The following is a 1,153,433-nucleotide window of genomic DNA, read 5'->3' on the forward strand; positions in this document are numbered from 1 at the left end:
GTAAGCCATTCAATCCTGGAGTCATTTTCGTGAACTTCCTTTGAACCCTCTCCAATTTCAGCATGTCCTTTCTTTGATAGGGGTGGAAACTGCTCACAATACTCCAGGTGAGGCCTTACCAGTGCATTATAAAGTCTCAGCATTACATCCTTGATTTATACTCTAGTCCTCTTGAAATGAATGCTAACATTGCATTTATTATCTATGAGGTAGGTGATTTGGTGAGAGAAATAAGAGTAGTGGCTGTAGTTCCTGATGAAATGGTGGCAGAACTTGGAGAAGCCTAAGAAGAACTGTAGATGTTTGAACAAGCATGGTTGGAGCCATTCAATGAGAGTGCACACTTTCTCTGAGTCCATGGCTAAGCCTTGGGTGAAAGGATGTAACCCAGGAAGGAAATGACTGGGATGTTTAACTAGCATTTTACTAATTTGGAGTATAGTTGGTTTTTGAGAAAATGCTGAAGGACTGAATGAACGTGACAGTCATGGTCTTGTTGGTCATTGGAGAAGGTGAAGATGTCTTTGAGATAGATGATTACATAGCTGTGTAGCCTGTATCAAAGGATCTTGTTGATGAAGGTTTGGAAGATGGCTGGACTGTTGCAAGATCTGAAAGGCATCACCAAGTATTCATGTTGGCCAGTGGGCATTATGAATGCCACCTTCCACCTATCCCTCTAGTGGATGTGGATCAGGTTGTGTGCAGTCCATCGATCCAGTTTGGTGAAGATCTGAGCCTTGCACAGTATATCAAATGCACTATCCAACAAGGGATGAGGGGAGCAGTTCTTATTGATGATTTGGTGAGAGTTAATGGTGGTCAATGCAGGGATGAAGAACTTCATCTTTCTTCTTGACAAAGAAGAATCCTGCATCGGCTGTTGACCAGGCTGGTTAAATGAAACCTTGCTGTATCACTTAACTGATACAGTCCTTCATGACTTGAGTCTTCTGAGGGGAGGGGATGCTCATGAAGGGGTCAGTCACACAGTCATATGGTCTGTGAGGTGGCAGGGTGCTGGCTTCCCTTTTACTGAAGGCATTGGCTAAGTTATGGTATTCTCGTGGGAGTTTGGTGAGGTCAAGGATTTCCTCCATCTCTATGGATTTATGGGGTGAGGTCAAATGAGTTGGTCTGGGGGTTGGAACCCCAACTCAGCAGTACACCAGGTGAAGTGAGGGTCATGAGTGGAGAGACAGTGGTAACCCAGGATGAGAGGAGTGTCGAATGAGTCGATCAGAGGGGATTGGGTGGACTCGCAATGTTCTCCGATGCTCATGTGCACAGGCCACATGCATGCTTGGACCATTCCAGACCCCAAGTGTCAATGACTTTGATGCAGAAAGGGTGAGAGATAAGCTCAGTAGGGAGTCCAAGCTGTAGACACAGAGTCTGGTGCAGAAAGTTGCCTGCTGCACCAGAGCCTCCTGTGTGCATTGAGCTACTGGGCTGTGGAAGAGGACAGGGGAGAGTCGGGCTACGCTGCTGGAATGAGGGGCCAGGGGAACTTACCAGATAGAAGGCCCCTCATCTCTACTTAGTGGTACAAGAATTTTTTGGTGACATACCAAATCACCTCAAGCTCCTAATAACTAGTACTCCTGGTGTACTGTCTTCGATTGCACCAATGTGTTGGGACCAAGATAGGCCCTCTGAGATGTTAATGCCCAGGAACTTAAAGCTGCTCATCCTTTCCACTGCTGGCCCTTTACTAAGGACTAGTGTGTGTTCACCTGACCTCCCCTTTCTGAAGTCCACTATCAATTCCTTGGTCTTTGCAACAACAATATTGCACAACACCACTTGACCAGCTGATCTTTCTCACTCAAATATGCCTCCTCATTGCCATCTGAGATTCTGCCAGCAACAGTGTGTTATTGGTGAGTTTATAGATGGCTGGCATCTCAATCGGTACACTGCATCAGTTCTTCCAGCAGTTTGATTTTCTCCAGCAATATGAATTGTGAAAAGCCTCTGAAGTGTGACTCAAAGCCATTGCATTGTAACTGTGAAACAAGAGTATCACAAATTCAGTCATGCTTCATTAGATCTGAAGAAAGGTAGGAAATAAAACCTTAGAATTCCCTAATAGATCTATAGTAATTATTCTTATACCTAAACATCATTCTGATCTCTCCTTATATTTGAGCAGTTCCATTGTCATAGTATTAAACTTATGATTGAAGTATTATTTTGTATGACCTACTGAAAGATTCAGGCATTATTTTGTGAACTCCTTTGTTTACCCCAATGTAACAAGGTGCTCTGAGGCTGACAAAGGCATCAGCTTGTTAAGAATGACAAATGCATGCTCCGAATGGTCTCTAATTAGCAATTAGATTGGTTCTTAATGCTACCAATGTATGGCTGACCACTGTTGTTTTGCACTGCAATTAACAGTTCTCAATGCCAAAAAATTGAACAGGGGCAAAAGAAGTTTCGGCTACTCTTTAATATTCATCAGCTCATTTGGATAAACTTCATTTTCTGCAATATCAGGGACTTCAGTTGAGTATTCAAAAATTTTCCAGGATAATTTATCAAGAATGTATGCTGGGGGGGGGAAAAATCTCTTGAAACACTGGCATCAGCATGTCTAGAAACTCACTGTTTATGGCAACCAGACTTGCAACGATGAAGAATTGTTGGACTGCTAGAACTGCCAGACTGCCACAAGGGATACCAGTCACTTACGACACCTAACTGTACCTTTTCTGATATAAGGGGTATTGCTGTATCTCTATGTCAGTTTGAATAACTGCCGAACATTTCCAATGGTCAAAGGCAAGATGGACAGTCTTCCTTAAGCTATCTCAATACATATATATCAAGGACTAATGAAGATTTGTTAACTAGACTGAGCACTTAACAACTAAAATATGTGTGTGTAGCTCCTGCAAGCTTGTACTCTAGACTGACTCAACAGGAGTGAATCTGCAGATGCTGGAAATAAATAAAAACACAAAATGCTGGCAGAACTCAGCAGGCCAGACAGCATCTATGGGAGGAGGTAGTGACGGTGTTTCGGGCCGAAACCCTTCATCAGGAGTGGTGGTGACAACGTTTCGGGCTGAAACCCTTCATCAGGACTCTAGACTGACTCGTTCATTTACTGTTATAGTTGCATATATCATATAACCTTACCTAAAATCCATTTCTGTGCACGAATACAAATCTACCACATTGCCATTTTAAAAAGAATATTATTGCCGATAATTTGCAGGCACAAAATATATCTAATAATTTTGTTCCTGCCCCTGTAAAATTTGGTTGATGCAAAAATGTCTTTTCATTCCCTACTGTGTATTTCCCAGACCCTTACCCACCCTGTTATGTTAATTTGCAGTTCTTTATTTTAGGGGGAAATTTACCAAATGTCATTTCATGTTAAAAGAAGAAAATTCATGTATTACAGGCTTCTTAATGACAGCAAACAAATCTACTAACTTCTCTATTGATCACACTTTATCTGGACAATCTGGACTTCAGTCAATAGCTCGTAACTTCTCTTTTGGAATTGAGCACTTGAACCACCAAGATCATAAGACATAGGAGCAGAATTAGGCTATTTGGCCCATCAAGTCCTCTCCCATTCAATCATGGCTGAGACCTTCTTTCCTCCTCCTCAGCCCCACTCCCTGACCTTCTCCCCATAACCTATAATGACTATCACCTGGTAGCACTCACATCTACAGTGACGGAATGCTTTGAGAGGTTGGTCATGACCAGACTGAATTCCTGCCTCAGCAAAGACCTGGACAAATTGCAATTTGCCTATCACCACAATAGGTCAATGGCAGATGCAATCTCAATGGCTTTCCACATGGCTTTAGACCACCTAGACAACACAAACACCTATGTCAGGATGCTGTTCATCAACTATAGCTCAGCATTTAATACCATTATTCCCACAATCCTGATTGAGAAGTTGCATAACCTGGACCTCTGTACCTCCCTCTGCAATTGGATCTTCGACTTCCTAACTGGAAGACCACAATCTGTGCAGATTGGTGATAACATCTCCTCCTTGCTGACGATCAACACTGGTGTACCTCAACCTTTTTGGACAAATTTAAGAGTTTTACTGGAACAAATTATTGGAATACAACTTCCACATAATCCAACATTATTTTTACTAGGTGATATTGAAGGGATAAAATCGAAATCCAAATTGAATAAATATCAGAAAGAATTCATAAAAATTGCATTGGCAGTAGCCAAAAAGGCTATTGCAGTTACTTGGAAATCAGATTCATACTTAAGTATAGATCATTGGAAGAATGAAATTTTTAGCTGCATTCCACTTGAAAAAATTACTTATAATTTAAGAGATAAATATGAAATATTTCTGAAAATTTGTCGGCCTTATTTACAAAAAGGTAGGATTAAATATATAGGTGCTCTGAAGATAAAATTATTGGTTATCTGGGGAAAGAATTAAATATACATATTAAAGCTATTATGAACTCCATGGATCATGTGGGGATCTTCCGATATCCAGGCATTCTTTCTTTCTTTCTTTTTTCTTCTCTTTTTTTTCTATAGGGATATGTTTGGGGGGAGGGGTTAAGGGGAGGGGAGAAGGGTTGACAATTTTTTTTCTTTCTGTAACGTATTTGAAAATTCAATTAAAGAAACGTTTTAAAAAACACTGGTGTACCTCAGGGGTGTGTGCTTAGCCCGCTGCTCTACTCTCTATATATCCATGACAGTGTGGCTAGGTATAGCTCAAATACCATCTATAGATTTGCTGATGATACAATCATTGTTGGTAGAATCTCAGGTGGTGACAAGAGGGCGTACAGGAGTGAGATATGCCAACTGGTGGAGTGGTGTTGCAATAACAACCTGACACTCAATGTCAGTATGATGAAAGAGCTGATTGTGGACTTCCAGAAGGGTAAGATGCAGGAAAACATACAATCCTCACAGAGGGATCAGAAGTGGAGAGGGTGAGCAGCTTCAAGTTCCTGGGTGTCAAGATCTCTGAGGATCTAACCTGGTCCCGACATATCAATATAGATATAAAGAAAGCAAGACAGCAGCTTTTTTTGGAGTTTGAAGAGATTTGGCATGTCAACAAATACACTCAAAAACTTCTATAGCTGTACCATGGACAGAATTCTGACAGGCTGCATCACTGTCTGGTATGGGGAGGTGACTGCACAGGACTGAAAGAAGCTGCAGAGAGTTGTAAATCTAGTCAGCTCCATCTTGGATACTAGCCTACAAAGTACCCAGGACATCTTCAGGCAGCGGTGTCTCAGAAAGGCAGCGTCCATTATTAAGGATTTCCAGCACCCAAGGCATCCATTATTAAGGAACTCCAACACCCATCAGGTAACAGTGCAGAAAAGAAGCCTGAAGAAGTACAGAAGCCTGAAGGTACACACTCAATGATTCAGGAACAGCTTCTTCCCCTCTGCCATCCGATCCTAAATGGACATTGAATCTTTGGACGCTACCTCACTTTTTTAATATATAGTATTTCTGTTTTTGCATAATTTTTAAATCTATTTAATATACGTAATTGATTTACTTGTTTTTTTTTCTCTGCTAGATTTTGTATTACATTGAACTGCTGCTGGTAAATTAACAAATTTCACGTCACATGCTGGTGATAATAAACCTGATTCTGATTCTGATCTTTGATGCTGTGTCCAGTCAAGAACCCATCAAGCTTTGCTTTAAATACACCCAATGACCTGCCCTCCACAGCTCTGTGGTAATAAATCCCACAAATTCACCACCCTCTGGGTAAAGAAATTTCTCTGCATCTCTGTTTTAAAGGATGCCCCTTTATCCTGAGGCTGTGCCCTCTTGTCCTAGACTTCCATACCATGAGAAATGTCCTTTCCACATCTACTCTGTCTAGGCCTATCAGCATTCAAAGGATTCATTGAGATTCCTCCCCCCATCCTTCTAAATTCCACTGAGTACAGACACAGAGCTATCAAACGTTCCTCATATGATAATCCTTTCATTCACAGAATCATACTTGTGAACCTCCTCCGAACCGTCTCCAATGCTAGCACATCTTTTCTTAGATGGGCCCAAAACTGTTCACAATACTCGAGATGAGGCCTCACCAGTGCCTTATAAAACCTCAGCATCACATCCTTGCTCTTGCATTCTAGACTTCTTGAAATGAATACCAACATTGCATTTGCCTCCCTCACCACCGATTCTACCTGCAGCTTAACCTTTATGCACTTTTTGTTCTTCTGCTTGATTATTTCAGCTGCTCAAATTTCAAAGTACATTTATTATCATATACAATGTATATGTACATATACATTTTTACAACTTTGTGATTCAGGCAGTCACAAACAAAGAAACCCCAAAATAACGCATTAAAAAATACCGTCAAGCACCCAATGAACAGAGAAAGAAAAAAAGATTGTACAAATAAAAGAAAGCGAACAGCATCCAGAACTGAAGTTTTAAGTAAGACACAAAGCCAAACATCACTGTAACTGGAGTAGGCCGCAATCTCAGTTCATTGTAGCACTGAGCAAATGTTGCAAAGCAGCAAACAGAACCAGGTAGAACTGGCCTATTCGTCGCCTCTGGTCCTGACACCCTGACTTTTTCAATCTGACCCTGTGTTTAAATTGTCCAAACATCGAGTTGTTCCTCAATCTCGGACAGCTCTGGGGCCTGGATCCTGCCGCCACGATTCGGCCTGTACCCAACCTTTCCAATTCACCCAGCACTTAAGTTGATCAGACATCCGTACTTTCCTCACTCCCACCTCCGCTTGCCTCCACCATGCCTTGCCTTTACCTTCATCTGCTCTCGCCCCGACATCCGTTTGTCTAGCCTTACCTGTGCATGCTTCTCCTTTATTAGCAGTGATCAATATTAATTAGGTGTTTATTATTAATAAGGTATTTTATGTTTTGCCGCCAATAAGCAGTTGCTGGGCATCACCAGCATCATCTTAAGTAAGAAGCTCTGTTGAATCCTGAAAAGAAGGGAAAGTGTATATTTATTGCCATTCCTTACTACAATGTGGTTAAACTGCCACATGATTAACTGTGATTCATTATCAGACACTGATTTCTTCTATAGATCATGATAAACAAACAAAAATTAGGTATGTTGTATTCTGGCAGAAGTTTTTATGACTTTATATTCCAGTGATTTAGCATGACTCATAATGAGAGGATTCACAACAATCAATATCCTCTCCTTAAAAGGATTCAGCAGGCACACCTGCTTTTGTAACTATGCTTTCAAGGATGCTGATATGCAGCACAGACAGTTCTTCATTAACTAATTAGGACAAATAGCTGCAAGAGTAAACTATATGGCCAATGCAAATTCTCTGTCATTCAATTAAAATCATGGCAGATTTTGTCCTCGGGGTGTGGTAATCCAGGAGTGGTCACATCACTACAAAATACAACAACAGAACTTTCCTACTCACAAAAGCAATTATTCCTTTTGTCTTGCTAATTGATTCCTGCACCAGTGTGATAACTTACTGTGTTCATGTACAGAGCGCACAGACTCCACTATACTGAGTCTATTAAAAAAATCTGATCCTTTTATTCTTATCAAGCTGAATTATCTCATGATTCAACACTTTGTTCTATCTGTCAAATATCTATTCACTCTTTCAATCTATCAGTTTTCCCTTCTGGGCACTTGGTGTCCTCCTTAGAAGTTTCCTTCCTACCTCTATCATCAGCAAATCTGGCTGTGATAGCTGCTTCATCTACAGTAAGTCTTCGAATCGATCCCATTTATCCTAACTCTGCTTTCAGTGATATAGCTGATCCTCCATCCATGCTAATGTATTACCTCCCAAGGTGTGAATTTTTTAAAGTGCCCTCTTGTGTGGTTTATATTTGTCAAGTGGACAAAGACACTGCTTTGCATTCCAACCCTGCAGATCATTTCATCACGTCAGTACATTGAAGTAGTACAAGGGAGTTGCAAGAAAAGAATGCTGAATAAAGTGTTACAGTCACAGAGAAAGTGCAGACAGTGAGGTGTAGCGGCATGATTAGATAGATGCGTGGTCAAGAGCCCATTTTATTGTACAAGAGAAACATTACAACAACAGGATAGAAGCCATCCTCGAGCCTGCTGGTATGTACTTTCAGGCTTTTGTATCTTCTGCCTGATGGGAAGGGAGAGGTTTTTTGGTAATGTTGGCTGCTTTATCAAGGCAGCAAGAAATGTAGACAGAGCCCATGGACGGGCAGCTACTTTCAATGATATGCTGAGCTGTGTCAAAAACATTCTGTCTTTCTTGTGGTCCAAGGCAGAGCAGTTGCCATACTAAGTTGTGATGAATCCAGATAAGATGCTTTCTATGATGTGTCTATAATTTGGTGTGGGTCAACGGGGACATGCCAAGTTTCTTAAGCCTCCTGAGCAAGTAGAAGCACCGGTGGGCTTTTTTGTCTTTGGTATTTGCATGCTTGGACAAGAACAATCCATTGGTGTTACTTAGGAACTAGGAACTAATGCCGACATTAAGAGAAAGGTTGTTGTAATCACACCATGCCAGCAGGATTTTTATCTCCTTCCTGTACTTTGACTCATCATTACTTGAGATTTGGCCTATTACCATGGTGGTATCTGCAAACCTGTAGATAGATTTAGGGCAGAATATGACCACATAATCGTCAGTGTTTAGGGAGTAAAGTTGAGGAAGAAACCTTGTGGAGCACCAGTGGTGAGGATAATTAAGACAGAGGTGTAGCTCCCCACACTTTCCTCTGGGACTTTTCCAGAAATTGGCGAATTTGGAATAAGTGCAGCCAATATATTGGCTACCTCTGCATGACTTATTTTAAAAACATAGGTTTTTTTTCTAATTGCGATGAACGTTTTAAATTCCTATAGACCTTCTGCCCCAGATTTTCAACAAATATTAGAGGGTACTGTTCATATCATCCACAAAGAGAGATAAAAAGTATTCACCATAAATCTTTTACATTTCCCTTTGTTAATTCCCGATCTCATTCTCTGTGGGGCTGACATTTACCTAAGCTTCTCTTTTGCAAGTACATATTGAAGCTCTCACTGCCATTGTTTTTACTATGATACTTTAAAGTTCTTGCCAGCTTGTTCTCTTATCAATGTTCTCCTTTTTTCATATTCTCAGTCCTCTTTTGTTGCTTTCCAAAAAATTCCAACTTTTTTGTCTAGTCTTGATCTTTGCTACATCACATACTTGCTCTTTCAAGCTGATGCTATCATTGACTTCTTCAGTTATCCACTAATGGATCTTCCTCACGCGGAGTGGTTATTTCTCAATGAAATATATTTTTGTTGAGATTCAGCAACTGATTATCTCCCATCTTATCTAATACTTCCCATCCCTCTTGAATCAACTCTGCCTTTATGCCTTTTGCAGTTGCTTTTATTTCACACACTAGTTTTCAACCTGATTTTTTTTTACTCTTAAATTGAATGGGAAATATTAACATAGAACAGCAGAGCACAGGGACAGGCCTTTCAACCCACGATGCCAAATTAAACTCGACTGATCTGCCTGTACATCATCTGTATCACTTCATTCTTTCTCTGTTCATGTGCTTGCCTAAATGCTTCTCAAATGTTCCTATTGTAGCTGCTTCTATCACCAAATTGGTCAGCACGGGTTAGTTGGGCCAAAGGGCCCATTTTCATGCTGTATAACGCTGTCTCTATGAATGTTTCCTGGAAGAATATTCCAGGCATCTACCACTCTCTGTGTAAAATGACTTGCCTCATAAATATGCATTAAACTTTCCTTCTCTCATTTTAGAGAAAAATACTCTGACCATTAAGCCTTTCTTGATGGGATCAAATCTTCAGAATCAGAATCAGGTTTATTATCACCGGCATGTGATGTGAAATTTGTTCACTTAGCAGCAGAATTACTACTTCCGGGATGCCTAGTAGCAGCGGTACTGTCAATAGATACGATGAGATATTCCCATTTCAGCCTGTTACAGCTAAAAAGCAAAACTGCTTCCAAGGTCAGTACAGTCAACAAAGATGTCTTAGTGCATTTAAATGAACTATCGCTGCTTAAAACTGACGTAAACAACACAGTCTGTGGTTGGAAGGTCCCACGGAGAAAACCTTGGAGAAAGCGTGGGCAAAGATCAGGATTACAAGTGCGTTTAAAGAAACGGAGTTTTAAACTCCCTATACCGACGATCTTGCTGGCGAACGTGTCATCTCTGGTGAATAAAATTGATTAAATCTTATCACATCAGATTCAGGTTTAGATTTAGTTATCACATGTACATTGAAACATACTGTGAAATGGGTCATTTGCATTAACAAACAACACACCTGAGGATATGTTGGGGGCAATTGTTGCCACACATTCCAGTGCCAAAGTAGCATGCTTACAAAACTCGGCAGAACAACACCAAGCACAGCAAAACAGAACACAACAAACAACAAAACAACAATGGCAAAACGAGCCCCTTTCCTCCTTCTGACCGCTCACACAGACCACTCTTCAACTCTAGGACAGTCCAGTGGGCCTCCAGTCTCCAGGTTTTGGGCATCTGGCTTTGACCTCCAGACTTCTGATCAACCTTCAGGCTTTGATCTTCAGTATTGACCCCGGGACCCCAGACTCCAGGCTCAAACTCCAAGCTTGCCAACTGACTAGCAATTGGCCCAGCCCTGGAACCCCTCAACCTGGATCCAGGATCCAGCAAACTGGGTCAGCCTGACATCCACAGATGTCCTTCGTCACCTACCCACATCTCCGAACTTCAAATACAAGTTTGTCATCTGACTGTACGTACATAGAACCAAACAAAACAATGTTCCTCCAGACCACAGTGGACCCACTCAACATGCATGTCACACAAAGCACAGAAATCAAAATATTATACTAATAACTTCATAAAATGTCATTCAAAGTGCATATAGTGAAGCACCACGCAGGTGAACAGTAACCAGCAAACAGCTCTCTGTCCTAGTGACGAGACGCTGGTGGTGACAGGGTATTCACTAGTCTCACAGCATGAGGGAAGAAGCTCTTTCCCATTTTGGCAGTCCTAATCCAGATGCTTCTGTACCTCCTTTCTGATAGTAGTGGGTCAAAGAGATTGTGGGATTAGTGGTAGGGATCCTCAACAATGCTTTGGGCAGTTTGTCTGCAACACTCCCAGCAAATGTCACAAATAGGGGCCGGGGTGGGGAGACCCTGACAATTCTCCCAGTGGATTTTACTGTCCTGTTTAAGGTCCTTGCAGCTTCTATACCAGATGACAATGCAGCCAGACAGGACACTCTCGACGATGCTCCAGTGGATAGTTGTTAGAATAGGGGCGGGGAGCCGAGCACACCTCAGTCTGCTCAGAAAGTGTAGACACTGCTGTGCCTTCTTGACCAGTGAGGAGGTCTGAGAGACCAGGTTAGACTGTCCGTTATGTAAACATTGTGTTCTTCACTCTCTACAGAACAGAGCCATTGACGTGCAATGGAGAGCGGTTGACCTTTGCCTTCCTAAAGTGCACAGTCATCTCTCTTGTCTTGTCCAAATAGAGACTCAGGTTGTTGTTCTCAGGCATGTGGTTTGAGCTGGATCTGGCAGTGCAGTCGTGAGTCGGTAATATGAACAGCAGTGAACTAAGCACACAGTCCTAGGAGGTATCAGTGCTCAGCATGATGGAGCTTGAGATGTTGCTGACAGCTCAGACTAACTGGAGTCTTTCTGTCACGAAGTCCAAGATCCAGTGTTGAGTCCCAGCAAACTCAGCTTAGCCACCTGCCTCCGAGGGATGATCATGTTAAACGCCGAGCTGAAATCGAGGAACAAATTCCTGGAGGCATCATTTTCTAGGTGAGAGAGGATGGAGCAGAGAGCCAGAACGGTGGCACCATCGGTGGACTGGTTTAAGCTGTTGACAAACGGAAACAGGACCAAAGTAGCCAGAAGGTAAGATATTATATGATCCATTAAACACAAAGCACTGCATGATTGTTGATGTTAATGCCACTGGGTGGTGATCATTTAGGACATCTTGTGCATCAGAATAATGGTGGCTGCCTTGAAGCCTGCAGGGACGGTGGACTGTTTCAAAGAGATATTAATGATCTCTGTTAGCTGGGCTGCCCAGTCCCTCGCACTTGACCAGTCATGCAGCTTTGCAAGGGTCCTCCTCATCTTGCTGCAACCAGACAGGGTCAAATCAAGTCAAATTTAAATTTGTTTTAATTATCATTCAACCATACGTAAATACAGACAAATGCAACAACACTGTCACGCAAAAAAAAACATATATATTGTATATATGTGCCTGTTCCTCAGGAAGAGAGGGGACTTTCCTTAATGTCACATTATTCAAGTACATAGAAATCATTGAGCCTATCAGGAAGGAAGGTGTTGCTGTTGTTGTTGGGCAGGGTGGACTTGTAATCTGTTTTAGCTCGTATACCTTGCCATGTGCATTGTGTGTCCCTGGTGACACAAAGGTGCCTGTGGATTTTCTGTGCCGACTCATGCTTTGCCTTCCTGACCTCTTGCTGACCTTAGAGTTGTACTGTCCCCCGATCTAAAGGCAGCAACCCAATCTCTAAGCGGTGCTTAAACCTCTGCAGTCAGCCATGGTTTCTGGTTTGACCTGGCAGTGTAGTGTTTAATCACAGTAACGTTCTTAATGCAGTTTTCTATGCAAGCCAGTCACCAATGCCGCATGTTCACGAATATCGACGTGATGATCGTAGGTAGCCGTCTCCCTGAATATACTCCAGTCCGTGCTTTCGAAGCAGTCCTGCATGGCTGAGGTGGTGCCTTCTAGCCAGCTCCTGATCTCCCTGTGAACTGGTTTGACTCATTTAACCAGTGGTCTGTAGCAGGGATTAGCAAAATGGATGTGTGGTCTGAGTATCTGAGGTGAGGGTCAACGAACACTGCTATAAACCAGGTTTTATATACTCTCTCCTCAGGTTGCAAAGTTGACACACTGGTAGAATTTTGGCAGGTCTGTTTTTAAGTTGGCATGAATAAAGTAACCAGCAACAATGAATACTCCATCGGAGTGAGTAGCTTCGGGGCTGCAGATCACACTGTAGAGCTGCTCCCATCCTTCCCCAGCAATGGCACGGGGGAATGTAAACAAAATAATCACAATGGCAGTGAACTCCCTCAGCAAGTAGAAGAGCCTGTACTTCATCATTAAAAACTTTATCTGCAGTGAGCAGTGGATCATTACTAATGAGGCGTTCACACACCAGTTCTTATTCATGTAGACACACGGATCTCCTTCACAGGTCTTGTCAGAGGTGACAGCATTTCTGTCCTCCAAGAAGAAGATGAGGCCTTCTAGCTGGATGGGCAAATCTGGAATGTGGTCTTGAAGCCACCTGTCTGTCAGGACCAGAGTGCAACGAGACAAGTTGTTGATTGGAGTACTGCGCAGACGAAGTAGAAGTGTTCCCAAAAATGTCCGGCTAATTAACTTAAAAAGCAGGAAGTCTTTTTGGTGGGAGTCATTGATTGATAGATAGATAGATAGATACTTTATTCATCCCCTTGGGGAAATTCAACATTTTTTCCAATGTCCCATACACTTGTTGTAGCAAAACTAATTACATACAATACTTAACTCAGTAAAAATATGATATGCATCTAAATCACTCTCTCAAAAAGCATTAATAATAGCTTTTAAAAAGTTCTTAAGTAGTTTACTTAAATACATTAAATACAATCAACCCCGGCACTTTAACATATCTTACTCCTGGCGGTTGAATTGTAAAGCCTAATGGCATTGGGGAGTATTGACCTCTTCATCCTGTCTGAGGAGCATTACATTGATAGCAACCTGTCGCTGAAACTGCTTCTCTGTCTCTGGATGGTGCTATGTAGAGGATGTTCAGGGTTTTCCATAATCTACCGATGTTATACTCTCCAGTACTTTTCAGACAGGAGTGCTGTTCAGACACAGTAGAAACATTCCTGCGCAAGTCCAGCAAAGTGCTTTAAAAACCCAGTCTCCATAAGAGAGGTGTACTATCTAGCAGAATGGTCATCTTGGGAGTGGTCTGAGTCAGAGTAGTAAGGCTTTGGCTCAACAGGGCTTCGGGGAGAACAGGCGGAGGCAACATAAGCAGGTAACTTCATTCCTTATTTCTTATTTATTTTTTCCTATTTAACTCTTGAGGGAATAGAGGCTATATCTACAGAGCCAGTGTTCTGTTCTGAGTGTCAGATGTGGAATTTCCAGCAGACTACCAGCCTCCCCAATGGCCACACCTGCACCGTGTGTATTGAGATATAGCTCCTCAGAGACTGTGTGAAGGAACTGGAGCTGCAGCTCGATGACCTTCAGCTTGTTAGGAAAATTGAAGAGGTGATAGGCAGGAGCTACAGGGAGGCAGTCACCCCAAGGCTACAGGAGACAGATAAAAAGGTGATGGTCAGGAGAGGGAAGGTAGTGGAGAGCACCCCTGTGGCAGTCCCCCTCAACAATAAGTACTCCATTTTGAGTACTGTTGGGAGGGACAACCTACCTGGGGGAAGCAACAGCAGCTATGCCTCTGGCCTTGTGGCTCAGAAGGGAAAGGAACTGAAGAGGGGACTCTATTGTTCAGGGGACAGATAGGCGATTCCATGAATGTGAAAAAGAAATATGGATGGTAGTTTGCCTCTCAGGTGCCAGGGTCCACAATGTTTCTGAACACATCCACGATATCCTGAAAAAGTGGGGTGAGCAGCCAGAAGTCATGGTACATATTGGAACCAATGACATAGGTAGAAAAAGTGAGGAGGTCCTAAAACCAGAATACTGGGGATTAGGAAAGAAGCTGAGAGGCAGGACCTCAAGGGTAATATCTCAGGATTGCTGCCTGTACCATGTGACAGTGAGGATAGGACTAGAAAGAGATGGCAGATAAATGCATGGCTGAAGACTTGGAGCAGGGGGCAGGGACCTCTTCTGAGCCAGGAGTAACTTGTTCAAAAGGGGTGGATTGCATTTGAATCCGAGGAGGATCAATATTCTTGTGGGTAGGTTTACTAGAGATGTTCAGAGTGGTTTAAACTAATGTGGAGGGGGATGGGAACCACTATGACAGAGCTGAGGATGAGCCAACAGGTTTGCAAGTAGATGATAGCTATAACATGAATGTAAGGAAGAACAAGCCAGTGATTGGATACAAATGCAGACAGAGCAAAGAGTTAAATTTCACCACAGAGACAAAGTTCAAAAGGGCAAAGAATGCAGGACTGAAGGTGCTGTATTTGAATGCGCATAGGATTCAGAATAAGGTGTGTGAACTTGCGGTGTAATTAGAGATTGGTTGGTATGATGTTGTGGGCATCACTGAGTTGGGGCTGAAAGGATGCCATAGTTGGGAGCTAAATATCAAAGGACATACCTTGTATAGAAAGAACAGGCAGGAAGGCATAGGGGGTGGTGTGGCTCTACTGGTAAGAGATGGAATTATAGAAAGAGGTGACATAGTATCAGAGAATGTTGAATCTTTGTGGGTGGAGTTAAGAAACAGCAAGGGTTTTCAGTAGCCAAGATATGGGGTTGGGATTGCAAAGGGAGCTGGAAAGGGCATGTAATAAGGGGAATAACACAAATATAATGGGGGACTTTGATATGTAAGGGGATTGGGAAAATCAGGTTGGTGTCAGATCTCAAGAGAGTGAATTTGTTGAATACCTACGAGATGATTTTTAGAGCAGCTTGTGATTGAGCCTACTCAGGGAAAGGCTATCTTAGATTGGGTGTTGTGATCTTATTAGGTAGCTTAATGTAAAGGAATCCTTAGGAGACAGTGATCATCATATGATTCAATTCATACTGCAATTTGAGAGGGAGAAGCATAAGTCACATATATCAGTATCACAATGGAATAAAGGGAATTACAGAGGCATGAGAGCAGAGCTTGCCCAGGTGGATTGGAGGGAGATATTGTCAGGGATGATGGCAGAGCAGAGTTGGCTGAAGTTTCTGGGCATAGTTCACAAAGTGCAGGGTAGATTTGGCCCACAGAAGAAAAAGTTCTCAAATGCCAGCGGTAGGAAACCGTGACTGACAAGGGAAGTTAAGGACTGCATAAAAGCCAAGGAAAGGGCATGCAAGGTAGCAAAAGTGAGTGGGAAGTTGGATGATTGGGAAGCTTTTAAAATCCTACAAAAGGCAACTAAGAAAGCTATAAGAAGGGAAAAGATGAAATATGAGGGCCAACTAGCCAATAATATAAAGAAAGATACTACATTTTTTTCAGTTATATAAAGAATATAAGAAGGTGAGAGTTAATAATGAGTTGAGTGAGAGTTGAAATAATGCTGGTGAGGTAGTAATGGGGGGACAAAGAGATGTCAGATGAACTTAATGGGTACTTTGCATCAGTTTTCACTGGGGAAGACTCTAGCAATCTGCCAGAGGTCCATGAGTGTCAGGGAGCAGGAGTGAGTGCCATTGCTATTACAAAGGGAAAAGACCAAATGAACTAAATTGCAGTCATGAGAGAGGTTTCTAAAGAGATAACAGATGCATAGCTCATGATCTTTCAAGAATCACTTATTTCTGGTATGTTTTCCAGAGGACTGGAAAATTGCAAATGTCACTCCACTATTTATGAAGGGAGGAAGGCAAAAGAAAGGAAATTACAGGTCCATTAGCCTAACATCACTGGTTAGGAAACTGTTGGAGTCTATTATTAAGGATGAGGTTTTGAGGTGCTTGGAGACTAATAATGAAATAAGTCAAAGTTAGATAGATAGATAGATAGATACTTTATTCATCCCCATGGGGAAATTCCAACTTTTTTCCAATGTCCCATACACTTGTTGTAGCAAAACTAATTACATACAATACTTAACTCAGTAAAAAAAAAAATGATATGCATCTAAATCACTATCTCAAAAGCATTAATAATAGCTTTTAAAAAGTTCTTAAGTCCTGGCGGTAGAATTGTAAAGCCTAATGGCATTGGGGAGTATTGACCTCTTCATCCTGTCTGAGGAGCATCGCATCGATAGTAACCTGTCGCTGAAACTGCTTCTCTGTCTCTGGATGGTGCTATGTAGAGGATGTTCAGAATTATCCATAATTGACCGTAGCCTACTCAGCGCCCTTCGCTCAGCTACCGATGTTAAACTCTCCAGTACTTTGCCCACGACAGAGCCCGCCTTCCTTACCAGCTTATTAAGACGTGAGGCGTCCCTCTTCTTAATGCTTCCTCCCCAACACGCCACCACAAAGAAGAGGGCGCTCTCCACAACTGACCTATAGAACATCTTCAGCATCTCACTACAGACATTGAATGACGCCAACCTTCTTAGGAAGTACAGTCGCCTCTGTGCCTTCCTGCACAAGGCATCTGTGTTGGCAGTCCAGTCTAGCTTCTCGTCTAACTGTACTCCCAGATACTTGTAGGTCTTAACCTGCTCCACACATTCTCCATTAATGATCACTGGCTCCATATGAGGCCTAGATCTCCTAAAGTCCACCACCATCTCCTTGGTCTTGGTGATATTGAGACGCAGGTAGTTTGAGTTGCACCATATCACAAAGTCCTGTATCAGTTTCCTATACTCCTCCTCCTGTCCATTCCTGACATACCCCACTATGGCCGTGTCATCAGCGAACTTCTGCACATGGCAGGACTCCGAGTTATATTGGAAGTTGGCATAGTTTCTCAAAAGGGAAATCTTGCCTGACAAATCCGTTCGAGTTCTTCAAGGAAGTAACTAGCAGGGAGGACAAAGGAGCGGCAGTGGAAGTCATTTACATAGATTTTCAGAAGGCATTTGATAACTGAGTTGAATTGAATTGATTTTATTTCTTATATCCTTCACATCCACGAGGAGTAAAAATCTTTATGTTATGTCTCCATCTAAACGTGTGATGTGCAATCATAGTAATTTATAATAATTTATAATAAATAGAACAGTCATTGTAATATAGAAATTCTCAAATCAGCATGAGTTAATCAGTCTGATTGCTTGGTGGAAGAAGTTTTCCCGGAGCCTGTTGGTCCTTGCTTTTATGCTGCGGGATGGTTTCCCAGATGGTAACAGCTGGAATAGATTGTGGTTGGGGTTACTTGGGACCCCAATGATCTTTTGGGCCCTTTTCTCACACCTGTCTTTGTAAATATCCTGAATCATGGGAAGTTCATAACTGCAGATGTGTTGGGCTGTCCACACCACTCTCTGCAGAATCCTGCGATTAAGGGAGGTACAGTTCCCATACCAGGCCACCTCGTTATTGTTTGAGATTAGGCCAATCAATGTAGTGTCATCAGCAAATTTAATTAGCAGATTAGAGCTGTGGGTGGCATGACGCAGTCATGAGTTTACAGGGAATAAAGGAGGGGACTTAGTACACAGCTCAGTGGGGTGGTGCTGAGGGAGCCCACTCTTACCACCAGCCAGCAATCTGACAGGAATTCCAGGATCCAGCTGCATAAGGCAGGGTCAAGGCTGAGGTTTCTGAGCTTCCTGTCAAGCCTGGATGAAATTATGGTGTTGAATGCTGAACTGTAGTCAAGAACAGCGTTCTCACATAAGCATGCTTCTTCTCCAGATATGTAAGGATGGTATGTAGAGCAGTGGCTATTGTGTTGTCTGTCGATCGGTTGTGTCAGTAGGTGAATTGTAGGGAGTCCAGTTTGGGTGGTAGCAAGCTGCAGATATAGTCCTTGAACAGCCTCTCAAAGCATTTGCTTATTATTGAGGTGAGTGTGACAGGACACCAGTCATTCAGGCATGTTACCTTGGTCTTATTCGGTATAGGGACAGTGGTGGATAATTTGAAGCAGGAGGGCACTCTGCACTGGGAGAGGGAGAGATTAAAAATGTCTGTATACACACCTGCCAGGTGCCACACATGAGGCTGCCTCCCGTGATAGGATCCACAAGATAACATCCAATGACGCTTCATGAAATATACTGGTATGGATAGAAGGATGGCTAACAGGCAGGAGGCAGTGATTGGGAATAAAGGAAACCTTTACTGGATGGCTGCCAGTGATGAGTGGTGTTCCACAGGGGTTAGTATTGTGGCAAAGTTTGTGGGTGATATAAAGATAGGTAGAGCGGTAGGTAGTGCTGAGGAAGCAATGCAATTGCTGCAGGACTTAGACAAATTGGAAGAATGGGCAAAAAAAGTGATAGATAGCATAGAGTCTTGAGAAGTGTGTGATAATGCATTTTGGTAAAAGGAACAATAGTGCAGACTATTATCTAAATGGCGAGAAGTCTCAAACATCAGAGGTGCAGGGGGACTTAGGTGTCCTTGTGCAAGACTCCCAGAAGGTTAATTTACAGGTTGAGCCTGTGGTAAAGAAGTCAAGTGCAACATTGGCGAGGGTTTCAAGGGGAATAGAATATAAAAGCAAGGAGGTAATGCTAGAAAGACACTAGCCAGGCCACACTTGGAGTATCGAAATAACTTTGGGCCCCATATCTCGGAAAGGATGTAGTGTTATTGGAAAGAGTCCAGAGTTGGTTCATGAGGATGATTCCCGGAATGAAGGCGTTAACATATGAGGAGCATTCAGCAGCTTTGGGCTTGTACTCACTGACATTTAGAAGAATGTGGGGAACTCATTGAAACCGACCAAATGTTGAATGGTCCAGATAGGGTGGAGAGGACGTTTCCTATGCTGGGGTTATCCAGAACTAGAGGACACAGCCTCAAATTTGAAGGGCAACCTTTTAGAACAGAAGTAAGAAGGATTTTTTCTTTTAGCCAGAGAGTAGTGAATCTATGGAATGCTCTGCCACAGATTTCAGTGGAGGTCAAGGCAGAAGCTGATAGTTTCCTGATCAGTCAGGACATCAAAGGACATGGCGAGAAGGCAGGTGTATGTGGTTGAGTGGGGATCCAAGATCAGCCATGATAGAGTGGCAGAGCAGACTTGATGGGCTGAATGGCCTAATTCTGTTCATACGTCTTATGGTCTTATGGTCCCTCATCTCCCACTGGTTCAGGCGCAGACACAGGTAATCCAATTTAGCTAGTAGAGTCAATGGCAGCGTGGGCCTGCACATATCGGCTTTAGGTCTCACTTTAATAATGGCACATTTACCGCATTTCTGCATTCGAGTGTACTCCTTCTGACAGCCACCTCCCGAGTAGGTGTTCCCATTGTTAATCTGTACCGCTGCAGCACCTGTGTTATTCCGCTCCCTAGCGAGGTAGACTTGCAGATTTTAGTATTATTAATGCTCAGCAGTGTTTTTCAGTCATAGAACAGAGGAACAAGACATGAAGTTTCACTGTTGGTGGGAGCCAGTGTGGCCGCTGTGTCTATGCTGCATGCCGCAACCTTGGAATTTGCAAAGAGAATAAGCATGGATCCTGGAGCGGAGGCCAGTCCTCTAACTTCTCCACATCCCTGTTGCAAACCCCTAATCTGACCTCTAACTGCCCCATATCCTTGTTGCTCACTCCTAATCTGACCTCCACTGCCCCACATCCCTGTTGCTAACCCCTAATCTGGCCTCTGACTGCCCCACCTCATTGTCCCTCAACCCTAATCTGAGCCCTTTCTGTTATCAAAACCATAAATATGAACTTAAAAAACAATTAAGTCTGAGCCACGATCTCAACGAAGACTGCAGCTCAGCGCCATCTTGACCAGAGATCAGGAGATCTGCCCTCCACAACCTCCAAGTTAATACTATCAATCCCACATTGCCCGCCCTAGGTCTATCTCTGCCTTTCTCTTATGCAAGATCCACAACCAGGACTGACCTTGTAAATGCATCACCTCTGCCTGACCTTACCTAGAAAACTTACCTCTTCATACCTTAATTCTATTCTGTCTCTCTTTGTGCAGTCCATTCCCATCTACAAACAGGACATCTCTTGTACTCTCCACATTTTGACAATTTTCATTTCTCTGGCCTCATTTGCCTCATCTTCACCATAGATTTCCAGTCTTTAGACTCCTCTATCCCTTCTCAGGAAGGTCTTATGAGTCCTCTGCTTTTTCCTGGAACAGAGACCCAACCAGTTTCCTCTGCTAACACTCTCAACAACCTGGCAGGACTTAACTGTACCCACAACAACTTCTCTTCTGATTCCTCACACATTCTATACAGCTATATAGGACCCTGGTCAGACCCCACTTGGAGCTCAGTTCTGGTCACCTCACTACAGGAAGGATGTGGAAACCATAGAAAGGGTACAGAGGAGATTTACAAGGATGTTGCCTGGATAGGGGAGCATGTCTTATGAGAATAAGTTGAGTGAGCTCGGCCTTTTCTCCTTGGAGTGACAGAGGATGAGAGGTGACCTGATAGAGGTGTACAAGTTAATGAGAGGCATTGATCATGTGGATAGTCCAAGGCTTTTTCCCAGGGCTGAAATGGCTAGCATGAGAGGGCACAGTTTTAAGGGGCTTGGAAGTAGGTACAGAGGAGATGTCAGCGGTAAGTTTTTTACGCAGAGTGTGGTGAGTGCATGGAATGGGCTACTGGTGATGGTGGTGGAGGCGGAAATGATAGGGTCTTTTAGGAGACTCCTGGATGGCTACATGGAGCTTAGAAAAATAGAGGGCTATGGGTAAAGTCTAGGTAGTTCTAAGGTAGGGACATATTCGGCACAGCTTTGTGGGCTGAAGGGCCTGTATTGTGCTGTAGGTTTTCTATGTTTCTATGTTTCTATTCTACAGATCAAAGGTGTAGACATGAGCATTTCTATTGTCCTAGATATAGCTGTCTTTCTGTTGGCTATGTGCAACAGTGCTTGTTGCAATCTACTCCAGAACCACCCATCTACTGTTTCTCTTCTGTGCTATGACTGCATTGGTGCTGCTTCCAGTACTTGTGCAGATCTCAATACCCTTGCCATCAACTTCCACCCTGCTATCAAATTTACTTGGACCATCCCTAAAACTCCTCTCCCTTTTCTGGATCTCATTGTCTCCATTTCAGGAGACAAGCTACTTACTGAGATCTACTGTAACAAGGACTTAAAAAGCTACAGAAAAACAGAAGGACATGAGGATTAGGAGAATTGACAAAGAAGTGGCAGATGGAATATAGTGTTGGGAAGTGTATGATCATGCACTTTGGTAGAAGAAATGAATGAGTTGACTGTTTTTTAAATGGAGAGAAAATACAGAAGTCTGATGCCCCTCCTTTACTCCCTATGCACCCATGACTGTATTGCCACCCACAGCTCCAATCTGCTAATTAAATTTTCCATGACACTACATTGATTGGCCTTATCTGACACGATAATAAGGTGGCCTACAGGGAAGAAGTCATCTCTCTGACACAGTGGTGTCAAGAAAACAACCTCTCCCTCAATGCCACAAAAACAAAGGAGCTGGTTGTGGATTACAGGAGGAATGGAGACAGGCTAACCCATATTGACATCAATGAATCTGGGGATGAGAGGGTGAACAGCTTTAAGTTCCTCGGCATCCACATCACCGAGGACCTCACGTGGTCTGTACACACCCGATGTCTGGTGAAAAAGGCACAACAGCACCTCTTTCACCTCAGAAGGTTGAGGAAGTTTTGTATGGGCCGCCAGATCCTAAGAACTTTCTACAGGGGCACAATTGAGAGCATTCAGACTGGCTGAATTACTGCCTGGTATGGGAACTGTACCTCCCTTAATCGCAGGACTCTGCAGAGAATGGTGCAGACAGCCCAGTGCATCTGTAGTTGTGAACTTCCCATGATTCAGGATATTTGCAAGGACAGGTGTGTAAAAAGGGCCTGTAGGATCATTGAGGACCCAAGCCATCCCAACCACAATCTATTCCAGCTGCTACCATCCGGGCAGTGGTACCGCAGCATAAAAGCCAAGACCAACAGGCTCCAGGTCAGCTTCTTCCACCAGGCCATCAGACTGATGAACTCACGCTGATTTGAGCTTATTCCATATTACACTGACTGTTCTATTTATTATAAATGACTATGATTGCACATTACACATTTAGATGGAACGTAAAGATTTTTACTCCTCATGTATGTGAAGGATGTAAGAAACCAAGTCAATTCAATCAAAGGGAGTCCTTGTGCAGGATTCTCTAAAGGTTAATTTACAGGTTGAGTCAGTGAGGAAGGCAAATGCGATGTTAGCATTCAGTTCGAGGACTAGAATATAAAAGCAAGGATGTAATGTTGAGACTTTATAAAGCACTGGTGAGACCACACTTGGAGTATTGTGAGCAGTTTTGGACCCCTTAACTTAGAAAGGATGTGCTGAAACTTGAGATAGTTCAAAAGAAGTTCATGAAAATGATTCTAGGATTGAAAGGCTTATCATATGAAGAGCATTTGATGGCTCTGTGCCTGTACTCACTGGTATTCAGAAGAATGAGGGGGGCTTTCACTGAGTCTTATCAAATGTTGAAAAATCTTGATAGAGTGGATATGGAGAGGATGTTTCCTAAGGGGGCAGATTCTAAGATCAGAGGACACAGCCTCAGAATAGAGGGATGTCCATTTGGAACAGAGATTATGACGAATTTCTTTAGCCAGAGAATGGCGAATTTGTTGCTACAGGCAGCTGTGGAGGCCAGGTCTTTATGCATATTTAAGGCAGAGGTTGATAGATTCTTGAAAGGTCAGGGCATGAGAAGGCAGGGGACTGGGGCTAAGACAAAAAATAGATCAGCATGATTAATTGGTGGAACAGACTTGATGGGCCAAATGGCCTAATTCTGCTCCTACATCTTATGGTCTTATAAAACAACTTCCCAGGAATGAGAGGGTTACCATATGAGGAACGTCTGGCAGATCTTGGGCTGTATTCCCTGGAGTTCAAGAGAATGCGGAGAGATCTCATTGAAACAATCTGAATATTAAAAGGCCTGAACAGATTAGATATGGCAAAGTTATTCCCTGTCATAGGGGATTCTAGGACAAGAGGGCATGACTTCAGGATTGAAGGACATCCATTTAGAACTGAGATGTGGAGAAATTACTTTAATCAAACGGTGGTAAATCTGTGGAACTTGTTGCCACGAGCAGCAGTGGAGGCTGTTATTGGGTGTATTTAAGGCAGAAATAGATAGGTTCTTGATTAGCCAGGGCATCAGAGGGCATGGGGTGAAGGCAGGGAAGTGGGGATGACTGGAAGAATTGGATCAGCCCATTCCTGCTCCTTTATGGTCTAACTTACTCCCATTTGTATTTTAACTGCACCCCTCCTCCACCTTACCTCCTATAAGGATGACATCCTTTTCCTTCAGTTTCCCATCTCAGCTGCATCTATTCTCAAGGTTAAACTTTATATTCCAGCACCTCTGAAATGTTATCCTTTTTAGGAAATGTGTTTTACCTTCTGCAATACTTAATGGAGCCATTACTTACATTTCTTATATTTCCGAGCCATCTGCTCCCACCTCTCTTCCCAGAATGAGCAGAGATAGAGTTCTCTTGGCCCTCAACTTTCACCCTTTTACCATCCAGTACATCATTGCCAGCAGCAAAGGGATCCTACCATCAGTCATATCTACTCTCCTTCCCCAGTCTTCAGCTTTCCACAGGGACCACCTTCTCAGTGACTCCCTGGTCCACTCATCCCTCCCTACTCTCATCCCAGAAAATTACATCACTTCCTGATTTTCACAGCTAATAATTCTTAATTTTGCATTTTTTATGGAAGGATTTCCAGCCTCCCCATTTAACAGACAAACACTGTCATGAAAGGTCACTGGAACTTCTATGTCAATCACATGGCAGAAAGCAAGAGTCTGAGAGAATGTTAAGATTTTTGAAAATAAATTTTATTTGATTTTGGAGCCAATTCATGCCTTCTTTCAGTTGTGTGCTTGAACTGTCTCTGTCTTTCTGACTGATGTATTAGGCAATAGTCAGCAAATTTACTTTCCCCTACATCTTGAGCCTGGGAAATTTTATTTATCTGGAGGCTTTGTTGTCCAGAGAATTCTCATTGGATCTGTATTGCTGAATGGGAAAGTCAGTTCACTGATGTCAGGAGATTCCATCAGCCACTGGTGCAATGAGATGTCCTCATCAGTGAACAGATGTTCGGAAGTGCCAGTTCATTGATTGGCAGGCTAGTCTGGTGATCCAGCCACCTTCCAAACAGAAACGAAGGTAAATGCCAGCAGATAATAAAGTAACTGCTAGTCCATGTGTCAGAAGATCCAACCCCTTTTGTATGCTTACAAACAAAAGAAAATCTGCAGATGCTGAAAATCCAAGCAACACACACAAACAAACGCTGGAGGAACTCAGCAGGCTAGGCAGCATCTATGGAAAAAAGTACAGTCGACATTTCAGGCCGAGACCCTTTGGCAGAACTGGCAGTATACTCTATTGTTCTAATTGTTATTATCCCAGATGTCTTAGCTGAATACAGATGGAACATCTTTCATATTGATTTTTTTACTTCTCAATGGAATGTTCATTTAATATCAGAGAATGTAGACAGTAGACAATGTGAAATTCTTACTCTTCCCAGGCATCCATGAAACAGAAGAAAACACCAAAGAATGAATGACAGAAAAATGTTAGAACACCAAAACCCTCCCACACACAAACCGCAGCAAAGCATCAAACCTCCCCACCTCTCTCTCTCTTTCTCCACCTTTTGTTCCACCAGGAAGCATCAGCGCCCACCACACATGAAGTAAGCAACAGCAAAGCCCTCAAAGAGCCCAAGATTTGCAGTCCAACAAGAACTACAGCCCACAACCCAGCATTTTGACAAGCCACAGCCTCTCTCCCTCACTAACAAGGGTCAGACAGGTGTCTCCCCTCCTACAGCGGGAGGGAGAACAACAGGTTTTCCACTGTAAATGTCCAAGTGATAGGATAAATAGTTGGGCTTTGTGTGTGTGAAAGGGATTATATCCCTACACATACCCTGGAGATTAGTGCAGCAAAATGGTCTTGTGGTAGAGAATCAGCCATGAGCTTATTAGATGGCAGAGTAGGCAAACGGTGCAAAATAAACAACTCCTACGTCTTTCTCTTCTATTTTTATTTTATTCCACTGAACATGTCCTCAAGGCTAGCTTTGCCAATTTGATTTTCCAGTCCATAAAATTTATAGAATGCTACTACACAGGAACAGGCCCTTCAGCCCACTACATCTGTGATAATCTAAAGAAATCCCATCTGTCTGCATATGGTTCATATCCCTTTATACTCTACATCCATCTATCTAAATGACTGTTAAACATTTTTATTGTAACTGCTTCTAATACTTCTCCTGGCAGGTGTTCCAGACATCTGCCATTCTGTGTAAAAACAAAATTGCCTTGCAAATCTCCTTTAAATTTTCATCTTCTCGTGTCAAACCTATGCACTCTAGTATTTGAAACTTCCATCCTGGGAAAAAGACTCACGGTCCCTCAGCCTTCAACATACAGTATATCAAGATACTCTACGTTTTGATTCAAGCCTGGTCAAAATATTAAACTGGATACAATTGCTTCATTCCTCTACAGTATGTTTCATATGAAACTCAAATACTTTCTTTAATTCTCCATTTTTAAGGACCTTGATCCCATGGCAATTCTATTCAACAGTCTTCGGTCAATGCGCTTTTCCCACATGTGTTCATTAGCACAAACTACAGTCGGGTCTTTTAATTGTAACTGTCCTCGGGACACAGCCTGAAGCATCTTACACTATTTCTTTTTTTTATCACTAATTTTTATTGCAACACCAACAAATTACATTCAATACAACCAGTTGCCGATTACATTTTGACTGTTTAAACCAGCCACCCCCCAACCCTCATCCCCATCCCCCTCTCCACCCCTCTCTTCCCCCCCACCAACTGAATAGTAGTGCATACACAGACAGAGCATTCTTATTTTAACAGAAGATCTTTTAAGTTAGATATTAAATTTGTCCACATTAAGATTGTGTGTGATCGTGCATCATTTACTCTTGCTGATGATAATTCCAGGTAAGAAATATCCAAAAAACTCCGAAAACAGTGAGTACTTGAAATATCATGAGGAGGTTTCCAATGCTGGACTACAATCTTCTTAGCTGCAGTCAGGCCTGCCAGCCAGATTTTGCATGTTTTTTCCGTAAGGGAAAGGTGGGAGTCATCATTTAGAAGATGTACAGTAGGGTCCATTGGTAATTGTATCCCCATTAGTTCTGTAAGAGTACTGATAACCTTCCCCCACAAACCAAAAACCCCTGGACATTCCCATACAACATGTATAAAAGAGCCAATGGTTCTGTGGGGGCAAAATGACCAATATGGGTCAGGAACCAGTCCCATTTGATGTCTAATTCTCGGTGTTAGATATGCTCTATGACAAAATTTCAAGTGTATGTACTGATGATATACGTTTTTCAAAGCACCGGCAGCATTATCCCAAATTGCATCCCAGTCTAAGTCTTGTCCCAATTCAGATATGCCCCTATCCCAGGCTTTCATTCCTGATGTGGGCATATATTTCTGGGAGTTTAATATATCATATATATATGACACGATCTGTCTTGGAGCACTTTGTATCCAACTTAAAATGGGATGGTCCTTTAAATCTGACCTCCAGGGAACCTCGTAGGCTTTACAAGCTGATCTTACTCTAAAGTAGAAGAAACGAGAGTGTTTATCAATTTTATATGGAGACACCAGTTCTTGAAAGCTAAGGATAGTACTTCCCCCATTAATATCTTGAAGAGCAGTAATACCTTTATCCTCCCAAGTTCTGTTAGTGAATTATTTCCTCCCAGTCGGAAAATGATTATTGTTCCATAATGGAGATGATTTGCACCATATGCTTTTAAATTTTAAGAATTTTTCTGCTGCTCTAAACACTTGTAGCATATGGGTTAAAATTGGACCGTAATACAAATCACGTTTTTTGGTAGACATACCTATAAGGAGAAAGTCCTTCAACCTTATTGGTGCTATTAGCTCTTGTTCTATATTTCTCCATGACAAAACTTTATCCTCCTCCATCCAATAGCTAAGACGTTTTAATACAAATGCCCAGTGATACAGTTTAAAATTTGGACATGCCAATCCCCCATCCAACTTTTTGAATTGTAGAGCTGACATCTTATACTATTTCTAACTCAGGTACAGTGTCTAGTCATGGTTTTCACTAAATAGATTTTACTTCTTGTTTATTATAAATGTGTACATTATAGCCTTTAATATTACCATCAAACGTCTTCATACCTATTCAATATGTTAGCCAGATATGACTTATCATTTCCAAACTGAATAGATTCATAATACTCTGGTTAGACCGCAACTTGATTATTGCATTCAATTCTAATTGTCCCATTATAGAAGGATCATGGATGCATCGGGGAGGATGCAAAAGAGGTTTACCAGGATGCTTCCTGGGTTAGAGGACACGTAACTCTAAGCAGACTAGGGTTGTTTTTTTTCTGGGGCTGAGGGAAGATCTGATAGAAGTTTATACAATTATTAAGGGCATTGATCTGGGTCTTTTTCTCGGGAATGAATGGATAATACAAGAGGACATGGATTTGTTAGAGGAGGAAAGTTCAAGGAGATCTGGAGGGCAAACTTTTAACACAGAGATAAGTGCCTGGAATGCAGTGTCAGAGGAGGTGGTGGAGGTAAATATGATAAAGGGGTTTAAGAAATCTTAGACAAGCACATGAATATACAGAGAATGGAGTGATAGGGACCATGTATAGGAAGAAGGAATTAGTTTAATTAGTATCATTAACTTAATTAGTTAGGCACAACATCATAGGCCAAAGGACCTGTTCCTGTGCTATACTACCCTTTGTTCTCAATTCAGCGTTAATTGTCATAGGCAAACCTATCCCATTAAGGTAGGCTTATTTCAATTGGTCATTATATCTCATCAAGCATTCCATTTGTCTTGAGAATCTTCTCCTAAATTCATTCATAATTGGACCATTCTTTTCCTTTGAGGAATACTGTAGCTCTGTGAATAAGTAGTATAGTTTATAATAAAGCAGTCCGTAACAACACAATTTTTAATGTTGAATTGCTTGTTGTTGATCAAAATGTGTGTTCTGAAATCTTGATACACTTTTTCTTTTTGTCCATTTACAGCAGGCTAACCATTTTTACCATTTCATCATTGCAGTCATCAAGTTCCATGCACTGGAGTTTGATGTGGACATCTGACCACACATCCAATTTTAGCTATGACCTGCAATCTCCTGCACTGTGACCCTGATATGGGCAGCTATAACAAAAGCTGTTCTGAGCTTGCATCTCTGTTCGGGGTGACTGCCATTGTATCTTCCACAAGCTGATCACTATGCATACTCTTTGCTCTGGCACTGGTTAGACCCAATAGTTTGCGCTATAAAGCAGTCTATTTTCAGACTGAGCAACTTGGTTGAACAAAGTTTTCTTTAATATTTAACGTCACCATTTCCATTGAAGTTTCCACCTGACAGGCTTTCTGAAAAGTGAGCTCAGTCACTCTCTATAACTAGCATCAATAAATGGAGAGAACAAATATATCTCAGAGTTCTGTTAAGAAACTCACCAAAGTTGCAATGTAATAAAAGATTCTTCATTGCCACAATGTGACTGTTGATGATTTCCTGTAGTTCTGATTTTAATTTTTGAACTTGAGCTTTCAGTTATGTCTAAAGATATTGGGTTCTAATGTTCCTCCATTTCTGTACATATCTCTGCTCCTTGAGGTGTGAGTAAATTGATCAGGTTGTTGTATATCTCTGGTCTAATTTTAGTTGGGCTTATTGCTTGCTTCTTCATTTAAATTTCTTTCTGTAGTATCTAAGCATTAATGCATTTTCATCAAATTTCTAGATAGCATTTCCACTAAGAAATACCTTTAAGAGATTGATTGATTAGGTAAGCAAGAATCATATAATAGATTGTAAAAGGCATAAAAGCTGACTGTAAAAACTTCTACAAATATGCAAAAGGATATAAAAAAAGATTTATGAAGGCAAATGTCAGTATCTTACAGTCAGTAACTGGAAGATTTACAATGGGGTACAGTTAATAAACACTTTTGTTCCATGAAGGAAAGGTACACAAATAATTTCCCAGAAACAACAGTTCAATAAAAGGGAGTAATTAAAAGAATTTAGTATTAGTTAAAACAAAGTGCTGGTTAAATTAATGGAAATGAAATGCTGATAAAGCACCAGGGTTGAATAATATACATCTCAGTGGACTAAAAGAGGTAACCATGGAAACAGTTAAAATTTCTAAAATTCTGTAGACTATGGATGCTATAGATTGAAGGATGGCAAATGTAACCATATTATTTAAATAAAAGAAGAGAACAGCAAACTCAGATTGGTTAGCCCAGCATCAATAATAGGAAAGATGCTGGAGTCTATAGTAGAGCAGCAGAGTTAGAAAATATCAAGAGGATTAGATAAAGTCAACGTGGATTTATGGAAGGGAAATTATGTTTGACAAACCTCGCGGAGGTTTTTGAGGATGTAACTACTAGAACAGATAAGCCTGAACAAGTATATGTGGCATGTTTGGATTACTAGAACATCTACTATAAAGTCTCAAATAAGATGTTAATATTCAAAATTAAAACATGTCAGTTTAAACATAATATCCTGGAATTGACTGAAAATTGGTTGACAGACAGGAAACAGAAGTCTCATTTTCAGGGTGACAAGTGGTGACCAGTGGGAAACCACAAGCAGTTGTGTTTGGACACCAGCTATTTATAATACACATTTTTGATCTGGGCAAGGGAGGAGGCAGCATATGTAGTTCTTTAATTTGCTAATGACACAAAACCAGGTGAAATAGAACATAAAAGGTAAAGCGGTACAGATCAGTACAGACTCTTTAGCCCATGACATTGTGCTGAACTTTTAACCTACTCCAAGGTCAATATAGGTCTTACATAGACCTCCATTTTTCTTTCATCCATATGCCTACTTAAGTGTCTCTTAAATGTATCTAGTATATTTGCCTCTATCACTACCCCTGGTACTGTGTTGTACACACTTACCACTCTCTGTAAGAAACATAAAGTTATGCCCTCTTGCATTAGCCACTTTTGTCCAGGTGAAAGAAAAGGGGGCTTACTTTCCTTTCTATCTGTGATCCTTATCCTCTTATACATCTCTATCAAGTAACCTCTCACTCACTTTCATTCCATAGAGAAAAGACCTAGCTCACTCAGCTTTTTCTCATAACACATGTTCTGTAATCCAGGCAGTACAGGTAAATCTCCATGTACCCTCTCCAAAACTTCCACAACCAGAAGTAACCAGAGTTTGTAAGTTATGAGGAGAATGCAGAGGAGTTTCGACAAGTTGAGTGAATGGACAAATACAGAACAAGTGTGGCATAACATGGATCAGTGTCAAGTCATTCACTTTGCTAGGAATAACAGAGAAGCAGTTTGTTATTTAAATTGTGGTAAATTGGGTTATTAAAATGGTGGCAAAGTTAGCAATGATGACATGTAAAGGGATCTGGGTGTTCTTTTACACCATTTACTAAGAACAAACATGCAGGTGCAGCAAACGGTTAAGGCAAATGCTTTGTTGGCCTTTATTGCAAGAGATCTTTGAGTATAGCAGAAAAGATGTTTTACTACAATTATACAGGCCCTTGATGAGACCACACCAGAAGTAAGCCTTTAAAACCTTTTCCTTCTCTCATGTAGCTTCATCTGATATCACCAGTTTATGATCTTTTCTTAATGTGCTGATAACACATACAAGTAGATACAATGGAAATCAGAAAATAATAATATCTTACTAACAAGGATGAACATTTAAACACTAAGCTGTATATTGGAATTGGAAAGCCTGAAAACACATACCACCAGACTTCAGGACAGTTTCTATCGCACTGCAATTAGACTATTTGAACAGTTCCCTGATACAATAAGATGGACTCTTGACCTCGTAATCTACTTCGTCATGATCTTCATGTTATTATCTACCTGTACTGTACTTTCTCTGATTTATAGTACTTTATTCTGTGTTCTGTTATTGTTTTCCCTCAATGCCCTGTTGTAATTGAATGATTAGTGTGAAAGGCATGCAAACCAAGTTTTGGTACTAGTAAGGTAAGATCTTTAAGATAAGGAAAGTCACAGTGGTTGGGTGTCTGGCACTGACCCTGAGTCTGTGACTCAGAAGGGAAGGAGGAAGAAGAGGCACGCTGTGGTAACAGGGGATTCGTTAGTTAGGGGAATTGTCAGGAGGTTCTGTGGGCGATAACGAGATTCCCAGATGGTATTTTGCCTCCTGGGTACCAGGGTCCAGGATATCTCAGATCGAGTCCTCAGCATTTTTAAGACGGAGGATGAACAGACAGAAGTCATGGTGCATGAAGGTACCAATGACATGGGTAGGACGAGTGATGAAGTTCTGCAGGGGGAGTTCTGGAAATGATATAATAAGTTAAAGGGCAGGACTTCCAGGGTTGTGATCTCAGGATTGCTACCCATGCCACATGCTGGTAAGGCCAACACTAGGAAGATTATACAGTTTAATATGTGGCTAAGGAGTTGGTGTAGGAGGGAGGGCATAAGATTTTTGGATCATTGGACTCTCTTCCAGGGAAAGTGAGACCTGTACAGAAGGGACAGTTTGCACGTGAACTGGAGGGGACTAATATCCTCGCAGGAAGGTTTGTTAATGCTGCACGGTGGGATTTAATCTAGAGTTACAGGGGGATGGGAACCAGAGTGCTGGAACAGTTAGTGGAGAAGTTGTGGAGGCAGATGTTGGTAAGACCTCAGACAAAGTTAGGAATCGAAAGGATAAGCATGGTGGGACTAGTGTTCCGAGCTGCCTATACTTCAATGCAAGAAGTATCATAGGAAAGGCGGACAACAGTGCTGCAGATAAGGTGGCTGGTTTATAAGAAGTGCAATGTGCAGTTAGACTCCTAGGAAGAAGAGGCTGATGATAGAGCAAAATTACTGTCAACAAAATGAGTTGTAACATAAAAGCCAGACAAAATCAAAAAGTGTAAATGCATGACTGAAGATGTTACATTTTAATGTGTGCAGTAATGGAATAAGGTAGTTGAACTTGCAGCACAGTTGGAGATTGCCAGATATGATGTTGTAAGCATCAGTGAATCATGGCTGAAAGATTGTAGCTGGGAGCTTAATGTCCAAGGATACACATTGGATCGAAACTTCAGGCAGGAAAGCAGAGGAGGATAGCATGGAGTTAGTAAAAAATGAAATCAAATCATTAGAAAGAGGTGGCATAGGGTCAGAAGGTGTTGAATCATTGTGGATAGAGCTAAGGAACAGCAAGGGTAAAAAGACTTTGATGGAAGTTGTCTACGGACACCAACCCCCCACTGCCCCACAAACAGTAGTAAGGAAGTGGCCCCACAAATTAAAATGGGAGATAGAAAATGCATGCCAAGAGGGCAATGTTACAATGATCATGGGGGATTTCAATATGCAGGTAGATTTTGAAAATCAGATCGGTGCCAGTTTCCAAGAGGGGGAATTTCTAGGATGCCTATGGGATGTCTTTTTAGAGCAGCTCACGGCAGAGCAGCAGTGGCTGGAATTTCTGGAAGCAATTCAGAAGGCATGGGATACAGTATATACATCCCAAAGAGGATTGTGAGCAGCTTTGGGCCCCTCATCTTAGAAAGGATGTGCAGGATTGAATGGCTTGTCATATGAAGAGTGTATGATTGCTCTGGGTCTGTCTTCACTTGAATTAAGAAGAATGAGGGTAGATCTCATTGAAACCTATCAAATGGTGAAAGGCCTTGACAGAGTGGATGGGGAGAGAATATTTCTTTTGGAGGGAGAGTCTAAGATCAGAGGACACAGTCTCAGAATAGAGGGGAGATGAGAAAGAATTTCTTTAGCCAGAGAGTGGTAGATCTGTGGAATTCTTTACAGCAGACAGCTGTGGAGGCCAAGTCTTTATGTATATTTAAGGCAAAGGTTGATAGACTCTTGATTTGTCATGGCACAGGGAGAAAGCTGGAGATTAGGGCTGAGAGGCAAATTGGATTCACCATGAAAAGAAATAGGAGCAGGAGTAGGCCATCTGGCCTGTTGAGTCTGCTCTGCTATTCAATAAGATCATGGCTGATCTGGTCATGGACTCATCTCCACCTACCTGCCTTTTCCCCATAACCTTTAATTCCCCTACTATGCAAAAATCTATCCAACCTTGTCTTAAGTTTATTTGCTGAGGTAGCCTCCACTGCTTCACTGGGCAGAGAATTCCACAGATTCACCACTGTCTGGGAAAAGTAGTTCTTCCTCATCTCCATCCTAATTCTACTCCCCTGAATCTTGAGGCTATGCCCCCTAATTCTAGTCTCATTTACCAGAGGAAACAACTTCCCTGCCTCTATCTTACCCATCCCTTTTAATAATTTTATATGTTTCTATAAGATCTCCTCTCATTCTTCTGACCAGGAGTATAGTCCCAGGAGACTTAATCTCTCCTCATAGTCAAACCCTTTCTTCTCTGGAATCAACCTGGTGAACCTCCTCTGCACCGCCTCCAAAGCCAGTATAACTATAACTTCTGCCATTTTTTCCAGTTCCCTGGGATGTATTTCATCAGGATCAGTGGACTTGTCTATCTTCAGGCCCACAAGTATGCTGTGCACTACCTCTTTAGTGACAGCTATTGAATCCAGGTCCTCACCTCCCATCGCATCCATAACATCTCTCTTCGGCATGATGAAATGGCAGAGCAGACTCAGTTGGGCCAAATGGCCAAATTCTGCTGCTATATCTTCTGGTCTTATGATCTTATTAGATTTAATTGTCACATGTACATCAAAACATATATTATGAAATGTGTCCTTTGCATCAAATCAAATCAGCAAGGGTTGTGCTAGGCAGTTTGCAAATGTCACCACATTTCTAGTGACAATAGCGCATGTCACAACTTACTAACCCTAACTGGAGGTCTTTGGAATGTGGAAGGAAACTAGAGTGTCACGAGCAAACCCACATGCGGAAAATGTACAAACACTTTACAGATAGCAGAGGGAATCGAACCACGATCTTACAACTGGCATTATAAAACAAGGTGCTGTAACACCTCTATGCGGCACCCAATAATAAAAAACTTACCAGCCATTCCCACTGATCTACTGGAGGTCAAGTAACTGATTATCTGAGACACCACATAAACTACTTTCAATTGAGCAACCCCAGAGCCACTAGGGAGCTGCCAGTGCTTGCCATGAATACATTTTTCCATTCCATCAAAGGTATTGGTAGTGCAGAGGAAGTTGTTTGTACTGTCATAGCAGAGCCATTTTATTCCATTGAAGCTGTTGTATTTCCAATTGGAGCAGCTAGCAAGTCATTTTCTCTGCATGATGTTAGAAATAAAAACAAAAAAGTTCTGCAGATATGCTGCATATCCTGCAGCATCTCTGCAGAGTGAAACAATTATTATTTCTGTTCAGTGACCTTTCAGCAGAACGGATCTGAGAAACAGTGAGCACTCTCCCACAGTCCCTGAGGCATCATGACAAAGCCCCCAGTTTCCCAATAATTTTACACCTTCAATGGAAGTACATGAGTTGAAATTGTCCATACCAATTCCAGAAAATTGTTATATTTGCTCTCGGACATTAAGACTACAGAACTCACTTGTGACTCTGTATTTATGTCATAGTATTCCTCAATATTTAATCAGGCAGACTTTATTAGCACTTCACCCATTTAGCCCCGTTCTATCCTCTCAACAGGTTTATAGTGTAAGTCTACAAACTCAGTTGTTGTTTGCAGTATAATATATTGCTACAGCTGCATGTTCTACACCACTTCCAAAACTTGGTTCCATTACCTTACTGAGGAGACAGAGTAGAACATATAAGCACTGGTATAGGGCATATTAATTCTACCAACCAAGGTTGCATTTTGTGGATTTCAGTGTGTTTGACTTGATATTGGAAGTAGTGTTTACTTGATTCAAGATAAAAAAAAGATAAATATTCAAACTGCAAAAAATAAAGTTAGATTCTTAAACCCCTACTGGAAAAGTATCAAGTTTTGGACAGAAAAATTATTGCTTTGCAATGTACTTTGTCTTGTACATTAATGTTAGTTAATTATTCTGTTGCAAGAGAGAAAATCCAGTATACAAGCCATCAAAGTCTGTGCCCAAGTTGTCCAGCCAAAACTAGGACTGGGGCTGATGAGCTGCAACAATAGGAAGCCTTCCCGTTAAAATCCAAGGATATCACTTCCCCTACTCATAAGGAATATCTGACCATCTGTGCCAGTTTTTTTATATCTGAGAGTAGTCAATTAGGTTTTTCCACTGGGGTGGAATGGACTGGAAAGGCAGATTAGTACAGGCAGGAACCTGATATACTTTGTTCAAGCACTGTTAATTTTCCTCTGAGCATCTGAAATTCAGTTAGAAAATGTTCAAGTATAGCAATAATTAGAAATGGGAGAAATTGTTGCAATCCCAGTAACAATTTGATTGAATGTACAGTAGGTATATGTATAATTATAAGACATATGAATTGGGACACCTCCACTTCATTCACAAAAAGCAGAATTTCCTAGAGGCCAACCATTTTAATTCCTATCCTCATTCCCACTCCGATATGTCAGTCCATGGTCTCTTCTGCACTTCCTATTTATTTATTTATTTATTTATTTATTTATTAGTTTGTTGAAATGCAGTGTTTGAAAAGCCCTTCAGGCCTTTCGAGCCGCGCTACCCAGCAACCATTGATTTAACCCTAGCCTAAAAACAGGACAATTTACAATGACCAATTAATCTACTAACCGGTATGTTTTTGGACTGTGGGAGGAAACTGTAGCACCTGGAGAAAGCCCACATGGTTGCAGGGAGAACTTACAAGCTCCTTACAGACAGCAATGGGAACTAAACCCAGGTTGCCTGTACTGTAAAGCATTGTGCTAACCACTATGCTACCATGCTGCCCCTTCTAGGTTAGCTCCAACCTGATGGCATGAACATCAATTTTTCAACTTCCAGTAACTTAGTCCACTTCCATATCCCTATTTTCCTATTCCTCACTCTTCTCCACACCTGCCTATCACCTCCCCTTGGTTCCCTTCCTCCTTCCCTTTCTCCCATTGTCCACGTTCCTCTCCTACCAGATTCTTTCTTCTCCAGCCCTTTACCTTTTCCACCAATCACCTCTCAGCTTCTTTCTTCATCCTCCTCTGCCATCTATCTGACTTTACCTCTTACTTTCTTGCTTGTCCTCCATCCCCTCTCCCACCATCTTCTTCTGGCATCTTCACCTTTTATTTCTAGTCACGGTGAAGGACCTCGGCCTGAAACACTGATTGTTTTGTTTATTTCCATAGATGCTGTCTGACCCGCTGAGTTCCTCCAGCCTTCGGAGAGTTTTGCTCTGGATTTCCAGCATCTGCAGAATTTCTTGTGTTTATGAATTGGGAATTCAATGTTTCTGACCGTAATTGGCTTGTTCTGTTTGATGTTCTAAATATTTTTGCTACACGTGATTATTTATAAACCATTAGTTTTCAACATTTTGGAATTCTAGATATATATTTACCAGTTTGATTGTGTTGAAAGCTTTCTGATTTCTGCATTTGCAGATTATGAAGTACTTTCAATGTACGGAGATCTATGTGGTATTTGAAAAGCTAGTGCTAGGAAGCTGAAAATTGGATGACGCACAGTTCAAGCAGTGCAGAAAGGCACTTGATGCACCTGATTTTGTTTTCATCTAACAATGAAACAGTTGGATTTCTAGAGCAGGCATTCTGTTGTAGCTTTACAGCCTCAGAAATCTTCATTAATGTGCTACCGGCACAGTTTGCAAAACAATCTTCATATGCAAAAATTATGAAAGATTGCATTTTGCTTAAGCAAATTAAAAAGATGCATATATTGATATGCTCAGCAGGTGGAAAATGAAATGCAATTAATACTCAGGTCAAAGGCTTTGCACAATAGGATAAATAAATATTATGCTGTTGATATTCCCAGTGTTGTTCTCCTACATCCAATGGAAAGGCCAGCAAAACCTCAGAAAAACAGCATCAAAAACATTTATGCCATTTATTTGGGATCTCTTCTTATGAATTAATTCACGTGGCAAGTTAGGCCTAACATGGATATGGGTCTTTGCTAACAATTTTTGAATACACATAATTAACTTGTAGAATTTGAACAACAGAACATCAATCAGTCTTTTCTTAACAAATTAATTTATTAACTTTAAGTGGGTAATAAAGTTGATAATTTATTTCACTGATCATATCAGTAAAATATGCCTCATATGAAGAGAATATCATCAATAGAAGTACCGGAACAGAAGATGTTGGAAAGTTACAGACATCATCAGAGAGCTTTGATGCTTAAAAGAATGCAATTAAATCAGCCATGATTATTTTGTATGTGGTATGAATATAAATATTTGTCTTTCTTTCATTCATACAATATGTGAAATGTTCCATGTCGTAGATTGAGAGTGTACAATCAGCAAATGTTTACTAGAAGTTAGATAGATTATAGGGCCACTCTGCTCTTCTCATTCAACAGGCATAACGGTTTGATCTCGTGGGTCAATATAAACTTGTATTGGAATTATATCACCGTAGTCATTCATTCATAACGCAATGCCCTTACCTTTTGGAGATATATTTTTCCATTAGTCTCGTAGACTCCCAGTTGCTTCTTGAACAATTTTCACAATAAGATCATCAAAATTTATTTTATTTTATTGAAAGCAGACCTTGCAATCCTTCAGCACATTTTGTTCTCTTCCATATATGAAATATAGCAAAGAATATACAATTGACTTTGTATGATGATCTGCAGTCTTCCATGCTATTTACGAAATTACTGCAAAAACTGGTTTTGTTAACTCAAAGTCAGTAAGAATGAAAAAGTTAGGAAGTTGGTAAGTAAGTGAAAGTAGTTGTCTGTTTTGATTTCTTAATTGAATGTCATTGATGGATATGAGAAAGAATGCTGTATTAAAATTAAGGATCACACTGCTACAGAGATTAATTGGGACAGAATATATTTATTAATTAACTACAATATTTTCATCATTAAAGTTAGAGCTGGATGTGGAAGTTTTGGAAAGGGTACAGAGGAGATTTACCAGGATGCTGCCTGGTTTAGAGAGTATGCATTATAATCAGAGATTAAGGGAGCTAGGGCTTTACTCTTTGGAGAGGAGGAGGATGATAGAGGTATACAAGATATTAAGAGGAATAGATAGAGTGGACAGCCAGCATCTCTTCCCCAGGGCACCACTGCTCAATACAAGAGGACATGGCTTTAAGGTAAAGGGTGGGAAGTTTAAAGGAGATATTAGAGGAAGGTTTTTTACTCAGAGAGTGGTTGGTGCGTGGAATGCACTGCCTGAGTCAGTGGTGGAGGTAGATACACTAGTGAAGTTTAAGAGACTACTAGACAGGTATATGGAGGAATTTAAGGTGGGGGGTTATATGGGAGGCGGGGTTTAAGTGTCGGCACAACATTGTGGACTGAAGGGCCTGTACTGTACTGTGCTGTACTGTTCTATGAAATCCCTCTTGGTTAATAGTTACATACAAAGTGAAGCAATGGCCAGTCTTACACTCCATTTGATTTTCTTAGTCATTGAAGGATGCTATGTAACAAGTCATGAAATACGATAAGCAAAACATTAAGAAATGAACTTCAATATACGTAAATCCGAAATGTATCCCATGATGCTCTGGGGCACATCATCAGTGATGTAACCTGGGGTCATTAGGTGTCTTGGGTCTTTCAACATCAGGCACCCTCGCTCAGGTGACCCAGTCAGGGTTGATCAGGCCCCGGGCTTGTGTTCCAGCAGCTTTGATCCATAGTTCGCACCTCTTGATCCATAGCCATCTGTAGGCACACTCAGTAGCCTCTGTGACAATCCTGATGGGTCTTCTGTTTGTAGACCCTATAATACTAAGGAGAGAATAGGTTATGGAGAGTGAACAGTCAGTAAAGCCTCTACACCCCACCCCTATAGGCTAACAACATGTTCTCTACCTCTGTCTCTGGCACTGCTCTACCAACTCATTGTGTTTGGCCTTCTTATACTCAAACACCTCCTCAATCTTGTCTTCCCAAGGCATAATCAGTTCTACCATGACCACTGTTTTTAGGTATCTGGCAGAATGACCTTGCAGGGTCACAGTGATGATGATACAATGAAGTCAGGGAACTTTAATTACTTGCCAAGATTGACTTTCAGTTGCCAGTCATAAGCCATGGTAAATAAGCCTGCTGGTGATCTGGGCTGAAGCTGTAGTTGGTCTTTAGCTTTGACAAAGGCTATGGGGTTTCTGGATTGGCAGAGGTGCTTACTGATGTTAGTGGCCAAAGAGATATTTTCTGCCACTCTCTATGGCATCAGTGGTAGCGGCCTTCTCCTTGGGCTGTTGTGCAGCTGCTGAAGATATATTCCTGAGTCCCATTGCTAAACAAAAATATTCACTGGACTAGGCAGGATGTCTTACACAGCCTGGATCATAAACTTGATGAGCTGGTGTTCTCTCTACCAGTAGCTCTTTCACTTCAGGGCACCCTCTCACCTTGCTCCCTGCTGCTTCATTCCTACCATCCTCTACAGCTCTTCCTCGACAGCTGCTCACAACTCTTCCATTTTGAGTCTGCTGCTGCCCTGGGCCCTGTCAAAGCACGTAGTTGGAAAGATGCCTGGCCCTGCCTGAGCAGACGCCACTATCCCTACCAGATCCCTGTACCTCAGCCATCTCCACTGCATCCTTGGTCTTGCATTTCCTGCCTGTTTGGACCTCGGTAGCTGCTGTTAGGAGTTTAGAGTTGTTGGAATCTGTATACAACAGCAATTCTCTTGCATGGGAAACCATAAACTCTTCATTTAGGCTACTGAAGGGAAGTCGAAGTCTCTTCTTCTTCCCATACAGAACAATGCTGCTCTGGCAATGTGGGAGGCCTAGCCATCTTCAATGGTAGTCATTGATCTTTCTTTCAAGAGCATCAACAGTTGACATGGTTACCTCATACACCACTATTGGCCAGAGGATTTGGGGAAGATGCCATGCTGGTAGATCCAGGCCTTGAACTTGCCTGCTAGGTCTGTCTTGTCCACACTGGTCTGCCAGACTTCTAGCTCCTTGGTGGTGTTCTGGAAGGCAGTCGCATCTCTAAAGTTGCAGTCAAAAACCTTCGTCAAGCTCTTAACTGGTTTCGCAGAGATGGGTGGGATAATAATACCAACCAAAGAGTAATGGAACCTGTTCTCAGTATGCCTTTCTTTAACACCAGAGAAATGGATATCTCTGGCTTAAAGCCCATCCTTGCCCATACAATGATCTTCTCTAGCCTCAGGAGGATCTATCTACTGCCTGGGACTGATGTGGTTGTCACCATGAGGTCATCCATAAAAGGTTCTGATTGGGGGCTGATGCATACCTGTCTCAGTCAAAGAGCCTCTACACTCCACTTCAACCTCTTTAATCAGCATGTTTATGATCAGGGAGTAGAAGATCACTGAGACTGCACATCTGGTTATAATACCCTTCTCAAGTTGATGCCAGCTGATGTGGTTGTTCCTGAGGACACCCTCAATCTGAAGTTCCCATAGTAGTCCAGGATGAGGTCCTTTATCTTCCTTGCAACATGATGTCAATTCAGTGCAATCTCCACCATCTTATGTGGTACTGACACATAATTGTTGGCAAGCTCTAGCCACAGTATGTCTAGGTCTCTCTGTTCTTCACACACTTCCCTGCTCAGCTGGGAAAACATAGCTGTGTGTTCCAAACACCTTGGCACTCTGGGAATCCCTCCTTTCTGTACAGATGTATCAATGTAGTTATTTTTGAGGAAAATCTCTGTCAAGCAACAGGGAAAGATACTAAAAACATCTTTCCTTCCACAGGAGCAGTGAGGTGGATCTAAGCTGCTCAGTGTCCTTCGAGTTCACTGCTTTGGGATCCAGATTCCCTCTGCACACCTCCACTGGTTTACAACCTTTCCCCTATGCCAGACAACCCTAAGGAACTTCCAAAGTAGCTGGAGGAGCTTAGGACTGTGCTTGTGCATTTTGTAGGGTACTCCGCAGGGACCAGGGGCAGAATTGGCTCCAACTGTTCTGACTACTTTCTGGATCTCCTTCCAACTGGGCTTCCTGCCATTGAACTCAACCACAGGTGGAGGAGAACTTACTAAGGTGCTATGGTGTCCTAGCTTCTGCTCGCTCTCATTGTCATGGAGGGATTTTTGAAGGTATAGATTCTTCTCTTGTTTGGAGCATGCAAAACACCCACTCTGCTTCTGTCCTAGCAGCTGCTTGGTGAATCCATAGGGGTTGACAATAAAGGCAGTTTGTTTCTTGGCTCTCTCCCTTCCCTGTCTTCTATGCCTTTCTGCCCTGCACAGTATCATAAGCTTACGCTGAGGATGTTATGGAGCTCAGCAAGTGATGGTTTCTCTTCTTCACTTGCCTCCTAACACTGTTAAGTCAGAGATTGGAGCTTGACACAGCTAGTGTATTTTGGCCACCAAGTAGGAGGCTTTGCTGGTTTTCTTCTGCGCTGGGCCGAATCTCTCAGTAGCAAAGCTGACAAAGATAGCTGACATCGTCTGGAGTTATCCATCGACATCTCCCTTAGTTATTGGCTCAAAGATATGGACTACATCCTTCTCAAGCTGCAACCACTTCCTCTATTGGCTTTCTGGAGGCCACTTAACCCACAGGTGATCTGCTACTCTGCATGGAGTGGGGGTTTCTGGCATTTGAAGGTTCTGGGTACGTGGGGTGACTCCAGGCCAGACATGTCCTGCATCTCACCAGGAGTGAATCCTAGGCAGTGCATTGCTCTCTCCTGCTCCAGGCATTTCATCTTGCCTAATGTATTTTAGATCACGTAGGTTCTTGCATACATTGCCTCCAATGGATCTCTAGTTTGTAATCGCAAATCTGTTTACATAGGGTTGACGTTCTGGTGAGAGTTCCTTTCTGGCGGGATGCTCATCATCCCCTACCTCTCAGGCTCCCCTTGGGGGTACATCTCTGTAGGTCTGTCCATAGCTTGTTGGGATTTTTCCTGTTGGGAGATGCAGGTTGGGTTGCTAAACATCCCTGTTCCTTTAGCCATCTTTCTGAGCCATGAACTGTCTCTCCAGTTATTACCAACCTGCTCTTGGTTGTCACCCAGACTATTCATGGGCTGAGCCAGATCTTGTGATGCTGAGGTACATCCTAGAATGCGCTGGGACATAGTATCAGTGATGTAACCTGGAATCAAGGCTAAAATTAACATTAATTCTCAGATGAAACAATGGTTGGCAGTTCATAATCCAGTGCTGGAAATTGAAAGGGTTTTATATATGATTTGAATACCTATACGATTTATCAAAATACCTCATAATTTTGTAATTTATCTGGTGATTGAAGCAATGTGAGTAGCATTCATTTCTAAACATGGGGCAAATTAAACTGTTAAGGCTCACTGCACAACAGCACGCATTTGGCAGTTGCGAGGCACTGCTCATGATTCCCTTGACACTAATTTTATTGGTGGACAATACACATCCAAAATGCCTTGCTAATTGGCATTCTTCCCATGAGCTCCAAAAAATATAATTGCACTCTTAAGATTAGGAATAAAGTTAAATTTATAATATGGTGAATTTAAAGCAGGTTGGAAATTGGATTACATACTACCATGCCTTTGTTCACTGGAGATTTCCACTTCAACGTAAAATATAAAGGAGTGTAAAGGAAATTTAGAGACTTAGTACAATTTACATGAAATCCATAATCTTCTTTCAGTTAATCTGAAAGGACCTCTTCAAACACCTTGATAAATAGCTTGTAAGCACATCCTCTACACTGCCCTTGTCAACAGTTCTTCAAAAATAGTTCTTCCGTAGTTCTTCAAAAATTCAAATTTATGAAATATGAAATCCTAACCTAGCAAATATTGATAGATCCTATCCCAACTTTTTGCAACTTTTCTGCATCTGATGTCAGACTCACCAGCCTGTAAGCCCCTAAGTTATTTTTACAACCCTTTTTAATGAAGGGCACAATATTTGCCAAACTAGTCTACTAATACGTCACCTCTGGCTAAAGGTGATACAAATATGTATCTCTGTCAGGGCCCTGGCAATTTCTTCCATAACTCCTTACTAGGATAAATTTAAGACGATAAGCCCAGGTGAAATAGGAGCATGATTAACCCTTTTTCCCCACCACGTCTGCCCCACCATTTGATTATGGTTGACTTATTTTCCTTCTCAACACCATTCTCCTGCCTTGTCTCCATGACCCTTAACACCCTTAACAATCAAGAACCTATTTTAATACTCTGCTTTTAATATGTCCAATGCTGGCCTCCACCACAGTCATCTGTGGCAATGAGATTCAACACCCTCTGGTGAAGTCCATTATGAAGTATCAAGGTACCTGGAAGCATATGATACAATAGGCCAAAGTTAGCATGGTTTCCTTAAGGGCAAGTCTTGTTTAACAAACATGTTGGAATTCCTTGAGGAAATTACAAGCAGGATAGATAAAAGAGAGTTAGTGGATATTGTTTATTTGGAATTTCAGAAAACCTTTGACAATGTGCCACAAATGAGGCTGCTAAACAAGATAAGAGCCAATGGTATTAAAAGAAAGATACTAGCATGAATAGGAGATTGGCTGACTGGCAGGAAGGAAAGACTAGGAATGAACAGGTATTTTCCGTTTCACTGCCAGTGACTAGTAGGGTTCAGCAGGGGTCTATGCTGGGAAAAATTCTTTTCAAATTGTATGTCAATAATCTGGAAGACAGAATTGATGGCTTAGTGGCCAGGTTTATGGACAATACAAAGGTAGGTGGAGGAGCAGGTAGTGTTGAGGAAGTAGGGAGCCTGCAGAAGGATTTGGACAGATTAGAAGATTGAGCGAAGAAGTGACAGATAGTCTACACTGTAGAGAAGTGTATTGCCATGCACTTTGGTAGTGTTATGAACCCCGTAACTGGGTGTCTTACCAGCAAAGATAGCAGTGTCTGTTGGAGTCTGGTGATACTATTTTCAACAATATTTATTAGTAAAAATACACAAAAATAATATCAATGCAAATATACAGATAATATACGTCATCAATACTAAACCTAAAAGTGCGGGTATAATAATAATCAATAAGAAATAAGCTCTATCGTTGTCTAGGGGATAATGAATTGTCAGATGGAAATATAAAGTTCAGTTCAGTTCATGCAGGCTGCAGTAGTTGTTGGTCGCTGTGTTGCAATTGTTGGAGACAGAGCGAGAGAGAGAGAAAGAGAGAGTGAGAGAGAGAGAGAAGAGTAACAGCTATTGACTTGCCAATTTTCCTTTACGATCTTGATCCGTCGATGCATTGTTGTTGTGGCCATTCATGTATGACCCCTCCGTCCTTTAGCTAGACCGTTCTTCCATGGTGGACTCATCACCCAGGCAAGGGTGGACACACACACAAGCCCCCACCAGTCTCGTAGCGTCTCTCCTGGTGCATCTGAGGGGTGTTCCCCAGACCTTACTTTTATCCCCACTCACGGGGTCTCAGGTGTCAATCAGATTGAGATGATGTAACCCATCAAACCAGCCCACTCTGGTTGCCCCCTGAGGGGTTTCAATGAATAGAACAGTACCAAGTACACAATCCTTCTCCAAAAGACAATAGCAGTAATCAATGGTTCCGTCCCTTGTTTGTTAGGAGGAGACATTCCACCTTAGCTGTGCCTCTCTCTCATTAATTTTCATGAGCTATTATCAATAACAACTGCCCTGTGTCTCTCTCACTTCCTTGATAACAGCATCGGAATAGTAGCGATTTGCGATTCTCCAAAAAGGGGGGGGGGCATTGGCGATTCTGTACCCTTCTGCCCATCAGAGTTATTCATCATTCGTAACAGTAGAAGGAAGAAAGGTATAGACTATTTTCTAAATTGTAGCAAATCAGAGGTGCAGAAGGACTTGGGAGTCCAAGTGTAGGATTCCCTAAAGGTTTACTTGCAGTTTGAGTCAGTAGTAAAGAAGGCAAATGTAATGTTAGCATTCATTTTGAGAATATAAAAACAAAGGTGTATATCTGAGGGTTATCAGATGTTTCCTTAAGTGGGGAAGCCTAGGACCAAAGGGTACAGCCTCATAATGCAAGAATATAGTATTAGAGGAGAGATGAGGAGGAATAATAAATTAGCCATGATAGACTGGTGGAACTGACTTAATGGGCTGAATGGTCTAATTTTGTTCCTGCGTCTTGGGGCTAATGGTCTCATGGTCTTTGGATAAAGAAACTCCTCCTCATCAAGTTTTAAAGGGATATCGTTGTATTCTGAGGTTGTGCCCTCTGGTCCTGGACTTCTCACTACAGGAAACATCTTCTCCACATTCCCTCTGTCTAGGCTTTTCAATATATGATAGGTTTCAATTAGAGCTGTTCCACCCACCCCACCACCCCATCACAAACACTCACCCAACGTTCTTCTAAACTGTATTGACTCCAGGCCGAGCCATCAAACACTGCTTATACATTAACCCTTTCATTCCTGGGATCAATCTTGCAATACTTCTCCAGACTCCTCCCAATGCCAGCATATCCTTTCCCATGAGGAGTCCAAATCTGCTCAGAGTGCTTTGTAAATTTTCAGCATAATGTCCTTGCTTTTATGTTATAGTCCTCTCAAAATGAGTGCTAACATTACCTTTGCCTTCCTTACTACTGATTCAACCTGCAAGTTAACCATTAGGGAATGCTGCACCTGGACTACAAAGTCCATTTACACCTCTGAGCAAATGCAAGCCTCATGAGCTTGGAGCTCCCTAAGCACCAAGACCTACAGTAGGCACCAGTGCCTTCTTGTGCAACTGGATCCTTCTTTTTCCCACTTGCAAATCTCAGTCAGTACAGATTGGCGATGGCATCTCCTCCACAATCACCATCTACACAGGTGCGTAGGCCCCTGTTCTACCTTATACCTATGGCTCTGAGGCTAAATTATAGCTCCAATGCCATATTTAAGTTTGCTGATGACACCGAAGGTGGTGACAAATTGGTACATAGGATGGAAACAGAAAATCTGGTTGAATTGTGCCTCGACAACAGCATATCACTGACTTCATGAGGAAAAAAACAGCCAGGTCTCATTGGGGGATAGGAGGTGGAGAGGGTCAGGAGCTTGAAATTCCTTTGCATTAACATATCAAAAGAGGTGTCCTGCAACCAGCGCATAAGTACCATTACAAAGAAGACATGGCAGCACCTCGACTTTCTTAGAAATATAAACAAATACAGCATGTCATCTAAAACTCACTACTCACTACTTTTTTATTTCTGATTTTTTGCACTACTTATGTTAATACATATATATATATATAGATATATATACACTTAGTTTAAGTTTTTTTCTGTATATCTATAGCATTGTACTGCAGCAATAAAATCAACACATTTGGTGACATATGCTGGTGATATTAAACCTGATTCTCAATCTGATTCTGAAAACTCTGAGAAACTTCAATAGATGCACGATGGAGAGCATCCTGACTGGTTACGTTGTGGATGGTATGGAAACATCAATGCCCAAAGATGAAAAAACCTGCAGGAAATGGTAAATACAGCCCATTCCATCACAGGAAAAGCCCTTCCCTCCATTGAACACATCTACAAGGAGCTACAGGGAGTTAGTCACCCCGAAGCTGCAGGAGTTAGTCAGGTGGGTGACTGTCAGGGAAGGACAGGAAGATCTCAGATAGTAGAGAGCACCCCTGTGGGCCCCCCCCCCCCTCAGTAATCGTTATCTCGTTTTGGGTGCTGTTGGGGGCAGGGTGACCTGACAGAGGATGACTATGGTGATCGGGTCTCTGGCACTGAGCCTGGTTCCATGGTGTGGAAAGGAAAGAGGAAGATGAGGAATGTGGTAGTCAAAGGGGATTCCACAGTGAGGGAAACAGAAAGGAGGTTCTGTCAGCCTGATAGAGATATCTGCATGGTGAGTTGCCTCCCAGAAGCCAGGGTACAAGATGTCTCGGATCGGGTCCAGAGTATTCTGAAGGGAGAGAGTGAACAGCCAGAAGTCTTGGTACACGTTGGTACCAATGGCATAGGTAGAGAAAGGGAGGAGGTCCTGAAGAGAGAATTCAGGGAGTTAGGTAGGAAGCTGAAAAACAGGACCTTCAGGGTAGTAATCTCAGGATTTCTGCTTGTACCACATGCTAACGTGTGCAAGAACAGCATGATCAGGTATATTAATGCATGGTTGAGAGGCTGGTTTAGGGGACAGGGCTTCAGACTCCTGGATCACTGGGGCCTCTTCTCGGGGAGGTACGACCTGTACAAAAAGGACGAGTTACACCTAAATCCAAAGGGACCCAATATCCTAGCAGGCCGGTTTAATAGAGTTGTTAGGGAGGGTTTAAACCAATTTGGCAGGGGGATGGGAACCAGAGTAATAGGGCTGAGGAAGGGGAAAACAGAAATAAATCAAAGATAGCGTGCAACAGAGATGATAGAAAGGACAAGCAGGAGATGAGACATAATCACAGCGAGTGGAATGAGTTACAGGGTATAGAGGCATGGTGCGGTTAAAACAGAAAGCAACAAATACAGGACAAAGTATTTTCTTTGAATGCACGTAGCATAAGAAATAAAATGGATAATCTTGAAATTCAGCTACAGATTAACAAATATGATACTGTGGCCATCTCTGAAATTTGGCTAAAGGATGGCTGCCATTGGGAGCTGAATGTCCAAGGATTTACGGTGTATCAGAAAGATAGGTTAGAAGGCAGAGGGGGTGGTGCGGCCCGGTATAAAAGAAATAATATTAAATCATTAGAAAGGGATGACATAGGGATCAGAAGATGTAAAGTTTCTATGGGTTGAGTTAAGAAATGGCAACGGTACAAGGACCCTAATGGCAGTTGTATACAAGCCTCCAAACTGCAGCCAGGATGTGGATTACGAATTACAGCAGGAGATAGAAAAGACGTGTCAGAAGGGCAATGTCATGATATTCGTTGGGGATTTTAACATGAAGGTGGATTGGGAAAACAAGGCCGGTACTGGACCTCAAGTGAGAGAGTTTGTAGAATATCTAAGGGATGGCTTTTTAGAACAACTTGTTGCTGAGCCCACTAGGTGATAAGAGAGCTTACAATTAAGGAACCCTTAGGGAACAGTGATCGCAATATGATCAAGTTCATTTTGAAATTTGAGCTGGAGAAGCTAAATTCCAATGTGTTGGTATTTCAGTGGAATAAAGAGAATTACAATGGCATGAGAGGGAAACTGGCCAAGGTTGACTGGAAAGGGACACTAGCATGAAGGACAGCAGAGCAGCAATGGCTGGAGTTTCTGAAGAGAGTTGAGGGTAGATATAGGACAATAGAAAATGATGCTGAAGATATTGTAATGAGAGACACAGAGAAGGCAGAGGAACTGAATGTGTATTTTGCATCAGTCTTTACAGTGGAAGACGTGCAGTATATCAGACATTCAAGAGCGTTAGGAAGTGAAGTATGTGCAGTGAAAATTATGACTGAGAAGGTGTTCAGGAAACTTAATGGTCTGAGGGTGGATAAATCTCCTGGACCTGGTGGAATGCGCCTTCGGGTTCCAAAGAAAGTAGCTGGGGAGAATGCAATGGCATTAACAATGATCTTTCAAGATTCGATAGATTCTGGCATTGTACCAGATGACTGGAAAATTGCAAATGTTACTCTACTATTTAAGAAGAGTGGGAGGCAGCAGAAAGGAAACTTGTTAGCCTGACATCAGTGATTGGGAAGTTGTTGGAATCAATTGTTAGGGATGAGATTACGGAATACCTGGAGGCACATGACATGATATGCCAAAGCCAGCATGCTTTCCTGAAAGGAAAATCCTGCTTGACAAACCTACTGCAATTCTTTGAGGAAATTACAAGCAGGGTAGACAAAGGAGATGTAGTAGATGTGGTGTACTTAGATTTTCATTAGGCCTTTGACAAGGTGCCGCACATGAAGCTGCTCAGCAAGATAAGAGCCCATGGAATTACAGGAAAGTTACTAGCATGGGTGGAGCATTGGCTGATTGGCAGAAAACAGAGAGTGGGAATAAAGGGATCCTATTATGGCTGGCTACCGGTTACCAGCGGAGTTCCGCAGGGGCTGATGTCAGGACCACTGCTTTTTACGATGTATGTCAATGATTTGGACTATGGTATTAATGGATTTGTGGCTACATTTGCTGATGCTACAAAAATAGGTGGAGGAATGGGTAGTGTTGAGGAAACAGAGAGCCTGCAGAATGACTTAGGTAGTTTAGGGGAATGGGAGAAGTGGCAAATAAAATATAATATTGGAGAGTGTATGATCATGCACTTTGGTGGAAGAAATAAACAGGCAGACTATTATTTAGATGGGGAGGGAATTCAAAATGCAGAGATGGAAAGGAACTTGGGAGTTCTTGTGCAAGATACCCTAAAGGTTAACCTCCAGGCTGAGTCCATGGTGAAGAAGGCGAATGCAATGTTGGCATTCATTTCTAGAGGTATAGAATATAAGAAAAGGGATGTGATGTTGAGGCTCTGTAAGGCATTCATGAGACCACACTTGAAGTATTGTGTGCAGTTTTGGGCTCCTTATTTTAGAAAGGATATACTGGCATTGAAGAGTGTTCAGAGAAGATTCACGAGAGTGATTCCAGGAATGAAAGGGCTACCGAATAAGGAATGTCTGGCAGCTCTTGGGCTGTATTCTCTGGAGTTCAGGAGAATGAGGGGGGATCTCATAGAAACATTTTGAATGTTGAAAGGCCTGAATAGGTTAGATAAGGCAAAGTTATTTCCCATGGTAGGGGAGTCTAGGACAAGAGGACACAACTTCAGGATTGAAGGATGTCCATTTAGAACAGAGATGCGGGGAAATTACTTTAGTCAGAGGGTGGTAAATCTGTGGGATTTGTTGCCACGAACAGCTGTGGTGGCCAAGTCACTGGGTGCATTTAAGGCAGAGATAGATAGGTTCTTGATTAGCCAGGGCATCAAAGGGTATTGGAGAGAAGGCAGGGGAGTGGAGATGACTGGAAGAATTGGATCAGCCCATGATGAATGGTGGAGCAGACTCAATGGGCTGAATGGCCTACTTCTGGTCCTATATCTCATGGTTTTATGGCTACCATCATCCATCATCAAGGACACCAACCATCTAGACCATGCTCTTTTCTCACTTCTGGAGAAGTGAGGAAGGAAGTTTAGGAGGTACCTATTCCAACTGCCTCTCAATTGCTTTGGATCAGTGTTTTAAACACAATGGGACATCACTTCACATGTTGGCCTTGAGTCATCAACAGAAGTGTTGCAGCATTGTAAGGTGACACTTCTTAAAGGCCATTAGAGATAAATCATAGCCTTTAAGAATTTAAGAATGATGATCCTGAAAATGAATAATAAAAGAGGCCATTCATGCTGAAGTAAGCTTTCACTTTGCCTTTGAGGACTGCCTCAACATGACTTAAAGAGCATCTTTTTCTAACTTCCAATATCTAACATTTCAGAAAGGGATGTCTATTGTTGAAACCTTTCTTTCTTCTTCATTACCTATTGCCCATCATCCTCCATACTACCTTTGCTCTAAGGGTGTGGAAGACCCAGCCCAGCATTTAGAAGAATGATAGAAATAGATGAGCAGATGCTCAATATATTGGACTGTGTCCTAGTTAATACCCATACTCTGTCTATGTTAATGGTATCTTGAGTCGAATTTCTCAATATTGCGTGTATGTAATTTCAGTGATACTCTCCACCTGACAGAAGCCTGTGATCTCGGTAAAGGTTTGAGGCTAACTTTTTCTATACTAAGCAGCTTTCTCAGGAAAATCCAGGCTCTCCTATATTTCAACAATCAACTCGGTTCAAGGAGATGTATTTTCTGATTGCAGCTATTGGCTCGCCATACTCCAGCAACCACTGGCAGTTTGACAAAATCAGTCCTTTTATTCCTTCTATTTAAGCCAGAAAACAAGAAGGAAACAAATTAATGTATTTGTTTGCAGCTACATTTGGCTTTGGCATGTTCATGTAAGTCCTATATTCCTTAGCCAAGGAACTCTCCGTCTTAGGAAGTCCCTTTCTGTGACTGTTAATCAATTCTCTTGCTTTCAAAGTTGGAGGAGGAGAGAAGATCTTTATTTACAGTAAATTGTGGATTTAGTTTAAGAGAATATTTACTCATTCCAAGAAGAGATTGCCAAACATCAAGGACAAAGACAAGCGAGAGAACTGCAAGGACAAGCCAGAGAGCTACTGGCCAATGAGTGGTGGGAAAATTACTGGAGGAAATTCTGAATTTGAAAAGGCAAGAAATGATTGGTGTAGTCAACATGGCTTTGTGCTAGGGAAGACATACTTCACAAATTTGACTAAGAGGTAACAAAGAAAACTGATGTTTAATATGGTAGCCAATGTCAACATGAACTTTTGCAATGTGTTGACAAGGTAGGCTAGTCTGGAAAACTAGATCACATGAGATCTAGAGTGAGCAAGCCAATTGCACACAGAAATAACTTGCTGGAGGGCCCTTGGCCAGTGGTGTGCCAGTGGGATTGGTGCTGGATCTGTTCTTCATTTAATATTCCAGTAATATTTGAGCAGTAATGTAAATATATTGTTTGATTAAGCATTCCTGTTTGTCTAAATAATTCATTACAGGTTATATATAAAAGTACGTGAATGGCATACGTTATCACATCACCACATGACATGCACGTGCCTCACTTAAGGTAAAACTAAAAACGTACTCAAGTTACCCCCCCAGCTCCATGTTTTTCTTTTAATTAGTTTTTTGTATTGAATTACAAAAGATAACAGTGGCAATGAGGAAATTTTTGAATGAACCTGTTCCTGCACAGTGAGACATTCAACATTAGAAAAGTGCAGCAGGAAACGATTGAGTTATAAAAAAGTGCAACACAATTTTTTCCTTCAGAACAGCACATTTTCTTCACAAAATCATGTTTTAAAAACAGACAGAAAATAGAAGAATTCATGAGTTCATAAGCAATGAGTACTGGGTGATAATAAATCATGAAGAAAGAGCAGAAATGTCGGATTATACCAGAGATAACTGAATATTGTATGTATATGGAACAAATTGAGCAGCAGTTTAAAGCAAATGGAATAGCCAATGAGAAGTGAGTGCCAATTTTACTGAATGCATTGGATTTAAAGGGATACAGTTTGCTTAACATTTTAACTATTTCAACCAAACCAATTGAAATGTGCTTTGATGTTATTGTGAAAGTAACGCAGGTAGATTTAGAACCAAAACCATTGTTGATTACAGAATGCTCTAGGTTTCATAGGAGGAATCAAAAAGAAGGGGAGTATAGTTCAGTACATGTGGCTGATTTGAAGAAGTTTTCTGAACGTCGTCAGTTAGTAATGAGCTTAGTGATGCACTGAAAGATGGTTTAGTTTGTGGAATCTTACAAGAAAGCATTCAAAAACAGCTCCTAACTGAAACAGCATTTAAAAGAGCTGTTGAAATAACTGTATGAATGGAAACAGCAGACAGAGATGCAATTGAGTTGCATTCAGACATGAAAGTGAGCATGAACAAAATTACAATATCTAAACAGAGATCAATCTGACTGAACAAATTGTGTTACCATTGTGGCAGGAGGTCACATACACCAGACCAATGCAGATTTAAAGGCAAAACTTGCAGAAAATTCTACAAGTGAGGACACATACAAAGAGCATATTGGGCAGATGAAAGTAAACGGACTGCACGGGGAAGATAAAAAGATAAAAATTCAAGTTGTAGCTTCAAAAAGAGCACTAGTCTGCAAGCTGTTGATGAAAAATCTGTTGATGAGAGTGACATTGGACTGGGTAGCCTTGAGATTTATAACGTGAAACTTAACAATAGACAAACAATATAGCGAACACCAAAATTGAATGGTAAGTTAATTAAAATGGAATTGGACACTGGTTTGGCTGTTTCAGTCATTCCACCAAATGAGTTTGAATGGCATTTCAAAGATACTGAATGAAGCCTGCAAATATCCAACTAATATCTTATATTGGAGAAATTATAACTCCTGTATGAATGACATTTATAACAGCGAAATACCACAATCAGAATCAGATTTACTATCACCAGAATATGATCCACATCGTCCAGTGAAGCTTGTCCTACGCTGTTCAGGATGCCAACAAGTCCAGAAGAAAGATATCCAGAACTGTCAGAACCACCTCCTGCAGTCCCAGAGTCAAATCCCTCAACCACCACGGAGGAGACCCCAGAACCTGAGATTGTTTCACAGCCACAAGGCTCAGTTGCCAAGCAGAGTGACCACCCCTTTGTCAGGGAGAACATTATCCTACAAGAGTAAGAAAGCCGCCACGGTGACTAAACCTTTAAGCTTGAATGGGACAATTTAAAATTTACTATGCTGTGGATGTGTTGTATAGTATACTGTGATGACAGGAGAGCAATATGTTGCATATTTGAGTTGAGTTGCATTCTATATTGAGTTGGAATTTATAGCTGAGCAGGGAGGAGTGTTGTGCATTTAATATTTCAGTAATATTTGATAATATTGTAACTATGTTGTTTGATTAAATCTTGTTTGTTTAAATAATTCACTACAGGTTATATGTAAAAATACATGAATGACATACGTCGTCACACCATTATGTCATGTGCACAAATCTCACTTAAAGTAAAACTAAGAATGCTCAGAAGTATCTCCCAGCTCTGTGTTTTTCTTTTAATTTGTTTTTATGTTTTGGAGTCACAAAACCTAACAGGATGCACTGTTATTTGGCATCTAAATTAACAAGTTAGATGACAGTGTTGCTGACATGGTTTGTGTATTAGATGACACCAAAGTTGGTGGTTTAGTGGACAGAGAAGATGGATGAATTGTGGATGTGGCCAAGGGATGTCAGATGACATTTTATAAAGCCAAGGGTAACCTATAATAACTATAGCTTTGAAAAGACAGTTGGACAGATGCATGGATTGGAAAGGTTATGAACCAAATACTGGCAAATGGGAGTTGTTTGAATGGGGCTTCTTGGTCGTGTACAGGTTTAGCTGAATGATCTATTTCTGTGCAGGGCCCAAGGAGTGCTATGCACCAGAGATCCAGAGGTATAGATACCTAGCCCCCTGAAATCTGCAACAGAGGCAGATAATGTGGTGCAGAAGGTACTTAACACACCTGCCTTTTTTGGTCAAGGCAGTTGAGATGTAATGTCGCAACTGTACAAGTTGTGCACTACAGGTAGAATATTTAGCTGCAAATAGTCCAGGAAAGATTCATGAGGATGTAACTGAAACTGGAGGGCTTGTGAAATAAGGAAAGATTGGCAAAGCTGGGACATTTTCCTGTAGCATAGAAGGCTGAGGGGTGGCCATTTCTAAGGCCTTCTGTTGGTTGGGGTTGACTATGGATGTTGTGTCCTAGCCAGGGCAGTATGCTATGCAGAGCAAGCTATTGCCCATGCAGTACGCACCCCATCTCCATGCAGCAGATGAATCCAAAGGAACGGCAGACACTGAAACAGTTTGGCACCAACAGTGTTGCAGGAGCTGCCAGGACGCTAGCTCTGGATTTTTCCCTCAGAGTTTACTCCTGAAGCCTTTCCTATGAGTGGGTACAGCTGCAAAAGAGGTTTGAAATCAGAGCTCTTCTCCTCAATGAGCTGCCAGCTATAGCTAATGAGCACCATCTGTCCAAAGCAACTTGTTTTAAGGTTAGTAACCACCTTTGCCCTTTCTCCTACAGTAGAACAGGTTTTGCCAGGCTTAGTAGCTAAGTCACACATGAAAGCCAGGAGTTGGATTTGGTTAACTGAGGCTATTTGAGACACAAGCCATTGGGAGCATTTAGTAGGTAGTGGGAGCTACCATTCCTGGTTAGAACAACCTTAAGGAATTGGGCTGGTTATATAGATGCATACTAAATCATAAGAGGTGTAGATAAGATGGATGGTCACAGCCATTTTCTCAGGATAGGGGTGTCTAAACCTAGAGATCTTTAGTTTTAGGTGAGGGGGCAAAGATTTAAAAGGGACCTGAGAGACAATCTTTTCCCACAGAGGGCAGTGAGTATATGAGATGCAAGAGGAAGCTGTAGTGGCAAGTACAATTGCACTGTTTGGACATAGTTTAGAGGTCTATTGGCCACATCTAGGCAACTGCAACCAGATCATATAGATAATATTGGTTGGCATAAATGAGTTGGGCTGAGTGGCCTGTGAATCTAATTTATAACTCTATGATTTTGCAGCCTCCATTTTTTTTTCTGGTACTTAATGGAAAAATTTGTGGTTGGGCAAGGGACCACATACTGAAACAGATGGAAATGTTCCAAGTATATCGTCAGACTCTGGGTAATCTGGGTAACTCTGGGAAATTTGGAATCAGAATACAATGCACATATCAAAATTATAAATCTGCAGTTTCTAGAAATCTCAAATATAAACAGAAAATGCTGGAAGCATTCAGAAGCTCCTGTGCAATATGGTTAATCTTTCAGTTCAAAGCATTTTCTTCAGCACTAGGGAAGAGAGAAAACAAATTAGTTTTATGTTGCAGAAAGGGCACGGTTAGGACAAAGAAAATATCTTCATAGGGTGATACTAGGATTGGTGTGAGGATATGTTTCAGAGGTCATCCAGGTTAACAGGAGACATTACTCAGTGGTTAAAAAAAAGGAGCAAAAGCTATGAGATAAGATCAATTAGAAAGTGAAAATAGAAACAACGATACAAAAAAAGATTTAAAATTTGGGGCTCCATCACACCTAGGTCAGACTATGCTAATGGAAGGATGAAAACTGAGCCCATATCACATACAGAATTGTAAAAAAGTACACACAGAATCAGGTCCTTCAGCACACCTAGTACATGTCGAAACATTTAACCTGCCTACTCCCACTGACCTGCATCGGGACCATAGCTCTCAGTAGTCCTGCAATCTATATATTTATTCATACTTTGTTTAAATGTTGAAATTAAGCTTGCATGAACTATTTGTGCTGTCAGCTCATTCCACACTCTCACGATCCTCTGAGTGAAGAAGTTTCCTCTCATGTTACCCTTAAATTCTCACCTTTCACCCTTAAGCCATGAACAGTTGTACTCCCAGCCTGCTTGCACTTACCCTCTTGATACACCTGATAACTTTGTATAACTCTATCAAATATCCTCTCAATCTTCTAAATTCTAAGGAATAAAGCTCTAACCGATCCATCTTTCCTTATCACTCAGGTTCTCCAGACCTGACAACATCCTTGGACATTTTGTCTCTACCCTTTCAACCTTATTTATATCTTTCGTGTAGGTAGGTAAACAAAACTTCACATAATACTCCAAATTAGGCCTGACCAATGTCTTATACAACTTCAACATAACAACCCATCTCCTGTACTCAATATATTGATTAATGAAGGACAATGTGCCAAAAGCTTTCTTTAGAACTTTATCTACCTGTGATGTCGCTTTCAACGGATTATGGACCTGCATTCTAGATCCCTTTGTTCTATCACTGTCCTCAGAGCCCTACAGTTCACTTTCTTAGACCTACACTTGATGGTCCTACTGAACTGCAAAACCTCACACTTTTGTCTACATTCAATTCCATCTGCCATTCCTCTGCTCACTTATTCAACTGGTCCAGAGCCCACTGCAATCCATGATAGCCTTCCTCGCTGTCTATTACAACCCCAGTCTTGGTGTCATCCACAAATTTACTGATCCAACTAAGCACATTATCATCCAGATTGTTGACACAGATGACAAATATCAACAGACCTAGCACCGATCCCTGCAGCACTCCACCAGTCACAGTCCTCCAGTCGGAGAGGCAATAATCTACTATCACTCTCTGGCTTCTCCCACAAACCCAATGTCTAATCCAATTTACTACCTCATCTTGAATGTTGACCAATTGAACCTTCTTGACCAACCTCCCATGCAACCTTGTCAAATGCTTTACTAAAGTCCACGTAGATAACATCCACTGCCTTGCCTTCATCAACTGTCCTGGTAACTTCCTTGAAAATCTCTATATGATTGGTTAGACATGACCTAATATGCATGAAGCCATGCTGATTATCCTAAATCAGTCTGTCTATTCAGATAGTTATAAATCCGGTCCCATTAGAATACCTTGCAATAACTTTCCCACTACTGATGTCAGGCTCACTGGCCTATAATTTCCTGGTTTACTTTTAGTCTTTCTTGATCAGCAGAACAACATTGTCTATCCTCTAATTCTCTGGTAGATCACCTATCACAAAAGATTATTTAAATACCTCTGCCTGGGCCCTGGCAATTTCTGCACTCGCCTCCCACAGGATCTGAGGGAACACCTTGTCAGGCCTTAGGAATTTATCCACCCTAATTTGCCTCAGGACAGTAACCATCTTCTCCTCCATAATTAGTACAGGGTCCATCAAGTTGTGCCAATTGGTTGATAAGGACAGAAGAAATAACCATGGAATTGCAAAGGGATATTCCCTTTGAAAGGACAGGGGAGTGGATGATGTATTTTGTGGTGGAATTTTGTTGAAGCCTGTAAGTGATGATGTTGAGGAGGAAGATAAGAGCCAAGGAATTCTGTCCTTGGCAACACACACAAAATGATGGAGGAACTCAGCAGGTCAGGCAGCACCTACGGGAAAGAGTAAAGAGTTGACATTTTGGGCCGAGACCCCTACACAGGACTATCGCTCTATTGAGAAGCAGACAGGGTGAGAGAGGAGCTGCAGCAAAAAATAAGGTGCAGTGAAAGGCTCTGATAAAGAGAAAGCCACAGTACAGGAAGGCACTTAACATCTGCAGCAGACCTGGCATTGGAGTAAATACAAGAAATAGAGGAGCTAGAAGAACGGAGTGCAATGTGTTTATGCCACTTTTTTCCTAACATAGCAAATACATATGAATGAATCTTTGCTTCCACATTTCAATTTCCCACTGTCTTTCTCTACTCAAAGCAATAGTACATCATCTTAGAATTATGCCCTCACATACAAATGTCAAAAGCAGACTCCAATATTGTTGGTATATGAGGAATAAGCAAACTTTTAATAGTGTCATGAAAAAGGGTGATCAGATAGTTAAGGGGAAAACAGTTATCTGAACAGGATAACTGGGGCAGTAGTGATAATGGGGCTGTTACATATATGATATTTCTTTAAAAAGGCAGTAAAAGTAGAGGTCATATCCTCAACTGATATGTGATGCAGTCTTTTGAATAATTAACGTGTAAAGTACCAAGGATGTAAGAGAGAGCCCTGGCTAACTGTACACTTATCCAATTGTGAGTCTTCACCATTTGTTTAATAAGAGTGATCAGTCAACATGGGGATGTTTTACAAATTATCATGCATAATTCATTGTGAGACATGATGTATTAAAGTTATCTTACCGAGAACTGTTTATATTGCAGCATGATTTTATCAAAATGTATAAAATCTGCTTCTCCTCTGGATTCAGTACTAAGAATGATGACTCTGCTTCCCAATTACATTAATATTCCCTCTAATGAAATCTACCTTTCTTAGAACATAGAACATCATAAGACAGGTCCATGATCAACTCTAACCTTTCCCTCTCACACAGCCCTCTGTTTTCCTATCATCCATGTGCTTAAGTCTCTAAGAATCAAAAAGTCTGTTAAATGTTCCCAATGTATCTGCCTCCATCAACACCACTGACAGTGCATTCCACACACCTACCACTTTCTGTTTAAAAAAAGTTACCTTGAACATCCCCCTTATACTTTCCTCCAGTCACCTTAAAGTATTTAATTATTGTCTGTAGCATTTTATTCATAGTGCAGTTAGAGGTAAACTCCCTGACTTATCATTCTTCAGTGATCTGCTGGCCTCTGCACCTGCGTGGAATTTATGGTTTCTCATCTGGGCACACACTCAAGACCTGGTGGCAAAGGAAAGGGGTAGGTGGTGTAGAAGATGCAATAGTGCAGTGCAGAGAGAGCCAGAGTGAGTTTAGACTCAGTTCCACCTCTCTTCTCTTCACTGTTTTTGTCTAACCATAATTTGAAATATTTTTCTCTTCCTAGGATAAGAGGGAAGCCCAAAGGTATTGCTATAATTTGAAGAATGGAACTAGATTTGTACTCACAATGAAAAAGTCATCAGGAGCCAAAGCAGTGGTTGCTTCTCACACTGCGATATGCTTAATTAATCAAGTCATGGTTCTGATAAAGTAGAATATGTGCAGCACACACTCACATCTTCCTGCTGTGTTATAAATGTAGTCGACTTTACATTACATCTGTTGCTGCAGCCATCTCCTTCTGTACTTGTAGAAAGTCATGAGGTCATAAGAACTTCTAAGTATTTCTCTTTCCCAATTCTGAAAGCTATTTGAAGATTAGACTGAATGCAGCACATTAAACAGAAAGGTACTATCGATGGACAGATTTATCACTGGTGTATTTTGGAAGGGGTGGTGGAAACACAACATAAACAACTACAGTGGATGAGAATTGATTTCTTAAGTGGCCAACACTGAAAAGAATTAATAATTTGTCCTATTTGGCGTTGATTTTCTTAAAGAGTTCCAACTCTTTTCCTTCAAGTTTATAATTCCATCACTTTGCCAGATCTTTAAAAAAATGTAAGGAATTTGTTTTCTTTGCTGGAATTGTACTTCTAATTTTGAACTAATATCACATTCTTTCTACAATTATTATATTTATTCCCTATTTTTGTTTGATTCTTTATAAAGGATTTCTTCCCTTTCAAGGGTCCAGTTTAGTATCCTTCTTCCAGGCAAGAGATGTACATATCCAAACTGTGTGAATCTGTGGTAGGGTTCAGCGCAGGAAACTACTTCTAGGGGTACAATTATCATTAACAATAGTCTATACACCTCCTACAGTGAATAGTGTGAGTCTGTGCAACACACACAAAATGCTGGAGGAACTCAGCAGCTATGGAAAGAATACAGTCGACGTTTCGGGCTGAGACCCTTTAGCAGGACTTCAGCTCGAGACGACTGGGGTCTGAATGGTCTCAGTTGAAACATCAACTGTACTCTTTTCCATAGATGCTGCCTGACCTGCTAAGCTCCTCCAGCATTTTGTGTGTGTTGCTTGGATTTCCAGCAACTGCAGATTTTCTCTTGATTGTGAGTCCGCAGTAGGGTTAGATGCTGGAAACTACTTCTGAGAACCAGGCTCACTGATATAGTTTATGTTACCTTCAAGAATTAACCTTGCTGGACAAAATGTTGGCAAAGAACCACATTGCTATCACAGAATTCTACCTTTGATGTTGCAGCAGCCCAAAACTTTTATATGCACAGTAATTTGGCCTTTTGATGAGGAACCAACCAGCCACTTCAACACTTCCCTGAGATCAGATCTCATCCCAGTACTGATCTAGGTTCTATAGTACCCCCAGCAGTTTGATCCCCATGATGTAGCTATCATGTCACCATGAGTAATCATAAACACAATGCAAAGCTGGTTAAAAATATAATTAAATCAATTTCTCAAGCATTAATTGGGAATTACTTAAAAGTTCAGAGTAAGTGATGGAACCTATCTTTAAAACTAAACAACATTTTATTATCTATACCTTATTCATCCTAGTTGACTTGATGATAAATACAAAAATTCAGGACAAATAACAACCCAGCAGTAATTTGCCAGCCATAGCCAAAAGGAATAATATCCAGACAGGTCGAGACAAACAAGGATGTCTGGTCATCCTAATCATGGTTACATTATTTTCATTTCCCAGATTAGTGTGACTTTCAATAAATGGTATGAGTTCAGGAGGTAGACAAGGCACAAGTGAAATACGATCCACTTAATGATACCACATGTCAAACCATAGGCTTCATGCACAGCGTTGATTTGACACCCAGCACTGGATCAATTGTTTATTCTGGGACACTGAAACATACCAACTGACAAATCTATGTAGAAATATGCAAATGAAGTCACATAGAACAACCTTGTGCACCTACGTCTCAGAATAAGACATGCTTTTTTGACAGTTCTATATCATTACTACGGAAATAGGAGAATCAAGCTAATGTCAATTTCCAGATGTCTTCCAGCTTTGCAATTTCCCCATTTTTATGAGTTTAATTACTAGTGCCTACGTTCTGTCTAAATTTCAGAAAGGTAATAAATATACTGCATACTCTTCCATGGAGTTGTTTTGTTTTCATTGGCCACTTAGAACAGGGAAAATGAAATTCCAATAGTAAAGGATCTGTTCAATATTATATTTGCAGAAGTCAACGTTTCAGGCCGAGACCGTTCGCCAGTCCTGACTCTCGGCCCAAAACGTTGACTGCTCATTTCTACGGATGCTGCCCGACCTGCTGAGTTCATCCAGCTTGTTTGTACGTCTTCATTTGCGCACAGCATCTGCAGTGTATTTTGTGTTTATATTTGCAGAGTTTGGTACTGGTTTTCTCCATAGCAATAGTTATATGGGACATTCAATTTTCTGCAGCAAATTCTGATTTTGCAAAATAAAACAAGTTTTTTTGTATTTTTTTATTTTATGGTAAACACCTTCTGTAAAGTCCTTTGGGCTTATAATTACATTTTCTAATATTTACCATAGTACCATGCCACCATTTGTTCACAGACTCTTTAAGGATATTTAACTTACTAACAAGGCTGTAAATGGAAGTTTGATGACAGGTGGTGGTGGATAAGTCAACAGATGGAATGAGCTTGTGGAGCAGTTTTAATTCAAGCTGCTCTAATCCAACATTTCTCTGAGGTTTTATGAAACTTTTGACAAGGAAAACCACTGTTACAAACCCAGACCCATCAACTATGGTGCATCATTTAAAAGGATTTTAGAAGCAGGAGATATAATGAAATCTGTAGTTAATTTTACCCCCAATAAGGAGAGCAATCTGGATGACAGATGCAGCAAAGGTGTCCAGAGATTTGTTGAGGCATGGTTGATATCATGTTGGGATTTTCCCAGGTCACAAGGGCATCCTCTTCACTAACGATAGGTGAAGAAACCTGCAGCTACACCGACAGTACACACCGTTCCAGCTCTCGCCCTCAATACCAAATTACCATGCAAATGTAGTTTTCTTTCTCACAAAGTTGTAGAGTCATAGCATTATACAGGATAGAAATTGGTCCTTTGGCCAACCCATCCAAGTACTTTCCTGAACTTGGGCCAAATATACACAAATGGGACTATATCCCTCTAAATCCTTCCTATCCTTGTACCTGTTCACAGGGATTGAACTTGAAATTAGTCTTTTATTTAAATATCTTGTTCCTCATTGCAATGATAGTGAAAAGGTGTAGTTATCAAGCATTTGATAATTGCATTATCTATTAAATTACTTTTTGCTGATTAAAGTAGTTAATTACTTCCAGTCTCTCAAGGTCCGTGTTTATATTATAACAGTACATCAGTATTTTATTAGCTGTGAAGTGTCATGATATCACAAAACATACAATATAGATCCAATTTTCTTAAGCTAATAATGTATGTACATTATATTGCAATAATTCAAGCAAAAAGTGTTATCGGAGTGTAGCTATTACTGACAACTAGAAAATGAACAATCCAAAAGAAAGCAGGAGATCTTGACAACTTGACATCTTAACAAAAATTTCTTAATCTTCCTCAAAGTGAAGGAAAAACAATCATCAGTGTCTTCAGACATCAGACATGCATCTTAGATTCTAACAGAACGTCTCTTCTCTGGACTCTGCCATAGTCACAAGGGCTAAATGCCTGAGGAAAGGTGAAAAATTGCTACCATCACATTAAGGCAGAATTCCCTTAGTTTGGCACTAACAAGCCTGAATGGAACTGAGACAACTGGAATTCAAAGCAGAAAGCTTCCAGGGGCTAAAATTATTCCTGTGATACAGGAAGATGGCCAAGGGTTGTCAAAGTTTAATCATTAGAGCCCCGGAATATTGCAGCAAGAATTGGTCAGGACAGTTCCTTTGTAAAAGAAGAGGTATACAACACTGTAGAAGCTGAAATCCAGAGCAAAAATTAAGGTCTTCAAGGAACTTAACGGGTCAGGCAATATCTATGAAGGGAAATGGACAGTCAATGAGATATATTTCATCAGTCCAAATGAAGGGTCATATCCCGAAAACTGAATATCCATTTCCCTCCATAAGTACTGCCTGACCTGTTAAATCCCTCTTGCATTTTCTTTTCGCTCTTTGAAAATGAAATTCAGTCTTCATTCAGTGCTGCTGACTTGCTGTGAACACAACTTGTGCTACTATCAAAGATCATTAATTTTCTTATTTATTCAAAGTTGGGCACCACCTATAAACCAAACAACTTTTGCCAAATTCTTTTTAACATCAAAAATGTGATGATAAGCCACATTCATCAATTGTTGTTCTTCTCTTGTTGACAGCTCTTCCAAACGAACATCCAGAATGTTGCCACTGGAATTTGAAAGAAAACAAATATATCCCCAAATTAGGATGGCATGTGAACAAGAGAAAATCTGCAGATGCTGGAAATCTGAGCAACACACACAAAATGCTGGAGGAACTCATCAGGCCAGGCAGCACCTATGGTAAAAAGTACAGTCAACATTTCGGCCAAAACCCTTTGGCAAGACTGTAGAAAAAAAGCTGAGGAGTAGATTTGAGGTGGGGAGAGGGGAGAGAGAAATGCCAGGTGACAGGTGAAACTTGGAGGGAGAGGGATGAAGTAAAGAGCTGGGAAGTTGATTGGTGAAAGAGATACAGGGCTGGAGAAGAAGGGGGAGTCCAAGTTTCACCTATCATCTGGTGTTTCTCTCTCCCCTCAAACCCCACCTTTTAAATCTACTCTTCAGCTTTTTTTCCTCCAGTCCTGCCAAAGGGTTTCAGCCTGAAACATCGACTGTACTTTTTCCCGTTGATGCTGCCTAGCCTGCTGAGTTCCTCCAGCATTTTGTGTAGGAAGGTATGTGATTTGAAATAGAACAAAGAGGTAATGATTTAACCATATATCTATTTCTGTCTTTCTGGGTGGTAGACATTTTGGAATCAGAAGGTGTAGAAGGACTTCAGCCTCTTAAATGAATGCCACAGTGCTACTGCAGATAGTGTAGCTACCTCACAGCCCTGTTCAAATAGGACCTGCATTGTTCATATGTTGTCCCCCTGAACACATGGGTTTCCCCAGGTGCTCTGCTCCTATTCCACATCTCAAAGATATACTGGCTGTTAGTTTAATTAGCTTCTGAACTTGATGCACCATCAATAACTCTCGGAGACGGGAGGCAAACAATAGGCTTTTATTAGCAGCAAAACAGAGCACAGCATCTCGGAGACTGAGGGGGGAGCAGTGCCTCCAATCGCCTTTATACAGGAGTCTGTGGGAGAAGCCACAGGAGCAGTCAGCAGAGGGGTGTGTCCAGACAGGTATACATAGTACCACAGTACCCCACCACTGTTACAAGTAGCAGGTGGGAGAATCAAGTGGGCATCAATATGTAAGTGTGAGAAAATAGGTCATAGGCAATAAATTGGAGAACTTAGTTAACAGAATTGCTTTAAGAACCAGCATATACTAGATCAGGGGTTCCCTGTCTGCAGTTCACAGTCTCCTTGCATAATCGTATTGGTCCATGGCATTAAAAAGGTTGGGAACCCCAGTATTAGATAACCCAAGTGGCCTCCTTCTACTACATGCAGTAAAGAAAATAAAAATAAGAAAATACTCAGCAAGACACCTTAGACATTTGGAACCACAGCTCCATCAAGCAGAATTTAGTGAAATAAGAGGTATTTGAATGCTCCATCATTCCACTCCAATAGTTTTCAATCAAGAAAATATTTGCAGTTCTTCTCTATGGAAGCCAAAATGAATTTACAACATGTCTGAAATGAAGTAGTTTCACTTCATTCCTTTATTGTTTGTTCAGCAAATGCAACCTAAATCCAATGTGTAGTAGCTGAAATAACACTGGAGCAAAACAGAATGAACCTTCCAAGGTAAAGGAGTTTTATGCAGTCAATACCAGCTTTCACATGCAATTTACACCCCCAAACGTGTCGAATCCACCAGAGCAGCTTCACATGAGCACTAATGCCATTGCTGTAACTTAGAATGAATTTGGAATATGCAAACTAAAGGAAACTTGATATTTCCTTCTGACATAATATAGATGATTGCTATCAGAATTTACTTAAAATGGTATCAATGGGTCTATTGGATCCAATTGATCTAACAAAAGATCTGAATATACTTATATTTTTATTACATTCTGACTGTTAACTCCACCCCTTCCCCTCCATCAAGAACATCTTCAAGAGGCAGTGCTTCAAGAAGGTAGCATCCATCATTAAAAACCCTTACCATCGAAGACATGCTGTCTTCACCTTATTATCATCAGGGAGGATGCAGAGGAGCCTGAAAACCTGCACTCAACATTTGAAGAACAACTTCTTCCCTTCTGCCGTCACATTTCTGAACGGTCCATGAACACATAAGCACTACCTCATTTTCTTGGCTTTTGCTCTACTTATTTTGTGACTTATAGTAAATTTTACGTATTACGCTGTAGTGCTGCCGCTAAGCAACAAATTTCATGACATATGTCTGTGATATTAAACCTGAATCTCATTCTGATAACAGATCAGAGGTATTTCCTTTTTTTCAGTATTAATAGTAGATGTTTTACAAAAAACTTCTGTTCAGAAAAAAATATATTTTGGTTATATCTCAATTATTTCATGAAGCCAATTTTCATGTGAGAAATGAGATATTCATCCCTTAGTACCTATAATTCAATTTGCATGAATGATCTAGTTGTTAACTTTTTTTTATTGACTACTGTGCTGTAGATAATGCCATCTTGTTTATTCACTATTTAATCTGTCTTTCTTGCCTTTTATGGACAATAAATTCATCATAAAATCCACAAAGCTAGGGTCATTTGTAAATTTTATGTTCCATTTCTGCTGTTAGGATTTTTAAATATTAAAAGCTTGCAACAATAGGTATCACAATTGCATAATCATGTGCACTTAATGCAAAGCTCCATCTCGTCTTGTAAACACAAACACTGGTGTTCCAAGCATTACAGGCAACTTTGATGCCACAGTAGCCTCATCAACATGGTATAATCAGAAATGTATAAATATTATTGATAAATTATCACTTCCTAATATTAACCTTCCATAAGATCAGAGCAAGGGAAGAATAGGACTGCAGCCAACCAACAACTGCCTTGGACATTGAGAAAATATTAACATTGAACAGGGATTGACGGAATTCTTGCTCACTTTATTTGTCATATCAGGTTTGAAATGGTCTCCCAAATAATTCCTGTTGCATTTTATTAATATTCACTCTTTTCATGGTCACTAAGATTCCACTTATCATATTCATTTAAGTTCAGCTTCTCTTGCCAATTTCCCTTGAAAGACCCAATTGCCTCTCTCATTTCTCCATGTGGCACCCTGCAGTCTTTTTAAATAACATTCTCTAAGAATCAAAATGAAAAGGAAACTGCTCAAAGAAATACTCGTAAGAGGTAACTTTAAAATAAAGGCAGTGAAAGGTAAAGAATAATAAAAGAGATTTTAGAGCTGTCCTTGTTATATTTGTACAGCACAGAAATAGGCCCTTGGGCCCTCTACATCCATGCTGACATTCTGCATTTCTCACTAATTCCATATGCACATATTGGCACATATCTTTCTGTGCCTTGCCTCTCCAAATACCTGTAAAAATTCCCCTTATAGTAACTGTATAAAATTCCACAGCCTCCTCTGGCAGATATTAATCACTCTCTGTATAAAAAATATAATCCCTCAGATTCGCTTTAAAACAGAAGATAGAATATTGACTGACTGGCAGGCAGCAATGAGAGGGAATCAAGGGGGCCATTTCTGTTTCCTTGCTGGTAACTAGTGGTGTTCCACAGGGGTTGGTGCTGGGACTGTTTCTTTTCACTTTATATGTCAATGATTTGGATAATGGAATTGATAGCTTTGTGGACAAGTCTGCAGACAATACAAAGATAGGTGAAGAGACAGGCAGTTTTAAGGAAGCAGTGAGTCTGCAGAAGGACTTAGACATTTTGGGAGATTGGATAAAGAAATGGAAGATGGAATAGAGTGTATGGCAATGTATGGTCATGCACTTTGGTGGAAGAAATAAAGGTGTAGACTATTTTCTAAATGGGGAGAAAATTCAATAATCAAAGGTGCAAAGGGATTTGGGTGTCAAGATACCCATAGAACCACAGAACCATAGAACATTTCAGCACAGAAACAGGCCCTTCAGCCCTTCTTGGATATGCCGAACTATTTTTCTGCCTAGTCCCACTGACTTGCACCTGGATCATATCCCTCCATACCCCTCTCATCCATGTACCTGTCAAAGTTTTTCTTAAATGTTAAAAGTGAGCCTGCATTTACCACTTCATCTGGCAGCTCATTCCACACTCCCACCACTCTCTGTGTGAAGAAGCCCCCCCACCAATGTTCCCTTTAAACTTTTCCCCCTTCACCCTTAACCCATGACCTCTGGTTTTTTCCTCCCCTAGCCTCAGTGGAAAAAGCCTGCTTGCATTCACTCTATCTATACCCTTCATAATTTTATATATCTCTATCAAATCTCCCCTCATTCTTCTACGCTCCAGGGAATAAAGTCCTAACCTATTCAACCTTTCTCTATAACTCAGTTTCTCAAGTCCCAGCAATATCCTTGTAAACCTTCTCTGCACTCTTTCAACCTTATTAATATCCTTCCTGTAATTAGGTGACCAAAACTGCTCACAATACTCCAAATTCGGTCTCACCAATGTCTTATCCAACCTCACCATAACTCTTATACTCAATACTTTGATTTATAAAGGCCAATGTACCAAAAGCTCTCTTTATGACCCTATCTACCTGTGACACCAATTTAAGGGAATAATATATCTGCATTCCCAGATCCCTCTGCTCTACTGCACTCCTCAGTGTCCTACCATTTACCTTGTATGTAACACCTTGGTTTGTCCTTCCAAAGTGCAATACCTCACATTTGTCTGCATTAAACTCCATCTGCCATTTGTCAGCCCATTTTTCCAGCTGGTCCAAATCCCTCTACAAGCTTTGAAAACCTTCCTCACTGTCCACTACACCTCCAATCTTAGTATCATCAGCAAATTTGCTGATCCAATTTACCACATTATCATCCAGATCATTGATATACGTTTGTAGATGACAAATAACAATGGACCCAGCACTGATCCCTGTGGCACACCACTAGTCACAGGCCTCCACTCAGAGAAGCAATCCTCCACTACCATTCTCTGGCTTCTCCCATTGAGCCAATGTCTAATCCAATTTACTACCTCACCATGTATACCTAGCGACTGAATCTTCCTAAATAACCTCCCATGGGGACCTGGTCAAAGGCCTTACTGAAGTCCATGTAGACAACATCCACTGCCTTCCCTTCATCCACTTTCCTGGTAACCTCCTCGAAAAATTCTAATAGATTGGTTAAACATGACCTACCATGCACAAAGCCATGTTGACTCTCCCTATTAAGTCCCTGCCTGCCCAAATACTTGTAGATCCTAACTCATAGTATTCCTTCCAATAATTTACCTACTACTGATGTCAAACTTACCAGCCTATAATTTCCCAGATTACTTTTAGAGCCTTTTTTAAACAATGGAACAATATGAGCTATCCTCCAATCCTCCGGCACCTCACCCGTAGATACCAACAGTTTAAATATATCTGCCAGGGCCTCTGCAATTTCAACACTAGTCTCCTTCAAGGTCCAAGGGAATACCCTGTCAGGTCCTGGGGATTTATCTACTCTGATCTGCCTCAAGACAGCAAGCACTTCCTCCTCTTCAATCTGTATAGGTTCCATGACCTCACTACTTGTTTGCCTTATTTCCATAGACTCCATCCCAGTTTCCTTAGTAAATACAGATGCAAAAAACCCATTTAAGATCTCCCCCATTTCTTTTGGTTCCATACATAGCCAACCACTCTGATCTTCAAGGGGACCAATTTTATCCCTTACTATCCTTTTGCTCTTAATATACCTGTAGAAGCTCTTTGGATTATCCTTCACATTGACTGCCAGAGCAACCTCATGTCTTCTTTTAGCCCTCCTGATTTCTTTCTTAAGTATTTTTTGCACTTTTTATACTCCTCAAGCATACTCTCTGTTGCCTATACATGTCATACATCTCTCTCTTCTTCTTTATCAGAGTTCAAATATCCCTCGAGAACTAAGGTTTCTTATTCTTATTCACTTTGCCTTTAATCCTGATAGGAACACACAAACTCTGCACTCTCAAAATCTCTCCTTTGAAGGGCTCCCACTTACCAACGACATCCTTGCCAGAGAACAACCTGTCCCAATCCATGCTTTTTAGATCCTTTCTCGTTTCTTCAAATTTGGCATTTTTCCAGTTTAGAACCTCAACCCGAGGACCAGATCTATTTTTATCCATGATCAAGTTGAAACTAATGGTGTTATGATCACTGGAACCAAAGTGTTCCCCTACACACACTTCCGTCACTTGTCCTAGCTCGTTTCCTATTAGGAGATCTAATATTGCATCCACTCTAGTTGGTACATCTATATATTGATTTAGAAAACTTTCCTAAACACATTTTATAAACTCTAACCCCTCTAGACCTTTAACAGTATGGGAGACCCAATCAATACGTGGAAAATTAAAATCCCCTTCTATCACAACTTTGTTTCCTGCAGTTGTCTGCTATTTCTCTGCAGATTTGCTCCTCCAATTCTCGCTGACTACTGGATGGTCTATAATACAACCCCATTAATGTGGCCATACCTTTCCTGTTTCTCAGCTCCACCTATACAGCCTCAGTAGACAGGCCCTCTAATCTGTCCTACCTGAGCACTGCTGTAACATCTTCCCTGACTAGAAATGCCAGGCCCCCACCCTTCATCCCTCCTCCCCTATCGTGTCTGAAACATCGGAATCCTGGAACATTAAGCTGCCAGTCCTGCCCCTCCTGTAGCCAAGTTTCACTAATGGCTATAATGTCATAATTCCATGTGTCAATCCATGCCCTCAGCTCATCCGCCTTCCCCACAATACTCCTCGCATTGAAATAGACACACCTCAGAAGATTATTACCACCACACACAAACCTTCTATTTGTGACTTTGCATGAACTTTTAACATCATTTATTTTCACCCCCACTCCACGATCTGCAAATCCCCATCCCCCTGCAAATCTAGTTTAAACACTCCCCAATAGCACTAACAAACCTCCCTGCAAGGATATTAGTCCCCCTGTAGTTCAGGTGTAACCCGTCTCTCTTGTACAGGTCCCACCTGCCCCAGAGGAGGTCCCAATGATCCTGAAATCTGAAACCTTGTTCCCTACACCAGTTCCTCAGCCACGTGTTCATCCTCTAGATGTCCTACTCTTACCCTCAGTGGCACGTGGCACAGGAAGCCACCCTTTAGAGATTACCACCCTTGAGGTCCTGCTTTTTAACTTCTTACCAAGCTCTCTATACTCACCCTTCAGGACCTCCTCACTCATTCTTCCTACATCATTGGTACCGATGTGTACCATGACATCTGGCTGCTCACCATCCCACTTCAAAATGCTGTGCACACGATCAGAGAAATCCTTGACTCTGGCACCTGGGAGGCAACAAACCATCCGGGAGTCTCTGTCACGACCACAGAACCTCCTGTCTGTACCTCTAACTATCAATCCTATCCCTACCCCCTATCACTGCTGCTCTCCTCTTCTTCCAACCTCCCTTCTGCACTCTAGAACCAGACTCAGTGCCAGAGATCCGGCTGCCACAGCTTGTCCCAGGTAAGTCATCCCCCGCAACAGTATCCAAATCGGTTTACTTGTTGTTGAGGGGAATGGCCACAGGGGAGCCCTACTCTGCCTGCCCTTTCCCCTTCCCTCACCTGACAGTAACCCAGTTTATCTGTGCCCTGTGCTACTATCTATAAACTCCTCATTCTCCCAAATGATCCGGAGGTCATCCAGCTGCTGCTCCAGTTCCCTAACGCGGTCTGTTAGGAGCTGCAGCTGGATGCATTTCTTGCAGATGTCATTGTCAGGGAGACCTCCAGTCTCCCTGACCTCCCACATCCTGCAAGAGGAGCATTCTGACAGTCTGCCCAGCATTCTCTCTACTCTAAACGAACAAAACAAAACTTACCCGAACCTACCCTCGCCTCTGCCTGTTCACGCTGAAGCCTGTTGAGCTAAAGCCATCCCACTCTGCTCCCTCTCACTCCGCTGCCCGCTGTATATCGCGGTCACCTTTTTAAACTTTTGCACTCTACTGGCTGAAGTCATGCGCCTGCGCAGTCCAGCCTCTTTCCCCGAGCAGTGAAAACAAAAGGCTTCTCTCCGAGATTCCTTACTCCTTCACTCTAGCTCTGATTTAGAAAAGACTGTTGAAAAATTCCTCTCCTTTTTAAACCTTTGGCACCCTATTGGCTGACGCCACGTGCCTGCACAGTCTAGCCTCCTTTCCCTGAGCAATGCAAAAACTGACTTCTCTGCGAGATTCCTTATTCCTTCACTCTCAGCCTCTAGCTCCGATTTAGAGAATTTACATTTACCCTAAATGTTAACTTGCAGGTTCAACTGGTGGTAAGGAAAGCAAATGCAATATTAGTATTCATTACAAGAGGACTGGAATATAAAAGCAAGGATATAATGCTGAGGCTTTATAAGGCATTGGTCAGACCACAGTTGGAGTATTGCGAGCAGTTTTAGGCATCTACTCAGAGAAAAGATGAGATGGCATTGGAAAGGGTCCAGAGGAGGTACACAAGAATAGTTCTGGGAATGAAAGGGTTAATGTATGAGGAATGTTTGGTGGCTCTGGACCTGTACTCACTGGAGTTTAGAAGAATGAGGTGGGGGGGGGGGGAGGGATCTCAATGAAACCTATTGAATATTGAAAAAGTGAATGGGGAGAGGATGTTTCCTATAGTGGAGGAGTCTAAAACCAGAGGGCCTCAGAACAAAGGGACATCCATTTAGAACAAAGACAAGGAGAATTTTTTTAGCCAGAGGGTAGTGACTCTGTGGTATTTATTACCACAGGCAGCTATGGAGGCCAAGTCATTGGGTACATTTAAAGTGGAGGGTTTTTTTTTATATTTTTAAATATTTTTTCTTAGCTTATCGCACCAGACAGTCAGCCATTCTTGTCTGGCACGTGGTGTCAGGATTGGTCTCCTTTCGGATTAACCAGGTCACGATATGAATGTTCCTGACTCGACCCTTGTATTTTTTACAAGGCCAAGTGGCTAGCTTGACGCACAACCCAACATGTATTGAAAGTGTGCTCAGGGGTGGCCTGACTTGGATTCGAACTCAGGAGCCTTCTCTCCCGAGTCCAGTGCTGATGCCAATACACCACCAGCCAGCTAAAGTGAAGTTTGATAGTTCTTGATTTGTAAGGGCATAGAATGTTTCAAGAAGGCAGGAGAACAGAGTTGAGAGGGGAAAAATAAACAGTCATGATGGAATGGCAGAGCAAACTGTCCAGTTCTGCTCCTAAGTCTTATGATCTTAACACTCTCAAATGAATCCCAGGTCCCCTTGTTTTTGATACCCCTACTACAGGGAAAATATTTGCTTACCTCTTTCTGTGTCTTCATTAGACCACCATCTGATTCTGTTGGATCTTCTGATTTTATAGGTAGTATCTCATTGACCACTGTGTATTTTCTCATAACTCTCTGAAAAGAGTATATTAGGTGTTATATGTGTTCTAGTTGATCTTGGTTTCAATGCTTCAAGGCAAGCAAGAGCTGCTGTCTGGAGCAGATAAGATTTCTTCCACCTTTGTATCAGTAGAGCTTTCACCTGACTCATGAGCTAGTCTGGTTTTCTGTCCATGAAATAATGGCACTTGTCAAAGTTAAGTCAAGCCACAAAATCTACTGAACCAGCTGGTTAACTTTTGAAGACCGCAATGATGTGTTCAATGTTTCAAATTGATCATTTGCTGGTCAACTGCTGGTGCTGAGTACAATTAACTAACAAAGAGCCATTTATTAAAGGACAGACACATGAAAAGGCAGGCAACAGAAGGATTCAGACCATGTTCAAGCAGACAATAAAGAAATGTAGACCACGTTCAGTCAAATGGTTTAGAGTGATATCATGGTGGTGGCAGGCATGTTGGGCAAAAGTGCCCAATCCTATGTCGTAGTGTTCTACATTCTAAGAAATAACTCTTGTCTGCAAACACCCAACCCCTTGCCGTGCACACTTGAAGAACAGGAGAATTGAAGTTTAGTAGCAGATAAAAAAATTACAAGCTGTTGTCAAATTAGCAAAAACATTCTTGCAAAATGCTCTCTATCATTGAATTCCTTATTAAAGAGCAAAATTGGAAAATTTGCTGTTGGGCAGATAATCACATCGGATTGCAAACATATTTGCACAAATGTCCTTAATTTCTGCACAGTAACAGAGACTTGTCCAGAATCTTAGTGGAAATAGTACGTCAAATTCATCAAACAACTTTTGTCCAATGGGAGAAAAACTTGTGATTATGTAGATTTTGGGTCCACATTTAAAGAATTCCAAACTGAGGTCTCAGGAATGAACATACCCTCTTCAGCAAAGATTGGTGGGATTTCGATATGCCTTCCTCTGAGTATACAGACTGAAACATTGATACAGGTCTTGCCTGTACCAGGCACATCATGAGACCCAAGAAGTTCATATAACAGTGTAAGAGTAAAAACAGAAACAAAAGGTATGTTAAATATACCAAGAATCCAGGAAAATCTGAATCATTTATAAAATGTTTGGAAGTGGCTCTGTCAGAGGAGGATCAATAAGTGAAAGGCACTTCTGGGAACTTCTCCAAACAGTAACAGATTTACCTGTACACCTGCTCGTTAATGCAAATACCTAATCAGCCAATCATGTCACTGCAACTCAATGCATAAAAGCATGCAGATTTGGTCAGAGTTCACTTATTGTTTAGACCAAGCATCAAAATGGGGAAGAAATGTGATCTAAGTGACTCTGGCCATGTTTGCTGCAAGATGGGTGGCTTGAGAATCTCAGAAACTGCTGACCTGAGACTTGCATACACAACAGTCTCTAGAGTTTACAGAGAATGATGTGAAAACCAAAAGCAAAAGAAAAATCCGGCGAGCAGCAGTTCTGTGGGTGAAAACATCTTGTTAACGAGAGAGGTGAGAGGAGAATGACCAGACTGGTTCAAGCTGCCAGGACTGCATTGCAACTCAAACAACCATGTGTTACAGTAGTGGTGTGTAGAAGAGCAACTCTGAATACATAACACATTAAAACTTGGAGTGAATGGCCCACAACAGCGGAAGACCACAAACATACACTCAGTGGCCACTTTATTAGGTACAGCAGGTACCTAAAAAAAGTGAGCACTGAGTATATGTCATTGACTGTTTGACCGTTATTACTTAAACTACAGTCTATTGGGACCAGCAGGATATTTAATGGATTCTGACTCATGTTTTCAATTCATTAGTGTTTTCACTAGGTCTGTTTTTACCAGTATTCCAATAGGAAAGCTCTAAAAACAACATTCTGTTCAGTCCCTTCATAGATAGAAATGCGAATAAACACAGGCTCCTAAGAAACTAATTCCAGAGTTAAGGTATTTCATAGTTCTATTGCATTATTTAACAGTTTCTTTTGAGATGATCTTTGTCCTAGAAGATGCAATATTTAGTAATCATTCACACACCCAGAGAGCTTAAGTGATACTTTGAAGCAAAAAAAGGCTAACATCTCGTGAAAAGTTGAAAAAGTATAGGTAAGTGTGTTTATTCTTATGTATTTTTAATGAGTTAAATACTAAAACCTTTTTGAGATGCTCAAATAGACATCTTTACTGTTGCTGGTTCTGATCCCAATGTATCATCTTCAATTCTCAGATGTTCACCACAACACATTCAGCTTCTGCCTCCCTCATATTAGGGAGACCTCAGTCTGTACTCTTTGGAGTCCTAAATTTGTAGAGGATGCAGGATGCTATTAAAAATTTCAACATGATATCAGGAGCATGGTGTAACACCCTCTTGATCTTTCCCGGAGACTGACCTTTCCTTTAAGAAGACTTAGAGCGTTCAGATATGTAATGCAATATTAATTTCATTCGTAAGAATTGACGACCATAAGACCAAAGCAACCGTCAGAAAAATTAATACTGTCTATCTTCATCTCTATAATATTATCCTATTTCTATCTGATCTGTGCAAAATCCATCATCGATGCTCTCATTATGTCTACAATTTAGCTATTCTGATATACTCCCAACTGATGTCATTCAATCTAAATGAGTTCAGAACAGTCACCTATATCCAAACGCACACCATTTTATCTCTTCACTTTCAACATCAAGCTCAAGCACTGTCTCAGTTTCACCCTTATTTCCAACTCATCCTTGGTCTTTCCCCTCCCTGGCTCTACAATATATCGTTTCAATATAACTCTAATTAGAGCTGCTTGGTTATCACCAAATTTAACTATATGCCTTAGTAGATTAATCTTGCTTAGTTTGCCAGCACTTGGCCTCCTAAAATGGGAACCTTGGAACAGGCTAAAGAATTGACTGTAAATTAATAAATGCTTCTGAACCATAAAGGTTCAACAGATACATCTAATGTCAGAGAAATGTATACAATATACATCCTGAAATTCTTTTCTCCGCAAACATCTATGAAAACAAGGAGTGCCCCAAACAATGAATGATAGTTAAATGTTAGAACCCCAAAGCCACCCCCAAGCTTGCCCCTCCCATGCACAGTAAGACAACTGTATTGAGGGTCAGAGGGGCAGAGGTGAGGGAGCCCACTCTTACCACCTGCCGGCGATCTGACAGGAAGTCAACAATCCAGCTACACAAGGCAGGGTGAAGGCTGAGGTCTTTGAGCTTCTTGGCAAGCCTGGAAGGTATTATGGTGTTGAATGCTGAACTGTAGTCCAAGAACAGCATTCTCACATCCCTCTTCTCCAGATGTGTAAGGACGATGTGTAGAGCTGTGGCTTTTGCGTCGTCTGTCGATCAGTTGTGTCGGTAGGTGAATTGTAGGGGGTCCAGTGTGGGTGGCAGCACGCTGCAGATGTAGTCCTTGACCAGCCTCTCAAAGCATTTGTATATTATTGAGGTGAGTGTGACAGGACTCCAGTCATTCAGACATAGTACTTTGGTCTTTTTAGGCACAGGAACAATGGTGGATGTTTGAAGCAGTCTACACTGGAAAAGGGAGAGATTAAAAATGTCTATAAACACGCCTGCTAGTTGTGCCACACACATCCTGTGTACTCACCCTGGGATACCATCCACTCCCATGGCCTTGCGACTGTCCATCCATTGGAAACACCTGCATACTTTGGCCTCAGAGATGACCAAGCTGCTGGTCGCATCATCTGCAGGTCTCCTCAGGAACACAGTATTAGCAACATCGAATCGAGCGTAAAAAAGATTTAGCTCATCTGGGAGAGAAGCATCAATGTTGGAAACTCCACTGCATTTAGCTTTGAAGTCTGTGATGGCGTGCAGACCTTGCCATAAACGTACCTTTTAATGGCAATTATATAGATATGATTCCTCTTGGTAATGAGTAATAATTAGTCAGAATAGTCAGGGTTAGTCAAATGACCTTGGCCAATACTAATGAAATGAGATGGTTTGGTTAGAATCAATAAATTACTCAACTGAGAACAAGATATATTGTCAAATCAATACTAGAAGAAACAATTATTGTATAAAATAGACACTTCTGCCATCTGAATTGGGCCATAGATGAGGTCTCACCTTACAAATTCATGGCACCTCTAATTCCCTCTGCCACTTTGACAGTTTTCAGTTTTCTGGCCTGTACCAGCTCATCAGCAGAGACATTTAATCCCTCCTCCACACTTCCATCTGGATCAAGGATAGCCTAAGTGTTTCTCACCTCCTCTTTGAAAAAAAGATCCAGCCAATCCCTTTCCACCAACACTCTTCTTCTCATAATCAACTTGTTCTTACATTGAACAATCTGTCCTTCAACTACATTCATTTCTCCAAGTCAAGGGTGTGTCTATGGGAGCTCATAAGAGTCCAAGTGTTACGTAAACCCCGTAACCAGGTAACTTACCAGCAAAGATAGATGGGTCAGCTGAGTCGGATGCTACTATTTTCAAACGTTTTATTCAAAAAGGGGCACAAACGTATGGTTAATACAAAACATTCAGATCATATACATTGTCAAAACTCAATCTAAACACCGGTGTAATAATCATTCAAAACACAAGCTCGATCGTCGTCTAGGGGTAATGTAGATTTTATATCGTTCGCTGGATCTTTTAGATCACGGCAGTTTCACTTAGTTGCCGGCGGAAGTGTCGCGTTGGTGCACTTTTGTTAGAAAGACAGAGAACATGAAGCATTTACCCGACAGGTTTTCCAACCTGTAGGAGGTAGTCGGAAGTCTCGTTGGGGGAATGGACTCTCATCTGTGGCTTCCCCTGTAGCTAGGCCGTCTTCCGTGGTGAAGTCGCCAATCCCAGGCAAGGGAAGGACGCACACGAACCCCACCACCGGCTGTAGCTATTAAAACGCTGTCGCAGGATTTCTAGCGTTTCTCCTTCGTGTGTTTCCTTGGTGCATCTGAGGGTCCTCCCCTCAGACCCGCCTTTATACTTCTTCACGGGATCGCAGGTGTCAATCAAGTTGCAGGTAATGCGATCTCTCTCTCAACCAGCCCACTTTGCCCGAGGGCTTTTCACGTGGTCTCCATGAGACAATAGTCAAAGTCACCTGTATTCTGCTTCTTGGGAGAACGTGGTCTTTCGCACGTCTCTCTCTCTTGGGTCAGTTGACCCCCCTTAACTAGAGTTCTTGCGATTTTCACAAAGGAGGGGGCCAACGGCATAACACCTCCCCCCATAATGGGTTTTTAACCAGCGGTTAAAAACAGGTTGACACGGGAATTTTTTTTTTTGAATCTACATACTACACAAGCTTTTCTCTTCACAGAGTACTACTGTTATACATTCAAGTCAGTATCTAAACAGGTAACAAGTACAGTGCCCCTTTTCTTTAATACCTTAACCTCATGTGCCATACTAACGCCTGGTAGCATCAAACTTCAGCTCAATAACCACCTTATTTATTTGCTTTCTTCAGCAACATAACTAAGGAGGTGTGATCTTAGCTTACATACATCTACAAAGGTTCATGCAAAAGACAAATTTTTATGTTACTTTCAAACTTAACAGTCAAGCTTCCATGGGTGTTGTCTTTATTATTCACATACTTTGTCAAAATCCCTTAAAACCGGCTTCTGCTATTTTAAAAATCGCGTCCCCATTAACCCTCGCCTCTTTTCCGGTTAATTCCCTCGTGGCGATCTTGGGCACCCTGGCGAAATAGGCTTTCGCCCGTTCCTTTCATAGGAGTTATTTTATCAGCGTGTTCCAAACTTAGACCACCCAATTCCTTAATTTTAGGCAATTTGTCGTTTTTCTCTTCAGGACCCGTCATGCTATTAGTTTCCAATTTAAGATCCGCAAGCGATCCCGCTTTGTTCAGACAGCATTTCAAATTCTGCCTTTTCACACCACACTCTGGAATAACAATAGCGTGTGGGGCCCCTTTACCTTCCAACACAACCTGTAATTGATTCACAGGTTTTGTGGTACCAAGCCATTGTCTCTGTAGCCTGGTTGTTGCTTTTGATATCAGTCCAGCCTTTAAATTTTCTTCATTCAATTTGGGAACTACACATTCCCATTTCCCTTGAGTTCCGTGACTAGGTTCAGCACCATGTGCATCCCCATCTTGGACACACTCAAACGGGACATTGGCCTCTTCCAGGCTTTCAACACCCGTACCTTTTCCAAATTCTAACGTCCCCCCCTCCTTCCAGTTACTCTCCAGGCAGCCCCCTGTTGGGGAAGGCACAACCCTGCGAGCTGAAACAACCTCCTCGGCCATGTCAGCTGACTTCTCCACAGCAAGGATACCCTTCTCCTCTAAGACTGCCCTCATTTCACTCTCGGGACCATCGAGAACATCTTTAGAACTCTCAACTTCTCCAAACAATTCTGCCAAACCAGACAGATCAACCACGTCCAACTCTGGACGTTTTAACAGCTTTATCCGTTTCTCATCTTTATTTCCTACCTCTAGGACCTTTCTCTTCACTAAGGGGGGAGCTATCTCCTCGCCCTTACCCCCTTTTACTTTACTACCTTCCGTTTTACCACCCTCTGAACCCTCGTGGTGTAGGGTCGGTAAAAACGTCTGGGCCAATTTCAAACTGCGCGCTGTCCCAGCCGCTGCTCTCGACAGGCTGCGAGTGACCGCGCATGCGCGATAGCTCGGGGACTCCATGGGCGGGGCCTCAACTATCAGGGCGGTTCCGATCTTCCCACCCGCGAGGTCATTACCCAACAGGAGGTCCACGCCCTCCCCCGGTAATTCCGGCAGGACTCCTAGCTCCACAGGTCCCGACACCAACTCGCAATCGAGAAAGACCCTATGCAAAGGCATGACCGCGGTCTGGTTCCCGATTCCTTTCAGGGCAACCTCCCCCGTCCGAGGGCCGAAATTTAACACATTACGGCTAATTAACGATAGTTCCGCCCCCGTGTCTCTCCAAATTCGTACGGGGATGGGGGGGTCCCCTTCCCTCAAAGACACGGTTCCTTTGGACCTAAATGTCTCCCGCCCCTCCGGTACTCCATCTACCTGGGGCCCTCTTGTCAATTTCCTGATTACCACTGCACGCCCGATAGGGGTCGCTGCTCTCTCCCTCTCTGGCTCCTTTCTCGGAGCAAAGCAGTTTGATGCGATATGACCCACCTTCCCACAATTAAAACAGGTTAAACCAGGAGATCTCCAGGTCTCCTGTCTGTTATCCTCACTTTTTCTGCTAGCTCCCGGCGGGATCTCCGCCTCAGCCGGCGGACTTTCCCTACCACTCCGACGGTCTCTCGGGTAACTTTTTGGCGAGGAAAACTTTGTCTTGTGGGTTAGGGCATATTCATCTGCGACCCTAGCCATCTCTGAGATGGACTGATTCGTCCTCTCATTTAAATACATTCGGATCTCTTCCGGAACGCAACCTTTAAATTCCTCAATCAAAATTAACTCCCTCAGACGCTCATAGTTCTCGGCCACCTTTTCAGCTGTGCTCCAACGGTCCAAGAGCACACCCTTCTCATGGGCTAGCTCGGTATATGTTTGATTCCACCCTCTTCTTAAATTTCGGAACCTTTGTCTATACGCCTCAGGTACCAACTCGTAACCTCGGAGAATGGCCTCCTTTACTTGAGCATAATTTCCGTCCCTTTCTGGGGGCAGCGCGGCATATACCCGCTGTGCCTTCCCTCGTAACACACTTTGTAACAACGCCACCCACTGCTCTCTGGGCCACTTTTGATTCCTTGCCACCTTCTCAAAAATCAAGAAATAACTATCAACATCCGTCTCCTCGAACGGGGGGACCAACCTCAACGCCCGACTAATATCAAACCCCTCCTCTCTCTCTTCCCCTTGAGTTCTTCGCTCTTGCTTTCGCCTGTCCAGCTCCAATTCATGGCTCCTTTGTTTCTCTTTCTCTTCTGCTTCTAGCTGCTTTAGTTTGAACACATGCTCTCTTTCCACAGCCCTTTCCTTTGCGGCTCTCTCGGCTTCTTTTTCGCTCTCAGCTCTCTCGGCTTCTTTTTCAGCTGCTTCTACGTCTAGCTGCTTTACTTTAAGCTCATAGTCCAGCCTTGCTTTCTCCAACTCTACCTGATCTGTCCCACTCGCTAATCTCTTTTCGGGGATATTTTCCAAATCCTCAGCGGCAAACACCTTTTTCCCAACGTAATGCTGGTGTATGACCCTTCGCACTTCCTGCTTTTTCATTGCTGGCTTCACCGCTGTGAGGTCTAACGCCTGCGCCAAATTTACCAAGTCTGATTTTGTAGCCTTCCCTAGCGCCTCTACCGTCGGGTCTCTCATAAATTCACCCACATCCATCTTTGCTGGTTTCCCGTCTGGCTACCTGCGTAACCAGATTTAAGTTTGGACTTACAGCCCGATTCACTGACCCTCCCGTTTGGTTTCAAATCCCGGACGAGCCCCCACTTGTTACGTAAACCCCGTAACCAGGTAACTTACCAGCAAAGATAGATGGGTCAGCTGAGTCGGATGCTACTATTTTCAAACGTTTTATTCAAAAAGGGGCACAAACATATGGTTAATACAAAACATTCAGATCATATACATCGTCAAAACTCAATCTAAACACCGGTGTAATAATCATTCAAAACACAAGCTCGATCGTCGTCTAGGGGTAATGTAGATTTTATATCGTTCGCTGGATATCTAAAAGTCTTTTAGATCACGGCAGTTTCACTTAGTTGCCGGCGGAAGTGTCGCGTTGGTACACTTTTGTTAGAAAGACAGAGAACATGAAGCATTTACCCGACAGGTTTTCCAACCTGTAGGAGGTAGTCGGAAGTCTCGTTGGGGGAATGGACTCTCATCTGTGGCTTCCCCTGTAGCTAGGCCGTCTTCCGTGGTGAAGTCGCCAATCCCAGGCAAGGGAAGGACGCACACGAACCCCACCACCGGCTGTAGCTATTAAAACGCTGTCGCAGGATTTCTAGCGTTTCTCCTTCGTGTGTTTCCTTGGTGCATCTGAGGGTCCTCCCCTCAGACCCGCCTTTATACTTCTTCACGGGATCGCAGGTGTCAATCAAGTTGCAGGTAATGAGATCTCTCTCTCAACCAGCCCACTTTGCCCGAGGGCTTTTCACGTGGTCTCCATGAGACAATAGTCAAAGTCACCTGTATTCTGCTTCTTGGGAGAACGTGGTCTTTCGTACGTCTCTCTCTCTTGGGTCAGTTGACCCCTCTTAACTAGAGTTCTTGCGATTTTCACAAAGGAGGGGGCCAACGGCATAACACAAGCTACAATTGTCTTCTTTGATATGTGCAATAGTCCTTATTTCATTGGGGGCACAACAGTCTATAGATGCTGGAACCTGGAGCAAATGCAATTTGCCATATGAACCTGAAACATCAACTGTCACAGATACTGTATGACCCACTGAGTTCCTCCAGCAGTTTGCGTTTTTCAGTCCTATTTCAATCCTTTTCAGGCCTCAACTCATTTTCAACTCTTCTGTCACATTGTTGGCTGTGTTGTGATGCCATTTCTTGCACTTGTACAGAACTCAATAATTTCATAAACACTGTTGCCAGTTTCCACTCTATTCTCACTTTCACATGGTCTATTTCTGATATCCTTCCCTACCTTGCCTATTGTTTCTCTCTTAATCTCTGAGAATATGTTAATGACCACACTACATTATAAGCCCTCTGTCAATTTACTTCTCCATCTGCTCCCATTATGATCTCCTTGATTTCCTTTATTGCCCAAACAATGGCATCACCATAAAAAGAACTGCTCCTATTTTTCCAATTAGTCTTGTTGCATTTCAGGTGAGGACACAGGGCACCCTATGACTGTTATGGTGGTGGATGTGTGGAAAACAGAGTTGATGTGGGTGAGGGCAGCACTGATGGTAGTGGAAGGGATGCCCCATGTTTTGAAGAAGAAAGATATCTCAGGTTTTCTAAAATGGAAAGCCTCATCCTGAGAACAGGCGGAGCAGAGTCGGAAGAACTGAAAAAAGGGAATACTATTTTTACAAGTGACAGAATAGGAGGAAGTGGTATGGTGAGCAGTTTCAAGTCCCTGGATGTCAACATCTGTGAAGATCTATCATGGTCCCAACATTTTGATGCAAGATAGTGGTTATATTTCATTAGGAGTTTGAGAAGAAATGATACATCACCAAAGATACTTCTAACACTTCAAAGACTCCTCAAAGACACTTCAAAGAGAACATTCTAACTGGTTGCATCAACATCTGGTACGGAGGGACCACTGCATAGGATCAGAAAAACTTGTATCAAATTGTGCACTCAACCATCTCCTTCATAGGCATAGCATCCTCTGCATCCAAGATACCTTCAAAAGGCAATGCCTCAAAAAGGCAACATCCATCGTTAAGATATCCATCACCCAGGACATGCCCTTTTCTCATTACTACCATCAAGGAGGAGGTACAGGAACCTGAAAACACACACTCAACATTTCAGGAACAGCTTCACCCCTCTGCAATCATATTTTTGAATGGACAGTATAAATATGAACACTACCTCGGTATTTTTCCCTGTCTTTTACTTAGTTAATTTTTAAAATTTCTGCATTTCTAGATTTTATTGCAATTTTTTACTTCCATAAAACAGCAAGTCCCATGATATATGCCAGTGATATTAAACCTGATTTTGATTTTGATTCTGAGTAGTCAAGATTACTATGAGAGTCGGTAGGTTTATAAAAGATATCAGGAGATAGTTTGTCTTCAGAGCTGGACACAGAGAGATTGAGAAAGTGGGGAGAGATGACAGAGATGGACTCAGTAATTGGAAGGTAGTTGGAGACAAAGTTGATGAAATTGATGACCTCAGCATTTGTGCATGAAGCAGCACTAATGCAGTCATTGATGTTGTGTAGAAAGAGTTGGGGAGAGTTACCAGTGACAGCTTAGAGTATGGACAGTTCCACATAACCAAAAAAACAGGCAAGCATACTTGGGGCTCATACAAGTTCCAATGGCTACACATTGGGTTTAGAGAAATGAAGAGGAAAGGAGGCAATGGCTACACATTGGGTTTAGAGAAATGAAGAGGAAAGGAGGGAGTGCACTTGCCTTCTCACTTTTCTATTTCTGATTAATGGTCCTCAACCTGAAAACTCATTTCTGTTTCACTGATGCTGCCTGAGCTGTTAAGTACCTCCAGCAAGATCTATATTTTCTTTATATAAATGGAAGTCATTGAAATACATGTTTTTCTCCCCCTCCCCACTTTCCACACTCATATGACTATATTTCTGATCATTGTTGTGACATCCTCTTCTCCTTCATCATTTTATTACTCAAAAGACTCCATAAGAAAAGTAAGTCAGTTTTGTTCAGGGCAAAAAAGCTTTTGACAAGATTGGCAAGAAGCTAACCTCGTCTAAAATGGAAGAAAATACATCTTTTGAAGATTATGCCTTCCAGAGCTGACAACAGTGCTGAGAGAAGGAAACAAAAGAATCACAAAAAAGAAAGGAAACAACTAACCAATGGTCTCCACATCACAAATTGACAGTGTAAACTTGATTGATGAGTGATTGCTAGAGAAAAGCATAAAGGAAAAGCCAATAAGTGCAAAAAGACTGTCATGAATAATAAATCACATGGAGAATGCAGCAGAAGATTAGGCATTTTGGGTAGAAAGTCTGGTGAGAGGTATCATTAATGACTGATAATGGTACAGTTTAATAGCTTGTCAGCTTTGATAAGAAAGCCAAAGTTTACAATCCTTCAGTGCAACTATAGGCGAATAATATTGCACATTGTTAATTGCAAGTCTCAGGTTACTCTTGTAATGATTGTTTCAAATCAAGCATTGCAATCTCACAAAGTTGAGAAGTTGATCCTTAAATAGTACAGAACTACAACGGAATGCATTTTCAACCTTTAAAAAGGACACATGGGATAAATTTCATAATGATATTGAAATATTTGTAAGGAAACATTTACAAATAAAGCTGTAAAGTAAATAATGCTATTGCTTCAGAGCACAGTTGCCCAGGTTTGAAGCTGAGCTCCAGCGTTTCCTGTATGGAACTTGTAGGTTCTTCATGTGTCTGCATTGATTTCCCCCATGAACTCTGTTTTCCTTTTACATTCCAGCAGCAAACTGGTTGATAAGTTAACTGATGATTGTAAATCAGTAATCAGTGACTGGAGTATCAGGTTGGAATATATATGCATATGAATATATAAGGCTCTGAAAACCTGTGCCAACCAACTGACGAGGGTACTCAAGGACATCTTCAACCTCTCACTGCTATGGGTGGAACTTCCCATTTGTTTCAAAAAGGTAACAATTATACCAGTGTCTAAGAAGAATAATGCTGCCTTAATGAATATCGTCTGGTAGCACTCACATCGACAGTGATGAAATGCTTTGAGAGGTTGGTCATGACTAGACTGAACTCCTGCCTCAGCAAGGACCTGGACCCACTGCAATTTGCCTACCGCCACAATAGGTCAATGGCAGACGCAATCTCAATGGCTCTCCACACGGCTTTAGACCACCTAGACGACACAAATACCTATGTCAAGATGTTGTTCATCGACTATAGGTCAGTATTTAATACCATTATTCCCACAATCCTGATTGAGAAGTTACAGAACCTGTGCCTCTGTACCTCCCTCTGCAATTGGATCCTCGAATTCCTAACTGGAAGACCACAGTCTGTGCGGATTGGTGATAACACATCCTCCTCACTGACGATCAATACTGGTGCACCTCAGGGGTGTGTGCTTAGCCCACTGCTCTATGCTCTCTATACCTATGACTGTGTGGCCAGGCATAGCTCAAATATCATCTATAAATTTGCTGACGATATAACCATTGTTGGTAGAATCTCAGGTGGTGACGAGAGTGTGTACAGATACGAGATATGCAAACTAGTGGAATAGTGCCACAGCAACAACCTGGCACTTAATCAGTAAGATGAAAGAGCTGATTGTGGACTTCAGGAAGGGTAAGGCGAAGGAGCACATACCAATCCTCATAGAGGGGTCAGAAGTGGAGAAAGTGAGCAGCTTCAAGTTCCTGGGTGTCAAGATCTCTGAGGATCTAACCTGGTCCCAACATATCGATGCAGTTATATAGAAGGCAAGACAGCAACTATACTTCATCGGGAGTTTGAAGAGATTTGGTATGTCAACAAATACATTCAAAAACTTATATAGATGTACTGTGGAGAGCATTCTGACAGGCTGCATCACTGTCCGGTATGGAGGGGCTACTGCACAAGACCAACAGAAGCTGCAGAGGGTTATAAATTTAGTCGGCTCCATCTTGGATACTAGCCTACAAAGTACCCAGGAGATCTTCAAGGAGCGGTGTCTCAGAAAGGCAGCGTCCATTATTAAGGACCTCCAGCACCCAGGGCATGCCCTTTTCTCACTGTTACCATCAGGTAGGAGGTACAGAAGCCTGAAGGCACACACTCAGAGATTCAGGAACAGCTTCTTCCCCTCTGCCATCCGATTCGTAAATGGACACTGAATCCTTGAACGCTACCTCATTTTTTAATATATATTATTTCTGTTTTTGCATGATTTTTAATCCATTCAATATACGTATTCTGTAATTGATTTACTTACTTAGTTTTTTCTTCTATATTATGTATTGCATTGAACTGCTGCTGCTAAGTTAACACATTTCACAACACATGCCAGTGATAATAAACCTGATTCTGAGAAATAAAGGTTATACTGAAAGAACTGACTGAATGTGACTGGTAGGTTTGCTCTGAGAAACAGCTCTGAGAATTCGATGAATTGAAGGACAGCATATTCTGTGAATAGTAGTTACTATTGCACTCATTTCAAAGCATATCTCAGCTGTAACCTACCACCCTTAAGTACTTAACAAGAACATCCAACATTTCAGAAACAGTCATAGAGAAGTACAGCACATAAGCAGACCCTTCAGCCTATCTAGTCCATGCTGAAACCATTTAAGCTGCCTACTCCCAATGATCTGCTCCGGAACCATAGCCCTCCATATTCCTACTATCCATGTACCTATCCAAACTTCTCTTAAACACTGAAATCAAGCTCCACATGTGCTGGCAGCTTGTTCCACATTCTCACAACCTCTGAGTGAGGAAATTTCCCCTCATGTTCCCCTTAAACTTCTCACCTTTCACCCATAAGTTATGACCTCTGGTTGTAGTTCTACTCAACCTTAATGGAAAAAGCCTGCTTGCATTTACCCTATCAATATCCTTCATAATTTTTGTATACCTCTATCAAATCTCCTGTCATCTTGTACATTCCAAGGAATAAAGTCCCAACCTATTCGATCTTTCTTATAATACAGGTTCTCCAGACCCAGTAACATCCTTGTAAATTTCCTCTGCACTCTTTCAACCTTGTTTAGATCTTTCCTGTAGGTAGGTGACCAAAACTGAACACAATACTCCAAATTAGGTCACACTAATGTTTTAAACAACTTCAACATAGCATCCCATCTTCTGTAATCAACACATTGATTTATGAAGGTCACTGTGCCAAAAGCTTTCTTTATGACCCTATCTACCTGTGACACCACTTTCAATGAATTATGGACCTGTTTTCCCAGATGCTTTTGTTCTACCGCCCTCCTCAGTGCCCTATGTTCACTGTGTAAGACCTACCCTGGTTGGTCCTACCGAAGTGCAAAACCTCACGTTTGATTGCATTCAATTCTATCTGCAATTTTTCAGCCCATTTTTCCATCTGATACAGATCCGTCTGCAAGCACTGATAGCCTTCCTCACTATCCACTGCACCCCCAATCCTGGTGTCATCTCAACCTCTAGCTTCTTCCACAAAGCCAATGTCTAATCCAATTTATTATCTCATTCTGAATACTGAGTGATTGGACCTTCTTGACCAGCCTCCCAAGTGACATTGTCAAATGCTTTGCCAAATTCCATGTAGACAATATCCAATGCCTTGCCTTCATCCACTTCCCTGGTAACTTCCTCAAAAAACTCTATAAGATTGGTTAGACAGCACATTGCCATGGTGACTATCTTTAATCAGTCCATATCTGTTCAAATACTTATGTATCAGGTCCGTTAGAATACCTTCCGATAACTTGCCAACAACTGATATCAGACTCGCCAACCTATAATTACCTGATTTCCGTTCAGAGCCTATCCTCTATCATACGCCATACACCTTCAAATACACCATACGCCTTCTTAACCACAGAGTCAACCCGCGCAGCTGCTTTGAGCATCCTATGGACTCGGACCCCAAGATCCCTCTGATCCTCCCCACTGCCAAGAGTCTTAACATTAATACTATATTCTGCCATCATAATTTACCTACCAAAATGAACCACTTCACATTTGTCTGGGCTGAACTCCATCTGCCACTTCCCAGCCCAGTTTTGCATCCTATCAATGTCCCGCTGTAACTTCTGACAGCTCTCCACACTATCCACAACACCCCCAACCTTTGTGTCATTAGCAAACTTACTAACCCATCCCTCCACTTCCTCATCCAGGTCATTTATAAAAATCACGGGAAGTAAGGGTCCCAGCACAGATCCCTGAGGCACTCCACTGGTGACCAATCTCCATGCAGAATATGACCCATCTACAACCACACTTTGCCTTCTGTGGGAAAGCCAGTTCTGGATCCACAAAGCAATGTCCCCTTAGATTCCCATGCCTCCTTACTTTCTCAGTAAGCCTTGCATGGGATACCTTATCAAATGCCTTGCTGAAATCCATATACACTACATCTACTGCTCTTCAAGTCAAGTCAAGTCACTTTTATTGTCATTTCGACCATAACTGCATAGCAAAAATGAGACAACATATTTTCAGGACCATGGTGTTACATGACACAGTACAAAAACTAAACTGAATTACATAAAAAACAACACAGGAAAAACTACACTAGACTACAGACCTACCCAGGACTGCATAAAGTGCACAAAACAGTGCAGGCATTACAATAAATAATAAACAGGACAATAGGGCAATAAGGTGTCAAGTCCAGGCTCTGGGTATTGAGGAGTCTGATAGCTTGGCGGAAGAAACTGTTACATAGCCTGGTTGTGAGAGCCCGAATGCTTCGGTGCCTTTTCCCAGAAGGCAGGAGGGAGAAGAGTTTGTATGAGGGGTGCATGGGGTCCTTCATAATGCTGTTTGCTTTGTAAGATGCAGCGTGTAGTGTGAATGTCCGTAATGGCGGGAAGAGAGACACTGATGATCTCAGCTGACCTCACTATCTGCTGCAGGGTCTTGCGTTCCAAGATGGTGCAATTTCTGAACCAGGCAGTGATGCAGCTGCTCAGGATACTCTCAATACAACCCCTGTAGAATGTGATGAGGATGGGGGGTGGGAGATGGACTTTCCTCAGCCTGCTGGGCTTTCTTTGCTATGGAAGCTGGTGTTGAGGGACCAGCTGAGATTCTCTGCCAGGTGAACACCAAAAAATTTGGTGCTCTTATCGTTCTCTACTGAGGAGCCGTCGATGTTTGGCGGGGAGTGGTCGCTCCATGCCCTCCTGAAGTCAACAACCATCTCTTTTGTTTTGTTCACATTAAGAGACAGGTTGTTGGCTCTGCACCAGTCCATTAGCCACTGCACCTCCTCTCTGTAAGCTGACTCATCGTTCTTGCTGATGAGACCCACCACGGTTGTGTCATCGGTGAACTTGATGATGTGGTTCGAGCTGCGTGTTGCAGCACAGTCATGGGTCAGCAGAGTGAACAGCAGTGGACTGAGGCGCACAACCCTGGGGAACCCCCGTGCTCAGAGTGATGGTGTTGGAGATGCTGCTCCCAATCCAGACTGACTGAGGTCTCCCAGTCAGGAAGTCTAGGATCCAGTTGCGGAGGGAGGTGTTCAGGCCCAATAGGCTCAGCTTTCTAATCAGTTTCTGAGGGTTGATTGTGCTGAATGCTGAACTGAGGTCTATGAACAGCATTCAAAAGTATGTGTCTTTTTTGTCCAGGAGTGTTAGGGCCAGGCGGAGGGTGAAGGCAAAGGCGTCATCTGTTGAACGGTTGGGACGGCACGCAAACTGCAGGGGATCCAGTAAGAGGAGCAGCAGGGTCTTGATGTGCCTCATGACAAGCCTCGCGAAACACTTCATGATGATGGATGTGAGTGCAATGGGACGGTAGTCATTTAGACAGGACACTGAAGACTTCTTCAGCATGGGGACGATGGTGGTGGCCTTGAAGCACATTGGAACAGCGGCGCTGCTCAGGGAGATGTTGAAGATGTCAGTGAGAACATCTGCTAGCTGGTCTGCACATCCTCTGAGCACTCTACCAGGAGTGTTGTCTGGTCCAACAGCCTTCCGTGGGTTGACCCTGCACAGGGTTGTTCTCACATCGGCCACGGTGAGATACAGCACCTGGTGGTCATTTGTAGGAGGAGTGGACTTCCTCACCGCCACGTCATTTTCTGCCTCCGCCTCTTCCTTCATCAATATGTTTAGTCACATTCTCAAAAAATTCAACCAGGCTCGTAAGGCATGACCTGCCCTTGACAATGCCACGCTGACTATTCCTAATCATATTATACCTCTCCAAATATAGATAAATCTTGCCTCTCAGGATGTTCTCCATCAACTTACCAACCACTGAGGTAAGACTCACTGGTCTATAATTTCCTGGGCTACCCCTTCTCCCGTTCTTGAATAAAGGAACGACATTCGCAACCCTCCAATCCTCCGGAACCTCTCCCGTCCACATTGATGATGCAATGATCATTGCCAGAGGCTCAGTAATCTCCTCCCTCGCCTCCCACAGTAGCCTGGGGTATATTTTGTCCAGTCTAAAATCCTTTTCCATAGTGAATACTGAAGTAAAGTATTTATTAAGTACCTCTGCTATTTCCTCCGGTTCCATACATACTTTCCCACTGTCACACTTGAGCCAGAGCCAGACTCAGTGCCAGAGACCCAACAACTGTGGTAGATCAACCCCCTCCAACAGTATCCAAATTGATATACACATGTACCTACTGTTGAAGGGGATGGCCGCAGGGATACTCTGCAGTGGCTCCTTAATTCCTTTCCCCTTCCTGTCACCCAACTTCCTCTGTCCTGCACCTTGGGTGTAACTACCTCTCTATATGCCCTATTTATCACCCCTTCAGTCTCCCAAATGATCTGGAGTTCATCCAGTTCCAGCTCTAATGTGGATTGTTAGAAGCTGCAGCTGGATGCACTTCTCGCAGTTGTAGTCATCAGGGACTCTAGAGAGAAAACAAAAACAACCTAGAGTTTTTCTTTTCTTTGCTTTCCCTGAATGAAGCCCCCCTTTGCTGACGTCTCAAAGAGCTAAAGCTTTGAGATCACCACTCTGACTTTGTCCACTCAGACAACGGTCACTGCACTTGCCCTGCCTTCCTCTAATTTGCTCTTGCCAATCAATCTCAAATGCGGATCAAAGCTCTATCATGCTGTTGTGACCCACTGTTGTTTTTTTCTACTTGGGAAGTGAATTTGAGTGAAATCTCCTCCTTTCAAACTTCCAATATTGAATTTGGTAACTGGTCAAAGCTCTAGTACACTGCTATGACCTGCTGCTCCTTTTTCTACTTGGGCATTGGACCTCAGTGAAATCCCCTCCTCTCAAACTTCTGATGTCTAGATTGGTCACTGGTCAAAGTTCTATGTGTATCTAATAGGCAAGATAGAATTGGTTGCTACTTTCCACCTTGGCTAATTCCATAATTTCACTCTATGATTAAACTCATCTCATTCCATATGGCTCAATCTGTTTGAAATTTATATGGTTCTTTGCAATACATTGAGACTTGTGGTTAGTAGAAATGCATCATGGGAATACTGTGAACTAGTGGGAACTAGATCAAGGCTTTTGCTTGTAACCATTCATGTGTAAAATGGGTGTTGGTTTAGCTGAAGTCTTCAATTTATACTATTTCAGCAATATGGATTGAATATTTTACTCAATTACATCCAATTGTTAGGATCAAGCTCATTTGAAGTGTTAATTAGCTATTCAAAAGAAAAATTACTATGTGCCATTTCAAGCATGGTATTTGACTGTCATATCACTCTTTATATTTGAGGATCTAGGTATCATTATGTTCCATTTATCTGAAATTACACATATAGCATATTTGAGTAATCCAGTCCCAGAAATCTAATAGAAAATCCATTCTATATTTGGCAATAACAGATGACTTAGGCTAGCTGATAGAAGGGGTGCTCTTGCTAACATATTAGCATACAGTTGTAGTGCAATCTCTCATGATGGGGTTGTCTATTGATGGTTCCTCGGGTGGTTGTAGAGGTTGATCCAGGATCCACATACAGTATTCTGATGGCAGTCTGTGCAAGAATAAGTGGTGGCTCTGGTTAGTGGTTGAGTCCTTTGCTTTTTCAGTCTCTCCTTTCACAGCTGCTATTCGTTCTGAGCGGCACAGCGGAGGTCACTCTCATGTAGTCCCCTTGAGCAGATTTCCTCCAGGTGTATCTATTGAGTGCAATGTCTTCCCAGTTGTTAGATGTAATGTTGAAATTCTTCAGGTTGTCTTTGATGTTTGATACATTTCCTTTGCCCACCAGGAGCATGCTGACGTTCCTACAGCTGGTAGTTAAGGATCTGTTTGGGCAGACATGAGTTAAGCATCTGGATGTCAAGACCTATCCATTACAGTTGGTATTGCTTTATAGTGGTAGAGATGCTGTTCATGTTTCCTCCTGCAGTGCTTTAGTGTTAGTTTGTCTGTCTTTCCAGCTGATCAACAACATTTTTCATAAGTGTCTTTGATGGGATTGTTCCAGGGCTATCAGTGACTACTGTAGGTAGTCCATGATTCAGCTCCATACAGTAATGTTAGGAAGGACAACTGCTCTATAGACCAAAATTTATTCTGTAGGTCACGGTCTACAGGCAGTCTTTTCCTTAATCTTGCATAGGCTCCCCTAACACTACTCACGTGGTGGTTGGTCTCTGAGTCAATGCTTGCTTTTGAGGAGAGAATACTGCCAAAATAGTGAAAGTGGTCTACATTTACAGTGCACTGGATAAATGGTTGGTTTGGCGGTTACTGATATAAGTTCTCTGATACAGGACCCATAGCTCTATATGCCTTGGCAAAGGCAGTCAGGATACATTGGAAATCTTTTTCAGAGTCTACTGCGATGGCATTGTCATCCACATACTGAGCTCCATGATAGTGGTGGTGCTGATCTTGTTCTTGGCCATGATCCAGTTGAGTTTGAAAAGTCTTTTGTCCATTCAATACACAATCATGTGTATAGAGTTGACCAATGTATAATTATTCCTTAAACAGTATTAACATTAGTTGGGAAATGTTGACCCCCATGTTGCAGGTTTTAATTGCTTTTCCTCACTCAGATACTGAAAAATATTTTCCAAGAACAGTAGTAAGAAACCTTCTGTGCATCTATAGTAGTTCAGCATGAGAATATTCCCTCGAGATGTTCATATTTATATATTTATTATCCTTTTATAATTCTCTATTACTGAAGAGAGTAGGAAAGTGCATCTTTCAAAAGCAAAAACGTACAAAGATTTAACACAATTAAGTGAGTAAATGACTAAAACTTCTATTAATCTTGGAAAAACTTTTTTATTTGTCTTCTATACATAGGAAATTCATGTGTAGGTATACTTGGTTACCAGTATGCATTAGTTGTCATGATTGCTGAGCCTTTACCATTGAGTTTGATGTTTGGAAAAAAAAACAAGGTGCTCTGACACCTAAACATTAGCTCAATGGGAGAAGCCAGAGAGTGGAAGTGGAGGATTGCTACTCTGATTGGAGGCCTGTGACTAGTGGTGTGCCACAGGGATCAGTGCTGGGTCCATGGTTATTTGACATCTATATCAATGATCTGGATGATAATGTGGCAAATTGGATCAGCAAATTTGCTGATGATACAAAGATTGGAGGTGTAGTGGACAGTGAGGAAGGTTTTCAAAGCTTGCAGAGGGATTTGGACCAATTGGAGGAATGGGCTGAAAAATGGCAGATGGAGTTTAATGCGGACAAGTGTGAGGTATTGCACTTCGGAAGGTCAAACCAAGGTAGAACATACAAGGTAAATGGTAGGACACTGAGGAGTGCAGTAGAACAGAGGGATCTGGGAGTACAGATACATAATTCCCTAAAAGTGGCGTCACAAGTAGATAGGGTCGTAAAGAGAGCTTTTGGTACATTGGGCTTCATAAATCAAAGTATTGAGTATACGAGTTGGAATGTAATGGTGAGGTTGTATAAGACATTGGTGAGACCGAATTTGGAGTATTGTGTGCAATTTTGGTCACCTAATTACAGGAAGGATATTAATAAGGTTGAAAGAAGGCAGAGAAGGTTTACAAGGATGTTGCCTGGACTTGAGAAACTGAGTTACAGAGAAAGGTTGAATAGGTTAGGACTTTATTTCCTGGAGCGTAGAAGAATGGGGGGAGATTTGATAGAGGTATATAAAATTATGATGGGTATAGATAGAGTGAGTGAATGCAAGCAGGCTTTTTCCACTGAGGCTAGGGGAGAAAAAAACCAGAGGTCATGAGTTAAGGGTGAAGGGGGAAAAGTTTAAAGGGAACATTGGGGGGGGAGCTTCTTCATGCAGAGAGTGGTGGGAGTGTGGAATGAGCTGCCAGATGAAATGGTGAATGTGGGCTCACTTTTGACATTTAAGAAAAACTTGGACAGGTACAAGGATGAGAGTGGTTTGGAGGGATATGGTCCAGGTGCAGGTCAGTGGGACTAGGCAAAAAAAATGGTTTGGCACAGCCAAGAAGGGCCAAAAGACCTGTTCCTGTGCTGTAATGTTCTATGGTTCTATAATAAAAAAAAACTAGATCTCCATCTACTAATAAGCTGGATGTGGGGAGGAGAAGGTGTACTGGTGACTCTGAGCCTTTAGAGTACGTAAACCATAAAAATAAATTGAGGGATTAAATAAAAATCACTAATATTAAGCCTTGGTGGAATCTAAACCAAAATAAACAGGTTTGCTATGTAGTTATATATACTTATATCATTTTGATGATGGTTCATCATTTGAGCAATACAATTTTTAAAAATAGCTGAGATCAGATGTAACATAAGCTACAGCTTCCAGCTTCCAGTAGAAGTGGTAGAGGCAGGTTTGATTTTGTCATTTAAAAAAAAATGGATAGGTATATGGACAGGAAAGGAATGGAGGGTTATGGGCTGAGTGCAGGTCGGTGGGACTAGGTGAGAGTAAGCGTTCGGCACGGACTAGAAGGGCCGAGATGTCCTGTTCCCATGCTGTCATTGTTATATGGTTATATGGTTCTGAAGCCATTTCTGATTAACATTTTAATCTATTGTGTCATCTTTTCATTCTTATATTATTAATTAGTTCTTTTGAAATTGTTATTGGATAGGTTGGGGAAAAAAGGGTAACATAAACAATAATAAAGCGTACTGTATATTCAGTACACCAAAAAATATTGCTAGTACAAAAAAGAATACTACTGATGAATATGTGAACAGTGAGATTTTAAAGACAATGATTCTCAATTAAATGTTAACTAATTATGGCAGCATTTTCATCGATTATTCTATGGGAAGCAAGAAAAATAAGTCTGGATGTAAGCTTTTGCATTGGTGTCTGATTTACAGGTATAAATCACTACAACGCAGTTGAATTTCTCGGTGATCCAAAGTCACCCATTACTAATTTTATTAATCTCACTCATGTTGGTCATGTCTCATATTGTCCCTTCTGAAGAATTCTATTCAATTTGTAATTATATGAATCAACCTAATGTACTCATAACATATGGTAATATCCATAAAATAAAATAATACTAATAATTTCAATATCAGATGTAAGCATCAAAGTTCTCGAAATGAATGCTAATATTGCATTTGCCTTACTTACCACTGACTCAACCTGCAAGTTAACCTTTAGGGAATCCTGCACAAGGACACACAAGTCCCTTTGCATCTCTGACTTTTGAATGTTTTCCCCATTTAGAAAATAGTCTACACCTTTATTCCTTCTAACAAAATGCATGACTATACATTTCCCTGCACTATATTCCATCTGTCACTTCATTGTCATTCTCCCAATCTGTCTAGGCTCTTCTGCTTCCTCAACACTACCTGCTCTTCCACTTAACTTTGTATCATCTACAAACATGGCCATAAAACCATCAATTCAGTCATCCAAATCACTGATTTGAATTGAATTGACTTTATTTCTTAGATCTTTCACATACATGCGGAGTAAAAATCTTTACATTACGTCTCCATCTAAATGTGCAATGTGCAATCATAGTAATTTATAATAATTTATAAGAAATAGAACAGTCAATGTAACATAGAAATACACTCAAATCAGCGTGAGTCTGTTGGCCTGATAAGGACGGTATGTAGAGCAGTGGCTACCACATTGTCTGTCAATGGGTTGTGTCGGTAGGTGAATTGTAAGGGGTCTAGTGTGGGTGGTAGCAAGCTGCAGATGAAATCCTTGACCAGCCTCTCAAAGCATTTTCTTATTATTGAGGTGAGTGCGACAGGATGCCAGTCATTCAGGCATGTTACCTTGGTCTTTTTTGGTAGATAATTTGAAGCAGGAGAGTACTCTACACTGGGAGAAGGAGAGATTAAAAATGTCTGTAAACACACCTGCCAGTTGTGCTGCACACATCCTGAGCACTCACCCTGGGATGCTGTCCATTCCAGCAGCCTTGTGACTGTCCACACATTGGAAGCATATGTGTACCTCAGCCTCAGAGATGATCAGGTTGCAGGTTGTAGTGGTGGCTTTCCTCGGAGGCTCAGAGTTAACGACATCAAACCGAGGGTAAATGTGATTGAGCTCATCTGGGAGAGTGGGCACGATGTTAGCGGCACCACTATGTTTGGCTTTGAAGTCTGCGATGGTATGCAACCCTCACCACAAGTCACGTGTGCTATTCGTTGTGAATCTTGACTCAGTCTTGTCCCATAGCCCTGATAGCTTTGCGCAGATTGTCGCTGCTTTTCTTGAGCTCCTGCTGACTGCCGGCAATGTAAGCTCTATGTCATGCGGTAGGTGCTGCTAGCACGGAACTATTGATCCAGGGTTTTTGACATAAAACGTGATCCCAATACTGGCCCCTGCAGAACACTACCAGTCCCTGGCAGCCAACCAGAAAAAGCTCCCTTTATTCCCACTCACTGTCTCCTGCCTGTCAGCCAATCTTCTATCCATACTAATATCTTTCCTGTAATACCATGGGCTCTTATCCTGTCAAGGAGCCTTATGTGCGGCACCTTTTCAAAGTCCTTCTGAAAATTCAAGTAAACAACATCCACTGGCTCTCCTTTGTCCATCCTGTTACTTCCTCAAAGGATTCCAACAGATTTGTCAGGCAAGATGGCCCCTTAAGGAAAGCATGGTGACTTTGGGCTTCTTATGTACTTCCATTCTAACACTTGGGATCTCTCACTTACAAATGTGCCCATAGGTTTCATGTGTTTATTGCATTGCGAGATTCTCATGTACAAAGGTAGACATAATTCTGCATGAGAATGAATACATTAAAACAATTCACTTGAGTCAAGAGAGTCAGGCTCACTTTCTGGCAGTATCGCCCACCTCTGCTGCTAGAAGAGGAATACAGGCGGAACCGCAGATCACAAAGGTATGGCAGGGACATTGACAGAGAGGTGTTGGCTGAATGGTGAGAGTTGGGGGCAGAATAACTGTGGGTTAATAACATTAAGCGAACTGGAAATGTGTGTGTGTTTGGGGGGGAAGTGAGCTGGGGGTGGTAATTGCCAGAAGCATCTTACTGGAGGCACTAACATTTGCAGTGTCAGGAAAAAGTATGATGGTTGACAAATGGAATATTTGTGGTCAGACATTAGTGATCAACAATCACTAATCAGACGTGGGAGGTGGTGGTCAGACACAATAATAAGTGGTGTGGATGTCAATCTGGAGTCTGCTGGGAGGACTCAGAAAAGACTGATATGCTGTAAAACTCCTCGGCTTTTTCTGTAAGTGGTGTCACATACAGAGAAAACCAGCAACAAATTTGGAGAAGTGTACTGAGATGATCTAGATCCAACACACTTTGCAATGAGGTTTCAGATAAAACTCAGTCAAATAACATGTAATTGTATGGCACAAAAGAATATCTAGCCCTACGTCTTTAATTTGCTGACAATTTAAGAGTGGGAGGAAAGTTCCGCATCTACACCACATCAGTTTTCTAATATGCATAAGGAATGGCTTTGGAATCCATGTCATATAAATCTCTCACTCGAGTCTTGTCAAATCTAGCACAGTCAATTGTACATGCCCACAGCTGGCGTGACAGTAGGTTAAATGCCTTGCATTACTGACCCCTGCTTTTTTTGTGATTTCCTCTTAAACTACAATTTCAAATTATCTTTCATTATTAATACCAGTTCTTGGAAACCAGTCCTTCTATAACATTTTAAATCTACACCTACATACATTGGAATCAAGTCAGAAGTGAAGAGAATCACTCATTTTACAGTATCATAGCCAACATTTTGCAACAGACCTACTTAAAGAAATACTGTGAGTAATTTATCATTAGGTGACAGCACCAGACTTTCCGTCCACACTTTTTCATTAAAGTTTGCCAACAATGTAAACATTGTTGAAAACACTCCCAAAATATTCTCTTAAGATTTGGATTGAGAATATTGTGCACAGAGTTCTGGGCTCAATTAAATGGACTATTTCATTCATTTGACTCATTATAAGCCTTTTTCTTTTGTTTCAAGTAAACATTAGTACAATTTCTCCTCACAATTTTCTACATGGCTCCTCGTATTGACTCTGCTATTCTTCTTTACACAGGTGGATGCAAAAGATTCCACGAGAGTTTTTCAAAAATGAAGAGGAAGGTAACTATGGCATTTTGGGTCAATCAACATCAACCAGTTAAATCATCATAACTTATTTTATAATCAGACGTCTACTCGCAAAGGAATCTGCCATATGCAGCACACACAAAATGCTGGAGGAATTCAGCAGGCCAGGCAGCATCTATGGAAAAGAGTAAACAGTCACCATTTCAGGATGAGACCTTTCATCCAGAACGTAGGGGTAGAGGAGGAAGAGTGATAGGTGAAACCGAGTGAGGTGGAGGGGTGAAGTCAAGAGCTTGGAGGATGATTGGTGAAAGAGATAAAGGGCTGAAGGATCTGATAGAAGTGGGCAGAAAGTTATCGAAGAAAGGGAAGGAGGAGGAGCTCACGAGGAGGGTGATGGGCAGGTAAGGAGATAAAGTGAGAGAGGGAAATTGGAATGTGGAGTGGTGAAGGAGAGGGGAGGCAATTACCAGAAGTTCGAGATATCGATATTCAGCAGGTTGAAGGCTACCAATGTAGAATATAAGGTGTTCTCCTCCAACCAGAGCGTGGCCTCATCACAGTAGTAGAGGAGGCCATGGCCTGACATGCTGGAATGGGAAGGGGAAGTAGAATTGAAATGGGCGGCCATTAGGAAATCCTGCTTTTTCTGGTGGGTGGAGGGTAGGTGCTCAGTGAAGCAGTCTCCCAATCTACGTCAGGTCTCACCAATATACAGGCGGCCACACTGGGAACACCAGACACAGCACATGACCCCAACAGACTCACAGGTGAAGTGTCGCCTCTCCTGGAAGGACTGTTTTGGGCCCTGACTGGTAGAGAAGGTTCTACATCCTCTCCGCATCCACCCTATCTAGTCCTTTCAACATTTGGTAGGTTTCAATGAGATCCCCATGCATTCTTCTAAATTCCAGTGAGAACAGACCCAAAGCTGCCAAACGCTCCTCATATGTTAACCGCTTCATTCCCAGAATCATCCTCGTGAACCTCCCCTGGACTCTCTCCAATGACAATGCATCCTTTCTGAGATATGGTGCCCAGAACTGTTGACAATACCCCAAGTGAGGCCTGACTAGTGTCTTATAAAGCCTCAGCATTATCTCCTTGCTTTTATATTCTGTTCCCCTTGAAACAACTGCCAATATTGCACTTGACTTCTTTACTTTCTGGGAGTCTTACACAAGGAGACCTAAGTTCTTCTGCACCTCTGGTGTTTGAACCTTCTCCCCATTTAGATAATTGTCTGCACTGTTGTTCCTTTTCCCAAAATGCATTATCGTATACTTCCCAACACTGTATTTCATCTGCTATTCTTTTGCCCATTCTTCCAATTTGTCTAAGTCCTGCTGCAATCGCATTGTTTCCTCAGCACTACCTACCCCTCCACCCATCTGTACTTCATCCACAAACTTTGCCACAAAACCTCATCCGGAGAGCAGATGTGGTGAAGGCAGAGGAGTTGAGAGAAGTGGGTGGCATTTTTGCAAGTAACAGGGTGGAAGAGGTATACTTAGCTGCCCATCAACTCGCGCGGATGTTCTTTTCCCTTCCCTTTCTTTCATAGCTTTCTGTCAGTTTCTCCCTTCTACGGTCATTTAGCTCTTTCACCAATCAATTTCTCAGCTCTTTACTTCACTTCTCTCCTCTCCCAGATTCACCTATCACCTATAACCTTGAACTTCTTCCTTCCCTTCCCCCCCTCATCTTCTTACCCTGACTTCTCATCTTTTTTCTCCAGTTCTGATGAAGGGTCTCGCCTGAAATGTCACCTGTTCACACTTTTCCATAGATGCTGTCTGGCCTGCTGAACACCTCCAGCATTTTGCATGTGTTGCTCGGATTTCCAGCATCGGCATATTTTCTTTTGTTTCTGCCGTATGCAATCTGTTTGCTGCTTTCCCTGTGTGAAAGTATTTACAGTACTGGTATTCATTGGATACATCATAGAGTCATAGGCTCTTTGGTCTATCTAGTCCAAGCTGAACCATTTAAATTGCATACTCCCATTGCCTTCCATACCCCTACTATCCACATACCTATCCAAACTTCTCTTAGACATTGAAATCAAGCTTGTGTGCACCATTTGTACTGGCAGCCTGTGCAACAATCTCACAACTCCCTGAGTGAAGGAATTTCCCCTCATGTTCCCCATTAAACTTTCCACCTTTCATCCTTAACCCATGACTTCTGGTTGCAGTCCCACCCAACCTCAGTGGAAAAAGCCTGCTTGCATTTACCCCCAGTAAACCCCCCATAATTTTGTATACCTCTATCAAATCTCCTGTCATCTTCTACATTCCAAGGAATAAAGTCCTAACCTAAGCACTGATAGCCTTGCTCTCTGTCTACTACACCCCCAATGTTGGTGTCATCCACAAATTTACTAATACAGTTAACCACATTATCAACCAGATCATTGACATAGATGAGAAACAAACAATGGACTAAGTGAAGGTTTCCAGTCTACTCCAGAGGCAACCATCTACTACCACTCTCTGGCTTCTCCCACAAACCCAATGCCTAATCCAATTTACTACCTCATCTTGAATGGCAAGCGACTGAAGCTTCTTGACCACCCTCCCATGCAGGATCTTGTCAAATGCCTTACTAAAGTTCATGAAGACAACATCCACTGTCTTGCCTTCAACAATGTTTCTGGTAAATAACCTAAAAAACTTTTTAAGATTGATTAGACCTGAACTACCATGCACAAAGCCATACTGGCTATCCTTAATCAGTCCATGCCTATGCAAATAGTTGTATATCCGGTCTCCCAGAATACTTACAATAGCTTTCTGGTGATGTCAGGCTCACCGGCCTACAATTTCCCGGTTTAGCTTTTGAGCCATTCTAGAATAGCAGTGCAACTTTGGCTATCCTTCAATCCTCTGATATCTCACTTGCCGCTAAGGATGATTTAAATACCTCTGCTGGGGCCCTGTCGATTTCTGCATTTCCCTTTGAGGGAACACTGTGTTAGGCCCTGGGGATTAGTATACATATAAAGATTCCCCCCTATCTGTTTTGGGGGAATTGGTCCTCTGGAAGATAGTGTTCTGATTTTCCAGAGGACCAGTTTTGTCCCTTGCAATCCTTTTGCTCTTTACATACCTGTAGAATCCCTTGGGATTCTCCTTCACCTTGTCTGCTCGAGCAAACTCATGCCTTCTTTTAGCCCTCCTGATTTCTTTCTTAAGTGTTCTCTTGAATTTAATATACTCCATAAGCACCTCATTTGTTCCTTCCTGTCTAAAACTGCAGGCCCTTCCTTTTTTTCTTAACTAGGTTATTAATATCTCTTAAAAATCAAGGTACTCTACACCCATTATCCTTACTTTTTATTCTAACAAGCAGATACAAGTTTTGTATTCTCAAAAATTTACTTTTGAAGGTCTCCCACTTACTAAGTACATTTTTGCCAGAAAACAGTCTGCCCCAATCCACACCAGCCAGATCCTTTCTCATATGATCAAAATTAGCATTTCACCAAATTAGAATCTCAACCCATGGACCAGACCAATCTTTTTTCATACTTTTTTTTGAGAGGAATGGCATTGTGATCACTAGGTGCAAATTGTTCCTTGCCCGCTCCCTCTTTCCCTAATAGCAGATCCAGTATCACACATTCTCTAATTGGGACATCTATTTTCTGATTACAGAAGCTTTCCTGAAAACATTTCACAAACTCGATTCCATCTAGTCATTTTACAATATGGGAGTCCCAGTCAAGGGACAGTTTAAACTAATTTGGCAGGGCAATGGGAACCAGAGTGAAGGGACTCAGGATAGGACAGATGGTAAAAGAGCAAAAATAGCATGCAGTCGGACTGTCTGGAAGGACAGGCAGATGATAGGACATAATTGCAGAAAGTAGGGTGAGTATCAGTGCATTAGGGATGCAGAATCAAAACGGGTAGCAAACACAGTACTCAAAGTGTTATATCTCAATGCACAGAGTATTAGAATTAAGGTGGATGATCCTGTTGTACAATTACAGATTGTCAGGTATGATGTTGTGGCCATTACTGAATCATGGCTGAAGGATGGTTGTAGTTGGGAGCGAAATCTCCAAGGTTACACATTGTATCCGAGGGATGGAAAGGTAGGCAGAGGGGGTGGTGTGGCTCTGCTGGTAAAGAATGGCATCAAATCAGTAGAAAGATGTGACATGGGATGAGAAGATGTTGAATCCTTGTGGCTTGAGTTAAGAAACTGCAAGGGTAAAAGGACCCTGATGGCAGTTACATACAGGCTTAACAGTCACTGGAATGTGGACACACAGATCACAACAAGAAATAGAAAAGGCATGTTAAAAGGGTAATGTTATGATAATTATGGGAAATTTCAACATGCGGGTTAATTTGGAAGATCAGGTTGGAAATGGATCTCAAGAGAGTGAGTTTGTTGAATGCCAAGGAGATGGCAGTTTGGAGCAGTTTGTTGTTGAACCTACCAAGGGATCATCTATACTGGACTGGGTGCTATGTAATGAACCAGAGGTGATTAGGAAGCTTAAGATAAAAGGACCACTAGGAGGCAGTGATCATACTTTAATTGAGTTCAACTTGAAATTTGATGGGGGAAAGTAAAGTCTGACATAGCAGTAATTCAGTGGAGTAAAGGAAATTACAGTGATACGAGAGAGGAGTTGGCCGAAGTAAATTGGAAGGGGATGCTGGCAGGGATGACAACAGAGCTACAATGGCATGACTTTCTGGGAAAAATGAGGAAGATGCATTCCTAAAATGAAGAAATACTCAAATGGCAAAATAGTACAACCGTGGTTGACATAGAAGTCAAAGTTAATGTAAAAACAAAAGACAGGACATACAACAAAGCAAAAATTAGTGGGAAGACAGAGGATCGGAAAGCTTTTAAAACCCTACAGAGAGCAATTAAGAGAGTCATTAGGAAAAGATGAAATATGAAAGCAAGCTAGCAAAGTGAATAGTAAAAGCTTTTTCAAGTATGTAAAAAATAAAAAGAGAGATGAGAGTGGATGTAGGGCCACTAGAAAATGAGGCCAGAGAAACAATAACGGGGGCCAAGGAGATGGCCGATGAACTAAATGAGTATTTTGCATTACTGTGAAAGACATTAGTAGCGTGCCAGATGTTGAGGAGTGTGAGGGAAGAGAAGAGAGTGCAGTTACTATTATAAGGAAGAAGATGATCGGAAAGCTGTAAGACTCAAGAGTACGTAAGTCACCCGGACAGATGAACTGCACCCTCGGGTTCTGAAAGAGACGGCAATAGAGATTGTGGAGGCATTAATAATGATCTTCCAAAAATCACTGGACTCTGGCATGGACAACCTAAAGGTTAACTTGCAACTTGCAGGTAGAGTCAGTGCTGTTTAAAGGAGAGTTTTGCAGGCATTCAGGCTAATTCCAATGGCCCAATCAGCGGCAGGAGCAGGCCAGAGGGACAAGGTTTTTTGCAGGCTGGTGCTTGTTTAAAAGTACAAAAGGTACAAAAGGGAGTAAGCCAGTGGTAAGATTAGAAGTGTTAGGCTCTGGCTCACTGTCTGACTGCATGCTATTTTTTCTGTTTTACCACCCGTACCTGAACGCGAGGGGACTCAACATTCTTGCAAGCAGGTTTGTTAGAGCTGTTGGAAAGGGTTTAAACTAACTTGGCAGGGGGTTGGGAACCAGAATGAAGTGACGGAAAGAACGGATGGTAGAACAAAAAAAATAGCATGCAGTCAGACAGTCATTAAGGGCAGACAGATGATAGGACAAAATTGCAACCAGTAGTGTGAATATCAGTGCACTAAGGATGCAGAATAAAAATAGGTAGCAAATACAGTACTCAAAGTATTATATCTCAATGCACAGAGTATCAGAAATAAGGTGGATGATCTTGTTGCACTATTACAGATTGTCAGGTATGATGTTGTGGCCATCACTGAATCACGGCTTAAGATGGTTGTAGTTGGGAGCTGAATGTTCAAGGTTACACATTGTATCGGAGGGATAGGGAGGTAGGTAGAGGGGGTGGCGGGTCTCTGCTGGCAAAGAATGGCATCAAATCAGTAAAAACACATGATATCTTTCATAGGAATGGACATAGGATCGGAAGACGTTGAATCCTTGTGAGTTGAGTTAAGAAACCACAGGGGTAAAAGGACCCTGACGGCAGTTACCCAACAGTAGCTGGGATGTGGCCCACAGATTACAACAGGAAATAGAAAAGGCATATCAAAAGAGCAAAGTTATGATAGTCATGGGGGATTTCAACATGCAGGTCGATTGAGAAAATTAGGTTGGAAATAGTTCTCAAGAGAGTTTGTTGAATGCCTGTGAGATGGCTTTTTAGAGCAGTTTGTTGTTGAGCCTACTCGGGGATCAGTTATACTGGATTGGTTGTTATGTAATGAAGCAGAGGTGATTAGATAATTTAAAACCCTACAGAGAGCAACTGAAAGAATCCTTAGGAGGGAAAAGATGAAATGTGAAAGCAAGCTAGCAAGCAATATCAAAGTGGATAGTAAAAGTTTCTTCAAGTATGTAAAATATAAAAGGAAGATGAGAGTGTATATAGGATTGCTAGAAAATGAGGCCAGGAAATAATAATGGGGCCAAGGAGATGGCAGATGAACTAAATGAGTATTTTGCATCAGCCTTCACTGTGGAAGACACTAGCAATATGCCTGGTGTTGTAGCATGTGAAGGAAGAGAAGTGGGTGCAGTTACTATTACAAGGGAGAAGGTGCTTAAAAAGCTGAAAAACCCAAGGGTACATAAATCACTCAGACCAGATCAACTGCGTGCTGGGGTTCTGAAAGAGGTAGTGTTATAGATTATGGAGGCATTAGTAATATAAATATTTGGTGCCAAAGGACTGGAAAACTGCAAATGTCACTCCACTCTTTCAGAAAGGAGGAAGGCAGCAAAAAGGAAACTATAGACCAGTTAGCCTGACCTCAGCAATTGGGAAGACGTTGGAATCAATTGTTAGGAATGAGGTGATGGAGTACTTGGTGACTCAGGACAAGAGAGGACAAAGTAAGCATGGTTTCCTTAAGGGAAAATATTGCCTGATGAACCTATTAGAATTATTTGAGGAAATTACAAGTAGGATAGATAAAGGGGATGCAGTGAATGTCGTATATTTGGACTCTCAGAAGGGCTTTGACAAGGTGCCACACATGAGGGAACTTACCAAATTAAGAGCCCATGGTATTACAGGAAAGTTACTGGCATGGTTAGAGCATTGGCTGATTGGTAGGAGGCAGCGAGTTGGAATAAAAGGATCCTTTTCTGGTTGGCTGCCAGTGACGAGTGGTGTTCCGCCATGGTTGCTGTTAGGACTGCTTCTTTTTATACTATATATCAATGATTTACATGATGCTGCCAAGTTTGCAGATGATATGAAGATTGATGGAGGGGCAGGTAGAGTTGAGGAAACAAGTAGGATGCAGAAGGACTCAGACAGATTAGCAGAACAGGCAAGAGAGTGGCAAACAAAATACAAAGTTGGAAAATGCACGGTCATGCATTTTGTTAGTAGAAATAAATGTGCAGACTATTTTTTAAACTGGGAGAAAATCCAAAAATCTGAGATGCAAAAGGACTTGCAAGTCCCTGTGGAAAAAAACCTAAATGTTAACTTGCAGGTAGAGTTGGTGGTGAGGAAGGCAAATGCAATGTTAGCATTCATTTCAAGAGGTCTAGAATACAAGAGCAGGGATGTGATGCTGGGGCTTTATAAGGCACTGGTGAGGGCTCACCTTGAGTATTGTGAACAGTTTTGTGCTCTTCATCCAAGAAAACATGTGCTGGCATTGGAGAGGGTTCACAAGTATGAATCCAGAAATGAAAAGATTATCATACTCTGATTATAATAGAGTAGATGTGGAAAGGGTTTTTCCCATGGTGGGGGAGTTTAGGTCAAGAGGGTGCAGCTTTAGGATGGAGGAGCATCCATTTAAAACAGAGATGGTGAATTTGTGGAACTTATTACCACAGGCAGCAGCGCAGGCCAGGCCATTGGGTGTACTTAATGAAGAACTTGATAGGTTCTTGATTACACATGGCTTCAAAGGTTACCGGGAGTGGAGGTGATAAGGGGAAAAAAATGGATCAGCTATGATTGAATGGTGGGGCAGACTAGATGGGCATATGCCTTATGGTCTTATGGTCTTTAACTTGTTCTTGCCAATCAATCTTAAATGCTAATTGGGCCGTCGCTCAAAACAGTAAACTGGCATAAAATGCTACTCAGTGGCAAATGTGAGTGAGCTACGTCTTCTCAGCACTTCTCATCTCCAATTTGCTGCTGGTCAAAGCATTTTCCACTGCTCATCGTAGTATATAAATGCCTGGAGTTTTATTGTAGGGACTCATTTTTCACAGCTGCGTGATTCAGAATCAGCTTTTACCCAATGTGATTAAATCATTACTTCCAGGTGAATTCATAAACTGTTCTCTTCCAGCCAATCCAAGTGCCTGGACAATATCAAATCTGCATGCAACCTTGTTCCATCGTCAATACCACAACTTAAATCTGCCCAAATCCAACTTAAATGTGACCTGCCAAGAGAATGACTGCCATTTGATAGTCACGGAGAAATTAAGAGAACAATGCTTCCCCTGTTAAATGCAAATTAAATGTTTACTGTTTCAATCAGTGTTTTGATTATGACAGAGTATCATGTACAAAATGCTGGAGGAACTCAGCAGGTCATCACGTTGGACAGACTCATACTCCAAACGCCAAATCAGCTTCTGGTATTACTTCCATTTTTTTTTTGCCCGTCTGTCTGTTACCACCAGCACATTTCTCCCACTTCCCAGCCCTCATCCAAATCCTCCTATTGCTTGCTAGCCCTTCCCTCTAACTTTTTATGCTGGATATCTCTCTTATCTTTCAGTGCAGATGAAATGTCTCAGTCCTGTACTTATTCATCTACAGTTGCTGCCTAATCATTGAGTTCCTCTCTCTTTTGTTCCGAGTACCAGCATCTGCAGTTCTGTCGCTGTTTTAAAAATTATTTTACCTTGCTCTCTCACAGTTTGCAGCCGTTACTATTTTATGCATCTTGGCAATATTGTGCTGCAATCTTTGCCGCACTTCACTTCGTCCCACATTTCACAATGGCATTGGGTCACAGCTGCCTCACTGATCATAGTGAAGGTGATTGCACCTCTCCATGTGACAGCCTTTTAGTAGCTGATCTATGGCTACTGAACAGAGGGGTGCATTGAGGCCTGATGACCTTCCCTGGGATCAGTCAGCCAGTTGCTAGCTTTGCATGAAGCTTCCATCAGTAAATGCACAGCTTGAGACTTAAAATTGTTTTAACAGAAACTACAATACCCCACTTTCAAAAATATTGCTGGTACTGTGAGACGCAGAACACAGCAGCACACAATAAATCTGAAATACAAGAGAATAGTGGAAGTAGTCTGCAGCTCAGGAAGAATCTGTGGAGAGAAAAAAAAATCAACTTAGCTAATGTTACAGATTATGATTATACAGTATATCACAACTGGCCTGTTTTGACACAATGAAAGGAGAAACTTTTAATTATTATGTTTTATTTTCTGGTAATTCTTTCAGATTTCTACTCTAACATTCCACTGTGCTTTCCCTTGTTAGCTTCCATTGATTGGAAACTGCTCTGGATTTGATTGACCTAGATGTTAAGTTTTATAACTCCAAAATATTAAATTAATTGAAAGCAAAAATATGGAGGCGGCAATAACGTATCTTAGTTTCATTTTTACTTTAAGCTAGGAGTGTACATTTGGCATGGCAGCAACATGATATCCTATATAATGTTCACTTACTTTTACATGTAACTATAATGTGCTATTTAAATGAACAAGAATGCTTAATCAAAGAATATATTTACAATATTATTCAAATATTATTGGTATTAAATATACAACATTCCTCCCTACTTAGCTATAAACACCAACTCAATAGAGAATGCATCAACTATATACACAGTATACTATATAATACAACTACTATATACAGACATTGGACAGCATAGTAAATTTTAAATTATCCCATTCAGGCCTAAAGATTTAATTGCTGTGGAGGCTTTCTTACTCTTGTAGGATAATGTCTTTCCTGACAAGGTGGGTCACCCTGCTTGGCAGGAGAGACTTGTGGCTGTAAAGCAATCTCAGGTTCTGGGACTTCCTCCTTTGTGGTTGTAGGAGTTGACTCTGGGACTGCAGAAAGTGTGTTTGACAGCTCTGGACATGGTGCTTCTGGATGTGTTGGCAAGTTTTACTGGACAATGTGGATCATAATGTGTGAGTACAGTGTCTGACATCAATTCCTTTACCTTTTGGAAAGGCCCACCCCATACTGCTTTGTCCATTGCCATTTCTTCCCAATCTATAGAGTTTAAGAGGTAGAGCACAGTAATCAGGTTTGGCAGGAACCCATTATACTAATTGACCAATCCTAAAAAGGACCGCAACAGTGCTTTGGCATTGGGGCATCCACCACTTCTTGTATTTTCTCAGCAATATTTTGCAGCTGCTCTGATAAACACCCTTGACCCAAACACCCAGGAGGCAGCACACCATCTTGATGTCTCTTTTGCAGCCACTGAATCTCCTTTCTGTCCAACTAACTATCCACTTCCCCATAACTACCACAGTGTCTGACTCTACCCTTCTCTAAGGAATAGAATCCTCTATTCTGGGCAGAGGGTATTGATCTAATTTCAATACTGGATTGATGGTGACCTTAAAATCACAACTAATACTGACAGACCAATACTTCTTGGCTAATAAGACCACAGGTGTTGTCCAGGGGCTCCACACAACTTTGGAAAGAATTTCTTCAGACTCTGTGATATCTATAGTGTTATTAGAAAGTTTGTGAACCTTGTAGAATTTTCTCTATTTCTGCATAAATATGACCTAAAATATGATCATATCTTTACATGTCCTAAAACTAGCTAAGGAGAACCCAATTAAATAAATAACACAAAAACATTATACTTTCTCGTTTATTTATTGAGAAAAATGATCCAATATTACATGCATTTGTTGGAAAAAGTATGCGAACCTTTGCTTTCAGTAACTGGTGTGACCCCCTTGTACAGCAATAACATCAACTAAACATTTCCAGTAACTGTTGATCAGTCCTGCACATCGGCTTGGAGAAATTTTAGGCCATTCCTCCTTACAAAACTGCTGCAACTTTGGGATGATGGTGGGCTTCCTTGCATGAACTGCTTCTGCTTGCTTCAAGTCCTTCCACAATATTTCTATATGATTAAGGTTAGGATTTTGACAGCCATTCCAAAACATTCATTTTCTTCTTCTGAAACCATTCTTTTGGATCATTGTCTTGTTGCATTATCCAACTTCTATTAAGCTCAGGTGATGGACTGCTACCTGGACAATCTCCTGTAAAATGTCATGATCCAATTTTGAATTCATTGTTCCCTCAAGATTGCAAGCTGCCCAGACCCTGAGATAGCAAGGCAGCCAAAACCATAATGCTCCACAGCATGTTCCACCAGGCTTCACAGTTGGGATGAGGTTTTGGTGCTGATGTGCAGAGCCCTTTTCCCTCCAAACAGCAATGTGCATTTCTGACAAAAAATCCAACTTAGTCTCCCCAGTCCACAGGATGTTGTCCAAGAAGCATTGTAGAACATCCAGGTAGTCTTTTGCAAACTTGAGACGTGCAGCAATGTTTTTCTTGGAGAGCAATGGATTCCTGCATAGTGTCCTTCCATGAACATCATCCTTGTTCAGTGTTTTTCTTATAGTGGACACATGAACAGTGACTTTAGCATGCTCTACAGGTTTCTGCAGGTATTTTGTTGTTACCCTTGAGTTCTTCTTCACCTCCTTCGGCATTTCACATTGTGCTCTTGGTATGATCTTTGCAGGATGCCCATTCCTAGGGAGACTAGCAATAGTACTGAGTTTCATCCATTTGTAGACAATTTCTCTTACTGTGGACTGATGAACAATCAAGTCTTTAGAAATGCTTTTGTAGCCTTTTCCAGCTTCATGCATATCTACAATTCTTCTTCTAAGGTCCTCTGAAAGTCGTTTTTTTCAAGGCATGGTGCACATAAACAGATTTTTTTGAGAAGAACAGGACCTGTCAGTAACCTGACATTGTGTGTCTTTTTTATAGGGCGGGGCACCTCTACAACCCATACCTCCAATCTCATCTCATTGATTGGCACAGTTGGAGATCTTTCTTAGCCAGAAAAGATGGAGGATCTTCCAAAGGTTCATGATGTGGAATGATGACTTTTTGGCAAGGTCACTCTCTGTCATGCATCAGCATTTTGATGAGTATAGCTTCATCTTGGTGTGGACAACGTATCTGGTTGATGCCCATAAGTTGCTCATTTATCTGAAGATGCTTTTAGCTTTGCTGATTCTGCACTGAATGCCATCCTTGGTCTCACCATCCTGCTAAGTGATGATGCTAATTTCATTCCTGACTGCAATTCAGTTGCATCTCTGGCCACTGTTTCTATTTCAATGGCTCTTTCAAATATAAGTTGTGCTTTGGTTAGGAAGCATTTTTGAATGTTTTTTGTAAGATTCCACTAACTAAAAGATCTCTCAGTGCATCATTAAGCCTATAACCAAACTGAAAATGCTCAAACTATCTTTTAAATTCAACCATGTACACTGAAATGAATTCCCCTTCCTTTTGATTCCACTTATGAAACCCAAAGCATTCTGCAATCAAGAATGGTTTTGGTTCTAAATATTCCTGCATTACTTTCAGCAAAGCTCATCTTGGTTGGTTTGGTTGGAGTAGTCAAACTTCTAAGCAAATTGTATGCCTTAAAATCCAATGTGGTAAGTAAAATTAGCACTTGCTTCTCTGTGGCTGTTCCATTTGCTTCAAAATGCTGTTCAATTCATTCTGTAAACAGTTATCTGTTGTGCAATCATGTGTGTCAATCTTTCCAATATAGCCAGCCATTTCTGCTCTTTTTAAAATTGTAATCACTAGTCACTGAATGTTATGAGCCCAGGAATTCTTCGGTTTTCTGCCTTTCTTTTTCACTTGGCCATCCATCCTTTTGCAAAGAAAATGTGTGTGTTTTTAAAACTCAAACATTTCTCGCTGTGCTTTTTTTAAAAACTTGACATCTCACTGTGCTTCAACAGGTTGGTAGTCATCTCAGGTTTGTTTTAAAAATACATCATCACCACTATTATGTTTTGTAACTCCAACACATTAAAATAATTAAACACAAAAACATGGAGCTGGGAATAATGTATCTTAGTTCTGTTTTCACTTTAAGTAAGGCACGCACGTATGATGTGGTAGTGTCATGACATATATTTTTAATTATAACCCATAATGAAATGTTTAAACAAACATAAATGCTTAACCAAACAATATATTTACAGTCACAAGCAAAAGAAAATATGCAGATGCTAGAAATCCAAGCAGCACACACAAAATGCTGGAGGAACTCAGCAGACCCTTCATGAATCCTAATGAAGGGTCTCGGACCAAAACGCCAACTATACTCTTTTCCATAGATGCTGCCTGGCTGCTGAGTTCCCTAGTGTGTGTTGAATATATTTACAATATTGCTCAAATAATACAGAAATATTAAATACACAGCACAAGGAGTGCCCAACTCTACACTCTATTAGGAAAATATGATCCAAGTTCACCTGCAGAGTCTCAGAAAAAAATGCTAAATGGGAAATGACATCATCCTGTGCCTTCCTGAAATGAGAATGTGGAGGCCCCAAAGATGAATCATTGCCCAGAAGCACCTGATCAGATTTCCACGATGATGCAAAACAACATGAAAATGGACGTTACTATATTTAATCTGCAGGTAAAATGGATTTTCAATTGTGTAATAAAGCAGAGCTATGTAATTGATTTTCTAGGAAGGTTTGTCTTACCTGATTAGTTACTAGAGCAATCATTTCTTTTATTCCAATCCAATTCAGGTCCAAGTGTGTTTTGGTAAACTCAGACAGTTTTGACCTTACATGTAACTACTACAAAAAATCTATGGCCCTTAATATTTGAAATCAAATAACTAATGAGCCATATAATTATATAATAATGAATATGGAACTGCACTTCTGTTACAAGCAGTGGTTCAAGAACCATATCCCAAAAAGTCGAAGGAGTTAAAGAAGGAAAGAAATATCGGTATAGAAGATAAGTGAAACAAGGAAAGCAAAATTCTAGTAACCTGATCCAGTTTCAAAGCATAATTTAATTTCTACACCAGTATCGCATTTACAAACATTTTCCAGATTTCTACTTCAGGTGCTGCATTAACATAATATAGCAATAATGATTATGGTACACATATTAGATAAACCAGTGATGTCTGAAAATATAATTTGTGTTGCTTCATTAAAATTTAGTCACATTTTACATTGCTATTATGTCAGACATTAAAATAATTAATTAAATCTATTATTTACTTAAGATTGTCCATGTTAATAAAATCTGCTTAGAACGTCTCTAATGAGCTTGCAGTATTATGTAGATCCACTTTCTAGTTATCTAAATTGATGGTTTTATGCTGCCATATGCCCAAGTTCTGGCAAGTAGTTGAAACATTAATAATCCTCACAGCCCAAAATATTAAACCAGGTTTTCTCTTCTTGAAGTTACTCCCCTCAAACAAATGTTCAAGAGATTAAACCAAGCATAACAAGAATTATGAAAATGAATTAAACATTCCCAACTTTCCAAATGTAAACTAGTCACATTCTAAGATGCAAAACAATCTGGATAGGCATATACATTTATAAAATCCAGCTCAAGATATGAAGAGCATTCCTATTTAGTTTTCTAAAGCTTTCTTTGACAAATTACTTTAAATATATCAGGGATCATGGATTTAATATTGCACAATCTTCAATTTTTATTTTCATTTTGCAAAATGTCAAATGCTTTATATCTGTCAAGTTGGTGTTGGCTGCTCCTATGGAATTTGATTACATAAAGAGAAACACACTTTGAAGTGCTACGTCATCAATTTCAGATAAGCACACTCATCCCTCTCCCACTCACTGCAGCTAACAGCCGCAAATAATTCCCTAAGGTACATGAGTATTTAGCTCTCCATTTGTTATTTATGCACCCTGATATAATTTCTTTTTTATGGAGACATAGGAAACTGTAGATGCTGTAATGTGCAGCAAATAAAAACTGCTGGAGGACACAGTGGGTCAAACAACATCTACACAGGGCAAGGAAATGTTAATGTTCAGGTTTAAGATCCGGCACCAGAATGGAGTGTGGAGAGGGAAGATAGCCCATTTAAAGAGGAGAGGGATAGGAGATAGACAGGAGCTGGTCGGTAATACAATGGACCAAGCAAGGGTGATGAGTGATGGACAGGGAGAAGTCAGAGAGTGGTAATGGATGGTTGCCTCTCTGACAGGTTGCCTGTGACTAGTGGAGTGCCATGGGGGGTGGTGCTGGGTCCATTGTTGTTTGTCATCTATATCGATGATTTAGATGATGATTTAAATCATTTAAATGATTAGATGATTAAATCATCTAAATGATCAGCAAATTTGCAGCTGATACCAAGATTGTGCATAGTGGACAGCGATGAAGACTATCAAAGCTTGAAGTAAGATCTGGATCAGTTAGAAAATTGGGCTGAAAAATGGCAGATGGAAGTTAATGCAGACAAGTATGAGGTGTTAAATTTTGGGATGACAAACCAGAGAAAGACTTACACAGTGAGTGATAGGGCACTGAGGAGTGTGATAGAACAGAGGGATCTGGGGAAACAGATCTATAACTCCTTAAAAGTTGTGTCAAAGGTAGACAGGGTCATAAAGAAAGGACATTGGCTTTCAGAATCAAAGTATTGAATATAGGAGTTGGGATGTTATGTTAAAGTTGCCAAAGACATTGGTGACATTTCCACTGAGTTTGAGTGAGACTAGAATGTTACGTACCCCGTAACTGGGTGTCTGACCAGCAGAGAAAGAAGAATCCGTTGGAGTCTGGTGGTATTACATTTAAAGGTGTTTATTAATAAAAATAAGCAAAACCATATCAATAATGCAAATATACATATAACACAAGGTAGCAGTAATAAACCTAAAAGTGTGGGAATAATAATAATAATCAATAATAAACAAGCTCTATCGATGTCTAGGGGTAAATGAATTGTCATAGAATATAAAGTTCAGTTAAGTTCATGAGTGCTGAGGTAGTTATGCTTGTTGAGTGGTAATCATTGGAGAGAGAGAGCGAGAGATTAAGCAGTTGCAGTCAGCAAACCTTCCTGTTGCCTTTTGATTCCGTTGCACCGTTGTTGTGGTTGTCATTCAGCTATGACCCCTCCATCCTTCTGCTAGACCGTTCTTCTGTGGTGGACTCATCACTTGGGCATGAGTGGACACCCACACAAGTCCCCACCGGCCCTGCTGTAACACTGTGAGTTTTACTGACCAATCTCCTGGTTCAGTCTCCGAAGCCCCCACCTTTCTTGTGGGTTCCAGCACTCAATCAGTGTCCACTGGCGTGTCTGGAGGGTGTCTCTCCAGACCTGTCTTTTTATCCCTACTCACGGGGTCTCAGCTATCCATCAACTCTGAATGACTGTGTCTATCAAATCATGCCACTCCTACAGTCCACTGAGGAATGTTAACGAGCAAACTATTGTCCTTGCAGCAAAATAGTAAATAATTCAAAAGGAGTCACAATACAGTTAATCAGCAATCTCCCTCTCTCTCTTATCTGTCGCAGATGTTCTTGCCTGTTTTTCGTCTCTCTTTCTCATGGTCAGCATAGCAACAGTAATAGTTTGTGGTTCTCGGGGGGGGGGGATGGTTAACTCTTTACCCCATTGTCCATCAGGTCTGTTCATCACTCATAACAAGAACTAGAGGTCATCTGTTAAGGGTGAAAAGTGAAATGTTTAAGGAGAACATGAGGGGGAACTTCTTCACTCAAAGGGTGGTGAGTGTGTGGAACAAACTACCTGGAACAGTTGTGGATGAAGGTTTGATTTTAACTTTTAAGAGAAATTTGGATAAGTACATGGTTGGGGGGGGGGATATGGAGGCTATAGTCTGGGTGCTGGTCAATGAGACAAAGCAGATTAATAGTTCAGCATGGACTAGAAGGGCGAAGGGCCTATTACTATGATGTAGTGTTCTATGACTCTATAAATAGAGTTGATTCCTGATACCAAACTTAATTTATCAAATAAGGCTTTTCAAAAGTAAACTGAATAGGAACTTTTTTCATAATTTGGATTGGATTTTATAATGGATTTTATCTCAGGCTCCATCACACTGAGCTCTGGTGCTTCCCCTGCACCTTCACCCCCCTCCCCCCGCAGGGCTGTGTGCTTCCCCTGCACCTTCACCCCCCTCCCCCCGCAGGGCTGTGTGCTTCCCCTGCACCTTCACCCCCCTCCCCTCGCAGGGCTGTGTGCTTCCCCTGCACCTTCACCCCCCTCCCCCCGCAGGGCTGTGTGCTTCCCCTGCACCTTCACCCCCCCTCCCCCCGCAGGGCTGTGTGCTTCCCCTGCACCTTCACCCCCCTCCCCCCGCAGGGCTGTGTGCTTCCCCTGCACCTTCACCCCTCTCCCCCCGCAGGGCTGTGTGCTTCCCCTGCACCTTCACCCCCCTCCCCCCGCAGGGCTGTGTGCTTCCCCTGCACCTTCACCCCCCTCCCCCCGCAGGGCTGTGTGCTTCCCCTGCACCTTCACCCCCCTCCCCCCGCAGGGCTGTGTGCTTCCCCTGCACCTTCACCCCCCTCCCCCCGCAGGGCTGTGTGCTTCCCCTGCACCTTCACCCCCCTCCCCCCGCAGGGCTGTGTGCTTCCCCTGCACCTTCACCCCCCTCCCCCCGCAGGGCTGTGTGCTTCCCCTGCACCTTCACCCCCCTCCCCCCGCAGGGCTGTGTGCTTCCCCTGCACCTTCACCCCCCTCCCCCCGCAGGGCTGTGTGCTGACCCTGCTGCTGTTCACGCTGTTGACTCGCAACTGCACAGCCAGGTTCAGCTCAAATTGCATCATCATGAGTTTAAGAGTTTAACTCAGTTTAAACTGAGTTTAAGAGGCTTGTCAAATGGGCAACCTGAGTCTCAACATGGGCAAGACAAAAGAGATGATTGTGGACTTCGGGAAGGCACGGGTCAACCACTCTCCATTGCACGTCAATGGCTCTGTTACAGAGAGAGTGAAGAGCACAAAATTCCTTGCTGTGCACATAATGTACAATCTAACCTCCTCCCCAGTATAGAAGGCACAGCAGCATCTACACTTTCCACCCATCCCACAATCTCTTTGATCCACTACCATCAGGAAGGAGGTACAGAAGCACCAGACTAGGACAGCCAGACTGGGTGACAGTTTCTTCCCTTGGGCTGTGAGACTAATGAATACCCTGCCACCACTGAGGTCTCATTACTAGGTCAGTGTGCTGTTTACTGTTTACCTACACTTGCATGCATTTTGAATTATATATTATTAACTTATTCATAGTAATATTTTGGTTTATGTGCTGTGTGTGTTATATGTTTGGTGAGTGCACCATTGCCTGGAAGAACGTTATTTTGTTTGGTTGATTGTTTACAGTCAGGTGACAATAAACTTGAACTTGATAAATCTTGGGTGCTCCTTTAGCCATTTGTGGATGATCTGTGCATGCTCGCCTAGTCAGGACGCAAGGCACTATGTGTGTCGTGGATACATCTTTTTCATTTTGAGTGGCAACAGAACAAGTATTCCCATGCCACATAGATTTTACTATTTTTCATTGGGACTTGGAGAAGATATTTAAAGTATCTTCTGTGTTCCTCTTATTTCTTGTCCTGTTAAGTTCAAAGTAAGGTGAATATTTCAAGAACATGAATTAAGGAATCTTTGCAAAGATAGCAACAATGCCTGCCCCAGTCTGCACTAAAATTGATCTGTGTTGGACCTATTCTTTGTGATCTTGATTCTTGGGGTCCAATGTTGTGTGATGAGTAAAGTTGGTAAAGGATCTTTTCCTACCAGTTAAGTAGTTTAAGGGCCATCCTCTTGTATGTTTTGAAGGTATTAGCAGTAATTTGGAGCTTGTCCTCATTTTCACTTGTGCAAGCAGTGTCTACATGCTGTTATTCAACAAAATGTACGAGAGGACATGACTTGAGGATTGCAGGGCGCCCATTCAGAACAGAGATGCGAAAATATGTTTTTTAGCCAGAGGGTGGTGAATCTATGGAATTTGTTGCCACAGGCGGCAGTGGAGGCCAAGTCATTGGGTGTATTTAAGGCAGAGATTGATAGGTATCTGAGTAGTCAGGGCATCAAAGGTTATGGTGAGAAGGGGAGATTGGATCAGCCCATGATGAAATGGCAGAATAGCCAACTTCTGCTCTTTAGTCTTATGGTCTTATGGTCTAAAATAGAGCATATCTTTTGGAGTGAAGATGACAAAGCTTGGATAAGTTTCCATCCATCCTGTAGATTAAATCTACTCTAATGGGAAGCTTGTTGAAGAAGAGGTAGCCAGGAATATTAGGAAGAAGAACTGTGCAAAAACACAGATTTGCTTGCCCCAGTTTTCACAAGGACTGGAATGATGCTGGATTTGTTCTTTATGATTTTGGTTCCCATACTTTGCAGATAATTGTTAACAAATTTCTGAGAACAGTCAAGTTTAAGAAGGATTCTCTATAATTCCTTCTTGGCTGATGTAATTGAAGGCAATTGTGTGGACAATAAAGGCCATGTACAGAGCTTGGTGCTACCTTCTACAGTCTTCATGGATTTATTGCTCAAAGCTCTGGTCCAGCATGTATCATGATGGAAGAAATGATTATTCTTCCTCTCAGATTGGTTCTTTGGAAATTAGGAGGAAGGAACTGAAGATGATCCATGTACTGATCTTTCCAGAGGCAGACATCAGGAAAAGTCTTCTAAAATTACTGTAATCAGGCTTGTCACATTTATTGAAGATAGTCATGCGAAACTCCTTTGAGATCTTTTGTCATGTTCACCGTTTCCAAATAAGGGAGATGATTGTTTGTCCTGTATGCCTATTTCACGATTACAAAACACTATTGGTTATCAAGAACATCAAGTTCTGCAGGTCTGTCCCACTAGTGAGTTGCTCAGTAGCAGTGGAGCTGGACTTGTACACCATGTTGCAGCCTGTTTCAGGCATGCGGGGAAAAGGGTGCCGGAGTCAGTGCACAGAGGCAGTGTGTGATCCAATGGATAATTGGATAATTGCCTGGGATGCTTTCATTAGACCACAAGACCTTGTTGGAGATTGGTAATGTGAATACTGGGAATCAGATTCACTGGTTCATTGGTGAGATCGATAGTAACAGAGTTGTGTGGCCTCCAACTAGGCCCTCATGTCTCAGGGTGGCTTGCTGCAGCTGCCGGGGAAGGAGACACCAAAGCAGGATGTGAGGCACTGGATTTCATAGCATGTGGGGTCTGTCTCCTCCCATCAATGCTGCTCTCCATTGTTCACTCAGTGGAAGACAAATTTGAGTGCATTTCTCTGTAGCTGCACATGCGAGATATAAGGAATGCTGTGGGCTTATTCTTGTGGAAAGATGGCTCCAGGACATCTATGCACCAGCAGTCTACAGACCATGACACTCAAGGGATTGGACTATTTTTTTAAATATATTTTTGTAACTATATGTTTTCTCTGCTATCATAAATATATGTGCTATGTACTGTGTTTTGCACCATGGCCCCAGAGGAACTCTATTTCATTTGGCTGTATTCATGTGCATGTTGAATGACAATTAAACTTGAACTCGAAATTGATGAGGTCATGAATTCATGACTGAAGTACCGTGTCCAGCATTTCAAATGGAAGTGTGTCTGCTCCAAAGAGCTTTTTTTTACAATGATAGAATGACCTTGACAGCCTCTTGCTGAGGTGAGATCAACCAGAGATTGAACAGGTGTTACTCAGTTGGACACAAACAAAGAAATTAGTATAAAAAGCTGTCTTTGGTGAAGAGCTATTTGAAATGGCCTTCCACTGTGTGCTAGCTATCTGCCTCTCTGTCAATGAAAAGCTCTTCACTGTTCTTAGCTCTCAGACTCTTAAGAACAGATTGGTTTTTGAGCTGTGAATGATCTTTTGATAGTACCAAAGAATCCAGATATATAATAGCTGTTGATTATTTGCTGGAAAACACATCCCTAAGACACAGGACAAGAAACTCAGCGATACCAGCAGTAATAGATCAGTATTGGACAACTATGTGCCTATCACAAAAGCAGCGACAGAAGTCAGTACTGTTGAGTAATGAAACAGACATCATAAAAAGACTTTGTCCAGAGATCATTGAAGAAGATACCTACATACCACTCATCTCTAACAACCTCTGACGTAGTATCTACCTCTTTTTCAGTCTCTTCCCTTTCAGAAAAAAAGCAAATTCCCAGTTAACCGGGAATTAAAATAGCTATTGAGCAACAAGACAATAACAGAGATAACCCCTGAATAATCAGTCTGAGTATCATGGATATCAATTCAGAAACCGGACCTCACTTTTAAAAGGAATGAATGGCTTGAAGCTAAAGCTAGGGTAATGATAGGTCACGTGTCCATTCTGTGAAGGATGTGATCGCACACATGCCTTCACCAAAGGAAACAGAAGAGAGCTTTGATGTGACAGATAGGCATTCTCAATGAGATTCCTGTATATTGACAGCCCTACCCCACAACCTGAGTGAAATGTGAAAGAGAAAGAAAAGACCAGATTCTTCCTGTCACAACACCTGAGCCTGAAGGCAACCATTTCAGTATAAAAATGCCAGCTAGCTTCATTACAAAAGTAATGAGTTCAAACATCAGCTACAGGCTGCTGCTTTCAAGGTCTGGTTATGGATGTTCAAAGGGCTTTTGAAGGTATTATTGCAGTCCGGCTCGGACGGATTACTTGGAATTCTGAAGCAATAGCCCAGATGAGCCACTGTGTTTCAATAGAGCATAAAACAGTTTTTTTTTTCCCCAAGGAGAGAATTTTTGTGATTTCACTACTGCAATAAATCTGTTTGTTTACCCATGAGCATACACTACAGTACTAATGGTGACTAGATGGAAAGCACACCCCAAAGACACAGTGCAAGAAACTCAGCAAAACAGCTAATTATCTTATGCAGGGAAGTTCATCAGTACCAGCTGTAATAGATCAGCATTGGGCAACTATGTGCCTATCTGAAAAGCAGCAACAGAAGGACATGCCATTTTGGCACAGTAACAACATCCAAGACTACCTATTGCCTCTATAGTACAAGTGAGCTGTCTTTCTTCAAATTTGCCCAGTCACTGAGGATGTTGTGGTTGGTGCACAGCATGGGTAAAGGTACGTGTGACAATTGGCACTTGAGGTATTCAGAAAGAGTGGCTACTGAAGTAACAATCTCCAACTTCAGTTCCACAGTAATTATAGTAGTTCTAGCTTAATTTCTAGTTAATATTTAATTTTAAGATGTTGATAGAATTCAGCATTCAATTCCAGAAGGAAGTGATTGTACTCTCTCACATTGGGTGTGTAGTGCCTAGTAATGGTGTGGATGTTAAATATCATTTATCAGCCTATTGCTAAATATTTCCTAGTTCTTGTGCTGTATGGGCATACCTCCAACAACCATTAATTCTATTGAAATTTCTCCAATCACAATGCATACTCTTGACCCAAATCATCAACCTAGTTTATTTTTGCTCCAGATTCTAGCATTTGCAGACTCTCATGTCTCCAAATCTCTTGGGTTGACACTTCCCTTCTCTTTTCTATTTCCTACTGTAGCTGTTGGCTAGTGCTGAATGCACATTATCACCAGGACTGGAAGGTGATACATCTGCTCTGTTTTTTTATGCTAAGCATTTTCCAATGCTAGTCCATTTAACAAAATTGTTACCTGAGGCCAACAAACAAAATATACCCTCTCTTCAATTGATGACTTATCTTGTACACAGAACCCAGAGGGATATGAAGAGCAGCAGTTGACTTGGTATACAGCTGTCCCTGGTTACAAATGCCCAATTTATGGACATCCATGCATATAAATGAAATCTAAAATCTTTATTAAATTCATAAGTTTGATGTACACTCTTACATTCATGTCCTGTAAACGACTAAAGTATTTTGTTTGCAAAATTTGAGATGAGGAGATATACAGGAGTGAGATAGATCAGCTGAAAGAACAGCCACCAAAATCCCAAATTCTCAAAGATGTACAGTAGGTTCAACTGAAATCCAATCTTATGCTTCCATCTTACCTGCTAAATCTTCAACAATCTCCTGCAGTAAAAACAAGTGTGCAGAACTAATTCCCCATCAACTCAATCACCGACAAATTTGCTAATTCCTTTAATTACCACATATGGGTAGGTAAGAATTCCTGAACTCACTGCTAGATTTCTCATTCAAGATTTAACACCTGGCATTACCTATGTGACTAATTTGCCAGATCTGCAGTGTTGGTCAAAGATTGACATCAACTAGTACCTAGTCTATAAGGGTGGCACTTGTCACTGCACCATCCAATCTGCTGGCTGTGCAACCGAGTTTAAAATTGCATGCTAAAGGAAAATCATTAGATCAAAATGGCCCAACGTAAGACCAATTTGGCAATCAAACAGATTTCACTAGTTATAGAGTTATAAGGTTGTAGGATCACACAACACAGACATAGACCCCTTGGCCCAACTTGTCCACATATACTGTGCCGTCCACTCAGCTAGTCCCACCTGTCCCTATTTGGCTCATGGCCCCCAAAATCTATCCTATCAATGTTATGTTGTGAATGTACCCACCACAACCACTTTTTCTGGCAGCTCATTCCAAATACGCACTATCCTTTGCATAAAGAAGCTGTCCCTGATAAGAAAAACTTACTAACTTCCCATCTCTCATCTTAAACTTACACCCTCTTGTTTTTACCACCCCTTCTCAGAGAAAATGACTGTGTGCTTTCTCCCTGTCTATGCCCCTCGTGATCTCATATAACACTCTCAGGTCACTCCTCCGTCTCCTTTATTTCAGAGGATAAAGTCCTATTTGATTTCCCTCTTGGTCCACATCTTCTCCCCATTTCCATTAATGCCCTGACTAATCAAGAATCTATCAATCTCTGTCTTAAATATATCCGATGACTTGCCTTCCACAACTGCCTGTGGCAACAAATTCCACAGATTCAATACAATCCGGCTAAAGAAATTCCTCCTTTTCTCTGTTCGAAATCGATGTACACACTATTCTCAACCTGTGCTTTCTGGTCCTAGACTCCCCCACCATGGGAAACATCCTCTCCACATCCACTCTATCATAGTCTTTCTACATTCAATAGGTTTCAATGATTCCCAACCCCCACCCCTGCACCATTCTTCTGAATTCTAGTGAGTACAGGCTCAAAGCCATCAAACGGTCATCAGCAATGCTCTCATTCCCAGAATCATTCCCCTGAACCTCCTCTGAATTTTCTCCAATATCAGCACATCCTTTCTTCGATATGGGGCCCAAAACTCCTCTCAGTACTTACCAGTGCCTTATAAAGCCTCAAAATTATATCATTGCTTTTATATTCTAGACCTCACAAAATGAATGTTAACATTGCATTTGCCTTCCTCACCATCGACTCAAGCTACAAATTAACTTTTAAGGAATCCTACATGAGGACTCCCAAGTCCCTTTGCACTTTGGCTTTTTTAATTTTTTTCAGTTAGAAAATAGTCTATGTTTTTATTTCTTCTACCAAAGTGCATCACCATACACTTCCCAACACCATATTCCATGTGCCATATGTTGCTCATTATCCTAATCTGTCTGAGGCCTTCTGCAGCCTCTGTACTTCCTCAACACTACCTTCACCTCCAGCTATCTTTGTATTGTCCGCAAACTTGACACAAAGCTGTAGGGTAACATAATTGGGAGAAAAATACAAACCTCACAAGCACCGACATTGAGTCAGGGTTTCACTTTAAGGGACTGGTCTGATATGATGATGTTTATTTTCAAGAACCTACATTGATGACCCTGATGCTCTAGGATGATTCCAGAGTTATTGAACGTATCAGCCAATGCAGCCACTTTGAAACTGCTGGAGCTTTGGGAGAAAATTTTGTCATTTGGTATGTTAACGTTGAGAAAGTTTTTGCTCACTGAGAAATCACCGTCGATGACACCAAATTCCATGACGTGGTAGGTCACTCAGCAATTCCATGGCTGCAAGAGTGGTGAGTCTACTTGAATACCCACCAGAACATGATCAATTCTGATCACTGAAATCTCAAATTTTACAGACTTTTGACGTTCGAAGTCTGAACACAGCAAACAGTCGCCCTCCTTACCCAATGGTGATACTAAGCCATTGGAGCTGTGGACCACATTATGTATCTCCTAGGAAATCACCATCCTTGCTTTATCTTTAAAAGCGGTTTCACTGCTCCATAAAGGCTGTTATGAGAGCTTCCCTGACTGATGAATGATCGTCTCCTATGGGTCCTGCTGAGGCTCTTTTATCATAGAAAAGAGAGGGAAACTTGAATGTATTTCGGTAGATCACCTTAAACCGGCACACCAAAACTTAGAGTATTCTGCTGCTATGGCCCATCACAACATGACCATGAGTTTGTCAATGCATCTCTGGATGATGCAGAGGCACCTGCTGTTCCTCCACCCATGGAACGCAGGACACGAGCTGGGTGGCTCATTTGAGCACCAGACAGGTTCACAATGTTGGTTTTAGTGAATTCTTGGGTGGATTATGGAGGATAACACAATTGGAAAAAATGCAAATAATTCACAACCACAGACATTGAGTTGGGGTTTCACTTTAAGAGGCCGGTCTGACGTGATGATTATTATGTAAAGGTTTTTAGCACACTTTTGGAGTTCACTAAAATCTGTTTTGAGTTTCACTTTGGTTTATTTGTGAAAAACTAGAAAGCCATCAATTCCATCATCCAAAGCATTGATAAATAAAAATTGATGTTTATTCTGCTTTTATTTCTTCAAAGAGTTCCAACAGATTTGTCACGCAAGGTTTCCCTTAAGGAAACCGTGCTGACTCTGGCCTATTTTATCATGTGCCTCCAAGTACTCCAAAACCACATCCTTAGCAATCGATTCCAACATCCTCCTAACCGCAGAGGTCAGACTAACTGGCCTAAAATTTCCTCTCTTCCTCCTCTTCCCTTCTTGAAGAGTGGTGTGACATTCCCAATTTTCCAGTCCTCTGGAATCATGTCCAATGCCTTCACAATCTCTTCAGCCACTGCTTTCAGAACCCTGAGGTGTCAACCTTCTACTCCAGGTGGGGCAATTTTGCAAGTGCCTATGAGATGGCTTTTTTGAGCAGCTTGTGGTTGAGCCCACTAGGGGATCAGCTATTCGGGATTGGATGTTAGTCAATGAACCAGAATTGATTAAAGAGCTTAAGATAATAGAACCCTGGGGGGAAGTGAACATGATGATCAAATTCACCTTGAAATTTGAGAGAGGGAAGCTAAAGTCATATGTATTGGTATTACAGTGGAGTAAAGAGGATTACAGAGGCATGAGCGAGGAGTTGGAAAAGAAAACTGGCAGAGATGACTGTAGGGTACTAATGGCTGGAATTTCTGGAAGTATTTGGAAGTCACAGGATATATACATTCCAAAGAGGAAGAAGTATTTTAAAGGAAAGATGACACACCGTGGCTAACAAGAGAAGTCAAAGCTAACATAAAGCAAGGAGAGGACATATAATAGAGCAAAACCTAGTGGGAAGTTAAAGGATTTGAAAGCTTTTAAAAACCAACAAAAGGAAAATAAAAAGGTCATTAAGAAGTTAAAGATGGAATATGAAATTAAACTAGCCAATAATATTAAAGAGGAGACCAAAAGTTTCTTCAGATACATATAATATAAAAGAGAGGAAAGAGTGGATATCAGACCACTGAAAAATAATGCTGGAGAGGTAATAATGGGATCAACAAAATGGCGGATGAACTGAATACGCATTTTGCATCAGTCTTCATTGTGGAATACACTAGCAGTATGGTGTAAGTTCCAAGAGTTAGGGGGCATGAAGTGTGTGAAGTTACCATAACTAGACAGAAGGTTCTTGGGGAATTAATAGGTCTGAAGGTAGATAAGTCACCTGGGCCAGATGGTGTACACCCAGAATTCTAAAAAAGGTGGCTGAAAAGATCATGGAGGCAATAGTAATGATCTTTCAAGAATCACTAGATTCTGGGATGGTTCCAGAGACTGGAAATTTGCAAAAGTCCCTCACTCTTCAAGAAGTGAAAGAGGTAGAAGAAAGGAAACTATAGGCCAGTTAGTCTGACCTCAGTGGTTGGGAAGATTTCAGTGTCGATTATTAAGGATGAGTTTTGGGTACTTGGAGGTACATGATAAACTAAGCCATAGTTGGCATGGTTTCCTCAAGGGAAAACCTTGCCTGACAAATCTGTTGGAATTCTTTGAAGAAATGAAAAGCAGGATAGACAAAGGAGAATCAATTGATGTTGTGTACTTGGATTTTCAGAACACTTTTGACACAGTGCTACAGATGAGGCTGATTAACAAACTATGAGCCCATGGTATTACAGGAAAGACTCTAGCATGGATAAAGCAGTGGCTGATTGGCAGGAGGCAAGGAGTGGAATTAAAGGGTATCTTTTCTGGTTGGCTGCTGGTGACTAGTGGTGTTTCACAGGGGTCTGGGTTTACATTATATGTCAATGATTTAGATGATGGAATTGATGGTACTGTTGCAAAATTTGCTGATGATATGAAGATAGTGGAGGGGCAAGTAGTTTTGAGAAAGTAGAAGCACTTAAACAGTGAGCAAAGAAATAGCATATGGATGCTGTGTTAGGAATGTATGGCCATGCACTTTGGTAGAAGAAATGAAAGGGTTGACTATGTTCTCAATGGAGAGCAAATACTAAAAATCTGAAGCGCAAAGGATCTTGGAAGTCCTTATGCAGGATTCCCTAAAGGTTAATTTGCAGGTTGAGTCTGTGGTGAGGAAGGCAAATGCAATGTTAGTATTCATTTCAAGAGGACTAGAATATAAAAGCAAGGATGCGATATTGAGACTTTATAAAGCACTGATGAGGCTTCACTTGGATTATTGTGAGCAGTTTTGGGCTCCTTGTCTTAGAAAGGAAATGCTGACATTTGAGAGGGGTTAAAGGAGGTTCAGACAAATGGTTCCAGGATTGAATAGCTTGTCTTATGAAGAGCCTTTGTTGGCTCTGGGCCTGTATTAACTAGAACTCAGAAGAATGAGGGGTGACTTCATGAAAGCCTATTGAATGGTGAAAGGCCTTGATAGAGTGGATGTGAAGAAGATGTTCCCTATGGTCGGAGAGTCTAAGTCCAGAGGACAGCCTCAGAATGGAGGGGTGTCCTTTTAGAATGGAGATGAGGATGAATTTCTTTAGTTAGAGAGTGGTGAATCTGTGGAATTCTTTTCCTCAGGCAGCTGTGGAAGCCAAGTCTTTAAGTATATTTAAGGCAGAGGTTGATAGATTCATGATTGGTCATAGTATGAAGGGATATATGGAGAAAGCAGGTGACTGGGGCTGAAAGGGAAATGGATCAGCCATGATGAGATGGTGGAGCAGACTCAATGGGCCAAATATCCTAATCCTGCTCCTGTATCTTAAGGACTTATGGTCCTGTTTATCTACCTTCAGACCTTTCAATTTCCCAAGCACCTTCTCCTTTCACTTACTTCAACCCCTTGACTTTCACAGACATCTGGCATACTGTAAGCTTCTTCCATTGTGAAGACTGATGCAAAATATTCATTCATTTCATCCACCATTTCCTTGTCCCCCCATTACACCCTCTCCAATGTCATATTCCAGTGGTCTCATATCTCCTCTTGCCTCTGTTTTACTCTTTATATATCTGAAGATAACATTTGATATCCTCTTTCATAGTTTTAGCTAGCTTACCTCTGTATTCCATTTTTTCCAGCTTTATAGCTTTACCAGCTCCCTTCTGTTATTTTCTCAAAGCTTCCCAATCCTCTAGCTTCCCCTGAATCTCCCAATTTTTGCTGTATTATATGCCATTTCTTCGGCTTTGACTTCCCTGGTCAACCATTGTTGCATCATCTTGCCTTTAGAGTACCACTTCCTCTTTGTGATATATCTATCCTGTGCCTTCTGAATTGCTCCCTGAAATTCCAGTCATTGTTGCTCTGCTGTCATCCTGCTGGTGTCCCCTTTCAATCAACTTTGGCCAGCTCTGTATATGTTCCACTTAACCTTTTACCTTTCACCCTTAACTCATAACCTCTGGTTGTAGTCCCAACCAACCTCAGTGGAAAAAGTTTGCATGCATTTACCCTATCTAAAACCTTCAAAATTTTGTATACTTCTATCAAATCTCCTCTCAATCTTCTACATTCTAAGGAATAAAGTCTAAACCTTTTCAATCTTTCCTTATAATTCAGGTCCTCCAGACCTGGCAATATCCTTGTAAATTTTCTCTGCACTATTTCAATCCCCCTCAAATTGCAGGTTGAATTCTATCATATTATGATCAAAGTCCTCCAAAGGGTCCCTTTACCTTATGCTCTCTAATCAATTCCAGTTCATTGCCCAACACCCAGTTCAGAAAAGCTTACACCCTTAATTGGCTCAACTCTGAGCTGTTATAAAAAGCTATCTTGTAGGCATTCTACAAACTTGCCCTCTTGGGATCCAGCTCCAACCTGAATTTCTAATCGTCCTGCAATTTGAAATCCCCCATGACTATTTTAACATTGCTCTTTTGGCATGTGTTTTCTAACTCCTGTTCTAATTTGTAGCCCATGTCTTTGCTGCTGTTCAGAAGCTTTGCCATAACTCCCATCAGGGTCTTTTTTTAAACCTTGCAGTTACTCAGCTCTACCCATAGGGATTCTACACCTTGTGATCCTATGTCACTTCTTTCTAAAGATTTGATTTCGTTTTTTACCAACAGCTCTACACCACCTGCCTGCCTTCCTGCGTGTCGTTTCGGCACAATGTATATCCTTGGAAGTTAAGCTCCCAGCTATAATTTCCTTTCAGTCACGACTCAGTGATGCCCACATTATACCTGCAAATCTGTAAATGTGGTACAAGTTCATCTATCTTATTCCACATACTGCGTGCATAAAAATATAATACCTTCAATCCGATATTCATCACCCTTTTTGGCTTGGACTCCTTTTACACTGAAACTCTTCCCACTGACTGCAATTTTGCCCTATCATCAACTTCTCTTTGCTATCAGTCTCACTACACACTGCTTCGGTTTGAATATCAACTAATACATCCTCAGCCCAATCACTCAGTTTGCCATTCCCTTGCAAAATTAGCTTATGCCCTCCCAAATAGTTGCAGCAAATCTGCCCATGGGATATTGGTCCTGCTCAGGTTTGGTTGTAACCAACCCTTTCATATAGGTCATAGCTCCCCACGAAGAGATACCAACAATCCAGAAAACTGAGCCCCTGCCCCTGCACCAGTTTCTCAGCCATGCATTCATCTGCCAAATCCTCCTATTCTTCCCTTCACTGGCATATGTTACAGGCAGCATTCTGGAGGTTATTACCCTATTGGTCCTGATTTTCAGCTTTCTAGCTAGTTCTACCTAGTTAATATGTAAAATTAGTCTACTCCATCTTGGGTACTAGCCTCTGTAATATCCAACACATCTTCAAGGAACAGTGTCTCAAAAAGGTGGTGTCCGTCATTAAGGACCTCCATCACCCAGGACATGCCCTCTTCTCATCGTTACCATCAGGAAGGAAGCACAGAAGCCTGAAGGCACACGCTCAGCGATTCGGGGACAGCTTCTTCCCCTCTGCCATCTGATTTCTAAATTGACATCGATCCCACGAACACTAAATCACTTTTATTATTTCTATTTTGTACTATATTTAATTTAACTATTACACACACACACACACACACACACACACACACACACACACACACACACACACACACACACACACACACACACACACACACACACACACACACACACACACACACACACACACACACATACACACAGTAATTGATTTACTTTTTTCCCTCTCTTCAGGGCCTTTTTGCCTTTCCTACCTATGCCATTGGTGTCAATATGTACCAAGACTTCTGGCTACGCACCCTTTCCCTTTAGAATGCTGTGAACCTAATCCAAGATATCCCTGACACTGAGGAGGGAGGAGTTGTTCAAACTCCAGAAACTGCCATGAAGTACTGTTATTTTACTCTTCAATCACAGACCTGTGTGAAGTTGCCTCTTCTTCTCACATTCTCATTTACTAATTTGCCACACTTCAAACTCCTCTTATTTCCCCATTTCCTCCCATTTTCTTTAGCTTCTATCATTTTCTGCACAGTAAATCTGAAGATTTAATTAATTAAAAATCTCACCTATTTTGTTTCTTTCCACACACAGATGGCCATGCTGATCTTTAAGGGGACCTATTCGCAGACTTCATCTATTTTTGTTCCTCCTTCTGCCTATAATGAGCAAAGAGCTATTTTCACTACCATTATTTATTAAGGGGAGCATTTATAAAATGAATGTTTAGGGTCTGGAATGCACTGCTAAATATTGTGGCAGAGGAGAGATTCAATTAACACACACAAAATGCTGGAGGAACGCAGCAGGCCAGGAGCATCTATAAGGAGAAGCACTGTCAATGTTTCGGGCCGAGACCCTTCGTCAGGACTAACTGAAAGGATAGATACTAAGAGATTTGAAAGTAGTGGGGGGAGGGGGAAATGCAAAATGATAGGAGAAGACCAGAGGGGATGGGATGAAGCTAGGAACTGGAAAGGTGATTGGCGAAAGTGGTACAGAGCTGGAGAAGGGAAAGGATCATGGGACGGGAGGCCTCGGGAGAAAGGAAGGGGGAGGGGAGCACCAGAAGGAGATGGAAAACAGGCAGAGTGATGGGCAGCGAGAGAGAGAAAAACTAAACAACTAAATATGTCAGGGATGGGTAAGAAGAGGAGGAGGGGCATTAACGGAAGTTAGAGAAGTCAATGTTCATGCCATCAGGTTGGAGGCTACCCAGCCGGTATATAAAGTGTTGTTCTTCCAACCTGAGATTCAATTGTAGCCTTCAAAGGGAAAGTGAAAGGAAACCATGACAGGGTATTTGGACAAGCCGATTTTCTTGCATAGAGCTAGTTAATACCTCACAAGCCCAATGGCTTCCTTCTGTGTTTAAACTGTGATTGTGTGACCTTTGAGCACAGAACACCACTACACCAGCTTCCTCCCCAAGAAGTGCTTTGTTAAACACAAGAACAGTGACTACTCATTCTCCTACACAAAATCAATTTACTCTGGCTGAGAAACATCAGTACAAGTGCCATTTTCACAACAATAGGCACTTGTCAACAATACATTCCGATCATGTATACAGAGCACAATTTTTTTATCGCCTTGCAGCAGGAATCACTGTTAAAACCTTTGAAAAATATTTTACCAGTGTCTCACAAAGCAAGTGGGCACTATTTGTCCGTTGATTTCTGAGATTGGCAAGTTGAATGTGACTTAATTTTACCAAATTGTATATTAATCTTGTTTTCGATCTATTTATTATCAAAGTAATCAAATAATGATGCACTGAATATGCATAGAATTACCTATATACACCCAGTGGCCACTTTATTAGGTATCTCCTCTACCTAATAAAGCCTATAAGTGCGGTCATGGTCTCCTGCTACTATAACCCATTCACCTCAAGGTTTGACATGTTGTACATTTAGAGATGCTCTTCTGCACACCACTTTAAACTATTGTCACCTTTCTGTCAGCTTGAATCAATCTGGCCAGTCTCTTCTGAGCTCTCTCATTAACAAAGCGTTTTCACCCACAGAACTGCTGCTCACTGGATGTTTTTATTTTTGCTTTTCACATCATTATCTGTAAATTCTAGAGACTGTTGTGCGCAAAAATCCCAGGAGATCAGTAGTTTCTTAGGTATCCAAACCACCCCATTTGGCACCACCAGTCACTCCACGGTCACTCATTTAGATCACATTTCTTCCCCATTCTGATGTTTAGTCTGAACAACTGAACACCTTGACCATGTCTGCATGCTTTTGTGCATGGAATTGCTGCTACATGATTGGCTGATTAGATATTTGCATTAACAAGCAGCTGTATATGTGTACCTAATAAAGTGGCCACTGATCATATATCTGCTGCAGTTGTTTGAGCCAGAAGGTTATGGTTTTAAGACCTGTTGTAGAGATTTGAGCATAAAATTCTTGTTTGGCATTTCTGAGCAGCCCTGTTAGACATGTAACCTTTCAGAAGGACAGAAACATTCAAACTGAGTTCAAAACTTTTGAACAACAACACACACAAAATGCTGGTGGAACACAGCAGGGCAGGCAGCATCGCGCTTCATCCCTATAGATGCTGCCTGGCCTGCTGTGTTCCACCAGCATTTTGTGTGTGTTGTTGTTTGAATTTCCAGCATCTGCAGATTTCCTCATGTTTGCTCAAAACTTTTGAATATGGTTATTGTTTTCACCATCCCATCAGGAAATGTGTTTCAAATACTAATCACATCGCATAAAGCAGGTGATCCTCATGTCATCTCAAGTTTCGAGGAAGCCTCAACCACTTCACTTGACTCAATTCACCAAACAGTTTAGCCTGGCAAACTGCAACTTTCTGCTCAGCCCATCCTGGACTTCCATGCACACAGAATCCAGGGTGGAGGTCTGAAGCCAGAGGTGTAGAAGGTCCGGTACCAGAATATCACCACAGAGTCCAGCATTGGAACAATAACATGGTGTAAGGAAGCATCAGAGTCATCCACCCTACCCAGGGTAAGAGTAGTGACCCCATTCAATTGAGTAGATGCCATGGACAAAAACTTATTACGTCATTTATTTTTATATACTTATTTTATGTTTTTAACAGTTTGCTTTCACATTATGCTATTTTAATATGTTTCTTTCTTACTTTTTATAGATTCTTATTTTTTCTATTTTCTATTTATATGATTTATAAATGTATCTGACACTTAGAGACATTAAAAAGCCATTACAAACACCTTTAATAGCAATGAGAAAAAGAGATCATAAGCCTGAAATCTATTCATAGTACAAGTTCAGAAGACAGCTTGGCCACCCTTCCACATCTTGACAAAGTAAGATGATCTGAAGTCATTGAGTTTATTCTCCAGTCAAGTTTATTGAGGGTGAGCTTAAAGGAGATGGATGGGGCAAGTTCTTTTTACAGAGAGTTTTGAATGTCCAGAATTCATCACCTGGGTAGGTGGTGGAGGCAAATATGACCAAGGTGTTCAAGAGGCTTTTAGACAAGCACACGAATGTGCAGAAAATGGGGAAATTTGGACATCATATGGCAAAAGGGATTAGTTTTATTGGGCATTTGATTATTAATTCAATCAGAAAATAGAACATAGAACAGTACAGGCCCTTCAGCCCATGATATTGTTCCAGCTTTTTAAGTTATTCCAAAACCAATCTATTTGTTCCCTCCCACATAGCCCTTTTTTTTCATCCATTTGTCTACCTAAAAGTCTACTAAATGTCTCTAATGTATACCTGCCTCTACTCTTGCCAGTATGTTCCACACACCCACCACTCTGAGTAAAAATCAAACCTTTGACATCACCCACAAAATGCTGGAGGAACTCAGCAGGTCAGGTAGCATCTATGGAAAAGAGTGCAGTCAACGTTTTTGGCTGAAACCCTCTAGCAGGACTGGACTAGCCGGAAACGTCGAATATACCCTTTTCCATAGGTGCTGCCTGGCCTGCTGTGTTCCTCCAGCATTTTGTGTGTGTTGCTTGGAATTCCTCTTGTCTCTGACATCACCCTGTGCTTTCCTTCAATTACTTTAAAGTTAGGTCCTCCCTTAATAATCATTTCTGCCCTGAGAAAAAGGTGTTGGCTATTCATTCTAACAATGCCCCTTATCATCTTATATCACCTCTCATCCTCCTTTGCTCCAAACAGTAAAGCCTTACCTCACTCAACCTTCCCTCATAAGACATTCTCACTAGTCCAGTTAGCACACTGGTAAAACTCCTCTGCATCCTCTCTAAAGCATCCACATACTTCTTAAAATGAGGTGACCAGAACTAAACACAATAATCCAGGTGTAGTCTAACCACAGTTTTATAGAGCTGCAACATTATCTTGTGGTTCTTGAACTTAGTCCCCCAACTAATGAAGGCCAACACATCAAACCCTTCTGTGCTTCTCCAAATGCCTATAAAACTATTACTTTAATTTTTCACCAGTACTTTTCCCGGCACTGATGTAACTCTCACTGTTTTATAATTCCCAGCTTGATCCCTACTCCCTTTCTTGAACAAGGGATTAGCATTTGTCAACATCCAGTCTTCTAGTCCTACTTCTGTGGCCAGAAGGATGTAAAAGTCATCACCAAAGGGGCAGTAATCTCTTCTCTCACTTCCCGCAGTAATGTGGTGCATATCCCATGCAGCTGTGGGGACTTACCTATCCTAATATTTTCTCAAAAGTTCCGGAACATCCTCTTTCTTAACATTAGCATGTTTCAACATATCAGCCTATTTTATTCTGTCCTCACATTCATCAAGATCTCTCTCACTAGTGAATACTGAAGCAAAAAATTCATTAAGGTCCTCCCCTATGTTCCCTAACTTCAAGCATGTTTCCTATTTTATCCCTGGTCAGTCCTACTTTCATTCTACTCATCCTCCTGTTCTTCATGGATGTGTAGAACACCTTGCAGAGGATTTAAACTAGGTTGTCAGGGAGACGGGAACCCATTTGATAGGTCAGAGGGTGGAGCAGTTGGTGTGAAGTTAGATTCAAGGCGTAGATAGACTATGAAGAAAGATAGGCAGGGGATTCATCCATAAAACTACTGAATTAGCTCAGTACAATATTATGGACTGAAAAGTTTGTTCCTATGCTGTACTGTTTTATGATCTATGCACAAGTACGATGAGGTAACGATAAAATGAAAATCTTGCCTATTGACATATACCAGTTTCTTTGAAAGCATTGGGATCCAAAAGAACCACATCTCCAAAAGATGCCAAATCCATTATCTCCATCTAAGTGAAAGAAGTGCAGGAGCCTTTGTTTTATTTCACAAAACAATAATAAATCACAATTTAACAGTGGAGATAACATAAAATCAGTCAGAATATCAAGAATATAAAGCTTGTAGAAATACATTAATGTTATTACCTTTGATGTTTATAGTTAGAATTCAGATGTAAATATATTTTGTGAAATTTTGTGTATGTCACACTTTGTAATGTTAGCATTGTCCTAAATTTAGTTGAGCTTGGAAGATAAAGATCCTCTACCAACTTTTCTAATCACATAACTACTCTCTCATCCACAATCAGATCAAAATCCCAGCAAATATAGATGACTTTCCATATCCCAGATACCAACTCTCATTGAAGACAGACATTAGAGCAACATTTGCAATTGCTTCAGGCCCCCAGCAGAGCTAAAGTAAAGTAAAAGACTGACTAAAGTAAAAGATATTCAGATTTCAAATCCAGGACCCTTTCTCGATCTCTCTTGAGACGGTCATAGACTGATACCAACATAGAAAATTAACACAGAAATCTACAGCAATTACAGGCCCTTCAGCCCACAACATTGTGCTGACCATGTAACCTACTCTAGAAACTGCCTAGAATTACCCTACCACATAGCCCTCTATTTTTCTCAGTTCCATGTACCCATCTAAGAGTCTCTTAAAAGACCCTACTGTAATCGCCTCCACCACCATCACTGGCAGTGCATTCTACACACCCACCACTCTCTGTGAGAAAAACTTACTCCAGACATCCCCTTTGTACCTACTTCCAAGCACCTTAAAACTATGCCTCTTCGTGTTAGCCATTTCAGCCTTGGGAAAAAGCCTCTGGCTATTCACATGATCAATGCCTCTCATCACCTTATAACTCTCTATCAAGTCACCTCTCAATTTCTGTCACTCCAAGGAGAAAAAACCAAGTTCACTCAACCTGTTCCATAAAGGCATGCTCTCCAATCTAGGCAATATCTTTGTAATTCTCCTCTGCACTCTCTCTATGGTATCCACATCCTTCCTGTAATGAGGTGACCAGAACTGAACACATGGGGTCTGACCAAGGTCTTATATAGCTGTAACCTCATAGCTCTTGAACTCAATCCCATGATTGATGAATGCCAAAACACCATATGCCTTAACACACTGTCAACCCGTGCAGCAGCTTTGAGTGTCCTGTGGACACAGACCCCAAGATCTCTCTGATCCTCCACACTGCCAAGAGTCTTACCATTAATACTATATTCAGTCTTCAAATTTGACCTACAAAAATGATCAACTTCACGCTTATCTGGGTTGAACGCCATCTGCCACTTCTCAGCCCAGTTCTGCATCCTAGCGATGTCGCGCTGTAACCTCTGACAACCCTCCAGACTATCCACAACATAACCAATTTTTGTATCATCAGCAAACTTATTAATCCACCCTTCTACTTCCTCATCTAGGTCATTTTATAAAAATCACAAAGAGGAGGGGTCCCAGAACATCGATGAAGAGAGAGCAGTGTATGTAGTGTAAATGGATTTCAGTAAGGAATCTGATAAGGTTCATTCAGAAAATAATGAGGCATAGGATCCAAGGAGACCTTGCTTTGTGGATCCAGAATTAGTTCAACCACAGAAGGCAAAGAGTGATTGTGGATGGTTCTTTTTCTTCATAGAGGACAGTAACTAGTGGTGTTCCACAGGGATCTGTTCTGGGACCCTTCCTCTTTGTGATTTTTATAAAGATAGGAGGACAAAGGGTTCTCAGCCCGAAATGTTGACTGTACTCTTTTCCATAGATTCTGCCTGCTCTCTGAGTTCCTCCAGCATTTTGTGTGTGTTGCTTAAATGTTTTGCCAAATTGTCTGCTCCGATCCCTGTCCAGTGCTATGGTAAAGGTGATAGAATTGTGATCACTACCTCCAAAATACTCTCCCACCAAGAGCTCTGATACCTGATCAGATTCATTTCCTAATTCCAGATCAAGTACAGCCTCTCCTCCAGTTGGCTTATCCACATATTGCATCAGGAAAAGCTTCCTGAACATACCTAACAAACTCCACCCCATCCAAACTCCTTGCGCTAAAGAGATCCCAGTCAATATTAGGAAAGTTAAAATCACCCATCACAACAATCCTATTATTATTGCACCAGTTAGAATCTGCCACCCTATCAATGTCTCTGTAACTATTAGGGTGTCTATAAAAAACACCCAGTAGAGTTATCGCCCATTCCTGTTTCTAACAACTTCCACCCACAGTGACTCAGAACACAATCTCTCCATGTCTTCCTCCTTTTCACAGCTGTGCCATCACCTGCCTATCCTTCCTCACACGCTCCCTACAAACTGTCTCTACTTGAGCACCAACTGCTCCAACCTCTGCCTCTTCCCTTCAGTTCCCACCCTCCTACAAATCTAGTTTAAACCCTCCCCAATACATTAACAAACCTCCCTCCCAGGATATCGGTTCCCTTCCAGTTCAGCTGCAACCGTCCCACCCAACCCACTTCCCCAGAAAAGGTTCCAAAGATCCAACAACTTGAAACCCTTCCCCCCTGCACCATCTCCTCTGCCACTCATTCGTCTGCCCTATCTCCCTGTTCTGACTTTCCCTACCTCATTGCACCAGGAGTAATCCGGAGATTACCACCTTGGAGGTCCTGCTTTTCAGCCCCCTTCCTAACTCCCTAAACTTACTGTGCAGGACTTCTACCCCTCTCCTGCCTATGTCATTGGTACCAATATGTACCACGACCTCTAGCTGCTCACCCTCCCCTTCAAGATATTCTGCAACTGCTCAGAAACATCCTGGACGCTAGCACCCGGGAGGCAACACACTATCCTGGGGTCTCTTTCGTTGCCACAGAATTACCTATCTGTCTCCCTAAGTACCGAGTCCCCTATCAATATTGCTCCGCCTGATTTCACCTTACCCTCTGAGGCTTAGAGCCAACCACAGTGTTATTGGGCTGGCTGCTGCTGCCTTGCCCAGGTGGGTCATCCCCCTCACCAGTATCCAAAGGGGTATATCTGTTGCTGAGGGGAATGGTCACAGGGGGCCCCTGTACTGATTTGTTTCTCCCTTTACCTCTCTCAGTGTTCACCCATCTATTCCCTGAATTCTGCACTCGGGGTGTAACTACCTGCTCAAAAGTCAATTGCTCTGTCTCCCAGATGATCCTTAGTTCATCCAACTCCAGCTCCAGCAGGATTCCCATATCCTACAGGAGGAACATTCCACTGCCATATCTGCCATCCTGCCTGTTCTGTATTATGGGCAACCAAGACCAAACCAGCAATAGCGAAAGGAAAAACCTACCCTTCTTACCTGTTTCTTTGGCCTCAACCTCTTCTCCTCGAAGCCTCCTGAGTCAAAGCCTCCAAGTTCCCACTCTGACTTTAGCCCCCACATAGGTGGTGCTCTGCCTGCCTTCCACTGCCACCAATGCCTCTGATGCTTCCCGCTAGCTTACTAACTCTCACACCTATCTGGACTATACCCCATCACTTGTAAGAATGCCATCCCCTTCTCTCAGTTCCTTCATCTCCACCGCATCTGCTCTCGGTATGAGGCTTTTCATTCCAGAACAAGTGAGACGTCCTCCCTCTTCAAACAAAGGGGCTTCCCTTCGTCCACCATGAATGCATCTCTTCCATTTTATGTGTACCCCATCCTCCCGCCACCACACCATGGATAGGGTTTTTCATATCCTCCCCTACCATCCAACCAGACTCGACGGCCAGCACATAATTCTCTGCAACTTCCTCCATCTCCAATGGAATCCCACCACATCTTTCCCTACACCCTTTCCATTGTCCATAAGGATCGCTCCCTAGTGACTTCTTTATCCACTCACCCCTTTCCACAGATCTTCCTTCTGGAATTTATCCTTGCAAACGGAACAACTAACACACTTGCCCAAATGCCTCCTCACTCTCTAACATTCAGGGTCCCAAACAATCCTTCCAGATGAGGTGACACTTCACTGTGTTGGGGTCTCCCGGTGCGGTCTCCTGTGACACGGCACAGATTCGGAGCCTGCTTTGCCAAGTACCTTTGCTCTATCCACCACATAAGCAAGATCTCTCAGTAGCCACCAATTTCAATTCTACTTCCCATTCCCATTCCGACATGTCAGTCCATGGCCTCCTCCACTGCCACAATGAGACCACACTCAGGTTGGAGGAGCAACACCTTATATTCTGTCTGGGTAGCCTCCAACCTGATGGCATGAACATTGATTTCTCAAACTTCCAGTAATTGCCCCCCTTCTCCTTTACCATTCCCAATTCCCTTTTCCCTCTCTCACCTTAACTCCTTACTTCCCCTATCATCTCCCTCTGGTGCTCCTCCTTTCCTTTTTTCCAGTATCAGATACCCCCTTCTCCAGTCCTGGATCTCTTTCACCAATCAACTTCCCAGCTCTTTACTTCACCCCCCTTTCCCGTTTTCAACCATCACCTGCCACTTTGTACTTCTTCCTCCCCTCCCCCCACCTTCTTACTCTGACTTCTCCCCTTCTTTTCCAGTCCTGATGAAGGGTTTCAGCCTGAAACGTCAACTGCACTCTTTTCCATAGATGCTGCCTGGCCTTCTGAGTTCCTCAGCATTTTATGTGTGTTGCACAGGACCAATCTTATTATCTTACTGAGCAGCAGTATTCCCACATTAGAGATATGGATAACCTATAGGTGACATCTCACGCACTTGAGATTTACCATCAATCTTGTCTCTGTCTTCGAATCCTAAGGTTGGTTAACCTCTTGTTACTCGGTACACCAGACATTCCAAGGCATCTTTCATGCCACAATGGTCAAGATAATACATGACATAGATATGTATGTGCAATCAACATGAGTACTGATAGTCACAAACAGCAAAGAAGAATTTTTTTTTGACATTGGAAGTTTTCAGATGACTGCATGCACATATAGAGTAACTCTCAAAGGAAGCAAGTATGCAGACATGCAGAGAGAGTCATTTATCTTTGTCTAAAATTAGATGCAAATTGAATTCAACCAATCAAGGAAAGCTAGAAGCAGATATTAAGGAAAAGAAATCTGAAAGCATCGCATAACACAAATGACACAAGCATATGCTACATCTTTGCCAGATATTATTGATCGCATTACATCAGTTTCCAAAGAAAGTCAAGAAATGAATTGGGGGCAAAAAAACAGCATAATACTTTTATAAAAAGAGTCTACAAGGAGGATGTTCACTCGTTCACCATGGCACAACACATACATTCAAGTTTATCTGCAGCTTCAAATTATGGTCAGGAAGAGTAATCAGTCAAGTTTATTGTCATTCAACCATGTACATGTAAACTACCAAATGAAATAACATTCCTCTGGACCAAGGTGCACAATGCAAAGTAATGTTACCACAAATAAATTAACAAGTAATTGAATATATTCAATAAGTTTGACATTTAGTGTAGGGTGCATTTATGTCACAAGCCAAAAAGTAAACTGTATAATGCTACTGACACCTCATAAATGATGAGACCTGCATTTGTAATACATCCACTGTCAAAGAGGGAGAAAGATGAGAGATTTGTTTTGGTGTAAAAATTATTTATCCAGTTCCTAAAGGGAAGACTTTTTTATCTTGGTTACAGGCCATAAGCCTTGATTAACAACAGCTGTCTGAAGTTAACAATACAAATAATAGTTGTGTCTAGAATGCAACAGTATGCATTCTCTTATCTCGATACGATTAAACAATTGAATGTAGAAGATTGAAACTTTGCAAACCTGTTGTCAAGGTTACCATGGGAAGATTCTTATTTTGGAAATCAAAGCATGATCTTCACTATCAAGACAGAAAAAGTTCATTTTTTTAATTTTAGTTGCAGAGATATCTGAGAAGAGCACAATAGCTAACTTCTCAGACAAGAATATAAAAAGCTTTAAAAGGATAGATAATCAGACAAGTGTTTAAATGGTGACATGAGGTGGAACAAGGTTGACCAATCACAAACAAGAGAAAATCTGCAGATGCTGGGAATCCAAGTAATATACACAAAATGCTGGAGGAACTGAGAAGGCCAGGCAGCAAGGATGGAAAAGAGTACGGTTGATGTTTCGTGCTGAGACCCTTCAGCAGGACTGGGCCTCAGCCCGAAATGTTGACTGCACTTTTTTCCATCACTTTTGGCCTGCTGTGTTCCTCCAGCACTTTGTGGAACAAGTTTGCATTGACCTGGAGGATATGGGTTGTTATACTAAGTTCTCAGCTTGAAATCTTTGGCCAGAATTGGATAAAGAACTTGAAAAAGTTGCAGGGAAAGATTCTATCACAATGAAAAGGCCATTCTTCTAATACGACTTTAAAGAGCTGGGGATAGCTGACAAGACATTTCTGAAGAGTGCAAGTTAATTATTGTAAGGTAGGTATTGATTACACCTCGGAAATCATATTCACTCAAAATGGCCCAGGTGAAACATGCTGGATTCAGTACAGCAAAAGAGAAGCCATTAGAGAATTGAGATCCACTTTATGCCATGCCTTACCATAAACTAACCTAAGATAATAACCACTGGTTTTCATTCATTTCTATTTGATTTCTTCATAAAATAAACACAGAACAAACAATTGGCAGGCACCAACTGGGGAGTCAAAGGGTCGGTTCAATGTTTTGGCAGAGTTTCTCCAGCAGTTTTTTTTTATGCAGATTACAGCATCTGCATTCTCTTACATCTGCTCTGTATTATTTAACCACATCATCTACTATTACATGGAGCTGCTGAGAGATCAGTGAAAATTATTGAAGAAGCACAATAAAACAAATGTTGCAACCTGCTCAAGTCTAACCATGGGTTCAGCAATCAAATTTTAAAATAAAACCATTTTTCACAACATTTCATATCCCTGCTAATTAAGTAGTGCATGGACATTGTGGGTTCTCAACTATTACTGCAAAGTAGCTTCGTTCAGCCACATCTTGAAGGTGGTAGACAGATAGTTGAGAAGGAACTGAAGTTATGATGCAGCCATGGAGAAAAGTGATTCAAATAATGTGATGGAACTTGTGCATCAAAACTAGTTACCAGATCTGAGGGATGTCAGAGTGAAAAAGTACAGAATACAAAGAGCCGTCTTGTGGAAATAGGGGATATGATCAGAAGTGTATGCATAAAGCATTTAATTCCAGCAGGAGATGTAAGAGAATATTAGGGAATTATAAATGCGAGCCTATTCCAGATTCAGTGAAGTCTGTGAAATAAACATCTCGAGATTCTCCCAAACTGCGGCAAGAAGTGACAGCTTCAACAAGCCAAGAAATGGGAAAGCTAATTAAGGATGCAAGTTATCTTTGAGAAAAGCAATGGGATTTGGAAAATCTGTGAATGCTTTAACTCTGTAATTAATGTGCATATGTGAATCATCCTTTCGTTTCAAGCAGGAGGAAGCACGTAACATTTGCCCACAAGTGTGGTGTAGTACTTGAATAACCAGTTATATATACATACAATAGCAGTTCTTCATTGTTCTTTGTGTTTATATACTCTCCATTAATTGGGTTTGAAGGTAGGAACCTGTTAAGAAAAATAGAGGAGTATATTTTTACAATGCATGCAAGTGCAAAACATTCCCACTCTCCATTTACAGGTCACCCAAATTTCTGAAAATTAAAGCGAGCTATTTAGGATGAGAAATAGTGCACTTCGCTTCAGAAAAGAGGCTATAGGAAAGTGTTATCAGTACTGCTCTACAGATGAACATTTGCCAGACTATTTCAGCTAATTATTGTACAAATTCAAGTCCAAGTTTAATTGTCATTCATAGACATGTATACAGCACCAGAACTGTTAAAATTTAGCTCACCAACTCTTCAGTATGTTGAGAATTCATTTAGTTCAATAACATGACAGTATTGTGTTATCTTCAATCAATTTGTGTGGTTTTTCAATAATTAGGATACAACGAATGGCACTCACGTAGCGATGCAAGTTAAATAGAAAATCCCAATTGTTCAACAAAATGTAAAGTTGTCTTTCTATCACTGAAATTAATCTAATGAGGATCCAAGGTGCACTGACCAATGTTTGTATTTCTGCAAACAATTCCAATAGGACTTTACACAAATAAGAGAAAATCTGCAGATGCTGGAAATTCAAGCGACACTCACAAAATCACCAATCAAATTCCCAGCTATGTATTTATCCCTCCCCCCACCTTCCAAGTCTGACTCCTCATCTTTATTTCTTGAGACCAGATAAAGGATCTCAGCCCGAAATGTTGACTATACTCTTTTCCATAGATCCTGCTTGGCCTGCTAAGTTCCTCCAGCATTTTGTGGGTGTTGCCAAAAAGACTTTTGTTGGCCTTCTGCGGTTTATGAGCTACCCATAATATTTGTCAAACATAATGTATTTTTTAAAAAGCCACTCGGGTGATGGATCAGCCATGATAAATGATGAAGCAGAGAGCAACAATAGAGCAATTTCATGCCTTCTTTTAGCCTTCCTGATTTCTTTCTTAGGTGGTCTCTTGCATTTCTTATAATCCATACACAACTCATTTGTTCCTACTTGCCTGAACCTGCTATGCACCTTCTTTTTTCTCTTAACCAGGGCCTCTGTGTCTCTTGAAAATCAAGGTTCCCTATACTTGTTGTCTTTACCTTTTATTCCAACAGCCACATACAATTCTTGTACTCTAAAAATTCTGTCTTTGAAGTCCTCCCACTTTTCAAGTACACCTTTGCCAGAAAACAGCCTGTCCCAATCCACACTTGCCAAATCATTTCTGATACCATCAAAATTGGCCTTTCTTCAATTTAGAACCTCAACCTGTGGACCAGACCTATCTCTTTGTATATTTACTTTGAAAGTAATGGCATTGTGGTCACTGGATGCAAAGTGTTACCCCACACAATCTTTTGTCACCTGCCCTGTCTCATTCACTAAAAGCAGGTCTAGTGTCACACGCTCTCTCATTTTGACTTCTACATACTGAATAAGGAAATTTTCCTAAATATACTTAATAAAGTCTATCCCATGCAGACTTTTGCAGGATGGGGTTCCCAGTCCATATGTGGAAAGTTATAAAAACCTACAATAACAGTCTTATTTTTCTTGCAGCAGTCAGCGATTTCTTTACAAATTTGTTTCTCTGAATCCAGCAGACTAATAATAATAAGCATCCTTGAAAATGAGTCCATAGGTTGTGGGAATATTTCAATGATGGGGCAAGTGAAGTACAGTAAAGCTATCCCCTTTGGTTCAAGAGCCTGACGGTGATGAGTAATAACTGTTCCTGACCCTGGTAGAGTGAATTCTGAGGCTTCTGTACCTTCTTCCTGATGGAAGCAGTGAGAAGAAAGCAACTCCTGGGTACTGGGGGTCCCTAGTAATGGGTGCTGCTTTCCTGCAACAGTGTTCCATGTGGTTGTGCTCATGATGGGAAGGGCTTTCCCCATGAGGGACTGTAACATACCCACTACTTCTTGTAGGATTTATCCATTCATGGGCATTGGTGTTTCCATAGCAGGCTGCAATGAAGCCATTCAGTATACTCTCCACTACACATCTACAGAAGTTTGTCACACCTTCAGATGTTATATCAAATTTTCGCAAACTCTTAAGAAAGCTGAGGAGCTGTCATGTTTCTTCATAATAGAAGTTACTTGCTGGGGCCAGGACAGCTCCTCCAAAATAATAATAATACCAAGAAATTTAAAGTTGCTGACCCTGTCCACCACTAATTCTCTGATGAGGACTGGCACCTGAACCTCTGGTTTCCTTCTACTGAAGTTAATAATCATCTCCTTGGTCTTGCTGACATTGAGTAAGAGGTTGTTGTTATGGCATCATTCAGTCATGACAGTGGTGTCATCAGTAAATTTGAATATGGCATTGGAGCTGTGCGTAGCCACACAGTCATAAGAGTAAAGCAAGTAGAGCAAAGGGTGAAGCACACAGCCATGTGGTGCACCTGTGTTGACGGAGATCGTGGAGGAGATGCCTTTGCCAAGCGAAAAAATCCAGGATCACATTGCACAAAGAAGGTATTGAGGCCAAGGCCTTGGGGTTTATTGAATAGTTTTGAGAGGACAATGGTATTGAATGTTCTGTTGCCTTAGATTAAGCAGGTTATATTTGCAAGGAAGAGAACGTGCCTACTGATAAAATAGTAATGCTATGAGATTCATTTCTTCAGACTCCATTGCTTCTCCAAGACATCATATTCTTTGGATGGTGAATCCCCACCCCATCAATAATATATCACACTCATCCCGTGCAGTAGTAGATTATTAAAGGAATGTCAAGTGTGAAGTGAAGGCTTTAATTGCATGTATTCTCTATAGTCCTCTCATTCAAAAGTATCATATCTGATCCTCTACCTCAAACCATTCCATACTCTTTTTACATACTACTTTGTTCATTAGTATTGAGAAAAACATCAATTTCTGTTTTGAACCTAATCACAAAACTCACCTTTACAATCTTCCAGGGTGAAGAATTTCATAGATTAATTATTCTTTAGGAAAGAACCTTCTCCTCATCTTAGTTCTAAATGTTTTACCACCTATTCTAAGAGCACCTATTCTTGCATTCCTAGCCAGGGAAAATGTCCCCTCTCCTATTCCACCTACCAACCCTTCTAAGAATCTTGTACATATTAATTAGGTCACCTGTCATTTTCCTAGTCTACCCAATCTCTCTTCATACCTGCCCTCTTAGAGACAAGTTTCGTGGTTCTTTGCTGCTGTTCTTGCAGAGCCTTTTTAGATAGTTATGTTCTGTTCAAGAACATATCTGATGACCTGAATGACTACACAAGGGTCATTACAGACTTTATGAAAACAGCTATGGTTGAGTATATACCCACAAAATCATTCAGGGTTTTCCCCAATCAGAAGCCCTGAATGAACAATAAAATCCAGAATTCACTGAGAGCCAGATCAAATGCATTCAAGTCTGGAGATCAAGAATGCTACTAGAGGTGCAAGTATGACCTCCGGAAAGCCATCTCTTGGGTGAAGTGGAAATTCCAGACTAGACTGGAATCAACGAGGGATGCTCAACAGCTGTGGCCGGGTTTAAATGCCATAACCTCCTACAAAGTTAAATCTTGCGACATTGGGGATGGCAGAGATTTGCTTCAGGTGAGCTCAATGACTTCTATGCTTACCTTGACCGCCAGAACAGGGAGAAACCATCCGGCATCCCTAAGACCCCTGATGGTCCTTTGGTCACAGTATCTGAAGTTGACGTGTGGGCTGCCTTCAAGAGAGTGAATCCATTCGGTCCAGATGGAGTTCCCAGCTGAGTGCTGAAGACCTGTGCTGACCAACTGGCTGATGTACTTACAGACATCTTCAGCTTCTTGCTCTGGTAGTGTGTGGTCCCCACCTGCTTCAAGTAGGCTTCAATTGTACCGGTGCCCAAGAAGAGCATGGTAACCTGTCTAAATGACTACTTCCAATGGCACTTACATCCACGGTGATGAAGAGTTTTGAGAAGCTGGTGTTGAAGCATATCAGCTCCTGTCTGAATGGTGACTTGGACCCGTTCCAATTCACCTACTGAAGCAACAGGTCCACAGCAGATGCTGTCTCTTTGGCTCTTCACACAACCCTGGAACATATGGACAGCAAAGATGCATACATCAGGATGCTTTTTATCAATTACAGCTCAGCATCTAACACTATCATCTCCTCAAAACTCCAAGACCTGGATCTCAATCCACCCTTCTGCAATTGGTTCCTGGTTTCCTCATTTGTAGACCCCAGACAGTTTGGATTGGCAAAAGACATCTCCTCCACAATCTCCATCAGCCCAGGAGCAATGCAGGGATGTGTACTTAGACCCCTGCTCTCTTTGTTTTACACCTATGTACAGTGTGGCTAAGTACAGCTCCAACACCAAGATTACTGATGACACCACTGTTGTGGGCTGTGTCAAAGGTGATGATGAATCAGCACACAGAAGGGAGATTGAAAATATGGCTGAGTGTTGTAATAACAACAACTTCTCACTCAATGTCAATGAGACCAAGAACTGATTGTAGACTTCAGAAGATGGACAACAGAGGACCATGAGCCAGTAATCATTGGAGGATCAGTTGTAGAGAGGGTCAGTAGCCTGTGTGGGACCCATCATACCCATCATAACTGCAAAAAAAGCGTATCAGCACTTCTGTTTCCTCAGGAGTTTGCGGAGATTCACCATATCATCAAAAACCTTGGCAAACTTTTATAGATGTGTGATGGAAAGTGGGCTGACTGGCAGGATTATGGCCTGGTATGGGATCACCAATGCCATTGATTGGAAAATCACACAAAATGTAGTGGATTTGGCCCAGTACATCACTGGTAAAACCTTCTCAACCAATGACCACATATACTTGAAACCTTGCTGTAGAAAAGCAGCATCCATCATCAAAGATCCTCACTACCTAGGCCATGCTCTTTTCTCGCTGCTACCATTAGGTGGAAGGTACAAGTGCCTCAGGACTCACACTCCCAGGCTCAAGAACAGCTACTACCCCTCAACCATCAGGCTCTGGAATAAAAGGGGATAACTACACTCACTTAAGGACTCTTTATCTTGTTATTTCATGCTCAGTATTTATTGCTATTTATTTATATCTGCATTTGCACAGTTTGTTGTCTATTGATCCTATTTACAGTTACTGTTGTATTGATTTGGCAAGTGTGCCCGCAGAAAAAGAATATGATAAAATGTATGTACTCTGATAATAAATCTTACTTTGAATTTTGAACTTTGACTTTGAGGTAAGTGGACCAAAATTGTACATTTCCCTAGAAGTAAATAGCATTTTGAAAAGCTGAGATATCTACCTATATATTTATCATATTTGTGAAAATTGGAATACTTTGCATCCTTTTTGATGATTAAAAAATGCATTCTTTTAACGTTTCCCTTCATCTCTAACATTATTAACAAAAGCAAACCTACTGTGATTTGCAAGCTCATCAGACTAGAGCCCCACCCAGTGCTGCAGTCATGCAATCAGACAGCCCCATTAAACCCATCTTTCCATGAGCCGGTTGCTATTCATGAAATATAACAACTAAATTAAGATAAAATGAACAATTGGAAGTGAAGGTCACTTTAAATAAAAGCTTCTTTCATTTAAATTAATGGAACCCATTCACAAGTGATGTCTGTTGAACTAACCCAGAACTGCCATAAAGATATTTATAAGTTCCTTTTTGAAATTCAGAACACATTGCTCTAAAAACCCAGATTTAAAAATAGCAAGCTCTTACTTAAAATAGCCAAGATATTGAACGCAGTCACTGTATTACAGCTGTGATGGATGGCGGTCTGCTTCACTTGATTACTTATCAGGTCTGCCTAGTACTAGAAATACACTTGGGCAATGAGCTAGCTGTCATTACACATTGCTTTTGCTGTAACAGCATCACTTGCGAGGGTAATTAAATCTTAAAATTACCAAAATTAATGCCATACTTCCAGTAAATGTGACCTTGTGAGATAGACATCTCTTTTTCTGGATAGTCGACCACTTGAAAATGATTACAGTTTTGCTTCGTGCTCTGCAATAAAAATATCTCTGTATAATATCTGTAAAATTGTATTAGCATCCTATGGTTACTGTTGGACTCGTTCCAGTAATCCACTGGTTTGGGGCTACTGCAATACAACTATAAAATTAATTTGATCCTTCTTTACAATGCCAGGTTTTACATAGTAATTTCATAGATGCAGAATGTCATTTGTAACAAATACAGATCCCATTTAGAGCTTTGCAACATTTGGTTGGCCAATGTAATTGGGTGTCACAAAATTTGGCATGGAACAAACCATATGTCAGTTTGCGCACCCAATTTATAGTGCACCAAACTATGAGAACAGCGAAGTCCATACTGAAAATCGGATGCAGTCGTGCAAGCAGAAAATGTTCTCACATTGAATAATTATTCAAACAAGGTCACACACTGAATTTCATAATTTTCACCAAGAGTCTGATCCTCCACTATCTAGCCTGTCGAGAAAGGACACATCGAGGGTTTTGATCCTGACCTGGTTTCATTCAATTACTGTACTTAAATAAGGTTGCTATTGTTCAAAGTGCTACAGGAGCTTATAGTTGTGAATATTTATTTACTCTATCCAAGATTCTAGATTTATTCAAGTGTAAAGAGAACAAAATAATTGTTACTCTGAATCTGATGCAGCGCATTAAAAACACAATAATGAAAAAAGCACAATAAATATGAATACATAAGCTAGGATACGTACATAGATTGATTATATGTACTTTACACCAAATGGAGAGTTTCTTCAGCCTGTATGTGTAACTTCATGAAAACCATGAAGCAGATAAAATTAAATTTCCAAAGAGCTGTCAGTAACTGTTTATTTTCTGGCACCTTTTCAGTCATTTGAGGATCCTCAGTGAGACAACATTGGTAGATCCCAGATTAAAGTTCCTGAATCTGTTCGGTCTAGGAAATGATCAACATGCTAAACAGAACAATTTCCAAAGACAAGTCTCTCAATTTGGTTAACTTATTTTTCAAATTCATCAAATCAAGCATCAACAAACTTACTTCAATGCAGAGAAAATTAATCTATGCCTTGAAGAGACTAAGTTGCTCAATGTTTTCAATGGCTGTGAAAATAATAATTGATCCTTTGTCCTCAGCACTTGGTAATCACTTTGTGATTAATATGAGAAATTCAGTGAACTACATTCTCCATTAGCAGCTATATACTCCTTACAAAGTATGTTAAGCGTGGAATCACAGAAAGGTTACAGCACAGAAGGAGGGTGTTCAGCTCATTCAATCTTTGTCAGCACCACTTTGGTGTAATCCTACTACTCCCACTCTTCTGCCTTCCGCCCATAGAACCATAAACTTTATCTTTTCAAGTGCTTGATAAGTTCAGTTCTGCTATTTCACCCTTAATGAATCTGCCTCCACTATTCCCAGGCAATTAATTACAAATCCAACCACTCATTGTGTGATAATCATTCGTTTTGAAAATTTTAATAAAATATTTTTGATTGAACCACCAAATTGAAAGTTTCTCTCACTGTATTTTTTTGAAGATTTTTCATGATTTTAATTTAATTTATTAAATTGCCTTTCAACCTCCTCTATTCTAGGAGATACTCACCTTCTTCAGTTTATCCACATAACAAATTCTCTCATCTTTTCTACACTCTCTTTAAGATTTGCGTATCATTCCAAAAATGCAATTGCCAAAAGTGAAGACAACACTCCAATTGTAGTCAAATATTACATTATAAAGGCTCATCACAATTTCTTCATGCATCCTAAAATAATTATTTGCTTTAAACCACTTTCAATAATTCATGAGGACATATAACCATATTTTTGTAAATCCTTTCAGTATTGTATCCTCTAGCACTGGACAACAAAGATTTTGCTTCCTGAATACTTTTGGGTGTATCTCATGGATTTTTGGCTGCTGATCATGAAATTCACTGTGAAATTTCCTTGACACACACCATTCATTTGGTACCACCTTTATTTGTTATTTCAATTCATCAATTATGTTACCCATAATGTAAGCTGAAAAGTCTTCTATCATGTCAGGGCATGCTTTGGGTTGCCAACATGATCCACAACAATGGCGTCTTTTTACTGATCCTTCAGTGTTAAGCCTTTAAGCTGTAATACTACACAACATTAATGCCCACCCTGCAATACCAATTGGCTATGCAGTACACATGAAAGGAAACTACTGAGATTTGAAGTCTTGTTGAAACACATACAGTACAGCAAATGGAAATACAGTACAACTGGGTCATTGGTGGGATCTGAAAGTAGTACTACTAGCACAAAGAAGGAAGCTCAGATACACCAAATACTGTTGTTTCATTTACAAATGGGATAGCTGTGCTAAGGAATCTCATTACATTAAAAAAGGACTGGCCACTCTATAAGCTGTTGGTTGCAGGGCAGAAAAGCGTGGCACTTGTAGATGCAACAAAGATATTTTTGCCTTCTCTTCATACAAGATTGGGGCTTATGAAACTTCTAGTGGGACTGGAGAAAATCACATGGAAGATATTCAAGAATGTTGTTGAAAATTTCCTTGGTAACTCCAGAGCACCAAACTACGTACTGTTGGCTGACTATATGCTTCAAACATACAAACTATGAAGTGTAACATGTCACTAAAGATTAATTTTCTGCATTCCCATTTAGACTTCTTCCCTGCAAATGTTGGCGCTGTCAGTGATGAGCATAGTGAAAGGTTTCACTGTGACATTGCAGTCATGGAGAAACCATATCAGGACAAGTGGAATCCATCAATGCTGACTGATTATTGTTGGACACTTAAACACGAAGCCTCAGGCAATGAGTATAAATGAAAATAATCAACAAAATATTTTAACTTAGTTGAATAATTGCAATTAAACACATTATATTCAATAAAAGTTAATCTCTTCTTCTCCAATTCCTACATGATACAGGTACTCTGAAATTATATTTGTGTTCAGTTACAAATGGTCTATTGTAACCACAAAAAATTCCTGAGGATGCAATACCTTCGAAAAAATTTACTGTCTATTGTAGCAACACACACAAAATGCTGAAGGAACGCAGCAGGCCAGGCAGCATCTATAGGGAGAAGCACTGCCGACGTTTCGGGCCAAGACCCTTTTCTACCTCCTGACGAAGGGTTTCGGCTCAAAACATCGACAGTGCATCTCCCTATAGATGCTGCCTGGCCTGCTGCGTTCCACCAGCATTTTGTGTGTGTTGCTTTAATTTCCAGCATCTGCAGATTTCCTCATGTTTACTGTCTATTGTAATTTATTTTGAACATAAGTAACAGGAGCAGAGTAGGCCATCTGGCCTGTCAACCCCGCTCTGCCATTCAATGTTAATGGCTGATCTAATGGCATAGATTCAGCTCCACCTACATGACTTTTCCCCAACAGCCCAGGACAATCCAGATGGAACCAGTGGAACTCTTCGATAACCAATATATCCAAGATGAAACTGGACTGTCCCCAAGGCCTCTCCTCCCAGCCATACCCTTCCCATTTGACCAGGAACTGCACACCCTATTCACAACAATGTGAATCCATCAACCAGCAAACCTTATAAACTGGTCTACCTTCCACCATCCTTGGTTCTGGAGGTACAGGCTCATGTGGGTTAAGTGGTCCATAGACAATGTGCTTGAGGCTATACACTTGGATGGTGGCAATTGGAGATGGCAAGTGACTGTGTTAATGTGATAGGTAATTTTAAAGGGACTAATGAACTGTGGTAAGACCTTACAGGGCTTGGTGCACAGGGACAGATCTTGAGTGGATATCTAGACATGGTCCCCGGGTCAGAGTAGGTTGGTGGGGTGGTTAGTCTGGCAGCAAAAGTCAAGGTTAGCAGCTAGGATGGCCCTCTGTGCCCTTTTCCAAGCATTTTGCATTGACAAATTAGGGCACTGAAGGATGGGCCCTGCACCGTTAGCTCCTCCATGGGAACAATGGGGGTTGGCAGCCATGAAGCACTTCAAAGGGTGACATACTGTATGAGCCATAGAGGAGATGTATACAGTTTGAGGGACAACTTGGCCCAGAGCAGATACTTCTTCCATATGGAAGGGTTAGAGGCGTGAAGCATTACAGAAAGTTCTCCATTTTCTGATTAGCTTAATCTGATTGACCATTTGTCAACAGATGATAGCCAGAGGACAAAGTCACTGAGGTATGGAGGAGGGATAAGAAGACTCACCTGAAATGGGAGATGAATTGTGAGTCCCAGTCCGACGCAAAGTCCTGAGGGAAACCATAGTGGTGATCTACATATTGGAGTCATCTTAGCAGTGATAGATGTTTAGAGAGGGCAATGAAGTCTTGGAGAATTGGTCCACTATAGTCATGATCACCATTGCCTCATTGGAAAGTTAAACACATGATGAAGTTCCTGGCGATGTGGGACCACAGGTGTTGGGGGACCAGTAGGAGCTGCAGGAGCCTATGGGGCTACTGGTATGAGGAATTGAACTGAACACACTAAGCGCAGGCAGCAATGAACAGATGGACCTCTGCAATCATAGCCAGGGGGGGGGGGGGGGGGTGAGGAGTGGGCCTACTGGAGTGCCCAGAGCACACGGCTGTGGACACATACATGCAGTTGATAGGTCCATCAGCCAGAGCAGGCTAGTGCTGCAGGCCTGGTGGATCCGGTTCTCAAAATTGCAAATGATCAAGGTGAAAATCTGTGAGGACTGAGAGTCGATCTCTGTTTCAGCTGGGTTGAACTATTGTGGCAGGGTGTCCACCTTAGTGTTCTTAGAGTCGGGTTGGTAGAAGATGGTGAAGTTGAATTGCTCAAAGAAGAGGGTCCAGGGAACATAATGTGGGTTGCATTGGGGGTTCTGTTCTATGGATCTGAGGCTCTGATGGGCAGTCCAGATCGTGCTGTAATTGTTATATGGTTATATGTTGTTGAGGTAGATGAACACATGCCAGTGTAGCATGTCTCAGAGGATATTGTAGATGAAGGCTTGGAAAATGGCTGGGGCTAGACTGTTGGAAAGTCTGAAAGGCATAACCAAGTACTCACAGTGGCCAGAGAACACTGCCATTCAGTCATTCGGTACCGAAGAAACCACAACCAAAGGAGTTGAATGACTTCAGACCTGTTGCCTTGACGTCGCACGTGATGAAGACCATGGAGCGACTGATAATACAGAATCTGAGGCAGCTGAGCGAAGGGCGCTGAGTAGGCTACGGTCAATTATGGATAACTCTGAACATCCTCTACATAGCACCATCCAGAGACAGAGAAGCAGTTTCAGCGACAGGTTACTATCGATGCAATGCTCCTCAGACAGGATGAAGAGGTCAATACTCCCCAATGCCATTAGGCTTTACAATTCTACCGCCAGGACTTAAGAACTTTTTAAAAGCTATTATTAATGCTTTTTGAGATAGTGATTTAGATGCTATCATATTTTTTACTGAGTTAAGTATTGTATGTAATTAGTTTTGCTACAAGAAGTGTATGGGACATTGGAAAAAAGTTGTATTTCCCCATGGGGATGAATAAAGTATCTATCTATCTATCTATCTATCTCCCTGGCAGATGCAGATCAGGTTGTACGCGCTCTGTAGATCCAGTTTGCTGAAAAGCTGGGTCCTGCAGAGTGTTTTGAATGTGCAGTTATCATGGGAAGAAGGAGGCATTTCTTATTGGTGATTTTGTTGAGTCCATGGTACTCAATGCAGGGATAAAGGCCCCCATCTTTCTTTTTGACAAAGAACACAGCACTGGCTGTGGACTGCAATGGTCAAATGAAGCTGTGTTGTAGGGATTCTGCGATGCAGTCGTTCACTGCTTGTGACTCAGCAGGGAAGAGGGAGACTAGTTATATAACATAGGAATTTGTAGATACAAGAAATTAACTTTTATTGAATATAATATGTTTTATTCCATAACAGTGTTGACACTTTGCAAAGGTCCAACCAAGCTAAAATGTTTTGTTGATGATTTCAATTCGTACTCAGTGTTCGAGGCTTCTCACTTAAGAGTCCAACAATAATCAGCCAGAATTGATGGATTCCAATTACCCTGATACCATTTCTCCATAACTGCAATATCCTGGTGAAACCTTTCACCATGCTCATCACTGATAGCACAAAGATTTGCAAGGAAGAAGTCTAAAATGGAATGCAAAAAATTAATCTTTAGTGACCTGTTGCACTTTGTGGTTTTGTATGCTTGAAGTATGTTGTCAAACAGCTGTACTTAGTTTGGTGCTCAGTAGTTGCTGAAAAAATTATCAAAAATGTCCTTGAATGCCTTCCATGTGATTTTCTCTGGTCCCACTAGAAGTTCTTCAAATTGCCTGTCATTGGTAACCTATTTGATTTGTAGACCAGCAAAAATACCTTTCTGAATCTTGGCATCAGTTATTCTGGGAGACATCTGTCTTAAGTATCAATATGCTTCACAGAAATTGTTGTACCTGGAGACAGTAGATTTTTGTCGTTGAAGTTTTGAACCGAGTAATTCAGTTTTTGTCTTTGACAAACCTGAGTCTCAGACCAGGTCATTTAACTCAGATTGAGTTATCAGATGAGGCTCACTCAACATAAAGGGTTCAAAATCTGTGTCAGTATCAGGGTGATTTTCCATGCGTGGCTTGTGCATTAAGGCATCTTCGTCTGACTCCTCTAGACTCCAAGTCTCTGGTGGAGATAAGACTGTCGTCATGTGGCACAGGTCTCACAGCTGAAAGAAGATTGAGGTATTCAATGGATTTCTTAGCAGAGAAACCAGACACACTGGTCAGACAGAAGTAGCTGTCGGTTATATGATCCATCTGCTCTCGCTACATCATCAGGACAGTGAGCAGCAATGACTTCCGAGTACTTCTGAGCTAAGCTCTAAGATCGACAGTGCATGTCACACAACAAATGTGAGGAGCCCAGGTTCTGTCTTGGTCGCCAATTTTACACCCAAAGTAGAGCTCATAGACTTTCTTAATAAAAGGAGTCATGCTCCGTCTTTGAGATTTAAGCTTATACACGCCACAACAGAGTATTGGCTGTTGCAACATTGGTAAAACATGTGGCTATCACAAATTCTCCTGCAAATACAATTACTTGATTATAATGAGTACACATAATATACTGTACATGTAGAACATACGCATCAACGTGATTGCAAACCGATATACATGTAAATGCTTTGTTAAAGTGGCACTAGACGACGACTCCTTTGCTTGCATCTTCAGAAACAGCTCTATTTCCATCTTCAATTTCTCTATTTTTCCTTTTCAAGGTTCTTTTGAAGACCCTGACCTGGAGTTACACGCTGACTTCAGTTCATTGCGGGAATGGGACCCTCTCTCGGGGTTTCACATCTGGCCATTATCCGACATTCCAAGGGCGCAGCCTAAGAGTTCGGCTCGCCGAGTTTGGCCTAGGATCTCGGGGCTCTGGAGACAGGTGGATTGAAGGTCGGTGTCCCGACAGACCGGTGTGTCGTGGGAACCAGGAGATCTTTGGGCACAGATCTCAGAAAAAGCAGCGCAATGGACTTTTAACTTCATAAACCAGCGAGGTGTCTGTTATGTCTCCCCTCTCACTGTGAAATGGAGGCATTTCCTTCTCCCTTATTAGAGACAGAGAGAGCCTGTGGTATGTCGAATACCGGGTGAATGAGTAGTCTTTGGAACACTGCAAGTCTGTGTTTTTGCTGTTGCTTTTGGTGCGCGCTTGAGTGCTCGGTGGTGGGTGTCGATGTTTTTTTTTGCCGGGGAGGGAGGTGGAAAGGTTGCTTGCTGCCGCTTTTGCACAGCAGGGAGGGGAGCTGGGGGTGGTGGGGACTTAGGGGTTCTGATATTTAACAACTATCATTCATTCTTTGGGGCACTCCCCTGTTTTCATGGATGGTTGTGAAGAAAAAGCATTTCAGGATGTATATTGTATACATTTCTCTGACATAAGGTGTACCTTTGAAACCTTTGAAATACAATGCATTGAACAGTGTGTGCACGGTGCTTTTATAGCCTTTCTAAAACCAGCCCTGCCATGTAGCATCTGCCCATCCTAAGCATGCCCAGGTATGCCCGGACAAGATAGAAAACTTTGCAGCTTACATTGTGGACGACATTTTAAATGACTTGAATTATGAATTGAATCAGAATCAGAATCAAGTTTATTATCACTGGCATGTGACGTGAAATTTGTTAACTTAGCAGCAGCAATTCAATGCAGTACATAATATAGAATAATAATAATAATAATAATAATAATAATAGTAATAAATAATTAAGTAATTCAATTACAGTATCCATATGGTGGTGGCATCCGTTGGTCTCGAGAGACCATGGATCTGCGCCTGGAGTTTCCAGGGCGCAGGCCTGGGCAGGGTTGTATGGGAGACTGGCAGTTGCCCAAGCTGCAGGCCTTGCCCTCTCCACGCCACCGATGTTGTCCAAGAGAAGGGCACTAGGACCCATGCAGCTTGGCACCGGTGACGTCGCAGAGCAATGTGTTGTTAAGTGCCTTGCTCAAGGACACAAACACACTGCCTCAGCTGAGGCTCGAACCAGTGACCTTCAGGTTACTAGTCTGATGCCTTGCCCACTAGGCCACGTGCCAACACATATCCATATATTGAATAGATTAAAAATTGTGCAAGAAACAGAAACAATATATATTCAAAAGTGAGGTAGTGTTCACAGGTTCAAAGTCCATTTAGGAATCGTACGGCAAAGGGAAAGAAGCTGTTCCTGAATCACTAAGAGTGTGCCTTCTGTACCTCCCACCTGATGGTAACAGTGAGAAAAGGGCATCCTCTGTGTGCTGGAGGTCCTTAATAATGGACGCTGCCTTTCTGAGACACCGCTCTTTGAAGATGTCGTGGGTACTTTGTAGACTAGTACCCAAGATGGAGCTGACTAAATTTACAACCTTCGCAGCTTTTTTCAGTTTTGTGCAGTAGCCCCATCCCCCCCCCCACCATACCAGACAGTGATGCAGCCTGTCAGAATGCTCTCCACTGTACATCTATAGAAGTTTTTGAGTGTATTTGTTGATATACCAAATCTCTTCAAACTCCTAATAAAGTACAGCCGCTGTCTTGCCTTCTTTATAACTGCACTGTTATGGTGGAACTAGGTTAGGTCCTCAGAGATCTTAAGGATCTCTAAGTGAATCTTACACTTCGAGGTCCTGCCATCTCTATATTCTACACACCACGCCACGATTGCCTTCGACATCTCGCTGCTGACTGGGTGAGCTCTGACCTGGGCTGCCACTAATTTGGACAATAAAACCACCATTGCCAAGTAATATGATGGAATCACCACTGAGATGCACTGGGTTTTTGACCATCTGGAAAGTGGATAGGGGACAGTGGATCAGATACTTCGCCTGCAACACAAATATAGGTGATTTCAAAGAAAAGCTGCGTGATAGGGAAATTTCATGATGAAGTTCACAACCAGAAGGCCAGACTCCATAAAATACACCCAAGTGTATTCATGAAGCAAAAGTTGAGCTGTCATGATCTGGAATGTTGTTCCATAAGACAAGCATCAATTCCAGGGGCCAGAGTGATGAGGCTTTTGAGGTCCATGGCCATCTCCTGGGGAGACAGCTCATCTATCAAGCTCTCCGAGAGGCCGTGATGGTAATGGGGCAACAGCATTTCCACATTCCAGCCACACTCTACTGCAAGGATCCTGAATTCCACAGTGTAATCTGTTATGATACGGCAACAATGAATATAGAATTGAGACAGGTTTTTTTATAAACAAATAAAACATTTATTAAACTGCTCAATAAAAAACCAGAGGTAAACAAACGACTAACTTAACCGGAAGTTAACGGCTATATGGCAACTCGAACAGTTCTTAAAGCGATAAATGCGAGCACAGTTCTTAAAAGTGGTAAATGCAAAAGCTAGATTATTTACACAGTCAATTAGGAGAGACTTTCCTGAAGTAACAAGTTCCTCGACAACGTGACGTTACTGCTGATTCTAGCCGAAATATGCCTTGCCCGAAGGATTTACGATGATGGAAATTAAAAACAGCTTAAAGACACTGACCTTCTCCTTGGCGAATAACCCTGCAGGGGCTATCTCAGATGCAGGTTACTATCTCTTTGAACGAGAATTCAGTAAGGTTGCTCCTGTAGTAAACCGCCGACAACACACTCTCCGACTGGACTAAACTGGTAGCGTCATGCGTGACTGCTGGCAATAACCTTTGAGACTTAAGATAGAAAGTAAAACTCCACTTTAAAACAAAACTGTGTCATTAGATGAACATGCAGCATAATGAAGTAACTGACGAATTAAACATGAACTGACCTGCGTCACAGCAAGGCTTTCCCCTTTTATACCTGTTGAAACAGGCCATCACATGACCTCTCACTGGTGGGAAAATTACATAACTCTATCATCACGACCATTACATCATGCCCAGGAGAGACTCAATTACATCATGGTCATGTGACAGTCACAAGATACCCACGGGGCATGTAACAAATTCAGCTTCAAGCATGTTGCAGGCGAAGAATCGGATCCACTGCCCATATGGCGATCATTGCTAGGTACATAGAATATAGAGATGGCGGGACCTTGAAGTGTATGATTTACTGAGGCAAGATGCTGCTGCATCAGCATGGGGATCTATCAAAATGTTCGGGCACTGAATTCTGAGGCTCCAGCGGAGGAGGTTGACTGGCGCAGGTATGCTGTATCAAGGTGGAGTGTGGGTTGAGAATGGCAAGCAGATGGTCAATTGTTTCCTGCTTCTTTGGGATTGTGTACTCCTGTCCATGGATGACTTCCTTTAAGTGAGTGAACTCTGCTGAGCCAATCGCCGTTTCACTCATCCTGCCAAGAAATGTAGAAGAGGCTTGACCTAATAGCAGAGCAGTGGTAACGATTTAACAGTAAGTGATATTTTACTAATAAACTGCAAAATTATAAGCCATGAGAGGCCACAACACAAGAGAGACCAGATACTTAGAGAACAAGGTACAAGGTCACTGAAGGCAAGGAGCAGCTGAGTGGGGTTGGTTGGTTCAACAGGTGAACAAAAGCCTGTGGATGAGAGCTGGTCAAGTGTTAGCTGTCTCAGTGGAACCTCCAAATAGCTGTGTCATCAATTAACTGGACTCTAAAACTCATTCATTCCTCAATCACGCTTAATTTTACTTTGTCACTACACTGTTCTGAATTCTGAGCAGAGAAATGCCAGTTTATGCAGAATTGGCAAGCAGTTATGGATATTGAGCATTGGATAAACTATGTTTGAACTCCTTACTTGCAAGAACAATCACCATTGACAATATGGTGTTAAAAGTCAATAGAAACTACAAGCTGATAACCGATGATATTTTGAAGTTAGTCAAGCAATTGACCCTCAGTTCACCTGTGTGCCTTGGATCAATTATCTCGACTCCAGACCCCTAGTGTACAAAGGGAAACCATATTCTTCAAATAACTTTCTAGTCTGGGCTGTCTGCAATCTATCTGCAATCCATCTTTGCCAGGATGTTATGTTAACCATAACTTCCACACCAGCAGTACTCCAGAAATGGGAGAGTGTTAGGGGGCAGAAGTCAGTGTACTTGCTATTACTAACAAGAAGGTGCTTCAGAAGCTGAAAGGTCTAAAGGTAGATAAGTCACCTAGACCAGCTGGACTACAGCCCAGAAGAGGTAGCTGAAGTGATTGTCGAGGCATTAGTAATGATCTTTTAAGAATCATTAAATTCTGAAATAGTTCTTGAGGACTGGAAAATTGCAAATGTCACTCTGCACTTTAAGAAGGGAGAAAGGCAAAAGACAAGAAATTATAGGGCAGTTACCTGGACTTCAGTAGATGTCAAAATGTTAGAGTCCACCATCAAGAATAAGGTTTTGTTGTACTTGGAAACACCTGATAAAATAGGCCAGTCATCATGCTTCCCTTAAGGGCAAATCTGTTGGGAATTCTTTGAAGAAAGTGAATGTTTTTTACCTGGATTTTCAAAAGCCTTTTGATAAGGTGCTATACATGATACTGCTTAACAAGGTAAGTGCTAATGTTATCACAGGAAAGATACGTGCATGCATAAAGATTTGGCTGACTGACAGGTGGCAAGGAGTGGGAATAAATGGAGCTTTTTCTCTAATGGTGTTTCACAGGGGTCACTTCTTTTCAGGTTATATGCAAATGATTTGGATGATGGAATTGATGGCTTTGTGGTTCAAGGAGGTAAGTGGAGAGGCAAGCAGTATTGAGGAAGCAGAGAATCTGCAGGAGGATTTAAACAGATTAGGAGAATGGACAAAGAAGTGGTCAATGGAATATAGTGTCAGAAAGTGTATAGTCATGCACTTCAGTAGAAAGAATAAAGGCACAGACTATTTTCTAAACAGAGAAAATTCAAAAGTCAGAGCTGAAAAGGGACTTGGGAATCCTCTTGAGGGATTCACTTGCAGGTTGAGTTGGTGGTAAGGAAGGCAAAAGTATTTCAAAAGGACTAGAATATAAAAGTAAGGATGTAATACCGCATCTTCGTAAGATATTGGTCAGACTGCATTTGGAGTATTGTGAGTAACTTTGGGCCCCTTATCTAAGAAGAGATGTGCCAGCATTGGAGAGGGTTCAGAGGAGGTTCACAAGAATGATTCCAGGAATGAAAAAGTTAACATATAAGGAATGATTGATAGCTCTGGGCCAGTATTCGCTGGATCTTAGAAGAAATGAGGATCTCATTGAAACCAATCAAATATTAAAAGGCCTTGATAGAGTGGATATGGAGAAGATGTTTCCCATAGCGGGGTTGGGGAGTCGAGGATGAGAGGGACATCCCTTTAGGCCAGAGATGAAGAGGAATTTCTTTAGCAGAGAGTGATGAATCTGTGGAATCCATTGGCACTCGATGCTGTGGAGCTCAAGTCATTGGGTATATTTAAAGGGGAGGTTAATACGTTCTTGATTACTACGGGTGTGAGAGGTGATGGGGAGAAGACAGGAGAATAGGGTTGAGAAAGATAATAAATCAGCTAGCTGATGGAATGGTGGAGGAGACTTGATTGGCTAAATGGCTTGAATCTGCTCATATATTTTATGGTCTTAAAACCATAGAAAAGGCCAGGGTCATCTTATTAATACCATAGAGAAGGCCAGGGTCATTTTATTAATACCATAGAGAAGGTCAGGGTCATTTTATTAATACCATAGAGAAGGCCAGGGTCATTTTATTAATGCTATAGAGAAGGCCAGAGTCATTTTATATGTTCACAATAAATTGGATGCATATGTCTTAATATGGCTTTTTAAGGCATCGCACTTTATTCTATTCAGCTCCTATTCAAATCTACAGATGTGGTTGGTAACAGATCATTTAACTTACAGTTTTTGTAGATTCATTGGTATAAACAGTCATTTGTGCCATAATGAAAAGATCCAATTAATGCCTTCACTAGATGTAATTTTCATAACTCTTACTTTGATCAGATAGAACTGAATTATGAAGTATTTATTTTTGATGCAAACACGGAAGGATTATGAGGCTAAATATTTAGTCCCTGAAAACATGCAAGGAAATCATAATTTATGATTGACAGTCAAGGCATTTTCCCAAGTTGTGGAATCTGTTTAAAGTAATGATCCCTGTGGGTGTTCAACTAACCACACTAGATACATCAGTTAAGAGCCCAATATTGCAATTTGGTAGCCTTACATAAAGCTAGCTTGCACTGCTTAAATCTAGTCTGCACTTCTTAAAGAGAAATGCATTTTAAATGCCGAAGGCACTGTGATAATTAGGAATATCACTAGACCTCAATAAATAATGGCTAATGATAGAAGAGATCAGGCTCTGAGGTTTTTATAAATTCAATTGGAAGTTTTGGGAAAAGAGAAGGAAAGACAGAGTTTTCTCAAATGTGTGATAATGACTCAAAAATTCTTCCCCATTTCTTGCAAAAGGGTGTGGTGCATAGTCAAGTGAATTAATTGGAAGGGGAAAGGAGTATCAGCAAAGTCCAATAGCCATGAAGGAGACTGTTGGAGATGACTATTGCTGAACTTTTGGCTGTGAATGAAATTGAATCAGTTAAATTGACAGTATCCTCATATCAAATTATTCTTCTACAACCTATTTTCCACTCATCCACAGTTCCTTCTGTTTTACTGATACATAAGCATGCAATTTTTTCTTTTTTCCCTAGCTGTATGACAATGTTTTCCTTGTCCCTTTTTCAACTTTGATACCCAAGAAATGAACAAGCAATGAAGGACATTGATATGATTACTATCACTTGATTTGACGCTTACACCTACAAACAAAGTACAAAGTAAATTTATTATCAAGTACATATACATCACCATTTACAAACCTGAGATTCGTTTTCTTGTGGGCATACACAGTTAATCAAAGAGGCAACAAAAGAATCAATGAAAGATTGTAAGCAACAGGCGAAGGGTCTCAGCAGGAAACATCGACTGTTTACTCATTCCCGTAGATGCTGTCTGGCCTGCTGAGTTCCTTCAGCATTTTGTGTGTGTTGGTTTGAATTTACAGCATCTGCAGATTTTCTTGTATTTGAAATAACCAATGTGCAAAAAACAAGAAACTGTGCAATACAAAAGAAAGTAAGTAAATAAATAAATAAGGAACAATAATAAATAAATAAATAGATAGATAGATAGATAGATAAATAAATAGATGGATAGATAGATACATAAAGAAATAAGCAATAAATATTGAGAACATGAGATGAAGAGTCCCTGAACGTGAGTCCATAGGTTGTTGAAACAGTTCAATGATGGGGCATGTGAAGTTGAGTGAAGTTATCCTGTCTGGTTCAGGAACCTAATGGTTGGGTGGTAATAACTGTTCTGAACCTAGTGGTGTGAGTCCTGAGGCTCCTGTAACTTCTTCCTGATAGCAACAGAGAAAAGAGAGCATGACCTAGATCATGAGGGGTCCCTGATTATGGATGCTGCCTTCATGAGACAAAACTCCATTACTTTTTGTAGGATTTTCCATTCAGGGGCATTAGTATTTCTGTACCAGTCTGTGAACCATGCTTTCTTCATAATTACACTTAACTGAAATGAAAACACTGAGGAATTTAAAGATGCTGACCATCTCTACCTCTGATGAGAACTGGCTCATTGACTTCCAGTTTACTCCTCCTGAAGTCAATAATCAGCTGTTTGGTCTTGCTAACATTGAGTGAGAGGTTGTTGTTGTGGCACGACTCAGCCAGAATTTCAGTCTCTCTCATGTGTGCTGATTCATCACTACTATTGATTCGAACTACAACAATGGTGTCATCAGCAAACTTAAATATGGCATTGGAGCTGTGCTTAGCCACACAGTCAGAAGTGTAAAGTGAGTAGAGCAGGGGGCTAAGCACTCAGCCTGTGGTACACCTGTGCTAATGGAGTTTGTGGAGATGTTGTCACCAATCCAACTGACTGGAGTCTACAGGTGAGGAAATCAAGGATCCAATTGCAAGGAGGATCCAAACTCAGAAGATGAAATTGCATGATTCATAGAGTATGAAATATTCTTGGAATTTGATGGGATCTGCACTTGGTAATCACCAGGCATGAATGTACTGCAGCCATGGCAAGTTTGAAGAAGAGCAGATGCCTGCACATGAAGTCATAAATGTGTGTTTGCTACAGAGAACTCAGATTAGGCCTGAAGTCTTCCACAGAAATAAATTAATAAACTTCCTAAAGGATGTAATCCGCCCTGCAACTTTATTGAATGTTTAGATGAAACATAATGTTCCCATTATTGTTCAGTAGCTGGCAGTATTGCAGACTGTAAGAAATTTGTTGAAAACTTGGAGCAATAATTATCATATGAAATATAGAAAGGAACCTCAAGGGATAGAGGTGGCATCTTGTACTGAGGAACTTTCAATGTTAGTGTGTAATTTACAGGAGACCAGACTCAATGATGTACTTAATGATTCTGAACACATGAGGAAATTAAACTTTTGCAGCATTGCAACAGCATCGACAGGGCTTCCTCTACATGCTTTCCTCAATTACTGAGTCTACTCTTCCCTAATTAAGGGGGCTCCTGGTGGGACCCTTGGCTCTGTTGGATATAGGTACTCCTTTCTTTCTGCCTTGTCCTTTAAGTCCTTCAAAACTGTGCTGGGAAGCCCAGATATTCAGCATTACCAATGTCTGGCCATATCTTCCTGTAAACTGCAAAAGCTGTGGATTAAAATACTCAATAAATGCAACCATGCAATAGCCCTTTCCTTTAAATGATGTTGCATTGTTTTGGTAATCAATGGCTACTCACTTATGAAGTTAGGACTTTTGATAATGGGCAAAGACAATAAATAGGGCAGTTGGCATCACTGATCATTGACATCATGTTAATGAGATTGTGGAAAGGATTTTGTGCATATCCTTTGATCGAGTTTACCAGTCATAAATTAATCAACAATTATGCACCAATTATCTCTCTGTACAGCACTTTGATATCATCCCTGAGATCAAATTTCCACTCATTAAAAATTAAAACCTTGTGTTGGAAATAGCATCTTATTTTTTTTCCTTCAACTAACCGTTAAAATGAATCGCGAGACTTGGGAATTTATTGCTATGGACAAGGCATTTCTAGTTTGTCAATATTTTCAAAGCAATGAATCTTGCATATTTCATTCCTGATATTTAAGTTAATGAAGCATAACAATGACCTGATATTTACTGGCAGCATACGTACACATGGAAGCTTCCTTCAGGAGCCAAGAAACATGGAAGTACAGAAAGTACATTAAATTTGACAGGACCATATTTATTTTTTTATTTTTGATTCCCCATCTGCCAACCAGCCAGATTGATAGGTTTAATCCTGACAATAGATTCTATTACTTTACATAGAATGGAAGTGAGCTGTTATCTATAGTTCCTTATGCCAGTTTTGCCATTTGCTGTAAGTAATGGCGTTATATTTGTCTGTTTCTACCTTCCCAAGCATCCAATGACATTATGATGATTCCAGTATTACTACTATAAACTTTATTATCACTTTTTTCCAACAAACTATATTTAAGATAGTTCAGAAATGAATTGCATCCAGCTGAAAGTTTTTCTTTGTTATTCCCTATGACTGTCTGAATAAAATTGAGAAGTTTTCTTTCTCAAATAGATCAATGCTTTGCAATAGTATAACACTGAGCCCAAAGATAGGGAATGTTACAATTTTAATTTGCAGTACATTGATTTTATTGACCCCAGCCAGAGCACCAGTAACCATTGACAGGGAATGCCAAGAAATTAGACAGATTCCTGCTCTTGAATGCAATATGGCAGCAGCTGCTTTAAAGATCACTTGACTGCCAGATGAAGAAAGGATCTGTTTGCATAATTTAAATGGCTTCTCTCATTCGCTCTTTAACCTAACCTAGGGATTTTCATCATTGGTATGGGATATGAGGCAACTAACAGCATCTGTAGAAAAATACACCATATATTTACAAAAATGGTTAGAGAAAGCTTTTTTCAGCAAAAATGAATATTGTAAGTAAATGATAAAATACCAAGTCAGTCATATAGTCATTCTCCTCATTAAGTCAATGTCTGCCAGCAAGCATATATTTACATTAATTGAGTGCAGGAGCCAGATAGTCATAGAAAAGTACAACACAGAAGCAGGCCCTTTGGCCCTTCTAGTCCATGCCTCTCAGAGACCTTTTAAATTGCCTCTCATAGCAACCTTCACCAGGACCACAGCCCTCCATAATGCTGCCATCGATGTACCTATCCAAACTTGGCTTAAACATTAAAATCGACCTTGCGGGTCGTTCGTTCCACACTCACACGACCTTCCAAGTGTATAATTTTTCCACTCATGTTCTCACTGAACTTTTCATCTTTCACCCTTAATCCATGACCTCTGGTTGTAATCCCACCCAACCTCAGTGGAAAATTTTACACTATCTATACCTTTCTTAATTTGGTGTACCTCCGTCAAAGCTCCCCTCAAGCTTCTATGTTCCAAGGAATAAAGTATCAGACTTACTCCATCTTTTCTTATAACTCAGGTCGTCCAGGCCTAGCAATATCCTTGTAAATTTTCTCTGTACTCTTTCAACCTTATTTACATCTTTCCTGTAGGTAGATGACCAAAACTGCTCACAATATGTCAAATTAGGCCTCACCAATGTCTTATACAAGTTCAGCATAACACCCCATCTCCTGTACTCAGTACTTCGACCTATGAAGGCCAACATGCCAGAAGGTTTCTTTATGACCCTAAATTGCAGTGGGTTGAATTTGTCTGGATGTAGTAAACCATGTATATAGGTTGTAACTGGGTTATCTGTCTGGACACGCCCCCCTGCTGACTGCTCCTGTGGCTCCTCCCACAGACCCCTGGATAAAGGCGATTGTGTCACTGCTCGTCCCACAGTCCGGGACAGACATACAGCATGGACGTGGATCCATTTTACTGCTAATAAAAGCCTTTCAGTATTTACTCTACTTCCAGTCTTTTGGAGTAATTGATAGTGCATCACTGGAAGACTGGAGCTAGAGTGTGCCATGACCAACCTCTCAAAGCACTTCTTGATAGAGGATGTCTGGATATAGTCATTAAGGCACATTACTTTGTTTTTCTTACATACTGTGGTGAACTAGATATACCTGTCTGACTGCTCCTGTGGCTCCTCCCACAGACCCTGCTGACTGCTCCTGTGGCTCCTCCCACAGACCCCTGTATAAAGGCGACTGTGGGCTGCTGCTCTCCCTCATTTTCCCCAGGATGTAGTGCTGTTTATTCTTCCAGTCAATAAAAGCCGATAACTCGCTTCCTAAGTCTCAGCGTGAGTTATTGATGGTGCATCACATACCAGGATGATACCGGTCTTCTTAAGGAAGTTGGGAACATCACATTGAAGAAGAGAGAGGTTAAAAATGTCTGAAAATAGCCCTGCCAGCTGATCTGCATAGGAACTAACCACATGGCCTGGGACACTATCTGCACCAAATGCTCTCCACGGGTTCACCTCCAGAAGACTGATCTTATGTTCACAACAGTGGCAATAGGTTCAGGTGTAATGTAGGCTGTTGGGATGGGTGGTAACATGCCAGTACCCTTCTTTTCAAACCATAGAAAGAACATATTAGGAAGGGATGTGCTGTTATTGGCAATGCTACTTGGCCTCATCTTGTAGCTAGTTAGCTCGTAAGTCTTCCCACAACTGACAGCTGGTCTGGGCCTCAATTTTAAACAGGTATTGTCTTTTGGCATCTCTGATGGCAGAGAGGTCATATCCCAAATTCTTGTAAAGCTCAAAATCACCTGATTTAAACACTGTAATCCTAGACTTCAATAAGCACTGGATCCCCAGTTCATCCATAGCTTCCAGTTTGAGAGCACCCTGATTTCCCTTTGATACACAGTCCACAAAATTTGCTGATAACATTTGTGACAGTGATGACATAGTCATCTAGTTGGGCTGTGGATCTTTGAACATGAACTATGCTACTGACTCAAAACAGTCACGTCAAAGCTCATTTACTTCCTCAGACTAGCACTGTCTGATTTTCCCTACTGGATCCTTCTATTCCAGCATCTGTTTGGATGCAACATGTAAGACCAGAGCCTGATGGTCTGATTTATCGAGATGTTGATAGGGAATGACTCAGTAGACATTTTCAATGCTTATATAGGAATAATAAAGGCCCTTGGTTGGACAGGTGATGCTGTGGTAAATACTTCGCTAATACTCTCTTGAAGTTGACCTGGTAGAAGTCACAGGCAATGATGACAGGGACGTCATGTTTTTCTCTTTCAGTCCTCCACATCTGAAGACAGGTTGTCACAGCTTGAAGAAAGCACTTCCGCGGTGTACCTTGTGCTGGACGTCTTCACAGATGGTAGCCCAATGTGGGAGGTAGTCGCCAAAACAGGGAAATTGTTCCACATGCTTCTCACTTGTAGGGTTGTCATGCTAACCTGCCATTGCAACAGCAGCAAATCCAGGGCTGTCAACCTACACCACATTCACATTCTTGAGGGTTTCCACTTGCAGTGCTTGAAATAAATCCTGCAGATTATTTGGGAGGGCCAAAGGAACCAATGGCTAATAGGTATCATCCTCAATTCCAAAGGTACTTGAAACAAATAATTTGCCTCAAAAATAAAAGTTTTTAATAAATTACAGTTTGATGCCAGCAATTGCTTCAGCTACAGTTGCCCAGTGATTCCAAATCCCATTTCACAAAGGAGCATGAAACAGCTAATTAATCTTGAATCATTCATAGAATTGATTTAATACCCATTCTACATGTCTGTAGTAGACACTTCATAGCACCTCCCCATGTTGGTGCTATTATTTTTAAAACATTGAATGTTGATTTATAAATGTAGACAAGCTTTATGATGCAGAATGAGAGTCAATTTTTACCCAAACAGATATTCAAACATTGAGTAAATAAAATGCATTGTACACTTCATAATTCCATCAAGAAAATAATAGGAAGGACAGTTACACAAGATCAATTTACCAGATATAGCATTTGTACTTTGTATTCAATATACAAAAAATTACATAAAATACTTCCTGCTTTTTCTTCAACTGCCTAAATTTAATGTTTTGGAGAAAGATATTCTCTCTTCTCCTGCCTTAATGATACAGTGAAATAAAAGAACTCTGCTAATTGCCAAGTTCCACTGGAAATTGAATTTAAGTTTTCCTTTAAGGGAATAAACAGAATGCTGCCTTTTACAGTAAACAATTTTGAGTTATCAAGCTATCAACTGATGATAACTGAAAAGAATATGAGCATGATTTATAGAAACCATTTTAAGTAGATCAAAATATTGTAATATTATGTATTTTATTAATATTTAAGATGAAAGATTCATATTAGTTCTATGTAGGTACCAAGCATAATGTATTTAGAACTGCTCTCTTTGGGACACATGTAGAGAAATTGGTCCAACTGTACATTTTTTAAATTATATTTTATATTGTTTTTATTCATAGTTCCTTATGGCATAGGAGGCCCATCGAGACCATGCCAACTCTCAGAGCTATCCATTTCTCTGTAGCTTATTTTCTTTCACATGCTATTAAAACTAACCCACTCCAAATGCCAAGATATCTTGTTGGAGCTCTCAGGTAACAGCATTATCTAGAGTGCTAATCTACCACGCAAAAGCCGAAATGAAGAAAATGCACATGGAAGGCAATTTTCTACACATGCTCATGATCATTTCTAGGATTCTTATGCCTGAAGGAAGCTTGCCCAAGCTGCACCATGCCCAGTAAATAATTGCCCTCAGTCATTTGCACGACTAATCCAGTTCTATGTCACCACAACAGGCATTTCCTCCACTATTAACGGTGCTTTCAGGAAATCTCAATGGCACATAATTTTGGGAATTTAAAAGATGTCATACTTAGTAATTGGCAGAAAATGACACTTTAGGTAGAAATCCACAACCTTCGCTGTTCAAATGGAAAATAATTAGGAGCACATCATGCTGGGTATTGGAATGAGATGTCAATTAAGGGGTTTGCACAGCCACAGAGATGCCTTGCACACAGTATTTTTCAGCTTTCTACCAATAACATGATGGAGAGCCAAGTTTTCATTGACTGGACTAGTTCATTCCTAATCAGCATTTTGTTTGGTAAACACTTAATTATTTATTATAACACAGAAGATGTATATTCAGTGCGTTGAGTCCATGCTGTCTCCTAGTAGAATAATTCCAATATTCCCATTCCTCTCCAGCTCTGTAACTTATTCTCTCTCATATCACCACCAGCTCTCCTTTAATCTAATCAATAAATCTACCAATATGTTTTGGGGTTTTGGAAGGAAACCAAAGCATTCATTTAGAACATTCACAGTCAGAAAGATAATGAGCAAACTTGAAATGGACAACACACAAATTCAGGATCAAAGTCAAATCCCTGGTGCTGTAGGGGAGCGGCACTGAGTGCTGTAACACCACAGCACTCTGCCCACCCTGCCACATCCTGAACTGAATAGTCATCCAGGTGAGGATGCTGTCAGATATAGGCCAGAATGACAAAAGACTTCCTTCCCCGAAGACATCAGTAAACCAGTTGAGTTTTGTGATAATTCAGAAACTATCTAATTGCCATCATTAGTTTTTTTTTACTCCAAGTTCATGCAGTCATTTGAACATAAATTCTCCAGTTGATGTGGTGGAATTCTAATTTGGTTGGTGAGATTTGCTGACTTCAAGATCTGTCTATAATTCAGTCATTAGCAGAAATGATAGATGAAAGATGAAATAGAAAGGTAAGCCAGCCAATAATATGAAAGAGGATACCAACAGTTTTTTTTTCAGATATATAAAGAGTAAAAGAGAGATGAGAGTGGATGTTGGACTGACAGAAAACTACGATAGGGAGATTGTAATGGGGACAAAAATGGTGGACTAACTTAATAAGTATTTTGCATCAGTCTTCAATGTGGAAGAAACAGGTAGGATGTCAGAAATTTGAGAATGTCAGTGGGCAGAAGTGCATGCAGCTGCTATTACTAAAGAGAAGATGTTTGGGAAGCTGAAAGGTCTGAAAGCAGATAAGTCACTTGGACCAGATGGACTGCATGCAAGGCTTCTGAAAGAGATAGCTGAAGAGAATATAGGAACATAGAAACATAGAAATCTACAACACATTACAAGTTCTTCAGCCCATAATGTTGTGCTGACCATGCAACCTACTCTAGAAACTGCCTAGAATTTCCCTACCGCTTAGCCCTCTATTTTTCTGAGCTCCATATACCTGTCTAAGAGTCTCTTAAAAGACCCTATTGTATCCTCCATGCACCCACCACTCTCTGTGTGAAAAACTTACCCCTGACATCCCCTTGTACCTACTTGCAAGCACCTTAAAACTATGCCCCCTCATGTTAGATATTTCATCCCTTTATGGATGACGTAATAGTGAATTATCTAATATCAATAAATTTTGGAATGGCTCTGACTAGGAAATTACAAATGTCACTCCACTTTTTAAGAAGGGAGGGAGGCATAGATAGGAACTTAAAGGCCAGATAGCCTGACTTCAGTAGCTGGAAAATGTTGGAGTGCATCATAAGAATGACATTTCAGTGCACTTGGAGATGCATGATAAAATAGGCCAAAGTCAGCATGGTTTTCTCAAGGGGAAATCTTGTTGGACAAATCTGTTTGAATTCTTTGAGGAAATAACAGGCGGAATAGTGAAAGGAAAGTCAGCGGATGTTATTTACTTGGATTTCTTAATGCCTTTGACAAGATGCTGCACATGAGGCTGCTAAACTTGATGAAAGCCCATGGAAAGATATTAGCATGGTATAAGATTGGCTGACTGGAGGAGGCAAAGAGTGGGAATAGAGGGGACCTTTCCTAGTTGGCTGCCAGTGACTGGTAGTGTTCCACATGGGTCAGCTTTCACACAGCTTCATTTTACATTGTATGTAACTGATTTGGATATGGAATTGATGGCTTTGTGGCCAAGTTTGTGGACAATACAAAGATAGGTGGAGGGGCAGGTAGGGTTAAGGAAGCAAGGAATCTGCAGAAGGAATTAGACAGATTGGGAGAATGGGCAAAGAAGTAGCAGATGAAATATAGTGTAGGAAAGTGTTTGGCCATGAACTTTAGAAGAAGGAATAAAGGCATAAACTAGTTTCTATATGAGGAGAAAATTCATAAATCAGAGATGTAAAGAGACATTGGAGTCCTCATGCAGGATTCCCTAAAAACCACGTCAGCTCCTCTGAATGCACAACACATCAAAACTTGAAGTGGTTGAGCTACAGCAGCAGAAGACCATTCACGTATGTCCTGTCCTCACTAAGATGACCGATGGGTGTATATTTTTGAAATTATATGAGGGTTTGTGAGAATTTGATAGCTGTAAGTACATGTAGTGCTATTAGTCCCATGTAATGACATTTATGGAGGACCACAGAAAAGCAAAACTGAATTTCCTAATCCTCTACTTATCACCACTGATGCAGCAGAACAATAATCCGACCTCCATATCTGCAGTTATCGGAGCCAGCTAATCCTGCAATTCTAGGAGTGATCACTCTCTGATTGTCTTTACTTCAGCGAGGCACATTGTTGCCAGACTTTGTCAGCAGACAAAGCTTTGCAGCCACTTAAAATAGTTGATTTCCATTTTCTGCATTCTGATAACCACAGTGATGTATGAGTCAGCTCCCGGAAAAGTGAAAGCCAGCTGGTAGAAATCTTGGAGATGTTTACCTTAGTCCTAATGAAGACAGTTCAGCTGCTAACAAACCATAAATAATGATGTTTTCACAGTTGATAGACAAGATTTACTTTTGTCTAAGTTGTACTCCTTTTGTTGTATGAGGTTCATTTTCACTATCAATTCTGCCTCCTTTTAATCCACCCCACATTCTCTATCAGAAAAATGTTGCCTTTGATGCTCACTATATAATCATTCAAAAATATTACTTGACATTGTAAAAATGAAATCCCTTTCATGAATCTGGATTCTGAAATCCTGTTGTTTTGCAGAAGGCACAACACCAAAGCAGAAGCCAGTTGCTGTTGTTATATACACGGAGCAGAAAAATGTTTACATTGAATTTTTATCTATTTCACAATATTCCTCAAAACTGCTGTAAGGCGGCAAACAATCTTGTATTAATTACTTAATAAATTATCCCTCATAAGATGTCTTTATGTTATATTTCGCTCTGACCTAAGCACTTGATATTCAAGGGCCACATCCTGGACCAAGAAAGGCAAAGTGACCTGGATTTTGCAGGCAGAGAGCATTGTCACATTTCTACTGATAACAATCGGGTATTTATAATTCACCTTGGATCCAAGATTGCCAACATTAAACAAAGCATCCTACTGAATAGATATGACTCCTTTAAAGGGGAATCTGTGAAGAGAAAAATAAAGTTAACATTTCTGGTTAATGACAGTCCATCTGAACTAGAAAAAGTTCAAAACAGGCATGAAGAAGAAGAGTTGAGAGAACAAAGAGAGTATTTGTAATAGGGACGAGACAAAGAGAAAATGAATGAATGGATTGATGTTGATTGAGAGAAGATGATGAAGCCAGTGATGATGGAGGAGGTGAGAAACAGAAGACAGCAACAGCTGGAAATCTGAAATGAAAGACAATGCTGGAAAAGTCCAGGAGGCCAGGCAACATCTGGAGAGAAATAAAACTGCATTAGCATTAGAGGTTAAATGACTTTACATCAACAAATGCCTGTTCTGGCACAATACAGACCATGAGACTCAAAAAGTAAGTTAATCGTATTAATATAACTTGCCTTTCAGTTCTTATTAGAATTATCCATTTGTGTAAGTTCATTAAGTAGTAGCACTATCTTGGTTCCATTTTCATAGAACTTAGAATTCTACAGCACATTACAGGCCCTTTGGCCCACAATGTTATGCTGACTATGTAACCTTCTCTGGAATCACCTAGAAATACTCTACTGCATAGCCCTCTAATTTGTTTCCAGGTACAGTGGAAGAAATTTAGTGCTGCCTCAACATATCTTCGAGTTAGTTCCTGACCTCAGGAGTAGTTTATGTGGAGTATGCACATTCTTCCTATAGTTTCCTACAATAACCCAAAGATGTGCTGGTAGGTTGCTTCACAACAATAAACTACCTCTGGGGTTGGTGGATGCAGGAGAATCCATGGGGAATTGATGGACATGTAGAGAATGTATGTTAGAGAAATAAATGGGGGAATATAACTGCTGAAAATATTCTGAAATTCAAACATACACAAGACATAGACACTTCCTATGTCATATGTGTAAATATTTAGCATGGATATTCTCAACACCTGAGCCTCTTCTGCCACGTTGGTAGGAATTCCAAAATTCCAAAACATAGAACATAGAACAGTGTGGCACAGGAACACACCCTTCAACCCATTATGTTGTGCCGAAACGACTAAGTTAGTAGTCAATGGACAACTAACTAAATCCTTCTGCCTACACAATGTCCACGTCCTTCCATTTCCCTCACATTCATGTGCCTATCTGAATGTCTCTTATGTCTCTAATCTATCTGCGTCTGCCACCACCTCAGGCATCCACCCCTCTCTATGTCTAAAAGAAATGCTCTTCGCATCTCCTTTGAACTTATCCCCTCACAACTTAAATGCATGCCCTCTGGTATTAGACATTTCATTATCCTCTGAATGAAGAAATTGCTCTGCCTAAAATAGCTGACCCTTATTTTGAGAATGTGACCTCCAGTTCAATGAACTTATGGAGGAAATATTAATGTGCATTTACCTGGTCAAGTCCTTTGAAGATTTTACATAATACAATAAAATTTCACCTCATTCCTCTGAACTTGAAGCATGACCTAAGTAAATTCCTTTCTTATGACAAACGCAAAGTAATCTGGTTAAACTTTACAGTTCTCACTGTGGTGCTAGTATAACCTTCCTAACACAATATTCCAGATGGATTCTCACCAGAATTAAAAACGATGAGGTAAAACAAGGTTTATGCAGCATATATTTGTAATTTAGAATACATTGCCTGCAGAATTGATGGAAGAAGGCTCCAGTGTGGCCTGCCAAAGGAAATTGGATACTTTTATTAAAAAATTGCAAGGCTTTGGTGAAAGGGAGAGGGAGTGGAGCGAGTGATATGACCTACTGGAGAGCTGGCAGAATTGGAGTCCTTTTATCATTGCTGCCAACGTAGAGCCTATAAGCTTCTATTGTATTGCTGATAAGTAAGGCAAGTAACAGGATAAGCTATCAACATAATTTTAATTATTTACTTAGGGACACAGCATGAAATAAGTCCTTCTGGCCTTTCAAGCTGTGCTGCTGAGCAACCCCTGATTTAATCCTAGCCTAATTAAAGGACAAAATACAATGACCAATTAACCTACTAACCAGCAAGTCTTTGGACTTTGGAAGAAAAAAGAATGTTGACCAATGACCAATCCAGGCATCAGAAGTTTTGAGATGAGGGGATTTCACTCAGGTCCACTGCCTGAGTAGAAAAGGGAGAAGCTGGTCACTACAGCGAAAAGGAGCTTTGACCAGCAACCAATCCGCATTAGGGATTCATTAGCAAGAACAGGGCAAGCACAGTGGCCATCGTTGCAGTGGCTGTCGTCGGAGTGGACAGAGTCAGAGTGGTGACCTTGAGGCTGTAGCTCTTTGAGGCTTCAGCGAAGAGAGGCTTGCTTCAGTCAGAGAAAGCAAAAGGAAAGAAAAGCTTGAAGTTAAGTATTTTCCTTCCCTTCTTTATACCTGCTCAGCTAGGACAGTAGAGATGCCGGGCAGGGCAGTTCAATGCTCCTCTTGTGGGATGTGGGAAAGCAGGGAGACATCCAGTGTTCCTGACAACTACAACTGCGAGAAGTGCATCCAGCTTCAGCTTCTAACAATCTGCATCAAGGAGTTGGAGCTGGAACTAGATGCACTCTGGATCATTCCGGAGGCTGGAGGGGTGATAGATAGGACATACAGAGAGGTAGTTACACAGAAGGTGCAGGACGCAGGAAACTGGGTTACAACCAGGAAGGAAGGGGAAAGGGGTTAAGGAGCCAGTGCAGAGTATCCCTGTGGCTAACCCGCTCCACAACAGGTATCACTTTGGATATCACTTTGGATACTGTGGGGAGGGTTGACATAACAGAGGAAAGTCACAGTGGTCAGGTCTGTGGCACTGAGTCTGGCTCTGTGACTCAAAAGGGAAGAGGGGAGAAGAGGCATGCGGTGGTGACAGGGGATTTGTTAGTTAGAGAGAAAAACAAGAGGTTCTCTGGGCAAGAACAAGATTCCTGGATGGTATGTTGTCTCCCACGTGCCAGGTTCTAGGATATTCAGATCAAATCCTCAGCATTCTTAAGTGGAAGAGTGAACAGCCAGAAGTCGTGGTCCATGTAGGTACCAATGCCATGGGTAGGACAAGTGATGAGGATCTGAATAGGGAGGTAGGTGCTAAATTAATGGGCAGGAGCTCTGGGGTTGTGATCTCAGAATTGCTACCCCTGCCATGTGCTAGTAAGGCCATAAGACAAAAAGACATAGGAACAGAATTAGGCCATTCAGCCCATTGAGTCTGCTCCACCATTCCATCATGACTGATCCCAGATCCCATTCAACCCCCATACACCAGCCTTCTCGTCATATCCTTTGATGCCCTGATTAATCAAGAAACAATCAACTTCCACCTTAAATATACCGATGGACTTGGCCTCCACCACAGTCTGTGGCGGAGCTTTCCACAGACTTACTACTCTTTGGCTAAAAAAATCCTCCTTACCTCTGTTCTTAAGCTGTGTCCTCCAGTTCTGGATACCCCCACCAGAGGAAACATCCTCTCCACATCCACCCTAGCTAGTCCTTCCAACAATTGGTAGATTTCAATGAGATCCCCTGCATGTTTCTAAATTCCAGTGAGTACAGGCCCAAAGCTGCCAGATCAAGGAAGATTATACAGTTTAATATGTGGCTAAGGAGTTGCTGTAGGAGGGCGGGCCTAAGATTTTGGATCATTGGGCTCTCTTCCAGGGAAAGTGGGACCTCTACAGAAGCAATGGGTTGCACCTGAACTGGAGGGGTCTAATATCCTAGCAGAAAGGTTTGTTAATGCTGCATGGTTGGGTTTAAGCTAGAGATGATAGGGCAAAATTACAGTTAATGGGATGAGTTGCAACTTAAAAGGTGGACAAAATTAAAAAGGGTGAATACAGAATTGAAGGTGTTATATTTGAATGCACACATTGTATGGAATAAGGTTGATGAACTTCTAGCACAGTTACAGATAGGCATGTATGGTGTTGTAGGCATCACTGAATCATGGCTGAAAGAAGGCTATAACTGGGAACAAATTGTATCAAAAGGACAGGCAGAAGGGCAGAGGGGGTGTCATTACTCTGTTGGTAAAAATGAAATCAAATCAATAGAAAGAGGAGACATAGGGCTGGAAGGTGTTGAATCATTGTGGATAGAGCTAACGAACTGCAAGGGTAAAAAGATCTTGATGGGAGTTGTATACAGACCCCCCCCCCACAAAACAGTAATAAGGATGTGGTCTACAAACTACATAGGAGATAGAAAGTGCATGCCAAAAGGGCAATGTTACTGTAGACATGGGGGATTTCAGTATGCAGGTAGATTTGGCATTATCAGGTTGGTGCTGGAGTCCAGGAGGGGGAATTACTAGAGTGCCTGCAAGATGGTTTTTTTGAGCAGCCCACTAGGGGATCAGCTATTCTGTAGTGGGTGTCGTGCAATGAACCAGATCTCATTAGAGAGCTTAAGGTAAAAGAACCCTTTGGGACAAGTGATCATAATATGATTGAGTTATCCCTGCAGTTTGAGGAGTAGAAGCTCAAGTCAAATGTATCAGAATTACAGTGGAATGAAAGGAATTACAGAGGTTTAAGAAAGGATTGGGGTGGAATTGATTGGAAAAGAACACTGGCAGGGATGATGGCATAACGGCAAAGGCTGGAATATCTGGAAGCAATTCAGAAGGCACAGGATATATACATCCCAAAGAGGAAAAAGTGTTAGAAAGGTAAGATGACACAACCGTGGCTAACAAGAAAAGGCAAAACCAACATAAAAGCTGAAGAGAGGTTACATAATAGATCAAAAATTAGTGGGAAGTTAGAGGATTGGGATGATTTAGAAACCAACAGAAGGCAACTACAAAAGCCATTAAGAAGGTGAAGATGAATTATGAAAGTAAGCTGTCCAATAATATTAAAGAGGATACCAAAGGTTTCTATAGATACATAAAGTGTGAAAGAGAGGAGAGAGTGGATATCGGACTGCTGGAAAACAATGCTGGAGAGGAAGTAATGGGGGACAAAAATTGGCTGATGAACAGTATACGTATTTTGCATCAGTCGTCACTGGAGAAAGCACCTACAGTATGGTGGAAGTTCCAAGTGTTAGAAGTCATGAAGTATGTGAAGTTACCACTGCTGGAGGAAAGGTTCTTAGGAAACTGAAAGGTCAGAGGATAGATAAGTCATGTGGACCAGTGAGTGTACATCCAAAGGTTCTGAAAGAGGTGGCTGAAAAGATTGTGGAGGCATTAGTAATGATATTTCAAGAATCATTAGATTTTGGATGACTCTGGAAGACTGGAAAATTGCAAATGTCACTCCGAGAACGGAGAGAGGCTGAAGAAAGGAAACTATACGCCAGTTAGTCTGACCTCAGTGACTGGAAAGATGTTGGAGTCGATTATTAAGGATGAGGTCTCAGGGTACTTTGAGGGACATAATAAAATAGGCCAAAGTCAGCATGCTTTCCTCAAGGAAAAATCTTGCCTGACAAATCTGTTGGAATTCTTTGAAGAAATAACAAGCAAGATAGACAAAGGAGAACCATTTGATATTGTGTACCTGGATTTTCAGAAGGTCTTTGACAAGGTGCCACACATGAGGCTGCTTAACGAGTTAAGAAGCCATGATACTACAGGAAAGATACTAACATGAATAAAACAGCGGCTGATTGGCAGGAGGCAAAGACTGGGAATTAAGGAAGCCTTTTCTGGTTGGCTGCCAGGGTCTAGAGGTGTTCCACGGGAGTCTGTGTTGGAACCAATTTTTTCGTTATATGTCAATAATTTGGGTGATGGAATTGATGGCTTTGTTGCAATGTTTGCAGATGATATGAAGATAGGTGGGGGTGGGCAGGTGGTTTTGAGGAAGTAAAGAGGCAAATGTATGGGAAATGTGTGGTTATACACTTTGGTAGAAGAAATGAAAGAGCTCACTATTTTCTAAATAGAGATAAAATACAAAAAACGGAGGTAGAAAGGATTTGGGAGTCCTTGTGCAGGATTCCCTAAAGATTGATTTGCAAGCTTATTCAGTGGTGAAGAAGGAAAATGCAAAGTTAGTTTTAATTTCAAGAGGTCTAGAATATAAAAGCAAGGATGTAATGTTGAGACTTTATAAAACACTGGTAAGGACTCACTGGAGTATTGTGAGCAGTTTGGGGCCCCTAATCTTTGAAAGGATGTGTTCAAACTGGAGAGTATTCAATGGAGATTCAGGAAAATGATTCCAGGTTTGAATGACCTGTCATATGAAGAGTGTTTGATGGCTCTGGGCTTATATTCAGTGGAATTCAGAATAATGAGAAGTGACCTGTTTGAAAGCTATCAAATGGTAAAAGGTCTTGATAGAGTGGATGTGGAGAGAATGGTTTCCATGGTGGGAGAGTCTAAAACCAGAGGACACAGTCTCAAAATAGAGAGGTTTCCTTGTAGAACAGAGAGGATGAGGAATTTCTTAGGCCAGAGAGTGGTGAATCTGTGGAATTCTTTGTCACAGGCGTTTGTGAAGACCAAGTCTTTATGTATATTTAAAGCAGAAGTTGATAGATCCTTGACTGGTCAGGGCATGAAGTGATATGGGGAGAAGGCAGGAGATTGGGGCTGAGAGGAAAATTAGATCAGCCATGATGAAACGGTGGAGCAGACACGATAGATTAAATAGCCTAATTCTGTTCCTATATCTTAAGGTCTTATAGTCGAGGAAACCTGAGAAACCCATGTATTCCATGAGGAGGATGTCTAAATTTCGTACTGAGGATACCAGAACTGAACTCCAAATTCCAGCAGCTGAGTTGAAATAGCATTGCGCTACACACTAACCACTACACTAGAGTGGCACCACTATTGAGCAATCAGCTCTTAACTAACAGCAGTAATTGTTCCAAAAATGTTTCAGAAATTGTACCTCATGGTTAACACTTTTCTTAAAGATGCTCTTTGCAATCAAATACAGGTATCACAATATCATATGTGAATTCTTTTCTTCTATTGGTTAATAAGGAAATAATGTGTATCTTTTTACCCAGATTATTGATAGGAAAAACATTCTAATTACCTTAAGTGTAGTTTGTTCTGATGGTGCCATTAACACTTTGCACAGACCATTTACAATGGTTCTGTCATGTTTTGTGATTCCAAAACATTAAACCAATTGAAAGAAATCAGGTCAATATGCCTGATCCGTTTTGCACATTCTTTGTGCAGGAGGAGGGATTTGGGAATTGATGTGCCTGTTCCATTTTTGTTTGTTTTTTTGCGGGGAGGTGGGATTTGGGAGTTGATGATTGTGCTGCCTTTTAAACTTTGAACCTTTGAAAAACACAGCGCCAGGAGATGCATGTCTTTACTTCAATTTTTACTCTAGTGATGCATGTATTTATGATGTTTTGGCATGATGACTGTTGGGGTTAATTTGTGTCGGGGTTAATTAGTGTTGGGGTTAATTCGAGACTGCCATTACAGGTCAGGAGTGGCTCACGTAACACACATAATGTTAGGAGGCCGGAATGCGAGGGAGGGGGAGCGAAACTGGGGACCCCGCTACACCGATACTATTAGTGTCACGCGATTCAGTAAACAAAAGAAACAGGTAACTCGTGAGCATATGGCTGCGGGCCAATAAGATGGACACAAGTGCCCGATATTACCTAATATGTAGCGGGGTTGTGCTGGGGGGAAAAGGGGTATAAATAAGAGCAGATTGTAAGGGGAAAACAGAACGCCTTCTCCAGCGACTCCGTGGAATCGCTGTGCCAGTTACGAATTCTGCAATAAAGCCACGTTTTGCTATATTCCGGTGTTAGTTGTCTCTCTTCCTAAAAGAACACAGGGCAGAATTTCAAGCCCAACATTTGGTGACCCCGACGTGGGGAGGGAGAGACAACACAGGCTGGCGGGTCCGACAGCAGACAACTTGCGGCCGCAAGCTCGACTAAGGTCAGGAAGTGCCTGTTATATCAAAGACTTCCACTAGATAGTTAAATCACTGAGTTAGATCTTGTCTGCTGACGGATCCTCACCAACCCCAAATTACCCTGGGAGAGATCATTCCCGGTGCAGAATCGTGACTGGTAAGTACTAACTCTTAATCTGTTTTTAGGAAGATTCTCCGCCCGTGGAAAAAGTCTTCTGAGTGAGGGTACCCGCCGCCCACGATGGGCATAAAAGTCTCAGGAGTGAGGAGAATTAAGTTGCGGACACCGTAGTACACAGGGATAATGACGGCGCCTACCTTAGACTGGTTGTTAAGAGGAGAAATCTCCCACGCGAAGGTCAGGTTTTGAAAGGCGACCGTCCCACATTTGATCCTCTCTGTGTACTAGGGAGCCATGGAGCACTTCAATTTCGAGTTACCAAAACTCAGACATTGGTGTGTTGAGTAACAGAGTATATGAGAGTTTTTAGAAATATGGTAAAATTGATAACTGTGCGAGTTCAATAAACTAACAGTGAGCAGCCGCAGGGGTCGGACACCATCAAGGTAGGAGTGGAAGTGTTCCTCCGAGGCCCGGGGAAGCTCACCTGGAACGGAAAACGGTGGCATGGTCCATACCCTGTCGCCGAGGTCTCCAACAGGGCATTAAAAGGTAAGAAGTGAGGAGGAGAAAGTGTTCCGTGGTACACCTTAGTGCACGGGGATTTTGACTGCGCCTACCTTAGACCGGTTGTTAAGAGGAGAAATCTCCCACGCGAAGGTCAGGTTTTGAAAGGCGACTGTCCCACATTTTGATCCTCTCTGTGCACTGGGGAGCCATGGAACACTTCAACTTTAAGTGACCAAAACTCAGACACCTGCGTGTTGAACAACCTGGTGTCCCGTGGTGGCGACTGAGCCTAAACCACGGCACTAATCTTACATCGCAGCTATTGTTAGATAATGCCATTATGGACCCCAACAATGTACTTAAGGTACTAGACCAGGCACCCCACCAGAAAGACCACCTTCTAAGTGAGGTTCGACGCACCCTTGTAGACCCCGTTCACATGGCTAAAATTTTGGATAACCTGGCAGCGAATCCCCAAACATCTGCCAGAACAGTGATAAAATTAGGTAATCCGCCCCCTGCCTGGGAGGGAATAAAGCAGGCCCCGCCACACAAATGGAAGACGGAGCTCACAATGAGTCTGACCCCAAAGTGGGAGTCTCGGGATTGGCCTGAGAAGGGATCAATGCAATCAAACTTTCCGCGTGGCATTGGACCTTTAACAACCGTGCCCCTATCGGGCACCGCCCATCCGGCAAGTACAACCGCGGAACTGGGGTTTGTGGCAGTCCATCTCACGTATCCCCCTGATTCAGACTTCACCCAAAAGGAGTCCGCGACTGTGGCCCCCGCCACTGTCGCTGCAAATAGACCACGCACTGGAGAGGTGCTCCAGAGCGTCAGACACTCGATCTCCCATAACAATACAGTAAAGGAAGGTGAAAAGAAATTACACATGTTAGAAAAAAGCCTTCAGGCGTGGAGAGACAAAGGATGGTTCCCAGCTGATGACCAACCATTTCTGATCCTCTCCTTACTGGCTGAATTTCAACTTCGTGTCCTCAATGATATGGAAAACAGACGAGGGGAGGCAAAACGAAAGTTTTTTGGGAAATCCAAGTCCGTAGCCAAATTAGAGGATGAGGATGTGTATCTCAAGGAATTCCTGTCCCGGTTCCAGGCGCATGCGGACAAACCGCCGGGGAACTCCGTGCTCCCGCGCCCCACACCAACGGAGTCAGCCACGTGTCCAGACCCCGAGACTGACCCCGCAGACCCAGAGTGGATCATAGACCACCAGCCTCTTTACCCACCATTTCCCTCCGGATGGTCTAACGCCGCTCATGCCCCGCATCACAATATCCCAGTAACGGCCCCTCCACCATATGCAGAGCCCCCCAGCCACCCAAAGCAGATCTAGCACCATCAGTCCCGTCAGCCCCACAGGAGAATGTCCAAGCTCCTATGATGGAAATAAAAGGTGGTATTATTGACGTAGAGGACCCCATCCGAGAACATATGCTCACCCTGCTAACGCAGCACAGCCAGCAACTAAAAGAACTCACTGCCCTGACAGAGGAGGAGGCGAGGACTCTCAAGGCCCATGTCGCCCTCCCGAAGGTAGGGGAGGACTGGCCGGACTGGTGCCTGCCCTCCGAACCTCCCCACTCAGTCATTCCAGCATGCCGCCCTCACGATTCTAGGTGGCAAGAGAGACCCTGAGCTGAGGCGACAGACCGAGCCTCCTGAGGAGGACTCGGTAGTAATCACAGGGTCTGGACTGCGAGCCACACTGGTAAAAGGCAGCCCGTCCATAGGTCAGGCTAACGAACCCGACCCCTTGGAGGACGGGGATAGCACGCCGGGGGATGGTGTCTCCTGGCGGGGTCTACAGGGTCCCCTATTGGCCACACAGGGAGGGGGGGGTGAAGTATGTCCCCTGGGCCCGTACTGATCTGGACACGTTAATAAAAAAGCTGCCGCCACTAGCATTTGGTGACCGAGATCCCACAACCAGCCTCAGCCCAGCTGGCCGAGGTCTACGGCCTCCTGCGCGCCTTAGAGCTTAGTGAGGGTTTGCGAGTCAATATTTACACCGACTCTAACTACGCGTGGGGGGCTGTGCATATAGAGGGAGCAGCTTGGATCCGGTGGGGTTTCAGGACCGCGGCTGGTACCCCGGTGAAGCATGAGAGACCTCTCCGCAGGTTGTTAAGGGCAGTCCGCTTGCCGACTCAGGTCGCAGTGATAAAGGTGGCAGGCCACAGCTCCTCAAACACCCCCGAGGCTAGAGGTAATGATGCAGCCGACAGGGCGGCGAAAGCCGCAATTCAAATGCCCACCCTGAGGTCAGGGAGGGACACCTCAGACTGTGAACCTCCTGGCTCACCCCGCCCGCTGGCCCAGCCGGAATCCCAAGGTTTACAGGTCGCTCCGTTGCTCCAAGCGGATGCTCTGCTCCACCTTGCTGAGTTACAGGGGGCAGCATCGGAAGCAGAGCGTCAGGGGTGGATTAACAAGGGAGCTGCTCGACAACACTTCACTATGGGAGATACGGACCACCATATATGGCGGTCCGAGGGAGGGGAGATAGTAGCACCCAGGGCATTACTACCGTCACTATTTAAGGAGATCCATGGGCCCACCCACATAGGGATAGCCAAGGTAATAAAACTTATAAAGAATCACTGGTGGGCTCCAAAATTGAAGGAGCACATGGAAAATTTGAGAGCTGAATGTAAAATCTGTAATGAACACAATGCCCGGAAACCACTGCCTCATCCGATGCTCAAATTCCCCAACCCCACGGGACCATGGCAGGAAATTTGTATGGATTTCACGGACATGGGAGCAAGATTAAGGACCCCCAAGAACGACCGATACCTGTTAGTTGTAGTGGACCGATTCTCGAGATGGGTAGAAGCTTTCCCCACGAGGGCGGAGGATGGTGAGACGGTGGTCAACATCCTTACCCAGGAACTGATTCCCCGATACGGTGTCCCCACTAAAGTCTGTACAGACAATGGCACCCACTTTAAAAACGAACACTTGGCCAGAGTAGAGGGTGTTCTAGGGATAACCCATCGGTTCGGCAGTGTCTACCACCCAGAAAGCCAGGGCCTAGTGGAAAGAGCAAATCGAACCATAAAAGACAAAATTGCAAAGGTAATGGCAGGCACCCAGCTCACTTGGGTGGAGTCTCTCCCCCTGGCTCTGATGTCCATGCGGCAAGAAAAGAATGGGGAAACCTTTCTAACACCACACGAGATACTGACAGGGCGCTCCATGCCCGGACCGCGCACATCACCACGGTGGGAGGAAAACTGGGAGACAATGAATCAGGACATGACCCAATACATGAGAGTCCTGGGCCAGATGGTGAGGTTCATAGCTAAGCAAGTCAGGAATGCCCACCCTGAGGACGCACCCCCCGAGCTGCCGCTAAAAATAGGAGATGAGGTCTACCTGCGGCAGCCAGGGCGCTCCTCCTGGAGCGAGCAGCGATGGCATGGCCCGTACCCTGTTACAGAAATTTCAAACAATACACTCAAGGTAGGAAGGGAGGGGGACAATAACTGGCACCATTTCTCGCACTGCTCTAGGACAAAGAAAGGAAGACCGATTGATCCCGATTCCGACATAGAGGAGGAGGAAGCCGAGGAAGATGACGCCATGGAAAACCCTGATATGGGTAGGAGTAATGCTCCTAGGTAAGGCGCCGATGGCCGAAGCGGGAAGGGGAGGAGATGCGTGCGGAGCGAATATCATCCTTAATGCGGACCCTCATACAGGTAGGACATTCCAGTTCGACCTGTGCGATGTGATCAACTGTTGGGGCGACAAGAAAGCCTGGACTGGGTATAATGTCTACATGTGTCCATTCACCTTGGGATACCCGAACCCATGGGTAAAGGAGTGTAGCGCATGGATAAATGTATGGTGGTGGACAGGCCCAGACCAGTCCTGGCTGGATAATAGGCCAAACAATCGAGGGTCCTCCAAACCCTACTATGAGTTTAAGAGGAAGGTGAGCCTTTACAGGGGCTCTGTTTGGGGAAGAAAGCAGGGAGTGAACCCGTTAATCCTGACACTCAAGGAAGAAATACACAACCCTTTTAGTATGAAGGGATGGTCGTCACAGACCTGCTCCACTCGTCGCGGGTCAGAGGTCAGGGAGCATGGGGCGGGGGGCGTGCTCTATCTGATCATAAGGGCGGACGTGACAGGCCGAGACCCATGGGGAATTATCCGGATCAATCTGGGAACCCACACAGACCCAGGATTGGGTCCCACAGCCAGCCCTGTTCTGGTAAAGAGTTCGGACACGAATAAGATAACTCCCCGGGAGTATATTGCAATTGAGACAGGGTACGTGGAAGCAAACGCCTGGGTTGACCGAGTGGTCCAATACACCACCCAGGCAGCGATAGGGGACTGCTGGGTATGTGCTACGGGGAAACCCACACTCCTCATGAGTCCCAGCCCCTTCGAGGAAGGAAATGACACCTTCCGTTGCGCCCTCGAACTCATGTCACTAACCAACCCCTCTGCCGGGTGTAAGTCCTGGGAAACCTATTTCCCCATGGCCCCGGCCAATGTGACCCCACCAGCCTTTAGGGTGGACCCGATCAGGAACATCACTCGTTACTAACCTGTCCCCGTCGGATCAGCCCTACAGAGTGGGCAACCTACCTGACAGTGCGTGTTCTACCTGGATCAGTCTTACTGGCACCGAAAACGCCACCATGCTGACTGTCAGCAGAGCGGACCTCTGGTGGTACTGTGGGAAACGGGTCCTATATAATTGGCTACCTGTAAACTGGGAGGGGACCTGCACCCTGATCACTCTAAATGTACCTCTTTTCATTGCGGCAAAGAATCCAGGGGACTACACCCTCAACCCAATCCCTGATGAAATCGGGAGGTGGTATAGGAACAAGAGGGCGCTCACTGAAAGGGGGGAAAGGAACCCCGATGGGATATGGATCGATGCTATCGGTCAGGCTAGAAACATCCCGGACGAATATAAACTGGCAGACGAGGTAGCTGCAGGCTTTGAGAGCTTTCCACTTTTTTCAGCCATATTCCCAATCACGACCAATAAAAATGTCAACCGGATCAACCTGATACACTATAACGTTCAGAGGCTGGCTAATCTAACCAGGGACTTCGCGGAAGCTGTCCACGAGCAGCTATCACAGACGTCCCTAATGACCCTGCAGAACAGAATTGCCATAGATATGATCTTAGCAGAGAAGGGCGGAGTGTGCGCCCTGTTTGGTGACATGTGCTGTATGACCATAGCGAACAATACAGGCCCGGACGGATCACTAACCAAGGGCTTGACTAAATTGCGATCCCTGGCCAATGAGCTAAAGCAACAATCAGGAGTCAATAACCCAGTGCTGAATTGGTTGAAACGTACGTTTGGGGAATGGGGGGTCCTACTGGGACAGTCGGCTCTAGGACTGTCTATTTAAATTGCTATCTTTATCACGTGTGGTTGTTGTTGCATACCCTGTATTAGGACCCTAGTCATCCGGACTATAGATCGAGCCTTGACTGGAAAGAATGGACCTCCACCGGCGTACCAGGCACCCTTGTTCCCGGTGGAAGGGGAGGACACGGCCCTCCCGGAAAGCGGACGCGCTATGGGAGGACACCGACTGAAATGGACCATGGCAAGGGGGGGATTGTGAATTTGTTATTGAATAAGTTTTCTGAAATGTTGCATGCTACTTGTAAAAATTGCGGATGTTTAGGGAACCCCTACCCATATTTTGTGACCCTAGGTCGGACAAATCAGGATAAGCAAATAGGGAGGACACGCCAAAGAGTGCCGGGGGACGCTCACCTCTCTGCCTGATCCCGGCAGCCGCGGAAAAGATTGTAAGGGATGTGGGGATGTGGCCTCTGGGAGGCCAAGGGAGGGAGTGTTGGGGTTAATTTGTGTCGGGGTTAATTAGTGTTGGGGTTAATTCGAGACTGCCATTACAGGTCAGGAGTGGCTCACGTAACACACATAATGTTAGGAGGCCGGAATGCGAGGGAGGGGGAGCGAAACTGGGGACCCCGCTACACCGATACTATTAGTGTCACGCGATTCAGTAAACAAAAGAAACAGGTAACTCGTGAGCATATGGCTGCGGGCCAATAAGATGGACACAAGTGCCCGATATTACCTAATATGTAGCGGGGTTGTGCTGGGGGGAAAAGGGGTATAAATAAGAGCAGATTGTAAGGGGAAAACAGAACGCCTTCTCCAGCGACTCCGTGGAATCGCTGTGCCAGTTACGAATTCTGCAATAAAGCCACGTTTTGCTATATTCCGGTGTTAGTTGTCTCTCTTCCTAAAAGAACACAGGGCAGAATTTCAAGCCCAACATGACAAATGCCATTCACATACTTTTACATAAAAACCACAATGCATTACATAAAAACAAAGTACGCTTAATCAAACAATACATTTACTAATTGCTCAAATGCTACTGAAATATTAAATGCACAATACACCTTCCTGCTGAGCTATAAAGTTCAACTCAATATATAATACAACTCACATTATATATGATCAAGTGCAGGGCCTCCTCTGTGGTGGTTGTTGGAGTTGATTCTGAGATTCAGGAAGTGCTTCTGACAGATCTGGAAACCTTTCTTCTCTAACAACTGACTCTGCTCTCCTCACGTGATTGATGTGTCATCTCCATTTATATCAGATACAATCTCCACTGTTTAGACAAGTGGTCCAGTTATGTTCTTAATCATTCCAGCTAGTTTTGACCACCTCTACCTCATGAAGATTGCTTGTCTAGGAGTGAAATATTAAACTTCCTTGCTTTGAGGAGCCATCAATTTGTCTCAGCTATTTGTCCTGCAAACTCCTGAGACTGCATTTCAGGAGGTATAAGCATGAGGGCAAGGTCCGACCTAGGAACAGCATAGCTGGTGAGCTGTTGATTGTGGGATGTGCTGCATTTCATATTGCAAGGAAGAAATTGGTGAGCTTCTGATTCAGTGTTAGTGTAGTATGTTCTGCTGACATTACTTGCCATGAGTTCTTTAGACTCTAGACAAACTTCTCCACCAAGCCACTTGTAGCTGGGTGGTACAGTACAGACGTAATATGTCTTATTCCATTCAACTCTCAATCCCCACAAAAAGGCAACTTTTGTTAAGGGCAAGTTCATAACATGAACAAGGACTGGTGGAAACTGGCGTTTCTGCTGCACTTTCCAGCCTTTTTTGGGTGGAAATGTAGGCCTGAGGCAGTATGGAGTCTTTCCTGGATCATTTTTTATCCTGATACCTGATCTTTTTTGGTCATCTCTGTCATAATAGGGAGATTTTCAATTTGCATTGTGGAAAATCTTTTGTAAATATTTCAGATATTTCCTTTTCCAAGGGTAAACGTTACACATGCTCCATCAGCACTTCCACAACCAGTGGTCCTCTTGCATCCTTGTAATTGTGGTCTCCAAACAACAGAGCCCATCTCTGCATTCATGGTGCTGCTGTTAGTGGAACATCCTTCTGTGGATTGAAAATGGACTAATGGTTAATGATCAGTAATGAGGGTAAACTCTCTCCCATACAGTACTGGTTGAAAAGCTTTACATCCCAAACCAGACCCAAGGCCTCCCAGTCAATCGGTGTGCAATTTTTCTCTGCAGTAGTAAGGGAATATGATGCAAATATGGGGCATTCACTTCCATCACCTTTGACTCCACATATTCCATAAGGCGCGGAGTCACAAGCAAGTTTCATGGGATGAATACAGAGTCTGATTTCACCATTCCCCTTGTCTTTTTGAAATCCACCTCAGTCTGCTTTGTCCATTACAATTTCTTCCAGGTCTGTAGTAATGAGTTCAAGGGGTGGAGCACAGTAGCCTGTTTTGGCAGGTACCTCTAATAGTAATTGACAAATCCTGGAAATGACCACAACTGGGACATTTCCCTTAGCCTTGGGGCATGCAGCACTGCTTGAATTTTCTCAGCACTCATGTGTAATATTTGTACATCAATGGTGTGACCACAGTAAGTGATGCTTGGTTTAAAGAATTCACATTTGTTGCACCATATTCTGAGTGCACAGTCTTCTAATCATTTTAACACTGTCTTGAGATTTTGGAAGTGTCCCTTGTCATCCTTACTGGTAATAATGATGTCATCCAGAAATATTAAGCTCCTGGGCAGCCTTGCAGCACCTCGTCCATAGCTTTCTGCCAGATGCTACTCCAAAAATAAGTCTATTATAGTGGTAAAACTCTTTGTGAATGTTGATGGTGAGAAACACACTGGATCTGCTTTCATCTCCATTTGTAGGTAAGCCTCATTCAAGTCCATTTTTCTGAAGTGCTTCCCTCCAGAAGCATTTTCAACAATGTTTGCTATCCGAGCCAAAGAGTACTGATCTACTTTCAGTGCTGGGTTGATGGTGACCTTAAAAACAACACAGCACATTCTTCTTTGCTACATTGACCTTAGGACCATGAGCTCCACTCAAACTTGAAAAGAATTCTTCAGCCTCCATGCCATCTAGCTCACTGGCTATTTTACCATGGATGGTATAATGAACCAGATGAGCTTTGTAAAACTTAGGTGCAGCACTTTCATTAAATATTGCTTTGCCCTTGATATGTTTGAGTTTTCTAATGCTATTCTTGAACACTGTTGTGGCATCATACAGTATCTTCCTTAATTTGTTTTCAGTTGACTCCAAAGCATAAAATTAATTGAAACAAAAGCATGGAGCCTGGAGGTGCTTGTTTTGTCTTATGTTGTTAGTTGGGTTTTTTTGTTTAGTTTTTTCTTTAGTGAGGTGGGTCCTTACGACTTGGTGACATGATAACGTATGCCATTCATGTAATTTTACATATAACCTGCAATTCATTATGTAAACAACAAAGAATGCTTAATCAACAATATGTTTACAATATTACTCAAATATTACTGAGGCATTAAATACACAACATCTCAACTATTCCTTTCCTCCTACAGATGCCATTTAACTTATTAATTTCCTCCAGCAGATTTTTGTTGCTCCAGGTAACTTCCTGATGCAAATCAAGTTTCTAAGAAATTTAAAGGCCATTAAGATACTTCAGTGATTTAAAATCATGGGTCAATCTTATTATTCAATTCATTTGTAATTAGTCAAATAGATAGGATTACCCAATGGTGCAGGACACATCCATCATCTCAGTGATTGCATCTCAACAAAACAAGGCACGCTTGAGGAAACTCAGCCTTTTCCCAACTTGAGAATACTTCCTCTCTTCCTAGCAACATGGATGGGCTCCAAATGATACAAGCACATTTGGTTCTGATTCACCTTCAAGAATAGAAGGAGCATCACATAAATAAACTAACTTACATATTTAAAATATCTCAAAAAGACATTCACAATATAAATTCAATTAAAATTTCACAAAAGACAAATAATTAAATACTCCAATTTAAATATATCCTGTTGCATGCTGAATTAAACATAAAAGTAATACAGTGGAGCTCAAAATTGATAGAATGTAAATTAGCCAATAATTCTCCGTGATTTTAAATGCCGTCAAGTGAACTGCAAAGGTGGAGAGGAGTGGAAAACTGTAGAGTCAGGAGACAACAAATGAGAATTGAGTGTCTCAGCTCAAGTCTCTCTCACATACTTTTCTATGTGATTTTGCAAACACCTGGGAACAAACCATCTGCTCCTACTTTGTGCCATTCAAGAATGGTGCATGGCCCAGGGAGACATTCATAGAGTAAAGAATCTTATGAATGTCAAAGGCACTGTGCTCTAAGTTGTCAGAACTTAAAAATTAAATTTGCTCAATTACATACAGTATAATATGCACATTTCAAGCAATCCATTTATCATAAAGATCTGTAATGCATAATGCATAACATGAATTAAATTCTCAGCTATTAGTTTTGCCCTCTGAAAATTTCTAGGAATTTCTTCCACTGGTGCCCTCCACATTTTGCAATAAAATTAAAATCAGTATCCAATTCTTCAAAGCTTCATTTATTTTCATCCATTATTGCAGACTTCTATGGTTCCCTCTGGTTTCTATTATGCAATTTTATATGTGAAAAAGCTCTGTCAATATTTTTTCCACTTTTTCTGGTACCTTAATAACGTAAGTAAATTTTCTAGTGAGGAAACACACACAGGTGTCATTTTGCCATTTGTTAATCTTTTAATGATCTTTTTTGACTTTCTTTGTGTTTCTAAAGCTATTCATTAATCCATCTATTAATAACTGATTCTATGAGCTGCACATAAGCTTCAGACAACCAGGAACAGTTTGATGAGCATTCTTGCACACAGCAGCTGTTGGATCATTTATTCAAGATAGGAGTTCTTGGCAAAGAAAAGCCTAAATTTTTAAAGAGTTCTGAAGATAGAAAGTTATTATTATGAGTTTTTTTGCATTAACAATCCTTTCCTATACTTTTTGTGCACCTCCCCATCATTTCTCCAACTCCAGTGTCACTGAAGGCCCAGATCATTCTGGAGGGAGGTATGGCATCACTATCGGCATAAATTATTGTGGAAAGTTGTTGGCTCACAATGCCACATAGATGAGTCAAACAATTATGTGAGCTTTGATGCATTGCAGTAGGCTTCTGGAAAAGTGTCATTGCTAGGTAAGTGAACTCCAAGGTTGCTCCAGGTAATTGGTCCCAGCTCTCATACTCTTTTTGTGTGGCACAGTGAACAAACGAGAATAGGAGAGCATTGCTATTTTGAAATTGAGAATGGATGATGGATTATTGGCATGTAATGCTTCCCATGCCCGTGGATGGTGGAGCAACTGTGCATCTGCTCATTTCATAATCTGGAGATACACGGTACAACTGACTAGTTCCTACATTTCTTTTAATGACCAGTTTTCCATGGGTATTGGGTATCAATTTTTCAAGGAATGGAATAGACAAGTATTGATTAAAGTAAAAATGTCAGGATTACAGGAAGTATCATAGGAAAAATGTGTTAAGAGATTCAAGGGGTAAGAGTTTTAAAGCAAAGGAAATATTTCAGGTTTGTCCAAGGCCGTTATGTTCTACAAGGAGAGTTATGTAGCTATAGTTCAGTACAGTAAGTTGAAGATGTCTTAACCAGAAATACAAGGGATAATTTCAACAACTGAGATGGGTTTATCGGAGGGTGATTGCTCTATGACAGGATCCCTATCCTGGACAAGGTCTCAGGTGTAAAACGTATCCAAAACCTAAAGACAAAGTGCGCTAAAAATGTACCAACATCATCACATCAAGCACAACCCCAACTCAATGCCGGTGACTGTGAATTATGCACATTTCTCCCAATTACATTACCCTAACAAGCCCCCCATGGATTTGCTAAAACCGGCATTGTGAGCCTGTCAAGAACTCAGAGGAGCTGCCTGGCTCGGGTCCTGTGTTCTATGGGTGGAGGAACAGCAGGTGGCTTTAGCTTGTCTAGAGGCAAGCCGACATGCTCATGGTTACATTGTGTTGCCAGGGATGTGGCAGCAGAATATTCCAAATCTTAAGGCGATTTACCAAAATGCGTTCATGCTTACCCCTCTTATCTGAGAGGTTGTATTGAGAGCATCCTGAGCAGCTGCATCACTGCCTGGTTCAGAAATTGTACCATCTTGGATCGCAAGACCCTGCAGCGGATAGTGAGGTCAGTTGAGAAGATCTTGGGGTCTCTCTTCCTGCAATTACAGACATTTACACCACACGCTGCATCTGCAAGGCAAACAGCATTATGAAGGACCCCACGCACCCATCATACAATCTCTTCTCCCTCCTGCCATCTCAGAAAAGGCACCAAAGTATTCAGGCTCTCACGACCAGACTTTTTAACAGTTTCTTCCCGCAAGCTATTAGACTCCACAATACCCAGAGTCTGGACTGACACCAACTTACTGCCCTCTACTGTGCCTATTGTCTTGCTTATTATTTATTGTAATGCCTGCACTGTTTTGTGTACTTTATGCAGTCCTGAGTAGGTCTTTAGTCTAGTGCAGGCATGGGCAAACTACGGCCCGGGGGCCATATGCGGCCCGTTAAGCTGTTTAATCCGGCCCGCAGAACTTGATGAAATTATATTAATAAACCTTGTTAACGTTTTTTCCCCGCAATTCTGGCGTTTTCCCAATAGATGACGCACTCTATATACATTGACCTTTGTTGAGGTGCAGCGTATTATTCCACATTTGCGCTTTACTCTTTGACCTCTCACCCCTTCTGTAAAGATGAGTGGAGCTAAGAAAAGAAAAGTGGATAGAGAATGTCGGGTGTTTAATAAGGAGTGGACAACTAAATATCTTTTTACCGAACACCGATCAACTGCTGTATGCCTGATATGCCAAGAGACTGTGGCGGTTTTTAAAGAATATAATATCAGCCGTCACTTTGCCACAAAACATGCCAACTATGCTAGCAACCAGTCAACGAAAGAACGGGAAGCTAATGCTCAGAGGTTGGCAGCTAATTTACAGGCTCAACAAAAAATTTTTCACCGTCAAACTGCCATTCATGAGTCAAGTACCAAGGCGAGTTTTATGCTGTCATTCAAATTAGCAAAGGCCAGCAAGCCTCTGTCTGAAGGCAAGTTTTTAAAAGAATGTATGGTGGAGACAGCAGGTGTATTGTGTCCGGAGAGCAAAGACAAATTTGAAAAAATCAGTTTATCACGCAGGACAGTGACTCGCCGTGTGGAATTGATAGATGAAGATATAACCAGCGACTTAAATAAAAAGGCAGAGTCATTCACGTTATATTCATTAGCACTGGATGAAAGCAACGATGTAAAAGACACTGCTCAGCTCCTCATTTTTATCCAAGGAATTAACAATACTTTTGAAATAACGGAGGAGTTTTTGACAATGGAGTCTCTGAAAGGAAAAACACGGGGAGAGGACTTGTATGACCGGGTGTCTGCTGTCATCGAAAATATGAAGCTCCCTTGGAGTAAACTTATCAACGTCACCACAGATGGATCTCCTAATTTGACAGGGAAAAATGTCGGCCTGCTGAGGAGAATACAGAATAAAGTGAAAGATGAAAATCCTGACCAGGATGCTATTTTCCTTCATGGCATCATCCACCAGGAATCTCTATGTAAATCGGTATTACAGCTGAATCATGTTGTGAATCCTGTCGTAAAACTTGTCAACTTTATACGTGCAAGGGGACTTCAGCACCGTCAGTTCATCACGTTCCTGGAGGAAACTGATGCGGATCACCAGGACCTACTTTATCACTCCCATGTCCGCTGGTTAAGTTTGGGCAAAGTGTTTCAACGAGTATGGGAGCTCAAAGAGGAGATGGGTGCATTTTTGGAGTTACTGAGGAAGGCCGGCGAATTTCCTGAGCTGAGCAACAAGAGCTGGCTTTGTGACTTTGCGTTTGCTGTGGATATATTTTCACACATGAATGAACTGAACGTGAAGCTACAGGGGAAGGATCAGTTTATGCATGACATGTACACAAACGTGAAAGCCTTTAAATCCAAGCTGGCTTTTTTCTCCAGGCAAATTTTGAATAAGTTATTCACTCATTTTCCCACACTAGCCACGCTGGAAGAGGCTGGCGCAAATGTGAAAAAATACAGCGAGTCTCTGGATGCGCTGCACAGAGAATTCTGCCGTCGCTTTTCTGATTTTGAAAAAATTGACAAGTCACTTCAGTTGGTGGCCTGTCCCCTGTCACAAGATCCTGAAACAGCACCAAAGGAGCTACAGCTGGAACTGATCGACCTTCAGTCTGACCCCGTCTTAAAAGAGAAGTTCAACTCTCTTAAACTGAATGACTTTTATGCTTCACTTGGTAAAGAAGTGTTTCCAAATCTCCGGAGGATGGCACAGAAGATGCTGGCGTTGTTCGGCTCGACCTATTTGTGTGAACAGGCGTTCAGCGTCATGAACATCAACAAAGCCAGCCACAGATCCAAGTTAACTGACCAACACCTCAGATCCATCCTGAGAATTGCCACAACAAAACTAAATCCAGACTTTGATGCGCTGGCTAAAAAGGGAGACCAACAACACTGTTCCCACTGAAATTAAAAATAAGTTTCTTCGTTGTGTTATGTAAAAAATGCATTTGAAAATATTTTTTTCAATAAGCCTTACATGTTACATGTCATTTCTGTTAAGTGATGGACATGAGTAGTGCGCAGGTGCACGTACGTTCTCAAAATAAAAAATGCACTCCAGATCAAATAACGCGCTCCGCATACTGGCGCGCTGTCACTGTTCTGTCCTTGTGCTGGTCGTTGTTGAGTTTTGGCACAGGGGACAATTGAATAAGAAGGAGCAGGACAAGTAGACCTGCATCTCCTACCGTTTTTGAAATAAAGACAGTCAGGAGGAGAGTGATGATGATAATATCTTGAAGGATAACAGAATTTTCAGTGCTTTAAAATAATAACTGTTACTATTAAAAAAAAAAGCTGTATTTTATTCATTTAATTTTCAGTGTTTTAAAAGTCATTTCAATAAATAGCTAAATACCATGGGACTTCAAAGGCAGATATTTTATTGTAATGCATTTGTTCATTTTCAATTGAAATTAAAGCACATGTTTTCTACATATCCCATGATATTTTATTTTCTCTTATGAGGTGTATTACCAAAACACTCCGTCCATCTGCTCCTGGTTCGGCCCCCCTGTCAAATTTTAGAACCCTTTGTGGCCCACAAGTCAAAAAGTTTGCCCACCCCTGGTCAAGTGTAATTTTTTGTGTTTTACGTAGTTCAGTGTAATTTTTGTACTGTTTCATGTAGCACCATGGTCCTGAAAAGCATTGTCTCATTTTTACTGTGTATTGTACCAGCAGTTATAGTCAAAATGGCAGTAAAAAGTGACTCGACTTGACTTGACTTGAATAAAAGTCTTTTCTCCCATTCCAAAATACGTGCCATCGTAAGGGGGTCTAAAGTGATATTGGTCTGTATCATAGCGGACAAAAACAAATGAGGTGGAATGTAGGTCAACAGGTGCTGTATGCCATGGTGGGAGACAGGAATAAGTGAAAAGGAATTGAATTTACTGAGGATGGTGGAACACTGTTGAGAGAAACCAGGTAGTAATGGCATCAGGGATGAAATCACCTGGAACTCATAACGGCTGCCCGTGTACCAACTCAGCCACAGACGACTACAGGTCCTCTTTTGGAGCTGTTCTGAGCCCCAGCAGGACCCACGGGAGACGATCCTGCCAACACTCTTTGGTCAGGGAAGCCCTCAGAGCAGACTTTAAGGAGCAGTGAAACCACCTGCATAGGCCATTGGACTGCAGGTGATACGCTGTGGAGCAATGTAGCCTAACACCAAGGTTCTGAGCCATAGCAGCCCAGAGGTCAGAAATGAATTGGACACCACGGTCAGAGGAAATATCAGATGGGGTGCCAAACCGAGCAAGCCAGGTGATGATGAACACCCAAGCCACGTGTGGCCATCATTGATAGCCATCTGGTGGTACAATCCACCATGGTAAGAAGGTGCGTGAAACTGTGGATGGGCCAAAAGGACCAGTAAGGTCCACATTGACATGGTCAAGCCGTTGCTCAAGGACCTCTAAATGTGCCAATGCCGCCTGAACGTGATGGTTAACTTTTGCTCCCTGGCGTTTCACACAGGCTGCAGTCCAGTCTGAGGAGGAAGTGCCAAGGAAACTTTAATGCAACCAGTTTCTGAGCATGTCAATAGTTGACAACCCCAACTGGCATTTAGCTGGGTTAATAATGAACCTGTGTTGGCTTAAGTACTCAAAAGGTGTATGGAAATGAGATTGTGTTCATTTTTGGATGCACTGGCATCCAGGTAAACAAAAAGAAAATGTAAGTCTTTTGATGGAGAGCCCATCAGCCACTGGAAAGTCTGTGCTGCATTTTTCAGTCCAAATGGCCTGCGCAGAAAATCAAAAGGGCCAAGTGGGTTATCACAGCTGTTTCGGAAATGTCCTCTGAGCACACAGGCACCTGATGGTAACCCTCAACAAGATCGACTTTGGAAAAAATTAACTTCCTGGCTAAATGAGCTGAGGTCTTAGATGCATAGGACCGGGTAACAATCGGGGGGGGGGGGGGTGGCCTCGTTAAGATGTCAGCAATCTCCATATGGATTGCAACAACCAGCACACTTAGGGACAATATGGAGGGATGAAGCCCAGGAGCTATTCGACTGGCAAACAATGCCAAGCCTTTCCACGTTGGCAGACTCAGCCTTTGCGATCTCCGGCTGTTGTAGGTCCGGTCTTTGTGTGTGGGCATGGAGTGGTGAGTCAGTGTGGAAATGTGATGCTCAACCACATGTTTTGTGACCGTCATAGAGAATGTGGACTTGGTGAGGCTTGGAAATTCGCTCATCAGTCAAGTAAATTCACTGCCTGGTTCGGTAATTGCACCATCTCGGATCGCAAGACCCTGCAGCGGATAGTGAGGTCAGCTGAGAAGATCATCGGGGTCTCTCTTCCCGCCATCATGGACATTTACACTACACGCTGCATCCACAAAGCAAACAGCATTATGAAGGACCCCACTCACCCCCATACAATCTCTTCTCCCTCCTGCCATCTGGTAAAAGGCACCGAAGCATTCGGGCTCTATCGACCAGACTATGTAACAGTTTCTTCCTCCAAGCTATCAGACTCCTCAATACCCGAAGCCTGGACTGACACCTTGCCCTATTGTCCTGTTTATTATTTATTGTAATACCTGCACTGTTTTGTGCACTTTATGCAGTCCTGGGTAGGTCTGTAGTCTAGTGTAGTTGTTGTGTGTTTTTTTCTCTCTGTGTTGTTTTTTACATAGTTCAGTCTAGTTTTTGTACTGTGACATGTAACACCATGGTCCTGAAAAATGTTGTCTCATTTTTACTATGTACTGTACCTGCAGTTATGGTCAAAATGACAATAAAAGTGACTTGACTTGTATGCGCTTGACAGCGTCGTTGTGGGGAGCTTACTGGGGGGAGGGGTTGTGGGAAGTCCTTGAATCCACAAGCTGGCAGTTCTTGAGATCGGCCAGCAGTCCTTGGCCACGCAGGAAATCTGCACCGAGCAGAGGTCCAGCAACTTCAGCCAGGACGAAGCCCCATGTGTAACATTGCCCACTGAAGCAGAGTGTCACCCGTTGTGTCCCGTAAGTGTGGATCTTGCTGCTCCAGCAAGGTTTTGTCGCTCTATGCCTTCTCATCAGTAGGCAATGCTGGCAGCACACTTACTTGAGCACCCATGTCACACAAGAAGCATCACCCTGAAAGGGTGTCTATAATGTACAGAAGGCAACCTTGGCAGCTGGAACTCACAATGTTCACAGACCTTTGATGCTCCAACATGCTGCAAGGCAGTCGGCACTTCCTAATGGACCTACTGAAGCACAGACCCAGCACCATATGTTTCATAGCCGCAAGCATTCTCATATTGGGGGCCTTGCTGACTGGGCTTCCTGAGGTAAAGAAAGGAGGAGGAGTGATGCACCACTCAATGCCTAGCTGAATGTAGATCATCAGCCATTTTAGCAAGCTCCCTATAGTCCTTCTCGGGTGCATTAGTGAGGGCCATGCGAACAACATCAGGCATTTGCTGCATGAAGAGTTCTTTAAAAATAAAACAAAAAATAAAACTTCTCCAGAGGGAGAAGTAGAACAGGCAGAGTGATGGGCAGAGAGAGAGAAAAAAAAGGAGGGGGAAAAAAACTGAGTATATCAGGGATGGGGGAAGAAGGGGAGGAGGGGCATTAACGGAAGTTAGAGAAGTCAATGTTCATGCCGTCAGGTTGGAGGCTACCCAGCCGGTATATAAGGTGTTGTTCCTCCAACCTGAGTGTGGCTTCATCTTGACTGTAGAGGAGGCCATGGATAGACATATCAGAATGGGAATGGGACGTGGAATTAAAATGTGTGGCCACTGGAAGATCCTGCTTTCTCTGGCGGACAGAGCGTAGGTGTTCAGCGAAACGGTCTCCCAGTCTGCGTCGGGTCTCACCAATATATAAAAGGCCACACCGGGAGCACCGGACGCAGTATACCACACCAGCCGACTCACAGGTGTAGTGTCGCCTCACCTGGAAGCACTGTCTGGGGCCCTGAATGGTGGTGAGGGAGGAAGTGTAAGGGCAGGTGTAGCACTTGTTCCACTTACAAGGATAAGTGCCAGGAGGGAGATCGGTGGGAAGGGATGAGGGGGACGAATGGATGAAGGAGTCACGTAGGGAGTGATCCCTGTGGAAAGCAGAAAGGGGGGGAGGGAAAGATGTGCTTGGTAGTGGGATCCCATTGGAGGAGGCGGAAGTTACGGAGAATTATACGTTGGACCCGAAGGCTGGTGGGGTGGTAGGTGAGGACAAGGGGAACCCTATCCCGAGTGCGGTGGTGGGCAGAGGGGGTGAGGGCAGATGTGCGGGAAATGGGAGAGATGCGTTTGAGAGCAGAGTTGATGGTGGAGGAAGGGAAGCCCCTTTGTTTAAAAAAGGAAGACATCTCCTTCATCCTGGAATGAAAAGCCTCATCCTGAGAGCAAATGCGGTGGAGGCAGAAGAATTGTGAGAAGGGGATGGCATTTTTGCAAGAGACAGGGTGGGAAGAGGAATAGTCCAGGTAGCTGTGAGAGTCTGTAGGCTTATAGTAGATATCAGTAGATAAGCCATCTCCAGAGATGGAGACAAAAAGATCAAGAAAGGGGAGGGAGGTGTCAGAAATGGACCAGGTAAATTTGAGGGCAGGGTGAAAGTTGGAGACAAAGTTATTGAAGTCAATGAGCTCAGCATGCGTGCAGGAGGCAGCACCAATGCAATTGTTTGGCATGCTCAGACTCCAATAGTCCAAGCGTCTGTAAAAGGTGAGTTTTCAGCATCAGTATTTATCGTGTTCAGGCAGGTGTTCAAGCAGACTCACCACTCTCAAAGCCATGGAATTGCTGAGCGACGTTACCACATGATAGAATTTGGTGTCTTTGGCGGAGATTTCTTGCAGAGTAAACTGGGCCTCAGCATGTACAAACCAAGCGATAGCATTTTGCTCCCAAAACCCCAGCAATTTCAAAGCAACTGCACTGGCCGACATATTCAATAACTCTGAGGTTGTCCTAGAGCATCAGGGTCACCAATGTAGGTTTGCACAAATAAAACGAAGTGAGGCGTTTTACGTTTAATGAAACCCGTAACACATATTATTGAACTTCAAAACCTAAACACAAAAGCGTGCTAAAAATCCTTTCATAACAACATCATCATGTCAGACCAGCCTCTTAAAACGAAACCCAAACACAATGTTGGTGGCTGTGAATCATGTATATTTCTCCCAGTTATGTTAATCTACAACATTATTTTAAGGAGATAAGAGGAAAAAGTATTGGGGTGATGTCAGAGGTAAGCTTTTTTTAAACAAAGTGAGGTGGGCGCGTACAATGTCTTGCCAGGACTGGTGCTAGAGGCAGATACACAAGGGACATTTAAGCAACTTGTAGATAGGCACATGGATGGTAGAAAAATAGAGGGCAATCTAAGGTTACATTGATCTTAGAATAGGTTACAAGGTCGTGCTGTAGCATTCTATCTTCTGTTCTAAACCACTATTGTCAACTTCGCGATGGGGGGGGGGGGGGGGGGAATGGTTTGCCAGGGACTTGTTCAGAATTTTTCAGGAAGCAGTACATAAATACAAGTCAATGTTGAATTGCTTGATAAGCTGACAATGTGAACTTTGTCCACAATGACAGGTCAAAATAAAAGGATATTTGCATCTCTGAGTTGCTTCTTTCAGGTGTAGGTTGTTAACAAATTTATGCATGTGATCATTTGTATATAAATAGCAGTATTCATGATGTAAAACAAACAGCAAGACTTTGTAATTGAGTAGGTATGCTTACCCTTCCTGGTATGACTCTTAAAATACATCCAAAGCTATTTTCCCATGTAGAGTCCAATATCCTTTTGTTGATCTCATGAGCTACTTATAGTCAAACCTCACCATGGTGATAACAGTTTCCTTCTTCCCATCGTGTTTCTGTAGGGAACATCTCTGTTCGAGTCCAAAACTAAGGAAACATAGTTAAAGCAAGGCTTAGACTTTGACAGTCCTGAATCTACCATCAATGATTTTACTTTCTGATTACAACTCCCAAAAGCTCCAAGTTTTATTTTTGAATTGGCCTCTAGAGAACTGTGATCATTTGGGTCCTTACCTCATGTACTTCCACATCATCAATGGCAGAACCGACAATAAAATGAAAAGCCTGCATTAAAATATCACATGCAGCTGTACCACATGTTCTCATGTGATTTCATGCTGTATTTGATACCACTTCTCTCAAACCATTTCAGAGTTAATTTGGAGGCCATTTTTAAAGGTTACATACTTTGGCTTAAGATAGTGAACAAGAAGGGAAGCAGGGGCCTTTTCAGTATGTTGTCATATTTATGATTAAATGAAATATCAAGTGGGAATATTCTGCAGTTCTGGAGCTAGTAAATCTTTTAGTCACCCCCAATCCTAGTTTCATCCAGGTAATCTGTGCAGCAGGGTCTTGGCATCCATATCCTATCTTTTTCATTCATCTTCCAATGTCTCCAAGTAAAATGTTGTTCATTTATTCATCTCTTGCTTGATGCGAAGCGTTGCCACTCACTGGCAGCAGAAAGTGCTTGAATATTCATAATTCCATCCAAATGGCTTAAAAAATTGGTTGGAAAAGAAATGAAGAGAAATTTTTTAAAAAGACAACCACTTTCCCTGGTTTATTATGGCTAAGGGTTGGTGCACTAGTACAAAAATTAAATAAAAAATCTAATAGAATGTTGACATTTAGCTGAAGGAGATTGGAATACAAAGCTGAGGAAATGATAAAGCAGCAGTATGCATCTTTGGCCAGTTACCAGTTGGAACACATTGTTTTGTTTTGGGTTCCAAAGCCTCAGTAAAGCATTTGCTTTGGAATAGATTCACCAGAATTAAGTCAGGCTCAGCGGGTTAAATTATAAAGACAGCAGCATATACAGTATGAGGCATATAGTTTTGGTTTAATTGGTGGTTTTAATTCCACTCATTTTTAGGTGTCCTTTCGCCTTCTTCTCCATGATTTTTCATTCAAATTTATGTACATATCACTGAATGCAAGATAAGCCATGAATTAACACAATTGGGTGGCATTTTAAATGCATTTTCTAATTGCTTTATTAATATACTTTGATCTACTTGGAAATGGTATCTTGATAAAGTTGATTAATACAGTTAGAAATGGATTTATATGTATATATAAGACAGCCCAGTATTGAGTCGTGTAAATTAAAATTACTGAAGTACAAAACTGCTTTCTCAATACATTGGAGTAGGAGTATGGTAGTTTAGTACTTAGTATTCTCTTAATAAACATGCAAAAATTTTCCAAATTTATCAAGTCATGTCATTGTGCTTAAAAGGAATATTTTAGTTTTTGGAATTTCCTCAAGCCCAATAAAGATATAATTATTGTGAAGTCCCAATGAGTTTAATAATGCAAGGAATATGGGAAATTTTGTAGTAGCAATCTACTTTCTAAGTGATGTTTGTAAAACCAGGACCATCTTCTCAAAAGCCAATTTGAACTTAAATGTAACTTGCACCCAAAACTTTGAGGCCATTTGCATTAGTATTAACGGAGGAGTCATACTGAAAGATAAATCTATATTAAGTGAAAATTCCAGGCCAGATTGTTTAAAATGATAAAAGGACTCATTTGGTGTGGCAGCATAGTAGTTACATTATTGAACAAGAAACCTGGCCTACTTATTGGGAAGCTACAGTAGATGCCAAGTCTAAAATTGTTTAATTAAATAAAATTCTACAATAAAAGATGAAAACAGTAATTGTGACTGTGAAACTACCAGTTGAATGCAAAAATCCATCTGTTTCACTCGTGTACTTTTCCCAAAGCAAATCTGCCATTGAGATCAGTATTTTATTTGTTAGCAATAAATTTGAACCCCACCTTATGATTTTGGCCGGACCTCTCCACACTATCCCCTTGTACCCACCAATCTCTCAATCCCATTAACTGCCCAACCATCAACTGAAAATCTTGCTAGTCACCTCATCTACTGATTGCCCTCCTGAAATAGAAATCCTAATCCTGCCATTGATCAAAGCAATCCCATCAGTTAAATCTAACCATCACCTCCTACCCCATTATCATTTCTACAGACCCTGCTTAGCAAGGCTACTCACAGTCTACTATTCATGGCCCTCTCATCTACTAGAGATGAGACCCAATCGATTATGAAGGTTAGTCTCCAGCAGTGAATTTCAACTAACGTCACCCATAACTAATGATCCCAAGCTCCCATCTACCAAGTCAACCACTCCCAACAGATATTTCTACAGTCACAATTAACCAAGGTTACCTATTAGCCCAATATGCTATACCTGCATTCATGCAACTGAAAACCCTAGCCTTTTACTGATGAACACACACAAAATGCCAGAGGAACTCAGCAGGCCAGGTAGCATCCTTGGAAAAAAGCACAATCAGCATTTCTGGCCTAAACCCTTTGGCAGGACTGGAGACAAGGAGTAGATTTGAAAGGTAACGGAGGGGAGAGAGAAACACCAGGCGACAGGTGAAACTCGGAGGGGGTTTGCTGATTCCATAGATGTAGAATATGTTTTTCTGTCTGCTTTATTCCATAGATGCTGCCCGGCCTGATGAGTTCCTCCGGCATTTTGTGTGCGTCGCTCGGATTTTCCAGCATCTGCAGATTTTCTCTTGTTTGTCCTTTTACTGATGATCTGCTTTCCAACCCCTCCCCACATTATTCCTCAGGCAGCTGCTCCTTGGCTCTACTTCGACCAACAGTTGGTTGGTCTAAGTCCTCACACCCAACTCCAGCTCACTATTCTCAACAAATACTTCTACACTGACCAGTGAGCATCCATCCACAATAATCCCATGACCTTGCACTTCACTTAAACCCTTCCAAGCCAAAGTGATTCAAGTGCTCATCTAGAGACCCTGCTTCCCCATTCTCTTGCATAGTGCACTCTAGATACTTAGACTGCCTGGGTGGAAAAGACCCCTCTTATATCCCTTCTAAATCTCTTTCCTCTTATTCTAAATATGCACCCTCTTGACCATGTCTGATAAAAGGTAAAGGTTTCCTGTGGTTTACCCTTCATAATTTTATGAAACTTAATCATGTCCCCTATTAACAGCCCCAGCTCCAGGGAGAGTAGAGCTATCTTCTTTACTCCATCTTCATAACTGAAACACTCAGATCTCATGCAAAACCCTAGTGAATCTCCTCCACACCCTCTCCGGTGCTATCACATCCTCCTGTGGTGCAATACCCATAAATGCATGTGGTACTCCAGTTGAGGCCTAACCAAAGTTTTAAGAAGTTGGGGAATAACCTTTCTTCAGTCAAGGCCAGTGCCACATGTACTTTCCTAACTATGTATCTATTTGCAGTGCTACCTTCCAGAATGTCTGGTTGGGGTACGAAGTTGCTCTGTCCAGCAGCGGTCCCCAAGACCCTACATGGTTCATGTCCTAGCCTCATTAGTACTTTCAAAATGCATCACCTCACTTTTACTTGGATTGAAATCCATCTGCTATTTATCAGTGCATTTCATTAACACATTCGTATCACTGAGCCCAAATACTCTCCAGACAACATACAACTCTGCTGATCTTTGTGTCATCTGTGAACTTACAAAGCATGCATTTTACATCCAAATTATTCACATATGTATACTGTAAACAATGAAGTCCCAACAATGATCCCTGAGGAACACCACTAGTTGCAAACATGCAATCACTAATATACCTTCTACTGACACCCCCTCTCTTGTTGCTGAGACACTTTTAGATCCAGTTTGTCAAGTTACTCTGCATCCCAGGACCTTAACCTTTTGGACCAGTTTCCTATTTCTTTCTTTCTTTCTTGAGATACAGCACAGAACAAGCTCTCAGGTTTCGAGCTGCGCTGGTCAGCAATCCCCCAATTTAACCCTAGCCTAATCAAGGGACAACTTACAATGACCAATTAACCTACCAATCAGTACACCTTTGGACATTGGGAGGAAGTCGGAGCACCCAGAGGAAACCTACATGGTCATGGGAAGAAAACTCCTTACGGTCAGCAGCGGGAATTGAATCTATGGCCTGTACTGTAAAGTGTTGTGCTAACCACTATGCTACCACGCTGCCCCTAACCTTGTCGAAAGCTTCACTGAAAGCACATCTACTACTCAGCCCTCATTGATACACTTGGTTACTTCTTCAAAATATTCAATAAGATGGTCAGATAGGATCTGCCCTCGAAAAAGCCATGTTGATTAGACATTGTCAATTCAATTATTACCAATTCTGTCCCTCAGAATTTTCGTAAATCATTTTCCTCAGATATGATAATAGATACTCTATTGATCCCAAATGAAATTGCAGTGTCACAGTAGCATTACAAGTGCACAGACATAAATATTAGAAGAGAAGTAGAAGGAATAAAAAATAAGTTACCACAAACAGTCACTTCCCCAGCTATGGGTTGACTCATTTTAGAGTCAAATAGCCGAGGGATGCTACTCTGATTTACTGGATATATTTTGTGTGTAATCTTGAGCTAATAAGAAGATAGCTAGACTAATAATCCAGAGATATCAGTCTAAATCCCACATGGCAGTTGGGATTTTAAATCAGTCAATTACATAAGCCGAGACAGAGACCAACTCTGGTTGAAAGAAGTGTGGAAAAGCCGGCTGCTGTTTACAGCCGGTGCGTGTAAAATAAATGTAAATCTGACATGTATTACAGGTGTGCTGAACTCCAAAAGCAAATGTTCAGGGTAAAGTATCACACAATCAACAGATCAGATCAAAGACTTGTAGCATTGCATCACACAGTCATGAATGCAGGTGATTGATTAACAGGCAAAGGAAGTTCCAGGAACCTACAGGGTGCTCATTTGTTATAGCATTCATAGTCCTCCAGTCCAAGTCCTCACAGGTACGCATTTCCTTGTGCATTAAGAAAGACATCCACTCGGGTGCACAGCGCACATTGTTGCGGCATGAAGCTGCTACAAAGCCTCGCCATTGCTGTTGCTATGGAAAAGGATTACTCATGGCTCAGCACGGCAGCTGCCTTTGAGAGACTGGTGCTGGAGGGGCTGCCGAAAGCAAAGCACCGAGGTGTTGACAGGCTGATGAGATGAGCCATAGTCATACAGCCACTGAGACATGCAACATCTGCTGCCAGACCTCAGCAATGGCCCAGACTGTGAATGAGAGTTTCTTACCCAATTTCCAGTACACCTGTTAATATATATATGGTGAAGATCTACATGTCATCACATAACGAACAGTTTTTGTGCTTACACTATAACACTCTCATTTCCACTTAAGTGCCTTGAGTGCTAACTGAGGTGCCAGTGTCCAAGGCAGGAATCTACTCATGGATATAAAAAGTAGAACAGGTATGGATAGTCCACACACACACACACAAAAACAATCCATTCATTCACTGTCCCAACAGTCCATTCTCACTTGAGATTCAAGTGACATTAACAGTGCTCTGAAGGGTACTTACTTAATAATAATCTATGTTGTAATGATATCAGTTTGTTTTCTGCCAGCAGCCCTCCGCTCCAGGCATCATCATGGCTTTTTTACCCAAGTAAAGAACAAAATTCCAGAGATGAGCTGAAAGTGCCTGTCTCTGAGATCATGTCAATGATCGACTGTGTCAAGGAATCTGTTAAAACTCAAGTCAAAGAAAATCATAGGGTGGAGCATTCAACTGGCCAAAGTCACATTTCACACAAAAGACAGATGTGGTTGTGGGAATTCAAGTCATCCCAACCCAGGATATCACTACAAGAATTCCTTGGGACTGTGTCCTTGGTACTGTCACTTTCATCTTCCTTAGCAGTGACCGGCACCTCATCAGAAGGTTAGATTGAATAATACCCAATTCAAAGAAAAACTTGAAATTTTGAGCCCTTGCTGTCCTGATCTAGAATCTTGGCTCAAAGCGTCAACTGTTCATTCTCTCCATAGATGCTGCCTCACCTCCTAAGTTCCTCCAGCACTGTGTGTGCTTGCTTGTTTATTCATTTATTTATTGAAATATGGCATGGAATAGGCCCTTCAAGACACCCCACCCAATAAATTAACCTTCTAGTACATCTTTGGATTGTGGGAGGAAACCAGAGCATCTGGAGGAAGTCCATGTGCTCACAGGAAGAGGGTACAAAATCCTTACAGGCAGTGGTGAGAAATCATGGTTGCCTGCATTATAAAGCATTGCTAGTCAGTTGCTCAAGATTTCTAGCATCAGCAGAATATCTTGTGTCTCCAGAAAATGAAGCAAGCTTCAGGATAGTTTAACGAGTGTAACATATGTTTAACATGTACTAATTTGTAACTAGATCCAATAAGAGAGTTTAAAAACTCATCCCTAATTTTTAAGAAAAGTATGATTGCTGAGCTCACAGTATCCATCCTGTCCTACACCCTGAACATTCACAGTCTACTAGTGGTGCCTATGGCTGTGGTGAGTACATCTATAACATACACTGCAAATACTCCACCTAGACTACTCTAACAGCACCTTGCAAATCTGCAGACATGACATCAAGGCAGCCAAAGGTAGCAAGTGTATAAGAGCACCATCACATGCAGGGCTCCCTGCAAGTCACACACCATCCTTGGAAACCTATCACCTACCTTTGTTGTAACTATGTCATGACAACAGAAGTGTCTTCAAAGGTGTTCTATAGTCATTCATAAAAGTGACTCACTACCAACTTCAAGGGTTACCGGGACTGGATAAATCCATGCATTGAAACACGTATCCTGTAAATGATTAACAAGAAAAAAATGGAGGAGCACAGGGAGGAAAGACCATTAATCCTTCATGACACCTGCCAGAACACAAGCATTGAGCAATAGGACTAACTACCATTAATTACATATATGTACAGAGGAGTGGAATTTCCTTCAGTTGATGCTGCCTGACCCATCAAATTCCTCCAGTGCTTTTGTGTGCTGCTCCCGATTACAGCACAAGTACCTTGCATCTCCCTTTCTTCTCTTCTTCTTTATTCTCCATAGTGGTTTGTACAGAAACCTTGAAGTCAGGGCAAAATTCTTCAACTCTAGACTCTATCAATGTTTAAAAAGTCTAGAAATCATTAACCACTTGCTAGTTGTGACAAATTAGATTTAATTAATCATTTCACCTGAAGGTAAATGACATTCCTTTCAATGGCACAAGTAATGGCCATCTATGTTGCAAAATATATGTTTAATTGCAAGGTTAAAAGCCACCATTAATTGGACCACTGTTCTTCATAATGACACACCATTGGTTTCCATATCTCAATGCTACGGAAACTAGTGCCCATGATGGAGCTGGCTAAGTTTGCAAATTTCTGCAGCTTTTTCCAATCCTGTGCAGCAGCTCCTCCATTCAAGATGGTGATACAACCAGTCTGAATGCTCCCCACGGTACATTTGTAGAAATTAGTGAGTACCTTTGGTGACATCATGAAATATAGCCACTACCATGTCTAATTTGAAATTGCATCAATATGTTGGCCCAGGATAAATTTTCAGTGATGTTGACACTCGGGAACATGGAACAGCTCATGTTTTTCACTGCTGATCCCTTAATGACATCCGGTGTACATTCCCAAAACTTTCTCTTCCTGAAGTCCACAATCAAACAATAATCTGCAGTTAAACTTTCCAGAATTGTATTTACAATCTTTTTTTAAACCTAATTACCTTTACTCTGCATGCAACACAAGTCCATCAGACATTGGAGCAGAAGTAGATTATTTGGCCCAGCAGGTCTGATCCATCATTCAATGATGGCTGATTTATTTTCCTTCTCAGCCTCATTCTCCCACCTTCTCCGCTTAATCTTTGATACCCTGACTAATCAAGAACCTATCAACCTCTCTTTTAAATATATCCAATGAACTATCTACACTCATTTGTAGCAATGAATTCCACAGATTCACCACTCACTGGCTAAAGAAATTCTTCTTCACCTCTGTTCTAAAGGCAATGCCTTGTATTCTGAGGCTTTGCCCTTTGGTCCTACATTCCCTACTATTAGATACATCCTCTCAACCTCCACTCTATCTAAGCCTTTTCAATATTTGGTATATTTCAGTGTAATATCTCTCCCTCCACCCCTCTTTCTTCTAAACTCTAGTAGGTACAGCCCAGAGCCATCAAATGTTTCTCATACATTAACCTTTCATTCCTGGGATCATTCTCACTAATCTCCTCTTGACCTTCTCCAACATCAGCATATCTTTTAACCATATAACAATTACAGCATGGAAACAGGCCATCTCGGCCCTTCTAGTCCATGCAGAACGCTTACTCTCACCTAGTCCCACTGAACCGCACTCGGCCCATAACCCTCCATTCCTTTCCTGTCCATATACCTATCCAATTTTACTTTAAATGACAATACCGAACCTGCCTTTACCGTTTCAGCTGGAAGCTCGTTCCACACAGCTACCACTCTCTGAGTAAAGAAATTCCCCCTCGCGTTACCCTTAAACTTTTGCCCCCTAACTCTCAACTCATGTCCTCTTGTTTGAATCTTCCCTACTCTCAATGGAAAAAGCCTATCCACGTCAACTCTATCTATCCCCCTCATTATTTTAAATACCTCTATCAAGACCCCCCCTCAACCTTCTACGCTCCAAAGAATAAAGACCTTAGACATGAGGCCCGAAATTGCTCACAATACTCCAAATGTGGTCTGACCAATGCCTGATAAAGCCTCAGCTCACTCAACATCCCCAAATTACAGATGTCATTCAACTAGCCAATATTCAAGTACACCAAGTAGCCATTTTAATGGTGTATTGAAATCCTATGTATTATAATGACAGCTTCATGACTCTTTCAAAAGTAGCCAGAAATTCTATGTAACACCTGCCAGTTTCTTCAGCAGCCTAACTAACAGTGTCTTTGGAGGCTTTTAGCAGGAAGATGTTTTTTTTTCTTTAAACTTGAAGTTAGCTTATTCTAGAAACAGCAGAAAAAATGCCCTTTGGCTCCAGTGCACAACTGTGAGCAACTCAGTCCCATAGTCTTATTAGGCCTAAACTACTCTACAGTCTGCTTTCACTTTTGTCAGTGGATATAATGGCTTCTCAGCTCCCTACACAAGTTGTATAACATGCTGTAAACTTTACACAGAATGACAAAATATTTATCAAAAAAGTGCATGCTTAGTTAAGCATGTTCAATAAATAAATAATAGTCTCTATTAACATGAATTTAATGTAATTCAGCTGCACCTTCACTTTTTAATCTAAGTAGCCGTAATGAGAAATGAGAAACCGGATAAATGTAGAAAATGTTGAATAGCTAGTGATCTGGCTGGTAGCTAAGGTGAAGCTTCTGCCTTCAGACTATAACCATTCCTTGCATTTTTCACTGCCACTTCTGTCAAGATTACAATCTCGCAAGTCAGACCAAGCATAAGACGCTGTGTGTTGGACAATGTGGATTGTATCATTTAAACCATGAACAAATCTAATCTGCAGTAAATAGTTTTAAGGATTTCCTAAAGTAACAATGACTTGCCAAATTTTTAATGCAAGTATTTTTTTTATGATTATTTCTATTCTTTGAATCTGTGCCCCAATGTCAGGGCTATTTACAAGTCCTGTGGATTGAAATAATCTTCCTTTTTCTGCACTTCTAAATCTGTGAATGGAATATCTCTGGATTTTGCAAGGACTGACAGATTAATAAGCATGTAATAAGACTGAACCAATGTCAATTATAAAATGGCCTTCAAGTGCTTTCTTATAGCTACAGTATGTTCAGTTGCTGCACATTTTGAATCTGATCCCCCATTTTAATAATATTGTTAATCTTAAGGAACATTTCCATCCTTTCTATAATGGCAATGGAAGATTTGAAAATTAAATTGTGCATGTCTATATGGCTCACAGGCACTCTCAAAGCTTCTCCATTATATGCTCACTCTTGTGTGTTGAATTTTTCTGTTATTAGTAATTCCTCCTATGTTACTGGCTTTGCACTCTGTTTAAATTGCCACTTCCCGCACAAGTTTATGGACTCTCTGTGTGACCATGTAAACTTCAGTGCCTGCAATATGGAGTCTAACGTTCTGTGGTTACTGTCCCTGATCAGCAGTATCTACAGTTGCTTCAAATAGGTTGTTCAAATTATGGGTTTTATCTGAGCCAGTTACTCTAAATAATGCTGTCAATATTTGTTATGTATTTGAAGGCAGGCAGTTAGTTAGATTTGTTGTGGTATTTCTACTAATCTCTAGAGTATGCCAGAACATCGTAAGGCTGCAATGGAGGCTATAGGTAACGATTAAGTGTGTGCCTACTCTATATTTACAATGACAGTCACTTTCACAAACTTCTCATTTGCAGATACAAATATACCATATTGATGTATTATGATGCACCACATGAACTAAATCTGATGAGGCTGTACTCTTTCTTTCCGTGTGTTCCCAGACATAAAATTAGTAAATTGTCTTATTATTGTCACATGTACTGAGGTACGGTGACAAGCTTGTTTTGCATTCCATCCATACAGATTATTTCATTACAATGGTGCACTGAGGTAGTACAGGAGGAAACAATAACAGAATGCATAATGAGGTGTCACAGTTACAGAGTAAGAGACAATAATGAGTTGGATTGTGAGGTCAGGAGTCCATTTTCTGTGAGGTGCTGAGCTGTGTCCACACCTCACTGCTCTTCCTTTCAGTCACAGGTAAAGGAGACGTCATACTGAGCAAGGTGCATCCAGATAGGACATTTTCTATAGTGCATCAATAAAAAACTGAAATTGAAATTATTGGAACAAGTTTATTATCGCTCCATACAGCAAGGTACAGTGAAAAGCACGTGTTGCATACTGTTCATATAGGTCAGTGCATTGAAGCAGTACAGGGTAAAACAATAACAGAATGTAGCATGAGTTGTAACAGCTACAGAAAAGTTTCAGTGCAGGTAGACAATAAGGTGCAAAGTCATAAAGAAATAGATTGCGAGGCCAGGAGTTCAATTTGCTGTATTAGGGTACCATTCAATAGTCTTTTAACAATGGCGTAGAAGTTATCCTTCAGCCTAGTGCCGTGTGCTTTCAAAAGTTTGTATCTTCTAACTGAAGGAAGAGTGGAGAAGAGAAATTGTACAAGGAGATAAGTCAAAGGAAACATTTAAAAAATGCTTTGGCCTCTTGAAGAAATAAAGGCATTGGTGAGCTTCATTGTTCATGGCATCTACATAGTGAGACCAGGACAAGCTTTTGGTGATGTTCCCTTCTAGGAACTTGTACCTCTCAACCCTCTTGACCTCAGCATCATCAATGTAAAGAGGGGCATGTGTTCTGCCCCCTTCACAAAGTTAATGATCAGCTCTTTGTTTTAGTGATATTGAGGGAAAGGTTGTTGCTATAGCATCATGTCATTAGGCTCTCTATTTCCTTCCTGTACTCCAGAATGTAAGAGACAGGTGGCTGACCATGGGAAGGAGTGCAGGGGTAAGAGATGCACGCTGTATGGGGGCATCAACCCCAGAGTTGCAAGTGTTCAACCATTTTGAACATGTAGCGATGCTCAGCGATAACCATGAAACCTCTGAGGTGGTTGGCAGGACAGAGGAGCCCCACTGGATCCTCTCTAATCCTGAACTTAAACCCCATAAATAGGAAGTAGTGATCATAGGGGACTCAATTATCAGCAGGGTTGAGAATCAGGTGTGTATTGTCAAGGTGTCTCATACAGTATGTGTTACCTACCCAGAGCACAAGTAGGAGATCTCCCTGGTCAAGTAGATAAGCTCCTGACCAGAGCTGGGGTGGGTCCAGTACTCACTGTCCACATTGAAGCAAATGACATAAGTAAGGGCAGGCTGTCGGTTCTGGAAGACAGAGTTAGCTGGGAAGCTTAGAGACAGAACTAGCATGGTGGTCTTCCCAGAAGTTCTGCCTCTGCCACATGCCAGTCCAGGAAAGATGGAGGAGCTTAGAAGATTTAACTCATGGTCCAAATCATGGTGTAGAGGAATAGGTTCATGGTTAGAGAGGAATAGGGGCACGGGACGTAGGCATGTCTTTTGGGGCAGATAGAATGTGTTGAACCAGAAGGACACTAACGTATTTGGCAGGCATATGATTCAGATAGATGAGGATTATTTAAAATAAGGAATAGGGGAGTGTGGGGCAGGGAACTTAGTACAGGCCAGGCTCAACTGTTTAAACACCTTAGTGGAGAATAACATATTCGGACATAAAGTATAGCTTCAAAAATATAAAAATGCGTTGGAATAGGATGGAGAACACTAAAGATGGCCTGTATAAATGCAGGAAGTATTAAGAATAAAATAAATGAGCTGGAATTATACTTAAGTGCATACAAGTATGATATAATAGCAATAACTGAAACCTGGCTGACAAAAGATGGTGATGAACATAGCATTAAAGAAAATACCTTATTTAGGAAAGACAGGCAAGATCGTAAAGGTGAAGCAGTAGCTGTATACATAAGAGAGAATTTAAACATGAGGCTGCCTATTATAGGAGATGAATCGAGATTTCACTGGTATCTGGGTGAGAATTGGAAAGCTATAACAATAAAGGAATATCATTGGCTGCATGTTATAGACCTCCACCAGCCCGTAACACTGATAGTGATTTTAATAAACAACTCTATCAGAATATTAAAGAAGTAAGTTCTGAGGATGATATTAAAGTTATGGGAGACTTTAATTTCCCAAATATTGAGAGGAAGTACCCAGTGAGTAATAGAAAGTGAATTCATTGAGTTATTGAATGATTGTTCTTTGGCCCAGTATGTTAATGCACCAACAAGAGGGGAGGCCTGTCCAGATTTGATATTCTGTAACAATCAGGATAGAATTTTGAGGACTGAAGTTGATGAGCCTTAGGAACGAGTGATCATTAGTCTCAAAGTTTTTTGGGAAATTATATCAGTAAACACCAAAGTCATTAAATTGAATTTCAGAAAAACAAAGTTTGTGCAGATGCAGCAAAGACTTCCTGAAGGTGAACTGGAAGCAACTGCTTAATGTTGAGTCAGTCGAGTAACAATGGGGTCGATTTAAAGAAGTAATACATGCATTGCAGGAAATGTTCATACCCAAGGTCAGGAAAAACAATAGATCAACTACATGGATGAATAAAGATATACATAAAAATTATTGAAGAAAAGACAGTTAAATAATGTATCCCAGGCTACTGTGGGAGGCGAGGGAGGAGATTGCTGAGCCTCTGCCAACAATCTTTGCATCATCAATGGGGACAGGAAAGGTTCCAGAGGATTGGAGGGTTGCAGATGATGTTCCTTTATTCAAGAAAGGGAGTAAAGATAGCCCAGGAAATTATAGACCAGTGAGTCTTACTTCAGTGGTTGACAAGTTGATAGAAAAGATCTGAGAGGCAGGATTTATGAACATTAGGAAAGGCATAATATGATTAAGAATACTCAGCATGGCTTTGTCAAAGGCAAGTCATGCCTTGCGAGCCAGATTGAATTTTTTGTGGTTATGACTAAATACGTTGGTGAAGGTAGAGCAGTAGGTGTAGTGTATATGGATTTCAGCAAGGCATTTGATAAGGTATCCCAGGCAAGGTTTATTGAGAAAGTAAGGAGGCATGGGATCCAAAGGGACCTTGCTTTGTGGATCCAGAATTGGCATGCCGACAGGAGGCAAAGAGTGGTTGTAGACAGGTCATATTCTGCATGGAGGTCGGTGACCAGTGATGTGCCACAGGAATTTGTTCTGGGACCCCTACTCTTCAAGACATTTATAACTGACCTGGATGAAGAAGTGGAGGAATGGGTTAGTAAATTTGTCAATGGCACAAAGGTTGGGGGTGTTGTGAATAGTGCGGAGGGCTGTCAGAGGTTACAGCGGGACATTGATAGGATGCAAAACTGGGCTGAGAAGTGGCAGATGGAGCTCAACCCAGATAAGTGTGAGGTGGTTCATTTTGGTAGGTCAAATATGGTGGCAGAATATAGCATTAATGGTAAGACACTTGACAGCATGGAGGATCAGAGGGACCATGGGGTCCAAGTCCAAAGGACACTCAAAGCTGCTATGCAGGTTGACTCTGTGGTTAAGAAGGCATATGGTGCATTGGCCTTCATCAATTGTGGAATTGAACTTAGGAGCTGAGAGGTAATGTTGCAGCTATATAGGACCCTGGTCAGACCCCACTTGGAGTACTATGCTCAGTTCTGGTCGCCTCACTACAGGAAGGATGTGGAAACTATAGAAAGTGTGCAGAGGAGAATTACAAGGATGTTGCCTTCGATTGGGGAACATGCCTTATGAGAATAGGTTGAGTGAACTCAGCCTTTTCTCCTTAGAGCGGTGGAGGATGAGAGGTGACCCGATAGAGGTGTATAAGATGTTGAGAGGTGTTGATCATGTGGATAGTCAGAGGCTTTTTCCCAGGGCTGAAATGGCTAACATGAGAGGGCACAGTTTTAAGGTGCTTGGGAGGCAGGTACGGAGGAGATGTCAGGGGCAAGTTTTTTTTAAAACACAGAGAGCGGTCATTGCATGGAATGGGCTGCTGATGATGGTGGTGGAGGCAGATATGATAGGGTCTCTTAAGAGACTCCTGGATAGGTACATGGAGCTTAGAAAAATAGAGAGCTATGGGTACCCTAGGTAATTTCTGAAGTAAGTACATGTTCGGCACAGCATTGTGGGCCGAAGGGCCTGTATTGTGCTGTAGGTTTTCTATGTTTCTAAAAGGAATACTGAACAAATTATAATGATGTTAACTGTAGGGCATATGAAAATATGAGAGCTATAGTCAAGAAGGAAATTCGGATTGCCAAAAGGCAGGCTGAGAAGGATATTGCTTATAATGCTAAGACTGATCCCAAGAGATTTTTTCAATACTTTAGTAGTTAAAGAAAAATCAAGGAGGAAGTTATGTGTATTAGGAATAATAATGGAGTGATATATTATGCAGAGAAGGACATAATAGATACTCTTAATTCGTATTTTGCTGAAGTATTCACCTACAAAGATGTTAGCAATATGCCAGTATGTATAGAGAAAAATAAGGTTTTTTTTTAAGTGACTTAGAGATCTTAGAAAGTGAGATCCTGATTCAGCTGAAAAGGCTGAAAGTTAATATATCTCCAGGGACAGACAACATATATCCAAGGGTACTTAAAGGGGTCTGTGATTATATATACAAACCCCTAACATGTATTTTCAAAAGTCAGTGAAGACTGATGAAATCCCCAAGGACTGGAAATGGACTAACAAGAAGGGTGAACACACTGACCCTGGTAACTATAGACCAGTAAGCTTAATGTGTATCATAGGAAAGGTAATGGAAACATTAATAAAGAATGAGCTGGAAAAGCAGCTGATAAGAACAGGCAAGTTAGCAGAAAGCCAGCATATGTTCAGAGAAGTGAAATCATGTCTTACTGATATGCTGGAGTTCTATGAAGAGGCAACTAAAATTTATGATAGCGATAGAGTGATTGATATCATTTACTTGGACTTTCAGAGGGCTTTTGACAAGGTACCCCACAAGAATTTATAATCAAATTACTGGAGGTAGGGATTCAGGGGAAGGTGTGTGAATGGGTGCAGAGCTGGCTGAAAAAACAGAAACATCAAGTTATGGTGAGAGGAGTTGTGCAGGAATCAGTTTTGGGGCTGCTGTTTTTTATTAATAATTTGGATAAGCACATAACTAATATGCACATAATTAATATTAAATTAATATGGCAGGGAGCTGGGAACCAGTGTGATAGAGCTGAAGATGAGCCAACAAGTTTACAAGTAGATGATGGGTGTAACATGAATGTAAGGAAGGACAAGCCAGTGATTGGGTACAAATGCAGACAGAGCAAAAAGATAAATTGTACCACAGAGGCAAAATTCAAAAGGTCAAAGAATGCAGGGTGCTGCATTTAAGTGCACATAGCATTTGGAATAAGAAGGACAAACTCACGACACAATTAGTAATTGGTCGGTATGACATTGTGGGCTGAGTCATAGCTGAAAGAAACTCATAGTTGTGAGATTAACATCAAAGGATATACTTTGTATCGAAAGGACAGGCAGAAAGGCATAGGCGCTGGTGTGGCTCTGTTAGTAAGAGGTGGAATTACATCTTTAGAAAGAGGTGACATAGGCTCAGAGAATGTCAGATCTTTGTGGGTGGAGTTAAGAAACTGCAAGGGTAAAAAAACTATTGTAGGAATCATATATAGGCCTCCAAATAGTAGCCAAGATATGGGTTTGAGATTGCAAAGGGAGCTGGAAAAGGCATGTAATAAGGGTAATGACACAATTGTAATGAGGGCTTCAATATGCATGGGGATTGGGAAAATCGGGTTGGAGTTAGATCGCAAGAGAGGGAATTTGTTGAATGCCTACAAGCTGGCTTTTTAGAACAGCTCATGCTTGAGCCTACAAAGGGAAAGGCTATCTTAGATTAGAAGTTGTGTAATGACCCAGGTCTTTTTAGGGACCTTAATGTAAAGGAACCCTTAGGAGACAGTGATCATATTATGATTGAAGTCATACTGCACTTCGAGATGGAGAAGCACAAGTCACATGTATCTGTACAGCAATGGAATAAAAGAAATTACAGAGGCATGAGAGAGGAGCTTGGAAGCAGATACTGGCAGAGATGAGCAGAGCAGAGGTGGCTGAAGTTTCTGGGAATAGATCACAAGGCGCAGGGTAGATATGTCTCACAGAAGAAGTAGTTCTCAAAGGGCAGGGGTATGCAACCGTGGCAGATAACGGAAGTTAAAGATTGCAAGGAAAGAGCATATAATGTAGCAAAAGTGGGTGGGAAGTAGGATGATTGGGAAGCTTTTCAAATCCAACTAAAGGCAACTAAAAAAGCTATAAGAAGGGAAAAGATGAAATATGAGGGCAAACTAGCTGATAATATAAGGCAGGATACTAAAAGGTTTTTCAGTTGTACCAAGAGAAAAAGGGAGGTGAGAACTGAAATTGGACTACTGGAAAATGATGCTGGTGAAGTGGTAATAGGGGACAAAGAAATGACAGATGAATTTCATAAGTACTTTCCATTTATCTTCACTGTGGAAGACACTAGCAGTGTGCCAGAGGTCCTTGAGTGTCAGGGAGCAAGAGTGAGTGCCATTGCTATTATAAAGGAAAAAGTGCTAGGCAAACTGATAGGTCTTAAAGTGGATATGTCACCAGGATCAGATAAATGACATCCCAGATTCCTGAGAGAGGTTACTGAAGAGAATACAGATGCATTGGTTGTGACCTTTAAAGAATCACTTGATTCTGGCATGCTCCCAGAGGACTGCAAAATTGCAAATATCACTCTACTCTTTAAGAAATTACAGGCTAGTGAAGCTAACCTCAGTGGTTGGGAAAGTGTTGGAGTCTATTACGAAGGATGAGGTTTCAGGGTACTTGGAGACTAATGATAAAATAAGTCAAAGTCAACATGGTTTCTGTAAAGGGAATTCTTGTCTGACAAATCTGTTAGAGTTCTTCGAGGAAGTAATATGCAGGGTGGACAAAGGAGAGGCAGTGAATGTCATTTATTTAGATTTTGAGAAGGCATTTGATAAGGTATCACAGGTGAGGCTGCATAACAGGATAAAATCCTATGGTGTTACAGGAAAGATACTGGCATGAATAGAGGAATGGCTGGCAGGCAGGAGGCAGCGAGTGGGAATAAAAGGGGCCTTTTCTGGTTGCAGCCAGTAACTAGTAGTGTTCCTCAGGGATCAATAATGGGACCGCTACTTTTCACATTATTTGCCAATGATTTGGATAATGGAATTGAAAACTTTGTAGCAAAGTTTGTGGTTGATGCAAAGTTAGGTGGAGGGGTAGGTAGTGCTGAGGAAGCAATGTGATTGCAGACAAATTTGAAGAATGGGCGAAGAAGTGGCAGATGGAATACAGTGTTGGGAAATGAATGTCAATGTATTTTTGTAAAAGGGACAATAATGCAGGCTATTATCTAAATGGGGAGAAAATTCACATAGGTGCATCCCTTCACACATCATTGTCCAGAGGTAATTGAATTTCTATTTGCAAGCCACAGTTGTCCTCATCTGGTCAGGGCAAGAAATTCCCAGTGCAGACCATGATGTCCCCATGTGTGCCCTAGCAGTAGAAGATTACTGGCTTCACCTCCAAATCACCAATAAATGAACCAGAAATCCTTGCTGTAGAGGAGGAACGAAGCGTGTACAAGACTATGAGTAGCCTTCTGGCTTGCCTCAAGAATCTTGTTCAAAGCCAAAGCAAATGTTCTAAAGGGTTGCTAGAACCCTACATTAAAGAAAGCACTACAACACAGGTTAGTGCAGCCAGAAATGACATTAGCAGGACACATGGAGAAAACAAAGGTAACAAGTTTGTTGAAATCCCAGCATCAGAGTATAAGCAATATGTTATTGGCATCTAGCAAATAGGAAGGCTAAGCCATCAGTTCAAGTGCCCACTTAAGAAGGATATCATGCTGCTGAGTAGACAAATAGGTAGTGCCACTGGTTATCAGTTTAACAGGTGGCTCAGCTTTGGAGGATCCAGTCTAATATCTGAAGATGAGATGACATCTTCATGAGAGGCATTGATCATGTGGTTAGTCAGAGGCTTTTTCCCAGGGCTGAAATGGTTGCCACAAGAAGACACAGGTTTAAGGTGCTGGGGAGTAGGTACAGAGGAGATGTCAGGGGTAAGTTTTTTTACTGAGAGAGTGGTGAGTGTGTGGAATGTGCTCCTGGCAATGGTGGTGGAGGTGGATATGATAGGGTCTTTTAAGAGACTTTTAGATAGGTACATGGAGCTTAGAAAAATAGAGGGCTATAGGTAAGCCTAGTAATTTCTAAGGTAGGGACATGTTCGGCACAACTTTGTGGGCTGAATGGCCTGTATTGTGCTCTAAGTTTTCTATGTTTCTATGACATCATTATTTCAAATTTATACTGATACCAGAAACTTTCATTGTATTATTACCACACTGAAAAATACTCATGTAAATTAGTTAGCAAACAGGCAGCCTTCAAATGTAGTTATTTTTGTATATGCAGTAACAAGTAAAACTTGCAACATTCAAGCTCATGAACTAGAATTCATGCTAATGACAAGCCAGAGTATGTATTTATATATAATAAATTTAAGTAAAATACATCAAACATTCCTCTAGGTATTAATTTTGAGTCTGATATTTCACCAATAAGGTATTTGGATAAGGAATGAATTAGAAGAACAGTTTTCTTTTTTCTGTGTTGAATATATCTTTTCATGTTTTCTCTTAAAGGACAATAAAAAATACTCACTGCTGTTTATCTTTATATTGAGTATTATCGTGAGACTTCTTCCCACACACTGAATGTCTGATAAGACATCATTCAAGTGGTTTAATAGTGCAAGAGAGGTTTGAATGGCAATGTGCTTCAGCACTGAAAGCTTTTATGTGCTTTACTGAGCAGATCATACCCATGTAATAAAAGAAGCAAGGAAGTGAATACATTGAAAAAAGTTTTCTTTAACATTGAGATTTATACTAACGCACCTATAGCATGTCTTTATTTGCTCTGCTAAACACATACTGACTTCTATTATTACTGCAGTAATCAACTCAGGTTTAGTTGAAACCTTATATTCTGAGCACTCGTTGTTGCTCCTGGAAATAAAGATTACAATTAACACAACCTGAAAAATATTAAAAGGAATTAGATCTCTTTCTAAGATCATGACTTTCCCTTTCAAACTTACAATTAGCTTAATTGAACACTTGAGAACACCTTAATCACCAACTCATATAGTGATAAGAATTAAGACAAATATTTCTGATGTTCATCACTCAAAACCAATAACCTTCCTTTAATAATATGATCAGAAACAAAGGTGGCTATAGAAAGTGATGCTGTGCTTGTCTGCGGGAATTCAGCCCATCAAGTCAATGCCAACTCCAAACAGAACAATCCCGTTCTCTATGTTACTGCCTGGTAACATATTCTCCACTAGGGATAATTAACAATAGCTGATTAACTATCAACCCTCATATCTAGATGAATGATTGGAAACAACAAGCACTTATCAAAACAGTTGTGTCCAAATGGAAGCTTTTTATAAAAGGTGCACTAGAGAAATTTTGACTGAATTACATCTGTCTCAAATCTCTGTCTTGGGATCATTATAGTTTCAAATATATAATACATAAATAATATTGTTTCAGCAACTCAATACAATATAGTCAAATCTTCATTGCTGTCATTAGGCATATAGTTCAACCATTCAATATTTTCCACAGGTTGTTGATACTAAACTATCATTGTCTGCTGTACAGCACATGGAAAAATGTTCTACGGTTATCTTAGCCATGTTATGATCCTGCTTTTTCATGAGAAAGTTGCATCTATCAAATCCCACAGCTGGTCCATACAAACTTTGCCAAACCTACCATCTGTAATTTGAAAAGGCAGATGCTGTACCTCATTGGACTAGAGATGGACTGTAACTAATCACTGGACAAGAGGATGAGAAGAGAGCTACCTTTTCAATCCAGTTCACACTCAAGATTGAAAAGGCAGAATTTTGCTGCAGTTTTTCCAGAGTTGGACTGCAACCGATCACTGAACAGGATTCATTAAAAAGGGAGAATAAAAGTAAGGTGAGTGGCCATTGTTCTGAGTGGTCTGGTGTGTGGAGAGGTTTAAGGGAGTTGCTTTTTCTTCTTAGGTTGCATTGCTCAACTGTTAAGGGATAGTAGTGCAGTGAGAATGGCTCCAGGGTCACTGTTTTGTTCGGTGTGTGAGATATAGGAATTCTGGGAGACCTCCAGCCTCTCAGATAACCACATCTACACCGGGTGTGTTGAGCAGCTGCTCCTCAAAGAACTGGAGATGCAGCTCAGTGACCTTCGGTTCATTCAGGAGAATAAGGAGATGACAGATGGGAGGTTGCCACCCTCAGCTGCAGGAGGCGGGTAACTGGGTGACTGTCAAGACAAGAAAGGAAAATGGGCGGCCAGTGCAGAATACCTCTGCGGCCATTCCCCCCAATACTAAGAAAACTATGTTGGGTAAAGTTGAGGGAGATGACCTATCTGAAGGGAGCTACTGTGACTGTGTCTCTGGCACTGAGTCTGGTGCTGTGGCTCAGAAGAGTAGAGGGCTGAAGAGGATTGTGGTGATGATAGGAGATTCCATAGTCAGAGGAACAGAGATGAGATCTGTGGGCATGGTAGAGACACCTGATGGTATATATTACCACCCAGGTGTCAGGGTCAGGGGTTTCCTGAATCTGGTCCGCAGAGGAAGGGTGAGCATGCAGATACCTTGGTATGTATTGGTATCAAAGACATAGGTGAAGAAGTCCTGAAGAGAGTTTTAAGAAGTGAGGTAGATAGCTGAAAAACAGGACTCCCAGGGTAGTAATCTTTGGATTGATGGCCATACCACGTGCCAGTGAGGGTAAGAATAAGATAATTTTGCAGATGAACGTGTGGCTGAGGAATTGCTGTATGGGGCAGGGGGTTAGATTTATGGATCATAGGGATCTCTTCTAGGGAAAATGCAGCCTGTACAAAAAGGATAGGTTCACCTGAACTCAAAGGGGACAACTATACTTGCGAGCAGATATGCTAGATCTGTCCAGAAGGGTTTAAAATAATTTGGTGAGGGGATGGGAACTAGAGTGATAGTGCTGAGGATGAGCCAGTTGGTTTACAAACAGAGGCCGTGCATAGTGGGACAGCCAAAAATGAAAGGCTAAAGATGGGGCAAAATTGCAGTCAACAGGCTAAGTTGCAATGTAAAAGGTGGACAAATTTGAAAAGTGTGAATGCAGAACTGAAAGTGTTATATTTCAATGCACACAGTGTACAGAATCAGATAAAGGTACAGCTATAGATTGGCATGTATAACGTTGTAAGCATTACTGAATGAAGACTGAAAGAAGATTATAGCTGGGAGCTTAACGTCCAAGGATAATCATTGTATCAAAAGAACAGGCAGGTAGGCAGAGGGGGTGGTGTGGCTCTTGGTAAAAAATAAAATTTAAATCATTAGAAAGATGTGACATAGGGTCGGAGGGTGTTGAATAATTGTAGGTAGAGCTAAGGAACTGCAAGGGTATAAGGACCCTGATAGGAGTTGTATACAGACCCCCAAACAATAATTATGATCCCAAACAATAATTTACAAATTACATCGGGAGATAGAAAATGCATGCCAGAAGTGCAAAGTTACAATAGTCATATGGAGGTAGCTTGACAAGCTAGTTAGTGCTGGATCCCAAGAAGGGGAGTCAGTACAATGCCTACAAGATGGCTTTTTAGAGCATCTGTTGGTTGAGCCCATGGGGGGATCAACTATTCTGGACTGGGTATTGTGCAATGAACCGGAATTGATTAGCGAGCTTAAGGTAAAGGAACCCTTACAGGCCACTGATCATAATATGATAGAATTCACTCTGTATTTTTAGAAGAAGCAGATAAAGTCAGATATATCAGTATTACAGTGGAGTAAAGGGAATTACAGAGGCATGAGAGAGGAGCTGGCCAAAATTGATTGGAAAAACAACACTGACAGGATGATGGCAGAGCAGCAATGACTGGAATTTATGGGAGCAATGGAGAATATAAAGTATACATCCCAAAGAGGAAGAAATATTCTAAAAACAGACTGACACAGCCATGGCTATCAAGAAAAGTCAAAGCCATCATAAAAGCCAGAGAGGGCATATAATAGAACAAAAATTAGTGGGAAGTTAGAGGAATGGAAAGTTTTTAAAAACTAACAAAAGCCAACTAAAAGAAGTCTTAAAGAAGAAAAGGATGGAATACAAAGGTAAGCTATCCAATAATATTAAAGAGGATACCAAAATATTCTTCAGATACATAAAGTGTAAAAGAGAGTGAGTAGATATCAGGCCAGTACAAAATGATGCTAGAGAGGTAGTGATGGTAATAAAGGAAATGGCAGATGAACTGAATAAGTATTTTGCATCATTTTTCACTGTGGAAGCCACTAGCAGTATGATGGAAGTTCAAGAGTGTCAGGGGACAGAATTGTGTGAAGTTGTCATTGCTAGGGAGAAGGTGCTTGGGGAACTGAAAGATACAGTATGTTACCTGGTCCAGGTGGTATACACTGCAGGGTTCTAAAAGAAATGGCTGAAGAGATTGTGGAGGCAATAGTAATGATCTATCAAAAATCAATTGATTCTGGCATGGTTCCAGAGGAATGGAAAATTGCAAGTGTCACTTCACTCTTCAACAAGGGAGAAAGCCAGAGGAAAAGAAATTATAGGCTAGTTAATCTGACCTCAGTGGTTGGGAAGATGTTTGAGTCAATTTTTAAGGATGTGGTTTCTGGGTACTTGAAGGCGCATGATAAAATAGGCCATAGTCAACATGGCTTCCTCAAGGGAAAATCTTGCCTGCTGAAACCCCACTGGTTTCCTTGGCTGTGTAAGTCTAGGGAAGACACACTCCAGTCCCACCTATCACGTGTCCATCAACAATGAATATATAATTGAGTTAAGTTTTATAAACAAACATAAACGTTTATTAAACTCTGCTCAACAATAGCAAAAAGTATTCAAACGACTAACTTAACCAGAAGTTAACTGCTATACAGTTACTCTGGAACAGACTTAAAGTGGTAAATGTGAACACAGTCTTAAAGGGGTACATTTGAAAGTCCAAGTGATTTACACAGTCAATTAGGAGAGACTTTCCTGAAGTAAAGAATTCCTCGATGACGTGACGTTACTGCTGATCCTAGCCGAAATATGCCTTGTCTGAAGAATTCATGGCGAAGGAAATAAAACGGTTTAAAGGAACTGACTTTTTTATTCTGGAGGATAGACACTGCACCAAACCTTCCTGCTCTTGCAGAGGTTATCTCAGATGCAGGCCACTATTCCTGAACAAAGATCCAATAAGGTCGATCCTTTATAAAACCACCGAACGACACCAACTTTCCCCGCTTCTTTCTTCACTCTCCAATCCTGGACTGTAAAGGTAAATCAAAGATACCCCAAACAAAACTGGCAGTGACTGGTGAAACTGCCAGCACAACGATTTTACCTTACAATAGAAAGTAAAACTCCACTTTAAAATGAAACGGCGTCATGAGACGAATACACAGTAAAACTAAAAACTTACAAAGTAACTGACGAAACAACCAACATAAAACTCCTGTATCACAGCAGGGCTTTCCCATTTTATACCTGTTGGAACAGGCCATCACATGACCTCACACCGGCGGGAAAATTACATCACCCCATCATCACAAGACAATTACATCATGCTCACAAGATATTCAATTACATCATGGTCATAAGACAGTCACAAGATACCCATGGGGTATGTAACACACCAAGCTCCTGAGAATGAGATGGCTCTCCCACCCCAAACCCCGGTTTGTGTGGATGGTGTGTGGTCTGCTACCCTGTTACAACTCAGTGCCAAAAAACAACAGACAGCACACTGCATCAATTAAATGAATTATATTTATGAATCTTAACTTAACTAAAGGGTTAATGAAGAAAAGAAATTAAAAAAAAACAAGGAACCCATTGTAATCAAACAGTCAAATGTGCACCGGTTGGAGCCCAATTCACCGATCCTCAGCCTAACTCAGTGCCTTGCTCCATCAAATCATGATCTCCCCACCAGGTCGAATCCTATGACAGGTTCTCTCCAGCGTCTTCTCTCCATCTCCCTCTGAACAAAGAAAAACAACCTTCCTAATTGGACGACACACATTCCTCTGCATCCATTATCTTCAACAATAATCCAAATAGGCTGAAAGCAGAACGGACTGCTCTTACAGAACTGTTAAAATGAAATACCTACAGCATAGCAACAAAAATGTGAACCAGGGTGCTACACTATCAAATCTGTTGGAATTCTTAGAAGAAATAATAAGCAGGTTAGATGAAGGAGTATGTGGATTCTCATAAGGCCTTTAACAAGGTTCCACACAGGAGGCAGCATAACGAGATAAGAGGTCATGGTATTACAGGAAAGATTCTGGCATGAATAAAGCTGTGGCTGTTGGCAGGAAGCAAAGAGTAGGAATAAAAGGAACCCTTTTCTAGTTGACTGCTGGTGACTAGTGATGTTCCACAGGGGTCTCTGTTGGGACCACTTTTTACTTCACATGTCAATGACTTCAATGATGAAATTGAAGGCTTTGTGGCCATATTTGTCAGTGATATGAAGATACATGGAGCTGCATGTAGTTTTGATGAAGTAGAGAGGCTAGCGAAGGACTTAGACAGCTTAGAGGAATGGGCAAAGAAGAGGCAGATGGAATACAGTTTCAGGAAGTGCATGGTCATGAACTTTGGTAGAAGGAATAAAAGGGTACATTATTTTCTAATTGGAGAGAAAATTCAAAAATCTGAGGTGCAAAGGGACTTGAGAGTCCTTGTGCAGAATTCACAAAAAATTAATTTGCAGATTGCATTTGCCTTCCTCACCACCAAATCATTCATTTCAAGAGGACTAGAATATAAAAGCAAGGATGTAATGTTGAGACTTTATAAAGCACTGGAGAGGCCTCACTTGGAGAATTATGAGCAGTATTGGGCCCCTTGTCTTAGAAAAAATGTATTGACATTAGAGAGCATTCAAAGGAGTTTCAGGAAAATTATTCTGGGATTGAAAGGCTTGTCATATGAGAAGTGTTTGATGGCTCCAGGCCTCTACTAATTGGAGTTCTGAAGAATAAGGAGTGACTTCACTGAAACCTATTGAATGTTGAAAGGCCTTTATAGAGTGGATGTGGACAGGATGCTTCCTGTGCTGGGAGTGTCTAAGACCAGAGGACACTGGCTCAGAATAGAGGGGTGTCCTTTTAGAACACAGATGAGGAGGAATTTCTTTAGCCAATGAATCTGTGGAATTCATTGTCCAACACGGCTGTGGAAGCTAAGTCAATGGGTATATTTAAAGCAGTGTAATGGGAGATCTAGGTGAGGATGGTTGGATTCGACATGCTGGAATCGAGACACGGTGCGAGTCAGAAATGAGAACAGAATACTAAACCAGACACTAGATGATAATCTAAACAGAATTGCTGATTAAGCTCTGAAACTCTATTCGTGTGCTCCTTCAATATTGAATTCTGGCACCAAAACATGGCTGCCAATTAGAGAAATGATCCTGAATCCTTTAAGGAGCCATGCCAGCTATCCATAGTCCAGAGAATTCAAGTGTCTAAACCCCAGAAGCTGCGCACTTGGGATATCATAACAGGACCCCCCTCTCCTACAGCAGACTCCTGATGGCCTTGGCTGCTTGGCGAGATAATGTTAGTCATGGATGAGAGCCAGATCCAAGATGTCCTTTTCAGTCCATGAGGTATTGCCAAGCACCCCAAATAGTTTGAGTCCAAATTTCTTCTCGTTGTAAAGACCTGCTCCCTGTTGATAAACCTGAGTGGCAGCAGGGCTGATAGTGTTGGAGCTAAGGGGCTAGTGCTGACAGCTTTTAAGTTAGAAGTGTGGAAAGTGGGATTGATCTGCAGGGTCTTAGGAAATTGTAGGGTGTAAATCACTGGGTTGACTTTCCTGAGAACTTTGAAGGGCCCAGTGAACTTGGGTACCAACTTGCTAGATTCCATGTGAAGAGGCAAAACCTGAGAGGAGAGCCAGACCTGTTACCCAGGCGGCAAAGCTGGTCCATGTCTTTTCCTATGGTTATCCTTGGTTTCTAACTTCCAGGTGGAGGTCAGCAGAATCTCTCTTGCCCTAGTCTATTTCTGCTTGCAATGTTGGACACGATCTTCAGCCGCAGGATCCCCAACCTCGGCCTCCCATTTTGGAAAGAGTGGCGGAATATATCCAAACTGGCACTCGAACAGTGATATCCCGTGCACCAAATGCCATAACCGAGAGTGTCGATTCCCCAACTAATTGGTGCTACCATGTTGGCTTCGGGCAAAATGGTAGTAGGCCTCTCCTCTCATTTGGGTTCATCAAACTGATAGGAAAAGGCACCTGGTTTCTGTTTATTTTGGCCCCGGTCGATAGGTCAGGATGAAATTAAAGCAGTTAAAGAAAACACCTAGCCTGCCCGGAATTCAGTTTCTTGGTCTCCTGAAGCCAGGTTCTTGTGGTCTGTCCAAATAATAAAAGGGTTCTTGGGCCTCTCAAGCCAGCGATGCCATTCTTCCAAAGCCTGCTTGATCATAAGCAGCTCTCTACTCTGTCTTAGTTCACCTCTGTTGAGGACAGCCACCTGGAGAAGAATGTACATGGTTGCAGTTTACTGTCCAAAGGTGTCCATTGAGATAATACTGCGCCAACTCTGACATCCAAGGCATCCACCTGCAAGATGAAGGGAAGGTCCAGATTAGGTGAAACCAGAATTGGAGCTTCATGAACTGTTGTATGAGCTCTGCAAAAGCAGTCTCCACTTCAGTAGTCCAAACAAAATGGGCCATGAACTTCTTAGTTAGAGCGGTCAGTGCAGCTTCCACTGAGCTGAAGTTCTTGATGAACTTCTGTTAAAAGTTGGCAAATCCCAGGAATTGTTGGACTTGTTTCATATTAGATAGTGGTGACCAATCTCAGATTGCCTGGGTTTTAGAGGGGTCCATCTTGAGATTGCTATTAGAGATTATAGAACCCAAAAATGAATTGGTGGTCACTGAAGTTTGGACTTCTCCAGCTTGACATAAAGTCCATGATCTAGAAACCTCTTTAAAATCTCCTTGGCATAAGCGATGTGCTCCTCCATAGACTTTGAGAAGATTAGGATATCATCCAAGTACATGAAGGTATGTTTATGGAGAGCATCCAGGAGCATGTTATTTATAAAGGCCTGGAGAACTGCTGGACAGTTCGTGTGGCCAAAAAGCATGACCAGGTACTTGTACTGCCCATCAATATGTTAAATTTTGTTTTCCACTCATCAACCTTTCTTTTGCAAACTAGATTGTACGTCACAAATCTAGCTTTGAAAATATTCTTGCCTCTTGGAGAATCCCAAAGGCAGTGTTCACGAACAAAGAGGTAATGATTCTTGGCTGTTAGCGATTCAACCCTCTGTTATCAATACGTGGCTGCAGCCTCTTGTTCTTTTTCAATGCCAAAAACAAACCCACACCAGTTGGTGAGGTGGAGGGCCAAATTAATCCCATGGCAAGAGACTCTTTTATCTACACTTTCATAACACTAATCTCCGGGCCTGAATGCAGGTACAATTGACCCCACAGAGGATGAGTATCAGGCAGTACGTCTACAGCACAGTTGTAGGGCTGGTGCAGTGGAAGAGTCCTTCCCTTGCTGTAGACATTTTCCAAGTCCTTGTAGATGGAAGGGATTTTGACCAGCTTGTGCGTTCAACTACCTCCAAGCTTTTCTTTGAGGTTTAGATAGAGTGAATGCAAGCAGGCTTTTTCCACTGAGGCTAGGGGAGAAAAAAACCCAGAAGACATGGGTTAAGGGTGAAGGGGGAAAAGTTTAAAGGGAACATTGGGGGGGAGAGCTTCTTCACACAGAGAGTGGTGGGAGTGTGGAATGAGCTGCCAAATGAAGTGGTAAATGCCGGCTCACTTTTAACACTTAAGAAAAACTTGGACAGGTACATGGATGAGAGGTGTATGGAGGGATAGGGTCCAGGTGCAGGTCAGTGGGACTAGGCAGAAAAATGGTTCGGCACAGCCAAGAAGGGCCAAAAGGCCTGTTTCTGTGCTGTAATGTTTTGTGGTTCTATGGTTTAATGGCACATCCTGAGGCTCCTTAGGTGGCAGGGGCAATTCAGCAACTCCTCGTCCATATTCTCAGACGAATGAGGCATTACAAATGGCCCTTGCATCCTCCCCCTCCAGGACTAGGCAGCAAGAGTCTACATCTAGGAGACTTTCCCTTAGTCAGGACCATATGGCTAGATCCCTGAGGCTTAACTGCTCGAGTTCCAGACAGCTTGGTTTGCTCCTTAACGAGAGATCCTCTCTCTATAGTTTCCATTTGCCCCTGACCAGACAGGGTTGGGACTCACACAGTCCTGTTGGTCGGAGCTGTCTTGTCTGTCCTTGAGAGCAGGACTGGGTCTCCAAAAAGTTTCAGGTTACTCAGAACTGAAGTCTGCCTCCTCCCCAATCCTTGGTCTCAGGCAAGTCTAGGAGTCAGAACACCATACCCAAAACATACGTTCTTGCAATGACTGATCCAGTTCACAGGAGGGTATTGCTGGGACAGCCAGGGGTGCCTGAGGATCAGGAGAATGAGAGGCGAGTCAATGATAGAGACACTAATGTCCTCCATGTGGACCTCAATCCTCATCCGCAAACCCAATGTCTGCTGCTGGATCTGCACGGAACCTAGCCGATGGCCATCCAGGAAAATTGCAGACATGGACTGACTCAACGCTTGCATATATATGTTGAGCCAACGGGTGGTCCCCAGGTCCAGGAAATTACCAGCTGCCCCAGAGTCCATAAAAGCATTCACTTCTCTTAAGTTGTTACCCCAGAAGATCTCCGCCTTCAGTGTGATCCCAGAGCCTGCAGGATACTAGCTGATACCATCACTGTCTTTCCAACACTGGACAGTTTTAGCAGTTGGCTGAAGCCTCAAACATTTCGGCCTGCAGGTGACCTACTTCCCCACAGTAACAGAGACAACCTTGACTACAACGTCAGGACCTCTCATTGCTGAAGAGTCTTGAGTAGCCGATTTGCATGAACTCGACAGGATCCTGAGCAGCAGACAAACTGGTCATGGTCTGAGGTCAGAGAGTGCAACTGCAAAGCACTGAGGCCAGACTTGAGCCCTCCATGACCGCTTTCACTCTTGTCAAACAATTATAGAGATAGGTAGACTAGTCAAACAGATCCTCTAAGTCCTCTGCTGGCTCTTCCAAAGCGAGGGCATCATTTAGTTCACCTTAGTCTGTCGCGGTATAGGGTAGCCAAGGCCTTCCCATTCCAGCCACTCTCTTGGGCTGGACAAAGTCTGAATATCAATAGCGTAGCTAGCCACTGACCGTCTGCCCTATCGCAACTTCATCAGATAGTCCAAGGCTCGGCAAGGAACACTCTCCTCATATATGCCATAAATTTGTCCAGATCCAACCAAACCTCTGACCTTCATTGCCAATGCATGGTTGTCTAGTCCAGGGTTCTCCCAGTCAGGAGAGAGAAAGGAAAGCCATCCTTCCGTGCTCCGAAGGGAACTGGGATGGCTGGAGTTTGAACATTGAGTCAGGAAGTTGTGGCAAGAATGCAGGTCACAGTTGATTCACTCTGGGGTCGGAAGACGAACTGGCTCACCTGAGGGACTCTGGCTTCCTCCTTGAGAAAGTTGACACAGCGACCTGGAGGTCATGTATCTCCAGCCTCTCTCTCGAAATCCTCTTGCTATGGCTGACCACAGCGGTCAAAAGACTCTGATATCCCACTGGATCCATGTTGGCACAACCATACTGTGACGAGAGACCTAGACTAGGATGGTTGGACCCAAGTGCTGGAGTACCCAAGGCTGGAATCGATACACAATGTGAGACTGAAATGAGAACAGTAATAAACTAGACACTAGACGATAATCCAAGTGGAAATGATGATTGAGGAGTGCTCCTTAAATGTTGAATCCTGGTGCCAAAACGTGACTGTCAATTAGCGAAATGGTCCTGAATCCTTAAAGGCACTGTGCCATCTATCCATATTCCAGAAAGTTAGAGCCTCTAAACTCTGGAAGCTGGTGCAGTTGGGTGTGTATTGTAACAGGCAGAGGTTGATAGATTCTTGCTTATTTGGGGCATGAAGGGATTAGGGTAGAAGGCACAGAATGGGACAGAGAGAGAAACACATCAGCCATGATGAAATGGCAGCACAGACTCAATGGGCCAAATGGACTAATTATGCTTCTATATCTTACGGTCTCATCAGTGTAATTTATTGTCACCCAGTTTTCCCAATTTTTTTTGAGATAATATTTGGGCTTTTTCCAGTGATGTGATCATTACTTCAGTACAAAACGGATGGAAGCTATTTGATTCTTTTACATGCAAAGACATTGGGTGAAGATGTTTAATTCTGGCAGATGAACATTAGAGATCAAAAATTAGGAAAATTCGAGCATAAGAGAGGGGATCTGAATAAGCAGGTTTGAAAAGCTTTGTTTTTTCCACATTTTTTTTCTCCTTAAGTTATTAAGGATAACCTTAATAACTCCCTGTCCCAACCACAGACTGTGCCTCAGAGCCTGGATGCCCTCACTGGCAGGCGGCTGAACAGGGTCAGCAATCACGCTCATGAGTATGCATGTTCCAGCCAATTAGTGTTTCATTGTGGTTGCATTTAACTCCCTTCCTTTCGTTTCAGTCTTGTTGATACTTGACCAAAGCACAGTAATGACTATGCTCCCTACATACCTTGGGCCTCATTCCAGTTAAGAAGACTACAGCTTAGATTGATGCTGTAAAGGAGCAGAATTAATTTTGTATAAATTACTGCTTCCAAACCACAGTGTTGGTGTTAGCTTTAGTTTGAGAGTTTTAGGTAATGGCTCTATTGGCTTAGCATTTATCATATTTCCTTTGTTCTGCACAGTTCTTATTAAAATTCAGTGAACTGTTCATCTATTTCCAGTGTCTCTCCCTGTGCACTTGGGCCATCACACAGACTTGCACTCCCATCTTAATCACTCAATTATTGGTGCCTGTCAGGTTTTAGGTCTGAAGTATGCTCCCTGAACTTGTCCATTTCTGTAGCTCTCTTTCTTTCCTTAAAACCTAAATATATGACCATATTTTGACATCTGCCCTAATATCTTCCACCCCCTCTAGTGACAAAAGTTTACATTTAGAAATCTCAAAAACTGAGATGGAAGTCTGAACAGGATTTTTGAAATAGCTTGGAAAAATCTTAAGGCACTTTGACAAGATTTCACTGAAACTTTCTCCATATATTCCAGCATAACCATTGCAGTTCTCAATTGCATTAGAGCTATTGCAATGGCAATCAGTAAAATCAGTTTGCTTGGATATCAGATCATTGTTAGGGCTCCCCCTTGATCTAAAGGAGAAATGGAGGAGAAAATGACACCATTAGATCTTAAAGGAGAGATGAAGAATGAATACGAGTCAAAGAGCAAGGTGGACCTTTTATCCATTTTGTCAACTCTTCAGCACCTCCCTACTGCAGTAACTCTGACCATATCTGAGAATCTTAATGCCACATCTGAGAAGCTTACATCTACTACTTCAGTCCACGGCTAACTTCACACCTATTGCAGCATTTAAATAGAGCTTGAGTGCTGAATTTACACGCAAGCAGCTTTAGTATCCCCAGCTCAACTCAAATTACCTTAATCAGCAATCAGCATCAGAATTGATTATTCAAACCTGAATTTCATACAGGAATGACTAATTCTTTCAGCATACATTATTTCATATTTTCACCCTTTTACCAGAATAATCCCTTGGACTCCGGACTTCAGAAAGGAAAATTGTTTCATGGAGATGTATGTAAAATGCTTAAGGTAACAGAATAGATTACCTCATATTGCACTGGAAGAATGAAATCCAAGAGGCAAAAACCAAGCTAATGAAAATTAAATAAGGGGTTTATTAAGTTTCACACAGAGGAATTAGCATTTGAGGTAGACTTTCTTTCAGGTAAAGTAATACAGACATGGGCATTGGGTTATTATAGAAGCAACTAGGTGTTTCAGTGGGAGGAAGGTAGAATCTCTCCAAAAGGAAGACCTAAGGTCAGCGTCAACAATAATTACCTTCAGAACTTGTGAGTAAGCTGTTAAAATGTAATTATTAAAGTCTTACAGGGGCATCTGCAAATCTATTTCATTTTCTGCCAAACTATTTGCTCCTTCGGCTATTTGAATAACAAGGTGAAGTTCGTGTGTTTGCATTTACAGACTTCATTGAGAGTTGTATTACCTTGCTGGTAGATTTGCCAGAGTTGGAAATGAAAAGCAAAGAAAAGTGGAGAAGATCTTCACCTCACTATACAAATTTTAATGGGATTCTCACATGTTGTATTTCATTACTGTGCATATTGTGATCTATGATGTGAATTGCTGGCTTGATTTCATAGGAATTACAGCACATTTAATTTTTTTTTACATCTGGTTTCAAAAATATGATTGAGGCCCCTAAAATAATCAGAGAAGCTCCATCCAAACCAAAATGTTTGCATTGATCAACGGCAATATGAAGGATAGTATTATTAATCAATAATAATAATGAATATCAAACCTGCCAAACAAGGGGAAATCCTTCAGATACATTCTGTTTTATTGACTACTGAGGTTGGGAAGTCCTTGGAGCTGGAGAGTTGTTATTACATGTTCCTAATAGTTTCCCATTATTCTGAACATTAGCTTCATTCCTGCAGGATGTTTGTTGGAGATGAAATGCAACATTGTGTCTACTGCAATGGAAGAATAACATAGCCTTTCTTTGTCACAGAATTTCACCGAGATTGTCTCTGTTATAGACCTGTTGTAAAGGTGTCACCATGGAGTAACATTAAAATTGAAAAGAATTTCTCTGTGCAATTGAATTTGCAGGGCTGTTCCATAGTCATTCACAATTGATGAAGTCAAAGACTTCATTAAGGTCAATAAAGGCCATATATAGTGGCTGCTGGTATTTTCTGAATTCTCTTGGAGTTGGAGAGGTAATTTTCATTGTGATTCTAGATGATAGAATCCTAACAGTGATTCAGAGAGCAGCTCTTCAGCTACTGAGAGGAGATGATTGAGAAAGCACATGGTGATGACTTACCTTGTGGTAGACATCAGGGAGAACTCATTGTATTTACTAAATGAGACATCTCCTTCTTAAAAGTAGTCATGATTATAGAGTTTATTTTGCTAGAGCTGAAAATATTCTTTTTCTATATGTGGACAATGAGACTGTAGATTAGTGACAAGTCCTTTACTACTGAATGTTAGACTCTCAGCAGAATTATGTATGCTCCAAAGATCTTGTTATCCTTAATTGAGACCTGACCTTTTAACTAATTTTGTTGGTAGCAAGGCCAGTGCAAGAGAATGGTGAAAGATAGTGCCAAGAGAACTCACATCAAGAATAGACATGCTGATTTTTGGTTATTTTCCTCTGTCCTTGATGTGTTCACCACTGCTCATGACTATAAATGGGGTAAAGCCATGGGTGCTCAGGCAATAGATGGCCTTGATAGAATTGAAGAATTCATGTATATCATAGCTGTCAGAAAATTGCTGGATCTCCTGCACTCACTCTATTTGTCATTTATTCAGTAGATGAAGGTTTCTCTGCTGGCTTTCAGGTGCTTAGCGGTGCCTTGACGAATGCTGGACTGTCAATCCAGGAGTGTCTTGGAGGTTATATGCCAAATCTTGTGATAAGTAAAGCATTTCTCAGCTATAAACCAAAAGAATAGCTTGAGTGATTCCAGGGCAATGGTAGAAAATTCTTCCTCTTTATGTGACCAAGCCTTATTGATAGAACTCAAGCTATCTTTCCTGCCAGTAGTTTGTAAACTGCTATAACTGTAATGTGCCGTGCAGTGCTGGATCCTTTGCATTTTTAAGGCACTTACTTGAGTTCCTTAAGATCTGGTATTGTGTACATATATTAGGATGTTGGGTCTTGCATATTTAGTAACTTCATTGGGTATGTTCATCCACAGATTTGTCAGCGATTTTTACCTCTGAACTCACTCAAGAAGCAAAGGCTCACCAAAATTCTGAATGCCATGACAGGCTTCTAGAACAACTATACAGTTATTGCCGACCCCTGACTGTGGATCTTATAATCAGACAACTTTATATTAGCACAATTTCTGACTGTGCTGCATTGAAGTGATTTTGCAACTTTGCCAGTTTGTTAAATGAAACATTGATTGTAAGCAGGCTTTCCAGTGTCACTTAAGTAACTGGTTCTGTTTCCCTTAACAAGTTTGCCTTTTTGCACTCATGTGCAACCTCCTTATGAGCACCTTTATCCTGGCCCTCTAGTTCAATATCATAACTTGTCTTTTAAAAAAAGAGTTCTCTTGTGTCCATAAATACCATGGCCTCCAAGATTTCCAATAAAGCCAACACAGAACTTGGTCTGTCAATTTCTGCCTAACTTCATTCTAATAGTTACTCTTTTTACTTCCTATCAGTTTTGTGTGGACAACTTGTTCTCTCATGCTGGACTCAGCACCTTCACATCCACAACCTATTGTGACTACGGAGACAGATGACCTTATCTCTTTCAATGACCATGATTCTTTGCCATTCCATCCTTGACACCAGTGTGAGATATGTATTCTTTGGGTGCTAATTTGCAAATATATGAAACACAAAGAGTTCAGAACAAGTTGTATCTTCTTCATACAAGCTAACTCTCTGGAACTCACTAAAAATATTGTTCAAGCTCATTTTAGTTTTTAAATAAAGGTAACATTTTCTATGGGAGCAGATCCCTTGGATATCCCTTGAAAGGCAGAACCTATTTTGCATCCTTACTATTGAATACTTTCCTTGAGGTTTCATCTCCAGTCTGTATGAAGGGTACAACATTCTATTGTTAAAGGTTAAGACCTTCCTTTAATTGCCAGTTTTTGGGAACAATGCCAGCATTTTTTGAGAATACTGGTATGCCTTTGCAAGGTTTCTGAGTTGGCATAAATGATATCAAATAAAGAATGTCATCAAGAAATAAATTGATTAAACATTTATTGGAGTTAATGAACCATACCCTTGTGAAATAGGGTTTAGAGTAAATTAATAATTACGGTAGGACTCTAAAGGGACCATTTAAAAATAAAGTCTGTTAGTCAAACATAGCCTTATATAGGTTTCAGTCCCTTTATTTTTAACCTTGAAGCTTTATGATGCTCAGTTCAATTATTTCCAGATTAAGTTCAGCACACTGTTGTGCCTCTATTCAACCTTAAGAAGAAAATCACTGACAGTTTGATTTTTATTCCTATTTCCCACACACACAGGGCTAAGTGATATTTCCAAATTAGTGCCAAATTGAAGACAATCTTACTTGAACCTATATTAAGTCTGCCCAAAGCCTTTTTGTAGGACTCTTACCATAAGTGGAACAGTAAATATTTTTGTCCCAATTCCATGAGGTCAATGTGATCACATTCTATAGAAAACTTCAGTCAAACCCTATGGCATTGCCAAATCTACCTAGAGAATTAAGCCAGAAGTGGTATTCCTGAATAGTATGTTTACAGGGTGACTCGTCAGTATTGGTAAAGATGAGGTTTAATGGTTTTGAAGGGTGATGGATGGGGTAGGGAAAGACTGGATAGTAAATCTTGCTTATAAAGTGAACCAGAATCAGGTTTAATAATGCTACCATATTTCATGAAATCTGTTGTTTTCAGTACGTTGCAATACCTAATAAAAACTACAAATAACAACAAGTATATATAAAAAAGTTCAAAGTACATTTATTCAAGAAGTACGTATGTCACCATATACAATGCTGAAATTCATTTTCTTGTGGGCATACTCAATAAATGTATAATGGAATAATAACAATAATAGAATCAATGAAAGACTGCATCAACTTAGGTGTTTAACCAGTGTACAAAATACAATAAACTAAACAAATACAAAAATTAATAATAATAAATAAATAAGCAATAAATGTTGAAAACATGAGATGAAGACTCCTAGAAAGTGGATCCATGGATAGGTTGTGGGAACATTCCAATGACGGAGCAAATACAGTTGAGTGGAGTTACCTCTTTGATACAAGGGCCTGATGGTTGAGGGGTAATAACTGTTACTGAATCTGGCGGTGTGAGTCCTGAGGCTCCTGTACCACCTTCCTGATGGAAGCAGTGAGAAGAGAACATGACCTGGGTAGCGGGTGTCCCTGATGATAGATGCAGCTTTCCTGCAAAGATGCTTTGTGTAGATATGCTCATTGGTGGGGAGGGCTTTACCTGTGATGTACTGGGCCGCATCCACAACTTTTTGTATGATTTCCATTCAAGGGCATTGGTGTTTTCATACCAGGCTATGATGCAGCCAGTCAATATACTCTCCACTAAACATCTTTAGAAGTTTGTTAAAGTTTTAGATGGCATACTAAATCTTTGCAAACTCCTAAGGAAGTATAGGCACTGCCATGCTTTCTTCATAATTGTACTTATGTGCTGGGCCCTGGACAGGTCCTCTGAAATAATAATCACCAAGGAATTTAATGTTGCTGGCTCTCTCCATCTCCGATGCTCCGATAAGGATTGGGTCATGGACTTCTGGTTTCCTCCTCCTAAATTCAACAATCAGCTCCTTGGTCTTGCTGACATTGAGTAAGAGGATGTTGTTATGGCATCACTCAGCCAGATTTTTAATCTCCCTCCTATATGCTGATTTGTCACCACCTGTGATTCAGTCTATGACAGTGATTTCATCAGCAAATTTGAATATGGCATTAGAGCTGTGATTAGCCACATAGTCATAAGCGTAAGGTGAGGAGAGTAAGAGCTAAACACACAGCCTAGTCATGTACCTGTGTTGATGAGATCATGGAGGAGATGTTGTTGTCAATCTGAACTGAACGTGGTCTGCAAATGAGGAAATCAAGTATCCAATTGCACAGTGAGGTATTGAGGCCAAGGTCTTGAAGCTTATTGGTTAATTTTGAGGAGATTATGGTATTGAATGCCAGGCTGTAATCAATAAAAAGCATCCTGATATATGCACTTGTGCTGTCCAGATGTTTTAGGCTTGAGTGAAGAACCAATGAGATGGCATCTGCTGTGGACCTGTTGATCCAGTAGGTAAATTGGAATGGATCCAAGTCACTTCTCGGGCAGGAGTTGATATGTTTCCTCACCAACCTTTGAAAACACTTTATTACAATGGATTTAAGTGTTACTGGACATTAGTCATTGAGGCAGGTTATCACGTTCTTCTTAAGTACTGCTATAATGGAAACCTGCTTGAAGCAGATGGGTACCTCAGACTGCTGAAGTGAGAGATTAAAGATTTCAGTAGACACCACAGCACAGTTCCTTAGTACTTGGCCAGATGTCCAATCTGGGCCAGATGTTTTTTGTGTGTTCACCCTCCTGAAGGCTGATTGTACATCAGCAAAAGAGACTGAAATCACAGAATCATCTAGCACTGTGGAAGTTTGTGATGGTTCCTCTATGTTTTGATGTTCAAATTAAGCATAGAAGGCATAGAGCTCAGCTGGAAGCGAAGCTCTGTTGCCACCTATGTCATTTGATTTAACTTTATATGAGGTGACAGTATTCAGGTCCTGCCACAGCTGTTGAGCATCCTTCTTTGATTCGTTTAGTCCATACTTGCCACTTTACCTGTGAGATAGCTTTCCAGAGATCGTACCTGGATCTCCTCTAACTTCCTTGGTCACCAGGCTTGAATGCCTCTGATCTGGCCCTCAGCATTAAATAGGTAGTGTGAAAAGAGAGGAAAAAATACTGAGGAAGTGTTCATGGGTTCATTGTGTATTCATAAATCTGATGGTTGAGGGGAAGAAGCAATTCCTAAACATCGAATGTGTGTCTTCAGGCTCCTGTACTTCCTCCTTGATGGTAGCAATGAGGAGAGGACATACCCTGGGTAATGGGGGTCCTTACTGATGGATGCTGCTTTTCTCAGGCATCTCCTTTCGAAGGTGTCCTTGATGCTGGGGAGGCTAGTGTCCATGATGGAAACACAAAAATACAACTGCAGATGCTGTGGATCAAAGAATACGTACACAATGCTGGAAGAACTCAGCAGGTCAGGCAGCATCCGTGAGAAAAGAGTAGCCAACGTTTCGGGCTGAGACCCTTCATCAGGAATGGGGGGGGGGGTGGGGAAGAGAGGGCCGAAGCCCAGTAACAGAGATAGGGGAGGGGGAAGGGCTAGAGGTGCCAGGTGGGGAACCAATCAGAGGAAGGATAAAGGGGGGAGGGGATAAGCATGAAAGAACTGTAGAGGTAAAGGAGCAGAAAGTTGAAAGGGGAGAGAGGCAGAGAGGGACCTGGGATATGGGAAGGGGGAGGGGGAGGGAATTACCGGAAATTGGAGAATTCAATGTTCATACCACCAGGCTGGAGGCTACCCAGACGGTCGATGAGGTGTTGCTCCTCCAACCTGAGTTTGGCCTCATCATGGCAGTAGAGGAGGCCATGTATGGACATATCTAGATGGGAATGAGAGGCAGAGTTGAAGTGGGTGGCAACCGGGAGGTCCTGTCTATTGAGCGGAGGTGCTCAACGAAGCGGTTCCCCGATCTGCGTCGGGTCTCACCGATGTAGAGGAGGACGCACCGAGAGCACCGGATGCAATAGACAACTCCAGCAGACTCGCAGGTGAAGTGTTGCCTCACCTGGAAGGACTGTCTGGGGCCCGGAATGGTGGTAAGGGGGGAGGTGTGGGGACAGGTGTAGCATTTGCGCTTACAGGGATAAGTGCCGGGTGGGAGTTCTGTGGGGAGGGACGTGTGGACCAGGTAGTCTTGGAGGGAACGATCCCTGCGAAAAGCTGAGAGGGGTAGGGAGGGAAAGATGTGCTTGGTGGTGGGGTCCTGTTGAAGGTGGCGGAAGTTGCGGAGGATAATGTGTTGGATCCGGAGGCTGGTGGGGTGGTAGGTGAGGACAAGGGGAACCCTGTCCCTGTTGTGGTGACGGGAGGATGGGTTAAGGGCTGAAGTGCGGGAAGTGGAGGAGATGCAGGTGAGGGCATCTTTGATGACGCCAGAAGGGAAACCATGATCCAGAAAGAAAGAGGACATTTGAGAAGTCCTGGAATGGAAAGCCTCATCCTGGGAGCAGATGCGGCGGAGACGGAGGAACTGGGAATAGGGAATGGCATTTTTGCATTGGGCCGGGTGGGAAGAGGTATAGTCAAGATAGTTATGGGAGTCAGTGGGTTTGTAGAAGATGTCAGTGGATAGTCTGTCTCCGGAGATGGAGACCGAGAGATCGAGAAAGGGGAGAGAAGTGTCCGAGATGGACCAAGTGAATTTAAGGGCTGGGTGAAAGTTAGAGGCAAAGTTGATGAAATTGACGAGCTCAGCATGGGTGCAGGAAGCAGCACTAATGTAGTCGTCGATGTAGCAGAGGAAAAGTTGGGGAGTGGTGCCAGTATAGATTTGGAGCATAGACTGTTCCACATAACCCACAAAGAGGCGGGCATAGCTGGGGCCCATGCGAGTGCCCATGGCTACACGCTTGATCTGGAGAAAGTGGGAAGAACCAAAGGAGAAGTTATTGAGAGTTAGAACAAGCTCTGCCAACCTGAGAAGTGTGGTGGTGCTGGGGAACTGATGGGGTCTGTTATCCAAAAAGTAGCGGAGGGCTTTGAGGCCTTCTTGATGTGGGATGGAGGTGTATAAGGATTGAACATCCATGGTAAAAATGAAGCGGTCGGGGCCAGGGAATTGGAAGTTATTGAAGAGGTGAAGGGCATGGGATGTATTCTGGATGTAGGTGGGGAGAGTCTGAACTATGGGGGATAACTTGGACTCTCCCCACCTAACTTTCACCCAGCCCTTAAATTCACTTGGTCCATCTCGGACACTTCTCTCCCCTTCTTGATCTCTCAGTCTCCATCTCCAGAGACAGACTATCCACTGACATCTTCTACAAACTCACTGACTCCCATAACTATCTTGACTATACCTCTTCCCACCCTGCCTAATGAAAAAATGCCATTCCCTATTCCCAGTTCCTCTGTCTCCACCGCATCTGCTCCCAGGATGAGGCTTTCCGTTCCAGGACTTCTCAAATGTCCTCTTTCTTTCAGGATCGTGGTTTCCCTTCTGGCATCGTCAAAGATGTCCTCACCCGCATCTCCTCCACCACCCGCACTTCTGCCCTTAACCCATCCTCCCGTCACCACAACAGGGACAGGGTTCCCCTTGTCCTCACCTACCACCCCACCAGCCTCCGGATCCAACACATTATCCTCCGCAACTTCCGCCACCTTCAACAGGACCCCACAACCCAGCACATCTTTCCCTCCCTGCCCCTCTCAGCTTTTCGCAGGGATTGTTTCCTCCAAGACTACCTGGTCCACACGTCCCTCCCCACAGAACTCCCACCCGGCACTTATCCCTGTAAGCGCAAATGCTACACCTGTCCCCACACCTCCCCCCTTACCACCATTCTGGGCCCCAGACAGTCCTTCCAGGTGAGGCAACACTTCACCTGTGAGTCTGCTGGAGTCGTCTATTGCATCCGGTGCTCCCGGTGCGGCCTCCTCTACATCGGCGAGACCTGACGCAGATTGGGGGACCACTTTGTCGAGCACCTCCACTCCGTCCGCCACAATAGACAGGACCTCCCAGTTGCCACTCACTTCAACTCTGCCTCTCATTCCCATCTAGATATGTCCATACATGGCCTCCTCTACTGCCATGATGAGGCCAAACTCAGGTTGGAGGAGCAACACCTCATCTACCGTCCGGTTAGCCTCCAGCCTGGTGGTATGAACATTGAATTCTCCAATTTCCGGTAATTCCCTCCCCCTCCCCCTTCCCCTATCCCAGGTCCCTCTCTGCCTCTCTCCTCTTTCAACTTTCTGCTTCTTTATCTCTACAGTTCTTTCATGCTTATCCCCTCCCCCCTTTATCCTTCCTCTGATTGGTTCTCCACCTGGCACCTCTAGCCCTTCCCCCTCCCCTATCTCTGTTACTGGGCTTCAGCCCTCTCTTCCCCCCCCCCCCCCCCATTCCTGATGAAGGGTCTCGGCCCAAAATGTTGGCTACTCTTTTCTCACAGATGCTGCCTGACCTGTCCATGATGGAGCTCGCTGAGTTTTCAATGTTGGCTGCTTTTTCCTATCCTGTGCAACAGCCCCTCCATACCAGATGATGGTGCAACCAGTTAGAATGCTCCCCACAGTACATCCGTAGAAATGTGTAGGGATCCAATTCTCCGCAAACTCCTGATGAAATATAGCCGCTGTCATGCCTTCTTTGTAACTGTACTGATGAATTGGGCGCAAGATAGATCCTCAAGGCTATTGACACTCAGGAACATGAAACTGCTCACCCTTTCCATTTCTGATCCCTCAATTTAGACTAGTGTGTGTTCCCTCAACTTCCCCTCCCTGAAGTCCACAATTAATTCCTTGGTCTTACTAACTATGAGTGTAAGATAGTTGCTGCCACACTGCTCAGTCAGCTGATCAATCTTGCTCCTGTATGCCTCCTCATCACCATCTGAAACTCTGTCAACAATAGTTCTGTCATCAGCCAATTTGTAGTGAATCCTGAATACCTGAGAGATATTTTACATTTTGAGGCAGTACTAAGTGTGCATGCTTGTGTTCAAGCTGATTAGCCCCTTCAAAATCTCATACTTTATTTCAAGCCTCAGAATATCAATAATTTCTTTGCAGTGGAGCACTTCATTGGTTGGCTACATGCAGACTAGTTCTCACAGTCAGTTTAAACCCAACAGGTTCTGAGAAGGTAGGTGCTGATATGATAGGAAATTTAAGGGCAAAGTTACCTCAGACTTGGAGCGTTTTGACATCTGAGACTCATTTGAATGATGTTGACCTTGCATCCAATCTGCAGAAGAGAAGTGTTTATCGGAGTTCATGACTTACACAAATTAGCTCACCAGTGACCCGGATGTGGTTTTGTTATAAACTTTTGGGAAGGTGGGACAGGGAATAATGTGAAGGAATTTAATCATATGTTTCACAGCAGATCCCCAGAGGAGAAATTTCTTCACTTACCCGGAATACCCTTTTGATTTTCTAGTCAGGTCCCAACCTACCACAATCAGGTTTTTGAGTATTTGTGATTTTAGAGGTATTTTAGAAATAAAGACAGCAGCAGACAGCAAAGTGTCCATTGCTTATGATACAAAATAAAATTCTTAAACATGTAGTCTAATCTCTTCTGGTCTCCAAGCGCCAGTGTAATATTGAGTTGTAGAAAGACTCTGTTGCCATCTCTGCTCGTCACTGACTTTCACAATGTAACTCTGCAGATTGTCAGTTAATCAAATCCAATACACAAGAGGGAAGCTCATCATTTTGACATCTACTGTATCTTGATTTTTCTTGAAATCATGGTGGGAACACTGAATAGTAGAAATGATAGTATGTAAGACCAATGCTATTGGGATTTCTCAAATTTTGCCAGATTTTTCATGATTATGTATATGTTATTCATTTTAACCAGTTGCAAAAGGAAACATTTCATAATGTAGATACAAACATCAATTCACATAATACAGGCCAGGCAGCATCTATAGGAAGAAGCAATGTTAACATTTTGGGCCGAGACTGTGGTGAACTACATATACCTGTCTGGACTGCTCCTGTGGCTCCTCCCACAGACCCCTGTATAAAGGCGATTGAGGCCTGAGCCCGGCCTCATTCTCCAGGATGTAGTGTTGTTCATTCTTCCAGTCAATAAAAGCCGATATCTCGCTTCTTACGTCTCAGAGTGAGTTATTGATGGTGCATCAATTTTATTGACTGGAAGTTAAAACATGGAAACCGTTTTACGTCCGGAAAAATTGGATTTGGACCCCCAAGACCCTGAAGCAGCTCTTGCCTTTGAACTCTGGCTTGCATGCTTCCAATCATACTTGGAGGAGGTTCGTGCAACTGATCCCGCTGTTCGGCACAGAATTCTCCTCTCGAGAGTCGCCCCAAAAGTTTATTCATTCATCAGGGACCTCTCGACCTACGAAGGGGCGCTTGACGCCCTGAAAAGACGGTACCTGCGGCTGGTGAATGCCGTCTACACCAGACATCACTTGGCCACGCGCAGACAGCGCCCTGCGGATTCGTCCGCTGAATTTCTCCGAGCTCTACAGGCACTCGTGCGGACTTGTGACTGCAAAACGCTCACGGCGGAACAGCATGCGGAACTCTTGGTACGAGATGCCTTTGTGACCGGAATTAGGTCAGTGTATGTGCGCCAGCGGCTGCTGGAAAATGCTGATCTTACCTTACGCTCGGCAATCGAGACGGCCGACACGCTGGAGGCTGCTCTGCACAAAGCTGACGCTGTCCAGCCGTGCGATTCCCCGCCGGTTCCGTGGACACCTCCGACTCCGCCGCCACCGGTTCCCGCGAGCGAATTCACCAACGCCGCTGCCAATCGCGGTTCCACGCACTCCCCGAACTCGACCAAGCGAAAGCTGTGTTATTTCTGCAGGCTTGATAAACATCCTCGAAACCGTTGCCCAGCTCGAGAAGCAACCTGCTCCAGCTGCGGAAAACCGGGCCATTTCGCCAGAGCCTGTAAGTCTAAACCGCGCGCGGGGTCGGGCAGCGCTGCATTTGAGACATGGGGGCCGCCATCTTGCATGCCCAGATGTGGGCGGCCATCTTTGCCGGCGTCTCCATGCCCTGCCCCCGACTCGCCGGTGTTTACCGGGCACCAAGACGGCATTTCAACTCTGGCCACCGTAACCATTGACCAAAGCGCTCCGCACCAGCTCGCAAGGTCAATGATGGACATCCTGGTGGAGGGACACAGGACTAGCTGCCTGTTTGACACAGGCAGCACTGAGAGTTTTATTGACCCGGACACAGTGCGACACTGTGGACTCGTGACACGGCCAGTAAGTCACAGGATCGCCTTGGCTTCTGGGTCGCATTCCACAGACATCCGGGGGGGTTGTGTAGCGACATTGGTGGTGCAGGGCACAGAATATCGGAACTTTGCGCTACTGGTCATGCCTCGACTGTGCGCGCCTGTGCTATTGGGGCTGGACTTCCAGAGCCATCTCGAAAGTGTGACTATGGCATATGATGGGCCCCTCCCATTGCTCACTGTCAGGAATCCTCAGTTTGGTGGGACTTCGCCATATACCCCGTTACCGCACACACATACACACCGAACCACACGTCCCGCCCAGCACCATGCCGATAGCTGCGCTACTGACACCACTTGCAGCCTCTCCACCCTCAAGATCCCTCCCCCATCACTGTTCACAAACCTGACCCCCGACTGTAAACCGGTGGCAACTAAAAGCAGGAGGTACAGTGCAGGGGACAGGGCCTTCATTCAGTCAGAGGTGCAGCGGCTGCTCGGGGAGGGGATCATCGAGCCAAGCACAAGCCCTTGGCGGTGCCAGGTGGTTGTTGTTCAGACTGGGCAGAAAAATAGGATGGTTGTGGACTATAGTCAGACCATCAATAGGTTCATGCAGCTTGACGTGTACCCCCTACCCCGCATTGCGGATATGGTCAACCAGATAGCTCAGTACAAGGTGTACTCGACAATAGATCTGAAATCCGCTTATCATCAGCTCCCCATCCGCGCAGAGGACCGCCCCTACACCGCCTTCGAGGCGGGCGGCAGGCTCTATCACTTCCTGCGCGTCCCCTTCGGTGTCACAAATGGTGTCTCAGTCTTCCAGAGGGAAATGGACTGGATGGTGGACCAGTACAACCTGAAGGCCACATCTCCCTATCTAGATAACATCACCATCTGTGGTCGCGACTGGTCGGATCACGACGCCAACCTCCAATGATTTTTCCAAGTGGCCGAAGCTTTGAACCTTATTTATAACAGGGACAAGTGTGTGTTCAGAACCACCCGACTCACTATCCTTGGGTATCTCGTGGAAAACGGGGTCATTGGCCCTGACCCCGACCGTATGCTACGTAGATTGCAGCAACAGATTCGACCACCTGATAGACTTAACCTGTAAATATACTTGTAAGAAACTTCGCCACCTGGGGACTCTTTTTAAAACAAAGGGGGGGTGAATGTGGTGAACTACATATACCTGTCTGGACTGCTCCTGTGGCTCCTCCCACAGACCCCTGCTGACTGCTCCTGTGGCTCCTCCCACAGACCCCTGTATAAAGGCGATTGAGGCCTGAGCCCAGCCTCATTCTCCAGGATGTAGTGTTGTTCATTCTTCCAGTCAATAAAAGCCGATATCTCGCTTCTTACGTCTCAGAGTGAGTTATTGATGGTGCATCAGAGACCCTTCGTCAGGACTAACTGAAAGGAAAGAAAGTAAGAGATTTGAAAGTAGGAGGGGGAGTGGGAAATGCAAAATGATAGGAGAAGACCAGAGGGGGTGGGATGAAGCTAAGAACTGGAAAGTTGATTGGCAAAGGGATACAGAGCTGGAGAAGGGAAAGGATCATGGGACGGGAGGCCTAGGGAGAAAGAAAGGGGGACGGGAGCACCATAGAGAGATAGAGAACAGGCAGAGTGATGGGCAGAGAGAGAAAAAAGGGGGGAGGTGGAAAAACTAAATAAATCAGGGATGGGGTAAGAAGGGGAGGAGGGGAGCGTTTTCCCCCCTCTTTTTTTTCTCTCATTCCTCCTCCCCCTTTTTTCTCTCTTTCTGTTAATGCCCCTCCTCCCCTTCTTACCCCAACCCTGATTTATTTAGTTGTTTCCCCTCCCCCTTTTTTCCCTCTTAGTTTTCCCCCCCCTCCCTCTTTATTTCTCCCTAGCCCTCCCATCCCATAATCCTTTCCCTTCTCCAGCTCTGTATCCCTTTTGCCGATCACCTTTCCAGCTCTTAGCTTCACCCCACCCCCTCCAGTCTTCTCCTATCATTTTGCATTTCCCCCTCCCCCTCCTACTTTCAAATCTCTTACCATCTTTCCTTTCAGTTAGTCCTGACAAAGGGTCTCGGCCCGAAACGTCGACAGTGCTTCTCCCTATAGAAGCTGCCTGACCTGCTGCTTTCCACCAGCATTTTGTGTGTGTTGCTTGAATTTCCAGCATCTACAGATTTCCTCGCATTCACATAATACAGGTTGAGCATGTCTTATCTGAAATGCTCGGGGCTGGAAATGTTTATGATTTCAGATTTTTTTGGAGTTTAGAATATTTGCATCTACAAAATAAGATACCCTGGGGTGGAACCCAAGTCTAAACACAAAATCTGTTTACATTACATATACAGCTTTTGTACAGCTGGTGTGAGCAGTCAGCAGTTGAAGCATAGTTTGATGTGATGGAGCTGGGTCCTACACAGAGTTGGATGACCACCCCCAACTGTGTTCATTACCAGGTTCCAGTACTGCAATTGGCTTCATATCAGCCATTGATTTGGAACTGACACCCATTCCACAGCAAGTACCATGCAGGGGGTTATAGTTTTATTTTATATTTATAATAATTTTGTGCATGAAACAATTACCTTTAATTTTCAATTTGTTGTGATAGATCTTTGCTTATTTCAAGATCAGCATACTATTAAGCAACAGATGTTCACTCCAACACTGACAAATTCACTTTTCAATACACGATCGAGATCTTCATTTTCCGCTTCATGCAATGGTTTTCCGTTTTTCGTTAACTTCTGTTGATTATATATGTGAGGTCACTTTTCACAACTGTCTGTGGTGCACAGAGAACTGTGCATCACCTGGGAACCTTTTCATAGCCTTGTGGAAGCTTCCATTTGCAACATGTTAACCCTCAAAAAATATTTAGATTTTCAAAGCTTTCGGATTTTGGAATTTTGGATAAGGTATATTCAACCCGTACATACGAAACGTCGTTGTGAGGGAGTTTTTCAATTTCAATTGTATGCTACCATTTCAGATGAGCCGATAACTTTTCCAATATGTACAGATCTCTCTTCAAGGAGATCTTATTCTCCTCTCACTCTCCCCCACAAACTATCTGACAACTTAATCACGAAATTCCACTCTCCAAGCAATTTGCTGCCATGTTTTGGGTTCCCCGGGACAGGGCTTGGGATGATGAATTCAACTGAGCTGAGACTGGAGCTGCTGACATGTTTAAAATGCTCGCTGATCAACGGACAACAATTCCAGTCTCTATGTATAATGAGTTCTTCAGCCCTGGGCATTGGGCTGTGAGATTTTTTGAGCACTTGAATTGGTTAATTGTTGTTTAATGACAGTCATTAATCATTTAGAGTACCTTGTGTTTTTATCAAGCAACTCATCCTTTGTAATGCTGTCTCCTGGGGTCTTCAGTTTAAGCTTGTTAAGTTTATGTTGATAGGCTCAGGGAATGCGTGTTACCTGTATTATTTAAGTGGATACCTGATGAGCACTAATCAGGAGGTCTAGCTTGGAGAATGTTATTTCTCATGGTGTCACTTGATCAAGCACCGATGTTCATTTAGGATTAATATAAATAAACTCTCATTGCTGTCACTACATCAGAGTCTATCATTCCTCTGCATTTGGGTTCCGATATTGTCGGCACACCCCGTGACAAAAGGGCCCTGCCAAGTAATAGACCCAGCAGCATTTTGACAACAGTGGCTGGAGCAAAGGGTGCCTTCTATTCCCAATGCATGTCCCGAGTCTACATTCTGAGTGTACTTTCCAATTTTCTATAGTCTACGTTCTGAGCTTCTCCAATTGTGTTCCAAGTGCCCCGCGTATACGTTTCGAGTATCCCGTGTCTACATTCCGAATGTACATTCCAAGCTTCTCTAGTCTATATTCTGAGTATCTCCTGTCTCCATTCAGAGCTTTGCAAGTCGCAAGTCCCCAGGTTCCCAGCTTCAGTACTCCGGTCTGCATAACTATTGAGCACTTCAAACAAGCTTATTGATAAAGTTTATTTGATTCAACAAAGCAGCATTCAAGTCAGTAGTGTAAATGTTGAAAGAGCCCTGCTCCAAAAGCTGATCCCTGGCTGGACTGTGTAAACACACAGGAAAAGTAAACAAACTAAGAGTGAGCTACCTTGCATTTAACTTCTTGATGAAAGTCAAGGTACAGGCTGCGAAAATTGAACTTTCATGTAACAAATGAAACAGATCTACAAAGAGGCAGCCAACCCAGCAATAAGAAGATCCTGCCAAAGCTGTCTCAATTTGTAAAACTGAGAGTAAGACCTTCTGTATCATAATTGCCTCTGGAAAAATAGTGAAGGATGAAATACTGTGAGCAAGATCCTTCCAGGTTCGTTCCCTAGGTTTTGAGTTTCATGTTTTCAAGTACTCAAGTTTCCAGGTCTAATCATCCCAGCCTAAGTGTTGAAGGTTCTTGAAATTCTCAAGGCTACCCATGGCCTTCTAGGTTTCCCAAAACTTCCTTTTTTAAACAAGGGGCCTTCCCTTCTTCCACCATCAACTCTGCTCTCAAACGCATCTCTCCCATTTCCCGCACATCTGCCCTCACCCCATCCGCCCACCACCCCACTCGGGATAGGGTTCCCCTTGTCCTCACCTACCACCCCACCAGCCTCCGGGTCCAACATATAATTCTCCATAACTTCTGCCACCTCCAACGGGATCCCACTACCAAGCACATCTTTCCCTCCTCCCCTCTTTCTGCTTTCTGCAGGGATCGCTCCCTACGCGACTTCTGTCCATTCGTCCCCCCCATCCCTTCCCACCGATCTCCCTCTTGGCACTTACCCTTGCAAGTGGAACAAGTGCTCGCTTGCCCTTACACTTCCTCCCTCACCACCATTCAGGGCCCCAGACAGTCCTTCCAGGTGAGGCGACACTTCACCTGTGAGTCGGCTGGTGTGGTATACTGTGTCCGGTGCTCCCGGTGTGGTCTTTTATATATTGGTGAGACCCAACGCAGACTGGGAGACCGTTTCGGTGAACACCTACGTTCGGTCTGCCAGAAAAAGCAGTATCTCCCAGTGGCCACACATTTTAATTCCACATCCCATTCGCATTCTGATATGTCTATCCATGGCCTCCTGTACTGTCAAGATGAAGCCACACTCAGGTTGGAGGAACAACACCTTACATACCGGCTGGGTAGCCTCCAACCTGATGGCATGAACATTGACTTGTCTAACTTCCGTTAATGCCCCTCCTCCTCTTCTTACCCCATCCCTGATATATTTAGCTTTTTTCCCCCTCCTCCTGTTTTTTCTGTCTTTCTGCCCATCACTCTGCCTGTTCTCCATCTCCCTCTGGTGCTCCCCTCCCCCTTTCTTTCTCCCTAGGCCTCCCGTCCAATGATCCTTTCCCTTCTCTAGGTCTGTATCCCTTTTGCCAATCACCTTTCTGGCTCTCAGCTTCACCCCTCCCCCTCCGGTCTTCTCCTCTCATTTCGCATTTTCCCCTCCCCTCCTACTTTCAAATCTCTTACTATCTTTCCTTTCAGTTAGTCCTGACGAAGGGTCTCGGCCTGAAACGTCGGCAGTGCTTCTCCCTACAGATGCTGCCCAGCCTGCTGCATTCCACCAGCATTTTGTGTGTGTTGCTTGAATTTCCAGCATCTGCAGATTTCCTCGTGTTTGCCTTCCCAAAACTTCTCTCAGTTTCTCCAAGGACCTTTCTCAATGTTTCCAAGGACTTTCCTAAATGTTTCCAAGGTTTTTTTTCCAATGTTTCCGAAGTTTTTCAATGTTCTCCCAACTTGAAGCCTCCCAGGCCTCCCTCTCAGTTCCCAGGTTCCCTGATCTCGCTCAAGGTTCTCTTCAAGGTTTCATGGTCCCAGAGTCACTCAGGGTCTCCAAGTCTTCTTGCTTCTTGAGGACCCTCTCAAGTTCCCCATGCATCACTCTTGAGTTCCCCAGGTCTATCAAGTCGTCACTGGATATTAACTATTCAGATCACCCTGGGCCATTAGATATGAGCCATAGGAGGAGGGTCCTGTAATGAGTTCTTCACAGCTGTCTGTGGCAGAGCTCTGGCTGCACACCTTCCCACTTACCAACACTGAAGCCTCAATCCAAGATGACCTGGATGCCACCCAGGAAACTTGTTCTCATCCACAGAATCTCCTTTCTGTTCTCGTATCTAATGAGTCCCCTATCACCATAATTCACTTCTTCACCCCACTTCCCTTCTGAGTCACGGACCCAGACTCATTGCTAGAGAGCTGACCGCTGTGACTTTCTGCCAGGTCACCCCACCCCCAACAATATCGGAAGTGGTATACCTGCTTTTGAAGGGAATGGCCACAGTGGTATTCTACACTGGCTGCTTAACTCCTTTCCCTTTCCTGACTGTCTCCCAATCTCCTGTGTCCTGCACCTTGGGTGTATCTACCTCTCTATATGTCCTATCTTTCATCCTCTCAGCCTCCTGCATGATCCAGAATTCATCCAGTTCCAGCTCCAGCTGCTAATTGCTGACTGCTAGAAGCTGGGGCTGGATGCCCTTCTTGTAGGTGTAGTTGTCAGGCACACCGGAGGTCTCGCATCCTGCAATTGAAGCATTCAAATATCCTGCCTGGCAACCCTACTGTTCTAACTGATAAACATGTAAAGAAAGAAAACAATAAATAAACTGGGTGAAAAACAAAAATTTGCCTGCAGCTTTTTGTTTTCTCTCACTCAAGCCTTTCCTCGCTGAAGCCTCGAAGAGCCAAAGCCTCAAATAATCACTCTAACACTATCCAATCCTACAACAGCCACTCCAACAATAGCCTCTCCGCTTCCCCGCTTTATTTTAATTTATTCTTGCCAATCAATCCCAATCACTGACTGACTGCTGCTCAAATCTACCACAAATTGATGCCTTGTGTACTCAATCAGCGAATCTGAGTGAGCTACCTCTTCTCACTCTTCTGATCACTGATTGACTACTACTCAAAACACCTCAAAAATAGAGGAACCCAGATGTCAGTGTGGGAGTAATGGCTACATAACTCATAATGGCTCATTAACAATTTCTTTCTAGGTATTATAGGGTCACTGGAAGATGTGGATGAAACAACACCATTTAATTCATAATACTCTTAGTTAGAGATGTCCTCTCGTTATCCCTTCTTTCTTATTCTCTGATTATCTGTAAAAATATTTTTATTTCAGTGTTAATCTACTCTCTTTGTAATGTTAGTATTGAATTTGCATCCAATTTTATTTCAGACAGTATTTTTTAGTTCAGAACAGATTGCTCTATAAAAATATCTCTCCTCATGTTACCTCATATATTTGGCCAACCATTTTAAAATGGTACAAATTATTCCTAATTTGCCTTATTAATTCTCCTTGTAATTTGTCCAATAGAGAACATTTTCAAGACAAAAAACATTCTGCAGATGCTGGAAATATTGAGCAACATAGACAAATTGCTGGAAGAACTCAGCAGGTCTGGCAGCATCTATGGAGGGAAATGAACAGTCAACATTTTGGACCAAGACCCCTTCATCAGAACTGGAAAGGAAGAGGACATAAGCCAGAATAAAAAGGTAGCCAAAATAAGAAGTCCCGATGAAGGGTCTTGGCCTGAAAAATCAACAGTTTGCTTTTTTCAATAGATGCTGCCTGACCAGCTGAGTTCCTCCAGCACTTTGTGTGTGTTGCTTGGATTTCCAGCATTTGCAGAGTTTCTCTTGTTTATGATAAAAAAGGTAGATGCAGGAGTGGGAACACAAGTTAGGAGATAATTGTTGAGTCTAGGTGAAGGGAGGAAGGTAGGTGGGTAAGGGAGGGGGATGTGAGAGCTAGGAAGTGATAGATGGAAGAGGCAAAGGGCTGAAGAAAAAATGATGTGATAGAAGAATACAGTAGACAGGGGAATAAAGGAAAGGAGTTGGCCAACCAAAGGAAGGTGATGAGCAAAGAAAATTGAATAGTGTACTAGTTTTATATTCTATTCTTCCAAATATAAAACCAAGATTCCCATATATTTTAGGGCCTCTTTAGAAACTGAGATTATTAATGTATATTCATCTCCAGATGACTCCAGATTATATTAAAATTTTATCATCTAGTTTATATTAGCTATCCTCACTCATCATTCAAACAGGTTTCACTTTGTGCCATCCATTCCTTGGCAGTCATCATGATGAGGACATTCTTGGCACAAACGCAAAGTAGCTATTCCAAGATGGGATGTAAAAGAGTTGATGTTGAAACCAAAAGAAGTGGAAATGTAAGAATAGATCCCAGACAAGCAAAGTTGGATTGCATAAAAACTGCACTGTCTTGACAGGTTAGAGTAGTTGATGAGAAAATGGAGAAAGATCTCCAGCAAAGGCAAGGAGAAATATGCTACTGACACTAGAATGGCATAACTGGAGGTAGACCAGAGGGATAACATCAGGAGGCATTTTCAAAATCAGTACAGACAGAGCATCAATGACCTAACAAGGTCAGGGGAGATGATTAAGGTTTGCTTTGTTGGGAGTCATTATTCTGCATTGCTCTTTGCACCTTGTGTTTCCTAGCACTGTGGCTTATGTCACCTTGCAGATCTATAGAGGCTAGGGAGTTTGGGCCACTGCAGTATAAAGGTTTCTAAGAATCTAGGACACACCTACAGAACTGTTATAGTACTTTGTGGCTGGTTGCATAAGCAAAGATGCAAAAGCGATCTATTCAGGGCTATGGCTGTGGATAGGGCTTTGGGGGAGGGGGGGTTCAACAGCTTAGAAAGGTATGGATAAAGTGAAAGGGAAGGAAAGAGAAGGAAAGGTTAAAGAAGTCTCCAGATTTAAAAAAAAAGACAAAGGTTTTAGAAAGGCGTAAGAATTTAACTTCTGGTAAAATTGATACAAAATTGAAAAGGGTGGTGAATAGCGGACTAAAGGTATTATATTTGAATACACACGGTATACGGAATAAGTTAGATGATCTTAGAATGCAGATCAACATTGGCAAGTATTTCCAATTTCTGAGCCGTGACTGAAAGAAGATCACAGCTAAAAGCTTAATATCCAAAAGAATACACGTCGTATCAAAAGTACCAGCAGCTGGACAGAGGGGGCTGGGGTGACTTTGTGGGTAAAAAACGAAATCAAATGACAGGATGCAGAGTTGAACTGAGAAGTGCCAGATGGAGTTCAACCCAGAAAAGGGTGGAGTGATTCAATTTGGAAAAATTGAATTTGAAGGCAGAATACAGGGTTACTGATATGATCCCTATCTGTGTAGATGAACAGAAGCATCTTGGGGACCACGGCTATAGATCCCTCAAAGTTGCCATGCTAGTTGTTAGGCTTGTTAAGAATGTGTATGGTGTGTTGGCCTTCATTAGTTGAGAGACTAAGTTCAAGAGCCACAAGGTGATATTGCAGCTGGTTAGACCACACTTGAATATTGTGTTCAGTTCTGGTCACCTCATTACGGTAAGGATGTGGAAGCTTTACAGAGAGTGCACAGGAGATCTACCAGCATGCAGCTTGGATTAGAGAGAATATCTTGGGAGAGGCTGTGCAAGCTAGTGGTTTTCTCTCTGAAGCAAAGCAGAATTGGAGTTGACGATAGAGGTGTACAAGATGATGACAGGCAAAGATTAAGTGGATAGCCTGAGATGTTTTCCAAGGTAGAATTTGCTAATACAAGGAAACATAACTTCAAGTTGATTGGAGAAAAGTATAGGGGAGAACGTCAGAGGTAAGCTCTTTTCACAGTGAGTAGTGTGTGCATGGAGTGCACCGCCAGGGGTGGTGGTAGATGAAGGTAATAGGGGCATTTAAGAAACACTTAAATAGGTACATGGATGATAGAAAAATTGAGGGATATGTAAGAAGGGAAGGTTTAGACTGATCTTAGAGTAGGTTTAAAGGTCAGCACAACATCATGGGCTGAAGGGCCTGTACTGTGCTCTGATGTTCTATGTTCCACATTCTATGTTCAGATCCTTTAGAAATTTCACAGGACCAGAAGATGTATAAACTATGTGGAAAGAGTTAAGAAACTCCAAGGATAAAAATACCCTGATGTTATGCACGTATTATGTACACGTCTCTGAACTATATCCAGGATGTGGGGTACAAGTTAAAAATTGAGACAGAAAAGGCATGTTAAAAGGGCAATGTTATGATGGTCATGGGGGATTTCAATATGCAGGTAGATTGGGAAAATTAGATTGGTGATGGATCCCAAGAGAAGGAATTTGTAGAATGCCTACAATATGTCCTTTTAGAGCAGCTTGTGGTTGAGCCCATGAAGGTATTAGCTATTCTGGATTGGGTGTTGTGTAATGAAACAGATTTGATTAGGGAGCTTAAGGTAAAGGAATCCTGAGGAGACAGTGATCATAATATGACAATGATCATCATATGATAGAATTCATCCTGCAGCTCAAGAAAGAGAAGTTAAAGTTAGATGTATCAGTAAAGGGAACTACAGAGGCATGAGAGAAGAGCTGGCCAAAGATGATTGGAAGGGTGCACTAGCTGGCACCTGAAAAAAAAAGCAATAAGGAGTGAAAAGATGAAATATGAAGTCAAGCTATCCAAGGATACAAATTTTTTTGCAGTTATACTGTAAAAAGAGTAAAAGAAATGCAAGGGTGGATATCGAACAGCTGGAAAATGATGCTGGAGAGGTAGTAATGGGGAACAAGGAAATGTCAGATGATCTTAATAAGTATTTTGCACCAGTCTTCTTTGTGGAAGACCTGTGTAACATGCCAGATGTTCTGGTAAGATGGCAGTATGTATGGTCACAGCAGCCTCTCTGGATCCAGCTAAAGATGTAACTGTTCATCCTTTACCCCCTTTTTGATTGCAAGATACTGCTGGATATTAAGAGCACCAAGTACTACAGTCTACTCCATCAGCAACTTGCTAGATAGCGACGGAGCTGGAGTTGTGTACTGCAGGTTGTAACCTGGCCTTGTTGTATACCGTTGTTGTGTGGAAGCAATGCATGGTCCAACAAGTGTTGCAAGCGACTGTCTTGGACATTTTTATCGTTACCACAAGACCCTGTTGGACATTGGTGATGTAGAATACCGCCTGTCTGGTTCACTGATTCATCAGCAAAGACTGATTGTGGAGGCACTGCGCTGCACAGACCAGGTCCTCATGCCACGAATTCATATGCTGCAACTGCCCAGATGGGGAGAAGCAGGAGGCAGTGTGGAAGAGAGGCCTCTGCTGGAATATGGACTGGTTTGGCGACGACAGTAACCCCCCCCCCCCACCCCCCAACCCTCACCGTCAGTCCTGCTCTTCAGTGTTCACTTGGTGGAAGACAGCTGGACCAGGACAACATCCCATGCACCATAAACCTCAAGGCCACGACTCAGGAACATTGCCTACATTTGCTCTGTGACAGCATGTTATCATAACTATATGTGCTGTGTGCTGTTCGTTCCGTGTCCTGGTAGAACACTGTTTCATTTGCTTGTATTCATGTGAATTGCTGAGTGGCATTTAAGCTTGAACTTGATAAGTTCGAGTGTCAGGAGCAGAGGTGAGCGTAGTTGCTCTTACTAAGGAGAAAATGCTTGGGAAGCTGAAAGATCTAAAGGTACAGTAGAGAAGTCACCTGGACCAGATGGACTCACCTCAGGGTTCTGAAAGGGGTAGCTAGAGTTTGTGAAGGCTTTGGTAGTGATGATTCAAGAATCATTAGATTTTGAAATGGTTCCACAGGACTAATCACTCGACTCTTTAAGAAGGGAGGGAAGTGAGACAGGAAATTACAGGCCAGTTTCCCTGATGTAAGTAGCTGGCAAAATATTAGAGTCCATTATTCAGGATAAGGTTTTGAGTCACTTGGAGGTTCCGTACACTATCAAAATAGACCAAATTCCGCAAGGTTTCACTAATAGGAAATGTTGCCTGACAAATTGGTTGAAATTTATTGAGCAAGTAACAGGCAAGATAGACAAAGGAGAGTCAGTGAATGTTGTTTACTTGGAAGTTTCAGAAGGTCTTTTAAAAAGTACTGTACATGAGGTTGCTAAACATGATAAAAGTCAATAACATCACAGGAAAGATACTAGCATGGACAGAGATTTGGCTGACTGGTAGGAGGTAAGGAGTGGGAATGAAAGGGGCCTTTTCTGGTTAGCTGCCAGTACCTAGTGGTGATTGTAGGGCTCTGTGTTGGGTCCATTACTTTTCACTTTATATGTTTATGATCTGGATGATGAAATTAATAGCTTTGTCGTGAAGTTTGTGGATAATACAAAGATAGGTGAAGGGACAGGCAGTATTGAGGAAGCAGTAAGTCTGCAGATGGACGGAGTAGGGGAATTGATGAAGAAGTGGCAGGTAGAATACAGTGCAGGGAAGTATATGGTCATGCACTTTTGCGGGTGGCACAAAGGTGCAGTCTATTTTCTAAAAGGAGACGAAATTCAGAAATACCAAGTGCAAAGAGACTTTGGAATCCTAGTGCTAGATTTCCTAAAGGTTAACTTGCAGGTTGAGTTCATAGAAAGGAATTCATATTGAAAGGACTAAACTATAAAAACAAGCATGTAATGCTGATACTTTATAAGGCATTATAGGGAAATGAGGCATTGAGAGGGAAAGGAAATCCACCATGATCAAATGGTGGAGCAGATTCAATGGGCCAATTGGGCTAATTCTACTCCAAAGTCTTGTGGTCTGCAGCCTTTCGTGGTTGCTCCGTTACTCAGTAAGAACATGTCTGATCTTTTACACCAATGCCAACTGTTACGAAGGATGAACAGCTCTGATGGGCAGAAGGGTACAGAGTTGCCCGTGTCCCCCTCCCCTGGGAGAATTACAAACCGTTACTGTTGCCATGCTGCTAATGAGAGAGAAAGAGATGGAACAAAAACATACTGGGACTGGAACATTTGCTTCAGATAAGGGAGAGATAACACAGGGAGAAAGAGACTTGTTGTTCCACCATATTGTGACTCCTGTAAGACTTATGGCTCCAGAGAGGGCTGTTTACTTGGTACCATTCTGTTCATTAAAATTCCTCAGTGGACAGCCAGAGTGGACTGGTTTGATGGGCTAAGCCATTCAAAACTGATTGACACCTGAGACCCCGTGAGTAGGGATAAAAGTGAGGTCTGGGGAGACACCCCTCAGACACACCAGGAGACACACTAGTGAGCACTGCTTGAGTGTTGGAACCCACGAGAAGGTGTGGGGGTATCGGAGACCGAACGAAGGATCGGTCAATTTTAACTCACAGTGTTTATAGCCAGGCTGGTGGGGGCTTGTGTGTGTGTCCACCCTTGCCTGGGTGACGAGTCCACCATAGAAGAACGGTCTAGCTAAAGGCAAGAGGGGTCATACCTGAATGGCCACAGCAACACATCGATGGATCAAGAACGTAAAGGAATGTTTGACCCTGTTTGCTTGCCCTCTCTCTCTCTCTCTCCCTCCAACGGTTACAACAAAAGAACCAACAACTACCTCAGCCTACATGAACTGAACTGAACTTTATACTTTCTCATGATAATTCATTATCCCCTAGACATCGATAGAGCTTGTTTATTATTGATTATTATTATACCCACACTTTTAGGTTTAGTATTGCTAATGTGTATTATCTGTATATTTGCATTGTTGATATTGATTTGTATATTTTACTAATAAACACTGTTTTGAAAATAGTACCAGACTCCAACGGATACTTCAATCTTTGCTGGTAAGACACCCAGTTACGGGGTACGTAACACAACTTCCTGCACTCCTCTTCCCTTTGATGCCCTCAATTTCTACAATCTATCGTTCACCATTGCAGAGCTCTTCTATTAGATAATTTCTAATATTGCCTATCCTCTAAATGTAGAAATTTCTTCTCATCTCTATTCTGAATGACCAATAAAAACTTTGTAACTTTCATTCTTCTAAACCCAAGTGTTTACCAGCCAGTCTGAGGACATGAAATGCCTTTGTGATTCACAAATTTTCCCAGTTGATTTAGAGTCACTAATGACTGCCTGGACCACAGCCCTCAAGTCCAGCATATAGTAGCTATTCTCCTAGGGAGCTGCGGATATCTACCTTCACTTTAAAGGTTGCTATTCAGATAAAATGAGGCAATTCTAATTTTCAATACACTCTGTATTGAAGATGCTGCTTCCCATGATCTGCATCACTTCACACTCCCAGGTCCTCCCCAAATGATATATTGTTCAGTTACCACAGAGCAAGAGAGTAGCATAATGCTGTTGGAACACGAGCTACAAGATCAGGGTTCAAATCCCACCACAGTCTGTAAGGAGTTTGTATGTTCTCCCCGTGACCACGTGGGTTTCCTCCGGGTGTAGTAATCCACATCTCTTGAAGCAATAACTTCCCGAATGATTCATTCACATTTTTGCAAATTTTATTCCCTTATCAATGAGCTCATCGACATTAAAATTGTTCCCACTGTCTCAGATAACAAGATTTGTCTCATTATTTAATTCAGATTGTAATTAAATTACTTTCTTAATTGATAATTAGGAGTTCATAAATTGAAACTGAATAATGATAGTGGGATTTGATGTCTATAAAGTGCAAATTATTTTTATACATTTGTTTTCAAACCTTATCCGAAAAATGTAAAATGATCATTTGCATGACAGCTCTCATATGCTTGCTTTGATGTATCATCACATTATGAAGAATATTAAAATGTTTCTTATTTTTACAAAAGGGGAAAACAAAACTACCAAAAACAAGAATTAAATCAAACTTAAACAATCGCTAGACATTCATTTTGACTTTCAGATATTTCTGTATACCTAAATGAAAATATCAAAAGATTTTCAATGTGGTAACCAATCAAAGTAGTTTATTGATTCAGCAGTGATCTAATCACTACCTGTCACTAAGCCATTAGTCACAGCTGTTACTGCTGCAGTTGGGGTGGTAGCTATATAAGATGAAGGAAATAATGGCCTTGCACCATGCTGATTTTACATTTCAAGATCTGTTTCTGAAAGATTATTTTGTGAAAATTGACTTGTTGACTTGGTGTTACAAATTCCAATTCTTTATCTTCTTTGTATGCCAGTCCAAGGTGGGGTGGAGGCTCAAGTTTATGTTTTATCCTTGAACAAAAAAAAGTTTGATAACCAAGCAACCACATGCTTGAGAATAAATTTGAAAATGTTGAAAATAGGCAGTTAACTTGCTAATTACCCATTCAATATTTATCACTGGACAAAATCATTATCTTTTTGCTACAGTTCTTATTTTTATCTCAAACTAATTTTTCCAATTAGAACAGATGATTAAGTTTACTACCCAAAAATTATTTCCACAAAGCTGTGCATCAAGGAATCCACCCTGATATCATTGCCATTGTTGACTGCAGTTTGCAGGTTCTCCTTCAAGAAACTGGTCAATTCAAAGATACGTTATTAATTTATAAATATCAAACACTGGACCAGATAATGGTCTCTGGAGTAGATAATTTCCAACCCCACTCTATTTCAAATAAAACCCAAATCTTGGACAATTTTCCATTTATAGAGAACAAAGAACACAATGGTTATCAAGCAGCATTTGTGGAGGCAAGAGGTTTAAGTCGATGTTTCAGACTGAGGTCCTGTATCAAAATTTCTTGCACTTTCTTGCCTATTGAATCCTTCAAATGTTATTTTTCTTTTGTTCTAGGCTCTAGTATTTGGAGTTTATTTTCTCTTCCTTTTTAGTAGGATTGGTTTTGCTATCAGACTTCATTCTAATTCTTTATTCATCCACACTAAAACAGTTCGCTTCACGTATTAATCTCTAATGGTTCAGTAATCCCTGAGTTCAACATCTCTGTGGAAAAGCTAAGACAAAGTTTCCTCTCAGGCTGTCAGGCTGTCATCCCTCATGCTCCATTGTGGGCTTTATCTCCTTCATCTGTACCAATTCTTGTTCCATACTCTTGCTGCCTGCTAATGTCCCAAAGGAAAGAACAAACATGCAAAGATGTAGTGTTTTTAACTTTCTTGGGAGATCTCAACTACTTTCAGAGCAAATAAATTATTATTAGAGGCTTAAACACTGTTATCTTATAGGCATCTTGTCCACAGCAGTAAATTGAATGATAGCCTGGACACACTAAATGTCAAAAATATTGTGCTTGTTGTTCACCAATTCATCAGCTGCAACATTATCAAAGGCTATTCAATTTAGACATATTCAAATCCACTGTGTAATCTTGAGTTAACCATAACCATAAGACATAGGAGCAGAATTAAGCTATTTGGCACATTGAGTCTGCTTCGCCATTCAATCATAGCAGATCCTTTACTCCTCCCCCCCACTCCCCGACTTACTCCCTGACTTTCTCCCCGTAACCTTTGATGTCATGTCCTATCAAGCTCTGCCTTAGATACACCAACAACCTGGCCTCCACCGCTGCCTGTGGTACCAAATTCCACAAATTCACCACCTTCTGGCTAAAGAAATTCCTCCGCATCTGTTTTAAAAGGAGTCCCTCTATCCTGAGGCTGTGCCCTCTTGTCCTAGACTCCCCCAACAGGGGAAACTTTCTTTCCACATCTACTCTGTCTAGGCCTTTCAACATTTGAAAGATTTCAATGAGATCCCCCCTCCCACCCCCATTTATGTTCTTTCTGTCACCTGCATGACTGTAAAACCAATCAGACTGAAGATTCCTCACTGGGATACATGTATTGGTGTAGCTTCATTCCTAATGACAGTTTAACACCCCTCCATTCCTGCAAGTTCATGTTCCTGTCTAACTGCTTCTTAAATGCCACTATCAATTCTGCTTCCCCCTCCCTGACAGCACATTGCAGTTACCTGCCACTCTCTGTGTAAAATACTTGCCTTGTAAATCTCCATTAAGTTTAACCCCTCTCATCTTTAACTTGCGCCCTCTCGTATTTGGCACTTACACACCTGGAAAAAAGCCCTGATGATCTTCCCTATCTATGCCTTTCATGGTTGTACATAGTTCTATCAGGTCACTCCTGAGCCTCCACAACTCAGAAAAAAGATCCAAGTTCGTCCAAATTCTCCATATAACTAATGCATGTCAACTCAGGTAACATCCTTGTGAAATTCTGCTGCACCGTCTCCAATGTCTCCACATGAAGAATGTATAAATCATACGCCTTGAACTTCATCTACTTACAGACAGTCCCAAAGAAAGGAACTTGAATAACCCTGTGTTTGAAATAACCAAAAACCACTGTGCAGAGAAAGAGAGAAAAAACAAACACATTGTGCAAACAATACAAGCAAGACTGAATCCTAGATCTGCTCGCTAAGCAGCCAGAGTAAGGCTTGGAACCCTGGATCCCCTTGTACATCAATGCTCCTCAGGGTCCTTACATCTACTGTATACTTTCCCCTTACATTTGATCTCCCAAAGTGTAATATCTCACACTTGACTGGATTAACTTCTTTCTTCAATTTCTCAACCCACTTTTCAAATGATATATATCCTGCTGTATCCTTTAGCAATCTTCTTCACTATCCACAACTCCACCAATTCCTATGTTGTCTGCAGACTTACAAATCAGCCCACCTGATGGTCCCAGCACAGATCACAACAGAACACCACCAGTCACAGACCTCCAATCAGGATAGCACCATTAGTCTCCAGCCAAGCCGCATTTGAATCTAATCCAAAAGGTCACAATAGATCCAAAATTCCTTAATTTTCTAGATCAGCCTATCATAAAGGACCTTGTTGAATGCTTTACTAAGACCCATGCAAACAACATTCACTGTCCTACTCTAATATATCATCATTATCACCTCTCACAAAGCTCAACCAAGTGCATAAAATATGAGCTCCCCCTCACAAGGCCACGCTGGCTATCCTGAATAAGTATGCTTATCTAATGTGAGTAAATCTTATTCCAAAGAGTCTTCTCCATAATTCCCTACCACTAAACTAATGCTCACCATCTGAATGTGCTTATTAAACAATGGAATAACATCAGTTATTCTCCAGTCCTCTGGGATCATGCCTGTGGATAAGAAAGATACAAAGATATCTTTCAAGGTTGCAGCATTCTCCTTTCACATCTCTCTGAACAACCTGGGATAGATCCAATCAGACTCCAGAGACTTATCTATCCTAATGTTTTCCAAAAGGCCTGACACTTCCTCCTTCTTGACATTGGCATGTCATTGAAGTTCAGCCTACTCATCTAATTGAAGTAATGCACAGAAAATGGAGGAACTCAGCAGGACAGGCAGCATCTATGGAAAAGAGTAAACAATCAACGTTTCAGGCCGACACCCCTTCAGCAGGACTGCTGAATGGTCTTGGCTCAAAACTTCAACTGCACACTTTTCCATAGATGCTGCCTGGCCTGCTGAGTTCCTCCAGCATTTTGTGTGTGTTGCTTGGATTTCCAGCATCTGCAGATTTTCTCTTGTTTGTGATTGGTCATCTTTTTAAAGTTGGTGTACGACTTAAGGAGAGAACATGCAGATAGTGGTATTCTTGTGCACTTGCTGATTTACATTTCCTTTCCTTGGGTTATAAAGTATTGTCAGAGTAGTTCAGGGGATTAACTGCATTGCATTCTGTAGACGGTACACACTGCAATCACAGTGCTCCAGTGATGTTGGGAATTAATTTTCAGAGTATAAGAGTGGGTTGATTTCTTAAGCTGAAATCATCCAAACAAATGAGGACTATTCAATTCAACTTGTAGCTGATGGAAATGCTTTTTTTTTGGATGTTGAGAGGTGAATACCAATCTATAACCTGCCCTCATTGTCGCAGTATTTATGTTATCTAGATGAGGTTCTGGTCAATGGTACCTTCCAGGACATTGATTCTGGAGGTTTGACACACTACTGCCATTCAATTTCAAGGATGGATGATTAAGTTCTCTTGTTGGAGACAGATATTGTCTGGCCTTCATGCAGTAGAAATAACACTTGCCACTTCAGTCCATGCTTAAGTGTTGTTTATACCTTGCTGCGAATAAATATGGGTTGTAAGTGGAATTGAAAATGAAGACACGAGAAAATCTGCAGATGCTGGAAATTCAAGCAACACACACAAAATGCTGGTGGAACACAGCAGGCCAGGCAGCATCTATAGGAAGAAGTACAGTTGACATTTCCGGTCGAGAACCTTCGTCAGGACTAAGTGAAAGAAGAGATAGTAAGAGATTTGAAATTGGGAGGGGGAGGGGGAGATCTGAAATGATAGGAGAAGACAGGAGGGGGAGGGTTAAAGCTAAGAGCTGGGAAGTTGGTTGGCAAAAGGGATGCAAGGCTGGAGAAGGGGGAGTATCATTGGACAGAAGGCCTTGGAAGAAAGAAAGGGGGAGGGGAGCACCAGAAGAAGATGGAGAACAGGCAAGGAGATATAAAAATTAGAAACATTGAAAACCTACAGCACCATACAGGCCCTTCAGCCCACAAAGCTGTGCTGGACAGGTCCTTACTGCAGAAGTTACCTAGGGTTACCCATCGCACTCTATTTTCCTAAGCTCCATGTATCTATCTTAAAAGACCCTATTGTATCCGCTTCCACCACCATCACCAGCAGCCCATTCCACACACTCACCACTCTCTGTGTAAAAAAACTTACCCCTGACATCTCCTCTGTACCTACTTCCAAGCGCCTTAAAACCGTGTCCGTTTGTGTTAGCCATTTCAGCCCTGGGAAAAAGCCTCTGACTATCCATACGATCAATGCCTCTCATCATTTTGTACACCTCTATCAGGTCACCTCTCATCTTCTGTCACTCCAAGGAGAAAAGGCCGAGTTCACTCAACCTATTCTCATAAGACATGTTCCCCAATCAGGCAACATCCTTGTAAATCTCCTCTGCACCCTTTCTATGGTTTCCACATCCTTCCTGTAATGAGGTGACCAGAACTGAGCACAGTACTCCAAGTGGGGTCTGACCAGGGTCCCATACAGCTGCAACATTACCTCTCGACTCCTAAACTCAATCCCACGATTGATGAAGGCCAATGCACCGTGTGCCTTTTAACCACAGAGTCATCCTGCGCAGCAGCTTTGAATGTGCTATGGACTCGGACCCCTAGATCCCTCTGATCCTCCATACTGCCAAGAGTCTTACCGTTAATACTATATTCTGCCATCTCTTTCCTTTTGATCCCGCTTATGAAACTGAAAACATTCTACAATCAACAATGGATTCCATTCTAAATGTTCCTACATTATTTTTCCTGATATTTTCCCATTTTGGCTGGGTTGGTTGGAGCAGTCAAACTTCTAAGCAAATGGTATGCTTTTCCACCCCATACGCTCAGCAAAACTGGCACTTGCTTTTCATTGGCTATTTCATTTGCTTCAATATACTGCTCAGTTTGTTCAGTATACAATATCCAGTTATCCCTTCTGCTATCAAACAGATCTACCTTTCCACTGTAGCCAGCTATTTCTACTGTTTTAAAAATTTATGATTATATCACCAGGCACTCACAGTTTATGAATCTATGAATTTGACCATTTTCTGCCTTTATTTTTACTTGACCTTGTCTGTCCCTTCCCAAAGAAGCACTTATTGCACTTTTTGTTACTCAGCCATTTCCCGCTGGACTTTTTCTTAACTTGAATGTCTCACTGTGCTTTATTTAACTCAAACATCTCCCTGCACTTCAATAAGTAAGTTCATTTAGTTTATTTAAAACTTCCTCATCACCACTGTTAAGCTTTGTAACTCTGAAACATAAAACTAATTGAAAGAAAAACAAGTGAGTCTGGAATGTGTGTACATTTAGCAAGGCATACACGTAAATTATATATTTAAAATATTACTCAACTATTACTGAAATATTAAATGCACAACTCCAACATGTCAGAACGGGAATGAAAATTGGAATGAAAATAATTTGCCACTGGAAAATCCTGTTTGATGTAGATGGAGCAAAGGTTCTTAAAAAGCCATCCAGCAATCTACATTGAGTGTCTACCATTGATCAAGTCAAGTCGTCAAGTTACCCCTGGTAGCAGCAGAGATACCGAGGAGCAAATTTGGAAAGGTGCAAAAATAACAGGGTTGTTATCATGGGTGACTTTAACTTCCCTAATATTGATTGGCACTTGTTTAGTTCCAAGGGTTTAGATGGGGCAGAGTTTGTTCAGTGTGTCCAGGATGGATTCCTGTCACAGTATGTTGACAGGCCGACTAGGGGGAATGCCATACTAGATCTAGTATTAGGTAACGGACCGGGTCAGGTCACAGATCTGTCAGTGGGTGAGCATCTGGGGGACAGTGATCACCACTCCCTGACCTTTAGCATTATCATGGAGAAGGATAGAATCAGAGAGGACAGGAAAATTTTTAATTGGGGAAGAGCAAATTATGAGGCTATTAGGCTAGAACTTGCGGGTGTGAATTGGGATGATGTTTTCGCAGGGAAATGTACTATGGAGATGTGGTCAATGTTTAGGGATCTCTTGCAGGATGTTAGGGATAAATTTGTCCCAGTGAAGAAGATAAAGAATGGTAGGATGAAGGAACCATGGGTGACAAGTGAAGTGGAAAATCTAGTCAGATGGAAGAAGGCAGCATACATGAGGTTTAGGAAGCAAGGATCAGATGGGTCTATTGAGGAATATAAGGTAGCAAGAAAAGAGCTTAAGAAGGGGCTGAGAAGAGCAAGAAGGAGGCATGAGAAAGCCTTGGCGAGTAAGGTAAAGTAAAACCCCAAGGCATTCTTCAATTATGTGAAGAACAAAAGGATGGCAGGAGTATAGGTAGGACCAATTAGAGATAAAAGTGGGAAGATGTGCCTGGAGGCTGTGGAAGTGAGCAAGGTCCTCAATGAATACTTCTCTTCGGTATTCACCGAGGAGAGGGAACTTGATGATGGTGAGGACAATATAAGTGAGGTTGATGTTCTGGAGCATGTTGATATTAAGGGAGAGGAGGTGTTGGAGTTGTTAAAATACATTAGGACGGATAAGTCCCCGGGGCCTGATGGAATATTCCCCAGGCTGCTCCATGAGGCGAGGGAAGAGATTGCTGAGCCTCTGGCTAGGATCTTTATGTCTTCGTTGTCCACAGGAATGGTACCGGAGGATTGGAGGGAGGTGAATGGTGTCCCCTAGTTCAAAAAAGGTAGTAGGGATAGTCCGGGTAATTATAGACCAGTGAGCCTTATGTCTGTGGTGGGAAAGCAGTTGGAAAATATTCTTAGAGATAGGATCTATGGGCATTTAGAGAATCATGGTCTGATCAGGGACAGTCAGCATGGCTTTGGGAAGGGCAGATCATGCCTAACAAGCCTGATAGAGTTCTTTGAGGAGGTGACCAGGCATATAGATGAGAGTAGTGCAGTGGATGTGATCTACATGGATTTTAATAAGGCATTTGACAAGGTTCCACATGGTAGGCTTATTCAGAAAGTCAGAAGGCATGGGATCCAGGGAAGTTTGGCCAGGTGGATTCAGAATTGGCTTGCCTGCAGAAGGCAGAGGGTTGTGGTGGAGGGAGTACATTCAGATTGGAGGGTTGTGACTAGTGGTGTCCCACAAGGATCTGTTCTGGGACCTCTACTTTTTGTGATTTTTATTAACGACCTGGATGTGGGGTTAGAAGGGTAGGTTGGCAAGTTTGCAGACGACACAAAGGTTGGTGGTGTTGTAGATAGTGTAGAGGATTGTCGAAGATTGCAGAGAGACATTGATAGGATGCAGAAGTGGGCTGAGCAGTGGCAGATGGAGTTCAACCCGGAGAAGTGTGAGGTGGTACACTTTGGAAGGACAAACTCCAAGGCAGAGTACAAAGTAAATGGCAGGATACTTGGTAGTGTGGAGGAGCAGAGGTATCTAGGGGTACATGTCCACAGATCCCTGAAAGTTGCCTCACAGGTAGATAGGGTAGTTAAGAAAGCTTATGGGGTGTTAGCTTTCATAAATCGAGGGATAGAGTTTAAGAGACGCGATGTAATGATGCAGCTCTATAAAACTCTAGTTAGGCCACACTTGGAGTACTGTGTCCAGTTCTGGTCGCCTCACTATAGGAAGGATGTGGAAGCATAGGAAAGGGTACAGAGGAGATTTACCAGGATGCTGCCTGGTTTAGAGAGTATGGATAATGATCAGAGATTAAGGGAGCTAGGGCTTTACTCTTTGGGGAGAAGGAGGATGAGAGGAGACATGATAGAGGTGTACAAGATATTAAGAGGAATAGACAGAGTGGACAGCCAGCGCCTCTTCCCCAGGGCACCACTTCTCAGTACAAGAGGACATGGCTTTAAGTTAAGGGGAGGGAAGTTCAAGGGGGATATTAGAGGAAGGTTTTTCACTCAGTGGTTGGTGCATGGAATGCACTGCCTGAGTCAGTGGTGGAGGCAGACACACTAGTGAAATTTAAGAGACTACTAGACAGGTATATGGAGGAATTTAAGGTGGGGGGTTATATGTGAGTGTGGTGAACTATATATACCTGTCTAGACACGTCCCCTGCTGACTGCTCCTGTGGCTCCTCCCACAGACCCCTGTATAAAGGTGATTGAGGTCTGAGCCCGGCCTCTCTGTCTCCAGGATGTAGTATGGTGGTCAATCACTGCTTGTTCCTTCTTCCAGTCAATAAAAGCCAATACCTCGCCTTTACGTCTCAGAGTCAGTTATTGATGGTGCATCAGTGAGGCAAGGTTTAAGGGTCAGCACAACATTGTGGGCCAAAGGGCCTGTAATGTGCTGTACTATTCTACGTTCTATATGTTCTATTTACTGTCATTTCAACCATAAACTGCTGGTACATTACACAGCAATGCTGGTACATTACTCCAGGACCCTGGTGCTACATGAAACAACACAAAACTACACTAGACTATGTGAGACAGCACAAGGCTACACGAGACTACGTAAAACTGCATAAAAACTGCACTAGACTACTGACCTGCACGGGACTACATAAAGTGCACAAAACACCGCAGGCCAGTACAATAATTAATAAACAAGACAATAAGCACAGTAGAGAACAAATAGCAATATAATAATAAATGATGAAGATATCAGTCTAGACTCTGGGGATTGAGGAGTCCGATAGCTTGGGGGAAGAAACTGTTGCACAGTCTGGTCGTGAGAGCCCGAATGCTTCGGTACCTTTTGCCAGATGGCAGGAGGGAGAAGAGTTTGTTTGAGGGGTGCGTGGGGCCCTTCACAATACTGTTAGCTTTGCGGGTGCAGCATGTGGTATGGAGACACTGGGTACAGTAGATTACCCCAACAGGTGGTGCCTCACCTGGGAGTACTGTTAGAGGTCTCAGGCTGAAACGTTGGCTGTTTCCACAGATGTTGCCTGACCTGCTGAATTACTCCAGCACTTTATACGTGTTGCTCTTCATTTCCAGCATCTGCAGAAATTTCTGTGTTTAAAAAAAATTTACAGCAACTCAACAAAGATATATTAGGACTTGTAGCCAAAAAATTGTTCAAAGAGGTAACATTTAAAGACTATCATAAAGTAAAAGGATAGATGGAGTAACTTTGAGAGAGAATGACAGACACTAACACTGAAACATAAAATTCTTGAATATACACATTAATCACTTGCCTTCAGACAGGTACAGCTAACGTACAGAGGTTTTGCTTCAAGCAATTATTGCCTGCTTTCTTTTGTGATGGGAAGAACTACCAAGGAAAGATTTATGAAACTTATGGACATCCATTACAATAGGCAGAGGCATGTACTGGAAGCACAAAGCAGTGTCTCAAGCTGTGGAGGCCAAATCATAAGGGAAAAGATGGTAGATTCTTAACTAGTCAGGGCATCAAAGCTTACGGGGAGAAGGCAGGAGGAGGGGGTTGAGAGGGATAATAAATTAGCCATGATGGAATGACATAGCAGATGAGCTGAGTGTTTTAATTCTGTTTGTACATCCCATGGTCTTATGGATCTTGTTTCAGAGGCTAATGAGGGCCAACATATAGTCTTGCACAGGTGTCTGGGTGGCATTTGAAAGCATTAAACCCACAGCATTACATCATTGGAATCTTTGATACTTATGTAGAAAATGAATATTAAATAATGTCATGGATGTAGACAGTCATCTGAATATTATGTTTCTGGCTACTTCACTATGTAGATGTACTATGTCAGTTTTATCAACTAAAGATACATTTAAGACTTTTCTCTTCTTCAGCTGTGCCACAGGATTAAAAATGACTAACTTTCATTCATGCACATTGGGTTCTGAGGTGGCTGATGAAGCCAATATGGAACCTGCAAACTCATCTCCAGCTGAGGTGGATGGGTGGTTTCATTTGCCCACCTGGTGATTTCTTGTCACAATGATGTTTGGAGGGAACTGCATGTTTTCAGACTCTAGCATAAAGTACAGTATGTGAGCAATGTGGCCTACCTGTCAAATTAAGAAACTTGGAAAGGCGACACAAAGAACCATCAGACCAAAGACTTGTTATTAAAATGGGGTTTAATAAGAGATGGTTACCACAGTACCTCTGCCTCTACTTTGATGAGATGCAGGTACTTCATTTCATCTTCATACTCATGTAGCTTTGTCTTTAATGATGATCCACTTAAGTTCTGCTCCTTTTTGAACTTAAGAAGAAGACGTAGTAAAAATGGTACAGTTAGAAAAGCAATCTTGTTTAATGAATTTCCTGCCTTTTAATCAAGTTCAAATTCAAGTTCATTGTCATTCAACTGTATACATGTATACCACTAAATGAAACAACATGATAGGGGTAATCCAGAACCAAATAAGTTTCCTCAGTAACAGAAAGATTAAAGAGCTAATCTATTTTCCTCATCATAAATGGCAGAAGAAATCTGAACCAGTGTGCTCTAAATGCATGTCATAGAACATAAATATCTACAGCACATTACAGGCCCTTCAGCCCACAATGTTGTGCCAACCATGTAACCAACTCTAGAAACTGCCAAAGTTTACCGACCGCATAGCCCTCTGATTTTCTGAGCTCCATGTCATTGGATTGAAGAACTGGATGTTCTACACTGACACTTCGAACTTTCCTTAAACAATTCATCATAAAGTTCCAGAGAATTGGAGAGTAACCAAAATTGTTCTTTTGTTTTTGAAAAGACTGTAAGGATATTCCAGAAAATTATAGAGAGGTGAACGTCATATTAATAGGTTTCAATAGGCACATTTAATGTCAGCGAAATGTATACAATATACACCATGACATTATTTTTCTTCGCAAACATCCAGAAAAACAGAGGATTGGCCTAAAGAATAAATGACAGTTAAATGTTAGAACTGCAAAGCTCCCCCCAGCTCACCCCTCCCATGCATAATCAGCAGCAAAGCAATGACCCTCCCACCAGCAAAAAAGCATTGGCACCCCCAACCAAGCACTCAAGCATACAGCAAAGCATTCATAAAGATGCAAACTTGCAGTACCCCGAAGACTACTCATTCACCCGGTATTCGACATACCACAGGCTCTTTCTCTCCCAAATAAGGGAAAAAAGAGGTGTCCCCATTTCACAGCGAGAGGGGAGACATAACAAAACAACTCACTGATTTATGCTGTTAAAGTCTGTTGCGTCACTTTGTCCGAGCTCTGTGCCCAAAGAACTCGGGTCCCTGGGCACACAGCCAGCAGCCAGCTCGCTGCTTACGATCTTCCGTGTACTCCCACGATGCATCAGGCAGCGGCACCAGCCTTGAGTCCGCCCGTCTCCAGAGCCACGAAAATCCGGTACCCTGAAGGTACACCGATCTTCCAGGCCACATCCTTGGCATAGCAAAAAGCGGCCGGTCGTGAGGCCCTGAGAGCGGGACCCATTTCTGCAAAGAACCAAAGTCAGTGTGTAACTCCAGGTCAGGGTCGTCAAAAGAACTTTGAAAAGGAAAATAAAGAGATATCAAAGTACAAATAGAGCTGTTTCCAAAGATGCAAGCAAAGGAGTTTCTGTTAGGCGCCATCATCCTCCTTAGCTCAGTGGTAGGGAGGTTACTGAAGAGGATTTTTAGAGATAGGATTTACTTGCATTTGGAACAGCACGGCCTTATTAGGGATAGACAGTGTGGTTTTTAAAAGGAGAAGGACATATCTTATAAATTTGATTGAGATTTTGAGGGGGTAATGATAATGATTGATGTGATAAAGGCAGTGGATTTTTTGTACATGGACCTCAGGCAATGAGTTGACAACATCCCTCATGGTAGGCTGATCCAGAAGATTAAGATGCATGCAATCTATAGTGATTTAGTAGATTAGATTCAAAGTTGTTATGGCCATAGAAGACAGAGTGTTCTGGTAGAGGTATGCTCTGTAGGGATCAATGCTGGGACCTCATATGACTTAGAGAATAATGTAAGTGGGCTGATTAGTAAATTTGCAAATTACGCTTGTCAAAGGATAGAGAACAGTATAGATCATTTGCAGAAATGAGTGAAAAAATGGCAGATGAAGCTTAATCCAGGTAAATCTGAGGTGATGCACTTTGGGAAATAAAACATACAGGGAAAGTATACAATAAGTGGTGAGACCTGTAAGAGTACTGATGCATAGAGAGATCCTGGAGTCGAAGTCTCAATGAAACTGGCAACATAAGTAGATAGGGTGGTAAAGAAAGCTTATGACATATTTGCTTTCATCAGGTGATGTATTTGGAATAAGAGCCAGGAAGTCATATTGCAGCTGTATACAACTTTGATTAGTGTGCATTTGGAGTATTATGATCCATTCTAGATGTTGCATTGTAGAAAGGGTATGGATGCTTTGGAGAGGGTGTAGAATAGGTTCGCTAGAATATGGCCTCAATATTGCTCTAAGGAGAGGTTGGTTAAACTTGAATTGTATTCATTGGGGTTTCAGAGACTGAATGGAAAGTTAAAAGAGATTTATAAATTTATGACAGACTGATAGGGTAAATTTTCCAAATCTTTTCTTCCAATGAGGAGATAGCAGATACTAGGGATATGGCTTTAGCCTGAGTGGGGGAAATTTAAAGATCTTAAGATCATAAAATATAGGAGCAGAATTTGGCCATTTGGCCCATCTAGTCTGCTCTGCCATTCCATCATGGATGATTTATTATCCTTCTCAATCCTACTCTCCAGTCTGTAACCTTTGATGTCATTATTAATCAAGAGCCATCAATCTCTGCTTTCAATATACCCAATGACTAGGCTTGCACAGTCATCTCTGGCAATGAACTCTGAGATTCACCACCCTCTGGCTGAAGAAATCCCTCAATGTCTCTGTTCTGAAAGGATGTCTCTCTATCCTAAGGCTGGGCCCTCTGGTCCTAGATTCCCCCACTATAACAAACACCTTCTCCATATCCACTCTATAATATTAATTAGGTTTCAGTGATTCCCCCCCACCCCACCCACCCATTCTTCTAAACTCAAACAAGTACAGGCCCAGAGCCATCAAACACTCTTTATACATTAACCCTTTCGTTCCCAGAGTCATTCTTGTGAACCTCCTCTCAAAATGAATGTTAACATTGCATTTGCCTTTCTTACCACTAACTCAACCTGCAAGTTAACATTTAGGGAATGTTTGGGGTAAGTTTTTGACACAGAGAGTGGAACATGCTTCCGGGGGCAGTGGTGGAAGGAGGCACGGTAATGGCATTTAAAAGCCATTTTGACAGGCATGTGAACACTCAGGGACTGGAGAGAAAAACACTGTGTGCAGACAGATAGGTTTAGTTTAATTTGATATCATAGTCATCACAGCTATCATGGACTGAATGGTCTGTTCTTGTCCTGTGCTGCGCTATGTTCTATGTTCCGTTATCTGAAACAATTAAAAAACAGACTTAAAACAATTAGTTTTATTTACTTTGGAGGATAATTGCATTATTAATACATGCAAATATATTGAAAGACCATAAGACACAGGAGCAGAATTAGGCCATTCAGCCCATTGAGTCTGCTCTGCTATTTCATCATGGTTGATCTATTTCCCTCTCAACCCCATTCTTCTGCCTTCTCTCTGTAACCATTCACACCTTGACTGATCAAAAACATCAATTTCTGCCTTAAATGCACCCAGTGATCTGGCCTCCACAACTACCTGTGGCACTGAATTCCACAGATTCACTACCCTCTGGGTTATAGAAATTCCTCCTCATCACTATTCTAAGTGGATATCACTTTATTTTGAGGCTATATCCTATGGTCCTAGACTCCCCCACTCCTCTTCACATCAACACTATTTAGGCCTTGCAAAATTCGATTGGCTTCAATTAGATCCCCCTCATTCTTCTAAATTCCAACAAGTAGTGACCCAGAGCCTTCAATCTCTGCTCATATGATAACCCTTTCGTTCCCAGAATAATTTTTGTGAATCTCCTCTGAACCCTCTCCAATATCAATACATCCTTTCTTAAATAAGGTGCCCAAATCAATACTCAACAGTGCCATAGTTGGCTCAACCACAAGCTGCTCCAAAAAGCCATCTGGAAGGCACTCCACAAAATCTCTGTCATCAGATCCACCATCAATATAATTTTCCCAATCTATCTGCATATTGAAATCCCTCATGACTAACATAATATTGCCTTTTTAACATGATTTTTCTATCTCCCTCTGTAATTTGTAGACAACATCCTGGCTACTGTTTGAAGGCCTGTAAATAACCCTATCAGGGTTTTCTTACCCTTGCAGTTTCTTAATTTTCCCGACAAGGATTCTACACCTTCTGATCTTATGTCATTGCTTTCTAAAGACTTGATTTCACTCTTTTTTGTACCAGCAGAGCCACTCCTCCTCCACTGCCTACCTGCCTACCCTTTCAATAGATTGTGTATCTTTGGATATTAAGCTCCAGCTTACAATCATCTTTCAGCCATGTCTCCATGACACTCACATCATACCTATCAATCTTTAACTGCACTACAAGATTATCTACCTTATACTGTGTGAATTCAAATATAACACATTCAGTCTTCTATTTGTCACCCTATTCAGTTTTGTCCCCCTTTTACACTTCAACCCATCCTACTGACTGCAAAGTTTCACTGTTCTCTGTCTGTCCTTCCTGACAGTCTCACTATACACTATCCGCATCCCCAGCCCTATCACTCTGGTACTCATCCCCTTGCCAAATCAGGTAATCCGCCCGCCCCCTCCCCAACAGCTTTAGAAAACCTGCCCGCAAGGGTCTCGGTCCCTCTCAGTTTCAGGTATAACCCATCCCTTTTGTACAGGTCATATCTTCCCCAGAAGAAACCTGAAAGCTCCCTTGTACCAGTTCCTCAGCCATGCATTCACCTGTCAGATCATTCTCTTCTTGCCCTCAGTGGTGCATGGCTCAGGCAGCAATCCAGAGATTATTACCCGGAGGTCCTGCTTTTCAGCTTTCTACCCAGCTCTTTTTCTCTTTTTAGGACCTTTGGTACCGATACGCACCAAGAAATCTGGCTGCTCACCCTCTCCCTTTAGACTGTCGTGGAAACGATCCGAGGTGCTTGGTTTAGTTTGTATCTCCCATGCAAATATAATAATTTCAAGATGGTTATTAATGAGGCAGTCTTAGAAACTATTATGCAGTGTAGCAATCCCAAAAGCAAACAACTTCTGGATGTTTCTTTTCATTTCTAGATCTGCTCCTTGCCTATGTTTGCTGCAGAGTTTGGAAGTACATACGCATAAGCTCCATTGGCTTCATCTATATATTGATTGTAAAATGTTGTCTGCACTTTCAAGCCAATGACTTGTTTGTGGATAATATATGTAGAAGTGTCTTTGAAGGTAAACTGTTTTAATTGTGAAATGCTTTGTTATTCTAGCATAATTACAGTAAAAATATAATAAAGATAGGGAAGCAAATAGGTGTATAGCACTTTTAAAGTCATTAAGGAATTAATAAAAACTTTCTGAGAATCTTATCAACAGAAATCATTTGGATATCAGTTTTGAACAATTAGAGCTTGTTTTATCTGCTATATCATTTGAAAAATATTTTCAGTTAAACATAATGACAGTATTGTCGCTTTTAATTTGGCACGTACGTAGCTGGTGCTGAGTCATGGCTGAGCTTAGAGCTGAATCTGTATTAAGGCTAATTTAGCTTCCTTGCAATTACAGTCAATAGCTCCTTCAAGCCAATAGTGGTGATATCATTAACATCATTGCTCAAAAGAAACAAGTTATAGAAAAACTGACAGAAAGAGACAAAACTATTACATGTGAAAATTAATAAGAATCTGTCGAGATTATTTGACTTTCTTGAAGAAATTCAAATGTTGTGATTCTCAATGTAATTATTCTTTACCAAATTTTATTCAATCAAACATAAGGGCATTAATTAGCTAATTATTCTTGGATTCATATAAATATACTTAGTATTGTAAATCTCCCCAGTCGCCTAATACATCTAGTCTCTATGGACCTATAATTTATTACTTATAGTGCTGGAACATAAAAGTCACTAATAGAGTTTGACTGAGTAAAATAATCACCTAAATTATGCATTGAAGCTGATGGTCCCATTACTGACTTATATAGACTCGGCATTGGTAATACCTAAGTTATAGAAAGCTCATACAATATTCTGTAAGAACATATTTGTATTCATGTTGATGCAGTGGAATTGGGAATACCCATAAATTAAAGCAATGACAAAACCTATAAGGATATTTTTATAATTTAAGTAATAGCTTTATTGAAATAAACATGTTTTTGTTTTATTTTTGCTATAATTGTACTCTTTCTTGTAAAATTTCTGTATAAATTGCTTTTATTTACTTGAGTTGCTTATCTGATGCTATATCCCTGTGATGCTGCCGCGAGTAAGATTTTCATTACACCTGTACACACAGGTACCCTTGTGTATGACAATCAACTCAACTTTGACTGATGTGTAAAATATGATATTTGAAAGTGAGTGAAACATATACAAACATAGGAATGGCTCTTATATTCATTTATTACATGTTTATTTAATTAAATCAGTATTGATCTGTATTGCAATACTATCTATCAAAGGATTAATTGAACTCTTCAATATTGCTGAAACTAGTTTGCAAAACCTAGACAATAAGGGTCCATGAACTTAAATAAAGTATCTTGTTGATATTTATCAAAAATATTCCTTTTATCTGTATGAAATGTTTGGTAGGTTCGATTTTCTTATAAACCCCTCCTCCCCTCCACCAACAAAATATGGTGCACCTGCTCCGTCTTGTCTGTGGTTTTCAACATGGCTTTATCTTCAGCATTAGTACAGAAAAGTAGGTCACAATGAGCTGGAGGGCAAAAGCCAGAAATCTGATAATTATCCCAGGGATGTGAAATAAATAAGACTCCAACTTATTCGCTCAGGCTGTTCTAATGACACTCCACAAATCTGCTGACCCATGCATGATACATCCAAACACAATAAGAAATAGGAGCAGGATTAGGCCATCTGGCCCATCCATCCTGCCCCGCCATTCCGTAAGATCATGGCTGATCTGGCTGTGGACTCAGCTTCACCTATTTGTCTTTTCCCCATAAATCTTAATTCCCCTGCTATCCAAAAAATTAATCTAGTTGTGACATAAATAGATTTAATGAGGTAGCCTCTTCTGCTGCCAGAGCAGAGAATTCCACAGATTAACTACTCTCTGAGAAGACCAGTTTCTTCTCATCTCCATCCTAAATCATGGTGGCTCTGTAGTGTAGTGGTTAGCACAATGTTTTACAGTACCAGCGGCCCAGGTTTAATACTCGTCACTGCCTGTAAGGAGTTTGCATGTTTTCCCTGTGACGATGTGGGTTTCCTCCAGGTGCTCTGGTTTCCTCCCACAGTCCAAATGCATTGTAAATTGTCCCATAATTAGGCTAGGGTTAAAACTGGGGGACTGCTGGGCAGGGCAGCTCGAAGGGCAAGAGGGTGTATTCTGCACCGTATCTCAATTAATAAAAGAATACATAAATAAATAACTATTGACTGCCAACCAGAGGAAGATCAATTTACCTTAACTCTGTCTTCTATTGGTTAACAAATCTTCTGTCCATTAGCCCCAACTCCATGTGTCCTTATCTTATGGATAAGTCTTTTATATAGCATGTTAATGAATGTGTTCTAGAGATCCAAGCATACAATATCCACCTGCTCCTCTATATTCACTCCGCTCATTATATCCTTAAAGAACTCCAGTGTTTGTCAAGCAGAACCTACCCTTCCTGAACCCATATCTCTGCCTGGTAGAAACACTTTTATCTATACAGTGTGTCCTGCTATTTCTTCCTTAATTTTATCTTCAAAGCAGTTTTCTTACTGCAGACATTAAGTTAAATAACAGCAGACACTATGTTAAATAATATAGTAAATAAGCAGGCCTATGGTTACCTGCCTTTTGCCAACATCCTTTTTTTAAACAATGGTGTGACATTTTCTATATTCTAGTCCACTGGGACCTGCCCAGGGTCTAGAGGATTTTGGTAAATTATCATAAATGTGTCTACTACAACTTCCACCATTTTTTTAGTACCCTAGGATGTATCCCATCAGAACTAGGGGCTTGTCTACCCTTAGGCCCACTAGTTTGCTCATTACAAACAGTGACAATGATTACATTAAGGTCCTTACTTACCACCATATCCATAACATCTCTCTTTAGCATGTTAGATGTGTCCTCCAACTTAAAGAACAACACAAAATAATCATTCAATACTGGCTATTTCCATATTATCCTATATTAATTCCCCTTTCTCATCTTCCAAGGGACCTATATTCACTTTAGCCACCCTTTTCCTATCCTATTATAAAACTTTTTACTATCTGCTTCTATATATTGTGCCAGTTTGCTTTCCTGGTCTATCTTCACTTTCCTCATAGCTTGCTTAGTGGTTCTTTGTTGCTTTTTAAATTTTCCCCATCGTCCAGTGCCCCATTACTCTAGCTGACTCTGAATGCATGAGCTTTTAGTTTGATGATTAATATAGATAAAATGCCGAAAGAACTCAGCAGGTCAAGCAGCATCTATGGAAAGGAATAAAGAGTCAACGCTGCAGGACAAGGCAGTTTATTTTGATGCCTTCTTTTATTTCCTTATATATCCAAAGCAGTCTCTCCCCATCAGTAATGTCCTTGCTTTTTACTGGAATATACTTTTGTTTAGCACCAAAAAAAGTCTAATCAAACACCTTCCATTATTTTTCAACTGTCTCACCATATAGCCTGCTAGTTTATGCTAGCCAGTTCTTTTCTCATCCCATTGTAATCTCCCTTATTTAGGTGTAATACACTGGCTTTAGATCAAAATATTAAATCTTCTATTTGTAGGAGCAATTCAAACATATACAGTCCCTGCTTTCTTCAGGCTTCCCTGATATGACACCCAATGAGATGATATCAGCCAAGTGATGGTTTGCTCCTCCTAACTTACTTGCATCTTTGAAATAGCCTCTGCCTCACATCAGGTGCAAGATCAACTCTCTCTTGGAAATTGCAGAGTTAAAAAGCAATCAAATTAAAAGGGGAAAGGACTTGATAGCTCCTTATGTCTTTCTCTTAAATTTCCTTTCATTCATGGGCAAGTTACGATACAGGCTTATTTTTCTCCATTAGACATAAACACCCTGTTCTGCAGTGTAAAAAATTGTCTCAGGCTCTACATTTATCCTCAGGCAACACGAGTGGATCTGCAGATGCTGGAAATAAATAAAAAACACAAAACGCTGGCAGAACTCAGCAGGCCAGACAGCATCTATGGGAGGAGGTAATAACGACGTTTCGGGCCGAAACCCTTCATCAGGATACCTCCTCCCATAGATGCTGTCTGGCCTGCTGAGTTCTGCCAGCATTTTGTGTTTTCTACATTTATCCTTCTATCTTTGTAGATTACCTTGTTGTGAAATTGGAACATTTCTTTCCCTCTATTATCCACCTGAGAGTAGGAAAAGACATAAAATGGAATTATGCCTGTGTTAATGGTACTAAGGAAACTTTCTTAGAATTATAGACTGGTTTAACTGAAGATTTATTTTCACACTGTATGCCCGTAGCAAAAGCCATATCTAAATGACCATGATGCTGACTACTGACGCACTCTAACAACTAGAAGGTAAATCATTTTCAAGTATTGACTGAATGAGACATGTTAGTAGCTTTGCATCAGTGTCTCATTGTTATGCCTTGCAGAGATTCGAAGAATGATGCTTTAGATTAGTTTGCCTTCATAGAATTATAGAATAAAAATATGTCATTTTGCTTAACTCATCCATGCTGACCTGAAGACCCCATTACATATTAATCTCATCACCCATCACATGGTTCAGAGCCATCTCTGCCCAGGCAATTCAAGTGCTCATCCAGACACTTTTTAAATGCTGTCCAAAGTTCAAAGTAAATTTATTATCTGCAACATACTGCACATAGATATGTCACCATATACAACCATGAGATTCGATTTCTTGAGGGCCATATTAGAATCACTGAAAGACCTAATCGAACAGGGTGGATAGACAACTAACGTGCAAAAGACAACAAACTGTGAAAACAAAAAAGAGAATTGATGAATTAATAAGCAATAAATATTGAGAACATGAGGTGAAGTGTCCTTGAAAGTGAGTCCATAGATTGTGGGAACATTTCAGTGATGGAGCAAGCGGTTGAATGAATTTATCCCTGCTGGTTCAAGAACCTGATGATTGGGGGGTAATAACTGTTTCTGAAGCTGGTGGTGTGAGTGCTGAGTCTCCTGTATCTTCTTCCTGATGGCAACTGTGAGAAGAAAGCATGACCTGGGCAGCGAGGGTCCTTGATGATTGATGCTACTTTCCTGCAACAATGTTTTGTGTAAATGTGCTCAGTGGAGGGGGGGGGGGGGGACTTTATCCATGATTGATGACTTTTTGTAGGATTTTCTATTCAAGGGTATTGGTGTTTCCATACCAGACTGTGACAGAACCAGTCAATATACTCTCCACCACACATCTACGAGGGGTGATTGATAAGTTTGTGGCCTAAGTTAGGAGATGAGTTATTAACTTCAAACTTTCTGCATAATCACTCGAAGAATTGACCTGAATGTGCATGTAATGAGAGCTGTATAACTCATCTCCTTCTAGGCCATGAACTTATCAATCACCCAACTGTGGACACTTTCTGGAGGTCCAAGATCCGTATGGTCCACGACCACTGGACTAAGTCTGCAAATGTAGGAGGGGACCATGTTAAAAAATAAATGTGCTAGGTTTTCTAAAATTGACTCCTTCTACCTTAGACCACGAACTTATCAATCACCCCTCGTATAAAAGTTTGTCAAAGTACTAGATGTCAAAACAAATCTTCGCAAACTCCTAAGGAAGTAGAGGTGATGCTGTACTTACTTTGCACTGCACTTTGGTGCTGGGGCCAGGATAGGTCCTCTGAATTGATAACACCAAGGAATTTAAAGTTGCTGACCCTCTCCACCTTTGATTCCCCAATGAGGACTGGCTCATGGACCTCCAGTTTCCTCTTCCTGATGTCAATAACCAACCTCTTGGTCTTGCTGACATTGAGTGAGTGGTTATTGTGGCACCACTCAGCCCGATTACCAATCTTCCTCCTATATGCTGATTCATCACCACCTTTGATTCGGCCAACAATAGTAGTGACATCAGCAAATTGAAATATGGCATTGGAGCTGTGCTTAGCAACATGGTCATATGTGTAAAGCAAGTAGAGCAGGGGGCTAAGCACGTGGTCTTTTGTTACCTGGGAGATGTTGTCTGGCTGAATCTGCTTCAACCATTCTCTCAGACAGTGCTTTCCACGTGCTTACTCTTGGTAAAACGTATCACTCATTCCCCTTTGCCTAAATCCATGCCCTCTAATTTTATCCATCTTTGCTAAAGGGAAAATTTTCTCCGTTCTGTGCTGTCCATACCTCTCATAATTTTATATACCTCAGTTATGTCTTTTCTTAAACTCGTCCTCTCAAGAGAGAACAGACCTAGCTTCTCCAGTTTTTTCTTATAATTGAATTGTTCCCACCAGGCAACATCCACTAAAATCCCTCTGCATCTTCACTAGCACACTCATATCCTTCCTGTAGCATGTAGCTGAGCTCTGACCAAGAATTTATAAAATTGAAGTGTAAACTCACCACTTCTGTATTTAATACTCCATGTAATGAAGACAATTATCCATATGTCTCCCGAAGCACATTTAACCATAAGACATAGGAGCAGAATTAGAACACTCAGTCCATCGAGTCTACTCTGCCATTCCATCATGGCTGATTTAATACCCCTCTCAACCCCATTCTCCTGCTTTCTCCCTGTAACCTTTGACTAACCAAGAAACTAACAACCTCGGCATTAAATATGCTCATTGACTTGGCCTCCACAGCCATCCATAGCAATGAATCCCACAGATTCACCAACCTCTGGATAATGAAATTCCTTCTCATCTCTGTTCTAAATGGATGTCTGTCTATCCTGAGGCTGTGCCTTTTGATCCTAGACTCACCCACTATAGCAAACATCCTCTCTGTTTAACCTTTCAATATTCAATAGGTTTCAATGAGATCCTCCTCCCCCCCACCCCCATTCTTCTAAAACCCAGTGAGTACAAGTCCAGAGCTATCAAATACTCCTCATTCTCAGAATCATTCTTGCGAACATTCTCTGGACCTTCTCCAATGCCAGCACATTTTTTTCTTAGATAAGGGGCCCAACACTGCTTACAATACTCCAAGTGTGGTCTGACAAATGCCTTATAAAGCCTCAGCACCAATCCTTGCTCTTAGATTCTAGTCTTCTCAAAGTGAATGCTAACATTACATTTGCTTTCCTTACCAACCACTCAACCTACAAGTTAACTATTAAGGAATCCTGCACAGGGACTTCGGATTTGAATTTGAATTTGACTTTTCTCCACATTCAGATAATAGTTGATGTCTTTATCCCTTCTGCCAAAGTGCATGACCATACTACTCCCTATACTATATTCCATCTGTCACTGTTTTGACCACTCTTCCAATCTGTCTAAGTTCCTCTGCAGACTTCCTGCTTCCTTCCTCAACACTATCTGCCCCTCCACTAGTCACTGTATTGTCTGCAAACTTGGTCACAAAGCCATCAATTCTATTATCCAAATTGTTGACCTATAATGTGAAAAGAAGTGGTTTTGATACTGAATCCTGGTGACATCACTTGTCACCAGCAGCCAACTAGAATAGGTTCCCTTTATTCCCAGTCTTTTCCTCCTGCCAGGCAGCCACTACTCTAACCATGCTTGTGTCTTTCCTGTAATACCATGGGCTCTTATCTTGTTAAGCAGCCTCATGTGTGGTACCTTCTAAAAATCCAAATAAGCAAAATCCACTGACTCCCTTTTGTCTATCCTGCCTGATATTTCCTCAAAGAATTCCAACAGATTTGTCAGGTAAAATTTCCCCTTAAGGAAACCATGCTGACTTTAACCTGTCTTATCACGTGCCTCCAAGAACCCAAAATTTCGCCCTTAATAACGGACTCCAACATCATCCCAACAACTGATATCAAGCTAACTGACCAATCATTTCCTTTCTTCTGCCTCCTTCCCTTCTTAAACAGTGGAGTAACATTTCAAATTTTCCATTCCTCAAGAACCATTCCAGAATCGTGTGATTCTTGAAAGATCATTACTAATGCCTCCACAATCTTTTCAGCTAGCTTTTCGAGAACCCTGGGGTGTAGACCATCTAGTCCAGACCTTCCATCTTCTCAAGTATCTTCTCCTTAGCAATAGCAACTACACTCATTTCTGCCCCCGACACTCTGAAAGTTCTGGTATACTCTACCTGTTGGACCACCTTCAAGGTTTTATGGAATTGTACTCCACGATCCTTATGTTCCTCAGTCCTTCTAAAGACCCTGCCATTCATTATATATATCCTAGCCTTATTAGTGCTCCCAAAATGAACTATAATTAGAATTTTATTTCTTACATCCATCTCACAACATGAGTAAAAATCTTTATGTTGCGTCTCCACCACTATGTACAAACAATAAGAAAGGGAAATGTGGGAGGATGTTGCCCAAACACTAAGACTATATACATAATTGTTTTGTATGTACAGTCAAATATGCAATCGGAACAATGTATTGATAAATCCAATGGCCTGGTGAAAGAAGCAGTCCCAGAACCTGCTGGTCCTGGCCTTAAGGCTGCAGTACTGTTCGCCAGACGGAAGCAGCTGAAACAGTTTGTGGTTGGGATGGCTGGAGTCTCTGATGATCCTCTGGGGCCTTTTGTGCTTCTGCTGTTGTAAATGTCTGGAATAGAGGAAAGCTCACATCCACAGATGTGCTGGGCTGTCTGCCCCACTCATGCAGTGCCCTGCGATTGAGGGTAGTACAGTTCCTGTACCAGGCAGTGACGCAACCAATCAGGATTATCTCGATGTAGAAAGTCCTGAGGATCTGGAGGCTCATGCCAAACTTCTGCAGCCGTCTGAGGTGAAAGGGGCGCTGTTGTGTGTTTGTCCCCACATAGATGCTATATACATTTCAGGTGAGATCCTTAGTGATGCGTACTGGTCACACTCTCAGCTTCAGTCCCATTGACGTCAATAGGGGCTAGCCTGTCTCTGTTCATATCACATTTGTCTATATTCATGAATTAATGAATTTGTATTCTCATTGTATTTTTACTAAAACTTTGAAACATTTACGCCTTCCCTTTAAGACAGGAATCCTAAAAAAAGCTCTCAACTCCAGAGAACCTTCAAAATACATTCAAGTTAATCACAGACAGCTAAACAGTTCTGAGTTGTCTTACTGCTTATTTCTTGCCAACTATCAGTGACAAAAATCACTGCTTTTTGAGCAGAACCACATTTATGCCACTGATGCTATTTAAAAACTGTTTGCTCTAAGCACGGTATAGCGTCTATTGGCCACACAAGTGCGCACAACTGACACTATTTAAAACCTGTTTGGCAACAGTCTCTGGACCCAATTAAGCAGCACAGTGTCCCAAATAAACATAGGGAATTATGCCAATTTTTTATTAGTTTTTGTTCTCTAAGCATTTTCCAAAATAAAGAGGACGGCCCCATTAATCAATAGCCCAATTAACGGGAATGCACTGTATTACCCACTTGAGTTGTAAGTTGGTACTATTGACTGTTAAAGGTATATAAATCGTATGATGACATGGGATCAGCTGGCATGTCAGGCCTCCACAGACAAGCATCTCCCAGTCTCTGTCCAACTAATAGGAGGCACCTGCCACTCATTCTCAATTCACCACCTGCAGCCTATTTCAACCTTGCTCTCATCCACAATCCTCATTCACTCATCAGATGAGTCCCTTGTTGTGTTAAGTATCCGTTCTCCCTTGCTTTGTGGACCCCCCCGTGCTTGTTATTTTCCAGTCTATTATTAAAGTTGTTGCTCACTGCTTAATCATCTCTGCTCATCTGCACTAGGGTCAAACTTGCTCTACAATTCCTGACAGGATGAGCAAACCAACAATTGACCCAGCAGAGTTAGCTCACCTAAAGGAAGTCATCCGTCGACATGGGCACACATTCCAGAAGCAGCAGGAAACCATTGATCATCTACTTGCCATTCTCCACCAACTCTCCATCTCCATATAGCAACCCCATGCCAAACCGCCTCCTCTTGGAGCCTCAGATTCCGGTGCCTGAAAACTGCGACGATTCACTCTCCTGTCCCAGAGTTCCTTTCACTTCGAGCTCCAGCCATCTCTGTAATCTACTGACCGAGCCAAGATTGCCTTCGTCATCCCTCTATTGACTGGGAAAGCTCTGATCTGAGCTGTCACAAACTGGGACAATAAAACCACTGTTTGCAATAAATAGGAGGATACGCTGGGTTTTCGACGTTCCTGGAAGTGGAAGGGGGACAGCAAATCAGATTCTTCACCTGCGTCAAGGCTCACGCTCAGCACTGTAGAATTCAGGACCCTCACAGTGAGTACAGCTGGAATGTGAAAGTGCTGCTGACCCATTGACATCATGGTCTCTCAGAGCATTTGAAAGTCAAGCAGTCTGCCCAAGAGATGCCCACCGACCTCAAAAGCCTATTCACACTGGTCCTCTGTATTGACAAGCATCTTATGGAGCAAACCCCCCCAATCATCAGCCAGAGCCCTAATTCCATTCCCAGCACCACTTCAGGCTGCTGGACCCTCATCATCAATGCCTCCAGAACTCATGCAGTGATGGAGAGCTCCCTTAGCCCCTCAAGAGTGTGAGCATCGGCAGAGAAACAACTTGTGTGCATACTGCAGAGCAGTCGATCAGCCATACGTCCAATGCTCACAACATCCAGGAAAATGGCACCATCAGGTAGAGACAAGGGGCCTTCTATCTGGCAAGTTCCCTCAGACCTTCATTTCAGCACCATAGCCTGAGTCACTCTCTCTGTCCTCCTCAACACCCCAATAACTACATGCACAGGAGGCTATGGTGGATTCTGGTGCAGCAGGCAACTTTCTGGATTGGGCCCTGTGTTTGAAGCTTTGACTCCCTACCAAGCCTATATCTCACCCCTTCTGCATAACAGACCTTCTCAGACATCCCTTGGGGGTCTGGGATGGTCAAAGCATACAGCCAGCCTGTGCACGTGAGCATCAAACAGCACAGCAATTACATTCAATTCCTCCTTATTGACTCACCAACCACTCCACTCATCTTAGCTTATCTGTGAATCTCCACCCACGACCCTCACTCTACCTGGTCATCCGGTTCACTGCTGAGTTGAGGTCCCACCTACTGGACTACCTGCCTACAACCTCACTTGACCTCACCCTGTAAATCTGTGGAGATGGAGGAAATTCTCAATCTAACTAGACTCCCACGGGAATAGCACGACTTAGCCATCACCTTCAGTGAAAGAGAAGCCAGCAGCCTGCCACCTCACAGATCATATGACTGCACTTTAGAGCACTACCCATCCCTGATGTTGTCTATTCTCCCTCTCCCATTCTGAGACCCTAGCCAAAAATGACTACTTTACTGAAGGACTACGCCATCCCTGTCTTCAGCCAGTGTAGGATACATCTTTGCCAAGAAGAATGATGGGGTCTCCATCCCTCATCAACTACCGTGGACTCAACAAAACCACCATTAAGGACCACTACCTTCTCTCCTGATGGGTAGTTCATTCACAACACTCCACGGAACCTCTACAATCTGATCCACATCTCAGCAGGCTACACGGCATCTATGGAAGGAATAAACAGCCATCATGAAGGGCCTTGGCCTAAATTATCGACTGTTTATTCCTTTCCATAGATGCTGTGTGGCCTGCTGAGTTATGTGTGTTACCTTGGATTTCCAGAATCTGCAGATTTTCTCATGTTTCTGATCCACATCTGTCAGCAGGATGAGAAGAAGACAGCAAAATAACATCCACTGACCACCATGAGTACATGGTAATTCCTTTCGGACTTTCCTGCAGTCCAAGCTTTCACTAATGAGATCCTCTGAGATATCCTCCACAGGTATGTGCTCATCTACTTGATAACATGTTCATTTTCTCAAAGAATCCGCAAGGCCACATCTGTCACATCCATTCAATCCTTCAGTGTCTCCTCAAAAACCAACAGTACTGCAAGTTAGAGAAATGCCAGTTCCACACCTCAGTCATTTCCTTCCTGGGTATTGTCCTTTCACTCAAGGCTTAACCATGGACCCAGGGAAAGTGCACACTGACTCGCACAGGCTCTCACCCTGGTTCATGGTCCCTTTAACATTACCCAGAGCATCATCCCAGTCACTTACCATCTCCAGCTGCCACTGTCCCTGAGGATCACACCTACCTTCCATGTGTCCGGCCTCAAGCCTGTTGTCCATGGACCCCTCAAGCCATAGAGCCTACACCTCCTTAACCAAGGATGGTGGAAGGTGGTCCCATGTACACAGTTCGCTGGTTGATGGATCCATGTTGTTGTGGACAGGGTGTGCATTACCTGATCGACTGCGAAGGATACGGCCCAGAGGAGAGGACCTGGGTGCCGTCTAGTTTCATCTTGGATCCATCACTCATCGAGGAGTTCCACCAGACCCATCTGGATCCTCCTGGGCTGGTGGGTTCAGGCCATAGGAGGTAGGTCCTCTCAGCTCTGCTCAGGCAGGCAACTCCCAGTCCCCGTCCAGCTAACAGCTATCACCTAGTACTTGTTTCCAACTCATCACTTGCAGCCAATTTAAACCAAGTCCTTTTCATTCATAGTATCCATTCTCTCCTGTTTTGTGGCCCATGGTGGCTTGTTATTTTGCAGTTTATTATTAAAGTTATTGCTTATCACTTTGTCGACTCCACTGCTCTGCATTTAGGCCAAACCTCTTCTACATTTTCTGACACACCAAGAGTTGAGTGGTAGTGTGGTGAACTACATTTACCTGTCTGGACACGCCCCCCCCGCTGACTGCTCCTGTGGCTCCTCCCACTGACCCCGGTATAAAGGCGATTGGAGCCTGAGCCCTGGTCTCAGTCTCCAGGATGTAGTATGGTGGTCAATTGCTGCTTGTTCTTTCTTCCAGCCAATAAAAGCCTATATCTCGCCTCACGTCTCGGAGAGTTATTGATGGTGCATCAGGTAGTGATTCAGTCTGGGAACTCAAGATGCTTTTATCCTCCTTTGTTAGAAGGCCAATTGTTGATCCTTCCTTTCCAATTTATGGTCCTATCATAGTTGCTGAGCACACCAGTCAATGAGACCCATGCAAATACCGTGAGAGGGTGGATCATCATAGAAAATGCAGTTTGCCTTTTGAATAAGAGATTCTAGAGCTTGTGTAAATCAGAGGGCTTCTTGCAATGTATATGCCCAAATGGTGTGGAGACCACATCACCGTGTGCTCACCTTGTGATTCTTAGCAGCCTGTGCCAGAGAGAGAAAGCAGCATGCAGACACAGAGCTTGAGGCTTGTGAAGCACAGGCTGGAGAACAGCAGGGCCCAGAAGAGCGGGAGGGAAAAGAAGGCTAACAAGAGAAGTCCCAGCAGAGTATCATGAGTCTCACCTTGCTGTATCACATGGCTATTACATGATTCCCTGATAGGGAGACATTGTTCTTAAGGAGCCTGTTAACTTCCAGCTGATGTTCTCTGCATTCCAAGTTTTACTGCCAACTTGATTAGCCAGTAGCCAGTCGAGAGAACCCAGATCACATGTAATAATCCCTCACATGCTCCTTTGCTGATTCACCAGCATTACTCAGCATTTAACTACTTTATCTTATTCGCTTAACTGGCTTCTTTAACTTTTTACAATGATGACTGAGACTGACACAGCTTATGAAGGCTGTGAGATCTGTTTCTCAGTAGTTAAGTAGGTGCTGATTCTCACATCTGGAGGAGATAGCTGGAGCCACCTCCTTCCAACTCTCTCTGCGGTGTCTCTTGCAGGTATTCCAGCCCAAAAGCACACAATCCCTACTTCTGGACATTTATTTAATTTACAAAAATGCAGCTTAAGCCAAGTCTCCCTTCCTTTTTGCTGCAGCCATAATGTGTGAAGCTGCTGTGATGAGTGTAAGTTCAAGGACTATTGTTCTCCTCAGAAAGCTATGTAGCAAATTGTCATAAAGTATTTTCAATTGATTTTTGTCAATTTAGGAAGTGCGAACTCATGTTATAACCACACTAACTCAGTTCTTAAGATATTTTTAGTCTTTTTATTGTTTTGTTTTGCTGGTGATCTAATTGGGCATGAGCACTACATTCAACACTGGTTCACCCACCAAAAGGGGATGAAATCTAATTTTTAGGTAATTATAAGTTTCTATAAAGGAAACTGACAGTGTAAATTTGTCACATTTTAATTACAACCCTCCACTAGAGGCGTTACTGTAGAGCGTCAGCCTTATGTCAGTTTCTACCCAAAACTCCAACCAGCCCTGGATTTCCGCTACACAAACTGTGATAAGTTTTCTAACATACCTGTACTAAACCAAAGATCAGTTTCTGCTGTATAGCTCCAACTTCCCTCAAACTTTCTGCTGCTGTATTGTTGTGACTTCACTAGAAACTCTGCATCAATAACTGCACTTCTAAGGAAGTTAAGGCAGCGGCCAAACATCTGAAGGAAATCATGTATAATCAGCTTTATAAACAATCTTATATCAGCCTTTCATCTGACCCACCTATCCCCATCAAATCACCAATTCCACCCTACCACCACCCTCAACCCTGACTCCTTCACCATGACAATTCCTAGTTGAACTAGTAATGCTTAGCATTCATGCACCAAAAGTCACAAATCTTGCAAGTATGACAAGTTTTAATTCGCAAAGTAAAAAATAATGATAAATTTTAAATATTTTACTCATTAACAATAATTTGTATAAATAAGAGTGGCACATTTAGAAAGAACTGGCTAATTATTTGGAAGTTGGTGACTGGTACACGTGATGAATTTGAGTATCTTATTTTCCAAACAGTCAGTATGGCCTGATGAATCATAATGTTATCTAATTGTCCAGATCTGCAAAAGGTTCCGCTGCACATCAGTCCGTCAATGGACCAATAATAATAATATTCTGGTACTATCTCAAAGATGGTCACTTTGTGTCATTGCATTACAAGAAAGATTTGTTTCTTACTGTGAATGAAAGTACTGAAAAGAGAGATTTGAAATATGCATGTCATTTCTGTGTCTGTTTGTTGTACTTGCATTCACTCGTGCAGGGAATTGTGGTCCACAATCTGATTTTGATCCACTCCGCATTGTGGCAAATGCAACATAAGCTCAGTTGGCTTTATCATATGACATCAGTCAGATTAGAATAAGACTCCAGATTTTAAAAGATGCGATCATAACAAACAATTCCAAAACAATTCAACCTAAAGAATCAGTAGGCTCATTTAAAATAACACTTTCTATATTGGTTATACTTGTTGAACCTTGTGTTACTAATGTGTCATCTAAAGGATATGATGTCAATCAGGTTGGCATTGCTCACATATCCAATTTTATTGAAATTGACAAGCATTCAAGAACTAAAAGACTGATTGAAGAAAAATTTTCAATGCCATTTTGCACACAGTACTTGTCAAAAATGTACCTTTTATTGCATGCAAAATATTGCCATTTATAACATCTCTTTATACTTAAATCCAGCAGTTAAATTTTCTCTGTACATTTTCATTCAAATTTTAAATATATATTATATATTGATAAAACTCTATAGATGGCTGTTTTTGTACAAAATACACCACTGAAGTTAGTTCCTGTGGTGCAAATTTACAGTATTTTCCTTAACCATGTACATTTGTTATAAAAGCAACAATGTACATTTTGAAACGTGCCATATTTTAATGAAAAAAATAGAAAAGTGCATTATTTTACAAGACTGCAGTAATTGTAAAGACAATGTAAAATATATACATATTAGTGCATTCATTACAAAAAGATGCAATCTCAATAATTACATTTTATACATGAGTCTGAGATCTAGCTTGAGTTGTAAACATGTTGTTACAGCTTCCTATCATTTAAACTATTTCATAGTACAGCAAAAATTTAATCAGCTTTGGGAATAACAGTTAAATCATTTAAAACTGTTAGACCTTCTGGAGAGGAATCTTTTGTTGTTGTTGTTCTTTTTCTATTCTTACTGTCTTAATCCAGGCATTCAAAAACTAATTCCAGGTCATGCAAGTCTTAGCTGAACTAAAGAACTAAATGCAACTCTAGCCATTCATTTCTACTCCCTTCACTTAAGGCCAGAAATAGCAAATGGCCAGAATTGCTGAAAAAGCATAAATACTCATCATAAATCAATAAATATTAATTGCATTATTAATTTCATTACTAGTTAAGTTGTCTTTTCAGTTATAATGCATACCAGTTTTACAAAGCGCATGCATTTTAACTGGCATGCTAAAATGATCTTTCTGCACTTCACAATCCAGTGTTAAAGAGCCAGCTGTTGAAAGTACAATGGTATATCCGGTATACTGACTGCTTCATGTGTTAACAGGCATGCTATTTCAGCAACACAATTTGGGTTCTTATGATCTGATAGTTAATTCTGAAATGTGGTATTTAAACTGTTTTACAAAATTAATACCTAATGCATTGTTTCCTCATTTTCATCCAGAATACGCTTTCATTTTAACAATTTAATGTTCCTCTCAAGCACATTAATACCAATCAAAATGTCCATTTGCAAGTAGATTTGATGGATACCCAGTGTGTTGCTTGTCCCTAAAACTCCAGCTGCCACCTGTAAGGCATATTGTCGCTGCTGTGGAGCTGTTACTAACCATGCTTCATGCTTGGTTTCTGAGTCTCAGAGAAAGGCTTTTTTTTTTGCTGCTTCTTCTCCAGCACGTTCAATAATAAATCAAAATGAAAAGAGTTTCAAATGGACTTCCTCCTTCTCATGAGCCTGTGGTTTTCATTGAAGCTGTGTAAACCGGGTGACACAGAGCTCACAGGGGATGGGAACAGACTGTTTTTCAGTGTACTCGGCGAAATTTCTTCTATCTTGTAAGATACTGAGTGAAAGTAATGAGGGTTTAATTGCGAACTGAAGGAATTCTGGTGTGATACCACCTGATTGGTATACTCGTGGGACCTGTAGCACATGCAGGAGCAAACAGACTGCAGGTCTGTGACTTCAGTTTTGTACCTCTGTCGGCCCTGTTGGGCATCCTCCTGGATATGGATGATCATGCTGTTCCTATTCCCTGCCAAAGAAGCTCGCTCTTCGGCATCCCGCCGCTCATCTTCACTGTTCATGGTCAAAAACCTGAGAACCACCAAGTTGAGAAAAGCTCCAATAACCGTTAAACCAACTAAAATATACATAAAGCTAAAAGCCACGTAGAGCGGCCTTTTTTGCAGGGCCTTATCTTTCTGGAGGGCCACAAAGTCCCCAAACCCTATTGTAGTCAATGTAATAAAGCAATAGTAATATGCATGAAAGAAGTTCCAGTCTTCATAATGTGCGAAGGCAGCTGCTCCAATGCATAGGGTCCCCATGCAGGAGAAGAAACCCACAGTCACCATGTTCTCCATTGACACATCTGTGCTTTTCATGCCGAGGCATTTCTTTATCCGTTTCAAAAGGTACTTGACAAATGTGTTCATCCGTTCTCCCAGACTCTGGAACATGACTAGGGTCAGTGGTATTCCCAGCACAGCATAAAACATGCAAAAAGCTTTACCTGCATCTGTGTCTGGAGCAGCATGGCCATATCCTGCAAACCATAAAAGGAAAATCATTAATCAAATTGCACTCAAGAACTCTCAGGCATTTGTGTACTTCATTCTGAAATCAGAAAATACTTCAAACCTTAAGTGGCTTTCTCCCCTTTTGGAAAGTGTTCCGTTTTTGACATGGTATCATTACTCAGCAACTTTAGACAGTTGTGTTCCTTTCACAATGCAAAGCATTGCACTAAAATATTTCGAATGTGCACATAGCCATTGCATAGAAAGCTAGGCTTAAAAAAATTATCGAATATGTTGTTTTCATTAAAGGATGAAATATCAACAAAAGATTAATTATAAGCATGTTAAGATCATTTGAATGACGACATTAGCCAACAATGGTCATGAATAATCCAAAGGCACTATAAATTCAAGCAAGCCCGGGAATTAAACCACTGCAAAATGAACCCAAGGTCTCACAATTCTTAAATGAAACTCCTTGAAAAGAGAAAATTTGAGAATTATTATTTTACCGATGATTCAAGTTCATTTGAAGATTAGAGACTGGGCCTTGATCAACCTAATTCATTTAATATGTGGATGGCATTGGTAAAGGCAATATTCATTACACTATTGGAATGCACCTGGACCCATGCTTTCAGAGGTTTTATTTTAGAGTACAACTCAGCTTTTAATTACATACCCTTTGATTCCAACAAATACATATGTTGACTGACAAGATTTGAACCAGGACTTACAAATACAGGACAAAACTAGGACCTAGTACTTTGTCATCCTTTGATTTAGATCTGTTCATGGCATAATATAATAAATAACCTGGCTTCAAAAGAGTTCTGAATTAAATAGTGATCAAGCTAGTAAATAATTTATTTCCCTACTATGTCTGGTTTAGAATTACAAACAAAGGAAAGAAGAGTATTTTTTTAACATTACATTTGTATCTTTTGTAATGATTATAGCCATTATGAGGTTCCGCACACGAGTCAGCAGATGAGTCTGTCCCACTTTTCTGGTTGGGAATAAACGTGTCCTTAAGGCAAAGGGGAGAAGAAAAGAAAGTTTACTGTATCAGGCACTTTATTGAATGAATGCATAGGTATATATTTGATTCTTTTTATTTAATTTCATTACATCTACACCCAACTATTTTGTCAACAACTGCCAAGAAAACATTTTTGGCTTAGAATATCCAAGAAAGTTTTGCATAGTTGCACTTTGCATAGTGGAGCTATGGCATAGGAGTGAAATTCCATGGTGCTTACTTTACAAATGTTCACAAAATGCATTCATTTAAATGACTATGTACAAATTTCCTTGTTCAATTGATCCTCTTCTGACTTGTACCTGACAAAGTCTTACTCATGTCGTTAATATACAGCACATCATTTAAAAAGTCACAATGATTAGATTTCCTATATCGTCACATATTCAGAGTACATATTCAAAATTCAATGTAAATTTATTATCAAAGTACATATATGTCACCATGTATAACCCTGAGATTCATTTTCTTGTGGGGATACTCAATAAATCTATAGAATAATAGCCATAACAGAATCAATGAAATACCACTCAACTAGGGTATTCAATCAGAGCGTCAAAGACAACCAACTGTGCAAATGCAAAAAGAAAAAAACATAATAGTAATAAATAAAAAAGCAATAAATGTTGAGAACATGAGTTGAAGAAACCTTGAAAATGAGTTCATTGGTCGTGGGAACAATTCAGAGATGGGGCAAGTGAAGAAAAGTGATGTTATCCCCTTAGCTTCAAAAAGCCTGATGGTTGGGGGTAGTAACTGTTCCTGAATCTGGTGGTGTGAATTCTGAGGCTCTTCTCCCTTCTTTCTGATGGCAGCAGTGAGAGAAGAGTGAGTCCTGTGTGGCAGGGCTCCCAGGTGAATGATGCTACTTTCCTATGAAAGCATTTCTTGTAGATGTGTTCAATAATTGGGAGGGCTTTACCTGTGATGGACGGGGCCAGTTCCACTACTTTTTCTAGGATTTCTGTTCAAGGGCATTGGTGCTTCCATATCAGGCTGTGATAGAAACAGTCAACATCCTCTACATAGCACCATCCAGAGACAGAGAAGCAGTTTCAGCGACAGGTTACTATCGATACAATGCTCCTCAGACAGGATGAAGAGGTCAATACTCCCCAATGCCATTAGGCTTTACAATTCTACCGCCAGGACTTAAGAACTTTTTAAAAGCTATTATTAATGCTTTTTGAGATAGTGATTTAGATGCATATCATATTTTTTTTTACTGAGTTAAGTATTGTATGTAATTAGTTTTGCTACAACAAGTGTATGGGACATTGGAAAAAAAAGTTGAATTTCCCCATGGGGATGAATAAAGTATCTATCTATCTATCTATCTATCTATCTATCTATCTATCTATCTATCTATCTATCTATACCCCCCACTACATATCTATAGAAGTTTGTCAAGGTTTTAGATATCATGCCAAATCTCCACAAACTCCTAAGAACGTAGATATGCTTTCACGCTTCCTTTATAATTACACTTCTGTGCTAGGCCCAGGACAGGTCCTCTGGAATAATAACACCATGAAATTTACAGTTGCTAACCCACTCCATCTCCGATCCTTCAATTAACACTGGCTCATGGACCTCTAGTTTCCTTCTCCTGAGTCATAACCAGCTCCTTGGTCTTGTTAACATTAAGAGGTAGTTGTTAAACTATTACTCAGCCAGATTTTCAATTTCCTTCCTATTATAGCTGATTCATCACCACCTTTGATTCGGCCTACAACCATGGTGTCCAACCAAAGTTGAATGTGGCATTGGAGCTGTGCTTGACCACACAGTCATAAGTATAAAGTGAGTAGAGCAGGGGACTAAGCACACAGCCTTGTGGTGTACCTGTGGAGATTGTGGAGGAGATGTTTTTGCCAATCCAAACTGACTTGGGTCTGCAAGTAAGGAAATCCAGGATCCAATTGCACACAGCGGTATTGATGCTAAGGTCTTGGAGCTCATTAATTAGTTTTGAGGGGATGATGGTATTAAGTGCTGAGCTGATAAAGAATCAGTTGATGTTGTGTATGGAATTTTAGAAGGCCTTTGACAAGGTGCTACACATGAGACTGCTTAGCAAGCTATGAGCCTATGGTACTACAAGAAAGATCCTAGCATGGATAAAGCAGTGGCTGATAGGCAGGAGACAAAGAGTGGGAATAATGGGAGTCTTTTCTGGTTGGCTGCCAGTGTCAAATGATGGTCCACAGGGGTCTGTGTTGGGATCAATTCTTTTTACATTATGTCTCAATGATTTGGATGATGAACTTGATGGCTTTATTACAAGGTTTGCAAATGATATGAAGATAAGCAGAAGGACAGGTAGTTTTGAGAAAAAACTGAGCCTTAGACAGATTAGGTGAGTGGGCAAAGAAATGGCAGATGGAATAAAATGTCAGGAGGTGTATGGTCATGCACTCTGGTAGAAGAAATTAAAAGAAATTTAGAAAAATTACTATTCTCTAAATGGAGAGAAAATACAAAAACTGGAGGTGCAAAGGGCCTTGAGAGTCTTTGTGCAATATTCCCTAAAGGTTAATTTATAGGTTGAGTGTGGTGAGGAAGGCAAATGCAATGTTAGCATTCATTTCAGGAGGACTAGAATATAAAAACAAAGCTATAACACTGAGATTTTATAAAGCAATGGTGAGACCTCACCTGGAGTATTGTGAGCAGATTTGGGTCCCTTATCTTAGGAAGGATGTGCTGAAACTGGAAAGGGTTCAAATAAGGTTCACAAAAATGATTCCAGGATTGAATGGCTTGCTATATAAAGAGCATTTAGTGGCTCCCGGCCTGTATTCACTAGAATTCAGAAGAATGAGGGGTGACCTCATTGAAACCTATTGAATGGTGAAAGGTTTTGATAGAATGTGGAGAGGATACTCCCTATAGTGGGAGAGTCTAAGACCAGAAGACACAGCCTCAGAATAGAGGGGTGTACTTTTAGAATGGAGATGAGGAGGTATTTCTTTAGTCTAAGAGTGGTGAATCTGTAGAATTCTTTGTCACAGCAGCTGTGGAGGCCAAGTCTTTATGTATATTTAAGGCAGTGGTTGATAGATTCTTGATTGCTCAGGACATGTGGAGAAGGCAGGAGATTGGGGCTGAGAGGAAAATTCAGTCAGCCACGATGAATTTGTGTGCTGAGCCCTCTTCTGTACTCCCTTTTCACCTATGACTGTGTTCCTGTACATGGTTCTAACTCCATAATCAAGTTCGCAGACGACACCACGGTGGTCGGCCTGATCAGAGGGGATGACGAGATGGCCTACAGGGACAAGGTCCAGCACCTGGCCTCGTGGTGTGCCAACAGTAACCTGGCCCTAACACCCAAAAGGCCAAGGAGATCATTGTGGACGTCAGGCATGCTAGGAGCCACACTCATGTCCCCATCAACATCAATGGAGCTGTAGTGGAGCGTGTATCAAGCTTCAAATTCCTTGGTGTCCACATTTCTGAGGATCTCACCTGGTCCCTGAACTCCTCCATCCTGATCAAAAAAGGTGCAATAGCGCCTTTATTTCCTGTGGAGCATCAAGCAAACTCATCCCTGTCCCAGGATACTGACAGACTTTTACCGCTGTACCATTGAGAGGAAACTCACCAACCTCATCTCAGTGTGGTATGGCAATTGTCCCATATCAGACCGTAAAGCACTCCAGCATGTGGTGAAAACTGCCCAGCGGATTATCGGCACCCAATTGCCCACCATTGAGAACATCTACCCTAAATGCTGCCTGGGCAGGGCAAAAAGCATTATCAAGGATGCATCTCACCCTAACCATGGACTTTTTACTCTCCTCCCATCCGGTAGGCACTACAGGAGCCTCCGCTCCCGCACCAGCAGGCACAGGAAGAGCTTCTTCCCTGAGGCTGTGACCCTGCTGAAACTCACATCACAGCGCTAAGCAGTATTGCACCCATATTGTACTGTCTCAGTACTTTTATATTTGTGTGCTGTAGCACTTACTTTTTATTCGCAGTTATTTTGTAAAGAACACTATTCTTTGCATTTCTGGTTAGATGCTAATTGCATTTCATTTGGCTTTGGATCAGTTGAATCTAATCTAATCTAATGAAATGGCATAGCAGACTCGATGGGACAAGTTGCCTAATTCTGCTCCTATATCATATGGTCTTCTGGTCTAAAGTGCATCCTGATTTACGCATCTTTTTGCTGCCTGGAATTTCCAGAGTAGAGTAAATTGTCAATAAGGTGGCATCTGCCATGGACTTGTTGTGCTAAAAGGCAAATTGGAGCAGATCTCACTCACTTCTCGGGCAGGAGTTGATTTGCTTCATCACCAGCCTCTCAAAACACTTCATCACTGTGGATACAAGTGCTACTGAGTGATAGTCATTGAGGCAAGTCACCGTGCTCTTCTTCAGCACCTGCTTGGAATAGCTGGGTACCACCCACTGCTGAAACGAGAAGTTAAAGATCTTAGTGAACATACCAGACAACTGAATAGCACAGGTCCTTAGTACCTGGCCTAGTACCCCATCTGACCAGATGCTTTTTGTGTGATCATCCTCCTGAAGGTTGGTCGCACATGGGCTTCAGAGTCTGAAATCAGGGGGTGTGGGAGTTTATGGTGGATCTTCCATATTTTGACAGTCAAAGCAAGCATAGGTGTTGAGCTCACGTGGAAGCGAAGCCCTACTCTCTCCCATGTTGCTTGATTTAACTTTACAAGAGGTGGCAGTACTCAAGCCCTGCTGCAACTGTTCATTGATTCCAGTTTGCTCTGGAGTTGCCACCTTGCTTGCAAGATGGTTTTCTGGGGATCGTAACTGGACCTCTTATGATGTTCATGGTCACCAGACTTGGAGGGCTCTGATCTGGCTCTCAGCAAATTTCAGATTTCAAGGTTCATCCAGGTTTTCTGGCTAGGGAAGAACCTGAGTGATTTCAATGAGACACACTCGTCTACAGCTGTTTTAATAAAGTCCATTACAGCCATGGTGTCTTTATTCAGATCCGTAGATGAGTTCTTGAACATGGGCTGGTCTACTGACTCAAACCAATCCCACACCCACTCCTCTACCTCCTGCAAACACCTCTTTGTGGTCCTAATCTCTGGAGCTTTACTCTTTAGCCTCTGCCAGTGCGCAAGTAGGTCAGCCAAGTGATCAGATTTCAATATATAGTATCCAAGGCTATAATTTCTGGTGTTACGTAATGTTTAATTTTTCATCACACTGAAGTTGTATTACATTTTACTATAGTCTTTTATGACATCAACATTTGTAAAATACGGAAGAGCTAGCTTCCGTAATTGATTTGCTTAAACATGCACTGATTAATGTGCATCAGCTATCCACACTGATTTCTCCGTTCATCAGTTAGCTACAATGGCATTTAAAGAAGGAAGAGAACTTACAGTTCATTGGGGATTTTCACTGCACACCAGTTGTTTACATTGCTTGCTGCTTGTTTTAAACCAGTTTTTCAAAAATTTGACATATGTTGCCATCATTGTTCAGTGTAATTTTGGCATGAGTCAGATCAAGGAGAATCTGCCCCATTAATTATTTTGTCATATCATTTGTATTTGTGGGATATTCTTCTGTGCAAAATGGCTGCTTTATTTGCTTACATAACAATTAAATACCTCAGGATACTTTTTCTATTAATAGCTCTTTATAAATACAAATAATTGTTGTCATCATTTGTGCTTCAAAGGAATTTACTGTGTATGAAATATTTAGGTATTTCAGGAAAGAGTAAATAAATACAATCTATTCTTTATTCTATGAAATACTGTAAGTTCATAATGTCCGCCATACATCTATTAACACAATCAGAGTTAGGGATGCTATCGGTTACATTTTAGCAAAGATGATTTTATTCCGTTGCAATTTCAAACAGAGATGGTTGAATCATTTGTATCGCTCCAGGCTTATTATTTTCTACATTATTCATGAAAAGTCCATATTTTATTTTCAATTTATTGCTGATTGATGACATTGACACTAGAAGGACTGAACTGTACACTCTGTATTAAGCTGAAGATATTTATTTAAGATATGGGCACATGAAAACTCTTATATCTTCGAACAAATATTGAACTGTCAAACTGTGAGAGCATAATAATACCGAGGAAAGGGTCAGTAATATAAACAATGAAAAAATGGAATTGGTTTCATTATGTATATAGAACTGTGTCCTAGATTAGTCTGAGTTTACCTAAAAACAGTAAGTGCAAATGTGAATCAAATTCCAAGAAATTAAGTTGAATAAATAGGGATTATAAAATGAAACAAAAACAAAAGCTAAAAATACAACAGACCAGCCAACATCAACAGGATAAAATGATAAACTACTCAAATACATTAGAAATAATTACTGACTGATAAAACAGTGGGAAATAAAATACAAGTAGCCCTCAGATAGATGCTCATGGTATGTACCAAACATATTTGCACAGGAAGTAAAAGCTGTGAAGCCAAAATAGCAAGTATTGAATGAACAGACAACTTAAAAATGGTAATCAAAATAGAGCTCTGAAAATAACTTAAATGAATTAAGAAAGATTAGAATAGTGGATGACATAAAGTTAGACCCAATTCCTTTACTTAAGTCATTCTCCATTATAGTCAAAAGGCAATGATCATTACATATTTATAATCATGTCTGTTCTCATGACTGTTAGTTATAATGTTTAAGTTCTGCACTAATTTGGAAAAAAACGGCAGTATTTACTGATTCATATAATAAGATAAAATCTACAAAAACCTATCCTACTTTCAAACATAATAAATTCAAGTTCTAGAGCCTTTTTGATGAAACATAGAAACATAGAAAATAGGTGCAGGAGTAGGCCATTCGGCCCTTCAAGCCTGCACCGCCATTCAGTATGATTATGGCTGATCATCCAACTCAGAACCCTGTACCTGCTTTCTCTCCATACCCCCTGATCCCTTTAGCCACAATGGCCATATCCAACTTCCTCTTAAATATAGCCAATGAACCGGCCTCAACTGTTTCCTGTGGCAGAGAATTCCACAGATTCACCACTCTCTGTGTGAAGAGGTTTTTCCTCATCTCGGTCCTAAAAGGCTTCTCCTTTATCCTTAAACTGTGACCCCTCATTCTGGACTTCCCCAACATTGGAAACAATCGGAAACAAAGGTCACACATTCATTATAAGACCTAAGAGATTGTCTTGAGCATCATAAAACTTTGCATTTAATGATTTTTATGTTAGAAAGAAGTTTGCCTCAGCCTCCCTTCCATGGAAAAATATTGTTATTGCAAGAGCCAAATTAAAGGGACAAAAGTTGCTCCCAGCGTTGCTTAACGGTAAGCATGCTTTGGATCATAGAGATTCACAGACAGGGCAAATTTGATTCTTGTTTGCCCTCCAATAAATCTCACTGCAGCCAATGTTCACAAGTGGTCTTCTACCCAATGGCTAAACAGACCTTTTTTTTCCCAGGAAGCCTTGACTTCAGATTCAGATAGTCTGAAAATGCTTGGCAGTTAACAAGAGAGAGATTTTAATTAATGTACAAATATTTGGGTTAGGGTCACTCATCAGAAAGTTCAAACAACATTTTAGTCAATCTCCTATAAACATTGGCAGTGTAATGAGGGATTATATTGCATTTAAAAAATTAAAAGAAAGGTTAAAGAAAGAATAATGATGATCTGATATTGGGAAGGTGGGGGGGGGGGGTGTATCCTAGAGCAAGGGTTCCCAACCTACCATCCATAATGTTTATTAGTATTGGTTGGGAACCATAAAACCATAAAAAATGTTGGGAAACCCTGTATTAGAGGATGAAGAACAGACTGAGGTGCTATTAATAGTAGGATTACATGAATATGAGAATGACGGTTCTGAGAAACAATTTTTCTCAACTTATTAAAACTGAATTCATACTTGAGGATTGCTGCTAACCAATACACCAGGAATGAAAGTGTTATCATACAAGGAACATTTGATGGCTCTGGGTCAGTACTCGCTAGATTTCAGAAGGATGGGGGGGAATCTCATTGAAACCTTTCAAATGTTGAAAGACCTAGACAGAGTAGATGTGGAAAGGATGTTTCCCAAGGTGGGAGAGTCTAGAACAAGAGGGCACAGCCTGACGATAGAGGGGCACCCTTTCAAAAGATTCTCTGAGATGCAGAGAAATTTCTTTAGCCAAAGGGTGGTGAGTTTGTGGAATTTGTTGCCATGTGCAGCTGTGGAGGCCGGGTCTTTGGGAGTTTTTTAGGCAGAGATTGATAGGTTCTTGATTGGACAGGGCATCAAATGTTACGGGAGAAGGCTGTGAACTAGAGTTGAGGAGGAGATAGGAAAAAGGATCAGCCATGATTGAATGGCAGAGCAGATTTGATGGGCCAGATGGCCTAATTCTGCTCCTGTGACTTACGGTCTTTTACCGTTGCTATTTGAGAAAGAGACAAATTAAAATAATGTAGCTATATGGGGACACATTCGATAGGCTTTAATGCAAATAACAATAAATACATCAAAGTAAATGATGAGTTTATTATGGAAGGCCAACAGAGATAGCAACTGTTCCAGCAAATTTCCATAGACACCACAAAGAGCGCTCTAACTGGCTGCATCATCATCTGGTATGGAGGGGTCACTGCATGGGATTGGAGAAAGCTGTATTATGAGCACTAGCCTCCCCAGCATCAAGGACATCTTCAAAAGGTGATTTCATCATCATGTGCTTCTGCCCCTCCGCCATCAGATTTCTGAATGTTCCTCACTATTTTTGCTCTCTCTTTGCATTACATATCTATCTATTTATTTCTTACTTTGAACCCTGCTGCTGCTGCAAAACAACAAATTTTACGATATATGTCTGAAATAATAAGCCCGATTCAGATTTTGATTCAATAACGATTACTGTAGCTCACACATAAAGAGTGAAGAATATATGGAGGAATGTGTAAGAAAGCTCTTGCTAACATCTCAGTGGGGAAATGAATCATGGCAATGTAGGCATGCAGTCTCTACCCACCCAGTCGCACCCCCTTGAAACCCAAGTCAGCACATCCCATCAAGTGCCCATTTACACTAACTCTACACGAATCCCATATTATTTTCCCACAGCTCACCACGTCTGCCCCAAAATTTTACCACCTACCTATATCATGGAAAGCATAAAGTGGCTACTTGACCTACCAAAAGCTGACAAATTTATGAAAATCAAATTTATCACCCTTACCATGATCATTATTGACAAATACACAGCTTTTAAGTGAAGAAGAATCAGTAAAATTTTATTTTTTTCTGGACAAAATACCAAGCTTTTTTTTATGTTTTACTATGAAGGTGTATTGTCCTAATCACATACACCAACTACCATCAAATTTACCATCTTCCCTGCCTCCCTGTCTTCATCCTGGCTCACGTCCAATGCTGCAACTGGTAAAAGGTGACTTAATTAAAATAAGTTAATAGCAAACTAAAATCACATGGATTTGATATTATTGAACAGGACTGCAGATAATCAAAAAAATATGACAAGGTCCACAATCAAGTGATGTTTCTTTGATATATGAAAATAAATATTTTTCACTTGTGTTGTTATAAATATTGTGTTGTTTCTTCTGTAATTGCTCTGACTGCTGACATAAACACTGAACATTAAGGTTTTTACTCAGTGAAACTCAGGTTCAGCATATCTGCAGACTGCTCAGATTCAGCGCCTGGTTTATATAAAGAGGCTAGCCACTTTGCCTCTGGTTGTTAAATCACCCAGATGCAAGTATCAGCAGAATTGTCATAAAGTGAAGGTTTTCAATTTGGAATTGTAATCATAATAGAGTACTTCTCCTTACGATTTGATATTTATTGTCAATTGTTTACTGTAGCATCAACACTCTAAGGCTACAACATCCTTTGAATCTTTTTACCTTTTATGACCAGCAAATTAAGAAGTGCAAGGTCTTGACTAATCTGATGAAGCTGAAAATTAAGGAAGAGTGAAAGTAAAGTGAAATAGCAAGTCTAAGCTCATTAACTTTAATATCTACGGGCCATATAAGTGTGTAACAGTGATAAGACAACTGCTTTTAAAAAAACTGGCTGAAGTGGAAAGTAAAGGGAAGGCGATAAGGAAAATGCTCACGATAATTTTATGGTCCGCAAAGTAATGGTCCATAGGATACAAGGTTACTTGGCAAATTTAATCTAAAATTAGCTTGATATCAAGAAGCAGAGGATCTGGATAGTAAGTTCATGGATGGCATAAATATTGGTGGTGTTGTTGAGAGTAAGTAGGATAACAGTAGGCTACAAGTCAATACTAATCTGTTGGTAAAATGGGCTGAGTAATGGCAAATGTAATTTAATTTGGATAGGTACAAGATGTTGCATTTAGAGGTGACTAATAAGGGTAGGGTATACATAATGAATGGTAGAGGCATAGTCAGTACTGGGGGAACAGAGACCTTGGTGTGGAAGTTCAAGGTTTCTAAAGGCAGGTGGATAAGGTGCTGAGAAAAGCAGTAGAATATTTGTTTTCATTAAGTGGAACACAGAATACGAGAGCTGGGAGGTCGCAGTACAACTTCATAAAATGCTGGTTAGGCTGCTGTTGCAGTCCTGTGTACACTTCTCATTACTTTAGAGGACGTAGGATGCAAAGATTCACTAGAATGTTGTCCGAGATGGAGTGTTGCAGTTATGAAGAGAAACTAAATGGACTGTGTATGTTTTCCTAAGAGCATATAAGGCTATGAAAAGATGGAAGGGGAGGACCTGATAGACAGGTACAAAACATGGGCCTGGAGAGGTAGGAAAATTTACTCTTAAAAGAGGTAGCATAACAAGAGGGTAGATATTTAGACAGAGAGCTGAAAGCTTCAGAGGAGGTTTGAGAAATAAGTTCTTCACCCAGAAGGTGGTTGAAACCTAACTGGAGGGGCAGGCTGATTCTCACACAACATTTATAAAATATTTAGACAAGTACTTAAATCACTGAGGTTGCAACCAATCGCAGGAAACTGGGATTTGATAGTTGGCATGGACACAATGAATCAAATGATCTGTATCTGTGGTGTACAAACCTATGACATTCAGCTGCATGAATAATATCTACATCTCCTCTGCCGAATAATAAAAAAATCTCATTACATTAAAAAGCTCATCACATTTGCTTAGGATTTGGCAACCACAGTTAAGAATTGCTAGCTAATGCAGAAAATTTGCCTTACAAATGCAGTCTGTAAATTGGAAATAATTCAAACATTTAATGTTCTCTTCTCATTTGGATTTGTGTGCACCATGAGCCAAAACAAAGGACAAAAATCACCTGTTCAGCAGAATTGACAAACTATCGAAGATTAAAAGTGGACTTAAATCTGAACAGCACACAAGATATCTATTTAATAAAATCTGAAGGCTAGATTGAATTTTACCATGCTATTTTATGTGAAGTAAAGATCTTTAAGGCAGTCTTCAGATTTTAGTTGACATTTTTATTTTTTAATATATTATTTTTAAAAGCAGAAAAAAATGTAGAATATTAAAGCTCAGTTAAAGGGTTTATAGATGTATGCAGTTCATGTTGTGCCAAAGAAAAGGTGCATGCTGAAGAAATGCTTCATTATAAATTTTGACCTTCAAGTATAATTCTTTCCACTTTGTAAATCCTCTAGACCTTTTTTCAATAGACTGCTCAACCTAATTGATCTATGCAGGTGTTACTGCTCCACACAAGTGCCCTGCTACCTCATCATTTTCAATAAGTATCACCTTCCAATCCTCTCTTCCTTATGCATTTATCTAAATTTCTCTTAAAAGTGTTATGCAACCTAATCACTTCACATTAAAGAGCATACAATATTGTCACCAAACTGTGTATAATTTGTTCTGAATTCTTTATTATAGTGTATTATTTATATTCCAATTATAAAATGTTGAGATAACATTAATTTGTTATCTTAATGAAAGACTATCTCATAGGTCTATATTATAACCATCTTTTGATGTGTGCATTTTTATAGAGGCAATTAAGCTGTATTCTCATGAACCCCAACTATCTGATCTTTTAAGTCAAATTTCTATAATATCCTCGATCCCCACAACACCTGTTCTATGCATGGATCAATTCCATCTCACCTCATCCTCTTAAGGTTCAGCAGCAGAGAAATCATTTGGTTCAATGCAGTACGAACTTGCTCATTACATGTAGATTTTAATGAAGCCAGACAATCTATTACTAATTCAACATTATGCTCATATTATAAGTACAGCCAGGTGGTTCTCAGTGAATTTAGGATATTAATCTATTTGAATGTGTTAGATGACAAGTAAACTGAAGATATTTTTCATTATAATGGCTTGTCTTGTTTGGCATTTGTCTTGTTGTTTATTGAAGGGTGATTAGTATCCTCTAACCATTTTTAACATAATGATTCTTTATATTGATTGAACTGCTGATTGAGAAACTGTTACTGAAACTGACCTTCCAAAATCAACAGATGATCATTACTTAATAACAGTTGTGGATTACGTGTTACAGATGTAACAGGACACTCCTGTAAATGGCACCAGAACCATTGAAGTAAATCTCTTTTTAAATATCAATAACAGCAAACTCATGTTAAAGGAACCATATCTTCAACCTGGACAAAGCAATAAATTATAAAATGAATAACGAATGACAGTGGAAGTCCGAAAAGAAAACTGTACTTTTAAAAGTATGGTTTGAGTTTTACTCTCTGACATGAACCACAATCTACAAGAGGCTGAATAATTCAGGAATGGCAGCACAAAGAGTTACTCTGGTTCCAATTAAACAAACCTTGATTTTAAAATCCCCATCTTTTAAGTGCTTCCATTGTGGTACATTTTTCTATCAATGTAGTTTCCTCAAGTCCTTTAATCCTTTAAGATATATGGTATGTTAGTTATCTCCAAGCTCAACTGCTCGAACATTGCTGGATCTTGAATTCCATTCCTGCAGCATTCTACCTCTCTACACTCCTCCTTTACTTTAAAATGCATCTTAAAACTTATCATGTTGTGCAAAATTTTATTATTTTGCTCTAATATCCCTTCCTGAGGCATGGTATTACTTTTTGTTAAATGATGCTCCTTTGAAAAGCTTTAGGATGTTTTGTTTCATTAAAATAGCACTTTCAACTAATTGCCATTAACAGTTGCAATTAAAGTAAATGTAAATTAATCTACTCCAAATTAGTGTTTTCTTTAACCACATTGATTACCCACCAAGGCAAAAGAAAAAGACATATTCTCTACATATTTCCCTCTATTTTTGCAAAGGTTGATCATATTTTTAACAGAGATTTGTCATAAAATGGTGTTGAATGGGGGAGACTGCTTATGGGTTAATATTGATGCATGTGGAGTTTTGAGATGTGCATCTTCACCGAGCCTCAATTCAACATTAGCCATTCTTTCATGCCGAGGGAGAAGGCCAATAAAACAAATCATTAAACTCCACTGTAGAGCAGTGAGTGCCTCACTTTAGACAATGGGGCAGACTAGGTCTGGAACGAACAGAAGCATCCCAGCAGTGGCAGGAAGAAGCACGAGTGAAGCTCCGGAAGTGGGATAGTACCTATTGCGTCATCAGCCTTCTGATGAGATGATTACAGTGTCATGTATCCCATGACTGGGTTAAAGAACCAGCAGAAATGGGAAACACATTGGAGTCTGGTATTGCTATAAACTAATAATGTTTATTAGTAACTAAGCAATACAGTAATATAAATGCAAATATGATAAACAGGTTAGCAATGATATATATGAATATATGTGTGGAAATAGGAACAAAACTAGGCTCTTTCAATCCTAGGGGTAAATGGGTACAGTCTCACAATGTGGTGAAGAAAGTTCAGTTCAGTTCGAGTTAGTTAGTTGAGAAACGTTGGAGAGGGAGAGAGATAGGTCAGAGGTGATGCTGTCGATCTTCCCGTTGTCTTCCGAAGTCCTGTTGTGGTCACCGACTATGACCATGATATGTACGACCATTCTTCAGTGGTGGAATTATCACCCAGGCAAGGGTAGACACACAAATAATTCCCCACCGGTCGCACCTTTTCACACTGTGAGCCACTGATCGATTTCCCCGAATCGATCCTCCAAAACCCCCACCTTCCTGTGGGTGCAACAAAGCTCGTTCAGTGTCCGAACTGTGTGTCTCGTGGTGTGTCTGTCTATGTAACAGCGGACCTGGCTTTTATCTCTCCATGTTGGACACCAGCTGTCCATCAACCTGCTCCACCCTGCTCTCTCTGCAGGAATTTCAACAAGCAGGCAAGTGACCTCGGGGGAAAAGGTAAACAAGCTGGCAGAGAAACCATAACATCAATCTTTTGAGCAGTTTCTGACTCTCTCTCTCACTGCGCTGGATGCCTCCCTCTCTCTCTCTTAATAGCAGCACAGTTCATAAGGTCTATTCTGGACCCCATTTCAAACTAGGTTTTCCCATGACAACAGAAACAAGAAAAGGATCTAAACAGCAGGTCTGGTGACCGCTATTTGACTCAAAAGGCACCCAGTTTATTCACTGGCAATATTTAGCGAGTCCCCTCGTAACCAAGTTGTTTATAATGTGGCCTCACTTCCATGGTACTAACCAACTCGTCCCTCTCTCAGATTTAACTTTGTCTGAAATTACATCACAAAGCTTGTGACAACTTTATTCGTCCTGGCTCATGTGCAATAATATTATTTTGTGCATTATCACAATCATGCTCTCCCAACAGGGTATATTTATACAAATATCCATTGCTTTGTAGTATCTCATCAAATAAAAAATACATCCCAAATGTGCAATCTCAGCACTTAGTAAAATCAAGCAATTTGGTAATATTCATATGAAGGCCACTGGTGGAGTGAAGGACACAAGGAGATGAACAAGAGGCTGGAATTGGGGAAAACAAGGTTAAATCTATTGCAGTCAAGACAATTGAAGTTTATTGATGTGTAACTATTTACATGAGTATAACTTATATAATCATTTAATGGATATAAACAAGACAACGCTTCTCTAAAACAGGGTGTAAAGCACAGTAGTACACATAATACACAATGTCTTATGAAGTTAAGGAAAAATCTACAATTCGGATCACACATAAATAACAAACAAAAGTGCATTAATATCAAATATTGTCGGGTGCAGAACAGATTAACCAGTGACACTTCAAATACAATGCGGCCTGGGGGAAGATACTATTTCTCAACCTGACCGTTCTTGTTTTTATGCACCATAGTCTCCTGCCTAGTGGTAGAAAGTCAAAGAGGATGCTGGATGGATGGGTGCAATCCTTAATAATACTAAGGACCCTGCGTACGCAGCGCTCCTGATAAGTGTCCCCGATGGATGGTAGGGAGACCCCTCTGATCCTCTCAGCTGTTTTCACAGTCCTTTGAAGGGATTTCTGGTCTGATGCTCGACTGCTCCCATACCAGATGGAGAGGCTGGACCCTCTCAATAATGAGAGGGTCAATAATAAAATGCAATTAAAATGGGGGAGCGAGCCTTGCTTACCTCAATCTTCTTAGGAAGTGGTGGCGCTGTTGTGCCTTCTTGTTCAGGGAGATGACATTAAGGGACCGCGTGAGGTCATCCGTGATGTAAACTCCCCGGAACTTGGTGCACTTAACTCTCTCGATGGAGGAGCCATGCATTTGCAGAGGGCTAGTGAAGGTTACAGACATTGGGAGAAGTAAGCCCAAGGAGTGACATGAACACCCAAGATCATTGAAAGTAATAAAAACAAGATGTCTTACATTCTATTGTTTAACATATTAGTATTCTATTATCACAATTATGATTATTGTTTTTAATTGTTTAATGCCTCAGTCCCTAAGAAGTGGAAATTTAGTCAATTACCAGGCAATATTTCCATTTTTCAGCATTATCTCATCCAAAACCAGAAGGAATAGGAAGGTACCACACACAAAATGCTGGTGGAACGCAGCAGGTCAGGCAGCATCTATAGGGAGAAGCGCTGTCGACATTTCGGGCCGAGACCCTTCATCAGGACTTCATCTAGTCCTGACAAAGGGTCTCGGCCCAAAACGTCGACAGTGCTTCTCCCTATAGATGCTGCCTGACCTGCTGTGTTCCACCAGCATTTTGTGTGTTTTGCTTGAATTTCCAGCATCTGCAGATTTCCTCGTGTTTGCCTGAGGAATAGGAAGGTGACTTATTATCAGGCATGAGAAGTTATGTGCTGAAGATGAAAGGAATGGTTTATAGTATTAGAGGAGTATTCATGGAAATATCAGGAGATGACTGGTCGGAGGGAAAAACCAAACATTCTAGATAACTTCTAACTTATCTTATTGCTAGCAAAGTTTTTTTTAATTCATTACTAAGACATGGCTGCCAGCACTAATTGTATATTCTGAATTTCTCTTGAGAAGGCACTATGAGGTATGTTAGAACATTTAAAACTCAACCATTGCTCTGGGTCTGGAGTAAGTACAAATTTCTATTCCAAATGGTAGCATTCAGCTAGCTAGTTATTTATGATCATCCAATAATTTCACTGTTTTTACTGATAAATTTAATTAACAGGTTAAACTTACTTGCAGCCAGTGGTAGGTATTGAAATCTATTCAGGATCATTAGTCTAGATCTCTGTATTACAAGAGTCCAGTAAAAGATTGACAATGCTACTGCAGTGTTTAGGAGCAAAATAATGGAGGCCTGGAGTTAGTATGTACATCAGTACCACCTAGTCTTAAGCAAGGACCCGACCAATTTCAACTGAGAGGCCCTTATGATTTAAAATTTACATTACACTTAACAGAATCTGTTGAAGCTAAGACTAATGCTCGAATTTTATCCCAACTGTACAGAAACTAAGCAAAGAGGAGGTGTTAAAATTTGCTCCCCACAACTTATTATTTTACATTTAACTTCTACTACCATGCATTGAGAATGACACAGACATTACCATACACTTAAAGTGAAATTACCCTTTTTATTCTACACTTAAAATGCCATAACACGTATTGCTATAAACACAAAGTACTTGCATTACCAAAAGCAAGTTATATTAAAAATAGCATACAGGACAAGGTTTGGCTTTAAAACAAGCACAACCATACAATTAAATGGAGTAGATTGTAAATGAGATGCTCTCTGCTGAAGTGTACAATTAGTAGTTATTTTCCCATCAGTCCGTTGGATGTTAATGTGACCAGGGTGTCAAAAGATAATAAACTCAGTAGCCAATTAGAACTCATTTTAAATAGTGTACTATTAATAAACTAGATGGCTATTTTCAAAAAAATAGATTAATCTAATTATATTTTGAAAGCTTTTATAAAAATAAACAAACTTGAGAGCATCCATATACAGTACTTATAAATGCTTCTAAATGATAGTTCTTGATATTTTAATTATTACAGGTGAAATTTGTTGATCTGATATTTGATACAAATATGCTCTGACCCTATTAGCATATTTAACTTACTTTAGCTATTGTTTCTAAATAAACACTGTCTATGTTTGTCTAGCATGATTATGGATTAAGGGGAATGATGCTGCTGACAAGAAAACACCGAGTATCTATTTCACTCTATTTCTGAAAGTATTTTGTGGTCCATAATGTTTTCAATGACTTATATTGGCTCTGTATCACATTACATATAATGGTTGAGAAACCTACTTCAAGTCAACCTATAGCAACTTCAAAAGATATCGTTGCTAGGTAACAATGGATTAGAATCTATGTGGTATCAGTTTTTTTAACATTAACAACAAAAACTGATTTGAGTAAAATGGCAGGCTTTTGATGCCTGAGACTAGTAGCAAGAGCAACAAGCCATGAAGATCAGCACATAAAGGATCCCGTACAAGCACGACGCCATTTAAAACATGATTTTTGTGCTGATAGCAATAACAGATAATTTAATGGGTATATGCACTGCATTAAGTTACACCAAAGCATGCTACTTAGAAAGTCAAACACAAAAGAGCCTGCAGAATCTGAAACCTGGCACAAAAAAGACAGAATGCTGGAAGATCTCAGTGGATTAAGCAGCAACTGTGGAAGCCCAAGAGAGTGCAGCAGAATTCTCTTGGTTGTTGCCTATCGCCCCACCAGCCTGCTCATTCAACACATCATCCTCCACCAACATGATCCCACTATCAGTCATATTCTTCCCTCATCTAACCCTTCCATTTTCCTCGGGGACACTTGCTCCATGACTTCCTGGTCCATTCATTTCTCCCCACCATCTCATCCATGTCTCCTGGCACATACCTTGCACCACAGGAGGTGTAACACTTTTTCCAGCACCTCCTCTCTTCAGTTTCTCTTTGCCATGGTCTCCATCAGCACAGGTGCACCACAAGGTTGTGTCCTTAGCCGCCCTGCTTCTCTCGCTTTACACTTAGGACTGTGTGGCTAAGTGCAGCTCCAATACCGTATTTAGTTTGCTGATGACACCACTGTCAATGGCCAAACCAAAGGTGGTGATGAATCAGCATATAGAAGGAGAAGTGAATGGTGCATTAACAACATTCAATCTCTCTCTCTTTCTCTCTATCTCTCAATCTCTCTATCTCTTTCTCTCTATCTCTCTCTCTCTCTCTCTCTATCTCTCTATCTCTCTCAATGTCAGAAAGACCAAGGAACTGATTATAGACTTCAGGAGAGGGAAACCAAAGGTCCATGACCCAACCCTCATTGGAGTGTTACTATTTCAGAAGACCTGTCCTGAACCCAGCATGTAAGTGCAATTGCAAAGAAAGCATGGCAGCGCCTCTACTTCCTCAAGAGTTTGCCAAGATTCAGCATGACATACAAATATTTGACAAACTTCGATAGGTGTGTAGTGAAGAGTATATTGACTGGCAGCATCACAGCCAGATATGGAAACACCAATGCCTTTGAATGGAAAATCCTACAAAAAGTATTGGAATCAGCCCAGCACATCACGGGTAAAGCCCTCCCAATCATTAAAAACATCTACATGAAATGCTGTTGTAGGAAAGCAGCATCCGTCATCAGAGATCCTAACCACCCAGGTTAGGATCTCTTCTCACCAACCATGCTCTCTTCTCACTGCTGCCATCAGATTGAACATACAAGAGCCTCAGGACTCATATCACCAGGATGACACTTTCAGAATCACAATCAGGTTTATGTCATGAAATGTGTTGTAATACAGTGCAATGACTTTAAAAAATTACAATAAATTACCAAAAAAAGTGCAAAAGAGGGAAAACAAACATATTGTTAATGGGTTCATGGACTATTCCAAAATCTGGTGGCAAAAGGAAAGAAACTGTTCTTAAAGGGTTGAGTGTGGGTCTTCATGCTCCTGTACCTCCTAGTCACCTCAAGTTTCCATCTCCTTTCTACTCCCACAGGTAATATCTGTCCTCTACCTTCACCATTGCTACAGAGTGGCCAATGCAAACCAGAACAACAACACTCATTTTCTGTTCAGGTACCTTATAACCCAGTGGTTCTAAACATTGAGTATTCTATTTTCAGATATCGTACACCTGCAGTGTTCTCCCACATACATTCATGTGTCTACATTTTCTTCTCCCTTTGTTCAGCTGCCCCACCACCTCCCTCCACCTCCTTCCATCTGCCTATCATTCCCTCCCTCTCTGGTTCCACCAACCAGCCTCTATCCTACCTCTTCCTACAATATACTGTAAACGTTTGCTTCCACAGATGCTGCTAAACCCATTAGGTACTTCCAGCATTCTGCTTTCTGTTTAGAAAGTCACCAGCTGTGATGTGGAGTCTGTGACAGGTTTGCTCATCTCAGCTTGGAAGTTTAATGTGACTCTATAAATGCCCATAACCTGTCTGGACAGGTAAGTCCTCTCCTGATCAATCAGCAGTAATCAGGGCTAAAATTTTATTCTTTACCAGTTCTGATTAAAGGGGCCCACAATGAAAACATAATTTTGTTAAGATGGAAAACTCTATCTTTATTGAATGTTAGCCTCCTACCACTCTTACATCATGCTCTAATATGGCTATGAAATCAGATGAAGTCATCATCTATAAAACCATACCCCTAGCAGGAGAAAACTCAGATCGATCCAGAACTCAGATAATTCAGCTTATTTTATCACATCTTTTCAAATGTCTTTATTGCGGCCTCTATTGGTTCCTTATATTAAAATCATTGCCATGACCTCAACCTACTAATCCCCTTTTGATAGATTCTTCATCAGAACTGGAAGAGAATACAAATGTGTTTTAAATTACAGAGAGGTGGAGGGCTGGAGAGAACAAAGGAATCTATGCTATAAAGTGGAGACTTATGTTGCCAAGGTAACAGTTGCTTAAAAAAAACAACAGATGGAGATGGAAAAAAACAAATTGAAAAGGAAAGGTACAGCGAGACAAAAAAAACTGCTAGTTACCTTAAATTTTAAATTCTGTATTAAATCCAAAAAGCTGCCACATGCCCAGGCTGAAGATGAAGTGCTGTTCCTTGAGCTTATGTTGGACATTTTGGAGCAGTGTAGGAAGCCAAGGCTGAGAGGTGAGAGTTGGAAAGTGGCAGATAATTAAAGTGGCAGGCAACTAGAGGTCCAAGACTAAGTGGAGATGGTCTATAAAGCTCCACTCAAATCAGGCAATTGCTTTGCAAGTCCCTCTATTTAGTCCTTTCTTTCTTTTTCAATCTTTTTATTATTATTATTAATATCAACATGATAAGATTAATACATAGATAGTGGGATTACAAACTTACAAATTTAAACTGAACATGAAAGGATACACAAGCAATAGTTACAATATAGTTAAGTCTTCCCAAATCATAAATGATACAAATATCATATAAACAAAGCAAAACTAGGTATATCATATTATTTGTAAAAAAAAACAGAAAAGAGAAAAAGAAAAAAAAAATTTAACCCTAAGAAAAACTAATCTAACAACCTAATAACTAATAAAGAGAAAAAGAAGGAAGAAAAAATTTTTTTTTTAAAAAAACCTCTATTTAGTCCTGACTGTACCTCCATTTAATTCTTCACCCTCCTCCCACTTTAACTTCTCTGATTTCAATCTCCTGCATTGCTTTGATGCCTAACGGAAGCTTGCAGAACAGTATTTTTCTTCTATCTGTACCGAATCCAACAATTTCACAGCCTTCTTATTCCTCAGTATTTCAGTTTTAATTTAGTCTTTTGTTACTTTTCTGTCACTAGCTGAGGGTATTTATAGAAGTTGGTTACCTTGACAACTTCGCTCTGCATCCTATCATAAACATTCCCCCATGCTTTCCATCCTTCTCCTTCCCACAACTTAAAGCATGTTTCTATTCTCATGTTCCAGTTCTCATGACCCAAAATATCCACAGTTTCTTTCCCCATTTGTGCCCCTTGATTTGCTGATCATTTCCAGCAATTATTCACTTGGTACTTGTGCTGGGTATCAGACAGTCAGGAAAATACAAAACGAGATATGAATGGCATTTATATTCCTTTCAATTCCTAGATGGACATTGCATCTTTGGGCACTACCTCACTTTTTTTAATATACAGTATTTCTGCTTTTGCATTTTTAAGTCTATTCTATATGTGTAATTAATCTACTAGTTTATTTATCATTATTTTTAAAATTTTATTCATTACTATTATATTTTTTCTCTCTGCTAGATTATGTATTGCATTGAACTGCTGCTGCTAAGTTAACAAATTTCACGTCACATGCCGATGATAATAAACCTGATTCTGATTCTGATTCCACACCTCCACCTAACTCAGATCCTCAGCCATTTCTTAGTCACCTGGAACAAAACATTGTGGTGTTCATCATGCCGCTTTTGGTATGGCCTAGTTCTAGATATGTGAAGGACTTCATCTGCGGGACTGACTACATACAGCTCCACCTTCCTCTTCAGCCAAGCCTGCCTTTTCTGTTATTTAGTTGGCCAGGTATCACTGTGTGAAGTTGAATTGCGTGCTTGCAACAACGTTAATGACCTTTCCATTATGGGAACAGACAGCTTTAGAGTGCAGTAAATATAGAACAGCCATTGCCTGGTAAAAAAAAAATACAACTGTTCCGTATTTTCTATGTCCCAATTATTAAAATCGAGAAGCTGTTCGATAAATTATGCTTTATCTACCTTAACTTGGATATTCAGCAATAATATATTTGTTCCTCCAGTAGTTCTGTTTCTGTGAATAATTCAGAATCTTTGCAACATGTTTGTACTCATATTGCAGGTCATTGCTCCTGAAAAAAATTACTTCTCTAGGTTAAATTGTACTTTCCACCCACCTATTTGTCCTACTAACTTAGTTATGTCTGCCTAATCTCTCCACTGTTGAAGTCATTTACGCATTTCAAGATTTTTCATCCCATTTTAAAGGGTAAATCTTAAGAAGAGTGCACTCGGGGGACACGGTAGTATAGCGGTTAGCGCCATGTTATTACAGTGCCAGCAACACGGCTTCAGCTCCACTTCACTGCTGTAAGGATCTTGTGTATTCTCCCCATGTTCATGTGAGTTTCCTCCAAGTGCTCCAGCTTCCTTCCACAGTCCAAAGACATACAGGTTAGTAGGTTAATTGGTCACATGAGTGTGATTGGTGGTGCAGACTCATTGAGTCAGAAGGAACTGTTACTATGCTGTCTCTAAATGTATAAATACACTGAGACCCAAAATGGGCCAAGTTTGGCCCTCAGAATATACAATTTCCAATGCATCTCTAATCCATGGGATTGGGATTCAGATCATTTATTGATGCACTTGATTGAAATTGAAGTTCTGTCAACGAAGTTTTTTAAGGTTTAAAAACAAATGGGAGAGGAAATTAAAACATTTAAAATATCTTCTAGTAACTGAATTGAAAATACATACTTCAATCCATTTGTACTCTCCTCCCCACCTTTCATCCCAATTATACATTTTGATGCTTGGTACGAAAGGAGGGTTTGCAATATTTATTTACTTTTACCTTTTTGGATCAAATTTCCTATTTAATGTGATTTGAAATGTGGGTTGAATGTAAAGCTGGATTCATGAGCTGGCATTTGCTTTCTAGAGACCCAACTTTTTAACGTTCAACTACACTCCTGCAGAATTCCTTCTCAAAGCTATTATTAACGCTCATCTTTTTACCAGATGGATTGCATTAAAACCTACTGTTATTTTGAAGAGTGTACTCAATATAAGACAAGGTGCCAGGAGATGCGATCAAATGCTAAAATCTACCTGTTGCAATTCATGAATCTTTTCTATTATTTATATCTTTATTCTATAGTTAGTCTTGATAGTTCTAAGTATTGCTTCATAACCATTATCTCAAAGGTGCAGGAAACCAACAAGGATATACTATAACATAATTGAGCATGCAAGAATTGAAATGCAAACAATAAACTTTGGAATAAATTATTTATATGCCTATGAGCAATTAAGATTATATTCCTTGTACAGTCAAGTCCTGATCTTCCTTAAATAATATGTATTGACGATGGGGTGATAAATAAAAATGGTGAAAAACTAAATTCAAGAGATTATTTTCTTTTCTCACATCAAATGAAAACAAATCTGGATTCTTCCTCCCACCACCCTTGCATTCCAGGTGAATATTTTATGTCTCATCCAATTCTGCCTTTATCCCCCCATTCTTTATATGAAGTATTGGTAATTCAGTGATTTACAGTACCATTGTAAGACCAGAAGACCATAAGGCAGAAGCAGAATTAGGCCATTCAGCCCATTGAGTCTGCTTCATCATTCCATCATGGCTGATTTATTATCTCTCTCAATCCCATTCTCCTGCCTTCCCCCATAACCTTTGATGGCCCAAATATTCAACAAACTATCAACCTCCATGTTAATTATACCCAATGACATGGAGTCCACAACTGTCCGTGGCAATGAATTCCACAGATTCACTATGATCTCGGTAAAGAAATTCCTGCTCATCTCTGTTCTAAGTCTAGATGCCTCTGTTCTGAGGCTGTGTGTGCCCTTTGGTCTGAGAGTCACCAAATAAAGGAAACATCCTCACCACAGCCACTCAGAATCAGGTTTATCATCACCGGCATATTTGATAACTTAGCAGCAGCAGTTCAATGCAATACATAATATAGAAAAAGAAGACATAATAATAATAAATAAATCAATTAGAGTATATGTATATTGAATAGATTAAAATCATGTAAAAAAAACTGAAATAATATATATTAAAAAAGTGAGGCAGTGTTCATGGGTTCAATGTCCATTTAGGAATCGGATGGCAGAGGAGAAGAAGCTGTTCCTGAATCACTGAGTGTGTGCCTTCAGGCTTCTGTACCTCCTACCTGATGGTAACAGTGAGAAAAGGGCATGCCCTGGGTGCTGGAGGTCCTTAATAATGGACACTGCCTTTCTGAGACACCGCTCCTTGAACACGTCCTGGGTACTTTGTAGGCTAGTACCCAAGATGGAGCTGACTAGATTTACAATCCTCTGCAGCTTCTTTCTGTCCTTGCAGTAGCCATCCCCACCACCCCCACCACCCCCACCACGCCCACATACCAGACAGTGATGCAGCTTGTCAGAATGCTCTCTACGGTACATCTATAGAAGCTTTTTAGTGTATTTGTTGACATACCAAATCTCTTCAAGCTCCTAATGAAGTATATCTAGGCCTTTCAAAAGGTTTCAAAGATGCCCTCTCATTCTTCTAAACTCCAGCAACTTACGGGCCCAGAGCCATCAAACGCTCTTCAGATGTCAACCCTTTCTTTCACCGAATAATTATCTGGGCCCACTCCAATGTCAGCACATCTTTTTTTAGATAAGGAGACCAAAAATGCTCATAATACTCCAATTGCACTACAACCAATGCCTTGTAAAGCTTCGGCATTATATCCTTGTTTTTATATTCCAGTCCTCTCAAAACAAATGCTAACATTGCACTTACATTCCTTACCACCGACTTAACCTGCAAATTAAACTTGGGGTAATCCTGCACAAGGACTCTCAAGTCCCTTTGTACCTCGGATTTTGAATTGCCTTCCTGTTTCAAAAATAGTCTGCGCTTTTATTCCTTCTACTAAAGTGCATGACCTTACACTCCCAACACTATATTCCATCTGCCACTTCTTTGCCCATTTTCCTAATCTGTCTAAATCCTTCCACAGCTTTCCTGCTTTTTCAACACTATCTGCCCCCTATCTGTCTTTGTATTGTCTGCAAACATAGCTACAAAGCCATCAATTCCATTATCCTAGTCAGTGACATATAACATGAAAAGCAGTCCCAATACTGACCCCTGCAGAAAACCATTAGTCACTGGCATCCATCCAGAAAAAGCCTCATTGATTCCCACACTTTGCTTCTTGCCAGTCAGCCAATCTTCTATCCATGCCAGTATCTTTCCAGTAATAAAGTAGGCTCTTGTCCTTTTAAGTAGCCTTATGTGCAGCACCTTGTCAAAGGTCTTTGAGAAATCCAAATAAAAAACATCCACCATCTCTCTTATATAAATCCTACTTATTATTTTAGCAAAGAATTCCAAAAATTGGTCAGGCAAGATTTCCACTCATAGAAACGATGCTGACTTTATCCTATTTTTATGATGTGCCTCCAAGTACTCCAAAACCTCATCCTTAATAATGGACTCCCAGCATCTCAGCAACCACTGAGCTTTCCTCATATTTGCCACATTATCATTGATTAAAATGCTTCTTCAGAAATGAGTGGAGAGTGTTTATTGGCTGGGATATAGTACACCAATATTAACAACTGCACATTTACCATATTCTTTAGTGATCAAGCAAACTTGTTCCTGTATTTAATGCAGGAGAAAGTTATGAAAGTTGATCTATAAATAAATACTTTAATTTTTATATACAAAGTACAAACTTTTCCAAGAAAAGGAAGGGAAACAATTAGGAATGCACATTTGTTGTCTGATGGGAACAAACGTAGTTGACTGCCAGTGTGTGAAATCTATTCACTTGTTCTAAGTGGCATCACGTGCACCTAAGACATTAAAAATGGCCATGTTTATGTGGAAGAAATACTTTCAGGGATCATAACTTAGGGAACAGTAGATTTACAGATTTACAGAACAAGATTAGTCACAGATGTGAGCACAGATCCCCTCTGGAAAATGTGGATGGACAATTCATCCATCAGGTTTTCTCCTACAGATGCTTCAAGAATTTGATACATGAATCTCATTCTGGAGAGTGATCTTTTTGTTCTATGGAGTGAGCATGATTGGTATTAATAACTGTGAAATGCCATTTCACCTTATTCAGCTCAACTATTCTTTTGCTTTCAATATGCCTTCTGTGTATAGTTCCATAAGATTGGGAAAATGAGGTTGGAAATGGATCTCAAGAGAATGAATGTGTTGAATGCCGATTAGATGGCTTTTTAAAGCAGTTTGTCATTCAGCCAACTAGGGGGTCAGCTATACTGCATTGGGTGTTATGTAATGAACCAGAGGTGATTAAGTAACCTTAGGAGGCAATATGATAGTGTCCAAATTGAAATTTGATAGGGAGAAAGTAAAGTCTGGTGTAGCAGTATTTCATTGGAATAAAGGAAATTACTGTGGCATGAGAAAGGAGTTGGCTGAAGTAAATTGGAAGGAGATGCTGGCAGAGAGGACAGCAGATCAGCAATGGCTTGAGTTTCTGGGAAAAATGAGGAAGGTACAGGATAGATGTATTCCAAAAACAAAGAAGTACACAAATGGCAAAATAGTAGAACCGTGGCAGACAAGGGAAATCAAAGCCAAAGTAAAAACATACAACAACAGAGAGCAACATAAAAGAATCATTCGGAGGGAAAAGATGAAATATGAAAGCAAGCTAGCAAACAATATCAAAGTGGGTAGTAAAACTTTTTTGTATGCAAAAAATAAAAGAGAGATGAGAGTGGATATAGAACCACTAGAAAATGAGGCCCAAGAAATAATAATGGGGGCTAAGAAGATGGCAAATGAACTAGATGAGTATTTTGCATCAGTCTTCACTTTGGACCAGACGAACTGCACTCTAAGGTTCTGAAAGTAGTAGTGTTAGAGATTGAGGTGGTATTAGAAATGATCTTTCCAAAAAATCATTGGACTCTGGCATGGTGCCAGTGGACCAGAAAATTGCAAATGTCACTCCACTCTAAGAAAGGTAGAAGGCAGCAAAAGGAAATTATAGACCAGTTAGCCTGACCTCAGTGGTTGGGAAGATGTTGGAGTCAATTGTTAAGGATGAAGTTATGGAGTACTTGGAGACACAAGACAAGATAGGACAAAGTCAGCATGATTTCCTTAAAGGAAAATCTTGCCTGATGAACATATTGGAATGTGTAGGATACATAAAGGATACTGTCCATCTGGATTTTCAGAAGGCCTTTGACAAGGCTGCTTACTAAATCAAGAGTCCATAGAATTACAGGAAAATTACTGGCATGGTGAGAGCATTGGTTGATTGGTAGGAGGCAGCAAGTGGGAATAAAAGAATCCTTATCTGGGCGGCTGCCAGTGACTAGTGGTGTTCCACAGGGGTCAGTGTTGGGACTTCTTTTTATGTTGTATATCAATGATTTAGATGATGGAATAAGTGGCTTCATTGCCAAGTTTGCAGATGATATGAAGGTTGGTGGAGGGGCAGGTAGTGGTGAGGAAACAGGTATTATGCAGAAGGTCTTAGACACATTAGGAGAATGGGCAAGAGAGTGGCAAATTAAATACAATGTTGGAAAATGCATGGTCATGTACTTTGGTACTAGAAATAAATGTGCTGACTATTTTCTAAATGGGGAAAAAATCCAAAAATCAGTTCAATTCTTTTGCAGTTTTTTCCACGAGTGGAATTAGATTTTTTTTTTGATAAAAATACTACATTATTGCAAGTGTGTTGCCCTTAAGGCATTTATTTAGCTTTATTACATTTTTGCTTTAGTAATTTGTTTGTAATTATTTTCTAGTTAAAGTTAAGGTTGATAACTACGTTGCAGTTGTTGAAGGTAAATTCATTATCTGTGATGTTTCGCGGCATGCAATGACGTCACACTGGTTTCACCACGTCTTGTGGGTAAATACTGGTTTGGAGAAACGGGAAGGTGGGGGCTTGTGTGTGCAGGATCAGCGCGAGAAAAGTTCCATTTCTACCCACTAAGAAACATCATAGAAGCAACGCCGTAAGTTCATATGACAGTCGATATGTTGAAGTAAAAACGTTAACACTGATTCTGTTAAAAGAAATTCTTGTGCAATTGAAAGCATTTGTGTTGAAGTCTAGTTAAAGCTGTTGATGGCGTAGGTAGATTCTGACTGTATGTTGTACTTTAATGAGACTTTAATGTAATATGATTTGTTGTGGTTTTACTTATTCAAGTATTTATGATGTAAATGTGATGCCAAGAAGGAAACAAATACTGTATATATTTTGTATTGTTTTATCAACAGTTTTCACCATACATTAATGTGGAAGAGTGAACAGCAAAGGGTTAATCTTACTGCGATCCTGTCCTCATTGGCTACAGTTTAACTTGCCGTTTAGTTCCGAGTTTCTACACTCTGCACAAGAACACTGCAGCAAGTTTTCATTAATTGACTAACGGTCTGGCCCAACTACTAGAGCCAATTTCAATATTTATTGGAAATTCAAATTTTTAAAAATGCAGATGCTGGAAGTCTAAAGTAAAAACAGAAAATGCTAGAAACACTCAGCAGTTCAAGTCATATCTGTGGGAAGAGAAATAGGCTTAATATTTCAAATCACAGCATTTTGCTTCACTTCCCACAAATGCAACCTGACAAACTGCTTGCTTCCAGTATTCTTTTGTGTTTATGTTATTGGAAGTTCCGGCTACTTGAAGGATCTACTCTTGGACATACTGCCTTAAAAATTCATTTAATTCTAAACAAGAAAGTTACAGCTGCATTGTGCTTTAACCTGGTGTTATATTTAAAAGTTGCCATAGAATTGATCTTCATTTGTGATTCAACTGCATCAAAGATGTTCTTCACATTTCAGTCTTGTTTGGAAAATGGGATTTCCCACCAGAGGAAGCTAGTATAATTACACTTAGCCACACAAACAATGATATCAGGAGTCCAGTTCTTAAAATGATCAGCATCTTGTTGCTGCTACAACTTGGCATGACATCTAAAACTTTGGCAAACTTCTATAAATGTGTGGTGGAGAGTATATTGACTGGCTGTATCACAGCCTGGTATGGAAACACCAATGTCCTTGAACGGAGAATCTTACAAAGTAGTAGATACTGCTCAGTCCATCATGGTTAAAGCTCTCCCCACCATGAGCAAATCTCCACAAACCACTGTCACAAGAAAGCAGCATCCATCATCAAGGACCCTACTGCCCAGGATATGTTCTCTTCACTGCTGCCATCAGGAAGAAGGTACCATTTTCAGGACTTACACCACCAGGTTTTCAACCATCAGGCTTTTGAAACAAAGGGGATAACTTCAGTCAACTTTACTTGCCCCATCATTGAAATGTTCCCACAACTTGTAGACTCACTTTCAAGAACTCTTCACCTCATGTACTCGATATTTATTGCTTACTTATTATTATTATTTCTTTCTTTTTGTATTTGCCAGTTTGTTGACTTCTGCATGTTGGTTGAATGCTCAAGTTGGTGTGGCCTTTCATTGATTCTGTTATTGCTATTATTCTGTGGATTTATTGAGTATGCCCATAAGACAATGAATCTCAGGGTTGTAAATGGTGACATATACAGTAGGTACTTTGATAATAAATTTACTTTAAACTTTGAATAATTCACCAAAAAAGGAAGGAGAAGGAAGAGAAAAAGCCCCCAGATCAATATACAGAGACCTGGAAATTTTAGACAAGAAGATCAGCAAGGTTACAGAAATCCACTGCATGGTCAGGTGAGAATTACAATGACATTGCTGGGTTTGAAAAGCCCTATCCTCCTTAAGGGTAATTTCTCTCACCATAGATTCTCAGCCAATCCCCTCAGAAATCTTTCCTGAACTGTAGTCAGAAGCCATCTTTTATCATCTTCAAGAGGCCTAATGCGGAAAGGGAGAAGCCTTGTAGCAGCACAGCAGCTACCACAGTGGAGTACTGAGGTGTATTGTAATACTGTGAAACTGATATTACACACTGGCAAATCACCAAAGATTACACTGCAACACCGCAATGTTTCATTTATCTACTATATATTAACAAACACCGCCTTAATGAAAGGCCTTATTGTTCAGACATTAGTACATTCATTTTGGTTTTTTATACTAGGCAATAACAGATTTTTACGAAGAGAAAGCAAACTGCAGGTGCTAGAGCCTGGAATAACTAGTAAATTCAATGTTTGTCCTGATTCAGGGTCTCGATCAACCATTCGTCCCCCTCCACAGATACTGTCTGACTTACTGAGTTCTTCCAGCAGTCTATTGTTCTATTTTCCAGCATCTGTGGTCTCTTGTGTCTCTAGTCTTCTTTTCACATATTTTAAATAATATTTTGAGTAAGTAAAATTTTATACTACGTTTTTATTACTATTGAAACCTATTTGATTTGTTTTTAAATATCTAATTACTGGAGATTGACAGCCTCATAGAGCAGGTGTAGCAGTTTGCCTAGACCTGGAGTTGAGCCAACAGAAGGCGCAGGTTTTGTTAAGCACAATCAGTATACAGTGCAGAATGCAGCGCGGACATATACAATGGAGGGGCTAATCCGAGTGTGTTGCATTTTAATGCAATCCAACACACCAGGATCAGTAGCTACAAAGCAATCCAAAATGACAAATCATTGAAATGCAGATGATAAGATGTTTGTTTTCAGATTAATATGAGGGAAGTTCATGTCTTAGTGTTGAAGGCAGCACCGTGCCAATTCTCTGATGGGAGAAGAGCACAGATCTCTTCCTGTTCCAAGAGGATACAGGAGGCAATGCCCACCTTTCTTCATCTGCAGTGGGCTGTGACCCCTGTCTTTGAGAAGAGCCTGTCAGGAATGGTCCTTCACAGACTACACTTTCATAATTCAATTCCTTCATGTTAAATATAGCTCACGCCTTATTAAATAAATTCAAATTACTTGAATTTCATTACTGCTATGTAATTCAAAGATATAATCTATACAATGTCTATTTACAGAGACCTTTTCTACTAAACAATATGTTTATACAGGTTAAACCCTCAGGATTAATGAGTGGAATTAGATAATTAAAAATAAAAATACTATGTCATTGTATGGTTTCATTAACTGACTAACATTCTGGCCCAACTACTAGAGCCAATTTCAATATTTATGACCTCACACCCAAAGCTGTTCCCGCTGAAGGGCTTCAACCCGAAAAATCGACTGCACACTTTTCCATAGATGCTGCCTGGCCTGCTGAGTTCCTCCAGCATTTTGTGTGTGTCGCTCGGATTTCCAGCATTTGCAGATTTTCTCTTGTTTGCTGCTGTTAGAACCTTCACATTAAGTAATCATCCAGCACTCAGCCATCACCGTGAGCACTGCGCCCATAACAGTGTTCTTGTTAAGAGATCATCTTTAAGTGCAGCCTTAATGTGCTGCAGGTTTAGCTTTCGTTTACTTGACCTCACTTTCTTTTGCTTGTCAGATGCAAGCAAGGCAAATTACAGTTCTAGAAATGAGGTCAATGATTCAACAGGGCTGATCTTGCCAGCCACGTTGCTTCTTCCACATACTCAAATAATCAATGCCACTATATCAATGTGTAAATCAAATCTTTGTAAATTATTGAATTACTTAAATGTAGAACCCTTTTAAGTACTATAATGTATTGAGAGCTGTAAAGATTTTGAAAGAAATTGTCTATTGCCATGAGGCTACTAGCTATCCAAACAATGATATCAATTCACCTGTGTGATGCGCCTGGGCTGTTACGGGTATAGCCTAACTTTCAGCAATTTCAAATGGAAACGTATGGATTGACATTATACTTGAGACAAATAAACCTTTCCACTAATTTTGTAAGATAATGTAATTGGTGGAAATGTACATAATTCTCAACTGGCAACATTGAATTGTACTTTTACTGCACTTTGTGTTCAATGTTTTGATCACAAGAGAGGAGTTGGTATGATTTTCTTAAACATAAAATGACTCACGCCATTTTATTTATGAAAATTAATATCGGTAACCCCGATGATCGAGGACGATTCCAGAGTTGTTGGACATGTCAGCCAACACAGTCACTTTGAAACTACTGAAGTTTTGGGAGCAAAATTCCATTGCTTAATTTGCATGAGCTACAAGAAATCACTGCTGACAACACCAAATTTTACAATGTTGTAGCAACGCTTGGCAATTCCACAGCTGTGAGAGTGGTGATACTACAAGAAAACCTGCCTGAACACGATAAATACCAATTGCTAAGAACTCATCTTTTACAGATATTTGAACTATTGGAAACTGAGCACGCCAAACAGTTGCTCTCCTTGCCTGGCCTCAGTGATGTTAAGCCATCAGAGCTAATGGACTACATGATATTTCTCCTGGGAAATCGCCATCTTTGTTTTATTTTTAAAGAACTCTTCATGTAGCAAATGCTTGATCAAGTTCACATAGCCCTCTCTAATGGGCCTGTGAAGGATTATATAGTCTTTCTTAAACATAAAACACCTCACGCCATTTTATTTGTGAAAACATACAATTTGTGCACAATCTATCACTCCAGGCCTGGCTTAGTGAGTTCAGGTCAGTTGCAGAGGTTAAACAAAATGGAAAATACAGAATAAGCCTTATCATTGTACAATGACCATTTTTGGAGTTTTAAACATATGTTTCTGTAGCCTGTGCTTATCTGATCCACTGGTAGAAATGAAAGGAGTTTAGCAATCCTTTCAGATATAGCCAAAGACACCTATCAAAAAATATGAAGTAGCTTTTATTGGTGACAGATGTCTCCGGGAGGGCAGAAAATAATGATAGGGCTCCCTGTCTGCACTACTTGACACTTAGATCTTCTACTGGTATATACTGATATACTGTTTGTGTTCTTGATGATGGCTAAGGAACCTGCTCTCTTTTCCTTCCTCTTCATTCTCCTCCCTCATCTTCCTCCTCTTGTTCCCTTCTTCTCATCTGCCTGCTGCCAGCAAGGACTCTGCTCATCTGTTTGCTAGCAGTGGAGTAAGCGGCAGATATTGACAGTATAAGAGACATTTTCTAGTAAGGAAGTATAGCATCCACAATGCAGATCCTGCTGCAAAAGGCCAAGTGAATTCTGCTAAGTTTCTCCTGCTGCCATGGCTTCCTTTACAATAGAGTTCAAAAGCTAGTAAGGATAGAAAGCCTCTAGGTCCTCTCTCATGTTTTCATTTAAGCACCCTAGCTTGTCCCTCTAACACATGTGCAGGGTTTCCAAGTCTTCAAGCATACTAGCAGAACCACACTAGTGTCCAACTGTAACTAGTTTCTGAATTCTGGCCTTAGCATTGAAGATCAGTAGAAGTCTTAGTAGTGATGGGGATTAGATTTTGGACTGAGCACACTACAGAAGCTGTTAATGAGAAAGTGTGTGTTCCTTTAAATCGCACATATTCAGAGCAAGCAGGATTATGAAAACCTCGTTGGTTTTTAGGTGACCAATAAAGGTGCGCTCTGGAAAAGTGTCACCAAATTTCCATCTGCTGACTCTAAAAGGTGGTGTAAGTGAGTCTGACTGCTTTACGTGGACACTCAGCACCAAAAACTCATTATGCACAACTGTGATTTACCTCAGTAAGTGCCTGCTCAAATTCTCAGTGAAGTGAAATGTCCCAGAAATGGTTGCACCACATTTCATCTTGAAGAAAGTTAATTTTCAATTGCAAGTCAGTGAAAAAATAGCTTTAGGAAAATTGAATGTCTAAGCCACTATGTGCTTCCTGAAATGATTTGATATATCATCAAGAATGGTTGGTTTTGTGCATTTGCTTATAGAATAATGTATGATTTTCAATTGAGATGAATATATTCATGACAAAATTGTCCCTCATTTTAGAACCAAGATGGAATATTTAATAAAGGTTTTCAATGACTAACCAGATACTTAATAATTGAAGTGCATCGCTGGAACTCTGGCAACATGATGGAGTAGAAGTTTATAGACTTACAGAATATTTACAAAATTAATTTTTGTAAAAGTAAAGGAAAGCAAAGGATAAGACTATTGGAAATTGTAGGGTGGGATAGTGTTTGTTAGAAAAAAGAAAAAATGTATATTTAATAAATATCTTTCAGAACATGTCTCTTTATGTATTTCTATATCATAATTTCATGAGATCTCTCATTTCTGCCAGCATTTATCATGTGATGAGTTTGAGGAATGGGAAACTTTATTTAGTAAAATAATTAAGCACAAGAGATGCAAGTTAACTAATTGGACTCATTGAAAAATAATGCATTTTCAATTTGTAATCTTCCTGCATAATCGATGAAAATAATGCTGAGTTATAAATAGAGCCCAGTATAATTTTTATGAACAACAGTCATATATTCAGCATAAATTAGATTTTAACCAAATAACAGCAATTACTGAGTTTTAAACATATAAATATTTGAAATTTACTTAGCCTATTAACTTCACACAGAGGGGAAAGAGTCCACTCAGAATTATTCAAACACATTTTGTTTGTTTTCCTCTGGATATCCAGGATCTGCAGATCCTCTTGTATTCAGAAACAGATCATGTGAATTGCAACTTGAGGTTAAAGATAACTGAATTAGATAAGTAGATAGAAATTTGAAATGCTTAATATGCTCAAGTTATTTTTATTTCTGCATCATTTAATCTTATTTTAAGAAACTTTATAATCTGCTTAATGTCTTTCTTCATACTGCTGTGACTTTATTATAATTTATTGCTATATAATTAAAGAGTCCTAGAATATGGTTGATTTGATTCTTTTTTGTTAAAATGTTTTTCTAAAGTCCAACCCAAACTCCAGACAGATGTGCAAACACAAATTAACTAATCACTCCTTAGCGTAGGAAAGAGCCCTGCTTCTTTTCTCACAGATGCAGCCTGACCTTGAGTATTTACAGCATTTACTGGTTTTGTTTTAGATTTCCAGCATCTGCAGGCTGCTTTTCAGATTTTAAATCATTAAAGTGAGTATCATTTAGCCCAGATTTTCTGATCAATATCCAAGGTACAGGAGCTGAGATCCCTGTGAGCAATTAAAATGAACAGCAAGGCTCCTCAGACTCTAACCGCTGAAGGCCAGTTCGAGATTGATAGATATGAAGTTGAGGGCATCATTGAGTTATGGCTGAAAGAAAGGTCATCGTTGGGAGCTTAACATCCAAGGATACACATTTTATCAAAAGTACAGGTAGGTAGGCAGAGGTGGTGGGATAGCTCTGTTGGTAAAAAATGGAAGAGGTGACATAGGATTGGAAGATGTGGAAACCCTGCGGGTAGAGTTAAGAAACTGCAAGGGTAAAAGGACCCTGAAGGTAGGCCTCTGAACAATAGGCAGGATGCAGGATATAAATTACAGTGGGAGACAGAAAACACAGGTAAAAAGGGGAATATTACAATAGTCACAGGGCTTACATGTCACTGATTTGCATAATAGAATTGATGGTTTTATGGCCAAGTTTGCGGACAATATGAAGATCAGTGGAGGGGCTGATAGTGTTGAGGAAACAAGAAGGCTGAAAAAGGACTTAGACAGATTGAGAGAATGGGCAAACAGGTGGCAGATGGAATACACTGTCGGGAAGTGTATGGTCATGTGCTTTGGTAGAAGGGATAAAGGCATAAAATATTTTCTAAATGGGGATAAAATTCAAGACTTAGGGGTGCAAAGTGACTTAGACGTTCTTGTGCAGGATTTCTTGACAGTTAACTTGCTGGTTGTCTCAGTGTTAAGGAAGGCAAATGCGATGTTAGCATTCAAGAGGACAAGAAAATAAGAGCAAGGATATAATGGAGAGGCTTTATAAGGCATTGATCAGACCACATTTGGAGTTTGTGGGCAGTAATGGGCCATTATCATGAGAATTATTCCGGGAAAGAAAGGGTTAATGTACGAGGCATGTTTGATGGTTCTGGGCCTGTATTCACTGGAGTTTAGAAGAATGGAGAGGGGGATTATGGGGAGAAGTCTGGAGAATGGAGTTGCAAGAGGTAATAAGTCAGCTATGATGGAATGGCAAACCAGACTCAATAGGCAAAATGGCCTAAAGTCTTCTCCTATCTCTCATGGTTTATGGTCTTCAGACTGAGACTTGAAGGGTCAAATTCCTAAGTATAAATTAGATACAATTAATATGCAGAAGGTAAAACAAAGAGAGGGAAGTAAAGTGGCAATTGAGAGATAGAAAAGAAAAAGACAGGAAAAGAGAAACCAAAGTTAAGTCTGCATTGCTAATTTAATTCTGCAGGCATAAGGATACATCCTAGAAATTTAAATACTCAGTGCCTGGAAGAATGGTAGTAATTAAGAATTTTCATTATCGCGGCTTACACTTGCACCTGAAGGGGATCAATAGTGTTGCGGGCAAGTCTACTAGAGCTGTTTGGGAGGGTTTAAGCTAATTCGACAGGGGAGTGGGAACCAGAGTGCTAGGGCTGAGGATGAACCAGTTGCTTTCCAGCACAAACAGAGGCAGAGTCTCATGAGACAGGTAGATTGCAGTCAACAGGATGAATTGCAATGTAAAAGGGGGACAAAATTTAAAAAGGTGATGAATACAGTACTGAAGGTGTTATATTTAAATGTACACAATATACGGAATAAGGTAGGTGAATTTGTAACACCATTAGAGATTGGCACGTATGACATTGAATCATGTATGAAAGAAGATTAGATCTAGGAGCTTAATATCCAAGGATACACATCAAATCGAAAGGACAGGCAGAGGAGAGTGGGGGGTGGGGAGCCTCTGTTGGTAAAAAATGAAATCAAATCCTGAAGAAAAGGTGACATAGGATCATAAGGTGAAGAATCACGACGGGTAGAGCCAAAAAACTGCAAGGGTAAAAAGACCCTGATGGAAGTTACAAACCTCCAAACAGAAGTAAAGATGTGGACTACAAATTACAATGGGACATAGAAAATTCATGACAAAAGGGCAAAGTTAATATAGTCATGGGAGAGTTCAATATGCAGGAAGATTGGGAAAATCAGGTTGGTGCTGAATCCAAAGAGGGGGAAATTGTAGAATGCCTACCAGATGGCTTTTTAGAGCAGCTCATGGTTGAGCCCACTGATCAGCTATTCTGGATTGAACGTTGTGTAATAAATCAGAATTGATTTGAGAGCTTAAGGTAAAGGAACCCTTAAGAGTAATTGATCATAATATGATAGAATTCACCCTACAATTTGAGAGGGTGAGCTAAAATCAGACCTATCAGTATTACAGTGGAGTACAGGAAATGAGAGAGGAGCTGGCCAAAACTGTTTGGAAAGGGACACTAGCAGGAATGACAACAGAATAGCATTGACTGGAGTTTCTAGGCGAAATTTGGAAGGCGCAGGATAGATACATCCCAAAGAAAAATAAGTATTCTAAAGGCAGCGACACAACTATGGCTCAAGGAAAGTCAAAGCTAACATAAAAGCTAAAGAGATGGCATATAATAAAACAAAAATTAGTGGGAAGTTAAAGGAAAGGCAAGCTTTTAAAAACCAAAAAGAAGGCAAGTAAAAAGTCAAAAAAAGGGAAAGATGGAATATGAAATCAAGCTACCCAATAACATCAAAGTGAACACCAAAAGTTTCATCAGTTCTATAAAGAGTAAATGAGAGGTGAGAGTAGATCTTAGATCACTGGAAAATGATGCTGCAGAGGTAGTAATAGGGGATAAGTATTTTGCATCAGTCTTCACTGTGGAAGACACTAGTAATATGCTGGAAGTTCAAGAGTGTCAGAAGACAGAAATGAGTGAAGTTTTCATTACTAGGGAGTAGGTGCTTGGGGAACTGAAAGATCTGAAGGTAATATATCACCTATAGCAGATGGTCTACACCCCAGGATTCTGAAAGAGGTGGTGGAAGAGATTGTGTAGGCATTAGTAATGATTCTTCAAAAATCACTAGATTCTGGCATGGTTCCGAAGAAATGGAGAATTGCTAATATCACTCTATTCCAGAAGACACAGAGGCAATCAAAAGGAAATTATAGGCCAGTTAGTGGAGTGAGTCAATTGTTAAGGATGTGACTTCAGGGTACTTGGAGACACATGGTAAAATAATCCGAAGTCAGCATGGTTTCCTTAAGGAAAAATGTTGCCTGACAAATACGTTGGAATTCTTTGAAGACATAACAAACAGGATAAACAAAGGACATAATATTTTCAGAAGGCCTTTGACAAGGTGCCACACATGAGGCTGATTAACAAGTTAAGAACCATGGTATTATAAGAAAGATACTGGCATGGATAGAGCATTGGCTGATAGGCAGGAGGCAAAGAGTGGGAATATAGGGGGCCTTTTCTGATTGGCTGCCATTGACTAGTGTAGTTCCATGGGGTTCTGTGTTGGAATTGCTTCCTTTTTCGTCATATGTCAAAGATTTAGATGACAGAATTGATGATTTTGTGGCCATGTTTGTAGACAATACGAAGGTAGATGGAGATGCAAGTAGTTTTGAAGAAGCAGAGATGCTGCAAAAGGATTTACCCAGATTAAGAGAATGGGAAAATAGATGGCAGATGGAATACAGTGTGGGGAAGTATATGGTTATGCACTTTGGTAGAAAGAATAAAAGCACAGACTATTTTCTAATTGGAGACAAAAATTCGAAAATCTAAGATGCTAAGGGATATGGAAGTCCTTGTGTTGGATTCCCTAATAGTTAATTTGCAGTTTGAATCAGTGATCAGGTAGATAAATACAATGTTCACATTCATTTCAAGATGAAATGATACAAAACAATACAAAAAGGATGAAAGGCTGAGGCTGCATAAGACCATAGACATAAGAGCAGAATTAGGCCATTTGGCCTATCAAGTCTGCTCTGCCATTCAGTCATAACTGATCCTTTTCTCCTCTCCTCAACCCCAGTTCCCGGCCTTCTCCCTGTAACCTTTGATGCTATGCCCAATCAAGAACCCAACAACCTGGCCTCCACAGCAGCCAGTGGTAACAAATTCACCATCCTTTGGCTAAAGAAATTTCTCTGCATCTCTGTTTTAAATGGACGCCTCTCTATCCTGCAGTTGCGTTGTCTTGTCCTAGACTCCCCCAACATGGGAAACATCCTTTCCACATCTACTCTGTCTAGACCTTTCAACATTTGAAAGATTTCAATGAGATCCCCCCTCATTCTTCTAATTCCAGCGAGTCAAGGCCCGGAGCCATTAAGCCTACCTCGTATGATGGCCTTATCATTCCCAGAATTATCCTTGTGAAACTCTTCTGAACCCTCTCCAATGCCAGCACGTATTTTCTTCAATAAGGAGCCCAGAACAGTTCAAAATACTCTAGGTGAGGCCTCACAAGTGCCTTAAAGCACTGTTGAAGCCTCATCTGGAGTATTAAGAACAATTGTGGGCCTCATCCACGAAAGGATGTGCTGACATTGCAGAAGGTTCAAGGTAGGTTTGCAAAAATGATTCTGAGATTGAAAGGCTTATCATTTGAGGAGCATTTAATGGCCCTGAATTCAGAAGAATGGGGGGATCTCATTGAAGCCTATTGGATGTTGAAAGGCTCTGATCGAGTGGAGCTGGAGGGGATGTTTCCTATGGTGCAGGAATCTTCGACCAGAGGCAGCCGTGGAGCCAAGTCACTGGGTATATTTAAGGCAGAGGTTGATAGATTCCTGATTAGTCAGGGCATGAAGGGGGACTGGGAGAAGGCAGTAGACTGGGGCTGAGAGGGAAATGGATCAGCCATGGTGAAATAGTGGAACTGACTCGATGGGCCAAATGGCCTAATTCTGCCTCTATATCAGGTGCAAGTCTATCCATGTAACAATAAATGAACACAGCACAAAAATTAAACTACTGAAGGAATTCTGTGGATTGAGCAACATTTGTGGAGGAAAAGGATTGTTGACCGATGCAGGGTCTTGACTTGTAACACTAACTCGCCCTTTGCCTCTGCAGATATTGCTCAACCTGCTGATTTCCTCCAGTAGTTTGCATTTTGCACTAAACCACACCATCTGTAGACTCCTGAATATCCAATAAATTAACCTATATGTTTTAACAGTGACTGTGTTTGTATGTTCGTGATGATGCACACGTGTTATAAATGATGATTCTGCTTCGTGCCTGAATGTGTTTCTCAAAGTCTGAGATTGCACGTTGCATGTCCACAAGCATGCTCATGTCAATAACCCTGAATGCACTAGTATGTCCACCACTAAATCTGTCAAAATGCCTTTCAAATACCATCATTGTACCTGCCTCCACCACTTCATCTGGCAGCTCATTCCATGTAGCTACCACACTCTGCATGAAAACCTGACCTCCCAGATCCCCTTTAGATCTTTCCCTTCTTGCCTAAAACCTATGACCTCTACTTTGAGAACCCCACTCTAAGAAAAAAAGCTGCAACTCTCCAGCTTGTCTATGTCCCTAATTATTTTACCATCCTCTATATGGTCACCCCTCAGAATCGTTTGCTCCTCTGAAAACCCCCAACCTAACTAATCTCTCATAACTCAAGCCCTTCAATCCTGATGACATATTTGTGAATATTTTCTTCACCTTCTCTCGCCTAATTGCATCCTTCATGTGGTATGGTGACCAGAACAGCGGACAATTCTCCAAGTGTGACCTCACCATCTTCTTATATGGTTGTTTAACCAGGTGTTTAGCTGTTTATCTCTCTGTGTCACTATATGAATGTTAGTGAAGACTTAAATAAATTCAAATGTGTGCCTGTGTGTATTAGCAATACTGAATATATATGTGTGCCTGTGAGTGTGTTGAAATCAGGGAAAATAAATAAAATATGTTTGTCTGTTTATGCGTATTTTGCAAATAACTCTGAATGTGTTTAAACACCTATACATGTATCTCAGTAAATGAATATGTTTGTGTGTCAGTAATTTTGTGTCTATGTATAAATTAGTGAATACAAAACTGTGCCGTACCCACTCTACATACAGTGCCTATAAGAAGTCTTCAACCCCTTGGAAGTTTTACATGTTTTACTATTTTATAACATTGAATTACGGTGGATTCAATTTGCCTTTTTTGACACTGATCAACAGAAAAAAAGACTCTTTCATGTCAAAGTGATCAAAATTAATTACAAATATAAAACACAAAATAATTGATTGCATAAGTATTCACCCCCTCCGTTTAATATGATACACCAAATCATCACTGCTGCAGCCAATTGGTTTCGGAAGTCACATAATCAGTTGAATGGAGATCTGTTTTTGGAGGCCTGTGTGCAGTCAAGGTGTTTCAGCTGATTGTAGTAAAAATATACCTGTATCTGGAAGGTCCAACTGCTGGTGAGTCAGTATCCTGGCAAAAACCACACCACAAAGACAAATAGCACTCCAAACAGCTCCACGAAAAGGTTATTGAAAAACACAAGTCAAGAGGTGGATACAAGAAAGTTTCCAAGTCACCGAATATCCCTTGGAGTACAGTTAAGTCAATCATTAAGAAATGGCAAGAATATGACACAGCTATAAATCTTCTTAGAGCAGGCTGTTCTCAAAAACTGAGTGGCCGTGCAAGAAGGGGACTAGTGAGGGAGGTCACCAAGACACGTATGACAACTCTGGAGGAATTACAAGCTTTAGTGGCTGAGATAGGAGAAACTGGGCATACAACAACTGTTACCCAGGTGCTTCACCAGTTGCAGCTCTATGGGAAAGTGGCAAAGAGAAAGCCACTGTTGAAAAAACTCACATGAAATCTCAGCTACAGTTTGCAGGAAGGAGACTCTAAAGTCAGCTGGAAGAAGGTTCCATGGTCTGATGAAACCAAAATTGAGCTTTTTTGGCCATCAGACTAAACGCTATGTTTGATGTAAGCCAAACACTGCACATCATCAAAACCACCATCCCTCCAATGAAGCATGGTGGTGGCTGCATCATGCTGTAGGGATGCTTCACTGCAGCAGGCCCTGGAAGGCTTGTGAAGGTAGAGGGTAAAATGAATGCAGCAAAATGCAGGGAAATCCTGGAGGAAAATCTGATGCAGTCTGCAAGAGAACTGAAACTTGGGAGAAGATTTGTTTTCCAGCAAGACAATGACCCTAAGCATAAAGCTAAAACTGCAGAGAATGGCTTAAAGACAACAAAGTTAATGCCCTGGAGTAGCTAAGTCAGAGTCCAGACCTCAATCCAATTGAGAATTTGTGACTGGGCTTGAAAAGGGCTGTTCACTCACAATCCCCATGAATTTCTGACAGAGCTTGAGCAGTTTTGTAAAAAAGAATGGGGAAAATTGCTGAATCCAGATATGCAAATCTGATAGAGACTTATCCACACAGGCTCAAGGCTGTAATTGCTGCCAAAGGTGCATCTACTAAATACTGACTGGAAGGGTGTGAATACTAAAGCAATCAATTATTCTGTGTTTTATATTTGTAATTAATTTAGATCACGCTGTAGAGATCTGTTTTCACTTTGACATGAAAGAGACATTTTCTGTTGATTAGTGTTAAAAAAAGCAAAATTAAATCCGCTGTGATTCAATGTTGACACTGTAATGTACAGTGTCAACAATAAAACATGAAAACTTCCAAGGGCATGAATACTTTTTATAGGCACTGTACATCAACAACTAATATACATATTTTTGTGATTATGCACACATATCAGTAAATATGAATGTATTTAACTGTACAATTGTGCATGTATGTTTAGAATCATTGAATAACTTGGTGTGCCTTGAGAATGTAATTATGTTCATGAATGAAATTATGCATGTGGGTTATTCACCTCTTTTTGAAAAAGACGGAAGTACATCCATTCTGAATAGACAGAATATAAATTTTAACCACTTTGTACAAATACCTTATTGCTTTGAGGTGAGGAATACAATAGATACTCTTGGTCAGTCTACAACATCGTAATTTATTATGTTGATTTTCTTATCCAGATAAGAATTTCATACAACCTGGGGTCATTTTGGCTATATTAATGCACTGCAAATAGATACAGCCTTCCAGTCTGACACAATTAAACTCAGCTTATTTTTACTATACATTTTTTTGTGTGCAAGGTTCTATATTTTGTGATTCATATTTTTTTTTATTTAGGAAATTGAGTAATACAGAAATACAACTTCCCAAATTAGCACATGCTAAACTTGAAAAATAAAATTTTAATACTACATTAGTTCCCTTAGAGGTTTGGTATTTTAATATTAGTATCCTAATTGAATTGTTTTAAGTTGCATAAATTGCCTGAGTTCATTTTACCCATCATGTATTTTTATAAAAGATCAAAGTACATTTTAATTATAATAGCTATTTAATTTATACACAATTACAGTTTTCTTATTCAAACTTGCTGGCATTAACTGCTAGAGCAGAACAAGATTGAATCTTTTGCTTCAGAGAATATTTTCAGTTTGTTTGGTGCACTGAGAGGGAGGCAGTCATGATGACTGATATACAGATGGGTATAGACTCAAATTGCTATTTTGGCTGGTATAAAAACAAATCTGGGCTTACAGACTATATTTCCCAGGTACTTTTAGAGTGAGATAGCATAAACTAGTGGCCTAGAGTTCCAACCAGTCCATCAACACTCAGCTTACACTAACAAAATGTTGGAGGAACTCAGCAGACCAGGCAGCATCTAGGAAAAGATTACAGTCGACATTTCAGGCTGAAACCCTTCAGCAGGACTGGAGAAAAAAAGATGCAGAGTAGATTTAAAAAGTGGGGAATGTCTATTTCCCAGCTTTTTTTCTCCAGTCCTGTCAAAGGGTTTTGGCCCAAAGCTTCAATTATACTCTTCTCCTAGATGCTGCCTGGCCTGCTGCGTTCCTCCAGCATTTTGTGTGTGTTGCTCAGATTTCCAGCATCTGCAGGTTTTCTCTTGTTTAAGCTTACACTAATTCTATTCTATCCTCCCCACATTTCCATTAACTCCTCCTGGAGAGAATAAATCTGAATTGGAAAATGTCTTGGCTCAATGTGAAAGATGTCAATAATAAGATGCAATTATATAGAAATTTGTATCCAAAGATGCATAATTTCTACAGCACATTGTGCAAGCTTTTAACTTGTAAATTGTTTATCATTGTCACATGTACTAGGTACAGTGAAACCTTTGTTTTACATACCATCCCTTTAGATCATTTCATCACATCAGTACATCAAGACAGTACTAGAAAACAGTAATATGAGAATGTATAGTGTTACAGTTTCAAAGCACAGTTTCAGAAGACAATAAGATGTAAGGCTATGATGGGGTAGATTTGAGGTCAAGAGTCTATATTTGTACAAGAGTCCATTCAATAGTCTTATAGCAATGATTATAAGAAAAGCAATGAGCATAGCATAGAAGCATATCTATACTATAGAATCATGTGTGTTATAACAGCTAGTTCTTTGAAAAAAAGAGTCAATAGTGTAATTTCTAATGTAATAGTGTAACAGTTTAATAGGACCAGATATTACTGTACAAACATCAGACTCCTAAACTGGCATGGATAACTTCAGTCACTACTACTCTGATCTTATTCAACAACCTACAGACTAACCTTCAAAGACACTTTACAATTCAGACTCCTGGTATTATTTTTATTTGCACATTTTGTCTTCTTTTGCATATTGATTGTTTGTCAATCTTTGTTGTTTATGTAAAGTTTTTTGTAATATTCTGTTGCATTTCTTTTTTCTGTAAATGCCTGCAAGAAAATTAATTTCAAGGTAGTATATGGTAACATATTTGTACTTTGATAATATACTTACTTTGAACTTCGAACTTTTCCCACATTTCCATTTAGCCCTGTGATATATCTTTGCCATTCAAGTATTTATGCAATTTCTTTTTTATAAAGTCTTTGAAGCTAACTTACAATGTGACACCAACTTGTATTGTATGAGTAACATTGTAAAAACTATGAACAATCTATCATCGAAATACATTAAAAGTATTCTAGCGAGGGCGTAATAATTTTGGAAAGAATGTATCCATTTGTAACTTGTCTCATCTATTCCTTTCCACAGAAACCACTGAGAGACAATCTGTAACATTACTTTTCATGAGACTAGTTTTATTGAACCCCAAGCAGACATCACGTACCAAACAATCTTATTGTTCATTAATGTCATCCAAGGGACAATAACGATCAGAATGATCGTATGAAATAAGGTTATTAATGGGTCTTTTATGAATTTTGTATATTTGATTAATTTTGTAATAAATATCTTCTTTAGCATTATTAGTCAAGTTTTTATTTCATTGACTCACTAAATGGTGTATTGTTTTATTTAATTTTTCTAAGTAATCATGAGTCTAACAATAATTTATCTTTTCTGCCAGGATGAAATGGTCCTGCAATACTATGGAGTACTTTCAGAAATTGAAAAATAAATGACTTAATGGAATCGCATATAAGAGCAAAGAAGAGCAAAAATATTAATTTATGTGGAGACCATGAGTAGATCGTAATGTGAAGAAGAATATAAGTATATTTAAGAATATAATTTGCTCTTAATATCAACAAAGTTATTTAATAATTTCATAGGTTGTATTACTCACAAATATCAGTTGCACCCATTATTATTTATCATGTATGTCTCCAATAAATTATTTAAATTAGCCAGAAACTGGATCTTAGTACATAAAGTATTTTAATATGAGGTCTTTATCCAGCCAAACATACTGAATGTTTAGCAGCTGGCATATTTTCTGAGATCTAGTCTCCCCTCAACTACCACATTTTTCTGACTGACTCTTTTCTGGATAAGAATCCACACTCAGCAGATTGGGCAATCATTAGAGATAGTCTCTGACAATTATTTAAGGCAATACAAAGTCAATAATATTTAAGATAGCGGAGTTGCATTTTTGAAAGATTTATTAATATTGGATTTGTAACCATGACTATTTACAGTCATGGTTTTGCCTTTCAATTTTTTGTTGTTTGTGATGAACCTATCACAACCGCATTGGTCAGTTATTACCATATAACCATATAATAATTACAGCATGGAAACAGGCCATCTCGGCCCTTCTAGTCCATGCTGACGCTTACAATCACCTAGTCCCACTGGCCTGCACTCAGCCCATAACCCTCCATTCCTTTCATATCCATATACCTATCCAATTTTACTTTAAATGACAATACCGAACCTCCCTCTACCACTTCTACTGGAAGCTCATTCCACACCGGTACCACTCTCTGAGTAAAGAAACTCCCCCTCGTGTTACCCTTAACCTTTTGCCTCCTAACTCTCAAATCATGTCCTCTTGTTTGAATCTCCCCTACTCTCAATGGAAAAAGCCTATCCACATCAACTCAATCTATCCCCCTCATTATTTTAAATACCTCTATCAAGTCCCCCCTCAACCTTCTACGCTCCAAAGAATAAAGACCTAACTTGTTCAATCTTTCCCTGTAACTTAGGTGCTGAAACCCAGGTAACATTCTAGTAAATCTTCTCTGTACTCTCTCTATTTTGTTGATATTTTTCCTATAATTTGGTGACCAGAACTGTACGCAATAATCCAAATTCAGCCTTACCAATGCCTTGTACAATTTTAACATTACATCCCAACTCCTATACTCAATGCTCTGATTTATAAAGGCCAGCATACCAAAAGCTTTCATCACCACCCTATCCACATGAGATTCCACCTTCAGGGAACTATGCACCGTTATTCCTAGATCACTCTGTTCTACTGCATTCTTCAATGCCCTACCATTTACCATGCATGTCCTATTTGGATTATTTCTACCAAAATGTAGCACCTCACACTTATCAGCATTAAACTCCATCTGCCATCTTTCAGCCCACTCTTCTAACTGGCCTAAATCTCTCTGCAAGCCTTGAAAATCTACTTCATTATCAACAACGCCTCCTACCTTAGTACTCCTCCTTATTCCTCCTCCTACTCCTCCTACCTTATTACACTTTAAACAAAAACCTAAGTCTTTTTCCAAAGCACTTCTTTAACTTTCTTCTAACGTGAATGTAAATATTAGGTGCAGAATCCAAATATACCTGGGAATGGGGACAGATGAGGAAAAGGACAAGAGTTCCGGGCATTATCAAATGTCTAAAGCAGAACTGGATTTTGGAACACATATGAAATCCAGAAGTAGTAGTTTAAGTAATAAAGATCAAGGTGAAATTGGTAGTAGGTAGAAAAATTAAATATGGTTCCTATGAAACGGCTTACATTACATGAACCAACTTTTAATACACATGATTTGAATAAGGATCTTAGAAAAGCATCAATTTTACACAAATTGCAAGATCCAATCAGAATCAGGTTTATTATCAGCGGCGTGTGTCATGAAATATATTAACTTGGCAGCAGCAGTTCAATGCAATATATAATATAGAAGAAGAAAAATAAATAAATAAGTTGATTCCAGTGTGTGTGTATATATATATTAAATAGATTAAAAATTGTGCAAAAAACAAATAATATATGTTAAAAAAGTGAGGCAGTGTTCAAGGGTTCAATGTTCTTTTAGGAATCGGATGGCAGAAGGAAAGAAGCTGTTCCTGAATAACTGAGTGTGTGCCTTCAGGCTTCTGTACCTCCAACCTGATGGTAACAATGAGAAAAGGGCATGCCCTGGGTGCTGGAGGTCCTTAATAATGGACGCTGCCTTTCTGAGACACCATTCCTTGAAGATGTTTGGGTATTTTGGAGGCTAGTACCCAAGATGGAGCTGACTAAATTTACAATCCTCTGCAGCGTCTTTCAATCCTGTGCAGTACCTTCCCCCCCCCCCATACCAGACAGTGATGCAGCCTGTCAGAATGCTCTCCACGGTACATCTATAGAAGTTTTTGAGTGTATTTGTTGACATACCAAATTGCTTCAGATTCCTAATGAAGTACAGTCGCTGTCTTGCCTTCTTCATAACTGCATTGATATGTTGAGATCAGGTTAGGTTCTCAGAGATCTTGACACCCAGGAACTTGAAGCTGCTCACTCTCTCCACTTCTGATCCCTCTATGAGGATTGCTATGTGTTCCTTCGTCTTACCCTTCCTGAAGTCACAATCCGCTCTTTCATCTTACTGATGTTGAGTGCCAGGTTATTGTTGCGACATCACTCCACTAGTTGACATATCTCGCTCCTGTACACCCTCTTGTCACCATCTGAGATTTTACCAAAAATGGTTGTATCATCAGCAAATTTATAGATGGTATTTGAGCTATGCCCAGCCACACAGTCATGGGTATAGAGAGAGTAGAGCAGTGGGCTAAGCACACACCCCTGAAGTGCACCAGTATTGATTGTCAATGAGGAAGAGATGTTAGCACCAATCCCCACAGAATGTAGTCTTCCGGTTAGGAAGTTGAGGATCCAATTGCAGAGGGAGATACGGAGGCCCAGGTTCTGCAACTTCTCAATCAGGATTGTGGGAATGATGGTATTGAATGCTGAGCTATAGTCGACGAACAGCATCCCGACATAATTGTTTGGGTTGTCCAGGTGGTCCAGGTGGTCAAAAGCCGTGTGAAGAGCCATTGAGGTTGTCATTGACCTATTGTAGTGATAGACAAACTTCAATGGGTCCAGGTCCTTGCTGAGGCAGGAGATCAGTCTAGTCATGATCAACCTCAAAGCATTTCATCACTGTAGATGTGAGTGCTACTGGGCAATAGTCATTAAGGTAGCACACATTATTCTTCTCAGGCACTGGTATAACTGATGCCTTTTTGAAACAAGTGGGAGCTACTGCCCGTAGCAATGAGAGGTTGAAAATGTCCTTGAATACTCCTGCTAGTTGGTTGGCACAGGTTTTCAGAGCCTTACCAGGTACTCCATCGGGACCTTCCACCTTGTGAGGATTCACCCTCTTTAAAGACAGTCTAACATCAGCCTCCGAGACAGAGATCACATCTTCCTGTCTGACAAATTCTCCAGACTGACAAATAAAATTTGATCTGTGGCCCAATCTGAACCTCAAGAAATGACAAGTACATTACTGTGGGCTTAGTTACACAACAGTCCTACCATAAGCATTAAATCCACCTGAAATGAACGAACCGCCTTTAGCCAAGCTCTAGCTCTAGCCAACCTTATTACTTGCAGTGAATAACAGATCAGTGCAAGTTGTCTGCTTACTCTAGATCAGGGGTGTCAAACTCATTTTAGGTCACGGGCCGGATTGAGCAAAATGCAGCTTCATGCGGGCCGGATCAGTCGGACGCGTGCGAACGCAGCTTTCGTTGCCTCCGTTTTCTCAGCCTGCTCTCATGTGTCTCAGTCTCTGCTATAACTACAAAGTGTTTCACTTTACAAATTCCGTTTCTTATGAAGAAGACTGCCGAGCAAGACTGCCGAATAAACACTAAAAACCCTGAAAACCTGGTACCTGAATAAACTCAGCATTAGCCATATCATACGCCATAGGCGCTTCGATTACTGGGGCCAGCTTTAATAGTAATTAGATATTATCTCGCGGGCCAAAGATAATTCCACCGCAGGCCGGATTTGGCCCGCGGGCCTTGAGTTTGACATATATGCTCTAGATCATTTGAAATTCTTGGGATATTTCTGTTTTGCACCAGCTGCTAAGTGATTTGCACATTACTACCATTAGCAATCATTTGGACTTTGTTTTTTAAGAAATTCTGAGTCATTATTTAAACAGGTAAGACGATGAGGTGGGCTGTTTGCACAGATAACTCCACGAAAGCCAACATCCACAGAACCATATTCTAAACTGAATGATGATTGGGAAAACATCAGACAAATTAAAGAAAATACGTAACCAACTACACTTGCACTGGTCACAAGATGCTGGAAATCTCAAACTACACACACAAAATGCTGGAGGAACAAATGAGGTCAGGCAGCATCTTTAGAAATGACAAAAACGATACCTTATATTCCATCTGGGTAGCCTGCAGCCTGATGTAATGAAATCATTTTCTCAAACTTTAGGCAATTGTCCCCCCACCACCTTCACCATTCCCATTCCCATTTCCCTCTCTCACCTCATATCCTTACCTGCCCATCTCCTCCCTCTGGTGCTCCTCCCCCTTCTCTTTCTTCCATGATCTTCTACCTTTTCCTATCAGATTCCCCCCTTCTCAGGCCTTTATCTCTTTCTCCTATCAACTTCCCAGCTATTTACTTCACTCCTTCTCCTCTCCCGTTTCAACTGATCATCTACCACCTTGTACTTGTTCCTCCCCTCCCCTCACTTTCTTGCTCTAACCTCATCTTTTTTTTCCAGTCCTGAAGAAGGGTCTTGGCCCGAAACATTGACTGTTTAGGCTGTTCCATAGATGCTGCCTTGTCTGCTGAGTTCTTTCAGCATTTTATGTGTATTGCTTGGATCAGCTGAAACCCTTTATCAAATTGGTGTCTACTTGTAATGGGACCTGCTGGAAAATATTAGCAATTCTGTATCAAAATTTCTCCAAGTAGTACTGATCTTGAGTTCAGGAATCAGTGTGAACACAGGTATCCGAGGCTTGCTGACACCCCATGTTGGCAGTTTCCATAAGACATAACAGCAGAATTAGGCCAATTAGCCCATTAAATCTGCTCTCCATTTGATCATAGCTGATTTATTTACCCTCTCAACCCCATTCTCCCGGCTTCTACCCCATACCTATGAAGTTCTTACTAAGGACCTTATTCATCTCTGCTTTAAATATACTCAACAACATACCTCACCCCCCCCCCCCCCACCCCCACACACACACACACAAAGCTGTCTGCACCAATGAATTCCAAAGATTCACCACCCTCTAACTGAACAAATTCCTCCTCATCTCTGTTATAATGGAACGTTGATCTATCCTGGGCAATGCCTCTGGTCCTGGACTCTCCCACTATTGGGTACATCCTCTGAATGTTCACTTTATATAAGCCTTTCAATATTTGGTAGGTTTCAATGAGATCCCTTTCATTCTTCTAAACACCAGCGAGTAAAGGCCCAGAGCCATCAAACTCTCCTCAAACATTACCCCTTTCATTCACGGAAACATTCCCATGTATCTCCTCTGGACCCTCTTTAATGCCAGGACATCCTTTCTTAGATATGGGGCCAAATACTTCTCAAAGGTGGCCTGGCCAATGCCTTATAAAGTCTCAGAATTACATCCTTGTTCCTATATTCTAGCCCTCTGGAAATGAATGCTGACATTACATTTGCCCACCCCACTACTGACTCAACCTGCAAGTTAATCTTTAGGGAATCCTGCACAAGGACTCCCATGTTCCTTTGTGCCTCCGATTTCTGTATTCACTCCCCATAGAGAGTGCCTTTATTAAATATGCCTTTATTCCTTCTACCAAAGCGCATGACCAGAGACTTCTCTACACAAAGTTGGCCTCAAAGCATCAATTCCGTCATCCAAATCATTAACATATAATATGAAAAGTAGAAGACCCAACACTGACCCCTGCAGAACACCACTAGTCACCAGCAGCCTACCAGATAAGGCCCCCTTTTATTCCCACTCTTTGTCTTCTGCCAGTCAACCAATCTTCTGTCCATGCTAGTATCTTTCCAGTAATACCATGGACGCTTATTTGTTTAGTAGCCACAGATGTGGTGCCTTGATAAAGGTCTTCTGAAAATCCAAGTCAAAAACATCCACTGACTCTCCTTTGTCTATCCTGCCTATTGTTTTCTCAAAGAAGTCCAATCCATTTGTCAGGCATGTTATCCCCTTAAGTTAACCATACTGACTTCAGTCTACTTTACTGTGTGCCTCTACATACCCCAAAACTTCATCCTTAATAAGGGACTTTAACATCTCCTGATCACTGAACTCTTGCTAACTAGTTTATAATTTCCTGTCTTTTGCCTCCCTCCCTTCTTAAAGAGTAGAACGACATTTGCAATTTTCCAGTCCTCTGGAGCCATTCCAGAATTATCAACTATCTCTTTCAGAACCCTGGGGTGCAGTCCATCTGGTTCAGGTGACATATCTACCTTCAGACCTTTCAGCTTCCCAAACATTTCCCCAGCGAGTATTCATTTAGATTTATTGCAAAGCCCAGAGATACAGCAGAAGAATTATAATTCTATAGGTTACATAGAATAAACAACACAAAGGCAGTCCATTTGGCGACATTAGTCATTGTAGGTTTTTCTGCTTTACTGAAGTCTCCTTGGATCTAGCCTTGTATAAATCTTTCAGCGTGCAACCCAATATTCTCTTCCCCTCTTTGTGATTGTTAGCTCTCCCCTTAAATACACCAATTCTATTTGCTTCAACCACTCCTTGTGATATAGTATTTCAGTTTTTCACCATTCTTTGGGTAAAGAACTTCCTTTTCTGAATTATCTGTTGCATTTCTTGTATATCCAGTTAAGTGCTCTTCCCAGAATGGAAACATTTTCTCTGCTCTCACTCTTTGTCAAAACATTATAATTATACAGCTTCCCAAACATTTTTCCAATCTGTATTAACTTAGATTTATTGTAAGCTCCAGAAATACAGCAAGGAGTTATAATTCTACGTATTACATAGAATGAGAAGGGTCTCAGCCCGAAACATCGACTGTTTGTCCATTTCTGTGGATTCTGCCTAACCTGATGAGTTCCTCCAGCATTTTGTGTGTATTGCTTTGGATTTCCAGTGTCTGCAGACTTTCTCAGGTTTATAATTATACAGACTTTGGTTAGAACACTTCTAAGTCTTCTTATCCTGCCCTCTCCTTATGTCCCTCTATCCTACTAACTAGGCAACGAGAGTTGTATATAGTGCTGTTAGTGTAGTCTAACAAAGAATTGATACAGATTAACTGTATCTTTCTTGCTTTTCTATTCTGTACCTTGATTTGATTTTTTTCTTTTTCTTTACAGCTTTCTAAACTGTGATGCAACTTTCCGTTTTTGATGAAGTTCTGCTCCAAGGTCCCTCTACCTCACAGAGCCATCCCATCCAAAAAAGAAGTGACCTTGCTTCTACTCCTACCAAAATGTACTATTCAATATCTATCTATTTTGAACTTTATTATACATGTTTATTAACATCTTTCTGTAACTTGCTGCAACCCTCTTCAGTTCTGGATATTTCCCACACCTCACTCCCATTCCTGAATCTACAAATATACATATTTCACCTTTGATTCCAGAGTCTGAATCGTCAATGTAAGTAGTGAATACCAGTGATCCTAGCACAGATCCTTGTGAAGCACAACTGCCCACCTGCTTCCATTGTGAGTGGCTACCCTTTACTCACTTTCTCCATTTTTTGTCGTGAATCGAGTGGCAATTTACTCTGCTTATGTTCCCAAGTCTGCATTCTTTGAACGCATTCATTATTCTAGTTTACCATAAAAAAAGGTCTTTTAAAGTTTTAAATAAATGATAGCAACAGTATTACATAACCTACTTAATTCCAGCATTAAGTTGGTCATCCATGATTTTCTCTTCTGATGTCCACATTGACTGCTCATTACTGCACTTTTCATCTCTGGGTGCTTCTCTATTCTGATTTCGATTCAGATTTATTTATTTATCACAAGTATATTGAAACACACAGTGAAATGTGTCGTTTGGATAAGAACCAACACAACCTAAGGATGTGCCTGGGTAGCAGTCTCCAAGTATCATTTTATATTCTGGCACTAACATAGCATGCCCACAATATTCAGTAAAACAAGCCTCTTCCATTCATCCTACCCGTGCGCGTATACACACACACACACACACACACACACACACACACACACACACACACACACACACATACACACACACACACACACACACACACACACACACACACACACACACCTCCCCCCCCCCACCCCCCGCCTCAACATCTGGACTTCTGATTGAACTTCAGGCTTTGAACTTCAGTATTAACCCCAGAACTCACCAATGACACGACTCCAATCTCCAGGCTCACTCTCCAGGCATGCCAACTGATTGGCCCTTCTGCCTCCATCACTGTCCATGCCACCAGATTTATTATAAACACTTTCAATTTTCAGTTCCCTAACCCGATCGCCTCCTTCCTCACCCCCACCTTTTTATTCTGGTTTCTTCCACTTTCCTTCCCGGTCCTGAATGGGATGCTGCCTGACCCATTGAGTTTCTCCAGCATTTTGTGTGTGTTTTGCTAGATTTATTAACCTGACAGCCAGTATATCTCAAAGTTCATATCAAAATGCATATATATTACTATATTAAACAGTGATTCCCAATGGCGACAGTTACTTGTCCTAAGGGGGTGTTAGGGGAAATAAAAGTAATCAGGGAGTGTTCAAGATTCTAGGGGAGGACAGTAAGTGGTACCCTAACTTGAGGCATGAGACCTGACTGACCATTCGTAGAGCAGGAACTTCCATTATAAAGGAAGAGCCACAGCTCTGCAGGCAGTGAGCACTTGTCGTCACAACACACCTGAAACTCATCCGATCTTACCAACCAAACCGACATTATTGGTGATGCATAAATTAGCAACCAGAGCACCCAACAGCTCCCCTTAACTTGTGGCACGGAACGAGTTCATGCAATTTAACAGTTGACAAGTCAAGCACACCCTCTCAACTTGCTCTACAGATCTACGGAAAACAGGTCACTCACACTGACTGGAACGGAACGGTGAAGTAGAGCCAATCAGTGAACATGCTGACCCCAAGGATTCCTCTTGTGGTTTCCAAAGCGACCTTAGATTCTTATGTGTGATCAAGAACCATTTTTGGGGATTATGAGACCTTACGTGATTGCGCTAACTGGAATATTAGAAAGGCAGCTTGCTGAACACCAGCTCTATCCCAACCTTGGCTGTTTGGATAAAAAATTGGCTTAAAGGAAGAAAGCAGAGTGTAGTTGTGGAAGGAAAGTATTCTGCCCGGAGGTCAGTGACTAGTGGAGCGCCGCAGGGACCTGTCCTAGGACCCCCACTATTTGTGATTTTTATAAATGACCTGGATGTAGAAGTGGAAGGATGGGTGAGTAAGTTTACGGATGACACGAAAATTGGAGGAGCTGTGGATGGAGCTGTAGGTTGTCGAAGGTTACAAGAGGATATAGACAGGCGGCACAGTTGAGCAGAAAAATGGCAGATGGAGTTCAATCCGGACAAGTGTGAGGTGATGCATTTTGGAAGGACAAACCAGAAGACTGAGTACAGGATTAATGGTCAGTTACTTAAGAGTGTGGATGAACAAAGGGACCTTGGGGTTCAAATCCATACATCCCTCAAGGTCGCTGCATAGGTTGATATGGTAGTTAAGAAGGCCTATGGGATGCTAGGCTTCATTAACAGGGGGATTTAGTTCAAGAATAGAGAGGTCATGTTGCAACTCTACAAATCTCTGGTGAGACCGCACTTAGAGTATTGTGTTCAATTCTGGTCACCTCATTATAGGAAGGATGTGGAAGCTATGGAGAAGGTGCAGAGGAGATTTACCAGGATGTTGCCTGGTTTGGAGAACAAGTCATATGAAGCAAGGTTGGCAGAGCTGGGACTTTTCTCTTTGGAGCGTAGAAGAATGAGAGGGGACTTGATAGAAGTCTACAAGATTATGAGAGGCATAGATAGGGTGGATAGTCAGTACCTGTTTCCCAGGGCACCAATAGCAAGCACCAGAGGGCATATGTACAAAATTAAGGGAAGGAAGTTTAGGGGAGACATCAGGGGTAAGGTTTTTTACACAGAGGGTTGTGAGTGCCTGGAATGACTTGCCAGGGATGGTGGTGGAGGCTAAAACATTAGGGGTATTTAAGAGTCTCTTGGACAGGCACATGGATGAAAGAAAAATGGAGGGTTATGGGGTAGTGTGGGTTTAGTACTTTTTTTTAAGGATTATACAGGCTGAAGGGCCTGTACTGTGCTGTAGTGTTCTATGGTTCTATGGCTCTAACTAACATTCAGATTCCAATATGAATCCATAGCAATGTAACTTTCACTGTTGTGATTGTCTTCATCTTTGCCTTGTCATTTCTTTGCATGCCATTACCGTTGTCCATCCATGTCAACCCGTTGCCATCATCAACATGCGATAGGCATTCCCATTTTGTGTCTCACCATTATAGAGGAAGCCACATTGGGAGTACTGGATGCACTCTGATATATAGACACACTGAAAAGGCGACTTATGGTATTACTCAGTTCCAGAAGATGAAAGAAGCATTTGAAAAGTGTTGCACACTCAAGTCATCTGTCAAGAAAGCTAAAAATGACTTTAATAGCGGTCTTAATGCTTCTTATAACGTTTCGTAAATAATAGCAAAGTGTGCAAAATCTCATACAATTGGTGAAAGAAAATAATAACTGCTGTATCAGAAGTGCTCACCACTGTTTTCAAAATGGATACCAGTATTTTAAAATCAATTCCTCTGATAGTAACTCTGTAGCTGGTTGTATTGAAGAAATGAGTGAAGACATTGAGTATCAACTATGCACAGAGCTACAAAAACAGAATTTGGGATGAGTCAACTGTGAACACTAAAAACATAAGAACATAAGAAATAAGAGCAGGAGTAGGCCATTTGGCCCATTGAACTTGCTCTGCCATTCAATAAAACTATGGCTGATCTGTGCATAAACTCATCTCCACCTACCTGCCTTTTCCCCATAACCCTTAATTGCCCTATTATGCAAAAATCTATCCAACCTTGTCTTAAGTAAATTTACTGAGGTAGCCTCCATTGATTAATTGGACAGAGAATTCCACAGATGCACTACTCTCTGGGAAAAGCAGTTCCTCCTCATCGCCATCCTAAATCTATTCCCCCAACCCTTGAGGCTATGTCCCCTAGTTCTAGTCTCACCTATCAGTGGAAACATCTTTCCTGTCCCTTTCATAATTTTATATGTCTCAATAAGACCTCCTATCATTCTTCTGCAGTCCAATGAGTATAGTCCCAGATGATTCAATCTCTCCTCATAGTCTAACCCCATCATCTTTGGAATCAACCTGGTGAACCTTCTCTGCACCATCTCCAAAGCCAGTATACCCTTCCTCAAGTAAGGAGACCATGACTCCATGCAGTACTCCAGGTGCAGCCTCACCAGTACCCTGTACAGTTGCAGCATAACCTCCCTGCTCGTAAATTCAATCCCTCTGGCAATAAAGGCCAACATCCAATTGTCTTCTTGATAGCCCACTTCACCTGCAAACCAACCTTTTATGATTCATGCACAAGCACTCCCAGGTCCCTCTGCACAGCAGCATGCTGCATTTTTTATCATTTAAATAATAATCTGCTCTTCCATTTTTCCTTCCAAAGAGACCGGCCTTGCATTTACCAACATTGTTCTCCATCTGCCAGACCCTTGCCCACTCACTTAATCTATCTAGATTTATCTGCAGAATCTCTGTATCTTCTGCACAACTTTGTTTTTCCACTTAATTTAGTATCATCAGCAAACATAGACACATTACACTCAGTCCCCTCTTCCAGATAGTTAATGTATATTGTGAACAGTTGCGGGCCCAGCAACGACCCCTGCAGCACACTACTCACCACTGATTGCCAGCCAGAGTAACACCCATGTATCACAACTCTCTGTTTTATACTAGTTAACCAATCCTCTATCCATGCTAACACATCATGCCCAACTCTATGCATCCTTATCTTATGGATAAGTCTTTTATGTGGCACCTTTTCGAACACCTTCTGGAAATCCAAGTAAATAATGTCCATCTGTTCCCCTCTATCTACTGTGCTCATTATAATCTTCAAAGACAATAAAGCACTGACTAATGGCATATACACAGTTTGTCAAAAATGGAAAATTTTACGAAGATATTCTCTTTTGTAAAAAGTTAAAAACAAATATCAACAAAGAATCAATCTACAATGAATGCAAGATGTATATTGAGGATAAAAGTATTCTGATGAGGAACATGATTCCTTGTGCAACAGATGGAGCACCATATATGACAGGTCACCATGCTGGGTTAGTGGCATTTGTGAAAAAAGAAATTCCAAGTCTGTTTGCATCCATTGCCAAAAACCTTAGCCAATGACTTTTTTTCAAGCATGACTCTTGTAATATCTGCTATCAACAAATTTAAAGCTCATCCATTAAAATGTTAAATACTTCACCAGTATTTCCAAGATACTGATGAAGAGTTTGAATGCTTGCTTCTTCTCACTGAAGTGCGTTATTTGTCAAAAGACTGCAGCCTAAAATGTTTCTTTGATCTTTTTGACTGCATAGTTAAATTTTTGCTGAAAGTCAACAAGAGCTTGGGAAACAAGATTGAACTTTTATGTGGAGATATGGCATACCTAAGTGATCTGTATGACAAAATGAACATCCTAAATATGAAAATGCAGGATGAGAATTTCAATTTAATCTAGGCAAAATGTGCAGTGTCCACTGTTATTGAAAAATTGGAAATGTATAAGCAAAACATTGGGAGAAACAGGTTTTCACAGCTTCCCTGCATGAAAATATGGCACTCTCTTTCACAGATTGTGATTTGCAAGAGTACTGCTTACACCTGCAGACACTTTTCAGAATTTCCAGCATCAATTCAAAGAGTTAAATAATTTGGAGATTCCAGACTGGGTAATTAACCCATTTTTTTGCAAGGTGGGAGAACAGGAAGCGAGTTTGCAAGAAGAAATTATCAAAATTCAAAATGATGTAGAACATATATGTCAAACTCAAGGCCCGCGGGCCAAATCCGGCCCGCGGTTGAATTATCTTTGGCCCGCGAGATAATATCTAATTACTATTAAAGCTGGCCCCAGTAATCGAAGCGCCTATGGCATATGATATGGCTAATGCTGAGTTTATTCAGGTACCAAGTTTTCAGGGTTTTTAGTGTTTATTCGGCAGTCTTGTTCGGCAGTCTTCTTCATAAGAAACGGAATTTGTAAAGTGAAACACTTTGTAGTTATAGCAGAGACTGAGACACATGAGAGCAGGCTGAAAAAACGGAGGCAACGAAAGCTGCGTTCGCACGCATTCGACTGATCTGGCCCGTGTGAAGCTGCATTTTGCTCAATCCGGCCCGTGACCTAAAATGAGTTTGACACCCCTGATGTAGAAGCAAAAATCCTTTTCAAAAATGTTAGCTTTTGTAGTATGTGGCTACACTGTCACATGAAGTTTCCTAGTCTTTGCAGAAGAGCTAAACTGTTCTTCATTGCATTTCCATCCTCCTACCTTATTGAAAGAGACTTCAGTGCAGTGAACCACATACTCACAAAAACAGAAACTGTTTGGACACTGTTACACATGAAGATTTAAGGCTTTTGCTGTCACAACTTGAACCAGATATTTCAATTCTTGCTACAAACCATCAAGCTGAATGATTACATTGATACCAAAGCTGCTGTACAGTACACAGGTACTGTGTAAGCTAGATTTAAAGATAAATAAAAATTTAAGGCAGAATCATTTTTCTCATGTTAACATATGGTAGACGTGTTTTACACTATGGGAGTACCAGGAAGTATATTGTGCCTAAGAGGGACGTTGGCAAGTATGAAGGTGCTTTGGGTGGCGGGATCAGCAAGTATAAAAGTGCTTTGGGGAGAGTGTCAGGCTAAATAAGATTGGGAACGCTCATATAAAACCTTGTAATTTATATTTTAGTTACAGGGAAATTTAAAAAACTATACAATTAAAATAAAAATAATACTGAGAACATGAGTTGTAACGAATCATTGAAACTGCGTCTGCCAGCAGTAGAATCAATTCAGAGTTGTGGTGAGTGGTTATCCATGGCAGTTTGCGAGCCTAATTGCTGTAGGGTAAAAAAATTTCTTGAACCTGGTGGTGTGGGATCGAAGACTGCTGTGCCTCCTACACTATGGTAGCAGTGAGATAAGAGCATGTCCTAGGTGGTAGGAGTCACTGATGACGGATGCTGTTTTCTTGTGGCAATGTTTGACGAGGCTGCATCAATCAGTTTCTGTAGACTTTTCTGTTCTATTTTTGGGGCTGGAAGAAAACTAATGCAGTTGGAGAAAGCCACATAGTCATAGGATGAACTTCTGGGTGGTAAGTGTTTTAGCTTTAGGTTTCATAGGGCATTCCTGCATTGGCTCTATCACTTAGAGAGTTTGTAGGTAGCAGGTTGCCACCTGCTGATCCAGAAAAGGTAAAATACTGCCTAAATACTGACCCATTCTGCTGTTTCCTTCTATGCTCCAGATGCATGAGTGTATTTCATGATGATATTTCAATGTTCTAAATTCAAAAGGAATGCACCAAAACCAAAATCACCTGGTAGCTTTGTAGTCATTTCTATCTGTTTGTGTATGCTATTTTTGTACAACTAAACTGTATTTACAGAATTGTTCAAATTCAACATAATATGTAAAATATTAAAATGGAAAACAAAATTATGTTTGCTCATCCACTGTTAGTTTATGAAAAAAGTTCTATTTTCTAAATGTATTCTATTTCAAATATACATTAAAATTAAAATACACCTTTGCAGTATACATTACGTTCTCATTTAAACGCAAAGAGTTAAATGTTATAAATCACTATTGATCATCAATTTTCTTCACTAAGTCTGTTATCTGTAAAGCAGTTTGCATATTTTGTTTTAAATACTGTTTCTTTTACTATGTGCATTTCAGTATAATGGCAATGAAGGAAGTGGAATCACTTTCCCCAGTGAAAGTAGGAGCTCTGCTAAGCAGATTTTACCGTTATTATTTTCTGTTCATTCTTAAGATATACATCTATTTCAAATCAAAATGTCACTTTGTCCCATTTAATGAGACTTAATTTAGTTTTAATATGTTTTATCTTGATAATCATGATACATTTATATTTTAATACCCTATTCTAATGAATGTATGAGGATGGAAAGAGTCACAGTTAGCAGGAGAACACTTGGCAGTGAATGATTCTGCGGCAAGTTAATCTTGGTTTAACTGCAATGCCAAAAGAATCTCCTCAATGCTCTTTTCAAGGAAGATATGATTTTGTATCAAAACACAACACAGCTTTTTTTTAATACTACTACTCCACTGACAAGGATAGAACTTCCCAGCCAACTCTAAAAGCCCAAGAGAAATTGGTCATGAGTTCCCTTCCCGAAATGTTACAGTCCTTCTGTTGAAGGCAATTCTATAGTGCGATTCTGTGGGGAGTCCCAGTAGACGCAGTAATGATAAAGCAATGGCAGCATATTCGTAAAACTAAATAGTGGATGAATTTGAAGGGCAATTTGCGGATGAAGGCATTTCCAAGCACTTTCAACCAATGCGCATTTAAGGAGTAGCAGCTGCAGTGTTGTGATTTTACGACGCATTTAGTAAAAAGCCTCACTGCATTTTCAGTGCACTGGTAAAATAGGTGTAAATGAGTTGTTCAGACACGCTGCTGAATTTTGAGCTGTGGGTAGGAACACAGCTAGTGACTTGTTGGAGTGACATTGAATAACCTCTGAGGTTTTCCATCTATAAACCATCACTGTGTTAAATCACACTGAATAATATTGAAACATAATCTGCATTTTTAGCAAATATGTTCATATACTAGTTGTCTTTATTTTAAGCCGTATCACACAGAATATAAAATCTAATGATCATGTAACAATGAATTGGCATTATTTACAGAAAAAAACTCATTTTGCATTGCTTTCTCTAGCACAGAATCTCAAATATTCTTTAAATAGATTGTTTCACTATTCATATTTTATATGTGTGAAAGGACGTATTACAAAGTGTCGACACCTAAGGTCTACCCAAGTACTTTCATCAAACAATTGCACATAAATATCATTTCATTAATTCCATATATTAAAAATTAGCAGTAAACAGAATAGCTTTAAACTAATACTGACTCATATTAAGCAAAGAAACTATCACTACACGACGTTACAACCACAACCTGATATCAAAAGAGTTATATAATGGGCACCAGTCCTTCAAACAAACAGAGGAAAAGGCCTTTAAAAATAAATATTGATGCTCCACACTGTTGTGAAAGTATGAGCATATAAATGCATAATACCTCCATGGGTACTGCAGTAAGCAACTTTGTTTTGAAATGTTTTTAAAAATCGATTGATCCTTGAAATTAGCAGATCCCAGATGTCAGAGTCAGGTCACGAGTGTAATTCCCCTTTTAGAAAATGGAAGGTGTGCTGGGCTACAGGTACAATTGAAACGCAGTGGCCTTAGAGTGGGCCCCCACACCTGCTATCCTGCTGTGGAATGTACAGTCTCCAAAGACCTCAGAGCAAGATTGCAGGACCAGAGGCGCATCAGGGACTGCTGTGTACTTTTCTTTGTGGAAATATAGCGCATCCGCACCATTTTGGATGCAGCGCTGCAGCCCGATGGCTTCACTATTCACCAAAAAGACTGGGCATCTGAGTCTTCTAAAGGTAGACGGGGCAGAGTATGCTTTATGATTAACTCATTGTGGTACACAAACATGGCGGTTCTTGTTCAGTCCTGCTCACCTGATCTGGACTATCTAGTGGTCAAATGTCACGCATTTTATCTGCCAAGGGAGTTTTCTGCTGTTACCCTGGTAGCGGTGTACATTCCACCTCAGGCCAAAGTCAAGCAGGCACTGGAGGAGCTGAGCACCATGATCAGCAATCACTCTGATGCCTTCTGGTGCCTCCCTATCATTGCAGTGCATTTCAACCAGGCCCCCTTGAAGAAATCTCGGAATAACTACCACCAGTTTATCTCCTAAGGAACCAGAGGAGCCAACACAGCTGACCACTGTTATATCACCATCGAGAACATTTACTCTGCCATCCACAGCCACACTTGGAAAGTCCGTTCACACCTGGCTATACTTCTACAGCTGGTGAATAGGTAGAGAATAAAGATTGTAGCACCAGTGGTGAGGACCAAGACATGGTCAAGGGAGGCAGAGAAACACTTACAGGACTGCTTTGAGTCAATGGATTGGACAATATTCAGGCATTTATCTTTGAATCTGAATGGATACTTCACCATTGCCACTGACTTCATCAAGAACTGTGTGGATGAGTGTTTGCCTTCAAGAACATACCAGACATACCCAAACCAAAAGCCATGGGTGAACCAGGAGGTTCATAATCTACTGAGGGCTAGGTCTGTGGCATTCAAGACCAGTGATCCAAAACTACACAGGAAGTCCAGATACGACCTGCAGAAGCCTATTTTAAGAGCAAGAGAAAAACAATTCTGATTGAATTTAGAGAACTAGATGTACATCAGCTCTGGCAGGGTTTGCAGGCCATTACTTCCTACAAGGTGAAACCTAACATCATGAACGTCTGTGATGCTTCACTCCCAGATGAGCTCGATGTCTTTGATGCACACTTTGAAAGGGAGAATAAAACCACACCTATGCGAATTCCTGCAACATCTAACGACCCTGTGATCTCTGTCTCAGAACCCTCGCAAGTCATCAGGCCCTGCCTGTTAGCGTAGTTGGCAGGGCACTGAAAACCTGTGCCAACCAACTGGCAGGAGTGTCCAAGGACATCTTCAATCTCTCACTGCTGCAGTCAGAGTACCCACCTGCTTCAAAATGGTGGTAATTATACCAGTGCCCAAGAAGAGCAGGGTCAGCTGCCTCAGTGACTATAGCCCTGTTGCACTTAAATCTACTCTAATGGGGTGCTTTGACAGGCTGGTCAGATTTAACTCCTGATTAACCAAAGCTGTAGACCCACTGCAATTGGCCTATTGCCACAGTAGTTCTATGGTGGGTACAATCTCACTAGCTCTCCACTTGGCCTCAGATCTTCTGAACAATAGCAATCCCTATGTCAGGCTGCTGTTTGCTGATTACAAATCATTGTTCAACACCATCATACCCACAGTACTATCAACAAGCTCCAAAACCTGGGCCTCTGTACCTCTTCCTGCAACTGGATCCAGGGACTCTGTAGTTCATGTTCTGTGCATTATTTGTTTACTTTTTTATTGATTACATGATTATTTCCTTTTTTGGCACGTAGGATGTTAGATGGTCTTTGTCTGTGTTTTTTTAATGTGTTCTATTGTGTTTGTTTTGTGACTGCCTGCATGAAGATGAATCTCAAGGTTGTATACAGTATACATACTTTGATAAAGTACTTTGAACTTTGACTTCCTCATGGGGAGACCAGAGTCAATGTGGATTGGAAATAACATCTCCTCCTTGCTGACAATCAACACTGGTGCACCTCAAGGATGCATGAGCCCACTGCTCTACTCTCTCTACACCTATGACTGTGTGGCTAAGCACAGCTGAAATACGATCTATAAATATACTGATGACACAACTATTGGTGACAGAATTTCAGGTGGTGACAAGTTGGCATACAGGAATGAGACAGATCAGCTCATTGAGTACTGTCCCAACAAAAACCTTGCACCCAGCATCAGTAAGACCAAGAAATTGATTGTGGACTTCAGGAAGGAGAAGTCAAAAGAACACACACCAGTCCTCATCAAGGGTCAGCAGTGGAAAAATGAGCAGATTGAAGTTCTTGGGTGTCAACACCTCTGAAGATTTATCCTGTCCCAACATACTGACGCAATTACAAAAAAGAAATGACGGTGGCTATATTTAATTAGGAGTTTGTAATGACTTGGCATGACACAAAAGACTCTCGCAAATGTCTACAGATGTACCATGGAAAGCATTCTCACTGATTGCATCACTGTTTAGTATAGAGGGGCTACTGCACAGGATTGTAAAAGCTGCAGAACGCTGTGAAGTCAGCCAGCTCCATTATGGGCACTGGCCTCTCCAGCATCAAGGACACCATTAAGAACGCCCATCACCCAGGACACGTCCACTACTCATTGCTGCCATCAAGGCAGAAGTACAGGAGCCTGAAGATACATACTTAATGTTTTCGAAACAGCTTCTTCTCCCGTACTTCAGATTTCTGAAGGGACAACGAACCCATGTACGCCACCTCAATATTATTTTTCCTTTCTTCTTTCTCTCTCTTTTTGCACTGGTTATTTAATTTATTTCTTTAAATATACTTCTTATTGTAATTTATAGACTTATTCTTATGTATTGCAATGTAGTGCTGCTACGAAACAACAAATTTCATGACAAACACTATTGAAATTAAATCTGATTATAATTCTAATGCATTCATGTCTGGGTAGTGAGGCAACTGATTAGCAAAAGTCAAAATGGCTTTGAACATGGTAGGTCATGTCTAAGCAACCTTACAGAGTTTTTCAAGGAACTTACCAGGAAACTTGATGATGGAAAGGCGGCGGATGTTAACTTGGCATTCAGGATGAGAGAGTAAATTGGATTAGATATTGGCTTCACAGGAGAAGCCAGGGAGTGGTAATAGATTTGCTTCTCTGACTGGAGGCCTGTGATGAGTGGTGACAGGGATCAGTACTGGGTCCTTTGTTGTTGGTCGTCAATAACAACAATCTAGATGATAATATGGTAAAATAGATCAGCAAATCTGCAGATGGCACCAAGATTGGGTGTGTAGTGAACAGCAAAGAAGACTATCAATGCTTATAGTGGGATCTGGTCAAGCTAGAATATTGACTTAAAAAAAGGCACATGGAATTTAATGGATTTAATGAGGTGCTGCACTTTGAGAGGATAAACCAGGGTAGGACTTTCATGCTGAGTGGTAGGGCACTGAGGAATATGGTAGAACATAGGGATATGGGAATATAGATCCATAGGGTCATGAAGAAAGCTTTTGGCACATTGGCCTTCATAAGTCAAAGTACTGAGTACGGGAGATAGCATGTTATGTTGAAGTTGTACAAGATGTTGGTGCGGCCTAATTTGGAGTACACTTGGCAACATGTTGCAGGAAGTTTACAAAACTTCTAAATCTACTTCTTCTGAACTACTCTCACTGCAATCTTCAGCCTGCAATTTCCTCTAAGTTAAGTACTTTTAAATCATCTTTATGAACTAGCAATTTCATGATCATCTGGAGGATTCAGCAGACTTAATTCTCAAACATGGAGGTATGGCATCTTTAAGTAGATGAAGGTACATCACCATGGCTGGAAGAGAGAGAGAGGAAGGGAAAACTCCGAACCAGGCTAAAATGCCAGATATGAAAGTTTCTCTACTCAGCATTTTGTATTCAAATGTATAGTTGCTGGAGGACAAGATTGAGGACCTAAGAGTAAAATTGCAGTATTGATTGAAAATAAGGAAATGCTGTATTCTCTGTTTGACAGAAACATGGCTCATTCTTGACGTGCCAGACACATTGGTAAGACCTGTGGGCTTCTTGATACACAGGATGCACCGACCTGCTGATTTGGAGAAGTCAAAAAGTGGAGGTCTGTGTTTCATGATAAACTCCCTGTGGTGCTCAGACATGTGGTCTTGTCACGCTCGTTTCCCTGACTTGGAATATCTAAAGATTAAGAGCAAAGCTGTAGAGATAAGGACAACAGAGAGGTGGTTGCGGGAGGGTACGGGATTACTTTGAGTTGGTGGACTAAACCGTGTTCAAAGACTCATCAGAGGATCTAAATGAATATACCATAGTTGTCACAGACTTTATGAAAATAGCCTGTCCTCACAAAATCATTGTCTTTCCCTTCCAGAAGCCCTCGATGAACCAAGAGATCTGCAATCTGCTGAAGGCCAGGTCAGAGGTCTTCAAGTTCGGAAATCTGGTAACGTACAAGAAGTTCCTGTGTGAAGAGTCCACCTCACATGTGAAGTGGCAATTGCAGACCAAACTTGAATCACTGACGGATGCTTGACAACTGTGGCTGGGCTTTAATACACATCTGACAAAGGGAATGGCTTTTTACCGGTGGTCCAATTGAATTGGGAGCAAAAGAGAAGGGAACTCACAGGTCTGTGAGAGAGATTTTAAGAAGCATTTACGGCCTTTGCCATTTTTCCAGTGGCCCAGTTGAATCAGGAGTGAGAGAGGAGACACTCACAGGTCCATGAGTGAGCATGTGGGCTTTTGGTGTTTTACTGGTGGCCCAGTTGAATCAGGAGTGAGAGAGGAGGCAATTAACAGGCCCATTAGTGAGATTCAAAAAAAGGAGCATTTGCAGGCTTTCGCTGTTTTTCTGGTGGCCAAATCGAATCGGGAGCGAAAGAGGAGGCAACTCACAGGACTTGAATGGCATTTTAAAAAGAAGCATTCGCAGGCTTTTGGCATTTTCATGCAGACCAATCAAATAACGATTTGTTAGCAAGGGCGAACAAAAATAAGGTAGGGACAAATAGAACAGCCATTGTTGGAGCAGACATGTGTTAGAGTATGGAGGTTTTGGCTCAACACCCTTGGGCGAGGTAAGAATCTGGTAAGTTTCATCTTCTTCATTGTTATTCTTTGGCTGTGAGTACATAGGACAGTGAGATGGCTCCAGCAGTTGAGAAGCTGTGCCCTGTTTTTTGAATGAGATGTGGGAATTCTGGGAGACATCCAACCTCTCGGATAACCACAACGACACCAGGTGTAGGTGTCAAGTGTAGTTTGATGAGCTTCGGCTCATACAAGGAGCTACAAGGAGATAGTCACCCCTAAGTTGCTGGTGGAGGGCATCAGGAGAGGGAAAAGAAATGGGCAGCCAGTACAGAGTAGGTTGGTGGCAGTTCCAGTCAATAATAAGTATATCACTTTGCATACTGGTGGGGGGAATGAACTTACCGGAGGAACTGCAGCAACCAAGCCTCAGGTACTATGTCTAGTGCTGTGGCTCAGAAGGGAAGGGGGGAGAAGAGGACTGAAGCAGTGATGGGGACCCATAGTTATAAAAGTAGACACTAGATTCTGTGGAGATGATGGAGACACCAGGATTCCAAGCGCCAGGGTCAGGGACATGTCAGATATTTTCCACAGCATTCTGAAGGGGGAAGGTGAGCAGCCAATAATCTTGGTACATATTGGCACCAATGACCAAGGGAGGAGGTCCTGAAGGGAGAATTTAGGGAGCTAGGTAGAAAGCCAAAGAACATTACCACCAAAATGGTAATCTCTGGATTACTGTCTGTGCCACACGCCAGTGAGAGTAAGAATAGGATAATTTGGCAGGATAAATGCTTGGCTGAGGAACTTGTGCAGAAGGCAGGGTTTCAGATTTCTGGATCACTGGGATCTCTTCTGGGAAAGGTATAACCTGTACAAAAGCAACAGCAGACATCTGAACCCAAGGGGGACCAATATCCTTGAGGCCAGGTTTGCTAGAACCGTTGGGGAGGGGTGGCAGGGCTGAAGTTGGTGCAATTGGTATACAAGCAGAGACCATGTGAAGCCAGACATAGAAAAGACAGGCAGATATTAGAGCAAAATTGTAGTCATTGGGATGAGCTGCAGTGTAACAGGGTGACAAAATCGAAAAGGGTGACAAATTCAGAAACGAAGGTGTTACATTTGAATGCATGCAGCATATGGAATAAGGTAAATGATCTTGTAGCACAGTTAGAGATTGCCAAATATAATGTTGTGGCTTAAAGAAGATTCCAAGAAGGATACACAGTGTATCAAAAGGACAGGCAGGTAGGCAGAGGGGGTGGTGTGACTAATGATCGGTAGATATAGAATCGTTATGTGTAGAATTAAGGAACTGCAAACATTAAAATAGCCTGATGGGTCATATACAAGCCTCCGAACAGTTGCCAGGATCCAGTCTTCAACTTACAATGAGATATAGAAAATGCATGTCAAAATGGCAATACCACAATATGCAGGTGGTTTGGGAAAATCAGGTTGGCGTTGATTTTGGATACCAAAAGAGAGAGGTTGTAGAAAGCCTACAAGGTAGCTTTAAGTTGAGCCCCCTAGGGGGATCAGCTATTCTGAATTGGGTGTTGTGCAATGAACTGGACTTGACTAGGGAGCTTAAGGGACAGGAACTCTTTGGAGACAGCATTCCTAATAAAATAGAATTTGAGAGGGAGAAGCTAAAGTCAGATGAATCATTATTATAGTGGAATTATTATTACAGAGAGGAGCTGGCCAAACTTAATTGGAAAGGAACACCAGCAGGTTGACAGCTGAGCAGCAACGGCTGAAGCTTCTGCAAGCAATTCAGAAGGCACAGAAAAGATACATCCCAAAAAAGAAGAAATATTCTAAAAGGAGGATGAGGTATTAAGGGAAGACAAAGTCAACGTAAAACCAAAAGAGAGGGCATATAATAGGGCAAAATTAGTGGAGAAGTAGAGGATTGGGAAGCTTTTCAAAACCAACAGAAGGCAATTTAAAAGAAACCATAAGGAGGGAAAAGATGAAATATGAAGGGGCGCTCGAGGCAACTCAAGTAACAGCAGTATGGATACAATTAAGTTAACACATGTCACATCACATGCCGGTGATAATAAACCTGACTCTGATTCTGAATCTGAAATAGCCAATAATATGAAAGAGGGTACCAAAAGTTTTTTAAACCTATAAAGAGTAAAAAAGGAGTAGATATCGGACCACTGGAAAATGACGCTGGAAAAGTAGTAATGGAGAACAAGGAAATGGCAGACAAACTGAATAAATATTTTGCATCAGTCTTCACTGTGGATGACACGAGCAGTATACCGGAGGTTTGAGAGGGTCAGGGGGCAGTGGTGAGTGTAGTTGCTATTACCAGAGAGATTGTGCTTGGCAAGTTGAAATCTCTGAAGTTAGATAAGTCACCTGGAGTTAATTGTTAAGGATGAGGTTTCAGAGTACTTGGAGGTACATAGTAAAATAGGCCAAAGAGAGCATGGTTTCTGTGAGGGGAAATTTTACCTGACAAATCTGTTGGAATGCTCTGAGGAAATAACAAGCAGGATAGACAAAGGAGAATCAGAGGATGTTGTTTACTTGGAATTTCAGAAGGCCTTTGACAAGATGCTTCACATGAGGCTGTTTAGCAAGATAAGAGCCCATGGTATTACAGGAAGGATCTTAGCATGGTTAGAGCATTAGCTGATTGCCGGGAGGCAAAGAGTGGGAATAAATGGAGCCTTTTCTACTGACTGTCGGTGATGAATCATGTTCTGCAGGAGTCAGCACTCGGACCGCATTTTTTTACATTGTATGTCAATGATGTCGATGACAAAATTGATGGTGTGTGACCATGTTTGCAGACAATAAGAAGATAGATGGTGAGGCAGGTGATGTTGAGGAAGCAGGGAAACTGCAGAAAGACTTGGACAAATTAGAAGAATGGGGAAAGATGTGACAGTTGGAATACAGTGTCAGGAATTGTATAGTCATGCATTTTGCTAGAAGGAATAAAAGTTTTTTATTTTCTTTTATTTTTTTTATTTTTTTATTTTATTTTCTAAATGGGAGGCAATTCAAAAATCTGAGGTGCAAAAGGACTTGGGAGTCCTCATGCAGGGATCCCTCAAAGTTAACTTGCAGGTTGCATTGGTGGTGAGGAAGGCAAATGCAATGTTAGCATTAATCTTGAGAGGACTAGAATATACGAACAAGGATATAATGTTGAGGCTTTATAAGACACTACTGAGGCCTAGCTTGGAGTATTGTGAGCAGTTCTGGGTCCCCTATCTAAGAAAGGATGTACTGACATTGGAGAGGGTTCAGAGGAGATTCATGAAAATGATTCTGGGAAGGAAAGGCTTGTCATATGAAGAACGTTTGTTGGCTCTGGGCCTCTACTCACTGGAATTCAGAAGAATGAGAGGAGATTTCATTGAAACCTATCAAATGTTCCAAGGCCTAGATAAAGTGGATGTGGAGAGGATGTTTCCTATTGCGAGGGATTCTAGGACTAGAGGGGACATCCTCAGAATAGAGGGATGTCCATTTAAAACGGAAATTAAGAGGAATTTCTTTAGCCAGGGAGTGGTGAATCTATGGAATTCGTTGCCACAGGTGGCTGTGCAGGGCTGATCATTGGGTGGATTTAAGGCAGAGGTTGATAGATTCACAATAAGTCAGGGCATGAAAGGTTACAGGAAGAAGGCAGGAGGATGGGGTTGAGAGGAAAATGGATCAGCCATGACCAAATAGTGGAGCAGCCACAACATGCCAAATGGCCTCATTCTACTCGTATGTCTTATGGTGTTATGATGTCATAGGTTATGCCCACAGATGAGCTCAATGCCTTTATGCTCGCTTTGACCATCAAAATGTAGAGGCATCTTCATGAATTCCTACAGCCATTAATAACCCTGTGATTTCAATCTCTGAGGCCAATGTGAGAGCAAGCTTCAAAAGGCTGATCCCATGGAAAGCATCAGGCCCAGACAGGGTACCTGGCCGAGTACCAAAGACCTGTACTGATCAGGTGACCAATATCAAATGCCATCTATACATTTGCTGATGATAAGACCATTGTTGGTAGAATCTCAGATGAAGATGAAAGGGCATAAAAGAACAAGATATATCAGCTTGTGTCGCAGCACAACCTTGCACTCAATGTCAGTAAGACAGAAGAGCTGATTGTGGACTTCAGGAATGGTAAGACAAAGGAACACGGACCAATGCTCATAGAGGGATCAGAAGTGGAGAGAGTGAGCAGTTTCAAGTTCCTGGGTGTCAAGATGTCTGAGGATCTAACCTGGTTCTAACATATCAATGCAGCTATCAAAAGACAAGATGTCAGCTATATTTCATTAGGAGTTTTAAGAGATTTGATTTGTCACCTAAATTCGTCGAAAACTTCTACAGGTGTACTATGGAAAGCATTCTGACAGGCTGCATCATTGTCTGGTTCGGGGGTGACTGCACTGGCCCGAAAGAAGCTACAGAACATTGTAAAGTTAGTCTGCTGCATCTTCAGTACTGGCCTCCATAGTATCCAAGACATCATCGAGAATTGATGCCTCAGTAAGGCAGTGTCCATCATTAAGGACACCGATCAGCCAGGGCATGCCCCCTTCTCATTGTAATCATCAGGAAGGGGACACAGAAGACTGAAGGCACACACTCAGTGATTCAGGAACAGTTTCTTCCCCTCTGCTATACAATTCCTAAATGGACATTGAACCCATGGACATTACCTCATTGCTTTTTCTTTTCTTTCTATATTATCATGTATTCCATTGAACTGCTGCTACTAAGTTACCAAGTTTCACGACTCATCCCAGTGATAATAAACCTGATTCTGATTCTGATTCTAATCTTTAACCTTTCGTTTCAGCAGTCTGAGGTACCCACTTGCTTCAAGCAGGTTTCAATTCTACCAGTGCCTAAAAATAATGTGGTAAATCTGCCTTAATGACTATCATCCAATAGCACTTACATCCACCGTGATAAGGTGCTTTGAAAGATTGGTGATGAAATATATCATCTCCTGCCAAGAAGCAACTTGGATCTGCTCTAATTTGCCTACCAACACAACAGGTCAACAGCAGATGCCATTTCATTAGCTTTTCACTCAACCATGGAACATATGGACAGCGAAGATGCATACACCAGGATGCTCTTCATTGACTACAGCTTGGCATCCCCTCAGAACTAGTCAATAAGCTTCAAGACCTTGGCCTCAATACATCTTTGAGCAGTTGGATCCTTGATTTCCTCACTTACAGACCCTAGTCATTTCATATTGACAACAACATTGCCTCCACAATCTCCATCAGCACTGGTGCATGACAACGCTGTGTGCTTAGCCCCCTGCTCTACTCACTTTATACTTATGATTGTGAGGCTAAGTACAGCTCCAATGCCATACTTAACTTGGCCAAATGAAAGGTGGTGATGAAACAGCATTTAGGAGGGAGTTTGAAGATCGGGCTGAGTGGTGCCACAACAACAACCCTTACTCAATATCAGTAAGACAAGGAAGTTGATTATTGAATTCCAGAGGAGGAAATTGGAGGTCCATGTTTGAGGAGGATATTAAGGAGTAGGAAATTGGAGGTCCATGTGCAAGTTCTCATCAGAGCATCAGAGGTGGAGAGAGTCAACAACTTTAAATTCCTTGGTGTTATTAACTTGGAGGACCTGTCTTGGGCCAAGCACGGAAGTGCAATTATGAAGAAAGCACACAGCACCTCTGCTTTCTTAGAAGTTTGTGTAGATTCAACATGTCATCTAAAACTTTAGGAAGCTTCTTCATGTAGATGCTCAGTGGACAGTATACTGACTGGTTGCCTCATGATCTGGTATGGAAACACCAGTACTCTTGAACAAAGAAGCCTAGAGAAAGTAATGGATACAGCCCAGTTCATCGTGGGTAAAGACCTCCCCACCATTGAGCACATCTACAGGGAGCACTGTCCCAAGAAATCAGCATCCATCATCAAGGACCCCACCATCCAGGCCATGCTCTCTACTCAGTGCTGCCTTCAGGAAGATACAGGAGCCTCAGGACCCACACCACTGGGTTCAGGTCAGTTATTAGCCCTCAACCATCAGGCTCTTAAACCAGAGGGGATGATGTCACTCAACTTCACTCATCCCATCACTAAACTGTTCTCACCACCAATGAACTCACTTCCAAGGACTCTTCACCTCATATTCGCAATACTAATTGCTTATTTATTACTATTATTATTATTACTTATACTACTACTAATATTAATATTTCTTTTTTTCATTCCTTTTGTATTTGCACGGTTTGTTGTCTTTGGCACTCTGGTTATTTGTCCTCCTTGTTATATGTGGTCTTTCATTGATTCTATACTGCTTCCTGTATTTACTGTGAATGCCTGCAAGAAAATGAATCTCAGGATTGTGTATGGTGACATTAATGTACTTTGATAATAAATTTACTTGGAACTTTAAGTATTATGTGCATTTCTGGTAACCTACCTACAGGAAAGATGTCAATAAGATTGAAAGAGTGCAGAGAAAATTTACAAGGACATTGCCAGAATTTGAGGACCTGAGTTATTGGGAAAACTGAATAGATTAGGACATTATTCCCTGGATTATAGAAGAAAGAGAGGAGATTTGATACAGATATACAAGATTATAAAGGGTATAGATGGGGTAAATTCAAGCATACATGTTTCCACTGAGTTTGGATGAGACTGGAACTAGAGGTCAAGGGTTAAGGGTGAAAGGTGAAATATTTAAAGGGAACATGAGGGGGATCTTCTTCACTCAAAGGGTAGTGAGAATGTGGAAGAAGCTGCCAGCAGAAGTGGTAAATGGGGATTCAATTTTAATACTGGAAAAACAATTGCATAGGTACATGAATGGGAAGGGTATTCAAGAACTATGGCCCGGGTGCAGGTCAATGGGACTAAGCAGCATGATAGATTGGCATTGACTAGATGGGCCAAAGGGCCTCTTTCGATGTTGTAGTGTTCTATGATTATGATTCTAATGTGTGCTGTCACTAATTTGTAGTAAGTTACTGAATTCATTCATTATTAAGTTCAGCCTCAAGATCGTAGGGAAGACACATCCTAATGTTTCTTCCAATTTCACAGAAATATAGAACCCTACGCCGTCTCTTAACTTATCTTAAGAATGTAGAACAGAAGTGCACAAGCATTGGCTTTTCAGCCCAGTTGTGTAGGTCATAGTATAATTCTCCCTGCAGCTGCATCAGGAGAAGAAACATTCAATGTGGTCTTGCTGAACTACGCTATGCAGTAACATGCTCGTACAATGAGACAAATATATTACCAGCTATCTCCCTCTTGGAAGAAACTGAAGTGATATATCCTTTTCTCTAACTTCCACAATACGTAAAGAGGTCAGAACATTGTATTGAATAGAGGATAAAAGTATGCTCGATCACCAAACTGAATATATGCTTACCTTCTCACAACTGCCAAGCTAACTAAAGATTTATTTTAAAGACACATGAAACAGCAGATGTTGGAATCTGGAGCCACAAACACTCTGCTGGAGGAACTCAGCAAATCCAACAGCAGCTGTGGGGGGAAGAAGAGCTGTCGGCTTTGGTCCTGATGCAGGGTGTCAACCTGAAACATCAACAATTCCTTTTCCCCAACAGATGCTGCTCATAGATATGGCTCAAGGTGCTAGGTTTCTCCAGCAGATCGGTTGTTGTTTAAAAAAATAATTTTCATATTTTTGCAGGGATCAAGTTCAACTGTTTAACAATTTAAAAAATTTGCTAGATTGATGTGTGCCTGCACAATGTTTTATCAATGATTTTTCAGCTGTCTGGGATTTTAGTGTATTGATTGATCAGTGTGTCCTGAGAAATTATCAGGACTTTCCAGGATGATGAGTAGATAGGGTCAGCATTTCCAAAATCAATCACATATCTAAAGTCACCTTAATTCAAAGCAGGAATATTAGAAAATGTTATCAGCATGTTATCAGTAATTTTTTAAGAACATATATTTAGGAAACTGCTGCATTAAGACAATAAAAAAAGTCTGAGAAAAGAGATCATGTATATTTCTTCAAATTCCATCCATTTCTGAACAGAAACGATCATTTGTTCTAATCTTGCAAATGGGTGATTCAACAATCAGAATCATCGCCAGTCTCCTGATCTTTGAAAGAACCACCATTGCTTTTCTCAGTAGTGCTTGAATGTAAAACATGAAGGATACAGATAGATAGAATGCTTAATGATTAAACCTAAGCATTCTCAATGAACTCATTACAATTGAAAGTTGCTCTAACAATTACATTTAATACATTAAAGCCACTGAACTGCTAGTCAGAAGCTAAGATTATTTACCTAATGAATTTGAGTTTGAAACCCCAAAGAGGATAAATTCAAATATTAAATAACTTGGAATGAAAAGTCAATTTCAGTGATGCTATCCATTAAGCAGCCAAAATGTAGTTTAAAAAGAAAACTGGCTAACTGATAAGATTCCCAGAAGGAAATATATCATTCTTCCCCTGTCAGGGTAACGCATGACCCCAGACCCAACTAAGTATTTGACTCCTAACTGTCGTCTGGAATTACTCAGTAAATAGGGCAATCGGTCACCAAAAATAAATCTTTGCAGTTACGTCTACTTTCTTAGATCTAAAAAAAGCTTTTCTTATATAGGTGTTTTAAAATGTTTCAGATGAATTCAGGAAAATTCGGCAACTAACTGCACAATTAAATACCAAATTGAAGAATAATGGGGATTAGCAGAGGTGAATCTGTCCAAATTATGTGCATGGAGGTCATGGGGGAGTGGGGCAGTGACAAGAGGTGGAAGGGTGTTGTGTGAATTTAGGGAGTTAGGAGATAAACTAAACAGTAGGACCACAAAGGTAATCATCTCTGGATTACTACCAGTGCCACGTGCTAGTCAGAGTAGAAATAGGAGGATATTTTAGATGAATACGTGGCTTGAAAAATGGTGCAAGGGGGAGGGATTCAAATTTCTGGGGCATTGGAACCAGTTCTGGGGCAGGTGGGACCGATATAAACAGGACGGTCTGCACCTGGGCTGGACTGGAACCAATGTCCTTGGGGGAGCATTTGCTACTGCCGTTCAGGAGGATTTAAACTAATGTGGCAGGGGGATGGGAACAAGTGCAGAGAGACAGAGGGGTGTAAATTGAGGGTAGAAACAAAAAGTCGTAAGGTGAAAAGTAACAGTGGCAGGCAGGCAAATCCAGGGCAAAAAGCAAAAAGAGCCACTTTTCAACATAATTGTATAAGGGCTAAGAGTGTTGTAAAAACAAGCCTGAAGGTTTTGTGTGTCAATGCGAGGAGCATTCATAACAAGGTGGATGAATTGAATGTGCAGATAGTTATTAATGAATATGATATAGTTGGGATCACAGAGACATGGCTCCAGGGTGACCAAGGATGGGAGTTCAACATCCAGGGATATTCAATATTCAGGAGGGATAGACAGGAAAGAAAAGGAGGTGGGGTAGCATTGCTGGTTAGAGAGGAGATTAACGCAATAGAAAGGAAGGACATTAGCCTGGAGGATGAGGAATCAATATGGGTAGAGCTGCATAACACTAAGGGGCAGAAAACGCTGGTGGGAGTTGTGTACAGGCCACCTAACAGTAGTAATGAGGTTGGGGATGACATTAAACAGGAAATTAGAAATAAGTGCAACAAAGGAACAGTAGTTATAATGGGTGACTTCAATCTACATATAGATTGGGTGAACCAAATTGGTAAGGGTGCTGAGGAAGAGGATTTCTTGGAATGTATGCGGGATGGTTTTCTGAACCAACATGTCGAGGAACCAAGTAGAGAGCAGGCCATTCTAGATTGGGTATTGAGCAATGAGGAAGGGTTAGTTAGCAATCTTGTCGTGCGAGGCCCCTTGGGTAAGAGTGACCATAATATGGTTGAATTCTTCATTAAGATGGAGAGTGACATAGTTAATTCAGAAACAACGGTTCTGAACTTAAAGAAGGGTAACTTTGAAGGTATGAGACGTGAATTAGCTAAGATAGACTGGCAAATGATACTTAAAGGGATGACGGTGGATATGCAATGGCAAGCATTTAAAGATCGCATGGATGAACTACAACAATTGTTCATCCCAGTTTGGCAAAAGAATAAACCAGGGAAGGTAGTGCATCCGTGGCTGACAAGGGAAATTAGGGATAGTATCAAGTCCAAAGAAGAAACATATAAATTAGCAAAAAAAAAGCGGCACACCTGAGGACTGGGAGAAACTCAGAGACCAGCAGAGGAGGACAAAGGGCTTAATTAGGAAAGGGAAAAAAGATTGAGAGAAAGCTGGCAGGGAACATAAAAACTGACTGTAAAAGCTTTTATAGATATGTGAAAAGAAAAAGATTTGTCAAGACAAATGTAGGTCCTTTACAGTCAGAAACAGGTGAATTGATCATAGGGAACAAAGACATGGCAGACCAATTGAATAACTACTTTGGTTCTGTCTTCACTAAGGAGGACATAAATAATATTCCGGAAATAGTAAGGGGCTGAGGGTCTAGTGAGATGGTGAACTGAGGGAAATACGTGTTAGTAGGGAAGTGGTGTTAGGTAAATTGAAGGGATTAAAGGCAGATAAATCCCCAGGGCCAGATGGTCTGCATCCCAGAGTGCTTAAGGAAGTAGTCCAAGAAATAGTGGATGCATTAGTGATAATTTTTCAAAACTCCTTATTCTGGATTAGTTCCTGAGGATTGGAGGGTGGCAAATGTAACCCCACTTTTTAAAAAAGGAGGGAGAGAGAAACCGGGGAATTATAGACCGGTTAGTCTGACATCGGTGGTGGGGAAAATGCTAGAGTCAGTTATCAAAGATGTGATAACAGCACATTTGGAAAGAGGTGAAATCATCAGACAAAGTCAGCATGGATTTATGAAAGGAAAATCATGTCTGACGAACCTTATAGAATTTTTTGAAGATGTAACTAGTAGAGTGGATAGGGGAGAGCCAGTGGATGTGGTATATTTAGATTTTCAAAAGGCTTTTGACAAGGTCCCACACAGGAGATTACTGTGCAAACTTAAAGCACACAGTATTGGGGGTATGGTATTGATGTGGATAGAGAGTTGGTTGGCAGACAGGAAGCAAAGAGAGGGAGTAAACGGGACCTTTTCAGAATGGCAGGCAGTGACTAGTGGGGTACCGCAAGGCTCAGTGCTGGGACCCCAGTTGTTTACAATATATATTAATGATTTAGATGAGGGAATTAAATGCAGTATCTCCAAGTTTGCGGATGACACGAAGCTGGGCGGCGGTGTTAGCTGTGAGGAGGATGCTAAGAGGATGCAGGGTGACTTGGATAGGTTAGGCGAGTGGGCAAATTCATGGCAGATGCAATTTAATGTGGATAAATGTGAGGTTATCCACTTTGGTTGCAAGAACAGGAAAACAGATTATTATCTGAACGGTGGCCGATTAGGAAAAGGGGAGATGCAACGAGACCAGGGTGTCATTGTACACCAGTCATTGAAGGTGGGCATGCAGGTACAGCAGGCGGTGAAAAAGGCAAATGGTATGTTGACATTCATAGCAAAAGGATTTGAGTACAGGAGCAGGGAGGTTCTACTGCAGTTGTACAAGGCCTTGGTGAGACCGCACCTAGAATATTGTGTGCAGTTTTGGTCCCCTAATTTGAGGAAAGACATTCTTGCCATAGAGCAGGGGTGTCAAACTCATTTTAGGTCACGGGCTGGATTGAGCAAAATGCAGCTTCATGCAGGCCGGATCAGTCGGACGCATGCAAATGCAGCTTTCGTTGCCTCCGTTTTTTCAGCCTGCTCTCATGTGTCTCAGTCTCTGCTATAACTACAAAGTGTTTCACTTTACAAATTCCGTTTCTTATGAAGAAGACTGCCGAGCAAGACTGCCGAATAAACACTAAAAACCCTGAAAACCTGGTACCTGAATAAACTCAGCATTAGCCATATCATACGCCATAGGCGCTTCGATTACTGGGGCCAGCTTTAATAGTAATTAGATATTATCTCGCGGACCAAAGATAATTTCACTGCGGGCCGGATTTGGCCCGCGGGCCTTGAGTTTGACATATATGCCATAGAGGGAGTACAGAGAAGGTTCACCAGATTGATTCCTGGGATGGCAGGACTTCCATATGAAGAAAGACTGGATCGACTGGCCTTGTACTCACTGGAATTTAGAAGATTGAGGGGGGATCTTATTGAAATGTATAAAATTCTAAAGGGATTGGACAGGCTAGATGCAGGAAGATTTTTTCCGATGTTGGGGAAGTTCAGAACGAGGGGTCACAGTTTAAGGATAAAGGGGAAGCCTTTTAGGACCGAGATGAGGAAAAACTTCTTCACACAGAGAGTGGTGAATCTGTGGAATTCTCTGCCACAGGAAGCAGTTGAGGCCGGTTCATTGGCTATATTTAAGAGGAAGTTAGATATGGCCCTTGTGGCTAAAGGGATCAGGGGGTATGGAGAGAAAGCAGGTACAGGGTTCTGAGTTGGATGATCAGCCATGACCATACTGAATGGCGGTGCAGGCTCGAAGGGCCGAATGGCCTACTCCTGCACCTATTTTCTATGTTTCTATGTGTGCACGTGTGCATGAAATCCAGTGCAGTTGTGTTTATGACTCAAGAACAGCTGTGTATTGGTGTGTGTAAAATGTGACACAGCTGTGTGTGTTTATGCATGTATTTGCAGTTCCCAATTTGTAAAAGTAAATAAATTAAGACTAAGCTTTCCAAGTGAACATTTGGCCGTATCCTGCTTTGAACTGTGCGGTAGGGTAAGTAAAAACTGCGGCGCAAAGGATGTTTTCCCTTGTTAATATTTAAACTGAAATGAACCGCTGAGGGTAATCACGGGAAGGGCAGAAGGTTTTTTCAGACCACAATGACAGAAAACTTCCGAGTTTAAACGGAAATCTGAGCGATTGGGGATGTTTTGCGGAGACGGCTTCCTCTGGGGCTGGTGATGAGAGATTTCCACCTTTGTGATCATACAAAGTCTTTATTATCTAAACGGCAATAACAGTGAAGTTAGACAGAACAGAGGGCAGAGGTGGATGTAAGAAGCTAGGATTTGGGGAATGTTGCTCAGAAGCAAATGAAATAAATCTGAATTTGAAGCAAATTGCTGCTAAATTGTACCTAAGTCATTTCGTCGCTTTTTTTCTTATTCCCTAATTTTGCTCTTAGAATTGCGATTACATGCTTGAGTACGTTTTCAAAGAAGTTTAGATTATTATTTCTCCCTTGAAATAGAAACAAAAAAAAACGATGAGAGCAGGGAAACAAATTTTGAGTGGCAAAGGAATCACCAAATTAATGCCAAGTGAAGGAGAGGGAGTCAGGCTGCTGGGAAGAGGAGGGAGGGTGAGTGGTTTCTGAGGAGTATATACATTTCAGAAAAAGATTTTAACTGAAAGTAAAGGGTGGAACTGAACGCGAAAGATTTGCGGATAAACTGAGAGAAAAACAAAGGGTTACAAGATGCTGCAAAAAGACGAAAAAATGCAAAAGCTGGGATCAGAAGCCAAGAGAAAAACATAAAATACTGTAAATACTATCACCTGCCACTTGTATTCCTTCCCTTCCCCTACCACCTTATTCTGTCTTCTCCACCCTTTCCTTTCGAGTTCTGATGAAGGGTCTCGACCCGACACTTCGACTCTTTATTCCCTTCTATAGATGCTGCCCGACTTAATGAGTTCCTCCAGCATTGTGCGTGTGGCTCTGTGTGACGGGCTGCATGTTCCAACATCTAATTTGTTTGTTGCAAGCTTTTTTCGCCATATAGGCTGAGGGGAAATCATTTGTCGAGTGATGCTCGAGGAATAGCCAGAATAGGAGTCGCAAGGGTCAAACCAACCCACCGCTGTCCACCACAAGGAAACAGAGATCCGAGACAAGGTCTTGTGAGTTGTCCGAGCAAAACAATTGTTCGGCTTTAATGAGCAAGCCGAGTTATCCGATTTGGCTTTTAAACGTCGGAATAGGAATCGACTGAAAGCTTATTTCACACCCCTATACCTGGGTGTTTTAGTCAACTTACGGAGAAGTCTAGTTGTCTTTAAAAGTACAGTATTAACTGCTACTACATTTGGTCATTTCAGTAAATGTTGGCATATCTGTAAGTTATCTGCACAAAGACAACAGAGGGATTACAAATTTGGAAATAAACCAAGGCCCCTGTTCATTTTTTAAATCAACCTGTTTGGCTGGGAAGATGTAAAAAGGTGCGGGATACGGCGCGGGACAAGAAAGAATTTGTTTTGTTAAGGTATATTGACAATTAAGGAGCGATTGGTAGTTTTGCAGGATCTGGTCGAGCCAAGTGCAGCAGACAAGCTGGTTAAAGACCAGAATTTCAAACGTTAAAGACTGCCGTAAGAAGGATCTAATCTGTCTCTTCCTTATACCAAAATGAACAAGAATCTGGTTTTCATGGTGGATTGGCCACACTTTTCCTGTATTCATCGAGATTCACATTCTCATCATTTTCAAGTTCCGACCTTTTCGCCACCATGGAGAATTTCAGTAAACCTTTGTTAATTGACACCCACAAACATCTCAAACCACTACCTTGTAAGGTATGCATTGCAAAGTTAGTATGAAATCCTTCTATAATTTCCAAATTAATCAGAATAACCTTCAGATTAAGAGCTCTAACTACTTCACATTAACCTTGAAATATAGTCTAACATGGTCTTTGTTTTGAAAGTACAGTCAGGAAGCATAATGTTCACCATAACCCATAATTGCTTTGTACATCCTTGTTACCTCAATTCCCTTTTGAGTAGATATTTATCTGCTTCGACAAGAAAACTGCCAACAGATGTAGCATCAAATGTTTATACTGGAAACCATATTGTTACTTGCTAATTATACCCATATTTTTCATTAGTTGTAACTGGAATAGTGAATGGGAAAACAACATAAAAAGGACAGACTAGCTGAAAATACCAGTTCTTATCAAAATTCGCATTTCCTTACCCTGTCCCTTCCCAGAGTGATTTTTCTACAAAACATATTCAGCCTTATTGTCATGGCATATATGCCTAGGGTATAAATGCCATGAGAAATTGCTTTCTGCAGCATCAGTTGCACTCTGTTTTGCAAGCATCCAAGAAGGTACTAGAGTAAAAGCAGAGGTAGTCAGCAGAACAGGAAGCAGCTGAGTCATAGAGAGATAGGGCACAGAAACAGCCGCGGCAGCTCATCTAGTCTAACTGAGCATCCACGACTAATCCCTCATTAATCCCATTAGTTTCACCATATTCTCATCAACTCGCCCAGATTCTACCACTCACCCATGTAGTGCGATCACACAAGTTGAGTAAGATGATTTCCTAAGTACTTGTCTATCGGTGGGTCCTCAGGTAGCTGTAAAGGCCGATTTGGGATCCAGATATTCTGGTGCAGTGTGGCCATGAGCAAGTGGTGGCTGCCCATTCTCTCCTTCTGTAGCTGCTGCTTGTTCTCTGCGGCACAGCAGAGGCTGCTATCATGTAGCGCAGCTCCCTTTTGAACAGATTTCTTCCAGGTCCATTGAATGAGTGGAATGTCTTCCCAGATTTTTGATGTAATATGGATTTTCTTCAGGCTGATTTTGATGTTACCTTTCAAACATTTCACTTGCCCACCAGAGGCTTGCTGACCCTCCTTCAACAGGGAGTGAAGGATCTGTCTGGGGAGACGAGAGTTAGGTATCCAGGTGAAATGACCTATCCATCAAAGTTGGAGTTCCTTTATCATGGTGGAAATGTTGTTCACATTGGCCTCTTCCAGTATGCTGGTATTAGTTCATGTGTCCATCCAGATGATCCTCAATATCTTTCATAAAGTTCTTTGGTGGTCTGGTTCTAGGACTTTCAGGTGTCTCCTATAGAAGGTTCATGACTCAGCTCCATAGAATAATGTAGGAAGGACTACTGCTCTATAGATGAAAACTTTTGTTTGGACCTGCAGGTCATGGTCTTCGAAGACTCTTTCCCCTAATCTTGCATAGGTTCCACTAACATTACTCAGACACTACTCAGTGGTTGATCTGAGTCCATGCTTGTTTTTGAGGAGAGAATGCTGCCAAGGTAGGGAAAGTGGTCTACATTTTCAAGGGTGAAATCATCAGCTTTTATGAAGGGATGGATAAATAGCAGGTTGGGTGGTGTCTGATATAGGATATATGTGTTTATATATTCAAAACAAGACCCAGGGTTCTACATACATTTGCAAAGGCATTCATGATACAGTGGGGGTCTTTGTCAGAGCATGCTGTGTATGCAAGTTTACCCACATACTGAATCTCTATGATGGTGGCGGCACTGATCTTGCTCTTGGCCATGAACTTGTTGAGGTTGAAGAGCCTGTTGTCCATTCTATACACTTACCCACCAGTCACCCACGTACTAGGGACAATTTATAGTGGCCAATTTTCCAAAACAGAAAGTGCTGGAAATACACAACAGGAAAGGCTGCACATGGAAAGAGAAACAGAATTAACTGAGAAATAAAATCTTAGAAAAAAATGCATTGAACTTGGAATATAGAGATCAAATTAAATATCTGTGATGAGATGGAGACCAGGAAAAACAGAACGATTGAGTTCTCTTTTGAAGAGGTGACCAAAAGGATTGACAAGAGCAGGGTTATAGATGTTCCCTACATAGATTTTATTAAGGATTTTGACAAGATCCTTCAAGATAAGCTTTTCTGGAAGATTAGTTCACATGTATCCACAATGAGCTAGCCCATTGGATTAAAAAGTGGATTGAGGGAGAGAGACAGCGTGTAGTATTACAAACACAAGAGATTCTACAGATGCTGGAAATCCAGAGCAACGCACACAAAATGCTAGAGGAACTCAACAGGTCAGGCAGCATCTATGGAAATCAATAAACAGTCAACATTTCAGGCTGAGACCCTTCATCAGCATATATTGTTTATTCATTTCCGTAGATGCTGTCTGACCTGCTGAGTTCCTCCAGCATTTTGTGGGCAGTATTGAAAGGCTGCTTTTCAGATTTGAAGCCTATGAACAGTGGATGTCTCAGCAATTGATCCACTGTTGTTATATGTATTAAAACTTGGAAAGGCGTGTAGGCAGGATGATTTTTGCAGGATGCACATTTTTGCTAGCATGGGGGACTAAAGAAGGTTGTCCACAAAAGAACATTGGGGTCTAGGTCAACTTGGATTGTGAGCCATGAAAGGTATGGAAACAAGTTTGAATCTGCATTTTGAGAAGCTAAACCAAGGGAGGACATACAAAGTGAATGGCAATACTCCCGAGAGTGGTATAAAACAGAGAATGAGAGACACAAGTGCTATATATAGTTCACTGAAAGCCCAGTATAGGTGGACAAAATGGCGCTTGGCACACTTGCAGGAGATTGAATACAAGAATGGGGACAATCAGTCATTGATGGTACCACCAGATACAAAATACTGCAGATGCTGGGAACTGAAATTCAATTGAAAATGTGGCCTGCTTATCGGGCCACTTCTGGAGAGGTGAATAATGCTACAACTGATAATCTTTCATTAGGAGTTGCCAATGCTAATATAATCAGGAAAGTCTGTTTATCTGAATTTACTAAATTCTGTGTGTCCTGAGAAAGATATGCATGTTAAGAGAAGACATTTTCTTCCTCGAGATTGGGGCTTCGCTACACCAATGTAAGATGCAATATAACAGCTAGCGAGGTCCGAGTTAGAGCAGGGTATTTAACTTAAGTGACAGGTTCAGAAGATTGCATTCACTGTGAATGAGGTGCATTAAATTGGAGGAAACACAATTACATTTCTACAAAATGCAGCTGCCCCTATTTTTTTTTATCAACAGCCATTTCCTCTATAAATTATACTCGACATTTACTTCGAGGCACAATAGTTCGCCAATGCTGGAATATGGAACCAAAAAAAAACAAACTGCTGGAGATACTCAGCGGGACAGACAGTCTCTATGGAAGCAAACGAATTGTCGATGTTTCTGGGCGAGTCGCTGCATCAGGACTGAGAACGTGGTGTGGGGGTGGGGGGGGATGCTGACTATAAAGAAGTGAATGGCAAAAGTGAGACAGGAGCTAGCAAGTGATAGGTGGATCTGGATGAGGAAGGTTTGGTGGGCAAATAGAGCCAGGAGACGTGTGCATTCTCTATCTACTCAACGTGCAACACCACTATAAATGTGTTTTTTCGGATGCATCGTTTACTCGTCTTGCAAGAAATAGAACCACGTTATTTCTATCCCGGCCATGTAGCTTTCAATGCTAATATATTATGTAAAGCATAAACTGTATTGAATTAGCTGTGGATCTAACATTATAGATGAATAACAAATCCCCGTCTTGCAAGTTTTTTAAAGAAAGCCGGTCACTTATAACAAATTTGAAGTTTCCTTAGCTTTAGTTAAGTTCTAATTTAAATTATCGCCTTTAAATTAAAAAGAGCAGCTGGGGGGGGGGGTGGGGGTAGTGGGGTGGGGGAGGGTTGGTAGGAATGTGATATTCTAAACGTTCCTAAAGGGGGCGCTCCAGTTCCCTACCATTAACCTTCATACCAAAAGACTTTCCTGTAATTCTTCACAGAACCGTCTGCGTTAACATCCCTAAGGCATCGCAGTCTGGGTGGTTTCACTTTTTAATGTCCCAGTGTCTTTGTCTTTAGATGGGACTTTTAAAACGTAGTAGTTTCTAACTTGTAAAACTGACTCATTTTAACATGGCCAGTCTTGGAGTATTCGTGGTGCCTCGCCACTATTGACAAAATGCGTAGAACAATTTCAAGGAATATCGTATGCATTGTATTTTTTTTTGCTATGAAAACAGGGGAGACTATAGAATAGACAGACGCGCATCTGCCCCTAATTCTGGATGTGCTTCCCGGCTCTTTTGATTGGGACGTACAAGAAGGATGCAAGGAGCCTCTCGTCTCATAATCTCCACTTAAATGTACGTGGGTGTCCCGCGGCGAGTTCTGACACTGTTGTGATTCTAACTTAAATGCATTTCTGATTCTCCACTTGTTGTCGGTAATTAAATAAGCAGCGTTGGTGGAAACATTTAAAGCGATTAATCAGGAAAAGTGCATTGGATCGAATGATGGGAAGGCGGGTGGAAATGTCAACTCCGACAGTTAGAAATGAGCAAAGCAGGGCTGTCAGAGTATACAAATTACAGCGGGCGTTGCTTTAAACAGATTACAGCAGGGACTTTGTCACCTGGAAATCACATCGTGGAAACTGTGATTTCACCTTTAAATACTCCCTAAGAAAATCGTAGAAGTGATAAATATTTAAAACAACAACTTGTAGCTGGCTGGCGCTTTTGGCATACAAAGCATTTCAGTGCCTTCAGTGCTCGTGTCTGAAAGATATGTTAAACAAAAGACAGAGGTATTCAAGGTGGCCAGTGGCAGCGTAAGTAGTGACTGCTGTTGGCACGTGGTCAAGTTAACTCCAACCTCAGGCGAAGAGGGAGAACTCACGGTTAGACATTACAACCTACAGCCAGAAGTTAGCATCCCCTTCGTGTTCAGCATGAAAACATGGATGATATACAAACCACCTCTCCCCTCCCACTCTTGCGTGTTTTAATAAGGTTGCACCATGGTTCTCTTCATTTCAAAGGGAAATGGGTTGTTGGTGAACCTCGGCGGCTGGGTGTCACTGACTGCAGTGCCTTGATTCAAAACACAGGTCTACTGCTTTTGGTGCAGTGGGCGACTGGTTTCCCCGTCGCAGGACAGCTTATTGCTAAACATCGTTTATTAACAGCGATGTTCTTTTAATATCCCAAAACATCTGATTAATGTAAAACAAACATTCAGTGTTTAATATGGCATACTTATCAACCGCTGATGGAAGTTTAACTCTCGGTGGTTTGCGACAAACTGCTACATTTGAATCAGTTGAAAACTATGTTGCGCACCTCTCTGAATATCCTCCCATTTGTATGTTTACTCCCCCCCCCCACATCCCCACCCCCCCCCCCCCACCCCTTTACACAGCACGTCATCTTTTGCGTTTGCTGCACTGCACTCACGCGGGAAGCGGTTTTATTTTATTGCATCGGTTTTGCTCACATTGCGGGTTTTCGAAGGTATTTCGATTCTACTCATTTCAGACATTTTGAGACAACGCATCCCAAAGTGAGGGGTTGGGGGACAGACTTAAAAGACGGCCCCTTGCTTCTACATTACCCTCGTTCTGTGTCTTCTCTCCCCTTGCACTTCACAGACACTTTGGAGATCTCTTTTATTTACATCCTCCAACGCTCCTGTTGCTTTCAATGTTACACGCAACAGGGTATAAAAGTTCAGCGACAGACTGAACACACTCGTCTGCAGTTGCGTTTTCAACAAATTCCTTGGGCATTTCACGGAACACTCATTCAGTGTCACAGAGGTGTGATCCAAGTGCGCTTAGCATTTTAATGATACAAATTTGACATTAACTCGTTTCAAGGCGTCCAAGTACAGAAACCGAAAGTCAGAGCGCCTCGCTGGATAAATGGAGTGAGTAGTCTGAATTGGCGTCTTTCTGTGAGACAGTTTTCACGGCAGCAAGTTACTAACAGAAAAACGAACGTGAGTGAAGGGTTCTCTTTCTTTTATAACTGCGATTCACATCAGGGAGGTGGTTAATAAATTGGGTCGGAGTTTAGATTTGGATTGAGACTGAGTTCGTAAACTTCCACTAGCCAGTCAGACTTCTTTCATTCTCTACATTTTTCCCTGCTACCAAGCAGAATTAAACAAGCACCTTGCCTCTTGGTAAAAGACCCCTCTTGTTACCCTAAAAGGGGTTAACCCAACTAATCAACTACGGTTTGAAGGCTCTGTTTCTCCGTTTGTCGCTATCCTTCAGCACCAAGTCGCCACAGAAATAGCCCATCTATGTGTGCGCGTGTGGCATGTGTGTTTAAAGTGGAGTCAGTGAGCACTTCCTTACCTATAGTTGTGATCACTGTAATAGCAAAATAAAAGGATCCAGCGAATTTCCACTGAACCCCAGCTCTATGGGGCTCCGCTTGCATGATGATCACCTCCAGCTGCTTGTAGTCTTCATCGCTGATGTTGTACTTGCCCTTGAGCCCGATCTGCTGCTCCTTCAGCTTGCCGCCCTGCTCCATTTCGAACTCGGACTCGAGGGCATCGAAGACAGCAGCTCCCACCAGCAGGTAAGTGAACGTGCAGATGATCAAGGATAGAGTTCGCACGTTCTGCCGCTTCATGGCCTCCAAAAAACGGCGTGTGAGCGGCTCATGTCCGCTCTCCCTTCTATTCTCCAAACGCCTGAGGTCCACCGAGAAAGCCCGGGTACAGCAGCCAGGATCCCGGCAGCGGCTGTTCAAGTTATCCGACACGTACTGGTCCTCTTCAATGGTTTTCTCGGAGGCGGACAGACAGAGCAAGCTGCTCGATCGCCGGGACCAGGATCCCTGCAACCTAACTCTGCGCAAGACCTGACCAAACCAAGTCGTCCCAGTGCGCAGGGCCATCAAAACAGCACGTTCTGGGTGGGGGGAAATGCTGTTCGCTCAGCGATCTGTTCTCAAAGAATACGGTCGGGGATCCGAGGCGCTGTGGTCTGCGTCAAAGCCGGCTGGTGACAGTGAAGAGACGCTTACAGGGCGTGGGATGGAGCTAGTGGGCTTGGCGGATCGCTGATGGATCTGACAGGGGTACCCACCACGTTGGATTAGATCTGATTGTTGGAGTGCGTTACCTCCCTCCCTCCGAGTCTCCTTCCTCTCTAACCACACCTAGTGGGATCTCAGCCATCGACACTTTATCTAGTTATCTATTTTAGAGGCAGGTATTTTCAGGATTTTTTTTTTTGTTAAGAAGGTTGATTTAAGACGACTGTCTGATGTCATCTCCTTATTTGTACCCTGATGCACGAAAGGCGGGAATGAAACAACCTGCCAGTGAGAAGATTAAAGCGTATGAGGACTGAAGAAAGAGGTGGGGATAAGGCCACCACCTACGGAGGCTTGCTTAAATACATGTCATATCTTGTTGTGACAAACTTCCATAACCTCTCCGACCCACTTTCAGTCTGTCCGGCACACCCTCCTCTCCACCACACTTCCCGATCTCACGCAGACTCCGGCACAGACAGCCCGGTTTCGCTTTCCTTCAGGCAAAATTAACCCGGCAACGTCTTCATTTTAGTCCTGGATAGAAATGTTTTGTTCTTTACGTTTCGCTTTCACTAATCTGCGCTTTTGAGTTTTCGCTGACAACGCAGAGACCTTCCTTAATAACCAGCCAACTACTACAGACAGTTCGCTGTCACACTGAGCACTAAGAACAATCTGCTAAAGCTTTTCGCACAAGTCTCGCGCTGTTAGATCAGTCTGAATACAACTTCATGGGAGCCAATATGATTCTTCCTAAGCTTCATCAAACTAACATCTAATGTGATTCCCATTTCTAATTCTGAAAACTGAACGGAAGGAAAGGTATAACGGAGCCCTTAGACGACTCATTATAGACCAGGGGTTCTCAGTATTTTATATGCCATAGAGCCTTATCATTAACTGAGGGGTCCGTGGACCCCAGGTTGATGACCCCTATCTAGTTATCATTTTAAATAAATGATTGTAAGTTAATACAATCAAAAGTTGTATCACGAGTAAACACCCGCCCAAATAATCTGGTAAAATCAGTATTCAGAAAGCAAATTGAACCCACAGAATACACCAACAGAACACCCCCAGGTTCTAGGAATGGCCTCTGAGATATTATTGAGCATAACTGAACTTCAGATGCCAAAAATACACTGCCTGTATGCGCCACGTTGTTTTACATATAAGCTTAAACGTGACGGTAATCAACGTGATATTTTGAAAGTATGAGTAAAATGCTATTCCTTTTACATAACAGACAAATGAGGATTTGCAATGTAACCATATTGTCTACCGTGCAGAGAAATTCGCGTTAAGTAACATCCTGGTAGTTACAAATGATTCCTTTGCAATTTAATTATGCAGTTATTAGGAATTAAATACAATATACTCGAGAATTTGAGAAAAAATCAGGTGTAACTAGAGATATATTTTTACATTTGATTGTGCATTAAATCAGTCATGAAACATACAATGTGGTACAAAATGGCGTGGGTTATGTGATAGCACAACTGTGAAAAGATGGCTTGATAATTAGCTTTGGTTTAATAATATTCTACGACACTATCTTATGAAAAGCAGCCACGTTTTCTTCTTGTTGTTCCTGAGCTGTCCGTGGTCCTTAGCAGCAGGGCAGGCACAAGCTCCGGGGCGGGGTTTTCTTTCTCGCGTCATTGGCAAAAGAGGCAATTGACATTGTAGATAAGTTGCGTGGAAATCAAAAGACACAGGAGGAATGGCGTGTGGCACTCGGTCCGTGCCAGCCTCCTTACTGCTGAGTCAGCCGATGTCCAAACTTGAAAACCCGGTATTCTCAACCTGAATTACCCAGCCTCTTTGGGATTGGCTGTAGATTAAAACAGAGCCGTTTCCTCCGAGCAAAACATACAACTAAAACCATTTATCAATCCGACAAAGCAGCAGAACTCCACTGAATATTAAACGTGCAATATAATTTGAAAGAATTTGTAAAAACTTGAGGATAATGGCTTCCCCTTCCTCCTCCGCCCCCAGCCCCGCACACAGACATACCGCAGCCCCAGCCCTCGACCCCTGGCCGCGGGTGTGTGTGATGTGATTCTGCAGCCGGACCGTGCCCTCTCATTAACGCCAGGCAAACAAAAGTCAACATTTGATTTCCACAAACTCCAGTGGAAGATTAACAGGTGTGATCACCAGCCTTACAGGAAAAATAATAAAACTAGCGATGAACTGTGTTCAGGAATACTCAGCCTCGAAGGATTAAATATATTTGATTGTTTTAATTGCGTGCAGTTATCAAACTTCTCTTCGAATGCGTTCGAAAGATAATATTTTGTCTTGACAAGCCCACAACTAACTCAAATTGTCAGTTTAGACCAAGCTACAAATCCACGCTACTTCAGTTATGCCAGGAAATCGCAAAACTAATCACTTTTACTTAAAGGAAATCGCATATTCTTTGCATCATAATGGTTAGGTATCCCAGAAACCGACCAGAGTTTGAAACACGCCTAACTGTTGCCCCAACAACGTCTGATTTACTGGGGGGGGGGGGGGGTTGCAATAGCAGCGTCACGTTTCTGATCATCATTGAGAAACGGACGGTGAAGCATGGTTTACGTTCTCTTGAGTTTTCACATGGCAATGGAGAAAAAACGGACTGCAGTACGTTTACTGGCATTATATTTTGTGTTAAACTTCATCAGGGAATACTAACCACGATAAAATGGATGGAAAATTTACGCGTCACTGAACAGTCACTGTGCAAACAACTGGCCCCGCATCGTGGAGCCAGCCGATGGATCTGCAAAGTAAAAAGACGCACGTGCAGGAAATAATGCTGGAAATGTTGACAGTCCAATTTCCAGTATCTGGATAATTGCAAACAAGAAGTATTCAGTGGGTGCCCGGGAGGACGTGAAATGTGCGAGAGAGTAACTGAGGCTCAAACACTTTCCCCATTTTGTTGTCATTGAAAGTAAGTGCCCCATTTACAAAGTTTCTTGAATTCTAAATGATATAATGAAATTGACGGGGGTGGGGAGGGGGCGAGTCGCGAACAAATACACTTCACCCACTTACGAGTTTTAAGGAAGACTTCCCTAGGAAAAAAATATTTCTCGGCTAAGGTCGAACGCATCACGGCAGGACACGAGTAATTTTTAAAAAAATCTTGTCAAAATGATGAGTACACATTGACAGGATTTATGAGATTATCATAAACATGACCGACAAATTCTTCTCAAATACGGACAGATTGCGTGGAAACCAATGCGCGGCATTTTCATCTTGAGCTCTACTGTGTCTAATTTCCAAGTACAAAGGCTGATTATTTACTTTATTAGATTTCCTTGGTACAGAGCTCAGCGACTGAAGTGCTAATGTTATTGTGATCACCAGTAATTATTTGTGAGTTGTGCAATTATCAGTGGTTCATTTGACGTGATGCTTCTAGAAATACGTATATCCTGAGCACCTGTTACCCCACTTGCCTTCAGAAATGAATCATACTAGTTTGGGGGAAAAGAGTCGTGGGGAGGGGGAGTAGATCTGTACCTGATCACATCACTCCATTCCCATAAATTCCCTCGTTCAGACCTCAAATGCGGTTGCAGGGACAATTGACCATGAAAACTACGTAAATCATTAAGTTTGGCTCCATTCCACTCTCTGTCGACGAGCAGCGGTGCCCTCATACCGATCTCACTCGTGGTTGTGACCAAAATCACTAGGAGAGTTACACTTGACTGAACACGCTTTTATCCCGATCCTCTTAAAGGTTTGTAAACCTTGCCAGGAGTTTGGTTAGGACAGTGTACCAAGCAAACCTTCAAACTAAACCAAACTAACGCTCCATGACAGGCACAACCTTCCTTCCTACTACTGTGGGAGTGAGGAGTCAGCCTACATATGGTGCAGAGAGCAGCACGCACAAAATGCTGGCGGAACTCATCAGGCCGGGCGGCATCAAAGGAAAAGAGCACAGTCGACGTTTCGGACAGAGAGGCTTCGACAAGGAGAGGCGGAAGCTATAGGTAGATACTGCGTTTTTCTTTCTTTCTCATTGCACAGTTAGAGCAGTGGGGGTGCCACGCAGGATAGTGGCATGTTCCTCTTGCGGAATGTGGGAAGAAAGGGAGACCCCCCCACCCCCAGAGTTCCTGACGGCTCCACCGACAGAAAGTCATCCAGCTGCAGCTTCTTACAGACCGTGTTAAGCGATTGGATCTGGATCTGGATGAATTCCGCATCATTTGGGAGGCTGAGAGGTTGATTGACGGGACATCCAGGGAGGTAGTTACACAGGTAACCATCAGGAGGGAGAAAGGAGAGAGGAAGGCAGTGCAATGTACTCCTGTGGTCATTCCCCCCCCCCCCCCCCCCCCATATCAGGCATACTATTTTGGATACTGTTGAGGGGGCAGATGACCTAGCGAAGGAAAGCCACAGTGGTCAGGTCTCCGGCACTGTCTGCCTCTGTGGCTCAGAAGGGAAGGTGGGGTGGCGTGGGGGGGTGGGGGGGGAAGAGTGATAGCGGGTTCAATGATCAGGGGAACAGACAGGAGGCTCTGCAGACAAGTACAAGATTCCCTGGTGGGAGATGCCAGGATCAGGAATACCTTGGACTGACTTCAAGCTTTCTTAAGTGAGAGGGTGGGCTCTGTGTTGGTAACAATGACATGGGTAGGAGAGGTAACCAGGTCCTGCAAAGTGAGTTCACGGAGTTGGGTACTAAATTAAAGGACTTGACCTCCAGAGTTATGATTTCAGGATTACTACATATGCGCCCTGTGCTAGTGAGGCCACAAATAGGAAGATCATACAGTTTACAGTTGGCTAATGAGATGATGCAAGAGGGAGGGTTTCAGATTTTAGGATCATTGGGCTCTCTTCCAGAAAATGTGGGACCTGTACATGTGGGATGGCTTGCACCTGAACTGGAGGGGAACTAATATCCTTGCAGGGAGGTCTGTTAGTTCTACATGGGGGAGGAGGGTGTTAAACTAGACATGTACTGGGATGGGAGTCAGAGTGCCAGAGCAGATAGTGGATTGGTTTAGGGGAAAGATGTTGTTAAGCCTACATTCAAATTCAGGAATTGAAAGGTTGAGCATGGTGGACTATTATTCTGAGATGGAAATATTTCAATGCAAGGAGTATTGGAGGAAAGGTGGATGAGCTTAGCGCATGGATCAGCACGTGGAATTATGACAGTATAGCCATTAGTAAGACTTGGTTGCAGGAGTGGCAGGACTGAGAGCTCAATGTTCCAGGGGTTTGTTGTTTTAGACTTGACAGAGTGTGAGGGATTAAAGGGGAGCTGTGAAATTACTAGACAGGAAAAATGTCACAGCAGTGCTCAGACAGGACAGACTGAAGACCTCATATACTGAGGGTGTATGGTTAGAACTGGGGAATAAGAAAGAGGCAACCATGTTAATGAGATTATACTATAGACCATCCAATAGTCTGGATTTAGAGGAGCAAATTTGTAGCGAGAGTGTAGGCTATTACTAGAAACATAAGATTGTGATAGTAGGTGATTTTAACTTTCCACATATTGATTGGATCTCCCAGACTGTAAAAAAGGCTGGATGGGATCAATTTTGTCAAATGTGTTCAGGAAAACTTCCTTAAAAAATACATAGCGGTCCTAACTAGGAATGGGATTCTAGTTCTCCTATTAGGGAATGAGATATTGTGGGTGACATAAGTTTGTATGGTAGAACACTATACAACAAATAATCATAATGCCATCAGTTTCAATATAATTATGGAGAAGGATAGGTCTGGTTGAGATTCTAAAGTGGAGAAAGTCCAATTTTGATGGTATCAGGATCTGGCAAGTGTGGATTTGAACAGGTTATTTTCAGGGTAAATGGGGGGCCTTTAGAAGTTCAAATTCTGACAGTACAGACTTTGTATGTTCCTTTGGAATAAAAGACAAGGATACCAGGTTTAGGGGATCTTGGTTTTTGAGAGATTTTGAGACCCTGGTTAAGAAGAAAAAGGAGTTACATAGTAGGAAGAGGCAGGTAAGGAACAAATGAGGTACTTGAGTATAAGAAATGCAAGAGGACACTTAAGAAGGAAATCAGCAGGGCCAGAAGAAGATATGAGGTTGTTCTAGCAGACAAGGTGAAGAAGAACCCTAACAGTTTATACAGATACATTAAGAAAAAAAAGGATTGCAGGGGGACCTCTTGAAGATCAGAGTGGTCATCTATGCATAGAACTGAAAAGAGATGGGGGAGATCTTAAATGGATTTTTGAATCTGTATTTACTTGGGAGATTGACAGAGTTAATAGAAGTGAAGCAAAGCAGTAGGTGGGGCAAGGACCATATACAGGTTACAGGAGTCAGTGTTTGCTGTCTTGAGAAAAATTAGGTGGATAATTCCCCAGGCCCTGTCAAGGTGTTCCCTCAGACCTTGTGTGAGGTTAGTTCAGAAAGTGCAGAGGCCATGGAAGAGATACTTAAAACATCATTAGTAATGGGTGAAATGCCAGAGGATTGGAGGATAGCTAATATTGTTCTGTTGTTTAAGAAATGGCCAAAAAAAAAAGCCATGAAATTATATGCCAGTGTGTCTGATGTCAGTAGTGATTAAGTTTTTGGAAGGTTTGGAAGGTATTCTAAGGGAATGGATATATAAGTATTTGGATAGGGAGGGACTGATTGGGGAGAGTCAACATGGTTTTGGGCGTGTTAGGTTGTATCTAACCAATCTTACAGAGTTTTTCAAAGAAGGTATCAGAAAAGTTGATGAGGGCAAGGAAGTGAATGTTGTCTCCATGGACTTTAGCAAGACCTTTGATAAGGTCCCACATGGGAAGTTGGCCAAGGAGGTTCAGTCACTTGGCATTTGGGAAGAAGTAGTAAATAGGATGAGATATTGGCTTCGTGGAAGAAGCCAAAGAGAGGTGGTAGATAGTTTCCTCTCTAACTGGAAGCCTGCAACAAGTGGTGTGCCACAGGGATTAGTGCCGGGTCCACAGTTACTTGTCATCTGGATGATAACATGGTTAAATGAATCAGCAAATTTGTTGATGGCATGAAGATTGGGGAAGTAGTGGACAGTGAAGTAGGCTATCATAGCTTGCAGCAGGATCTGTACCAGCTGGAAAAATGGGCTGGAAGATGGCGGATGGAATTTAATGCAGACAATTGTGAGGTATTACACGATAGGAGGACAAACCAGCATAGGACTTCCAGCAGTAGGGCACTGAGGCATGCTGCACAACAGAGGGATCTGGGAATACAGATTCATAATTCCATAAAAGTGGCATCACAAGTAGACAGGGTCATGAAGAGAGCTTTTGGCACATTGGCCTTCTGACTCAGAATCAGGTTTAATATCACTGGCATTTGTCATGAAAGTTGTTAGCTTTGCAGTGGCAGTACAATGCAATACATAATCAATATAGAAAAGAAACTGAATTACAATAATGATATATGTATAATAAATAGGTAATTTAAAATAAGTAGTGCACAAACAGAACTAAAAAATAGTATTGAGGAAATGTTCATGGGTTCAATTTCTACTTAGAAATCATATAGCAGAGGGGAAGAAACAGTTCCTGAATCACTCCATGTGTGCCTTCAGGGTCCTGTACCTCCTTCTGATGGTAAGAATGAGAAAATGGCATGTCCTGGGTGATGGGGGTCCTTAATGATGGATGCCACCTCTCTGAAACACCACTTCTTGAAGATGTCTTTGTTACTACGATGACCAGTATCCATGATGGAACTGACTAATTTTACAACTTTCTGCAACCTACTTCCATCCTGTGTGGTAATGCCCCCTGCTCCCCACAAAACAGTGATGCAGCAAGTCAGAATATTTCCCGTGGTACATCTGTAGAGGCTTTTGAGCATTTTAGGTGACAAACCAAATATCCTCAGACTCATAATGAAATATAGCCACTGTCTTGCCTTCTTTATAGCTGCATTGATATGTTGGGACCATGTTAGAACCTCAGAGATCTTGACACCCAGGAACTGGAAATTGCTCAATCTCTCCACTTCTGATCCCTCTATGAGGATTGGTTTGTGTTCCCTCATTTTAACCTTCCCGAGGTCCACAATCAGTTCTTTCATCTTACTGACAATGAGTGCGAGATTGTTGTTGCAACACCACTCAACTACCTGGCATATCTCACGCCAATATGCCCTCTTGTCTCCATCTGAGATTCTGCCAACAATGGTTGTATCATCAGCAAATTTATAGATGGTATTTGAGCTACGCCTAGCCATACAGTCATGGGTATATAGAGAGAGTAGAACAATGGGCTAAGCACATATCCCTGTGGTGTACCAGTGTTGATTGTCAGCATAAAACTAAATAGTGAGCTTGGGAGGTGGGATGTTATGGAGAAGTTGTATAAGACATTGGTGGGGCCTAATTTGGAGTACTGTATGCAGTACTGGTCTCCTACCTACAGGGCAAGATACCAATAATTTTGAAAGAGTGCAGAGAAAATTTTCAAGGATGTTGTCAGGAATCGTAGGGGAATGTTGAATAGGTTAGGAATTTATTCCCTAGAGCATAGGAGAATAAGGGAGGATTTGAAAGAGGTATACAAAATTATGAGGGGTATAATATGGTAAATGCAAGAAGGCTTTTTTCACTGAGGTTGGCTGAGACTCCAACTAGAGTTCATAGGCTAAATGTCAAAGGTGAAATGTTTAATAAGAGCATGGGGGAAAGCTCTTCACTCAGAGTGTGATGAGAGTATGCAACGAGCTGCCAGTGGAAGTGGTAGATTTGTGTTTGATTTCAAAACTTAAAAGGTATCTAGATAGACACATGGATGGGAGAAGTATGGAAGGCTAGTATGGAAGGGTGCCATTTAATAGGAATTGGCATGGACTAGATGGGCTGAAAGGCCTGTTTCTATGCTGTAGTGTTCTATGGCTCTATCATTGAGGATATTTTTAAGAGATAGTGCCCCAAGAAGGCGGCATCAATCATTACAAAACTTCACCATCTGGGACATGTCCTCTACTACCATCAGGGATGAGGTACAAGAGCCTGTACTCAATGCTTCAGGAACAATGTCTCCCGGTCCGCCATCTGATTTCGGAATAGTCCATGAACTAATGAACACCACCTTGTTATTCCTTTTTTTTGGCACTATTTTTTTAACTTATAGATTTTTATAGTTTTGGATTGTACTGCTGCCTCAAAACAACAAATTCTGGTTTTAATAGATCTGATTCTGATTCAGAAACCACTGCTACAAACATGTTAGATTAGCAGAGGGAATAAACTCTTTTAAGAGAAGCAATATGTATTAGAAATACGGTTTCCCTTTCACCTTTATGGATAAAAGTTTATTTTCCTAGCCTGTGATCTGTTATCTGCAGAGGTACAGTTTAAAAAAAAAATTCTGTGTTGTTACATCTACACGCATTTTAGACAAAATATACCGTATGTCCATATATGGTGTTGAACTGCAAATAGGAAAAGAACAAAATAATTATTAGTGTATATTGTGACTCTACAGGTCACAGATTTCCTAATATTTTAAAGGTTTCCCTTCTTACCTATTTACTCTGTGTTATGGTTTGTAACAGGGCTTTGGGAAAAGTTATGATCCAAATTATGGAAGTGAACATTTATAAGAAAATATTTTTCTTTTAACATCCCTTGTCCCAGATGATATTGTACACAAAAAAAGACAGCCTCTCAGCACTTTGGTTCATAGAACAGTATGGCAATTGACAAACAATTTGCTCAAGATGTGCCAGCCTTGATGCTAATTTAGACTAAATATCCTCCTCACATGTGTCATCCATATCCCCCCATTCCTTTCATATTTTCATGTGTTTGAACAGTGACCAATCAGAGATTGTGAGTGAGAGAAGAGGTGATTCACACAGGTCAGCGAGTGTGCATTAAAAAGTAGTGCTTCACAGGAGTTTTGGAATTTGAACAGCAACCAATCAGAGATTGGGAGCACGAGAAGAGATGACTCACACAGGTTGGCAAGTGTTCATTAAAAAGCAGTGCTTTGTGGGAGTTTCGGTGTTTGAACAGCAGCCAGTCAGGGATCAGGATTCATTAGCAAGAGCAAATAGAAATAAGGCAGGGCCAAGCGGAGCAGCCATTGTTGGAGTGGACAGTGTTAGAGTGGGGATTTGGGGCTTCAGAGTTCAGGCTTCAGCAAGAAGAGGCTTGGGTGAGAAAAGGCAAGAAGCTGTAAGTAGAGTTTATATTCAGTTTATTTATTGTGCCCTTCTTTACAATTGCACGGTTAAAGCAATAGGGATAGCCCTCTACATTAAGGCAGCATTTGGCATCAAGGTGCCCTAGCTAAAATGGAGTCAATGGGAATTAGGGGGAAAACCCTCCACTGGTTGGAATCATACCTGACGCAAAGGAAGATGGTTGTGGTGGTTGGAGGTCAATCACCTCATCCTCAGGACATCACTGCAGGAGTTCCTCAGGGAAGTGTCCTAGGAACAACCATCTTCAGCTGTTTCATCAATGACCTTCTTTCCGTCATAAGGTCAGAAGTGGGGATGTTCACAGATGACCGCACAATGTTCTGTACCATTCGTGATTCCTCAGATAGTGAAGCAGTTCATACCCAAATGCAGCAGGACCTGGACAATATCCAGGCTTGGGCTGACAAGTGGCAAGCAACATTCAAGCCATGCAAGTGCCAGGCAATGGCCATCTCCAACAAGAGAGGCTCTAACCATCATCCCCTGACATTCAGTGGCATCACCATCACTGAATCCCCTATTATCAACATCCTGAGGGTTATCATTGACAGGAAATTGAACTGATCTAGCCATATAAACACCATGGCTATCAGAGCAGGTCAAAGGCTAGGAATCCTGTGACGTGTAACTCACCTCCTGGCTCCCCAAAGCCCGTCCACCACCTACAAGGCTCAGGTCAGGAGTGTAATGGAATACTCCCCACTCACTTGGATGAGTACAGCTCCATCAACACTCAAGAAGCTTGACACCATTGAGTACAAGGCAGCCCACTTGATTGGAACCCCTTCTACAAGCATCCAGTCCCTCCACCATCAACGAACAGTTGCAGCTGTGTGTACTATCTACAAGATGCACCGCAACAAACCCACAACCACTACCACCTAGAAGGACGAGAACAGCAGATACCTGGGAACACAACCACTTGTAAACCCCCCTCCAAGTCATCATCCTAACTTGGAAGCATATCACCATTCCTTCATTGCCATCAAAATCATGGAATTCCCTCCCTAACAGCACTATGGGTGTACCTACACCTCAGGGACCGCAATGGTACAAGAAGGTATCTCATCACCACTGTCTCAAGGGCAACTAGGGATGGGCAATAAATGCTGACTTAGCTGGCGACACCCATATCCCATAAATGAATAAATTAAAATTGGATGGCTCTCTGCAGGAAAGATGTTAATAAACTTGAAAGAGTACAGAGAACATTTACAAGTATGTTGTCGGAACTGGAGGACTTGAGTTATAAGGAAAGTTTGAATAGGTTAGAACTATATCCCCAGAATGTAGAAGTCTGAAGGGAGATTTGATAGAGGTATTTAAAATTATGATGGGTATAGGTAGGGTAAATGTAAGCAGACTTTTCCATTGATGTTGGCTGAAACTACAAATGGAGGTCATGGTTAAGGGTGAGAGGTGAAATGTTTGAGGGGGAACATGATGGAAAACTTCTTCATTTAGAGGGCACTGAGAATGTGGATTGAACTGCCAGTGCAAGTGGTAGATGCGATTTCAATTTCAATGTTTAAGAGAAGTCTGGATAGGTACATGAATGGAGGACTATGGTCAGGGTGGAGGTCGATGGGAGTAGGCAGTTTAATTGGTTCAGCAAAGACGCGATGAGCCAAAGGGCCTGTTTTTGTGCTGTAGTTTTCTACAATTCTGTAACTATATTATTGTTCCTATCTAAAATAGTGGTCACTATTTTCAAGATATTCACACACTACCAGGTCTATCACATGCCCTGGCAGATGCAGTGAAAGCGGTCATCATTGGAGTGGGCCGAGTCAGAGTGGTCAGGCTTTGGCTCAGCAGGTTTTGGCAAGAACAGGTAGAGACAAGGTAAGCAGGTAGGGTTCTTTTTCTATTTATTTTTCTTGTTTAACTCTTCAAAGAATAGGGGGTATATCTGCAAGGCCAGTTTACTGTTCTGGGTGTCTGATGTGTGATTTCCAGACTTCCAGCCTCTCCGATGGCCATAATCTGCACCAGGTGCATCAAAATACAGCTCCTGGAGACCATGTTAGAGAACTGGAGCTGCAACTCGATGACCTTCAGCTTGCACAGGCACAGGTTCTACCTGGGAAAGCAACAGCAGACATGTCTGTGGCACTGAGTCTGGCCCTGTGGCTCAAAGGGGTAGGGAACCGAAGAGGATGCCAGCAGTAATAGGGGACTCTATAGTTAGGGGGACAGACAGGCAATTCTGTAGATGCAAAAAATAAACAGATGGTAATTTGAATCTCAGGTGCCTATGTTCGTGATGTTTCTGAACATGTCCATCATATCCTGAAAAGAGAGAATAAGCAGCTAGAAGTCATGGTACAAATTGGTACTAACGGCATATGTAGAGGAAGGGAGGAGGTCCTGAAAACAGAATACAGGGAGTTAGGAAGGAAATTGAGAAGCAGGACCTCAAGAGTAGTAATCTCAGGATTGCTGCCTGTGCCACGCGACAGTGAGGTTAGGAATAGAATGAAGTGGTAGATAAATGCGTGGCTGAAGAATTGGAACGGGGGCAGGGATTTCTGGATAATTGGGACCTCTTTTGCGAAATGTGGGACCTGTGCAAAAGGATGGGTTGCACTTGAATCTGAGGGGGACCGCTATTCTTTCAAGCAGATTTACTACAGCTGTTGAGATTGGTTTAAACTAATATGACAGGGGATGGGAACCAAGATGATAGAGCTGAGGATGAGCCAACAGGTTTGCAAGTAGATGATGGGTGTAACATGAATGTAAGGAAGGATAAGCCAATGATTGGGTACAATGCAGACAGTGCAAAGAATTAAATTGTACCACAGAGGCAAAATTCAAAAGGGTGAAGAATACAGGACTGTAGCTGTTGTATTTAAATGCACATAGTATTTGGAATAAGGTGGTGCAATTAGAGATTGATCGGTATGACATTGTGGGCATCACTGGCTCGTGGCTGAAGTAGGTCATAGTTGGGAGCTTAATATCAAAGGATATACTTCTTTTCGAAAAAAGCAGACAGGAAGGCAAAGGCAGTGGGGTAGCTCTGTTGGTAAGAGATGGGATTACATCTTTAGAAAGAAGTGACATAAGGTCAGAGAATGTTGAATCTTTGTGGGTGGAGTTAAGAAACTGCAAGGGTGAAAAAAACATTATGAGAATCATATATAGGTTCCAAATAATAGTCAAGATGTAGGATTGAGATTGCAAATGGAGCTAGAAAGGGCATGTAATAAGGGTAATGTCAAAATTATAATGGGGGATGTCAATATGCAAGGGGATTGGAAAATCAGGTTGGTGTCAGATCACAAAAGAGGGAATTTGTTAAATGTCTACAAGATGCCTTTTTAGAGCAGCTTGTGCTTGAGCCTACTTGGGTAAAGATGATCTTAGATTGGGTGTTGTGCAATAATCCTAATTTTATTAGGGAGTTTAAGGTAAAGGAACTCTTAGGAGACAGTGATCGTATTATTGAATTCATACTAAATTTGAGAGGGAGAAGCATGTCAGATATATCAGTATTGTAATTGAACATAGGGAATTACAGAAGCATGAGAGAGGAGCTTGCCCAGGTGGATTGGAGGTGGTTACTGGCAGGTATGACAACAGAGAGAGATGGCTGAAGTTTCTCAGAATAATACATAAGGCACAGGATAGATATGTCCCACAGAAGTTGTTGTTTTCAAAAGGCAGAGGTAGGAAACTGTGACTGACAAGGGAAGTTAAGGACTGCATAAAAGCCAAGGAAAGGCATATAATGTAGCAAAAGTGAGTGAGAAATTGGATGATGCAGAAGTTTTTAAAATCCAACAAAAGGTAACTAAAAAACAGCTATAAGAAGGGAACAAATGAAATATGATGGCAAACTAGCCAATAATATAAAGCAGGATACTGAAAGTATTTTCAGTTATATTGTTACGGATTCGGCAACAATAAATATATAACTGAGGCAGGTTTTTTATAACAAATAAAACATTTATTAAACACTGAAAAACAAACCAAAAGTAAACAAAACTAACGTAACCGGAAGTCAGCTGCTCTGCGGCAGCTTAAAGCAATAATGTGGAAAGAGTTCTTAGAAGTAGAAATGCAAAAGTCCAAAGTTTTACCAAGTCTGTTAACAAAAGTCTTTCCTTTATAACTTAAGTTCTCTTTCATGGCGTTAATGTTGATTCCCATCGAAGGATGTTTTTTTTCCCCGGAGAATTTAAGAAGCGAACAATGAAACAGCTTAAAGGCACTGACCTTTCCTTGGCAAACTTTACCCGACCCTCTATTCTTCTGGCAGAACAGGAGTCATCAGGGCAAATGAATTTCTTCCGAATGAAGATTAAACAAGGTCGAGTCTGCTTTACTCGTTGAAATCGACTTTCCCCAATTCTTCTGGGTCTCCGAATGTCGGTGAATTTTACTCTCCACGGCTGAACTGGCAGTATTAATGGCAAAACTGCCGACAATAACCTTTTAAAACTTAAGGCAGAAAATAAAACTCCATTTTTAAACGAAACAACGTCATAATATCAGAATACGCAGCAGCATGGCGTCACCAGTGAAGTCAACCACCAACTGCCCCGCATCACAGGGAGGGGTCCTCCTTTTATACCCTGTTGGAAAAAACCTATCACATGACCTCTCACTGGCTGGAAAATGATGTCACTTCACCATCACAAGACCATTACCTCATCTCCAGCAGCTCAACACCACAGTCACGTGACAAGTACATGATACCCATGAGTACGTAACAATATAAATAGTAAAAGGGAGGTGAAAGTTGATATTGGACCACTGGAAAATAATACTGGTGAGATAGTAATGGGGGACAAACTGTGGAAGACACTAGCAGTGTGCCAGAGGTCCATGAGTGTCAGAGAGCAGAAGCGATGGCCATTGCTATTACAAAAGAAAAAGTGCTAGGCAAACTGAAAGCTTTTAAGTTGGATAAGTCACCTGGACCAGATGGTCTACATCCCGGAGTTCTGAGAGAGTTTGCTGAAGAAATAACAGATGTATTGGTCGTGATTTTTCAAGAATCTCTTGATTCTGGCATGGTTTCGGAGGACTGGAAAATTGCAGAGCAGACTTAATCGGCTGGATGGCCTAATTCAGCTCCTATGTCTTACAGTCTTATTTCCAAAGTACACCCAGTATGTTCTCGCTATATATTATTTCAAGAACCCTTCTTAGGTGCACTGAAAAAACCCTCCCATCTAAGCTTTTTGCATTAAGGTGGTCCTAGTCAATACTGAGGAAGCCAAATGCCCCATTATAACAACTCTGTTGCTTCAACACCTTTCCATAACCTGTCTACATAGCTCCTCCTCTGCTTCTTGGAGGCTATAATGTATTATTCTAATTTCATCCTCCTTATCTATAATACACCTGGTGTTGAAATAAACACAATTCAACACATCAATCCCAATATGTTTGTCCACCATGCTTACCCTTGTTCCTTTCCTTTCTGTCTTGTCATACGATATTTCTGGAATCTCAAATATTGCCTATCGCCCTGCTACGGTGATTCACACCTACCACCCCCCTTGTCACTCTAGTATAAATCTTCTGAGTAGCACTCATAAACCTTCTGGCAAGGATATTGGTTTCCCTCCAGTTCAGGTGCAGATAGTCTTATTTGTACAGGTCCCACCTGCTCTGGGAGAGAGCCCAATGTTCCATAAATCGGAAGCCCTCCCTCCTGCACCTGCTCCTTAGCCACATGCTCAACTACTTCTCACTAGAACTTGACATGGTTAGTAGTCCTGACATGACAACCCTGGAATTCCTCTGTTTTAGCAGGTGAACAATGATAAACCAAATATAACCACTTTCATCAATAATTTGCTGTTTGAACATATCTGCAGGGACAAATGAACATATATGTTCGGTTGAACATATCTGCAGGGACAAATGAATTGCTGATTTTTTGGTCAATACCCCTCAACAGGACAATTCCTTTCCTCCTACAGATACTGCTCAACCTTCTGAGATCCTTTACCAAATTATTTGTTGCTCCTGATTCAAACATCTCCAGTGTCATGTCTCTACCCTTTCTCATTCGTTTTTATACTATATCTCCATCTACACCAGCACCCCTATCCCCCCTCTCTCTCCCTCTTTTTGATAGAGGTAATCTTCCCTTTTTGTTGCCTTTCCCATTGGTTGTGTAGATAGTGTATCTCACAGAGTCTAGCCCACTTCCTCCTTCCTCCATTTTAGCTGGGCAGCTCCAAGCTTTTATCAGTTTCCCTGATTTTCCTGACTCTACTTTTCTTCTAAAACTTCCCCTTCTTTAATCACACTCACTTCTTTTGACTTCATATTTTATTCTCCCACTACCCTCTGCTTTTTTCCCTTCTCTTTCTATTCTTAAGCTTAACTTACACAAAAAAAAACTCAGCTGTTATAATAGTCTGTGACAATATCTTCAATAAATTATGGAATCACATGTTAAGAAATGTGTTGAAGCAAAGATACAGTATTTAAAAGTTAATGTTCTCAAAAATAAATGTTCTCAAAAAAATTGACTTACAGCAATTTATTTTAGGATTGAATATATGTGCCCCAAAACTGGGCACAAATTTAAAATTAATAAATTTCCTTCACATATAGGAATCATTGTAGGATCTTTCAGTTTTTTAATGTTTGGGAATTATTTGTAGTTTAATATAAAATTTGTAGCTGGATGTTCATTTAAACTAGATGAACAATGGTTTTTGCCACTAGTTTTTTTCATTTCTGAAGGAGTCTGCATGAGGAGTCTTTGGGCATGACCATGCATGATCTTGGATGAAAGAGTAGTTTGGTCATGGAAATCACTGGAGAAACAGTGATCACTGGAAAAAATCCTGTTCATCCTCAGCCAACAGGGTCACTGGATTGGAATCTGGAGCAGGAACCCGGACAAGAGCACACACAAACAAGTTTAAATCTGTTTTTTTAAATCACAACAGTTCACCAGCAGGCCATTGGGGGAGGCTCTACAGAATATTTTCAACACGATTGTACATGATTTCCTTTTGAAGATATGCTTACATACAGTAGAATATATTTCTGTTGTACCTTCCAAGATATGAAACGCTCTATCTGATGAGGTTTCACTTTTTAGTGATCATCAAGCAACGGAAAGGCAAAGGCAGGTGACACTAAACAGAAGAAGAATATCAACCTCCCATGTTCCATCTGGCATAATGGAAGCAATCCTTTGCTTTTAATTGTATGTAGTTTTGGACTTAAGTTCTTTTGATGTGATCAAGAGCTCTAATTCCATCTCATGAAATGAACAAAAGTGCTTTTGAATTTCATCTGAAGATTCATGTGATGGTATATGGAATAAATCTGAAGGTGAATATGCAGCTTGAGAAAATTTATTTTCAAACAAAAGTTGCAATTAATTAGGTGAAGGTTTAGGTAGTTGTTAAATTTTCATCAGACCAATTGCTATAGTTTAACAGCCATTTAAAGGGAAATGGTTACAAACTGGATTTCAAACTGAAAGTAAGAGTTCTGCAGAGAATTTATTTTGGTGGATAAGATAGACTCACAACCAATTTTAAAGGCAATGGAAATATGCAGAATAAAAGATTTGTTGAAAAAGCTTAGCTTAGCAACAGTAGTTCTCAAATGTAGGATTTTTATTCTTGCATAAACCACAGAAAATTGAATGAAGAAAATTCTCTGACCTTATAAGCTTGGTAAGACACACCATATTCCATAATTCCCATTCAAACTTAGACCATAAGATATAGGAGCAGAAATAGCCATTTGGCCCATCGAGTCTGCTCCACCATTCAATCATGGGCTGATCCAATTCTTCCAGTCATCCCCACTCCCCTGCCTTCTCCCAATAGATAGATAGATAGATAGATAGATACTTTATTCATCCCCATGGGGAAATTCAACATTTTTTTTCCAATGTCCCATACACTTGTTGTAGCAAAAACTCATTACATACAATACTTAACTCAGTAATAATATGATATGCATCTAAATCACTAACTCAAAAAGCATTAATAATAGCTTTAAAAAAGTTCTTAAGTCCTGGCAGTTGCATTGTAAAGCCTAATGGCATTGGGGAGTATTGACCTCTTCATCCTGTCTGAGGAGCATTGCATCGACAGTAACCTGTCGCTGAAACTGCTTCTCTGTCTCTGGATGGTGCTATGTAGAGGATGTTCAGGGTTTTCCATAATTGACCGTAGCCTACTCAGCGCCCTTCGCTCAGCTACCGATGTTAAACTCTCCAGTACTTTGCCCACGACAGAGCCCGCCTTCCTTACCAGCTTATTAAGACGTGAGGCGTCCTTCTTCTTAATGCTTCCTCCCCAACACGCCACCACAAAGAAGAGGGCGCTCTCAACAACTGACCTATAGAACATCTTCAGCATCTCACTGCAGACATTGAATGACGCCAACCTTCTAAGGAAGTACAGTCGACTCTGTGCCTTCCTGCACAAGGCATCTGTGTTGGCAGTCCAGTCTAGCTTCTCGTCTAACTGTACTCCCAGATACTTGTAGGTCTTAACCTGCTCCACACATTCTCCATTAATGATCACTGGCTCCATATGAGGCCTAGATCTCCTAAAGTCCACCACCATCTCCTTGGTCTTGGTGACATTGAGACGCAGGTAGTTTGAGTTGCACCATATCACAAAGTCCTGTATCAGTTTCCTATACTCCTCCTCCTGTCCATTCCTGACACACCCCACTATGGCCATGGCTAATCAAGAACCTATCTATCTCTGCCTTAAATACACCCAATGACTTGGCCTCCACAGCCGCTCGTGGCAAAAATTCCACAGATTTAACACCCTCTGACTAAAGTAATTTCTCCACATCTCAGTTCTAAAACGACATCCTTCAATCCTGAAGTCATGCCCTCTTGTCCTAGACTCCCCTACCATGGAAAATAATGTTGCCATATCTATTCTGTTCAGGCCTTTTAACATTTGGAATGTTTCTATGAGCTACCCCTTGATTCCCCTGAATTCCAGGGAATACAGCCCAAGAGCTGCCAGACGTTTCTCATACGGTAACCTTTTCATTCCTGGAATCATTCTCGTGAATCTTCTCTGAACCCTCTCCAATGTAAGTATAACCTTTCTAAAATAAGGAGCCCTAAACTGCACGCAATACTCCAAGTGTGGTCTCACGAGTGCCTTATAGAGCCTCAACATCACATCCCTGCTCTTTTATTCTATACCTCCAGAAATGAATGCCAACATTTGCATTTGCCTTCTTCACAACTGACTCAACCTGGAGGTTAACCTTTAGGGTATACTACACAAGGACTCCCAAGTCCCTTTGCATCTCTGCATTTTGAATTCTCTCCCCATCTAAATGAAAGTCTGCCCATTCATTTCTTCCACCAAGGTGAATGACCATACACTTTTCACCATTGTTATTTCACTTGCCACTTCTTTGCCCATTCCCCTAAACTATCTAAGTCTCTCTGCAGGCTCTCTGTTTCGTCAACACTATGCGCTCCTCCACTTATCTTTGTATCATTGACAAGTTTAGCAACAAATCCATTAATACCAAAGTCCAAATAATTGACATACATCATAAAAAGCAGCAGTCCCAACACTGACCCCTGTGGAACTCCACTGGTAACCGGCAGCCAGCCAGAATAGGATCCCTTTATTCCCACTCTCTGTTTTCTGCCAACCAGCCAATGCTCCACCCATGCTAGTAACTCCCCTGTAATTCCATGGGCACTTATCTTGCTAAGGTGCCTCATGTGTGGCACCTTGTGAAAGGCCTAATGAAAATCCAAGTACACCACATCTACTGCATCTCCTTTGTCTACCCTGCTTGTAATTTCCTCAAAGAATTGCAGTTGGTTTGCCAAGCAGGATTTTCCTTTCAGGAAACCATGCTGGCTTTGGCCTATCTTGTCATGTGCCTCCAGGTACTCAGTAACCTCAACCCTAACAATCGATTCCAACAACTTCCCAATCACTAATGTCAGGCTAACAGGTCTATAGTTTACTTTCTGCTGCCTTGCTTGCTTTTCATTTTACTGTGAACAATGTGTTTATTATGTTTATTCTACTTACTTATTTCCTCCAGAAGGATCTTACCTGGAGCTCAGTCGCTCAGAGATGATCAAGAACAGTAAATCCATCTCTAATCAGAATAATTTCCCACACTGATGTTGTTAAACATTTTTTACAGTTCCATCAATTCCTGTGCTCATGAAGTTCATTTTCTTTTATTATTCTTTAAACTTTCCTATTTAAAGCTGCCAGCCCTTGACCTACTTTTTCAGTTTAATATAGTAACTTTCCAGAATTACATTTTCACGTTACTTTTTAACTGCTTACCTCTGAGGTCATCTCACAAACATTTTCTTCAAGGCTCAAGAAGCTAACAATTTCTTTACAACCCATATTCCTAAGCAGGGGTATGCACGAGGAGGGTGGCAAGGAAGGGCACAGTGCCAACCATGCTTGGTTGCAATAATTTCAGTCTAATGTATAAAAAAATGATACTTAAATTCTTACCTATAGCCTTGGCTTGTTCTATTTTTAAGGAGTCATACAGCACAGATACAGGCTCTTCAGCACAAATCTTCCACGCCGACCAAAATACATATCTAAACTAGTCCCATTTGCTTCTGCTTGGCCCACATCCCTTTAAGCATTTCCTATCTATGCACTGACTGAGTTTTAATATTCATCTACCTCATCTACTTCTGCAGTCAGCACATTCCATATATAAACCATTCTCTGGGTTAAAAAGTTGCCCCTTTTCAGTCCTGAAGAAGGGTCTCGACCTGAAACATCAACTGTTTATTAATTTCTATAGATGCTGCCTGACCAGTTAAGCTCCTCCAGCATTTTCTGTGTGTTGTTTTGGACTTCCAGCACCTGCAGACTTTCTCATGTTTGATTAGCTTTTTATGTTACGAGTAAATCTCTTCCCCCTTACCTTAAACCTATGCCCCCTACTTCTTGATTCCCCAACCTCGGATAAAAGTTCATATGTATTCACCCTATCTGTGCCTCCCAAAATGTATATAGCTTTGTAAGGTCATCCCCTCGTTCTCCTACACCCCAATAAGTAAACTCCAAGCCTGCTCAGCATCTCTACCAATTCCCAGCATCTCTACCAATTGTTCATCTTTCCTTGCTTCTTTTCCACCACTTTTACAGTCTTCTGACTAATGCGCTTCGGTATCCAGAAATGAACAGAATGCTTATTGTGCAGTCTGACTAAATTACTGTACAATATGTACACAGACTTCTGTTTTCAATTATAACAGCTATTTCATTATTCCATTGGATATGCTGGTGCAGTGAGCATTGATAAAATGTTTTGACTGTTGAACTTACTAATTCTATTTTTTAATATTAATAGTCATATATTTTTCTAACACTGCTTATATAAGCACGTGTATAAGTCTTCAATATGTTTGTGTCCACGCTCTCAAACAATTTATTACTCTGTGTTTGAAATAGCTTCAATGTTCCAAGCTTGGCTCCTGATCTTTCGCAATTTTTAAATCCCAGTACTTTGAAATATGACATTCAGTATATTTAATAATAATTCACTGACCCGTGAAACAATTTTGTGTAACACCCTGGGAAAGGTTTCACTACTAACATAATGGTCTTTCTGTAGAAGCAGTGTTTGGGTTATGGTTAGAGATAACGGGTGCTTTGCAATGTGAGCCGTCCAATGAAGGGAGTGTGTTTTGGTGTTGTGGGCCGGGTCCTTTGTTCGGCGGGAGATGAAGAGAGAAGACGCCGGAGAGAAGAGATTGTAGGACTCGACCCGGAGCGGGGCCGTGTTCTGACGAAGCCCGGGGAGATCGAAGGAGGATCGATGAAGGGGAAACCGTGAGCTCCAGTTTGTGCACGTTAGACTGTTTCATTAAAATGGGCCTTCTTTTTGTTTTTTTTTTACTAACCCTTTAGTCAAATTAAGAATTATAAAACTAAGACATTTAATTGCACGTGGTGTACTGTCTGTTATTTCATGGTACTGATTTGTAACAGGGTAACAAATCACACAGCATCCTCACAAACGGGGGTTTGCAGTGGGCTTGAGCTTCAGTCTCACACGTTTGGCGGGCCAGTGATTATCTTCCCTAGATCTACGCGGTTGACGGAACCAGAGTGTTTCAATTGTAGGGGTATCGTCCAGGATCAATTTCGTTGGACGCTGTGTGATTGCCCGGAGCGGTTGTGTGTTTAAGTCTGTGCTAAACTGTTGTCCGGCAAAGTGATTACGCTACGTGGTTATCGATGCTGCAGGGGTTGAGCGGTGGTGCAAATCCACAGGGTTACTGATAACGAATGCGTGGAGTGGACATTTGTATCCCTGATGAATTGTTAATTCGAATTTTAAAGCTGGGGGTAAAATTAATATTGATTTTGTTTTAAGATTGGGCTAAGATTTTGTTTGAGTTCAGACTAACGCTGACGTAACGACAGTGGACTGCCTGGTACTACTGGGGTCCCAGTTGAGGGGCCTGTGGGCTGTCCGTACTTCCCGGGAGGAGGAGAGTGTAGAGGAGCGGGCCAAATCGCGTCGAGCCCTCCGTAGCTGGGGGTGGGGGACTTCAAAGACAGGGTGCTCTCGTTTCTGCGGGGTGAGGAAGAGGAGGAGTGGTCTGATTTGGAATGTCTAATGAGTCGCCCTGCGAGGAGTAAGAATTCTTAGTTGGTAGCAGCCCTTACCTCCCTGGCGAATACATGGAAAAATGCCCAGATTCAAAGTCCCAGCTATCATAGGCTCTGCCTGTTCTCAAGACAAAGCCCAACCCTAAAGGGGAGGAGGAGTATGAGACTTGGGCGGAGCAGACCTCTCAGTTGTTAGATGAGTGACAGTGCTCTGATGATGTAAGACAACAGCGATTGGTTGAAAGTTAGAGAGGGCGGGCTGCTGACATAGTAAGAGCCGTAAAGACACAGAACCCCTTTGCAACTTCTGTGGCTTACCTGCAAGCACTAAAAAAGGTGTTTGGGGCGACGGGAAACCCAATGGAGCTCATGACAGAACATGTGTCAGGAGGAGGAGGGGGGAGAAGCTTTCTGCCTACATTTTTCGGCAGCTAAATTGCTTTCAATGGAGAGGGACCATTCAGGCGGCTGAGGTGGATCAGTTAAGAATGGACCAAATAGCGAAAGGTGCCCAATCCCAGAACCCGATCGCTTGGAGTCTCGTAAAACGCGCCCCTCCCTCTTCTGTTGAGCTAATCAGAGAAGTACGGGAAGAGGATTACGCGTCAGAGGGGCGGGAGACCTCCGTCAGAAGGGTACAGTCCTCGGTACTGGTCCCCTGTGTTGAAGTGACCACAGACAGCCCGCCCCAGGGAGTGGTAGAGATCATGGCAGAGTTAAGAACTGAGATGTCCCAGTTTTGTCAGCGGGTGGACATATGGGGGACATTTGTCAGCGCCCCCCATATGATGGAGCTGATGGAAGGGGGTGGACCCTCTAAGTTGACTGACTACACAGAGGGCTGCTAGCAGCCGAGGTCCCGCAAGAAGGAGAGCGGCCGATATTGTCTGTGTGAACGATGGGAACTCCTCGGAGAATGAGCCCCTGGGTACCTAAGCAGAGGGAGACATTGGGAAAACTTACAAGAGTGAGGGGACGGCCTTGTGTCTCAGGGGAACACATTCCCAGCAATATATCAAAGAACACCCTAAAGCAAAAAACCCTATTCCTGAAGGGTTAGTGGGGCCAAGCTCCAGTGTATCGCTATGAATAGAGGGTATTTATGCTCGAGTCAAGTCATACTTGATACGGGGTGGCTGAGGTCCTTGATACATTAGCGCTGGTTTGTCTGGACCCTGTTGAGAGGGGCGGCATTTCAATCCTTGTGGAGACAAATACTCCTACTGTGAGGAGACTAATGTGAGCTTGCAAGGGGAGGGCTGGAGAGAGCTTTCTGAAGACATTGTGCGTTCACCCGATGTTTTGGGTTGCTTTCGAGAAAGTGCGTGGTCGCACTGGGCTGGATAATGAGCTTAGACGAGGGACTGTGCTGTTCACCCAGTCAGAGCCAATCATGTTATGGCCTGGGGAATTAGCAAAGTGATGGGAACCCCCAAATTTCCCGGACTGCCTGAGGCCGAGGCCCTCTTGGTGACCATGAAGAGGAGTCGGACGTGCCTGCTGGGGTACTGGCAAGGCCCAAACTGCAGAAACCTTTAGTTGTACAGGTGAACAGGATGGCAGTGATCGTCGGGAACACTACGAAGATGGAGGTCACCGAGGCCCGAAGCCCCTACGCGTCCCCGATAGTAGTGGCCAGGAAGAAGAATGGGAAGGTACGGATGTGTGTGGACTAAAGGACTCTGAACAGGCGCACCATCCCTGACCAGTATACTGTCCCGAAGATTGAAGACACGCTGGCCTGTCTGAGTGGTGTAAAGTGGTTCAGTGTGCTGGACTTGAGGAGTGGATATCAACAGATCCCCATGAGTGAGGGTGACAAAGAGAAGATAGCATTTATATGTCCACTGGGATTCTTCCGGTTCAAAAGGATGCCCCGGTGCATATCGGGAGCCTCTGCCACCTTCCAACGGGTCATGGAGAAAATGGTGGGGGATATGAACTTGCTTGTTTGGATCCACCCTGGAAGAACATGAAGCGAGGCTACTGAAGGTGCTGGGCTGCCTGAAAGCTGAAGGGTTAGAACTTCCCCTGGACAAGTGCCAGTTCTGCAATATGTCTGTCAGCTATGTCGGGCACATATTCTAATGGCATGGAAACTACATGGCCAAGGCCCCAGACTGTGAGTGCTTTGTGCTCGTTTCTTGGGTTCTGTGGGTACTATCAGAGGTTTGTGAAGGGCTAAGCAAAAATGAGTCACCCTTTAAATCAGTTTCCGTGTGGTTACCCTCCCTTGGGAAAGAAAGGGAGGAGGACAAAAGGAGAGGGGGTAAGGAGTATCTTAGCCCTTTGGAGCCTTTTGGACCGAGGTAGGATGCAAAATGTGAAGAGGCTTTTCGGTCGCTGAAGTAGCTGCTGACACAGGTGATTGTGCTGGCTTTTGCAGACCCCTGATTGCCATATGTACTCCATACGAATGCCAGGAGAGAGAGCTTGTATCTCGTACAAGTCTTGTGTCTTGTATCAGGATCAAGGCACCGAGTTGAGACCTGTTGCGGTTGTCAGCCGGACTCTTGTTATTCTCTGAGAAAAACTAACCCACACACAAGTTGGAGTTTCTGGCGTTGAGGTGGGCTGTGGTGGATAAGCTTATATCCTAACCACGGTGAAATTGGGTGCCACAGGCAGTTGGCGGCATTGTCTGCCTATGATTTCAGCCTGAAGTACCAGCCGGGAAGTAGGATGCTGATGCTTTGTTCAGACGTGCACCTGTAGGGGCTGGACAGGGACGAAGAGTGGGAGAGCATTCCTGCCCCAGGAGTGAAAGCCATGTGCCAGTTTTCCATCATGGTGAAGGCAAAGGGAAGGCAAGGGCAGGAAATTAATTGGGAGCTTCTGATGATGCCATTTCACAAGCTTACTGTATCCTGACTGCTCTGAAGACAAACTGGTTACTGGAATTGAGTCCTGGGGAAGTGGCAGCTGCTCAGTGAGATGACCTGGGTATCAGTACCATTTGGTCAGTGGTCAAAAAGGGAGACCTGGCCCAAGCGGAGAAGGCAAATCACATTGCAGTGCCTCCATTACTGAGAAAATGGCTGAGATTGGAGTTGAGGAATCAGATCCTACGCTGGGTCACGTTGCCTATGGACTGACCTTGGTGTACTCAGCTGGTTCTGCCGGAGAACTATCAGAGGATTGTGTTGAAGTCACTTCATGATGATTCTGGATGTTTGGGGGTTGAAAAGACCAATGGATTGCTCAGAGATCGGTTCTACTGGCCCTGAATGAAGCCAGAGGTCGAAGAGTACTACAGGTTTTTCATTCGATGCCTACTGACGAAGACGCTGCCTACGAGGGCCGCTGTGTTATCCCACTTGCAGGGTGCAAGGCCTGCTTGACCTGGTGTGTATGGATTTCCTGTCAGTAGAGCCAGATGCCAGCAACATGATGGATATCTTAGTCAAAACGGATCACTACACCAGATATGCGCAAGCTTTCCCTACCAAGGATCAGAGGATGTCCACGGTGGCCAAAGTGTTACGGGAGAAGTATTTAATTTATTATGGCCTCCCCAGGTGAATACACAGTGATCGGGGACCAGGATTTTGAGAGTAGGCTCATACATGAGTTACTGAGCATGTTCAGAGTCGAGAAGTTGAGGACTACTCCTTATGACCCGCAGGGTGATCCACATCCTGAGAGGTTTAATCGGACCTTGGTAGACAGGCTTGAAACCTTGGAAATAAGCAAGAACAAGAAATGGAGTCGACATATTGCACATCTGGTCCACTGCTACAACTGTACATGAAATGAAATCACCGGGTACTCGCCATATTATCTGATGTTCGGGCGTGAGGCGAGGTTGCCCAACGACCTTTGTGTTGCGACTGGTGAGGAAAACCTACCACCAAAGACTTATCAGAAGAATGTGCTTGATATGAGAGCTGAAAAAGGCATAGGAATTAGCTGAGGTTGCAGCTGCCAAGCAGAATCAAGGAGGTATGATCAAAAGGTGAGGTTCTCCCAACTCCTGCCGGAATTTGGGCTACCTGGGAAACATAAGCTGGCTGACTGCTGGACGGCCATGCAGTATGTAGTGCAGATGCCAAATGTACCAGTTTTCCGGGTGAAAACAGAGGATGGGAATGGGCCTGTCAAGATTCTCCATCGGAACCACCTTCTGCCTTAGGGACAAGAGGTGCAGCTTGACCCAGAGCCCAACCTGGAGCCTACACCTAGTAAGAGGACTCTGCGGAGATGTGGAGCAACTGAAGGAATAACAGCAGGAGAGTTTAGATTGGCCCCCACCCCTGAATGGGATATGGACTTGGAGGATGAGGAAATGGGGGTATAGTATATGCTGTCTTTTACTAACTCCCCACTGCTCAAGGAAGAGATTTCCCACCCTTCTCAAGCTGATTTAGGAGACATTGGGGGGACTATCTGTAGACAGACTGGGTTTCAGCAGGACCATGAAAGGGATGAAGCAGGGCTCAGCTGAATGGCAGAGGGGTCCAAGTTGCAGGAACGCTCGAGTGATAGACTGGGGGAGGCCTCGCCATGTAGACCGGAAGTAGCTCAAGGAGTGTCTGAACCTGAAGAAGTAGATGACGGGCTAAGGGAGTCTCAAAGAATCAGGAGACCACCAGCTAGGCTGGCCTATATAGCACCGAGGGAACAGAGTGTGGCACCTACCGTCTTGGTGAGCTATGTCACTGCCATTTACACCTGGGTTGTACTTTGTGCTTAGTATGAAGGGGTGGCAAATATCTCAATGTCATGAGGGCATAACTAATTTTGGTGGGGGAAGGGTGTAACAGCCTGGGAAAGACTTCACACCTTGACAAATTTGGCATTCACCCTATTAAATTCCTTCAGGTCTCTGCTCTTTCCCTCTCTGCTAATTAAAACACATTTATTTTCTCACTTTTCTAGTGTTTTTTTTAAATGCCCTTGACCTGAAATGCTCTCTTAGTTTCTCTCCTTATGAATATTCTCTGACTTGCTGAGCGTTTCCTCCACTTTTAGTTACTTTCTGGCTAATTCCAACTATCCTGAGCAGTTTGTAATTCTGAATAATGAACTCATTAATATGCTCTGAAATTGGTGAGGTGCCCATTATTTTTGTATTTCTATTATGTTCCCAAACACCATAGTGACCTCCAGGACCTGTTTTCTACATTTCACTTGATGTGGGCTCAGGCCATCAGGCTTCTGTCCATTCTCTTCAACCTATCTTTTATTTTTTCCTTGATTCAACCATCCCAGGTAAATCAACTCACTAAGCTATTAACAGTGGATGGGAAACATTTTTCAAAGTTCCTCTCTGTCCACCACCTAACTCCACTGCAAATGCCAGGTAAACTGAATCACTTTTCTAAAAATCCATGCAGAGATATTCCTTTTTTTTTTAAATGTATGGAGACCTCCTGTTTCTTCATTTTCCCCTTGCCACCATTTCTAGTTGCTCTATACCCTTTTTGCAATTTCGTTTCTCCTGCAATCTATTCACCTACCTTTCTGTTGTCTTCACACTTTCAACCATTCCCTGCAACTAAAAACTTTTAACCATTCTGAAGATAGGTGGTCAGTGACCTGAAACCTGAATTTTATAGATAGATAGATAGATAGATACTTTATTCATCCCCATGGGGAAATTCAACATTTTTTTTCCAATGTCCCATACACTTGTTGTAGCAAAAACTCATTACATACAATACTTAACTCAGTAATAATATGATATGCATCTAAATCACTAACTCAAAAAGCATTAATAATAGCTTTAAAAAAAGTTCTTAAGTCCTGGCAGTTGAATTGTAAAGCCTAATGGCATTGGGGAGTATTGACCTCTTCATCCTGTCTGAGGAGCATTGCATCGACAGTAACCTGTCGCTGAAACTGCTTCTCTGTCTCTGGATGGTGCTATGTAGAGGATGTTCTTCACAAATTACTTCTTCACAAATGCTGCTGACCTGCTGAGTATGTTAAAGGTTTCTGTTTTTATTTCTAGTATCGTAAATGAACCAATTTAAAATCTTGCTTGATTTTGCTTCCTAACCAGAAGACCAGTCTATCCTGAGGCTATGCCTTCTTGTCCTAGACCTCCCACCAAGGGAAACATCCTTTCCACATCTACTCTTTCTAAGACTTTAAACATTCAAAAAGTTTCAATGAGATCCCCCCCCTCATCCTTGTGAATTCCAGCGAGTACAGACCCAGAGCCATCAAACGTTCCTCATATGATAACCCTTTCATTCCTGGAATCATCCTTGTGAACCTCCTCTGGACCCTCTCCAATGCCAGAACATCTTTTCTGTGATGAGAAGCCCAAAACTGTTCACAATACTAAAGGTGAGGCCTCACCAGTGCCTTATAAAGCCTCAGCACCACATCCTTGCTCTTGTATATGGGAATCTTTGCATGAAAATGAGCACTGTCTAGGTTAAATCTTTTCTGTACAGTGTACTCACAAAAAAGAAACAGCATGTTTATATATAATTTAATCTAATTCAACAAACATCTTCAGTTAAAGAGAATTGGCTTAGAATTATGTATCACAATTCTTGATAAGTGCACAACATTTTAGAATTTTATTGGGAAACCAATTGTGTAGCTACTATGTCAATTTTTAAGTTTACTAACCTTCTATGTCATTCATCCATATGATGGGCTCACAGAACATCCGGACATGTACAGTGCCATCCAACAGTCTGAATGCTACCTCTGCAGAACTCACTTATGCATGTAGCCCATAACGTCACAGGTCAATCACAAAGGAGCAGATGTTAGCTTAAACTGTGAGGTTGCTTTGATGAAAGCTAACCGTGAGTGCAGTCAGGCTCTTCAACCACCCTGAATGTAAGTGCCCATTTGTTAAAAGCATATTTGAGGTTTTCATTTGCAAGTTGCCCACTTGTCTGATTACAATTCCAACAACCCCAACCATTTCAGCTGTAAGTCAATTCCTCATATGACTTTAATGTAAATGCCCATTAATCAAAAGGAATGGCCATATCGATCTCACGAATGTGATCCTCCTCATATCCATTAGGAACCTCCAGTGCAGTACCCCCAAAGCAGTCAAAACTTATCTGTTTCGCTCAACAGGCTTGCAATAGCTAAGCAAGAGGAGGAATAGACTTTGAATCTCACCTTGAGCTTTATGCACAGTAAACCTTTGCAGCTGTAGAGTCTTGTGAAACAAAAAAAGAGTTGCTTTCTGCATATCCCACATTGGTTACTCTGATTATTTAGACAAAAGAGTGATGAAAATATAATAATTTCCCTGTGGAACTTACTGATTTCTCTAAAATATTTGGGATTGGAAAAGATATTTGGGCCAGTACTCAACAAGTTTATGAAGATTTGAGTACAATTGCATTCAATTGCATTTTTGCTTATAACTTTGAGTTCATGATGTAATCTAATATCACTATCTGTATGTAGATACTGTATCCACCATATGGGTACCCTGTGTGTGATGACAATTTGCCCAACAGTATATAGTTGAAAATATTCTGCTCTATATAATGGAGCACTATTGTTCATTTCCTGAGTGAATATTCCAGTATGTCAAAACAAGTGCAATGTCTGGGCCAGAACATATGATAAATTATACCTGGTGACAAAAGAATTTGGCTGTTGCTTATATGAAGCTACTAACTGCAATCATATGGTCTCTTGTGATGATCACCATGCTTCAGCAGATCACAGAATCATCTATCCTAATGCCCTATTATTTCTCAGAATCTGTTATGATAGAGGAGGCCATTTAGCCCATTCAATTTGTGTTAGATCTCAGAGCCCATTCCATCAGTCCCATTCTTCCCTTATCTCCTATAAACTATTCTCTCTCATAAACCTATTAACTGCTCATTGTCACCAACCTAAACTAGACAAAATTTACAACAGCCAGCCAACCTTAGATCATGTCTTTGAGAATGAGAGCTACAGAAACAGATGGGAAGGGAAAAGCAGCCATTTTGCAACATGTGGAAACAGCACTGAAAAACAAATCACTGGGACTAAGTATTTTGAACAGGTTAAACTATTTACAGTGAAACAGTCAAAATTAACATGAATTCTGTATTGTTTTGGGAGAAACGGTAACAAAATGGCAGCAGAAGTGCTAGAGTCATTTACAGTGTACATTGAGTGCAGTGGAATAGTCCTCACCACAAATTGTAGAAGATGAAGAAACAATAGGAAACCCTCGGGCATTAAACTGAGTGGTTCAGGAAGAGGAAAAAGCCATTCTACTCCCTGAAGTGAGCCAAGATATATTGTGCAACTCTCACTGAACCTGCAAGAAGCATAAAATGTTCATTTTAATGGAAAAAAAACTTCAGAATAACCAACCTTTTCAAAAGCGCCAAAATTACAAACTTGGTGAAAAGGAACTGAAGATGTGTGAAACTTTTTATTTGTGTATTTATTTATTTATTTATTTAGAGATACAGGGCAGAAACAAACCCTTCCAGCCTAATGAGCTACACAACCTAGTAGCCCACTTACTTAACACTAGATTATTCATGGAGCAATTTACAATGAACAATTAACCTACTAACTTTATGTATTTGGACTGTAGGGAGGAAACTGGAGCTGCCAAAGGAAACCCATGAAGTCATGGAGAGAAAGTACAAACTCCTTACAGATGGTGTTGGAATTGAATGCCGAATTCTGGAATGCGTCAAGTTGAAATAGCGTTGCAATGACCACTACACTACTGTGACTACCAGGGTATTGTAGAAAATTGGATTTACTGTTAAGTAGTTAGGCTTATGGATTAGTTTGTTACTTCATGAAATCTTTCTGTAACCACCACGTTGTTAACAAAATCTAGTTTGACTATCTCTGTGTAATCCCAGCAATTGAAAATGTAAAATCTGTACCGAACTCTCACTTAGGTAGATCATCTTTGACTGGTCTCCCGGGGCACACCAGCTTTAATAAATTGTCCATTATTTCAAACATTAATCCTGCTTTTCAGTTTGCTCCCACAAATTGTCAATGACTATTTTATGATTTATCTTTTAAGTCCCACTTCAGAGAATTTTTTAATAGAGCATTTAGAGATAGACTTATAATGTGCAGCACAATGACTAAATTCATTCAGACACTGGTGGGCACAAAGGTTTCATTTTTGAGAAGGCATTTAAAATTGCCATCTTAGTGGAATTTGCCAAAGGAAAAAACAAAATAATAACTTTAGCGTAGTTTGAGCAGATTGTTCATTATTAACAAAAATTAGATATCACATTAGGGGAGGAACTATGATACACCGATGCTGAAAATAAAACTTTAAGTTCACTGCTCTTCTGTCTGCATTTTATCATATCAGAGAGGAAACAAATGTGAGGAACTGATAGAAAAGACACATCTAAAATGCAGCACAAAGTGGCACAGCTAATAGGTCTGCTTTTTCACAGCTCTGGTGACCTGGGTCCATCCTGAACTTTGGTAAGTAAAAGTAGGTGCTTGATTGACACAGACTTGGTGGTTATGCATTCTGTTTCTGTGCTGCTGACTATGGCTTTTTAAAAAAAAATCATTTGTATTCCATCATCTGGAACATCCTCTTCACAATTTGAATGTGCTATTTTTTTCCGAAGCATGGACAACAGGTGGAGAAATTCATAAAAATAGTCTACAGGAAAATTTGCTCCAGTCATTCCACAATGATATTAGCCTTTGCACTGGCAAATAATACATATTGTGCCTACATACCCTGATAATCCTTGTTTCATCCACCTATTCTTGAATGTTAAAACAGACACCTGTTAGACTTGATGGTGGTGGTCAACTAATTGTTTACTTAAAAATATACAGTAACTAGCTCAGAAAAGACTATTTTTCATTACAGTTGAACATGCAAGCCAAATTTATTTCCATTTTGCAGGTACAGGAAAGAAAAGTATCATTAGAACATCAGTTTGGTTGTGTAGTGATGCTTGTTACAGTAGTTCCTGAATTTTGTTTGAAACAAAAAGTCATACATTAGCCTTGTTCACACTGCAGCTGAAGAGTGGTACAATCCTAAGAATATTTATCATTCTATTTAGTTCATAATCATTACAGAAATTCAACTGCAAATTAATCACAAGGTTGAATTATTCATATGGTTCAGGTAAACCTAACCACAGCAAATTTTAATTGTAAAAAAACCCTGAGTTTGTAACTGGTTTTCCAGTTTATTTTCTGAATTCTTTATTGGTAACAGCTTGGGGACAAACTAATGATTAACCTCTTCAAAAGATTGTAGCCACATCAATGCAGTGTGAATGAGGCATACTTAAACTACTCTCACAAACAAAAGCAGATACCTTACAGCTATAATACAGAGCAAGATTACACTGTGTCCCATAGTATGTTTTGAAAACTATGAAAAAGAATTTAAAAGGGGAATATAATGCATTAACTGAACATTAAGACTGATTTTTACAGCATTGTCATATCCGACTTGTAATTAATACATGCCTTCATTATCACAACACTGATATCATTTGTCAACCTGTTCTTCATTATTTTGTACAGACAGAATTTGAAAGATTTTTAACATCTAATCTATATTGCGCATCTGAGTTCACATAACCATATGAAGAAATATACATTCACCTTTTAGATTTTAACTACATTGCAATTAGAGATCAAAGATCACACCAAGCTACTGATCAAGTGCCTTTCATTTCGTCCATAGCTATGAGCTCCTTGGTTATTTAAAAATTTGGCCTTAAAGCTTTACAGAAAAATCCAGTGACATTTTATTCTTGGGATGGTGGCTTTGTTGTCCTGAACCAGAATATTAAAGGAGATCCTGTTGGCAAGTATCTCTAGTTAGTCACTATTTACAAAGATCTAACTCATTACATCTTACAGTCCCTAATGTGTAAAACAACTTTAAAGCATCGTGTGCTGAGTTGGATCCATGGCACGCACATGAACACTTGGCAAACAAAACCAAGAAAGTGGCAACTCCCTACTAGAGTTGTCATCATGAAACTTTATATTCAAGTAATAATCACCAGCATAAAGGAATAGCAGAGATCCACTGCAAACAAAATCTTCACTGGATTTCACCTGTAAAACGAAAAAATAAAATAAGCAGGAACCTACATAGGACAACCAGAAATTGTCTATTACTACATAAGCATACATCAATATGGTTTAGAGCTTATAGAGAACTGTAAGTTGAAAAATTACCTTTTTTACAATTCCAAACTATACACAATGGGATGAGGCGTGTGGTTTACCACAAGGGCACAAAAATTAATGATCAACATTGATTTCTTGATTCCTACCAGTGCTGTATTGCACAGAAATATTTTTAAAAATCACATGATATAAAATAGATTTACATTTTAGTAGATGTGAGATGAGAATTAATCCATAGTTTACATGTCAGTGATTGGGTGTATTCAGAAGGGCTCTATCCATGATTTCTGATGGAGCCAATAAATTTTCAAAAGCCCTGTTGTGATATTACTACATTTTTACTTTATTTATAATAAAAACAAAATGAACCGCAATATGGTACAGGAATGTACATTGGACATATGTTTTTAACTGAGATGATGTTTTTAAATGTACTTCATGGTCAGTTGCTATTTTCATATGAAATATTTTGTCCAGAAAAGAAGGGTGCTCACTTTCATGCTAAATGTTAAAAGATGAGGGGCAGAGTAATAGAGCCAAATAGATGCAGAGAGCTAGTTTGAACTTTGAGACATCTGGCCTCCTTTTTTGTTATAATCTTACAGATTCTGAAACTAAATTGCTTTAGAGTATTTACTCACATACTATCTTAACTTTTTTGTCATGAAGGCCAAGTAAAACACTACATCCACTCACTGTAGTGTTAAAATTCAAAGTACATTTACTATGGAAGTATGTATAAAGAATACAACTCTGAGATTTTTTCTCCCACAGGCAGCAACAAAACAAAGAAACACCACAAAACCCACTCAAACATCAAACACCCAAAGTGTGAAAGAAACAAATTGCGCAAATGGCAAATTATTGGTCAAGAGCATAATTTGCATCATTATAATGTCAAGTGCATAATTTTCATCCATTATCACAGATCTATTTGCAGACTGCATACTGAAATACTGTATATTATTCTATTTAACTTAAAATTATTGTACATTTACACATACTTAGAATCAATGCGGCATTAGTGTAATTAAATCTACATAAGAATATAATATTTCTTTTAGCTGCTGGGAGCAGAAATTAGTACCAAACTATTTTATTTTCATTTTAATTTCTCCTATTTCTCCATAAATTCATATTTTTTTCTTCTTTTCTATGTGTTTGGTAACATTGTTCCTTGAGAAATCAGACTGAAATTGAGAAATTGGACTGAAGTTGAGAAATCCAATTGAACTGAACAAATTCTCCTCTCTGTGCTGACTTTTCTTATATATCTCAAGACTGTATCACAATTGTTTTGAATGAGACAGAAATTAGTTTAAAATCAATCATTACATTACACACATGCAGTGTATTTGATATAAAAGCAAAGCTAAATACTTGTTTAATTCCTTTCTAAAACAATAATTTACTTTTCTTAAAAAGACATTAGTGGTATGTTGCTGTGTGAGGTGTGGGAACTTCAGGAGACCTCAAGTGCCCTTGATAATGACATATGCATCAAGTACAACATGCTGCAGCTCCTTAGAGACCACGCTAAGCAACTGGAGCTGCAGCTTGATGACCTTTGGCTAATACGGCAGAATGAGCAGATGACAGAGAAGAGCTACAGGGAAGTAGTCACTCCTAAGTTGCAGGAGGCAGGAATCTGGGTGATTGTCAGGAGAGGAAAAGGGAACCTCATTCACCATAGGTAGATAGGGTCATAAACAAAGCTTTTGGCACATTGGCCTTCATTAATCTAAGTACTGAGTACAGACAATGGGATGTTATGTTGAAGTTGTATAGGACGTTAGTTAGGTCTACTTTGGAGTATTGTGTGCAGTTTTGGTCACCTACCTGCAGGAAAGGTGCAAATTAGTTTGAAAGAGTACAAAGAAGATTTACAAGGATGTTGTGAGACTAGAGGACCTCAGTTATGAGCAAAGATTGAATAGATTAGGACTTTATTCCTTCAAACATAGAAGATTGAGGGGAGATTTGAAAGAAGTATACAAAATTATGAGGGGTATAAATAGTTGGGCTGCCACCAATCAATGAGGGGGAGTGCATAAATAGAGCTACATGTTCAATCAGGTCCAAAATCAAGATCTAAAAGGCTGAGCTTCATGGCAGCTTCTTGGAATTGGGCTGCAACCAATCAACAACAGGGATTCATTAGGAAGGGCAAATAAAAGTAACACAAGTATAAGTAGAGCATCCATTCTTTGAGCGTGCCAGTGTTTAGAGTGGCTTTCATGCAATCATGCCTGGGTGAGGTAAAGAATCTGGTAAGTTTCTCTTCTTTTTGATCTCGTCGTTCATTCCTCATCTGTTAGGGCAGAGTAGTGTAGTGAGAATAGCACCACGGGCAGTGTTTTGTATTGTGTGTGGAATGTGGGAAGTCTGGGAGACTTCCCGTCTCCCAGATAAACACATCTGCACCAGGTTCACCAAGTTGCAGCTCCTGAGAGAACGTATTAAGGAACTAGAGCTGCAGCTCGATGACCTTTAACTCACGTGGGACAACAAGAAGGTAATAGATAGGTGCTACAGGGAGGTAGTCACCCCTAGGTTGCAGGAAACATGTGTAACATGCTGTAAGGTTTCACTGCTAATGTAATGGCCGCTCTAATGTTCCACTGCTTAGGTAATGGTTTCCTCTGTAGCCACAATGTTTGGGTTATGACGGGGCCTTTGGAATGTATATTAGCCAATGAGGGGATGTTGTTCTTTCCTGTGGGTCTGGGAGAAAAGATTTTGCGGTCTTTTGTTGAGGATAGATGAAGAGTGAGGAGGCGAATGGAAAGAGTTGGTAGACCGCCGGATGGAGTGGACCGAGGGGTGAGGGTCTGAGGGTCGGCTACACTTGGAGGAGGTTGACGGGAACAAATGGAGAAACCGTGAGCTCCAACATTTGCGCATTAGACTGTCATGAGAATGGGGCCTTTTCCTTTTCTTGTTTCTTTACTAACCTATAGTCAAATTAAGAATTATAAAGCTCAAACACTTAATCGCATATTGTGTGCTGTTCGCTATTTCGTGGTACTAATTTGTAACAGGGACACATCACACAGTATCCACCCAAACAAGATTTCTTAAGTTTGGCCGGGCTGAGGCCTGTTTCCCCTAGATTAAACCGCTAGCTGAACCGAGGGTTACACAGGTAACAGGCTGCCTATCAGGAGTGGGAAAGGCAGTGCAGAGTACAGAATCAGAATCAGTTTTATTATCACTGACATATGGCCATTCACCTCAATAATAAGTATACAACTTTAGATATTGTTGAGTGGGCAACCTATCAGGGGAGAGACACAGTGACTGGGTCTCTGGCACTGAGTCTGGTGCCATGGCTCAGAAGAGCAGAGAGGTGAAGAAGACTGCAGTGTTGATAGGAGATTCCATAGTTAGAGGAACAGAGACGAGACTGTGGGTGCGATAGAGACACCTGGATGGTATATTGCCTCCCAGGAACCAAGGTCAGGGACATCTTGGACCTGGTCCACGGCATTCTAAAGGGGGAGGGGGAGCAGCCAGAAGTCTTAGTACATACTGGCACCAATGACATAGGTAGACCAGGTGAGGAGGTCCTGAAGAGAAATTTTAGAGAGCTACTAGGTAGAAAGCTGAAAAACAGGACCTCCAGGGTAGTAATCTCTGGATTGCTGCCTGTGCCGTGTGCCAGTGAAGGGTGATAGGATGATTTGGCAGGTGACCAATATCTTTGTGGGCAGGTTTTGCTGGAGTTATTCGGAAGGTTTAAGCTAATTTTGCAGGGGATGGAAACCGGACTGATAGTGCTGAGGATAAGGTAGTTGGTTTAAAAAAAAGGGCAGCATATAGTGAGACTCCCAGCAAGAAGAGGCTGACAATAGGGCAAAGTTGCTGCTAATGGGATGAGTTGCAACATAAAAGGCGGACAACAAAAAAGGTGAATACAGGACTAAAGGTATTATATTTGAATGTGCATAGTACATAGAATAAGGTAGATGAAAATTGCAGAACCATTACAGATTGGCATCTATTATGTTGTAGGCACTTCTGAATCATGGCTGAAAGATTATATCTGGGAGGTGAACATCCAAGGATACACATTGTACCAAAAGGTAGGCAAAGGGAGTAGTGTGGCTCTGTTGGTAAAATATGAAATCAAATCATTAGAAAGAGGTGACATGCGGTTGAATTGTTGTGAGTAGAGCTAAGGAACTGCAAGGATAAAAAAAGTCCTGATGGGAATTACACAGACCCCCAAACAGAAGTAAGGATGTGGTCTACAAATTACAAGTGATAGAAAATATATGCCAGAGACAATGTTACAATAATCATGGAGGATTTCAATATGCAGGTAGATTGTGAAAATCAGATTGGTGCTGGATCCCAAGAAGGGGAGTTTCTAGAGTACCTACGAGATGGCTTTTTAGAACAGCTTGCTGTTGAACCACTAAGGGATCAGCTATTCCAGATTGGGTATTGTGCAATAATCCAGAATTGATGAGACAGCTTAAGGTAAAATAACCCATTGGAGCAAGTGATCATAATACAATCAAATTCACCATGAAATTCGAGAAAGAGAAGCTAAAGTCATAAGACTCTTGGCAGTGTGGAGGATCAGAGGGATCTTGGGATCCGAGTCCATAGGACACTCAAAGGTGCTGCGCAGGCTGACTGTGTGGTTAAGAAGGCATAAAATGTACTGGCCTTCATCAACCGTGGGATTGAGTTCAAGAGCCGAGAGGTAATGTTACAGCTATATTGGACCCTGGTCAGACTCCACTTGGAGTACTGTGCTCAGTTGTGGTCACCTCACTACAGGAAGGATGTGGGAATTATAGAAAGGTGCAGAGGAGATTTACAAGGATGTTGCCTGGATTGGGGAGCATGCCTTACGAGAATAAGTTGAGTGAACTTGGCCTTTTCTCCTTGGAGCAACAGAGGGTGAGAGGTGTATAAGGTGTGGATCGTGTGGCTTTTTCCCAGGGCTGAAATGTCTAGCATGAGAGGGCACAGTTTTAAAGTGCTTGGAAGTAGGTACAGGGAGATATTAGGGGTAAGATTTTTACACAGAGAGTGGTGAGTGTATGGAATGGGCTGCTGGCAACGTTGGTGGAGGCAGATAGAATAGGGTCTTTTAAGAGACTTTTGAATAGGTTCATGGCACTTAGAAAAATAGAGGGCTATAGGTAACCCTAGGTCATTTCTAAAGTCAGCACAAGCTCGGCACAGCATTGTGTGCCGAAGGGTCTGTATGGTGCTGTAAGTTTTCTATGTTTCTATGTTACATGAAGGGATACGGGGAGAAGGGAGGAGATTAGGGCAGAGTGGTAAAATGAATCAGCCATGATCAAATGGTAGAGCAGACTCAATGGACCAAATGCCCTAATTCTGCTCCTTTATCTAATGGTCTAAGGGTAAATGCAAACAGGCTTTTTCAACTGTGGTTAGGTGCAACTATAATTAGAGGTCATGGGTTATAGGTAAAAGGTGCAATGTTCTAAGAAATGTGTTTTTGAAAGTTAATCATAGAAGATACAACTAGAGAGAGTGTGATTCTAGATCTCCTATTTGGGAATGAGTCAAGGTAGATGACAGAAGATTTTGTAGGGGAACACTTTCATAATGCCATTAGTCTTGAGGTTATTATGGAAAAGGATAGGTCTGGTCCTCAGGTTGAGATTCTAAATAGGAGAAAGGGCAATTTTTGGTATGAGAATTGTATAAAAGCAAAGGGACAAAATTAGTGATCTGGAAGATCAGAGTGATATTCTATGCATGGATCCAAAAGAGATGGGGAAGATCTTAAATGGATTATTTCCATTTGCATTTACTTGAGAGGCAGACACTGAGTCTATAGATGTGAAGAAATGCAGCAGTGAGGTCATGGCCCCTATACAAATTACAGAGAAGGAAGTGTTTGCTGTCTTGAGGCAAATTTGGTTGGATAAATCCTCAGAGCCTGACAATGTGTTCCCTCAGATCCTCTGGGAGGTGAATCCAGAATCGCAGGGGCCTTAACAGAGATGTTTAAAACAGCCTTAACCGTGGGTGAAGTGCCGAAGAATTGGAGGATAACTCACGTCATTCAGTTGTTTAAGAAAGGTTCTAAGACTAAGCCATGAAATTATATGCTAGTGAGCCCGACATCTGTAGTGGGAAAGTTATTTGAAGGTACTTTCAGGGACCAGATATATGAGTAGTTGGACAGTAAGGGACTGATAAGAAATAGTCAGCATGGCTTTGTGCTTGGTAAGTCGTATCTAACTAATCTCAAGAGTTTTTTGAGGAAGTTACCAGGAAAGTTGATGAAGGCAAGGCAGTTAATGATGCCTAAATGGACTTTAGCAAAACCTTTGACAAGATTTGACATGGGAGGTTGGTTAAGAAGGTTCAGTCACCTGGTATTCAAGCTGAAGTAATAAATTGGATTTGATATTAGCTTCAAGGAAGAAGCCAGAGAGTGTTAGTAGACGGTTGGCTCTTTGACTGGAGGCCTGTGACCTGTGGTCTGCCACAGGAATTGGTGCTGGGTCTGCTGTTTATCATCTCTATCAACAATATGTCTGATAGTGGTGAACTAGATCAACAAATGAGCAGATAACACCAGGATTGAGGATGTAGTGGACAGTGAGGAAGATTATCAAAGATTGCAGTGGGATCTCAATCAGCTGGAAAAATGAGCTGAAAAATGGCAGATAGAATTTAATGCAGACAATGTGAGATGTTACACTTTGGGAGGGCAGACAGGGTAGGTGTTACATGGTGAGCAGTAGGGCATTGACGAGTTGGTAGAACTGAAGCACCTGGGAATACAGATCTGTAATTCCCCTTAAAAGTGGCATCATAGGAAAATAAGTTCATAAAGAAAGCTTTTTGCACGTTGGCCATCATAAAACAATGTATTGAGTACAGGAGTTAGGATGTTATGTAGAAATTGTATAAGATATCGGTGAGTCTTATTTTGGAGTATTGTGTTCAGTTTTAGTCCCCTACCTACAGGAAAGATGTAAATAAGATTGATAGAATGCAGAGAAAATTTACAAGGATATTGCTGGAACTTGAGGACCTGAGTAGGTCTTTATTAAGACCACTTTATTCCCCAGAGCATGGAAGAATGAGGGAAGATTTGATAGAGTTATTCAAAATTATGAGGGGTATAGATAGGGTAAATGCAAGCAGGCTTTTTTCACTGAGGTTGGGTGAGATTACAATTGGAGGTCATGGTTTAATGTGAAAGGAGAAATGTTTAAGGGGGACGTAAGGGGGACCTTCTTCACTCAGAGGGTGGTGAGAGTGTGGAATGAGTTGACAGCGCAAATGGTGGATGCAGGTTTGATTTCAACATTTAAGATAAATTTAGATGGGTATATGGATGAGAGGGGCAAGGAGGTCTATGGTCTGGGTGCAGGTCGGTGGGATCAAGCAGACTTATGAAGGCCAAAGGGCCTATTTCTGTGCTGTAGTGTTCTATGACTCTATGTGATCCCAACAGATCATCTTAACAGAGAGATGCCAAAGTTCTTTTGCACTACAAAGTTACTGTCTAAATACTTTAATACATTAAGTATAGTCAATATATAGCTAATTTGTTCTTCCAGTTAATAACTGGTTCAAAAAACTGGTAGATCGAACAACAAAACAGCAGTAAAAGATACTTAAATATGCAAACAATTTAAATAAATATATTCTGATAAGCTACAAGTTTTGTGGATAAACTGAGATAATACAGTGACAATCTTTATTTATCGAGATACAGCGTGCAATAGGTCCCTTTGACCTCTCTGCCACCCAGCAATCTCCGCTATAAACAAGTGAAAACCTGCAGATGCCGGAAATTCGAGCAACACACATAAAATGCTTGAAGAACTCAGCAGCCAGGCAGCATCTATGGAAAAAAAATACAGTTGATGTTTCGGCTTGAAATATCAACTGTATTTATTTCATAGATACTGGCTGGCCTGCTGAGTCCCTCCAGCATTTTGTGTGTGATAAGACTATAAGACATAGGAGCAGAATTAGGCCATCTAGCCCATCGAGTCTGCTCCGCCATTCAATTGTGGCTGATCCTTTTTTTCTCCCTCTCAACCCCGACCTTCTCCCCGTACCTTTAATGCCATGACCAATCAAGAACATCAATCTCTGCCTTCAATACACCCAACGACCTGGCCTCCACAGCTGCATGTGGCAACAAATTCCACAAATTCATCACCTTCTGGTTAAAAAAATTTCTCTGCATCTCTGTTTTGAAAGGGTGCCCAGCTATCCTGAGGCTGTACCCTCTTTTCCTAGACTCTCCCACCATCTACTCTTCTAGGCCTTTCAACATTTGAAAGGTTTCAATGAGACCCTCTTTCATCCTTCTTAATTCCAGTGAGTACAGACCCAGAGCCATCAAATGTTCCTCGTATGATAACCCTTTCATTATTGGAATCATCCTTGTGAACCTCCTCTGGACCCTCTCCAATACCAGCACATCTTTTCTAAGATGAGGGGCCCAAAACTATTCACCTCTTGAAATGAAGCATTTGCCTTTCTCACCACCAACTCAACTTGCAAGTTAACCGTTACAGTGTTCTGCACAAGGACTCCCAAGTCCCTTTGCATCTCAGATTTTTGGATTTTCTGTCTGTCTAGAAAATAGTCCGCACATTTATTTCTACTACTAAAGTGCATGACGATTCATTTTCCAACACTGTATTTCATTTGCCACTTTCTTGCCCATTCTCCAAATCTGTCTAAGTCCTTCTGCATCCTACCTGTCTCCTCAACACTACCAGCCCCTCCACCAATCTTCATATCATCTGCAAACTTGGGAACAAAGCCATCTATTCCATCATCTAAATCATTTATATACAGTGTAAAAAGAAGTGGTCCCAATACCACTAAGCACTGGCAGCCAACCAGAAAAGGATCCTTTTATTCCCATTCGCCGCCTCCTACCAATCATCCAATGCTTTAACCATGTTAGTAACTTTTCTGTAATACCATGCATTCTGTAAGTCCAAATATACAACATCTACTACATTTCCTTTATCTATCCTACATATAATCTCCTCAAAGAATTCCAACAGGTTTGTCAGGCAGGATTTCCCTGAAAGAAAACATGCTGACTTTGTACTAACTTGTCCTGTGTCACCGTGTACTGCATCACCTCATCTTTAACTGACCCTTTCCAACCACTGAGGTCAGGCTAACTGGTTATAATTTCCTTTCTGCTGCCTTCCTCCTTAAAGAGTGGAGTGACATTTGCAATTTTCCAGTCCTCTGGCACCATGCCAGAGTCCAATGATATTTGGAAGATTATGTCTAATGCACCACAATCTCCAACGCTACCTCTTTCAGAACCCTAGGGTACAGTTCATCTGGTCCAGGTGATCCCCGATATAAACCTAGCCTAATCACAGGACAATTTACAATGACCAATTAACCTACCAACTTTGGGCCTTGGGAGAAAATAGAGCCCCCAGAGGAAACCCACACAGACAGAGAGAACATACAAACTCCTTACAGACTGCAGCGGGAATTGAACCTGAATGCTGGTTCTGTAAAGCTTTATGCTAACCACTACTCTACTGTGCCACCACAAATATAAATGTACAAAAACAGGCATAAGATCGTGTGGTAGTGAAATGTAGTTGGAAAATTGAAAGATGGTTAGAAAAGGAGCAAGAGTAATTATGAATGTAAATAAAGCATGAAAGAGCACTGTTCTCAAAATAAAGAAGATAACTAAGGTACACAAACTTACTCCAAGCTGAGACAGAACAATTACAAAATGATGACAATGATGCTGAAGAAGGATGTGGTCTATATATACAAAAGATACATGTTTTTAAAGTGTAATAGGGAATAGAAATAACTATCTAAAAATGCAACGACAGAATCACAATTGTGAAGACACTACAGTGGAAACAGTTTTTAAAATGTCAGCAAGATGTAAAGATGAAATTATTACAAACCTAGAATTTTGCACCAACAGTGATAAAGATGGAAAAGAAGAAATGGTAGAACTAATCCGTTTATTTTTAAAAATAATCAAAAATAGAAATTCTGCCAAAACGAGAAAGGTGATAAATATTATATTAATTTTCATCGAATTTTGAAAAAAAGTCATAAAATATAACAATGAAGGGAATGCAGTGTTACAAGGACTATCCCTTAGTAATAATGATCAGTTAGGCCCAGAGAGTATCTGCATTTACTGACAGGTACCTTTATTGTCTGAACTAACAAGCACGTGAATTTATACAACTGAATACCTTTGTGCACATCTATTAAGTTCTCCAGATCATCCATGAACAGTCAAAGAAGAGAAAAGATAATACCCAGGAAAAGGAGTCTAAACTGGCCAGGCATTCTTCGTGGTCCCGATCTAATCTCCACATGTCTGACATGGCATCCTCCACATCCGCGATAGCTGTCTGTGCCTGTGCTCCTAAAATCCTCTGTTTTTATACCTTTCCTCATCAGGTGAATCTATGATGTTTAAATTTTGTTGGCTCGAGGTCATCTGACTGACCTGTGTCAGATTTCCATTGGCTGTAGCTCAGGGCTACAAAGTTATGACCGTTGCTTTCTGTGCCTCAGGTGATTTCTATTCAACTCTGACTGGTTCGAGAACCAGACAGTAGGCCCAGATGATGAGAATACTGCGACAAACAAGCCGTTTAACACAATAAACAGCTTCTTGTCTGAGAATGGTCTGAGATTTAGCACATCATTAGCAGAAACTCCTTGTGTCTATATTCAATTGCTCTGAGCAATTGTCCCACAACAGGAATCAGTTCATCTAACAGTTCACAAAATGGCAGCTGTAAGGACAGGCTGACAAAATCATTGCCTCCATTTCTGTTCACTGATTGTAGTTCTTTCTGGCCAACAACAATGATGCAGAAAATATGAATTCACAGCAATTCTGTCAGGTGGGACAGAAGAGGCCAAATATGTAAATGTATGGCATATGGTGCTAGAGAGAACATAGCCACTTGAAGAAGAGGCTGCTGATGAAGAGCATGTTATTGAAATGCTTTCCAACAAATTTTTGATAAGAAAGAAACTAAATATCACTAGAAATGATATGGATGAGTATTTGAAAAGGATATTAGAAAAGGGCATAGGACTAGAATTTCTGCCAAAAAAGCCTGAAAACCTGCTTCCAGTTTAGAAATAAAAAGCCAAATGGCAACCTTCCATGTTCTAATTGCAATGACTTAATATTTTGATTTCCTATGACTGCAAAGGATTTTAAACTAAATAACTGACTGAAAAAAATGACTAGATGATAATAGAATGATACACTGGAAGGCAGCCATTTAACATGCTGTATTGAAAAGTTCTTGTTACTCACTCTATCAAAAGTATTAATACTTTTTTGGTATGTTACATTTCCTCATAACTTTTGCTGTTATTAAAAATCCACTCCTATCCCTTCACACTGAATACCCCTGCTCTACTCTCTTTACACTTATGACTGTGAGGCTAAGCATAACTCCAATGTCATTATTAAATTTGCTGATGACACTGTTGTTTGCAATTCAAAGGAGATTGAAAATCTGGCTGAGTGGTGCCACAACCTCAAACTCAATATCAGCAAGACCACGGAGTTGATTATTGACTTCAGGAGGAGTAAGCCAGAATTCCAAGAGCCAGATCTCCTCAGGGGATCAGAGGCGCAAGAGTCAGCAACATTAAATTCCTCAGTGTTATAGTTTCAGGGGATCTATCCTGGGTCCAGCACAAAAGTGACATTACGAAGAAAGTATGGCAGTCCCTCTACTTTCTTAGAAGTTTGCAAGGTTCTGGCATATCATCTAAAACTTTGCCAAACTTCTATAGATGTGTTTTGGAGAGTCTGTGACTGGTTTCATCACAAATTTCACATCACATGCCAATGATAATAAACCTGATTCTGAATCTGATTCTGACAACCTGGTATGGAAACACCAATGCCCTTGAATGGAAAAGCCTACAAAAAGTAAAGAATACAGCCCAGTCAATCACAGATAAAGCCCTCCCCATCACCTAGCACATCCATATGGAGCACTGTCACAGGAAAGCAGCATCTATCATCAAAGACCCATTCCGTCTAGGCCATGCTCTCTTCTCAGAAATGCCATCAGGAAGGTGGTACAGGATCCTCACAACACACACCACCAGTTTCAGGATCTTAAACCAGAGGGGATAACTTCCCTAAACTTCACTTGGACCATCACTGAACTGTTCCCACAACCTATGAACTCACTTTCAAATACTCTTCATCTCATGTTCTCTATATTTATTTCTTTTATTTTGTAGTTGCACAGTTTGTCATCTTTTAAACATTGATTGATTGTTTGTCCAGCTGGGTACGGTCTTTCATTGATTCAATTGTTTATGGTATTGACTGTGAATGCCCAAAAGAAAATGAATTCCAGGGATTTATATGGTAATATATATGTACTTTGAAATTTTGAACTTTGAACGTTGTCAACCCTGCTATTATTCATAATAAATCATCTTTGCACCATTTTAAATCATTCCCCCATATCAAGAGATTAGTTTGTAATAGGGTTCAGGCTTTGTTATATTTTTATCTTAACTAGTTCTTAACTATTTATTTCATCTTTCTAATGTTATGGTTTGTTATATTCTAGTAGTCCAAAATGAAGATTTTAAATTATTTTTTAAAATTTTACTTAATTTTAAGTTTTCTTTTTCAACATCTTCAAGTGATCACTATGTTCAATTCTGTTATGATTTGGAGAAGGAAAGTAATTATTTTAAACTAATACTTTTAATCAGAAAAGTCCAGGTGTGAAATTCAACACTAGCCCAGTGCACCAAACTTCAATCCTATTGTCATCATTTGAAAAAGAAAATCAAGCACGTGGCACATAAATATTCTGCAAGAACATGGGACAAATTTCACATCTGCTAATGGTTAGGTTGATGATAAAATCTTTGCCTACACTTTGTAGACAAGTCTTGAACAACAAAGCTATTATTTTTTAAAATATTGTTTTGAGAATGATAATTAAAATTTACCGATCATATTTTGAGATGTGAATATTCTTCACAGCTATTGAATTCAAAATACTTTGTGTGTTATGCACAGAGTACATAATGTGTCCTACTTACTGCATCAATGTAGAATGTATTGGATCCAATTGAAGTAACAGCATGTCCAAGATCATTGTTGTGTACACCATTTTGATAGTCCTGGTATGGGATGACAGTGAGGGCAAAAGGGCCAACAGTACGCTTGCTCTGATTCGTAAGCTTCACTTCCAGAGAAGTTGGCTCTCCAGCCTGGCATTCTACTGCAACGTCACAATCACAGGGTTTCCCAGCTACCAGTACATCTGTGGGGGAAAATAAAGGAAAGGTCAAGATGTATAACTTCCAAACTAGTCTCTATTACATAACTCTGCCTCTTTTTGCCCTGATTCTGAAGGCACACTTTGTAAGCAGTTTCACTAGTTCCCTGGGGTAAACTAGTAGCTCACTCAAAATATCCAAATAATGTCACTGTTTTTGTAATATCAATTAACTCATCACGAACTAGGAATATACCCCACAAATCATTCCCACATGGTTTTTAGCTCAAAGGTAATTTTAATTTGCCTGTACAGATGGGGTGAATCACCAATGATCTATGCATTTCGCAGGATAAATATTTAATGTTAAATGAAAATAAACTGAATATATAAACACACCTACAGTCCTTCTGTCAACAAACTGACTCCTAATTTATGGATCATTTGCCTTGAAATAATCAAACTGAAACCATATAACTAGAATAAAATTACTATGAGTCCCATCAGATTAATCACTATTCATGATCAAATTATGTTGCCAGAATGTTGTAAATCTAAATGATTAGGATTTGGAGGTTAAAAGAAATGCTTTATCATAAATTAGAGGAAAAATAATAAAGGGTACTGCTTAGGTTATGGATTGGGCTGGGCTATTGTGGAGAAATGATGTGTTAGCAGACTTGGTGCTTGATGTAGTTTGTGAAGAAAATACAGAATTTTTCCTCAATAAATCTTATGCCTCAGACAGCTTGCAGTCAACAGTTGCAAGATACTCATGTTTAAAGTTACCTGGTGATATAAGTAACAAATAACACATAATATTTATAAAGAAACAGTAATATTCTGAAAATGAATATGGCAATCTTCCATAATTACAGATGTAGGTAACAAAATTGTACAGATGGATCTCCAGCACCTGCGTCTGAATCAAGCTAGGAGTAAAATAATTGAATTACCTGCAGATGTGCACCCCGTGGGAAGTAAGTTTCAATTGACTCAATATGGCTATATGCTGAGTTGACATAATACACTAAAAATTGACATTTCACACAGTTCATCAAGTAAGCTGACAGAAGCAATGTCAACTACGTAACAGGCACTAAGTGTTTGAGAGAAGCAACACAACTCGTCCCTGTTGTAATACTCATCTTTACACTGGGTGAGATAGCGCACTCAAACAGTGGCCACTCCAGGTCAATTAAAGATGAGTATTTGTTTATCTTGTACAACTTTTTTATGATTACAAATCACTGCTGGATACCAAGGACATCAAGTACTGCAAAATTATCCCATTGGTGAGTTGTTAAATAGTGATGGAGATGGACTTATTGAGAAACCATTGTTGCATTGCCACCTGGACTTGTTGCCTCATTGCCTCCCGTTGGTTCTGCTTTTCAGTGCTTGCTCAGTGGAAGAACAAGCTGGACACTCAGGGATTTGGGCTATTTTTTTCTTTGTGATTATATATTTTCCTGAAATCATAAATATATGTTCAGTGTGCTGTGTTCTGTTGGCAATGTGCTCTTAACCTTGGTCCTGTAGGAATGTAATTTCATTTTGCTATATTCATATATGGTTGAATGATAATTAAACTTTAAATTGAATTTGAAAACATTTTTATCTCTGGCATAATGTCCTTCGATAGAGATAACTCCATAGAAAGCAAAATGAAATACAGTGGATTTCAGTTAATTGGGCCATTAGTTAATCAGGACAGATGCTTATACAGGACAACTCTTAAAGAACAAAGAACTAATCAAGAACATTGATGGGATTCTTTTTGCTTATGGACTTGTCTGAACAGGTTCTGACTAGCGTCAGTCGCACACACTTGTGTGGCCATTCGATGCTACACCAAGCATCAGCTGCATGTGTTTGTGGTCAAAATATAGTGATCTTTGTCACTGATGGTTGTACACTGCTTCAACAAATGGGCTAAACCAGGTGAGGGTAGCCTGGTGGGGTTCATATGCCAGTGAGATAGGGACATGCTTGTCCTAGCATGCAAAGTCAGCTCTGGTGAACAGGGTGGATGAGATCTACAGTAAGAACCAATGGCCATGAAGGACATTCTGTAATGCTTATTGGAGAGCGAAGGACGTGACAAGACACAAAAGGAGTCAAGGTCCTCAACTGCACCTAACAAAGAACCCAGTTCTGATATCTATTTGTACCAGTGGACCCAGACTTCTGAGGTCAAAAGAGTGGAATTGCTCCCGTGCAACAGCTTTTCCACTTTAAAGTCTCTCCCACACAGGTTTCCTGTAATCTTTGGCAATGATAGACAAGTACCAGTAGCATAGGTAGTGTTCTAATTTCAAAGTTCAAAGATCAAAGTAAATTTATTATCGAAGTCCAAAGTCCATATATGTTACCATATATAACCCTGAGATTAATTTTCTTGTGGGCATACTCAGTAAATTCAAAAACCATAATGGAATCAAGATAAGACCACAACCATGAGGATGGACAAACAACCAATGTGCAAAAGACAACAAACTTTGCAAAAACAAAATAATAATACACAAATAAGCAATAAATATTGAGAACATGATATGAAGAGCCCTTGAAAGTGTGTCCATAGGTTGTGGGAATAGTTCAGTGATGGGGTGAGTGAAGTTATCCCCTCTGGTTCAAGAGCCTGATGGCAGCAACAAGAACAGATCATGACCTGGGTGGTGAGGGTCCTAGATAATGGATGCTACTTTCCTGCAACATTGCTCCTTGTACATGTGCTCAATGGAGGGGATGGTTTTACCCATGATGGATTGACCATATCCACTACTTTTTGTAAGATTTTCTGTTAAAGAGCATTGGTGTTTCCGTAGCAGGCCGTGATGCAGCCAGTCAATATACTATCCACTGTGCATCTATAGAAGTTTGTCAAAGTTTTAGTTGTCATGCCAAATTTCTAAGGAGGTAGAGGCACTGCCTTTCTTTCATCTGATCCTCCGATGATGAATGGCTCATGGATGTCCGATTCCCTCCTCCTGAAGTCAATAATCAACTCCTTGGTCTTGCTGGCATTAAGAGAAAAATTGTTGCTGTGGCACCACTCAGCCAGCTTCTCAATCTCCATCTTATATGTCGATTTGTCAGCTTTCATTTGGCTAACAACAGCAAACTTAAATATGACATTAGAGCTGTGCTTAGCCTCATAGTCATAAGTATAAAGTGAGTAGACTATGTGGATGGAGATTGCAGAGGAGATGTTGTTGCTGGTCTGAACTGACTGGGGTCTGCGAGTGAGGAAATTGAAGATCTAATTGTACAAGGAGGTATAGAGGCCAATGTCTAGAAGTTTTCAGGGGATGAATGCTGTGCTTTAGTTGATAAAGAGCATCTGAAATATGCATCTTTCTGTCCAGATATTCCAGGGTCGAGTGAAAAGCCAATGAAATGGCATCGACTGTGGACCTGTTGTGCTGGTAGGCAAACTGGAGTGGATCTAAATACCAGAGCTGAGGTGAGAGTGATAGGCCTCAAGAACAAGGCAGCATTTGACTGAGTATGCCATCAAGGTGCCCTAACTAAAATGCAGTCAATGGGAATTAGGGGGAAAACCCTCCACTGGTTGGAACCATACCTGACACAAAGGAAGATGGTTGTGGTGGTTGGGGGTCAATCATCTCATCCTCAGGATATCACTGCAGGAGTTCCTCAGGGAATTGTCCTAGGAACAACCATCTTTAGCTGCTTCATCAATGACCTTCCTTCCTTCATAAGGTCAGAAGTGGAAATATTCGCAGATAACTGCACAATGTTCTGTACCATTCGTGACTCCTCAGATAGTGAAGCAGTTCATACCCAAATGAAGCAGGAGCTGGACAATATCCAGGCTTGGGCTGACAAGTGGCAAGTAACATTCGAGCCACGCAAGTGCCAGGCAATGACTACGTCCAACAAGAGAGGATCTAACCATCATTCTTTGCTATTCAGTGGCATCACTATCACTGAATCCCCTACTATCAACATCCTGGAGGTTACCATTGACAGGAAACTGAACTGGTCTATCCATATGAACACAGTGGCTATCAAGAAGGTCAACAGCTAGGAAACCTGCAGTGTGTAACTCACCTCCTGAATCCCCAAAGCCTGTCCACCATCTACAAGGCTCAGGTCAGGAGTGAAATGGAATACTTGCCACTCGCCTGGATGAGTGCAGCTCCATCAACACTGAAGAAGCTTGACAACATCGAGTATAAGGCAACCCTCTTGATTAGTACCCCTTCGACAAGCAACCAGTCCCTCCACCATCAACGAACAGTTGCAGCAGTGTGTACTATCTACAAGATGCACCACAACAACTCACCAAAGTTCCTAAAGCAGCACCTTCCAGACCCACGACCACTACCATCTGGAAGGAAGAGAACAGCAGATACCTGGGAACACCACCACTTGGAAATCCCCCTCCACATCACTCACCATCCTGACTTGGAAACATATCGCCATTTCTTCATTGTCATGGGGTCAAAATCATGGAATTGCCTCCATTACAGTACTGTGGGTGTACCTACACCTTGGGGACTGCAGCAGCTCAAGAAGGAAGCTCATCACCACCTTCTCAAGGGCAACTAGGGATGGCCAATAAATGCTGGCTTAGCTGGTGACACCCACATCCCGTAAATTAATTTTAACAATCCAGGTTATTTCTCAGGCAAGAGTTGATATGTTTCATCACCAACCTCTCAAAATACTTCATTACAGTGGATGCAAATGCTACTGGATGATAGTCACTGAGGGAGTTACCATGCTCTTCTTAGGCATGGAATGACTTAAGCCTGCTTGAAGCAGATGGGTACCTCAGATTGCAAAGCAAGAGGTTAAAGGTATCAGTGAACATTCTAGCACAGGCTGGATGCTTTCCATGGGTTCACTCTCCTGAAGGATGCTCTCACAGACGTGAACGTCACCGATCTGGCCGTCAGCATATTGTGATCTCATGGTTCATCCAGGGCTTCTAGTTGGGGAAGACTCAGAATGGTTTTCTGGGGACACACTCATCCATGACTGTTTTTATAAAGTTTGTGACAACTGTGTTGTATTCATCCAGATCCTCTGATGAGTATTCGAACACAGCCCAGTCCACCAACTCAAAGCAATCCCATAGCCGCTTCTCTGCCTCCCACAAAGATCTCTTTGTTGTCATTTCTTTGAAATTATGTGTTTTTGCTTCTATCTGTATGCAGGTAGAAGTACAGATAAGAGATAAGATTTCCCGAAATGCAGTCTGTGCATGGAACAGTAGGCATTCCTTATCATAGTATAGCAGTGGTCTAATGTGTTAGGACCTCTGGTGCTAGGGTTATATGCTGATGGTAAATGGGCAGAGATTTCTTCAAGCAAGCCTGATTGAAGTCCCTGACTATGGTTTAAAATACATCGGGGTGGACTTTTTCTTGCATGGTGATGTAGTAACTCCATCTCCATGTAGCATGTAGAATCTCGAGTGATTGATGACACTCATTTGTTGGTGGTATGTAGACTGTGGTCAAAATCACAGAGGAGAACTCACATGGTGAGTAGAGGAGTCAGCACTTAATCGTTAGATGTTCCAGGTCAGGGAAACCAAAGTACAACAAAACTGCCACATCGAAGCACCACAGAGAGTTTATTATGAAGCACACATTCCCACCTTTTGCCTTCTCCAAATCAGCAGTTCAATCCATCCTGTGTATCGAGAAGCCTTTATGTCCTACTGACAGATTGGGAGTGTCTAGAGTGAGCCGTCTTCGTGAAACACAGAATGCAGCAATTCCTCATTTCCCTCTGATACAACCATCTTGTCCTCAATCTTGTTCTCTAGCAACTGCAAATTTGCTAAAAAGATGGTGTCTCATTTGTTCTGTATTTCATTTAAATGCATAATTTATTACTTACTTAAATTGCATCTTGTCTTTTTAAATGCTTTTTTTAAAAAACTATTTCCATGAAACTTAAGCTAATTTGGGCAGCTGTTTAGTTGGCCAAAATGTACTAACGCTGATGTGTCCAGCTAACTTGAATCCACTGTACACACAAAATGCTGGTGGAACACAGCAGGCCAGGCAGCATCTATAGGAAGAAACACTGTCGACTTTTCTGGCCGAGACCCTATAGATGCTGCCTGGCCTGCTGTGTTCCACCAGCATTTTGTGTGTGTTGTTTGAATTTCCAGCATCTGCAGATTTCCTCATGTTTGAATCCACTGTAATCTATTTACATAATAAATTAATGATTAGAGGCAAAATCTTGCAGGTTACACTTCAGGATTGATAACATACTTCCAATAAAATATGTTGGAAAGACTCAGCTGATCAAGTAACCAGTGACAAATCTAATTGACCTAGACTCAGCAGATCTGGCAATCAGTGCAACATTTCCATCATCTGCAATATTTTCCTTTCATACACTGTATTCCTTTACTTTAGTGGTACAAGGCCATTTCATAAATTCTGAATACAAAGTTACCAAGATCAAGTAAAAGTAGCAATCAATCCTCTACCGCATATGGAGCAGTTTAGTACAATCCGTGTTTTACAGTACTCAGAAGAGACTGCTTCAAAATACTGTGCTGTTTAATCAAAATTTCCACAGTTGCCATAAATGCACTATTAACCATCAACTTGTTAGAATCTCAAAGTTATAAATAAACTCTTTTATTAATAATGGTAGTTTGTTCCTGACACCGTGAGCTCTTCTAATCAATGTTTTGCCTACGAAAGCAAAATTGGTCTGTAGCTTTAATGTCCAAGTGGATAATGTTTCCAGTAGGAATGAAAATAAGTTCAGAGTTTAAGCAAAATTCAGCTTTAAGGCAGTTCATCTGCAAAGGATGCTGTAAAAATTTTAGTCAAGGCAGCTTAATCATTTTGATATTTTTTGAATACATTGAAGTATTTGAATGGGTTATTAATATGAACATTTTTGATGCTTTTCCTCAAAGATTTAAAATTACTATTTATGTTAAAATTAATATCATATTAAATAGTGTCCATCCAAACCCAATATTTGAGGAGAAAGAAACACCAGGAGATAATTACAAGGCAACAATGCAAAGATCATGGTAAAACAATGGCATAAACTATGAAACAACGTTGCCATCCCTTAACTAACTATATAGGCAACCATTAATATTATGGGCTATTTTATTTAATTCAGGATTTTTATTTGTGTTGTTAATCTTATGATATCACTACATTAGTGTAAAAGATTAACATGGCTAGGTACAGCTCCAACACCATATACAAGTTTGTTGATGCAGGCCGTATCAAAGGTGGTGATGATTCAGCATACAGGAGGGAGATTGAAAATTGGCTGAGTGGTGTAATAACACCACCCTCTCACTCAATGTCATCAAGACCAAGGAACTGCTTGTAGACTTCAGGAGAGGGAAACCAGAGGTCCATGAGCCAGAACTTATCAGAGGATCAGAGGTGGAGAGGGTCAGGAACTCTAATTCCTGGGAGTCACTATCTCAGAGGACTTGTCCTGGACCCATTACATAAATATAATCGCAAAGAAATCACAACAGTGCCTTTACTTTGCGGATATTCAGCACGTCATAAAAAAACCTTGACAAACTTCATGTGGTGGAAAGTGTACTGACTAGTTGCATTATGGCCTGGTATGGGAACACCATTGCTTTTGAGCAGAAAATCCAACAAAAAGTAGTGGATTTGGCCCAGTATATCACAGGTAAAAACCTCCCAACAATGAAGCACATCTGCATGAAGCGTTGCCATAGAAAAGCAGCATCCATCATCGAAGATCCTCACCACTTAGGCCATGCTCTTTTCTCACTGCTGCCATCAGGTGGATGGTGCAGGTGCCTCAGGACTTTCATCACCAAATTCAAGAACAGTTACTACCCCTCAACCATGAGGCTCTTGAATAAATAGGGATAATTACACTCATTCCATTTTTGCTGTTCCCACAACAGATGGTCTCACTTTAAGGACTTTTTATCTTGTTATTTCATGCTCTTATTATTTATTGCTAATTATTTATATTTGCATTTGCAGAGTTTGTTGTTCATTGATCTTGTTTACAGTTAGTGCTCTATAGATTTGCTAAATGTGCTCACAGAAAAAGAATTTCAGAGTTGTATATGTATGTACTCTGATAATATATTTTACTTTGAACTTTGATTAACAGTTGTGCCAATATTATTTTGACCCTTTGTGATTAAAAGAAAATTGCAGTTGTCTATCAAAATGTTTTCTTTTTAACATATACTGTATATCATATTTCTTCATTGAAACTAGAAAATATATACTTTGATTTTCAATTATTGCCTTGGAAATGTGTTCAAGTAAATTATATTGGGAATAAAAGGGTGATATTAGTAAAGGTAATCATGAAATAACCAACTTGTTTTAAAAAACCCATTTGATGCACTAATGCCCTTCAGAGATATATATTTCCGACCCTTACATAGGCTAATCTGTACTTGCATCCAGACTCACCAATATGGTTGATTTTTAACTGTTCAGTTTAGGGACTATTAGAAAATGGCAATCAGTATTAACCTTCCTATTTCTATTCACATCCCAGGATCAAATAAATCATTTCTGCAGCATTTTCCATTGTTATTGGAGATTTTAAGATTTGTCTTAAGGGAAGCTAAAGTGGTACAGACAGACAGATCTGGGGAGGGAATTCTTGAAAGTGCCGAGATGTCTGACGACATCTGCACTATTCGGGTACAAAGAAATTCAGAGATATACAGCAAATCCATATTTGAGGAATGCATAGATCCTAGATCATTGTGATCTGCAAGGAATTGGATACTGAAAAAGAAAGGAAATGAACTGCAGGGATCTAAACACAAAGGAAAACATCCAGAACTAAGGCATTGATAGATTGGGAGCCATAGCAGAATGCAGCAGAACCTGTCAGAACATATAAAATGGTTTTGGAGATCAATTACATGAAGGAACTCAAAATTCAAAACTAACATTCAGGCTATAGATAGCTATGACTAGTCACATGATGTAGCATGTAACTCTTGAATGGGTCTAAAATGGGCAGACAGTGGAAAAAAGCAAGGCAAGAAGGTTAGCATTTGGATAGATCAATGATAAGATTACAAATTTTGTTTGTGAATTTCATTTCAAATTATTAAAAAGTTACATTGAACATTTACTGCAAAAACTTTTAATCAGTATTATGTAAAGTGTGTACCCATACCCTGCTTAGTGTTTCAAAAGTTCCTTATTTGGAAAATGTAAAATTAAAGCAGACTGTGGATCAAATCTCTGGATAAAATTTGCTAATGTTTAAGAACTACTCGATGATTTTGCTTCTCTCTTCTTTGATTTAATGGCAATCTGCACTTCAGACTGTAGCCCTCACCTTGGCATCTCAAGTTCTTGGATATTACACTATATTCCCATTAAAATATTTTAAATTATTTTCTGTCTGCCTCCTCACCTTCTATTCTGAGTGACTACTTGTTAAAAATACCAAAGATGCTGATAGGTTTTAAAATATTAAATCTTTGTGAACTTCTACAAAAATAAAATTGAGTGAGATGATGGCAAATTCTGTTATTTGGGGTAAAACTTAAATTCAAGGTAAATTATAAGTGCATTAATCCCTTTGATTCACAACACTTCTGATGACTTTCTAAAGCTACTGCCTGATCGTCACCTTTTCCTGTGAACAGCTTTGATTTTTATTTGACTAATTGTTAAACAGATGTGCTACTGTGCTGCAGTGTACTTCTTGTGTAAACAGTATGAAAACCATAGACAAACTATTCAGGATAGATATTCAATGAACTAGAATTAATAAAAAGGCATTAAGGACTTGATTTCAGGTCAGAATATTACATCTCAGCAATTTAGAAAAATATGAGGGATATTTTTCCAGACAGATGTCAAAAAATAGGTTTGCAATTTCCTTAAGATACACTGTTTCCATATCCAATTGTAGTTCAAAAGTAAGTCTGAAAACTGAATTTGAAACAAACATACTTAATCAAATAGAAGAGAAAGAGAGAGATTTTTAAAATAATTATTATCTGTGCCATGTTTTGTTTTTTTATTCAGAAATTCTGATCAAGGAGTCACCTGCTTTAAGTAAACAAGACATTTATTTGGTGTCCTTATTTGACAAATATTCAGCCACTAACAGCACAGCTGCTCCTGCAAGTTACTTTTCTTATTAAAATGTGTAAAGAAACTTACAAACATTGATTCCCTTCCTGGTTCGCCAAGTATTAACTATAATTTTTATTAAAAATTTCTCAACTGAAAGTCTACAAATTCTATATTGAAGAAATTCAACAAATATATCTAGATAAAAATCACCATCAGACGTTCTTTGCCTTCTGTTCTCTAAGTTGGAAATTCCACAGTCCTACCTCCTGTCACTGCATAACATTAGAAACAGCAAACAGAATCATAAAACGAGATTTCTCCAGTAAAATCTTAATGAGCATTTTCAAGTATATTCAGCATTTGGAACCAAATCAACATTAGCAGTTATAGTCATGTATTTTGCAGAGTGGGGAGCCCCAAGACCTGTCACTCAAGGATGAAATTGCGACTCAAGTCAGGGCCTTGCACAATGTAAACAGGTCACAATAGTAAGACCAAAATCGAACCACCCACAAATTACTGATGAAAATCCTTGCTAGGCAGCCTAGACACACCTTTGTGAAGCTTCTGGATATGACATTTAGAAATGTTCAAAAACAATTACAAATTAAATAATTACAAGCAAACATACAAAATCACTTAAAATACTTTACCTGAATGTTAACCTTTACAGAATCGTTTACCTTGATTCCCAAGTCTCTTTGCAGCTCTGATTTCTCAATCTATTTACCGTAAAGAAAATAGTTCATGCCTTTATTCCTTAAAAAAGGTGCATGACCATAAACTTCCCAACACTGCATTTCATCTGACACTTCTCCGCTCATTCTCCTCACCTGTCCAAGTTCTTCAACACTATCTCTGTTTCCTCAACACTATCTACCCCGCCACCTATCTTTATAGGATCCAATGCAGCACAAAAAAAGCACAACAAAAATCACAATAAATGCAAGTTCATAAGTTAGCTTATATACATAAGATTGACTGCATGTCTATAAAGTAACCTAGGCATGGGAGAGTCAATACGTAAGGTGACTCAGGCAGGAAAATGATGATGTAGTCATGGTGGAGACTGGGAAGGGGTGAATTAGTGGGTGGAGGTGCTGATCAGTCTTACTGCTAAAGGAAATTAACAGTTTTTGAATCTGGTGGTGTTGGTGTGAAATGCTTCTTAGCCTCCTCACTGATGGTAGTGGGACAAACAGACCATGAGAAGGGTGGGCGGGACCTTCATTATGTTGCTACTTTCTGTATATAGGTCCTTGATGGCAGGTAGGCTGTGAAAAATGTATTGAGAAATTTTGACAACTGTTGTAGAGTCTTCCAGTCCACCACAATGCAGTTTCCATACCATGCAACGATGGAGCATGTTAGGATGTTTTCTACTGTGCATCTGCAGAAGCCCATGACTATAGATGTGCATAGTCCAGCTCCCTTCAGCCTGTTCAAAAAGTAGAAGCATTGATAAGCTTTCCTGTTGTGTTGGATGTATTCTGGAACCATACATCTAAGGGAAATGATGGTGAGAATTTCCTTTTGTTTTATAATGAGGCAGTATTTCATTTTCACAATTCTAAAATGCAATGCTCTGCATATTTAATTTATAATGTTATGATCAACATGATACTTCTTCATGAGAGAGACTAATTCTATGGCACAGAAGACGCATGAATGAAGGTAATCTGCTTAACTGTGATGTTGATCAAGAGCCTACAATCTGTAAACGAAACACAGAAACATAGAAGACCTACAGCACAATACAGGCCCTTCGGCCCACAATGCTGTGCCAAATATGTACATACGTAGAAATTACCTAAGGTTACCCATAGTCCTCTATTTTTCTAAACTCCATGTACCTGTCCAGGAGTCTCTTAAAAGACCCTATCGTATCCACCTCCACCACCGTCACCAGCAACCCATTCCACGGACTCACCACTCTGTATAAAAAATTTACCCCTGACATCTCCTCTGTACCTACTTCCAAGCACCTTAAAATTGTGCCCTCTCATGTTAGCCAATTCAGCCCTGGGAAAAAGCCTCTATCTACACGATCAATGCCTCTCATCATCTTATACGCCTCTGTCAGGTCACCTCTCATCCTCCGTCGCTCCAAGGAAAAAAGGCTAAGTTCACTCAACCTGTTCTCAGAGGGCATGCTCCCCAATCCAGGCAACATCCTTGTAAATCTCCTCTGCACCCTTTCTATGGTTTCCACATCCTTCCTGTAGTGAGGAGACCAGAACTGAGCACAGTACTTCAAGTGGGGTCTGACCAGGGTCCTATATAGCTGTAACATTACCTCTCACCTCTTAAACTCAATCTTACGGTTGATGAAGGCCAATGCACTGTATGCCTTCTTAACCACAGAGTTAACCTGCACAGCAGCTTTGAGTGTCCTATGGACTTGGCCCCAAAGATCCCTCTGATTCTCCACACTGCCAAGAGACCTACCATTAATACTATATTCTGCCATCACATTTGACCTACCAAAATGAACCACCTCACACTTATCTGTGTTGAACTCCATCTGCCACTTCTCAGCCCAGTTTTGCATTCTATCAATGTCCTACTGTAACCTCTGACAGCTCTCCACACAATTCACAACACCCCCAACCTTTGTGTCACCGGCAAATTTACTAACCCATCCCTCCACCTCCTCATCCAGGTCATTTATAAAAATCACGAAGAGAAGGGGTCCCAGAACAGATCCCCGAGGCACACCACTGGTCACCAGCCTCCATGCAGAATATGACCTGTCCACAACCATTCTTTGCCTTCTGTGGGCAAGCCAGTTCTGGATCCACAAAGCAATGTCCCCTTGGATCCCATGCCTCTTTACTTTCTCATTAAGCCTTGCATGGGATACATTATCAAATGCCTTGCTGAAATCCATATACACTATATCTACTGCTCTACCTTCATCAACGTATTTAGTCACATTCTCAAAGAATTCAATCAGGCTCGTAAGACACGACCTGCATTTGACGAAGACATGCTGACTATTCCTAATCATATTATACCTCTCCAAATGTTCATAAATCCTGTCTCTCAGGATCTTCTCCATCAACTTACCAACCACTGAAATAAGACTCACTGGTCTATAACTTCCTGGGTTATCTCTACTCCCTTTCTTGAATAAGGGAACGACATCTGCAACACTCCAATCCTCCGGAACCTCTCCTGTCCCCACTAATGATGCAAAGAGGCTCAGCAATCTCCTTCTTCGCCTCCCACAGTAGTTTGGGGTACATCACATCTAGTCCTGGAGACTTATCCAACTTGATGCTTTCCAAACGCTCCAGCACATCCTCATTCTTAATGTCTATATGCTCAATCTTTTCAGTCTGCTGTAAGTCAGCCCTACAACTGCAGAGATCCTTTTCCATAGTGAATACTGAAACAAAGTTTTCATTAAGTATCTCTGCTATCTCAGAGATACTACCTCACTTTTTTTAATATAGTTTTTCTGTTTTTAAACTATTCAATATACACATACTGTAATTGATTTACTTGTTCATTTATCATTATTATTTTTATTTTCTCTCTCTCTGCTAGATTATGTATTGCATTGAACTGCTGCTGCTATGTTAACAAATTTCACATCACATGCCGGTGATAATGAACCTGATTCTGATTCTGATCTCGTCCGGTCCTGGTAACTTATCGAACTTGATGCTTCCCAAAAGCTCCAGCACATCCTTTCTTAATGTCTATATGCTCAAGCTTTTCAGTCTGCTCCAAGTCATCCCTACAATTAGCAAGATCCACAAAAAAAACAGTTGTGCTGGGCAGGCTCCTAAGCAATTGATTTTTAAAAAAGCTTTCAGTTGGCTACTGGTAATTTTAAATCAGTTCAGACCTCTGAGTCAGTAACTGCTAGGTATAAAATGCACTTCAATGTCTAAACACAAAATCCACATTGACCTCCAATACAGTACTGAGGAAGTTTTAAATTGCCAATGATACTATATTTTCAATGAGATTATTAAGTCTGCAACTCTTTCAAGTAATAGACCTAATGCTGCTTTCTGAAGAGGAGCAGTGAATTTCTCTACTGGACTGTATTTGTATATGTGTATCTGAACTCTAATCATAAACCATACTATCTGGTCATTACTATTCACTGTTTGGGGAACCATGCTGTGTAGAGTATGCTGCTGCTTTTGCTATGTTTTTACAGTGACTATATTTCAGAAGAATGTCATTGACTATTGAAGGGTTCTAAGAATTTTTTGATTTTGGAAGTTGCTGTGCTTAGTTTTGGTGAAAATGGAGCATTAAGCTATAAATCACATGTCTATTTATTTCACATGAAGTAGAGAATATGTTTGTGCCAAAGACTAGTTTGATGATCTTTGCTTACTTTTGTTGCCCTAGCAACATCCAGTGATGAGCAATTTAAAATAGCCTTCAAAGAGGGCATTCTTTTAATACATGTGGAGATAGGCAAATTTAAATATGCCAGAAAAGACTGGAAAATGTCTATTAGTTGACACATCTGAAGCAGTGATTGTTCAGCAATGATGAATGATTTGGACAACATAATACCATGCTTTCCTACTAAAGTTCCAGTAAAAATTTTGCATGTTTCTAGAATATGCTCTTTTATTTCAGAATTATTTTTTAAAACCATAATATGGCTTAATGTCATGTGCACTGATTTCAAAATTGGGAGAAGTGAGTACAATTATAGTTGCTTCCAGAATCTGATCTAAATAGAACTGGCCTGGGTGGAGTCCCTGTTCTCCAAATTACTATTCTGCTGCCTTTGCTAAATGCAAATTGAATGCCAAGCATTGAAAGCTTTTTAAAACCCATAACAACTCTCACAAATGAAGAATATCCATTTAGTTTCAGAAGTATTCACAGCCATGGTTCGTCAGAATTCACAAAAGTATGATTCATCTTGGCTTTGTCCCACAATCCCCAGCATCATAGTGACCAGCCTTCAGCCAATTTGATTCATTCCACATGACACCAAGAAACAACGAAGAGCTCTGAATGCAACAAAAGATATCAGACCAAACAACCAGGAATAGTATTAAAGTCATGTTGTTCAAGGCCATCTGCACCTTAAGCCAAACTATTTTAGCACAATTCCAGCTGTAGCATCTAACCAACAATGTGGAAAATTGTTCAAGTAAGTCTTGTTCTTAAGTAGGGCAAGTTCAACCTGGCTAATGACTGCCCAATCAGCATAGTGACAACTCATCTGCACAATGTAGTCAATAATGCTATCAATAAGCACTTACCAATAATCAACTTACCAATTTGAGTTTCACCAGATCTCTTTACAGCCTTGGTCCAAAGATGAACCAAAAACTGAATTCCAGTTATAAGGTGAGAATGACCATCACAGACATCAACGCGGCAATGTCAAAATGGGGTCAATGAAATCTTGATTAAATGGATCAATGGGCATCATGAGAAATTAAGAGCTCGATAATCGATAATATACATTGACATTTAGAACACAAGATATAAGAGCAGAATGAGGCCTTTTGGCCAACTGAGTCTGCTCTGCTATTTCAGCATGGCTGATCTCATTTTCCTCTCAGCTCCAATCCCCTGTCTTCTTCCCATATCTTTTCATGCCATGACCAATCAAGAATCTATCAACTTTATTGACTTGGCCTCCACAGCTGCCTGTGGCAAACAATTTCAGATTCACTACTCTTTGGCTAAATAAATTTCTCCTTATCTCCATTGTAAAAGAATGCCCCTCTATTCTGAGGCCGTGTCCTCTGACCTTAGACTCTCCCACCATAAGAAGCACCCTCTCCACCTCCACTCTATCAAGGTCTTTCACCATTCAATATCTTCCAATGATGTCACCCCTCATTCTTCTAAATTCCAGTGAATACAGGCCCAAAGCCATCAAATGCTCTTCATATGACAAACCATTCAATCCTGGAATTATTTTTGTGAACCTCCTTTGAACCCTCTCCAGTTTCAGCACATCCTTTCTAAGATAAGGAGCCCCAAACTGCTCATAATACTCCAAGTGAGGCCTCACCGGTGCTTTATAAAGTCTTAAAATTACATCCTTGCTTTTATAGTCTAGTTCTCTTGAAATGAGCACAAACATTGCATTTGACTTCTTCACCACAGATTCAATCTGCAAATTAACCTTTTGGGAATCCTGCACAAGCAGTTTCAAGTCCCGTTGCACCTCATTTTTTGTATTTTCTGTCCATTTAGAAAATGGTCAATTCATTTCTTCTACCAAAGTTCATGACCATACACTTCTCAACACTGTATTCCATCTGTCATTTCTTTCCCCATTCTCCTAATTTGTGCAAGTCCTTCTGTAGCCTACTTCCTCAAAACTACCTGCCCCTCCACCTATCTTCATATCATCTGCAAACTTTGCAACAAAGCCATCAATTCCATCATCCAAATCATTGACACATACTGGAAAAAGAATCAGTTCCAAAACAGATCCCTGTGAAACTCCACGTAACTGGCAGGCAACCAGAAAAGGCTCCCTTTATTCCTACTTTTTGTCTCCCACTAATCAACCACTGCTTTATCCATGCTAGAATCTTTCCTGTAATACCATGGGCTCATAACTTGTTAAACAACCTCACGTGTGATACCTTGTCACAGCCTTCTGAAAATCCAAGCACACATCAACCAATTCTCCTTTGTCTATCCGCTTGTTATTGCTTCAAAGAACTCCAACTGATTTGTCAGGTAAGATTTTCCCTCAAGGAAATCATGCTAATTATGCTTTCTTTTATCATGTGCCTCCAAGTTCCTCGAGGCCTCATCCTTAATTATCAACTCCAACATTTTTCAAGCTACTGAGGTCAGACTAACTGGCCTATATTTTCCTTTCTTCGGCCTCTCTCTCTTCTTGAAGAGTGGAGTGACATTTATAATTTTCTATTCTTCTGGAACCATTCCAGAATCTAGTGATTCTTGAAAGATCATTACTAATGTCTCCACAATCTCATCAGCCATCTTTTTCAGAATTCTGGGGTGTACAACGTCTGGTCCAGATGACTTAACTACCTTCAGACCTTTCAGTTTCCCAAGAACCTTCTCTCTAGTTATGGTAACTTCAATTGTTGGAGTCTAACCAACAAAGATAACACTAAGGTAACACAGCAGCAGTTTCATAGGGCAGAGTAATTATGGTAGTCCAATCATCTTCAGGCTTTTTTTTAAAAAAGTGACCTTTCAACCATCTTAATTTGAGAAGTGAGGATGCTGGCAGATGTTCACATGATATTCAAGTCCATTCTATATCTTGAAAAAATGAAGCAGCCCATCCCACATAAAATTTTGGAGGATCTCATAAGGCAGCATGCTGCCTTACTTGCTGAGTTCCTCCAGCATTTTGTCTATGTTCCTCAAGATTTCCAGCATCTGCAGAATCTCTTTTGTTTATGAAGAGCCCAAGCCTGAATGCAGTGAAACACAGATTATATTTCAAGCTTACTGTAAGCTAATAAATAGAAAGTAACATTCATGCCACAAGGTACATTTTAGATATGAGTCTATCCACAGACTTGATAGTTAATGACATTATTGTTACAAAATTTCTTGTTATCTGCATCCTAGTTGTCACATTGCCCAGAACAGGTAAAATACTGTGTCTTCAAAAGAGGTTAAAGATCAAGTGTTTTGCAGTGAATGACTTACCTCTTGCAGCCCCAAAGCCTTTACAACATGCACAAGGTACAATTCAGAATTATAATGACTCCTGGATGAGTGTAGCTCAAGAAACTTATCAACATAGAAAACAAAGCAAATCACTTCACTCTAAATTTCCCTACATGAACATTGGCTGCAATGTGAATGACAGCATCTTACCTGGCTACTCTGATACCACTTCCCAAACCAGTGACTTTAGGCACATGAAAACATCATCACTTGCAGACTGCCCCCCCAATTCACACATCATCCTGACTTGTAAATATATTACTCTTTCATTGTCATTGATCTCAATCTTGGAATACCCTGCTCAACTGCACTGAGGGAGAACCTTCACCATAAATTCTAGTGTTCCAAAAGGATGCTAGCTTACTATCACCTTCTCCAAGGTACTTAGGGATTGATCATAAATTTGCAAGCAATGTCCAGAATCATAAAAAGTAGTGAATGCACCACAGCTTGAGAAACAGCTTCAATTGTGTTTTGCTTAGGTTAAAATATTTTTTATTTAAGAAATAATGCAAGCTATTTTAATGAGGTATATAAAAATGCACTGCAGTAGCCACTATTTTTTTAAAACTCTGTGTATCTGTACATAGATGTAAGAGAACTGATGGGTATATTCAGAACAGGAATTCGAAATAGACTACAGAATTTTAAAAATCCTACCATTTGCATTCATTTTCTGTAAGTTTAATATACAAAAGGATCTATGAAACCTGAATGTCTCTTTGGCTTAGGTATAACTTTGATGAAGGGTTGGTTTAAAGTAGCAAAAATGTCCCATTTGGGTACGCTTTGTTCATGGCTTGAGAATCCAAACCCGCATTATAATCCAGTGCTAGAAGAACTACCTCAAAATATATAGGCAGATCAAAAACATAGCTAAGTTTCCATTTAATGTCATTATATCTCTTTATTATATGTGGTGTCTTAAAGATTGATGGATCCAAAGAAAACATTCCTATTTGGTGGTTTTGGGATGGTAATTTTTCTTGCTGATTAATAGAGCAGCTGTGGATTTATTCTCTAATCTATTCATTCTCCAAAAGTTAATCAAGCTTAGCAAATGACAGCTATGTCTCTGAACCAATCATCTCAAGCATATATCAAAGTAAATCAAGTTCTTTTTATACTAAACACCTCAATTATGCTTCATACAAAATGCTAGAGGAACTCAGTAGGTCAGGCAGCATCTATAAAAATGAATAAACAGTCAACTTTTCAGCTGAGACCCTTCTTCAGGACTGGAAGGTGGGGAGTGGACGCTAGAATAAGAAGGTGGGGGGGGAAGGAAGACAAGCTAGAAGATAATAGGTGAAGACAGTTGGGTGGGAAAGGAAAAGGACTGGAGAAGAAGGAACCTGATAGGAGAGGAGAGTGGACCATGGGAGAAAGGGAAGGAGGAAGGACATTGGGAGATACAATTGGCAGGTGAGGAGAAAAGGTAAGAAAAGGGAAGGAGGAGGTAAACTTTTACTGGAAGGAGAAATAGATGTTCATGCCATCAGATTGGAAGCTACCCAAACAGAATATGAGGTGTTGCTCCTCCTTCCTGAGAGTGGCCTCATCATAACGATAGTGGAGGCCATGGACTGACATATTGGCATGGGCATGGGGATTGAACTTAAAATGGTTAACCGCCAGGAAATTCTACTGCTGGCGGATGGAACAGGGGTGCTTAAAAAAAGCGATCCTCCAATTGGGGTTGGGAATACCGGATACAGATGACCCCAACAGATTCACAGGTGAAGTGCTGTCTCAACTGGAAGGACTGTTTGGGGCTATGAATGGAGGTAAAGGAGGAGGTAAATGGGCAGGTGTAGCATTTTGGTTGCTTGCACGGGTATGTGCCTGAAGGGAAATTAGTGTGGATGGACAAATGGACAATGGAATCACTGAGGGCATGATCATTGCAGAAAGCAGAGGGTGGGGAGGAGGTTAAGATCTGTTTGGTCTTAGGATCCTGGTGAAGATGGCAGAAATTGTGGAGAATGATGTGTCGGACGCGGAGGTTCATTTAGTGGTAGGTAAGCATAAGAGGAACTCTATACCAGTTAAGGTGGTGGGAAGATGGGTTCTGGGAAATAGAGGAGATGTGGATGAGGGCAGCATCAATGGTGGAGGAAGGGAAACCCCATTCTCTGAAGAAAAGGACATTTCTGATGTCCTGGAAAGGAAAGCCTCATCCTGGGATAGAAACATAGAAAATAGGTGCAGGAGTAGGCCATTCGGTCCTAAAAGGCTTCCCCTTTATCCATGGTGGAGATATGGATATGGCAGAGATGAAGGAACTGAGAAATACCTGTGTTTGATACCTGTGGCCATCAAACTTTACAACTCCTCCCTCGAAGTGTCAGACACCCTGAGCTAATAGGCTGGTCCTGGACTTATTTCCACTTGGCATGATTAACTTATTATTATTTAATTATTTGTGGTTTTATATTGCTATATTTCTTCACTATTCTTCGTTGGTGCGGCTGTAACGAAACCCAATTTTCCCTCAGGATCAATAAAGTATGTCTGTCTGTCAAAAGGGAATAGCATTTTTACAAGAGACAAGGTGGGAAGAGGTGTAGTCAAGATAGCCATGGGAATTGGTAGTTTTATAAAAAAGTGGACAGTTTGTCTCAAGAGATGGAGATAGAGAGATCGAGAAATGGATGTGTTAGAAATGGATCAAGTGAATTTAAGGGCAAGGTGGAAGTTGGAGGCGTTGATGAAATTGTCGAGCTCAGCATGGGTGCATGAAACAGCACCAATGCTGTCATCAGTGTAGCGCAGGAAGAGTTGGGGAGCATTACCATGGAAGGCTTGGTACGTGGACTGTTCTACGTAGTCAGCAAAAAGTAAGGCATAGCTGGAGTCCACACGGGTGCCCATGCTACCCGTTGAGTCTGATGAAAGGACAACAAGCCAAAGGAGAAACGGGTGAGAGTGAAGACCAATTCTGCCAGATGGAGGAGGGTGGTGGTGGAGAAGAACTGGCTGGGTCTTTTGTTGAGAAAGAAGTGGACAGCTTTAAGGCCTTTTTGATGGTGGAATAGAAATGTGCACAGGGACTGGACATTAATTGTGAAATTGAGTTGGTCAGGGACAAGGAATTGATTGGTGTTGAGGACATCACAGTCTATTATCGTAACATGTGATCCTGGTTGTTATATTTCACCTATTCAAGTGAGTGCTAATGTTATTTTCTACTGTGAATATTTATTTCCAGAATCATTTTTCTGAGCATGCAACAGAAGTTTTTAGCATTCTGTCAAAACCTTCACACATTCTGTGGATTGCTTATAAAGCACATCTGAGTTGTAGAAGTGCCTTCGCCTGTTGTATAATTAGCACCAGCTCTTCAACATTTATATATTTCTTACGGCTAACATATTTAGAAATTATATTAACATTTGCAGTTTGTATGAAATTATGCAAGTTCCTTTGTCTGCCTAGCTTTGGAAGTGGGAAGTTACAAGAACAGGATAGTTACATCTATCCTAGTGAAGTGGACACTAAATTAATATTTGTAATAGAGATAGCAAATATGAAAGGGAATGCTTGGGAAAGAGACACTTTTTGTTAATAATAATACACAAAGCATTATGAGGATTGAATTGAAATTTGAAGTATATGCAGCTATTAAGAATACTGATAAAATCAGCTTATTGGGTACATGTTTCATGGCAATAGATGACAAAAACTGAAAGATTTGCAATAGTATAAATTTTTTCACAGAGACAGGCCTCTATGGCAAACATGTCTTATCTTTGAAAAATAATACAGTACAGCAATTATAGGATGAATGGATAAGCTTGAAACAGAACTAGGTAATAAACTTTCAAGGATTACTGATTAGCTGCACATGGCAGATGGAGAGCTATTTGGGCTGATAAGGAGGGCTGGGGATCTTGTAACACACCGAGTAAAAAGAATTTTTGACATCTTGAGAGGAGGTATGATTTGGTCAGGCAAAACCTTAATGGAGGCCTGAGAAAAGTGAAGAATTTACTCATGTCAGGAACTCTCTTTCACAAATGCAAACCAAGGAACAGGTTAAGTTGAAAGGATAGAATAAGATACAGATCAGTCAAAGAGGAGTGCCATGTATTTGACTGTATTTTGAATTTCAGTTTATTTTAGGCCAGATAATTTGAATTGTTCTATACTAGAAACAGTTATTTTCTGTTGCTCATGTAAGCCAATTTGAGCTGGTAATGATCATAAAACTAATATGATTAGCAATTTTTGAACCAAGGGTGATACTGGGCAGTTATATTTTCTTTTTGTAAATTAAGTACTTAGTGCAATGTTTACACAAGGGTTCATAGTTGTCTTTCTATGTGATGGAAATAATACAGAAGAACACTTGGAAATATTCTTTAGCAATAACGTAAAAAATAGTTGGGTCATTTTGACAGTCATAGTCATAAACAATACAGCATAGAAACAGGCCCTATGGCCCATCTAGACCATGCCAAACCATTATCCTGCTCAGTCCCAGCGATGTGCACCCGACCATAGTCCTCCCATTTGAATGTTGAAATAGAACTCACATCCACCACTTCTGCTGGCAGCTCATGCCACACTCTCACCACTGTGTGAGTGCAGAAGCTCCCCCTCATGCTCTCCTTAAACATTTCACCTTTCTTCCTTAACCTATGACCTCTAGTTCCAGTCTCACCCAACCTCTGTGGAAAAAACCTGCTTGCATTTACCTTATCTATACCCTTCATAATTTCATATACCTCTATCAAATCTCCTCTCATTAAAGTCCTAACCTATTCAACCATTCCCAAAAATCAAGTCCTCATGTCCTGCCAACATTCTTGTAAATTTCCTTTGCACTCTTTCAATCTTACTGACATTTTTTTTTGTCAGTAAGTGAACAAAACTGCATGCAATACTCTAAATTATGTCTCAACAACATCGTATATAACTTCAACATAACCTCCCAACTCCTATACTCAATACTTTGATTTATGAAGGCCAATGTACCAAAAGTTTTCTTTACAACCCTATCTACCTACATCGCCACTTTCAAGGAATTATGGGTCTGTATTCCCAGACCCTCTGTTCTACCTTATATTATAACATTAAAGCATGTGTTGTTTAGCAAGTCATTACTAATAATTCAGATCAATTAAAACCCCCATGTTTTTCCTGTTAACGAAGAATTGAGAAATTCTAACTATGAAAATTATTTTTACCTATAACATGCATGTTATTACAGCTGTTGTAGATAACCAATTCTTCTTCCCCTTCATGATCATAGTGTGGCAATGAAAATATTTCTTTTCTTTCTTACAGGACTGTTATTTCATGTCTCTTTAAAACATATCTAACAGCTCTATAGTGACATCATCAGTGTCCTCAACTTCAGTATCCACATGACTAAAACAGCCTTCAAGAATGTTGCAGCCAATTCTTCATGGAAAGGCCTCTTCCCACTTTTACAAGCTGCCCTATTATGTTCCAAAAACAGGAGAGGTTTATCAAAAATTTGTGATGCAATATTACACAAAGACACAAGAAGAAAAAAATATAATTATTTCCCCCCTCTCTAATCCCCAATCTCTTTATATTGCATTAATTCTCTCTAATTAATCAATATTGCTGTGGGCATATAGAGTCATAGAAAAGTACAGCACAGAAACAGGAGCTTCAGCCCATCTAGTACATGCCAAGCCATTTAAACTGTCACTCCCATCAACCTGAACCTGGACCATAGCCCTCCATACCCTGCCACCTATGTACCTAGCTAAACTTCTCTTACATGTTGAAATCCAGTTCACATGCAACTCTTGCGCTGGTAGCTCATTCCAGAATTTCATGACCCTCTGAATGAAGAAGTTTCCCCTCATGTTTCCCTTAAACTTTTCACCTTTCACCCTTAACCTATGTCCTCAAGTTGTAGTACCAACCAAACTCATTGAAATAAAGCCTGCTTGCTTTACTCTATCTGTAACTCACACAGTTTTGTATACCTCTGTCAAATCTCCCCTCCATCTTCTATGTTCCAAGGAATAAAAAGTCCTAACCATTTAAAATGTTCCTTATAACTCAGGTCCTCCAGTCTTGCCAACATCCTTGTAAATTTTCTTTGTACTCTTTCAACATTATTTACATCTTTCCTGTAGGTAGGTGACCAAAGCTGCACACAATACTCCAAGTTAGGGCTCACTAATGTCTTATACAACTTCAACATAACATCCCATCTCCTGTACTCAATACTTTGGTTTATGAAGGCCAATGTGCCAAAAGCTTTCATTACAACCCTATCTACCTGAGCCACCATTTTCAGTGAATGATGGAACTGGATCCTCAGATCCCCTTTTTCTCCTCAGTGCCCTACCGTTCATTGTATAAGACCTATCCTGATTTGTCTTACTGTACTAAAGTGCAATGGCTCGCACTTATCTGCATTAAATTCCATCTACCATTTTTCAGCTCATTTATTAGCTGGTTCAGATGCCCCTGCAAGTTCTGATAGTTGTCATTGCTGTCCACTACACCCCCAATCTTGGTGTCATCCAGAAATTTGCTGATCCAGTTAACCACACTATCATCAAGATCGTTGATACAGATGATAAACAACAGATCCAGCACCAATAGCTGCAGCACTCCACTAGTCACAGGCCTCCAGTCAGAGAGCCGACCATCTACTACCACTCCCTGCTTCTCCCATAAAACCAACGTCTAATCCAATTTACTTCCTCGTCTTGAATGCCAAGAGACTGAGCCTTCTTGACCAACCTCCCATGCAGGACCTTGTCAAACACCTTACTAAAGTCTATGTAGGCAATATCAAGTGCCTTGCCTTCATCAACTTTCCTGGTAACTTCCTCAGAAAACTCTATAATATTGGTCAGAGACAATTTACCACACACAAAACCATGCTGACCACCCCCAACCTGTCACTGTCTATCCAAATACTCATCTCTTTCCCATTACTAATGACAGGCTAACCAGCTTATAATTCCCTGTTTTATTTTTATAGCTCTTCTTAAACAATGGAACAACATTGGGTATCCTCCAATCCTCTGGTACCTCATCTTTTGCTATGGATGACTTAAATATCTTTGCTAGAGCCCTGAGAATTTCTGCACTTGCCTCCCACAGGGTCTGAAGGAACAGCTCATCAGACCCTGAGGATTTATCCACTCTAATTTGTCTCAAGACAGCAAACATCTCCTCCGCTGTAATCTTTATATGGCCCATGAGCTCACTGCTATAGATTCTGTTTCCATCTCCCGAGTAAACAAAGATGCAAAAACTCCATTTAAGATCTCCCCCATCTCTTTTGGCTCTATGCATGGATTACCATTCTTATCTCCCAGAGGACCAATTTTGTCCCTTGCAATCCTTTTGTTCTTAACTTATCTACAAAATCCCTTCAGATTCTCCTTCACCTTATCTGCTTGGGCAACCTCTTGCCCTTTTTCCTCTGCTGATTTCTTTCTTAAGTGTTCTCTTGCATTTCTCATACTCCATAAGTACCTCATTTGTTCCTGCTTGCCTATACTTGCCATGCACCTCCTTTTACCTATACCTCTTAAAAAGCAAGGGTCCCTAAACCTGTTAACTTTACTTTTTACTCTGACAGGTACATACATGCCTTAGGCTCTCAAAATTTCAAGGACTCCAACTTACCAAGTACACCTTTACCAGAAAATAGCCTGTCCCAATCCACATTTGCTAGCTCCTTTCTGATACCAGCAAAATTGGCCTTTCCCCAATTCAGAATCTCAGCCTAAGGACCAGATGTATCCTTCTCTATAAGTACCTTGAAACTAATGGCATTATGATCATGAGATGCAAAGTGTTCCCCTACAAAAACCTGTCACCTGCCCTGTTTCATTCCCTAATGAAAGATCAAATACCACACACTTACTTGTTAGAACTTCTATGTATTGAATAAGGAAACTTTCCTGAATACATTTGACAAACTCTATCCAAACTAGTCCTTTACAGTATGGGAGGTCCAGTCAATATCTGGAAAGTTGAAATCACCTGCTGCAGCAACCTTGTATTTCTTGCAACAGTCTGCAATCTCTCTACAAATTTGTTCCTCTGAATCCCAAGGACTGTTGGGAGGTCTATAATATATCCCCATTAGAGTGATCTACCTTTCTTATTCCTCAGTTCCACCCATAAAGCCTCACTAGATGAGTTCTCTAGTCTGTCCTGTCTGAGTAATGCCATGACTAGTAATGTCACCTTTCCCCTTTTAATCCCTCCTGCTCTGTCACATTTTTAACAACTGAACTCCAGAATATTGAACTGCCAGCCCTGCTCCTCCCATAACCAAGTTTCACTAATGACTACAATATCATAATTCCATTTGTTGATCCATGCCCTGAGCTCATCTGCCTTTCCTGCAATCTTCTTGCATTGGAACATACATAGCTCAGAATATTAGTTGCACCATGCTGAACCTACTGATGTCCAACTTTGTCTGTGGTCTTAACAACATCCAACTCCACAACTTCTTCACAGACCATTCCGGCACTCTGGTTCCAATCCCCCTGCAACTTGAGTTTAAACCCCACCTCTGTGCAGCACTGGCAAACATTCCCATTAGGATATTTAGTCCCCCTAAATAAAGCCAGAAAGAAATGGAATTTGCAGCATGTTGGGAAACATAATCAGAACAAAAAAAAAATCAGATGCTGGAAATCTGGAACAAAAATAGAAAATACCAGAAACAGTTTACAAATCAGACAGCAGCAATGAAGAAAGAAGCCACTGATATTTTGGAGCATCTTTTCCTTGAAATGGAAATGTCAGAAACAAACATGTTTAAGTTTGGTGGCGGGGGAGGAGGGGTATAGGAAAAGTCTCTGGTAGGTTCAGAGAACAACAAAAGGCTGCCTATTGCATACACATCCATCTCATTCCCATTAATCCCATTTTGACTTTGATACTACCTGATTTACTAGACCTAACAATGTTCAATTTTTTCAAATTCCAGATCTCCACCAACTGTATTGTTCTGCATTTCATGGTCCCAACATGTTTTTGTCTTTCTTCTCTCTAACTGCTGGCACCAAATATAATTTTATCTTGGAAACCTTGGCTCTAACTTATCACAAACATTATTTTTCTCTTCACCTCTTCCCCTCCAGACAAATTAAATCATCCACCTTTTTCAATTTTCCTTTTGAAGAAAAGTCATTAAATTGAAATATTGACTCTGGTTCTCTCTCCATTGATGCTGGCAGACTGGCTGAACAGGTCAGGCACTTAATTTTGGGTGCTTTGATGTCAGGTGACATCTCTGAAGCGGGGAAGGTAGGATTCACTAAGGATGACCTTCACCTAGAAACTGTTTAATATGCTGAAAGATTTCAGATTTTAGGTTAAAAAGTACTTAGTCACTTTCAATGGTATGTTATATATTAATTTCTCAATTTTTATAATTAGCATTATAAACCATGACCTGAAGTTACAAGGAGGAAAGGTCATATTTTGTGTCCTTGGAATACAAACTCATCTAATTGAGCTAAATTTTACAAACAAAAGGATCTAGTTACATTTCTTTTCAAATTTAATATCGCAGATACATTGACTACAGTAACTCCGATGTGGATACTCATTCCACTCAATCAACTCCTGTATCACAATATTCTCTGAGACTGAACACTACTAACGTTTGCCACCTACTGAAAACTCACAGAAATTGCAGTGTTGGGTAAATTTTTGTCTGGTATAAAACTCTGACAGTGGAAGAGTAGTTCTTTATTCCAGCTACTAATTCATCCATAGTCACATAAACCCATTATCAGTGTCTACAAAGCTGAGCTAACAGATTAGATAGATAAACTGAAAGAAACAAAAGACAGCCTTTGCTGCTTGGTTATGCTATACCTGTAGCTTCTTTTTACATTTTTCCAAACTTCCTTCCTGTGCACCTGGATGGATTGGCATATAGCAGTATCTGATTATACTTTGGCTTTACAATCAAGGGAAGATTCTGGAGCTGAATCACTGCTTCTTCCCATAGACGATGAATATGTTACACCTAGAAATGGTGACAACAACTTCTGTGCACAGAACTACATAATGAGCCCTCAAATTTGCAAGTCCACTGAGACTCAACTCAGGTCAAGATTACACAACATTTTTAAACTCTAAATTTTTAAATTTCTGATTTTAGCTTTGTTTGTTGGCATGTTTGTGGTTTGTCAGCACGACTCGGTACGTGGCCAATCAGAAGCATCAACAGAGCTCTACCAAGAGGGATTTCTCACAGGTCTGTGGCAGTTATTTAAAAATGGAGTTTCAAGAGCATTTGTCCATTGTATGTGGCCTAACAATGGCATCAACAGAGCTCTACCAAGAGGGATTTCTCACAGGTCTGCGGCGGTTATTTAAAATGGAGATTCAAGAGCGTTTGTCCATTGTATGTGGCCTAACAGCAGTGTCAACAGAGCTCTACCAAGAGAGATTTCTCACAGGTTGATGGCAGTTACTTAAAAAGGGAGCTTCGAGAGCGCTTGTCCATTGTACGTGGCCTATCAGCAGCGTCAACAGAGCTCTATGAACTAAATAAGAGTACAGAAGGGATAAGCAGAGTGGTCATTGTTGGGGAGGCCACTGGTGGGAGTAGGCCAGTGACGAGCGTAGAAGCAACATGCTTTGGCTCAAAGGAGGCTTCGGCTTGGAAGAGACACTGGCTCTGTGTAAAGCATCTGTTAAGGTTTTCTTTTGTTTTTTCCCCTCTCTTACTGTACCATTTAAATGGCTGTGGTGTGCTCTTTGTGCCTGATGTTGGAGTCTTGGGAGACCCAGAGTCTCCTGGGGAACTACATCTGCATGAAGTGCATCCAGCTGGAGTTCCCTGAAGACCGTGTTAGGGATCTGGAACATCATCTGAATGACATTCAGCTTGATCAAAATTACAGGGAAGTAGTCACCCCTAAGTTGCAGGAGGCAAGTAGCTGGGTGACCATCAGGAGAAATTGAAATAAGCAGTTAGAGCAGAGCACCCCTGTGGCCATTCCCCTCAAAATCAAGCATACCGCTTTGGATACTTCCGTGGGGTATGACCTCCAGGGAGAATGCCACAGCAACTGGGTAACAGGCACTGACCATGGGTCTGTGGCGCAGAAGGGAAAGAGAGAGAAGATGGGAGCAGTAGCGATAGGGCTCAATAGTGAGGGAAACAGACAGGAGATTCTGTGGACGTGAACGGGACACACAGATGGTATGTTGCTTCCCAGGTACCAGGGTAGGGTATGTCTCAGATCGTGTCCACAACATTTTAGAGAGGGAGGGGGAGCAGCCAGATGTTTTGGTACATCTTTTTCCAATGACATAGGAAGGAAGAGCAATGAGATCCTGAAAAGAGAATTTAGAGATTTGAGAAGCAGGACCTCCCACTGGATTGCTGCCTGTGCCATACACCAGTGAGGGTAGAAACAGGATGATTTGGTAGAAAGATGCATGACTGAGAGGCTGGTGCTGGGGGCAATTGGCAAAAGGATAATTAGGATCTCTTCTGGGGGAGGTGTGACCTGTTCAAAAGTGATTGGTTGCACCTGAACCCGAGGGGGACCAATATTCTTATAGGCATGTTTGTTAGAGCTGTTCGAGAGGGATTAAACTAACTTGGGGGGGAGTGGGAACCGGAGTGAGGTGACTCAGGAAAGGACAGATGGTATAAATGTAAAATAACATGCAGCAAGATTATCAGGAAGGTGATGGGTTTTAGTTGCAACCAACAGGCTAAGTATCAAACATTAGGGATGCAGAATCAGAAAGGATAGCAAATACAATACTCAAGGTGTTGTATCTAAATGCAGGTAGTATAAGAAATAAGGTGGATGACTTTTGCAATATTACCGATTGCCAGTTATGATGTTGTGACCATCACTGAATTGTGGCTGAAGGATGGTTGTTGGGAGCTGAATGTTCAAGGTTACACATTATATTGGAGGGATAGGAAGATAGGAGAGGGGGTGGTGTGGCTCTACTGGTAAAGAATAGCATCAAATCAGAAGAAAGATGTGACATGGGATCAGAAGATGTTGAATCCTTATGGGATGAGTTAAGAAACTGCAAGGGTAAAAGGACGTTGATGGCAGTTATATACAAGCCTCCCAACAGTGGCTGGGAGGCAGAACGCAGGTTACAACAGGAAGTAGAAAGGTGAGTCAAAAGGGCAATGTTATGTTAGTCATGGGAGATTTTAACATGCAGATTGATTGGGAAAATCAGGTTGGAAATGGATTTCAAGAGAGTGAGCTTGTTGAATGCCTATGAATTGGCTTTTTACAGCAGTTTGTCATTGAGCCTACTAGGGGATCAGCTATACTGGATTGGGTGTTATGTAATGAACCAGAGGCGATTAGGGAGCTTAAGGTAAAAGAACCCTTAGGAACTAGTGATCACAATATGATTGTGTTCAACTTGAAATTTGAATTAGTGTGGTATGAGAGAGGAGTTGGCCAAAGTACATTGGAAGGAGCTGCTGACAGGGATGTCAGCAGAGTAGCAATGGCATGTATTTCTGGGGGAAATGAGGAAGGTGCAGGACATGTGTATTCCAAAATTGAAGAAATACTCAAATGGCAAAATAGTACAACAGTGGCTGACAAGTCAAAACTATTGTAAAAGCAAAACAAAGGGCAAACAACAAAGTAAAAGTTAGTGGGAAGACAGAGGATTGGGAAGTTTTTAAAAACCTACAGAGAGCAATTAAAAAAATCAATAAAAGGGAAAAGATGAAATATGAAAGCAAGCTAGAAGATAATATCAAAGTGGATAGTAGAAGCTTTTTCAAGTATGTAAAAAATAAAAGAGAAATTGAAAGCATGAATTGGGAACAGATGTTCTCAGAGAAATGTACGAAAGAAATGTGGCAAATGTTCAGGGGATATTTGCATGGAGTTCTGCATAGGTATGTTCCAATGAGACAGGGAAAGGATGGTTGGGAACAGGAACCGTGGTGTACAAAGGCTGTTGTAAATCTAGTCAAGAAGGAGAGCTTATGGAAGGTTCAAAACAACTAGGTAACGACAGAGATCTAGAAAATTATAAGGCTAGCAGGAAGGAGCTTAAGAAAGAAATTAAGAGAGCCACAAGGGACAATGAGAAGGCCTTGGTGGACAGGATTAAGGAAAACCCCCAAGGCAAATATGTGAAGAGCAAGAGGATAAGATGTGAGAGTATAGAACCAATCAAGTGTGACAGTGGAAAAGTGTGTATAGAACCAGAGGAGATAGCAGAGGTACTGACTGGGTACTTTGCTTCAGTATTCACTACGGAAAAAGATCTTGACGATTGTAGGGAAGACACAGCGGATTTAAAAGCTCAAGCATGTAGATATTAAGAAAAAGGATATGCTAGGACTTTTGGAAAGCATTAAGTTGGATAAGTCACCGGGACCAGACGAGATGTACACCAGACTACTGTGGGAGGCAAGGGAGGAGATTGCTGAGCCTCTGGCGATGATCTATGCATCATCAATGGGGGCGGGAGAGGTTCCAGAGGATTGGAGGGTTGCAGATATTGTTCTCTTATTCAAGAAAGGGAGTAGAGATAGCCCAGGAAATTATAGACCAGAGAGTCTTAACTTCAGTGGTCGGTAAGTTGATGGAGAAGATCCTGAGAGGCAGGATTTATGAACATTTTGAGAGTCATTATATGATTAGGAATAGTCAGCATGGCTTTGTCAAATGCAGGTTGTGCTTTACGAGCCTGATTGAATTATTTGAGGATGTGACTAAACACATTGATGAAGGTAGAACAGTAGATGCAGTGTATATGGATTTCAACAAGCCATTTGATAAGGTACCCCATGCAAGGCTTATTGAGAAAGTAAAGAGGCATAGGATCCAAGGAGACATTGCTTTGTGGATCCAGAACTGGCTTTCCCACAGAAGGCAAAGAATGGTCGTGGATGGGTCATATTGTGCATGGAGGCTGGTGACCAATGGTGTGCCTCAGGGATCTGTTCTGGGACCCCCTTTTCTTTGTTATTTTTATAATGATCTGGATGAGGAAGTGAAGGGATAGGTTAGTAGGTTTGCTGATGACACAAAGGTTGGGGCTGTTGTGGATAGTGTGGTGGGCTGTCAGAGGTTACAGTGGGACATTGATAGGATGCAAAACTGGACTGAGAAGTGGCAGATGGAGGTGGTTCATTCTGGTAGGTCAAATATGAAAGGAGAATTAATATGAAATAAGTATTAATGGTAAGACTCTTGGCAGTGTGGAGGATCAGAGGGATCTTGGGGTCCGAGTCCACAGGACACTCAAAGCTACTGTGCAGGTTGACTCTGTGGTTAAGAAAGCATACGGTGCATTGGCCTTCATCAATCATGGGAATGAGTTTAGGAGTTGAGAGGTAATGTTGCAGCTACAGTATATAGGACCCTGGTCAGACCCCACTTGGAGTACTGTGCTCAGTTCTGGTCACCTCACTACAGGAAGGATGTGGAAACCATAGAAAGGGTGCAGAGGAGATTTACAAGGATGTTGCCTGGATATGGGAGCATGCTTAATGAGAATAGGTTGAGTGAACTCAGCCTTTTCTCCTTGGAGCGACGGAGGATGAGAGGTGACCTGATAGAGATGATGAGGCATTGATCGTGTGGATAGTCAGAGGCTTTTTCCCAGGGCTGAAATGGCTAGCATCAGAGGGCACAGTTTTAAGGTGCTTGGAAGTAGGTACAGAGGAGATGTCAGGGGTAAGTTTTTGATGCAGAGAGTAGCGAGTACATGGAAGGGGCTGCCGGCGATGGTGGTGGAGGCGGATACAATGGGGTCTCTTAAGAGACTTCTGGACAGGTACATGGAGCTCAGAAAAATAGAGGGCTATGGGTAACACTAGGTAATATCTAAGGTAAGGACATGTTTAGCACAGCATTGTGGGCCGAAGGGCCAGTATTGTGCCGTAGGTTTTCTATGTTTCTAAATGAAAGTGGATATAGGACTGCTAGAAAATGAGGCAGGAGAAATAATAATGCAGGACACAGAGATGGCTGCTGACCTAAATGAGTATTTCGTGTTGGTCTTCACTTTGGAAGTAACTAGCAGTATGCCTGATATTGCAGTGTGTGAAGAAAGAGAAGTGGGCACAGATACTGTTACAAGACAGAAGGTGCTCAAAAAGCTGAAAGACCTAAAGGTACATAAGTCATTCAGACCAGAGGAACTGCACCCAGGGTTCTGAAAGAGGTAGTACTAGATATTGTGGTGGCAATAGAAATGATCTTTCAAAAATCATTGGACTCTGGCATTGTGCCAGAGGACTGTAAAATTGCTAATATTACTCCACTCTTTAAGAAAGGAGGAAGGCAGCAGAAACGAAATTATAGACCAGTTAGCCTGACCTCAGTGGTTGGGAAGATGTTAGATTCAATTGTTAAGTATGAGGTGATGGAGTATTTGGTGACACAGGACAAGACAGGACAAAGTCAGCATGGTTTCCTTCAGGGAATATCCTGCCTGATGAACCTGTTGGAATTCTTTGAGGAGATTACAAGTAGGATAGATAAAGGGGATGCAGTGGATGTTGTATATTTGGACTTTCAGAAGGTCTTTGACAAGGTGCCACCCATGAGGCTGCTTACCAAGTTAAGAGCCCATGGTATTACAGGAAAGTTACTAACATGGTTAGAGCATTGGCTGATTGGTAGGAGGCAGTGAGTGGGAATAAAAATATCCTTTTCTGGTTGGCTGCCAGTGACTAGTTCTGCAGGGGTTGGTGTTAGGACTATTTCTTTTTATGCTGTATATAAATGATTTAGATGATTGAATAGATGGCTTTGTTGTCAAGTTTGCAGATAATACGAAAATTGGTGGATGGGCAGGTAGTGTTGAGGAAACAGGTAGGATGCAGAAGGACCTAAACAGATTTGGTTAATGGGCAAGGAAGTGGCAAATGAAATACAATGCTGGAAAATGCATAGTCATGCACTTTGGTAGCAGAAATAATTGTACATACTATTTTCTAAATGGGGAGAAAATCCAAGAATCTGAGATACAGAGGGACTTGGGAGTCCTTGTGCAGACCACCCTGAAGGTTAACTTGCAGGTTGAGTCGGTGGTGAGGAAGGCAAAAGCCATGTTAGTATTCGTTACAAGAGGTCTGGAATACAAGAGCAAGGACGTGATGCTGAGGCTTTATAAGGTACTGGTGAGGTCTCATCTTGTTTTGGGCCCATCATCTTAGAAAAGGTGTGCTGGCATTGGAGGGAGTCCAGAGGAGGTTCACAAGGATGATTCCAGGAATGAAATAATCTTGGTCTATATTCGCTGGAATTTTGAAGGATGATGGGTGAGCTCATTAAAACCTTTTGAATGTTGAAAAGCCTAGACAGAGTAGATGTGAAAAGGATGTTTCCCATGGTGGGGGGAGTCCAAGAGGACACATCCTCAGGATAGAGGTGCACCTTTTCAAAACAGAGATGCAGAGAAATTTCTTCAACCAAAGGGTGGTGAATTTGTTGCCACATGTAGCTGTGGAGGCCGGGTTGTTGGGTGTATTTAAGGCAGAGATTGATAGATTCCTGATTGGATATGGCATCAAAGATTACGGGCAGAATGCCGGGAACTGGAGACGAGGAAGAGGAGGAGATAGAAAAAAAAGGATCAACCATGACTGAATGGCAGAGCAGACTCGATGGGCCAGATGGCCAAATTCTGCTCCTGTGTCTTATGTTCTTCTGGACTCCACTACAGATCTCTTCACAATCCAAATCCATATGTGGATTTACCTGTAAGTAAACTCCAAAGGCAAGGGAAGAAATTCTGCCCTTCACAGCAAGCTGGCATTTGATAAAAATGTGTTGTTAAAAGGCTGTGGTAAACTGAACACAACATAAAGGGAAAATAATCTAATGATTGGAGACATATGTCAAATAAAAGAAAATGGTTGTAGTTGATGGAGGTCAATGCTTTCACAGATGTTGCTTAATCTGAATAAATTTGTTTCTGAATTCCACCAGCTGCTTAAGATCTGCTTCTCTTAGTCCTCTCTGCAGTAAAAAAAATTCTTTCCTTACCTTTTTTCCTGTTCTGGTGAAGAGAGATTGACAAAACATTGACTCTGCCTTTCTCTCCACAGATACTACAAAGACTACTGAATGCTTGCTACATTCTATTTGCAAGATAATTTGAACACCATCTATCAACCTAAATATTCTCTCAATTCATCAATGAGGTACAGTGGCACTGGATTCAAAACTTTGGTTACTCTGATAGCCACACTGGATACAATCTGCAGGAAGCCCCTCTTGCCCCATCCCAATGCACACCACTTTGCTTTGAAAATATATTGCCATTATTGCTGGTCTAAATGCCGGAATTCCTTACTGACAAAGCTCTAGAAATACCTTCACAAGAAGTACTTCAGCAGTTCAGGAAGCAACTTATCACCACTTCATCAAAAGCAATTAGGAACAGGCAATAAATTTTCACCTTACTGATGATATCCTGATTGTAAAAAAAAATAACAGAAGACACTAAATTGGAGATTAACCTTCTTCCCATAAGAGGATGGAAAATAACATAAATCAGCTGGATTTGTTTCAATCCCATTGGTACCCACTTCAATCATGCTTTAGAAAAGTTTCAGGAAGCAGATATTATATCCATTCTGAAATAAAACAGGAAACTTCAGGAAATACTTAGCTTTGGTGGATAGACCAACAGAATTAATTTTTCAGGTAACAAACCTTTCCAGAGAATTGGAACTATTCTGGTCAATTAGACCTGGAAGTTTAATTCTGATTTTCATTTCACAGGTGAATGGTGAATCTATTGAATGTTTCCAGCATTTTCATTTATTTCAGATTTCCAGCATCTGCAATTCTTTAATTTTCAACTGCAGCTATTCTGTTGGGTACCAAGGAAACTGAACATTAAGAAAGTTGGAAGATAAATATACTTAAGACAACAAGCAGTAAGTTTCTTGGAGGAAGTAGGATGAGAGCTGTAAAACTAATTGACAATCTGTTATAGAGCCTTGTGTTAATCTAACTTTTGGATGTTAAAAAATTCACAGATTTGAGCACACTCCTTAGCCTTTGCAGGATTTTGGTTTATCTCATTTTCTGTTTTCAGCAGGCTAATGCATTACAAATTTGATACAGGTTTAAAAATATCATAGTTTGTTATGCTTTATTTGCATGAATGTTTCCCTATCTGGCAGTTTCTGAGACTGTCATCCAGACAAGGTAAAATGGCCTTTATAGTTCAAACAATCACAGGAATACAAGTTATTGCTTAAAACATCAAGACCATACTGCTTATCACACATCACATAAATTAATGTAAATAATCATTCAGCACATTATTTTCATGTCTTTATTTCACATTAATTTAAGAAAGGCATCAGTTACCTCTCCTTTGTTAGCATTCACACCTCTGAGTCATGAGGTTATGTCAAGTCCCACTCTCAGGACCTGAGTACCAAAATCAATACTCACATTGAGAGAGTGATGTGAGTCTGTAGAATGCTCTACCACAGACTACGGGGCAGACTAAATCTATGGGATTATTTAAAGCAGAAGTTGATAGTTCCCTGATTGGTCAGGGTATCTAAGGATATGGTGAGAAGACAGATGTATGAGGTTGAGTGGGATCCAGGATCAGCCATGATGGAATGGTAGAGCAGACTCGATGGGCTGAATGGCCTAATTTTGCTGCTATGTCTTATGGTGTTATCTCTTCGATGGGATGTTAAATCTGTTTTCTTAATTAGATATTGAAATTTTTATGCCACAATTTCAGAATGTGATGGAAGGAAGGCATTCCCAGCATCCTGGCTAATATTTATTCTTCAATCAATATTACTAAATAAAAACTAGATCATTTTCACAATTTTATATGCTACGTACAAAAATCTGCTCCATTTCTCACAATACAACTTCAACAGCACTTCCAATCGTAGTAATGTACGGTACTTTGGAATATTCTAACAAGGGTGTTAAGGGCATTATATAAATGCAAGTTCTTTATTCATTCTGAAAAAGGAATTGTAATTAAATTTGGCTTCACTAATTTATAATTCCTACATCAAATAAGGTGTCAGGTCTTTTGTAATACTGCTTGGAGACATGATTTTTAATGCATATTCCTTGATACTTGGGCTTTCAGGGTTTTGGCTAATCTCATCGTCTGTTTTCAGTAGACTTTTGACTTAGAGGTGGTCTTGGCTGAATGAAATGTGCTTGCAGCTGGGCTGGGATTCATTTTTCTGGTTTCCAGGGAAAGTCAGTGCTGCTGTGAACCATGTAGGGTCTAATTAAATTAGTGAATTGCAGCTGCAAGCTTCAGATAGAAAAGTGGAAAATAAATCTTTATGTACCAAGTGCTCAGAAAGACAAATAATTACAGCAAAAAAAAGATCATTTGAACAACAGTTTCATCCTTTTTCCAGCATTCAAGGCTTTGTGGTTTACATTTGTAGAGAAAATCATGAAAATATTGAGAGAATAAACAACTACTCAACTATTTTTCTAGATTTCTATGAGAAGATTTTGTTTATTTACAAATCTAATCGTCTTGAAGTGCAGTCAAATTAAAACCAAATAACCAGGTCTGATTTTCCTTCTGAGATACAATGAGTGTAACCCATTTGGATGCATGCAGTCAAATCACTGCATCAGACATCATGCACAAATTATGTCGGGCAAAACATGTGTGTCTAGAGACCATTGTTCTTGTTAAATAAGTATTACATTTGAAGCTTGCCTTGTCCACTGGACGGGCAACTGTTGGTAACAAGTTAACAAAAGAAAATCTGCAAATGCTGGAAAGCCAAGCAACACACACTAAATACTGGAGGAACTCAGCAGGCCAGGCAGCATCTATGGAAACAAGTAAGCAGTTGATGTTTCAGGCCAAGATCCTTCAAGTTTCATCTTTTTCAATTAACATCTTTTCAGTTTTCTATTCCCGATGAGTGTTTGCGGGTCATTAAGATGCCACATGAAAATTGTTGCTTCATTTTGCAACAACCCTAACAGACTGCTTCTGGAAGCTCCTGATTTTTTAAAATGATGCAAAACTTAGGCATTGTCATCAAAATAGTTAGCAATTGGTTCTGCAGAGAATTTTTTCAACTTAAAATCCAGTTATTCACTTATAATGGACCTGTTAAATACATTTCAGATATACAAAGAATATTTTCAACCTCCATATTCAAACACACCAAGTTATCATTCTTAAATTTATTAATAAATATTTCTGAAAAGAAGAATTTATATATTAAAAATTTACATTTAAAAACACTGATTTGTGGCAGATTTTTAATTTACTGATACTAAAATACACTTGAGGAAAAATAATTTGCAAAAGTCACAATTTTATCTGCAATTACCCCTGGATTAGCAATTGTGCCCATTTGTGGAAATTCCACACCATATCTTAATGTTGCAAAATGATGTAAATGTTTATGGCTGGTGGTGCAGTTAAATGTTTAAGAAGTAATTAGAGGAATTTGTTCACATTTTAAAAGACTGCACTTTACCTATGAGAATCTCATATTTATTGGTAGAAAAATGTACTTTATTTTATCAACCAAAACTGTTTATGCATTGGGACAAGTGATTTTTTAAATAGATATTTTAACACAAGTCAAAGATTTCTACATTAGAGTTATGTCTAGTAATTTAACATTTCTTCACCATATTGCAAAAATTTAGTTTCTAAATGAGTCACTATCTGGCTAATGACTACTCAAAATTCATCTGGCAATATTTTAAGTTATTGCACTGTAGCTTCATAGTATTTCCTCTTGCTGTGGACAAGTGAAATACACAGAGAATGTCGATATACCTTTTGGCATTTCATATGGTGGAGAGGGTCAGCAACTTTAAATTCCCTGATGTGATCATTTCTGAGGACCTGTCACGAAGAAAGCACGGCAGTGCCTCTACTTCCTTAGGAGTTCGTGAAAATTCGGCTTGACATCTAAAACTTTGACAACTTCTACAAATACATAGTGGAGATATATTGTTTGGCTGTATCACAACCTAGTATGGAAACATCAATGCCCTTGAATGGAAAATCCTGCAAAACATAATAGATAAGTCCCAGTACATCACGAGTAAAGCCATTCCCACCACTGAGCACAGAGTGTTGTTGCAGGAAAGCAGCATCCATCATCAGGACCTCCACCACGCAGGCCATGCTCTCTTCACACTGCTGCCATCAGGAGGAAGGTACAGGAGCCTCAGAACTCACACCACCAGGTTCAGTAACAGTTCTTACCCCGCAACCATCAGGCTCTTGCACCAAAGCAGTTAAGTCCCACTATGGACTCACTTTCAAGGACTCTTCATCTCATGTCCTCGATATTTATTGTTATTTATTATTATTTCCTTCTTTTTGTATTTGCACAGTTGTCATTTGCAGACTGAATGAATGCCCAAGTTGGTGCAGTCTTTCATTGATTCTATTATAGTTATTATTCTATTATGGTTATTATCCTATAATGGATTTATTGAGTATGCCTGCAAGAAAATGAATCTCAGGGTTGTATATGGTGACAAATATGTACTTTGATAATAAATTTACTTTGAACTTTGGTTGCTATCCAGTCATATCATCAAAGGGCACACACACAAGTAAAACCAAAAATCCAGTTAGTTATCCATTATTTTCAAGAAACCAAGCTATAATTAATAAAAAATACATCTGACAAAAGTCTTAAGTACAGGGCTACTCTTCATAAAACAATCTAAATGTGTCACACAAATTAAATCAGTTCTCTTCTTAGTGTATCTATAGAAGCAGCAGAATGCAAATTGATTTTTAAAAATAAATTTAGTACTGGCTTATAAAAAAAAGCAAAGCTTAATTTTGGATATTTTTATAAAATGATTTTGTCCTCCTTCATCTGTGTGGGGAATTCTGCTGTTTAGTGATTGTCGTGCCCATGGCCTTCATTATTTTACTTACAACAGTCTACCGGTTCTGCAGCGCCTTGTCTTGAGGGATTTTGCACAGGCTGGTATTGATTCTGTCATAAGAACATGCTAAAAATAGACTCCTCGGTACACATGCTTCACTTCAAATGTCAGAAATGCACATAACCGTTTATGATTTTACAGCTACTAAATATTTAAGTGGGCAATGTCTTGAGGGAAAGATGGTTTGAAATCGTCCTTTTTTTATTTGCAACCACACAATGCAGCAAAACAAATCAAGTTAAAATATATTATTCTTACACTTGTTCATATTATCTGATAAGAATAATGAAGGTCTTGTCCTGTTGTTCGGCATATTCAGAATTATAATATCATAACTCTGGTACTGAAAACATCAACTCTAAACTTAGTTTGAAAAACACATTATTCAAATAAAAAGTTTAAATTGTATTGATTATAGCAGCTAGTTAAATACAATGGGACGCTAGGTAGATAACTACACCACAGAAACACATCCTGCAAATTTGTGAACCACAGTATACTATTCTGTTACATAACAGGTTACTGTAATCCTTTTGTATCATTATCTCAAATGAAAATTCATCAATACAGTTACTTAGCTACACATTTTTAAAGTAGCACATTCATATCCTATTTACCCCATAAAACATTGTTGTACCAGTTATTTAGTGTTAGCTTCCTGCATGTTAAGAGGGCAGCTGCTTTTGATAATTTGATTCACAATAATGATATACAGGCAGCCCCCATGTCGGTTTGGTGGGGGAGGGGGGGATGACATTATGCTGCATTCCAAGCAAATTGTTTCAAGATTTTCTATAGAGCAAAGCTGCATCATCTGCACATGCATCCGGAAATGCAAGCTAAAAGAAAAATTGTGTTTATTTCTTTATTTTATATAAATATAAAATAAATTTTATATAAATTCTGTGAATTCATTTTATTCTTAATCAAGTGATGTGCAAATTCTGGAAGGATAAACTGCCAATACCGAATCATAAGGGATCACGTATATATTTCTTCTTGTTAATCGCATGCATTCTCTAAATAATAGGTTTTTTTCCCATAAGTTGAAATACTCTTTTCTCAAGCCTAGGATGCTGATTTCTGAAATATTCTAAGAAACTCACTAAAAGCAATGTATCCTTCCAAAGGTTAGCATATTCGATCTGATTTCAACATCTTGGGAACACTTACATGCACTACATAGAAAAGTAATAATACGAACATAATCTGCTGTTTTCTTTTTATCCATCTTCAAGTACTTTGTTAATACGAAATCAGGAAAATAAAAAATTAGTACATGAAAATAATACTGTAATGCATACAGGAACTTGGGCAAAATTAAACATACTAAGTTTTTCCTTTCCTTAGACAGGCTCTTAGGATTGAGAAAGAATGCTTCCAATTGAGTGTGTGGGCCTGTAGTGAGAATTACAGACATTTTCACAGATGGGGCAGGAGGGTGGTAATGGGGCTTCTGTATATTCCTGATGCATAGTATTGAGGTTGTCAACGCCAATCCAAATGCCCTTCTTTGCTTTGAGCAATCAGAAATCAGAAATTCCCAGCAGTCATTGGGGATGTTGCTCTGAGCACATTCATGAATCTTGCTCTCTGTTCACCTTGTAATCTTTTCCCATGACAGAGATTGGGAATCTAGTGTCAGATATGCGAGTGAAAGTGAAACACAGCCTAATAAGAGTAATTCAAGCTTCAAAGTTGAGGATGTTGAATTAGGAGAGAGAGTACACTGATGTTAGCTTGCTTATCTCTAGCAAATTACCTCTACCTCTAGCAAATTCTGAGGATTTAGTAGAGACAGTATTGACAGCATTCTTTTACTGCAAAAGATGCAAAGTTCAAAGTAAATTTATTGTCAAAGTACATAGATGTCACCATATACAACCTGAGATTCCTTTTCTTGCGGACAGTTCAATGTATATACAAGAAACACAATTGAATCAAAGAAAAATCACATCCAATGTGACAATAAAAAGGAACTTTTAGGAAAGGAACATCAGATGTTATTAGCCGCTTTGTTTCCTTGGGTCCTGAAGGTTCTGTACTTTCTTCTAGATGGCAGTAGATTGGTAGAGAGCATGGCCTAGATAGTAGAGGTTTGTGATGATGGACACTGCTTTCCTGCAACAGCACTCCATGTAGATGCGCTCATTGGTGGGGAGAGCATTACCCATGATGGACCGGGCAGTATCCACTACTTATTGTAGACTTCTCTGTACAAGGTCTTTTCATACCAGGCTGTGATACAACTAGTCAATATACTCTCCACCACACATCTACAGATGTTTGTCAAGGTTTGAGATGATATGCCGAAACTACGCAAACTAATAAGAAAGTAGAGGTGCTTTGTAATAGCATTTGCATGCTGGACCCAGGACAGATCCTCAGAAATTATAACACAGAGGAAATTAAATTTGTTGACCTTCTCCACCTCTGATCTCCCAATGAGGACTGGCACATGGATCTCCAGTTCCCTCCTCCTCAAGTCAATAATCGTCTCCTTAGTCTTGTTAACACTGATTGAGAAGTTGTTGTTGTGGCATTACTTAGCCAGATTTTCAATCTCCCTCCACTCTTGATTCAACCAACAACAGTGGCGTCATTAGTAAACAGTTTCAATAACTATTTCATACAACAGTGATCAAAATTAAAAACTGCTGATAACCAAAAGTAATCTCAAGACTATGATTTCAAATTTTGAAGCAACTCAGGAAGCAAATTCAGAAATTGAATGTGCAAAGGGATGTGGGATCCCAGAGGAAGATTCCCTAAAGGTTATCTTGGAAGTTCAGTCAGTAGGAAGGATGGTAAATGCAATGTTAGCATTTATTTCCAGAGATCTAGAATACCTAAACAAGGATGTAATACTGAGACCTTATAAGGCATTGGTCAGATCACATCTGGAGTATTGTGAGCAGTTTTGAGCCTCATATCTAAGAAATGATGTGCTGGCATTGGAGGGGTCCAGAGGGGATTTACAAGAATTATCCCAGGAATAAAAGGGTTAACGTATGTTTAGTGGCTGCTGGTCTGTGCTCAGTTGAGAATTCTAAGTCAAAGTAAACTTATTATCAAAATATGTACATGTCACCATATACAACCTTAAGATCCATTTTCTTCCAGGCATCTAAAGAAAAATTAAAAATACGATAGAATTTATGAAAAACTATATATAAACAATGACTGACAAACAACTAATGTGCAAAAGAAGGCATTCTTGATTGCAGTGTAGCAGTGGTCAAATATGGACTTACTGGAGTTTAGAACACTCAGAGGGGATCTCTTTGATATCGAATATATAGAATATTCAAAGCCCTAGAAAGAGTGAATGAAGAGAGGGTGCTTTCAATAGTGGGAGAGTCTAGGACCAGAGGGCATGCCCTCAGAATAGAAGGATATAGATCAGAGATGAGGATGACGTTTAACCAGAGGATGGTGAATCTGTGGAATTCATTGCCACAGATGACTGTGAACACCAACTCATTCGGTATACTTACAAAAGAGATTTAAATATGTTCTTGAATAATAAGGGCATCAAAGGTTATGGGGAGAAGGCAGCAGAATAGGGTGAGGGGTCATCAATGACGAAGGAGAAGATCAAATGTTATGAAACATCATCTTTATCACAATGAAATTCAAATTTTAATCCATCAATAAACTTCACCTCACAACCACAAAGTAACAAAGCAAATATTTTCATTTTCTTGTTGTTCTTTGCGAAATTCACACAAAGGATACTGTTATGTCTGTACACAACTACATATATACAAAAGTGTGTATGTGGGAGAGGGCTTTAACTGGTTTATTCATATTCCAACAAGAGACAGAGAACAATGCACATGCGCAGACAACAGATCAACACGCAGTACTGGAGGTTGGGGGGGGGAGGGTCATTGCTCTAAAAGAAATAGATCTATACTTTACACTTCCTATTCCTTTAGACTAATGCAACAAAAACTGCATATGTACAAAACATTTAATTTCCCTTTCATAAACCCATATTCCAAATGAACATGCTTTCACAGTCCATAACTAACTTCACAGTACTAAAGGTTCAGTCTTTTGGGTGGCACTCTGTTTCCTTCAGAATAGTGCCTTGGGACCTATCGAGTGATGTCAGGTTTGGCAGGTGTCTTGCCAATGATAACATTCTCTTAGCGCCTCTGGACCTGTGGAGTGGCATCAGATTTGGTGGGTGCCTTGCCCAAGACAACATTCTTGGTTTCCGGTAACACGTTGCTGTCATTGAGAGGTAAGTCCGGTGACTGTAATGTGTCTGTCTTGTTTGATGCAGTGGACTCAGGGGTGTTCTTTGGTTGAACATCCAGTATCAGGTGCACATGACATCTCCATGTCTGATCTCCAATATCTACTCTGCACATCTTGTTCTTGTAGGTATCCTACCGCGTGTCCACGTCTTCTTGGTAATCACGTGCTAGGACTTCCTATCCAATCTTGAAGCTCCTTGCTGCTTTCCTTTGTAAATAGTTGAACTTTTTAACCTGCACTTCCCTCCTTAGTTCTGGTTTCAGGAGGTCTATGCAAGATCTCAGATTCCTGTTCATGAACAGCATTACAAGTTTTTGATTTTTTTTGTCATCATATGAACGGAGTTCCAATACACAAAAAGGAAGTTGTCCACCTTTTGTTATAGAGAAATGTCCTCTTTATCCATTACTTTAATGGATTTCTTGAAGGTTTGGATAAACCTTTCAGCTAATCCATTCGTTGCTGGGTGGTGAGGAGCTGACTTGAAATGTCTGATGCCATTTTTCTTCATGGACAGTCAGAATGCTTCTGACATGTATTGTGGTCTGTTGTCACTCACAAATTGTTCTGGTAAGCCACTGCTGGCAAAGATAATCTCAAAAAGGAGACGATCTTTGCTGAGGTAGTTAACTTTATTAGTATAACCTCTAGCCACTTCAAATGAGCATCCACATCAACTAGAATCATGGAGTCCATGAATGGCCCAGCATAGTCAATAAGTACTCTTGAAATGGTGACGACAGCCACTCGCTGGGTGTATTGGTGTATGTGGGGATGCATTTTGAACTTTTAGGCATCCCGAACAGTTTTTGGCCAAGTCTTCAATCTGTTTATCTATTCCCAGCCACCACACATAGCTCCAGGCGAGACTCTTCATCTCGACTGTACCTAGGTGTCCTTCACGCAGATTCCCTAACACTCTGGTGCGCAGTTTGGAAGGAATCACAACACAAGATTTACACATCAGTATTCTTTGACATAACGACAGTTGGATTTGTCTCACTGAGAACTCTGGAAACGTCAGGTTACCATGAGCTGGCCATCCTTGCATGACGGTTTCATAGACTTTTGACAATGTTGGGTCGTCCTTTGTTTCCCTTTGTATTTCAGAATTTGTTACCAGCAACTGGTTCACCAGTGCAGTGTGGAACACTTCTGCTGGGTCACAGTATGAAGACTTTTCTTCTTCAGATACCAATAGTGGGAGACGTGACAATCCATCAGCGTTGTGGTGTTGTTTGGTATCCTTGAACTCTATATTATAAGAGTGGTCTCCTAGGAACAGTGCCCAATGTTGTAACCCTGTAGCAGTCATCACCAGAATTCCCTTCCAATCACTAGAGATTGGAAATGGACACAAGGGGCTGGTAATCTGTTACTAGCATAAACTTTGTTCATAGAGGTAATGGTAGAACTTCTTTATTCCCCATACTAGACCAAATCCTCTTGGTCGATCTGTGTATAGTTGTGTTCTGCTCTCATCAGCAATCTTGAAGCAAATGCAATCAGGTGTTTAGATCTACCTTTCATATCACGTGGCAAAGTGGCCCCAGTGCCATAAGGGGATGCAGTGCACACCAGTCTGATGGGCAGGGATGGGTCATGATGGGTGAGCAGTTCATCGGATGTTATTAGTCTCTTTGTTTCCTTGAATTCTTTTTCACACCTTTCTAACCATTCCCACTCTGCTCCTGTCTGTAATAGTACATTCAATGGATGCAAAATCGTAGCTATGTTTGGGAGAAACCAAAGGTAATAGTTTACAAGGCCCAAGTATGACCTGAGTTGAGACACATTTTCTGGTTTGGGTGCCTGTAGCACTGCTTCAATCATCTCTTGTGACAAGCCATGCTTGTCAATCACACGTCCACAATATGAGATTTCTTTCTTGAAAAACTCACATTTCTCTCTCTTTGCAGGCAGACCATACTCACTCAGCCTGGTATACACTTTACCAAGGTTCTGGAGGTGCTCTTCATCATTTTTGCCAGTCATGATGATGTCATCAAGGTAACATTGTGGTCCTGGGATACCTTAGAGCACTTGGTCCATTGCTCTTTTGCCAAATTGCAGGAGCTGATGTGACGTCAAAGATGAGACGATTATACTGGAACAGTCCCTTATGAGTAACATTTTACTTGACTCCTCAATCTCCATCTGCAGCTAAGTTTGTGACAAGTTAATCTTTGAAAACCTCTCCCTGCATGTCTAAGATGCAAAAACAGACAATACTGCACAGTAGGCAGCAATGGGTTAATGCTCACCTTGAAATCCCCACGTACACAAATGGCTCCAGCCTTCCCTTTCTTGATCACCAGGACAATGGACATGGTCCAATCACTCCACTCAACCTTGGAGAGAATTCCAGATGCCACTAAGCTCTGGAGTTCACCATCCACTTTAGGATGTAGTGCGCAAGGTACTGGACACGCTTTATGGAATCCTGACGTTGCTGCTTCATCCAGTTCAATTCTGGCCTTCATGCCTTTGAGTTTATCAATCCCCTTTTCAAACACTTCTCATTAGCGTTAAGCAGCTGTGCCAGTCTCTGCTTAGTGCTACCATTTGGGCTGCCATTGCCTGTTGATGTTACACTGAGAGCTTTGATTCTGAGTGCCAGTCTAGTTGGATTTTTCTCAACTACTCGTGTCCAAAAAGAGCTGGCCCTCCACTTTTCAATACATAAAGCTCCAAATGCTATGTTTGGTCTCCATATGTCATCTTCACTTTCAGTTTGCCTTTGGAGGGGCACTTTTTCACCTATGTAGGTCATTCCATCACTGAGGTCTTCTGTAAAAGTATCTTAGAAAACAGTCTGTTGTAGTCCGCCTCTGGAATTATCCGAGAAAGCTGACCCTGTATCCGGCTCCATTTTCAGTTTTACACCAGATGATTTATTATGATACAAATTACTTTGTGATCTTCTTCAGTTATACTATGCATTTCTAGGCATGACAGCTCTTTGTCAGATTCTCTGTTGTCTAATTCTGTTTTAACATTTGGTAACATTATGCATTTGCTTAGTTTTGTGTTTGACTTTCACTCGGTTGAGCTTTTTGTCTCTATGTGACCTTGTCCGTGACATTTTCTGCAGACTTTTCTTTGAACCTACAGTCATTTACATCATGGGAGGATTTGCTACATCTATCACATCTTTTGATTTTTGCCTCATTCAGGGACACTTTGTGCATTTTACATTCTAACCTCCTTTTCTGTTGTTCTGCTGCATTCTAGGCTGCAGTCTCTAATGCTATTCTAATGGTCAATGCCCATTCTAAGGGTTGATCTCTTTCTACCAGTAACCTCATTTGAGTGCTTTGACTATACATGCCACATACAAGCCTGTCCCTAAATTAGATTAGATTCAACTCTATTGTCATTGTGCCAAGTACAGATGCAAAGCCAAATGAAATGCAGTTAGCATCTAACCAGAAATGCAAAGAATAGTGTTATTTACAAAATAGCTGCAAATAAAAAGTGCTACAGCACACAAATATAAAAGTACTGAGACAGTACAATATGGGTGCAATACTGCTTAGTGCTGTGATATGACGTTCAGCAGGGTCACAGCCTCAGGGAAGAAGCTCTTCCTGTGCCTGCTGGTGTGGGAGCGGAGGCTACTGTAGCACCTACCGGATGGGAGGAGAGTAAAAAGTCCATGGTTAGGGTGAGATGCATCATTGATAATGCTTTTCGCCCTGCCCAGGAAGCGTTTATGGTAGATGTTCTCATTGGTAGGCAATTGGGTGCCAATAATCTGCTGGGCATTTTTCACCACATGCTGGAGTGCTTTGTGGACCGATACGGGACAATTGCCATACCACACTGAGATGAAGTTGGTGACTATGCTCTCAATGGTACAGTGGTAAAAGTCCGTCAGTATCCTGAGACAGAGGTGAGCTTTCTTGATGCTCTGCAGGAAATAAAGGCGCTGTTGTGTCTTTTCAATCAGGATGGAGGAGTTCAGGGACCAGATGAGATCCTTGGAAATGTGGACACCAAGGAATTTGAAGCTTGATACACACTCCTCTACAGCTCCACTGATGTAGATGGGGACGTGAGTGTAGCTCCTAGTATGTCTGAAGTCCACAATGATCTCTTTGTTCTTCTGGGTGTTAAGGGCCAGGTTACTGTTGGCACACCACGCGGCCAGCTGCTGGACCTTGTCCCTGTAGGCCATCTCGTCATCCCCTCTGATCAGGGCAACCACCATGGTGTCGTCTGCAAACTCCATTATGGAGTTAGAACTATGTACAGGAACACAGTCATAGGTGAAAAGGGAGTACAGAAGAGAGCTCAGCACACAGCCTTGAGGCACACCAGTGTTCAGGGTGAGAGTGGAAGAGGAGAGGTTGTCTAACTTAACAGATTGGGTCTGTTAGTCAGGAAGTCCAAGGTCCAATTGCAGAGGGATGAGCTGATACCAAGCTGGCGACGTTTGGCGATCAGCTTAGAGGGGGTCACAGTATTGAATGCCGAACTAAAGTCAATGAACAGCATTCTGATGTAAGAGTTGGGGCTGTCCAGGTGGGTCAGAGCAGTGTGAAGTGCCGTGGAGATGACATCCTCTGTTGATTTGTTGGTGTGATAGGCAAATTGATGGAGGTCCAGGGTAGTGGGCAGACAGGATTTCAGATGTGACAGAACCAGTCTCTCAAAGCACTTTGCAATAATGGGGGTGAGTGCAACTGGGCAGAAGTCATTCAGGTCCATGGCAGTGGAATACTTCGGCACTGGTACGATGGTGGCGATCTTGAAGCTTGTGGGGACAACTGCCTGGGCCAGGGACAGATTGAAAATGTCCGTGAAGACCCCGGCCAACTGCCCTGCACAGACTCTGAGCACACGACCAGGTATTCCATCCGGACCAGCTGCCCTCCGTACATTCACCCTGCTCAGGGTGGTGCAAACATCGGAGGTGGGAAGTGAGAGAGGCAGTTCACCAGGTGGGAGATCCGCTTTGTGGGAGACCTCCTTGCCCTCTTGGTCAAAGCGAGCATAGAAATAATTGAGTTCATCAGGGAGGGAAGCAGAGCTGGAAGGGGCACAGTACTAGTTGGCTTGAAGTCTGTAATAATCTGTATGCCATACCACATGCACCGGGGGGTCTGAGGAGTTGAAATGCTCTTCTGTTTGTATGTATGTTTAGCCTGAGAGATTCCCCTCCTCGGGTTGGCCCTGGCTGAGCTGTAAACCTCCTGGTCTCCAGACCTGAAGGCTGAATCTCTGGCTTTGAGCAGGAGGAGAACCTCTGTTCATCCATGGTTTCTGGTTGGGGAAAACTTTCATTTGTTTTTGTGATGTCACTCTATCTACACATTTGTTGATGTGCTCAAGGACGGAGTTGGTATGTAAGTCAATGACAATCTGAGAGTCTGTGGTGGCATGGGCAGCAAACGCAGTCCAGTCTGTGTGCTGGGATTGGTGCTGAAGAACAGAGTCAGCACGCTCCAGCCAGATCTTAATAGTCTTCATTGTGGGTTTCACACGTTTAATGACAGGGCTAACTTGGGAAGCAGAAACAATGAAAGATGTTCGGACTGTCCCAGGTGGGGGAGGGTAGAGGCTTTGTAAGCATCAGCCACATTTGCGTAGACATGATCTAAGGTTTTATTTCCCCTTGTGGTGTATGATACATTTTGGTAAAATCTTGGAAGCACGGTACGTAGTTTGCAGTGATTAAAGTCCCCAGCGACAATAAAGACTCCGTCTGGATGCAATGCCTGCAGCTTGCTAATAGCGGCACTGAGGCTTTCATGGCTACTTTAGCATTAGCATCAGTGGTACATAAGCTGCAACAGCAATGATGTATGTAAACTCTCGCAGTTGATAAAAAGGTCTGCACTTAATAATCTGGTATTCCAGACCAGCAGAGCACTAAGTGTTAGCAATGGTAGAGTTAGTTCATCATGATCGATTCACGTAGATGCAGAAACCACCTCCCCTACTTTTACCTGTCGCTGTTGCAGCTCTATCAGCCCTGAAGACCATGCGCCCTTCCAGTTCCATCACGTTGTTTGGGACATCACTGTTTAGCCATGTCTCCATAAAAAACATGATGTTGGAATCCATAAGCCTTCTTTGTGTGAGGGTCCAAGTCCTTAGTTCGTCCAGCTTGTTCGTCAGAGACCGGACATTGGCGAGGAAGATGCTAGGTAGCGCTGGCCGGAGTGGATTTAGCATTAGCCTAGCACGCAGACCTCCACGCTTCCCCGTCTTTGCTTACGGTCTCGACACCAGCGTCGGGCCATTCTGGTCAGAGCAAGGAGAATGCAGGTTCGTGGTGTCCTTACTAACTCCGGAAGTAGTTGGTTGAATTTGAATGGATAGTCCAAAACTGTATTGGTGCATCGATAGTTAATGTCCAAAAGAGACTGTTTGCTGTAAGTGTAGTTCGCACAGTCGAATCGAGCGAACACACAGGAAACAAGCAGATAAATTAACACTGTTTTTCGAAATGTGGTAAGACACTGAGCCTCGCGATACACACACGCCGCCGCCATCTTGTATTCATCATCTTAAATGCATCAGAAAGACCATCTCTAAAGTTACGGTACTGGGAAAGTTTGCGCAGTTTTGTAATATATTGAGAAAGGCTTTCATCTTTTGACTAGTTCATTTTGTAAAATCCAAGTTAAGGGCTCTAGTGATTTTGTAAAATTGTAACAATTTTATTTAAAGTTCATCCTTGCACCCATTAAACTAAGAAGTGCAGGGGCTTTCTTTTGGTCCTCCACGTTGTTCGTATTAGCATACAGTTCAACCCTCTAAATATATGACTCCCAGCCTTCATTAGCACTATCAAATTTGTCAACTTTCCCAACTGAAGCTATTGCCACGTTATTTTTACTTTAAATTCAGTGCGTCTTTAACTGTTACTCACATGCTTATTAGTGTCCACAATGGTTTTCTCTGTACTGTTTAACTCTCGCTGTTTCGTCCCATAATCATCAGTGCCGTTCATGATTTTTCTGACATTCAGGTTCGTACTCACCAATTTGTTGTGTTTAGGTACAACTACATGTATATTAAATAAAAGCACACATGCGGGAGATTGTTTTAAGTGGTGTCTTCATGTTGTAATGAGAGATAAAGAGAGAAAACAATGCACATGCACAGCAAACAGATCAATACGTGGTGTTGGAGGTGTGTTATTGATCTAAAAGAAATAGATCCATACATTATAGATACTAAAACATGCATTGGGAAACTACACTTCTATGACTATTTTGTGCAAATTCAGACATGGAGATGTAACGAGGTTAAAGCTCCAGCATCAGCAACAAATCATCTCTGCTACAATTCATCCTAAAAAGCTCATTCTGTGGCATTAAATGTAAATTCTTAGAATGCCTGACAGAAATAATTCTCAAATTGTAAAAATTAAAAATTAGCTTTGTCTGTCACTTGTACAAGGAAGCATACAATGAATTGTGTTGTTTGCGTCAAATCAAATCAGCCAGCACTGTGCTGGGCAGTCTGCAAGTGTCATCATTCTTCTGGCACCAATATTGAATGTCCACAACCCACCAACCCTTACAGTACATCTTTGGAATATGGGAGGAAACTGGAGGACCTGAAGGTGATCCCAGAGAGAACGTACAAACTCCCTACAGGTAGCAGCAGGAATTAAACCCCGATCAGTCATCGCTGTCACCTAAAGTGATGCGCTAAATAATACACTATCATGCCATTCTACTTCAGATTGATAATCAAATTATTAAATTAAAACTACTATAGGCTGAAACAAATGAAAACATTTTTGTCCCAATTCACAGGAGATTGTCTTGATTCACCAATTAATTGTGAACATGAAAGTCCTCAAGAAAGTAAATCAAACAGAAAAAAAAGGTATATGCTACTTAAAGAGACAACAGTGAACTATTATATGTGGCAAATAACAAAAGTAAACTTTATACTTAATATCATCTCACAAATAAATAGTCTTGTGAAATGTCTTAAGAACTAATTGATAGGATGGCAGCTTTTATAAAGTAATTTTTATTGCAATCTACTTGGTTGATAAAATTATTACATTATCAACATGTCTTATTACTACAACTTGCTCTGGTATCATAAAAAAATTAATCTTCATTAATGTAATTAATCTGTTAACTTACCACAATAATATTAAATTATAAAACTAATAACAAGTTTCATTTTCAAGTGGATTCTGAAAAAGATTTGTAAAATCCATGTATAATGTACACTTTCAATACTGAAAATGACACAATAAAAATTCCCAGAAAGCCTATTTTTTTTAACCATATTTAGATATTGAAAGGACAAAGAAAGACATCAAATTGACAATGGAATAAATACAGATCAAACAGAACTTGAATACACTGTCAAATAAAATTCTAACCTGATTATTATTGACTACATCTTTAAACAACTGAATTCTACAAATAATTCTGCTTCTTTTAAAATCTTAACATTGTCTGAATTAATAGGATTGATATCCTTCAATCCCATTTAATGTCTTTTCAGCCTTTTCTAATATATTGCGCAAAACAAAATTCAACTATACTTTCAAATGGCACTGGAGATTATACAAACATTAGAATTTGATGATATTGGTAGAAACTGGACATAGAGCATTTTATTTCCTTTTCCAAATCACTTAATTTTGTTCTCACCTTGGAAATTGTACTCACTTACAGCTATTTTAATCATAGCAATTTGCTAAAAAAGATCCAAGCTTATATATAAAGGTTATCTTTATTTGTCACATGTACATCAAAACATAAAGTGAAATGTGTCATACGTGTCAATGACCAACATAGTCTGAGGATTGTACTGGGGCAGCCCACAAGTGTTGCCATACTTCCGGTGCCAACATAGCATGCCCACAACTCACTAATGCTAATTGTATGTCTTTGTAATGTGGGAAGAAACCAGAGCACTCCTGGTCATGGAGAGAATGTACAAATTCCTTACAGGCAGTGGCAATAATTGAATCCCGATCGGTGATTGCCGGTGCTGTAAAGCATTTTGCTAACCACTACGCTATAGTTTGGCACTGACAATATCTTGCTCTGTTCCTCAGCCATTCTGTGAGGAAATATTTTTGTGACACTACATATTCTTATTCCAGTTAGAACATGAGATTTTAGAGCAATATTGCTAAATAATTATGCTATTCTGTTTAACCTCAAAAATCAAGAACAAATTTTTGAATGAAAGAACTTGCTGGGCTGCTGAAATGGATTTCCTTACCTGTTTGTTTTACTTAGACATGGAAAAGACATGTTTGTGCTTAATCAGTACTGCAATCTCATGGAAATGACTTGGTTTAAGATCCATATCTCTTCGATATGAACCATCTAAGTAAAACACACTCTCCTGCCCCCACCATACTAACAAGTGGAAGGAATTCAGAACTTGTGAAAAAGAACTGGGTGTCAGCATGCACATTGAAATTGACACTATATTTCTAGTGTTGTCAAGGGTACAAGTATGGATAATGAGGAATAGGGAGCCAAAGATAATTCCTTGGAGGACACCAAAGGTAACAGTCCAAATGCAGGAAGAAAATCATGTCAGGTGATCCTACTGACACCACTGAATAAATAACAAATCGGCTCTGTACAGTCTCTTCCAGATGGAAGGTAATGGTAAACACAAGAAATTCTGCAGATGCTGGAAATCCAAAGCAACATACACAAAATGCTAGAGCAACTCAGCAGGTCAGGCAGCATCTACAGAAATAAATAAGCAGTCAACATTTCAGGCTGAGACCTTTCTTCAGGACTGTAAAGGAAGGGGAAAATGCCAGAATAAAAAGGTAGGGGGAGGGAAGGGGGATAGCTAGAAAGTGACAGGAAAAGCCATGTGGGTAGGAAAAGTAAAGGGCCAGAGAGGAAGGAATCTGGTAGGACAGAAGAGTTGACCATAGGAGAAAGGGAAGGAGGAGGGACACCTAGGGAAGTGATAGGCAGGTGAGAAGAGATAAGAGGCCAGAGGAGGGAGGGAAACCAAATTTCTTTTCAACCAGAAGGAGAAATCAATATTAATGCCATCAGGTTGAAAGACACCTATAGGAATATAAAATGTTGCTCCTCCATCCTGAGAGTGAAGTAATCGTAGCACAAGCAGAGGTCATGGACCAGCATGTCAGAACATGAATGGGAATCAGGATTAAAATGTTTGGCCACCAGGAAATTCTGCTGTGGGTAGATGGAGCAGAGTGCTCCACACAGCGGACCCCAAATTACAACAGGTTTCAGCAATATAGAGGAGGCTGCATCAGGAACACTGGTCATAATAGATGAATCCGAAAGATTCATAGCTGAAGGGTTGCCTCACCTGGAAGGACTGTTTGTGGTCCTGAATGAAGGTAACAAAGGAGGTGAATGGGCAGGTGTAGCCCTTTGGCCGCTTGCAGGGAAACATGCAGGAAGGGACAAATAGACAAGGAAATCACAGACGTTGCGATCCCCATGGAAAGTGAAAAGAGGTAGAGAGGTAAAAATGTGCTTGATGGTAGGATCCCCTTGGAGATGGCGATAGTTGCAAACAATGACGTGTTGGATGCAGAGGCTCTTGAGGTGGTAGGTAAAGACAAGAGGAACTCTACCACAGTTAAGGTGGTGGGAAGATGGGTTGAGTGTGGATGTTCAGGAAATTAAGCAGATGCTGGTGAGGGCAGAATCAATAACAGGGGAAGGGAAACCTCGTTCTTTGAAGGAGAACATCTCTGATGTCCTGGAAAGGAAGCCTCATCCTGGGAACAGATGTAATAGAGATGAAGGTAATGAGAAAAGGGAATAGCATTTTTACAGGAGACAGGGTGGGAAGAAGTAAAGATAGCCACAGGAATCGGCAGATTTATAACAGATGTCAGTCGACAGTTGTCACCAGAGATGGAGACAGAGAGATCAAGAAAGGGGAAGGAGGTGTCAGAAATGGACCTAGTGAATTTAAGGGCAGGGTGGAAGTTGGAGACAAAGTTGATGAAATTGATTAACTCAGTATGGATGCATGAAGCAGCACCAATGGAGCCTTCGATATTGTGGAAGAAGAGTTGGGAGCATTACCATGGAAGGCTTGGAACATAGAGTGTCTACTTAGCCAATGAAAAGGCTGGGGTCATGTGAGTGCCCAAGGATATCCTCTGAGTCTGAAGAAGGTGGGAGGAGCCAAAGGAGAAATTCTTGAGGGTTCTGCTAGACTGAGGTGGTTGGTGTTGGAGAGGAACTGGTTGATTCTTTTATTGAGAAATAAATGGAGAACTTTAAGGACTTCTTGATGGGGAATAGACATGTATAGGGACATCCATAGTGAAAATGAGGTGGTTAGACCCAGGTAATTGAAAGTCAGTGATGAGATCACGAGCATGAGAAGTGGCATGAATGTAGGTGGGTAAGCACTGTATCAAGGGGGATAGTATGGAGTTGAGGTATGAAAACATGAGTCCAGTTGGGCAAAAGCAGGCAGAGACCATGGGCCTACCTGGGCAGTCAGCTTTATGGATCTTGGGTAGCAGGTAGAAGCAAGCAGTGTGGGGAAAGGAAACTATCAGTTTGGTGGCAGTGGATGGGAGTCCTCCAGTGTTGTTGAGGTTAGTGATGGTGTTGGAGTCAGTTTTCTGAAGGTCCAGAGTGGGGTCCTCGTTAAGAGGTAGGTAAAAGGAGGTGTCTGAAAGTTGCCTTTGGCCTCAGCAAGTTTGAAGTCACACTGCAACAAGCCCCCCTTGTGAGTTTGATGGCAAGGTTGGGATTGGTGCAGGCAAAGTGGAGGGCAGTGCCTTCAGAGGGGGTAAGGTTCAAGGAGGAGCGAGGAGTGCTGAAGTTGAACTAGCTGATGTCAGCAATTAGAGATAATGAGGTAATGGCATTTGATTTGAAATTATTGCAGTATTATGGGAAGGTGAAAATTCATTTGAAGGACATTAAAAATGTATCACTTAGAAAAGTGAATAAGAAAAAAGTTTGAAGCAGCAAGAAGCATTGTAAATTGGACAATGGAAAATTGGACATTGATTTGCAAGGGCATAAGGATTATAGCATGCATTGAGCTGTACAATGGTGATTGTCAAAGATGATGCCAGGAGCAGCATCACGTGAACCTAAAAATGGCATGGCAGTTTGGTTAAATTACAGTGCAGATGCTCCATTTCACAACGGAGTCTTGAATTCCTTACGTTTATTAGGAAGGTGGGGGCAGAAAAGTGTATTAGCTCAGTTGATCATATTGAAAGATTACGTGTATTTTTTGAGTCTTGAGTCAACTTATTTTGATTCATGCTAAATGATATAGAAGCTTCATGCTATGAAAGGGATCAAACTAAAATTCTGCAGCACACAAAATGCTGGAGGAACTCAGCAGGCCAGACAGCATCTAGGGAAAAGAGTCAATGTTTCAGGCCGAGACCCTTCACCAGGCCAGGTCAGGGAGAAGTAGTCCTGCCAAAGGGTCTCTGTCCGAAACATCAACTGTACTCTCTTCCACAGATGCTGCCTGACCTGCTGAGTTCCTCCATCATTTTGTGTGTGTTGCTTGGATTTCGAGAATCGGCAGATTTTCTCTTGTTTTAAAATTCTGCAGTCCTGACAAATCCAATTGTTAAAGATCTACAATTGTTTCTTCAAAAGAGATACAGTAAATGGTCAGAGGTTTTATCCCCAGGTGGAAATGTCAAATACAAAGCAAGTTTTTTTTCACACATTGATGCCTGGCCTACGCATCTGCCTAGAACCTGCCAAGGCTAATGGTAGTAGCAGATAGGACAGCACCATTTAAGAAGATTTTAGACAAACATTTAAGAAGGCAGGGAATAGGGGGGCATGGACCTTTGCAGCTTAAATGAATTAAATTGGCATTGTATTGTGGATAAAGGACCTGTTCCTGTGCTGCACCGTATCATGTTATAATGATTGAATATAAGACTATCTAATAAAAGGCAACACCAACATGTTTGAAACCATCTTTGGTAGAGGGAAAATGGATAATTCATCTCACCAATCTTCACCTAGTACTTTTTTCTCCCTGTGTGATAACTAATCATACTGGATAGGTCAAAACCTTTGAATTTACAATGTCCCAGTTGCAGACTTGTGCTCAAGGACTAGTCCGACCCATTCCCAAAATGTTGTAGTTTATCTCTAGTACTTACACATCTAACTATAAAAATGCATGTATATTCCATCCACAAAATGCAAAAGAGAAATTAATTCCAGCCAGCAAACAAGTGTGAACTATCAGCCAAGTGACAAATGAAAGCTCAATTAAGTGCATGTTGATTAGTTTGGCTTCTTCTGGGACCTAATACAAAAAGTGTTTCATTCAATAGCATGCAATTCCTCAGATAACTGAGCAGTCTGTGCCCTTCTGTAAAATTTGGACAACATTTAGGCTTGAGCTTTACATGGCAACATTCACACCAATCAAGTCCAAGGCAATTCACATCTATAAAAAGAAAAGGTATGCGCTTCCCCTTGACAGAATTATTCATTAATTTCACTAACAGAATTCATTAATTTAACAGGACCAGCCTCAAAAATATTGATTACAAGAACAGACTGGAGCTGGGTGCTCAGCAGAGAGTGACTCTCTGGCCTTCCAAAGACTTTTCTTTATCTACAAGGCACAGTAGGAGTTGAAATATTTTTCTCTCACCAAAATTAGCTTTGAAAAAAGAACAAATACTATTCAAAGCAAAGAAGTTCATTTAAAAGGCATTCTTACACCACCTTAATTATTTACTTGCCCTAACAGTGCACTGAAGCTTTGGAGTATACCATTGCAGAATACATCACAACCATATATCAAGGCTCCTTTGACAGAGCCTCAAAAGCTCATTATCTGTACTATATGAAAGATATGGGCAGACTAGAACATACTACTGCATGCAAGTTTTCCTCCAAGTCACAAACCATTTTATCTTGCTATATATTGCCACTCTTATTTGCTGGGTGAAAATCTGTTAAACTCCCTTTTTAACTTTATTATGTGAGCACTTTGGTACAAAAGAACTCTCTTTCCCTTTCTGAAAAGTTGCCAAGGATGGCTAATAAATGCTGCTTTTGCCAATGGGGTGCACTTTTCCTCAGTGAAAAATTAAAATTAATAATAATCCCTTTCAGATGGATTTAAATCTTAACTGTAGGGGATCAAATGCGGTGTTTAAACACACACTATCACCTGCAGGCAAAGGTTCTGTGAAAAACATTTTGGTCCTATTTGTAGTAATGTAAAAACCATCTGTTGGAAGGATTAGTAGTTTTGCTGGTAGAGGTCTGAATGGCCATCATTCATCCACAGTCATATCACATAAACCAATCACCAACATCATTGTATTATATCAACACTAACTTTTGAATTTGTGTTATCATCCATTTTTTGTTCTATTAATCACTAGGTAGTAAATTTGAAGGAAATCAGTGAAAATTATTTAAGTGTAAAAAAAAACGGGATAATTAATTGAAGTTATTTTCTTGCATTTGCTGTAATGAAAATTCAGTTACCTGTGAATAAACATGCAGGTGCAAACATTAAAAACGAAGGTGGTGAGTTTGTAATGCAAAAACTGAGTTGTGACTGTTCTCCAGAGTTTAACAGAATGAAGGAGGTCTTACTAAAATACAGAAAATTCTTTAAAGGCTTGGCAGGGTAAATGCAGGGAAGGTGTTTAGAGGATTTGTTTCAGATATGGGGCAGACCATCTAAAACTAAGATCAGTGGAATATCTTTTGAAAAAGTGACCCACTCAGAATTCTCTACCTGAGAGGACTATGAAGGCTGAGTTTCTGTTTTCATTGCAAATACATTTCTGTGCACTAAGGAAGTGAAGTGATGTAGCAATAGTCCTGGGACATGAGGTACAAGAAAAGCCATGATTTCAACAAACAGCACAAACTGAAAAGGATTCAATGGCCCCTCCCTTGCTTGTATTTCATATGTTCTTCTGTTTTTCTGGTACATTTTTTGGAGACTCTTCGGAGAATATTTTATATAAGCATCTTTTGAAACCTCAGACAATTGCTCCTACGCAAGCTGGGAATGTTATTGTTTGATTGGAAGCCTCTATAATGTCAAAATGGTACAATAGGATCAAAGACAAGGCAGGAAGCAAGAAATTAACTAAACATAACTTCAAAAGACATAATGTCAATAATAGCTGTGAAACATAGCAATGAAGACTAACATGATAGTGGGTACATAAGATATTAAAGCCCTTCAAAACTGTTCCACCAAACAATTAGTTCATGATCAATCCAATCTTAGCCTCAGCACCACTTCTCCTTCCTCTCTCTACCCCTCACTTCCTTGTAGCTCAGTCAATGTCCATCTTAAATACACCTGAGACTTTGCCACGACAGTTCTTCAGGATAGAGAATGTCACATGAAATGTATCCCACTGAGAGAGGAAATCTCTCTCATCTCAGTCTTAAGTGACAATCTTTTGTCTTAAAACTGTATCCCCAGCTTTACAGTACTCTCAATAGTGAAAAATAATCTCACAGCAATCCTTCTCATAATCTTAAATGTGTCCTTAAGATTATATCTCATTATTCAGGACTCCAATGAGGTTACAGCCAACTTGTTCAACTTACCATCATATGTCAACATCTTTACCCCAGGAATCTAGCCAATGAACTTATTATGCACATTCTCCAGTGCAAGTACAGTATATCATCGTAAATGAGAAATGCTAACACATAGAACATAATAAACAGCAGCCTGTCAACCAATTAATGTTCAGGGTTGTGAAACATATTGGACAGCTTGCTGTTCTCATGTTGACCTGAGTGCACAGCACATTTGGCGATTAAATGTGATTCTGTTTCCCACTGTTGTCTTCATCTTTGAACATGAAGGTTTGCCAACACAGTCACAATCAGGCAAGGAGTTGAAGTGGGATTAAAATTTAAAATCTCTGTATCATAGCCATTTATCTTAGTCACTTATATATTAATTTAGTGCAATATATGCTCTGCAGAATTGTCTCAAGGTATTACATATTGCATTTATATTAGTCAGCCTGCTCACTGAATACTTTTCAATTCATCACAAAACTCACAGTATAACATATACACACATCTGAATCTTACATTTCTTACATCTTTAAAGGTACTCAGATTGAAAGAAACCTACAATAGTAAAATCATAAAACATAACCTGAGAATTCATTGCAATACATTACCAGATCTGCTGACAAGAGTGGTGCTGTTTTGGTATGGCAATCTGACCTCATTCTTGCAGAGGACATGCATCAGCTCCAAGACACATCCTTATATACCTGTAAAGGAGGGTAGTCGGAGAGAAACACTGACTCTGTTTCTCTTCCTAAAGATGTGGCCTGACCTGCTGAGTATTTCCAACATCATTACTACTCCGTCTGGATAATGACTCATGCAGTACTTCACCCGTTCTCTCCCAGACAGACAGGTAACCTTCCCTCCATAGCCATAATGCCCACGTCCGCAGAGCTCACGTTACCTCCTGCTCAAGACCAGAAACAGAATGTCCCTACATTAATCCATTGCTTTAACCTGTTTTTGCCTGACAAAATAATTTTCCCCACCTCAACTACATCCTTTCACCCATAGTCCTGACCCTTCCCACACATATGAGAAACTTCCAACCGCTTGCCATGAACAGACATTTCTGAAGCCCTTTGCCATTTTGACAGTTATCTGGTTTATGCTAACTCCATTTCCAATTCACTCATTTACCGCTACTCCTTTATGCCAAATTGGGAGAGTCTAAAGGCCAGTGTCCTCCACCAATGCACTCAGTCATCCGGCTGAACTCATCTTTACATTTGAGCAACTTAATCTTAAACCATTCACTTTCTCCAGATCAAAGCTGCAGATATGGGAACTAGGATTAGCCCAGGCTACATCTATCTTTTTGAGGGATATGTAGAACAACCTCTGTTTCAGAACTGCACAGCCTTTCCTTCCTCCGTGACTTAAATGTTGCTGTACACATGTACAGCTCAAAAATTTCATGACTTAGTCATGGTCACAGAGAAGTTCAGCACAGAAACAGGCCCTTTGGCCAATCTAGTCCATGCCAAACCCATTTAAACTGCTATTCCTATCACTTGCACCGAGATCATAGCACTCCATATCTTTATACCTATCCAAACTTCACTTAAACACAGAAATCAAGCTCACATGCAACACTTGGGCTGGCAGCTTATTCCATACTCTCACAACCCTCTGAGTGAAGAAGTTTCACCTCATGTTCCCCTTACGCCATGACTTCTGATCGTAGTCCCACCCAACCTCAGTGGAAAAAGCCTGCTTGCATTTACCCCATCTGTATCCTTCAAAATTTTATATACCTCTATCAAATCTCCTCTCAAACTTCTACATTCTAAGGAATAAAATTCTAACTTATTCAATTTTACCTTATAACTTAGGTCCTACAGACCTGGCAACATTTTGTAAATTTTCTCTGTACTTTGTCAACCTTATTTACATCTTTCCTATAGGCAGGTGACCAAAACTGTACACAATACTCCATATTAGACCTCACTAATTTTATACAACTCCAACATAACATCCCAGCTCCTGTACTCGATACATTGATTTATGAACAGCAATATGCCAAAAGCTTCCTTTACGACCTCATATACCTGTGACTCCACTTTCAATGAATTATGGACTTGTATTCCCAGATCCCTTTGGTCTATCACACTCCTCAGTACCCTACCGTTCACTGTATAAGACATGGTCTTACCAAAGTGCAACATCTCACATTTGTCTGCATTAAATTGCATCTTCCAATTTTCAGCCCATTTTTCCAGCTGATGGAGATCCCTCTGCAAGCCATGATAGCTTTCCTTGTGACACACAACACCCCAGATCTTGGTGTCATCTGCAAATTTGCTGATCCAGGTAACCAGTTCATTGATAAAGGTGTCAAACAACAACGGACCCAACACCAATTCCTGCTGCACAACACCAGCCACAGGCCTTCATTCAGAGAGCCAATCATCTACCGCCACTCACAAAATGCTGGTGGAGCACAGCAGGCCAGGCAGCATCGATAGGGAGAAGTGCTGCCGACGTTTCGGGCCGAGACCCTTCGTCAGGACTGCTACCGCCACTCTCTGGTTCTCCCACAAAGCCAATACCTAATCCAATTTACTACCCCATTTTGAATGTCAAGCGACTGAACCTTCTTGACCAACCTCCCATGTGGGACCTTGTCAACTGCCTTGCTAAAGTCCATGTTGACAACATCCATTGCCTTGCCCTCATCCACTTTCCTGGTAACTTTCTCAAAAAACTCAATAAAATGAGTTAGAAATGACCTACCAAGCCTGAAGTCATGCTGACTATTCTTAATTAGTCCATGTCTATCCAAATGCTTATATATCTGGTCCCTTAGAACACATTCCAATAACTTTCCTACAAAAGATGTGGGACTCACTGGCCTATAATTTCCTGGTTTAAATTTAGAGCCTTTCTTAAATAGCAGAACAACATTAGCTCTTCTCTGGTACCTCTCGTCACTAAGTACGATTTAAATATCTCTGCTAGGGCCTCTGCAATTTCTGTACTTGCCTCCCATAGGGTCCAAGTGAACACCTTGTCAGACCCTGGGGATATATCCCCCCTCATTTGCCTCAGGATAGTAAACACCTCCTCCTCTGTAATTAGTACTGGGTCCATGGATGCCACTTTGCCTCACTCCTCTAGACTCTGTGTTCATCTCCCGAGTAAATACAGATGTATAAAAGTTATTTAAGATCTCCTCCAGTTGTCTTGAGGAGTTGATTACTATTCTGATATTCCAGAAGATAAATTTTGCCTTTTGCACTCCTTTTGCTCTTAACAAAAGCTCCTCAGCTCCATAAGACTGCCACTAGTCACTGCTTTTAATAGTTGATCAGCAAACCTGAGTGTATTCCATCCTCTCAGGCTCTTGATTTCTCTGATTGGTTTTGGTCAAAGCTCCAAAAAACTGCCATGAGTCACTACCTTCAATACTTGGTCAGTGAACCTGAGTAAATTCCGTCCTCCCAAGCTTCTAATCTCACCGATTGGGCACTGGTCAAAGCTCCCAGCGTTGACTTGCACTGACAATTTCCTTCAGGCCTCCGCCTTCCACATTCACATGGTGGCTCTTCCATTTTTGGATTTCTCTGTCTCCAACCCATAGCATAGACTGTCCACAAACATTAAGAGCCTGAAATTTCCCACAGTCATATTGACTCCAACCATCCAAGCTGACAACATCCTTGTGAAAAACACTGATCATTCCCTATATCTTGGCAGCCTTCTTTCTACAAGAGCCAACATTGACCTTGGAATAAATCGCAGAATAGGCTATGCCAGTGGAGCTTTTGCCAGGCTGAGAAAGAGGGTTTTTGAAAATTGAGATATCAAGACTCCTCCTTGCTATATGAAGTGGAGTCATGGACAACAATTGGCAGGCACATAAAATGTCTAGAAATTTACCATCAAAGATGCCCCTGAAAGATTCTGAGGGTTAACTGGAAGAACAGGCATACTAATACCTGCATTCTGTAGGAAGCTAACATTAACTCCATAGCCACAATCATGACTCAATTGTGATGGGTTGGCCACATCATTCGTATCCCTGATTCCCACCTCCCCAAACAATTTCTGTTCAGCCAACTCAAGCATACAAAGTGCACTCTTGGAAGGCAGAAAAAGTGGTTCAAGGACAATATCAAGATGTACCTGATGAAGTGCCACATCAACCTGAGTGGATGGGAGAAATTAGCATAGGACAGGAAAAACTGGAGAAGGACTATCTGTGAGGGGTCTGTACAACTTGAAGAATACTTCCACCATGCCGCTGAGACTAAGCAGCTTCAACATAAGGAGAGACTGGGAAAGGCTCAACCAGCTACATCCACCACCACTTCAATGACCTCCACCTGCCAACACTGCAACAGGACATGTGGATCATGGATCAGCCTCTTTAGTCATCTCAAGACCCACAAGTGATCAGATCAACCACCAAGAGAAGAATCATACTCGACTACAAGTGATCGCTGATAATGGTAACTTTCTCGCAATTTGCCTCTTGTTGGTGCTCCGTTCCATTCTATAAGTTCCTCCCTCTCCGTTGTATTTGTCCCAATGATGAGACTTTACATACAGGAGTGTCTGAATTGTTTTTCTTCTTCCTAAACCTTGACATCCCCTGCAGCAGGATGGATAGTTCTCCTAGTAGCATCTCAAGAAAAGTCTCAAGTTAAGTTTATTTTCAGTTGGACAAGTTCAAGTATGCATAGGTTCAAGGAAAAACCTACAAGTAGCTGAATCACAGGTATATAGCATTAAAGAACAACATTTCAAGAAAAATACAAATTAAACATAAATTATACAATATACAAGAAAATACACAATTAGAACAAAAAATGCTCACTGAAGTCCAAAGTGCTCACAGTACTGTTATATTGAGGTAGTGATTAGGGTTATGTGGACTAGTTCAAGAACTGTATGATTGAAGGGAATTAGCTGTTCTTGAACATGGTGTGAGACTGCAGGCTTCTGTACCTCCTGCCCAATGGTAGCTACAAGAAGATAGCATGGCTCAGATAATGGGGATGCTGTCTTCTTGAGGTAGTGCCTCATGTAGATGCTTTCAATAGTGGGGAGAACTGTGCCCATGATATACTAGGCTGAGTATTGCAGTTTCTTTTGTTTTTTTAGTTTCTCCTCTATTTCTTATGCCCCTACTCTCACCCTCTCTTCTGGATATAATTCCTCTGATTGTCACCATCCACCCCACTAAATAATACATTCATAGGATCATCCATCACAATTTCTGCCAGCTCCAAAAAGATACCAGCACTGGACAAATATATCTTTCATTTTCAACATTTCTTTCATCTGTTATTCCATACCCAACAATCACTCTGTTTTATGGCACTTATGTGCAACCAGAGAAAATGCAACATTCGTCCTTCACCTCTTTTTTTCCAACAGTCCAGGGGCAGTCTTTCCAGGTAGGGAAGTGATTCACTTACAACTGCTTCCAATCTAATGTACTGCATTCATAAGGTCTCCACTCCTCTATAAGGAGTAAATAAATACAAATTGGTAACCACTTCATGGAACATCCTGATTAAATCTAATCCCGAGTCCACTAAACAGACTGCAGGTCCTCCCAAATTATGTAAGGGTTCCGTTCTTGAGAACTGTTCATAATCTGAGATTCTTTTAAAAATTTGCTGCAGATGAGGTTTTAAACTATTGATGTATTTAAAAAGAGACAATGTGTCTCTAGATAGCATTTGCAAAATGGACGTCAATTAGAATGTATTCTTTTTGTGAATGATGTGACAAAATTCCAGTTTGTTTATTTAATTATTTTAGAGATAAAGGCCCTGCCAGCCCAACAATCCTGTGCTGCCCAATTACACCCACTTGAACAATTAAAATACTAACTTGCCCATTTTTGGAATGTGGGAGGTAACTGGAGCACCGAAGGAAACCCATGTAGTTACATGAAAAAAGTACAAACTCCTTTCAGACAGCTGTGGAAATGAGCCGAGATCACTAGCAGTGTAATAGTATTACACCAATAGTTGCTCAACATTGCCACCCTTGTGTCTAGAAAGGTTGCCTGCAGCACTGCAGCAGATGGTAAATCTATCTCGCTGGTTCCCATATGGCAGAAGATGCCTATAAAAAGCTAGCAATGATAATCTTTTAAAAGATTTTACTGCAGACAACGTTTTAAATGCTATTGATGGTTTTAAAAAGGACAGCATGTCTCTTAATAGGATTTGCAAAATGGACATTGACTAGAATGTATTTTTCCTGGGCCTGATATGGCAAAATTCCAGCTTGTGTCTAGAACAGTAGCTTGCAGCCTTGCAGCAGATGGTAAATCTATCGCACTGCTTTCCCAAATGCTTGCTCGTATGTATGGGCTGTGCAAAAGTTGTATTTTCATAAGCTGGGGATGATTAGATTTATAGTTGTTCATAATCAGGTTTATTATCACTGAAATATATGTTGTATTGCTTAATTGACAATAGACAGAAAGAACAGCAAGGTAGTGTTCATGGACCATTCAAAATTTGATGGCGGAGGGGAATAAGCTGTTCTTAAAACATTGACTGTGAATCATCAGGTTCTTATTCCCTGATGGTAATAATGAGAAATGGGCATCTCCAGGATGGCAAGAGTCCATAATGATAGGCACTACCACACACACAAAATGCTAGAAGAACACAGCAGGCCAGGCAGCATCTATGGAAAAGAGTAAACAGTTAACATTTTGGGCTGAGACCGTACAACAGGACTGGAAAGGAAGGAGAGAAGTCAGATTATGAAGGTGGGGGAGGGTGGGAAGAAGTACAAGGCAGCGGGTGATAGGTGAAACAGGGAGAGAGAAAGGGGATGAAGAGAAGAGCTGGGAAGTTGATTGGCGAAAGACAAAGGGCTGGAGAAGGGGGAATCTGATAGGGGTGAGGACAGCGTTGATGGTGGAGGAAGGGAAGTCCCTTTCTTTGAAGCAGGAAGTCATCTCAGTTGCTCCAGAATGAAAAGCTTCTTGATGCACTTTCTTTAAAAAATGTCCTCAATGGTGAAGGGGGTCACGCCCATAATGGAGCTGAGTCTACAATACCAGAATATCTTTTGATCTTGCACACTGGCGCCTCTTTACCAGGTAAAGAGCACTCTACACCATATACCTGTAGAAATTTGCTTAGAGTCTTTGGTGACATACTATACCACCTCAATCACCTAATGAAGTAGAGCCACTGGCATGCTTTCTTCATGACTGCATCAATGTATTGGGTCCAAGATAGATCCTCTGAAGTCCAGAAACTTGAAGCTGTTGACCCTTTCTACCGCTGAACCCTCAATGAGCACTGGTGTGTGTTTTCCTGACTTCCCCCTCTGTCTACAATCAATTCCTTGGTCTTTCGCTTGGTCTCAACCAGCCAAACTATCTCACTGCTATATGTATCCTTGCTGTCGTCTGAGATTCTGCTAACAATAGTGGTGTTATCGACAAATTTATAGATGGCACTCGAGCTGTACCTAGCCACACGTTAATGAATGTAGAGAGAGTGGAGCAGTGGGCTAAGCACAGTTCCTTGATCAGCGCCTGCATTAACTGTAGACAATGAGAATTACTACAGATCCACACTAAATATGGTATCCCAATGAGTAAGTCAAGGATCCAACTGCACAGGGAGGTACAGCGGGCCAGGATTTGAATCTTGGTTAGTACTGAAGGGATGGTGGAGTTGAATGCAAAGCTGTAATCAATAAACAGCAGCCTGGCATATGTATTACTGTTGCCCATGTGTTCCAGGTCAGAGTAGAGAACCAGTGAGATTGTCTCCACTGTAGATCTGTTGTGGCATTAGGCAAACTGTAGCAAGTCCTCGTCCTTTCTCAGTCAGTTAATTGTAGCCATGACCAACCTCTCAAAGCATTTAATCAAAGTACCGGTAGATGTGACCAGTGATTGTGGCAATTCACTTTGCTCTTTATCTATCTATCTATCTATTTATTTATTTAGATACAGTGTAGAATAGGCCCTTCTGGCCATGGCGCACAGCATCCACCGATTTAATGCTAGTCTAATCACAGGACAATTTACAATGACTAATTAACCCAGTAACCGGGTAGATCTTTGGATTGTGCAGAAAACCAAAGTATTCCACGGCGAGATGTACAGACTCCTTATTGATGACGTCGGAAATGAACTCTAAATTCTGATGTCTCAAGCTATAATAGCACCATGCTAACCACTACACTACTGTATGATTGATGCCCTTTTGAAACAGGAGGAATCTCTGACAGCAGCAGTGATGAGGTTAAAAATAACTTTGAAGACTCCAACTAGTTGTTTGGCACAGGTTTTTAGTATCCTACCAGGTACAACATCAGGGCATAACGACTTTTGAGGGTTCATCCACTTGAGGCAAAGATTTAAATTAAACAATTTACTAATACCAAACAGAATTAATAGGGATCATGTGCAGTCAGATGGAATTAACTTTGACTGGAATCATGGTTGGTGCAGATATGGTAAGCAGTAGAGCATGTTCCTATGCTGTATGTTCTAAGAAAGACAACAGTTGAAGACAAATAATAATACTGTAAACAATCTAACCGCTCAGGGTTACAGGTAAAAGCTTCAGACTTCTATTTATCATATTTAAAGTATGGCACTTCCAAAGTTGTTGTACCGAGAAATGACAAACCATTGTACTAGTACGAGTTTATACATCAATTTCACTTCAAAACTAAATCTATACCAGACTCCTTTTGGAAATAGATTGCTATGCCAGAAGAGATACAAGTACTTTTCATATTCTCCTGAATGAATTCAGATATTAGATAACATAGAAGAAAATGAACATCTTTAAAAATAATATTTATGCACTAGAACACAGAATTGCTTGATTCCCAAGGCACTCAAGATCAAATCAAAAACCAACATCAACTGGCAGTAAAACTCAAATGGCTGCAGTTGTGGTTTTAATGTTAATACACAGATGCATTGAAAGGGTGTGGGTTCATTAAGCACATAAGGTAATGCAGATATAGTCCATTCAAACATTCATACTGATCTGCCATTCAATAAGGTCATGGTTTATTTTTAACCACAGTGCCACTTCCCTGCTGTCACACTGTAATAGCAAAAAGCTCTGATCTACACCTTGCATATGCCTAGCACTTGAGCCTCTGCAGTACTGTTGGGTGCAGAACTCTAAAGATTCATCCCCTGGATGAAGAAATTTTGGCTCTTACTCCAGAACAGCCAATACCATATTTTAAAATTGTATCTCTTGATTATAGCCACCTCAATCAGGGTAAATATTGATTTTTATCTATTACGTAACACTTCTTGACAATTTTGCACATCTCTAAAGGAAAGCTTTTTATTTTTTTAATGCAAAATAATGCAAGTGTTTTTGTTTAATCCCTCCACACATGACAAACCTACCATCATAGGAATCATTCTGGTGAATCTTTCAAAGTTTTCCTCTATTGGAAATAGATTGTTCCTTAGGTAGGAAGATCAGGCCTGTACACAAAACTCCTGTCAAATCTTCTTGCATTCAAAGCAATCTTTTTAATTACTTACTTCACCTGCATATTATCTTTCAATGATACATATACTAAAGAATTAAGACCCTTGAAAGATGAACTCCTTTTAATCTAACCATTTAAATTTTCTACCAATGTGATTTAACTAATACGTCCTGAGGTGTAGTTGATAAAGAGCATCCTTATGTATGCATCTTTGCTCTCCAGATATTCTAGGGTTGAGTGAACAGCCAATATTTGGAAAAATCTGTGGACCTGTTGCTCCAGTAGGCAAATTGGAATGGATCCAAGTCACTTTTTACACTTGCAGTTTCTTAACTCTATCCACAAGGATTCTACATCTTTCAAATATATGTCAGTTCTTTCTAAAGATTGATTTTCTTTTTTTTTCTTACCAACAAAGGCACCCCAACTCCTCTGCCTACCTGTCTGTCCTCTCTATACAATGTGAATCCTTGGATGTTAAGCTCCCAAAAACGATCTTCTTTCAGCCACTACTCAGTGATGCATACAACATCATACTTGCCAATCTTGCACTTCAAGATCATCTACCTTATTTTGTATACTGCATTCAAATTTAAATTTTTGAAAAGGACTCCCACAATGATGTTGTTGTTATCAAAATTCACGATGACTTCCAGTTGCTCATTCTCCCTATTTAGAACGCTGTGGACCTGATCTGAAACATCACTGCCCCTGACAGCTGGGAGGCAACATACCATCTGGGTGTCTCTTTCCTGTCCAGAGGATCTACTGTCTGCTTCTCGAACTGTGAAATCCTCTATTATTACTGCATTCCTCATTGCTTCCTCTTTCCTTCTGAGCTACAGATCCAGACTCAGTTCAGAGATCTGGTTCCTGTGGCTTCCCTCTGGTAAGCTGTCCCTCCACCCACCTAACAGTATCCAAAGCTGTATACCTATTACTGAGGAGAACAGCCACAGGGGTACTCTGCACTGGCTGCACACTCTCTTTTCCTCTCCTGACAGTCATCCAGTATCTGCCCTCTGCAACTTATGGGCGACAACCTCCCTGGAGCTCTTAAGTATCAACTCTTCATTCTCCCATATGAACCAAACATCACTGAGTTGCAGCTCCAGTTCCCTAACACTGTCTCTAAGGAGCTGCAGCTTGATGCACTTCATGCAGATGAAGTTATCAGGGAAACTTGATATGTCCCAGTGTTCTCACATCTCACATAAAGAATGAGAAAAACAAAATTACTGGAAACTTATTGAGAGCCTCCGCCTGTTCTTGCCTAAGCATGTTCTCGCCAAAGCCTGCTGAGCCAAAGTGTGATCACTTTGCCCAGTCCAACAACAGCCACTCCTCTTACACCTCGCTTCTTTTGATTGGCCTTTCCCGAGTGCCTGAGATTGTTATGATTGCAGCTTGCTGAAAGTCGGAAAAACCCTGATGTCTTTTTAAACCTTGCATCAAACAAAAGGCTGCTCATAATGATCGATTTGCGGCTGAAAACAAGTTTTCATTGTACCTGTATTTGACCATATTTGTGCATACGGCAATAAACTCAACTTGATACTTGTCCAAGGTTCTCTGGAAGTCCAAATATAATACTTTAACTGATTTACTTTCTTCTGTTCTGCCAGTTACAATAAAAAAACTTTCTTTTTTTGAATGCATGTGGGAAATCCAGTGATTTTTGTAGTCACACAAGTTATTTAATTGACAGTTTGATTTCTGTATTTCCTATCTATTTAGTGTTAACAAGTGCGATGATGATTACTTGATGCAATCTCAAAAATGCTTCTAGGTCACTCCAAGCATGCCAGAAGAACCAATTTGAGAAACCACTGGTGGGAAGAATTGTTGGGATGGAGTGAAAATGGAAAAGGATCCAGCATCACTAACTATTCTCTGGAAATACTGTTGGGGAAAACTTGGCCCCCTAGCAGCACATGAAAGGAACTTTCACTGAGACATGGTGTGGTTGGATAGTGCCAAGGAGATTGGCAGCAGGCATAAGCTGTCCAGTTCCCAACTCCAAAGTGCTAAGCTCTTCAATGACCAAAAGCCGGGTGGAAAAGGTGAAACCCACATCCTAATGACATTGAGTCATAGAAAAGTTCAGCACAGAAACAGTCCCTTTGGCCCATCTGGTCTATGCTAAAACCACTAAAACTGCCTACTCCCAACAACCTGCACATGGACCATAGCCCTCGATATCCCTACTATCCATGTACCTATCCAAACTTCACTTGAATGTTGAAATCAATCTCACATGGACCATTTGTGCATACAGCTCATTCCACACTCTCATGACCCTCTGAGTGAAGAAGTTTCCACTCATGTTTCCGTTAAATTTTTCACTTTTCACCCTTAAGTCATGGCCTCTGATTGTAGTCCCACCCAACCTCAGTGGAAAAAGCCTGCTTGCATTTACCTTAAGTATACCCCTTGTATAGGTGGTGATCTCTTTAAACTCACCCGGCAGAAGGCAAAGGCAAACCACTGCTGTAACCTGCCACGAACTTGATTTCCCAATGTGTCAGAGCGGCGTGGAGGGAAATTGTCCGCCAACTGGAAACTCTAAATGTAGCCTAACGACGATGATACCCTTCGTGATTTTGTGTATCACTATCAAATCTCCTCTCAATCGTCTAAGTTCTGAAGAGTACACTCATAACTTATTTAATCTGTCCTTATAACTCAGGTCCTCCAGACCCGGTAACATCCTTGTATATTTTCTCTGCACACTTCCAACATTGTTTACATCTTTCTTGTAAGTAGGTGACCAAAACTGCACACAATACTCCAAATTAGGCCTCACCAACGTCTTATACAACCTCAACATAACGTCCTATCTTCTGTACTCAATACATTTATTTATGATGGCCAATGTGCCAAGAGCCTTCTTTATAACCCTATCTACCTGTGATTTCACTTTCAACAAATTACGATCCTGTACTCCAAGATCCCTTTGCTTTACCACACTCCTCAGTATTCTATCATTCACTGTGTAAGACCTGCCCTGGTTGGTCCTATTGAAGTCCAAAACCTCGCACTTGTTTGCATTAAATTCCATCTGCCATTTTTCAACCCATTTTTCCAGCTGATGCAGAACCCTCTGCAAGTCATGATAGCCTTTCTCACTGTCTACTACATCCCCAATCTTGGTGTTAACCGGTTAAACACATTATCATCCAAATGACTGATATAGATGACAAACAACAAAGGACACAGCATCGATCCCTGCGGCACACCACCGATCACAGGCCTCCAGTCAGAGAGGCAGCACTCTGCTACCACACTCTGGCTTCTCCCATAAAGCCAATGTCTAATCCAATTTACTACATCATCATGAATGCCAAGCATCTGAACCTTCTTGACCAGCCTCCTATGTAGGACCTTGTCAAAAACCTCACTGAAGTCTACGTACACAACATCCACTGCCTTGTGTTCATCCACTTTCCCAGTATTATAACCTTAAAAGTAGTTGCACTGCACACAATCCTTCTAACTGCCCAAACTACTTTCTCCTACCCACTCCTGCATTTTATTTTCAACACACCTAATTAGCTGACAAGACACTGCTTTATATCCCCATCCATCCATCAATTACATTTTCTTTTAACCTTTTCTATGCTACACACATCCCAAATAGTCACAACAAATCCCACTCATCAGGTCAATATGGGCATTACTCCTCTCGATTAGACGTCATGCAAGAGAACCAGAGACAGTGCTCTTATGATTTGCTGTTTACAATTACTGGAGATGGGGGAACTTAAATTCACCTGAATAAAATACTGGATAGCTGTATGTACAATAATTGGCTTGATAGTATCATTGAGTGAAATATTGTCAGTTGCAATTTGAATATTATCATTATTATTTCTATCTGTGCCTATGTTTCCCAGAAAGCCTTCACCTACCTATCAGAACAGAATTCAGATGATCACTTGGCTGATTCTTGTACTTAATGTCTTACACAAATGTTAAAATCTACGTCCACATAACCAAAGCAATAATTTTGATTATCAGCAGAAACAGCATGGAAACATGGAACCCCAGTGTACAGGAACCCAAGAGGCTACAGGGAATGGTGGACTCAACCAGTTCTATCACGGGCTCAGCTCTCCCCACCAACTAGGACATCCACAAGAGGCGATGTCTCGAAAAGGCAATATCCATCATTAAAGATCCCCACTACATGGACCATACCTTCTTTTCCTTTTTGTGCCATCAGTAAGGAGGTATAGGAGTCTGAAGAATACATCTTGAAGTCTAACAACAGTCTCTTCCCTACTGTCATCAGGTTCTTGAACTTATTTTAAGAGCCCTAATGCCACCTTTTATAATTTTTTCTCTTTTTCAATTTGTACTTCTGTTGTTCTACTTATTTTGTCATATACGTATATGTTATTTATTTTAATTTATATTTATCATGTTTGTAGTTTACTTTTGTTATGTCTATGCTTTTGCTGTAAAAAATAAGTTAATTTCCCTGGTATATGTTTGTAGTCTCTGCTGCTGTGGCCAATCCACTTCAAGGTTCAACAAATGCATTCAGAGATGTCCTTCTTCACACTGTTCTAATGCATGATTATTTGAATTACTGTCACCTTCCTATCAAGCCTGGACTAGTCTGGCCATTCTCTTCTGACCTCTCTCAGTACCAAGGCACTTTCGTACACAGAACTGCTGCTGACTGGATGGCTTTTGACTTTTTACACCATTCTCTGAAAACTCTAGAGACAATTGTGCATTAATATCCCAGGAGATCAGCAATTTCTGAGATACTCAAACCACTCCACATGACAGCAATCATTCCATGGTCAAAGACACTTAGATCACATTTCTTACCCATCTTGATGTTTGGTCTGAACAACAACTGAGCATGTCTACACTCTTGTATGTATTGAATTGCTGATTTGTATAAATGGTCAGGTGTATAGGTGTACTTAAAAAAGTAGCCACTGAGTATCCTGGTTATGTATGCACATGGCAACAAATTTGAATGGACACCTAAAGTATTAGCAACCCAATAATTAAAGTATCACTGAATAAAATTTCCCAGCTGTAATAAGTTAAATAAATCCATTTTTCTTGTACATCATTATTGTGTTACTTGATTCATAGTTATATATTTGTTTAGCCAAATCAATAACTCACATTGAACCAGAGTAATTGGCTTTTCTGTCACGTAGACTTTAACAATTTACAAATTCCAGATGACTTCATGCTACCTAGTAGATTTATGGATGATAAACGTTGCTTTAATCTCCCAAGAGAAACATTAAACCAATGTGGTATCAAATTATATCTGCGTGTGTAAATGCAACATACTAAATGCAGTATACAGTGGTATAGAAGGAAACCTACTAACTTTATGCCAGTGTAGAACACGAGGATAAAATTCATCTACATGTTAGATAAGAAAGGTGGGGTCCAGCAGATAAAATAAAAAAAAAATTATATTTAACAATTATAGTAGTGTGTCTTTTACCTCAGTACCATTCGATATACTTGGAATTGAATTGACTTTATTTCTTACATCCTTCACATACCTGAGTAAAAATCTTTACGTTACGTCTCCTTCTAAATGCACAATCATAATAATTTATAATAAATAGAACAGTCAATGTAATATAGAAATACACTCAACTCAACATGAGTTAATCAGTCTGATGGCTTGGTGGAAAAAGCTGTCCTGGAACCTGTTGGTCCTGGCTTTTAATGCTGCGGTACTGTTTTCCCAGATGGCAGCAGCTGGAATAGATTGTGGTTAGGGTGACTTGGGTCCTCAATGATCCTTCGGACCCTTTTCTCACACCTGTCTTTGTAATTGTCCTGAATCATGGGAAGTTCACATCTACAGATGTGCTGGGCTACCTGCACCACTCTGCGATTAAGGGAAGTACAGTTCCCATACCAGGCGATGATGCAGCCAGTCAGGATGCTCTCAGTTGTGCCCCTGTCGAAAGTTCTTAGGATCTGGGGGGCTCATACCAAACTTCCTCAACCGTCTGAGGTGAAAGAGGCAATGTTGTGCCTTTTTCACCACACGGCTGGGATGTACAGACCACATGAGGTCCTCGGTGATGTGGATGCCGAGGAACTTAAAGTGGTTTACCCTTTCGACTCCAGATCCATTGATGTCAATAGGGGTTAGGCTGTCTCCATTCCTCCTGTAATTCACAACCAGCTCCTTTGGTTTTGCGACCTTGAGGGAGAAGTTGCTTTCTTGAATTGAACAGATTCAATCACTGTTCAGCATCTAACACAAACTACATCAAGACAAACTTTAATATTTTCCCAAGAACAAATATAAAATCTATAAGATCAGTACTTGATGTCCCTAAGAAGCAGGTCAATTGGCCTATTTGTATATGGTTGACCTCACACAGTTTTGTGCCTGCATTTTCAGCAATGAAATTGCAGTATCAGCAGGCAGAGGACAAAAATACAACTAAATTACAAAAAAATGACAAAGTATTTTATGCTTTGCATCTAATAATGTAGCAAACAATTGTTTTTCAGTTATTAGATCGATTCTCACAGATTTCTCCAGTTGGTCCATGTCAGTTCACTTCAAGCATATTCAACAAAGATAACAGTTTCTAGCTCCAAAATAGGAAAACAAAAGCAAAGGAGGGGTAATTCAATGATCTCTAAAATGGGATTCAAACAAGACACGCCGAAGGAGAAACCAATGCATATCCAAAGTAAAACAATCAAGAAAATTAACATGATGCCCACCAATTGAAGAGAAATTTGGAGCAAAATTCATAATTAAAACTTATTTTACTTATGCAGTGAATATTCCCAGAATGGAAGTTTTACATCAACATTCTAATCAAAATTCTCTTTCTTTTCAGCAATACTTATTTCAGGATCTTTTAAAGGAAAATAGTATAAAATCTCTGCTAGTCGCTTTCAATAACTTGGGGTATATATCCCATCAGGCCTTATGCAACTATCTACCTTGACGCTTTTCAAAAGATCCAAAGCTACTTCCTTCTTGATCACAAAATCCATAGCACATCAGCTCCACACTAACCTCACTATCATCTGTATTCTTTACCTTATGAATACCAAAACAATGTATTCATTTAATATCTCAAACAATAGAAAATCTGCAAATGCTGGAAATTCAAGCAGCACACACAAAATGTTAGAGGAACTCAGCAGGCCAGGGCAGGAAGAAGTAGTCCTGCTGACACATCAACTGTACTCTTTTCCATAGACGTTGCCTGGCCTGCTGAGTTTCTCCAGCATTTTGTGTGTGTTGTTTTCATTTATTATATCACCCACATCTGCTAACTGCAAATATACAGTAAGTTTCCCTCTTTATTGTTGAGCAGTCCTACACTCCTCAGTTATCTTGCTGTTGCTAATGTAAGTATAAAATGCCTTGGGATTATCTTTAATCCTGCTTGTGAAAGACTGTTCATGACCCTCTTTGTTTGACCTGTCCTGTCTTTATATCCATCAAAATCTCTGTCTGATTTTATCTTCCTAAACCTTATAAACCCACCCATCTACTTTTCTTTATTTTACTAAATTCATAACCTCTTTCAACATCCAATGTTCCCCTCCTGTTAATTCCCCTGTTAATCCTCCTTACTAAAATATGCCAGTCCTGGGCTCTGATTAGCTGGTCTTTAAACAACTCCTACATATCACATGTGGACTTGCTTGAGAAAGCTGCTCTCAATGAACCCAACCTAGTTCTTTTCTATTAAGGTCACAATTTGCCCTTCACAAAGTTAGTTTTTTAAACTTGAGCATAACTTTGTGCTGTGTTAACTTGAGCTTTGTGCACATAAGAATGTCACAACAATTATTTCTGAGCCGATTCATAAACATTAAGAAATGGGCCAAGCATAATTCAGCTCTGATCATAGGTCTGTAGATCAGCACCCAGCTCACCACAGCAGGTTAGAAAATCACACTACAGGGCAAGAGTCAGACACAAGCAAGAATGTCATGACCCATCACTTCAAAATTTTCCTTATGTCTTTACCATGTAGTGTTTTGAGTTCTTTAGGACCCGACACTTCTGGCTGACCAGGGTCACAGTATTAATCTCTTTCCTCCCAATTTACAGTGCAAGAAATCCCAATGAAATGAGTGGAATCTCTGATCTACATGCTAGTTGTACTAGCATATGCTTTGTTATAACACACGGAATCATAACATGGGCCATGCGGAGTAAAATGTTGATAGAGAGTAACTCTATGTCTCAAAACTACAGACGGTCTGAGGTTATCCAGGATTTACATGTACCTGAATGAACATATACCAGACACACTCCTTATATCCATATCAGACATATACCAGACAAAATCCTTGAGAACAGTCAGCTCAATTAAATCTGTTTATGCATCACGTTCAGAATGTCACAGAAGCCAAATAAAACTTGATAGCAGTGACCAGTTATGCTGCTCACTAGATAAATTTACCTTGAACTTCAATATAAAATAACAAATATTTTGTAAATTAGGGTTGTATTTAACAACATATTGAATAAAGTCTTCTATTAATATTCAATTTAGTGTTTCCTAAAGTTATTTCTAGTTTCCCAAGCTAAATCACTGCAATATAACAAATATCAATGGGTTTATAATAATTTGAGAAAACTTGACTTTGTTTTGCATTTAGCCTCCAAGGAGACTTTTTGGTTGCTTCATTCAATTTGACTTCATGGTTGCCTGCAAACTTCTTTATATTTACATGAGCATTTATTGCATTACTGCAGTTTTCCCCCATGATTTTGCTTGCCTTGATTTAATTCTTCCTAATCTACATTATTACTTGGCTTCTCTACTTTGCCTTCTCTTCTTTATTGGCTGCCTCCAACTATTCATCTTGAAATACTGCTTTGTGTCCACCAGCAATTAACCAAACATGTATTTTTCAGAGCTATCTCTTAAAAAATGCACCATTCTTTCACCTGAAGCTGTGCTCTTCCTTCACCGAAAGAGGGCACAAGTAGTAAAAATCATTCGGGGATAGGTGTAGTGAGTGAGTGAAAATCTAAACAAACTATTATGAAAATTACTGGCTTAGTGCAAGAGACTGAAGCAACCTTAGTCGACTTTCTATTTTCTAGATATAATTATTAACACCCTTTTGTAACATAGGTACCACCAATTTGGATGAAGTCAGTGAATTCCCTCTATTCAACAGTCTGTGCATGGAACATTTTCATTTGATATGGTTCAATTCCACTCTGACTGGTATAGTCCCAATTATACTACAGGAAAAATATTTGCTGATTCAAATGTTTTGCAAGCTTCAAATAATGCTTCAATTTTACATTATCATTTTCTGTAGTTCTGTCACAGGTATTCTACATTTCATTATTTATGGCCGAATTGATATTAAATGTATGGACATGTGACTAGTGGCAAGGGCTAAACCTAATTGGGAGTTGGAGATGCAGGAAAAACTGTCTGGATTGTCAGTGAATACTAGCACAATAGCATGCAGCTTTCTTTTAAAAGTCCCCATAGATTTGAGCAAGCTGTGTGATCTCCAGATTTCTGCTGAAAGAAGGACAAATTTATCAAAAGTACACTGAAAATACAATCCACCTTTAAAGTTCTGTTGGACTTGTTCATGCTCAGTCTGACACAGACCTGCTCTTCTTCCCTTAGCTCTACTGCTGCACGCAGTCACAAACCATCCTGAAACCTCAAGTCTGTACTCATCCCATACAGCAAATGTTATCCAGGCTCCTGGCATTTTATCTCAAGGCCCAACTCTTTGCATGTCTCTTCATCTTTGATAGATTATGCTGTTTTAAATGTCTCTGATAATTCTTGAAATAAAGATACAGGAAAATAATAATAAATAATCAACAAAAAAGAGCACAGAAGTTAAGAACTCAAAAACACAACATAAAAGTTAGCACTCTATGGAACTAATGATTTCACCATTGTTATTCTCTAGTTATATATTGGACCTGGTTTTGACAAGCTTTAACACATTAAAAAAAATCATTCCTCTGAAATCCAAAGGTTGACAATACATTGCCAAACAAAATGGAGAATTCCTTCAGTTCCTACCTAGTCAGTACTAGATCAATATTATTCAACACATAAATGCACTTGAATGTGTAAAACCTGAATGAACCTAGATGCATGGATAGTAAAATACTTCAATTTGCTTTAAGCTATTAAACTGTTCATTCATGTAATAAATCAAATTTCCTTTAATTGCAAAAATCTCTAATTATATCAATGCCAAGAGCGTTAATGGTTAATATTAACTTAAATCATTACAACAAATTTAAAAAGCAATGTTAGCATATGAAAGCTGCATAAATGAAGCATTTTACTTAAGACCTTGAAAAGGTGAGTGGCAAAAAAAGCCAGCAAAAATATTGTAATACATTCATAAACTGTCCACCAGCCAACTCTACTAAAATGTAGAGTTTAACACAAATGGACATCAGTTCAATTCACACACATCTTACTTCAAAACATGAACTTTACGCTTTCCACTATCAGTCTAAAAATATGGTGTATATGTAGAACATGGTTGAAGCATGTCCAGTCAGCAACTAGAAACAAGAATTGGTGGGGACCCAGACTATTGTTGAAAAATGCCACTAAGGGCTTGACTTGACCCACGTTAGACAGCTAGCTAAGTGTTTTCTAACAGTGAAGGGACAGTCACAGGGAAATGTAACCATGTACACCTCAGCTATTAAAGTACTGGGATCATGTAAAAGTTGTCAATTAAGCGACAACACTTTATTATCCTTGAAAAATCTGCAGTATTTTCCACAGAATGCATGAAACAAAATATGCACCTGGAAAAGCACAAAGGAAGGTGAAATAGATATGGAAGCACAAAATACCTCTTGGCTAACATTTGAAATGTGACAGAACAATTGACATATCAAGTAAAGCTAGAAATCTAAAGGATACACATACAAAATGCTGGAGGAACTCTAAAGGATGTGTGAAGTGAATTGTCTTGTTAAGCTCTCCAAAGCATGAGTTTCAAAGGAAACCACAGAAAAATAGGAGTAATTGTTGGTGGACAGGACAACTGCAGCATACAACACTTGAATAATCTGGAAAAGAATCCAAACAATATCTGCACCTTAATAAAATGCCATGGTATAGTCACTAAAATCCATTATACAGCTGCTGAATAATTCTATGCACCACTTCTGTCGGAGGCCACATTTTGCTGGCTAGCTGTACTGTTTGCCCTTCTGATTAACAACCTCTAGTGGAAACTATTAAATCCGCAACAGTTGCACTATTGCTTATCATGGGCTAAAAAGTAATTAACAATTGCCACGTGAGTAGATTTGGAGGCCAGACATCAGCAGATCTGATCTCTCACTGGTCTGCTAGATGCAATAATATGCTCAGGGAACTCAGTTCTGCTGTGCTGAGAAGCTGAATGCTATTTCCATCAAGGCTCTCAGCTTTATGGCAGCCATATGCAGCCTCAAACATCTGATACTGTAACTAAACTGGATTGAAAAATAAGTGCAGAAAAATATTTTGATGTTTTCCCACTTCTTTCCCGTCCTGCCACCAGCACAATCCTCCGGCTACTTTGGACATTGACACAAAACAATGCATTTAGAGACACAGAGCATAACAGCAAAGTCTGGGCAAAATTGTTATTCTGCCTCACCCTATTAACCTGCACCTGCATCACAACCCTCCATACATCTCCATGAACTAACTTAATCAAACTTCTCTTAAAATATTGAAATCACTTCCTAATATTCCACACTTCCTCTGACACCTTGTTCCACATTCGCATCGTCCTGAGTGAAGAAGCTCCCTTTAAATATTTTTACCTTTCACTCTTACCCTATGACCTTTTGTTCTAGTTTCACCCAACTTCAGTAAAAAAGACTGCTTGCATTTAACCTGTCTATACCTCTTATATTTTTGTACACCTCTATTAAATCTCTCCTCATTCTCCTACACTCCAAAGAATAATGGCCGTTGTGTGTTCATCATGCTGAATGCTGGAGTCCTGGGAGACCCAAAGTTTCCCAGGGAACTACATCTGGGTGAAATGCATCCAACTGCAGCTCCTTGAAGACCATGTTAGGGATCTGGAGCAGCAGCTGGATGACCTTCGGCTTATATGGGAGAGAAAGGAGATAATCGATCAGAGTTACAGGGAGTAGTCACCCTGCAGTTGTAGGAGGTGTAGCTGGGAAATGTGAATAAGCAGCTGGTGTGGAGTATCCCTGTGGCCATTCTGCTCAAAAATAAGTAGACCGTTTTGGATACTTTAGCGGAGTATGACTTCCCAGGAGAATGCTAAAGAGACCAGGTTACTGGCACTGAGCATAGGTCCATGGTGCAGAAGGTAAAGAGGGAGAAGAGGGGAGCAGTCATGATAGGGGACTCAATAGTCAAAGGAACAGACAGGAGATTCAGTGGACATGAATGGGACACCTGGCTGGTACGTTGCCTCCCAGGTGCCAAGGTCAGGGACAACCTGGATTGTATCTATAGCATTTTAGAGAGGGAGAGAGCAGCCAGATGTTTCAGCACCTATTGGTACCAATGACTTAGGAAAGGAAAGCAAAGAGGTCCTAAAAGAGAATTTAGAGAGCTAGGTAGAAAGCCAAGAAGCAGGACCTCCAGGATAGTAATGTCCGGATTGCTGTCTGTGCCAAGTACTAGTGAGGGTTGAAACAGGATGATTTGACAGAATAATGTGTGGTTGAGAAGCTGGTGTATGGGCAGGGCTTCAGGTTCTTGGATCACTGGGAGCTCTTCTGGGTGAGGTATGACCTGTACAAAAAGGATGGATTCTTGTGGGCAGATTTGTTACAGCTGTTGGGAAGAGTTGGGCAGAGGTGTGGGACCCGGAATGAAGGAACTCAGGATAGGATGGAAGGTTAAAAAAAAAGCAAGGATAGGGTGCAGTCAGACTGTCAGGAAGGGCAGGCAGATGATAGTACAAAATTGCAGCCAGTAGGGTGAGTATCAGCGCATTAGGGATCAAAAAAGTTGCAAATATAGCACTCAAAGTGATATATCTCAACGCACAGAGTATAAGAATTAAGGTGGAAGATGAAGGATGGTCGTAGTTGGGAGCTGAATGTTCAAGGTTACGTATTGGAGGGATAGGATGGTACACAGAGGGGGTAGCGTGGCTCTGCTGGTAAAGAATGGCATCAAATCAGTAGGAAGATGTGACATAGGATTGGAAAATGTTGAATCCTTGTTGGTTGAGTTAAGAAACTGCAAGGGTAAAAGGAAGTTGATGGCAGTTACATACAGGCCTTCAAACAGTGGCTGAGAGGTGGACCACAGATTACAACAGGAAATAGAAAAGGCGCGTCAAAAGGGCAATGTTATGGTAGTCATCAGACATTTTAGCATGCAGGTCAATTGGGAAAATCACGTTGGTAATGTATCGCAAGATTGTGAGTTTGTTGAATGCCTAAGAGATGGCTTTTTAGAGCAGTTTGTTGCTGAGCCTACTAGGGGATCAGCTATACTGGATTGGATGTTATGTAATGAACCGGAGGTGATTAGGGAGCTTAAGGTAAAAGAACCCTTAGGAGCCAGTGATCACAATATGATTGTGTTCAACTTGAAATCTAATAGGGAGAAAGTAAAGTCTAACATAGCAGTCTTTCAGTGGAGTGAAGCAAATCACGGTGGTATGAGAGAGGAGACAGCCAAAGTGAATTGAAAGGAGCTGCTGGCAAGAATGACAGCAGAGTAGCAATGGCGTAAGTTTCTGGGGAAAATGAGGAAGATGCTGGGCAGATGTATTCCAAACATCTCAAACAGCAAAATCCACAACCATGGGCGACAAAGGAAGTCAGAGCTAATGTAAAAACAAACGAGAGGGCATACAACAAAGCAAAAATTAGTGGGAAGATAGAGGGTTGGGAAGCTTTTAAACACCTACAGTGAGCAGCTAAAAGGATCGAAACGAAAAGGATCTAAATCGAAAAGGATAGAAACGAAAAGATGAAATATGAAAGCAAGTGAGCAAATGATATCAAAGTGGCAGTAAAAGCATTTTCAAGTAGGTAAAAAAATAAAAGAAAGATGAGAATGGATATAGGACTGCTAGAAAATGAGGCAGGAGAAACAATGACAGGAGACAAGAAAATGGCAGATGAACTAAATGAGTATTTTGCATTTAGTCTTCACTGTGGAAGACACGAACAGTTTGTTAGATATTATTGTGCGTGAAGGAAGAGAAGTGAGTGCAGTTTCTATTGCAAGGAAGAAGGTGACACAAAGAGCTGAAAGACCTAAGGGTATATAAGTCACTGGACCAGATGAACTGCACCCTAGGGTTCTGAAAGAGGTAGTGTCAGAGATTGTGGAGTCATTAGGATGATCTTTCAAAAATCATTAGACTCAAATAGAGCAAATGTTAATCAGAATCCTTGTTGTGTATATTGTACATATATTAAACAGTATGTGGAGATAGACCCTTTCCAATAAGAAAATGGAGGCCTGTCAAGAATAACGGGTCTGCTTTTATGACATGAAATCTTTTCTATAACATGAAATACAATGGAACAATCAAAAATGTTAAGTGTAAGAAGTTAAATAAACATCATATTTGCAGAGTACATCTGGACCCAAATTGTAAATTTCATAAGGGCAATCTTCCAGAAACAAGTAGTACGGCTTTCTTGCAAGAAGATCCATTTTAAGAACACTATTTCCTAAATATTGAAAGAAACTTCCAAAGACACACTAAAATCAAGGCAGTCCAAGGCTGCAAAGCCCTCCTCCATTCTGCACAGCAATTGACTAGTTTTGTGTTCACTGTCAATTAAATACCATTCAATACTTCAACCTTCTTTACTCTTTCAAAGTAGCCCACATTATGCATTGTCAACGACACCCTGTATTTTTTTGATGTGTCTTCATAGTATAGCCTTACATGACTTTTAAATAGTGGATGCAGCAACTGTTTCATAAATATTCACTCCATTGGTTTAACAATGTTTTTCTCTTATAATGTTAGCATGATAGGATCAACGCAATCAAGTAGCATGAAAGAAATAAATCATGGACTCATCCTACCATTACAGGGGGAAATAACAGCACTTTATTTAAAATGGGCATTCTAGGTGGGCATCCAGTAAACAGTAAATGCAACCATCACACCACAGGTAAACCAATATCAGTTCAAACACGTTCTTTTCTGAAGTGAGCTTGCATTTGAGAGAAATGCCACTTTAATATGCTGTTCTGTTTAATTCATGTTTGTGATACAAACAATACTGCAATAGCATATCATTTACACTGTCTGTACTTTGTTAATTTCTCTCTGCCAGTGATTACACTGGCCACATGCCAGCCATGCAATTGCTAATGCTCACTTCATATGCTGAAATACATTCTCATAATGTTAATAATCTAGGGGGAAGGTATCCAGCTACAGAATCATTATACTTAATGGGAAGATTATGAACTTCAAATTAAGCAATATAATTTGTAACTGGTTAATTTTTTTCACTTGTCAAAAATTACCTCTGCAGCAATCACCTCAATGCCATCCCTCGCTTGGATGGCAGCTAGTCACCATCACCTGATTACCTTATCTTCCAGCTAAGACAAAGACAGCATAGGCATATAACTGCAAATTATAAAAACAATAAGAATAGAACATGTAAAACTCTAAATTAATTATGGTAGTGTGACCGAATCCCACACTGACTCCATTTACAAGTTGGAAGATGACACCATGGTGGTGGGCTGGATTTTAAACAATAATAAGATAGAGTGCATGATGGAGAGACTCCAGGGGTATGGAATTAAGACAACAACCATTCCCTCAATGTCAGCATAACAAAGGAGCTGATTATTGAGTTCAGGACTAGGAATTAAAGTTACAAAACTATTTTCACACTGAGTGCAGTAAAGTTTAAAATCACTTCCTTTTAAGGCTGGTCATGGTGGTCAAGACTAAAAAGGATGATTCCCCACTCCCCCTTCTGTGTGTCAATAGATAATGAAGTGTGGTGAGTAAATGGGCTTCAGTAACCTTTCATCCGCTTACATGCAGAAAAACGCAGATTCTTTGGACTGAATGGCCTTCTCCAGTTCTAGACTTCCTAATAACCTGTGCATGCTTCTATGTTGTCAAGTAGTGGAGTGTAAGACAGCTTTACTCAACAGCATTTCCCTATGCATAGTACATACTCTGCTTAGCATGAAAGAGAGGAAAAATCAAAATTGGAGTTAAAAGCACCAGAAAGTGAAGTCAGATAACAAAGATGAAGAAACAACCACAGAAAGGCAGTAATTTAAACCATAAAACATGTCTAGGTAGACAAAATGAAGATCAGCTCATTAAATATAAAAGGCATGCAAAATTAAATGCTATATATTATTGTAAGTGTATTTTTGTGAGTTAAGGATAAACATGCTACATGAGTTACATAACCACATTGCAACAATTTGCTGTCAAGTATAAATATTCTATTTAAACACATTGTTCAGCAGCTTTAAGTGGCAAATTCTAACTCAAATAACTGAGCCTATTAAAACCTTTTGAAAGTAAGCAATACAAGGACTGCATCACTGATGAGCACCTACCTTCTTATTTCCATATTTAGCATCTCACACATTGTACACTAGTGTCTTTCAGCAGTGACTGAGCAATTCATTGAAGCTACACCTGTTTAAAAACAATTTACCAAATAAGGCTTTTAAGAGTGATAACTGTGGGTTGAACAAGAAAGCCAAACTAGGAGAAACACGTTGTGCCATATAAAATGCGCAAATAGAAAGAATCCTTCAGGGCTGAATTGGCACCAATTGCATTGCTGTGGTGTGCAGCAGAGACCAGTCTCAGCAACAACTGTCTGAGATAACGTTATAAATAGAAAATTGATTTGCCCCTTTGTATGGAAAATAGAGAATGATTTCAGATGACAGCTCGTGACTGAAAGCTACTCAAGGAACACAATTGTTCAAATTAGCAAAGAGGAGAAAGAAAAGATCAGTAATCCATATTAGACTCAGGAAAGGAGGAAAAAAATTCGTATGTGCATAATATTTCTGTGATTTAGATGAAAATTACTACATTTTATTCAGAAGAATAAATTTCCATTCTCTGATATAAATATCATGAAACAAACCGGCAGCAATTCAGCACATTGAAGTTATTAATATATTATGAATTAATAGCATGCTGAATCAATCTCTTTTCATTTTGCAAACAAAGGGGAAAAAAATCACAGACACCTGAAAGCCAGAACAGATTGCCAACTAATTTCCTGTTTGTGAAATCTTCCACTGCTGGGTCCGTTAATCTGAAGGGTAAACTTTAATTTCTGACATGGCAGTTTCTTTGAACATTATTTTTTTCTCCAGCCTTTGCTTTGGAACTACTTTGCCCATTGTCAAAAAGTCATTATTCGCCTCCTCAAATACTACCCTTGACCTATTCATTTTTCAATATCTGTATTTCAGATAGTTTCAATCAATAGATTGGAACAAGTCATTGCTTCTGTTCTTGTGATCCTTCCCAAAACTACTTGTATTAGTCATAACAGTCCTCGGCTCGCATCTAAACTAATCCCATTTTTCCTTTCACATTCCCACTAAATAACTTCATTTCCCCCATCCCCTTCCATACACTGATATGAGGAACAATTTACAATAGCCAGTTAGAGAGAAAGAGGAGAGGGATGCAGGAGGGGAAAGAGTGGAGGGAAAAGAGAGGAGGGAGGCTGGAGGGAAAAGGAGGAGGGAAGAAGAAGTGGAAAGAGGGGGAAAGGAGGCAGGAGGGGAAAGGGGAGGGAGCAAGAGTGGAAAGAAAGGGATGGAGGCAGCAGAAGAACAGGAAAGGGAGGCTGGAGGGGAAAGAGTGAGGGGGCAGGAGGAGAAAAGTGGGGGAGGCAGGAGTGGAAAGAAGGTGAAGGGAGGGAGTAAGGGAAAGAAAGAGAAGGGAGAAAAATTGCAGGGAAGCAGGAGGGTAAAGAGGGGATGGAGGCAGGAGGGGAAGAGCAAAGGGAGGTTAGAAGGGAAGAGGGTAGGGAGGCAAGAGGGGAAGAGGGTAGAGAGGCAGGATGGGAAAGAAGAGCAGGCAGGTGTGGAAAGTGTGGGGATAGGTCAGGAGGGGAAAGAGGGGAAGAAGGCAGGAGGGGAAAGAATGAAGACAGTCGGGGGGGGGGGAATAGACAGGCAGGTAGGGAAAGAAGTGACAGAAGCAGAGGTGAGGTTAATAAGACCCCCTCAGTAACAGAAAAACCTAAAAAGAAAGTAACATGAATACTTCAGGTCATTGTCTGGTTTATCTTGGACAAGTCATGAAATAATTGCAATGAATGTGCAAGTGCTTACTCAGCAGGAGACCATTTCAGTGACCACTTGAAAGCTGAGGCAGAGAACCTAAACACAAGCTCACCTCTACTTTTCTGACACTTTCTTTTTCATCACATCAAATAATCAATGAACTATCATTACATCCAGCAACTTCAGAGGCATTTTGACTCGAACCATTTAATGCAGTTTACACTGGCAACAGCATTACCAAAAAACAGCTGTCAGACTCAGATTTCATGAACAAACACTGCACAATAAAAACTGCTGGCCGTTTTCCTCTTGCTTGATGAATATAATTGTATACTTCTCTTCTCTATTTCATGACTACTGACAGGACTGATACATTCCTCCTAAGAACACTTCCCCCCCACTGTTCATATGCTGCTACTCATAGTTCACTGAAAGCCAAAATTATGCTGGGATTTGCAAAAGGGTGTCTGGGCTTCCTAATTTTTGAGTCAACTGAAGTGTCTCCTAAAAACCATCTTTAAAATCCTGGAAACACTAGAATGCAGATGCTGCAGTTGGAGCAACAAACGATCTGATGGAGGAACTCAGAGGGTCAAGCAACATCTGTGGAGGGGGTCAGCAGTTTGTCAAAGTTCTGGTTTGAAACACTGCATTAAGGCAACATGCTAGACTAATGCAGGATTTCAATGCAAAACATAAACAATTTCACGCCACAACACCACCCCTGCCACAAGTGCTGCTCATCTCATCAAGTTCTTCAGCAGAATGTCTGTTGCTCTATCTTTAAAACCTTTCTCAAAATCATTCCAACCAGTCTTTGGTCATCCTTTCTAAATCTCCCTACCTAATTTCATGTCCATTCTTCAAATGGTGTATTTTATTTGTTTTGCGCTCTACATTTAACCCTAGGAATTGAGTTTAGTATAGTTATGTTTCAACTTCAATGTGCAGCAGGGTTATTTTAATTTCCTTGTACTGACTCATCTATTTTTGAACAGCTTATACGGCTAATGGCAGTTGTGTAGAAGTAATAGACGTACTCAATAGACGTACTTCCCTTCCCCTACCTCATTATTCTGGCTGCTTTGCCCTTTGCAGTCCTGATGAAGGGTTTCGTCCCAAAAACACATTGACTGCTTGTTCCTCTCCATGAAGGCTACCTGACATGCTGAGTTCTTTCAGCATTTTGTGTATGTTGATCAGAAAACAAAATTTAGCTTCGGGTTTGCAAATTACACACTGTATTATGCTTTTACATTCCATCAGCAGAAAGGCAGCTTCAGTTTCGCTCTTCTGAATTGTAATTATGCCAAACATTTTATACAATTCATCATTCTGAGATATGGGAATACTTTTATTGCTTGGAGAGAGTTTTGCTGTTTCTGTCGTTTGCATTAATAACTAACACAACTTAAGGATGTGCTGGGAGCAAGCCGCCAGTGTTGCCACACATTCCGGTGCCAACATAGCATGGCTACAATGTTCAGCAGAACAACACAAGCTACACCAGCAGCAAAACAAGCTCCTTTCCACCCACCCACCCACTCACACATACAGACATAGCTCCACATTCAGGCCAGCCCACCTCTGCTTCTCCAACCTTCAGTCAACTGACTCTGAGGCTTTGACCATCAAACATCAACTTCTAGACTTACTAACTTCAGTCTTTACCCTTTGGTATTGACCCCAGGACTCATCAATAAATGGAGTTTGAAATCGTTGGATTAATCTATTATCTTGCTCAGATCTCCAATCCTAGAATTTGCTGATATGGGGGCACTCACCGATCTAGAAGGGCAACCAGGCCTTGTCTATAGGACCTGCTGACTTTGGTCATCCTCAGCGTCTACTGACCTAACACCCCTCCATGGAGATCGATGTCCTTCCACAGCAGAGTGCTCTGACCTGATTCCTACCATCAGCTCCTGCCCGTGGCTTCTAACAGCCCTCGTACCTGTCCTTAAATCCTAACTTGTCCCCTAACTCCCAGATTTGCCTCCAAGTCCCACAAACAAAAATACAACAAAGTCTGAGCCACAACCTTAACAGACATCGCAGCTCAGCATCATCTTGACCAGAACTTAATAAGAACAGCTTGAGAGAAATTTCTAAGAATACTGAGATAACATATTGGAGTTTGTAAAAGCTAATAGATTTTCAATCACAAACACGAGAAAACCTGCAAATGCTAGAAATCCAACAAAATACACAAAATGCTGGAGGAACTCAGCAGGCTAGGCAGCATTTATGGAAAGAGACGGAAGGAGAACAACATGGTAGGTGATAGGTGAAACTGGGAGAGCGGAAAGGGGTGAAATAAAAAGCTGGGAAGTTGATTTGTAAAGAAAGAAAGGGCTCAAGGGGGAATCCAATAGGACAGGGTAAAAGACTACAGAAGGAAGAGGAAGAGCACCAGACAGGGGAAGGTTGATGGGCAGGTAAGGAAAAAGGTGAGAGAGAGAAACAGGATTGGAGAATGGTGAAGGACAGAGGAGGCAATTACCGGAAGTTCGAAAAATCAATGTTCATGCCATCAGGTTGGAGGCTACCCAGAAGCAATATAAGGTGTTGTTCTGCCAACCTGAGTGTTGCCTCCTCAGAGCAGTAGAAAAGGCCATGGACTGACATACTGGAATGGGACTGGGACAGAGCATAGGTGCTTGGCGAAGTGGTCTCTCAATCTATGCCAAGTCTCACTGATATACAGGAGGCCATACCAAAAGCACCAGATACAGTAGATGACCCCAAAAAACTCAAGTGAAATGTCGCTTCACCTGAAAGGACAGTCTGGGGCTCTGAAATGTAGTGAGGGAGGAGATGTGGCACTTTTTCCACTTGTAATGGTAAGTACCAGGAGGGAGATCAGTGGGGAGGGAAGAGTGAACAAGAGAGTTGTGTAGGGAGCGATCCCTGTGGAAAGTGGAAAGTGGGAGAGAGTAAAAATGTTTGCTTATTGGATCCCATTGGAGCTGATGGAAGTTATGGAGAATTATGTGCTGGATGAGGAGGCTAATGGGGTGGTAGCGGAGGACAAGAGGAACCCCATCCCTGATACTGTGGTGGGAGGATGGGGTGAACTTTTCAATCAAATGAATTTTGACTTTGTCTAAGTAGCTGAGCAATACTTCTGGTAAAGAAATTGCTAAATATACATGAGTCTATGTGAATAAACATAAATCCAAATTAATTTGTTGAGATAAGTATCATCTTCCTGAAATATTTTTGTAACAATGCACAATGATATTACAAGAACTAGAGCATTTTAATCTCCATATTCAGTAAGTTTGAAAAAAATAGTTTGCAAGGTCAATGCAGGCAGTTGAGGCTGAACTTTAAACCCAGAGCTGTGCCATCAGTGGTTAATGCTTTAGCTACCTCTTTAAATTTTTTACACACTTTAGTCTGATGAATTCTGAAGCAAAGCAGCATATTAATTCTGTCATAAAGGTTTTTAAATAAAAGTACAGCATTTATATTGTTTTCTTAATTCTACCAATTAAATAATCTGTGCTGAATACAGAATTCTGAGAATACTTAAAGCTGTAAATTGATCACTGAAAGGAAGAAGTGTTGAATTAGTTTATAAAGTGTTTATTTTGAAGTATGTTTATCTGCTTCATTATACAACAAAAATATGTTACGTTACCTGGGAATATATTCACTGCCCCATTACTTCAAACGTAATTTGTTATATGATATAAACAATTAATCAACCAAACTAAAATATTAATGGTTATTAAAAACACAATTACATTAATGTGTGGAGATGACTGTCCCTATAGAAGCTAATGAGATAGAACTGAATCAGCTCAATAACCTTCGGTTCATGTGACAGAATGAAATAATAGATAGGCAGAACAGAGAAGTAGTCATCCCTGAGATGAAGAAGAGGAAGAGGGAATAGGAAGCCAGTGCAGCATACTTCTTACACTGTTCCCCTCAGCAACAGGTATGGCGCTTTGCATAATGTTGGGAGGAATGAACTAACACAGTAAAGCCACAGCAATCAGGACTCTGGCAATGAATGTGGCTCTGTGGTTCAGAAGGGAAGCAGGGATAACAGGCAAGCTGTACTGATAGGGGACTTGTTGGTTAGGGGAACAGAATGGAGGTTCTGTGAACAAACTCCCAGATTGTTTGTTGCCTCCTGGGTGGCAGGGTCAGGGCCATCATAAGTCCACAACATTCTTAAATGAGAGGGTAAGCAGCCAGAGGTTGTGATCCACCAATGACATGGGTAGGGTGGGTGATGAGGTCCTGCAAAATGAGTTCAGAGAATGAGGTGCTAAGTTAAAGGATAGGAACTCCAGAGTTGTGATCTTAGGATTCCTACTCATGCCACGTGTTAATGAGGCTAGAAATAGGAAGACCATACAGTTTAACACATAATAAGGAATTGGTGCAGGAGGAAGGGCATCAGATTTTTGAATCATTGGGCTCTCTACCAGGGAAGGTGGGACCTGTACAGAAAAGGTGGTTTGCATCTGAACTGGAAGGAGACTAATACCCTAGTGGAAAGCTTTGCTAGTGCTGACAGAGGAGGAGGGTTTAAAATTGGAGATGCAGGTGGATGGGAACCAGAGTGCCAGGCAGATAGTGTGGAGGTTGTGGAGAGAATGTTGTTAAGTCTACATACAAAGTCAGGAATCAAAAGGTCAAGCATGGTGGAACAAATGAGCTGTGTATATTTCAGTGCAAAGGGTTTTGTAGGAAAGACAAATGAACTTAGAACATGGATTAGCATGTGAAATTATGACATTGTAGCCATCAGTAATACTTGGTTGCAGGAGGGTCAGAATTGGCAGCTCAATGTTTTGGGATTCCGTTGTTTCAGACATGATAGAGCAGAAGGTATTAAAGGAGAAGGGGTAAAAAATTTCTAGGCTGGGAAAATGTCATGGCAGTGCTCAGTCAGGGCAGACTGGAGAGCTTGTCTAGTGAAGCTTTATGAGTAGAACTGAGGAGTAAGAAAGGTATGACCACATTAATAGGATAATATTATAGACCAACCAACATTCTTCAGGATTTGGAGATGCAAATTTCTACAGAGATTGCAGAGTGGTGCAAGAAACATAAGGTTGTGATAGTAAGTGATTTTCAATTTCCACATATTATCTGGGACTCCCATACTGCAAAATGGCTGGATGGGGCAAGAGTTTGTCAAATGTGCTCAGGAAAGTTTCCTTTATCAGCACATAGAAGTCCCAGCTAGGGAGACAGCAATACCAGATCTCAAGTTAGGGATAGAAACAGGGCAGGTGACAGAAGTTTTTTGTAAGGGAATATTTTGCATCTCATGATCATAATGCCATTAATTTCAAGATAATTATGGAGAAGGATAGGTCTGGTCCTCGGGTTGAGATCCTAGATTGGAGAAAGGCTAATTTTTTGATGATAGCAAAAAGGTGCTGGCAACTGACAGGTTGTTTTCTGGCAATGGTGTACTTGGTAAGTGGGAGGCCTTCAAAAGGGAAATAAGTACAGAGTTCATATTTTCCTGTCAGAATAAAAGGCAAGAGTAACAGGTTTAGGGAACCATGGTTTTTTGAGAGATATTGAGGGCCTCATTAAGAAAAAGGAAGAGGAACATAGCAGGTATAGGGAGGAAGGAACAAATGAGGTATTCCAGGAGTATATGAAATTTCAGGAGAACTCTTAAGAATGAAATCAGGAAGGCTAAAAGGTTGTTCTTGAGACATGGTGAAGGGCTTCTACAGATATATTAAGAGCAAAAGGATAGCAAGGAGAAAAATTGGTCCTCTGGAAGTTTAGAGTGGTAATCTATGCACAGAGCTGAAAGAAATGGGGAGACCTTAAATAATATTTTTTGCATCTGGATTTACTCAGGAGATGGACACAGAGTCCATTGATATGAGGCACTGCAACAGCAAGGTCATGGTCCCTATTAAGACTACAGAGGAGAAGATGCTTGCTGTCTTGAGGCAAATTAGGGTGAATAAATCCCCAGGGCCTAATAATGTGTTCCCTCTGGCCTGTGAGAGGCTAGTACAGAGATATTTAAAACATCCTTAGCCATGCGTGGGGTGCCAAAGGACTGGAGGATAGATAATGTTGTTCGGTTGTTTAAGAAAGGCACAATGCTAGAAAATTATAGACCACTGAGCCTTATATCAGCAGTGAGAAAGTTATTGGAAGGTATTCTAAAGGACCAGGTATACAAATACTTAAATAGACAGGGACTGATTATGGTTAGTCAGCATGGTTTTGTGTGTGGTAGGTCATTTCTAACCGATTTTGTAGAGGTTTTTGAGGAAGTTACCAGTAAAGTTCATAAAGGCAAAGCAATGGATATTGTCTTACAAGGCCTTTGACAAGGTGCCACATGGGAGGTTGGTGAAGGTTTAGTTGCTTAGCATTCAAGATGAAGTAGTAAATTGGATTAGACATTGGCTTCTTGGAAGAAGGTGGAGAATGCTTGTAGATGGTTACCTGTTTGACTGGAGGCCTGTGACTAGTGGAGTACTCCAGGAATCAGAGCTGGAAACATTGTTGTTTGTCATCTTTATCAATGATCAGAATAAAAGTATGGTAAATTGGATCAGCAAATTTGTGGATGACATCAAGATTGGGGATGTAGTGATTTTGGAAATATAGAGCCATAATTCCTGGAAAGTAGTGGCACAGGTAGATAGAGTCATAAAGAAAACGTTTGGCACTCTGGCCTTCATAAATCAATGAATACGATTTGGCATGTTATGCTGAAACTGTGAGACCTAATTTGGAGGAATATATACAGTTTTGGTCATCTACATACAGGAAACATGCAAGTAAGATGAAAGAGTACAGAGAAAATTTACAAGGATGTTGCTGGCTCTTGACAAACAGAGTTATAGGGAAAAGTTGAATATGCTAGGATTTTATTCCCTGAAATGTAGAAATGAGGGGCATAGATGCAATAAATTCAAGCAGGCCTTTCCCCACTGAGGTCAGATGAGACTAGAACTAAAGGATATGGGTCAAGGGTGAAAGGTGAAATGTTTAAAGGGAAGATGAGGGGGTACTTCTTCACTCAGAGGGTAATAAGAGTGTGAAACGAGTTGCCAACACAAGTAGTGAATGCAGGGTCAATTTCAACATTTAAGGGAAATTTGTATATGTACTTGGACGGGTGAGGCATTCTCTCTCCAGTACTTTATTATTTCACTACTGTTGATCTGTGCCACATCACAATTCATTGTTCACAGCAACAGCAAAGAAGGAATCTAAAATCGTGCCTCACAAAGAATCTCCATCAATGCTTTCTTCAGGCTTTTGAAGAAAGCAAAATGGGTGTGCACATCTGGTTGTATTGTGGGCTTCCCAACACTACAGACATTCAGCAACGTATATGGTCTTTACTCATATCTGCCTGACAAATGCTGCCAGGAATGTTCAGCTACAGCCCTAGACCATACCCTGGCCTCCTTGGCATAAAGAATGTGCCTCCTGTCTGCAGTTGGTCCAGGGCCCTCTGATATATAAAACACTCACCAATCCTCTCATTATTGTCCCACCCATTCATGCATTGGAAACACTACTCTGGAGCTAGAACTGTATTGTTTTTACTATTCTATATCTCTTAAATAGCTGACTACAACCAACACATTAGCTGTGTTAAATTCCAATAATGGCAAAAACTTGCAATACCTCAGAAAGGGAACACAAGGAACCAACACTGTCAGTTTGAGTGTGGAGTTGCACAGGGAAACACATCAATGCTATTATATGAATCTTGAATTTGGAGTTCTCACTCATTACACAACTTTACTAAATAATGATAGGATGATTCACACCACTGTTCTAATACCAAACAAAAATTGGACAGAATAATTTTTAGACAACAGGCTGACTAACTTTAAGACTTTGTAAGGAAAAAACTAGGAATAGAAAATAGCTTGAGGAGCCAGTCACCTACTGAATCACAACTAAGATTAGAATAGAATTTTGTATCCAATGAAACCTGCATGACTGTGACTTAAATAAGTACATTGAATTGATATACTGCGAGTTACTTATAAATGGAACACAATGCTAATTCACTAACAATTTCAAAAACAGATATTTTGCAATATTGCTTGTAGAAGAACTATGGCAAGATCACATTTACACCATGGATAAGGACAGAAGTTTTTTTTAATTTAATTTTTTTTTGTTCAGCATAACAAAACTTTCAATTTCCAGATACACTTACATTTATATTTCTCCCCCTCACAGATATCAGGTATCAGAACACTTCCATCAAAATATAGACATCATCCTATACAAACATCCTTATTAATATAGCAGACAGGTTTACATCTATATACTGCAGAAAAGGTTGCCATGTTTTATGAAAACTATTTGCTTTTGAGTGTACCATACATGTCAAAAAGTCCAAAGGAATGTATTCCATGATTAATTTACACCAACCAAAAAGTCCAGGGGCCTTATCGGATATCCAACAAAGTAAAATGTTCTTCCTTGCACAACAAGTCAGGATGTTAAAAAGTTTTTTCTGATGTGCATTAATAAACGACTGCTGGGTAAGCCTAAGAGAAAAGACACTGGGTCCAGTTCAAGCTCCATCTTCAGAATCTTCTCCATTTCACCCAAAATATCATTCCAGCATGTCTGAAGTTTGGGACAAGTCCGAAAACAGTGGGTGAAAGTTCCAGTATTTACTTTACATTTAGAACACATTGGAGAAACCCGTCTTAAATTTCAAGAGACAATCTGGAGTCAGATGGGCTCTATGCAGAATTTTGAATTGCAATGCTTTAGTTCTATTACAAACAGATATCTTCTTTGCATTATCACAGATGTCTTCCCATGTTTCAGCTGTAATTTCTACTACCAGCTTTTCCTCCCAGACCCTTCCTAGCTGCTCAGCCTCTCCACAAGAACATTCCCTCAGGATGCTGTAAAAAGTACTAATGGAGACCTCACCCTTAGAACAAAACACCCTCTTTTCTATGTCAGAACTATAGAAATCAGTTAATAATGATATTTTTTTCTGTATATAATCTCTTATCTGAAAGAAATTAAAAAGATCCTTGTTGGGTATGTTAAATTTCTGTACTATTTGACTAAAAGACATCATTGTTCCTTCATCAAACAAATCTCCTAGATGGAAAATACCCTTAGAAATCCAAAATTTAAATCTAATATCCATTATGCCAGGCTGAAAATCTGGACTGCCGGTTGTTGGAGTGAAGGGTGATATTTTCATTGCATTGTCCACAATTTGTCGCACCGCCCTCCAAGCCCTGACTGTATTAATTGTTATTGGATTGCGACAATATTCCTTAACCAGTTTCATCTTATTGAGGAAAAGCAAATTAATAAGAGGGCATTTTGCTTGTGAAGCTTCAACATCTAGCCAAATTGAGGAGGGGTCCCTGCAAACCCAGTCAACCACATAAGATGAAAAGGAACTTAATTGATATTTTTTGATGTCTGGAAAATCCAGACCCCCCCCCCCCCCCCAGACTACTGCGAAGCTGTAACTTAGACATTTTAATACAGGGTCTTTTTTTGTTCCAGATGAAAGAAACAAACCAGCCATTTATTATTTTGAAGTATTTGTTGGGTAAAAATGACTGGAATCATTCGTATTGGGTAGAGCAGATGAGTAAGAATGTTCATTTTGAGCAAGGATATTCGGCCAAGCGAAGAAATGGGAAGAGTGCTCCATTGCTCAAGATCCTGTTTGATTTTGTCAAATAACTGTGTAAAGTTAGCTGTGAACAATCGATCAAATGTAGGTGTGATAAATATACCTAAGTAAACAAAACCTGTCTGCGACCATTTAAAGGGGAAAACACCCTGAGTGTCAGGTACTTGCTGCAGATTCTCCAGAGGCATAGCCTCTGATTTAGTAAAGTTGATTTTATAACCTGAAAAGGCGCTAAATGAATTGATTGCATTCTATAAGATGGTGGACTGATATAGCAGGGTTTGATAAGAAAATTAGAACATCATCCGCATACAATGTAATTTTATGTGACTTTAGTCTTATGTCCGGAAAAGATATTTTGGGGTCTCGCCGAATAGCCTCAGCCAATGGCTCGATCACTAGTGTGAAAAGTAGTGGTGATAAAGGGCAGCCCTGCCGGCTGCCCCTCAGAATACTAAAATTATCCGACCTAATACCATTAGTGAGAATCGCAGCCAAAGAGTCATTATAAAAGGAACCTTCACCCACTTAATAAAATTATTGCCCAAACCACATTGTTCTAAAGTGAAAAAAAGATACGGCCATTTGACACGATCAAAGGCCTTTTCTGCATCTAAGAAAACCACCAAGCTGTCCACTGCCTGTTGCTGACATGCCTGAATCACATTAAGTAATCTTCTGATATTGTTAGATGATCTATGGCCTTTTACAAAACCCATTTGATCCTCTTTTATGATAAAAGGTAACATAGTTTCTAATCGCAACACTAAGGTTTTAGATAGGATTTTAAAGTCAACACTTAACAATGAAATAGGCCTGTAGGAAGCACAATCTTCAGGGCTCTTTCCTTTCTTAAGAATTAGGGAGATATTAACTTCTCTCAATGATGGTGGGAGGAGACCACAATTAAATGCACGATTGAACATGTTTAGCATAGGCTCTGATAATAACCCTGTGAACTCTTTATAGAATTCACTACTGAGTCCATCAGGACCAAGGGCCTTACCACTTTGGAGCTGTCTCACAGCTTCCTGTATCTCATGTATAGATAACAGCGCATTGAGGAGGGACTCTTGTTCAGAAGAAATGCCTAAGGAGATCTAAATTCCTGAAAAAGGACCCCATCCTAGATTGTCCATCATTACATTGCTCAGATTGATACAGTTTAGAATAAAAATTCTTAAACACAACATTAATCATTTTAGAATTACTAGTGAGGGCTCCTGTCCCATCCCTAATTGAAGCAATCGTCTGAGAGGCATTTTTCTATCTGGCTAGATAAGCCAAATACCTACCTGGTTTTTCATCATGTTCAAACATGTCTAGCAATATCAATTTTCTTTTGGCTGCTTGTGTAAGTAAAGAGTTTAGTGTACAGCATAGGGCTGTGATCTTCTGTAACCTGGCCGCAGAAGGCTTATTAATATAATCCTTTTCAGCAGCTGCAAGCCTTGCTTCCACTAGGCACTGCTGTTCCACAGCTTGTTGCTTCTTACTAACAGAGTAGGAGATAATTAATCCTCTTGCATAGGCCTTAGCCTTTCCCAGAGCATCGATGGACTACTAGCTGATTTGTAATTAATCGATAGGAAAGTTTTGAATTCGGAAGTAAAGAAGTCTATAAATTTATTATCTTTTAGAATAAAATGATTCAGCCTCCAATGTCTAGATCATGCTGAATTATCTTTGGGCTTAATATTTAAATATACTGCTGCATGGTCAGAAATAGTGATATTTCCAATTGTGCAGGATACAACTAAAACTAGGAGCATTTTGGGGGTTAGAAAAAAGTCTATTCTGGTATAACACTTGTGTGGATTCGAAAAAAATGTGAAGTCTTTATCTGAGGGATGTAACAACCTCCAGACATCCACAAGTGCTACTTCTCCACTTAAGCTCATGATTTGTTTGGACTGTGAGGAGAGCAATGGGGGACCACTAGGCACTCTGTCCATCAATGGGTCCATGAGACAATTAAAATCCCACCTACAATAATGTTTTGTATTGAAAAGCTTGTAAATTTGGAAAGAGCATCTATTAGGAATTTGAGAGGATGAGCTGGGGGGCAGTAAACATTGAGAATACCATATTCCTCTCCATATATTGAAGCCTTAACAATCACAAATCTCCCATACTTAACCTTAATGCAGTTTAATAACTTAAAAGGTAAGTTCTTCCTAATTAAAATGGCCACCCCCCTACTCCTGGTATCAAAAGATGAAAAGTAGACTTGATCAAATCCACTCTGTTGCAGTTTTAGATGTTCTTTATCATTTAAATGTCTCTCCTGCAAAAAGGCTATATCCACCCTTTCCTTTTTCAGGTTTACTAGGATTTTCTTTCTCTTGATTGGTGAACGACTCCCTTTAATGTTCCAAGTGCACCATATTAATATATTACTGGTCATAACTCTTTATAACAATCATGTGACTCCAGAGGAGAAGAAACCCAACTAAAGATCAGCTGAGCAGCAATAAGTAAATAAAAACACACACAAAAAAAACAAAGCGCCAACAGCGCTGAACAAGAGGACTTACCCTACACTTAAAGGGGATATCTGTTCTAGCACCCCATATTCTGCCCCACTGCCAATATGGTATTTAACATAGTCAAAAATGAAAACAGGGCATAATTTATCAATCCACTGATTTGTTACCGTCATGTTTAAATTTCTTCAGGCTGGAGCAGCACTGCTAATTTAAATGAATAATGAAGCTGTATTAATCAAAACAAACATGTTACCCATTCTATAAGATATCTTGCCATCGAGTAATGAAAAGGTAAAATAAAGTGACCATCGAGCATGCTATCGTCCATAACCAGGGCTACACAATATACTGTATACATTCTTTAGCCAATGTGTCCACAGAAGTTTTAGCCTTGCCAGGAGAATCAAATATCTTGGTGGTCCCGTTGTTGGTGATTTTCAGCGCCACTGGGTATAGCATAAAGTACTGGATTCTGGATTCTCTCAGCCACTTCTTTACCTGGTCGAATTCCTTGCGCTTCCAAATAACAGCTGCCGAAAAATCTTGAAAAAACATAAGCCTGGATCCCTCGTATATTAAAGCCTGGGCATCAGTCCCGCAGTGCCTGGAAGCCTCTATCACTCTTTGCTTATCACAGAAATTATGGAACCGCACGATGACGGGTCAAGGACATTGGTCTGGGCCCAGTTTTAGCACCAGCGTATGGTGAGCTCTTTCCACTTTAATGCGTCCAGCCTTGGTTTCCAAATCAAGGAAATTAGGCAGCCAGCCTTCAAAAAACTTCGCTGGTTGGCTTCCTACTGTACCTTCAGGTGGACCGATGATTCATATGTTCTTTCTCCTACCTCTGTTCTCAAGATCATCGATATAGTCAGACAGGCTTTGAACTTGTTTTTCCAGCACCTGGATGTGGCTTTGGGCTTGATCAGCTACAGTCTCTACCACGGAGACTTGGCCCTCAGCCTCGGTCATTCTTGTATCAAGATTTTTAAGCTCCAATGTGTGGTTTTGGAATGCTAGAGAGAGTGGAGCCAGCTTCTCATCCATCATTTTGTATATGTTCTCCGTAACTTCCTGAATTACTTGAGGAAAAGCAAGGTCGAATAGGTTAGCATAGCTAGCAGCAGCTGGCTCCTCAGCCCCAGGCGAGCCCTCTGTGCAGCCCATCTCGGTCGCCTTTTTAGTACCTTTCGATGGCATGGTGTTGAAGCAGCTCAAAAAAAAATACTCATCAATGTTCATGTCATTAAATCTGACACTTTGAACATTTTTTTAAAAGTTGAAACGATAGGTTTATATGCAAAATTATCAGTGTCGTGGTGCTGAGCTCAGCACTGTGCCTCCATCTTGAAACCCAAGGACAGAAGTTTGAAAGTTATAGATAATATTAGAGTTTATTAATGTTCCCTTATCTCCACATTAGAAAGAAAAGCAGAACAGTTTTCAGAAAATAACAGGGATCTACACTGAGTAGCCACTTTAAAAGATTTACATGCACACCTACTCGTTAATGCATATTTTTAATCAGCCAATCCTATGGTAGCAACTCAATGCATAGAAGCATGTAGATGTGGTCAACAGGTTCAGTTCATGGTCAAGAGTCACTACATAGAACTGCTCCATGCACCCATCATCAGCTTTGCCTTGAACTTCCACCATACCCTTAAATTCACTTGGTCCATGTCTGACACCTTTCTCAATTCCTGTCTCTCTCTGGAGACAAACTGTCTAATGTTATCTCCTATAAACCTGCTGAATTCTTATCTTGACTATAACTTATTTTCACCATGTCTCCCATAAAAATGTCTTTCCTTTTTCTTAGTTTCTTCATCTCTGCCATGTGTTCCCAGGATGAGGCTTTCCTTTCAAGGGCCCTATCACCAAACACACTTTTACCTAGAAACCCTCCACCCACTCACTGCTTTCCACAGGCATTGCTTCCTTTGTGATTCCCTTGTCCATTTGTCCCTCCCCACTAATCTCCCTCCTGGCATTTACCCCTGCAAGCAGGAGTGTTACACCTGCCCATTCATCTCCTCCCTCATCTCCATTTAGGGCCCAAATAGTCCTTCCAGGTGAGGCAATACTTCACCTCTGAATCTGTTGGGGTCCTCTACTGTATCCAGTGCTCCTGATGCAGCCTCCTCTACATTGGTGAGAACTGACATCAATTGGGGAAACACACTGTCGAGTAAATCTGCTCCTCTGCAAAAAGCAGAATTTCCTGGAGGCCAACCATTTTAATTCCTAACCCCATTCAGAATATCAGTTCATGGTCTCTTCTTCTGCAACGATGAGGCCACTCTTAGGTTGGAGAAGCAATACTTCATATTCCGCTTAGGAAGTCTCCGATCAGATGGCATAAATATTGATTTCTCCAACTTCCAGTATTTTCCTCCCTCTCCATTCAATTCCCCACTCTGGCCTATTACCTCCTCCCCCCTTCACATGCCCATCATCTCCCCCCCCCCAGTGCCCCTCCTCCTTCCCTTTCCCTCATAGTCCACTCTCCTATCCTATCAGATTCTTACTTCTCCAATCCTTTACTTTTTCAACCTATCACCTCCCAGCTTCTTACTTCATCCCTCAGCCCCCACACACCTGGCTTCATCTGTCATCTTCTAGCTTGCCCCCTTTTTCTTATTCCGGCATTTTCTCCTTTTGTTTCCAGTTCTGATGAAGGGTCTCAGCCCAAAACATCGAATGTTTATTTATTTCCACAGATGCTCCCAGACCTGCTGAGGCCCTCCAGCATTTGTGTGTGTTGCAAGAAGTTTAGTGCTGTTCAGACCAGACATTAGAATGGAAAAGTAATGAGATCTAAGTGACGTTGACTGTGGAATGGTTATTGGTGCCAGATGAGGTGGTTTGAGTATCTCAGAAACTGCCGATCTCCTGGGATTTTCATGCACAACAATCTCTAACATTTCCAGAGAATGGTGTGAAAAACAAAAAACATCTAGTGAATGGCAGTTCTATGGGCGAGAGCACCTTGTTAATGAGAGAGGTCAGAGGAGAATATTCGGACAGGTTCAAGCTGACAGAAAAGTAACAGTAACACAAATAATCATGCGTTACAACAGTGATATGCATCTCTGAATGCACAACACGTTCAAACTTTTCCTAATAAAGTGACCACTGAGTTTATACTTTTAAGGATATGATGACAATGAAAACAACATCCAAAATTAATTGAACCTGCAGGGTTGCAATGAATAAATCTCTAGAGAAAGGGGAGGAGCAAATATACCTAACATAGCCAATGTTCCCTCTAATTTTTAGTAGTGTGCGCAGAAGTCTTATGTTGTGCAAATTTTTTTTCCTGTGACAAAAGTATGTGTGCACTGAATGCACACATGGCACAGTTTATGTAGGTTTATAAACTATTTGACATAAAACTGCACAGAATAACAACAAAATAACATACATATTTAAGTCACTCAGTTATTTTTTCTCTCTCCTGTCTTTGGCATTTACCCATTCTTTGTAATCTCTACCTAGACTAATGGAACTCTACCAATTGATAGCTTTTGATTCTCATTAACATATCCAAATGACATTCACTTAAACAGTTTCTCAGCTTGTTTTTGAATTGATTCATTAGGCTAAAACCTCGCTGACAGTCTGCACTAGACGCAAGAAAAGTTCCCCCAACGTCCATCAACTGTGCAAGGTCACAAAACTGTTCATTTTGAAGTACAAGTACCGCCATTTGAGCAAAATTTGAAATCGGTTTGGTTTTAATTTTTTCTTGCATGGAAAATTTGAAATCATTAAACTGTCTAACTATTACAGTATTTTCAGCTAGAAAATCATGATAGTTTAGACATAAGGCATTAACTTGTTTATCGCCAAATGTGAAGTCACAATCTGCAATTGCAGAGTAATCAAAAGCTGACCATTCTTGTATCTCATCTTCAGCAAACCTTTCTTCTAAATGAACACAAAGACTACTTATAAAAGCCAACAGCAAACTTATATCTACTGTGACGTTTCCTTCACATTGTTGGTTTAGCAAAACTTTAAACAAATCTGCAGTTCTTTTGCACTTCACGCCCTTTGCTTCTTTTGAATTTGACTTAGTGAATCAATATTTTTTTCAATTAAAAACTTGGTAAGATATATACAGGATTTGAAACAGATCTTTGTAAACTTTACGATATGAACACTTTCTACCAAAGATGGCTGCCGCTGTTATGCAGCTGTACAAACCGGAACAGGAAAGGTGAAGTGACGTTAATTAGTGACATGCATTGTGGTATTTGAAAAACTAACTAACTAGTTAACAGCAACATTTAGCTAAAAGATTATTTTCAATAAGTATAATTATTAATTACTACATTACTTTAGGTAACTAACCTTTTGTGCGCACATTAATTTCCTTTGTGCGCTGGTTGAAAAATGTGTGTGCGCGCACACACGCACAGCTTAGAGGGAACATAGAACATAGCTCTCAAGAAGATAGCTATTTTTGTGTAGCTGCATCAAGTTGTGAATGGACACAGGGTGTCAGCACAAAGGTACAGTGATCAGCACAAAACTCAGTGGTTGCCAATGTGCTACGAGACATTGCAAAATAATTATGCAGATACATGACAGGTTGCTGCTGAAAATACTAAAGCCAGATGCAGTAGTCACAAAGGGACATACCATAGTTGTGTCCTGCTGCCACTGGACATTGAGGCACTAGGTCCAACATTATAAACAATATAATGATATGATTTTGAAAGAAAATTATCAAGTTTATGCCAAGGCTTATTGATATTTATTCCTTACCATGAACATAATCATATAAAATAACTTCTGAACTTACTGGAAAAATATCCATAGTATTCATTAAAGATATACTATTTAACAAAAAATCATTAGCCCAACTAAGATTTAACTTACATTTTGCAGCATCTTATTTATCTAGTATTTCATCTTATGGAAGTGATGTTAAGTACATAATAGCATTTTATTTACCAAATTTGCAATAATTGTGCACGATGTTGTGTGAGAGTTGAGGGGGAATTTTACTAATATCTTGTATGTGTTATATGTGCATTATACTGTGTATGACTTGGTACTGTAAAGCTTCTGCTGGCTCTATTCATGGGTATTCATGTATGGATAAATGATAATTAAACTTGTACTTTAAGAACATTAGATGGTTCATGGGTGAATAGACAAGACAGAAGAGAAGGCTCTTTTATCTGCAGCAGATTCATTAAAATATTCTTTATTACATTTAAAGTTGCCAAATAGATTTATATTTCCAAGTATGTACCTATTGCAACCTTGATTGAACTAGCCTCTCCAGATATATTGTTCCTCACTGGTCACATATATTGAAAAATTTGTCCAGTTATCACCACATTGCCTTGAGCACAAAACCTCAAGACTGTAGCTCAGGCTGATTTCTCATAATGACTATGTTACTGTTGTCACCTCTAAAAGGCATGACCAATTTGTTTAAATCCAGTATTTCTATTGTTATTATAGAGAATACAACTAAGTGGATGATATCTAGTATTTGTGCAGAGCCTAAACATTGCCACCAACCAAATGATCTTTCTCTCTGCTATAAATTTTTAAATAATACATTTCACAAAAAATACATTCCAGCTGTTCCTTGCTTTGATTTGATTGAACATAAAATGAAAACACCATTTATCAATGTGCATGAAATTAAGCTGCTTGCCTGAATTTCTAGGACTGAAATAAGACTGCATGTTTGTACTTTACAGTAACAAATGCATTTGAGCACATTGCTACTCTGTGCCTTTTCCAGAGAAATCAAAAGGATTTAATGTAATTCAGCAGCTAGTTTTTTTTTAAATTAATGTACTCTTCATTTTAATGCACTTGGGATAAGCAGCATTGATGCAATTAATCTTTATTAAAATTTCAAAAAGTTCAAACGTGCTACAGTTACAATACACAGGAAGTTCACTTAAAAGTACTTAAGATCAATGCAAATGTATTTTGCTAGTATAAACAGCTGCAAGGATATCATTACTCTAAATAATACAAGGCAGCAGCAATGTACACTGCCATAACTAGTAATTTAATGACATGCCTTACATCACCCTCCACAATTACAATCAAATTAGGGGATTAATCTCATTTCAATCAGTAGAGTAGGACAGTGTGGAAACAGTAACTGACTACCCTAAAAATGATGTGCCAACATAATCAAGCTATAACCCTGGACTTCATACTTGCCCCAATATCAATCCAAATTTGACCAAGTCTAGCATCAGGAAGTCCAGATATAATATCCCAATAGCTGGAGTAAATATCAGTGCTCTAATTATGCTGGAACATTTCAGTCAGTAAGATCTTCAAAATTTGTATTCCTATTTGATGCATTAGAGGAGAAAACCAACATAAGTAACATATTGCCTGCACATGCTGTAAGTGTGGATTTGTTTTAAAGATGCAAAGAAGACTTGATAAGTGCAGTCAGGTGCACTTATCCTATTTACAGTTAGGTGTAAATTGTGTATTGAGGACCTACATCTTCATCATTTTAAACTCCTGGATCATGAAAACTAATTTTGAAGGTTGGGGAGGAATGAAGAGAAGTCTTTTTGCTAATTGCCAATCTTTTTGACTTCATCAAGTGTCTTGTTGTGAAGGATGGCAGTGGAATGAGTGGGTGGGAGAAGAGAGGAGACAGAGTTTATTGGAGGGAAAATGTGCAATTGTTAATCTTCAGAGAAAAAATAAGGGAATTTATTATTTAAACAGTACAGTGCTTTGACATGCATTGGGATCTGGGTGTATGATTCTGAAACATTTTTGCAAAGATTATGAATCTTTGAAACATACTACCTCAAAGGGTGATGACAAGCTCTGAATATTTTCAAAGGCTGATGTAGATACATGCTTGATAAGTAATGGGGTCAAGGGTTACTGTGGGTAGATGGAATGTGGAGTGGAGGTTAAACATACATCGACCATGATCTTCTTAAGTGTGGTAGCAGGCGTGAACAGCAAATTGGCTCCTAATTCAGATTTATTTACTTTATTTCACATAAATTTCATATCAGCATATTTATATTCTGTATTACAGGTTTTTTGGCAGTGAATTGTGGATTCCGTGAGGACAAAGTTCCTTATCCTTTTGCCACTATGTGGGGAGCTACCTGTATTTATTTTTCATGATGTACTTGTCATGGACAAGACCATGTTTATTGTCCAATCCTCATTGCTATGGTGGTGATGACGGTGAAACACCTTAACCAGAGGCAGCCTTTCTAGTAAAGATACTTCCTGAGTATCACTCAATAAGGATTTCCAATGAAGAAAGAAGGGTGATAATTTTTTGTATCAGAATTATGCCCAACTCAGAAGGGAACACTAAACATGGTGGTATTTTCATACATCAGCTACCATTGTCCTTTTTTGTGACAGAAGTTATACTCAATGGCTCAGTTTGCTAGTAGCTGTTTGAGTTGTAAAGACAAAAACTGTGCAGTCTATTTTGCAAGTGATAAAGACTGTAGCCACAAAGCATTGATAATGAGAAGTATGAATATTCAGAGCAGTTGATAGGGTGCCAGTCAACCAAGTTCCTTTGGCTTGGATTATGTTACGCTTCTCTGTTGTGTACTTGTAACACTACTCATTACAAGTACACAAGAGGACTTGCATTGAAAATTTTATCATGGTCTACATGAAAAAAGTGATTATAAGCTCATGAGGAAAAAACAAAATAATAAATGGCTTTATTTTTCAATTTCAATATCTTGAGTGCAACTGTTAATGCAAACAGTACCACCAGAGCACTGCATCATTGGGAACACAGGAGCCACGTGCACCAAACCCATTTCTGAATTTTTCCTGGCCATACTGTATACAGACAATGCATGACTGAAGAGCTCTGAAGATTCCAGAATTAAAACTGAAAAGACAAGTGAATTGTTAATGCTATTTGCTCTTCATAAATTGACATAATACAGACAAACACAGTACATGGTTGCAACAGAACTTGGGCTTTAAAAGGGATACAAATGAAACTGAAAATGTATTCATACTAAGCTACTTAGTTTACTATGGACTGGACAGTAGGTGTTTCTAATAAATTGCACAAATGGATGCATCACTGCACACCCCATTTCTTACTATGTATAATTTCCTTGCAGTTTAATAAAGCACCACTCATTGGCTTGACTGGCTTTACTTACAAAGTCACTCTCTTCTTGAAACAGAGAGTGTGACTATCAGCAACTACTAACAACACAACCAGCATAATGAATTAATATAAAACTAGTATCTTAGAGCTGGTTACAACAATATGTCTAACTAATGTATTACTGATTAAGTTTTTCTTTTGTGTCCATCTTAACATTTTAATCATGACACAAGAGAAAACACAGAATGCAAGTTAGTTTTCATAACCTCAAAAATGTATTTAATCTCTTTGAAGATAATCAAATAATACTTCTAAATATCTATTTAACCACGGTTATTCAACCCTGGCTGACTGTCCACTACAAAAGATACTGTCAATTAGACATATTCATTTCTGGCATTTAAGCTGACATGGAGGTCGAAAATGAATGCCAATGTTAAAGGTGGAAGAGTTTGACATTTTAATTATATATACATTTAATGATACTAACTTGTAATATTTGTATCATGACATTTTCAATTCTACTTATAAATAACAACATTTGGAACTAAAAGTGTTGACGGCACCTTGCAAATCAAAGAGGGTGATTTTATATGGATTTACAGCACAAAGAATCACTGCAATTCCAAATATATCAGCTCACCTGAAAGGACGAGAAATAAATGAACTGGAATGAACTGGAAATTCAAATAAGCCTGTTAATGTTTGACTAAAATTATAGGAGTTTGGCAACATAAAGTCCTGCACTAATTGGGGAAAATTCTAAATACATCCATAAAACACTGGAATACAGATTAATTAACAGTTGAATTAATCTAAAATGTTCATTTAAAGAAGAAATAAAGGATAACATTTAATCCACATAATATTGGATAGGGGAACACCCATGAAGTAGGAACAGACTGCTTGCAGAAAAGTAGATATAAATGCTACTTAAATACAGCATATATACCTCAAATCATTTTAGCTCATCCACTTAATGATTTGTGAAAAAGAGGTATGCTGAAGCCAGGAAAAGGAGACATGAATGTGGTAATACATATTCATCAAATACTTTTCCGTAATCATCCCTAAAATAAGAGGTGCAATATTTAATTAATTGGGAATCATTAATTGCTTTGGATTTTTATGAACAGCCTTTGTTGGCTTGTGATCAACCTCGAAAGCTTAAACTTCTAGATGTTAGTATTTATCGATCACAGAAAGTGATCTGAAATCATTAATAGTAGTTCTTTTCTTTCAGATTTAAAGTTAAATTTGGGAGAGTGACAAAAGGTGAGTTTGACCAAAGTATGTTGAATCATCAAAAGTAATAATTGTACCTCCCTACTTTACCCCAACTTCTAATGATTTTAGGAATGTAAATATGATATTATATAAATTAAATCTATGCTTCATTAAACCATACATAAATAATTAAACTGGTCATAATTGGAATCAGAATATTAACACATGCACTGAGGTACAGTGAAAAACTTGTCTCGCGTTGCATTCATTACACAGCACATTGAGGTAGGAAAAGGTAAAACAATAGCAATGCAAAATAATTATAGCAGCTGCAGGGAAAATGCAGTGCAGGTAGACAATAAAATGCAAGATCCCCTTGAATATTCCTCTTGCAGGATATGGGACTTCCAGTGTTCCTGATGTTTACAACTGCGAGAAGTGCATTGAGCTGCAGCTTCTAACACTCAGAGATGGAGCCAGAAATAGATGAATTCCAGATCATTTGGGACCCTGGCAGTGATAAATATGCAGTTACACCCCAGACGCAGGACACAGGAGACAGTGGTCAGGTCTTTGGCACAGAATCTGGCTTTGTAACTCAGAAGGGAAGGGGAGAAAAGAGGCCACCTGTGGTGATAGGGGATTTGTAAGTTAGAACAACATAAAGGAGGTTCTGTGGATGAGAACGAGATTCCTGGATGGTATGTAGCCTCTTGGGTGCCAGGGTTTGAGACATCTCAGATCGAGTGCTCAGCATTCTTAAGTGGGAGGGTGAGTAGCTAGAGGATGTGGTCTATGTAAGAGATGAGGTTCTACAAAGTGAGTTCAGGGAGTTAGGTGCTAAGTTAAAAGGCAGGATCTCTAGGATTGAGATCTCAGGATTACTACCCATGGTATGTTCTAGTGGGGCCAGAAATAGGAAAATAATACAGTTTAACTCATGGGTAAGGATTTGGTGCAGGAGGGAGGGCATCTGATTTTTGTATCATTGGGCTCTCTTCCAGGGTTGTGGAGATGGATGTTGTTGAGACCTCAAACAAAGTCAGGAATTAAAAGGTTAAGTATGATGCAACTAACGTCCTGAACTGTGTATATTTCAATGCAAGAAGTATCGTAGGAAAGGCAGATGAGCTCAGAGTATGGATCAACACCTGGAATTATAATATTGTAGCGATTACTGAAAATTGGTTTCAGTAAGGGCAGGACTGACAGCTCAATATTCCAGGATTCAGGTGTTTTAGATGTGACAGAGCAGGAGGAATTAAAGGGGGAGGCATGGCATTACTAGTCAGGGAAAATGTCATACAGTGCTCACTCAGGACAGTCTGAGGAACTTGTCCAGTGAAGCCTTACAGGTGGAACTCAGGAATAAGAAAGTTATGACCATATTAATAAGGCTAGAATACAGATCAATCAACAGGAATTTAAAGGAACAAATTTGTGGAGAGATCACAGACTATCGCAAGAAACACAAGGTTGTCATTTATAGGTGATTTTAACTTTCCACATATTGAGTGGGAATCTCATACTGTAAAAGGACTAGATGGGATAGAGTTGTCAAATGTGTTCAGGAAAGTTTCCTTAAACAGTATGTAGAAGTCCGAATGAGAGAGTGTGTGATGCTTGATCTGCTGTTAGGGAATGCGAAAAGGCAGATGACAGATGTTTTGCACAGGAACACTTCGCATCTTGTGATCACAATGTCATTAGTTTCAAAGTAAATATGGAAAAAGATATATATCATGGGTTGAGATTCTAAATTGGAGAAAGGCCAAATTTGATGGTATCAGAAAGGTTCAGGCAAGTGTGGATTGGGACAGGTTATTTTCTGGCAAAGGTGCAGATGGAGGCCTTCAAAAGAAAAATTTTGAGAGTCCAAAGCTTGTTTGTGCCTGTCAGAATAAAAGGTAAAGATAACAGGTTTAGGGAAATTTGGTTTTCAAGAGGGATTGAGGCTTTGATTAAGAGAAAAAAAAGGAGGTGCATAGCAGAAATAGGCAGGTAAGGACAAAGGAGGTACTTACAGAGTACAAGAAATGTAAGAGAACGCTTAAGAAAGAAATCAGGATGGCTAAAAGAAAGCATGAGTTTGCCCTTGCAGACAAGGTGAAGGAGAATCCTAAGGGTTTCTTCAGATAAGCAAAGAGCAAAGGAATTACAAGGGACAAAATTCATCCTCTGGAAGACTAGAATGGTAATCCATGCGTGGAGTCAAAAGAGAAGGGGAGACCTTAACTGAATTCTTTGCATCTGTATTTACTCAGGAAACAGATATAGCGTCTATAGAAGTGATGCAAAGGTTGTTTGTTTGGCATCTATTTCAATGATCTGGATGAAATGTGGTTAACTGGATCACCAAGTTTGCAGATGATCCCAAGATTGTAGTACACAGCGAGGAAAACTATCAGAGCTTGCAGGGGGATCTGGAATAGCTGGAACATTGGGCTGAAAAATGGCAGATGGAACTTAATGCAGACAAGGCGAGGTGTTGCACTTCAGTAGGGTCAACCAGGGTAGGTCTTACACAGTGAACGGTAGGGCACTAAGGAGTGCAGTAGAACAAAGGGATCTGGGAATACACATCCATAATTCACTGAAAGTGACAGCACAGGTTGATAGAGTCATGAAGAAAGCTTTTACCACTTTGGCCTTAATAAGTCAAAGTATTGAGTACAGAAGATAGGATGTTATGTTGAAGTTGTACAAGAGACCAAATTCAGAGTATTGTGTGCAGTTTTGGTCACCTACCTACAGGAAAGATGTAAACAAGTTTGAAAGAGTACAGAGAAAATTTACCAGGATATTGCTGGGACTAGTGGACCTGAGTTATAAGGAAAGATGGAATAGGTTAGGACATTACTCCTTGAAACATAGAAGACTGAGCAGAGGTTTTTTAGAGGAATACAAAATTATGAGGGACATATTTAGGATAAATACAAGCAGGATTTCCCACTTAGGTTAGGTCTGACTAGAACTAGAAGTCATAGGTTAGGGTGAAAGGCAAAATATTTAAGGGGAACCTGAGGGGGAAATTCTTCATTCAGAGGGTGGTGCAAGTGTAGAAAGAGCTGCCAGCAAAAGTGGTGGATGCGAGTTCACCATTTGGATAAGTACATGGAAGAGAGAGGGATGGTCAAGTACGAGTTCAGTTTATTGTCATTCAACTGAACACATGTATACAGTCTAGACCAAGATTCACAACAGAGTGCATATAAATCACACTCATAAAGTAATACCACAAATAAGTTAACAAATAGTAAATTAGAAATATCCTGTACAATACCAGCTAATAAAAAACAGTATAATGCTACTGGCACTTCATACGTGATGAGAACTGGGTGGTAGCCTAGGGGAAGAAGCTCACCTCAATCTCCTCAGGAACTGGAGACACTGCTGTGCTTTCCTGACCAAAGAGGGAGTGTTGAGGGACCAAGTCAGATCATCAGTTATGTGCAATCCCAGAAACTTGGTGCTCCTAACTCTCTCTATGGAGAAGCTGTGCATGTGCAGTGAGGAGTGGTCGGTTTGCACCTTCCTAAAGTCCACAATCATCTCTTTGGTCTTGTACATGTTGAGACTCAGCATAAGAAAGAACATAAAAAATAGGAACAGGAATAGGCCATCTGGCCTGTCGAGCCTGCTCCACCATTCAATAAGAATGGTGCTTTCTATTGTGGTTTAATAAAAATTAGTAAATGTTAACAAGGACAAAATTCTTTAGCCTTTAGGAAGTAAAGACAGTTGTGAGCCTTCCTGGTCGTGGCATCTACATAGTTGAATCAGGTCAGGCTATTACTGATGTTCACTCCTGGGAATTGAAGTTCTCAACTCTCTAAACATCAGTATTGCTGATGTAGATAGAAGAAAGTGAAAAATAAAATGTACAATGTATAAGACAACTACCAGTTGCCCAATGTTTATCTCAACTCAAAAAATGCCAATGAATATGCCTCAGTTAATTAACAGCCCATACCATATAACCATTCATCTAAAACTTTGACAAACTTCTATAGATGCACAGTGGAGAATATGTGAACTGGTTGCACCACTACCTAATATGGGAACACCAATGCCCTTGAATGCAAAAAATACTACAAAAAGTAGTGGATACAGCCCAGCCCATCACAAGAAAGCCCTCTCCACCATTGATCACATTTACAAGGAGCACTATCGCGCAAAAGAGCATCCATCATCCAGGACCCTCACCATCCAAGCTATGTTCTCTTTTCATAGCTGCCATCAGGAAGAAGGTACATGATGTACTTCGCTTAATTTCCAAAAAGGTACACAAAATAATGCACAGGATTAATAATTGTACGAGTTTCAGTCCAGCCATTCTAAAGTAACAGATAGAAAAGACACAGATTTTCTGAATTTTCTTGGCCCATTTGTCCATTGCTTGTATTTCATAATTAAGGTTGTGCTATCAAAAATGAATCCTACTAATCAAATCAAAATGACAGAAATAAACTGGTATTTTGTTATATCTATTAATTATGTACTGATCATCTTGCTGTTCTCACCAATTTCTAAATGCCATGAAACACAGTTTGATTCTTTTCTAGAGTCTTTCAGGAAAAAAGACAAGTATCCCGAATTCTCACCCTGGAGCTTTATATGCCAGGCTGAAAAACACAAAATCAAACTTGTTCACTATCCCTGACCCATTTAATTTATCTGTTTTATTAATAAACAGTGCAGAGTAGTCTCTTTGAGCTCTTCAAGCTACATTGCCTCATGGTTGTGTATTAAAAATCTTAAATATATTCAGAAAAACTAATAAACAATCCCTTTAATTAATTCAACTAAGGCTGTGATTTCAGATTCCACTATAGCATGAAAAACCATTCACTCCAAAGTTCTTTTTTGTATTGGATAAGTTCTCCTTCCTTGCACATTTTACTTGGGACAAAAATGTGCAATAAAATATAACAGAAGATGTTTATTTCATGCCTTTTCTGAATATCAATTCTGCTTCAGTTGAGTTTCTGAAAGTCAGAAAAGCACATTATAGTATTCTTCTACAGAACCAGGCTTTTTAAAGTTAGATAATACCATTTAATGTACATATAGTTAATGTGAAGAGGATGTTTCCTATAGTGGGTGGAACCTAGGACCAAAGGGCACAGCCTCAGAATGAAAGTATGTCCTTTTAGAAAAGAGATGAGGAGGAATTCTTTAGCTAGGCGGTGGTGAATCTGTGGCATTCATTGCCATGGATAACTATGAAGGTCAAGTCATTTGGCATATTTAAAGCGGATGTTGTTAAGTCCTTGATTAATAAGGGTGTCAAAGATTACAGGGAGAAGGCAAAAGTATGTGGTTAAGAGAGATAATAAATCAGCTATGATGGAATGGTGGAGCAAACTTGAAGGACTGAATGGCCTAATTCTGCTCCTATGTCTTATGACCTTATATTAAATATCTAGAAATGTTGATTAACTGTACCAATCTACATGTGGTCTATCACTTTGATCAAGAGCACAGCTAGTGACAACTTGCATTCTCTTGAAATACTCACCTACACCGTACCTTCCTTCTCTATGTCTTTAGGCTAGATTTTAGCCTGCAGTCTAGACCTGAATAGGTGTAATGTAGGTAGGTATGGTGAGGTCAGGAAAACCATACGACAGATTTACTGCATGTTCCACATAAAGTATATACATCAATGCAGGGTTCCTCTCTACTGACAGACCAATTTACATAGCAGTGGCCTATTAGATGGAAAGCCTGCTTCAGGAGGTAAGAGTCCATGTGAACAGCTACGTGGGACTGAGTGAAATCTCAGTGGGGATACTCAGGTTTGAAACCCCAGGTGTTGCATCAGGTAGATAGTAGGGTAGCCACCAAAATATTTCAGAAATAAGGGCTGATTTCGTATTGCTGCTCCATCCTCTGCCTGCCCCACTCTCCTCTTTTCCTCAGTAGCTGCAATTAAATGACTGTATTTATAGCAACAACCAACTGGTTTTTGGTTTACTGATTAAGCTTTTTGTGAGTGGGGTTCATGGGCAGCTAGCTTGTCAAGAAGAATTTCTTTCAGCAGTTCTTGCTGAATATAATAGTATATTAAATAGCTGATTAAAAGAACGCTTAAAATGTTTGAATGAAATAAACATATAGTAAAAATATAAGCTGGTTCAGGGTTCTAGCAAGAAAGTGGTGAAACTGTGGAATTCCTTACCATAGGCAGCTGTGGAGACCAAGTTTTTAAGTATATTTAAGGCAGAGTTTGATAGATTCTTGATTGGTCAGTGCATGAAGAGATATGGGGAGAGGGCAGGAGATTGGAGTTGAGAGGAAAATTGGATTGGCCATGATGAAATGGTGGAACAGACTTGATGGGCCATATGGCCTAATTCTAATGCTATATCTTATGGTCTCATGGTTCTCATCTGTTCAAAGAAAGAGGGAGACATACAGTAGTGCCATAGTAATCTATTATTCCTTGTGCTGAACTATGGTAAAGAGCATAGTTATAAAACAGTGCATCAAACCATGAGTAAGAATATAAAATGCCAGAATGTGACAGCAAGGACTGATTTGGCTCTGTAATAGCAAAGGTAAATACAGTACAAGAACATATGGCATCAGCACTGGATTCTGGAGTAAGGGCTCCCGAGTTCAAATCCAAGTCGGGCCACCCCTGAGCACGCTTTCCATCCGTGCTGGGTTGAGCGTCGAGCTAGCCTCTCGGCCTCGTAAAAAATACAAGGGTCGAGTCAGGAACGTTCATATCGTGACCCAGTTAATCCAAAAAGAGGACCAATCCTGACACCACACGTCAGACAAGAATGACTGACTGTCTGGTGTGACATGCTTAAAAAAATAAATTTACATCAAAATTAGAAAAGTACTGAAGTGTACTGTGTTTGAGGTACTAATTAAAGCAGTTCAAGGGATTCAGGAAATGATTACCTGCTCCTAAAAATATTTAGTAGTAACTAACCAAATTTCATTCAATAGTTTCTAGTACAACAGTATTTAAATAGGAAATAAACATGAAAAATATTAACAGCTTCTGTCTTCAATGTTTGGCCTGCATGGGCACAAATGAAATACACAGCATTCACCAAATGGAAAAATAACAAAAATGTATCTAAAAGCTTGACAATGAGGACAACTAGGGCATTCAACCAGAGTATAGAAAACAAACTGTGCAAATAGAAAAAGAAATAACAACAATAAACAATAAATATTGAGAACATGAGATGAAGAGCCCCTGAAAGTGAGTCCACTGGTTGTAGGAACATTTCTATAAGGGACAAGTGCAGTTGAGTGAAGTTATCCCCTTTGATTCAAGACCCTGATGGTTGTTCCTGAACTTGGTGGTGTGAACCCTGAGGCTCCTGTACCTTCTTCCTGATGGTGGCAACAAGAAGACAGTATGTTCTGGGTAGTGAGGATTCCCTCATGATGTATGCTGCTTTCCTGCAATAGCATTCATTTCATGTAGATGTGCTTAATGGTTGAGGGGGCGGGCTTTACCTGTGATGGAATGGGCCATATCCATTACTTTTTGTAGGATACTCCATTTCCATACTTGACAAAGTCAATATACTCTCCCCTACATATCTACAGAAGTTTGTCAAAGTTTTAGATGTCATACTGAATCTTCGCAAACTCCAAAGGAAGATTCTGTGCATTCCTCATAATTGCACTTAGGGCAGGTCCTCCAAAATAATAACATTGAGGAATGTAAAGTTGCTGACCCTCTCCACCTCTGATGAGGACTAGCTTGTGGACCTCTGGTTTCCTTCTCCTGAAGTCGATAATCAGCTCCCAGTTTTTGCTGACATTGAGTAAAAGGTTATTGTTATGGCACCACTTAACCAGATTTTCAATCTCCCTCCTATATGCAGATTCATCACCATCTTTGATTTAGCCTACCACATGGGTGTCATCATCAAACTTGAATACGGCATTGGAGCTGTTCTTAGCCACACAGTCATAAGAGTAAAGCAAGCAGAGCAAGGGACAAAGCACACAACCTTCTGGTGCATTTGTGTTGATGAAGATCCTGGAGGAGATGGTGTTGCCAATCTGAGCCAATTGAGTTCTGCACATAAGGAAATCAAGGATCCAATAAATCAATGTATTGAGTACAGAAGATGGGATGTTGTGTTGAAGTTGTATAAGATATTGGGGAGGCCTAATTGGGAGTATAGTGTGCAGGTTTGGTAACCTACCTATAGGAACGATATAAACAAGGTAGAAACTTACAAGGATGTTGCTGGGTCTGTATGACCTGACTTGTACAGAAAGATTGAATAAGTTAGGACTGAAGTGTTTCAAACATAGAAGATTGAGAGGAGATTAGATAGAGTTACACAAAATTATAGGGTATAGATAGGGTAAATGCAAGCAGGCTTTTTCCATTGAGGTTGGGTGGGACTACAACCAGAGGTCATGCTAGAGGGTGAAAAGTTTAAGGAGAACATGAGGGGAACCTTTTCTATTCAGAGGGTCATGAAAGGGTAGAATAAGCTACCAGTTCAAGTGGTCCATGCGAGCTCAATTTCAATATTTAAGAGAAGTTTGGATAGATACATGGATGGGAGGGGTATGGAGGGCTATGGTCATTGTACATATCATTGGGAGGTTTAACATTTAACAGGTCATTGGGAGTAGGCAGTTTAAATAGTTTTGACATGGACTAGATGAGCTGAAGGGCCTGTTTCTGTGGCATATTTCTGTATGACTAACTGCATAAGGAAGTATTGAGGCCAAGGTCTTGGAGCTTACACTCTTTTTGTTCTGTTTCCAAAACTACTATGTCCTTTTTATTGTTTGTTGACTAGCATTGTGTGTTTTTGCTCAAACTATGCTCTCATCAGTGTACTGTACATTGCCATTTCTATAACTTCCAATAGCAGCAGTGTTCTCTTTTTCAACCTGAAATATTAATTCTGAATCTCTTTCTCCACAAATGTAGGCCAGCCTGCAGTGTGCTCCTAGAACTTTTTGTTCTTTCCAACGTATTTGTTTTTCTTTTGTAGGCACGTGTTCTGGATGATTCATCTTCGACTGAGCAACATTATCATTTTAATCTTCTGCTATTCTTTTTATTTTGACATTTATAATTATTTTCAGGAATTTCAATATAACTTTCCAATGACAACTTAAGAGAAAAGTCAGTACAAGTATTGCTTCATGTTCAAAGACATTTCTTTGCACTTTCTTCTATAGTGAACATTGAACTGAACAACCACTGGCTTTCAGCTTAAATGTTTCAACTGTATTTAGAATGATTAGATTCAATGCACCAACTGAAATTCACAGACCCCATGATGAATACCTAAAATTTAATCTCATGTCATTCTTACAAGTTTAAAATGAAAGCAAATTGTGCAATTCAATAATAAATTGTTGGTAAATCACATGAAATTTCAAGTGAGCTTCAGATATTGAACTCTAAAAGATATCTTCTTAAAATTATAGTTCTGCCATGTTGAGGAAAATACTAAGTGCACAAGAAATGATTAAGAACAATTGCTTTGTGCAAAAAAGAGTGTTAATTAAAATTAATCTAATGCCCTGAAGTCACATCCAGAGCCTTATTTGTATGGTTTCAAAATGGTATAATTGGGTAAATAGATTATAGCCAGTTAAGTGTCAATATAATAATCTCTAAACAATTAGGCATATTATAATATAAACTCTCCACTAAACTCCAGTTAGTATTACCAGCACAAGAAACTGTCATGGAATCATATGAGAGTGTTTTTATTAATATGTAATAATAATTAATATGTTATAGGATGTTTAGATATTGTGCCATTTATTCAAAAACTTCACAACAAAATGTTTTAATTATATGTTTGTTGAAAAATTACTATTGTTCTAATCAGTAATTTTTGTAAGGATTGCCTATATTTTTTTTAAACTTGCCTTTTAGGACTACTCTGTGCCCCTAATATTAAAACATCTCACTGCCAGCCACTAACCTCCCAAAGTCCAATTCATAGCGGAAACACATTATTTTGTAAACTATCAATGCTGAACGATGGAGCTAAATCAAAGAGTCATACAACACCAAAACTGGCCCATCAACCCAAGAGAACATGCCTGCCATTTATAGATTCCCATCAACTCTTTCCCCCAATATTCTACCATTGTTATACACACCTGGGAATTTACAGTTAATAAATGTCCTTAAGACATTGGAAAAAAACTGGAATTCTGGGGGGGGGGAAGGGTGGAGGCCAAGCAGTCACAGGGAGATAAGCAAGCTTCATACATATATTGGAGAGGGTTCAGGATAGAACCTGAATTGCTGGAGCCTTAAAGCAGCAGGCCTACAGGCTTCTCAGTTGTGTTGTCTTGCTTCATAGTATGGGCACTCACTTCTAAAAATAACCAAGCTATAATAAATTAGGTCATATACAAAAAAATGAATCATTGCAATTAAAATCATATACAAATTAAATGTTCAAATTAAGTCTTATGTGGCAGCAAAGAATTGCCATGTTGCAGGGAAAAGCAATTAATAAGAGAAGACAGGGAATACACAAAAAAGTTTATTCAACAGCTAAGAGATAAGCATATCCCAGTGGGAATAAATAACACCAAAAGTGGAATGTAGCTATCTAACCCAAGCCTGATGGAACCTAATTATATGCAGCAGGTTTGACTCAACATTCAAAGTACATTTATTAGCAAAATATGTATACTATATACAATCTTGAAGAGCAGCTTCATGTTCCTGGGTATCAACAACTCTGAATATTTATCCTTGGCCTAACATAATGATGTAATTAAGAAGAAGGCATGCCACTGGCTATATTTCATGAGGAGTTTGAGGAGATTTGGTATGTCACAAAAGACACTCGCAAATTTCTACAGACACACCATGGAGCCACCAATATACAGAACTGGAAAAAGCTGTAGACAGTTGTAAACTCAGCCAGCTCCATCATGGGGACTGGCCTCTGCACCACTGAGGACACCTTCTATAGAGAATGCCTCACAAAGGCTGCACTCATCATTACGGACAATCATCATCTAGGACATGTCCTCTTCTCATTACTACCATCAGGAAGGAGGTACAGGAGGCTGAAGACCTCACACTCACCATCTTAGGAACAACTTCTTCCCTTCTGCCATCAGATTCTAAATGGGCCATTATCCCACTCATCGCTCTCCTTTTGTAGTACCTTCTTTATAGTTCTAACTATAACTTATACTAATGTTCTTATGTATTATACTGCACTGTCAGCTCAAAACATCACATTTCTTAACATATGTCAGTGATAATAAATCTGATTCGCATTCTTTCTACTGACATGGTGGGAAATTGTGGAGGCAAAGATAATTGAAAGGTTTATGTTTCAGTATGTGGACAAAGCTAACAGCCTTCCATTCTAATATACATGACTCTTTTGATGTCATGTACCTTAGAATACAAGTTCAGACACTTGCTCTAACTAACACAGCAACACATTTTTTCTGTTTTCCAAATATCCTTAAAATTTTCCTAATCTTTTCAACTGCTTTCTCCTTCTCCAAAACTATTGTAACCTCCAGCTCACAAATTATCTAACAAGTGACTTTTTAATTCTTCAAAATTAAAATTACTGAAAAGATTGTGCTATAATGTACTTGATTTCAAACTGTAATTCAATGATACTTCCTTTGAACTGGTGGAATTTAATTGAACATATTGAATTACTCCACAGGGATTAGCTCAAATATTGTCCAATAGGTCTTCTCGGGATTAATTCGAACATTTCATAATCAGCCCTTGAAACAGAGTTAAAGTTTAAAGCTGACTTGGAGGAAAGGCTAGTACCTTTACTCACTACCTTGCAAGAAATAATTAGCATGGAAAAGATGTGGAAAGTGTATTTAATTAATATACTATGGATGAGGTGTGATAAAATGTCAATAATAGAAAAAGGCAGAGAATGCTTACAAATATGGACAACAACACACACAAAATGCTGGTAGAACACAGCAGGCTAGGCAGCATCTATAGGGAGAAGCGATGTCGACGTTTCGGGCCGAGACCCGAATAAACAAATAAAGCAGACTGGTGTAGAGCTGTATGGTATTCCTCAATTAATAGTTTAGTTATTGGATACTATATTAAAAAAAGAAAAAGAAAATTGAAATCGAAGATGCAGTTTAAGCCATAGATTTATCCAATCACATTAAGCAAACAGATGATAGATGAAGCAAAATGCAGAATTATAGCTTTGTAAGGGGAAAACTGCAAAAATTCAATAGATGTACATTGACAAGAAAAGATCTTAAGCAGCAAAGCAAAAGAAATGGATGAGGCAGCAAAAAATGAAATGCAAATGAATTCAGTGGGAAGAAAAATGTGAATAGCAATATCTTAGAATTCACTAAGATACACAATAGTAAAAAAATGTGTGTTTGCTGCTAGGGTATGTAAAATAATGGCACATAGGAGCATAGCATCTGTTCCCTAGGCTTAGTTCATTACATTATGGATGCATTTGTGTAACCCTCCCAAAATGACAATACATTGACATGTCCATGTCAGGTGAGGGATGACAGACGTTTGTCATGGTGATAGATTTTGTTTCAGAACTGATAAAACAGGACATAAATACAATCAGTATTACTGTAAGTCTCTCATCAACTGAATTTGCAAAACCTCTTCATTCACTACAGGGTACATGACAGAAGCATGCTGGAACGATCTCTTCCTTTGTTAGTGAATCTTAAGATTAACTAAGAGAAAGCAATCATTTTAATTAGCACCTCATCCATTTGGCGAAGCATCCATACTTTACACTCTGGTGTAGAGGAAAGACCTTAGCTCTCAGTTGCATACTCTCCTTACCTGGATACATAAATCCATTTCTTCATCTTTGCACTTACAACTTCTCAGCATTCAGTAAGCTTTCTCATTGCAATTAGTGACCATAAGACACAGGAGCAGAATAAGGCCACGTTACCCATCATCCAGGCCTTCCAATATTCAGTACATTGCAATGAGATCCCTCATTTTTCTAAACTCCATTAATTGCAGGATCAGAGTCATCAAATGCTTCTCATACATTAACTCTTTAATTCCTGGGACCATTCTCATAAACTTTCTCTGGAGCACATCCTTTCTTAGATATGGGACCAAAAACAGCTTGCAACACTTCAAAAACAGTCTGAACAATGCCTTATAAAGCCTCAGTATTGCAAGTCTATTCCTGTGGAAATAATCGCTGACAGCCAAACAGAAAAGGTCTCTATAATCCCCCCACAACACACACAAAATGCTGGTGGAACACAGCAGGCCAGGCAGCATCTATGGGAGAAGCACTGTCGATGTTTCGGGCCGAGACCCTTCGTCAAGACTAACTGAAAGGAGAGATACTAAGAGATTTGAAAGTAGTGGGGGGAGGGGGAAATACGAAATGATAGGAGAAGACCATGGGGAGGGGTGGGATGAAGCTAAGAGCTGGAAAGGTGATTGGCGAAAGTGATATAGAGCTGGAGAAGGGAAAGGATCATGGGACGGGAGGCCTCCGGAGAAAGAAAGGGGGGGGGGGGGAGCACCAGAGGGAGATGGAGAACAGGCAGGGTGATGGGCAGAGAGAGAGGAAAAAACAAACAACTAAATATGTCAGGGATGGGGTGGGAAGGGGAGATGGGGCATTAACGGAAGTTAGAGAAGTCAATGTTCATGCCATCAGGTTGGAGGCTACCCAGCCAGTATATAAGGTGTTGTTCCTCCAACCTGAGTGTGGATTCATCTTGACTTCAATTAGTGACCATAAGACACAGGAGCAGAATAAGGCCACGTTACCCATCATCCAGGCCTTCCAGGTATCCAGGTCTACCTGGCCATCCAGGTACAGGAGGCCATGGATAGACATAGCAGAATGGGAATGGGACGTGGAATTAAAACGTGTGGCCACTGGGAGATCCTGCTTTCTCTGGCAGACCAAGCGTAGGTGTTCAGCGAAACGGTCTCCCAGTCTGCGTCGGGTCTCACCAATATATAAAAGGCCACACCGGGAGCACTGGACGCAGTATACCACACCAGCCGACTCACAGGTGAAGTATCGCCTCACCTGGAAGGACTGTCTGGGGCCCTGAATGGTGGTGAGGGAGGAAGTGTAAGGGCAGGTGTAGCACTTGTTCCGCTTACAAAGTTAAGTGCCAGGAGGGAGATCGGTGGGAAGGGATGGGGGGGGGGGGCCGAGTGGACAAGGAAGTCGCGTAGGGAGCAATCCCTGTGGAAAGCAGAAAGCTGGTGGAGGGAAAGATGTGCTTGGTAGCGGAAGTTACGGAGAATTATACGTTGGACCTGGAGGCTGGTGGGGTGGTAGGTGAGGACAAGGGGAACCCTATCCCCCCCTTTGCCTTAGTGCAACTCTCCCTCAATGTTGCAAAAACAAAGGAGCTGGTTGTGGACTACAGGAGGAATGGAGACAGGCTAACCCATATTGACATCAATGAATCTGGGGCTCAGAGGGTGAACAGTTTTAAGTTCCTCGGCATACACACCACAGAGGATCTCACATGGTCTGTACATACTGGCTTGTGGTGAAAAAAGCACAACAGGACCTCTTTCACCTCAAGACAGTTGAAGGAAGTTTGGCATGAGTCTCCAAATGCTAAGGACTTTCTACAGTAGCACAATTTTGAGCATCTTGACTGGCTGCATCACTGCCCAGTGTGGGAACTGTACTTCCATCAATCGCAGGAACTTGCAGAGTGGTGTGGACAGCCCATTGCATCTGTAGATGTGAACTTCTCACTATTCAGGACATTTACAGAAACAGGTGCTTAAAAAGGGCACTAAGGATCATTGGAGTCACCCAACCACAAACTTTTCCAGTTACTACCATCCGGTAAATGATACCACAGCATTAAAGCCAGGACTAACAGGTTCCGGGACAGCTTCTTCCACCAGGCCATCAGACTAATTAATTCATACTGATCCAATTGTATTTCTATGCTCTATTGACTGCCCTGTTGTACATACTATTTATTACAAATTACTATAAATTGAACATTACACATTTACATGGAGATGTAACATTAAGATTTTTACTCCTCATGTATGTGAAGGACGTAAGAAATAAAGTCAATTCAATTCGCAGATGCTGGAAATCCAAGCAACACACAAAAATGTTGGAGGGACTCAGCAAGCCAGGTAGCATCTATAGAAAAGAGTACAGGCGATGTTTTGGGCTGAGACCTTTCCTGATGAAGAGCCTAGGCCCAAAACGTCGACTGTACTCTTTTCCATAGATAATGCCTGGCCTGCTGAGTTCCACCAGCATTTTGTGTGTGTATCATCTGTACTTTTTTCTGGATCTATTTGTTCCTGCACTGAAAGTTGATGCCAATTGCTATATCATGCAGTACAGTGATATGATAAATCCTCCTCATTAGAAAGGATCTAACAATTCAGGACATGGCATATTAATAAAAAGTGTTAATGTGCCCATTAGTCTTAATGTTATCTGCATAACAACAAGAGACAAAAGGCTTGAGAAAGATTTTAGACATCTTTGAAGCTTCTTTTCCAGTCCTAAGCTTGCTCATCACACTACTTTTCTCAAAAGTTTTCCCTCCTTTATTTAAAATTCTATTCAATTATTAACAAACTTGTAACATAATAAAAGCATTGAAAGAAACTGAAAAGACAGTGCAGGTCATAGTGCACTCCTTTATTTCAAGAAAAAAAAAGCTGAAGAACTCTTTGAGCAAGCCTTATTGAAAAAGAATTTCATGACAAATGATCAGTAACATTTTGGCAAATCAATAAGCATTTCTAAAAAAGGAAGAACATTTAGATGTGATGAATTTAGACCAGTAGCCATTATTCCCAAATAGTGCTTTTTTGGCTTACTTTCAGTTGTGCACCATCCTGGGAACATATATATGCATGAGATTTCAAATTTTCCAGTGTACCTTTGGTGTACTGAGATACTGTGGCTTTTCACTGAGCATTCGGCTGGTGAGCTCATGCTCACAATAGCCTTCTAATGGTTATTTTCAAGATTTCATGTACCATTTAAATTCAAAATCTTGGTTTACTGACTTCCAGTCTTAACTTGGTTCAAAAATATTGCCTGTATCTGAATTGAGTTAGCATTAGTCTGTACACTAAACTGTTAACACCCTACATACATACACACACTATTCATGTAGATGATCTGTCAGCTTCGCAAACTTATTTAATAATAGATATTGGTTCTAGAAATAGCACGTTTCATTTCAGTAGTTCCAAAGGTGCTATTTTAGGAAATTTTCAAATTATGTTTTATGCAATGCTTTTTAAAAGCATAAAGATGATAAGGGCTCTATTTTCAATAGTCTTCATAGATCAATTTCTTTAAAAAGAGTAAAATCTTCAAAAACAGGGAAGCCTTAGTTTACAATTCATGAATCATTCTTCAAGCAAGAAAAATCAAGAGATTAAGACATGCAATTAGAATTGTTTTGAATAGTTCCAAGGTTGATAATCAGGTTTATGATTTGGGATAGAACCAAGGATGTGGATTAGCAAAATGTTTTGAAGCACAGAAACATTCATCACAAAAGGTGGCTGGATTAATAAAAAAAGGACTTGAGGCTAATCTCATTTTTCAACACTTGTTTCAGAGTCCCAATGGTTCTGAGTCTTCGGGTACCCATCCAGATCATTTTTAAAGGTACCACCAGTGTCAGACTCCACTTGAGGATCAAGGATGACCTACATCCTTTTAAACTCTGTAGATCAGGGGTGTCAAGCTCATTTTAGGTCACGGGCCGGATTGAGCAAAATGCAGCTTCATGCGGGCCAGATCAGTCGGACGCGTGCGAACGCAGCTTTCGTTGCCTCCGTTTTTTCAGCCTGCTCTCATGTGTCTCAGTCTCTGCTATAACTACAAAGTGTTTCACTTTACAAATTCCGTTTCTTATGAAGAAGACTGCCGAGCAAGACTGCTGAATAAACACTAAAAACCCTGAAAACCTGGTACCTGAATAAACTCAGCATTAGCCATATCATACGCCATAGGCGCTTCGATTACTGGGGCCAGCTTTAATAGTAATTAGATATTATCTCGCGGGCCAAAGATAATTCCACCGCAGGCCGGATTTGGCCCGCGAGCCTTGAGTTTGACATATATGCGTGAGCTCAGTGATGAGCTTATGTAACTTTGGCAAATTCTATCAAGGGTAGGGTAGATTGGGCTAAATTCAGGTGGTGTGTGGTTTGTATTTTATGTGCCCTTTATACAGGTTTGCACTTAAAGTTCATATGAAAAATGAAAATACTTGGGGTCATCCTGAGTTCTCCACCACTTTCAATAGTATTGTGTCTAGAATACTCAAAGTCACTAACAGGGTGTGTTTATTCATGGAGTGTTCAAGGACTTAAGACCATAAGGCATAAGAGCAAAATTAGGCCATTCAACCCATTATGTCTGCTCTGCCGTTCCATCCTGGAATATTTATTATCTCTTTCAACCCTATTCTCCTGCCTTTTCCCCATAACCTTTGATGCCCTGACTAATCAAGAATCCATCAACTTCGACTGTAAATACACCCAATGCTTTGGCCTCTACAGTGTTTTGTGGCAATGAATTCCACAGATTCACTACCTTCTGGCTAAAGAAATTCCTCCTCTAAATGGACATCCCTCTATTATGAGGCTGTGCCCTCAGGTCCTAGACTCCCCTACAATAGGAAACATCCTCTCCATATCCTCTCTACCTTTCAACCTTCAATAGGTTTCAATGAGATCCCCTCAAACTTCTATACTCTATACACCCACTAACATCTCCTCAATGTTAACCTTTCCATTCTCCAAATCATTCTCATGAACGTCCTCTGGACCCACTCCAATGCCAGCAAATTTTTTTCTTAGGTAAGGGCCTCATAACTGCTCACAATACTCCAAGTGCAGTCTGAACAATGTCTTATAAAGACCCAGCATTACACACTTGCTTTTATACTCTCTCAAAATGAATGCTAAAATAGAATTTGCCTTCATTACTGCTGGCTTAATCAGCAAGTTGACCTTTAATTAATCCTGCATGAGAACTCCCAAGTCTCTTTGTACCTCTGATTTTTGAATTTTCTCCCCATTGCATGACCAGACCTTCCCTACACTGTATTCCATCAGCCACTTCTTTGCCTATTCTCCCAATCTGTCTAAGTCATTCTGCAGATTCCCACTTCCCCAGCTATCTTTGCATCACCCACAAACCTGGCCATAAAGCCATCAATTCCATCATCCAAATCATTAACATGTAATGTAAAAAGAAGTAGTCCCGAGACCAACATCCTCGGTGGTTTTTCCTGACCTCTGAGGAATCACTTTCCATTGCAATGTGCAGTACTTATTACAGGATCTGGCATGTGGAACAATATGTACTGCTCATCAGAAATGGCTAAATATAGTTGAAACCCTGATATTAGACTGAGAGAGAGCACTGATATTGAATCTGGAGAATTCTGTAGGAGTATTGATGATATTTCTCCAGTGTTTTTGAATGGCTCCTGTAAGTTCCCTAATCCTTGAAGCCTATAGATTTAATGCTGCTGAGTAAACTATGAGCTTTTACTAGTCTTAGATCTTGAAAATATTCTTCCTTGGGTTGTCAAAGACTGTAAGAGAGCTCACAAGAAACTGGATGCAGGCCACGTTGATGACGTCAAGCAGCCTGTTTGGCAGAGACAGACAGATGAATGGTCTTGCCTTCTGCATATTTGGCTTTATGGCCATCCTCTTGCAGATTTCAATGAACAAATTAACCAAATTCACATATATAAACATGTGGGTATAAATACCATGCAAGTCAGTTTTATGGAGTAGCAACATTATAACATAAATCAACAGAGACATAAATTAACCTAAGTTATACCTAATTTATGTGACAGAATAAACTAAAATGAATATAACAACATTAGTGCAAGCTGAGAGAAAACAAAAGAAATATAGTCTGAGGAAGTATTAGGGCTTTTTTTTCTGAATAATTCTAGAACCTGATGGCTTAAAGTCTATTTTCCAGACTAAGTAGTCTGCATACTGCAAATCAATTGGAGTGATCTGGTTCTGAAAGGGTGGCAACAAAAACTGAATGACTTCTTCCTCATACTATACAGTTATGCCACACCCAGCGTTGATGGAGATGACACAGAGCAGTGCAGAGAGGAAGATTGAGCAGATTGATTGTACAATGACACAGCATGGCTTCACCCATTTGTACTGAGAATAAGTCTATGGTGGATCCATTGATGAGGTTCACAGCCTGTATGTCATTGTGATGCAGATAAAGGAATGTAAAGATTTCTTTTGAGGAAAACCAAATCTCAGGATCCTCCATAATCCATTTACATTAATGGAGTTAAATACTTCTGTACAGATGCATGTAAATTCATCTCACATCATATATTTTTTATGGATTTCTCTTCATGCAGCCCTGCTAATTGTTCACAGCTGAGAGGCAATAGTTAGAGAGGATTCTTGCCTTAACTTTCCCTGTGGCCAACAGCAGGGAAGTGTATCTATTATTATCACAACCCTATGAATCTTTGAAAAACTCATAGGTTTAACATCTAAGATCTGCTGCCTTTCTCTCTTCTTTCTGAATGTTGGTGGCTTTTTCAAATTCTTAGCAGGCTGGAGTAGCACTGACAACAAGTAAAACATACTGACTGATTGGACGATGAATATATTTTTAATATATCATTTTTTGCAAACTGGATAAATACAGAAGGGAGAAGAAATGCAGGTATATGACAACCTGAAGAATAGACACTTGGTTGTTCTTCAAAAGAAATAAGGAAAGGTCACCAGTGCCTCCAATTCCTCAGAAATTTGGCATGAACCTGTTGACCCTCACCAAGTTTTGTTAGAGGCACCACAGAAAGCATACACATTGTGGTATAGCAATTATTCTCCTCAAGACTACAAGAAATTGCAGAAAGTTGTGCACACAACTCTATCCATCATATAAACTAGTCTCCCTTCACCGACTTTATGTACAGTACCTGCTGCCCTGGGACAGCAGCCAACATAAGCAGTCAAACACAAATTCCAACCTATTCATTCTCTCTGCTCACATTCCATCGGGCCAAAGATATAAAAGTTTGAAACGTATACCACCAGGCTCAAAGACAGGTTTTACTGCACTGTTATAAGAATCTTGAACAGAACTCTTTTATGATAAAGCTGAGCTCTTGATCTCTCAATCTACCTTGTCATAACCCTTTCAACTTAATCAGGATCTTTCTCAGAATCAGGTTTAATATAAGAAAAATAAATTTTAAATAGTGAGGCAATGTTCATGGGTTCAATGTCCATTTAGAAATTGGATGGCAAAGGGGAAGAAGCTGTTCTTGAATTGCTGAGTGTGTGTCTTCTGGCTTCTGTACCTCCTTCTTGATGGTAACAATGAGAAGAGAGTGGTGAGTACGTGGAATGGGCTGCCGGCAACAGTGGTGGAAGCGGATGCGATAGTGTCTTTTAAGAGACTTTTGGATAGGTACATGGAGCTTAGAAAAATAGAGGACTATGGGTAACCCTAGCAATTTCTAAGGTAGGGACATGTTCAGCACAACTTTGTACTTATTTACTTGCACTGCACTTTCTCTGTGCCTGTAAGACTATACTGTGCATTTTATTATTGCTTTCTCCTATATACTACTTTGATGTACATATGCTTTGGAATGACCTGTATGTAAGACATACAAAACCAAATTTTTCATTATAACTTAGTATTTCTGACAATAAAAAAATTACCAATGATGCAATATTATGATGCTCAGATTTTGACAGTTTAGTTCTTTTTTGATTTCTAATTTGGGGTTTCTTTTGGATTTTTTTCTATCATGTTAAATACATCATGAGTTTGGAAGGCTTAGTCCATCTGTGTTATCTTTAGCTTATACTTGTATATACTGTTTATTAACTATGTATTCCCAATCTCTCTGTATTACTATTGTTATTATGCCTATGTTTGAAAATTAATAAAAAGATTTAAAAAGGATAAGATTTTGACAGTTTTGGAGCTAAAGTGACAGAACAAGTTCTTTGATCTCAGTGTATAAAAACATCCTGTTGTATTATAATTCAGTAAAATAATCAGTAAATGTATTACCATGCATTGTAATATTAAAGAAGGTTAATCAGCATTTCTAGCAGAATGTACTGAATTTTAACTACAAGAACATACTAATGAGATTGCAGATATAAATATATACTAATGAGACTGGACTCAATAAATTAGATGCTATTTTTGGAGAAAAAATCTGCAAAATGGCTTTTCAACAAATTTATCTTCTTTCCTTTTGTAACTGTGAATCTATCAAGTTCTTGTTTCCAGAAATCCTTTCAGTGAGCGTTCTCACACTGAGGTGTAGAAAGCTAATTATATTAAAAGCCAAGATTTTCAAAGAGAAAATCTGTGTACGAAAAATCATAATTAAAATTGACTATCAAGTAAAGTTTTCACATGCAACTTAGGTTTTGGGTTACACCAAAGTAATATTGGAAAAGTAAATAGCAGACTTGCACTCTTAAATACAGAACCAACAAATAACCATTATTGCTTGGAAAGGCAACATTTTTGTTAATATATAATAATTGAACTAAACAAAATATTAGGCTAGATGTTTTGAACACTACCTGCTGCACATGAATTCCCCAAACAATAAATAATAACATTTTGTTAGCTTTTCTGATAACTTGCAAGACCTGCATAATTTGTCTTTTGTAAAACATACACGACGACACTCTGGTCTTTTTATACTGCAGAGTTCTGCATCATTTCACCATTCAAGTTATATATATTTTTTAACTTTTCTTGCCAAGTAGTCAATTCTACATTTTCCCACATCTCTGTTTGCCAGATCTCTGCACACCAACTTAATCTGTACAAGCTTTTCACTGTGTCTTGGTAGATGTGACAATAATAAACAAATATACCATTTGGCAAGCTGGAATCCCTGCCCTGGTTGCAGAAAACCCATGTGAGGCCTTGCCATTAGGCAGTCCAATCAGATACTCACAGTATTGTTTGAGATAATACTTAAAACATATAAATTAAGTGTGTCTCCATTACCTTGTCTCTGTGGTCTTCTACACCAGTTTTTGAGATGGTTACATTCTTCAAAGAATCTCCTTCAAAGGTCGAAGTAAAATTTATTATCGAAGTAAATGTATGTTACCATATACTACCTTGACATCAATGTTCTCTTTAATTTCTAATGAACAGTGAGTGTAAAACTCCTGTGCTGTGTAATTTTTTGCCCAGTGACAACAATATGTGCACACTGAATAATTTCTTCAATTGAAAACTGTATTAATAAGCCAGTTCTAAAACCTGCAGATAAATCATCGCAAACTCCACATTGTCAACACTATACGCACCAGAAAATGAAAAAGGAGCTGTGATTGTGTACAATCGTGAAATAAACTTAACACGCCAATGAGGTAGAGGCTGACAACGTTTTGTGTGCAGTTTAAATTCCTTTGTGCACTTGTAACAAAAGATGCGTGCATGCACATACCTCTGCGGGAACATTGCTTGACATTCATTTTCTTGCAAGCATTTACAGGAACATAAACAAATACAAAAGAATTTATGAAAAACTATAAATACAGTCTGATAAACAACAAATGTGCAAAGGAAGACAAACTATTTAAATAAGAAAAAATTACTGAGAACATGAGTTGTAAAAAGTCGTTTAAAATAAGTCTGAAGGTTGTGGAATCAGTTGAGTTGAAGTGAAATATGTTATCCACAGAGGTTCAGGAACCAGATGGTTCTAACTGCTCTTGAACCACCCAGTGTGGGAACCAAGGCTTCTGTATCTTCTACCTAATGAAGGGAATAGGAAGAAGGTACACTGCAGCAAGAAGAGAACATGCCCTGGATGGTGGGGATATCTGATGATCGACGCTGCTTCTTTTGTGGCAATGCTCCATGTAAATGAGCTCAATGTTGGGGAGCACATTTCCTGTGATGAACTAGGCTGCATTCACCACGTGCTATAGTCTTTGCCATTCCTGGGCATTGGTGTTTTCATACCAGGCCATGATGCATCCAGTAAGGATACTCTCCACTGTGAATCTATAGAAGTAGTCCCTCTTTTGACTTCAAAGTAATAGGTTAAATTGGAGTATGGTATGATATCCACTTGTCTGCTTTTTGTACTCCCATTTCATGCAAAAGATCCACTCTTAAAGAAACTACTGAATGGACACCTTGTATCATAAGGTGGACTCTGGACCTCAAAATCTACCTGTCAAGACCTTGCATCTTATTGTTTGCCTGCACTGCACCTTCTCCAAAACTGCAACATTATATTATTTATCACAAACTCTCCTCCATCTGGTAGAACTAGCCCTCCCTCTCAATAATTTCTCCTTTGGCTCCTCCCACTTCCTTCAAACCAAAGGTGTAGCCATGGGCACTCACATGGGTCCCAGCTATGCCTGCCTTTTTGTCGGCTACGTCGAACAGTCAATGTTCAAAGCCTACACTGATATCGTTCCCCAACTCTTCCTACGCTGATGACACCATTGTCGCAGGGAGAATCAAAGGTGGGGATGAATCAACATATAGCAGGAAGACTGAAAATCTGGCTGAGTGGTGCCACAACAGCAACCACTTACTCAATTTCAGCAAGACCAAGGAGCTGATTATTCAGTTCAGGAGGACAAAACCAGAGGTCTATGAGTCAGTCATCATTAGGAGAACACAGGTGGAGAGGATCAGCAACTTTAAATTCCTCAGTGTTATCATCCTAGGCTCAGTATGTAAGTACAATTACGAAGAAAGCATGGCAGCGCATCTACTTCCTCGGGAGTTTGCGAAGATTCGGCATGACACCTAAAACTTTGATAAATTTCTATAGCTGTCTGGTGAGAAGTATATTGAAACACCAATACCCTCGAACAGAAAATCCTTCAAAAAGTAATGGATAGTCCATCACGAATAAACCATTGAGCAGATCTACACAGAGAATTGTTGTAGAAAAACAGCCTCCATCATCAGGGACACCCATCCTGACTCTCTTCTCGCTGATGCCATCAGGAATGTGGGATAAGAGCCTCAGGACACAAGAAGTTATTACCCCTCAACCATCAGGCTCTTGAACCAAACTTCACTCAACTTCATTGTCACATCACTGAAATGCTCCATAACCTACGGACTCACTTTTAAGGGCTCTTCATCTTATGTTTTTGATATTTACTGCTTATTTATTTACTATCATTATTTTTTCCATTTTTTCTTACTTGTTGTATTTGCATAGTTTTTTGTCTTTTGCACACTGGTTGTCCACTCTGTTGATGCGGTCTTCCATTGATTCTATTATGATTATTAGATTTATTCAGTATGCCCACAAGAAAATTAATTTCAGGGTTATAGATAGTGACATATATGTACGTTGGTAATAAATATACTTTGAATTTTGAAAAAGGAGGATTTGCAAGAAAACATATTATAAGACCATAAGCCACAGGATCAGAATTAGGTCATTCATCCCACCAAGTCTGCTCCTCCACTCACAACTGATTTATTTTCCCTCTCAACTTAATTCTCTTGCCTTATCACTGTAACCTTTAACACCCTTACTAATCAAGAGCCTTTCAACCTTTACATTAAATATACCCAATGACTTGGCCTCCACAGCCTATTCACAGATTCACCACCCTCTGGCTAAACAAATTCCTCCCTTCATCTCTGCACTAAAGGGAAGTCTTTGTATATAGAAGCTGTGCCCTCTGATCTGAGAAACCTCCAGTGTTAGAAATATCTTTTCCAAGTTCATTCCATCTGGGCCTTTCAAATTTGGTTAAGTACATTGAGATTTCCTCCACATTCTCCTAAACTCCAGCACGTACAGGCCAAGAGCCATCAAATGCTCCTCATACATTTATTCCTGGATCTTACTCATAAGAGTCCTCTGGACCCCTCTCCCCACAATGCCAGCACAGCACTTCTTAGAGATGGGGCCCAAAACCATTCTCAGCATTCCAACTGCGGTCTAATGCCTTGTAAAGCCTCAGCATTACATCCTTACTTTTATATTCTACTCCTGTCAAAATGAATACTGACATTGTATTTGCTTTCCTTATTACTGACTCAACCTGCAAGTTATCCTTCAGGCAATCCTGCACAAGAATTCTCAAGTCTCTTTGCACCTCCAATCTCTGAATTCACTCCCCAGCTAGAAAATAGTCTATGCTGCTATTCTTTCTAGCATAGCGCATTATTATACACTTCCCTACACTCTATACCATCTACCACTTCTTTGCCCATTCCCCTAATCGGTCCAAGTCCTCCTGCAGCCTCCCTGCTTTCTCAACACTACTTACCACTTCATCTACCTTTAAATCATCCATAAAACTTGGCCACAAAGCTATCAATTCCGTCAACCAGATCTTCAACCTTTAATGTGTGAAATAGAAAACCTAACACCAACCCTGTGGAATACCACTAATCACCGGAGCCAAGAAGAAAAGGTCCCTTTTATTCCCACTTCTTTACCTCCTGCCAGTAAGCTAGTCTTCTGTCCATTCTAGTATCTTTCCTGTAATACCATGGGCTCTTATCTTGTTATGTAGCCTCATGTGTGGCGCCTTTTTAAAAAACCTTCTGAAAATCCAAGAAAATGAAATCCACTGACTATCCTTCTCTGTTCTAGCTATTAATTCCCCAAAGAAATCCAACAGATTTGTCAGGCAGGATTTCACCTTATGGAAACCATGCTGACATTTCCTGTCTTTTGTCCCTTATCCGCGGGGTTCTGAGACCCCCCCCCCCCCCCGTGGATACCAAAAATCGCGGATGCTCAAGTCCCTTATTTAACCACAGTGTGGTGATCTTTAGGACCCAGTGGAACCCTGGACTTTATTTAACATGCACAGTGCGGTGGACATTAGGACTTGGCGGTGCAGCTCTGAATCCGCAGTGTTTCTGTTCACGAAAATAATCACAATCATGATTGAAAATAAGGTGGAAGTAATAAAGTGATCGGAAAGAGGTGAAACACCATCAGTCATTGGAAAAGCATTAGGCTACAGTCAGTCAATGATCAGAACAATTTTAATGGAGTATGTGAAAGGCCCTGCCTCGATGAAAGCTACAATTATTACTAAGCAACGCAGTGGTTTAATTATTGAAATACGTATGCTTCTTAAGTGCTTTATATGCATAGAAAGGTAAAATATGTACTATGTACTAAGAAAAACATTTGACTAACTGACGCTAAATAACACCGGATGTACCTGTTCCGATTACAAATCTGACTAAAAGACAGTCTCAGGAATGGAACTCGTTCATAACCCGGGGACTGCATGTACTTTTAAGTCATTTCTAGATTACTTACAATAACTAATACAACATAAATGCTATGTAAATAGTTGTTATACTGTTTTGTTTAGGGAATAATGACAAGAAAAAAAAATTTGTACGTGCTCAAATAATGAGTGCTGGAGAGAGAACTTCCGGGTTTTCCCGATCCGCAGTTGGTTGAATCCGCGCATGCGGAATCCACGGATAAGGAGGGCCGACTGTACTTACTTCTGCCCCCGACACTCATGAATTTCTGGCATAAAATAATTATTGAGTTCACCCTCCTCCCTATTTCTTTATTCTCCATTAGTACCTCGAAGTCCACACTTGTCTCTCTTTTACTCTTCATATGCAATTTCAAAACATTAAACTAATTCAAAGGAAGGCACAGGAGTCTGGGAGTGCAGGTCTAAGTTCCTGTTTACTTTAAGCGAGGTTTAACATATCACTTGGTGGCGTGATGATGTATGCAATTCAAGTATTTATACATATAATTTGTAATGAATTATTTAAACAAACAAGAATGCTTGATCAACCAATATTCTGTATATGCATTCAAGATTACTGGAATATTACTTAAATATTAAATGCACAACGTTACCTGAAAATAAAAACTTTGGGTATCCTCTTTTTATATTACTAATTAGCTTACCTTTATATTTCATATTTTCCGTCCTTATTGCTCTTTTAGTTGCCTTCTGATGGTTTTTAAAAGCTTCCCAGTCCCTTGCTTCCCATCATTTTTTGCTATATTGTATACCCTCTTTTGCTTTTTAAGCTCAACAGTTGCCTCATCCTCCCTTGAGAATGTTTTTTCATCTTTGGGATGAACCAATACTGAGCTTATCAAATTACTCCCAGAAGCTCCTCATCCCTGCTAGTGTCCCCTTCCAAGCCACTTTGGTCAGCTTCTCTGCAATGCGTTACATTGATACTGCTGCTACTGTGTCTCTAGCACTCACTCGTGTAACCCAATGGACCTGCTGCATTACTGCATCAAGAGTGCAGACTAAAATTTATGCAACAATCAGTTATGTTAACTTATTCAAGGCACAAGATTATTTCAGTTCCATTCATCTGAGACAAACTTTCCCCTCCTTGTGGCTTTTGTTGCCTCACTTCAGCTTGTGACCAATTAGGGCAGAATCCCACAATGATCACTCAGCATACAAATAGGGTTTCTTATCATTAGGAGCCACATTCAGTCAATTGGCCCCTAGAACATGCTCCACCATTTGACTTCATTAACTTAACAGCTCTGTATTCCCTGCTACCTGCAGGTCTTAAACAGTCAATATTGCAGACTATTTAAATACAGAGGTGTTACTATCTAATCTCATGTTGTTCCTCTGCAAGGATGTGTATATAATCAGCATTAAGAATCTTCAAAAAAATTGCTTCTTACCCCATATTGAAAGTATAGACTGCTCACAACAAACACCCTAATGAGATACTGCTGTGATACACGTTTTGGTTTTCTGGGCAAGCCAGATCTAAACCTGAGAACGTGCATTAAATCAACAAACCCAGCCGAAACTGCTGACATGTTTCAATAAATAATTATATAACCTCCAAAATGTCATCCTGTCTGAATATTGAATGAATCAAGGGATGAGGATAGTGGAAGAAAATGGTATGGAATCAAAAGATCAACCATGATCTCAATGAATAGCAGAGAAATTTCAAAGCATCAGATGGCCTACTCCTAATCTATTTCCATCTTATGTTATGTTTCATGTAGATATATTATAACCATACACAAAATGAATAATAATCCCAAAGGTAATTATTGTACCTGTTGTGGAAATGTATATTAATTAGTTTTAATGATTTTATAAATGCAACTTTCTGATTTCAACAAAATGCTGACCAATGTTTCTTTTGTTACTTGCACTATAGATGATCAGCAAACAGATATTTAGCTTTCAAAAAATAAATTATAATTTTTAACATTGGGATTACTCAGTAAAGGTTCCTCTTTAGAAACATACAAATTATCAACTGACATTTTGAAATAGAAGTGTTCCATTTAACATCTGAAATAAAATACACAATAGACAATAGGTGTAGGAGTAGGCCATTTGGCCCTTTGAGCCAGCACCGCCATTCATTGTGATCATGGCTGATCATCCACAATCAGTACCCCATTCCTGCCTTCTCCCCATATCCCTTGACTCTGCTATCTTTAAGAGCTCTAGCTAATCTTTCTTGAAAGCATCCAGAGAATTGGCCTACACTGCCTTCTGAGGCAGAGCATTCCACAGATCCACAACTCTCTGGGTGAAAAAGTTTTTCCTCAACTCCATTCTAAATAGCCTACCCCTTATTCTTAAACTGTGGCCTCTGGTTCTGGACTCCCCCAACATCGGGAATATGTTTCCTGCCTCTAGCGTGTCCAATCCCTTAATAATCTTATATGATTTAATCAGATTCCCTCTCATCCTTCTAAATTCCAGTATATACATGCCCAGTCGCTCCAATCTTTCAACATATGACAGTCCCGCCATCCAGGGAATCAACCTATGCTGCACTCCCTCAATAGCAAGAATGTCCTTCCTTAAATTTGGATACCAAAACTGATCACAATACTCCAGGTGTGGTCTCACAGGGCCCTGTACAACTGCAGAAGGACCTCTTTGCTCCTAATCTCTACTCCCCTTGTTATGAAGGCCAACATGCCATTAGCTTTCTTCACTGCCTGATGTACCTGCATGCTTACTTTCAGTGACAGCATATTTTAATGAAGTACCTCAATCACAGGACATGAACAAGGTCTGGAAATACCTGACAGGTCAGATGAGAAACTGCCCAATCCCCTGAGCATTTCCAGCATTCTAACTTCTTATTTCAGAGTGCAAACACCTGTAGACTTTTGCTTTTCAAATATCTCAACTATGGGGTTTCACTGTGAGGTTGACATTGAATATTAGGACATCAATACAATGTACATTATTTTTCATGCGGGTAAATTTATTATGCATCAGTAACTATTGTAAAAAGTTTCAGGTTAAAGGGGCAGTTGACTGTAAATATGTACAATGAAAAGATCAATATTTAACTGAGGAAAGTATAATTCTAGGGGCCTGAGACTATTTAACGTACTTTGAAAATTCTATCAAAAAGCTAACTCCTATTATAAATCCTGGAAGAATTATGGAATGATTTGCAAACACTAGCGTATCGGAATATGGACAATTAAAACAAAAAATGGGAGCAAATGTGAGATCAACTATTCAATAAGATCAGGCCTGATTCTGACATCAAGTCCACTTTCTCATTCCATTTCCATAGACACTCTGAGTGTCCTAAATTATATTCTTAAGTAGTAAAGTTGAAATAAATCTAAATCAAGAATGAAAAAGAGTTTAACAAATTCTGAGTAATGATGACAGATAAAATTTGTGCTCAATTATAATAACTGAATAATGTATCCATCCAAATACTTAGTGCTATCTTCAGTAATGGGATTGTGCTGTCAGTACATATAAATAAAAGTTTGAGCTCATGACTTTTTTGATGAATGTGCAAGAACATGTTGAACAGTCCTTTCTTGAGTGTTTTATATCCTAAATTTGGCTGAGGTTGGCAAATATAACTACACATATACTTTGGCAGGATCATTATTTATAAAGTTCCTGCTTTTGAGAAGCACCTGGATTGGTGTCAATGGTGCCTGTGACCTTTGTAGTCTGGAAATTATCTTTACAATTAAACATCTACTTCCCGGAGACTGCCATCTGGACACAGTAATGATAAACTGATGTGAATCAGAGACTAAAACCTCATGCATGCTCGGCAAGGGCCAAAAACAAGCAACTGCAACCATGAGAAAACAAAATATATTTTTCATTGAATGCAAGCCTCTGTGTACCTTGTTTGTAACTTGGAAAAAATACATACAAGGGGTGATTGATAAGTTTGTGGCCTAAGGTAGAAGGAGTCAATTTTAGAAAACCTAGCACATTTATTTTTCCTACATTTACATATTTAGTCCAGCAGACGTGGAGCATGGACTTCTTTGTAGAAGTCGGCATCTTGGACCTCCAGAAGTGGTTCACAGCAGGGGTGAATGATAAATTCATGGCCTAAGGTAAAAGGAGATTATTAACTTCAAACTTTCTGCATTTTCACTCAAAGAGTTGAACTCCACGTGCATGTAATGAGAGCTGTATAACTCATCTCCTTCTACCTTAGGCCACTAACTTATCAATCACCCCTGCTGTGGATCACCTGGAGGTCCAAGACGCTCTCATTACATGCATGTGCAGTTCAACTCTTTGAGTGATCATGCAGAAAATTTGAAGTTAATAACTCATCTCTTTCTACCTTAGGCTACAAACTTATCAATTACCCCTGCTGTGGACCACTTCTACAAAGAAGGGATTTGTATGCTCCGTGACCGCTGGACTGTGTGTACATGTAGGAGGGGACTATGTTGAAAAATAAATGTGCTAGGCTTTCTAAAATTGACTCCTTCTACTTTAGGCCACGAACTTATCAATCACCCATCATATATTGCAACACACACAAAGTGCTGGAGGTTCTCAGGAAGTCAGGTAACATCTATGGAAGTGAATACATAGTCAACATTTTAGGCTGACACCCTTCTTCAGGACTGAGAAGGGGGAAGCTGTCAAATTAAAAAGCTGGGGGGAGGGGAAGGAGTCAAGATGGGAGGTGATAAGTGAAGACAAGTGGCTAGGCAAGGTCAAGGGCTGGAGAAAAAGAAATCTGATAGGAGAGGAGAGTGCACCATAGGAGAAAGGGAAGATCACTGGGAATTCCCATTTGTGATGGATAATGCAGGGGTGCTCATTGAAGCAATCCCCCAATTTATGATGGATCTCACCCATGTAGAGGAGGATGCATCAGGAGCACTGGACACAATAGATGACCCCAGCATATTCACGGGTGAAGTTTTGCCTCACACAGAAGGGCTGCCTAGGGCCTTGAATGGAGGGGTGAGGGAGGTGGTATATGGGCAAGTGTAGCACTTAGGCCACCTGCAGGGATAAGTGCCAGAGAGACAAAGGAAACACGGAGGGCGCGATCCCTGTGGAAAACCCAGGGGAGGGGAGGTAAAGATATGTTTATCGATAGGATTGCTTTGGAGATGGTGAAAGGTGCAGAGGCTGATGAGGTGGTTGATCAGGACAAGGGGAACTCTATCAGTATTAAGGTGGATGTGGATGTATGGGAAATGGAGGAGATAAGGGCAAGGGCAGTATCAATAGTAGAGGAAGGGAACCCCCATTCTTCAAAGGAGGAGGTAATATATTGCACCCGAGGAAAGCTAGCACATTAATTACAAAGAGGATGAATACCTTTTCAGCCTCACAATTTTGTTTTTTAATTTTTAGTAAATTGTTAACAGGTTTTGGAATTTTTCTTTTGATTTGATATGATGCACAATGTTTTGTAGATTAACTCAAATATTCTACTTCAATATATTTTTAATTTAGAGAATGAGAGAATAAAATGTGAAAATAGTTGTGGGGACTGAATACTTTTTCAAGACACTATAGTAATAATTCTTATTTCAGTACTACTCATTACCCAGCCTCATGTATAAATAATAATTGGAGAGAAAGCGGAGCCACTCATGGAAGTTATTCATGAATGTCTCTGCTGAAGGCAATAATGATAAAGAGAAAATTGGAGAAAAGTGTATTTTAAGAAATTAGCTTAATTTAAGTGAATTAATATAAACTGTAAGATTAGCAGGTGTTAATGCACGGTCAATTGCGAGGCTAGGCTACCATTCACTGCACTTTATTGCCACTAACTAAATAGTTAGTGATTGCTCTACAGTAGCATAGGAGGAAAGATGAAAAACAATGTTAGTTATTTAATGCCACTGCTATCAATTGAATGGAAATTTAACCCGTCAAGCCCTTTAAGAAATGAAGTTTTAGACCCATTATTGAATATTCAGATGTCAAATCACAATGCATAATCCAAACTTTATTCTGACAGCAAAACAACAGAAAATACTTCAACTGCATATCCTACACTTAGTGGCCACTTTTTTAGGTACACCTGCTCATTAATGCAAATATCTAATCAGCTAAAAATGTGGCAGCAACTCAATACATAAAAGCATGCAGACATGATCAAGAGACTCAACTATGATTCAGACCAAACATCAGAATGGGAAACATGATCTAAGTGACTTTGACTGTGGAATGATTGTTGGTGCCAGACAGTGTGGTTTGAGTATCTCAGAAACCAGTGACCTCCTGGGATTTTCATGCACAACTGTCTCTAGAATTTACAGAGAATGGTGCAAAAAGCAACAAACATCCAGTGTGTAGGAACCACATATCTATTTTCTGTCTGTCTGTATTGTCCTCTGTGTTGCACATTTATTAAGGGTTATGGTAATTTGTCACAGTGGTCTGGACGTGGCAGAAGTAAATGAGTATAGTCACGTATTTATGCTTTGTCCTTGTTAGTTTTAGTTTAGTTTAGCTTTAATTTTCTCAGCACATTTGCATGATATTTGTGCATCAATGGTGCGACCACAGTAAGTGATGCTAGGTTTAAAGACTTCAGACTTGTTGCATCATGCTCAGGATAATAATCTTTTTAACATTGTCTTGAGATGTTGGAGGTGGTCCATGTCATCCTTATCAGTAACAATGATGTCATCTAGGTAACATTCAGTGCCAGGGCAGCCTTGCAGCACCTAGTCCATAACTTTCTGCCAGAGTGCAGGTACTGATGCTACTCCAAAAATAAGCCTATTTTAGCGGTAAAGCCCTTGGTGAGAAACATCTTGGACTCTTCTTCCATCTCCATCTATAGGTTTGCAAAGATAACCTCTATCCTGGGCAAAGGAAATTGATTTATTTGCAGTACTTGGATAATGGTAACCTTAAAATCAACACAAATCCTCGCAGACCCATTCTCCTTGGCTACTGGAACCACTAGTTTTGTCCATGGCCTCTACTCAAACGTGGAATGAATTCCTTCAGCCTCCATGTAATCCAACTCACAGGCTATGTTATCATGGATGGTATAAAGAACTGGACAGGCTTTGTAAAACTTGGTGTGGCATTTTCATTTAGCACAATTTTACCCTTCACGTTTGAGTTTTTCAGTGCCATCCTTGAACAATGCTGTGGCATTATCCAATACCTTTCTTAATTTACTTTCAGTTGACTCTATTTTAGGGGACGTGGCAAGCAAATGGTCAATGAATGCCTCAGTGAGTGCCTCAGCACTCACAATCCCATCGAGCCTGCTCTACCATTCAATAAGATTTGACCATGGACTCATCTCCATCTACCTGCCTTTTCCCCATAAACCTTAATTCCCCTACAATGCAAAAATCTATCCAAACTTGTCTTAAATATATTTACTGAGGTAGCCTCCACAGCTTCATTGGGCAGAGAATTTCACAAATTCACCACCCTCTGGGAAAAGCAGTTCCTCGTCATCTTGAGGCCATGTCCTCTAGTTCTACTCTTAACTACCAGAGGAAACAACTTTTCTGCCTCTATCTATCCCTTTAATAACTTTATGTTTCTATAAGATTTTCTCTCATCCTTGTGAATTCCAGCGAGTACATTCCCAGGTGACTCAATCTCTCCTCATTGTCTAACCCCCTCATCTCTGGAATCAACCTGGTGAACCTCCTCTGCACCGCCTCCAAAGCCAGTATATCCTTCTTCAAGTAAAGAGACCAGAACTCCATGCAGTACTCCAGATGTGGCCCCTCCAGTACCCTATACAGTTGCAGCATAACCTCCCTGCACTTAAATTAAATCCCTCTAGCTATGAAGGCTAACATTCTATTTGCTTTCTTGATAGCCTGCTGCGATTCATGCGCAAGCTCTGTCAAGCCCCTCTAAACAGCAGCATGCTGCAATCTTTGAACATCTAAGTCAGAGGTGTCAAACTCATTTTAGGTCACGGGCTGGATTGAGCAAAATGCAGCTTCATGTGGGCCAGATCAGTCGGACGCGTGCGAACGCAGCTTCCGTTGCCTCCGTTTTTTCAACCTGCTCTCATGTGTCTCAGTCTCTGCTATAACTACAAAGTGTTTCACTTTACAAATTCCGTTTCTTATGAAGAAGACTGCCGAGCAAGACTGCCAAATAAACACTAAAAACCCTGAAAACCTGGTACCTGAATAAACTCAGCATTAGCCATATGATACGCCATAGGCGCTTCGATTACTGGGGCCAGCTTTAATAGTAATTAGATATTATCTCGCGGGCCAAAGATAATTCCACCGCGGGCCAGATTTGGCCCGCAGGCCTTGAGTTTGACATATATGATCTAAATAATCTGATCTTTCAGGTTTCCTTCCAAAGAGGATGACCTCTCATTTATCGACATCGTACTCCATATGCCAGACCCTTACCCACTCACTTAATCTATCTATATCTTTCTGCAGACTCTCTGTATCCTCTGTACAATTTGCTTTTTCACTGAATTTAGTGTTATCAGCAAACTTAGATACACTACACTCGGTCCCCTCTTCCAGATCATTAACATATATCGTGAACAGTTGCTAGCCCAGCACTGACCCCTGTAGCACACTGATTGCCAATCAGAGAAACACCCATGTATCCCAACTCTCTGCTTTCTGTTGGTTAACCAATTCTCTATCCATACTAATACATCACCCTCAACTCTAAGTATCCTTATCTAATGTACAAGTCTTTTATGTGGCACCTTTTCAAATGTCCTGTAGAAATCCAAGTAAATAACGTCCATCTGTTCCCCTCTATCCACTGCACTTGTTATATCCTCAAAGAACTCCAATAAGTTTGCCAAACAGGACCTGCCTTTGCTGAATCCATTCTGCATCTGCCTGATGTATCGATTTCTTTCCAGAAGCCTCGCTATTTCTTCTTTAATGATGGCTTCAAGCTTTTTCCCAACTACAGATGTTAAACTAACTCACCTACAGTTGCCTTCTTTTTTGCTTACATCCTTTTTAGAACAATGATGTGATATTCGCCTTCTTCCAATCTGCCAGGACCCACCCAGAATTCAAAGAATTTTGCTAAATTATCACCAAAGCCTCAACTATAACTTCTGCCATTTCTTTCAGTATCCTGGGATGTATTCCATCAAGACCTCTGCCATTTGTCTATCTTTAGGCCCAAAAGTTTGCTCAGCACTACCTCTTCAGATATAGCTACTGTATCAAGGTCCTCATCTCCCATCGCACCCATATCACCTCTCTTCTGGACATTAGGGATGTCCTCCACTGTGAAAACAGACACAAAATAGTCAAACCTCCAGCCGTTTCCTCAATACCCAATATCAGTTCCCCTTCTCATCCTCCAAGGGACCTACGTTCACTTTGGCCACCCTTTTCCACTTCATATAATTATTAAAAAATTTACTATTCATTTTTGAATTTTGTGCTAGTTTATTTTCATAATCTATCTTCCCTTTCTTTATTACTCACTTAGTGGTTCTTAGTTGCTTTTTAAAGTTTTCCCAGTCTTCCAGTTTCCCACTACTCTTTGCAACTTTGTACACATGAGCTTTCAGTTTGATGCTTTGCTTTATTTCCTTAGTTATCCATGGCTGGCTCTCCCTACCCTTACTGTCCTTGCTTTTAACTGGAATATATTTTTGCTGAGCACTGTGAAAAAAATCTTTGAAATTCTTCCACTGTTCCTTAACTGTCCCACCACATAGACTGTGTTCCCAGTCTACACTGGCCAATCCTCCCTTACACCATTGTAGTCTCCATTGTTTAGGCATAAGTTGCCTAAATTTCCCATAATTTGGCATCAGTGCCAGACTTCAGAGCGAAGGCTCCCGAGTTCGAATCCAGCCGCCAGCCGGTTCCAAAAACCTGGAGAGGGATGGGCTCTGCCAGGTTTCAGATGCCCAAGACACATCGTATGATGAGCAATCCACCAAAAAGATCAGTGCAAAAAGCTTGTCATGATGATGCCCCGACGACTTCACCAGGAGTTAAGGGTGCGCGCATGTGTACACGTGTACACACACACACACACACACACACCACCCCCACCCCCCCACAGGACCAGATCATAGCTCATTTCTCAAGAAAGCTATCATGTATGCATTCCGTGAAGTCCTCCTTAAGACGGCCTCGACCAACATGATTCATCCAATCTATGTGCAAGTTAAAGTCCACCATGATACCGGGTGTTCCATTCTTACATGCCTCTGATATTTCTCACTGTAATGTGGCATATAGACAACTCCCACCAGTGATTATTTTTCCATTTACTATTCCTAATCTCTACCCAGATGTATTCAACATTCTACTTCTTAGATCTTATATTGTCTCTCACTATCACACTGATCTCATCCTTAATTAAGAGCGCTACCCCACCTCCCTTACCTCTTTCTCTTTCCTGTGCAGTCCATTATTTTGGTCTGCACAACATGCTCTTTGTATGTGTCCTACTTTGTTGCATTTTCTGCAAGTTTCACCTTTAAACCTGCACTGGTCTGGTGTATGTGAACCCCTGCCACAACAGTAACATAATTTGTTCTGTCTGGATGTTGCTATTTTGTTCACACTCACTTTCATTCTTGACTGTAACTCAATTACACCCCTGACTGTGATTTCCACAGATGCAGCGATTTCAACTGATCTTTTAAATGTGAGTTGTTCTTCAGTTAGGAGCCATTTCTGAATGCTTTCTTCTAAAGATTCCCCCAATTAAATGATCTCTCAGTGCATCTTTAAGCACATCACTAAACTGGTAATGCTCAGGCAATATCTTCAATTCAGCCACATGCATTGAAATAGACTCCCCTTCCTTTTGATTCTGGTTATGGATCTGCAATCAGTAATGACTTTGGTTGTGAATGTTCCTGCATTAATTTCACAATATCAACAAAGCTCATTTCTGCTGGTTAGATGGAGCAATTAACTTTCTAAACAAACTGTATGCTTTTCCACATATTACTCTCAGTAAAACTGGCACTTGTTTCTCATTCACTATTTCATTTACTTCCAAATACTGCTCAATTCATTCAGTATACATCAGCCAATTATCTCTTTTACAATCGATCATATCCATCTTTCCGATGCACCCAGCAATTTCTGTTATTTTTAAAAATTTATTATTATTATTACCCAGTACTCACTGTTTATGAACCCACAAATTCATCATTTTCTGATTTTTTAACTCAACTGTCTTCTCTTCTTAAAAAGAATATGAGCTTGTCTGAAGAAAAAGAAATGTACTGCACTTTTTTTTAAACTTCAACGTCTTGCTAAGCATTTTTTTCAAAACTCAAAATGTCTTGCCATACTTCAACAGCTAGGTAGTCATCTCAGGTTTGTCTTAAAACTACCTTGTCACCATTGTTATGCTTTGTAACTCCAAAAGATAAAACTAATCTAAGGAAAAACACAGGATGTTTCAATGCCATTAGATAGATAGATAGATAGATAGATAGATACTTTATTCATCCCCATGGGGAAATTCAACATTTTTTCCAATGTCCCATACACTTATTGTAGCAAAACTAATTACATACAATATTTAACTCAGTAAAAATATGATATGCATCTAAAATCACCCTCTCAAAAAGCATTAATAACAGCTTTTAAAAAGTTCTCTATGGTTCAATTTCATCTTCTATTTTATTAGATTGGTAGAACATATCTAGTTTGTTCTTTATTTTTAAGTGAGGTGCACACTTATGACATGGTGGCATGATGACATAAGCCATTCACGTACTTTTACCTATAACCCACAATACATTAGGTAAACAACAAAAATGATTATTCAAACAATATACTTACAATTTTACTCAAATATTACTGAAATATTAAATACACAACAAGACAACCCATGAGTGCATTACTTCTATCAAGAATTGCTATGGACCAGTTTTTGTTCAACTCCCTGCACATTTTTTCAAGTTAAGCAATAATTTTTTTAAAGAGTCAAAAGATGTTTGCATACGTTCCCTCACCAATATTTAATGGTAAGGTTAAAACAATAAATAAAATAAATCCTGATGAAGGATCTTGGCTCAAAACAACAATTCTGCTCCACAGATCCTGCCTGACCTGCTTAATTCCTCCGGAACTTGTGTGCTGCTTAAAATTTTCATCATTTGCAGAAACACTTGTATTTTAAATAAGTATTTTGTACTTTACCATGACACTACTGAGGTCAGAAACAGAGAGTTTCAATTGTTATTGTACAAGTAGCTAAATACTTACGATAAATAGTTAAAAGTGGGATAGAAGGCAGTATTTTGTTGGCTGAACCAGAAAACTGGCTCAATTACTCCAACACAGTGACCATGAGACATTTGGTGTATTTAATACAGTCAGAAGTGCAACTTCACCTTAGTTTCTTTTTAAGTATCCATATTTAACTAAAGATCCCAAATCTGTGGGTAAATGTTATTGCTGTTCAGCTATCCCAAGTTCAGAGCAAAATTGCTGAATTTTCATATGTTCTCAAAGTACAGAAACATTGTCCCAAAGATTTTTCATCAATCTCCTTATAATCTGCAACACTGATGCTACATCCATAGAACATAGAACAGTACAGCACATCACAGGCCCTTCGGCCCACAATGTTGTGCTGACCCTCAAACCCTGCCTCCCATATAACCCCCCACCTTAAATTCCTACATATACCTGTCTAGTAGTCTCTTAAACTTCACTAGTGTAACTGCCTCCACCACTGACTCAGGCAGTGCAATCCACACACCAACCACTCTCTGAGTGAAAAACCTTCCTCTAATATCCGCCTTGAACTTCCCTCCCCTTACCTTAAAGCCATGTCCTCTTGAACCTTTTTCCTTTTGGTTACTCCTGACGAAGGGTCTCGGCCCGAAACGTTGACATCGCTTCTCCCTATAGATGCTGCCTAGCCTGCTGTGTTCTACCAGCATTTTGTGTGTGTTGTTGGTTGAATTTCCAGCATCTGCAGATTTCCTCGTGTTTGCTAAGTATGAGGTGGTTCATTTTGGTAGGTCAAAAATGATGGCAGAATATAATATTAATGGCAAGACTCTTGGCAGTGTGGAGGATCAGCGGGATCTTGGGTTTTGTATCCATAGGACACTCAAAGCTGCTGCGCAGATTGACAGTCCGGTTAAGAAGACAGACAGTATACTTGGCCTTCATCAACCGTGGGATTGAGTTCAAGACCCGAGACGTAATGTTACAGCTATATACAATTCTGGTCAGACCCCACTTGGAATACTGTGCTCATTTCTGGTCACCTCACTACAGGAAGGTCGTGGAAACTATACAAATGGTGCAGAGGAGATTTATAAGGATGTTGCCTGGATTGGGAAGCATGCCTTATGAGAATAGGTTGAGTAAACTTGGCCTGTTCTCCTTAGAGTGAAGTAAGATGAGAGATGACTTGATAGAGGTATATAAGATGATGAGAGAGACTGTTCGTGTGGATAGTCAGAGTCTTTTTCCCAGGGTTGAAAAGGCTAACACGAGAAGGCATAGTTTTAAGGTGCTTGGAAGTAGGTACAGAGGAGATGTCAGGGTTAAGTTTTTTTTGCTGAGAGTGGTGAGTGCGTGCAATGGGCTGCTGGCAACAGTGGTAGAGGCGGATACAATAGGGTCTTTTAAGAGACTCATGGATAGGTACATGGAGCTTAGAAAAATAGAAGGCTATGGGTAACCCTAGGTAATTTCTAAAGTAAGTACATGTTCGGCACAGCATTGTGGGCTGAAGTGCCTGAATTGTGCTGTAGGTTTTCTACGTTTCTATGTTTCTAAGCCTGGATAAATGATTCTGCATTGGATAGGCTAAGGTAGGGCCTGGATTAGGCAATGCAAATGAGCTTTGGAGGTGTATAAGTGGATAACCTTCATAATCGAGAAAACATTTGGGTTAAATAAGTCCATTATCAGGAAGTAAGTATATCCATTTCATGAGAACAGCATTTGTAGCAGGAAACTAATGACAACACCATCAATTTTACCAATGATTAACTGGAAAGAATTTCTGCATATTAAGTCCCTAGAGATTAAAATGTTTAAAATATCAGATTCAGTGCAAAACTTGAGAAAGGGGCTCCAAAGCAAAATTGGAGATTTTCCTTAGAGGCAGATAATGAATTGGCTCTCAAATATTGCTGCTGTGGGCAGCAGGTAAATGAGAAACACTCATTCAGAATCCTAACACCAACAGTGTAGAATACAAAGGGAAGTTATTGTAAATGGTTCTCAGGATAGATAAAGTAAACAGCTGAATATCAGAGAAAATAGAGGATGGTATTGGAGCCAGTTGGGTCAGAGACTGCAGCAGTAGAACATGATGTGGATATTCTATCAGGTTGCACAGAATATCATTTGGGGCTGATACAGAGCGGTGCTCATTGTAAATCTGATTGGATGGAGTTGAACAGATTTGTGGGATTTGTTGAATAGGTTTTAACAGATAGGTGTTGATTTGATTAGATAAAATAGAGTTTTGATGGGAACTGGAGGTTGAAGATGGGGTGGTAATTCCCAAGAGGTCAAAGCTGGACTTTCGATGGATGTGAAGGCAAATACGGAAAACCATACTTGTGAGAGTATGGTTGCTATATTGTTAGAAGGGCATGAGGTACCTGAAAGTCTGAAGAGAAATTTAACAGGATAATAACATGGATGAGAGCCTTGTGTCATGTGTAGAGACTGGACAAGTTTAAGAGGACATATAATAGATGAGTTAGGGTGTGGCAAATTAGGAAAAATGTTCCTTTTACCATATCAATTGGTTAGATAACAGAAGTTTTAGATATAAAATAATTATGAAAAGAACAGAAAGGGTTTTAAGATAAGGTACACACTACTTGAAAGTCTGTTGGAAGTATTTCCATAGCAACAAGTAGTAGTACCTGGATTATGATGGAAATTAATTTGAAATGCTACAGGGAAAAATGCTGAAGTTTGAAGCTACACGGAAAAGACTCAAAGAGCTAGAATAAGTATAATTACCAGATTGCTGCATCCTATCTTGAAACATTTAATGGCCCAAAAATTATGGCCGTAAACACAGAATGCTGCAGAAGCGGAAGTCCAACAGCTACTTGCACAATAGACACATTCACAGGGACCTTCAAACATGAATTCTAAAAGCAGCTTTCAGTAAATTTCTACATTTCCACATTTTATATGTTTGTCCCACTCCCATCAGGGAGGAGGCTACAAAGCATCCACACCACGACTGCAAGACTCAAAATGGTTACTTTCCTTAAGCAGTAAGGCTGATCAAAATCTCCATCCACTAACCCACCCTTCCACATCCTCACCCACCACTACTTTATCATTTCCTGTTAGTTATATAAGATACTCCAATGCTTAGCATCACTTTTTGGACAAACAATCAATGTATATAAGCTATCTTACATATTGATATTTATTGTGCTTTTTTTATCATGATTGTGTTTGTTATCTTATTGTGTTGTTTATTTGCACTGCATCAGATCCAGAGGAACAAATATTTCATTCTCCTTTATACTTGTGCATTAAAAAAGATATTAAATAATCTTGAATCTTTACAGCTTTCTCTAACATTATCTGGAGAATTTAATGAACTATATAACAAACTATTGCTAGTATAATAAAACTCAGAAAAAGGGTTTTGCTGCATGAAGTGTAAATATTTAATGGAATATCCAACCACAATCACTTTTCAGTAACATGTTGGTCTGAAAAATTGCTTTTATTTTTCATTATTCCACTGCCTAAATGGTCCAACGTTAATTCCATCCAAAGCTATAAAATATTTTTTAAATTGTGGTATTTCAGCTATAATAATTTTATAACTTTTCTGGCCTTTCTTTACTTTACAGTGAACCCGTTCAAAAATACCAGAAAATTTAGGCTATATACTTTTAATTTATGTTAAACACATTTGATGATATCACCATCTACTTAACTTTGCAGGCCCTGAAGAGATAGCAAATGATAGCAGGTGCAAACCACATCCTGGCAATAAGGAGATCTTTGAAGGCTGTTTTCATCAAGAGCACCAATACACTACTAACTGCAAAATCTGTCTTTAAAACTGTATTATATATATGACCGTAAATTAGGAGGTGTGACATTTATATGAAAAAGGCACTGTATCACAGATACAAATTAATGCTAAGGTACAACTAGCAGATTGTTTCAATTATTTCAATTTCAGTTAATGGTCACTTCCATGAAAGTCGCCTGAGGTCAACCCAGTTCCTCTCTCTGCTGTGATTTGGGAATCGATGGCTCCAGGTCTTTGTTGTCATCTCCATCCACATACACCAGGTGGGAAAAGGCGTAGTGATAGCTGAGTCCGGGCAGTTCTTGTAGCACTTTCCACCGATGTCACAGGCATCTGGTTTCTCAAGTTTATGAGCAAATGTACTGCCTCTATTTTTGGGAAATTTATCTTTCTTGTCATAGTTACATGAAAAATCCTGCACTAAGGGTGGGAAGCTTCCAAATATTCTTTATAAACATGTTACCCTAGATTGTGTTAAGATATAGCCATTTTGGCAAATTTGAGGACATTTTAGGTACTGAACAATCATTACATTCCATAAAGAAGCAATGTTCTCCCACACATCTGCACTTCTTTTCTCTCATCTATTGAACAATAGTTATTTTTTCCTCAGTAAACACAGAGGAGAAATATCTGTTAAAGGAAGGTAACCCATCTCCTGCAGCTCAAGACCTAAGTGGTGTTGTTGATCTCCAAGAGAACCTACCCACTCCCAAGCTACTCTTTATGCTCAATAGAGCTATAGAACCTCTTGGAATTTTATTTAGTTTTAACTGCCAAATCTATCTCATACCCCCTTTGTGTTCCTAACTTCCCTCTTAAGAGTATTCTTAATCTTCTTATAGTCATCAAAGTATTTGCTCGCCCAAAATCTCCCAATGTATGCTTTCTTCTTTTTCTAAACCAGAGCCTCAGTCTACTTTTGCTAAATTTGATAAGTTACCCTTCATCCTAACAGGAATATGCTGCTCCTGGATTCTTGATATCACACTCTTAAAAGTCTCCCACTTGCTATTCATTCCTTTTCTTTCAGAGAGGCTCACCCAATTGATTTCTGCTAGATATGCCTGATTCCGCCAAAATCTGCCCTACTGCAGTTTAGAATTATGGTAAGTAAAGCCCAAGTATTCCCTGACTGCCACTTCAGTTACCTGCCCTACCTCCTTACCTAAGATAAGACAGACAGACATACTTTATTGATCCCGAGGGAAATTGGGTTTCGTTACAGCCGCACCAACCAAGAATGGTGAAGAAATATAGCAATATAAAACCATAAATTATTAAATAATAAGTTAATCATGCCAAGTGCAAATAAGTCCAGGACCAGCCTATTGGCTCAGGGTGTCTGACACTCCGAGGGAGGAGTTGTCACAAGTTTGATGGCCACAGGCAGGAATGACTTCCTATGACGCTCAGTGTTGCATTTCGGTGGAATGAGTCTCTGGCTGAATGTACTCCTGTGCCCTAACCAGTACGTTATGGAGTGGATGGGAGTCATTGTCCAAGATGGCATGCAACTTGGACAGCATCCTCTTTTCAGACACCACCGTCAGAGAGTCCAGTTCCACCCCCACAACATCACTGGCCTTACGAATGAGTTTGTTGATTCTGTTGGTGTCTGCTACCCTCAGCCTGCAGCCCCAGCACACAACAGCAAACATGATAGCACTGGCCAACACAGCCTCGTAGAACATCCTCAGCATCGTCTGGCAGATGTTAAAGGACCTCAGTCTCCTTAGGAAATAGAGATGGCTCTGACCCTTCTTGTAGACAGCCTCAGTGTTCTTTGACCAGTCCAGTTTATTGTCTATTCGTATCCCCAGGTATCTGTAATCCTCCACTATGTCCACACTGACCCCTTGGATGGAAACAGGGGTCACCGGTATTATACATAGATACATAGAATAGTGCAGCACATTACAGACCCTTCGACCCACAATGTTGTGCTGACCCTCAAACCCCGCCTCACATATAACCCCCCACCTTAAATTCCTCTATATACTTGTCTAGTAGTCTCTTAAACTTCACTAGTGTGTCTGCCTCCACCACTGACTCAGGCAGTGCATTCTACGCACCAACCACTCTCTGAGTGAAAAACGTTCCTCTAATATCCCCCTTGAACTTCCCTCCCCTTACCTTAAAGCCATGTACCCTTGTACTGAGCAGTGGTGCCCTGGGGAAGAGGCGCTGGCTGTCCACTCTGTCTATTCCTCTTAATATCTTGTACACCTCTATCATGTCTCCTCTCATCCTCCTTCTCTCCAAAGAGTAAAGCCCTAGCTCCCTAGCACCCTAACGTCCAGTACTGCACCCTAAATATGGATTTGGGAAACATTTCTGAACACATTTCACAAATTCCATTCCATCCAGGCCATTAACACTCTAGGTAGTCCAGTCAAATCTTTCATTAATACAACCCTATTAATCTTAAGACTATAAGCAATTTCTCTACACAACTGCTCAAATTTCTGCTGAATACTAGGGGTCTATAATACAACATCACAGGAGTGACTCTCACCTTCTCGATGTTTTCTGGGTGCCAGGGACAAGGATGTCACCAAGCAGCTGCAGAAAATTCTCAAGGAGGGCAAACAGACAGTACATGTTGGTACAAATGATATTGGTAGAACAAAAGATAGGGTTTCACAAGATGACTTAGGTAAGAAATTAAGAGGCAGGACCTTGAGAGAGTGAAACCTGGATTAATCACAGTACCATGTGCTAGGGATATCAAAAAATAGTAAGATAGGCCAGTTGAATTTGTGTCTGAATAGCTGGTCATAGATTCATAGAACACTATAGCATAGAAAGAGACCCTCCAACCCATCTACTCCATGACAAACTATTCATCTGCCAAGTCTCACACCCCTCCCATCAATGCACCAATCCAAATTTCTCTTATTTGATTAAATTGACCCCACATTCACCACTGCATTCGCAGCTCATGCCACACTCTCACCACAATCTGAGTGAATGTTTCCCCTCATGGTCCCCTTAAACATTTCACCTTTCACCCTTACCCAAGACCTTCATTTGTAGTCTCACCCAACATTAATAGGAAAAGCCTGCTTGAATTTATCTTATCTATACCCCTCATAATTTTGGAAACCTCTATCAAATCTCCCCTCAATCTTCTATATACTGGGAAATAAAATCAGAGCACATTCAACCTTTCACCTTAACTCAGGTTCTCAAGTCCCTGTAACATCCTTGTAAATTTTCTGTGCACTCTCAGTCTTATTTCATCCTTCCTTCACTTTCAAGGACTCCATCTCATGTTCTGTGTAGTTATTGCTTATTTATTTATTATTATTTCTTTCTTTTTGTATTTGCAGTTTGGTGTCCCTTGCACTCTGGTTCAATGTCCAAGTTGGTACAGTTTCTCATTGATTCTATTGTGGTTATTATTATATTATTGATTTGTTGAGTATGCCTGCAGAAAATGAATCTTGGGTTGCATATGGTAACATGTATGTACTTCGATAATAAATTTTCTTTGAACTTTGAATACATTTGTAGAAGCCTTAGGATTCTCCTTCAGCTTGTATGCTACAGAAACCTCATGCCTTCTTTTACCCCTTATGTATTCCTTCTTACATGTTTTTGCAATTTTATACTCTTCTAGTACCTCATTTGATCCTACCTACCTATTCCTGCTGTGTACCACCTTCTTTTTCTGAACCATGGCCTTAATGTCTCTCAAAATACAAAGTTCCCTAAACCTGTTATATTTGCCTTTTATTCTAACAGAAACGTACAAACTCTTCACGCTCAAAATTTCACTTTTGTAGGCTTTCCACTTACCAAGTACACCATTGCCAGGAAACAATTTGTCCCAATCCATTCTTGCCAGATGCTTTCTGATACCATCAAAATTGGCTTTTCTCCAATTTAGAATCTTAACCCGAGGACCAGAGCTATCCTTTTCCATAATTACCTTGAAACTAATGGTGTTTTGTTCACTAAATGCAAGGTTTTCCCCTACACAGACTTCTGTCATTTGGCCTGTCTCATTTCCTAGTAGATGCGCTCACCAACCTGTCCTGACTGAGCAATGCCGTGACATTTTCCTGACTAGTAATGCTACTCCTCCCCCTTTAATCTCTCCTGCTCTATCACATCAAAAACAACAGAATCCCTGAACATTGAGCTGCCAGTCCAGTCCCTCCTGCAACCAAGTCTCACTAATGGCTATGATGTCATAGCTCCACATGCAGATACATGCCCTAAACTCATTCGCCTTCCCTACAATACTCCTGCATTGAAATATACACAGCCCAGAACATTAGTCCCACCATGCTCAACCTTTTGATTCCTGATTTTGTATGTAGGCTGAACTATATTTCTCCACAACTGCTCCACTATCTGTTCTGGTGCTCTGGCTCCCATCTTCCTGTAACTCTCATTTAAAACCCCTGTGCAGCAATAATAAACCTTCCTGCTAGTCTCTTCTGCGGTCATAGAATAGATCTTCTATTGTTATCAGAAAGGAATTGCTAATGTAAACTTTCCTTCTTATATTATTTGTAGATCACATGATTTTATTTACAGATTGCCTTTCTGACAGGATGCAAAGAGGCATTATTTCATATGAAATCCATAGATAATGGAACTCAATTAAAGTGTTTAAATTCTGTAAATAAACTCTTGATCCTATGCTCATTTTCACATTCAGAATCTAGTTTTTAAAACCAATATCTAGAATTTTCATGAACTCAGTCAACTAAATTTAATAAATTGAAGCAAGAAATACGATATGTTTAAATATATGAGAAGTATTTAAAATTACAATTGGTTTCCTGCAAAATCAAATGAAAATGAGTTAAATTTCTTAATGTTCAGATTGTTAAAACATTTTTTAAAATACATATGGAGATAACTGTGAATGATGTGCTCTGGATTCCTTCATGTAAGAAATGCTAGCAAAGTTAAGCTTCATCCTGCCAGCCAGAAGTAAAACAAATAATATCAAACTGCTAAGTACAGGGTGATAATGGTGGCAGGCAATGCAGCTAATGCCTTCTGGCATTAATACTGCACTGTCTTCCTCTTTCCAGATGGATTAATTTTTAATGACAATTTGGTTTTCCTTTTCCAACAAAGAGAAGGGAGGGGGAGGGTGGAATAAGGAACGTTTTCTAAAAATAGCCAAGCTCGTCAGTACCATAATCTGTCACCCAGCCTAACATCAAAGAAATTTTCATCAAGGTGGACAGTTATTTAGCAAGAATAAGAATTACCTTGTGTCTATTAAGCAGTGGTGTAAAATTAGAGAGGGAATAAATTTATGAAGCAAAATATGTTGAAAATTGCCACTTACATTGAACAACAATTAGAATGATTATATAGCTGAAAATAAAGACAATTTATTCTTCTAATCATTTGGAAACAATTTTTTGGAGTTAATTCTAAAGGCTTATTTTTAAATCAAAACACAATAGTTATCTCATAAATGAGCCATTTTGGCTCGTCAAGGCAGGAAAAATGTTAAGGTGCAAATAACAGCAAACACTTTGCCATGTTCTTCAACTATTCATGAATATGTTAAAAGCACTGAGCTAATTTTAGACTCTGTTATAAAACCAGCCTTTCTTAACCCTTTCAGTTCTACTATTCTCAATAAATTTATTACCATTTCACAATATTTAAAAATATAGAAGTGACATACTGACAACTCTAAAATTGACATAACAAATTAAAGAGAATTTTTTGTACATAGGTTTTCAGATATCATTGATGGAAACACCTGTAAAATGTACAATTTTCATATTTAAGGGTTTAATTGGAAACTACTTATTTGGAGGAGGAGGAATTGTGATGCTATTAGGCAGGAACAAGGAATAAATTGGGAATCAGTGTACTCAGGGAAATTCACAATTGAGAGCATCCTGATTGGCTGCATCACTGCCTGGTATGGAAACTGTACTTCCCTCAATCGCAAGACTCTGCAGAGAGTGGTGCGGACAGCCCAACGCATCTTTAGATGTGAACTTCCCACTATTCAGGATATTTACAAAAACAGGTGCATAAAAAAGGCCTGAAGGATCACTGGGGATCCAAGTCACTCCAATCACAAACTGTTCCAGCTGCTACCATCCAGGAAACAGTAGTGCAGCATAAAAGCCAGGACCAACAGTCTCTGGGACAGGATCTTCCACCAGGCCATCAGACTGATTAATTCTTGCTGATACAATTGTATTTTTATGTTATATTGATTGTCCTGTTGTACATACTATTTATTATAAATTATTTTAAATTACACATTGCACATTTATATGGAGACATAACAAAGATTTTTACTCCTCATGTATGTGAAGGATGCAAGTAATAAAATCAATTCAGTTGAAACATAGACATTGTTTAAGGATTCTGGATAGGTTTGTCCCATTGAGGTAGGGAAAGGATGGCAGAGTGAAGAAACAATGGTAGACAAGCAATGTGGAACATCTAGTCAAGAGAAAGAAAGAAGCTTACTAACTGCAGATTCTACAAATGTAGCCTAACATGCCACATCACTGCATGGTATGGAAACTGCACTGTGGCAGACAGGAAGGATCTACACTGGGTAATCAAAACTACCAAATGCATTACCAGCACCAGCCTACCAGTGTCAAGGACATATAGATAGAAAGGCATTGGGAAAAGAGCAGCAGAATCATGAAGGATCGCACCCACCCTGCCTATGGACTGTTTGTTCCATTCCCAGAGAGGAAGCTACTTAGCATCCACGTCAGCAGGATCACCAGACATAAAAAGTTACTTTCCCCAAGGAGTAAGGCCAATCAACACCTCCACCCACTAACCCACCCTCCTACACCCTCAACCACCACTAATTTATCATTTCCTGTCAGTCACCTTATGTAAAGACACTACAGTACCATATGTCACTTTATGTACTTACAATGAACCTATGTAATTAAGCTATCTTACGTATTTATATTTTTTCTGTTTTTATTGTGTTATCTCATTAATTTTTCTGTTCTGCATTGGATCTGGAATAACCCTTATTTTGTTCTCCTTTCCACTTGTGCACTGGATATGACATTAAACAATCCTGAATCTTAAAGTTTAAGAAGCAAGGATCAGACAAGGTTCCAGGGTTACAAGGTAGCCAGGAAGGAGCTTACGAATGGACTTAGGATTGCAAGAAGAGGGCATGAGAAGGCTTTGGTGAGTAGGACTAAGGGAAGTCCCAAGATGCTCTACACACATGTATGTAATAAAAACAGGAGGATGACTAGGGTGAGGGTAGAATCTATCAGTGATAGAAGATAAAATGTATGTCTAGAATCAGAGGAGGTAAGGGAGATCCTTAATGAATAATTTGCTTCTGTATTCACTAATGACAGGGACCCTGACAGTCATGAGGATAGCATAAAACAGGCTGATATCTTTGAACATATCGACATTAAGAAAGACTTTTTGAAAAACATTAGAATAAATTAGTCCCCAAGGCCAGATGGGATATACCCCAAGTTTAGGTAGGAAGCAAGGGAAGAGATTGACAATGGCCTTAGTGTCCTCACTGGCTATAGGTTCAGTACCAGATGATTGGAAGGTGGGAAATATTATTTCTTTGTTCAAGAAATGGAGTAGGGATAACCCTGGGGATTATAAACCAATGAGTGCTACATCAGTAGTGAGCAAATTATTGAAGATTTATGATAACTTGGAGAAGCATAATCTGACTAGGGATCGTTACCATAGCTTTGTAAGGGGCAGGTCATGCCTCACAAGCCTGACTTAATTCATTGAGGATGTGTCAAAGCACACTGATGAAGGTAAAGCAGTGGATGTGGCGCATATGGATTGTAGTAAGGTGTTTGATTAGGTTCCCCATGGTAGGCTGAAAATCAGGAGTCATAGGATCTGGGAAAACCTGGCTGTCTGGATACAGAGTTGGCTGGCCCATAGAAGACATGGCGGCTGAAGATGGAATAAAGTCTGCCTGGAATACGGTGACTAGTTCTACAGTGATCTAATCTGGGACTAGTACTCTTGGTGATTTTGATAAATGACTTAGATGAGGAAGTGGAATGGTGGGTTAGACATACCACAGATGGCACCAAGATTGGTGGTGTTATGGATAGTGTACAAGGCTATTGACATTGACAGGATGCAGATCTGGGCTGAGAAACAACAGATGGAGATCAACCTGGAAAGGTGTGAAGTGATTCACTTCGGATGGTTGAATCTGAAGGCAGAACACAAGGTTAATGGCAGGTTCTTAGAGTGTGGAGAAAGAGAAGGATCTTGGGGTTCATGGCCATGTCAGAAGATTGAGTTCAAGAGCCACAAGGTAATGTTGCAGCTGTATAAAGCCCTGGTTAGGCCACAGTTGGAATATTGAGTTCCATTCTGGTTGCCTCATTATAGGAAGCATGTGGATGCTCTAGAGAGGGTGCAAAGGAGATTTACCAGTATGCTGCCTGGATTAGAGAGCATGTCTTATTAGGATAGCTTGAGAGAGCTAGGGCTTTTCTCTCTGGAGTGAAAGAGAATGAGACGTGACTTGATAGAGGTGCACAAGATGTTAAGAGACATAGATCGAGTGGATAGCTGGGAACTATATACCAGGGTGGAAATGGCTAATATGAGCTGACAAAATTTTATAGTGAAAAGTATGGGGGGGGGGGGGGCACGTCAGAGATAAGTTCTTACACAGAATGGTGGGTGTATGAAACACTTTCTCAGGGGTAATTGTAGAGACATTATTATTTCATTCCCATTCATTAAATGGAAATGAAGAAATAGCTTTTTTTATTTAGTGTAATTAAATTTTGGATTTTACAATTTTCTTTTAGACTTACTCAACTTAACACACATTTAGTGTAATGGCAGTCCTTGAGAGTTCTCTATGTAGAAGGTGTAAAGAAGCCAAGTCCATTACAAAAGAAACAATACTACTCTCACCATCTGTTGGAAAATATTTTACCTTTAGTAACAGATTGATAGATGGTGTGTATACTCCCACTGCTAACCTCCCTCTTTGCCTCTGATTTTCTGGCAATCATGAAACATACCCAGCAGATGCTAGGGATGGCGGAGATAGGGTGGCAAGTACATTAGCACATTGTTGTAATTTACTATAGATATATGCTGTTCCTCAAATGTACAGTAGAAAAAATAACTTCATCATTCCTCAATTTTGCACTGGAAGTAACCTATACAAGTTCAGACTGAATTCCAGTACAGAAAGCACTGTAGGATTAATAATTGAATAAAATATTTTACACTATACTTGCTCTCTCTGAGCAGCAACAAACAGAGAATGAAATAACAGATTTTTCCATCAACCAATTTTGGCTCCTTGAATGAGTAATCAAAGCATTCCTGCAAATCTTCCCTCAGTATGCATATGTTCAATTAATTACTTGTCCTGTTAACCTTCTATTATTCAACCAAATATTTTGTTTCATTTAGCACTTTGAGATCTAAATGAGCAATTTTAATACCAAAAGCCTTAACAAATTTTCCTGCCCATTGTTATTTCTCTGATAAGCAAATATTCTTAAAATCTTTTATCCTTGACTGTTCTTACCTGTATGCTGTGTGAAGGTATTCGGTAAAGCACCTACAGAATAATATAATTTTGCCACAGAATTAACAATAAAGACAAATAGCCATTTATTCATATATTTTGTGACTGATCCTTCTGCAAAAAATTTAAAACGATCAAGCTTTCCCTCCAAGTAAATCAAAGACGTACAACATGATAAAGGACCTCAAAAATTCAAAACAGGTGATATCAAAAATTCACAAAAATGTAGTAAAGGTATGATGACTAGTTAATCATTGGATAATGTTTCCAATTCAAATTGCAAATAATTCCAGGAAATACTATTGTCTGAAATACATCTTATGGAAATGTTTGTTTGATGAACTTCAATAAAAAAATAAATTACAAAAAAGATAAATAAAACAAAATTTAGGAATGAAAAGATATTTTGAGTATCTTCCCACCTATGTTCGTGACACTTCTCATGCTTTGAATTTTTTCAATGATTTTAAGTTCCCTGGGATGTCCAGTCCCTATATACCTCCATCCCCCACCGAGATGGTCTCGAAGCTCTTCGGTTTTTTTTGGATTCCAGACCTAACCAATTCCCCTCTACCACCACTCTCCTCCGTCTAGCGGAATTAGTTTTTACTCTCAATAATTTCTCCTTTGACTCCTCCCACTTCCTCCAAATCAAGGGTGTAGCCATGGGCACCCGTATGGGTCCCAGTTATGCCTGCCTTTTTGTTGGCTTTGTGGAACAGTCCATGTTCCAAATCTATACGGGTATCCATCCCCCTCTTTTCCTTCGCTACATCAACGACTGCATTGGCACTGCCTCCTGCACACATGCTGAGCTCGTTGACTTCATTAACTTTGCCTCCAACTTTCACCCTGCCCTCAAATTTACCTGGTCCATTTCCAACACCTCCTTCCCCTTTCTTGATCTTTCTGTCTCCATCTCTGTAGACGGCCTATCTACTGATATCTACTATAAGCCTACAGACTCTCACAGCTACCTGGACTATTCATCTTCCCACCCTGTCTCTTGCAAAAATGCTATCCCCCTTTTCACAATTCCTCCGTCTCCGCCGCATCTGCTCTCAGGATGAGGCTTTTCATTCCAGGACGAAGGAGATGTCTTCCTTTTTTAAACAAAGGGGCTTCCCTTCGTCCACCATCAACTCTGCTCTCAAAAGCATCTCTCCCATTTCCCGCACATCTGCCCTCACCCCATCCACCCGCCACCCCACTCAGGATAGGGTTCCCCTTGTCCTTACCTACCACCCCACCAGCCTCTAGGTCCAACGTATAATTCTCTGTAACTTTCGCCACCTCCAACGGGATCCCACTACCAAGCACATCTTCCCCCCCCCCCCTTCTGCTTTTCGCAGGGATCGCTCCCTACGCGACTCCCTTGTCCACTCGTCCCCCCCATCCCTTCCCACCGATCTCCCTCCTGGCACTTATCCTTGTAAGCGGAACAAGTGCTACACCTGCCCTTGCACTTCCTCCCTCACCACCATTCAGGGTCCCAGACAGTCCTTCCAGGTGAGGCGACACTTCACCTGTGAGTCAGCTGGTGTGGTATACTGCGTCCAGTGCTCCCGGTGTGGCCTTTTATATATTGGTGAAACCCGACGCAGACTAGGAGACCGTTTCGCTGAACACCTACGCTCGGTCCGCCAGAAAAAGCAGGATCTCCCAGTGGCCACACATTTTAATTCCACATCCCATTCCCATTCTGATATGTCTATCCATGGCCTCCTCTACTGTCAAAATGAATCCAAACTCAGGTTGGAGGAACAACACCTTATATACTGGCTGGGTAGCCTCCAACCTGATGGCATGAACATTGACTTCTCTAACTTCCTCCCCTTTTTACCCCATCCCTGACATATTTAGTTGTTTGCCTGTTCTCCATCTCCCTCTGGTGCTTCTCCCCACCTTTCTTTCTCCCGAGGCCTCCCGTCCCATGACCCTTTCCCTTCTCCAGCTCTGTATCACTTTTGCCAATCACCTTTCCAGATCTTAGCTTCATCCCAACCCCTCCGGTCTTCTCCTATCATTTCGCATTTCCCCCTCCCCCCACTACTTTCAAATCTCTTAGTATCTTTCCTTTCAGTTAGTCCTGACGAAGGGTCTCGGCCTGAAACATCAACAGTGCTTCTCCTTATAGATGCTGCCTGGCCTGCTGTGTTCCACCAGCATTTTGTGTGTGTTGTTGTTTGAATTTCCAGCATCTGCAGATTTCCTCGTGCTTGCTCTAGATATTTTTTGAGTATCTCTTTTCCATTGGCTGATCACATCCAGATCCACAAAAGAAAAGTGATAGAAGCTTTGCCAAAAATCTCACTGATTCAAAAGATAGACATGGTCAAAGAAATGTTCTGTTGATACCACATCCCTTAAACACAAATCAGTACTTCTCTTTGCTGAACATCACTTGGAAGCACTTTTGAAGGAAGAAAATAGAGAAAGTAGACCAGAATAACTTCAATGTCTCCCTATATGAGTGCTAATGATGGCATTGATCAAATTCTGAAGATTATTGTTGCCTTTCTAGGAGAAGGTCAGCTCCTGATGGAATAAACTTGAAAAGTACTCCTAACTACAAACCAAACGATGCAGACGAAATGTGTCAATGACGACATGATTTCTCAGAAAATAAATTCACAACCCAGGATGAAAGCAGCGGCTTCTTGTAATTGAACTCTTCCACAATGCTCAAAACCAGATTATCCTTAAATTAATATACAGTCCACAAGATGTAATTGCATGTCTCAAGCACATCTTTCACTGATCAATCAGCAACAAGAGACCAACCCATGCCCATGCGCAGAAAATAGAGAATACATGTAACAAAAATTGGTACACTTAAGAATAATATATAAAACTAGCTAAAGTATAACTTGGGTGCTTACACTTACATGTCACATTTTAACACAAAGGGAAATGGATTGTCCCCTGTGGCTGACATTAATAGATCAATGAAAAAACTTCAGTGAGACCACTTTCGATACAGAAGAATTGTGCACAACTAGGCAAATGCCATGAAGTCATCATCCACTTCTATGGTAGAATGCAACATCTGAAGAAACCATTGGAATTATCAAATGGATAACTACAAGGAATGTAGGAGGTGCGCATTTTAATTAATGAAGTTGTTCAGGAATAGCCAACTACAATAAAGGCAATAAGCAAGCTAAAGTGATTTGGAAATGTTCTCTATAAAACTATAAATGATTTGGATGTACGTGTGCAAGGCGTAGCCAGTAAGTTTGTGGATGATATTAAAATAGGTGGTATCACAGATGCTGAAGAAGGTAGTCAAAAATTACAGAGAGAATCTTGACCAGCTAAGTAACTGGGCTGAGAATTGCTAAATGGCTTTCAAAAGTGAGGTACTGCATTTTGGGAAGTCAAACCAGTTTAGGTCTTAGACAGTCAATGGTCAGACCATGTGGAGTACTGTGGAACAGAAGGACCTAGTCGAAATCAGATCAGGTTTATTACCACTGGCATAGGTCGTGAAATTTGTTAACTTAGCAGCAGCAGTTCAATGCAGTACATAATATAGAAGAAAAAAGTAAAAATAAGTAAGTAAATCAATTACAGGATATGTATATTGAATAATTAAAAATCATGCTAAACAGAAATAATATATAAACAAGTGAGATCGATAGTGTTCATGGGTTCAAATGTCCATTTAGGAATCGGATCCTAAACATTCACTAAATGTTGTATCACAGGTAGATAAGGTGGTAAAGAAGGCATTTGACATGCTGTCCTTAATCAGCCACAGAAACTGGAACTTTACATCGCAGTTTGCGCAAGATGTTGATGATGAAGTATTACGTACAGTTTTTGTCGCCATGTTATAGGAAAGGTATCATTAAGCTGGAAAGAATCCAATGAAAATTTACGAGGATGCTGCCAGGACTCATGAGGCTCACAGTTAAGCTGACTAGGATTTATTCCTTGGAGCATAGGAGATAACCCTACAGAGGTGTTTAAAATCATGACAGGCATAGAGAGCGTGAACACACTTCTGCCCCAAGGAAGTGTAACTAAAAACTACAGGATTGATGTAAGGGAGATATATTTAAAAGGGAATTGAGAGGCAACTTCTTCATGCTCCTCCATGGAAGGAACTACCAGAGAAAAAGGTTGAGGCAGGAACAATAGCAACATTCAAAAGACATTTGGGAAAGTACATGGATAGAAGGGGCTTAGAGGGATATGGGCAAAATGTGGACAAATGAGTCTAGCTTGGTAGTTATGGTCAAATTGGCTGAAGGGTCTGTTTTCCATGCTGTTTTATTCTATGAATAAGTTCTCCTTATCAAGCTGTTCCAGACCAATTATGGGAACCACATCAACTACACAATGTAGAATTTTCCCAGATAGGTTCTGTTCAAAAAAAACTTATGAATCTACTTGGACACCTTCTTAGCCTCCTACCAATTATCAATGTATTTGGGTGGAAATCAAAAAAATGATTGTGACATTGTCTGATTTATTCACCAATTAAGTGTGTACAAGAATTCATCTTTGCCAGAATCAGTTGGTTTCAGATATGAATTCACCAACTGAATGATTAAAAAGGTAGAATTGGCACCCTCAGCAAAAAAGCTGCATTTAACAAAGTAAGCGACAAGGAGTGAAAAGGATATGCTTCAGTAATAAAGACTAGAATCATACTTCTGACACTTCAAAAAATAATAATTGCTATGATTGTTAGGGGCTAAATTTTGTAGGCCCAGAAGTGCCTCAGCCTCAAAAGCTGTTCATTGTTATTTCCCAAAGCAGTCTGTTCCACTTTGTTGTTTAAGATACTTACCCAGCTCATTTCTGACTAGTATAATCAAAACTCCTTATACTATTACTCCAGCATTGCATTCAGGAAGCTAATTGCCCACTGCCAAAAAAGAGATTTTTATCACATAACTTACTTTTTCTCTTTTGCTAATCACTTTCACCCAAATTCATCTAGTTCTCATCAGGATAGTTTTGCACTATACCTGGTCTATAACTTTTAGTATTTGAAACACCTCCACCAACATTTCTCCAAAACTGTTTTGTTTCAGGAACCACACGAACATCTCCAATAAATGAAATTTTAAAAAATTAAAAGAAATCTGAAAAATGAGCGATCAGGATAATCCTAGAAAATGCTGTTGTGACTGGCTTTGGTAAAGGGGTTTCCCTTGGAAGCATGAACTCTCTTTCTCTTTCAATGGACGATGCTTGATCTGCAGGGTGTTTCTAATATTTTCTATTTGTCCTACCATCTCCAGACTCTACATGTATGAAAATTCCCAATCCTCAGAATAACTTTAGTATTTGTTTCTGAAATCTACAGTCCCTTGTAAAAGTACTCAGCACCCAACCCTTTGTTCACATAAATGAGTATATCATCAGAGATTTTGATCACTAACTTAATTTTTTTTATTTGTGGATTACATACCCTGTTTTTCACAGTACAGCCTGTTATGATCCCAGCCCCCTCATTCCTGAGAATCGCAAGATTGCTATTAATTCGGGTCTGGGAGCCAGGAAATGAGAGAGAATCCTCAGAAATACAAAACAACGGATTTTGACCATTGTTACTTGGAGACACCTTTGTGGATTGCGACTCTATGCTACGTGCCCGCTATCATGGCTACATGGACACCCTCAGGCAATGTGGGGTGGGGATTGTATCACCCCACCTTGATTGACATCTACAACTCTGCAAGTCAAGATAAAAAGGGGACTGCAGGAGGCAGTACCTTAGCGACGCACCAGAAGGAGACACCATCGCTCATTGCTCCTGTGATAGCGGGAAGCTATTCGGAAGCCACGTGTGGTTCGTTTCCCCTTTGCCTGGGGAACGGGTGGCTGATAACACCGAAAAGGACTTCGAACTGACAACGGGGAACCCACGTTCCCGATTCAACGGTTTGCACCCAAAAGACTGGCAAGTTTTTCTCACCAAAAATCTCTCTCTCTCCAACAAGTGAAACCCAGCAGTCCCCAAATGGCTAAAACCTGCATGAACTGGCGAGACTTTTATATTTCCATCGGACAATATTTTTACCCCTAGACAAAACAATAGAGCCACTTCTCATTGATGATTATTACTATACCCGCGCTTTAGATTGAGTATTGACGACGTAGATTATCTGAATGTTTGTCTTAACCTTACTTTTGTGCCCCTTTATAAATAAAAACATTTAAAAATAGTACCATCAGACTTCAGCAGACCTCTCTATCTTTGCTGGTAAGTGACCCAGTTACGGGGTACGTAACAAGCCCAAAAAACAGGTAATATTTTAAAGCATGAAAAGCTAAAAATTCAAAAGCTGAAATGTCAGCAGTTCAAAAGTATTCTTTCCTCTTTGCTCAGAACTTAGTTGAATCACCTCTCAAAGCTACTACAGTCAGTAGTCTTTTTAGATAAGTCTCAAATAGCTTTTCACAACTTGATGGAGCAAGATTTGCCTCTTTGCAAAATTGCTCAAGCTGTACCAGGATAGTTGGGGAACGGTGGTGTCAGCAATCATCAGGTCTTGCCAGAGATGCTAGATTTGGTTAAGGTCAAGACTCTGACTGTGCTACTCAAAGATATCAATTTTCTTCACTTGAAGCTATTTCATGGTTGCTCTGGCAATGTGCTTTGGGTCATTGACCTGCTGAAAGATGAACTTCCTCTCCAGTTTAAGCTTTCTAGCAGAGGCTAGCAGGTTTTAATCCAGGGCCTCTCTGTATTTAGCAGCATTATTCTTCCCATCAATCCTAACCAGATTTCCAGTCCCTGCTGCTGAAAAGCATCGCCATAGCATGATGCAACCTCTACCATACTTTACAGTAGAGATGGTGTTACCTGGCTGATGGTGCAATTTTGGATTCACACCATAGGTACCACTTAGCCTTGAGGCCAAAAAGTTCCACTTTAGTCTCAATGGACCAAAAAAAACTTCCTCCACATCTTTACAGTATCTTCTAATTGACACTTTGCAAAGTCTTTACAGGCAAACATATGTTTTTTTTCTGCCAAGGCTTCTTCCTTGCCACTCTTCCATTAGTACTTTTGTGAAGTTGTTATAGCCACAGACTTCTGCAGCTCACTTAGTGTGACTGTTGATGCCACAGTGGCCTCTCCTATAAGTCTCAATTAGCTTTTCACAACTTGATGGAACAAGATTTGCCTCCTTGCAAAATTGCTCAAGCTGTACCAGGATAGTTGAGGAACGGTGCTGTCAGCAATCATCAGGTCTTGCCAGAGATGCTAGATTCGGTTAAGGTCAAGACTCTGACTGTGTTGCTGAAGGATATCAATTTTCTTCATTTGAAGCTATTTCATGGTTGCTCTGGCAACGTGCTTTGGGTCATTGTCCTGCTTGGGTTATTGTCCTACTTATAAGTGCCATTTTTTTCTGACAACTAAGTTTAGAGGGGCAGCCTGACATAGGCAGTGTGCCTGTGGTTTCATATTTTTTCCACTTTTTTACAATGGACTGCACTGAGCTCTGAGGTATGCTCAGTGCCTTTGAGATAGTCTTGTACCCTTCCCCAGATTTGTTCTTCATTATTATAATTTCCCTGACTTTTTCTTGAAAATCTACCATACTGCTGGATCTTACAAAGAGAGGAGATATTTATTGTTCATTATTCATTGAAAACAGGTAATCTACATAAACAAATTGTGTGAGTTGGTATGATAATGCTGTATATTGCACCTGAGGAAAGTTAGTGTCATAATTACTAAGGGGGTGAATACTTCTTCAGCCTCACAATTTTGGTTTTTAAATTTTAGTAAATTATTTTCAGGTTTTGGAAATTTTCTTTTGATTTGACATGATGCACAATGTTTTGCAGATTAGCTCAAAAAATCCTACTTCAATATATTTAAGATATAGAAAATGAGAAAGCAATATGTGAAAATAGCTGTGGGTGCTGAATCTAAAAACTGTATCTAAAACCTCTACTGTTTCATGCACATGTGAACCAGACACAATATACCACAACTTGGAAAAATAATGAAGTGATTACTTATCCTGAAATATAAATTTAAATTAAAGATTATTGTTTTAATCACTCTCACATAGCATGAAAATCAGTTCTCCAAACTCAAGATGTAGCCATGAGCACCTGCATGGGTCACGTCACAGCTATGCCTGGCTGCTTCATTGTTGGCGACATGGAGCAGTCCATGTTCTTACCGTATACTCGCTGGTGTTGAGAAGAATGAGAGGGGATCGCATTGAAACATGTCAAATATTGAAAGGCCCAATACTGGGGAAGTCTAGGACCAGAGGGCACAGCCTCAGAATACAGGGATGTCCATTTAGAACAGAGATGAGGAGGAATTTCTTTAGCCAGAGGGTGGTGAATATGTGGAACATATTGCCACGGACAGATGAGGAGGCCAAGTTGTTGAGTATATTTAAATCGGAGGGTGATAGCCAGGGCATCAAAAGTAACAAGGAAAAGGCAGGAGAATGGGGCTAAGAGAGATAATAAGTCAGCCATGATGGAATGGCAGAGCAGACTTTTCATACTCAGGGATTCATCTTCGAGTCTGAATGAATATGCCACAGTTGTCACTGACTTCATAGAAACCTGTATGGATGAGTGTTTGCCTCTGAGAACATATCAGACATACCTAAATCAAAAGCAGTGGATGAACCAGGAGATTTGTCATCTGCTGAGGACTAGATCTGTGGCGTTCAAGACCGATAATCCAGAACGATACAAGAAGTACAGGTACAACCTAAGGAAGGCTAAGGAAGCATAAAAACAATTCCATTTGAGGTAAGAGACACAATTACATCAGCTCTGGCTGGGTTTGCAGGCCATTACTTCTTACAAAGCAAAACCTAACATCATGAATGGCAGTCATGCCTTACTCCCAGATGAGCTCAATGCTTTTTATGCACGCTTTGAAAGGGAGAATAAAACTACATCTATGCAAATCGCTCTAGCATCTGGTAACCACGAGACCTTTGCCTTGGAGGACAATATCAGAACATCTTTAAAGAGGATGAACCCTCACAAGGCATCTAGCCCTGACTGTGTACCTGGTGCGTCTCTGAAAACCTGTGCCAAGTAATTGTTGGAAATGTTCAAGGACATATTAAATCTTTTACTGCTGCAGTTGGAGGTTCAGACCTGTTTCAAAAGGATGGCAATCATACCAGTGCCCAAGAAGAGCAGGGTGAGCTGCCTCAATGACTATAGCCCAGTAGCACTCAAATCTACTAAGATGAAGTGCTTTGAGATGTTGGTCATGGCTAGAATCAGCTCCTGCCTAAGCAAGGACCTGGATCTGCTGTAATTTGCCTATCACCACAATAGGTCTACAGCAGGTACAATCTCTCTGGCCATTCACTAGGCCTTAAATCATCTGGACAATAGCAATACTTATGTCAGGCCACTGTTTATTCAACTCAGTGTTCAACACAATCGTACCCTCAGTCCTCAGTTCCAATCAAAAGTTTCCAGAACCTGGGCCTCTGTATCTTCCTCTGCAACTTGACTTCCTTACCAGGAGACAATTGTCTGTGTAAAAGGGAAATAACATATCTTCTTCACTGACAGTCAACAGTAGTGCTCCTCAAGGATGCGTGCTTCGCCCGCTGCTTTACTCTCTCTACACCCACGACTGTGTGGCTAGGCATGGCTAAAATGTCATCTATAAATTTGCTGATGACAAAATATAGTTAGCAGAATTTCATATGGTGATGAGGAGGCATACAAGAGCGAGATAGATTTACTACAAACGTACTTGATTGGTGTCACAGCAACAGCCTTGCACTCAACGTCAGTAATACCAATGAATTGATGGTGGACTTCAAGAAGGGTACATCAAGGGAACACATACCAGTCCACATCAAGGGATTAGAAGTGGAAACAGATATTAAACCTGATTCCCAATGGACTGAATGGCCTAATTCTGCTCCAATGTCTTTTGGTCTCATGGCCTTATGTTTCAAGTCTTCCCTGGTAATGCTCCCCAACTCTTTCTGTACTACATTGACAAATGCATTAGTGCTGCTTCATACACCCATGCTGAGCTTGTCAATTTCATCAACTTTGCCTCCAACTACCACTCTACCCTAAAATTCAGAGTCTATTTCAGACACTTCTCTCCCCTTTCTCAATCTCTGCCTCTATCTCTGGGGACAAATTGTCTTTAGATATCTTTTAACTATATCTTTTCTCACCGTCTCCTGTAAAAATGACATTCCCTTTGTTCAGTTCCTTCATCTGCACTGCATCTGTTCTCAGGGTGAGGCTTTCCATTCCAAAACATCAGTGATGCTCTCCTTCTTCAAAGAATGCAGTTTCACTCACTCCATCATTGATGCTGCCCCCACTCGTATCTCCTTCATTTCCCTGACATCTGCACTCAAACCATCTTCCCCCTGCCTTAACAGGGAATTAGTTACTCTTGTCCTGATGAACATCCACATCCTACACGTTACTCTCCACAGCTTCCATCATCTTCAATGGAACCTTACCATCAACTCTCCACTTCCTGCAGGGATCGTTCCCTCCGTGATTTCCTTATCCATTCATCCTTTCCCAATAATCTTATCCCTGCAAGAAGAAGAAGAAGTGCCACAACCTGCCCATTCATAGCTCAAATGCCGTCTATAAATTTGCCGATGATAGAACCATTGTTGATGGAATCTTAGGTGGTGACGAGAGGGCATACAGGAGTGAGATATGCCAACTAGTGGAGTGGTGCCGCAGCAACAACCTGGCACTCAATGTCAGTAAGACAAAAGAGCTGATTGTGGACTTCAGGAAGGATAAGATGAAGGAGCACATACAAATCCCCATAGAGGGATCAGAAGTGCAGAGAGTGAGCAGCTTCAAGTTCCTGGATGTCCAGATCTCTGAGGATCTAACCTGGTCCCAACATATCGATGCAGTTATATAGAAGGCAAGTGGCTATACTTTATTAGGAGTTTGAAGAGATTTGGAATGTCAACAAATACACTCAAAAACTTCTGTAGTTGTACCGTGGAGAGCATTCTGACAGGCTGCATCACTGTCTGATATGGAGGGGCTACTACACAGGACTGAAAGAAGCTACAGGAGGTTGTAAATCTTGTCAGCTCCATCTTGGGCTCTAGCCTACAAAGTACCCTGGACAAATTCAGGGAGCGGTGTCTCAGAGAGGCAGCGTCCATTATTGAGGACCTCCAGCACCCAGGGCATGCCCTTTTCTCACTGTTACCATCAGGTAGGAGATACAGAAGCCTGAAGGCACACACTCAGTGATTCAGGAACAGCTTCTTCCCCTCTGCCATCCAATTCCTAAATGGACATTGAATCTTTGGACACTACCTCACTTTTAAATATACAGTATTTCTGTTTTTGCACATTTTTAAAATCTATTCAATATATGTAATTGATTTACTTGTTTATTATTATTTTTTATTTTATGTATTATTATTAATTTCTCTTTTAGATTATGTATTGCATTGAACTGTTGCTGCTAAGTTAACAAATTTCACATGCTTGCGATAATAAACCTGATTCTGATTTTGAAGTCCCTTCAGGGCCCCAAACAGTCCTTCCAGGTGAGAGAACACTTCACCTGCCAATCTGTTAGGGTCATTTACTATATTTCTGTACTACCTCCTCTTCACTGATGAGAGGCAACATAAATTGGGGACCACTTTGTTGATCATCTCCACTCCAACCAAAAAATCAAAACAGGATTTCCCAGTGGCCAATGATTTTAATCCCAATCTCCCTTTCCATTCCAACACATCACTTTTTGCCATGGTTGGAGGAGCAACACATCATATTCTGTTTAGGTAGCCTCCAAGTTGATGGCATGAACATCAATTTCTCCAACTTAAGGTAATTGTTGTCCCTCCCCCTTCCTTCTTCTTCAATTACCCACGCTGGCTTCTTACTTCTTCTCCTCACCTGCCTATCACCTAGCCCTGGTGTCCCTCCTTCCCTTTCTCCAATGGTCCACTCTTCATTCCCACCTAGGTTCACCTATCACTTTCTAGTTCCCTTGCTCCCCACCATCTTATTCTAGGATCATCCTCCCTTCCTTTCCAGTCCTGAAGAATGTTTATTCACTTCCTTAGATGCTGCCTGATCTGCCAAGTTCCTTCAGAATTTAGTGTGTGAGGAACCAGTTATTGTCAACTTATTATTAGTTCTCTCAGTATGGTGATTAACGTGATGATTAACATGACTGTTTTTTGCTTGTTATATTTAATGATGCATGTAAAGTAGTTTTAGATAAACTGAATATTTTGAATACTGCATCAATGATCTGTTGAAATGTAAAAGAAAATCACAGGGAATCTGCTGTAGTGAACAAATAATGAATAATGTAAAAGCACAGCATCCAAATTTAGTAAAAGCATTTCTGAAAAAATTAACTCATTTAAATGAGAAACTGCAAAACCAAAACAATAATATCTTTGGACCTTTGTTAACAGTTTGCAAGTCCTGGGGCATTTTGTATTACTTATCACAAAACAAACATAAACTCTTTTTTTGTTTTCACTCATTGTGAATTATAATTCTAGACATGTCTGTGCCATTTTCTGATGTAATTCACTATTTCTATCATATTTTTCCATTGTGTTTATTGTAGCAGAAAGTAAGTTCAAGATGATGAGTATGCACAAAAAGAACATGGGGTACATATCATGAATGCAAAAGATTAACCTGTCAGAAGCAACAGAAATTTAAATTATACTTCTAAAAAACAACTCTGAATGGCAACACCAAGGACAATAGCTAATCTCTTCTCACTGCAAATTAGAGAACATTCTTCTGTTGTGCCACTTCCCTCCACCTCCAGTATTTTTGTCGCTTCTGCTTTTGTGCATATCTTCATCCTTCAACTCCCTTTGCTTCACTTTCTCCTCCCTCTTCTAATCAGTCTAATTTTTTTTTCAGTGGAAGGTGGTGGATAACGTAGCAGAATATACCAGAGGATAAACCAATGGGTACAATCAGCATTTCTCAGCATAAATGAGGCACCTTTGCAACCTTTCCCTAATAAATCAAACTTGTTCACATTTTCTATTGTATTACACAGGCTAATATGCTGGAGCATGTCAAGGTTAATAAAGAGGCAGTTTGGAGCTGCTGAAAAACATTAGGATAGGTAGTCTTTGGGGCTGGATGGGATGTACCTCAAGTTAGCAAAGGAAGAAAAAGAGGAGATTTCTGGGGCACTGATGATGATAGGTACATCCTCCCTGGCCGCAAGAGTGGCACCGGAGGATTGAAGAATAGCAAACGTCGTTCAATTGTTCACTAAAGACATCTAATCTGGCACCACTGTTCTTTGTGACTTTTAAAAATGACTTGGATGAGAAAATGGAGGGGTGGGTTAATAAGTTGCAGATGGCACAAAGGTTGGCTGCATTGTAGATATGACAATAGGATATAGACAGCATGCAGAGCTGCACAAAGATGTGGCAGATGGACTTCAATCTGGCAAAATGGGAAATGATACACTTTGGAAGATGAAACTTGAGGACTGAGTGCAAGATTAATGGCAGAATTCATGGCAGTGTAGAACAGGGTTCCCAACCTGAGACCACTTTCTTAATTGTATTGGCCCAGGGTATAAAAATGCTAGTAACCCTAACCATAGGAACAAGTCGATAGATTCTTCAAAGTTGCCACTCAGGATTGTATATGGTAACATACTGTATATGTATTTTGATAATAAATTTACTTTGAACAAGTTGATAGGAAGGTAAAGACGGTGTGCAGTGTGCCAACCTTCATTAGTAGGGGACACACATGCTGAAGGAACTCAGCAGGTCAGGCAGCAACTATGGAGAGGAATATAGAGTCAACGTTTCAGGCTGAGACCCTTCATCAGGACTGACGTTTCCATTCCCTAGATGTTGTCTGACATGCTGAGTTCCTCAGCATTTTGTGTGTATTACTCTAGATTTCCAGAATCTGCAGAATCTCTTGTGTTCATTAGTGGGAAACTGAGTTCAAGAACTGCAAGATAATGCTGCAGCACCAGTTATTTCTGGTTAAACCACACTGGATTGTGGTGAGTTCTGGTTGCATCATTATACAAAGAATATGGAAGGTTTAGAAAAGGTGCTAAGGAGATTTACCAGGATGCTGCATGGATTAAAGAACATGCCTAATGCAGAAAGGTTGAGTGAGCTAGGGGTCTTCTCTTTGGACTGAATGAGGAGAAGAAGCAACTTGATAGAAGTGTGATAAGATTATGAGAGGTATTGATAGAGTGGACAACCACACCTTTTTCCCAGGGCAGCTTTGGCCAGTACCACAGCACATCTGCATAAGGTGAGTAGAGGAAAGCTTAGGGGAATTGTCAGAGGTAGTTTTCTTTTTTTTCTCTACACTGAGAGTGGCAGATACCTGGAGCACACGCAAGGGACATTTAAAAGATTCCCTCTCAAATCTCCTTTAAACTTTCTCCCTCTCACCTTAAATCTGTAGCCTCTAGAACTTACAATCTGCACTTTGGGAAAAAGGCTATCTATATTATCTACAAACATAGAACAAGAACAGGCCCTTTGGCACAATGTTGTGGTAAACCAATTAAATTAATGATCAAATGGCCAACTAATCTAGTCTCTTCCACTGACATAATGTCCATATACTTTCATTTTCCTGATGTATATAAATGACCTGGATGAAAATGTAGATGAGTGGATTGATAAGTTTGCGGATGATACCAAGATTTGTGGAATTGCGGACAGCGCAGAAGACTGACAAAGAATACAACACATTATAGATCAGTTGTAGATATGAGCTGAGAAATGGCAGATGAAGTTTAACCCAGATAAATATGAGGTGTTGAACCTCGGTAGGGAAAATGTAATGAGACAGTTCACTGTTAAGGGTAAGATCCCAAACAGCGTTGCTCAGCAGAGAGATAATAGGATCCAAGTTTACAGCTCCTTGAAAATGGCAACACAGGTCCATCAGGTGGTTTAGAAAGCTTATGGAATGCTTGCTTTTATTAGTTGAGGCATTGAGTTCAAAAGTCAGGAGGATATGTTGCAGTTTATAAAACTCTCTTTAGGCCACATCTGGAGTATTGTGTACAGCTCTAATCACCCCAATATAGGAAGGATGTTGAGGCTTAGGAGAGGGTGCAGAAGAGGTTTACCAGCATGCTGCCTGGTTTAAAGAGCACGTGCTATCATGAAAACTGAATAAACTTGGGTTGTTTTTACTGGTGCACCGGAAGCTGAGGGGGATCTGGTAAAGGTTTACAAGATTATGAGAAACAAAGATAGAGTGGACAGAGAGCACCTGTTTCTCAGGGTTTAAATGTCCAATACAAGAAGGCATATATATTGAAGGTGAGAGGGGTAGGTTCAAGGAGGATCTGAGGGGTAAGTTGTTTACCCAGAGACTCATGAACGCCTGGAATGTGCAATCTGGTATGGTGGCAGAGGCAAATACATTAGAGGCTTTTAAGAGACATTTGGATAGGTACATGGTTATACGGAAGATGGAGGGATATGGACATGGTTTAGGTAGGAAGGATTAGTGTTCGGCTGTTTCTCATTTGCTTTTTAGCTGGTTTGGCACAACATTGTGGACTGAATGGCCTGCCCTTCTGTTGTACTGTTCTATAGTTCTAAATTTGCCCCTTATATCTCCTTTGAACTTACCCCCTCGCCTTACATGCATGCCCCCTGGTATCAGACATTTCAAAGCTGGGAGAAAGATACTACCTACTCTATCTGTCTCTCATAACCTTATAAACCTTTATCAGATCTCCCCTCAGCCTCTGCCACTCCAGAGAAAACAATTCAAATTCGTCCAACCACTCATTATAGCATATGCCCTCTAATCCAGGCAGCATCCCGGAAAAATTCTTCTGCACCCTCTCCAAAGCCTTGACATCTTTTCTATAAAGAGGTGACCAGAATTGGATGCAGCCCAAGAAACCTAACTAGTGTTATAAAGTTGCAACATAATTTCCTTTCAGAGAGCTTTAAACTTCAAGGTTCAAAGTAAAAGTAAATAAACAAAATAGTAGAAATGCAACTATGTCTCTGCCTATTTTATTTTCGATTCTTGTCTGGGTTTCTTCTATTTATATCCATTTGTTTGCATGTGTCTGTTTTTCTCTACTTTATAAATATTCCATTATTATCTCCACTTGACAAATATACTGTCACTATCTTTACATCTCATTCTATTTATTTCCTTACTTGTTCTGTTCCTTTTTTGAGAAGTCCCTCAGTCCAAGCATTTCTTTACAGGGATGTGATATGGAGGTAGTGGAACTCATTATAGCATTGGAATCACTAACATCAATGCAGTTGTAACACAAGAAATAACTTCAGATGAGAATAGTGGATATGCAATATTGAATCTCACAGCTACGAAGAATATTAATATTAAAGCCAGCCATACAAAGAATATAACATTTTAAATAGTGGAATAACAGCATCACAAAATAAGATTTAATGTTTAAGTTTCTTATTGGTATAAATTTGTCATTTAGTTGCAATATTTTTAACAAGTATGTTGTGAAGTAAAAGACAGAATGAAAAGCTGTTCAGCTGCTCACCATCTTTACTTGTCACATAAATTAGATGACATTCAGCCATAAAAATTGATCGGAATTTGCTCAGGATCTCACCAACATCAACTCCCTAATCTGTGCATGGGATTGAAGGGTGGGGTATTAAAGTTGTGCACATCAAGCCAAACACAAATCCTTGTTCATCAAGTCATTCACTTCATATTTACTTTCAAGTTCAATTTATTGTAATTCAACCATACTTACGTATGCAGCTAAACAAAACAGCATTCCTCTGGACCAAGGTGCAACACAGTACATACGACTCACACACACAACATAAAGCAATATTACCACAAATGAATTAACAAATAATAAGGTGCATTTACGAAACAATTTAGAAGTAAACAATATAACTCTATCAGTGCTTCATGCGCGATGAGACCTGGGTGGTCGTAGGGAGTTCTGTAGTCTGGGGGTAGAAGTAACGACCATTTCTACTGACAGGAGAAGGGGCAAAGGCAGGTTACTGGCACCCTAAAACCAGACACTTTGGGCAGATGGAGTTTGGTTTGTCAGCTGTGGTTGGCAGCTCATCCAGGAGAAGGAAAACTCTGATCTCAAACCTCTGCAGCCTTGTGGCTATACCCACTCATGGGGAAGGCCCAAGGAAAAATCCAGGGCTGGGATTCCTCAGCCAGTACTATGTAGAGTTCAGCGCTGATTGGCATCACCTGCAATGTTGCTGGTGCCAAACTGTATCGGTCTCTGCCGTTTCTTTGGATTCATCAGCTGTGTAGAGAGGGGGAGCCTGCCACACAGGCACAGCTTGCTCTCCATTTTGTTATGGCTTCCACATCACATAAATGCCTGGACGAAACATCCATGGTCAACCTTGACCAACGGAGAGTCTCAATAATTATTCAATCCTGATAATCTTTCAATATATTAAAAGTTGTGATTCTGGCCCAACTGGGTTGCAAATTAAAAGGATCAGGAAAAAAAATCTAAGATACAAGTTTAGCAGAGTAAGCAAATATTATAAAATGAGTAAAAAGCTTAGCAGTTGATGTAAAGATTTATTACTTTCTTCATTCAATTGCAGCAGGTAGAAGTATAGACATAAATACAAATAGATTTTACCTGACAGATAAACTCATTTGAAAATTGGAACATTCAAACTTCAAAACCCAGTTCACAATGCCCTCTCCTGGTCAGACCTTATGATAAGTGACATGGGAAAACTGAATGCCAAATATTAACAAACCAATTTACAATGAAAGAACAGGTTTGTATTTCATTTCTTTTTATTCATCTACCTGCACTTGTCTTTTATTCACTGCTAAACTTTAGATTATGTACATGTCACTTATTCAAATTGTAATTATGTCAAAGTGCAGTAGATACTTCTTATTCACATTATAAGTCTTAATTATTGAGATTTTTGTAAATGCTTGGACCACCTGCATTCTAATTACATCACTATTATCTGTTGGATCAGGGTGTAGAATTGTTACTTTTCTTGTAGTTTAACTTTCTTATGCTGACTTGTATTTTTATTTAAATCACCTGTATATTCAATACTTATACCAGTAATTGTACTACAGCTGCTTTTGTAGTTTTCTAGAGATTCTTAGTTTTTTTGTGCAGCAGGGCTCATTGGAGACTTTGCAGTCAGAGCTAGTTGTTGTAGATGATGACCATGACTTCTTTGTTCTTAACTCTTCTTAGTAGGTCCTTCGTTCTTGTTCCATTTAATAAAATGGCTGTAAGCAACAAATTCTATGCCTCATTCTCAACTTCCTAACCTCTGGATTACAAAAAAGCACCAAGATTCAACATTTCTGAGAGGAGCAATGTCCAGGATGAAACATTTTGGGGAAGGAAAAAAGTGACAGTGTGCTGGAAACAGGATATAACAAAGTCAAAAAAGAACATGCCTTATATTGCTTTCCTTCTGATGTGCATTTACTTCAATGCAAACTCAGAATAACAGATTAAAATTGAAAATACTGAATGTAAGTACGGCAGAAATGGACAGTTATGAACAAATCCCTATTAAAGAATTATTCAGTTTTATTTTGCTTGGTCTACTTCAGCCACATACATCTTTAGAATCTAAATCTAGCTTCAAGTCCAAGAGAAAGAAGCAACACATGCAGAAACAAGTTTTGCAGAGGTTACATCATAACACAATAAATATAAAATACTGAGAAAAAATGCTAAATGATTTGAGCAATCTAACCAATTAAACAATCGCGGCTTCAAAATCTGAGTCAATTCATTGCATGCTTGTTACTTCCTGGCTTATGATGACAGTTTTGGAAAAACTATGCAGCATGATAATGACTAATTGTTGAATTGTGGGTTTTTAATGCCTGTCTCATTAAGGGAGTTACTTTAACTAGTTCAAGTCAAGGTTCAAGGAAAGGTAATTTAACAGATAACAAGGAATTGACCCAATCAAGTTTTTAGAGATGTCTATTTACTTAATACAATATACCACTGTATATGAACTGAATTATCATTCAGAGCAGCAAGTGTTGACCATGCTAGGAATGTACGCATTCCACAAAAATACTAAAAACAAACAAGTGATATAGGACATAGTAGTGTAAGAGGAGATGTCCTGTGACAAATTATTATTCGTAGCATTTGCTTTGGGTTTTACCTCTTCCTCAAGTATATTTGTCCCTTCAGAGCCTTAGAAGTTTCACCTTTAAACATATCTTTGATTGCAAGACAACATCCAGCCAATGGAAATCAAATGTGGAACTACATTACTGCTACAGACACTGGTACTTCTTTATGAGACAAGTATTAGTCCTGTTTTTTAACCCTTGAGGAAAAAGTCAACCCAAAATGAGAGTGTCAAATTTAATAACTGAACATAAAGTTCATACGGACTTAATTTTGCAGATCATGTAAATTAGTTTATTCTTCACTCCCTTTATTACATTCGTCAAAACCAATCTCTTCTCCTCCATACTTTCAAGTAACATAGCTACGCTTCATCTGAGGTTAAATGGAACAAGATTAAACATACCAATAACCAAAGAGGCAAAATGGATTGTCTCATGTCTATAATATCAATTTGGTCCTAGACAGACACCAGCATTTTTTCCTCAACATGACTTCCAACCAAGAAAGCTGCTTTTGAACAAAATGTCTTTAAAAAAAACCTCACTTTGTAATATTGGCATTATGAGAGTTTCAGACAACAAATGTATTAATATGCAATGACTCAGATACAGTAAAATAATTCAGTGCAGTTAGAACATTAATTTGTGGTTAAATCTTAAAAATTCCATCAAGTTTCCTAAACAAGTGATGTTGGATTTAATCTACAGTGGTGACCCACTCCATGTAAAACCCAACTGTGCTGGTCCAATGCCTCTGCTGTAATTGCTGTCCCAGTGCCTTCAACACTTCCACTTTGGTTAGAAGCAAATAACATATTTTGCAATATCTCTAGATACCAAAGTTAGCAGCATAGTCCAGTCAGCAACAGGATATTGGATGGTATAGTCAAGGGACACTTTCCCAAAATATCATCAATGGCTGACAGAGTTGGGGACAGGCTTTGCTAACTGTTAAAAATATAGTTTATCTAACACCAAATAAAACTTAATTTTTTTACACTTCGAAAAATATATACAAAGTTAAATAAATACACTTTAAACATTTTGTAAAGCAAAGCAAAACAATACATCTGTTTTCCCTTTTAAATCTTGCTCTACATTTGAAGAAAATGGGCTCAGATCCTGCATCAAGTCCAATCTGCACTGAACTGTTAAATCTAGCCTTCTAATCCTGCCAATAAACCCAAGACTTTTGAGATTCACACCGCATGCACAGAATTCTGGGAGTAACTGTAAATAATGGCTTTCTGTCTGTCTTCACAGAAGACACACAAATGAAAAACTAGGATCGCAAACTGATAAATAGCGGGAAAATGTTGATCTACATTCTAGAATTTTAAAGGAGTTCGCTTTAGAACAGATGCTGCAATTGTCACCTTCCCGAGTTCTATGGATTCTGGAAATATTCCTATGGATTAGAAAGCAGCAAAAGTGACAACATTTAAGAGGGAGAAAGAAAACAGGAAATCACTGATTAGTTAGCGTCATGCCATTGGTCAGACAAATGCTGAAATCTACTGTGAAATATAGAAGAACACCTTGAAAAAAAGAGAATTGACAAGAGTAGGAATGGGTTTGTGAAATGTAAATAACATATTGGAGCACTGATGATATGTCTGGTAAAGGGACCAGTGGATGTGATATACCGCATGCAACTTAATAGAAACTATATGTCTATCCTTCATGGCTTCACTATTTAAAGAAAACAGATTTTTAAAGATTTAAAGAAATTTTTAATGATTAAGCTTATCTGTCGCACGTACATCAAAACAAACTGTAAAATCCATTGTCTGATTAACAAACACATTTGAGTGTTTGCTAGGGGCAGCTCATAAATGAAACATGCTTCTGGTACCAACATAGCATGCCCAAAATGTACTTACCCTAACCTGTACATTTTTGGAATGTGGGAGAAAATACATGTGGTCACAGAGAGAACCATTCCCAAAAACATTACACTAACCACTACACAACCTTGTCGCCAGATGAGTTGGCAGGCGTAAGTAAATGTTTTTTGACAGTGAAGTAAGGACGATTAAAAAGCAATGCCTCTAAACCTCAAATACTACCAAACTGGAATCAACACACAAGATCAGTTTGCAAATTTAAAAAAAGCTGCATACATTGAAGAGGTCAGGAAAGACTTGTAGCTGAGTTACATAACAGGTAAATGACCTTTAATACCGTAGATTCCGGATTTTAAGCCGCTACTATTTTCCCACATTTTGAACAGCTTTGAACTCTGCGGCCTTTAATACAGAGCGGCTAATACATGTTTTTTTTTCATGCCGCCAAAAACATTTTGCCTCGTAACAGTAGACCAATAAAATTGATGAGTAGTTCACAGAGGTCCAATGAAATTGTACGATAAATCAAGCGCACTTTCGCAATTAAATTATTGTAAATCAGTCATTTGTACTCACCCTCATCAACATGGAAAACACTCGAAGAAAAGCATTGTGCTGCCTTTATGGCAGTTATTTAGTTTATAATATTTTCGCTTAGTAATTCATTTTCTAGTTAAAGTTAGAAGAGTTTTAACTATATTTGTTTTCTGTACTACATCGCGGGATGCTATGACGTCACACCCGGTTTCGCCGCATCTTGTGGGATACCGGTTTGCGATAAACGGGATGGCGGGGGGGAGCGGCGGAGCGAAAACGCTGCTTTTAAGTTAAAGGCGATCAATAACTTTTCTTGGTAGGCTGCAGTATATATATTTTTTACCAGTCGTTAGGAGATATTGGAATGTTGTTCAGTAAAGAAGTATACGCAACGTATATTTAAAAGTAGCCGCGTTACGGGCACGGTTCGAAAAAAAGCATTTGCAATATGTATTTGTTTTTGTTACCATATGGATTTAATTAAAAGTTAAAAAATCCTCACGTGTAATATCTTTCTGTGTAAATATCTCATATTACAACGTGGGACACCTGCGGCCGAAAATCCGGTGCGGCCTAAAATCCGGTGCGGCCTTTACAAGTAAAAAATTGATTTTATTTCTAAAATTAGAGCCAGCGGCTTTTAATCAGGTGCGCTCTGTAGTCCGGAATCTACGGTAGTTACAACCGGTATGCTTTGTAAATCAGCCACATTGAGATAACTTCATACATCCTTTGAGAAGGAAATTAACATTAAATCAATTGTTAGTTTAGTGCAGCTTATTTCTAACATTTTCATTGGAGGAAGTGGTCATTTGGCCACATCAACTCTTAAAAGAGTCCCATTAGTACCATTCCCCAACTTAATTGCCTAAAAAACTTATTCTTTCTTACATGCTCATCATCTCCCTGAATACTCCAGCTATCCATCTATACCATTGGGAATTTACTGACAAGAAAATCTTTTAAGATACGAGAGGAATAGGGGCACCCAGGGGAATCTTATTTGGCATGAAAATCTACATAGGATTGAGATCAGAACTGAACATATGTTGCTGGAGTAATGCAGCAGCAAGGCAAATATTAACATACAGTGGATTCCAGTTAATTGGGACACATCAGAACTAGTACATGTTGGCCTAATTAAGTAACTGCCCCATTATTGTTTCATGGAAATAGTTATAAATGCTAAAAAAAAGGCAAACTACCATTTAACTGATTAACAGATTATGTATTTAAATAAAATACCAAACAAATAAGAGCACTATCAATATAACTATAGTATTTATCAATGGAAGAATTTTTTTGTGCTGACCTTGTTCTTTTGACTGACAGTAAATGAACAAAATCAGCGCAGACACCTCGTGCAGATAATGGACTGCTTTCATACAACCCTGTCGACAACTGCATCCTCCAAATCTTCTTTTTTGTTGTAAAATTTAAGATGATTGTCAATACCTTCAAATTCTTTGTAGTTGCTAACTTGTTGAAATAGTGAAATCATTTCATTTTCACTCCCGGCTGTTTCTGGCATCTCCAACTCTAAGTGCTTGAAACCACAATGAGCAAAACAGTTCTGAATTGTCTTACTACTTATTTCTCACCAACTGTCAGTGACCAAAATCACAGTTTTTTTAAAAAAAAACATAAATTCACGCAACTGATGCAATTTAAAAACTGATTGCGCTAAGCATGGTGTAGTGCCTAAAGGCCACACAAATGCATGCAACTAATGCTAGTGAGAATCTGTTCAGCCAAAGTCTCCTGTGCTCATTAAGTGGTATAGAGTTCCAAATAAACAAAAGGAATTGCGGCTATTTTCCTCAATTAGTTTTTGTTCTTGAAAGAGTTGGCCAAATAAGTGACTGCCCGATTAACTGATGGAAAACATCCAAAAGGAAAATATGAATATGATTTTCTAAAAACTATTTAAATTAATGAATTCACAGGTGCCCAAGTGCAGAAGAACGGTGCAATGCCTTTTCTTTCTTATATTCATAGACAATGCATTAAGTAGTGTTCTATTACATTTCTTAAAACAGCATTAATGCCACTCATGTGGCCCTCTACCCATGCTGCCCCACTGAGCCCCTGTGTGGCTGCACCAAGCTTCAATGCATCCCTCAGTGCATACCCCTGCAGCTAGTGGCAGCATTCCTCTATGGACATCCCATGCAGTTAAGATTGATTGCATACATTGACTGATTTGTGGTACACGGTCTACTGCTCAAGCTATCATTATTGGTCTGGTATATTCACACTAAACCTAGAATGAATGCAAAGGGCCAATCATACCATCTCTCTGCACATTCAGTATACAGCAGAAGTTCCATTCCCAAACATCTTGATCAAAAGCAACACTGTCAAAATTCTAGGTATTTTAAATATCACTTGCATTGAGGAACATTTGAAAAGCATATAAAGTGAAACAAATGATCAAAAAGTATATTCATGAAAAACCCAATAATTCTTGAAAATAATTTTAAATAAACAATTAATAAATCACTTGCCTTTTGGTTTGATTTAAATTTCACAGTACCATACTGTATTGAAATTGATATGATCTTCAATTTTACAGCATGTTAGATTGGAGAAATGATTCCCCAGCATAACGTCGATGAATCCCAACAAAACTGATATTTGTGACTAAACTCTATTGATCTATGACTAAGTAGAGCTCAGATTTACAGATACAGCAGCATGTGTGTAAAAGCCCAATACATTTATGCTCTTCTAATTTTCACACCATATCCCATTCCCATAACATTCTTCCTCACTCCAAGAAAAGTCAGTCTGTTTGATTGACGGCTACATTCCAATATGTAATCAATCTGAATTTTCACCAAGTCCATCTCACACTTTAAGTGATGTATGGCATTCTTTATCTGGATACCAGTAATTAATTTAGCAGACATCTGATATATATTCCAATTTGTATTCCAGCTTCACGATGTATGAGAACCCAAGAAGATCCAACCATTTTTCATTAAATTCATATTAACTTAAGATATTAATTCAGATGTTGGCATTCAGCATTTAAACAAAAACCTGAAAAGTTTCTTCAGATTGATATATTTAACACTTCCGTGATTCTAAAGGAACTAAAAGCAAATGGCAGAATCTTCAGACCTATTTTCTGTTATCCTGCTGCACAGTTAGAAATATAAACTCCACTCTATTTACTGGAGTCAAGTGATAACCAAACTTACCTCCATAAAGATTGCAGTATAAGAAAACATCCCATCCATTCCTTTGGGCAGAATTCTGCAGAAAAACCCCAGAAAAGTACAACTATGATGGATCATAATGCAGGCCAACTGGCACAAAGCAGGGAAGGAAGAGATGCTGAAGATCTCATTAATGCAATTCACTGTTCAAGTTCCATTAACTCTCCTATTCTTGCTAATTAGTGTTAGCATTATTAGATTGGACAATGAGCAACTGCTGGGTGAACAATGTAGCAACAATGAAAATGGTCCACGAAAATAAAAACCTAGGTAAAAGAATAATGACCTGTGTTTCCTATACAAACAAATGAAGGAGTATTTTAAACTACTGGGCTTTATTATTCACAAAATGCAATTGTAGCAACCAGCAGTACAAAAACAAGTTGTGGAGAGATGGTAGGAGGGGCATTACGAGAGAGGGAGGAGAGTGGGGGGAAGGGGAGAGGGGGAAGGGGGGAGGGAGGGGAGGGGGAGGGGGAGGGGGAGGGGGAGGGGGAAAGGGGAGAAGGGGAGAGGGGGGAAGGGGAGAGGGGGAACGGGAGAGGGGGGAAGGGGAGAGGGGGGAAGGGGAGAGGGGAGGGGAGAGGGGGAAGGGGAGAGGGGGAAGGGGAGGGGAAGGGGGGAGGGAGGGGAGGGGAAGGGGGGAGGGAGGGGAGGGGAAGGGGGAGGGAGGGGAGGGGGAGGGGGAGGGGGAAAGGGGAGAAGGGGAGAGGGGGGAAGGGGAGAGGGGGAAGGGGAGGGGGAGGGGGAAAGGGGGGAAGGGAGGGGGGAGGGGGGAGGGAGGGGAGGGAGAAATGCTGGGGGTGGAGGTGTTGGCAAGGGAAGGGAAGTGGGAGAAGAGTTGAACTGGAGATTGGGTTACCTGAATTTGATGTTCATACATTGGATTATAGTCCACACAGGTGGAATATGAGGTGTTATGTCTCTACTTTGAGTTGGGCCTTACCCTGACTAAAGATGAACAGGTCATTGCAGACACGATGCTGATGGACTGCCAATTGGTCACCCTGCCTGTCTTTGGTTTTGGTGCTGTAATGAAGGCCATATTAGAATGCAGTAAATGAAGTAGTTGGAAGGGGAGGGGTGTACATGAATCTTTGCCTCATCTGCAAGTACCATCTCTTGATGGTGCTGAGATAGGAGATTTAAGAACAAATATTGTATCTCTGTGGTTACAGGGGAAAGTGCTAGGGATGAGCAAACCAGAGAGTCACAGATATTGCCGTCCCTGTGGAAGGCAGAGCACAGGAGAAAGATTTGTTATTAGTGACATCTATTTGTTGGTGGAATTAACAAAGGATGATATGCAGAACAAGGAGCTGAGAGAGGAAAGATGGTAAGCTGTTAAGGTAAAGACCATCCTTGACTCTCTGGCTTGTTTATCCCTCCTCACCCTTTCCTTCTTGGCCCCAAGCTCTTTACCCTAAGAACTTGCCTACTACATTCAGTACTCCTGATGTGGTCCCCTCCATATTCGTGAGACCAAGCACAGACTAGGCAACTGATGAACAGTACACATGCACTCCGTCCACTCTGACCTCCCAGTTGGATGCCATTTCAAATTCCCCTCCCATTCCTATGCTGACCTGTTGATTGCCGGCTGCCTACGCTGCAAAGAAGGTGAATTTGTAGAATACATTGCCACAGATAGCTGAGGAGGCTCAGTCACTGGGTTTACTTAAACCAGAGAATGGTAGGTTCTTGATTAGTAAGGATGTCAACGGTTACGGGGAAAAGACAAGAGAATGGAGTTGAAAGGAATAATAAATCACCCATGATTGAATAGCAGACTCAGTGGGTTGAATGGACTAATTCTGCTCTTATATATCATGTCTTCAGGCAAGGTTCAACACAAACTAGAGGAACAACGCTTCATATTCCACCCGGGAGGTCTACAGCCCAATGGACAAACACTGAATTTCCAATTCCAGGGAACTCTTATCTCCAGATCTCGACCAAATCCCTTTCCCTTTTGATCCTCCATCTGCAGAGTTAAGTATTTTGTTTGACTGCAGTAACCACAATAAAGTTTTGAATAAACTATATTTGGGAATTAATAATATTAATTAAGAAATTAAATTTAAACTAACCTAATAAATTAGTTTATTTCAGATTAATCATATTGACAATTATTTAAATCTCCCTATATTTCATGAAACACTAACCATTTAATTTCAGCCTTCAATAGCTTGCAATTTTTTCCTAATTCAAGGTTTGATAAAATAATATTTGAGGATTAATAAAACTAATACATGGAAGAAGAATGACCACCCAATATTCTTGGGATCATCTCTAAGGCAATATTTTTACTGCTGTCTTTTTTGTTGGTATGCCAGGTTCCTGAAAGCAGAAGCTGGTTTCCTTATATGACATTTCACTGTATAAATACCACTGAATCTACTGCTGTTAACCCACCTGCTGTTCCTAATTAATGTTAGTGTGATTAGATTGGACAATTAGCAATTGCTGTGTGAATAATGCACCAGTTACAAAACTGTGGTATTAAAAAGAACAAGGAAAACTCATCCAAATTAATTAGAATTCTCCAACCACACAATTTCTTTTATTCACCAACATAGAAAATAATTCTGCTAAGTTGAGGCACAATTAATGTTAGTAAATACAAATGCCCAATCTACTGCTTCATTCTATAAACAACTGTACAAGAGACAACATTTCAAATTTATCATTATTTACATTAAGCCATTTTGTTGGATTTTATGCAAGTTCACGGAGCAGATTTTCTTTTGTCTATTGAAATACATAAAATGCACAACAGAAGAAAACAGACATTGGACACTTTCTAAATTTTGGTTTTACATATACACACATCTGCATTAGATACTCTGAGATGGAAAAATCACATTTTTGTAACATTTTACAGAGATAGCAGGAATAGTGGGTACAGAAACTATATATACTTGAGGCCTTCTGTTGGTCAGGGTTGACCATAGATACTGCATTACACGCTGTCTACATGATATGCAAGTCAGTACACAAGCTAGGACAGTACAATATGGAAGGCAAACTGTTGCCCATATAGCAGGCTCCCCCTTGCTATGCAGCTGATAAATCCAAAGGTACAGCAGGGAACAATACAGTTTGGTTCCAGCTGTGTCACAGGAGTTGCCAATCAGAGTTGAACTCAATTTAGGACCGCCTTAGGGGCTACAACTCCGGATTTGTCCTTAGGTTTACACCCAAAGCCTTCCCCATGAGTGAGTATAGCCACAAGGCATCAGAGGTCTGAGATCAGAATTTTCTTTCTCCTAGATGAGCTGGCAACCACAGCTGACGAGCTCCATCTGCCTGAAATGACTGGTTTTAAGGCTCCAGTGACCTGCCGTTGCCCCTTCTCCTATCAGAAGAAACTGTTCTGATGGGCTTAGTAGTTAAGCCACACATGAATAAATACTAATTTAAAGATATACTTTAACTTGATAAATGTTTGTATCTGTGCTACAGCAGATAAGCTTACACTGTAAAGGTGGAAATTTATTGCAGATGAAATAAATAGGGTAATACATTGTATAAATCTGAATTTGGGACACTTCATTAAGATGGGAGACAAAGGAAAGACAAGTAAAAATGTAGGCTTTCTTTGCATCAAATTTTTCAAAATAATAAATTTATTAAAATAAATTAATAAATGTTAAAACATTAACAAAATCAGCATTCTTTACATTATACCACATTTTCAGTGATCAAGCAATGTGAATATCTTCCTCTGTCTTCAAGTAATTATGCAACTCTAGCATAAAGAGAACACTGATTCATGTAAAACTGGAAAAGAATGGGTTAAAAAGATATCCTGAAAAATATGATGCAAATGTGAAAAAATGAAAATAGATGATAAAACATAACAGAAAAGACATCACAAATGTTTGTTTCATCATTGTCAAGACTTTCTATTAACAAGAAGTTTCAATAAGTCTTACAAGATTAATTAAATTACAAAATAAGCAAGTGCTAAATGGAAGAATAAAAAATAGCCTCAACAAATTTGTGCAAAATCCAACCAAACAACTTGATAGTTTGAAATTGAATGAAAATTCTAAAATATTGTCTGTCGTACAATTGTTGAAAAATTGTAACAGTAGATTGGGCATTTCAATTTATTAACATTATTATGCATCAATTTAGCAGAATTACAACCTGTGGTCACTTTATCAGGTACTTCCTATACCTAATAAACTGGCCACTGAGTGTATTTCTGTGGTCTTCTGCTGCTGTTACCCATCCACTTCAAGTTTTCATGTGTTGTGCATTTAGAGATGCTCCTCTGCACACCATGTTGTAATGCATGGTTACTTGACTTATTGCTGTCTTCCTATCAGCTGGCCATCTGATCTCTCTCATTAACAAGGCATTTTCACTCACAGAACTGCCACTTACTGGATGTCTTTTGTTTTTTTTTGCACCGTTCTCTGTAAATTCTTGAGAATGTTGTATGTGAAAATCCCAGAAGATCAGTCGTTTCTGAGATACTCAAACTACCTTGTCTGGCACCAACAATCATTCCATGGTTAAGGTCATTTAGGCTATATTTCCTCTCAATTCTAAATGTTTGGTTTCAACAACAGCTGAATCTCTTGGCCATGTCTGCATGCTTTTATGCATTGAGTTGCTACCACATGATTGGCTGATGATATATTTACATTAAATAGCAGGTGTATAGGCATACCTAAAGTGGCTACTGAGTATATGTTCTCTGTGAATAAACTTCTACAGATGCACAATGGAGAGTATTTTAACTGATTGCAACAAGACCCAGGAATGAGGAACACAACGGAAAGAGAAGAATGCAGCCCAGACCATTACAGGGAAAGCCCTCCACACCAAAGTTCAAAGTACACCATTGAGCACATTCAAATTGAGCACTGCCACAAGCAAGGAACATTCATTGTCAAAGAACCCACCAGGCTATGTGCTCTTCTTGCTACTAATATCAGAAATGAGGTACAGAAACCTTGGGTCCCACACCACTAGATTCAGGAACAGTTATTACACTACAGTTAGTTACCATAACCATCAGGCTCTTGTGTGGATAACTTCACTCACAACAACTCTTTATAACTCATGTTCCCTGTTTATTTGAACCATTTGTCTTTGCATATTGGTTGTTTATTAGTCTTGGCTTATGAATATTTTTAAATAAATTCTATTGTATTTCTTTATTTTCCTGTAAATGTCTGTAAGGAAATGAATCTCAAGGTAGTACAAGTCAACATACTGCATATGTACTTCGATAATACATTTCACTTTGAACTTTAAAAGAAATTGTGTGATTTGAGATTTGTAATTAATTTGAATGAGTTGGCATTATTCTCCTTGCTCTTTTTAATACTACAGCTTCATGGTTGCTATATTAATCTTCATGCACACATGAATTTCAAATCATTGGATAGCTTGTGGCTCTGTTGTTATTAGACTGAAAACAGATGCATCAAGTGTTGTGCACTACAACACTACAGCTTCAAGGGGTATAAATATTTCAACCTCAAATTGTAAATTTTCTAAATTACAGAAGACTTTTTATGACAGACACAGGTTGAAAGATTTAGGACAATGACAGGAAATTACAGAAGAAACACAGATTGATTGCCATCACCCAGTGGTCAATCTGGCCTAATTTATTTGCTTGGATTACTGCCTGCTTTGTGTCTGTCACAATAATCAAGACCTCACACCTGCCACAAACCCATGGTCTGCTAGACAGCAGTGACTCTCGCTTCTTTAAGTCTTGTACCAAGAACAGCAGGCAGTATAAACACACTGGAAACAAATTTCACAACATATGCCAGTGATAGTAAACCTGTTTCTGAGAAACACCACCAATGTTTTCCATCCTAAATCATCCACATCCACTGGCACAATAAGCTAACCTGCACTGTTTTCTCACAGTATCCAATACTGCCCCTATTTACTTTCATTCAGCTTCACACTACAACCCCATCACTTGCATGTGCAAAAAGTGACTCTCTTTCAACAGACTCTCTTATCTGAGTTCTGTCATGGAAAGCAATTAGCAGATAAGAGAAGAGTCAAAGATGTGCTCAAAGCCTCTTTTAAGAAAGTATAATATCCCAGTCAATTTGTGTGAATTTCTGACCCATGAGGAGTGGAAATGCAGAAGGAGCATCCAGGATAGCACTGAAAATCCCAAGTCCATGCATCAGCACACAACAGCCCAGCATTCACAGTGGAAAATGTACACCACCTTACAAACTACCAAGCATCTCCTGTCTGCAATAAAATCTGCAGAGGTTGTAGCAAAATAAACTGCATGTAAATAAACATCAAAGTGTTCAAAATTTCCTTGGCAAGCTGGTATGAAAAATAGACACTTTTGATGCCAAACATATTCTCTTGAAGATTCTTTGAGATCACTGACATTTTTCAGAAAACTTCATTTTTGTGATTTTGAAGTTATTGATTCAAGAACTTGGTAGCATTTGAGTTGAGAAGTTTCCCAATAGGGTTCTTATTGTTTTATTAAAATGAGTCTTACAAAATAACATAGCCCAGCCATTAACAGTCTATCGGACTGATTTTTTAGGGAATTTTCATTCCTTAGTTACCATCAAAATTGGAGAATTAAACTCTTTTAAACACAATGGATAAACAATCATTGAAGACAAAATTATGCACTACTATTTTCAGAGCATTGCTGTTAAAGTTCATCAACTGTCAGGTGATCTCAAATGCCATTTAAAATGTATAACTGAAATATATAAATACTAGTACTGGTAGTGGAGTTATTATCAAAATGCTAATTTAATAACCACTTGGGTAAATAGATTCAGGGTTGGAGCTTTGAAGGATGTGGGCCAAATACAGAAAATTGTGACTAGACAGGTGGGCACCAGGGATTAGTTGAACGGAAAGGCCTGTATCTGTGCTGTATTGTTTCATGACTATCTTAGTGATGGAAAATTATGAAAATCAATCTTGTAAAAAAACATCCATTTGTGTATGCTACACCAATATATCCTCTGTGTTCCCTAATATCACAGAAGCCAAACTCAAGTGATTCATTCCACATAACAGCAAGAAATGATGAGAGCACTGGATGCTGCAGAACTACAGGACCAGGCAACATTCAACTGTAGTACTAAAGATCTGTGTGTGCATCTAATGAAGCTGTTCCCACACAGCTACACCACTGGCATCTACCCAACACCATGAGCACATTCTGTTTACCAAATGCAGGACAAATTCAATCGGTCTAATTAACACCCAGTCAGTTATCAGCAAAGTGATTAAAGGTGTCATCAACAGTGCTATCAAATGGCATTTAATCACCAGTTACCTGCATGCTAACGTGCAGTTTGAGTCGCACTTGTACCACTGAGAGCAAACCTCATTACAACCTTGGTCCAAATGTGGACTGGAGAGCTGAATTCCAGAGGTATGGTAAGTGTGACTAATACATCAAAGCAATATTTGATAAAACTGAAGTCAATGCACAAGGGGATAACACTGACAGTTGAAATTTTATCTCGTATAAAGGAGGATGACAGAAGCCAAGTGAGGTCAATAGTCATAGGCCCAGAACATCAGTGCAGGAGCTCCCCAAGACAACAAACTGAGCCCAACCATCATCAGCAATGAAGGACGCATTGTGATAAATAGCATATAAATGCTTTGGTTGGAAAACCACTGGTTGACTACCAAATAAAAGATACCAACATGATGGGCTGATGTTGCCAATTAAATATAATTTCCTAGTAGATTTTCTAGCAACTTTAAATATGGTACTGTTATAATTTATGTAGCAAGAAACAATATTACCTATTCTACTACGCTTTGACCACCCAGATGTGTTAGCATAACATTTACATTTACTGTACTTATATGTACAGCATTTTCTTTCATCCATTTCATTGTTTCAGTATATATTTCACGGTTTGCATTTGAGGTAAATAAAATGTCCTGCCTTCATCACTACTTGATCCAAACTCTAGAATTCCCAGCACAAAAGCAAAGGGTAGCAGCAGTTCAAGTTGGAGAACTATGTTGTTCTCAGAAGCATTTGAGACTGAACAATACATGTTGGCATGTCTGTGATGCCCAGATTCCAAAACAAAAATAATACACCAACTGTAGCTTAGTCATGAGTTCTATCATACCTATTGTTTGTTCTAATTCATCAAATTTTAAAGCTTAATTACGGTGCCAAACTTTACTGGAAGATGCACACAGAAAAAAATATGACCAGCTCAATGGACATTATTTTATTAATTTAAATATCAAACCATTAATGAAAAACACTCATCATGTACCTACGCTAAATTCCACATTGTAAAGGGTAACAGGTTTGTTGTCCGAATTTCACAACTATTTCACTAAGCTGAGTTCATTGTGACACTAATTTCGTAACCATTTTTAAATCCCTTGATTCAATTTACAACATGTGAATGGAACATTTTGTTTTACATCAGTGCCAAAAATAGGCAGGAAAGACAGATTTATTACTCTTCTATCTTGCAAGTTCTGCACTTCGTGGACATTGGTTTAATCAGCAGAAAGGAAAGCTATTAAATGTGGTAAAAATAGCAACAATCAATAGGTTAATGGGCAATCTAACCAACAATATTGCACAGGGAACATTTATCCTACAGCTGATGCATTCCTTGCAGCTGCAATTGCTACAAGTTCTTCATTTCAATCCATAGTCAAAACTGCAAACTGATGTATAAATTATTTGTTCAAGAACTGCATTAGTGCAAATTGCTGTCAGCAAAATTAAATTCATGCATCAACCATTCAGCTCACATCTACCATCCAACATAATTCTCTAAAATTAATTGTAAATATAAAGAAAGTAAACCACATATATACCTGTTATAATATATATACAGTATATAAGACAAATGAGCAGTCATTGATTGAGCAGACTGCAATGCATATTGGCAAAACAAAACCGAGATAGGGGATTTGTTGCATTCAGAAATGGAATATTTTCAAATGGAAAGGGTAGGGTAGGGGTGGGATGAAATGACATACAGTCCTTGGAATATAAAAAATAGCAATCTCTAATTCTGCCTTTTTACAATGAATTTGGACTGCTTTTACATTTCATTTCAAATAAACGTTAGACTTCCCCAATGTCACTGAGCCAGTGAACAGAAACACTGGGCAACCACTGTGTTCCCTACAATTTTGTGAATTATAATTAGTGAAACCAATGTTATCTACACCACAATAGAAAAAATATCAAACAGAAATGACCACTTTGCATGACAACTTTGCTTAATTAACCTTCAGCAGCTTGTCACTTTAATCCTCTATATTTCTACTACAATGAAACCCATGCAAGCTCAAGAAATAACACTTCATCTTCTTTGGAGGTAGACTTGAATCCTTAGGATTCAATACTGACTGCAACTATCTCATAATTAGGCTTTCCAGTTTGTGTCAGATAGGCCAGCCCTGACTCTGATTATCAATGTGTATCATCAACCCAGTTCTTCCTCTTCTATATATACAACTTGACCTGTTGAGTATTTCCAGCCTAATCATTTATTTCTGATACCCAGCAACTGCTGTGCTTTGCAAATGAGTTCCAGACATTTCAACCTAAAATAAACAAGCATTCATGACCTCTCTTAGATGGTACCAGCAGTTATCGTTTCATCTGAACTCTCTTGGTTTTCATCCTAAAAGAGAAGTTACTTTTATTTACTCCATCCTTCTATCTCCTCAGCCACTTAAAAAGCAACCAACAACACCTTTCCATCCTAATTGCAACTTCTATCATCTGCAAGCAAGCAGCAACATGGGAACATCATTACCTATGGCTTCTCTCCAAGTCACATAACACTATCTTAATGTGGAAACACATCACAGCTCAGTCTAAATCTTCTGATCCAGCGACATCAGAAGATCTAATAAACATAAGAGATTCTGCAGATGCTAGAAATCCAGAGCAACACACACAAATGCAGTCCTGATGAAGGGCCTTAGCCCAAAATGTTGAATGTTCATTCTTCTCAATAGATGCTGCATAATCCACTGAGTTCCTCCAGCATTTTGTGTGTTACACCAGATGATCTAAGCCAGTTTAAAGTATACCACCACCACCATCTTCTCAAGGGCTGTAAGAAATGGACAGTCACTGATCCTAAAAATGAATGAAAATGTTCAAAATTTTACTACTAACTTCCTTTTTTGCAAAGGAACTACATCCACAATTCCATCAACACAAATATTTTATTTTATCCAATATTCTGGAGGCGGAGCGGACTCATGATGGCGCTAAACGGCAACTCCTTTACCTGCATCTTCGGAACCAGTTCTATTTCCATCTTTAATAACTTTATTTTTCCCTTTCAGGGTTCTTTTGAAGATCCTGACCTGGAGTTACACACTAACTTCGGTTTTTTGCAGGAATGGGACCCACTCTCGGGGTTTCATAACCAGCCGTTGTTGTTCGACATGCCAAAGAGTCTGGCTCGGATTTGGAAGCCTAGGATCTCAGGGCTCTGGAGATGGGCAGATCGAGGGTCGGTGTCATGGCAGGAGACCTATTTGTCATCGGGGGAGTCAGAATATCTACAGCTGTATGCCCGGAGACCCAAGATCTTTGAGATCTTTGGGTATAGAGCTCAAAAAAAACAATGTAATGGACTTCTAACATCGTAAATCAGCAAGTTGTTCATTATGTTTGCCTGCTCGCTGGGAAAACGGAAACACCTCTTTCTCCCTTATTAGGGAGAGAGAGAGTCTGTGGTATATCGTACACCAGGTGAAACGCGAAGTCTTTGGTATAAATGCAATTCTGTGTCTCTGCTATTGCTTTGCTCACGCTTGAGTGCTCGGTGGCGGGTGCCAATGTTTTTTTTTGTGGGTGGGGGGAGGGAGGATTGTTACTTGCTGCCACTTACGGGTGGGAGGGAGGGGAGCTGGGGTGTTCTTCGAGGTTCTAACATTTAACTGTCGTTCAATTCTTTGGGGCACTCATCTGTTTTCATGGATGGTTGTGAAGAAAAAGCATTTCAGGATGTATATTGTATACATTTCTCTGACATTGAATTGGACCTTTGATCCTTTCAACCTTTATTTATACACTCACTTCTTGAGTGAACATTTTCATTTTTGAGTATACAAAATAATTTAATAATGATATTCACTTCTATTTTATCAGTCTAAAAGACAAACTCTGCCAAGCAAAAGTTATTTGCCCTCCCAGGCAGAATACAGAGTTAAACTTTATACCTAAGTGTTAGAAAGAGTGAATTATCCACCCGTGTTTTTTAAAAGCACAGTACGACCCACAGCTCAGTAAAATTTAATTTAATGAAAGTGAAACTTAAGCTTTGTATATACTGAATATAATTTAAATCACAGCACACAGTCCACTTAATTTCTTTTGCAGTTTGGAATAAAGAGTTGGGAAGTGAACCGAATCCGATTTGAAATTCAATTTAAAATTCTCTGCATCTCTTCCAAACCTCTTGGCATGCACTGAGCTACACAGCAAAGATGCTTGAGCTGGGCAAATGTGATGACATCATAAGATCCCAAAAAAAGATTAATTTGGTTTGTTTTATTCTATTCTAATGCTCATTAACAGCTTCTTACATTTTGATATTGAATTATTGATATCAATTAAACAATAATAGCAGCGCAATTGAACTATTGTATTTATAAACACAATTGCACAGATTTAGGATCACAATCAGAATCAGGCATGTGTCATGAAATTTGTTAATTTAGTAGCAGCAGTTCAGTGCAATACATAATATAGAAGAGAAAAAAATAATAAAATCAACTACAGTATCCGTATATTGAACATTAAAAATCATGCAAAAAACAGAAATAATGTATATTTAAAAAGTGAGGTAGTTTTCACAGGTTCAATGTCCATTTAGGAATAAGATGGCAGAAGGGAAGAAGCTGTTCCTAAATCACTGAGTGTGTGCCTTCAGGCTTCTGTACCTCCTACCTGATTGTAACAATGAGAAAAGGGCACGCCCTGGGTGCTGTACCCAAGATGGAGCTGACTAAATTTACAACCCACTGCAGCTTCTTTCAGTCCTGTGCAGTAGCCATGCCCACCACCCCCCTTCCAGACAGTGACGCAGCCTGTCAGAATGCTCTCCACAGTACATCTATAGAAGTTTTTGAGTGTATGTATTGACATACCAAATCTCTTCAAGCTCCTAATAAAGTATAGATGCGTCTTGCCTTCTTTATAACTGCATCAATATGTTGGGACCATGTTAGGTCCTCAGAAATCTTGGCACCCGGGGCTTGAAACTGCTCACTCTCTCCACTTCTGATCCCTCTGAGAGGATTGGCATGTGTTCCTTCATCTTATCCTTTCTTTCGTCTTACTGATGTTGAGTGCCAGGTTGTTGCTGTGACACCACACCACTAGTTAGCATATCTCACTCCTGTACACCCTCTCGTCTCCATCTGAGATTCTACTAACAATGGTTGTATCAGCAGCAAATTTATAGATGGTATTTGAGCTATGCCTAGCTGCACAGTCATGGGTATAGAGAGAGTAGAGGAGTGGGCTAAACACACACCTCTGAGGTGCACCAGTGCTGATCATCAGCGAGGGGGAAATGTTATCACCAATCTACACAGATTGTGGTCTTCCAGTTAGGAAGTCGAGGATCCAATTGCAGAGGGAGGTACCCAGGCCCAGGTTCTATAACTTCTCATTGTGGGAATGATGATGTTAAATGCTAGGCTATAGTTGATGAACAGCATCCTGACATAGGTGTTTATAGTGTCCATGTATGAAGAGCCATTGAGATTGCATCTGCCGTTGACCTATTGTAGCGATAGGCGAATTGCAGTGGGTCCAGGTCCTTGTTGAGGCAAGAGTTCAGTCTAGTCATGACCAACCTCTCAAAGCATTTCATCACTGTTGATGTGAGTGCTACCGGGTGACAGTCATTAAGGCAGTTCACATTGTTCTTCTTCGGCACTGGTATAATTGTTGTCTTTTTGAAACAAGTGGGATCTTCCGCCCACAGCAGTGAGAGGTTGAAAATGTTCTTGAATAATCCCGGCAGGTACTCCATCAGGACCTCCCACCTTGTGAGGGTTCACCTTCTTTAAAAACAGCCTGACATCAGCCTCTGAGACAGAGATCACAGGGTCACCGGGTGCTGCAGGAATCTTCACAGCTGTAGTTGTGTTCTCCCTTTCAAAGCATGCATAGAATGCACTGAGTTCATCTGGTAGTGAAGCATCACTGCCATTCATGCTGTTCTGTTTCGCTTTGTAGGAAGTAATGTCTTGCAAACCCTGCCAGAGTTGTCATACATCCGATGTCACCTCCAACCTCGTTCAAAATTGTGCACTGAGCTACACAGCCTTGAAATAGCCGTCGCAAATCATACCTGGTTTTCTGGCATATACCTGGGTCACCGGACTAGAATGTCACAGTTCTAGCCTTAAGCAGACTTAACTAATCTTTTTCCTTCAGTGATAATTTAGTATTCTTCACTGGTGGAAGATCCATTTAGGAACAAAGAAATAGAATTTGCTTTGGTGCAGAACTTTAATATCCAAGAATTGTGAAGCAGCATCATCACTGAGTAGGCTGGCTAAATACTGAGGAATATTGTTGAAGGTCTGGACTCATAGAAGATGCTTAGGGTACAAACACACTGAACAAAGAGTCAGCCTGAAAGCTATCCATTTTGTTATTAACTGAGCATCCATACTACTCTGTTAGACAAATCTAAAAATCTAAACCAACCATAAAAACCTCAAGTTAATCCTAATTAACCAGTCCAGAGCCTTTACTCCCTAATTCACATCTTTCAACTGAGCAGAAACAGCCATTAGAATGAATTGTGTTAATCCCTTTCCGAATCAAAGTGACGTTACTTTGCATCCTTCTAAACTCCAGTAAGTACAGGTCATGGTCCTGCAATCATTTTCCATAAGAAAACTACTTAATAAAGAAATCAATCTTCAAAATCTAAGCTGCACTGACTTTTCAAGAACACCAAATCGTTCATCAGGTGCACAGACTAAACCTGTCGATCATACTTTAAATATTTAATTTTCTCATGAAACTCAGAACGATTCGACTATTTTTGTACTTCAACCAGCTTGCAGTAATAGTCTTTTTCAATTGCTTGTAATACTGGTTTATGGTAACGCTGTGCCTTTTGAAGCAGCATATAGACATCAACAAAATGCAGTTTCTCACTAGTACAAAAATATTTTGCTTTGCTATTACTCCTACCAAAATGCACAAGTCACACCTTCCCTAGTATTTTATCAGCTACTCACTTATGCCCCCTTTGAAGCTTACTTCCCTCCTTGGCTTTATATTGTCAGCATATCTGGATGTCACATAATGTCTTTTCATGCATTTAATTTATATTGTGAATCACTGAGCTCCTCCTAACATTGGAGGTACCCCATTGGTATCTATCTGCCAATTTGAAAACAACTTTAATTCCAATGTCTGCTCAATGATGTCAACAATGCAACACTGAAGGACATTAAGGCATTTATCTGGAACAACAGTGGATCAATAAACAATTTATATCAAGACATGATGATCCCTCGCTTATTTAAATGCATCCCTTCAACAAATACTGAGATTCTTAAGGCATTCTTTGAATTATATCTCAATGCTTGAAAAAGAATGAATGATTGCTTTTGAAGGTATTGAGCATATTTTAATATTAAAATTTAATGACCAATTTATAAAGGCTGCAGTGTACAGTATACACTGTACTGTATGATGTCTATCATTCATGTACTACTTGCTTATAACCCATAATAAATTATATGAACAATCAAAGAATGATTAAACAATATATTTACAATATTACAGTAATACTGTACTTGAGTAATATTGTAAATATATTGTTTAATCATTCTTTGATTGTTCATATAATTTATTATGGGTTATAAGCAAGTAGTACATGAATGATAGACATCATTACGCCACCACGTCACATGTGAGTGCCTCACTAAAATAAAAGGGAAGAAAAACTAAGCAGGCAACACATATCCCAGTTCCTGTGTTTTTCTTTCCATTAGTTTCTGGAGTTAGAAAACATAACAAAGGTAAAGTGCCCTCAGTCATATTAAGCGCTGTGAAAATATTAAATTCTTCTGAGAAAACAGGACCCATGAATATAAGATAGCCTGTGTATCAGGGCTAGAATATGATACTACATATAGCTCATTGTTAAAGCTTCTGACAAAGAGCTATTTCTTAAAACAGTCAAATTTCAATGGATCTCTGCTAAACTTCTGAAATCACTTACATCTGCTCTCCCTACTTCGAACTAGTAGTAGTTCACCCACTCTTCACATAGGAGGCAGCATTGGTAATAATACAACTGCTCGATTCAAGTTGCATAACAGCAGTCTAGCAATGATGCTGTCTCTACTACCAATGTCCCTCAGGACCCATTTAAATCTTTCTCTTCTCACCTGAACCTATGCCCTTGAGTTTTAAATTCTCTGCCCCCAGGAAAAAGAAAGTGAGCATTCACCTTATCTATTCTCTCATGATTTTATATCTCTATAAGGTCACCCCTCAGTTTCTACGCTCCAAGGGAAAATAGGCCAGGATTATCTAGTCTCTCTTTGTAACTGAAGCCTTCCTGTGCCAGTAACATCCTTGTGAATATTTTCTGCACCATTTCTAAAATAATGCCATCCATCCTACAGCTGGTTGACAGGAACTGCAAACAATACTCCCAGTAGAGTCACACCAATGCAACATACATGTGTAACCTGATGTCCCAACTGCTGTACTCATTGCCTCATCCAATGATGGCAATTGTGCCATATATTCCTTCACCACCTGTCAACCTGTGTCAACACTTCAGGATATTATGTACTTGTACCCTTATGTCTCTCCATTCTGTAACACTCCCCAGGGTCTCTCTATTTACTGTACAAGTCTTGCTCTGGTTCCCAAAGTAAGACATTTCACATTTGTCCACATTAAATTCAGTCTGCTGTTCCTTGGCCAACTTCCCCAATTATATCTACCTATTGCAATCTTAGATAACCTTCACTGTCCAAGATCCTACCAATTTTGGAATATTTGCATCTATATAATGAGATACCTTAGGGATGGGACACAAGTATCAACACAAAATCTATTTACAATATATTATATACATACATACACACACACACACCCTGAAGGTAGTTTATAAAATATTTTAACAGTTTTGTGCATGATACAATAATATGTACTTTAAAACATTAGAGAGGTAAGCTATCACTACCTCAGATGCCCATGTGGACAGTGAGTAGCTGTTTGGCATTGCCATCATTCCTGACTCTGAACTTAAGGAGCTTCCAGTAAGCAGTCTTTGCCTTACACTTCTTCATCACACATATGTACTGATGCAGCCGTTCAGCATGCTAAGATTTTCATCAGTGATATCTTGGCAAACTCATCAATGAATTTTTCTGCTGCTTTGTCACCACAGACCTTTAAAAATTTAATGCTGTGCCTTTTCTTAAATGTCAGCAACTGGCCTGCTGAATTCACAATTGTCCTCAATTTTCAGTTTGCCATGATAGACCTTAGCTTGTTTCATGATCAGCATACTGTTAAGCAGCATATGTTCATTCCGACACTGTCGAATCAACTCTTTCAATACATGATTAAGTTCTTCATTTTTTTGTTTTATGCAGTTTTTCTCCTTCTCATTAACTCCTGTTCAGTACATATGTCAGGTCACTTCTCAGAACTGTCTGTGCTGTGCACAGACCTGTGCATCGCCTGGCCTGGGAACCTTTGCATACCCTTGTGGAATTTTCCATTTGTGACATCAAAAAAAATCCAGATTTCAGAATTTCAGACAAGGGTTGCTCAACGTGCAATATACACTATATGACAAACTACATGGACTGCACCAATGCTTGTGGGCACACCTCTGGTCAGAGATCTCCAATCTAAAAAGCAACCCTTTGCTACCTCTGACTCCTACCATCAGGCCAACTTTGTATCCAATTGGCTAGCTCATCCTGGATTCCACATGACCTCATCTGGACCAGCCTACCATATGGGACCCTGTTAAAAGCCTTGCTGTAGTCCAAAAATAAGCTGGAAAAACTCAGTGAGTCAAGCAACAACTGTGGGAGGAAAGGATCTAAAGAAGTTTCGGATCGAAAATCTGCATCAGGGCTGATGCAAAGTTTTGAACTAAGCGTTGATGAGAAAATGGCCATAAGAAATACTGCACCCTCTGCCTATCCCCCTATATTTCCTGGTGTGACCCAACTAATTACAGCCTGCACCTCAGATGTGACTGTCTCACTAAAGTTTCTGTGGATGATGCTCCACAGAGTCCAAATGCAGCTGGACACATTAGTAGGTTTCACTGATCTCCCACATTCTGCAGGAGGAGCATATAACTGCATGAACTGCAGTCTCAAAACTACCAAGATAAACAGGAAAGTAAAAGATCCTACCATACCACTGCCTAGCCTCCTCCCCAAAGCTGCCTTTGACAAAGCCTCGGCAATTAGAAATACAGGAAGAATTTTTTTCTTTGCAGCACCAGAAGTTGGGGGCAGACTTGAAAGAGGTTTCTAAAATTCTGAGCAGCACAGATAGACGGCCAGAATCTTTTCCCCCAGAGTAGAAAGGCTAAATACTTGAGAGCACCAATTTTAAGTGAGAAGGGACAAGAGTGGCAAGTGATTTTTTAAAATAATAAGTGGTAGGTGATTAATTCAATATATAGACTATGTATGAGTATTAATACAAATAATAGAAGTATTAAAAGTGCATTATTTAAGTGATAGCTAGCAACCCTATTTAAATAAATAGGGCCACACGGGATGGGTCAGCTTTGCTTGGTGTAATGATGAGCAGCCAAGGATAAAGCACTTCTGAGCATGTAGTCAGAATATTCCTGGACTTGATTGCAAGCCCAATGGCTGAAATTAATGTAAAGTATGCCAGCATCTAACATCTAGAACTTTCTGTATGTGGCATACAGAAGTGGAAACCTAGAATGCACTCACATACACACTGAATCAATCCAGTCCTTCTGCACTAAGTGTCAACATAATCAAGTCCTTCAGTGCTTGTTGGCTCATGTCAAACACACCTTGCTGACAAATTCTGAGATTTCAACCATGTGGCAATAAGAAGCACTTATCACTTTACCACAAAGAAAACAGACCAAATGATGACTCAACAACTTGGAATGTTACTGCGTAATTCTCTCCACAGATACCACTTATTTCCAACATCTTCTGTTAATAATTTCAGACTTGAAACTGCAGCCTTCAGATTTCAAGCATTGAAAAAATTGGTAATAATTAGACACACCAGTTTATCATGGCTATTTCATAAAGAATTAATTGCAAAGGATGCCACAATTGGACACACATATGCAGCAGTGTACAAAGAAAGACTCCAGTTGGACTATGACAGACTGATAAATTTGACTTACAAAGTAAATACACTATTTTCAAAACAGAACCACTGAGTACAAGAAACCTCAGGCAGTTAAGATGTATATCAGCAGTGAGATTAGGAGGCAAAAGGAAAAGGTCACAAATCAAGATAAACCAGATGGCAGGGCTTTCAAGATGGCAGCAGATTTTAGGTAAGCAGAAGCAGTTGAAAAGAAAACAAAGAAAAGACCGTAAATTTGTACATTTTTCTGATGATGGTAAAAACAGAAGAATACGATTTAAGGTTCACTTTTATTTATCACATGTACATCAAAACATACAGTGAAATACGTCGTTTGTGTTACCAACACACCCAAGGATGTGCAGTGGATAGCATGCAAATATCGCCACACATTCTGGTGCCAACAAAGCATGCTAAGAATGTTCAGCAGAACTACACAGAACACAACAAACCACAAACCATGGCCTGTTCCTCCCTCCCATAAACCAACCAACCCATGCACATACACAGTCCTCCAAACCTAGGACAGGCCGTTTTCAGCCTCCAGTGCATTCAGATTACAGACATTGGGCCTTCCTCGGCATACACAAAGATTTGCAGACTCAGAGCAGTGACTATCAGGCATTGACTTCCAGACTCCAGCTTCGGGTCTCAATGTTCGGCATCAACCCTCGGACCTGTCGATAACTGAACAGTAGGACTCAAATACTGGACTCACTGATTTGTGTACATAGAGAATCATTAGACCTCATTGCTTCTGCCCACACAGAACTCCAGGAGCACCTGACAATTTGCTGGTCCTCAAAGGGTCACAAGAGCTCATTCATGCCGGTCTGCTGGCCCAACATCCAACTATGTTGCCCCATGTCTTTTGCACCCTTGAGAAGAGGCTTAGACCAACCTGACATCTAAATTCCCCTACAGCTCTAAATTCCCTAAAACTTAACCCCCAACTGGCTGCAAAACCATTCCTATGAACCTAATAAACAACTAACTGAGACGCGACCTCAAAGGAACCTACAGCTGAGTGCCATAAGAACAGAAAATTACAGAATTTTCAGCAAGTAATGCAACACATGTTGGACAAGAAACAAAATTAATAGTTGAAGTCAATGATCTTTTATCAGATCTGAAACAAGTTCGAAATAAAGTGCTCACAGGAGAAGTAAAAACAAAAGACCTGCGATGAAATTTTAAAAAAACAACAGGAGGGTTTAAATGGCTTTTAATTCATTGAATATTCTAGTCAATTTATGTTTATAGACATAATCCTTTCTCATCTACCAAGAATGCATTGTTCCAGACTTGTTTCAATTCCAAAGTTGTTTTATTTCTTCAATTATGCTATTGAAAATATCAGCTCAATAAATAAAAAGCACTTGATCTATTACTCAAATGCCACAGCAGTAAAGGAAGTCAACAGCAGAAGCTAAAGTTCAGTTATTAGATACTATTCAGAATCCGTGATCTCCTTTGAGATCATGGTGGGTCAATCAATGAATTTACCACAAAATTAAGCCTTACAAATGATACAGATTCATTCATCATGCTGGAAAGACCCAGAAGCTAGATAGCATCCAGGAAAATTAACAGAATTAATGTTTACAGACCAAATTCATTCATCAGAACTGGGGGAAAAAAAGTTAATCTTAAGTAGTATAGAAGGTGGATGAAGGTAGTAACTTAGACGGTGAAGCCAACGTGGTTAGCAGGGCAGCAAGAAGCACATACTGCTTCTTAGACTTTGTAATATGTTATTAAAAGACTGGGATATTCTAACAAAGAGAGACAACCAAGTCAAGATCACAGATAACAGAAATGACCAGCTCAGAAACGGACAAAAAAAAGAGAAATCAGTATTGAGTGTGTAATGCTACAATGTCCCCAGACACAAAATGAGTTGATCTTCTTGCTTGCAATATGCCACACTGTAAAAGAAAATGTAAAAAGCATAAGCAAATGTCATAACTGTGAATGGGATGGAGTTTTAAAGCAGCAAGCAACATGGAACTTGAGGTTACTCCTGCAGATTGAATGCAGGTGCTCTCTAAAGTCATCACCCAACTCGTGTTTGGTTTCACCAGTATACAATGTGAATACAATACACTGGATTGGAAGAAGTGTGCATAAATTTTCTCCAAAGGCCAAACAGGTTTGTGGATAGTGGGAAGGGATAAAGTGAGAGGATAGGTACTGAAAATCCTGCGATTGCATGTAAAGGTGCGATAAGACTAGGAGTGGTTCATAGGGATAGAAGTGCATAACAGAGAACCTCTAAGAGTGCAATCACTTCAAAATGCTGAAAAGGGAAAGAAGGGAAATGCCTATCTAGTGGTGGAATCTTAATGGGGCTGACTGAAACAGAGATGCAGAGAGTTTGGATGGAGGGTGAATGCTGAGAATGCTGAGGGTGAATTCTGTTCTTAATCTACCCAAGAGGACAAGGATGAGAGCAGAAGTGCATGAATAGGCAAGATGCAGCAACCAACCCTATTCTCTCAGTTGAGGGGAAGAAAAAGAATATATTTCAGAAGCACATTAGTGAAAGTCTCATCATTGGAGTAAATGCGACAGAGATTAAACAAATGAGGGAATCAAATAAAATCCTAATAGGAATCATGGCAAGAGAAAGAATATTCACAATACTTTGGAAGCCTATGGACTTGTTATAGATGTTTGTGGCTGACCTATCCCAAGATGCAGATGGAGAAACAGAAAAGGATGTTTCACAGGTGAATAATGTGAATGAGAAAGAAGGGTGAAAACTGGCAGCAAAAGTAATATATCTTTTTTAAAATTTCAGTATGACTGTAACAAGAAGCAGCAGTAATGCAGTTATTTGTGTGCCAGATAAAGCACTAGGGGAGACAGCAGGAATAGCATGGAAGCAGATTATTTTATACAACCCATACAAAAGCTTGGACTCATGCAGATAGACCAAGGAATAAGCATGGAAATGAAATTATTTGTTGGTGGGTCAAGTAAAGGATGAAATATTCGGTCTGTTTGTGGACTCTCAGCAAAAAATAAAAATGCGTTGTATGGGGTTGGAATACTACAAGGCCAGATGCCATAGAGGAAAGACCTTTTGAGAAAATCAGTTCTGTGACAATATGGAAATAAGGGTCTAATGTTCAATGATGGGTTATGGATGAAGAAAAGTATGAAGGTATGACTGAGAGATGACTACTGGCCTCTGCAAAATAAAGTTCTAGTGCCTTCTCATTTTACACTTTGGATGCCCTCAATCATTTCAATAGTTTCCAATTTCCCAGACCCAACAAATTCATTTTCCCTATCCTTCTTCACTTCCCTTGTGCAGTAGGAGGGTCTGAAGGACTTGCACTTCCTGAAACAAAAGCAAAATCAAGTTCCCACCAGAAACTCAATCATTCCCCTTGTTAAACGTGTCAACAATTTGAAAAACTTTTTCAAATTCATTCCCTTTCTCCCGTTCAAAGGTGTAGCCCATGGCCTTGAACCACTCACTACCTATTCATTGTCTGGCCTGTCAGACGCATCCCATTACCTTTCCACTGGAAATGCATTGCACACATAAAAATGGTGTGTGCTTCCAACTGTCATTTTAGCCCATTTGGTCCTAACCTACCAAAGATATTCCCTTTGTTTCACCCATTCATTCCCCACATTTTCTACTATTGAAAACAACTTGTTATTTTTCTTTCCCAGCTCTGACAATGGATCTCTAACCCAAATCATAAATTTGTTTCTCTTTTGAGACACTGCATGAGCTTTTCTCGTAATTTCAATTTTAATTTTAGATTTCTTGTATTTGCAAAGTCTGAATTTTCAATTCCACTTTCCAATTTGTGTTGAACCAGCTAAGAAACACAAAGAGGTCCCAATCAGTTTAAGCCACCTTTGATAAAGCAAAATAAAGAAAAAAATCAGAAGGGATCAGTTTTAGACTTCCTTCAATGATGGAAGCTCATGCAAAGCCTCATCATGCATGGTGCATTTCAAACAGTGAATGATGAGAGACTTTTTTGGAAATACCTGTCTTGTCACAATGAATCACATAGATTAAGTCTAAAATAACACATACATAGTTGTATCTCTCAAATTAAATGGAAATAACAACCACATAAACGTGAATCATAGGCTTGCCTCATTCATTTATTGGTGTAGTTTCATTTGTTTGTACAAATTATGTAAAGTCTGATTTGCACAGGATACATGCTAACAAATGAATGTGAAGAGCAACCAATGCAATAATTTTTGAGAGGTCAATCTCATTACCAAAATTGAATGGTTTCACATAATCACTTATTGCCCAAGTACTTTCCAAACTACCGGTATTATACTGTATAGATGATGTGCTGTTTAGAAAGACATTTAAGTGATGCAAACCCACTTTGCTGCAAACACCTAATTTTGTTAAATACACTGAGGTTTTATATCTTCACTGCAATATCTTCTCATAACACCATGACAAGTTCTTTAAGTTAATTCAAAGTTCAAATTTACTATCGCACACAATCTTGAGACTCGTCTTCTTGCAGGCACCCACAAAACAACGACACGATAAAATCCACGAAAAACCACACACAACAAAAACTGACAAACATCCAATGTGCAAAAGAGGACAAATCATGCAAACAGTCAAAAAGTAAATAAATAATACACAGAACATGAGCTTTAGAGTCCCGAAAGTGAGCCCACAGGCTGCATAATCAGTTCAGCACTGAGAAGTATCTGCTCCCAAACCTGGCGGCATTGGACCCAAGATTTCTGCACACGCAGGCATCACTTAACACCAATTTGTTCTCTGCTCTTGAGGCCTCAACACTATAATCTGGCTTGTCACTTTAATCTGCACAAAGTAACAAAGCTGACCACAAGTTTGTTTTCCAATCTCAGCAGCATCCACACCCAACAATGGCCTCTCGAGTCAAGTTCGCTGAATCATGCAGATCGTAAAATTGTTAGGTTGTTTAGACAATTCAAAAGTACATTTCTACAGGGGAAATTACACACTGTAGAGATTGCAGTAATCATAGTGCAGAAGAAGAATTTCTACAAGAGTATCTAGTAGTTTGATGAGCTGTCTGCAAAAAGTTGTCATATATTGCCAGTGCTATTGTAATTAAATAAACCTGCATTTAATTTACTGGACTCTAATTGAAATCATGATTTTATCAATCTATTAAACTACATATGACATAAATATTAATAGACAACTACTTCAAACTCTGATATATTGTGTTTCCACCAGGAAAAAAAAACTATAGCAATGTCAATAAATATACAAATGTTGTGGCAGTTAATGGGTTAATCCAATGCCACTGAATTAGATGCTACCAAATGGGAGGAGTTCACATACTGGACAAGTAAGGTTATCAATAAAATTCAGTTGGAATATGCTTTAATATGTTTTAATACTTGATAGTTCAATACTTAAGTTTTAGTATTTCAAACATTAAAAACCTATTATGAGTGAGTCAGGTCATGTCTGTGGAAGGAGAAACATATAACATCTAAAATCGTAGACTCTTAATCAGAGCTGAGAAAGAGAGAAAATAAGTTAGTTTCCAGATTAGAAGATGGGTGAGGGAAAGATAAGCATCTCTGATAAGGCAGGATCAAATGAACTTAAGTGGAATAAGAGCCCAATGTGCTTTTTAGCCTATCTGTTGCTATTACAAAGACTGGATGATCAAGTTAGGTTATTCAAAGGGAAGAGAAAAATTGAGCCAAAATAATCATTAAAACCAAACTGCTGGAAGAATTGAAGAGGCCAAGCAGCATCTGTGGAGGTAAAGGGACAGTCAATTTTTCAGGATGAGATCCTGCATCAAGGCTTAAAGTACAGAGGAAAAGATGGCCAGCATATAAAATAGAAGGGAGAAAGAGGGGATGTGGGACAGGCTTATAGATGATAGGTGGAACCAGATGAGAAAGGAATGACGGGAAGACGTAATGAGAGGGGGAATATAACAAGTCTTGGTAATATTCAACACCATACACTGAATGCAATGCTTAAGTGATTATACAATCTGCATTTAGAGTCACAGAGCAGAGTCATAAAATCATGCAGTAATATAGCATGGACAGAAGCTCTTCAGCTGAACTCATCCATGCCAACTATGGTGCCTACCACACTAATCCCATTTGCTTCATCCCTTCTACCTACAATGCTACTTTCAGCAAACAATGTGCTTGTAACTTTGGTTTCTCCAATGCATTGGGGACCACAAATTGAACACCAGATGTATTCCATTCAATTAGAAGTGCAAATGCATTGCTACTTCATCTAGAAAGACTGCTGGGCCCCTGGAAGGTGGGAAGAAGAGGTGAAAGAACAAGTGTGGTCTCTGCTCTTGGAATGAGCAAGAATCAAGTCCAGTCCTTGCCTTCCATTTCACCAGCACTCTGGATTCAATGGATCACCTTTGAAGTTCCCATCAGTGCCTAAGATACCCTACCACTAAATGCATATTCCATTCCTATCCCCTTCCAGCATTTCAAAGGGGTGATTCCCTTACTGACTCCCTGGTTTGCTCTTCTGATCCCACCAACCACTCCTTATGACATAGCAATCCTTATCCCATGTAACCACAGGACATGCAACACCTGACATTTACCCCTTCCTCTTCCACATCTAGGAACTCAAATGGTGTTTCCAGGTGAAACAGCAATTCAATTGCATTTCTTCCGATCTGGAGCACAATGTGGTCTCTACATTGGAAAAACCAAATGTAAACTGGATGATTACTTTGTGGAGCACCTAAATTCAGACACTTCCAGTTCCCAACCCATATCCAGTCTGTTTGTCTGACACCGTTGCAGCGAACTCAACTTGTAGAGATCGCAATTCTATTCATTTCAAGATAATAATAGGACAAGAACCAGAGTGTCAGGGCAGGTAGTGGAGTGATTGTGGGGAAAGTAAATGTTAAGACAACATATAAAGGCAAGAACTGAAAGGTTGAGCACGGTGAGACTAACATTCTGAGTTCCATCTATTTCAATACAAGGAGTAATATAGGTAAGAGAAATAAGCCTGGAGCATGGATCAACATGTGGAATTATGATACTGTAGCCATTAATGAGACTTGGTTGCAGGAGGGAATGGAATAGTTCATTTAGCAACACCTTGACAAAGTCCCATATGGGAGGCTAGTACAAAAGGCATTCAAGAAGAAATAGTAAGGGGCCTGTTTCTGTGCTATAGTGCTCTATGACAATAACAAAAGACTGAGGAGTAATGCCTCATCTGGGTACATCACAGACTTTCACATTCAAATGTCATACCTTTAGTTAACTCTCTTTTTACCTGTTTGACTATACTATCTATCATCATTTTCATTTCTCATCCCATTTCTCTATCTTGGATGCTATTATGGAAACTGATAAATTTTCTCTTTCTCAGTTTTGACTTATGCCACTCATGTCAGTAAGTTGTTTTTGGATTTCAGTTCACCATTCAACACTATAGTTCCACAGATGTTGGTGAACAAACTCCTGCCCCTTGATCTAAATACACCATTGTGCAACTGGGTGTTGGACTTCCTCACTAACAGACCTGAGTCAGGATGCACAACAGCTCCTCCCTCCTCTTGACACAGGTTCCCCCAATGCTGTGTGTTGAGCATACACTTATACACTCTGTTCACACACATCTGCATGACCAAACATCCAAGCAATCACACTGTCAAATTTGCCAGTGGCATAACAGTGGTGGGGCTCATTAGATGGGTCTACAGAGAGGACGTGTAAGAGCTTGAGGCTTGGTGCCAGGCAAATAACCCCTTCCTCAATGTTAACCAGACAAAGGAGGTGGCTATTGATGCCAGGAAAACCCACACCACTTAGAGGTTTAAAGCTATTCATTTCTGGGGTGATCTATTTTGATTATTGAACATGAATCAAACGAACATCAAGATGTTCTTCATTGACTACAGCTCAGCATTCAACACAATCATTCTCTTCGAAACTAATCAATAAGCTTCAAGACCTAGGCCTCAATACCTTCTCATGCAACTGGATCCTTGATCTCCTCACTGACAGACCCCAGTCAGTTTGGACTTGAGAAACCCTAATGTCTTGGATTACATCTCTTTGCACTAATATACTTTAATCCTGGGTATATATACCCATAATAAGTTTGAACCTGGAAAACCTGAAGAAAAAACTATTAGAGAACTGCATTGAGTTGGATCGATTACATGAACCTACTTTAAAATGATTAGCTACATCTTCTCTGATTATAAGATCCATCTGTCATCTACCAGCCTCCATCTCAGCCTTTTCTTTCACTTCTACTGTACATACTGGCCATCTTCCCTTTACATTCCCTTGACAGTCTGATGCAGTCTTGGCCCAAAACATCAACCATCCCTTTGCCTCCATAGATGCTGCTTGACTCACCAAATTGTTCCAGTTGCTTGCTTTAAATAGATGTGAGACTAAAAGATCTATTGCTATCAAACCACAAACGAGAGAAAACCTGCAGATGCAGATGTTGGAAATCCGAGCAGCACACACAAAATGCTGGAGGAACTCAGCAGGCCAGGCAGCATCTATGGAAAAAGTAGTTGACGTTTCGGGCTGAGGTATATTGCTATCCACTTCTTGCCTTCCTCTCTTCTTGATCAAGGGAGTCACATCTGCAGATTTTCAATCCCTTGGTACCCTTCTGGAACCGGTGAGTTTTGAAAAACTCAATGGCTCCACTATGCCTGAGCTCCACACAATCCTTCTGTGGGGGCTATCAAGTTCAAGTGACCTGCTTCACCTTGGAGAATGAAGCAAACTATTTATTTATCTGCTCTGTTTCCTTTAATGAATTGCTTTATCTTACCGTGTAGGTGTCTAAAAAACTTATACACACAAACACACACACGTTTATTTATTTACTTAAATTTGAGCAAATTTTCTTCTCCATCACTAACTTCTGGACTCAGTGATGATCCCAGCGTCCTTCAACTTACATAAATGCTGCCGAATGTCTCCCACCTCTGCAGGGGACAGTTGCCATGACCTATCTCTGAACGGGGTGTCCTCAGTCAGCTGGATAATGTGATGAGTGCTCTTGGAACAACCCACATCAAACTCGTCAGTGGAAAAGACACCTTCCAGCTTCAACATCTTCTCTAGCAACCTCTTCTTCCAACCTACAGGTACCAGGGAGTCCCCAAAGTTAAATAACTCAGCAGTCAACTTCCCCCTTTTTCAGATAGTTTCTCCCTGGCTTGTCTCACAGGGACACCAGACCTTACCGTCACCGGGAAAAGGTGCACCAGGAGCATCCCCCGCTTGAAGGTGATCTCCCTCTTTGTAGTGTTCTAGACAATCACTGCCATCTTGTTTGCCTGTACAACCAAGGGCTTCTGCAGTTCGGGCCTCACCGGTACCCCAGCAGGTATTCCCGACTCCTCCTTGTGGTCTTCCAAAGTGTCCACTAAGAGAGCCTCGCCCTCAGGCATTCCAGGAAATTTGTGGGTCCCCATCACTCTCACTACTTCCCTGGGCTGTAACACAATTGGATTTGACTGGGTGAACCACACAGTCCCTCGTCTAAACTAGGTATCTGGCCCAATGCAGCCACGCATTTCCTCAAAAGCAGCTTGAAACACTGGATGAACGGGGCGAACTGACAATGTTCTCAGGAAGCTCTCTCCAGCTTTCTCCTTGCAGACTCCCATGAGCCTCCTGACAATTGGACTGTTGGTCCCCACAAGAACTGAAATGCCGCCCTTCTCCATGGGGTCCTGACAAACCAGCACTAATGTATCAAGGACCTCAGGCACTCCCACATCGGCCTCCAAAAACTCCAGCTTCACTGACAAATAACCATGATATGGACAATGACCCGCACTAAGACCCCAGATCTCTAGTGCACTGAATGGCATCAATGGTAATTGCGTCAAATATTGGTTGTGAAATGAACGGTAAAGTGACCTGCGATCCTGTGTCAAGTATGGCTTTAGCATAAATACCCTCTATCTGTAGCAATACACTGGAGCTTGGCCCCCCTAAGCCTTCAAAATAGGGTTTTTTTGCTTTAAGGTGTTCCTTGATATATTGCTGGAAATGTGTTCCCCCCTCACTGGGTCTCTTTTAAGTTTTCCCAACAACTCTTTCTGCTTAGGTACCTGGGGGTCACTCTCCCACCTGAAGTGTCCCTCTTCACCACAGTTATAACAGACAATACTGGCCGCCCTCCTTCTCGTGTGACACAGGCTGCTAGCAGTTCTCCGCATAGTCCATCCCCTGAGATGATCCGCTTCCCTATCAGCTCCATCATATGGGGGAGGAGGGGTCCACACCCACTGATAAGAACCAGGACATCTCAGTTCTCAACTCTGTCACAATCTCCTCTACCACTCCCCGGGGCAGGCTATCCGTGGTCACTTCTCCGCAGGGGACCACTGCTGAGGATTACACCCGCGCCTCCGACACATTCTCCTGCTCTCATACTCCTCTGACCAGCTCAACAAACGGGGGGTGGGGTGTGTCTTACGAGACAGTCAGAGGCCCCAGGCGATCAGGTCATGGGACTGGACGCCCTTTGCTATCTGATCCATTCTTAACTGATCCACCTCAGCCGCCTGAACCCATTGCGCCACAAGTAAGTTAGCTGCCTCTCCAGCTGAAAGACGTAGACAGAAAGCTTCTCCCCTTTCTCCTGATGCATGTTCTGAAACCCCATGATGAGCTCCATTGGGCTTCCTGTCACGTCAAATGCATTTTCCAGTGCTGACATATAAGCAGCAACAGTGGCAAGGGGATACTGGGACTTTACAGCTCTCAATGTCAGCAGCCCACCCCTCAAACTTTCAACCAACTAGTGTCATTTTACGTCATCAGAGCACTGCCACTCATCTAACAACTGAGAGGTCTGCTCCACCCAAGTCTCATACTCCTTTAGGGGTGGGCTTCATTCCTTTGAATAGGTGGAGCCTACCATAGCTGGGACTTTGGACCCGGGCATTTTTCCATTCATTAACCAGAGAGGAAGGGCAGATACTAACTCAGAATTCTCACTCTTCACTGGGAGACAGGGACTCATTAGACATTTCAAATCCGACCACCCCTTCCCCTCGCTAAGCAGAAATGAGAGAAACCTGTCTTTGAAGTCTCTGCCTCCAGCTACGGGAGATTCAACTTGCGATTCAGCCCGCTCCACTACACGCTCCTCCTCGCGGAAAGTACGTGCAGTCCACGGCCCCCCTCACCTGGGGCCCCAATAGTACCAGGCAGTTCCACTTCTGTTACGGCAGTGTTAGTCCGAACTAAAACAAGGTCTGCGCTGGCCATTTTATCAAACCTCTGCTCCACAATCATAACTTTGCTGACAGCTTTAACAGTACTTAAAAAGTCGAAATAACAATTCGTTGGGAGTACAAATATCTACCCCACTCAACACGCATTAGTTACCAGTAACCCCATGGATGCACCACCACTGCTCCACCCCGGCAGCATCCATACCAGCACAGATTTGAACACAACCCACTGCTTCAATGCACAGGGCAATTACACAGCGTCCAATGAAATCAATCCCGGAATGATACCCCCACAATTATAACCCTCAGGTTCAGCCAGTGGCATTAGTCTAGGGAAGATAGTCTCTGGCCTCACCAAACGTATGAAATCTGAGGTGCAAAACATCTTGTTTGTGTGGATGCTACGTAATGTTACAAATCAGTACCACAAAATAACAGACAGTACACCATATGCAATTCAACAAATAAGCTTTATAATTCCTAATTTGACTAGAGGTTAATAAAGAAAAACAAAAGGGGCCCATTTTACTGAAACAGTCTAATGCACACATTGGAGCTCACAGTTTCCCTTCCGGTGGTTCTCCATCAAGTTCCTCGGGTTTCGTCAACTCCCGGCCCCACTCCAAGTCCACTCCTTTCAGGCATCTTCTCTCTTCATCTTCCTCCGAACAAAAGACCTAGAACACCTCACTCTCAGGCACACGACAATAAAAAATACTCCCTTCATTGGACGGTGCAAATTCCAAAGCTCCTGTTATCTCTAGTCATAAGCCGAGCACTGCTGACACAGAACAACCAGTACATTAGCAGTGAAACCTTCCCCATGGCGTTACAGTACTATACCAACAAGACCTTGCCCACCTTAAGATTACAGCAAAAGTATAAGTTAGTTAACATATTTGAAGATGACACAAAATTTGGTGGAGTTGTGGAAAATGTGGAAGGTTGTCAAAGGATATAGCAAGATATACTGCTATATCCATTCAAATATGGGTGGAGAAATGGCAGGTGGAATTTAATCCAGACAAGGATGAACTGTTATACCTGAGGTGGTCAAATGTAAGGGGCAAGTATGGTTAATGACAGGATCCTTAACAGCATTGATGTACAGAGTGATCCTGGGGTCCAAATCCATAGCTCACTCCATGGCAATATAAGTAGATATAATGGTAAAGAAGGCAAATGATAACTTGCCTTCATCAGATGGGACATTGCGCACAAGACTCAGGAAGTCATGTTGCAGCTGTATAAAACTCTAGCTAGACCGGAAATAGAGTATTGTATGCAGTTCTGGTCAATCCATTAAAGACCTGCTTCTAGCAGGCTTCAATTATACTGGTGCTTAAGAAGAATATGGTATCCTGTCTCAAATATCATCCAGTAGCACTTACATCCACTGTGGTGAAGAGCTTTGAGAGGTTGATACTGAAACATATAATAAACTCCTGTCTGAAAAGTGACTTGGATCCACTCCAGTTTGCTTACAGTCACAAGAGGATAACAGCAACTGCAATTTAATTGGCTCTTCACTCAACCCTACAACGTCTGGACAGTGAAAATGCATACATCAGGATGTTCTCCACTGACTACAGCTCAGCATTCAAGATCATTATCATTCAAAATTAATCAATAAGATGCAAGACCTAGGCCTCAATACATCTTTGTGCAAGTGGATCCTCACATGCACACCCAACTGGATTGGCAATAACATTTCCTCCACAATCTGTATCAGCACAGATGCATCACAAGACTGTGTGCTTAGCCCCTGCTCTACGCGCTTTATATAGTACTTTACTGTCTTAGGTGCATGTAAAAAAAATTGTAAAGTGAAGATGCTTTCAAAAATAATGTAACATTTCTAAATAACAAAAAAAATTCTATAATAGCAGTAAAAAAGTAAAAGATAAATCAAATTAATATTTGATGTGACTACCCTTTGCCTTTAAAACTGCATCAGTTCTCTTAGGTACCTTGTCATGCAGTTTTATTTAAAAAAATCAGCTGCTAGGTTGTTTTATGCATTTTGGAGAACTTGCCACAGTTCTGCAAACTTTGGCTACCTTGCTTGCTTCTCTCTCTCTCTCTCTCTCTCGAGGTAATCCCAGACAACCTCAATGATGCTGAGACCAGGGCTCGGTGGAGGCCATACCATCTGCTGCAATTTGGGATTACCTGCATATGACAGTTCCTTACACAACTAACTACATGCTTTCTGCATTATATAGCTCATCACAGACTTCCACGTACCCACAACCAAACACACTGAGAACATCTGACCTCACACCCCAGTGCTGGGCTCAACACAGTGCAGCATTGGTATGCTGTGTAGAGGGAATAAATACACTTTGAATCTAGTCCTGCAGCTTTATGGCAAGAAAGCTAGTATAAGAATCATAACCCAACTCATTTGAAGAGCCACAAACATTATGACAAGTTGTAATACCAGGAATGTGAAATGTAACCAGGAAGTTATATGATGCCCATGTTTCACTATAGAAACAATGGTGCTTCCCAGGGATCACTTTTAATATGGGCAGCAATTTTGCAAGAAATATCTCATGGAAAATGTAATAAACTGAAGTGATTTATATAAAATGGGGAAATGCAGTGCATATTGGCAGATAATTTATGTAAAATTAGTGGTACGTAGTTTGGCAAGGCCAACATGAAAAATAAATTACATACAAGAAAGCAGATTGAGTTCCTTATCTTAGCATAACAGGTTAAGTATCTTCAGACCTCTGTGTGGCCAAGCAGAGCTCCAAAGCCATATCCAAGTTTGCTCACAACACCACCGTCATTGACCAAATCAAAGGTGGTGACAAATCAGCATTAGGAGGAAGATTGAAAATCTGGCTGAGTGGTGCCACAACAACCTCTTACTCAATGTCAGCATGACCAAAGAGCTGATTATTGACTTCAGGAAAAGGAAATCAGAAATCAATGAGCCAGTCCTCAGAGAATCAGGGGTGAAGAGGGTCAGCAACTTTAAATTCCTCGGTGTTATCATTCAGAGGACCTTTCCAGGACCCAGCATGTAACATGTCAAAAGCAAACTTATAAATGTTACATTTGGTTCTGTCAGCCAAGTTGTCAATATTAATTATGCCCTAAACACTATTTCTGCCATAGCCCATAAATTACAGTATGCCATAAGTCTGCTATTGGCTTTCCATCTGTATGCCATCCTTCAGTCCATGTTTGTATATTAACCCCAAAATTCATGTGGTTTAACCTTACAAAGAACCTCGTTAAAAGCTTATCTATACCCCATATGCACTAGTTTCCCCTTCATCTAGTCTGCAAGACTTGTCTCCAAGGGATTCAACTCCAGTAGATACCGGTAATTGCAATTTTCCTTTCACAAGACCCTATTAATTCCACACAATTATATCAGCACCATTTTCTAATGTATTGTGTCTTATTTTGAAATTTAATTTCACTTTAGTAAACATGAACACACGAGAATTCAAACAAGTATCATTTCATAAAAAAATATTAATTTCTACTAAACCTAATCTTACAATATGAATACATTGATACATATCATATTTATCCACTAGTAGTTGCAACAACCACCTCCCCCCCAATATAGCGACGGAACTGTACTTACTCCAGACCTTGTGTCCAAAAAGGTGTGAGTGTTTGTTTTAAGTGATTTTATTGTGATCACCAAGACCCCATCTGCTGCTCTCCTGTTTTTGCTCGATGTTACCCTCCAGCATTTGCTCAATGCAGCTCTCCAGTGTTTGTTCAGTGGAAGAACAAGCTGGACCGGGACAATTCAGGGACTTGGGCTATTTTTTCTATTTGTGACTGTATGCTTTTATGAAATCGTAATCATATGTGCTGATTGTGACTTGAGCTATTGGTAATGTGTTTTGTGTCTTGGCCATGGAAGAACACTGTTTCATTTGGCTATATTCACATATAATTGAATGATAATTAAACTTGAAACTTGAACTTGAAAAACAACCAGGCAGATATAGGCCAAACTTTGGAATGATCATCTTGGAAAGTGCCGCATTTCTATGCTTTCAAAAGTTCTTATATTTGCCAAGCAGTTAAGTTAACTGGCAAAATTATTATACTATGTCTCAAAATATTACTTCTATGGTTGGAATTATTCTGTTCCTCTAAGTTCCCAGTCCCTTCTGAAGAGCATAGCACAGTCCATTAGATCTTACTTATAGATTAAAACATTATACATATATTTATTAAACATAATTGCAAAACAATTTTGTATTTTCAGCGAACAATATCTAAATCTTCTGGTTGAAAAGCTGACATAAGACTGAAATTTAACCTGATCAATATAACATTCAAAATAAACTGTTTCCAAAAGTTTTCCTTTTGGAAATTAATTCTGAAGATTTTTTGGTTTTTTTTTGGCAAGGATCTCATGTGCATCATTTTATTTGAGATTTTCAAGATGCCTTCCCCTTAAGGCAGAATGTGCATTTGATATTTACACAAATTAACAGGCTTCCAGTGTACCAATATTCTACTATTCAATTCAAAATCAGAGTCATTATAACCCTTCTGATTTCTAAATTATACTTATGCATTGGATACTGAGAGGATGTCACTCCATTCATTCCCCCATTGAGGGTAACTAGAATCTAAGACTATACTTCAATATTTTGGGGTCAGTCATTTCAGATGCAGTTAAGGAACTCCTTTTTTCAAAGTGGAAGAATCTATGGAAATCTCTGCCCCAAAAACTAGCTTTAAGTATATAGAAAACATGAAATCAATTGAAATGAACAGACATTTGTGAACAGCAAGTGTAAGGAGGTGGTGCTAGAGTGAACAGTAGATCAGCCAGCAAGCTTAAGGATCTAATTTGTTTTCCGTTAGTCCTGCCTCTTATATTCTTGTGATCCTAGAACTTCCACCAACAATATTTAAATATAGAGGAGCACCACTCTATTGACAAGTGTGCACCACCTGAGCCTTCACCACATTTATGTATGATATTCATCGTATAAGAATCACTGATGAACACCACTGTGTTACCACTGAGTATTTTTATACCATTTATGGAATACTATATTGCACTAAAATAGTCTCAACAGGGCACACCATGCCCTTAAACAGTCTTGTTGTGTTAAGAAAACACTTTTAGGATATGTCCAGCTTTTGAAATAACCTCGTCCTTTCAGAGTTACTCTGCAGGAAAACAATTTACAGGCTTAGTTACTCGAAGATCAAAGTTCAAAGTACATTTATTATCAAAGTGTGTACACATTATGCACCTTGAGATTCCCCTCCTAACAGGCAGCCAGAAACCAAAGAAACCCAAAAAAAAATTACAAAAGAGACTGTCAAACACCCAATGTGCAAGGAAAAAAAAACAAATCATGTGAAGAATAAACACAAGCAAATCACATTCCAGGGCTGAAATGCCTAACACTAGCGGGCATAGTTTTAAGGTGCTTGGAAACAGGTACAGTGGGGATGTCAGGGTTAAGTTTTTCCACACAGAGTCGTGGGTACCTGGAATGCACTGCTGGTGATGGTGGTAGAGGTGGATAAAATAGGGCCTTTTAAAAGACTATTAGATAGGTACATAGAGCTTAGAAAAATAAAGGGTTAAACCCTTCGGACTCAGATTTGTTATCATACAATAGCCTATGTATTAGAAAAATACACCTCTATAACAATGCAGCTCTGTGGGGACAAAGGTTCTCTTTAACCCTTTTTGCCAATGCATTAATGGCTCAGAGTTGGGGACTGGGAGCGGTGGGGTGATAATGTTTGTACTATGGGTGCATCTCTTTCATGAATGTGAATTGTACATTTGATACACTTGTTATGCACTACATAATTCTCCTTTGCACTATGTTCTCTTTATTTTAAAAAAACAATAAAAATAGAAAAATAGAAGGCTATGTGCTAGGGAAATTCTAAGCAGTTTCTAGAGTAGGTTATATGGTCGACACAATATTGTGGGCCGAAGGGCCTGTAACGTGCTGTAGATGCCTATGTTCTATATTCTATTCTCACTGAAGTCCATAAAGACAGTCCTGTCCATAGTCCCTTAGTTCAGCGACGAGTGGAGCAGCGAAATGAACCAGCCTGTCCCTCACGTCGAGTCTCAACACCCTGGCCTCTTCAATCTGGCCTGGCACTTAAATCATTCAAATATTAGCTTCAGTTGTTTCGACACTCTCTAGGGCCTGGACCATGCCACTTCAATTCAGCCTGAACCCGAATTTTCCAATTTGGCATGGCGCTTAAATCAATCAAAACTCAGGTCTTCTTCGCTCTCAGCAAAGGGCCCACTGCCTTGCCTTGACTCAGTTCTCTCAAATTGTATTACCCCCAAATTCAAAGGGAAGTTATAGGTTATTGTTTGCAATGATCGCTTACCAGAAAAAGAGTGATTAACAAAGTATTTAATTATTTTCATTGTTTCATTAGCCACCAGCCAGAAATTGCTGAGATTCACCAGTGCCATCTTAAACTGGAAGATGTAATGTGATAATTCCACTATATTGAACCTATTGTTACAATTTGAAATTTCATCATGAAAGTTGCAGAACTATCAGTAACAAATCCTATTATCCTTCTAGACTTGAAATGCAACATATCAAACTAACAGAATGACAAACATTTCTTCAAGCACGGTGGCCAGCTACCCGTATCTAGAATAGCATGTGACCCGATTTTACAGCACATAGTATATTCAGTGTCTGATTTCTGCAGCCAAATAGCCAGAGTTGCCAAAAAAATTGCAACAAAAGAAAACACCAAATGGATCTCTTTGGCAGTAACTCTGACACTGGCTGAGAACAATTATCAAGCAATTGAAGTCCTGCAAGCACACATTAATATTTTGGTCTCTGAATAGTGATTAAACCACAGATAATATGCTCAAGAGATACTACAGTATACAGCAGAATACTGCACTTACAGTCAAACAAGGACCTGCTGATTTACCATTGGACATATTTCTTCTCCATCTCTTATACAAATTATCACCATTAAGAGAATGCTTATTGGTAGATATACATTAACTCACCAACTTCAATAATCAATACAAAGACAACTGCTTAAGCCTGAAATGTGAAATAAGAAATTGCAGGAGATATTTAACAGATGAGAGTAAAGCAACACAAAAACGTGCCAACTCACAGAGCCCTCACCAACCATCGAGCATTTATATTAATTTCATTTCATTCTTCCAAGATTTCCATCAACTCCCTCCTAATTCTCCCAATTAGAAGCACACTGGGAAAATTTAGAATGGTCAGTTAATTTACAAATTCACATCTCTTTGGGATGTGGGATAAACAAACAGAAAACCCAAAGGAAACAAACATTACCACGTGGAAACTTGCAAATGCAACACCGTCAGGACCGGAAGTCTGCTGGAAGTTGGATCATTGGAGCTGTAACACTCTCCTAGCTATATCACTCATCAGCCCAGTTAGGCAGGTATTTCTCACAGATCGAGTTTCTGCTGTTAACTAACACTAAATTTACTTGCACTTTAAATGAATGAGTACAGGGGAAGACGATAGATAGTGCACCAAAATTAAGAGCTAAGAGGTTGCTCATGGTCACTACTCAACATGTTGTTGGATACGCAACCATTGTAAGCAATACACTTTTAATAATGTGTGGAGAATATGCAAACTATGGGGACAAGAACCAAAATTTCAGTTGAAACTGAATACCCAGAGCTGTGAGACAGTGACACTAACTGCTGTGCTACCAGGCCGGTCAAGTACTCAGTTTGTTAGCATTTTAAACATCACAGATGCAGTTAGAGAGATCAAAAAATGAGTAAACTACTGTTACTCTAGAACATATATGTCAAACTCAAGGCGCGCGGGCCAAATCCGGCCTGCGGTGGAATTATCTTTGGCCCGCAAGATAATATCTAATTACTATTAAAGCTGGCCCCAGTAATCGAAGCGCCTATGGCATATGATATGGCTAATGCTGAGTTTATTCAGGTACCAGGTTTTCAGGGTTTTTAGTGTTTATGCGGCAGTCTTCTTCATAAGAAACGGAATTTGTAAAGTGAAACACTTTGTAGTTATAGCAGAGGCTGAGACACATGAGAGCAGGCTGAAAAAACGGAGGCAACGAAAGCTGCGTTCGCATGCGTCCGACTGATCCGGCCCGCATGAAGCTGCATTTTGCTCAATCCGGCCCGTGACCTAAAATGAGTTTGACACCCCTGCTCTAGAAGGAGAAACATGAACCATTGGACCCTTCAGCAGACTATTAGCCTAAAATTTGTTAATGGTGTGAGTAGGAGTTAGCTCTTTCAATAGGTGGAACATGTGTATATTTAATAGCCATTTATTGTCACATTGTTTAGAAAATGTCGGTTACGATCCTGAATTTGCAGCCAGGTGGGAAGCCGTGGTGGCTCAATGTTTGTAATGCTGTTGAAGTCATGTGAGTAATTTGGTAGAACAGAAAATAAAGTATTGACATGGGATTGTTATGTAATGTTTGATTAATTCAAAATTACAGCTTGTCCCACATCATTTTTGATATTCTGATCATGCTGACAATCAAAACTGTTGAAACCATTCAACAAAGCAATCCACTGGATACAATATTGCAAAAGTGATAAAAATGATTTATATGTGTTCTGACTATAACTGCTAGTAATAATGTAACTCAAATGGAGAAATGTTTTTCTAAAATACAATGAAAATACACAGCCTTCCTTTCATTTATAATTATACAAAGAGATGGCAGCAACTCTTCAAAGTAAGGTAGCACTCTCCCAACTTAGTGGTGAGGTTTAGAATAAAAGATCTTGAAGTTAAAATGCTTTATTACTGAAAAAACAGTTGATAAAGAAATAATTCATCATACAAAAAATAAAATTTTATGTATCCTTTTATTTACTGCCCTTTCTCTGCAAGGAGGAAAACTTTTATTTTCCGGAAAGTAGTGAAGGAATTTCCTGCCCTGAAGCTTCAATTGTGTACATATATTTCAGGTATTAATGCCAATGTACAAGAGGCATCTGAAGGGGAATACCATTATGTCACTGCAAAATGACACTGCTGATAATGCTTTAAACCTTATTAACTCCCATTAATTATGATAATCTCTTGCTTCATTCATTTCCAAAACTCTGCCCAGACACAAGGAGGCTTGCCAAAGTAAGCCCCTTTTCTGTAACTTTGTCATTAAATTTATTTATTGGTTTAGTGTTTCTCCAAGTCTCTTGGATAGCTTGATAATGGGCTGGCATGTACTGAACTTTTGCCACCAGTGCCAAAAATAACTGCTGGCAAGGTATCTTTGTGGGTCTTCTACATCAATGTATTGCAAATCAAATCACAATTGCACTGGATATCTAACGTAAATGAATCCAAGCTATTGTTCCACCCATTACATGTCCAGGGCTGAAATTGTGGGGCTCATCACCAACAATGATGAGACAGCCAATAGAGAGGAAGTGGAAACGCTCAAGGCCTGGTACCAGGCAAATAACCTCTCCCTCAATGTCAACAAGGCAAAAAAGATGATTATCAACTTCAGAAGAACTCAGACCACTCACACCCGTCTTTACATCGGCAGCACAGCACTGGAAACTGCAAGCCATTTCGAACTCCTGGAGTGCACATTTCTCATGGTCCAAGAACACAACACACATAACCAGGAAAGCTCACCAATGCCTCTACTTTCTGAGGCTGAAGACTGATGGAACATGTACATCTATACTCACGTTATTCTACAGATGTGCAGTAGGAAGCATCTTTACCAGCTGCATCACTGCATAATACTGAAGCTACACTACAACAGACAGGAAGGCTCTGCAAAGCGTAATCAAAACTGCCCAATGCATCACCAGCTTTAGCCTACCCGCCATCAAGGACATATATACAGAAAGGTACCGGAAAAGGGCCAGTAGCATCAAGAAGAATCCCACCCACCCTGCTCATGGTCTGTCTGTTCCATTCCCATCATGGAGGAGGGCATGAAACATCCACACTAGGACCACCAGACTCAAAAACAGTTATTTTCCCCCAAGTAGTAAAGCTGATCAACACCTTCACCCACTAACTCCCCCTCCCACAACACAAACCACCACTACTTTATCATTTCCTGTCATAGTAACCTTATATACAGACACTCCTATGCCTAGAACCACTTTATGGACATACAATCAATGTATATAAGCTGTCTTACGTTTTTATATTTACTGTGAAGTTTTTTTTACTCATATTGCATTCCTCATCTTTGTGAGTTTTTTGTGAGGTATTGGATCTGTCGTAAAAATTATTTTGTTCTCCTTTACACTTATGTACTGGAATAACATTAAACTATCTTGATGCTCAGTCATGCTGAGGTAAGGGGCTGGTGGTACTTTCTACTTGATTCCTCAGATGTTTATGAACTCATCAGGGAGGTTGGCATTGTGCCCTCAATGTGTCCTTTTGTAGTACTGTAGGATAATGTAAGGGGTGGAACCACATGCATAATTCACAACCACATCGAGCTGGGGTTCATTTTAAGAGGCCTGTGGTTGGCTGACATTAAGTTTGGGGATGCTGGGGTTTCTCTCCTGTGTAACATTTCAACCGGTTGCCCTCACCCCTTAGTGACTGCAAACTGGCAGCTGGCTGTTTTGACTCCACCCATGGCCTTTTGCATCTGCACCAGAATCCCTCACAGAAACTGGTTCCATTAAAGTTTGTGTGGCACAGCCTTAGAAAGGGCATGTGTGATCGGAGTGCCAGTGGGCAAAAATTAATTGTTATGTTCAGGCACCATTGGCACCTTTTGAGATCCCTGTGCAATGGTTTGACCATGTCAATGTTGACCTGGTTGTCACTCCTACCTCTCCTGCAGTTTCACACACCTCCTTACCATGCCGGACTGTAGCACCAGGTGGCCCAAGGTTGTCTCTCTAGCATCAATGACGGCCACAGATGTAACTCAGACCTTCATCAGCACATGGATTGCTCGATTTGGCACTCCATCTGATACCTCCTCTGTCTGTGGTCCCCAATTCACATCAGACCTCTGGGCTGCAATGGCCCAGAACCTCGATGTTAGGCTACATTAGTTCATGGTGTATCACCCACAGTCCAATGGCCTGCGTGAGCAGTTTCAGCACTCCTTAAAGGCTGTTCTGAGGGCTTCCCTGATGGATGAGTGTTAACATTATTGTCTCTTGTGGTTCCTGCAGGGGCTCAAAATGGATCCAATGGAGGACCCACAGTCACCCATGGCCAAGTTGGTATGCAAGCAACTGTTACGAGTGCCAGGTAACATTATTCCTGACACCATGACCACTTGGTCAGCAATGTTCCGCCCTCCTCAGTAAACTCAATTGCTTTGCACCTATTCCTACCTCCCATCATGGCGTACAGCACTCTTGGGTTCCTATTGACCTACACTCCACCTCATTCAATGCACACCAACACCTCTTTAGGCCCCCTTACTATGGCCCACACCACATTTTGGGACAGAGAGGAAAGACTTCTTCCACGGGGGGGCTGTTAAAGAAGTTGTGCCTGAATCTCTGAGTGTGTGCTTCCAGGTTTTTGTACCTCCTTCCTGATGGTAACAATGAGAATAGGGTATATTCTAGGTAGTGCAGCTCCTTAACAATGGAAGCCGCTTTTTTGAGGCACTGCTCCTTGAAGATGTTTTAGGTACTATAGAGGTTGGTACCCATGTTAGAGCTGACTAATTTTACATCTCTCTGCAGCTTGCTATGATCCTGTGCAGTAGCCTCCCCCCGCCAAACCAGACAATGATGCGGCTGGTCTGAATGTTCCCCATGACATCTGTAGAACTTTTTGATTTGCTTGGGTGACAAACCTAATCTCCTCAAACTCCTGATGCTGTCTTGTCTTCTTTATAGCTGCATCAATATGTTGGGACCAGGTTAGAATCTTAGAGATATTGACACCCAGAATATTGCTTTAGAAAATTCTGGAGTTAAAGCTGATATTCATGGATTTTGACAGGCACACAAAGTACATGCTAGGGCCTGTAGATGTCTGAATAATAGGACCAGGCTTTTCAATGTCATAGGATACAAGACCATAAAGCCATAAGAAGTAGGCCATTCAGCCCATCAAGTCTGCTCCACCATTCAATCATGGCTGATCCAATTCTTCCAGTCATCCAATCTCCCCTGCCTTCTCCCCATACCCTCTGATGCCCTGGCTAATCAAGAACCTATCTCTGCCTTAAATGCACCCAATGACTTGGCCTCCACAGCCACTTGTGGCAACAAATTCCACAGATTTACCATCCTCTGACTAAAGAAATTTCTCCGCATCTCTGTTCTAAATGGACATCCTTCAATCCTGAAGTTGTGCCCTCTTGTCCTAGACTCCCCTCCCATAGGAGATATCTAAGTCTCTCTGCAGGCTCTCTGTTTCCTCAACACTACCTGCTCCTCCACCTATCTTTGTATCATCGGAAAATTTAGCCACAAATCCATTAATCCCATAGTCCAAATCATTGACATACATCGTAAAAAGCAGCGGTCCCAACACTGACCCTGTGGAACTCCATTGGTAACCAGCAGCCAGCCAGAATAGGATCCCTTTATTCCCACTCTCTGCTTTCTGCCGTTCAACCAATGCTCCACCCATGCTAGTAACTTCAGAAAGTATAAATTTTCAGCATCTTCAGGAAGTATAAATGCAAATAATATATTTTATATTGAAACAAGAATAGGCAAACACCAAATGTAAAGTGAACCATGAGATTGTGAGGAAAATAATGGATTAGTGACGGGCATCACTTTTTAGTCACTCTGATGATTTTGCTCTATTTGCCTAATCTTTACTCACTCACTTATCTGTACACCCTGGTTGCCTCCTTTTGCTCTTTTACAACTTCCATTCCTACCATTGTACATCAGCAAATTTTGCCGTCAGACTGTCAGCGTCTTCATTCAAGACATTCATATGGATTGTGAGATGCTAAGCACTTGCAGAAGTTTAAGGCTCTGAGTCAGGTATAACTTAAGTTGTAAGCAAGTTTCTTTTACAGAGCACTTTGGTGGAATGCATCTCTAATCATTCACTGAAAAATTGAAATGTTGTAAGTTCAATATGTGAAAGACAACTATCATGGAAAGCAGAAAATGTTACAGAATTCATACCTTACAGGTGCCAGTTCCATCAATGTTAACTTAACACTGATTAACAAAACAACAAAGTGACCATTACAAATGTAAATATGTTGGGTTGAGACACTTAAAAATAAAAGCAGTATCATGGAAATCTCTCTGAGCAAAATAATACAGAGATCAAATCAAAGAAACAACACAGTCAATCACAATTAGCAAAGCAGAGATCCAATGAAAGAAAATGCTTAGAAAGGTTTAGCTACTTCTGTTACAATTACTGTATTTGATTTTATATAACAATATAATTTGAAATGTATACTTGGCACTGAGGATAAATGAATGCCAATTCTACAAAACCTATCTACCAAAGAATTTAGAGACAATATTGTGTGATAGCACATTGTCTGGTATAAACTATCACATTTTCTGCGACAACACTACAAATTCTCAACTGGATACAAGTCCATTGGAACATAAAGAGGCTGTGAAATATGCAATATAAATCCAAGATTTTCTTTGATACCCACAGACACACAGCATTTTTAACCATGTAACTCTATTATAATTTACTTTATACAGTCAAGTCAAGCTGTTAATAAAATGTTGCTTTTTCATATATACCCTGCTGCTGAAACCAGTACAAACTATTTTGTTTCTCTCACTCCATTGACAGTAAATATAATGAATTGAGAGAACCCAAGACAGTGCTTAACAGAATTAACAACTGTGACCAATAAGGCTATAAGAATGAAAGATGTGGGAAACATGAAAGAATTAGAGGCAGCAGCAGTGAATAGAAGAACACTATTAAATATAATACCATGACAATTGGGGAATAGCTGCTCTGACTTAGTCATTCAGTTCCAAACATGTTCAACTTCTAGCATTAACATCCATCAAAAGCAGTTTTTGATTTTTCCAAGATCTGCATTCAAGGCTAGATGTAAAAAAAAATCAGAAAAATGGATAGGTCATAGAGGACATCTTTTAAGAAATCTTCCCAACCAGCCATCATTAAATTAACAGCTTTCTTAGCATTAAATCTCAATGATAAGAAAGATGTAGAAATATTTCCCAATTATATCTTCAAAATACCTGACATATTTATCTGCAAATTTAAGCAGAAATTACAGGTTGAAGTGCCAGAGACACCCAAAAGTTCAGTTTAAATAATAAAGGTATATTTGGTCAATTTTAAATCCGTGTCTTAAAACAATAATGAAATTTATTATCTTGCAATGAGTGCAGAAAAATATAACATTATTTCCTTATAAACAAAACAGGCAACATTCATATTCATATTTAATCTAATAAATGAAAATTAAAAACTGCAAATGCTGGAAACCTAGAGCAAAACCAGAATATAGAATTCCTAAAATAACAATTATTTTATCCATTTGATAATGTAGTTGGAGAAAACTTACAGAACTGAAGCATAATCTCAGTTTCCTTTACATCTTGTATTTCTGCAAGCTCCCAACATCTGATGACATGCCCCTCCAGTAAGCTTCAGTAAGAGACAAATAAAGAGCTATATAGCAAGGGAGTTGGGGCACCACAGTAACAATGCAGATAGCACAACGTTATTACAGCTCAGGGCTTCAGAGTTCCAATTTTAATTCTGCTGTCCTCTGTAGGCAATTTTCTATGTCCATTCCCATGTGTGCCTGGGTATTCTCCAGGTGCTCTGGTTTCCACCCAGTCCAACTAGGTTAATTGGTCAGTATAAATTATCCCATATTTGGCAAGGGTTAAATCAGTGGGTTGTTGTGCGGCACAGCTCAAAGGGCTGGATGGGCCTGTTCCATGCTGTATCTCTAAATAAATAAATACACTGGGTCAAGCATCCTGATGCAAATTTATCAACCAATCCAGTGTAAAAGTGAAGTTGCTTCCCATAAATTTAGCAGTAAGCCAAAAATTTGACTCTGGGTTCTGTAGTTTTATTATTCAAAAGGTACTGAAACCCCAAAATTGTGCATTTACTAAATGTAGAACTATATTAAATGAGCAGCAACAGTCAATACCTTTAAATGAAGTAGATCACCAGTGGGATTTGCCAAAATTGCTAAGTGGACTCACAACTGGATTTGATGAAGATGATTTGAATTTATGCACCCACCCATCTTCAACAATACTTTCTGAGAAAAGCATTTTACTGCAACCAGATTCCATTTGTATTAAAGCCCATGCATATAAGATGTGTTTTATATTAACATTCCACATTGCTGTGTTCAATCGCATAGTTTCTTTTACAACAGCACTAATTTTTTTTATGTGAAAGCTGAGATGGTACACAAGGTATTCCTCAAAAAGACTCAAAAAATTACTCCATAGCTCATCAATACCCAATTACTCAGACAGTATACTGCCTCATTTGAGACAACGTCATGAGGTTTAACTGACCTTGGATCAACTCTAATATACCTTATGCTTCTGGTGCCAAAGCCAACAAGTCTGGGTCGATACTACCCCAATTCTTCAATATAATTTTAATTTAACTCTTCAATAACAACGGAGATTACATTGATATGCTGAGGACATCTGTAAAGTTAGTTACTATTTTAATTGTTTATTTAAAGGCACTTATCCTTGTAAACAGAACAAGTGCTACACCTGCACTTACACTTCCTCCCTCACCACCATTCAGGGCCCCAGACAGTCCTTCCAGGTGAGGTGACACTTCACCTGTGAGTCGGCTGGTGTGGTATACTGCGTCCGGGGCTCCCGGTGTGGCCTTTTATATATTGGTGAGACCATTTTGCTGAACAACTACGTTCGGTCCGCCAGAAAAAGCAGGATCTCCCAGTGGCCACACATTTTAATTCCACATCCCATTCCCATTCTGATATGTCTATCCATGGCCTCCTCTATTGTCAAAATGAATCCAAACTCAGGTTGGAGGAACAACACCTTATATACCGGCTGGGTAGCCTCCAACCTGATGGCATGAACATTGACTTCTCTAACTTCTGTTAATGCCCCTCCTCCCCTTCTTATCCCATCCCTGACATAGTTAGTTGTTTGCCTGTTCTCCATCTCCCTCTGGTGCTCCCCCCCCCCCCTTTCTTTCTCCTGAGGCCTCCTGTCCCATGATCCTTTCCCTTCTCCAGCTCGGTATCACTTTCGCCAATCACCTTTCCAGCTCTTAGCTTCATCCCTCCGGTCTTCTCCTATCATTTCGCATTTCCCCCTCCCCCCACTACTTTCAAATCTCTTACTATCTTTCCTTTCGGTTAGTCCTGACGAAGGGTCTCAGCCCGAAACGTCAACAGCGCTTCTCCCTATAGATGCTGCCTGGCCTGCTGTGTTCCACCAGCATTTTGTGTGTACTATTTTAATCCCTTCATCTCAAGGTGGCTATATTGTTTCTGGTGAAGTCACAAAAAATGAGGCAAGAATGAATACTGTCCATTCAGTTTTAGATATAGGCTTATTGTATTAGATTGGGATGGTGCGTAGTGCAATTTTATGGGTTTTTGAAATTGACATTGAAAACACATATTGTTGGAGAAGATGGAATCAGCTAAAACCAGCTGGCACAATTTAAACTGAACAAGATGACATTGCATGCACTAATGTTTGTTTTCAGAAAGTAGCTCATTTAATGAAAACCTATTGATCTCAGCGCTAAAATAATTAAATCAGGCTAAATCCAAGATCTTTGAAAGACAATATTTCACATGTTTCACTTTTGATTTGTAGGCTGGGAGAGGAGAGAATGCATTCAGCCCTCATGCTTCAATGAGCTATCTTTAATTCTAAAATTATGCCTACTAAATAGAGTTAATCAACCTGCAGAAGTAGTTTTTTATGTCACATTTCATCTTCTTGAATACTTCAATCAATTCTCCTGCTTCTTATTTAAATATGGACTCTGTTCACTGATCACAATTATCTGGAAAACATGTATATTGTTAGTTTCTACAAACTTCTACATCAGTAAACATACAAGCATATGAATTTGGAACTGAAGTAAATGATTCAGCCTTTTGAGGCTGTTTCATTATTCAAGATCAGGCTAATCTGACTGATGTCTTAATTCTGCATTCCCATCAACACCTGATGGTAATTCAACCTCTTGCCTCTTAAGAATGTAATAACTTCTACCTTAAAACTATCCACAGAATATTTGATTAACTAACCAGCTAGAGGATTCAAACAAGATAAAGATACATCAGCCGAGTCAACTCTGTGGTCCTCCTCCCAAACATTTGGGAACTTGTTGAAAATGGAAGAGATGACCTGTTAATAATTCAAACAACAGATTGCACATACAACAGACAAACTAGAGTAGGCAGCACAATGTACATACACAAGAATGTGTGTTCTTCAAAATTTCTGATATTGGCTCCAGACTGAAAGAAGTCTTGTGACAGTTGGTCACATTCAGGCATGGAACTCCCCTCATAATTAGCTTACACAGCACTTTCACAGTTGCTCCATATTGCACATCTTCCAAGAGATAAAAGCACAGAACGTACTAAGAATTTCACATAGTAGGCTTCAATCAGCACCAGCACTAGCAAGAAAGAATAGTGAGAGAACTGATGTGTAAGATAAAACTACTTAACTATCCCATTATCAATCTACTTTCTGGAGATACACCTGAACTACTACTTCAGAGCTCTTGGGACAAAGTCCACAGTGAGGATCTGCTTCATTATGATGTGCAACTCTACCGTTGTTCCAAATAGACAAAGTTCAGTACAGGTCCAGCAGTTGAGGAACTGGACACCTATGAGGCAGGAAAGCCATCAGCTATCCAATGCATTCCACCAGCATTTTGTGTGTGTTGCTTGAATTTCCAGCATCTGCAGATTTTCTCGTGTTAGCTATCCAAATTCATGGTTTGTTAAATCCCTCATCTACCATTAATGTAAAATGACAGAATCAACTTGGCTAAATTAGAATAGAGGACACCAGAGACAACAGAAAGGATCTTTAAAAATGTGGTGACAACACAGGAATGCATTCATACTAAATAGTGATACAATCAAGATACAACCAAGTTCTGCAGTATGTTCACACTGAGAAACAAATAGTAATAGCCAATTTAAAAGCAAATACTGTAGATGGAAAAAACTCCCTGAACATCCACAGCTTCAGAATCAGGTTTGATATCACTGGCATATTTCATGAAATTTGTTGCTTTGCTGCAGCAGTACATTGTAATACATAATAACAACTATAAATTACATGAAGTATATATAAAAAATAAGTAGTGCAACAAGAGTGGGGGAAATACTGAGTAAGTGTTCATGGGTGCATTATCCATTCAGAAATCTGATAGTGAAGTTAGGGGGGAGGGGTTAAGGGGAGGGGGGAAGGGATATATACATTTTTTTTCTACACTTGTAATTACTTAAAAACGCAATTAAATAAAATTTTAAAAAAAGAAAAAGAAATCTGATAGTGGAAGGTTAGAAACCATTCCTGAAATGTTGAGTGTGTGTCTTCTGGCTCCTGTACCACCTCCTTGATGGTAGCAATGAGAAGAGGACATATCGTGTGTTGATGGGAGTCCTTAAATGATGGGTGCTGCCTTTTGAAGGTGTCCTGGATGCTGGAGAAACTAGTGCCAATAATGGAGATGGCTGAGTTTACAACTTTCCAGCTCTTTCTAATTCTGTGCAGTGGGCCCTCCATAATAGATGGTAATGCTACTAGTTAGAATACTCTCTACTGTACATTTGTAGAAATTTGAGTCTTTGGTGACTTATCAATTCTCTTCAAACTCCTACTGAAATATAGCTGCTGTAATGCATTCTTTGCGATTGTAACAATATGTTGGAACCAGGATAGATCCTCAGAGACATTGACACACAGGAACTCAAAACTGCTCACCATTTCTACTTCAATGAGGACTGGTGTGTGTTCCCTCAACTTCCTCTTCATGAAATCCACAATCAATTCCTTGGTCTGCTGACATTGAGTGCAAGGTTGTTGCTGTGACACCACTCAAGCAGCTGATCTATCTCACCCCTTTATGCTTCCTCATCACCATCTGAAATTCTGCCAACAATAGTGACATTGGCAAATTTATAGATGGCACTAGAGCTGTACCTAGCCATACAGTCACAGCTTCACCAAAGACAGAATCCAACATGAAAATAAAAGAGAAGCCTGAAGCATTTGCTGCTGTCTTTAACCAGGAATATGAAATGAATGTCCCACGTGGCCTCCGCCTTATGATTTAACATCTACCTTCAAAACTGTGCAGCACAAAACAGGCCTGTCCCACATCTACACACCTGGGTCAATATAGTGGCTGATTAACTTCTCAGCAACCTTTTAAAATCACTATAGTCACATGAAGAACCTCAACCTCATTGTGTAATATTAATAAACAGAATAACTACTTGCTCGTCATAGCTTGCAGTATGTGCATAAAAAGATATACTGCAGTAAAGTTAAAAACAAAGAAAGTGCTCTCTTAATGTTCATATTTCCACAGATAGCTATGAATTTGGAGGAAGCCATCTGGAAGCTCTTTATCCCTAACAAGTAGGAAGCAGTGAAATACAGAGAGATCCATTGTAGTTAGGTAACAACAGTGTGCAAATATATAATAGCCTCTTCCAGTAAAATACAGTTTATCTGTAAAATTAACCATGTTACATTTAAACTATTACTTTGAGAAACAAATTTCATTTCTTAAAATTGTTTACCAACTCATTTAAAGGCTGAAATGACACTCGAAACAAAGACTTCAATAACTACAAATTCCTTCTACAACAGCTATACTGCATTGTCATGGTTAGAATGTGCAGACTAGTCCTCCACAAACCAACTTATAAACTCTTTACAAGCAATGGTATTTTTCACTGAAACACAATTTGTAAGATGTAATAATATAAATCACATTGGTAAATATTTTAAATTACACCAGATAATATTTTTTCTACCCGTCCAGACATAACAAGTTTTTTACCATGTAATTGATTTTTAATGTACTATTAGTGTATTCAAGAAAAGGTTTTCAACAGTTAAGACATCAGTAACTGTATAAATGCTGTCAATATATCATTGTCATCAGATTTAATGCAGTTAATGAATAGATTATGTGGATAGTTCTCATTCTTAATTCTCCCAAAAACCACTTGCCTCATTATTCTCGAACAAATTAAATTCCATTTCTCTTTTCTTTATTGTACAACAAAACTGCATCAAATTTCAATTTGGAAAGATATACAAATTATTTGACAGGTACCATCAACATGAAGACACTTTAAAGTTTGTTTTAAGCAAATCACTAATTATACTTTCAACAATTTGTGCAGAAAAGCCCTAACACACTAATAATGAACTTACTTACAGGCATAGTACAAAAATATTTATCAATAAATAGTCAAAATATGAATACAAGAAATTTGACACTTTCAATACAAATTCCCAAGATAATTAAAAGCAAAGTGCAATAACAATTACTACTGCATTCTGAGTATGGCAAGTTGACAAGTTGCAATATTAAACTTAATTGTCATATAATCAGAGAACATTTATTACATTAGGCTAGGGAACATATAGGTATTTAACTCAAATTCAACTGATTGAGTGGTGCACGAGATCTAAAAATTACATTTTTAATCATTTTCACCATTTAGGTTGCCCTCGTTTTTCTCTTTGCAAGTTTGGAAAATATTTAAAAACAAATATTTTGTCTCTGAAACAACATGCTAAGCAAAAATTGGCAGCATGATGATCTTTTGGCTTATATTTCCCTATCCAACAATCACTAATAACAAACGTGATCAAATTTGCTGGGAAAAACATCTAACAAATTAGAACACTAAACTAAAAAAACTATTAAATGGTAGAATGATCTTTGCCTGTACTTAAGTCTGAGCATAATATCCAACATATTTGGTACTCACCCCACTGCAGAGGAGCTAGCTGTAAATGTTCCTGAACTAGTTGATTAAGAACACCTTCCACACTTGCTTCTCCTTCACGCTTAAGGGATGAGTAGGAAAAGTTAAGGAAATCAGGCTTTGTAATCTTGCAGTTTCTAAAGCGGAATATTAACTGTTTGTAAATTTAAGGACACAGAATAATGCAGCACAGAAGCAGGCCCTTTGACCCAACTTGTCCAGGGACCCACCTAAGATAGACACAAATGCTCAAATTTGCCCTGTATCTCTCTAAGTCTTTCCTATACATTTCCTTATCTAAGTTTTTTTTACTTAGACCTGCCTCTGCTACTTTCATTCCATATATGCTGCCCTCTGACTTCCCTCTGACTTCTGACTTCCTCTCTTACACTTATGCCCCCAAGTTTTTGCTTCCCTTTCCTTGGGAAAAAGGCTGTGTGCATTTAAATTTCAAAGTAAATTTATTATCAAAGTACATCCATGCGACCTTGAGATTCATTTCTTGCAGGCATTTAAAGAATTTTCTGACACAAAGACCCCAGTCAGTCGATGTTGGCAGCAACAACTCTAGCTCCATCATGCTGAAAGCTGATGCTCCTCCCCAGGGCTGAGCCCTCAGCTGCTCACTCTGATGACGCATAAGTGTACAGCTAGATCGAAATTAAACTGAATCATCAAGTTAACTGATGACACAATTGGGGTTGACCTCATCAACAACGATGACAAGACAGTGAACAGAGGTAGAGCAGCTTGCTGCGAGCACAACAACTTGAGTTTCAACGTGGACAAGACTAAAGTTGAAGACTGACCAATCCTCAAAGCACATAAATGGCTCCTTCGTGGAAAGAGTTAGGAACACCAAGTTTTTAGGAGTGCACATAATGGACGATCTCATCTGGCCCCTCAACACTACCACTTCAGTCAAAGAAGTACATCAGTGTCTCAATTTCCTTAGGAGACTGAAGCAAGCAAAGCTCCACCTCCCCCATATTTGACAAGGTTCCACATGGTAGGCTTATTCAGAAAGTCAGAAGGCATGGGATCCAAGGAAGTTTGGCCAGGTGGATTCAGAATTGGCTTGCCTGCAGAAAGCAGAGGGTAGTGGTGGAGGGAGTACATTTAGATTGGAGGGTTGTGACTAGTGAGGCCCACTAGGATCGGTTCTGAGACTTCTACTTTTTGTGATTTTTATTAACGACCTGGATGTGGGGGTAGAAAGGTGGGATGGCAAGTTTGCAGACGACACAAAGGTTGGTAGTGTTGTGGATAGTGTAGAGGATTGTCAAAGATTGCAGAGAGACATTGATAGGATGCAGAAGTGGGCTGAGAAGTGGCAGATGGAGTTCAACCTGGAGAAGTGTGAGGTGGTACACATTGGAAGGACAAATTCCAAGACAGAATACAAAGTAAATGGCAGGATACTTGGTAGTGTGGAGGAGCAGAGAGACCTGGGGGCACATAAATCAAGGGATAGAGTTTAAGAGTCGTGATGTAATGATGCAGCTCTATAAAACTCTGGTTATGCCACACTTGGAGTACTGTGTCCAGTTCTGGTCACCTCACTATAGGAAGAATGTGGAAGCATTGGAAAAGGTACAGAGGAGATTTACCAGGATGCTGCCTGGTTTAGAGAGCATGCATTATGATCAGAGATTAAGGGAGCTAGGGCTTTACTTTCTGGAGAGAAGGAGGATGAGAGGAGATATGATAGAGGTATACAAGATATTAGGAGGAATAGATCAAGTGGACAGCCAGTGCCTCTTCCCCAGGGCACCACTGCTCAGTACAAGAGGACATGGCTTTAAGGTAAGGGGTGGGAAGTTCAAGGGGGATATTAGAGGAAGGTTTTTCACTCAGAGAGTGGTTGGTGCGTGGAATGCACTGCCTGAGTCAGTGGTGGAGGCAGATACACTAGTGAAGTTTAAGAGACTACTAGACAAGTACATGGAGGAATTTAAGGTGGGGGATTATATGGGAGGCAGGGTTTAAGGGTCGGGCCAACATTGTGGGCCAATGGGCCTGTACTGTGCTGTACTATTCTATGTTCTATTAAAAATACTGTTTACAGAAGCACCATTGATAATGTCCTAATATATGGGAGTGGCAAGGCATCTGACCAAAAGACTACATATGATTGTAAGGATGACTGAGTGGATCATCAGGGTCTCTCTTCAAAGTAAATTTGTTATCAAAGTACAATCATCACATACAACCCTGAAATCCATTTTCTTGAGGGCATTCTCAGTAGACACAAGAAACACAAAAGAACTAAAGACCTATCTAACGTAATATACTACTAGACCAGTATATGGACAAATTTAAGGTGGGGGGATATATGGGAGGCAGGGTTTAAGGGTCGGGCCAACATTGTGGGCCCAAGGGCTTGTACTGTGCTATACTATTCTATGTTCTATGTTCTATAATGGAAAAACATCCAGTGTGCAAAAGATAACAAGCTGTGCAAATACAAAAAATAAGAGAAAAAAATGATAATAATAAATAAACATATAAATAAGTGATAAATATAGAGAATATGACATGAAGAGCCCATAAATTGTAGGAACAATTTAGTGACAGGGTGAATGAGGTTGAGTGAAGTTATCCTTTCTGTTTCTAGAGCCTAATGGCTTCCACCCATTCAAGATATTTATCAGGAGCACTGTGTACGCAATGCCTTTAGCATTTTCAAGGATATTTTTCAACCATCCCATAATTTTCTTGTCCCCCCCCCCCCACCCCCCCGCACCAAGAGGCAGGAGGTACCATAGCTTTATGACAAAGATAATCAGACTGGGAAACAGCTTCTTCCCCGAAGCAATGAGACTACTGAACTATCTACACCTGCCCGGGTCTCATCACTTATGAAGCGATAGTAACGTTAAACTGTATTTTTTGAATTGTGTCATAAATGCACTTTATGCTAAAAGTCAAATCTTCTGGAATATATTTAATAATTTATAAATTTATTTGTGGTAATATTGCTTTATATGTGTAAGTTACTGCGCCGTGCACCTTGGCAAGAACAGCATTGTTTCGTTCGACAGTATACAAATATATGGTTGCAGGACAATAAATTTGAACTTGAATTTGATGAACCAACAAGACCGACAAACTAATATGCTAAACAAGACAAACCATGCAAAAAAAAATACTGTGAACATGAGTTGTAAAGAGTTCTTTAAAGTGAGTCTGTAGGTCATAGGTCATCTTATCTACAGACTCCATGATTTGATACATCTCTACTGGGTCACCCTTCAATGTCTTAAATGCCAAGGAATAAAATCCTAGCGTGTCCGTCCACTCAATTCAGCTCTCAATTCTAGGCTTAATGGTATTCTTCCAATAACAAGGTTAAAATTGTACACAATACTGCATGCTTGGCCTCACCAACATCTTGTACAACTACAACTATCTCCAGCTTTTGTCCTCAGTGCCCCAATGATGAAGGTCATCATGCCAAAAAAGTCTTGCTTACCACCTTATTAATGATACCGTTTTCATTGAACTATGAACCTGTACTCCAAGGTCTCTTTGACCCCAGCAATCTGCAAAATATTACCATTCATATCACCTCCAATGAAGGTTTGACTTTTCAAAACGAAACACTGCACTTATCTGGATTGAATGCCATTTGACAAGCTTCAGTCTACTGACTTAACTGGTCAAGGTAACCTATGCAGTTTTGAAAGCATTCTTCACTGTGGTATTATCATCTACATTATTAACCATGCCTTGTATAGTCTCATCCAAAATATTTATATAAATATCAAATAAAAACATCCCAGCACCAATCCTTATGGCATATCTCCAGTCCAAGAAACCTTCCAAACATACACTCTGCTTCCTACCATTCAGCCAATTATAGAAACAGAAAACCTACAGCACAATACACACCCTTCGGCCCACAAAGTTGTGCCAAAAATGCCCTACCTTAGAAATTACTAGGGTTACCCATAGCCCTCTATTTTTCTAAGCACCATGTACCTATCCTAAAGTCTCTTAAAAGACTCTAACATATCCACCTCCACCAACAGCCCATTCCACGCACTCACCAGTCTCTGCATAAAAAACTTACCCCTGACATCTCCTTTGTACCTACTCCCCAGCACCTTAAACCTCTGCCCTCTTGTGGCAGCCAATTCAGCCCTGGGAAGAAGCTTCTGACTATCCACACGATCAATGCCTCTCATCATTTTATACATCTCTATCAGGTCACCTCTCATCCACCATCGCTCCAAGGAGAAAAGGCTGAGTTCACTCAACCTGTTTTCATAAGGTATGCTCCCCAATCCGAGCAACATCCTTGTAAATCTCCTCTGCATCCTTTCTAAGGTTTCCACATCCTTCCTGTAGTAAGGCGACCAGAACTGAGCACAATACTCCAAGTGAGGTCTGACCAGGGTCCTACATAGCTGCAACATTACCTCTCGGCTCCTAAATTCAATTCCACGATTGATGAAGGCCAATACACCGTAGCCTTCTTAACCACAGAGTCAACCTGCTCTGAGTGTCCTATGGACCCCAAGGTCCCTCTGATCCTCCACACTACCAAGAGTCTTGCCATTAATACTATATTCTTCCATCATATTTGACCTACCAAAATGAACCACCTCACACTTATCTGGGTTGAACTCCATCTGCCACTTCTCAGCCCAGTTTTGCATCCTATCAATGTCCTGCTGTAACCTCTGACAGCCCTCCACACTATCCACAACACCCCCAACATTTGTGTCATCAGCAAATTTACTAACCCATCCCTCCACTTCCTCAACCAGGTCATTTATAAAAATCACAAAGAATAAGTCCCAGAACAGATCCCTGAGGCACACCACTGGTCACTGATTATGAACCCAGTTAGCTCACTCTCCTTGGATCTCATGCAATCTAACCTTCAGGATGAACCATTCATGTGGGATCTTATTAAAGACCTTCCAAAAACACAGATAACATTCATCAGTCTGTTCTCATCTGTCCTCTTGGTCACCTCTCAGGAAAAATTCAGACATAGGATGCATATTGTATGCATTTCTCTGACATTAAATGTACCTTTGAAACAATTTTCCACACTCAAAGCCACACTGGCAATCTCTAATCAAGCTATGACTATCTAAATGTTGGTAGAGTCTATCTCTCAGAATCACCTCCAGCTACTTACCAACCATTGATTTCAGACTCATTGGCCTGTACTTCTTGAGTTTCTCTTTGCTGCTCTTAAATAACTGTACAACATGACCACCCTCTTGTCTTCTGCAACTTCATCTGTGGCTAAAGGTAAAGCCAATACCTCTGCAAGGGCTTTTGCAATTTCTTCCCAAGCTTCCCACAATGTCCAAGGATGCACTTGGTCAGGCCCTGGCAATTTATCCATCTTAGTGTGCTTTAAAGCTGCCAATATCTTCTCCTTAAAATTGTGCATGTGGTCCAACACATCACAACTCATTTGCATCAATTCCTTAGCATCCATGATCTTTTCCACAGTAAGAACTAATGAGAAATAATCATTAGGAATGTCAACCACGTTCTGTGGATTCATGCAGTTTGTCATGCTGATTTTTAAATAACATTCTCTCTCTTTCCACACTTTTACTCTTAACATTATTGTGAAATCATTTGGAATTTACTTTAACCTTGTATATTAGATCCATCTTATATCCTGTTTTTGTCCTTCTGATTTCCCTTGTAAGGGCACTCCTAAACTTATACACAGAGAAACATAGAAAACCTACAGCACAATGCAGACCCTACAGCCCATAAAGTTGTGCCGAACATGTCCCTACCTTAGAAATTACTAGGCTTACCCATAATCCTCTATTTTTCTATCCTCCATGTACCTATCCAAAAGTCTCTTAAAAGACCCTATCATATCCGTCTCCACCACTGTTGCCGGCAGCCCGTTCCACGGACTCACCACTCTCTGCATAAAAAACTTACCCCTGACATCTCCTCTGTACCTACTCTCCAGCACCTTAAACCTGTGTCCTCTTGTGGCAACCATTTCAGAGGACTGCCTCATTCCAAATTGTTTAAATCTGATGTACGACTCCTTTTACCAGACCAGAGCCTCAAAATCTCTTGTCAATCAGAGTTCCTTAAACTTGCCAGTCTTACCCTTCACCCTAACAGGAACATGTCCCTGAACCCTTGATATCAAACTTTTAAAAGTCTCTAATTTGCCAGTTATCCCTTCACCATCAAACAGTCTCAGTTAATTAACTTCTGTAAAATCTCATCTAATGTCTCCAAAATTAGCAAAGCCTGAATTTAGAACTTTAACCTTTGGAACTGTATGATCCTTCTCAATAACTATTTCAAAACTATTAGAATTCTGATCGCATTTCCCAAACTAACGGAGTTCTAGTCACTGGGCATTACCGTCACTAACTTGCTTCCTAAGAGGATATCCAGTGTTGTGCCCTCTCTAGTAAGTCTCTCTAAACATTGAGTAATGAAACTTCCTTGGATGCATTTAACAAATATAGCTCAATACAAGCCTTTGCACCATGCATAACCCAATCAACATAACACATCAGCTATTCTAACTCCCACTGACTACTGGCTATCTATACAGGTCCCAAAGTTATCATTCCCTTTTTGAACTTATCTTCCAAACTTTTCCAAATGAAAACTTTCTTGACTATAACCACTATGTTCAAAATCTAGAAATAGAACTGGCACTCAATGTAGGACAGCTAACTGTCTGAAACAATAGTACGAATAAACAACAATATTTTTGAAACCTGTTTTTTATGTAGTTGAAATGTTCCCGAACATGTTTTCACCACTCCATTTCTCAATAAACAAAGTCTCAATGAACAAGAATTATGTTAGACAGCTGAGGAGGAAGAAAAAAACATGCAAAAATACAATTTCTGTAAGAGAAAGCAAATTAAAATATAATTGCTACATACCGAAGGTTTACAGAATGGACAATTTTGATCCATGCACTTTGGACAAGTCATAGGCATTTTGATATTTGTATAACACAATGCAACTTTATATAAATTGGTAATACACAATCAACCTTTTAAATCAAAATCAGTCCAATTAACAAGGTTCAGTACTGACCCTCTTGACCAGATCATAGTAAGTCAAAATTTCATACTTGTGTTCAGACTAGAAAATTTGAGATTCTTCACGAGTAATTAATCAACAATTTATAACAAGCTAAAACAACATGAAGGGAGTTAAAAAAATTTGGTTAAAGAAAATATTTAGGAAGAGTTATGCAGCTGATATTAGTTTCTTATTTGTTAATCATTTTAGAACATAGAAACATAGAAAACCTGCAGCACAATACAGGCCCTTCAGCCCACAAAGCTGTGCGGAACATGTCCTTAACTGAGAAATTACCTAGGGTTACCCATAGCCCTCTATTTTTCTAAACTCCATGTACCTATCCAGGAGTCTCTTAAAAGACTATCATATCCGCCTCCACCACTGTCGCCGGCAGCCCATTGCATGCACTCACCACTCTTTACGTAAAAAACGTACCCCTGATATCTCCTCTGTACTACTTCCAAGCACCTTAAAACTGTGCCCCCTCATGCTAGCCATTTCAGCCCTGGGAAAAAGCCTCTGACTATCCACATGATCAATCCCTCTCATCATCTTATACACCTCTATCAGGTCACCTTTCATCCTCTGTTCCTTCAAGGAGAAAAGACCAAGTTCACTCAACCTATTCTCATAAGGCATGCCCCCCAATCCAGGCAACATCCTTGTAAATCTCCTCTGCACCCTTTCTATGGTTTCCAAGTCCTTCCTGTAGTGAGGCAACCAGAACTGAGCACAGTACTCCAAGTGGGGTCTGGCCAGGGTCCTATATAGCTGCAACATTACCTCTCGACTCCTAAACTCAATCCCATGATTGACGAAGGCCAATGCCTTCTTTACCACAGAGTCAACCAGCGCAGCAGCCTTGAGTGTCCTATAGACTCAGACCCCAAGATCCCTCTGATCCTCCATACTACCAAGAGTCTTACCATTAATACTATATTCTGTCATTATATTTGACCTACCAAAATGAACCACCTCACACTTATCTGGGTTGAACTCCATCTGCCACTTCTCAACCCATTTCTGTATCCTATCAATGTCCCATTGTAACCTCTGACAGCCCTCCACACTATCCACAACACCCCCAACCTTTGTGTCTTTACTAACCCATCCCTCCACTTCTTCATCCAGGTCAGTTATAAAAGTCTTGAAGAGTAGGGGTCCCAAAACAAATCCCTGAAGCACACTACTGGTGACCGACCTCCATGCAGAAAATGACCTATCTACAACCACTCCTTGCCTTATGTGAGCAAGCCAGTTTGGATCCACAAAGCAATGTCCCCTTGGATCCCATGTCTCCTTACTTTCTCAATAAGCCATACATGGGGTGCCTTGTCAATTGCCTTGCTGAAATCCATATACACTACATCTACTGTTCTACCATCATCAATGTGTTCAGTCACATCCTCAAAAAATTCAGTCAGGCTCGTAAGGCATGACCTGCCTCTCACAAAGCCATGCTGACTATTCCTAATCACATTATGCCTCTCTAAACGTTCATAAATTCTGCCTCTCAGGATCTTCTCCATCAACTTACCAACCACTTAAGTAAGACTCACTGGTCTATAATTTCCTGGGCTATCTCAACTCCCTTTCTTGAATAATAGAACAACATCCGCTACCATCCAATCCTCCGGAACCTCTCCTGTCCCCACTGATGATGCAAAGATCATCGCCAGAGACTCAGCAATCTCCCCCTCGCCTCTCACAGTAGCCTGGGGTACATCTCGTCTGGTCCCGGTGACTTATCCAACTTGATGCTTTCCAAAAGCTCCAGCACATCCTCTTTCTTAATGTCGACATGCTCAAGCTTTTCAGTCTGCTGTAAGTCATCCCTACAATCGCCAAGATGCTTTTCCATACAGAATACTGAAGCAAAATATTCATTAAGTACCTCTGCTATCTCCTCTGGTACCATACACACGTTTCCACTGTCACACGATTGGTCCTATTCTCTCACATCTTATCCTCTTGCTCTTAACATACTTGTAGAATGCATTGGGTTTTTCCTTAATCTTGTCTGCCAAGGTCTCCTCATGGCCCTTTCTGCTCTCCTAATTTCTTTCTTGAGCTCCTTCCTGCTAGCCTTATAATTTTTAGCTCTCTATCATTACCTAGCTTTTTGAACCTTTCATAACCTCTTCTTTTCTTCTTGACTAGATTTACAACAGCCTTTGTACACCACGGTTCCTGTACCATACCATCCTTTCCCTGTCTCATTGGAATGTACCTTTGGAGAATTCCATGGAAATATCCCTTGAACATTTGCCACATTTCTTCTGTACATTTCCAAGAACATCTGTTTCCAATTCATGCTTCCAAGTTCCTGCCTGATAGCTGCATATTTCCCCTTACTCCATTAAACGCTTTCCTAACTTGTCTGTTCCTATCCCTCTCCGATGAGTTGTGATCACTATCTCCAATATGCTTTCCCACTGAGAGATCTGACACCTGACCAGGTTCATTTCCCAATACCATATCAAGTGCAGCCTCTCCTCTTGTAGGCTTATCTACATACTGTGTCAAGAAACCTTCCAGAACACACCTAACAAACTCCACCCTATCTAAACCCCTCGATCTAGTGACATGCCAATCCATATTTGGGAAATTAAAATCTTCCACCACGACAACCTTGTTATTATTACAGCTATGCAGAATCTGTCTCCCTATCCGATCCTCGATGTCCCTGTTACTATTGGGTGGTCTATAAAAAAAACTCAATAGAGTTATTGACCCCTTACTGTTCCTAATTTCCACCCACAGAGACTTCGTAGACAATTCCTCCATGTCTTCCCCCTTTTCTACGGCTGTGACACCATCGCTGATCAAAAGTGCCACACCCCCACCTCTTTTGCCTCCCTCCCTGTCCCTTCTGAAACATCTAAAGCCTGGCACTCAAAGTAACCATTCCTGCCCCTGAGCCATTCAAGTCTCCGTAATGGCCACAACATCAAAGCTCCAAGTACTGATCCATGCCCTAAGCTCATCCGCTTTGTTCATAATACTCCTTGCATTAAAATAGACACAACTCAAACCGTCGGTCTGAGCACGTTCCTTCTCGATCACCTGCCTATCCTCCCTCTCGCACTGTCTCCAAGCTTTCTCTAATTGTGAGCCAACCGCCTCTTCCTCTGTCTCTTCATTTTGGTTCTCACCCCCCAGCAATTCTACTTTAAACTCTCCCCAATAGCCTTAGCAAACCTCCCTGCCAGGATATTGGTCCCCCTGGGATTTAAGTGCAACCCGTCCTTTTTGTACAGGTCACACCTGCCCCAAAAGAGGTCCCAATGATCCAGAAATCTGAATCCCTGCCCCCGCTCCAATCCCTCATCCACGCATTTATCCTTTACCTCACTCTATTCTTATACCCACTGTCGCGTGGCATAGGCAGTAATCCCGAGCTGACTACTTTTGAGGTCCTGCTTCTCAACTTCCTAACTAATGGAATATTAGTTATGTCTTAGTAATGAAAAATTCAATTTAGATTAAAACCACATTGTTAATGCATGTGACTATGTAATGATTGAGTAAGAAAGGGTGGCAATACTTCCCTTGGAAAATAATGTATTAAAATACATGTCCAGTTCTGGCCTAAGAAACGTGTATTAAGGCTACCAAAACAATTTAAGTGCAAAACATAAAACTAAGGAAAGAAGTTGTCAGCTTGTTTTATAAAAGCTTTAGATTTTTTTTTAAAATCTGAGGACCAAAGAAAAATTATACCCCAATTTTCTTTTCTGGCATAAAGTAACTAAAGTGCATGGGAGAGAAGGAGAGCAAATGACAAGAAACTAAATGAAATGCCAATTCATAAATAATAGGGAAAATTACTCTCAAAGATGCTGTATTTCCAAAACATCACTGCTGACAGTGAAAAACTTCTAAAAGAGCTTTGATAGCCAAGGAGGAAGGAGTCTAAAACAGAACAAGAGATTCTGCAGATGCTGGAAATCTGGGTAAGGTGTAGCCTAAACAAAAAGAATTGGTTACACCTGAACCAGAGGGGACCAATATTTTTGCAGGCAGGCTTGCTAGAGCTGTGAGGGAAGGTTCCAACCTAATTTGGCAGCAGGATGGGAAACAGAGTGAGGATGGGGCAGTTGGAAAACAACAAGTTGCAGTGTGTATTGAAGGCAGGCAAATGATGGGGCAAATTTACAGTTAGTGGGATGAATTGGAGTGCAACATGGGGACAAAATCAAAGAAGGTTATGAATACTGGACTGAAGGTGTCCTTTGTGAATGGCACGTGATCTGTAACTGTTAGATTGGCAGGTATGATGTTGTGAGTGTTGCTGAGTTGAGGCTGGAAGACGATCATTGTTGGGAGCTTAACATCCAAGGGTACCCATTGTCAAGAAAGGATAGGCAGGTAGGCAGAGGAGACGAGGTAGCTCTCTTGGTAAAAGATGAAATCAAATTTTTGGAAAGAGGTGACATAGGAATCCTTGTTGGTAGAGTTACAAAAGGGTAAAAAGAGTCTAGTGGGAGTTAGATACAGCCTCCAAATAGTAACCAGGATGTGGGCTACAAATAACCAACAATTGAAGACAGGAAAGGCATATCAAAATGGCAATGCTGTGATAGTCATGTGGATTTTAATATGTAAGAAGATTGGGAAAATCAGGTGGGTTCTCAATCCCAAGAGAGGGAATTCATAGAATCCCTATTTTGTAGAATGGAGCAGCTTGTGGTCGAGCCCACTAGAATAGCAGTTCTAGATTAGTTGTTATGTAATGCCCAGAGTTGATTAAGCACCTTAGGGTAAAGGAGCCCCTGGGAGGCAGTGAATATAATATGATAGAATTCATCCCGTGGTTTAAGAAGGATAAGCTAAAATTGGATATATCAGTATCATAGTGCAATAAAGGAAATTACACAGGCATTAGAGAGGAGCTGGCAAAAGTTGATTTAAGAGGACACAAGCAGGGATGACAGCAGAACAGCAATGGCTGAAGTTTCAGAAAGCAATTTGGAAGCCGCAGGATCAATACAACCCAAAGATGAATCAGTATTTTAAAGGCAGGATGATACATAGGCTTTGCTGCCACATAGCTGGAATTGTACTTTATATAATATTAATATAATTTTGAAATTTATGTTAATTGTGAAATGTTATAATTTATGTGCTAATGAATATAATCCATAAAATTTCTGAATAATAACTGTGCTACAACCTTTACTTTGAAACTTTTAGAGCTTCAACGTATTTATATTGTCAGAGCTTCAAGTTGCAACACAGTTACAAACTGTAACAGTAAACATAGAATGAAGTCCACAGCTCATTCTCAATAAACTGCCGGCACACTGAATGCCAACCCCACCTAATCAAACCATTTTATTTTTTCCATTGTTCCTGTCAGTTACTTTGACTGCCTGACACCAGTTACTTATGTTGCGAGTTGTGGTTTGTGTTTGTTTGATGTGAAAATTCTTCATTCTGACTTTTTTTGGTAAGTAATTTAAAAATTGTTAGAATAAGGTGAAACATCATTTCTGTGTAATTGCTTGCACCACTGGGAGTACTTTATTGAAATTATAATTTTTTTAACCTATTACATTTTTCAAATATTATTATTAGCACTATTTGTAAATAGTAATTATTATTTTTAGTAATCTAAGGATGTTGGGAAAAAAACAGAAGAGTTAACTACTTAGAAGAGCAAAGCTTGTATAAAGTATAAGGTAGAAAGGCTTTTGCAACTCAGATACTGAACTAGCGTCTTCACATCAAAAACAAAAGATAAAAACTGGCGATATTTTTACATATCAAGATACCGGCAATATTGCATGCATCATTTGTGCAGAAAAAATTTTTTGGGGTGAGTTCAGTACTGTAGTGGAAAATACCTGGAAGAATGGAAGTTAGATAACTTTAAAGACAGCCTAATCAGAAAATTCATATAGATGTAGTTACGAAATTACGTACCCAGAAGAAATGTGGAATTTTGTGCATGTAACTGAAACTCTGAAAGAGCATGAAGAGTGAAACAAGATGAGCAAAAGTAGCCCTATATAGCCAAATATAGCCAAAGTGGTCATTGGTAACAGCACCTTAGAATTAAAATTAATGTTTTTATGCATTCTATGCACACATGGGGTGAATGATAGTGAGTTTTCAGCTTTTTTCGGCAGCCCAATCATATCATGATTCAGTAAGGACAAATAAAAATAAGGAAGTAAGCCATTATTGGAGTAGGCCAGTGTTAGAGTGGGGAGGCTTTGGCTCAATAGGCTTGGGTGAGATCAGTTTCTTTTCTCTTTCATTCTTCATCTGTTAGTGCATATTTAGTGCAGTGAGAATGGCTCCAGGGGCTGTGTAGTGTTCTTAGTGTGAAATACAGGAATTCTGGGAAATCTCCAGCCTCCCAGATAACTACATCTGTACCAGATATACCAAGGTGAAGCTCTTCAGAGCACATGTGAAGGAACTGAAGCTGCAGCTTGATGACTTTGTCTCATACAGGAAAATGAGGATGTAGTCACTCTTAAGTTACAGGAAGCAGGTAACTGCCAGGAGAGCAAAAGGAAATGGGCCACCAGTGCAGCCAATCTCTGTGGTTGATCCCCTCAATAATAATAATAGTATACTGCTTTGGATATTGCAGAATAAGTGAGCTACCGGGGGGGTGCAGAAGTGACTGGGTCTCTGGTTTGGGGTTAAGAAGGGAAGGGGAAAAGAAGCAGACGGCAGCTGTGATATGGGATTCCATAGTTAGAGATTCTGTGGACATGAAAGAGGCACACAGATGGTATGTTGCCTCCCAGGGTCAGGAACAGGGAACAGTTCAGGCCCAACAGTTCAAGAGTGTTACGGGCAAAGGTGAGTCCTGTTCTTACTACTAAAGAAGGTGCTTGGGAAGCCAAAAGGTCTGAGGGTAGTTTAGCCACCTGGACCAGATGGACTACACCCCAGGGTTCTGAAAGAGTAGCTGCAGAGATTATGGAGACATGAGTAATGATCTTTCAAGAATCACTAGATTCTGGCATGGCTCTGGAGGACTGAAAAACTGCAAATGTCACTCCAATCTTGAAAAAGGGAGGAAGGCAGAAAAAAGGAAAATAAAGGCCAGTTAGCCTGACCTCTGTGGTTGGAAGATGTTGGAGCTGATTTTCAAGGTTGAAGTCTCAGGTTACCTGGAGGCACATGATAAAATACAGTAGAGTCAGCATAGTTTCCTTAAGTGAAAAACTTGTTGGAATTCTTTGAGAAAATAACAAGCAGAATTATGGATGTAATGTACTTCAATTTTCAAAAGGCCTTCCACAAGGTGCTGCACATGAGGCTGCATAACAAGAGCCCACTGTTTCAAGGAGAGATACCAGCATGAGCAGAGGATTGGCTAACTGGCAGGAGACAAAGAGTGGGGAAAAAGGGAGCCTTTTCTAGTTGGCTGCCAGTAACTAGTGGTGTTCCACAGGGGTCAGTGCTGGGACAGCTTCTTTTACGTTATCAATGATTTGAATGTTGGAATTGATGGCTTTATGCCAAGTTTGTGGATGATGTGAAGATAGGTGGAGGCATAGGGAGTGATGAGGAAGCAGGGAGGCTGCAGAAGAACTTGGACAGATTAGGAGAATGGGTAAAGATGTGGTAAATGGAATACAATGTTGGGAAGTGTATGGTCCTGTACTTTGATATGCAGAATAAAGGAATAGACTATTTTCTAAATGGGGAGAAAATTCAAAACTCTGAGGTGCAAAGGGACTAGGAAGTCTTCGTGCAGGATTGCTTGCAGGTCAAGTCAGTGGTAAGAAAGGCAAATAGAATGTTAGCATTCATTTTGAGAGGACTAGAACATAAAAGCAAGGATGTAATGCTGAAGTTTCTTAAGGTTCTGCTGAGGCCTTACTTAGATGTATTGAGAGCAGCTTTGGGACCCTTATCTAAGAAAGGATGTGCCATTGGAGAGGGCTCAGAGGAGGTTCATGAGAATGATTCTGGGATTGAAAGGGGAGTGTTGTTAGATGGCTCTGGGCCTGTACTCGCTGAAATTTAGAAGAATGAGGAGGGATCTTGTTGAAAACTATCAAATGTTGAAAGGTCTAGATAGAGTGGATGAGAAGATGATATTTCCTGTAGTAGAGGAATCTAGGACCTGAGGGCACAGCCTCAGAATAGAGAAGTGTCCATTTAGAACAGAGGTGAGGAGGAATTTCTTTAGCCAGAGGTTGGTGAATCTGTGGAATTCATTTCTTCAGTCAGATGTGGAGCTCAGGTCATTGGGTGTATTTAAGGTGGGATTTGATAGGTTCTTGATTAGTTAGGGCATGAAAGTTTACAGGGATAAGGCAGGAGAATGGGGTTGAAAGAGAAAAGGATCAGCCATGATGAAATGGCAGAGAACACTGAATGGGCCAAATGGCCTAATTCTATTCCTTTGTCTTCTGGTCAATATGTAAATATAACAGAGTTGGTGCAGCAAGAACTATGCATTTGAATTTGTTGAGTGCTTCAGGCTTGTGCTTAAGAAACAGAGAATAGAAGAACCGTGGAACCTGCTTTCCATACACTAACTACTGACAAAAATACAGACATTTCTGGATAGAAAATGTCAATTTTGTGTTGGAGAGGTAGTAATGGGGGATGTAGAAATGGTGGATGAATGTACTAAGTATATTGCACCTATCTTCACTATGGAAGACACTAGCAGAATGCCAGAAATGAGAGTGTGTCAGTGAGCAGAAGTGAGTGTCATTGCTATTTCTAGGAAAAAGGTGCTTGGTAAGCTGAAAAGTCTGAGGTAAGTCATCTGGACTAAATGGATACCACCACATGGTTCTGAAAGAGGTACCTTAAAAGACTGTGGAGGCTCAGTAATGATCTTTCAAGGAATACTAAATTCTGGAATGATTCTGGAGGACTGGAAAATTGCAAATGCCACTCCAATCTTTAAGAAGGGAGGCAGAAGAAAGGAAATTATAGGCCAGTGAGCCTGACTTCAGTAGTGGGTAAGTAATAGGAAAGTATCCTAAGGGAATGGTTATCCAAGTACTTTGATAGACAGGAACTGACTGGGGGTAGTCGACATGGTTTTGTGCATGGTAGGTCTAACCAATCTTATTGAGTTCTGAGGAAATTACTAGGAAGGTTGATGAAGGCAATGTAGTGGATGTTGTTTACATGGACAATGCATTTGACAAGGTCACACATGGGAGGCTAGTCTAAAAGGTTCAGTTGCTTGGCATTCAGGATGGGGTAGCAAATTGGATTTGATATTGATTTCATGGGAGAAGCCAGAGAGTGGTAGTAGCTAGTTGCCTCTCTAACTGGATGCCTGTGACTAGCATTGACCCTCAAGGATCAGTGCTGGGTCCGTTGCTGCTTGTCGTCCATATCAACGACCTGAATGATTGTTGTGCACTTAGATTTTCAGAAGGCCTTTAACAAGGTGTCACATGAGGCTGCTTAACAAGCAACAAGCCCATGGTACTACAGTAAAGATTCTAGCATGGATAAAACAGTGGCTGATTGGCAGGAGGCAAAAAGTGAGAATATAGGGAGCCTTTTCTGGTTGGCTGTGGGTGACTAGTGGTGTTTCACGGAGTCTGTGTTGGGACCAATCCTTTTGACTTTGCATGTTAATGATTTGGATGATGGAATTGATGGTTTTGTTGCAAAGTATGCAGATGATATGAAGATGGGTGGAGCGGCAGTAGTCTTGAGAAAGTAGAGAGGATACAGAGGACAGATTAGGAGAATGGGCAAAAAGTCGCAGGTGGAATAGTGTCAGGAAGTGCATGGTGATGAAGAAATGAAAGGGTTGACGATTTTCTAAATGGAGAGAACATTCAAAAATCTGAAGTGCAAAGGGACCTGGGAGTCCATGTGCAGGAAGGCAAATGTACTGTTAGCATTCATTTCAACAGGACTAGAATATAAAAGCAAGGATGTAATGTTGATAGTTAATAAAGCACTGGTGAGGCCTCACGGAGTATTCTGAGTGATTTTGGGCCTTTTATCTTAGAAAGGATGTGCTGAAACTGGAAAGGGTTCATAGGAAGTTCAGGAAAACTATTCCACGATTTAATGGGTTGTCATATGAAGAGTGTTTGATGACTCTGACCTGTATTCACTAGAATTCAGAAGAATGAGGGGTGACCTCATTGAAACCAATGGAATGGTGAAAGGCCTTGATAGAGTGGATGTGGAGAGAATGTTTCCTGTGGTGGGACAGTCTAAGTCCAGAGGACGCAGCCTCAAAATAGAGGACTGTTCTTGTAGAACAGTGATGAGGAGGAATTTATTTAGCCAGAGGGTGATGAATCTGTGGAATTCTTTGGCACAGACAGCTGTGGAGGCCAAGTCTGTATGTACATTTAAGGCCAATGTTGATAGATTCTTAATGGTCAGGGCATGAAGGAATATGGAGAGAAGGCAGGAGTTTGGGGCTGAGCAGAAAATTGGGTCAGCCACGATGAAATGGCAGAGCAGACTTAATAGGTCAAATGGCCCAATTCTGCTCCCATATTTTATGGTATTTGGATAATATAGTAAATTGGATCAGAAAATTTGTGAATTAGGGGTGTAATGAACAGCGTGGAAGGCAGCAGAATCTGGACCTGCTGAAAAAATGGACTGAAAATGGCAAATGGAATTTAATGCAAATGTGTGAGATGTTGCACTTTGGGAGGACTAACCAGAGTAGGACTTGCGCAGTGAGTGGTAGGACAGAGGCGTGTGTAAAATAGGAGGATCTGGGAATACAGATCCATAATTCCTTGAAAGTAGCATCACAGGTAGATAGGGTCGTAAAGAAAGGTTTTGGCATAATAGCCTTCGTAAATCAAAGTACTGAGTACGGGAGATGAGATGTTATACCGAAGTTATATAATGCATTAGTGAGGATTAGCTTGGAGTATTGTGTGCAGTTCTGATTACCTACCTACGTGTAATATATCAATAAGGTTGAAAGAGTGCAGAAAAGATGTACAATGATGGTGCTAAGACTTGAAGACCTGAGTTATAGGGAAACGTTGAATCGATTAGGGCCTTATTCCCTAGTGCTTAAGAGAATGAGTATTAATTTGATAAGAATATAGAAAATTATGAAGGTTATACATAAAGTAAATACAGGCAACTGCTTTCCATTGACGTTAGGTAAGACTAGAACTAGAGGTCATGGACCAAGGGTGAAAGGTGAAATGTTTAAGGGAACATGAGGGGAACTATTTCACTGAAAGGGTGGTTAAAGTGTGGAATGAGCTGCCAGTGGAAATGGTGGATGTGGATTCAATTTCAACATGTAAGAGAAATTTGGATAGTTACATGCATGAGTGAGGTATGGTGGGCTATGGTATGTGTGCAAGTCAATGGGACTAGGTAGGTTAATAGTTCAGGATGAACTAGAAGGACCAACAGGCCTGTTTATATGCTGTAGTGTTCTATGATTCTATGCCTCAAAGCTTGCATCGGGATAATACATGACCTGTGAGCTGCTGGAACAAAATGAGTTATGTATTAACTCATAATATGAAACCACTCATTGAGGGGTTGAGAGAGCATCGAAAAAGAAAACAATATGTAAAGAAGATCCTTATGAACCTAAGAGATATTACAAAGTGAGGTGCTTAAAGAAGAAAGTGAAGAGACCACTGACAGCCATTCTAAATTTGCTTTCTGTCAACAAATAGAATTTTGCTGGTCCATAGAGAACAAATAAAACTGCAGACACTCAAATCAGAAAAAAAAAACAGAAAATGCTGGATGATGAACAACATCAGTGGAAAGAGAAACCAATTAATATTTCAATTCAGGGACCTTTCCTAGGAAATGAGAGAAGAAGTGGAGGGAATGATGAGGAGCAAGGCAAAAATTTGCAGGTCCTTCCAATGAACTGTTTGTAACCCAAACAGATGGTAAGTTGGAAATGCAGCTGCGAACTGAGTTCCCACAAGACAAAAGATGCTTGCAACCCTGCAGCAGCAGGCAAAACCATCTTGCTGATCTCCCAAATGCTCATTCATTTGTATAGACTGGATGTAAGTCAAGTGTTCATAGGCTGGGGAAGACCTGTATATGAATATTAACCAAAACAAATCTGATGATAAGAAGCATGTACTGATCATTAAGGCGGCAAGAAAATGCAAAAAAATCAAGGCAAGGAAGGTCATAAGCAGATTGATGGAAAACAATAGAAAACAATTTACCTTAAAGTCTCAGATTCACATTGTTAGTTGTCTGTTTAAAGGAGTACCTATTTCAAATAAAGACTAGACAATTCTCCTTCTCTCAGCAAGACACTACTTCATCCAGAAAGCAGAGTAGTAGATTCTTTGTAAAGAAGGTTATTAAGGGTAGGCAGATGTTACAGTCTGATTAGCATAAACTTGTTGAATGTAAAGCAAGATCAAAAAGTTCTATACCTGCTCCTAAATCAGATATCCATGTTTATATACCTAATAATGAGTGAATGAAATTCCAAACAATTCCTTTGAAGGTTCAATATGCTCAAAGTATATCCTGTATAGTTGTATTCCTTGCAGAAACAACAATATTGGTACATTAACAGCAAAACAATAAACTGATATAAAGGTTACAACATAAAACATCGACACATCTCTTTTCCCCCTACTTGACCTTGACCCTTGGTTTTTCTAGCAGTTCACTTTATGTACCAGATTCCAATATCTGCAATCTCTTACTTCTTGGGACCTTTAATAGTTATTTTTGAGTATCACGAAAGGATATGATCTTCCAGCTGATGTTCAACTTGTTGTTGATCTCTATAGCCTGAGCATGGCTCCATTCCTCTTCTAAGTGCTTTTGGCTTTCTGCACACATTTCACCTACAGCACTGGATGCTGGAAGAGTTTCAAATTTGAACTTGTTGACTTGTATGGCCATTCTGCAAGATAAATATCAAATTTTTACAATAATACAACAGCATCAATACTGAGAAAAAATCAATAGCATGTTAAAAGCCAAAGAAATGAAGATGGTGGATCTCTGAAATACAAACAGAAAATGTAGCAAGCACTCTGCACGTCAGGCAGAAAGATGGAAGATTCATAGTTCAGGACCAAGATCTTTCATTAGAACTGGAAAAAAGACAAAAATAGTAGAAAAAGTTCAGGTAAGGATGAGTAGACAAAAAGAATATTTTCAATAGGATTGTAACAGACATAACCTGGCAATTAAGGAACAGTTAAAATGAGATTTAGCTTCGTTGTCTTGGTAATATATTTCCAATGATGAGGCTGAAGAGCAGGATAGACTGAACAAAAAATAAAACTAAAAACTAGGCCAAAACAATGACATACAGAAAAGGCCAGCCCTGAAATAGAATGAAAGAGTCAGCCATCTCAAGATGAAAACTTCAGTGTTGCATTCAGCAGCTTACCCAGGCAGAAAATGAGGAGTTGTCCCTCGCTTGCCTCATTATTGTGGTGCATTAGGACACAGACAGTAGTGGCACTACTATAGTGTGGCAAATTGTCTTCTTTCTTTCAGAGATCAAGTGTCAGTTCTCAGACAAATCCACTATGCCCTTCTGAACCATGACCCAAACATCAAAACATTAACTCCTATACAGCTATGGGGCTTCATTTCTGCTTCCAACCTTGTGGTATCCACTATTCATGGAGATCCATTTTTTCCACCTGCTTTTGCCTAACCAAACTTATTACCTCCATTCTTTCTTACATACACACATCTACACAACCATACCACACTGAAAGAACCTGAGGACCATTCAGCTTCATCCAAGAAAGAGGCACAACCAGATTCTCTCCACCATTATATTCATCCACCCAGATGAACTTAACATCACATAAACAACTTCTCATTCAGTTCCATTCATTTTCTCCTTCCAATGTTTTAAGTATGAGGATTTAACATGGCCCATGCTACACTTATCTTTTTGTAAAATAAGTGGAAGAATTTCTTTTTGCCTCCACTATCCCATTCAGAACACACACACAGCTGTCCAGTATATCACCAGCTGCACTGGTGCTGCTTCTTGCACATATATAGAATTTGAGAATGTCATTATTTTTTCTGCCAATTTCCTTTTGACTCATACCTTCACTTGGACTTTTCTCTTTCATTTGAGGATATCTCCATCTCAGAGAATAAGCTATCCACAAGCATCCTTTACAAGCCTAAATACTTCTACAGCTATATCGACCATACTTCCTGCAAGAACTTCATTGCATTCTGCCAGTTCTTCCATCTCCATTGCAATTGCTTTGATAATGTGACAGACCTCTTAGACATCTTCCTTCTTCCTGAACTTTGGCTTCTCCTCTACCCTAGTAGACAGAACCCTTCATAGCATCTTATCTATATTCCACAGCTCTACTTTCACTCCTCCTTCTGCTGGACAGAAGAAAAAATATTACTTTAATCCTCATTTTGCACTGCATAACCTCTGCAGATGGATGCACCATCTGTCACAATTTCCGCCACTACCATACACCACAAGAGAACCTTGAACATGGGCCTCCAATTCCTTTTGCATCTCCAATTTTTGAATTCCCTCCCTATTTTCTACAAGGTGCAGAAAATAGGCTATACTTTTACTCTTCCTACCAAAGTACATAAGCCCAAACTATCTTTCTTTTTATTCCATCTGCCACTCCTTTACCCACTCTCTCAACACTGCCCACCCTACATTGCTTATTTGATTCCACACTCCATATTTCTCTATCACTTTTGTTGCATCCACTTATCACTTTTTCCTCCTCCACCACCCTATCACCTCTCCACACCTGTATATACTGTTTGCCAGCTGTTGCTCTATCCCTTTTAGCCGGCTATTCTCTCTTTATCTTTAGGTCTAGTTGAAGAGTCTTGACCCAAAGCATCGACTGTCCTTCTGCCCTCCACAGTTCTCTCCACTACTGAGTTATTCCAGCACTTTGTTTATTGCAACATCAAATTGATTGGTATATATTGCAATCTTAACACATTACCTTTTATCTGAAATTAAGCTGTTGGAGTCAGAAAACAAGCCCTTGAATAATCCCTTCAAAAGAGATATTAAGTTCCCAAAGTATGTCATCTTAGAAGTATGCTGTATTTAAATTTGTCATGTTTAAGTTGGACAAAAGTAGTCATTGACTTGATGTAACTTTGAAATCAAATACATGCAACATTCCACCTAAGCTGATATAGAACAGTACTAAACAAAGAAATTCCAATAAAAAATTGTGAATGCTAAAACCAAGATTTTATACGATATATATCTACAATGTCTGAAATACATCTTATGGAAATGTTTGTTTGATGACGAACTTCAATAAAAAATAAACTACAAAAGTTAAAAATACTTCTGAAAACATCTGAACCAGTTACTGCTCGTAATTTTATTTTCTGAGGAGGCTTATTTCTTTATAAAACCAATTCAGTACTGTTAAATTGAAATTAATTTTAGATAATTTATATTCACTTTAGATAGCAATTGTAAATAAGATTTTAATTTGATTCTAATTGCCTCCCTATTGAAGAAAATCATTTTGAGCCATAACCTCTTTCATAAGTTCAGTAAATTAAATGCATGCTGAGTAATTTGAAGGGTTGTTGAATGAAAATTAAATTAATTCAGTTTAATATTGTTCTTCTGAAAAACTCCAAATAGTTCATCTATATGCATTTCCCAATCAAAAGGTTGTTCAGAGACAAATAACTTCAAATGAATGAACAATGTTAATAACTCAATTAAATGACTTTCCAAATAATAATTGAGGCCAGATGACTTTACTTTCACGTGAAAATCAAAAAAAGAATCAAATCCAGTTGCCATGTAAATACGGTAGCTTCATTTTCACTTTTGATTAATTATCTGATATTTTTCACAAAGGTAGTCCATGAATGCAATAGCTGACTATTCTGAATAATGTCTGCTACTTAGGCCATCAAAAACAGATTTAAAATAAAAATTGTTAATTAAAACACTGTAAAACACAAATTAAATAAAACCATACAAAGAGTAAATTGGAGCTGTAGACTTTCAACTATTCAAGCCTGCTCTTCCATTCAAAATAATCATTGGTCATCATCTATCTTTCTCACTTAATATCCCTTAATGTCTATTGCAAATTGAAATATGTTCAGCAGTTTTTTTTTTAAAAGATAGATTCAATGTCTTTGTGTTCACAATCTGATGTGCAAGTTCATTCGACGTGCTCATTACTCTAAGGGAATAAGTTTCTACTCATCTCAGATCTAATGTAATTGCCCTGGAAAGGAACGCAGAGGAGATTCACCAGAAGGGTGTCTTAAATGGAGCATTTTAGTTATGAGGACGGACTGGTGAGTTTTGGTGTGTGCTTCCTGGAGCAGAGGAGGTTAAAAAGGGATATAATTGAGGTATATAAAATGATGAGGGTTGACTGTAGGAAATTATTCCTTATATCAGAGGTGTATAAAACTAAAGGATAGATTTAGGATAGCAGGAAAGAGAATTTAGAGGAGATCTGAGGGGGTAACTTTTTCAGCCATAGACTGGGAAGTATCTCAATTACATGCCTCAAAGTGCTTACAACAGAGATGCTGACAACATTTAGGAAGTGTCCAGATAAGCACTTGTAAAAGAAGGCTAAGGGTCAGGTACTGCAAGAAGGGTTTGATACAGCTGGGTTACCATTGGTTAGTGTGAATGTCATGGGTTGAATGACTTGTTTTCATGTTGTAAGACATTTTGTTTTATAAATTGACAATGTACTATACTAATAAAGATAGTAAAGCATTGTTGGGTGGTACACATGCTCCTTTCTATATTAATGGTGTTAAGCATGAGAGCTTCAATTCTTAGGAATGAACATGGCCAAAAGCCTGGCCTGGTCCTACCACATCACAGCCAAGAGAGTTCACCAATGTCTCTACTTCCTAAGGAAGCTAAAGAAATTTGGCATGTCCCTGTTGACCCTTACTAATTTTTACCCATACACCATAGAAAGCATCCTATCTGAATATACAACACAACACACAAAATGCTAGAATAACTCACAGGTCAAGTCTCATTTATGAAGGGGAATAAACAGGTGATATTTCAAGTTGGGACCCCTTTATCAGGGTTCTAAAGTAGTCAGCATAGAGACCCCACCTATCCTAATCATTCTCGCTTCTCCCCTCTTCCATCAATAGAAGATTATAATGCATATATCTCAAGACACTTCTGCCAACGAAGAGTGGAGGCTTCTAGTCCACTATTAATAAGACTATTACATAATTCCCTAGTAAGATAAAATGGATTTGTGATCTCACTATCTACCTTATCATGATCTTTCACCTTTTTGTCTACCTGCAATTTCTCTGCAGCTGTTTTAATTTATTCTGAATTCTGTTATTAGTTTATCTTGTTCTACCTCAATGCACTGTATAGTGATTTCATCTGTGTCTTACATGTGACAATAACACACCAATTCAAATTTTCCATTCAAATGAATGGGACCTCCAGTCTTGCCTGCATAAAACTGAGACCTGAATGACAGGTACATCCAGTCACTCTCTTGCCTTAGTCACAGAAGTTCAATGATGAGTCCAGTAGAGGAACAAACAACTGGATACCTTGAATCCAGTGTATCATATCTGCCTTTCAGCACACATGCACTACCAAGCATGTGTCTCACCACACAGAGGACTACAGTTGAAAACAACCCACAGGTCCACAGCAAACCAGCAATCAGTCATTACAACTTGGGACAATATTGAGACCGATTATTTTTTAGATACTGCTATTATTACAAATTGTAGACATGGTTAACTACTTCTAAACACCAAATCATGGATAATGTAAATTCAAGTATCTTTAACCATTCAAAATATCACAAAACTGAACACTGGATTAAGATATACATACAGTGCCTTGAAAAAGTATTCAGCCCTGAGAACGATTTTCACATTTAACTGCCTCATTTTCTGACTTTAAAATATATTTAAGTAGGATTTTGAGCTAATCTACAAAACATTGTGCATCCTGTCAAAAGAAAAATTCCAAAACCTATCAACAATTTACTAAAAATTAAAAACCAAAATTGTGAGTATGAAAAAGTTTTCATCCCCTATGCAATTACTTTGCTAACTTTCCTCAGGTACATAATGTATATTACCTTACCAACTCATCCAATTTGTTGATGCAGAAAATTGGAAGATTATCTGTTTTCAATGAATTCATTAGAATAAATACAACTTGCTCTCTGAAAAGTCCAACAGATTGGTAGATATTTAAAAGACCGAATCAAAAATGAAGACTAAAGAACATTCAAGTCAAGTTTCAAGTCAACATTCAAGAGGGATCTTAAGATGGGTAAGCCTACTGATTTCTAAGGTAGGGACATGTTCGGCACAACTTTGAGGGCCGAAGGGCCTGTATTGTGCTGTAGGTTTTCTATGTTTCTAATTCAGGGAAATTATAATACAGATGCACAAATCTGAAGAAAGGCACAAGACCATCTCAAAGGTACTGAACTGGAGCTCAGTGCAGTCCATCGTGAAAAGGTGGAAAGAAAATGAAACCATTGCTATGCTGCTTAGGTCAGACCACCCCTCTAAACGTAGTCACTAGAGAAGAATTGCACTTGTAAGATGAGGCTACTATGACACCAATGGTCACCCTAAATGAACTGTGGAAGTCAGTGGCTGCAAATGGAGGGGAAGCTAACAGCTCCAAAACTTCAAAGTATCACTTAGAAGATAATGTAAAGATATGGAAGAAGGTCTTGCGGTCCGATTAGAATAAAGTAGAACTTTTTGGCCTCAAAACAAAGTGGTACAGGTGGCATAAATCTAATACTCTGCATCAGCCAGGTAACACCACCCCTACTGTAAAATATGATGGAGGTAGCATCATGCTATGGAGATGCTATTCAGCAACATGGACTGGAAATCTGGTCAGGATTGATGGGTAGATGAATGCTGCTAAATAAAGAGCTTAAACTAGGGAGGAAGTCTGTCTTTCAGCAGGACAACAACCCAGAACACACTGCCAGAGCAACTATGGAGTGGCTTCAAATGAAGAAAATTTATATCCTTGAGTGGCCCAGTCAGAGTCCTGACCTCAACTTAATTTAACATCTCTGGCAAGACTTCAAGAATGCTGTCCACCGCCACTCCCCAACTTACCTGGCACAGCCTGAGCAATTTTGCAAGGAGAAATGAGCAAATCTTGCTTCACCATGTTGTGCAAAGCTAATAGAGACTTAACCAAAAAGACTACTGGCTGTAATAGCTGCAAGAGGTGATTCAATTAAGTACTAAGCAAAGGCGGATGAATACTTCGAACTGCGGACATTCCAGTCTTTTAATGTTTAGTTTTTCATGCTTTAGAATTTTCCCTGCTTTTTTAGAGCCAAAAAAGCAGGGAAAGTTGTAAAGCATGAAAAACTAAACATTAAAAAACTGGAATGTCCGCAGTTCGAAGTATTCATCCACCTTTGCGGATTAAGGTTGTTATAATAAAAAAAGCACAGTGTACATTTTATTTCATTCTATCCCAACACTCATCTCATTAAAGTTCACTTTGGTATGGCCCAGGGCACTAACTGGTAAACTAACCTGAGTATGCAATTTAAATTAAGGATGTCATGGAACTTTAAATGGTGCAGAAAAGATTCGTGAGGATGTTACCAGTACTGAAAGGCTTAAGTTCTAAGGAAAGGCTGGGATTTTTTTCCCTGGAATGTAGCAAACTGAAGGGCTACCTTAAGGAAATACATAAGATCATGGAGGGAGCAGACAACTCCAGGGTCTTGGGGTCAGATTGACATGGTGGGGCCAGGTCCTGAAAGCAGAAACAAACCAATAGTTAGCTGATTTAAGTGCTGAGCCAGATTAAAAGGTCAAAGCATCAAGGCCAAGGGCAAAGGATGAACCGGTGTTCAGCTCACTATTCCATGAGGTTCACTTGCTTCAATGACTCCACAGCTGTGGCCTGCAATCATCGGCACTTGCCTCAGCACTGAACTAGCTCTGTGGCTCTGGTGTGCAGCCACTGAGCTCCTGGACCAGCTTCAATTGCCTCATGACTCAACTTGTTCCATGGCTATGGACTTACTTTCAGGGACTTTGCAGTTCATGTTCTGCATCTTATTTGTTTACTTTTTTATTGTTTGCTCAATTTGTTCTTTTTTTTTGCAAATTAGGTGTTAGATGGACTTTGCCGTGTGGGGCTTTTTAAATGGATCCTATTATGTTTCTTTATTTTGTAGCTGCCTGTAAGGAGATGAATCTCACAGTTGTATACAGTATACATACAGATGAGGAGAAACATTTACAAGGATCCTATGGAACAATGTTTTACCACACAGTGGATAGGGGTATATGAAACAAGCTACCAGAGTACAATAAAAATGCTTAAAAGATATTTGGTCAGTTACATGGATAGAACAGGCCAAGAGCAACATGGACCAAATGCACTCAGATTGATGTTTTGGTTGGTATAGACGAGTTGGGCTGAAGGGCCCGTTTCTGCACTGTAAAACTCTATGACTGGGAATTTAATTAGTGACTCTCTCATTAATCTATTTTTTTTAAAGCAGCTTCTCAGAATTTCCTCATGATCATTGCAAAATTCAGTGCTGAAAAACACCACCAGAATTTTAATCATGTAGTCTTCAGTTTGTACTGATGAGGCCTGCACCACATAATCTATGTCTTCAACTCAACTGCTTCTTGGGTCTACCTAATGCCTTCTTATTTTATATCCAGAGTGCTTCATGCCTACATGGAAATACAAGATCATTCACCTAATTTTCAAATCCCACACAAATTACGCTAGCGCAGTCACTGAACATTTTGCTGCTCATCTTCAATGTTTCTCAGATCAGATTCATTTCCAGAACCTCGTCAGCACCTGCCATAGCCAAAGTATACCTCATATTTAAGAGATGTAAGTAGACTAGTTTAGTGCAGCATCATCGAGATTGGAGCTTACTACAAGTTCTCAAAAACCTCTCACTGGCCAAATAAAAATAAAGGAAGGCGAACACATTTCATTGCCAATTTTCCCAAGGTTAAAAATCTAAGATTGTGCTTTCTCCAAAAAATTTCCAATGAATATGTAATATTGGTGTCTTGGCTAGATTGTCACTATTAGCAACAATTAAGAACCTTTAATATATTTCCTGTATTTCGCAATATGTTTGAAACAATCTTGAATTCACATTCATCTTTATAAATCCATTAGAAATTTTTTTAATAGCCTTTTCCATTACCTATTAATAGAAACAAGCTCTTAGCTTAAAGATAGTGTTTCTAATACAGCAATAATTTTAGTGTGATTTGCTGCATTCAGTTCATTGCACAGCCTACAGATGACATAACATTGACATTGCAGTTTATCCGAAGAGTAAATTTTCATTCAGTTGCTTTAGTTTAAAATCCATGAGTTAGCACATTCTCATAATTTGCAAGAACTGTCGGTCATAGGTTTAAAGTGAAAGTTTAAATATTTAAGGGGAAACTGAGAGAGACTACTTCACTCAGAGGGTGGTGTGAGTGTGGAGCAAGATGCTAGTGGACGTGGTGGGTGTCGGTTCAATTATAACATTTAAGAAAAGTTTGTTTGAGAGACGTAAGGAGGGCTATGGTCTAGTCGCAGGTTAATGGGATGAGGCAGAGAACCAGGCCACCATGGACTAGATGGCCAAAAGGCCTGTTTCTGTGATATAGTGCTCTACGATTCTAAGATAATTCAACATGGTGCAAGATGACCCACATAACAAATTAATTGCTGTTGTGCTTTCTAGTAACAACTGAAATAGCATTCTTGTATTAACTAAAATAATATCTTAACAAATAGCCAGCTTGACAATATCAAAATGGACTTCTTTAAAAAAATGCAAATGTTAAAATATCTGGATTGTCTACAAGGTATTGCTACATTTTTCGAAACTCATTGCCTTACCAAATATATTTTACTGAATTAAGGAAGAGCTTGTCAATTGAAATTCAGCACATAATTCAGGGGTATACTACACTTCACTGTAAAAAGAGGACTGTGAAGAAGAACATTTGCTGGTTTATTCAACTTTTTGGCTGAAGGCTCCTTCAAGCAAAAAAAAAACAAAATTGCTCATTTAATTATATTGGAGTCAGTAATTTCAAAATTATTAATAGACTATTTCGTTAATGGTTTCTTTCTTTAAGAGTTATTTTTCATGCACAGTAATTATAGAGCCAATCATTTGTTGAGGGTCTACTTGATCTTAAATGAATTAAGTTTTAATTATCTAGATTATTCAGTTTATGGTATGGTAATTAAACAAGCAACATGTATGTATACTAAACTTCTCAATACAAAAACAATGTATGTCTAAACTACTTACAATACGGAAAACAATCATAAAAACTTTATCAAATAAATTATGACACAAAAATTATAAAGAAATAATAGGGCAGACTACTTAGAGGTAAGCTTTAATAAGCATGTTGAAGGAGCAGATTTATGGCTTAAGACTGCTGATATTTAAACTGACAGAGGAAGTAAATTCAGGAATGATCATGAGACTAGGATTGGGGGAATCGCAGGAGTAGAGGTGAGAAATAGCTCATCCATATATCCATTCAAATAATCAGGTTTGGAGGCTTCAAAGGCAAAACTGAGGACTTCGACAGCAGATGAACTGAGGCAAAAGCAAAGATCAGTAACATTACACAAAGTTAAATAAGCAATTTGAGTGATTTTGACAACAACATCCTTTGAAGCATGTTGATTACAAATAAGCCATAGTGAGGAAAATTAACTCAACCACCAACTGGCAGACTTCAACACTTTACATTTTATACAGTCTGGTAAGAATTCAGTTTTTTTATGATATAATTAATTTCATTAGCACAAAAACCCATCAAAGATCATTAGTGGGACAATCAGTGTAGGCTACCTAAACCAAAATTATTATGATAATTCTCATTAATACCATTTTTCCTTTTACTATGTATTGTTTTTGACCTTCTGAACACTTCCAGCGATTTTTAAATTTTGCTTTAAAAAGAATGTGATCTAACTTGTTTCCGCAATGATGGATTGTTATTGGTCACTATTGCTCTAAGGTTGATGATCAACAGATTAATGGATTGGTTTCTAATAACATACTTATAATGTGCAGAATAACTTCAGTTTGCCAACAGTAGTAGAAGCTGTTTTGAAAATACTGAACTGAATTTCTAAGAAAAACTAAAATATTAAATAAAATGTAAAAAAGGCAATTCAGAAAGTTCTGCTCACAGAATTGATTATCTACCACTATTTACATTAATCCCATTTTTTTTCTTCCCATTAATTCCCATTTTCCTACATACTAGAAGCAACTTACAGTGGTTGATTAACCTGCCAACCCACACACCTTTGGAATATCGGAGGAAACTGGTGCACCAAATCATCATCACAGGAGAGCATGCTGTCTGCTGATATGTAGAATTTACGGACAAGTTTGCATCTGGGTCAGTGGAGCCATAAGACAGGAGCTCTACTAGCTGCTCCACTCCATTGAGTTTTTTGTTTACTTTAATGTATTATTATATTTTAACAAAAGTGTCACAACTTCTTACAGCAAATTATTCTATTTGTACTATTGTTATAATGATACATCATAATCAGGATGCATATCATGGGCATTCAATCCAAAACCCTAAATATTATCTCTTGAAAATCAATGATTTTTCAAATACAATTTCAACAAATGACACTTTTTTTCCAAAACAGCCAAAATGGCAATAATTATTTCCAAGCATTTTTGGCTAATGAACTTTTGAAATTATTACACTATGAGCTAGACTAAATCTTTGTCACCTACCTTTGACACTCTCCAGCATGCAAAATCAAATCCTCATTATTCTTTGCGCTAATAGCCAGTTCGTGCTCTGTTGAGTTAAAGACATCCAAGAGAAGATGGCATTTCCGGGTGCTGTTGGAGCAGAATTTAACACATTTAACAGCACAATAAAGCCAAATTATTTTCAATAAACAGATGTAATAAAGAAAATGAAAAATCTTTCATGCGGTCGTAGCAGAGAGGGGAACTAGGGGTCAGGTTAGGTTAAGGGAAAAGGACGTGGGAGAGTTAAATGTCAGGCCAGAGTCTACACCTCCAGTCTGCACTGGAAGGCCTTGTGACATGGATGTGCAATGAAGGACATCTGTTAGGCCAACAAGCACTGTGGACAAAAGCCAGTACAGACGAGGGCTGGTGCCTCCACCACCACCACCCCCCACCACTAGGTCAACGAGACCTCCCAGGTCAAATGAGCCCAGGATCAGAGGTCAGTGCAGACAGGAAGCACAAGGGCCCAAAGCTCCCTGGGTTTGCTAGTCTGAAGTTCAAGTCCATCAGCAGCATATCTGGAGTTCGTCATCCCAGCAATGGCAAGTCTTGCATGTCAATACAGAAGATTGAAGACTGAAGAAGACAGTGAATCCAGAAATCAGGACTCAACAGCCAAAGACTTGGGTCCGAAAGCCCACCGAGGAAGGGGTAGGCCTGATGTCTGTGAGTCCACTGGAGGCTGAGGCCAGAAGCAGCCTGTCCTGAGGTTGAAGGACAGTTTGTTTGAGTGAGCAGGTAGCTGAGTAGGTGTGTTTTTATCCTTTCTCTGTGGGCACTGGGGGTTGGTCTATTTTTTTTTAATTGGGTTCTTTCAGGTTCCTTGCTTAGTGACTGCCGTAAACAAACATGTCTCAAGGTTATATAATTTATACATTCTTTGATAATAAATGCACTTTGAATCTTGAATGTTTGAATTTTTATTATGAATTCCATTGTACTGCTACTACAAAAACAACAAATTTCACGACGTATGCCAGTGATATTAAACCTGATTCTGATTCAGATTTTGAAGAAAAATACGGACAACTAGATAAAGCTTTAGAGATCAGATGAGATGCAAGTTATACATCAGGAAAAATTAACCAAATAGTAAGAATGGTGCATTCTTTCGTACAAACTCCATCTGGATTATGCATCAAAATGTCATGCACAAGTGAAATAATGTTCTATTGGAACCATGCTCCAACTGCAACAAAGACAGACAGACATACTTTATTGATCCCAAGGAATACTGGGTTTCGTTACAGTTGCACCAACCAAAAATAGTGTAGAAATATAGCAATATAAAACCATATATAATTAAATACTAAGTAAATTATGCCATGTGGAAATTAGTCCAGGACTAGCCAATTGGCTCAGGGTGTCTGACACTCCGAAGGAGAAGTTGTAAAGTTTGATGGCCACAGGCAGGAATGACTTCCTGTGACGCTCAGTGTTGCATCTCAGTGGAATGAGTCTCTGGCTGAACGTACTCCTGTGCCTAACCAGTACATTATGGAGTGGATGGGAGACATTGTCCAAGATGGCATGCAACTTGGACAGCATCCTCTCTTCAGACACCACCGTCAGAGAGTCCAGTTCCACCCCCACAACATCACTGGCCTTACGAATGAGTTTGTTGATTCTTTTGGTGCCAAAGCAGTATTATACCAACTAATAATACAATACTTTAACTATATTCAACAGTGCAATACTTCTATAGAACAATAATTCAATAAAACTATACTTCAGTATGCTAAATTGCATGTAGTAAAGATATTTCTTACAGTGCTGTTAGTGTTTTATTGTTCCTTTCCTCGCCTTATGGGGCATTGGGTGGCAAAGACGCCTTTTCTTTAGCATTTTTGTCTGCTTTTTTTTTTACAAGGCCAAGTTGCTAGCTTGACATTCAACCCATCATGGATTGAAAGCATGCAAGGATTCGAACCTGGGACACTCGACTTGAAGTCCAGTGCAGATACGATACCGGCCAGCATTGCTGTTAGTATATTTCATAGTTTTTTTACTAATTGACATGGAAAGGTAATTAAAAAAAAACAGAAAATGAGCTAATTACTTAGCAGGTCAGGCCAAATCAGTTCAGTTTGATTTCATAAGCCTCAGTAAATGTTTGAGCCAAACATAGGCAAAAGTGCCGAAGTTGATAGGTAAGCCCACTGTGATTTTCCTTGACCCTGAATGTATCATTTCACTCTTACTTAGAAATTTTAATGAATGCGGGAGGGAATGCTATGAAGTAAAGAGCACTGTAGAAGTAACTTTACCACCACATTCTTATGGGCACTTAGGGACGTGCATTAACTACTCAGCTTGCCAGCAACTCCATAATGTCGTGAATGAGTAAAAGTCAATCTGTCACAAGCTGATTGCTTTAACACAGATATAATATCCAGAAAGCATGCAGATATTTTTAGATTATTCATGTATGTGGAAGGTGTCACCAATCGTTACTTCAAGGTATTCAACTTTTTTTTTTAAACTACAAAATGTTTGTAGTTTTGCCCCTGCCATCCCATTCCTAAATGGACATTGAATCTTTGGACACTACCTCACTTTTTAAAAAATATACAGTATTTCTGTTTTTGCACATTTTTTAAATCTATTTAATATATGTATACTGTAATTAATTTACTTGCTTTATTATTTTTATTCTCTGCTAGATTATGTATTGCATTGAACTGCTGCTGCTAAGTTAACAAATTTCACGTCACATGCCAGTGATAATAAACCTGATCTGATTCTGAAAAACAGATTTCTATATGCATGCTACTTCTGCTTCTCTTGTAAATCAGTAGTAAGTGAAAAAAGTCAGCCTCCAACTGAAAAGTTGACTGTTTCACTTCCCACAGATATGGCCTGACTGGCTGAGCATTTCTGGTATTTTTCCTTTGATTTTATTTTCCAGCCAATAAAAAGAAGCGAGGTATAAGCCAAGCTTTGATTGTGGAGTGGGCCAGTGTTAGAGTGGTCAGGATTTGACTCGACAAGCTTTCGTGAGAACAGACAGAAGCTAGACCTTAAGCTTCAGAAGTTATAGCCAATGGTACAACAGGTGTAGGCAGGATAGTAGTTAAAGCAGTGGAATGCTCCTCCCGTAAGATATGGGATTCCTGGATACCTAATAGTTTCCCTGATGACTACATCTGTAGGAAGTGCATCCAACTACAGGTCCTGACTGACCAGATCAAGAAATTAGAGCTAGAGCTGCAGATGGATGTACTCAGAACCATCTGGGAGGCTGAAAACCTCGTAGATAAAACTTTTACTGAGGAGGCTTTAGATAGTAGATGGGTGACCATCAGGAGAAATAAAGGAAGCAAGCAGTCAGGGCAGCATTCCCTTGTGACCATTTTCCTCAGCAACAAGAATATCCCTTTGGTTACTGCTGGATGAGATGACCTAACAGCACAGAAGCAGTGGCAAGGCCAAAGATACTGTGGCCTGCCCTGAGATTCAGCAGAAAGAATAAAGTTAGGCAGAGCGATAGTGATAAGAATCTCAGTAGCTAGGGGGATAGACAGGGGTTTCTGTTGCTGCGAAAGAAATGCCAGGATGTTGTATGGCCTCACAGATGCTAGGATTCAGGATGTCTCAGAGGCTGCAGCATATTCTCAAGAGGTAGAGTGAGCAGCCAATAGTCATGGTGCACATTGGCACCAATAGCTTGGGTTGAAAGGGGAAAAATACCCAGCATAGTGAGTATAGGGAGCTAAGAAAGAGGCTGAGGAGCAGGACTTCCAAGATACTCCCAGTGCCATGTGCTACTTAGGGCAGGAATAGGATGATAGTACAGATGAATGAGTGACTGAGGAACAGATGCAGGGGGCATGGTTCCGGATTCTTGGATAATTGGAACATTTTCTGGGGCATGGATGGCCTGTACAAGAGGGATGGGTTGTACCCTTACTGAAGGGGAACCAATAATAGCTTGGCCGGCAGGTTCACAAGTGCTACTCGGGAGGGTTTAACTAGTTTGGCAGGGGTTTGTGAACCAGAGTACCAGGTCAGAATGTGGAAGGCTGGAGCAGAAAGTAGATATGAGGGCCAGTAAAAACAGGCAGGAGTGAAGTAATAGAAACAATGGGGCACATAGTTTGAAGTGTATGTACTTTAATGCTAGGAGTATTATAGGTAAAGGTGATGAACTTAGAGTATGGATCAGTACATAGAGCTACAGAGCCATTACACAGACTGTGTTGGGAGAAGGACAAGAATGGTGCTTAATGTCCCAGGGTTTTTTGATGTTTTAGAAAAGATTGAGAGGGAGGTAAAAGGGGTGGGGGTGTTGCACTACTAATCAGGAACAATATCACAGCAGTACTCAGAGGGGACATAACAGGGTGCTCATCCACTGAGTCTATAGGAGTAGAACTCAAACATAGAAAAGGTGTAATAATTGATGGAACTGTACTACAGACACACTAAATAGCCACCAGGACACTGAGGAACAGATTGAGGAAAGATGAAAAAAACAACAGGACTGTTGTCACAGGAGACTTCAACATCCCTCATATAAACTGGGAACTCTGAGTGCAAGAGGGTTAGATGGGGCAGAATTTATTTGGTGCATCCAGGAGGGTTTCTTAAATCAAAATGCAGATAGTCCAAGAAGAGGAGGGTAAATATCGGACCTGGTGTGGGGTAATGAGCCTGACCAGTTAACCAATCTTTCAGTGAGTGAAGTTAGGGAACAATAACCACAACTCCTTAATTTTTAAGATAGCTATAGATAAGGATAAGTATGGATCTTGCAGGAGAGTGTTAAATAAGTATGGATTTTGCAGGTGCAGGGATAATCATGAGAGCATTAGGCAGGAACTAGAGAGAGTTAACTGGGAAAAGCTGTTTTTGGGCAAGTCACATCTAACAAGTAGTGGGTGCATAAATACCAACTGCACAGAGTACAGGAGAGATATGTTTAAGAAGTAAGGACAAGAATGGCAAAGTAAGAGAATCTTGGATCTCGACAGAGGTGATAAATTCAGTCAAGAAGAAAAATGAAAAGTATGAATAACTTGGGAAGCTGAAATCAAACAACACTTTGAGAATTATAAAGAAGCCAGAAAATAACTCAAGAAGTTTGCTGGGGTCTTGACCAATATCTTCGTGGAAAGCGGCCAGTGAGTGAGTGGGCCAGTGAAGGAGTGGTGATTTGAGGCTTTGACTCGAGAGGCTTCAATGAGAAGAGGAGGACGACGAGCTTGTTACCAGTTAGTCTTTACAATGCCTCCTGAGACGGTGATGTGCCTCTCCTGTGAGATGTGGCAGTCTTGGGGGAGCTCCTCTCCCCCACAGAGTCACATCTGCCAGAAGTGCTTGCAGCTGGGCGATCTGGAAGACCGTGTGAGGAATCTGGAGCAGCAGCCTGATGACCTTTGACTCATAAGGGAGAATGAGGCAGTCATAGATGAGAGCTACAGGGAGGTAGTCACACCTAGGCTGCCAGAAGCAGGTCGTTGGGTGACAGTCCGAGGGGGGAAAGCGAAGGACAGTAGATAGGTAGTGCAGAGCACCCCTGTAGCCAGTCCCCTGAATAATAAGTTTACCGTTCTGGATGCTGTTGGTGAAGACAACCGACCAGGTGTGAACCACAGTGGCAGGGCCTCTGGCACTGAGTCTAACCCTGTGGTGCAGAAGGATGGGACGGAGAAGAGGAGAGCAGTTGTCTTTGGAGACTCTATAGTCAGGGGAGCAGACAGGAGATTTTGTGGACGTGAGAAGGAAATCCGCGATTCTCCATCTTTGCAGCATATGGAGTAGGTCGCGTTTCTAGCGGCTCTCTCTTTTAATATATTTTATATCCCACTAACAGATCCCTTTTAGTTCTAATGACTTACTACTTCTACTGAAGGATCTGTTATTTCTACTGAAGGATTTTACAACTTAATTACAATGGCCAAAAAAAGTCGTTCTGGTATTGAATTAAGAAGCAGCAAGACTTTCCCCGAAATGGAGCAAACGAACAAACCAAGAAAACGGAGGAACCTGTTACACTAGCAGGAATATTTTCTTCAATACAAGACATGAAGTCGGAATTCGGATCGCTTAATATTAAAATTGATAAGCTGACCGGTTCAAATGGGAAGCTCGAAAAAGCTATTTCTACGATTCAAGACTCGCTGAAAAACTTGGATTCTCAACTTCAAACACTTCAGCAGACTACAACCCAAATCAAGAGCGAGCATGATTTATTCAAGCAAACTATTAAAGATCAAGGAATGAAGATATCTTCGATGGAAAAGAAAATCAATGAAATTACCTTGGAACTATCTAAAACGAAGAAAAGAATGGTTGATTTAGATAGTAGAGGGCGTCGGAAGAATCTGCGTATTCTGGGACTGCCTGAAAATACTGAAGCTGGCGATTTGTTAAAATTCTTTTCAGATATGCTGTATTCACTTTTCAAAGTGAGCCTCGAAACTAGCCCCTTAATCGACAGAGCCCTCAGAACTCCATTCTCTCGCCGTTCAGCCGAATTACGTCCTCGAGCAGTTGTACTTTCTTTACATTATTACACAACTAAAGAAGCTATTCTTTGAGAAGCCAGAAAGAAAATGGATATTACACTTTAATTCAACACACATTCGTATAGTTGAAGATTATCCCCCCCCCGAAATCTTTGCCGAAAGAAAGAAATATCGACAAGTTATGAGTGAAATGTATAAATTAGATTTAAATCCCTCCCTTCGCTTTCCAGCAAAGCTGATAATTTTTCCTGAAAAATCTCAATCATTGAGAATCTACTCTCCTCACGAGGTATGGAAGTATGTTAAAAATTTTAAAGTTAAGCCTACTGAATAAAATATTAAAGTTACATCGATTATTCAATAGCCAATTTTGAAGTATCTGCTACATGAGTTGTTTATGGAGATTTTCAGTTAAGTACATGTTATATCTTTTCACTCTCTGGTATGGGACGTGGTCGATTTAATTTTTTTTTACCTTATTAATAATTAATACATATATAACTGTTTTGTAGGGAACCTTTATAGTATTGTATTTTAGTGGTCCGTGTAGGACCTGTTGTGTATTAATCTTTTTTTTATTTGTTTCAATACTTATAGTTTTAGGTCTGTTATATACATACATTCATTTCTTTTTCTTTTTCGAGAGAAAGAATATTCTTTGTAACATTATTTGCTCAGATTTATTCTTTCTTTTGAATATGTGTTTAAGCTACTTTAGCTGATTCTAAGATGGCCGCTGTTGATTATGTTTTTATTAATGTTAGACACAACATTATAGTAGTTGAATTCTGTTTGTGCCTTTTATTATGGCTATTTTCCATGGGATTTTTGCTTTTTATATATATATATATATGGAGCTGCAAGTTGGAGAACAGGGTCAAAGGTGATTAGTTAGCATGGAACCAGCCTATTGGTTCCTTCCTTTCTATCTATTGGGTGGGGGGAGGGGTCTATTAGAGTAGGTTTTCTCTTGATTGGGCAGTTCTTTTGAAGGATTTCTCTTTCGTAAATGTGTCACTCCTTCTGGTTGTACCCGCGCCTTTTGGTTTAATCTGTACTTGCGTAACATTTCTTTTATATAGTATTAAACTCAATTTTAAACATGAATGTAAATAAAATTAATATAATATCTTGGAATTGGAACGGTGTCAATCATCCCATTAAGCGTAAAAAGATTTTTAAGAAATTAAAAACACTTAATGCTGATATTATTTTTGCACAAGAAAATCATATACGAAAACAGGATGGGGATAGATTTTTTCGCTTTTGGAAAGGGCCTCTTTTTCACTCACTGTCAGATAGTAAAACAAGAGGCGTTTCTATATTTCTTAGTCCCAAAACCCCTTTTGTACACCTTAATACTACAACTGATTTGATTGGAAGATATTTAATTGTTACTGGTTTATTATGCGAGCAAAAGGTAGCTCTGGTGTGTGTATACGCACCTAATGTAGATAATTCTGATTTTTTAAAAAAAATTTTTATTAGTTTTTCAAAACATTTTACAAAGTTAAAAACCCCAAATCCCAATGAGGAGCATTAATACAGTGCAAGATTAAGCATACAGTAACAATATGCTACAAAGGAAGAGAATTTAACAAAAAAGCACCTAAATTAAAGACAAGTGAGCTTAGTGTCCTCCCCAAGCCCCACAACACAAGAAAAAAACAACAACAACTCCAGACCAACCACCACACAGTATAAAGGGTATAAGTCCGGACAGTCAAACTCCCAGACTATGAATACACTTAGTAACAGAGGATAATAATGCCTACTACCAAAAAAAAAGGGAGCTGAAAGCAAGGGACCGAAAAGAAGGAAAAAAAAGAAAAAAAAAACCCTAGTCAAGAGGAAGGTTATGAAAGTACTCGATAAAAGGTCCCCAGACCTTATGGAACTTTAGATCCGAATTAAGAACTGAATAATGAATTTTTTCGAGGTCCAAGCAGGCCATAATGTCGTTAAGCCATTGCGCATGAGTGGGTGGGGCAACATCTCTCCATCTAAGGAGGATCAAGCGTCTCGCCAGGAGAGAGGCAAAGGATAGTATTCGGCATTTGGTCGGACCCAGACATAAATCTGTCTCGCCCCAAAAACCGAACAGAGCAATTAAGGGGTTAGGTTCTAGGTGCTGATTCAGAATACCCGATAATGTAGTGAAGACATCTTTCCAGAATTTCTCCAAGCTAGGACAGAACCAGTACATATGGATGAGAGAGGCCACGCCCCTCTTGCATTTATCACAGAGCGGACTGATGCCAGGGTAGAATCGAGATAGTTTAGATTTAGACATATGGGCTCTATGAACAATCTTAAACTGTAAGAGGCAATGGCGAGCACAAAGGGAGGTTGAGTTAACCGATTTGAGAACTGAGTCCCAACTCTCCTCGGATAAGGAGATATTTAAATCCTGCTCCCAGGCCATTTTAATTTTATCCACAGGGGCCCGTCGTAAGGCTGCTAGTTTATCTCGGATAATTGAAATTAAACCATTACCTAGTGGATTAATGGAAAGAAATAGGTCCATAGCATTTTTCGCAGGCATTTCAGGAAAGTTAGGAATTAAAGGAGCAGTAAAGTGTCGGATTTGGAGATATCTGAAAAAGTGAGCGTTAGGCAGGTTCAACTTAACGGAGAGCTGCTGAAAAGAAGCAAAGCGATTATCAATGAAGAGATCTTCAAAATGTCTAATGCCCTTCCTGTACCAAACATGGAATGCTGAATCGTACGTAGTAGGTAAAAAAAGGTGATTATGTGCGACAGGGCTAGAAATGGAAAACCCCTGGAGACCATAGCATTTCCTGAACTGAGCCCATATACGCAAAGTGTGTCTGACCAGAGGATTAGCTATTGATCTGGGCAGGCTGCTAGGGAGTGCAGAGCCAAGAAGTGCAGATATAGATAATTCTTTAGTGGAGCTCAACTCCATTGCCACCCAGTTAGGGCACTCGGGTTGACCGTGGAAGAAAGACCAGAAGGCAGCACAACGTATATTAGCTGCCCAGTAATATAAGCGAAAGTTAGGTAAAGCCATGCCACCCTCTTTTTTAGATTTTTGGAGATGGATTTTATTAATTCTAGAATGCTTATTCTGCCACAGATATGACAAAATAATAGAGTCTAAGGAATCAAAAAAAGATTTAGGAATAAAAATTGGGATAGATAGAAATAAGTATAAAAATTTGGGGAGAACATACATTTTAACAACATTAATACGACCTACCAAGGACATAGACAGAGGTGACCATTGTACCAGACTCTGTTTTATAGCATATGAAAGATTGACAAAGTTTTCACGAAAGAGATCTTTAAACTTCCTTGTGACTGTAATTCCAAGATAAGTAAATTGATTGTGGACTACTTTAAAAGGGAGATCACGAAATATTAGTTCTTGTGCTTCTTTATTAATTGGGAAAAGTTCACTCTTATGTAAGTTGAGTTTATAGCCAGAGATCTGGCTAAACTGGTCAAGAAGTGAAAACATTAGAGGTAAGGATGTAGACGGATTTGAGAGAAAGAGTAATAAGTCATCAGCATAGAGAGAAACTTTATGCTCAACACCCCCTCTCCAAATCCCGGTCAATTCAGGACAATTCCAAAATGCTATCGTTAGAGGTTCTATAGCCAAATCAAAGAGAAAGGGACTTAAGGGGCATCCCTGACGGGTGCCACGTTTGAGATTAAATACTTGGGATTTCTGAAAATTAGTTAGAACAGAAGCAGTAGGACACAGGTACAGCAATTGGATCCAAGAGATGAAACTTTGGCCGAGGTCAAATTTTTCTAAGACTGCAAAAAGGTAGTTCCACTCTATACGGTGAAATGCTTTCTCCACATCAAGGGAGATAACACATTCAGGAGTCCCAGTTGGAACTGAGTATAAAATATTAAATAGACGCCGAATGTTAAAAAAAGGGAGACGGTTTTTAATAAAGCCTGTTTGGTCATCAGAGATAATGGAGGGAATAACGGTTTCTAATCTATGAGCCAACACTTTAGCTAAGATCTTTACATCAACATTGAGCAGAGAGATCGGCCTGTACGAGGAACACTCTGTTGGGTCTTTGCCCTTTTTTAAAAGAAGAATAATAGATGCCTCATTGAAAGAGGGTGGCAATTAAACGAGTCAGATAATACTGAAAGTAACTGAGGAGAAAGAAGTGAGGAGAATGATTTATAAAATTCCGCAGGGAACCCATCACGTCCAGGAGATTTCCCTGAGGACAGTGCAGAAATTGCAAAAGATATTTCTTCTGGTGATATAGGCGCATTGAGTTTGGCTTTGAAATCAGATGAAAGTGAGGGGATATTCAGATTCTGTAAAAATTGATCCACAGAGATATTGTCATTCAGGGATTCAGAGGAATAAAGCCGAGAATAAAAATTTTTAAATGCGTCATTAATTTCTAAATGATCCGATGTAAAGTCTCCATTCTCCTTCCGGATCTTTGTAATATGTTGTTTGGCTTTGGAACGCCTCAGCTGATTGGCTAGGAATTTACCAGACTTATCCCCATGAATGTAAAAGCAGCTCTTGCTTTCGAGAAGTTGGCGTTCGACAGGTTGAGTGGACAGAAGGTTAAATTTAGTTTGGAGTCCAACGCGCTTCTTGTATAATTCAGGGTTCTTAGTTTGGGAATATATTTGATCCAAATCTTTAATCTGGTTAATGAGGTCTGCTCGATCTGCACGGGATCTTCTATTGAGATTTGCTGTGTAAGAGATTATTTGACCCCTCAGATATGCTTTCATGGCATCCCAGACAATCTGGGATGGCACTTCAGGTGATGTATTAGTGTTAAAATAAAAGGTTATCTGGTCCTTAATAAATTTTACGAAATCATCATCCGATAGTAAAGTTGAATCGAACCGCCAGTGTTTGTTCCTCTGAGGGAGACCAGGAAAGTTCAGAGAGAGGGTAATTGGGGCATGGTCAGAGATCAGTATACTCTGATAGTCACAAGAGTGGGCAAATGGTATAAGTTGGTTATCGAGTAAGAAATAGTCAATTCTAGTGAAGGTATGGTGAACATGTGAGAAAATAGAATAATCTCTCTCCGTAGGATGGAGGAAACGCCATATATCAGAGATACCAAAATTAGAGAGAAACGATTGAATAGCTAAAGCAGATTTAGTAGGTGATCTGGTAACAGAGGACGCTCAGTCCAGTTTAGGATCCAACCAACAGTTGAAGTCACCACCCAATATAAGGAAAAAAAACGTTCAAAAAAGTTAACATCATCAAAGTTGGGGGCATACAGGTTTGCTAGTGCAACTTTAGTGTTATATAGTTTACCAGAAACAATAATAAAACGGCCATTTGTATCAGATATTTTATTATGGAGTTCAAAAGGAATATTTGAGTTAATAAGAATGGAAACTCCCCTAGCTTTAGTGGCAAAGGATGAATGAAAATGCTGACCCGCCCACTTTGACAGAAGCCGGGAGTTATCAAAACAACGAATATGAGTTTCTTGGAGGAAAGCAATGTCAGCTTTGAGTTGTTTCATATGTGAGAATACCTTCCTCCTTTTAACAGGGTGGTTCAGTCCCTTTACATTCCAGCTCACGAATTTAAGTGCACTAGCCATTATCAATTACTAATGCATAAAAGGCAGCAGGCATATAAAAAGTCAAGCAGTACAATAGCAGTCTGGAAGCAGAGATGTAAACATAGATTCGTAAGGTCAAAATATAAACATTTCCTAAGCAATAAAGAGATGTTGGAACTGGAAAACCCACCCCACCCGCACAACCCAAAACTCAACGGCTACCAAAACAAGTAGCTAGCTCTACCAAAAAAATTAACCCAAATACAACTTCCAGATCTATGTCATTAACAACAGTTCCGTATAAATACTATAGCAAATAATAACTAGTTTTTGCACTAGAAAACATAACTACAGATTAGAACACCTTCTGCAGAAATATACAACTTAATACAGAGAAAATCAGAAGAAAACCAAAACTAACCTACCCGCGAAAAATTATAGAAGACTAAAGTAAGAGAAAGGGGAAAAAAAAGGTAAGAAGGAAAAAGAAAAAAGAAGAGGAAGGGGAAAATTATAAATTCAAGACGAGTATTTATCAACCATTTACAGAGAAGGGAGAAAAAATTCAGAGATTAGAAAAAAGGGGTGAAGAAAAGAAAAAGATAAAATAAATAAATATTTAAAACAAAGGAAAAATAAATCAGCAGTTGAACTGTGAACCGACAAACAGGGAGGCCTTCACTAAAGACTTCGAACCTCCAAAACAAGTTAGAATTAGTTGTAGAACTCTGTAGGTAAAGTTATACAAGAATAAAAATAGATTACACACACACCAAATCCCGGGAGAGATTGTCAACAGCCCTTAAAGTTTCAATGAATAATGTCTGAGTGATTCAAGTGAATTCCGAGTCCAGAGAAAGTAATTTTACTATGAGGAGTACTTATCCACCATTTTAGGAGGTCCGACCAGATTCCGAAGATGACTGGATAGCCGGAAGACTTGCCACAAACGTTTCAGCTTCCTTTGCTGATTTGAACCACTTGAATTTCCCGGTATTAAGCTTGATTCGTAGATCAGCAAGGTTACGAAGGGAAGGTTTGAAACCATGATCAAAAAGCACTTTCATTACGCCTTTAAACTCAGCGCGCATCTTTAAGGTCTGGGGTGCAAAATCTTCCACAAAGCGAATGGTTGTATCCTGGAAAGAAAAAGAACCTCTGCGACGTGCCTCCACAATCAGACTGTGTTTTACCTGGTATTGATGGAAACACAAGATTACTGGTCGTGGGCGGGAGCCCAGAATTCCGGGGGGGAACATAAACTCTGTGTGCCCGTTCGAGCTCGGGCGGCTTCGGAAGCAAATCTTTCCCGAATAACTCACAGAGAAACTCGGCGAAAAACTTCACGGTTGGTCCCTTTTCAGTCGCCTCTGGTAATCCCAGAATTCTGATGTTACAGCGTCTGCTGCAATTCTGATTTTTTTAATAAACTTTTTTCAGAGTTACCGAATCTCAATGAATATAAGCTGATCATGGGTGGTGACTTTAACTGTTGCTTAAATCCGGCGATTGACAGGTCATCAACCAATCCGTCGCTTCCTAATAAAGCGGCAGCTTGTATTAACTCTTTTTTATTAGAATATGGCCTTGTCAATATTTGGAGATATAAACACCCCAATGATTAAGATATCTCCTTTTTTTCACACGTCCATCACAAATATTCCCGAATTGATTACCTTTTTTTAGATACACGTCCGTTAAACTCCGTTGTTGAATGTGCGTGACATCATTGCGTTTTCAGATCACGCGCCTTTAAAGTTAACCCTTAAGCTCACGGATAGATTTTTGAAAATCTCAGTGGAGATTGAACCACTTTTTGTTACAGGATCCAGCTTTTGTTAATTTTATTAAGGAGCAAATTTCTATATTTTTTGAATTTAATACAACTGAAGGAATGTCAAATCTGGTTATATGGGACACCATGAAATCTTTTCTTGGGGACAGATAATCTCATATTCAGCAGCCTTGAGAAAGAAAACTAAAGCGGAATTGTCAGTGCTTATTAATAAAATTAAACAGATAGATAAAGCGTATTCAGTTAAACCTACTGAAGATCTATATAAAGAAAGGGTCGAACTTCAATCACAGTATGATTTACTTCTGACCTTTCCCATTGAACAACAAATTTTTAAATCTAGAAGTTTATTTTATATACATGGGGAAAAATCTGCTAAACTTTTAGCGGGTGTGTTAAAGGCTGGGATGGTCAGAAGACAGATTTTTAAAATTCGCCGACCAGATAGAACAGAAACTTTAGATCCTTATGAAATTAATAAGATATTTATGGACTTTTATTCTAATCTTTATAAATCTGAATTCTCTGATAGTAATATCACTATGAATAGATTTTTGCAAAGGTTAAACATACCTCAAATTTCAATTCAAGATGCTGATATGTTAGATGCACCTACTAAACAAGAGGAGATAGCCAAAGCTATATCCTCTATGCAATTAGGTAAAGCTCCGGGACCTGATGGTCATATGGTAGGATTTTATAAGACCTTTCACGAAACGCTTATACCACATCTTCATCAAACGTTCACTGATTCTACATCTTCTGGGAACCCTCCTAAAACTTTTTATGAAGCACTAATTTCATCGATTCCAAAAAAAGGGAAAGACCCACTGGAATGTGTATCCTATAGACCTATTTCTTTACTGAATGTAGATATTAAAATCCTTTCTAAAATTCTAGCAAATAGGCTTGAGAGTGTTTTGCCTAATGTTATCTCAAACGATCAAACAGGATTTATTAAAAATAGGTACTCACATTTTAACATTCGAAGATTATTAAATATAATTTATTTCCCCCTCAACCAAAGAATCTGAATGTATTGTATCTTTGGATGCAGAGAAAGCCTTTGATAGGCTGGAGTGGCCTTATCTATTTCAGGTTTTGAAGAGGTTCAATTTTGGTCCAGGATTTATCTCCTGGATTAAATTGATTTATCATGTCCCGGTAGCTGCGGTTCTCACTAATAACCAAAAGTCTCCTTACTTTAGATTATATAGAGGTACCCATCAGGACTGTCCCCTTAGCCCTTTATTATTTAATTTGGCTTTAGAACCACTTGCTATTGCTCTTAGGGATTCTAATTCTGTGCAGGGTAATTATTAGGAGAGGGGGTAAATTACATAAAGCTTCATTATACGTGGATGATTTATTAGTTTACATTTCAAATCCTAAGAAATCTATTCCTTCTATGTTATCTATATTTATGGAATTTGGTACTTTTTCTGGATATAAACTTAATTTACATATAAGTGAATTATTTCCTATTAATAATTATTTTGATTAATATGATCAAATACCTTTTAATATTGCCAAAACCCATTTTACTTACCTTGGTATCAAAATGACAAAAATTTTTAAAGACCTATATAGGTATAATTTCTTCCCTTTAGTTGAATATATTCAACAGGCGCTTTCCAAATGGTCACCTATGTCGATGTCATTGATAGGTCGAATAAATGCTATAAAAATGGTTATTCTACCGAAATTTTTATAAATATTTCAAGCAGTTCCCTCTTTTGTTCCAAAAACATTTTTTGATAAAATAGACTCTCTGATTTTGTCTTATGTTTGGAATAATAAAAGCTCTGGAGTGAATAAACTTTTATTGCAAAAATCAAAAAAAGATGGAGGACTGGCTTTACCAAACTTTAGATTTTATTATTGGGCAATTAATATTCGCTTTATTACTTTTTGGATTTATGATATAGACGATCAAGATCGCCCTTCATGGTTACAGCTGGAGGAAAATTCAGTAGTGGGGTTTTCGTTAGCTTCTTTATTAGGAGCTCCTCTTCCCTTTTCATTCTCCAGAATGGGTAAACATGCTCTTAACCCTATTGTACATACTTTAAAAATTTGGTTTCAATTTCGTAGATTTTTTGAATTAAATGATTTTTTACTTTCTAGTAATATTTATTCTAATTTCTTTTTTAAACCATCAACTTTGGATAAGGCTTTTCTAACATGGAAAATTAAGGGAATAAAAACTTCTTTAGATTTGTTTTTACAAGACTGTTTAATGTCTTTTTCACAGTTAATGGATAAATATGATATCTCCAATACACATTTTTTCAGGTATTTACAGGTTAGGAATTTCTTACGTGATTTTTTACCAAATTACCCCTTGATCTGCTCTTCAAATGTGGCTTATGTTATTTTTCAGTTTAAACCTTTTCAAAAACGATTAATAGGTATCATTTATAAACAGTTAATGAATGCTCGCTCATCGCCTAATGATAGGGTTCAACGCTCCTGGGAAGTAGAACTTCAAAATTCACTCTCAGATAACCAATGGAGTAAAATTTTTTAGTTAATAATTCATCTATCTGTGCCTGCCAAGTTTTAATTCAGTTTAAGATAGTACATAGGGCCCATATATCCAAAGATAAATTGGTGCATATTTTTCCTAATATATGCCCTATTTGTGATGTAATGCAGAAGTGGCTACTCTAACCCATATGTTTTGGTCATGTGTAAGTTTAAATAATTTTTGGAGGGATGTGTTTGGAATATTATCTAAAGTTATAGATATGGATGTTCAACCTAATCCACTTACAGCAATTTTTGGGATTTTCCCAGAGGAAGCAAGCAAAGAAGTGTCTGCCCCCGCCCAACATGTGATAGCTTTTTCAACCTTACTGCTAGGAGAGCTATTTTGCTACACTGGAAAGAATCTAACTCGCCCACTGTTTTCTATTGGCTCTCCTCCATCATGTCATGTTTAAGCTTGGAGAAAATTAGAAGCCGGACATTTGATACATCTTTCAATTTTGAACAAGTCTGGCAACCCTTTATTCAATATTTTCCATGACTTAATTTACCTTTATTTATTCATTTTTCTTTATTCTCTTTGGAGAATATCCTTGTCCATGAAGGTTCGGAGATGACTGGAAGGATGTGTTTCTTTTTCTCTCTCTTTTTTAAGTTTATCCTCATTTGGACTGCACAATCTTTCTTTTTCTTTCTTCCTCTCTTTTTTGTTTTAGTTTAGTTAGTGGAGTTTTTCTTTCTCTATCAATAAAATTTCCAATCTTCTTTTTTACAATTGCTATGAGGAGTTGTAATTTCTCTCTGACCATTGTATACATAACAGCATATTACCCATTTGAGTTTGATATTATATGCTTTTTGGCTTTAATATTGCTGTTTATATGTCTTTTATATTATCTACTTGTTAACCTCCTCTTTCGATTTGTATTTGTATATTCTTTATTTGAAAATCAATAAAAAAGATTGAAAAATGAAATGAAATGAGAAGGAAACCCGCATGGTTTGTTGCCTCCCGGGTGCCAGGGTCCGGGATGTCTCTGACCGGGTGCATGACATCCTGGTACAAGAGGGAAAGCAACCAGAAGTCGTGATACATGTTGGGACCAACGACATAGGCAGGAAGAAGGATGAGGTCCTGAAGTGTGAGTTTCGGGAACTAGGCAGAAGGCTGAAGAACAGGACCTCAAGGGTGGCGTTCTCAGGATTGCTGCCAGTACTACATGATAGTGATGGTAAGAATTGGAGGAGATGGCAGTTGAATGTGTAGCTGAGGAGTTGGTGCAGGGGGCAGGGTTTTAGATTTTTGGACCATTGGGATCTCTTCTGGGGAAGCTGGGACCTGTACAGATTGGATGGGTTGCACCTGAACTCGACGGGGAGCAATATCCTTACCGGTAGGTTTGCTAGCATGGTTCGGGAAGGTTTAAACTAATTTGCAAGGGGGATGGGACCCGGAGCGATAGAGCAGTGAAATAAGTGCATGGAGTGAAACCAGATCTAACATATAGAGAGGCTTTGAGGAAACAGCAGCAGAATAAAGGGTATAAAGGTAGTAAGGTAGAAGGGCTAAAGTGTGTGTACTTCAATGCAAGAAGTATCAGGAACAAAGGTGATGAACTGAGAACTTGGATACATACATGGAATTATGATGTAGCGGCCATTACAGAGACTTGGCTGGCACCAGGGCAGGAATGGATTCTCAATATTCCTGGATTTCAGTGCTTTAAAAGGGATAGAGAGGGGGGAAAAGGGGAGGAGGGGTGGCATTACTGGTCAGGGATACTATTACAGCTGCAGAAAGGGTGGGTAATGTAGCAGGATCCTAGGGGGAATGCCATACTAGGTCTAGTATTAGGTAACGAACTGGGTCAGGTCACAGATCTGTCAGTGGGTGAGCATCTGGGGGACAGTGATCACCGCTCCCTGGCCTTTAGCATTATCATGGAAAAATATAGAATCAGAGAAGGCAGGAAAATTTTTAATTGGGGAAGGGCAAATTATGAGGCTATAAGGCTAGAACTTGCGGGTGTGAACTGGGATGATGTTTTTTCAGAGAAATGTACTATGGACATGTGGTCGATGTTTAAGGATCTCTTGCAGGATGTTAGGGATAAATTTGTCCCGGTGAGGAAGATAAAGACTGGTAGGGTGAAGGAACCATGGGTGACGAGTGAGGTGGAAAATCTAGTCAGGTGGAAGAAGGCAGCATACATGAGGTTTAGGAAGCAAGGACCAGATGGGTCTATTGAGGAATATAGGGTAGCAAGAAAAGAGCTTAAGAAGGGGCTGAGAAGAGCAAGAAGGGGGCATGAGAAGGCCTTGGCGAGTAAGGTAAAGGAAAACCCCAAGGCATTCTTCAATTATGTGAAGAACAAAAGGATGACAGGAATGAAGGTAGGTCCGATTAGAGATAAAAGTGGGAAGATGTGCCTGGAGGCTGTGGAAGTGAGCAAGGTCCTCAATGAATACTTCTCTTCGGTATTCACCAATGAGAGGGAACTTGATGACGGTGAGGACAATATGAGTGAGGTTGATGTTCTGGAGCATGTTGATATTAAGGGAGAGGAGGTGTTGGAGTTGTTAAAATACAATAGGACGGATAAGTCCCCGGGGCCTGACGGAATATTCCCCAGGCTGCTCCACGAGGCGAGGGAAGAGATTGCTGAACCTCTGGCTAGGATCTTTATGTCCTCGTTGTCCACGGGAATGGTACCGGAGGATTGGAGGGAGGCAAATGTTGTCCCCTTGTTCAAAAAAGGTAGTAGGGATAGTCCAGGTAATTACAGACCAGTGAGCCTTACGTCTGTGGTGGGAAAAGCTGTTGGAAAAGATTCTTAGAGATAGGATCTATGGGCATTTAGAGAATCATGGTCTGATCAGGGACAGTCAGCATGGCTTTGTGAAGGGCAGATCGTGCCTAACAAGCCTGATAGAGTTCTTTGAGGAGGTGACCAGGCATATAGATGAGAGTAGTGCAGTGGATGTGATCTACATGGATTTTAGTAAAGCATTTAACAAGGTTCCACATGCTAGGCTTATTCAGAAAGTCAGAAGGCATGAAATCCAGGGAAGTTTGACCAGGTGGATTCAGAATTGGCTTGCCTGCAGAAGGCAGAGGGTCATGCTGGAGGGAGTACATTCAGATTGGAGGGTTGTGTCTAGTGGTGTCCCACAAGGATCTGTTCTGGGACCTCTACTTTTTGTGATTTTTATTAACGACCTGGATGTGGGGGTAGAAGGGTGGGTTGGCAAGTTTGCAGACGACACAAAGGTTGGTGGTGTTGTAGATAGTGTAGAGGATGTGGAAGATTGCAGAGAGACATTGATAGGATGCAGAAGTGGGCTGAGAAGTGGCAGATGGAGTTCAACCCAGAAAAGTGTGAGGTGGCACACTTTGGAAGGACAAACTCCAAGGCAGAGTACAAAGTAAATGGCAGGATACTTGGTAGTGTGGAGGAGCAGAGAGATCTGGGGGTACATGTCCACAGATCCCTGAAAGTTGCCTCAAACGTAGATAGGGTAGTTAAGAAAGCTTATGGGGTGTTTGCTTTCATAAGTCGAGGGACAGAGTTTAAGAGACACGATGTAATGATGCAGCTCTATAAAACTGTAGTTAGGCCACACTTGGAGTACTGTGTCCAGTTCTGGTCGCCTCACTATAGGAAGGATGTGGAAGCATTGGAAAGGGTACAGAGGAGATTTACCAGGATACTGCCTGGTTTAGAGAGTATGGATTATGATCAGAGATTAAGGGAGCTAGGGCTTTACTCTTTGGAGAGAAGGAGGATGAGAAGAGACATGATAGAGGTGTACAAGATATTAAGAGGAATAGACAGAGTGGACAGCCAGCGCCTCTTCCCCAGGGCACCACTGCTCAGTACAAGAGGTCATGGCTTTAAGTTAAGGGGAGGGAAGTTCAAGGGGGATATCAGAGGAAGGTTTTTTACTCAGAGAGTGGTTGGTGCATGGAATGCACTGCCTGAGTCAGTGGTGAAGGCAGATACACAAGTGAAATTTAAGAGACTACTAGACAGGTATATGGAGGAATTTATGGTGGGGGGTTATATGGGATGCAGGGTTTGAGGGTAGGCACAACATTGTGGGCCGAAGGGCCTGTAATGTGCTGTACCATTCTATGTTCTATGTTCTCTCAAGCCACACACAGGTCCCGGTAGAGTGGCAAACTAATGTTGGTCTATTATTCAGAATCAGGTTTAATATCAACAGAATATTCCATTAAATTTGTTGTCTTTGTGGCAGCAATACAATGCAATACATAATTATATGAAAAAAAGCATGAACTGGGTGATGTTGCCCCTTAATGATGGATGGCACCTTTTTCAGGCATCACTCCTTGAAGATATCCTGGATACTATGGAGGCTGGTGCCCATGATGGAGCTAACCAAGTTTCTCACTCTCTGCAGCTTATTTCAACCTCTGCAGTAACCCCGACCCCCACCCCATATGAGATGGTGATGTGGCCAGTTAGAATGCTCTCCATGAAACGTCTGTAGAAATTTATGTGTTTTTGGTAACATACTGTTACGCCTGTGCCCCCTCCTTTTTAAGAATCGCAAGATCGCTATTAAGTCAGGTCAGGAGACCCAGGAAATGAGAGAGAGACGTTTGGAATGTCCTGGCCCCTCAGCGATACAAAGCCAAGGGAAACGGCCATTGTCTCTTGGAGACGGAATTGTGTATTGAGTACTGTGCTATTTATTTGAAGCCCTCAGGGAATGAGCAACGTGGGCTGGTTGAGGGGTGGCATCCTTCCAACCTGATTGACATCTGAGACCCTGTGAGTCAGGATAAAAGAGGGTCTGGGGATCAGCCCCTTTAGACGCACCAGAAGAAACGCTAGAAATCCTGTAACAGCGTAATAGCGGAAGCCGGTGGAAAGCCCACGTGCGTCCTTTTCCATTTGCCTCGGAATTGGTGGGCCTTACCACAGAAGAACGGCTTTAGCTAAAACAAAGGAGAAATCAGCCCCAACGACTTTCGAAGGATTGACATCATAAAAGGAATGGGCAAGGTTTAAACTCTCTCTCTTGACTCCAACCAAAGGCTGCAGCCTGCAGCTTGAATGAACTTGAGTGACTTTTATATTTCCATCGGACAATACATTATCCCCTAGACAACGATAGAGCTATTTCTTATTGATTATTATTATACCCGCGCTTTTAGATTTAGCATTGACGACGTATATTATCTGTATGGTTGCACTGATGTTATTTTTGTGTATTTTTATCAATAAATACTGTTAAAAATAGTACCATCAGACTTCAACGGACCTCTCTATCTTTGCTGGTAAGTGACCCAGTTACGGGGTACGTAACAATACTAAATCTCCTCAAACTCCGAAAGAAAACAGAGCTACCCTCGTGCCTTCTTTGTAGCTGCATCAATGTCGGGTCAAAGATAGATCCTCAGATATACTAACACCCAGGAACTTTTGATCCTTCAATGAGTGTGTGTTCCCTCATCTTACCCTTTCTTAAGTTCACAATCAGTCCTTTGGTCTTACTGATGTTGAGTGCAAGGTTGTTGTTGTGGCACTATTCAACTAGCTGATATATCTTGCTCCTATATGCCCTCTCATGACCATCTGAAGTTTTGCCAACAATAGCTGGATCACCAGTAAATTTATAGATGGAATTTGAGCTGTGCCTAGCCACACGATCATGTGTGTAGAGAGAGTAGAACAGTGGGCTAAGCACACGTCCCTGAGGCACGCCAGTGTTGATTGTTAGTGAGGTGGAGATGTTATAGCCAATCTGCATAGGTTATGGTCTTGGTTATGGTCTTGGTTAAGAAGTTGAGAATCCAGTTGCAGAGGGAGGTACAGACGCCCAGGCTCCGGAGCTTTTCAATTAGAACTGTAAGAATGATTGTGCTAAACACTGAGCTGTAGTCAATAAGTAGCATCCTAACGTAAGTATTAACATTGTCCAGGTGATCCAAGGCCACATGAAGAGCTAATGAGATCACAATCGCCATAGACCTATTGTGACAATAGGCAAATTGCAGTAGTCCTTGCTGAAACAGGAGTTAATTCTAGCCATAAGCAACCTCTCAAAGCAGTTCATCACTGTAGGGGAGTACACGACTAGACAATGGTTGTTAAGGCAGCTCATCCTGCTCTCCTTGGCCACTGGTACAATTGTGGCCCTTTTGAAGCAGGTAAAAACTTCTGACTGTAGCAATGAGAGATTGAAAACGCCTTCAAGAAGGTAACCAACGATAATCTTGAAAACTATAGGCTGGTGAGTCTCACATTAGTGGTAGGGAAGTTACTGGAGCTGCCTCATGTGTAGTACCTTGTCAAAGACCTTCTGAGAATCCAAGAACACAACATCAACCAATTCTCCTTTGTCTATTCTACTTATTATTTCTTCAAAGAATTCCAACAAATTAGTCAGGCAGGATTTTCCCTTGAGGAAACCGTGCTGACTACGGCCTATTTTACCATGTGCCTCCAAGTACCCTGAGAGCTCATCCTTAATAACTGACTCCAACATCTTCCCAATAACTGGGGTCAGACTAACTGGCCTATAGTCTCCTTTATTCCACTGCCCTTCCTTCCTGAGGAGTGAAATGACATTTGTAATTTTCCAGTATTCTAGAACAATTCCAGAATCTAGTAATTCTAATGCCTCCATGATCTTTTCAGCCACCTCTTTTAGAACTGTGGACTGTTACTTCATCTGGTCGAGCTTACTTATCTTCTTTCAGACCTTTCAATTTCCTAACAACCTTCTCTCTAGTTATGGTAACTTCACATACCTCATGCCCTCTGACACACGGAACTTCCACCATACTGCTAGTATCTTCCACAATGTAAGTCAATACAAAATACTTATTCAGTCTGTCTGCTGTTTCGTTGCTCCCCATTAATACCTCTTCAGCATCATTTTCCAGTGGTCTGATATCCTCTCTCACCTCTCTTTTACACTTTAAGTACCTGAAGAAAATTTGGGTATCCTCTTTATTATTGGCTAGCTTTTGTATTCCATCTTTACCTTTTTAATGACTTTTTTAGTTGCCTTCTGTTGGTTTTTAAAAGCTTCCTCGTCCTCTAACTTCCCACTAATTTTTGCTCTATTATATACCCTCTCTATGGCTTTTCTATTGGCTTCTCATGTTAGCCACAGTTGTGTCATCTTTCCTTCAGCATACTTCTTCCTTTTTGTGCCCTCTGAATTTCTTCCAGAAATTCCAGCCATTGTTACTCTGCCATCATCCAAGCCAGTGTTCCTTTCCAATCAATTCTGGCCAACTCCTCTTTCATGCCTCTGTAATTCCCTTTTCTTTTGTTTGCCATACTCTGTCAGAGCCTCGGCGACCACTGCTTTTTCAAGTGTTTTGCTTGGAGGAAAGATTCTGTGAGTAGTCCTCCATGTCCTTCTCACAGTGCAGCTTTTCTTTTACGAGGCCAAGTTACGAGGTTGACACTCAACCCAGCACAGATGGAAGACGTGCCCAGAAGTGGCTCGACTGGATTCGAACTCGGGAACCTTTACTCCAGAGTCCGGTGCTGATGTCACTGCGCCACAAGCCAGCCCAATAATTCCCTTTACTCCACTAATACATCTGACTTTAGCTTCTCCTTCTCAAATTTCAGGGTGAATTCAATCATATTATGATCATTTTCCCCTAAGGATTCTTTTATCTTAAGCTCAACCAGCTGCCGATTACATTTTGACTGTTTAGCCCAGCCACCCCCAACCCTCATCCTCCCCTCACCCTCTCCCCTCCACCAACCAACTGAATAGTAGTGCATACACAGACAGAGCATTCCTATTTTAACAGAAGATCTTTTAAGTTAGATATCAAATTTGTCCACATTAAGATTGTGTTTGGTCGTGCATCATTTACTCTTGCTGATGATAACCCCAAGTAAGAAATGTCCAAAAAGCTCAGAAGCCAGTGAGTACTTGAAATATCATGAGGAGGTTTCCAACGCTGGACTACAATCTTCTTGCTGCAGTTAAGCCTGCCAGCCAGATTTTGCGTGTTTTTTCCGTAAGGGAAAGGTGGGAGTCATCATTTAGAAGATGTACAGCGGGGTCCATTGGTAATTGTACCCCCGTTAGTTCTGTAAGAGTACTGATAACCTTCCCCCACAAACCAAAAACCCATGGACATTCCCATACAACATGTATAAAAGAGCCAACGGTTCCGTGGGGACAAAATGAGCAATATGAGTCAGGAACCAGTCCCATTTGATGTCTAATTCTCAGTGTTAGATATGCTCTATGACAAAATTTCAAGTGTATATACCAACGATTTGGGTTTTTCGAAGTACCGGCAGCATTGTCCCAAATCGCATTCCAGTCTGAGTCTTGTCCCAATTCAGATATGCCCCTATCCCAGGCTTTCATTCCTGAGGTGGGCATATATCTCTGGGAGTTTAATGTATCAAAGATATATGACACTATCTGTCTTGGAGCACTCTGTAGCCAACTTAAAATGGGATGGTCCTTTAAATCTGACCCCCAGGGAACCCTGTGGGCTTCTGTATTCACCATTTTCAAATATTTTTACATTACAACTTATCCTGTTGAATGAAATTTTGCCCTATAAACAGCTTCTGTTTGTAAACTAACTATCCATTTTTCCTGCGATACTTCTTGTATTTAAATATCGGCAGCTCAGGACAGTAGGCACATCATGCTCAACCTTTTGATTCTTAACTTTCTCTGAAGTCTTACCAACATCTGCCTCCACAACCTCTCCACTAAATGTTCTGGCACTTTGGTTCCCATTCCCTGCAACTCTAGTTTAAACTCTATCGTGCAGCATTACAAACCTTCCCGCTAGCATATTAGTCTCCCAGCAGTTTAGGTGCAAACCATCCGGTCTGTATAGGCCCCACATTCGCTGGAAGAGAGTTCAATGATCCAAAAATCTTATGCCCTCCCTCCTACACCAACTCCTTAGCCACATATTAAACTGTATAGTCTTCCTAGTCCTGGCCTCACTAGCACGTGGCACAGGTAACAAACCTGAGATTACAGCCCTGGAGGTCCTACCCTTTAACTGAGCACCTAAATCTGAGCTTCCTGTGCAGAACCTAGTCATTCATCCTACCCATGTCATTGGTACCTACATGGACCACAACTTCTGGCTGTTTGCCCTCCCACTTAAGAATGCTGAGGAATCGACCCAAGATATTCCAACTCTGGCACCTGGAGGCAACATACCACCTGGGAATCTTGTTCTCGCCACAGAACCTCCTATCCATTCCCCTAACTAACAAACCCCTTTCCACCACAACGTACCTCTTCTCCCTCCTTCCCTTCTGAGTCACAGAGGCAGACTTAATGCCAGAGATCTGACCACTGTGACTCTCCTCTGTTAGGTTATTCTCAGCACCCTGCCCTCCCCAGACAGCATCTAAAGTGATCTACCTGTTGTTGAGCAAGATAGCCACAATGGTACTCCGCACTGACTCCTTAACCCCTTTCCCCTTCCTCATTGTCACCCAGTCTCCTGTGTCCTGCACCTTGGATATAACTACCTCTCTACACGTCCTATCTATCACCCGCTCAGCCTCCCGAAAGATCCAGAGTTCATCCAGTTCCAGCTCCAAATTCTTAACACAGATTGTTAGAAGCTGCAGCTGGATGTACTTTTTTCAGTCGTAGTCATCAAAGACACTGGAGGTCTCCCTGCCTTCCCACATCCTGCAAGAGGAGCATTCCACTATCCTGTCTGGCATCTCTACTGTCCTAGCTGAGCAGGTTATAAAGAAGAGAAGAAAAAACTTGAGCTTTGCTTTTCTCTGTTTTCTCTTTGCAGAAGCCTCGAAGAGCTCAAGCCTCAAGTTCACCACTCTATGTCCACTCAAATGACAGCCACTACAACGATGGCTGCTGCACTTGCACCTGCCTTCCCTTAATTTGCTCTTACTAATCAATCCCAAATGCCAACTGGCCACTGGTCAAAGCTCTATTACGCTGCCGTGACCCATTCCTGACCTTTTTTCCTCGGGCAGTGGGTCTGATTGAAGTCCTCTCATCTCCAAATTTCTGATATCTAGATTGGCTGCTGGTAAAAGCTCCATCTCTGGAAACTTTCTGGTAAATCAATTCTACATTTCCTCTGGAATTTTCAAATCCTTTCTAAAGTGTAATAATCAGAACTAGAAACAATATTCCTAACTTGTGCCTTATAAATCATAGGAAAGCTTTGGGGAATCAGATGATTGATCATTTGCTGTGAACTCCATCTTCCCTACTCACATTCAATATGTTGGTCATGTTCACTCAGCTTTCTATCCAAAGAGTCATATTACACACCTCTCAATTTGTTGATCACTACAGCATCAGAACTCATGGTTACAAATGGAAGACACTACTTTATTCCCAACCCACAGGAAAAGGCAAGAAAATGAGCTACCACTGCAAAAGCATGGGCATTCAAAACTTGAACTCCATCAGTTACTCTTTATGGAGACCACCCTTAGCATCTGGTCACCAGAAGCACTTAACTGTAGTTCTAGAGGATCTCTGTGTTGGGAAGGACATACTTCGCATGATTAACATTTTCCACCAGGATTTTTAAATCTTTCTGAGACCCTGGGAGTACTCTCCCTCCTCTCCCAATGTCACAGCAGACATCCTTAAGGCAACATTCTCCAATTTCATCTTTGAAGTCATTGTGTTCTATTAGTGGCAACATACAGCAAAACAGATATGCTGATGTAGCACACGAGCTCAAAAACATTTCTCATCAATAAAAAATGTTGGCTGGAATATCATTCATCTCAGCTGGAGAACTTAGTATCTGATTTACTATGAATGTAAATGAAAGATTTGTCAGTTCATTTTAATTTATAATAAACTGCCAGTGATTTACCATCTCTATTACTGAAAACTGAATAAGATCACAAGTACCTAGTATTATAAATTTACATTTTAAAGATAAATAAAACAGCCTACATTACATTATCAGCATGTCACAGATCTAATCCTTGGCTTTCTGTATATATCTCAACAAAAATAGAAAATGCTATGAGTCCCCCTTTAGAAAGGTAGTTAAGAGGATGCTATTTACCTAAATTGTGCACTGCACTCATTGTCGGGGAAAGCAAAGTTGATCATTTATTTTTTTTAAAGAACATGTGAATCAATATAAAGTAGCAGCAAAGTTTATTTAAATCTTGTAATCTATCAAGTGACTCCGAACAACTTCTTAAATTTGTCTTGACAAATAGGGAGGAAGATGTAGGTTTAACACAGCCTTCAATAATGTCCTTGTTCACAAATCTTGATCATTTAAAATTCAATACCCAGAAGTTAGCAAAAGATTTATGACAATGATGAAAACAGAATGTCAAATATATCAAAAAATTACTTATATGATGTCTTAAGATTTTGCACGTTTACTGAACGTACTGCTGGTCATATTATAGGAAGGATATAACAGCACCAAAGAGTGTACAGAGCAGATTTGCAGGCATGTTGCCAGGAATGGTGACAGTTTGTTAAATTTTGTTAAGTTGAAATTCAGTTGCCATTTAACCATACATGAATACATTCAAATGGAACAGCAATACGCTGGGACCAAGGTGCAAAATAGAGCACCAACAGTCATGCACAAAATAGTTGACAAATTGTTGACAAATAGCATGCTCAAAATAGTTGTAAAATACAGTCACAAAAAACCAGTCCAAGTCCCTTACTCCATGAAGCTTGCAGCAGTCTGCCATCAAAAACCAAACAGGTTGTCTTCTGCTAAGTGAAAACAGGAGGGCAGTACTGACACCTCTGGCACCAACTCCGACACCCCTCCCCTGAAAGTTGCAAACAGGCAATATCTTGAAATAAAACCTAGTCCTCACCACAGACAAGGCCACCCCTGCCATTCGCCAATAAATTAGTGAACCAGACTTGCACCATTCCATATTATCAATGTCCGAACAGGGTCTTGCGATCACAAGAAAAGCAACTAAGACAATCACACCTTGTCGGAGTGCACACTGCCTTCACACACCAACTCCAATGCCTGTAGCAGGCAGCAGCATGGTCCGCATGAAGTCCAGCTTCTTCAGTTTCTCAGCCAACAAGCAACTCACTGATGGGGTAGACCAGCAGTACTTTAAATTCTTAAGATCCAGCAGCATCTTGTGATTTTTAAAGATGTTTAAAAAAGACAATAACACCTTTGGTTGGCCTCGTAGAAGGAAGGGATGCTTAAAGGAACTCAGGAGGTCAGCCAGCATCCATGGAGTCAATGTTTCAGGCTGAGACCCTTCATCTGGATGTGAAAGGAAAGGAGCAGGCAGAAACCAAAATAAGGTGGAGGGAGGAGTACAATCTGACAGATGCTACGTGAGAACAGATGAGGGGGAAGGTGGGCAGGTGGAGGAAGGACCTGCCAGATGAAAGAATCTGGAAGGTTTAAATGGAAGATGTAAATGACTGAAGAAGGGATCTAATAGGAGAGAGCAGTGGAGCACAGATAAAGGAGAGGTGGGGAACCACAGAGGGATGACGGGCAGGTGATGAGGTGGAGCAAGCAAAGAGAAAGCTGTGACAGTATAACCAGAATAGGCAATGGGGAAAATAGAGGGAAGTGATTACTGGAAGTTGGAGAAATCGATGTTCATGGCATCAGGTTGGAGGCTACTTAAACAAAATATGAGGTGTTACTCCTCCAAATTCAGATTGGCCTTATCAGAACAGTAGAGGCAGCCATGAACAGACATGTCAAAATGGATGAACACTAGAACATCTTGGTTGTTCAGGTAGACAGAGCAAAGGTGTTCAATGAAGTGTTTCCCCCAATCTGTGTCAGGTCTCACTAATGCAGAGACTGCATGGGCACGTGTAGCACTTGTCATAGTCGCAGCAGAGAGATCAGTGGAGAGGGACAAGTGTATAAGGAAGTCACTTGCAAAAATGCCATTTCCTTCTCTCAATATCTCCATCCCTGCTGCATTTGCTCTCAGGATGAGGCTTTCTATTCTAGAGCATCTGAGATGTCCTCTTTTTTCAAAAAATGGTGTTTCCCTTCTAGCCCTTAAATGTATTTTCCTCCATCTCCCCCACATTGGCCCTCACCCTATCCTTTTGTCACCGTAAAAGGGATAGTGCTCCTCTTCTCCTTACTAATGACCCCACAAGCCTCAATATCTAGCACATCACTTCCCATAATTTCCACCATCTCCAAAGGCCTCCTAACACTTTTCCTTCTTCCTTATTTTCTGCAAGGATCGCACTTGACATGACTCCGTTGTCCATTCATCCCTCCCCACTGATCTCTCCCTGGCACTTAACCAAGCAAGTGTGACAAGTATTACATCTGCCCACACACCACCTCCCCAAACCATTTTGCCCAGATGAACTGATGCTTCACCTGCGAGTCTGTGGGGATCATTGGTTGTATCCGAAGTCGACTCCTCTAATCGGTGAGGCCAAAGACAGATTAGGGACAGCTTTCTCAAGCTCCTTCACTCTGCCTGCTGCAAAAGAGAACATCTCCCTGTATCTACCCATTTCAATTCAGCTTCCCATTCTGACATGTCAGTCCATGGTCTCCTCTACGCCCATACTGAGTCCAAATGCAGGTTGGTGAAGTAACATCTTATTCCATCTTGGGAGCGTACAACCTAATGGTATGAACATTTATTTCTCCAACTTCAAATAATATCTTCTCCATCCCCCCCCCCCCCCTCTTCATCCATTCTCTATTCTTTAGTTTCCCTCTCACCCTTCTCCTCATCACCCCACTCTGGTGTCTCTCCTTCATCACTTTTATCTGTAGTCCACTGTCCTCTTCTATCAAATTCCTTCTTATTTAGCCCCTTACCTCTTCCAACAATCACTGTCCAATTTCTAACCAACACCCTCCCCCACCCACCTTCCCATTCACCTGGTCTCATCTACCACATGCCAGTTTGTACTCCTTCCCTTCCCCCACTTCTCTGGCGTTTGCTCCTGACCTTTCCAGTCTTTTTGAAGGATCTCAGCCAAAACCTCAGATGTTTATTCCCCTGCATAACTGTTATTTTACTTGCTGAGATCCTCCAACATATTTTTTATCAGAATTTCCACTATCTGCAGAATATCTTGTAAAAAATAATGTAATATGCATTACATTACTCCCACAACTCCCACCAAACTCCCACAAAAGCAGTTGCTTAACTTCTACAGAAGCACAATTGAAACCATCCTGACCAACAGCACCACGGTGTGGTATGCCGGCTGCACAGCCGCTGAGCGACAAGACCTGCATCGTGTGGTGAAGGCGGCCCAGCGAATTGTCAGGATGGAGCTCCCAGGACTGGACACCATCTATTCCAGCAGACTCAGGAGGAAAGCAATCAGCATAACCAGAGACACCACACACCCCGGCCACTCCCTGTTTGACCCACTGCTGTCCAGCAAAAGGTTCAGGACACTAAAAGCCAGAACAAATAGACTGAGGAACAGCTCCTACCCCAGAGCTGTGGCCTCCATCACACCACTCCCACAGAACAATGACTGAAACTGTGAGCACACACAAGGATTCAAATACTTGCACTAACGGCACTTTGTGCATTACTGTGATATTCTGGTGCTGCTGCAACTTATTTTCTGCTACTTATCTATTTAATACTGTTTTTCTATTACTGTCTTGTTTTTTATCTACTGCTTTGCTTGATTGCCTGAGAGGAAGCCAAACAGAATTTCATTGTACCTATGTATAATGACAATAAAAATAATTCAATTCAATTAATAACTATTGCTCAGTGGATCTGACATCTACCACTATGAAGTGTTGAGAGTCTGGTCATGGCACCCATCAACTTGCACCTTCCTCCCCACCCCCACCCCCCCCCCCCCAACCAGCCTTAATCTACTAACACAACAGTTCCACAGTGGGTGTTCGCTCCTTGTCCCTATACTCATCTCTGGAGCATCTAGACAGTCAAGGCACCTACATTGGACTGTAAGACCACACAAAGATAAGACAGTTGATTGGAATACTGCACAGATACAGAAGGAGCATTCCCATGCAAGTCCAGCAAAGAGCTTTAAAAATGAAGTCTCCATAAAAGAGGGGTACAGTCTAGCAGAGCAGTCATCGTGGGAGCAGTTGTTGTTGGAGTGGGTAAGGCTTTGGCGAGAACAGACAGGGGCAAGGTAAGTAGGTACCGTAAATTGCGGTGTATAAGCTGAGAATTTGGTCTAAATTTTGGTCCTAAAATTAGGGGGTCGGCTTATACAGAGGGTGCCAACTTTGGAAAAATGAATACACGGAAGACAGGTCATATTTATTGGCTGTTTTGAGTCAAATTCGTTCCACTTACGACGCATGAATTCTTTGAATGGTTTGTTTAAACTCACATCTTGTGGCTGCAGCACAGATGTCAAACCACTGGGGATGACTGCAATGTCCGTATTTTCAGCTTTCAATGCTGCTTTTGTCTCACCTGAGAAGTGCACTTTGAACGTGTCCCAGACAAATAGTGACTTTTCCTTCCCAAAACCTTCAGGACATCGACGCCACACCTCTTTAACCCACTTCAAGCAACCCACTGTTCATCCAGCAGCATTCTTGAACATAAACAACACCACCCTGCAGCAGGAATTTTCTGAGCAATCTTTGTTTTTTTTTGTCTCAACACAAGATCACGTCTATTCATAAAACGGGTACACCAACTTCGTGCAGCTTTGAAATTTTTGCTGACCTCATGGTGTTTTTCAGCCCATTTCAATGCTTGAATTCGAATCATTTCTCTGGTAACAATGTACCCAGACGATCGCTGCTGATTCACCCACTGAAAAACTTTTTCTTCCAGTTCCAGCCACTGGCATGTTTTCCCACGGTTTGCACATTTCGTCTTTGGCTTTTCCCTCAGCGTGTCCTCTGCTTTTCTCCACTCTCTCACTTGTTTCTCGTTTACACTAAACTTCTTAGCAGCTGCAGGATTATTCGTTCCTTTAGCAAAATCAACAACCTTCAGCTTGAAGCCAGCATCATATCGCATTCGTTTTAATCTTTTGTACATGGAGTTTGCAAACTCAATACTGAATACACGTACTGATCCTGCCACCCCATGTTATGTTTTCACAAGATTACGATGGGCGCTAAATGGTTTCAAGGGGGTTACATTTCAGAGGATTCTTTACCATTTGAGACCTAATCCAATATTTCCCTCCCTGATTTATTTATTAAGAATTCGCTTATAATGCTCTACATAGGCCTGTTTTCTTAGCAGGTACTGGTTCACAAAATTTCCAGGTTCCAGATCCGGCAAAGCTGAGTACTCGCATGTGAGATCTTGCGATCTTTTCTGGTTAAATAGTGGAATGTCTACAGAGCCAGTGTTCTGTTCTGGGTGTCAGATGGAAGATGTCAGGGAGACTACCAACCTCCCTGATGGCCACATCTGCACTAGGTGCATCAAGATGCGGCTCCTTTAGAGACAGCATTAAGGAATTGGTGCTGCAACTCGATGACTTTCAGCTTATTAGGGAAAGCAAAAAGGTGATAGAGAGGAGCTACAGGAAAGTCATCATCCCAAGGCTACAGGAGACATAAATGAAGGAGAGGGACGGAATAAAATTCAGATAGTTGAAAACACCTCGTGGCTGTCCTCTTTAACAATAAGTACTCTATTCTGAGTACTGCTGGGAGGGGGTGGGGGAGAGGAACCTACCTGGGGGAGAAAACAGTGGCCAAGCCTCAGGCACTGTGGCTCAGAAGGGTAGGGAACTGAAGAGGATCAAACTCTTCAGTAATAAGGGACTCTATATTTAGGGGGACAGACAGACAATTCTGTGGACGTTAAAAGGAAACACGGGTGATAGTTTGCCTCCTAGGTGTCAGGGTCCACGATGTTTCAGAACGCGTTCACAATATCCTGAAAAGGGAGGGTGAGCAGCCATAAGTCATGATACATATTGGTACCAACGACATCGGTAGAAAATGGGAGGAGGTCCTGAAAACAGGCAGTTAAGAAGGAAGTTGAGAAGCAGGACCTCAAGGGTACTAATCTTGGCATTGCTGCCTGTGCTACATGACAGAGAACAGGAAAGGAATAAGGTGGCAGATAAATGTGTTTCTGAAGACTGGAGCAGGGGGCAGGAATTCAGATTTCTGGATAATTGTGATCTTTCCTGGGGCAATTGGGACCTGCACAAAAGGGAAGGGTTGCACTTGAATCCAAGAGGGACCAATATACTTGCAGGCAGGTTTACAGGAGCTGTAGGGAGTGATTCAGTCTAGTCCAATTAATATGGCAAGGGGATGGGAACCAGTGTGATAGAGCTGAGAATTAACCAGCAGGTTTACAAGTAGATGATGGGTGTAACGTGAATGCAAGTGAAGACAAGCCAATGATTGCGTATAAATAAAGACAGAGCAAAGAGTTAAATTGTACCACAGAAGCAAAATTCAAAAGGGCAAAGAATGCAGGACTTGAGGGTGCTGTATTTAGATGAGCGTAGCATTCAGAATAAGGTGATGGAGATGGAATAAAGTGTTATGAAGTGTATGATCATGCACCTTGGTGGAAGTGAAAGGGTTAATTATGTTCCGAATGGAGAGAAAATGGGGGGGGGGGAGGGGACTGAGACATAAAGCAACATTGTTGGAGTCCTTGTGCAGAATTTCCAAAGGTTAATATACAGGCTGAGTCTATTGCGAGGAAGGCAAATGCACTGTTAGCATTCATTTCCATAGGACTAGAATATAAAAGCAAGAATGCAATGTTGAAACTTCATAAAGCACAAGTGAGGTCTCACTTGGAGTACAGTGAGCCACTTTGGGTCCCTTATCTTAGAAAGGATGTGCTGAAACTGGCGAGGGATTAAAAGAGATTCACAAAAATAATTCCAGGATTGAATGGCTTGTCATATTAAGAGTTTTTGATGGCTCTGGGCCTGTATTCACTGGAATTCAAAAGAATGAGGGGTGACCTCATTGAAATCTATTGAATGGTGAAAGACCTTAATACAGTGCATGTGGAGAGGACGTTTCTTGTGGTGGGAGAGTCCAAGACCAGAGGACACAGCCTCAGAAAAGAAGGGCATCCTTTTAGAATAGAGATAAGGAAGAATTTATTTAGCTAGAGAGTGCTGAATCTGTGGAATTCATCGTCACAGGCAGCTGTGGAGGCCAAGTCTTTATGTATACTAAGGCAGAAGTTGATAGATTCTCGATTGGCCAGGGCATGAAGGGATACACGAGGAAGGCAGGAGACTGGGTCTAAGAGGAAAATTGGATCAGCATGATGAAATGGTGGAGCAGACTCAACGGGCCAAATGGCCTAATTCTGCTCCTATATCTGATGGTATTATGGTCTTATTATTGTGACTATGATGAAGATCAGGCCACATTTTATGAGTAATTACTACAGAACACCGGGTAGTTGCAAAGTTCACAAATTTTTTTTGCAACTGTAGGTGGAGGGGCGAGTAGTGTAGAGGAAACGGAATGTGCTACAGAAGGACTTATTTTAGAAGAATGGACCAAGAAGTGGCAAATGGAATACAGTGTCAGGAAGTGTGTGGTCATGTACTTTGGTGTAAGAAGTAAAAGTGCAGACTATTTTCTAAATGGAGAGAAAATTCAAAAGTCTGAGGTGCAAAGGGACATAGGGGTCCTTGTGCAGGATTCCCTAAAGGTTAACTTGCAGGTTGAGTCAATGTTGAGGAAGAAAAATTCATTGTTAACATTCATTTCAAGAAGGCTAGAATACAAGAGCAAGGATGTAAATACTGCCATTTTATAAGACACCAGTGAGGCATCACATGGAGCACTGTGAGCAGTTTTGGGTCTCCTAACTAAGAAAGGATATGCTGACATTGGAGAGGATTCAGAGTAGGTTCAAGAGACTAATTCCAGGAATTAAAGGGTTATTGTATGATGGTTCTGGGCCTGTACTTGCTTGAATTAAGGAGGAAATCTCATTCAATGTAACAAATATTGAAAGGCCTAGATAGAGTGGATCTGAAGAGGATGTTTCCAATCGTGAGTAAGTCTTGGACCAGACAACACAACCTCAAAATAGAGGGATGTCTATTTAGAACTAAGATGAGGAGGAATTTCTTGAGCCAGACTGTGGAATTTGTTGCCACAGGCAGCAGTGGAAGTCAGGTCAGCGGGTGTATTTAAGGAGGAGGTTGATAGGTTTTTGATTAGTCAGGGAGTTAAAGTTTACGGAGAGAAGGCAGAAGTATGGGGTTGAAAGGGAAATGGATCATCCATGATGAAATGGCAGAGCAGACTCAATGGGCTGAATGGTCTAACTTTCCTCCTGTGTCTTATGGAACTGAGGGGAAGCAAAACTCAGTCACTGACAGATTTGGTTCACTGACAGATTAAGGGAATCTGCACATTTCTGTGCCTTGATGGTCACATTTAAAGAGTACATGAATAAACTTTTCAAAATTTGAAACCAATGATACCACAGACCTAAAACTGGAAAGTGTAATTAAGCTGAATTACTTTTTCTCTAGGCTTTGTTATGATGAGCCAAATGTTCATTTTTAGTGCAGTAAAAGTCTATTATTTGTTATGATGATATGTAACCTGCTCACATTTAATTTTAAGCATGTGAAACACAGTTTCATGGGATCATTGGGACAAAAACTACTTATTCATCTCAGGGCTCCTGCACCAACATGCTAAATAAGTAATCTTTATGTAATTAGTTTACATGACATTTAAAACCCACCATACATACATTATCAGTTCTGCTCAATTACACTTACAACTTTGTATATTGATTTACAATCAATTTAAGCTAAACATGCAATAAAGTAATGCCATTAAATTGGCTTGAGATACACATACTCAGCTTCATTTTAACATCAAAGTAAAAAGATGAAAATGCTTTTCCCCAATTCATCCCTCCTTAACCTTAAGCATCTTTAACTTGTTTTAATTTTTCTCTGTTCTGAAGTGTCTGCAACTTGAACTATTAAATTTGCCTGACTCAATAAATGCCAAAAGCATTTTCAATTTTTTGCACTAACTCCATTCTTCTTACCAGTCCCCGTTTGGACTCTAAACAATATATTAAAAACAGTAGCTAAGGTTATTCCCCTAGTCAAAGCTCTCATCCCTTAATCATCTCACCACTATTATCATTTCCATCCAAAATTACCTGATTTGCTTCTGACCCTAGTCGGTCCAATTGGAATTTTGTACTTTCCATAAACCTCACCTCTTTCAAAACTCTCATTATATCTGAACATGTATCTCATCATTATCAGCTGACCAACAATAGATTCCAATCTAGCAATATGCTAGTTGTAACATTTTTAACAATACTTGCCAATTTCTTCATGCTCTTACTAACCCCATTCCCCATCTCTTTCATCTCTCCTGGAGCTTTTGGAAAGAAGCATCAAATTGGATAAGTCACCGGGAGCAGACGTGATATACCCCAGGCTACTGTGGGAGGCAAGGGAGGAGATTGCTGATCCTCCGGCAATAACCTCTGCATCATCAACGGGGATGGGAAAGGTTCCAAAAGATTGGAGGGTTGCAGATGTTGTTCCTTATTCAAGAAAGGGAGTAGAGTTAGCCCAGGAAATTATAGACCAGTGAATCTTAATTCAGTGGTTGGTAAGCTGGATAAGATCCTGAGAGGCAGGATTTATGAACATTTAAAGAGGCATAATATAATTAGGAATAGTCAGCATGGCTTTGTCAAAGACAGGTAGTGCCTTACCAGCCTGATTGAATTTTTTGAGGATATGACTAAACACATTGATGAAGGTAGAGCAGTAGATGAAGTGTATATGGATTTCAGCAAGGCATTTGATAAGGTACCCCATGCAAGGCTTATTGAGAAAGTAAGGAGGCATGGGATCCAAGGGGACATTGCTTTGTGGATCCAGAATTAGCTTGCCAACAGAAGGCAAAGACTGGTCGAAGATGGGTCATATTCTGCATAGAGGTTAGTGACCAGTGGTGAGGCAGTGGAGGGATGGGTTAGTAAATTTGCTGATGACACAAAGGTTGGGGGTGCTGTGGATAGTGTGGAGGGCTGTCAGAGGTTACAGCAGGACATCAATAGGATGCAAAACTGGGCTGAGAAGTGGCAGATGGAGTTCATCCCAGATAAGTGTGAGGTGGTTCATTTTGGTAGGTCAAATATGATAACAGAATATAGTATTAATGGTAACACTCTTGGCAGTGTGGAGCATCAGAGGGAACTTGGGGTCCGAGTCCCTAGGACACTCAAGGCAGCTGTGCAAGTTGACTCTGTGGTTAAGAAGGCATATGGTGCACTGGCCTTCATCAATCATGGGACTGAGTTTAAGAACCGAGAGGTAATGCTGCCGTTAAATAGGACCCCGGTCAGACCTAACTTGGAGTACTGTGCTCAGTTCTGGTCACCCCACTACAGGAAGGATGTGGAATATATAGAAAGGGTGCAGAGCCCTAACTGGGTGGCAATGGAGTTGAACTCCACTAAAGAATTATCTATATCTGCAATTCTTGGCTCTGCACTCCCTAGCAGTCTGCCCAGATCAATAGCTAATCCTCCGGTTAGACACACTTTGCGTATATGGGCTCAGTTCAGGAAATGCTATGGTTTCCAGGGGTTTTCCGTTTCTAGCCCTGTCGCACATAATCACCTTTTTTTATCTACTACGTACGATTCAGCATTCCATGTTTGGTACAGGAAGGGCATTAGACATTTTGAAGATCTCTTCATTGATAATCGCTTCGCTTCTTTTCAGCAGCTCTCCGTTAAGTTCAACCTGCCTAACGCTCACTTTTTCAGATATCTCCAAATCCGACACTTTACTGCTCCTTTAATTCCTAACTTTCCTGAAATGCCTGCGAAAAATGCTATGGACCTATTTCTTTCCATTAACCCACTAGGTAAGGGTTTAATTTCAATTATCCGAGATAAACTAGCAGCCTTACGACGGGCCCCTGTGGATAAAATTAAAATGGCCTGGGAGCAGGATTTAAATATCTCCTTATCCGAGGAGAGCTGGGACTCAGTTCTCAAATCGGTTAACTCAACCTCCCTTTGTGCTCGCCATTGCCTCTTACAGTTTAAGATTGTTCATAGAGCCCATATGTCTAAATCTAAACTATCTCGATTCTACCCTGGCATTAGTCCGCTCTGTGATAAATGCAAGAGGGGTGTGGCCTCTCTCATCCATATGTACTGGTTCTGTCCTAGCTTGGAGAAATTCTGGAAAGATGTCTTCACTACATTATCGGGTATTCTGAATCAGCACCTAGAACCTAAACCCTTAATTGCTCTGTTCGGTTTTTGGGGCGAGACAGATTTATGTCTGGGTCTGACCAAATGCCGAATACTATCCTTTGCCTCTCTCCTGGCGAGATGCTTGATCCTCCTTAGATGGAGAGATGTTGCCCCGCCCACTCATGCGCAATGGCTTAACGACATTATGGCCTGCTTGGACCTCGAAAAAATTCATTATTCAGTTCTTAATTCGGATCTAAAGTTCCATAAGGTCTGGGGACCTTTTATCGAGTACTTTCATAACCTTCCTCCTGACTAGGGTTTTTTTTTCTTCTTTTCGGTCCCTTGCTTTCAGCTCCCTTTTTTTTCTGGTAGTAGGCATTATTATCCTCTGTTGCTAAGTGTATTCACAGTCTGGGAGTTTGACTGTCCGGACTTATACTCTTTATACTGTGTGCTGGTTGGTCTGGAGTTGTTGTTGTTTTTTTTCTTGTGTTGTGGGGCTTGGGGAGGACACTAAGCTCACTTGTCTTTAATTTAGGTGCTTTTTTGTTAAATTCTCTTCCTTTGTAGCATATTGTTATTGTATGCTTAATCTTGCACTGTATTAATGCTCCTCATTGGGATTTGGGGTTTGTAATTTTGTAAAATGTTTTGAAAAACTAATTTAAAAATTTTTTTTAAAAAATGAAAGAAAGAAAGAAAGAAAGAAAGAGTGCAGAGGAGATTTACCAGGTTGTTGCCTGGATTGGGGAGCATGCCTTATGAGAATAGGTTGAGTGAACTCAGCCTTTTCTCCTTGGAGCAACGGAGGATGAGAGGTGACCTGATAGAGGTGTATAAGATGATGAGAGGCATTGATCATGTGGTCAGAGGCTTTTTCCCCAGGGCTGAAATGTTGCCACAAGAGGACACAGGTTTAAGATGATAGGGAGTAGGTACAGAAGAGATGTCAGGGTTAAGTTTCTTTACACAGACGGTGGTGAGTTCATGGAATGGGCTGCCAGCAACAGTGGTAGAGGCTGATACGATAAGGTCTTTTAAGAGACTCCTGGATAGGTACATGGAGCTTAGAGAAATAGAGGGCTATGGGTAACCCTAGGTAATTTCTAAAGTATTTGTTTGGCACAGCATCATGGGCTGAAAAACCTGTATTGTGCTGTAGGTTTTCTATGCTTCTATATTCATCTCTCTGAGATCACTATGCACCACTCATTTTTTTTCTGCTTTACATAGGTCCTAATTTCTGAAATTCAGAAATTTTCATCACTCAACTTATTTCTGTTGTTTCAAAACGCTTAAAAGTAACATTTAATCTATGTATGTTTTTGTCACATGTTAATATACCTTGGTAGTCTTGTCATACTTCTAGTCCGTTTTGCTCTGGATCTCAATAAACAATTGCCTTACTTCAAGCATGAATAAAAGAACTGAACTCCAGAACATCAAGTGCGAATAATTGCCCTTGAAAGGAAGGCCATAATTGTCCAAACACTGATGGAAATGTGTGAAACCGAAGTCCATGAGAAGAGAGAAAATCCCTCCACTGACTGCAGTTACATCAAAAATAAAGCAAGTTGTGATGGAGGTCCATCAATTCTACCCAAAAATGTTGTTGCAGGTGTTTCCATGGGTATGCATCTTTGATCTAATCATCTTCAGCTACTTCTTCAACAACCTGCCTTCCAAGTAATAATTACACAATATTTAGTTCCATTCAAAACTCTATGCCCATGTCTTAACCTGACAAGATGCTGATGACATTTTGGAATGGAGTGATACGTAACACTGTCCAGCTGCAACAAGATAGAATCTAACTACTTTCTCTGAATATTCACTGCATCACCATGTCCTCACAATCAACTGTACCTGATGTAGATGGAAGTGGTAGGGTAGTCATCATTGACCAATAGATACAACTGGATCAGCAACATACATTCTATAGTAAAAAAAGAAGCAAGCTAAAGGGTGGGAATCCTGTAGAAAGTGTATCACCTTCCGATCTTCCAATGCCTCATTGCATATGCAAAACTAACACTATAATAAAATACTCTCCATTTGTTGGGATGTGTTCAACCCTAACAACACTCAAAAGTTCAGTCAACATCATCCAGATCAAGGCATCTTCCTTCTTTGAGACCTAATACTCCACTTCAAAGTTTCAACAGAGCACTACAGCTGCATCATGTACTATGTTGAAAGCTTATTGGAGTTACTAGGTTAGGCTTCTTCATGATCTGCAGTAACTACCACAACCAGGTACAAAAGCAGTTGCAATATGAGATCACAATGATCTGCTAGTTCTCTTCCAAGTCACAAAACATTCTTAATTGTAAGCATATCACTGTTTCTCAATTGTCATTGGGTCTTAAAGCCACAATGAAAGATTAACATCACTACCAAGACGGAAGCAAATCAAAATGGTGACACACTACTAACTTTGAAATGTAGTGAGTGTGAAGCAATAATGCTTTACCTTCCCAACATACCAAAAAAGCAACAATTTTGTTCTATGATTACTGGTATGAAAGGCAGTAACATGTTTTATTAAGTGAGAGTCACTATAGATACATATTTGCTTGTGGTAAGATTATTTTATACCTTGAAGATAATAAAAGCTTATGTTACAAAGTGCTGTACCTTGTTGCAGGAAGAGTGCTGACCCTTGTAAAGAATACTGATGGCTCGACATCCACATGAAGTCCCAAAGAAACATTCCTGTAGTATCCTTCACTATGACCTGGTCCACCAGAATATTTGAAGTTCAAAATGGCTTCTAGTGTCTGAAAAATAAAATTGGTTTGGAGTAACTACTTTTTGCCAAAATACATACATTTCAAGTTTCCAACACCATGATGATTTTTTTTCCCTCAACAACCCAAAAGAAACTAACATGTTACTAAACCAGGTTTATTGCAAACCTGGAAAATTGCAAATGTCACTCCACTCTTCAAGAAGGGAGACAGGCAGCAGAAAGTAAACTATAGCCCAGTAAGTCTGACCTCAGTGGTTGAGAAAATGTTGGAGTCAATCATCTAGGATGAGGTCTTAGGGTACTTGGAGGTACATGATAAAATAGGCTGTAGTCGGCACAGTTTCCCTGACAAATGCGCAGGAATTCTTCGAAGTAGTAACAAGCAGGATATACAAATGAGAATCAGTTGATGTTATGTATGGATTTTCAGAAGGCTTTTGACATGTGTCACAGATGAGGCTTTTTAACAAGCTATGAGTCCAATGTATTACAGGAATGATACTAGCATGGACAGAATATTGGCTGACTGGCAGGAGACAAAGCAGGCCTTGGCTAATAAAGGAGCTCTTTTCTGTTCAGCTTCCAGTGACTGGTGGTATTCTTCAGGAGTCTGTGTTGGGACTGATTCTTTTTACGTTATATGTCAATGATTTGGATGATGGAATTGATGGCTTTGTTGCAAAGTTTGCAGACAATCTGAAGATAAGTGGAGGGGCTGGTAGTTTTGAGGAAATAGGCTACAGAAGGACTTAGACAGATTAGGAGAATGGGCAAAATAGCATTGTTGGGAAGTGTATGGTCATACACTTTGGTAGAAGAAATGAAAGGGTTGATTATTTTCTAAATGAAGAGAAAATTTAATAATCTGAGGTGCAAAGGGACTTAGAGTCCTTGTGCAGAATTCCCTGAAGGTTAGTTTGCAGGTTAAGTCTGTTGTGAGAAAGATAAATGCAATGTTAGCATTCACTTCAAAGAGGAATAGAACATAAAAGCAAGTTGTGACTGTATAAATGTTGTGACTTTATAAAACACTGGTGAAGCCGTACTTGTAGTATTGTAAGCAGGTTTAAACCCCTTATCTTAGAAATGATATGCTGAAACTGGAGAGGGTTCAAAGGAGGTTCATGAAAATTATTTCAGGATTAAATAGCTTGTCATATGAAGAGCATCTGATGGCTCTGGGCCTGTACTCACTAGAAATCAGAAGAATAAGGGTGACATCTTTGAAAAGTATTGAATAGTGAAACTCCATGATAGATTGGATGTGGAGAGAATGTTTCCTATGGTGGGAGAGTCTAAGACCAGAGGGGACAGCCTCAGAATAAAAGGGCATCCTTTTAGAACAGAGATGGGAAATAATTTCTTTAGCCAGAGAGTAGTGAATCTGCGGAATTCTTTGCCACTGGCTGCTGTGGAGGCTAGGTTTTTATGTATATTTAAGGTAGAGGTTGACAGATTCTTGATTGGTCATGGCAGGATGGAATACAGGGAGAAGGCAGGAGTTTGGGGCTAAGAGGAAAATTGGATCAGCCATGATGAAATGTTGGAGCAGACTTGATGGTCCAAGTGGCCTAATTCTGCTCCTATATTTTAATTGTCTTATGGAGGAGATTCATAGTCCACTGAGGGCTAGTTCTGTGACACTCAAGGCTAGTGAGCCAGAAGTATACGAAAAGTCCAGGTACAACCTATGTTAAGTCTATTTTAAGAACGAAAAAACAATTCCCATTTAAGTTAGAGATGAAAATCGGATGTACATCAACATTTATAGGCCATTACTTCTAACAAGGTTAATTATAACATCATGAATGGCTGTGATGCTTCACTTCTTTTATGCATGCTTTGAATGGGAGAATAAAACTACTCCTGCAGCACCTAGTGACCCTTTGATCTCTGTATCAGACGCCAATGTCAAAACATCTTTCAAGAGGGTGAACACTTGCAACGCCTCAGGCCCTGGTGGTGAACTGAAAACAACTGAGAGCGTTCAAGGGCATCTTCAATTTCTCACTGCTGCAGTCAAAGATTCCTACTTGCTGTCAAAAGTGTGACAATCATACTAGTGCCAAAGAAGAGCAGGGTGAGCTGCTTCAATGACTATCACCCAGTTGCACACACATCTACTGTGATGAAGAAAGGTTGGTTATGGTAGAATAAACTCATGCCTTAGCATGAACCTGGACCCACTGCAATTTGCCTTTCACAATATGTCTAATGTGGATGCAATCTCACTGGCTCTTCATTCAGCTTTGGCCACTTGAACAATAAAAATACCTATGCCAAGTTGCTATTTATTAATTACAGCTCACCATAATTCCCTCAAGTACTAATCAACAAGCACCAAAACCTTTGTATCTCCTTTTTCAACTGGATCCTTGACTTCCTCATCGGAAAAACCCAAACAGGGCAGATCGGAAATAATATCTCCTCCTGACAACCAACATTCTTGCATCTCAAAGATGCATGCTTTAGCCACTACTCTGTTCTCTCTATATCCAAAACTGCGTGGCTAGGCAGAGCTCAAAGGCCATTTTTTAATTTGTCGATGACACAACTATTGTTGGCAAAATATCAGATGGTGACAAGGAGGCACGTGTAGGAGTGAGAAAGATCAGCTGGTTCAGTGGGGTCACAACAACACTCAATGTCAATAAGAAAAGGAATTGATTGTGGACTTCTGGAAGGGGAAGTTGTATGAACACACACTCATCCTCAATGACAGACCTAGCAGTGGAAATGGTGAGCAATTTCAAGCTGCTGCTGTCAACATTAATGAAGATCTATCCTGGCCCAACATATTGATGCACAACAGCAGCTATATTTCATTAGGAATCTGAGAAAATTTGGTATGTCAGCAAACACTCTTGCAAATTTCTACATAGATAGATAGATACTTTATTCATCCCCATGGGGAAATTCAACATTTTTTCCAATGTCCCATACACTTATTGTAGCAAAACTAATTACATACAATACTTAACTCAGTAAAAATATGATATGCATCTAAAATCACCCTCTCAAAAAGCATTAATAATAGCTTTTAAAAAGTTCTTAAGTAGTTTACTTAAATACATTGAGTCCTAACCCCGGCACTTTAACATATCTTACTCCTGGCGGTTGAATTGTAAAGCCGAATGGCATTGGGGAGTATTGATCTCTTCATCCTGTCTGAGGAGCATTGCATCGATAGCAACCTGTCGCTGAAACTGCTTCTCTGTCTCTGGATGGTGCTATGTAGAGGATGTTCAGGGTTTTCCATAATTGACCATAGCCTACTCAGCGCCCTTCGCTCTGCTACCGATGTTATACTCTCCAGTACTTTGCCCACGACAGAGCCCGCCTTCCTTACCAGCTTATTAAGACGTGAGGCGTCCCTTTTCTTAATGCTGCCTCCCCAACACGCCACCACAAAGAAGAGGGCGCTCTCCACAACTGACCTATAGAACATCTTCAGCATCTCACTACAAACATTGAATGACGCCAACCTTCTAAGGAAGTACAGTCGACTCTGTGCCTTCGTACACAAGGCATCTGTGTTGGCAGATGTTGGCACATGTGTTACATGTGGAGTGCATTTTAATTGGTATGGGAGCGACCACTGCACAGGTTTGGAAAAAGCTACAGAAAGTTGCAAACTCAACCAGTGCCATCACACTCCTCAGCATCAAGGACATGTTCAAAAGACGATCTTCAAAATGTGGCATCAATCATAAACAATTCCCATCACCCTGGACATGCCCTTATTGCTACCATCAAGGTGGTGATACAGGAGCCTGAAGGCACACACTCAGCATTTTAGGAACAGGATTCTGAATAGGATAACAGGGGAAGGGGACCTGTGGAGCAACATTTTCACACAAAGGGTGGTGAGTACATGGAATGAGCTGCCAGAAGAAGTGGGTTCAGCTAGGTACAAGAGTATCAATTAAGCAGCAATTGGTTTGGGTACACGAAGAGGCAGGGCTTGGAGGGAATATTGGCTAAATGCAGGAAATTGGGACATGCCAGTAGACGATGTAGTCAGCTTAGACTTGCTGGATCAAGCTGTATTGCTCTCTGACTCTATATAAGTTCTGTGGTTAAATGCCGAGCATCCCCTAAGGAAGGTTCATTTCTACAGACCCCAAGGCCTTTTCACCAACTTAAAGGCACAAGTCAGGAGCATGAATTATGGAATACTTATCACTTGGTCAGTTGAACAAAGCAGCAATAATTTCTGAGAAATTCAAAACAATGCAGTTTTATTGACTGGCATCCAATTACCATCCTAAACAATCATTCCTCTTACCACTAGTGTAACTCAGTGCAATCTATAAAATGTACATCTATATTAACTATCCAGGCTACCACCTCCACCAAGTTGGACAAAGACAGTAGGTTTAGGGGAACAGTACCAACTACAAGTTGAAAACCCTTCTTGAAAATACATAGGGGCACTTCATCTTTGCTGTGTTCAAATTTTGGAACTCCTGAACCAACAACTTCAACAGATGGATGGCAGTTGGTCAAGGAGCTGATTGACAACCAGCTTCTCAAAGGCAATTGAAGATGGGCAATAAATGGTGCCCTAGTCAGTGAAGTTGGATCAGGGTGTAAAATTGTTATTTTTCCATGTAGTTTAACTTTCCTAAGCTTGCTTGTATATTCACCTATGTATAATAGTTCAGCAAAGTTGCTCATAATTGTAATGCAGCTGATCCTGTATTTTCTTGAAAGTTCAGTATTTTCTGCAGCAGCTATCACACCACTTAGATCTGGCAATTTTATAAGTTAATTGTCATCACCGGCATGTTGTTATCTGTAGTCTGAGATGACTACAGCTTCTTTTCCTTTGCCTGTTTACATCTCATTCTTGACTTCTGAAGAACCTCTGGATCAATATCACCAGATCCAACAGTGTCAACCAGATCACAAAAATGAATTGGGAAAAAAACTTAATTTCACATCTGAGGTCATCCATTTTGGTAGAAGGGAAAAAAAGGGAAATCTACATGGAGGCAAATAAGCAATTAAGAAGATAAATAGTATGTTAGCTTTTATTACAAGGGGATTTGAATACAGGAGTAAGGAATCCTCATTGCAGTGGTATAGACCTTAGTGAGACTACACATGGAGTATTTGGTTTTAGTAAATCAGGGCTCACTTGTTGAAAAGGTAACACAGCAAAGATCAATTCCAATAATGGCAGATTTGCTGAAAGGACCTGGCCTGCATTCTCCGGAGAAAATTAAAATGAGTAGAACGAAATCATAGAGCATGGAACCAGGTCCCTCAGCCCATTGTGTCTGCACTGACTATCATGCAATGATCTTACTTTTCTTCTTGCATCCCATCAACACCATCATCTCACCTGCAATGCTCTTTTCAGCCTCATCTACCATGGGCTATTTACAGACATAATTTACCAATGAGCATGTCTTTTGCATGTGGAGAAAATCCAGAGCACTTTGATGAAATCCACACGTGTAAACTCTACACCAAGGGTCAGGATCAGATCTCTGGAGCTGCAAGGCAGAGGCATTAAATGCTATCCATGGTCACACCGCTAATTCCAACATCTTTAGAATTTATCATAGATGCAGTGAAGTGTTTTTTTCCAGATTGTGGTATCTAGAACCATTGATTAAGGTAGGCCATTTAAGACTGAATAAAAATTTCTTCAATGACAGCAGTGAATCCTTGGATTTTTTTTAATACTGATGGGATGACAGGTTTTTGTATTCAGAAAGACCTTGGCACACTGATTAATATACAGATTCAGCTAGCAATTTGGAAGACAAACAGTGTACTGGCCTTAATTGCAAGATGACTTAAGTACAAGAAAAAAGATAATTAGATAGGTCTTGGTGAGACATCTGAGATACCGTGTGTAGGTCTGGTTCCCTCCACATAATAGTACCATATACTTGCAATAGAGAAAGTGCAACAAATATTTACAAATTGATTCCTGTAATGGTGGGTTTAGCCATATGAGGAGAAATTAGGCAGACTGAATTTGATATCTTAGCTTTAGAATCTGTTGTGATCTCAAATGTGAGATGATCATATATAACTTGTCAGGGTAGATATGGGTTACAACTGGATTGCTTCATTATTCAAGGAGCTGTTGATGAAGAACATTGTGCAATCATCAGTCAATATTTCACATCCGATCTTCTGATGAGGGGGTATGAAGCAATTTAGGATTGTTGGGTCAGGAACATTTTCCTGAGAAACCTCTGTAGCAATACAAGGACTGAGATGATTGGTGCGCAAAAACAAAAAATAATCACAACAATACTTTTGGAATACAGCTCCTGCCCATGTAAAATTGCCTCCATTTCCAATAATTTTACTGGTTCCCTTTGATATTCTATTCAGTCAAATTTTGGCTTAATAAAGAACTTCAGCTTTCATCTTGTCTCTGGAATTTAGCACTCATAACTAGCAATTAAAATGAAGCACGACAAATACCAATCTTAAAATTTCAGATTATTTAATAAACAATTTAATTTCACCAGCTGCCATGTTGTGCTTCCTTTTATTAAAATCCCTGAAAACTTTTTCAAACAATATTCAAAGCAAGGTTGGAGCCAGAACACAATACAATTCATCACACCAAATTCAACAACTATAGACAATCACCCATTCCAGTCTTGTGACCTTCATTCTTTTTTCTTCTCTTTCCTTTACTGTTATTACATATTTCCTCCAGGTGTACCTTGACTTACCTTCTTCAGCCAGATTGACTACCACTTGAATCAATCTATTCTAACTTTCACTCTTTCAACAACTTCCATTTGTTTCTTTCTCACAACCTCATTATCCCACCCAAAATCCCTCTCCAGTTTTGACAACTAACATCTTCCCCACACCCCAATTCCCAGTTCCCCACACGCATTACCTTCAACTTAACATGATTTTTAAACCTGTCTCCTTTCTGATCAAGGTCATTGACATGAAATGTTAACTTTATTTTTCTCACCACAGATACTGCCTGATCTGTGGATTATTTTTCATTTCATTTTATTTCATATTTCCAGCATCCACATTTTTTCCAAGTTGTTGAAGTATTCTATGATTCCACTGCAGATGTGAAAGGAGCTGGAAACGACCAACACAGTAAACATGATGTAAGCAGACAATCATTTTATAAGGGACAGCCAAATTTAAGCTGATGGTTCCCTAAAGCTCTATCTGCTAACCATATTAAAATTTATTTTTACAAGATCAATAAAACAACTGTGTATTCAACATCTTAAATTCAGAAACAGTTACATATGTGCATGTCTAACTTTTCTGAAACTACACTAATATTCAGGCTAGAACTTTACATATACAAGTAAAGATTTTTCAAGGGGAAAATATCCCTATAATTTTCGTTCTGCCCACTCAAAATCTAGAATGGATAGTGTGTTCTGGCAGCTTCAGGATGTAAAATAGAAGCACCTTGCTTGCAGTGAAAATTATTTAATTCATGCATGCCATCACAGCTGCTACAAAAACTTTCATTTGTCTACTTTCTTGTTATTACCGCGAGCAACTAGCACATTAGTGGGATTTTACAAATTTTTAATCACCTTAAACTCTTGGTGAATGTTGTTAACAGAACTGGCTGCAGTGGCCTCCAAATGGACAGACTCCCAGGTTCATATTTACCCTTCAGAACACCTGTCTGCTGATTCTTTGGCAGTCCATTGTATTTTCACATCACACAGATGTAGTGAACTATTCAACAGGTTTAATGGCAGAACATGGAAAGAAACTGGGCCACAACTAAGCCAAAAAGTACAAGCACCTCAGTTCATTTTGGACTTCAAAAGGTCTCATGAAATAGAAGCAGTATCTGGTCTCAGAAGACTATTCTGTTATTTAGTTACATCAATACTTCTCCTATTACATTGTCTCAATTCCACTTTCCCTTCAAATCCTATCATCCTGGCTTCCAAAAATATTGATACAGTTGGCCCTCCTTATCCACAGATTCCGTAGGCGCGGATTCAGCCAACCGCGGATCAGGAAAACCTGGAAGTTCTCTCTACAGCATTCGCTGCTTGAGCATATACAGACTATTTTTTCTTGTCATTATTCCCTAAACAATACAGTATAACAACTACTTACATAGCATTTACATTGTATTAGGTATTATAAGTATTCTGGAAATAACTAGAAAAGTACAGACAGTCCCCGTGGTTATGAATGAGTTCCATTCCTGAGTCCATCTTTAAGTCAGAACAGATACATCCAGTATTATTTAGCGTCAGTCAGTCAAATGTCTTGCTTAGTATATAGTACATATTTTACCTTTCTATGCATATAAAACACTTAAGAAACATACGTATTTCAATAATTTAACCACTGCGTTGCTTAGTAATAATTGTAGCTTTCATCGGGGCAGGGCCTTTCACATTCTCCATTAAAATTGTTCCGATCGTTGACCGACTGTAGCCTAATGCTTTTCCAATGACCGACGGCATTTCACCTCTTTCTGATCGCTTTATTAATTCCACCTTATTTTCAATCGCGATCGTGATTATTTTTGTGAACAGAAACACTGTGGATTCAGAGCTGCGCCACCAGGTCCTAATGTCCACCGCACGGAGACGTTAAATAAAGTCTGGGGTTCCGCTGGGTCCTAAAGACCACCTCACTGATATATGTTAAATAAGGGACTTGAGCATCCGCAAATTTTGGTGTCCGCAGGGGGTCCTGGAACCAATCCCCCGTGGATAAGGAGGGTATATTCAAGGTTGAGACAGAAGATGATTTTCCCACCCTGGGGTTAAGGATTCTACAAATCTCCAGGGGGGAAAAAAATCCAACTCACCTCCATCCAAAATGTTCAAACCTTATTTTGAAATGTATACATTCCAGTTCCAGACTTCCTTACAAGCGAAACATCCTTTCACCAGGGTAATGTCAGGGTCTCAACCCTGAAATGTCAACAATTCCTTCCCACTAGCCACAGAGCTGCTTGATCCACTAATTTCCACCATCAGTTAGTTTTGTATCTGCTCGACATTCCACAGACCTCTTAAAAAATATACATTTTTCAAGGTGATCACCACTCATTCTTGTAAAATCCATTAAATATAGGTACAACTCCTTACAAGAAAATCCTTCATCCCTGGTTTCAACCTGGTGAACACATAAAAGTTCCTTCCTAAATAAGGCCAAAAACCACACAAAGCACTTAAGGCAGAATCTCACAAAAGTCCTGTACAATAGCAACAACTTGTCTACTTCTGCATTTATCTGCCTTGAAATGTGCAATATTCCATTTGCCTTCTGAATTACTTGCTAACCTTTCTCTGTTTTATGTACATGGATCCTGTTGTAACCGCTCCTTACTAAATAATATGTGTATACCAATTATATGTCGATGTAGACCACTTGGCTTCTTGGAATTGAGTATCTGATTGCAACAACAATTTACTAAGACCCCTCACCTTGTTTAGTGAGAATCCTTCAAACTCTTTAATGCTCAAAATCTGTATGCTCCAACACCAATAGCCTAAGAGAATAAAAAATCACCAGCAATCCATTTGAAAACAGTGACCACTACTTCTTAATTAACATGGATCAAGCATTCCAGGTATCTGTATCGTAAAACTTATTTCCTTCTGACACATGTACATCATCCTAAAATAAGAGAAGTAAAGGTTTACCTAGTATTTTATATGTGGTCTTACTAATAACCAACATAGCTGAAGCACAACCCTTTACCTCTATTTTTGTATTGGATTTCCTTAGCAATAACATATAGCATTGTTAACTTTCCCAATTTCTTGTTGCACCTGTATACAAGTCTTTTGGCAAATCATGCACAAGGACAACACACTTTTCTATTCATTCTAAAATGGTGGGAAAATTGAAAACCAGGGTGTCCTCATGCATGATTTCACATTTCTCCATATTATTTTGTGAGAAATTAATAAATTCTAACAGCCAAAGTTACTAAGAATGGCATTAATTTCTTAGCATAGATATTAAATATAGAATCATCTTTTTATGTAAGAGCTTACATGAAACTATTAGATTGTTATCTGGTTCACTAATACCCTTCCAGAAAAACCTTCTGGCCAAGTTTCATTAGACTAATGTTGCTCCATTGTTCAGTCAGGATGTACAACCGCTCCTCCCTCCCCACCATACGCAACACTGGTGCCCCCTAGGGCTGTATGCTGAGCCCATTGCTGTACACTCTGCTCACACATGACTGCACAGCCAAACACCCAAGTAATCACATTGTCATCTTCACCAATGACATGATAGTGGTGGGGCTCATCACCAACAATGATGAGACGGCCTACAGAGAGAAGCAGGAAAAGCTTAAGGCCTGGTGCCAGCCAAATAACCTCTTCAAGGTCAACAAGAAAAACGAGGTGCTATCAACTTCAGGAGAACTGGCATCGCACACAACCCTCTTTACATCGGAGCAGAAATCGTGAGCAGTTTCAAGCCCCTGGGAGTTCACCTCTCACACAACCTCTGATCCCAGAACACACCCTACACAATCAAGAAAGCTCACCATTCCCTTTACTTTCTGAGAATGCTGAAGAGAGCTGCACATCAAAACTCATTTCCATCTACAGATTCACAGTATGTATCACTGCACTGCATGGGAACAGCACTACAGCAGACAGGAAAGCTCTACAATGGGTGGTCAAAACTGCCCAACATATTACAGGCACCAGCCTACCTATCAACCAGAACACATACACAGGAAGTACTAGGAAAGGCTAGTAACATCATGGAGGATCCCACCCACCCTGCTAATGGACTGTTTGATCCGTTCCAATCAGGCAGTAGGTTACACTGCATTCACAGCAGGACCACCAGACTCCACGAACAGTTACTTTCCCAAGCCGTAAGGCTGATCAACACCTCGGCCAACTAACCAACCCTACACACACCCCTATCACAACTACTTTATCATTTCCTGTTGGAGTCACCTGAGAGGTATCTACTGATATTCCTGTGCCTATAGTCACTGTATAGACATACAATCAAGGTATATACTGTAAGCTATCTTATTTATATTTATCATGTTTTTATTATTGTGTTATTTATCTTATTGTGTTTTCTTTTGTGTTGCATCAGATCCAGAGTAACTATTTCATTCATTCCCCTTTACACTTGTGTACTGGAAATGACATTAAACAATCTTGAATCTTGAAGTATAGTGAGAACAGGCTAGGGAAATAGAGACAGATGAACCTGACTTTAATTGTAAAGAAGTTACTGGAAGGAATACTGAGGATCAAGATCTACCATCAGATAGACAAGGCTTGATCAGAAACGGTCAACATGGTTTTGTGCATGAGAGATTGTATCTGATGAAGCTCTGGAGCTTTTTCAAGAGGATTCTAAGGGGATAGATGAAGCTAGGACAGTGGATAGTGTCTGCATGGACATTAGTAAGAGCTTTGACAAGATTCTGCATGGCAGGCTAATCTGAAATAGATGCATAAGATTCGGGGAGCCAGTGAGATGTATTCAGAATTGGTTCAATGAGAGGAAGCAGAGGGTGATGATTGAAGGTTGACTCTCCAACTGAAGACTTGTAACTAGTAGGGTGCCCCAGGAGTCAGTGTTGAGCAGGTTACACAAAACCTGACTTCTGAAAATCTGACTTTATATAAATTTTTTAAAGACCTTTTCAAGCTTTTAATAAGTTTATAGTATTCACTAATAGCAGATACAGTACATATTCCATTAATTTAATTATAGATAGCATTAGGATGAATATTTGATGAAACAAAAGAATATTAAATGTAGGTAGAATGATACAATATGGATAGTTATAGGAAAATCTTTGTTTCTACTTTAAAAATAAAAAGTCTACTTATGATCAGCTCTGAGGAACTGAACCCTCATGTAACCTAGGAACTGTTTGTATGAGTGAAGCGTAAGATTACAATTTTTGTATTCATTTCACTCAGCAATAAAGAGTAACATTCTGATCACTTTCTAAATTGTGTTATAACCAAATATGGCCTTCCCTTCATCAACTTTCCTGGTAATCTCCTTAAAAAACTATAAGATTTGTTAAACACAACGTACCGTTCACAAAGCTATGTTGATGATCCTCCATCAGTCCCTTTCTACCCAAATAGCTATATATCCAGTCCCATAGAATACCTTACACACTACTGACGTTAGGCACACCAGTCTATAACTTTCTGGCTTATTCTTGGAGCCTTTCTTGAATAACTGAACAACATTAGCTACCCTCCAATACTCCAGCCCCTCACCCATGGCTAAAGACTGTTTTAAATATCTCTGCTAGAGTCCCTATAATTTCTGGACTAGCCACCCACCAGACTCAAGGGAACTCTTTATCAGGCCCTGGAGATTTATCCACCCTAAATTTTCCTGAACTTCCTCTATAATCTATCCATGATCTCACTGCAGCTTTGCCTCACTTCTATAGGATATGTGTCCATCTCCAGTGTAAATACAGATGCAAAAAATCCACTTAAGATATCCCCCATCTCTTTCAGCTGCATGCATAGATGACGACTTTGATTGACCAGAGGACCAATTTTGTCCCTTGCTATTCATTTGCTCTTAATATATCTGTAGAAGCCCCTGGAGTTCTCCTTCAGTTTTCTCTAAAGCCCTCTTGATTTCCTTATTTAAGTGTCCCTTGCATTTCTTATACTCACATGCTCCTTTCTGCCTATACCTGCAATGTACCTCAGTTTTCTTAACCAGGGCATCAATATTTCTCGAAAACCAAGGATCCCTAAACATGTTATCCTTGCCTTTTATTCTGACAGGATAACAAAATTTCATTTTTGAAAGCCTCCCACTTCCCAAGTATACCTTTGCCAGAAAAGAACTATCCCAATCCACACCTGCCAGATCCTTTCTAATACTGTAAAAAAAAATTAGCCTTTCTCCAACTTAGGATCTCAACCCAAGGACCAGATCTGTCTTTCTCCATAATTATCTTGAAACTACTGACATTATGATCACTAAATGTGAAGTATTTGCCTACACAAACATCAGTCACCTACCGGTTCATTCCCTTCTAGGAGATCTAGTACCACACTCTCTCTAGTTGGGACCTCCATGTTTTGATTAAGGAAATTTTCCTGAACACATTTGGCAAACTTTATCCCAGCAGCTCTTTTACAGTAGGGAATTCCCAGATAACATTAGGAAATTTTAAATCACCTACTATCACAACTTATGTTTCTTGAAACAGTCTGTGATCTCTCAATAATTTTGCTTCTCTAAATCCCATGGACTGTTGGGTGATCGTAACATAATCCTAATAACGTGGTTATCCCTTTCTTATTCCTCAATTCCACCCTTATAGCCTCAAGTAGGCAAGCTCTCCACTCTGCCCTGCCTGAGCACTGCCATGATATTTTATCTAACTAGTAATGCCACCCCTCTCCCTAAATCACACCTGTCTAAAGCAATGGAACCCTGGAGCTGCCAGTTCTGCCCCTCCTGCAACAAAGTCTCATTAAAGGCTATCATGTCATAATTCCATTTGTTGATCCATGCCCTAAGCTCATTCGGCTTTCCTAAAATAATTCTTGCATTATAATATACACAACTCAGAACATTAGTCCCACCATGCTAAATCTTTCAACTTCTGACTTTGTATGTGAGCTTAAAAACATCTTTCCCCACAAGCACTCCACTATCTGCTCAGGTGCTCTGGTTCCCATACCTCTGCAACTCTAGTCTAAACCATTCCCTTCCCATCCCCAATCCATATAGAACAAGCAAACATTTGTTTTGGTTTAATAAAGACTAGCATAAAGTATTAAAACGCATGACTTTAAATGTCTATCACATTTCAACAAATATTTTAAATCAAGCTGTATCTTGAGTTTTCAGTGACTGAACCTACATATCAAACTTAACAAGGCAGCTGAGGCTATATAAAATAATGTGTTTGGTCTTTATTTTGAATAACAGCAAGTCTATTTTAAGCTTCTGTTGGCACATGAGTGAAATAGAATCAGGTAGCTTACAAATCTGGCACTTTATTTATTTTTTAAGTAGAACTCCAGAAACAATTTTCCAGTAGACCTTGGAAACAATTGGAAAGGGCCCATAGGTTAATTTAATTCTGGACATATAATTAAGTGTAAATTAATACTATTTTTTATCAACACATAACCTTACCATGCTGTTTTAAAGGGATATCTTTAAAAGTACTCCACAGTGTTGGTTGCAGGAGGCGGAGGAGTAGCAATGGGATTGCTTTGAGTCAATGAACTAGGCCACATTCAAATACTCAGAGGATCTGAACAAATACACAGCAGTTGTCATGGACTTCATACATATAGTTATAGATGTGTGTGTCCTCACAAGATCATTCAGAGTCCTTCCCAGCCAGAAGCCCTGGATGACCATGAGATCTACAGTCTATTGAGGGCCAGATCAGTGTTATTTGGGTCCAGTGACCAAGATATGAGAGGTCCAGGTACAATCTCCAGAAAAACATTTCACGTGCAAAGTGGGCATTCCTAACCAAACTTGAAACACTGAACAGCTGTGGCAGGACTTGAATGCTGTTACAGACAGACAGACATACTTTATTGACCCCAAGGGAAATTGGGTTTTGTTACAGTCGCACCAACCAAGAATAGTGTAGAAATATAGCAATAGAAAACCATAAATAAATAATTAAATAATAATAAGTAAATTATGCCAAGTGGAAATTAGTCCAGGACCAGCCTATTGGCTCAGGGTGTCTGACACTCCAAGGGAGGAGTTGTAAAGTTTGACGACCACAAGCAGGAATGACTTCCTATGACGCTCAGTGTTACATCTCAGTGGAATGAGTCTCTAGATAGATAGATAGATAGATAGATACTTTATTCATCACCATGGGGAAATTCAACTTTTTTTTCCAATGTCCCATACACTTGTTGTAGCAAAACTAATTACATACAATACTTAACTCAGTAAAAAATATGATATGCATCTAAATCACTATCTCAAAAAGCATTACTAATAGCTTTTAAAAAGTTCTTAAGTCCTGGCGGTAGAATTGTAAAGCCTAATGGCATTGGGGAGTATTGACCTCTTCATCCTGTCTGAGGAGCATTGCATCGATAGTAACCTGTCGCTGAAACTGCTTCTCTGTCTCTGGATGGTGCTATGTAGAGGATGTTCAGAGTTATCCATAATTGACCGTAGCCTACTCAGCGCCCTTCGCTCAGCTACCGATGTTAAACTCTCGAGTACTTTGCCCACGACAGAGCCCGCCTTCCTTACCAGCTTATTAAGACGTGAGGCGTCCCTCTTCTTAATGCTTCCTCCCCAATACGCCACCACAAAGAAGAGGGCGCTCTCCACAACTGACCTATAGAACATCTTCAGCATCTCACTACAGACATGTCTCTGGCTGAATGTACTCCTGTGCATAACCAGTACATTATGGAGTGGATGGGAGACATTGTCCAAGATGGCATGCAACTTGGACAGCATCCTCTTTTCAGACACCACCGTCAGAGAGTCCAGTTCCACCCCCACAACATCACTGGCCTTACAAATGAGTTTCTTGATTCTGTTGGTGTCTGCTACCCTCAGCCTGCTGCCCCTGCACACACCAGCAAACATGATAGCACTGGCCACCACAGACTCATAGAACATCCTCAGCATCGTCCGGCAGGTGTTAAAGGACCTCAGTCTCCTAGTCTCAGTTTTACCTTTTACAAAGTTGTTCCCAAATGAGCTTTATGCCTTCTATGCTCACCTTGACTGTAAAAATATGGAGGATCCTTCACGAACTCCAAAAGCCACTGATGACAGTATGATTTCAGTCTCTAAGGCCAACATGACAGCATCCTTCAAGGAGGGTGAACCCACGGAAAGCAACTGGTCCAGATGGCTAAGTACTAAAGACCTGTGCTGATCAGTCGGCTGAAGTGCTTCACAATATCTTTAACCTCTTGCTTCGGCATTCTGAGGTACCCACTTGCTTCAAGCAGGCTTTAGTTATACCAGTGCCTAAGAAGAATGAGGTAACCTGCCACAATGACTTTCATACAGTAGCACTTACATCAACTGTGATGAAGTGCTTTGAGAGATTGGCAATGAAACATATTAACCCCTCCCTGAGAGACAACATGGATCTGCTCCAATTTGCCTACCATCACAATAGGTCCATGGCAGTTGTCATTTTATTGGATCTTCACTCAAACCTGGAACATATGGATAGCAAAAATGCATACATCAGGATGCCCTTCATCACCTGCAGTTCAGCATTTAATACTAGCATCTCCTCAAAACTAATCAACAAGCTTCAAGACATTGGCCTCAATACTTCGTGCAATTGGATCCTCAATTTCCTCACTTGCAGACCAGTGTCAATTCAGACTGGCAAAAACATCTCTTTCATAATCTCTATCAGCACAGGTGCACCTCAAGGCTGTGTGCTTTGCTCCCGTCTCTACTCATTTTATACATATGACTGTGAGGTTAAGCACAACTCCAATGCCATATTTGGGTTTGCTGATGACATCAGTGTCATTGTCTGAATCAGAGATGGTGAAGAATCAGCATATAGGAGAGAGATTGAAAATCTGGATGAGTGGTGCCATAACAACAACCTCTTACTCACTGTCAGCAACATTATTGTTGTCAGGAAGAGGAGGAAACTGGATTCTATCAGTCAATTCTCAGCAAAGGATCAGAGGTGAAGAGGGTCAGCAACTTTTAATTCCACAGTGTTATCATTTCAGAAGATCTGTCCTAGACCCAATGCATAAGTGCAATTGCAAAGAAAGCACAGAAGTGCCTCTACCTCTTTCGAAGTTTGCTAAGATTCAGCATGACATCTAAGACTTCAACATACTTCTAAAGATGTGTGGTGGAGAGTATATTGACAGGTTGCAACATGGCCTGATATGGAAACACCAATGCCCTTGAATGGAAAAAGTAGATACAGTTCAGTCCATCACAAGTAAAGCCCTCCCCACCACTGAACAGTTTTCCAAGGAGTGCTGTCATGGAAAGTAGCAAACATTATCAAGGAACTTCACCATCCATGCTATGCTCTCATCTCATTGTTGCCATCAGAAAGGCGGTGCATGAGCCTTAGGACCCACACCACCAGGTTCATCAACAGTTATTACCCCTCAACCATCAGAGGGGTAACTTCACTTGCCCCAACACTGACATGTTCCCACAATCTATGGACTCACTTTCAACGACTCTTCATCTCATGTTTTTAATAATTTTTTCTTTTGTACTTACACAGTTCGTCTTTTGCACATATGTCGTTTGTCCGCCCTGTTGGATGTGATCCATCATTGATTTCATTGTGTTTCTTTGATTCACTGTGTATGCTCACAAGAAAATGAATCCTAGGGTTGTATATAGTGACATATACGGAATGTACTTTGATAATAAATTTATTTTAAACTTTAAACCTTCCTCATGGACATTCCTTCTGCGTCATAGGAAGTCATTCCTGCCTGTAGCCATCAAACTTTACAACTCCTCCCTCGGAGTGTCAGACACCCTGAGCCAATAAGCTGGTCCCGGACTTATTTCCACTTGGCATAATTTACTTATTATTTAATTATTTATGATTTTATATTGCTATATTTCTACACTATTCTTGGTTGGTGCGACTGTAATGAAACCCAATTTCCCTCGGGATCAATACAGTACGCCTGTCTGTCTGTATCTTTTCATTTCATCGAACACCTTGACTTCTTCACTCCAGTAAACCCTTCCCAAACACACCTCTCCTCTATTTCATTAAAGTTGAAATCCACTGGATTCAAGCCCAGCCTGTTCAAACTTTTCAGCATCCAAGTACCAAATCATTGAATGACCTCACAGTAAACATATACTAAAGCCCGTAAACACTAGCTATAATTTTCCTAATCAATCCATTTGTATTCACGTACCTTAAATAATTCCAGTGAAATTCACAACTGACAAATTTTGAGCTCAAAATTCTCAACCAGTAAATTTCCTTTCACCTTCAAATTGGTTTGCCAGACTCTCAATTTTATTAACTAAATATACCAAACAGATTTTCAATTCTAGCATAAATTGATGCAGTTCCCTGGGGAAAATATGAGCAAAACCCATGTATTTAAAGATGTGGCTGTCAAGATAGAAACATTTTGTTTGGTTTTTAGTTGGAATATAATTTTTAGGGTGGGCATAATATGTCTCAATGCATCTCAGCTCTGTGACAAATTGTGTTGACTTGTATATACAGAACACCCACAGCATGCCAAAAGCAAACTCTAAATTTATCACTGCCGCAATATTTCACTCTTCATATATTGAGCTATTAGTCTGAAGATACCAGCTGAAAACAATTATTGTATTAATAGCACATCAGTTGCTTGTCATCACGCAAGATCCTGATCACAGCTGGGATATTTACAGAAGGTAGTAATGTATACCTAATAATGAATATACTTAAAAGCTAAGAATGTAGGCCTATTATTTCCTGAAACTATCAGCAAAATATTCTTCCATCACTAAATTTTCATGCCAGAGTTGTTAATGTAATGTATTTATTTGCTAAATTTCACACGGCAACTAAAGGTTCCTTACACACTAAATGTTTTCATTTTCTTGATATTCAGTTTTTGAACCAAATTTCAAAATCCCAATCACTACAGTTTAGCAACACAATGACCACTTTACACTCCTGACGAAGGATCTCGGCCTGAAACGTCGACAGTGCTTCTCCTTACAGATGCTGGCTGGCCTGCTGTGTTCCACCAGCGTTTTGTGTGTGTTGTTTGAATTTCCAGCATCTGCAGATTCCCTCGTGTTTGCTCTTAATATTTTTTGTTCTAATTGTCTTTTCTTGTTAAAAAAATCATATATAATTTAGGTTTATGTTTCCCTTGTGAATATATCTTATTGATTCTATGTGCCTGTAATGCTGCTGCAATGTTTTTCATTACAACTGTGCATAGACATACTTGTGCATAAGACAATAAACTTGACTTTGATTTCACTGTTTTGGCCTCTGATTTCTAGGGCCCTCTAGTCAGCACAAACTGGATAGCAGGCAGGAAAATGTAATACTTTGCATTTGCTTCCCCAAATATGGTACAATTACACTTTTTGCCACTGGAATTCTCCTAAGAGATTGCAGACAACTAAAATAAATCATAAAGAATGTCTTGGTGCACATTTCCAGCTGTATTGACCTTAGATACAGAGACTCTTCTAAAATTTTGAACATTTCTCTAAAGTATCACCTTTTCTTCCCCCAGTGTCACCTGTCAACCTGAAAAATACCCATTTATCCATTTTCTGCATTTTTTAAAAACCTTATCATATTTTGAAAATGGATCTCAGATTCAGATTCCGTTTATTGTCATTTATAAACCACAAATGCAATGCAGTTAAAAAATGAGACAACGTTCTCTGGAATGCTATCACGATAAAGCACAAAACAGACCACACAAGAAAAACCACATAACGTTTGGTAATCCCCAATCCAGAGTCCGGAGAGGCTGCTGCGTATCAATATCGCGCTACCATCTTAGCACATTCCCCGGAAAGGAACTACAAACCCATCAGACAAAACTAAAGCTACAAGACCTACACAAAACCACATAGTTACATATAGTTATAGTTAACATATAGTAGTTTCAACAGTGCAGACAATACCATAATTGATAAAAGACTGATAAAGACCACATAATTATAACACATAGTTTCAACAGGGCAAAGCAATACCGTAATCTGATAAAGAGCAGTCCATGGCACGGTTTAAAAGAAAGTCTCAAAATCCCGACAGTCCATCATCTCACGCAGACGGTAGAAAGAAGAAAAACTCTTCCTGCCATGAACCTCCAGTGCTGCAGCTTGCCGATACAGCACTCTGGGAGCCCTGACCACAGCCAACTCCGAGTCCGTCCGAAAACTTCGAACCTCCGACCAGCCCTCCAACACCGAGCACCATCTCTGCCGAGCGCTTCGACCCCGGCACCGGCCGCCAAGCAACAGGCAAAGTCTAGTGCTTTCCTGGCATGTGTCACAAATAAACTCTTCCTGGGCTTCCAGCCGGATAAAGGTATCAATTTTAACCAACATTTTGATGACAAACTCTGCAATCCTCATCAGGAAGATGCCTGGGTATGTCTAGTCCAGTGATATTTATACCCCTGTCGTCTGTCCCTCCTGATTGGTCCGTCCTCACGATCATTAACTGTACCCGGCTGGAAGCCCAAGAAGAGTGTATTTGTGACCATATCTTGCTTGTTCTTCAAATGTATTATTAATTCACACACTTTGTAGAACGTCTTTTTAAAATCTAAATGCATGTGATCTATTGGTCTACCTCCATCCACTATCCTAACTCTTCCTAGAGATAAAGCAAGTCATCTTCAGCCCATTTCTTAAGGTTAGAAGATGACTGACAAGACCAATGTGGAATCTGCAGATAACCAAAAAATGGAGAAAATGGTGCTTGACAGATTAGTGGGCAGATAGTACTGCAAGTGACCTGTTTCATCCACCACTTTCACTCAGATTCTGTACTGTATCAGAGATCTGAAATTCTCAGTGCTATCCCAGATGATATACCTTTATCAACTTAAAGACCCAAGGATTTCCATTGAGAACGTTACATTTTCTCCTAAGGTTTTGAGAACAACCTTGAAGTATTTCCCTTGTCAGTCTCATCCTTAAAGAATTCTAATCAACACAGTGCATACAATTTCCATCATATTAAATATTTAAGCTGCTTGATTTTATATTTTCCTGCTGAATTGTTGTTGCTCCTTAAAAAACAAACTCAGCCATTGCCTCTTCAAGTAATGTCAAGGAACTAGTTGTTTACTTTAGCTCAGGGTCAGTAAGCAATACAGAATGGATACATATCCTTCAATCCAACCAGTCTGTGCTGACATTATCCACCCAGCTAGTCCCAATTTCCTATATTTGGTCCATATCCCTCCGTCCCACCCTTCCTCATGCCTATCCAATTGCTTCTTAAATGATACTATTCTGCTTGAACCACTTCATCTGGCAGCTTATTCTGTATATCACCACACTGTGTAAAAAATGTTACCCCTCAAGTCCCTCTTAAACCTTTCTCCTCACACCATAAAACATAGCCCCCCCCAGTTTTACACTCCCCTACCATATTGAAAAAGACTTACCATCCATCTCATCTCTCCATCCTTTCTTGAACAGCAGGGTTACACTTGCACCTTTCCAATCACCTGAAGCCATCTCAGGAGCAAATGTTTTTTGAAAATCAAAACCAAAGCATTTATCATCATTGCAATCACTTGATTTTGAATTCTGGAATAGACGCTCTATCAGATACAGGTATCTGTTGGCCTCAAAGCCCCAATCATTTACCGAGTACTTATTTGTTATGTCTTTATGATTATATTTCTCTCACAAGCTCATCATTATTAATTCCACTGCTTCAGCTTCTCAGGGGCCAATGTCTACTTTTAATACTTTTCTCTGTAATACTCTTAAACTATTTCCTCCCTTTTTCAATGTTCAGCTATCTTTTGTCAGTTTCTGAATTTTTTCAATCTTCATGTTCTTTATTTCCCAATCCTCATTATTCTATCTAACAAAATAAGCCTTCTCTTTCAAATACCATTCATATATCTTAATAAGCCCAAATGGTTGGATCCCTTTCCTATTTATTCTTTATGCCCAGCATTACAAGCATTGAACTGAGATTGATAAAAGGTATCTTTGTTGAGAATTTTGAACTAGTAATTTGAAGTATAGCAGTGAAAAAAAAGTCATTCATTTACAGCAAATATTCATAATTAATGGTGGGTAATTTTGTGCTAATTTAATCATGTTTCATGAACATGATTAAATTAACACAAAATTACCCGTCATGAATTGACTTGAAATGGAGTGTGTGCCCCATCTGCAGGCTGAGATGATGTAACAATCTGGATTCTGTTTTAACTGCATTTCTTTGGCAAATGACAGAATGATGTCCTTGTTTAAAAAAAGCAAAAAAATTACAATATATCTTTGAAATATAAGTTCTGACAAAATGTCACAACCTAAAACATTAACTGCTTCTTGCTCCATAGGTACTAATTAGCCTGATGAGTATCTCCAGCATTCCCTGTTTTAATCACAAACAGTAAGATTGGTGGCACTGTAAATTCATAGATGACACAAAGAATGGCGGTGCTGTTGATAGTGAGGAGGTCAGTCTTAGGGCAACAAGGATACAAGGTGATACTGATGTTTTAGTAAAATGGGTTGCAAATGCTTGCAAAATTTTGAGAAGCATAGATAGGATAAATAAATCTTTTACACCCAGGGTGAACAAAATACTGGAGGCAATAGATTTAAGGTAAGAGGCAAAAAGTTCAAAAGAGATACACAGTCCATGTTTCAATTATTACACAGAGAATAATCAGTGCCTGAAATACACCAACATGGGAAGTACTGGAAGCAGGTACAATAGCGATATTTAAGATACATTTAAACAGGCATATGAATAGATAAAGAATGGAGAAAATTAGACTATGTCCAGGCAGATTTTTAAAAATTCACTTTGAGATACAACGCAGAAGAGGCCTTTCCAGCCCACCAAACCATTCCACCCAATTAAATCACAACCTTACAATTTAACTTTAGCCTAATCACAGGACAATTTACAATGACCAATTAACCTACTAACTGGTACGTCTTTGTACTGTGGAAAGAAACGACAACACCCGGAGGAAGCCCATGTTCTTTGGGAAGAAAGTACAAACTTTCTTATAGAGGGCACTGGAATTGAACTATGATGCCCCAAGCTATAATAGTGCCATGCTTACTGCTACGCCCCTACAGATGGGGTTTGATCAAACTGGTATCCTGCTGGCACAGATATCATGGGCAAAACCAAGACCTTGTTTTCTGCTGTAGTGTTCTGTGTTCTAGGCTAGCTCTGTTTTCCTGGAGCAGAAAAAGTTAAGAGGGGACATGATTGAAGTATATAAAATTACAAGAGGAATTTCAATAGGATAGACTGCAGGAAACATTTCCCAATAGCAGTAGAAGGACTTTGATTCAGGAGGGCGAGAGAATGTTTTCCTGCAAACACGAGTTCGATAATAAAATTTACTTGGAACTTTATATCTTTATTTGATCTCCCAAAATCATGAGAAATTTCTAATGTTGCAGAATAACACTGATGCCCTCAAGAACTATATTGGTGTAGGTAAATGTAGCCACAGATTTTACATCTTCTTTGCAAGAAAACAGTCCTATCTTTTGTTGCCCAATGAATCTTTTTGATTGTTAATAGCATTGTTTTCTATAATCAGTGATGCCAAGCTGGAAATGGGAATTGCTTTTTAATCATCAAGCCTGCAATTCCTCCATATTACTGCAAAGAGCTATAAGCATTTGTTAACAGGATCAAGAATGTTTTTAACATTTTCCACCAAGACATTAAGGCCATATGTGAGGAAATAATTACAGTGTTATTAATGGGTAAACAAATGAATGCAGAAATAATATTTTTCAATTCTAATTACATTTTCAATAAATTATGAAAATTCTCTGCAGATTTCTACATATTTTAGATGAATAATTTAGATTGCCTATTATGCTTGTGGAAAAAAATCAAAACCAAACATTCAATTAAAAAGGATCAAAATCTATGTCACATTTTCACCAAGCTACCTCTCAGAATATTAACGGCACTTTCTAGTATCAGCAATGCTTCTTAGAAGCTCATAAATAGAATCTATTTAGATTTTAGAAAGTGAAATAAAATCATTATTGAATACTTGAGGAATGGCTTTTCATTTATATGCAACTGACACACCAATCCATCAGTCATAACATAATCATCCACCTCATAGATAAAAGCTGACATTTTATCAAATAAGCCAAATTCTGGTCATGCACTCTAGGCTTCTTGATGGGAAAGAGAGTTCAATTTTAAAGACACGTGTCAAATTACCTATTAAAGGATTGAATCTTTCCGAACCACTTGAAGCATGATTTTGTTAAACACAATTATAGGCAAAGTAAATTCAATTTTCACTATTAAATGTGATTAAGCTGTTGCAAATTATTTTAAAAATTACCTCAATGTACATTTCCTTTGACATTGCAGAACACAACAAATATAGCTTATGTGAAAGACATTCAATGATCAGTTAACTTCTCATTTGCTTGATGAAGATTGTGAGCACAAAAAGACTATTTAATTCCCTTCATAAGTTGCACTTATCTATATTATTTTATTATTTTTCATTTCCCCATCAAAATTTAGCCTCGTGAAACTGTTAACTAAAGCTTACTTGGAAATATTTCTTGCTCTGATTTACAAGATTGTGGATTCAAATTCCACTCTAGAGACTCAAGCACAAAAAAAAATCAAGACTGACACTCCAGTGCAAAAACCATAGAAGTATTGTACTACCAAGTGTATCATCTTTCTAAAGAGCTACTTATCTTTCAGCTGAGTTTAATATTTAATTTAATTACTAATATATTTTGAAACCCCCTTGCAGACAGACATTCAAATATCTTAGCCAATATTTATACTCTAGTCAATACTGCAGCAACTGATTAACCAGCCAGATCATTTTGCTGTTTTATGAATACAAACTGGCTGCTGCAGTTTCTGTATTACAACAAAGAGTACATTTCAGACACATTTAATGAACAACAAAATTGGTTGACATAGCACAAGATACATGCAAGTCACTTTGCACATTCAAATTGTTTTCTTATTTAAGGACATCTTAATTGCAGATGAATATAGCTGTTTCAGAATTGTTGAGTGTAGGTTGTCAGCTCCAATAACACCTCCCTTATGGCAATAACGAGAAGTGGGCATATCCCATATGGATAAGGTCCTTCAGGATAGATGCCTCCTTCTTAAGACATCACCTCTTGAGCCACATCAGCAAGTTGCTCATTGACAGAGAAGCTGAAGGAGCTAGACTCAGAGTGGATCATGCTACTGCATGTGTCAGAGGTACTGGAATGGGTGCATAAAGATGGTGTGCAGTCTAACAGCAAGTGATCATCTTAGTCACTTTTCTTATGATTGCAAGACACTGTTGGACATTAATGGTGTGGAACGTTGCAAGTCCAATTCATTGGTTTATTGGGAAACAGTAGGGGCAGACAGAAAGGGAGCTGTACGGCCTCGATCATAGCGAGGACTAGGCCTCAAGCCATAGCATTGCCTGTTTGAAGTCACCCAGGGAAGGCGCTGAAGTCGTACGCTCCACAGGAGTGTCGGAGACGGTGGGGCACAGAGTCGGTGTTGTCCCCAGTGTTTGCTCAGCAGAAGAAAAGCAATATTGTGTTTGAATGCAGACTGCTGCAACATTCATGGACTCAGGGACTTGGACTATATATTACTTTTCTGTGACAGTACTTTATTGATATCATATATGTTTGCAATCTTATACATGCTCTATGTGCCTTGTGCTGTGTATGACTGTTGGTACTCCATTCTGCACCTTGACCCCAGAGTAAAGCTGTTTCATTTGGCTATATTCATGGGTATTCGTGTATAGTTAAATGACAATTAAAGTTCAACTGAAGATGCCCTCAACAGTGGGGAGGGTTGTTGCATGAATGAACAGGCTGAGACTGCAACACTCTACAACCTTTTGCAATCCTGTGCATGAAGCTTCCATATCTGACTGTGATGCAACCAGTCAGATTGGTCACCACAGTACATAAGGAAATTTTCAAGTCTTTGATGACATATCAAATCTCCTCAAACTCCAAATGAACTTGACCCATTGATGTGCACTCTTCATAATTCCATCAGCACATTGGGCCCAGGATGGATCTCTCAGATGCCGAACTTTAAGCTGTACAAACACTTTTCAACCACTGAACTCTCAATAAGGGCAACCAGTGCAAGTATGCATTTTCCCGACATCCCCTTCATGAAGTCTACAATCAATTCTTTAGTCTTGCTAATGTTGACTACAATGTTGTTGAGACACTACTCAACCAGCCGATTTAACTCACACCTGCACACCTCCTCGTCACCATCTGTGATTTTACCAGCAACGGTATCATCTGCAAATCTATAAATGGCTTCTGAACTGTATTTAGCCACGTAATCATGAGTGTAGTAAAAGTGGATCAGTGGTCTAAGCTCCTATCCTTGAGGTGTGACTGTGTTGACTACCAGCAAGGAAGAGAAGTTATTAACAATCCATACTGAACTGCAATATCGCAATCCGAAATCACTGGCATATGTAGTAAAATTTGTTGTTTTGTGGCAGCAATACATTACAATACATAATAATAAAAACTGAATTTCAGAGCCCTACAAGGTACTCCATCAGGGCTTGCTGCCTTGCAAAGGTTCACCCTCTTGAAGGACAATCTGACATCGGTCTGAGACAGAGATCACAGGGACACAGGATGCTGCAGGGATCCTCACCTGTCATTTTATTCGCCCTTTCAAAGTGTGCATAAAAGGCATTGAGCTCATCTGGGACTGAAACATCACTCCCATTCATGATGTTAGGTTTCAGTTTGTAGGAAGTAATGGCCTACAAAATCAGCCAGAGTTGACGTGCATCCAATTCCACCTCCAAACTCATTCAGAATTGTTCCTTTGCTCTTGATATAGCCCTCCATAAGTTGTACCTGGTCTTCTTGTATAGTCTTGTTTCACCAGACTTGAATGCCACAGATCTAGCCCTCAGAAAACTACAAACCTCTTGCTTCACCCACGGCTTTCGATTCAGGTATATACAAGTATGTTCTCACAGCCACACACTCATCCACACAGGTTTTGATGAAGTCAGTGACAACCGTGACATACTCATTCAGACTCAAAGATGAATCCCCGAATACAGTCCAGTCCACCGATTCAAAGCAGTCCTGCAAGTGTTCCTGTGCTTCCCTTGAACATACCATTTGGTCCTCACTACTGTTGCTGCTGTCTTCAGTCTCTTTCTATAGAAGTACAACCAGGATATCATACTTTACAAAGTTTGCACAGGGGATGGCATGGTAAGCGCTCGATGGCAATATAACAGTGGTCCAGCGTGTTGGCAACTCTTGCTCCACAAGTGATATGTTAGTAATAATTATTTAGAAACCTTTTCAAACTGGCCTGGTTAAAATCCCCAAGATGACAGGGAAGGCATCAGGGTACACAGTTTCATGCCTGTTATCCTGCAATGGTGCAACACAACAAAACCTTTCCACAATTTACAAGACCCCAGTTTGGAACCTGATAGAATATAAGACATTGGTGGAAGACTTTGTACAATTTTGACTACCTTGTTGTAAAAGGCATCATAAAGTGGGAAAGAGTATAAAGAAGACTTTAGAGAATATTGCCAGGACCCAAGCGTCTGAGTTATAGGGAGACGGTGGGCAGGCTAGATCTTCCTTTGAGCATTGGAGACTGAAGGGCAACTTCATAGAGGTGTATAAATTTATAGAGGACATAGATGGAGTGTGTGCACTCTATCTTTTTCTCAGGAAAAAATCAAAAATGAGAGGACATAGGTTTAAGGTGAGAAGGGAAAGATTTAAAAAGGACTGAAGGGGCAACTTCTTCTGCAGAGTAAGATAACTCTATGGAACAAGCTGCAAGAGCAAATAGGTGATGCAAATACAGAAACATTTAAAAGATTTTTTAACAGGTAAGGCTTAGAGGGAAATAAGCCAATGCAAACAAATCAAGATGGGAATCTTGATCGAAATGGATGATTTAAGCCAAAGGACCTGTTACTATGTTTTATTACTCTATCAAGTCTGATGAGTTGAATAGAAAGTTCTCCCCTTGTTCCCATAGTTGAAATTCTAACACTGAAGATTGACATTATTAGAACAAAACAGTCATTCAGCTATCCTAATGATACACTTCCTCATCCATTAAAACAGCACAACAGTGCACAACACTTATAAAATGTACTGTAGTTGCTCATCTGAATACCTCCAACACCACCACCCAAACATGGGATCACATCGAAGTACAAAAATAGATTGTGATACGGTAGATGCAATACAGCTGACAGATTTACAAATATTACAAACATTTCTCAAAAACAGTACCAAAAGACAAGGCTTATGTGAGGCACTGGAGCTGTATTAAGGTTATATTTCAATAATTAAGTCAAGTAAGTCACTTTTTATTGTCATTTTGACCATAAACTGCAGGTACAGTACACAGTAAAAATGAAACAACGTTCCTCCAGGACCATGGTGCTACATGAAACAACATAACACTACACTAGACTATGTGAGACAACTCAAGGCTACACTAGACTACGTAAAACAACACAAAAACTACACTAGACTACCGATCTACACAGGACAACATAAAGTGCACAAAACAGTGCAGTGCATTGGCACTAGATCTGCAATGCAAAAAACACCAAGGCAACAATAACAGCCCAAGATAAACAGCTGAAAATTCAATAAGCAGATTAATTTTTTTGCCCACTGGAAAGAAATTTAAAACATTGACTTTATTTGGCAGCATTAAACTCCCCTAGATGAAAGTCCACTTCATTAGAGCAAATTTAAAATAAATCAAAATAAGAGTGGCTTTCTAAAGAACATAAGACATAGGAGCAGAATTGGGCCATTCGGCTCATCAAGGCAGCTCTGTCATCTCGTCTTGACTGATCCAATTCCCTCTCAATGCTATTCTCCTGATGTTTCCCCATAATCTTTCAAACCCTGACCAATCAAGAACCTATCAACTTACACCTTAAATACACTTAATCACTTGGCCTCCACAGCTTCTGAGACAACAAATTCCATAAATTCACCACCATCTGGCTAAAGAAATTCTTCCTCTATCTAATCTATTGCAAATTCCTGTGTACATATTAAATCATTATCTTCACTGCTACTAAGCCATGCTTTGACAGTTGGCAAGGAAATTCTCTTTAATTTTAAAATATTACTAGAGGACAGTACAGTCACTACTGGATGCAATGGTCTGAGTATTCTCAGGAAGGTCATATCCTTCAAAGCTAAGTATAATAAATAACTACATTACAGACATAAACAAAATTATCAATTATACCATTTTTCCTAGTCCTTGCTTAGTACTTTTAACAATAAAATAAAATACATGAGTGAATAATTCTAAACAATGGCAAAATCACAAACAGGTTTGACGGTATGAAACTGAAGTAGAATACATGCCTGTTTTTCAGAGATGCAAACTTCAAAGTAAATTTATTAACAAAGTACATATATGTCACCATTTACAAGTCTGAAATAAATTTTCTTGCAAGCATACTCAATAAATCTTTAATACCCATAACAGAATCAAGGAAAGACTACACCAACTTAAGCATTCAGTGCACAAAAGACAACAAGCTGTGCAAATAAAAAAAATATATAATCAATAAATAAACAATAGACATCGAAAGCATGAAATGAAGAGTCCTTGAAAGCGAGTTCACAGGTTGTGGGAACATTTCACTGATGGGTGTTTCTAACCAGGCTGTGATACAACCAGTCAATATACTCTCCACCGTGCACCTATAGAAGTTTGTCAAAATCTTAGATGACATGCCAAATCTTTGCAACCTTCTATAAAAGTAGAGGTGCTGCCATGCTTTCTTTATAATGGCACTTGCATGCGGGACCCAGGTCAAATCTTCAGAAACGAGATTAATGAGGAATTTAAACATAGAACACAGAACAGTACAGCACAGTACAAGCTCTTCGGCCTATAATGTTGTGCCGACCTTTAAACCCTGCCTCCCATACATCCCCCCCACCTTAAATTCCTCCATATACTTGTCCAGTAGTCTCTTAAATTTCACTAGTGCATCTGCCTCCACCACTGACTCAGGCAGTGCAGTCCGAGCACAAACGACTCTCTGAGTGAAAAACCTTCCTCTAATATCCCCCTTGAACTTCCCTCCCCTTACCTTAAAGTCATGTCCTCTTGTACTGAGCAGTGCTGCCCTGGGGAAGAGGCACTGGCTGTCCACCCTATCTATTCTTCTTAATATCTTGTATACCTCTATCATGTCTCTTCTCATCTTCCTTCTCTCCAAAGAGTAAAGTCCTCGCTCCTTTAATCTCTAATCATAATGCAAACTCTCTAAACCAAGCAGCATCCTGGTAAATCTCCTCTGTACCCTTTCCAATGCTTCCACATCCTTCCTATAGTGAGGCGACCAGAACTGGACACAGTACTCCAAGTGTGGCCTAACCAGAGTTTTATAGAGTTGCATCATTACATCACGACTCTTAAACTCTATCCCTTGACTTATGAAAGCTAACACCCCATGAGCTTTCTTAACTACCCTATCTACCTGTGAGGCAACTATCAGAGATCTGTGGACATGTACCCCCAGATCCCTCTGCTCCTCCACACTACCAAGTATCCTGCCATTTACTTTGTACTCTGCCTTGGAGTTTGTCCTTCCAAAGCGTACCACCTCACACTTCTCCGGGTTGAACTCCATCTGCACCTCTGCACCTTAAAGTTCCACCTCTGAACCCCTGATGAGGACTAGCTCAGGGACCTCCAGATCCTCCTAATATAGTTGATAATCAGCTCCTTGGTCTTGCTGACATTGAGTAAAAGATTGTTGTTGTGGCCCACTCAGCCGATTTTCAATCTCCCTCCAATATACTGATTTGTCACCACCTTTGATTCAGTTAATGATAGTGGTGTTATCAGCAAACTTAAATATGGCCTTACAGGTGCGCTTAGTCTCACAGTCGCAGGTATAGTGCAAGTAGAGGGTATGATATTAAAAAAAACTTTTCCCATGGTAGAAATGTCTAAAGCCTGAAGGCATAAGTTTGATGCTAAGATTCAGTGGTGATTAGCAAAACAAGCACCGTTTCCCCCCCCACCCAATTCAATGCTTGTTGCAATTTGGAATGTACTACCTGAGGTGGTGGAGGCACAGATAATCTCATGACATTCAAGCAGCATCAGTATGAAAATTTGAATCACAAAGGCTTTGTAACTACAGACCAAGAGCTGATATTTTCGGGGGCAGCTCTGTGCGAGCAGCTCTGACGCAATCATCAAATATTCCCATTTTAGACTGCTACAGCTGAAAACCACAGCTATATCTATGGTTTATACAATAAGTAACATTGTTTTAACACGATTGAAAATTTTATTGCTATTCAAAGTCAACGAAACTCAAATGGACTTTTAAGACAGTGGAAGAGAGGATGCCACTCTGATTTAAAACTTTATTTAAGGAAGTGTGGCTTTCAACTCTCAATACTGACATACTCTTCTGGCAAACATACAGTCACTGGTAAATAAAATCAAGACAATACAAGATAGGTACAACTTATGTAGGGCTATCTCAAGAGTAAAGGAACAATTCCAAATCAAGTTGAGAGCGGAATCAGATGCATGTCAACACTAGCAAGGCTTGCAGGCCATTACTTCCTACAAAGCAAAACCTGACATCAAGAATGGCAGTGATGCTGCAGTCCCAGATGAACTCAATGCTTTTTATGCACGCTTTGAAAGGGTGAATAAAACTACAGCTATGAGGACCCCTGCAGCTCTCGGTGACCCTGTGATCTTTATCTTAGAGGTCAATGCCAGATTATCCTTCAAGAGGGTGAACCCTCGTAAAGCAACAGGCTGGAGTACCTGACAGGGCTTTGAAAAACTGTGCCAACCAACAGGTAGGTGTGTTCAAAGACCTTCTCAATCTCTCATAGCTACAGTCAGAAGTTCCCACCAGCTTTAAAAGAGCTCAAAAACAGCAGGCTGAGCTGCCTAGTGATGAAGTGCTCTGAAAGATTGGTCATGGAGAGAAACAACTCCTGTCTCAGCATGGACCTGAACCCACTGCAATTTGCCTATCACTATAATAGGTCTACAGCAGGCGCAAGCTCATTGACTTTTCATGCTGCCTTGGATCATCTGGGCAATACTAATACCTACGTCAAAATGTTGTCTATTGACTACAGCTCAGCATTTAACACAATCATTCCTACAATTCTGATTGAAAAGCTCCAAAACCTGGGCCTTCGTACCTCCCTCTGCAACTGGGTCCTCGACTTCCTCACCAAAAGACTAGAATCTGTGCAGATTGAAAATAACATCTCCATCTCATTGATAATCCAACACTGGCATGCCTCAAAAATGTGCGCTTAGCCCATTGCATTACTCTCTACAGCTATGACTGTATGGTTAGACACAGCTCAAATGCCATCTATAAGTTTGCTGATGACAAAACTATTATTGGCAGAATTTCAGATGTTAATGAGAAGGCATACAGGAGAGAGATATATCAGCCAGTTGAGTGGTGTCACAGCAACAACTCTGCACTCAACATCAGTGAGACCAAAGAACTGATTGTGGACTTCAGAAATGGTAAGAAGAGAGCACACACATCAGTCCTCATAGAGGGATCAGAAGTGGAGAGGGTGTGCAATTTCAACTTTCTGGGTGTGAACATCTCTGAGGATCTAACTTGGGCCCAACATATCAATGCAATTACAAAGAAAGCACAACAGCAGCTATATTTCATGAGGAGTTTGAGGAGATTTGGTATGTCACCAAAGACACTCACACATTTCTACAGATGTACAGTGAAGAATGTTCTAACTAGCTACATCACTGTCTGGTGTTTGAGGGGAGGGGGAGGCTACTGCACAGGATTGAAAGAAGCTGCAGAAAGTTGTCAGCTCAGCCAGCTCCATCATGGGTACTAGCCCCCAGTACCCAGGACATTTTCAAGGCGCAATAGATCTAAAAGGCAGTATCCATCATTAAAGAAACCCATCGCCAGGACATGCACTGTTTTCATTGCTACCATTAGGAAGGAGGTACAGAAGCCTAGCACACACTCAATGATTCAGAAATAGCTTCTTTACCTCTACTATCAGATTTCTGAATGGACATTGAACCCATAAACACTACTTCAACTGTTTTTGCACTACTTATTTGTTTACTATATAGTATAGATAGATATATATACTGTAATTTAGTTTTAACGTATTGCTGCCTCAAAAATAACAAATTTCATGACATATGCCAGTGATTTTAAACATGATTCTAATCAGTATGGTATTTAATCTCAACATAGATGTGGTGGGCCAAAGAGCCTGTTTCTGTACCTCCAATGATCCCATGAAATCCCAATCCACAATTTCTCAAGACATCACAGTGCATACTTATGCTAAGTACCACATTCATCCAGACTATTGCACAATATTTCAGAAACTGGATCATACCTTGACATGATTGTATTCACTTTTACTGTTAGTGTCAGCTGAATTGAAGATAGTAGATTTGCTATCTGAGCCAAGTTTACCATTCTGTCGAAAAGGACTTGACATAGGTAGCCCTGCAATACTCATTCCATCTGAAAGACAAAACAGAAAAACATTTCTGAATGGCTTGTCATATGAAGTGTGTTTGATGGCTCTGGGCCTGTATTCACTGAAATTCAGAAGACTGAGGGATGACCTCATTGAAACCTACCGAATGGTGAAAGGCCTTGATAAAGTGGATATGGAGAGGACGTTTCCTGTGGTGGGAGAGTCTAAGACATGAGGACACAGCTTCAGAATAGAGGGGCATAGTTTTAGAATGGGGATAAAGAAGAATTTCTTTAGCCAGAGAGTGGCGAACCTGTAGAATTCTTTGCCAGAGGCAGCTGTGGAGTCCAAGTTTTTAATATATATTTAAGGCAGATGTTAATATATTTTTGATTGGTCAGAGCATGAAGGGATACAGAAGATTGGGGACCAAGAGGAAAAATGGATGAAATGGTGGAGCAGGCTCAATGGGTCAAATGGCCTAATTCTGCTTCTATATTTTATGGTCTATTTTTAAGTGAAACATTAATTTATCCAAATTAAATCTATTTGAAAAGTTTTATCATTTTCAGTAATTTATGAAAAGTGCAAAGTAATAGAAATAGTGTTTTAAAGATTGCATAGTACTTTTGTCAATTTTATAAACAGGAAGGATTGCATCTACTTAATACACACTTTTTAAAAAATCAAAGGATTTGAATATCAAGGTTAATAAGCCATATGGTTACTGGGGATTCAATATAGATAAAGAAATATCAACTTCTTTCTCAAAGACAAAGTGGCATGCCATGAAGATCTGCACAAAGAAACACCATTCACAAATTGAACATTAATCAAAACACTTTTCAGCCACCTTTAAAAGGTGGGCACCATTGTAATACAGAAATGCGGAAGTCATTTTGAAACACAAGTACTACTGAAATGAAAGAAATGTAGTAGTTGTTTTCAATGTAGTCAGGTCCCAAATAACAGTGAAATAATCACATAACAAGATAATTCCACAGTAGTAGCAAAGGGAGATCAATGGCACCAAAAACAAAACATGGGATAAATCTCTTACTCCTCTTTGAAATAGTCTGAAGGAATATTTTAACTCACCTCAGGACCTTGAGTTAATGACTCATCTGAAAGATAGTACTATTTTGTACATGCTTCAGATTTGCATTCAAGGTTCTAAAATAGGAAAAATACTTATCCATTCAGAGACAAGAGTGCAAGCATCAAATCACTGAACTCAATCATGGGTTTGGTCATTTATGTCTGTTCAAATTATAGAACAGTTTCAACTTAAATGATGAAATAAAAATGCTGGAAGGGAGTTCAAGGATCTTCAGGAAAGTTTTAAGTATTTGTCTTTTGTGAGTAAAAAGAACCAGCTTCTACTCTGCACCCATTAAGATTATTGCATGAACTTTGTGAGAGACAAAAAGATGCTTGTAAAAATAGATACAGGAATCAAAACCCAACTGGATGAATGGAAGGCAAAAAGGAAGGAGTCAATGGAGATATAAAAATGGAAGATTCATCAGAATATGTTGGTTGAAGAACTCAAGAAGCGAGATCCGATCGCAAAGGAATTAATAAGAGAATACACCAGTGAGATAAATGCACCTTCCCAATATCAAGATGCACATCCTAGAAAGAAGAAAAAGGAATAAAAGGAGGATGACATAAGTGCTATAGAAATGAGAGAGGATAAGCGAGACCTAATTTCAAAAAAATCAGCAAATTCGGAGATACTCGTAAGAAACTAGAAGAAAAAGGCAAGGAAAACACAAATTGAAAAACAAAGAGACAGAAAAAGAACATGAGCAAGAAAGAGAAAGACATAAAAGAAAGAAGGAACACGAGAAAGAAAATGACTGGGATAAAGAGAGAAAGAAGCTGGGACCAAAAAAGGAAGGACTGAAATAGATCTCAAAGCTTTATTTAGGCACACCTGTCCATTAAAGCAATCAGACAATCATGTGGCAGCAATTCAATGCATAAAAGCATGCAGACATGGTCAAAAGGTTCAATTGTTATTCAGTCCAAACATCAGAATGGAGAAGAAATGTGATCTAAGTCATACTGACTGTTTTCAATAACATGAGGTGCAGTAACATGCAGAAGAGCACATCTGAGTGCTCAACACGAACTTTGAAGATGGGCTACAACAGCAGAAGACCATACCAGGTTCCACTCCTGTGGCCACTTTAGAAGGAACATATATTCCTGTACCAAATAAAGTAGCCACTGAATGTATATGCACATTAGGAGCAAGGCAGTAGCTAGTGAAAGGGGAGGAAAGTGGAGGGAATTTCTGCCTGGAGTCAGAAGAAATGGGCAAAGTCCCAAATGAGTACTTTGCATGTTAAATACCTCACACAAGCATGTAAACAACATACAACCATGTACATGCATTCAAACCACTTCACATTTTTGAGCACCATTTAAAATCTGTTATGTTATAATTGTACTCCTGCTGTATTGCGCTACAACTCTATAACCATTATATACTGTGCATCAGAGACAATGCTCTCTTTCAAATTTGGCAGAGAAATTATTTAATGCAAGTCACAGCTCCCATCATCACTTCAACAAATTCTTTAAAAGCATTTTTTTAAACAAGTAATAAGATGCAATCATCTGGCAGTGTCATGCATCCGTGACAATGCTCAACGTACTATGCCAAACTGTAATTTGTTATTCCAAATAGAAATCCCTGTACTTGGCTTTGGGCTGAGATCATGACATAAGTAAATTTCTAAAATTAATACTGATACACAGAAAAAACAATTTTTTTAAATGTTTCAGACATCAACCACATTTGAAAACACACCTAACAACCGCTAAGCTTTCAGACACATCACGAATGAACCCCAATGTATTAAGACTCCCAAAGTGAAGAATGTATCTTTGTGCATCAGATTGTACTCATCATCAACACCTTAACTCACTGGTCTTGCATTCAAGTTTAGGAATAATGAACCTCTGTAGTTAGTTCATCTTTTGGTGCTATATAATATGGTAAAGAATAATTTGCACTCCAATTTCAGCTTTTCAAGATGACTAGCATTACTTTAAGTCTAAATTTTGATTGCCTTACTAAATTATTGTTGGGGAAGAAGCCATTTTTAGAAAAAACATACAGTATAGATATTGCATTACAAGTACAGTAGTCTTACATGTCACATCACGTTATATCATTGAATTAATTTTAGTCACAATGTTATTAGAGTTTTTGATTGTAAAATTATGCGGAAGCCAATTAACACCAGATTTTGGAAAACAATCCATTTAGTCTCACAAGCAGTTGAGGCACAGGAAGATATTTAATTAGTCTAATTCACAGAGTTATTTGCATTGGACTGGCTCCAAATCAAAAGTCTACAGATTTTCACAATCATTGTACTACTCTGCAGATTAATTTGGCAAACTGGAGAAGCTACAACAGAACTACATTCATTCTAAACAGCAAAATTAGCACACTTCAGCAGACAGAGTGGTCAGCAGCACTGGGGCTCCACAGGGGACTGTCCTGTCTCCCTTTTCTTCACCATCTACACCTCGGACTTCAACTACAACACAGAGTCTTGCCATCTTCAGAAGTTTTCGGATGACTCTGCCATAGTTGGATGCATCAGCAAGGGAGATGAGGCGGAGTACAGGGCTACGGTGGGAAACATTGTCACATGGTGTGAGCAGAATCATCTGCAGCTTAATGTGAAAAAGACTAAGGAGCTGGTGGTGGACCTGAGGAGGGCTAAGGCACCGGTGACCCCTGTTTCCATCCAAGGGGTCAGTGTGGACATGGTGGAGGATTACAAATACCTGGGGATACGAATTGACAATAAACTGGACTGGTCAAAGAACACTGAGGCTGTCTACAAGAAGGGTCAGAGCCGTCTCTATTTCCTGAGGAGACTGAGGTCCTTTAACATCTGCCGGATGATGCTGAGGATGTTCTACGAGTCTGTGGTGGCCAGTGCTATCATGTTTGCTGTTGTGTGCTGGGGCAGCAGGCTGAGGGTAGCAGACACCAACAGGATCAAGAAACTCATTTGTAAGGCCAGTGATGTTGTGGGGGTGGAACTGGACTCTCTGACGGTGGTGTCTGAAAAGAGGATGCTATCCAAGTTGCATGCCATCTTGGACAATGTCTCCCATCCACTCCATAATGTACTGGTTAGGCACAGGAGTACGTTCAGCCAGAGACTCATTCCACCGAGATGCAACACTGAGCGTCATAGGAAGTCATTCCTGCCTGTGGCCATCAAACTTTACAACTCCTCCCTCGGAGTGTCAGACACCCTGAGCCAATAGGCTGGTCCTGGACTCATTTCCACTTGGCATAATTTACTTATTATTATTTAATTATTTGTGGTTTTATATTGCTATATTTCCACACTATTCTTGGTTGGTGCGACTGTAACGAAACCCAATTTCCCTTGGGATCAATAAAGTATGTCTGATTCTGATTCTGTCTGAGAAAGGATGGGTAAGGGGAGAAATGTGGTAGTGGGGTCCAAGCGCAGACTGTATCGACACAACAGAGTCCAGGTCTTAGAGCAAGGAATGACCCAATGTTTGGATGATTTTAAATGACAGGCCAGATGGATTGAAAAGGCAGGGTGTTGGGACCACAGGCAAGGGTTAGGATGGCTCTGCTCGCTGCTGTGCGACAGTTACTCTGCTCTGCACTGCAATGAGGCTGAGGCCGAGGCCCTTCTCCGGGCCTTGTGTCTGCGGACTCTGAAACATTTACTCTGCTATGTGCTAAACTGAGGCTGTGACTGTGGGCCTGCTCTGGGCTCTGTGTCTGAGAACTCACTTTCATCATAAATGTTATTTACTTACTTTTAGTATCTTTCTCTCTCTCTGCACAATGGGTGTTTGTCAGTCTTTTTTTTAAAAAGAACTATTTTGAGGTTCTTATTATGTGGTTGCCTCCAAGGAGACTAATCCCAAGGTTATATGTCAGAATCAGAATCAGGTTTATTATCACCGGCATGTGATGTAAAATTTGTTAACTTAGCAGCAGCAGTTCAATGCAGTACATAATATTGCAGAGAAAAGAATAATAATAAATAAAATAAAAGTACGGTAATAATAAAAAATTAGTTCTCATATAAGTCCGATCTGTGATAGATGTCATTCTGAAGCAGCTTCTTTGACTCATGTTTTGGTCTTGCCCTCTTTTAGAAAAATATTGGAAAGATATTTTTGATACTATTTCTACAGTTTTGTATGTTGATTTACAACCTCATCCTATTACTGCAATTTTTAGTCTACCAATGAGGATTTACCCTCCTCAGCTTGTCGGATGATTGCATTTGCTACTTTACTGGCTAGAAGATCCATTTTATTGAACTGGAAAGAGATTAACCCTCCGACTACATCTCAATGGTTTTCCCAAACCATATCTTGTTTAAACTTAGAAAAAATTAGAAGTGGTACTGTTGATTCCTCGGTTAAATTTGAAGAAACTTGGAGGCCATTTATTCAATATTTTCATAGAATGTAATTTAACCTTTTCTGATTCCTTTGTATTAACCTTAAATATAGGTAGAGGAGCAGAGTTGACGACATTAATAATTGTATCCAATGTAATAAAATCAGCCCAGCTTTCTTTAGTTTTGTTTAGTTTAGTTTAACTTGTTTTTGATTTTTCAATTTGAGGTTTCTTTTTCTTTTTTTTAAATCTTTTTATTTCTTTATATCATGTTTATATTAAGAGCTTGGGAGGTCAACTATATTGGTGTTACTTATAGCTTATATCAACATGTGTTAATTACCAATAATGTAATCCCACTCTCTTTAGACTATTATGACTGCTATGTATACATGTTTAAAACTTAATAAAAAGATTGAAAAAGAAAGAAAAATAAATAAATCAATCACTGTATACATATATTAAATAGATGAAAAAATGTGCAAAAACAGAAATACTGTATATTAAAAAAAAGTGAGGTCGTGTCCAAAGCTTCAAAGTCCACTCAGGAATCGGATGGCAGAGAGGAAGAAGCTGTTCCTGAACCACTGAGTGTGTGCCTTCAGGCTTCTGTACCTCCTACCTGATGGTAACAGTGAGAAAAGGGCATGCCCTAGGTGCTGGAGGTGCTAAATAATGGACACTGTCTCTCTGAGACACCACTCTTTGAAGATGTCCTAGGTAATTTGTAGGCTAGTATACAAGATGGAGCTGACTAGATTTACTACCCTCTGCAGCTTCTTTCAGTTCTTTCCAGTAGCCCCTCTGGTAGGTTCTTTCCATTAGCCCCTCCATACCAGACACTGATGCAGCCTGTCAGAATGCTCTACACAGTGTATTTGTTGACACGCCAAATCTCTTCAAACTCCTAATAAAGTATAGTCGCTGTCTTGCCTTCTTTATAATCAATATGTTGGGACTAGGTTAGATCCTCAGAGATCTTGACATCTGGGAATTTGAAAATGCCCACTTCTGATCCCTCTATGTGTTCCTTCATCTTGCCCTTCCTGAAGTCTATAATCAGCTCTTTCGTCTTACTGATGTTGAGTGCCAGGTTGTTGCTGCGGCACCACTCCACTAGTTGGCATATCTCACTCCTGTACGCACTTTTGTCATCACCTGAGATTCTACAAACAATGATTGTATTGTCAGCAAATTTATATATGGTATTTGAGCTATGTCTAGCCACACAGTCATGGGTATATAGAGAGTAAAGCAGTGGGCTAAGCACACACCCCTGAGGTGCGTCAGTGTTGATCGTTAGCGAGGAGATGTATTATCACCAATCCGCACACACTGTGGTCTTCCGGTTAGGAAGTCGAGGATCTAATTGCAGAGGGAGGTACATACTTTGATAAATGATATTTGGGATACCAGTTTGAATTCATAAAATTTACTATGAACAAAAAAGTGTTTGTATTGCAAATGTTTACTCCATTCAAATTTTAAAAATGATACTCCAGAAATTGGCCTGCACTTCAGTTGATTTCCCAGAATGCATCTTCCTACAACCAGCAGAGTAACAAGTAGTACCATTACACAGATAACAGCCTCTATAAAGATAAAACTGGTATGACTCAGTATTCACTTTGAATTATTACAGCAGTTTCATCTGCATACAATTAATTTTAAATATTAAAATCATGCATCATCTACGACTAAGTTAGTTATATTTTATACAGTACAAATATTACTAAGGTAAATAATGGGCTGTTTGTCCTATTCGTTAAAAGAAGCAACTTAATAAAATTTAATAAAGGTAGATCTCAGAAATTCAAATATTCTTTGGTGTACCTTAAATTTCACCACTATAATTACAAACTACAATTTTTCAACTGTCATTTGTGAAGATGAGTCACATGAATGCATAACCACTTGAATATTGTTCATGGCATAATATTATTACATAATTTAGCCACAGCATCTTCATCTTTCTTGATCAGGTAGTCCTGTGATTAAGTTACTGAACAAGCTTCAAAGGAACTGAATTATTTATCCCAAGGTAAGAACCTGAAACAAGTCACAGTACTAGGGAATCTAAAAGTCAAGCAATTAAATAAGTTCAGAACAAATAGTTTCATTAATTATGACCATAAAATTACCACACAACTGTAAACCCCCATCTATTTCACTAAAACAGACTTAGGGAATGAAATTTGCTCATTCAAGACACCAGACTTAACACCATATTGATTCTGACCTATCCCTTGAAATGGCCTATCAAGCCTTCAGTTCAATAATTATAAACATTAAAAATATATTTTCCAGCAATGACCACATCTTTGAGAAATAGCCATACTTTCCTGTTAAATTATCTCATAATGAACAATAATTATGTAGCTGTCAAGCCAAAGCTATATTTATTAAATAAACAATTATGCTTTAATAAGTGAGAACACATCTTGCAGCATTCCTAATTGGAGAAACATTCATTACTCATGAAATTATTTTTCGTATTTTTTCAAATTTAGAATAGTCCGTATGCATCAACAACAATCAACAAACTTGCTGCCCATCAACTACATCTGAAAAAGAGCATCATTTTTAACAAAATACTTATGACACTCAGCTCAACCCGAGGACTACCAACTCTCTTCATGACTTTGCTGTATTTAAACTACATGATCACTTGATTGGCAGTTAGTACCAGAAAGAATAAAATTCTCTCTAATTCAATATACAGCATGTTAAAAATGGCAACATTCTCTCTGTTAACAAACTAGATACATAACCATGACCCTACCCCTCTCCTCTCTCACTGGCTAAAACTGAACACAAAATTGCTTGGAAACTTTGCATTGTAATAAGCCCATAAGTACATTTTGGATCTTAAATTCACACAATAAAAGTGATAATTTCAACTTCTAACACTAAACAACTACACTGCTATAATACACATCTATGGCTTTCATCAACTTTGTATCCATTTATTAGCTGATTAATAGATGCAAATAAAACATTTATTACGTTGGGAGTAGGAAATATGAAATTGCAAGTAAATGGACTGCTTTCAATATATTTAATTCAATGAATTTTATTCCCAATAGCTCTATAAGTTAACCTGATGGCTATCCTATTCATGGTTTCACTTAAAACATCAAAACTCACTATAGACCATAATTCCAACATTTCAAGTACACTGAAGGAATAGTGCAGGCTGAACAGTTTAGGGGTTTGGCCACAATTACAGAAATATTTCCCCTAATGCAGTTATGAAATTCATTGTTGATACCACGTATTTCCCATTGTCATCAATAACAAGCATAAAATTATTGCCATTTTAATGCAACTTCCACAACTTCCAATGGAGAAATACTTAAACAATATTTTTAACATGCAGAAACATTAAAAGGAACAGATAGTGAAATACAAGGATATAATTACAGTAACTTCCTTCCAAGCATTGTAATTAACTTGCCAACACATTATTCCAATTATTCCTTTCCATCTCCACAGCATGGTTTTGCAAATGTTCATGGGACGACAGCACAAAGTCATATTTGAAGATTTTATCTGAATAAAGATGTTCATTTGTAATTCTAAGTACTGTGCACTAATTCAAAATAATCATAGATAACTAGTTACTATATTGTGTGACAAATAAGTCAATTAGCCAAATTGATCTATCATTTTATATTTTGATATTATTCTGCTACATGTTTATCTAGTTTTCAATGCATCTATACGTGAGCCTGCTTGGTCTTATTTTGTAAGTATAACTTCACAATTCTGCTATGATACAAAAAAATTTTTGTTTAAAATTATTATTCAATAGCCATAGCAGCGTAAGGGCTATTACAGCTCAGGATGTCGAAATCAGAGTTCAATTCGGTCGTCATCTGTGTTATGAAACCAGTAACTGGTTTCACTTACCAGCAAAGATAGATATGTCAGTTGAAGTCCAATGGTACTATTTTCAAAAGTTTTATTAATAAAGGGGCACAAAAATTAAGGTTAATCCAAACATTCAGATAACATGCGTCAATACTCAATCTAAAACGCAGGTACATTAATAATCACTCAGAAATAAGCTCTTTCGTTGTCTAGGGTATAATACTGAGTCCAATTGGAAATATAAAGAGTCACTCTGAAGTCTGCAGGCTTTTCCCTTTTTTTTTGGTTTCACGTGTTGGAGAGAGAGATTGTTAGGAAAGAAAACACTTGCCCGTTGTCTTTATGAATCAAATCCTCAGCCTCAGAGGATTTGGCTTTCCTGGTGTTAAATAAAAGCGGTTTTCCGTTGGTTCTAGCCACAAACCCCACATTCGGAATTTAACGCACGTGGCTTTCTTCAAAATGGCTTCCCGTTCCCACGGGAAGCGGTATCGTGCTTCTTGGTGTCTCCTTGGTGCGTCTGAGGGTCGTCCTCTTTCAGACCCTTCTTTATACTGCCTCACGGGATCTCAGGTGTCAATCAGGTTGCAGGTGATGCAATCTCTCTCTCAACCAGCCCACTTTGCCCGAGGGCTTTACAATGTCCCTGCGAGTTGGCACGTCTGCAGTTCCCAGGTGTCTCCTGAGAACAATGCCACAGTCGCCAGCTTTTGTCCCAGTGGAATGCGGTATCCAGCACGTTGCTGTCTTTCCATTTCCTGTGTCCATTCGGCCTGTCTCTCTCTCTCTCTCTCTTGCTCTCTCTCTCGGGTCATTGACCCCCCTTTCACTAGGGCTCTTGCAATTCTCACAAAGGAGGGGGCTGGTATCATAACATCTGTAAACAAGTTTGTGCATTCCTTCGCATGTGCGCGTGGGTTTCCTCCGTGTGCTCCAGTTTCCTACCACAGTCCAAAGACATTGGTTAGGATGTTAATTGGTTATTGTAAATTATCCCACAATTTGACTAGGGTTAAATTGATGGGTTGCTGAATAGTGCAGCTCAAATAGCCTTTTCCACACTGTATCTATAAATAAATATATAAATTGATTGAGGAGCTACTAACGCACAAATGAAAAAATAAGAAAATTCAGAATGGTATTGGGCTTTTATACAGTAACTCAAGACGAAGTGCATGAAACATTAAAACTTGTTACTGGTAGATGACAATTCAGTATCATCTACACATACATGCATGAATATAAATAAATATCTTCCAAATTGCATTTTTTAAAAATTAGATGGAAGTCAGAGCATCATGACCGTAAATCACAAGACTCAGCGGGAGACCATAACAGCTAGCAAAAACACAATATTTAAAGGCAGGGATTTATGGGTCAACTGAGATTTATAATTAGATCAATGGAAAACTATTTGCACATCTTCAACTCCTGATGCAAGCCTATTTTAACATCTGAAAAAATTGACAGTTTCCACAATTATTCCAGTCAGACTTTGAACAATTTGTGATGCTATCACATTGGCTTAACAAAAAAATACAGGCCTTGAGGTTATGTTGGTACTAACCTGAACTCATGGCTGTAAAACCTCAAGAAAATCCCCTTAAATATGTGCCTTCTACAATAAGAGAGCAAGGTTGTACTTGCACAGCAATGTATCAACCCTCGGAGTACCCCTCAGCACTTGTCAATTGAATCATTGATGCACATATATGCAGTATTCATCGACTCACATTCCACTTTTAGATAGGATCTGAATTAAGTTACATTAACATGGATAGCCAGTTTACACATCAATTAGTGTTTTTGAAAATACAGGACAGTAGACCTAACTGTTTCCATTCAGGCTACGTCCACACTACACCGGATAAATCGTAACCAAAGCTTTTTCTCTTCATTTTTACCCTCCGTCCACACAAAAATGGCGTTTTCGTTCCCCGAAACCAGAGCTTTTTAGAAACGCTTTCCAGGCTGAGTATTTTTGAAAACGCCGATTTGGCAGATCAGTGTGGATGGGGTAACCAGAGAAATCTGAAAACACTGTCAGATGGCAGTGCACCATTTCATTATTTTCTTGAACGCAACCTAACAATTTCAGAACAGATGGCAACAAGACTGAAGCCAGAAGTTAGAAATGTACTCACCAAATACTTTGACCCATAACTTACTGAATAAATAAGTATACTCACTTTGCAATGTTTTCTGTCCTTGCTTGTATGAAGGTGGTTTACCTATTTATGCAAGTACTTCTCTGACAAAAGATGTGTAACAGCCTAACGTAACATTGTATGGAAATACAAGATAATACTGATGCAGACATGCTTTACACATTTAACAAGGAGCTTTATTAATACAACAGAGTTAGTCAGTTTTTCAAAGTTTGTCGTCAGCTGGGTCATACTGCCCGTGAACTCCCTGTCGGTTGCCTCCATACACTTCAGTATTTGTTTTTATTTTACTTTCAAGTCTTCCTGCGCAAGAACCAACAGCTACCCATTGTTTAAGTTTTTCTAGTCTGTAACTGAACAAACACGCACCGTCTTTCACAGTGAGATTCGACACCAAACATGTCATTTGTTTTCGGTGGATGTGTCCTGCGCATGCGCATTAGGAGGAGATTCGCCGAAATCTCCGTTTTAATGTGAATGAAGATATTTTTTAAAATGCATAGTGTGGACGCCTATGGTTTTTACGCGAAACCAGTGTTTTCAAAATTATCCGGTCTAGTGTGGATGTATCCTCAGAGAATGACTTGTTAATTAAGATGCTTGAATTTGACTACCTCCCTGAAGCAAACCGGTCTTTTCCCACAATGAAACAATTACTTTGCAAAGACACTTGACTAACTGCAAAATGCTTTGAAGTATCACAATGTCACAAAAGTGCATTCAAATGAGTTTTCTTTATTGTTTTAATTGGGTCACTTTCATAATCTTGGAGAACAAATCATCATCACAAGCCAACATCACTTTTGTCTCCATTCTAATGTCACTAGAAATCTCTCAGCAAGATGAACATATTTTCATTGCCCTTGAATGTGTGATTTTAAATGACATGGAAACTGACAATTTTCAGCTGTACGCAATGGAATTGGCAGTAAATTCTTTCATTTGCACTTGCACAGATAAAAATAGAAACTCAAGTTGCTGTAAGTGTCATTCTGCTCATCCATAAGAAGCAATAATACAGTCTTTTACCAGTGTAATCAACGAAGAACCAACATGACACGAACAAAACAAGAGAAAATCTGGAGATGCTGGAAATCCAAGCAACACACATAAAGTACTGGAGGAACTAAGCATGGCCAGGCAGTGTCTATGGAAATAAACACGTACAAACAAGCTTTGACCACAGCATCAGCAGTATACTTTGTGTTTACTTTAGCATCTATGGAAAATAGCATAGTTGACGTTTCAGGCCGAGACCCTTCAAGACTGGAGGGAAAGAAGTCCCGTTTTCTCCAGTCTGTTTTTCTCAAGTCCTGATGAAGGGTCTCAACCTGTAATGTCAACTGTACCCTTTGTCATAGATGCTGCCTGGCCTGCTGAGTTTCCCCAGTATTTTGGCTGTCATGAACAACATTATTCTTGCTGTGGAAAATATTTTTAATGTGTTGTAACTGACTACATTAACCATTACTACTGATGGACTCCTCTGATCATGAAAATCAATTGTGCATGCATTGTTGGCCAATATTACATTTTCCATCTAACCGCAATCATAATAAAATTTTACCTAATGATAAGACAGATGAGCAGAATAAAACCATTCTGCCCATTGAGTCTGTTCTGTATTTCCATCATGGCTGATTTACTGTATTATCTCTCTTAAATGCATTCTCCTGGCTTCTCCACATAACCTTTGAGGCCCCGCAAAAATTAGGAACATCAATCTCCACTTCTAACATACCCAATGCCTCTATAGCCAACTGCAGGAATAAATTCCAGATTCAAAATCCTCTAGCTAACGAAATTCCTCCTTACTCCTGTTCTAAATGGACATCCCTCTATTCTGAGGCTGTGCCCTGTGGTCATAGACTCACCCACTATAAGAAACATCCACTCTATCTAGGTCTCTCAATATTTATAGGTTCCAATAAAATCCCTCATCATTCTTCCAAATTCCAGCGAGTACAGGCCCAGAGCCATTAAATACTCATGTGTTAAGCCTAACATTCCCAGAATCATTCTCGCAAACTTCTGGCCAGTCTCCATGCAAGCACATCTTTTCTTGGACTCCAACATTTTCCCAACTACTGAAGTCAGGCTGGTAAGTTAACACAAAGTACACTGCAGATGCTGCGGTCAAATCAACACGTACAAACAAGCTGGAGGAACTCAGCAGGTCAGGCAGCATCCATTGAAATGAGCAGTGAACGTTTCAGGCCGAAACACTGACTGCTTGTTTCAACGGATGCTGCCCGACCTGCTGAGTTCCTCCAGCTTGTTTGTACGTGTTGATAGGCTGGTAAGTTACTTTCTTCTGCTTCCTTGCCTTTTTGAAGTGTGGAGTTACATTTGCAATTTTTGCAGTCTTCCAGAACCAATCTAGAACTTAATGATTCTTCAATGGTCATTATTGATGTTTCCACAATCTCTTCAGCTACCTCTTTCAGAATCCTGGGGTGTAGTCCATAAACCATAAGACAAAGGAGCAGAATTAGACCATTCAGCCCATTGAGTCTGCTCTGCCATTCCATCATGATTGATCCCAGATCCCACTTAATCCCATACATCTGCCTTCTCACCATATCCTTTGATGCCCTGACCGATCAAGAAATGATCAAGTTTTGCCTTAAACATATCCATAGACCTGCCCTCCACCACAGTCTGTGGCAGAGCATTTCACAGATTCACTGCTCTCTGGCAAAAAAAAAACTCCTTACCTCTGCTGTAAAAGGTCACCCCTCAATTTTGAGGCTGTGCCCTGTAGTTCTGGGTACCCCACCAGAGGAAACATCCTCTCCACATCCACCCTATTTCGTCCTATCAACATTTGGTAGCTTTCAATGAGATCCTCCCACATTCTTCAAAATTCCAGTGAGTACAGCCCCAAACCTGTCAAATTCTCCTCATATGTTAGCTCCTTCATTACCGGAATCATCCTCGTGAAGAACCTCCTCTAGACTCAATGACAACATATAACCCTTCTGAGATATGGGGCCCAAAACTGTTGACGATACTCCAAGTGCAGCCTGACTAGTGTCTTGGAAAGGCAAAGGCATTATTTCCTTGCTTTTATATTCTATTCCCTTTGAAATAAATGTCAATATTGCATTTGTCTTCTTTACCACAGATTTGCCCTGTAAATTAACCTTTTGGGAGTCTTGCACAAGGACTTACCTCTGCACCTCTGATGTTTGAACTTTTGCCACATTTAGATAATGGTCTGCACTATAGTTCCTTTTACCAAAAGGCATTATCATAAATTTCTCAGCACTGTATTCCATCAGCCACTTTTTAGCCCATTCTTCCAATGTCTTAGTCCTGTTGCTTCCTCAGCACTACCGACCCCTCCACCTATCTTTGCATCATCTGCAAATTTTGCCACAAAGACATTAATTCTATTATCCAAATAATTGACATATAATGTGAAAAATATAAAACACAATACTGACCCCTGAGGAACACTAGTCACTGGCAGCCAACCAGAAAAGGCCATCTTTATTCCCACTCACTGCCTCCTGCCCATCTTCCATAGCCTTTGCTATTCTGCTGTCTTCTCAGTTTGTGTCCCCTTCCAATCAACTTTGGCCAGCTCCTCTCTCAAGTCTCTGTAATTCTTTATTCCACTGTAAAACTGATATATCTGACTTTAGTTTCTCCCTCTCAAACTGTAGAGTGAATTCTATCTCATTTTAATCACTGCCTCTTAAGTGTTCCTTTGCCTTAAGCTCTCTAATCAAATCAGTTCATTACACAACAGCAAATCCAGAGTTGCCTTTTCCCTAGGGGGCTCAACCACAAGCTACTCTAAAAAGCAATCACGTAAACATTCTATGAATTCCCTCTCTTGGGATACAGAACCCGATTTTCCCAAGGTAACTGCATAATAATATCCCTTGTTTTGCATGCTTTTTTCCCCTCCAGTTGTAATTTGTTTCCCACGTCTTGGCTGCTGTTCAGAGGCCTGTATATACAGGTAATTCTCATCAAGGTCCTTTTGTCCTTGTAGTTTCTTAACTCGACCCACAATGATTCAATAGAGTCATGACAGCCCCTCTACCTACCTGCCTGTCCTTTTGATAAATGTGTATCTTTGGGTGATAAATCAGAATTCTTCCAGAATTCATGTGTACATAAATACCTTTACTTTTATTTCTGAAAAACATCTCTAAAAGTCTAAAAAGACATCAAGCTTTTTATTTCATTAGGGAGAATTTATTTCCTCAGATGCTAAATGAAATCAGAATTGAGAAGATGTTTCAATTACAAGTCATTGAGTTATATAAGAGAAAATCCTTACCAAAGAACATGCTGAATTTTCATTGATTCTCAATATCTCTGCCTCTTCCATGGACTGAAAAAATCTTTATAATTGCTATCTGTAATCATATAAACTGAAGTCCTCGTATTCAGTATACAAGAGCATATATGTTTAAACCAGCTGATTCTTTCAGATTCCTCTACCATTAAGAATAAGACTAATCTTATGGCTTTTAATTTCATTTTCCAACAATTACACACTATTCCCAAATTCCCTTTTTGTTCAGAAATCTATCACTCACTATATTGAATGATGAAGACTCTCTAACTGCTTTGAGTAGAGTATTCTAATAATTCACCACCCTCTGAAGGAAAAAATGTCTCCTCAGTAAATGAAAATTTAAACACATGCAGATGCTGGAAATTTGAAATTGAAACAGAAAAACGCTGGAACACATCGTTTCAAACAACACATCTGGAAAGCAAAACTGAGTTAACATTTAAAGTCAAGGACCAGTTATCTCAGCCCTCAGTCAACTTCTAACTTTCAGAATGCTCCCTGACCCCAAAATAGTCAGTCAAGGGAAAACTCCTTCGCCCAACAACCCTTGCAGCAACTTAAGTTTCAATGAAATCTCCTCCAAGTCTATTTAATCTCTCATCTAACAGCAATTGTATCAAAGTTCAAAATACAAATTAAGTTTATTCTCAAAGTACATAGATGTCACAATATATCACACTGAGACTCATTTTCTTGCAGGTATTTACAGTACAATATTCAACAGAATCAATGAAAAGCTACACACAAAGACTGATAACCAACGTGCAAACTGCAAATACAAATAAAAACAAAATTATAATAAGCAAGTAAATAAATATTAAGAACATGAGTTGTAGAGTCCTTGAAAGCAAGCTCATAGGTTGTGGAATCGGTTCAGTGTTGAGGTGAGTGAGGTTATCCAGACTGATTCAGGAGCCTGACAGTTGAAGGGTAATAACTGTTCCTGAACTTGGTAGTGTGGGACCTAAGGCTCCTGTACCCCCTTCCCAATGGCAGCAGAGAAAATAGGGCATTGTTTGGATGTTGGGGTCCTTGTTTCTTTCCTGTGGCTGTGCTCCTTGTAGATGTCTTCAATGGTGGGGAGGGCTTTTCCTGTGATGGACTGGGCTGTATCTGCTACTTTTTGTGGGATTTTCCATTCTTAGGGATTGGTGTTTCCATACCAGCCATGATGCAACCAGTCAGGACACTCTCCACTGCTCATCTTTCTACAGGTTTGTCAAAATTTTAGATGACATGTCAAATCTGCACAAAATTTCTAAGATTCTTCTCAGAAAGTAGAGGCGCTGCCATGCCCTCGTTGTAATAGCTCTTATGTGCTGGACCCAGGATGGATCCTCTGAAATGATAATGCCAAGGATTATCCACTCTAAGTATTCCACTTTCTAGTTCTCCCTACAAAAACAAATGACCTATGACTTTTTTTTTACAAAACTAGATTAACATATTCATAAACTTCTGAAAACTTCTTTGCACTCTCCTGAACGTCCACTGTGCACACCATCCCCCCACCTCATAGCTTTAGATCATCTAGAAATATTATACAATTTCCTCAGCCAAACTATTACTATAGATTGTTAATACCTAGGATCCCAGCTCCTTTTAAATAAAATGGATCTTCTGGCTATTAATGTAACAAATGCAATCAAACGGCAAGCTGAAGGGGATAATTGACTAGAGTCCATCACTAGTACCGTAGATTCCGGATTTTAAGCCGCTACTTTTTTCCCACATTTTGAACAGCTTTGAACTTTGCGGCCTTTAAAACGAAGCGGCTAATACATGATTTTTTTCATGCCGCCTCGTAAACATTTTGCCTCATAACAGTAGACCAATAAAATTGATGAGTAGTTCACAGAGGTCCAATGAAATTGTACGATAAATCAAGCGCACTTTCACAATTAAATTATTGTAAATCAGTCATTTGTACTCACCCTCATCAACATGGAAAACACTCGAAGCATTGTGCTGCCTTATGGCAGTTATTTAGTTTATAATATTTTCGCTTAGTAATTCATTTTCTAGTTAAAGTTAGAAGAGTTTTAACTATATTTGTTTTCTGTACTACATCGCGGGATGCTATGACGTCACACCCGGTTTCGCGGTGTCTTGTGGGAAAACGCCGTTTGCGAATAAACGGAAAGGTGGGGGTCGAGTGGCGGAGCGAAACGCTGCTTTTAAGTTAAAGGCGATCAATAACTTTTCCTGGTAGGCTGCAGTATATATATTTTTTACCAGTCGTTAGGAGATATTGGAATGTTGTTCAGTAAAGAAGTATACGCAACGTATATTTAAAAGTAGCCGCGTTACGGGCACGGTTCGAAAAAAAGCATTTGCAATATGTATTTGTTTTTGTTACCATATGGAATTAATTAAAAGTTAAAAAATCCTCACGTGTAATATCTTTCTGTGTAAATATCTCATATTACAACGTGGGACACCTGCGGCCGAAAATCCGGTGCGGCCTTTACAATTAAAAAATTGATTTTATTTCTAAAATTAGAGCCAGCGGCTTTTAATCAGGTGCGCTCTGTAGTCCGGAATCTACGGTAATCCAAAAATTACAGTAATAGGATGAGGTTGTAAATCAATACACAAAACTACTGAAATAATATCAAAAATGTCTTTCCAATATTTTTCTGAAGGAGGGCAAGACCAGAACATATGTGTCAAGGAAGCTACCTCAGAATTACATCTGTCACAGACAGGATTTATATGGCAATGAAAATCTGCTAACTTCTCCTTAGACATATGGGCCCTATGAACCACCTTAAATTGTATCAAAGCATGTCTAGCACACATTGAAGAATCCCCCTACTACATTTCAATGGTTTTCCCAAACTATAACATGTTTAAACTTTGATAAAATTAGGAGTGGCACTATCGAACCTTTGGTTAAATTTGAAGAAACTTGGAGGCTATTTATTCAACATTTTCATATGATATAAGCTGACCTTTTCCAAATCCGTTTCAATAACTTGTTGTTCATATATAAAGGAGTGGAGATAATGACAAATAATGATTTTAACCGATGAAACATGGCAGCCCAGCTTTTGTTCTGTTTTTATTTTGTTTTTTTCAGTTTAGGGGGATTTTTTTTCTGTATAAAATATTTTTGAATCTTTTTCATGTTCAGTTATTAAGAGATTGGGAGGCTTAGATTATACATGTTACTCAGAGACTGTGTCTGTATATGTGAACCGTTATTAATGTAATCCCCATCTCTTTGTATCACTATCATTGTTATGTTTGTCTATTCGAAACTTAATTTTAAAAAATTGAGAAAGGATCCCAGCTCCTTGATACACCCAATTAGTCTCTCCCTTCTAAACTGAAAGTGACCCATTTATCCTCAATCTGTTTTCTGTCCAGTAACCAATATTCAATCCATGCAGTATACTACCCCAATAGTTAACCATAGGTGTAAATAATAAAATTTATTATCAATTTCAGAGTATGTTTGAAAACTAGTTTATTAAAAATACAAAAATTTAATGAGCGAAACTACGTACAACCTTTTACAGAGAGTTCTAATAAGGATACAATGGAGAAAATATTCAAATCCTCCCAAACTATGGAAGTGACCAAATTGCAATGATATGGCAGAGGGGAAAAAAAAGTTTCATACTGGCATTGTATCTTTATGACCTCAAGTTGTGAAGAGCATCATAATCACATATGGAGGGTTGGAACAGCAGAGAGTAGAGTTTTGATTAGCCAGAAATCCTAGCTTTATGTTTCACAACATACAGCTATCTAATTGATAAGAGTCTGGCTTCTGTGTTGGGAACCCTATCATAGGAATTCACTTCAGTACAGTGGAAAAGATTCTGGAACAGACCACAGCTAGAGACAGCTTCAATCCACAATTGTAGACAGAAGAATTTAAAGGATGTTAGAGAAACATCTATGCTATTAAGGTCCTGAAGCTTTCACCTCCTTCCTCAAGCTGATGTGTTTCCTAAACAGGATTGAGGAATCAAGCAAAAGCTAATCAAATTATTTCAATTTCTCACATTAGTTTGTGCCCAAATGTACCCAATCATATTTAATGGATAATCTGATGTATATTTCATGATGGTGCGTGTGGTGAATGCAATGTAGGGATCTATTTCTTTTAGTATGATGACCCCCTTCCCTTGGCTCGACGTATTAATCTGTTGTCTGCGCGAGTACAGTGAGAACGCACTCTCTCTCTTGCTGCAATGTGAATGCATAAATTAAACCCGTTTCCCGCATGCATGCTTTAATTTAATATACAATGCCTATAAAATATTCAATGCCTTGGAAGTTTTCATGTTTTATTGTTTTACAGCATTACATCACAATGGATTTAATTTGGCTTTTTTGACATTGATCAACAGAAAAAGACACTTGTGTGAAAGTGAAAACAGCTCTCTATAAAGTGATCTAAATTAATTATAAAACACAAAATAGACTTCCGGTAAGATGGCGATTGTTTAGCTGCTCCGAACTTTTGTTCCGTTACTGTCGCTACCTTTGCACTAAATGTCTCCATTTTTTAAACCTTAGTTAGGAATTATTTCGGTATCTCTAACTTGCCTGTGAATATATCTAACTTACAATGTCTAGCAAGAGTTCTAAATCCGGGAGAAAAGAAGCTATGACCCCGTCGGACGAGACGATGGTTGCACTTGGAAAGCTCCGAGACGAAATCTTAAAGGAATTTAAAACCGCTGGGGACTTCCGCAAGAGTTCTAAACCCGGGAGAAAAGAAGCTATGACCCCGTCGGATGAGACGCCGGTTGCGCTTGGAAAGCTCCGAGACGAAATCTTAAAGGAATTTAAAACCGCTTTCAAACAGTTAGAAGACAAACTGGATCGGTTCAATGATAAAGTGGACAAACATGCTGAACACTTATCTCGCATCGATTCGACTTCTGAAGATTTAGAAAGTCGTGTTCGATACTTGGAGACTCTCTGTTCCAGCTTAGAGGAAAAATCTAACAAACTTCTTTCCAAAATGGTGGATCTCGAAAATCGCAGCAGACGCTGTAATATCAGAATTCTGGGATTACCAGAGGCGACTGAAAAGGGATCAACCGTGAAATTTTTCGCCGAGTTTCTCTGTGAGTTATTCGGGAAAGATTTGCTTCCAAAGCCGCCCGAGCTCGAACGGGCACACAGGGTTTACGTTCCCCCCAGAATTCTGTGCTCCCGCCCGCGACCAGTAATCTTGTGTATCCATCAATACCAGGTAAAACACAGTCTGATCGTAGAGGCGCGTCGCAGGGGGTCTCTTCCTTTCAAGGATACAACCATTCGCTTTGTGGAAGATTTTGCACCCCAGACCTTAAAGATGCACGCTGAGTTTAAAGGCGCAATGAAAGTGCTTTTTGATCGTGGTTTCAAACCTTCCCTTCGTAACCCTACTGATCTACGAATCAAGCTTAATACCGGGAAATATAAGTGGTTCAAATCAGCGAAGGAAGCTGAAGCGTTTGTGGCAAGTCTTCCAGCTATCCAGCCATCTTCGGAATCTGATCGGACCTCATAAAATGGTGGATAAGTACTCCTCGTAGTAAAATTACTTTCTCTGGACTCGGAATTCACTTGAATTACTCAGACATTATTCATTGAAACTTTAAGGGCTGTTGACAATCTCTCCCGGGACTTGGTGTGTGTGTAATCTATTTTTATTCTTGTATAACTTTACCTACAGAGTTCTGCAACTAATTCTAACTTGTTTTGGAGGTTCGAAGTCTTTAGTGAAGGCCTCCCTGTTTGTCGGTTCACAGTTCAACTGCTGATTTATTTTTCCTTTGTTTTAAATATTTATTTATTTTATCTTTTTCTTTTCTTCACCCCTTTTTTCTAATCTCTGAATTTTTTTCTCCCTTCTCTGTAAATGGTTGATAAACACTCATCTTGAATTTATAACTTTCCCCTTCCTCTTCTTTTTTTCTTTTTCCTTCTTACCTTTTTTTTCCCTTTCTCTTACTTTATTCTTCTATAATGTTTCGCGGGTAGGTTAGTTTTGGTTTTCTTCCGATTTTCTCTGTATTAAGTTGTATATTTCTGCAGAAGGTGTTCTAATCTGTAGTTATGTTTTCTAGTGCACAAACTAGTTATTATTTGTTATAATATTTATACGGAAATGTTGTTAATGACACAGATCTGGAAGTTGTATTTGGGTTAATTTTTTTGGTAGAGCTAGCTACTTGTTTTGGTAGCCGTCTAGTTTTGGGTTGTGCGGGTGGGTTGAGTTTTCCAGTTCCAACATCTCTTTATTGCTTAGGAAATGTTTATATTTTGACCTTACGAATCTATGTTTACATCTCTGCTCCCAGACTGCTATTGTACTGCTTGACTTTTTATATGCCTGCTGCCTTTTATGCATTAGTAATTGATAATGGCTAGTGCACTTAAATTCGTGAGCTGGAATGTAAAGGGATTGAATCACCCTGTTAAAAGGAGGAAGGTATGCTCACATATCAAACAACTCAAAGCTGACATTGCTTTCCTTCAAGAAACTCATATTCATTGTTTTGATAACTCCCGGCTTCTGTCAAAGTGGGCGGGTCAGCATTTTCATTCATCCTTTGCCACTAAAGCTAGGGGAGTTTCCATTCTTATTAACTCAAATATTCCTTTTGAACTCCATAATAAAATATCTGATACAAATGGCCGTTTTATTATTGTTTCTGGTAAACTACATAACACTAAAGTTGCACTAGCAAACCTGTATGCCCCCAACTTTGATGATGTTAACTTTTTTGAACGGTTTTTTTCCTCACTACCAGACTTAAACTCATACTCTCTTATATTGGGTGGTGACTTCAACTGTTGGTTGGATCCTAAACTGGACCGATCGTCCTCTGTTACCAGATCACCTACTAAATCTGCCTTAGCTATTCAATCGGTTCTTAATTCAGATCTAAAGTTCCATAAGGTCTGGGGACCTTTTATCGAGTACTTTCATAACCTTCCTCTTGACTAGGGTTTTTTTTTGTTTTTTTTTTCTTTTTGGTCCCTTGTTTTCAGCTCCCTTTTTTTTTCTGGTAGTAGGCATTATTATCCTCTGTTGCTAAGTGTATTCACAGTCTGGGAGATTGACTGTCCGAACTTATACTCTTTATACTGTGTGGTGGTTGGTCTGGAGTTGTTGTTGTTTTTTTCTTGTGTTGTGGGGCTTGGGGAGGACGCTAAGCTCACTTGTCTTTAATGTAGGTGCTTTTTTGTTAAATTCTCTTCCTTTGTAGCATATTGTTGTTGTATGCTTAATCTTGCACTGTATTAATGCTCCTCATTGGGATTTGGGGTTTTTAATTTTGTAAAATGTTTTGAAAAACTAATTAAAAAATTTTTTTAAAAAACACACACAAAATAATTGATTGCATAAATAGTCACCCAATTCAAGTCAGTATTTAGTAGTTGCATCTTTGGCAGCAACTACAGCCTTGAGCCTGCATGGACGGGTCTCTATCAGCTTTGCACATCTGGACACTGCATATTTTTCCCTATTCTTCTTTACAAGACTGCTCAAGCTCTGTCAGATTGCACAGGGATTGTGAGCAAACAACCCTTTTCAAGTCCAGCCACGATTCTCAGTTTTACTGAGATCTGGACTCTGACTTGGCCACTCCATAACATTAACTTTGTTGTTTTAAAACCATTCCTGTGTTGCGTTGGCTTTATGCATGGGGTCATTGACTTGCTGGAAAACAAATCTTCTCCCAAGTTGTAGTTGCATCAGGTTTTCCTCCAGGACTTCCCTGTATTTTGCTGTACTTACTTCACCCTCTACCTTCACAAGCCTTCCAGAGACTGCAGAGAAGCATCCCCACAGCATGATGCAGCCACCACCATGCTTCACGGTAGCAATGGTATGTTTTTGATGATATGCCAAACATAGTGTTTAGTCTGATGGCCAAAAAGCTCAATTTTCATCTTATCAGACCATCAAACCTTCTTCCAGCTGAGTTGATTGATTGAATTCGGTTTATTGTCATTTAGAAACTACAACTGCAATGCAGTTAAAAAATGAAAAAACGTTCCTCCAGAATGATATCATAAAAGCACACGACAAAACAGACTACACCAGAAAATCCACATAACGTTTGGCAATTCCCAATCCAGAGAGGCTGCTGTGTATTAATATCATGCAACCATCATAGATTGTTCCCCGGAAAGGAGCTCCAAATCCACCAGACAAAACAAGACTACCCAGACACACCAAGCCAGGAGTCCAACTCTACACCCAACAAACCAAAAACTAAAGCTACAAGACCTACACAAAACTACATAGTTACAACATATAGTTACAACAGTGCAAACAATACCATAATTGATTTTTTTCTTAAATGTATCTATTTTAATGCTAGGAGCATTGTAAGAAAGGTGGATGAGCTTAAAGTGTGGATTGATACATGGAATTATGATGTTGTAGCTATTAGTGAAACATGGTTGCAGGAAGGGTGTGATTGGCAACTAAATATTCCTGGATTTAGTTGCTTCAGGTGTGATAGAGTAGGAGGGGCCAGAGGAGGAGGTGTTGCATTGCTTGTCCGAGAAAATCTTATGGCGGTGCTTTGGAAGGATAGATTACAGAGCTCCTCTAGGGAGGCTATTTGGGTGGAATTGAGGAATGGGAAAGGTGTAGTAACACTGATAGGAGTGTATTATAGGCCACCTAATGGGGAGCGTGAGTTGGAAGAGCAAATGTGTAAGGAGATAGCAGATATTTGTAGTAAACACAAGGTGGTGATTGTGGGAGATTTTAATTTTCCACACATAGATTGGGAAGCTCATTCTGTAAAAGGGCTGGATGGTTTAGAGTTTGTGAAATGTGTGCAGGATAGCTTTTTGCAACAATACATAGAAGTACCGACTAGAGATGGGGCAGTGTTGGATCTCCTGTTAGGGAATGCGATAGGTCAGCTGACAGATGTATGTGTTGGGGAGCACTTCGGGTCCAGTGATCACAATAGCATTAGCTTCAATATAATTATGGAGAAGGACAGGACTGGACCTAGAGTTGAGATTTTTGATTGGAGAAAGGCTAACTTTGAGGAGATGCGCAGGGATTTAGAGAGAGTGGAATGGGTCAAGTTGTTTTATGGGAAGGATGTAATAGAGAAATGGAGGTCATTTAAGGGTGAAATTATGAGGGTACAGAATCTTTATGTTCCTGTTCGGTTGAAAGGAAAGATTAAAGGTTTGAAAGCGCCATGGTTTTCAAGGGATATTAGAAACTTGGTTCGAAAAAAGAGGGATGTCTACAATAGATATAGGCAGCATGGAGTAAAGGAATTGCTCGAGGAATATAAAGAATGTAAAAGGAAACTTAAGAAAGAGATTAGAAAAGCTAAAAGAAGTTACGAGTTTGGTTTGGCAAATAAGGTGGAAGTAAATCCGAAAGGCTTCTACAGTTATATTAAAAGCAAGAGGATAGTGAGGGATAAAATTGGTCCCTTAGAGAATCAGGGTGGTCAGCTATGTGTGGAGCCGAGGGAGATGGGAGAGATTTTGAACGATTTCTTCTCTTCGGTATTCACTAAGGAGAAGGATATCGAATGGTGTAAGGTGTGGGAAACAAGTAAGGAAGTTATGGAACCTATGACAATTAAAGAGGTGGAAGTACTGGCGCTTTTAAGAAATTTAAAAGTGGATAAATCTCCGGGTCCTGACCGGATATTCCCCAGGACCTTGAGGGAAGTTTGTGTAGAGATAGCAGGAGCTCTGACGGAGATCTTTCAGATGTCATTAGAAACAGGGATTGTGCCGGAGGATTGGCGTATTGCTCATGTGGTTCCATTGTTTAAAAAGGGTTCTAGAAGTAAGCCTGGCAATTATAGACCTGTCAGTTTGACATCAGTGGTGGGTAAATTAATGGAAAGTATTCTTAGAGATAGTATTTATAATTATCTGGATAGACAGGATCTGATTAGGAGTAGCCAGCATGGATTTGTGCGTGGAAGGTCATGTTTGACAAACCTTATTGAATTTTTTGAAGTAGTTACGAGGAATGTTGACGAGGGTAAGGCAGTGGATGTAGTCTATATGGACTTCAGCAAGGCCTTTGACAAAGTTCCACATGGAAGGTTAGTTAAGAAGGTTCAGTCGTTAGGTATTAGTGCTGGAGTAATAAAATGGATTCAACAGTGGCTAGATGGGAGATGCCAGAGAGTAGTGGTGGATAATTGTTTATCGGGATGGAGGCCGGTGACTAGCGGGGTGCCTCAGGGATCTGTTTTGGGCCCAATGTTGTTTGTAATATACATAAATGATCTGGATGATGGGGTGGTAAATTGGATTAGTAAGTATGCTGATGATACTAAGGTAGGAGGTGTTGTGGATAATGAGGTGGGTTTTCAAAGCTTGCAGGGAGATTTATGCCGGTTAGAAGAATGGGCTGAACGTTGGCAGATGGAGTTTAATGCTGAGAAGTGTGAGGTTCTACATTTTGGCAGGAATAATCCAAATAGAACATACAGGGTAAATGGTAGGGCATTGAGGAATGCAGTGGAACAGAGAGATCTAGGAATAACAGTGCATAGTTCCCTGAAGGTGGAGTCTCATGTAGATAGGGTGGTGAAGAAGGCTTTTGGAACGCTGGCCTTTATAAATCAGAGCATTGAGTACAGAAGTTGGGATGTAATGTTAAAATTGTACAAGGCATTGGTAAGGCCAAATTTGGAATATTGTGTACAGTTCTGGTCACCGAATTATAGGAAAGATATCAATAAATTAGAGAGAGTGCAGAGACGATTTACTAGGATGTTACCAGGGTTTCAGCACTTAAGTTACAGAGAAAGGTTGAACAAGTTAGGTCTCTATTCATTGGAGCGTAGAAGGTTGAGGGGGGATTTGATCGAGGTATTTAAAATGTTGAGAGGGATAGATAGAGTTGACGTGAATAGGCTGTTTCCATTGAGAGTAGGGGAGATTCAAACGAGAGGACATGATTTGAGAGTTAGGGGGCAAAAGTTTAAGGGAAACACGAGGGGGTATTTCTTTACTCAGAGAGTGATAGCTGTGTGGAATGAGCTTCCTGTAGAAGTAGTAGAGGCCAGATCAGTTGTGTCATTTAAGGTAAAATTGGATAGGTATATGGATAGGAAAGGAGTGGAGGGTTATGGGCTGAGTGCGGGTAGGTGGGACTAGGTGAGATTAAGAGTTCGGCACGGACTAGGAGGGCCGGAATGGCCTGTTTCCGTGCTGTGATTGTTATATGGTTATATGTTATATGGTTAAAAGACCATGGGCACAGTAAAAATAGTCCAAAGATATTAAAAGACAAAGTTCAAAAGAAACCACCATACAGTTTCCACAAGTCCTCAGGGACCCGATAGACTCGTCATCCCACGCAGGTGGCGTAAGGGAATACCCCTGCTATGGACTTCCACGGCGCCACCGGACTTAGCCTCACAGGCGCAGCACACAATGAAAGCGCAGTCAGACCCAGTCTCACAGACGCAGCACACAGTGAAAGCGTCCCGACCACAGCGGACTCCAAGTCCATCGAACCTCTGAGCCTCCAACCATCCCCTCCGGCACAGCGTCTCTGTGCACCATCCTCTGCCGAGCGCACTACAACACCCCAGCCACCAGCAACGCGACCCCGAGGACTGGGGGCCTGTTCTTCCCAGCAGAGACCCTGGGAAGCAGCAGCAGCAGCAACGAAGAAGGCCTTCCTGGAGATTTCCAGATGTTCCTCTGTGCTCCCACGTCCGTTTGTCATCAGATTAGGATTGTACACAGCACCCCGCTTGATAAATAACAGATATCAACTCCGGAGAGGTCGCTGCAAACTGCGTCACGTCACCATCTTGAAGCAGGGTCTCCTACATGCCTTCTGACAAACTTTAGCTGAGATTTCATGTCAGTTTTTCCCAAGTGGTTTTGTCTTTGCCACTCTCCCATAAAGCTGCAACTGGTGAAGCACCCAGGCAATAGTAGTTGTGTGTGCAGTCTCACTGTTAATGTAATGGTCTTTCTGTAGAAGCACTGTTTGGGTTATGGTTAGATATTATGGGTGTTTTGGAATGTGAGTAGTCCAATGAGGGGAGTGTGTTTTTGTGCGTTGTGCCTGACACAGAGGTAATCTGGGCCCTTTATTCAGCGGAAGATGGAGAGAGAAGATGCCAGAAAGGAGAGGTCGCAGACACCAGAAAGGAGTGGACTTTGAGTGGGGCCGGGAATTGACGAAGCCCGGGGAAATCGATGGAGGATCAGTGAAATGGAAACAGTGAGTTCCAACCTGAGCACATTAGATAGATAGATAGATACTTTATTCATCCCCATGGGGAAATTCAACTTTTTTCCAATGTCCCATACACTTGTTGTAGCAAAACTAATTACATACAATACTTAACTCAGTAAAGAATATGATATGCATCTAAATCACTATCTCAAAAAGCATTAATAATAGCTTTTAAAAAGTTCTTAAGTCCTGGCGGTAGAATTGTAAAGCCTAATGGCATTGGGGAGTATTGACCTCTTCATCCTGTCTGAGGAGCATTGCATCGATAGCAACCTGTCGCTGAAACTGCTTCTCTGTCTCTGGATGGTGCTATGTAGAGGATGTTCAGAGTTATCCATAATTGACCGTAGCCTACTCAGCGCCCTTCGCTCAGCTACCGATGTTAAACTCTCCAGTACTTTGCCCACGACAGAGCCCGCCTTCCTTACCAGCTTATTAAGACGTGAGGCTGTTTCATTAAAATGGGCCCTTTTCTTTTTGTTTTCTTTACTAACCCTTTAGTCAAATTAAGAATTATAAAGCTAAATCGCTTTATTACATATGGTGCACAGTCTGTTATCTCGTGGTACTTATTTGTAACAGGGTAACAAATCACACAGCATCCACACAAACAGGAGGTTTTGCACCTCAATTTCATGTTTGGCAGGGCCAGAGATTGTCTTCCCTAGACTTACGCAGCCGACAGAATTTGAGGGTCACAAATCTTTCCCACCTCAGCCAAAGAAGCTTGCAACTCCTCCAGAGTTGTCATGGGTCTCTAGGTGGCCTCTCTACTAGACCCCTTCTTACAAGGTCACTCAGTTTTTGAGGCAGCCTGCTCGAGACAAATTTACAGCTGTGCCATATTTTTTTCCATTTCTTGATGATTGACTTAACTGTACTCCAAGGGATATTCAGTGACTTGGAAATTTGCTTGTATCCATCTCCTGACTTGTGCTTTTCAATAACCTTTCCACAGAATTGCTTGGAATATCCTTTTGTCTTCATGGTGTAGTTTTTGCCAGAATACTGACTCACCAGCAGTTGGACCTTCCAAATACAAGTGTATTTTTACTACAATCAATTGAAACACCTTGAATGCATACGGTCATCTCCATTTAGATAATTGTGTGGCTGCACCAATGATGATTTGGTGTGTCATATTAAAGGGGGTAAATACTTCTGCTATCAATTATTTTGTGTTTTATATTTGTTATTAATTTAGATCACCTTGTAGAGATCTGTTTTCACTTTGACACAAACAAGACCTTTTCTGTTGATCAATGTCAAAAAAAGGCCAAATTAAATCTACTGTGATCCAATGTTGTAAAACAATAAAACACGCAAATTTCCAAGGAGGGCAAATACTTTTTATAGGCACTGTATATGTAGTTGTGCACAGACACAAGTTGGTGACAAGTACATTTGCCAATCACCACAATAGGTCAACGGCAGATGTAATCTCAATGGCTCTTCACACAGCTTTAGACCACTTGAACAACACAAACACCAATGTCCGGATGTTGTTCATCAACTATAACTCAGCACTTATTACCATCATTCCCACATCGAGAAGTTGCAGAACTTGGGTCTCTGTACCTCCCCCTGCAATCCGATCATCAACTTCCTAACCGAAAAACCGCAATCTGTGCGAATTGGTGATAACATCTCCTCCTCGCTGATTATCAACACTGGTACACCTCAAGGGTGTGTGCTTAGCCCACTGCTCTGCTCTCTCTATATACCCATGGCTGCGCAGCTAGGTATAGCTCAAATACCATCTATAAATTTGCTGACGATACAACCATTGTTGGTACAATCTCAGGTGGTGACAAGAGGGCATACAGGACTGAGATATGCCAACTAGTAGACTGGTGTCACATCAACAACCCGGCACTCAATGTAATTAAGACATAAGAGCTGATTGTGGACTTCCAGAAGGGTAAACGAAAGAACACATACCAATCTTCAGAGGGATCAGAAGTAGAGAGAGTGAGTAGTTTCAAGTTTCTGGGTGTCAAGATCTCTGAGGAGCTAACCTGGTCCCAACATGCAGTTATAAAGAAGGTAAGACAGCGGCTATATTTCATTAAGAGTTTGAAGAGATTTGTTATGTCACTAAATATACTCAAAAACAGACAGACATACTTTATTGATCCCGAGGGAAATTGGGTTTCGTTACAGCCGCACCAACCAAGAATAGAGTAGAAATATAGCAATATAAAACCATAAATAATTAAATAATAATAAGTAAATTATTCCAAGTGGAAATAAGTCCAGGACCAGCCTATTGGCTCAGGGTGTCTGACACTCCGAGGGAGGAGTTGTGAAGTTTGATGGCCACAGGCAGGAATGACTTCCTATGACGCTCAGTGTTGCATCTCAGTGGAATGAGTCTCTGGCTGAATGTACTCCTGTGCCTAACCAATACATTATGGAGTGGACGGGAGTCATTGTCCAACTTGGACAGCATCCTCTTTTCAGACACCACCGTCAGAGAGTCCAGTTCCACCCCCACAACATCACTGGCCTTACGAATGAGTTTGTTGGTTCTGTTGGTGTCTGCTACCCTCAGCCTGCTGCCCCAGCACACAACAGCAAACATGATAGCACTGGCCACCACAGCCTCGTAGAACATCCTCAGCATCGTCCAGCAGATGTTAAAGGACCTCAGTCTCCTCAGGAAATAGAGACGGCTCTGACCCTTCTTGTAGACAGCCTCAGTGTTCTTTGACCAGTCCAGTTTATTGTCAATTCGTATCCCCAGGTATTTGTAATCCTCCACCATGTCCACACTGACCCCTTGAATGGAAACAGGGGTCACCAGTGCCTTAGCCCTCCTCAGGTCCACCACCAGCTCCTTAGCCTTTTTCACATTAAGCTGCAGATGATTCTGCTCGCACCAGTGCTGGGACCTCCTATTTGTAAAATATATTAATGATCTGAATGAAAACATATGTTATCTGATGAGTAGGTTTCCAGAGGAGACAAAAATCAGTGGAGCTGAGAAGATTGTCAGAGGATACAGCAGGACGCCGATCAGCTAGCAATTGGTGGAATAAATTAGAGATATAATATAAATTGGACAAATATACATTAAGTGACAGGACCTTGAGGAGCCCTGATGTAAATAAGGATCTTGGGGTGCAAATTCTGCACTCTCCAACTACCCCTCTCTACTTCTACTTGTGGTCACCCAACTACCTACTGCCAATACTTTTGGCATGACAACCATACTAATTCAGCATTTGGGTGTCTTGCAGCACACAAAATGTACCTGAATAATTATCTGAAAGAAAAAAAATTACAGGGCTCAGGGAAAAGAATAGACACACAGAAATATTTGAGAAAATAGAGGCAACTGCATGAGTAGATTCCTTCCAAGCTCTAACCATTCCAGAATTTCTACCACAGATGCCTCCATTGTGTGTAACTGCAATAATCAATCATTTTCCTGAAACCAGAAAGTGTAACACAAATCACATTACACGATCCTCAATGATGTGAAAATCCACTCTCCTAACTTCTAGTCCCATATTCCAAACCCTTTAAGAACTGAATTATCAACTAATTTTGGATTCATCGTGACTTTACTTAACATTGACTTACCATCATTGAGATCCTGAAGTAGGCTTTCTTGACATGAGAAGTCCAGTTTCACTTGTATGTTAAGTGTAAAGTAAGCAATCTTCCCAGATTCAAGAGGCAACTGCGATAGCAATTCTTCTGAGTTCCAGGAAAGAAAATCAGCATTCAATTTTTCTGTGGAAGACCACAAATGTTGATTTGCAAATCACCAAAACATTAACTGATAAATTATTAATAATTAAATATCATTCAATGAGGAGCAAACAGGTCATAGCTAGAGAAACTCAGCAAGCAGGTCAGAAAACATCTGTATTGAAAGATAGAGAGGAGGGTGGAACAAGAGCTAGGAGGCAGTAGATGGATACCAATGAGAGTGGAGGGTAGGGTAATAGGCAGATGGGAAAGGGAGAGTAGCAGTACTGGTAGAAGTGATAAATGAAAGTAACAAAGGGCTCAATTTGATGGAATATCATACCATTAGTTTGGAATGCAAGGTACTGTCCTAGTTTACATTTGGCCTCACCGTGAAGGTGGAGAAAAATGACAATATTAATTGTTTTCTTGTTAAAAAATTGCATATAATTTGTTTACTCCATGAATGCTATTAATATGAGCTAAGTGTCTGTGATGACGCTACTAGCAAGCTTTCTCTGCACCTGTATTTACATGTACTTGATTACGAGAATAAACTTGATTTTAAATTATACAGCAAATTAATGCTTCAGCAATCACAAAGAAAGGCACAAACCAAGTAGGTATAATCTCATTGTTATTATGGAAACATGGCTGCTGAAGAACCTGCAACAAGGAAAAGCAGGTACTGTGCACTATACTGCAAGATCAGTGCAACAGTGAGATATGATCTTGGTTTGACAGGCCATTACACAGACAAGATACAATTGGCTTAAGTTAAGAAATAGATGAGAACACAAAATAATGCTGTTATTTGAAAACCACTAAAAGGCAGCTGTAATATTAGGCATGACACAAATCACATATTATAAGTACATGTAACAGGAATAATAATGTAACCAAGGAAGATTTTAACCTGTAAACATAGGAATGAATCAAATTTGCTGTAATAAGGTCGAACACAAATCTGTGGAATATATATGTTTTTTTCTTGCTTGAGGAACCAAATGAGACACAACCATTGTAGATCTTGTGTGTGTATTGAGAAAGGGCTGATTGATCTTGTTGTCAAATGGTCTTTGGAGAATGGTGATCAGCTACCAATAGAATTTGATATCAAATTTGTAAATGATGTGTTTCAATTCAAAACCTTAATTTATACTGTAAATGCAACAATGAAAGTACAAGAACAATTGGCTCTGGTTGATTGGGAGATTGAAATGCAGGGCACTCCACATGCAATGTTTATCAATTAAGGAAATAATGTACAAGTTGCAAAATTAAAATTCTTAATACACCAAAATCCACCAGGCAAGTTAATCATCCGTGCCTAACAAAAAATAAAGAATACTAAATCAAAGTAATAAGTTTATAAAATTTCTAGAAACAGCAACATTATCTCTCAGCTTCTGATCTAATTCCCACTCTTTCCCTTCCCTCAGCTACCTTTCATCCCCATCACCTGCTAAGCTCTTGCTTTGTTCCTTCCCAGCTTTTCATACGGGCTATCTGTCTTACTTTACATCCAGATGAAGAGTCTCAACCCATAACATCAAATGTCCATCTCCCTCCACTGATGATGCCTGGCACCAAGTTCCTCCAACACAGAGAATTTTTTAAGAGGAGGTTTTGGAAATAATGGATGTTCAGGATATCTCAAGTCAGAAACTATGCAGATTGAGAGGCTGTAAATCTGACTTCACTTTTTAAATTGAGGGGAGGATGAAAACACACATCTACCAATATGTTAGTCAAACAACATTTCATAAGGAAAATGCATGAAACTCTACTGAAGGAAGACAAAACTTCAAATCTGGAGAAACATAATTTTCTCATTGAACATACCACATTTTCTGAGCCATTAATTCAACTAGCCATTAGCAAGCTTGATCATGCTATCACCCCCTAGCTTTTTACACTACAGTCGGCCCTCCTTATCTATGAGGGATTGGTTCTGGGACCCCTTGCGGATACCAAAATTTGAAGATGCTCAAGTCCCTTATTCAACCTGGCTTAATACGGTGGACCTTAAGACTCTGCGGAACCCCAAACCTTATTTAGCCTGTATCAGTGCGGTGGACATTAGGACCCAGCTGCAGAGCTCTGAATCCGCAGTGTTTCTGTTCACGAAAATCATCATGATCATGATTGAAAATAAAGTGGAAATAATAAAGCAATCGGAAAGAGGTGAAACACCATTGGTCATTGAAAAAGTGTTAGGCTACGTTGGTTAACGATCAGAACAACTTTAAAGGATAAAATGAGAAAGGCTCTGCCCCAATGAAAGCTACAATTATTACTAAGCAACGCAGCAGTTTAATTATTGGGTTTGGGGTTTTTGATCCTCCACATCAACCAGGCAAGGTGGCAAGCGCACTCTGGAGCAATCTGTCACTAGATTAAACTTGGGAACTTCCGTTCCTGAGCCCGGTGTTGAAACATACGTTTTTAAGTGTTTTATATGCATAGAAAGGTAAAATATAAATTATATACTAAGACAAACGTTTGACTAACTGACACTAAATAATACCGGATGGACCTGTTCCGACTTAATTAGTAAGAGAACTTCCAATTTTTTTCGATCCCAATCCACGATAACCCGCGCACATCCTTCCGTATACTTTAAAGATAAATAGATAGATACTTTATTCATCCCCATGGGGAAATTCAACTCTTTTCCAATGTCCCATACACTTGTTGTAGCAAAACTAATTACATACAATACTTAACTCAGTAAAAAATATGATATGCATCTAAATCACTATCTCAAAAAGCATTAATAATAGCTTTTAAAAAGTTCTTAAGTCCTGGCTGTAGAATTGTAAAGCCTAATGGCATTGGGGAGTATTGACCTAAAAATCCTGTCTGAGGAGCATTGCATCGATAGTAACCTGTCGCTGAAACTGCTTCTCTGTCTCTGGATGGTGCTATGTAGAGGATGTTCAGAGTTATCCATAATTAACCGTAGCCTACTCAGCGCCCTTCGCTCAGCTACCGATGTTAAACTCTCCAGTACTTTGCCCACGACAGAGCCCACCTTCCTTACCAGCTTATTAAGACGTGAGGCGTCCCTCTTCTTAATGCTTCCTCCCCAACACGCCACCACAAAGAAGAGGGCGCTCTCCACAACTGACCTATAGAACATCTTCAGCATCTCACTACAGACATTGAATGACGCCAACCTTCTTAGGAAGTACAGTCGACTCTGTGCCTTCCTGCACAAGGCATCTGTGTTGGCAGTCCAGTCTAGCTTCTCGTCTAACTGTACTCCCAGATACTTGTAGGTCTTAACCTGCTCAACACATTCTCCATTAATGATCACTGGCTCCATATGAGGCCTAGATCTCCTAAAGTCCACCACCATCTCCTTGGTCTTGGTGATATTGAGACACAGGTAGTTTGAGTTGCACCATATCACAAAGTCCTGTATCAGTTTCCTATACTCCTCCTCCTGTCCATTCCTGACACACCCCACTATGGCTGTGTCATCAGCGAACTTCTTCACATGGCAGGACTCCGAGTTATATTGGAAGTCTGATGTGTACAGGGTGAACAGGACCAGAGAGAGTACGGTTCCCTGCGGCGCCCCTACAGTCTCCCAACCGCACATACTGAGGTCTATCTGTCAAGTAGTCCATTATCCAATCCACCATGAGAGAGTCTACTCCCATCTCCGTTAGTTTGTGCCTTAAGATCTTGGGCTGGATGGTGTTAAAGGCACTAGAGAAGTCAAGGAATGTAATCCTCACAGCACAACTGACCCCCTCTAGGTGACAGAGTGATTTGTGCAGCAAATACGTGATAGCATCCTCCACTCCCACCTTCTCCTTATACGCAAACTGAAGAGGATCCTGGGCGTGCCTGGTTTGTGGCCTCAGATTCTGTATTATCAGCCGCTCCATGGTCTTCATCATGTGCGACGTCAAGGCAACAGGTCTGAAGTCATTCAACTCCTTTGGTTGTGGTTTCTTCGGTACCGGGACAATACAGGATGTTTTCCACTGTCTGGGTACTCTTCTCTAAATCATCTCTAGATTACTTATAATACCTAATACAATGTAAATGCTGTGTAAATAGTTGTTATACTGCATTGTTTAGGGAATAATGACAAGGAAAAAAAGTCTGTACATGCTCGAACAACAAGTGCTGGAAGAGCACTTCTGGGTTTTCGCGATTCGCGGTTGGTTGAATTTGCGGATAAGGAGGGCCGACTGTAGTTCTTGTTTACTGCCATTGCAGTTAGCTTTCAATTCACCACTTGCAACTGAGGACCCCTCCCATCTATTATAAGGAAATAAAGGTTACTCTTATTCCCCTTACAATAAATGTGAATTAATTTTCCCACACATTAGAATCATTTGTTATTTTCATTACAATCCATGTTATTCCAATTACTTAATATCAACAGTTATCTTACATACACTCACAATGCTGGACTGTACTTTTTCTCATAGATGCTGCCTGACCTGCTGAGTTCCTCCAGCACTTTGTGCATGTTGTTCGTATTTCAAGCAACTGCAGATTTTCTCTCATTTGTTACCTTATATATTCAATCACTGCGTAAAGAATTTATTGGGATTTAACAAAGATTTCATCATAATATTACACTGTGGCAAAAAACTGTGTACTAAACTGTCCTCCACTGATTCTTTGCATTTGCTGCACCCAACCACAGCATATCCCACATACCTCTTAACAGGTAGTCCTAAACTTTTGAGTATATCAGTTCACAGTACTTGGACATGGATCACACCTTGCTCTGGAATGCCTCTTAAATCTTCGGCATACTAGAGAATACACACACATTCACACAGTACTGTGCAAAAATATCAGGCTTTTATATTTAGCTAGGATCCCCAAGACTTTTGCACAGCACTGTAGTAATTTTATGTATTGCACTATACTGCTGCTGCTGCAAAAAATATTTCATGACATATATGAGTGATGATAAACCTGATTCTGATACGAGTCTCTATTGTGAACTGAGACTGGGAAGGGGGCAAGAAAAGAAGAAAAGGAGGTTTGGAAAAGGGGAAGGGAGAGGTGAGGAAGCAGGAAGCATGAGAGACACTTTCTGTAATGATCAATTGTTCAGAATCCAATTATTTTGACTGGTCCCTCAGGGCTGGGAGTATCTGCACCCATACCATTCCCTGCCCTGGCACACCTTCTCTGCTACCTGTCCCACACCCATCCAGCAGCACTTCACCCTCACCATTCCCAACATCCTATGCTCCTGCCTGATTTACAAACCCTCTTTCCTCTACATTTTGACAAATACAATCTGTGCTATGTATATATGTCCGACTTTTTACAGACACTGCTAGAAACTGTAAGATGAGACCAACAGCCATATATGATACATCTGCATCAAATACATTTCACTGCCTCTCAGATCCGAGAAAAATAGCTACTTGACAAATATGGAGTCGTGTATATTTTGACTTCTCACTTCCAAAATAAATCTTTCATTGCTTGTTTTCCACTGACTTGTAGGTGGACTTTGTCCCAAAACAGATGCGTAGAAGACTGGGACGTACAGATTTAGAACACCTAGCTTTCATGGAAATAGAAGAATTTGCAGGTGCTGGAATTTGGAGGAATAGTCAGAAGATGCCAGTCAGAAAATATCTTGTCAGTTCAGATGAAGTGTCTTCACTAAACTATCAACTGTCTATTTCTATCAGATGCTGCCCTGAAGTTTCTCCAGCTTTTTGTTTACTGCCATCTTTCATGGTTTCTCAGGAGATTTTTTTGTTGCCGAGGAAGTACAAATGGAAGTCAACACCTCAGCTCGGACAAAAAAAACACTTATTTTATGGTAACTACCTTTATCTTGCACAATTTTATTTAGTTTTGTTTAGAGATACACCACAGAATAGGCCCTCAAGCTCTTCAATCAACACTGTCCAGCAACCCCCTGATGACCTGAATTTAACCTTAACACAATCACAGGAAAATTTACTATGGCCAATTAACCTACCCGGTACATTCTTAGATTGTGGGAGGAAACCAGAGAACCAAGGGAACACCCATGCATTCCATAGGAACGTAGAGAGGACGTCAGGATCGAACTCTGAACTCCAATGCCCAGAGCTGTAATAGTTTCATGCTACCTTCAATGCTACTGTCACACCCAATCATGAGAATACTACCATACAGAATGCAATAGCTCAATGTGGCAACGAATCATTACCACACCACACTCTTTGTGCACAATAGCAAGTATTAAGTACAAGTTTGTCAGTCTTGTCCATGTCATACAAATAGAAAAAAAATACACAATTGATAAGACTTGGATGATAAAGCTTTTCTTGCTGGTGAGCATTTTGTAGTTTTCTAATTGTAATCAAATGGCAGTAGATCCTATGGAAATTTGTCAAGCATATACAGAGTCAATGGCTTTCTTGTCTACATTAGATTGAGCCAACAGTCACCTCACTACAAAATAGTTAATGAAAGATATGTTTTTCAATTACTCCAAAAACACAATCAAGCATTCATGAAAAGCTTTTATGAAATGATCTGTTGCTTCTTATAAACAAAATAAGATTTATTTTAATTAAGGTGTCAATTTAACAGAAATAACTTAAATTTAATTGATACAAGAATAACACATGTACCACCCAAAAACCTGCATGATAATAATCAATTTCAAGTTTCTTGGGGCGGAGGGGGCTGGCATGGGGTGGTATCATGAATGAAGAATATGGGATTGTCCAGTAAAGATGGTAAGGAGGAAGATATTCTTCTCCTGAAGGATCTTCAGTCCTAATTGGCTTTTGTCAAGGGCAGGTTGTACCTTACGAACCTAATTGAATTTTTTGTGGATGTGACTAAACACATTGATGAAGGAAGAACAGTGGATGTAACGTACAGGTTTCCCCCGCTATCCAAATGTAGAGCGTTCCTATGAAACCGTTTGTAAGCCGAAATGTCGTAAAGCGAAGAAGCAATTACCATTAATTTATATGGGAAAAAATTTTTGAGCGTTCCCAGACACAAAAAATAACCTACCAAATCAAACCAAATAACACATGAAACCTAAAATAACACTAACATATAGTAAAAGCAGGAATGATATGATAAATATACAGCCTATATAAAGTAGAAATATTGTATGTACGGTGTAGTTTCACTTATCAAAATCGAGAAAACAGCAAGCCAAAATCGATTTGGAGAGAAAAAAAATCAGCATGTACACGCATGTGCACACAACTGCCTGCACAAGGCCTCACAGTAATGGTAGTCCTTCTCGGGTAAAAACACATATAAAGCGAGGTTACAGTGGGACATTGATAGGATGCAAAACTGGCCTGAGAAGTAACAGATGGAGTTCAACCCAGATAAGTGTGAAGTGATTCATTTTGGTAGGTCGAATATGATGGCAGAATATAGTAATTAATGGTAAGACTCTTGGCAGTGTGGAGGATCAGAGGGATCTGGGAGTTCGAGTCCATAGGACACTCAAAGCAGTTGCACAGGTTGACTCTGTGATTAAGAAGGCATACGGTGTATTGGCCTTCATTAATCGTGGTATTGAATTTAGGAGCCAAGAGGTAATGTTGCATCTACATAGGACCCTAGTCAGACCCCACTGTGCTCAGTTCTAGTCGCCTCACTACAGGAAGGATGTGGAAACCATAGAAAGGGTGCAGAGGAGATTTACAAGGATGTTGCCTGGATTGGGTAGCATGCCTTATGAAAACACGTTGAGTGAACTTTGCCTTTTCTCCTTTGAGCGACAGAGGATGAGAGGTGACCTGATAAGAGGTGTATAAGATGATGAGAGGCATTGGTTGTGTGGATAGTCAGAGGTTTTTTCCCAGGGCAGAAATGGCTGCCACAAGAGGGCACAAGTTTAAGTTGCTTGGAAGTAGGTACAGAGGAGATATCAGGATAAGTTTTTTACTCAGAAAGTGGTGAGTACGGGGAATGGGCTGCCGTCAATGGTGGTGGAGGCAGACACGATAGGGTCTTTTAAGAGACTTTTGGATAGGTACATGGGTAAGCCTAGTAATTTCTAAGGTAGGGACATGTTTGGCACAACTTAGTGGGCCGAAGGGCCTGTATTGTGCTGTAGGTTTTCTATGTTTCTAATTCTGGAACAAAGAAAGCTGTTGAAATTGAGTCATTGAGTACATACAAGATGGAGATGCAGATTTTTAGACTACAGGAGAGAACAAGGAGAAAAGTGAACTGAAAGCAGAGATGAGATTAGACCATGATCTTAATGAATGGTGCAGTAGGTTTAAGGCTGACCCCTGTTTTTTTCTTTGGCTCTTGCTCATATAAAACAGAACAATGGAGTAAACAAAGACAGCTGTTAAATTCTCCAAGGTATTTCTGAAAAGGAGTCAATCTCCCTCACTTCCAGCTTCTTTCGGTTAAGATTTACGTTTTTTTTTATGTGTAAACATATTATAGTTCAGGTTGTAGGCAATATACCTTCTTTTTCTAAATATAGCTCTGTGGTGATAAAAGTTCTGATTAACTTTTTTATATATCGTAAGTTTAGCTTGGAGTTGGGTAGTGGGAGGGTGGGGTGGTAACTAACTTTATATGATTCTGCTATGGGTGTTTTTTCTTAATTGTTATGAACTGTACATTTGAATAATTAGTTTTGCACTGTATAAACCTTTTTTACTGTTTTTTTGTTTTGTCACATCGTAGAAACTCATAAAAAAAAGAAAAAAAGGCTTCAATCAAGTCTTATTGACATGGTTACCCAGCTAATTAAATCTAGCCCAGATTTCCTAAAATAATTTTTTCAAATGCATATCATATGTGTCATTACAAAATTCCCCAATTACCTCCAGCATTTAGTGATGCAATTACAACTTTTGACAATACCATATTATTTTCAGTCTTGGTCAATAACAATATAGAAATAGCTACAGAATAATTTTCGCTGTAATGCATTGGTCCAAGTAACCAAATTCTATAATGGCAATCATAAAACATTGCTTTTCTACTTTCCTTTATTCCCTACTTCAAAAACCAACACAAACAGGGTAGAAACAGAGGTTCACAGAGATTTTAAAATTGTAAGAAACACAGTAAGAAGAATGAATTTGTGCTTTCACTCAAAGAAGATAATGTTCAAAATCAAGGCAGTAATGATTCAGAAATAAAACATAGAAGTAGGTAGAATGGTAATGAACTAATTGTTCAGACACATCAAGTAGTACTTAAGTTAAGCAGCATGCCACAGCTTTGCTCAAACTCGTTGAATTTAAGAGTAGATGAAAAGCTAGCAGTTAGCGCAAGCTTAATGGCTTTGGCCTTTTGAATGGTTTAATATCTTTTAAAAAAACTGACTCAAGTAAAAGTTGTATTGGACAAAATAAAATTAATTTGCAATTGGCAGGTTATATGTCCCATTAAGATTAGGCAGGACTGCAAAATATCTTGTGGCTCAAATGCATCAAAAACATACAGTATATTAGCTTGTTTCTTAATGTTTTATCACACAAACTATAGTTTGTACAGTCTGTAATTATGCATGGATGGGCATTTTGAACACTTCCAACTTGAAAAAACTTAATTTAGAACAGTGAACTCTTTGTTAATTACATGCCAAAAACAAAAACAAAGTTTAAGGCTATGAATAGATGCTCAACAAGAGCACTACTGGAGGGTTAAGACTTCAAAGTTTCATTATATTACAACAGGAAACAGACATTTCTTCTCTGAACACAGATTAATACCAACCTTTGTCATTTATGTTCTTTGCAGAAACTTCCAATGTTTCCAAAGATTCCGTACCAATATTCTCCAGCTTGATGGTCAGCTGTTGCAATTCCCCATTAAAGAGTTGAGCAGATGCACTAGTAAATATCTCCTCACCGAACAATGGCACCATTGTCTGAGCAGATCTAAATTAAAACATTAGCTGGTATTAGTACTCTATAAATTTTGTGTAACACTCTAAGAAAATGTTACCATTGGTAGCAACTTTGGGCAACAGCAAAGGAACCATATTTTTGTTCCAATGCCACTTATAAATTGGACCTACAATAATTTACAATTTATTGAAGGTAAAATTAGGTAACAAAATACTTGAAAATTTTAAATAATCCCATGCCTTGGCTTACTAACATAATCTTAAAAATACAAGGTGTGAAGCTGTAAATTTGTAATGATTAATATATACTTCAAAAATTTCCTTGCAAAGATATAACCTTATAGTGCTATACAGAATTGGTTCTTTCTGATGAAAGGTCATCAGCCTGAAATAGCTAACTTCTTTCTCTTTCCACCAATGTACCACCAGCATTTTCTCCTTCTGCTTTGAATTACTTAGCACTTTATTTTGTAAGACTATACTTGATTAATATTTTTAGAATTTCACTTCTGGGTTCCAGTGACATCATCGTTGAGAATGGCAGCTTAAGTCACTAGCTCCTCCAGAAAAACGCGTATTAAGCCCCATTAACCCATCAAATATGGTATTTTTCGAAAGTATTTGAACTGATAAGAGGGGCAAGAATGGGCAAAAAGAATGGAAATAAAAAAAGTGACACTGCGGAGCCTGCGGCCAAGAGGAGTGCAGCGAGCAGCTCTCCTACCTGACCGCGTGCTAGCGAGGCAGACGCTGGGCCTCGTTCAGGCAAAACGACAAATATGATCGCAATTTTGAAAAAGATAAGGGAGTTCCAGAAAGATATAAAACAGCAGCTACATGATATTAAGTCAGAGCTCGCCAACGTCAATCAAAAAATAGCGGTGGCAGAGACTCGAATTGAGAAGGTGGAAGATTGCGTTCAAAATGTGGAACGGATACTAAGTAAGACGATAAAAATATTAAATCAACAAGAAGGTAAACTGCTTCACCTGGAGGGAAAATCACGGCAGAAAAATATCAGAATATACAACGTTCCTGAAGGAGCGGAGGGCTTGTCTATGATGGAGTTTGTTGGAAAGTTGCTGCGAGACGCACTGGAGCTTCCCTCAACTATGGAGCTGGAAATTGAGAGAGCACATCGTGCGCTCGTTCCGAAGCCTGCCCGAGATAGAGCACATAAGCCACACTCAATAATAATTAAATTCCTTTGATACAGTACCAAGGCGGAGATTCTACGAAAGGCCTGGGGTAAGAAAAGGGCGCTTTTAGATGATAAATTAATATATTTCAACCAAGATTACCCCCCCCCCCCACTGCGGTCCTGCAGAAATGTAAAGAATACTCTGAAGTAAAGCGAATACTAAAACAAGAAAGGATTAGATTCCAAACTCCGTACCCTGCTAAACTTCGAGTGTTTTATCAAGATGGGATCCAACTGTATCAAACTGTGGAAGAGGCGATTACAGACATGAAGGCCAGAGGGTTGCCCGTCAGCGTGATCAAACTGAGGGAAAGCCTGGTAGAGGAATTATCCTGCTCCGCTTGGGAAATAGTGCAAGAATCGAGAAGGCAGGAGATGGGAGGAAGCTGAGATAAGTATATCAGGAAGAGACTGGGAGTTTTCCAAAGGCAGCCCTCACCCCCTGCAGAAGAGCCATAAGATTTGGCTAACTTTAAAAATGTTGAGAAGCTAAACAGAAGCAAAAGTAGACGGTGATATACCTATCTCCAGAAATACTTATTATAATGTGGATTTTATATTACTTAGTTCTTATTCTTTATTCGCTCACTTACTCCTTTTTCCCCACCAAAATGAGAATATATATGTGCATGTATGTGTATGTATGTAATATATGTATATATGTGTGTGTGTGGGTGTGTGCGCATATATGTGTGTATATATATAGAAGTACACAGGGAAATCTCTTCTGTGTAATGGATTTGTTCACTGACTTTCATGAATACTGCAATGGGGGTCCTCAACTCACAAGTAGAAGGGGTTACCCCCCACAGCTAGACATTTCCTCTAGCTCAACACAGAGTCATCTACTAGAGACCTCAGCCCTGGAATCACACATTCGTTGCCAGTTTTGTTATTATTTGCGTTTCTTGGTTCTTATTTGTTCAGGGAGTAGATTGTTTAAGTTTTATTCTGCTAATTTCAATGGTACATTGACAGATAAATACAGATGGCTAAGGACAAAGTAAAATTCATTACTTTTAATGTCAATGGGCTATTAAATCCAATCAAACGTAATAGAATTTTATCCAAAATGAAAAAAAGAACAAGCCCATGTAGTATATTTACAGGAATCTTATTTAAGTGATAATAAGCATAGAAAACTAAAGAGAATGGGCTTCACTAATTCGTTTTTCTCCTCATATAAATCAGGACATGGGAGAGGAGTTGCTATTCTTATCTCAAGTAAGCTAAACTTTGAAAAAGTATTCGAAATGGGAGATAAAGAGGGCAGATATATTCTGGTAAGGGGGAATATAGACGGAAATTCAGTTACTCTGTTGAATATATACGCACCCCCGGGAAGTGATATTGGTTTCTTTCGGAAAATTACTGATATTATGGTAATGGAAACAGAAGGTCTCCTGATATGTGGGGGAGACTTAAATTTACAATTACAACCAAACTTAGACTCTTCCAATAGAAAAACCTATGAAACAAAATCCTTACATAAGAAAGTTAATACACTTTTTGAGGATGAAGGTTTAATTGATATATGGAGGGACCTTTTCCCCGACAGAAGGGATTACACTCATTATTCTGCTCCCCAACCTGTACATACAAGAATAGACTATTTCTTAACATTTGGAAAATACATACAAAATAAACACCTGTGGAATTGGGACAACAGATGTAAGTGACCATGCACCTATATATTTATCTGTTGATTTTGACCTACAACCAAAGAATACTATTTGGAAACTAAATTCAAGTCTGTACTTTAAGGAACAAATTAAAAAAGAAATTGGTCTCTACTTAGAATTTAATGATAATGGAGAGGTTTCACCTCCCATTTTATGGGATACTCTGAAGGCTGTCTTAAGAGGGAAAATTACAGCGATATCTTCATATAAGAAAAAAATAAGGAATAAAACATTAGAGGAATTACAAAATAGGCTGAAGGAACTAGAGAAAAAACAAATTGAATTTGGCATGAGATACATTAGGGGAAATTTTAAAAATTAGGAATGAAATTAATAATTTGGCTATGCAAAAAATCAGAAAAAATTTAATGTTTCTGAAACAGAGACATTATGAAAGTGGATCAAAGTCTATGAAAATACTGGTGTGGAAACCGAAAAAAATAGCAGAAAATACAATTCATAGAATTAGGGGCCCAAGAACAAAAATGATTTAAAAAAAATAAGCTCAGTGAAATTCAAGAAGCTTTTGAAGTATTTTACAAAACTCTATATTCCGAAGTTCCAGGGGGAAGCATAACCCAAATTGACACCTTCCTGAATTCTCTAGGGTTACCCACTTTAAGCGAAGAACAAATTAGAACGATGACTGCTGACATAACTGAAGTTGAATTAAAAGCTGCAATTAGTAGGCTGAAATGAAGCAAGTCACCAGGATCAGATGGGTATACGGCAGAGTGGTATAAAGAATTTAAAAATGAGTTAATTCCTGTTTCACTCCCCACACTGAACTGGGCTCCAGTTGGAAGGAAGCGATGATCTCAGCTATACCGAAAGAAGGCAAGGATAAAATGGAATGTGGGTCATTTAGACCAATATCCGTTCTTAATGTAGATTATAGATTATTTACCTCCATCATGGCCAATCGATTAAGAGGAGTTTCTACCCATACTGATACGTAACAATTAGACAGGTTTTATACAAAAACGCTAAACACAAGACAATATACGAAGGACACTTCACATTATGGATCAGAAACAAAAAAATAAAATCGAAGCAATAGTGATAAGCGTGGACACTGAAAAGGCATTTGATTTAGTTAATTGAAATTTTCTTTACAGAGTTTTACATAGATTTGGTTTCCAAGACACAATTATTAAAACTATACAGACTCTATATGACAATCCTACTGCTAGGATTAAAATCAATGGATATTTATCAAATAGTCTTACCCTAGAAAGGGGCACGAGTCAGGGTTGTGCATGGTCACTGCTACTCTGCGTTATATCTGAAACCATTAGCTCAATACCATCAAACAAGATGAAGATATCAGGGGAATTACTATTAAAGGGACAGAGCATAAATTGGCTTGTTACGCAGATGACATTTTGATCTATCTAAGGCAACCAACATACTCTTCACCTAAATTGATGCAATCCTTTGAACAATATCATCAATTATCAGGATACAAGATCAACATAGATAAAACACAATTACTTTCATATTACTATAGCCCACCAAGAGAAATTGAAAGTAGATATCCCTGGGCATGGCAAACAGTGTCTTTCAAATATTTGGGCATCATTATGCCAAAAGATTTGGCAAAATTATCAGAATATAATTATCAGCCTTTATATAAAAAAATCAAAGAAGATATGGCAAGATGGAACCTGATTCCTTTTTTCAGTCTCAGTTCAAAGATTGAGTCTATTAAAATGAATATACTGCCCAGACTGTTATATCTCTTTCAGACCCTACCAATAGAGATTAATCAAAATCAATTCAATGAATGGAACAAGATGTTATCAATGTGTATTTGGCAGGGTAAAAGGCCTAGAGTTCATCTCAAAGCTTTGCAATTAGCAAAGGAAAAGGGGGGATGGGGCCTACCTTCTCTTAGAGATTATTATTTTGCAGCACAGTTGAGAGCTGTGAAATGTTGGTGCAACCCATCATATGATGCTCAATGGAAAAACATTGAGGAGCAGGTACTTCCCAACCCCATACAAGCAATTCTGGCTGATAACAATCTGCAAAGGTACATAAATACTATTGATAACCCATGGGTGAAACTGACTCTTAAAATATGGAAAACTACTATAAAAAAAATAACCTAGAGGGAAATATTGCAATTCTTAAATGGTGTGCATATGACTTGGATTTTACACCAAATAAACTGGATGCTAGATATAAGGACTGGACAGCTAAAGGAATAACAGTTCTTTGCAACATAATGAAAGAAGGAACACTGTTCAGTTTTGAAATGCTTAAAGAGAAACACTTATCAGAAAAACAAGATTTTTATCGGTATTTACAGATGCGACAATATGTTAATAAGACGCTTAAAAATGTAACCAAGGAAAGTACATGCTTGATAGAGCTATTTAGAAAAGCATATAATTCAGATAACGGTAGTAGAATCATTTCAAGCATGTATAAGGGGTTGTCAAATCTAAAAACACATTCGACTTCATACATTAAAACAAAGTGGGAGAAGGAAGGGGGGGATAATTATATCTGAGGAAGAATGGACAATAATATGGAGGTATCAATGGAAGTGTACCAGTTCACAGAAATGGAGGGAGTTTGGATGGAAAAATTTGATAAGATATTTTATTACACCCTCTCAGAAATCCCATTATGATAATAACCTCCCTGTTTGCTGGAGAAATTGTGGAAATCAAAATGCAAATCATTATTATATTTTTGGGACTGCCCTGTTATCAAAGACTATTGGAGGGGGATACACAATGCCCTACAAGACATCTTTAAATGTGAAATACCCTTAGAGAGTAAGACCATATATTTTGGATATATACCTCAAGAATGGTTGAAAAGAGATAAATATTTAATGAATATACTGTTGGTGGCTGGTAAAAAGACTCTTACTAGGAAATGGTAATCACAGGAGAGCCCAACTATAAATGCATGGATGGAAATTACAATGGACATTTACAAAATGGAGAAGATAACAGCATCTGTTAATCATAAGCTGGAACAATTTGATTCATACTGGGAAAAATGGTTTAACCACATAATGCCTCATAGGCCTGATTTTATTCTTACAAATCAATGAATATGTTGTGAAAAAAATCACTCCCTACTTGAACATAGTTTTTTTCCTTTTGCTTGTTTTTTCTCTCCACTCTTTTCTATGTGTATACCTCAGATAAATACTATGTGGAGATTTGTGACATATATGATTATATGATATATATGTACAATGTCTGAAATACATCTTATGGAAATGTTTGTTTGATGATGAACTTCAATAAAAAATAAATTACAAAAAAAAGAATTTCACTTCTCTTGTCAGATATAATTCTACAAGAATATTTAAATATTTCTGATCTTTTCTAGATTATTATTAGTTTACTGACCTTCATTTGTTAGTTAACAGCTCCCTCTGGGGGTATAGTATAACAACCCCACAAATGATGCTTTAACTTTTTCTATTAAAATATACAAAATGCTGGAGATGCTGCATTCATTAAGTCAGAGAGCATCTATGGATCGAGAACCAGAGACAATAACTCAGGTCAATGACCCTTCACCAGAACAATGTCAGATTTAATACTTTGATTTCAGGAGCATAATTGATTCCACTTCCATTTGTAATTTTATGAAGATAATCAATAACTGATGATAATTACATTCAAGAGCTTAACCATCATCATTAGAAAAAGCAGAAGCATGACATTACTTTCCAAATCCATTTATAGTCGATGTTGGTACCAAATCCTGTTAATTTTATCTTTCAGAATGACTGCAAAGCTCAACTGATAATTTTTTTTGCAATTATTAAGTTGAGGATGAACAAGTTTCACTAATGAGAAGTACCTCTGGAGCAAAAACTAGAATATTCCTACATAGGGATAATGTTCGAATGATGCAAATAAAGGAACAAGTACGGTATTTAAATGTGTTCTCTACAGCCTAAACTTGGCAAAACATTTTATACATTTCCAATTTTCTGCCAGATTTTTTAAAGTAAAATGCTTACTAGGATTTGTACAATAATACAATATAACTGGAAGAAATTAAACACTTGATTTTCCAAGATAATGATGACAAAATCCTAAGATTTAATTGTTTAAATTGCATTAAAAAAATCAAAAATGGTAAAAAAAAATCAAGTCGGGCCATGCTTTTGAAATCAACATGTTGAAATGTTTCAATGAACCAATGGCTCAAACAAAGAGCTCTAGCCTGGTGTAGAACTGAGTAATGAGTAGAATCACAGTTCGTTTAGGATCTAAATGTTAAATCAACAGAAAGATTATAATTCATGATGTGGTGTAAAACACCACAAAACAATCAAATTTCAAGATATTAATTTAAATTGTTGCTAATGATACACATTTCTTAGGAGCTGACAATTACCAAACTGATTAATAATCTATGTGTTAATACCTATCAGTGGCAATTCTACACAAAGGATACAGTTCTCCAGTTCTACTCAAAAGCAAGAATCTTTCCTAATTCTCAACAGGCAGAACTCAGAGCTCAGTTTCTCTCCCTACAAATGCTGCTTGAGATGCTTTTTACATTTTAGGCTGACAATGGTCCCCAGAAGAAACACGTTCCATATTTACAGATGTTTATAAGTTGATATTGCCCACAATTTTAAAACTATACAAAAATCACAATGTGGTAACCATACCTCCACAGTACCGTTATGAATGACATCAGAAGCACCTAAGACTGACTTGAAAGAACAATTACTAAAGTTGAAAAGAAGAAACCAGTTCTGCTGTCCATAATAATAAACGTAGGCAATGGACTATTGAATTTAATATAATGCAAGCTCATTCATATATTCGGAGTGACCATAAGTCCAGCATTTATAACACAGGGGCACACTGATTCTTTTGTAAAAAGTTTGTGCATGTCTTCTGTAAACCATATTCATGCTTAGCATTTTTATACGAAAAATGAAATATAATTGGAGTTAAAATTGGAGTAAAATATAATTGGGATAAATTGTAAATCAGATTTTACTTAAAGGGAAAAGAAGATTTTTTTGCTATAATTATTAACAGACACAAAAAAGGAGAAAAATTCACACAATATAATAATTTAATGGAACCTGCAGATCGTCTGTAGCATTTCAACAGCTGACAGTGATCAATGATTTAGAAATTTTAACTGAAGAATAATTGTTGCAACAATATTAACCTTTTATCCTTCAATTTTTTGCTGTTAATTAGGAGAAACATAAACTAACTTGTGGCTGCAATTTCTGCTGCCAAACATAAGTCAAACTTCCAAGTCCTTGTAAACTTCCAGATCCCAGCCTTCAATGTATAATTACTCAACATAAATTAACCTCAATATGTTTTCATTCATCAGTTGCGTTATATTGATTTTTCAACCAAATTAACAAAATAAAATAAATTTTTTGAAGTATACATTACACATCTGAGACAAAATGATTAGCAAATATAAATAACTACATTTTTTTTTCCTACTCAAGCTGGTAATATTTTTTCCTCACAAATCTTCCATTTCAGGATACTCAGATCAGGTACATCATAAATCACTAATGCTCACTATTTAACAACAAAGGAACAGGTACATACTATCTAACACCACAAGTGCTACTGATATTCTCTCAAGAATATTAAATGATCTACATGCTAAATTAGTTTTATTCTTTGTCTTATACCTCTTCCTAATTTTCAAAAAACACTAATCTAACAAAAACTCAAGTCCTGATTTGCAATTCTACTCATCAACTAACTTCTTACAGCTTATACATGTGACTTTTCAATTACTTGTCCGCAAACAATAGCTCCATTTTTCCTTAGCACATTGTCCCTAGGTAATGATAATATTTTAAATTACATTTTCTTATGTAATTACATTTACAAGTGCTGCACTACAGTTTAAAGAACCACATTCAAAGTAAACCAAAGAGACTATTTCCCTGGTTATGTCACTTCTAAGTTCTGTTATATGAGCCATTGTTTTGCCAACTCAAATAGCATGCTTTTCTTTTAAATTAGGTGCTTGAAAACACAAAGTTAAGATATCTCTTATGTAATCTGCAACAGCACATCTTCCCCAGTTTACATGTCTGTCTAATGCCTATACAGCCAAACTAGCATTTGGGAGACCAATGGAATCGATTTGCTGGCTGCAGTAGGGGAGCAGGCTTGTACTACCAACTGGGAATTCTGTTCATGGCAGAATTTCTGACATGAAATATCACAGGATTAGAGCCTCTGCCATAAGCTGTGGAAGAACAGCTATAATTGAACTTCAGTTTAGTTTTGTAGAATGCTACTTGTCCATTCCATTAAGAGCTTCCATTTCTCTTTTACTCTGTCAACCACACAACTAACTACCAACCTTTTTATCTCCAATTACACGCTCACATTTTGCTGAAAGTATCTTGTACTGGTGCATAATGAATGTTCTGACGGAAATAACTTTGGATAAATAACGTCAGCAATGATATTTAAATGATAGCTCATTTTACATTATAGAACACAACATCACCGTGCAGACCTTTTGATCCACAATACTGTACTACGGTAATTTATTAAAACTAATTCTAGATCAATCTAACCCCTTCCCCCTAAATAATCTGTCATTTTCCATCATCTGTCTGCCAATGTAAGCGTTTCTTAAATGTCCCTAATGTACCTACCTCTACCGCCATCCCTTGTAGGACATTCGAAAAACATTTATTATTAAAGTATGTATACTATATACAACCTTGAGATTTATCGCTTTACAGGCAGCCACAAAACAAAGAAACCCAATAGAAACCATTTAAAAAAGCAAACATACAATGTGCAAAAAAATCATGCAAATAACAAAAAGTAAACAAATAACATTCAGAACTAAAGTTAATGAAAGTGAGTTCACAGACCACAGCCTTAGTTCAGCACAGAGATGAAGAAACCTTAGAGCAGCTAACTGAACACCAGCATGTTCTTTGCCTCCGTCCCCAACACCCTAACCTTTCCAATCTGGCCCAGCGCTTATATCAGTTAAACATCAGCTTGTACCTTGCTCTCGGGCCCGGGCCATGCCGCCCCACTTCTGCTGCACCTCAGTTCTGATGCTTTAAATTCACTCCAAGTCCACTTGAGCAAAAGCCAAATATGGCCCGTTCCTCGCTCTCGGGTCCTGCCACCTAGATTCAGCCCATTCACACCACAGCTCAAAAGTCCTGCACCTTTGAGACTTCAATTCACACCACAAAAAATGCCAGATCATACAGTCAGTACAAAAGCTCAACTCCAAAAGGGAAATTACAGGTTATTGATAGCAGCGATCTTTTATCAGAAACGGGGTGATTAATAGAGTAGTTAGCAGTTTTGTGTTCCACTGACACCATCTTAAATTATTCCATGCACCCATGACACCATTTAAAAAAAAACTTCTGACATCCACCTCCCTTTATTTTCCTCTAATCGCCTCAATACTATACACCTTCGTGAAAACCATCTCTATCCCGAGAAAAATAGTGCCTAGCTATCCACTCGATCTATGTCTCTTATCCTTTACACCTCTCTTGTTACCTCTCATCCTCCTTCACTCCAAACAGAAAAGTCCTAGCTTGCTCAACCTACCTCATAAGGCATGCTCTCTAATCAAAGCAGCATCATGGTAAGTCTCCTTTGCTAAAGCTTCCACATCCTTCCTATAATGAGGCAACCAGACTGAACATAATGCCCCAAGCACCACACAGAAAATGCTGGAGGAACTCAGCAGGCCAGGCAGCATTTGTGTAAAAGAATAAACAGTTGATGTTTCAGGCCATGACCTTTCATCAGGATTGGAAAAAAAAGATGAGAAGTTACATCAAGAAGGAGAGGAAGTAGTACAAGGTAGTGGATAATATGTGAAACCAGGAGAGGGGAATGATGTAAAGGGCTAGGTAAAAGAGATAAAGGAGGCTGGGGAAGCGGGAACCTTACTGGAGAGAACAGGCGACTATGGAAGTAGGGGAATGGGGAGGAGTTGATGGGCAGGTAAGGAGATAGGTCAGAGGGGGAAACAGGAATGGGGAATGATGAAGGGAAGGGGGGGCCAATTACGAGGAGTTTGAGAAATCGATGTACAAGCCTTCAGATTGGAGGCTACCCAGATGGAATCTAAGGTGTTGCTCCTCCAACCTGACTGTGGCCTCATTGCGACAGTAGAGGAGGCCACAGACTGACATGTCAAAATGGAAATGAGAAGTAAAATTGAAATGGCTGCCCATCAGGAGATCAGATTTTTTCTGGCGGAAAGAGCATAGGTCTGTGGCAAAGCGCTCTTGAAATCTAAGTCAGGTCTCACCGATATACAGGAGGCCACACCAGGAGCTCCGGATACTGTAGATGACCCAACAGACTCACAGGTGAAATGTCTCCTCACCTGGAAGGACTATTTGGGGCCCTGAATGGCCGTGAGGAAGATGGTGTCGGGACAGATGTGACACTTTTATGACAGATTATGCATATCTACTGTGCATAGTGCAGGTCATATTATCAGAAGGATATAACACCAAAGTGGGTACAGAGCAGATTTGTAGTCATGTTGCCAGGAATAGAGACATTTTGTTAAGTTCAAGTTTAATTGAATGGATAAAGGAGTTGTGCAGGGAGTAATCCCTGCGGAAAGTGGAAAGTTGGGGGGGCAGGGGGGAGGAAAGATATGCTTGGTGGGGAAATCCCATTGGAGATAACGTATGTTACCAAGAATCACTGATGCAGAGGCTACTAGGTGGTAGTGAGGAACCCTATCCCTGGTGCAGTGACAGAAGAAAGGGTGAGGGCAGATATGTGTGAAATGGAAGAGATGTGGGTGAGGGCAGCATTGCTGGTAGAGGAAGGAAAAACCTTTTCTTTGAAGAAAGAAGACATTTCATTTGTTCTGAAATGAAAAGCCTCATTCTAAGAGCAGACGAGGCTAAGGCGATGGAACTGAGAGAATGGAATAGCGATTTTCAAGTGACAGGGTGGGAAGAGGTACAGTCCAGCGAGCTGTGAGAATCAATGGGCTTGTAAATGATATCACTAGATAAATTGTCTCCAGAGACTGAGACAGAGAGATCTAGAAAAGGGAGGGAGGTGTTGGAAATAAACCAGGTAAATTTTAGGACATGGTGGAAATTAGAGGCAAAGCTGAAGTTGATGAGCTCAGCTTGGGTGCAGGAAGCAGCATCAATGCAGCTGTCGATGCAGCATAGAAAGAGTTGGAGAATGATGCCGGTAACACACACAAAAGGCTGGAGAAACTCAGCAGGCCAGGCAGCATCTATGGCAATGAGAAGAGTTTACATTTCAGGCCAAGACCTTTTGGCAGGGCTCTTCTCCATAAGTGCTGCCTGGCCTGCTGACTTCCTCCAGCATTTTCTGTGTGGGGCTTGGATTTCCAGCATCTGCAGATTTTTCTCTCCTTTTGTGATTGGATTACTACACTACGAAATCTCTTCCAGGGTTGGCTAGCCTTAAGTTTAAATCTTGCCTTCAACAGGAGTTCAGTGAAACCCTCTAATCTCTGCAGCCACAAGACCACAAAATTTAGGAGCAGAAGTAGGCCATTCAGCCCATTGAGTCTGCTCAATCCTGGACTGATCCAATTCTTCCAGTCATTCCCAATTCCCTGCTTTCTCCCCAATCCCTTCAAGTCCTGGTTAATCAAGAAACTATCTATCTCTGCTTTAAATACACCCAATGACTTGGCCTCCACAGCCACTCACGGCCACAAATTCCACAGATTTACCACTCGCTGACTAAAGTAATTTCTCCATATCTCTGTTCTAAGTTGATGTCCTTTAATCCTGAAGTCATGCTCTCTTATCCTAGACTCCCCTACCATGGGATATTTGTCATATCTAATCTGTTCAAGCCTTTTAACATTCCGAATGTTTCAATGAGTTCCCCCCTCATTCTCCTGAACTCCAGGGAATACAGCTCAAGAGCTACCATCTCGTGAATCCTCTCTGAACCCTCTCCAAAGTCAGTAGCAGGTTTTCCCCGCTATTCGAAGGCACAGCATTCCTATGAAACCGTTTGTAAACCGAAATGTTGTAAATCGAAGAAGCAATTACCATTAATTTATATGGGAAAAATTTTTGAGCGTTCCCAGGCCCAAAAAATAACCTACCAAATCAAACAAAATAACACACAAAACCTAAAATTACACTAACATCTGGTAAAAGCAGGAATGATATCATAAATATAGACCGTACATAATGTAGAAATATTGTATGTTATCAAACTCGGGAAGACGGTGAGCCAAAATCAATTAGGAGGGGGGGAAAAAATCGGCACGTACATGCGCACGCACATACACACATGCGCAAACAACTGCCCGCACAAGGCTTCACGGTCATTGTAGTCTTTCTCAGGGTAAACATATGTATAAAGCAGGCATCTTTTTTTCATAAAAGCAAAAATCCTCTTTGGTTAGCGAAAACAGGTACTAATGTAGGTCTTTCGTACTGTCAAGCTGTCGTAAAGCGAACTTTCAAAAAAACGGGGGCCACATATATATCCCTTCTAAAATAAGGAGCCCAAAACTACACACGAGTACCTTAGAGAACCTCATCCCTGCTCTTTTATTCTATACCTCTAGAAATGAATGCCAACATTGCATTCGCCTTCTTCACCACCGACTCAACCTTGAGGTTAACCTTTAGGGTATCCAGCACAAGGACTCCCAAGTCCCTTTGCAACTGTGCACTTTGAATTCTCTCCCCATCCAAATAATAGCCTGCCCATTTATTTCTTTCACCGAAGTGCATGACCATACTCTTTCCAACATTCTATTTTATTTGCCACTTCTTTGCCCATTCCCCTAAACTATCTAAGTCTCTCTGTTTCCTCAGAAATACCTGCTTCTCAACCTATCTTTGTATCATCAGCAAATTTAGCCACAAATCCCATAGTCCAAATCATTGACATACATCGTAAAAAGTAGCGGTCCAAACACCAACCCCTGTGGAAATCCACTGGTAACCAGCAGCCAGCCAGAATAGGATCCCTTTATTCCTACTCTTTATTTTCTGCCGATCAACCAATGCTCTACCCATGCCAGTAACTTCCCTGTAGTTCCATGGGCTCTTATCTTGTTAAGCAGCCTCATGTGCAACACCTTGTCAAAGGCCTTCTGAAAATCCAAGTACACCACATCCACTGCATCTCCTTTGTCTACCCTGCTTGTAATTTCTTCAAAAAATTGCAGTAGATTAATCAGACAGGATTTTCCTTTCAGGAAACCATGCTGGCTTTGGCCTATCTTGTCATGTGCCTCCAGGTACTCAGTAACCTCAACCCTAACAATCGATTCCAACAACTTCCCAACCACTGGCATCAGACTAACAAGTCAGTAGTTTCCTTTCTGCTGCCTCCCACCCTTCTTAAACAGTGGAGTAACATTTGCTTTTCCAGTCATCCGACACAATGCCAGAATCTATCGGTTATTAAAAGATCATTGTTAATGCCTCCGCAATCTCTCCAGCTACTTCCTTCAGAACCCCAGAGTGCATTCCCTCAGGTCCAGAGATTTATCCATCCTCAGACCATTAAGCTTCTTGAGCACCTTCTCAGTTGTGAATTTCATTGCACAAACTTCATTTCCCTGACACTCTTGAATGTCCGATATATTTTAGATGTCTTCCACTGTGAAGAGTCCTTTCTTAGTTTCCTTCTGCAATTTTTTTTTTTTTAAAGCTTCCCAATCCTCTATCTTCCCACAAGCTTTGGCTTCCTTGTATGCCCTCTCTTTTGCTTTTACTTTGCCTCCGATTTCACTTGTCAACCACAGTAGTGTTCTTCTTCCATTCGAAAATTTCTTCTTATTTGGAATATATCTGTCTTGTAGTTTCCTCATTTTTCACAGAAACTCCAGTCATTGCTGCTCTGCTGTCTTCCTACTAGTGTCCCCTTCCAGCCAACTTTAGCCAGTTCCCCTCTCATGCCATTGTAATTTCCTTTATTGCACTGAAATACCAACACATTGGAATTTAAATTCTCCTTCTCAACTTTCAAAGTGAACTCGATCATATTGTTATCTCTGTTCCCTAAGAGGTCCTTAACTGTAAGCTCTCTTATCACCTCCAGATCATTGCACAACACCCAATCCAGCACAGCTGATCCCCTAGTGGGCTCAACAACAAGCTGTTCTAAAAAGCCATCCCTTAGACATTCTACAAGTTCTCTCTTGAGGTCCAGTACCGACCTGGTTTTCCCAATCCACTTTCATGTTAAAATTCCCAATGATTATCATGACATTGCCCTTCTGACATGCCTTTTCTATCTCCTGCTGTAATTTGTAATCCACATCCCGGCTGCAGTTTGGAGGCCTGTATACAACTGTCATTTGGGTCCTTTTACCCTTGACATTTCTTAAACTCAACCCATAGAGACTCTACACCTTCCGATCCTATGTAATTCCTTTCTAATGATTTAATATTATTTCCTTATAAAGAGGGCCACTCCACCCCCCACCTACTAACCTATCTTTCCAATACACTGGATATCATTGGACGTTCAGCTCCCAATGGCAGCCATCCTTTAGCCAAGTTTCAGAGATGGCCATAACATCATACTTGCCAAATTTCAATTTCAAGATCATCCATTTTACTTCTTATGCTGCATGCATTCAAATCTAACACTTTCAGTCGAGTACTTGTTATTTTCTGTTTTAACTGCACCACACCTCTATTGCCCTGTAACTCATCCCACTGGCTGTGATTTTGCCTCATCTCCTGCCTGTACTTTCTATCATCTCTGTGGCACCTTGTCTTTGATTTATTTCTGTTTTCTCCATCTTCATCCCTATCACTCTGTTTCCCATTCCCCTGCCAAATTAGATTAAACTCTCCCTAACAGCTCTATTAAACCCTTCTGCTAGGATATTGGAAACCTTTGTGTAACCCGTCCTTTTTGTACAGGTTGTACCTCCCCCAGAAAAGACTCCAATGATCCAGGAATTTGAAGCCCTGCCCCCTACACCAGTCTCTCAGCCATGCATTAATATGCCTGAACATGCTATTCTTGCACTTGTTAGCACATGGCACGGGGCAGCAATCCTAAGATTACTACCCTGAAGGTCCTAATTTTCAGCTTCCTACCTAACTCCCTGAATTCTCTCTTCAGGACCTCCTCCCTTTTTCTACCTATGTCATTGCTACCAACATGTACCAAGACTTCTGGCTATTCACCCTCTCCCTTCAAAATACTCTGCACTCGATCTGAGAAATCTGTACCCTGGCACATGGGAGGTAACACACCATGAGGCTGACAGAACCTCCTGTCTGTTCCCTTCACTATAGAATCCCCTATGACTACCGCATTCCTCATCTTCCTCTTTCCCTTCTGCACCACGGAACCAGGCTTGGTGCCAGAGACCTGATCTGTCAGGTCACCCCCATCAACAGCATAGTGATTACTGAGGGGCATGGCCACAGGGATGCACTCTACTATCTGAGCTCTTCCCTTCCTTTCCCAGCCCTTGTACTGTATTCCATAAATGCTACCTGGCCTGATGAGTCCCTCCAGCAATCTGTGTGTGTTGCTTGGATTTCGAGCAGCTGCAGATTTTCTCTTATGAATGATACCATTGTAGATTTGGAACATTAACTGTTCCATGCAGCCAACAAAAAGGCAGGCATAGCTGAGACCCATGTGAGTATCCATGGCTACACCTTTTGTTTGGAGGAAGTGGGAGGAGTCAAAGAAGAAATTATTGAGAGTGAGGACCAATTCTGCCAGATGAAGGAAGTGGTGGTGAAGGGGAACAGATTGGGTCTGTTATCTAGAAAGGTGTGGAGAGTTTCAAGGCTCTCCTGATGGGGGATTGAGATGTATAGAGACTGAACATTCATGGTGAAAGTGAAATGATCAGGGCCAGGGAACTTGAAATCTTTGAAAAGATCCAGAGTGTGTGAAGTGTCATGGATGTAGGTAGGAAGGGACTGAACCAGGGGGGAGAAAACAGAATCAAGATATGTAGATATACATATTTGGTGTGGCAGGTACAAGCAGAAACAATGAGTCTACCTGTACAGGCAGGTTTGTGGTTCTTGGGTAGAAGGTAGAAATGGGAGGTGTGGGGTAAGGGAACTGAGTTTGCTGGCAATGGATGGGAAATCCCCAGTGTTAATAAGGTCACTGATGGTGCGTGTGACAAAGGCCTGGTGCTACTTACTGGGGTCCTGTTTGAGGGATAAGTAAGGGGAGATGTTTGCGAATTGTTGTCTGGCTTCAGCAAGGTGGAGGTCAATCCACCAAACTACTATAGCAACACCCTTATCTGCAGGTTTGATAGTGAGATTAGCATTAGTGCAGAGAGAGTGAAGAGCAAAGTGTTTGGAAGGAGTGAGGTTAGAATTAGAGGGAGAAGTGGTAAAGTTGAGACAGTTAATGTCTCATCGGCTGTTAGCAATGAAAAGACCTAGAACTTGAAGACAACCAGAATGGGGTGTCCTGGAAGAGGAGGAGGGTTGAAGATGGTAGAAGTCAGTGGGGGGGGGGTCATCGATGCGGGCTGGAGTGTCCGTGCAAAGAAGTAAGAGACGGAGGCTGCAGAAGAAGAGTGCAGCATCATGGTGGGTGCGGAGTCACTGATGCGTGGGCACAGGCGTACAAAGGTGAGACCCTTACTCAGGACAGTATGTTCTGCCTCAGAAAGGGGAAAGGTCAGAGGGAATAGCGAAGATCAAGCACAATTGAGAGTTAGGATCAGGAGGGGTAGGTAGAGGGTTGCTAGTGTCTGAGGAGAGGGGAGGGTTGGGGTTTTCAGGAAAGGTGGGGGAGTAGGAAGATGGAGTTTCCGAGGACCCAAGAGCTGACGGTGCGACCTGAGGTCAACATAAGGGATTGCGGTCTGAGGATATCTGTATCTGCCAGCGTTGGAGACGGCAGGTTCAGTAGTCTGTAAACGAGCAATCTTCTGATCCTTGCTGAATGTGTGAAAAGTGACGAACCAGCAATTGAAAGCATGGATTCGACACAGGATAAAGTATCGGACAGGTCCATTGCAGGCAACAGAGACAGAATTCCGGAGTTGTGGAAGCAGTTGGGATAGGGTTACCAGGTACCTCCTCATGGCAGAAAGCGTGGCACAGAGAACATGGCAGGAGCAACAGCAGAAGGAGCAGTCGATTGAATGCGAGTACCTGGAGTCATCAGAAGGTCCGAATCAAGAAGCTTGAAAACTGATCTGGAAGCCATGTGGATTGAGATGGTGGCAAAACATATTCCCAGGAAGGATACATGGCTGTGCTAGTGGGTTTGGGTGAGAACATGGTCAAAGAGTTAGAGGGCACCAGAGATCTCAGAGGGGGAACATTGAGAGAGGGTTTTACTGAACTCCCACTGAAGGGAAGATTTTAACTTTTTCAAGGTAGGCATCTCTGGAAGACAGTTGGCAGTAGTAGTAATAGCACAAAATCCAAGCAATAGAAAATACTGGAGGAACTCAGCAGGTCAAGCGTCACAATGAAGAGGTTTGTCCCGAAACATCAACTATTTATCCATTTCCATAGAGGTCAGCTAACCTGAACTCCTACAGCATTTTGTTTGTGTTGCTCTAAATCCACACAGCCACGTTTCCCTGAATCCCATGCCTCCAAATGTTCTGAATGACCTAACCATAGGGAACTTTATCCAGTGGCTTACTAAAATCCATGTACAACACATTCTTCAAAATGCTTTGTCACATTTTCAAAGAATTCAATCAGTCTCATGAAACGTGATCTATGCTACAGAAAGTCACGTTGACCATCCCTAATCAGACCATACTTCTCTAAAAAGTGTCTCTGAGAAACCTCTCCATTGATTTGCCCAACTCTCAAGTAAGACTCAATGGTCTATAATTCTCAGGGTGATCCCTACTCCCCTTCTTGAACAAAGGAATAACATTTGCCACCCTCTAATCATCTGGTACTATTCCTGTGGTCAGTGATGAGATCAAAGCCACAGCAGCCTTTTCCCTCATTTGCCATATTAATTTGGGGTATTTCCCATCCTGCTCTGGAGACATCAATTCTAATGTTTTCCAAAAGTTCTAGTACATTCTTTTTCTTACCATCATCATGTTAAGCATATTAGTTTGCATTTTGCTGTCCTCTCAAATGCTGAAGCCCTCCTCAATGGTGAATACTGAAACAAATATTCATTAATAACTTCCCCTAACTCCTCCAGATCCAGGCACATGTTCGCTCTTCTATCCCTGATTGGTCATACCCTCCCTCTAGTCATCCTGCTGTTCTTCACATATATGTAAGACACTTTGGGGGCTTCCTTAATTCTATTCACAAAAGCCTTCTCATGCCCCAGTCAAGCTCTCCTAATACTATTCTTCAGATACTTCCCTAGATACCTTGCAACTCTCTGGAGCCCTGTCTGATCCTTGCTTCCTCGTGGCGAGATGTTTTAATCTCTTGGCAACCATGGTCATGCACCCACAATCATCACAGCAATATTTCATTCTGCGCTTCGCACTCCCTGAAGTACAAATAGAAGTAAATATACTAGAAATTTAAATTATAAATCATAATTAGAAAATAGAAAAGGGAAAGTAAGGTAGTGCAAGTCAGGTCCGAAAAAAAGGGGCAAGGGGGGGAAATTAAATAAATCAGGGATGGGGAAAGAAGGGGAGGAGGGGCATTAACAGAAGTTAGAGAAATCAATGTTCATGCCATCAGGTTGGAGGTTACCTAGACAGAATATAAGGTGTTGTTCCTCCAACCTGAGTGTGGCTTCATCTTGACAGTAGAGGCGGCCATGGATAGACATAACAGAATGGGAATGGGACGTGAAATTAAAATGTGTGGCCACTGGGAGATCCTGCTTTCTCTCTCTGCCCATCACTCTTTGCCTGTTCTCCATCTCCCTCTGGTGCTCCCTCCCCTTTTCTTTCCCCCTAGCCCTCCCGTCCCATGATCCTATCCCTTCTCCAGCTCTGTATCCCTTTTGCCAATCACCTTGCCAGCTCTTAGTTTCACCCCACCCCTCCTGTCTTCTCCTATTATTTCAGATTTCCCCCTCCCCCTCCTACTTTCAAATCTCTTACTATCTTTTCTTTCAGTTATCCTGACAAAGGGTCTCGGCCCGAAACGTCAACAGTGCTTCTTCCTATAGATGCTGCCTGCTGCGTTCCACCAGCATTTTGTGTGTGTTGCTTGAATTTCCAGCATCTGCAGATTTCCTCTTCTAAATGCCTATCCTTCCTCAGTCTCTCTGCATGCTGCATCTACCTACATAGCAATTGCCCAATCTTCTGTCCTATTACTCTGGTTCCCATCCCCCTGCCAAATTAGTTTAAATCCTCCCCAACAACTCTAGAAAACCTGTCCATAAGGATATTGGTCATCCTCACATTCAGGTGTCTTTTTTGTACGGGCCATACCTTTCTCAGAAGAGATCCCAATGATCCACAAATCCAAACCCTGTTCTCTGCATCAATTCATCAGCAACACATTCATCTGCCAAATCATCCTATTCTTACACATGGCACAGGCAACAATCCAGAGATTACTCCCCTTGAGGTTCTGCTTTTCAGCTTCCAACCTAGCTCTCTATATTCTCTCTTCAGGACCTCATTCCTTTTTCTACCCATGTCACTGGTATCAATATGTACCTCGACTTCTGGCTGCTCACCCTCCTCCTTTTCAAATAATATGGATGCAATCTGAATTGTAAAGGATGACTCTGGCAGCCGGAACCCATGGTGCTCATAGACCTCTGAAGTCGGATGCACTAGCACTGTCGAAGCAGCAAGGCAGTCAGTACTTCCTAGCATTAGTACCAAATCCATCATTGTAAAAACACAGACCCGGCATCATCTGTTTCACAGCCATGTACTGTTGCGGGCCTTGATGACCGGGCTTAATCAGGTAGGGAAAGGAGAAGGAATGATGCACCATTGCCTGGATGAGTGTAGACTATCAGCCCCTGGAACTCTTCTCGAGAGCATTAGCGAAGACTATGCAAACGAAAAATATTTCGTTTTTTCATAATCAGTCTGATTGTCCAAAATGGGTGGCAATGGAGTTGAACTCTACCAAGAATAACTCTATTTCCGCACTTCTTGGATCTGCACTGCCTTGTCACTTGCCTAAGCTAATGGTTAATCCTCTTATTAGACATACTCTGAGAACATGGGCTCAGTTTAGAAAATTTAATGGCCTTCATAGTTTCTCTCTCTCTAGTCCTATCTTACATAATTATCTTTTCCTAACTTCTATGTAGACTTAACATTTCACGATTAGTATAGAATGGGCATTAGGCGCTTTGAAGATCTTTTCATAGACAATCGTTTTGCAACTTTTCAACAACTCTCTGTTAATCTACCTAATACCCATTTCTTTAGATACCTTCAAATTAGACATTTCATTAACCCTTTATTGTCTAATTTTCCTGAGGTGCCTGAGAAAAACGTTGTGGACCTGATTCTTTGTATTAATCCATCGGGCAAAGGCTTAATATCTTTTATTCATGATAATTAGTGACCTTGAGGCACCTTTGATAAAATTAGAACTGCTTGGGAGCATGATCTAAATATTTCTTTTTCTGATGCGGTTTGGGATTCAATTCTTAAGTCAGTTAATTCAACCGCTTTATGTGCTTGCCACTGTCTTTTACAGTTTAAAGTTGTACATAGGGCTCACATGTCCAAAACTAAATTGTCGCGGTTTTATCCTGACATTGTCCTGTTTGCGACTAATGTAAAGGGGCCGAGGCTTCTCTTATTCATATGTACTGGGCTTGTCCTAGTTTAGAGAAATTTTGGAGAGAAGTTTTTTTTATCTTTATCCCATATTCTTAATTGCCATTTAGAACCTAATACTCTGATTGCCCTTTTTGGTACCTTGGGTGATCAGATATGCACTTGAGTCCGACTAAACGTCAAACATTATCTTTTGCCTCTCTTTTGGCTAGATGCTTAGTTCTCCTTAGGTGTAGAGATGTTGCCCCACCCACTCATGCTCAATGGCTTAATGATATTATGTCCAGTTTAGATCTTGAAAAAATTCATTACTCACTTCTCAACACGGACATAAAATTTCAAAAGGTGTGGGGACCTTTTCTTGGTTATTTTCATAACTCCTCTTTAGATTAAGTCTTATTCTTTTTAATCCCTTACTTTCAGCCTTCTTTCCCTCTGTAAGTTTTATTGTTTCTCCTTGATGGAAATTACAGTATAGTTTTTGTAGTAGGCATTATTATTCTTTTTTTATTTATATTTACATTTTTGGGGGGTTGAATGCTCTCTTTTTTTTAGATATTGTAATGGTTGGTCTGGAGGTTTCCAGTGGGTGGGAGGGGAGGTTACTAACTTTATGTGATTTTATTCTGGGTGCTGTTTCCTTATTGTTATGAATTATACTATTGATATGTTTATTTTGAACAGTATTAATTCTCATTTTGCTGATGGGTTTTTTTTCTTTGTAGTTGGTTTATAGAAATGCATTAAAAAATCAATTTAAAAAACAGATTATTTGTATCATTTTGCAATTGCCTTTAATCTCCACAACTTTTTCCAGATATGCATAATCCATTCCCCCACCCCATGGAAAGAGAAAGGATATTCTGTTCTCAAAAGTATTAAATAAAGTCATGACTGCTTACACACAACTTTCCTTGCCACTGCTTTTGAGATGGATGAAGATGTTCAATACTGAGAAATGACCTACAATGATTGTTAGCAAATCTAACTGCTCTGCCCACATCTGTGAACTGAAAATAGGCATTAAACTGCACATCTATTCAAAGTAATTTCTATATCATGGGAAAAAAAATAATCAAATCCACCTATACTGAAAAGGTGAGTGATGCAAACCTCCATTTCTAACCAAGGAATAAATCAGTTTGTGTTCTGCTGCAATAACTGAATGGCTGGGTGCTCTTCATTGCATGCACGAGTGCAAATAACATTCACATACAGTACTCCTGCAATAACGTTAGTCTTTCAAAATAACAAAACTTGAGTTTGTAAAACATATTGTAATAAGTTTGTAGTGTAGCACTGAACTGAAGCAGCAACAATGAATTCATCTACAACTTTATTTATCAGTAAGCTATTTGAAAAATCATATTCCATGCTAGACTTATTTACATAACAGCATAAACAGAACATAACAATTCAATGGTGCCAAGCACAAACAGAAGTGGAGAAAGAGTACGTGAAATTTACAAGGGCATGAATGCTTCAATTTAAGATCTCCTACCGTGGCAAAGAGGTAGTAATTTGTAGTCGTGGTAAAGCGGGGACAACTTCCACAGTGCAGCCATTAACTTTCACTCCAGACAAATTTTCTAACAGGCAGTCACTAGACACACCAAAAACAGATGTTTGGTAACCTAAAAACACCACAACCAATCAGTTAAAAAAAAATCATAGAAAACTGTCGTAAATGTCTTTTTATAATGACCATACTGGGATATTAAAGGTCAAACACTTCTTTAAAATATGTCAAAAGCTATCAAAAAAGATATCCAAGTAAAATTTAACTAGTGTATATTGAGATGACTGCATTAATTGCATTAATTCCTGTGAGACTTATACTTATAAAATCAAAATTATTCAAATCCCAAAATTCAATCTTTTTTCCACCTCCGTGAAACCATTTTCAATAACAAGGTACCAGTTTACTTTTAGCAGTCTGCTTAACATTGCGTTTGATAATATTTATAACATGTACATACAGTAAAATACACTATTTGCATCAATGATTATTGTCTGAGGATGTGCTGGGGGCAGCCTACAAGTGCTGGGGGCTATCCTTCTGGCACCAAGATAGCATGACCATAACTTAATAAAACTTACTAACTCTTACTAACTCATACGCCTTTGAAATGTGGCAAGAAACCAGAGCATCAGGAAGAACCTCACATGGTCATGGGGAGAACATAAGAAACTCCTTACAGACAGAAGCAGGAATTGAACCCCCCCCCCCCCCCCCCACCATCACTGATGCTGTGGAGCATTATGCTAACCACTGCACTATCATACTGCCACAGGCTGAACAGTAAACCTTCAATACGCAGGAGAGCAGAGTGATTCCATACTCACCTGGAGGGAAGTTGCAAAATAACAGAGTCAAGCTGACTATGTTAACACAAGGCAAAAAATAAATTTCCCATTATTTGGTAAGATAAATTTTGATTTCTGGTTCTGATACAAAGCAACAAAAACTTTGAGAAATAAGAAAAAGGAAAAACTTTTTAACCTGGAGTGTAAAATAAAGTGGTAATATTCAAAGTTTTAAAAAACATTTCGAATTATTAGTATACAAGTTACTTGAATTTTTAGTTGGCTCCTATGAGTTATGGTTGGGACAAACAAAAAGTATATAATATAAAACACCCAAAATACAAGTTCATAGGAACTTTAGTAGTGTCAAACTGTTGAATGTTATCCCCATTAATACACCAAAACACTGTAGAATGACCTCTGCTTAATTGAAGGTACAAGGTAACTCATTTTATGATGGCAAAGCACAACTATTCCTAAATAAAAGGGCAATTACAAATTCCCAACCCACACCTAAGAATTGAAACAAGCATGAATAAATTTGTAACATTTTGGTGTATACTTCATGAAATTCAACTGTTTTAAGCTTATAATTCTGAGTCAAGATATCATGGGGCTTCAAATCTATCAATATGATATAAGCTCACAGACAGTTAGAAAAATTAAATCATAAAACCGCAGTGCAATTGGTTATATTGGACTCTGAACATATTCAGAAGCTGAAAAATTGCTTACAATATTCTAATCTATGGTTTTCTCCATTCTGATATTCTTAAGAAATTCATTTAAATCAACATGAACAAGATAGTCTGACAGCCTAGTAATTTAATGTGACGATATAATGAATAAAGCTCATTTTTATCCTTCTACTGCAGGTCTTTCATGCACAAGATTAGGCTTTCTAATGCCATGAACTGCAGGCTTGTGTAACAAGGTAAAGTTCTGAGAATAGGAATGGATAACTGGCAAATTACCCGAAAGATAACAGACTGCAGAAAGCCCACCTGTCCAATGATGAAACTATTGGGAATCAAAGACCAAAGCAAAATAATTTGTTTCCTGGACTACAACAGAGCTACATCTGCTATATGAGCAGCAGCAGATGTATACTCATGACTAAGACTGGGGTCCAGATATGAAAAAATACTCATATAATGTGCATATACAAGACCATAAGACAAAAATGTATTAATAGTTGTGATCAGTTTTTCACTGCAATATCATAATAGGAAACAACCTTAGGCATCGCAGAATCACGGCTGAAAGATTATTGCCAGGAGCTCAGTGTCTAAGGATACACACTGTATCAAAAGGATAGGCAGGAAGACAGGAGGGATGATGTTGCTCTGTTGGTAAAAGATGAAACTGAATCAATGGAAAGAGATGACATGGTTGGAAGGTGTTGAATCATTGTGAAGAGAGTTAAGGAACTGCAAGGGTATACAGGCCCCCAAACAGCAGTAAGGATGCAGGCTACAAATTAAAATGGGAGATAGAAAATGGATATCAAAGGGCAATGTTACAATGGTCATGAGGGACTTCAATATGCAGGTACAGTGGTACTAGAAAGTGAATCCTGTGGAATTTTCTTTATTTTTGCATAAATATGACCTAAAATGCAATCAGATCTTCACACAAGTCCTAACACTAGATATAAAGAACCCAATAACACAAAAAATATTATACTTGTTCATTTATTTTTGAGAAAATGATCCAATATTACATGCATTTGCTGGAAAACCTCTGGTGTAATGCCTTCTATAAAAGCCACTTGGAGTCAGGTGTTCCAATCAATCAAATGAGATTGGAGGTGTGGGCTGCAGAGGTGCCCTGCCCAATGAAAAAGACAGAGACAGGTTACTGACAGAACTTGCTCTTCTACAGAAAGGTCTGTTTATGTGTACCATGCCTCATACAACTTTCAGAGCACTTTAGAAGAACAATTGTGGAGATACATGAAGCTGAAAAAGGCTATAAAATCATTTCTAAAGAGCTGAGTGTTCAGTCCACAGTAAGTGAAATTGCCGGTAACTAGTGGTGTTCCACACGGGTCTGTGGTGGGACTGATTCTTTTTATGTTATATGTCAATGCTTTGGATGATAGAATTGATGGGTTGGATGCAAAGTTTGCAGACGATAAGAAGACAAATGGAGAGGCAAGCAGATTTGAGGAAGTGGAGAAGCTACAGAAGGACATGGACAGATTAGGAGAATGGGCAAAGAAGTGGCAGACGGAATGCAGTCAAAAACTGTATGGTAATGCACTTTCATAGAAGAATTAAAAGGTTAATTATTTTCTAAATAGTCCTGCTTGGTGACTCAATAATATCAGTGCCAGACTCCGGAGCGAAGGTTCCCGAGTTCAAATCCAAGTCAGGCTGAGTGTTGAGCTAGCAAATCGGCCTCGTAAAAACATGAATAGCTTCCTACGGAAACACCGTCAAAAAGACGGGGCTCCGATAACTCCACTGCCGAGTTAAGGGCTGATGCTTCTTCTTATTATTTTCTAAATGGAGAGGCGCAAATGGACTTGGAAGACCTTGTGCAAGATTTCTTGAAGGTTAATTTGCAGGTTGAGCCTATGGTGAGGAAGGCAAACGCAATGTTGGCATTCATTTCAACAGGACTGGAATATAAAGCAAGGATGTAATATTGAAACTTTATAAAGCCCTGGTAAGGAATCACTTGGAGTATTGTGAGCAAGTTTGTGTCCCTTATCTTAGAAAAGATGTACTGAAACTGAAGAGGGTTCAAAGGAGGTTCACAAAAATGATTCCAGAATTGAATGGCTTGTCATATGAAGAGTGTTTAATGGCTCTGGGCCTGTGTTCATTAGAATTCAGAAGAGTGAGGGATGACCTCATTGAAACCTATCAAATGGTAAAAGGCATTGATAGAGTGGATGTGGAAAGGGTATTTTCTATGGTGGGAGAGTCTAAGACCAGAGGACACAGCCTCAGACTAGAGGGGCAATCTTTTAGAATGGAGATGAGGAGGAATTTCTTTAGTCAGAGAGTGGGAATCTGTGGAATTCTTTGCCACAGGCAGCTGTGGAGGCCAAGTTTTTGTGTATATTTAAGTCAGAGGTTGATAGATTCTTGATTTGTCAGGGCAAGAAGGAACACAGGCAGAAGGCAGGAGATTGGGGTTGAGAGGAAAATTAAATCAGCCATGATTAAATGGTGGAGCAGACTCGATGGGCTAAATGGCCTAATTCTGCTTCTTTATTTTGTCGTCTTAAGCAAACTTTCAACCAATTAGGGAAATAAATTCAGGCTTAATTGATGCAAATAAACCCATCATACAGCAAGCCTGATAAACAAGTCTAATAAATCTGATGTTTATCATCATGTTATTGTTTCAATTCAATTTGGGAGCAGATTCACAAATACAAAAAAAATCAGAAATCAGTTGTATTGGCAATAGAAGTATGAAATAATACAGCATCTACAACTGAGAATTGTAAGTAAAAGGAAATTTGTCAGCAAAGTATTGGAAAGTAATATATAACAGCACCCCAAACCTAAAATGTTGGGTGACAGCTGAAATTTAGAAAGTATCATAAGCTTATAATTCTAAATAACACCAATGTAAATTACTTTATTGGAAACATTCTGCACTGTAGTTAATTTAAGATGTTAATGTTTAGTTCAAAATCAAATCAAAGGAAGTTAGATGTTAAATACTCAAAAATTGTATTTTACTCTACACAGAAAGAAGAAAAAGGTGCTAACAATTAAATCAATACAAATAATAAATTCACAGATAAACATTTGGATTAAAGTTAGTAAGTAAAGGACCAATAAACTATTCTTTAAACAAGCACACAAAATACAGGGAAAAATACACCATTCTTATGATGGATGAGAATACAAACTGTATTCATGGCGAAACTTTGAGGGGTAAAATAAAAGGACATAAGTTCACTATCCAACTGGCAGCAGTAAAATAACAGAACAACATATTTTTTCCATTTCCTGAGAATGGCAGAAGCCTACATGTTTGAAAAGTGGTGATGAATCTACAGTATATGGAGGACTGTTTTCTCAACAATATGCTCCACAATCAAAAAATGTTCAGGATGTCTAAACTAACTAATGGCCTAGATTTAATTAACAGCCTAAAATTGTTTTGGTAGTGATCAAAATCTACAACAGTTCAATGGATTGGTAAAAAAATTTACAACATGAAAAAAGTTCACAAATCACTACCCAAAATTTTGAGATACAGAATAAAGCTTCTCTCAAAACGAGACAGAAAAAATAGTAAGTAAACAGTTTTTCCTAACTCACATTTCTTGATGAACACACAGATGATACACGTTCTCATTACAGAAAATTGTTATACTGTTCTCTAGAAATATGATGCTACCCCCAGCTGTTACATGGGGTTGCCTGAATGGGGAAAAGACATGACACTTGCCATGGAATATGAGACACAACTGCATAATTAGGCTACTTGTCCATTGAGTCTCCTACACCAAGCAATTATAGCTACTTTTTAAACCCCTTTCTCCCACCTTCTCTCTGTAACTCTTACCAATCAAGAACCTATCAATCTTCAACTTAAGTACACACAATTACTTGACCCCACATTTCTCTATTTTGTATACCATCTTCCACTTCCAACTCTCCCAACCCTGTCCAAGTCCTTCTGGAGACTTCCTGCCTCTGCAACACCATCAGTTCCTCCACATCTGCAAGTCTAATTAATGAATTTAGCCACAATCCCATCAGCATAAGAAAATGTTGAAGTTTATGCAGAATTGCTAAATAACCTGCAAATTCAGCACCAACATAGAACTCTAACAAATAACAAGCAAGGAAGCAAAATTACAATTTATAGATCAGTTTTTCAGGTATTGGTGGACAGAACCAAATTTTGGCATTTTAAATGAGCACATCATCGTAATGTAAAGAAAATTTGTTTAGGCAATTACTATTCACAGATAAAAAGAAATTTTGTTTTCAGGCCAAATGATTTAGTAAGTACTATTCACACCTTAGTTTCTATTAAACTAAGTTCAAATTTAGGTTCATTCGAATTATTGACAGAAGAAATAAGAGAGAAACACTAAATGTGTTGTATTTGGATTTTCAGGATTTTTTTGATAAAGTCCATATCAAAAGTTACTGTGCAAAATTAATGTAAATAGGAACGGAGGCAATATACTGGCATGGTCTGAAAATTGGTTGCCAGACCACAAATAATAAAAAAATGACTTTTTCATACCGGAAGGCAGTGATAATTGAAGTATCACAGGGATCAGTGCTTGAGCCTAAGCTACTCACAACTTGTAACAATCATATAGATAAGGAAACAATGTAATTATTTCCAAGTTGGCCAATGAAGCTTGGTAGAATGATGAATTGTGAAGGCGATGCTGAGTCTCCAAGGCAACAGAGAAAAACTGACCAAGTGGGTCACTAACATAGATAAACGGGACAGAGCCTTCACAAGTTCCTTGGTTTGCTCCCCACTTTGGCAGAAAATAGGAAGGCCACGGATTAATAAATGATGATAAATTTGGGTATGTACAAAAGGTATCTGGCTAACTTTTGTACAGCTATCACTGAAACAAATATGCAAGAGTGGCAAACAGTTCAGGCAACAAATTAGATGCTGGACTTCACTACAAGAGGTTTGAATACAAGAACACAGATGTCCCTTTACAAAAGTAGAGCCCTGGTGAGACCATACCTGGTGTATTTTGCTCAGTTCTGCTCACAATACCAAAAGGAAGGAAAATCTTACGACGTAGTAATTGCCATGAAACACTATTGAATTAATTCCGAACATCATGGAATTTTGTAAAAAAAGACTGGACTGACAAGGCATAATCCGATATATATTGTGTGCAGCAGAGGCCAAAATAAACCACATTTCTCCCTTTTACTTCTACCAATTTTATTGTCAATAAAAATCCTAGTAGATTTGCCAAACACCATTTTCTTTTCATAAATCTATGTTGATTTTCTAATCTCATTAATATTTTCCAAAGTGTTCTGTCATCATACCCTTTATAAATAGAGACTCAACAAAATTACAAAACTCTGACACAGCTTGACAGTTTAGGTGCAAATAGAACATCTTTGATTGTAAAATATTGGAGCAGAATTAGGTCATTTGGTCCATCGAGTCTGTTCTGACATTCTATCATGGATGATCCATTTTTTCTCTCAATTCTAATCTCCTGCCTTCTCCCCGCATCCCTTCATGCCCTAACTAATCAAGATTCTATCAACCTCTGGCTAAAGAAATTCCTTCTCATCTGCATTCTAAAATGATATCACTCTATCCATGAGGCTACGTCCTCTGGTTTTACTCTCCCACCAGAGGAAACATCCTCTCCATATCCACTCTATCAAGGCCTTTCAACATTCAATAGGTTTCAAAGAGGTCACCCCTCATTTTTCTGGGTTCCAGTGAGTTGAGGCCCGGAGCCAGCAAACGCTCCGGATATGATAAAATTTTCAATGCTGGAATCTTTTTCAAGAACAAGAGAAAATCTGCAGATGCTGGAAATTCAAGCAACACCACACTAAATGCTGGAGGAACTCAGCAGACCAGGTAGAACCTCTTTTGAACACTCTCCAATGTAAGCACATCCTTTCTTAGATAAGGGGCCCGAAACTGTTCACAATACTCCAAGTAAGGCCTCACTGTTGCTTTATAAAGCCTCAATATTATATCCTTGCTTTTATATTCTAGTCCTCTTGAAATGAATGCTAATATCGCATTTGCTTTCTTCATCACCAACTCAACCTGCAAATTAACCTTTAAAGAATCCTGCACGAGGACCCCCAAGTTCCATTGCACCTCAGATTTTTGAATTTTCTTTTCATTTTGAAATAGTCAACCCTTTCATTTCTACTACCAAAATGCATGACCGTACACTTCCTACACTGTATTCCATCTGCCACTTCTTGCCCATTCTCCTAATCTGTCCAAATCCTTCTGTAGCCTCTCTACTTCCTCAAAACTAGCTGTCCCTCTACCTCTTTGTATCATCTGCAAACTTGGCCACAAAGCCATCAGTTCCATCATCCAAATCATTGATATATAATGCACAAAGTAACAGTCCCAACATAAACTCCTGTGGAACAGCACTAGTTACCGGCAGCCAACCAGAAAAGGCTCCTTTTATTACCACTCTTTCCCTCCTGCCAATCAGCCACTGTTCAATCCATGCTAGTGTATTTCCTGTAAATACCATAGGGTTTTCACTTATTAACGAGCCTCATGCGACGCAACGTCAAAGGACTTCTGAAAATACAAGTATACAACATCAACCAATTATCCTTGGTCAATCCTGGTTGGTATTTCTTCAAAGATTTCCAACAAATTTCTCAGGCAAGATTTTCCCCTTGATGAAACCATGCTGACTACAACATATTTTATCATGTGCCTCCAAGTACCCCAAAACCACATCCTTAACAAATCAACTCCAACAGCTTCCCAACCAGAGGTCAGACTGATTCTTGAAAGTTCATTACTAATGCCTCCACAATCTTTTCAACCACCTCTTTCAGAACCCTGGGTTGTAAACCATTTAGTCCAGGTGACTTATCTAACTTCAGATCTTCCAGTTTCCCAAGAAATTTCTCCCTAGTAAGGCAACGTCACATACTTCTGCCCTCTGACACTCTCAAACTTGCAACACACTGCTAGCATTTCCACAGAGACTAATGCAAAGAAGACTAATACTAGTGTACAAGATGGTGAGAGGCATTGATCTTGTGGATAGTTAAGAGACTTTTTCCCAGGGCTGAAATGGTTGCCACAAGAGGACACAGGTTTAAAGTGCTAGGGAGTAGATATAGAGGAGATGTCAGGGGTAAGTTTTTTTTACTCAGAGAGTGGTGAGTGTGTGGAATGGGCTGCCGGCAACTGTGCTGGAGGCGGATACAATAGGGTCTTTTAAGAGACTTTTGGAGCTCAGAAAAATTTAGGGCTATAGGTAAGCCTAGTAATTTCTATGGTAAGGACATGTTTGGCACAACTTTGTGGGCTGAGGGCCTGAATTGTGCAGTAGGTTTTCTATGTTTCTAAAATACTTATTTCGTTCTTCCATAATTTCCTTGTCCCCCATTACAAACTTTCCAGCATAATTTTCCAGCCATCCAAAATCCATTTTCACCTCTCCTTTACACGTCATCTATCTGAACAAACTTTTGGTATCTTCTTTAAAATTAATGGCTAGTTTACCTTCGTATTCCACCTTTTCTCTCTTTATATCTTTTTTAGTTGCCATCTGATTCTTAAAAGTTTTACAATCTTCTAACTTCCCACCAATTTTTGCTCTATTATATACCCTTTCTTTAGCTTTTATATTGGCTTCAGTTTCTCTCGTCAGTCACAGTTGTGTAATCCTGCCTTTAGACTACTACTTCTTAACGACATTATGGCCTGCTTGGACCTCGAAAAAATTCATTATTCAGTTCTTAATTCGGATCTAAAGTTCCATAAGGTCTGGGGACCTTTTATCGAGTACTTTCATAACCTTCCTCTTGACTAGGGTTTTTTTTTTCGTTTTTTTTCTTCTTTTCGGTCCCTTGCTTTCAGCTCCCTTTTTTTTCTGGTAGCAGACATTATTATCCTCTGTTGCTAAGTGTATTCACAGTCTGGGAGTTTGACTGTCCGGACTTATACCCTTTATACTGTGTGGTGATTGGTCTGGAGTTGTTGTTTTTTTCTTGTGTTGTGGGGCTTGGGGAGGACACTAAGCTCACTTGTCTTTAATTTAGGTGCTTTTTTGTTAAATTCTCTTCCTTTGTAGCATATTGTTATTGTATGCTTAATCTTGCACTGTATTAATGCTCCTCATTGGGATTTGGGGTTTTTAATTTTGTAAAATGTTTTGAAAAACTAATTTTAAAAAAATTTTTTTTAAAAAAAAGAATACTACTTCTTTGCAATGTATATATCCTGTGCCTACGAATTGCTCCCAGAAATTCTAGCCATTGCTGCTCTGGCATCATCCCTGTAAGTGGTCCCTTCCAATCAACTTTGGCCACCTCTCATCCCTCTGTAAATCCCTTTACATCCCTATAATATTGACACATCTGATTTTAGCTCCTTCCTCTCAAATTGTAGGGTGAATTCTATCATATTACGATCACTTTCCCCTAAAGGTTCCTTTACCTCAAGTTCTCTAATCCATTCCGGTTCACTGCGCAACACCTAATCCAGAGTAGCTGATCCCCTGGTGGGTTCAACCACAAGCTGATCTAAAAAGCCATCTCACAGGCATTCTACAAATTCTCCCCTCTTGGGATCCAGCATCAACCTGATTTTTCCAATCTACCTACATATTGAAATCCCTCATGACTATTGTAACATTACCCTTTTAACATACATTTTCTATCTCCCACTGTAATTTGTAGATCACAGTCTTACTACTGCTTGGGGATCTGTCATACATGCCAATCTATAACTGTGCTACAAGTTCATCCATCTTATTCTGTGTACTATATGCATTCAAATATAACACTTCCAGCCCGCTGTTCACCCTTTTTGACTTTGTCTGCCTTTTACATTCAACTCATCCCATTGTCTGCGACTTCGCCCCATCATCAGCGTCTCCCTGCTAGCAGTCTCACTACAGGCATCCTCTGTTTGTAAACCAACCACCCCATCTTCAGCACAATCACTCCAGTTCCCATCCCTGTGCCAAACTAATTTAAAACCTCCCAAGCAGCTCTAACAAACCCGCCCACAAGGATATTGGTCTCCCTTGGGTTCAGGTGTAATCTGTCGTAGAATCAAGGAATCATCAATTCAGGATGTGGGTTCAGACATGGACAAAGAAAGATTTATCCACCCAAATAGCAAACTCTAAGAATTCTGATCACAGAAGGCTGATGAGATTAGGAGAAAATTATCTTACTATCTAGATTTCTAGAAATAAAAGTCAAAGTAAATGGGAAGACGGCAGGAATATAACACTGAAATACAGAATCAGTCAGAATTGTATTGAATGGCTTACTTATGTTCCTATTTTCTATGCCAAAACATCAATAGACATCCCTACTTCTGATTTTATGATGGAAAGGTTAGTTATAGAACATTGAAGCTGATGAAGATAAATAGATCTAACACTCCTGCAGTCTTGCCCTGAAGCTCATGATTGACGATCAACCACAAAGTAATGCTTCAACCATAGGAATGTTATTTTTCTTTCTTTTTCAGTGCTTTCAGCTTTACTAGTCTCTTGATGTTGTCAGCAACTATTAGCACCCTTCTTTTGAAATTTATCTCTTGGGTGAATATTTGGACAAAGCAGGAATAAATTCTGCAGCAAAACCCAAACTTGGTATTGGTGAACAAATTATTGGTAAGTGCTAATTGATAACTATTAATAACACCTTTCATCATTTTGATGAGCAAGAATAAAATAGTAGACTGGGCAGGAATTAGCCAGTTTAAATTTAGCAAACACACAAAATACTGGAGAAACTCAGCAAGTCGGCATCTTTGGAGAGGCATAAACAGTTGATGTTTCAGGCCAAAACACTTCATCAGGACTCTGTAATGAGCCCCAATGAAGAATCTCGGCCTGAAATGGCAACTGTATACTCCCCCCCTCTAGTTCAGTGAGACCGTCTCTCACAGCTCCCCCTCTGTGATATATGCTGCTGCTTCCTCTGACTCGTCACACCTATCAACTTCTAGCTTGTTATCCTTCCCCTCCTCCATCTTCATATTCTGGCATTATCCCCTTCCTTTCCAGTACTGATGAAGGGTTTTGTCACAAAAACAACTGTTTATTCATTTTCATAGATGCTGCCTAACCTACTGAGTTGCTCCAGCATTTTGAGTGTTGCAGCATCTGCAGAATCTTGTTTTACGATTTGCTGATCCACTGCGAAATTTTTTGAGGTGCGTCTACCCTAAATAATTTAAAATCCTCTTCAAAAGTTGTTTAGTGAGACCCTCTCTCACTGCTCCCCCTCGATGATCTCTGCTGCCCTCTGACTCTTTGCACCTGTCACCTTCTAGCAAGTTCCCTTCCCCCCTCACCTTTCTATTCTGACTTCTTCACCCTTCACTTCCAATCCTGATGAAGTTTCTTAGCCTGAAACAACGACTCTTTGTTCATTTTCATAGATGCTGCCTGACCTGCTGCTGAGTTCTTCCAGTATTTTTTTGTGTTGCTCAATATTTTCAGTATCTATATAATTTGTGTTGTAGTTTGAATTTGAATTATAGCTCTGAGCACAACATGCCTAAGCAATTTTCCAATTTAGCCATTGTACTAATGGACTGGAAGCGCCTGTAGGTACTGGAGTGTACGTTTTCAGTAAACTCAATCCTCAATCTTTTGGATAAAGAGGACGACCAATTTATTTTGTATGAATAGAGACAGACGAAGATCCTCTTCTGTGCACCCAATTTACCCCATCATATCCAAGAAAAAGAGAAATATGCTCAAAAAGTGTTCTAAATATAACAATAAATACATAAAACAATTTAAATACCACTGAATATATTGATGATTACAAGCAGTTACCAGCATAAAAACTACATTGCAGCTGTGTAAACAAAGATCACTCTTTTAATAATAGCAGCTGCAATGTTACACAAGGAGCCAGTTGACGTACATGGTCTGAATATTCACTGTATTTTACACAGGTTCCCAAGTGTGTACACGTATACAGATATTTGCTCGCCAACATTTTAAATGGAGCCTGGGAACAACTTCATAAGTAGGCAGGTCCACAAATTGCATATGAATGGCTAAAGAGAACATAATGCCCTCTAGTAGAAATGATATTTTCCTTGTTATGTCCAATATATTCCTATATTCTTCGTTATAGCCAGTGTTCTCAACACTTTCATGCTAGGATGCATAATGAGTCAAGCTGGTTGAATATTGATTTCTGTGATGCATTTGGGCTCATGTGGAAGCAAATCTGGCTTGGCCACCTGTCACTTCTGGCTGAATACGGTAATGAATACTTCCACATTCATGCTGGGTCTGTCATTAGGGATAAGAATATTCTTAGATCTCGTGCATCCATTTCTTCTTGTATAATTGTCTTCCACTTCATTCAGAATAAAACGTGACAGAATTATAAGGATCTGATCTGTGACTACATAGCCACGTGAACTGCATGGCAAGCACATGTAGCCCAGTATTGCAGCTTCATCAAATTTGCATCTGTTTTAAAGCTTCTCTCCCCCAATTTTCTGGTGCTGCTCTCTGCATGCCCTTCTGGACTCTCCAATGAACTTGGATCAATCACTGACTTGATTGCAATTGGACTAACTGATGCTGCAAACAAGACTCAGAGGTGGTGTTACAGAGACGCTACTGGTAATGAACATTGAAGATCTCCCACTGAGTGCATTTTATGCCCTTTTAACAAATGGTGTTCAACATGGAAGAGCTCTGTTTTATGAGTTGAAGAAATATGATCACCAGGAAGACGTCTCCTTGACCATGGCTGACCTGACACTGTGAGACTTCATGGGATCCAAAATCAAAGTTGAAGGTCACAGGTCTATTCCCTGCAGTCACATTCCACCTCTGCTGGGTGAAGTCCATAAGGTCATAAGATATAGTGGCAGCAGCAGGCCACTCAGCCCATCGAGTCTGTTCTGCCACTCAATCATGGGCTGATCCAATTCTTCTAGTCATCCACACTCTCCTGCTTTCATCCCATACCCTTTGATGCCCTGGCTAATCAAGAACCCGTCTATCTCTGCCTTATATACACCCAATAACTTGACCTCCACAGCCGCTTGTGGCAACAAATTCCACAGATTTACCACCCTCTGACTAAAGTAATTTCTCCGCATCTGTGTTCTAAAAGGGCGCCCTTTAATCCTGAAGTGGTGCCCGCTTGTCCTAGAATCCCCTACCACGGGAAATAACTTTGCCATATCCAATCTGTTCAGACCTCTTAACATTCGGAATGCTTCTATGAGATACCCCCTCATTCTCCTAAATTCGAGGGAATGCAGCCCAAGAAGTGCCAGACGTTCTTCGTACGGTAACCCTTTCATTCCTGGAATCATTCTTGTGAATCTTCTCTGAACCCTCTCCAATATCAGTGTATCCTTTCTAAAATAAGGAGCTCAAAACTGCACACAATACTCCAAGTGTGGTCTCACGAGTGCCTTATAGAGCCTCAGCATCACATCCCTTCTCATTTATTCTATACCTCTAGAAGTGAATGCCAACATTACATTCGCCTTCTTCAAACCGACTCAACCTGGAGGTTAGCCTTTAGGGTATCTTGCACGAGGACTCAAAAGTTCCTTTGCATCTCTGCACTTTGAATTTCTCCCCATCTAAATAATAGTTGCTCATTTATTTCTTCCACCAAAGTGCATGACAATATACTTTCCAACATTGTATTTCACTTGCCTCTTCTTTGCCCATTCCCCTAAACTATCCAAATCTTTCTGCAGGCTCTCTGTTTCCTCAACACTACCCACTCCTCCACCTATCTTTGTATCATCGGCAAATTTAGCCACAGATCCATTAATACCATAGTCCAAATCATTGACATACATCGTAAAAAGCCGCGGTCCCAACACCAACCCCTGTTGGTAACTGGCAGCCAGCCAGAATAGGATCCCTTTATTCCCACTCCATTTTCTGCTGACCAGCCAATGCTCCACCCATGCTAGTAACTTCCCTGTAATTTCATGGGCACTTATCCTGCTCAGCAGCCTCATGTGCGGCAGCTTGTCAAAGGCCTTCAGCAAATCCAAGTACACCAGGTCTATTATATCTCCTTTATCTATCCTACTTGTAATTTCCTCAAAGTATTGCAGTAGATTTGTCAGGCAGGATTTTCCTTTTGGAAACCATGCTGGCTTTGGCCTATCTTGTCATGTGTCTCCAGGTACTCCATAATCTCATCCCTAACAATTGATTCCAACAACGTCCCAACCACCGACGTCAGGCTAACAAGTCTATAGTTTCCCTTCTGCTGCCTCCCACCCATCTTAAATAGTGGAGTAACAAGTCTTGTGGCAAACTAGAAATTCTCAAGAAGAGAAATAGCCTCGTGCATTTAGCATGCCATTTGCAAGGTATGATTTTATGAGACAACTGTCATCCTTTTTTAAAATATTTTGACTATAGGGCAGCTTTTTCTATTTATATGACAGTCCCTGCAGATCAGCCTGAGAACCATTGCACTGACAAGATCAATGTCGAATGGTCTATCAATCTGTGGTAACTGCAAGATACCACAGATTGGGACATTTATAGTGAAGGGGCATGCATCCAGGAATTACACCAAACAAATACAATTTTTGAAGTGTCACTGTAAGCAAATAATGGCATTAGAATAAATGAGAAGAATAATCTCTGTTGCACCATAATCATCATTAACTATGAAGGCTTGAAAGAATTGCTAGCTAAAATGAGTAGCTAAATTCGGTTGAGACTATTAGTCAAAGTGAAACACCAGAGATTCAAGGATATATTTCAAAATAAAGAATATATTACAACAAAAGAAAACACCACAGAGAAATAACACTAGTCATAAGCAAAGAAAAAAATTCAAGGTAGAATTGTACATAGATAGCATTTTAAAAAATAACTGAAAGATAAGGAAGAATTACTTTACAAGATAAAGCTTGAGAGAAATGTAAAACAGGCAATAAGAGTTTCTACAGTTCTTTTTCAAACCCCCTCCCCCACTCAACCCCTCTCATTTTCAAAAGCTAACAAAATGAGCAAAACAAGTCTTGGGAACAAATACTAAATACTAAAAAAAAAAGCCAGTCCTTCATTATTGAGGATACAAGTAACAACAATGAAACAACTGTAAAAAGGGAACAGAATGGGAGAAATAGAAGGCATCAATCACTTGTACTGGGCAAATCGTTGGAGCTGTGGGTTGACAATTGTCTGGGTCCTGATGGTTGATACATTGGGTTTAATTCTGCACAATTCTCTAATTCACGGCAAGTGCTGTTAGTTTGGAAAATACAAAAGGTAACTGTTGGGAATTTAGTGGAAAAAGACAACACAGTAAGCTACAGTGCAATTAGTTTATTAGCTACTATACTGAAAATACCAGAAGCCATTTTAAAAGCATTATAGCAGAGCACTTAATGCTCCTTCATTGCTTTAAGGAAGGTAAATTGTATTTGATCAATATAGGCTTTGTGGTTACAGAAGTTCCTGGTGTAAAAACATAAGCTCATGGCTTGGTAGGTAGTCAGTTCCATTTTTAATTATACGGGGCAACACCTCTGCCCGCCAAGGTAGACGCGATCCGTCACTTTGTCCTGCCCAACACAGTCAAAGGCCTGCAGGAGTTCGTTGGTATGGTGAACTTCTACCACCGTTTCCTCCCCTCAGCAGCCCGTATCATGTGCCCTTTGTACACCCTGATGTCGGGTAAAGGCAAGGACATTACTTGGGAGTAATGTCAAAGGAGGCCGCAGCCACTTTCGTTAAAGCCAAGGAAGCCTTGGCAGATGCCACGATGCTGGTGCACCCCAGACCGGGCGTTCCGACCGCCCTCATAGTGCATGCATCTGACACAGCAGTCGGTGGGGTGCTGGAGCAATTCATCGAAGGGAGCTGGCAAACCCTGGTGTTCTTCAGCAAGCACCTACGACCAACCGAACTCAAGTACAGTGCTTTCGACCAGGAGCTGTTGGCACTGTATCTGGCAATCCAGCATTTCAGGTACTTCTTAGAGGGCAGGCCATTCACCACGTTCACGGACCACAAACCGTTGACCTTCGTGTTCACGAAGGTGTCCGATCCCTGGTCGGCTTGCCAGCAGCGACATCTGTCCTACATCTCCGAGTACATGATGGACATCCAGCATGTCTCGGGTACGGACAACGTCGTGGCGGACACACTCTCCAGACCAGCTGTCCAGGCCCTGTCCCTGGGGGTGGACTATACAGCACTGGCGGAGGCGCAGCAGGCAGACGACGAGATGCCCAGCTATAGGACTGCAGTCTCCGGTTTGCAGCTGCAAGACTTTCTCGTAGGCCCAGGTGATAGGACCCTCCTGTGTGACGTGGCTACCGGCCAACCTCGCCCCATCGTCCCGGCAGCCTGGAGGTGGCGAGTTTTCAACTCCATACACGGTTTGGCGCACCCATCTATCAGGACAACCGTCCAGCTCGTCTCCAGCAAGTTCGCGTGGCACGGACTTCGCAAGCAGGTCAGTGAATGGGCCAGAACGTGCGCGCAGTGCCAAACAGCCAAGGTGCAGTGGCACACTAAAGCCCCGCCGCAGCAGTTCAAACCCACCCACCGGAGGTTCAACCACCTTCATGTGGATATCGTGGGCCCCCTACCAGTGTCCCGAAGAGCGTGGTACCTCCTAACTATGGTAGACCGGTTCACGAGGTGGCCAGAGGCGGTCCCGCTCACCGACACAACTGCCGATTCCTGCGCCCGAGCACTGATTGCAACCTGGGTAGCGCACTTCGGGGTACCGGCCCACATTGCCTCCGACAGAGGCGCCCAGTTCACCTCCAGCCTGTGGTTGGCTGTGGCCAGCCTGTTGGGAACGCAGCTACACCACACTACTGCCTACCACCCATAGTCGAACGGACTGGTGGAACGCTTCCACCGTCTCTTGAAGTTGGCTCTCATGGTCCGCCTGAGAGGACCTAACTGGGTGGACGAGCTTCCCTGGGTCCTGCTTGGAATTCGCACAGCGCCCAAAGAGGATCTGCACGCCTCGTCGGCCGAGTTGGTGTACGGCGCACCCCTGGCCATCCCGGGAGAGTTCATACCAGCCCCAAGGGGGCAAGAGGAAGAACCCGCAGCAGTCCTGGACAGGCTACGCGAAAGGCTCGGCAACCTGGCCCCCGTATCGACTTCACAGCACGGACGGACCCCGACCCATGTACCCAAGGACCTGCAGAACTGTAAGTTTGTGTTTGTATGAAGGGGCGGAAACCGGGCACCGCTACAGCGGCTGTACGAGGGGCCGTTCAGGGTGATCAACAACAACGGGTCCACGTACGTTCTGGACATTGGGGGGAAAGAGGAGGTTTTCACAGTGGACAGACTCAAACCAGCCAATGTGGACTTGGCGCAGCCAGTCGAGGTTCAGACACCGCGGCACAGAAGCAGACCTCCCAAACAGAGGCTGATCCAGACTGTGGACATTGGAGGGTGTATCGCCGGTTCTGGGGGGGGTTATGTGGCGACCCACTTACTGCGCAGGCGAACCGGCTCACAAATAGCCAGCACGCGGGGAGAGACTTTGGTAATGCACCTCTGACGTCATTTCCGCCCGGAGAGGAAAGACGCTAGGGATTAAATGCCAGCGCCGCGAAGTTTGAATAAACTAGTCTCGAAATGACTTACCGACTGCGTGTCATTGTCTCTAGCTCTGTATGTAGTACATCGCTACAGCATGTACATCGAAATAGTGTGAAGTGTATCGCTCACATTAACAACTAACACGACCTAAATATATACTGGGGGCAGCATGCAAGTTTGGCCCCCATTCCAGCACCAACATAGCATGCCCACAATGCTCAAAGCAACACATAACACAGAAAAACAATACAAAACAGACACAACAAGCACCAAAACAACAGAAACACAGGTCCTGTTCTTTCCTTGCACTCATCCACTCATGCACATAAACAGTTCTCCAACCCCATGACAGGCTATCTTCAGCCTCCGGTGGACTTACAGTTTCACAGACATTGGATTCACATCGGACTCAAAGCTCCGGCCACCAGGCCTCAATGTCTGATCAATCTTTGGGCTTCAATCTTCAACATATATTCCAGGACTTGCCGATGATGATGAATGAAGACACTTCATGAGGACCCCAAACACCAGGCCTCGAATGTCAGACTCTCCAAAGACAGGATCCCGAACACTAGCCGGAACTCCAGTCTCACTGACTCACACACATAGGGGCCACTGGCCCACATGCCTCTTGCCCATATAGAATCTACCAATAACTCAGAGCTGGGGGAGGTGGGTGGAGTGGGGGGGATGTTGAGAAGACACCAACACATATCCTTGCTGGTCTGCCCGCCCAACATACACCCACGAATGCCCTTCGTCCCACATATGCATTGCTGGCATTTGAACACAGAGCGGAGACATAGGCTCCAACCTGACCTCTAATTTCCCCACAAGTCTGTCCTTGAACCATAACCTGACCTCTAACTCCACACTGTCCCTAATCCATCTCTATGAATTAAAAATCAACTAAAAAGACAACCAAGTCCAAGTCATGACCTCAACGAAGACCACAGCTTGATGCCATTTTGAGCAGAAGTAATACGAGAAGTGATTGATACGTTCATGACCTAATGTAGAAGAAGTCAATTTTAGGAAACCTAGCACATTTATTTTTCAACATAGTCCCCTCCTACATTTACACACTTAGTCCAGCAGTCGTGGAACATACGGATCTTGGATCTCCAGAAAGTGTCCACAGATGGGCGATTGATAAGTTTGTGGCCTGAAGTAGAAGGAGATGAGTTATACAGCTCTCGTTACATGTACATGCAGGTCATCTCTTTGAGTGATTATGCAGAAAGTTTGAAGTTAATAACTCATCTCCTTCTACCTTAGGCCACGAACTTATCAATCACCCCGATGAGTTATTAACTTCAAACTTTCTGCATAATCACTCAAAGAGTTGAACTGCATGTGCATTAAAGAGAGCTGTATAACTCATCTCCTTCTACCTTAGGCCACAAAATTCAGGTGTCCCCCCCCCCCCTTTACAAAGGTAGAGTGTTCCTATGAAACCTTTCTTAAGCCAAAATGGCATAAAGTGAAGAACCATTATATTATATGAGAAAAATTTTTGTAAAAGTGAAAATACTCTTTGTAATGCGAAAACAGGTTACTAATGTAGGTCTTTTGTAAAGGCAAAGTGGCGTAAAGAGAACATTCATAAAGCAGGGGATACATGTTATCAATCACTCCTGCTGTGGACACTTCCTGGAGGTCCAAGATCCGTATGCTCCATGACCACTGGACTAAGTGTGTAAATGTAGGAGGGGACTATGTTGAAAAATAAATGCGCTTGGTTTTCTGAAAATGACTCCTTCAACCTTGGGCTACGAACATATCAACCACCCCTCATATATTGTAACATAATGACTGACATATTGGCATGGTTTAGCTGGCTAACAGAAAACAGAATAGGCAAAGAAGTACCTTTGCTTCAAAAGCAACTTGCAGTAAATGAAGTGTCACTGTGAACATTTTACATTTTTATAAAAATGACCTGACTGAAATACCAACAACATGATTGCAAAATTTGATGAAGACTCAAAAGATACAGCAGATTTTTTTTTAAATGCAAGTTGAGAAGATGATATGGAATAAACAGATACATAGGTTAAGTGAACAGATACAGATCTGCAATTCAGAATATCCACTTTGGCTGGAAAAATAATGTACATTATCGAAACATATAGAGAAAGATCAAAGAGCATCAGTCTTAAAATCTAGAATGCAAGTGTAGCAAGTAATTAGGAAGGTTAATAATATTATCATTTATTCCTAGAAGAAATGAATAGAGAAGTAGATAAGTCATGATTCAATTAAGCTTTGGTGAGACCACATCTGGAATATATGTACAAAATCAGTACCCTACTTTAAGGTTGGACATTCATGCAGTGGAACATTTCGGAGAAGGTCAACTACACCAATGCCTGGAACAGCAAGTTGTCTTGAGGTTTGACAGGAAAGGCTAGTACATGTCAGAGTTAAGAATGAGAAAGAATTTATTGAAACACAAGACCGTGAGAGATGGAGGATATCAAGATGCTTCTTTTTGTGAAAAGATCTGGACAAAGGGGTTTGAAAATTAATCTCCAATATGGAAACTAGGTAAAATTATTTCTCTGAATAGAATCATGCACCTTTGAAATGGTCTTCCTCAAAAAGATGAGTTTTTACTCAATTTATTTTGATGATCTGAGCATAGCGGTAGGACCAACATTTATTTCACATCACTAGTACCCCTTGAGAAGGAGAGCCACATTCTTGAACTGTTACAATCATTCCAGCAAAGGTATTCCTATAGTGCTGTGGGGTAGCATTCTTCTCAAATTAGAATAAGTATTAAAGCATCAGAAAGGTACTGTCAGAATAACCTGGATTAGTAATTATTGTGTATTTTGTGGATCATACACATTACAGCCACTGTGCACTGGTTCTGAAGTAAATAAAAATTTAAGAGTTGTTGATAGATGTCAATCAAGTGGGTTGCTCTGTTTCTTCAGAATTGTTGGCACTGTACTCATCTGGGTAAGTAGACAGTATTCCATCAGACTCCAGGAGGTGTGCCTTACAGATGTTGGCTGAGATTATGGAATAAACTCAGGAAAAGTTTAAAGATCAAAATATATATATTCAAAATATATATATTTCCATAATGAAATTAACCTTGTTCAATGGTGAGAAGGGCTTTACCTGTGATAGACTGGTCATATCAATGATTTTTGTAGGTTTTCCATTCAAATGCTTTGGTGTTTCCATACCAAGCCATGATGCAATCAATCAATATATTCTCCACCACACATCTATAGAAATATATCAACATTGTAGAGGACATGCAAATCTTCACAAACTTCTACAAAAGTAGAGGCAATGCCATGCTTTCTTTGTAAAGGCAGTTACATACTGGACCCAGGACAGATCCCCTGAAATGATAACACTGAGGAATTTAAAGTCACTCTGCCCTTGGTCCCCTGACGAGAACTGACTCATGGACCTCCAAATTCCTCCTCCTGAAGTCAATAATCAGCACCCTGGTCTTACTGACATTGAGTAAGAGGTTATTGTTGTGACACCACTCAGCCAGATTATCAATCTGCCTCCTGACGTCACCCCTTCTGATTTTGCCAACAACAGTGATGTCATCAGCAAAGTTAAATATGGCATTGAAGCTGTGATTAGTCTCACAGCCATAAGTATAAAGTGAAAAAACAGCGAGTTAAGCTCACAGCCTTGTGCACTTGATGCAGATTGCAGAGATATTGTTGCCAATACCAACTGACTGGGATCTGCAAGTGAGGAAAATGAGGGTCCAGTTGCACAAGGAGGCACTGAGGCCAAGATCTTGAAACAGTGATAATACTGAATGCGTAGCTGTAGTCAATGAAAAGCATGCTATTGTATACATCTTCACTGTCCAGATATTCCAGGATTGAGTATGAAGAGCCAATGAAATGGCATCTGCTGTGGACCTGTTGTGATGGTAGAAGAAAATTGGAGCAGGCCCAAGCAGAGTCAGGCAGGAGTTGATGTGTTTCATCTCTAACCCCTCAAAGCACTTCATCACAGTGGATGCAAGTGCTAATGGAAGATGGTCATCAAGGCAGGTTACCACGTCTTTCTTAGGGTCTGGTATAATTGAAGCCTGCTTGAGCCCTTTTGAGGCAATAATTAACAGCAGGCAAATTTTGACTTGATGTCCTGAAAATTCATGGACTCTAGGGACCACTCCCTCTCTCCAAAATTAAATTGCTCCACCACCAATGGTGGATCTATTCTGCTGTTGTGACAGATTGTGTTGGAAGGGCCTGGTAAATGCTCAGAAGGAATGATTTCACAAATAAGACAATTAGGCTGTTGCTCAACCGGCCTGTTGGATAGTTCTCCCAATCTAGACACCAGTCCACAGATGTTTGCAGGAAGATTATAAGACATAGGAGCAGAATTAGGCTATTTGATCCATCAAGTCTGCTTTGCAATTGCATCAAGACATATCCATTTCCCTCTCAGCCCCATTCTCCTATCTTCTCTCTGTAATCTTTCTTCTCCGACTAATCAAGAACCTATCAACCTCCACCCAATGACATGGCCTCCACAGCCACCTGTGGCAACCAATTTCAGACTCACCACCTTCAGGGTAAAGAAATTCCTCCTCACCTCCATTCTAAATAGATGTCCCTCTATTCTGAGGTTGTGCTCTCTAGTCTGAGACTCCACCATATTTTGATACATCTTCTCCACATCCAGTCTACCTAGGCCTTCCAACATTCAATAGGTTTCAATGTGATCCCACTTAATTCTTCTGAATTCATGTGAGTAGAGGCCCAGAGGCATCAAACACTCCTCATATGACAGGCCTTTCAATCCTGGAATCATTTTTGTGAACCTCCTTTGAACCCTCTCCAAAGTCAACACATCTTTTTCTTAAGTAAGGAGCCCAAAACTTCTTACAATACTCCAAGTGAGGCCTCATCAGTGCTTCAGAAGGGCTTTACAAAGGTCAACTGGTCTAGGAGCAAATTCCCTTTTATCCCTACTCCTTAAGGGATTGGACTCCTGTACCAAGTGCTCACAGGACAACTTTTCTGACATGGTCACCACCATGCCAGGAATAACTTCTGGTAATTCAGTCTTAAACTGAATTACCATGGAACACAATTGGTTTCTAGTAACCAGATGGCACTGAGAGCTACAATTTCATGTTAAGAAAGGAACTCTAACTTGCCAATAACACTTAAATTAATCAAAGCTTGTCTTGGCGTAATACTCCTTGTAGGCGATTTAGAAAATGCCAGAACCCTTAAGGAGAGATTATATATACCATGGGGATTTTGGCAATTTCATCCACAACCCTTGACCACTTTTTTAAATTATTAGAAATAAAGTATTGATAAGCCTGAGAGAACTTTCAATCTACTCTGGAAAAAAATACTGTTTTTATTGCCTAATACAGCTCAATAAATAGTAAAGATGTGTGCAGGTCAAACCTTTCATGTACTTTTACTACTTTGCCTTTCTCCAATCATTTGTTAATTCCAGCATCTTTTCCTCAAACTTTTCTCTTAAATTCTTCAAAAATACGTCAACAAGTTTCTCACCAACTAGCTTAATTATTATTTCTTGAAGAAAAATAGCCATTCCCATGTGTTGGGATTCTTCTTTAAAAAAGGAAACTAGGAATAATTATGTTCAATGATCCTCATGAAATCAAATCCCATCTTTACAAAGCTAAAAGCATGACTTACAAAGCACAAAAGAAATGGAATATTTATATTTAGCATTAATACATTTGCCAAATACATTAAGTAACTGCAATTTTTATGCTACGTCTTCAAGCTGCTTTTAAACATTCTTTAGACAAATGCTTACCATTTACATTGATCTGTCCTGATGTACGAGGAACACCCACCAGTGTCACTGGGTATAGTCCAGATTCAGCAGGAAGAGAAAGAGCAGCTGGGAGAGATTCAAATTCAACACCAGTTACCAATAATCCCTATATTAAAAAAATCAGAGGGATGGAAAAGCTTCAGTAAGTGGAAGGATTAATTTAGAATGTTTTTCTGAATTTAAACATTTTCATTACAATATAATGACGTCACTGAAAGTCAATATTTTATGCGTAGATTTTGAAATATTCCACCAACTGAATTATATTTCTGAAACTAAAATCAGACCGGTCTGACAGGAATAGCTTTCAATTTTGTTACAAAACTTATTACAATTGACAAAATTGCACAAAATAATCATATTTAGGTTCATCATTACATTATCAAATCATTGTTAAATTGAAGTCACTCTAAATGCACCTCTTTTAAGTGATATTAGCAAATTTACTCCTCACTAAATGCTATTCAATAGTTCACTATGCCAGATCAGGCCCTATCCTCTACCCAAGAACACACACCCTGCATTGAACTTATCCAGAGGCAGAGACATAAATTAATCATTTCTCTGTATCCTAGAGTCCGACAAGATGCTGTTATCAAGAACATTCTCCCAGGAGGTGCAATGAGAAAGAGTGCTTGAAACACTCCTGATAGACTGTTAGCTAGCAGTTTTGCCAGCTTTAAATGCTGTGATTGTTTTTAATATTTCAATATCATAGATATTCAAAGATATTAATTCTAATAGAAGTAAACAAATTAGAACTTTAAAAATGTAAAATAATTAACTGGTAGAACACTTAAAAATTAAAAGCTTTAAAAAGGAAAGCAAATTAATTTCAAAAGCATAATTTCACTATATTTCCTATTCAAACCTCAACCCCTCTGAATTCACTGTCCTCAACTCTCTTTGCACCAATCCCAATTTTACTATCAAAACTATCCGACAGACTAACCTCTACCTTCTGTGGCCAGACAGCAACTCTCAGACACCTTATTTACCCTTCAAACAGATCCCCCACTAAGAAGCATCAGGCCATCGTCTCCCACATGATCATCAAGCTCATCACCTCTGGAGATCTCCCATCTACAACCACCACCCTCAGTTCCAATACCCCATACTGCTTGTTTCTACTTCTTACTCAAGACCAACAAACCTAAATGTCACAGTAGGCCCTTTGTTTCTGTCTGTTCCTTCTCCACTGAACTTGTGTCCGTATATTAGTATTTCATTTTGTCCTCCTTGGTTCAGTCACTTCCAACTCACATCTGTGACACTTAACATGGTCTCCATCACTTCAATCACTTTAAACTCACTGGCCCTGATAGCCCCGTCTCTTATACAGATGTTCAGTACCTATACATTCCTATCCCATATTAAATGGCCTTAAAGCTCACTGCTTTTTTCTGGACAACAAATTGGTTCTTACTCTCAAACAATTTATCTTTCAGCTCTCCCCACTTTCTCCAAACCCACAGGCCCTAGCTTGAGTATAGCTCTTCCCATTCGGTCACTTGTAAAAATGATATCCCCCGTTCCCATTTTCTCGGTCTCCATTGCATCGACCATTATCGATGGGGCCCTCACCAACATTTCATTCATTTCCCACACATTTGCCCTCACTCTATCCTCCTTCTACCATAACAGGGAAAGGATTCCCTTGCATTACCTACCACCCATGAGCCTCCATATGCAGCACATCATTTTCATTAACTTTCCCACCTACAATGAATCCTCCCACTAAGCACATCTTTGCCTCCCCCACCAGCCTCCTCCCCATTCTCTGCTCTCACTCTCACCTTAGCTCCATCCACCGCAAAGGGCAAGATTTCCCAGTGGACATCCATTTCAATTTGACTTCCCATTCCCAAATGTTGGTCCATATATTCCTCTACTGCTATGATGACACCATACTCAGGTTAGAAGAGCTACGTTTCAAATTACATCAGGGTAGCCTCCAAACTGATGACCTAAATATCAATTTCTCTAACTTCCAGTAATTTGTCTTCTCCCCTCCCACCCTCTTTTTCCAAACCCTGTACTGGTTCCCCTCTCACTCCTCCTCTTCACCTCACCTGTCCATCTAATGCTACTCCTCCTCCCCTTTCTCCCATAGTCCACTCTCCTGTCCTATCAGATTTCTTCAGCCCCTTAACTCTTCCAGCTATCATCTCCCAGCTTCTTATTTCATTCCCCCCTTCTCACCAAGTTTCACCATCTACCAGGTTGTACATCTTCCCCTCACCCCACCATCTTACTCTGGCTCTGTTTCCTTCCTCTCCAGTCCTGAAGCAGGGTCTCAGACCAAAGTAAATTGCTTTTTCCCCTCCATAGACACTGCTTAACTTGCTGAGTTCCTCTAGCATTTTATGTGTGTTGTGAACTTCACTACTACTTTGTTTCTCACATCTTTACCTTACAATCCCCATTGGCATCAAAAATACAAGGATACAAAACTCAATTTATGCATCAAACCAAGAGATATTTCTTCAATTGTTCCAGCAAGACCATTAAAAATACTGTATATTTCATGGGCTAGTGATGGCAGTGTAAAGTACAAACTTTCAAGATTAAGTTTGAAGGATGAATTAAAAAACACTAATGAAGGGACACAGTGGCAGAATGGGAAATGTAGTCAGAATTACATACATTTAGTGAATGTGAAAACAAGTACATGTCTGTACAGATGGATAATACTACAGACTAAATGCCCCACAATGCTTTTCATATTTTAGGCTTTTGCAAATAAAATGAAGTGAGGTGTTTTATGTTTAATGAGGCCCCGTAACACATTTTATTGAACTTCAAAACCTAAACACAAAATTCCGCTAAAAATCTTTATTTAATAACATCACATCAGATCAGCCTCAAAGTGAAACCCCATATGAAGGTCAGTGGTTGTGAATTATGTACGTTTCTCCCAAATACATTACCACACATTATTAATTTTTATGAACACTTACACAGACAAACAGGCAATACAAGCCAAACATATTAGTCATTATTCTTATTAGTCCTGACGAAGGGTCTCGGCCCGAAATGTCGACATGCTTCTTCCTATAGATGCTGCCTGGCCTGCTGCATTCCACCAGCATTTTGTGTGTGTTGCTAGTCATTATTCTTCTTTACTTTTCAATCATGTACAAGAACTGACATGTAACATGTTAACATTTTAAATTGCCTCCTGCAATCACCCACTGCAAAGTTTCCCACTCACTCACCCAACTATCTACTTACATTATGTAAGCAAAGATTTCTTTTAAAGACCCATTTATTTTTTTACTAAACCATACTAAAGTTCAAATTTAAAATCTGGTAAACTGAAAATAAATGCTGCCAAATTCAAGCAGAATCATGGGCTTCAATACACGTACCTTTGCTGATAAAGAAATAGACTATGTTGTGGATTAAAATTGCTTGCTTTCCTACACTTCCTCTATACCTTGCCACCCATCAACCTTTAGTACATCTTTGGTTTCTGACTTCCGTAACATTCTTAACCCTTTTTCCCAACAGTCTCTTTCTGTTTTCACACATGCGAAATTGCATAAAGCTATTTTAATAGTATATTGCTCATACTGTTGCATTAGTACATGTTGTTTACTTAAGTGTTTATGCTATTACAAAAGAACTATTCGTAGCAGACTTTCAGAATTGCATTATTCCATACACTTAAGCTTCATCTAGCCAACAGTTGGGGGACAATAAATCACATACTTATACAGATATACATCATACAAGGAGTCTGGTTTTAATCAGAGAAACTTATCATATTTAATCATTCATCTGCTAAGTTACAAGAGGCCATCTCAGAAAAGTAATTATTGCCATCACTTCCTCTAGGGGGCACTGAAATCCTAATGAACAGTTATGCCCTAACAAAACCCAACATAAACTTAAGAAATAGAACTTAATCCTCTACCTGTGCATGATGCAAAACTGTACTGAATAATTTTAGAAAAGTGGCACATTTTGCCCATGTCAAAACAAACCAGTTCTTATGCAAGGTTATCCACCTGTAACTTTTCATGAAAAAGATGATAAGGTAAGCCAAGAAATTGATAAAGGAAAGCAACAAAGAATATGGGAACAAGCTGTCAAGATGCATTAAAACAGGGTGCAAGGGTACCTTAAAAAATTAAATGGAAAAGATCAACAAGTTCCAAATTGGGCCCCTTACTGACACACAAAAGATTGTGCAGATGCTGGAAATCTTGAACAACATACACAAAATGCTGCAGGAATTCAGCAGGTCAGCAGCAGCTATGGAACGAAATAAACATTTAATGTTTCTAGAAGAGGATGAGGAGGAGTACAAACTGACAGGTGATAGGTGAGACCAGGTGAGAGGTTAAGGTAAGTGGCTGTGAACCAAAGGGACAAAATAAAGTAGGGACAAACACAAGTTCAATGGAGTCAAAGTATGCAGACACGAGTTCACCTACCTTCCCACTCACCTGGGAGAAGCCTACAGTTTAGTGAGCCATAAAGCAAAACTCATTCATGGAATTCATTCAAATCAGAGAATGACAGATTTCTGGATATTAAATTAAACAAGGGATAAAGAGGCAAGAGGAAAATAGCATTGAAGGAAAAGTCCAAATACAATCGATAAATGGTGGAGCATGCTAGACAGGTCATATGGACTCGTCCTTATCCATGCTTTTATCTTCCTATGATTTATAGCATTCTCTTGCATTTCAGATTTCCAGCAACAGCTGTGTTCTATGTTTCATATTGCCCTCTACAATCTTCTTCATCTGCCATTGAAAAAACATTCACTGCTCCAGAAAAAACAACTAAATTATTAAACGGTCACATTTTAATGGCTGCAACAATATTGGTGCCAGGTTGACAAAAGAGGTCTCCAACATGGTCTATTACTGATCTTCTGCAACTTAAAACACTTGTTTCCTAACTTGTCAAGTTCTGATGAAAAAAAATCAATCCATCAATCTACAGTATTGATAACTTTGCTCTCCTGACACTGCCCAAACTACAAAGTTTACCAAGTATTTCCTGTTTCTAATGTAAAGATTTATTGCTTTTCCATCAGTTCACACTGGATTGGAAACAGTGACAGATTTTTTTTTAAATTGCTGAGGAATCATTATATTATCAGACTTGCTGCCTGATAATAATTCAACAGATGCCATTTTAAGGAAGACACACCCTGCATTTACAGTTGGCATTAATATCCATATAGCTGCAACACAATAATGAGATGCGCAAAGCTGAACATACAAATGGCTAATGAGTTATTTAGAAGCAGCAATCATCAGGTAAAAGAGTGGAGCACAACTGGGTTATAGAAGAAATAAGAGGATGTTATGGTACACAAGACCATAAGATATAGGAGCAAAATGAGGCCATTCAGCCTATCGAGCCCACTCCGCCATTTCATCACGGCCGATCCCGGATCCCATTCAATCCCATGCAACTGCCCACACACCATATCCCTTGATGCCCCGATATTTGAATATACCCACGGACTTGATCTCCACTGCAATCTGTGGCAAAGCAATCCATAGAATCACCACTCTTTGGCTAAAAAAATTACTCCTTACTTCCATTCTAAATGGTCACCCTTCAATTTTAAGGCTGTGCCTTCTAGTTCTGGATACCCCCACCAGAGGAAACATCCTCTCCACATCCACCTTATCTAGTCCTTTCAATATTTGGTGGATTTCAATGAAGATCCTCATGCTTTCTTCTAAATTCCAGTGAGTACAGACCCAAAACTGCCCAAGAGCTCTTTAAATGTTAACCTCTTTATTCCCAAAATCATCCTCGTAAACCTCCTCTGAACTCTCTCCGATAGCAATACAGTATCCTTTGTGAGATAAGGGGCCCAAAACTGTTGACAATACATCAAGTGCTATTTTCAAATTCTCTTTGCATTCCACTAAAAAGCTGTATAAAAAATACATTTCATTTCCTTGTCTTTCCTCATCGACATCCATCCACATGAATATATCACCAAGAATAAGCCAACAACATTCAAGAGCTAGGCACAATTTTAAGAATATTGTATTTGCTGGTAATTCATTGTACATGGCAGTTTTGTCAATAGTTCCGCTTTCCTACCACAACAAATTTTGGAGTGTGAGTCCAAAAGCACCACATTAATTCACCACATAAAAACCTCAAAACTTTTCTATGGTCTATTAGCTCTAAGAAATTTGCACAATCAAGCCTGACATAATTTTCACTTAACCTCTGCACATTTAATATATATACACACACTTATTTTCTAACAGAAAGTTGAAGAATGAATGACTATTTTATTGCAGAAAGCCTAAAGAAATAAAAATGGGAGAAGCATACAAACCATGTTTTCTACTCTCAGTTCAAAAGGCATGGGATTATAGACCATCAGCTGAACTTCACATACATCTCCCTGCACCCATTGGAAATCTGTTGGGATGGAACAAAGTTCAATTATCAATGTCAGAAGGACATCACTTTCATTGTAATATGAGTAACCAAATAAAATAAAGATAAAAGTTCATGCAAAAATATTACCACAATAACTAATCAACACTTAAGCAGTACTATTTAAAAATAAAAGCTAAAATTGAATAATTGACTTATCTACGATGCCTCAGATCCAAAACTAATCTTTATCTGGGAATCAAAGGTACATTACAACAATAAAAATACAGCTCAGGTAGGAATGCCAATAAGGGCTATATTGTTGAATTAAAAAGGAAATTAACTATAATAAACAATTCCTGAATTTTTATCAATGCTTAAAATATTAAATTTTACTCTGCTCAAAACCTAAGTTTTCATGCCAATAACTAAGTGATTTTAAAATTGGTTGTCTGACATCTATAAAACTAACATTCCTCCTCCTTCCCCATTTCCAAAATACCAAATCACCTCCCATCCCTCCCAACTCAACCTGCTGCACTTGATACATTAATAATTGCAAACCAAAGTAAAAGAGAATTTAGATAACCAAATAAATTACAAAGATCAAACACACAGACAATCACAATTTTCCTGGTTTGCCTACCAACTTAATTTTCCATCCAAACTCTGATCCAGCCATCTGTGGCCTCTGTGCAGAGCCCAATTCAAGTGTGAGAAAGAGAATCTTGCCTTCCATACAGGTACATTATAGGCTTCTGGGGTCAATATCAAATTCTGTATCTTCTAGCAACTTGCTGTTCCTGCACCATTGCATATGGATAATCTACAGATGGTTGGCTATACATTATCTATTTGTAAAAGGTAACTGATTCTTTTTCTATCCACAATGATGCAACTTGCTGGACAACTTCAGTCATGCTTTCATGATCCCTTTGTTTGCCCTCCTCTTGTACACCATCAATAACCTATCAAATAGATGGTTAATGGCAAAACTACCCTCTGGAATAAATGTTGCCCTTTCTCACCATTTCTGTAACTGAACATCTCAGCATTTCACCATCTCACCATTTCTGTAACTGAACATTTTTTTCTCAACTTTTCCAGTTGTGCCAAAAGATTCAGAAGGTTAGGCAAAACAATGGAGTTATATAAAAAAAGATACATACTGTAAATTCAGCAACCAACTTCCCTACCACTTTAGCTGATACTTCCCACCAGTGAGAAAGAAGATATTTTGGGGGGAAAAAAGGCAGCAGAGAAAACAAACTTCTAATTTGCATATACATGACATTAAAAATTCTTGCTGCTGCTTCTGGTATTCTATTTGTACTTTATGCAGCATAGGGTGTCATGTGTGCTCCATTAAATTTGTTGACTTGAAATCAAACTGTCTCCACCAGTAAAACAGTTAATTCCCTCACACACCAATAGATCGATTTCCATTTGTCACTTTCATGCCCAATGTCATTGCATCAGTTCTTTGATTCTTTACTGTAACTTAAAATTTTTCTCAAGATCAACCACCTGGACAATTGTGCTACAATACACCAAATTCTGACCACAAGACCCTACAAAGGACTATGAGGACTACCAAGAGGATCATTGGGGTGTCTCTTCCACCTATCCAAGATACTTACCAGAAGCGTTGCGTACGTAGTGCCCTTAGAACATAGAAATCTACAGCACATTACAGGCCCTTAGGCCCACAATATTCTGCCAACGCAACCTAATTTAAAAACTGCCTAGAAATTTCCCAGCACATAGCCCTCTTTTTTTCTAAGCTCCATGTACCTATCCAAGAGGCTCTTAAAAGATCCTATTGTATCTGCTTCCACCACTGCCCCAGCAGTACATTCCACACACCCACCTCTCTCTGTGTGAAAAACATACTCGTGACATCCCCTCTGTACCCATTTCCAAGCTATGCCCTCTCTTGCTAGCCATTTGAGCCCTGGGAAAAAGCCTTGGGCAATCTACATGATCAACACCACTCCACCTTATACACCTCTATCAGGTCACCTCTCATCCTCTGTCACTCCAGGGAGAAAAGACCAAGTTCACTCAACCTATTCTCCTAAGTTATGCCCTCCAATCCAGGCAACATCCTTGTAAATCTCCTATAGTATCCACATCCTTCCTGTAGTGAGGTGTCCTTAGCATTGTCAAGGATCCCTCCCATCTATCCCACATTCCCCAGGACCACTTACCTTCAGGCAGTAGGTACTGAAGTATTAGCACAAGGACTGCTAGGATGAGAAACAGCTTCTTCCGTTAGGCCATGAGTCTACTGAAATCCCTGCCACTACCCAGGCTTCATCAAGCATGAAGTGCCAATAGCACTATACTGTTTACTTTTTAAACTTGTGTCATAAACACATCTTATGCTAAATGTCAATCTTCTACAATGTATTTTGTTATTTGTGGTAATATTACTTAATGTGTTGGGTGCGAGTTACGTGTGTGCAGCTTGGTTCAGAGGAACATTGTTTTGTTTGGCAGTAACAATCATATGGTTGAATGACAGAAAACTTGAACTTGACAATCTTTTATTTTGTTACCTACATTCAAGTCCAATTTAATAATATGTAGTGCACAAAAAGGGACTACTGGAGAGTTTGGTAGAACCCTACTGCATCCAACCTTGCATGCTTACTTTGACCATTATCCTTTGCTCTCACACATTCAGCCAACTTTTACTTCTACATGCCACTTCCACGTGGATTACGAGGAATTTTATGTTCCAGCCAAATTTGCTACATAGGACTTTGTAGCTATCCAAATATAAACAAATTTCAACTCGACATTTGACAAAGTCCTTGTACTACTTAGCAATTTATGCACCTCAATTTTTAAACTTAAGTTTATTTAATTTTAGTCAACTGCCATGACAAGGTGGTGTATGGGGTGTCTAGGGAGGGGTAGCACCTCTGATCGGGGGGCCTGCCGTTCCCTTCTCAGGGCAGCTCGTCCACCTTTGGTCCCCACCTGGCGCTCAGCTCTCACCAGTGGCTCCAAGTAGCTGTAACACGCGCAGCAGCCACACCCCGGTAAAGCTTCTCGGCAGACGGGCCCAACCAGGTGAGGGTAGCCAACGGGCTTTTGACCCTCGGTGAGGTAGGGGATCTGCCTAGCCCAGCGTGTGAAGTCTGGCCCTGGCAGATTGAGTGGAGTAAACCGATTAATGGTCCAACGGTCAAGAAGGCAGGCCAGCAGGCATTTGTGGAGCGCTAAGAGTACGGCAAGGCACTTAGACGTCCTGGTCATCCACTGCAAGAGGTGGTGATGTCTTTAAACTCACCCGGCAGAAGGCAAAGACAAACCACTGCTATAACCTGCCAAGTATATGATTTCCCAATATGTCAGAGCGGCATGGAGGGAAATCCAGATGCAACCTAACGAACAAAAAGCCATGACAAGATAACCCAATCCTCTCAATTAAAAGTTATTGTATTTCTCATTTCTCTATGGTTACAATGGCAGTCAGAGCTTGGTTTTCCCTCAAAAAAATTCAGATACTCGACATCAGATCTATTATGTATAGTTTGGTCCTCTACAACAACTGGGTTTATCAAAGTCACCATAATAGTTATAACCTGATATGCCTTTACCTATTTTTTTGCTTCTTTCTTCACCTCGATGGTGTGCCATAATTGGTGAATAAATAAAAGGGCTCTTTGAGGATATATTCTGACCAAATGTGTTTCTTATTTTCAATGGACGGAGATTTGGTGGAAGATTCAAGAGCTTTACAGACCTATATTAGAACAGGAGAAAAAGTTACAAACTTATGGCTTACTTTAAAAACAGATTGTGGAAACCATTTCTTCCCCAAAAAAAAGGAATTAAGAATAACCACAAGAGTTCCTAGATAGCTTTACATTCCTCAAACAGTTCAGAAAACAGCTTAATAGAAAAGTTCATGTTTATTACCTGAATTGTAAAGCATCATTCATCTTAATTTTGAGGGACAAGCATGCTGTTTAGTTGTCCTTTAATATTTTGATAAGCTCAGTACTGTCAGTGATTTAATTTGACACATTCATGTTTCTAACCTAATTGCTGCTTGAAATGGCTCACATAATTAACCCAAAATATAGATGAATAATTGAAACCATTTCTCATTAAGCCTCAAGTGCATGGAAACAACATCTGAGAGTTCATTTACAGGTCACACATTATCCCAATTTGCAAATATATATTTTTTCTATGAAATCCTGAAACTTCTTACCCAGCAGTATTGTGGAAATACCTTTATTATATTATCTGCTGAACATAACCTTATCAAAGGCAAGTAGGGATGGGCAAATAATAGCCCAATACTAAAATAATTAATAGATCTGTATCCTTCTATAGTTTGCCAATTGCATTATTATTAAAGTTTGCTCAATTATACACACAGTGGCCTCCTATACTTAATAATGTGGCCACTGTGTATGATTGTGGTCTTTGGCTCCTGTAGCCCATCTCTTCAAAATTCAATATTTGTCACATTCAGAGATGCTCCTCTGCACACCACTGTTGTAACATGTGGTTATCTGAGTTACTGTCACATTCCTGTCAGCGTGAACCAGTCTGACATTTCTCCTCTGACCTCTCTCATTAACAAGGCATTTTTGTCAATAGACCTACTACTCATTGGATGTTTTTTTTCTGTTTCTTGCATCATTTTCTGTAAACTCTAGACACTGTTGTGTGTGAAAATCCCAGGAGATCAGCAGATTCTGAGATACTCAAACCACCCCATCTGGCACCAACAAACATTCCACAGTCAAAGTTCCTCATTCTCATGTTTGGTCTGAACAACTGAACCTCTTCACCATATCTGCATGCTTTTATGCATTGGGATGCTGCCACATGATTGGCTAATTAGATACTTCATTAACAAGCAGGTGTATTGTTGCACCTAATAAAGTGGCCACTGAGGTAAATATTCTCAATTTAGCAGATGTAAATGTAGAGTGGCTACTTGCTTAAGTTTTCTGTTTGCATATATCAAGTACAGACAAACAATGATTAAGGCAGTTCAGAAACAGAAATTCACCATTACAGAATTCACAAATCACTGCACAAAAATTGGAAGTGTTAAATAAAATTAATTCTTATAGAATTTATGTGAGGGAGGAAGGAATATATAAACATGAAGTGCAAAATGTCACTGAGTACAAAGGGGCAATAAGACTTGTGATATTTGAGTTGAGTCACAGCTGAAACTCTCTCTTTGCCAGGACACCTCAGAGTGCAGCACTCCTCCTTTGTGAGGCACTTTCTCAGAAGGAATATGACATATTGCTCATTAGAGTTTGGCCTCATTGTGGCAATGGGAAGCTGAATTGAAATGGGTAGCCACTAGGAAACCCCACCCTTTGGAGGAGCAATACCTGTATTCCGTTTGCGTAGTCTCCAACCTAATGGCATGAACATCAATTTCTCTATCTTATGGTAATTTCTCCCCTTTCCCTTTTCCCTTTTTCCATTCTGGTCCCCTCTCACCCCTTCTCACCTCCATCTGGTGCACGTTCTTGCCTCTCTTCTATAGTCTACTGTCTCCTCCTATCAGACTTCTTTAGCCCTCTTCTACTTCCACCTATCAACTCCCAGACTCTTCATACCTCCTTCCCCCATCCACTCTTCTTCTGCCCCACAGGGTTTCTCCTAGCACCTACCAGCTTGTATTCCTTTCCCTCTCCCACCTTCTTATTCTGGCTTCTTCCCCCTGCCAGTCTAGTTCTGAAAGGTCTAGTCCTGAAACACTGACAGCTTATTCCCCTCCAAAGATGCTGCCTCACTTGCAGAGTTCCTCCAGTACTTTGTGTGTCACTCATGATTTACAGCATGTTTATAATCTTGACACTACAAACCATGCTTACCTGACTATAGGAAGCTTAGTGAAGGGGACTGGAGGCAATTTCACATCATCAGGAAGTGTTACATTCTCCATAGTACCAGGGCATTTTGCTGTGTAGCTCTCTAAACTCTGAGAAACTTCCTTCTTCTCTACAAAACAGCACCACAAATAGAATTTCATCACTTGACTATTTACCTAACAAAAATACAAATTATGAAATCTTTGATTTATTACCTAACTCAATAAATAAATTGAGTTACAAAGCATCTGTAAACTCAAGTGAAGTAACTCATTGTCAATTACATTAAACTGTCCACCAGCAAACTTGTTTGCAAAAACTATGGTATTATACACTCAAAATAAATCATTCTTGCAATTACAATACTGTGGTCCACAGCAAAAACCACAGACTGCAAAGAGGCTGCCAGTGCCAATAAACATGAAAGCAAAATATATTCAGAATATAAAGCTCATATCTCGCTTGGAAAGAAAAACAAAAATGTATCTCATCAGTGACCCTTGGTTAGAACTGGGAGGCAGAGAAAATCAGGCTAGTTAAGACTTTAGAGAAGATGGGAGCAAAGATGAACAGGATAAGGAAAGGCCAGGTTGCTGTGGGGAAGTTGAGCCAATGGGTTAAATCCAGCAACTACAAAATGATAATATATATACACAACATGCTGTAATATGTTGGGGTATACACAGTTCAGTAGGTTAGATTGTGCTAATTGCATGGAAAGAAAATTATTACAGATGCAAGATTTTGACATAGAAAGAAAAAATAAGTTTCTGAAATAGTACAGCACCCTTCTATATATATGCCCTTGATGGTGGGTAGGCTGGTACTGGTGATGTGTTGGGAAGTTTTAACTACCCACTGTAGAACCATCCTGCCCGCCACAGTGCAGCTTCCTTACCATGCAGTGATGCAACATGTTAGAATGCACTCTACTATGCATCTGTAGAATGGCATGAGTATAGATGTGTATTGTCCTGTTCTTTTCAGCCTTCTCAGAAAGTGAGCATTCCCAAGAGGAAATGTTAAATTGGAACTAGACAATAAACTGGCCAATTTCTGCATAAACTACCAGGTTAAAAGGCAGCATCAACAAGAACTAAAGGGAGCAACAACGAGAAAGGCAGAAATGACAAACCAATAGATAAACCCTGAGAATGATCTTCAAATAGTCTAATAGGCAGAATAACATTTACAAGATTTTGCAAGCTCTATATATTAAAAAAAAGCAGAGAATACAGGGAAATGAGCAAACAAACTACAGCATTATGGAGCAAAGGGTCATTTCACACCTACCATTAAAGTGGTGAAATCACTATATTTAAGTGTCAATTACACAAGTGGTTGACATGCAAAGTGTAAAGGCATACAAACCTAATGCAGACAAATAGGATGAGCGTAGTTAGGCAAAAAGGGCCAACAGAGCCCACTTCTGCCCTGTACAATTGCATGACTCAATATGATCGTTTAATCCTCTTCCATTCTTCAATGTGCTTAAAAAGTCAGGCCCATAGCCCAACTCAGTCATAAATTAATTCTTCCATAATCTCTCCAAAATATGGAGTTCACTCCTACAGTCATTCTGGATGCTTACAACCTGAAGGCCCTCAAAACTAACTTGGCATCACCTAACTACATTCAATATTGTGGTCAGTTGTGTCCAAGTTATTAATATTTAATAATGGTCTCATTACAGGCTCATTTTTAATCAAAAAGGAATTTCTAAAATGCAAAAAAAATTCTGATCATTCAACAGCTATTTTTATTCTTAGTTTTGTAACTCAAGAACAGCAGTATACGTGTAAGATTTTCCAGTACTCAATGAATTATTCACACAAGGCTAACATGAATAATATCCCACTGCAATTAAATCCCTAATGCATATTTACATATGAGGTAGCAATGATCAAATACTTGCAAATCTGCATGCACAAATTCTCAGCTAAAATGTGAAATGCATAATGATTTATGAAAATTTAAAAGCTCCAAGGCCTGCAATTCAGGTTCTCATAAATCAGAAAATAAACCAAATTTCTATGTTTAATTCATTGTACCTCAAAACTCTTTCATCAAAGTATAGCCTATTTCACAGAATTTATGAGCAAAGTTAAGCATTAAAACAGCCAAACGAGAAGAAAGCCACAGCAGTGCATTTGCAACCGAATTTTCCAACACTATTTCACCTGGACACCAGTTCACAATTAAACACTACAGAAACCTACTACCATACTCTACCTTGATCTGAAAGGAAATCCAGCATGGTTTGAAGAAGAAAAGACAGGTGACGAACTGCAAGAGCTGGATTTCCCATTCGCCTTGAAGCATAAACAAGTTCATGCAGCAAACGCATTTGTACTGCTGGCCAACCTTTGTGAGCTCCTGCAACATTAATTCAGAATTAAAAGTCAAGATGAATTATCATTCCAGAACATGAAAACCAATGAATACAGCCAAATGAAACAACGTTCCTCTGGGGTCAAAGTGCAAAGCACAATACCAATAGTCATACACAGCACAAAGCACATTATGGCACATAAAAGATAGCAGTAAACATATAGCCACACAAAAATTCATGATTGCTCACAAATCATTGTACAAAGATATGTCAGTGAACTTCAATTCAAAATTGAAAGTCATGATTTTACACACACTGTGCGTAGCTCAAATGCAATCTATACAATTCGCCAATAACACCACTATTTTGTCTGAATCACAGATGGCAGCCAGCTGGCATATAGGAGCAAGATAGATCAGCTGGTTGAGTGGTGTCACAAGAAAAACCTCATACTCGAAGTCAGCAATACCAAGAAATTTATTGTGGATTTTAGGAAAGGGAAGTCGTGAGAATACTGTTGTCATTGAGGAGTCAGTGATGGAAAGGGTGAACAGTTTCAAGTTTTTGGGTGTCGATATCTCAGGGGATCCATCCTGGGCCCCCGCACATTGATGCAGTCATGAAGCATGAGAAGTCATGTCTCTACTTTGTCAGGAGTTTGAAGAGATTTGGTGTATCAAAGACTCTTGCAAATTTCCAGAGGTGTGGTGGAGCGCATTCTGACTGGTTGCATCACAGCCTGGTATGGAGGCTCCAATATCCAGGATCAAAAGTTACAGAAGGCTGCAGACTCAGCCAACTATATCACATGCACAAACATCCCCAATATCAGGGTCTTAAAAAGGTGCCTCAAGGAAGCAACATCCAACGATAGGGACCCTCACCATCTGGGAATGCCCTCTTCTCATTGTCATCGTGATATGGTGGTACAGAAGCTTGCAGACCCACACAATATTTTTACAAACAGCTTCTTCCTCTCTACCATCAGATTTCTAAACAGTCCACATACACTACCTTCTTATTTGCCTATAGCACAATTTATTTTTGTAATTTATAGTTATGTCTTATCCTGTACTTTCACTACAAATTTCATGTCAGTGATTGTGTTGCCTTTAAGGCATTTGTTTAGTTTATTATATTTTCACTTTAGTAATTCGTTTGTTATCGTTTTCTAGTTAAAGTTAAGGTTGTTTAAAGTAAATTCGTTGTCTGTGATATATCGCGGCATGCGATGATGTCACACCCGGTTTCACTCCGTCCTGTGGGAAAATACTGGTTTGGAGAAAGGGGAAGGAGGGGGCTTATGTGTGTGCAGGATCAGCGCGAGAAAAGTTTTCTTTCTACGCACTAGAAACATTAGAGAAGCAACGCCGTAAGTTCATGAGATAATCGATATGTTGAATTAAAAATGTTAACGCTGATTCTGTTAAAAGTAATGACGGTTGATAAAGTTTATGGTTTTTGTTATTTAAAGAGTTGCGGATAGTTTGTGTTGAAGTGTATTTAAAGCCAGTCGATGGCGTAGGTAGATTCTGACTGTATGTTGCACTTTAATGTAATATAGTTGTAATTTTACTTTTGCAAGTATTTATGATGTAAATGTGATGTCAAGAAGGAAACAAATACTGTATATATTTTGTATTGTTTTATCAACAGTTTTCACCATACGTTGGTGTGGAAGAGTGAACAGTAAATGGTTAATCTTACTGGGACCGCCTCATTGACTGGTTTATGCTTGGTGTTTAGTTCAGAGTTCTTTTACACCTGTGCGAGAACACTTCAGTGATAATAAACCTGATTCTGAAATGAATTAAGTCCAATAAAATATTATGAAGTTAAGAATCCTGGTATGCACCAACAATAATTATAAGCAGCAGCAGCTCAAAGAATGACAAACTAAAGCTGAATTTTTGGACCGTGATGTGATTCAAGTTTATTCTTAAGCTAGAACATAAAAGCGCCACAATGTAACTAATCAATTAAATGCTGGAGAAAAATCAAAATTAATTTGAGCCTGGAAGAATTATTTAAAACTGAATATTTTGTTGCTTGTGCTAATAATAAGTTAGTCTAATAATGTAGCCCCAGGTAATGTAAATTAACTCGAGTATCATTCAAATTCTGGAAACATATCTGGCCATCAGAACGTCAGTTCCATTCTATTCAATATACTGTATTATTCTTACCAATTTATATTTCCCTGTTCTGACTGCAGCATTAATAAAAGTACATTAATTAATACTGGCTTATACTGACATTTCTGATCATAATACAGGTTGACCACCAATTTTCCTGAAAGTAATGGTTCAGCACACTTTTAATTCAGATGAAATTATGAGGCCAAGTGTCACTCAGTTTTCATGAAACATCTGTTCGATGAGATGACTGCTGGCAATTCTGTACAGACACTTGTTAAAGAATTATTCTTTGGTTCATTGCTTGTGGGTGGGAGAAGGTAGAACATTTAACACTGAAGAATGGCTGGTGTAAGTTGTGACCTGCCTTAATGTTTGATAATATGCCTAAAGTAAAGCTTGATGATGATTTTACAGGATTTTGTGTATCAGCGAAAGCAGTAGTTTATGATTTGCTTGCATATGCAATAAGTATTACAGGACCTGCTTTCAAAGATACAGCAAGTAGTCTTAATGAAGAAAATCCATGTGAGTGGATAACTGTCGATAACAAAACACCTGCTCATCACTTACAGACTCAGAAATTATAGACAGTGTTCTGAATGTTGATAAAAACACTAAGTAATGAAGATAGCAGCGATGATGAAACTGAGAGATTTACTATTGACAAGTTAATTGAGTTGTTGGGTGATTTAATCAAAGGGATAGAGAAACATACCTTCATGACAGAACATGAGTTAATTAATTTTATTTGATGCAAGAAAAATTACACAGCGAGAGATCAAAACACATGAAAATGTTACCTGGATGAAATGTTTAAAAAGATAATAGACAAGCAACATTCTTTGTAAGCACAGTAATTAACAAGTTTGCATTCAATTTTTGTTTAATTAAGAATCTTTTTTAAGCTTTTACAGTTTATTTCTGCCATTAATATTGTGTGACCTCTTTTAATCTGGCAAAGATCAGAAACCAAGGGTGCCAGAGAGTCAGTGGTCAACTTTAGTATGCATTTCACTTCAATCACTGGAATTTAAAAAAACAAAATCAGATTAGTTTGATCCTCATTTTTTGTTCATCATTTCTACAGCTGATTGGTGTCTATTGTACACGACATACACTACATCGAACCCAAGCTTCAAAATGGAAAATATAATTTTCCATCTTGGATAACTTTGCAACAGCTTTAAAAGTGTCAGCATATTGTTAAACAGCTTTATTTTTATAACTTGTGTACAAGGTTGCTTATTAGTGAAATACACTAAGGTTTCACTGATAATGTAATGGTTTCTCTGCAGCAGCGATGTTTGGTTTGTGACTAGAGATAACAGGGGTTTGGAAGGCTGTTGTTCTTTCTTGTAAGTCTGGAAGAGAGATTTTCACGGTCTTTTGCCAGGGAGAGATGAGGAGAGAAGACACGAATGGAGGGAGTTGGAGACCGCCGGACTGAGTGGACTTGGAGTGAGGGTCCGAAGGGCAGCGACGATTGGAGGAGGTCGATGGTGGACTTATCAGTGAGCTCCAACATTGCACAATAGACTGTTTCATAAGAATGGGCCCTTTTTCTTTTTTTCATTTTCTAAACCATATTGTCAAAGTAAGAATTATAAAGCTTAATCATTTAATTCCATATTGTGCACTTTGTTATTTCAGGGTACTGATTTGTAACAGGGGACACATTGCGCAACATCCACCCAAACGAGATTTCTTAAGTTTGGCTGGGCTGGAGGCTATCACCCCCTATATTTAGCCACTAGCCCAAGTGAGAGTTACATTAGGAAATACAGAGACACAAAATAAAAGTATATTCGGCATGAAATATATGATGGTAGAATATAGCATTAATGGTCAGATTCTTAGCAATGTGGAGGTTCAGAGGGATCTTAGAGTCCGAGTCCATAGGACACTCAAAGCTGCTACACAGGTTGACTTGTAGTTAAAAAGGCATACAGTGCATTGGCCTTCATCAACTGTGGGATTGAGTTTAAGAGGTAATGTTGCAGCTATATAGACCCTGGTCAGACCCCACTTCCTCACTACAGGAAGGACGTGGAAACCATAGAAAGGGTGCAGAGGAGATTTACAAGGAAGTTGCCTGGATTGGGGAACATGTCTTATGAGAATAGATTGAGTGAACCTATTCTCCTTTTTCTCCTTGAAGCGACGGAGGTTTAGAGATGGCCTGATAGAGGTGTTCAAGATCATGAGAAGCATTGATCGTGTGGATAGTCAGAGGCTTTTTCCCAGGGCTGAAGTGGCTAGCACGAGAGGGCATAGTTTTAAGGTGCTTGGAAATAGGTACAGAGGAGATGTCAGGGATAAGTTTTTTTTAAATATATAAACACAGAGTGGTGAGTACATGGAATGGGCTGCTGGTGGCGGCAGAAACAATAGGGTCTTTTAAGAGACTCCTGGACAGGTACATGAAGTTTAGAAAAATAGAGGACTGTGGGTAAGCCTAGGTAGTTCTAAGGTAAGGACACATGTTTGGCACAAAGGGCCTGTATTGTGGTGTAGGTTTTCTATGTCTCTATGAAATCCTGTAGGCAACAAAAACCATAGCTTAAAAAGCCTTGTAGTAGTTTCTGATGGCAAAAAAAAAAACAACACCCCAGGAAAATGTAAAAATCCAAGACCATGGTTTGGCTTTTATCTATGATGGAACAGGGGCAAAAAAAAAAAAAACACTGACCTCCTGACACATGAATTAATCTCCAATCTCAACTGTCTCTCAGGCTTCTCTTTGGTGTGCTAACATTTAAAGATATTTGTTGCTAATATGCTGTGACTACAGAACTCCAAAGATTCATAAATTATTTGTAAAAAAAAATATTGCTCACATTTCAGTTCTTATTTGGAGTTGCATGTGTATCCCCTCTAAATCCTTCAGAGTCTTCCCCAAGCAGAAGCCCTGGATGAACCTTGAGATTCCAAACTGGAATCAACAAGGGGTGCTTGATAGTTGTGGCAAGTTTTGAATACCATAACCTCCCACAAAGTTAATCCAAGCAACATGGGAGATGACAGCAGGGCTTTCAATTCCAGATGAGTTCAATGCCCATGCTTGATTTCACCGTAGAACATGGAGGAACTATCATGAACCCCCACATCTCCTGATGACCCTTTGATTTCAGTATCTGATGCTGACATACAGGCTGCCTTCAGGAGAATGAATCTAAGAAAAAGCATCTGGACTGGATGGGGTACCTGAACATGTACTAAAAATCTGGCTTGAACAACTGGTTGGTGTGTTCACTTATATATTTAAACTCTTGCTTCAGCAGTGTATACTTTAAGCAGGCTTCAATTATACCAGTACCAAAGAACAGCATGGTGACCTGCCTTGATGACTATCGCCAGTTTCACTTATATCCACAATGATGAATTGTTTTGAGAGGCTGGTGATGATATAGCCCCTGCTTGAGAAGCTACTTGGCTCTGCTCCAATTTGTCTACATAGGTCCACAGCAGGTATCATCTCATTAGCTCTTCACACAACCCTGGAACACTTGGACAGCAAAGATACATACATCCAGATGTTCTTATTGATTACAGCTTGACATTTAACACCATTGTTCCCTCAAAACTAATCAGTAAACTCCAAGACCTGGCCTCAATATGCTCTTGTGCAATTGGATCCCGGAATTCCTCATTTCTAGACCCCAGTCAGGTCAGCTTGTCAACAATATCACTTTCATGATCTCCATCAGAATGGGTGCACCACAGGGATGTGTGCTTAGCCGCTTGCTCTACTCACTTTACATGTATGACTATGTGACTAAGCACAGCTCCAATGTAATATTCAAGATTGCTAATGATACCACTGTTCTGGGCCATATCAAAGGTGGCAAATGAATCAGCATACAGGAGAGAGATTGGAAATTTGACTGAGTAGTGTCATATAGCAACTTCTCAATGTCAGCAAGACCAAGGAACTGATTATAGACCAGGACAGAGAAACCAGAGGACCATGAGCAAGTCCTCATTGAAGGATCAGAGTTGAAGAGGGTTAACAATTTTAAACTCCTGGGTGTAACTATTTGAGAGGACATGGCCTACAGTCAGCACACAATTGCAATTGTGATGCAAGCACGGCAGCACCCCTACTTCCGCAGTAGTCTGCGGAGATTCGGCGTGACATCAAAAACTTAGACAAACTTCTGTAGATGTGTGGTGGAGAGGGTATTGACTAACTAAATCACAGCCTGGGGTGAAAACACTTGTGTGTTTTCAAGCCTTTTAATGTAAAGTTCTCCAGAAAGTATTGGATTCAGCCCAGTGTATCACAGGGAAATCCCTCTCAGTCATTGTTTCATGTAGATCTACTCAATGTCATAGGAAAGCAGCATCCATAATCAGATAACCCCACCACCTAGACCATGCCCTTTTCTCACTACTGCCATAAAGGAGAAGGTACAAGAGTCTCAGAACTCACACCACCAGATTCCAGAACAGTTACTACTCCACAACCATCAGGTTCTTGAAAGGGGATAACTACACTCAATTGCCCATCGATTGAGATGTTCCCATAACCAATTATCTCACTTTAAGGACTCTTATTTCATGTTCTCACTATTTATTACTATTTATATTTGCATTTATTATTATTTATATTTGTTGTCTTCTGTAATTTACTTGATCGGTTATTGATCCTGTTATAATTACTGTTCTATAGATTTGCTGTGTATTCCCACAGGAAAATGAATCTCAGGGTTTTATGTGTGACGCATGTACTCTGATAATAAAATTTACTTTGAACTTTGAGATAGTGACCCATAGCTCTCATCTCCACTGTATGAGACCTATTAAATTTCTGCTGCATTGTAATTTGGGTTGCGTGTTTATTATGGTAGTTAGTCACATGGGTTGGGGTGCAGAAGAAGCGAAGAGTTTAGTTACATATTCATGCTTTGTCTTTAGTTCAGTTTAGTTTGGGTACAGCTAGGGAGTGGGCCGGGGTGATATCTTTTTGTTGACGGCTTAAATAAGTTTAAGAACGCTTAAGTATATTTAAATATGCTAAGATCATTTCATTATATCACTAATTTTAATGTCATTAGTTTTTAATCCTTTCAAGATGGTTACTTTTACTTGTTTCTTAATATAGGATCAAACTTCCTTTTTTCAACTTTGCAACTTCATTGTGGGTAGCACATCATACAGTAGTGGTCGCCAACCCGTCGATCTTTGAGACTTTCCCAGTAGATCCCAAAAAAAAAAGAAAAATAAATACACAAATACTGTTGAGAGATTGTTTCTGGGTTGCGGGGTTTTAGTTCCTTTCTTTCTGCCCAGTGCGCGTGCGTGTAGCTCCCCCGCACTACACAGTGTAATTCAGTGGTCCCCAACCACCCGGCCGGGAGGAAACGATATGAGTCAGCTGCACCTTTCCTCATTCTCTGTCAGCCCACTGTTGAACTTAAACCCACGCGAGGTCATCAGTCGCCTAACCGCAGTGACACCCTCGCGCCAGGGATCGCTGGTTGGCCTTGCACGGCCAGCAGGAAATGCCGTCGCTACTGGCCTGGAGCGCTGCCTCTAAACCTGTTTAACACACCAAATGTTCATGGGGAACCCAGTGCTAAAATGTTCGCAGACGACCTAATTCGGGCTCAGCACAAGTATCAGAGCATCTACCTCGCTGCGATCTGAGACAAACTTTTCTCAGCCGATAGATCTTACAAGGGGAATGGGCGTGCGCCCTGTTGCACTCCTCGCTCGGTCACTCGTTCAAGCCAGACTGCGACTGCCGCGGCCCCAGCATGGCCCTGACCTTGACCTTGTCCTCTCACCCAACCCACGACCAACCGCTCTTGGCCAAGCCGTCTGGCAGCAGGCAGGCGGGAGGCTGGAGTTTGGGCCAGGAGGCTTTCTGAGGCAATGAAGCCCTCAAAACTGCTTCAGTACTTTGAGTCCAAGCGCCCCGCACTTAAAGACAAATGCGTTGAGTTTTGTGAGCGGAAAAAAACGTGAGCAGCGTGGGTCAGAAGCTAAGTGCCAAGAGCCGCGAAAACTATATTGCAGAATAGACTGGACATAAGAAACCTGCTTTGAGTATCGCTGTATTCCCATCGTTTAACATCCACCCCCACTCCCCCCCCCCCCCCCCCCCCGTCAGCCGGTCCACAGTGCATAAAAGGGTGGGTACCCCTGGTGTTCATACATTGTTTCTACTTCCGGGTTGCAGGTTTTACTTCCAGTCTTTTCGGCCCTGGTGCGCATGTGTGTAACTAATTGATCTGGGGTCTATCTTGCCTTGAACCAAGGCTGAGGTAGGGGATCTTGGGCTTAAAAAGGTTGGTGATCACTATCATAGAGTGTCAAGCCGCTGTGCTTAGCCTCTAAGCAGTTTTGGTTTGTTTTCTAGTAATGGCTACATTATGTCAACAAGATGATAATTATAGCAAAGAAACACCAGTCGAAAGCAAAGGACAGCATCGGATCTGTTGGCAAAACTGGAATCACAACACTAAGATGCTAGGAGCAGCTTGTGGCAGCAGGGAATAACCTTTTGTTGATTCATGTTGTACATTTGTGATTTGAACACAGTTTGGAATGATCAGAGCTGCCCCTATGCTCAAAGGTTCTCTGTTTTGTTCTATTGAAGTGCTGAAATATTCCAGTTGCCAACACTTGAATTGAAACTGTTTGGTCTGGTGGGATCGCAGCTAGAAAGTAATGTGAGTGGAACTAATGTTAATGACATGGAAGTCAGGGCTAAAAGAGTAATTAAACAGAAAGTTTTAGCAAATCGAATAAAAGTTCTCAAAAGGAATACAAGAAAACTGTGAGCAAAATTAAAGATTTAATATCAATTAAAAGTCATTTGTGAGATTCAGAAAAAGCCTCATCTTAGAAACTTGAATAGTCTCCGTTAAGCTATTGCTAAGTAACATTACGTGTTGTCCTTAATTTCTAACCCCGAACAAGATAAACAAATTAAAAGTTCTGCTATTATTGAAACTCTTATTAAATACAATCACAGCAGATGCTGAACAATGGCTGAAATAAACATGCAAAGTTGGAGGTCAAGTTGCCGAACAAGTAAAAATGTTTCTCAGATTTCAAGGCACATTTTAACTACACATAATGCTAAGGATCCACAGGATGACACACACCTGAGCAACAGTGTGTCAAATGTGCATGCTCCAAGTTCTGTTGCAAGCAGAGTGTCTTGTGTATCTAATATCTCCTCAGCACATATTAAAACAGAGGCCAATTTAGCTGCATTATTCACACTGCAACAAACATTGAAGGATAAACATGCACTGGAAGAGCAAAAGCAGCAGATGGAAGAACAGCTTTGGAGAGGAAAGGAGCAATCCCAAAAGAAGGAGAGGCTTAAATTGCAAGAAAATATTGTAGCTCAGACAGCCAAAGTTAAAGTGCTAAGGGATTCAAGTGCCGTGCATACCAAGAGTGCAGGACAGAGCTATGGTGTGAATTCCTATATTGATAGGACACTGAGGAAACCACTCAATGTCTATGTTGATTCACTTGTTCCTCAAATGTCATGAAAGAAGAGTTAGGGCCCCAAGGGATAGTTCAAGGTATTCACTCTCAGCCTGCATTTAAAAGGCACTCTGAACCTATATCATATCCTACAGCTTAAGGTGCTGGTGATGACATTAACTTACAGTACAGAGCTCCCATGTTTTAGATGACTGAGAGCTGAATAGTACAGTAGAGGCCTTAAGAATGCAAAATGAAATAATAACTTTATTAATCATAAGACATAGGAGCAGAATTAGGCCATTTGACCCATCAAGTCTGCTCCGCCATTCAACCATGGTTGATCCTTTTCTTTCCCCCCAACTCCCTGGCTTTCTCCCCATAACCTTTGATGCTGTGTCCTATCAAGTTCCGCCTTAAATACACCAACAACCTGGCCTCCACTGCTGCCTGTGGTAACAAATTCCACAAATTCACCACCTTCTGGCTAAAGAAATTCCTCCACATCTGTTTTAAAAAGAGTCCCTCCATCCTGAGGCTGTGCCCTCTTGTCCTAGGCTCCCCCACCAAGGGAAAAATTCTTTCCACATCTACTATGTCTAGGCCTTTCAACATTCGAAAGGTTTCAATGAGATTCCCCCACACCCCCCATCCTTTAAATTCCAGCAAGTACAGACCCAGAGCGATCAAACATTCCTCGTGAACTTCCTCTGGACCCTCTCTAATGCAGCACATCTTTTCCTAGACAAGGAGCCCAAAACAGTTCACAATACTCAAGGTGAGGCCTCTCCAGTGCATTATAAAGCCTCAGCATCACATCGCTGCTCTTGTATTCTAGACCTCTTGAAATGAATGCTAACATTGCATTTGCCTTCCTCACCACCATCTGCAAGTTAACCTTTAGATTGTTCTACACAAGGACTTCTAAGTCCCTTTGCATCTCAAGTTTTTGGATTTTTCTCCCCATTTAGAAAATAGTCTGCACATTTATTTCTTCTGCCACAGTACCGTATATGATCATGCATTTTCCAACATTGCATTGGTATAATAATGCATTGCATCTCTGTCTAAAAGAGATATTCAAATCTGCAATGGCAATTCATTGCAATATCATGAATAAGGGCTTTTAAGAACAGTGTGAAGGCAAGACAAACAATTATGGTGACCACCTCCATTTCCTTGAACAGTAAACTAAAGGTTGCCCCAGTGCTCATCAGAAGTTGACCTGAAGGATGGATAGCTAAAGGCTAAACTCTACTGCAGGAACATTTGGGTGATGAACAGAAAATTGCATCAGCCTACACGCTCTTTCTTGGCACCCATCAAATCTGAAGATGTGAAGGCTCTTTAAGAATACAGTCTTTACCTAAGAGTCCATTGCAAATCCATGGAGTTGTTCCGTACATGCAAGAGCTGGACATGCCTACCAATGTGTTCATTGTTATAAAGAAGTTGTCCTATAGGCTTGGGGATCTATGAGGAGGGGTGAGCTACTGGATGGGCATAACCCTAAGACTATACTCTCGCCGACTTTGATCTTATTGAGAAACAAGGATGACTACAGCTCTGGTATTTTGGAATATACAGGATACTACATCACCTGCAATAAGCAAAGGTGTGAACAAAATAAACACAAATTTGTTCCAAGGTTGAAGGGTGCAGCTTTGTCACTATTGTGGCCACGATGAAAAGTAAAGCTAACACTGAGTCAAACCAATGAAAATCAAAACCGTTTATCTATTCTGTTCCAGTGGCCGTACAGTGGATTCATGCCCTCAGCTACAGAAAAAGGCTCAGTGAGAAGATTGTCTCCTAAAGGAAAATGGCATCTGCTTTGTTTGTGTATAGGACACATCAGCAAGAACTGCAGAAAGTGTTTTTCATGCAAGGTATGCCGTGGAAAGCATCCCAGCATACTTCTTATTCACACTGATGAAAAGGGTGCAAATTTGAAACAAGCCATGAAAGAATCAAACACAGCACTGAATAATACTGCATCTTCACTGTGGAAGACACTAGTCATGTGCCAAACGTTGAAGGGTGTACAGGAAGAGAAGTGAGTTCAGTTACTATTACAAGGGAAAAGGAATCGAGTCCAGTGGTGTTATCGGCCAAGATGACCCAACAGGATCTATGTAAGGAAGGGCTTGGCTGGAATGACACTATACCAACATCAGTTGCTCATGAATGGACAAGCTGGCTGAAAGAATTCTACCAGTTGGAAGACTTCAAAATTGCTATATGTTTGAAACCCTTGAGCTTTGAAGAAGTTACTGCCGCACAGTTACACCACTTCACAGACTTGCAAAGATGGCTATGCAGCAGTGAACTACCTTTAGTTGCATGACATTTTCTCAGGTGCACAGTGCTTTTATCATGGAAAAATCTAGGGTAGCTCCATTGAAGTCATTTCATCCCTCATGTGGAACAATTGCTGCTACAATGACAAGCTGTATGGACAAACTGTATGTGAAGGAAGCAGTTGCAAATGCAGCTTCAGGCTCAGTTTTTTGGACTGATAGTACTTCTGTAGTGAAGTATATGAAAAAATGAAACTTTCAGGTTCTGAACCTTTGTTGCTAACAAAGTTTCAAAAATTCTTAACGTCTCTCAAACATCTCACTGTAGGTATGTAAACACTTCACATAATCCTGTAGATGTGGCCTCAAGAGCAGTGAAGGTGAAAGCTTTTCTGAAGAACAAGACACAAGTGTCAGGGCATCAGTATCTTCAGCCTGAAAACAAATAGCCTGTGAATCCTGATCTTTTCCTGCAGAATTTCTGCTGGATGATCCAGAAGTCAAGATACTGTCACAATGAATGACGAGGAGGTGGACATAGTAATCCATCACTTCTTGTCTTGGATTTATTTGAGGAAGACAGTGGCTTGGATTCTTAGATTTAAGAACCAGCACTTGTTTCTTAGTAGGAAGAGGAAACAGTTGAATATTGTTCTTACTTAGCCTGAAAAAAATGAAGAACAGGAGTATTTTTTGTGGAGAGAGATTGAGAAGTCTGAGGTCAGATTGGCTGACATTGTCTTTTAGTGGAAGAGCTCAGAAAAGACTGCTTTTTTTTAAACCAAAGAAAGATTTCCAAATAAATTTGAGTTTGCAAAGGGGAGAAAGTGTAACAAGGGTTCTCAATTCTACCATGAAGGCACAGAATCTTGACAAAGAGTTTCCACACAGTTCTTTGTGAAGCAGAGACCATTATCAATGGTCATCTGAATACTAAAGCATTATCTGAACCTAATGATTTGGAAGCGTTACACCCAACTATCTGTTGCTTCTGAAGACATCATCTCCTTACCAACAGGGAAGCTCCAAAAGGAAAAGCAAGTCAAATACTCAAACTTGTTTTGGAAACAGTGGTTCAAGGATTATTTACCACAGCTGCAGAAACATCGGAAATAAGAGGTAATTTCCTCCCAGAGATGTTGTGCTTGTAACTGATTACACAATGTCTCGAAACTAATGGATCACAGAAGGAGACATTCAAGTCTTTCCACATAAGGGTTTGTGCAACAGGTGTACATCAAGACCAAAAACAGCTGTCTGGCTGGCCTATAGCCAAGATATATCTTCTAGGAGAGGCAGTGGCTTAAGGAGCTACAGCTCTGGAAGCTTCACGATTTTGACTTGACAGAGTGTAGTGGTACAGATCACTCTGTACTGAGTGCTGGGAACTTTTGGCCTAAGCTACTGTTGCATGGAAGAAAGAAGAAAGAGGACATTTGTATGACTGTTAAGATTTCACAGCTCCCGTTTTTGGTAGTATGTAGTTGTAATTATTATAGTATAAAATGTAAGGGCTGGGATTTAGGAGCCATGTATCTGTTTTCTGTTGTATTGCATTTTGTGTTGCGCGTTTATTATGGATAGTCCGTCAAGTGGGTTGGGGCATGGTAGAAGCAAAGTGTTTAGATGCTTATTCATACTTTGACTCTAGTTCACTCTAGTTTGGGTAGCGCTAGGGAGTGGGCTGGGGTTGATATCTTTTTGTTGACTGCTTCAATACTCATATGTTAAAGAAAACTTGGTTCAAATATGTTTAAATATGCCAAGATAGTTTATTCTGTTATATCACTAGTTTGAGTTTAATTAGTTTTTAATTGTTTTAAGATTGTTCACTTTGCTGGTTTCTAAATAAAGAATCGAACATACTTTCTTCGACTTTACAACTTCATTACTGTGCCTAGTTCCACATACAGTGTCAACCCCTTGTGCTTAGTGTCTGAGTGGTTTTGGCTTTTTTCTACCCACCCACCCCTCCCCCCCAAGTAACCGCTACTTCTCCAAAGAGGGAAAGTGCCCCGCAGAAGTCACTTTATCAAACCCCATAAGAACTGAATGAGTTCAATTAAGTTGTTGAATCTCTCATCATTACAGAATCTTCCACAGTCAGTTGTGAATCACTCAGCATTCACAGAGACACTAATATAATACTACCAAAACTATCATACTCTTATAGTATTGTCAAGACCAGACTCATTCCACTTCCACTTCTTTACTTAATTATTGTGGATAGGTGGTTGGAGGTATCCTGGGATAGCTCACATTTATTTCCACATTCCCAAATGGGATCAAGAAAGCAATAATATTTTAAATTTTCAGGATAGGAATGAACTTAGAAGAAAACTTGCAGGTGCTGCTCCCCATCATCAACTGTACATTCATTCTTTACCATAAGCAGATTTATTTATTTTTTTTAAGTGCACAAGGTAATAACAGAAATACACATTGAAGACCAGGCATTCCACAGCCACAATGCATCATTGGAAGTGAGAGCAAATGCTTTAGATGCTGAATATGGTGCGATTCGAATAGATTCCTTGTCCTGCATATTGCAGAGCTTTACAGGCTCATCTAGCATACACCTCATGTCTTATTGATGACATTAAGTGCTTGGAGGGTGCCAGTCAGAAGAATGTTTTACTATTGGATATTAAGCTTCTGACCCATTATTGCATTCTTGAAAACTATACAATTAGGGTTACAAAAAGTGTCTTAAAATATGTAAGAGGGGAGAGGGCTCCAAGAATAAGGCTTAATAAATCAAGAGGAAATAAGACATAGGAGCAGAATTAGGCCATCTAGCCCATTGAGTCTGCTCCCCAATTCAATCATGGCTGATCCTTTTTTTCTATCTCCTCCTCAACCCCAGTTCCCAGACTTCTCCCTATAACCTTTGATGCCATGTCCAATCAAGAACCCATCAATCTCTGCCTTAAATACACCCAACGACCTGGCCTCTTTCAAAGCTGCATGTAGCAACAAATTCCACAAATTTGCCACCCTTTGGCTAAAGAAATTTCTCCATCTCTGTTTTGAAAGTGTACCCTTCTATCGTGAGGCTGTGCCCTCTTGTTCTAGACTCTCCTACCATGGGAAACATCCTTTCCACATCTCCCCTGTCTAAGCCTTTCAATATTTGAACGTTTCAATGAGATCACCCCTCATCCTTCTGAATTCCAGCAAGTACAGATCCAGAGCCATCAAATGTTCCTCGTATGATAACCCTTTCATTCCTAGAATCATCCTTGTGAACTTCCTCTGGACGCGCTCCAGTGCCAGCACATCTTTTCTAAGATGAGGGATCCAAAATTGTTCACATTACTCAAGGTGAGGCCTCACCAGTGCCTTATAAAGCCTCAGCATCACATCTTTGCTCTTGTATTCTTGACCTCTTGAAATGAATACTAACATGGCAATTGCCTTCCTCACCAACTCAACTTGCAAGTTAACCTTCAGGGTACTCTGCACAAGGACTCCCAAGTCCCTCTGCATCTCAGATCCCTGGATTTTCTCCCCGTTTAGAAAATAGTCTGCACATTTATTTCTACTACCATGCATTTTCCAACATTGTATTTCATTTGCCACATTATTGTCCATTCTCCTAATCTGGGGTCCAAGTCCTTCTGCATCCTACTCGTTTCCTCAACACTATCAGCCCCTCCACCAATCTTCATATCATCTGCAAACTTGGCAACAGCCAACTATTTCATCATCTAAATCATTGACATACAGCATAAAAAACAGTCCCAACACTGACCCCTGGGGAACACCACTGGTCACTGGCAGCCAACCAAAAAAGAATCCTTTTATTCCCACTCATTGCCTCTTACCAATCAGCCAATGCTCTAACCATGCCAGTAACCTTCCTGTAATACCATGGACTCTTAACTTGGTAAGCAGCGGCATATGTGGCACCTAGTCAAAGGCCTTCTGAAAGTCCAAATATACAATATCCACTGCATCCCCTTTATCTATCCTACTTGTAATCACCTCAAAGAATTCCAACAGGTTCATCAGGCAGGATTTTCCTGAAGGAAACATTGCTGACTTTGTACTATCTTGTCCTGTGACACCAAATACTCCATTACCTCATCCTTAACATTTGACTCTAATATCTTTCCAAACACTGAGGTCGGGTTAACTGATCTATAATCTCCTTTCTTAAAGAATGGAGTAACATTTGCAGTTTTCCAGTCCTCTGGCAGCATTGCAGAGTCCAATGATTTTTGAAAGATTATTTCTAATGCCACCACAATCTCTAATGTTACCTCCTTCAGAACCCTAGGGTGCAGTTCCTCTGGTCAGGGTGACTTGTGCACCTTTAGTCTTTCAGCTTTTTGAGCACCTTCTCACTTGCAACAGTAACGGCACCCACTTCTCTTCCTTTGCACACTACAACATCAGGCATACTGCTAATGTATTCTACAGTGAAGACTGACACAAAATACTCATTTAGTTCAGCAGCCATCTCCTTGTGCCCCCATTATTATTTCTCCGGCCTCAATTTCTAGCAGTCCTATATCCACTCTCATTTCTTTTATTTTTAACATACTTGAAAAAACTTCTACCATCCACTTTGGTATTATTTGCTAGCTTGCTTTCACATTTCATCTTTTCCCTTCTAAAGATTTGTTTCAGTTGCTCTCTGTAGGTTTTTTTAAAAAACTTCTCAATCCTCTATCTTCTCACTAATTTTTGCTTTGTTGTATGCCCTTTCTTTTGCTTTTACAATAGCTTTGACTTCCCTTGTCAGCCACGGTTGTACTATTTTACTATTTGAGCATTTCTTCATTTTTGGAATACACATGTCCTGCACCTCCCTCAATTTTCCCCAGAAATACACGCCATTGCTACTCTGCTGACATCCCTGTCAGCAGCTCCTTCCAATTTACATTGTCCAACTCCTCTCTCATACCGCTGTAATTTCCCTTACTCCACTGAAATACTGCTACATCAGACTTTACTTTCTCCCTATCAAATTTCAAGTTGAACACAATCATATTGAACACAATCACTGGTTCCTCAGGGTTCTTTTACCTTCAGTTCCCTAATCGCCTCCAGTTCATTACTTAACACCCAATCTAGCAGAGCTGATCCCCTGGTAGGTTCAACAACAAACTGCTCTAAAAAGCTAAATGAAAAACTGTGGCACAGGATAGTAATGGGAAAATGAGTCATCGTATGATAGATGAGGGCCGATGAAAACAAAAGCATGCAAAACATAGTTTACCTAGAAGTGTAAATAACTGCAAAACAATCAAAGCTAAAATATACATTCAAATAAAGAACAGGTTAGATGAATTGATAGTATAGACAGCAATTAATGAGTATGATGTAATAAGTCTTTACAAAAATGTGGTTGCTGGGTGACCAAGACTGTGTGTTCAATATCAAGGCCGAATGGGAAAGGTGGGGTGGCATCTTTTCCTGTACAGATAACATATCATCCCCAGCACATGGAGCCCTTAGAACAGCAAAGGTAAGAGAGACAGTACCTCTTTACAAATTGTAGATTTGCTAACAAGGTGTGGTGAAGGATGCAAGAATCCAAGGATCCTTGTCTCAATTCACCCCAAACAGTTGCAAAACAGATTATGCTCCAGTTTTATATAACCTTTTGCCAGACCTCAACTGGAGTACTGCATAAAGTTTTGGTCACCAAGGTATTGCAAGGATGTAATGGTAATGCAAATATAATGGCAGCAAGGATGCAATGGTAAATGAAAACATGTAGAAGAAATTTATGAAAATGTTATCTGGATCAGTCATGAGGGGAGCCCAGAGAAGCTCAGTCTTTTCTTCCCAAAGCAAAGCAAGTTAATGGCGGCATACTTGAGGAATTTAGAGCTATGAGGGGTGCCAACAGGGACAAAGTACAAAAATATTCCAAGAGTAGATCTACTATGCTCACAAAGAGCACATCTTAAACAAATAGAGGGGATTCCCTTAACAAGCACAATCCCTGGTTAACAATGTAAAATTGAAAACTAAGATAAACAAAGTGACAAAGCTCATAGTAGACCAGAGGTGTGGGGAAGTTATCCAGCAGCAGAAAGCTCAAAGAAATAAAATGAGAGAAAAGTTGCATGTCATACAAAACCAGACAGAAAAATGTTTTATGGATCAATAAATGAGAAAACATTTCCCCCTACCCTATAAGTAGTTACTGTAAAACTAGAAAGCAGAAATTTAAGGTAAGAGGAAAAAGATTCATAAGACAGACAAAGGGTACCATCTTCACTCAGAATGGCAAGAACCTGGAATGCAATGACTGGTTGAAGCTGGGTTACTGAAAACATTTAAGTGTCCAGATTAAACTTGAAATTCACTTAAAAACAGAAGGCCATGGACCAAGTGTTAGTGATTGGGTTAAAAATCAAAGGTGTCCACCAGTCAGTGCAAACAAGTTGGGTGAATGGTCTGTTTTCCTGCTTTATGACTGATTATTCCAATTGTATTTTAAGGATGAATACCACAGATCCATCGCCAGTGCCTTGAATTAAGTAAGGGCAAACATAAATAGCATGAGAAAGCTGACCAAACTGGATTGAGTAAACATGCCTTAAAAGATAGGTCAGAAAATAAACAGTTAAATAACAGCTCAGCAAGAGCTTCACAGGAATTCTGATCAAGGATCTCAACCCAAAACATTGACTATTATTCCATTCCATAGACGCTGCCTAACTTCTGAGTTCCTTCAATATTCTCTCTGTTGCTCTGGATTTCTAACATCTACAGAATCTCATGTTTGAGAGTTTACCTCACAAGCATAGTGGTTAATGTAATGCTATTACACCGCCAGTGAACTGGAGTCAATTCCACCACCGTCTTTAAGTAGCTTGCATACTCTCCCCATGACCATATGGGTTTTCTCTGGGTGCTCAGGTTTCCTCATGCTTTCCAAAGACTTACAGGCAAGTAGGTTAAAATTTGTCAGATGCAAGATTGTTTAATGTAATTTCTAGTTCACAAGTGTAAAGGCAAATGAAAAAATTACTCAGGATACGATGCAGCACACGCAAAAAAATAATAAGACAAAGACAGTTCACAAAACTATTTCTTTCACTACTACTTCTTTCAAATGTGGTTCTGCTACTGGTAGAGCCTGTGATCTGCATTTTGGTGGTGTGTTTTCTGACTGCCTCCAAGGGGGTTTGGGGAGGTTTTGAGCAAAGTGTGAGGTCTGGAGAAAAGGTTCGACCCCATGATGGACTTCATTTCTGCTGATCTCACCGATTAAAGAAAAGAGGAAGAATGAAATTAACAAGGACTAGAGCAGAAGGCGGACAGGTGTTCCCGTGCCCTCTACCTGCACATGACTGATAGCTCTCTCCCACTCACCTACTACTCCCGAAGGAAGGTACCTACAGATAAACTGTCTCTCTTCCCCCCCCACTCACTCGATGTTGCTGGAGAATGGTGCCAGAGTCCTGAGTCTTGGACAAGGTTTAAAATCACTACGGCTTGTGGATTGGACTCTGTAGTTCACATTATGATGTATTTCAGGTCACTTTATTTTGTTGCCATTTTGTGTGATTTTGATCAGGACAGGCTGGCAGTGCAGCCTGCAGATAACGAACAACAGTGCTAGATTGAACTGAACTGAATACGCCTGGATTGTTTCAACGACTTCGTGATTTGGTGTTTTATATTGTGTTTTTCCAACCTTCACCCTCCCCCACTGTTTACACAATGGGAGTTTGATATTTTGCTTTCAATGGGTTCCCTAGTTTTTTTGTTTTGTGGCTAGCCATGGGAAAATGACTCTCAGGGTTATTTACTACATGCATACTTTGAAAATAAATGTACTCTGAATATTTGAATCTTCGGTGAGCTTTTTTGATTGTTTAGGTGGTGTTCTGGGACCATGAGGTTGTGCAAGATATGCATTCCCAGGAGATTGAAACTGCTTGCGATTTCCTCTGCTGTGCCACCAGCATAAAGAGAGGAGTGTGAGGACACATGGGTTTAATTGGGCAGTGTAGGCTCATTGATGTTACTGTGCTGCATTTCTAAATAAATAAGGGATCCCATGAAAAAACACACAATCTGCAGCTGACAAAAGAGATAGAAGATAATATTAAATTGAAAACTGGGATACTATTAGAAAATTAGGATAAAACTCAAAGTACACTGCCTTTCATTTTTGTGATCCAAGATCAAAATCACCTGCAGTTGATAAAACAATTGCATGAATTTTTATTATGAGACAAAAAGGGCCAATGCAAACCACTCTGACCATTCCAATTCTAGATTCTGAAGCTTTAGAATGTTTCTCCAATTCAGCACTGCATTGTTCTTTCCACCAACAAACATCAAAATGGCACTCCAACACACAATTGTCTCATACAACATTCTTAGTTTTGTCATCACAGGGCTATTATCTGCTATAGACAGCAATCTACTTACATATTTGTAGTTTATATCATTTTAGTTTTTTTTTTAAATTAAGGGTGCACCATTCAAATTTAGAATAAAGTGACTGCAAGATCAAGTGTTCAAGGTTTGATTTTGCTTGTTAGAGTAACAAGAAAAACAGGCTGCAAAATGTGTTTGAAAACATCTCAGTTGTTATAGACATATAGGTTGCATTTGTCCCATCAAAAATCTGATAAGATTTTACCTTTGCTAAAGTCTTCAGGATCCAGTGACAGGCTATATCCTTGTAATGTTTCTAACAACAACTTGTAGCAAGCTCTCCATCCAGGGTCAGCAATAGATGGCGTTACACACTGCATTGCAGCTACACGCTTGAAGAAGGCAGCTTTACGATGAAATCCTATCAAATCATACAGCTCAGAAAGGATACTGTATCGCTGTATCTTTTCCTCTTCAGAAAGCTACAAAGTACAACAAATAATATACCAAAAGATGGGAAACACTAAACACATGCATAATTTTACTCAGTATAGCAAACAATTTTTAGTATTGTGTATAAAGCACCAATGGCAACAAAAAATTTCAGTGAGTTCCAATGGAACAAATTATTGGCCCAATCCACTCCATTATTTTATCTCACCATGTTCTAAACAACAAAGCAAAATTTATTTTAAATCTTCCTTCCTTATAACTATAATGAAAGTGCTCAAGGCTCCGACACAAGAATCTTCAAGGAGGACATTCCAGGATGTTTGAGGTCAACAACAGAGCACAACTGGCAGATGTCATGAAGCCTGGCCTGCAAGGATGAGGCCTACTCTTGTCTGGGAATCCCAATCTTTCTTACACTCATAGCAAAAATTATTGCTAACTATTTTCCTCTTACTATATTCAAACAATGCAAGTTGATGTCTTATTTGCAATTGTTGAAAACAGCACATTTTAATCAGCAGTTCAAAATTAGTCAATAATGATTATTTTGTGAAGGATATAGCAGAGAATCAAAAGGGCTATTCAATGAAAATAGGAAATTGATGGGAACTATACCTGGCCAAGATTGATGTATACGGCATTCTGAAGGAATTCAGAGGCTTCCATACTTCTCTTCTGAATGGCCAGCACCCTAACTGCCTTCACACAAGCTTCTAGCTCAATCACACCTGCATTTTTGTACTGAAAAGTAGAATTACAGCAAAATTTTTGCATTGTACAATACACTTGCTCCCAGAAAGAAACATGCTAATTCAAACACTGAAAGCCAATTAATAACAAACATGCATTACCATACAAGAAAACAGATTTAGCAATAATTCCATCCAAAGCAATACATGACCTAAAGTGAACATTTTGAATTAAGCGTGCATAACGCATGTTAGCATTATATGGGATCTTCAAAATACACGTTAATAATAAACCAAGGCATCTGTAAAGAAAGAACACTCAATTCCAAAAGATTTCATGACTGAAAGGTAAACCAATAAAAACTCTGCACATGCTTGAAATCTGTAAACTAAAAACAAAAAATGCCAGAAACTCCTGGCAAGTGGGAAAATAAACAGTTCATGTCTCAGAGCAATGATCTCGCAACAGAACTGAGAAAGGCGGTTGTGGGGCTGGATGGTAAAAAGAAAAGATATTTGTAATTTGGACAGAGACAAGGGAAAAAGGAAAAGGAAAACAGAAACATATCTGAAAAGATAACACCAGGGTTGCTTCAGGGATAAGGTGCACGATTATCCAGTTGATGGGTTAATGGGGCAGTTAAAAGAAAATTGCAACACAAGCTGAGGTAAATCGTAGTGATAAGAACATATATTGATGTAGAATGCAGGGCTGTAGATTTCACCCTCAGACCAGGTTACACTTACTGGATCAAATTTTTATTTTTCTGCATCACAGATGGATGATTTAAAGCAGAAATTACTAATTTTGGTTCAGACAGAGGAAGAGAATTACCTGAAGTTGTAGAATTGATATTCAGTCTGCAAGATTGCAGCATGCTTGAACAGATGTCATGGGCATCATGATAAGAATATAGGAGTCACAGATAGATACCTCAGAAGGGAAGTGGGATGGAGAATTAAAGTGGCAGGTAACACCATAATCACTATGACCTGGGCAACTTAAATCTGCCAGCAGGAGAATTGTTGGAGCAGATAGAGTGCTTTTGTAGTATTTAAAACATCTAGTGATAAAGAAATTTCAGAGTCCTTCAATATCTAGCAAAGTTTATTATCTAATTAGTTATTTTCTAACACTTAACTGTTATGAGTGATGAACAGACCTGATGGACAATGGGGTGCAGAGTTAACCATTCCCAACCCCCCTCCTGAGAACTACGAACTATTGCTGTTGTTATGCTGCTCATGAGAGAGAGATAAAGCCCAGGCAAGAACATTTGCTACAGATAAGAGGGGGAGAGAGACTGTGGATTAACTGTATTATGACTCTTCCTGGATTATTTACTTTCTACTACAAGGACTGTACCTTGCTTGTTAACATTCCTCAGGAGATAGCAGAAGTGGCCTGATTTGATGGACACAGTCGTTCAGTGTTGATGGATAGCTGAGACCCCGTGAGTGGGGATAAAAGACAGGTCTGGAGAGACACCCTTCAGACACACCTGTGGACACTGACTAAGTGTTGGGAACTCACAGAAAGGTGGGGGCTTCAAAGACCAAACCAGGAGATCGGTCAGTAAAGCTCACAGTGTTACAGCAGGGCTGGTGGGGACTTGTGTGTGTGTGTCCACTCATGCCAGAGTGAAGAGTCCACCACAGAAGAATGGTCTAGCTGAAGGATGGAGGGGTCATAGCTGAATGACAACCACAACAATGGTGCAACGGAATCAAAAGGCAACAGGAAGGTTTGCTGACTGCAGCTGCTTAATCTCTCGCTCTCTCTCTCTCTCCAATGATTACAACCCAACAACCATAATTACCTCAGCACGCATGAACTGAACTGAACTTTACACTCTTCTATGACAATTCATTTACCCCTAGAGATTGATAGAGCTTGTTTATTATTGCTTATTATTATTCCTACACTTTTAGGTTTATTACTGCTAACTTGTGTTATATTTGCATTTTTGATATTGTATTGTGTAGTTTACTAATAAACACTTTTGAATATAGTACCACCAGACTCCAACGGATTCTTCTTTCTCTGCTGGTCAGACACCCAGTTACGGGGTACGTAACAAAACAAAGTTCTACAACATATTGTTGCAGTTTATCAATTTTCCAATAAGAGTTTTATAGAAGTATTTTGATTTTTTTTCTTAAAACAAATCAAGCTTTGTTAAATATGTGTGGATAATTCAGTAGCTTCAACATTAAGTCTAATACTGTATATTGTATTCAAGATTACTCAGATGTCATTTAAGTCATACCGTTCCTCTAAAATTACAAGGTTTTCACTGAAACATTCAAGAAAAACCAAATTTCTATATAGAATAACTATCAAAGAGATCTCAAATTTAGAATGGATTATTTTGGGATTACCTTCCCAAAGTAAGAAATAGCTTCCTTATATTTGTCAATAATTTCCTCAGGACTCAAACAGTTCTTCGCTCTTCCAATCTCTGCACTAGTGTCTGCACTGATGCCATTTGTTGTCAATGCACCTACAAGTTTAGAAAAGCAGGTTAACATGAAAGGTTGCAAGTAGAAATCAGATTATTTGCCCAATCCAACGAATAAAACATTATCAAACTAAGGGCAGCAAAACATACTTACATAAACAACACAATTCATAAATCATTTTAACATGCATAAACAAAGACTAAACAGAGGATATCTTCTCTTTTGGAAACTTGCTCATTAACTTGAACTTTATGTTTTGGTGTAAAGTTAGAGTTCAAGTCAATTGTCATCCAACCAAATACACATACATCATCAAACGAAGCAACGTTCCTCGGACAAAAGTGCCCAATAGAGGCTTCATGAAGTAATATCGTTAAAAATAAATTAACGAATAGTAAGGCAGATTTACAATGCAAGTTAAAAAGTAGACAGTATAACTCTATTGGTGCTTTATGTGTGGTGGTAGACAGTTCAGTAGTTTCACCGCGTGAGGGAAGAAACTATTTCCCATTCTAACAGTCCTTGTCCGAATGCTACAGTACCTCCTGTCCAATGATGGAAGGGATCAAAGATTGCTAGACAGATGGGAGGGTTTCTTGACAATACTAAGGGTCCTGCTTAAATAGCACTGCTGATAAATATCTCGGATGAGTGAGAAAGATCCCAACAATCCCCTCAGCAGCCCTCTTGATCCGTTGTAGGGTCTTGCAGTCTGATGCCTTTGAATTCCTGCACCAGATGATAATGCAACTGCTCAGGACACTTGCCACGGTGCTCCTGTAAAACCTGGTTAGAGTGGTGGGCGGGCGAAGCCTTGCTCACCTCAATCTCCTCCGGAAGTGGAGGAGCTGCTCTGCTTTCTTCGCTAAAAAGATAGTGTGAGGGATCAGGTGAGATCAACTGTTATGTGCACTTCCAGAATCTTGGTGCTCCCAGCTCTCTCTTCACAGAAATGTTGTTTATCTGCAGAGAGGAGTAGCCAGTCTGCATCTTCCTAAAGTCCACAATAATCTCTTCAATCTTGTCATTCAAGTTGTTGTGCTCGCACCATTCTTCCAGCTGCTCTATCTCCTTTCTGTAGGCCATCTGATCATTGTTGATAAGGACAAGCGCTGTTGTGTTATCAATGAACTTCATGATTTGGTTTGAACTACAGCGTGAAATGCAATCATGCCTCAGCAGTGTAAACAGCAGAAGCTGAGCACCCAGCCTCGTGGTGCGCTAGTGCTCAGCATGATGGAATTAGAGATGTTTCTGCCAACATAGACTGACTGAGGCTTTTCTGTCAAGAAGTCCAAGATCTAGTTATGGGGTGGTGAGACCGAACAAGGACAGTTGAGCTGAAGTCAATAAACAGCATACTGACGCACGAGTTACCATTTTCCATGTGGGCAGAGTGGAGGGCACAGGCTATGGCAGTATCAGTGGACCAACTTCAACAAGAAGCAAACTGGAAAAGGTCCAATGTAGCAAGAAAATGGGATTTACTGTGATCCATAACCAGCCACATAAAGCACTTCATTATTGTTGAGGTCTGTGTCAGTGTACGCTTGTTGTGAAGGCAGGTTACTGTTGCCCTCTTGGTCACCACGATGATGGTGGCTACATTGAAGCCTGCAGGGAAAATGGGCCGTTCCAGAGAGGTGTTGAAGATGTCTGTTCAAACTTCTCTTAACTGGGCTGCACAGTCCCTCAGAACCCAACCAGGTATGTTATCAGTTCCCCATTTGCTTTATGCAAATAGTTCCTGCAACCATACACTCAGAGCCTGACACATGCACAAGCTACAAAGATCCTATTCAGCATCACAATACTGTTGTGAAAGAAATGGTATTTTAAGGTCAAGTTATCCACAAAGCCCACAAGAGCAGAGAGAGGGGAAAATGATAAAGCATGCAGTTTGCATGCCTTTGTAACAATGCACCAGGATCACATGTCTACTCAGACCATGAACCTCAAAAACCTGGGTAGAATAAGTCACATTGTATGCAAGATATCAACCTGAGATTCACATCATCAGACTCTCGGTCCAATCATGAAAGATGGTCTCAAAATAAATAAAACCTCCAATAACTGGGTGGCTAGAATCAAATATCCTTGCGTTATATAGTATGCATCTAGGGCCTAGATGCATATTCCAGGGCTGTTCCTGGAATAAATATGGCATTCTGATTCTTTGTCTACAACCTGATAATTCTGCTCAATACTTCATAGCTACAAGTAAATCATTTGAGAGATACAGTATGTACTACACATTGAATACACAGAAAACAATTTGCAAGCTTCAATATTTCATCCCCAACTGACAGTACTGTTGTTATATCAGTATATTGTACATTAAAATCAATTAAATGCATTTTAATAAAGCTGTAAAGCAGAAAGTACTACCGGTAGGAACGGATATCAATTCCAAAACAATAAATCTCGTGTAGAAATTTAATGTTTCTGATTGTTTACAACAAGTCTCCTTTTTAAGCATTGAAAGAAATGGCCAATGACAACCAACAACACCTTTGCTCTGCGCTTTGTTCCCCTGAAATCCACAGCGAATACTAACTGCTAAGATGTACATTCTACAATTTTTCATTCAGGTTGCTGAACTTAAAAAAATCCCCAGATGTTGAGTTAGTGGACCAGTTTAAACCAACATACAAAAACTACAAAGAGCTTTCATCCACTAGCAATAATATGATATGGAATCCATGTTCAAGTGACCAATTAACCTAGCCAGTAATGTCTTTAGACTGTGGGAGGAATTCAGAGTGCTTGGGGAAACACACACACATTTCCCAGGGAGGACATATAGAGAATCCTTAGACACCAATGTCCTGAGCTGAAATAGCATCATGCTAATCGCTACGCTACTGTAGAGCACCAGTAGGATTTTAGAAACTTAAAAATGTTTTGTCAAAAGCAATCACAGTGACTTTAATGGAAACTGTGGAAAAATTCTAAGAATTTCATCATGGACCATAGGACAGGTAAACACTAAAAACTACTTTTGGATTTTGTAGAAGAACCAGAAAAAGACATTACTTACACATACGAAATTATAATCTACAAAGAGCTCACAGACACACAATATATAGCATAATCGGCTAAATGACCTCTTTCCAGTCAACTCCATGAAGGAACAATCCAATTGATCCCACTCACTCCCACATTCTCTATTGTTCTTTGTTCATTTCTCTTTGGCTGAGTCTGCCTTCACATCTACACCCACTGGCAATACATTCCTAATCTTACTCAATTTCCATTCACAACTTTTCTCTCCTATATATATATTTTTTGGTTCCATTACCAATTGCCTATAATCCACATCGCTACTTTTTGATCCTGTTTCTGTCTCTTACACCCGTCACAATTTTAAATACTTTTGTAAAATATCACAACCTCCTTTTCCAAGAGCAACCCATCTTTTACTGTTTCTCTGCCTTTTACATTCCCCGCCCCCCCCCCCAAAGTATGGTGCCACAACTATGACTAGACAATGCTCATGGCCAAACCATTGTCTTTTAAAATTCATACAACTTCCTTTCTTCTGCAATGTTTGTAAAGCTTCCCATTTACTTTTCAAGAAACATTGTTTTCAGCCTGCTGCAACCTCCAACAAGCAATGCACATGTGGTTACCCTAAGAATTCTTTTCGTAGATTCCTTTGGGATATTCTTGCACCTGAACAATAAAAAAAAATCTCTGGCATTACTTTCATTCTATATAACTGAATGACACCCCAGCCCTTATTCACCTTAATAAGTAGATCAAGTTTGAAGGTGATAAATTTACAGGAAATTATTCTTGAGCTAAAAATATTTTTCCAGACTTGCAAATTCTCTTTACATTCTTTTCACTAAGATTAGGAAGTGGTCACATAACATCTATTCATCCAAGTTTGCAGTAAAAAAAATATAAAATGCCTATGTATAATACATCTGAATTTTACAACAGACTTCACTCAGCTGACCCTTCAGTTAATCGATTCTGGAGATTTTAGCAAAGGAGTGGCTCAGCAGAGGTCAATCTTGTCTCCAATGAAATCTAGTTGAATGCATCTAATAAACGTAATATCTGCTGCTTGGAACATGAGAAGTTTTGAATTGAACTGTTCTCCAAGGCCTTCATACAAAATTACTACTGCTGAAAATAAAGGGCTGTTTTAAAACTCTGAGGCATCTATTTCTACTTCAATCCCAGCTGCAGCTTTCTGGCCCACATCCAATAATCCAAGAGTCAAAAATGTATGCCCACTGTTCTTTGGTCTGAAACTATACCAGTTCCTTATTTATGCACTTTGTAAGCTATATCTTTAACAATGTGATGAGAAAGTCAGAGTTATCTGTTAACACTACATTCACCTTGGATGTACAAAAATCATGAAATATGGAATTTTGCTTTTTCCCCTCAAAGCTTAAGGTTATTCAACAACTCCTAACATGATCCAACTTCAGTCTACCAAACCAATAGCATCCTTTATACAATAGTTTAAAAACAAACTTCACCAAACACTAGTTATTTAATACTGAGAAATGGATCACAGAATACAAAAATAAACTAGTAGAAATGTTCCAAATATGAAAAAAAACCTATGCAATTATGCCTACCAGAAGTTTTACAAGACAAACATTTTTAATACAAAAAAGGAAATCAACTACATAAACTTTCACATGGACAATTAGGGAAGAATATCTTTAAAGTTAATTACTAGATCACTAGAGTTATGAAATAAGTTCAAATATTAAAAGGAGACTATAATTACACAAGAATCCAGAAGAGATGAATTCCCAGGATGGGAAAGAGGAAGAAGAGTGGGGAGAGTAGAGATGATAGCAATGTTTAAAAGGTCAAATAAACTCTTCTCGGATTCAAGCCAGGTACAGGTATCAGTTATAATCAACGTTTCAATGGCAAACTGTCATCTTCTGATGATCCCTGAAAGGCACTAGATCCTTTTACATGTTTAAAAAGATATCTGAATAGGCACACTAGAAGAATTATTCTAAGTTGGCCTCCCAGCTTCTATCCATGAATTTAAACACATTCAAAATGCTGCTACTTGCAACATAACTCAATAGAACTCTGTTCAAAGAAAGGCTTCAATGTCATAATTCTCTTGCTTTCCCCTATTTCCAATTTATTTCAGATCCACAACCCCTCAATGAACACTACCTATCAAAACTTTGCTAGCACTCATGCAGAGTGTGAAGCAAAATTAACCACTATTCCCAAGCATTCAAAAACTAGTAATGTGGCCTCAGCAGCTTCAAGGGCTTTAATCATGCTTGAGGTTCTAGCCACAAGAACTGTTTGACCAGCTTTTGAGGAGGCTGCTTCTGCCATCGTCAAGGGATCCCAATACCAAACATATATTTATCTTTCACCCCCACCCCACTGTCCACCTTCTGCAGGAATCACCCCCTGTGATTCCCTTGTCCATTCGCCCCTCCCCTCTAACCTCACTCCTAGCAGAAATCCATGCAAGTGACAGAAATGCTACACATGCCCATTCACCTAACTTACCTCCATTTAGGGCCACAAATTGTACCTCCAAGTGAGGCAACATTTCACCTGTGAATCTGTTGGGGTTATTTATTGTAACCAATGCTCCTGATGCGTGCTGATGCCCAACATAAATTGGGGAACTGCTTTGTCAAGCACTTCTGCTCTATCTGCCAAAAGCAGAATTTCCCAGTGGCCAACCATTCCCATCCCCATTCCAGCAAATTCAGCCTCCTCTTTTGCCACAGATGCCACTCAGGGTGGAGGAGTAATACCTCATATTCCATCCAAATAGCCTCCAACCTGATGGCATGAACGTGAGATTTCAATTTTTTTTTCACCTCACCCTTTTTTATTCCCCAGTCTGGCCTCTTACCCTCTTCTCCTCGTCTACCTGTCACCATCTCCTGGTGCCTCTCTCCTTCTTCCCTTTCTCCCATGGTCCACTCTCCTCTCCTATTATATCACTTCTCTTCCAGCCCTTTTCTCCAGCACCTGATTTCACCTATTCACCTTTGAGCTAGTCCTCCTTCCCTTCGCCTCTCTTTTTATTCTGACATCTTCCCCCAACCTTTCCAGTTCTGAAGGCATATGGCTGGAAACGTCCACTGATTATTCATTTGCATAGGTGCTGCCTGACCTGCTGAGTTCCTCCAGTATTTTGTATGTTGCCTGATATTCAAGGACATAACAATTATTAAAGTCACTAAAATTTAAAGTAAGAATAAAATCAGAGATAAAGAAATCATTAAATAAACAACTCGTCTGCCCAGTTACCGCTACCCACCATACCCTTCCCTAATTTTCTGGGTAGGAAACACCCATTCAACTCAACGAATGGTAATACTGATCCTACACATAAATGATTAATCCAAGATTGAAAATGCAGGTTTCCCAACATAACGAGGAATCCCATTTTGTTCTACAGTACATGTGCCAATATCTGTCAATCACCTTGTCCTCATCTTAAACCTATCTGTTCAAGTCTGGGACATACCTAACTACCAGTTATTAATTTCTTTATTTGTTTTGTAACATCTCCTTCAATCCTGCATTAGTTTAGTTCTGGAACCTTAGTCATCCTAGTTCAAGCTAGTTCAAGCTAGTTCAAGATGATGCTGAGCTGCAGTCTTTGTCAAAGTACAGCACAGATTTACTTGCTTTTTTTAAAAAAAAGTTATTTTTAAGTTCATAGAGATGGTTGGGGACCACAAAGGAGTTAGGGAGTCAGGCTATGCTTTAGGAATAGAAAGGCAGGGGTAGGTGTCCATGCCTCTGCTCTACCTTCAAAGGCGAGTGAAGCAGATGTGGGACAAGGATCAGCCTTGTACAACGTAAGGCCAACTGACCAGCACAGACAAGTGCTGGTAGCCCTCCCACCAGGGTTAGAGAGTTGTCAACAGGCTCTGAAGTCTTAGTTCCATGCAACCACGAGGAACAAGCTTAGATCATCCTCTGGTATGCAATTCAGCGAGTACCAAGTTTGAGGCTTCATGTTCAATAATCAGCAAGTCTTGGGTTCAATGCCAAGGAGTGAGGTCCAAGGGTGGATCAGAAGTCGTGAAATCAAGGCCTGATGGCCAGAGCCACTATATCTGTGAATATGTTAGCCCTTTGGGGAAGTCAATGCAAGACCAAGTCAGCTCACCAGGGGCTGGAAGCCAAAGACAGTTTGCCCTGGGATTGCAGACTATGTTTATGTGGTGGATAGGTGGGAGGGAAGAACAGGGCTTCTTCTGCTGCTGCTTTGTTTGGCATGTTTGTTTTTGTCCTGTTCTACATTGTTCTGCAAAGCAATATTTGCACCAGAATGTGTGACAACACCTGCAGGCTGCCTCCAGCACACTCTTGGGTCTGTTGATAGTTCATGCGAATGACATTTCACTATGCTTTGATATTTACATGATAAATAAATGTGAATCCTGATCCCCACAAGTTCCCATCTCCTACCCTATCATAAATACTCACTCTGAAATTGAGTGTGAGGAGCATTTGCCCTTATATTTCATGACACATATATGTTTAAAACATTGTACCGGGGTAATCATATTTGTTATTTCTTTCACATATCATTTGTACCAAAGATTCTTCTTACAGTAATTATCGCCAGAAGCACTGGTCACTCTAATATCTGCATTTGCACAATGAAAATAGATTGATCAAAAAGGGAATGTCCATCAACTTTAAGAGCTAAATATTTTCACCCCCAAATGAAGGCAGTCATGAAAGAAACCAGGAACAAAACAAGGTTTCCAGATGCCACATGCTCACTCTTATCTGATTAGGTAACTCTTATGAAAATGCTTTAACTACCCCAATTCCGAAGTAATTTTGCAGCAAAAATTGTTTGCACTATCATGTTAAAATCTAAACACAGCGCCCCTTGTAATAAGCTTCAGACTTCTCTTTCTTTCTTGAATAGATGATCAAAACCAGCATCCGTATTTGTACTCAGTACATCTTATGAATTTTGATTTTCTGCAAAATTTTCCAAAAAGCCTCAAACGCAGTCAACAGAAAGTCTGATATATCTGGTAGGTCTGTAAGTACGCATGTTGTTTTCTTTTGAACTAATCTTGATACATAGTTAATTATTCCCCAATTCTGAGATTGTGCAAACATATTACCACAACATATCATGCACAAAGTATTGCTTTCAAATATTAATTTTTTTTCTGATTGTGTTGTTTGCTGCATAGAGACTGAGATAAAAGTTCAGCAAAGCACTCAGAAGCAAGTTTCTCACCATTAGGAGAAAAACAAAAGCAGACCAAGAATTTTTAAAATACACAGTATTTAAAGGTAATAAAGCAAAGACATACGGTACCTGGATCAATGAGAACTTCCTGTGCCCCTAGAAGTGAACAAACAATTCTCTTTCACTCCCTTTGCACACTTGTATATAAAAACAGTCATTTCATCTGCTCAATGCACCAAAAGGTAATGACTTAGAACTACCTAGCTTCCTGCATTTGTTACCTCACTTAGAATACTCAAGGCAAATTTTAACTCCTCAGTGCTTCATTGCCTCATTCCAACGCTATGCAAGTTTTTTTAAAATAAAAAAATACTTCTTTCTGGAAAGCAGAATTGCATTTTGTTTCATATATTAACTGAGCACCAATGCATTAATTATGTAAATACCGCACAGAAGTTTGCACTGAGATCACGGCTGAATGGAAATTTCCTGGACAGTGCATGTAAAATGATTTGAAAAATCCCAAATCATTTCCTAGTGAAGGAAGTTCTACTGTTTAAACTACATTACTTGCTAACTTCTGTCACTGAAAGAGTGTAAACATGCCTGTTGTAGTACATTATAAGTAGAATATTTTCTTTAAAAAATATCAGGTCATTGGCTCACTGCAAGGAAAATTTCACTCAGCTCCGACTTTTAAATGCATGAGGGATGGATAAGTAAAACAATTATTACCCAAAATACATACTTACAAATATTCAGTCAATGTTACATTTTGATCTGCAGTTCCTGCAGAAGGGGCAAGTAGGATAATGTTTCCACAGTGACTTTGCTAAAAAAATAGTGGCTTCTGACAATGAGCAAAAATGTTCAGAAAAGGCCATCTCACAATTAAAATGACGGATAAAGTAATCTTCAAGTCATTTTATTCCTCCACTTTGAAGCAAAATAATAATGCATCTTGCCAAAATACTTCAAATAATTTCACTGGAAAAGATCATGGGAGGGTGGGAAAGAGGAGGAAAGAATGCAGGCAACAAGTGCCTGCCTTGCTGTTCAACAGCAAGGCAACAGACAAGCAGCGATCAAGACAAGCAGCCAAAGGCAGCAAGTACCAAAGGCAGCAAGCCCGAGCTAGATGCTAAAGAGGGATTAACAAAAAAAATGAGGGAGGAGGTCACGCAGGGGGAAAAGGGCCAAAAGCATTAAAATTTACAAATTGTACCTGCACATAAACGGCAATAACTGAACGCCGAGCAAACTGTAAAAGTGGAAAAAGTGTTATAAAGAAATAAAATAGCAGGCAGATCTGGGTGAAGCACATCATATTGATGGAAAAATTAACTACACCAGCAGGCAGACAGGCTTCCTTTCCCCATTGAAGGAATTTTTTTTTTTCAAATTCAAATGCTGACATTAAAAATCATTAAATCCTGATCCCAGTTGGAAAAAAAAACCTGAGGATGCAAATAATTGAGAAAATCTCTGCAGAATCCATTCAAATTACAGTTACCAAAAAATTATGAATTACAAAGGATAAGGCCCAAAAAGTTATCAATTCCCAAGTCTGTTACTGAGGCATGTCATTCTTCACCTTACTTGCCAAAATAATTTTACGACAAAGACATTTAACATAACCATAAGAGCAATGAAATGTCTAAATCTATCCAAAAATCATAGATCTGCTTTCAACAAACAAATTGAAGCACTTCAAGATATATTAATAGCAGTAAATAAACATTGCAATTTGATGTCTGAAAATTGTACAAGTTGCTCAATCTATTTCAAGCTGAGCAATCTCATTGCTTTAACTGGCAATTTAGGCTGGTTACCCCCACAAAGCAGGATCCTGTTCATTATTGAACGTTTCTTCTCATGAAATGTTTCTCCTTCAACAAATCCATAGGAGGTAATGTGACCTCAGTTTTCCTCTGTCAACAATATCAATATTAGACAATAATGTATCAAGTAGGCACTTCTGAGGCGGATTCATTTTTCATTTGGCATTGACAGATATTATACCAATTGGTTGAACAGGAAACCAGGAAAATAATATTCTATCTTTACAGCACAGATCCAACCCATTTCCTGTTATCTAACAGGAATAGATTAATGTATAAGATTGACCAACTACTTTTGTGCAAATTCCAAACAAATCTGCTTAACTTAACAGATCAAGAAACAATTCTACAGCAGAAGGTTGCAATCATCTTAAGCCATTCTTAATGTGATCAAAAGACAACTCAAAACAGAAGCATAGACCATGTGTAGAAGAGTGAGTGGGACAAGGGGCTGGTGAGAGAAAATGCAAATTACAGTACTCAATACACCTAACAATTGTCCAAATGACGAAAAAGCAGTGGTACATGTATTTCTGTACAGTATTTCATAGATACAATAAATAGAAAAACAAATAAATTTGATTTCCTTTGCATTAACAACATAGGAGTCTGGAGAAGCTGTATAACCCAAGCCTCATTGTTTATATTTACAGCAATGGTTCGAGAGAGAAAGCAGTTCTTTTTAAGTTGAGGGACTACGGCAAGTAAAAACAATGCTACATCTAATAGCTGAACTTCATGTTCAGCACTCTTGTATTACAAGACACAGTCCTTTAGCCTACCATGTCCATTCCAGAGATTAGGTAGTCACCTATAACAATTTTCAATTACTCAGCCCAAAGCTTTCCATGCCATGGGTTTTCAAGTGCTCATCTAAATATCTGAATGTTACAACAGTCTCTGATTCCACCAAACTTTAGGCAGTGTATTCCAAGTTTCAAACATTCTCTGGGTGGAGAAAAAAATCTTCAAGTTCCCCAAAATCTCCTATCACTTCCATGAAACTCATCCCTCCATTAAGGGATAAAGTTTCTGACCATCTACCCTAGCTACATCCCTCAGCTGTGTATACTTTAACCTTCTCAACCCCAAAGAAAACAAACTAATTTTGCCACAGTCAAATACTCTATCCCCACACAACATTCTGGACAAACTCCTCCGCACTTTTTCTATGGCATGGATGACCAGAAATGCATACAATACTCCATTGGCAACCTAATTAATGCTTTACATTGCAGTTAAATTACACCATTGTCTTATAAGATGTGCTCTGGCTATGAAGGCAAATAACTTGAAGAAAAGAGACTACAAATGCTGAAGCTTAAGAGTTAATTAAAAAAACAAGAAGCTGGAGGAACTCATTTCACCAGTCAGCATCATACAGGGAAATAAATAGTCAACATTCCAGGTTGAGATCCTTCTTCAAATGTCCTTCTCAACCATCTTATCTATCTGTACCACTGACTTTATGGATCTTTTTTAATGAAAACCATTTTGTGATAGCTCATCAACACAAAAATGATTGCACAACCTATTTATGGCAACATCCCAAATGCAAAAGGTTAAAAATTCATCACTTTTAATGCTCATATTCCCTTATGCTGTTGAGATCCCTCTTTGAACTACATTTCCATGGATACCCCCAATCTTCCAGTTTCTCACCCAAGTGGCTATTTTACCACATTTGTAAATATTGTCTAATCATAACAAAGGATTATGGTATCCAACAGTACATTTTTCAGTTATTTGTTTGATAGCTGACAAGTAGAAAACTTGATCGGAAGCTGCACACTATTGTGGGAGAGACTGATCTGCTTTTAGTGATTTAAACACCTCCATTTCATTGATCTAACTCAGAATAGAGTTTGCACAAGAGCACATATTACAATAGCTCAGATGTTTCACTAGTTTACCCGACCTCTTCTATTATTGTATTTTTTTTTAATTCTCTTAAAATTAGAAATTCCATTCTCTGCTTTAAGCTTGGAATTCATAATCTATTAATGTAAAATTGTTTTCCTGCTAAATAAATTTGCAAGAAAGAGTTTGTGAACCCTTTGCAGTTGCCTGGTTTTCTGCATTAATTATCCATAAAATGTGATCGATCTTCATCCAAGTCACAGTAATGGACAAACACAATCTGCCTAAACTAATAACACAAACAATGGTGCTTTTCATCAATACTGAGTACACAATTTAAACAATCACAGTCTAGGTTCAAATAAGCCCAAGAACCTCTGGCGTAATGCCTTCTACAAAAGCTATTTGAAGTATCCCAATCAATGAATACTGAAGGAGGTGAAAAAGAACCCAAAGGTAACACAAAAGACCTGCAGAAAACTCCAGAACTCACTAAAGTCTCTGTTCATGTGTCCTCTACAAGAAAAGCACTGAACACTAAAGAGGAAATCACTGCTCTCAAAAATAAAATCATTACTACACATCTCAAATTTACAAAAGACGACCTGGATGTTCCAGAACACTTCTGAGACAATGTTCTGTGAACAGGTGAGACAAAAGTTAAACACTGCTATGTTTGGAGGAAAAAGGGCACTACACACAACACCAAAACCACAACCAAATTTGAAGCATTGTGGAAGGAACATCATGGTTTAAGGGCTGCTTTGCTGCCTCAGGGCCTGGACAGCTTGCAGTCATTGAGGGAATAATGAATTCAAAATTGTATCGAGACATTTACAGGAGAATGTCAGGGTAGCTCTCCATCACCTGACACTTAATAGAAGCTGGATGATGCCACAAGACAATGATCTGAAACAAGAGAAAAATCAACAGAATGGTTTAAAAAGAAGAAAATTCATGTGTTGGAAAGGTCAAGTCCAGACCTCAACCCAATTGAGATGCTGTGGTATGACCTGAAGAGGGCTGTTCATACAAGGTATCCCAGAAATACTGATGAACTGAAACAGTTTTGTAAGGAGGAATGATCTAAAATTCCTTCTCACCATTATGCAAGTTTGATTGGCAGCCACAGGAAACATTTGGTGGAGGTTACTACTGTTAAAGGAGGTTCTACCAATTATTAAATACAAGGGTTCTCATTCTTTTTCTAGGCTGGACTGTGAATGATTAAACAACATGTTCAATAAAAACATGAGAAGTATAATTATGTGTGTTATGAATTTAGGCAGATTGTTTTACTGTGACTGATGAAGATCCGATCACATTTTTGAGTAACTAATGTAGAAAACCAGGTAACTGCAAAGGGTTCATAAATTTTTTTCTTGCAACTGTACGTATTCTCAAAATGTGTTTTTTTAAATACAAAGATCGCGCAGAAAAGGACCTATTGACTCTTCAAGCTGTGCTACAAAGAAACCCAGCCAACCCTGTTTAAACACTGACTTAATCACAGAACAATTTACAATGACCAATTAACCTACCATGTACACCTTTGGACTGGCAGGAAACAACAGCACCTGGAGAAAACCAGATACATGGGGAGAACAGACAACAAAGAACACCAGGATTTCACTCCAAACTCCAACATTGCAAGCTGTAATAGCCTCACGCTATCCTCTATGCAACTGTGGTGCCCATTTTAAGCAATGTGCTTTCTTTTCCATAGATCCAAGTTACATACAAATATACATATTTAAATAAAGTTTTGATTACACGAAGTATTGCTATTTACCTAATGGTGTAATATGGAATCAAAATTACATTCAAAAGTCACTGGTAGTTTGCTCAAATATTAATAGTTGTACACAGTCTTAAAAATGAAGACTAATTGCAAAGAAATAGAACAGATCAGAACTATTCGAAGTTCATGCATAATAAATTTGCTAACATTCTATCATAAATAAATAGAAACAAATATATTCACAAAGTTGAAAATGAAAAATCTGGTTCACTTACCATGACGATGTCGCCGACCAGCATCTGATGGTAAACCCATACTATGAGCTCTGTGCACAGCAGGTTTTGACCCAGTACCATTTGGATAATGGTAGATAACAGAAGATGAGCACAAACCCTCAAGTGCAGCTGAACAAAGATAACATTTTCTGTTTAAAAATCACAGCACATTCAACACAGTATTTCCTGCTCTTTATATCCAAAGTCAGGGATTTTAACAAACAATGAATATGCATATAACATCATTGTGCTTTTTCAATGCCTTAATAAAACCAAAATTTAATTATAAACCATATACAAGAGTTTTGGGGAAAATGATACAATTCTGGATCAAAATAGTAGATATTGAGGAGCAAGAGACAAAGATTTAGAGAAGGAATTCTCAAGCTTGAGCCTTGACAGCTGAAACTAAGTGGATAGGAATACTTGAGGAGGATCAAATTGCAAGAACTAAATATTTCTGAAGATTAAAATGTTGAAGGAGATTATAGCAATAGGAAAGCAAGAGATCATGAGGCTATTTGAAAACAAGGGTGAGAATTTTAAAATTAAGGCACTGAAAACAAAAGGCATCACAATATCTGATGCTACCACAAGTCCGTGTAAATACATACTTGAAAATATGACAATCTCCACTGACTTCGAATGGGTCTTGCTGTAATTACATAGAACAAAAATCTACAGCACATTACAGGCCCTTCAGCCCACAATGTTGTGTCGTCTATGTAACCTACTCTAGAAACTGCCTAGAATTTCCCTACCGCACAGCCTTCTATTTTTCTAAGCTCCATGTGACTATTTAAGATACCCTTAAAAGACCTTATTATATCCACCTCGACTACATTCCACACACCCACCATTGAAAAACTTTGACTTTTTTCGTACCTACTTCCCCAAGCACCTCAAAACTATGCCACCTTGTATTAGCCATTTCAGCCTTGGAGAAAAGCCTCTGACTATCCACACTACCAATGCCTCTCATCATCTTAGACAATTCTATCAGGTCACCTCTCATCCTCCATCGCGCCAAGGAGGAAAAACCAAGTTCATTCAACCTTTTCTCATAAAGCACACTCTCCAATCCAGCCAACAGCCTTGTAAATCTCCTCTGCACTCTCTCTATTGTATCCACATCCTTTCTGCAGTGAGATGACCAGAAATGAACACAGTACTCTAAGAGGGGTCAAACTAAGGTCTTATTTATCTACAACATTACCTCATGGCTGTTGAACTCAATCTCACAGCTGAAGGCCATCACACCATACACCTTCTCAACAACACCGTCAACCTTCACAGCAGCTTTGAGTGACCCACGGACATGGAGCCCAAGATCCATCTGATCCTCCACACAGCCAAGAGTCTTACCATTAATACTATATTCTGCCATCATATTTGACCTACCAAAATGAACCACCTCATACTTATCTGGGTTGAATTCCATCTGCCACTTCTCAGCCCAGTTTTGCATCCTATCGATGTCCCACTGTAACCTCTGACAGCCCTCCACACTATCCACAACACCCCCAACATTTGTGTCATCAACAAATATACTAACCCATCCCTCCACTTCCTCATCCAGGTCATTTATAAAAATCACAAAGAGAAGGGGTCCCAGAACAGATCCCGAGGCAAACCATTGGTCACTGACCTCTATGCAGAATATGACCTGTCTACAACCACTCTTTGACTTCTGTGGGCAAGCCAATTCTGGATCCACAAAGCAAGATCTCCTTGGGTCCCATGCCTCCTTACTTTCTCAATGAGCCTTGTATGGAGAACCTTATCAAATGCCTTCATGAAATCCATATACACTACATCCACTGCTCTACCTTCATCAATGTGTTTTGATACATCCTCAAAAATTCAATCAGGCTCATAAGGCACGACCTGCCCTTGATAAAGCCATGCTGACTGTCCCTAATCAGATTATGTCTCTCCAAGTGCTCATAAATCCTGCTTCTCAGGATCTCCAACTACCTGCCCACTACTGAAGTAAGATTCACTGGCCTATTATTTCCTGGGTTATCTCTACTCCCTTTCTTGAACAAGGGAACAACATTTGCAACCCTCCAATCATCTGGTACTTCTCCCGTCCCTAACGATGACATAAAGATCATTTCCAGAGGCCTGGCAATCTCCACCCTCGCTTCACACAGTAACCTAAGGTATATCTTATCTGGTCCTGGCAACTTATCTAACTTAATACCTTTCAAAAGCTCCAGCACATCCCTTTTCTTAATGTCTACATACTCAAGCATTTCAGTCCGCTGCATCATCCCCACAATTGCCACAGTCTTTTCACTGCTAAATACTTAAGTATTCATTAAGTACCTCCACTACCTCCTCTGGCTCCATGCACATTTTCACTATCACACCTGATTGGTCCTTTTCTTAACACAGCTCATCATCTTCTCTTCATATACTTGTAAAATGCCTTCGGGTTTCCGTAATCCTGCTCACCAAGGCCTTCTCATGGCCCCTCCTAGCTCTAATTTCATTCTGAAGCTCCTTCCTGACACCTTGTAATTTTTCTAGAGCTCTAACAGTACCTAGATTCTTGAACCTTTTGTAAACTTTCTTTTCTTAACTAGATTTGCTACATCCTTCTGTTCTTTTACCCTACCATATTTCCCCTGTCTCAATGGAATATATCTATGCAAAACACCATGCAAATATTCTCTGAACATTTGCCACATTTCTGCCATGCAGTTCCCTGAGAACAACCACTCCCAATTTATGCTCCCAAGTTCCTGCCTAATAGCGCATTTTCCCCTTCCCCAATTAAATGTTTTCCCAAATTGTCCACTCTTATCCCTCTGCAGTGCTAGGGTAAAGGAGATAGAGTAGTGATCACTACCTCCAAAATGCTCTCCCACTGAGGGATCTGGCACCTGACCAAGTTCATTTTCCAATACCAGGTCAAGTACAGCCTTTCCTCCAGTATGCGTCAGGAAACCTTCCTGAACATACCTAACAAACTCCACCCCTCTAAACTCCTTGCTCTAAGGAGATGCCAGTCAATATTAGAAAAGTTAAAATCACCCATCACAACAACCCTACTATTATCGTACCGCTCCAGAATTTGCCTCCCCATCTGCTCCTTGATGTCTCTGTTACTACTGGGGGGGGGTTTAATTTTTAAAAAAACACCCAGTAGAGTTTTGTCCCCTTCCTGTTTCTGACTTCCACCCACAATGACTCAGTAGACAATCCCTCCATTATTTCCTCCTTTTCTGCAGCCGGGATACTATCCCTGATTAGCAACAATGTTTCCACCTCTTTTGCCTCCCTCCCTGTCCTTTTTGAAACATCTAAAGCCCTGCGCTCATCGGGCATTCCTGATCCTGAGACATCCAAGTCTCTGTAATGGCCACAACGACATAATGATTCCATATGTTGATTCATGCTCTAAGTTCATTGACCTTGTTTATGATACTACCTTACTACTAAGGTTACTACTTACTACTAACCTTATTACTAGTAATTCTAGCCTTATTACTCATTGAAACTTGTTCAACGTTGTTTTAGGAGGCATCAAATTTACAGAAAAGTGAAAGCTAAGAATGTTTGAAGCTTGAAATAATAAATGATGGAAATATTAACAAAAATGAAACAATATTATCATAATGATGGGCTATATGCATGTTCCAAATCTCAAGTGGTTCACTACTTTCTTCCTTTGAAAGTGTTACATACCCCATGGATATCTTGTGACTGTCTTATGACCATGATGTAATTGAGTATCTTGTGAGCATGATATAATTGTCTTGTGATGGTGGGGTGATGTAATTTTCCCACCAGTGAGGTCACATGATGTAATTTTCCCACCAGTGAGGTCATGTGATGGCATGCTCCAACAGGTATACAAGGGGAAACCCCTGTTATCACAGGGTTAGTTCATTAGTTAGTTCTGCTGTGTATTTGTCCCATCTTATGTTTCATTTTAAAGTAGAGTTTTTACTTTCTATTCTGAAGTGCAAAAACCGTTGTGCCGGCAGTTTCACCAATCGCTGCCAGTTCTTGTTTGTTGCACCTTGGTTTTGCCTCTACAGTCTAGTATTGGAGAGTGAAGACTTTACCAAAGTACGGGAACACGAAGAATTGAGTAAAGTTGGTGTCATTCGACGGTTTTGTAAAGGATCGACCTTATTGAATCTTCATTCAGTAATAGTGGCCTGCATCTGAGATAACCCCTGCAAGATCAGCAAGGTCTTTGCAGTGTTCACCCTCCAGCAAAAAGGTCAGTTCCTTTAAGCCATTTTATTTCCTTCATTGTGAATCCTTTGGACAAGGCATCTCTCTGCTGGGAGCAGCAGTAACATCACATCTCGGAAGAAATCAGTTTTCAGGGAAGTCTCTCCTTACTGACTGCATAGATCACTTGGGACTTTCAAATTAAGTCTGTTCGAATTTACCACTTTAAGAACTATTCCAGAGTTTGGCTGTTTGTTAAATTGCCATATAGCAGTTAACTTGCGGTTAAGTTAGTTGTTTGTAAAACCTGACTCAATTCTATATTCACTGTTGCCAACCACAGAACAAAAGAAAGTTTAATACAAACTTGGGATGTGCCATTGACCCCCATCAATTTGCCTATACTTGTATTGCTTCAAGTTTCTGCCATCCTAAGAAGTGAGCATTTGGACCATAAACTTCCTATGTAGATACGCGAAATATGAAACTTATCCTATGAATTTCTATATAAACTTTGAAATTTACAGGAAATGAACAAAGCCCCAAGGACAAACACAAAACTACAGATCAGGTGGTTACTAAACCTATTAGATAATTTTGATAGCCAAAATAACCCCAGCAACAAAACATTTAAGGCAAAAGATTGATGTTCCAATTCACCCACTAAGTTTGTTACAGTTTTAGAACCAAAGGAGACTCATAACACAATAAAAAGGAAATTATCGAACTCTACAGAAATCAAAATGCCAAAAACTTTGCTCCATTACCCAAAATGATATTATGCTCCACATGTCTATCCATTCTTTCTCAAAACAAAACTGATGTCATTTTAATTCCATTCACACATCATGATAAAATAAAGCCCCAATGTTGTATAGCAAGACCGATACAACATTCTAATGTGTCAAGCGATATTCACAACACAAGAGCAAGGGAATGTCCATTTCCAACAAGAGTGTTTATCCATGTATCCTTGACATTTAAGACCTTAAGATATAGGAGTAAAAGTAGGCTATTCGGCCCGAGTCTGCTCCGCCAATCAATCATGGGCTGATCTAATTCTTCCAGTCATCCCCACTCCCCTGCCTTCTCCCCATACCTTCTGATGCCCTGGCTAATCAAAAGCCTATCTATTTCTGCATTAAATGCACCCAAAGACTTGACTTCTACAGCTGCTCGTGGTAACAAATTCCATAGATTTACCACCCTCCAACTAAAGTAGTTTCTCTGCATCTCTGTTATAAATGGATGTCCTTCAATCCTGAAGTCATGCAGTCTTGTCCTAGACTCCCCACCATGGGAAATAACTTTGCCTTATCTAATCTGGTCAGGCCTTTTAACATTCAGAATGTTTCTATGAGATCCCCCCTCATTCTCCTGAACTCCAGGGAATGCAGCACAAGAGCTGCCAGACATTCCTCATACGGTAACCCTTTCATTCCAGGAATCATTCTCATGAATCTTCTCTGAACCCTCTCCAATGTCAGTATATCCTTTCTAAAAATCAGAAGCCCAAAACTGCATGTGGTCTCACAAAAGCCTTATAGAGCCTCAACATCACATCCCTGCTCTTTTCTTCTACACCTCCAGAAATGAATGCCAACATTGCATTTGCCTTCTGCACCACGGACTCAACCTGACAGTTAACCTTTAGGGTATCTTGCACAAGGACTCCCAAGTTCCTTTGCATCTCAACATTTTGAATTCTCTCCCCATCTAAATAAAAGTATGCCTGCTTATTTCTTCCCAAGTGCATGACCATACACTTTCCAACATTGTATTTCATTTGCCACTTCTTTGCCCATTCCCCTAAACTATCCAAGTCTCTCTGCAGGCTCTGTTTCCTCAACATTACCTGCTTCTCCACCCATCTTTGTATCATCAGCAAATTTAGCCACAAATCCATTAATCCCATAGTCCAAATCATTGACATACATTGTAAGAAACAGCAGTCCCAACTCCGACCCCTGTGGAACACCACTGGTAACTGGCAGCCAGCCAGAATAGGATCCCTTTATTCCCACTCTGTTTTCTGACGACCAGCCAATGCTCCACCCATGCTAGTAACTTCCTTGTAAGTCCATAGGCTCTTACCTTGCTAAACAACCTAATGTGCAGCACCTTGTCAAAAGCCTTCTGAAAAATCCAAGTACACCACATCCACTGCATCTCCTTTGTCTACCCTGCTTGTAATTTCCTCAAAAAAAATTGCAGTAGGTTTGTTAGGCAGGATTTTCCTTTCAGGAAACCATGCTGGCTTAGGTCTATCTTGTTATGTGCTTCCAGGTACTCCGTAATCTCATCCCTAACAATCGATTCCAACAACTTCCCAACCACTGATGTCAGGCTAACAGGTCTATAGTTTCCTTTCTGCTGCCTTCCGCCCTTCTTAAATAGCAGAATAACATTTGCAATTTTCCAGTCATCCAACACAATGCCAGAATCTATCAATTCTTGAAAGATCATTGTTAATGCCTCCACAATGTTTCCATCTACTTCCTTCAGAACCCAAGAGTGCAATCCACCAGGTCCAAGAGATTTATCCACCCTCAGACCATGAAGCTTCCTGAGCACCTTCTCAGTCATAATTTTCACTGCACATACTCCTGAATGTCTGGTATACTACACGTCTTCCACTGTGAAGACGGATGCAAAATACACATTCAGTTCCTCTGCCATCTATGCATCTCTCATTACAATATCTCCAGCATCACATTCTATTGGTCCTATATCTATGCTTGACTTTCTTTTACCCTTTATATACTTTAAAAAAAATTTAGTATCTTTTTTGATTAGTTGCCAGCTTCCTTTCCTAATTCATTTTTTCCTTCCCAATGACCTTTCTCGTTTCCTTCTGAAAGTTGTTTTTCTTTTAAAAAAAGCTTCCCAATCCTCTATCTTCCCATTAGCTTTGGCATCCTTGTATGTCCTCTCTTTTGCTTTTACTTCGGCTCCGACTTCATTTGTCAGCCATGGTAGTGTCCTTCTTCCATTCGAAAAATTTTTATTTTGAATATATCTATCTTGCAATTTCCGCATCATTCGCAGAAACTCCAGCCATTTCTGCTCTGCTGTCCTTCCTGCTAGTGTCCCTTTCCGGTCAACTTCGGCCAGTTCCCCTCTCATGCCATTGTAATTTCCTTTATTCCACTGAAATATTGGCACATTGGAATTTAATTTCTCTTTCTCAAATTTCAAAATGAACTCGATCATATTGTAATCACTGTTCCTAAGGGTTCCTTAACCTTAAGCTGTCTTATCAACTCCAGATCATTGCACAACACCCAATCCAGCACAGCCGATCCCCCAGCAAGCTCAACAACAAGCTGTTCTAAAAAGCCATTATTTAAACATTTTACAAATTCTCTCTAGGTCCAGTACTGGCATGGTTTTCCTAATCCACTTTCATGTTAATCCTCCTTACCTGCCCATCACCTCCCTCTGGTGTTCCTCTCCCTTCCCTTTCTTCCATGGTCTTCTACCCTCGCCTATCATACTCACCCTTCTCCAACCCTTTATCTCCTTCACCCATCAACTTCCCAGCTCTTTTACTTCACCCCTCCAATCCCAGTTTCACTTATCCTCTTATCACCTTTCACCATGTACTACTTCTGCCCCTCCCCCCCACTTCATTCTCCCCCCGCCCCAGTCCTAAAACTGTTCACAGTTTTCCATCGATGCTGCCTGGTCTGCTGAGTTCCTCCAGCATTTTGTGCACGTTGCTTGGATTTCCAGCATCTGCAGATTTTCTCATCTTGGTGAGTACCTGATGTGTTGCCTGATGTGGTGCAAACAAATCTGATCGGGGCATTCAAGAAACTCTTAAGGTAGGCACACGAATGTGCAGAAAATGGGAGGATATGGACAGAAAGATTAGTTTAGTTAGGGTTTTGATTACTAATTTAATTTGAAATAACACTGGGAGACCAAAGGCCTATTCCTGTGCTATACTGTTCTTTGTTCTGTTTTTGTCACTGATTAGACCATGTCTGAATGTTACTTAGGTTATCTGCATACAAGTGAAAAACTATTTAATAGCTGAAAAGCAGTAAATATAATTGAACATTATTCATTTATTATTCTACATCTCCAATTCTGACCTTCTGAACTTAAGATCATTGATGATGCAGGGGAAGGCAGCTAGGCCTGGGACAACCTCAACAAAGTCCTGCACTGATATCCTAAGGCTGAAGTGAATGGCCAACCACCAATCCCCACCCCCCATCCTACTGTTTAGAATGAACAAGTTGGTCAGCACAAGATCATGGATCTGTACACAGTAAAAATCCAACTTTACCAAGGGTCCTTGATGCTTAGTTCAAAACATGTTTTGTTATCAAGCACTGCAAGTAAAATCTATTTAGAGATACAGCATGCAATAAGTTCTTCTGGTCTGCCCCACCCAGCAACTTCCAATATAATACTAAATCATGGGACGGTTTTACAATGACCAATTAACCTACTAACTAGGTCTTTGGACTGTGGGAGGAAACTGGAACATCAAAAGGAAACCCACACATTCCACAGGGAGGACTTACAGACTCTTTGCAGAGGATGCCAGGATTGAATTGAGAAATCTGATGCCACAAGCTGTAATAGATTGCGCTAACCACTATGTTACCGTGGCACCGAACGCCACATTGAAACAAAGCAAATCTTTGAGATGTGGAGATGGCATATTATCTGTTCTTATGACCTTTACTGTACCTATTGTTCTCAGATAGTTCCTAAAATCACGTGGATTTAATCAAATTGGTTGAAGACTGTTTATTGTGATGAAGACTGTAGGTAGAAGCCAGTGCATTAGAGCTAACCATGACCCTGTGCTGTACAACTTGATCATTCTCAACAGCTGGGTGGGAGGTGGGGAATGATGGCTGTCTTTTCTATATTTCAAACGTCTGCTATCAAGTGAAAAAAATTAAAGTACTTCATAATATTATCAACCAATTCATTATCAAGTGATATACTTTGGAATGGTACTTCCATTAAGTTTGCAGAACTAATGAAATGTTTCCCATGTTTCAGATTCTTTCTCACTACATTTCAATGGCAAAAGTATTCAAAGTCTTCCTTTATTTCACCTTTCCTGCTCGAAACCATTACGTCATTAAGAAAAAGTTAATTCTACATCCCCCAATCTTCCTGTTTGCAAAAAAAAGTCATAACTATTATACTTGGAAATCACAGTCTAAGTTGTCCAAAAAATGAGAAACTAGCAATAGTACAACTTGCAACTTACATCAATTCAGTTCATTTGCATAAGAAACTTACCTCCCAACCACAGAAAATCATTCACAGAGCGAAGTAGTTCTACAGCCATATGGTAATGAACAAGAGCATCTTGTAACATGCCTGCTTGCAAGCAAAGGTCACCAACATGTTTTCGCATTCTGCCCTGGCAACGCTTCTTGTAATGCCTACAAGCACAGATTTAATATAAGAATCAGCTATAATGATATGGTTCCAATATTATTCCCTGGGAAAGACAAACATGTGTTCACTGGTAACTCAGTGCAACTTCAGTCAATTTAAGTTTGTTTTTGTTTGAACACTGACACAAAATAAATGCAGCAATGTAAACTAATTTGCAAGAAATTTCATCTTAGTGAAGGTATTCTAATTCATAAATGAGATGTCTGTAAACATATTATAAAAACGCCAAATTCAGAAGATCAAGGAGTGCAATGCATTTTAAGTTCTCATCTCCATCATTAAAAGTTCATGAAATGCTTAACAGGTACCAGCTGGTTTTCACCATTTTCAGCAGTTACTTCAAATAGTTCCCAATGATAAACATCCAAATTTAAATTAAAGAAATTTAGTTTTTATTTAAATGGAACACAATTCAAAATAATAAAATTAAATGAAAATTTATAAATGCAAAATTACTTTTGCCATATGGGCATTCCAAATAAAGTTGACTAACATTTAACATACACAAAATACTGGTGGAACACAGCAGGCCAGGCAGCATCTATAAGGAGAAGCACTGTCGACATTTCGGCCTGAAACGTCGACAGTGCTTCTCCTTATAGGTGCTGCCTGGCCTGCTGTGTTCCACCAGCATTTTGTGTGTTGTTTGAATTTCCAGCATCTGCAGATTTCCTTGTGTTTGCTGACAAACATTTAACCTTTTTTTTAAAAATCTATGCAAAATTGAATCATGTATCATGTGATTAACTGGTTAAGGAAAAAGGAAACTAAGGAAAAATTTAATTCCATTGTTTCTCTTTTGTAGAGTTACAGCCTCCTCTCTTCATTGGCCTACACATCACCAGCAGGCCTTTGAAATGAGGTATCAGTCCAAAAAAAAACTCGAATCGGTTGCATTAAGCCTGGTATGTAAACACCAATTCTCTTGAATGGAAAATCCTACAAAAGGTAGTGGATATGCCCAGTCCATCACAGGTAAACACTCCCCACCACTGAGCATATCTACACAGAGCACTGTAACAGGAAAGCAGCATCTATCATCAAGGAGTCCCACCACCCACCCAGGACATGCCCTGTTCTTACTGCTGCCATCATGGTGGTGGTACAGGAGCCTCAGAACTCACACCACCAGGTTCAGAAAAGGTCATTACCCCTCATCCATCAGGCTCTTGAACCAAAGAGGATAATATCACTCAGCTTCACTTGGCCCATCACTGAAATGCTCCAACAACTGATGGACTCATTTTCAAGGACTATGCATCTCATGTTCGATATGTATTGTTCATTACTTATTTATCATCTCATTTTTCTTTTTGTATTTGCAGTTTGTTGTCTTTTGCATGTTGGTTGTTTGTCTGTCCTGTTGGGGGCAGTCCTTCATTGATTCTATTGTTTCTTGGATTTATTACCTATGCCCACAAGAAAACAAATCTTGTATATAGTGACATATGTACTTTGATAGTAAATGTACTTTGAATAACATTAGAGTTCAATGGTTTCTAATACCAGCAAAAGTATTAATTCAGAAATAATGACTGACAGCACATTTTAAGGGCCCACAAGCAACGTGCAGACCTATGAACAGGGGAGACTGTAACTCTACAAAAGAGATACAATGGATTCAAATTTTTCCTTGCAGATTCCTTTTTCCTTATCCAGTCAACTTCATTTATTTTTCATTTTATCAATAAAATTTTTAACATTCACTAAAAGTCAAAGCTCAGTGCAAACTTCACATCATACATTCCAAACTATGAGTTCACCATGAAGTTCCAATTATATTTTCAAATAATTTGTAAATTCTCACTTGCAAGCCTGGGTCGTTTAATGCACTCTTCTCATTAAACTTTCCAGTAACACTACACTGAAAAAAAACTTGATTACATTCTGTTCAGCTATTAGCAGTACTTACTTGCAATTCAGATTAGATCTTTAAATTTAATAACTTGCGCTTTTGATTTAAAGCTATTTTGTATTGAAAAATTAATCTGTTGTGCAAATACAAACAGTTAAACAAAAATCATCACGATTCTGTATGCTAAGTTCAGTCAACCACTCACAACTCTTTTAGAGCAATCAACTTTTAGGAAGTTCTCCGGACATTTTCCATTTGTATATAATTAAAGCATTGCCAAACCAAAAGATTCATGATAAACCAAAAAAAAGCCAAGTCCTCAGGGAGATCGACTACAACAAACAGTTCCCATACTGGCCTTGGGGCACTCCCACTCTCTACATTTCACATGAAAATATCATACCACAAAAATATTTTAACTGTCTACATTCATTTTTCACCAGCTTTGGCCAATTGCTAGGCATTCTCACAATGGAATTAGACTGTTCACCCACACAGAAAACAAACCTTCTTTTGAAGTTGTGGCCAAGTCATTATTACGGTATTGTTGAAAGAGCTCATTTCCTAAACTTGTGGTTTTGGTTAGCTTCAAATGTCAAGTGCTGACACCTTATGCCTGGAATAAGAATTCTACATAATGTTACAAAAACAAAGGAGCTGGTTGTGGATTACAGGAGGAATGGAGCCAGGCTAACCCCTATTGCCATCGATGGACCTGTGGTTGAGAGGGGGTAAACAGCTTTAAGTTCCTTGGCATCCACATCACCAAGGACCTCACGTGGTCTGTACACACAGTGTGTAGAAAAAGGCACAACAGCGCCTCTTTCACTTCAGACAGTTGAGGAAGTTTGGTATGGGCCACCATATCCTAAGAACTTTCTACAGGAGCACAATTGAGAGCATCCCGACTGGCTGCATCACTGCCAGCTATGGGAACTGTACCCTCCCTTAATCACAGGACTCTGCAGAGTGGTGCGGACACAAAGAATCATTGGGGACCCAAGTCACCCCAACCACGGTCTATTCCAGCTGCTACCATCCAGGAAACTGTATCACAGCATAAAAGCCAGGACCAACAGGGTTGGGGACAGCCTCTTCCACCAGACCATCAGACTGACTAACTCACACTGATTTGAGTACATTTCTATGTTACGTTGACTGTTCTATATATTATAAATTACTATGATTGCACATTGCACATTTAGACAGAGACGTAATGTAATTTTTACTCCTAATGTACGTGAAGGATGTATGAAATAAAGTCAATTCAATTCAAGTATACTGTTATTAGACTTTTAAGATTCAGAATGTCCCAAATGTATTCAATGGTATATAGACAAGTACAGCAAGCAATTTGGCAAATCAATATTCTGTAAACACAAATTAATGTAAAATCAGGTTACAGCTTTCTTGATATTAGCTCAATGACAAATTACAAATGATGTCCATTGCAAATCCTGATATTTTGAACAGGCTAATAATAGAAAAGAAGAATAAGCTCTTTACTGATGTTAGTATCCAAAAATTAGATATTATTCCACCAGTGACCAAACCATGAATACATATGTGAAAGTGAGCCAAAAATCAATTGCTCAGTTTGCAGAGCTTTCATCAGAACCAGGGAAAAAAATGTATTTCACTATCAACTGCCTTTCTAGGTAATAGAGGTCAGTGATGCAATACACTTAAAAGATAATATAGAGCAGGTATTCCCCGCCTTTTTTTTTTAATGCCATGGATTAATACCATTGTTACAAGAATCACCCCTTGTAATAATGATCAGTGAGGCACAGAGAATCTGTATATCCCGACAAGTAACTTTTATTATTTCAACTAAAAAAGCAGGTGGGTTCACACTCTTATCTACCTGTGTGCTTCCTACTAGAACCCCTGACACTCAATGAACAGTCCAATGAAAAGAAAAAGATATTACCCAGTCTACGCTGGCCAGGTGTTCCTCGTGGTCCAGATCTCCATGTGTCCGTGAGGTCCTCCTTATCTGCAATGGTTGGTTTCTGGCTGCTGGAGTGTTATTGCTCCTGCGTATTTGGAGCTCCTGAGTCTTATACTGTTCCTCATCAAATGAGCCATTGGATCTCCATCCCATTAGCTCAAGGTCACCTGACCTACCTGGGTCACCTTCTTACTGATCATTGTCCAGGACTACAGCCCACTTTGTTTCATGGCTCTGCCCATCCCAGCCTTGTGTATCTGTGTCTTTACACTCTGACTGGTCCAAGCCAATTAAATGAGGCAACCCAGACAGAGTCTAACAAGATTACCGATTGTAAGTCTGGCATTTTACTTAACAAGTAGACTCTCCTCTGAGAATGGCCTCAGGTACAGTGGCATGCAAACGTTTGGGTACCCCTGGTCAAAATTTCTGTTACTGTGAATAGCTAATTGAGTAAAAGATGTCCTGATTTCCAAAAGGCATAAAGTTAAAGATGACACATTTCTTTAATATTTTAAGCAAGATTACTTATTTATTTCCATCTTTTACAGTTTCAAAATAACAAAAAAGGAAAAGGGCCCTAAGCAAAAGTTTGGGCACCCTGCATGGTCAGTAACACCCCCTTTGGCAAGAATCACAGCTTGTAAACTCTTTCTGTAGCCAGCTAAGAGACTTTCAATTCTTGTTTGAGGGATTTTCACCCATTCTTCCTTGCAAAAGGCTTCTAGTTCTGTAAGATTCTTGGGTCATCTTGCATGCACTGCTCTTTTGAGGTCTATCCACAGATTTTCAATGATGGGGGACACAGTCGGGGGACTGTGAGGGCCATGGCAAAACCTTCAGCTTGCGCCTCTTGAAGTAGTCCATTGTGGATTTTGAGGTGTGGCTAGGATCATTATCCTGTTGTAGAAGCTATCTTCATTTCATCTTCAGCTTTTTTTTTTAAACAGACGATGTGATGTTTGCTTCCAGAATTTGCTGGTATTTAATTGAATTCGTTCACTCTGCCAGTGAAATGTTCCCCGTGCCACTGGCTGCAACACAGGCCCAAAGCATGATCAATCCACCCCTGTGCTTAACAGCTGGAGAGATGTTCTTTTCATAAAATTCTGCACCCTTTTTTCTCCAAACATACCTTTGCTCATTGTGGCCAAGAAATTCTATTTTAACTTCATCAGTCCACAGGACTTGTTTCCAAAATGCATCAGGTTTGTTCAGATGTTCCTTTGCAAACTTCTGATGCTGAATTTTGTCGTGAGGACGCAGAAAAGGTTTTCTTAGGACTCTTCCATGAAGGTCATATTTGTGCAGGTGTCACTGCACAGTAGAATAGTGCACCACCACTCCAGAGTCTGATAAATCTTCCTGAAGGTCTTTTGCAATCAAACGGGGGTTTTGATTTGCCTTTCCAGCAATCCTATGAGCAGTTCTCTTGGAAAGATTTCTTGGTCTTCCAGACCTCAACTTGACCTCCATCGTTCCTGTTAACTGCCATTTTGTAATTACATTACGAATTGAGGAAACAGCTACCTGAAAATGCTTTGCTATCTTCTTATAGCCTTCTCCTCCTTTGTGGGCATCATTTATTTTAATTTTCAGAGTGCTAGGTAGCTGCTTAGAGGAGCCCATGCTGCTGATTGTTGGGACAAGGTTTGAGGAGTCAGGGTATTTATAAGCTTTGAAATTTGCATCACCTGGCCTTTCCTAACGATGACTGTGAACAAGCCATAGCCCTAACAAGCTAATTAAGATCTGAGACCTTGGTAAAAGTTATCTGAGAGCTCAAATCTCTTGGGCTGCCCAAACTTTTGCATAGTGCTCCTTTCCTTTTTTCCCCCACTTTAAAATTGTACAAAACAAAAAGAATACACTAATCTTGCTTAAAATGTTGAAAAGAATGCTTCATCTTTAACTTTATGACTTTTGGAGATCAGCTCATCTTCTATTCACTTAACTATTCACAGTAAGAGAAATTTTGACCAGGTCTAATTTGTCATTAGAAACGGGGATGGTGCTGGAGGATTGGCATATTGCTCATGTGGTTCCATTGTTTAAAAAGGGTTCTCAGAGTAAACCTAACAATTATAGGCCTATCAGTTTGATGTCAGTGGTGGGTAAATTAATGGAAAGTATTCTTAGAGATGGTATATATAATTATCTGGATAGACAGGGTCTGATTAGGAACAGTCAGCATGGATTTGTGCGTGGAAGGTCATGTTTGACAAAACTAATTGAATTTTTTGAAGAGGTTATGAGGAAAGTTGACGAGGGTAAAGCAGTGGATGTTGTCTATATGGACTTCAGTAAGGCCTTTGACAAGGTTCCGCACGGAAGGTTAGTTAGGAAGGTTCAATCGTTAGGTATTAATATTGAAGTAGTAAAATGGATTCAACAGTGGCTGGGTGGGAGATACCAGAGAGTAGTGGTGGATAACTGTTTGTCAGGTTGGAGGCCGGTGACTAGTGGTGTGCCTCAGGGATCTGTACTGGGTCCAATGTTGTTTGTCATATACATTAATGATCTGGATGATGGGGTGGTAAGTTGGATTAGTAAGTATGCAGATGATACTAAGGTAGGTGATGTTGTGGATAATGAAGTAGGTTTTCAAAGCTTGCAGAGAGATTTAGGCCAGTTAGAAGAGTGGGCTGAACGATGGCAGATGGCGTTTAATGCTGATAAGTGTGAGCTGATACATTTTGGTAGGAATAATCCAAATAGGACATACATGGTAAATGGTAGGGCATTGAAGAATGCAGTAGAACAGAGTGATCTAGGCATAATAGTGCATAGTTCCCTGAAGGTGGAATCTCATGTGGATAGGGTGGTGAAGAAAGCTTTTGGTGTGCTGGCCTTTATAAATCAGAGCATTGAGTGCAGGAGTTGGGATGTAATGTTAAAATTGTACAAGGCATTGGTAAGGCCGAATTTGGAGTATTGTTTACAGTTCTGGACAGCAAACTACAGGAAAGATACCAACAAAATACAGAGAGAACAGAGAAGATTACTAGAATGTTACCTGAGTTTCAGCACCTAAGTTACAGGGAAAGATTGAACAAGTTAGGTCTTTATTCTTTGGAGCGTAGAAGGTTGAGAGGGGACTTGATAGAGGTATTTAAAATTATGAGGGGGATAGATAGAGTTGACGTGGATAGGCTTTTTCTATTGAGAGTAGGGGAGATTCAAACAAGAGGACACGAGTTGAGAGTTAGGGGGCAAAAGTTTAAGGGTAACACGAGGGGGAATTTCTTTACTCAGAGAGTGGTAGCTGTGTGGAACGAGCTTCCAGTAGAAGTGGTAGAGGCAGGTTTAGTATTGTCATTTAAAGTAAAATTGGATAGGTATATGGACAGGAAAGGAATGGAGGGTTACGGGCTGAGTGTGGGTCAGTGGAACTAGGTGAGAGTAAGCGTTCGGCACGGACTAGAAGGGCCGAGATGGCCTGTTTCCATGCTGTAATTGTTATATGGGTGCTGAAAACTTTTGCATGCCACTGTATATTGCTCTGATGAGATTGTCCCAGAGCAAGAATCAGTTCAGAGTCCATGCCCTTTTCATAACAAATGGGTATTTGTTTGAGAATGGTCTCAGGTTTAGCAGATCATTACCTGAAGCTTCCTGTGTCCACATTCAGTTGCTCTGATTAGATTATCCAAGAGCAAGAAACTGTTCAGAGTCCACGAAATGGGGGGGGGGGGAAGAAACAAAGACAACTGCTTCCCCTGTCCTTGATCATACTGAAGTTTCTTCTCGACAACACTGTGGTAAACTATGTATACCTGTCTGGACACACCCCTCTGCTGACTGCTCCTGTGGCTCCTCCCACAGACCCCTGTATAGAGGCGATTGGAGGCACTGCTCCCCTTCAGTCTCTGAGATGCCGTGCTCCCTTTTGCTGCTAATAAAAGCCCATCGTTCACTCCCGCCTCTGAGAGTTATTGATGGTGCATCAAATGCCATGATAAAGATCCTGAAAATTACAAGGCTAGCAGAAAGGAGCTTACGTATGAACTTGGGAGAGCCAGATGGGGCCATGAGTAGGCCTTGGTGAGCAGGATTAAGGAAAACCCCAAGTATGTGAAGAGCAAGAGGATAAGATGCTAGAGAATAGGACCAATCAAGTGTGACAATGGAAAAATGTGTATGAAACCAGAGGAGAGAGCAGAGATACTTAATGAATACTTTGCTTCAGTCTTCACTACAGAAAAGGACTTTGACGATGTTGGGATGACTTACAGCAGGCTGAAAAGCTTGAGCATATAGACATTAAGAAAGAGGATGTGCTAGAGCTTTTGCAAAGTATCAAGTTGGACAAGTCATCAAGACCAAACGAGATATACCCAGGCTACTGTGGGAGCTGAAGAAGGAGATTGCTGAGCCTCTGGCAATGGTCTTTGCATCATCAATGTGGACGGGAGAGATTCCAGAGGATTGAAGGGTTGCAGATGTTGTTCCCTTTTTCAACAGAGAGTAGAGATAGCCCAGGAAATTATGGACCAGTGAGTCTTACTTCAGTGAATGGTAAGTTGATGGAGAAGATCCTGAGAGGCAGGATTTATAAACACTTGGAGAGGCATAATATGATTAGGTATAGTCAGCATGGCTTAGTCAAAGGCAGGTCATGCTAATGAGCCTGACTGAATTTTTTTTTTTGAGGATGTGACTAAACACATTGAGGAAGGTGGAGCAGTGGATGTAATATATATGGATTTCAGCAAGGCATTTGATAAGGCATACCATGCAAGCCTTATTGAGAAAGTAATGAGGCAGGGGATCCAAAGGGACTTTGCTTTGTAGATTCAGAACTAGCTGGCCCGCAGAAGGCAAAGAGTGGTTGTAGATAGGTCATATTCTGCATGGTGGTCAGTGACCAATGGTGTGCCTCAGGGATCTGTTCTGGGACCCATACTCTTCGTGATTTTTATAAATGACCTGGATGAGGAAGTGGAGGGATGGATTAGTAAGTTTGCTGATGACACAAAGGTTGGAGGTGTTGTGGATAGAGTGGAGGGCTGTCAGAGGTTTACAGTGGGACATTGATAGGATGCAAAACTGGGCTGAGAAGTGGCAGATGAAGTTCAACCCAGATAAGCATGAGGTGGTTCATTTTGAAAGGTCAAATATGATGGCAGAATATAGTATTAATAGTAAGACTCTTGGCAGTGTGGAGGATTAGAGGGATCTTGGGGTCTGAGTCCATAGGACACTCAAAGCTGCTGCACAGGTTGATTGTGTGGTTAAGAAGGCATGTGGTGTATTGGCCTTCATCAACCGTGAGATTGAGTTTAGGAGCCAAGGGGTAATGTTACAGCTATATAGGATCCTGGTCAGACCCCACTTGGAGTACTGTGCTCAGTTCTGGTCACCTTACTACAGGAAGGGATGTGGAAACCATAGAAAGGATGCAGAGGAGATTTACAAGGATGTTGCTTGGATTGGGGAGCATGCCTTATGAGAATAGGTTGAGTGAACTCAGCCTTTTCTCCTTGGAGCAAAGGAGGATGAGAGGTGACCCGATAGAGGTGTATAAGATGATGAGAGGCATTGATCGTGTGGATAGTCAGAGGCTTTTTCCCAGGGCTGCAATGGCTAGCACAAGCAGGCACAGTTTTAAGGTGCTTGGAAGTAGGTACAGAGGAGATGTCAGGGGCAAGTTTTTTTTTTAAAAAAAACGCAGAGTGGTGAGTGCATGGAATTGGCTGCCGGCGATAGTGGTGGAGACGGATACAATAGGGTCTTTTAAGAGACTCCTGGCAAGGTACATAGAGCTGAGAAAAAGAGAGGGCTATTTGTAACCCTAGGTAATTTCTAAAGCAAGTACATGTTCGGTTCAGTATTGCGGGCCAAAGGGCCTTTATTGTGCTATCGGTTTTCTATTTTTCTATTAAGCAAGGCGTCCACAGACCCCAGGTTGGGAACCCTTGATATAGACCAACAATGGTGCAAGGATTTTGGAAGGAGTAGATAGATACTTTATTGATGCCAAAGGAAATTACAGTGTCATAGTAGCATTGCAACTGTACAGATTGCAACTATACATAGAACTCACTTCAGCCCACGTTTTGCCAAACTAATTGAACTATTCCTTTCTGCCTACACAAAATCTATATTCTTGCATTTCCTGCATACTCATGTGCCTAACAGCTCCTTGAACACCCCAGTCATATTTGCCTACACCACCCCATGTACCCACCACTGTTTAAAAAAAAAGCTTGCTGTATACATCTTCTTTGAATTTCTCCCACCCCTTCCCTACCTTAAATGCATGCCCTCTTGTATTAGACATATCAACCCTCGGAAAAAAATATTGATTATCTACTGTTTATGCTTCTCAATCTTAAAAGATATGTAACCCCTTCACTGGGCTCATTAGCCAGCTCTGCAAACAGCCAAAGGACTCAGCAGTGAGAAGACCACCTTTCATAAACAATATACTTCTCAGGTTGGTATGATTTAGGGTTCAGCCAAACAGGGTTGTCGTGATTTTCTGATTAAAGAAACCTCAATTTGAGCCAATGCTGTGTAAATACTGCCCATACACAATTGTCAGTTGGCAAAAAAATTAACAGATCGTACACCACAAAATTATAAAGAAAGTACTTTCACAAATTCCGGCTTTATGGAACAGTTAGTAGAAAGAGAAAAAGCAACAAAAGGGCCATTTCGGTCAACCCAGTCCAAACGTGCACATAAATTATAGCTCATCTGAAGTTGTCTTCTTACTCACGCATTGGATCCATAGTCTGCGTGAAAGCACGCACACTCTAAACTTCATTCAAAATTCATCTTGAGCAAAAGGGCTCTCCCTCAGGAGTAGTGGTCTCTCCTCTTTGGAGCCATTCATTTGCACAAAGCACTTCATGCAACAGGGACGCTTCTTCCCACTGCATTCTTAGCCATCTTCCCTCCTGTCCTCTTCACAGCTCCCACCGAAAAGACTACAAACCCCACCAATGTCCATCACAAATCTCTTTCTGTTCTGCACTCCTTCACACCTTATACCAATTCCACCCTCCTGATTGCCTGACACAAAGTTCAACATCATAAGAACGTTAAAAACATAAGAAATTGGAGCAGGAGTTAGGCCATCCAGCCCATCAAGCCTGCCCCAGCATTCAATAAGATCATGGCTGATCTGTCCATAAACCCAGCTCCATCTACCTGCTTTTTTTCCCTTAACCCTTAATTCCCTTACTATGTAAAAACCTAACTGTATCTTAAATATATTTAGTGAGGAAGCCTCAACTGCTTCCATGGGCAAAGAATTCCACAGATTCACCACCTTCTGGGAAAAACAGTTTCTCCTCATCTCCATCCTAAAATCTTCTCCCCTGAATCTTGAGGCAATGTCCCCTAGTTCTAGTCTCACCTACCAATGGAAACAACTTTCCTACTTCTATCTTATCTATCCCTTTCAAAATTTTGTATGTTTCTATAAGATCCCCTCTCATTCTTCTGAACTCCAGAGAGTATAGCTCCAGGTGACTCAATCGCTCCTCATAGGTTAACCCCTTCATCCCTGGAATCAACCTGATAAACCTCCTCTGCACTGCCTCCAAAGCCAGTATATCCTTCCTCAAGTATGGAGACCAGAACTGCACACAGTACTCCAGGTGCGGCCTCACCAGTATCCTGTATAGTTGCAGCATGACTTCCCTACTCTTGAATTCAATCCGTCTAGCAATGAAGGCCAACATTCCATTTGCCTTCTTAATAACCTGTTGTACCTGCAAGCCAACTTCTTGCGATTCCCAATTTCCTCTGCACAACAGCATGCTGCAATCTTTCACCATTTAAATAATAATCTGCTCTTCCATTATTCCTTCCAAAGTGGATGATCTGGCATTTACCAACATTGTATTCCATCTGCCAGCCCTTGGCCCACTCACTTAACCTATCTATATCCCTCTGCATACTCTCCACATCCTCTGTACAATTTGCTTTTCCACTCAATTTACTGTCATCAACAAATTTTGCTATGTTACACTCAGTTCCCTCTTCCAAATCATAAATGTAATTGGTAAACAGCTGCAGGCCCAGCACCGACCCCTGTGGCACAACACTCACCACCGACTGCCAACCAGAGAAACACCCATTTATATCAGCTCTCTGCCTCCTATTGGTTAACCAATCCACTATCCATGCCAATATACTTCTTCCAACTCCATGCATCCGTATCTTATTTATAAGTCTCTTGTGCGGCACCTTATCGAACACCTTCTGGAAATCCAAGTATATGACATCCACCTGTTCCCCTCTATCCATTGCACTCATTATGTCCTCAAAGAACTCCATTAAGTTTGTCAAACAGGAACCACTCCTTTCTAAATGTTTTGCTATTTTTTCCTTAATGACAGCTTTAAGCATTTTCCCGACTACAGATATTAAGCTAACTGGCCTATAGTTGCCGGCCTTTTGCTTATATCCTTTTTTAAAATGTGGCGTGACACTTGCTATCTTCCAGTCCGCCGGGACCTGCCCAAAGTCTAGAGTTTTAATAAATGATTACCAACGCATCTATTATAACATCTGCCAATTCCTTCAGCACCCTGGGATACATCCCATCAGGACCAGGGGACTTATCAACCTTCAGGCCCTCTAGTTTGCTCATCACACAGCCCCTTATCTTTAGCTGAAACCAAAACATTCTACCAGCTTTTGCAGAAGCTGCAAAACTGAAGTATCTACAGCATGACAGTAGAAATAGGGTGGCATGGTAGCAAAGTGGTTAGCAAAACACTATTACAACTTAGGGCAGAACTCGATATCAGCATCCTCTGTTTAAAAAAAAAGATTGGTATGTAACTTCCTGTGTGAGTGCGTGTTTCCTCCAGGTGCCCCAGTTTCCTCTCAAAATCCAAGGACATAGCTTTTGGTTGGTCATTGTAACTTGTCCTGTGATTAAGCTAGGTTGAATCAGTGAGTTGCTAGGCAGCATGGCTAGAAGGGCCTGTTCACTGCTGTATCTCCAAAAACAAAAATCAAATTGCAGTGCAGTACAGGTCCTTCAGCCCAAGATGTTGTGCTGACCTTTTAACCTACTCAAATCTCAATCTAACCCTTCACTTCAACATAACCCTCCATTTATCCTAAATACCACTAATATATCTGCATATTACCTCATGGATCTTGAGCTCAATCTCCCGACTAAAGAGGGCTAACATACCGTACACCTTGTTAGCAACCTTATCAACTTGCACAGCAACTATGAACATGGACCCTAGGATCCCTCTGTGCCTCAAGACAAAGACTCAATGTACATTTATCAAAGTACGTGTACAGAATACAGTTCAGATTTGTTTTCCCACAGGCAGCCATGAAACAAAAACACTATGGAACCCATTTAAAGAAAACATCAAACGCCCAATATCTGGGGGGAAAAAAGAACAAACTGTGCAAACAGCATAAAGCGAGTGACTAAAACACAGAATATCAAACAATCTAGGAGTATTCAGCTCAGCCATTCGTTGACTGCAGGCTGCAGAACCAGTCCACACCGATGTAGTCCCATCAAATCACACAAGTAGCAAAACAAAAGAGCAACCAGAAACACACATGTAACACAAACCACAGAGTTCTGCATAACCAGTCCAAAGCTGTGGGTAGTCCTTCAAAAAAAAACTGCTAAAAATCCTGCTATTAACCCCATATTCTGGCTTCAAGTTCAACCTCTTCACACTTTTCCAGGCTTAACTCCATCTGCCACTTCTCAGTCCAGCTCTGCATCCTGTCAATGTCCAGATATAATCTACAACAATCCTCCACATTATCCACAACTCCACCAACGCAAGAATCATCTGCAAACTTACTAATCCACACTTCCACTGACTCATTCAAGTCATTTATAAAACTCAGAAACAGCAGGGGTCCCAGAACAGATCCCTGTAGAACAGGGATCACCAACCTTTTTTGCACCACAGACCGGTTTAATATTGACAATATTCTTGCGGACCTGTGGATGGGGGAGTGGTGTTAATCAGAATGGAATATAGGTGACAAGTCAACTAGAAGTCCTAGAAGTCACTTATAAGTGGCCAATACACTCAATTTTGTTTCTAAAAGGGTTTATCTAATGAATTTAATATTAAAGACAGTGAATATTTTCCTCGCATGAATGTAGTGATAAGTCACTTATAAGTCAATAGCATCATAACATTTGGATATTAAACACACAGCGCATATTCTCCTCGTATTGTAGCGGTGTGCTACACGCAGTGCTGAAATAACGACACGTGGTCAGTGAGCTGCAGTTGCGAAAGAGGTTTATTCAAACTTCACGGCCTTGCTTTAAAGCCTTCCTGTTTCCGCCCTCTTGGTGTTCACCTGATTTACAACTTAGCTCTGTATCCTGTCAATGTTCTATTGCAACTAATGACAACCTTCTACATTACCACAACATCATGAACCTTCCTGTCTTCTGCAGACTTACTCACCTACCTTTCCACTTCCTTGCCCAAGTCATTTATAAAAATCACAAATAGCAGGAATCAAAGAACAGATCCCTGTGGAACACCATTGGTCACTGATCTCCAGTCAGAATATACTCCATCTGCTACCAGCTTCTGCCTTCTCTGTGAAAGGCAATTCTGAATCCAAGCAGCCATGTTTCTCTTGATCCAATGCCTTACATTCTAAATTAATGGATTACTTGGATTGGCATTAAGGTCATCGCAGACATGGAAAACTGAAGAACATATTTTTACGCTCTATTGCTCTGTGATCTATTGTTAGGTACATCTTTGCTTTTATTGATATAATCTTCGAGAATTGAATTGAAAATACACTTGGACGAAGATGTTAACTGTCCTGTGCTATCACCAGTTGATCTGCCACCTGTCTTCAGGAGTTCAGCTCGCTTACGATCAAAACGCCCTCGAGGTGGTGGGCCAGCAGTGCTAAAGCACCACCTCCCACTGATGAGCTTAACAACTTGGCATCTGCCTCTATCAGAGCTGTTGGTCGCTTTCATCCAACAGGTAGTCTACTCTTCAGGTGTCTATGTAACTACTGAAGGGTTTGCAAAAGATGGATTCCATACTTACTTTACCAAGGTTGAAATACTAAAACTAGGGATTACAATTCTGCTGCTATTGACATTCCACAGTGAATCACAAATTTCTTGTACTGAGCTGCTAGATTTGATCAATTAACTTTGCATCATTGTACACCACAAGAGCCAATAGCATGAATATGGAATTGTTTCCACAATGACTGTGCAGTACTCACTCCTATAAATACTATGACATAACTGCATCTGCAAGTAGACTGACAACTCCTCGCACCTCTGAGTCTTAACTTTAAGTCTCTGCGGCTGTGGTCTTCCTAGTCCCTGTAGTCAATCCTGGCATAGGTATTAATATTGTCAAAGTGATTCAAGGACACGTGAAGAGCCAATGAGACTTAACATTTTGATTTTAAGCCAATTAAGTCGCATAGAATCTGGTGAATAGAAGGAGAAAAATACCTTCTAATTCACATTTTCCAGGACAGCTGCCTTGCCAAAAGGAGATCATCGAAAATGATGGAAAAGTGATTTCCCAATTGCATGGCATGCCTTGGTATTTTCACAAACACTGTCACAGGTCTTTAAAGACATATAGGTTATATTAAGAATGCAACTATCAGCTTGTACAGGATATGTATGAATCAGAAGTGTTTTTATTACATGACAGTCACAGGCCACATAACTGAAACCGGCATTACATTATTTAACAGATTTTTAGAATATCCAGTTGCTCCCCACATAACATCCACCTTACTGAGAGACTACAATTTCTACTGGTGATTAGAAATGAGTATTTTACAATCTTCATTAACTGATCCTCAAATTCCTTCATTAATAGCTTATACCTTGAATTATAGTGTGCTTTGTCACATTTAGCTTGTAGCACACTAGAACTCAGACATGGGTACTAAAAGAAAAAAAATCAAAGTTGCACTTCTCCGCATCTCAAATCACCCTAAAAATTAACACATTGGCAAACAAGAGGCTGTACATAGAATTCATAAAACGCCTTTAATACTTTGTAAGAAGAAATTTCAATAAATCTTTGGAATTATCCCAAGAACTGAGTTGTAGGAGGCAAGTAACTTGGTGACTGCCAGGAGAGGGAACTGTGTACCACTGTGGGCATTCTCCTCAATAGTAAGTATACTATTTTGTATACCATTAATGGGGACAACCTACTGGGGGCGGGGGGGGGGGGGTGTGGGGAAGCTGCAGCAAATAGATTTCTGGCACCGAGAGTGGTACTGCGACTCAGAAGGAAGGACGACTGAGGTAGTGACAGCAGATTCCATAGTTAAGAGGATCAGAAATGAGATTATGTTGATGTGACAGAGACACCTAAATGGTATTTGTGCGTGGAAGGTCATGTTTGACAAAACTTATTGAATTTTTTGAAGAGGTTACGAGGAAAATTGACAAGGGTAAAACAGTGGATGTTGTCTATATGGACTTCAGTAAGGCCTTTGACAAGGTTCCGCACGGAAGGTTAGTTAAGAAGGTTCAATCGTTAGGTATTAATATTGAAGTAGTAAAATGGATTCAACAGTGGCTGGATGGGAGATGCCAGAGAGTAGTGGTGGATAACTGTTTGTCAGGTTGGAGGCCGGTGACTAGTGGTGTGCCTCAGGGATCTGTACTGGGTCCAATGTAGTTTGTCATATACACTAATGATCTGGATGATGGGGTGGTAAATTGGATTAGTAAGTATGCAGATGATACCAAGGTAGGTGATGTTGTGGATAATGAAGTAGGTTTTCAAAGCTTGCAGAGAGATTTAGGCCAGTTAGAAGAGTGGGCTGAACGATGGCAGATGGCGTTTAATGCTGATAAGTGTGAGGTGATACATTTTGGTAGGAATAATCCAAATAGGACATACATGGTAAATGGTAGGGCATTGAAGAATGCAGTAGAACAGAGTGATCTTGGCATAATAGTGCATAGTTCCCTGAAGGTGGAATCTCATGTGGATAGGGTGGTGAAGAAAGCTTTTGGTGTGCTGGCCTTTATAAATCAGAGCATTGAGTGTAGGAGTTGGGATGTAATGTTAAAATTGCACAAGGCATTGGTAAGGCCAAATTTGGAGTATTGTTTACAGTTCTGGACAGTGAACTACAGGAAAGGTACCAATAGAGTGAGTACAGAGAAGATTACTAGAATGTTACCTGGGTTTCAGCACCTAAGTTACAGGGAAAGATTGAACAAGTTAGGTCTTTATTCTTTGGAGCGTAGAAGGTTGAGAGGGGACTTGATAGAGGTATTTAAAATTATGAGGGGGATAGATAGAGTTGACGTGGATAGGCTTTTTCTATTGAGAGTAGGGGAGATTCAAACAAGAGGACACGAGTTGAGAGTTAGGGGGCAAAAGTTTAAGGGTAACACGAGGGGGAATTTCTTTACTCAGAGAGTGGTAGCTGTGTGGAATGAGCTTCCAGTAGAAGTGGTAGAGGCAGGTTTAGTATTGTCATTTAAAGTAAAATTGGATAGGTATATGGACAGGAAAGGAATGGAGGGTTACGGGCTGAGTGTGGGTCAGTGGGACTAGGTGAGAGTAAGCATTCAGCACGGACTAGAAGGGCCGAGATGGCCTGTTTTGTGCTGTAATTGTTATATGGTATGTTGCCTCCCAAGTGTCAGGGTCACAGAAGTCTCAGATCAGGTCCACAACATTGTGAAGGGGGGAGGGTGAACAACAAGAAGAGAGGTGAAAATAGGTAATGGACCACTTGAAATTAATCCTGGATAGGTAGTAATGGGGGACAAGGAAATGCCAGACGAACTGTGCAGGTGTTCTAAATCATTCTTCCCTGTGGAAGACACTAGCTCTAAGCCGGAAGTTCAAGGATCTCAAGGGCAAAATTGAGTGCAGCTATTATTACTAGGGAGAAAGTATTTGGGAAACTGAAATGTCTGAAGGTAGACAAGTCAACAGCATCAGACAGACTACAACCCAGGGCTCTGAAAGAAGTAGCTAAGGAGACTGTAGAGGCATTTTCAATCTCTGATTGCTACAGATGAAGCATCCACCTACTTCAGAAAAAGGCAACAATCACACCAGTGCCCAAGCAGAGCAGGGTGAGCTGCCTTAACTATCATCCACGCACATCTATAGTGATGAAGCACTTTGAGAAGTTAGTTATAGCTAGAATTAACTTGGGTCTCAGCAAGGACCTAGAACCACAACAATGTGCCTATCGCCTCAACAGGTCTATGATGGATGCAACTTCATTGGCTCTTCATCTGGCCTTGGATCACTTGGACGATACTATGCCAGAATTGACATAGGATTTAATACAATCATTCCTACAGTTCTGATCAAAAAGCTCAAAAAAAAAACAAACAAACAAACCTGGGCCTCTGTACCTCCCCCTCTGCAACTGGTTCCTCAGCTTCCTAACTGGAAGACCACAATCTGTGCAGAGCAGAAATAACATCGCCACCTTACTGACACACCTCAGGGATGTGTGCTTAGCCCACTGCTTTACTCTCACTATACCCATAACTATGTGGCTGGGCACAGCTCAAATGCCATCTATAAGTTTGGTGACGACACAACTACTGTTGGCTGAATTTCAGATAGTGACATGAGGGTATACAGGAGCAAGATACATCAGTTAGTTGAGTGGTATCATAGCAACAACCTTGCCCTCAACATCAGTAACACCAAAGAGTTGACTGTGGACCTCAGAAAGTGTAAGACAAGGGAACACACACCAGTCCACAGAGGGATCAGAAGGGGAATGAGTGAACAAGTTCCTGGGTGTCAACAACTGAGGATGCATCTTGGGCTCAACATATTGATATGCTACAAAGACAGTTTGACAACAGCTGTATTTCATTAAGAGTTTGAAGAGATTTGTTATGTCACCAATGCCACTCTCACATTCTACATATATTCCATGGAGAGCATTCTGAAAGGCTGCATCAACATCTGATATGGGCAGGGGTGTGGGAGTCTACTGCACAAGATTGAAATAAGCTGTAGAGAATTGAAAATTCAGTCAGCTCCATCATGGGCAGTAGTTTCCATATATGCAGGACATCTTCAAGGTCCGATACCTCAAAGGCAGCATCCATCATTAAGGGCCCCATCACTCAGGACATGCTGTTCACATTGCTACCATTATAAAGGATGTACAGAAGCCTGAAGACACACTCAATGATTCAGGAAAAGTTTCTTTCCCCCACCATCAATTTCTGAATGATATCGAACCCATGAACACTATCTCACTACATTTTTTTATTTTTGCATTACTTACCTATAATATATACTTATATTATATAAGCTATTCCCCCCCAATTATTATGCATTGCATTATAATGCTGCTACAAAGACATCAAATTTCACAACATATGCCAGTGATATTAAACTCGATTCTGATTAGTAACGATCACTCAAGAATCAATAGATTCTGGCATTGTTCCAGAGGACTGGAAAATTGCAAATGCCACTTCTCAAGAAGCAGAGGGAGGCAGAAGAAAGGAAATCATAGCCCAGTTAGCTTGACCTCAGTGGTTGGGAAGATGTCGGAGTTGGTTGTTAAAGACGTGGTTTTGGGCTAGTTGGAGGCACATGATAAAAGGTGCCACAGTCAGCATGTTTCCTCAAGGGAAAATCTTGCCTAACAAACCTCTTGGAATTCTTTGAGGAAATATCAAGAAGGGCGGACAAAAGAGAATCGGTAGTTACTGTGTACTTAGATTTTCAGAAGGCCTTTGACAATATGCCGCATGAGGCTGCTTAACAAGAGCCCGTGGTATTAGAAGAAAGATACAAGCATAGATAGAAGATTGGACAACTGGCCAGGAGACAAAGAGTAGGAACAAAAGGGCCTATTCTGGTTGACTACCAGTGATTGGTGGTGTTCCACAGGGATTGGTATAGGGGCCACTTTTTTTTTTACATTGCAGGTCAATGATTTAGATGACAGAATTAATAGCTTTGTGGCCAAGATTGTAGATGATGCGAAGATAGGTGGAGGAACAGGTAGTGTTAAGGAAGCACAAAGGCTACAGAGGGACATATGCAGATTAGGAGAATGGGAAAAGAAGTGGCAGATGGAATACAGTGTCAGGAAGTGTATAGTCATACACATTGTTAGAAGGAATAAAAACATAGACTATTTTGGAAAAAGGGAGAAAATTCAAAAATTCAAGATGCATAGGCACTGAGGTACTTGGGGAATAGTCCCTAAAGGTTAATTTACTGGTTGAGATCGTGGTGAGGAAGGCAAATGAACTGTTAACATTCATTTTGAGAGGACTAGATGTAAAAGAAAGGATGCAATATTGAGGCTTTACAAGGCACTAGTGAGGCCTCACTTGGAGTATTGGGAACAATTTTGAACACCTTATTTAAGAAGGCATGTGCTGACGTTGGAGGGGGTTCTGATGAGAGGAGGTTCACGAGAATGTTTCCTGGAATTGAAAGACTTATATGAGCAGGTGATGGCTCAGGGCCTTTAATTGCTGTAACTTAGAAGAATGGTGGGGGGCATTTATTAAGACTCATTGAACATTTTCAGGCCTAGATAGAGTGGATGTGGAGGATGTTTCCTATGGTGGGGGGAGTCCAAGACCAGAAGGCACAAACTCACAATAGAACATTAGAAAGTTTTTGACAAAGACAGGCCATTTGGCCCAACAAAACTTGCCAAATTCCTATTCACATAGTGTGTTGAAATAACTACTGAGTTTAGATTTGAAAGTCTCTAAAGATACTACTCTCAACTACACAACTAGGTAGTTTGTTCCATGTGAATACAACTCACTATGTAAAGAAATGCTTCTTTAGTCTGAAATCTCCCTTCAACCAGTCTCAACCTATGGGCCCATGTCTTCCTTGATGTTGAAGTACCAGCTGACATCCATCTTACTTATACCATTAATGATTTTGAACACTTTTATTATGTCTCCTCTCATTCTACATCTACTTAGGCTAAGGAGGTTTAATTCTTTCAGTCTTTCTTCATAGCTCATACAATGGAGACCTGGAATGAGTCGTCGCCTTTCTCTGTACTCTCTCCAGTCCTTCACATCCTTCAAAATATGGAGACCAATACAGTACTCAAAGGATGTCCTCTCATGTACATTATAACTTAAGGAGAATCCCTCCAGACTTGAACTCCATTGAGTGTATTATATAGCTCAACATTCTATTTGCATTCCTAATCGCTTCTGTGCATTATCAACAGTTAGACAGTGCCCAAATACAGTGCAATTTCTAACTCAAGACCCACTATTGCATATTTATCTAATTTTTTTATTTCCTACATGTAGTATTTTTACAATTACTTACATTAAATTTCATCTGCCATTTAGCTGCCCACATCTGGAGTGTGTTTAGCTCTAGCTGTATTGATTCAGCTGCCTGAATGTTATCAGCTCATCCCACTAATTTTGTGTCATCTGCAAAGTTTATTAACGTCCTTATCCAAATCATTAATACAAATTTTAAAAAAGCAGCAGCCCCAAAACGGATCACTGCAGAACCCCCACTTGGCAATTTATGTGAAAATGATCGTCTCACTATAACTCATTTTCTGTTTTTGAGCCAATTCGGCCTTACTCTGAATCCCTACCTCCTGTTATTTGATTATTAACCTCTTGTGGACTACCTTGTCAAAAGTCTTCTTGAAGTCTAACTAAATGACACCAACCACTCTATTGTTATCTCAAATTTTAGTTGCCTCTTCATTAAATTAGTGCATGGTTTGGGCTGCCAGCAACAGTGGTGGAGGCAGATACGATAGGGTCTTTTAAGAGACTCCTAAATAGGTACATGGAGCTTAGAAAAAGAGAGGCCTATGGTAACCCTAGGTAATTTTGAAATTAAATACATGGTCAGCACAGCATTGTGGGCCAAAGGGCCTATATTGTGCTGTAGGTTTTCTATGTTTCTAAAACTCCAACATATTAGTAAAAGATGATTTGCCCTTTCTGAACCCATGCTGGCTTTCTGCTAACACACTTATATTTATCAACCACTTGTTCATCTCTTTCTGTATTAATGTTTCCATTATCTTACCCATGATACACGTTAAGCATACTGGTCTGTTGTTACCAAAGTGAATGCAGTCACCCTTCTTATATATCAGGACAACATTAGCCGATTTCATCTTTAGGGATATCAACAGTCTTCAATGACTTTTGAAAAAAATACTGGTTAGAGGTTTGTGCATATAAAATCACAGACCTCTAACTTTCAGCCTTTTCAGCTGAAGCAGGACCTTATTTTCTAAGATCTCTAAGTTAATTAAGAAAGAAAAACATTTTTCTCTACACTTACTGGCATATTGCTAACAATTTTTGCAAGTGAATACTTGAGCAAAATACGAGTTGAGAGTATCTGCTATGTCCTCTGTATAATTGATCACCCCATTATTCCCAATACACGTAACTTCCTTCTTGACTTTACTTCTCCTAAAGTATTGAGAAAAATCCCTTGGGGGTTAATCTTAACATTATCAGCAATGTCCCTCTTAACCTGCCTTTTAGCAATCCAAATTGACTATAGCTCTATAATTGGCACAGGCAGCTGTTAAGGCCAGGTCATTACTTACGGCAAAGGTTGATAGGTCCTTGATGTCAGGGCATGAAAGGTTAGGAGGAGAAGATAGGAAAATGGGGTTGAGAGGGAAATGGATCAGCCATGAGAAAATAGCAGATAGACTCAATGGGCCAAAGGAGCAGAATTAGGCCCTTTTTTTTTTTTTTTTATAATGGACTGTGGAAATTGAGTCAGTTCATTTAAAACAGAGATTGGTAGTTTTCTGCAATGTTACAGAAATAAAGGGATTGGTGAATAGTGTAAGAAACAATGCTACCAAGATAGACTAGTCATGATCTCAATGAATGGCAGAACAGGTTGCAATTCCTACTCATGTGCAAAACATTTCAAACAGGTTGCACAAAACTAATTCAAAACTTCCACACCCATTTGTCTCCAAAGTAACATTTTACCACAAAAGTTATGCAAGTATAATGTAAAACAATTTGTAACTCTGGTATCAATACTGCAAGAGTATTAATCACACCTCCATGTCTGCTGACAAAAACAGCAGAGAATTCTACTTATTAAACTAGCAATATTTTTTTTCTCCATTTTCAATATTTTAACAGTTTGAAAATGGAAAAGACTGATCTCATATGTGAACGATATGAATGAATTAAAAGTACTAATTAAAAGGCTTCTGAATTTAAAGGTTCCTGATGTGTAGAAAGGACATTAGAGCTCAAGCCTTGCCAAAAATGCACTAACTTAAAAATATATATACATATTATCACTCACCTACTATCTGTATCTAGGCCCACAAAATCTTTCTTTTCAAATGGCACACACAATAACTGAACTTTATCTCCCGATTTATCTGTTGCTCTGTCGAGTCGTTTGGATTCCAAAACAATAAATAAAGATTCAATGAAGTCTTCCACTTTCTTTTCTATAGTTTCACACTCTTCATAGTTAGGATAAAATGCAACATCAGTGCGAGGTTGTTCAGCTATTTCTCCCTGCAGCCCAAAGACAAACAAACGTGAATCATACAATGTAGAACCATAAATTTCTTTCTGTAAGTGGAATTTCTCTGAAGTCTGAGGCCAATCCTTTGCGTTATTGCATTCAGTAACAGATATCAACCCCACAACTTTGCGATGAGTCTGGAAGTCTCCCCATTCATTGTTTTCAGGTGGATAATGGTGCCTATAACGAATGTACAAAACTCTCTGAGAATCTTGAAGATTAATCTGATTGGCAGTGGCAATTTTCTTGTATATCTTGAAGAACTGGTCTTCTGGTACAATTCCCACAGGCTGGACGATAACCAGAAGACTCTGATGATCTTCGGCACATTGCATGTAGTCAGGGACACTCATTCTCCATCAAATGAAATCTGGTTAAAGGAAAAAAAAAATCATGATTGCTCTTCAATGTTTGAGGCTTTCTATTTTCAACAAACAAACATCCAATTTTATGGTGAAATATTTGGATAATCAAGGAGAAATATTTCTTTTCAAAGAGTTAAAACAAATTGCACAACTGTTCAGTCATAGGAAGTTAACTCAAGTTAAAGTAGTTGAATTTTATTTTGTAGAACTTTATCTATTATTTTTTGTAATCTCTGCAAAGTAATTTCCATGTCCTGGAAAAAGAGATAACCAAGTTTTATCTCATTTAAAAAGCTGAATGAAAAATTTAAAAGCATTACCACCCAACAACATCTTGAAAACATCACTATCATTTTATGCGACCTGAGGGAGCTGTCTCATGGCTTCAGTCGTGCTTTGAGCACAGACTGGAACCTGCATGCATGCCAAGCAATGCCTATTTAGGAGTTGATTTGGAGGAATACATCACAAAGGTCATACACTACTATATCATATCCTGTGTAGACAATGTCATCAGCAATAAAAACACCCATGCATTCCTGAATCAGAAGCCATGGATGAACAACAAAGTCCAGAACCGGCTCAGGATGTTGCAGCATACAGCCAGGTCAAACCTTAAGAGGCATTAAAACTACCAAGTACAGATCTGTTGTTTAACAGATACACATTTCAATAAAATCACCAACTCTCCGACATATGTGGTGAGGCATCAGGTCCATCACTGACAATAAAGAAAAGATCTCCTGCCCTGCAGCAGTAAAGCCACACTAGCCGAGAAGCTAAACAACTCCTTTGCTCAGTCTGACAGGGCCAACAGTGAACCAGTGATGAGGACACAGCACTGACAATGAGCACACAAGGTATGATATACTCCCTACATCGTCAACGCTCACAGAGCAGCTGAACCAGCCAACATCCCCGGGCAGTTCCTCAGAGACTACACTGACCAGCCAGCAGAGGTTTTTAACCAAAATCTATAACCTCCCTCTATCCCTTTCTGTGATCCCTGCATGCTTCAAAACATCAACCATCAAAGCAATCAACAGTAACATGCCTCAACGACTATAGCCGGCAAGTACCTGGAGAGACTGCTTATTTCCACATTAAGAACGCCATCCCTGCTATTCTGGACCAGCACCAATAAGGCAAACAGATCAATCATGGATCCATCTCCATCACTCTCCACATTATACTGGAACACAAGGAGCATGAAGACACCTACATCAGGATGCTTTGTAGTTCTGCCTTCAACATCATTCTCCCCAACAAGCTGACTGTTAAAATACACAACCTGGAACTCAATATAGCAATTTGAGACCAGATTATGGACTTTCTTACCAATCACAGCTGGACAGTGAGACTAGGCAAATACACATCATCCTCCCAGACCCTGAACACTGGTGCATCACAGGGATGTATACTGAGCCTGATCCTTTACGTTCTTTTCATCCATGACTGTACCCTGCCTAGATCACCAACTCCATCATCAAATATGCAAACAAGGCCACAGTGAATAAATTGATTACACTTAACTAAACCACATATTGTGAGGAGATGCAGAAACATCTGAAAGGTGTAATAACCATAAACTTTCACTCAATATAAAAAAAAAACCAAATTATTATCCACTTTAGGAAATCAAACCAGTATAAACAAACTCCATTACTCATAAATGGTAAAGCAGTGTAAAGGGTCTCCAGGTTTAAGTTCTCAGTAGTGAACATCACGGAGGAGCTCTTAGAGCACCAACACCTCCTTGATAGTAGGGAAGGCTCAACAGCACCTGTACCATCTTAGGAGTTTAAAGAGAGCAAATCTGCCCCAAAAGCTGCTGTTAAACTTCTACCGATGTGTGACTAACAGCATATTGACCACTACATGACAGTATGGTACACTAACAAGATCAACCAAAAAGCACTTCAGCAAGTGATCAGGACTGCACAGAGCATCATTGGGACAACAACTACCAGATATGGAAATTAACTACAACTTCACTCTGTCTACGGCAGGCTCACAACATCATGATAGACTCATCCTAACCCAGTAATCATCTGTTCAACCTCCTACCATCAGGCAGGAGATACAAAAACATCTCTGCATGGACATCCAAACTGAAAAACAAGCTTTTTCCCCAGGGCTATTATGCAACTGAACAATGGGCCCCCACCCACTGAAAATCCATAAACACTATAGACAATCTCTAAGTGCAATACATGGTCATATGTAGTACTTGGGTATAAATGAGGCTGCTACCTTCCCTTGATTTCAGAGCTCTTCGTTTTTTTTTAAATTAGCTTTAATTCTTAATGTTATTCTATATTTAATCATTATACTTTATAACAGGCATGCACAATACTTAATGGGGCAGCCACTTTCTTTTAATTTTAGAATTGTTTTTAATTCAGTTTTGACTTGCGTGTAATTCTAAATAACCTACTTATTTTAAATTTAGTCAGCGTTCTTAGTAATTGAATTGCCAATCTACTGTTTTGCACTGAATGGACCAGCACTGCAATTTTATTATCCTGAGCAATGACAATAAAGCTCTAATAACAGTAACGTGAGGCCTCAGCTAATGCTGAAGTTCACACCTCGTTTCTTCCTCAATAGCAAGTAGGATGGTCAATTTTTAAAAGCAACAATCTGCCTTGATTCAATCAGCATCTGTGGGGAGAAACATCTACGTCAGAATTTTGTGTTGAAATTGATAGGGAGGAACACAAAAGACTGCCAGTACAAAATCCGATAAATGTTTAAAAATGGGAGAATGGGAACCATTAAGAGAGAAGTGAATGACAGATGGCACTGGATCCAGATATGGAAGGGGAAAAGCCTGTGATGAACTGTGTGCCTTGTGGATATAGCAGTGACCACATTGGGAGCATCAAATGCAATAGATGAGATTGGAGCCAGTTCTGTGAAACCTTACCTCACCTGAAAGGGCTGTTTCGTTCCCTGGATAGTGATGAGGGTGGAGGTTTAAGGAAAAGTGTCACACCATCTGTGACTGCAGCAGAAAGTGCCAAGTGTCAGATGAGAGAACCACGGAGCAAAACAAATTTCATGACATACCAAAGATATTAAACCTGGTTGCGATTCTGAGAATGAAAGGGATGACCCTGCAAAAGGCAGAAAAAGTAGGGAGGAGGAAATGCAGCTGGAGAAAATAAACAAGGGTAATAATGGATATTTAATATTCCCAGCAGAAGATGAACATCTAAAGTGAAACTTACTAACAGTAGGGGCTGGGAAATCAGAAGTTATCAAAATCTGAGGTGGTCAGTAGAAATCTATGGACAAGGGAACAGGATGGAGTCAAGGTATGACAGGACAACTTCAATAGAGCAAAAACAGTTAGAAACAAAGGGTCCACCAAGACAATCCTGTGTGTGGATCTTGGGCAAGAGATAAAAGAAGGAAGTGTAGAGTTGAGACACTGTCAGGTTAGAAGCTGCAGTTGAAGTTTGTCTTACATGCAATCTATTTTAAGACATTCAAAACATTTTCCACAATAACAATGCAAGCCTTGGTTCAGTTGCAAGTCAGAAGGTTATGGATTTAAATTTCATTCATTTAGGCATTATGATTACTGAGGAACTTCTGCACGTGACACAAACTTAAAATATGCAGTCCAGTCTCCCCATTCAGTGGGTTGTAAAAGATCATACTGTAACACTTGAAGAAAAACTTTCACTATTGATGCACTTTCAAAAAAATAATTTGAATTTACTGTCAAAAGCATGTACTGTATACCCAGGTGCATTGAAAAAATTACTTGCAGCAACAGAGGCACATGAGATAAGCAGCATTTACAAGAAAACCATTATACATAATTTTTGCAAGTAACCAATTAGAACAAATGAACAGACCAATTTAATGTAAAGCAATCATAGTGCTGCTAAACTGTAGTTATTTGGGTTTTGCCGGTTAGTTCCAGAATCAACTGGTTGAAGTGACACAACTGCAAAAGTATTTGCAGGTACAAAACTTATGCAAAAGGTTAAACAGTGGGGCGGGAAGCAGAGAGTGGAGAACAGAGAAGAAAAAGGACAAATCTGCAATATGAGGGAAGGGAGGAAAAATTAAATGATAAAAGGTGCAGAGTTGGTAAAAGGGGGTAGACATATGATCAGTGACCAGACCCAACTTTTACTTATATCGCCTATTGTATAGGATGAAAACCCTACTTTAAAAAGGGTAATAATGGACATTTAATATTCCCAGCTAAAATATCCTGAACTGCAACAGGGCCAACTTTAAGGACATTATGCAGATTTGAGCTGGGTTTGAGTGAATCCCTTGATAAATATAACCAAATACTGTTTTAATTACTTTTATTGGGATAAACCATTAACCAGAAAACTAACCAGCTAACATTTACTGGGCAAACTTCTACACTTCTTTAAAAGATGCCATAAAATCTTCCACATCTCCCTGAAGGAAACAACTAAGACCTTTGTTTAATACTTTACCTAAAAAAACACCACTTTCCCACAGCACAGTTCTTCCTTACTGCATTGACCCAAATAGCACGGTCCAAGCTGGAGTAGGATGTATAAACTCCAAGTTTATAAAACTATCAAGTCAAATATAAATTAAAAATTAAATGTTTAAATTTAACAGTAAATGAGTCTTTTGATAAACATATTAAATTATTAAACAAACTACCAGATTAGAAACATTGGTAAACTTCATAGAATTGTTGATATGCTACTGGTGTTGATAATAAGTATCAAACTTATTTGATAAAATGATCTTAAAAAAAAGCAACAGGCTCAGGTAACCTTTTCATCCAATCATTTTCCTGCCCAACCTGACCTGACTTTTGCAAGATCACCAGGAATCAGAAGTTTGAATTACATGAACTAAGGATAGCATCAGAAAATAAAAGTCAGTGAGGAAAAGAAAAAAAATGTTTCATTCAAATTGCAAATATGCCAACTCACATTTTCTCACTAATTGGTGATACACTAAATTTATAACCTAAGATTACTTAATTCTTGTTGAAAAACGGCTTATTTTAAAATCAGATTTCAATGGAAAGTTACCTTTATTTGTCATTATATTTTTTGCAAACAGAAGTTTTACTACATTGATAGCACTTTACTTTGCATGAGCAAACATTGCTCCAAGCTGGCACTCACTTTGCAAGACGAACAATTCATAAAATGAGTTATTTTTACATGTTTACCATGGAAAGCCTACTTTCCTGTTTAAAGCCCGAAATAATTAATGCTCCTGCAATAAAATGTAACGCTAGTTCGACTTGCAGTAAAACCGAGAAACCAGGAAACACACAAGGCCTAAGCTGCACCAATACGCTCCAGGTAATAACGCTCCACTGACCGTCCAGACTCAACCAATCGACTCTGGGCATATCACTGATGTAACAACAGGTAACACTTCAGTTTAAGAGGAGTTAAATACAATAAACTCTCGTCTTTTTCAGTGTTACATGTCCATGTATAACTGGATATTCCCATCCGCGTCAGTAACAAAAACCCTCTGAGATTCCCAACATTTCCGCGACCTCAGTCGCGTAACGTTGCATATCTAACATGAATAATCCTCTAATGCCTCCCGTTAATGTACACCGTTCTTTTCCACATTAATTGCTTCACATTACATGAATTAAACACAATACCCTCTGACAAGCAGGGAAAGCCGACGAAAGAGAGAGGCACGCAACCGCTATCAGAAGTTTGACTGGGAAGTAACCCGATGCGCGAGTAAGGAAGTCGTTGTCCTTTTGTTGCAAATGATTTTAATTGGTCCGCAGGCTCATGCCATCACATTCGGACTCCACCGGCTCGTGCTCGACCAGGCTCGCGCGTACACCTGTCATTCAATCTCGCGTCCGGCCGCAAGGTTTGGAGAAGCTCTGTGACGTTGCAGGTCAGGCTCGCGCACGGCGGGCTCACCAGATTCCCTCTCGCTGACTCCGCCCCACATGAAGCGCGTCAATGTCAAAGCAGTGATGACGTCTTCGGTGATCAGCTGCGTACGGGGAGGGAAGGCAACTGCACAAATCCTTCTTTTAAATCACAGGAAAAAAACGTTGAGTCCAGGCGGAACAAGTCTATATATATATATATATTGGTAGAGGACATACTGTACGTTGCAATGATTTGATGCTGTTCGAGAATTAGATACATTTCCTTTCCAGTCCCCTCTAGCTTTACCAAAAACACCCTACTAAAATACCGTTGACTTGCTTCTATTACCGTAAAAAAAAGGGGGCAAAATGACCATGAGGATGTTTTTGTTCTAGGTTAGAATATGATTTGGACTGTGACGGAAAGGAGAATATCTGTGCACATTGAGGAGAAATTTTAAATAATTATTCAACTGTTACCCAGCGTTATTTCTTGACGCATTATCATCCCCTGTTGCATTGCACCACCCCCTTTTCATTATTTATTATCTCAGTTTCACAGATCTTCCCCTTAATGCTTTTTACCCCTCCTGATTTTCCATGTAATTCAAAACTTGATAAAATGTGAATTCTACTCACAGCACATGTATGTATTTATGTGGTAAACAGGGTGCTGCAAGTAATCATAGATTTGGTAAATTGGTTTATTATTGTCACATGTTGTGAGATGCAGTGAAAAACGTTTTGCATGACATCCACACAGATCATTTCATCAGATTGCTAGATGACATTAGTACAAGGGAAAAGTCAAAACTATTACAGAATACAGTGTTGCAGTTACAGAGAAAGTGGAGTGCAGGCAATCAGTAAAGTGCAAGGCCACAACAAGGTAGATTGTGAGGCCAAGAGTCAATCTCATGGTAGAAGAGGTCCATTCAATATTTTTATTACAGTGGGATAGAAGCTTTACTTGAGGCGGTGGTGAGCACTTTAGGAGGAAATGAAAGACAAAATGCAAACCAAAATTTCTCTCCTGTCTAGTAAACAATAGTTGTCAATGTTTTGCCAGCTAATTTTATATCCCTATTGCACCTGAGCTTCAAGCACTTAAAAATGCAAGAAATAGGAGTGGAAAGAGGACATTCATCCCCTCAAACTGCTCCCCTAATACAGCAATAGATAATCACTTTTATCAAGCCCTTTGCCCAAAGAACTCTGGGCACATAGCTAGCAGGGAGCGGACTGCTTCCAATCCCTAGTGTTCTCCTGTGTGTCGGCAGCACCAGCCTTAAATCAGCCCACCTCCAGAGCCACAAAAATCCAGCACCCTAAAGGAGTGCTAATCTTCTAGACCAGGCCCTTGGCATATCAAGTAACCATTAAAGCAAGAAATGCTTCTCTGCTCTTATTTCCAATTTCCAACAAATGCAGTTTCATAACTGACTTTAAGAGCAAGCAAAATGTTCATTGTTTACAGGGATTTAGGTAAATCATGTGGCTCCATTGGTAAGGGACAGTAGGTCACTTGGTGAAACATGCTCCTGAAATGGATGAGGCAATGTGTTCAGTGGTGACCTTCCCTCAGGCTGGATATGAGAAAGACCGAAGGTGTCTGATGTCTTGGGCCATCTGCTTCAAATGTCACCTGACTAGTTATTTGGTCCTTACTGAAGAATGATGACTAATGAATGAGGAAGGGCAGCCACTGGTTCTCAACACAAGGCACAAAACAACTCCATTATTTACAGATATAAAATGCATTTTAAATAGTACAAGAAGTGATTATGGAAATATTTTCCCTGAGAAATGAATAAAACCAATGGTTTTTTAAAAATTTCCTCTATTAACAAAGGATCAACATTATCCTTTCATAACTCAACATGCCTTGTCCACAAATCAAGCGAACTTCATTTTACGGTTTAACCATATATAACCATATAACAATCACAGCACGGAAACAGGCCATTCCGGCCCTCCTAGTCCGTGCCGAACTCTTAATCTCACCTAGTCCCACCTACCCGCACTCAGCCCATAACCCTCCACTCCTTTCCTGTCCATATACCTATCCAATTTTACCTTAAATGACACAACTGAACTGGCCTCTACTACTTCTACAGGAAGCTCATTCCACACAGCTATCACTCTCTGAGTAAAGAAATACCTCCTCGTGTTTCCCTTAAACTTTTGCCCCCTAACTCTCAAATCATGTCCTCTCGTTTGAATCTCCCCTACTCTCAATGGAAACAGCCTATTCACGTCAACTCTATCTATCCCTCTCAACATTTTAAATACCTCGATCAAATCCCCCCTCAACCTTCTACGCTCCAATGAATAGAGACCTAACTTGTTCAACCTTTCTCTGTAACTTAAGTGCTGAAACCCAGGTAACAGGTTTAGGTAGGGCTTTAATTTGAAAAAAAACTTGGATGCCTCTTACTTAGCTCCTAATTCATCACTACTTGTTTAAATTCTTCACTACATTTTAATCCCACATTTGTCAGCAGCTTCATTTCCCTAATTCACTTTTATTTCCAGAACAATAAACTTCTCTTCTGTTAATGTTTCTACACTGTAATTAAGGTATCTCCTGTTTAAAATACTTCCAATGTTTAAATTACTATTAAAGTTACTGGGCTGCATTTCTCATAACTTAACAAAATGAGTCCTTCTCCAACTAATTATCAATTAATTATTTTTATATTTTATAGTTCAAAAGTCCTTTTTTTATTCTAAATGGACTACATTCTATGTATGTCTCCAGATGGCAACATGCCCATCTTAATTCTATGAGCTGGTCCTTTCGTCAATAGTTTTCAAAAGTACATTTAGTGTCAGAGAAATGTATACAATATACAGCCTGAAATTCCTTTTGTCATAAACATCCACAAAAACAGAGTGCCCAAAAGAATGAATGACAGTTAAAGGTTAGAACCCCAAAGCCCCCCCAGCTTTCCCCTCCCATGGCATAAGCAGCAGCAAAGCATTGACTGCCCCTCCCCTGCCAACAAAATGCATCGGAACCCCCCACCGAGCACTCAAGCATTCAGCAAAGCATCAATAAAGACACAGACTTGCAGTACCCCAAAGACTACTCGTTCACCTGGTAATTCATCATACCACAGGCTTCCTCTCCCTAATAAGGGAAAAAGAGGTGTCCCCATTTCACAGTGAGAGAGGAGACATAACAACTTGCTGATTTATGAAGTTATGTCTGTTGCATTGCTTTTTCTGAGCTCTCCACCCAGAGTCGGCCCCAGAAAGACTCAGGTCTCTGGACACACAGCCCAGGCATCCCACCCTGCAAAAACTCATTTCAGGGAGGTAGCACCACCATTCCCACCCCCCGCAACTCCATCCCCCCCCCCCCAGTCGACCTCCAAGGGTGTATGTATACAGGACATTTGATTATGAAAGAACACAACAATTTACTTGATATCATACTGAAACTATTTACACACACACACAAGGCAGAATCATGAGAGAGGTGATAGGCAGCTAGAAGAGGAGACAAAGTGGAAGTGGGATGGGGGAAGGGGAGGGAGGGAATTGGTGAAGAAGGAATCTAAGGGGAAAGTACTATGGGTAGAAGAAGAAGGCCGAATCATGATTCTGCCTTCTTCTTCTACCCATAGTGCTTTCCCCTTAGATTCCTTCTTCACCTCACCTGCCTGTCCCCTCCCTGCTTCCCCTCCCCCATCCCTTGATCTTTCCTGATTGGTTTTCCACCCTCCCCCCCACCTTCTTTATATGGGGCCCCTGCCGCCTCCTTCTTCAGTCCTGACGAAAGGTCTCAGCCCAAAACGTTGACTGCTCATTTCAACGGATGCTGCCCGACCTGCTGAGTTCATCCAGCTTGTTTGTACGTGTTGATTTAACACTGTCATTATTTTTGACCCCTATTAGGCAGGGGTACACTTTAGTGTAGTCTGGGGTGAAGTACATTTTATATTTTCTTTTTTTGGAACACTCTGCCATGGCGCTGCAGGACACTGAACTGATAGACAATGAAAGAGAGAGAGAGAGAGAGGTCGACTGCAAAGCCCGCCCACAGAGAAAACTGATAGGTCTACTTAGCACAAAGAGAGACCAATCAGGATGCTCTCTCTGTCACTCTCTCACTACATCTGTCACTCACACTCTCTCTCTCTCTCTCTTTCTCTCTCTCCCTCTCGCTCACTCTTTAAAAAATTGATTTTTGGGATATTGTATATAATTTGCGGGTGTCAGGGAGACACTACCAGTATGCGGGAGACTCCCAGAACTTCCAGGAGAGGTGGGATGTCTGCACAGCCTGTGGTAGCTAACCCGCTGCTTCCGATGTTCCATGTTCTCCCATGATGATTCAGTCTTGGGCACTGGCCTTGAATCAGCCCGTCTCCAGAGCAGCGAAAATCCGGCACCCTGAAGGCGCATTAGTCTTCCAGGCCATTTTCTTGGGATATCAAAAAGCGGCCGGTCATGAAGCCCTGAGAGCAGGTCCCATTCCTGCAAAGAACCAAAGTCAGAGTGTAACTCCAATTCGGAGTCTTCAAAAAGTAAGGAAATAGAGTAATCAAGAATTTTCTACTCCATCCATCAATAATATGGACAGTTCCCTATCATGGCATGGAATGTAAACTGTTCCCTGTGAACCTGAAACAAAGCTATTATACCTTGCTGGTGCTCCCTGCCCACAGAGTAACTACTAACTGCCACATCTAATAGTTTCAGTTATCTAAAATTGAATGGATGAAAACAGTATGTAATATTAGCCACTGTGGCTAGCAGGGAAGGAGGCAACACACAAAATGTTATGAATGAGAAAAATGCATTTTAAAAACTGGTTGCAATCAACAGTACAAACGTATCAAAGAAAAGGATGTGATTCAATGCCTGGAATGTTTTATTACTGTCTCTGCTACTTTGACAGATAGCCAGTTAGCGATGGTGGATGGTGTAACTGTAGTTCCACAGTGACATGGTAGTGAGTAATTGGAGAGGGGATTGTAAATGAAGTACAATTTCGCTGCCTACATAATCAGATCCTCCTTAAAGTTTGGCCTTCCTGGGACAGATCTCTGTCCAGGAGCCAAGAGGTTAGTATGTTAACAATCAATCTGGGATTATGAAATTATAGATAGTTTAATTATGCATTAACTAAAATAAGAAACAGTCTTCAGGAAATAAAACCTGCACACAATTTAACGTCCATCTGATACATTGTGGCTAGTGAAACTAATCATTGGATGTGGGACATTCTGACATTGTCCCGTTGAAACTGCACAGCAAAAGATAATAGATTAGACAAATAAGTTCCTTACGATTAGACAAGCTATAATTTTTAAGGATGCCTCCCTGCCACTTAAAGCACAGTTCAGGACAGATTTGTTCTGATGCTTAACCTTCTGGTTGGTTGTATATTCATGGAGTCATCCTTCAAACAGTAACAAAAGACGTAAATTTTAGGCACCTGCAGTTGTACTCAGAAGCTTTTGGAACATACAGCAGTATTAAATATTCAAAGGGGGTTGTACTAGTTGGGATGTACGTAATTTCTGTTAATTTACCTGACTATATTCCAAATGTTAAAGTTGAGTAGGTGTTTGTAATAACTGAACCTGTAGTTAATCATTCTTTGTTGTCTTTGTGTTAAACTCAGCCAGCTCCATCATGGGCATTAGCCTCCCCAGCATCGAGGATACCTTCAAAAGGCGATGCCTCAAAAAGACAGAATCTATCATTAAGGATCCCCATCTCCCAGGACATACCTCTTCTCATTGCTACCATCAAGGAGGAGGTACACGAGCCTTTATACACACAGTCAATGTTTCAGGAACAGCTTGTTCCCCTCTCAGATTTCTTTCTTTCTTTTCAAATCTTTTTATTAATTTTAAGAAAAACATAAGTAAAATATGAGTACAAAACATTTGAGAGTACACAATTAATAGATTAATTAACAATCAGATATGTATTAATCAATATATAAAGTCTCCCAAACTCATAGTATTAATGTAAAGGAATTAAGAAAAAGAGAAAAAGGAGAAAACCCCCCCCCCAAAAAAAACTAAGAGAATTTAAAAAAAACTAATAAAAAAAAACTAACCAACATGGGCAATTGCATAATGTTAAATACATACAGTAGTGCCGATGACTCCCAACCTCCATCCACACAATTCAGGATAGTAACAATAAGGTTCAGGATCAGACCATTTAATTCATATGAAAATGTTGAATAAATGGTCTCCAAGTTTCCTCAAATTTAACTGAAGAATCAAAAACCACACTTCTAATTTTTTCTAAACTCAAACAGGAAATAGTTTGAGAAAACCACTGAAATACAGTTGGAGGGTTAATTTCTTTCCAATTCAGTAAAATAGATCTTCTAGCCATTAATGTAACAAATGCAATCATTCGTTGGGATGAAGCGGATAAACGCTTATTATCTATCATTGGTAGACCAAAAATTGCGGTAAAAGGATGTGGTTGGAAATTAATATTTAAAACTCTTGAAATAATATTAAAAATATTTTTCCAATAGTTTTGTAAACAAGGACAAGACCAAAACATATGGGTCAATGAAGCAACATCAGAATGACATCTATCACAGGTTGGATTAACATAAGAATAAAATCGAGCAAGTTTATCTTTAGACATGTGAGCTCTATGTACAACCTTAAATTGTATTAGAGCATGTTTAGCACAGATAGAGGATGAGTTTACCAATGATAAAATTTTTTCCCATTGTTCAGTAGATATAGGGCAATGCAATTCTTCCTGCCATTCCTTCTTAATTTTTTCTGATATATCTGGCTGTACATTCATAATCATATTATAAATGATAGCTACTAAACCCTTTTGACAAGGGTTGAGAGCTAAAATTCTTTCTGTAATGTCCAATGGACATTCTTTCGAGAAAGACTTTAATTCATTATATAGAAAATTTCTAACTTGCAAATATCTAAAAAAATGGGTTTTAGATAAATTATATTTATTAGATAACTGTTCAAAGGACATAATGTTATCATCCAAAAACAGATCCCGAAAACATGTTATACCTTTTGTTTTCCATAAAAGAAAAGCTTGATCTATAGATGATGGTCGGAAGAAGTAGTTAGATATTATAGGACTTAACAGCATAAACTTATTCAAGCCAAAAAATTTACGAAATTGAAACCAGATTCGTAATGTATACTTGACTATGGGATTAGTTATCTGTTTATTCATTTTGAGTAACGAAAAAGGAAGTGAAGATCCTAAGATTGAAATCAATGAGAAATCTTGCACAGATTTACATTCCAAATTTACCCATTGTGGGCCAGCAACTGTAGTCGATTCTTGTGTCCAAAATATCAAATACCGTATATTAACTGCCCAATAGTAAAATCTTAAATTTGGTAGAGCCAAGCCGCCCTCCTTCTTAGGCTTCTGTAAATATTTTTTACCTAGTCTAGGATTTTTGTTCTGCCACAAATACGAAGATATTTTAGAGTCAACCATATCAAAAAAAGATTTAGGAATAAAAATTGGTAATGCTTGAAATAGATATAGAAATTTAGGTAGTATCATCATCTTAATGGCATTAACTCTGCCTACCAAAGACAAAGATAGTGGGGACCACCTATTAGCAAGTTGCTTAATTTGATCTATTAAAGGTAAAAAATTAGTTTTAAATAAATCTTTATGTTTTTTAGTAATTTTAATACCTAAATAAGTAAAATAATCTGTAACAATTCTATATGGTACATGATTATAAATTGAAACATGCATATTTAATGGAAATAGTTCACTCTTATTAAAATTCAATTTATATCCAGAAAAATTACTAAATTGAGCAAGCAAAGAAGAAATAGCAGGAATAGATCTTTCAGGGTCAGATATATATAATAACAAGTCATCCGCATATAATGATACCTTATACATCATCTCCCCACGGGTAATACCTAAAATATTGGGTGATTCACGAATAGCTATAGCCAAGGGTTCTAAAGCAATGTCAAATAATAAAGGGCTTAAAGGACAACCTTGCCTTGTACCCCGAAATAATTGAAAAAAAGGGGATCTTTGATTATTGGTAAAGACCGAAGCTAAAGGTTTATGATATATTAATTTAATCCATGATATAAATTTTGAACTAAAATTAAAATGTTGCAATGTATTAAATAAATATGACCATTCGACTCTATCAAATGCTTTTTCGGCATCTAAAGAAATGACACATTCTGGGATTTTAGATGAAGAGGTATAAACAATATTAATTAATTTTCTAATGTTAAAAGATGAATAGCGATTTTTAATAAATCCAGTCTGATCCTCAGAAATAATCTGAGGCAATATATTTTCTAATCTAATAGCCAAAATTTTACTAAAAATCTTAAAATCCGTATTCAGCAAAGATATAGGCCATTAGGATGCACATTCAGTAGGGTCTTTATCTTTTTTAAGAATTAAAGAAATAGAAGCTTCATAAAAAGATTGTGGTAGTTTGCCTATACTTAATGCATCTTTAAAAATTTTACAAAGCCAAGGAGAAAGTATGGAAGAAAAGGATTTAAAAAATTCTGCAGAAAAACCATCTGGACCTGAAGCTTTACCCGAGTTCATTGAAAAAATAGTCTTTTCTATTTCAGACTCCGTAATAGGTGTACTTCCTAAGAAGGTTGGCGTCATTCAATGTCTGTAGTGAGATGCTGAAGATGTTCTATAGGTCAGTTGTGGAGAGCGCCCTCTTCTTTGTGGTGGCGTGTTGGGGAGGAAGCATTAAGAAGAGGGACGCCTCACGTCTTAATAAGCTGGTAAGGAAGGCGGGCTCTGTCGTGGGCAAAGTACTGGAGAGTTTAACATCGGTAGCTGAGCGAAGGGCGCTGAGTAGGCTACGGTCAATTATGGATAACTCTGAACATCCTCTACATAGCACCATCCAGAGACAGAGAAGCAGTTTCAGCGACAGGTTACTATCGATGCAATGCTCCTCAGACGGGATGAAGAGGTCAATACTCCCCAATGCCATTAGGCTTTACAATTCTACCGCCAGGACTTAAGAACTTTTTAAAAGCTATTATTAATGCTTTTTGAGATAGTGATTTAGATGCATATCATATTTTTTTACTGAGTTAAGTATTGTATGTAATTAGTTTTGCTACAACAAGTGTATGGGACATTGGAAAAAAAGTTGAATTTCCCCATGGGGATGAATAAAGTATCTATCTATCTATCTATCTATCTATCTATCTATCTATCTATCTATCTATCTATCTATCCAAAAATACACTATCCTCAACAGTTACTTTTGGAATATTCAATTCCCTTAAAAATTCATTCATTATAGAAGAGTCCTTAGTACATTCTGATTGATATAAGGAATTATAAAAATCTTGAAAGGCTTTATTTATCTCTTTATGATCAATCGTCAGAGTACCATCTTGTTTGCGAATCCTAGTAATCTGTCGCTTATCCGAAGCAATTTTCAATTGGTTAGCTAGTAATTTACCAGACTTATCTCCATATGTATAGAATTGAGCTTTCGATTTAATTAACTGACTTTCAATCGAGGAGGATAATAATAAACTATGCTCCATTTGAAGTTCCACTCTTTCTTTATAAAGTTCTTTACTAGGGGTCAATGAGTAGATCTTGTCAATTGCCTTAATTTTATCAACTAATGTTAATATTTTAGAATTGGTTCGTTTCCTAACTCCAGCAGAATATGAAATAATCTGTCCACGAATATATGCCTTAAAAGTATCCCACAAAATTCCACTAGAGATCTCTGCTGTAGAATTTATTGAGAAAAACAAATCAATTTGCTGTTTAATAAAGTTGACAAAGTCAGAGTCCTGCAGTAAAACAGGATTAAACCTCCAACCTTTAGTACTAACATATGAATCCGTCATCTTAATAGATAACTTCAAAGGTGCATGATCAGATATAGTAATAGAGTCATATTTACAATCCATAACATCTGTAAGTAAATGCTGATCAATGAAAAAGTAATCAATTCTTGAGTAATTATGATACACATGGGAAAAGTATGAGAACTCTTTGTCATTAGGGTGTAAAAAATGCCAAATTTCACAAATAGCTGAATCAATCATAAAAGAATTAATAAGAGAAGCCGATTTATTCAGAAAAGTTTGAGTGGGCTTGGATCTATCCATCAAAGGGTTTAGACAACAATTAAAATCCCCGCCCATTATCAATCTATATTGATTCAGATTGGAAAAGGATGTAAATAAGCATTTAAAAAATTCAGGACAATCAGTATTTGGAGCATAAACATTAACTAAAACAACTTTTTGATTAAAAAGTAAACCAGTAATAAGCAAAAATCTACCTTGCGGATCTGAAATTGTTTCATGATGTATAAAAGCAGTTGATGAGTCTATAAAAATAGAAACACCTCTCACTTTGGCTTGCGAATTTGAGTGATACTGTTGGCCCTTCCAAAACCTAAACAACCGCTGACTATCCACCTTCCTTACATGAGTCTCTTGTACAAAAATAACATTAGCATTCATTCTATGGAATACTTTGAATATTTTTTTCCGTTTGATCGGATGATTTAAACCATTAGTATTCCAAGAAACAAAGTTAATAGTCTTATCCATATTGACAATATATATTACAGTTAACACATAAGTTTGAAAGAAAAGTGAACTCATGAACCCGGAAGAAGGAAGGAAGTTCAAGGGGAAACCGGAAGTCACAGCACTGCAGCCATTTTTGTAGTTTCATATAAGCCCATGAAATAAAACTAAGCAAAAAGCAAGCGAAAAAAAGAGAAAAAAGAAAAATCCCCCTCCCACCACCCTCAAAACCCCAGGAAAAAAGCCAAAAAGAGGCAAGCAAGCGATCTAATACTAAAATTACCCCCTTGTCTCAAGACGGCAACTCGAACGTAACAAAGTTAAAAAAAATACAAACAACCCACATTATAAAAAAGGGTTGATATAACAAAAGTTAAAATATAAAATTAGTGTTATAAATGTATATAAACAAAAGGGTTAAAAAAAAGAATTAAAACAATAAATGAAAGTTTAAAACTTTCAAACACATCAAAACAGTTATGACGCTCCAAACACTAAAGTCTGTCGGGAAGAAGAAACGCCATTTTATTTTTTTCCCAATCTTAATATTCAAATGTTAAAAGTATAAAAGAGAGCGTATATCGATTTAAAAAAAGAAAAGCAAAAAGGAAGAAAAAACCCTAATAAGTTATTTTCAACGCTAATAGATTAATAATATGAAAAAATATAAAGTCAAAATAAACCCAGCAAAAAAAAAGCTTTAACCGTATGTAAGAAATACATGTAAACCGTATCCAAAAAAAAAACAAACGTCAATCTATAACAGATCCAAATCTATAGGCTAGATTACATTGGTCAGCCCGATAGAATGTCATTGTTCCAGGAAACCTTGAGCATCATCAGATTTCTGAATGGACAATGAATCTCTATAAATAGTACATATATCTTACTGAAATATATAATTTTTTGTTTTATAATATATTGCAATCTACTGCTGCAAAACAACAAATTTCATGGCATATGCCAGTGATATTAAATCTGATTCAGATTCTGATACTGAAGTATAAAACATTGCGTCAGGAGAGTGAAATTATCTTTGATCCACCTGGACTCTCTCCCTCTTGGAAGTTTGCTGTGAAAACAGAAGCTTTTATATTTCCCAGTTGCAGCTTCTCTGTAACTCAATTTTAGTCAGGAACATTAATGTTGTAGTGTCTTGACACAAAGGATGTGTGTCACTCCCCAACCCCAAGCGCCATAATGGCTGTAGACATCTTTGCGCTGTCAAAAGCCTTTTGGCTATTTTTAAATGCCCAATCAAAGTTATAAGTTCAAACTTCCAAGTAAATTTATTATCAATGTACATATTGTGGTGAACTAGATATACCTGTCTGACTGCTCCTGTGGCTCCTCCCAAGACCCTGCTGACTGCTCCTGTGGCTCCTCCCACAGACCCCTGTATAAAGGCGACTGTGGCCTGCTGCTCTCCCTCATTTTCCCCAGGATGTAGTGTTGTTCTTCAGTCAATAAAAGCCGATATCTCACTTCCTAAGTCTCGGCGTGAGTTATTGATGGTGCATCACATATATGTCACCATATACTACCCTGAGATTCATTTTCTTGTGGGCACTCACAATAAATACATTCTCTATAGAATCAATGAAAAACTACACACAAAGAGAGATGGTCAAACAACCAGTCTGCAAAAGACAATAAAATGTGCAAATACAAAATGAAAAACAAAATAATGATAATAGATAAATAAGTAATAAATATATATTGAGAACAGGAGTTGTAGAGTCCTTGAAAGTGAGTCCATACATTGTAGGATCAGTTGGGATCTTAGTGTTGGGGTGAGTGAAGTTATCCACCTTGGTCAGGAGCCTGATGGGTGAGGAGTAATAATTGTTCCTGAACCTGATGATGTGGGACATAAGGCTCCCTTACCACCTTCCTGATGGCAGCAGTGAGAAGAGAGCTTGGCCTGGAAATGGTGGAGAACCTTGATGATCGCTGATCAGTGGTGGGAAGGGCTTTACCTGCTACGCTCTGTTCACTACCTTTTCTGGACATTTCCATTCAAGAGGATTTGTGTTTCCATACCAGGCCGTGATGGAACCAGTCAGTATTCTCTCCACTATGCATCTGTAGAAATCCGTCAAAGTTTTAGATGACATACCAAATCTTCACAAACTTCTAAGGAAGTGCCTTTTTTTGTAAGAGCACTTATGTGCCAGACACAGGACAGATCCTTTGAAATAATAATTCCAATCAGTTTAAAGTTACTGACCCTGTCCAGCTCTGATCCCATCTGGGAGCAAAACCTTGATGTCACATTTGTCACTTGGATTTATTTTGTCGGAGGTGATAGCATTCAAACCATACCACAGCTGTCGTGCATCCTTTTGCAATTCAAGCTTGGTTTGGAATTGCCACTTTGCACATGGGATGACTTTCCAGAGGTCATATCTGAACCTTCTGTACTTCGCTTGGTTACCAGACCTGAACGCCACATATCTAGCCCTCAGCAGATTGCAGATCTCTTGATTCATCCAGGGATTCTGGTGGGAAAGACTGAATGTTTTTGTGGGGACATATCATCAGGCACATTGAAAAACAGTTCAAATAGTTTTAAGTCATGAAAAATTAAAATTGTTTTTAAAAGTTTAAACTATAAGAAATTAAAATACAGAAAGGAAAATTGTATATCATTATCCTAGCAACAGAAATGTGGTGACAGAAACTGAGAAAATGGGGATTACGGAAAACGTGGCCATAATGAATGGAGGAGGTACATTGGATTTTGTTTTTGGTTTATATGTTTACTTAGTGTAATTCAGTTTTTTTGCTTCTATATTTATTTGTTATGTATTTCATTATACTGCTGCTGTAAAGTTAATAAATTTTCCAACATGTGTCCTGCTGATAATAAACCTGATTCTGATCATTACACAGTGCATTGAGCTAGAAAGGTAAACAGTGCAGTATAAAATTTTAAAGTCATCAAGAGAGTGAAGTGCAAGGTTATAACAAGATAATCTGTAAGGTCAGGAGTCCATCTTTTCATACAATAGATTGGTTCCACAGTCTGAGAACAGTAAGATAGAAGCTGTCCTTGAGCCTGATGGTACGTGCTTTCAGACTTTTGTATCTTCTGCCTAATGGGTGAGAGGAGAAGAAAGACATGTGGGTGGGGTCTTTGATTATTGACACTGCTTTACTGAAGCAGTGTGAAGCATAGAGAGTCCTTAGTGGGAAAGCAGGTTCCTCTGATGTCGCTGAGCTGCATCCAAAGCTCTCTACAGTTTCTTGCAGTCATGTTTAGAGCAGGGCCCATAGCAAGCCGTAGTGCATCCAGACAGAATGTTTTCTATGATGTATCAATAAAAATTGGTAAGAGTCAATGGGGACGTGCCAAATTCATTTAGCCTCCCGATGAAGTAAGGGCATTGGTGAACTTTGTTTGTGATATCAATATGGTTGGACCAGGACAGGCTATTGGTGATGTTGGCACCCAGCAACATGAAGCTCTCAATCCATTCAAACTCAATTTACTATTTTTATTATATATTTGCTTAGAACAAAGAATATTAGTGCACAGTACAGGCTCTTTGGCAATGATATTGGGCCAACTTATATAAAGCTCTTCCATGATCAATCTAAATTTTCCTTCCTACAAAGTCCATAAATTTCCTTTTTTCTTACATCCATAGCTTATCTAAGAGATTCTTAAATGTCCCTGTTGTATCAACCCTGTTGTACATTCCAGGCATCTAACACTTCTAGTAAGAAAACTATGTCTGACATCTCCCCCCGAAAGATTTCCTTTACTCAGCTGTAATTGATGTTCTCTGGTATTGGTCATTGTTGCCCTGGGAAAAATATGCTAGCTGTTCACTCTATCAATGCTTTTTATAATCTAGTACATCTCTGTCAAGTCACCTCTATCCTCCACTCACCGAACTATTCCTCGTAAGACATGTTTAATCCTGTTATAACTTCTAATCCTGGTAAATCTCCTCTGCACCATCACTAAAGCTTCCACATCATTCCTATAATGAGGCAAAGGGACATAAGCACAAGACTGCATAAGACCATAAGACATAGGAGCAAAATGAGGCCATTCAGCCCATCAAGTCTGCTCCACCATTCCATCATACCTGATACTGGATCCCACTCAACTCCATACACCTGTCTTCTCACCAAATCCTTTGATGCCCTGACCAATAGGAAACTACCCATGGACTTGGCCTCCACCACAGTCTGTGGCAGAGAATTTCACAGATATACTACTCTCTGGCTAAAAAAAATTCCTCCTTACCTCTAAAATGTTGCCACTCAATTTTGAGGTTGTGCCCTCTAGTTCTGGATACCCCACCATAGAAAACATTCTCTCCACATCCAACTTATTAGTCTTTCCAACATTCAGTAGGTTTTAATGAGATCTCTCTACATTTTTCTAAATTCCAGTGAGTACAAGCACAAAGCTGCAAAATGCTCCACATGTCATTCCAGGACAAAGGAGATGTCTTCCTTTTTTAAACAAAGGGGCTTCCCTTCTTCCACCATCAACTCTGCTCTCAAACCATTTCCTGCACATCTGCCCTCAAACCATCCGCCCGCCACCGCACTCAGGATAGGGTTCCCCTTTCCTCACCTACCACCCCACCAGCCTCCAGGTCCAACGTATAATTCTCCGTAACTTCCATCACCTCCAACAGGATCCTACTACCAAGCACATCTTTCCCTCCCCCCCCCCCCTTCTGCTTTCCGCAGGGATCGCTCCCTACGCGACTCCCTTGTCCACTCGTTCCCCCCCATCCCTTCCCACCGATCTCCCTCCTGGCACTTATCCTTGTAAGCGTAACAAGTGCTGCACCTGCCCTTACACTTCCTCCCTCACCACCATCCAGGGCCCCAGACAGTCCTTCCAGGTGAGGCGACACTTCACCTGTGAGTTGGCTGGTGTGGTATACTGTGTCTGGTGCTCCCGGTGTGGCCTTTTATATATTGGTGAGACCCGACACAGACTGGGAGACCGTTTCGCTGAACACCTACGCTCGGTCCGCCAGAAAAAGCAGGATCTCCCAGTGGCCACACATTTTAATTCCACGTCCCACTCCCATTCTGATATGTCTATCCGTGGCCTCCTCTATTGTCAAAATGAATCCAAACTCAGGTTGGAGGAACAACACCTTATATACCGACTGGGTAGCCTCCAACCTGATGGCATGAACATTGACTTCTCTAACTTCCGTTAATGCCCCTCCCTCCCTTCTTACCCCATCCCTGACATATTTAGTTGTTTGCCTGTTCTCCATCTCCCTCTGGTGCTCCCCCCACTTTCTTTCTCCTGAGGCCTCCCGTCCCATGATCCTTTCCCTTCTCCAGCTCTGTATCACTTTCACCAATCACCTTTCCAGCTCTTAGCTTCATCCCACCCCCTCCGGTCTTCTCCTATCATTTCGCATTTCCCCCTCCCCCACTACTTTCAAATCTCTTACTATCTTTCCTTTTGGTTAGTTCTGACGAAGGGTCTAGGCCCGAAACGTCGACAGCGCTTCTCCCTATAGATGCTGCCTGGCCTGCTGCGTTCCACCAGCATTTTGTGTGTGTGGTACCAAACTGTATCGGTCTCTGCAGTTCCTTTGGGTTCATCAGATACATGGAGAGGAGGAGCTTGCTCTCCATATCGTACTGCTTAGGCTTGCATATCTAGACAGCTAGGATGTAAAATACATGATTAAGTCTGACCGACGGTGGCCCTCACCTCACCTACTGTATAACGATAGGGATCCCAGACCTCCATTCAGGATAATATTTCCACTACTAACCAAAGCCAATGTTGAATCAAATTTACCACGTCTCCATAGATCCCCACATACCATAACCTTCTAGATCAGCTTGCCAAGAGGGAGCTTTTTGAAAGCTTTACTAGTCTATGCATACAAATCCATTGCCCTATCCTCCTCAATTATCTTTGACATGTCCTCAAAAAACTCAATCAAATTTATAAGACATATCCTGCACCTCAAAAAGCCATATTGACCATCCCAAATATGTGAGTAGATCCATGCCCAAAGAATCTTCTCCAACAATTTCCCTTTCAAATGAGAGAAGGATTTCAAAGGGGGGCATTCAGAGCATTCTGCACACCACAGATCACTAGGATATGTTGCATTGTGAGTAGTGAGAGAGAGATATTTCAAAAGGAGTGGGGCAGTCAGGACATTCTGTGTGCCACAGATCATTAGGAGACATTGGATTGTGCATAAGTAGGCACTTGGCAAGGGCCAGTAAGAAACTAGGTTTAACCAAAGCAACCATTGTGTGAGTGGGCCAGTGTTAAAGTGAGAAATTGTGGCTTTGGCAAGGAGAGGTCGAGCTGTAGGTAGATTTTTTTTTCATTTGATTGTCTTTCTCTCTTTCTTATTGCACATTTAGAGCAGTGGAGATGCTGAGCAGGATTGTGAAATCTCCTCTTGCAGGGGGCAGGGAGACCTCCACTTTCCCTGATGACTAATCCTGCTAGAAGTGCAACAAGCTCTAGCTTCTTGCAGACCATGTTAAGGAAATAGACCAAGAACTGTATGAACTCTGGATCATTCAGGAAGCTGAGGGGGTCAATCAACAAACAGTATGGAGAGGTAGTTACATCCAAGATGCAGGACACAGGTAACTGAGTGACTGTCAGGAGGGGGGAAAGGGGATAGCTAGCTAATGTAGAGTATTCTGTAGCTGTTCTCCATTATAACAGGTATACAGGTTTGGATTCAGATAGTGTTGGGGAGAGATAACCTAGTAGAGGAAAGCCACAGCAGTCAGGTTTCTGGCACTGAATCTGGCTCTGTGTCTCAAAAGGGAAGGAGGAACAAAGGATGATCTGTAGTTTTAGAGAATTCAATGATTAATAGAATATACAGATGGTTTTGTGGACGTGAATGAAATTCATGGATGGTATGTTGCTTCCTGGGTGCCAGAGTCAAGGACATCTCAGATCAAGTCCACAGCATTCAAAAATGGGAGAGTGAGCAGCCAGAGGTCATAGTCCATGTCCTTACCAGTGACATCGGTAGGAAGAGTGATAGATAGATAGATAGATAGATAGATAGATACTTTATTCATCCCCATGGGGAAATTCAACTTTTTTTCCAATGTCCCATACACTTGTTGTAGCAAAACTAATTACATACAATACTTAACTCAGTAAAAAAATATGATATGCATCTAAATCACTATCTCAAAAAGCATTAATAATAGCTTTTAAAAAGTTCTTAAGTCCTGGCGGTTGAATTGTAAAGCCTAATGGCATTGGGGAGTATTGACCTCTTCATCCTGTCTGAGGAGCATTGCATCGATAGTAACCTGTCGCTGAAACTGCTTCTCTGTCTCTGGATGGTGCTATGTAGAGGATGTTCAGAGTTTTCCATAATTGACCGTAGCCTACTCAGCGCCCTTCGCTCAGCTACCGATGTTAAACTCTCCAGTACTTTGCCCACGACAGAGCCCGCCTTCCTTACCAGCTTATTAAGACGTGAGGCGTCCCTCTTCTTAATGCTTCCTCCCCAACACGCCACCACAAAGAAGAGGGCGCTCTCCACAACTGACCTATAGAACATCTTCAGCATCTCACTACAGACATTGAATGACGCCAACCTTCTTAGGAAGTACAGTCGACTCTGTGCCTTCCTGCACAAGGCATCTGTGTTGGCAGTCCAGTCTAGCTTCTCATCTAACTGTACTCCCAGATACTTGTAGGTCTTAACCTGCTCCACACATTCTCCATTAATGATCACTGGCTCCATATGAGGCCTAGATCTCCTAAAGTCCACCACCATCTCCTTGGTCTTGGTGATATTGAGACGCAGGTAGTTTGAGTTGCACCATATCACAAAGTCCTGTATCAGTTTCCTATACTCCTCCTCCTGTCCATTCCTGACACACCCCACTATGGCCGTGTCATCAGCAAACTTCTGCACATGGCAGGACTCCGAGTTATATTGGAAGTCTGATGTGTACAGGGTGAACAGGACCGGAGAGAGTACGGTTCCCTGCGGCGCTCCTGTGCTGCTGACCACCGTGTCAGACCTACAGTCTCCCAACCGCACATACTGAGGTCTATCTGTCAAGTAGTCCACTATCCAATCCACCATGTGAGAGTCTACTCCCATCTCCGTTAGTTTGTGCCTTAATATCTTGGGCTGGATGGTGTTAAAGGCACTAGAGAAGTCAAGGAATGTAATCCTCACAGCACAACTGGCCCCATCTAGGTGAGAGAGTGATTTGTGCAGCAAATACATGATAGCATCCTCCACTCCCACCTTCTCCTTATACGCAAACTGAAGAGGATCCTGGGCGTGCCTGGTTTGTGGCCTCAGATTCTGTATTATCAGCCGCTCCATGGTCTTCATCACGTGCGACGTCAAGGCAACAGGTCTGAAGTCATTCAACTCCTTTGGTTGTGGTTTCTTCGGTACCGGGACAATACAGGATGTTTTCCACTGTCTGGGTACTCTTCTCTGCTCCAGGCTCATGTTGAAGATGCGCTGTAGTGGTTCTCACAGCTCAGTCGCACAGGCCCTCAGTAATCGTGGGGAAACTCCATCCGGTCCAGCCACCTTGCTGGTACAGATCTTCCTCAGTTGACCTTCCACCTGTGCAGCCGTAATCCAGGGCATGGGCAAGGTCTCCTGTGAGTGGCTATTTTCCTGTGAGGGAAGTAAGCCTGGTGTGGATTTCTGCGGTGAGGATGAGATTGAGCTGTCGAACCTGTTGAAGAAGTTGTTCAGCTGGTTCGCTTTCTCCACATCTCCACTTATGTTCGCCCCCTGCTTTGCACCGCATCCGGTGATGAGGTCCTGCAAAGTGAGTTCAGTGCTTAGTTAAAGGACAGGACCTCCAGGCTTGTGATCTCAGAAGTCCTACCCATGCCATGTGATAGAGATGCAGGAAATAGAAAGATAATACAATTTAACATATGGAGATGGTGCAGGAAGGAGGGCTTCATAATTTGGGATTATTGGCTCTCTTCCATGGAACATGGGACATGTACAGGCAGGGCAGTTTGCACCTGAACTGGAGGGGGACTATTGTCCTTGTAGGAAGGTTTGCTTGTGCTGCGCGGGGTAAGGGGGAGTGGATGGAGAGGGATTTTAACAAGAGTTGATGGAGGATGTGAACCAGAGCACCAGAGCAGGTTGCGGAGTGGTTGTGGAGAAAGATGTTGATTAGACTTCATACAAAGTCAAGAATCAAAACATGGAGCATGATGGGACTAAAGGTCTGAGTTATGTATATTTCAATGCAAGGAATGTTGTAAGAAAGGTGCTTAGGGCATGGATAAGCATGCGGAATTATAATATTGTATCCACCAGTGAGACTTGGTTGCTGGAGGGACAGGACTGTCAGATCAATATTCTGGGATTCTGTTACAGGTGTGAAAGAGTGGGAGGAAATAAAGGGGGAGAGGAATTATTACTAGTCAGGGAAAATGTGGCAGTACTCAGTCAGGACAGACTGGAGAGCTTGTCTAAGACTATATGGGTGGAACTGAGGAATAAGTAAGGGATGACCACATCAATGGGATTATATTAATAATAATAATGAGTGGGATTTAGAGTAGCAAATTCATAGAGAGATTACAGACTGTAGCAAGAAACATAAGGTAGTGAGAGTAGATGATTTTAACCTTCCACGTTCTGACTGGGACTTCCATACTGTAAAAGTGCTAGATGAAGGACAGCTTGTCAAATGTCATCAGGAAAGTTTCCTTAATCAATACCTAAAAATCCGAACTAGAGAGGATGCAATACTACAAAGTAGATCTCTGATTAGGGAATGAGATAAGGTGGGTGACAGAAATTTGTGTAAGGGAAAACTTTGCAGGAGGTGATCATAATGTCATTAGTTTCAAGATAATTATGGAGAAGGATAGGTCTGGTCCTTGGGTTGAGATTCTAAATTGGAGAAGGACCAATTTTGATGATACTGTATCAGAAATGACCTGCAAAGTGTGGATTGGAGCAGTTGCTTTCAGGCAAAGGTGTGGTTGGCAAGTGGGAGGTCTTAGAAACATAGAAAACCTACAGCACAATACAGGCCCTTCGGCCCACAAAGCTGTGCTGAACATGTCCTTACCTTATAAATTACCTAGGGCCTCTTAGGAGGTATTACCATAGCCCTCTTTTTCTGAGCTCCATGTACCTGTCCAGGAGTCTCTTAAAAGACCCTATCGTATCCACCTCCACCATCATCACTGGCAGCCCACTCTATGCATTCACTGCTCTCTGCATAAAAAAACTCACCGCTGACATTTCCTCTGTACCTACTTCCAAGCATCTTAAAACTGTGCCCTCTCATGCTAGCCATTTCAGTCCAGGGAAATAGCCTCTGACTATCCACACGAAAGTGAAATTTTGAGAGTACAGAATGTTTAGAATAAAAGGCAAGAATAACAGGTTTAAACCTTAGTTTTTGAGAGATATTGAAGCCCTGGTTAAGAGGAAGGAAGGGCATAGCAGTTATAGGCAGGAAGGAACAAATGAGGTACTTGAGGAGTATAAGAATATCAAGAATAGACTTTGGACGGAAATCAGGAGGGTTAAAAGAAAGCATGAGGTTGCCCAGCAGACAAGGTGAAGGAGAATCCCAAAGGCCTCTGCAGATATGTGAAGAGCAAAGGGATAGATAGGAACAAAACTGGTTCACGTCATGATCAGAGTGGTCATCTATGCATGGAGCCAAAAGACACTGGGGAAATCTCAAATGAATATTTTTTTGCCTCTGCAATAACTTGGGAGGTGGATGCAGAGTCTATAGAAGTGAAGCAAAACAGCAGTGAGGTCATGGACTGTAAACAGATTACAGAGGAGTAAGTACTTGTTGTTTTGAGGCAAATTATGGTTGATAAATCCCGAAGCCTAACAAGTTCTACCCTCAAACCCTATAGGTAGCTAGTGCAGAAATTGCAGGAGATAGAGCAGAGATATTTAATATGTCCTTTGCAATGGGTGATCTGCCAGAGAATTGGATGCTAGCTAATGTTGTTCCATTGTTTCAGAAAGGTTCTAAAATTAAGCTAGGAAATTATAGGCTGGTGAGCCTGATATTGGTAGCAGGTAATCTATTGGAAGGTATTCTAAGAAACTGAATATCTAAGTATTTGAATCATCAGGGACTCATTAGGGATAGTCAGTATGGCTTTATGTGTGGCAGATTGTGTCTAACCAATCTTACAGAGTTTTTCCAATAAAGTCAGGAATCAAAAGGTTGAGCATGGTGCAACAAGAGTCTTGAGCTGTGTATATTTCAATACAAGAAGTAGCATAGGAATGGGAAATGGGCTCAGGGCATGGATCAATACCTGGAATTATGATGTTGTCGCCATTAGTAAGACTTGGTTGCAGGAGGGGCAGGTCTGCCATTGCCATATTCTGGGGCTCCATTGTTTTAGACACTACAGAGAAGGAGGGATTAAAGGAGGAAGGGTGGTGTTATTAGTCAGGGAAAAGGTCACGGTAGTGCTCAGTCAGGACAGACTAGAGAATTCGTCTGGTGTGGTAGAGCTGAAAATTAGAAAGGTATTACCACACTAATAGGGCTATATTACAGACCACCCAATTGTCAGAGGGATTTAGAGAAATAAGCTTGTAGAGAGATTGTAGACTTTTCCAAGAAACATGATGTCATTATAGCTCCCATTTCACTCTCACCTTATCTCCCTACCGGCCTATCATCTCCTTCTGGTGCTCCTCCCCCTTTTCTTTCTTCAATTGCCTTCAGTACTCTCCTATCAGATTCCCCCTTCTTCAGCCATGTATTTTCTTTGACCAATCAATTTTGCAGCTCTTTACTTCACTCCTTCACCCCTCCCAATTTCACCTATCACTTTGTGGTTCTTCCTTCTCTCCCCCTACTTTCGTAAGCTGATTCCTCATCTTCTTTTCCAGTCCTGATAAAGGGTCTCGGACCAAAACATCAACTGTACTCTTTTCCATAGATACTGCCTGGTCTGCTGAGTTCCTCTAGCATTTTGTATGTGGAGGTTGTTATAGTAGATGATGTTAACTTTCAACGTATTGACTGGGACGAGCATACTGCGATAGAATTTGTCAAATGTTTACAGGAAAATTTCCTTAATCAGAACGTAGAATTCCCAATGAAAGAGTGTGGGATATTTGATCTGCTGTTAGGGAATGAGACAGGGCAGGTGACAGAACATTGTGTAGAGGGACACCTTGCATTAGCTTCAAAGTAAATATGGGAAAATATAGGTGTGGTCCATGGGTTGAGATTCTAAATTGGAGAATGGCCAATTCTGATGGTATCAGAAAGGATCTGGCAAGTGTGGATTGCGTCCGGCTGTTTTCTGGCAAAAGTGTGTTTGGTAAGTGGAAGGCCTTCAACGTGAAATTTAGAGAGTACAAATCTTGTATGTGCCTGTCAGAATAAAGGGTGTTCACAGCTGTAGGGAACCTTGGTTTTCAAGAGATATTGAGGACCTGGGTAAGAAAAGAAGGTGCAATGCAGGAATAGGCAGGTAGGAAGAAATAAAGAAATAAAGTGCTTCTGGAGTTTAAGAAATGCAAAAGAATACTTAAGAACTAAGTCAGGAGGGCTAAAAGGCATGAGTTTGCCATAGCAGATAAGGTGAAGGAGTGTCCTAAGGGATTCTTCAGATATATTAAGAGCAAAAGGATTGCAAGGGACAAAACTGGTCCTCCAGAAGATCTGAATGGTAATCCATGTGTGGAGCCAAAAGTGATGGGGGAAGTCTTAAATAATTTTTTTTGCATCTGTATTTAATCAGGAGATGGACACAGAGTCTATTTACATAGGAACATAGAAAACCCACAGCACAATACAAGCCCTTTGGCCCACAATGCTGTGCTGAAAATGTACTTACTTTAGAAATTACCTAGGGTTACCCATAGCACTCTATTTTTCTAAGCTCCATGTACCTATACAAGTCTCTTAAAAGACCCTATTGTATCCACCTCCACCACCATCGCCAGCAGCCCATTCCACACACTCACCACTCTCTACGTAAAAAACTTACCCCTGACATCTCTTCTGTACCTACTTCCAAACATCTTAAAACTGTGCCATCTCATGTTAGCCATTTCAGCCTTGAGGAAAAAGTCAAGCAGCTTCAACTTGATGGACCCTAAACAGATACAGAGGAAGAGGTGTTTGCTGCCCTGAGGCAAATTAGGGTGAATAAATCCCCAGGGCTTGACAAGGTATTCCCTCAAACCCTGCAGAAGGCAAGTGCAGAAATTGCCTGGGCCCCAGCAGAAATTTTTAAATCATCCTTAGCAACAGGTAAGGTACCAGAAGATTGGAGAACAGCCAATGTTGTTCTGCTCTTTAAGAAAAGCTCAAAAAATAAACCAGGAAATTATGGCCCAGTGAACCTAATATCACTTGTGGAAAAATTATTGGAAGGTATTCTAAGGGACTAGATATATAAATATTTGGATAGATATGGATTGATCAGGGATAGTTGGCATGGCTTTCTGCATGGTAGGTTATATCTAACCAATGTTATCAGTTTTTTCAAGGAAATTACTAGGAAAGTGCATGAAGGCAAGGCAGTGGATGATATCTACAAGTACTTAAAGCAGGGCATTTGACAAGGCTCTGCTTGGGAGGTTGAGTAAAAACGTTCAGTAGCTTGGTACTCAAGATGAGACAATAAACTGGATTAGATATTGGCTTGTGGGAGAAGCCAAAGAGTGGTAGTAGATGGTTGCTTCTCTGACTGGAGGCCTATGACTACTGAAGTGCTACAGGGATCAGTCCTGGGTCCATATTAATGATCTGGATTATAATGTGGTTAACTGGATCTACAAATTTGTGGATGATGTCAAGATTGAAGGGAGTAATGGACAGCAAGGAAGGGCCTGTATTGTGCTTTAGGTTTTCTATGTTTCTACGTAAATAGACTCTGTCTTCATCTCCTGATTAAAAACAGATGCAAAAAAATCCATTTAAGACTTCCCCCATCACTTTAGGCTCCACACATAGATTACCTTTCAGATCTTCTAGAGGACCAATTTTGTCCCTTGCAATCCTCTTAACATATCTGTAGGGCACTGAGGAGTGTGGTAAAACAAAGTGTTCTGGGAATACGGGTCTGTAATTCATCGAAAGTGGTGTCACTCTTAGATAGGATTGCAAAGAAAGCTTTTCGCACATTGGCCTTCATAAATCAAAGTACTGAGTATCGGACATGGGATGGGAAGGAAAATGGACAGCCAGTGCAGAGTACCTGATGCACCATCAATAACTCACTCTGAGACGTAAGAAGTGAGATATCGGCTTTTATTGACTGGAAGAATGAACAACACAATATCCTGGAGAATGAGGGCCGGCCTCAGGCCTCATTCGCCTTTATACAGGGGTTTGTGGGAGGAGCCACAGGAGCAGTCAGCAGGGGTCTGTTGGGAGCAAACCACACTGGTATATGTAGTTCACCACAGTACCCTTTTAGCTGTTCCTCATAATAGTAAGTATACCACTTGTGATACTCTTGTGGGGGATGACCAACTGGAGGGAGCCTCAGTGACCAAGTCTCCGGAACAGAGTCTGGTACTGTGGCTCAGAAGCGGTGAAGAGGACTGGTGACAGGAGATTCCATTGTCAGAGGAATAGAGAGGAGATTCTGTGGGTGTGATAGAGACACCAATGATGGTATGTTGCCTCTAAGGTGCTACATCAAGGATATCTCAGATCAGGTCATCAGCATTCTAAAGCGGGAGGGGTGAGCAATCAGAAATCTTGATAGACATTGGCATCAATGACAGGTGAAGAGGCCCTGAAAAGAAATTTTTGGGAGCTAGGTAGAAAGCTGAAAAACAGAACCTCCAGGCTATTAATCTCTGGATTGCTGCCCGTGCCAGGTGTCAGTGAGGTTAAGAATAGGATGATTTAGCAGATGAATGCATGGCCAAGGAACTGGAGCGGGAGGCAGTGATTCAGATTTCTGGATCATTGGGATATCTTCGGGGGAAGGTATGACCTGTACAAAAGGGGCAGGTTACACCTGAGTGGGACCAATATCTTTGTGTGCAGGTTTGCGAAAGCTATTCAGAAAGGTTTAAACTAAAATAACACAGGCAAGGATGACAACAGAGTAGCAATGACTGTTATTTCTGGGAGCAATTCGGAAGGCACAGTATACATCCCAAAGAAGAAGAGGTATACCAAAGGCAGGATGACACAACTGTGGCTGGCAAGTCAAAACCAACTTAAAAGCCAAAGGAGGGCATATAATGGAGCAAAAATTAGTGGGAAGTTAAGGGATTGGAAGTTTTTAATAACAAACGGAAGGTAATTGGAAAAAATAATAAAGAAGGAAAAGATGGAATATGAAGGTAGTCTTGACAATAATATAAAAGAGGATACAAAGTTTCTTCAGATATATCAAGTATAAAAGAGAGGTGAGAGTAAATATCAAACTGCTGCAAAATTAGCTGGAGAGGTAGTAACAGAGAACAAGAAATGACAGATAAACTGAATAAGTATTTTGCATCAGTCTGCACAGTGGAAGACACTAGTAGTATGTCAGAAGTTCAAGTGTGTCAGGGAGCAGAATTGTTTAAACTTTTCATTACTGGGAAGAAGGTTCTTGGGAAACTGAAAGGTTTGAAGGTAAATAAGACAACTAGACCAGATGGGACACACCCCAGGATTCTGTAAGAGGTGGCTGAAGAGTTTGTGATGGCTTAGTCAGTTGATTCTGGCATGCTTCTGGAGGAATGGAAAATTGCAAATATCACTCCATTCTTCAAGAAAGGAGAAAGGAGAATCAGTGATGTAGTGTACTTGGATTTTTAGAAGACCTTTGACAAAGTGCCACACATGAGCTGTTTAACAAGTTCAGAGCCCATGGTATTACAGGAAAGATACTAGCATGGATAAAGCAGGAGGCAAAGAGTAGGAATTAAGGAAACCTTTTCTGGTTGGCTGTCTGTGACTGGTGGTGTTTCATAAGGATCTGTTTTGGGACCACTTCTTTTTATGTTATATGTCAACGACTTAGATGACAGAATTGTTTGTTTTATTGCAATGTTTGCAGACAGTACAAAGATGGGTGAAGGGGCAGTTAGTTTTGAGGAAGTAGAAAGGCTACAGAAGGACTTAGATTAAGAGAATGGGCAAAGAAGTGTTAAATAACTGGTCAGGAAGTGTATGGTCATGCACTTTGACAGAAGAAATAAAAGCAAAGACTATTTTCTAAATGTACAGAAAATTCAAAAATCTGAGGTGTAAAGGGACTTGGAAGTCATGCAGGATTGTTTAAAGGTTAATTTGAGGTTGAATCAGTGGAGAGGAAGGCAAATGCAATATTAGAATTCATTTCAAGAGGACTAGAATATAAAAGCAAGGATGTACTGTTATAGAAACATAGAAAACCTACAACACAATACAGGCCCTTTGGCCCACAAAGTTGTGCCCAACATGTCCCAACCTTAGGCTCTATAAAGCACTGGTGAGGCCTCAGCAGGTTTGGGCCCCTATAAGACCATTAGGCCATAAGATGTAGGAGCAGATTTAGGCCATTTGGCCCATTGAGTCTGCTTCGCCATTTCATCATGTCTGATCTGTTTTCCCTCTCAGCCCCAATCTCCTGCCTTCACCCCATATCACTTCATGCCCCGACTAATGAATAATCTATCAGCCACTGCCTTAAATATACCCAATGACTTGGCCACCAAAGCTGCCTGTGTCAATGAATTCCTCAGATTCACGAATCCCTGGCTGAAGAAAGTCCTCCTTTATCTAAGAAAGGGTGTGCTGAGATTGCAGAGGGTTGAAAGGAGGTTCACGAAAATGATTCCAGGATTGAAAGGCTCAACATATGAGGAACATTTGATGGCTCTGGCTCCTACTCACTGGAGTTCATAAGAATGAGGTGTGACCTCATTGAGACCTATTGGATCTTGAAAGGCCTCAACAGAGTGGATGTGAAAAGGATGCTTCCTATGGCTGGGTGGTCTAAGACCAGAGGACACAGCCTCAGTATAGAGAGGAGCTGATGAAGCATTTATTTAGCCAGAGAGTGGTGACTCTGTGGAATTTGTTGGCATAGATGCCTGTGGAAGCCATTACTGGGAATATTTAAGGCAATTGTTGATAGATCCTTGATTAGACAGGAGATGAAGGGATACAGGGAGAATGCAGGAGATTGAGACTGAGAGGGAAAATTGAATCAGCCATGATGAAATGGCAGAGCAGGCTTGATGAACCTGATGGTCTAATTTTGCTCCTATATTTTATGGTCTTGTGGCCTTATGGTTATGTTGAAGTTGTATTAGACATTGCTGAGGGTTAATTTGGAGTATTGTTTGCAGTTTTGTTCATCTAGTGTAAATAAATCTGAAAGAGTACAGAGAAAATTTACAAGAATTTTGCCAAATCTGGAGGCCCTGGGATATAAGGAAAAATTTAATAGGTTAGGACTTCATTCCTTGGAACATAGAAGATTGAGATTTGATAGAAATATACAAAATTATGAGGGGTATACATAGGGTAAACCAAGCAGACTTTTTCCATTGAGGTTGGGTGGAACAACAACCAGAGTTCATGGACTAAGGCTGAAAGGCGAAAAGTTTAAGGGAAACTTGAGGGGAAACTTCTTCATTCAGAGGATTGTGAGAGTGCAGAGTGAGCTGCTCGTACCAGTGGTGTATGTGACCTTGATTTCACCATTTAAGAAAAGTTTGGATAGGTGCATGGCTGGTAGTGGTATGGAGAGCTGTGGTCCCAGTGCAGGTCTATGGGTCATCAGAGACTAGATGGACTGAAGGGCCTGTTTCTATGGTGTACTTTTCTATGACTCTAAACTACTGGGGAAGTTGATGAACGCAATGCAGTGGATGTTGTCTGCATGGACTTTGGCAAGACCTTTTACAAGGTCCCACATGGAAGTCCATTCAAAAGGGTTCAGTAATTTGGCATTCAGGAAGTGGTAGTAAATTGGATTAGACATTGGCTTTGTGGGAGGAGTCATAGATTGGTAGTAGATGGTTGCCTCTCTGGCTGGAGGCCTGTGACTTGTGGTGTGCTGCAGGGACTGGTGCCAGGTTCAATGTTGCTTGTCATCTATATCAATGATCTGATTGATAATGTAGTAAACTGGATGAGCAAATTTGCAGATGACACCAAGATTGGGGGGGTGTAATGGACAGCGAGGAAGACTATCAGAGATTACAACAGGAACTATACTAAGTGGAAAAATAGGCTGAAAATGGCAGATGGAATTTAAAGCAGACAAGTATAAGGTATTGCACTTCGGTAGCACCAACCAGGGTAGGTCTTACACAGTGAACGGTAGGGCACTGAGGAGTGTGGTAGAAAAAAAAGAATATGGGCCCATAATAAATTGAGAATGGTGTCATTGGTAGATAGGGTCGTAAAGAGAGCTTTTGACACATTGGCCTTCTTAAATCAAAATATTGACTACAGGAGTTGGGATGTTTTGTTGAAGTTGTATTAGATATTGGTGAGGCCTAATATGGAGTACCTAATTTGGTCACTTACCTACAAGCAGGCTATCAGTGAAATTGAAAGACTGCAGAGAAGATTGTTAAGGATATTGCCAGGACTTGAGGACCCAAGTTATTGGTTAAAAGTTGAATAGGTTAGGACTTTATTCCCTCGAGCGTAGGAGAATGAGGAGCATTTTGTAAAATGGTATAGAAAATTATGAAGGGTATAGATAAGGTAAATACAAGCTTTTCCCACTGAGCTTGGGTGAGACTGTAACTAGAGTTCATGGGTTAAGGGTGAAAGGTGAAATGTTTAGGGGAACCTGAGAGGGAACTTCTTCATTTATAGGGAGGTGAGAGTGTGGAATGAGCTGTAAGTAGAAGTGGTGGATGTGGGTTAGATTTCAACAATTAAGTGAAATTTGGATGGGTACATGGATGCAAAGTGTATGGAGGGCTATGGTCCAGGTGCAGGTTGAAGGAACTAGGTAGATTAACAGTTTGGTATGAAATAATTGGGCCAATCCTGTGCTGTAGTGTTTTATAAAAATCTGACGCTACCAGTGATGTAAGGCTCACAGGCTAATGTTCTCCTTGTTTGTCTCTACTCCCCTTCTTAAATCCAGACCTCTTGTAGGATGCTGCTTAACCCACTCAGTTCTTCAAGTAGTTTATTATCTACTCCAGATTCCAGCATCTGCATGCCTTACTTCTCTTCTCAGAAGCTTAGAAGTTTGGAAGATGATGATTTCTTGTATTGTGTCTTGGTTGAACGCAATTCTGGTAGGGATGTTTTGGCTAGAAGATGGCCAGTAGCTGAATGGTGTCAGTCTTTTCCAGGGTTGTTACAAATTCACCAATCCAGGGAAATTGAACATGCTCACCAATTACTCTCCTGTGTTTTTTACATTGTGCAAAAACCTTTTAATCTTACGCACTGGTTTAGGATGGTATTTGTCCCATGTTTCCAACTCTAACGTGCAGGCCTGAAGTCCTACATTGGGTTCTGTACGTAAGTCTATCTCATCCTGCGCGCTTTGTTAGGCTGGAAATTGCTTCGTGTTGAGCATCATAATACAAAGTGAAGTTGCACGAGACGCTGGGAACGGTTTGCTTGACGCTGAGGACAAAATCCCAGCCCCTCGTCTCCGGGTAGTTCGCTCGTTGAGTGGAGCGGCTGCGAGGGGCGCTCTTGCAGCGACATCCGATTTCCCAGCCAGCATCGCGGGTGCTTCCGGTTAAAATGTCTCCCAGCCTGTTCCAGTTTAACGAGGCGCGACAGAAGTTTAGTGTAAGAACTCAATATTGTTGTCTTGTTTATTGCTGCTGCTGAACGGTGAAGGGATTGGGATCGGGGAACGTTGGAGATAAAGGGGATTTCTCGGCCCGTGATGGAAGCTGTCATCCCGACCGCAGGCATCTGACGCGGCAGTAATTTCAATAACTCTTACATTGTGACAACGCTGAAGTTTTAAAAAAAACCCAGAATTGTAACAAGACCCGGTCAGATCCGTGTTTATTGATTAGATAGTTTCGTTGTACTTTGTTTTAAGGGGCAGTGGGGTTAGAGGCGAGACCCTTTGTTGAACGCTGGGTGATAGGTTGACGAGTGAATATCAGGTAGATGACGAGCAAAGCTCACTTATTCATTAATAAAGTATAATTAGCTGCTATGTGAACTTGAGACGATATATAGTTTTAAACCCCTATTCACACAAAGGTTGTTTCTGTGCCTGCAATTCTTCCTCAGTATTACGCTGAAAAATTATGGAGTTTTTAAACGTTTATCGATGGTTAGAATGGGTTTAACTAATTTTTAAGTGAGGCTTCAGATCTTTCGAAGCACTGTTAATCTTGCAATGGTTTGCAGTGTTAAAGCAGACTTGATTATTTATTTGGAGACACAAGAGATTCTGCAAATGTTAGAAATCTTGACGAGGAGCTCAGCAAATCAGGCAGCATCTATGGAAGGACATAAACACACAATAATGAACAGTCTTAATAAAGAATCTCAGCTTGAAACACCGACTGTTTATTTCTCTCCATACAGACTGCCTGATTTGCTGAGTCCTCCAGAATTTTGTGCATGTTGCTTAGCTATTTATTTAAGAGTTTTCTAGCGAGTAGCCAATATCTAGCAGATAATTTGTAGGAAAGAAGAGAATCCCATCAAATAGCTTTTTGAAATCTATGAGATATGTAGTATCCTCCGCTTGGAGCAAGGTGCAAGCCTGCATTTAGAAAGGTTCAGAAAGAGACTTGGGTAGCAGCATTCAGTTGAGTAGAGACAACAGCTGAAAAGTGTCTGGGGAATGAAGTAAGCAGATCATCATTGAAATTTGAATGATAGATCAGCTAAGGAAGAAAAAAATATTATTGTCCTTGGAATATGTTCTTTATTACTGGTATGGAATTCAAAACTAGCACAAATCACTGTTCAGATCTGTTCACTCAAAGCAAAACTAGATTCCTTATTAAAACAAAGATTTACATGGACAGAACTAGAATTTGGAGAATATATTAGTGAGTAATGATTGACCAACTTATTTTAGAAAAGGCAAAATACTTAGTCTTGTAAAGGATTGTTGGATGGACAGGATGGGGAGTATCTGCAACCAGATGCTTTAGCTACCTAACAGTTAAAATATAGCAGAGGATAAAAACAAACCAAAATACTCATTAAAGCGAGGATCTTCATAACACAGAATGCTTATTTGCAGAAAATAGGTTAGAAGTCTTCAAAGGAAAACAATCTTTGAGAAGGTAAATGTTGGAAGGCTGGCATGATGGATTGAAAAGGGATGTATGGAGTTTGAATATTAACACTGAGCTCTTCATCAAATGTGTAGATCCTGTTTCAATGCTATAATTTCCAGGTAGCTTTCTGTAACTTAGACCCCTGACATTGACTGTAACTGCTATCCATTTGTGTCAGATTTTCAAAGTTCAAAGTAAATTTATTATCGAAGTACATATGTGTCATCATAGATGACCCTGAGATTCATTTTTTTGGGCCGACTCAATAAATTCATAATAGAATCAATGAGAGACCACACCAACTTGGGTGTTCAACCTGTGTACAAAAGACAAAAAGAAAAAAAAAGAAATAAATATTGAGAACATGAGATCAAGACTCCTTGAAAGCGAGTCCATAGATTGTGGGAATAACTCAATAATTAAGTGAAGTTGAGTAAAGTTATCCCCTTTGGTGCAAGAACCTAATGGTTGAGGGGTCCTGAAGCCAATGGTGTGAGTCCTGAAGCTCCTGCACCTTCTTCCGGATGGCAGCAGCAAGAAGAGAGCATGCCCTGGGTGGTAGGGGACCCTGATGATGGATGTTGCAATCCTGCAGCAAGGCTTTGTGTAGATGTGCTCAAAGGTGGGCAGGACTTTATCTGTGATGGACTGGGCCATATTCACTACTTTTTGTAGGCGTTTCCATTCAAAGACATTGGCGTTTCCATATCAGCCTGTGATGTAGCCGATCAGTATCTTTTCCATCACACGTCTTTGGAAGTTTTGTCAAAGTTTTGGACATTATGCTGAACGTTTGCAGACGCCTAAAGAAGTAAAGTGCTGCCGTTCTTTCTTTGTAACTGCACTTGTGGGATGGGTCCAGGACAGTTCTCTGAAATAATACTGAAGATTTAAAGTTGCTGACTCTCAACACCTCTGATACTCTGATGAGCACTGGATCATGGACCTCTGATTTCCTCCTCCTGAATCAATAATCAACTCCTAGGTCTTGCTGACATTGAGTAAGAGGTTATTGGTATGGCACCACTCAGTCAGATTTTCAGTCTCCCTCCTATATGCTGATTTGCCACTATCTTTGATTCGGCCTTCAACAGTGGTGTCGTCAGCAAACCTGAATATGGCATTAGAGTTGTGCTTTGGCACACAGGCATAATTGTAATGTGAGTAGAGCAGGAGGCTAGGCTTTGTGGTGCATCCGTACGGACTGATGGAGACCGTGGAGGAGATGTTGACAGTCCGACTTGACTGTGGCCTGAAAATGAGGTAATAAAATTTTACATTAAATATGTGTGTAGCAGCCGGATGTACACAGCAGAGTCCTCCAAGATGAATGACCAAACTTGTTCAAAGTGGTATTGTACATCCCACTTGTAATCGGTAGAAATGTGAAAACAAATATCAAATTGGATTGAAACTGTAGAATGCCAGTAGAAAAATTATTGCATGAAACTTTAGGCTCGATCAGAGATGCACAAATCTTGCTGGAGGGAAGAAAGTTCACAGAGAATAAGTGGAGATAGTTGACAAGCAGAAAATAAACCAGATGATGTTCAGTTTTTCTACTATCTTTAGTAACTGACTTGCTCTCCTATATTTGTTATCCACTCAAGGCACTGAAATGGAAGTTCACTTATGTGTGAAGCTAAGTTAATTCATGAATAACAAATGCAGTCATATTGAGGACTTGTCTGTGCAGACAGTTCAACCTGAGGACGCATGCTCTTATCAAACCTCTTATCTGAATGAATGAGCCTCCAAAACTGCAGTGCTTTATTTCAATTCGCTTGGAGTGCTACCCTTTTTTTGTGCTCAGTGTGATTTCATTGGATATGTACATTTTCATCCTTTGTACCCTTTGGTGTTTGTAATGGTTTAAATTGTGAAAGTGTTGACTCTTCAGTTTGCTAGTTGATTCATCCAGGTCATTGATCATCCTGAGTGAAAGATACAGTGAATAAGGTGGACAAAAATTTTTCCCCTTCAATTGAATATTTACTACTCAATAATTGAAAGAATTGTTTTTCCTGGTTCTTTATTCTTTTATTTAAATGATTGTTTTCTATATTCCACATAAATTTGATCTTAAATCATGTATTTGCACAATTGGTAAGTTTGTTGCAAGTGTTTGCATGTTTGCTTCATTTTAATTGGAGTTAATGAATCTGTCCTAAACATGCAGAAAACCAGAGCCAATTTCAGGTATGTGGAAACGCACAATAGAAAGATTTGTTTTTTTGTAAATACAAACACAATTTTTTTGAAGATTGAAGCACTTATTAAGACAACATTGAAAACTATGCTTGTAACACATTGGGAGAATTATTAACTGAAGTTTACTTTTGTTTGATTAGATTTGTGCAAAAGAAGCCTTGAAGAGCAAAAATATAAAACCATTAATTCTAATCTTCAGCCAGTTGAGTGGAGGGTGAGTAGATGTGACCCTTTGCACTTTTACCATGTGAGCAGCAAAAATTTACTCTTAAATAATTCACAAATCACAACTCAATGTGAGAAGCAGAATAAAGTTTGCTCTCATGGAATTTATGCGGGGATGTGAAGTAAGTAAATTAGCCCTTTTTTTAACTAGTGTTTCTTAATCTTGTGGACTTGTGGAAACTGTGTGGTGATTTCTTTTGATCTTATAGTCCTCTAACATCTTTGGACTATTTTTACTGTGCCCATGGTCTTTTTTTTTATCAATTATGCTATTGCTTGCACTGTTGTAACTATGTGGTTTTGTGCAGGTCTTGTAGCTTTAGTTTTTGGTTTTATTTGTCTGGTGGATTTGGAGCTCCTTTCCGGGGAACGCGCTAAGACGGTAGCGTGATATAAATATGCAGCAGCCTCTCTGGACTCTGGATTGGGGATTGCCAAACGTTATGTGGATTTTCTGGTGTAGTTTGTTTTGTCATATGCTTTTGTGATATCATTCTGGAGGAACGTTGTCTCATTTTTTAACTGCATTGCATTTGTGGTTTCTAAATGACAATAAACTGAATCTGAATTAATCTATACACATATGACATGCCTCTATGTGAAGGAAAATGGTGTTACAGGCCATTTTCTAGATTAGTGGTCACCAACTTTTTAAGCCCAAGATCCCCTACCTCGGCCTTAGTTCAAGGCAAGATTGACCCCAGAGCAATTAGTTACACGCATGCGCACCAGGGCAGAAAAGACCGGAAGTAAAACCCCGCAACCCAGAAGTAGAAATAATGTATGAACACCAGGGGTACCCACCCTTTTATGCACTGTGGACCGGTTTAATATTGACAATATTCTTGCAGACCGGCCAGCGGGGTGGGGGGGGGGGGGGTGTTAAACATGACAGGAATACAGCGATAGTCGATGCAGGTTCCTTATGTCCAGTCTATTCCGCAATTTTGCGGCTCTCAGCACTTAGCTTCTGTCCCGTGCTGCTCACAAAACTCAATGCGTTTGTCTTTAAGTGCTGGGTGCTTGGATTCAAGGTACCGAAGCAGTTTTGAGGGCTTCATTGCCTCGGACAACCTCCCGCCCGCCGCCAGACGCCTTGGCCAGGTGCGATTGGTCGTGGGTTGGGTGAAAGGACAAGGTCAGGTCTGGTGGTCACCGTACCGGGGGGTGGGGTGGGGGCGGCGGTCGCAGTCCGAAGTGAGCGAGGAGTGTAATGGAGCAGGGCCCCCCCCCCCCCCCCCCCCGGTAAGATCTATCGGCCGACAGAAGTTTGTTTCAGCAGTTTGCAGCGAGGTAACTGCTCTGATACTTACGAAACGCTGAGTCTGAATTAGGTCGTCTGCGAATATTTTAGCACCGGGTTCCCCACAAACATTTGGTGTGCTAAACGGGTTTAGAGGCAGCGCTCCAGGCCAGTAGCAACGGTGCTTCCTGTCGGCTGCCCGAGGCCAACCAGTGATCCCAGGCGCGAGGGTATCTCTGCGTTTAGGCGAGTGATGACCTCGCGTGGGTTCAGGTTCAACAGTGGCCGTGACAGGGAGTGAGGAAAGGTGCAGCTGACTCATATTGTTTCCTCCCGGCCTGGTGGTTGGGGACCACTGAAGTACACAGTGTAGTGCAGGGGAGCGACACGCATGTGCACTGGGCAGAAAGAACGGAACTAAAACCCCGCAACCCAGAAACAATCTCTCAACAGTATTTGTGTTTTTATTTTTTATTTTTTTTCGGGATCTACTGGGAAAGTCTCAAAGATCGACCAGTTGATTGAGATCGACGGGTTGGTGACCACTATTCTAGATCAACACCCCCTCTACAATGCAGGAGTAATAAAAAAAGTTTTTATATTTAGGTCATCGACTTAAATTCTGATGTATCTGTGGCTTTTCCTTGATTGAAATGACCTATTCAGAATTATGTTTCTATTTGTAGTGAAACAGAAAAGAAAACAACACTGGATCAGGCATTCAGAGGTATACTAGAAGAAAAAATTGTAAGTAGCTGTTAAATTTGCAAATTTTTAGCAACTTGAGCCATTATTATATGCATTGGCTAGGTAATACCATGTATCAGGCTGAACAATCTAAATCTATAATTTATGTTGAATGAACATGGTATGCGTGCATGTGTAATTATAACAATTTGCATTACTTGCATATCACAACACAGGAAGCTATGCAGACTCCATTTTGGCACTTATCTACACAAAGGATATTTGCACTAGCCAATGTACCCTTCAGTATATCATAGGATATCAAAGGAAACTGGAGTACCCTATGGAAACCCCTTTAGACCTGGGTAGAATATGTAAACTCCACACAGAGAGTAGGATCGAACCTAGATCCATGGAGGAGTTAGGAAGCTTGCTAACTTTACCAGTACTGTTGTATTCCTCACTGTGTATCAGTATTTAACTGCATAAAACCTAGAAGGATGGTGACTGAATAATAAATTATTTAGTGGTCCCAAATCTGTTGAGGCTGGACAAGCTTAAATACACAACACAGTAATAAAAAAAATTGGGAAGGGGTGGAAGAAAAATGAAACTTAATCTCTTTATGAATACTGGAACTGGTATCATTATTCCATTATATCTAGTAAGTTTGTATCCAGATATTTAATATTGTGACTTGAGGTAGTTCAAATGGAAATGTGGATGTGTATTAAGGTTTAACATTTACAAAATAATGAAAAGAAGTGTATTCAATGTGTCTCATTTTAGATTTTTAGTTTCATTACCAGATCAATATCTCATATAGATCTTTATTTAGAACTGTTCGTAAATGATGGTTAAGTTTTCAGGAATAAGCTTCTGATGATGAACATTTCTAACAATTATAAGTTCCATTATTATCACTTCATTGAACTCTGATTAGCTGTAGGGAAATCTGATATTGTGTCCAAGATTTATAATTACTTTATCGCTTCTCACTTGGGTGCTTGACTACTAGCCACAGTCTATTCAAATAAATTATTTGAATCATTTATTTATTTAGAGATACAGACAGCAACAGACAGTAATTTCAACCCAATGATCCTGTGCTGCCCAATTACATCCATGTGACTAATAACCTACTGGGGGGAAACTGGAGCACCTAGAGGCAACCCATGGAGGGTTAAACATTCCAGATTATATCAAGTTGTACAACCCATGGAGGGTTAAACATTCCAGGTTATATCAAATTTAGCAAATTTTTTTTTGTGAATTTCTTTTGTCACGGGCAAATATCTGTCTTTTTAATTAAAATACAGTGATAGGAGGTCTTCCGCAGAAAATTCATCAATTTATCTTGTGGCACTTTGCCCTTTTTCTATGTAACCTCTCCCCTTTTTGTCATTAATTATATTTATTTATTAAATTGATTTCTTGAAATTCTGCTGGACTAAGTCTTGCAGGATATTTGGCAAGATTTTAATCAGCTTGTGGAAATTTAGGCCTGATTACTAGGGATAAAGTGTTTTTGTGAATTTGATTTCTCAGGTACAGTTGATGAGAATTATCAAACCTTTAAAAACAAATAAATTTCGATTGTGTAGCACTCAGACTTTTTTACAACTGTTTTTGAAAGTTATTTTCTCTTTTTAGTTAGACCAAGGTGAATGTGAAGATTTCTTGTCTATTATCTCTCTGAGCATTAATGGAGTCATTGAAGGTAAGTGTATATTCAAGATGACATTCAAAATGAGCAATGTTGTCTAGCTTTGTAGTGTTTGTTAACATATTTTGGCCTATAATCAAAAATAGTTAGGTTGTATAGCGGATGGTATTACGAATATTTCCTTCAATAATCAGCTGATAATTAAGTATACCTTTAACACTTCAGGTAATTAGGTGGAATAATTATGGAGCTCGCTCTAATTGTTCAAATTTAATTTAATTCTCGAGATATTGCTACTTTGAACATAATCAGATTTTCAGAGCTCATCATACTTTTGGTGTTTTTTAAACTAAAAAACAGTTTTAGAAACATAGAAAACCTACAGCACAATCCAGGCCCTTTGGCCCACAATGCTGTGCCGAACATGTACTAACTATAGAAATTGCCCTCTATTTTTCTAAGATCCATGTACCTATCCAAGAGTCTCTTAAAAGACCCTATCATATCCGCCTCCACCACCATTGCCGGCAGCCCATTCCATGCACTTGCCACTCTTTGTGTTTTTTAAAAAAAACTTACCCTGACGTTTCCTCTGTACCTACTTCCAAGCATCTTAGAACTGTGCCCTCTAGTGTTAGCCTTTTCAGCCCTAGGAAACAGCCTCTGACTATTCACGTGATCAATGCCCCTCATCATCTTATACACCTCTATCAGGTCACCACTCATCCTACGCCACACCAGGGAGAAAAGGCCGAGTTCACTCAACCTATTCCCATAAGGCATGCTCCCCAATCCAGGCAACATCCTTGTAAATCTCCTCTGCACCATTTCTATAGTTTCCACATCCTTCCAGTAGTGAGGAGACCAGTACTCAAGTGGTGCTGATCAGGGTCCTATATAGCTGCAACATTACTCCTCAGCTCTTAAACTCAATACCACAGTTGATGAAGGCCAATGCACAGTATGCCTTCTTAACCACACAGTCAACCTGCACAGTAGCTTTGAGTGTCCTAAGGACTCTGACCCCAAGATCCCTCTGATCCTCCAGTCTGCCAAGAGTCTTGTCATTAACACTATATTCTGTCATCATATTTGACCTACCAAAATGAACCACCTCACACTTATCTGGGTTGAACTCCATCTGCCACTTCTCAGCCCAGTTTTGCATCCTATCAATGTCCTGCTGTAACCTCTGACAGCCCTCCACACTATCCACAACACCCCCAACCTTTGTGTCATCAGCAAATTTACTAACCCATCTCTCCACTTCCTCATCCAGGTCATTTATAAAAATCACAAAGAGAAGGGATCCCAGAACAGATCCCTGAGACACACCACTGATCACCGACCTCCATGCAGAATATGACCCGTCTACAACCACTCTTTTCCTTCTATGATTAAGCCAATTCTCGTTCCACAAAGCAAGCTCCCCTTGGATCCCAGGCCTCCTTACTTTCTCAATAAACCTTGCATTTAGTAACATAAATAATTTTCAATAGTCTTTGTACAGTATGTTTTCTGTACTCTACCATCCTTTCCCTGTCTCATGGGAATGTACCTAAGCAGAACGTTACCCAAATATCCCCTGAACATTTGCCACATCTCTGCCGTACATTTCCCTGAGAATATCTGTTCCCAATTTATGCTTCCAAGTTCCTGCCTGATAGCTTCACATTTCCCCTTACTCCAATTAAACGCTTTCTTAACGTGTACGTTCCTATTCCTCTTCAATGCTATGGTAAAGAAGAGAGAATTGTGTTCACTATCTCCAAAATGCTCTCCTGAGAGACCTGACACCTGACCAGGTTCATTTCCCAATACCAGATCAAGTTCAGCCTCTCCTTTTGTAGGCTGATCTACATATTGTGTCAGGAAACCTTCCTGAACACACCTAACAAACTCCATCCCATCTGAACCTCTTGCTCTAGGAGATGCCAATCCATATTTGGGAAATTAAAATCTCCCACAAAGACAACCCTGTTATTATTACACCTTTCCAGAATCTCTCTCCCTATCTGCTCCTCGATGTTCCTGTTACTATTGGGTTGTTTTCAAAACACCCAGTAGAGTTATTGACCCCTTCCTGTTTCTAACTTCCACCCAAAGAGACTCAGTATACAATCCTTCCATGACTTCCTCTTTTTCTGCAGCTGTGACACTCTCTAATCAGCAGTGCCACACCCCCACCTCTTTTGTCTCTTTCCCTGTCCTTTTTGAAACATCTAAAGCCTGGCACCCTCAGCCATTCCTGCCCCTGAGCCATCCAAGTCTCTGTAATGGCCACAGCATCATTGCTCCAAGTACTGATCCATGCTCTAAACACATCCACTTTGTTCATGATGCTTCTTGCATTAAAATAGACACATCTCAAACCATCAGTCTGAGCGCATCCTTTCTCGTATCACCTGCCTGTCCTCTCTCTTGCACTGTCTCCAAGCTTTCTCTATTTGTGAACCAACAGCCCCTTCCTCCATCTCTTCAGTTCCCACTCCCCAGCAATTCTTGTTTAAGCTCTCCCCAATAGCCTTCGCAAACCTCCCTGCCAGGATATTGGTCCCCATCAGATTCAAGTGTAACCTGTCCTTTTTGTACAGGTCATGCCTGCCCCAAAAGAGGTCCCAATGATCCAGAAATCTGATTCTCTGCCCCTTGCTCCAATCCTTCAGCCATGCGTTCATCCTCCACTTCACTCTATTCCTTTACTCACTGTCGCGTGGCACAGACAGTAATCCCGAGATTACTACCTTTGAGGTTCTGCTTCTCAACTTCCTTCTTAACTCCCTGTAGTCTGTTTTCAGGACCTCCTCCCTTTTCCTACCTATGTCATTGGTACCAATATGTACCATGAGCTCTGGCTGTTCACCTTCCCACTTAAGGATTTCGTGGACGCGATCAGAAACATTCTGGACCCTGGCACCTGGGAGGCAAACTAGCATCTGTGTTTCTTTCCTGCGTCCACAGAATTGCCTGTCTGACCCTCTAACTATAGAGTACCCTATTATTGCTGCTTTCTTCCTTTCCCTCCCCTCTGGGCCATTAAGGACTTGCACAGTAAGCAGTAGGGCAGTAAGGAGTGTGGTACATGGAGCAATTCAGCACACGGACCTTTTGGCCCACAATGTTGTGCTGAACCAATTAAATTATCAAGTAGCCAACTAAACTAATCCGTTCTACCTACACAATGTCCATATCCTTCATTTCTCTCACATTCATATGTATCTAAATGTCTCTTAGAAATCCCTAATGTACCTGCTTCTCCCACCACCCCAGGCAGCACATTCCAGGCATCCACCATGCTCTGTGCTTTTTAAAAAAAACATTGTTCCTTACATCTCCTTTGAACTTGCCCCCTCTCACTTTAAATGCATGCCCTCTGGTATGTGATATTTCAACTCAGTGCAAAAATTGTCTGCCTACTCTGTTTGCCTCTCATAATCCTGTAACCCTCTATCAGACCTCCCCTCAATCTCCACCACTCTAGAGAAAACAGTCTTTATTTATTTATTCAAGACCAAGGAGATGGTGGTGGACTTTAGGAGATCTAGGCCTCATATGGAGCCAGTGATCATTAATGGAGAATGTGTGGAGCAGGTTAAGACCTACAAGTATCTGGGAGTACAGTTAGACGAGAAGCTAGACTGGACTGCCAACACAGATGCCTTGTGCAAGAAGGCACAGAGTCGACTGTACTTCCTAAGAAGGTTGGCGTCATTCAATGTCTGTAGTGAGATGCTGAAGATGTTCTATAGGTCAGTTGTGGAGAGCGCCCTCTTCTTTGTGGTGGCGTGTTGGGGAGGAAGCATTAAGAAGAGGGACGCCTCACGTCTTAATAAGCTGGTAAGGAAGGCGGGCTCTGTCGTGGGCAAAGTACTGGAGAGTTTAACATCGGTAGCTGAGCGAAGGGCGCTGAGTAGGCTACGGTCAATTATGGATAACTCTGAACATCCTCTACATAGCACCATCCAGAGACAGAGAAGCAGTTTCAGCGACAGGTTACTATCGATGCAATGCTCCTCAGACAGGATGAAGAGGTCAATACTCCCCAATGCCATTAGGCTTTACAATTCTACCGCCAGGACTTAAGAACTTTTTAAAAGCTATTATTAATGCTTTTTGAGATAGTGATTTAGATGCATATCATATTTTTTTACTGAGTTAAGTATTGTATGTAATTAGTTTTGCTACAACAAGTGTATGGGACATTGGAAAAAAGTTGAATTTCCCCATGGGGATGAATAAAGTATCTATCTATCTATTTGTCCAACCTCTTGGTATAACCTACCTTCTAATCCAGGCGGCATCCTGGTAAACCTCTTCTGCACCCTCTCCCAAGCCTCAACATCCTTCCTATAATGGGGCAATCAGAACTGTATGCAATATTCCAGATGTGGCCTAAAGAGAGTTTTATAAAGCTACAACATGAGGCACTGAATTCTAAAGTCAATAAGTTATGTTACCATTTGCCTTTTTAACCACCTTACCAATCTATGTTGCCACTTTCAGAGTATTTTCCTTAACAGTGTTCTGTTTACTTACATTTGACCTACCAAGGTGAACACTTCATGTTTGTCCAGTTAAAATCCATCTGCTATTTCTCCATCCATATCTGCAACTGATGTAAATCCTGCTGTATTCTTTGCTAATCCACCCATCTACATTTTCATCCAGGTCTTTTATGTGTTACGTACCCCATAACTGGGTCACTTACCAGCAAAGATAGAGAGGTCCGTTGAAGTCTGATGGTACTATTTTTAACAGTATTTATTGATAGAAATACACAAAAATAATATCAATGCAAACACACAGATAATATACGTCGTCAATACTAAATCTACAAGCGCGGGTATAATAATAATCAATAAGAAATAGCTCTATCGCTGTCTAGGGGATAATGTATTGTCCGATGGAAATATAAAAGTCACTTTAGTTCAGTCAAGCTGTAGGCTGCAGCCTTTGGTTGGAGAGAAAGACGGGTTAAAACTTGCCCGTTCCTTTTATGATGTCAATCCTTCGAGAGTCGTTGGGAGTTGAGTTCCCCATTGTTAGCTAAAAAACCGTTTTTCTGTGGCAGAGGCCACCGATTCCGGGCAAATGGAAGCGGACGCACGTGGCCTTCCACTGGCTTTCGCTATTACGGGATCGCTAGTGTTTCTTCTGGTGCGTCTGAGGGGCTGTTCCCACAGACCCTCTTTTTATCCTGACTCACAGGGTCTCAGTTGTCAATCAGGTTGTGATAATGCAATCCCTCCACCAACCTCCCCCTCGGTTCATTGCCTGGGGCTTCGATGCATAGTACAGGATGCAATACACAAGTCCGTCTCCAAGAGACAATAGCCGGTATCAATGGGTCCGCCTTTCGGAGGCCAGGACACATTCCAACCCTTTTGTGGATTCTGCATGTCTTTCTCTCATTTCCTGTGTCCCCTGAACTGACTTAATAGTGATCTTGCGATTCTCCCAAAGGAGGGGGCTACCCCGCACCCTTCGGCCCCTCAGAGCTGTGGCACATTCGTAACACCCCCTTTCTTCAAAGCGTTTTCACCAGCGGTGAAAGCGAAGTAGTACAGAGTCTTACAGGGTTTTAGAATCTAACACAATACAAAAGCTTTTCCTTTTCACTAGAGTAATACAGTTATACATTCAATTCAGCATCTAAACAGTCCGCGAGCACCTTATCACTTCCTTTAATATGCTGTATCTTAATATCGAACTCTTGCAGCATCAGACTCCAACTCAATAACCTCCTGTTTTTATTTTTCATTATTTTTCTTTAGCCAACAAAACTAAAGAGTTGTGATCTTAGCTTACGGGTATACTACAACAGTTCACGCAAATACTAATCTTTATGTTGCTTTCAAACTCAACAGGCAGGCTTCCATGGGGGTTGTCTTTTATTATTCACAGGCTTTGTCGAAATCCCTTAAAACCGGTTTCTGCTATTTAAAAATGGCGTCCCCATTAACCCTCATCTCTTTTCCGGTTAGTTCCCACGTGGGGAGCTTGGGTACCCTGGCGAAATAGGCTTTCGCCCCCTTCTTTCATCGGAGTTATTTTATCAACACTGTGTCCCAAACTTAGACCATCTTCTGAATTTCCACCCAATTCTTTAATTTTACGCAAGTTGCTAGCTTTCTCTTCAGGACCCTTCAGGCTATTAGTTTTCAGCTCGAACTCTTTGTTCAAGCAGCATTTTAAATTCTGCCTTTTCACACCACACTCTGGAATAACAATAGCCTGGGGGGCCCCCGTCATCTTCCAACTCAACCTGTAAGTGATCCGCAGGTTTTAAATTTTCTTCATTCGATTTGGGAACTACATACTTCCCGTTTCCTTCAATGATAATATTCATCTCCCCACTTTTGATCTCCGCATTAACTTTTAACACACCTTCGAGCACAAACACCTGGGAACTCTCACTTCCCACTATTACCAAGGTTAACCCTTTCTTCGCTGAACCAAGTCTATCTGACCCACAAGGACTGCCTTTCTTGTCAACTGAATCAAATACCTCAGACTTTTTCCGAGCTCCATTACTAGGTTCAGTACCACGTGCATCCACATCTTGGACACACTCAAATGGGACATTTGCCTCTTCCAGGCTTTCAATACCCGTACCCGGTCCAAATTCTAAATTCCCCTAATTCTCCCAGCTACTCTCTGGGCAACTCCCTTCCAGAGTAAACTCAACCCCGCGGGCTGAAACAACCTCATCTGCCAACCCAGCAGACTTCTTCAAGGTAAGGGCACCCTTTTCATCTAGGACTGCCCTCAGTTCATTATCGGGAACACCTTTAGAATTTTCAACTTCTTCAAACAGTTCTACCAAACCAGACAGATCATCCATGTCCAACTCTGGACCTTTTAACAGCTCTACCTGTTTCTCATCTTTATCTCCTGCCTCTAGAACTTTTCTCCTCGCTAAGGGCAGGTCTACCTCCTCTCCCTTACTCTCTTTCACTTTACTACTCTTCGTTTTACCACCCTCTAAACCCTCGTGGTACAGGGTCGGTAAAAACGTCTCGGCCAAATCGATACTGGCCAGATTTAAACTGCTCTCATTCTCAGCTGCCTTTCTCGACATGCTGCGAGTAACCTTGCACGCGGGATAGATCTTGGACGCTAGGGGCAGGGCTGCAACGCTCACTGGCCGGCTCGGCAGCGTCATTGCTGACCAAACCTTACCACCGGCTAAATCGTTACCCAGAAGGACGTCCGCGTCAGTTCTCGGGAATTCTGATTGCACCCCCATTTCAACTGGTCTAGAGACTAGTTCGCAATTCATAATGACCCTATGCAAGGGCACCATTTCCGTCCCTTTGCCTATTCCTTTCACAGCTACCATTCCCGTCTTGCGACCAAAATCTAGTACCTTACTGCTGATCAATGATAGCTCAGCCCCCGTGTCTCTCCAGATCCGTACTGGAACTGGGGTGCCTCCCTCCCTCACAGACACGGTTCCGTTTGACATACAAGTCTCAGACCCTTCTCGTACTCTGTCTACCCGGGGCTCTCTTGTCGATTTACTGATTACCACGGCACATCTGATAGGGACTGCTGCTTTCCCTTTTCCTGTCTCTTTCTTCTGAGCAAAGCACCTAGATGCAATATGCCCCCCCTTTCCACAATTAAAACAGGTCAAGCCCGGAAATCTCTGGCCGTCTTGCCTTTCCCCCTCAATCTTACCACTAGCTCCCGGCGGGCTTTATCAATCGTTCCCACGGTCTCTTTGGGAACTTTTATTCGAGGAAAACTTTGTCTTGTGGGTTAGGGCATATTCATCTGCGAACCTAGCAAATTGTGAGATGGATTTATTCGGCTTCTCATTCAAATACATCCGGATATCCTCCGAAACACAACCTTTAAATTCCTCAGTCAGAATTAACTCCCTGAGACGCCAATAATCCTCGTCCACTATTTCTGCGGTGCACCAACGGTCCAAGAGCACACCCTTCTCATAGGCAAACTCGGTATACGTCTGATTCCACCCTTTCTTTAAATTTCTGAACTTTTGTCTATACGCTTCAGGTACTAGCTCATAACTCCGGAGAATGGCCACCTTTGTCATAACTCTCCTCCTCTTCCTCCTCCATGGACAACGCCGTATATGCCCGCTGTGCCTTCCCTTTTAACACACTTTGTAACAACGCCACCCACTGATCTCTGGGCCACTTCTGATTCACTGCCACCTTTTCAAAAAGCGAGAAATAACTATCAACATCCGTCTCCTCGAACGGAGGTACTAACCTCAACTCCCGACTAACATTAAACCGCTCCTCTCGGTCTGACCCCTGAACTCGTTGCTCTTGCCTTAACTTCTCCATCTCCATGTCATGTTTCCACTGTTTCTCTGCCTCCCTCTCCTTCTCGGCCTTTTCCTTCTCTTTCTCTCTCTCTCGGCTCTGTCTTTCTCCTTCTCAGCTGCTTCCAGCTGTTTTAACTGAATTTCGTGCTCTCTTTGTTTCTCAGCTCTTTCCTGCTCCCGTTTCACCTCTAACTCCTTTAGCTGGAGCGCATGCTCCCTTTCTCTCTCGGCTCTTTCATTCTCCTTCTCAGCTGCTTCCAGCTGCTTTAACTTAATTGCATGTTCCAACAATTTCTCCAACTCTAACTGAGCTGTCCCACTAGCTGGTACCTTTTCAAGGATATTTTCCAATACCTCAGCTGCAAACACATTCTTCCCAATATAATACTGAGTTATTGCCCTTCGCACCTCCCGCTTTTTCATTGACAGCCTCACCTCTGTGAGGTTTAACCCCTTCGCCAAATTTATCAAGTCTGATTTGATGGCCGCCTCTAGCGCCTCCAGAGTCAGGTTTTCTATAAATTCATCCACGTCCATCTTTGCTGGTTTCCCGTCTGGCTACCCGCGTAACCTGATCCAAGTTTGGACTCACAAGCCCGATTCACTGGCCTCCCAATTTGGTGTCAAATCCTGAGACGAGAACCCCAATTTGTTACGTATCCCGTAACTGGGTCACTTACCAGCAAAGATAGAGAGGTCCGTTGAAGTCTGATGGTACTATTTTTAACAGTATTTATTGATAGAAATACACAAAAATAATATCAATGCAAACACACAGATAATATACGTCGTCAATACTAAATCTACAAGCGCGGGTATAATAATAATCAATAAGAAATAGCTCTATCGTTGTCTAGGGGATAATGTATTGTCCGATGGAAATATAAAAGTCACTTTAGTTCAGTCAAGCTGTAGGCTGCAGCCTTTGGTTGGAGAGAAAGACGGGTTAAAACTTGCCCGTTCCTTTTATGATGTCAATCCTTCGAGAGTCGTTGGGAGTTGAGTTCCCCGTTGTTAGCTAAAAAATCGTTTTTTCCGTGGTAAAGGCCACCAATTCCGGGCAAATGGAAGCGGACGCACGTGGCCTTCCACCGGCTTTCGCTATTACGGGATCGCTAGCATTTCTTCTGGTGTGTCTGAGGGGCTGTTCCCACAGACCCTCTTTTTATCCTGACTCACAGGGTCTCAGTTGTCAATCAGGTTGGGATGATGCAATCCCTCCACCAACCTCCCCCTCGGTTCATTGCCTGGGGCTTCGATGCATAGTACAGGATACAATACACAAGTCCGTCTCCAAGAGACAATAGCCGGTATTAGTGGGTCCGCCTTTCGGAGGCCAGGACACATTCCAACCCTTTTGTGGATTCTGCATGTCTTTCTCTCATTTCCTGTGTCCCCTGAACTGACTTAATAGTGATCTTGCGATTCTCCCAAAGGAGGGGGCTACCCCGCACCCTTCGGCCCCTGAGAGCTGTGGCACATTCGTAACATATGTACATCACAAACCTCAGCGGTTCTAAAACAGATCCTTACAGAAAACCCCTAATCACAGAGCTGCAGCTGGAATTAATGCCTTGGACCACTATCCTCTGTCTTTCATGGGCAAGCAATTTTGAATCCAAATGGCCGATTCATGATGGATCCCATACATCTTAATCTTATTGACGGGCCTCCTATGAGGGATCTTGACAGACACCTTGCTTAAAATCCAAGTAAACAACATTGCCAGCTCTACCTTCATAAATCACCCTTGACACCTCATCAAAAATGTCAATCAATTTAGTAAGACACGACTTGCCCTGCACAAAGCCATGCTGGCTCTTACTAATTAGGCCATGGTTTTCCAAATGCTCATAAATCCTATTTCAAGGAATTCTCTCCAGTAATTTCCCAACCACTGACATGAGACTTGCCAATCTATAGTTTCCAAAATCATTCCTGGTTCACTTCTTGATTAATGGAACATCATTAGTTCCGTGCCATTCCTTTGTGACCTTGCCTGTGGCTAAGAGAAGACATAAAGATATTGGTCAAGACCCCCAACAATCTCATCTCTTGTCTCTCTCGATAATATTGGGTATATTCTATCAGGACTTGTGAACTTGTACACCTTAATGCTTTTTATGAGACCCAAAACTACCCTCTCCTTTACCTCAGCAGGTTAGGCAGCATCCATGGAAATCAATAGACAATTGACGTTTTGAGCTGAGACCCTTCCTCGGGACTGGAAAGGAAGAGGGAGATGGCAGAATAAGAAGGTGGGGAGGAGGGGAAAAAGTACAAGCTAAATAGGTGAAGCCAGGAAGGTGGGGGAGGAGGAGGCATGAAGTAAGAAGCTGGGAGGTGATAGGTGGAAAAGGCAAAGGGCTGCAGAAGAAGGAATTTGTTAGGAGGGGACCATGGGAGAAAGGAGAGAAGAGGTAAGGGAGGAGGCAGAAGTCATCATCATCATCATCAGGTGCCATGCCCAGTTTGAACTTTGACTGCTATGACCCACACACTCCTGTTTCGGGTCAAGTGGATCAATTTATTGGTATCCATTTCCAGTTCTCTGACTGCTGTCTCCATCATCATTTGTCTTTGCCTTCCTCTCGCTTTCTTCCCTTCAATCTTTCCCATAATTACTGTGCAATCTAACTCCTCTTTCCTAATCACATGTCCAATGAAGTTACGTTGCCTTTTCATGATCTCATAAGTTATTTCTCTTTTTTGCTTGTTCTGTTCATGACATCCTCGTTAGATATTCGTTTTGCCCATGATATTCTTTGCATCCTCCTCAAAAACCACATCTCTGCTGCTTCAATTTGGAGGCAGAGTAAGGAATTGAAAAAGAGGGCAAGGGGGAGAAATTAGAAGTTAGATAAATCATTGCTTATGCTATCAGTTGGGAGGCTACCTTGATGGAATATGAAGTATTTCTCTTCCAACCTGAGAGTGGGCTCATTATGACAGTAGAGGAGGCCGTGGACTGACGTGTAAGAGTAGAAATGGGGATGTGGATTGGAATTTAAATGTTTGGCCACTGGGAAATACAGATTTTTTTTGCGAATGTAGCAAAGGGGTGCTCAACAAAGTGGTCCCCCATTTGATAGAAGAGGTGAATGGTCGGGGGGGGGGGAGGTAAAGGTGTGTTTGGTGGTAGTGTCCCATTGAAGACGGCGGTTATTGCAGAGAATAACGTGTTGGATGTGGAGGCCCATCGGGTGGTAGATGAGGACAAGAGGAACTCAATCCCTGTTAAAGTCGGGGGGAAGGTGAGAAGAGCGTGAATGTGTGGGAAATGGAGGAGATGGGTGTGAGGGCAGCATCAGTGGTGGATCCTGCCACTAAACACATCTTTACCTTTTTCTTCCCCCCCCCCCCACCCACCCGCACCACTCTCTGCTTTTCACAGGTATCGCTCTCTCCGTGATTCCCTTGTCCATTTGTCCCTCCCCACTAATCTCCCTTCTGGCACTTATCCTTGCAAGCAGAAGAAGTGTTACACTTGCCCATTCACCACCTCCCTCGCCTCCATTCAGGGCCCCAAATAGTCTTACCTGGGGAGGCAAGGTTTCACCTGCCAATCTGTTGGGGTCATCTACTATGTCCTGTACTCCTAATGTGGCCTCCTCTTCATTGGTGAGACCCAGCATAGATGGAGGACCGCTTGGAGGAATATTGCCCAGGTGGAAGTTGATTGGACTCGGCAAATTAATAGTTCAGCATAGACTAGATGGGCCAAAGTGCCTATTCTGTGCTGTAGTGTTCTATGAATCTTTAACTAAGGGCAGAGAAGAGTCATTTATCTATTTGAATCGTTAATAATTGTGTACAACTTTGTTTTTGAATTTATTGATATGACTAAAGATTTAAGATTTAAGTATTTAGTTTATTGGTGAGAAACACAAGTGACTGTAACATCAATATTTAATTGTGTACTATTAAAGCTAATACATATGCTTTCATGCAATAATCTCATGTTTTGTGTACATGTAGGTATCTGCTCTGCAACAACACCCTTCTTACTGCTCGGTGATGTTCTTGATTGCCTTCCTCTTGATCAATGTGACAAAATATTCACTTTCGTAGAAAAAAATGTAGGAACTTGGAAATCTGTAAGTAATGCTTGAGTTAATTGTTCAAATGAAATAGACAATTTTACAATGAACAAAGCGCAGTGAATTTATTTCACAAATTGATTTCTCAGCCTTTGTTTTAGTGAGTGAAATAAATTGGGGTAAACTTTGAAGTTATAGGCCTGGACGAGGCACTTCACAAAGAAATTATTGCCATTGCAGAATGTCAAGTACCTCAGATGAGATTATTTGTTTTCATGACTTTGGTCAAGAGCTGTACAAAGTGTGAAGAAAGGGATATAAATGCACAATAGAAATGATATCATACAGAAACCTCTATTTTAGATGAAATTGGATTTATTAGCAATAAAATTATCATACTTTCCCATTGCAGTATTTTGTGTTCTTCCTTTCTGACTCTATTTCATTGGCATTTTGGAATATGACCTATTTCTTTCAAAAGGGACTCATTTGTGAATATGCCAAGTTTTGGTTTCAAAGTCATCTGAAATACGGGTCAGGTGGTATCTGAGTGAAATAGTTAATATTTTGAATAAACATGCTTTTATCTGAAGTAGGAAAATGTAGGATACAGTTTTATTTGAAGAACATAAAAGAAGTGGAGGAATTTAAAGTATCTGTACTGGAAAGCAGAAGAAATCAAATAAAATCGATGATAATGATGGTCCTGATTAAGGGTCTCAGCCCAAAATGTTGACTGTTCATTTCCTTCCATAGATGATGGAAACAGTATGAGAAATAGATATGTTGGGTGGGATTGTGGGGCAATTTTGTAAAGTGGCTGTGGTAACAATTGTTATTTCGCTTTCAGGCAACATTTTACTCTGCTGGAAAAAACTACCTATTGAGAATGTGCAATGGTAAGTGAACTCAAATGAACTGGTCCTTTCCTGACTCTTACAAATTAGATCAACATGGAGTTGCTCTTCATGATTAATTTAAACTTTCTAGGCATCAGTAATAATGGCACAAAATTATTGGATAGTTGCTCCGAGCACATTTAGTTTCGCCACCTTTCAAACGTGGAGATCTGACATCTTGCATAATCTGGCTTGTGTAGCTCCTGATCTGCAACAACAGAGTTCAGACGTAGCTCTCTGAAATGGCCCAGCAAGCCATTCGGTTGTTCTGTTACTGGGGGGTAAAAAAGAACCATCTGGTTATCAACTTTGCTGCCAAATCTGAAGAAATCGTTGGTTGCAAAGTACTTTGCCAGAACTATTGAGTATCTAAATTGGGAATGCTGTCAGATTAATCAAGCCTAACTTGAAGTTCATGTTTGCCTCTCAAAATCATATTTTATTGACAACTTGTTTTACACCTCCATCACAATGCATGAATATCTTTATCACATCGGGGAGGACAGGTCTGTAATGCGCACAGGAGAGAGCTGCTTTGGGAGTCTTCAATGTTGAATCCAGAGACCATGAAGTCCTATGGCATCAGGTTATTCACAGGCAGGGGAACTTTATCACACTCTCCTTTCTCAGCTAAAGAATCAGTGAGTAAACAACCCTTGAAAGAAGCACATAGAATGCACTTGGCTGAAGGATGTGGTAGATGCTCCAGTCCATTACAGTTAAGTTCATTTGCAAGACTCGTTTGTGAAAATAACAGATCAATATGGGAATTGGTTAGAAATACAGGATTTATTTACATCCAAAAAGTCAAAGTCAAGTTTCTTGTTATCTGCACAGGCATAATATTTATAAGAAAGAACACAGAACCAAAAAAAATTACATTCTTGTGCAAAGTGATTATAGTGCTGAACTGTATTGATGAGGTTTTGCTGTTTGTTGAACAACTGAATGGTTGAAACAAAGCAGTTGTCTGTGAACCAGGTGTTGGGACTTAAGGTTTCTATACCTCCTGACTGATAATAACTGTGACAGGATGCCATGGTCTGGATGGTGGGCAATGTTCCCTCCAATTTGTAATGACCGTTGTGTGCAAATACCTTGTGCTCTGCATTTTTTTTTTGCCCAGTGACAACAACATGTATTCATTGAATAAATTCTTCAATAATAACAGTATAAATAAGCCAGTTCTAAAATCTGTAGACCATTCATCGCAAGCTCCTCGTTGTCAACACCATCTGCATCAGAAACCAGAAACGGAAATGTGATTGTGTATGATCATGAAATATACCTAACATGCCAGCGGGGTAAAGGGTAACAAAGTTTTGTGTGCTAGTAGCAAAAGATGTGCGTGCAAGCACACGTGTGCACCTTAGAGGGAACATTGCTGGTGGGGCTCTTTGATGATATATGTTGTCTTTTTGATATAGTGCTTCTTGTAACCAGTGTTGTGAAGAGCCATGCTTATGATGCATTGTGCAGAGTCCATTTCTCTGTGCAGCTTCCTGTGTCCCTGTGCATTTGAATTGCAGTATCAGGCCATGATGATTCACCCAGACAGCATATGTTCAACAGAGTACAGTCAGCCCTCCTTATCTGCAGGGGATTGGTTTTGAGACCCCCCCCCCCCCCCCACCCCGTGGATACTGTTACGTATTCAGGCAACAATGAATATATGTGAGTTAGGCAAGGGTTTTTATAACAAATAACACGTTTATTAAACACTGAAAACAAACCCCCCCAAAAGTAAACAAACACTAACGTAACCGGAAAACAGCTGCTGTGCGGCAGCTTAACAGTTCTTAAAGCGATGTTGCAAAAACAGTTCTTTAAAGCAATATTGCCTAAAGTTCAAAATGCTCACAGTCCATTTAAAAGGAGATACTTTTTAAGGCAATTTAAATTCTCTTCCACGTCATTTTCCTTCAGTTTCCAAAGTCGAACTCTTCCCACGAAGAATTTTATGAAACGTAACGGCTTAAAGGCACTGACCTTTCCTTTATCACACTGTCCTCAATCTTCTGCTATCCCGCAGAGATTAACACGAGAACAGTCAACGAATTCCTTCCGAATGAGGATCACACAAGGTCGAACCCGTTTCACTGTCGAAAATCGATTCTCCTCGATCTTTAACTCCCGAACTCCAATCTTCACTCTCCACTAGCAGTATTGTAAAGAAACTGCTGGCAATGACCTTTTAAACTTTAGGCGTTCGATAAAACTTCATCTTTCAACTAAACTGTGTCATAACATTAAATCACGCAGTGGCATGAAGTCAACATGGCAAATCCAGCCACGAACTGCCCCTCCCCACAGGGTGGGGTCTTCCTTTTATATCCTGCAAATAAATAAATAAATAGATAGATAGATAGAAAGAAAGAAAACTGTCACATGATCTCTACTGGCGGGAAAATGACGTCACTCCACCATCACAAGACCATTACCTCAAGTCCAGTATAACTTCAACCCCAGTCACGTGACAAGGGTACCACTGTCACGAGTACGTAACAATACCAAAAAATGCAGATGCTCAAGTCCCTTATTCAACCTGGCTCAGTGCGGTGGTCTTTAGGACCTAGCAGAACCCTAGACTTTATATTTAACATGTTCAGTGCGGTGGACATTATGACCCGGCAGCCCAGCTCTGAATCCGCGGTGTTTCTGTTCACGAAAATAATCACGATCACGATTGAAAATAAGGTGGAAGTAATAAAGCGATCGGAAAAAGGTGAAACGCCATCGGTCATTGGAAAAAGGTTAGGCTGCAGTCGGTCAACGATCGGAACAATTTTAATGGAGTATGTGAAAGACCCTGCCCCGATGAAAGCTAAAATTATTACTAAGCAATGCACTGGTTTAGTTATTGAAATATGTATGTTTCTTAAGTGTTTTATATACATAGAAAGGTAAAATATGTACTATATACTAAGGAAAACGTTTCACTAACTGACGCTAAATAATACCGGATGTACCTGTTCCAACTTCAAATCCGACTTAAAGACAGACTCGGGAATGGAACTCATTCATAACCCGGGGACTGCCTGTACTTTTAAGTCATTTCTAGATTACTTATAATGCCTAATATGATGTAAATGCTATGTAAATAGTTGTTATACTGTATTGTTTAGGGAATAATGAATAACAAGAAAAAATAGTCTGTACATGCTCAAACAACGAGTGCTGGAGAGAGAACTTCCGGGTTTTCCTGATCTGCAGTTGGTTGAATCCGTGCATGCGGAATCCGTGGATAAGGAGGGACGACTAGAAGTTTGGCGTAATACTTAACAAAGCTGTTTATCTCAGTTATACTCAAGATCTAGGAAGCTGTTTTCCTTCTGCTGTGCCCTGTTGACTACAGCTGTTTTTTCTCCAAGTAGCTCTCTTCATCAAGTCAGTTAGTTTATGGTCATTTAACTACATACATACATGTATACCACCAAATGAGATGTTTCTCCGGACCACAGTGTAAGGCACAGTGGTACACACAACACACATACTTTGGAAAGTAAGAATTAAATTTGCAAATGTATTATGCATAGATAATTACAGGTGGCTCCCGTTTTTCGAACGTTTGCTTTATGACAGCTGGCTGTTACGGAAGACCTACATTAGTACCTGTTTTCGCTAACCAAAGAAGATTTTAGCTTTTACAAAAAAAAGATGCCCGCTTTATATGTGTGTTTACCCCAAGAAAGACTACCATGACCGTGAAGCCTTGTGCGGGCAGTTGTGTGCGTATGTGTGTATGTTCCGATTTTTTTTTTCTCCAAACCGATTTTGGCTCGCTGTCTTCCCCATTTTTTTAAAAAATTTTTTTATTAGTTTTTCAAAACATTTTACAAAATTAAAAACCCCAAATCCCAATGAGGAGCATTAATACAGTGCAAGATTAAGCATACAATAACAATATGCTACAAAGGAAGAGAATTTAACAAAAAAGCACCTAAATTAAAGACAAGTGAGCTTAGCGTCCTCCCCAAGCCCCACAACACAAGAAAAAAACAACAACTCCAGACCAACCACCACACAGTATAAAGAGTATAAGTCCGGACAGTCAAACTCCCAGACTGTGAATACACTTGGCAACAGAGGATAATAATGCCTACTACCAGAAAAAAAAGGGAGCTGAAAGCAAGGGACTGAAAAGAAGAGGAAAAAAAAGAAAAAAAAACCCTAGTCAAGAGGAAGGTTATGAAAGTACTCGATAAAAGGTCCTCAGACCTTATGGAACTTTAGATCCGAATTAAGAACTGAATAATGAATTTTTTCGAGGTCCAAGCGGGCCATAATGTCGTTAAGCCATTGCGCATGAGTGGGCGGGGCAACATCTCTCCATCTAAGGAGGATCAAGCGTCTCGCCAGGAGAGAGGCAAAGGATAGTATTCGGCATTTGGTCGGACCCAGACATAAATCTATCTCGCCCCAAAAACCGAACAGAGCAATTAAGGGGTTAGGTTCTAGGTGCTGATTCAAAATACCCAATAATGTAGTGAAGACATCTTTCCAGAATTTCTCCAAGCTAGGACAGAACCAGTACATATGGATGAGAGAGGCCACGCCCCTCTTGCATTTATCACAGAGCGGACTAATGCCAGGGTAGAATTGAGATAGTTTAGATTTAGACATATGGGCTCTATGAACAATCTTAAACTGTAAAAGGCAATGGCGAGCACAAAGGGAGGTTGAGTTAACCGATTTGAGAACTGAGTCCCAGCTCTCCTCGGATAAGGAGATATTTAAATCCTGCTCCCAGGCCATTTTAATTTTATCCACAGGGGCCCGTCGTAAGGCTGCTAGTTTATCTCGGATAATTGATATTAAACCTTTACCTAGTGGATTAATGTCTTCCCCATTTTGATAAGTGAAACTACACCGTACATACAATATTTCTATTTCATGTAGGCTGTATATCATATCATTCCTGCTTTTACTGTATGTCAGTGTTATTTCGGCTTATGAAAGGTTTCATAGGAACGCTCCACCTTCGAATAGCAGGGAATACCTGTAAAGCAAATTGCATAGAATAACTATTGTTGGTACAGTGCAAATAATCCAGTGACAATGGATAATCTTCATTTTCATTATAACATTCAAGTTATTTGTTGAATGTTATAATGAAAATGAAGATTATCCATTGTTTGCACTAGGTATCTGTGCTGATTTTGATCATTTACACTTAATCAAAAGAATACAGCAACATACACTTGTTACGTACCCCTAGGGTTCATATTTTCTGTGGACAACCACTTTAAAATGTCGGGAGAATGAGTCTGGCTTTTGGACACTGTTTGTGCTGCTAATGAGAGAGAGAGAGAGAGAGAGAAGAAGAGTTGCGGAGGCATCCTACACAGACGAGAGAGAGACACGTAATTTAGTATTATGGCTTCTTCACGTATTATTTACCTTTGCCACAAGGACACTCTTCTTTGCTCGTTAACACTCTTGCTGAGACAGCAAGGAGTGGCCAGTTTGATGGACGGACGATGCCCTGTCAGGGGAGATAAAATAGCAAGTCTGCTGAGACACAGGCAGAGGCGCCCCGGGACACCGAAAGAGCATTGTGCACCCACAGGAAGGTGGGGGCTTGGAGGATCAATTCGGGGGAATTGATCAGAGGCTCACAGTGTGTGAAGGCAGACCGGTGGGGGCTTGTGTGTGTGTCCACCCTCGCCTAGGTGATGGGCTCACCACTGAAGAACGGTCTGGCTGGGAAGAGGGGTCAAAGTCAGTGACCGCAACAGCACAACAGGACGAGAAGATAACGGAAGGTTTGCCTGCAACTGCATTCTCTCTCTCTATCTCTCTTACCCCCCCCCCCAATGGTACACCACCAGCTACCTCCACTTAAAAATGAACTGAACTCTGCATCATCTTAAGACTGTTTACCCCTAGACTTTGAAAGAGCTTGGTTTCTGAATCCTATATCCATACTTCTGTATATATTATTGCTGACCTGTTTCACATGTATATTTGCATTTTATAGTACTGTATTACTTCGTTTACTAATAAACACTTTTAGTTACAGTACCACCAGACTCCAAGGTATCATTCCATTTCTGCTGGTTTGGTAACCCAGTCACGGGGTACGTGACACACTGGATAAATTCCGTAGCGGATAACTATTAGGAACTAATACATAGTTTTATAGTACTATAGTGGTATTGGTAGCATTCTACCATTATTTCAGGTCGAGACGTCGACTGTAGTCTTTTCCTAGATGCTGCCCAGCCTGCTGATTTCTCTAACATTTTGTGTGTGTTGCGCAGATTTCCAGCATCTGCAGATTTTCTCTTGTTTGTGATTGGTAGCATTCTTTTCCATGAAACTTTGGCAGCTGCTTAATTGGGCCAAAATATACTGGCTCTGCTGTGTACCAATTAACTGGAATACACTTTTTTTTCCTAATAGGAATCAATAAAGTTCTTCATTATTTTTTGTTTCTTATAAACTGAGTGGTGAATGGTGTTAGGGGAGTGTCATTTTTTATTGAGCACTCTGTCATAAAATTCTCTTGCTTCGGGGATGTGACCTTTCGTGTTTCAAAATCATCTTGATGCTCTGGCTCAGTGTTCTACTCTTAATTTACTTGTTTAATACTTTATTAGCACCTTGGTAAATTTAGTTTACTTGTTCTGACCCAGATTATCTGCCTGCAACCAGATACCCACTGGTACTCCTTAATTAGTGACCTTCATAATCTTGTATCCTCAACTGTGCACTGTGGTACAAGGTTTGTGTAAAATGGGAAAGGCTCAGAACAATTAAAACTGACCACCAGTGAAATACTGAGGATCATTGTTGTTAAAATTATTATTGAAATTGTGTGCTTCTAAATTTGGCTGGAGAATGTTAAAAAAATACTGGCTAAAATATGCAAGACCAAGGATAACTCCATTAAAATTTGTAATTATTCTATTTACAACTTGTGTTAATTTACATTCAACAGACTGTTATTCTCTGTGTAATTTTACTTTGTTGGATTAGTTAAATTCGGGTTTATTCTGGTTTCCTTGTGACTCATTTGTCTTGCATTATATCGTGTAAAGATCTCATGCATCCTCATCCCAGTGTGTCATGTGTTTGTAGCTGAACTTTGCAATTCGGTGTATAAGTGCATGTAATCATCCAAATTCTCCTGTCTTGAGATGCAATTGTAGTCATTTGATGAAGTAACCAAGCAAAAACAATTTGCTACAAAGAAATTAATTTGGCTACATAATTTTATTTTATAATATCGACGCAACATGGAACTATGTCATTTTACTAGCCCATAATCTCCTACTTGCATGTACCATTGTGTTGCTATTGTAAGTATGCCTGCAAGAAAATGAAACTCGGTTGTATATGGTGACATATATGTACTTTGATAATAAATTTACTTTGAACTTTAAATTTTGAAGTACTTATTTAAATTTTATCTGTAATAATTTTTCAGATCTCCTAAGAAGACTTTCCAAGTCACAGAACACTGTTTTCTGTGGAAGAATCCAGCTATTCCTTGCAAGATTATTTCCATTATCGGAAAAGTCAGGTACGAAATTAGAATTGCTAGAAAAGAATCTCCATTAATCTTTATGAACCTTCATAATGGCTGTACAGTAGGATAGAACTTTTATGTTAACTGTCCATTCAGAAAGTTACAGGCAAAATAGTAATGGGAAGTCTTCTACAAAATCTGTTTGACATTCAGATTCCATCACCAACTTCCTTTATATGAGGGTTATGGCTCAATCTGAGATTTCTGAAGCTCTCTGCACTTAATACCTCTCTTACTAATTGTGCTGATGACCTCAGACTTCACCCTCCTTTTCTGCTTTATTGTTCTTTATTCTTCATGCTCACCAAATTTCATATGCTCAGTGTACAGTATTTGTTCTCTTTATTCTCACAGATGGTACCAGGTATCCTGCATTTCTCTTTGCCAAACTGTTTGCCTTGTAGGAAAGGGGGGAGAAGAGGCAAGCTGTGGTGACAGGGGTTGCATTAGTTATGGGAACAGAAATGAGGTTCTGTGGATGAGACTATGATTCCTGGATGGTATGTTGCCTCATGGGCGCCAGGGTCTGGAACGTCTTGGATTGAGTCCCCTGCATTCTGAAGTGGGAGAATGAGCTGCCAGAGGTCGTGATTCATGTAGGTACCAATGACGTGGGTAAGAAGGGAAAAAGTTCTGCAAAGTAAATTCAGTGAATTAGGTGCTAAGTTAAAGGACAGGACCTCCAGGATTGTGATCTCAGGATTGCTACCCATGCTGCATCCTAGTGAGACCAAAAATATGACGATCATACAGTTCAATATGAGGCTAAAAAGTTGGAATAGGAGGAAGGGCATCAGATTTTTGGATCATTGGGCTCTTCTCCAGGGATTGTGGGACCTGTACAGAAGAGATGGTTTGCACCTGAACTGGAGGGGTACTAATATCCTAGCAGGAAGGTTTGCAAGTACTGCACAGAGGGATTTAAACTAGATTTGCAGAAGGATGGGAACCAGTGTGCCAGAACAGTGAGTGGAGAGGTTGTGGAGGCAGATGTTAAGAACTCAAATGAAGTCATATATATCTTATTTCTCAGTTCCACCCATAAAACCTCACTAGGTGGGTTCTCCAGTCTTTCATGACTAAGCACTAATGTGGCATTTTCCCTGACTAGTAACACCACTCCCCCTTTAATCCCTCCTGCTCTGTTGCATCAAAATGAACCAAACCCCGGAATATTAAGGTTAAGCATGATGGAACTTGTGTTCAATGCAAGAAATATTGTACCAAAGGCAGAGGAGCTCAGGGCATGGATCAACACTTGGAATTGTGATACTGTAGCCATTAGTGAGTCTTGGTTGCAGGAGGGGCAGCACTAGCAACTCAATATTCCATTCCATTCTTTTTGTTGCAATAGAGCGGGAGGGATTAAAGGGGGAGGAGTGATGTTACTGGTCATGGAAAATAACACATCAGTGCTCAGACAGGACAGACTGGAGAACTTGCCTAGTGATGCTTTATGGGTGGAACTGAGGAATAAGATATGTGTAACCACATTAATGGGGCTGTACTGTAGATCACTCAACAGTCTGCTCGATTTAGGAGAAGAAATCAGTAGAGAGGTTACAGACTTGCAAGAAGCATAAGGTTGTTATAGCAGGCGATTTTTAACTTTCTACGTATTAACTGGGATGCCCATACTGTAAAAGGACTAAATGGGATCGAGTTTGTCAAATATGTTCACGAAAGTTTCCTAAATCAGTATGTAGAAGTCCCAATGAGAAAGTGTAGTGCTTGATCTCTTATTGAGGAATAAGGCAGTGCAGGTGACGCAACATTCTGTAGGGAAACACTTTGTACCTAGTGATCATAATGCCATTAGTTTCAAAGTAAAAATGGAAAAAGATAGATCTGGTCCATGGATTGAGATTGTAAATTGGAGGAAGGTCAATTTTGATGGTATCAGAAAGGATCTGGCAAGTGTGGATTGGGACAAACTGTTTTCAGGGAAATGTGCACTTGGTAAGTTTGAGGCCTTCATATGTGAAATTTTGAGAGTACGAAGCTTATATACGGTATGCCTATCGGGATAAGAGACAAAGATATCGAGTTTAGTGAACCTTGGTTTTCAAGAGACATTGAGACCCTGGTTTAAAAAAGAAGAGGTGCATTGCAGGTATAAGAAGGTAGAGCAACTGAGCTACTTGTGAAGTATAAAAAAATGCAGGAGAATACTTAAAAAAGAAATCGGAGGTCTAAAAGAAGGTGTGACGTTGCTCTAGCAGACAAGGTGAAGGAGAATCCTAAGAGCTTCTACAGAAATGATAAGAGCAAAGGTATTGCAAGGGACAAAGTTGGTCCTCCGAAAGATCAGAATGGTAATCTCTATGTGTGGAGTCAAAAGAGATGGGTGAGATCTTAAATGGATATTTTGCATCTCTACTCGGGAGACAGACACAGAATCTATAAATGTGAGGTAAAACAGCAGCGAGATCATGGACCTTATACAGATTACCGAGGAGGAGGTGCTTGCTGTCTTGAGGCAAATTAGGGTAGATAAATATCCAGAGATTGGCAAGGTGTTCCCTTGGACCCTGCAGGAGGCTCATGCAGGAATTGCAGGGACCCGAGCAGAGAGATTTAAATTGTCATTAGTGACATGTGAAGTATCAAAGGAGGGGAGGATAGCTAATGATATTCCACGTTTTAAGAAAGGCCTTAAATACTAACCAGGAAATTATAGGCCTGACATCAACAGTGTGAATGTATTCTAAGGGACCAGGTATTTGATTATTTCGATTATCAGAGACTTTTCAGCAGTAGTCAGCATGACTTTGTGCTTGGTAGGTCATGTTTAACCAATCTTGTAGAGCTTTTCGAGGAAGTTACCAGGAAAGTTGATGACAGCAAGGTAGCAGATGTTGTCTACACGGACCTTAGTAAGGCATTGACAAGTTCCTGTATGGGAGGTTGGTCAGGAAGATTCATTTGCAAGACATTCAAGATAAGATAGTAAGTTAGATTAGACATTGGCTTTGTGGTATAAGCCAGAAAGTGGTAGCAGATGGCTGTCTGTCTGACTGAAGGCCTATGATTAGTGGAGTGCCGCAGGGATTGGTGCTGGGTCCATTGTTGTTTGTCATCTATATCAATGATCTGGTTGATAATGTGGTTAACTGGATCAACAAATTTGTGGATGACACCAAGATTCAGGGTGGAATGGACACTGAGTAAGACTATCAAACATTGCAGTGGGATCTGGGCCATGTGGAAAACTGGGCTGAAAAATAGCAGATGGAATTTAAACAGCAACACACACAAAATGGACAGCGGTTCTCCCTATTGATGCTGCCTGGCCTGCTGTGTTCTACCAGCATTTTGTGTGTGTTGCTGTCCAGATGGAATTTAATACAGACAAGTGCAAGGTATTGCACTTTGGTAGGGCCAGCCAGGGAGGTCTTACACAGTGAATGGTAGGGCACTGCAAAGTTTTGTAGAACCGAGGGATTTGGGAAGACAGATCCATAATTCATTGAAATTGGTGTCACAGGTAGATGAGGGTCGTAAAGAAAGCTTTTGGCACATTGGCCTTCCTAAATCAAAGTATTGATTACAGGAGACGGGATGTTATGTTGATGTTGTATAAGACATTGTTGAGACGTGCTTTAGAGTATTGTGTGCAGTTTTGTCACCTCCCTACAGGAAGGATATAAATCAGGTTGAACGACTTCAGAGAAAATTTACAAGGATGTTGCTGGGGCTGGAGGACCTCAGTTATAAGGAAATATAGGCAGGTTAGGACTTTATTCCTTGGAAAGTAGAAGACCGAGGGGAGATTTGATAGACGTAAACAAAATTATGAGGGGTATAGCCAGGGTAAATGCAAGCAGGCTTTTTCGTGTGTGTGTGTGTGTGTGTGTGTGTGTGTGTGTGTGTGTGTGTGTGTGTGTGTGTGTGTGTGTGTGTGTGTGTGTGTGTGTGTGTGTGTGTGTGTGTGTGTGTGTGTGTGTGTGTGTGTGTGTGTGTGTGTGTGTGTGTGTGTGTGTGTGTGTGTGTGTGTGTGTGTGTTATATAAACTTTTTATATATATATATATATATATATAAACAAACTCAATTTCAATGTTTAAGAGAAGTTTGTATAGTTATGTGGCAGGGATATGGAGTGCTATGGTCTCTGGAAGCAGGTCGATGAGTTTAGGCAATTTAAATGGTTCAGTACGGACTAGATGGGCCTGTTTCTGTGCTGTACTCTTCTGTGACTCTGACTCTGTAAGAACTAATGTGTTTGAGAAGAGGACTTGGTACAAGATAATCCATGTTTGAGAATATGAAGGGTCATGGGGAGGTAAACTCCATGGAGAGCTTGCCACTGAGATTCTCTCCTTCTAGACTCTCAAGATCTTTGGATACAGTTTATTTAATATTTGTATTTTTGGGAATTTGTCTTTCACACATACATATATACATATAATTCTTCCTAAATTAATAAGTTCCAAATTATACACACTAGGTCACGTGTTTTGTAAGTGCATTTATTTTTGGGTTGTGGGTATTGTTGAGAAAGAAGGTACTTATTGACCATGGGAATGAATAAGCAGTTGACGTTTTGGGCTGAGAAGCCGCCTTCAGTCCCTCTTTAGTCAGGACCGAAGAAGAGTCTCAGCTCAAAACGTCGGTGGTTTATTCATTTCCTTAGGTACTGACTGACTTGCTGAGTTCCTCTAGCATTTTGTGTGTGTTGTTTTGGATTTCCAGCATCTGCAGAATTCCTTGTGTTTATTCACTGACTATTCTTCCTTGCCCTAAACAGAATGGCTGGCATGGTGTTTCAGAGGACTTGAGAGTTAAAGCATGTGGCAATGAGTTACACATAGGCCAGACCATTTAAGAATGACAGATCTTTCCAGCAATGGCCATTCATGAACCAGATGCATTTCTTAATAAAAATTTGATCATTTACATGAGGCATTACTAACTAGCTGCTCTTTTAATTAAATTCCAGGATAATTAAATTAAAATTCCACAGCTTTCATGAGAGGATTTCAGTTCCTCTCTGTGGATTACTGGTGCTGTATTTAGTCACTGCACAAAACCCTACCTTTCATGTAATCTTAGAAAGTCTTCTTGCACTTGATCTGTAACTTCCTTAAAACAAGGACAGTATATTCCTTCCCTTTCTACCGTAGATTCCGGACTACAAAGCGCACCTGATTAAAAGCCGCTGGCTCTAATTTTAGAAATAAAATCTATTTTATAAATGTACAGGCCGCACCGGATTTTAGGCCACACCGAATTTCCGGCGGAACGGATTTTCGGCGCACTGGATTTCCGGCGGACCGGATTTTCGGCGCACTGGATTTCCGGCGGACCGGATTTTCGGCCGCTTGTAATATGAGATATTTACACAGAAAGATATTACACGTGTTGGGCTTCAAATTCTGCCCTGTGTTCGTTTTGGAAGAGAGACAACCAACACCGGATTACAGTGCAGCGTGGCTTTATTGCAGAACGCGTTTTGCCTTCCCCTTACATTCTGCTCTTATTTATACTCCTTTTTCCCCCAAACCAAACCCTCGCTACACATATTTGGTAAGGCTAAACTTTGTTATACCTACCGGTATTTGGTAACATCGGACACTTGTGTCCTTATTGGCCCGATACCATTCACACACGAGTTTTACTGTTTTTTTGTTTACTGAATCGCTAGCAGTTTCGGTGCAGCGGAATCCTCAGTTTCGCTCCCTCCCTCCCTTGTACTGCTGTCTAATATCACGTGAGCCATTCCTGACCTGAAGCGGCAGTCCCAAATTAAATCTCCACCGTCTCACCATCGATTCATGTATGCCAAGATTACGCGCAGCAGCTCGATTTCCTTGTTCAACCGCCAGATTGATTGCCTTTAACTTAAAAGCTGCATCATACGCTTTTCTTCGAGTGTTTTCCATGTTGATGAGGGTGAGTACAAATGGCTGATTTACAATAATTTGTGAAGTGCGCTTGATTTATCGTACAATTTCATTGGACCTCTGTGAACTACTCATCAATTTTATTGGTCTACTGTTACGAGGCAAAATGTTTTGGCGGCATGGGAAAAAACCTTATATTAGCCGCACCTTATTATAAGCCGCTATGTTCAATGCTGTTCAAAGCATGGGAAAAAAGTAGCGGCTTATAATCCGACATCTACGGTAATTGTTTTCTGTACTTGTTCTTGCAGAAAAATAAATATTGGCATATACATTTGACTGATTTATCAGCATTTATTAATATGCCACAAATTTAAATTTTGATTTTCATTGTTCTGGAAAAAATAGATAATTTCACAATTCTCCACATTGTCTTTCATCAACACTTCACTGTTCAGTGACATAACATGCTTCTATCATGTTTCTTTTTCAGTCTTTCTGACAATTTACCTCTTCATTTTCTCAGTAAACTTGAATATCTTGTACTGAGTCTTCTACTTAAAACCATTGTACATAAAAATTGTATATGGATGCATAAACTCTTCTCGGGCTTCTAGCCATGTTCATGTGTTGATTTTAACTGACTGTTTGATGACAAACTCCACCATCTTCATCGGGGATGATGCCTCAGCACGTCTAGTTCAGTGGTATGTATACGCAACTTTCATTGTCCATCCCTCCTGATTGGTTAATTCTCAACTAAACAGAATTCTGCTATCTAATGTCTAAGAATGATGATTGGACACAATTGATAGGATTAATGTCTAAGAATGATGATTGGACCCAATTGATAGGATTGTCTATTCCTTCCACCCCGAGCCAACCCATTTGCTGTACTTAAGTCATCAGTGTTGATAGATCCAGCTGTTACATTGTTGTTTTCTTTACAGCTTAAAAATCAATTATAAGACCAAAAGGCATAGAAGCAGAATTAGCCCATTGAGTCTACTTGCTATTCAAATCATGGCTGATCCATTTTCCCTCTCCTCAGCCCCACTCCCTGGCCTTCTCCCCGTAACCTTTTGATGCTGTGTCCGATCAAGCTCTGCCTTAAGTACAGCTCTGCCTTAACGACCTGGCCTCCATAGCTACATGTGGTAAGATATTCCATAAATTCAACATCCTCTGGCTAAGGAAATTTATCCATATCTCTGTTTTAAATGGATGTCCCTCTATCCTGAGGCTGTGCCCTCTTGTACTACACTCACCCACCATAGGTAACATCCTTTCCACATCTACTCTGTCCAGGCCTTTCAATGTGCAAAAGGTTTTAATGAGATGCCCCCCCCCCCCATCCTTCTAAATTCTATTGAGCACAGAACCAGAGCCATCAAACATTCCTCGTATGATAACCCTTTCATTCCCGGAATCATCCTTGTGAACCTCCTCGGAACCCTCTCCAATGTCAGCACATCTTTTCTTAGATGAGCCTAAAACTGTTCACAATACTATAGGTGAGGCCTCACCAGTGCTTTGTAAAACCTCAGCATCACATCCTTGCTCTTGTATTCTAGACCTCTTGAAATGAATGCTAATGTTGCATTTGCGTTCTTCATCACTGACTCTACTTGCAAGTTAACCTTTAGGGTGTTCTGCCCAAGTCCCTTTGCATCTCAGATCCCTGGATTTTCTCCCAGTTTAGAAAATTGTCTGTACATTTATTTCTACAACCAAAGTGCATGACCATGCATTTTCCAACATTGTATTTCATTTGCTCCTCTTACGCCCATTCTTCTAATCTGTCTAAGTTCTTCTGCAGCCATCCTGTTTCCTCAACACTACCTGCCCCTCCATCAATCTTCATATCATCTGCAAACTTGGCAACAAAGCCATCTAGTCCATCATCTAGAGCTAACACGAGGAAATCTGCAGATGCTGGAAATTCAAACAACACACACAAAATGCTGGTGGAACACAGCAGGCTAGGCAGCATCTATAAGGAGAAACACTGTCGACGTTTCGGGCCGAGACCCTTCGTCAGGACTAACTGAAAGGAAAGATAGTAAACAGCATAAAAAGCAGTCCCAACACTGACCCCTGTGGAACACCACTGGCCACTGGCAGCCAACCAAAAAAGAATCCTTTTATTCCCACTCACTGCCTCTTACCAATCAGCCAATGCTCTGACCATGCCAGTAACTTTCCTGTAATACCATGGACTCTTAACTTGGTAAGCAGCAGCATGTGTGGCACCTAGTCAAAGGCCTTCTGAAAGTCCAAATATACAACATCCACTGCATCCCCCTTATCTATCCTATTTGTAATCTCCTCAAAGAATTCCAGCAGGTTCATTAGGCAAGACTTTCCCTGAAGGAAACCCTGCTGACTTTGTACCATCTTGTCATGTGTCAGCAAATACTAAACTCATTCTTAACAATTGATTACAACACCTTCCCAACCACCGAGGTCAGGCTAGTTGATCTATAATTTCCTTTCTGCTGTCTTCCTCCTTTCTTAAAGAGTGAAGTAACATTTGCAATTTTCCAGTCCTCTGGTACCATGCCGGAGTCCAATGATTTTTGAAAGATCATTACTAATGCCTCCACAATCTCTACCACTACCTATTTCAGAACCCTCGGGCGCAATTCATCTGGCCCGGGTGACTTATGTACCCTTGGGTCATTCAGCATTTTGAACACCTTCTCCCTTGTAATAGTAACTGCACTTACTTCTCTTCCCTCACACCCTTCAACATCTGGCACACTGTTGGTGTTTTCCACAGTGAAGACTGATGCAAAATACTCATTTAGCTCATCTGCCAACTCCTTGGCCTCCATTGTTATTTCTCTGGCCTCTTTTTCTAGCGGTCCTATATCCACTCTCATCTCTCTTCTATTTTTTTTTACGTACTTGAAAAAATTTTAGTATCCACTTTGATACTGTTTGCCAGCTTGCTTTCATATTTCATCTTTTCCCTCCTAATGATTCTTTCGGTTGCTCTCTGCAGGGTTTTAAAAGCTTCGCAATCCTCTGTTTTCCCACTAGTTTTTGTTTTGTTGTATGCTCTCTCTTTTGTTTTTACTATTTTGCCATTTTAATATTTCTTTGTGGAATACATAAATTCTGTATCTTCTCATTTTCCTAGAAACTCATGCCATTCCTGTTCTGCTGTCATCCTTGCCAGCATCTCCTTCCATTTTACTCAGGCCAACTCCTCTCTCATACCAATGAAATACTGTTACGTTAGACTTTACTTTCTCCCTATCAAATTTGAAGTTGAACTCAATCATATTGTGATCACTGGTTCTTAATGGTCCTTCTACCCGAAGCTTCCTAATCACCTCCGGTTCATTACATAACACCCAAACCAGTATAGCTGATCCCCCAATAGACTCAACGACAAACTGCTCTAAAAAGCCATCTTGTAGGCATTCAACAAATTCACCCTCATGAAATCCATTTCCAACCTAATTTTCATCAATCAACCTGCATGTTGAACTCTCCCATGACTATCATAACATTGCCCTTTTGACACACCTTTTCTATTTCCCTTAGTAATCTGTGGTCCACATCCCAACTACTGTTGGGAGGCCTGTATATAACTGCCATCGAGGTCCTTTTAACCTTGCAGTTTCTTAACTCAACCCACAAGGATTCAACATCTGCCGATCTTGCATCACATCTTTCTACTGATTTGATGCCATTCTTCACCAGCAGAGCCACGCCACCCCATCTGCCAACTTTCCTATCCCTCCAATACAACATGTAACCTTGGGGTTTATTATCTTGATGTAGTTTAAGTAGCCTTTGTGTGTATATAACAGTTTGGTATGCCTGTCAGTGTATAATTCTAAATTTTATTTGTCTTTCATTAAGTAGATAGTATTTTCTCATTGGTTAACATTTTACTGCTGTATTGAATTAAGTATTTTAAAAAATTATTATTAATATTTATAAATTAGAATGGAATTTTTCTTATTTCTATAGTATAAAAGTAGATATTTTGTGCTTGGTACCATCTTTCTTTAGGTCTTCTCTTCTAGTAGTAAGACCCATGTCACTATCCTGTTCCTGTTCTCTTTGTTCTACCAACTCTTAATAAAATAATCATGAAGCAACAAGTTTTGTGCTTTGTTCTTGACTTGTAAAAGAACCTTGGATTTAAACACCTGAATCTAACAGTTTGTAGCATGTTATGAAGAAAGATAAGGTTACAACATTTCTAAGAAAGAGCCACAAGTATCACAGATTAAGCTTCACTGAACCATTTATTGCTACATGATTCTTGATTGTGTTTTATTTCAGGCCTCAATCTGCAAAGCCAGTTTAACCTTGAAAATGTTACTGTGTTTAATACCAATGAACAGGATAGTACCCTGGGGCTGAAGGTGAGTGTTACCTTGGATGAGGAAATTTGGCAACTATCAGAATAATCTTTATTATGTGTGATTATTGAATAACTTTGCTTATATTTTGAGAATTTGCAGCACACGGAAGATAGAGAAGATGGAATGGAAGTTGAAGAAGGAGAGACAGGTGATGAGGAACCTCCTACAACTTGGTATGAATAATTTAACTTTTTACCAACTACAGAAACTTTTTGAGCCTTTCTTGAATAATGCATGTTTAAAATATTTTTATGCGGTTATGTAGAATTTGCATCAAAACAAAACATTATTGACCCAGGTGATCATCCTTCGTAGTGTGGCTTCACACAAGCCTCTTCCCAGCATACGACTTCCAATTATGCTTGCATCATTGTATCTAGTATTTCTTTATACGTATTAAAGATGTTAACTGTGATAACGAGTTCCATATCCCAGTCACTTTGGTTAAATAATTTCTCTTGAATTTTTTGTGACTATCATATTTGTACTCCCAATTTGGCAATCCCATAAGTGGAAATGTTTCTACACCACCTGATTATCAGACCTCTCAGTACTTTTGAAATGCTTTATTTTGTCTTCTACAGTTTCAATTCCCCAATAAAATTAGCAACAGTTGGTTCATTGTTTCCTGATTGTTGAAACTTCTCAGTTCTGGAATGATCCTTGAAAATCCTTTTACCTTGCTGCTGAATCCTCGAAATTATATGACAAGAACCATACTGTTATCCTGAATTGTCACATGGTCAGCATTTTGTGCAAGTGAATTTCTGTTTTTCAGTTAAACATCTTGATAGTAACAGAAATAATGGATAGCAAAATATTTGTAATCAGTCCCTGTGATTAAACAATAGTGATATTTCATCCACATTTTAAAAAAAAAATAATTTTCTAATTGCGATTTTGTTCTAACTACCTTAGTGGAAGTTAGTTCATAATGTAACAATTATTCAAAAAGGGAACTAGGGATAATCCTGGAAACTATAGACTTGAGTCTTATGTCAGTGGTAGGGGAAGTTACTGCAGAGAATTCTTAGGGATTTGGGGAACCATGGCCTAATTAGGAAAAGACAGCATGGCTTTATGTGGGGCAAGGTGTGTCTTATTAACGTGATTGAGATCTTTAATAAGATATCCAGGGTGATTAACGAAGGTAGAGCTTGGATGTTGCTTACAAATAAGGTGCTTGACAAGGTCCCTCATGGCCGGCTTGTCTTGAAGTTTAAGATGCATGGATCCACCATGAATTGGCCATTTGGATCCAAAGCTGGCTTGCTGTTGGAAGACAGATGATAGTGGTTGAAGGCACTTAACCTAGACGGGGGTCTCTGATTAGTTGTGTTCCACAGGGATCTGTACTGGAACCTCTGATGTTTGTGATGTATAGAGAAGACCTAGATGATAGGATGATAACCTAGATGGGTGGGTTAGTAAGTTTGCAGGTGATATGAAGATTGGTGGTGTTGTGGATAGCATAGAAGATAGCAAAGAATACAGCAGGATTTAGATCAGTTGCAGATCAGGGCGGAGAAATGGCAGGTGGATTTTAACCCAAACAATCGTAAAGTGTTGAACCTTGGTAGGTCAAATGTAAAGAGAGACATTCCAAGAAGAACCTAGGCATCTTGGAGTGGGTTCAAGTTCATACCTCCCTGATAGTGGCAACGCAAGTTAATGGAGTGTTTAAGAAGGCATATGGCAGAAATACTTGCCTTCATTAGTCAAGCCACTGAGTTCAAAGGTTGGGAAGTTATGTTGTAGCTTTATAAAACTTTTTAGGCCACGTCTGTAGTATTGCATATAGTTCTGGCCGGCCTATTATAGGAAGGATGTTGACGCTTCGGAGAGGGTGCGGAAGAGGTTGACCAGGATGTTGCCTGGATTAAAGGGCATGTATTATAATGTGAGGTTGGGAAAAATTGGGTTCTCTCTGGAGTGGTGAAGGCTGAGGGGAGACCTAATACAGGTCTGTAACGTTATGAGAGGCATAGATAGAGGAGGCGGACAGTATCTTCTTCCCAGGGTTGACATGTCTGATACCAGAGGGCATGCATTTAAAGTGAGGGGGGGGGGTAAGTTCAAAGGAGATGTGAGTGGCAGTGTTTTTTATCCGAGTGATGAGTGCCTGGAATACACTGCCTTAGGGTGGCAGTGCATGATACATTGGGGACTTTCAAAGATGTGTTTAAATTGGCACATGAATGTGAGGAAAATGGAAGGATAAGGACATTGTGTAAGTAGAAGGGAATAGTTGGGTTGACCATTTGATTATTTAATTGGTTTGACACAGCATTGTGGGTTGAAGTGCCTGTTCCTGTACTGAACCATTCCATGTTCTGTAATTAAAGTGTGTTCAGAATGTTACTAAAGATCAAATAAAAATCTGCTGCAGTGTAAGGCCAGGATATAACAACTGTTTCTCTTAAAATTTTAAAAATGACTTTTAAATGTGAATTAGTGAATGTAATCTGCCTGTACATTACATTACAGGCTAGTAGTTATCTTTATATTGTTTATAGATTACTTTGGTTGTCCTGGTTGAATAAAGTGTGTTTTTGCACTAATGTGAAGGTGTGGACAACCTGTGAAGCATTACGGTTTTGTCATGAGTAAATTAAACTGTTCTGAATTCTCCTTTCTCTTTATACTGTAAATAGCTCTGTTCCAATTGATTACAACCTGTACCGGAAATTTTGGTCACTCCAGGACTTTTTCAGAAATCCAGTGCAGTGTTATGACAAAATATCTTGGAAAACATTTTTGAAGGTAAATTTCATTTGTTGCATGATGCCATTCTTTTGTCTAGAAGTCCTTAAATTGCAATTATACATTTTTTTAAAATCCCTATATATCAAAAAACAGAGTACATCAAAGGAAAGCAAGCAGGCCAACATTTTCAAACTGCATGAGAGCACATGGAGTACTTAAAGAGAGTTAAGTAAATTTATTATCAAAGTATTATGTGTTACCAACAACAAAGGTAGGAAAAGGGAGGAGGTCCTGAAGAGAGAATATAGGGAGTTTAGCAGACGGCTGAAAACAGGATCTCCAGGATAGTAATCTCAGATTGCTGTCTGTGCCACATACCAGTGAGAATAAGAAAAGGATGACTTGGCAGATGGATGCGTTGCTGAAAGTTGTTGCAGGAGGCAGGGTTCCAGATTTTTGGATCATTGGGATCTCTTCTGGGGAGGATATGACCTGTACAAAAAGGATGAGTGACACCTGAACCCGAGGGCAACCAATATCCTTGTGGACAGGCTTGCTGGAGCTGTTGGTTTATAAACTAATTTAGTATGGGCATGGGAACCAGAATGATAGGGCTGAGGTTGGAGCAGATGGTGTACAACTAGATGCATTGAGTAGTGGGGCTGTGAGGAAGGACAGGCAGGTAACAGGGCAAAATTGCAGTCAGTGAAATGAATTAAAGTGCAATAGAGGCCAAAATCAAAAAGGGTGATGAATACTGGACTGAAGGTGTTAAATTTGAATGCATGTGATATACAGAATAAGGTAGGTGATCTTGCGACGCAGTTAGAGATTGGCAGGTATAACATGGGCATCTCCGAGTTGTGGCTGAAAAAAGATCATAGTTGGATGCTTAACATCCAAGGTTAAGCATTGTATCAGAAGGACAGGAAGGTAGGCAGACTGGGTGGGGTGGCTCTACAGATAAAAAATGAAACCAAATTCTTGTGACATAGGATTGGAAGATGTAGAATCCTTGTGGGTAGAGAAAAGAAACTGCAAGGATAAAAAGACCCTGTTGGCAGTTATGTACAGCCCTCCAAACAGTAATCAGGATGTGGGCTACAAATTAAAATGGGAGTTAGAAAAGGCATCTAAAAGGGGCAATGTTGCAGTAATTATAGTGAATTTTAATATGCAGATAGATTGGAAAGGTCTGGTTGGTGCTGGATCCCAAGAGAGGGAATTTGTAGAATACTTAGAAGATGGCTTTTTAAAGCACCTTGTGCTTGAGTCTGCAGTGGCAATTCCAGATTGGGTGTTTATATAATGATCCAAATTTGATTAGAAAACTTAGGGTGAAGAAATGCTCAGGAGGCAATGATATGATAGAATTCACAGCATTTGGAAAAGAGAAGATGAAATCGAACGTATCAGTATTACAGTGGAGTACAGGGAATTACACAGATATGAAAGAGGAACTGGCCAAGCAACACACAAAAAATGTTGGAAGAAATCAGCCAAGCCAGGCAGCATCTAGGAAAATAGTACAGTCAACATCAGCATTTTGTGTGTGTTGCTCAGATTTCCAGCATCTGCAGATTTTCTCTTGTTTAGCCAAAGTTGATTGGAAAGTGACACTAGCCAGGATGATGGCAGAGCAGCAATAGCTGGTGTTTATGGGGCAAATTTGGAAGGTGCAGGACAGATACATTGCAAAGATGAAGTATTCTAAAGGGAGGATGAGACAACCATAGATGACAAGGGAAGTCAAAGACAGCATAAAAGCAAAAGAGAGGACATATAATAGAGCAAAGATTAGTGGGAAGGGAGAGGATTGGGAAGCTTTTAAAAACCAACAGAAGGCAACTAAAAAGACCCATAAAGGGAGAAAAGATGAAGTCTGAAGTTAAGAGGGTATTGTAAGAGGATGCAAAAAAATTTTCAGATATATAAAGAGCAAAAGAGAGGCGAAAGTGGATATCAGACCACTGGAAAATTACACTGGAGAAGTAGTAATGGGGAACAAAGAAATGTGGAGGAACTTAGTAAGTATTTTGTGTCAGTATTCACTGCAGAAGACTCTAGCAGAATGCTAGTAATGTGAGAGTGTCAGGGTGCATAAGTGTGTCACTGGTATTACTAAGAAGAAGGTGCTTAAGAAGCTGAAGGTAGATAAACCAGATGGACTACACCCCAGGTTTCTGAAAGAAGTAGCTGAAGAGATTGTGGAGGCATTAATCGCTAGATTCTGGAATGGTTCCAGTCAACAGGAAAAATGCAAATGTTACTCCACTCCTAAAGAGGGGAGGGACTCAGAAGAAAGGAAATTAGAGGCCAGTTAGCCTGACTTCAGTGGTTGGAAGTATGTTGTTGTCTATTATTAAGGATGAGGTTTTGTGGTACTTGAAGGTGCATGGTAAAATAGGCCAAAGTCAGTGTGGTTTTCTAAAGGGGAGCTCTTGTCTGAAAAATCTTCTTGAATTCTTTGACAAGATAGCAGGCAGGATAGACAAAGGAAAGTCAGTGGATGTTGTTTATTTTCAGTAGGCTTTTGGCAATGTGCCGCACATGAGATAAGAGCCCTTGGTATTGATGGCTTTGTGGCCAAGTTTGTGGTGATACGTCAAGGGTGCAGGAGCAGGTAGTGTTAAGGAAGTAGGGTGTCTGCAGAAGGACTTAGATAGATTGGGGGAATGGGCAAAGTAGTGGCAGGTGGAATATAATGTACAAAAGTACATGGTTATGCACTTTGACATAAGGCATAAAGGTTGTGGACTGTTTTCAAAATGAGGAAAATTTCAATAATAGGAGGTGCAGAGGGACTCGTAGGTCCTCGTGTAGGATTCCCCAAAGGTTAACTTGCAGGTTGAGTCGGTGGTGAGGAAGGCAAATACAATGGTAGCATTCATTTCAAGAGGACGAGAATGCAAAAGCAAGGATGTAATGCTGAGGCTTTATAAGGCATTGGTCAGACTGCACTTGGAGTATTGTGAGCAGTTTTGGTCCCTTGTGTAATAAAAGATATACTGGCATTGGAGAGGGTCCAGAGGAGGTTCACCAAAATGGTCCCAGGAATGAAAGTTTGATGGCTATTGTCCTGTACTCACCAGAGTTGAGAAGAATGGTGCAGATGAAGGGGAATCTCACTGCAACCTACCGTATGTTGAAAGATCTGGATAAAGTGGACGTGGAGAGTTGTTTTCCAATAGTGAGGGAGTCTAGGATCAGAGGACACAGCCTCAGAATTGAGGGTCATCCATTTAGAAAAGGTGAGGAAAAATTTCTTTAGCCAGAGGATGGTGAATCTGCGGATTTCATTGCCACAGACAGCTGTGCAGGTCATGTCTTTGGAGGTATTTAAAGCAAAAGTTGCTAGTTCTTCATTAATCAGGACATCAAAGGTTACAGGGCGAAGGCCGAGAATGGAGTTGAGAGGGATAATAAGTCATCCATTATGGAATAGTGGAGCGGACTTGATGAGCAGAATATTTTATGATCTTTATAGTCATATACTACCTTGAGATTCACAAATTTAGAGTGGTCAGGCTTTGGTTCAACAGGCTTAGGTGAGAACAAGCAGAAGTTCTAAGTAAATTTCTAGTAAGTTTCTCTTTCCTCTTTATCTAATGTGTGGTGAAAATGTGTCCAGGAGTTAGTGGTATGTTTTTTTGTGTGAGATGTGGGAACTCTGGGAGACCTCCAGTTTCCCTGATAACCATATCTGCACAAAGTGCATTGAGCTGCAGCTCATTCAAGACTGTGTTAAGGAACTGGAGCTTCAGCTCAATGTGAGAGTGAGGAGGTGATAGGTAGGAGCTACAGAGATATTTATCTCTAATTTGCAGGAGGCAGGTATCTGGATGACTGTCAGGAGAGGGGAAAGGGAATAGGTAGCCAGTGCAGAGTGCCCCTGTAACCATTCAACACTGTGACCCTCAACCATCAGGCTCTTGGAACAGAATAGATAACTTCACTCAAGATCATTCATCCATCACTGAACTATTCCCACATCCTGTGATATTTTATTGCTTGTTTAATTTTTTTTGTATTTGCAGAGTTTGTTGTCTTTTGCACATTGTCCGTCGTGTTGGGTACAGTCTTTCACTGATTCTATTATGTTTTTATATTTATTGTGAATGCCTGCAGGGAAATGAATCTCAGTGTTGTATACAGTGGCATATGTACTTCGGTGATAAGTTATCTTTGAACAAGAAAAATAAAGTATACCGCTTTGGAAACTGTTGGAGGAATGACCTACTGTTAGGAGGAAGCCGCAGCAACTGGGTCTCTGGCACTCAGTCTGGCTCTGTAACTCAGAAGGGAAGCGGGAAGAAGAGAAGTGCAGTAGTGATGGGGGATTCTAGAGTTAGAGGAGTAGATACAAGGTTCTGTGGATGCGATAGAAACACCCGGATGGTTGCCTCCCAGGTACCAGGGTCAGGAATGTCTCAGATCAGTTCCACAGCTTTCAAAAGGCGGAGGGGGAGCAGCCAGAAGTCATGGTACATATTGGTACTAATGGCATTGTTAAGAAAAGGAAGGAGGCTGTGAAGAGAGAATATTGTAAGTTAGGTAGAAAAATGAAAAGTAACACCTCAAGGGTAGTGATGTCTGGATTGCTGCCTGTGCCACATGCCAGTGAGAGCAAGAATAGAAATGGTGCAGGGGGCAGGACTTCAGATTTCTGCGTCATTGGCATCTCTTCCAGGGAAGATATGACCTGTATGAAAAGGATGGATTACATTGAACCCAAGAGGGACCAATAACCTTGCAGGCAGGTTTGCTTGATCAGTTGGGTTGGGTTTAAACTAATTTGGTAGGGGGTGGGAACTGGAGTGATAGGGCTGAGGATGGGCAACGGCATATAAGCTGATGCAGTGTGCACTGAGACCATGAAGAAGGACAGGTAGATGATAGGCCAAAATTGGAATGAATTAAAGTGTACGATGTTGTGGGCATCACTGAGTCGTGGTTGAAAGATTATAATTGGGAGACTAACATCCAAGGATATATAGCAACATACATAGAACACTGGAGGACCTCAGCAGATCAGGTAGCATTTATGGAAAAGAGTAAACAGTTGATATTTTCAGGCCAAGATCCTCCTTCAGACTGGGAAGGAGGGGGAAAGGTGGCTGAATTAAAGGGTGGGCAGAGGGGAAAAAGACTAGCTGGAATGTGATAGTAAAGCCAGGTGGGTGGGAAAGCTCAAGGGCTGGAGAAGAAAGAAACTGATGAGTGAGGATGGTGGACAATAGGATAAAAGAAAGGGGGAGTGGACCTAGTGGAAGTAAAAGATCAGAGTGGGGAATAGGGGGAGGGGTGGATTTTTCACTGGAAGGAGAAATCCATATTCATGCCATCAGGTTGGAGGGTACCCAGACAAAATGTAAAATGTTGCTCCTCCACCCTGAGGGTGGCCTCCTCTTGGCACAAGAGCAGGCCATGGATCAACGCGTCAGAATGGGAATCAAAATTAAAATATTTGGCCACTGGGAAGTCTCACTTGTGGTAGTTGGTGCGGAGATGTTCAACGAAACAGTCCCCTAGTTTATGATGGATCTTACCAATTTAGAAGAGGCCCCATCAGGAGCACCAGACATAATAGATGACCCCAGCAGATTCACAGATAAAGTATTGCCTCACCTGGAAGGACTGTTTGGCCCTATATGGAAATGAGGGAGGAGGTGTACCAATGTAGGTGTACGCTGTGGAGGATCATGTGCTGGATGTGCAGCTGATGGGGTGGTAGGTAAAGACCAGAGGGGCTCTATCACTGTTACAGCAGTGGGAAGATGGAGTGAGCATGGATGTATGGGAAATGAAGGAGATGTAGGCCAGCGCAGTATCAATAGTAGAGCAAGAGAAATCCCATTCTTTAAAGAAGGAGGACATCTCTAGTGTCTGGAATGGAAATCCACATTACGGGAACAGATGTAGCAGAGGCAAAGGAACTGAGAAAAGGAAAGAGCATTTTTACAGGTGATAGTGTGGGATGAGGTACAGTTGAGATAACCATGGGAATCAGTACGTTTATAAAAGTTTGTCCTTGGAGATGGAGACAGAGAGATCAAGGAAGGGGAGGGAAGTGTCAGAAATGGACCAAATGAATTTAAAGACAGGGTGGAAGTTGGAGGCAAAATTAATCAAATTGATGAGCTCAGCATGGCTGCATGAAGCAGTGCCAATGTATTAGAAAAAGAGTTGGAGTATAACCGGGGAGGCCTTTGAACATAGACTCTTCTACCTAGCTGATGAAGATGCAGGTGTAGCTTGGGTCCACGCAAGTGTCCGTGGTTACCTCTCGAGTTTGGAGGAAGTGGGAGGAACTGAAAGAAAAATTGTTCAAGGTGAGGACCAGCTTTGCCAGGTGGTGAAGTGGAATTGGTAGGTTCTTTTGTCAAGAAAGATGCAGAGGGCATTGAGGCTTTCCTGATGGGGTTGATGTGTGTGGGGAGTGAAGATGAGGCATTAGGGCCAGGAATTGGAAGTTACTGAGGAAATCGAGGACATGAGCAGTGTCACGGATGTAGGTGGGAAGGGACTGAACAAAAGGGGATAGAATGGAATCAAGATATGAGGACAGGAGTTCATTGGGGCAGGAGCAGACAGAGATAATAAGCTGATCCGGACAGTCCAGTTTTGGTAAAAGGTAGAAGTGAGCAGAGTGGGGTAAAGTGGCAGTGGTTGGGAGTTCTCCAGGTTGGATGAGGTCAGTAATGGTGTCTACAACAGTTTTCTGATGGTGTGGAGTGGGGTCCTCCTCGAGGGTAGGTATGAGGAGGTGTCTGAGAGTTGCTGCCTGACCTCAGCAAGGTAGATGTTAGTGTGCCACACTATAACAGCAACCCCTTTGTCTGTAGGTTTCATGGTAAGGTTGGTATGGAGAGAGTCGAGGGTAGTGTGTTCGGAGGATGTCTGTTTGGAGGAGAAGATAGTGGTGTTGAGATCAGGACAGTTGTTCTCTTGTCAGCAATTAGAAATGAAAAAATCCAAAGTAGGGCCTCCTAGAAGAGGAGGAGGGTTGGAGTCAGGAGAAGGTGTCATCAGTGTGGGGTATGGAATCCTTGTCAAAGCAGTGGGCTTGGAGACGGAGGTGACAGAAGAGGAGCTTGATGTTTTGGCAGGTGCAGAACTCATTGAGTATTACTTGAATGGGGACAAAGGTGGGGCCCTTACTGAAGACAGAATGTTCTTCCTCAGAGTGGGTAAGGTTGGAGTGAATAGTGAAGACCTGGCATGGATGAGAGATGAGATCAAAGGTGGGGAGAGAGTTTGTGGTGTCAGAGGGGAGAGGAGAGTTTGGATGTTCAGGGAAGGTGGGGTGGGAGGACAAGCGTGTAGGTAGAGGGTGTGGTGTGGCCCTGTTGGTAAAAGATGAAATAAAATCTATAGATTGAGGTGACATAGTTTTGGAAGATGTAGATATAGATGTAGGTTCAGTTAAGAAACTATAAGGGTAAAAAGACCCTGATGGGAGTTATATACTGGCCTCCAAACAGTAGGTAGGATGTGGGATACAAATTATAGCAGGAGATAGAGAACATATGTTAAAATGGCAATGTTACGATAGTCATGTGGGTTTTCAGTCTGCTGGTTGATTGAGAAAATCAACTTGGTGCTGGATCCCAAGAGAGTAAATTTATAGAATGCCAATGAAATGGCTTTTTACAATAGCTTGTGGTTAAACCCACTAGGGGTTAGGCAATTCTGGATTGGCTGTTGTGTAATGCACCAGATTTGATTAGGGAGCCCTTAAGAGGCAGTGATCATGATAGAATTCAATCTGTAGTTTGAGAGGGAGAAATTAAAGTGAGATGCATCTGTATTACAGTGGAGTAAAGGGAATTACAGAGGCACAAGAGGAGCTGGCCAATGTTGATTGGAGGGTAGACGAGCAGTGCTGATCATAAGACATAAAAGCAGAATTAAGTGATTCGGCCCACCGAATATGCTTTCATGGCTGATTTATTATCACTCTCAACCCCATTCTCTTCCCTTCTCTCCATATCCATTAATGTCCTGGCTAAGAACCTATCAACCTCTCCTTTAAATATACCTAATGGCTTGGTAATATCTTGAAATTCCTCCTCATCTGTGTTCTAAATGGACTTACTTCTATTTTGATGCTGTGCCCTCTTGTCCTGGACTCCCCCACTGTTGGAAGCATCCTCTCCACGTACATTCTGTCTTGGCCTTTTAGTATTCAATAGGTTTCGATAAGAGCCCCCCTCATTCTTATGAACTCCAGCAAGTACAGGCCCAGAGCCGTCAAATGCTCCTCAAATACATTAATCCTTTCATTCCAGGAATCATTCTCTTGAACCTCCTCTGGACCTTCTCCAGTGCCAGCGCATCCTTTCTTAGATAAGGGGCCCAAAACTGCTCACAGTACTCCAAGTGAGGCCTCACCAGTGCCTCATAAAGCCTCCCCATCTTTACTTTTATATTCTAGCCCTCCTGCTAACTTTGCATTTACTTTCCTTATCATCGATTCAACCTGCAAGTTAACCTATAGGAAATCCTGCACAAGGTTCCTTTGCATATTTGATATTTCTCCCTTTTTAGAAAATAGTCCATGCTTTTGTTCTCCTACCAAAGTGCATAAATATACACTTCCTACACATTATTCCATCTGCCACTTCTTTTCCCATTCTTCTAATCTGTCTAAACCTCCCTGCTTCCTCAACACTACTTGCTACTCCACCTATCTTCAGCATCAGTTCCATGATCTAAATCATTGACATATAACATGGAAAGAAGTGGTCCCAACAGCGACCCCAGCAGAACACTGTTGGTCACTGGCAGTCAACCAGAAAAGGCTCCCTTTATTCTTGCTGTTTGCCTTCTGCCGGTCAGTCAATCTTTTATCCATGGTAGTATCTTTCCTATAATACCATGCTCTTTGTTGACAGCATGTGCAGCACCTTGTCAAAGGGCTTTTAAAAATAGAAGTAAGCAATTTCCACTGGCTCTACTTTGTCTATCTTGCCATTATTTCCTCAAAAGACTTCCAACAAGATTGAAAAAAGCCATGCTAACCTTGTCCTACTTTATCATGTGCTTCCAAGTATCCTGAAACCTTGTCCTTAATAATGGACTCCAACATTATCCTGGTCACTGAAGTCAGAGCTAACTCAGAGTTCAAAGTAAATTTATTACCAAAGTACATATATGTCACCGCATACGGCGCTGAGGTTAATTTTCTCGTGAGCATATTAAATTAATCCATAATAGAAATATAACCATTATAGAACTAATGTAATACTGTACCAACTGGGCATTCAACTTATGTGCAAAAGACATCAAGCTGTGTAAATACAAACAAAAAGAAGTAACAATAATAAATAAGCAATAAATATTGGGAACATTAAGAGTCCTTGAAGTGACTCCATTTCATTTCAATAATGGGGCAAGTAAAGTTGAGTGAAGTTACTCCTTTTGGTTCAAGAATTGGATGGTTGAGGGGTAACAACTGTTCCTGAACCTAATGGTGTGAGTACTGAGGCTTCTATACCACCTTCTTGATGGCAGCAGCAAGAAGAGAGCATGTCCTGGGTGGTGGGGGTCCCCAATGATGGATGCTGCTTTTCCGCTATATTTCGTGTAGATGTGCTTAGTGGTGGGGAGGGCTTTACCCATGATGGACTGGGCCATATCCATGACTTTTGTAGGATTTTCTGTTCAAGGAGCTTCGGTTTTTCCATACAAGGCTGTGATGCAACCAACATCTGGCCTATAATTTTCTTTCTTCTGCCTCCCTCCCTTAAAGAGTGAAATGGCATTTGTAATTATCCAGTCCTCCAGCACCATTCCAGGATATACAAATTACTGAAAGGTCACCACAATCTCTTCAGCTACCTCTTCCAGATCTTTTTTAGTTGCCTTCTGTTCGTTTTTATTAGTTTACCAGTTCTCTAACTTCCTACTAATATTTGCTCCAGTATATGACCTTTCTTTTGCTTTTTTGCTATCTTTGATTTCCCTTGTCTGTCATGGTTGCCTCATCCTCCCTTTTGTATACTTCTTTTGGATGTATCTATCCTGTACCTTATGAATTATTCACAGAAACTCCAGCCATCGCTGTTCTGCTGTCATCCTTGTTGGTGTCCCTTCCCGTCAACTTTGGCCTGCTCCTCTCTCATGACCCTGTAATTCCCTTTACCTCACTGTAACATTGATACATCTGACTTTAGTTTCTCCCTCGCAAGCTGCAGGGTGAATTCTATCATATCATGATCACTGCCGCCAAAGCGTTCCTTTACATTAAGTTCCCTAATCAATCTGGTTCATTACACAATATCCAATTCAGAATTGCCCTTTCCCGGAGAGCTTAACCACAATCTGCTCTAAAACGCCATTTCATAGGGATTTTAGAAATACCTTCCCTCAGGATCCAGCACCAACTTGATTTTCCCAATCTACCTTTATATTGAAATCTTCCATGACTATCATAACATTGCCATTTTTACATGCCTTTTCTTTCTCCCATTATAATTTGTACTCCATATCCTGGCTACTGTTTGAAGGCCTATATATAACACCTATCAGGGTCTTTTTACCTTTGCAGTTTCTCAACTCTACCTGCAAGGATTCTGCATCTTCCAATCCCATGTCACCTCTAAGGATATGATTTCATTTTTCACCTTCAGAACCACCCCAACTCCTTTACCTGCCTGCTTGTCCTTTCAATACAATGTGTCTCCTTGGATGTTAAGCTCCCAACAATGTTACACCTGCCAATCACTAACTGCTACAAGATCATCATCTTTATTCTGTATACTGTGTGCATTCAAATGTAACACCTTGAGCCCTGAATTCGTCACCTTCGATGTTTACCTCCATGTTAAACTTCAATTTATCCCACTGACTGCAATCTTGCCCTATCATCTGCTTGTCCTTCCTCACAGTCTCACTGCACTCTGCATTGACTTTTATACCAATTGTCCCATCCTCAGCCCTATCACTCTGGTTCCCATCCCCCTGCAAATTAGTTTAAACCGTCTCCAAGAGCTCAAGCAACTCCGTTCACAAGGATGTTACTCTCCCTCGAGGAAGAGATGTCAATGATTTAATCCAGAAATCTGAAACCTTTCCTCCTTCACCAATTCCTCAGCCACAGATTCATTAGCCAAATCATGCTATACTTGCCCTCACTGGTGTGTGCCACAGGCAGTAATCCACAGATTACTACCCTTGAGGACGTGCTTTTCATCTTTCTACCTAACTCCCTATATTGTCTCTTCAAGGCCTCATCCCTTTCCTACCATCTTATTGGTACCAATATAAACCATGACTTCCAGCTGTTCAGATGAACTTAGATATGTTAGGTAACTGACATTGAGCTGGAGGATTACTATATAAACTTTGCAACTGGAGACCAGTTGGTTTAAACATGGTGCTGGGGAATATTTTAGAAACTGTAATGGGGTGGGGGGTGAAGATAGTTACTTGCTGAAGACCATATTTATATGCTATCTTGAACTTGTTGAAAACATTATTTCACTAATCTGATCTTTTTAGAGTGAAATTGGAGGGTTAATGGGGATAATGTAAAAATATTATATATTGATTTTTAAAAGCTTTTTATCCTACATTAATGGCTGCTAGGTAGAACTGGAGAATTATGGAATCATACACTTTGTATTAATGGCATATATTTATTGCTTATAACAAAGTTAGTAATGAGGGGACTTCAGGAAGATATTGGTTGTGGACATTACAAATGCAGTTGAAACTATTGCATAAATGAATGAGAGACTACATCCTGTAGATCAAATGGTGCAAATCCGATAGGAGTGCAGGAATAGAGAATTGAATAGAGAGGTGCATCAAACTTTGATGATGAAGCAGGTTTAGAAATTGTGCATGCTTAAGAAATCCTGATTTCAACAGCAAAGATTTTAAAGACAAGATTATTTTAACCCTTAACCTTCTTTGCATCCACAATGCCACCAACTTTTGTGTAACCCATATATTTACAAATCATATTTCCTTCATTGACATCCAGTCATTGAGGGTCTCTGCACTGATCCCTGTGGTATGCTATTAGTTACAGGCTTCCAGTCAGAAAAACATTCTTCCACGACAATCCTCTGCTTCCCATCAACAAGCCAGATTAGGAAGTAATTAGCTGGACTTGAATGATGTGCTAAAGTTGGTACAAACCAAAAATACAGGGTATTAATACTTTCAAATGTTCAGTAAGTTTTTGCAATAACCTTAAAGTAATTATTTAGTTTGTTTCAGTTTGTTTTCTTTCATTGCATAGTCCATGTTTTTTGTATAGGAGATTAAAGGTTTCTTTTTGTGCTTGTACAGTTTTGATATTGTTTTTAATCTGACCTTTTCTGCCATAATTTATGTTACAGCATTCAGATGAAGTGTTAGATGTTTTCAGAAGCTACAAGTTGGATGACATGCAGGCTTCAAAGAAGAAGCAGGAAGAATTAAAACCACCAGGGGAAGAACATGTTTACTTTGCTAAATTCTTGACCAGTGAGAAGGTATTTTATTGTTTGCAGTTTTAATGAAATTCCATGGGCTATTTGCCAACATCTTTCTGTCAAAAAATTGTTCCATGACAGATTATAATATTGTTGGATTCTGACGGTTTTTGATCTTAGGTTCTTCAGAAGTCAAGAATGAGGCTGTTGGACACAATCGTTTGTTTAAAAACTAAGAGAACAAAGAGATTGAGAAAAGAGGGTAGCAGGCGTAGAATCTAGATGCAATGACAGGGAAGAACAGAAAGAGGGGGAGAGAGAGCTCTTCTTTACCAGTTGCTGATACAGGCATTCCATTCAAATTTGTAGATGAGAGTTAACCAATTATATAGTCCCTCTGCAAATGTAATACTTTCAAATGCCATCAAGAGACTTCCAGAATAATACAGAGGAACTGTAACCACTAGGAAATGTACTAAACAATTGCATATACATAAGTACATATAAAATACAAGGATGTCTCCTTGACCGCCTACATCTTGCAAGAGGAATTGTCCAGGGATCCATTTTCGCTGCTCCAGCTAGGCACAAATATAAAAAGAAACAAACTTGACAGAAACCTCAATCTAGCCTCAGCCTCTGGAGCCAGAGCCTCAGTTCCCCACTCTAACTTTGTCCACTCACACTTTGGCCATTCTGCTTAAAACTATCTTTTTTTATTAACCTTTTGCCAATTCCCTAATAATACAAATGATTTTGAGCTCAGCTGAAAATCCGAACAGGCTCTGCTCACAGTTTTTACATATAAATGTATAAAAGCCTTGACTTCTGACTTGACTTCCATCTCTGATTAAAGCATTTTGCATAAAGATGAGAGTTTGTTTAAATGTGGGTGTCTTCCAAGTATTTGTTACTTCTGTGGATAAGTACAATTGAATTAACAGCTAGGAAGTTTATTTTTTTTAAAAATGTCATTCAGTACATCCTGCTTAGTCCTGTTTCTGATTCACCACTGATTTCAAACTTGTTATTTGTTTACGAAGCTGGTTTCTGCTTCATTTAGATGGTTTTTCCAGAGCAGTAAGGTAATATAACACAAATCAAAATGTTCTTATCCTCCTGTCATTCATTTTCAATTAAGGAAGTACCTGCCAGCAAATGTCTGTATGCCATTTAACCTTCCTACAGCACCCCGTGCCCAAATATCCTTAATTTTCCAAACTCATTTCCTGGGCTTTGAAAATGAAATAAACCAAAAATCCCATATGTTTATATGTTTAAGTTCACAAAAATTCACCTGTAATTCTGACTTTTTCCTATTTTACTGCTAGCTGATGGACCTACAACTGAATGATAGCAACTTCAGACGACATATCCTTTTGCAATATTTGATATTGTTTCAGTACCTGAAGGGTCAAGTCAAATTTAAAAGGTAACTGTATATGAATTTACTGTGTATAGTTTTAAGGATGTTCCATTAATGTATCATTAAGTTTTATGTTAGTTGAAAATGCTTCTAGCTTCATGAAATTAAGCACTCAAAGGTATATTTTAAAAAACAGGAATATCAGTGTGCCAACTGAAATGGAAGGCAAGCGAGACATATATTGTTATGCAGGAAATGTTGGTGGTGTTTGATCATCTTGATTTTGAAGCACATTTGTAAGCACATCACTCAATTTTGTCCTGAATTAGCTATTTTCATTAGGGAAAGTTAGTTAAAGCTAATTAAATGAAAGTATGTCTTGAAATGAATAGACTTTATTACTTACATCTTTCATATACATGAGGAGTAAAAATCATCTTTGTCTAAATGTGCAATGGGCAATTTATAGTAATTTATAATATGTACAACAGGACAGTCAGTATAACATAGAAATACAATTGTGTCAGCATGAATTAATCAGTCTGATGGCCTGGTGGAAGGAGCTGTCCCAGAGCCTGTTGGTCCTGGCTTTTATGCTGTGGTACCGTCTCCCGGATGGTAGCAGGTGGAACAATTCATTAACAAACTTGGTTTTCTTCATTGTGTTTTCCCATCAATTAATCTTAGCTAATCATGCCTTTACCTTTCTCTGCAAAATTATTGTTCCGCTGGTGCCCTTAGGATATTGGTTTCACTTTAACAAAATTATTGTTAACATTGTGAACTATTCTAGGGAATGTTGGTGGTGTTACACGGTTATTGGAGTTGATATTATCCAGCTGACAGATACCTTCAGACACTATTTTACTTTTGCTAGATAATGGTCAAGTGTGGGAAGCCTGTTGGCTTTTCCCTTAAATATCCTAGGGACTTTACTCAGCTGAAATCATCACTTTTAGTGCTGGCCAGGAATCACATTTGAAGCATATTTTTTTATCTGAATACTGAAAAAAGTTGTTAAAAATTGAACACCCAGAGGGAAATTCACAGGGAGAGGTTTATCATCATTCACTTATAGGATGTAAAATTTGTTGTTTTATGGTAGTAGTATGGTGCAAAGACACAAAAATTACAAAATGAATGGCTCAAAATAAAAAGAATAATGAGGAATTTGTCTAAGCCATTAGGGCAGTATTGGTGTAATTTAATTAAAACTTTCTGCTAAGTTGATCTCCATCGTGCATGATCTTTCACTGGTTTTGCTTTCTCTCTCAGGCATCCCTGAAGGAGTATTTCCTGGTTTATTTTTCTTTACTTCTTTGATTTCTATTATATCTTCCTCATTGCTGAATGTGAAGACTGGTCTACTTAGTTTTATTCCAATACGCATTAAAACTTAATAGTTTTAGAGTAGTGAAACTGGGTTGCGGAGGCTCAGTTGCCAAGTATACTTAAGATAGATTTATAGCTCAAAGGGTTGTAAGGTTAGTACAGATAAGTGGCACTGAGGTGGAAGATTCTTTGTCATCTTCCTGAATGGTAACTCCTACCTCTGATCCTAATGTTCCCATTTCCTTATTCAGAATTGTGTCAGGAGGTGTCAGAAGCATTAAGTAGTTATTTTGGAAGAAATACACATCAGTAGAGATTTATAGGATATTCTGTAGAAGATGGTTTTCAGAGCTGTATGTGAGGATAAAGCTCAGGATTTGCTTTGTATTTTAGGAGCTATGAAGGTAAGGAGATTTTAAGGTTGGAGATGGGCTGAAAGGAACAGATGAATAGTAAATTATGTGATGTTTACTGTATGTTTTTAGTAGGAAGTTCAAACAACAGCCACAGAACTAACAAATAATGAGTAATGTTTAGACACATCTATTCACCTGGAGCTATGAGAACACAACTAAATCGAGTATGACCCAGTGTAATTCTTTCTCACAGTTCCTATTGTGTATTAACTGATGAGCAGTCTCTTTGGATTGAAGATACTACCAAAGCAGTTTATCAGGTTGGTTAAAATCAATTAATGTATTACAATTAAATCTTCCCAAATATAGTATTTATTTCAAGCATAATTGTGCTGAATTTGTTTTATTTTTCATTAATCTTCACATTATATGGTTATGCAGACTAGTAATTGTAAGTGATTTCCCTGTACCTTGCTACTCCTTGTTATTGCAGCCTTGGTAAATCACTCACATTTAATTGGTGCTCAGTATTTCCTACTCCTGCAATTATGCCTCTTCTGAAAGATTCCATTGATTTGTTAAAGGATATTGATGTCATTAGTTAGGGTAAAGATGTCTACAAATGTACTTGCCAGTCTGGAATCAGGCCCTTTGGTTCACTTTATTCTCACTGACCATCAGGTCCCAAATTAATCTTGTTTTCTGACACTGTAACCTTCTCTCTGTCATGGTATTTCAAGTACTCATTTAAGTACATTAATGTGGTGAAAGTGCCAGTCTTCACCATTCCTTTGGGCAGTGGTGAAAAATAATGCTTTTCAAATCCCCTCCAACTCTCTATGCTTTCTGATTTTGAAGACCTCCGCTGTGTGTAAAAAAAAAAAAACACACACACAACTAAATTCTGCTTTTCCTATGTATGTCCCTTATATATTTATTTCTCAAATAATCCTCCTCAGCCTTCTCCCCCTCCAAGGATATCCAGTTTCTCCTCATAATTGAAACACACTCCCAGGCAACTCCCTGTCAATTCCGATCTGCACAAAATACTCTATGGCCCAACTAATTTTTTATGACTGTACCATAATTTTCCTCTTGCATTATATTGTGGCGACCCACTTTCTGCGCAGGCAAACTGGCTCACAAATAGCCAGCGCGCGGGGGGAGACTTTGGTAATGCACCTCTGACGTCATTTCCGCCTGGAGAGGGCGGGTGCTAGGGATTAAATGTCAGCGCCGCGAAGTTTGAATAAACTAGTCTCAAAACGACTTACCGACTGCATGTCGTTATTTCAGCGCTGTGTGTAGCACATCGCTACAATATTTCATTTAATGGAAACAAGTATTTAATTCAGTGTGCTGCCTCAGCCACCTTATCTACTTACTTTAGGGATCCTAATGTACATCAAGCTCCCTCTGTTCCTCTGTATTTCATACGATCCTACCATTCATTGTGTTTATCCAATCCTTACTACTTTATCCAAAATGTATCTGTTCACACTTACAAGATTATAGTTCATTTTGTCATTTCTACTCCCATCTTACAAATTTATCAGTTATCATCTGTTGCCCAAGACCAACTATAACACACGATGAACCACACCACCAGTTTTAGTGACATCTGACTTGTTCATGATCAGGTTATTAATGTCATTAACAAACAGCAAAGGTCTCAGCATAAATCCTCGTGGTATATCACTGGTCAGACTTCCATTTGTAAAAACAACTACATCATCACAAGCCAGTTTTGGAGCTCATTTACCAAATTGTTTTGCATGAGATGGGCTTGGATGAGAGATTTCTTAACCTACTGATGTCCAGCTCCTCTCAAGATATAATCTCAGTAATTTAATTTCCCTTTACAAAGTCTCATTGCCTCTCCAAGTGCATCCTCCCTCTTGGACTCCTGAAAAGTTATTCATCTCTTCAGCCCACTAAATCAACTAGGACCTTCTCCTTTTCAACATAGATTGTTCTCGGATCCTATCCTTTTCCCTGAATTGTAGTTGATATTTGACCAGCCTTGCATTTTGAAGCTGCAAGTGTGGTAATTATTTTAGTTAATTGAATAAAACCGGATCAGATGCACAGTTATAGATCATTGTTTACTTTTACATTTTGGATATTTGAGTTTACTTTTGACCTCAATTGTTTGTTTGTCCTCCAGTGTAAAATTTGGTGCAATATTGAGTGTGCTAACATGTATTTTCAAGAATGCTTAATGTCTTTTTGTTCCTAAATTTGCAGAATTAGGTAGATGGGGAGATACAGCAGATAGAATTTTTTTTTTGATTTGAAACTTTTACACAGTAACACTTGCATTAAGAGTCTATAAAACTATAGAAAATATTGTTGCTGATCCCAAAAAGATCAGGATTATTGATAAAAATGCTCTCTAAAATGTTTTTTTTTTGTGTAGTTGTTCAAAGAAACACCACCTGATGGAGAAAAGTTCTCTAGCATGGTAGAGGTATGTTAAGTTATTTTTGTTTTCAATTTCTGATTTAGATTTTCTGATACTAGGTAGTCAGTTAATAATAAAGCTGTTTCTTACATGCTGTCACAAAATGGTGAAATGGGACAGATGCCAAAGAGCATTGTTCATTTATTTCTTGCTTATTGTATGTGCCAGATGTGGGTGCCATGGTAGCTTAGTAGTTAGCATGATGCTGTTATAGCTTGGGGTGTCGGGAGTTTGCAGTTCAATCCCATTGTCCTCTACAGCATGGAATGTATGGGTTTTTTTCTGGGTACTTCCATTTCCTCCCACAGTCCAGTTAGTATGCTAATTGGTCATTGTAAATTGTCCTGTGATGGGGTTAGGGTTAAATCGGAGGTTGTTAGGTAGTGCTGGGAGGCCTGCCACAAAGAGCTGGAAGGGTCTGAATAAGTAATGCAGAGCAGTGCTTTTGAACCAGTTGAACTGTGACCAAATGTGATTTTTAAGCTCATGAGATCGTGCCTAGGATATCTCACTTTGATGGTGGATTTTTTTTTTGTTAAGAGATTTTCACAATATACATTGTTTATAACTTGGAGATGGTCTTCCAAGTCTGTGTAGGTAATTAAATATTTACACATTAGAATTCAAAAAGTTGAAAGATAAATTTTATTCTCAAAGTACATGTATGTCACCATATACAACCTTGAGTTTCATTTTCCTGTTGGCATACTCAGTAAATCAATAGAATAGTAACTATAATAGGATCATCAGTGAAAGATCAATCGGAGTGCAGAAGATGACAAACTGTGCAAATGCAAATATAAATAAATAGCAATAAGCAATGAGAACATGGGATAAAGAGTCCTTAAAGTGAGATAATTGGTTGTAGGAGCATTTCAATTATGGGGCAAGTGTTGTAGTTATCCCTTTTTATTTAAGAGCCTGATATTTGAGGGGTGGTAACTGTTCTTGAACCTGGTGCTCTTGTGCCTTCTACCTGATATGGCTGCAATGAGAAGAGAGCATGACCTGGGTGGTAGGGATGTCTGATGATGGATGCTGCTTTCTTGTGACAGGTTTCATGTAGATGTGCTCAGTGTTTGGGAGGGCTTTACCCATGACGCACTAGGCCAAATCTACTGCTTTTTGTAGGATTTTACCTTCAAGGACTTTGGTGTTTCCATACTAGGTGTTTCCATACATGGTGATGCAGCTAGTCAATATACTCTCCACCACACATTTATAGAAGTTTGTCAAAGTTTTTGATGTCATGCCAAATCTCTGCAGACTCCTGAGGAAGTAGAGGTGCTGCGGTGCTTTCTTCAGAAGCCTCTCACGTGCTGGGTCCAGGACAATTGATTTGAAATAGTAACACCCAGGAATTTAAAGGTGCTAATCCTCTCCACATCTGATCCTCTGATGAGGACTGGCTCACAGACCTTTGATTTCCCTCTCCCGAAGTCTGTAACTAGTTCCTTGGTCTTGCTGATATTGAGAGGTTATTGTTATGCCAAATTTCTAATCTCCCTCATGTATGCTGATTCATCACCACCTTTGCTTCAGACCAAAACAGTGATGTCATCAACAGAATTGATCTGATCTGACTCATATTTGATTACAGCATATATTACACAGTGAAGAGAACTGGATTGCATGGAAAAATGAAGGCTGTCCAAGTTTTGTTAAAGAAAGGTATATTCTTCACAATTTAATCATACTTTCTACAGCTTTATCATTTTTTGTCCCCTTTCTACTTCAAAATGAAAAACCAGCATTTTGATCTGTATATCTACCACTGTTTCTCCTATTAACATTCTATAAGCATAAATTAAAGCAAGAGTCTTTTAGTAACTTTGTCATGAAGTTTTCTTTTTAAAATGTATTTCAAACAAGTAATGTTTCCCAAGTAATTATTGAACGGCATCAGCTGGATAGTGTTGCCTTAAGAAAAGGAACAAACTTGATGCAGTATGCAAGTTCTGTTTCATTTCTCTGAACACCCTTAATTAAACTGTATGCACCCATCAGAAATCATTGATTCACTCTCATAAGTTATATTTGGTTTTCAAGACCACCTGATTCCAAAATTCCAAAACCTGCAAGGAAAAGACCAGCTCCTGAAGATTTCTTTGGAAGGGGACCAAATAAGAAGGTCTTGATGGGAAAGTAAGTATATAAGAAATTGAGTTTAAGACAGAGCAAGCATGGCTGAGTTGGTTTATTAGGTAAGCTGTACCATTTCACTGATATACCTGGCTTTCTCTTAAAATCATTAAAGTTACATGCCTACTAAAATTAGGATAGCAAGGATGAGTGCTCTTGGTTTTCCATTTTTTGGCATTCAAGCGAGACATACATGCACGTAGTATGAATCTTTCTGACGGAATATTGTGAAGTGTGCATCCCTCCACACTACACAGTCCAGTAATTTCTCTGAATGAGAAAGCTGATGGATGCTAAAATAAGCACAGCTTTCTCATAGATTAATAACTATTTAACAGTGCCAAAGCACATTTAACATAGGAATTTTGTAGCTCTCCACATAAAGATTCATTCCTGGCAGAAATCAAATTTGGCTTTTAAAACCAGGATAATGTTATTTAGAAACATAGAAAACCTATAGCACAATAAAGGCCCTTTGGCCCATGATGTTGTGCCGAACATGTACTTTAGAAATTACCTAGGGTTACCCATAGCCCTATTTTTCTAAGCTCCATGTACCTATCCAAGAATCTCTTAAAAGACCCTATCATATCTGCCTCCACCACCATCGCTGGCAGCCTATTCCACGCACCCACCTCTCTCTGCGTTTTTTTAAAATTACCCGACATCTCCTCTGTACCTACTTCTAAGCACCTTAAAACTGTGCCCTCTCGTGTTAGCCATTTCAGCTCTGGGAAAACGCCTCTGCCTATCCACACAATCAATGTCTCTCATCATCTTATACACCTCTAGCAGGTCACCTCTCATCCTCTGCCGCTCCAAGGAGAAAAGGCTGAGTTCACTTAACCTATTCTCATAAGGCATGTTCCCCAATTGAAGGCAACATCCTTGTAAATCTCCTCTGCACCCTTTCTATGGTTTCCACATCCTTCCTGTAGTGAGGTGACCAGAACTGAGTACAGCACTCCAAGTGGGGTCAGACCAGCGTCCTATATAGCTGTAACATTACCTCTCAGCTGTTAAACTCAATCCCACAGTTGATGAAGGCCCATGCACCGTATGCCTTCTTAACCACAGTGTCAACCTGCGCAGCAGCTTTGAGTGTCCTATGGACTCAGACCCCAAGATTGCTCTGATCCTCCACGCTGCCAGGTATTTACTGTAGTTTCTAAAATGTTACCAACTTTGATATCAAGAAAGGTGTTCCTTAAATCTTTCCCTTGAGCCTTGAAAGATCTTATGGTTAACAAAAAAAACATAAATTGCTGCAAAATCCAATGCCATCTGAAATCCACTTTCAGACTGAGACCCTTCATCAGGGTTGGAAATGAAGGGTGAAAATGGGAGGGAGAAGGGGGACAAATTAGAAGTTAATAGGTGAAGGCAGGTGGGTGGGAGAAGGGGGAAGAAGAAGCTGGGAGGTGATAATTGGAGAAGAAGGAGTCTGATAGGAGAGGAGAGTGGGCTGTGGGAGAAAGGGAAGGAGGAAAAGTACTGGAAGAGGCATGAGGCCAGTGTGGAGAATTGAAGAAAGGGGAGGGGAAAAATTATCGGAGGGAGAAATCTATGTGCATTCCTCCACCGTGAGAGTGTCTTCATCATGGCAGAAGATGAGGACATTGTCTGGGATGTTGGAATGGGAATGGAGATAGGAATTGAAATGTCTGGCCAGCAGGAAATTATGCTTTTGGCAAATGGAGCAGAGGTGTTTGACAATGCCCCCCCCCTCCACCCCCACCCCCAACCCCCAGTTTACTTTGGGTCTCACCAGAATCAGAGTCAGAAGTAGAGGATGCCGCATCAGGAGCACTGGGTAAGTAGGCAATCACAATAGATTCACAGGTGAAGTGTGGCCTCACCGGGAAGGACTGTTTGTGGCCCTGAATAGGGGTGTTGGAGGAAGTGAATTGGCAGGTGTCACATTTCTATCGTTTGTAGGGATAGGGAGATGGTGGGCAGGGACAAATGGACAAGGAATCATGGAGGAAGCAATCTCTATGGAAACCAGAGACTGAGGGAGGTAATGATAGGCTGTGTGGTAGTGTCCCATTGAAGATGGTGGAAGTTGCAGAGAATGATGTGTTGAATGCGCAGACTGGTGGAGTGGTGAGGACCAGAGGAATTCTATCCCTTTTAGTAAAATCCAGTGCAAGGCTCATAATCTTATGCAGAGTTTGGAGATCTGCATGAGGGGAACAGCAGTGAATTGTAAGTACTTTTTGCAGCCATCTTACTACCACAATTTTTATTACAGATTTTCTGGTTTACTACTGGAGGTTTTGCATGATTTGAAGACTTATTCTGTTTTTATAATATTCAAACCAGCTTCTGAATTTTGTAAATGAGGTGGTACTTCAAATCTAATAAATAGTAATTTTGTATTCCACAGTGAAGAACTGACACGGCTATGGAATCTCTGCCCTGATAACATGGAGGCATGTAAGTCTGAGAGCAGGTAAGAGATAGTTTAACTACCTTTTATAAAGCCATTAGTTTTAATAAAGATGAGATGTACTGATGATACTTGACATCTGTGAAGAGATAAACCTTGTTAATGCATCAGAATAATAGACCTTTTAAAAAAAACAAAAATGGTAATACTCTAATGCGTAGCAGATCAAGTTACTTGTGCAGACAAAAACTTCTGCTTTCTTGCTCTCGCTTTACATTCCTTCAGATAGATCAGCTATAATTAGTAAGATTCATCATCCCATCTGTGACAGCATCAACATTTGCATCACACGACAATCAGTCTCCACCCTACAACATTGACCTCGTTCTGTCTCCTCACTCAGCCTATTTGGAATTAATGACTGTGATCAAGCATTGATCTACTGTGACAATAGACTCTACTCCAGCTTTGTAGTTTTTGATTGAGTAACTTTGAACTCCTAAATGAAGGATGTGAAGTAGTAAGGAACAGCAGTTACACCCATTAATAAAAGACTTCATAAATGCAAATGATTCTCCCATATGGTACATTTCCTGTTGTGATTAAGTGTATAGTGTATACTATAATTTATAATCTCCTGAACAAAAGTATGTTTGCATTCATGCGGAAGATATTTTAACTAATAAATTGATAGTCAGTTTTTATATTTTGATCTTTAGTTTGTGTGCCTTGTGTGGATATATTTCTTTCTAATAATTTAATGTTTGTGATTTCAGAGAGTTTATGCCCAGTTTAGAGGAATTTTTTGAAGAAGCTATTGAACAAGCTGATCCTGAGAACATGGTTGAAGAAGAGTATAAGTAAGTTACATTTCACAAACTTAAAGGTGTGATTCTTTTAACTAGTTAAAATTATGATTATCCAAAATATGTTCACGTTCCAACAGTGTTTAATTTAATTACACAGGGTGGTAAATAATTCCAATTATGGTTGGAGGGCATTAAGGCTGCTAGCTCGAAGAAGTCCACATTTTTTCCAGCCAACCAATCAGCAATTCAAGAGCTTACCTGAGTACCTAGACAATATGGTTATCAAATTGGCTAAGGAATTACCTGTAAGTATGTCAGCTTCATATTCATGATTTAATTATGCAATATGGATACGTAATATGCCATATATTGAAAAAAGACATCTCAGTAACACTCATTTAGAATCTGATGTTCTGATTCATCTAATCCATCAGTAATTTAACATTGAGGAAATGTGTGCAAACACCTTCTGCTTCCCTTGCTACAATCAGAATCTAAGTTGGATTTAAGTTTTGGCAAAAGTTTAAAAAATGCTGGCTTTTACTCAGTGTTACGACCATTTGAGTTAGTGAAGTATTTTATTTTTATTTAGAGGTGCTGCACAGTTACAGGCCCTTCCAGTCCAACATGCCAACCTATTAGACCCATGTGATCAACTATCCTACTGGCCTGTTTTCTTTGGAATGTGGGAGGAACTCAGAGCATCCAGAGGAAACCCAGTGTGATGAGTGTTAACTTCAAGCATTAATCCTCAGTAATAATCTCTAATTACTGATAGGTACCTTTATTGGCTCAGCTAACAAACGCACCTGAATTTGCAAAACTAAGTACCTGTGTACACTCTGTTTCCCTGACCTTTAATGAACAGTCAGAACCGTAATACCCAAGACAAGGACTCTATGCTGGCCAGGCATTCTTGTTGATCCCAATGTAATCTACACATTTGTGATGTGGGGTCATCCACTTTTGCAATTGTTGATCTCCAAAGTCTGTGCTCCCAAAATCCTCCATTTGTATTCCTTTCCTTGTCAGATCAATCTATGATGTTTCAATTTCATTGGCTGAAGGATATCTGACAGACCTGCATTAGCTCCTCATTGGATGTGGCCCAAGATTACAGGCAGTATTGCTTTATTGCTATTTCCATCCTTATGACCTAGGTAATGCCTTTTGTTCTGTCCATTTCAGACTGGTTCAAACCAGGTCGCCCAAACACTGGACCCAGACGAGCAGATCACGTTCTGCATGCCTCCCACTTTAAATAATAAACAGCTTATTATCTAAGAATGGTCTCATGTTTACCAGATCATCAGCAGAAACTCTTTGTGTCCACATTCAGTTGTTCTAATTAAGTTATTCCTGGGCAAGAGCCTGTTTCCCAAACAGTTATCAAAATGGCCACTTCAATTCCTGCAACCACATGGTAAGAGCAAAGAACTTTGCTTTGTCTATTTCCACTGCTCTTACCTCATTCCTTTAAGCTGATTTGTAGATTGTAGATTCTCTGGCCAACACCGGACAGTTATGGAGAGAATGTACAAATTCCTTCAGGACAGCAGCGGTAATTGAAAAACTCAGTTGCTGGTGTTGTTATAGTGTTGTGCTAACTGCTACACTACTGTCCCATCTCAATAATACTTTCAAACCAAAAGAACACAAAGCACTTCACTAAATATTTAGAGACTGAGAGCAGCGAACTTGGTCAGAGTAATTTGAAGGTCTAAAGCCGTATCTGCAGAGGTATTGCATCGGAGAGGCCTGAAGAAAAGTTTGATTTCCAGCCAAATTGGCAAACACTTAAATAGTTGAAATTGGAGTGCAGTATGAAAAGAATTAACATGAAATTGTAATGGAAATGAAAGGTAAGTAAAACTATTGAAATAGAGGAGAAAAGGTGAAAGAAATTTGAAATTGAAGAAAAGGCTAAATGAGATGAGTGCTGGACAGAAGTCCTAGTTTCACATTTGCTTATTAAAGAAGTTGCTCTTAATTATGTATGACATGCAGGATTTATGATAGCAATGATAGGATTTAATGGCAAACTCTCAGGGATAAAGGAGTCTTTCAAATTTGAATTGCTTGTCTAATAATAACACTTCTGATTGCTTCCAGCCTCCATCTGAAGAAATAAAGACAGCAGAAGATGAAGATGAGGAAGAAGACAATGATGATGCATTGCTAAAAGAAAGCAATGAAAGTAAGTAAGATTCAGATATTTCATGAAATGTATTAAAAGTTAATGCTACTCAGCATTTTTATATCAGATGTGGGACCTCTGAATATAACTAATTCTTCAGTGTTTTTCTCCAGTCCCTCTCCCTAGAGTTGGTAGCATTGATAGTAATCTAAGGAATGCATGAATAATATTAATAAAAAAGAAAGTAGAAACATTAAAGGAAAACTCCAAACCCAAACAGCATACTTTACCACAAGTTTTGGCAGTTCCAAGAGAATATTCATATTATTTAATTATGAATCTTTCACCAATTTATTATAAGCCACTAATTTCCCAGAAAATTAGTTGTTACCATATGAAAATGGAAGGTAGTCTGTTGCTGGCTGAAAAATACATGGAAATCTAGGAGATTCATGAATGTTATAAATGTGCGCCTGGATTTTGCAGTTAACACCACCGTGCTTGATCTCAAAGAAATCTGCTCATAGAGGTCTGATAATCTTCATGATTTATCTTCATGGTATGGATTTCTTTTCCTAATGTTGGTAGCTTTTGGTCATCAAGGGAAGTTCAAGGATCCAGCAAAGGTGATATCAGCAGAAAGGTTAGCAGCAACAAAAATCTTTCATGTAACTATGATTATGAGCTCAGATGGCAAATATGGAAGTAAATGTACAAGCATTTTACAAAGCAAAAATAAGTATTAGAATGAATACACAAGACATTTTCAAAATACGAAACAATCTCTGCAGCTTTAACAAAGCACTATTTCTTGTGCGTATAATCATGTCATCCATTTCAAAATGTTTTCATATTAAGTACAGTATTTTGAAATAAAAATAAAATCCATACATGAATAATTGGCTCTTTTAGCATTAGGCTATATTTTATTATTTCTTGGCTTGTATGGAATTAAAAGCTTATTCACCTTATGCCACAAAGTACTATTTTAAATGGCATTTTTTTCATGAATGGTTATCTTGAATTATCATTCTTGCATTGATTTCTGGTGATTAACAGGAGATTAATGCAAAAACTATACAGTGGCATCCAAAGGAGGTGCAGAGCATCACTGATGATTCCTGGATTTGCACTGTAACTCCTGCATGTTTCAAATACTGTTTCTGTCAACTGCTTTCATTATGATGGTGGGAGCTCACAGATTCACCGTGATTTTTGATCATAGCTGAGCCCAACATCAGTGAAGCAAGAAAAATTATAAATTATGGTTGGTCATTGAGGAAAGTTGTTGCTATTGCTGAGTCAGGTGGAATTCTTGAATAGCTCTAGTAATTCACCACTCAAGCCAATTGAGAAGGAGTTTTTATAATTGCATTTCCTTGCATTAATGACTGCTGTGGTTCTGAGTAATTTTTTAAAAAATCATTTGAGCAATAGTAAAAATTTCTTCCTGACAGACTGACCTTTTTTAAAATTAAAAAGTATGAATGCTACTACTTTGTGTGAAATTAAGCTAGATTTTAAATATATATATTGACATTGTTCAAAATTATTACAGTTGGAATCCATTATTAACATACTTTATGTTGTGGTATGTGATCACTGTTCTGGTTTCAAATGACATTTTACCACTAAGAAGACCAGGATCACTCTGTTCACCATACATAGGTTGCAGTGTAAATTTCATACTTAATTACCCAGCATCATTAAACATGATGAGCCTGGAGGTAGAGAGTTTCCGTTCTATGGATCATAAAACTTAGAGAATCACTCAAGAGTTAGGAATTACAAGTCAGTAAATGGAAAAAGTCAGAACATGCATTTGTTAATCATAGAAGTGACAAACAGGTGCACTTCTCAAAAAATATTTTAAAATATTTCATGAAATCATTTAAAAAAAAACAAACTCCAATATTGACATTTCTAGTTTCCCATGTATTTCAGCCAACAACAGCAGGCTACCTGACATCATCGTCTGGTGACAAAAGGCTGCTAAAGACCTCTCCCCAGCAGTTAATGGTTGCAATCAGGTAGGTAGAAAAATCCATTTTGAAGGCACTTTTATATTGTTACATGGGGTCCTGGGAAACATTCCTCCTATTGAGATCTGTGACCTTCATGTGCCATACTACCTCATCAGACCTTTTAGAAGTTAAAAACTAAAACTGAAAGGAAATAAGACCAATGAAAATAAGAATAGACCATGTAGCCCCTTGAGTTTGTCTGATTTTCAGAAAGTTCATGGCTGACCTTGTGCCTTGTCCACTTTCTCACTAAGCGCATAGCTATGGATAGATTCAGAACTGAAACTGATATTTTAGGGTGCTAAAGGAACCAGTCACCTGGCATCCACTGGCCTTCAAGACTGGTTGCATTTAGAGAGAAGCATCCCCTAGCTATCATAATGTATGTAACCTAGATTTTCATTTCCCAAAATTAACTCCAGGTCTAGGTGACAGGAACATCGGCATTTATAATTAACACTTCTTTGCAAAAGGTTTGGGGTTTTCAGAAGTGGGAGTATGCTGTTTCTGGAGTTTTCCTTACAATGTTTAAACTTAAAATCATACATTTTCATATCAGTGTCATTTATTGAAGCATGCAAGATATCATTATAGATTCATCCTTTCTGCCTCCATTCCAATGTAATATGCAGGTGATTAGTTATACTACAGTAAGTAGAAGAACCTATTCTAAAGCTGTTGGAGTACTTTCCTGAGTTCCTTCAAAGAAGCAAGAATATTTTTTTCATGAAGAAACATCTTTTTCAAATTGGTATGAGGAATACTGATGAGTATAGAGTAATAAAAGGTAGGTTTTAGATATGAAGAGAGAAATCAAGCACATGGTTTCTGAAGTACCAGAGATTAGGACTGAATTGGTTGCCAAGGTGGGAAGGCAGATGCAAAGAAATAGAATGTCTATAAGAAAATGAGGTGGGGATATTACAATGATGAGTTTCAAATCCACTTTGTTAGTGATTAATAGCATACTAAGTTTGTTAACAATCAAGCCTGAGAAAGTGATTAAAATGGATAAGGGACTGGGGAACAGAGCTGAAGGGAGGATGTGGAGTTTCTAGCTGGGACTGATGGTTTTAGATGTGATGAATAGAGGAATGTATTGACATTTTTCAACCATAGTTTCAGATGAACAGTTTTTCCAGGCTTAAGCTGTTGAAAGGAGTTCCATTGTGTAAGCATGCCTGGGAAAGCTGAGCCATTTCTGTGAAAATGTCCATAGAGGATTGGTGAAGACTAGAATTTGGAGTGAAGCTCAAGCCACCTTGCCTGCATTTGTCGATGAAGAAATTAGGGCTGTCAGTTAATCTGTTACTTTTAAGAACATCATCCAAGCAGATTATTAACAACATTGGCCTGGATTTTTGGGCAGTACTAAGAATTGTGTTGTCTCTGATTCAATTGTGTAAATTTCCTGCCAGCCTTCCTTTCAAAAGTTGAATGATAGTGGTAATGTCTTGCCAATTTAATTGCCTTCTCATGGGATGAAGGGCAGGCTTGGGCAAGGTAGGTTTGTGGAGCAAGCCTAGTCACAAACAAAATTTTAAATAGGTGACAAAGTTAAATTCCCAATTAGACATTCAGAAATCTTAGAAACATAGAAAATAGGTGCAAGAGTAGGCCATTTGGCCCTTCGAGCCTGCACCGCCATTCAGTATGATCATGGCTGATCATCCAACTCAGAACCCTGTACCTGCTTTCTCTCCATACCCTTAGTAAATTGATAAAATTTTAAAACAAAATTGAAAACATTGAATGAGACTCTGATTAGGCTGTTATTAAAAATTGTCTTTTCCACCATGTCTCTGGAATTAATGTTCCTTTTGTTAGCTGGTTAATTTTCTGCAGCATTCACAACTGGATCTGGCAGGATTGATTTGAGCTGATGCTCCAGTTATTGGGTTGCTTAGCTGACTATTGCACACTGATTTGTATGTTGAAGCATCAAGTTGGGGCTTTGTTTTAAGTTTGCTTGAAGCTGCACTCTCTGAACTAGGGCGAGTTGATAGAAGGTAATTATAGAGTAGGGGAATTGCATGCAGATTGTGGTGGTACAGATTATTTATTCTCATAATGGTGCACAGTGATGTATGACTGCCCAGATTTGAATTGGCAAACTTAACATGATTTTTAAGTACAATTGAGGGTGCCCTTGATGGAAAGAAGGGAGCTTAAATTTCATATGCACTGTGCAACGTTGACCTGTACCGTTACTTTCCTACACTGATGTATCTGCCACGAATAGATTGGTGAGATGAGCAAGGGACAACATGTCCCTTTTGTGGGTTCCATCAATAATCACAGTCATTTATTATGTCCCATAGAGTTAAAGCAAAGCCAGTTATTAAATGGTTCCAGTAAAGAAGGTAGCATAGTAAACTGATCAAATATTTAATGATCTACACAGAAGATATAATTCATAACCTCAGTTGTTTTAACGAATGAGGAATAAGTGATTCATGATTTTGTGGGCATTGAGAAAGGTAATGCAGCAATGATGTTGGAAGAAAGGGAAAATGACTAGTCGTGACAAGGATGAATGAGCTCAGAACAAAATAAACTTGAAGTTCTGAATGAGACAGAAGAGGTAAAGATCAAGGGGTCATAACCTATTTTGTGTGACAAAATGCTTAAAGGATGCAATTGTCCCTGTACATTAAGGGTTAAATTGCTATATGTTACTGGAGTAATGAAGAAATTAACCATTAAACCAGATCTGGTTTGAATCTAGTTCACAAGCAGTACTTTAATTTGGGTCAGGAAGGAACATTGAAAACTACACCTTGGAATAAAAAAGCTAGGTAACAGTTGCTGAGAAGCAACAGAGCTGTGGTTCAGCAGTCAATAACAAAGACATCACCTTGAACAATTTGTATTTAAAGATAATACATTTTTAAAAATCCTACAGTTGCTGGACATCTAAAGAAAAATAGAAAATGTTGGTTAGGCTGTAACTGCGAAAACAGAATAGTCAGTGAACCTTCATTAGAACTAAGGAAACAAAAGGGAATAGAGGGATTGTCATATTAAAACCAAAGTGACTATGGGGAAAAGCTGTAAACAAGGTTATCTGGTTATCTGGTCAATGAATGAATGCAAGGGTGTGTGCAGAGACAAAACAATGTGGCAGTTGTGCAATGTAGGAGGACTTGCTCAGTCAAGCTGAGCTAATATTTTAGATCAGGGGTTCCCAACCTGGGGTGCCCGCACCCCTGGGGGGGGCGAGATGGAATTTCAGTGGGTGCGAGAAAGAGTGGCTTGTGTCCTTGAGTGATGAGTCACGAGTCATCACTCAGCTAGCTGCCAGTGTGCCTTGAGAAGTGGTAGTAACATTTGTCCCAAGCACACTCCAGTCTTCCGCTGTCCGAGTCAAGATAGACATAAACTCACTCCAGTCTCCCGCTGCCTGAGTCAGCGCTGAGGATTCTCATCAGTGTTACCTGGGAAGTTACACCTCAGAGTTGAGGAGTCTCATCAGTGTTAGCTAGAAGGTTACACCTCAGAGTTAAAAATCATCTCATAATGCCAAAATCTTTATACATCCCGAATCAACCATCGAGTAACAACTTCGCGTTAAAACCAAACCCGCAGGCAGTAGGTAAATTATTCAATTATAAAATTTTAAAAAGCCGCATTTTGATAAAAAGCAGCTGAAGTCATTCATTCGTATTTGTCTAAATGCATTAAAGAAGATTTTGAATTTCAAAGGTTTTTTTTCTTTTAAAAGGTTTTTTCTTGAATCGTTGATAATTTTGAATTGTGTTAGTTTGAAATGTTACTATCATGTTACTATCATGGTTAACACCGAGGACTTTGAATCGTGTGATGGGAGTTTATCTTTCCGGTAATCATTGGAAATAGGTGTGTAAATTCAGTGGAGAGTAGCCTAGTAAGTCACGTCGCGTCCCCGTAGCATTTCCACCTGATAATTTATCTTGACGTAACCGCAGTTAATATCGTAATATAATATTCAAAAGCTTATTTCTCGCGATACTTTGCTATAGGCGTGTCTGGTTGAGTAAAGCATTCATCCCTGACTTAGTCAGATAGTTTTTCTCATATTAGCTCATATTTTTCTCTTTATCCTTAACCCTTCATCGTGTCAAAAAGAAGGAAATGGAATGATTACTATGTGTGCTTTGGTTTCACTTGCACAGCAGGAAATGATGGCTTGCAAAAACCCCAGTGCATTCTTTGTAGCGTTGTGTTTTCCAACTCAAATCTGAAGCCATCTGAGCTTCAAGAGCACTTCAAGAACAAGCATGGCGGAGCTGATGTTGAAGGACATGATGTTGGGTCATTGAAAATCAAAAGAGCTTGTCTTGATTCACAAGGAACTCTTCCAAAATTAGGTTTCGTTTCTGTTGAAAAGCCACTACTTCATACCAAGTGGCATATAAAGTGGCCAAATCCAAGAAGTCCCATACAATTGTGGAAGATCTCATCAAGCCATGTACACTGGAAATAGCAACAATTATCCTAGGCAAAGAAGCAAGAAAAAAGTTTTGAACAGGTGCTCCTATCAAATAATGTCATTCACAACCGAATCAGTGATTTGAGTGAAGATATTTTGGACCAAGTCATCTCAGATGTCAGAGCTAGTCCTCTTAAAATCTCTATTTAGTTAAACATAGAAAATAGGTGCAGGAGTAGGCCATTCGGCCCTTCTAGCCTGCACCGCCATTCAGTATGATCATGGCTGATCATCCAACTCAGAACCCTGTACCTGCCTTTTCTCCATACCCCCTGATCCCTTTAGCCACAAGGGCCATATCTAACTTCCTCTTAAATATAGCCAATGAACCGGCCTCAACTGTTTCCTGTGGCAGAGAATTCCACAGATTCACCACTCTCTGTGTGAAGAAGTTTTTCCTCATCTCTGTGCTAAAAGGCTTCCCCTTTATCCTTAAACTGTGACCCCTCGTTCTGGACTTCCCCAACATCGGAAACAATCTTCCTGCATCTAGCCTGTACAATCCCTTTAGAATTTTATACGTTTCAATAAGATCCCCCCTCAGTCTTCTAAATTCCAGTGAGTATAAGCCTAGTCGATCCAGTCTTTCTTCTTATGAAAGTCCTGCCATCCCAGGAATCAATCTGGTGAACCTTCTCTGTACTCCCTCTATGGCAAGAATGTCTTTCCTCAGAGTAGGGGACCAAAACTGCACACAATATTCTAGGTGCAGTCTCACCAAGGCCTTGTACAACTGCAGTAGAACCTCCCTGCTCCTGTACTCAAGTCCTTTTGCTATGAATGCCAACATACCATTTGCCTTTTTCACCGCCTGCTGTACCTGCATGCCCACCTTCAATGACTGGTGTACAATGACACCCAGGTCTCGTTGCATCTCCCCTTTTCCTAATCGGCCACCGTTCAGATAATAATCTGTTTTCCTGTTCTTGCAACCAAAGTGGATAACCTCACATTTATCCACATTAAATTGCATCTGCCATGAATTTGCCCACTCACCTAACCTATCCAAGTCACCCTGCATCTTCTTAGCATCCTCTTCACAGCTAACGCCGCCACCCAGCTTCGTGTCATCTGTAAACTTGGAGATGCTGCATTTAATTCCCTCGTCTAAATCATTAATATATATTGTAAACAACTGGGGTTCCAGCACTGAGCCTTGCGGTACCCCGCTAGTCACTGCCTGCCATTCTGAAAACGTCCCGTTTACTCCCTCTCTTTGCTTCCTGTCTGCCAACCAATTCTCTATCCACATCAATACCATACCCCCAATACCGTGTGCTGTGTGGGACCTTGTCAAAAGCCTTTTGAAAATCTGAATATACCACATCCACTGGCTCTCCCCTATCCACTCTACTAGTTACATCTTCAAAAAATTCTATAGGATTCGTCAGACATGATTTTCCTTTCACAAATCCATGCTGACTTTGTCCGATGATTTCACCTCTTTCCAAATGTGCTGTTATCACATCTTTGATAACCGACTCTAGCATTTTCCCCACCACCGATGTCAGACTAACCGGTCTATAATTCCCCGGTTTCTCTCTCCCTCCTTTTTTAAAAAGTGGGGTTACATTTGCCACCCTCCAATCCTCAGGAACTAATCCAGAATAAGGAGTTTTGAAAAATTATCACTAATGCATCCACTATTTCTTGGGCTACTTCTTTAAGCACTCTGGGATGCAGACCATCTGGCCATGGGGATTTATCTGCCTTTAATCCCTTCAATTTACCTAACACCACTTCCCTACTAACATGTATTTCCCTCAGTTCCTCCATCTCACTAGACCCTCGGTCCCTTACTATTTCCGGAAGATTATTTATGTCCTCCTTAGTGAAGACAGAACCAAAGTAGTTATTCAATTGGTCTGCCATGTCTTTGTTCCCTATGATCAATTCACCTGTTTCTGACTGTAAAGGACCTACATTTGCCTTGACCAATCTTTTTCTTTTCACATATCTATAAAAGCTTTTACAGTCAGTATTTATGTTCCCTGCCAGCTTTCTCTCATAATCTTTTTTCCCTTTCCTAATTAAGCCCTTTGTCCTCCTCTGCTGGTCTCTGAATTTCTCCCAGTCCTCAGGTGTGCCGCTTTTTTTTTGCTAATTTATATGTTTCTTCTTTGGACTTGATACTATCCCTACTTTCCCTTGACAGCCACGGGTGCACTACCTTCCCTGGTTTATTCTTTTGCCAAACTGGGATGAACAATTGTTGTAGTTCATCCATGCGATCTTTAAATGCTTGCCATTGCATATCCACCGTCAACCCTTTAAGTATCATTTGCCAGTCTATCTTCGCTAATTCACGTCTCATACCTTCAACGTTACCCTTCTTTAAGCTCAGAACCTTTGTTTCTGAATTAATTATGTCACTCTCCATCTTAATGAAGAATTCCACCATATTATGGTCACTCTTACCCAAGGGGCCTCGCACGACAAGATTGCTAACTAACCCTTTCTCATTGCTCAATACCCAATCTAGAATGGTCTGCTCTCTACTTGGTTCCTCGACATGATGGTTCGGAAAACCATCCCGCATACATTCCAAGAAATCCTCTTCCTCAGCACCCTTACCAATTTGGTTCACCCAATCTATATGTAGATTGAAGTCACCCATTATAACTATTCCTTTATTGCACGCATTTCTAATTTCCTGTTTAATGCCATCCCCAGCCTCACTACTACTGTTAGGTGGCCTGTACACAACTCCCACCAGCGTTTTCTGCCCCTTAGTGTTATGCAGCTCTACCCATATCGATTCCACATCCTCCAGGCTAATGTCCTTCCTTTCTATTGCGTTAATCTCCTCTCTAGTGGCCACCCCTTCCCTTTCTGCCTGTGTAGCCTTTACCTGCGGTGTGGCTGAACGTGCTATTCACAACTTTCTCAGCATCGCGGATGCTCCAGTATGAATCCAATCGCAGCTCCAGACGCTCAATGCGGTCTGCCAGAAGCTGCAGTTGGACACACTTCCTGCACACATAGTCGTCAGGGACACGGGAAGTATCCCGATTTCCCACATGCTGCAGGATGAACAAACCACGGGGCCGATCTCAGCTGCCATGACCTACCCAATACTTGCCTCAACTTTTGAAACTTTCTCCTTTGAAAGGAACTTACCCGGCCTTACCTCACTTGGAGTGAAGCTCGTCCTCAGCCTCTTCTCGTCGAAGCCTCTCGAGAAGCCAAAACTGCCAGAATCTCTCGAGTCAAAGCCTCAAATCTCCACTCCTTCATTGGCCCACTCTCTCACTGGCCGCTTTCCAACTTTTCAGTTGGATAAGTCAACTGATTTCTCCAGTTGTAGTCAACTCACTACATTGGTGAGGTATGTCAATGATGGTGCTGTGAAGGAAGATTTCCTGTTTTGTAAAGATCTGGAAACAAACACAACTGCAAAGGATGTGATGCAGCTGGTGAAGGACTTCTTTGCCAAACGTGATTTAGATATTAAAGTCATTGGTTCTGTGTGCACTGACGGGGCACCTGCAATGCTTGGAAATAAATCTGGCTTTTCTGCATTGATGAAAAAGACTTGCAAGTTACCCATTGTTTTTTTCATCAGCATGCTTTGACATCAAAAACATTGCCTCCAAATTTGAAGAAAGTCCTTGATACTTGTGTGAAGATCATCAACTAGATCAGGGGGTGTACTTTGAACCATCGCATCTTCAAATCATTTTGTGAGGATCTGGGAAGTGAGCATTCAGTTTTGCTTTTCCACACAAGTCTGTTGGTTGTCACGAGGACAAGCTTTAACCCGCTTCTTTGAACTGTGGGAAGAAATCAAAGTTTTTCTGGAGAAGCATGCATGTGATCTGGTTGGGGCAAAGGAATCACAGGAATTCGCCCAAATGCTGGCTTACTTAGCTGACATTTTCACTCGTGTGAATGACCTGAGTGTTTCTCTTCAAGGAAAAGGGATAAACATATTGAAGGCTTGTGAAAAGTTGAATGCCTTCAAAAAAAAGTTACGCCTTTGGCGTCGAAGGATGGAAAGAGGCAATCTCTCAAATTTTCCTTCACTAGAAGAGATGGTTGATGATGCTGGATCCATAACTCCTACTGTGCGTGAAGAAATTGTGGCTCATTTGGAAATGCTGTCAGAATTGTTTGATGGATATTTTGCTGCTGGAGACCTGAAGATTTCAGAACAATGGATTATCAATCCATATTCCTACAATTTCGAGAAAATGTCAGATGATGAAGAGCTGAAGGAAGATCTTATTGATTTGCGGACAAATCGAGTTCTTGGAATGCAATTTGAAAGCAAGACTTTGGAGGAGTTTTGGTGTGCAGCACTGGATATGTTCCCAAGACTTGTTGGAAAAGCACTTCGTGTCCTCATTCCATTTGCAACAACATACTTGTGTGAATCTGGATTCAGTTCTCTTTTGTCAATCAAGAGAAAATCTAGGAATCGCCTGAATCCACACGCAGGCTTGCGGATCGCAGTCAGCAAGAAAGTTCCACGCTTAGACAAAATCATGAATAAGAAGCAGGAGAAAAGAAGTCATTGAATTTTATGTTCACAATTGGGATTGATTTTACTGTTTACAAGTTTTTCTGAATAATTTGGAATCTAGTTGCTCAATTTATATTTGCATTTTATGCACTGAGTTAAAAGCTTATTTTTTTAAGTTCAATTTGTTCATCCGCAGTATTGTATGTGGTTCAAAAATTAGAAATTAGACTTCATCTTCAAATGTGATTATTACTTTTGTAGGGGGTGCGGGGCATAGAAAAGGTTGGGAACCACTGCTTTAGCAGAATCATTTTATCTGTCGACTACTCTTAGAACGAACAGCAAAAATTTCACAGTATAGAAATATAAGTGTACAAGTCAGTGATACCTTTTAATGAGTTGAGAATCTATTTTAAATGTTGGCCAAGTAATGAATGTATGATATTAGCTGCAAGAAAAACGATACTATTAAGAAAGAGCAGAGCTTTTTTAGAAAACAAAACTTTGGCAGAAGTATCCAAGATGACAAATTCAAGGTAGGGAGCCTTGTACTAACAATACAAGTTGAAGCATGTTGTGTCATAGCAACCATATTTGTATCATACATAATCATTTTTATTTGATGAAAGGAAGAGGCTGCAATTCACTCACTTTCACCATTTTCCTGCAAGATAACTAGCAAGTGTTTATAATAATTCTTTGGGAATATTATTGCCTTGATGTTTCATTCTCCACTAATTAGATGATCTAGATTAAAGCTTTTGTGTTTAACTTGGTACAAATTGGATATCATAAGTAAAAAATTTTTTTTTATTTTTAGGTCCTGATTTGCACACGAAGCTTGTAACAGATGAACAGATAGATATATTTGCCAACAAGCTTGGAGAACAGTGGAAAGTATTGGCATCCCACATTGAAATGAAGGAGTCTGACATCTGTGGAATCGAATCTGATAGTGAGGATGTGAAGATGCGTGCTAGGTTGCTGCTAGTTGCTTGGCATGATCGGGAGGGACTGCAAGCAACAGTGGAGAATTTTTTGTCTGCATTGATTGATGCTGGTTTAACTGAACTTGCAGAAATCTTGACAAATGAGGCTGATAACATCAGCTAGTTATTAACTGAAGTAAACAAGTGTATAAATTGACCTTGTTTTCTTTTTTTACTGTTTTATTTCAAATAATGAGGCAGTGAATTTTACAAGTTTTCTAATATAAACCGTTTCCTGTATTATGGAAATTTCTTCTTGCACCGATTCTGTTGATTTTTGTGTTCATGACCCAAACTCTCCATACTTTTGCAATGGTAAGGAATTGTTGCCTCATTAAAATTGCAGCCATCTTGTGTAATTCTTAACCCTCTTAGCACACTTTTTTCTATTTGGATTAGTGGATGGATGTGATTAATTACCTTTAGCTTCCAAGTTGAAGAGGGAAGCATGCACATAAATATCAGTTCATATTTTCTAATGATGGGGAAATGGGATTTGAAGTTTAGAAATGAAATATTATTTGATTTAGTTGACTTCTCCCTTGGAGGTACATACTGATGATAAAGGATATATTCAAATCATCTCAGAGTTTTATTTTAATATGTGCAGATCAACTGGTTCCTGTGGCTTGAAGATATAAAACTTTTTTTGCTATGCCAGCATTGAACACACTGCTGAAACATTAATGACTGTTCCAATGAAAAAATATGAAAATGCACATTTAAAGTTTAGTCCTACAAATACACAATGTAGACAGTTGATGTGCTCAAACTTTTAATATCCACCTGTTTGAAGTCCTTTACATACAAGTTTTCATGACATTGTGATGATGACATAGACAGCTTTGAGCAGAGATGGGCAAAAGAAATGGGGGCGCAAAGAAGCCAGAAATGAAACAATGTAGATCTGCAACTGGATTTGAATAAAATGAGAATTTTAAATTGTATCACAAATTTACTAAGGCGCAGTATTCAACTGTGGACCACTCTAACATACTTCAGTGACAGATTACATTTAATTGTCCTTGTAAAACCATGCGTTTTCCAAGATATACATTGTGCATAAACAACTGTGCTACTACCTCAGCTATTCTATAGTTGCATATAGTGAACGACCATTCATTTTACCTTCAATATGACTCAATTATTCCTTTTCCCAAGCTTCACAATAATCTACAATTCCAAGCAAGGCCTTTCTGGTCCATGAACCCAGAAGCAAATCTGTTATACCAGTAGAGATAAAATATTTTAGGTAGCTGGTCAGGCACCATTACAAAAAAGACATTTCAAAATGTTCCATTTTTTTCTGAAATAAAAACATTGTATTTAGCACAAAGTAAACTAATACAGATCAGTTGCCTACATCTGCTTTTGTTTAAAATTACAGTAACGGAACTATTGAATACTACATAAAACAAGAATCTTTGAGATGAAATGCTGGGTAAGTGCAGGTCAATAATATTGAATTTTCTGAAAATGCTAGTGTTAGCCGCCTACTCTTGTGTAAAGTTAAGCATTTGTAATGTTTTCATAGCCTTTGTAATTACCATAATTACAATTATGCTCAAAGGCAGTTCTGGATTGGGTGTTGTGTAATGGACCAAGTTTTATTGGGAGCTTAAGGTAAAGGAACCCTTAGGAATCAGTGATCAACATAATGGTATAATTCAGAGGCATGAGAGAGAAGCTGATCAAAGTTGCCTGAAAAGAAATACTAACAGGGATAACAGCAGTAGCTAGAATTTATTAGAGCAATTCAGGGGCCACAGGATAAATCTAGCCCAAAGATAAGACCTAAGACATGGGAGCAGAATTAAGCCATTCAGCCTGTTTAGTCTGTATTCTATGATGACTCTCTATTCTGAGGTTGTGACCTCTGGTCCTAGATTCCCCCACCATTGGAAGCATCCACTCTTGTCCGTTCAACATTTGATAGGCTTCATTGACATTCCCCATCATTCTTACCAATTCCAGTGAGTACAGACACAGAGCTATCAATTATTCCTCATATCATAAGCCTTTCATTCTCATGAACCTATTTTCTTAAATAAGGGGCCTAAAACTGCTCTCAATACTCCAGGTGAGGCCTCACTAGTGCCTTATGAAGTCTCTGTATTACATAATTGCTTTTACATTCTGCTCCTCTCAAAATGAATGCTAACATTACATTTGCCTTTCTCACCACCAAATCAACATGCAAGTTAACCTTTAGAGTATCCTGCATTTGAACTCCTGCCCCTTTGCACCTCTAATATTTGAATTTTCTCCCTTAATGAAAATAATCTATGCTTTTATTCCTTCTACCAAGGTGCATGTCTATAGCCTCCCCAACACTATATTCCATCTGCCACTTCTTTGCCCATTCTCCTAATCCAAGTCCTTCTGCAGCCTCTCTACTTCCTCCATACTACTTACCTCTCCACCCATCTTCATACCATCTACAAACCTAGCCACAAAGCCATCAATTCTGTCATTCAAATTGACATACAATGTAAAAAGAAGCAGTCCCAACACCAACCCCTGTGGAACACCACTAGTCATTGGCAGCCCATTAGAAAAGGCTCCCTTTATTCCCACTCTTGTATCCTGCAAATCAACCAATGGTCTATCCATGCTAGTACCTTTCCAGTAATACCATGAGCTCTTGTAAGCAGCCTCATGTGCAACAGCTTGTCAAAGGCCTTCTGAAAATCCAAGTTTTAGTTATAGTTTTTTTTTCTGCTTCTAAAACTTCTTGAAGAGTGGAATGACATTTGCAAATTTCCAATCCTCCAAAACCATACAAATGTCTCCATAATATCTAAGCTACCTCTTTCAGAACCAGGGGTGTAGTCCATCTGGTCTGGGTGACTCATCTACTTTCAGCTTCCTATGCACTTTCTTCTTAGTAATAGGAATTACGTTCGCTTCTACCCCCTGATATTCTTGAACTACTGTCTACCGCTAGTATCTTCAACAGTGACAATTGATGCAAAATACATTTTCAGTTCATCCTTGTTCCCCATAACTACCTCTTCAGCATAGTTTTCCAGTGCTCCACAGGCTATACTCGGTTTTCTTTTACTCTTTATATATCTGAGAAAACCTTTGGTATCCTCTTTGATATTATTGAGTAGCTTACCTTCATATTTAACCTTACCCACCCCTCCCCCATAGCTTTTTAGTTGCCTTCTATTTGTTTTTGTTTCCCAAAGTTTAAAGTACATTTATTATCAAAGTTTGTATACTATATGCAACCTTGAGATTCATCTCATTACAATCAGCCACAAAACAAAGAAGTGCAATAGAACCTATTTAAAAAAAACATCAATGTGCAGAAAAAAAACCAGATTTGCTTATTTTTATTGTTTGCACCATGACATTCAGAACTGAAGATCACAAAAATGAGTCCACAGTCACAGCCCATCCAGGAGCTGAATAGATGCAGACCACGGCCTCAGTTCAGCGCAGAGACAAGTAAACCTCGTGCAGCAGTGAGCTGAACACCAGCGCTTACACACTGACATTTTTAATCTGGCCTGGAACTAAACTCGGCCAAACCTCAGCTCTCAGCTGCTTCAATACACTTTGTGCTTGGGCCACACTGGCTCAATGCAGCACTTACCCAACATTTCCAATCTGGCTCAGTGCTTAACTTGGCCAAGTGGATCGTTTCTCACTCTTGAGCCAAGACCCTGGCTCGACTCTGCTTCACCTCAGTTCTGCCTCAAATCGCCTACAAGTCCGCTTCAGCAATGGCCAAAATTTGGCTTATTCCCTGCTCTCCAGCCTCAATTGGGCACCATGCTGTAACTGTCCTGCGAGGTTCCAGTCTCCACCTCAAAAATGCCAGGTTGCACAGACAGTTCAACAGCTCAACTGCAAAAATGAAGCAACAGCTTATTGATTGCAGTGATCACTTTCATGAAAAGGTAGTTAATGGTTATGTTTACCACCAGAAAGACATCACTGTGCTGCGCCCATGTCATCTTAAACTGGGCTTCACACAAATCCTCTAACTTCCCACTAGATTTCGCTCTATTATAAGTCCCCTCTTTTGCTTTTATATTGGCTTTGACTTCCCTTGTCAGCCACTGATGTGCCATCCTGCCTTCAGAGTACTACTACATTGGGATGTATCTGTAATCACACCTTCTGAATTGCTTCCAGAAATTCCAGCCATTGTTGCTCTGCCATCATCTCTGCTCGTGTCCTCTTCCATTCAACTTTGGCTAGTTCCTCTCTCATGCCTCTGTAATTCCCTTTACTCCACTGTAATACTGATACATCTGTCTTTAGCTTCTACCTCTCAAATTGTAGTGTGAATTCTAACATGTGATCATTGGGTTCCTTTACCTTAAAGTCCCTAACCAAATCCAGTTCACTTCAGAACATCAAATCTAGAATAGCTGATCCCCTCATGGGCCTGATCAAAAGCTGCTCTAAAAAGATATTTTTTAGGTATTCTACAAATTCTTTCTTGGGGCCCAGCACCAATGTGATTTTCCCAATATACCTGCATATTTAAATTTCCCATGATTATCATAACATTTCCATTTTGACATGCATTTTCCATCATTCTTACTTGAAGCTCCCTTCCTGCCTACTCTTTGGAGGCCTGTATAAAACTTCTATCATGGTCTTTTTACCTTTGCAGTTTCTTCACTCTACTCACAAAGATTCAACATCTTCCAACCCCCTTTGCCTACCTGCCTTTATGATTGGGGGGGGGGGGGTGGATCGTAAATGGATTTTTTTTTACATCTGTATTTATTCAGGAGCGAAGCAAAGCAGCATCGACTTCATGGACTTTACAGATTATAAAGGAGGTGGTGCTTGCTGTCGAAGCAAATTAGGTTGGATAAGTCCCCATGGGCTGACAAGATGTTCCCTCATACCCTGTGTGAGGCAAGTGCAGAAATTGCAGGGGCCCTATCAGAGATATTTAAAATCATCCCTAGCAACAGGTGAGTTACCAAAGGATTGGAAGATAGCTAGTGTTGTTCTGATGTTTAATGAGGCTCTAAAAATAAACTAAGAAATTATAGGCTGATGAACCTGCTGCCAGCAGTGGGAAAGTTATTGGAAGGTATTTTAAGGAATTGAATATATGAGTATTTGGTTAGGCATGGACCGATTAGGAATAGTCAGCATGGCTTTTGCATGGTAGGCCATGTCTAACCAATCTTAGAGTTTTTGAGGAAATTACATGGAAAGTTGAAGAATTTAAGGTGGTGGATGTTTTCTACGTGGATAGCAAAGCATTTGACAAGGTTCCACATGGGAGGTTGGTCAAAAATGGTTCAGTTGCTTGGCAGTCAATATGAGTAGTAAATTGGATCAGACATTGGAGTTGTGGGGAAGCCAGAGAGTGGCAGTAGGTGGTTGATTCTCTGACTGGAAGCCAGTGACCAATGGAATGCTATGCAGATTGGTGCTTAGTCCATTGTTGTTTGTCATTTATATCAATGATCTAGATGATAATGTGGTCAACTAGATCAGCAAATTTGCAGATGACACCAAGATTAGGGGTGTAGTAGACAACAAGGAAGAGTATCAGAATTTGCAGTGAGATCTAGACCAGCTGGAACAATGGGCTGAAAAATGGCAGGTGGAATTTAATGCAGGCAAGTTCGAGGGTTGCACTTTGGTAGGATCAGCCAGGGTAGGTCTGTAGGAGTGCTGTAGAACAAAGGGATCTGGGAATGCAGGTCCTGATGGCATGAACATTGATTTCTCGAACCTCTGGTAGTTGTCCCCCACCCCCATCTTCACCATTCCCATTTCCCTTTCTCACTATATCTCTTTATCTGCCCATCACCTTGTGATGCACCTGGTGCTCTCCCCCTTCCCTTTCTTCCATGGACTTCTGTTAGATTTCCCCTTCTCCAGCCCATTATCTTTTTCATGAATCGTTTATCCCTCAGTCTTTTACATTCTTAGGAATTAAGGCCTAGACTGGTCAATCTCTCCCTATAATTCAGTCCTTCTTGTCCTAGAAACATCCTGTAAATCCTCTCTGCCCTCTTTCCAGTTTAATGATGCCTTTCCTATAACAGGTAACCAAAACTACACAGGACTCCAAGAATGATCTCACCAAGGCAACATCTGTACAATTGCAAACAACATTCCAAACTCCTATTCTCAATGCCCTGACTAATGAAGTCCTGCGGCAAAGCAAAGTGAAATCGCTTTGGAATCCTGAAAAACACCAACTGCATCATCACCAACCATCTTTTTAAGTGAGAATGTAACCAATTAACATAGCAATTCTATAAAATGCAACCCAATACTTGCTCAGTCACTCTGGATGTGATCCTCAAAATTCCTATGGCTGTGGTGATGTTCATTTTGTCCTGTGACAACTATTAGTGTATCAGAATCAGTTTGAACATCACTGACATATGTCGTGAAATTTGTTGTTTTGTGGCAACAGTACATTGCAATACATAATTTAAAAACCTACAAAATTACACTATATATATTTATTTATATAGAAAAAGAAAATTAAATAGGACCCCACCAACAGAATTAAGCCATTTGGGCTCCACCATTTCATCATGCCTAATCCATTTTCCTCTCAGACCCTATCTGCTGCCTTCTTCCATGTATCCCTTCATGCCCTGAATAATTAAGAATTTATTAACCTTTGCCTTAAATATACCCAATGACTTGGCCTCCACAGCTGCCTGTGGTAATGAATTTCACAGATTCACTACTCTCTGGCTAAAGAAATTCTTCCTCATCTCCATTCTAAAAGGGCACTCCTCTATTCTGAGACTGTCCCTTCTGGTCTTAGACTCTCCCATCATAGGAAACATCCTCTTGAAGTCCACTCTATCAAGGCCTTTCAACATTCGAGATACCCCCCCCCCCCCCCATTTTTCTGGATTTTAGTGAGTGCAGGCCCAGAGACATCAATCGCTCCTCATATGATTTTTGGGAACCTCCTTTGAATTCCCTCCATTGTCAGCATATCCTTTCTTAGATAAGGGGCCCAAAGCTGCTCACAATCCTCCAAGTGAGTCTCACTAGTGCCTGAGAATGGCTCAACATTACATCCTTGCTTTTATATTCTGGTCCTTTCAAAATTAATGCTAATATTGCATTTCCCTTCCTCACCACCGACTCAACCTGCAAATTAACCTTTAGGGCAGGGGTGTCAAACTCATTTTAGGTCACCGGCCGGATTGAGCAAAATGCAGCTTCATGCGGGCCGGATCAGTCGGACGTGTGCGAACGCAGCTTTCGTTGCCTCCGTTTTTTCAGCCTGCTCTCATGTGTCTCAGTCTCTGCTATAACTACAAAGTGTTTCATTTTACAAATTCCGTTTCTTATGAAGAAGACTGCCGAGCAAGACTGCCGAATAAACACTAAAAACCCTGAAAACCTGGTACCTGAATAAACTCAGCATTAGCCATATCATACGCCATAGGCACTTCGATTACTGGGGCCAGCTTTAATAGTAATTAGATATTATCTCGCGGGCCAAAGATAATTCCACCGCGGGCCGGATTTGGCCCGCGGGCCTTGAGTTTGACATATATGCTTTAGGGAATACTGCATGAGAACTCCCAAGACCCTTGCAGCTCAGGTTTTTGAATTTTCTCTCCATTCAAAGAACAGTCTACATTTTTATTCATTCTACCAAAGTGCATGACCATACACTTCCCTACATCTGCCACTTCTTCGCCCATTCTCCCAATCCAAGTCTTTCTGTAGCCTCTCTGCTTCATTAGAACTACTAGCTCCTCCAACTATCTTCGTATTATCCACAAAGGGGTCAATCCATCATCCAATCATTGACATATAACGTAAAAAGCAGACTTCTGTGGAACACCGCTAGTCACCTGCAGCCAACTGGAAAAGTTTCCCTTTATTCCCACTCTTTGCCTCCTGCCAATCAGCCAATGCTATCCACGCTAGTATCTTTCCTGTAGTACCATGTGCTCTTAACTTGTTAAGGAGCCTCATGTATGGCATCTTGTCAAAGGCCTTCTAAATTCCAAGTGCATGACATCCCCTGATTCTCCTTTGTCTATCCCTCTTGTTTTATCTTCAAAGAATTCCAATAGACTGGTCAGGCAAGATTTTCCCTTAAGGAGACCATGCTAACCATGTCCAATTTAACATGTGCCTCCAAGCATCCCGAAACCACATCCTTAACAATCGACTCCAAGATCTTCTCAACCACTAGGTTAAACTAACTGGCCTATAATTTCCTTTCTTCTGCCTCTCTCCCTGTTTGAAGAGTAGAGTAACATTTGCAATTTTCCAGTCATTCGGAACCATGCCAGAATCCACTGATTCTTGAAAAGTCATTACTAATGCCTCCACAATCTCTTTACCACATCTTTCCAGAACCCTAGGGTGTTGACCATCTGGTCCAGGTGACTTACCTACCTTCAGACATTTCAGCTTCCCAAGAAACTTCTCCCTAGTAATAGCAACCTCACTCACTTCTGCCCCGGCACTCTCGAACGTACAGTATGCTGCTAGGGTTTTCCACAGTGATGACTGATACAAGATACGTATTCAGTTCATCTGCCACTTCCTTGTACCCCATTACACCCTCTCCAGCATCATTTTCCAGTGGTCCAATATCTACTCGCCTCGCTTTTATTCGTTATATATCTGAAGAAACTTCTGGTACCTCTTTAACATTATTAGCTAGATTAACTTCATATACCATCTTTTCCTTCTTTATGACATCTTTAGTTGCCTTCTGTTGGCTTTTAAAAGCTTCCCAATCCTCCAACTTCCTTCTAATTTTTGCTCCATTTTATGCCCACTTCTTTGTTTTTCTATTGGCTTTGACTTCTCTTATCAGCCATTGTTGCATCATCTTACCTTTAGAATACTACTACTACTTTCTTTTCTTTTTTAAAATATTTTGATTTAAAGAAAAGAGTATATAAACAAGAGAAGAATATCTCTGGTATATATGTCAATAGCAATACATACAGAAGGTAAAATAAACAATATCAGAAACACACAATGTTGATCTACAAAGTATAAATTTGATAGAGAATGTATAACTCTCCTCTTATCATTTTATGAAGAAAGGACAGACTATTAGAAATTTTTATACAAAAGAAAAAAACACTTTTCTAAACAGAAAAAGGACTGGGCAGTCCACCCTGAGAGAAAAACCAAGAGAAGAGAGACTCGCTGATCAACTCCAAGGTTCTGAAATAATAGCTGTAAGAGAATCAGTACAAAAAAATCAGATCATACGAAAATATTGAATAAGTCACCAGATTTCTTCAAATTTAAAGGCTGTAGCTAATGTCCAACTTCTTATTTTCTCTAGACTTATACAGGACATAGAGGAAAGTCAGTAAAAGGTGGTAGGAAGGTTAGGATCCTTCCATTTAAGTAAAATGGCTTTCCAAGCCAATAAAGTTGAAAAGGCTATCATCCGCTGAGCAGAAACAGGAATATATCCTGCTTCCAATGGAATAATCCCAAAAATAGCTGTAAATAAGTTTGGTTGTAAATCCAGATCCAGCACTTTAGATAAGGTTTTAAAAACATCTTTCCAAAAATTCTCCAACTTTATGCAAGACCAAAACATATGAGTTAAAGTGGCCACCTGAGTATTACATCTATCACAAATAGGATTAATATTGGGAAAAATACAGGATAATTTATCCTATGACATATGTGCCCGATGCACTACCCTGAACTGTATCAAGGAATGATGGGCACAAATAGATGAAGTATTTACCAGATGAAAAATATTACTCCATTGATTATCTGAAAGTAACTCTTGAAATTCCAGTTCCCAGGTAGCTTTAATTTTATCGTTAGATGTCATTCGTAAATTCAATAACCATTTATAAATTGTAGCTATTGATCCTTTTTGGAGTGGTTTAACCTGGAAGAGGATATCTATTATATTAGATGGATAAGCGGAGGGATAATTTGGAAGCAAAGTACATTAAAAATTCCAAATTTGTAAATATCTAAAAGTGTACATTGGATACATCAAATTTATCCTCCAGCTGAGTAAAAGACATTAAACAATCCCCTATAAACAAATACAAAAAAGTTATTATACCTTTGGTTTTCAAAATTAAAAAAACCTGATCTAAAATTGATGGTTTAAAAAAATAGTTACTATATATTTTACTAGAAAGGACAAAATTATTTAATTTTAAAAATCTGCGAAACTGAAACCAAATTCTTAATGTATGTTTAATAATAGGATTAAGGTCTTGTCTACCAAACTTAGAGAGCGGAAAAGGAAGAGGAGCTCCCAGTAAAGAGGCCAAGGAATACCCCTTCACCGAGTTTTTCTTCAATTCCACCCATAAAGGAGACATATATGTCTGAATAATGAATTCAGCAGGTAATATATTGAATATTAATTGCCCAGTAGTACAGTCTAAAATTTGGCGAAGCCATACACCCATTCTTTTTTTAATTTCTGCCATAAAGGTTTACTCAATCTAGGATTTTTATTGTTCCAAATATAGGATAAAATTTTTTGAGTCTATTCTGTCAAAAAACCATTTAAGAACAAATGAAGGAACTGCTTGAAATATATATAAGAATTTTGGTAGAGCTATCATTTTAAAAGGATTGATTCAACCAATTAATGATAGCGTCATAGACCATTTACAAAAGTGTTTGTTGGGTATAATCAATTAATGGGAGAAAGTTACATTTATACAGATCTTTAAAATTCTTAGTAACTTTGATACCAAGATAAGTAAATTGATTTTTAGCAATACTAAAAGGTAATTGCTCATACTGATCCAAATGATTATTAATAGGAAATAATTCACTTCTGTATAAATTTAACATATCTAGAAAAACTACTAAATTCGGAGAATATGGATAACATTGAAGGAATAGATTTCTTAGGATCCGAAATGTAGACTAACAAGTCGTCTGCATACAACAAAACCTTATGCATTTTATCCCCTCTCTTAATACCCTGAATACTATTGGAATTCCGAAGAGCAATAGCAAGAGGCTCTAGAGCCAAGTTAAATGACAAGGACTAAGAGGACAGCCCTGCTGGGTACCTCTGTATTGTCTAAAATAGGGAGATTTTTGATTGTTAGTTATAACTGCAGCCATAGCAGCTTGATAGATCAATTTGATCCAGGAAATGAAACCCGGACCAAAATTAAATCTTTCTAATTAATAAATAAATAAATAAATAAATAAAACCACTCAAATAACAAATAAATAAAACCACCCCACTTATCAAAGGCTTTCTCTGCATCAAGGGAAATGACACATTCAGGTTCTTTGGATGGAGAGGAATAAATAATGTTCAATAGTCTCCAAATATTAAAGTATGAATATCTATTCTTAATAAATCCAGTTTGATCGTTAGAGATAACTTTAGGTAAAATATTAACGATTCTATTAGCCAAAATTTTAGAATCTGCATTTAGTAAAGAAATTGGTCTATAAGAGGCACAATCAGATAAATCTTTTCCTTTTTTAGGAATTAGTGAAATTAATGCCTCATAAGAAGTTTTCAGGAGAGTCCCAGAGGATATAGGATCAGTGAAAACTTGACATAAATGAGATGCAAGTATCTCAGTAAAAGTCTTTTAAAATTCCACTGTATATCCATCTGATCCTGGAGCCTTACCTGATTGAAGAGAGGATATAGCCCTTGTTATTTCCTCTTGTTTAATAGGCACATCTAATGTATTCATATCTTGAGTAGAAATTTTAGGTATATTCAGCTTTTGCAAAAATCTATGCATAGAAGTAGTATTGTCTGAAAAGTCAGATTTATAAAGGTTAGAGTAGAAATCCAGAAATACCTTATTAATTTCCTGACCATCTGATGTTTCAATTCTATCAGCTCTTTGTATTTTCAAAATCTGTCTTCTAGCCATATCTGCTTTTAATTGACCAGCCAACAATTTGTCCGACTTATCCCCATGTATGTAAAATTGACTTTTAGATTTGAGAAGTTGCTGCCCAATGGGATAGGTCAAAAGCAAATCATGCTGTGTTTGAAGTTCCACCCTTTCCTTATAAAGATCTTCATTAGGTGTTACTGAATAAACTTTATCTATTTCTTTAATTCTGTTGGTAATCACAAAAGGTTCTGCTTTGGCTTTCCTTCTTAAACCTACTGAATATGAAATTATCTGTCTCCTGAGAAAAGATCTCATTGTATCCCAAATAACCAAATTTGACATTCCCTCAGTTGTATTTAATTCAAAAAATAAAGAAATTTGTTCTTTAATAAAACTTACATAAGCTAAGTCCTGTAATAATGTAGTATTAAATCTCCAACTAGAAGAACTTAAAAATGTTATCAGGAAATCTAAATGTTAATTTCATGGGTGCGTGGTGTTACGAATGTGCCACAACTCTGAGGGGCCGAAGGGTACAAAGTAGCCCCCTCCTTTTTGAGAATCGCAAGATCGCTATTAATTCGGGTCTGGGACCCAGGAAATGAGAGACGTCCAGAATACACAGGTTTTGGAATGTGTCCTGGCCTCCACAAGGCAGAACCATTGATAACGGCTATTGTCTCTTGGAGACGGAATTGTGTATTGAGTACTGTACTATTCATTGAAGCCCTCAGGGGGTGACCAGAGTGGGCTGGTTGAGGGATTGCATCATCCCAACCTGATTGACATCTGAGACCCCGTGAGTAAGGATAAAAGAGGGTCTGGGGAACAACCCCTTTAGACACACCAGGAGAAACGTATGAGACCGGTGGAGGCTTGTGTGTGTGTCCATCCTTGCCCGGATGACAAGTCCTCCACGGAACGGCCTCGCTAAAGGACAAATACGGATCAAGAGCGAATAAAGGAAAGCTGGCAAGTTTCTCTTCTCAAAATCTCTCTCTCTCTCTCTCCAACAATTGAAAACCCAGCGGTCCCCAAAGGCTGAAGCCTGTATGAACTGAATGAACTGAGTGACTTTTATATTTCCATCGGACAATACATTATCCCCTAGACAACGATAGAGCTTATTTCTTATTGATAATTATTATACCCGCACTTTTAGATTTAGTATTGACGACGTATATTATCTGTATGTTTGCATTGATATTATTTTTGTGTATTTTTATCAATACTGTTGAAAATAGTACCATCAGACTTCAACGGACCTCTCTATCTTTGCTGGTAAGTGACCCAGTTACGGGGTTCGTAACAGTGGTCCAACAACATGATGACATCATACGTGCAATCGACAACAAAAGACACCAATTGCGTGTCCAGCAAAAAATAGTCAAGTCTTGAGTATTTATGATATACATGTGAAAAGAAAGAAAAATCCCTATCTTTAGGATGTATAAATCTCCAGATATCAACCAAACTGTATTCCAATAAAAAAGAGTTAATACAAGTCACAGCCTCATTAGGAAGTAATGGATTGGTTGCTGACCTATCAATCAAAGGATTTAAACAACAATTGAAGTCACCGCCCATAATCAACTTCTATTCATTTAAATTTGGCAACACAGAAAATAGTTTAAAACATTCAGGACCACCTATATTAGGTGCATAAACACACACTAGAACCATCTTTTGACCACATAACAGACAATTAACAATTAAATATCTTCCAATTGGATCAGTAACAGTATTAAAATGTATGAAAGGGATTTTAGATTTAATAAAAATAGGTACCCCTCTAATTTTAGTTACTGATAATGAAATTGATAGCCTCTCCAAAATAAAAAAAAACCAATTTTCATCTTCCCTACGAATATTGCGTAATTCATCAGTCACTGAAGGTGAATGAGCAAGTGCAGCAGGCAGTGAAGAAGGCTAACGGAATGTTGGCCTTTATTACAAAGGAAATTGAGTACAAGAGCAAGGAAATCCTTTTGCATTTGTACAGGGCCCTGGTGAGACCACACCTGGAGTATTGTGTACAGTTTTGGTCTCCAGGGTTAAGGAAGGACATCCTGGCTATAGAGGAAGTGCAGCGTAGATTCACAAGGTTAATTCCTGGGATGTCCAGACTGTCTTACACAGAGAGGTTAGAGAGACTGGGCTTGTACACGCTGGAATTAAGGAGATTGAGAGGGGATCTGATTGCAACGTATAAGATTATTAAGGGATTGGACAAGATAGAGGCAGGAAGAATGTTCCAGATGCTGGGAGAGTCCAGTACCAGAGGGCATGGTTTGAGAATAAGGGGTAGGTCATTTAGGACAGAGTTAAGGAAAAACTTCTCACAGAGAGTTGTGGGGATCTGGAATGCACTGCCTCGGAAGGCAGTGGAGGCCAATTCTCTGGATGCTTTCAAGGAGGAGCTAGCTAGGTATCTTATGGATAGGGGAATCAAGGGATATGGGGACAAGGCAGGAACCGGGTATTGATAGTAGATGATCAGCCATGATCTCAGAATGGCAGTGGAGGCTCGAAGGGCCGAATGGTCTACTTCTGCACCTATTGTCTATTGAATACGAGTCTCCTGTGCAAAAGTAATAACAACCTGAAGTGTTTTAATTTCTTAAAAATCTTTTCCCACTTAATAGGTTGGTTCATACTGTTCAATCTATCAGGAAAAACAAGGCATGAACTCGATCAAAGATGAAAAAAATGCAACATTGTTGACAGAAAAACCTCTCAGGATTGCCCAGTCGGAAAACACCTAACCTAATAACTCCACTCCCCTCCCCCAAAGCCTGAAAATCATCCAATAGGCAGACAGCATTCTAAACTACTATACCCTATCCCCTGTCTCTGATTGGCAGGCTCTTCTCAGTTATGTATTGACACCACTAGCTAAAGGCAAAAGAAAAATGAAGTAAACAATTTCAAATATTTTGATATTATGTTTAACAAAGGTTAGAACCTAACACCGGCCATCTTAAATTCATTTAAAATAAGTTAGTCATATATTCAAAAAATAAACCCAACCAATAGAATACTACTACTTCTTAGGAATGCATTCATCCTGCACCTTCTGAATTGATCCCAAAAACTCCAGCCATTGCTGCTCTGCCCTCATCCTTCCCAGGGTTCCCTTCCATTGAATTTTTGGCCAGCTCCTCTCTGATGCCTCTGTAATTCCCTTTATTCCACTGTAATACTGATACATCTAACTTTAGCTTATCCTTCTTATATTATAAGGTGAATTCTATCATATTATGCTCACTAGCCCTTAAGGGTTCCTTTAACTATGCTCTCTAAACAATTCCGGTTCATTGCACAACGCACAATCCAGAATAGCTGACCCCTCCTGGGCTCAACCAATAGCTACTCTAAAATAAAGCCAACTTGTAGGCATTCTACAAATTCCCCCTCTTGGGGTTCACACCAACCTGTTTTTCACAATCTACCTGCATATTGAAATTCCCAATTACCATCGTAACATTGCCCTTTTGACATACATTTTCTATCTCCCGTTGTCATTCGTAGACCACATCTTTACTAATATTCAGAGGTCTGCATACAACTCAAATCAGGGTGTTTTTACCCTTTCAGTTCCTTAGCTCTACCCAACAATTTTACATATTCCTATTCTATGTCATCTTTTTTTAATGACTTGATTTCTTTTTTTCCCCAACAGAGTCACCAAACCCCTTCTGCCTGTCCTTTCAGTACAATGTTAAGCTTCCATTTACAATCTGCTTTCAGCCATGATTCAGTGATGTTAGCAGTCTTGCTACACATTGTCTCTGTTTGTAACCCAACTACCTCATCTTCAGCACTACCACTCCAGTTCCCACTCCCCTGCCAAATTAGTTTAACCTCCCCCAAACAACTCTAGCCAAACTGCCCACAAGGATATCAGATCCCCTCGCGTTCAGGTGTAACCCATCCCTTTTGTATTAAGTCATACCTTCCCCTGAAGAAATCTCAATAATCCATAAATCTGAACCCCTGCCCCCTGCACCAGTTCCTCAGCCACACATTCATTTGCCAAATCATCATATTCTTACCCTCATTAGCATGAGGCACAGGTAGCAATCCAGAGATTACTACCCTGGAGGTCCTGCTTTTCAGCTTTCTACCTAGCTCCCTAAAATCCCTCTTTCCTACCTATATCATTGGTGCCAGTATATGTCAAGATTTCAGGCTGTTCACCTTCCCGCTTAGAATGCCGTGGACCCGAACTGAGACATCCTAGACCCTGGCACCACAAAGGCAACATACCATCTGAGTATCTCTACAGTGTCCACAGAATCTCATCTCTATTTCTGTAACTATGGAATCTCCTATCACTACTGCAGTCCTCTTCATATTTCTTCTCTTCTGAGCCACAGTGCCAGATTCAGTGCCCAGGGTATTCTGCACTGGATGCACATTTCCCTTCTTTCTTCGAGGGGGAAGAGAGAGACAGAAGGAAGTGAACTATAGGCCAGTTAGTCCAATTTCAGTGGTTGGGAAGATGCTGGAGTCCATTAAGGATAAAGTTTTGGGGTACTTGGTGGCAGATGATAAAATGGGCCAAAGTCAGTATTGTTTCCTTAAGGGGATATCTTGCCTGCAAATCTGTTAAAATTGTTTGAGGAAATAACAGGCAAGATGGTCAAAGGAGAGTCAGTTGATGTTGTTTACTTGGATTTTCAGAAGAACTTTCACAAGGTGCTGCACATGAGGCTGCTTAATATAAGAACCCATGGTATTACAGGAAAGATACCAACATGGATAGTAGTTTGCCTGACTGAAAGGAGGCAGAGTGGGCATAAAGGGGGACTATTCTGGCTGGCTGCTGGTGACCAGTGGTGTTCTGATGAGATCAGTGTTCCAGATGTACTATAGTGTAGCAAGGTGCATGATCATGCAGGTTGGTAGAAAGATTAAAGGCATAGACCATTTTATAAACAGAGAAAATTCAAAAAGAGGTACAAAGGGATTACTCATGCAGGATTCTCTGAAGGTTAACTTGCAGGGCGAGTTGGTGGTAAGGAAGGTAAATGTAATGTCAGCATTCATTTTGAGAGGACTAGACTATTAAAGCAAGGATGTAATGCTGAGGCTTTAGTCAGACTGCACAGAGTATTGTGAGCAGTTTTGGGCCCATTATAAAGTTACAGTTCCTTCAGGTTGCATTGCCAGTGGAGGTAGCGGGGATAGGTTCCCACTACCTATTAAATACTCCCAATGGTGTGCATCTCAAATAGACTTGACAACCAAGTTCAGCTCCTGGCCTTCATGTGTGGCTTAACTACCAAGTCCAGTAGAACCACTCTACTGGCAAAGGCAAGTTATTGCATCGTAAACCAGTTGCTTCAGGCAGATGGGGCTCATCAACTGTGACTGGCAGCTCATCTAGAAGGAAAATTCTGATCTCAAACCTTGCGGCTATATTCACTCATGGTGAAGGCTCTGGAAGTACACCCCAAGGAAAAAATCTGGAGTCCTTAAGACAGTCTTATGTTGAGTTCAATGCTGATTAGCAATTCTTGCAAAACCACTGGTGCCAAACTATTAGTTTCTGCTGCTCCTTTGGATTCATCAGCTGCATGTAGACACAGAACCTGCTGCATGAGTAACAGCCTGCTCTCCATATCACACTGCAGCTAGATTGCACATCACATAAACAAGAACAGAAGGAGATTTCATTGAAACCAATCAAATATTGAAAGGCCTAGATAGAGTAGATGTGGAGAGAATGTTTCCTATCGTGGGAGTGTCTAGGACCAGAGGGCACTGCCTCAGAATTGAGGAACTTCCATTTGGAACAGATATTAAGTATTTCTTTAGCGAAACAGTAGTAAATCTGCAAAATTCACTGCCACTGTGGAGCCCAAGTCATTGAGTATATTTAAAGCAGAATTTGCTAAGGTTATGGGAAGAAGGTGGGTGAATGTGGTTGAAAGGAATAATAAATCAGTCATGGTGGAATAGCAGAGCAAACTCAATGGGCTGAATGGCTAATTATGTCACGGTAGAGTCATGGAGTATTTCCAGGGGTCACCTCAAAGAAACAGATGTCGTGAAATGTACCTTACAAAATCTTCCACTCCACTGGCAGGATAAATGAATCCATAGTTTGTCCCCTCAGGTTAAATGCCCCAGCAATGAGGCTATAATTGCATTCAGTCTGCTCCAATGGTTAGGCCATATTATTCACATATCCAAACCTAGTCTCCAAAAACAGACATACTGTGCCAAGCTGTCACAGCAAGAGATCATCAGCTGAATAAAATTGGCTCTCAAGATAGATCCACAACTCAAAGGAATTCTTGTACTGTGACAACTCAAACTTCAGAAGGCAATCCTTAAATAAATCTCAAGACCATTCATCCAGAACAGATCACCTCTCAAACTGTCCATCTGACTGCCTATCCTAACTTCTTCAGAGTCTATGGGTCCCACATTAGCTTCACTACTTCAGTCACCTTAGGACTGGAGTGGAAGTCAACCTTGACCCTGGGGACTGCTTATTAGAAAAAAAAGTAGGAATGCAATTCTATATTACCAGTTGCAAGGGACCAACATACAAAATATTACATTAACATCTATATTTAAGTGACAATATTACTTGGCATCAGTTAAACTTTGACAATGAGATCTACATATAGTACTGAGAAATCAAATAATTTTAATTTCTGATTTGTTTAGTAATGTTTAATATCATAGTTCCATTATCTTTGCTTCTGGAAAGCATCATCAGTAAGAAAACACAATAGGATTTTAGACCCAATTAAATACTTAAATACATCCACTATTGGATTATAGAGTTACCTCTGGATAATGTCACTTTTGCTATTGTGTAACGCACCATAGATAAGTCATAGGACCCCAAAGAATGTAGCTCTTGCTGATCCTGCTGAGTTTTCAAATGGCTGAAGAACTATCCAATCAAAATGAATATTTCTAAAAGCGTTTGATGAAACCTCTGAACATGAAGCCAACTCAAATTCATGAACATGGAATTGGAAGTAACTGTTTTGCATAGATAAAAAAATTCCTAAGAGCTAAGCTAACATTAAAAGGCATAGTCCAAGATTTCTAAGTATGACACATTCTTCTGAGCAGTAACATCAGCTCATGGACATCACTTTTGGAGTGCTTTAATGGATTTCTCATTGGAGAAATTAAAATAGCAAACAAAAAAGAGAATACGAATAAGTCCAAAGTTATCATTTTTATTTCATTAGTCAAAATAAAAACAGTAACTTTTCCTCTGTAGATGTTCTAATCTGCTAAATACTTCCAACATTTTGTTAATATTTCAGATTTCTATATTCTGCAGTTTTGAGCAACATCGATAACTTCACTCACCCCATTATTGAAAAGCCATAACCAATAGACTCACTTTCAAGGATTCTTCATCTCCTTCTTGATATTTATTGCTTATTTATTATTATCATTTTTTTTGTATTTGCATCTTTTGCACACTGGTTGAACAGTCAAGTTGGTGTGGTCTTTCACAGATCCTGTTATGGTTATTATTCTATGGATTTGAGTATAACCGCAAGGAAATGAACTGCTGGGTTGTACTTCGATAATAAATTTACTTTGAACCTTCATGATTCACTGGGCTTCAACTTGATTAATGTGTAAATGTGCTGGATTAGCAGCAGTGCACTGTGCAAGACTGTGCCCACAATCATGGTGGTTGCCATAACTCTTTTTAATCACAAAGCTTTGTCTCCCCATTAGCTTGGTCAAACAAAGAATGTGTGCATTTGTACTCTGAGGAAGACAATGAATATTCATTTCAATAAAAGAGAGATGGCAAGGGCAAAGTAGCCACCATTCTACATTGAATGATTTCCATTAATGCTGATCTAATATCAATTTTTATTTGTTCTTGAATGGTTTCAAAGTGGAGGTTCCACTGAATATAACCACATTTTGGCCAACTAACTCATTAGAAGAGAAAGCTCTGCAGTCCCTGCAGTACTCACAAACATTTTTTTTTATTACCACTTAGGTGTGGTATTCTTTGCATTGTTTAAAAAGCTAACTTTAATTTTGAAATTTAGAGGGAAAACAAAGCTGACAGAAAAACAGATCAGATGCCAACCATTGCAGTGAACAGGCAACCTAATTAAGTTCTTTACCCAGGCTGATATGAATTTAGACAGGACACAAGCCTGTTGTCATATTACTCATCCTTTGCATTGAGAAGCTTAATCCCCACAAAATTTCAGGAACTTATGCATGGGGGATTTTAATCTATTGTTGGGTGATGAATCACAAACAAGTTCAAAGAACAAATAAGTTATTTTTAATCTTTAAAGTTTTAGCAAATCATAAGGTTCATGAATTTATAAAATAAAATGTGGTTTTAGGCAAACTACTACCGGTAGCTTTGGTTGGACAACAACAAAATGATTAGAAAAACTACAACTTTTAAGAATTAAGCTAATTTACAATGTAAAATTTACAGTGCAAAGTTTACATTGTACTTTTAATTTTAACTGCACATTTAAGAGAAACCCCATTCAAATGAGACATTAATCTTTTTTTGCAATATCACATCAACTCATCAATAACCACATTTGACTAAAAAATTGAAATTTGGAGGAATAAACCCAAGATTTATGGATCACATAATTTTATTATTCCACATGGAGAAATACCAGAATTAAGAACAGATCAAATCCACAGGTCTTTTTCAACTAATACCCGATTTGTTTTGTAAGGTTTGGTAGGTGATGTTAAGCAATACCAGGGTCACAGTTAAGACAACACCTTCCCTTTGCAGTCATTTCCAATTAAGGTAAGCCACAGAGAATGAAGGCATTGCACAACAGTAATAGCCATGCAGGAGAAGGAAAATGAATGTAGTTGTGCTCAACTTGGATTTCACTGTGTGGCTTCATCTTCAATTACTTCTAGTCTACGGGGCCCATACAGTAGAACATAGGCTATGTGCCAGTCGCCACCACCAGACAACTTTAGAATATCTTCAGGTGCCACTACGCTGACTTTATCATCATCAAATTTAATCCACTCATCTGAAAACAAATCAATACAAATGAGAACTGCAAACATTAACATTTAGGAACACATGATACAAACATTGCTGCAGTATCGATTAACATGCTGTTCTTGCTGCCTAATGTCTAAGTTTACTTCAAAACTTCTTTCAGCACAGAACACAGCTACAAGGCAAAATGTGCAATAACTGCAAGTTATACCTACAAAATTGAATATACATACAGATATAAAAACAATAAAACTAAGCAAAGGCTATCAAGGGCTACACTTAGTCTGAAATGTTAGCAATATTGAATTTCTCCAATTAATACTAAAAAGGAATGCCTAATAACTAGTTAATGCAAAAAGAGGGAGAATTACCTGATTTTCTTCTAACCCAAGCTACGTAATGACCAGAAGAACTTGATCTGCCTTGATGTGTTAGTACTGCCATTAGTTCATAGTATCCACTATTATTTGAGCCCAAATCTGTTAGAACAAAACAGAATTACAATGTTGTTAAAACAATTTAAATTCCAATACTGTTTTTTTCTTATGCAGGATTATATTATGTATGTTTATATTACTGATCTCAACTACATTCAGTGTTTGGAAAAGATAACAAGCAGAGAACAGGCATTAACTTAGTACTTCTGTTCAATTCAAACCAGGTTTGAGAGATGCTAGTAAAAAAAATATAAGTTACAGTTTTGAGCGGAGATCAGAATTACAAAAGGTCCAGGTACAATTTCTGGAAAGCCATCTCACGGGTGAAGTGGCAATTATGGACTAAACTTGAATCAAGGATGCTCGACAGTTGTGGCATGGCTCAAATACTATCACCTCTTATAAAGTTAAATCAAGTAACATAGGTGATAACAGGGCTTCACTTCCAGATGAGCTCAATGCCTTCTATCATAGCTTTGACCGTCAAATCATGGAGGAACCAACACAAACTCACATAGATGTACCACAAGGCTATGTGCTTAGACCCCAGCTCAACTCGGTTTACACTTAGGACTGTGTGGCTATGCAGAACTCCAATGTCATATAGAAGTTTGCTGACGACTCCATTGTCGTATGCTGAATGAAAAGTGGTCAAGAATCAGCATCAGTGATTGAAAATCTGGCTGAGTGGTGCCATAACAACTTCTTATTCATGTCAGCAAGACTAAGGAGCTGATTATTAACTTCAGAAGCCCATGGCCAGAGTTCATGAGCCAGTCCTCATTGGAGGAGCAGAGGTGGAGAGGGTCAGCAACTTCAAATTCCCAGGTGTTGTTATTTCGGAGGACCTGTCCTGGGCCCAGCACGTAAAGTGCAATTACGAAGGAAGCATGGAAGTACCTCTACTAACTTAAGAGTTTTTAAAGACTCAGCATGACATCTAGGACTTTGACAAACTTTTACAGATGTGTGGTGGAGAGTATATTGACTGGGTGCATCACAGCCTGATATGCAAACTCCAAGGCCCTTGAACCGAAAATCCTACAAAAAGTAGTGAATACAGTCCTGCCCATGACAGGTAAAGCCCTCCTCACCATTGAGCATATCTACTGGAAGTGTTGCTGCAGGAATGTAACATCCATCATCAGTGACCCCCACCACCCAAAACATACTCTTCTTGCTGGGGGAAGATTTAACAGAAATGTGTAAAATATTGAGGTGCCCAGACAAAGCAGAGTGTAGGAGGCTGGTCCTTTTTCCAGCAGAGTTGAGGACAGCATGTTCCTCCAGAAAAAGGAACAGCCTCCTGCCATCTGCTTTCTCTGACACTTCAACATTTTCCCTCAGCCATCTCTAAGGAAAACAGTTCTAGTATTTCTAATGCATCCTTTAATATCAGTAGCAAACTTGAAAATATGACAATTGGTCCTCTTAACCAAAATGTATTGTGAAAATTTGGAGCACAAGTACTGATCTCTGCAATAACCCACTAGTCACACCCTGCCAACTCAACAATGATTTACCTATTCCCACTCTGCTTTTAGTTCAATAATCAGTTCTCAGCCTGTGCCAAGATATCATCCTACAGTGCACTATTGCCATGTGTGAACAGGTTGCCCACTTGACCTGGAGAGGACCTGATGGTGCCCTATATCAAATGATGCAACAGTAAAATTCAATAATCATAGCATGGAATCTTACCATCATTAAGAGAATTGATGTTTAGAAAATCAGTTTAAGAAAGTGGTACAAAGTGATGAAAAATTAGCCATGATTTTACTGAATGGCAGAACAGTCATATTTGAACAGACTTATGATTTCCCCACAATTGATCAAGTGCAGCATATACTACTCCACAATTTCTTAAATCTGAAAAATAATTTATACACCTACAAGATTTGGGTAAGCAGAAAATAAATGAATAACATACAAAATAGAATTCTTCAACTGCATAATGATCTCCTATTAACCTATACACCCTAAACACCACTCTACAATCTTAATTCTAACAATACAGTCAGAATTTGTCATCCTTGGAACTTTCCAGTGAATCTTTACTGTGTCTTCATTTGGAACTTTCCTCCTGAAGAGCAGTGAAGAGAATTGGACACAACAATCCAGTTATGATCTCACCAATGTTTTGTAAACACTCAATATAAATTCAGTGAGACTATAAGATATAGATACAGAATTAGGCCATTTGGCCAATCAATTCTGCTCTGCCATTTCATCATTGCTGATCCAGTTCCCTCTCAGCCCCAATCTCCTGACCTTCATGTAAGGACTAGTCAATAATCTATCAATCTCTGCCTTAAATCTACCCAGTGACTTGGGTTCCACAGCTGTCTGTGGCAATGAATTCTGTAGATTCACCACTCTCTGGTGAAAGAAATCCCTCCTCATCTCTGTTCTAAATGGACATTCTTTTATTCTGAAGCTGTGCCCTCTGGTCCTGGGCTCTACCACCATAGGATACACTCCACATCCACTCTGTCGAGGCCTTTCAACATTCAATAGGTTTCAAAGAGATTCCCTCCTCATTCTTATGAATTCTAGTGAGTACAGGCCCAGAGCCATCAATTGGTTCTCAAATGGTAATCCCTTCATTCCCAGAATCATTCACCTTACCTTTGTATTCCATCTTTTTCTATCTTTATGACTTTTTAAAAGTTTTTAGAAGCTTCCCAATCCATTAGCTTCCCACTGTTTTGCTCTACTATATGCCCTCTCTTTTGGCTTTTATGTTGGCTTTACCTTCTTTTGTCAGCCATAGTTATATCATCCTGCCATTAGAATACTTCTTCCTTGGCATATATGTGAAACACCCTAGTTTCTGTGGCTGCACAAGTTTAGGGAAGATAACCAACGGCCCCGCCAAACTCGTGAGACTGAGGCGCGCTTGATCCCACCCCAAGCCCCGGTTTGTGTGGATGCTGTATCATTTGCTACCCTGATGCAAATTAATGCCATGAAATAACAGACTGCATACGATTAAAGGAATTATGTTTATGAAACTTAACTAAAGGGTTAGTACAGAATAACAAAAAGGGCCCATTCTAATTAAACAGTCAAATGTGCACAAGTTGGAGCTCATCTTGAACTTCTCTGTCATTCACGCACTGGGCCCTCGGTCAACATGAAAGCACACACCACCTTCCAAACACCGCTCGCAATCCATCTCGAACAAACATGTCTCCCACCGGAATGTATGCTACGACTGGTTCTCCCCAGCATCTTCCCTCTCCATCTCCTCTCAAACAAAATAAAACCCCAAACCCAACCTTAGTGTCCTTCACCAGAGAAACCTCCCTTTCAATTCAACCATCCTAATTGGATGGCAAACATTTCTCCTCATCTATCTTCAACAATAACCCAAACACAAGCTGAAAACAAGCAGCTCTCACAGAACTGCTAAAATGAAATAATGAACAGCACAAAATGAAATACAGCATAACAGTATAAATATGAACCAAGGCATTACATATGTATCCTGTGCCTTCCAAACCTAGAAATTCCAGACCTTGCTGCTCTGACATCATCCCTGCTAGTGTCCCCTTCCAATCAACTTAGGCCAACTCCTCTCTCATGCCTCTGCAATTCCCTTTACTCCACTGTAATACTGATTCCTCAGCATATATTATGATTACTGCCCCTTAAGTTCTCTAATCAATTCCAGTTCATTGCAAAACAGCCAATCTTAAATAGCTGATCTTCTAGCTGCTCAACCACAAGCTGCTCTAAAAAGCCTTCTCATAGGCATTCTACAAATTCCCACCTGGGGATTCAGCACCAACCTATTTTTCTCAATCTATCTGCATAATGAAATCATAACATTGCCCTTTTGATATGCCATTTCTATCTCTTGTTATAATTTACAGTCCATATCCTAGCTACTGTTCAGAGGCCTGTATATTACTCCCACCAGGGTCTAAAAAGGGTAAAAACCCTTGCATCTACATCGTCTGATCCTATGTCACTTCTTTCTAATGATTTGCTTTCATTTTTTTAAAAACCAACAAAGCCCACCCACATTGCCTACCTGCCCTGTCCTTTCAATACAATGTGCATCCTTGGATGTTAATCTCCCAGCTATAATTTTCTTTCAGCCACGACTCAGTCCACAATGTCATACCTGCCAAACTCTAACTGTGCTACAAGTTCATCTACTTTATTCCGTATAAAGTGTGCACTCAAATATAATGCATTCATCACCCTTTTCAGCTTTGACCCCCCCCCCTTATACATTGCAAATCATCCTGTTGACTGCAAATCTGCCCTATCATCAACCTATCCTTGCTAGCAGTCTCACTACACATTTCCTCTGTTTGTAAACCAACTACCCCATCTTCAGCCCTATCACTCTGGTTCCCATCACCCTGCCAAATGAGATTAAATTCCATGGCTCTACTTGGGAATCTGAAAATTCCATCTTTCTTACTCATCACTCTCTGAACATAACCCTCTGCTTTCACTGATTTATGTTCTGTCCTTGTAGTCTATAACCATGCATTTTCACTGCTTACCACATTTACATTTCAAGAATCAATCCAGTGACTTGTTTTGTATTCCCTCCATGAAAATAATACCCTTTATGTCTAGAGATCAGAACTGTGATGCTTTTTGAGGTGCAGGAACAGGTTTTATGAATCCAAAGCTTGAAAAGCTGACAAGTAACTGCCTGAGACAATACTTGATGGAATTCAGAAGAATGAGAAGGGATCAAATAGAAACATACAAAATTATGAAAAGGGATAGATAAGTTGCTCTACTGGCAGATGAAACTAGAACTAGGGAACATAGCCTCACCATTTGGGGGGAGTAGATTTAGGATGGAGATTAGGAGGTACTGCTTTTCCCCAAAGAATAGTGGAACTGTGGAATTCTCTGCCCAAGAAGCAGTAGAAGCTAACTCATTGAACGTATTTAAGACAAAGGTAGATAGATTTTTTGTCTAGTAGGGGAATTGAGGGGTATGAGGTAAAAGGAAGATTGGAGAAACTGAGCCATCATTTTATTGAATGGCAGAGCAGGCTCAACTCCTATTTCTAATGTTCTTAGTAAGTAACAATAGTTTCTAAAAAGTCCAGCGAATTCTTTAGGTTTAAAAAGAACAGCAGAGAAATGGAAGAACAGTTATTGCTTTCACAGTGCAAAATGCTAGATGGATCTCTGCTGATATACTGGGTCTCATTCCAGGCACAACACTTTGGAGAGACATTTACTGGAATATACAAGAGACTGGAGAGGTGCTGCCTCCTTCAAACAAAGCAGCACAACAAAAGATTTAGGTACAAAGATCTAAGTCTGGTTTTCTTTAAACAGTAAATGGAGAGAAGCTGCTTTTACTAGTAGAAAGGCTGTTAGAGTAGGCAGAGGAATGGCTAAGCAACAGATCCAGTGAAAAGAAAACATTCTACAGTGCAATAAGTTAGCAAGTTGAATCTACTGCCCGAAAAGGTGGTGAAAACAAATTCACAAATAGAGAGTTGACATAGGCTACATTATTTGAGTTCAGAATCATGTTGTGATGTTGTGGCAACCAGTATAAACCTATTCCATGATCAATCTAATCCTTCCCCCCTAAACAGTCAAAACCATTTGTTTTCCTTACATCCATATGCCTATCTAAGTCTTTAAATGCTCCTATTGTATCAGTCTCAAATACCATTCCAATAGTGTGAACCAGGCACCTGGCTTACACTGTACAAAAATAATGTACCTTTGACATCTTCCCTTGAACTTTTCTCTACTCAGCTTAAACAATGCCCTTCGGTATTGGCAACTATTTGCAGTTTTAGTTCTAAAGCAACAATGTGTTTGTAATTTGAAGTACTTCACAACATTGTGGCCAACGGACTAGAAGATGTCACATAAATGTTGCAAATTTACAGTCCCTAAACACAGCTACTCATCGTTCATGAATAATACTTCAGAAGCAACATCTAGAGTGCAAATTTGTTATGTAAACATTTATAGAAACACCTTTGTGAATATAACATGTTGAGACACTTGTCCATTACACAATGCCACCCAGTGAATATTTTCACAACAGACTAATTTTACTAGCTCCTGTCCCCAGTACTGTGGACATGTCCTTTTGTTTGTCAGCCTCATCTCCAAAATGGACAAGATGATTATGAGCTTCACAAATTTAGAAACTATTATTGACTGCTGTTTCTGCTCTAGAGCTTAAAAAAAGCACTACAATGGATGGATTCAGGCTAGTGAAAATCACTTTCAAGTCTAAAGTTTTTAGTTGTAGATCTTATTTCTATATTGAAAACTTTTTCACCTTACATTTATTTTAAATTGTTCAACTACTTTCTACCCTCTCTCTGAAATATTCATAACAAATAAATATTTCAAATTATCTTGACAATTCCTTTGCCCCACAATACTTCTTGATCTGTTGAGTTCTTGCTGTTCATTAGATTCTTTCAGCTAGTTTCTTGTGTTTGTTCTTCCAATTTATGTTGCATTCCGTCACAATTATGTTGTAACTTAGGTATTCTTTGTCAATGTATTGACTGTTCTGATGCTGCTTTCTATTTATAAAACAGCACATTATCTAATTTGCCAAAAGCACTTCCACATTACAACTTCTTCTAAAAGTGTTTTCTAATGGGATTGTACTACAGACTTCCCAATAGCCAGCAGGACACATTTGAGGAACAGATATGCAGACAGATTAAGGTGTAAAAACAATAGAGTTGTTGTCACTGGGGACTTCAACTTCCTTCAGAAAAACTGGGATTTTCTGAGTGCAAGAGGTTTAGATGGGGCAGAATTTGTTACACGTATCCAGAAGCATTTCTAAAATCAATATGTAGATAGTCCACTAAAAGAGGGCTCTTGAGTCTGGCCAGGTGACTGACCTTTCAGTGGGTGAACAGTTCGGGGAACAGTGACCACAACTCCTGAAGTTTTAAGATAGGCATAGCTAAGGATAAGCATGGACTTGTGGAGAAATATTAAATGACAGTAGGGCAAGTTACAAAAGCATTAGACAGGAACTAGGAAGAGTCAATTGGAAACAGCTGTTTTTGGGAAAATCCATATCAGACGTGGAAAATGTTTAAATACCAACTACACAGTGTACTGGACTGTTATGTTCCAGTAAGGAAGGAAGGACATGGATGGCAAGGTTGCAGCTACAGATGTCCCCCGCTTTATGAATGTTCGCTTTTACAAAAGACCTACATTAGTAACCTGTTTTCACATTACTAAGAGGATTTTCGCTTTTACGAAAATTTTTCCCATATAAATTAATGGTTGATCGCTTTACACCATTTCGGCTTAAGAGAGGTTTCATAGGAACGCTCTACCTTTGTAAAGGGGGGGGGAGAAAACATGTATATAGGATCCTGGTCAGACCCCACTTGCAGTACTGTGCTCAGTTCTGGTCGCCTCACTACAGGAAAGATGTGGAAACCATAGAAAGGGTGCAGAGATTTACAAGGATGTTGCCTGGATTGGGGAGCATGCCTTATGAAAACAGGTTGAGTGAACTCAACCTTTTCTCCTTGGAGCGAAGGATGATGAGGGGTGACCTGATAGAGGTGTATAAGATGATGAGAGGCACTGATCCTGTGGATAGTCAGAGGCTTTTTTCCAGGGCTGAAATGGTTACCACAAGAGGACACAGGTTTAAGGTGCTGGGGAGTAAGTACAGAGGAGATATCAGGGGTAAGTTGGATTTCTTTAATGCAGAGAGTGGTGAGTGCACAGAATGAGCTGCCAGCAACGATGGAGGAGGCGGATACAATAAGGTCTTTTAAGAGACTTTTGGATAGGTACGTGGTGCTTAGAAAAATAGAGGGCTATGGGTAAGCCTAGTAATTTCTACGGTAGGGACATGCTTGGCACAACTTTGTGGGCCGAGGGGCCTGTATTGCGCTGTAGGTTTTCTATGTTTCTAAGGTATGAGGATGTTGAGAGAAATGATGGATTTAATCAAACAAAAATGTAAAGCTTAGGATGCCATTGAGAATTATAAAGTCAGTGAAGAACTAGGGAATTAGGAAAGCCAGGAGGGACCACGAAAAGTCCTGGGGAAATAGGATTAAACTGAATCCCAAGGTATTTTATACATACATCAAGAGCAAGAGGATTAACAAGGGAGAAGGTAGGACCACTCAAGGATAAAGGGGGAAGAGCACTTGTTTGGATGCGGAGAATATAGCAAGGTCCTTAATAAGTATATTACATCAGTGCTAACCAAGGAGGACGTGGAGGATAAGGAGATCAGTGCTGAATGTACTGAGGTAAAGGAGGAGGTAGTGTTGGGTCTTGGCAGCTAAGCCCCATGGCCTAATGGGATATATTCCAGGTTATTGAGAGAAGAGATTGCTGAGGCCTTAACAAATATCTCTGTGTATATGAAGTGTTGTACCTTGGTAGGTCAAACATGAACAGACAATTTGTCATGGCAAGATCCTTAACAGTGTTGATAAGCAGAGGGATCTTGGAGTCCCAGTTTAAGATCCTTGAAAGTGGCTATACAGGTTGATAGGTGGTTAAGAAGGTAAATGGCAAGCTTGCTTATTTTAGTTGAGGCATTGAGTTCAAACATCAGGAAGCTTTAAAAAACTCTAGTTAGACCACATCTGGAATATTGCATACAGTTCTAGTCGCCCCATTATAGGAAGGATGGCGAGGTTTTAGAGACGGTGCAGAAATTTACTAGGATGTTGCCTGGATTAGAGTGCATGTGCTATAACAAGGTATGACCATAAGACATAGGAGCAGAATTAGGCTATTGAGCCCATTGAGTCTACTCCACTATTCCATCATGACTGATCTTGGATCTCACTCAACCTCATACAGTTGCCTTCTTGTCATATCCTTTGGTGCCCTGACCGATCAGGAAACTATCAACTTCTGCCTCCACCGCAGTTTGTGGCAGAGCATTCCACTACTCTCTGGCTAAAAAAAATTCTTCCTTACCTCTGTTCTAAAAGATCACCCATCAATTTTGAGGGAGTTCCCTTGAGTTCTGGGCACCCCCACTATGGGAAACTTCCTCTCCACATCAATCCCATATAGTCCTTTCAACATCTGGAAAGTTTCAATGAATTCCTCCCCATGCATTCTTCTAAATTCCAGTAAATGCAGGTCCAAAGCTGCAAACTGCTCCTCGTATGTTAACCCCTTCATTCCCAGAGACATCCTAGTGAATCTCCTCTGGACTCTCTCCAATGACACCACATCCTTTCTGGGAGATGGGCCCAAGACTGTTGACCAAGTGCAGCCTGACATAAAGACTCAGCATTATCTCCTTGCTTTTATATTCTATTCCCCTTGAAATAAATGCCAAACATTGCATTTGCCTTCTTTACCACAGACTCAATCTGCAAACTGTCTTGCACGAGGACTCTTAAATTCCTCTGCACTTCTGATGTTTGAACCGTCTCCCCATTTTGTTAATATTTCACACTATTGTTCCTTTCACCAAAATGCATCATCATACATTTCCCAACACTGTATTGCATTTGCCACTTTTTTGCTCATTCTTCCAATTTGTCTGAGTCCTGCTGCAATCACATTGCTTCCTCAGCACTACATACCCCTCCACCTATCTGTGTCATCTGCAAACTTTGTCACAAAGCCATCAATTCCGTTATCCAATCATTGACAAACAATGTGAAAAGTAGAAGTCTCAATACTGACCCCTGAGGAACACCACTAGTCACTGGCAGCCAACTAGAAAAGGCCCCCTTTATTCCCACTTGCTGCCTCCTGCCTGTCAGTCATTCCGTTATCCATGCCAGTATCTTTCTTGTAACACCATATGATTTTATCTTGTTAAGCAGCATCACATGTGGCAGCTTATGAAATGTCTTCTGAAAATCCAAGTAAATGACATCCACTGTCTCTCCTCTGTCCACTTTGCTTGTTGCTTCCTCGAAGAGCTCTCACAGATTTGTAAAGCAAGATTTCCCTTTACAGAAACCATGCTGACATTGACTTATTTTATCATTAGTCAAGTCACTTTTATTGTCATTTTACCATAACTGATGGTACAGTACATAGTAAAAATGAGACAACGTTTTTCAAGACCATGGTGTTATGTGACACAGTACTAAAACTAGTCTGAACTACGTAAAAAAACAACACAGAGAAAGCTACACTGGACTACAGACCTACACAGGACTGCGTAAAGTGCACAAAAACAGTGCAAGCATTACAATAAATAATAAACAGAACAACAGGGCAAGGTGTCAGTCCAGGCTCTGGTTATTGAGGAGTCTGATAGCTTGGGGGAAGAAACTGTTACATAGTCTGGTCGTGAGAGCCCGAATGCTTCAGAGCCTTTTCCCAGATGGCAGGAGGGAGAAGAGATTGTATGAGGGGTGCATGGGGTCCTTCATAATGCTGTTTCCTTTGCAGATGCAGCGTGTAGTGTAAATGTCCGTGATGGCGGGAAGAGAGACCCTGATGATCTTCACAGCTGACCTCACTATCCGCTGCAGGGTCTTGTGATCCGAGATGGTACAATTTCCAAACCAGGCAGTGATGCAGCTGCTCAGGATGCTCTCAATACAACCCCTGTAGAATGTGTTGAGGATGGGGGGTGGGAGATGGACTTTCCTCAGCCTTTGCAGCAAGTAGAGACGCTGCTGGGCTTTCTTTGCTATGGAGCTCATACAATCTCTTGATTGAGATCGTTAAGAGCACCAAATTTTTTCTTATATATACACACACACACAGAGTGGTGGGTGTCTGGAATGTGCTGCCTACGGCAGAGTTGAGGCAGAAATATTAGAGGCTTTTAAAGGATGTTTCAATAGGCATATAAATGTGAAGAAAATAGAAGGAAATGGGCATTGTGTGGGCAGAAGAGATTTGTTTAGTCAGCCATTTGATTACTAATGTAATTAGTTTGGCACAACACTGTGGACTGAAGAGCCTGCTCCTGTGGTATACTGTTCTATGTTAAAAGGCAAAAGGACCATTCAATGGCAGTGATAGTCAATTTATTTTGATACCACTAGGTGAATATTCTTAAAAATTTCAGTACTGGACACTAACAAATACTGCCAAAATTCTGTTATATTTCAAGCAGAACATGCAATTTTCAGGACCCTAGAACCAAAGACTGTAAGAAAATGTCATCTTCACATTACAAAGTCCCACAACAGCAACAATGAAGGTGGCACAGGACTATGAGCAGCAATTGCAGAATACTAAATGATAAGGGGTAGAAAGAAGCAAAATAAGTCAGAATGATCCACAATCCAATATCTTTTTCATGTTGTTCAAAGCAACAATTTGTCAAACTCATCAACCTGCTAAAACAATAAGGCAATTAAAATTCTATTCATTTGCCACAAACATGATAGATAACAAGTTGCATGAGAAGGAAACCTGCGTCCTCTGGCACACTGAGGTTTTGCACTCTCATTACTGAGAGTGACACTAAAACTTGTGTAATGCCCTGCAAAAGAACATGTTTTATTGTATTCCTCCTGCTCCACTGCTAGGTATTTTATTTATTTCAGCAGCTTTTCTGCAAAGTGCAGTGTGCTATGCTAATTAAGCTTCATAGACTAGTATTGTGGTTTCTGTTAAGCTAAGGAGCCATTTGCTCAGCTTAGGAATGTTGTGTCAGCATGGGTTCTGAATAATTAAAGCAATCCACCCAACTACTTCAGAAACTAGCTCCAATGTTTATGTGCACATTTAGACTGATTTAACTGTACTGAGCCCTTTTTCTTGTTTCTATTAACCGCTTGTTAAAGATGAAATATATGTAAATATGCTTCCACTTTAATTTTTTTTTAATTTTTTTATTAGTTTTTCAAAACATTTTACAAAATTAAAAACCCCAAATCCCAGTGGGGAGCATTAATACAGTGCAAGATTACGCATACAATAACAATATGCTACAAAGGAAGAGAATTTAACAAAAAAGCACCTAAATTAAAGACAAGTGAGCTTAGTGTCCTCCCCAATCCCCACAACACAAGAAAAAAACAACAACTCCAGACCAACCACCACACAATATAGAGAGTTTAAGTCAGGACAGTCAAACTCCCAGACTGTGAATACACTTAGTAACAGAGGATAATAATGCCTACTACCAGAAAAAAAAGGGAGCTGAAAGCAAGGGACCGAAAAGAAGAAAAAAAAGAAAGAAAAAAAAAACCCTAGTCAAGAGGAAGGTTATGAAAGTACTCGATAAAAGGTCCCCAGACCTTATGGAACTTTAGATCCGAATTGAGAACTGAATAATGAATTTTTTCGAGGTCCAAGCAGGCCATAATGTCGTTAAGCCATTGCGCATGTGTGGGCGGGGCAACATCTCTCCATCTGAGGAGGATCAAGCGTCTCGCCAGGAGAGAGGCAAAAGATAGTATTCGGCATTTGGTCGGACCCAGACATAAATCTGTCTCGCCCCAAAAACCGAACAGAGCAATTAAGGGGTTAGGTTCTAGGTGCTGATTCAGAATACCCGATAATGTAGTGAAGACATCTTTCCAGAATTTCTCCAAGCTAGGACAGAACCAGTACATGTGGATGAGAGAGGCCACGCCCCTCTTGCATTTATCACAGAGCGGACTAATGCCAGGGTAGAATCGAGATAGTTTAGATTTAGACATATGGGCTCTATGAACAATATTAAACTGTAAGAGGCAATGGCGAGCACAAAGGGAGGTTGAGTTGACCGATTTGAGAACTGAGTCCCAGCTCTCCTCGGATAAGGAGATATTTAAATCCTGCTCCCAGGCCATTTTAATTTTATCCACAGGGGCCCGTCGTAAGGCTGCTAGTTTATCTCGGATAATTGAAATTAAACCTTTACCTAGTGGATTAATGGAAAGAAATAGGTCCATAGCATTTTTCGCAGGCATTTCAGGAAAGTTAGGAATTAAAGGAGCAGTAAAGTGTCGGATTTGGAGATATCTGAAAAAGTGAGCGTTAGGCCCACTTTAATTTTATGCTGGTGTAATGTCTGTTATTTCTTGGCAAATGATAATTTTGCATGGAACAATACTTACACAGCATTCACCAAAAATTTTGTTTCCTCTTTGGAACATTCCAATTTTCCTGTTTGGTTGAACCCGAATCATACTGACCTTAGATGCGTGTTGCTTATTGAAGGTGGCCTGAACAATTTTTATAGAGACTAGCAAATACAATTTTCCTGCCACTGGCACAGATTTATTGGTCATACTTGTCAGAGTAAATGAGTAACACATTTGGTTAAAAGGATTTACATGTGCATCAGATCCTGAATCTCATATTTCATTAGGATAAGCTATTACTTATTTTGATACACAAATTTGTTGTCATTGCAACTGGTTGTGGTCCTGGTCATCTCCTGCTCATCACTACAACAGAAAGCAAGGGTTTGGGATTTTCCCGGAAAGGCCCTTAGCAAATTGCTGCTGCACATCTTTTGCTTCATTACACTGCAGCTACAATGTGCTGGAAACAAATGCTTTCAACTTCAGTAATTATCAAGCACTTTACATGACACTCACCAGCAGACTATCGAAAAACCTCACATTCAAAACAAAGTAACAAAATACAAATCACCCACTTACCATCAGGAAAATAAAATGGCTCATATTTGATTTCTTTTGGCTCTCCGCTTCCATTTTTACTTCCAATCTAATAATACAAAGGAACAGGTAATGAAAGCATGAAAGCTCCATTATTCTCATTTTATCCTTTAAAATTGTTCCGATCTTTCACCGACTGTAGCCTAACACTTTTCCAATGACCGATGAGGTTTCACCTCTTTCCAAACACTATTATTTCCACTTTATTTTCAATTGTGATCACTTCCTGTCAACGGAACAGAAACACTGCGGACGGCGGGTCCTGAGCTCCGCGGGGTCCTAAGGACCACCGCACTGAATTCCCAAGGTCTAAAGTCCACCACACTGAGACAGGTTAAATGGGACAAGTGGGGGCTGTGCTGGGTTTGGGTATTTGATCCTTCACTATATTCCGCGTAGGAATCTGAGACAAGAATCAATGCAATACAGTGGACTACATAAGTAATATGTAATCATACAGTGGATTTCCTTTCAGGAACAAATTTTCCCCAAAATAAGGCACAGAAAATCTTCTCCGAGTAAAAGAACTATTACTAAGTAGGTTTACTAAGAAATCTATTCACCAAGGCATGGTGATAGCATTGAAAAAAATAATCTATTTCAAAATTGTATTTTTCAGATTATAAGAGTAGCCACTGACTGATACAGAAATTAGAAAATATGGGCATGTTCCATTCTAAAGTTGTGCAAGGTTGACCAAGAGCATTACAAGAAGAGAATTAAAATACCTTTGTTTGCATATCAGCCTTTCGGTCTTCTTGTTCCTTGAATTTTAACCTATATGGAACCATTTTTTCTTGTAGCTCTGGTACGCACAATTCGTATACATCCAGCATTAAAGGAAACTTGACATCCTGAGGACAATTGCACAACAAATTTTCTACACACGGTTGCAAAACTAAACAGTGATACGTTAATATACTTTCCCATTCAAAGATTTCTGTAAAGAGAAATTTAAAACCAAGTACCGAAATAGAAACTGCCAATACAAACTAACACTCAACTCTGTTAAATTGTTAGATTGTCTAGAGAGAAGAATTCTGCCCTGATCTAGCTGTATTCTTTGAGCCTCTGCAACCATTTCTACTGTCCAAAGCAACTTGCATCCAACGAAGTATTTCTTAAAAATATTATTAACCAGTGTTATTGCAGTGACTGCAGTATTACTTAACAGAAAATCTCAATTTTAGACTGAAGAGACTGAATGCATTTGAGAAAAGTCAAAGATAATGGAATACTTCCATACTGGAAAAAAGAATGTTGCAACTCAGGATTTTTACCATTTAGAAGAGTTTTTATATAATTAACAGGAATTATATTTCTTCTGAATATTGACAATGAACATCAAACTAAAATTGCTGTCATAAGTGAGGAGAAATGTTGGTCACTAACATTGTGTCAAAGTTACTGTTAGTAAAGAGCACATAACTTTGACACAATGAATGCATGATTTTTAAAGGAAAAGCTGACAAATAGTTACAGCAGAGGAAACAGTCTTTGGACAGCGAGGAAGGTATGATTATACAGTGGATTCCAGTAAACTGGGACATATCAGGACCAGTACATTTTGGCCCGATTTAGCAGCTGCACAATTAGCCAAAATATAACGGAAATAGAAAGGAATAAAAACAAAAGAAACTAATGTTTAAGAGAGTAACAAATACGTACTTAAATGAAATTGAGAACACATTAGAGCACTACCAATACACTACCATAAAACTATAATAATTCCTAAATGTTAACAGAGGAATTCATTCCGTGTACACTGCTTTGTTCTTTTGATTGACTCTAAATGAACAACATCAGCGCAGACAATCTAATGCAGATAACAGACTGTCTTCATAGAATGTTACTGATGACTACACCCTCCAATTCTTCATTTTCATTGTAACATTCAAGATGATTGTCGATGCCTTCAAATTCTCCATAGTTCCTAACTTGAAATAACAAGTAACAAAAATCACTGATTTTTTTAAAAATAAACACATGCAACAGACACTATTTAAAAACTCAAATGCTGTTACATGCAAATGCAGAAAATCCAAAGCAACATACACAAAATGCTGGAGGAACTCAGCAAGCCAGGCAGCATCTATGGAAAAGAGTAAACAGTTGATGTTTCGGACTGAGACCATTCTTGAGGACAGTTTAAATCTGTTCAGCAACAATCTTCAGGCATAGTGTCCTAAATAAACAAAGGGAATCCCGGCTATTTTGTCGATTCGTTTTTGTTCTTTAAGAGTTGTCCCAAATAAGCGGCTGCCCAATTAACAGGAATCCACTGTAATTGTAATTTCTGGTACTAGGCTACATCCGAACACTGTAAATGCCGTTAACACTGAAATGGCTTAATTTGCTGTCAAATAATCACACATGGTGGAAACCAGTTTCTTCCATTTCAATCGTTCCAATAAATTTAAATAATAAATTACTCCAAAGTAAAAGGGAAACAAAATTTGGGAAAATTTTTTACAACAATCATGTCTTAACTCTTTCTTCCAAGGTTAACTTTAGTATGCTTCTTAAAAAGATTAATAGAGTTGGTATTCTCATTTAAGTATCTGTTATCAAAGTTAATCTACAGAAGCAGGCATATTTTTGTTTCCTTTTCAATATAGGACAGTCATAAGTAAATTGTGCAAGTGTGTTTCACAATGACCCTTCAGCCTATTTTAATTTAATTAGTCTCCAAAGCAGAGATGTCTGCTTTGCAAACAAAAATAATGAACAGCTTAAAAAGCAAAACTGACATTAGTCAATGAAATGGGGATCCAGAGAAGCAAATGAAAAAATTCCCTTCCAAAATGTGCAACAGTCTAACAACAGATTACAATCACTAACCTTCAGAACTTTGGCATTTACAGACTCCTTTTCCTTGTAGAAAAACCTCACCATCTGAATTGTCAGGTAGGCAGGTAAACGGCATAGTTTAGACTGAATTACAAAAAAATTAAAGATGATTTAAAAATAATTAAAACTCAGTAGCAACACATGTATAGCTGCATATTGTCATAACCTGTTTCACATCTGATTTATCCAACAGTAAAGCACAAACATTTGTTCAATAGTCTACAAGGTAAAAAATAGAGATGCGCAAAGCTCAATTGCGCTGCAAATGAAGGTTCCCCTGCTTGCAGGCATCATGACCAAAATACCACTCAAGCATGGCCCAAAGAAGCGCAAGTAACAGTCAGACATATTACTAAATGAGGGTCCAACCATCAACCTGCTAGGTCAGCCATATTAATATTATGTCTACTCACATATCAGAGACTGAATTCCCTGCAACAAACTCTTTTCCCTCTCTGCCGTCTAGGAAAAGGCACCAAAGCATTCAGCCTCTCACAACCAGACTATGTAACAGTTTCTTCCCCCAAGCTATCAGACTCCTCAATACCCAGAGCCTGGACTGACACCTTACTGCCCTATTGTCTTGTTTATTATTTATTGTAATGCCTGCACTTTTTTGTGCACTTTATGCAGTCCTGGGTAGGTCTGTAGTCCAGTGTAGCTGTTTTTTTCTCTCTGTTGTTTTTTTTAACGTAGTTCAGTCTAGTTTTTGTACTGTGTCATGTAACACCATGGTCCTGAAAAAAGGTTGTCTCATTTTTACTATGTACTGTACAGTTATGGTCAAAATGACAATAAAAGTGACTTGACTTATGGCTCATCTCCTGATACCAAGACCTTCCCACCATGTACAAAACATGGGTGAGAAATGTGATGAAACGCACTCCGCTTCTCTGGATGAGGACAGTTTCAAAAACATCCAATAAAGTGCAGTTCACCCAAAATCCTTATCTTTTGAAGTGTTAGAAGTCCTGTACCTGATTTAGATAACCTGGCTTAATAGTTGTAATATATTTTGTTGATAATGTATGTGAAATTTTTGGAACAAAGGTGTTGGTTTTCTTATAGGTTTAAATCAGGATTATTTGATTCTAAGGTGTGCAAAACTAGATAACCTCAGCTGTAAGAAGGGCCGATCAACTGGTAACAGCATTCCCAAATTTGAGAGAAGGGGCGGGGGAGAAATCTAAAACAGTATTCATCAATCCTTACTGGAGCTGTGAATAAATAGCAATCAATATGGGGACTTTAAAGCTTAGCTCAAAGTTGTGGATAATACCACATCCACTTTTCCTAACTCCAGATCAGAAAACATCGTGGCAGTATTAGGCCATTCAGCCTTGAGTCTGCCCCATCATTCAATCATGGCTACTTTATTTTTCCTTTCAACTCCATTCTCCAGTCTTCACCCTATAACCTTTGATATCATTTATCATCAAAAACCTTCAACCTCCATTTTAAATACACCAAACTTGGCTTCCACAGCCACCTGTGGCAATTAATTCTAGATTTCGCCCTCTGCTAAAGGGACATCTTTTTAACTCTGAGGATTCTGCCCTCTGGTTCTGGACGCCCACTATACTGGAAACATCCTCTCCACGTTGACTCTATCTAAGCCATTTCAATATTCTGTAGGTTTCAGTGAGATCTGACCTTCTAAATTCAAGCGAGTACAGGTCTAAAGCTATCAAGTGTTGCTCATATATTAACCCTTTCATCATCAGGATCAGAATCAGGTTTATTATCATCAGCATGTGACATGAAATTTGTTAACTTAGCAACAGTAGTTCAATGCAATACATAATCTAGCAGAGAGAAAAAAATAACAAAATAAAACATAATAAGTAAATCAATTACATATATTGAGTAGATTTTTTAAAATGTGCAAAAACAGAAATAATGTATATTTTTTTAAAAAGTGAGGTAGAGTCCAAAACTTCAATGTACATTTTGGAATCAGATGGCAGAGGGGAAGAAGCTGGTCGTGACTCGCTGAGTGTGTGACTTCAGGCTTCTGTATTTCCTACCTGATGGTAACAATGAGAAAAGGGCATGCCCTGGGTGCTGGAGGTCCCTTCTGAGACACTGCTCCCTAAAGATGTTCTGGGTACTTTGGGTTCATTGTCATAAACTTCCCTTAGATCCTCTCCAACACCAGCACATCTTTCTAAATGGTTAGAAAGTGATTATCTTTCCTTTTTTGGCCTCATTTATTTGTCCACTCTCACCCCCTTTCGCAAACAAGATGATGATGCTATTTAAACATTATTTTTTCCTAAGGTTCTATACCATTCGTGAGCAGTACATTTTCATAACCTTTAAGAATACTTCCACAAATGGTTTGTGAAAATAGAAAGAGATATTTAGAGGCTTTAGCACTCAATATCATGAAGTGCTTTGTGCCAATTAATTACATTGGGCATTCTTCATCAATGCAGTTTGCAAGCACCATGGACTCAGCGAGGTTCAGGTAGAGCTGTTCACGTAAGTAGGGCTGTGGATGGAGCTTTAAACTAAATTCTGGGGGTGGGGTGGAAGCCGTCGAGAGACTGGAAAAGTATGGATAAAGTAGAAATGAAAAAGAGCAGGCAAGGTTACTAAAGGCTCCAAAATTTTAAAAAAAGGCAAACTTTAGATTAAGAGAACAATTTAACACCAAACAACAGGGAGTAAAGTTTGTGAAGAGGGTGGTGAATAAAGGTCTGAAGATGTTGTATTTGAATGCGCATTATATACAAAACAAGATAGATGGAAGACGAGAAATTTTGCAGATGCTTGAAATTCAAAGCAATGCATGCAAAATGCTGCAGAATCTCAGCAGGTCAAGCAGCATCTATGGAAATAAACAAAAATGTGATATTTCACACCGAGACTCCTCCTCAGGACTGGCAAGGAAAGGGAGAGATGCCAGAATAAAAAGGTGGGGTCGGGGCAGGGTTAGGAAGATAGCTAGAATGAGGTAAGAGAAGTTGGGAGGGTAGGAAAGGTAAAGGGCTGGAGTGGAAGGAATCTAATAGGAGAGGAGGGTGAACCATAGGAGATAGGGCAAGAAGAGTAAACCCGGGGAAGGTGTTTGGGTGGGGGGGGTGATGAGAAGAGATAAGAGGCTAGAGTGGGGAATAGAAGAGGAGGGGAAGGAGTGGGAATGTTTTTTACTGGAAGGAGAAATTGATATTCATGCCATCAAGCTGGAAGCTACTCAAACAGAATATAAGGTGTTGCTCCTCTACCCTGAGGGTGGCCTATCATGGAACAAGAGGAGGTCATGGACCAGCATGTCAGAATGAGAACTGGAATTACAATGTCTGACTATCACGAAGGTCTGTTTTTGGCAGATAGAGTAGAGGGGCTTAATGAAGTGCTCCCCCAATTTACAACGGGTCTCACCAATGTGAAGGAGACCACACTGGGAGTACTGGACCCCAGCAGACTCTCAGGTGAAGTGATGCCTCACCTGGAAGGACTGTTTGGGGCCCTGAATGGAGGTGAGGGAGTGAAAGAGGTGGTGAATGGACAGGTGTAGCACTTTAGCCACACACGGGAATAAGTACCAGGAGGGAGATTAGAGGAGAGGTAGAAGTGGATAAAGGAATCACACAGAGGCAGTGATCTTTTGGGAAAGCGCTGGCACGAAGGTGGAGAAGATGAAGGTACACTTGGTGGCATGAACCCTTTGGAGATAGCAGAAGTTGTGAAGGCTCACAAGGTGCTAGGCAAGGATAAGAGGAACACTATCACTGTTAAGGCAGCAGAAAGGTGGGGTGAGTGCAGCATCAATGGTGGAGAAAGGGAAACTCAGCCCTTTGAAGGAGGAGGACTTCTCTGACGCCCTGGAAAGGAAAGCTGCATCCTGGGAACAGATGCTGCAGATACGAAATAAATGAGAAAAGAGAATAGCATTTTACAGGAGACATGGTGGGAAGATAACCATGGAAATCAGCAGTTTATAAAAGATCTCAGTCGCCAGTTTGTCTCTAGAGATGGAGGCAAAGAAATTGACGAGCTCAACATGGGTGCATGAAGCAGCCCTAATACAGTGTCAATGTAGTGGAGAAAGAGTTGGTGTGCATTACCGAAGAAGGCTTGGAACATGTGTTATGAGTGATGAACAGATCTGATGGACAATGGGGTGCAGAGTTAACCATTGCCAACCCCCCTCCTGAGAACTACGAACTATTGCTATTGTTATGCTGCTCATGAGAGAGAGATAAAGCCCAGGCAAGAACATTTGCTACAGATAAGAGGGGGAGAGAGACTGTTGATTTACTGTATTATGACTCTTCCTGGATTATTTATCTTCTACTACAAGGACTGTACTTTGCTCGTTAACATTCCTCAGGAGATAGCAGGAGTGGCCTGATTTGATGGACACGGTCATTCAGAGTTGATGGATAGCTGAGACCCCGTGAGTGGGGATAAAAAGACAGGTCTGGAGAGACACCCCTCAGACATACCAGTGGACACTGACCTGAGTGTTGGGAACCCACAGAAAGGTGGGAGCTTCGGAGACCGAACCAGGAGATCGGTCAGTAAAGCTCACAGTGTTACAGCAGGAAAGGTGGGGACTTGTGTGTGTGTCCACTCATGCCAGAGTGACGAGTCCACCACAGAAGAACAGTCTAGCTGAAGACCAGAGGGGTCATAACTGAATGGCCACAACGATACGATTGATTAAGAAAGCCACAAAAAGGTTTGCCTGCCGCAACTGTTGCTCGCTCACTCTCTCTCTCTCCAACGATTTCAATACAACAACCATAATTACATCAGCATTTATGAACTGAACTCTATACTTTCCTATGACAATTCCTTTACCCCTAGACATCGATAGAGCTTGTTTATTATTGCTTATTATTATTCCTACACTTTTAGGTTTATTACTGCTAACTTGTTTTATATGTATATTTGTATTTTTGATATTGTATTGTGTAGTTTACTAATAAACACCTTTAGTTTGCTACCACCAGACTCCAACGGATTCTTCTTTCTCTGCTGGTCAGACACCCAGTTACGGGGTATGTAACACATGGACTGTTCTACACAGCCTGGCATAGCTAGGGCCGATGCAGGTGTCCACGGCTATCTCGAGTGTGGACAAAGTGTGGAGAGCCGAAGGAAAAGTCATTGAGGGTGAGGACCAGTTCTGCCAGATGGAGCAGTGTGATGGTGGAGGGGAACTGGATGGTTATTTTATTGAGAAAGAAGCAGAGAGTTTTAAGGTCTTCTTGATGGGGGATAAAAATGTATATGGATTGGATATTCTTGCTGAAAATGAGCCGGTCAGGGCCAGGGAGCTGAAAGCTCGTGAGGTGATTGAGAGCATGAGAAATGGTCTGGAGCTAGGAGGGAAAGGACTGAACCAAGGGGGACAGAATGGAATTGAGGAACGGGAACACGAGTTCAATGGGTCAAGAACTGGCAGAAACAATGTACCTACCTAGACAGTCAGGTTTGTGCATCATTGCACAAACAGGTTTGGACGTAGAAGCAAACAGTGTGGGGGCGAGTGAACTATGAGTTTTGTGCGGTGGATGGGGTCAGTGGCAGAGTTGGAAATAATTTTCTGATGATCTGGAGTCATGTCCTCTTCAATGGTAGGTATGAGCAGATGTGTGAGAGTTGCTACTTGGCCTCAGAAAGACAGAGGTCAGCCCACCGCACTACAACAGCGCCACTTTTGTCTGTGGGTTCGATGGTAAGGTTGGGAATAGGGTGAAGAAATTGGAGGGTAGTGCATTCAGAGGGAGTAAGGTTTGAGGAGCTTATAGTGTAGATAGAATTTGGCAGGTATGGCGTTGTAGAAATAAACAGTTGTAGCTGAAAGATGATCAGATGATCCTGGCTGAGAACTAAATATCCATGAATACACATCCTATTGAATAGGCAATAGTCCACCAATAGGTGGACTAGCTCTGGTTAAAAATAAAATCAAATCTTTGGCAAGAAGTGACATAGGATCACAAGATCTAGAAGTAAGAAACTTCAAAGATAAGAAGAACCCTGATAAAAAGTTACATACAGGCTACTGAATAAATACAAAGGCTTGTCAACCATGAAATACCAACTTATTTTAGAAACATAATAGCAGTTTTTAAATATCCAATATTTTTTTAAAAAATCATACTTAACCAACTGGAAAACAACTGCCAAATGCTTTTTTCATTTTCAAACATACTAATTTATTATATTACACTTACAGATTTGATATACAAGGCATTTCTTTGCAATGTAGGAGAATGCTTGGTGATCTCTTCTTGAAGACGCTGAAACATTAAAAATAAAAGTTACTTTGAGATCTACTAGAATTGATGTGGTTTTGCCAAATCTTAGGTAATTTGTAACTCATAAAAAATGAAATACTTGAAATTACAAGAAAAAACATTAAAAACCTGAATAAAAAGGTAAAGTAATTTTGATCTCATTTCATCATAACTTATCTTTAGACATCTTTGAAAATGTGAGTTTTTGATACATACCAGCTTTAGCCCAGTAAAGAGATATTTGACCTCTTGATTAATGAAACAACTAAGCTGAAGCTGCGTTTCTTTGCCCTTTGTTACCTCCTCATCTTCAGCCTCTGTACACTTCATGCTTTATGACAGTTAAGGAAGAATCTGAAAAACTCATCTGTCAAAGCCAAAGATGAAAAACTCCATATATCATAATCAAGATTAAAATCTTGTCTTACAATTTCAGCAAACACTGGAGAAGTTGAAGTTTAACCGACTGAACCTTCTTATAAATAAACCTGTCCTTAATAGTTTATTCCGTCCTCAATCATTGAACATGAGACTGTCAAGGCTTTGTACAACATAGCCTTTTCAACAAGTGTCTAGTCCTACCTTCAAGTGCCCTTGAAAACTGCTTACAAGGTTACTGTTTCTCCAAAGCTATGCTGACCTGTGAAGTGTAACAAATTGCATAAAAGATGGACTAGATGAATGCAATCTGATTTTTCTCATAAAACTGTGGTTCACAGATCTTGAAAAAAAATCTTGTCAGACACAAATGTAGGCGTTTTTCGTAGGTGTCTGAAGTTTTGATAAATTCAGTGCTTGACAGTGGCCATTAAAAGTATATTAGGGCAGCAAAGTGATGAAACTCAGTATCTACCCAGACTGGGAAGCTTTTCTAAAATTTAGCCCCAGACCACATTAAAAGAAAGCTAAGGCATTTCACTTTATTCAGAAAGACTAAAATTAGTTCTGTTATCCAGATAGCCTAAAGTCGAGATGGAGAGGTTGCTTGAGTTTGGCAAGGAGATGGGTGTGAATTAAAATGGAGTAGATAATCTAATGATATTAAGTGACAATAACAGACGGTGCAATGACATAATCGGATAAGGTATAACCAAAGAAGCCATTCCTTGCCTTCTCATTGCCAATGGTAAGATTTTTACATTTTAAGCTTAAAACCATTTTAAATGAAGTAAGCATTTAAAGATAATAAGTAACACAGCAAAGAGCCTATAATTTCTGTGGGGCCAGGAAATCAACATTCTACTCTACCTCTAAAGAGGCAGAGAAAAATGACTGAGTCAACCCCTTTGGAGTGCATGATATTCTTAAGAATTGATTGATGCTTCAATTGCAATAAATTTTTTAAAAATGCTTCTTGAAAGTTACTGAAATAGAAAAACAAGGAAGTGGACTGATAAGTTATTTCTGAAGTTCAAGTGTCCTATGGACTTCCACTCCAAGATCCCTCTGATCCTCCACACTGCCAAGTCTTACCGTTAATACTATATTCTGCCATCATATTTGACCTACCAAAATGAACCACCTCACACTTATCTGGGTTCAACTCCATCTGCCACTTCTCAGAACAACACACACAAAATGCTGGTGGAACACAGCAGGCCAGGCAGCATCTATAGGAGAAGCACTGTTGACGTTTCGGGCCGAGACCCTTCGTCAGGACTAACTGAAAGGAGAGATACTAAGAGATTTGAAAGTAGTGGGGGGAGGGGGAAATGTGAAATGATAGGAGAAGACCGGAGGGGGTGGGATGAAGCTAAGAGCTGGAAAGGTGATTGGTGAAAGTGATACAGAGCTGGAGAAGGGTAAGTATCATGGGACGGTAAACCTCGGGAGAAAGAAGGGGGGGGCGGAGCAGCAGAGGGAGATGGAGAACAGGCAGGGTGATGGGCAGAGAGAGAGAAAAAAACAAACAACTAAATATGTCAGGGATGGGGTAAGAAGGGGAGGAAGGGCATTAACGGAAGTCAGAGAAGTCAATGTTCATGCCATCAGGTTGGAGGCTACCCAGCCGGTATATAAGGTGTTGTTCCTCCAACCTGAGTTTGGATTCATTTTGACAGTAGAGGCGGCCATGGACAGACATATCAGAACGGGAATGGGACGTGGAATTAAAATGTGTGGCCACTGGGAGATCCTGCTTTCTCTGGCAGACCAAGCGTAGGTATTCAGCGAAACGGTCTCCCAGTCTGCGTCAGGCTCAATTCAATTCAATCAGGCTCACAAGGCATGACATGCCTTTGACAAAACCATGCTAACTATTTCTAATCATATTATGCCTCTCCAAATGTTCATATATCCTGCCTCTCAGGATCTTTTCCATCAACTTACCAACCACTGAAGTAAGACTCACTGGTCTATAATTTCCTGGGCTATCTCTACTCCCTTTCTTGAATAAGAGAACAGCATCTGCAATCCTCTGCAACCTCTCCTGTCCCCATTGATGATGCAAAGATCATTGCCAGAGGATCAGCAATCTCCTCCCTCCCCTCCCAAAATAGCCTGAGGTATATGGATTAAGTACTAATAATTAAGCTTCTTGCCCAATGTTTTCAATTTGCAAATAAGGCAAACTCAAATGGAAATCGAGAGAGTTTGTCCATATTTCCACCACTATTGCTATAGCACAATAATTATATTTAAGTCATGCAACAAAAAAACTCAACTTTTTCTCCAGAAGAGTTTTCCCCAACAGCTTTGCTCTGGATTTAATTTTAAGAAAAGGATACGACGTTTCATATTCTATTCCGAAGAACTGATCAATAAAATTTTTCTTCGATGTTGAAACTGTTGCTCCCTCCGAATTAGTCTACAGAGAGGAGTAACGGTTATTCTAGGTAAAGATTAGCTTGCAAAGTTTGAAAAATAATATAGTTAGTCTAATCTTTATTAATTGTAAAAAAAATTGTTAACTTGTTAATTACAAATTTATTTAAATTCAGAGATCATGTGATGAGGAGGGAAATTCAGTAACCAAAATTCAATGTTTGTGTCTGCCAATGGCTTAGAGGTTATTGGATGTATTGATTCCAATCACAACAAAGGCAGCACTTTCATTTTATTTAATCTCCAATGAACCAAGACATAACAATGGATGTCCAATATACTGTAAGTCAATTTTTCTATATCAAATGTTAAAAAGGTACAGTTAAATTTTGTAAAGCATTGAGATGTAGATTGAAAAAACAGTTCAGCTGTTACTGACTCTACAACTTAAGGGCTATAAAATGGATTTAAAAACAAAAAGATCAGGCACAATTACTTGTATTTTAAAAAATATACTGTTTTTAGCTTGTCTATTAACCTCCAACATTTATGTCTTCATACACATGATTCAAAGTCTGGTTATGTATTGTTATTTTATGTGTGTAATCTCATAAATAATATGGAATGTTAATTTGTATACACCTAACACAACCCTGCCCTGGACAAGATATAGCTGTACACTACTGCTCCAAGTGACTTTTTTTGCCATCAATTCTCCCTCCATAAAAATTAACGAAGTACTCAGCTTCATTCAGGTTCAATGCAATTTTTCGTAAGTTTTTAATGCGCAACTAGCTTTGTTTTATTCCCCAAGATGAAAATTCCATCCTTACTCTATTCTAATTCTTATTGTTTCTATAGATAAAGCCAAATCAATTAGACCATAACAATCATAAAGTATAGGGAGAGAATTAAGCCATTTGGCCATTGAGACTGCTCCACCATTTCATCATGACTGATCCATTTTCCCCTCTCAACCTGTTCTCCAGCCTTCTCCCCATAGCCTTTTATGCACTGACTAATAAAGAATCTATGAAACTCTGCCTCAAATGCACCCAAAGACCCAGCCTCCACAGCCACCTGTGGCAACAAATTCCATATATTCACCACTCTCTGGCTAAAGAAGTTCCTCCTCATCTCCGTTTTAAATGGACATCTCTCTCTTCAAAGTCTGTGCCCTCTGGTCCAAGACTCCCACACCAAAGGAAACATCCTCTTCACATCCACTCTATCTAGATCTTTCAGTATTCAATAGGTTTCAATGTGATTCCCCTTCATTCTTCTTAATTCTAGTAAGTACAAGCCCAGAGTGATCAAAAGCTTCTCATATGATAACCCTTTTCCCCAGAATCATTCTTATGAACCACCTCTGAACTCTCCCAACGTCAGCACACCCTTTTTTAGATAAGTGGCTCAAAACTGCTCACAATGCTGTAAGTGATGCTTCACCAATCTTGAAAGGTCATTGTCAATGCTTCCACTATCTTCCCAACCACCTCTTTCAGAACGCTGGGGTGTAATCCATCCGGTCCAGATGACTCATCCACCTTCAGACCTTTTTAAGTTTCTGAAGCACTTTCACCCTCGTGATAGCAACTTCATTCAGTTCTGCCTGACTCTTTTGAATTTCTGGCATACTGCTAGTGTCCTTCACAGTGAAGACTGATACAATATACTTATTCTGTTCGCCCATCATTTCCAGGCTCCCCATTACCTTTCCACTGTCATTTTTCAACAGTCTCAGGTACTCATACCCGTCTTTTACTCTTTACATACTTTCACTATCCTCTTTGATATTATTGGCTAGCTTAGCTTTATATTTCACCTTTTTCTTCCTTATGGCTTTTTTTTTTAAAGTTGCCTTCTGTTGATATTTAAAAGCTTCCCAATTCTAACTTCTCACAAATGTTTGTTCTATAATATGTCCTCTTTTTTGCTTTATGTTGTTTTTGACTTTCCTTGTCAGCCATGGGTATGTCATCCTGCCTTTAGAATACTACTTCTTCACGACGCATCTATCCTGCACCTTTCAAAGTGCTTTCAGAGACTCTATAGCCATTACGGTTTTGCAGTCATCCCTGCTAGTGTCCCCTTCCAATCAACTTTGGTCAGCTCCTAGCTCATGCTTCTATGATTTCTTTTACTCCACAGTAATAATGATACAACTGGCTATAGCTTCTATCTCTCAAATTGCAGGGAGAAGTCTACCAGAAGTCTCCTGAGGGTTCCTTTAGCTTAAGCTTCCTAATCAAATCCAGTACATTACTCAACACCCAATTCTGAATAGCTAGAAGGCTCAAGCACAAGCTGCTCTAAAAAGCCACTTCATAAGCATTCTACAAATTCTCTCACTTGGGATCCAGCACCAACTGGTTTTCCCTGTCTATCTGCATATTGAAATCCCCTTGATTATCGTAACCTTGCCCCTTTGATATGCATTTTCTCTATATGCCGTTGTAATTTGTAGACCACATCTTGGCTATTGTTCAGAGGCCTGTATATAATGCCCATCGGGGTCTTTTTATTCTTGCAGTTTTTATCCACAAGATTCTACATCTTCTGATCCTGTGTCACCTTTCTAAGTATTTGATTTCATTTTTAACCAACTGAGTCACCCCAACCCCACTGCATACCTGCCTGTCCTTTTGATACAATGTGTATCCTTGGATGTTAATCTCCCAACTATGATCTATTTAAGTCACGACTCAGTGATGCACACAATGTCATGGTTATGGGTTACTTTTCTCTAACCAATTCTGTTTAGTTTTAGGCTGTATAAAAGCTATAATGTACCAATGAGAAGGACGAAGGCAGAGGTGGGGGAAAGAAGCCAGTATCATCACTTCTAATTATTATTGGAAGTACACGTATTGACACTGTTTAAATACATATTCAGCTGTATTCCCTATGGTGAAATATTACTGCATTCACCATGTTCACAACTGTACTGGTCAAAGAGTTATGGTGCACTAATAGAACAATTTCAACAATAAAAAAATAACAACTTCAGAAGAGGTGAGGAGAGAGAGAAAAGTAGTTTTACAATTATTTAAACATTGAAATCCATATATCAAGTTTTAACCAAACAATCAGTCTTTCTCAGACTTAGTTATGAGAACTTGCAACGACAGTATCATATTAACTGAGCTATATTAACTACACTTATACCTCCAAAGGTGCATCTAATTCCAATGGGTCAAGCTTCTGTTGCAGCACCCGCATGATCTGTACCCAACACTCATTAGCATCCTGGAAAGGATACATAAATGGACGATTAAAAATGTCATAGGCTTTACATCTTCAAAAACATTTTATTTTTATTTTCATGCATTTAATCAATAGGTAATCTTGAACTCCTAAATTACCCTGGTTGGTAATTTGTTGAAAACAAACCAGCTCAAGTCAGATTTATTTTCCAATAAATTGTTCATCTGAGCTACTTTAAACCTCAAAGTTCTAAGTACCATACTTTTTCATATAATTATTAGACTGTCAAAGAGAAGCTGCTTACATTGCAGTTGCACGTCCCTAATATTTTACTGCAAAGATGCAAGAGTCAACTTGGGAAACTCGTTAGAACTTGTCACTGCCTTAATTAAATATTTTAATTAATTCATGTGTTTTTAAATGCAGACTCTCAATGATGCAGATTTCTTAACCTATTCTATTACAGTAAAATTTCCAGGTGCTATAAGCACTCTGTGCTTATTAATTTGAATAGGTAAATAGATACAAAAAAAGGGACAAATGCTGGAGAAACTCAACAGGTTAGGCAGCATCTATGGAAATGAATTAACAGTTGAAATATCAGGATGAGACCTTTCATCAATACACTACTGAGTTCCTCCAACATTTTATGTGTGCTGCTCTGGATTTCCAGTATCAGCAGAATCTCTTGCATTTGTAGAAGAACCAGCAAGTTGCTTTTACAAAGGAATTGATTAGATAAAGCCCACAATGCATTTGGGATAAATCTTATTAAATCAAATTTGTTGAATTTTAGACTTTTTTAATCTATTTATCTATTTAGAGATATAGCATAGGTCAGAATTTACCAGCCCAAAGAGCTGCACCTCCCAGCAAACCCACCTGTTTAACACTGGCCTAGTCACAGGACAATTTACAATGACCAATTAACCTATTGCCCAGTACACTTTTGGACTGGAGGAGAAAACAGGAAAACCCAGAGGAAACCCATGCAGTTATGGGGAGAACATATAAACTCCTTATAGAATTGAACTCTTCCTGGATTATTTACCTTTCACTACAAGGACTTTACTTTGCTCGTTAACATTCCTCAGGAGACAGCAGGAGTGGCCTGATTTGATGGACACAGTCATTTAGAGTTGATGGATGGGTAAGACCCCGTTAGTAGGGATAAAAGACAGGTCTGAGGAGACACCCCTCAGACACACCAGTGGACACTGTTGTGAACCCACAGAAAGGTGGGGGTTTCGGAGACCGAATCGGGAGATCGGCCAATAAAGCTCACAGTGTGACAGCAGGGCCGGTGGGGACTTGTGTGTGTGTCCACTCATGCCAGAGTGACGAGTCCACCACAGAAGAACGGTCCAGCTGAAGAACAGAGGGGTCATAGCTGAATGACCACAACACGATACGACGGACTAAGAAAGCAACAGAAGGTTTGCCTGCTGCAGCTGTTACATCTCGCTCACTCTCTCTCTCTCCAACGATTACAACACAACAACCATAACTACCTCAGCACGCATGAACTGAACTTTATACTTTTCTATGACAATTCATTTACCCCTAGACATCGACAGAGCTTGTTTATTATTGCTTATTATTGTTCCTACACTTTTAGGTTTATTATTGCTAACTTGTTTTATATGTATATTTGCATTTTTGATACTGTATTGTGTAGTTTACTAATAAACATCTTGAGTTTTTGGTACCATCAGACTCCAACGGATTCTTCTATCTTTGCTGGTCTGACACCCAGTTACGGGATACGTAACAATGGAAAATGCTTGACGGAATAAGCTTAATATCATTGTGGCTGAAAGGGAGGGAAGGAGATCAATTTGGACAAATATTCCATCTGTTACTTTAAATTACATTCATCCGGAAAATAATTAAGAAACACAATCAGCAAATGCAATCTTCTAATAAAATTAATAATTCCACAACTTAAAATCCATTTAAAGCTCAGTTTTATTACCAGTACTAAAAAGAACAAATCTTTTCAAGGCATGATGGGGAAAAGTTAATTGGTGTTTTGATGATCAAACAAACCATGCGGGGATTCAGATTTCTGGATCATTGGGACCTCTTTTGGGGCAGGCATGACCTGTACAAAAAGGACGGGTTGCACTTGAATCTGAGGGGGACCAATATCCTGGCAGGAAGGTTTGCTACGGCTATAGGGGAGAGTGTACACTAGAATTACTGGGAGGTGGGAACTGAACTGAAGAGACAGAGGAAGGGGGCTGCTGGCTCACAAATAGAGAAAGCTTGGAGACAGTGCGAGAGGGAGGATAGACAGGTGATAGAGAAGGGATACAGTCAGACTGATCATTTGAGATGTGTCTATTTTAATGCAAGAAGCATCATAATCAAAGCAGATGAGCTTAGAATGTGATTCAGTACTTGGAGCTATCATGTTGTGGCCATTACAGAGACTTGGATGGCTCAGGGGCAGGAATGGTTACTTAGAGTGCCAGGCTTTGGATATTTCAAAAGGGACAGGGAGGGAGGCAAAAGAGGTGGGGGTGTGGCACTGCTGATCAGAGATCGTGACACAGCTGCAGAAAAGGAAGAAGTCATGGAGGGATTGTCTATGGAGTCTCTGTGGGTGGAAGTTAGAAACAGGAAGGAGTCAATACTGGGCATCTTTATAGACCACCCAATAGTAACAGGGACATCGAGGAGCAGATAGGGAGACAGATTCTGGAAAAGGTGTAATAACAACAGGGTTCTTGTGGTAGGAGATTTTAATTTCCCAAATATTGATTGACATCTCTCTAGAGCAAGGGGTTTAGATGGGGTGGAGTTTGTTAGGTGCATTCAGGAAGGGTTCCTGACGCAATATGTAGATAAACCTACAAGAAGAGAGGCAGTACTTGGTCTGGTATTAGGAAATGAACCTGGTCAGGTGGTGGGTCTCTTTGTGGGACAGCATTTTGGAGCTCGTGATCACAATTCTATCTTCTTTACCATAGCATTGAAGAGGTATAGTAACAGACAAGTTAGGAAACTACTTAATTGGAGTAAGGGGAAACGCGAAGCTATGAAGCAGGAACTTGGAAGCATAAATTGGGAACAGATGTTCTCAGGGAAATGTAGGGCAGAAATGTGGCAAATGATCAGGGGATATCTGCGTGGGTGTTCTGTATAGGTACGTTCCAGTGAGATAGGGAAAAGATGGTAGGATACAGGATCCATGGTGTACAAAGGCTGTTGAAAACCTCGTCAAGAAAAGAAAAGCTTATGAAAGGTTCAAAAAACTAGGTAATGATAGAGATCTGGAAGATTATAAGGCTAGCGGGAAGAAGCTTAAGAATGAAAACAGGAGAGCCAGAAGGGGCCATGAGAAGGCCTTGGTGAGCAGGATTAAGGGAAACCCCAAGGCATTCAACAAGTATGTGAAGAGCAAGAGGATAAGATGCAACAGAATAGGACCAATCAAGTGTGACAGAGGAAAAGTGTGTATGGAACCGGAGGAGATAGCAGAGGTACTGACTGAGTACTTTGCTTCAGTATTCACTAAAGAAAAGGATCTTGGCGATTGTAGGGATGACTTACAGCAAATTGAAATGCTTCAGCATATAGACATTAAGAAAGAGGACATGCTGGAGCTTTTGGAAAGCATCAAGTTGAATAAGTTTCCAGGACCGGACGAGATATACCCCAGGCTACTGTGCAAGTCAAGGGAGGAGATTGCTGAGCCTCTGGCAATGATCTTTTCATCGTCAATGGGGGCGGGAGAGGTTCCAGAGGATTGGAGGGTTGCAGGTATTGTTCCCTTATTCAAGAAAGGGAGTAGAGATAGCCCAGAAAATTATAGACCAGTGAGTCTTACTTCAGTGGTTGGTAAGTTGATGGAAAAGATCCTGACAGGCAGGAAATATGAACATTTGGAGAGGCATAATATGATTAGAAATAGTTAGCATGGTTTTGTCAAAGGCAAGTCGTGCCTTGTGAGCCTGACTGAATTTTTTGAGGATGTGACTGAACACATTGATGAAGATAGAGCAGAAGATGTAGTGTATATGGATTTCAGCAAGACATTTGAAAAGGTATCCCATGCAAGGCCTATTGAGAAAGTAAGGAGGCATGAGATCCAAGGGGACATTGCTTTGTGGATCCAGAACTGGCTTGCCCACAGAAGGCAAAGTGTGGTTGCAGATGGGTCATATTCTGCATGGAGGTCAGTGACCAGTGGTGTGCCTCAGGGATCTGTTCTGGCATCCCTTCTCTTCATGATTTTTTATAAATGGCCTGGATGAGGAAGTAGTGGTCAGCAAATTTGCTGATGACACAAAGGTTGGGGGTGTTGTAGATAGTGTGGAGGGCTGTCAGAGGTTTACAGTGGGACATCGATAGGATGCAAAACTGGGCTGAGAAGTGGCAGATGGAGTTCAACCCAGTTAAGTGTGAGGTGGTTCATTTTGGTAGGTCAAATATGATGGCAGAATATAGTATTAATGGTAAAACTCCTGGCAGTGTTGAGGATCAAGAGGGATCTTAGGGTCTGATAGGACACTCAAAGCTATTGCGCAGGTTGACTCTGTGGTTAAGAAGGCATATGGTGCATTGGCCTTCATCAACCGTGGGATTGAGTTTAAGAGCCGACAGGTGATGTTACAGCTATATAGGACCCTGGTCAGACCCCACTTGGAGTACTGTGCTCGGTTCTGGTCGCCTCACTGCAGAAAGGATGTGGAAGCCATAGAAAGGGTGCAGAGGATATTTACAAGGATGTTGCCTGGATTGGGGAGCATGCCCTCTGAGAACAGGTTGAATGAACTCGGCCTTTCCTCCTTGGAGCGGTGGAGGATGAGAGGTGACCTGATAGAGGTGTATACGATGAGAGGCATTGATCGTGTGCATCGTCAGAGGCTTTTTCCCAGGGCTGCAATGGCTAGCACAAGAGGGCACAGTTTTAAGGTGCTTGGAAGTAGGTACAGAGGAGATGTCGGGGTAAGCTGTTTTTGTCTTAAAACGCAAAGAGTGGGAGTGCATGGAATGGGCTGCCAGTAACAGCAGTAGAGGCAGATATGATAGGGTCTCTTAAGAGACTCTTGGATAGGTACATGGAGCTTAGAAAAATAGAGGGCTATGGGTAACCCTAGGCAATTTCTAAAGTAAGTACATATTCGGCACAGCACTGTGGACCGAAGGGCCTGTATTGTGCTGTTTGTTTTCTATGTTTCTATGTACAAGATTCTGCCACGAACACCAGTGACACTCAAGGTACTAACCAGGTAAGGCAATGATGTTCATTTACAGGGATGTTAAACTGCAAATGCAGGATTTAATAGAAGAACTCAGCAGTCATACACAAACTGATTAAAGCAAGGCACTGCAGCTGCAAGTGGTAGTGGCATGTAGACATGACATAGAATAGAACCCCTATAACCAATTATCACTTGTACTACTGTAGGACCCAAATGAAGGACCATGATCAATCAAAAGCATCAGAAGAACTGTGAGCAGCAGGATAAATTCAATAAAATGATTACCTCCCAATCAGAGGATTTATATATTTATTTAGAGATACCACTTGGAACAAACCCTTCAGCCCAATGACCCACACAGCAACCCATCTATTTAACCTTAACTCAAACAACCCAGACAACTTACAATGACTAATTAACCTACTGTCACTGGACACTGTCAGGAAATGCACGGAAGGACAGACAAACTTCTTAGAGGATGCTGGAACTCCAGAGTCCAACTCTTTGAGCTGTAATACTGTCATGCTAGACGCTACGCTACCATGGCACCTTAATATAGAAGAACAATTTAATTGCCAATAGCTACTCATTCACGACCACTACAACTACAGGTGGGCTGATGGTGGAGAAAGGTTTACAGAAAAAAAAAACTAAACCACCATGCAGCAGCCCCATAGAAACATGATAAAGAATATTTGTGCCACATGTCAGGCATTGAATATTTCTAGCAGCTTATAACTACTACCTCCTGATATTCAGAAAGTATTACTTGTTCTTACCCCACAACAATATCCCAAATAGTATTCAACTGAACGCGTTATCCAAATATTGTGGATGAATCAATTTCCTAAAGCCTTTTCTCTATAAAGTAGAAATCAAAAAAATGCAGGTGAGTGCAGCTCAAAGAACCCAATAACATTCAGAATGGCATTCCATCCTTCATCCCAAATATCCAATCCTTCCACAACGATAAGAGCATAGAGTAGCTTATGCAATCTTCAAAATACACTGCTGCAACTCAACACTTCTTCAATTGTATCACCCAACCCTAAACTGTATTCCGCTAAATACAACCTCTGTCAATACAAGGTCAAAAACTGCAAGGGGATGGCAATATCAACACCTATACTTATCTGGAATACAGCACAATTTCTTCAACATCACTGGTTTAAAATGCCAAAGCTCCCTATCTGACATCTTGGTCATCCCATCACAACAGACTGGAGTAGCTCAAAGCAACAGGAAATTATTGATGGGTAATAAATAAGGTAATTGAAAACACACACACACTGCTGGAGAACTCAGCAGGTCACGTAGCATCTATGGAAATGAATTGACAGTCAATGTTTCTGTCCAAGACCCTTCTTCACGATCAAAATAATTCAAATAGAAAATATTTGAAATTGCCTTTTTACATAACTTACTTGCTGAAGATACTGGCCTTGCTCCCCTTTCTCTGCAAACTGGGGGAATGCCATGTGGAGGAACTGCAGTAGAATTATAGGTGGAATACTAGAGGATGTTTTATCCATTGATTCAAACAAGTCTCGAAAAGCTGAAATAAATGGACACATTTCATCATTTTTCTTTATCTTTAAGGATATCTGATGATAGTGCAATTAAGCCTGATGGGGCAGATTTTAAGGGACTGGGGTGGACATGTATTTTCCAATGTTCTCGTACTTCTTAATTAGCTTCTTAATCATTTCACAGATTAGTTGAGAGAAGAAATAGTACTGCTGGCAGTACTGGGAAGTACAGCTCGAACTTGGACCTGAAGGTCTCTTCTGTTTAAAAAAAAGGCCTCAAGATTTGTGAAAGCCTTTCTTCAGGAGAGGTGCATAGATGACATGGGTATATATTCACCTATTAATACATTCTCCCAAGTCAAAACTAAACAGATACAACTAAATTTCTCTGAACTCTTAAGGGTAAAAAGGCAGTTAAACTAAAGATACAGGAGATTATAGGAATACAAAATGAAACATATATATAAAAACTTCTTCACCTACCTGCTGTTATATACTGTGGTGGAGTCATTGCCACCGAAGTTCTCAAAGCACCTTTATATCTGAAAAGGTAAAGGAATTTTTTTATCTCAGATCTGAACAGCTAATCCCTATTCTGAGTCAGTGACCACTAGGCTCTAGGCAACCCACCCGAAGGAAACATCCTCTCTGCAACAACCTTGTTGAACTCTGAAAGAATTTTGTATATTTCACATCCCATTCTTCTAAACTCACAGGTATAGTGCTAGTATGTTATTCTATCCTCACACAATAAACCCGCTTATCCACAAATTAACCTCCACGGAAAATCTTCACTGTATCTCTTCAATTGTAAATGCATCTTTCCTTTGGGTGGCATAACAGCCCAATACACAATATTCTACATGTACTCTCATCAGACTCTATATAACTGGAATAAGACATCTACGTTTATACTTGTGCTCAAATCCTCACAAAAATTGCAAAAAAAATCAGGCAGTTGTTCAATTCGCCCCTTCCCCATGATGATTATCACAAAGCAAAAATTCTTTTGCTGTTCTCACATTCAGATTCCATACAATTGTAATAACATAAATCATTTACATTTTTGTAACTATAAACTACTTAACAAATTCATTTTTCTTTGTACAACATTTAAATTATACCTCCATTTGCAAGCGGGATTTGCATGTCACTGGAAATTAGTCATCTGGAAGCCTGGACCAACAACCCAGAAAACCTGATTCACATCCAATCACAGAAACTTTGCATTTTAAATTCATTGATAAGCTGGAATTCAGAAGAATACAACTACCACCCCCACCAGTTACAGTAACGTTGACAAGAACTGGAATTTTAAAACTGATGTCTTTCAAAGAAGTAATTCTGCTCACTGACCTAATCTGTTCACGTTATATTCAAATTGTAATAATATTCAACATAATTCGGTCTGCAATTATCAGGGTTTTTAAAACTGTAAGGTGCAATATAAATTTGAAATTCATGACTTCATAATATATCCAGAGCATTTCTTTCCTCAGTTTTTTTTTTAAGAGCTGTAACTTCTCTTCTTTTATCTTGGTTAATTTTGTATTTGAGAATATGGAATCTGAAATCCATGTTAACATGCAGCAACAACACCCACAAGAGCAATCAAAAAATACTAATCTTGCAAGAAACCATTTTACTGCTAATAATCCTATATACACAGCAACAAACAACCTTTGATCAATACAGTTAATCATATTCATTGATCTCCTGATCAACATGGTGTCTTGAAGAAATACAAAATGAGAACTGACATTAATCTTATTTAAAGTTTCTTTAGCAACTTTTAGTTAATACATTACTGTAAGTAAACATTGCAGTCAAAGTACTACAGCACAGAAACAGAGGCTCTAGACCAGATCTAGTCCCATCTATCTGCACCCAGCCCGTACCCCTCCAAACCCCTTCCATCCATGTACCCATCCAAATTTTGTTCAAATGTTCCAATTGAACCCGTCTACCACTTACCCTGACAGCTCATTCCACACTTGTACCACCTTCGGAGCGAAAAGTTTCCCCTCAGATATCCCTTAAATATTTCACCTTTCACCATAAACCTATGACCTCCAGTTCGAGTCCAAATCCAACCTGAGGAGAAAGAGCCTGCATGTCTACACCCTTTCTATACCCCTCATAATTTTCTCCCCTCATTCTCATGCTCTCCAGGGAATGAAGTCCTAATCTGTTCAATCTTTCTCTATAACTCAAGTCCCAGCAACATCCTTGTAAAGACTTTCTACATTCTTTCAAGTTTATTGATATCTATCTTGTAGATAGGTGACCAGAGCTGTACACAGTACTTAGAATCAGCCTCACCATCTCGCAAAACTTCAACATAACATTCCAACTCCTGTACTCAACACCCCAAATTATGAAGGCCAATGTGCAAAACTTAATCTAACTATGATGCCACTTTCAAGGAATTATGGATTTGTATTCCCAGGTCCTTTTATTCTACCACACACCTCACAGCCTAATCATTCACTGTGTTACTCTGACCCTGGTTTGACCTCCCAAAGTGCAGCACCTCACATTATCTCGATTTTTCAACCCATTTTCCCAGCTGGTCAAGACAATGCTGAAAGCTGTGATAGCATTCCTCCCTGTCCCACTTTGCACCCAAACCTGGTGTCATATACAAATCTGCTCAACCGGTTTACTACTTTATCATCTAAATCCTTAATATAGATGAAAAACAATGACCTATCGCTGATCCCTGCTGCACACTACTAGTTACAAGCCTCTAATCAGAGAAAATAACCCATCCTCTATTGCTCTCTCACTTCTCCCGTTTTGTCATCCTGAATGGCAAGTGAATTAACCTTCTGGACTAAACACCCATGTGGGATTTGTCAAAGGCCAATGTGAAGCTCCATGTAAACTACGTCCACCGCTTTCCTTCATCAATCTTGGTAACTTCCTTGAAAAACTATGATTGATTTCACATGATCTACCATGTAGAGAGCCGTGTTGATTATTCCAAATTAGATCCTGTCTACCCAAATACTTATATATACAGTCCAATAATTTACCCACAACTGACATCAGGTTCACTGGCCTATAATTTCTTGGCTTATTCTCAGAGCTTTTTTGAACAAAAGAACAACATTAGCTACCAGTCATCTGGCACCTCACCCATGGCTAAGGACATTTTAAATACAGTATCTCTGCCAGGATCCCAGCAATTTCTGCACTAGCCTCCCACAGGTCCAACCTACAACTTGTTAGGCCCGGCAATTTGTCCATCCAATTTATCCAGCAGCTCCTCATCATCCATAATCCAGATATGCTTCATGACCTCACTAACTCTTGCCTCAGTTCTATTCTCTCTGACTCTGAGTAAATACAGAATCACATATTTTGAATAAGGAATTATTATTGAGCACACCAAAATATTTTAATCCACTTCCTGCTTTTTGTACTTACTTTCTCAAGGTGTCCCTGAGCTCAGGCACTGAACGCAGACATTGTACAGTAGCATTCATGTAACAGGTGTTTCCAAGGTTGGTAAGCCCACATGGTAGATCCATCTGCCAACAAAAAACGTAAACAATAACCATGTTATTTATATGAAAAGATGACTTCTGGACTAAATATAGGCATCAGGCATACTGATACAGCATATAGGTTAAGGAAATCTTGCTAACTTCAGCCTATTTTATCAAGAGTCTCCAAGTACCCCAAAACCTAATTCTTAATAATGGAATCAGTAAATCAGGCCAACTGGTTTACAATTTACTGTTTTTAGCATCCCTACCTTCTTCAAGAGTGGAGTGACTTTTGTAATTTTCCAATCCTCTGGAACCATTCCAGACTCCAGTGATTCTCAAAAGATCACATATTAATAACATCAGACAGATCTCCCGGATCCACATTTCAGTTATCCTTTTGGCTCTTGAAGGGACCTACTCTATCCTAAGCTATCTTCTGCTTTTTGTAAAAAAAGGTTTTCGGATTTTCTTTAATCCTACTTGCCTGCTGCTCCTTTTGGCTTTCCAACTTAAGTTCATTCCTATATTCTCATTCAACCTTAAAAGGACTTGTTCAAAACCAATTTCCTATATCTGACATAGATTTCCTTCTTTTCCATGATAAAACCTGCATTTATGGCTCTTTATATAACTGGATACAGTAGATTATAGTTAATTAGGCCATCAGTCTTTGGGGCAGCTGCTTATTTGGGACAACACTTAACGAACAAAAACCAATCAAGAAAATAGCTGAGATTCCTTTTTTTATGCCACTTAATTGGGACAGGAGGCTGTTGTTTAATAGTTTTAATTAGCGTAGCCATTAGACGCTACATCATGCTTAAAGCAAACAGTTTTAAAATAGCATCAGTTGTGTGTGTTTGTGTTCAAAATCCAGTAATTTTTGTCAGTGATGTTGATGAGAACTAAGCAGTAAGACAATTCAGAACGGTGTTACTCTGTGGTTTCAAACATTTTGGCTTGGAGATGCCAGAAATGGCCAGGAGTGAAAATGAAAGGATTTCACTACAAGTTAAGAACTATGAAGAATTTGAAGGTATCGACAATTACCTTGAATGTTTCAATGAAAATAAAGGTTTGAAAGATGCAATCGTCAGAAGTATTGTATGAAGGCAGTCCATTATCTGCAATGATTTTGTTCATTTACAGCCAATCACAAAAACGTGGCAGTGTACAGTGAATGAATTCCTCCACTGATAACTATTAGGAACCAATAAGTAAGGGTTTGTAGGCGTTTCATTTAATATTTGGTAGCCTTGTATGGTTCTGGATAGACTGGAGAGGAGAATAGATATACTCCACCTTTCACACTTTGCTAACAAGGCTCAGGCACCACTCTGCTCTACATTCTATCCAGAACCCATAAGGCTACCAAATATTAAATAAATGACTACAAACCCTTACTTACTAACTATCTCTATAACTATATAAAACAATGTTATGACTGAAATAAGAATTTTTTTTTTTGCAAGTACTTACAGCGGAGGCCAGCTGTTCTTCTGTCATGTCTTCCATAAAAGTTGGACGTACAAGTGGCTCTTCAGGCAATGCCTCTGCTGATCCCATCATTAACAGAGTCATTCCCTATAAATATAATTCACACAAGTCTGGAATTAATATCTTAAATGACACATGCCAAATATTTCATCTTTTTCATAGTGTCACTGACTTTTTGTGAGTAGCATTTTAAAAATTAAAAGACAAGTGAAGAACAAGATTTCAGACTATGGAACTATCAAGTGAAATTAACATAATGAAGAATATATCTATAAATGACAATGAAGTATCAAAGGCAAACATAGATTTTTAAATTCTGGAAACAATTAAAGGCATTGAAGACCAAAGGGAATGAGGAGTTAAATACTTTTAATATTCTGATAAAGACTGAGTTAGCAGTATGAGTTTCTCTCATTGAGAATCTTAATTCCATAATAGTACCATTATTATATGATGCTCATTATGAACAGTACAGGAAGATTCACAGGCCATTTGCCACAGTAGTACTTAAAAGTAAAAGGCTGTAATAGGTAGATCTGTGGAAACTGAAGGCTGGACTGTTTTGTGTGTTAACACTACATATGTATATCTTATGGTCTAACACCCAAAACAGCCTTCTGAAAAATTAGGCCATTTAAGTCTATTTTGGCATTCAATTGAGTTGATGTTTTTTTTTGAAAAAGTACATTTTCCCACTTTCTCCCTATAACCCACAACCCCCAAAGAATCTATCTTAAATACACAAAATGACATGGCCTCCCCAGCCTCTGTGGCATTGAATTCCACAGATTCACCTCTCTTTTGCTGAAGAAATTTCTCATCTTAGTTTTAAAGAGTCACCCCTTTCTTTTGAGTCTATGTCCTTGGATCCTAGACTCTCTCGCTAATGGCTCAGTATTACAGTGAAGTAAAGGGAATCACAGAGACATGAGAGTGGAATTGGCCAGGATTGATTGGAAAATAACACTGACAGGGAAGATGGCTTTACAACAATGACTGGAATTTCTGAAAACAATTCAGAGGGCACAGGATCTACACATCCTAAAGAGGAAAAAGTATTCTAAAGGAAAGATGACACAACCGTTGCTAAGAAGAGAAGTCAAAGCCAACATAAAAACCAAAGAGAGGGCATATAATAGAACAAAAATTAATGAGAAGTTAGAGGATTGGGAAGCTTTAAAAAACAACAGAAGGCATCTAAATAGTCATTAAGGTAAAGATGGAATATGAAAGTAAGCTTGCCAATAATATTAAAGGGAATACCAAAAGTTTCTTCAGATATATAAAGTGTAAGAGAAGTAAGAGTGGATATCAAACCGCTGGAAAACAATGCTGAAGAGGTAGTAATGGCGGACAAACTGAATAAGTATTTTGTATCAGTCTTAACCATGGAAGACACTAGCAGTGTAGTGGAAGCTCCGGGTCTCAGGGGGTCATTAAGTGTGTGAAGTTATCATTACTAGAGAGAAGACTCTTGGGGAAATTGGAAGGACTGAAGATAGGTAAGTCACCTGGACCAGATAGTATACACCTTAGGGTTCTGAAAGAGGTGGCTGAAGAGATTGTGAAGGCATTAGTAATGATCTTTCAATGATCAATTGATTCTGGCATGGTTCTGGAAGACTAGAACATTGTAAGTGTCACTCCACTCTTCAAGAAGGGAGGGAGGCAGAAGAAAGGTAAGTATAGACTAGTTAGTCTGACCTCAGTGGTTGGGATGATACTGGAGTCAATTATTAAAGGTGAGGTCTCAGAGTACTTGGAGGTACATGATAAAATAGGCCATAGTCAGCATGGCTTTCTCAATGTAAAATCTTGCCAAACATAACTGTTGGAAATTCTTGAAAAATTAACAAGTAGGATAGACAAAGGAGAATCAATTGATGTTGTGCACTTGGATTTTCAGAAGGCCTTGACAAGTTGCCAAACAATGAGGCTGCTTAACAAACTACAGGCCCATGGTATTATAGGAAGATTCTAGTATGGATAAAGCAGTGGCTGATTGGCAGGAGGCAAAGAGTGGAAATAAAGGGAGCTTTTTCTGGTTGGTTGCTAGTGATTAGTGGTTTTCCACAGGGGCTGTGTGAGCAGTGATTCTTTTAACGTTATATGTTAATGATGTGGATGATGGAATTGATGGCTTTGTTGCAAAATTTACAGTCGATGCAAAGATAGGTGAGGAAGTAGAGAGGCTATAGAAAAACTTAGATAGGAAAATGGGCAAATAAGTGGTAGATAGAAAATTGTGTCAAGAAATGTATAGTAGAAGAAATGAAAGGGTAGACTATTTTCTAAATGGAGAGAAAAAACAAAAAACTGAGATGGAAATGGACTTGGGAGTCCTTGTGCAGGACTCCCTAAAGATTAATTTGCAGTTGAATCTGCGATGAGGAAGGAAAAAACGATGTTAGCAGTCATTTCAAGAAGATTAGAATATAAAAGCAAAAGTGTAATGTTGTGACTTTATAAAGCACTGGTGAGGCCTCACTTGGAAAAATTGTTAGGAGTTTTGGGCCCCTTATCTTAGGAAAGATGTGCTGAAACTCAAGAGGGTTCAAAGGAGGCTCACAAAAAATGATTCCGGATGGAATGTCTTGTCATATGAAGAGTATTTGATGGCTCTGGGCCTGTATACACTGGAATTCAGAAGAATGAAGGGTAACCTCATTGAAATCTATCAAATGCTGAAAGGCCTTAATAGAGCAGATGTGAAAGGATGGTGGGAAAGTCTCCGACCGGTGGACACAGCCTCAGAATAGACAGGCATCCATTTAGAACAGAAATGAGGAAGAATTTCTTAGTCAAAGAGTAGTGAATCTATGGCATTCCTTGCACAGGCAGCTGTGGAGGTCAAGTATTAATGTATATTTAAGGCAGACATTGATAGCTTCTTGGTTGGTCAGGGAATAAAGGGATACGGGGAGAAGGCAGGAGATTGAGACAGAAAGGAAAATTGGATCAGCTATGATGAAATGATGGAGCAGACTTGATGGGCCAAATGGCCTAATTCTACTTATGGTCTTATGGAAACATCCTCTCCACCTGCACTCTATCCAGACCTTTCAGTATTTAATATGCCTCAATGAGATCTCCATTAACTGCAGTCCCAGAGACATCATATACTCCTCATACATTAAGCCGTTCATCCTCTTGAGAACTTCCAATGGACCCTCTTCAGAGCCAACACATCTTTCCTTAAATATGGGACCCAAAATTGCTCATTATATTCCAAATTCAGTCTGACCAGCACTTTGTAGTACATCCTTGCTTTTATACCTCAGCAGAACAACTTTTCTTTGACATTCTAGTACTCTTAAAATGATTATCTTCTTTATCACTGACTCAAACTTATTGTTAACCTTAAGGGAATCCTGTAGGACGACCCCCTTGTCCTTTCACACCTCCAATTTCTGAACTTTCTCCCCATTCAGAAGATAGCCTATACCTTAACACTTCCTATAAAAGTGGATAAGCCTATGCTGCATTCCATCTGCCACTTCTTTGCACGCTCTCCCAATTCATCCAAGTCCTTGTGCAGACTCCCTCTCCCTTGGCACTACCAGTCCCTCCACCTATCTTGGTACCATCTACAAACTTGGCTATAATGTCACCAGTTTCTTCATCTAGATCACTTATATATGAAGTAAAAAGTTGCAGTCCAAACACTGACCACTACAGAAATCTACTAGGTATCAGTAGCCACCCTGAAATGAATCACCTTTACCCCATTCTCTAACTTCTACCAATCAGTGAGTCTTCAATCCACACTAGCACTTTGCCTCTAATATCAGGGCTCCTACCTTGCTTAGCAGCCTCATGTGCAGCACAATGTCAAAGGTCATATAAAAATCCAAGTAAATAACATCCTCTCTCTATTGTCCATTCTGTCTGTTACTTCAAGAAATTCAAACAGATTTGATCTCACAAAACCATACTGACTTTGCTCCATTTTATAACATACCTCAAAGTACTTTGAATTTTATCTTTAATAAGGGATTCCAAAATTCTCTCAAGCACTGAAGTCAGGTTAATCGACCTATCATTTCCTCTCATCTTCCTTCCTTTTAAAAACACAGGAAAATCACATTTGTGACTTTCCAGTCTTTTGGGATCCTTAGCGAACTTCAAAGATACTTAAAGACTGCTACCAGTGCCTCCACAATCACCTCGGCTAACTCTTTCAAAACTCTATGGTACAGCCCATCTGATCCAGGTGACTTATCCACCTTCAGGCTTTCCGCCTTTCCTTAGCAGGGCCACTATACTCACCTCTGCCCCTTAATTCTCTTGAATTTCTGGCATCTTACTGGTGTCTTCCACTATGAAGACTGATGCAAAGTACTTATTTAGCTCCTCCATCATCTCAGTTTTGTTTGTTTTTAATTCAGCTGTAATTTAGATGTCATTCTAAATAACTCAGACATTAACTTAAAATTTAGTCATTGTGCTTTTAGCAATTGAATTGCAAATACACTGTTTTGCACTGAACGGAATTGCATTGCAATCTCGTCCTCAGCAATGACAATAAAGCTCCAACTATCAATGGTGCAAAATGGCAAATCTCATCAGTGTTAAAAAGTATGGCACTAATGATTTTAGTATTCTATAAGAAAAAAGAAATAGAACTCTATATCCTTGGTGCACCATAAATTACGCTATAAATAACTTCATATCTCATTTGAAGTTATTTACTCTGACATACATGATCACCAAATTAATAAGAGATCACTTAATTTGCTTCCACTGACAGTGGTTGAGGAAAGAATATTGGACAGGATTAGGTCCATGTTCTTCTTCAAATGTAATTATTTAGAAAGAAGAGGAGGAAACAACACATTTGTTCCATGTAGCCTATGACAAGTAAATACTCTACACCAGACTACTAATAACACCATGGGTCATTTAACATCTACTTGCAGAGAACCAGTAACATATCCTCCAAAATATGGTGCCATCTGCAATGTAGCAAAGTACTGGCTTAGAGTATGTTCTTGAAAGTAGGAAATAAGTCTATTATTCTGGGATGGGAAGCAAGTACCATCACCCTACAAGACACATATCATGTGAAATCTTATAAAATAGGCGGCTACTATTTTGGCCCACTATAAGAGAGAACTAGCTCAATGAACATTTTCCCCCACTAATTTCCCTTGTAACCTACTCCGCACACAGTCCAATCAACTCCCCCTGAATTCTACCACTTTCCTACACATCAGAAACAATTTACTGTGTCTGATTAATCTGTCAACTTGTCTTGGGATTTGGGTGGAAGCCAATGCAGCCAAGGAAAGCCACAGAGAACATACAAACTCCTTACAGACAGTACCAATTGAAAATGACTAACTGGAGATGTGGGGCAGCAGCTCTTCATATAACATATAACCATATAACAATCACAGCACGGAAACAGGCCATTCCGGCCCTCCTAGTCCGTGCCGAACTCTTAATCTCACCTAGTCCCACCTACCCGCACTCAGCCCATAACCCTCCACTCCTTTCCTATCCATATACCTATCCAATTTTACCTTAAATGACACAACTGAACTGGCCTCTACTACTTCTACAGGAAGCTCATTCCACACAGCTATCACTCTCTGAGTAAAGAAATACCCCCTCGTGTTTCCCTTAAACTTTTGCCCCCTAACTCTCAAATCATGTCCTCTCGTTTGAATCTCCCCTACTCTCAATGGAAACAGCCTATTCACGTCAACTCTATCTATCCCTCTCAACATTTTAAATACCTCGATCAAATCCCCCCTCAACCTTCTACGCTCCAATGAATAGAGACCTAACTTGTTCAACCTTTCTCTGTAACTTAAGTGCTGAAACCCAGGTAACATCCTAGTAAATCGTCTCTGCACTCTCTCTAATTTATTGATATCTTTCCTATAATTCGGTGACCAGAACTGTACACAATATTCCAAATTTGGCCTTACCAATGCCTTGTACAATTTTAACATTACATCCCAACTTCTGTACTCAATGCTCTGATTTATAAAGGCCAGCGTTCCAAAAGCCTTCTTCACCACCCTATCTACATGAGACTCCACCTTCAGGGAACTATGCACTGTTATTCCTAGATCTCTCTGTTCCACTGCATTCCTCAATGCCCTACCATTTACCCTGTATGTTCTATTTGGATTATTCCTGCCAAAATGTAGAACCTCACACTTCTCAGCATTAAACTCCATCTGCCAACGTTCAGCCCATTCTTCTAACCGGCATAAATCTCTCTGCAAGCTTTGAAAACCCACCTCATTATCCACAACACCTCCTACCTTAGTATCATCAGCATACTTACTAATCCAATTTACCACCCCATCATCCAGATCATTTATGTATATTACAAACAACATTGGGCCCAAAACAGATCCCTGAGGCACCCCGCTAGTCACCGGCCTCCATCCCGATAAACAATTATCCACCACTACTCTCTGGCATCTCCCATCTAGCCACTGTTGAATCCATTTTATTACTCCAGCATTAATACCTAACGACTGAACCTTCTTAACTAACCTTCCATGTGGAACTTTGTCAAAGGCCTTGCTGAAGTCCATATAGACTACATCCACTGCCTTACCCTCGTCAACATTCCTCGTAACTACTTCAAAAAATTCAATAAGGTTTGTCAAACATGACCTTCCACGCACAAATCCATGCTGGCTACTCCTAATCAGATCCTGTCTATCCAGATAATTATAAATACTATCTCTAAGAATACTTTCCATTAATTTACCCACCACTGATGTCAAACTGACAGGTCTATAATTGCCAGGCTTACTTCTAGAACCCTTTTTAAACAATGGAACCACATGAGCAATACGCCAATCCTCCGGCACAATCCCTGTTTCTAATGACATCTGAAAGATCTCCGTCAGAGCTCCTGCTATCTCTACACAAACTTCCCTCAAGGTCCTGGGGAATATCCGGTCAGGACCCGGAGATTTATCCACTTTTAAATTTCTTAAAAGCGCCAGTACTTCCACCTCTTTAATTGTCATAGGTTCCATAACTTCCTTACTTGTTTCCCACACCTTACACCATTCAATATCCTTCTCCTTAGTGAATACCGAAGAGAAGAAATCGTTCAAAATCTCTCCCATCTCCCTCGGCTCCACACATAGCTGACCACCCTGATTCTCTAAGGGACCAATTTTATCCCTCACTATCCTCTTGCTTTTAATATAACTGTAGAAGCCTTTCGGATTTACTTCCACCTTATTTGCCAAACCAAACTCGTAACTTCTTTTAGCTTTTCTAATCTCTTTCTTAAGTTTCCTTTTACATTCTTTATATTCCTCGAGCAATTCCTTTACTCCATGCTGCCTATATCTATTGTAGACATCCCTCTTTTTTCGAACCAAGTTTCTAATATCCCTTGAAAACCATGGCGCTTTCAAACCTTTAACCTTTCCTTTCAACCGAACAGGAACATAAAGATTCTGTACCCTCATAATTTCACCCTTAAATGACCTCCATTTCTCTATTACATCCTTCCCATAAAACAACTTGACCCATTCCACTCTCTCTAAATCCCTGCGCATCTCCTCAAAGTTAGCCTTTCTCCAATCAAAAATCTCAACTCTAGGTCCAGTCCTGTCCTTCTCCATAATTATATTGAAGCTAATGCTATTGTGATCACTGGACCCGAAGTGCTCCCCAACACATACATCTGTCAGCTGACCTATCGCATTCCCTAACAGGAGATCCAACACTGCCCCATCTCTAGTCGGTACTTCTATGTATTGTTGCAAAAAGCTATCCTGCACACATTTCACAAACTCTAAACCATCCAGCCCTTTTACAGAATGAGCTTCCCAATCTATGTGTGGAAAATTAAAATCTCCCACAATCACCACCTTGTGTTTACTACAAATATCTGCTATCTCCTTACACGTTTGCTCTTCCAACTCACGCTCCCCATTAGGTGGCCTATAATACACTCCTATCAGTGTTACTACACCTTTCCCATTCCTCAATTCCACCCAAATAGCCTCCCTAGAGGAGCTCTGTAATCTATCCTTCCAAAGCACCGCCATAAGATTTTCTCGGACAAGCAATGCAACACCTCCTCCTCTGGCCCCTCCTACTCTATCACACCTGAAGCAACTAAATCCAGGAATATTTAGTTGCCAATCACACCCTTCCTGCAACCATGTTTCACTAATAGCTACAACATCATAATTCCAGGTATCAATCCACACTTTAAGCTCATCCACCTTTCTTACAATGCTCCTAGCATTAAAATAGATACATTTAAGATACTCTCCACCTCCTCCTCTCTTTTCATCCCTAGCAATGCATTCAAATTTATTATCCTTTTCTTTCTTCTCCCCTACAACTTCGGGCTGAGCGCATCCCTCCTCCATCACCTGCCTGTCCTCCCTCACACAAGGTCTACTTACTTGCTCTCCTGGTGAACTAACCTCCTCTCCCATAGTTTCCTCAAATTGATTTCCGCCCCCCCATCTTACTAGTTTAAAGTCTGCTCCGTAGCCCTAGCAAACCTCCCCGCTAGGATATTGGTCCCCCCAGGATTCAAGTGTAACCCGTCCTTCTTGAACAGGTCACGCCTGCCCCAGAAGAGGTCCCAATGATCCAGAAACTTGAATCCCTGCCCCCTGCTCCAATCCCTCAACCACTCATTCATCCTCCACCTAATTCCATTCCTACTCTCACTGTCGCGTGGCACAGGCAGTAATCCCGAGATTACTACCTTTGCGGTCCTTCTTCTTAACTGCCTACCTAACTCCCTATACTCTCGTTTCAGGACCTCTTCCCCTTTCCTACCTATGTCATTGGTACCTACATGTACCACAACCTCTGGCTCCTCACCCTCCCACTTCAGGATATCTTGGACGCGATCAGAAACGTCCCGGACCCTGGCACCAGGGAGGCAAACTACCATCCGGGACTCCCGATCACCTCCACAGAACCGCCTGTCTGAACCCCTGACTATCGAGTCCCCTATTACTATGGTCCTCTTTCTTCTATCCCTACCCTACTGCATACTGCTGACTCTTGAATACATAGATCATCGTTTATTCATCACTGCTAGGTTCAATTTCTGAAATTCTTTACTTACAATGGAATGGGGATAATTTCAACGGTAAAAAAACTGACTTATTTTCACTGTGTTTAACTAGGGAAAGATGATAAATGTCCACAGGCAAGAATTAGTGACAAGCTCCACTTAGCTGCCTATTGGTGACATTCTACCATTGCACAAAGATTTAATGCTGTCAACATTATACTTACACTTTTTATCTTGATGCTACCCCATTCGTCATCCTAAAAAATAAAAAAAAAAATAATTTGTTTGGATAAGAATTAAGCTAACTTAAAACAGTTTGAAAGCAGGATACATTTCCAACAAAGCAAGGAACTGTGATGAATTTTACATGTCAGGAGATCATCATAGAAGAAAACCAAAAATCAATCACCAGAGAAAATTTCTACTTCCAGAAGTCATTTCCATTTCATAAGGCAGGGAACAATCAAATGGCTGGTAACCTATTCACTGACCTTTAGCTTGGAATCCAGATTACCCAAATCAAATGCGAAGCAACTTTGATCAAACAGATCTGCTTCCAAGTTACAACATACATCAAATAATAGTTTAGTAACTAGTCAGTGATGTTATGATGATATTTCGCATCTGAAGACAGACAGTGAAGGATATCTATTGGATGAGAAGTTTGTCTCCAGTTAGATCTAGTTAATGACTCCAGTACATTCTGCTGATGAGCTCAATAAGGAGTCCAGCCATGAAGTGCTGGGTGGCATACACAAACATCAGAACACGGTGCCACTCGTAATTTCTGTATTTGGCCAAGCTCGCATGAAAATCCAAACCAGTTAAAATGTAAATCGATGACAACTTTCTACCAATCAGCTCAACATGGCCTAAGAGCAATATTGTCCCTAAACCGTGGCTCTGAACTTACAGGCCTCAGTCGCAATTTTTTAATATTTTAGACTAGGGTTGTGTTTACAGATTATTTGTTAAATTTTCTACTGATGGAGTGATGAGAAAAATATAAGAGCAATCTAACAAGTTAGATGACTACATGCTCTTTTGTATCAATGACATGAAATTTCACATAATGCTCACAGTAGCAGAGCCAAAAGGAAGATAAAAGTAATAGCAAACACGAGGAAATCTGCAGATGCTAGAAATTCAAACAACAACACACACAAAATGCTGGTAGAAGTAATATCAGTAATGGTATAAAAGTAATAGATTCCTTTTGCTAGATCTTGGGTTAGCCAAAACTGATGCACTCAAAATAAAATGCACCAGCTTGTAAAATGGAACATTTCAATTTTTTAACGACATAGGCAAGAACAGATAATGCCAAGATACATTATGACACAGAACTTCAACATTCTTATTCACTTCTAACTCTAGTTTTGGTGACAAAATAATCAAGGGTAATTTAAATGACACTGGGGAAGATAAGTCTCTTGCTTGTGTTACTTCTTAAAAAGTACATTGTACGCCAGTTTTCTTAACTTCAGGACCCAAGAAATGCAAGAAAACAAACCTTTTAACCCACTAACCCCCCACCACCACCACAAGGCATATGATACAACCATACAGAGAAACATTTGTTGAAAAGAAATTACCTTTAGTGTGCCTCCTTTAATCATAACCTTCTGTCTTTCAGGCTGAACTCCAGTTAGTGCAAATAATTGTGCCTTAAAAACCACAGGTGGATCATCAGTGTTCAACTCCAGTCCATCAAACTTCTCCTTCCCCCATTTAACATTTACTAGGAAGCAGAAAGAGTTTCTCATTTATTTAATGACAACATTTGCAACAGTAGAGTTCACAAAGAATAAGACTTGCACAAATACTTGTATTTTGTCTGAGGTGCTTACCTTGTCACCCCTAAAAACACCAGTGCACAAATGGATTAATGAAGGTAAACTGCTTTTAGGCAATATAAAACTGCTATATGCACTTACTTGACATAAATCTCTGAAATAACATTCATTACCAATACAAACACTGCTTCACTATCAAAAGAACAGAAATGCTTTTACTAACCTTTGAGAAACTTCACTGACAACAGAAGGACTAATTCCATATTTTGGCTTAACACCTCAGTACAATTTAGTAAAACATACACTGTCCTGTTGTCAACCAGATTTGACACAAGACAGGCAAAAGGACAAATTATCACAAGAAAATTGCTGCACAACCCTGAGAAAATTGCCCAAGTGATACAGGAAGTGGATAAGAAGTCAGCTAAACTGGGAATAATATATCTATAACTGGAGTTAAGAATATAAAAGTAGCGACTGGGCTTTTTTCTTCTTTTATAATGGAAGTAATATACTGAGCAAAGATAGTACATACCAACAGAAAGAGAAAATACCACAAAACTGAGCAATGGATGTTTGAGTGAAGCCGAAATTCGTTAAGGAAGTGGGACATAAAGAGTACCATTTTGTTTTCCTTGCATCAAAGCTTTGTGCCTTTTTTAAAAAAGCTGTTTGCTTATATCTTAATCATATTACTACACTGAATTCCAATGGCATTTCTTGAATCTACTAGGAGTAATTGAGCTTGTGCCTTTAAATACTTTAATGACCTTTACTGATTATGGTGTGTAAGGTGCAGTTTGACTATTGAATAGCTTGAGCAAGGCAGGCAAGTGATCTGCACTTGTCTTATTAACAACAAAATTCAATGTAATGCTTGCTTTAGTGATTGCTCCTCTGAATCTCTATGGGCACTGTTGAGTCAAATGCCTCTTCCAGATCTCTTGCCACTTCAATTTGTTTGTGGCTATTTTTTTTTATGTTTCCCAGTTTTCTTCTTCCAAGACTTCTGACAAGGTCCCTGACAGCAGGATAATCTGGAAGGTCAAATCACATGGGATCCAGGATGAACAAGCCAATCAAATAAAAATTGGCCTGGAAGGAGACAGAGGTTGTTCTTTTAGATTGGAAAAGAACCAGTGGTACCAGTGGTGTACAACAGTGGTGTATTGCATCAACCGTTGTACAACATAATCTAGGTAAGCAGGCCAAATAGCAGATGGAACTAGACTTTGACAAGTGTGAGGTGTTGCATTTTGACAATTAAACCAAAGCAGGGCTTGAACAGTAAATGATACATCCCAGAAGTCTACTGTACAAGAGACCTAAGGGTAGAGGTACCCAATACCCTGGTGGTGGTAGCATAAATAGAAGTGGTGAAGGAGACGTTTGGCACACTAGCCTTCATTGGCCAGTGCAATGAATACAAGAAATGGAACACGTCATAATTTGTCCCTTTTATCTATGTGCCAGACAATGTAGACACCAAAACAATTTATACCACGCTGAGCTTTACTATAGCATTTCCATGGAATTGTTATTAACGCTAGTAACATATCAAAAATTATGACTCTTCAAAATCAGTTCATTATATTCACTTTACTGGCTCTTGGTTTAACACATCAATAAGTTAACCACTCTGACATAGTAACAAACCCTCACTGCTGAAATGAGCACAAAGCTTTGGTTATGTGCTTGAGCTCTGAAATTAGACTTGGATGTACAACCCTTTGGCTCAGATAATTTGGCTCAAATAATTATGTTTGAGAATGTAAATTTTCTTGAGTAAATGTGAAAAAGCAAGTTTTTTTTCTCTCCAAGTCAGCTAAATCTACTTGAAACACAATGAGTCATAGTCTTAGAAAAACTGCAAAATCCTACAAAGTGGTAAATTTGGATTAAATTTCCTTTCTGTTCAAACATTATTCTTATGAATTACTATTTTTAATATCAGTCTAATCAGATCACGTCAATGTTTATATACAATAACTAATATATCTTCAAATTATGCCCATAAAATCTGTAATATATATTAGTTTATACAAAGACTACAAATAAAAGATAGAACATTTCACTAATGTCGTTGAGTGGGGAAGTGTTTTACGAAAGAATATATTGGACATTCATTCAATTAAGCATTTCAAATTAAATTAAAATCATTTAAGCCGTTTTATTTCACTGGAGTGCAATATAAGCTAACACCCGAACGTTAAATTGAATAGCACACACGAAATATGAGATGCTGAAAAACTGAAAGGTTAGGGAGCTGAAGGTGGCAGTAGTAATAGCGGCCGGGACACAGGTTTCTGCACAATCATTGTGGCGGATCTGCAAATGACAAGTTTGAAGAAAATCGAGGCGGGTACACTCTCCGCAACACATTATATGAATAAACATACAGAAAACAAATAAACACAGCAAATGCGTGGAGAATAAAATGCGATGAACAGAATTGTCCGAGTTTCTCCGCCTTCGACAACAAAGTAAAAATAAACTCCACTTAGTTGCTATAACACACCTTAGTGTGTTGCTACCAGACATCCCCCCCCCCCAAACACACGGCCTCCCCGGCACGGCACGACACGGTCCGGTCCGCTGACACGTGAAGGGAGCACCCGAACACCGAGAAGGCCGGCTCCTAGGCTTCCGAGGCCTACAACGTGCTTTCCACCCTGTTCTAAGAAAATAAAAGCTTGTGTCTTAACGCAGATCCCAGGCGGGGCCGGGCCTACCTGTAAAGACAGGCATTTTGCCACCAGGCGCTGCTGCTGCTGTAGAAATTGATGGGCAACCTCGCCCACACTCGGCCTCATTCAAAACGTCTCTCCACTGCGCTTGCGCGCCGCTCTACTAGCCACTGCCTTGCCTGCCGGCGATCGATTTATCGGCGTTCCATGCACAAGGTCGGACTTGCTGGTGGGAGGGACGAGTTTTCGATTCCAAGTTTGTGGGATCATGAGATTAGGGGTGTGACTAGTGCACTGTTTTATGGAACAGACAGACGTCCGTCAAATATACTGTGCTGCTGTTTTTGTCTGATTTCTTTCTTCCAAATATGTATCAGATTTTATCACCAGGAAAGTTCTGTGCTCCAAATCCACCTTGGTTTCTACCAGTTCTTATCCAGATCTTGCTTGGCCTGCTGAGTTCTTCCAATATTTTGTGTGTCTTGCTTTGGATTTCCAGCAGTTGCAGATTTTCTCGTATTTCTCATACAGGTCTTGTAAGGTTCGAACGGAGCCCCGAATTTTTCACTGAATCTTTGACAGGGCTGTAAAAGCTAATTATTGATATTCATAGTAACATTCAATATACTTGCAAGAAAATGTATAGCAAATCTTTGCGGAATTCAGGCAAAGTTGAGTTCTGGGCAGAAAGCAGAAAAAAATGCTCCAGTAGTACCAGGGATAAGAGACCTAAGTGAAGATGCACAGCTTTACAAGACCTAAGAAATGCTCAAAACTATGTCTTTTAAAATCAAATAAATGGTTCCATTGGTGGGTGGTCAATGAAAGAGCAAATATAAAGGGGTTTTCTGAATAATTAGGAGTGACATTAGGTACCTGTATTTTACCCTTCATAGCTTGTTCTGATTACAACACAAACTCCAAAAATGTGAAACTCCAATTAAATTCTTCTTGTGTGAAAATAATGGAATATTGAATAGAATGTCCCTATTCATTCCTCAAACTGTTGATGGTTCTTATGCAGGATCTGGGAAAAAGATGACTTGATTTTGCGAATTGTGATACAGCTTAGCAGAAACCTCAGGCTCGTCGATAGACTGGTAATTTGTCAGGCAAGGAGGGCCTCACACCATTTTACACTGTCGAACTTCTCAATAGCAGCCAAAGTGCTTCTCCATCATGGGTCAGAGGTTTCCAGGAGCCACTAAGAATGTTACATGTCATCAAGAAAGCTTTGAGTATATTCATGAATTATTTCTTATGGTCAGCTGGTAATCACCCATGGCAGAATTCAGGATGGACTGCTTCTAGCATGAAAACAATATGGGTTGCCCAACAGAGCAAAATGAGGGTAAAAAGAGAATCAGAGCTAGTATTTTGGCCAAGAAGAGGATGCTGAAATTTTTTTACTATTTCCCGCAAATTTGAAGGATTTTGAGAAGGCAGTGTTGGTGGAATTTGTCAGAAACATTTTGGAGAATAGGGATCACACTTGCCCTTTAGACAGTCAGTTTTGTACCTGGCCAAAAGTGTTACTTTCCAGACAATCATTTCCACAATTGACCAGAGGCTATTCCAGCACCTGAAGGCTTGATGAGTTTCATTATCGATATCTGCCTTTATTGTAGTTCCTGAGATTCAGATTAAAGGTCATAAAATAAACAGTACAACAAGGTAATCCAGCAATGAACACAAAGTGCATTATGATGCAAAAAGAAATTCTAAAGTGACAGTAACAGAATAAGGAAGAGAGATTGAAGAATATGGCAGCAGAACAAGAAAGGGCATGTGAAACAGCTGATTGACTCAGAAGTCTGATAACAATGGGGGAAAAAGCTGTTTTTAAGTCTTGACATTAGGGCTTTCAATCTTAAGTATTTTCTTCCAGAAGGTAGCACAGAAAATGGGCTGGCTAGGTTATCAGATATTATTGATTATATTATGTGCCTTACTGCATAAATACGTTGTGAAGATAGTCAGGATAGTCAGGAGTTGTGGCATGTACTGAGTTGTGTTTACCAGTATCTACGGGTTCCAGCAGGCCAGAGTAGAGCAGTTGCCATACCAAGCTGAGACTTGTCAGGTTATTTTCTATAGTGCATCTGTAGATGTTCATGAGAATTCTCTTGTACATCTCCTGGCAAATCTTTTGAGATATCTATTAAAGTAAATATAGCAATGCACTGAATAACAGAAAGAGGCCCACAACAAGGGCAGGTTATTAGAAGGTGACAACGTGTTAGAGCTCAGCCACGACAAACATGCAAAATGCACATTGTTTGTATTCAGCTACTTTTGGTTCTGAGTGTGTTCACCATACGTTGACCACTGTCATTATTTCTGAAGAGAACCTCCAAGAGGCAAAATGAAACACCACAGTGAGAAAAATTGGTGGTGGGGGGGATACGTAGCCATGTCTGGTATTGGTTAGTATCATGACTTGCCTGCTGCTGTGGTGCAAAACACAGATGGAGACAAATTTAAGGATTTAGTGCAGTATTTTAAAATAACCTCACGGATGGGAAAGTCAGTTAGCAGTTAGCATTGTCTTCATTTCTCCATTTAACTCCAAATGTGTCCATTGGAATTCTGTAGTGTTCATTACATGTACAAACTTGAAATAAGTCCAGACTTTAAAATAAATGGTATGCTGGCCAACTCCAGGTCTGTAAGAGGAAGGGCAAGAATGTGTATCAGTACCAACACTGAATTCAAGGGCATGTTGTTGAATAGTTTGATCTGTTTGGAGAATTAACTGCTCTTCTGCTCACAAACAGGAGAAAATCTGCTGATGCTGGAAATCCAAGTATCACACACAAAATGTGGGAGGAACTCCGTGGGCCAGACAGCACCAATGGAAAAGACTTGTTTACTCTTTTCCCCATAGACACTGCCTGGCCTGCTGAGTTCCTCCAGCATTTTGAGTGCGTGTTGCTGTTCTGCTCACTATCGTGATTCTGAGGGGGAGCAAGTTATCTCAGACTATGGCAAGGTTGTCTCTGTTCTATCAGTTCATGATGTGAATGAGAATGAATGCAAAACTGAAATAGTGCATATATTGGAAATAGAAAATGCAGGAAGTTCTTAAAAGGTGAGGTAGCAGCCTTGGAAAGAGTTAATGTGTCAGCGATGGCCTTCGTTTTAATGTGGATGACATTATCACTTCAACTAAGCTAGAATGAAGCTTGCAAAGCATTAAAACATTAAGGAAAAATTGTAATAAAACCAAACAATGTTAAACACACTCAGTAGGTCAGACAGTGACCCTTTATTAGATCTGGACGTTTTAAAGTAGAGGGAATGAACAAATAGGACAATGGGGAAATCTGACAGGGTAGGTCAAAAAATTGATATGAAATGTTGTTTAGAAACTGCTGCATTGATAAATTAATGAGGTATGTTAGAGACAAAACAAATGGAGACTTGAGAAAACTCTGAAATGATAATGGTTAATGAAAATGAGTGTGTTTTGGGGAAAGCAAAAGAATGCACCAACAAATATTAAGAGCAAGGAAAACTGTAAGATAAAATTAAAGGCAAAATGATTAGAGTAAAGAGTTCACTTTAGTTTAGGTCAGTATAAGGATTTTGCTATAGTCAGTCAAAGTTTAAATGAAATAATTTGATTCCTATGAAAGCTCAGAGTATGCCAAATAAGGTTGGTAAATGACAGGTACAAATAGACGTGCAAGAATATGAAATGGAAATGATGGAAAGTTGGCTTAAGGAGGTGCAGGACATGACAGTAGATATTTTTGGATATAAATAGATAGAGATTATTGATTGAAGAGATTATTGTAGTGCTGGAGAAAGAGTATAGCAACATAAACAATACAGGCCTTTCAGCCCGCAAAGCTGTGCTGAACATGTCCCTACTTTAGAACTACCTAGACTTTACCCATTGCCCTCTATTTTTCTAAGCTCCATGTAGCTATCCAGGAATCTATTAAAAGACCCTATTGTTTCCACCACCACCATGGCCACCAGCAGCCCATTCCATGGACTCACCACTCTCTGCGTAAAAAAATTTACCCCTGACATCTCCTCTGTACCTACTTCCAAGCACCTTAAAACTATGCACTCTCATGCTAGCCATTTCAGCCCTGGGAAAAAGCCTCTGACACCTCTATCAGGTCACCTTTCATCCTCCGTCGCTCCAAGGAGAAAATGCTGAGTTCACTCAACCTATTCTCATAAAGCACGCTCCCCAATCCAGGCAACATCCTTGTAAATCTCTTCTGCACACTTTCTATGGTTTCCACGTTCTTTCTGTAGTGAGGTGACCAGAACTGAGCACAGTACTCCAAGTGGGGTCTGAACAGGGTCCTATATAGCTGCAACATTACCTCTCAGCTCTTAAACTCAATCCCACGATTGATGAAGGTCAATGCACCATATGCCTTCTTAACCATAGAGTCAACCTGCATAGCTGTTTTGAATGTCCTGTGGACTTTGTTGGAAAGATCCCCAAGATCCCTCTGATCCTCCACACTGCCAAGAGTCTTACCATTAATACTATATTCTGCCATCATATTTGACCTACCAAAATGAACCACCTCACACTTATCTGGGTTGAACTTTATCTGCCACTTCTCAACCCAGTTTTGCATCCTATCAATGTCCCACTGTAACCTCTGACAGCCCTCCACACAATCCACAACACCTCCAACCTTTGTGTCATCAGCAAATTTACTAACCCATCCCTCCACCTCCTCATCCAGGTCATTTATAAAAATCACAAAGAGTAGGGGTCTCAGAACAGATCCCTGAGGCACACCACTGGTCACCGACATCCATGCAGAATATGACCGGTCTACAACCATTCTTTGCCTTCTGTGGGCAAGCCAGTTCTGGATCTACAAAGCAATGTCCCCTTGGATCCCATGCCTCCTTACTTTCTCAATAAACCTTGCATAGGGTACCTTGCTAAAATCCATATACACTACATCTACGGCTCTACCTTCATTGATGTGTTCAGTCACATCCTCAAAAAATTCAATCAGACTCGTAAGGCATAACTTGCCCTTGACAAAGCCATGCTGACTGTTCCTAATCATATTGTATCTCTCCAAATGTTCCTAACTCCTGTCTCTCAGGATCCTCTTCATCAACTTACCAGCCACTGACTCACTGGCCTATAATTTCCTGGCTATCCCTTTCTTGAATAAGGGAACAACATCCGCAACCCTCCAATCCTCCGGAACCTCTCCCGTCCTCATTGATGATGCAAAGATCATTACCAGAGGCTCAGCAATATCCTCCCTCGCCTCCCACAGTAGCCTGGGGTACATCTCGTACAGTCCTGGTGACTTATCCAACTTGATGCTTTCCAAAAGCTCCAGTACATCCTCTTCCTTAATATCTACATGCTCAAGCTTTTCAGTCCACTGCAAGTCATCGCTACAATCGCTAAGACCCTTTTCCATAGTGAATACTGAAGCAAAGTATTCATTATCTTGAGGCAAATCAGAGTAGATAAATCCCCAGGACCTGACATGATATTCCCTCGGACCCTGAAGGAGACTAGTGTTGAAATTGCAGGGGCCCTGGCAGATATATTTAAAATGTCGTTTCTACGGGTGAGGTGCCGGAGGATTGTTGGATATCTCATGTTGTTCTGTTGTTTAAAAAAGGCTCTAAAAGTAATTCGGGAGATTATAGGCCGGTAAGTTTGACATCTGTGGTAGGTAAATTATTGGAAGGAGTACTGAGACAGGATCTACAAGTATTTAGATAGACAGGGACTTATTAGGGAGAGTCAACACGGCTTTGTGCATGGTAGGTCATGTTTAACAAATCTATTAGAGTTTTTTGAGGAGGTTACAAGGAAAGTGGATGAAGGGAAGGCAGTGGATGTTGTCTACATGGACTTCAGTAAGGCCTTTGACAAGGTCCCACATGGGAGGTTAGTTAGGAAGATTCAGTCACCAGGTATACATGGTGAGGTAGTAAACTGGATTAGACATTGGCTCAATGGGAGAAGCCAGAGAGTGGTAGTGGAGGATTGCTTCTGAGTGGAGGCCACTCAGAGAATGATTAATTGGATTTAGGGCAGTTTCAAAATAATAGTTGATCTGGCCTGGGGAAAGTGGACAGGCAAAACTAAATAATGGGTTGTGCCCACTGGGAGTAAAGAAGGAACAAAGAAATGTAGCTGGCTGGCTGACTAGTATTTTTCAATAAAATGGAATTTTTGATGTCCTTTGAATAGACAGTAATATAACCAGAGAGTGAAAAATCATTTTCCCTTGTGAAGAGGATAGGCACAGCACCTCCGGGGTGTATAAGGTGGTCAGGGAGGGGTGGTACCTGTAGTGAATGGGCTTATTGTATTTATTCCGGGGTAGCTCACACACCTTTCATCCCCAATGGACACTCAGCTCTCATGTCTGGCTTTAAGTAGCCATATGCATGCAATAGCCGCGACTTTGACAGGCAGGCTAAACAGGTGAGGGTAGCTGGCAGCCTCTTAGCCAGGTGAGTTAGGACCATGTCAGCTCCGATGGACTGGACAGATGAGATCTATAGTTAAGATCCATTACTAGGAAGGCAGTACTGCAACGCTCTATGGAGAGCGAAGGGCATGACAAGACACAGAGGATGTCATAGTCACACCGGTTTGTGACGCTTGCTCTTACCATTAGTCCCAATTTCTGAGGACAAGAGGGTGGAACTGATCCAGTGTACTGGCTTTTCCACTTGAAAAACTCTCCAGCACAGGTTTCTGGTCACTGTCGGATACAATGGATAACCACCAGGCACAGCATGGCTAAGTAACAAGAGAAAGATTAGTTTTTATACTGGAAGGTGAATTGTGGCACACTTTCAAAGCCTTTTAAAATCTGTAATGGCTAGTTAGGTGAATTCAAAATTGGCTTGAAGGATGGAAGCTGAGGGTGGTTGTTGAAGGTTGTTTCTCAGAATGGAGGCCAGTGACTACTGGGGTGTCACAGGGTCGGTGTCGGGAAACTCATTATTCATTATTTATGTAAATAATCTGCATGCAAATACACAATGCTTGATCAGTAAATTTGAAGATGACACCAAATTAAGTGCTGTCGATACTGAAGAAGTTATCATAGCTTACGGGGATTTTGATCAGTTAGGGAAGTGGGACAAGGAGAGGCAAATGGATTTCAATACAGATAAGTAAGATGATGTACAAACATTTGTATTTTGGAAGTTAAATCAGTGCAGGACTTATGCTATGAGTGATTGAACAAGGGAGTGCAACAGGACAGAGGTACTGAAGAGTGCATACTTCTTCCAACAAATACATGCAATATTGGATCATTTTTCTCGATAAATAAATGAACAGGTATGATGTTTTGTGTTATTTATTTAATTACTTATTTACTGCCAGTTATGCCTACTGGCATGTAGGGCAGAAACAAAGGTCCTCCACTCCTGTTTGTTCTGGGCTAGCTTCTGAATGGTACCCCAGGTGTAGTTCAGGGTCTTCAGCTGTCCCTCTACAGTTCGACGCCAGGTATTCTTGGGTCTTCCTCTTTCCTTCTGGTGTCCAATGAAGGGCTATATGTGTGATGTTATCAGGTTCCCTTCTAAGCACATGCCCAATCCAGCTCCATCACTTTCTCATGAGGATGGTTTCAATGCTCTCTTGATGTCATTGAGCAAGTAGTTCATCATTTGAGATGATGCTTGGTCAGAATATTCTTAAGATTCTTCTCAGATTCGTTGTGTGAAGACTGACAACTTAGTGAGGTCACTTCCTGTCATTCTCCAGCATTCTGATCCATACATGGTGGTGGAAAGAACACAGCTCTGATACAATTTTAGCTTGGTCTTGATGTTGTATTGTTGGGACCTCCATACGTTTCTGAGCATTCTGAAGGCATTTCTGGCCTTGCTGAGATGTCTTTGTGTTCTTGATGTCGTTGCCTTCTCCTCCACTGTGTCTGACAGTGCTGCCCAGGTAGGTGAACTGCTTCATTGTAGAAAGTTCTCCATTCACTTGGATTGTTGAGGGGTGTGAGATGTTCAAAGTCATCACCTCCGTTTTCCTCAGACTAATCTTCAGGCCAATCTGCTGAGCAAGATCATGGAGGCGGGATGTTTTTTCTTGCATGTGCTGGTGAGTGTGGGAGACCAGAACCAGGTCATCAGCAAAGTTGAGGTCTTCCAGTGCTGAGAAGAGTGTCCATCGTATGCCTCTTGTCTGCATCACCCAAACAATGGCAACATTAAAGAGGAGTGCCGACATCACATATCCTTGTCTCACTCCTGTCTTCACTTCAAAGCTGTAATCACGGTTTCCAACTCTACATTTAAAATTAGCATAAAAACTCTTAATGAGATGAGCTATCTGTTGCGGGATCCCATACATGTGCAGTATATGCCAAAGGCTGTCACTGTGGATGCTGTCGAAGGCTTTCTTGAAATCCATGAAGTTGATATAGAGCTGTCTCTGCCACTCTGTACACTGCTTGATGATGTTACGCAGTGCAAGTATCTGGTCAATGCATCCCCTATCTTTCTGAAATCCTGCCTGTTCCTTTCTGAGTTGTTGATCTACTGCGTCTGAGATGCGTTGAATGATGATCTTTGCCAAAATCTTCCTTGGAATTGACAAAAGTGTGATACCACGCCAGTTGCTATAAATTCTCAGGGTGCCTTTCTTTGGAATCTTCACAATGACTCCCTCTGACCAGTCGTCCATTATTTAATTAGGTTCTCTTTATCTAGTTTAGGGCTTACATGAAGATCTGATCATATTTCAGGTCATATTTGTGTAGAATTAGAGAAAATTCTACAGGGTACACGAAGTTTCTAGCACCACTATATATAGGTCATTGAAGGTGGTGGCACAGGGAGACAGGGTGAAGGAAAAATGAGCAGCAAGACTAATCTTCATCAGTCAGGGCACATAGTGTTGGAGCTGAGATGTGTTGCAATTGTGCAAGTCATTAGTGAGGCCACATTTGGAGTCCTGTGTAGTTTGGTCATGCCGTTAAAGGAAAGATGTGGATGACTACAATCTTTTCACTAGGGTAGGAGAGTCCAAAAGTTAATGGCCTAGGTTTTGAGGGTGAGCGGGAAGATTTAATAGGGATCTGAGGGACAACGTTTTTAATGCAGTGGGTATTGACCTACAAGTATCTGGGAGTACAGTTAGACGAGAAGCTAGACTGGACTGCCAACACAGATGCCTTGTGCAGGAAGGCACAGAGTCGACTGTACTTCCTTAGAAGGTTGGCGTCATTCAATGTCTGTAGTGAGATGCTGAAGATGTTCTATAGGTCAGTTGTGGAGAGCGCCCTCTTCTTCGTGGTGGCGTGTTGGGGAGGAAGCATTAAGAAGAGGGACGCCTCACGTCTTAATAAGCTGGTAAGGATGGCGGGCTCTGTTGTGGGCAAAGTACTGGAGAGTTTAACATCGGTAGCTGAGCGAAGGGCGCTGAGTAGGCTACGGTCAATTATGGAAAACTCTGAACATCCTCTACATAGCACCATCCAGAGACAGAGAAGCAGTTTCAGCGACAGGTTACTATCGATGCAATGCTCCTCAGACAGGATGAAGAGGTCAATACTCCCCAATGCCATTAGGCTTTACAATTCAACCGCCAGGACTTAAGAACTTTTTAAAAGCTATTATTAATGCTTTTTGAGATAGTGATTTAGATGCATATCATATTTTTTACTGAGTTAAGTATTGTATGTAATTAGTTTTGATACAACAAGTGTATGGGACATTGGAAAAAAAAGTTGAATTTCCCCATGGGGATGAATAAAGTATCTATCTATTGAGTACAAAGAACAAGATATCAGATGAAGTCTTTGTGGCAGATATAACAGTATCATTTAAGAAGCACTTGGATTGGTCTATGCTTGAAGAGATATGAGCCACATGCAGGAAATTATGATTAGTTGGGTGGACAACATTGACTGTGTGGACTTTAAGACATGGGAAGAGAATTAGGCTATTCCACCCAGAGTCTGCTTTGCCACTCAGTTATGGCTGATTTATTATTTCCCGGCCCCCCCCCCCCCACCCAACCCCATTCTCTTGCCTTCTCTCTGTAACCTTTGACACTTTTATCAACCTTGGCTTTAATTATACCCAATGACTTGGCCTCCATAGCCATCTGTGGTAATGAATCCTCCAGTTTCTCCACTCTGGCAAAAGTAATTTTTCCTTATTTCTGTCCTGAAGGGATAGCAATGGATTTAACCTAGGTGGCAGAATTTGGTGAGAATATCAATTACAATGACTAGTCATAATTTAGGTGCATTGCTTTAAAGTATGGTGGAAGCAGATTCATTAAAAACTTTTAAAAGAATCGAATAAATAATTGAAGAGTACTTATCTATCTGTTCCCAGGGCATGGCTCTCCTTTCCAGGGACATCAGAGATGCCCTCCTTCTTTAAAGAATGGGTTTCTCTCCCTCCAGCATTGACGCTGCCCTCATCCACATCACCTCCATTTCCCTAACATCTGTGCTCACTCCATCAGCCCCCGCATCCAACACATTATCCTCCGCAAATTCTGCCATCTCCAAAGTGATCCTACTACCAACTATATCTTTACCCCTCCTCATGATTCCTGTGACAATTCATCCCTCCCCACTACTCTCTCTCCTGGCATTTAATCCCTGCAAGTGGCTTAAGTGCTAAACTGCCCATGCACCACTCCCTCACCTCTATACAGGGACCCATGCAGCCTTTCCAGGTGAGTCAACACTTCACCTACAAGTCCTTTGTATCTAGTGTTCTTGATGTGGTTTCCTCTTGTGCCAAGATGAGGCCACCCTCAAGGCGGAGGAACAACACCTCCTATTCCATCTGGGTAGCCTCCAACCTGATGGCATGAAAATTGATTTCTGCTTCCAGTAAACAAATTTCTCCCCTCAGTTCCTCTCTTTGGCCTCTTACCTCTTCTCACCTCCCCCTGGGTCTCCTCCTTCCATTGCTCCTATTGTCCATTTTCATCACCAATCAGATTTCTTCTTCTCCAGCCCTTGACCTTTCCAACCCACCTGGCTTCACCCATCACCCTCCAGGTTGCCTCCTTCTCCTCCCCCTTCCTTCTCAGTCTGGAAGAGCCTCAGCCCAAAATGTCATCAGTTTATTATTTCCACAGATGCTGCCTGACCTGCTGAGTTCCTCCAGCATTTTGTGTGTGCTGCTTTGTATTTCCAGCATCTGCAGACTTTCTTGTGTTGATGTTTATTCTTCTTCATTCGAAAGACAATTGCCCAAGACTTCTGAGACAGCATTGACCATACATGAAATGGTTTCACAATCAGCCAGAGGAACACAGCAGGTTAGGCAGCATTTATAGAGATGAATAAAAAGCTGCTGTTACAGGCCAAAACTCTTCATCAGGAGTGGAAAAGAAGAGGGGGGGGGGAAGTTAGAATAAAAATTTGGAGGGAGAGGGGAAGGAATACAAAGCTGGCAGATGATAGGTGAAATCAGGTGAAGAGAAGGTGGGTGGAATGAAGCAAGAAGCTGAGAGGTTATGAGAAGGAGGAGGAATCTGATTGGAGAAGACAGTGGACCATGGAAGAAAAGGAAGGAGGGGCACCAGAGAAGTGTTGGGCAGGTGAGAAGAGGCAAAAGTGGAACCAGAACGGCAAAATGAGAAGGGAGGAGGGAGAGGGGAGGGGTATTTAAAGAAGTTAGAGAAATTTATGTTCACACCATTAGGTTAGAGGGCAGAATATGAGGCATGGCTCCAGCCTGAGTGTGGCCTCTTTGTGGTAGTAGAGACCAACCTGTCTGAATGGGAATGGAAGTCAAATTGAAATTGGTGACCATTGGAAAATGCCACCTTTTCTGGCAGGCAAAGCCATTTCACAATCTAAATTGGGTCTCACTGACGTAGAGGAGACTGTGCCAGGATCACTGGACACAACAGATTACCCCCAACATACTCATGGGTGAAGTATCATCTCACCTGGAAAATGTTTGGGGTCCTGAATAGTAGTGGAGGAGGAGGTATCAGGGGCTGGTGTAACACATGTCACACTTCCCTTCTTTCCCTCCCTCTGCTTTCTCATTCTTGTTTCTTCCCCTTTTCTGTCCAGATGAAGGGCCTTGGCCTGAAACATCAACTGTTTATTCCTCTCCATAGACACTGCCTGTTCTGTTGAGTTCCTAAGCATTTAGTGTGCTGATCACGGTTACCCTTATTTGCATAATTTCTTGTATCTATCACAATCCACCAATTATTTTAAAAGCTGGTAATGTCACTTTCCTTGAAGTGAAATAAAATGGCAAAGAATAAATAGAAGATTTTGAATGATGTGTAATTAGGTATCAATGAAAGGTTTTTTAAAACACTGAAGACAATTTCTTAGTATAGACTCCATCACTGTTAATGTCTACAAACTTAGTCAACCATAGAGCACTTTACGATGTTGTCCTCACCAGACATGTAGTGACAGATGTATTTGTCAGTAATAGCATTGACAGAACCGATCATTATGTATTCTTACAGTGACCTTTACATTTTCTTCTGGTAAGATGGCAATGTGCTCGGACACAGTGGCCACTCAGTGTTCAATAAAAGGTGTATTTGTTTGCAAGCGTTCAATAAAAGGTGTATTTTTTATGACTGCAAGTCACTGCCAGAGACTAAGTACATCAGGTTACTGCACGACTATCCCATTAGCAAGTTGCTTGAAAGCGATGGAGCTGAACTTAATACGTTCTGTTATTATGTTGTCTCCTGGACTTGTTGTGTACCGTTGTCCCCTGACGATGCACAGTGTAAGTGATTGTCCTGGACGTTTTTATTGGGTTTGCAAGACCCTGTTGGACACAAGTAGTAGTATACTGCAAGTCCAGATCAATGAAGGTGGGGGCAGCTGTGTTAGCTTGGTTGTGGCAAAGTCTAGGCCAAATCCACAGGCTTGCCTGTTGCAGCCACCCAGGAGAGGAGGCGACGCAAAGAGCCTCTGTGGGGCGAACTGGAATCTGTACTGGGTTGGGGGCTGGCTCCTCCCATCAGTGCTGCCCCCTGATGTTTTTGCAGTGGAAGAACAAGCTGGACCAGGACTATAATCATGTCACTCAGAGACTTGAGCTATAACATTTTTATTTTCTTTTTCTTTGTGAGGATATGTTTTTCTGAAATCATAACATACACGTTGTTTGTCCAATGTGCTGTTGGTAATGTGTGTTGCACCTTGGCTTTAGAGGAATGCCATTTTATTTGGCTATATTCATGTATGGTTGAATGATAATTGATCTTGAACTTGACAAAAGCATACCTTCACATGAAGGACAACTTCCTGTTTTGTGTGACACTATAAAAAGGATAACAGGTTTGGCAGCTCAAACTGGGTAACAATGAGGCTTGGACAGTAAATAAACCTATCTCTATTTTGACCTCATGACTCAGCATGTACTTTGTTCTATCATTTCTAATGAAGCCAGGTAATCAAACTTAATTCAATGAGGAGTGCAGATTGGCATGCTAAGAGCAGGAGCAAGAATTGCTAAATATCAAATGCAATAAAAGACTGCATACATACAAAGTTGTAAAATGAGCAGGTGATAGGCAGAGCTAAGCATTGTTAAAAGCAACGAATTAGATTAAAACTCTGCAGTCTACAATTCCAATTGTGAATGGCGGTGGACAAAAACAACTAACAAGAGTGGGCTGAAGTAGGTTACCCTATCCTCAACAATGACTGCATCCAGGATACGAACTTGTCGAACATTTGTAACTATGTTTAATCAGAAGAGCTTTATAATTTCTCACAAGATCCTCAGCCATCACAGATACCCATCTCCCACCAATTTGATTCAATGTGACATCAAGAAATGGGTGACAAATCTATGAGATAAGGCAACCTCTCAGCTCTAGGGTTGAAGATCTGTACTCTAGAACTAGCTGCATCTCTGGCCAGCCTACCTCAATTTGGTAACAGGGGTAACTATCCAAAAGTGGAACATTAGCAGGTAGGTAGTTCTGATTAACAAAAGGACAAATCCAAGCTGACTGCTTACTGCTCATTCTATTCCAGACTCAATTAGCAGAGTGAGGGAAGGTCTCAACATGAACCAAACATACACTAAAGTCTATAGTCTGTGGGGTCATGAGCAATAAGCAGCATCTGACTCAAGGTACTCTGGGGGGAAAGCTGGTCAATGAATACCAAAAAGTAAAAATTGGAGCTAACGTCACACAAAGAAAAATGGTTGTAATTGTCAAAGATCAATCATCTCAATGCCAGAACATTACTGAGGAGTTGGGTATATACTTGTTGTAACCATCTTCTGTTGCTTTGTTGACTAGAAGTTCAGAAGTCTAACAAATGAAGTAGCCCATGTCCAGTTGCAGCAAGTTCCAGATAACAGGAGCCGAAAAGTAGCAAGTAGTATTTTTGCTACAGAAGAGCCAGATAACAAAATCATTCAATTAGACCAACCATCAGCCTTCCACACCCCACCAAATCACTACCTTCCTTGCCAAGAGCTTGCCTACATATCAACAGTATCACAGGAACTTGGGTAACTGTCTGAGGAGCACATCATTTGTTGGTAAATAACGGGCTTCGATATATCCTATCTGAAGGAACATGAAACTGAGACCTCAGAAGTCAATTAAGGTTATGCAAAGAGCTCCAGGTCATGGCATTCTTTCCAAAGCAAGGAATCTTTTTCTGAAACCTTGCTTCAGAACAATATTAGCAACATTATCAAATATATATCAGTCCTTTATTTTCTGTGCTGTTTTGCATTCATGGTATACATTTCTTCTGAGAATTAATATATTCCGCTTCAATAACATTCAGTCTACAAATCTTGATATCAGATTCAATTAAGTCAAATAATCTGACCAGGGACTGTTTGCAAGAACAATTTCCCATTGTAGTAAGACAGGTAAATACATATAGATATGTTTATTGGTACATACCAATCAGTGCGACTTTCAACATCACTTAAAATATGCGATCATCTTCAGCAAAAATTCATTTTCCAGTGCTTTAATACATGTAACTGCAAAGCCTTTATATATTACATGGGAGGTACAGTGAGCCATATCATTCATTTTTATGAATATATTCCTGCTGACTGGCAAAAATAAAACTGAAAATACAACAGTTCTTATTGGAGTAACTCCTGAAATAATACAGAAATAAATCTTATCTAATGCCATCCATAGTTCAAGTTTGCTGCAGGTTTTCCTATGTATAATTCCAACTGATTACAGGCAGTTTATTCATTTTCAAATCATATTCAAAATACCCAAAACAACAGTTCACAATGCAATGAAAATCGTTGAAGCTGGTGCAGTTACTTAAAATTTATGATGAATTATATGGCAGGAAAACAGTTCTTCAAAAGTAAGGCATCAACAGAATAATGTTATTCTTGTTGAAGTGTTCAAAAGTAGAATAATTTATGTTTTAAAACAGTGCACAATTTATCTGTTAAGTTAACGCTGTCTACCATCTGATAAGAATTCATTTAAAATGTAAGGCAATCTATTTATAAAATCATTACAAAATAATGTGCCCCGCAAAATACAAACCTGGTCTTTTGAATTACTGCTTATTCCATAATGCTTCTTTTATCCTTTTCTTTTTAAAAAAAATGGTACATCAACATATCAACTACTATGGCTTTTCAAAAAACTCATGAGCGAAATATTCTGTCAATTTTTCCCAGTGCTAAACATTTCAATTTAAGCTTTTATTCTAGCAGACTGAATATTTTAAAGCCATGACATATTAAAGCTCTAATGGTCTCAATGAATATGCACAGAAGGCATGTAACTTGAGGCATAAGAAATTCAATATAACAATGTTTTTGTTAAAGCACCTGACTCCATCTTCAAAGCAATTCTTTGTGTCTTGTACTATTTTCAGAACTCAATTTCACACACTTCCCTCCTTGCTTTAGCATAAGCTATTCCCTCAAGTGCAGATACCCTATCCCTTACTTGATGAAGTAACACACACAAAAAAACTTACGAGGCTGTTCTATAATGAGCTGCCTCATGTTCACCTGCCTATTAGAGAGAAATCATCCGATTCATAGATCGCTATCTGCTGCAATCCAAAAAAAAAATGCTGGAATGGTAAATGTGCAATGAAAGGTAAGATGGGTACACATCTTCAAACATCTGCACAATCTGCACAAATGTGTACACATCTGCACACATTTCAAATAGTGCAGGAAAAGTAAGTAGGTGAAAGGTGGAGATTAAACAATTTTAACCCTGAAATTTGTAACACTTAAATTAGAAGGAATCCACTTTGCACTTGCTTTCAATCTCACAAAGCCTTGCTTCCTTGTAAAGTATATTGGATCCAAATTCCATAAATGGTTAGCTGAAAAAGAAAAGAAAAATCACAATCAACAGAACTTCTCCATATATCTGGTAAAAATGCCACCAAATAGTAGCAACCAGTTTGAAAACAAGTTATTTTAACTGAATTTTACAGTAAGCTAACAAGAACATATGACGCAGGAGCAGGAGTAGGCCATCTGGCCCATCAAGCCTGCTCCGCCATTCAATAAGATCATGGCTGATCTGATCATGGTCTCATCACCACCTACCTGCATTCTTCCCATATGCCTTAATTCCCCTAATAAGCAAAATTCTATCCAAACTTGTCCTAAATATATTTACTGAGGTAGCCTCTACTGCTTCATTGGGCA

The 1,153,433-nt window shown here is 40.3% G+C and overlaps 5 protein-coding genes across 10 annotated transcripts in view; 1 reads left to right on the plus strand and 4 right to left on the minus strand.

The window, feature by feature from the left end:
* Nucleotides 1–292,596: 292,596 nt before the first annotated feature.
* Nucleotides 292,597–384,479, minus strand: kcnk9 (potassium channel, subfamily K, member 9). Its single transcript, XM_073043409.1, has 2 exons — nt 383,757–384,479; nt 292,597–294,695 (listed from the first exon to the last, which is right to left on the minus strand). The coding sequence occupies exons 1-2, from the start codon at nt 384,304–384,306 to the stop codon at nt 293,854–293,856; spliced, it is 1,392 nt and encodes a 463-aa protein (XP_072899510.1). The 5' UTR covers nt 384,307–384,479; the 3' UTR covers nt 292,597–293,853.
* Nucleotides 384,480–416,988: 32,509 nt separating this feature from the next.
* On the minus strand, nt 416,989–952,798 carry trappc9 (trafficking protein particle complex subunit 9). 4 transcript variants are annotated; one of them, XM_073043433.1, is made up of 25 exons: nt 952,533–952,798; nt 951,361–951,464; nt 946,293–946,893; nt 923,030–923,175; nt 913,562–913,690; nt 909,070–909,105; nt 907,974–908,000; nt 899,570–899,691; nt 897,114–897,239; nt 896,311–896,527; nt 875,704–875,847; nt 873,475–873,601; nt 871,216–871,361; nt 867,561–867,646; nt 861,212–861,338; nt 837,329–837,461; nt 814,134–814,297; nt 804,309–804,461; nt 772,615–772,745; nt 739,368–739,510; nt 698,219–698,329; nt 687,174–687,330; nt 667,431–667,521; nt 431,440–431,663; nt 416,989–418,275 (listed from the first exon to the last, which is right to left on the minus strand). In XM_073043433.1, the coding sequence occupies exons 3-25, from the start codon at nt 946,874–946,876 to the stop codon at nt 418,096–418,098; spliced, it is 3,504 nt and encodes a 1,167-aa protein (XP_072899534.1). In that variant the 5' UTR covers nt 946,877–946,893; nt 951,361–951,464; nt 952,533–952,798; the 3' UTR covers nt 416,989–418,095. The 4 variants fall into 4 exon arrangements, with proteins under 4 accessions (XP_072899534.1, XP_072899523.1, XP_072899544.1 ...); XM_073043422.1 differs by lacking the exon at nt 951,361–951,464; XM_073043443.1 differs by lacking the exons at nt 909,070–909,105; nt 951,361–951,464 and having other exon boundaries at nt 952,533–952,797.
* Nucleotides 952,799–982,921: 30,123 nt separating this feature from the next.
* On the plus strand, nt 982,922–1,062,579 carry thoc1 (THO complex 1). 3 transcript variants are annotated; one of them, XM_073043481.1, is made up of 22 exons: nt 982,922–983,050; nt 986,868–986,941; nt 988,882–988,942; nt 990,536–990,602; nt 1,002,829–1,002,947; nt 1,003,741–1,003,789; nt 1,011,222–1,011,317; nt 1,021,474–1,021,556; nt 1,021,647–1,021,729; nt 1,024,211–1,024,319; nt 1,036,616–1,036,750; nt 1,038,022–1,038,122; nt 1,039,998–1,040,064; nt 1,042,164–1,042,214; nt 1,043,809–1,043,879; nt 1,044,258–1,044,353; nt 1,046,740–1,046,805; nt 1,047,519–1,047,602; nt 1,047,709–1,047,856; nt 1,049,664–1,049,748; nt 1,051,633–1,051,718; nt 1,061,469–1,061,606. In XM_073043481.1, the coding sequence occupies exons 1-21, from the start codon at nt 983,003–983,005 to the stop codon at nt 1,051,668–1,051,670; spliced, it is 1,731 nt and encodes a 576-aa protein (XP_072899582.1). In that variant the 5' UTR covers nt 982,922–983,002; the 3' UTR covers nt 1,051,671–1,051,718; nt 1,061,469–1,061,606. The 3 variants fall into 3 exon arrangements, with proteins under 3 accessions (XP_072899582.1, XP_072899566.1, XP_072899575.1); XM_073043465.1 differs by lacking the exon at nt 1,051,633–1,051,718 and having other exon boundaries at nt 982,923–983,050; nt 1,061,469–1,062,579; XM_073043474.1 differs by lacking the exon at nt 1,051,633–1,051,718 and having other exon boundaries at nt 982,923–983,050; nt 1,021,656–1,021,729; nt 1,061,469–1,062,579.
* Nucleotides 1,062,580–1,081,729: 19,150 nt separating this feature from the next.
* Nucleotides 1,081,730–1,136,966, minus strand: usp14 (ubiquitin specific peptidase 14 (tRNA-guanine transglycosylase)). The gene is made up of 16 exons (XM_073043487.1): nt 1,136,838–1,136,966; nt 1,133,905–1,134,050; nt 1,132,534–1,132,566; nt 1,123,258–1,123,362; nt 1,121,714–1,121,817; nt 1,118,765–1,118,823; nt 1,118,177–1,118,307; nt 1,111,501–1,111,581; nt 1,108,296–1,108,375; nt 1,105,786–1,105,900; nt 1,105,507–1,105,572; nt 1,099,304–1,099,396; nt 1,097,191–1,097,316; nt 1,096,445–1,096,511; nt 1,082,829–1,082,936; nt 1,081,730–1,082,485 (listed from the first exon to the last, which is right to left on the minus strand). The coding sequence occupies exons 1-16, from the start codon at nt 1,136,851–1,136,853 to the stop codon at nt 1,082,334–1,082,336; spliced, it is 1,482 nt and encodes a 493-aa protein (XP_072899588.1). The 5' UTR covers nt 1,136,854–1,136,966; the 3' UTR covers nt 1,081,730–1,082,333.
* Nucleotides 1,136,967–1,151,469: 14,503 nt separating this feature from the next.
* The window catches only part of rock1 (Rho-associated, coiled-coil containing protein kinase 1), a 159,135-nt gene continuing 157,171 nt past the window's right edge, over nt 1,151,470–1,153,433 (minus strand). The window contains exon 33 of the mRNA XM_073043500.1: nt 1,151,470–1,153,102. Coding sequence (XP_072899601.1) covers nt 1,153,099–1,153,102 — 4 coding nt within the window. The 3' untranslated portion in view covers nt 1,151,470–1,153,098. The remainder of the gene's footprint in view (nt 1,153,103–1,153,433) is intronic.

The sequence above is a fragment of the Hemitrygon akajei genome, chromosome 1, assembly GCF_048418815.1.
Source record: "Hemitrygon akajei chromosome 1, sHemAka1.3, whole genome shotgun sequence".
NCBI lineage: Eukaryota > Metazoa > Chordata > Chondrichthyes > Myliobatiformes > Dasyatidae > Hemitrygon > Hemitrygon akajei.

Excerpts from the sequence above, each read along its gene's own strand:
- kcnk9 (XM_073043409.1), bottom strand. The coding sequence starts at position 384,306 with ATGGCCCTGCGCACTGGGACGACTTGGTTTGGTCAGGTCTTGCGCAGA. Across the intron at positions 294,696-383,756 it reads TACAGTGATCACAACTATAG|GATATGGCCATGCTGCTCCA; the intron begins GTAAGGAAGTGC and ends TATGGTTTGCAG.
- usp14 (XM_073043487.1), bottom strand. Across the intron at positions 1,118,824-1,121,713 it reads CTCAGGGACACCTTGAGAAA|ATATAAAGGTGCTTTGAGAA; the intron begins GTAAGTACAAAA and ends TTACCTTTTCAG. Across the intron at positions 1,082,937-1,096,444 it reads GCCATTTTATTTTCCTGATG|ATTTGGGCTCAAATAATAGT; the intron begins GTAAGTGGGTGA and ends TTGTTCTAACAG.
- trappc9 (XM_073043422.1), bottom strand. The coding sequence starts at position 946,876 with ATGAGTGTCCCTGACTACATGCAATGTGCCGAAGATCATCAGAGTCTT. Across the intron at positions 913,691-923,029 it reads TGATTTTCTGTGGTTGGGAG|CTGCACTTGAGGGTTTGTGC; the intron begins GTAAGTTTCTTA and ends ATCTTTGTTCAG. Across the intron at positions 909,106-913,561 it reads TGGTCGGCGACATCGTCATG|TTTGCTCGGCGTTCAGTTAT; the intron begins GTAAGTGAACCA and ends CCACTTTTACAG.
- thoc1 (XM_073043465.1), top strand. The coding sequence starts at position 983,003 with ATGTCTCCCAGCCTGTTCCAGTTTAACGAGGCGCGACAGAAGTTTAGT. Across the intron at positions 988,943-990,535 it reads GTATACTAGAAGAAAAAATT|TTAGACCAAGGTGAATGTGA; the intron begins GTAAGTAGCTGT and ends TTCTCTTTTTAG. Across the intron at positions 1,021,730-1,024,210 it reads GAGGAACCTCCTACAACTTG|CTCTGTTCCAATTGATTACA; the intron begins GTATGAATAATT and ends TACTGTAAATAG.